The sequence below is a fragment of the Phocoena sinus genome, chromosome 7, assembly GCF_008692025.1.
Source record: "Phocoena sinus isolate mPhoSin1 chromosome 7, mPhoSin1.pri, whole genome shotgun sequence".
NCBI lineage: Eukaryota > Metazoa > Chordata > Mammalia > Artiodactyla > Phocoenidae > Phocoena > Phocoena sinus.
This window is the reverse complement of record NC_045769.1, coordinates 77,167,947-78,321,379: the sequence shown is the minus strand read 5'-3', so window position 1 is coordinate 78,321,379 and position 1,153,433 is coordinate 77,167,947. Positions and strand designations below refer to the sequence as shown.

The window sequence follows — 1,153,433 nt, the reverse complement described above, 5'->3', positions numbered from 1 at the left end:
GGAAGCACAGAGAGTGCCATACAGGATAAATCCAAGGAGAAACACACCAAGACACATATTAATCAAATTATCAAAAATTAACTACAAAGAAAAAATATTAAAAGCAGCAAGGGAAAAGCAACAAATAACATACAAGGGAATCCCCATAAGATTAACAGCTGATCTTTCAGCAGAAACTGTGCAAGCCAAAAGGGAGTGGCAGGACATACTTAAAGTGATGAAAGGGAAAAACCTACAACCAAGGTTACTCTACTCAGAAAGGATCTCATTCAGATTTGATGGAGAAATTAAAAGCTTTACAGACAAGCAAAAGGTAAGAGAATTCACACCACCACACCAGCTTTACAACAAATACTGAAGGAACTTCTCTAGGCGGGAAACACAAGAGAAGGAAAAGACCTACAATAACAAACCCAAAACAAGTTAAAAAATGGTAATAGGAACATACATATCAATAATTACCTTAAATGTAAATGGATTAAATGCTCCAACCAAAAGACATAGACTGGCTGAATGGATACAAAAACAAGACCCATATATATGCTGTCTACAAGAGACCCACTTCAGACCTAGGGACACATAGAGACTGAAAGTGAGGGGATGGAAAAAGATATTCCATGCAAATGGAAATCAAAAGAAAGCTGGAGTAGCAATACTCATATCAGATAAAATAGACTTTAAAATAAAGACTATTACAAGAAACAAAGAAGGACCCTACATAATGATCAAGGGATTATTTCCAGAAGAAGATATAACAATTGTAAATATGCACTCAACATAGGAGCACCTCAATATATAAGGCAAATGCTAACAGCTGTAAAAGGGGAAGTTGACAGTAACACAATAATAGTAGGGGACTTTAACACTCCACTTTCAGCGATGGACAGACCCTCCAAAATGAAAATAAATAAGGAAACACAAGCTTTAAATGATACATTAAACAAGATGGACTTAACTGAAATTTATAGGACATTCCATCCAAAAACAACAGAATACACTTTCTTCTCAAGTGCTCATGGAACATTCTCCAGGATAGATCATATCTTGGGTCACAAATCAAACCTTTGTAAATTTAAGAAAATTGAAATCGTATCAAGTATCTTTTCTGACAACAACGCTATGAGACTAGATATCAATTACAGGGAAAAATAATCTGTAAAAACTAAAATCACATGGAGGCTAAACAATACACATCTAAATAACCAAGAGATCACTGAAGAAATCAAAGGGGAAATCATAAAAGAGCTAGAAGTGAATGACAATGAAAACATGACGACCCAAAACCTATAGGAAGCACAAAAGCAGTTCTAAGAGTGAAGTTTATAGCTATACAATCGTACCTCAAGGAAAAAGAAAAACCTCACATAAGCAACCTAACCTTACACCTAAAGCACTTAGAGAAATAAGAACAAAAAAACCCCAAAGTTAGCAGAAGGAAAGAAATTGTAAAGATCAGATCAGAAATAAATGAAAAAGAAATGAAGGAAGCAATAGCAAAGATCAATAAAACTAAAAGGTGGTTCTTTGAGAAGATAAACAAAATTGATAAACTACTAGCCAGAGTCATCAAGAAAAAAAGGGAGAAGACTCAAATCAATAGAAATGAAAAGGAGAAGTAACAACTGACACTGCAGAAATACAAAGAATCATGAGGGATTACTACAAGCAGCTATATGCCAATAAAATGGAAAACCTGGAAGATATGGACAAATTGTTAGAAAAGCAGGAGACTCAACCAGGAAGAAATAGAAAATATAAACAGACCAATCACAAGCACTGAAATTGAAACTGATTAAAAATCTTCCAACAAACAAAAACAAACATGAGGCTGTAGCATTTAACACCTCCATCTCCAAGGCTTTGCCTTCATTAAAGGGAGGGAAGATTGCATGGGAATATTTAGCTACTAGACATCCCACTGTGTCACAAATCACAGCAATGCTGCTTATGACTCACTGGTAGCATTTAGTGGGTCTGTTTCCCATGAGCCTGGCTCTGGGGCATCCTTTAATTAAGACTAGTGGACCTTCTTACACTCACCCAATTGGATTTCAGTTCAAGTGTCAACTTTCAAGGAATAGGGGAATACTTGGGTGACTTCTGACTTCTCACATTTGCCCTAGCACCTCAGGATTGAATTTCATCCTGTTCCTTGATGGTCAATAGATTTGATGCCTTTTCACCTTAGCTCAGTTGAGTTCACCTGTAGATGATATAGGCAAGCTCAGCAGAGCAGCAGTCTAATTCTTACTAATTTCTGCAAATTGCTTTCATATGAAGTTGACTTAGGTGCTTCTGAGTATAAACTCAGAAAGTATAAACTTTTCATACTGTTTCTTGGCAGATGGCATAGTAATTCTTCTAGTATGGACACAAAGACAGAAAAATATTCCCTTGTTCACAAATATTTACTAATAGTTGTAGCATCTGATTATGGGTAATGGTCCAGCCTACCATACATTCATTCCAGGTAGTGAGTCAGTCTCCTCAGGAACCTCATTCTTTGTAACTTTGATTTCATACTATGTTTTAGTGCTAGACCTGGCATTCTCTTCTAAGAGTAATGGCCATTCTCTGACTCCAAAATGGCCAATTCCTGAACCATGTCTTTCTTAATTTAGTGAATTCTCATTTGATTGTTTCAGTCATATCAGTGTGGTCTTTATGGTTTTCTTTAGTTATTCCAATAACCATCAATTCAGGTATGATACCACTTTCTGCCAATTAACCTCCCCTCATCTTTCCACAACTGTTCCAACAATTTGGCGATTGTGATAAATAATCTCTCAGCTCTAGTATAGTATGGTCACGTGCCTATGTAAGATCTAGAATCCTGACTGACAGTCTCCAAAAGAATAATTTTTATAAATTTGGTATCTACATAGTCCTGATTCAAAGTAGTGGCATAGTTTGAGGAAGCGTGATTGGGAACTAAAAGGAGTCTAACAAACACTCAAAAATATTTGCTTGCATGGAAAATTATGATAAGGCTCTAAATGCATAGTCCTTAGGAATCCCCTTTACGTGCTTTCTTTATACTCCAGGTATTTTAAACAATTTCATTATATTAACCCCAGCTTTCCCTTCATACCCATCTCCCATGCAAGTATTCTCTTCCTTTCTTCTCTCCTGCAACTCTTATCACTATATGATGTTACGGGATCTAATATCTGTCTTATCAATTAAGAACACTCTCTCTACAGAAGGAGAGAGAGGAAGCAAAACATGACTATCGTAGGATTCTGGAGAAAAGAAAGCTGTGAACATTCCAATGTTAATTCTTGTTGTATCACTAGGGGAGGCCAAGCTACATTACAGTTTGAAGTAATGTTTCTTCTACTTACCTGTTCCTTGGACTCCAACCAATTTTCTCTTTGTAGTGTAAAGTCTCAACAATAGTAATTTGAGAAAGCATTACGTGTTTCATGGAATATAGCCCTCCCAGTTTCTAAAACAGTTGTGGAATCCAAGAATAGCTCTCAGAATATTGCTCCAATTTGAGACCTACCAGTATAAACCATGACTGTACTTAGCATCATGGTATGATGTTAGTGGAAGGGAGGGTAATAAAAATCTTCTGAAATTACTAAGAACAAAATGAGAATAGAAGAAATAGTCTGAAAACATAGAGAGAGCACCAAACTGAAATGCTTCAATGAGGCTGATCTTGAAGATGGTAAAATGAACAACCCAGGTATAAAAATTGAAAAGTGTTAAATTAAATTGGATAAAAATTTGGCTTCCCTTTGGTTTTGCTGAGAAGTAGGGACAGGAACTAGTTTGATGGGAAGAGAGGGAGGCTGGCTATGGTTTTTATTTTTCCTGTTCTCTCCTGCTAGGTCACCATCATATGGCTGCTTCCATTGCAGAAGGCCATAGGCCTATCAGATAGCCCTTCCCATCTTTTTTCTTTCTCTCTTTGTTTTTGGTAGTATTACATATACTTTTTATTTTTTATTTATTCTTTTAAATTTTTATTTTATATTGGAGTAGAGTTGATTAACAATGTTCTGTCAGTTTCAGGTATACAGCAAAGTGATTCAGTTATACATACACATGCATCTATTTTTAAAATTCTTCTCCCATTTAAGTTGTTACAGAGTATTGGGCAGAGTTCCCTGTGCTATACAGTAGGTCCTTGTTGGTTATTTATTTTAAATATCGCAGTGTGTACATGTCAATCCCAAACTCCCAATCTGTCCCTCCCCCCGAACTTCCCACGCAGTTTCTCGTTCTTATTTCCTCCTTGCTTGTCCTTTGGTACTGCAGTATACCTTGTAAACCCCACCCACTCTTTTACAAATGGTTCCTTTATCAAATTCCTCTCAGTTGTTGAGTTCAAGTGTGCTGTTTCCTGACAGCACCCTAATTCAGAATTCTTAAAAGGGGAAAGAAAAAAAGATTGCCATGCTCTGAAACAACATTGTGAATAATTTCCGAACAAAATTATTTTTTGTTCTTATCCTACATTAACTTCCCACAATCTTCTCCCATCAATATTCTTTACAGTGTGACACATCCTCATACATCCAAGCTAAAGGAAAATATTCTATCACATAAAATACAAAAGAAGTTTTATTAAAAATTATATTATTTGTCTTCGTATTGCCTTATAATTTGTGGTGTGAGATGGGGAATACATTTCTCTTCAGAGATTTCTTGTGTTTGTGCCCCCAAATCAGTTTGCTTTTGAGAGTTGAGAGTGAGAAGACTGCTGATTTATAGAAAAAACCTATCCTGAGATGAAAAATATGACTGTAATTTTAATAAAGTATTGACCTGACCTCCCTGTAACATACACGTTAACCTCCTCCTAAATGCAAGCCATGTTAGCCTCACACAGAAACAGAATGATTTGAAGAATGTTAGGGGAGCCTCCAATAGCCCCAAAAGTATCTCCCTCCTACAAGTGTCATAATGTTTGAAAGGTTTCCATTAGTGATTCTTTGGGTTTGGTTAAGCAATTGGTTAACCATTGCCCTTTTCTTTCTATCTTGTCTCTATCCTCTTCTTTGCAGAAACATTTATCTATATGGCAGGAGCCACATAATAAATCATTAATAGCTTACAGTGAATTTTCTATTAGATCTTCTCTTGTTAGCAAGAGTAAGACCTGCAAGCTGCCTAAGAGTACAGGGCTTTTGTAAACATGAGAGGGGGGACTAGCAAACAGAGAAGGAAAGTACAGCATAGAGATGCTTTATGTGCTTCATAATTGATGTAATTTACAATGCACACTTCTGTAGGTGGGCAGCACAAGTTTCTCAGTAAAGCCCTTAAAAAGAGACAGAGAAGGATGAGTAAAGAGGAAAAAGAAAAGAAAAAGAGGTAACACTTTGGAAACTTTCCATTAAATCCACGTAGTAACCCATGAGTTAATTGCCATAAACTAAATTATGAAATATTTTCTGACTGTCCCTATTCCCTGCTTGTGATATAACAAATTGTTCTTTGACCTCTTGCTAAAGACTGAGCTCACAATGACATAAAACACCATTCTCACAAGCTTTTACCTGCATGTGGGTAACTGCAAAACCCAAAAAATTCTTCAAGGACTGAATCTCTAATAGTGGAATATCGGTCCCAATGACAGATGGTTTGAGCTTCAGGAAGCCTCACGTGGTCCTCAGTCCCATCACAGAAGTGATCAGAAAGCCTGCAGATATGTAAATCAGCCTTAATATGGGTATCAGTGATTATGTGAATGGCTCTTCTTCAAAGTTCCACCCTCGTTGTACACTTTCAACTTTTCTACCTTCCATGACTTAAAGTCATAGACCACCTAAGTATTAAGAAAGTAAAAAAGTAATCAGATTTAGGAAGCGTAGTAGATATATGCTAAGAATAACCACAATAACAACAGAAACAGCTGTAACAAAACCTTGGTGCTGGGGAGAAAGAAGGCACATCCTTTAATTCTCTGAGATAAGCTGCTCATTTGTTTGAATATGTTCCAAATTTCTCCTAAATTATATGCTCAGAGCAAGTCTGGTTTAGCTGCACACAGGCCTCTCTGAGAATTCCTTTATGCCCAGATGTGTATTCTATTCTTGAATCATAATTTTTCTTTCTCTGTTGAATTTGTTGAATCACTCAGTTTGAACGATTTTTCTAACTCATATCTTTTTGGTTGGCACCTGGTGACACTCTCTGAGAGACCTGCTCTTGCTGTCTTCAAAAGGAACATTTTACTCTACCCTAAACTCCAAGCATATTTATTATTGCTGGCTCAACAATTGTGCTGCAAAGGTTTAAGTCCTTTAGCAGCACCCTGAATGGCTCTTCATTATTTGCTTATTATTTTTTCTAATTTAGTATCATGTACAAGACAGAAGTCTTGCTTTCTAAACCATCAATCAGCTCAACATTACAGATAATGATAAAGTTAGTGTGTAAATGTTCACAGTTGCCATTACAAAGACAAATATAAGGGGCTACATTTCCATATTTTTACTGCAAGTTTCTAATTCCATGTTGTCAATTCCTGAAAGGAGTATTCATTTCCCTCACTATTGTGGGCTGAACGTGCTGGTAAAATCCTTTCTTGTTCAAATATTCTGCAATTTCATCCCTCTTCCAGTTTCCCATTAATACATTTTCATGTAATTTTTCTGGTTTTCATATCTTAAATTATCTTCCCTGCTTCACAGTTGTAAGTAGAAAAATAAAGACCTCCTTTGGTTTGACATTTAAAGGTTTATTATTCTCTCTCTGATACATGAGCTTAATTCTCATTAACACTAAAATGAGCCAGCTGAGAAAAAAAACTGCCTTCAAAGATCCTGGGATAAATAATGTAGCATAGTCTCGTTCTTTCCTCCACACTAAAATGATATTAAACAATTCCACATTCTTTCAAAGTAAGCTTTTAAAAGTTTAATACTGTCTGCTTTCACTTTTCAAGGGAGTGCTAGTGCTGTCCTGGAGTCTGGTTGCCTTGTTAGGAATTCTTTTTCCTCAAAATAGATTTAACACATCTGCTTCCATTCCATTTTTTATATTTGTCCTTTAAATTTAAAGCAACCTCAAATCACCAAGTTCTTTGAAATTAAACATAAATCATGTATTCCTTTGGGAAATATGTTCACTTGGTCATCTTGGGATTTAGGGAGCTCAGTAGTCAAGGGAAATTTTTTTTAAGTGAAAACTTAACACAGGTATTTAATTCAATATTTGTCCTTAATAAACATTTTTTTCAGAATCCCTTTCTGCTATGTATTTTTACCAGTTTCTTTCTTTGTACATTTATTTCTCTCTTCTATTGGAATATTTCAGGCTAAAGTCAAAACTACCTAGACTCTGCTAGGAACTACTAGAAACACAATTTGTTTCTTTGGGCCTTTAAATCATACCCTTTTACTCCACATCAGCAGAGAATACATCCTGCCGTGTTAGTCTGATGGCGATTTTATATAACTCTTCACAGATGACCTATCATATGAATCATGTACAGTTCAGGAAATCTGCTGTGTTTCTCTCTCCATCATGAACCCTAATTACCAAAATGATATTAAAACCTGGGATTTTCTGAGATGGAAAACACTTGGATTTTCTGGAACAAATATTAAATTTCCCAAAGGGATAAGAAGTTGTCAATTTTGCAAGGTGGGTGACAATTATCAGAAGTCTTTCCTCAGGGATTTTAACTTCAGTGGATAGCCTTCTATCCACTATGGTAGTTTTGAAAACAGAAGTTCTCCAGGAATAGGAGGTACAGGTACTTGTATTGGTGCTAACTTCAATTCCGATCTGGAGTCCCCTTTCCAGAATTTTCCACTTGCTCAAATTCTCCTTCCTCAAGTTTCAGTTGTTAATGCTGATCAGGATTATCTCAGGGTTCAGTTTTGTGTAACAGACTGTATGCAGAGATAACAAGATAGCTAGAGTTTTCATATCTGATGGGCCTTACTGTTTCAGCAGTCCGGATAGTGGAGCAACATTTTCCATAAGCTTGTCTGATACATAGGGTCAAATACTGCATAAGTCCTCTAATGCAGGTTTTGACCCTTCCTGTGTCAGACATAGAAATGAGGACCAGCTAACTTGGGCTTCATTCATGGAAAACCAAAAGTCAAATGTATTAAATCTCAACTGTTTTCCTCAATTTGACAAGACATTGGCCTTTAACACCAAGTTTTATCAGTGCTTCTCAGACTTCAGTGTGTCTGACTCTCTGAAAACCTTATGATGCAGATTTTCATCCAGTAGGTCTGGAATTGTCATGGGGTTCTGTATTTGTAACAGCCTCCCAGGTGATGCTGATGCTGGTCCACAGACCACACTCTGAGAAATAAGAGACTCCAGAAACTTAGAAGTTCTCAGATTTTGGTGTGCCAAAGAACTTCCTGGCGAACTTATTTAAAATCCAGAGCCCCAAACTCCATGCCCAAAGGATCTCAGGTGGAGCCCAGGCATCAAGTTTTTGAAAAGCACTCCTGATGCTTAGGCTTCAGGGCATCAGCAGACCACTTGTTAAGTAGGACAAGTTCGGGATGAGCGGGATTCAACTTTGGGCAAGGCATCAGGCCAAGGTGCCATTCTTGGCTTTATGACTTACTAAGTCTGTGATCTGAGATAAGTAACATCTTTTAGGCATAGTTCCCAAGGCTTTAAAGTGGGTTTTGTATCATCTGCTCCATTGGCATCCTTGCATTGCTGTGAAGTTCCAGTGGGATCATATGTTTATGAGCTGTACGAATGTAAGTTGTCTGACCACCCTCACCCTCTGTAATCATTTTCAGAGTCATTTGATACCGAGATGTCACCACCTTCTCCCTGATGTGGTGCCAGTCCCGCTTTTCCATGCTTTGAAATATTCAGGGAGGATCACAGTAGAATGCTCTGAGGGAGTCCTGGAACCTCACCAGTAAGCATCAGATGCTGAGAAATGCAGCAGAGCATTTACTTAGGAGAGTCAGCGAGAGAGACAGCTCCACCTGCATCTGTTAGAGTTGGCTATCGTTCAGGTCAGGAATAATTGCAGAGGCAAATTTGAATCTATAAAGCCCCAATCTCCTAAGAGATCACGTTTCTCTTCACACTCCAATAATACCTTTATATTCTTTTATCCTTGGAGCCTAAGCCTTTGGTTTAGAGACCTGTATGATGCAGTGACGATTTCTTTTTTTCTCCCTGATGAGTAAAAAAGAGGATCAGTGACCTTTGGTGTTTGCATCAGACACGTCTCTGAGGCTAAAGTGATGACGGTGTTTTTGATAAACTGAAAACAATGCAAGTGTCAAGTGATACTCTAGCTCTTCTATTTCTTCCATTTCACTGAACATCTATTCAATCTCATAGTCCCATCAGCCAGCAGAAATATCCTCTCATCTTTCCGAGTGCATCCCCTTCCACTCCCCAGCTCCCTCACATTCAACATCTGTTGTTTACTCAAGATGCAGGAAATTCCCTTTTGGGAGAGATCATAATTCAAAGACACATGAATGTGTCTTTGACACAATCCCTTGGAAATAAGTATCTGAGCCAATACAAAATCCAAAGTACTGACTTTAAAAATAAAGTGAAATTGAATATGTAAAAATGCTCTAAAAAGTATCTGAATCCACATTCATGCTAAATGGTGGATAAACACACATATACACATACATGCACAAACAAATTTTAACCCTTTATAGCTCAAAAGAATTTCATATGCAAAACTTGCACTGAACCAACAAGGACCTACTATATAGCATAGAGAACTCTGCTCAATATCGTGCAACAACCTAAATGGGAAAAGCATTTGAAAAAGAATAGATACCTGTATATGTATAACTGAATCACTTTGCTGCACACCTGAAACTATCACGACATTGTTAATCAACTCTCCTCCAATATAAAATCAAAACTTAAAAAAAAGTATTAGGGATATAATGTACAACATGGTAAATATAATTAATATAATTAATACTCTATGTTATAGATGAAAGTTTTTAAGAGAGTAAGAGTTCCTAAGAGTTCTCATCACAAAGAAAAATATTTTTTTCTTCTATTTCTTTAATTTTGTATCTACCTGAGATGATGGATGTTCACTAGAATTAGTGTGATAATCATTTCATGAAGTATGTAAGTCAAGTCATTACGCTGTACACCTTAAACTTATACAGTGCTGTATGTTAATTATATGTTGATAAAACTGAAGAAAAAAAAAAAAACTTGCACTGAGCACAGTTGAGTTGGTGAGTCTCTGTGAGACTTGCAGAAAGAAAGATGATTCCTGGGAACCTGTGTACTGTGAAGGTCTCCTGGAAAGTTCTTCCCATTGTAAATGCTCACCACTCATCTGCCTGCACCCAACCCCACATATCTTCCCTAGAAGACTGATTCCTGAAATTTTAACATTAGACAGTCTTTGGACTTTCTTTGGAGTTAAAAAAGAAAAGACCATATGTTAAACTTTGTCATTTGAATAGAACTCCATGTGAGTAAATCTCCTTCTTTCAGATAGATTTCTGTATTTGTTTCCTGTTGTTGCTGTAACAAATTACCACAAATTTAGCAGCTTAAAACAACACAAACTACTTACAGTTCTGGAAGACAGAAGATCAAACTGGGTTTCACTAGTCTAAAATCAAGGTTTTAGCAGGGCTGCATTTCTCCTGGAAGCTCTAGGGGAAAATTCATTCCCTTGCCTTGTCCAGCTTGTAGAGATCACCCACATGCCTTGGTTCATGGCCCCTTCCTACATCTTCCTAGCCAATAGTGTATCTTCAAACATCTCTTTCTTTCTCTGACCTCTGTTTTCACCTTCATATCTCCTTCTCTGACTCTTCTGTCTCCCTCTTCCATCTTTTAAGGACCCTGTGATTACATTGAGCCAATCCACATAACCCAGGATAATCTCCTCATCTCAAGGTCCTTAATCACATCTGCAAAATCTATTTTGCCACAGAAAGTAACATTTGCAAGTTTCAGGGATCTGGACGCGAATATCTTTGGGAGTCCATTATTCTGCCTACCACTATATCTAGAAAATTACTCTAGAAAGAGGTTGACTTTGATAATAGAACACAAGTAGCAAAGGATTTAGGAGGCAGGACCTGGGTAAGAATGGGTCAACACCAAAGTAAAAATATTGAACACCTGGAAAAGAGAAGCTCAAATTAGGGAGAAAAGCCCTAACAAAAAAAAGTTGAAAAGCGATGAAGGAAAATTTCACCTACTTTATAGTTTTGCTTTGTCTCTGCTACAAAATAAAAAATATGTAGGTGGTAAGCACAAATATGCTTATGACTATATATACATATATGTATATACATAAATATATATATACATATAAACATATTTGATGGGAATTATACTGATTGTTTATTCATGGTGTTATATGGGTAATTTTTTCTTCTGTTTCTGTAATTTCTCTTGAATCTACCTTCTAATATTCTCTGCTCCTGCTGTGAACTGCCCTAGTCCAGGTTATATCTCTTCTCCCTGGGGTTACTACAGTAGCCTCTAAAATTGTCTCTTTATTTTTATGTTTGCTCCTTTAATCTCTTCTCCAAGCATCATCCAAAAATAGAATTCTAAACTGCATATCTGCCACCTTAGTCCCTGCTGCTTCTCCACCCTCAGCTTTTGGCTGGCTTTTCTCACACACTCTGCTTCAGCCACACTGAACTTCCTGATGGTCCTTGAAACCAGACCACCTGCTGTGTTCTCCCGGAGAACCCTGAATACCTCCCCTACTATTTCACGCTGTCCTGATTTTTCACTAAACTCTATCTCCTTAAAAGCAGGGATTGTTATACCCAGGATTTGACATGATGCCCAGCATATAATAATTCTTAGCAAATGTACTTAATAAATAATTAACGCACCCCTTTTAAAATAAAAATACAGATAAGGTACTCCTTCCTCTCTTCTCAGAGAAGAACATAGAGTGTGCCGTTGCCAACATCTTGCCAACTACTCTTTCTAAGAGAGAACTTTATCCATGAGAGCCCAATAGTCATTGGTCTACATCCTTTGGGCGAAAGTGATACACTTCAGAAAGCTAATCATTAAGACAGCAAAGAAATGACTAATTATATATGAACTCTGGTCACAGTGATAGGAAACATAGATAAGCAAGCACCAGAAAATCTACAGCATCTGTAGCAAATCTAAGATAGTTTTGTTACTGTAGTGGCATTATGTGTAGTGAGCTTTCTATTTTTTTTTTTTTTTTTTTTTTTTTTTGCGGTACACGGGCCTCTCACTGTTGTGGCCTCTCCCATTGCGGAGCACAGGCTCCGGACGTGCAGGCTCAGTGGCCACGGCTCACGGGCCCAGCTGCTCCGCGGCATGTGGGATCTTCCCGGACCGGTGCACGAACCCGTGTCCCCTGCATCGGCAACCACTGCGCCACCAGGGAAGCCTTGAGCTTTCTATTTTTAAAATGATTTTTAATTTGGTTTATGCATCTCCTCTCAGAGAAAATGCTTGCTATTATTTACAGTGAACTAACCAGACAGAGCATCACATACACACACACACACACACACACACACACACACACACACACACACGTACACGAAGACATACCCACACACAGTTCAACTCAGTCAAATAGTAGGAGTTCTTCTTACATGTCTCCAGACAATTAGTTATTTTATACACACTTGACAAATTTGATACTTCATTTGGTAGTCCAAAAAATGGATTATTTCCTTTTGAAGATAAGCCTCCTGACAGCAAATATCCAATAAATCCATTAACTATGACATGGACATGTTTTTTATTCTATGAACTAGACCATCTGTCAGAAACTCTAGAGCAAGAGGAGGGGTAATGCCTCATGATTCAGCTCAAGAAACAAAAGTTACCCTTACAGTTTTGTGTAACTCCCAAGCCAGCATAGTGGTGGGGATGGTGGTTTAGGGATGCAGAGCTCAGGCAGTGACCAGAGTAACACTAAGGGGAAATGTTCACATATGAAATCTTTAGAAAATTTTCCTATTTTTCTTTGTGCCACTATGTGATCCTAGGTTATGAGTGAAACAGATAAATCACAACCCCCAACTTTAGTGAGTTGCTGAGGAAGACATGCTATTTTCAGCACTCTCTCTCTTCACAGTACAGATGTTGATATCTTTTTCAGTCTAAAAACTCAAGTTGTAGCATATTACGTAAGTATTGCAATGATAAAAAAGTAGCAACAGGGCTGTTTTCTGAAATGCTTCAGACAATATATCATTCTGTAATTACAACCCAGCTGGTGAATCATCTATCTTAATCTTGATATTTCTATCAATACTACCCAATTAACAGTCATGACTGAGACTGGTGGCCACAGTCAACATTAACGGATCCTTGAACCTCTGTCAAATCAATCCCTAGAGATCAATTTTGTTTATTTTCTAAGAAGATAGAATGGTATTTTGGCTAAGACATTTAAAGAATAAATAAACAAGGGGGGAAAGGCAAGGAAAATTTAAAACAAAGTCTAGATTTAGATCTTTTAAATTTCATAGATCACAATTTAGAAAATGCTGTTTATTCTGTCATGTTAATAACTATATGATAATTGCAGCATCAGGTTATATTTTCACAAATGGATAATACTAAATACATCTAATACTCTATTTTCCTTATACATAAAGTTGTAGCACTAAAGTATATCTTCAGTTTTTCTAAAGAAACTGTCAAGAAACTTCTCCATGCAAGGTGCAAGATAAGACTTTTAAAAGACAGAGGATCATAATATGTAGGAATTTTAAAAAATCATGCCTTCGTCTTGCCCTCAGTTATTCTACAAAGAGTACTGAACATGAAAAAAAGTTCCACCACACAAAGTTACAGAAGTGCAATAGAAACAAAATGAGATGAGTATGGTGCACTGGGCCCTGTTAACACAGGAGGTGCTTAATAACAGTTTGGGGGACTTCCCTCGTGGCGCAGTGGTTAAGAATCTGCCTGACAATACAGGGGACACAGGTTTGAGCCCTGGTCTGGGAAGATTCCACATGGTGCAGAGCAACTAAACCCGTGCTCCACACTACAGAGCCTGCGCTCTAGAGTCCACGAGCCACAAATTTTGAGCCTGTGCACCTAGAGCCCATGCTCCGCAACAGACAGAAGCCACCACAGTGAGAAGCCCATGCACTGCAACAAAGTGCAGCCCCCACTCAATGCAACTAGAGAGAAAGCCTGCACACATTAATGAAGACCCAACGCAGCCAAAAATAAATAAATAAATAATAATAACAATTTGGTAATGATATATAATAAAGTTAATCTCACTCAGAGGTAACTTCTTTAACAGTGACAGCATTTTTGTAACCATTGCCACCAAAATTCTTTAATAAATTTTTAGAGAATAAAGCACTTTTATAAAATTGTAATGGCCATGAAGAAGCATATAAGGAATGGTTTTCAAACTTTAATTTTAAATAATGCTCTCTGTGTGAAATAGCCATGTTATCAGATCTCTTTGACACTTCAAACATTCCTGCTTAGATTAAGTTCAAGGCTAGCCTACCTTGTGCTAAAATTCTTAGCTAAAAACAGTAATCACAGTATTAAAAAATATAGCTAAGAATTTTGGGGCAAAACAAGCAATTAAAAATTTAAAAGACAAGGACTCTGTTTATGTCTGATTGCATTTATTTATTTAATAATTATCCTATCTGGATTTTTAATAGATAATAACAAGATGATTTGAAGAAGGGCATAATAAAAATACAAAAACAGACATTTATTTAAAAATAAATCAATTTCTTGCAATTGTTCATATGTGAAAACTGAGCTTCACAGAAGGAAGCAAACTGCCTTTAATCACGCTGTTAGGAAATGATGCTGCCAGCATTTTGATCCATGTCCATCTTGACTCCATTTCCATGCTCCTAACTACCTTGCTCTACAGCCTTTGAATATAAGAAAACAAGTTAAAATAATACTCTTCCACAACATTTCATTGCATTTGTTTATTGAAGAGGTCCTACATGGCAGCTCATTGTGTCAAGTTGTGCCCAAAGTATACTCTATTTGGTTGACAGTTTACTTCTTTCCCACCTCATTCTTCCCTGGGACTGAATGTATTTGAGTTACAACCTCTAAGATAGCATAGTCTGTATTTCAATTTATTTTCAATGTATTTTCTCCTAATTGCACTTGCTACTCAGAATAAACTGAAAGGTTAACAGAGATGCAGTACTATGCCTATACAAAGAAAATTTAAATAACTCATCTAGGAGCACATGTAAAACAGTGGAAAGAGCACCAGCTCTGACATAGATCCTCATCTGACTACTTTGGGCAAGTTTCCAAAATAGTCTGAGCCTCAGTTTCATCATCTATAAAATGGAGTTTGTATTACCTTTCCCACGGGGTGTGGTGAGGCTTAAATTAGAATATACAGATAAACCCTCCAACGGACTATCATCTAACAGATTCTCAATAAATTTTATTTTCTGTTGGCAATGACTGAGGACTAAGTTAAAATGTATGAAGAAATGAGGTCAGTAGATAAAATAATAAAGATCCCTTCTGCTCTGTCTCCAGGGTATGATCCTACTCACCATTGTGAATACAGATTAGAAGCTTAATTAAAATTGAAGAGTAAGATCAATATATTCTTGGGCTAAATGAAAAGAGAATCAATGTCTAACTAGATTTTTAATTATAAAAATGAATATATGCTTATGGCAAAATGAAATCCAAAGATTAATAGGAATAAAATTAAAAGTCATCTGACTCAAAGCTACAACAACACTCCAGAAATAATTACTGCCAGTTACATCTATACCCTTATACTTTCTATATTTTTTCTAAGCATTTTTATAACAAATAATCATATGGACATTAGTATTTATATGTAGCTATCTACATAAAACAGATTATAAATACATATTTATGTGAATATACCCACACATATATAGAGACATGCACATATATGCATATATTTATATTAAATATAGCACATTCTTTATAACATCTTTGAACTACTCCATAATTCAGAATTTTTCTGCCATCTTTAAACCATTTGAGCTATTATAACAATACTGCAACAAACATAAATCTTTGCACATGTTTGAAGCTCTATCTCTAGAATACATCCTAGAAGTAGATTTCAGACAAGTCATTCTTAATTGTGATAAGTTTTACCAACTGTACTCCAAAAAGTTGTTTATCCCTCCAGCAGTGTGTGAGTGGCTAGTCACTCACAATCTCTCTATTACTGTTTAATATTTGACAATTTAAGAAGAGAAAAATGTAATCTCACTGCATTACCTTAATCATTTGTAAAGGTTGAAAATATTCTTTTTGCCTTTGTAAATCTTTTTCTGTGAACCACCATTAGCTCATTTTCATATTTTTTTAAATTTGTGACAGATTTTGTATATAAAGAAAATAATCTTTTTAGCATTGCTAATAAGTTAAAATTAACCTTTTAAAGCATTGCAACATTTTCTTATATTGTTCCTCATCTTTTGATTATGTTTATAAGGGTTTTTTTTTCTTGACAATCTAAAACTTTTTAAACAAATTTTATGTCGTTTTATTAATGAAGTTTAGACTCTGGTTCATTTGTATAAAGGCTTTTGTTACTCGGGATTATAAATTCACATAAAAATTTATTTTCATGCCTTTGTTTCAGTGTTTACATATACATATGAACTCCACCTGTGATCCCATTTTGATGTATCTAGTGATATAGAAATATGGTTTAATTTTTTTCCCACTTAATACACAGTCCTCACAAAAAAATTATTGAAGCTTTTTCCATTGATTTGAAATTGTTCATATTCTAAAATCTCATATGCATTGGTGTATGTTTTTGAACTCTTTATTTTGTTTCATTAATTCACCTTTGTATTTTTAGACCTATATTATACATGTTAGCTTTAAATGTATCAAACACATTTAATTGTTCACATAACTTTCCTTTCATGAAATTTTCTTGGCTAATCGCATATTCTAAATGAATTTTGTTGAATACAAATAAAGTCTGATTGATAATTTTGAGAGACAATATGGCATATTTAGGGTCCCTGGTTTATTATTAGCTGTATGCACATGAGAAAGTTATTTAAATGCCCTGTGCCTCTGTTTTCTCATATATACAATGACCATAGTGCTTGTATTTTTTCATAATATTATTGTGAGGATTATGGAGAAACAAAAGCAAGTAAAATACTTAGCGTTATGCCTGGCATATGGTCAACATTATAAATATTAGTGATTCTATCATTATTTATAATTTATAGAATAATTCAAAGAAAATTGGCATATTTACAATATCACGCTTTCTGCAATTGAATGGGTTATATCTTTCCATTAATTCAAAAGAAGGTTCCTTTTATATCATTTTCTAGGGCTTTAAATTTTCACATATATAGAAGCTGAATGGTTTTGTTCAGCTCATTTTGAAGGAGTCTCCCTCTGCTATTAGTCATTATATTTTCTCATACATTAATTTTATTAGTTGACATTCAAATTATCCTACAGGTTACAATGATTCCTGGGTTTATTCTCTTGTGTCTTCTAGATATAATCATTTCATTTTAAATAATGATAAATTATTGATAAAATAATGATTAACCCATTTTTTTAGTGTTTTTTCCCATCCCAACCTCTGTTTTTAGTTTTTTAATTTATATATTTCTTCTAATTACCTTGCCTTAAAATTAAACATGTCATTTAACACTAAGGATAATCTAACCTTATCTTTTCTAGTATTCATACTTCTTTTCTTTACTTTTTTTTTTTTTTTTTTTTTGCGGTATGTGGGCCTCTCACTGTTGTGGCCTCTCCCGTTGCGGAGCACAGGCTCCGGATGCACAGGCTCAGTGGCCATGGCTCACGGGCCTAGCCACTCCATGTCATGTGGGATCCTCCCTGACAGGGGCACAAACCTCTGTCCCCTGCATCGGCAGGCAGACTCTCAACCACTGTGCCACCAGGGAAGCCCCATACTTATTTTCTTAATACTTAATTACTTGTCTAATTACATTCACTAGTACTTTTAGAAAAGGATGAATAACTTGTAATTTCATAACTTTTATACTTTCATAACTTTTATATTGCAAGTATGATAACTGACATCCTTCTATAGTGTCTAATTTAATGGTATTGCTTCTAATATTTCACCATTAAACACAATAGGAATTTGTAATTTGCAATATGTATTTTATAATAATAAGTATATATCCATGACATACTAATATGAGTTTCTCTTACAAATAAATTCCAAAATGTATTAAATATATCTTGCATAATGTGTTAATATTTTTCTTTGGATCTGTCAGATCTATATAACGGATTTTTAAATATTTATAATTCCATTCTACATAATTCTACTTTCTTTAGTGAGAGAAAATAAGAAGGGAAATGAAAATGAGAGGGAGAGAGAGAAAGAGTATGATAAGGAGGAGGATATATTTTATACATGAGTCTCATTCTGTTAAATATATAAGTCACTAATCTGAGCAGCATGGTAATGCAATTAAATTGGGATTTAAAAAAATATGTTTCTTTCTGGTGACTCCAAAATATACTATACTATGAATGCTCATCATAATTTAACATTTATTTACTAATAGTTATGGTATAGGTATTTAACAAAGTATTAAATCTCAACATATTTCTCGCTCAGAATTTTTTATTTAAAATTAGACAAAGGTAAAAAAATCACAACAATTTACAGAACAACTCTCAGTGAAAGTGACTGGAATATAACAGAAAATATCTTCTACAGCTAAAGATATAAAGAAGGATATAAAGAAAGGATATAAAGAAGGATATAAAGAAAGATATAAAGATATCAGCAAGATAGGTAGGAGGGGCAGAGTTGCAGTATATTCAAGACCCAGTCCCCCACAGGGGTGATCCACAAATGGGAAAATAATTAAAATTGCAGAGATTCTCCCCAATGAGTGAGGGGTCTGAGCTCCACAGCTGGATCCCCAGCATGGGGGTCCTGTGCCAGAAAAATGAAACCATAGAACATAAAGGCCAGCAGGGCTTACTTTCAGGAGACCCAGCAGTCTGTCAGAAATAGAGACTCCTTTCTTAAAGGGTTCACACATAATCTCACAAGCTCTGGGACCCAGGTCAGAAGTAGTAATTTGAAAGCAGACTGGATCAGATGGGCAGGAACCAGACCTGGGATTTTCTGGACCCCTACTCCACCCACCAGATCCAGCACTAAACCCAGGGCCCGCCAGGGCTCTGCAGTCAGCCACCTTGTAACCTGGCCCCTCAAACCAGTGGCCAGAGCCTCTGCACAAGGCGAGGCCTGGCAACCAACCAGACAGGGGACCAGCCAAGAATCCCAGACAGTGTACAGTAGTCATCCCACCACAACAAAAGAACACACACAGCCCACATAGGGGGCACCCATAGAAAATATAGTACTGGTGATGAGAGGGGAGTGTACTGCTAGGATGCATGGTACATCTACAAAAAGCCACTCATTCAAGGCTGGGAAACATAAGCAATGTACCAGCTACATAGAAATAAAAACAAAAAGCTAGACAAAATTAGGCAACAGAAGAAGATGTTTCAAATGAGAGAACAAGATAAAAACCTGGAAGAAGAACTAAGAGAAATGGAGACAGGCAATCTACCCAAGAAGGATTTCAAGGTAATGATTGTAAAGGTGATCAAAGAACTTAGGAGAAGAAGAGCAAGAAGTTAGAATTTTTTAATAAAGAGTTAGAAAATATAATGAACAACCAAACAGATGAAGAATACAATAACTAAAATGAAAAAACACATTGGAAGGAATCAACAGTGGACTAAATGATACAGAGGAATGGATCATTGAGCTGGAAGACAGAGTAGTGGAAATCACTGAAGATGAATACCATAAAGAAGAAAGAATTAAAAGAAATAAGGACAATTTAAGAGACCACTATGACAACATTAAGCTATAATACAAATGGATCCAAAGGAGAAGAGAGAGAGAAAGAGCCTGAGAACATATTTGAAGACATAATAACTGAAAACTTCCCTAACCTGGGAAAAATAAAGCAAACATCCAAGTCCAGGAAGCACAGAGAATCTCAAACGAGGTAAACCCAAAGAAGAACACATCAAGACATACTGTAATTAAAATAGGAAAAATTGAAGATAAAGAGAGAATATTAAAAGAAGCAAGGGCAAAGACACAAGTTACATGCAAGGGAACTCCCATAAGGCTATCAGCTGACTTTTCATCAGAAACCCTGCAGGCCAGAATGGAGTGGTATGATATATTTAAAGTGTAGAAAGAGGAAAACCTGCAACAAGTAATCTATTGGGCAAAGCTCTCATTCAGATTTGATGGAGAGCTCAAGTTTTACAGATAAGTAAAAGCTAAAAGAGTTCAGCACCACCAAACCAGCTTTACCAGCAATGTTAAAGAGACTTTTCCAAGCAAAAAATAAAAGGACACAACTAGAAACATGAAAATTGCAAAAGGAAAAAGCTCATCAATAAAGGAAAATATACAGTAAAGGTAGTAAATCTTCCACATACAAAGCTAGTAGGAATGTTAAAAGACAAAAGTAGTAAAATTATTTATATTCACAACAAGCAGTTAGGGGATACAAAAAGCAATTCAATGTATAATGTGATGTCAAAAATAGTAATCATGAGGGAGGAAAGTACAAACACAGGGTTGTTAAAATGTCTTTGAAATTAAGAGATCAGCAACTTAAAATAATCAAGAATATATATAGATTGCTATATATAAATTTCATGGCAACCACAAAGCAAAAATCTATAATAGATGAACATGCAAAAAAGGGAAAGGATTCCAAACATAACACTAAAGGTATTCATCAGATCATGAGGGAAGAGAACAAAAGAAGAAAGAAACAAAAAAGAATAACAAAAACAACCTCCTCAAATTAACAAAATGGCAATAAGTATATACTTATCAATAATTAATTTAAATGTAAATGGACTAAATGCTCCAGTCAAAAGACTTACAGTGGATGAATGCATACAAAAAGCAAGGCCTGTATATGTGCTGCCTATGAGAGACTCACATCAGATATAAAGACACACAAAGACTGAAAGTGAGGATGGAGAAAGGTATTCACGCACAAACATGCAAGCAGAAATCAAGAGAAAGGCAGGATAGCAATACTTATATGAGAAAAAATAGACTTTCAAACAAATACTGTTCCAAGAGACAAAGAAGAACATTACATAATGATCAAGGGATCAAGCCTAGAAGAAGTAATAATAATTGTAAATATATATTCAACCATCATAGGACCACCTAAATACAGAAAGCAAATATTAACAGACATATAGGGAGAAACTGACAGTAACACAATAATAGTAGGGGACTTTAACATCCCACTTACATCAATGGACAGATCATTCAGATGGAGAATCAACAAAGAAACAGTGGCCTTAAATAAAACATTAGATCAGATGAACTTAATAGATATATAGAGAACATTCCATCCAAAAGCAGCAGAATACACATTCTTTTCAAGTGCTCGTGGAACATTCTCCAGCATAGATCACATGCTAGACTGACCACAAGACAAGCTCAGTAAGTTTAAGAAAATTGAAATCATATCAAGCATATATTGTGACTACAACGTATGACACTAGAAATCAACTATGAGAAAAAAACTGCAAAAAACCACACAAACAGGTGGTGGCGAAACAATATACTACTAAACAACCAATGGATCACTGAAGAGATCAAAGAAGAAATAAAAAAAAAAACCAGTAAACAAATGAAAATGAAATCACAATGATCCAAAATGTATGGGAACAGCAAGAGCAATTCTAAGAGGGAAGTTTATAGCAATACAAGATTACCTCAGGAAACAAGAAAAACCTCAAATAAACAACCTAACTTTACAACTAAAAGGACAAGAAAAAGACCAAAGAAAACTCAAAGTTAGTAGAAGGAAAGAAATCTTAAAGATCAGACCCAAAATAAACAAAATAAAGACTAAACAAAACAGGGCTTCCCTGGCGGTACAGTGGTTAAGAATCCACCTGCCAATGCAGGGGACACGGGTTCGAGCCCTGGTCCGGGAAGATACCACATGCTGCAGAGCAACTAAGCCCATGTGCCACAACTACTGAGCCTGCATGCCACAACTACTGAAGCCCATGCACCTAGGGCCTGTGCTCCACAACAAGAGAAGCCACCACAATGAGAAGGCCACAACAAAGAGTAGCCCCCACTCACTGCAGCTAGAGAAACCGCACACAGCAACAAAGAACCAAAGCAGCCAACAATAAATAAATTTTTAAAAGACTAAAAAAACAATAGAAAAGATCAATAAAACTCAGAGTTTGCTCTTTGAAAAGGAGCAAACTTGATAAACTTTTATCCAGACTCATCAAGAAAAAAGAGGGCTCAAATCAATAAAATCAGAAATGAAAAAGGGGAAGTTACAACTGACACCACAGAAATAAAAAGTATCATAAGAGATTACTGTGAACAGTTATATGCCAATAAAATGGACAACCTAAAAGAAATGGACAGATTCTTAGAAATGTACAGTCTCCCAATACTGAACCAGAAAGAAATAGAAAGTATGAACAGACCAATTACCACCAATAAAATTGAACCAGTTAAAAAAAAACAAAAACCTCCCAACAAACAAAAATCCAGGACCAGATGGCTTCATAGGTTAATTCTACCAAACATTTAGAGAAGAGTTAAAATCTATTCTTTCAAACTATTTCTAAAAAATTACAGAGGAAGGAATGCTTCTGAACTCATTCTATGAGGCCACCATCACCCTGATACAAAAACCAAAGATATCACGAAAAAAGAAACTTACAGGTCAATATCACTGATGAACACAGATAAAAATCATCAACAAAATGTTAGCAAACTGAATCCAACAGTATATTAAAAGAATCGTATACCATGATCAATTGGAATTAATCCTGGGGTGCAAGGATGGTTCAACATCTGCAAATCAATGTGACCACATTTACAAATTGAAGAATAAAAACCATATGATCATCTCAACAGATGCAGAAAAAGCTTTTGACAAAGTTCAACATCCATTCATGATAAAAACTCTCCAGAAAGTGGGTATAGAAGTAACATACATCAACATAATAAAGGCCATATATGATAAGCCCATAGCTAACGTCATACTCAACTATGAAAAGTTGAACGCATTTCCTTCAGGGTCAGGAACAAGGCAAAGATGCCCAATCTCACTGCTTTTACTCAACATAGTATTAGAAGTCCTAGCCACAAAAATCAAACAAACAAAAAAGAAATGAGAGGAATCTAAAATGAAAAGGAAATGAAACTGTCACTGTTTGCAGATAACATGATATTATATGTAGAAAATCCCTAAAGCATCACCAAAAAACTGTTAGAACTAATAAATCAATTAATGTGGCAGGATATAAAACTGATATTCAAAAATCTGTTGTGTTTCCGTACACTGATAATAAACTATCAGAAAGAGAAATTATGAAAACAATCTCATTTACAGTAGCATCAAAAAAGAATAAAATACCCAGGAATAAATTCAAACATCAAGGCGGAAGATGTGTATACTGAAAATTACAAGACATTAAGAAAATAAATTTAAAAGACACAACTCAATGGAAAAATATTCTATATTCATAGATTGGAAGAATTTATATTGTTAAAATGTCCATACTACCCAAAGCAATTTACAGATTCAATTCAATCCCTCTCAAAATTCCAATGGCATTTTTCACAGAAATAGAACAAACAATCCTAAAATTTGTGTGGAACTTCAAAAGACCCTTAGTAGCCAAAGCAATCCTGAGAACAAAGCTGGAAACATCATGCTCCCTGATTTCAAATTCTATAACAAAGCCATAGTATTTAAAACAGTATGATATAGGCATAAAATGCACACATAGATCAATGGAACAGAACAGAGAGCCAGAAATAAATTCTTGTATATTTGGTCAATTAATTTTTGACAAAGTAGCCAAAAATAAACAATGGGGAAAGGACAGTCTCTTCAATCAGTGATGTTGGGAAAGATAGCTTCATGCAAAAGAATGAAATCAGACTACTGTCTTACACTGTACACAAAATTTATCTCAAAATGTATTAAAGGCTTGAGTGTAAGACCTGAAAAAATAAAACTCCTTGAAGAAAACCTAGGCAATAAGCTCTCTGACACAGGTATTGGCAATGATATTTTGCATTTGATTCCAAAAGTCAAAGCAACAAAAGAAAATACAAGCAAGTGGGACTACATAAAACTTAAATCTTCTGCACAGCAAAAGAAAACATCAACAAAATAAAAAGGCAACCTAATGAATGGGAGAAAGTATTTGTAAATTATATATCTGGTAAGGAGCTAATACCCAAAATACACAAAGAACACATACAATTCAATAGCAAAAAACATACAATCTGATTTAAAAATGGGCAAAAGACTTGAATAGACAGTTTTCCAAACAAGACATACAGATGGCCAACAGGTACATGAAATGATGTTCAAAATCATTAATCAACAGGGAAACGCAAATCAAAACTACAGTGAGCTATCACCTCACACCTGTTAGGATGGCTATTATCAAAACAACAAGAGATAACAAGTGTTGGTGAGGATGTGAAAAAAGAGAACACTTGTGCACTGTTAGTGGGACTATAAATCGTGCAGCCACTATGGAAAACAGTACAAAGTTTCCTGAAAAAATAAAAATAGAACTACCATATGATTCAGCAATTCCACTTCTAGGCATTTATCCAAATAAAATGAAAGCACTAACAAAAAAAAAATGGATGCACCACCATGTTCACTGCAGAAGTATTCATCATGTGTGATATGGAAACTACCTAAGTATCCATTGATGGATGAATGGATATATAAATTGTGATGCACACACATGTGCATGCACACACACAGTGGAATATTATTCAGTTATAAAAAGAATGAAATCTTGCCATTTGAAACAGTTGGATGGACTTTGAGGGCATTATGCTAAGTGAAATGTTTGACCGAGAAAAACAAATACCACATGATATTTCTTTTATGCAAAACCAAAAAAAAGCTCATAGATACAAAGAGCAGATTGATGGGGTTGGGGGGTGGAAGAAATGGTGAAGAAGTTCAAAAAGTTTTTTAAAAATGTATTCAGGGCTTCCCTGGTGGCGCAGTGGTTGAGAGTCCGCCTGCCGATGCAGGGGACACGGGTTCGTGCCCTGGTCTGGGAAGATCCCACATGCCGTGGAGCGTCTGGGCCCGTGAGCCATGGCCGCTGAGCCTGCGCGTCCGGAGCCTGTGCTCCGCAACGGGAGAGGCCACAACAGTGAGAGGCCCACATACCGCAAAAACAAAAAAACAAAAAAAAACAAAAAAAAACAAAAAAAAACAAAAAAATGTATTCAATGTCAGAAAAGAGAGAGAGAAAGCTAGGTATTTATCTTTAATCAGTGGAGTTATTGCAAGTATTGGTCTAGATAAATGGGATGACCAACATTGTACAATTAATCAGCTAAAAGGCATAGAGTGACTTAGGTGGAGAATATTCTAAAGACAGGGATATAAGTTTAGCAAGTAAAATTGGCCATCATGTGGTCATTTTTTTTTTAATTTTTAAATACAAATAAAGAGATAAAGGCTCTAAAGTGTTGAATTTTGACTTAAAAGTTATGACTGACAATTTGGATGACTATCAACTTGAATTTATATTTTATTCCACTAATAGTATAAAGACAAGTACATTCTCTACTGTTTGACTTATTACAACAGTGTTGCTTTGAAACTAGTCAGGTCTGTTTTAGTGATTTGTCAGCTATCTAATGAAGGATTGCATAATCATTTTAAAATTTGAATTAAATTAAGGAATTTTTACTTTAAAAAGTGCATTAGAGGTCAAGCTACAAAGTGGGAGAATATATTTCAATATACACAGATGACAAAAGATCTGAATTTAGAATATATAAATAACTAGAATCAACAATAAAAAGCCCAAAGAACCCAACTTAAAAAGGGGCTAAAGACCTGATAAAGGAGAGGATATTCAAATATCCAATAAACATAAGAATATGTGCTCAAGTTTAACTGGTCATCAGAAACTACAAATTAAATGTGTACTGTGTCTTCTAGAAATTTCAGACTGTATTAACAAAACAAGAAACAGAATAAGAAATTTCATATATATGTAGACATTTCATTTGTGAAAGGTGACATTTCAAATTAATTTGAAAAGGAGAGACTATTCAGCACATGGTGTGGGGAAAATTGGCTCTCCATTTAGAAAACATATTTAGATCACTACCTCACATCATAAAGAAACTTAAATTTTTTTTTTAATTCTTTTTAAATTTTTTTAACATCTTTATTGGAGTATAATTGCTTTACAATGGTGTGTTAGTTTCTGCTTTATAACAAAGTGAATCAGTTATACATATACATATGTCCCCATATCTCTTCCCTCTTGTGTCTCCCTCCCACCCTCCCTATCCCACCCCTCTAGGTGGTCACAAAGCAGCGAGCTGATGTCCCTGTGCTGTGTGGCTGCTTCCCACTAGCTATTTTACGAAGAAACTTAAATTCTTGACTGATTAAAGACCTAAGTGTAACATTAAAATTATTAAAAGAAAATACAGAAGAATATATTTTATTTTTCTACTGGGCAAAGTTTTCCTATATAAAGCAAAAAATATATATAAAGGAATAAGTTTTAATAAATTTAACTAATTAAAAGTATAAAAAAAAAAAAGTATAAAGCTTTCCTATGCAATACAAAATGTAAAGACAAGTGATAGACTGGAAAGAAAAACATTGCAATATATAATAGACAAAGAGATTTTATCAATAATATATAAAATTAATTTATAATCAATAAGAAAAACACTGATACAGAAACAGGCAAACACTAGAAATAATAAACAGGAAATGAAATTCAAATGATATCTAAAAATATGAAAAGATATTGGTGATGATGTAAGGAAACAAGTACTCTCATAAACTTTTTTTTTTAACATCTTTATTGGAGTATAATTGCTTTACAGTGGTGTGTTAGTTTCTGCTGTATGACAAAGGGAATCAGCTATACATATACATATGTCCCTGTATCTCCTCCCTCTTGCGTCTCCCTCCTGCCCTCCCTATCCCACCCTTCTAGGTGGATACAAAGCACCAAGCTGATCTCCCAGTGCTATGTGGCTGCTTCCCACTAGCTATCTATTTTACATTTGGTAGTGTATATATGTCCATGCCACTCTGTAGGAATATGATTGACACTTTGGCAACTCCAGTGTTTCAATTTCAATGGGAAGGATCAATAAAAAAAATTTGTCTGTATTTTAGCCTCAAGTTTCACTTCCTGGAATCTACCTTACAGAAACACTGACACATGTATATAAAAGTATACTATTTGTAATGCCAAAAAACTAGAAAACACACACTTATTAATAAATCAGGATATAGCCTTATCATGGAATACTTTCTCTCCATTAAAAAGAATGATGTAGCCAGAAGACAAAAGGATATCCTTTTGTTATATTTACTTTGGGTAAGATACTATCTGCCAGATTTCTCCACTGTTAAAATAATTACTGTTTCCTTTGCAATTAATAAATATCTTGTGGGGAGGTACTTTGAGACTATATGTATTCTGTTTCCCATCAAACTTTTACTCATTAAAAGTTTCGATTTTGAAAAAAAAAAAGGATGTAGCAATATCTTGAGACATGAGAGATAGATGTGAAGTAATCTCCAAGACATATTGTTATAATCAAAGAGAAAGTTGTAAAGGAATAGTTTACTGTGATGCCATTTATGACATTTTAAAAATCCCTAAGTTAAATGTGTGTGTCTCTATTAAAAAGGCCTGAAGAAATGCCCTTCAAACTATTACCAGTAATTACTTTTGAGGAACTGGGCTAGGAGGAGTATCAGAAGTTAGAACTTGATTTTAAATTTCTTATTATTTGACTTGTTTATCTCTATCAGGTATTTCATATATTACATTTATAATTTTAAAAAAGAACATACTTGCAGTTAGAAATTTGTAATTTACCAAATGATTAATGATAGAAAGAAAAGAATGCTAACATGCCAAGTCTGGTTGACCACAGTGTTGGTGACACCTACAGTCTTTGGAAAGAAGGAATGTAGGCAACATTTGTGAGACAGTCTTCATAGTGTATACCTTAAAAATCCATCGACGTGAAGGCAACAAGAGGTGGAAGTGGATAAGATCCTGAGAGTAACTGGAAGTAGAGGACATGAGATCTTTAATATTATTCAAACCTCTGGTAGCAAATGAAAGACCAAGGAGGTGAGAGCAAAGAGAATGCATCCACACCTAGAAAACCGGGAGGTTTTGACAGGAAGAGGAAAGGTTCCAAATGCGGAGTCTACCAAATACAGGAATTTGGATTCCCAGCCCCAAGCTATAGAGAGGCCAGTATATGGAGCAGTTACAACTGACGTCAGGTACTGAGTTCCCAGATTTATTTTATCACCACATCTCCCCCTGGCATCTCCTCTTCAGCAGTTCTATACAGAACTCCCCCACTGTAAACATCTCCTTCTCCTTTACAGTTACTCACTCTGCCCACTTCTGCTTGTTAGAAGCAAAATGGAGTTGGCTAGAGAATGTCCTGGTACAAAACAGCAAGAACAGAAGAAAGGTGGTACCCATTTCTAGCTGACCACTGCTTCAGTCTCATAGTCTCTGCCCCCAATGTGGTGTTCTTACAGTGAAAGACCCAGTGAGCCAGGTATCAGATAATGGCAGGCAGGCCATGCTTGAAAGATATAAATTATCTTAACAACATTTGTGAGAATTACCAGAGCTACTCCTGCTGAACATCCCCAAGGAGTCCTCCTAGGTGCTTGCTATGGTAAACAATAAATAATAAACTGAGCTAAAAAGGAAAACAGTCTAATCTTCATGCTATTTCTGACATTTATTTCAGGAACAAATTAGAAATATAAAAAGGATGAAATTTAGTTTCAAATGTTATATGAAATTAAGAATCTGAAAACTTTATGTAATCACACATACACAGTATATTTGACCAACAGCCATGACATTTGTTTGTTCTCCAGTTGAGACAGCTAAATGAAAAACTCACCCTCCTGTGACCATCCTTGAAAAACAGCAGTAGCTTAATATAATCCTCCATGTTGCATCTTCATGAGCAAGGCCATTTTAATTCCCAAATTTGATCATGAGCAATATATAAATATTTCTGCACCAACCATGACTCTGCAGACACTTTTTAATTATCATAGTTAATTATAATAACTATGATCAATATCACCTTCAGTTCATAGCATTACATCAGCAGATGACAAATCCAGCCATCATGGTGGGCCATTCTTTGGACTCCAGTAAGTAAGAAGTATAGGGTAAGAAGCATTATATTGGAAACAATTTAATTAAAACCATAAAGACGACTCTATGCAAAGGACAAAGAAGCAGCGCTTCCTACCAAATTTCTACCTAGTACCATTTAAATCTGTTATTTTTACCTCATATAATCTAATCTCTTTCTCTTTGTTTTTTGCATGTGTTCACTTTTTAACAATCATGACTGTGTGTCTCTGCAATTTAAATTGCATTTGGAACCAAAGCAAAGGAAACTGGCTAAGAGGTAGACACTACATATAGTAGGTGAGAGTTTAGGCATTGAAGTCAAACTGCCTAGTTTTGACCTCAGCTGTGTCACTTGCTAGTTCAGAATCTTAAGAAAAGTTACTAAAACTCTAACTACCATCTAGGACATGGGATTGATGCTGGAATTAAGTGAGCTGATTCGTGGGGAGAACTCAGTTAAATGCCTGGCATTAGACTGTTAGCCCATGGGAATAGAAGTGCTGTGTTACTCAGCATGATCTTTTCAGTACCTAACATGTCTGACACAGAGAAGGTGCCCAGAAAGTATATCACATGTTGGAATGTTTCTGTGGAAAACCAGTTTGCTACATGTGCAGATTACTACATATGGACTGCAGATTACTTGCATCAGGAGTTGAAAATCAGCTTTCAAAACCAAATTCTAGATCTCAAAAACTGGGTCTTTTGAAACAATCATGTGAATAAATAAGGTTTTCCATCCCTGGAGACCTATACTCGTTTAATTAGCTTAAGCTTCCTTCTAAAGATCCCCATCTTTCTGATTCAAAGTTACGTTTGGGGGCATTAAGACTGAGTAAGGGAAAGCACTTGGTTAGTGGTGTAGAGACGTGTCTTTTCCTAACTTGGTCAAATATCTCAAATTAACATTCCAGTTGAAAATCTCACATTTCATTGAAGCACCACTATCATGCGTTCTCAAATAGACATCAGACAATAATATCAAAGTCACGGATTTCATTATTTCATATAATGAATTTTAGCTTTATATGCCTTGACTGGGCAACTATGAGATAGGATTATTCTGGATCCCAGTGACCTCAGGACAGTGTGCTGTGCTCTCTGAAAACCCAGGTAGGCCTCCTTAGGAAGCATGAGAGTACATTATGAAAATGAGGCTCAAGTAGACCCATGTTAAGGACAGATGAAAAATCCCTTGCATATATGACACTAAGGTAATACATTGGGATGCTTAATAATATAATTCCTGGAGCTTTAAATTAGTCCCTTTGAAGAATTACTCCTAATGAACCTGTTAGCACCATTGTTGCTATTTACCCAGCTCAGATATTTTTTTAACCAGACTGCTCCAGCCACATAACACTCTTCTTATGTCATAAAAGTGGAACCTCAGATACCACCTAGTATTCAAAACAGTTGCTCAGGATGCTGCAGCCCTGCCCTCATTGACTGACTTTCACCTGACCTAGATCCTGAACTTAGCTCTGATTTATCATCACTTCTGTTCCTTCCGCCTCAATTTGGCATTCATCAATACTCTCCTTATGCACCTGGAGCTTACTCTGCAGCTAGCCCCTCTCTTTCTCCTGGGCTGTGTTCCAGGGTAGAGACCCAAATCCATGGAATGAAACCCCCTCTCAAGGCAAGCAAGCCAAAACCTGATCCTACATAAAAAGAAGAAAAATTTTCAAAGCAGAATTTTTCAAATTTGAGCATTAAATGGATGCTTATTAAAGGAAAATATTTATTTTCCTGAATCATAACTTAAAGTATTTTTAAATAGAATGTGACATTAAAAAGTACAGACATGAGGGTTTTCCTTGTGGCTCAGTGGTTAAGAATCCACCTGCCACTGCATGGGACACGGGTTCGAGGCCTGGTCCGGAGAGATCCCACATGCTGTGGAGCAACTAAGCCCATGCGTCACAACTACTGAGCCCACAAGCTTCAACTACTGAAGCCCACAGGCCTAGAGCTGTGCTCCACAACAAGAGAAGCCACCACAATGAGAAGCCCCTGCACCACAACAAAGAGTAGCCCCCGCTCGCCACAACTAGAGAAAGCCTGTGCACAGTAACGAAGGCCCAACACAGCCAAAAATAATAAATAAATTAATTAAATTAATAAAAAATTTTTTAAAGTACAGACATGAAATTAGGTATATGCTTCTTTTATACCTTTTTGTAACTATTCCTAAACATCTATAAAGCCAAATTAAGTAGAAACTACAAAACAAATACAAGTCAGATTAACAAAATTAATATAATGTGACTTAATATTGTTTGGCTGAAAATAAATGTTTTGCTTTTGGTATGAATATAACACTGACTGCGTCAAGGCAGATTTTCTTGGGATCTTCCACAATCCTAATGCCATGTGACGATTCAATTCTATCATCCCCTCTTCCAGATTAAGTTATTATAAAATCTTTTACATAGAGCACCATATGACATTTGACCTTCATTTCATACAAATATATCATTTACCTCTGAGTCTGTGTGTATTTTTGTATGTTAACTCATAGAATTTAAAGTAGTTTTGGAATAGTAGGTAAGTATTAAAGGCATCATCCAGGTAATTTCACAGATAGATCAATAGATCAATCGATAAATAATCATTGAACTAAAAGAAAAAAATAATTAAGCTCCTGCCACAGGTTGAATATTTGTATCCTCCAAAATTCATATGTTGAAACCTAACCTTCAATGTGATGATATTAGGAGGTGGGACCTTTGGGAGGTGGTTAGGTAATGAGGGCAGAAGCCTCATGAATGGTTTTAGTGCCCTTATAAAAAGCTTCCAAGAAAGATCCCTTGCCCCTTGTGAGGATACAGTGAGACATGGCTGTCGGTGAGAAAGCAGGCCAGACACTGAATCTGTTGGTGCCTTGATCTTGGACATCCCAGACCCCAGAACTGTGAGAAATAGATTTTTGTTGTTTTATAGCCACCCAGTTTATAGTATTCTGTTATACCATATACACAGCCTGAACAGACTAAAACAGTTCCCATCATAAATTCATATGCCACTGAGAATAAGTACAAGGGCACTGAATGGGTCCACAGACTCCCATTTGAGATCCTGTGAACCTCCCTTTAGAGATAGAATTTTGGTAAGAATCCTACATAGATTTGAGTACTTACTGGAATCAAAAATATTGACACAAGAAGCATTAGCTCAGAAGTAATCCTAAGGGGTGTGTGATCTATCACAAACTAGAGAGACAAAGAGCTGCCTAAAGAAGAAATTGCCACTCACCACCAGAATATGGTGGCCATGTAAGAACCATGCCATGTTTTAATTTTGCATGGATTTCAGTTTTTTAAAAAAAAAGGAGAAATGGAAATCAAGATTTTTATGTGAAACCTTCTAACTCTAAACTTTGTAAAGTAATTTTAAAATGTTAAGCCCTCTATGGGCCAAACAAATTTATATTTGTAGGCCAGATGTGCCCTGAGAGCCATAATTTCTAATCTCTGATTAGTGCTGACTGGACACTATTCAGAACTGTTCTGCAGGTCAAGGGATAAAGGTGACCCCATGGGAGTCATAAAGGAAAGGTTTTTAGATGCAGCTACTTTGGAGAGATATAACCAATGCTAGCCAGTAGGAGAGACCACTGTGACCTGTGGCAGTAAGCTGGTAAGAACTTGAGTTAAGAAGAGTCTCTAGAAGCCATTGGTTCAGAGTGAGCCTCCTGGGCAGAGAGTAGCTGCCAGTACTACCAAGAAAGATGATCTGCTCTGGGAGAGGCAGATAAGAGGGTTAAGTGGGAGAAACACAGTCCAAGTATTGAGGGTCTTACAACGAACCCTTTCATGTGCTACTCCCAGAACTATCTCCAGCATCTCAGAATGAGTTATCATTGATAGCTGAAAGCTGTGAGCTTTGCCGTTTTTCCAATATACAGCTCACTGTGGAGATGAATGAATTTTTTTATGAGACGACAAGTAGAATAAGATTCTCTGGAATTATGAAGAAACCTTAAATGATAGGGACTTTCATTGTGGTGGATGTGGCCTAAGAGAAGAGCTCTATATATAAAACAAGCAAATTCACTTTATTAGAGTTTCTACCCAGGAAGTAACAGAAATGAAACACTCTCACCTAGGAGGTATCATGTGACCAATGACAATTATACACTCTCTAGGCAGCCTCTGATGTTTTTAAACAGAGAATCTGTGGTTTTAAAATAGCTTGCTTTGTTCAGCTCTGAATTTAAGGTTTAGGTTTGTGCCCTTGCGACACACATTCTGTGCTATGAATGAAGTATCACATCCTATGTCTTTACCACAGATTATTTTACTACAATCTGTTAATTCCTGAACATATCAAAGCATGTGTTTGTGTTGCTTTGAAATTGATTCTTAAAAAAAAAAAAAAAAAGATGCTGAAGTTGGAATTAAAGGTTAATGTTATTCTGACATCCTTCCTGAGTATTGACAAGGGGCAGTGCATGTTTTGGCATTTCCTTTTTCAGCAGCTGAAAACCACCATTCAGCACCATAGAAAATAACAGGACATATGCAACTAGGGAAGGAGATCTTTTCTGAGAGTCAGGTGCTTAAGAATCACAAGTACAGCTGCTGAAACCAATCTAATTTAACCCTAAATTAAATATTACCTTGCTAGTGGGACCTCTGCATAAAGAAGAGGTAAATTGTCCTTTCTTTCTCATCTAGGAAAAATATGCGTTGTTTTGAAGTTCAGGACAATAATAGCCAGAAATGAAATTTGCTATGTCTATATTTCTAAATAATCCTTCTTATGAGCTACTTCTTTGTGACTCCTTCAACAAGAGAAAAATTCTGAAAAGGGAGAATAATAGACGTAATAGCTGATAATTGATGAGTTTGTGTCATTTATTTCACAAGATAGCTTAAAGGAACCATATTTGCGCAACTGAAAAGTATCTACCCTATTATTAGTGTATATGTTTAGGCTAGAATCCTAAGAGTCTACTCTGATGTTTATTTTTAAAAAAACAAAAAACTTTCTATGAATTCAACCGTTAAGCTGTTCTGTTTTCCTCTCATGAATAAGATGCAAATGCAATGCTGAATCTTAAAAGAACATGACTTTATCATGTCCAAATGAGAGCCCTATTCCATACTAACAGCACTATCACATCGCTTCACCATCTGCAAACTCTTCCCTGAAAAAGAGATGTGATAAACCAAGGAAGATGTGAACTCTCTGTGCCCTAGAGCTAATTTGCCTCTATTTTTTTTAACTGAGTTCAAATTTCAAAATTCTCATTTAAAAACGTCAGACAATTGGTTTGGGGTGGGAGAAGAAACCTAATGCGTCTGCTGGCATTGTTCCAGCCTCAGTATCATTGGCCTACATTCCTGGGAGTATCTCCATTAGCTAGAGGTGAAAAAGCTAAAGTGCAGTTTAAACCAAAGAAAGGGATTGGAGAAGAAGGAAAATGCCTAACATGCAAAGCAGTGGAGGAACATTAATCAATCTCTCCCGCCAGCCACAGGTTAGGACAATCAAGAAAAGCATCATAAGTTTCCATGACCAGATCTAAAAGAAATTTGGATGAGCCTAAAGGAAATCAGGAAAGAAGATTTTAAAAGCTGGGGCTCTCCTTAGATAATTTAATAAGGTCTATAGCTTATCTTGAAGATTTCATGGTACTGTATACATGGGAAAACCCTCCAAATTCAAATCCTGAAGACTGAAAGCCTGTATTCTTCCTTTCTAAGTCTAGAATCAAAAGGGAAAATAAAGAGGATGTGGAAGTGGCCTGTCAACTTGCTACGGGGAAGATGGATATAGTTTCTTAATTTTGAAAATATTCCTAGATGTGCATGTATCTATTTAAATCATGAGTTGTAATCATCCTAGGAGGTCGCTTTACTGCAGTCCTGAGTATCTGACTGCCCTCTATCAGCCATTGTGAGCAACATAAAAGAAATGTCATAACATCACGATGAATTATTTGGGGCTCCTCTGTGTCACAGCTAATAAGATTCTGGCTTTGTGCCATTATTAAGTCAGCATCAGGCAGAAGCTGATTTAAAGCAGCAAGATACATCTTTGTCATAAGAGGAGCCGCTTAAGAATGGTATAGAGTGCAGGAAAATATTCACCACTGTTGGCCTGAAAGGTAAAATTGTTCTCTAAATCATAATGCTTCTATATTTCTGACTATGTCAGATTGATTAACCCAAAAAGAGAACCATACCCAAGCTTATTTATCTACTTACAAGGAAGTTTTTAAAAGAGTAATAATAAGAGCAGCTCTTCCCCAAATTCCACTAGAGACCTTGATTCATCCCTATTCCAAAATTACGTTAATCTTCAGCACATAGAAATAAATTAGCAGGCCTGATAATTTATTGCTTAATTCAATCCCTCCCGACACCCACTTCCTCATAACCACCCAGCATGTTCTCACAGGCTTCTGGAGAGCAGCCACATATGAATTCATTTGACCAAATATTTAATGCCTCTATCAAATTTCTTAGAATAGAGAGTCCAAAGCTTTCTAATATTATCCGACAACTGGAACATACTTTACTGGGCATCGCGGTACCAAAGTGCTGAGTGAATGAATATATAGCAATGAAACTCCATTAAGAAAAGAGTTTTTAGCAAGTGTTCTCTCTCTGCTCTCTTACCATTTAAGACTGTCTTCTCCCTCTGCTATGCTATAAAACTGCCATAGTTTTGACATCTGTCAAATGTCATGGCAACTTGTGAAATGGAGGAGAGATCAAAAGACTTCCCAGGGAATTTAAGTGCTTTCTGGGCAGACAGAAATTTGGAGGTACTACTTCCTGACTGAACACTACTAAATGGATACTTTTCAGACTACTATCAAGTCATCAGAAGAAAGAAAAATATATATACCAGTCTAGAAATACTATTCATGCTTATAATAAAAGGAACAACTAAAAATGAGTGACAAAATTTAGTGTATCATGTACAGACCCATTCAACCAATGATCATTTTCAGGAAATAGAATTGGTTTTTGCCTCAAAAATGGTAGATGATTGCTCCAGATAAGTGGTCGGCAATTTACTTGCACTTTACAAAAGGCTGCTGATTAAACATCACATAAAGAATTTACCCAGAAGGTTAATAAATATGAACTCAAGAAAAAGATCCTTTGGCATGATAGGAGGCAGCCTGGCTAAGGTACAGGGAGGGTAAGGAAGAAGTTTAGCCTGGAGATGAGTGACCAGCCAAATGTCACAAGCTTCAATATTAGAACCAGTTTGCTTATTTACTTGAAAGATTAAAGTCTTGAAGAAGAAAGGTGTGAGAGTGATGACATTTCTGATATAAAGCTGGAGAACTCTCCAAGTTCCCTTTCATGGAGAATAAGATGAAGAAGGAGGAAAGCTATGCTTTAAAGTGCGTGCACCACTCACACCTGAAAACTAGAACTGGTACAAAAAGCATGAACAGAAAGAACCATAACCTTGTAGAGTGGACTCACTCAGCAGTGGGTAGAATGAAAAAAGAAAAAGTCAGTTCACACTCTTTAACTATATTAGAGAGCCTTTGGACCCTGGTTCCCTGTATTTTACTGAAAACAAAGTTGGTCAAAGTAGTTTTCTGCCTCAAATATCTGGATTTGAATACAAGATGATTAATTACAAGTCATTTCTACATCCATAACCATCTCTTACTCAGAAATTCCTAGCACTGGTCAAATAATTTAATTTTTCTACCTAAACACAGAACTTTTAGAGATGGAATAAAATAAGTGCAAGTATATGTTGGAATTGAAAGCTAATAAAGATTAGTGTAATTGTGCTTTGTTGATATCCTGGTATTATCTCGATTCATGGAGGTACCCAAAATAATTAAATGCAGGCATTTTCAATATTTAAAAAAAAAACTAATCTAAGCCCTTGACATAGGAGAGTAATAGAATTTCAAAATTAGAAAAGATCTAAGATATATATATATTTTTTTAACATCTTTATTAGAGTATAATTGCTTTACAATGGTGTGTCAGTTTCTGCTTTATAACAAAGTGAATCAGTTATACATATACATATGTCCCCATATCTCTTCCTTCTTGCGTCTCCCTCCCTCCCACCCTCCCTATCCCACCCCTCTAGATGGTCACAAATCACCAAGCTGATCTCCCTGTGCTATGCGGCTGCTTCCCACTAGCTATCTATTTTACGTTTGGTAGTGTATATATGTCCATGCAACTCTCTCACTTTGTCCCAGCTTACTCTTCCCCTCCCCGTATCCTCAAGTCCATTCGCTAGTAGGTCTGTGTCTTTATTCCCGTCTTGCCCCTAGGTTCTTCTGACCATTTTAGTTTTTTTCTTTTTCTTTTTTTTTAGATTCCATATATGTGTGTTAGCACACGGTATTTGTTTTTCTCTTTCTGACTTACTTCACTCTGTATGACAGTCTCTAGGTCCATCCACCTCACTACAAATAACTTAGTTTCTTTCCTTTTTATGGCTAATATTCCATTGTATAAATGTGCCACATCTTCTGTATCCATTCATCTGTCGATGGACACTTAGGTTGCTTCCATGTCCTGACTATTGTAAATAGAGCTGCAATGAATATTTTGGTCTGTGACTCTTTTTGAATTATGGTTTTCCCAGAGTATATGCCCAGTAGTGGGATTGCTGGGTCATATGGTAGTTCTATTTTTAGTTTTTTAAGGAACCTCCATACTGTTCTTCATAGTGGCTGTGTCAATTTACATTCCCACCAACAGTGCAAGACGGTTCCCTTTTCTCCACACCCTCTCCAGCATTTATTGTTTGTAGATTTTTTGATGATGGCCATTCTGACTGGTGTGAGATGATATCTCATTGTAGTTTTGATTTGCATTCCTCTAATGATTAATGATGTTGAGCATTGTTTCATGTGTTTGTTGTCAATCTGTATATCTTCTTTGGAGAAATGTCAGTTTAGGTCTTCTGCCCATCTTTGGATTGGGTTGTTTGTTTTTATGATATTGAGCTGCATGAGCTGCTTGTATATTTTGGAAATTAATCCTTTGTCAGTGGCTTCATTCGCAAATATTTTCTCCCATTCTGAGAGTTGTCTTTTCATCTTGTTTAGGGTTTTCTTTGCCGTGCAAAAGCTTTTAAGTTTCATTAGATCCCATTTGTTTATTTTTGTTTTTATTTCCATTTTTCTAGGAGGGGGGTCAAAAAGGATCTTGCTGTGATTTATATCATAGAGTGTTCTGCCTATGTTTTCCTCTAAGAGTTTTATAGTGTCTGGCCTTACATTTAGGTCTTTAATCCATTTTGAGTTTAATTTTTGTATGGTGTTAGGAAGTGTTCTAATTTCATTCTTTTACATGTACTTGTCCAGTTTTCCCAGCACCACTTATTGAAGAGGCTGTCTTTTCTCCACTGTATATTCTTGCCTCCTTTACCAAAAATAAGGTGACCATATGTACGTGGTTTTATCTCTGGGATTTCTGTCCGGTTCGTCCGGTTCCATTGATGTATATTTCTCTGTTTGTGCCAAAACCATACTACCTCGATTACTGTAGCTTTGTAGTATAGTCTGAAGTCAGGGAGCCTGATTCCTCCAGCTCTGTTTTTCTTTCTCAAGATTGCTTTGGCTATTCGGGGTCTTTTGTGTTTCCATACAAATTGTGAAATTTTTTGTTCTAGTTCTGTGAAAAATGCCAATGGTAGTTTGATAGGGATTGCATTGAATCTGTAGATTGCTTTGGGTAGTAGAGTCATTTTCACAATGTTGATTCTTCCATCCAAGAACATGGTATACCTCTCCATCTGTTTGTATCATATTTAATTTCTTTCATCAGTGTCTTATAGTCTTCTGCATACAGGTCTTTTGTCTCCTTAGGTAGGTTTATTCCTAGGTATTTTATTCTTTTTGTTGCAATGGTAAATGGGACTATTTCCTTAATTTCTCTTTCAGATTTTTCATCATTAGTGTATAGGAATGCAAGAGATTTCTGTGCATTAATTTTGTATTCTGCTACTTTACCAAATTCATTGATTAGCTCTAGTAGTTTTCTGGTAGCATCTTTCAGATTCTCTATGTATAGTATCATGTCATCTGCAAACAGTGACTGTTTTACTTGTTCTTGTCTGATTTGAATTCCTTTTATTTCTTTTGCGTTTTCTTTTTGCTTTGCATCCTTCAGCAACTCTAGGTACTGTATCTTAAAGCTCAGTGTTCTATGTTATAATACTGACTATCTGAGAGCTTTGTTGGACATTATACCAATCCACATCCAGGTCCAATTTGTAAGAAATATAGCAACTTGAGTCTTTGTTGAAATTTTTGTCATTCCTGTAACTGGCCTTAATTATGCTTAGGCTATGAACAGAAATGATGAATTTTAAATTTCTCAGATTCTGAATTTATTCTACATGAGCCAAAAGAATATGACCATTTACTCTAGGATTCACTAATAATTCTGTCAAAGCATAATGTGTAGGAACATGGATCATCCAGCAATTTTTCATTATCTTGTTTTCGCCAATATCCCCATAAAGTCAGGACCATCTTTTATTACAGTCCTTGAATCCTATTGGATTCCTAGAAAAACTAGAATATGAGTACATCATCTAAAGATGCAGCCAAGCATATATTAAAGTATAAGAGGAAGTTGAAGGCTTTTAAATACAGATTTAGTTACTGTATTTAAGTGAGGTTGGGGAAAATTTAAACAAATTTTTAAAAACTAGCAGTGGAATTAAGCCATATCAGCTCTCATCCACGTTAGCATAATTCTTTGCCAACTCCTAACATCACCCTAAGCAGTTACAGCAACCATGTGGTGTATTCATTCAAGCCTGTATTGTTCCTTTACCTCATCAACTCTAATGGTCTTCCTCTCCACTCCAAGTACCATGGCTGATTCTCTAAAGAATTCTCTAAAAAGCAATCTCACCTTCCTTACCCTCTCTCCTCTACTTCATTGACCCTAAAAATCCCCAGCCAGAGGTCAGTTCTGTAATTTGCCTGCTTATATTCATCTACCTAGGTGTCTTAGCAAATACCATACAATCACTTGAGTCAATGCCATTACAGATTTGAGAATTACAATTTTAGTGGCCCACTCAAATCTCTTTTGTCCCCATCTGGCAGATTTCATTCTCATTTCCTTGATGTCTTTTCTAAAACTTTACCAGTTTATTCAAGTATCTTTCTCATCAAATGATATGATCTCCTACTTCACAAAGATAGCATAGATGAATCAGGGTAATCAGGTTTGAATTGTCCAAATACACCTTCTTAAGAAAAAAAGCAGACCTCTCTTTGTACTTGTATTATTCTCCAGTTTCAGTGGATGAAATAGCCATGTTGCTGCTCGAAACTACCTCTGATCCCAAGATTCTTTACTACTCCCCCTTCCTCTTTCTCTTCTGAGACCTTCCTACATGAGTTATCCCTTCCCTTTCTATATCCCCTCTCTGTCAACTGATCCTTTCCCTCAGTTTGTAAAACTGCCCATATTCTCTTGAACTTTTAAGAAACAAAGCCATCCTTTGACTCTGTGAAACTCCTCTTTTCTCTTCTTCCTATAATGGACAGACTTCTTAAAATTGTCTTCACTTATTATCTTCATTTCCTTCATCTCATACCCATTCCCCTAACTAGACTCAGGTTCTGCTCCCTTCTGTACTTGAAGGCAAAGGTCATAAATCACTTTCTTATTACCCTCACTTGAAACTGCCCTTTTTGAGATTACCAAAGTCATAATGTCCAAATCCAATGGGCATTTTTCATTCCTAATCTTACTAGCCTTCCCCCCAATCTTAATTTCTATTATTGACAACCACCTTGTTCTTGAAATTCCCTCTTCTCTTGATTTCTGCAACCTCCGTCTATTCCTGATTTTCCCTCAATCTCTCTGACCATTTACTCTTCGGCTTCATAATAGACTCTTTTTAATCTGTCCCTTCTTTATATGTTGCTCCACCCCAGGAGACTGTCACCTCCCCACTTATTTCCTCATTATACTTTGTATCTCCAAAGGCATCTTCTCTATTCTCTTGATTTTACTGCACTTTACCTGCTTATGACTTCTACTCCTGACTTAGATTTGCTATCTACCTGGATCTTTCTCTATTTCCCTAAGGTGAAAACTTAGGTTATGGATTTTAGGTCTCTTTTCTAACATATCTATTTAGTACTATAAATCTCACTCTGAGCTCTGCTTTCATGTTATGCCACAAATTTTAATAAGTTTCATATTCACTTAAATTTAGTTGACAATATTTTTAAATTCCAATATTTAAAAATTCTTCTTTGACCCATGTGTTCTTAAGTGTTTTGTGTGATTTCCAGAGATGTGGGGATTTTCCAGCATTCTTAATATTATTGATTTCTAGTTTAATTCTATTAAGATCTTTGTATGATTTCTATTCTTCTACATTTTTATGGTGTAAATGGTGTATTTTATGTTCAGATTGTGTTGTATCTTGGTGAATGTTCTATATGAGCCTGAGAAAATTTTGTATTGTTACTGTTAGGTGGAATATTCTATAGTGTCAATTAGATCAAGTTGATTAGTAGTGAAGTTCACGTCCTCCATATGCTTACTTGTTATCTGCTTGGTCTATCAATTACTGACAGAGAGCTATTGAAGTCTTCAGCTATACCATTGGATTTGCCTGTTTCTCCTTTCAGTTTTATCAGTTTTTGCCTCCTGTATCTTGATGCTCTTACATTAGAGGCATACACATTCATGATTGTTTTATCTTCTTGTAGAATTTACCCCTTTATCATTATTTCATGACCTTCTTTATCTTTGAAGTCTGTTCTGAAGTCTGCTTTGTCTAAAATTAATATAACTACTCCAACTTTCTTTTGATTAGTGTTGTCATGGTGTATTTTTATTCATTCCTATGCTTCTAACCTATCTGAGTCTTTATAGTGGTTTATTTGTAGGCAACATAGGGTTGCATCTTGTTTTTTTAATCATACTGACAATGTCTTTTTATTAGCTTATTTAGACCATTCACTTATAAAGTGATTATTAATACAGTTGTATTAATATCTATCATGGTTGTTACTGTTTTCTATTTGTCATTTTTTTCTTTTCCCCCTCATTTTTTCCTTCTCTGTTTTAAATCGAATAGTATATATAATTCTATTTTATCTCTTTTCTTAGTCTATCAAGTATACTTCTTTTCAAAATTATAGTCATTGCCCTAGAGTTTACAATATATATTTAAACTAGTCTGGTTCACTTTCAAATAGCATTATACTGCCTCACGTGTAGTTCAGGTACCTTACAACAGGATATTCCCAGTTCCTCCCTTTGATCTCTTATCACATGGCTGACATTGATTTCTCTTATCCACATCCTATAATCACCAATCCACTGTTATCATTATTGCTTTAAATAGTTATCTTTTATCCTATGAATGAAAAAAATATATATATTTTATTTAACCTTCACTCATTACTTCTCTGATGCAGACTTTTTTAATGTAGATTCATGTTTCTGACCTGTATTTTTTTCCTTATGCCTGAAGAACTTCTTTTAACATTTCTTGCAGGAAAGGTCTGTTGGTGATGAGTTCCCTCAGTTTCTGCTTGTCTGAGAAAGTCCTTATTTCTTGTTTGCTTCTAAAGAATAATTTCACTGAATGTTGAATGCTAGGTTGGTGATCTTTCTCTTTTAACACTTAAAGTATTTCACTCCTCTGTCTTCTTCCTGGCATGATTTCTGATTAGAGGTCTGCTTTAATTCTTATCCTTGCACCTCTATAGATAAGATATATTTCCCCTTCTGCCTTCTTTCCAGATTTTTCTTTTGTCTTTAGTTTTCTGCCGTTTGAATATGAGATAGCTGCATATGTTTGATTTAGTTTGATATTTGTCCTGTTTGGTGTTCTCTGAGATTCTTGGATCTGTGGTTTGTTGACTGTCATTAATTTTGGAAATCTCTCAACTATTATTACTTCAAATATTTCTTCTGTTCCATTCTCTCTTCTATTTCTGGTTTTCCAATTACACATACATTACACCTTTTTATACTGTCCCTAAATTCTTAGATGTTCTGTTTTGTTTGTTTTTGTTCTATTTTCTCTTTGCATTTGAGTTTGGGAAATTTCTACTGCCATATCTTCAAGCTCACTGACGTCTGCATCGTACAGCTCTTCCAGCTGTAATCCACTCTTTCTACACTAGGGCCTTGTTGGTATAATGGTAAGGTGTGGGGGAAGTGAGCATTCTGTAATCTTCAGATTAAATCTCAGTATTGAATCAGCCCTGTATCTCTGGCCTGTGAATTTCACATGGGTTTTTCCAATGCTAGCCCCTACCCCCTTCCCTGGCAGCAGTGTTCACAATCCATTTCCTTGAAGCCCTAACCCTGTTGACTATTTTCTTCCCTTAACTAAAAGAGGAAAGTTGGAAAGGCTTGGCGTTGAAAAAAACTCCCTTCCCTGAGGTGGAATAAAACTTAAAGAGCAGATTTTTTTGTGAAGAATGCTCTAGATGTGTAGCATAACTACTCATTAGCTCCCTTTGTCAAATCCATGAAGGGATATTTCTCAGATCTTCACCATGGATTCCTGACAGTGGAACCCACAAAAGTGTGTGTGTGTGGTCTCCCTAAAACTTTGTGCCCCAGGAGTTTAAACTGTCTCCCAAAGTAGTTGAAAGCATTATATAAGATAATGTACCTAAACCACTGAGCTTATTGCTGAAACATAGTACTCAATAAATGGTCAGTTTTACTGTTATAGTAATAACAGCTCTAGGTTCTACATTATATTTGAGGAATACAAGAATAATTAAACTGCCCTCAAGGAGCTAACTATCTAGAAGGAAAAAAAGAGTTGTAGACAGATGATTAATGTATATTATAATAATTGCTATAATATGTACTAGCTGCATCTGACTGCAAGAAAAGTTATATTGGGGATATGTTATGTGCTATTTCCTAATAAAGTTATTAATAAATTAGCCAACCAATATTTATTTAGCACCTGCTACTTGGCTAGCACTGGGTTAAGGCTTTGTTAATACTCAGCCAAGGTCCTAACTTGATATTTTCATCTTCAAAAGCAGAAAGAGCAAGTAGTGTTTTCATTCAAAAACTGGGGATCAAGGAGGACAAGTGACTTCCCCAAGTTTTCACAACAAGCTAGTGTTGTAAGACAGACTATAATTCAGGACACATAAATTTTGGAGCAACCCCTATCAATTATACCAGACTAAATATATTTACTCCTATATAGAAGAAATGAGGCATTCTGTATTTTTTTTTCTCTCAGGTTCAGCAATTACTCAGCATAGAGCACTTTCAAACAGAAAAGGGTGAAATTTTTCTGTATCAATGATATGTTTTGAAACAGATTTGTTATCTAGAGCTTTCTACATCAGCTAAAATGTTTCAATTGAGAAATGATCATATTGCACAAACTAGTATATTTTTCCCAATCCTAAACTGAATCATACCTAAAGTAGATACTAGACTGTACACTGTAAAATGAATGGGTAACTTGATATCACAGGAGTCAAAATACCAAAACAGTCTAAAGTGGGTATAAAATTGGAAAATTGGTACTCACTAGGCTCAGCGCTTAAATCACCTACAGTACAGAAAAGGCAGTTCTAAAACCCTTGAGACAGCTGCTCTGCTGAGAAATAATGGATTAAATCACCAGTTGGTTTCTCTGTATTGAGGATCATAATACCCTATATACAGCATAGAAATGGCTTATAGATCTGCCATGAAGTGAGTAAGAAAAATGGTCTGAACTTCAAATGGAAGTTTCCCATTTCTGCCAATGAACCAGAGCATATTCAATGCTCAGGGAGATTACCAAAAACATTTTCTTCAAAACTTATTTTATACGTTTCCATTTGTGCGTAGTAATAACAATTGCTATCAACTCAGAGCCCTAGCTTCCTGCTGGTTTCTTGAAGAAAATTCAGAGATAATGGCTGAATGGGTAAAGGATAAATTCTTTATTGGATTGGATGCTTTGGGACACACAGTTTATTAATTATCCTATTAGGTGGCCATCCCAGAAAGAGACTCTAAGATTAAATCTGATTGAAACTGCAACTGTTCTGTTGTATGTACACATAAATGAAATTAAGGTATATTTCTAGTTTCTTCTTGGAATGTAGAGAGCTATAAAGAGTGTCACTCCCTTCCCCTTACAACAACAGCAAGAAAGACAAAAGCCAAAGAAGCTGCACTTTTTTTACTTTTTTGAACTTATAAGAGAGTCGAGGTCACAAGGCAACCAAGTAGCCCAAAATCTAAGGAGATGAAATACAGAACATGTGTACTTTCTTACCAGAGGACAGTTAGAAGAATTTAGTCAGAATTGTTAACAAATTGGCAGAGGTCAGGTGTGTGCTGGAGAAAGTGTGGACTCTCTGGGGACTGGAGATACAGAATTTCACAAATACTTGTAAGCTCTTCTCCATGAGAAGAAGAGAAGAAAAAGAAGAAAAAACTGGGTGATTCTTCTCTTTTTTTTCTCATAAAAAAGGAGAAGAAAAAGAAGAAAACACTGGGTGATTTCAAAGAGGGCATCCCTCGTGGTGTAGGTCTTGCAGAGGGGAACATCAGCCACTGTGAGAAGAGAATGAAGCCTCACTCAGATCCTTCTTCCTTATTTTCCTTATCACCTCTAAGGAACAAAAGTCTAAGCGTGGGAGGGAGGACAAATACTGTTGCCCTTAGCATACTGGTGAAAACACTTTCCGTCTGGGAAAGAACATAGGAAAAATCTGTTAAGAGAGTGGGTCTTGAATGATACTACCACACAAAAAAAGATAATTACTTTAGGGGATGGAGGTGTTAACTATCCTTATTGTATTAATCATTTTACAATATATACATGTATCTAACCATCACATTGTATATCTTAAACTTACATATGTTATATGCCCATAATACCTCAATAAAACTGGGGAAGAAAATAATAAAATAAAATTATTGAATTAGAATCTGGCAAAAAAGATAAACAAATGGATCAATAAAACAGATTCCAGAATACATGGGCATATGAATTTGTGTCAAAAGTACAAAAGGCAATTGAGTGGATAAAGATAGTCTCTTCAACAAACAGTGTTGAACAGTTGGATATTTGTATGCAAAATAATAAGAAAGAAAAGAAAATTTGATCCTTTTCTCACTCTATATACAAAAATTAACTCAAATTGTAGCTCTAAATGAAAGCCTAAAACTGTAAGATATCTATAAGAAAACATACCAGAGTAATTATTATGACAGTGGATCAGGCAAAGTTTACTTAGATATTATATTTCATCAGTGTTACCCATAGAAGAAAAAAATTGAACTTTACCAAAATCAAAACTTTTGTTCTGTGAAAAACACTTAAGAGAATTTAAAAAATAAGCCATAGACTAGTAAAAAAACTTTACAAATTACAAACTAGATACTAGAGATTTGTATCTAGAATACATAAAGAACTCTAAAGCACAACAATTAGAAAACAACCCAAAATAAAAATAGTCAAAAAATTCGGACATTTCAATGAAGACATTATATGTTGTAAAGCAATTATACTCCAATAAAGATGTTAAAAAAAAAAGATGTTGGGCTTCCCTGGTGGCACAGTGGTTGAGAGTCCGCCTGCCGATGCAGGGGACACCGGTTCGTGCCCCGGTCCTGGAAGATCCCACATGCCGCGGAGCGGCTGGGCCCCTGAGCCATGGCCGCTGGGCCTGCGTGTCTGGAGCCTGTGCTCCGCAACGGGAGAGGCCACAACAGTGAGAGGCCCGCGTACCGCAAAAAAAAAAAAAAAAAAAAAAAAAAAAAGATGTTATACAGATAGTAAATAAACACATGAACAAAATGTTCAACTTCATTAGTAATTAGGGACATGTAAATTTAAAACACAATGAGATACTACTACACACCTGTTAGAATGGGTAAAATTTTAAATTAAAAAAGGACTTACAATACCACACACCAGTGAGGATACAGAGCAACTGTAGGTCTTACATACTGCTAATAGAGATATAAAATTGTACAGCTGCTTTGGCAAACAGTTTGGAAGCTTCTTACCAAGGAAGACAAATACCTACTCTATGACCCAGCAGTCTCACTCCTAGATATTTACCCATGAGAAATAAAAACAATGCTCTCACAAAAACCTATACAGAAATGTTTATAGCAGCTTTATACATAATCACTAAAAACTGATACAACTGGCAAATGGATCAACAAACTGGGGAACAATGATACAAGTATGGAATATTACTCATCCATTAAAAAGGAATGAAATATTGATACATGAAACAATATGGGTGAATTTCAATGCATTTGCTAATTCTAAGAAGCCCAACCAAAATACATAGTGTGATATCTCATTTATATGACACTCTGGAAAAGATAGAACATAATGGATGGAAAATATTGCTGGCTGCCAGGGGTTGGGGTAGAGGGAAGTGCTTACTTCAAGGGGGAAGCCTGAAGAAATTTTAGGGGTTGATGGAACTCTTCTGTATCATGATCATGATGTAAATACAGTACTCAAAGTATTTGTCAAAATCTGTGGAATGGTACATCACGAAGTATGAGTTTTACTGTTTTGTAAATTAAAAAAAAAATAAAACTATGTTGAAATAAAATTAGATAAAGCACTTTTTAAAACCCCATGGGGCGGAAAAAAATGCTAAAAAGATTTATTTTGAATTTTCAATCTAATGGAAAAACAGGACATACAGAAATTAACACATACCAACAGAAAATTAAACATCTAAACAGACTGCATGATGTAATAGAAATAACATTAGAGAAAACATCGGAAGATTGTCTTTTTTTTTTTTTTAGAAGATTCAGTCTTAATCCTGAACCTGTGCCATCTTCCTATATGTCCTGGGAAAGGTCACGACCTTCTCAGTTTCATCCATGGTAAAGTAAGATGTTAGTATTTTGTAGGGGAACGACACAGATTTTTCTTTTAGACACACAGGCCTCATTTCAAATCCTCTCACTTTCAATTTTATGTTATATGATATTGAGTAAGTTATGAAACTTTATGGAGTGACAGTTTTATCTATAAAATGGCAATAAAAACACTAATGTGTAAATTGTTTTACATTTAATAAGGTACTGTATTTGGTGCGGCTGTGTGGATATATGCACCTTCTACATTTGATTGCATTTTTTAAAAATCTCTGATGGATAGTAAGAAACTAATTACAGTGACTACTTCTGTGGGAATTTGGGTAAAAGGAGCGAAGAACAAGAGGGACACTTTTCAGAAAAGTTTGGTAATAAATCATGTGAATGAATTTATTATCCAAAATACAAATTTAAAAAATTAAATAGACAAGATATAAAGAACCCATCTAGGGACTTGGCACTCAGAAGGCCTTTATAAGATATTCCAAGAATAGCGGTGGTGGCTTCTGGCATTGCTGTAATAAAGCTAGCTTAGAAAGGATTCGAGAGGATGGTGTTTGTTCCAACATGTAAATACTTTCACAAGAGATAAGCATAGTCTAATTGGTGGATGGTATTTGGGGACTCAATATCTTTAGGTAACTTTCAGGGATATTTACAAATTAAGACTTCCCTAATAAAACATCCTTATTAATCAAACACTTTCATTTTTCTAATATCTCATTTTACAAATCTAGCAGGCACATTACCTACCTTAATTAAAAGTTTTTCACAAATCAACTTCTAAGTCTTATTCTAAAATGATCAAACTATGTTATTCTAAATATTAAAATACTGGCCTTACTATTTAAAAATTTGAGCAAATGTTTGAAGTCCCATTTACTTAAAAGGAAAAACCTGACTTTATATAGTAGCTATTAAAAGAGAACATTTCAGCGTGGTGGCCTGTCATATAACACAGGACAAGGCAGTCTAAAGTCACCTGCTGTAATTCCTCGTGACAGCAAGCTTCCATGTGTCAACAGTATGCAATCTGCTTTTCATAACAATTGATTTCACAAAAAGTGGGTAAATTTATGCAATAGGAATTACAATGATTGAATATCTGTTTTCTTATAACCTCCTGGCAAACGTTCCTTTTTCCATTTCAAGTTGTCATTGAGTCATCATAAATGTGCTCCCATACAGAAGGGCTGCATGGGATGCTGTCATTCATCAGCTACTGTCAGCTGCCCTAAAAGGCACATGTTTCCCTGGTTTAGCTTTGTCAATATAGAATTCGTCATTGGAGACTACTATCGCCCAGGAGTCTACCATTCATGAGTATGATATGCTGTGTGGCATTTCATTATCCAGGGCCCTGTTCAACATTTTACAGGATTCCTAACCACTATTTAGGACAAACGACTCTTTTAAAACACTTCATTCATTCAAAACTTGGTGGACAAAAGAGAAAAAATTAAATTAAACCAATAACAAATATTTTTAGTGCACACAATTCTAGAGACCGTCTCTCACTAGAAAAGAACACATGGATTCATTATTGTCTGACATCAGTGTTGCATCATGACTCTGAGATTTCCTTCCTTCAAAGATAAATTGAGTTATATCCAGCATAGGGTCTTATCTTCTTCTCTGTGAAAGCACTACTCTTTTTAATGAATACTAGCTCTCATTAGCATCTCAATACTTCCATTGTCAGCTGATAAATGCTCCACAGTTCACTGTATATTTATTTCATTTCATCCTCAAAGAAGTCCCAGAAAACAGATATTGTGTCCACTTTACAGATGAGAGAACTGAAGCTCAGAGAATAAAGAAATTTGACGAAAATCACACAGCTGTAAATAACAGAAATTGGATTGGAACCTCCATCTGTGTGATTCTCCAAATAAGCTCTTTCCAATGCATTATGTTTTCTCTGCTCAAGACCAAGTCACATAATTGGTATCTTCTCCCTTCTCTTATACCCTTACAGCACCTGGTGTAATAAGTACATAATGTTGAGAGACAATTCTTCATGGCATTTCTGCACATCCTTGGACTATCTTTCTAATGACGTTTGTATAGCAAACAACCTTGGGAGATTGTAGTGTCTCCCTTCTAAGGCAGAGGAAGATTTTTTTCCTGTCCAGGATAATAAAGATCATGTGTCCCTGTGTAGCAAAGGCAGGTTTGGCTAACAAGTCTCTTTAGAAGAATGAAGGGAGGGGTTTCAAAGCTCAGTGTCCTCAACTATGATACAAACCCACTGTGTGTGCTTCATCCATTTGGGCTGCTTTCCACACCCACATGGGACATGAGAGGTGGGGCAGAACTGAGCCAATGAAAATATAACCTATGGAAACAAACCAATGATAGAAGCTTATGCTCCCTGCTGTGCTGAATGATGCAATCCCAGTGGTCTGGTGTGGCAGGCTAACTTGTGAGCTTGCAGGCAGGGCAGAATTACAGCCCCTCACAGTTCTTGACAATAGCAGGTACTCTATGTATACCTGCTGAATTTTTCAAGAACATAAGGCAGTGTTCAAATATCTTTCAATTTAGCGAATCATGGATGTATAAAAACTCTGCTCTGAGTAATATTTCACTAAAGAATATTTTGCTTAGACAGGTAATCTATTTTCTGATACACAGTAACAGAACTTGATATAACCAACTGAGCAGTCACACAAATGCCTTATCTCTTTTGTAATACTAAAGAGTAATTTCTGTAAGAATAAATAAATCAGGTAAGTAAGTAAGTAAGTCCATTTTCTATTCTGAGCAGGCAGACTACAGTGTAATCTAATTAATGTTATCAGATTAATAATTATAATAATAAATAAAAAGAATCTTTGATTCCCACTGTCCAAAGCCAATGAGATTAAGTTTCAGATTCTATTTTGTTTATTTATGAAAAGACAGTATACAATATTTGGCTCTGAAAAAAAATGTTTTTTCTAACATCATTTCAAATGTATTTTTTGCCTAGTGAAGATTCTCATATCAGCTGAGTCACAAGTTACCTGACGTTGTTTTTAGGAAATTTAAACTGCAAATACCAGCAAGAATTAATCATCCTCTCTTTCTTTTGCTCTCAGATTATCTTCCTAAATTAGAGGCTTCTTATTTTTAAACTCCCTTAACTTAATTTATGAGCATAGTGATGCAATGTGCACAATGAGATGAGCACACTGTTCTTTAGAAGACAATACAGAGTAATAAAAAAATTAGAAAAGGTTAAGGTAAATTAAGATGGGGTTTGAGCAGGGGGGAGGTAAAATCAAGAAGCTGGTATTAAAAGATTTTTGCATGGTTCATGTTTTCCTTACTAGGTTAGGTTTTGAACTATTAACATGTTTGTAAATTCTACTAGACTAGTAATTTGAAGAGGATTGGAGAAGGAAGAAAAGAATAGGCCCGTTAAATACTGGCAAGTTTTTGAATGTCCTTCGGCATTTGACAGTTGAATATGCTGGCTGTTCGGGAAACTACAGGAGAGGCACAGCACCCAGATTCCTGAATACCTGGTTTTGGAGCAAATTTCTCTATTCTCTCCATAAAGTCTGTTTTCTTCCTCAGGGTCACTTTCTGCAGATGGCATAAGTGGGGAAAGAAGAAGCCGGAAGATGTTCCTGAGTGTGTTCCCTGTTGTAAGTAACCTATATATTTTTCTATGGTTCAGACTGCAGCTGACAACACAGTGTATTTTAAATCAATAGAGGGGAACCAGCCCTCTTCTTAATGTACCATGTTTAACTCTTACTGTTTCCAGCCACCTCACACCCTGCCAACAGTCTGCTCAGCCAGTGCTCCTAAGCTCTAGTGAACATCAGAAACACCTGGAGAGTCTGTTAAAACACAGACTCGCTCCTCTGCCCCTTGATTTAGGCAGGGTGGGGACATGGATTTGCTTCAGGAACAGCTCCTAAATAATGCCGATGCTGCTGATTCTGCAAGCACCACTGTGGCACACTACGTTGTCAAGAATGCAGAGTAGGAAATGTACCAGACTTGAGGCTTTTAGCTTCTACATTTTTCTCCTTATGAAGATTAATGTTAAGGTTGAGGGAGAGGGGAAACTATGGCTTTTATGCTATCTTATCACTCTGATGGCCATAGAGAAAAATGTTGCATTTTGGAAGTTTTAAAAAGAATTGTTAATGTTAGAATTCTAAGGGCTATACTAAAGTTATTTTTTACCTTTAAAATTCCATTAAAGCCAAAATGATTATTGCCACATAATTGAGTATAAATATGTTGTGTCTGGTCTCTGAGACGTTCTATATAAAACCATTTTCTGCATAGCCTAAGGTTCAAAATATGGTAGTTAGCTCACTGTAATTATTTATTATTATCATTATCAATACCTAAGATTTATCAAGCATCTACTAAGGATGAAGGGCCAGAATGAGTGCTTTCTCAAATATTATATAATGTCACTAAATATCATCATAGTAGAAATAGAAGACCCAGTTTTTGTTTTGGTCATATGATATGGTCTGGTTCTCTATAGGTATAAAGTTGCCTACTGAACTTAAAGAACTCTATTTAATTGTGTGTAGACATAGCCTTTGAAAACTTATTACATTCTGAACCCATTGTTTTAGGCCAGCATTATCCTGATACCAAAACTAGACAAAGACTTCACCACAAAAAATTACAGACCGTGTTCCTGAACATAGACACAAAAATCCTTAACTATAAAACTTCTGAAAAAAAACATAGAAAAAAATCTCTTATAACTCAACACATCAAAGAGATACCACTACGAACCTAATAAAATCACAAAAATTGAAAAGACTGTACCAAGTGCTGCTGAGGAGGCAAAGCCTAGAACGCTCATATATTTCTGATGGAAATGCAAAATAGTATAACCACTTTGGAAAATAGTTTGATAGTTACCTATAAAATTAAATATACATTTATATAACCCACTAATCTCACTTCTAGATATGTACTTAAGAGAAATGAAAATGAATTCTCACATAAAGACTCACATTCAAATGTTTACAGCAGCTTTATTCATAATTGCCAAAAACTGGAATCAGGTAAAATGCTCACCAGTTGAATAAAGAAAGTACACAGCAGCCGTGCAATGGAAGCTTACTCAGCAATGAAAATAACAGCCTACTGATACATGCAACATCCTGGATGAATCTAAAAAGTATTATGCTAGATAAAAGGATCCAGACATGAAAGGCAACAAAAATATTCTGTGTTTCCATTTATGTATTTTATTTATATGACCTTTTGGAAAAGGCAAAACTGTAGGCACAGAAATTAGATCAGTGGTTGCCAGAGACTGGGAATGTGGGCAAGTGATTGATTGTAAATGAGTAGGGGAAAACTTATTGGAGCAATGGCAATGTTTTATATTTTGTTGTGCTTATTACACAACTGTACAGTTATTAAAGTCATTGATATATACATTAAAATGTGTACTAAATAAAACTTTTTAATATTTTTATTGTTTTTTATTTTGGTGGGGGAAAAGTGTTGTACTGAGAAGTGTTTTTGAGCAGCCCAGATGTTAGGGGTTTCCCCACCTCTTCTGGTCCTCCCAGAAATCTACATTTCAATTGTCAAGAGCCTAGTCATGGTCAAACAGTACATTAACTTTAGTCACAAAAATGTAGTATGGCAAAGAATTTGGTATGGCCTAGAATTTGACAAGAAAAGGATTCATTCTGCTTAACCTAACCTTAAGTATTTTCACATTACAGGGAGAAAGTGTTTTCTCTAACAAAATTACGTAATTGCATTGTTATTTTCCCTATGCCTTTTCATCAGAGAAACCTGGAACAAAATGATCTCTTTGGGGACTGTACATTTCCTAAGGCTCTAAAGAATAATCACCACACTGTACTATACTCCCACTTTTCTAACAGAGCCCCCAGAGCTTTACCCTCTCCTGGTTTGGCTTTGTCACTGCTGACTTCTCAATCAGGACTGGCTTACTCCATTCCAGCCAGTGTCACAGTTCCACTGACAGTCTGTGATTTGCAAACCCACTGTTAGTTATCAGTTTCTTTTCCAGTTGTATAAATAGCCAAGGATCACTGAGGCTAGCTCACATCAGTGAGGACAGGAATTGAAATTTTTTAAATCTTTTTCTTTTTTGACCCCCTTCACCCATTTCTCCCACCTCGCACCTTCCACCTCTGGCAATCACCAGTCTCTTCTCTGTATCTATGAGCTTGGTTTGTTTGTTTTTTAGATTCCACATATAAAAAAGACCATATGGTATTTGTCTTTCTCTGTCTGATTTGTTTCACTTAGCATAATGTCCTGAAGGTCCATCCATGTTGTCACAAGTGGGAAGATTTTATTTTTTTTTTAAGGCTGAATAATATTCCATTGTGTGTGTATATATATATAATTTTCTTTTCTTTTTTGACCATGCCATGTGGCTTGCAGGATCTCAGTTTCCCAAACAGGGATTGAACCTGGGCCATGGCAGTGAAAGTCTGGAATCCTAACCACTAGGCCACCAGGGAACCCCCAGTATATATCAACATTTCTTTATCCATTCATCCGTCAGTGGACACTTAGGCTGTTTCCATAATTGGCTATTGTAAATAATGCTGCAATGAACATGGGAGTGTTTTAAAATAGTAATTATAAAGAGTTTTCTTTTTGTGCCTACAGCCTTTATAATTCAGGAAAGGTTATAGGTATTCCTTCATTGAGAGTGTGTGCTTGCTTAGGTATTTCAGTCCTTTGATACAAGCAAAACATTCTCCACAGTTCTAGAAGGAGCATGAATTTTGAGGGGGGAGGAAGGTTGCACCTATTCTCATCTTAGATATACAAGTTGTACACAATCCTTGTTTAATAGTTGTTTAATATTTGTTGCTGCCAAATACCTGGATGACACATCAAAAGATAATAAAAGTCACATTCAAAACATATTTTTATTTGAGTATCAATAAGGATAATAATGATAATGAACAAACACACTTTAAAAATCTTTAAATAAGAGTTTATAATTATACAAATAACCGGTCACCATGAGAGCATACCTGTAGACCAAATTATCATTTTGAAATGAGTAAATAAATAAAAGAATTAGTCACTTATTCTGTTTTTCCTATGTGAACAGTAACACTGGATAATTTAAAGGTAGATGGGAGGAAGTTTAATAGAAGTATTGCAGCTGATAAATGAAGAAGAAATGATAGAATTAAAGTATCACCATTTAGCAATATGTTATGGATCTAGATATTCATCATCAATGGCTGTGACATCACCAAAAACGACAGACAAGACTATCACTATCACTGTTATGTGTGTTCTCAAGCAAGAAAGAAAACGTATGTTAAAAATAAATACACACATACACACAATCTGAACATGAATCAGATGCTTTGGTCACTACAAGGGACTGAGGAATATGTCAAACACACATGGGAAGGCAATCAGCACAATTCAGGTTGTGGGAAATAACTTTCAGGAGAAAAATGTTCCATTACTTTGACAAATTAGTTATAAGGGGAAAAAGAGTGGGAGTAGTCTATAGACTGAAAAAGCCTTAAGAAATATATCAGCCATTTGCAATGTGTAGTCCCTATCCAGATCATAATTCAAACTATAAATGAAATATGACATTTGCAACAGAATAATGTAAACAGTGGATATTAAGTATTCTTAATAATGTCTGACAATTGTATCGAATTTATGATTATAAAAAGTGTCTTGAGCCTTTGAGAGAGTAAGGCAGTGTTGAGACCATCGGCACTGAATATGCAACTGAAACACAGTTAAAGCCTCTATATAAACTTGTAAGATTCTGGCGGGCAGGTGCAGAGAACTACTTGTCTTAACAGCTGCAGGAGACAAGTCTCTTACGTTTACAGGCCAGGAATGTGTAAGAATCAAGAGCAAATATATTTCCACCCGTGTGCCTGACAGGGTCTTGGTGCTCTGGCCTGGTGTCAGGCTTGAGCCTCTGAGGTGGGAGAGCCGAGTTCAGGACATTGGATCACCAGAGACCTCCCAGCCCCACATAATATCAATAGCTGAGAGCTCTCCCAGAGATCTCCATCTCAATGCTAAGACCGAGCTCCACTCAACGGCCAGTAGACTCCAGAACTAGACTCCCCATGACAAACAAGGAGCAAGACAGGAACACAACCCCACCCATTAGCAGAGAGGCTGCCTAAAATCATACTAAGTTCACAGACACCTCAAAACACAACACTGGATGTGGCCCTGCCCACCAGGAAGACAAGAACCAGCCTCACCCACCAAAACACAGGCACCAGTCTCCTCCACCAGGAAGCCTACACAGGACACTGATCCAAACTCACCCACTGGGGGCAGACACCAAAAACAACAGGACCTACAAACCAGCAGCCTGTGAAAAGGGGACCCCAAACACAGTAAGTTAAACAAAATGAGAAGACAGAGAAATATGCAACAGATGAAAGAGCAAGGTAAAAACCCACAAGACCAAATAAATGAAGAGGAAATAGGCAGTCTACATGAAAAAGAATTCAGAGTAATGGTAGTAAAGGTGATCCCAAATCTTGAAAATAGAATGGAGAAAATACAAGAAATACTTAACAAGGATGTAGAAGAACTAAAGAGCAAACAAACAATGATGAACAACACAATAAATGAAATTAAAAATTCTCCAGAAGGAAACAGTAGCAGAATAACTGAGGCAGAAGAACGAATAAGTGACCTGGAAGATAAAATAGGGGAAATAACTGCTGCAGAGAAGAATAAAAGAAAAAGAATGAAAAGAATTGAGGACAGTCTCAGAGATGTTTGGGACAACATTAAGCACATCAACATCCGAAATATAGGGGTCCCAGAAGAAGAAGACAAAAAGAAAGGGTCTGAGAAAATATTTGAAGAGATTATAGTTGAAAACATACCTAACATGGGAAAGGAAATAGTCAATTCCAGGAAGGGCAGAGAGTCTGACATAGGATAAATCCAAAGAGAAACACACCAGGACACATATTAGTCAAACTCTCAAAAATTAAATACAAAGAAAAAATATTAAAAGCAGCAAGGAAAAAGCAACAAAAAACATACAAGGGAATCCCCATAAGGTTAACAGGTGAACTTTCGGCAGAAACTCTGCAAGCCAGAAGGAAGTGGCAGGACATATTTAAAGTGATGAAAGGGAAGAGCCTACAACCAAGATTACCCAGCAAGGATCTCATTCAGATTTGATGGAGAAATTAAAACCTTTACAGACAAGCAAAAGGTAAGAGAATTCAGCACCCCCGAAACCAGCTTTACAACAAATGCTAAAGGAACTTCTCTAGGCAGGAAACACAAGAGAAGGAAAAGACCTACAAAAATAAATCCAAAACAACTAAGAAAGTGGTAATAGAAGCATACATATCGATAATTACCTTAAAGGTAAATGAAAATTAAGTGCTCCAACCTAAAGACATAGACTGGCTGAATGGTACAAAAACAAGATCCATATATATGGTGTCTACAAGAGACCCACTTCAGACCTGGAGACACATACAGACTGAAAGTGAGGGGATAGAAAAAGATATTCCATGCAAATGGAAATCAAAAGGAAGCTGGAGTAGCAATTCTCATATCAGACAAAATAGACTTTAAAATAAAGACTATTACAAAAGACAAAGAAGGAAACTACATTATGATCAAGGTATCAATCCAAGAAGAAGACATAACAATTGTAAATATTTCTGCACCCAACATAGGAGCACCTCAATACATAAGGCAAGTGCTAACAGCCATAAAAGGGGAAATCGACAGTAACACAATTATAGTAGGGGTCTTTAATACCCCACTTTCATCAATGGATAGATCATCCAAAATGTAAATAAAAAAGGAAACACAAGGGCTTCCCTGGTGGCACAGTGGTTGAGAGTCCGCCTGCCGATGCAGGGGACACGGGTTCGTGCCCCGGTCCGGGAAGATCCCACATGCTGCGGAGCGGCTGGGCCCGTGAGCCATGGCCGCTGAGCCTGTGCGTCCGGAGCCTGTACTCCGCAGCGGGAGAGGCCACAACAGTGAGAGGCCCGTGTACCGCAAAAAAAAAAAAAAAAAAGAAAAGGAAACACAAGCTTTAAATGAAACATTAAACAAGATGGAGTTAATTGATATTTATAGGATATTCCATCCAAAACCAACAGAATACACTTTCTTCTCAAGTGCTCATGGAACATTCTCCAGGATAGACCATATCGTGGGTCACAAATCAAGCCTTGGTAAATTTAAGAAAATTGAAATTGTATCAAATATCTTTTCCGACATCAACGCTCTGAGACTAGATATCGACTACAGGAAAAAAACTGTGAAAAATACAAACACATGGAGGCTAAACAATACACTACTAAATAACCAAGAGACCACTGAAGAAATCAAACAGGAAATGAAAAAACTCCTAGAAACAAATGACAATGAAAACACAATGACCCAAAACCTATGGGATGAAGCAAAACAGTTCTAAGAGGGAAGTTTATAGCAATACAATCCTACCTCAAGAAACAGGAAACATCCCAAATAAACAACCTAACCTTACACCTAAAACAACCAGAGAAAGAAGAACAAAGGAAACTCAAAGTTAGCAAACGGAAAGAAATCATAAAGATCAGATCAGAAATAAATGAAAGACAAATGAAGGAAACAATAGCCAAGATCAATAAAACTAAAAGCTAGTTCTTTGGGAAGATAAACAAAATTGATAAACAACTAGCCAGACTCATCAAGAAAAAAAGGGAGAAGACTCAAATCAATAGAATTAGACATGATAAAGGAAAAGTAACAACTGACACTGCAGAAATACAAAGGATCATGAGAGATTACTACAAGCAACTATATGCCAATAAAATGGACAACCTGGAAGAAATGGACAACTTCTTGGAAAAGTAAAACCTTCCAAGACTGAGCCAGGAAGAAATAGAAAATATAGACAGACCAATCACAAGCACTGAAATTGAGACTGTGATTAAAAATCTTCCAACAAACAAAAGCCCAAGAACCAGATGGCTTCCCAGGCAAATTCTATCAAACAATTAGAGAAGAGTTAACACCTATCCTTCTCAAATTCTTCCAAAATATAGTAAGGAAGGAACACTCCCAAACTCATTCTGTGAGGCCACCATAACCCTGATACCAAAACCAGATAAAGATGTCACAAAAAAAGAAAACTACAGGCCAATATCACTGATGAACATAGATGAAAAATCCTCATCAAAATACTAGTAAACAGAATCCAACAGCACATTAAAAGGATCATACACCATGACCAAGTGGGGTTTATCCCAGGAATGCAAGGATTCTTCAATATATGCAAATCAATCAATGTGATACACCATATTAACAAACTGAAGGATAGAAACCATATGATAATCTCAATAGATGCAGAAAACGTTGCCACAAAATTCAACACCCGTTTATGATAAAAGCTCTCTAGAAAGTAGGCATAGAGGAAACCTACCTCTACATAATAAAGGCCATATATGACAGACCCACAGCCAACATCATTCTCAATGGTGAAAAACTGAAACCATTTCCTCTAAGATCAGGAACAAGACAAGGTTGCCCACTCTCACCACTATTATTCAACATAGTTTTGGAAGTTTTAGCCACAGCAATCAGAGAAGAAAAAGAAATAAAAGGAATCCAAATCAGAAAAGAAGAAATAAACTGTCACTGTTTCCAGATGACATGATACTATGCATAGAGAATCCTAAAGATGCTACCAGAAAACTACTAGGGCTAATCAATGAATTTGGTAAAGTAGCAGGATACAAAGTTAATGCACAGATAACTCTTGCATTCCTATACACTAATGATGAAAAATCTGAAAGAGAAATTAATTAAACAGCCCCACTTACCACTGCAACAAAAAAAATAAAATACCTAGGAATAAACCTACCTAAGGAGACAAAAGACCTGTATGCAGAAAACTATAAGACACTGATGAAAGAAATTAAAGATGATACAAACAGATGGAGAGCTACACCATATTCTTGGATTGGAAGAATCAACATTGTGAAAATGACTCTACTATCCAAAGCAATGTACAGATTCAGTGCAGTCCCTATGAAACTACCAATGGCATTTTCACAGAACTAGAACAAAAAATTTCACAATTTGTATGGAAACACAAAAGACCCCAGATAGCCACAGCAATCTTGAGAAAGAAAAACGGAGCTGGAGGAATCAGGTTCCCTGATTTCAGACTATACTACAAAGCTACAGTAATCAAGATTGTATGGTACTGCCACAAAAACAGAAATATAGATCAATGGAACAGGATAGAAAGCCCAGAGATGAGATAAACCCATGCACATATGGTCACCTTATCTTTGATAAAGGAGGCAAGAATATACAATGAAGAAAAGACAGCTTCTTCAGTAAGTGGTGCTGGGAAAACTGGACAGCTACATGTAAAAGAATGAAATTAGAACACTTCCTTACACCATATACAAAAATAAACTCAAAATGGATCAATGACCGAAATGTAAGGTCAGATACTATAAAACTGTTAGAGGAAAATATAGGCAGAACACTCTATGATATAAATCATAGCAAGATCTATTTTGACCCACCTGCTAGAGAAATAAAAATAAATAAATAAATAAACAAATGGGAGCTAATGAAACTTAAAAGCTTTTGCACAGCAAAGCAAACCATAAACAAGACGAAAAGATAACCCTCAGAATGGGAGAAAATATTTGCAAATGAAGCAACTGGCAAAAGATTACTCTCCAAAATGTACAAGCAGCTCATGCAGCTCAATATCAAAAAAACAAACAACCCAATCCTAAAATGAGCAGAAGACCTAAATAGACATTTCTCCAAAGAAGATACACAGATTGCCAAGAAACACATGAAAGGATGCTCAAAATCACTAATCATTAGAGAAATGCAAATCAAAACTATAATGAGATATCACCTCACACCGGTCAGAATGGCCATCATCAAAAAATCTAGAAACAATAAATACTGGAGAGGGTGTGGAGAAAAGGGAACCTTCTTGCACAGTTGGTGGGAATGTAAATTGATACAGGCACTATGGAGAACACTATGGAGCTTCCTTAAAAAACTAAAAATAGAACTATCATATGACCCAGCGATCCCACTCCTGGGCATATACCCTGGGAAAACCATAATTCAAAAAGAGTCATGTACCACAATGTTCATTGCAGCACTATTTACAATAGCCAGGACATGGAAGCAACCTAAATGTCCATCGACAGATGAATAGATAAAGAAGATGTGGCACATATATACAATGTGATATTACTCAGCCATAAAAAGGAACGAAATTGAGTCATTTGTAGTGATGTGGATGGGCCTAGAGATTGTCATACAGAGTGAAGTAAGTCAGAAAGAGAAAAACAAATACCGTATATTAATGCATATGTATGGAATCTAGAAAAATGGTACTAAGGAGCCTAGTGGCAGGGCAGGAATAGAGATGCAGAGGCAAAGAATGGACTCATGGACACAGTGGGGGAAGGTGAGGTTGGGACGAATTAAGAGAGTAGCATTAACATATATACACTACCATGTGTAAAATAGATAGCTAGTGGGAAGCAGCTGAATAGCACAGGGAGATCAGTTCGGTGCTTTGTGATGACCTAGAGTGGGGGAATGGGGAAGGGGCGAGGGAGGCTCAAGAGGGAGGCGATATAGGTATACATATAGCTGATTCGGTTTGTTGCACAGCAGAAACTGACACAACATTGTAAAGCAATTATAATCCAATAAAGATGTTAAAAAAGGTAATATGCCAATTAAAAAAAAAGGATTACTTTCACCAAAGAGACCTCACTGAAACCAGGCAGCGTGAATGTGAAGTAAACAAGATCTTTATATTTCTAGGATGATCTAAAGAAAAATTCTATTATAAAATACTCTTTTATAAAATTCCAGTGTTGAATGAAAAATTGAATTAGAGATGATTAATATGAAAAGGAATTGAGTAGTGTAGGAAAGTGACAAAGAACAGGCAAAGTTTTCCAGTATAGCCGGAAGGCTAGTGAAGATGGTAGTCTGGGTTAATCAGTTGACAATTGAGTCTAGTGAAAAAAAAAAAGCTTCATTGGGTCTGGGGAAGTAGAAAACTATGTTTAGAAAAGGGAAGAACTAAGTTTGATGAGGCATGGATGGTGATCAAATGGAGTTTGTCAGTTGACTCTAAAACAAGAAAGGTGGGCTTCCCTCGTGGTGCAGTGGTTGCGAGTCCGCCTGCCGATACAGGGGACACGGGTTCGTGCCCCGGTCCGGGAGGATCCCACATGCCGCGGAGCGGCTGGGCCCGTGATCCATGGCCGCTGAGCCTGCGCGTCAGGAGCCTGTGCTCCGCAACGGGAGAGGCCACAGCGAGAGGCCCGCGTACCGCAAAATAATAATAAAAATAAAATAAATAAAATAAGAAAGGTAATGTGCATCTCCTTTACTGTGAGAGAACATTGCCTGTATTGTAAAAAGCTAAGTTCCTTGGAAGTAAACAGTATTCTTTTCCAGTCATCAAACATTTTCTTCTTCTAGATGAGCACAGCTATTGTGGTTTAGGTACATTTTTTTTTAGATTCTAGTAATCCTTACCCTACTATACACAGTGCCCACATAAGTTATCTCATATGATCAATAGGATAATGTTTAAAAAAAAGAACAAAACACCATGGTCATCAAATACCTCCTGGAGTCCACTCATCACCAATTAAAACAGTAAATGGAGGGACTTCCCTGGTGGCGCAGTGGTTAAGAATCCACCTGCCAATGCAGGGGACACGGGTTCAAGACCTGGTCTGGGAAGATCCCACATGCCACAGAGCAACTAAGCCTGTGCATCACAACTACTGAGCCTGTGCTCTAAAGCCCACAAGCCACAACTACTGAAGCCCACGCACCTAGAGCTGGTGCTCCTCAACAAGAGAAGCCATGGCAATGAGAAGCCCACGCACTACAACGAAGAGTATTCCCCTCTCTCTGCAACTAGAGAAAGCCTGCACGCAGCAACGAAGACCCTATGCAGCCAAAAATAAATAAATAAATTTTTAAAGAAAGAGTAAATGGAAAAGTTGTTTTTCTTTTTATACTGCAAGGATTTTAGCCTGAAAAAGAGTTTAAATCATTATTATATATTTTTGTGTGAAAATTTCAAAAATATGCAAGCAAAGCTTTGTTGGCCTAAAGTTCATTTTAAGAAGTCAGAGATGTCTATTTCTTTTGAATGTCCTGATTCCTCTCCTTTATTTGTTGGTATATCATACAGACATAACAAACATAACTCCTGTGACTTACTGTGGACCCTTAGTGAACTGGAGAGATTTTAATGTGAGTTTTGTCTACAAAAACAAATATAATTAATTTATAGAACTTTTATTTTGTATAAGTTTGGAGTTAATTTGACAAAAACTGATTTCTTTATATAAAATATGTTAAGTGATCGAAAAGTAACTTTAAAAAAAAACATAGTGAATTTTATCTTAATTTAGTAGATGATAGTTATATCATCGTGGTAATTCCATTTTACAATATCAACTACCTTACAAAAATGGAGACAGCAGCATTAGTTAAAATCCCAGAGCAAAATTCATCTCAGAGTTCAAAAACGGAAAAAAGAATATTAGTTTTCTTTATTTATCTGCTACAGGTACTTATCTAAAGAAAACTAGATTTTTTTGTGTGCCTTCTATTTCATGGAATGACTTCATTTCATATACTGCCTATTTCTTTTTGAAACTCAGCAATCTTTTAACATCATAAAATATTTAATAAACTTTGAAGTTTAAAATTTCTCTACCCCATATTATTGCTAATATATCTTGCATTTATAAAACACATTTGCCTTCATCATCCAAATGCTTTGACATGTATTACCTCACTCTCCCCTCACAGTTATGTATTTTTTCAAAAGGTTTTACCCAGATTTCAAATATAAAAATGGTAACAATCACTTATTACTTTTAAAGTCATCACAGCAAATGTAAATTGTATCCTCACGAAGAGAGTGAAATACTAATAGATACAAGAATATGTTCTGTTTACAAGGAATTTCATAGGAATTTTTTTGCTTGCATTTATACTGCAAGTGGGAACTGCAATCACTGGAATTGTGTGAATCATTAGGTTTTCACAGTATGAGAAGACGTGCCTCAATGTTGAGTGACAAGTTTTGGATTGGACCATTAAATGTGTAATTCTATAGAGAGACAGCAGTATGGATTATTGAGGTTTGAGAAACAAATTTATGTACTTTAAATCCTAGAGCACATGACTTCTAAGAAAAAACTGGAGCCATGATTTTCAAAATGAATAGCCAATTTCAATCTGAGTTTTTCTGTAGGGGAAAATGATGTTTAAATATTATAGTGAAAGCTTGCTAAAAAAAATTATAGTTATTACTTTAAGGAAATAGTCTCTTAGTGATAGTGGTTATGATACTGTCTGCTGTTGTAAGCATCATGATTAGACATTGAAATAAATAGCGTTAATAATTGACTCTTTATGTATGCGATTCACAGAGTGTTGGGGTAATTGTATTCTCTTGAGATTCTCACGAAAACTAGGAACCTCTTTCCCCTAACATATAGATGAAAGATAAACCGGTAGGTTGGTAGGTAGATACCTAGATACATAGATAGATACTATATCTAGTTTATATTTCTAGGGAGTCATAGACCACTTGAGTCTTTAAGTATCCATTGACCTCCTATGACCTTTGCTTCATATATTTGAATATGTCAGTAAACAGCTTAGACCCTGGGTATAGAGAACTCACCTGAAGATAGTTATATTTTCTTGATATGAGACCCCTTGATTGACCTACTCAACCATTTAATATTTTATAAATGAAATATACTTATTTTAATCCAAATTCTCACCCATTACTCATATTTTTATATAGAAGTTAAACCATTTATAAAGAGGAGCAATATTTAAAAGTCTTGATATACTTAGGAACATTCTGTTTTATTAGGACAGTTTTTATTGATGTTATTAACTTAAATTAGGCAACCCTAAGATTGCCTAGTTAAAGTTAATAACCTACTTTTACCCTTTCTTTTCTTAGGCCTCAGGCATTGTTCCAGATTTTGTCTGTTGAGCTCCCCGTTATTTTGGCTTTGAGATTTAACATGTTAGAGATAAGCATGGGGGAGTCGTGTGTCCAAGTCTTTCAACTAATAAATGACAGTCCTCAAACTGAGCCTGTAAGTGGTAGCTGTGCTGATAACGGCACTGATTCAAATTACAATTGCACAGAAAGGTAAAGAAGATGGCAGTTGTTTTGTCCCTTGGTTGTTGAGGCCATGTTTTGTCCCATTAAAGAAGACGCAGTATATGCGAGTCATCCTCCCTTCCCCCTTGGGGCTTCTAGCCCCTTGGTTTTTGCTTTAGGTGAGAGCTCTGCTGAATAGACAAGTAGCAATGGGACTAGAGTAGGTTGTTCTCCAGTTTTCTGCTTCTGCCAAAGTCATGGGGAAGAGTTGCTTTTTCAGTTCTTTCTTAAAGGAGATATTTTAAAGGGGTCACCCACTTATTTTAAACATCTAGTATATTCCACATGCAATGGCTATGAAAAACTAACCAGTTACATGCATAACACTTTTGTTTTCTTAACAATTGCTGAAGACAGTTGGAAATACAGCCAGAAGACAATCACATTATATTGAATGGCATTTGCATACTTCATTTATTTCCCCCTCAAGCACTGCAGCTGGAATAGCTGTTAGGAAGCTTTAAAAATATGCAAGAACATTTTAAACCTCCAGAACACTCAGACTTCAAACTACTTTTTCTTCCTGTATAACATCTTTAAATAATTAATTATTTCTTTTGTTTCTTTTTTAGTCTTCTGGTTTGGGAAATATAAAGGTAACTGGAAACGAAAGGAAAAATCACAGAGGAATTTATCTGTGATTTTTCAATTTCCATAAAATCAGCAACCTTGCTTTTGAGACTGCTGGAGCAGATTCTGACCGAGGTCAATAGTACACTTACATGTCACTGACATTTGTTAGCACTCTTACCTAAAAGCCACAGGACAGCATTCTGAAGCCTCTGTGAGCAACAGCACAAGGGGTCCCCAGGATTCTCAATTTCTATTACCATCAATGTGTTTCTTTCAGAAGCATTTTTGAGAAATGGCTGTAAGCTAGCATCAAATGGTTTGGAACGAATCTGTTTTGTTGGAGGAAGGGGTTTAATTAACTTTTGAGCCAAACGAATTAATCTGGACCTGAGTGAGCGCTCGAAAACTGATTAAACTGAGGGCACCTATTCAGAAAGTATTTGACCAGGAAATAAATTCATTTCTTCAAGGTCAATGACCTTACAAGTTGATGGGTAGCTTAGATTAACGCACAGGGGGTTTCCAGTTTCAACCACTGCTTGGCAGAGCTTCCCACCCCCTCACCCCTCCTCACCCCTCCTCACCCCCCCTCACCTCCCCTCACCTCCCCACTCCCCTGCCCTCCAACCCCGCCCCATGCTGCTTGCCGTCTACCTGATCTTGCTGTCAGTTTTTTCTCTGGACCAACATTTTCTCGCAGAAAGTTTTAGCACCGTTTTGTTTTATGGGAGGAGTGTGTGTGTGAAAAAGGCATTTCAATGAACGCAGTGTTTCATTTTAATGTTTCATTTTATCCAAGGATGAATCATAACAGGTAATGATTAAAAATAAGACAGAGAATGGTCTTACTCAGATTCATTTTTCCTTGTGAAAAATATTAAATGGACATCAAATAGAATGTGTTTATCAGACAGTTTCATAAAATCCCACTTGATTTAATGGTCTGCCTATTTTTCAGCAGTATCTTTTATTTTTTTTCCTTAAGGCTACATGTAAACAACACTCACACACAGAAGCATTTAGAGACTCTCCTCTGTATATTATCTAGTAATGCAAGCCAGCAGGTCAGCTATTAACTGTAAGAGAATATTGAAATAATTAGAGAAATTTGTTTAAGGAATAAGTGAAAAGACTCACTGTGTATTCTAAGAGGAAAGGAAATGCCCCCCCCCAAAAAAGCCTCATTAAGTTAAGAAGAGAATTTGAAACAGTTCAACTTTGCTACCTTCTTTTAAAAAATATTAAATTGTGGTCTTATAAGGTTCTCATCTACTGTATTCTTCCATAGTTTACATGAAGTGGCAATGGGATGATTTAAGGTGTTTGTTTCCCCTTGATTTAATGTCAAGTATAATTTAGCAGACAATTATATACAATACCTTTGATAATGAATTTCCCACACCACATTAGGTTTGGCAACTCTTACTGTTGTGTAATTTTTCTTGTAGAATAATATACACTTTCCTTTTTTTGTTTCTGTATATATTTTTAATTATTTTTGAAATAAACATTAATTAGTCCACACAATTTCTAAGCAAATCTTCATATTTTAATAATAAATTTTTTTCTTAATATAGAGTGAAACATATTGTCTGCAAAAAAAGTTAGCAATACCTCAGAAGTAATTCAGAGTTTAGTAAAACAAAGTTTTTCTTTTTTAAATTAAAAAGGTTAATTAAAAAATTCTGTGTACTTTAACAGCTTCTTGCTCTGCAGGGAGAAGAGTTTTAATATGGCTAAATCAAAAAATACATTTGAAAGAAGTAGAAATAATGTTCTTATCAGATTTTGATATTTATGCTTTTAAAGCAATTTGAAAAATTCCTGTGAATTAATGAAAAAAGTTATAACTTTGTTTTTCATAAAATAACTTCTGCTATCAATAGTATCTCCAGTCTTTGGCCCAAAGTGTCTGATTAAATGCTGTTGTACTCCCTAAGTTTTATTCCAAATATATGACGTGTGTCCCCAAATTGTAAGTTTAAATGAGAGACATGGCATAACTCTTTGGATTTCCTATTGTGTTAACATGATGCTCAGCAGATAGCAGATTCTCAATAAATTTGTGAACTTAATTGAAGAGGCTGGGAAAGCACTGAGAAGCAGTGAGCAGCTGGCCAAATGGGTAGCTGAGGTCTCATAGCTTTGGGCTTCCAAACTACTGTGCCAAGTCAAGGAGACTGGAGAGATACCAAAAAAGATGAGTGGCGTGGGGCACTAGCAAGGATTAATTCTTTATAACCTTTTTTCCCCCAGAAGTATTAGATGGTCAGTGTGAGAAATATTCACCCCAGATAAAAGGAGAAAGGGGAGAAAGACATCCATAATCCCCAAACTCAAAGACAACCACTGTTAACATTTGTAACATTATAACCTAAATATTAAAACTTGCTGCATTCCACCCTGTTTTTTCATATCACATTGCTCTGGACGTACTTGTGCAGCACCATGTTATAAACTCTCTTTATAATTACAGTTTTTATTGATCATATAACCGTCCGTTGTATCTCTGTATCATGGCTTCTTTAAGCATTCTCTTACTGTCAAAAGTGTTAGACTATTTCTATTTTGTAATATTATGAATAATGATTTAATGAGCACTTTTATGTGTAAAGTTTTTCAGATTTTTATTTCCTTAGATTCCCAGAAATGAAATCAATGAATCAAAATATATGAACTTCTAAGTATATGAACTTTGATCATTCACTGAGATCAAAGTTCAATGAGAAGGCACCATGTTCTAGGAAACCCCACTTAAAGGGCCACTGTACTTTTCATATGGATTGATTGTTGTTGATTCTGATTAGCTATATGCATTGCCTCCTTTGTTACCTGAAACAGTATCTGCTGAGCGTAGTCTAAAACTGCCTTGACTGATCTACAGAGCACTTGTAGCTTCTCCTACTAAGGGTTTGCAAAGCCAGCATAACTGGAAGTTAGGTTTGTGCATTTGTATCTGGATTTTGTGTGACTTACCAGATTTACTGATTGGGATAAAAGACCCCTTGTACAAACAATTATAACAGATTTTCTTGTGTTTTGATCCTATTTAAGTGAGAAATATTGCTTTTCTGTATTTGTCAATAGCATCTGCAACCATATGAGTGGGTGGGGTGGGGGGATTCATAAGGAAATCTTGAAATCAACCTATTTTTATGTGTTTTCCAGCTTATTAGAATAGAATCCTATTTTTATTTTATTCCTATAATAGTTTATCTTTTTCATCAGGCAGAAAAATCTTTGTTGTATAGAAAGAAAATTTCTATAATGCTTCAGTAATCATAAAATTTCAGGTTTAGGGGGAGTTATTTTTAGTGATAAATTAGCCACTTTCTGTAGCTGAGATTTTGATCACAACTGTCAAATTTATGAGTATATACTGATCTGCCATTTATAGTAATTAAGGAACACATATTTCACCAAATTATATTATGTCCACTCAATGCTACTATTTGTTTTTCTCCAAGTTCCATTAAAAATCAGATTAAAATAATTCCAAATGCAATTTTATGGGTTAACACACTCAGATCTATTCTTCCCCTCCCCTATTTCTGTATCTCAGAACATTTCCTAAGGTCCCTTGCCCACTGGCATCTCAGAAGATTCAGCCAGAGGCAGTATTATGGACTAAATGTCTCCCCCAAATTCATATTTTGAAGCCCTAACCCCTAATGCAGCTGTATTTGGAGATGAGGTGTCTAAGGAAGTAATTGCAATTAAGTGAGGTCACAAGGGTGGGGCCCTGGTCTGATAGAATGTGTCCTTATAGTCAGAAGGCACCAGAGAGCTTGTTCCCTTTCTCTCTCCCTGTCCATGCCCTGTGAGGACACAGCAAGAAGGCGGTCTAACAAGCCAGGAAGAGCTAGCTATCTTACCAGAAACCTTGAACTTGTACTCCTAGCCTTCAGAACTGTGAGAAAATAAATTTGTTTTTTAAGCCACCCAGTCTATGGTATTTTGTTAAGGTATCCCAAGCAGACTTATACAGGCAGGCACTGCCCAAAGATTAGAGGACAGAAGGAGGAGAGAAGTCTATCTGTTTCTGCCCCTTTCCTTCTGCTTCCTGTGGTATGTCTATCAGTGACTGCTTCTCCATAACTCCAGTTCCCTCCAGGAAGCCCTTCACTCTGAAGTTACAGTTCTGATCAAGACATTTCCACTGTGACTCTGGTTCCCACCAGGTGGATAACACTACCTGCCATGGTTCCTCCTGCTCTTGAGGTAGTAATGGCTTCCTGCTATTGCCTTACTTGCCTCTGTTTGCTCCTCAACAACTCTATCATCTATGAAACAAGTTTCTATATAAATGTTTCTGAATTAAAGACCTAGAGTGGCTTCCACTTTCTTGGATAGGGTTTGACTAATACCCTAATACCAGGACCTTTTACTTAACAACAAAGCTTATTCTTTCAGGGGTTAGAATGAGTCTTTTAGGTAATACATCTTTCAGGCAATAATTGTTGGAAGGTCTTGCAATCCACTTGGACTTGATTAGTTGATAATGTGAAATATGTTTCTCATTTTCTGCTAAAGTCTCTCTCTCTTTTTTCTCATAACTCATATGCATTAAAAGAGCAAAACAGCATAAATTACGGTGTTCACTTTTATTTTCTTTCATGTTCTTCCTCCTTCTTGCTCACTTACTTTTTTGTTATAAATATGTCAGTTTGAATAAAAAAGTGATGGAACCAAAATGATCCATGATAAAATTTACTGCTAAGAGACTCTGAAAAATCATGAACTCAGACACTGATTTTGTCACTGTGATTGCTTCTCTAAGCAATGGTCCTTTAGCTGTTGCACTAGGTGATGAGTTCTGCTTCCCATAGATGGTTAAATTTTTTTTTTTTTGGTCCACACTTTAAATGTACCTAGAAAATTCTCTGGATGGAATTTGATTGTAGATGTCTATTATATTCTGACGAATACATATCCAGTCAGTCTTCTAAAGCTTTTTCTATTAGCATGAAGCTAACCTTGTAATATAGTAGCACACAGGCCACTGAAATGTCTCTCTTATGTAACAGTAGCCAGTCACAATTGACTAGGAGAAACTTTGATGGGGCTCTACTGGAAACTTGTCTGAATATGTTCTTCACTTTGATTTCTTTCTTCAGGACCTTGAGTTTTCTTTAGCATATTTCCAGTGAGGGCTGCAAGAAAATGTATACAAGATTTTAAATAAGACCTACCTGTCTAGTGTCCCACAGAAAGTGTTTTCTACAGATTTTGACTGTAAATACAAAGTGTTTATTATACACAATTCATTATCATATTTCAATATTTATCGATACCCCTGGGAGATGTGGTGTGCTTTCTTCTCAGTTGCTATATAGTTTTAGCCTCATTCAACCAAAAAGGCATTGTTTAATTATATAAATGTTAATAAACCAATACTTTAATTGAAACTATAAAAATAATCTAATTTATACCCTCATAAAATATATTTTGACCTAAAATTATTAGCATTTATTTACAAATTCTGTGCTCCTTTGTTCTTCCAAATTTTCATCTAAATAAATAGGATTCTTTTCTCAACTAGTACTGGAATTGGCATTAGCTTCCAATCCATATGTGACACCATCTTTTGTCACAAAGACCCACTTAGCTAAACTATTAGAATTTTAAATGTATAGAATGCTTTTCTTTTCAAGCTTGGGAAGAGGGTACCAATTTATCAATACCATTAATACCATCAATACCATTATCATTATCATATAATACTTATTGCTTTCACCCAAGTTCATGATGCTGGGCTGGAGACAACTGATTATGTTAACTGCCTCTGTCCCTTTTTTAGTAAGAGAAGTTTGCCCAACTGTTATGCAGTATAAATAGAGAAAGTGACAGTTAAATATCAGATGCAGATCATGTGTTCTGACGTGCTCCACCACAACCAGTATTTTACAATAATTCAAGTATATTGTATTGAGCTTGGGAGAAATTTTTACTTTCTACACTTTAAATTTGCTATGCAAGAAATGGAAAGGAATGTCCCCAGGCAGTGTCAGAATGACTGCTGTTTCCCTTCTCACTGCAATTAGAGCATTCTGGCCCCAGGTGACTAGGTAGGTGCAGACACAGGTGACTCATTCTTGATTGACAGGCTCTGGAAGCCAGATGTTTGGGGGATTCCTGGGAGTAAGTGGAGGATTCCTTTGCCTTCAGGGCCGGTTTTGGAATAAGCCCTGGCTTCCTGACTAAATAAAAACTTGGATTCTCCTTCCTACCAGTCAGAATGAGAGTTAGAGTTGGAAAGCACCTAAGTGACAACCTCTTAAAAAGCCAGCATCACTTATAAATCTTCTATAGCAGATACTGATTCCGTCTCTGGCTGACATGGTTCTATGAGAATTTTAAAACTTTGGGTTTGCAGTTTCAGTACTTGATTCTTTTTTGCCTGCTTAGAAGTTTCCCTCCAACTGGTGCTGTGGACCAAACAACAAAACATATGGCATAAGAGTATGCTAATTTTCCTGAAATTAACATGTGGGTTTGTGACCAAATTGAAGAATTTAGGGTATAATCTTTCCATAATTTAAACATAAAAGAATATACGTGGGGCTTCCCTGGTGGCGTAGTGGTTGAGAGTCTGCCTGCCGATGCAGGGGACGCGGGTTCGTGCCCGATCTGGGAAGATCTCACATGCCGCGGAGCAGCTGGGCCCGTGAGCCATGGCCGCTGAGCCTGCGCGTCCGAGCCTGTGCTCCGCGACGGGAGAGGCCACACAGTGAGAGGCCCGCACACCGCCCCGCCCTCCAAAAAAAAAAAAAAGAACATAAGTATCAAAAAATATGAATTTAGGCTTAATAAGTGAAATACATGACTACTATATAGCAGTAAATCTTTTCAAGTTGGAAGTAATCTCCTTTTAAATATTATTATTCAAACCATAATAGAACCACATTCTTCCTTTCTGACTCATCTAGAAGCCTACTTTAAGTAATTCCTAGACCAGGCTACTAATTTCTGACACTGTTCATTTTTACAGTCTGCTACAGAACAAACTTGGCAGCCAAGCCTATTTCTTGAATTTCAGACAATTATATCTAATTACTTACTGGAAAGCTCAACTTGGATGTTCCACAGATTAACTGAAACTTCACCTGTAAAAAGTTGAAGCCATTATTTTCCCCTGTGAAAACTCTTTCTATGCTGGTATTCCTTAGTTCAGTGAGTGTCATCCCATATAATTATGTATCCAAGAAAGAAATCTGGAAATTGCCCCTCTGTATATTTCCATCTGTCTTGCCATCTCCACTGTCAACAACTTAGTTCAGGTCTCCTGCATGTATTGAATGAAAAATATACCAAGATGCATGAATATATATATATACACACACACACACACACACACACACACACACACACACACACTGTAACGTTATTTTAATGTCCAATAATAGAGAATTTGTTACATAAATCACGTACGCATATCTCATTCAATAGAATACAATGCAGCCATTAAAATGTTGATATGTATATAACATTTACATGTAAAATTTTACAGAAAGAGGTATGTGGTGTAATTCCATTTGTAATTAAAAACGCACACACGTGTATAGTTGAGTGAACTTGATTTTTTGGGGGGAAGAACATAACCTAAAACTGACAAAGTGGTTATATTGGAGAGCAGAATGAAGGATTGGGTGAGGAAGAAAGATTTTCCTTTTTCTTCTCTTTGTTTTAGGTGATGCTAGCATTTTTTTTCTTAATACAGTTCTTCCTTAAAAAACAATTTTAAAAATTCCAGTGGACTTATTCATATGATGATAATTTATAAGGATTAACAAATAGGAAACAAAGTTTAGTCTCAAGGAACGTAACTATAGGAGTAAAACACATTACATGGGATGAATGAGATAGGAGGGTGGCTGGTAATTATCAATATCTTTTCAGAAATACTGAAATTGCATCAAAGTGTTGGCCCCTTTTTCTAGAGTCACTAAAATGGGCTCTATCCAGGCTTTCACGGAACCCAGATTTGAGTCATCCTCTGGAAGAAAAAACAGAAAACATGAGTTGCAAGTGCCAAAATCTAGATGTGCTGATAAGGTATAGCTGAGTATTGATAAACCATGGTTAAGGGAAGCTCCAGAAAGTGAGTGGTGTTTAATGGGAGTGGCTTTCTGAGAGCAGTTCTACCTCTGAAAACATCCATTTGTATGTACTCTCAGAAGAACACCTAAGAAAAATATTACTCACTTCCTCACTACCCAGCCATGAGCAGTAATCTGTTGTCACATACTGTCCTATGGGCTTTATATATATATTATGTTTTTAATCCACATGACTTTTTTTTTTTTTTTTTTTTGTGGTACGCATCCCTCTCACTGTTGTGGCCTCTCCCGTTGTGGAACACAGGCTCCGGACGTGCAGGCTCAGCGGCCATGGCTCATGGGCCCAGCCACTCCGCGGCACGTGGGATCTTCACGGACCGGGGCACAAACCGTGTCCCCTGCATTGGCAGGCAGACTCTCAACCACTGAGCCACCAGGGAAACCCTACACGTGACAACTTTTAAATTAAGTAATTAGGGTTCCTATGTTACAGATGAAAAAGATATAGTTTAGAAAGGTTAAATAACTTGCCTATGGTCAGATACGAAGCATCAGAGTCAGGATTTGAACCCAGGTGTTAGTGAAAGAGATGTTTGGGTGACACACTTAGAAAAATGCAGGGTCCAGGAAGGTAGTACAAGTGAACACAAAGGACCAGGTGTAAGGTATCAAGCAGGAACTGGTGGGAACTATATGAACTAGAGAGCTGAAAGCAGATCTGGTGTTGTCAGATCTCCTATTTTCTATGAAAAGCCAGAACCCAGAATGATCCCCTTAGAATTGCTATGTTCAGGCCTTATCACCTTATTTTGGGTTGGTGCTTGCTTTCTTGGGTATTTTGACACAGGATAGCCAGGCAACTGGCTGTTTCTTTGGCATAAACCAATTTGCCACAGCCTGAAAACTTTCATTCCTACTGAGTGCCATATATTTGGATGTACTGTCAAAATGACAACTGTGTTTTGTGTGGAGACAGTTTGGACAACTTTCATAAAACAGGTCAATAATTTTTTAATCTCAGTCTCAAAATTTATGTTATTGCAGCATGTGCTAGGAGAATGCCAGCTTGCCTGCTGGACTAGTACTCAGAGAACATACTTAACTAATAAATGTCTTTGGAGACAAATCATCTAATCTCCTTCTTTCTTTTCCCAAACATCTGAAATAGAGACTGTGATAAGCAATATATAAGGTTGCAGCTCAGATTGAAAATGGGACCTTGTTTCTCTCTCCCTTTACTCTTAAGAAAAAAAAAAGGTTTTTAAGCACTATTGAACTAGACACTTCACCCATATTATCCCATTTAACCCTCATAAGGATCCTATGAGTGGATAGAACTTTATACTGTTAATATGAGAAAACCAAGACTCTGAGAAGTAGTTGTGTATCTTAAAAAATCACCAAGTACGTGGTCACACACAGCCTGGTTGTGCATGATTCTAAATATCACTGCCTTAATTACAGTCACTCTTTTCCTGCCTCTTCCCAGCCCATTTAATTTTCCTTTTTATGGCACCAGTCTCCATTAGGCATTTTCAGCTGCTGCCACGTTGATATCATTGTCATCACCTGCGTGTACAGTCCATTCTCAATGACTATAATTATGTCATGAACAAAACTCATGATTGACTTCTGCTCCATACCCTCCCCATCCTGTTGAAGAGGCCAGAAACCCTGGAGCACTTCCTTGACACATCCATCTCTTTTTCATCCCATATCCAATCCATCTTAAAGCCCTATTGATTTTGCCTCTTAAATATTGTTCCACTACAAATTGTTCTTTCCATTTCAATGCTACCATGCTAGACAAAACTACTATGATCTCTCAGTTGCACTTCGGCAGCAGCCCCTTCCCCTATGGCTTCTCTCTATGCCTTGAATCCATTATCCATAGAGGGAGAGCCAGGGAGATCCCTCCAGCTAGAGGGATACTCCTAAAATGCAAATATTGATCAAATCAATCAACATCATTCTACCCTCAAGTCCTCACTCTATTTAAATATTTCAGTAGTGTTTCCTATCCTTTTTTTTTTTTTTTTTTTTTTTGCCGTACGCGGGCCTCTCACTGTTGTGCCCTCTCCCGTTGCGGAGCACAGGCTCTGGATGCGCAGGCTCAGCGGCCATGGCGGCATGTGGGATCTTCCCAGACCGGGGCACGAACCCGTGTCTCCTGCATCGGCAGGCGGACTCTCAACCACTGTGCCACCAGGGAAGCCCTCCTATCCTTTTAAAGGCTATGATCAAAATCCTTAACCTGACCTAAAATGCCTATCTTATCTTGCTCTAGTATACCTCTTACTGCTTCCCATGACATGTGACCCCTTTCTCTTTTCATTCAAGCTTCAAAGAGAGGTAGGACAGGCCAGGTGCCCCCTGCCTTGGAGCCTGAGCCCACAATGTTCCTCTGCCTCATAAGTACCCTCCCACCACTCTTAATTTTGACCTCAGTTTAATATTTGTACTTTGGGAAAGGCTGTCCCGCCTGCCTAACCAGATTTTCCCTCCTACTGATGATCCAGCACTTCACTTTTTGGGTACAAAACTTAATTTTATACCTGCTTGGATGATATGATCTCCTGATAGACTCTAAGCTTCATTTTATGGAGCCATTGTTATACACTATTGTATTTCCAACATATCTCAATTCTTGGAAAAAGTAGTCGCTCAGTCAGTGTTTTTTGAATGAATTGTTGAACGAATGTTTTCGTTTATGTTATTCCCCATAAAAAAAACAAAAGGGTCTTCCTTTCATTCATTAACTAAAAAGGTCCATGTAGTTCATTCTGACTATTCCAGTAAGCATTATCTTCCTTCTTTGAATGTCACACATATTATAAATTTCTATTGGCATTTACTTGTTTTTCTGTTTCTCTAGGAAATATGCCCCTTAAAATCAAGGGTCATATTTTACACTTCTTTTGATTCACCCCCTCCACTGCCTCTCTCCATATTATGCTACTTCTTGTTGCACAAATACTGCTAATTTAGATTTGGTATTAAATAAATACTAATTGGTGTGAGGTTTCATGAAACTCATTAGGAAATGGATGGAGGGAGTATGAGGGAAACAACTTTGGCAAATTAACATCACTCTCTTTTTGGAATTTTATATGTACCCGACTTCAGAAGTTTAAAAAAATAATATGGCAAAATGCAAAGATTTATTGAAAAGAGAAAAATGGAAAACTACATAATAGACAAATGCCAACAAACAAATGAAGGATAGAAATATGAAAGTTATACAGAATGCAACTTAAGGGAAAATTTATTTTTAAATAAAAAGGAATAGTTTGTATTGATTAAGAGCCAATCCATTAAGTAGTTCTTTCATGTAAACTCATATGCACTGAATATAAGATCAACATAAATATAGTACAGACAGAAGTACAATGAGAAACTGAACTAACAATAATTCTAGGAAGCTTTAACCTATACTAAAAATGGTCATGCACACACACAGACACATAGGAACACACACATTCTCACATACAACATTGAACCCAATAAGTAGGGACCTCACATCATTTGCTAATGCCTTCATGGTACTTATAGAAGTTTTTCATATGCTAGGGTCAAACTAAATTCCCATAAATTGCTAAACCTAGATACTATTAAAGCTATGCTGTATGGAGATAGTGCAAAATAGCTAGATAGTATAGTGAAAAGTTTTCTAATCACTTGGAAAAAGCACAAATTAATTTCTTAAACCTTAAGGATGAAATCACAAGACCAAATGTGTGAAATATATAAGCAAATTATACTGGATGCAAAAAGGTGGTATTTGGAAGAAAATTTATTGTATCACATGAAGGCTTTAAAATTAATGTATTTAAATATATAAGATAAAATATACTGATATTTGGACTAATGTTGATGCTTTGTGATATTTACTATAGATCTTTTTGTGATAAATAAACAACTTCAGATAAGGTTGAATTTCCCCCCAGTTTCCTCCAAGGTCCATCATCCTCTATCACAAATTTGATGTGCTTAAAGTACTTACTTTTATACTCATAATAATTATTTATAGCATAAGAAGCCATAGTATAATTTTGCTTTTAATTACATATATGGTGAGTAACAAAATTCAGCTTGCTTTTATGCTTAACATTATATTTTCAGGATCAACCCAACTGATAAATGCATATAGAGATCACATTCACTCATTTTAACTGCCCTACAATATCCCATTTCGTTTATTTAATCCATTTTTCTACTCTTAGTCTTATAGGTAGTTTTTCTTGTTTTTGATTAGAAACAACATGGAGAAAATGATCATTGTACTGATTGCATTGTTTACTTGTGAAAGAATTTCTCTATACCTAGAAGTGGATTTATACTTAAGAATTGGCATTATTTAGGTATATATTATACTTAAAAAGTGAATTACAGTGTAATTACAGGATGGTGGAGTACACGTTCTTCCACTTTGCTAGATATTGTGAAATTGCTCTCTAAAATAGTTGCAACAGTTTATACTATAGTGTTCCCATTTCCTCAAATCCTTAAGTCAATGTTTTTAACACATTTTTATTTTTGCCAATTTTATAGGTACACAATTATCTCATTGTTGTCTTATTTGCATTTTCCCTGTTTACTATATGTTGAACCGATTTTCTTGTGCATATTGTTTTTTTGTGTTTCCTCTTCATATACTTTCATCATTTTAAATCATGTTATTTTTCTTATTCTTATGAGATTGTTAGTTACTATGGATTCTCATTTTTTGTTGTACAGATTGAAAACATCTTCTCCTAGATGGTGGTTTCTCTTTTACCTTGTATGTGTTATTAAATATAAATCTCCATTTTAGTCTAGTAAATATGCTTACTACAAAAAGAAAAAATCTGAAAACACTCTACTAAGTGTTCAATTAGAGAAACTATTTTTTAAGCCAAAAGGAAACTATAAGAATAAAACAAAATCAGAAGTGAATTAATCAGAAACTACAAAATTTATACAGAAGACAAGACCTGCTTCTTTGAAGATACTGGTAAAACTGACAAACTTCTTGCATGCCTGAGTAATAAAGAAGAGGGCAAATACAAATGATATTAGAAAGAAAAATAAGATTATCATAGACATAAAATTAACAGATAATGAAAGAAAAGCATATGTAATCTTTTACTAATGTCTTTAAAACTATGAGCTTAAAGGGACAGAATTCTTCAAAAATATAAAGGATAAATTTGACTCAAAAGAGTGAGAAGACTCAAATAGATCAATAACCATAGAGGACACAGAAGAAAATAGACAAAACGTAGATATCCTCCATCTCCAAAGGCACCTGACACCAGTGGTTGTATACTGTTTTATCCCAGTCTTCAAGGAGCAGTTAATTATGTTATTTATGCTTCTCTCAATCACAGACATTCTCAAAATTGATTCTATGACTTTAACCCTGAAAAATTAATTCTGAAGTTCAAATCTAAGAGGAAATGCAGTTGATCCTTGGACAATGTGGGGGATTAGGGACACCCACCCCCTGCATAGTCGAAGATCCACCTACTGCTCTCTCTGCCTCAGAAACAAAGGAATTAAAAAACCTAAGGGGAAGGAAGCTGAAACAGTTTGGATAGAATCAGGATTCAAATGCTAGTTCTTTAGATTCTACATACTGTAATCTCTAATCAAACACAAACTTTTCCCTACACTTAGTAATTTAAAGATCTGTAAAATAAAAATACATGTACTGTATTTATTTTTTAAAAAATCACAGACGTCCCTGGTGGCACAGTGGTTAAGAATACACCTGCCAATGCAGGGGACACGGGTTTGATCCTTGGTCCAGGAAGATCCCACATGCCGCGGAGCAACTAAGCCCACGCACCACACCTACTGAGCCCACGTGCCACAACTACTGAAGCCTGCGTGCCTAGAGCCCGTGCTCTGCAACAAGAGAAGCCACCGCAATGAGAAGCCCACGCAATGCAATGAGGAGTAGCCCCCGCTCACTGCAACTAGAGAAAGCCCGTGCGCAACAAAAAAGACCCAACACGGCCAAAAATAAATAAATTTATAAAAAAAAAAAAGAAAAAAATTCACATATAAGTGAAGTTCAAATCCTTGTTATTCAAGGGTCAAATGTACTCCAGAATTGTTAAGCATATTTAGAAAATGTAATGAATTCTGACTTGCTCTAACCCATATCAGAGTATAAGAAATAGTTACAGTAATTTAAGCAGCTTGGTATTTTTCTTAAATAGACAAATATCTTCATTTGGAAGAATATGCTAATTATCATTTCAAATCAGTTGTGAACATAGTATAAGATTTGAAAAACTATTGGGATAACTTGGGGGAAAACATGTTAGCATTCACATCACACCATGTCCAAAAAGATCTGTAAAAATTAAAGATCTAAATTTAAGAACTAAATACTATAAAATAATTTTAAAATGAAAGATTTTTAACTAACACAGGAAATACAGCACTTAAATAGAAAAAAAATAAATAGATATGACCTTTCAGAAATAGAAAAGTTTTATATGAGGCAAAACACATAAGTAATTGATATACTTAGGGAAAATATTCCCACATATATAAGATTCCAAGAAACATATCGCTAACAGAGAGCATCTATAAATCAGTAACAAAAGTCAAACAAATAGAATTTTAAAAATAAATAAATAAATAAAGTGGTAGGTTTGAGAAAAAGTGTACAAGTGTCCAGAAAACACAAGCCCTGTCATACTAGAATAAAAATTAAAATAATTGCTAATATTCTTCACCTAAAAATTGGTGAACATTTAAAAAATTATAATATTCAGTGCTCTCAAGGGTGTGGACAGTGGGGCATACCCATTCTTTTGGTAGATAAGTAATTGGTAAAAATGTTGGAAGATTTTAAATGTGCGTGCTGTCTGACCTTCTGAGGTTCTGCAGGGAGGGACCTATATGAATCTACCACCCAGCACTGTATTAGACAAGAATCATCTCAGTAGAAGCCACAGTGGAAAGATAAATTAGGATGAGAACAAGATGCCACCATTGCTCTTCCCAAAGCTTGGCATTTTGTAAGCTCACAGCTGTGGGCCCAACTCTGAGGAAAGAGGTGGGGTGTGATGGAGGGGAAGAAGTTATTCAGTAGTAGGGAAGCTCCTATTCTAAGTTAAGTGGTTGCAGGAAAAGAAAATTATCATTTTGATATACTTCAGTTTGTAGAGTGAAATTTGTACCCCTCATCACCTGAATCATTCTCTTTGTTCTCTCACTTTCTTTAAATGCCAGACTCTCACTGTAGTAGTGTTCCCCCCACCAAGAGTTTTTATGGAGCAGGTGGAGATTTTCACTATTTTCCTTATAAACGTCTATGTTGTGTTGAACTTTTTACAGCAGTACACATTTCTTCTGTAATTAAAAAACATAAAGAAAATAATAATTGACATTCTCCCACCCCCATACACATAAAACAGCAGGGTAAAATAAATCTCAAATGACCTGAAGGTTACATGTTTCCAAGGTAAGCATTCCTTTAATTATTAGCTGCAGTAATTGTTTGTATTTCTTCATTTAAATTTATGTTAATTGACCAAATATTATAGATGAAGCCTTAAAAAAAAAGAATACTATGAAATGCTTTAGTTGGACCTTCTTTTCGTAGCTTCAATTTTCACATCAATTGAAGTAACCTTTAACTCTGCTTATGCCTGTTAATGACTGGATGCATCTTTCAGAATTTTCTCCCTAAGACAGCAGGGCAGAATTAATGGCAGTTTTAGCTCTCTTGAAGATTGATGCAGCATTGCAGTGCTTAGCAAAACATGTGATCTTTTAATCAATCACTGAAATAAATCTATGCAACTGGTGTCAGGAACAAAAGTCATTTTACACTCACCTTCCCAATTCCCTGGAATCAAAGGAAATGGAATCCAAATTAGACTCACTGAGCCACACTACTGAGCCTCCACTCCCAAAAGGATTTAAAATTTGTCACTGTTCAGAAGACTTGTCTTGCAATGAAAAAATGGAGGTTGACACATTTATCTATAAATACGAAAGTGATGGAGCATCCCTTATGGTCCTGGCTTATAAATAGGCTAAGTCAGAATATTATTGCCTGAACCCATAATTCCTAATCGCTGCCATATAGACTGTATCTTTTCATAGGCTACTAGAAATATTTTGCAGAAATCTTATCATTCATTCCACTCACATAAGAGTTAATTAATACTTCTACACAGATTATTTCTTTACTTTTAAATATCTTGAGGAAAGAAGTTTCTCTAAAGATATAACTTATAGCCTCACCCTCTTTACTTCTAGTAATTCCTTCCACATAAAACCAACTCTTGATTTCACCCAGGTAATGGAAAACATGAGTGAACCAGTGAGTACAGAATGATAAATAACTTAAAAAGTAATTTAACCTTGCCCTGCAGTGTGGTGGACCGTTACATAGTGAAGAACAATGTAATGTTATCTTAGTAATGTTTTTAAGAGCTTTATTAGTTGACCCACCCAAAATTCAAGTGTGTATTAAGGGAGTGGCCATATTTAGCGCTCTTCAAATTCAGGGCCAAAATAGCATCTTAAATCATCTTCTTGGCCTCTGTGTCTGAACACGTAGCCTCTCCCTGAACACTTCGTTATTTGCCTAGGATCTCACTGAATATGCAGGTAGAGAAAGCAGCACAAATGTATAGTTGACATGAGGAGATGTAGCTCTCAGGCTTACATTTGTCCTTTTCCTTTTGATTCGTATCAGTCAGCATGGCATACGTATAGACCCCAGGATGAAAAGCACACTGGGGTCTTCATAGCAGATCAGGGGAATGGAAAAGAAATAGGGAACAAGTGACCAAAGTTGGGAAGCTAATTCAACTGTAATTTTGGCTCCAGATGAGAGGAGCCATCAGCTGTCCAAATCCCTGTATACATAGAAATATGGGTAACTTGAATTTATCCTGACTATCATAAGTACCCAGAGCACATGCTGTAATTGTTGAGACATAACAGAAATAATTTCAAAGGAACATTATGCTCTATGTAAAGAGCATTACAATACTAGATTGTCACAGCAACAGCTAGAAGTATATCCAAACAAAGTTCCAGCTCCTTGAGAGAAAAATTTTGGCTGGGTATCAGGATCAGTGCAATTCTGCAGCAGAAGCCAGGACACTGGGCAGAAACCAGCTACGTAGACTAGACAAACAAGTGGACTTCAGGGGGAAAGCTGTGGTTGTCTGGACTCAGGATTGTCTGGGCATCACCTTGAACACACCAGATATTGTAAGATCCCACCAGCTAGTCCTCTGGGAGCTACTATAATGTTCTCTAATTGTCTCAGAAACTGGGCAGAAATGAGCCTTTGGTGGAGGGCCTCAGGACTGAAGATTCAGCATAGTTGAGAAAGTCAAGAGCATCAGTTATGTCTATTAGCCAGATGTTTAGAGTCCTCTCCCACCCAACCATTGTGCTTCCAGGTGCCCAAGAGATCTAGGACATGGATGAGACACAAGATTCCTTCTATGAAGCATTTCTCTTCCCATCAGAGTTTAACACCAAACTATCTGTTATTTTTTTTAATTTATTTATTTATTTTGCAGTACACGGGCCTCTCACTGTTGTGGCCTCTCCCGTTGCGGAGCACAGGCTCCGGATGCGCAGGCTCAGCGGCCATGGCTCGCGGGCCCAGCTGCTCCACGGCATGTGGGATCTTCCCGGACCGGGACACAAACCTGTGTCCCCTGCATCGGCAGGGGGACTCTCAACCACTGCGCCACCAGGGAAGCCCCATCTGTTATTTTTATGTTTAAGTTTGAAGATGATTTATTGTCATTTCAAAGCATATGCTACTTTGTGTTTTATAAATGGATACTCGGTGAGATATATCCTTTGAAAGACATTCTTTAAGGCTATGTTTAATCAGACTCTAGCACTCAGAATGATGGTGTTCTTGGCAGAATTTCAAAATAAAGGCCACTCCGAGGACAGGGCATGATATTATATTGTAGCAAGGAGTATCTAAGCAAGATCATAAAATGACAATGCCAATTACAGCGACTTTGGAATACAGGAATGAGAGGGCACACGAGGCTGTAAAATTAGGTCATTTTTGATAATAAGGTATGTTTAAGAGCGGTGTCACTTAGAAACATAGGCAACTCAGGTTTTAGGATTAAATGATTTTTCTCCTTTTATCATAAAATGTAAAACATATGCCATTAAGAAGACATTTAACCAATGTTAAGTGTATAACATTTCTTTATTGAAATAAATGATAAAAAGCAGATGATATGTGGAGAATATTATAAACTTTCCCAAAACTATAATAGATATTTACATACTAGAAAACAAATAGCTAAGGCTTTTGTGCCAGGGGTCAGACAAGCAGCACAGTGACACAGTTCCAACAGGACTGATTTTAATTCAGGATGAATGAGTAGTCTCCTGCTCAGTGAAACTTATTACCTCCTCTCTTTCCAGTGAGATGAACAGAATCAATCTGTATTCAGAAAGGCAGTCTTCATGTCTCCACTGTGTCTGTAGCAACTAAGAACATCTCTGCCATCTGGAAAGAAGTCTATCCTAAAACATTACTCTTGTTGGAAAAATATTTTTTAAAAAAATTTTAGGAGTCATGACAAACTAAACTATAGTATTGTGGGAAGGTATTTTGGAATTTGACAGCACACTGGCAAAAACCTCATATCTATTCTTCAGAGCAGTGACTGTGTCTTTGCAATGCTGTGCAGATTCTGAAATACAATGCTATAATTACAAGCTTGGATTCTGTGTGTGTTCTCAAGGCTTGAGACATAAAAGTATTAAATTTTCTTCTCTAGAAACAATGAAAGATTTCTTATATCTGATTATTTGGTGTGGCAGAGACCACATCTTGTGCCGTATTAGAAAGAATGATTTATCCATTAACACCTTTCACCCATACAGTAAGGAAACAAAATCCTGCTAAATCTATGAGAGTCCATACCTCAGGGATCCTTTTGTTTGGGATAAATAGGTGCCCCCAAGCCAGCTTAGTTTTTCTTTACAGGCAGGGAGCTTAATGGAAGAATTAGCCTTTGAACTTGAAGAAAGCTGAGAGGCTATGTCCGCACCTGCCTCAGTAAAATAATCTCAAAGTCATTTTGAGTGTAACTTCTAGACGAACCAATTAGGAGTGATCCATTTAGAACTGCAGTCAGAAACTTATATTTATGGCCAAGATAAAATGAAAGATGGTTTTAGTACAGTGGGAGAGTTATGAGAAAATGCAGGCATGTGAGTGAGAAAGGAGGATTCAGCCTTCTTATTTGTACCTCAGGTCTGGTTACTTCTGCCAAAATCCTGTAACTCAGGCAGGCTTTCTCCTAAGTCCCTAAGCAGGCTGCTGCTTGTTTGAGCCGGACAGCAGAGCCACCTGCTAGGTGCCTGTGCTTTCCTGTCCCCCCCCCAAAAAAGAGTCGAGAATAATGAAAGCACAAGATTGGAAGGTGCCTCACAGATCTAGCCTAACCGTCTAATTCTTGAATCTCCTGTAATATCCCTGCTGAATGGACGTCCAGAAACAAGAAATTTATTCTTTCCAAAGGCAATTCACTTCATATTTGTACAGCTCCAACTATTAGAAAAATCTCGTCTGTTAGAGTTGAATTCTTTTTGTGTGTAGCTTCCTCTACTCCTCACTGTTGCCAGTTTTACTACTTGAATTCATACTAAACAAAAGTAAGCCTTCTTGTTTGTGACAGTTTCTCAAATGTTGAAGCACAGCTATCTTGTTATCCCCGAAGCTTTATTTATTTATTTTTCTTCAGTGGTAAACACTGCCAGCTCTTTTGACCATTTTTCATCTAACATGGTTTTAGAACCTTTACCAGCATAGTTGTTTTCTTTTGAACACACTGACTGTGTTTACAACTTTTTAAAAATAAGGCATTAGGACCAGAACCACTCTAAAACTGGAAAAATCCAGAAACAAGAGAGTTGGCCTCTTACTCTCCCTTATAAGATTTTTTTGTTTCCATTAATGCAGACTAAGTTCACACTATTTTTTTTTTCTTTTTGGCAATCTCAGTATTTCATTGGCCTGTCCAGAGATTCTTTGTGAACAAAACTCTACATCTCTTATATTTATGATCTGTTGATAAGCCACATTTTCCCCCATTCTATACTTGCACAGTGGTTTTAGACCCAAGTACACGACCTTGTGTTTTTCCAGATTAAATTTTATCTTGCTAAAATCAGACTATTACTAAAAACTCTCAGAATCTTTTGGTACCCAGATTTAGTCAGTCAATATATTCTACTTCTACTCCTCAGTTTCCTCATAAATGAAAATACAAACTACCTCATAAGATGATAGTGAAGACTGTATGATCCAACACATGGAGAGTGATTAGCATGGAAACAAATATATAGTAAGTGCTCATTAAAGCATATTATTATCATTTTGTAAGCAAGTCCAGTCTAAAACAAAACTCTTTTAACCTTAAAGTATAATTGTTGACATCATCTAAATAAGCCCCAACATTTTAGAATAAAATATTTTAGTCAAAACTATATTGTAGGCAGTTTGAATGAAAAAATTTTAGAGCAACAAGAAATAAGTGAATTCTAGAGGTCTTTACAATTATAGAATTAGAAGAGAAAAAAAAAAATTAAATCTCTATGCATTTCCAAGTAAGAAGGCTACCTAACTGGATGAGTTGAGGCTCATTTTGAATTGCCTCCTAAAATCTACATTTCCACCTCCTAGGGCCATCTGCTACTGGCAAACTCTAAATCTACCAAAATGATAAATTGCTTTGCATTTCCTCTATGTGAAATCATTACTCAAAGCTATAGGGGTGAGTTGTTAATGACAAATCTCCATGTGTGTGAGAAAGTTGAAATTTTCCTTACTGTCAATTCATTACCAGAAGAATTAGCAGGATGACATATTGAAAATGCTCTTGGCTTGTAATGCTTTCAGATCTGGGTTCACATCATAGCACAAGATCATTTTAACTGTGTGACCTTGGAAAATTTACTAACCCTCAGCCCCTCCATTTTGTCATTTATGGGAATGGGGTAGCAGTAACTTCTAGAATTGTAAGGAATTTGAAGTAACATATGAAAAAGTAACAACTATGATTAATATTAGCAGTTTTATCAGTCACTCATATGGATGATGATGACAACAGTCAACTAGAATTTATGTGATGCCTACCCAGTTTCCATGAGCAGAATTTGAAGATCAGCCATGCCAATAATATAATCCAATAGAATATAATAGTAAGAGAATATTAAAAATGGGAATATATTGTATTGTATTTAAGTGCTTTGGAATCAGTGTGAAAGTAAGATTCTCTTAAGATAATAACTTTTATTTTATTTATTTATTTATTTTTTTGCGGTACGCGGGCCTCTCACTGTTGTGGCCTCTCCCGTCGCATAGCACAGGCTCCGGACGCACAGGCTCAGCGGCCATGGCTTACGGGCCCAGCCGCTCCGTGGCATGTGGGATCCTCCCAGAACAGGGCACGAACCGGTGTCCCCTGCATCGGCAGGCGAACTCTCAACCACTGCGCCGCCAGGGAAGCCCGATAATAACTTTTCTTAATTGAAAACATAGGATAGAAGAAAGCCAGATGAGCTTATAGAATGGTCTAATATTCTGGCATGCAATTTCATTAAAACATGGGAATACTAAAATTTTGTAACTTCATTCAACCTTTCTTAAGTGACTGCTTCATGCCAGGTAACCCACACTCTAAGAAGGCAGTGTTCTTGGTGGTCATAAAACCTTTCTCATAGCACTCTTCAAGGTCTAAAGCACTCTTTAGGAATCCATAGAATTGTAAATTGAAATATTTTTATCTCGGAAATCATTGAATCATGGAACACTGTTAACTTTCCCTTTCTTTTACTACATAGCACTTTAAGCATGAAATGAAACAATACCAATAGCAAATGTTCATCCTTTGAGTAGCTTTTCTTTATCTTAATAGTAGTGAAGTCTTTATTTGCTTTGTAGAATTAAGTATGATGTTGGGAAATTAAAATACATTTAACAATTGCAAATAATTCAATAAAATTTAATCTCTGTATTATACTATTTGAGGTGTACAATCTCATCCAAAAGATAAACATGGATTTACTGTAATTTTTAAATAGATGTTTGTCCAAAAGCTAAAAGAATCCTTTAACAAATCTCCTTTAAAATGAAGAATACAGGGCTTCCCTGGTGGCACAGTGGTTGAGAGTCCGCCTGCTGACGCAGGGGACATGGGTTCGTGCCCCTGTCCGGGAAGATCCCACATGCCGCAGAGCGGCTGGGCCCGTGAGCCATGGCCACTGGGCCTGCGTGTCCGGAGCCTGTGCTCTGCAACGGGAGAGGCCACAACAGTGAGAGGCCCACGTACCACAAAAAAAAAAAAAAAGAAGAAGAATACATTTCAATTGTAAATTTTCAAATTTGGTTCTTTATATATTATCATTTTAAAATGAGACATCTCATATTTACCAGTTAATTGTTTTGCCAACTCTAAAAGTTTTTACTTATAAATATTCCAAATAGTAGGGAAATTTAATAAAGAAACATTAAAAAAATTTATTAGGGGTGTGGGCAAGATGGCAGAGTAGGAAGACTTTGAACTCACCTCCTCCTATGGGCACACCATAATTACAACTACTTACAGAGCAGCTATCTATGAGAATGACCTGGAGATGAGCAGAAAAGATTTTGCATAACTGAAGAGATAAGGAAGGAGCCACAAAGAGACATATGGGAGCGGGTGGGGACACTGTATAGTTAGGACCCACCCTCCCAGAGTCGGTGACCCACAAATAGGAGGAATATCACAGCCACAGAGGTCCTGCCCAAGGAGGGAGGGATTTGAGTCCTACATTTGGCTTCCCAGCCCAGGGGTCCTGCACTGGGAAGACGAGCCTCCAGAATATCTGGCTTTAAAAACCAGCATGGCTTACACAGGGACAGTTGGAGGGTTAAAGGAAACAGAGACTCTACTTTTAAAGGGCACATACAAAATCTCACATGCTCTGAGTCCCAGAACAGAGGTAGTAGTTTGAAAGCCAGAGTCAAACCCATTTGCTGATCTTGGAGAGCCTCCTGAAGAGGCAAGAGGCAACTTCAACTCCCCCTGGGAATGGAGACACTAGCAGCAGACAGTTTTGGGAATTCTACCACAATGACCCTGGTGCTGGCAAGTGCCATTTTGGAATCTTCCCTCTAGCCTATTAGTTCCAGGGCCTTGCCCTGCCCATCAGCAGGTCCATGGCAGCTGTGCACCACTAGGCTGTGCAGCTAGCCACGTAGGGATCCTGCTCCATGTGGCAGCAGGTCCAAGGTAGCTGCATGCTGCCAGACTGCACAGCCAGCCACATGGGGAATCAGGCCCATATACGAACGGGCCCACAGACACTGCACAAGGCAGGGCCTTGTAGCCAACCAGGCCAGGGGCCAGTCCCACCTGCCCCCACACCCACAGTAGTCAGCCCCACCACAAAAGAAGGGAGCATGCAGCCCACATACGGGGCACACCTAGAGGTGAGAATGCTACTTGGCCCCATAGGAAATCTCCTACATAATGCCACTTCTGCAAGTTTGGGAAATGTAACTGGCCTACCAAATACATAGAAATAAACACAGAGATTTTGCAAAATGAAGAGACACAGGAATATGTTTCAAACAAAGGAGCAAGACAAAACTTAAGAAAAAAAGTAAATGAAGTGGAGACAAGCAATCTACTTGATAAAGAGTTCAAGATAATAAAGATGTTTACCAAACTTGGGAGAAGAATGGTTGGACACAGGGAGAATTTCAACAAAGAGTTAGAAAATATAAAGAAGAATCAAATAGAACTGAAGAATACAATAACTGAAATAAAAAATACAATAGAAGGAATCAATGGTAGATTAGATAATACAGAGGAACAGATCAGTGAACTGGAAGATAGGGTCGTGGAAATCACCCAAGATGAACAGAAAAAGATTTTTTAATGAGGATAGTTTGAGAAATCTCTGGACAGCATCAAGTAGAGTAACATTCACATTATAGGGGTCTCAAAAGGAGAAGAGAGAGAGAAAGGGGAAGAGAACTTATTTGAAGAAATAATAGCTGAAAACTTTACTAATCTGGGGAAGGAAACAGACATCGAGGTCCAGGAAGCACAGCAAGTGCAAAACAAGATAAACCCAAAGAGATCCACATCAAGATACAATTGCAATTAAAATGGCAAAAGTTAAAGACAGAATCTTAAAAGCAGCAAGAGGAAAGCAACTAGTTAGGTATAAGAGTACTCTCATACTACAATCAGCTGACTTTTCGGCAGAAACTTTGCAGTCAGTCCATAAGAGAGTGGCTTGACATATACCAAGTGATGAAAGGAAAAAACCTACAACCAAGAATACTCCACCAGGCAAGGTTAGCATTCACATTTTAAGGAGCGATAAAGAGATTTCCAAGACAACCAAAAGATAAAAGAGTTCAGCACCATTAAACTGGCCTTATAAGAAGTGTTAAAGGGATTTCTCTAAGTGGAAAAGAAGAGGCCGCAAATAGAAATATGAAAATTATAAAAAGAAAATTTCACTGTTAAAGGTAAATATGTAGTAAAGGTACTGGATCAACCACTTATAAAGCTAGTTGGAAGGTTAAAAGTAAAAAGTAGTAGAATCATCTATATCTACAATAAGTAGTTAAGGGATACAGAAAACAAAAACGTGTAAAATATGATGTCAAAAACATTAAAGGGGAGAGGGTGGGCAGTAAAAATGTAGGGTGGTTAGAATGTGTTTTAACTTGAGATCATTGACTTAAAATTATATACTATAAAGACACAGTTAACAGTGTGGTACTGGCATGAAAATGGACACATTGATCAATGAAACAGAAAAAAAGAGCCCAGAAATGAACCCACGCCCATATGGTCAATTAATCTATGAAAAAGTATGCAAGAATATACAATGGGGAAAAGATACCCTCTTCCATAAATGGTGTAGGGAAAATAGGATAGCTACATGCAAAAGAATGAAACTGGACTATCTCTCACACCACATAAAAAATAAAATGGATTAATGACTTAAATGTGGGACCTGAAACCATAAAACTCCTAGAACAGTGGTCCCCAACCTTTTTGGCACCAGGGACCGGTTTCGTGCAAGACAATTTTTCCACAGACCAGGGTGTGGGCGGTGGGGACATGGTTCAGACGGTAATGCGAGCCATGGGGAGCGGCACATGAAGCTTCACTCGCTCGACTGCCGCTCACCTCCTGCTGTGCGGCCGGGTTCCTAACAGGCTGTGCAACAGTACTGGTCCGTGGCCCTGGGGTTGGGGAACCCTGTCCTAGAAGGAAACACAGGCAGTGAGCTCTTGAACATCAGTCTTAGATGTCAAATATTATTTTTTGGCTCTGTCTCCTCAGGCAAGGGAAACAAAAGCAAAACTAAACAAACTAAAAAGCTGCTGCACACCAAAGGAAACTAACAACAAAATGAAAAGACAACCTACTGAGTGGGAGAAGTTATTTGTAAATCATATATCTTATAAGGGGTTAATATCCAAAATATACAAAAAGCTCATACAACTCAGCATCAAAAAAAAAAAAAAATCAATTGAAAAATGGGACCTGAATAGACATTTTTCCAAAGAAGACAAACTTATGGCCAACAGTCACATGAAAAGATGCTCAACATCAATCATCAGAAAAATGCAAACAAAACCCCAATGAAACACCACCTCACACCTGTCAGAATTGCTATCATCAAAAAGACAACAAATAAGAGATAAGATGAGCTTACCTGTTGTGATGAACCATATGAGAAACACACTCCTAAACACCAGTCTTTATGGTTGATAGATTTCCTCTCTAAGCCCCACCATCAGCTCCTCTTCCCACTTGTGAATACGAATGAAAAGGTCCACTCATACAAGTCTCATGAGAGGAGAAGATACTTACAAAGCAGCTAGTCACAGTTAGCAAGGTAATTTCCCTAAGTCAGAAGTGTGGAGCAGGCAGAGCAGCTGGAAACCCCCCAAAATGAACAATGACAGTTCAATTTCTATACAGATAAGAAAGCTAAGCCAACTGTCTGGGTTAGAGTGAATTTAGATGAGGGACAGTTAAGGAACAGAGAATAAGGAAGGATTGAAAGAAACGTAATAAAAATATCACATGTACCTATAGGGCAGCAGCATTTCCAAGGAAGATGGGTCATGGCAGAGGCTTCATCACAGTGAGTTTGTCAGATCACCTTGGGAAATGCTAAATATTTTCTCTATCCCATGGAGAGTCATGAAGCCTAGAAGAGAGATCCTGCAGCAAATGAATCTGCCTAGTTTTGTCTAGTACTACTTTATCATAGTAAAGATACTTTTTAGCACAAAATTTACCATCTCATCTTGAAGACATTTTTATGCCTTGTCAGGTCTACGGAGGGCAGATGATTTTATTCTCATAACCAAACAGAGATGTCAGATAACTGGTAGAAATTCATATCACCGGGTACAAGGTGGTGGCAATGCCTGTCCTCCAAATCCAGGTTGTTGTCCAGGCTCTTAGAACATCAGCTCAGACACAGAGACTCTTGAAAGAAATTATAAAAGGCTTCTGAGCCTTGCTGGAAGACAGTTGACAGAATAAATGGAGTAAATAATTTTAAAAGGAATACTAAATTAAGAGTCAAGAGATGCAGGTCCCATTACTGGCTTCACCACTGGCTACTGCTTCTTCTAATAATAGAATCTCTTTCTCATGTAAGGACTCGTGGCCTTGTGGTTTTATTCCTTGTGGAAGTTGAACTGACTCTATTTCCCCTTGCTATCTCCCCTCTCACCACATGGGTAGTATTGGCTGAGCACACCCTTCTTCTGGCACCTACCTCAGTCACAGAGATTTCTTCAGGGATGGGCACATGACCCAAACAGGCCAGAGTTTGCCCAGGGAAAAACAATGCTATGGTTGTTAGCATATGCTATGGTTGTTAAGCTGGTATAATATGGTAAGATGTGAGTGTGAGTCTATCGGAATCACGTTTATTCTTTTCTTTTTCCTGCCATGTGGAAAGAGCTTTACTGAAATATGGAGAGAATGGAAGAATCTGGTAACATCATATATCAGCTTTTCAGACAACTGAAGCACCTGTATCCTTGGACGTGGGAGTCACAGAAGTCAGTAAATTCAGTTTTTTTTGTTTTTTTTTTATTAGCTTGAATTGGGTTTATGTTGGTTGCGACCCAAAGAATCTTAATTAATCCAGCCCATTCTCGCTTGAACATTTCATGAATTTAGAAGATACTTATGTTACTTAAAACAAGGAGAGATTATTTTCTTAGAAAGTTCATCTATGAAGTTACAGGGGGAATTTCACACTTGATCCTTTTGTTAATTATTCATTCATTGAAAATTCCTGGTAGGGGCAGTGAATAGAACACTCATTCCCAACCTGAATTTGTAGAAAAATATAAGTAGCCTCCAGAAATTCATTTGCAGCATTTTCTTCCAGCCTCCACCTTCATGCTCATCTTGAGCTTGAGTATGTAATATACAGTGAGACTTGTGTATGCTGCCTAAAGACAGGGAAAAGTCAAATTAAGTTGAGTAGGTCAGACCCCCCAAATCAGTATAGAGAAGAATGGAGGGTACTTCATGTGTAAGGGGAAAAGTCACAAGTGTGCATGGCTCATACAGCTGGATCTCCAAGGACACATGGGCACAAATCAAGCAGAAGATAGGATGGAAACGTAGAAGGCCCTTTTAAATTCCATGATATTTTGCACTCAACTTCCAAGATCTTCCAGTGCAGGGTCATGCCATAATGGATACTAAATAATACATATTTATTGATGATAAAGATAAGAAGATCTGGCAAGGCCTCTTTGACCTTTGGATATAAGAAAATTGAGCTGGCTAACAGGATGCTTGCAATTAGTCCAAGACTTTGTGGAATAGAAGAGAGAAATGGAGAAGGAATTAGCAGTCTTCCACGTTCTGCTCACATCGCTGAGCTCAGTAGTCTTTGATCCTTTTATTAAGTCCTCCAAAAGTTTTTAGTCACTGTTTTGAGAATTTAGAATCTGCCTATCAATTTCTAGAGACTTGATAGGTTCTTTTTGTTTTCATCGATCTTCTTCAAATTTAGGGTCCCTTCTCATTTCTCTTAGCTTAGCTTTTAAAGATTTTCAAGCTTGTACAATATATTATCTTTGACTTTTCTGTTCCTTGGGGATTTAGCTTCTTTTTCTTTCCAATTCTTAGATGAAGATTGAAACATATATCTCAAGATATAGATGTATTGTAAGACTCCAGGCACCTTCTATAAATCTTATTTACTGAACATTTTGGGAGTATTTACTTGCAACTTTTTCTATGCATTATTTTGTAAGCAAATAAATAGTGTAAAACAAAGAACTGGGGAATATGTGATGCTTACATTTAGTCTGCAGCGAAATGGATGTGTTTCATCGGTATACAATACGAGAAACACAGAGTGTGAGTGTGCACGTGCGCCTGCCTCGATCAATACTATTTAAAATATGAACTACAAGATCCCGCTCAATTTATAGGAAAATAAATAAAGCCAAAGGGACACTCTGTGTCCCAGAGGGATTCTTTTCCCAAAGCAATCAGACATCAGGAGTTTTGGTCTGATAAAAATCAATGACTCTTTCAGGGCAGTAGATCTTTAGATGTGAGTCAGGGAAGGAGTACATAAATAGAGAGGAATTGGTGAGGATAGAAGGCAAATATGAGAAAAAATTGGTAAGAGAAACTGTAACATTCTCTCACTGTCATTAACCATGTCAGTGCATGGGCTATAGCATAATTACGTAATTCCAGACATAGTAAATAGAAACAGTTTATTTATTATTTGACTTTGTGGGTAGATCATATGCCTTCCCTTATGTGTGTGTATCTGTGCCTGTGTTTCATGGCTCAAATGAATAGAAATCATCTCATTTTTTTTAGTAATAAGTTGTACCACATACACATGGGTGCTTGACAAATACTATCTAATTGTTTGAATTACAAGTTCAAAACATATTACTATCTAATAGAAATCACTTTTAAAATGGGGGCAGGGCAGACTTTGGTTCCAACATTATCACAGATCGTTTGACCTTCTATATATTGATCACTCTGTGCTTGCATTTACCCACACAGAAATATTCAGCAACCCAGCGCTTACATGTATTTAGGAAACTATTTACCCATAATCCCTTCAAAGTCTATATAAACAGTCAAATAAACGAAAATATAACTTGTTTATTCTCATTTAGGATGGATTGTTATTTGAGTTGGAAGTAAGCCACTGTTTACAAGCTTACTGAGGAATATTTTAAAATGCATTTAGTTATCCTTACAATAATAGTCCTTGTAGAGCTCCCCTCTGGTATAGTCTGAATTTCTCAAATATAAGTAGTAAATTTAGATTATTCTATTATGATCACCAGAAATGTTACATGACTTGCTGGTACTATTATATACTTTATTTTCTCCTGAACTATACTTTGCAAGAATTTTTAAATCTAAGCTGATGCTATAAAATTAATCCTGGACTTTTAAACATTTTAAGCATTTAAAACAATACAAAAATATCTGGAAAGAAGGACAGAGTGATATTGGCTATGAAAGCAGTTAACCGTTGAGCCTTTAAATTCAAACATTAGGTAACCATTACTACTGTTGGAGTGGACTTTAAAACACATCCCATTTGAGCTGTCGTACACATATCTAAATGGAATTTGGCAGGTGGGTAAAAGATGCATTGATTCCTGTTTGGGGTATTGCTATAGACTTACTTCTTCAACAGGCTTTCAAACTAGATTTGAGTCTTCCAGAACAAACTGAACCCTGGAATCCTTTCTTGGCATTGCAGCCCCCAAAGTGACAAGTCTAATAAGCCAGGGCTAAGGAAGGCTATAAGCTGCATGCAAAACAGCTGTTGTGTGCTCTTGCAGAAGCTCAAAGGGGAAAAAAATGCTTTGAGGGAGAAAAATTGGTTGTCAATTAATCTTTGAATAGCCAAAAAGTTTCTATAAACAGCAATGCATATTAGTCTAAATGTATATGGACTTAGAGGAATCATTTGTTGATTATGTGCTCCCCGATTCACTGGGCTTTCCTTTCATTGCTTCGTCCAGTGACAACACAGAGATCTGGGATATTTAAGGCACTGGTTAGATGATGTGTGATCTGTCAGCATAGAAACTGCTGTCTACCTAGGCCTGGCTAGGTGTCTGAAATTTTGCTTTGGCTATTGTAAATAACATCCCAAGTTGAGGAGCACTTGACTTTAGCGGGAGGGTGTTTCCTACCTGAAGGACCAAGATTGGAATGACAAAATATATTCTAAGATACCTATTGAAATGAGCTAAGAAACATCTTAAGAGACAAGGAAATATTAAACAAATTAATTCAATAGAATCACTGAATAGGAGTATCCTTCTATAGATAGAATCTATCTTCCTCATTTTAGGGCTGATGCCACTCAGTTATTTAGATACCAGAACCAAACTTTGTTACATCATAGGCCAGTATGCTTTTTCCTCCCTCGCTCAGAATTAGTTTAAGAAGACACAGTAACAGACTGGCCCAGGATCCAATGAGAAGCCAGGGTGGCTTGAAAATCAGAAAACAGGCACAGGGAGCCTTAGACTTAATACAGTAGTGTGGCCTTTATGCTTAGACTCCCTCAAGCAGACTTGAAGGTGTTCAACACTCAAGTCCTTATACATTTTCAGCGAAAGTGGGAAGATTCATAACAACAATCTTAAGAAAAATAACATTTATTAACAACTGGCTAAGCTACCTACGTAGAGGCCACCCAATTAGGCTCAGAGGCATCAGTGGCTATCTGCACAGCCTGAGAGGGGTTACAACCCTGCTAATCCACTTGCTGTGTCTCACAAAAACCTCTCCCTGTTTCTGCTGTATTTCCAGAAGTGTTTCAGGAAGTATCAGATGCCTCCCCATGGACCACGTGCCAGATCCAGCAAGCTTTTACAGGAAGCCATCTCTCTCTCTCTCTCCCTCCCTCTCTCTCTCTCTCTCTCTCTCTCTCTCTCTCTCTCTCTCTCAGGACTTCCCACTAATTACTGACCACATGGTGGACTTAAGTGTGGGACGATAAAATCTGCCTGTTTGCATCTATCCCTCTCAATTCCCAGTCTCTTAAGGCTGACATTGTTTTCTTATATGAAACCCAGAAAGTGACTTTTAAAACTTACTTTCCTTGTAGCATATCTGTGGGAAAGGATCAACGTGCCATAAACTCTAGGCAGGATTTAAAAGTTTCATTTAATTCATTTGTTATGATCAGGAAAAAAAGACAGTCAAAGGCAGAGTGAGACAGGGAGTGGTGTAGGGCCTGAGAAAGTGGTTGCCGTGTGGCCACTGGGGAACAGGGAATGTAAAAAGCTTCTTGCACACATCGCCTCATCTATAAAAACCAGAAGCACTTGGCATCTGTCTAAGTAACAAATGGATCTAAGGGCTGTCGAGAAGAGTTGGCAGGAAATGGTCCCCAGGGCTATGATATTTTCAGATCATGTGCATTTCCCTATAATGCATAGTTCATGGATTACAGAACTCTGTTCACATGTCTTTTCTATCTAAGGACTAAATTTTGCAGGTTATGATTTGTCTGACTATCACAGTTTCTGGTGGTAAGAGGAATAAATCTGGATAGTTGAGATAAGGAGAAACTGTAAATTTTGCTTTCGAGGTGCAGGGAAGAGGAAAGCAGTGTGAAGAAGCATTAAGAGGAAAAAGGATGGAGAGTGATCATAGTGATAGTGGAGATAAAGAGTGTTAGTAGAGGAAAGAGTAGTAGGGGCCTTGGGCAAGCCCCTCTCTCAACTTTCAGGAATTTGGCTTTAAATGGAAACCTCTGTTCTATACGAACAAATACAAATTGACCTGTAGGTTTGAGAGCTTTCTGTGTCTGACATTCACTGTAAGCAGGTACCTTGTACTCAGCAGACCACAATGTAAGATTCCTACACACACACTCCAGCTGATTGGTTTTTGATCCCAAATCAGTTTCCACTACAGCACTGTGGGCTAATAAATCTGTGGGAAGAAGAGACCCTCAGCAAGACATCACAGCCACAAAAACCAAAAACTAAAACAAAACCAAAAAACTGAGTTTAATTTTAAAAGTCTGGTTTGTCCTTGAGTGAACTGGTTGTTCTGCTTTGTTTCTTTCTTTGAAATATGGAGGCCACAGAAACTGTCTAAAAAAAAAGAAGTCTCCATTCCCTATCTTACTCATTAAAAAAGTAAACTGCTTTCCACGACTCACTCTTGACTACACGTTGACCCTGCTCCCCTGCCTAGACAGAAGTAAACAAGCAAACGCTTACCTGCTGAAAATACAGGAACAATAGGCAAAACTTCAACATCCTTGCTTTTGCAAGCCTGATATCTATTAAAAACCATCCTAGGTCATAATTCCTCACAAGATTTACTTTGGGAGTGAAACAGACACTTTATAGCAGACAGGATGTCAAAGGACACTCAAACCCTTCGATCCCAACCCTTGAGTCACTGACATTGTTTATACAAGTTGTGCCTCTTCCCAATTAAACGGGACACTTCGTTGCTTTTTTAAAAAATTTTAGTCCATCTTATATCTGCTATTGTGAAGCCTTTAATTGCTATAGCATAGTAGAGGATTCTTTATATTCTTGAAAACATTTAGGATCCTACCCCAGGTGTAAAAATAAACTGCTCAAAACCTCTTGTCAGGTTTAAGCTTGAAGCTACTGTATCCTTTGGGTTATTTTCACATGCACGGTTTTCCAGGCTCTTCTTTCCAGATTCCCTTCAATTTCTGAACCCAAAGACCATCTGTAGCTCCCTCCAGCCCAACTTTCCCAGTTTCCCAGTTTTAACACACATCTCCTATATTCAGGACCTCGGCTAACTCCTCTGAACCTTTTTGCCCGGCCTGGGGCTGATAACCCAGGCCGGGTTTCTCTTTTAATACCGCCCTTTAGCTAGAAACGTAATATGGCAAAGACAATGCATGTCTTGTTTTAGTAACAATGGTTTACCCCAGGGAGAAATAGCGTCACTATGTACTTTAGGACCTACTTTTCTTCGGTTTTTTTTTGTTTGATCAGCATCCTGACGCCGTCTTGCTGACGTTGGTCAAGGGAGAGATGCCCTCCCTGAAGGCTGGACAAGCCGTCTCTTCCTTTCATTAGCGGTGTAACCCTGTGTTCCCACCGGAGCCCTGCACGGAAGTGTCATCTTCCCGCGGGGGCCTCCCGTCGTCTCGCCTGGCTCAGAGAGCTGAGCCTAAATGAAATATAAAATATTAACTGTAAAGGAAAACAAAGGATGCTGCCTCCAAGACGGCTCCTGTGCCTGCGGCTTGGCCATGTCTCACTCGTCCCTGGGCCTCTCTGTCTCGCTCCCACCCTCGTCCCTGCGTAGGATCCACGAGTTGAATCGCCCCTCTCCAAAGCGAATTCCACCCCGAACCGGTAACCCGAGTCCTCACCGTCGCCCTTTCCCTTCTGCCGGGAGCGCAGAATGACCACCAGGAGGCCAGGAACAGAACACTTAAATGTTGCATTTATTAAGGAAATGTTAAATAAGGGGGGGGGGGAGTCAAAACGGTGTCACGAATGTCAAGAGCACTTTTGTGGCATAAACCGTGCAGTCACGAGCTCGGAGTTCTATTCCGAGTCTTTGTCCCGGGGCCAGCTGGAGGGCCAGCCCCTTCCCCCGCCCCCCAAAGACCCAGTTGGAAATGCATGAAAAGAAACAACTCACCCCATTCACAGGTTCCCCTCCCCCCACCCCTTCTCCCAACACAAAACTCTAACCCCCAGGCAGGCAAACAGGCCACTAGGGCGGAAAAAGACTTATCAAATATTTGTATTCAAGCAAACAAACACAAAATCCCTTAAAACGGCACGTTACAATCTATCAAAGGTATTTATCGCCCCTCCTGCCAGGGCTGGGAGGAGCGGGAGGGAACGGGCGCGAAGCCGGACACGGATTTGTGTGTCCCCGTTAGTTCGGTTAAGTGGAGTATACGCGGGTCACTTTTCCAGTCACCAGGCAAGCGGTGCCGTTGGTCTCTCCCTGCCCGCCCTCTCCACCTGCCCCCAGAGCTTGGCCCACCTGCGGGTGGAAAGGGGCCTTGGCCCGGCCGGTGTCCCCGCATCCCGCGCCAGCGGCAGCTTCCAAAGTTCTGCGCCCCAATCGCCTTCTTCTTGCCACTTGCTGCTGGAGTCCAGAGTCAGGGCTCTCTTCTATAGCCAGGCCTGGGGACTTTCAGAGAGCCAGCGAGAAAGCGGGTCGCTTCATCCCGAAAAGCAGAAGTCGAGAGAAATAATTGACTCCCACAGGTTTGCTTCGCCCAGTCTCGGATGGTGAGGGGGCGCGGCCCGGCTGGTGAAGTGGGGAGGCATGGGGCGGCTGCCGCGGGGGCCGGGGGCGGGTCAGTAGGGCCCCACGACCACCGCCTCCACCTCCTTAGACGGTCTCCGGTCCTTCACTAGGAAGTTGATCATGCCCTCGGACTTGATGAGGAGGTTGCAGCCAAGGAAGAAGATACCGAAGACCACGGTGAGCGAGAGCACGCACATGACAGCGATCTGCACCACTCGCATGATATACAGGCTACGCTCGTCCGGGCCGCCCTCCGCGAAGCCGTCGTCGGTCACCACGGATGCCTGGGTGCAGCAGCGCACGGCGCGCTCCAGCGCCTCACTGCTGTTGGCTAGGAACAGGCCGGCCACATCGGTCTGGTTGCCCAGCGCCGGATTCATCGCGGGAGCGGGCGGGCACCTCGGGAGGCGCGAGTCCGAGGGGTGGGAAGGCGGTGGCACGGGAGAAACAGGTGAGCTGAGCGCTCACTTGGCGGACTTGCGCGCGCGGGGACAGCTCGCTCTCTCCAAAGTCCCCGGGGCCCTGGGAGTTTCCCCGGAGCCTTTCCGACGAGCGCCGCAGACTTGCTGGTCTGCGCCGTCTGCTCCTGCCCGGGCGGCGCTCGTTCCCGGCGCTTGCTCGACTGGGGGCTCTTGGAACTTGGCGGGGCTGGGCCAGCGGGGCCGTGGGAGGTGCGGACGGCGGCTGTAGGGCGGCTGCTCTGAGCGAACAGCGGCCCCTTCCGGCCGTGCCGCAGCTCTGCGCCCGCCGCCGTTGGGCGGTGTGGGAAGCAAAGGAGCGAACCTCTTCCTGCTTTTCTTGCTTCGCCGCTTTTCCAGCTCCAAAGGCTAGGCAGAGGTCATTGTAGTTTTCTGGGCTTGATGGATGATTGAAGCGTTTCGGGTGGGGGAGGGGTTGCGACCAGCTGAAAGTTTCCTAAGAACTGGGTCACACCAGCTCTGCGTGTCCTTTGCCTCCCGCCCCTCTCACCTCCGGGAGGTGGAAAGTGGCGATGAATCGCAGGTGGCAGATGGTGCTGGCGAATGCATGGACCCGCCGCCTGTGCCTGACTTTGTCTTGCATGCGACGTATGTCTAGTGGTGTAGGGGTGTATTTTTACAAAAGCAATGATTTTGGGAAGAAAGAAAGAAAAGCTGGGAGGGAAGGAAGGAGAGGAAGAAAAGGAGGGAGAGAGGAAGCTATTGGAAGACAGAGTAAGGCAGGCTTTATAGTGACTTTTGAAGCAAAGGAAAGGGAATTAGGAGAAGGAGGGGTTCTTCCGTGGCCTTTGTGTGGAGGTGGTCGCCAGGAACAGGGTCACCTCTCTGGTGAGGGAGGGGAAGGTGGACAGAATGGCTACCCTTGTAATCTCAATTGCAAATGAGTTTTTGGATGTGCTTCCAATGTTTTTCTCTGTTGGCAGTAAATCAGTTGTTTAAGGGAATTGCTCATCAACATGCATCACCTAGTACACTAGCCAAATGCTGGAAGCCCTCCCCATTTTCCGTAAGCTGATATATTTCACCTTAGTCATTTTAAACAAAGCTACATATGTTGTAGGGGCCTGATTGAGACTTCAGTCCATTATGATTCTGCTTCTGGTTTCAGTGAAATGTTACGAACCTGTCAGATTGTTTCTTGAGCTCTAGAAGAATACTTCAGGTTTTTATTTTTTAAATCCTTTCTACTTTTTAAATTTTCTTCCCCCTCTCTTCTTCTTCCTCTCTCCCTTCCTTCCTTTTTTCTTTCAACTGTGACAGCTGGAAACCAGTAACCTGAAGCCCAGTCCAAATTTCTGATAGACTATATTTACTCAATTTCTATTAAAACAAAGCTGTCTTGCCATTTTCAACTCTATTCTCAATTCCATTATATTTTCTTGTTAAACCCTCTGATTTTTGTCTCCCCAAACATTATTTACTCCATGTTCAAAGGTTTCCTTAAATGTTTTCATAGTACTTCATGACCACAATAAAACAGTGAACTGTATTTTACTGAAGAGTTTTCAACTTTTGGATGTTGATTGTATATCAGCCTCAATAAGTTTAGACCCTTCTAAATAGCTGTTTTTGTTTTGAAGGGATGTTTAATAGCTGAAGACCCAGGCTTCTGGGCCTCATCCTCAATTCACCTGGTTTATTGCTCTAATTTCCCGTGGTTATAATAGCCTTGAAGAATGCTTCCACTCCCCACAATTTCTTCTTTGGACAAATTTATTATTTATTGATTGGAAAAAAAAAAACATTTAAATCTCACTATACAGACTATCTTAGTTAATATGGGTGATACTTAACAGTAAAACATAATGCATATGTGAAAAAAATTATAGGAGATTTTAAGATAATATAAAGCAATACTACCATGAATGGTAGAGGCAAGTAGTAGAAATTTAGAAAAACAAAAGGTGGAGAATAGAGGTCCACTCCAGGGATATTAACTTGCACAGGATTGTATGTTTAGTAGAAGTTGGGTACAGATGATTAGAGACAATAGTCCTATCTTTATGTGACAAAAACAAAGAGAATTATAGTACATTTGTAAGGTCTGGTTACAAAAAGTTCCTAAAAGCGTTAATTGAATCATTTCAGAATTTGAGTATATTTATTGATATTAACAGTACTACTGTTTTAGTCAGAAGTCATTGTTAAAAGGATCAAATTTTGGAGTCCAGTAGAGATTTTATATCTTTAAACCTCTAGATTTGAGGAGTATGTTCTTAAAAGAAATAATGTAACACTCTGACTTTATTTTGTTTCAGCTTTACTCCCAACAGCCTCAAAGCTGTGGGTAAGATAGCGCTATTCCCATCAGCTAGTTCAGATCTCTCTTTTGTTTTCTTTACTCCCCCACACACGCCTGCTCCCACCAACCTGATTTTGTTGGATAAGATTGCTTGGAGTATTTAGATGGAAATTAACTATAAACCTAGTAGTACAAAACTTACATTTATCACTCACTTATTACTGGATTTAAGGGGGTACGGATGGCTAGAGCTTTTCTACAGAAATTGTTTATTTTTCTCTTTTGTATTTGGAAAATTTTTCTCTCAGCTTTACTCCAGTTATTAACCTATTTCCTAGAAAAATCTTAGAGATGTGGAAAAGAAATGTTGCTATAGAAAAACTTAATTTCTAGAAAAACAGATGGTGATGTGAAATGGGGTAATGTACTGATAACTCACTTAAAATAAAAGGATTTTGATACATACAATGACTCACTGTTATATTTATTTAACTAGTGACCTCTCCTACTTTATTGGAAAGAATGTTTGATTTCAAAAAAGTAAATACAGTACTCAGCATTTCACAATATACATGTTACACAAGGAAGGAAACATTTGTCTATTCTTTCCCAAAAATATATCTATGACATAATAAATTCTATAAAGATACTCCAGGCTGTTATTGATGGGCATCTGTGATCAGTAGACATTGGATCTATAGTTTGAATAGTTTTGCTATAGGACCAGAAACTTTCAATATCAAAGGTCTTTTCCTTGAATCTCTCTCTGTGTATATCATGAAAATATTAAGTAGACATTTTTAAAAAGAGAATATCAGATATATAAAGGATCTTTATAACTTTGAGGCAAGCTTTTTAAAAAATAAATTACTCTATATTACACAAGGTAAGTAGAAGTAAGAGTAAGCACTCATATTCATTCATAAAGGCAGACTCAGCACCTGGAACACAAGAAGAAAGCCAGAAATAAGCCAAATAGGTCATCAAACCACCAAAATAGATATCATGAAAGCCAAGTACCTAAGCTTGTATATTTTTCTCCTAAGGTTGATCCCTCAAATTCTCTGAAATCTATGCGTTTTTACTTCTTACACAGTTTTAACTCTCTCTTTTTTCTCTTTTTCTTGATGACAGGACATCAGTATCAACATGTGGGTTGGAGAGAAGAAAACAGCCAGAGGTAGGTGCTTTTACAGCCACAAGGAATGACAGCAACAACCAGAAGGTAAAACATTAAACAACGTACACAAATTTTCTAAGAGTGTACAGTATTGATTTGGGGATGTTAAATATAGAGATGGTTAGGATGGTTAGGAGTCTGGCAAAATGTGTAAAGACATGGACTTTGAATCCTGCTGTCTTCACTTACTAGCTGTGTGATCTTGGAAAAGTTCCTTTACTTCTTTGTACCTCATTTACTTATCTGTGAAATGGGGATGATATTTCACAGGAGGTTGAAAGGATTGATCTAATCTATGGAAATATCTGAGAATAGTTATTAAATAAAATAGTTATCAAACAAAATAGTTACCAAATAAAAACATATTGCAATAGCTTCCGAGGAGGCATCAATTGTATAGTTCTTTAAAAAAAGGCTGAATTTTGTTCAATATTTTCTTTTTAAGAAGGCTGAAAAGTGAGTGATACATTTTAGAAATATTGCCATATGTAGTGATTGACCTTGTTACGAAAAAAATTGCAAGGATGTGGAGAAATTAAAATCCTTGTGAGTTGCTGGTGGGAATGTGAAATGGTGCAGCCTCTGTGGAAAATAGTATGGTGGTTCCTCAAAAAATTAAACATAGAATTTCCATATGATCCAGCCGTTTGATTTTAGGTATATTCCCCCCAAAATTGAAAGCAAGGGCTTGAACAGGTATTTGTACATCAACGTTCATAGCAACATTATTCACAGTAGCCAAAAGGTGGAAACAATTCAAATGTCCATCAAGGGATGAAAGGATAAACGAGATGGTGGTATATACATACAGTGGAGTATTATGCAGCCTTAAAAAGCAATACAGTTCTGATCCATGCTGTAACATGGATAAATCTTGAAGGCATTGCGCTAAGTGAAATAAGCCAGGCACAAAAGGACAAATACTGTATGATTCCATTTATATTAGGATAGTCAAATTCATAGAGACAGAAAGTAGAATACTGGTTACCAGAGGCTAGGGAGAGGAGGTAATGGGGAGTTATTGTTTAACTGAAATGTACAAAGTTTCAGTTGGGGAAGATGAAAAAGTTCTGTAGATAAATGATGGTGATGCTTGCACCACAGTGTGAATGTACTTAATGGCACTGAATCGTACACTTGAAAATTGTTAAAATGGTAAATTTTATGTTATGCATAACACAATAAAAATTCTAAATATTTTAATTAGATCTAACATAAATACTATATAAATTTCTGCAATTCAGAGAAGTTAGAAAATAATCCCCAGAAGTCATTATTCTTCTCCCCATAGCTCAAAGCCCTTAGAAATTTAGAGTATTTTCTTCCTGTCTTTTGCAATCGTTATTTTAACTTAGTCTTGACCATGCAGTAAATACAGTTTATATGTTACTTTTTTCCCTTAACCCTATATTTTCCCATAGCATTAAAAAATTATATGCACATTTTTAATGAGTATATAGCACTTCATTATTGAACATACCATTGTTTGTAAACCATTACTTTGTAGCAGGGCAGTTATGTTCCTCTCACATATTGTTATTGAATCAATTACACACAGAGAAGTTCTTGCTCATGTTTCTATATTTAGATTACATTGATAGGATAAATTTGCACAATTGAAATTTTTGGTGAAAACAATAATTTTTTTAAAAAAACAGCACACAGCCAAATCGTTTGTAAAAACTGTATTACCAATCTTCACTCTCATTTGAAAAGCATACGAATACACATTTTATCACACCCTCTAGGTATTCTCAACTTCAGCTACTTTTAGAAACACCTAAAGTACTTAAAAAATTTTTGTTATCCGAATCAAACCCACAAGGATTAAATCAGAATTTCTGAGGGTAGGACCCATGTCTGTATTTCTTAAAATTTCCCAGGTGATTCAATAGACCAGCTATAGCTGAAAACCACTGTTCAGAGCAGTGTTTTCAAATTTCCCCTATCTTAAGCTCACCTAGATTGGGCTAGGAAATGACTGATTCCCAGGTCCTACTGCAACCCAATTGAATTAGAATTTCCCTAACTTGATTTCTGGGTCCATCCACTGGGATTCTGCTTTGGTGGGCCTGAGATGGGCCCCATAAATTTGAATTCTTAGCAAGTACCATTAGGAAATGCTGTTCTTGAACACCAAGTATGATTTTAAAAATTATCATTGCATGCTTGATAGGGAAAAAAACAGTACCTTGTTTGAAGTTGTGTATTATCAATTGTAGTGGACTATGTTTCTACATATGTATTATAAAGCTGTATGTCCTACTTGGCGATCTTTATATTCAGGTTCAGGTCCTTTGTCTATTTCTCATTTGACATTTTATTGTTTATATTGATTTATTGATTTATAATAAGTCTTTATCAAGTATATTAACCTTAAGTATGGCATTTTATAAATATTTTTCCAGTTCATTTGCCTTTTAAGTTGGACTATATCCTTTTTGGGTACATGGAATTTTCTTACGTATGTAAATACTTCAACGTTTTCACCTGTGATTTCTTTCATTGCTTTTTTTTTTTTTTTTTTAAGGGAAAAGCACATATTTATTACATCAGAGAAAGTTCTTTCACTTAAGACCCATGCTGGGGACACAGGTTCAGGCAAGTCTCTACCACAGCTGCTTTGGGCAGGTGCCTCACTGGGGACATACACTTTGACCTGGCTCAGCTTTAATGATCTTGCAGAATGCTCCATAATATCTGCCAAGGCATCAAACTAGGATGTGAAAGTGTTGCAAATTCATGTATGGGTTTTTCATCTTATGAACAATCTAGCATTACTATCATAAAATTAATAGTTTCCCAATAAAACACAATATCTACATTTTATATCCAACATCAGCTCCTTCATAGTCAGCATTTTGAGTTTGCTTCCTTACTAGGTGCCAGGTACAGGAAAGCCATTCTGAATCTCAGATTATATAGATTATCCACAGCCATCCACCAGAAGACATTTAGAAATAACCCACCCTAGGAGACCTTTCACATCCACCTTGTAAATTGTTTGGCTGATCTTGGAAAAGAATGGTGAGCAGTGGATGGTGTAGGTAGATGGTCCATTCACACCAGCAAACACATCTATGGTCTCATTTTCTTGGTCAGCTATAAAACTTTAGCACAGAGATGAAAATAAAATGAGTCCCTATGATGTACAAAGTTTAGCCAACCCTAGTAATACATAAAGCCCACCTCAACTAAGTGAAATAAGCCAGCCACAGAAAGACAAATACTGTATGATTCCATTTATATGGGGTATCTAAAATAGTAAAGCTCATAGAAACAGAGAAAACAAGAGTGGTGCCAGCCGCTGGGGGTTGGGAAAATGAGGAGTTATTCAATGAGTAGGAAGTTTCAGTTATGCCAAATGAGTAAGTTCTAGATATCTACTGTACAACATAGTGCCTACAGTCAGCAATATGGTAATGTGCACTTCAAAATTCATTAAGAGCGTACACTCACATTGTGTTCTCACCACAAAACAAACAAAACCCAAAAAACAAAACTAAGGGATACAAGGGAACTCTGAGAGGTGTTAGATATGTCTGTCACCTAATTGTGGCAATGGTGGTATGGGTGTTTGCATATGTCCAAACTCATCAAATTGTACACATCAAATAGATGCAGTTCTTTGTATATAAGTTATACCACAATAAACCTGTTTTTTAAAAAAGAATTGATTAGTTGTCTAAGAGATAGAAAGAAGAATGTCTCCAAGAATTCACTGAAGAAAGAAAAACAGGCTGAAGCATTTTGCAGAGATAGGTCCCTGACCCCATGCAGAAAAATTATCTGGTGAATTGCTACCATCAGCAAAGCTAGTGTGTGCTATGTATTTGGCAAGTTATGGATGGAGGGGGGATTTTTTTATTGCTTCTAAACTTAGAAAATTTACCGTCATCCAGAATTTATTATTTATATGTTATTCTTTTTATTTTTAAAATACTTTTTGTATTTGCATTGCTTTATATTTAACATAATGATCTATCTGGGAGGTGTTTTGGTATAAGTTTACTCCCACCCTAAAGGGACCATAATAGGTAAATAATAACACTGACAAAATTTTAAAGTTTAAAACTTAAGAGATTTCAGGTATCAGTTTCTTTATAATAGAAAATATGCAAACTCATTTTTTAAAATATCTTTATTGGAGTATAATTGCTTTACAATGGTGTGTTAGTTTCTGTTGTACAACAAAGTGAATCAGCTATAAGTATACATATATCCCCATATCTCCTCCCTCTTGTGTCTCCCTCCCACCCTCCCCAGCCCACCCCTCTAGGTTTTCACAAAGCATCCAGCTGCTCTCCCTGTGCTAATGAAAACTCTTTTTTTTTTTTTTTTTTTTTTTTTTTTTTTTTGTGGTACGTGGGCCTCTCACTGTTGTGGCCTCTCCCGTTGCGGAGCATAGGCTCCGGACGCGCAGGCTCAGCGGCCATGGCTCAGCCCTCTGCGGCACGTGGGATCTTCCCAGACCGGGGCACGAACCTGTGTCCCCTGCATTGGCAGGCGGACTCTCAACCACTGCGCCACCAGGGAAGCCCTGAAAACTCATTTTTAATGAAAATTTTAAACTTCAAGCTTCTAAAGTATAGAGACTATATCTGCTTAATTTATCTTTTGATTTTTGCATCTACTTTGTTCGGAGGAAATACAGCCAGCAAGTGAAGGAAACAGTAACAGTTGAACCAAGTGTCTTTCCCTTTCTCTTGTATTTAAATACACTCCCTGGATCTCTGACCTGAGGCCATCTGGTGAGAGTCAACTTCTTTCTGTGGAAGGAGAGTGAACACTGTCCTTGTGTTACACAGGTGACCTCTTTGAGTCAGAGCGTTCTTTCAGTGCATGGGCACATGGAGTAATATGGTGAGTAGCAGCCACAATGTTCTCATCTGATAATACCTTTTTACTGCTGTTGAGACAAAGGGCCAAGAAAAGCATGCAGTAACTCACCCCCAAGCTTGATTAAAAAACCCTCACCACTGAACATGCTGAGAAGTTCTCAGAATGATACATCGTAGACCTAAGGTATCCTATTTTTAGATGTGCAGCATAGACAATTTTGGTCTCCATGGAATTTTTTCATTATTTCATTCTGATTTTCTGTCCACTTTGTAAAGTCTGCATGATTTAGACTTTAAAGTGAAAAAGCTACTGAGCTGCTTAAAGCCTTTAGTGCTACTGGTGCATCCCTTCCCACATTAGAGAAACAGGATCTGTACCAGCCTGCAAATGGGGAGAAGCAGGTAGCTGCAAAGAGGCATGAAAAATGCAATTTCTAAGCTTCAGCTCAATTAATCCGAGGCAGGATTATATCTTTCATTTCCATAGGACAAGTGTGTACTGTTTCCCTTGACTGTATAAAAATAGGAAGGAGAAATCAGACTGGAAGTAAAGGATGAAAATGAAATCTTTCCCATAGCATGTTGAATTTAGACTTATATATTTGAACTTATAAGGATTTGTGTCTTCTGCAAATTTGTACACACAATGGAAGGAAACAACGAAAGTCACTTATTTTCAAATGACAAGTGGTGGTGTTTCTGTATTCAAACACTGATAATAGTGGTAACAGTAGTCCAACATTTACTGTATTCGCATCTGTCACTTACCAATATCACTGCTCAATTTCCTTACCTGTCCACCATTTCTCTTTCCCCTCCCAAGACTTTTATGACAAGTAATTAGTGTATTTATTTGGGAAATAGTTATGGACTATTTTTTTAACATCTTTATTGGAGTATAATTGCTTTACAATGGTGTGTTAGTTTCTGCTTTATAACATAGTGAATCAGCTATACATATACATATATCCCCATATCTTCTCCCTCTTGCATCTCCCTCCCACTCTCCCTATCCCACCCTCCCTATCCCACCCCTCTAGGTGGTCACAAAGCACTGAGCTGATCTCCCTGTGCTATGTGGCTGCTTCCCACTAGCTATCCATTTTACATTTGGTAGTATATATAAGTCCATGCCACTCTCTTTCTTCATCCCAGCTTACCCTTCCCCCTCCCCGTGTCCTGAAGTCCATTCTCTATGTCTGTGTCTTTACTCCTGTCCTGCCCCCAGGTTCTTCATAACCATTTCTTTTTTTAGATTCCATATATATGTGTTAGCATACGGTAGTTGTTTTTCTCTTTCTGACTTACTTCACTCTGTATGACAGACTCTAGGTCCATCCACCTCACTACAAATAACTCAGTTTCGTTTCTTTTCATGGCTGAGTAATATTCCACCACATCTTCTTTATCTGTTTATCAGACTGTTTAGGGTTATATAGCTGCTAGGGACTGAATGTGTCCCCCCAAAATTCATATGTTGAAATCCATGTGTTGAAAACCATCATGTGATGATACTAGGAGGTGGGGCCTTTGAGACATGACTAGGTTATGAGGGGTCTACCCTTATGAATGAGATTAGTGCCTTTATAAAAAAGACCCCAGAGGACTCCCTTGCCCTTTCCACCATGTGAGGTTATATGGAAAGTACAGCCATCTCTGAACCAGGGAGAGGGCCCTCGTCAGACACTGAACCTGTCAGCAACTTGATCTTGGACTTCCCAGCCTCCAGAATCATGAGAAATACATGTTTGCTGTTTAAGTCACCCAGTCTATGGTATTTTTGTATAGCATCCTGAAAGGACAAAGAGAAGAACTAAGAGATGCAGTCTCTGCCCTCCACTAATTGGGAAGGCAGGCCAACAGAGAGACCAATATTGCAGACTTTGGTTTTGTGGGAGATATATGAAGAGCATCTAATCCAGACTGGGGCATTGGGAAAGTGGTAGTGAGCTGAGCCTTGAAGGATGAGTAGAAGAGGGGTTAGCCAGGTGAAGTATGCTGAATACACCAATGTTTGAGAGAAGGTGTATTTTACTGTTTTGTATCTGCAAGTAATTCTGTATTTTTGGAGTACTGACCAGTGCAAGATGGAGAATGAGTAAAGAGTTCAGAGAGGCCAGACCATGGAGGGCTTTTATGTTATCTTATGGAATTTGGATTTCCACCTGAAAGCCATGGGGGTACACTGAAGGGTTTTTAGCAGCAAACAGAAAAAAGTCATATTTGCATTTTAGAAAGAATCTCTGCAGGCAGTGCTAAGGATTATTAAGGTAAATGAGTCTCCATGAAGAGCATACAGTCCTGTGATATTAAACAAATCACACCAAAGATGCCTGGTAGAACATTGACAGAGGTGGCTCTTCCTTTTTAGAACTCGTTTAGTAATTCACAGAAGACAGCATCCAGAAGATAAACATTCACTTTTGTGAAAAAGGACATTGTCTCCACAGTGAGCCTGACTAAAGTGACCAGAGAAGGCATTTTCTCCCTGTGAACTTCAGTTCTTCCTCTGTCATGACTGTTCCTCTTCTTGCAGTTTGTCTTCATTCAGCATGTCACATACACTCACAGTGAGCAGTGACTCTGCGTCCTTCCTGCTAGGGTGTTCTTTTAGGCACTACTTGTCTCTGAGCAAACCAGAGCTGTAATACTCTGCTTCAAGTGGAGCTTCTGTGATGCTTTCCAAATCATTTTTTTTCAGTCTGCTGTGTGATCCACTTTCACTGTGATAGTTACCAACCAGTTCCTTGTCCTGCTCAGCTAATGATGTCTTTGGTGGTTCATGAATCCATCTAGTGGTCTGACTGCATTCTACAAAGCCCTTGCTGGAGAGCCTGCTTTGTATTTAATCTCTATGGAGCTCATGTAGTGGCATTGTTGAAACTCATCCAAATTCTGGATGATGCATCTGTGATACATCCAAAGCTATTTTCAATATAAGAAGAGTTAGACAATTGAGAATCCCAAGGAAAAACATAATGGAGCCCCATCCCATCCTTCTTTTAAAATTGTTAATCCTTAAATGTTAAATATCTCTTCATGCCCCTTATTGTCCAAGGATTTTTTGGATAGCACTTAGACATTTAGAGAAAAATTGGTGAGGTATATTTACTTTTTCTTAATCCTAGCTTATATTTTATTTTTGCAGGGTAAACTGTCAATAGTAATTACTACATACAAGTGGAATTACTAACTTCCAAACTTATTTTTTCCCAGCTTTGTTGAAGTATAAATGACAAATAAAAATGGTATATATTTAAGGTGTACAACCAACATGATGTTTGGGTATACACATACATTGTGTAATGATTACCACAATCAAGCTAATTAATATGTCCATCTCCTCATATAATTACCTTTTTTTGGGGGGGGCTAGTGAGAACACTTGAGATCTACTCTCTTAGTAAATATCAAGTATTCAATACTTTATTATTAACTATAGTCACCATGCTGTACATTGGGTCTCCAGAATTTATAAACCTTATAACTAAAAGTTTGTGCCTTTGGATGGATATTTCCCCAGTTTCCTTACCCCACCAGCCCCTGGTAACCACTCTTTTACTCTGTGTCACTATGAGTTTGACTTTTATTTTGCACATATAAGTGAGATCATGCAGTATTTGTGTTTCTCTGTCTGGCTGATTTCTCTTAACATAACATCCTCCAGGGTCATTCATTTTGTTGCAAATGACAAGATTTCCTTCTTTTCTTAGGCTGAATAATATTCCAGTGTATGTATGTATATATTTGTGTATATTTAACAATTTATTTATCTATTCATCCATGGATGGGCACTTAGGTTGTTTCCATATCTTGGTAACTGTGACTAATGCTGCAATGAACATGGAAATGCAAATATCTCTTCAAGATAGTGATTTTATTTCCTTTGAATATACACCCAGAAGTAGGATTTCTGAATCATATGGTAGTTCTATTTTTCATTTTTTGAGGAGCTTCCATACTGTTTTCCATAGTGGCTGTACCAACTTAGATGTCCACTAACAGTGCACAGGGTTCCCTTTTCTCCACATCCTTGCCAATACTTGTTATCTTTTGACTTTTTTGATAATAACCGTCGTAATAGGTGTGAGATGATATCTCATTGTGGTTCTGATTCACATTTATTTGATGAATAGTGACATTGAGCACCTTTTCACATATCTGTCATCCATTTGTACGTTTTTTTTTTCTTTTGGAAAGTGTCTAGTCAGGTCCTTTGCCCATTGTGTTTTTTTAAACATGTGACAAAGGGTTAATAGCTTTATTTTATTTTTTTAACTAACTAATTAATTAATTTTTGGCTGCATTGGGTCTTCGTTGCTGCACATGGTCTTTCTCTAGTTCCAGCGAGCGGGCGCTACTCTTGGTCGCGGTAAGCAGTTTTCTCATTGTGGTGGCTTCTCTTGTTGTAGAGCACGGGATTTAGGCATGCAGGCTTCAGTAGTTGTGGCATGTGGGCTCAGTAGTTGTGGCTTGCAGTCTCTAGAGCGCAGGCTCAGTAGTTGTGGTGCACAGGCTTAGTTGCTCCATGGCATGTGGGATCTTCCCGGACCAGGGCTCGAACCTATGTGTCCTGCAATGGCAGGTGGATTCTTAACCCCTGCGCCACTAGGTAAGTCCCCCTTTGCCAATTTTTTTAAGGATTATTTATTTGCTATTGAGTTGTATGAGGTCCTTGTATATTTTGAATATTAAACCCTAATCAGATACATGGTTTACAAATATTTTCTCCCATTCCATAAATTGCCTTTTCATCTTGTTGATTCTTGCATTATTTTGTGCAGAAGCTTTTTAGTTTGATGTAGGCCCACTTGTTTTTCCTTTTTTTGCCTTTGCTTTTGGTATCAAATACAAAAAAAAAAAAAAAAATCATTGCCCAGACAGATATCAAGCAGCTTAATGCCTATGTTTTCTTCTAGGAATTTAACAACTTCAGGTCTTTGTTCAAGTCTTTAATACATTTTGAGTTGATTTTTGTGTATGATGTAAGCTCATTCTCATTCAGAATAGACCACATGTCCTCTGATGTACTTAAGAATTTAAGTGAGAAAACAGAACTATTACAAATCAATAGGAGAAAGGATGAGTTATATAATAAATGGTGCTATAAGTTGTCTGGATTAAATTAAGTCCAATTAGATTTCTATTCCATGTCATATATCAAAATAAAACCCATTCCATAAATGAGTCATAATATCTAGACTAAAATAAAAGAGATTTCTCATAATAAAAGTAACAGAAACTGAACAAATAGCATTTGACTACATTGAAACTACAAACAAACAAGCCCTCAGCACATTTTTTGACCACAGTGCAATGTAAATGCTCTAAAAGTTAATTTAAAAGAATAATTTTACAATCATAATGTGGAAATTGTAATTCCCCTGCAAATTATGTCTGTGTCCTGATCCCCAGAACCCTTGAACATGTTACCTTACATGACAAAGGGGAAAGTTGCAGATGGAAGTAAGGTTCCTAAGCAGTTGACCTTAAAATAGTGAGGTTATCCTGAATTATCTGGGTAGGATTAATGTAATCACAGGGTCCTTAAATGGGGAAGAGCGAAGCAGAAGAGGCCAGAGTGATGTGATATGAGAGGAACTTTAATCACTATTGCTGGCTTTGAAGATGGAGGAAGAGGAACATGAGCCAAGGAATGTGGACAGCCTTTAGAAGTTGAAAAAGTCAAGGAAATGGACTCTCCCCTGCAGCTTCTAGAAAGTAAAATAAGCCTGTCAACACCTTGATTTTAGCCCAGGGAACCCCATTTTGGACTCCAAGACTATGAGATAATAAATTTGTATTGTTTTAAGCCACTAAGTTTGTTGTAATTTATTGCATCAGTCAAAGAAAACTATGAACTAGAGGTAGTTTTCAAACTTAGAATATTGTAGCAGTTCTATTAAAATACAGTTTAAAGCATTGTTGATTTGTTAGACACATGTAAATTATCAAAATTGGCCAAAGAATAAGAAAACCTAGCAGGTCAAAACTCAGGTACTATATTTGAAAAGTAATCAAAATTTTCCATTCAAGAAAGATATCTGTTGCATTTTTATACACTAACAATGAAAGATCAGAAAGAGAAATTAAGGAAAAAATCACATTTACCATCACATCAAAAAGAATAAAATACCTTAGGAATAAGCCTACCTAAGGGGGCAAAAGACCTGTACTCTGAAAAGTATAAGACACTGATGAAAGAAATTGAAAATGACACAAACAGATGGAAAGAAATGCCATGATCTTGGATTGGAAGATCAATATTGTTAAAATGACCATATTACCCAAGACAATTTATGGATTCAGTACAATCCCTATCAACTTATCAATGGCATTTTTCACAGAACTAGGACAAAAAATATTTTAATTTGTATGGAAACACAAAAGCCCCCCAAATAGCTAAAGCAATCTTGAGCAAGAAGTATGGAGCCAGAAGAATCAGGCTTCCTGACTTCAGACTATACTACAAAGCTACAGTCACCCAAACAGAATGGTACTGACACAAAATCAGACAATAGATCTATGGAACAGTATAGAAAGTGTAGAAATAAATCCACACACCCATGGTCAATTAATCTATGACAAAGGAGGCAAGACTATATAGTGGAGAAAAGACAGTCTCTTCAACAAGCGGTGCTGTGAAAACTGTACAGCTACATGTAAAACAATTAAATTAGGACATGCTCTAACACCATATTCTAAAATAAACTCAAAATGGATTAAAGACATAAATGTAAGACAGGATACTATAAAAGTCCTAGAGGAAAACATAGGAAGAAGAGTCTTTGACATAAATTGCAGCAATATCTTTTTGGATCTGTCTCCTAGAGTAATGGAAATAAAAACAAAAATAAACAAATGGGACCTAATTAAACTTAAAAGCTTTGCATAGCAAAGGAAACAATAAACAATATAAATAGACAACCAACAGAATGGGAGAAAATATTTGCAAATAACGTGACCGACAAGTGTTTAATTTCTAAAATACACTAACAGCTCATACGGCTCAATATCAAAAATAAAACAACCCAATCAAAAAATGGTCAGAGGGCTTCCCTGGTGGTGCAGTGGTTGAGAGTCCACCTGCCTATGTAGGGGACACGGGTTCATGCTCCGGTCCGGGAAGATCCCACATGCTGCAGAGTGGCTGGGCCCGTCAGCCATGGCTGCTGAGCCTGCGTGTCTGGAGCCTGTGCTCCGCAACGGGAGAGGCCACAACAGTGAGAGGCCTGCGTACCAAAAAAAAAAAAAAAAAGGTCAGAAAATCTAAATAGATATTTCTCCAAAGAAGACATCCAGATGGCCATCAGGTACATAAAAACATGCTCAACATCACTAATTATTAGAGAAATGCAAATCAAAACTTCAATGAAGTACCACTCCACACCAGTCAGAATGGCCATCGTCAAAAAGTCTATAAATAATAGATGCTGGAGAGGGTGTGGAGAAAAAAGATCCTTCCTACACTGCTGGTGGGAATGTAAATTGGTGCAGCCACTATGGAGAACAGTATGGAGTGGGATCCAGTGATCCCACTCCTGGGCATATGTCCAGAGAAAACCATAATCCAAAAGAATACATGCACCCCAATGTTCATAGCAGCCATATTTGCAATAGCCAAGACATGAAAGCAACCCAAGTGTCCATTGACAGGTGAATGGGTAAAGAAGATGTGGTAGATATACACAATGGAATATTACTCAGCCATACAAAAGAATGAAATAATGCCATTTTCAGCAGTGTGGATGGACCTAGAGATTGTCATACTGAGTGAAGTAAGTCAGACAGTGAAAGACAAATATCATATGTTATCACTTATATGTGGAATCTAAAAAAAATTATACAAATCAACTTATTTACAAGACAGAAATAGACTCACAGACATAGAAAACAAACTAGGTTTGTTTTATGGTTACCAAAGAGGAAAGGGGGGATAAATTAGGAGTTTGGGGTTAAAATATACACACTACTATGTATTAAATAGATAAACAACAAGGACCTACTGTATAGCACAGGGAACTATATTCAATATCTTGTAATAACCTTTAATGGAAAGGAATGTGAAAAATAATACATATATATGTATAACTAAATCACTTTGCTGTATACCTGAAATTAACACACATTGTAAGTCAACTATAGTTCAATAAAAATTTAAAAAACAACAACAATAAATTTTAGGAGTACTTGGAAGATGAAAAAAGAAAGAAAGATACTGGCCCTAAACCATCTTACTCATGAATTAAATCAGGCTTTCAAGAAGCAAATGCTCTCATGCTCTATAAACTGTGCTAGATCATAGATAAAGTTGAAGAGTCTCCTTTTACATTTTGCAAATGTGGCTTCACCTTGATACTCCAAACTTTGAAGGACAATACCAAAAATAAACCACAAACTAACCTTACTTAAGAATAAATGCAAAATTATAAAGAAAATACCTGCTAATTCAACCTAATAATATCTTAATACTATTCCCCAACCAATTATAGGAATAAGTTAATGACTTAATACTATAAAACACATTAACATATTACATATTAATTTGTTATTAATATATGAACATAATTTTTCTAATTAGGAGGTTACATGAAAAAAGCCAAATGGTCAATGTGCAATAATAATTTTCCTTTAACCCAGGAATAACAGATTATAATATGTTAGAAATGAGTCACTTCATAACAGCAATGAAATGTATAACATGTATAAAATAAATTTAAATGTGAAGTTTTACAAAGAAGAACTTTAAAACCTTACTAGAAAACATAAAAGAAGATTTGCATAAACAAATAATGTACCACATTCCTAGATGAGGTAGTTAATATAGTTAAAGATTGTAATTCTGTCTAAATTCATTTATAAGGTACAGGGTTATTTCTGTCAAAATCCCAAAGGGATTTACTTTAATACTTATGAAAATATTTGAAATCATTCTAAAGGGTTACTAATGAGCATAGACTTTCCCTGTGAGAACTGAAACAGTATAGTACTAATGAAAAAAAGGCCAAATTAGCATATTAGGAAACTCAGAACAGATCCAAACCATACGATGTTTATTTTTATATTAAGTAAGAATTTCAAATCAAAAGTTGAATTTTATAATTTGCTGGCTCAGGGAAACTGGTTGTTTGGGGGAAAATAAAATTCCAGTTTCAATTTAAAAATTAATTATAAAAAGTGACTAAAATGGTAAATTACACATAAAGGTGGAAACATAAGTAAAATATTTAGAGTTCAGAGAATTCTGGGAGGATGATGCCAATGATGGAATAGTTTATGTATCTTCTCAAATCTCCCCATTAAAAGACACAGAAAAATTTAGTTTATAAAAATCAAACCCCAGGGCAGCATCTACAACAAAACGAGGTGACAAAATATCCCCATTAAACCCTAAAATATAGGCAAACCACCGACAGCTATAAGATGGATGTATTATTAGCATCTATGCAGGAAGAAACAGAGCAAAGCAACAGAGTATCTGAAGGACATGAGAACACCAAATCAACTCACAGGTACTCATCCAAAAGCTCAGTGAAGCAACTGGAGAACATCAGCTAATACTTTATTAGTTGGTGTGCAAAATCCAATAGTGGGTGAGTACAAGTGGTCCACAGAAAAGATGTAAAGAGCTGACAGGAGACCCTGAGATCATGACCTCTCAGATGAATCAGCCAAATCTCCCTTCCATGTCAAAGCACCACCCTACAGGGCATAGAAAACAAATTGAGCAGAACAGGAACAACAAAGAAAAACAATGTTCATGTAAAAATGGAGATAGTTGTAGAGCTAGGAGAACTCAGAAAATAAGCTGCAACCATTCTGACCCAACTGGTATTTATAGAATACCTGTACCCACCCTAATAACTATAGAATACACTTTTTTAGTGTATGTGGTACATTTACCAAGATAGACCATTTACTGGGCCTTAAACTAGTCTCACTAAATTTAAAAGTATTGAAATATTATAGACCATATTTTCTGATGGTAAGACAATTAAACTGGTATTCAGTTATAATGAAACATCTATGAAAACCCCAAATATTTGGAACATTTAGCAACATACTTTTAAATAATCCATCAGTAAAAGAAAAAACACAAAGAAAATAAAATTTTCAAACTGAATGATAATGAGAAAACAATATATCAAAATATGTGAGACATAGCAAAAGCAGCATTTAAGGGGACACGTAGCTTTAAATACTGTTAGATCAGAAGGGCCTGAAATGAATGACCTAAAGTTCTAACAGAAGAAGTTAGAAAAATAAGAGCAAAGTAATCCCCAAATGAGTAGAAGGCAGAAAGTAAGAAAGCTAAGAGAAGAAATCAGTGAAATAGAAAAACAAGTGAACAATAGAAAAAATTAACACAGAAACTTGGTTCTTTGAAGATATGAATAAAATTGATAAACCCCAAGAGAAAATGATCATTGTTTAGTGAGAGAGAAATAAAATCACCAATATTAGAAATGAAGTGTTCTACAAATATTAAAAGGAAAATAATAAAATGTTGTAAACAACTTCTATTGCAAAAATTTTACAACTTAAATGAAATGGACAAATTCCTTGACAAATATAACATATAATATGAAATGGAAAATCATCCTAGGCCTATATCTATTAAAGTGAATTTTTTAAATCAAAAAATCTTATTTCAGATGATTTCACTGAATTCTGTCACAATTTAAAGAGGAAATAAAACCAATCTTAAACAAAATCTTTTAGAAAATACAAAAGTAAAGAGAACATTTCCCAACTCATTTTATAAGGCCAGCATAATCCTAATACCAAAACCTGACAAGACATTACAAAAATAAAAACATTACAGACTAATACTCATTATGAACATAGATGCAAAAATTCTTAATAAAGTATTAGTAAATCAAAGCTAGAAATATATGAACAGGAAAATATATTGGATCAAGTAGAGTTTACTACAGGAATGTAAGCTTGGTTTTAATATTAAAAAACATCAATCAATATAATTCACCATAATAGAATGAGACAGAACAACATATTTTTTGAGGATGCATAAAAAGTATTTGATATAATACGTGTTGAATTACCAATTTCTAATAAAAACTTTCAGTAACTAGGAATAGAGGGTACTTTCTCAATCTGATACAAGGTATTTATAAAAACTTACAAATACCCTTTTGACCATTTGCCCTTTGATTGGGAACAAGAGAAGCATGTGCTCTCATAACTTCTATTCAATATTGTATTGGCAATTTTAGCTATTGTAATCAAGTAAGAAAATTAATAAAATTATAAAGTTCAGAAAGAAAAAATAAAACTGTTTCTATTTGCAGAAGAACTGTTGAGTTATACAGGACTAAAGAATTTAAAAAAGAACTACCAGAACAAATGAATGAACTTTATAATGTCAGAGGATAGAGGGTTAATATACAAAAAACAATTGAGTTTTTGTGTACTAGCTCCAAACAATACTTAGGGATAATTTTAACAAAAGCTGAACAAGATCTCTTTACTTAAAATGACTGAACATTACTGAGAGAAATTTAAAAGGCCTAGGTAAATGAACGTATAACATGTTCATGCATTTGAATTCTCAGTATTGTTAAAATGGTAATTTCCCTTAGTTTATATATATATATATATATATATACACACATATACATATATATATACATATATATATTTCAACACAATTCCAATCAAAATTTCCCACAGACATTTAAAAAATCTATATTGATCAGTTGATTCTAAATGTTATGTAGAAATTAAAACATCCTAAAATACTCAAGGAATTTAAAAAGAGAGCAAATTTAGTGAACATACACCACCTTATGTGTGGTATTGGCAAAAAAAGACGGACATAAAGCTCTGTAGAACAGAATAGAGTCTAGAAATAGATCCATACGTATATAACCAATTGATTTTCTATCAATGATCCAGAGCAATTCAATGAGGAAAGAAACATTTTCAAGAAATTGTTGCTGGGGGAGATTGACTCAAGATGGCGGAGTAGAAGGACATGCACTCACTCCCTCTTGCAAGAGCACCAGAATCACAGCTAACTGCTGAAAAATCATCAACAAGAAGACACTAGGGCTCACCAAAAAAGATAATCCACATCCAAACACAAAGGAGAAGCTGCAATGAGATGGTAGGAGGGAAACAATCACAATAAAATCAAATCCCATAACCATTGGGTGGGTGACTCACAAACTGGAGAACAATCATGCCACAGAAGTCCACCCACTGGAGTGAAGGTTTTGAGCCCCACGTCAGGCTTCCAACCTGGGGGTCCGGCAACTGGAGGAGGAATTCCCAGAGAATCAGACTTTGAAGGCTAGTGGGATTTGATTGCAGGACTTTGACAGGTCTGGGGGAAACAGAGACTCCACTCATGGAGTGCACATACAAAGTAGTGTGTGCATCAGGACCCAGGGGGAAGGAGCAGTGACCCCATAGGAGACTGAACCAGACCTACCTGCTAGTGTTGCAGGGCTGCCTGCAGAGGTGGGGGGCGTAGCTGTGGCTCACCATGGGGACAAGGACCCTGGCAGCAGAAGTTCTGGGAAGTACTCCTTGGTTTGAGCTCTCCCTGAATCCATCATTAGCCCGACCAAAGGGCCTGTAGGCCCCAGTGCTGGGTTGCCTCAGGCCAAAACCAACAGGGAAGGAACTCAGCCCCACCCATCAGCAGACAAGCAGATTAAAGTTTTACTGAGCTCTGCCCACCAGAGCAACACCCAGCTCTACCTACCACCAGTCTCTCCCATCAGGTAGCTTGCACAAGCCTCTTAGATAGCCTCATCCACCAGAGGGAAAACAGTAGAAGCAAGATTAACTACAATCCTTCAGCCAGTGGAACAAAAGCCACATTCACAGAAAGATAGACAAAATGAAAAGACAGAGGACTATGTACCAGATGAAGGAACAAGATAAAACCCTAGAAAAACAACTAAATGAAGTGGAAATAGGCAACCTTCCAGAAAGAGAATTCAGAATAATGATAGTAAAGATGATCCAGGACCTCGGAAAAAGAATGGAGGCAAAGATGGAGAAGATGCAAGAAATGTTTAACAAAGACCGAGAAGAATTAAAGAACAAATACCTAGAAGAATTAAAGAACAAACAAACAGAGATGAACAATACAATAACTGAAATGAAAAATACACTAGAAGGAATCAATAACAGAATAACTGAGGCAGAAGAACAGATAAGTGACCTGGAAGACAGAATGGTGGAATTCACTGCTGTGGAACAGAATAAAGAAAAAAGAATGAAAAAAAATGAAGATAGCCTAAGAGACCTCTGGGACAGCATTAAATGTAACAACATTTGCATTATAGGGGTCCCAGAAGGAGAAAGAGGGAGGAAGGACCTGAGAAAATATTTGAAGAGATTAGAGTCGAAAACTTCCCTAACATGGGAAAGGAAATAGCCACCCAAGTCCAGGAAGCACAGAGAGTCCCAGGCAGGATAAACCCAAGGAGGAACACACCAAGACACATAGTAATCAAATTGAAAATAATTAAAGACAAAGAAAAATTATTAAAAGCAACAAGGGAAAATGACAAATAACATACAAGGGAACTTCCATAAGGTTAACAGCTGATTTCTCAGCAGAAATTCTACAAGCCAGAAGGGAGTGGCACAATATACTTAAAGTGATGAAAGGGAAGAACCTACAACCAAGATTATTCTATCTGGCAAAGATCTCATTCAGATGCGATGGAGAAATCAAAAGCTATACAGACAAGCAAAAGGTAAGAGAATTCAGCACCACCAAACCAGCTCTACAACAAATGTTAAAGGAATTTCTCTAAGTGGGAAACACAAGAGAAGAAAAGGGCCTACAAAAACAAACCCAAAACAGTAAAGAAAATGGTAATAGGACCATACATATCAATAATTACCTTAAATGTGAATGGATTAAATGCTCCAACCAAAAGACACAGGCTCACTGAATGTATGCAAAAACAAGACCCATATATATCCTGTCTACAAGACACCCACTTAAGACCTAGGGACACATACAGACTGAAAGTGAAGGCATGGAAAAATATATTCCATGCAAATGGAAATTTTTTAAAAAGCTGGAGTAATAATTCTCATATCAGGCAAAGCTGGAGTAATAATTCTCATAAAATTAAGAATGTTACAAGAGACAAAGAAGGACACTACATAATGATCAAGGGATCAATCCAAGAAGAATATATAACAAATATAAATATATATGCACCCAACATAGAACACCTCAATACATAAGGCAAATGCTAACAGCTATAAAAGAGGAAATCGACAGTAACACAATAATAGTGGGGGACTTTAACACCTAACTTACATCAATGGATAGATCATCCAGACAGAAAATTAATAAGGAAACACAAGCTTTAATTGACACAATAGACCAGATAGATTTAGTTGATATTTATAGGACATTCCATCCAAAAACAGCAGATTACACTTTCTTCTCAAGTGCACAAGAACATTTTCCAGGATAGATCATATCCTGGGTCACAAATCAAGCCCTAGTAAATTTAAGAAAATTGAAATCGTTTCAAGTATCTTTTCTGACCACAACGCTATGAGATTAGAAACAAATTACAAGGAAAAATCATTAAAAACACAAACACATGGAGGCTAAACAATGTTACTAAATAAACAAGAGATCAATGAGGAAATCAAAGAGAAAATCAAAAACTACCTAGAGACAAATGACAGTGAACACACGATGATCCAAAACCTATGGGATCCAGCAAATGCAGTTCTAAAGGGGAGTTTATAGCAATACAATGCTACCTCAAGAAACAAGAAAAATCCCAAATAAACAGCTCAAACTTACACAGAAAGGAGCTAGAGAGAGAAGAACAAACAAAACCCAAAGTTAGTAGAAGGAAAGAAATCATGAAGGTTGGAGCAGAAAGAAATGAAATAGAAACAAAGACAACAACAGCAAAGATCAATCAAACTAAAAGCTGGTTCTATGAGAAGATAAACAAAATTGATAAACCTTTAGCCAGACTCATCAAGAAAAAGAGGGAGAGGACTCAAATCAATAAAATTAGAATTGAAAAAGAAGTTACAACAGACATCGCAGAAATACAAAGCATCATAAGAGACTACTATGAGCAACTCTATGGCAATAAAGTGGACATCCTGGAAGAAATGGACAAATTCTTAGAAAGGTATATAACCTTCCAAGACTGAACCAGGAAGAAATAGAAAATATGAAAAGGCCAATCATAAGTAATGAAATTGAAATTGTAATTAAAATCTTCCAACAAACAAAAGGCCAGGACCAGATGGCTTCACAGGTGAATTCTATCAAACATTTAGAGAAGAGCTAACACCCATCTTTCTCAAACTCTTCCAAAACATTTCACAGGAAGGAACACTCCCAAACTCATTCTACAAGGCCACCATCACCCTGATACCAAAACCAGACAAAAATACTACAAAAAAAGAAAATCACAGACCAATATCACTGATGATTATAGATGCAAAAATCCTCAACAAAATACTGGCAAACAGAATCCAACAGCACACTAAAAGGATCATACACCATGATCAAATGGGATGTATCCCAGGGATGCAAGGATTCTTCAATATATGCAAATCAATCAATGTGATACACCATATTAAGAAACTGAAGAATAAAAACCATATGAGCATCTCAGTAGATTCAGAAAAAGGTTTTGACAACATTCGACACCCATTTATGGTCAGAACTCTCCAGAAAGTGGCTATAGAGGGAACATACCTCAACATGATAAAGGCCATATATGACAAACCTACAGCCAACATCATTTTCAATGGTGAAAAACTAAAAGCCTTTCTTCTAAGATCAGGAAGAAGACAAGGATGTCCATTCTTACCACTATTATTCAACATAGTTTTGGAAGTCCTAAGAATGGCAATCAGAGAAGAAAAAGAAATAAAAGGAATACAAAGTGGAAAATAAGAAGTAAAACTCACTGTTTGCTGATGACATGATACTATACATAGAAAATCATAAAGATGCCACCAGAAAACTACTAGAGCTAATCAATGAATTTAGTAAAGTTGTAGGATACAAAATTAATGCACAGAAATCTCTTGCATTTCTATACACTAACAATGAAAGATCAGAAAGAGAAATTAAGGAAACAATCCCATTCATCATTGCAACAAAAAGAATAAAATACCTGGGAATAAACCTACCTAAGGAGGTAAAAGACCTGTACTCAGAAAACTATAAAACACTGATGAAAGAAATCAAAGGTGACACAGAAAAATGGAGAGATATACCATGTTCTTGGATTGGAAGAATCAATAATGTGAAAATGAGTATTCTACCCAAAGCAATCTACAGATTCAATGCAATCCCTATCAAAGTACCAATGACATTTTTTTAACAGAATGAGAACAAAAACACTTAAAATTTATATGGAGACACAAAAGACCCCAAATAGCCAGAGCAGTTTAGAGGGAAAAAAACAGACCTGGAGGAATTAGACTCCCTGACTTCATACTATACTACAAAGCTCCAGTAATCAAAACAGTATGATACTGGCACAAAAACAGAAATATAGATCAATGGAACAGGAGAGAAAGCCCAGAGATAAACCCACACACCTATGGTCAACTAATGTATGACAAAGGAAGCAAGAATATACAGTGAAGAAAAGACAGTCTCTTAAATAAGTGGTGCTGGGAAAACTGGACAGCTACATGTAAAAGAATGAAATTAGAACAGTCCCTAACTCCATCCACAAAAATAAACTCAAAATGGATTAAAGACCTAAGTGTAAGACTGGGAACTATGAAACTCTTAGAGGAAAACATAGGAAGAACATTCTTTAACATAAACCACAGCAAGGTCTTTTTTGACCCACCTCCTAGAGTAATGGAAATAAAAACAAAAATAGACAACTGGGACCTAATTAAACTTAAAATCTTTTGCACAACAAAGAAAACTATAAACAAAATGAAAAGACAATCCTCAGAATGGGAAAAAAATATTTGCAAACGAATCAATGGATAAGGATTAATCTCCAAAATATAAACAGCTTATACAGCTCAATACTGAAAAAATAAACAACCCAATCTATTTAGACAGAAGAGCTAAATAGACATTTCTCCAAAGAAGACATACAGATGGCCAAGAAACACATGAAAAGCTGCTCAACATCACTAATTATTAGAGAAATGCAAATCAAAACTACAATAAGGTATCACCTCACACCAGTTAGAATGGGCATCATCAGAAAATCTAGAAACAATAAATGCTGGAGTGGGTGTGGAGAAAAGGGAACCCTCTTGCATTGTTGGTGGGAATGTAAATTGATACAGCCACTATGGAGAACAGTATGGAGGTTCCTTAAAAAACTAAAAATAGAATTACCATATGACCTAGCAATCCCACTCCTTCGTATATACCCAGAGAAAACCATAATTCAAAAATTCACATGCACCCCAATATTCATTGCAGCAGTATTTACAATAACCAGGTCATGGAAGCAACCTAAATGCACAGCAACAGGTGAATGGATAAAGAAGGTGTGGTACATATATACAATGGAATATTAGTCAGCCTTAAAAAGGAACAAAATTGGGTCATTTGTAGAGATGTGGACGAACCTAGAGATTGTCATAGAGTGTGAAGTAAGTCAGAAAGAGAAAAACAAATATCGTATATTAACACATATATGTGGAATCGAGAGAAATGGTACAGATTAACCGGTTTGCAAGGCAGAAATAGAGAGTCACAGATGTAGAGAACAAACGTATGGACACCAAGGTGGGAAAGCTGGCGGTGGTGGTGGTGGTGGTAGGATTAATTGGGAGATTGGGATTGACATATATACACTAATATGTATACAATGGATAACTAATAAGACCTGCTGTATAAAAAAATAAATTAAAAAAAGAAATTGTTGCTGGGCAACTGGATAAATATATGAGAAAAAATGAATATTGAACCTTACTTTATACTGTACACAAAACTAATAAGAACTGGACTATTGACCTACATGTAAGAAATATAATATTTCAAGAAGGAGACATCTTTGTGAACTTGATGTAGGCAAATAATTCTTTGACAAGACACAAAATACATAAGCCACAAAAGGAAAAAAAAGTTAAATTGGACTTTATCCAAATTTAACTTTTTCTCTCTGCAAGATAACTTTAGCAAAACAGAGGTAAGCAAAATAATGGGAGAAAATATGCATATCTAAAATATGTATAATACTCTTACAAATTAGCAATAAGGAGACTGGAAACCTAATAAAAATGGACAGAAGATTTAAATAGACATCTCCCCCCAAAAATGTATCAATGACCAATAAGTACAATGGAAGAAGAGTCTCAACATCTCAGCTGGCAAAATGCAAATTAAAACCACACTGAGGGCTTCCCTGGTGGCGCAGTGGTTGAGAGTCCGCCTGCCGATGCAGGGGACACGGGTTCGTGCCCCGGTCCGGGAAGATCCCACATGCCGCGGAGCGGCTGGGCCCATGAGCCAGGGTCGCTGAGCCTGTGTGTCTGGAGCCTGTGCTCCGCAACGGGAGAGGCCACAACAGTGAGAGGCGCACGTACCGAAAAAAAAAAAAAAAAAAAAACACTGAGATGTAACCATACAACCTAATCAATCGTGTCAAAAAATAGACAGTTTTACTTCTTTTTCTTGATTATTTCTCTTTGGTCTTTTTTTTTCTTCCCTTATTGTAATGGTTAAAATTTAAAAGGTGAAAATACTAAGTTCTGGTGAAGATGTGGAAAGGGACAACTAGAATTCCCATACACCACTGGTAGGACTACAGTGCTACAGCTACTTTAGACATCTATAAAATGTTAGACATTCACCTACTATAGGACTAATCCATTCTGCTCCTTGGAATTTACCCAAGAAAATATTTGTCCACAAAAAGACTTCTCCAAGAATACTAATAGTAGCTTACGTCATGTTAGCCCAAACCTGGAAACAACCCTGCTTTCCATCAAGATATAAAATGGGTAAATAATTCTTTTCTATGCATACAACAGAATACATCTCAGAAAAACAAAACAAAAAGCACAAAGAAACCTATTGATGCAAACAACAAATTGGACAAATCTCACAATGCTAAGTGAAAAAACCCATACATAAAAAAGTACATAATATTTGGTGTTATTTGTTTAAGATTCTAGAGAATGCAAACTAATTTATAGTACCAAAAAACAGAACAGTGATTTCCTGAGGCCAGGAGGGAGTGATGGAATGCAAAGGGGGCATCAGGAATTTTTTGTCTTGGTCTTGTTTGTGATGGTAGTTTTCTGTGTATATATAATACATGTGTCCAAACTTACTGAAGGCCGACCTGAGAGGAGCAATGACTTTCCACTGAGGGAAAAGTTAGCCTGAAGTAACCTTGCAGGGAAGGAGCCAGGAAAATAAATATCCTGACCTCACTCTTCTTCTTTCCTTCGTCTCTTGCCAGACAACACTCCCATTGACTAATAAGTGACAGGAAACCGGAGATTATGGCAGCCCTGTTGATGTTGTCCACACAGACCAGTCTTCGGCAGCAGAAAGCAGGGTGGCAAAGGGAAGAGTAGAAATGAATGGGGCAAATGGAAGATACCTGGCACTGATCGTTTACCAATGTTCAGACAAAATATTAGGACTTGACTCTCTCTAAGCCTCAGTAACAGACTCTGTTGCAATGTATTTTTTCATAGCACTGCCCCATTTTCTTTAGGTCAACAAATTCACATCAACAATGGTTTCTCCTGAGACAATGCTTTTTGAATCTTTTCTTTTCAAGGATCCTTAGTGGCAGAGGAGAATCAATATTTACCCCCAGGAAATTTGGGAATATAGCTTAAAGTTTATGGTGCACGTGAAATTTCTTCTGTTTCTTTTTGTTTGTTTCGGTTAAATAATTGATGTGAGTTTTGAATTATACTGCATAAAACATGTGTTTGTTTTTATATCAAAGCTACTTACAAAAAGGAAAAAAAAAGATCAAACTAAAGAATACCCTAGCTTTTTTATATAGTCTTTTCAGATCTGTTAATTTCTAATAATTAAGTAAAAATAAGATCATGTTTTTTCTCAAATCTATAAAATATTAAAAGTCATAAATATTAAACCTTCACATTCCAAGCATGTACTGCCATTTCTTCTACTGCTTTTCAGTAGAACTCTGTTCAGTAAGAGACCAGTATTCCTTAAGATGGTTCATTTGTTAAATAAAACATGATAGGTACTGCATTCCCCTTTTAGAAATTTACAATCCACATTTAAATATTAGAAACTGAGAATTCCTAAAAATGTGCTTCAACAAAACCAACTTTTTTAATAGCCAAATGTTTCTCAAACTTATTTGATAATGTGATTCTTTTCTGCTGAGCACCTATTAACATCTCACAGAGCACTAAATATTTTTGATAAATATTGCTGTAAGCTAAGGAAGGACAAGTAGTAAACCACCTCAAACATAGATGAGTTTTTTAAAATGAAGACTAGCTATATTTCTTTTGGGCCTGATGTCTATGGTTTAAATCCCTTATGAGCCTCTTCCCCTATGTTCCCACAGGTTTTGTTTATACCTCCTTCGTGTTTCGATCCCCTGCTGCCTATGATGTTTGACATATAGAAGGCACTCAATAATTATATGTTGAATTAGCTAATTTTTACTTTCTTTAAGTCTCTCCCAATCCCAGCATTTTTTAGAACAGGGACCATTATTTACTCATCAAATGCAAACACTTCTATTTGATATTAGAATTTGAGAAGGAGGGAGTTGATGATGAATAGAGAAACTATAATGTTGTTTTGTAGTTTAATGTATAGAATTGCTGGGGAAGGCGAAAAGAATTTATTTTTATGGTTGCAATTGAACAGATACAAGCAACAGTGCCTGCTGTTTGGGAAATATACCTTGAGATTATTTTGTACCATGTACTAATCTTGCCTATAAGGATAGTAAAGAAATAGATCAAATTACAGCCAATATTTCAGGTCATACAGTGACACCTAGTGTGTGTAGGAGACAGTGTGCTGGATTCACATATCCACCTGAGTCTCACAAGATAGAACTTTTTATTTTTTAACCTTTAAAGATTTTACCCTCAAGTTGTAAAGTAAAGGTAGTGATAAGTTTTGCTAATATAAGAGCTTGAAACTGTTTGTCATAAATAATTAGAAAATTTTAATGCATAGGCAGTAAAGAAAAAGCCTGGATAAAATATTTAAAGAAGGTTTACAAATAAATTGAGTTAATGGACTTCGTTAAAAGTATTATTGTATTGTCAGTTGTGCAACAGAAACTAACACAGTATTGTGAAGTAATTATTCTCCAATAAAGATCTATTAAAGAAAAACAAGTATGATTGTAGATGGTCATTTAGCTGCTACCATGTAAATAGGAGGTATCAAACTTCAGAATTCAACACTGTGTGTGTGTGTATATGCGTGTATGAGTGTGTGTGTGTGTGTGTGTGTGTGATCTTACTTTAGCCAAGGGAGTAGCTAACTCTAACAGTCACTAATTACAACTAATTATAACTAGTTTCTTCCTCTCTCAGGGTTATAACATGCAAATCTTTGGTCCCTAAGAGATTCTCAGAACTGACTCTGGCAAAAGGTCTTTATTTTTTGACTCAGTGGATTATGAAGTTTTTCAGGAAGAAGTCCAAGTACATTTCATTAATTGCAGGAGATGGAGGGGCTGGAGTTCTTGTAATTTAAAATTTTTAGTGCAGATACAAGACTGAGTTTGGTTTTTAGTGAGACTTATTTTCACTATACAATATATTTTTATTTCATTTTTACCCTGCACTGTGTTATTCGATTTTACTTATTTGATGAATGTTTTGGTACTAGTACCAAGACTTATCTCTCAGGAGCTATGGTTCTTTAGGGTCTTAAAGAATTTCAGAAAAAGACAGAGTATTTAAATGCAATCAGAAAATGTTCCAGCTCAAGCGTGACTCAGAGAATACAAATCTCACAATGATTTATTCTAAGCCGCAGTAATGCAATATCTTTTTTAGTCTTGTCCCAATTTCCACACCCAGATCAAAGGGATAATCCTAATGAAAGGGGCAAGGGCAAAGGTTTCTGAGGTGTCTTGTTTCCAGAAGCCATGTATGGTCTTTTGGTGTTCCATGACTTAATGATAGTGATAGCACCACATAGGCTATGGCTAGAATCCTTAGCTTCCCAGCTGGACTCATTTGCTCAAAAAGTGATTACTGAATGTCTACCAGACGCCAAGAACCATTTCAGGCTTAGCCTCGAGGCTCCTGCCCTCGAGGAGCTTGTATTTTATTTGGAAAAACTGAAAACAAACACACATACACAGCAAAGACGGATGATAGGGAGTATAGGTTGAGGAGGTGCTATTTTATTTAGGGTGGCCAGGGAAGATCTCGGTGATAAAATGGCATTTGAGTGAGTCAGGGGGAGATATCTGAGAAAAGGACGTTCCAGGGAGGTGGACCACCAGGTACAAAAGCAAGAGTGTACCTGTCATGCTTCAGGAATAGTACACATACTTAGTGTGCTTAGAGTAGAAGGTGTAAAAAGAGAGAGAGTGGAAGGAGATGAGTTCAGAGTGGTCACAGGGGCTCATATCATAAAGGAGTTTAGGTGATTGATGCCATTAGATGTTTCTAAGCGATGGCATGACATGGTCTAAATAATATAAAAAGATCACTCTTACTGCTGTCTTTGGTACAAGGGTAGGATCAAGAAGACCAGCTATAAACTATAGCTATAATGCAGTAAAAGAAGATAAGGGCTAAAATCAGAGTTTAACATGGAAAGTGGTGAGAAAAGTAATCATATTCTAAATTTATTTTGAAATAGAATTGGCTGACAGTTTGGAGATGAGACAGAAGAGTAAGAGAGGCATAAATGATGGCTCCAAGATAACAACATTTACCTCTGCATGGGTCACTGTGGCTGGAAAGATGGAATTGCTAGTTACTTAGGGATGAATGCAGAAGGACATGTTAACTTTGGGAACAATATTATACATCCAAATGTAGATGGCAACAGGGAGTCATATATAGAATTCCACAGTTCGGGAGAAAAATTTGGGCTGCAGATATGAATTTAGAAGACACCAGGTATTGATGGTATCTGTAGCCAGGATGTTGAATGAGATCACCTAGGGAAGTGTAGATGGAAAATACTCAAGGTCTGAGATGGAGCCCTAGGGGGAACTCCAATGTTTACAGCCGTAGGTCTCAGCCTGGCTGCACATCAGAATCACCTGGGAAACCTTTAACAAAATTGTCTATACCTGTCACCTGGCCCTTAGAAACTCTGATTTAATTAGTCTGGTTGAGCCCTGGGCATCAATGTATTTTAAAAACTTACCAGGTGATTCTTATGTGCAGCGGGAATTGAGAAGCCTTGGTTTAGAAGCTGGAGGGAGTAGAGTGTATCAGCAAAGGAAAGGAAGAAGCAAATGACAGAGCTGCATCACAGGTTTCAGCTGAAGAAAATGCTTCAAGAAAAAGAGGGTAAACAGTCAGACACTGCTGAGAGCAGAGAATTGACTGCTGCATGGTATTTAGCAACATGGAGGGCACTGCTGGAGGCACGGACTCGTCAGAGAGGTAAGGATGAAAGCTCTCTCTCCCCCTTCCTTCCTTTTTATCTATCTCTTTTGATAGGAGATATTAAAGTATGTTTGTATGCTCATGGGAATGATCCAGTAGAAAGGAAGAAATTGATGAGACAGAACAAAGGATAAATTTTGAAGAGAAAGTCCTTGCGTGTGGAAGAGGGGCTGGGATCTGGTGCAAAAATAAAGGGAGTGGCTGTAGATGGGAGCCCAAGTGTATGAGTACAGATTCAGAGAGGTTGCAAGGGGCAGTGGAACTTCTCTTCAGACTCTTTCTTTTGTCTTAATGAAATAGAAAGCCAGAGAGTAGAATATGTTAGATGTCTGAGGCAAGAGAATAACATAATTCTAGGAGAGAGGGAACGTGAATGGACCAGGACCACACGAGATTAGTGGTTATGAATTAAGTTTATGCCAGTTAACATGGTTGTGTATTTTTCACTAGCCACTGTCAGCTATGTTAGTACAGGTACAGAGTAAATGAAGTAAGTGAATTTGTAAACGAAGTAAGTTGATTTTTACCAGGGTTGGGGTCTTGCCAAACACATACTACAAAATGAGGGAGGAGCCTGAGTTTCCTGCGTGAATACAAGAAGGTGTTAATGATGATCGATTTAATCTCATATGGGGAAGAGAGAAGCTAAAACCGGAAGGAGAGGTGGGGTCAGGAATAGGTGGTCAGTAAAATAAAGCAGATTCCAATGAAGATGAAGAGTAACTGGAGTCTGGGTGCTAAAATTAGTGTGCTAGAAAGATAAGAGGCTGTGGTCAGAGAGGAGACTTCTTGGATATGAGATGATGGGGAAGATGCAGTTATTGTTCATCTATGCATGACCTCTTGCATGACCTTGGGTGAGAGGGGCTGAGATATGTTGGGGACACGGTGATTGGAGGAGTTGGGATAACTGAACTGAGAGGCCAGGGAGTTGGAAGAAGTTATGTATACAGACACTGGGACCACTGAAACCCATGGCCGGGGGAGTATTGGTGAGAATTGCATTCATCAGGCTCTCAGTGTTTGAGGAAGGGAGGAGGACCGAGTCTTGAGTTGACTGTGCAAAGCAAAGGAGCTTATGGTAGACACTGATACATTTTGAACTTAAAACTGGGCTTAGGGGGAAGAAAGAGGGTCAGTTGTTTGGAAGTAATAATGAGGGGCGTGAAGAACACCTATGCCACTTTCAGGCATAATGAATGAAGCCTGTGAAAGAAAAAACAGCCGCCACTTGAGAAGGCTACAGACTTTTTACACCAGATGAGAATAAAAGCAACCTTTGTGAATCCATTGACAGCAGGGATATGTAATGATGGTTAAGAGCATGAGCTCTGGAGCCTAACTGTTTTTATTCCAGTCCCAGCTGCTTTACTTATTAGCTTTGTGATATTAATGCCTTAGTGCCTTGACTTCTTCATCTATAAAACTGGGAGAATAACAGTATCTGTCTCATAGGGTTACTGTGTAGAGCAAATGAGTTAATAGACATTAAAAGACAGGATAACACCTGGCCTGTGTTAAGAGTATGCAGTTGATAAACAAACATGGTGATTATGACGATTACTCATTTTTAATTTGCCTTTGAGGAGCAAAAAAGATTATTATTGTTATTATTATTATTCATTCTTAATTTGCCACTGGGGAGAGAAAAACAGATGCCTGGCAAAGAAGAAGTGAAACAGTTTTCTGCCCAGCTGAGTTTACTCCATTGTTGTTTAAACATTTGGTCTCCATATGATATATATTAGGCATCTGTAGCATCAGGCTTCTGTAATATTAACTAATAATTCTCAACATATGTTGTTAATTTTTTTAAAAAAATTCTAAAATCTTCCAAGAAAAGAAATCCCAAAAAAGTGGTGCATCTGTTGGATGCCTGAGCCTCGGACATAGTATTGAATTTTAACCCATAGAATAAAGTAAATATCCACTAAATACATACTGATAAAGATAAATAATTGAACAAATATACTATTCCCCCTTTTTTATTTTCAGTCTCTCTGTCTTCTTTTGAGTTTAATATGTTTCCTACAGACAATGTATTCCTGGTCCTTTCCTCCTTCAAATTTGAGAGCTTCTAATCTGAGAGCTTCTAATCGTATTTAGTTACTTTTATAGATTTTTATTTATTGAAATTGCTGCTCTCCTAGAACATAATTTTGCCATTCTTTTCAGGGAAATTTATTTTCCATAATTTCTTTTTCTTGCCTTCCTCATTCCCTTGAACAAATCAGATTCCTCTGCTTCTTCCTAAATTTTTTGGTCTAAATTACTCAGACCAAAACTTTTGCTTATTTTCCTTATTAATCTCTAAAGGTTATCAAAACCTATATCTAGTGAATAAGAAATAATCTGAGCAGATTTTCACTTCCCTCAGAAAATTTCTACCCTTTTTTTAAAAATAAAAACACTTTATTGAGGTATAACCGACATGTAAAAAGCTGTACATATTTAATGTATACAACTCAATGAGTTTGGGAATAAGTATACACTTGTGAAACCCCCACCATCAAGGCCATAAATATATCACCTCCCAATGTTTCCTCTCACCCTTTTATTAACAGCATTCTTCTTTGGTCAGTTTGGTGCCTGGGTTTTGGTTGTGTTTATTTTCCCTCTGGTTGTCATTCATCTAGAAAACAAAACACTTTATTAATTCAGTTACTGTACTTTCCAAATCTGTTTCTTCCTCCTGGACAATCCTTTCTTCTTGCTAGAGAGCAACCTCTAAATGTGAGAGAAAAAAAAAGACAGAGGACTTTACTTTGTAAATTGCCAAAGACCTTATATGCCAGAGAATATCTTTGTTTTACTTTTAAGTGAAATTTTAACTCTGAATAAAGATGTAAATTCAAAGTCTTCTTCCTCCCAAGCTGTGAAAAGAGTGTTCCATTAGCCTCTTGTATCCAGTTTTGTTATTGATAAATTTGGTGTCACTTTCCTTTATAAGTGATCTTCTTTATCTCTGGAAGCTTTTAGATTTTGTCTTTCTTTTGTGTGTGTGTGTTAATAGACTTTATAGTTTAGAGCAATTTTAGGTTCACAGCAAAATGTAGTGGAAGATACAGAAAGTTCCCATATATCCTCTGCCCACACACATGCATAGCCTCCCCTTTTGTCACCATCCTCCACCAGAGTGATATGTTTGTTACAACTGATGAACGTACGTTGACACATCATAATATCACAATCACCCAAAGTCCGTAGTTTACATTAGGGTTCACTCTTAGTGCTGCACACTCTGTGGGTCCTGATAAATGTACCATGACATATACTCACCAATATAGTATCATAGAGAGTAGTTTCACTGCCCTAAAAATCCTCTGTGCTCCACCTGGGAAAGCCACTTGGGAAACACTTATCTTTTTTACTCTCTGCATAGTTTTGCCTTTTCCAGAAGGTCATATAGTTGGAATCATATAATATATAGCCATTTTAGATTGGCTTTCGGTTAGTAAGATGCATTTAACTATCCTCCATTTATTTTCATGGCTCGATAACTCATTTCCTTTTGGCATTGAATAATTTTCCATTGTCTGGATGTATCACAGTTATTCATTCACCTACTGAAGAACATCTTGTTGCTTACAAGTTTTGGCAGTTATTATGGATAAAGCTGCTGTATACATCCATGTGCAGGTTTTTGTGCGGACATAAGTTTTCAGCCCCTTTGGGTAAATACCAAGGAATGCATCTCTGGCGGTTTTTAAAATAACTATACTGTTTTATTTGGTGGTGCTAGGGTGGTGCAGAGGATGTCTTCTATCCAGTTGGCATTTGTATTGGATCCAGTTTATGGACCTTCCCAGATTTGTTTGGCCCCTCCTGTCCACAGTTTTTGGCTACTTGCTTAAGGAACATCCTGGATTCCACTAAGGCTGATAGCTGTCAGCTTCCCCCAAATTAAGGCCAGAGCTTCAGCACTGCCTGGATTATGCCAACTGATGTGGTTTTCTTGATCGGGGTGGACCTGATGGGATTCAGGTCTGCTATGGGTTTTCCCATTACTTTCAATCTCAGAGGAAGTGCAGAAGTGTAGGGTGAGGCATTCAGCTGCCCTAGAGGAGCCTGGTTGGAGGGTAGGAGGAGCACGTAACACAAACCAGAAATTCAGGGAAGTTTATGCCTTGTGAGGCAATGAAGGACAGAAAATGGGAGGAGCTGGCAGATAAATTCTATTGACTGAAACACTTGCTTGTCTGGAATACATGTGTATACCCAAGTGCCAAGCTATGATTTATTTTTGTGAAGCTGTGGTGAGCTTGGATACACACCACCTTGTATTTGTTTTTCCTCTTTCCTTGCTTCACTTCTCTTTTTCACTCATTCTTGCCACCCTTGAATTGCACTTTCCAAAAAATCTTCAGCCTATGAGTGTTGCTTTAAGCTCTGTTTTCTAGGGGATATTTATAACACTGCATTATTTCCAATCTAAGCTCTTTTATTTTTCTCTAATTCTGGGGGATTTTTTTCCTTATCTTCAAATAATTCTGTTTATTCTTCTCACTCCGGAATTCCTAATGTTGACATTTTAACTTAATCCTCGTATTTTATCTCCATTTTTCCTCCCTCTATCTTTTGCTCATTTCTTTTTCAAGAGTTCCTTGCCCTAATCTTCCAGCTTATGAAATCACTTTTTAGGTCTATTAAATTATTAAATCTTTTTTTAAACACATTCATTGAGTTCCTTACTTCAGTGACTTTATTTTCTAAGCCCGCCATCACCAATTGGTTGTTTTCTTCCTTCATGTTCCTTCTTTATCCTGCCCATATCTTCACCAGCTCTCTGAAAAAAAATGGTTGTTTTATATTCTTACTTTCCTCTGTTCATAGTTCTGCTACCCCTGTTTCAGACTTTTGTAGTGATTGGCCAACTTATCACCCACTTCTTGCTAATAATAGTAACTTTGGAAGAAGGAGGTAAAATCCTGGGCCCTGGCTTCTCCTCAAGAAGAGTTGCAGGGTTTGGTGATGAGGGCCTTTTAATGGATGAGCATTTCTAGAGTTAGAACCTAGGTTCAAACCATCCCTTCTCCTCTCCTACCCATCGTTCACCTGCTCTCCCTCCCAGGGAACTTACCAGGACTTCTACTCCAGTCCTTGCTGTTATCCATGGGCCACCACTCAGGTTGAAATTGTCCATGGATCTGTAAAGAAGTCAGAATCCAGGACCCTCAGATGCTTGTTTCTTTGTGCTATTAGCTTCTTCCTTCATGCTGTTAGATGTCTATGATTCTGCTGCCTTGAGAAGGTGCTATGCTTAGAATGTTGATTTCCTGCCCAGTAATCCTGGTCAATAATCAGTCCAAGGCAATGTGGGAGAAGAAAAGTTCAGTTGACCCTTCAACAATGCGGAAGTTAGGGGCGCTAACCCTCCACTCAGTGGAAAGTCTGGGATATCTGCAGTTCCTCCACATCCTCTGTTCCTCCGCATCTGTGGATTCAACCCACCTTTGTTCATGAAGCAGTGTAGCATTTACTACTTAAAAAGATGCACATATATGTGGACCTGCCCAGTTCAAACCTGTGTTGTTCAGGGGTCAACTGTACACAGACAATGCTTTTCCTGTGGCTATTCACCCCCACGCCGATCTTCCTAGTCTCATGTCTCCTGGCCTTCTCTCAGAAGTAGACATCTTTTATCACCCCTCACCCCAAGATCTAGGGGTTTCTAAATGTTATAGTTAAATACTAAGTATCACCCTAGGATCCATTGTCCTTCCCATCTTTCTGGTCCATTTCCAGGTTGGATTTTGGGGAAGGGATTGTAGCCCCAGCTTCTTCACTATCTTTTCTCCATTAGCAAAATTAAAGGGGTTTAAACCCTTCATGACTTCCTAAAGATACACTCTAAAGTATAAATTGCTTAATAGGTCATTGTTTTTTCTGGTCTATCTTGTTGCCAGCCAAACGCCCCCACTTCTCTGGCCTAGCGCCCTCTTCTTCAGCAGCAGGGAGTCCTTTGCAGTTCCTGGAACACATGCTGCTATTTCAGGCTTTGATGCTGGGCACTTGCTAGCCCCTTTGCTATGAAAGTCTTCCTCTTTTCTACAAAATTCTTAGAAAATATTTACCCTTCCTTTCACAGCCATCAAGCAATGACCAATCTTGATCATTGATCAAGATCAATCAAATCAAACAATCTTGATCATCAAATAAAAAGCATGTAATTTTCAAAAAAAAAAAAAGCAACGAACAATCTTGATCATTCATTTAGTTAACAATATTTGCTAAGCAACAACCATGTACCAAAAACTGGGATATATGCTAAGACAACAAGGTGAGAAAGATGTTTCTTAGAACCTCATTTGGTACGAAATGACAGCTCTTAAGAGAATGAATATAAAATCATAATACAGTGTGACATGTGCTACGACCAGTATGTGATTGAGTAGGATCACTTAGTGCTGGTTCCCAGCGTAGCATAACCAGGGGAATTTAGGATCCCTTGCTGCTTGCAGTAACCTAAATATTGATTAGGAGTTGGCTGGACAAAAAAGATCCAGAGACAAAGAGACTACTATTTTATGTTCAAAGATCCTACAGTAAGAGGAAAAATAAGTGTCTGAGAAATTAAAAGGGCTCATTTTTTGTGGGAATGTATGCTGGAAGAGTGGTGAGGGGCTAAATAGATGGACCGGTGCCAGGCCACTGTGAACCCTGGTGGACACATGAAGGAGCTCTGCCTGTATCCTACCAAAGGGCCGTGACAGCAATTACATGATTACATTTATTATTGAGGAATCGCTCTGGCTACTGCATACAGAAAGAACTGTGGGGTTGGGGTGACTGTAAGGGAAAGACCAATTGTGAAACTGTTGCATTCTAGTCCAAATAAATGATATGACTTGAATTAGGGTAGGAAGGGCAAAGTTCTCCTTCCTCGATGCTGCTTCTGACTAGATATGTGCCATTATTATAATATTTATAACTCAGTATTTTAATTATCTGTTTAACATGTATGTCTCCAAAATTTAGACTTGACCTGCTTAATGTAGCTATTATCTTTTTTTTTGGACCATGAATTCTCGATGCCGAATATACAATAAATCCCCAAGAAATATTTGTAGAATGAGAGTGAATTACTTTACTGGATGATTAATTTGGCTGAATGGATTAAGGAGGTGAGGGGTCTGGAGGCAGGGACTTAATCAATTAAGAGTTAGGGAATTTGCAGTAGTTGGGGGATGGGAGAGGATGAGTGGTAGCCTTTTATAGGAATAGAGACACTTTATTCATAGTAACAGGAGGAAATGAGAAGTGTGAATATAGCTTTGGGTAGATTGCAAGTTAGGTGGTGGGCAGAGGAGGGATTTCTTGTGTGGTTGCCTCTATTTTCTCAATGGAATATAAGGAGAAGGCATCAGATGGGTACGCGTGGACGTAGGGTATTTAGGGTAAGAGGAGAAGATGTGAAATAGCCATTCTAGGGAGTGAGAACATCCTAGAAAATTATAGTAGAATTGCCGTACATTGAGTCCTTTTTATGTTTGAGAAATTGTTAAATAACCTAAATATTTATAAATGAATTCCATCATTTACTCATGTCTATAAAAGAACATAAAGGATCAAATTCAGGGCCCACAGAAATACTAATGGACTCCCTTGATTCTTACAATTTTCTTGTACACAGTATTCAGGTGGGGGTCTTTTATTTTCTCCCCACAAATAAATAACTTGTCCTCTTATAAGGTGTAGTTGTATCGTCTATGCTTTTCTCAATTCTTTATTTTTTAAATTTAGTAATCATTCTTCTATTCTAGGTTCTTAGTATCTTCTGTCCCTGTGACTAGCCTTTTCTGCCCAGGCTTCGATTCTAGGTCAGAGGAGAGTAGTAGCTGATCTGGATAAAAGGCTGGGAGAGTCTGGGAAGGGAGATACATTGGGTTTGCTATTAGAGGATTCTCTACCAGTGGGCTAGTAGTAGTAGATGGGTAAGTTTATGAAGATTTTCACCTTCATTTTTATTGTTATAAAAATTGAAGACACTTCCCATGCTGTTCAGGATCATGAATCTCATCCAGGAAAATGCACATGCTTACCTCTATAGCTTTTTAAAGATTCAGGTATCTAGGCTGCATCTTCAGAAATTCAGATTCAATAGACCTTCAGTTTCAAAAGCCCACAGGTGAATCTAATATGCACTCTGAGTTAAGAATTGCTTTTATTATCCAATAAAAGGAACCAGAGATTCTAGGCAAAGTGGTTGGTTTCAGGGCTGGGACAGGAAAAATGTAAGTCTGGAACCCTTTGTGGTTCCAGATAACAAAGAAGTACTCAAAAGAGATAGAGTCTTGTCAAAACAACACAGGAGGCAAAACTGAGGGAACTAATGGCCAAAGATGGAACAATTTGAGCAACAAAAATTGATGACAGTATCGAATTTTAACCCATAAAATAAAATAAATTTCCATGAATCCTTACTAATATCAATGAATAAGTAAATGGGAGTTAAGAGCATTTCCTCACAGTAGAATTTCAGTTAATGAATGTAGAAAGAAAAGAAAAATAGAAAATAACCATTAAGCAAGTACCACAATAATAAATATTGCAGACAAGATCCACCAGTGGATGCTAAAATTAGTGGGCAAAGGCTGAAGAGAAATGGGATTTGTATCATCTCCAAGTATCTCCATCAAGATAACTATCAACTACAGAGGGAAAGTAATACATGTACATTGAAGTGATCCAGTACTTAATGATGTGATCAATGTAAACATCACTAGTGATGAGACATATAGACATCATGAAACCTTTGATATGATACACTGAAAAGGACACATCATTTAAAGTATTTTTTGACAGAAATGAATATTTTTTCTACAGTCATGAGAAAACCTGATAGTTCTGCAGTCACACATGTTTTTTTCTTGAATGGACTGTCCTGTTTCCAGATCCCTGCCCAACACCCATATTTTGTATTCTTGCTAAGGTTGGTTCTTTCTCATTTTTCAGTTCTTTTCTTCCATGATTCAGACATGTTCTCTGACTAACCAACCTAAATATCCCCTATTTTTTTCATAGTTCTTTCCTTGTAGTTTTTATAATAATGAGACTCACCCTGTCTGTTTACTTATTTAGTGTCTACACTCTATGCTTCTTGATGGAAAGCATCATTTTTGTTTTATTCTTCAAGGTACATGGCATATATTTTTCTGTGAAAAAATACCATTAGAATTGTGATAGAGATTGCATTGTATCTATAGATGGCTTTGGGTAGTATGGACATTTTCACAATATTAGTTCTTCCAGTTCATGAGCGCAGAATACCTTTCCATTTATTTGTGTCTTCTTTAATTTCTTTCATCAAAATCTTGTAATTTTCAGTGTGCAGATCTTTCATCACCTTGATTAAATTTATTCCTAAGTATTTTAAATTATTTTTGATGCAACTGTGAATGGAATTGTTTTCTTTGTTTCTTTTTCAGATGTTTCCATGTTAGCATATATAAACACAACTGATTTCTGTATTTTGATTTTGTATCCTGCAACTTCAATGAATTTGTTTATTGGTTCTAACAGTTTTTAGTGGAGTTTTTAGGATTTTCTTGATAAAAGATCATATCATCTGCAAACCAAGGCAATTTTAATTCTTTCCACTTTGGATGCCTTTTATCTCTTTTTCTTGCCTGATTCCTTTGGCTTAGACTGCCATAACTATGTTGTATAGGAGAGGTGAGAGTGGGTACTCTTATTGTCTTTCTTATCTTAGAGGAAAAGCTTTCAACCTTTCACCATTGAATATGATTTTAGATGTGGGTTTATCATATATGGCCTTTATTATGGGAAGGTGCAGCTGTTGGACAGAATGTTCTGTATATGTCTATTAGGTTTATTGGGTCTAAAGTATAGTTCAGTTCTAATGCTTTCTTATTGATTTTCTGACTGGATGATCTATCTGTTGATGCAAGTCAGGTATTGAAGTCCTCTACTGTTATATTATATTGTTTATTTCTCCCCTCAGAGCTATTAGTATTTGCTTAATATATTTAGATGCTCCAGTGTTGGGTGTGTATATATTTTTGATTATTATATATGTTTAATGAATTGACCACTTTATCATTATATATTGACTTTGTCTCTTGTTTCTGTTTTTGGCTTAAAGTCTATTTGTCTGATATAGGTATAGCTACCCCAGCCCTCTTCTGGTTTCTACTTGCATGGAATATCTTTTCCATCCCTTCACTTTGAGCATACTAAGTCCTTAAAGCTGAAGTTAGTCTCTTGTAGGCTACATATAGTTGGGAGCTGTTTTTTTAGCCACTCATCCACTATGCCTTTTGATTGGAGAATTCAATTCATTTACATTTTCAGTAATTATTGATAGGTAGGAACTTAAACAATCTTTTAAATTGTTTTCTGTCTGTTTTGTAGTTCCCTTGTTACTTTCTTCATCTGGGGAATTCCTTTGTGAATTTATGTATTTCCATAGTGGTATACTTTGATTCCCTTCTTTTAATCTTTTGAAAAAATACTGTGTTTTTGCTTTGTGGTTACCATAGGCTTACATAGCACATCTTATAGATAGAAGAGTTTATTTTACACTAACAATTTAACTTCAGTTGCACACAAAAACTCTATCCTTTTACTCCCTCCTTTTATATTTTTGATATCACAATTTATATCTTTCTATTTTTTATTCACAAACAAATTATTGTAGCTATAGCTATTTTAATACCTTTGTCCTTTAACCCATAGAGTAGATTTAAGTGATTAACACACTACCATATTACAAGTGTTAGACTATTCTGAATCTGACTCTATGCTTACCTTTACCAGTGTGTTGTATATTTTCATATGTTTTCATGTCACTAATCAGCATCCTTTCATTTCAGTTTGAAGAACTTCTTTCAACATTTCTTGTAAGTCAGGTCTAGTGATGATGAACTCCTTCATCTTTTGTTTGTTTGGGAATGTCTTTGTCTCACTTTCCTTTCTGAAGGACAACTTTCCTGGTTAAAGTATTCTTAGTTGGCACTTTCTTTTACCACCTTGAATATATCATCCTGCTCTCTCCTGGCTGGCCAGTTCTCTGCTGAGAAATCTGCTTATAGCTTTATGGGGGTTCGTTTGTATAAAAGATTTTTTTTTCTCTTGCTTCATTTAAAATTCTCTCTCTGTCTTTGATTTTAGACAGTTTTATTATAATGTCTCAGAGAAGGTCATTTTGAGTTGAAATTTTGGGGTAACCTTCATGTACTTGGATGTCTACATCTTTTTTTTTAGGTTTGGGAAGTTCTCAGCCATTATTTCTTTAAATAAGCTTTCTACCCTTTTCTCCTTCTGAGACTAGAGCCAGTTGTGTGCACACACCCAGCTCTGGGGTCCCGCTGCAGGTACCTGTGTAATGTCAGGGACAGACACATATGTAGTGGTGTGTGCCAGGGCAAATAGCAGGGGCTGGGGCCAACCATGGACTCACAAGCACCTGCAGGGGCCCTGGCTGTTGGCGTGCAGTCCTGTGGCTATTAGGTCTCACCGAGGATGCATGGTAGTGGAGGTTGGTGATGGGGTTCAGGCTGAAGGTGAGCACAGTGGTGCAAGCCAGTGACAGAAGACAGAGACTGATCTGGGCCCACAAGTAGTTGCACTGGTCCTGGCTATTGGCTCAATTTCCCATGGTTGCACAATCTCCCCTTGGGCAGTGGCATGCAGTGGAGACCAGTGATGGGTGTCAGGACTTTGGCATACAAGTACATTCAAGGGCTAGCCCCAAGCATGGTGATGGGGGTCAGCCAGAGGGGTCTAGGCTGGCGTCTTGCATTCACATAGCCACAGAAGTCTGGACTAGCTGTCAGTTCAGCTCCTGGCCTCCAGTGGTAGTGGTGGGGCTGGGGAGGGACTCGGGTGCCTGTTCTTAGTGAATGTGAACACCTGTGGGGTGAAAACTAGTGAAATCTGCAAGGGGTCCATGGAGGCTGCTGGTCATTGGTTTCTTAGGTGTTGAAAGCTGCTGGGTGTATCTGTAGAGCAGGTCACTGTGAACCATGATTGTTCCCACTGTGTGGCTGCTACTGGTAGCTCCTGCTTTACTTCCTCATTCATGTTTGTCCCTTTATGTCTCGGTTTTGCCAGTCTAGGTGGAGGCAGGACCTTTGTGCAGTGTCCTGAAAGGCTATGGAAGCTGGTCACTCTCCCTGCTCTTGTGTTCCTGGTGAGGGGAACACTTTCTAGCTGGGAAGTTCCCTGATGGCACTGAGCAGTGCCAGCCTGGGGATTGGATGATGCAGGCAAAATTAAGCTGCCTTCCTTCTCGTACAGTTGTTCTCAGGCTTTTTGTTCCACCACGTTGCTAAAGTTCCTTAAGTGGACTCCAGAGCTCTCCCAGAGCTATTTTTGTTCTTGGATAGCTGTCTAATTATTGATCTTTGTCAGGAGATGAAGGCTGGGGTCTCTTATGTTACTGTTTTGGTGATATCACTCTGGGCCTTGTTTTTCTTATCAATCCTAGGGATGACAAATTGATTTCACCTGAATTAAAAACTGTATTGAAAAAAAGAGGCTTGATTTGCCTCAGCACAATACAGTACTATGATTGGTTATTGATTTCTGCCTTAGACACATAAGGGTGCATAATATTCATATGTTAGCCAGATCATTGATCCTTGGACTAAGTGACTTATCATGTTCCTTAATTTTCTGTTAATTACATCATTCTATACATGTTAAATTGCTTACATCTATAAGTGTCCCTAAGACATATATTTAGGAGTTAATGAGTGAGTCTGTTGTGTCCAAGTCTCCTATGATTGTTAGTTACCCATTTAACCTAAGTTTACACTGAAGTGCTGATAGTTCATGCATGTTAACATCTAAATAGGATTCTTTTTATGAACTGTAAAGTAGATATTTTCCAAAGTTTAAGTGGCTTTGCCTAATAACCCACAGGGCTGATAACATATTTATTATAAAATATTGACAGTTGACTTTGTTAGCAGAGTTAATCGATCAGTCCTGGAGGTTTAACAATTTTCTTTGAATTCTTTGCTTATTTGGGAAAAAATTGGGCACAGCATGACGTAATGCTCCAAGTTAAAAAGATAGGAAAAATTCAAATAGGAAAGTAGACATAAGTAAACAGGATCATGAAAGTAGTTCATAAATCTCCAATGGCTAACAATAGTGGATTGCAGCGCCACCTGCTGGTAAGAAGTACTGTTTTATTACTGTTTCATGAGTTCGTTGCTCTCTTCCCAGGTTGTTCCAAGTACCTTATTGGGTTTATTCACATAAATTTTCTTTTTCAATTAATTTTAAAATCAAGCCGTTCTATTACCAGCTCTTTCCTGCTATAAATTATACAGCAATAGGCTTGAATGGGAAATATGTCTGTGACGAAAGTTCTAAAACCGATTTTTCCCCCACCTTATGCCACAAATAGAATGCCACTGTCAGAAGCTGAAGTTGTGGTAGTTAGAAAACGAAATGACAAGTCACTGACATAATCTATTACATTTAGTCGCTCTGGGTTTATTTTAACACTTTTGTATTATTTCTTAGATGAATCTAGAATCTAGAATACCTAGAGTGTTCTGGATCTATCATAAATGATGACTAGCATCCCAGCATCACATAATGTGGCCTGAAGATCTTTGCTTTTTAGAGGATGACTGCTTTTGTGGCTATTAATAACTGCAGATGTGGTCAATCTTTAGCCTCTCTCCTTGTTGGGCTGCAAAAGCAGCAGATGCTGAATTGAATACGTAAACATACGATGATGTAATTATGAGCTGGACACCCACCTGTATCACCAGAAAAAAAAACTCATTTAAAAAATGATATGTAACAATGAATTTGAGCTATCATTTATATTAATTATTTTGTTAGGTATAGTGACTTATTTTAGACGGTAAGTCACCTGAGGAATGGATAATTGTTGCATCTTTCTCTCCAGGGATCATAAAGATAAGATGCACACTAAGCAATTCTGGCAGGTTGAGTTGCTGATTTGTTGAGAAGATTAGTGGCTAAATTTAGTGACCTCAGGAGAGTCACTGAAGTTTATAATTCTCCAAAATTTGCTGGTGACTAAAGAATGAAGATCTTTTTTCAAGCTTAATTTGGGCTCTCAAAACTTTAGGGATTGTTAGCTTCATTGAGGATCTAAGGATTTATACAAAAATGCAATCTGAAGGAGTCTGAACTCAGTCTGTCCTTAGTAATGCTTCTTTTCTTTTTTTACTCTGTGGTAAGAGAAGGAGAACTCATTAGTGGTTCCAAGGATGGGTTTCATCTTGATGCCTGAGAAATAAAAGTAAACACTGAAGGGCTAGCATAGTGACTTTTCCCATTTCCTGGTACTGCTACCCTACTGCTTTTCATTTCTCTTATTAAAGACTCATTTTAAAGACATTTTCTCTTCCATTTTGATAATTTCCAAAATAGTTTGAGCCCTTTCAGTGGCACGTTATTATCTTGATGGGAATTATTAGAATATAATCATCAAATCTGAGTAATTCCCTGGCCATAGGCAAAAGTATGTGGACAGAAGAGACCATGAGCTATTATGTAAATCACAAATAGGTTATTTTATTGATAAATATGAGCTCATTGAGATAATTAAATGGAAATTGCTTTTAAACTGCACATTTTGTCAGTGGATTTTTATGACATCCATTATAGCTTCAAAACTTTCCTTTTGGTATACAACAGATTTAATTATTATCCTGTTTTATACTCTTAAATGTGCTTATTTTCTTTTAAAGGAGGACAGTGACATTTAGGAAATATATCTAAAAATCACCATATAAACGGTACTTACAAAGAGTATTTGGTATAGATAGGTATCTCAGTGCATAGTGCTTCCTACGATGGAGCTCCAAGCATTTTTTAAAGCAGTCTGATTAATTTATGCAGGAACAGTATGCAAAGTGGATGATAAACACTATTAGATAATTTTTCTAATGGAAAATTTACAGCATAAAATTTAAGTTCCCTGCCTAAGTTTACATAGTCCAAGGGCATAAAGTATATCAGTTTTTAAATTGAACAAAACAGATATTTGCTTCTTATTTTTTTCCCATTTTTATATATGTATCTTTAATTAGTAGCAAACTGGTATCAAACTACAGTTGTAGAGGTTGAAAACATTTTTAATAAAACCAAAATGTTTGATTAATAAATTTTATATTAAAATTTTTCTGCATACTATTTCCATTACCACGTTTGCATTAACTCTTAATACATAGGCTATCAAATCATTTTAACCGTAAATAATAGAAGCAATAAAAACATCTAAATTTATGACAATATTGTAAATAAATTCTAAAGCCCATTTTTTTCAGTTGAGAAACTGAGAAAATTGTTTCTGTCACCTATTAATTAGTTTAGATATATTCCTTTTTTCTCCAAACTCACAATATTCCCTGAAAGAATATGTTTACCAGTTCCGATATTTATTATTCTAGGTGTTCTTGCCTCTCCATATCTGTGTCTCTAGCTTCAGCCTTAGGTAAACTTCTGAGCCCTGTGTGATAGAGGAGTGGAACCAGCTTCCACTCTGCTTACCTCTCTTCTTTTACTAAGGCACCTGTAAATCCAGAGTCTAGTCTGACTCTTTTTCTTCTAAAACATTCTCCTTTTTTTTTCTCTCTCTCTCTAACTAATTTTTATTAATTTTTATTGGAGTATGGTTGCTTTACAATGTTGTGTTAGTCTCCACTGCACAACAAAATGAATCAGCCATACACATACAGATAACCCCTCCCTTTTGGACTTCCCTCCCATTTAGGTTACCACAGTGAGTTAGGTAGAGTTCCCTGTGCTATACAGTATGACCCCATCAGTTGTTTATACGTAGTATCAATAATGTATATGTGTCAATTCCAGTCTCCCAATTCTTCGCACCTCACCCCTTTCCCCTTGGTATCCATACATTTGTTCTCTACGTCTGTGTCTCTATTTCTGCTTTGCAAATAAGGTCATCTGTACCATTTTTCTAGATTGCACATATATGCGTTATTATATGATATTTGCTTTTCTCTGTCTGACTTACTTCACTCTGTATGACACTCTCTAGATCCATCCACGTCTCTACAAATAACCCAATTTCATTCCGTTTTATGGCTGAGTAATATTCCAATATATATAGGTACCACATCTTCTTTATCCATTCATCTATCGATGGACACTTAGGTTGCTTCCATGTCCTGGCTATTATAAATAGCGCTGCTATGAACATCGGGGTGCATGTGTTTTTTTGAATTATGGTTTTCTCTAGGTATATGCCCAGTAGTGGGATTGTTGGGTCATATGGTAATTCTATTTTTAGTTTTTTAAGGAACCTCCATACTGTTTTCCATAGTGACTGTATCAATTTACATTCCCATCAACAGTGTATGAGGGTTCCCTTTTCTCCACACCCTCTTCCAGCATTTATTATTTGTAGATTTTCTGATGGGAGCTATTCTGACCAGTGTGAGGTGATACCTCATTGTGGTTTTGGTTTGCATTTCTAATAATTAGTGATGTTGAGTAGCTTTTCATGTGTTTGTTGGCCATCTATATGTCTTCTTCGGAGAAATGGCTATCTAGGTCTCCCGCCTATTTTTTGATTGGGTTGTTTGTTTTTTTGATATTGAGCTATATGAGCTGCTTGTATATTTTTGAGATTAATCCTTTGTCATTTGCTTCATTTCCAAATATTTTCTCTTAGTCTGAGGGTTGTCTTTTCGTCTTGTTTATGGTTTCCTTTGCTGTGCAAAAGGTTTGAAGTTTCATTAGGTCCCATTTGTTTATTTTTGTTTTATTTCCATTTCTCTAGGAGGTGGGTCAAAAAGGATCTTGCTGTGATTTATGTCATGGAGTGTTCTGCCTATGTTTTCTTCTAAGAGTTTTATAGTATCTGACCTTACATTTAGGTCTTTAATCCATTTTGAGTTTATTTTTGTGTGTGGTATTAGGGAGTGTTCTAATTTCATTCTTTTACATATAGCTGACCAGTTTTCCCAGCACCACTTATTGAAGAGGCTGTCTTTTCTCCATTGTATATTTTTGCCTCCTTTGTCATAGATTAAGTGACCATATGTGTGTGAGTTTATCTCTGGGCTTTCTATCCTGTTCTACTGATCTATATTTCTGTTTTTGTGCCAGTACCATACTCTCTTGACTACTGTAGGTTTGTAGTATAGTCTGAAGTCAGGGAGCCTGATTCCTCCAGCTCTGTGTTTCTTTCTCAAGATTGCTTTGTCTATTTGGGGTCTTTTGTGTTTACATGCAAATTGTAAAATTTTTTGTTCTAGTTCTGTGAAAAATGCTTATTTTTGTTTTTGACTGTGATAATCCTTTCCAATTTAGTTTGTCATTTGTTTATTCAATTAATATACACTGAGTATCTAATAGTATAGAACTCTTTATTATGAAATAAATGGTGATTTCTACTCTTAAAATACTTACACGTTGGTGGGAAGACACACAGACATGTAAATCAGGAATTTTAACAGTGAGATAAAGGTTTTAGTCCAAAGATAATATATATAATTACAAAATTGTGCAAGTAAGACACAATTATAAAAGAATGTAAAGTAAAACAAATTATAAAAGACATTATATATAATAACCTATGAATAAATACATACTTATGAAACAGTGTAATTAAGGCTTTGACAGTATTTTGCCTACAGTGCTATGTACATTTAGTTAAAAACTAACTACATCTGACTGGAAAATCACTACACACACTCTTTTTCCAACTTTGAGAGGTAATTAGTGTATAAAATTGGAGGTGAATATTGAGCTGCCTTTTGAAGAAGTGTAGGATTTAGTGGGCACAGTAGGGAAAAGATAATCCAGTAAGAGAAATCAGTGTGTATGGATGCTCAGAGGTGTGTAGTGTATCCTGTGTTCAAGGAACCACAGCTTGTTATCTCTGGGTACACGAGAGGAAGAGATGAGGCTGCAGGAGCTGGCAGGACATGAAGATGAACACTAAACTTGGCCTTGGAAACTTGGGGGTGATCATTGAAGTATTTTTAAATGGTTCATAGTTGGGTTTTCCAAAGAGCACTCTGGACTCTGTTGAACACTGTCCCTACCATGAGGCAAGAGCCTGAATGAGGCTGTAGCTGTCAGAATGGGCGGCTGTCAGAACATGTTCATAGGAAAAAAGTGTTCACATCTGTTTGTAGGATAAATTCTTTGGCAAGTGGGTGATTGTGCAAGAGGAGTGTGTCCTTTTTCTTGAGTGGCTGGTGAATACTGGTGTCATTTGCCAAGTTGGGGAAGTGATCAAGAGGAACAGATCTGGTGAGAAAGATTATGATTTGTACCCCACTGGGGAGGCAGCAGATATATTTTTTATTTTGCATATTTACCACCTCATCAACAAAAATACATATCCAATGAAATTCTGAGCTTGCATCCAACTTTATATATGTTTATAATGGCTTAAATACCTATACAGTTTGTGTGCAATGCACATTATAAATAGAAATTGTAAAAGGCTGAGATTGAAAAATATCCATAGATAGAAGTTCTGATATTTTCTTTCCACGTTCCATTGATTGCCTTGAATATTGCAATTTGGAAGGCTCTGCTTTAAAACAAGTGTGTAGATGAGGTCCCCGAAGAATAATTGCTGAGTGAAAAGGCTAGAGAGGTGAAAGTGGATGCTTGGCAGTGCCCACATCTAAGAATTCAGTTAAGAATTGAACGGAAGGAAAGGAGACTGACTACCAAGGTGACTGAGATAGTGTGGCCAGAGTCTAACACACAATCTCACAGAAACTGAAAGGAGACAATGCTTCTTGTGTTATTGCACCAACCAACACTTTATTAATGAGTGCATGCTCTGTGGCAGAAACATTCGGAGGGTGAAAGGCTGGAGACTCAGTGTAAAATGAGACATTGTCTTTGCCTGAGAGAGGCAAAAAGTAAATCAATGATAATATTACAGGGTAATAAGTGCTTTAATTTAAAAAATACACATTCTGTATTCTTAATGGAGGTGTGCTTATGTGTGTTAGGGAGGTGAGATGCTTAAGAAAGTTTCTTAGGGGATGTAGTAGCTGAACTGAGTTATTTTGTTGTACTGTAGTTGTTGAGCAGGAGTTAGGCAGAGAAAGCTTAAAACATCTGTGACTCTGATCTTCTCCAAGAACAAAATTTTCAATACAGTACAAGGAACCACCTTCCTCCTGTCTGTCATCATCATGAATACATGCAAGTACTGGCTCATTTATATTCCTGAGGAGTATTACATTCTTGCAAATTGTTACAGATAACAGTACTCACATTTAAATGAGAACTTTTAAATACCTTTCTCTATTTATAGCAGGAAAGGAAAGAAGTTTCCTGGTTCTACTCCCTGGAGGTGTTCATTAGGGGAAGTTTAATGAAGCAGGCAAACAGGTGCTTTTTATGTGCCTCTTATAAAGGGCTACAGCCATGCCTTTTCCATCCCTTCAGCTTCCAACTGGGAGCATACGTCATCCACTGAGCTAATAGCTCACAGCAGGGTCCTTTCCTGTGCTCCACATAAATATTCAGAGGTTTATCATCCTCTGCCTGGTGATTGATCATATGCACAATAGAGAGAGAAAGACGCAAAAATAAATACAGTATGATTTAAGAAATATACACTGAACATGGGGTTCATGTTTGAGTTTAATTAATGCTGCTGATTAATATTAGAGTTCCCTAAATCCCCAATATCCAGGGGAAAATAATTTAGATTGTGGCCCTCTCTCAATTCCATGGCTTTTTTTTTTTTTTTTTTTTGCGGTACGCGGGCCTCTCACTGTTGTGGCCTCTCCCGTTGCGGAGCACAGGTTCCGGGTGTGCAGGCTCAGCGGCCATGGCTCACGGGCCCAGCCGCTCTGCAGCACGTGGGATCCTCCCGGACGGGAGCACGAACCCGTGTCCCCTGCATTGGCAGGCGGACTCTTAACCACTGCGCCACCAGGGAAGCCCTCTTCCATTGCTTTTTGATCTCTTCCCCTTGCTAACAATTCATAAGTCTGTGGGCACTTTAACATTTACAACCATTCTTAGCAGGTTGGACATAATATAAACATTGCATAAACTCTTTATTGGTTTCACTTAAATCAGGAAGTTATTTTAATCACTTAGATACTTGAATACTTGTCAGTTTGCTAGTTCTGTTTCCTTCTAACTTCCAGAGTGAAGAGTCACTTTAATTTGTTTCCCAAGCTCACTGAAGAAAAAACCTGAATGAGGGAAATGAACAGAAATTATTGTCCAGTTTAGATAGCAACCCATGATTCAAGTGAGGTTTCTCATTATTTATTTAGAATTGACTTTGGGAAAATTTCCTAAACAATTTCTACTGGGTTACAAGAACGAAGTGTTCTGTAGCTGAGAACTCAATTTCTCTATAATAGTGGAGACTGGAATATGTAGTTACTCCTAAATGGTCAGCATTGCTACCTCTTTTCAGGAAAGGAATCGAATCTTAATAAGAGCAATTAGAATCCTTTTGAGTCATATAAGGTAAGATAAAGCTATGGCAAAATGTGAACATTGAAGAATATCCTTCTCAAATAGCTTAAGGAAAAACATTGATAAGGCATGGGTAGAGGAGGGAAGAGGTCTTTTGGTTGGATGTTATCTTCCCAACAGGGGTCAGTGGTGAGCACAGTAACATAAAAAGCAGACTATATCTTTTATGCTATGCTTGGGATTACAGTTTGTCTGTGAGAAAGAGATCCAGAAAAGAAAGGCTTAGATGTTTAAGTTAGACATCTCTATCTCTTTTCCTTAAGATCGGTGGTGGGCAGTCCACAGCTGGCGAGGTGGCACTGTGGCATGAAATCCTGAGAAACTCAATTCCTTTGAGCTTCCTGTTCAGTCATCCCTGAAGTATGGCCCTTGCAGATACTGATTCCATTCACACATCATTAGCCATGACTTAGTCACACTGCATAATTATCTGCAAGGCTGACTAGAAAAATGCCAGAAGTCGAGGGGTCTGTAACTATAGGAGAAGAGGAGAATGGATATTAGAGGGCAAACAGCAGTCCCTGCCCAGACTGGAAACGATGCGTTAGCAAGCAGAGCTGTCTCATGGGTGTGGACCCGTGCAGTGCCTAAGCCCCCAGGGATGAGTTCTGGGTTGCTCACTTCTCCATGCTCTGGAACCCTGGACACCATGCGGCCTTCTCCTCTTTACCTCACCCAGTCACTGCTGCCACCCTGCCCTACAGAGAGGGCCTGGGTATGGCTGTAGCAAGGGCTGGGGTAATGACCCTGCATCTGCTTCTCGGTAGCAGCCATCCCCACCCTGGCCCGGTGGCACCACAGCAGCCTCTCCTCCACCCGACCCACTACTCAGGTACTCAGCACTGATGCTGTGATGGCCTTGGCTGTGATGTATTGGAGTGGCAGCCCTTGGGGAGAGGATATGCCTGGCTCAACTTCCCCACCCTGGCCAAGGCAGGGCTTATCAGTGTGGTGGCTGGCAGGAAGCAGAACCCAGCTGTGGTCAGGTCCCGACATGTTATCCCTGGGATGTGAGCTGAGCCTCTGGTGGTTGTGAGGGTCTGCACTTGCCCCATGAATATTCAAGTTGGCCTTGGGGGATACTGTCTTCCTGCATGTGTCTTAAGGTGGTCTCTTCTGGTTAGCTCCAGGTACTCTCAAGGGATAAGCCAGATAAGCCACAAAATTAGTCTTCATTTCAGTCATTCCTAATATGAGTTAAATGCTCTGTTAATTGCATTTAAAACCAGCATTTCCTCAAACTATTACATTTAGAGTGGATAAACAACAAAGTCCTTACTGTATAGCCCAGGGAACTATATCCAATCTCCTGGGATAAACCGTAACTGAAAAGAATATAGAAAAAGAATGTATATATGTGTATAACTGAGTCATTTTGCTGTACAACAGAAATTAGTGCAATGTTGTCAATCAACTATATTTCAATAAGAAAAATTAAATTAAATTTAAAAAACTGGCATTTCATCACATAAGGATGAATGGTAAAATCATGCTGATAATTTAAAATCTTAATATTCTTTACTAAGAGTGAAATTAAGTAGAAAATATAACAACAGCATGACAAATTGGAAGAGAGACTGCAGAAGAAAGGAAAACGCCTTATATTTAAATGCCTTCAATGGCACTCTCTCCCCTACCTCGACCTCTGCTTTTTTGAATAGGAAGCTCCACACTTTCACTTTGCACTTGGCGTTACACATCATGTAGGTGAGTTTCCCTACTGAAATATAAGAGAATTTTGCTTTTGAAGTTTTGGACACAAGTTTGTAGAATTTCATGAAAGGATTAATTAGAACAGCCACGCTTTGGCTGTGCAGGTGTGCCCTTCTTGTCAGATGTCAAACAAGATTATATGCTCACCTTCATCTTATTACCTACTCAGCCATTCACCATCCATGGCCAAATGAGATAGTCTCATTAATGCCAATGACTTGTGTGCAGATCAAATTTGATATTAGCATTAGATACAAAATAGCCTTGTCAATAAATCAGTGTGTATATTGCCTAGATAACCATAATGAAATTTCCAGCATGTCTGTTATAGATTTATCTCCTTTTATTATATTAAAGAAATACTGAAGGTCTTCTGTGTTTTCCTAAGTATTTTTGAGTAATTGTACCCTTTCCTACCTCTCTCGGACTAATTCTGGCAGTTCGCATACGTATAAATGGAAAAGACAACTTCTGCTCTAAAAGATGAGATTATATAAATGAATTTATTCTCCTGTTTTCCTTGGGCTATGGCCCACCTATTCGTGGTTCTATTTATAAAGCTAGCTTGGCATGTAATTTGGTTGCCTAATGAAATGGAGGTGAATAACAAGTGATCCCACTGTAAAATAATCATGTGTAAGATGGATGAAGCAGAATGTTTGGTTTCAAAAATTTCCTGCACTATTAGCCCCTTGGGTAATACATCATAACTTCTCCCAGTGCATACTGTACCACCAGTATGCTGCACATTTTCAGTTCTTGCAAAATGCAACAGTGTGCCAGGTCCAGACTGACATTTACACATTGATTTTTTCTAAGAAAACAACAACTGACGAGATACATTTTCAGCCACAATACAGCTCCTTCAATGTTGTACTGTGTCAAAATGCTCTGTGATAAGACGGCATTGTAAGGAGTTACTGCCAATGTATAACACCATATAACTTCTGTTTTCATGGAGGACAAATGCATCAATGTCACAACAAAACAGCCATTTGCATTCGTGTTACAGGTAAAGTTGAAGGCTGAAAAATTGGAAGAGAAATAAGTAAAGATGAAATTTTGCTCATTTTAATAAGCCATAGGGGAGGTTTGTTTTTTTTTTTTTGCGGTACACAGGCCTCTCACTGCTGTGGCCTCTCCCATTGCAGAGCACAGGCTCCGGATGCGCAGGCTCAGCGGCCACAGCTCACGGGCCCAGCCGCTCCGCGGCATGTGGGATCCTTCTGCTCTAAAAGAACCCGCGTCCCCTGCATCAGCAGGCAGACTCTCAACCATAGGTGAGGTTTTGATGCATAAATTTGTTTGCTCATTCAACAAGTCTAGTGAGGACTTAATACATGTTAGGGTCTATTCCAGATACTGGCAGTGACAAGGACAAAAATTCCTGCCTTTATAGAGCTTTAGTCCTCATGAATAGGTAAAAACACATGTAACTAGTTAAGGAAGTTTAGAAATTATATGGAAAGATCTTATTTATTTTTCTTCCTTTTTATGAATTAGACTCTGGAAATACTATTTGCAGGAATTACTGGGAAAGGTAGAGTAATGGAGAGGAGCTTGAGCTGGATAAACTGGAGTTTGACTTCTGGCTCTTTCTCTAAAAGCTGTGGCTTCTGGCAAGAAGCTTGTGGTCTCTGAGCCTTGATTTTGATATCTGTAAAACAGGGGAAAGTAGTTGATTGCCATAAGGATGGAATAACAAAAGGCCGGGAAAGCACATGGCATAGTGACTGAAGCATAGTTGATAGTCAGTAATTATTCTCTGTATTATTGATAATAATAGTATTTAATGTGTGTATTCTCACAGAAGACTTTGACTAGGAGACTGAGCCTCTAGCTTTTTTTTCTATAGGAGCTCGATGAATTAAGATTGCTGTATGGCATTGCTTCTCAAACTTTGATGTGCATGCAAATTCATAGGGATCTTGTTCAAATGCACATTCCTATTAAGTATATCTAGAGTGGGGCCTGCCATTCTGCATTTCTAAGAAGCTCATAGGTAATGCCTGTGCTGCACCTACTGCTCTGTGGATCATACCTAGGTAGCAATGTTATAAAGCACCTTGATTTGACAATGATAAGAGAAATAATAAGACCTGACACTATAGGTTGATGTTAAGCAAAGTGTGTGCCTCCAAACAATAGGGGATATCAATGACCTCAGTTGATGAGGTATATTAATAATACCAAAGACAGTAAGGGAGATACCTTGTTTATTGTAATATATACATATGTGAGAGGTGGAGTATGCAGAGGATTGAGAGTCATGGGAACAGAGATCACTGTCCTCTTGTTCTGGTGGATTGTCCTGTGCTGATTACCTTGGATCACACTAGTGAATTTGAACTTGCTGGGATAAGGGCCCCTACTAGAAACATATGTCAACATGGACTTTTGTTCTCATCTCAGTATCTATAAGAATGTATAAAACACATTGGTATGCCTCAATCAAGCATCCATCTAGTAAAAACTACTGAGTATTATAGTATAGCAAGGCCCAACAATCCCACTTCCTATGTATACTCCAGAGAATTGAAAACATATGTTCATACAAAAATTTGTAGGCAAATGTCCATAACAGCGTAATCATAATTGTCCCAAAGTGGAAACAACCCAAATGTCCATCAATTGATGAATGGATGAACAAAATCTTTATATTAATACAATAGAATATTATTCAGCCAAAGAAAGGAATAAAATACTGATACATCCTACAATTTGGATGAACTTTGAAAACATTGTGGTAAGCTAGACACAAAAGGCCACATATACGATTTAATTTATATAAAATCCAGAAAAGGCAAATCCTTAGAGACAGAGAATAGTTTAATGGTTGCCAGGGGCTGTGGGAAGGGGAGAATGTAGAATGACTGCTAATGGGCATAGGTTTCGTTTTTGGGGTAATAAAAATCTTCTGGAATTAGATCATGATGATGGTTGTGGCACTCTGTGAAGATCTTAATAACCACTGAATTGCACACCTTAAAATGGTGAATTTTTTTTTTTTTTTTGCGGTACGTGGACCTCTCACTGTTTTGACCTCTCCCATTGTGGAGCACAGGCTCCGGACGTACAGGCTCAGTGGCCATGGCTCACGGGCCCAGCCGCTCCACAGCATGTGGGATCTTCCCGGACCGGGGCACAAACCCGTGTCCCCTGCATCGGCAGGCGGACTCTCAACCACTGCGCCACCAGGGGAGCCCAAAATGGTGAATTTTATGATATGTGAATTATATATCAATAAAAATGCAAAAAGTAAAAGTATATCAAGTGCTAGATGCCTCAGCAGCTGGAGACCTACAAACAAAATACAGGAAGACTTTAGCTATATTCTTTAATTCTGATTTAAAGGACCCAGTTTCATTATATAGGTCAATGGTAGAATGAAAATACAAATACACTCTTTGCGATTTCTCAATTCAAGAGGTGGAGTCTATTTCACCACTCCTTGAAACTGGAATGGTCTCTTGGCTTGCCTTGTCCAGTGGAATGTGGCGGAAATTGATGTGTGAGATATTGATGGGACTCAGGAGAACTGTGCTTTCACTCTTGTTTTCTTGGAAAACTACAGGCATGTGACCAAGCATAAGAAAGAGAGAGTATGGAGGGAAAAGCCTTAGCCTTAGCTCCTCTCTTAGCTGGAGGCCCAAATACAAAAGTGAGATCAGCAGAGACAAACTTTCCATGAACAGCCCAGTCCAAATTGCCTATCCATGGAATCTTGAGCAAATAAATAGTAGTTGTTTGAAAACACTCAGTTCTGGGGTCATTAGTTACATAGCAAGTTTCTGTTTCGTGGGATGGCTATCATTTCTTAACAGGACTTTGCTGAAGACCATACTAAAAATAAGAAAGACTAAAATATCTGGCAGCATCTGACTAGACTTTTTTTTTATATCTTCTTTATATCCTCCTTCTTCTCTCCAACCTTGGTTTTGTAAGACCTTTCTAGCTCAGTCTTCTTCTGATTGAATAAAGGCCTGACCTCTAAAAGACCACGGCATCTTTAAGAGATTTCATGGGATAGGTCCAAATGGGCACCTGGTCTTATGCCAGAGAGAAGGATCTTGACTGAAAGACATGGAGGTCATTCCTTTTCGGCTCCTTGTTTCTTAGAATACCATTTGAGAGCCTGGCTCTACAAGATGCCAACTAGCTAGAAGCAAAGTGATATATAAGTTTATTTTGGGCAGTTATTTCCATACATATTTGCATGCTGACAATATATAAAAGCAGTATGGGTAACTGATTGGTCTCTTAACTTTTGGTTTGGCATTAAGATCTGCAAAGCAGTGTTCACTGGTCCTTGGGACATTCAGTAGGTACTACTATAATGCCCATCACTATTACCATCACTAAAAATAGGTATTTCATGAATACCTAGTACATGTAATGAACCTTATCTACATCCAAGCTAGTCTCCAAATACTTCTATGTAATGCTCAACTTTATATAATTTATAATTCTTTATCTTCAATGACAATTAACATTAGCATTGAATATATGGAACAATGATTGTTATACAATTGAATAAATTATCTAATTTTTCAACCTATTTAACAAATATTTATTGAGGGACTACCAGGTTTGACAATTTTCTAAATTTTCTAGGCACTAGGGATACGGCAATGAACAAAAAGTTACTGCTTTCCTGGAGAATATACTGTAGTTGGGGGTGGAAGGGAATTACAAATTAAATCTGTAGATTAGAAGATATGTCAGATAATGATAAATATTATGGAGAAAAATAAAACTGAGATGGTCTAGAGAGGACTGCTGGGGGAGATGTTACAATTTTAAGTGGAGAAATCAAATTGTGATGCAGGCTCAACAAAACCTTGACCAACCCATTTAGGGTCTCCGGAGCAAATATGGTCCATCAGAGTTGTCCCACATCAGGCCAAAATGACCCTGCTTTGCTTAGTCATTGGATGCAGGTGAAGTTGAGGCAGATCCTGAGGGAGTGACAACTTGAAGCCGCCTTCCGACCACACTCTCTACGTGTGGGCAATAATTTCCTCATTAAATGGGATCCTGGTGGTGCATCTTCATGTTTATCCCAGGAGCCAATAGAGCATTTGGGTAGAAGAGTAATGAGATATGACTAGTATCATAAAACAACGTGCTGGCTTCAGTGTTGTGAATAGTCTGTAAGGAGGCAAAGAAAGGATTAAGGAAGGCAATAGCTGAGGGAAGGAGACAGGGTAGGGGACTGTTTAATACAGATGAGATGTGATTATGGCTTGAACTAAGAGAGTAGCAATGGGGGTAGTAAGGAGGAGTAAAATTCTAAATGTATGTTAAAGTTTGTGCTGACAGTGTTCACTGACAAACGTCAGATATGAGAAAAAGAAAGCAATCAAAGATAACTTAAAATTTGGGGTGCTGAACAACTGGAAAAATATAGTTTCCATTTACTGTGATAAGGAAGTGTGTGAGAGGGATATCAGGAATTCGGTTTAGGACACATTAAATTTGTGATGTCCATTCTATGTCAGAGTATAAACCTTGGGTAAGGAGCTGGACATAGAAATCTGTAGATCAGGGCATAACTGTCGGCTGTAGATGTAAGTTTTGGAATCATTAGCATATAGATGATAATTAAAGGCATGAATTGACTGAATCATCAAGTTAGTGAGCATAGATAGAAAAGAGAAGCATGAGGCCGGAGCACTGGGGTGCAGCACTACATAATGGCTATGGACATGAGGAAGAATCAACAATGGAGCCTCAAAAGGAGAGGCCACAGTAGTAGTAAAATATGTAGGACAGTGGGAGATCCTGAGAACCAAACAAAATGGTGTTGCAAGGAGGAATAGTCAGTTATGTCAAATGGTTCTGGAAGGTCAAATTCCAAAGTCATTTTCTACGGAAATAGATAAAACAGTTCCAAAATTCATATGGAATGACAAAATATCCCAATTGCCAAAGCAATCTTGAGAAAGAAGAACAAAGCTGGAGACTTCATACTTCCTGATTACAAAGCTATAGTAATCAAAACAGTATAGTACCGGCATAAAAACAGACACATAGGACAATAGAACAGAATTGAGAGCCCAGAAATAAACCCATGCCTAAATGGTTTAATAATATTTGACAAGGGAGCCAAGAATACTCAATTAGGAAAGGATTGTCTCTTCATTAAATGGTGCTGGGGAAACTGGATATTTACATGAAAAATAATGAAACTGGCCTCCTATATTATACCACTCACAAAAAATGACTCAAAATGGATTAAATATAAAACCTGAAACTGTAAAACTTCTAGAAGAAATCGTAGGAAAAATCTCCTTGACATCAGTTTTGGCAATGACTTTTGGGGTATGACACCAAAAGTACAAGCAACAAATACAAGAATAAACATGTAGGACTGCATCAAACCAACAGCTTCTGCACAGCAACAGAAACAATCAACAAAATGAAAAGGCAACCTACAGAATAGGAGAAATATTTGCAAACCATATATCTGATAAGGGGTTAATATTCAAAATATATAAGGAACCCATACAACTCAATAGCAAAAAAAAAAAAAAGAAAGAAAGAAAAAGAAACATATATCCTGGTTTAAAAGATGGGCAAAGGACCTGATCATACTTTTTTTTTCCAGAGAAGATATACAAGTGGCCAACAGGTACATGACAAGGTGTTCAACATCACTTAACCCTCAGGGAAATACAAATCAAAACCACAGTGAGATATCACCTCACATCTGGTAGGATGGCTATTGTCAAAAAAATAAGAGACAAGTGCTGGTGAAGATGAAATAAATGGGAATTCTTGTAGGCTATTAGTGGGCATGTAAATTGGTATAGCCACCAAGGAAAACAGTATGAGGGTACACAAAAGATTAAAAATAGAACCACTGTATGATTCAGCAATCACACTTCTGTGTATATATCCAAGGGGAATAAAATCACTATCTCGAAGAGATATCTGCACCCCCATGTTTATTGCAGCATTATTTACAATAGCCAATACATGGAAACAACCTAAGTGTCCATGGTTGGGTGAATAGATAAAGAAAATGTGGCATATACATACAATGGAATATTATTCAGCAGTAAAAAGAAGGAAATCCTGCCATTTGCAACAACATGGATAAACCTTGAGGGCACAATGCTAAGTGAAATAAATCAGAGAAAGACAGATAATGCATGATCTCACATATAGGTACGCTCTTAAATAATAAACTCATAGGGCTTCCCTGGTGGCGCAGCGGTTGAGAGTCCACCTGCCGATGCAGGGGACACGGGTCCGTGCCCCGGTCCAGGAAGATCCCACATGCCACAGAGCGGCTGGGCCCGTGAGCCATGGCCGCTGAGCCTGCGCGTCCGGAGCCTGTGCTCCACAACGGGAGAGGCCACAAGAGTGAGAGGCCCGCGTATCGCAATAAATAATAATAATAATAATAAACTCATAGAAACATAGAGTAGATTGGTGATTGCCAGAGGGCAGGAGAGGGTGTAAGGTAAAGGGTGAAGGTTGTCAAAGGGTTCAAACTTCTAGTTATAAGAGGAATAAATTCTGGGGATCTAATGTACAGCATGGTGACTATAGTTAACAATACTGTATTGTATATTTGAGAGTTGCTAAGAGAGCTTAAAAGTACTTCTTAAAAGAAATAAATGAAGTGATGTGTTAATAGATGTGTTAATTAATCTTACTGTTGTAATCATTTTGCAATATATATGTAATCAACATGTGCACAGTGAATTTACAAAATTTGACATGTCAATTATATCTCAATAAAGCTGGAAAAAGTGCTTCTTGCTAGGTCAAATGAAATGATGATCAAAAATTTACCACTGGGTTTAACAACATGGATGTTATTTGTGGACCCTGAATAAAGAATCTACCTAGTCTACCCAAGTTTCCCAATTTGGGGAATGGATGATAGTCCTGGGGATGAGGGTTGAACTGGGCATTGTGGGTTTCTTGTGATGTTTGGCATAAACAGGGATAGAGGAACTAATGAGGGCTAGCTGCAGTGTCTTCTAAGAACAAGCTTGAATATCAAAGTTCTGTGATACTCTCAAATTAAAAAGAAGCAAAACTTGGTCATTTGCCTCTAATGTGGTGCTTTGTGCTACACAAGTGAGAAAGCCAGTGGTGGCAGAAGCTGGGAAGTCCTCCAGGATAAGGCTCAGGCAGATTCAGTGTCTGATGAGGACCTGCTTTCTGGTGTATTTTTGCTGTGTTCGCACTTGCTGAAAGGGGAGAGGAGTTCTCTCCAGTTTTTTTTATAAAGGCCCTAATGCCACTCATGACCTAATCACCTCCTAAAGACTCCACCTCAAAGTACCATCACAGTGGAATTTAGCCTTTCAACATATGAGTTTTCAGGGGACATAAACATTCAATCAGTAGCATCTCCCAAAAATATTTTGGTATCATCTTGACTATAGTTTTATTAATGGGAAACAGAAGCTTCAATTTTAAATAATAACAACAAAAGTAATAATAAAAGACACCGATTAGGGTTTATTATTTCTAGGCATTATTCAAAGCACTTGTGGTGACTAATTCTTTGACAACCCCATGTGGTAGTTACCATTATTATCCCATTTTACATATGGAAAAACTGAGATGTAAAATATTAAGAATTAAACTGTTGGAAAGTGGCAGTATTGGACATTGGAACCCTGGCAGTCTGGACCTTTACTGGGCCTGCTTTTAACTGCTTTGTTACAGTGCTTCTGAATGATCGTTCTTAAGAACAGATTTAATTTTCTTCTTATTTATAATTCTACCAATTTACAGTATTAAAAATAATGGAGAGGGGCTTCCCTGGTGGCGCAGTGGTTGGGGGTCCGCCTGCCGATGCAGGGGACACAGGTTCGTGCCGCGGTCCGGGAGGATCCCACGTGCCGTGGAGCGGCTGGGCCCTCCGTGGAGCTGCTGGGTGAGCCATGGCCGCTGAGCCTGCGCGTCCGGAGCCTGTGCTCCACAACGGGAGAGGCCACAAGAGTGAGAGGCCCACGTACCGCAAAAAAAAAAAAAAAAAAAAAGGAGAAAAATGACTATTACATAAGAAGATTATTATTAGCATATAACTAATTTGAATATTCATTAATTCATTGCATTAAACACAGCATAATGCGTTTGCCTAAAGCTGGGGAAAATAAATTTATTGTGAAAGGACAAATGCCACTATACATTTTTATTATAAAGATTGCAGATGGATGATGATTCTCTGTCATTCTAATATCTCTTTTTATAATTATAGTGAAGTAACTTTTTTCAGTCAAGTGCTTCCACACATTTCCAATATTTTTATCCATTATTCTCTTTTCATAGATGGTGATGCTTGAAATTTTATAATGACTTTCCAGTTTTTTAAAATTAGACTATGCTGGAATAAAGAATTATATATGATATCCTAATGAAACAATTTCTATTATATTTAAAGTTTAGATTATTCTAATTAGAAAAAATGACAGTAAGATGCAGTTTAAATTTTTAAAAAATTGTACATCATTTAAATGTCTGCTTCCCTATTAGACTATACATTTTATATCCTTTGCACATCAGAAAAAAAATCGTATGTAATTTAAAATGAATATTTATAGTACATAAATGATCACAGTTCAGATACTATAAAATACATCTTTAAGTAAAAATACCATGTTCATAATATAATTTTATAAATTTCTTATGAAGATATAATACTTCTAAAAAAGATTTCTTGGCTAACCCTTCCCACTTCAGCCATTTTCTTAATTTCCTTTGCAGGCTTCATCTATCTCTACCCAAATGTTTGATATATAATGAAATTGCTCAAGACTATCCTACATCCTTTTCTTTCTCAAGCCATATTGTGAAAACCCAAATGCCTTCAAAGCCAGCAGGTATTGTAAATGTGTTAAAATGGCAGAAGAGAGGGGAAACTGTTGAACTGGAAAATTCATGCAATATCTAAATACTATTAAATTCAGAAAAATTTAAAACATTTGGATGGTAAAATTCAAACAATTTAAAAAATTAAATAATTAACCCTCTCTGTTGGCTTGATTCAGCTCATTGAAGGCCTCCTCTACTCCCTCCCTTTAGGAAATCTCATTTATGCCTCTGGCCTCACTTACCATTTGGCTAATGGCACTCAAATTTCTAGACCTTTTTTTGAGCTACATATTTTTATATCCATTTGCCCATTTGACATTTCCAGTAAGATGTCCTATATTCAACATATCTCAGACCAAACCTCTCTAAATCTAGTTTTCTCCAAATGTTCCTTATCTCCACAAATTGGTTCCCACCCATTCAGCTGAACAAACAAGACATCATTTAAAAGTCTACAAATAACAAATGCTGGAGACGATGTGGAGAAAAGGGAACTCCCCTACACTGATGGTAGGAATGTAAATCGATGCAGCCACTATGGAGAACAGTATGGAGGTTCCTCAAAAAACTAAAAATATATGGAGTTTCCATTTGATCCAGGAAGACCACTCCTGGGAGTATATCCAGAAAAACCTATAATCTGAAAAGATATATGCACCCCTATGTTCACTAGCAACACTATTTCCAATAGCCAAGAAATGGAAACAACCTAAATGTCCATTGACAGATGAATAAAGAAGATGTGGTACATATATACAATGGAATGTTACTCAGCCATAAAAAGAAATGAAATAATGCTATTTGCAGCAACATGGATAGACCTAGAGATTATCATACTAAGTGAAGTAAGTCAAAAACTTATATGTGGAATCTAAATACGACGCAAATGAACTTATCTATGACACGGAAGCAGGCTCACAGACATAGAGAACAGACTTGTGGTTGCCAAGGGGGAGGAGGTGGGGGTGGAATAGATTGGGAGTTTGGGGTTAGTTGATGCAAACTATTATATATAGAATGGATAAACAACAAGTTCCTACTGTATAGCGCAGGAAACTATATTAACTATCCTCTGATAAACTATAATAGAAAAGAAAAATAAAGACAACTACGGGTTTCCTTGATGACTCCCTCTGCCTTACCTCACTTCCCTCCTTCTACTTTCCCCTGTCTGATGCCTTACCAAGGCCTGTCAGTTACACCTTCTTAACCTGTCTTTTCAGCCTTCTCTTCACCTCCACTGCCACCAACTTTGTTTCATTGTCTATAATCTCTTGCTTGGACTTCTGTGACACCCATTTACAATCTTTTCATCTATTCAGCTTTCACTCAATCCAGTTCTCTACACTGAAACTAGAGTAATCTTCTTAAAATATAAATCTGATCTTATTACCCCACTGCTCAATACCCTTCTATGACTTCCCACTACTCTTAAAATAAAATTCGAACTCCTTAACGTGGCTCCAGCGTTCTGTAAAGTTAGGCTTACCTCATCCTCAAACTTCATCATTCTCCTCTTAGCTCTTTGCACGGTAGCCCATCTGGCCTCCTGTAGCAGCGACTTCACTCCTTCAGTCCCTTCTGCCTCGAAAGTTTCTGCTATACTAACCTTGCCCAGAGCACACTCTTCTTTCAAGCCTCAGTTAAGTGTCATTCCCTAGGAAAGCCTTTCCTGAAACTGCCCAGCCTAGAAAAGGATTCCTTTGATATATACTTATGAAGAAATATGCCTTTTCTTATCACAGTTTGTATGTGCTCATCAGTGTGATGATTTGGTGAAAGCACGTCTCTTTCACTTAGCTGGAAGCTCCGGCAGAGCAGAGTTTTTCTGCTTTTGCTCAGAGATGACATGCATCATAAGTATTTTTGAGTGAGCATATGTTTAAAGTATAATCTAATGCTCAGTACAACCAGTGATTAGAAAGACTTTCAACTTAGAAAGACTGTAGGAACACCTAACAAGCAGCCGAGCTTCTCAGGCCTTTACTGTTAGGGGATGCTGTTATTTTCCACTGCTCTGCTTGAGCCTAAGGCAACTCCATATATCCTCAGTGGGCAGAGTTTGCAGATAGACCTAACTGCGGTTCTCTGAGAACAGAGCCAGCGGCAGCGTAGGAAGAGTTGTTCTGTTATTTGCAATAGCACCTTCAGCTGCAGCCCACATATCTTAGAGATGGCATCGTAACCATCCAGTGCTGACCTCCTTACTGTGGTTTCCAACAGTGGTTTGTACTTTAAGTAGCAAATTGAGCTCTGCTGTCTTCCCCTTCCCAAGTTTGTTTGTAGGTTGACATTTGTAAATCCACACCAAGTTCTATTGTTTTTAACAATAATCCTAAAACAGGTGTAGGAAAAATCAACTGCCTTCAGGCAGTGACCCTCCCCCAATGGGAAATAATTCTACAGTATTCCTGTACGTGGATACCTTCTGTTAAAATATATTGGTCGCATATTTCTCAAAGTATGTGTTACAGCTCCACTGAAAAATCATAAAATCTTACAGGTCAAGTGATCATCAATTTCACTTTCATTTCTTTTCCAACTGACAAATGCAGTGTTTTGAACACAGTGGAAATTTCATCAATATAGATAACTAAAACATCAGGAACACTGGACAATTATAACAAGATACGGTAGTCTGTCTGGGAAGCTGGGTATTTTGGCATGTAGAAATTTCATTATATTTTGGTGGTGATAAAAATGAATATTAGCAACTCTGAAAACCCTACATGTATTACTTTGTTTTCAGGACTGTATTAAGGCAAATCCCAAGCATTATGCGAACTCACCCTTAAATATATGCGTATGCATCGCTAGTGAATAAAGGCATTTATTTTTGTAATATAACCAGCATTATTACAGCTAACAAAATTAACGATAATTCCCTAATGCTAGTTAATACCTAATTTGTGTTGAAATTTTCCTAATTGTCTTAAAGATGTCTTTTTACAGTTGGTTTGAATATGGATCCAAGCAAGATACCACATTGCTTTTCATTTTTATGTCTCTTAAGTGTCCTGTGCTCTAACAATCTCCCCTCCTTTTTTCCTCCATGCCACAGTTTAGTTGAAGAAATTGTCTTTTATCTTGTGGAATGTCCTATACCCTGACTTTGGCTGATTGTTTCTTTGGGATATCATTTACCTTGTCTTGCTATGCCCTGTATCTCTTGTAAAATCATAGTAATATATAGAGAGATAGATTCAGATTCAGTTATGACAAGACATAGGTTGTGCTCTGTACTTCTAAATGCATCACCTTAGAAGGCTTCACTTTCATTAATGCTTACAGTTAAGTAGTAAAAGCTTGACTCTTTCACAGCAATTTTTTACCTACTAATTAAAATCCTTGATTATTGCCCATATACAGTATTTAATTAGTTTGCAAAATGGTGATGTTCTCATTTTATCATTTTATCTGCATTTACAAGCTGTAACTTCTCCAAAGAACTTACTTTATTTGGCTAGGAGATTTTTAATTTTTCTCTTTTCTTAAAAAGATCAATTTTGAAGCTAATAAGATATATTCTAACAAGTTTTATTATATCTAATCAGTTTTAAAGATATTATTTCTTACAGGTTTTACTGTATCAGGTGTTTCAGTCCATTGCATTTTTTATACTGTCTGATGCTCAATCACATGTGTCTTAGACCAGTGGGATCCCATCAAGTTGGCTCCTACAATGTTTAGACATGGTACCCTGGGATCATTTTCTATATTTCCCACCCCAGACCTGGTATCAGCTATTTCTCCCAAAGAGCACTATTTCCTTTTAATGAGAAACAATATTTAGAAACCACAATCTGGGCCTTGAAGGTATCCTTTGCTGGTGAGTTGATACTGCTTTTAGGCTTTCTCAATGGACAGAGCTGGACAATGTAAATATATTAAGGGAAAATTTTTGAGTGTATATGAGGTTTTATATTCAAATGTACAATTACAAGGTTTATACGTCTCTGTTTTTTTTTTTAGTATCTAAGTCCTTGAATGCTGGGTGGGTGGGTGGGTAGGTGGGTGGATGAATGGATGGATAGATGAATGACAGATAAATAAATAGGTAGGTAGATAGAAATGAAAATGTTTTCCTCTCCCAGGTTAAAAAACAAATTCACTCAGGTTTTCTAGTAGTTTTATAATTTTATTTTTTATTTTGAAATTTCTGATTCATTTGAAATTTATCCTAGTACACTATATGTGGAATAGATAAAATTTTATTAATTTCCATATTCTTATCCATTTGTCCCAATACCATTCATTAAAAATTGATCTCCCATTGACTTGAGATGACACTTTTATCATTACTAAATTCTATACATATCTGATCTTGTTTTGCATATTCTATTTATTTTCATTGGTCTTTCAGTTTATTAGTAAAATAACACCATGCTGCTTTAATTCTGGAGGCTTTGAAGTGTTGTAATATTAGGTGTAAAATTCCTTCACTGCATACTTTTTCAGGATTTCCTTTGCTGACTTTGCTTATTTATTCCTTTTATGAACTTTATAATCAACTTGACTTTTTCCAAAGAACAATGTCATGGTATTTGGTGGGGTGTTGATTATATTTACACAATTAACTTAGAATTGACACCTTTATGAAGTTGAATTTTCATACTCAAGAATAAGGTATACATTTCCATTTGATCATGTATCCTTTGCTTCTTTGATGAGTATATTTTTTCTCATATCTTTACTGCACTTTTGAAAGTTTCTACCTAAATACATAATCATCATCATTATTTTATCTTAAATAGAGCCTTTCTTTCCATTATGTCTTGAAAGTGGTTATTGCTATTGTTTGTAAATACTAAGGCTATTGCTTTAGGAACGTTAATTTTATATCCTGGCACGTTACTTAACTCTTTTATGGTTTGTAGTAGATTCTAATTGATTCTTTGGGTTTTGTTTTTTGTAATACAATAACTTCTGCATGTAATCTTCTAGATTCTTATGAGATAAACACACACACCCCAACCGGGTTAGATAATAGCTCCAATACAACTGAAGATGCTAGGTCACTTGTCTTGTTGCAGACTTCATTGGTAATATTGCTAGAGTATTCCCATTGATTAAGTGTTAACTTTTGAATTGGAGTAATACAGATTTTATTATATTTAGGAAATTTCTTTTAACTATTAATTTAGTAAATTATGTTTTTCTTAGATCTATTAATATGTATTGTATTAAATTTCCAAATTTTGTATCAAACATCTAGAACAATAATATTTTGGTCATTGTATAAGAGACTCCTATTTTCCCTTTATCAGTATTCATCAATTTTTTACACTTTTGCCCCTTTGTTTATCATTCTTCCCCTTTCTCTCCCTCTCCATACATACGTATTAATATGTATATATGTGTGTGTATGTGTGCACACACACATGTGGGTGCACACACAGGGCATATGTATATATATTTTTACTGAACCATTTGGAATTAAGTTGGAGGTACTATGCCCTTTATTCAGTGTGTACTGATGGCTTGTGTTTTTCCTTAATAGTTACCTTAATATATACACTTAGTCCATTATTTTACCAATCTACCACTTACATAATAATGTAACAATAATGGAATTAGTGAGTAAATTCCTCTTCATTCTTCTCTCCCTTTTCCCCAGAATTGAATTAGATATGATACCTCTAACACAAATTCACATCCTGTGAGCCAGCAAACTTGTATATTCCATACACTCTGCTTTTCTTACCCACTGTTTCAGCTGTAATACATTTCTTTGGTCAGAAAACATATTTATACTCTGTCGTATTATCCCTATTGATTGCTGTTAGCTTTACAGTTACATATATTCAATTTATTTTAGTCATAATTTTGCAGTGAAAATGCTAAAACTTCCCCTAAATTCATGGTGGGCTCCTTCTCTAATATATTCTCAGGAATGGATCATGGGATCAATATTCCCTTGTCCTTTTGCAAATTTATAACAGTATGATTTAAAATGAGTTTGGCTCCATTTAAGACCTGAGCCCATACTTTTTCCTTGAGTATTTATATCTCCATTGTCTTATGTTATGAAGTGTTGCTGATGATGTCTGTTGCCAATCTCATTATCTTTCCCTTATACATGATTTGGTCTTTTTGCCTATATGCTCAAGAATTCTTTCTTTAAACCCAATAGCTTTACTAGCAGTTGTCTCAGTAGTGACCATTCACCAATAATTTTCCCAACTGCACGACGTACCCTTGTAAATAGGTAGGTTCAAGCCTTTTATTGTTCAAGATTATATGAATTATTAGTATTTGTGATATTTTTTCCTTCTTAGAATCACCTATTATATCTATATGACATCTTCTTTTCTTGTATTCTTTATCTAACCATCCATACATACATACATATAATTTCTGTTTGTTATTTTTCCTCCTTTTTATCTTTTGTTTTCCTTACTTTACCTTCCATGGTATTCATTCAAGTTTATTCTAGTTGAGCATTCCTTACTGAAAAAAAATACTTCTTTCTTTTTTGTTCTAATTTTGTACTTAGCTCTGAAAACTATTTTCAAATCCTCCTCTTGTTTTATAATCTCATTTTTGAGATTTTTGAATTTGTACTTTCAATTAAGCACATTAGAGTTTTCTTAATTTACATGATTTACTTCTGATTTGTAGTCGGACTTTTTAGTGGACCTTCCTTCATGTTTGTGTATTTATAGTAAGTTCATTTTCTTTCCTTTTTTCCTTTCAACATCTTTGTATACAGTTTGATCATAATCCATTTCTGTTATTCATGTTAATTGACATGGGTTTTCTTGTACTTTAGAGGGATGTTTCTGTGATGGTGTGTGGGTCAGGGTAGCTTTATTTCTTGATAGCCCTCTTCCATCATAAAGCATTAAAAATATGTCTTCTTTGTGTGGCCATGTCCACAGTTCTAAGAACTACCTCCTTAGGACCTTTTCCCATCTACTACTCAGAATCTGAAACTTCTTGCTCCTTTATGCCTAAGATTTTTGCCTCACTCAATTTTCCATCTAGTCACAGAAATTTTTTTAACCCCCTTGGGTCTCTGTTCTTCCATAAGAGAGTTTTTGTTCAATAATTCCAAACTCCTTCATGGGCGAACTTAACTAGCACCTTCTGATATTTTCCTTGTTTTGGAACTCACTCTCAAATTGGAGCCAGTGTATCCTTATCCAACTTTCATGAATATTCTTAGCTCTGAATGGCTAAGGATTCCAGAAAAAGAGAGTTCTTTCTTTTTGCACGTGAATCTTTTGGCTTACTTATTGTTTCTGAGCTCTTAGTACCACAGGAGCTCCCTTTCTCTGTACTTTCTTTGTCCTGTACAGATCATGCTACAGGTGATGGTTTGACACCACCAATTTTTATTCTCAAAAGTTGATAGGGATATTTTGTCACTAGATTTTTTTCCAGATGTTTATGGATTTTTTTTTTCTTTTCACTACTCTGATTATTTGTTTTATGAAAAGATTGAGGAGATTTGAAGACTACACTAATAAATCTCCTTTTTACACACTGTCTGCACTCTCAATTCTCTATCCTCTCCATTTTCACAACTTTCTGCAAATACTAATACTGTACTAAAATAATATTCATCTTGGCTTTTAAAAGAAGTGAAGTATATCTTCATTGTCATTATACAGAACAACTTTTCAGTATAAATTTTAAACCAAAAAGCAATATTCTCATGAGATCCATGCTGTTTTTTGACAGCATAAATATTTTATAAAGTGCTTGTCAATCAAACTTGTGAATACAGTAGGTGTGAATATTTAAATGACCCTGTGGAGATAAAGGTCAAGTGCGGTCAACATATTAGCATTAGTTTCCTTTTTGAAGTTAAAAACATTGTTTCTGATTAAAAAAAACTCGGTGGACCCTATTCTAAGGCTGAAGTTCAGCAGTGTGGGTTACTAGTGATCTTTGGAAAAGAATTCTTAGCAAATTACTATCATACAGTGTGACAACCACACCCTAAGTGGACTCTCAATGAATCACATCCTTCTGCCAAAGGGCATTCCCTTGATTAGGTTATATTATATTGCAAAGGTGTTGGAAAGTTTCTCCTATGGTTATGTTTGGTTTGTATAAGATTCTGTATTAGCAGAATTTGGCCAGAGATTCTTCTGATGGCCTTGACGAAATAAACAGTTAGGTTGTGAACTGCCTATGGAGAGGGCCCCACAGCAGGGACCTGTGGGCAGCATTTAGGGCATGAGGGTGTCTTCCAACAGCCACAAGGAAATGCATTCTTCTAACAGCTGGTGCTTGGATGCAGATTCTTATCTAGTTGATCTTTCAGTTGAGAACCTGTGAAAGCCTGAGCAGTGGACCTACCTAAGCTGTCATGCCTTGACTCCTGACCTACAGAAGCTGTGAGATAAAAGATGTGTGTTGTTTTAAAGTGCTAAGTTTTTGGTAATTTGTTGTCCATCAGTAGAAAACAAATACACAGAGCATTACGAAGAGAAAAAGTGAAGGGAGGAGAGAAGGGAAAAGAGAGGGGAGAAAGGAAATATACACTGACATGGATGTTTTGACTATGTGATCTCAGTAAGGGTTAGAACCTCTCAAATCCAGTGGCTTTTCTTCAAATACATTAGAAAATGATAGTGAACTTTCAGAATTACATTAATTACTAGGCAGACATGTTTTTTTCTTAGTGGTTGGCATATCTTGTGTGTACTATCTCTTTGCTTACAGATTATTTTTTAGCAAGTTTTAGGGCCTAAAAATTGTGTGTGTGTATGTGTGTGTGTAGATAACAGCATGGATTTATATCTCTATAATATATATAATACCTCTCTAGTACATCTTGTGCATAACCAAATATGCACATACACATACATATACATACACCTTTATACATATGCACACATAATTTAATCTGAAGTTACTTGACATTCAATTCCCTTATGGCTTCTAATGAAAATTTCTTCTCTACAAGATTTATTAATTATTTTAGGCAAAAACAACTGAGAAGAAAATACAAATTCAAAATAAAGACTGGTAGGTAAAAAATGTATAGTGAAATACATGCAACTATATTGTACTGACGTTTTTAATATAGTTTTATTTCTGCCTTTTTTATGCCCCTTGATTATATGGTTTCAAAGTTTATTCAGTACATCTTTAATAATAAAATACTTCTTTTGTTATTTTAAACAAAATTATTTAGTAAACCTGGCAGAAAGAAATGCATGATAAATATAAACTTCAACATATCATGGTAAATAATATTTTAAAACAGAATTCTTTATTTGGAAAATATGTTTATTATAATATGGGTTCCTGGAGTTCTTATGATAAGTCTTGGTGCTGAACTACAGTAAGGTAAGATTCAGTCCCTACTGAGCCCCACAAATATTTAAAGACTTTTTCCAAAATAACAGGCTAGGTAATTATAGCACGTAGAATTGGAAGATATCTTAGAAGTTTCTATTCTAATCACATTTCATAGAGGAGGAAGTGTCAGGTTAAGTCACTCATCCAAGGTACCACAGTGGCCAAGTAGCCAAAGTAGGATTTGAAACTGTGTCCTGATTTATTTGTACTTCACTGTTCTTAGCATTATTCTGAAACTTTTCTAGTTAGACTAGTAGATCTCAAAATAAAAATTTGTAGTGGCAAATATTTATTGAGTGCCTTTTATGTTCTGAGTCATAACCCAGTGGAGTCAACCCTAATATTATCTGTGTTTCATAGATGAGGAAACTGAGGCTGCTTCAATCTATGTCTGACTATCATGGTGAGTAAATTGGAAAGCAAGGATTCAAACTCTTTATCTGGCTCTGGGATCTGGAGTACTCACCATGGTTCTAGCAGTCAGTCCTCTGTCCCTCATTTCACTCCAACTAAGTCAGGGATGCACCCTAATTATTCTCATGAACTTTATGACTTTAGTAAATAAAAGGAATTTTACTCTCCTAAATAAAGCGAACTGCTGATCTAATCCAAACAAGCCATTTTTAAATGAGGAAACCAACAAGAGTTAGTGATATTTCCAAAGTCATGTGGTTAGGTCTGAGGATAAGTCAAGGTCTAGGACAACTAAAGCCTGCTCTTCATAGTTAAAGAAAAAATGCAAAGTTGAATGGACACCCAGTGATTGATTAAACAGGGCAAATCCAGAATAAGCAAATAGTGGAGAAAGAGGCTATAGCAGTAATGTCCTCTATTGAGTTGGCTAAAAAGTTCGTTCGGGTTTTTCCATACGACATTATGGAAAAATTCAAACGAACTTTTTGACCAACTCAATACAAAGGAAACTTCAAAGTTTAACAGCTGAATAAGCAAGTGCACAAATTGCTCTGACATATTCTTCCTTTTATCTCATACTCTTCTTTTTGTTTCTTGCATCTTCTTTTGTTTTCTCAGCCTTTCCTGTCTTTTAGTTCCCTCTCAATGCTCTGATGCATGCCCAAGTGGGGCAGGATTTGGTAAACATTGTTAAGGATGGAGAATTCCAGGCTGTTTTTTGTCTTGTCACATCCTGAGTCTGACTGAGTCAAAAATAGAAGTATTCTGTTCTTAATTTCTGCCACCTTCTTGCTGCGGTTTTCACAAAGGCCTGGTTGAGACAGTTGCAACTCAGAGGTGAGAAAGATCCACTGGACTTGTCATGCCCCTCGGAGATCAGCACTGTGAGGGATTCTAGAGGGAGGAAGCATAATGCATGCCAGGCTTATGGCTACCTTAGGATACCTTCCCAGGTGAGGTGAGATGGCTGAAAAAGAGGTTTGGAAACTAGCATTGGTAAAAGTCCACAGAGGTCTGGGTGAGGAGGAACAGGTGAATGTCCTGGCTTGCAGGCAAAGCAGGGTTTTGGTAAAGCTTGGGAATAGGCAACGGTTCATTGTCCAGGAACACACTGGCTATCAGCACCAAGCAAATCCAGTGAGAACCATGCAGGCCACAGGAAAAAGAGAAGCACAGTGAGACTTCTGTCTAGAAAGTGCTGTGATGGGAGGCAGGACATCAAGCAGGACACTCCTGGACGGATCACTCAAAGCAGAAACCAATGAACAGGAACTGGGTTACTAGGCAAGAACTGCTTAACAAGGAAAAGGCAAGAGCTGGTTATAAAAACATGTTATATAAAAGAAAGAACGAATTATAAAAAACAAATAATGCTAGTCTAGAGAAATATCAAGAACTACAAGACTGACATTATCAAACTACTGAATTCCTGGATAAGATTCTTTAAAGATCTCCCTACATTTGATTCCAGAATCTGTGGCAGGGCGAGCATGTAGGTCACAGAGCTTAATTAGCATTTGATTTGGGCATCTGAGGAATGCAGGACAGAGAAATGCTTCAGCTTCGGTAAGGCTTCCATTGAATTGTTGCCACTTGTTCTAGCCAGGTGATTTCTGTTATTTCTAACTGCGCCTAAGGAAATTTTCAAATGATAAATTGGGCCTGAAATTCTAATTTGGGGTTTAGTCTCATGAGGGGAAAGTTTTTTAACTTTGAACTTCAAATCTTAAACATAGATTAATTTATGTCATGAGGCCAAATCATCATTTGTTTCTTTGAATATGCTATTTTATATATTAAAATTTAAATATTTTATCAAGGCTTTTATTAACAAGATATATCTCACAACAAAAACTAGCCCTTAATCTAATATAAAAATAAATGTATAATAATAAATATTCTTTATTACATATTTTCTATTATATATTAATAGAATAAATTTTCCTTATTAATATATGTATTCTTTTGAGTCTAATTTTTTTCTCTCAGCATCATTTGAAATTCACCTATAATATTGAAACATGGTTATAGTTCATTTATTATAGTTCATTTATTCTCATTGTTGTATAGTGTTTCATTTGCCAAATTTGTGTAGTGTTTCATTTGCCAGAATTCATTTATATTGATGAGCATTTGGGTAGTTTCTGACTTAGAGCTATTGTGAATAGTGCTGCTATGAACACTTCAGTGCATGTTTTTTTAGAAAATATGTAAATGTATTTCTGTCAAGTGGAGTGGAATTCTGGGCCATAGGTTATGCTCATGTCAGTTTTAGGGGAAGCTGACAAATAAGCAGTGCTTGAGAGTCTGAGATTTTCTGTGTCCTTGTCAACACTTATTTTCTGTTTTCATTATTTTAGCCATTCTGGAGCCTGTGTACTGATGTTGTTTTGGGTTTTAGCTTTTATTTCTTTGATGACTGGTGAGCTGAGCAGCTTTTTCTATGTTTACTAAATAGTTGAATATAATATTTTTCTTTAATTTGCTTCAGATTTTTTGCATTTTTATGTTTGGTTGCCTTTTTTGTTTGTTTTGAGTTCTTTATGTAATTTTATATGAGTCTTTTGTTGAATATACATGGCATAAATGTCTTCTCCCACTCTCTGTGGTTGCCTTTTCATCCTTAGTGGTCTTTTTTGATAAGCAAGCGTAATTAATTTTAACAAAGTTAAGTTTATCAATTTTTTTGTCATTGTTGGTGTGTTTATATCCTATTTAAGAAATCTTTGTTTACTGTAAGGTTCAAAAGATGTTCCCTGTTTTTCTCTAAATGTTTCATTGATTTACTTCCCAAATTTACATCTGAAAACCATTTTGTATTTACTTTTTGTGAATGGTATGAGGTAGAAAGTCAAGATATTTCCACACCCCTCATATGGATATTAATTGCCCCAGAACTATTTATTAAAGACACCATCTTTGCCCCACTGTATTGCAGTGATGTATTTTTTTTTTTTTTTTTTTTTGTGGTACGCGGGCCTCTCGCTGTTTTGGCCTCTCCCGTTGTGGTGCACAGGCTCCGGACATGCAGGCTCAGCGGCCATGGCTCACAGGCCCAGCCGCTCCGCAGCATGTGGGATCTTCCCCGACCGGGGCACGAACCCGTGTCCCCTGCATTGGCAGGCGGACTCTCAACCACTGCACCACCGGGGAAGCCCGCAGTGATGTATTTTGACATGACATTTCTAGAGGAACTTTTAAAAGAAAGACATGTTCTAGGCACATGCTATTATCTTTCCCATTGTTACTTAAACTTTTTTTTGACTTATCTTAAATTGTAGATTGCAACAAAAAAAAAACCTTAGCTAGTAATGTGTCAAAATTTTAAGGCCATGGTGTCAAAGCGTTGCTGGATTGCTTATCTTTTAGAAGCCAAACATTCTGTCTTTCTCAGACACGGTCTGTTTCCTTATCACTATTCTTCCAGTCAATTATCTAATTTCGTTTAATTTGCCTTTCTAACTCACAGAATAGCTACTTCCTTTATCTGAAGGAGAAAAAAAATTAAGAAATATATAAATATTCATATTAAGGCTTTGAAAACATTAAAAAAAAAGAAAAGCTTGCTTTTTTTGTACTCCTTTCCTCAATTTTCTTTGTTGGGTACTACAATCTCTCCCTCTCTCTTTCTCTCTCTCTCTATATATACACACATATATATAAATATTTATTTTTTTATATATACTTATATATTTATATATATACACACTCACATATATATGTATATGTGTATATATGTATATATAAATATATATTTGCAAAAGATGCTCTGTTTTAATCACAGTCTTGGAAAAAATTGGACTGGTGGCTTTAGGCCACTAACTATTTCAAACACAACATTTCTTTCATAAAAGACTGCATCCTTGTAATGGACAAAATATTTTTTAAAAAGTCACAATGTCTTAAATATAAAATATTGTGTTCCTATGTCTGACTGAAAGTTTTTATACTTACGTATACTTAAAGTATTTAAGTATACTTAAATATACTCAACAAATGTATATTGACTGAAATTTACTCTATACTCTAAAGATTGTGACAGTCCATCTCTATATGTATATTTATAAACATACATACATATATATTCATATATAAGCACATATAAAAGACTTTTATTCAAGGAAAATATAATCAAAATGTATTTCTGTGCATATATTTATATGCAATTTTACACACATGCATATTATTTTCTAAGTATTTATATGTCCTTAGAGTCTTTTTTTAATGTTTTAAACTCTAAATTCCTAAGGGAGCCTGGCTTTAAAATAGTTCTCTTTGCACATTTATCACAACACCAATATATGTAATAAATGATATTTATGTCAATTCTTGAGGTTAAGCCTCAAGGTTAGATCCATAAGTGAGTCAATAAAACATTTTTACTTTCATGCTAGATTGTTATAGTTTAATTTTATCTCCGGGAAAATAGTATATACAAAACTAATTTTAATCTTAAGTCTTATTCCACTGTATGACCTAAAATTTAAATTCATAAGCTGTAATGTCAACACTAAGAAAACACATTTGGCATAGAGTGATTTTAATAACAGCCTAGATTTGATAACATTAGACCATGAGGAAGTTAAATTACCCAGAGCAGAAAACGATGCATCGCTTGTTAGATCAAACCTCTTCTCCAGCTGAAAATTCACAAAGGGAAAATGAAGTGTATGAAGAAGACTGATTCTCAGCAACATTGACGGTAGACCTGTCAGAGTGGAAATAAAGACTTAACGATTCTGAAGACACAAAGGCAATAGCTTTAGCTGTTTAAACCTAGCCAGAAGACACAGGATGAGAACAAAAGGTGATTTCATCCCAGGGGATTAGAACCATTTCGTCTTTGGATAGTAGAGATTCAGGGACTGTAAGTCAGCAGAGCAGTATATATGGTCTGTTGCAATGGTCAGTAAGTAATATTTTATAGAGTTAAACTCATAAATGCTAAGATTGATCAGGTGTGTGAAACACATAGACATTACTCCTGGAATTATTAGCAGTCACCTGCAATTTAAAATGGAGTTTCACAGGAGACCATAAAATAGACGTAAATTCTATGAGCACTTACATGATAAAGTTTTCATTGCTAACATGACAATTAAATCAGACAATGAACAAAAGCCTTGGCTGTGCTAGTTATCTGGCTAATAAATTCTAGTCAGTCTCAAGTAACAACCTTAACCTTAAGGTTCTACTGTCTCCTAGGGTCTCTTAGGCATATTGGTTTGTATTGAGAGGGAAGCAGGAAAACTGCATCTTTCCCAGAGGTTTTAGCTCATGGCATGGGAAAACATAACCTCCCTGTTAGGTGATGGATTTTTATGCCTCTCTCCGTGATCTAGGGATTAAGATCTATCCTGGGTGTGGTTGACCCCATATTTATTGGAAAATCTAACCAGGACATCAAAGGGGCTTTGCCCATGAGTATTCTGGCTTTAAAAACAAAAAGACATGGGAGATTTTTTTTCTAGCACAGAATTCCAAATTTTTATTTGCTAATATAGGCTTCCAAGTCTTATGGCTTTCTGTTTACAATTAAAATGATTATGAAACATATTGTTAAGGCATCAATAGAAGTGAGGTCAATCAGATACAGAAAGTCGTACATCTTTCAGAGGAACAATATGGGGAGGGAATATGCTACTGTTCTGACTGTAATGTTATTTTGAATAATTTTTTATTTTTAATTTATAGAATAACCACATGTTAAAAATTATCTGTAAGGCATAATACAGAGATGATGGAGAGTATACTCTGAGACAAGGAGTAGAACGGCACTGATGCTTTCCTGTTTATTCTTTACAGGATTTTACATAATTCATTGACTTTAAGTGAATTGTAACCTACCTCCATCTTTGTGATTTCTTGAGATAGGGAAAGCATCCTATCTAGAGCACCCAGGGAAAACTCCCGTGAATTTTAGCTTAGCTCAGACACTCAAATTGAAGTTTAGGTATTTTCTCATCTCTTCAGGGAAACGAAGTGTCATAGTCACATGAAACACAGAATGGGCGGTAAAATGAACCATTTAGGTGAATCCTAACAGTTTTCTGCAAAGTAAGCCATGTTTACAGAGTACCTGAGTTGTCTGTAAGTTTTCATTTTGTAGAAAATTTCATGGTTACAGAGAAATTTCTGGAATAGTTAACTTGAACAAATGCTTTCTAGCAGCAAACAAATTCATTTGACCAAAAACGCTGCTAGAGGTAAGCCACACCATCTTGTTTCCAGTTCTCATTGGAGAACTGAGTGGATAATCCATAGGCCCACCTAGAAACTCAGCTTTAGCTGAGGGACTCCAACATATCCACTGATACACCAGGTAATAGAACCAAGACAATGAAGTATGGGCAGTAAGTTTTTCGCTAGAAAAATCTAAACTTAAGTGGACAACTGATGCAGGAGGACTGAGAGGGGACAGAAAGGACCATGAGTTTAAAAAGACAATACAGAGAAGAATAAAATAAAAAATTATTTTTTCTGGTTTTATTGAGATATAATGACATAATGTATTAGTTTAAGTTGTACAACATAATTATTTGATATATATTGCTAAATGATTACCACATAAGTTTAATTAACGTCTATCACCACGCACCTTGCAAGTTTTTCTTGTAATGAGAACTTTTAAGATCTAAACTTAGAAAGCTTCAAATATACAATACAATATTGCTAACTATAGTCACCATGCTATATATTACATCCCCAGAACTTATTTATCCTATAACTGGATTTTGTACTTTTTGAGCACCTTCACACATTTCTCCCATCTACCCCCTGCCTCTGGCAACCATCAGCTTGTTCACTTTTTCCGTGAGTTTAATTTTTCAGATTCCACATATAAGTGAGATCATACGATATTTGTTTATCTCTAACTTATTTCATTTAACATAATACCCTCAAGGTCCATCCATGTTGTTGCAAATGGCAGAACTCTTTCCTTATTATGGCTGAATAATATTCCATTATATACATATATATATACCATAATTTTTTAATCTATTCACGTATCAATAGATAGTTGTTTCAATGCTGTGACTACAGTAAATAATACTGCAATGAACATGGGGGAGCAGAAAACTCTTTGAGATAGTGATTTTATTTCCTTTGGCTATATACCCAGAAGTGGGATTGCTAGATCATGTGGTATTTTTAACTTTTTGAGTAACCTCTATACTGTTTTTCCTACTGGCTGCATCATGTTACATCCCAATCAACAGTGCACAAGGGTTTCCACTTCTCCACATCCTAACCAGCACTTGCTATCTCTTGTCTTTTTGATGATAGCTATTCCTACAAGTATAAGGTAATATCTTATTATGGTTTTGATTTGCATTCTGGGATGATTAGTGATGTTGAGCTCTTTTCATGTACCTGTTGGCAATTTGCATGTCTTATTTGGAAAAATGTTTATTCAAATCCTCTGCCCATGTTTTAAATCAGATTGCTTGGGGGTTTTTGCTACTGAGTTGTCTGAGTTTCTTATATACTAACCCCTTGCCAGATATATAATTTGCAGATATTTCTCCCATTTCATATGTTGCCTTTGCATTTTGTTGATGGTTTCCTTTGTTGTGCAGAAGTTTTTTAGTTTGATGTCATCCCATATGTTTATTTTTTTATTTTATTATCTCTGTTTTTGGTGTCTAAGCCTAAAAAGTCATTGCTAGGACTGATACCAAGGAATTTACCTCTGTTTTCTTCTAGTATTTTTATGGCTTCAGTTCTTATATTCAAGTCTTTAATCCATTTTAAGTTGATTTTGTGTATGATGTAAGATAAGGATCCAATAACATTCCTTTGCATGTGGCTGTCCAGTTTTCCCAACACCATTTATTGAAGAGATTATTCTTTCCCAATTGTATATTCTTGGCTACTTTGTTGAAAATTAATTGACCGTATATATATATGGATTTTTGGGGGGGCTTTTCCCATTGATCTATGTGTCTGTTTTTTTTAACTCAAGTATAGTTTTTTACAATATTAGTTTTAGGTGTACAACATAGTGATATATTTTTATAGATTATACTTCATATAAAGTTATAAAATATTACCTATATTCCCAGCACTGTATATTACATCATTGTATCTTATTTTAGACCTAGTAATTTGTACCTCTTAATCCCCTTCCCCTATCTAGCTCCTTCCCCCACCCCTCTTTCCTGTGGTAAACACTAGTTTGTTCTCTGTATCTGTGAGTCTGTTTCTGTTTTGTTATATTCGTTCATTTGTTTTATTTTTTGATTCCACATGTAAGTGAAAACATACAGTATTTGTCTTTCTCTGTATGACAGTTCACTAAGCATAATATCCTCTAGGTCCAGATATGTTGTTGCAAATGGCAAAATTTTATTCTTTTTTATGGCTGAATAATATTCTATTGTATGTATGTGTATGTTTGTGTTTATATATATAATCTTCTTTATCCATTCATCTGTTGATACAAACTTAGGTTGCTTCTATATATTGGCTATTGTAAATAATGCTGCCATAAACATTGCTGTGTGTATATCTTTTCAAATTAGTGTTTTTGTTTTTTCAAAAACGGTGGTTAGAGGTCATGAAGTAGGTGCTAATGCCTTAACCACATGAATATTGTCAGGCCTGAGAGGCTCTGCCATTCTTGTCAGGGGCAGTGCTAATCTTCTCTCCTTTTATACAACACTCTATGTGTCTGTTTTTATGCCAATATCATACTGTTTTGATTACTATATAACTTTTATATACTTTTATAACATAATTTGAAATCAGGAGGTGTGATGCCTCCTGCTTTGTTCTTTTTCAAGATTTCTTTAGCTATTTCATGTGTTTTGTGGTTCCATAAGCTTTAAGATTATTTTTTTTCAATTTCTGTGAAAAATCCCTTTGGAATTTTGTTAGGGATTGCATTGAATCTGTAGATTGCTTTGAGTAATATGGGCATCTTGATAATGTTATGAACATGGGATATCTTTCCATTTATTTGTGTCTTCTTCAGTTTCTTTTATTAATGTCTTACAGTTTTAAATAAACAGATTTTTCACCTCCTTGGTTAAATTTATTTCTAGACATTTTATTATTTTTGATGCAATTGTAATGGGATAATTTTCTTAATTTCTCTTTCTGATAGTTGTTAGAGTATAGAAACACAACTGAGTTTTGTATATTGATTTTGTATCCTGCAACTTTACTGAAATCATTTATTAGTTCCAGTAGTTTTTAGTGGAGTCTTTATGGTTTTCTGTATATAAAATCATGTTATCTGCAAATAGAGACAGTTTTACTTCTTCCTCTCCAGTTGGATGCCTTTTATTTATTTTTCTTGCCTAATTGCTCTGACTAGAACTTCCAGTACTATGTTGAATCAAAGTGGCAAGAGTGGGCACCCTTGTCTTGTTCCTTTTCTGAGAGGAAAAACTTTCAGCTCTTCACCATTTAGTATGATGTTAGCTGTAGGCTTGTCATATATGGCCTTTATTATGTTGAGGTATGTCCCTCTATACCCACTTTGCTGAGAGTTTTTATCATGAATGGATGTTGAGTTTCATCAAATACTTTTTCTGCATCTATTGAGATGTTCATATGATTTTTATTCTTCATTGCCTATGGTGATATATCACATTGTTTGATTTATAGATATTAAACCATCCTTGCATCCCTGGAATAAATCCCACTTGTTCATGTTATGATCCTTTTAATGTGCTGTTGAATTTGGTCTGCTAATATTTTGTTGAGGATTTTTGCATCTGTGTTCATCAGGGATATTGGCCTATAATTTTCTTTTCTTGTGGAATCCTTTTCTGGCTTTGGACAGGGTAATGCTGGCCTATTAAAATGAGTTTGGAAGTATTCCCTCCTCTTCAGTTTTTTAGAAGAGTTTGAGAAGATTTGGTATTAGTTCTTCTTTAAATGTTTGGTAGAAGTCACCAGTGAAGGCATTTTGATCCTGGAGTTTTCTTTGTCAGTGGTTTTTGGTTACTAAATCAATCTCCTTACTGGAAATTTGTCTTTTCAGATTTTTTGATATTACTTTCTGATTTCAATCTTGATAGATTGTATGTTTCTAGGAATGTATCCATTTCTTCTAGATTGTCCACTTTGTTGGTGTATACTTTTTCATATTAACATCTATGATTTTTTGTATTTCTGTGATATAAATTGTAGTGTGTCTACTTTCATTTCTAATTTTATCTATTTTAGTTCCCCCTCCCCCACTTTGGTGAATCTAGCTAAAGGTTTGTCAGTTTTTTCAAAAAAACAGCTCTTAGTTTCATTGATCTTTTCTATGATCTTTTCTATTGTCTTTTCAGCCTCTATTTCATTAATTTCCACTCTGATTTTTTATGTGCTTCTTTATACTATCTTTGGGCTTTGTTTATTCTTCTTTTTCTAGTTCCTTGAGGGGTGAAGTTAGGTTTTTAATTTTAGCTCTTTCTTTTTTCTTAATGTAGGCCTTTACTGTTATGAACTTCTCTCTTAGAACTGCTTTTGTTGCATCCCATAAGTTTTGGTATGTTGTGTTTCCATGTTCATTTGTCTTAAGACAGTTTTTGATATCTCTGTTTCATTTTTTTCTTTGACCTATTGGTTGTTCATGTTGTTTAATCTCCACATATTTGTGAATATTCTACTTTTGTTTTAGTAATTGATTTCTAGTTTCATATCATTGTGTTTGGGAAAAAATGCTTAATATGATTTCATACTTTTAAAATTGACTTGTTTTATGGCCTGGCATAGGATCTATCATGGAAAATGTTCCATGTGTGCCTGAAAAGAATGTGTATACTGCTGGTGTTGGGTGGAATGTTTTATAAATATCTCTTAAGTCCGTCTGGTCTAACATGCAGTTTAAGTCTAATGTTTTCTTATTACTTTTCTTTTTGGATGATGTACCCATCATTTAAAGTGGGATATTGAAGTCCCCTACTAGTACTGTATTATTGTCTATTTCTCTCTTTAGGTCTGTTAGTATCTGCTTTATATATCTAGGTGTGTCTATGTTGGGTGCATAAATATTTACAAATGTTAGGTCCTCTTATTGGATTAATCCCTTTAGCAATATATAATGACTTTTTTGCTTATTATTAGTCTTTGATTTAAAGCATTGTTTTGACTGACATAAGTTTGGCTATCTCTGCTCTCTTTTGGTTTCCATTTGGAAGAATATCTTTTTCCATCCCTTTACTTTTAGTCTATGTGTGTCCTTAAAGTGAAATGAGTATCTTGTAGGCGGTATATATTTGGGTCTTGATTTTTTTTTTTTGCGGTACGCAGACCTCTCACTGTTGTGGCCTCTCCCATTGCAGAGCACAGGCTCTGGACACACAGGCTCAGCAGCCATGGCTCACAGGCCTAGCCACTCCGTGGCATGTGGGATCTTCCCAGACCGGAGCACGAACCCGCATCCCCTGCATCGGCAGGCGGGTTCTCAACCACTGTGCCACCAGGGAAGCTCTAGGTCTTGATTTTTTATCTATTCAGCAAATCTGTGTACTTTGATTGAAGAAATAGCCCATTTACATTTAAAGTAATCATTGATAGGTATGTGTTGCCGTTTTGTCAATTGTTTTCTGGCTGTTTTATTTCCTTTCTTCCTTCTTCCCTTGCTCTCTTATATGGTGAATTGATTATTTTCTGTAGTGGTATGCTTAGATTCTTTTCTATTTTTCTTTTGTATACCTATTATAGGTTTTTCTTTGTGGTTACCATGTAGTTTAAATAAAACATGTTTCTAATAGCTTATTTTAAGCTGATAACAACTTAACTTCAGATGCATAAACACAATGCATACACAAGGTCTACATTTTAACTCTCCCCCAGTGCATTTCATGTTTTGATGTCACAATTTACGTCTTTTAGCTTGTGAACTCATTAACAAATTATTGTAGTTATGGTTATTTTTAATACTATTGTCTTTTAACCTTCATACTAGATTTATAATTTACCCACAACCATTGCACATTAGAGTACTTTGAATTCAACTTCATATTTACCTTTAGCAGTGAGATTTATACTTTCATATGTTTTCCTGTCACTATTTAGCATCCTTTTGTTTCTGCTTGAAGAAGTCCCTTTAACATTTCTTGTAAGGTTGTTCCAGTGGAGATGAGCTTCTTCAGTTTTTGTCTGTCTGAACAACTCTTTACCTCGTTTTAAATTCTGAATAACAGCATTTCTGGGTAGAGCCTTCTTGGTTGGTAGGGTTTTTTTTTTTTTTCTTCAGCACTTTGAATTTATTCTGTGGTTACTCCCCTTAAATACATTAAAATCTCCTTCCTAATGACTCAAGAAGCACTCACACCACACTAATACTCTGATCTGGTTGTTACCAGTTGGAAACCATATAAATGAACATCTCTTCTTCTCTCTCCCTAGTGTGTTCTCTTCTTTCTTCTTCCTGTGTGTTGTTTATAAGTATGGACCTGATAGATATTACTGTTGCAGTTGTAACTAGTCTTTTCAAATCTATAATAATAAGGTTAAGGAGAGAATTTATTTCAAAACGTATACAATTAAATCAAGATTTCTATAGTAGGCATTGTGAAAGAAATTAAGTCATGTGTGGTTTTATACAAAGTTTTGAATATTTAAAGTATAGTACATGAGAAATTTAAAATAGGATCACAACATTTATATTGTCATTTAACCCAGTTAAGGAAAATAATAAATATTTTGACTGCAAAAAAAATACAAAACAACTTTTTTTGGACCGTAAAGTTTCTGCTGAAAAATTTGGTGATAGTCTTTTGGGTTTTCCCTTGTATATAAAAAGTTGCTTTTCACTTACTGCTTTTAAGATTCTCTCCTTGTTTTTAACTTTTGACAATTTAGTTATAATGTGTCTTGGTGTGGTTCTCCTTGGATTTTTCTTTTTGGGGACTTTCTGGGCTTCCTGGATCTGCATCTCTTTCTTCCCCCAGGTTAGGGAAGTTTTCAGCCATTATTTCTTTGAATAAGCTTTCTGCCCCATTCTCTCTCTCCTCTCCTTCTGTGACCCTATAAAGTGACTACTGGTCTATTTATGTTGTCCCATGTGTCCCTTGAGCTATTGTCACTCTTTTCTTTTTGCTCCTCTGGATTAATTTCACTGCCCTGTCTTTGCATTCACTAATTCTTTCTTCAGCTTGATATAGTTTATTGTTGAACTTCTCTAATGAAGTTTTCACTTTAGTTATTGTATTCTTCAGCTCTCTGATTTCTGTTTGGTACACTGTTATATTTTCTATCTCTTAGTCAAAATTCTCACTTTGTTCATGCATTGTTTTCCTGACCTCAGTGAGCATCCTTATGACCATTATTTTGAACGCTTTATAGGGTAAATCACTTATCTCCATTTCATTAAAGTCTATTTTTGGAGTTTTATCTTGTTCTTTTATTGGTATCATATCTCTCTGTTTCTTTATTTTCCTTGACTCTCTTGTTGGCTTCTGCACATTAGATAAAACAGTCACCTCTTCCAGTCTTGACAGAAAGGTCTCATGTAGGAGATGAAATTTATTGCTTAGCTCAGTCCAAGTTCTTTGTTGTCTCTCAAACAATTGTGATTGTCCACACTACCTTCTTTGTTCTTAGTAGGTCTCAGTAGTGGAGGGCATGCCAAAACCTGTCCATATCCCAGTGGGGAGGATCTCAGACCTAGGTGTAGGCTGATCAGAAGCCAAAACCTCAGGCAGTAGCTTTTGAAGCAGGCCAGTTTCAGAGAAAGACTGAAGGATGGGCTTTTCTGTCTGTCCCCTATGTGCTGAGCTCAGGATGAATAGCTGGTTAAGAACTCATCTGTTTGCTACAGTTGTATGAGGCCTGTGAACATAAGCCCCACTGGCCACCAGAGCCAGGTGATCAAGGTGCATCCCCTGGTAGTAGCTGCAAAAACCAGGGTGCCAGACATGTGATAATTTCCCTCTAAGGAGACACTGGTGTCCTATTGTAGGCCAGAGGGAAAATGCAGAAGTGGTGCCCCTCACCATGACCCCCGGTCTCCCAAGTCTCTGGGGAGGCTCACAGTCAGCCCCTATATATGTGCTAAAGCAGAAGCCTGACTGTTAAGCAGCAGCTTTTGAAGTACACAAATAGGCCTGTTTTAAGGAAAAACTGGGAGTAGGAGTTTTGGTCTGTTCCCTACGTGCTGAGCTCTGGGAGGATAGACTCAACAAGGCCTTGTGAGTCCATCAAGAATTGTTTCTTTCCGCTATGGTCTTACGGGTCTCATGGATGCAAGAAAGCCCTGTTGGCTTTCAGAGCTAGGTGTTCTGAGGGCCCATCCTCCAGGTGGAAGTTTTAAAAATTGGGGCCCTGTATGTTGATCCAAAACTTTCACTCTTCAGGAAGAAGCTGGGAGTTGGAAGTTCGCTCCTAATTGCATTTTGCTGTGTTAGGGATGGGGTTTACGGCAAGAGTGTGTCTCAGCCTCTCCAACCATTTTGATGTGGGTATTTTCTTGTTTACCCGATGCATATGATATGAGTCTCTCAGCCAGGTTCTAGATTTCTTTCAGGGGGAATTGCTCCATGCGTAGCTGTAGATTTGGTGTGTCAATAGGAGAAAGCAAGTTCAGGAGTCTCCTATGTCACTATCTTGGACCGGAACTCTGAAAATTTATAAAAATCAAAGAAAGGGGATTTGCTGCATCTTATTAGTGAAACAAAAATGGAAATATAACCTTTCAGTAAAAATGCTTTTAAAATTATGGATTTTTTGTGACAAATGCTTAAAAAGAAACAAATTTTGGCATGGAATTACTAATAATAGGACTAACAGCAAAAATGTACACTGTAGTAGTAATAGCAGTTCCGGCAGTAGGATATACGCCAGTCATTCCTATTTAGGTATATACTTGGTTGCGTATAAAGAAATTATTTTGGTTACCTTTTTTCTGAACTATTAAATATCGTTGTCCATATGTAAAATTCCTGTCACCCTTCAAGGCCTAATTCCAAATGACACCTCCTCTCTTGCCTTTATTGATCTAATCCAGATCCTTCCCACTTAGAGGTCCTTAGGCATCCTCTATGATAGTGTTCAGCTTCTTATGTTATAAGTCATTGTTACATGTCTTTGTCTTCCTCATATCTTATGTTTATGACCTTTCTTAATGTCTTGTTTGTATCTTCAGTATTGGGCAGTATATAGGACATTGAGTTGCCCAATAAATGTTCATTAGATTACTAAATAGATTGAAAAAGGACTCTTCTCTAGAATGGCAACTAATTTTTTAAATAATTCTCTTTTTGACTCAGAGTCATTTGATCAGTGAATAAATATTAAGTATCTAGAATTTTCAGGCACTCTGCTACTCTAGTGTGTTCACCATAAGTATCTTTGACTTTTTTCTTTTCCATTTTTTTTTCTTCCATGTTTCTTTCATTAGCAAATACTGAACTGTTCATTTGTCCTTGTCTTTATTCATATTCTCTTTACAAGCTGGCATAAAATAAGTACCCCAAAATGAAAATCAAGCTAATATTCTTTTCAAAAATAAGTATTCGTACCTAAAATTTCCATCTTCTCTGTGTGTGTATGTGTGTGTGTCTGTGTGTATGTTTTACTGTTTTCTCTTGTAATATACCTAAAGACTGAAGCTGTTGTAATTAGAAGTAAGATTCTGAATCTTATTTAAAGTAAATCTTGGTGTATAAGAAAAAAGATGCACAGCCTTCAATTCATTCATTTAGCAAAGGTATATTGATGACTTACTATTTGTAAGAAACTAGAAGCATGCAAAAGGCCTAGGTTTTATCCTCAGAGATCATTTCATTCCCTGCCTCTCCCTTTTTTTTGCAATAATGGAATATGCAGTAATTTTGGTTCCATTTATTTACTTTCTCATTCCTTTGGCCTTCACACATCTCTACATAAATGGAAAATATTTAGAATTTATTGTTTATAATACTGAGTCCTGGAAGAACTTTGAGTCTTCTTTTCAGCTGTCACTTATAAGGCAAAGCATAACCTCTAGTTCCTGTAAGGAGAGGGAAGTTTGTTCTATGTACCTTTTAGTATCTGTATGTTTATTTGGTGGGAACTCTAAAATATTTGAGAAAGTGCTCAAAATTTCCTGGATATTTGCCAAAATATTTCCAATTCCACTGCATGCTTACCACACAATGGAGAATCAATCAGCCATTTTTCAGCTTAGTCAAGAGAATATTTGTAGTTCCTAAGCCATTAATAGCATTCAATTTTCACTTGACTTGATTAATGTTCTACATTGATGACCATCTTAGAAGTAAATACACACTTGCCTAGTTTGGCACATTGTCATTTCTAAGGAATTTTATTTATCCGTGCAAATAATTATTCTGCTATACGCTATTGAATTTTGAACCATTTGAATACATGAACAGAGTGTTTTTAAATTAGTCTATTAGAATTGATTATAACTGAGTAATGAGTAAAACTCAGGTGATACAGCAATTCAATAACTTCAGTTGCCAAAAACCATTTAAAGTTTTTGGCCAAAAGAAGTATACTTATCCTGTTTAAAATAAATCAAAAACTTATTTTAATAACTAAAATTCAATTAAAAAATTTTTAGCAAGAATTTTCTACCATTTTAATTATCTTAAAAATATTTATAAGGGGCTTCCCTGGTAGCACAGTGGTTGAGAGTCTGCCTGCTGATGCAGGAGACACGGGTTCGTGTCCCGGTCTGGGAAGATCCCACATGCCGCAGAGCGGTTGGGCCCATGAGCCATGGCCACTGAGCCTGCACATCCAGAGCCTGTGCTCTGCAACAGGAGAGGCCACAACAGTCAGAGGCCCGCATACTGAAAAAAAAAAAAAAAGATATTTATAAGAATATGGTTTAAAGATTATATGTCTAAAAATTATTTATGCCTGTAGAATTGCTATCTTTGATAAAGTGTCTACAAATAACTCAGCCTTTTAAGTGAGTCAGATTAACTTTACATCTCCTTGAAATAAAAAATAATAGACTAGAAAAATAAAAATTCATTTTCCTACTACTAAGAAAGTTGAATGTATAAGGTGCTTTAAGCTTTTTCTTTATTGTATTTTGTAGCTTTAATGGGCATAAATTTTTCAGTGCAGAGTACATTTATTGAATATGAAAATAATTATTTTATTTTTAAGATTATTCATTTCATCCATCTCACAATTATTTGGCATATACTACATGCCAGGTGCAGTGCTGGGTAATGGAGATAAAATGCTAAACAAAACCAGACACGGTTTCTACTTTTCATGTGCTTAAATTCTGATGGGCAAGCTGGGCATTAATCAAATAATCACAAACACAATTTAAAAATTATAGCTGTGATACCTGCTAAAGGAATGTGTATGAGCGTCCATAGTAGAGAGATTTAACTTATCATGGAGGATGCTATGGTCTGAATGTTTGTGTTCCCTCAAAATTCATATGTTGAAACCTAATCTCCAATATGAACATATTTTGAGGTGGGGATTTTAGAGGTGATTAGGCCATGAGACTGGAGCCCTCATGAATGGGATTAGTACCCTTATAAAAGAGTCTCCATAGAGAACCCTGCCCTTCTGCCATGTGAGGACACAGAGAGAAGACAAGAGTTAATGAAGAGGCAGGCACTCACCAGACACTGAATCTGTCAGTCTCATGAACTTAAACTTCCCAACTTATAGAACTGTGAGAAATAAATGTTTTTTGTTTACAAGGCACCCAGTTTATGGTATTTTTGTTATAGCTGTTCAAGTGGATTAAGATAGAGGTCAAGGAAGGCTTCTAAGAGGAAGCATCACTTACACTGACATCCAAGAATTAATAGGCTCCATGGAGCTAGTAGCTCCATCTTTACGTTCTTCCAATCTTATACTCCCCAGTAAGGGAGACTTTCTCAACTAAAATTTAAATATTAGGGCTTTAAGTCCGGGTGCCTTAACAAATTCATTGTTTCAAGACAGTGGATGTATCACTCGTAAACGTTAACTTTCTTATGCAACATCTTAGATAGTAATATGGGGTACTATTTTGGGGAGAACTGAAAAAGTAGACATTGAAATCATTTTCTATGCTGTGATTCAGAGAGGAATCTAAAAATATCCAGATTTAACTCTTAATTGTTTGAGTTATGCCAGATAACCCTCCATGATTCAATCATTATGGCCGGAAGCATGAAATATACAGATTGGCCAGACCTAATGTATCTGAAGGTCATAGGCTGGGTGGCTTAAACTACAGAAATGTATTTCCTCACTGTTCTCGAGACTTAAAGTTTAAGATCTCGATGCCAGCATGGTTAGGTTTTGGTGAGAGCTATCTTCCAGGCTTTCAGATGGCCACCTTCTCTTTGTGTTATCACATGGTAGGAGAGAGATGGCTCTCTCCCCTCCTCTTCTTATAAGGACACTAATCCCACGTGGAGAACTCCACCCTCATGACATCATCTAAACTAATTACCTCCCAAAGGCTCTACTTCCAAATATTATCACATTGGTGGTTAGGGCTTCAACATATAGATTTTGAGGGCACACAAACATTCAGTCTGTAACAATCAAGAAAGGAGTCAAAACTAGCCAATCATATACAAATTGTGAAAGGAAAAATAATGGTTCTGGGAAAGAAATACAAGGCATTGTTAACCACAGAACAGAAAAAGATGTTAGATGCTAAATAGAACAATAAGTCTTTACCACACCATATTTAGATGTACTCCATGTCTTTTTTTTTTTAACATCTTTATTGGAGTATAATTGCTTTACTACATTGTGTTAGTTTCTACTGTATAACAAAGTGAATCAGCTATGTGTATACATATATCCCCATTTCCCCTCCCTCTTGCATCTCCCTCCTGCCCTCCCTATCCCACCCCTCTAGGTGATCACAGAGCCCTGAGCTAGTCTCCCTGTGCTATGCAGCTGCTTCCCACTAGCTATCTATTTTACATTTGTTAGTGTATATATGTCAAAGCTACTCTCTCACTTTGTTCCAGCTTACCCTTCCCCCTCCCCGTGTCCTCAAGTCCATTCTCTACATCTGCATCTTCATTCCTGTCCTGCCCCTAGGTTCATCAGAACCTTTTTTGGTTTTTAGATTCCGTATATATGTGTTAGCATACGGTATTTGTTTTTCTCTTTCTAACTTACTTTACTTTGTATGACAGACTCTAGGTCCATCCACCTCACTACAAATAATTCAATTTCATTTCTTTTTATGGCTCAGTAATATTCCATTGTATAAATGTGCCACATCTTCTTTATCCATTCATCTGTTGAAGGACATTTAGGTTGCTTCCATGTCCTGGCTATTGTAAATAGTGCTGCAATGAACATTGTGGTACATGACTCTTTTTGAATTGTGGTTTTCTCAGGGTACATGCCCAGTAGTGGGATTGCTGGGTCATATGGTAGTTCCATTTTTAGTTTTTTAAGGAACCTCCATACTGTTTTCCATAGTGGCTGTATCAATTTACGTTCCCACCAACAGTGCAAGAGGGTTCCCTTTTCTCCGTACCCTCTCCAGCATTTATTGTTCCGTCTTTAAAGTTACTCCTTTTGTAAGGTTTTTTGTTCTGCCAATTTATAGTACAATGTTAGTTAGAAATTTATTTCTAAATCAAGAGCTATTTTAAGTACCTTGCCCACTATTGAGTTTTCCTGCCATGATTTTAATAATACGTATTCCTGAAACAGAGTTTATATTAGTAATGACGGCAAAATATTGTCTTTAGTAATTTGAGACTATGCAACATGATAAATATACATTATACTTAAGTGAACTATAATAAGAAATAACTTGCAAATGATGCTGACATTTTTAATTGGTAAAAAACATGATATATATGCTTTTTTCCTTGAGGGGAAGGCAAAGAATGGTATTTTTTCTTTGAGAAAATTTCAGTTTTTCATTTCTCTCTCTCTTCGTTTTTTTTTTTTTTTTTTGGTTTCAACCCTTCCACATACTTCCTTTCACTTCATGTCAGATGCAATTTTTCAAACTGAGCAGGAGTAAACTCTATTCATTTCCACAATGTCACTCCTCTTCAGTTTGTTTATAAATGAAATGAAAGCATATTGTACAATAGACCCTTACATGTGCTGTCGTGCCAGAAAGTGATTTCAGTGCACAGAAACAAATGTTACATATATTTAGGCCTTATATGACTTTTTAGTATAACATGGGCACACATAAGATGTTCCTTACTCTAAAGAAAAATGCAAAAAAGACTCCACCAAAGAGTAGAAAACACAATATAAATTGAAGAAGAATATACACCAAATAATCTTAAGTATCTAGGCAAGGAAGAGTTCTAGAATGCTGCATGATTCCTATGTAATCAAGGGACTTAGCCATGGTAAATTGCTTGATTCATTCAGCCATGTGTAATAGGTCAATTAAAATGCATACACTGGCAAATTCTCAAAAGAGAAAATATTTAGTCCAATGTGGATCTATATTCAACAGATCTGTTACTACTGCATAAATAAAACAAAAATAGGGAAAGGCAAAGAGCAAACCAAGGGAATTTATAGATCAGTAAGTCTCCATTAATTATGGATCTGGCTTAGCAAACAGAAGGGTAGATAGGAGGAGTTCGTACAGGTCATGTTTTATGCTTTTTAAGCTAAGATATAACATGTTATTAATATTATTATGCATCTTCTATGTTATAAGTACTGCTCTAGGCACTAAAGATGAGTAAAAGCCCTCCCACCCTGAAATTCCTGCTTTCATGGTGATTATTTCTAGTTTGAGGAAACAGAAAATAAACCCAATATATCATGTCATAGTAGTTAGTTGGTGAAAAGGGCTTAGGAGAAAAATAAAGAAAGAAAGGTGGATTTAAATTATTAGATGGGTGAGGGAGCTAATTTTAAATAAGGGGTCAGATAATACCCTACCAGAAAGGTGACATTGGAGAAAGACTTGAAAAAGGTGAGGGGGTTAGCCCTGTGAATATATGGGGCAAGAAGTTTTGAGGAAGAGAGAATAGCAAATGCAAAATCCTTGAGGTAAGAGCATTCTTGATGTGCATAAAGACTAGAGGTAAACAATTGTGGTTGACAGGAGTGAGCAAGGGGAGACTACTAGGGAATAAGAGGAAGTGATAATGGGCAACCTGATTTTATGATGTTTTGGAGATCATAGTAGAGACTAATTATCTGAGTAAAAGAAGAAGGCATTGGAAAGTTACCAACATAGGACTGACCTAATCTGATTATTAAATATTGTCTGGCTTCCTTGTGGAGATAGACTGAAGAACCCAAGTAATTTTCTATTGGATTGGATATGGAAGTGAAAAAAAAAGAGGATTGAAGGATGACTTTAAGACTTCTTGGCCTGAGACACTGAGAGATGGAGTTATTATTAATATAAACTATAAAGACTGTAGAGAAGTAGATTGGGATGAGGAGAGCCAAAGTCTTCATTTGGACATAATAACTTTGAGATGCCCATTTGACATCCAATAAAAATACTGAGAAGGCAGTTGGATATACAGGTCTGGAATTTAGGGGTAGATCTAGGTTGCAGATACAAATTTTGGAGTCACTAGCCGATTGTTCATAAAGTCATAAAACTGGATGATATCACCAAGTGAATGGGTTTAGATAAGATAAGCAAAGATCCAAGAAATGAGCTCTGGACCACTCCAGTGTTTTGTGGTCATGGAGACAGTGTATAACTAGCAAAGAAAAAAAAAAAAAAGAATAAGAGACCAGTGAACAAAAAGAATGACCAGGAGAGTATGGAGTCATGGAAAACAAATGAAGAATGTTTCTAGAGGGGAAGAAGGATCAACTTTATTACATACTGTTGATATAGCATGCTGTGATAGAATCTGACACATATTATCCTTTTGAGTATAATGGACTTATGATTCTCTGTTAGAAGAATATTAATTTTAAAATGGTTGATTTTATGGTGTGCTAAATTTGAAATTCTGACCTGGTTTCCTTTATGATTAATGGAATGCATTTATGAGATGGATTTTGGGTATTCTTTGCTTTTAAAAATAGAACCAGGGCTTCCCTGGTGGCGCAGTGGTTGAGTCCACCTGCTGATGCAGGGGACACGGGTTCGTGCCCCGGTCCGGGAAGATCCCACATGCCGCGGAGCGCCTAGGCCCGTGAGCCATGGCCGCTGAGCCTGCGCGTCTGGAGCCTGTGCTCCGCAACGGGAGAGGCCACGGCAGTGAAGGCCTGCGTACCGCAAAAAAAAAAAAAAAACCAAAGAAACTGACACTTAAAGGGACATGATATCTGGGCATTAGTATTATTAATGTCATCCTTTAATCAAGGAACTTAAGAATGGGTTCAGATGTTGATAATTAAAAGACAGGTCTGTATTCAATACAACTTGATTGTCATAGCTATGCAGTTATTATATCTTGGATAGTTTAATAGCAGATTATATTTATGATTCATCTCAAAAACAAGTGTACTGTTATAGTCTTCTAGTTTTCCCCCTTACGTCACATGATTTACAGGGTCATATGACCACTTACAATAAAGACCATGTTTTCCAGCTATGTTTACTGTCAGGTGCAATCTTATAATTAAGTTCTGACCAATGGAACATAAGAAGTAGTATGTATGCATCTTTTGGGAAGTATCTTCTAAAGAGGAGATGTATCCTTACCGTTCCTTTCCATAAGACATAATGACTGGAGAAAAAGAAGCATTTTTTTAACATCAGGTAACCTTGTGAATGCAAGCCACTAACGACACAAAAACACGAGGAAAATACGTGGAATCCTGAGGAATTTATGAATCAAAGCTGCCATATGTAGATAGCCTACATCAAGATTAATTCTAACTTAGTTAGATCCATTTTGGAATGGATACCCAGATGTCACCATATGTTTGTGGGTATGGTGTGTTTAGAAAATAGTGATCTGACTCAAGATAATAATAACCCTAGTCTTTTTAATGTTTGTATAGATGGGACCACAGTATTATCTACAGACTAAAAATTTTCAAGATTCCATTCATTTTCAGTTTTTGCTGGTAAAAACTACCATAGGCTTTGGTATGAAAATAATTACCCCTCAATTTTTCCTATTAGCAAAGAGAAAAATATGTCTCCTGTTGTAATATCTTGAATCTTGACAACCGAAATTCTCCATTAGGCTATTTTATTAATAATATTTTAAAATCAAAAAGCTTGAGGTGAGATTATACTTGAAGTAGAAACAGTAAAACTCCATGTAAAAGATCCTCCAGCTTAGATCTCAAGAAAGTCACCAGGTGGTTTAGTGTCTTGTCTCAACTTCTAGACCCATATTTAAAACTCTGGATATAAGAAAATTCGAAAGAAGTCCTTAAGTCTTCTGTGTATTCATCATTATCTGTTGTATCTTTGTTAGGAGAGCTTCCTCTTCAACACAAATACCTTTTATGTTTGTCTTTAATATTCATTTCATTGGTAAAATGGTTGAATCACCATCACCATCAAATGAGTTACTTACAATGTAAGGGTAGCCAGAAATCAAGATATTATTGACCAGGGAAAACACTTGGAGAAAGTGTATGTAGCATTTGCAATGATTTTCCCCTTTCCTTCTGTCATTGTCTCCCTTTGTGTTCTGACTGTCTCTGGGGCCATCACCCTATGTCTATAGCCCTTTGGTTGTATTAAGTGTCACAAATGACAGCACCATACTCCATCTCTTTGAAAGGGGCATCAGCATAAACTGAAAATTTGTGAAACTAAATGGTATACTATTATAGGCATGTGAAACTTTTATGCAAATATCGTTTTTACCAGTTCCCCTCTCTCTTGTATCTGGATGGGACCTACAGAAAACAAATAATTGCTATTAGACTTCAGTGCAACCAATGATTTGGTCTTGTCCTTTGGTTATTTGGCTTTTGACCATTTTTAACATTAAAGTCTCAACTGAAACAAATTTCACCTCATGAGCAAGATACCTATTTAAATTGATATCCAGACAAATCTGATGGAAAATATTCATTACACTTACTAGTTAGAGCCTATGTCAAAGTGCTATTTCAATTAAGCTTAATATTTCAAATTATGTGTGGCTACTTTGGTTATGTAAATTGATATTCTAATAACTCAATGTATATTATCAATATATTTTAATAATTATTTTGATCTCTCTATATGCAATACATGAATAAGCATGATGCCTTTCTCTGAGAAGAAATTTTACAAATAGTTTTTCTATTCACATAAGAAGTATTTATTGGGTGCCTATTGTGTGCCAGGCCCTTTGCTAGTTACAGAGGCTAAGAACAAACACCTTGTCCTTGTTTTCCTGAAGCTCATAGAGTAGAGCTTAGAGACTATCTAGTTCAATTGTTCATTTTTATGGCTGAGAAATACAAGGCCCAGGTAAGTTAAATGACTTTAAGATCATACAATTAGCCAGGACCAAAAGTCAGGTTTTCCAACCATCTGTCTGCTCAGTGCAATTCTACTTCTACAATATTTTGACTCCCTTTGTCCAATCTGGGTGCTTTAAAGCACAGAAAAGAAAAACTCTATATGCTCAGTCCATTTTCCTCCATTCCTGAAATTCCAAATAGCTTTTTGGCAGCTGTCAATTCTGCTCAGTCTAAATCCCATTATTTTTGCTGTCAGGTAGCAAGTAATAGATAGGCTCTTTACACGGAGCTGGTAATCACTTCTTGATTGACTCCAGACCAAAATTAAACTCTCTTTTGTTAAGCAAGCTCATCTGGCCTTATGGACATAGGCTTTTCAATTATCCAAGACCATCATACCTGCTCTTAAAATTGTCTCGTTTTCTCTGTTTTTAAGAATTGCTTCAACATACAGCAGTGAGCTATTAGCACTCAAAAAGAATTGAAAAAAACCTTGACTTCTTACATATTAGGTTGTTCTTTGAGAGACCATGGCATATTTGATGTAAGTATTTTAGTAGACTTTTTTCCCTTGACTGGTCCAGATTCAACAGTCTAAAATCAATTCCTCTGGAGGCACTTGTCATTTCTTGTCTTCACTTTAGCAATGTGGGTGAGCATATGTCAGACTTTATTTTACCAGAGTAAAAAAAAAAAAAAATTGGTTATCAGTTCTTGGCCTCTCTTCTACTGCCGTATAAAAATAAATTGGCTTCTTTCCACACATTTAAGCAAAACTATCTCCAAGAGAGGTTGGTCAGAGTTTTGAGGGTAAGGTAAGTAAATATATTTCTATGCTTAGAGAATTCAGGAAATTTAAGCTGTTCTGAGTTAAACCACTTTGAAAGGAGAAGATCAGAGGAGAAGAGGAAGCCAAATTTGCATTCATGCTGAGATTTCATGCAGCATCCTTCTATGTCATGAACTTCATGAATTCTAACAGTAGAGGGTCTGTGATATGCTGTGAGGGTCCTCATAATTAGAACAATAGTGAGGAAGAGGAACATGAAAAGGAGGGGGAAAAGGCAGCCAGAAGGCCAGTTCTAAACCAGGCAGTATTCAATTTCTCATATTTATATTCTTACAACCATCTGTTGAGGGCAAAAATAGTGAAGGAGTTTCATGCAAGAGCAATGAGTACCCATTAGATCCAAAGCAGGACATGTTCATTCTATGTAGAAGCCACCAATAAATACTACCCAATGATGAAGGGATGAAGGCATGGAACTACCCTTAGATTTACTCTAGGGAGGTTGCCTAACCTCTGATGTCACTCACCAGAGATTATATGATATATATCATCAAACATACACACACACAATATCTATCTATCTACCTACCTATCTATCTATCTATGTATCTATCTACGTATATATCTATGTATCTATCTACTACTCTGCATGCAGTCAAAGCCTTGGGAGTCTATTGAAGACATTGTTTCCATAGGCTATTTCTGGCTATTAGAAACACAGACTTTTAAGAGAAGTCTGCTGCGTCAGCCAATAAACCCTACTCTAAGATGATATCTTGGAAACTAAGAAGACATAACTTTGAACTCTCAGGCCAAACCAGATATCCCAAATGGATTTCCCACTGTGAACCCTGGGCTAATGACCTTCAAAATGGTGTGACTAGTCACATGGCCCAGACTTGAGGCTTCTGTTTCTCAAGTTGGAGATCTGTTTCCTTCTCACCTCCGTAGTCTCCCCTTTCACTTCTCTCCTCCTCACATTCTGCTCTCCAGACTTATTGAGCTACTTAAATTACCCTAAACATTCTGTGTTATCTTTCTCCAAGTATTTTTCATATACCAGATGGGTTCTATCTCCATGCCCTCCATCAACCACTTCTGTTCTCTTTATCTCTTCACCTGAGTAACACTTATGTAGGCTTCAAATTTCAGTATATATACATCCACTTCCTCTGGCCCAGTGTTTGAGGTTCCACTCAGTGTGCTCCCATAGCACTCAGTGCCATCTCTGTATGGGCAGTTACTGAAGTTGCTTGTCAGATTTTCATCCGCTAGGACCCTATGTTCCATGAAGCTACCATGGCTACTTTGCTATGAAAGTCTCAGAACACACATTGTAGGTGTCCAGTATTTATTGCTAAGTCACACCAGAAGTTAGGCAAGCCCTTAGAATAGGTTTCATGGTGGCTCCATTCCTTCATCATTGATACTTATTGGTGCCTTGTATTTACAAAGAATCATTCTAGGCACTGGATAAACAATGATTGAATAAAAAGTAAAGTCAGACAGACAGTAGAACAGACTGCCTTCATGATATGTATAGTCTTATTTTCTAAATACAGAAAATCATCAGAGAAAATTCACATTGAATGAATTATTCTGTGGTTTAAGGCAAAAATAAGAAAAAATACACAGCAAAGTTTCAAGTATGACTAAAGGCAGAAAATATTCAATTAGGATCTCTTCTAATCACAACTCTTAGCACCACCAAAAGAAGACTAACAAAATTATTGTCATTTTTTATGTCAACTGAAGTATTATAAATGTTATCTAAATTTTTTTAAAATTCCTAGAAACTACAAAATTGGGCAATGAGCCTAAGTTGAATATAAGTATATATTTGCATTGAAACAGACAAGCTCTATTCTTCTGTTTATTTCTTTTAATTTAATGAACTCAGCTATCAGGTATTTTTAGCAGGAAAAGGTAGTGGTATTTGGTATTAATAAAACTATCAAATGATTATTGGTAGTTTTGTAGCTATGATCTCCATAGCTATTAGACATACCCCTATTTTTTTGGAAATCTTCATAGATATTCCCATCATAATTTTTAAAAATTATATTATGGAACTGGGAATCAAGCATATGAAAAAAAATGCCCCTAGGAGGATCTTCCAGAAAAAGAGTTATGAACACTTACCAGAAAGGGAAGACAGGTAGAATTTAATGTCATTATCTCATTTTGATCAGGATAAAATGAGTTTTTTTTCAACTCATACATATATGAGCTCTTGTGTAAATTTAAGATGCTTAGCACTTAACTAGAGCAAATAGCTGCATGTACTTAAAGTATAACAGTTATTTAAAGGAAAAGCCACACATATTTAGCTAGATTCCCTAAAGTTTTCTTCTGTTTGTATCCAATATATATTTTTCTTCTTTAAAAATGTCTTCCTAAAGGAAACACTCCCATTAACCATTGCAACAAAAATAATAAATTACCTAGGAATAAACCTACCTAAGGAAACAAAAGACCTGTATGCAGAAAACTATAAGACACTGATGAAAGAAATCAAAGATGATACAAGATGGAGAGATGGAGAGATATACTATGTTCTTGGATTGGAAGAATCAACATTGTAAAAATGACTATACTACCCAAAGCAATCTACGGATTCATTGCAATCCCTATCAAACTACCAATGGCATTACTCACAGAGCTAGAACAAAAAATTTCACAATTTGTATGGAAACACAAAAGACCCTGAATAGCCAAAGCAATCTTGAGAAAGAAAAATGGAGCTTGAGAAATCAGGCTCTCTGACTTCAGATTATACTACAAACCTACAGTAATCAAGACAGTATGGTACTGGCACAAAAACAGAAATATAGATCAATGGAACAGGATAGTAAGCCCAGAGATAAACCCACGCACATATGGTCACCTTATCTTTGATAAAGGAGGCAAGAATATACAATGCAGAAAAGACAGCCTCTTCAATAGTGGTGCTGGGAAAACTGAACAGTCATATGTAAAAGAATGAAATTAGAACACTTCCTAATACCATACACAAAAATAAGCTCAAAATGGATTAAAGACCTAAATGTAAGGCCAGACACTATAAAAATCTTAGAGGAAAACATAGGCAGAACACTCTGTGACATAAATCACAGCAAGATCCTTTTTGATCCATCTCTTAGAGAAATGGAAATAAAAACAAAAATAAACAAATGAGACCTAATGAAACTTAAAAGCTTTTGCACAGCAAAGGAAACCATAAACAAGACGAAAAGACAACCCTCAGAATGGGAGAAAATAATTGCAAATGAAGCAACTGACAAAAGATTAATCTCCAAAATTTACAAGCAGCTCATGAAGCTCAATATCAAAAAAACAAACAACCCAATCCAAAAATGGGCAGAAGACCTAAATAGACATTTCTCCAAAGAAGATATACAGATTGCCAACAAACACATGAAAGAATGCTGAATATCACTAATCATTAGAGAAATACATATCAAAACTACAGTGAGGGGGCTTCCCTTGTGGCACAGTGGCTGAGAGTCCACCTGCTGCTGTGGGGGACATGGGTTCGTGTCCCGGTCCGGGAAGATCCCACATGCCACGGAGCGGCTGGGCCCGTGCTCTGCAATGGGAGAGGCCACAGCAGTGAGAGGCCCGCATACTGCAAAAAACCCCCCCCATAACAAAAAAAAACTACAATGAGGTATCACCTCACACCAGTCAGAATGGCCATGATCAAAAAATCTACAGACAATAAATGCTGGAGAGGGTGTGGAGTAAAAGGAACCTTCTTGCACTGTTGGTGGAAATGTGAATTGGTATAGCCACTATGGATAACAGTATGGAGGTTCCTTAAAAAATTAAAAATAGAACTACCATATGACCCAGCAATCCCACTCCTGGGCATATCCCCTGAGAAAACCATAATTCAAAAATAGTCATGAACCACAATGTTCATTGCAGCACTATTTACAATAGCCAGGATATGGAGCCAACCTAAATGTCCATCGACAGATGAATGGATAAAGGAGATGTGGCACATATATACAGTGGAATATTACTCAGCCATAAAAAGAAACGAAATTGAGTTATTTGTAGTGACGTGGATGGACCTAGAGTCTGTCATACAGAGTGAAGTAAATCAGAAAGAAAAAAACAAATATTGAATGCTAACACATATATATAGGATCTAAAAAAAAAAAATGGTTCTGAAGAGCCTAGGGGCAGGACAGGAATAAACACACAGACATAGAGAATGGAATTGAGGACACAGGGAGGGGGAAGTGTAAGATGGGATGAAGTGAGAGAGTTGCATTAAAATATATACACTACAAATGTAAAATAGATAGCTAGTGGGAAGCAGCCGCATAGCACAGGGAGAGCAGCTCAATGCTTTGTGACCACCTAGAGAGGTGGGATAGGGAGGGTGGGAGGGAGATGCAAGAGGGATGGGATATGGGAATATATGTATATGTATAGCTGATTCACTTTGTTATGCAGCAGAAAATAACTCAACATTGTAAAGCAATTATACTCCAATAAAGATGTTTAAAAAAATTTTTTTTCCTATAGCAGCCTGTCATCAACTTTCTTTCTGTTCTTAAAGTGGCGAAGTGACCCCTGGGTGGATCAAGACATTTCTGAACAAGCACCAGGGTCTTTAATCTGAAATGTTTCTAGCAGAAGTGTCAGATTCTAAAAGCCTTCTAGATTGTTCCTTGTTCGGTGACAGCATACTGCAGAGGAGGTTAAGAGATTAATAGCAGATGAATCACATTTTAAATATCTTCTAACAAGCTGTATTTAAGCTTGTATCTGGTTCTGTAACATATTTAAAGGTGTTTCATTTCTCTGAGGGCTTAGTAAAAGTAATGATGACAAGTGTTATTTTTTAAGTCCCACAACTTTTCTCTCCTACATCCCACCCATGGTGGTGAAATGTATTGAACATAGATTGAGAAAGAAAGAAGATTATGTGGCAATTTAAAAACAGGTAGAAGATTAAAAGGGAAATATTTTGTTGGTTTTTTAAGAAACATATTCACACTCAGTGTTTGGTTTAGTTGCTTCTGAAATCTAAAATGATACCTGAGTATCCATAACAATGATAGTACTTTATGCTTTAGCAGCAGCTTTTTTCTGAAAAGACAGAAGTTTTGTTTGTTTGTTTATTTGTTTTGCAGTACGCGGGCCTCTCACCGTTGTGGCCTCTCCCGTTGCGGAGCACAGGCTCCGGACAAGCAGACTCAGCGGCCATGGCTCACGGGCCCAGCCGCTCCACGGCATGTGGGATCTTCCCGGACCGGGGCACGAACCCGTGTCCCCTGCATTGGCAGGCAGACTGTCAACCACTGTGCCACCAGGGAAGCCCTGACACCAGGGAAGCCCAGACAGAAGGGTTTTGAAGATATTTATTTTTGTGCCTTCTTTTTCATATATGTGTGTGTGTATATATGTGTATATGCATATATATGTATATATATATATGTGTGTATATGTGTATCTACATATATGTGTATATATATCTGAGACCATATATTTATATATTATTGATGTATAGACATATGTATCTGAGAATCCCAGAGGTGGTTACAGGCTCAACGAAATGTTCTTTAAGCCATGCTAATTTCTGGGTCTTGGGTCACTCTACTTCACTGAGGAAAAAGTGTTAGGGTAAAGGGGTGATGATTTTACTCATAACCAGATATACTGCCTGCACTTCTAAAGCTTCCCTGTGCTACAGTGTAGGCGTATAGCCAACCTTCTGCTCTGCTGTCTATTGTTGACTGCTGGCAGTGGGATGAAAGTCCCAGGGAATATGCTTATATTTTATCATTCATATTGAAGGTTAAAGAATATTATCAAAGTTGATGAAAAAATAAATAAGATTTTAAGTATATTATATAAGGTTGGCACTATAGCCAGTAGAACTGAAACCAGATGAGAAAGTACCTAAAGTATCTTACTAAACATGCACATACAAACACACAAGGAAAACAAAACAAAAATCTTCATTTATTAAAAGAAGGAAAATAAAGGATTAGATATAGGAAATTTGAAATTAAAGAAAACATTTTAATATGTGTAAATAAACAGATTGGGTAAAAAAATCAAAGCCCAATTGTAAGCTGCATGTAATAAATATAGCTAAATGAAATGTTTCAGACACATGGAAAGTAAAAGATTAAAGTGAGAATAACGATACACTAGGAAAATGCCAACAATAAGAAAATACGAATCGTATTGTTAATATTAAAAAATATCAATGCCAAGACAAACTTTTTCAATGAGAGAAAGAGGAGAAGGAACTTAAAAAGATTACAGCCCACATTGGGCCTCAAGAACTTTTTTGGACAAAGATGCATAGTATTGAAATAAAGGGAAAACTACAGGAAATACAAGGAAATGTGACAAAATAGAAAGCCCAGAAACAAATAAATCAGGTAAGGAATGTAATTATGATAAAGGTCACATTTTAAATCAGCAGAAAAAGAATTATTATTTTACTTAAATGGTTTTGGGACAATTGGCTAACCATTTGAAAATATAAAGTTAACTCCCTAAGTTGTACTCTGTACCAAATTAAATCCAAATGGATTGAAACCTCACCTGTAACATATATAATAAAAGTACTGGAAGTATAGCCAAGTATTGTAGCTTCTAAATGACTTGGTATTAAGTCAAAATTAATTTAATTGAATTGTCTTAAATGACACACCTAATATGTAGCTGACTGAGATTTGAACCTAGGCAAACTGGCTCCAGGGTCAATGCTTTTAAAGTATGATTTGGGTACAAAACATAGACAGAGAAACCATATATATTCCTAGGATGGAGAGTGCATTTTAAGAGTAACATGGAAGATTGGCCCTTTAAGGAAAACTTGATGAATTTGACATGAAAACTGCAATTCTTCTGATGTGAAAAAATACATAACAAAGTTGAAAGTCACCTGAGAAAATAGTTGTAATATATATGAAAAAAAAATTAATATCCTTGGTACATTAGAGGTCTTTTATCTATAAGAAAACAAACCTGAAGAAAAATAGGCAAAGAACATGCAAGAAAATATACAAATGGTTAATAATTTTAGTAGTCACAAAATTAATAGCCAGTCAGTAAAAATGTTGTAAGTCTATTAATTTTCATGGAAAGATGAACAATCTACTGTTAAAAGAAAAATGCAGGCTATAGAAACAACAGGATAATATTATATGTATGCATTATTGTCCATGCTGTATAAACATATATACATATATGGCATAGAAAAATTGTGTATAATTGTTTGTAACTTCATCTCTCCTTGTCTCCTTATAGAGAATTTCACTTGTAGGGTCTTTTCATTGGGCTGAATAGGAATAATGAATAGTGGGACATTACAAGAGTGAGAGAGAAGCTACGTAGAAAGGGCAGGTAGTAGCGACTAATGGTTTCCTACTCAAAAATATGTCTCCTCTTCTTTCTGAACAAATCAGCATTTTGTCAGGTACTCCATGGGCTCCTCTCCAGCCTCATGACTTGAGTTTTGATTAGACCAGCTAATAATAGTTATTCCATTCCTCTTACCTGTGATTAATTTATCCATGAGCACATGATAAAATCCTAACCAATGAGACATTAGAATATTAGTGGGTGTTTCTGAGAAAGTGTTCTTCATTCTTATAAAGGGACATGACTAAGGGGCTTAGTCCTATTCTTGCCTTTAGATGTTTTGGGATAAGAGTGTGGTGTTTGTAGTTGTTGCAACCATCTTACTGCCATGAAAGGAAAACAAAAACAAACAAAAAAATTGCAGAACAATCAAACTGAAAGCCTCACATTGGTGAGTTGTTAAATAAGCACTGTGAACTTACCTCGCCTCTACTCTTCTTATGTAGGAAGATAAATTCCTCATTATTCATGTGATTTCTGTCAAAAAATATATTTATTTACCTGCAGCTGAAAGCATCCTGATACAGACAGGGAGATACTTATGCAGAAAATTAATTTGGAAGTTGACAGGAAGGAGAAGAAAATAGAATCAGGGCAGATCTGAGATTTTTCTAGAGCATTCTGAAGGCAAGAAAGCAAATAGATTTTTTTTTTAGCAGATAGAATGGGAATTTGACAGAGTACACCAACAGGGTGTGGAGGTTTTAAACAAGCTTTGCTGTATGTAAATTTAATGTAATTACCCCTCTGCTGGCAATTTTAGAGTTCCATAAGATGTGCATTACTTTCTGAATTTTAAGCTTGGATTTGTCTTTCTATGGGATGCAACACCATGCAAAGAGTGGCACTCAGATAATTCAGCCTTATTAGGGTTATTATCTCTTATGTGAGATGAGAAAGTATTTTCCTTTTAATATAAGCTTAAAATATTTTCTGGGGAGACAGATTTCATAACCAAATTAGTTCAGGAAAATATATATCCTGTTAACGTCTTAGAACTTTATAATGCTCATGTTTTAGAAAAAAATAAGAAATCCTGACATAAGTGTTTAACCAGGCATTCCCAAACTGACAAATGGTTATCGCTGAAGGAATTCCAGAAAGTATTATCTGAGTGGTTCCTAAATGGGGATGAGGAATGAATGAAGGCATAATTATTCTTTTACAGTGATTTGTAAATACTCATTGTCTAGGACTGCTCTACTGATGACCAATGCCAAATCAATAATAGCATTAGAGTGAAGTCCCATCTCAGCTTTAAAGACGTTATGCATAAAATGAAATTCATACAATCCTTACTTGATAGGATTGTTTTGAGAGTTAAACTGGATTATTATGAAGATTAAAGGAAATGTTTCATTTAGGAAGTACTTGGCCCATTATAAATATGCATCATAATTATTAATATGATTACTACTATTGTAATTATCATTTGTGAAGAAACTAGTAAAACAATGTGGATTTCTCCAGCACATTGGGGAAAGTGGTTTAGCATCCTCCAGAAGACTGGAGTTGATGCCACAAGTCAGAGGTCAGCTTCCTACCTTGAACTGAAGCATAGGCACAACGACTTGAGTGGTGACTAGTGTTCCAAGGACTTTTGGGAACTTTATTTCTACTTTAATTTTATTGCTATTTTCTCAGAATATTTCTGAATTTCTGTTTTGGAAATGCTATCAATCCTTAAACACGTTGCTTTTGGTTTTTTTGTTTTTGTTTTTGTTGTTGGTTTTGCTTTTTACTTTTTATACTGGAGTATATTTGATTAAAAGTGTTGTGTTAGTTTCAGGTGTACAGCAAAGTGATTCAGTTATACATATACATGTATCTATTCTTTTTTCAAATTCTTTCCCAATTTAGGTTACTACAGAATACTGAGCAGTGTTCCCTGCCAGTATACAGTAGGTCCTTGTTGGTTATCTATTTTAAATATAGCAGTGTGTACATGTCTATCCCAAACTCCCAATATATCCCTCACCCCTGGGTAACCATTGGTTAGTTCTCTAAGTCTGTTAGTCTGTTTCAGTTTTGTAAACAAGTTCATTTTTGTCATCTTTTTTTAGATTCCACATATAAGCAATATCATATTATCTCCTCTTTTTTGGATTTCCTTCCCATTTAGGTCACTGCAGAGCAATGAGTAGAGTTCCCTGTGCTATACAGTAGGTTCTCGTTAGTTATCTATTTTATACACAGTAATGTGTATATGTCAATCCCAATCTCCCAATTCATCTTACCCACCCTTTCCTCCTTGGTATCCATATGTTTGCTCTCTGCATCTGTGTCTTTATTTTTGCTTTATAAGAACATATTTAGGGGCTTCCCTGGTGGCGCAGTGGTTGAGAATCTGCCTGCCAATGCAGGGGATGTGAGTTCGAGCCCTGGTCTGGGAAGATCCCACATGCCACGGAGCAACTGGGCCCGTGAGCCACAGCTACTGAGCCTGCGCGTCTGGAGCCTGTGCTCTGCAATGAGAGGCTGCGATGGTGAGAGGCCCACACACCACAATGAAGAGTGGTCCCCACTTGCCACAACTAGAAAAAGCCCTTGCACAGAAATGAAGACCCAACACAGCCAAAAATAAATAAATAAATAAATAAATAAGCCAAGCATTTGAAGCCCTTTAAAAATAAAAATAAAAAAGAACATCTTGGGCTTCCCTGGTGGCGCAGTGGTTGAGAGTCCGCCTGCCGATGCAGGGGACACGGGTTCGTGCCCCGGTGTGGGAGGATCCCACATGCCGCGGAGCGGCTGGGCCCGTGAGCCATGGCCACTGAGCCTGCGCGTCCGGAGCCTGTTGCTCCGCAACGGGAGAGGCCACAACAGTGAGAGGCCCGCGTACCGCAAAAAAAAAAAAAAAAAAAGAACATCTTTACCATTTTTCTAAATTCCACATATATTTTGTTTTTCTCTTTCTGACTTACTTCACTCTGTATGAAAGTCTCTAGGTCCATCCACGTCTCTGCAAATGACACACTTTCATTCCTTTTTATGGCTGAGTAATATTCCATTGTATATATGTACCACATCTTCTTTATCCATTCCTCTGTTGATGGACATTTAGGTCACTTCCATGTCCTGGCTATTGTAAATAGTGCTGCAGTGAACATTGGGATGCATGTATCTTTCTGAATTATGGTTTTCTCTCTGTATATGCCCAACAGTGGGATTGCTGGGTCATAAGGTAGTTCTATTTTTAGTTTTTTAAGGAACCTCCATACTGTTCTCCATAGTGGCTGTATCAATTTACATTTCCACCAGCAGTGTCAGAGGGTTCCCTTTTCTTCACACCCTCTCCAGCATTTATTGTTTGTACCTTTTTGATGATGGCCATTCTGAATTGTGTAAAGTGATACTTCATTGTAGTTTAAATTTGCATTTCTCTAAAAATTAGTGATGTTGAGCATCTTTTCATGTGTTTGTTGACAATCTGTATATCTTCTTTGGAGAAATGTCTATTTAGGTCTTCTGCCCATTTTTTGACTGGGTTGTTTGTTTTTTTGATATTGAGCTGCATGAGCTATTTGTATATTTTGGAGATTAATCCCCTTGTCAGTTGCTTCATTTGCAAATATTTTCTCCCATTCTAAGTGTTGTCTTTTCATCTTGATTATGTTTTCCCTTACTGTACAAAAGCTTTTAAGTTTAATTAGGTCCCATTTGTTTATTTTTGTTTTTATTTCCATTACTCTAGGAGGTGAGTTCAAAAAGATCTTCTTGCTGCAATTTATGTCAAAAGTATTCTGCCTATATTTTCCTCTAAGAGTTTTATAGTGTCTGGTCTTACATTTAGGCCTCTAATCCATTTTGAGTTTATTTTTATGTATGGTGTTATAGAGTGTTCTAATTTCATTCTTTTACATGTAGCTGTCCAGTTTCCCTAGCACCACTTATTGAAGAGACTGTCTTTTCTCTGTTGTGTATTCTTGCCTCCTTTGTCATAGATTAGGTGACCACAGGTGCGTGGGTTTATCTCTGAGCCTTCTATCCTGTTCTATTGATCTATATTTCTGTTTTGTGCCAGTACCATGATTACTGCAGCTTTATAGTATAGTCTGAAGTTCAGGAGCCTGATTACTCCAGTTCCGTTTTTCTTTCTCAAGATTGCTTTGGCTATTCAGGGTCTTTTGTGTTTCCATACACATTGTGAATTTTTTTGTTCTAGTTCTGTGAAAAATGTCGTTGATAGTTTGATAGGGATTGCATTGAATCTGTAGATTGCTTTGAATAGTGTAGTCATTTTCACAATGTTGATTCTTCTGATCCAAGAACATGATACATCTCTCCATCTGTTTGTGTCATCTTTGATTTCTTTCATCAGTATCTTATAGTTTTCTGAGTACAGGTGTTTTGCCTCCTTAGGTAGGTTTATTCCTAGGTATTATATTCTTTCTGTTGCAATGGTAAATGGCATTGTTTCCTTAATTTCTCCTTCTGATCTTTTGTTGTTAGTGTCTAGGAATGCAAGAAATTTGTATTAATTTTGTATCCTGCAACTTTACTAAATTCATTGATTAGCTCTAGTAGCTTTCTGGTGGCATTTTTAGTATTTTCTATGTATAGTATCATGTCATCTGCACACAGTGATGGTTTTACTTCTTTTCCAATTTGTATTCCTTTTATTTCTTTTTCTTCTCTGATTGCCGTGGCTAGGACTTCCAAAACTATGCTGAATAATAGTGGCGAGAGTGGGCACCCTTGTCTTGTTCTTGATCTTAGAGGAAATGCTTTCAGTTTTTCACCCTTGAGAATGATGTTTGATGTGAGTTTGCCATATGTGACTTTTATTATGTTGAGGTCAGTTCTCTCTATGCCCACTTTCTGGAGAGTTTTGATCATAAATGGGTGTTGAATTTTGTCAAAAGCTTTTTCTGCATCTATTGAGATGATCATATAGTTTTTATTCTTTAATTTGTTAATATGGTGTATCACATTGATTGATTTGCATATATTGAAGAATCCTTGCATCCCTGGGATAAATCCCACTTGATCATGGGGTATCATCCTTTTAATATGTTGTTGGATTCTGTTTGCTAGTATTTTGTTGAGGATTTTTGTGTCTATGTTCATCAGTGATATTGGTCTGTAATTTTCTTTTTTTTATAGTATCTTTGTCTGGTTTTGGTATCAGGGTGATGGTGGCCTCATAGAATATACTTGGGAGTGGTCCTCCCTCAGCAATTTTTTGGAAGAGTTTGAGACGGATGGATGTTAGCTCTTCTCTAAATGTTTGATAGAATTCGCCTGTGAAGCCATCTGGTCTGGACTTTTGTTTGTTGGAAGATTTTTAAGCACAGTTTCAATTTTATGACTTGTGGTTGGTCTGTTCATATCTTCTATTTCTTCCTGGTTCTGTCTCGGAAGGTTGTACTTTTCTAAGAATTTGACCATTCCTTCCAGGTTGTCCATTTTACTGGTATATAGTTGCTTGTAGTAGTCTCTTAGGCTCCTTTGTATTTCTGCAGTGTCAGTTGTAACTTCTCCTTTTTCATTTCTAACTTTATTGATTTGGGTACTCTCCCTTTTTTTCTTGATGAATCTGGCTAAAGATTTATCAATTTTGTTTATCTTCTCAAAAAACTAACCTTTGGTTTCATTGATCTTTGCTATTATTTTCTTCATTTCTATTTCATTTATTTCTGCTCTGATTTTATGATTTCTTTCCTTCTACTAACTTTGGGGTTTTTTGTTCTTCTTCCTCTATTTCCTTTAGAAAGTTAGGTTTGAACACATTGGTTTTGATGGTAATACAGAGTGAAACCTGCAGGGTGACCTTAATTTTTCGAAGCAGCTTAATATTAATCAGAAGAGAATCTGGTAAAATGTGAGTGATAGATTGGACATACTATTTTTTTAAAGTAAGGTATGACTATAAAGGGAGCCCAATACTGATGCGTATTTACACTGATATCTGCGGTGTTTTGAAAAAGGTAACATCATTGGAATTCACTCAAAGTGTTTAAGGTCACAACTTTGAATAATAGCATTTCATGTATATGTAAATTCTAACATATTAATTATGAATAACTATTACTACTTTTCAAAACTCTCACCCACACATACACTCGGATTTTATAGTGATATTAGAAATAAGATATATGATTTAACTTTCAGAGATCAAAAGTCTTATTTAAAGGGCTTCCCTGGTGGCGCAGTGGTTGAGAGTCCGCCTGCCGATGCAGGGGACATGGGTTTGTGCCCCGGTCCGGGAGGATCCCACATGCCGCGGAGCGGCTGGGCCCGTGAGCCATGGCCACTGAGCCTGCACTCCGCAACGGGGAGAGGCCACAACAGTGAGAGGCCCGCGTACCGCAAAAAAAAAAAAAAAAAAAAAAAATCTTATTTACAAAAATTTTAAGTGATTTTTGACAGGGAAGTGAGTCATATTAATTTATAACTAAGAGGCAAGATTAAGGTCATATTTTAAGATATTCCTGAGATATGCTGAAGTAGTTGCTTGAATCATGAAGCATTAAAATAGCCACAGAAGCACATTTTATGACATTTCTTTAGAAACTGACTGAACATGCCCTCTCAAGGTTAAGGTGAGGCAAAGATGATTTGTGTATTTAATTTATGGTCTAGCCAAGGGCCAAGGCACTATGATTATTGGTACCACAGTCACACACAATAGATATGAAAATGGAGACATTCCATAAACTTTCCTAGAAAAAGTGTCCAAATGTCTCAGGAAAATCCAAGCACAATGTCCTTTATCATTCTGCTGGTGATCATATTCATATTTATTAAGCGTGCCCAGAATTGTACACAAAATTTTAAAGTTCTTGTTAATAAAAGTTATATCTTTAATATATAATGTTCAATAGTCTTATCCTTCATAAGTTTCCACAGTGAGCTTGTCAGTAAACTATATTTTGCTTTTATCTTTGTCCCCAATATTAAAGTTACATTATATGGCAGATAAGTAATATTAAGAATTTTTAAGCTTATATATGAAATTAACACATATGTACTCTGACCTTGGAATGACTTCTTGGTAAATAAATGAATGATGTGGCCATCCCTGTTGAAAATAGAAGAGCATAGGCACATCGTGAGTTCTGTAATAATATAAATTTTCTAGTTTTTATGTTTAATATGTGCATTGAAATGATGTGGGTATTGTGACTGTTCTCTATTAATTTTGAGACTCAGCTACTTAAATTTGTATTCCCCATACAAGTTAGATATGTTTAATTTAATCCCATGGATGAGGCTATTTATTCAATAGAAACACTATAATATGAGTGAGAGGTTTATAATTTCTGTAATTGTCTTTTTCACTGTAATCTGTTAGGGCCCTCTTCCAAGATCTACTTCTGACTCTTTTGACATTGGGCAAATTATTTGCACTCTTCCTCAGCCTTGCTTTCCCTCATCTGTAGAATGAGTATACTTAGCACTACTTATCTCAACAGGAAATGTGTTTTATTAAAGGCATATTAGCTTCTTGAAGTATAAAATTGTAGTTTGGGGCTTCCCTGGTGCGCAGTGGTTGAGAGTCCGCCTGCCGATGCAGGGGACACAGGTTCGTGCCCCAGTCTGGGAGGATCCCACATGCCGTGGAGCGGCTGGGCCCGTAAGCCATGGCTGCCGAGCCTGTGCGTCCGGAGCCTGTGTTCCACAACGGGAGAGGCCACAGCAGTGAGAGGCCCGCGTACCACACACACACACAAAAAAATGTAGTTTTGGTGGAGTTGGCTTTACTATGGCACTTGGCATCAGATTTTCTTTTGAAATCTTTATAAATGGCTCTCTCTGTAAATGTGCTTTCCAAGGACAAATGAGAAGTAGTTTGTTCTGCTACAAAAGAAGAAACCGCCTTTATTCTAACAACAGCTGAACCTAAGCAGGTTCCTTCCAAATGATGGCAAATATTTTTTAGGTCCTTAAATTAAAATAAAAATGGAGCAGTTATATAGAGAGAATAGGGTTAAATATAATTGTTATAGAAATATATAAACTGTGTGATAAAGAATAATATGCTTTTGTTTATTTAAAATCTTGTGTAACGTGAAGAATTCATGAAATGAGAAACAGTTGAATTTCTAGGGAGAGAGATATATATAAGGGATGATTTAAAAATCAGAGATAAAATTTTATATACCCTTAAAAGTGAATTTCCTACTTTTTTTTTTATACCTTTACTGATATAATTCTTATTTAGGATCTAGTAAGGCAGGTACTTATTTGACAAGTGAGGAATTGTAGAAATTTCTTTAGGGATGGTACTCTCCACAGAGCCCATACACAGATTGACCTAAATATAACCCCTCTGCCTATGTTATGTGGAAGTCATTTAGAAAAGCTCTTTCCCATTACAGGTCTTCAACTATCTGTTTTAATCATGAAAATGTTTTTATCTTCTCTAATGAAGATGGTGTAGAGAAGTTGGGTGAAGGAGATGGTTAGGAGAGGAGAAGAATATGAGATATTTAACTTACTTCAGATACTATCTTGATTATTTGAGCACATTATCCCAAAGGATTACAAAGTTAAATGAAAAATGGAAAGACTTATTGTGATTCTTTATACCCTATTTCAGAGCTTTTCTTATGATCCAAATAGTAACTCATTCACGAAATGTATCTCACAAGGAGCTTCCTGCTACACAGCATTTGTCTGAAACTATATTACAGGCATGTTGCTCCCTCTCTACCTCTCTGCCTGTTGCCCTGTGACTTGGTGCCTTCCTCTAGTGGGAGATACTTCCCTGCCCTCTTTGGCCGATAGATATGAGCAAATGTGACAGATATTTTGAAAGAGCTTTCATGGTTCATCTCAGCCTCTTTTGCCCTCTGCCATAAAAACATGTCCAAGACAGGGACTGTACCTCCACAGTGAGTCCAGGAATGAGAAGGCTCACAGCAGAGCCAACCACAGTTGAACACTGTCAAAGCAGCCATAGCCAAACCACAGTTTGCATGTAACATGAGAGAAATAAAATGCTTCTGAGGTAATCCACTGAGCTATGGGGATTGTTTGTTACAGCAGCAAAAATATCCAGCTGAGAAAATAACTGCTAAACCTTGTGGGTTGATGTAACAAAAATGCCGAATATATGTGACAGAGATTTTTCTGGACACCAGGAGAAAGAGAAACTATTATGGGAAACTTGAAAAGTGTTATACAGTGGCAAAGTGTTTTGTAATATTATTGTTTGAGATTGTTTGGAAGGCAGTTGATGTACAGTGAAGGGCTGTGGCTTTGGGCAAAAAGGTTTCAAAACAGTACATTACTAGCATGAGTTGGTTGTTATTAGGTGCATTTGAGAAAGCACTGCAAGAAAGCTGATGTCAGAAAAGAATTGATGTGTTTGAAGGTGAGGATGAAAGGAGATACAGATCTCAGCAATTCTGGAAATTGCAGAATTGGAAAATGGAATGATTCCTCGATTCCAATCAGTAAAACATAAAATTAGGAAATCTTTTGAACTACAGTCTAAATATCAAACATGGCTATGTCATACACCGTGTTAAGATTTCTGAGTGGATCAAGGTGGTCTTTCAGTTGGACTCTGAAAATGGCTCTGGTAAAGAGAAGGGCATAATTCTACAAAAATCCGATAGACTCAAAGTACCTAAAATTAAGTCAGGAGAAAGCTATGTTCAAAAGAAATTGTCGGGGTAGTGATTGCTTACGGAGCTGACTGTAATGAAATAGAACTTTAAAAAAATAACCTGTTTTTGAAAAATTGTATTGGCAAGAGTAAAAAGAAACTGGAACAAAGACCCTGTGACTGTTAAAGATATCAGTAAAGCTTGATCCTCCAACTTTTACCTTTATATTATTATTATTGTTGTTGTTATTATTATTATTCTCCTTGGTTACATCTAAAGAGAGCAATGGAGAATCTTTAGACATGATTGCTTGATTCATCTTGGTCTTTTTTTCAGTCCTCTGCCATAGGAACAAAATGTCCCAGATAGGAGCTTTTTCTTCAGTCTGGATTCCAGAATGAAAAGTTGGCAGAGAACTGATCAGTCCCAACACAGACATAGCCTACCTATAGCCTGCATGTCACATGAGTGGAAAAAAATGATAATGTAGAACATCCACTGAAATCCTGGAGCTGTTTATTGTCCAAAACTGATTAAGGCATCATTCATCTCTTTTATTCACAAGCCGTTACTCGTTTCTATGTACTCCTTCAATTTTGCAAATTGGAAAACTTGCTCTAAAGTGAAATCATAATCTTTCAAGGGTATCATATATACACCCTCATAAGAGATGTATACCATAGAGATACCATCCCAATGCTCCACGAAGGTCACCAGCTTCCTAATTCCCACATGAGGAATTGGTTCCTAGCTGCAGATATAGAGGTTTTCCCAACTTGTTCAAAGGAGAAATATAAACTTACTCATGGAGCATATAGAAGGTGAAAAGTGAAAAGAGGAAGAACCCAACAAAAAGATAAATGTTATCATAACAGAAACACATAATTCTTCACACAGGCTTGCACATGAAGATAATCAAGAAATGCATGGTATTTGAAGAGAAGAGCTAAATAAGAAACATATTCTTCTGAATACGAGCTTTTTTAAAAAAAGCAAAATTTCTGAATGCTACTTTCTCTTTTATAAGGGAGCCTGTGGAATCTAAGGATTTGCTATATTCAGTGATTTCCTCTAATTATATAATTACTTTCTCAGTTCGGTACTTTTTTTTTTAGCATTTTATTTATTTATTTATTGGCTGTGTTGGGTCTTTGCTGTGCGCGGGCTCTCTCTAGTTACGCCGAACGGGGGCTACTTTTCGTTGTGGTGCGAGGGCTTCTCATTGCAGTAGCTTCTCTTGTTGTGGAGCATGGGCTCTAGGCATGTGGGCTTCAGTAGTTGTGGCACATGGACTTCAGTAGCTGTGGCTCATGGGCTCTAGAGCACAGGCTCAGTAGTTGTGGCACACCAGCTTAGTTCTCCGTGGCATGTGGGATCTTCCCTGACCAGGGCTTGAACCCATGTCCCCTGCATTGGCAGGCGTATTCTTAACCACTGTGCCACCAGGGAAGCCCTCAGTTCAGTACTTGTTGTCTGAATAGGAACCTGGCTCACTTATGCATGGTGCATTCTCCATGCCTGGCACATAGGAAGTGCTCAACAATTTGCTGCATTGAACTGTATTCATGATAAAAACATAAAACATTGTATAGTTTACCATCGTTATTGTTGAAAGCCAGTTTTTGCTCAACCTTAAAGCTAAGAATAGCTTTTACATTATTAAAGAGTTGTAAAGAAAAACAAAAACAAAACACAAGAATATGCAAGAGACCGTAAGTGGCCTGCAGAGTCTAAAATTTTTACTCTCTTCCCTTCTACAGAAAATGTTTGCTGGCCCTTGGTCTAAATTCAAAGAATATTTCTTGGTCTTAGTCCCAGACATCAGGAACTTATGCAATGACACATGTAATTTTATTTCAGATTATGAAACAATATTACAAATAGAGGAATATGCATATGGAAAGAGGAAGTTGCCGGAAAGTTATTTTCAGTCTTAAAATGGGACAAAGAAGAGATGCAGTGTTTCTCCTTTTTTCTTATGTGAGGATATAATCCTTGAGGGTGCTTGCAGCCATCCTGAGACCATGAGGGGACAAGCCTATTGATGAAAACTAACACACTGAGGATTGTAGAGTGAAAAGATGAAGAAAACCTGGATCCTTAATAATGTCATTAAACCTCAGAATTGACCAAACCTAGAAGTATCATAATTATGTATCTTGCTATGACTGATAATAATTTTTCCCTATTGTTTAAGTCAGTACATTCAAATTTTATGTTCCTTGCACCTGAAAGCATTCTGAATGATGCTGTAATCGAAATCTGGTTGTAAAGTAGAAGAGTCAGATATTCTTTAAAATACCTTGCTGGGGCTTGTGAACTGCTTAGATAATAGAGGACAGCTAGGCAAGTGAGCATGTCAGGTACTTTAGTTCTACACCAAAAAAGTCTTGGTGTGATTTATTCAGTTGTTGTCATGTTATTATAGTGAGTGAGTAAAAAACAGTCCCAGTAACATCTAAGCCATGATGGTCCCAATTAAAATAAATGATCATAAAATATAGACCATACTTGGGCAAGTCCTCTCTATAGCCATGTTTGGGAAGACAGACATGAGGCTTTAACATAACCCCAAAAATGACTTAAACATCCCCCTCTTTTGAGTAACATAAGTGACTACTGCTTCTTTACTAATAATATCTATAGACTAGCTTTAATCCCCCACTTCTTGGATTAAAAATGATTAATATACCTGTTGTTCCCACCTCTGATAGCATTCAATCCAGAAGTGGCCCAAGATTCCCTAGTCCCTCTTTAAAATTATCAAGCTCAATCTTACAATAAGCCACTACCGAGACCCTATTACTGATAATCTCTCAAATTTTCTCTGGTTTATGTTTTCCTTGCTGTAAAAAGTTAATTCTAAAATTTTTTACTACAAATATTTTCCTGGTGGCCTTTGTATTATTTTTTAATCAATAGACTATTTTTTAGAGCACTTTTAGGTTTACAGAAAAACTGAGCAGAAAGTACAAAGAGTTCTTATATATTCTCCCTCATCCCTCTTCAGTTTCATCTTGCATTGGTGTGATATGTATGTTACAATTGTTGAACCGATATTGACATAATTAACCGAAGTCCATAGTTACATGAGGGTTAACTCTTGTTGCACGTTTCTACAAATTTTGCCAAATGCATAATGTCATCTAGCCGATGACAGAATTAGGGCAGAATAGGTTCACTGCCCTAAAAATTCCCCGTGTTCCACTTATTCACACTCCCCCCACACACACCACATGCCCTGGAACCACCAACTGATGTTTTTACTGTTTCTATAGTTTTGACTTTTCCAAAAGGTCATACAGTTGGAATCGTATAGCATGTAGCCTTTTCAGAATGGCTTATTTCACTTCATAATATGCATTTAGGATTCATCATGCCTTCTCATGACTTGGTAATTCATTTCTTTTTATCACTGAATAATATTCAATTTTCTGGATGTACCACAGTTCATCCATTTACCTACCAAAAGACATCCTTGTTGCTTCATATTTTAGCAATCATGAATAAAGTGACTAAATATTCTCAGGTAGGTTTTTGTATGAATACAGCTTTTCAACTTATTTGGGTAAACGCCGCGGAGTATGATTGCTGAATTGTATGGTAAGACTGTGTTTAGGTTTGTAAAACCTGTCAAGATGTTTTCCAAGGTGGCTGTACCATTTTACATTCCATTTTGCAGTCCCAGTAGCAATGAGTAAGAGTTCTTTTTGTTCCACATCCTCGCCGACATTTGGTGTTGTCAGTGTTCTGGAATCTAGTCATTCTAGAAAGTATGGAGTGGTATATCATTGTTTTACATCTGTACATGATTTTGGTGAGGTGTCTGTTCAGAAATTTTGTTCGCTTTTTAATTGGGTTGTTTGTTTTCTTACTGTTGAGTTTTAGAAGTTCTTTGTATATTTTGGATGCGAGTCCACTAGCAGATATGTGCTTTGTACTTGGTGGTCTTTTGTTGTTGGACTTTAACAACAGAGAGGAGACTTACTTTCTGAACAAGCAGATGCAACCAAAATTGAGAAATTATGAAAGAGGATTGGTACTGGTGGTGAAGGACAAAGGATATTTTCAAACATTAAATCATCACAGTAACAAATCTAAAAATATCTCACTTCATTATATCTATATTTCTAATGGAGAGCTGCTTGAGTTCTTTCCAGGTGATAGTTTCTTGCTTAATGAAACCTTGAGAGGCTTTTAATTCTATCATTAATAGCACTTTCCATGTCTGTCTATTCTAGAATTGTAAGAAAATCAGCAGGGTATAGAATAGCTGTGTTGATATGAGAGAATGGTCATGCCTTTTGCTTCTCATCAAACCATCCAACTGAATTTCAATGAAATTGCTAAGTATAGTTTTAATTTCCAACATATATAAAATAGGAAATACAAGCTCTGTCATCCCCCACAAGGTTGAAATTGTGTACAGTTCAATGCATATTTGTAAATTGCATAGCTGAGAACATAAAGCCTTCTTCTTAGAAGAAATAAATGTGCTTAAGCTAGAGGAAAAAAGGTATTGTCTCACCAAGTGGTCTTTTTTTTTCTCATTCAATTTACTTCCTTTCATCATTGCAGATGATAATAAACTTGAGTAAATATTAGGTCTTTTTCCCTTGAAGGTTTTAAGAATGTTCCAATTATAGAGAGACTAGAATATATATAGAGAGTTTCTGTTATTTTTAGATACCTAAAACCATAGCCTCTTCCAAGAAATGTCTTCTTTTTGTTTGCCTGCTATAATATTCCCCCTCTCCCCCAGGAAACATTCATCACTTGGTGGTGAGTAACCTGCTGCAGTTTCTTAAGAAGTTGGTCTTTACCAGGTTTTTAAGGGGTGACTAAGTAATGGGTCCAGTGGGTAATCTATTTATAAGTATAGTGTTCATTGCTTATTTGTAGAGTACACCAAGCTTTTGAATTCTGATGCTGGAGATTTGTGAAAGCCTTTAACATTTCCTTGGCATCCTATATAAAAACCCTTGAATTTTTCATAGCAAAATATTTATAGTACTATTTTTTTCTAGTGTTGTGGTCTTATAAACACCTTATTGTAATCAATAAAGTCTGTAGACAGAACTGTCAGTCTCTTTTCTTTTAATAATTCCTGATGTCTTGACTTTTCAATTCTACAGATCCTAAAGATTTAAAAATCTAATTAGCTATCTTTTGAGTGTTGTTGACACAAAGATCATGATTTTCCATCATTTTATTGAAAGATGTCAGATGCAATGTAGAAGAATTTCCATAACTTTGTGTTGTATATTGACAAATTGTCAGGAAAATAAACAGAAGTTATATAGGGACTCAGTAGTCCAGAACCACTGGAGAAATGCTTAAGTAAAAGCCATACATAATTGTGAGTTTTGTGATTTTACCCAGGAGAAGCACATGTTGAGCATAAATAAGTAATTAAGTATAAATAATTAATCAAACTAGAATTTTTACCTTGTATGTTACCTACAATTAAACATCTAGAAGGGCATTTTTTTTTTTTTTTTTTTTTTGCGGTACGCGGGCCTCTCACTGTTGTGGCCTCTCCCGTTGCGGAGCACAGGCTCCGGACACGCAGGCTCAGCGGCCATGGCTCACGGGCCCAGCCGCTCCGCGGCATGTGGGATCTTCCCGGACCAGGGTGTGAACCCGTGTCCCCTGCATCGGCAGGCAGACTCTCAACCACTGTGCCACCAAGGAAGCCCCTAGAAGGGCATTTTTGTTGAAAATAGTATGAATGTTGCAAGTAATAGAATGTTGTAGCTGCCCATTCAATTCATACTCTTCTCTGATAATAAATATACTGTTGGGACATTTTTATAATTGTTCTTTATAATATCCACTCTAAGAGGTAAACACATAAAACCTCTGCTCTTATAGACTCTCTTCATCCATACATCCTTGAGAAAAGTCACGTATTATGTCACTAACTTGTGAGTATGATTTAAGGATTGGAAAACAAAAAGATCTTTATTGAGCATAAATTACACACTAAGCACTGTGATAGATTTCTCACATGCATTATCTCATCTTCCTCTGGGAGGCAGGCATCTTTAGCTCCAATTTGGAAGTATGAAAATTGGAGTTGAGAGATATTAGGCACTAAAGCAGTGTGATTTTGAAAAGCAGGTATTCTAGGAAGCATGACACTGACAATTACTCTGGAGGAAAGTGGATGTTGAAAGAGAAGAAAAAATTTCTAAGAAAGGGAATGGAGGTGAGACTCTTGAAACAAAACATATGCTTTATTATTTTCCTTTGTCCTTTAGTCCTTTCCTTATACTCCTTTTAGTAGACCCAGTTCTGGGTCTCTACCCAGCTGAAAATTATTTTTTTCTGAGAATTTTTACATTCTTCAAGTGGTGGTCGTGGAGCACAATATCCTTCACGATACATTTCTTTTGCTTCAGGTAATTTGAAGTGAGTTCCTGGTATTTGTAGTCAGAGGACCCTATACACATGATTTTTTTTCTACCTATAGCATAGTTGAAAAAATTTTGTTTTCATTTTACCTTTTCAGCCTTCAAGATCAAATGAAACTATTATTTGGCTGACTGTAAGAAATTCCATGACACTAAAACTAAGCTAGGGCAAGAAGTTGAAAATGTAGATATTTAAAAATTTATACCAAGGTATTTAGCCTAAGGATGAATTTTGCAGAGTTAGAGGGGTACCTCTCACTCCCTTAAGAATCATTCACATCTTTCCCATGAAAAGTTCTGGTGGTTCTGTGTCCATGCCTGCTCTCCCCAAGACTCTACTAATTTTATGCTACTGACTAGAGATATATGAATTATATGCTTCTATAGTTTCCATATTTTGTAGGTTAATGAACTTCAGTGGACTCAAAGGACTCACAGGTTATTTGGGGGTTCTAATTTGTTTCTGGTGTCATATTCTCATGCACGTTTTAGAAAATGAGTTTTTAAATATCAGATGACTTGAGACAGGGAGAAAAAGAAATAAGAGAAATGCTTCATTAGAATAACATATTAAATAGAAACTAAATGTGTAACCATGAGAGAGATGAGTGTGTGTGTGTGTGTGTGTGTGTATGCGTGTGCATGTATGATGGGAGGACTGTAAAGAGGAAATTCCAGACTATGCGTTTCTATATCACATTTGGTGATTACATTTTTAGTGTGCTGGGAAGGAAATCAACCACAAAACACCCATTACGTAAGAAGATTTTTTTCTAATTCCCCTGCACCCTGCTGAATACATACCCATTTATGTTTAATTCCACACAATCAAAACACAGTCGCATCATGAATGGGAAAAGAGTTTAAACCAAGACACGCAGTTACCTAGTTATCTTTTTATATTCCTCTCTCCTCCCTATTACTGCCTTTAACAAAGACATGAACAGCACAATATACATTGTAAAAAATTAAATGTCTTGGTAAATAGGTTCAAAGGGTCATATTTTATATGATAGTCTAAAGGGAAATTTTGCCAATTAAGTAAAAACCACAGGAGGACTTTTTACCCACTAATATCTGAGAATACTAATTTTCTCTTTTTAGGAGAGTAGCGAACTATGTTTAGCCGGAAATATAACGGTATATTGTTACAAAATGCTTTCTATTTCAGGAAGCATTCTCCTACCCCAAAGTCCCCATTAGATAAAATGGGATATTTCCCTGGTTTTTAAAACTTGGAGAAATTAGGGGTCAGGATGGTAAGTGCTTTGCCTAAGGCAATTCTAGTGAATGATTTAAATTGTACTATAATCCAGGCCTTTCATCCCTTAGGTCAGGGCTCTTACTGCTTCTCATTGTGCATCATTTAAACCCTCTGAAATAATGTGTCCAGTTATTTGTTCCTAACTATCCAGAGATTTAAGAAAGAAAAAAAATTAGAACTTAAGGAAATTATTACAGTAAGAAAGCAAAATCTATGAAGGAAAGATAGAGCAGTTGAGATAGTTTAGCCTGGAGAAGAGAAGGTTGAAAGGTGACTTGATATGTGTGTTTAAGTAAAATGGTCCTGTGAAGAAGTGGTCTATATCTCTGTCAAGGAGATGGTGTAATAGAGTGGTGAACTACTGGGTCACATGTAAGATAACATGGGGTGCATTAAATTCAAGAGTAAGTGAGAAAAGGGGTGAAATTTCTGTTTACATTGAAGTAAAGAAAATAACCTCTTAGGATCCTTTTTAGTTGATTATAACATTATTTGTAGTTATTCAAGCTTGTCATATACCAAATTACCAAATTTCTAAAATGCTTAAATCTTATGTATAAAGATATTTATATGATGTGTTAATTTCCTTTGAAGTCCACATTGCCTCCTCCCAATTGAATGAGTATTCTAACTGGAAGGAAGCTCAAGAGATTGCAATCTATCACATGATGTTTAATTAACCAACAGTACCTCAGGGTAAATCCAAAAGATCTGCTCATGCAGTAGGAATTCCAATTCTGGTTTCCCTTCTGCCTTTTTTCTCCTTTTGCTTCAGTTATTCTTCTTCCACATTTCATCACTGATAAGCTCCTCTCTGGATTATAGGATAGAACACAGAAGAACTGAGAATTTAAGATTTCCTAATGAGATTACTTCTTAGCTGACTTTGTTTAAAAAAATAGCAGGAGGGGGAGAGGGAAATGAAATTTGTCACATTTTCTTGGAGCTTTTAGATCCATGCATTCAGTCAGTATTTTAATATATACACAAGAGTTTATGAGCAGCTATCAGTAATTGAGCAGTAATTAAAAGTACTGTGGAGAATGTAAGAAAAATCTAAAATATGGTCTCTATACATGAGTTCTTAGTAGTAGCTATTGATAAAAATAACTTTATAATTAGATGCTACTAACATGATTCAGACTTTATGTGTTATAAATGCTTATAGGAGAACAGGATTGATTACATTGTGCATTAATATTTGAGCACATACTATGTTAATTCATTCACTCATTCAATAAACTTTTATAGAGTGAGTACTAAGTGTCATACATAGAGGACAGAGCCATAAATTCCTGCCATCATGAAGCTATGGTTTTAAAGAGGGTTGAAATGAGAAAACACATAATAAACATGTAAATAAATGATCAGATATTGGTGAATGTTATGAAGGAAACTAAAGCAAATTAAGAAAGCTAGGGGGCTTCCCTGGTGGCGCAGGGGTTGAGAGTCTGCCTGCCGATGCAGGGGACACGGGTTCGTGCCCCAGTCTGGGAAGATCCCACGTGCCGCGGAGCGGCTGGGCCCGTGAGCCATGGCTGCTGAGCCTGTGCGTCTGGAGCCTGTGCTCCGCGACGGGAGAGGCCACAACAGTGAGAGGCCCATGTAACGCAAAAAAAAAAAAAAAAAAAAAAGAAAGCTAGGGAGTATTGAGGGGCATGAAAGAAAGGTGCCATTTTATGTAGGTAGCCAGGAAGGCCTCACTGATCCCTTGAAGAAGCTAAAGGAACAAGCCTTTTAGATATCTTGGCAGGGTCATTCCAGATAGAAGGAGGGTAAAGGCTCGGAGACATCTGAGGTGACTGGAATGGAGTAAACTTGGGTCAGAGTAGTACGGGGAGGGGGAGGAAATATGAGGAGTACTGATGGGCAGATCATCTGGGTCCTTGTAGATCGTTGTAAAGACGTTGGCTTGATCTCTGTGATGGGAAGTTATTGGAGGGATTTAAGCAGATAACTGAGATCATCTGACTTATATGTAATACAGTCATTCTGGATGTCCATTGAGAATGGGCATTGGGACGGTGAGAGGGAAGGCAAAGCAAGGAGACACATAAGGAATTACTGTAATAACCAGACTGGATAAAATGGTTGCCTGGGCATTGAAGGTAGCAGTAACAATGGTGAAAAGTGGTTAGATTATATTTTAAAGTTAGAATGTGCAGCAATGCTGATAGATTGACTGTGAAGTAGCAGAGAAACAAGGAAATAAAAAATAAACTTCAAAATTTTTCATATGGTCAAAAGAAAGATAATGTTTCAATTTGTTGTGTTTGAGATGGTGGTATGAGGATCAGATTTGTGGTGGGTGGAAAAATCAGAGATTGGATTTTTGGACATGTTTAGTTTACAACACCTACTAGCCATCCAAGGAAGCATATTGAATAAATATTTGTACATACAGCTTTGAGTGCAGAGAGAGATCCAGGCTGGAAAAATAACTCTAAAAGCCATCAGCTTAAAAATAGCTTGGAAAACATAAGACAACATGGTATTATCAAGGGCTTGAGTGTAGAAAGAGAAGAGGTCTATAGACTGATATCTTGGGAGACTCTACCATAATATGCAGACTGAGAGAAGACCTCACTGAGGTAGGATGAAAATCAAGAGAGTGTGGCACCCAAGGGGAGAAAGTATTTTGGGAAGATAAATTAATTGATTATGTCCAATGTTTGCTGATAAGTACATAAGATGAAGACTGATCGTCAAATTTAGCACTATTAAGTTTACTGGTTACCTTAAAAATACATATTTCAGTGAATCGGTAAGAACACATATTTTCTTGTTAGTAACTTTGAAAGAGAATAAGGAGTGAGAAATTTGAAACGTTAAATATAAATGTCTGAGGAGCTTTGATGACAAAGGGAACAGAGAAATGAGGTGGTACCTGGAGGAGTTGAGAGAGTTGAGATTATAATATTTTTGTCGATGCGAGTAATCGCTAGAGGATAAACAATGGATGAAATAGGGACAAGAAAGAAGAATTGCTGGAATAATAGGTCTTTGCATACATGAGAGAGGATGAAATCTAGTACACAAGTGGAGGGTTGGTTATGAGCAGTTCTTCCATACCAAGAGCAAAGGAAGAGTAGCTTTCGTAACCCTAATCCTAACCTTAAACCTAATTTATGTGGCCACAGTGATAGTTAGGTGTATAGGTATGATAAGTATAGTGACGGGAATGGTAGAAATTCTCTTCTGATGCCTCTGCTTTCTCAGTGGGATAGAAATAAATGTAATTGCCTAAGGGTAAAGACTGGCAGAAATCCCAGTGATTTGAAGAAAATGCAAAAAGTGCATTTTTCCTTAAAGGGAATGGGAGAGTAAATGTACTGGTACAATGAAGCAGGATTGTTGAGTAACATTAAGAGTCACTTGAGGTTTTGGTCATGAAATGAATGTAAACTAGAAAACACATCTATGTATTTTCCTCCAGTCTTTAATTGCATGTGTCTAGATCAAGAGTACTTAGAGAATTAGATTAAATCAGAATTGTGTTTTTGCCAGGTACTATTGTGAAGAGAGGAATGCTGAAGGCAGCAATAAATAGAAGAGGGTGATTGTAATTATGGTACATAGTTTTTAATGGGTGAAAAGGAAGGACATGAGAGCTACTAGGGCCAATGAAAAGCTTAGGATCAATAGGTCTATATCTTGGTTTAATTAAACACTTACTGGAATTGAACAACAAAACTGAGGTAGCTAGAAGGCAAGGAGTTGATAGGTGGAAGAATTAAGATGCAAGAAATTACAATTTTGGAGGGAATAAAGTAATTTATAATGCCAAGATTTCTAAGAATATGATTGTGAACAGTCCAATTTTTGGAAGAGAAAAATTCAAGGAACTGGATGGCCAAGAATTTGAATGACCACATACATGAACTTGGAACCACCAAGAATAAAACGGGTGTTGTTGGAAAGAGTGACAGCCATGTGCAAGGGGGTAAAATTATCAAGGAGTGAGAGGAATTTACCATGACAGCTCTGGCAGGAGACTCAAAGCTAGCACAGTATAGGGCTGAGGAAGAATGCTCTGAAAGTGGCAATGAGGAATAATCCACTCCATCTCAAACACTGGAGATAGGAGAGATGTGAGGGTAAACTTTCCCTACTTGTGAGGATTATAGGCTTAAACTGATTTTGGTTAAAACAGGGAATGGAAGGAAGAGTTCAAAGAGGGGTTTGAGAATGTGGGAGATTCTGCTGATGACTGGCCACCAGTTCAGAGAGTACAGCTGTGAAAGTGTTTCAGGAGATGGACAGGTTTGGAAGATGGAGCCAGAGTTGGTGTACAAGGCAATCTGAGGGTTAGAGCTCTGAGGATGAGGGATGGTCCGAGAATTCTCAGCTTCTGGTAGTGATGATACATTCAGGGATAAAGAGCACAGTGGGATTTGTCCTGATGATATCAAGGCAGGCACTGTTGGAGAGACTTGAGAGCTGATAGGAAGGTAGGTGAGGCAGTTTCAAATTACACTGGGTTCTGGAGGCCTGACTTCACCTAGTAATGGTGTTTGAGAGAAGTAAACTGGTCTTAAATGTGGCGTGGAAGGCTCTGTGGCTTCCTCTTGTCTCTAGCTCTCAAAGATGAGGAAGCTAGAGAAAGGCAGTCCTTAGCAAAGCTCAAAGAGCACCAGTATTCCTTCTTGTCTCCTTCCAGTGGAGACCTGGTGGCCAGAGTAGGGTTATCACATCTTTAGCTCATGGACCACTGTAAAGTTCAGGGATAAGAGGTGGTATGGGAAACATCCAAGAAAGAGTGGTGTTCCACCCTGTTTGTGAGAAAGTGTTCATTGTGGACTTGCTTACAACTGAGCTTAAATATTGACTATATTTGGAAATAAAAAGTCAGTATAACTCAATGAGGAGACCAGAATCAAAGGCATTGTGGGGAATATGAGAAGTTTGTCAGATGCAAGGTGGTCTTTGCCGCAGTGGAGGGCACATGTTGCCAAGTAGTGGAGAATGATGTTAGCTTAAAAAGTGGCAGCTTTCATATTAATCTTGAAAAATCATAATAGGTAGAGAGAGTAAAATAACATTATTTCTTTCCAGCTCTTTATCATCATGGCAGGAGACAAAAGACTGTAGGAATTCTCTTTGGTGCAGTCTAAATGGTAACCCTCTGTATTTCTAGTACAGGAAGAAAAGTGAAGTGTGTGAGATGGCAGTGCTTCAGATGTTCTTTTTCAAATAATCTTTTCTTGTATCTAAACTTGTATTCAAGTAATCATTCCTTACAAACTTAATAATAATAAGCACTTCAAATATTATCTACTTTAAATCTTACCTTAATGCTCTGAGTCATTGTACGGTTTGGGAAAGTAAGGATCTACTCTAATGTAAATATAAGAACTAGAACTCTCTTGTTCATACTACATCTTATGTCTGATAGTGTCTCACAGTTGGTAAGTTCTTTATAAATATTTGTTAAATGAGTAGTTTTATCCAAACTTATCCAAACTGACACAGATAGAAAGTAAACGAGCATACAACTTTACATGGGTAATAATCTATATTTTCATGATTTATTAAAAACATATTACTATCATATTAACCTTGACCATATCATCTCTATGAGTATTGCTTCCTAATTCTCACTCATTCTTTCCACCCCATTTGGAATTTCCCAAATTAGGAAGGAAGAGTTAACAATTTTTTTTAGTTAAATGCCATGTTAGTGCTTGCTCTGTATTTACTTGTGATTGGGGACATTGCATGTTAAAAGATTATACTTATGGGTATAGCTCTCAGAGCAGCCCTGATAATTTATATGGGTTTCCTTTATTATTGCTTGCTTCTGTTGTCATGCTTAGAAAATACACACCTTTTCTTCTAGTTATATCATTTTCTTAATGATTACTTAGATACTCTAACAAATATAAAATCTATTTGGGAATATAGCATGAGAAAAAGTACAAATCAAACTGTGTATTTCTTTTCAGTTCATTAAACAGTTATTCCTGTTAGTATATTCTAACTATCATTTATAATATTCTAGTTATAAAATTTATATCACAATTATTCTATTTAATAACATTTCTGAAGGACTTAACATTTCACTTCAATTGTACATCAAGTTCTTACACTTATTTAGGCATTTTGGGATAGAGTTTCTGTTTTCTTCAATTGCTTAGGTTGGTTATTCTGTCGGGAATACTAAGCTATTTAAATTATTTTATCTTCATACTGCCCTGGATTAAAGTCTGGATTTTAAAAGTCTGGATTTTCAAGCCCTCATTTATTGTTATTATTTTCCCATATTTTCTTGGCTATTCTAGCTGATTTATTGCTGGGCTTGTTGCCTTTTGATAATTTTTAATAAATTATTGATGTTTTTCAAGTTTCTTCTTATTAAATTGAGGTGACCTTATTTTGTATATTTTTGTGTATATATGTTAATTGTGATAGAACACATTTTACTCCAATTCTATATGTTGTTTACAAGAGACACTTAATATACAGGAATGTGGAAAGATTTAAATAAAAGAATGAAAATATATGTAGCAGGAACATGCTACCCAAATAACAAGTACCAATTTTAATCAGATAAAATAAATGCCAACAACAAAGTCATTTCTAAAGAACAAAAGTCACTTCACTACAAAATTATGAAAGGTTTAATTCTCCTGAAAGATACAGCAATTCTAAAATTGTATGTACCTAATAATATATCTTCAAAAACATATACAGCAGAATTTTACTAGACTACGGGGAGGAAAAGACAAATACACCATATAGCAGGAGCTTTCTACAGCATTTTGTTAATTATTGAAAGGACAAATATTCAGTAACTATTGAGCAAAATAATAACAAGTTTGCCTTAATTGAACCTACAATTAAGACACATGATTTTACTGCATAACTGAAACCTTTATAAAAATTGCTCATGAACTAGGTCGTAAAGAGGTTTTCACAAAATTCAAATATATTATTACACCAGTTCTCCAATCAAATGCATTTGTATTAGAACTTGATAAAAAAATATATAAAATCCCTCACATTTGTTAAGAAATGGATCTCAGTAATTAAGAGGCCAAGAAATTTAATAATAGAAATTTTAAAAATTATTAGAATTTACTAGTAATTTAAATACTACCTATTGTAACTTGTGGGATGAAGCAGTCCTAAATTCCCAAATGTTAAACTTTATGTTAAAAAATTCAAATAAAGAAGTTAGAACAAATAAAGAAGTTAAAAAAAGAAAAGAAAAAAAGGACAAAAAAAGAAGTTGGGACAATGTAAAGAAATATAAACACAAAGAAATTAGAAGTAAAGATATGCAAAATTTAACAGCAGAAATAATAAAATAGAAAATAAACATATGATCAAGTAGATCCACAAAGAAAAAAAAATTCTCTGTAAAGACTGGTAAAATAGACAAATCTCTAGTAAGACTAATTTGGGAAAAGATGGAAAAGGCAAAACTAAGCAATTCATTAGGGTTTTTATTTTTTAAAGGGGTCATATCTATAAAAAGAGCAGCAATTAAAGAGTCAGTAGAAGAACATAAATAGCTATATAGCAGTAAATATTAAAACTTAGAATAACTGGAAAAATTCTGAAAAAAATATAATTTAACAGAGGTGACTCTTGGTGAAAAAGAATGTCTACATAGTTTTATAAAAATTAAATACATTGAATTTATTTTCAAAATCTTAGCCCAAAGAAACCACCAGATCCATATTCTATCAAATTTTCAAAGAACAAGTAATTCCAATCTTATACAAAATTTCCATATTATAGAAGAGTAAAATTCTAAAAACTACTCTAAGATATTAACATCACCTAGCAATGGTTAGAAAAACTAAAAGTGGGTAGAAATTTTAGTCTAATCTCACTCAGGAATATAGATGAAAACATTTAAAAATATTAGCAAACTGTGTCCAGAGTATATCAAAAGATAAATATATCACAATCAGTTTTGGTTTATCCTAACACTGGAATGGTAGTTTGATATTACAAAATCATTGAATATAATTCATTGTATTAGCGTATCATCTCAATAGACGCAAGAAAATGTTTGATAAAATTCAATAGATGCTCACTCTAAAAGATTTGGCAAACTGGCAATAGAAGAGAATATTTTTAAACTTCATAAAAATATCTAACAAAAACCTAGAACAATTATTCTTATTTCTGTACTATTCTCTTCAATATCAGGAAGAAGGCAATAATATCTATTGTCAACATTTCTTTTCAACGTTTTTGAGGAGCTCTTGGCCAGTAAGGTAAGACCATAAAAGAAATAGAAACTATGAGGGTTACAAATGAAGGAGAGACACTGTCATTATTTGTATATGATATGATTGTTAAAGTAGAAAACTAAAGTACCAATAAAAATTATTAAAATCAATGAAAAACTTCAGTAAGCTGCTGGATATAAGAAAATATATATAAGATATTTCATTTTCATATATAATTAGTACGAATATTTTGTTAATGCAGAGAGCATCCTATCTAATATATGCAAAATACAGGATATAAACATATTCTGAATGACAGTTCCTTAACTTTTTCCCCTCCTGAACAATGAGAATGCATTCTTCTTTGGCCCTTTCACTGTTCAGTTTGATTTTATTAAAATCCTTTCCTCATCTCTGAAGCTTAAGGGTAATAATTATAAGATAATTATAAGATCAGTTCAGTTATCTCTCAGACTGAGGTAAGTGGAAAGGAAACTGGAACTGTGAGTAGTACTGGTAGGAGGATGTCCAGAATTTTGGGTTTGTTTTTTTCTTTCCTGTGATTGTTGATACCTAGGCTCCAGGGACATTGTATATAATGGTTTATTTGTCTTGGTCTCCACTCTAGCTATGAGGTGTAAAACTACCTGACTTCCCTTCTTCCACTCCCATCTCCAAACCTGAACCTACTTCTTGACTCACTGGCTATACTCTCAGTCTTTCTGGTCCTGTACAGTTCTCCTACATTAGAATCCAACATGATGTATAAGTGCATTTTCAAGATCAGATAAAGTGTATAAAAATTCTACATTCAGATTGGGACCAAGCCAATGATAGTACCAATTTGTCACTATTAAGATTCACTTCTTGGGCTTTTAATAGTCTTTCTATCCACTTTGCTTCATGAACAAATGTGTCTATGGGGCAAAATCTGTGGGGATAATACTCTATATGTCCCTTTGCTGTGCGTACATTCCAATTTTTACAATTTCAACACTGCTATGAAACATTTGTCAGTGTGCTTCTTTTAAAATTCATGTCAGAGGAAACTCTGTCTGCATGTGGCAAGCTGCCAGCTCCTTACTCTTGTGAAACAATTTCCCTAATTAAAAACATTCATAAAAATTACTGTAAAGAGTTAGAGGCAAGGTTACTTCAGATTATATCCTATAAGAATATGAAGAAAAATGTGTGCTTCATGGTATAATGCTCTCTGCTGAGGAAGGGGCTTGATGTGGCTTTGCTCAAAGCTCGAGTTATATACTTAATTTTACACATTAAAATTTAATGATATTTTAAATGTAATATGCCTTTCCCAAACAATTTCTTTTTCTTTTTCAGTAGCCTAATTTCATAGTATTGCAGGAATAACATTTTGCAGTATAGTTGATAGGGTTTTCTTTCCCAGTATACTTTTAACTATTTTTCATCGGTTTTAAAAAGCTTTTTCTTTAATAGCACTGCAAGTTTTTTCCAGTCCTGACAAAATTCTGAGACAAAATTGTTTAAAGCAGAATATCATGCTTCTTTTGGCTTGGAAAAAAAATTTAATTATGCAAGTACCTACTTTTCTTTGATTAAATCTATCTTCATATGTACATACAAAGCTGGTTTTCACTCATCAAAATTTATGGGTTTTGGGGACTTCCCTGGTGGCGCAGTTGTTAAGAATCCGGCTGCCAGGGCTTCCCCGGCGGCGCAGTGGTTGAGAGTCCGCCTGCTGATGCAGGGGACGCGGGTTCGTGCCCCGGTCCAGGAAGATCCCACATGCCGTCAAGCGGCTGGGCCCGTGAGCCATGGCCGCTGAACCTGCGCGTCGGAGCCTATGCTCCGCAACGGGAGAAGCCGCAGCGGTGAGAGGCCCACGTACCAAAAAAGAAAAGAATCCGACTGCCAACGCAGGGGTCACGGGTTCGAGCTCTGGTCCAGGAAGATCCCACATGCCGCAGAGCAACTAAGCCCGTGCACCACAACTACTGAAGCCCGCGCACCTAGAGCCCATGCTCTACAACAAGAGAAGCCACTGCAATGAGAAGCCCGCGCACCACAACGAAGAGTTGCCCCCGCTCGCTGTGACTAGAGAAAACCCATGTGCAGCAACGAAGACCCAACACAGCCAAAAATAAATAAATAAATTTTTTAAAAATTTATGTGTTTTGTAAATTAAGATAATCTTGTATTAGAGAAAGCATATCTTGAAAAAAAAATGCCTCCAGAAAATTTCAGGGACAAGTAGATAAGGAAAAGCATCTTTATAGGGGGTGGGGGGAAAGCTTGTTTCACAATAATGCACTTATTTCCAAATGTTCCTGGCAAGACTTTCACAGGCTCTTAATTTTACATTCCTTTCTCCTGTGTACTTCTTTATTGCCCACCCAAAAAATGAGGTAGTGAAAAGAGGTTATAGAGCAGCAGGGAGACCTGTTGTTACACTAGGTATCTAGGCAACCAACATCCATCTAGTGTTTCACACAATGTGCTACTAAAATCTTAAATTTGTGGAGAGTGCTTTACACTTTACAAAATGGGTTCACATTTGCATGATCTCACTTGACCCCTGCCTTGTGGGGTATGCAGGAAAAATATTATCATTATTTCTATTTTGTGATTAATAATGCCAAATATGGAGTAGAATGAGACTATTTTGTATATCATAGTGAAAGGTGAAGATAAAATTTAACCCAGGAATTCTGATTCCATATCTGTTCTTCCTCTACCTCACTGCATACAGTGAACTTTCAAATAGTTGTTGGCTGACTGACTGAATAAAAATAGAATATTTTCTCACAGCTTAAAACCGTATATAAATAATTTTAAGAAAATTTTAATGACTTCTCAAAAATATTATTCACTAGAAGATTATAATGTTAAGATTTTGGCCCTTGCATTTCCAATAAAATTATTATTTACTCCAATAATAAAGAAAAATGTTCCTCAACTGAGAGAAAAAAATCTACAAAATGAAATAACTTAGAACTCTGGCTAAGTATTACAAAGTTTATGTGATACTGGATAAGTATCACAAAGTTCCTTAACTGAGGAGCTGTGTTTAAACTATTTTAAACAAAGTGCTATTCCACTCAAGTTTAAGAATTATAAGATTAAAACTTGGGTGTGGTGCACGTTCATATTTCCTGTTATCAAACTTGTTGAGATGATGGGTTGAGAAGTGGGGGTTGAAAGCATCCATTACTTAAAATGTATTAGGTGGTGGTCTTACAGTTTTTATCAAGGGAAAAGATATAATATCTGTATATCTCTTATTTTTATATCTGCTTCTGGTTACCAATATCAACATAATTTTTGCATAACATTTTAAGTACCAGTGGGTGTCTTCCTGAGTAAATGACCTGTAAGCTTTCCAGTATTATCTAGCTGATGGGGTTACAGATTGTGAAAAAAAACAATGACTGTCATAACTAAAGACAGAAGCAGCAATAGTCATCATTTCAAAATCCTTTTCTACCTCTTTTTAGTCTAGTCTACACTAGTCTATAATAGATGAAATTTTTGTTGTATGTGTCACATAGGTCACGTATAAAGTTCGACTTGCCAAATTTTTCATTTTGGTGATATCTTGAGAGTTTAAGCAAATATATTTTGTAATAAATTTGTACATTCAAATATCTGAACCCATCATCAAAATTTGTAAAAGCATTTTACAATGAACTTGAACTTTATAATATATAAAACAGACACGTAAATTTATAGGCAAAAAACCAGTGACTATGATTGATATGTGTTCCTCTGCACTCTTGCCATTAGTTTAAAAGTAAAATGCAAAATGCCACCAGTTCTTCTAAATGTAATTAGTCTTATATGCATTTAGACATCCCTTCTGGTTTCTTTACCATCTGAAGCTGAAATTCTGATATTCTAAAATAGGAAAAAGCTATATTCAGATTAATACTATGTTATCAAAGAATTCATAATTAGGCAATAGAAAATTCATAGAAAGAATAAAAATGTTCATTTTGTTTTCTTTAAAAAAAAATCTTGGGTGTAGCTTGATGATAAAAATAAGATAGTCTAAATTTTACATATATATAAAGTTATAGACCAGAAATACATATCATAGGTAGAACATAATTTTGAGAGATTATTCTTGCAATTGGATCAAATTTGAGGTTAAAATTCATGGAGTATTTGTGCCATAGTTTGGCTTCCCTGGGAACAGATACTGAAATAACAGTTGGGGTGAAATATGTTTATTAAGGACCAACACATGTGAAGGGCAGGAAGGAGAAGCATGACTGGATAGAGGAAAAAATTAACTGACTCAGGCTCAACAAAGTCTCCATTAACCCACTGGGGAGCTTTGAAGACAGAACTGCCCTTTAGAGACTCCCACACTGAGTCAAAATGGCTGGACCTTTATAAACCTTTCTAATTTTGTCATCAGATGTGGGCTTCCCTGGGAAGAACATGACATTGTGAGGAATTATTGTGAAATTATTTGTTCTAAATATTGTGCTTATGTTTGAAAAAGAGTCCTTTTTTTTTTTTTTTTTTTTGTGGTACGCGGGCTTCTCACTGTTGTGGCCTCTCCCGTTGCGGAGCACAGGCTCCAGAAGTGCAGGCTCAGTGGCCATGGCTCACGGGCCCAGCTGCTCCGTGGCATGTGGGATCTTCCCAGACCAGGGCACGAACCCGCGTCCCCTGAATCGGCAGGCAGACTCTCAACCACTGCGCCACCAGGGAAGCCCAAGAGTCCTTATTTTTAAGAAATACTTACTGAAATATTTATGAATATAATGGCATTTTGTGTGAGATTAAGATAAAGTGGAAATGTTCATTGCAGCACTATTTACAATAGCCAGCACATGGAAGCAACCTAAGTGTCCATCGACAGATGAATGGATAAAGAAGATGTGGCACATATATACAATGGAATATTACTCAGCCATAAAAAGAAATGAAATTGAGTTATTTGTAGTGAGGTGGATGGACCTAGAGTCTGTCATACAGAGTGAAGTAAGTCAGAAAGAGAAAAACAAATACCGTAGGCTAACACATATATATGGAATCTAAAAAAAAAAAAAAGTTTATGAAGAACCTAGGGGCAGGACAGGAATAAAGACGCAGATGTAGAGGATGGACTTGAGGACACGGGGATGGGGAAGGGTAAGCTGGGGCAAAGTGAGAAAGTGGCATGGACTTATATATACTACAAAATGTAAAACAGATAGCTAGTGGGAAGCAGCTGCATAGCACAGGGAGATCAGCTCAGTGCTTTGTGACCACCTAGAGGGGTGGGATAGGGAAGGTGGGAGGGAGATGCAGAGGGAGGGGATATGGGGATATATGTATATGTATAGCTGATTCACTTTGTTATAAAGCAGAAACTAACACACCATTGTAAAGCAATTATACTCCAATAAAGATGTTAAAAAAAAGATAAAGTAGAAAAAACAAGAGAAGAACCAAGTTCAAGTGGTTTCCAATGACCAAAGATGGGACAATTTGAGCATGACACCCTGCCCCCACAAAAGACAATAAAGTATCAAAATACCTATATATATATACACATATATATATATAAAAATAATAACCTAACCTTTTTAAATACCATCATATTGGGAGGTTACTTGGTTGCACCTACTCATTATTTTGAAAATAAATAAAGAAAACAACCTAGCACTTTTTCTGCCTCTCTTGTACAAATATATTTCAGAGTAACCAAACATTTGAGAACAATTTTTATAAAACAATTTTGGGTAATTTATGCAGAAGGAATGGTTGAATAGAAAAAATTATCATTTAGAAACACAATAAAATAGTGGATTTAGGAAATGATCACCAAGGGATGCTCAAACATTAGGAGAAAGATTGATGGAGAAGCTAATTGATGAATCAGGTTTAAACACCTGAACCAGCTATTCAGTCTTACCTAGCTGGACAAATGTATTCCTCCTGGTAAGATGCATTAAGGCATACATGGTACCTCCTATGGAGTAGCCGCACCACTAATTAACCCTGTGTTTGATTACATCTCTAGCTCTAATTGAGTTTATAGGAAATAGGAAAGATAGAGAAACAATATAGATAACAGCCAAATGCTAAAGCAAGAATGTGGAAAATATTATAAGACAGTTTTTTTCAACAAGTAATTTCAACAAGTGACTAATATGAAAAAGAAAGGGAAGAACTATTATAAATTTAAAAAGACTTTTAAGATGTATAAACCAGATGCAGTTGTGCAAATCTTGTTTGGATGCTGACTTGAACAGATCAACTATATATAGAAATTTTATCATGGAATAAGTATTAGATGATATTAACAAAATATGGTTAATTTTGGAGGTATAATAATGTCATTGTGGCTTTAAAAGTTTATTAGAAGTCTTATTTAAACTAACACACCAAAAAATGTCATAAATGACAGAAACTATGTTGAATGATAAATCTGGTTCAAAGGAATCTTGGCAATCGTCATTGTAAGCTAAATCCCACAAGATAAAATTTAACAGAAATAAATGCATTGCAAACTGTCAGAATGAAGGTAAGCTAACTTAACTGCAATTTGTGAAAAAGAGCAAGCCTACATTACTTGAAGTGGATTACACTGTGTCTCTGAAGATTTTTTTAAACAGTCGATGCAAAGTCATTTTTGTTTTGTTCTCATTTCATAATAACTGAGGTTGCTTAGTTCTGCAATTTTAGTTGTATAATTAATGGGCTTGAAAATGCTGATTTTTGCTTTCTTATCATCTTAAGATGTTGAATCAGGTTCTATTGGGCATAATTTGTGCACTGTCTTGATGTCTGACATCACTGTTGCTCATCAAATGTACTTGCTATAATATGCGTGATGATCCCTCTGGATACTAGGTTGGGTAGAAAAGGTTGCTTTACGGTAGCTAGTCTGCTCCTCTTACTCCCTCCCTGGCTCATTGCTAAATTCTCACTTCTTAGTATTTCAGCTCCTCAGGCTCGGGTCCTGCCCCCTCCCCAAATGCCCAAATAATGGAGCTCTCCAGCTCTACCTTTCCAAGTCATAGTTTAGTTTGAGTGTAGATCTGTTTCACAAGGGTAGTTTCTTTGGGAGGGCTCTATTTCTTCAGAGTCTCCCTCCTTCCCCTGCTAAAATTTTATTCAGCTAGCTGAAATTGAGAGAAGGCAACACCTCATTTGAACACAAAAAACAAGGGACTATTACTGAATATAGTAATCATTTGCACAGTAATACATTTTTTTCCTATTGGATTTAAGTCTCTGAAAGTTCAGTCTTTGGCTTAGGAAATCTGAGGGTTGAGAGCAACATTTGATGCTTGCCAGTCAAGGTTTCCCAAACTTGAGTCATTAGTATAAAATCCTTTACAATTTTTACTATATGAGCACAATTACTTATAAAATACACTTCATTAAGTTAAATCCATTTTAACATAAATTTATTTAAGTAGAAAAATGTGTATCAGCACCATGATTGTATTTTTTCTTTCTTTTAAAAAGTGGCTTTGAAATATTTACAATGAGCAAAAAACAAATTTTCAACTGTGTGTGACCTAAAACTATCTTGCTTACTACTTCTGGAGAAACTTTAGTGTAGTAGGTCCACCTGTTACCTGAATTTCTGCCACCTCCACATTACACGTGAATTCCTGCTGTCAGAGATATTTTACTCTAGTTCCCAGTCACCTAGCATGCTGTCTAGCTTAGGACTAGACATTAGGACTCAGTAAATGCTTATTAGACATGTTTATTGAATGAATAAATGCACCTAACTAGAGATATCATAATTTGAAAATCCATGTTATTACCACCTTTGATAAACTTTCACTTTGAGGAGTGACATTATTGAAATAATTGCCTTTTACATCGTTCCACACCAAATTCTCTTACTGTTCTATTGGCAAACACTGCTCTGATTTCTCTTGAGAAATAGCACAGATTTAGATTGTAAAGTTGACTTATTCATCACCTGTAATTCATCTACCCCAAAATACTTGAGATATTAAACATATTTGTGTTTGTTAGTAGATAGAAGGTAACAGTAGCAGAAAGCAGACAATTTCTTCATAATGGAAAGTGTTCACTTGAATTTTAACTAAAATATGATTCCACAGGTATATTTTTCCTGTGTAAGTTATGTTTTTAAATTTTGGTATTCCCTAACAGCAACTTTTGACCCTTTCACAGTGCACTGTGACAATCGCTGTGGTCAAAATGTATGCACATTGTCTAGTTGTCTTATCCATTTTGTTCTTTAGAATCTGGCAGAGCATCATCTGTAAATTCGGTGCTAAATAAATATGTACAGAAGTAATAAACCTGTTGGTAGAATTTTAAATTTAGCTCTTTATTACTAAGACATTTTAAATTTAATTCATAAGCCAATTAAAATGTTTAATTGCTGAGACTTTTACATTTTGTTGAACGTAGTAGGAAAGTCCTTCCAGTGATAAAGATTAAATGAAATACTGATAGAAAATTTTTATATGTGAAATCACTATACCTATTAAAGGATTTACTTTAAGATATCTCTTGAATTATATTATACACTCCTTATAATATATTTGCTCACTTTGTGGATGTATATTTGCTCACTTTGTGGCATCTATGTTAATCTCACCTCCTGGATTTCAGTCACCCTTCCCCACCCATCAATCAATGAAATAATACTATTAAAAAAAGCATTTTTTCAAATATTCTATTAATAAGAGAGACATTTTTCTTATATGAAATAAGATTTAAAAGCTTTCAGCTTCTAAATGTCACAGCTTCTATAAGATGTCAGATTTTCAGTTTCCTCCTGGACAAAAATACACAAATATTCTATTCCCAGATCTTCAAGGCACCAATAACTCTAAGTGGCTTTACATAACTTGCTGTTCCTTCACTTGGGCCATTTTTCCTGATATTTAGGGTGGCAGTTTTCAAATCCATAGCTATCTACAATTCTCATGTTCATAATTTGGATCTATTTATTGGTAGTCATAAAAATCTCTCTTTTTAGAGCATTACAACATCATTTAACATCAAAAAAACCTATACATCTCTTAAATCTGTGATTGTTTTCTTGCATGTTTGTCTGACCACCTTTGCTCTTCCATTGTGTGTGTGTGTGTGTGTGTGTGTGCGTGCACGCGTGTGTGGCCATAATGTAAAAAAGTATTCTAACTGGGTAATAATAAAAAAAATGTTTGAAAAATATTGCACTTAGCTGAGTTGCCTCCGAACAGAGAGCTGTGGGCTGTGTGAGAATAGAGACTCTTTCCTCTGTTTCTCCTGCAACCCACAGTATAGCTGGAATATTGTAGACCCTCAATGTTTGTTGAATCTTAGGCAAGAGAAAAAAGGAAACGTTGTTACAATAGTGATAAAGTTCCTCTAACCATTAAACCTCAAGACAAGTGATGCCATAAGCAATATAGTGGGATTATTTTTGTTGTAAATGCCATCTAGGTAATTTTAAGGCTTCTATGTAGGGAAAAGAAATGTTGGGGGGAAATTCCATCATAATGAAGAATGTTATTTGAATGGATTGAAATTTATTGAGCAAGTGGGCAACAGTCAGACTTTGGGATGTTTAAGTGAGGTTAGAGTCCTAGGTTCAGACGGAATAGGATGTGCAGCTCCAGCTTTAAGTGGCATGGATGTATATACACTACCAAGTGTAAAATAGATAGCTAGTGGGAAGCAGCCGCATAGCACAGGGAGATCAGCCTGGTGCTTTGCGTCCACCTAGAGGGGTGGGATAGAGAGGGTGGGAGGGAGGGAGATGCAAGAGGGAGGAGCTATGGGGCTATATGTATATGTATAGCTGATTCACTTTGTTATAAAGCAGAAACTAACACACCATTGTAAAGCAATTATACAATTATATATAGCAATTATATAAAGATGCTTAAAAAAAAAAGACGGCAAGGGCTTGGAAGCTGTCACAATGTGAAAAAAATTAAGAATGGCAAGAGTCTAGATCCTCAGCTGGCTCAGTGACCACATGATGAAAAAATGGAGAAAAATGGAAAAGGGGTGTAGTAGGGTTGCAGGTGGTAGTGATCCTTCAGATGAATCCCTATGAAGTTATTGGCTTTCCCATAGGAAACCCAGAGTGTACTGAGAAAAATGTAAGATATGTTACATTTGGTTCAGTGAGGATGTTCTAGAAAAATACACAGCAAAGCCAGGTCTCAGATGGAAAGTCCAGGGTAAAGAATAGAGGATGTTATTTTTAGGCATTAGGGTAGTTATTAAATTTTTGAACCAAAGAGTTAAGATCAGAAGTATGCATTATGGCAGTGTCCAGAATGAGCAGAAGAGGGAAGAGAATTAAGGTTGGAGTGGTAGGGAACTCTCGCAGTAGATAGTAGAAATAATAACCTTAGCTATGTGAGAGGCAGAGTACTAAGCAATTTATGTGTATTGCCCCCATTTGATCTCACAGTAATCTTATGAGGTAAATAATAATTTTATCTCTATTTTACAGTAGAAGAATCTGAAGTACAGGGAGCCTGTGTGATGCACTAAGGTCAGAGTGCTAGAAGATGGGAGGGTACAGTCAGGAGGCGATGTCTGTTTGAGTATTAAGACAGAGCTCTCATCCAGAGTTATAATCATTACACATTTTAGAACAAAATAACTCTGTGAATCAAGTTTTTCACAGTTTAAGTTAACTTATTTTTTAATCTCTAATTTGTTTCTTATAGCATAAACCAATTAAGCATATGTTTGAGACCAATTTGGCAGATTTCACTCTAGTGTAACAAGCCTGGGCTCTTACTATGCCTTCCATGGTGTGTCCTTTAGAGCCTTAGACACAGCCTCTGGCTGACTTTGGGTATTGATTCCAGGCAGATCTATTAATATACTCAAGTCTACGTTCTGTAGCACAGGCTTGAAGTTAATTTTTAAAGAACGAGCTTGCAGGCAGCTATATTTCTTAACCTTTCACATAGGATCATCAACAACTTATTGTCCAAAAATATAGACACCAGTCTCATTCAAGACCCCTCCAGAATTTTGGCTTATAACACTTCTCTAGCCACATCTTTTCTATTATTTTATATAAATCTTTCATTCTATCATCTGAGCTTGAATACTATGTATCCCTTTTAATATATTCATTGCATACCTGAATCCCACTCATTCCTTCAAAATCAAGATCACCTCCCACCTCTGCTGGTGGCCGACCTCCTAGGCCCTGGGGTTGCCTCTCTGCACTCTCATAGCTCTGATTAGAAGTAGCATTTATTAGTAATTTCATCTTTGACTCCTTTATGTGATTAATCATATTTTTATGTGACCATATCAGTTTTAGTTCAGTAGATTATAGGCACTCCTACCCACCCAACTAGAGCAGGATCTTAGCCTTAACATTTATTTATATTTTTGAATACTATACAACACAGTAATTTCCACATAAACCTCCAATAAGTGTTTTTATTGTATCGACATTTTTTAAAGTTATCAAATTGTTTTTATTTTATTATTATTAAGTAATAGTGTATATTATATATGTATTTTTGGAGCCCCAGACTCAGGGACGACATAGATAAGATTTTAGCAAGTCATTTGGAGATTACATGCCTTACCTAAAATGGAAAACACTACTTTATAGTAGCAAATTATTCTAATGTAGGAGTGAATATTCAGCATTACCAGACCTTGTTTATTTTTCAAGAAAATCCAGAAATCCACACTTTCATGAGAAATTTCTTCAATGTTGAGTATTTGCTGAAATAAGTTTTAAACACCCATGCAAGGCAAAATAAACACATCTGTTGGTCCATCTATCAGTCCACATGTTTTGCCTTCTAATGTATGTGTATCTGTCATTTCAATGTAATATTTAGAACATTGTACTCACAAGCATGATCATCATAATCTAATGCATTAGTATACATTATTTGTTCCTACAGACTAAAATGTAACCTAAAATAAAACAGGACTTAGCACTATTACAAAATTCCATTCCATACATACATTTCAGTGAGATTTGAGGAACAATTTCCCATTGCACTGAAATGCAGTAGTGGTGGGAAATGCAGCCATCAATTCTAGCATGAATTACTATACCATTTATAGAAGTACTAATATAGATATTTGTCAGGCCCTAATAGCAGTTGCCAGATTCTGTATCTGCAATAATTAAGCATTTCTGTGAAAACCCAAGAAAATGTAATTATTGCTCTCTTTTTTTTTTCCTGAGTTTAGGTTTCAGTTCAATTCAACCAACATATATTGAATGTCTGCTTTTAGTGAGACCTAACAGTAGGTGCTGTAGAGAACACAAAAATGAGTAAAATGATTTACCCTCTGTTCTCATCTTCTTTGCCTATCTAAATTCTGCCTATTCCCTCAAAGCCCAAATCTTATCCAACATTCCTTGAGTCTAGTTGAGGGGTAAGACCAATACTCAAATAAGTATTATATAAAAGATATTATGGCAGGTTCTTTAAAGGAATTAACAAAAAGTTATCTGGGAATATGAACATTTTAGTATATGAAAATAAGACTGCATAATGTGATAGAAAGTGTCTAGTATGAACTGAAAGCAACATTATTTAGGTTGATCATACAAACTCTCTTTGTGGAGATGATATTTGAGCAGAATTCTAGTAATAAGGGGTTAACCAGATATGTTACCAGGGAGCCAGGCAGAGGGCACAAATTTGGCATATTCTATGAATAGAAAGAAGACAAGAGTGATAAGAATCAGCGTCAGCAAGGAGAAGAGTGTTAGGAAATAAAGGTAAATCATACAGGGTCTTGTCAAGCATAAGGACTTTGGAAGTCCTTTGAAGTGTAATGCGCAGCCATTGAAGGGTTTTAGGCAAGGAACTAATACTATATAATTTACATATTTAAAAGTTCACTTTGGCTTAAGTGGCCTGAGTAGATGGTATTCATTTATTGAGATAGAAAACGTGGGCAGGAGCAACAGCTGTAGAGTGTATTAGCTCTTCTGTGGTAACAAACCCCTAAATGTCTATGGTTTATCAAAGCATTTCTCATTCCATGTTATCTGTCAGTTGCTGCAGTTCTGCTGTTGTGGATCTGCTCTCTGTGCCTTTTTATCACTTGGCCAGGTTGAAGGAGCAGACCCTATTTGGGACATGTTAGTCTCAAAGCAGAGAGCAAAGAACAAGAGCTGGAGCCTAATTTTGAAATTGTTCTTAAAGTTTCTGCCCAGATGTGGTATAAACACATTCACTTCCATTGGTCAAAGCAAGTCACATGGCCAAGCGTGACAATGGGATCACTCTCTTCTTCTCTAGGGAGCTGCCGGTCAAACAACACATGAGTTTATGTAATCCTGTTACAGAGGAGGGAGTGAATAGTTGGATATACATTGTAGTAACAATCCATCACAAGAGGTAAAGACGATAGGTTTAAATGAGAAAATGAAAAGGTGTTCATGAGAATACAGAAGAGTACAAATCATGTAACAGGAGAAAGAGTTACCTGGGATCTAAACTTGCTTTACCACTAACAAACTTGTGACCCTGAACAAGTCACTTAACCTACCTGGGCTTTATTTTCTTCATATGCAAAATAATAAAGTTATACTAGAATTAGGGAAGAGTAGCTTGGCTTTTGAGAGGCCCGTCTCCCCTAATATTATAGTTATATAGATAGTTATCTTTATGTGGTATTATTTGACTATGTATATTTTCTGTGAAAAGGATGTTCAGCTGATCAAAACACTGGAACCTGAAGAAAGATACAAAAAGCAACTAGGGAAAAATGACTTTTAATGTGTACAGTCAGCTTTTAAAATTCTGCATACATACATGCTGAGGCACATAGAATCCCCAAGTTTAATAAATCCCTTTTTTTCATTTCCATTTTTTTCAATTAAAGCATACTGATATAACAAGAAAACCAATACAAAGGAACAATTAATAGTCTCTAAACAACCCTGTAAATAATTGATGTTTACTCCCTGGTATGAATCCTTCCATGTTATTTTCCATGAATATGCAAGCATATATAGCCACTTCTATAATGCATAATTTAAACCATGCTTACTCTTTACAAAAAGGATGATGCAAATAAATTTAGACCAAACATATTTTCCACAATGGTTTTTCTCCTATGTAATATATTGTGAAGACCCTTTCAGAGTAGTATACATTATGTACTAATTTATCTTCACTAGCTTTATAATTGTTCATTGTGTGAATATACTGTAATGCATTTGACCATTCACCTACTTAATAAGCACATTAGGATTTTCTTCATAAATTTTTTATTATAAAACATTAATATAAATATCTTTGCACATAATTCTTTACATGTTACTGCCTCTATTTTTTTATGATAGATTCTCCCAAAAGGGATTTCTGTGCCAAGGGTATGTGCACCCTGTTTTGTCGGAGTAGTGAATGTCATGATTCATTGCACAGATCTCCCCTCCAGGATTATGGCATTCATTTCCCAGCTGCTGGGAATGTTGATGGCCAACTTCTCTCAGCTGAGTTCCTCTCTGGATGAACAGAGCTAAATAACCCAAAAATTATTGGACTCTGACCCAAAAGTTATTGGGTTATGAAAGTTCATGCCCCTATCAAGAGTGCATTTCACATCTAATGACTGATTGATTCAGGGGTATAAATGTCTAGTCTTCTTGCTCCAAACTGGGACAAGTCTAAAGGGCCATCCCAGCTCTAGATCTCCCAGTATGGTTGGCTGTGTCTTTGTTGCAATTGCAACAAAGTTCAACTACTCCATTTGCCCAATTTGGCTTCCTTCATTCCCTCACAGGTACTTATACTGAGAGTATTCTCCAACAGACTGCTGCATGTTAATCCCACTAATCTCCATCTTTGTTCCCCAGGGTGCCCAGCCTGTGACAGTGACAGATTGATTTCCGTATTGACTATTTAGATCTTTCTGATAATCAGGAAGTCAAGACTACAACATTGCTCTGTGGACTTCTTAACAAAGTGCAGTTACCATAGAATGGAGCATCCTGTCACTCAGACTTCCTCAGCAGCAATTTGTCTCTTGGTTTTACTGAGTCTTCTCTAATGAAAATTCACTGCAATAAATGATTTGTTCACTTTGTCCAAATAATAATCATCTTCAGTAATCAAAGTGCCTGGTTTAGGATATTTATATAAATCATTTATTTGATATCAATTGTCTTCAAAGAGATAAGGGTTTACTACTTACAATAAATGAAGCAAATGTCTACAATTTACAAAGCCAAAATTTATATTTATTAGGTATACAAAACCAAAAGACAAAGTTTTTATGATTTACCCTCATTTTTCTGTGTTCAGCTAGATTTCTATCATTCTGTCTGAAACCTCAATACTATTTCCCAGAGTCAGACTATTAAGTAGGAACTTTCTTAATAGTGGGAAGCAATCCATTCCCATAGCAACCCTTTCAAGGTGCTCCCCAGCTCTCCTGTCAGTGATACATATAGACCCACTCAGGGAGACTTGTGAAAGGAAGATGGAGGGAAAAGAGCAAGGGTGGGAAGAAGGAACTCTTAAAAGCAACAATAAAAATAAATGCCGGGATTGCTTTTACTGTGAGATTGAATATCTGGCAATAATTTTGTTAAGATATTTGATGTTCCAGTAGACACAGCTAATTTGAAAAGTTTCTATAATTATTAACTTTTCCCTTTAAAAGTATAATGATAATACAACATGAGTGTATCCAGAAGCATATAAAATGTACTCAGTAAAATCAGCAGAGAAGTATAGTATAATAACTACAATGTTATAAAACTAGACTTTTCAAGATTTCCTTTAAGTAGGTAAGAGGGGGCCGATATGGAAAGACTATACTTTTAACTTGATAAGCTTCCTTGCAATGTGCTGACAATAAATCACTAATTAATTTTGGCCATGTCAGAAAAAAAGTGAAAAGAAAATGTTTACTGAGCTTTAAGCTATTCCGTGTACTGCACAGAAATACAATAGATCAATTTCATTACCTGAAAGTAAATGATTGACATTTTGAGTGTCAGTTTGAAATATGACTGCAACAAATCTCATCCAGTTAGAGAATTCCCCCCCCCCCCCCCCCCCCGCAAAGAACAATCTTCTGTAGCTCTATGCTGAGGGACAGCCTCACGCTTATGATAATAAACTAAATGGCAGCAGCTGATGGTAGAGTGTTCTTCCTTTCTTATCAACATCTTGCCCTGCTAATGAGCTCAACTTCACCCTGGGAGAGCTGTCTATTTGGGGCAGGGGAAGTTACTCTTTCTTCTTGCCAGCTTGTTTCTAATTCCTTCCTGAAAAGAAAATGTCAGTCATGCTTAATTGCATTAAATTAGGTGTGATAGTTTAAAACAGCACCAGGTCTTTCTAAAGCTCAACTAAATCACTCAAATTCTCACTTCTTTCTGAAGCCCCAGGTTGGGGTTTTAGGTCATGTCTAAGAAGTGTCACTGTAGGGAATTAACATGGTGTATGTGTCCAAGGCACCTAACTTCATTTTCTGACCATGTGTCATAATCATTGTCAAGAGGAATTAAATACCACCATGTGTACGGAGCTCTTCTAGGAACAAGCCAGAACAGCAGACACCTGGTATGGCTCTTTTGTAGAATTCTGAACCAGACAATAGGGTTGGTCACATGCACAAGTGTAGTGATGAATATAAAGTCTTTATTAATTTGAATTTGACTCATTTGGGATCACTGATTATTCATGCCACAGATTTTATCTCATCTTTGAAGAAATAATTGCTGAGAAGAGTAATACCAAAGATTTCACAAAGCAAGCTTACCTACACAGAGAAATATGCTTTCCAAACATGGATGTATTTATTTCTGCATTCATTTATGTATGAATTCATTCATTCAACCTTAGTTCTAAGTGTTTATTGAATGCCTTCAATGATCATAGACGGATGTTAGAGGATCTGAAGTGATATACACTAAAGTAAGGTGAAACAACTATAGTCTTCTAGAAGCTGGTCATTTAGCTAGAGCTTATAGATATTTGTTAATAAAACTGACTTGAACTAATAAGACATATTCTTTCAAAAATTTTTGACTTGTTTACTTTTGAGTTTAAAGTTTGGTTTTGCAGAATAAAGTTTTATTTTTTATCTAAACTGAGCTGCTTCATTCTAGCTGATATTCACAATTAATTCCAAGAGATGTATTATTTATTATTATGTTATCTGAATTTTACAGATGCAGGTAACAGATTCTGAGATAAACAATATTCACAAAAAATGCATATGTATACTGTCCAAATATAGGTATGCATTAATTTTGAGAGCATTTATCATAGTACCAGGTACAAAATACGCATTTAATATGTTGATTTTGCCAATAAAATTTTGAAAGAAAAGAATACTTTATCTCAGTATTGCAGTCAACTAGCTCAGCTTAACTTATAGAATTTTTCTCAATTTATTTTCCATAATAGACTTTGAACTTTCTCAGAATTCTCATTTCATTTTATAGCCTAGTCTCTCTGTCCCATCTGGGTATACACCTGAAAGAGGTATGAGTCTTAGGAAAGGGGTCATTGTAGCATGTAACTTCTATATTGTTGATAAAGACATTCTCTCTATTAGACATTCTATCTAAGACATTCTGTCTATACTACAGCAGCAAAAGTAAGCCACTTTTGAACTTTATCTGTTTCTGCACAATTAAGGCATTAAAGGAAGATCTTAATTTCTACTAAGATAAATGAAAATGAAGTCATTTATATTCCCATCTTAGTTCATCCAGCTATCAGTCTACCTATTTGTCCACCTGTCCAGCCAGACAGCCATTCAATCACCCATCTATCTATGCCACTTATAACGTCTGTTCAATAAAGTGTCGTAAATTTAGGGGTAGAAATACAAGATACATTCACTGCATTAAAAAAAAACATAATTGGGGTAGAGGGAGAATAACATAAATCAGACTTGTTATAATTTAAGACAGTAGACAGAGAGGGCAATTTGAATTTAGTGAATAACTTGATGACTCAAGAAAGGGAAAAATTCACCTCTAGGAAAAGGCATTTGGATATGCTTTTTGAAATCTAAAGTACCTTAATATTTGTTGAATGAGTGAATGAATGCATAAAGAAAGAAATGAATAATAATTAAAGCACATCTAAAAATAGCAGAATCTTGATAGGAAGAGACACAAGCTTAAGATGTCACTGGAGCAAAAAGCAATGTAAGTACTACTGCTTATACTTTTGAAAACACAAGGTAATTGGAAAATTGTGGGTAGTCTAAACTAACAGGAGTGTAGAGAATGTGAAAGGAATCAAAGTCCATTATCACAGTTTGTAAAAATATGGTTCCAGGTTCTTCAACATTCTTCCATCAGAAGTTAGGGTCGGTATACACTTTCCTCGAAACAAGTCAAGCTTGTGACTGCTTTGACCAGTAGAGGACAGTGGAACTTCTGAAGCAAGGTCATAAGAGAGAGACCATGCAGCTTCTTTCTAGTTCTATTAGGTTATTCACTCTGGTGAACGCCAGCCACCATGTAAAAAATATGACCACCCAAGACTGCTGCACTGGGTGGTGGTCAGGCATTGGAGTTGATAGCCCACCTGAACTCCAGCCTCACCTACCAGCCCTGTCAGCAAACCATTTTTTCCAGCCCGGGCAGCCCACTGCCACTCCTGCCAACAGCTAACTGCAACCAAATGAGAATTTCCCAAGTGGGCCCTTCCCACCTTCCTGACCCACATATAGTGAGCAAAATAAAATAGTTGTTATTTTACACCACTAGGTTGTGCACTTTTATAGGCAGCAATAGTAACTACACTAGTAACTCCAATAAGATTTAGGTACCAAAAATTGAATCCAGACTCACACAAATATTAAATACCTGGCCAGCCTGGGCTTCTCAAGCCAATCAACAGGCTAGGAAGAGGTTTACTCTGCTGGCTGGGTTGATTGATCCTGACTTTTAAAGAAAAACTGGGATGCTTTACATGCCTAAATTACAGAGGAGAATGTTTAGAATAAAGATCCTCTGAAGTCTCTCCTCTTATGTCCTGTAGTAAAAGTCAACAACAACAAAGAAGCTACAACCCAACACAGGCAGTACTACTAATGTCCCAGTACTACTAGTGTCCCAAATGAGGATTTGGGTCACTCCACCTGGCAAGAAATCGCGATCAGCTGAAGTGCTTACTGAAGGAAAAGAGAATTTAGAATGGGTAACAGAAAAAGAAAATGATAAATATCAGCTCAACCACATGATAAGTTGTGAAAATCAGAATCTGCAATAGTTATGAATATTTATTAATTTTATATGAATATATATGGGTAACACGAGTCAATTCTCTTCCCCTACCACATCCCCCTATTTAACATAGACTGTATTAACAGCTGCCAACATCGTATCTCTTTATTTAAATTACAGATATCAAAAGGGAAGAGTGACTCAGAAGAAAAATAAGCATTGTCCAACGATGGATAAAGGGACTTGATATCTTTTTCTTAGGGGAGAGGGTCAGACGTTTTTGGTTGTATGTGGCATAATTGCATCCTACTGAGTAAAAACACAATTTGGCTATTGTATTTACTTGGAGCATTTAGGTATGATTAAATGAATGGTTTAAGATGGTATAATGCTAAGTTGTCAAGGGATAGACTCTGGTGGCTTTGTGTTATGTCAGCTTAGCTAAGTTGGAACTGTATTTTCCAGAATTCCCTTCCTATATGCTTCCTAGTAGGCCACAAGAGAAACTAACTCAGGGTTTGGAAAGTGAAAGTGAAGCAGCAGCCATCTCTTTATGCTCAGTAGGTCAAAATAGATCCAGGCATTGTTGAAGCCCACACACATTGCTGAGTCTGCTGGTTCACCTTGTTTGTGTGAGGCAGTGTTTGTTTCAGCAGCTTCCCAGGTCCTGTTGGAGATCCTCCTGTTGGATCAGTTTCTTTGAATTCTGGGCCAGGTGCATGAGCAGTTGTGGAGGAAAGAGAGCCAGCTTATCATGAGTACCATCTCTATCACCATGATTGGAGATTGAGAGAGACAGGCGTGGGTACCAGTTTGTCTTTGGGAGTTCCTGTTTGTTTTCTTCATGGATTCCAGCGTTTCCTTGTTTCCAACTATGTACATTACATTTCCTTCCCAACCTCCAGCCCTGCTGATGATAAGAAGACACCAGATGCAGGGGCAACAGCATTACACTTGATTGCCTAAGTAGCTCCCATGACTGCTTAGAGATTAATTTCTATAATAAATCTCATATTCTGTAATACCCATAGTGATTCTGCTTCTCTGATCAAACACTGACTGTTAAGATTTCAGAAACATATAACAATAGTTTGATGAAGAAAACTCTAGACTTGTATTTTTCTCCTGTCTGTATCACTGATCCACTAAATATATCATGGCAAACATGTTTGCCTCAATTTCTTCATGTGTAAAATCAGAAGATAAACTCAATCCATCCCAGAAATATGCACATTTTATGCATAATCTACATCATTCATTTGTATATCTTCAGTTTTGACAAATCTATCCAATTTGAGTCCTTTTCTGAGATTGCCTTCACCTGGTTATCCTTCCCACAAATTCAAGATCTTCCTTTTCATAAATCTTCTCTTCTGCCTTTTTAAAAAATGAAATATAGGTGACATATAATATTATATTAGTTTCAGGTGTACAACATAGTGATTTGACATTTATATACATTATAAATTGACCACCATAAGTTTAGTAACCATCTGTCACATACAAAGTTATTGCAATATCATTGACTTTATTCCCTGTGCTGTATGCTACATCATTGTGACTTATTTATTCTTTAACTGGAACTTTGTACCTCTTAATCTCCTTTATCTATTTTGCCTAACCTCCCAATCTTCATTCCCAACTCCTCTGGCAGCCATCAGTTTGTTACCTGTACCTGTGAATCTATTTTTGGTTTTTGTTTGTTTTTTTTTAGATTCCACATATAAATGAAGTCATATGGTATTTGTCTTTGTCTGACTTATTTCACTCAGCATAATGCCCTCTATGTCTATCCATGTTGTCATAAATGGCATGATTTCATTCTTTTTTATAACTGAGTAATACACCATTGTAATACACAATATATATATACACACCACATCTTCTTTATCCATTCTTCTGTTGATAGAAACTTAGGTTACTTCCATATGTTGGCTATTGTGAGTAATGTTGCAATGAACATGGGAGTGCAGATATCTCTTCTGGCCTGTAAAGTTGCTGCTGAAAAATCACCTGATAGTCTAATGGGGGTTCCCTTGTACAAAACAAGTTGTTTTTCTCTTGCTGCCTTTAAGAGTCTCTCTTTATCTCTCACTTTTGACATTTTAATTGTAATGTGTCTTGATGTACATCTTTTTGGGTTCATCTTGTTTGGGACTCTCTGTGTTCCCTGGACTTGGATGTCTGTTTGCTTTGCCAGGAATTTTTAAGGAATTTTTCAGCTGTTATTTCTTCAAGTAGGTTTTCTGTCCTTTTCTCTCTCTCTTCTCCTTCTGAGATCTCTATAATGTGAATGTTAGCATACTTGCTGTTTTCCCAGAGGTCCTTTATAGTATCCTCTTTTTTTAAATAAAAAGAAGTTTTTTAATATTCCAATTAGTTGATTTCCACTACCCTGTCTTCCAGATCACTGATTATTCTTCTACATCCTCTAATCTCCTGTTGATTCCCTGTAGTGTATTTTTCATATCAATTATTGTATTATTCAGTTCCAATTAGTTATTTTTTATATTTTCTATCACATTGTTGAAGTTCACACTGAGTTCATCCATTCTTCTCCTGAGTTCAGTGAACATTTTTATACCTGTTACTTTTAACTCTATATCTCGTAAATCACTTATCTCCATTTTATTTCATTCTTTATCTGAGGTTTTGTCTTGTTCTTTCCATTGGAAGATATTCCCTTGTCTCCTCATTTTCCATAGCTCTCTATGTTTGTTTCTATGTATTAGGTATATGACCCCCAGCCCTGCTGTCTATGAGGCCTGGCTGCAAATGCTGCAGATGCATGCTGATATGTAAGGTTGGCTCTGGTGCAACTGGCTGTGACTTTGTAGGGACACCAGTCCTGGCCATGGTTGCCTGCTGGGTGGGGCACTGTGACAGCCAATTTGGAAGGGCAGGTCCTCAGGGGAGTGCTGGAGTGGGGTGCATAGCGTTAGCTAGGATGATGAGGAGTGAAAGAAATGGTGCCCACCAGTACCTGGGCCAGCTAGGTGAAAGGAGATTTAAAAAATAAAAAAATGAAAATGGCCCTAGTCCCGCTTCTATTCCCAGAGAAAATTCCATCAGCTCCCTGCCCTTCCAGCACACACCCTAAAATTATTCAACAAATCTCCTTCTCATATGACCCAGGCACTTTCAAGGTGTTGCCTCTATGCTGGGGCTTGGTGCAAGTGAGTTTGTTCACAAGCCCTTCAAGAGCAGAGTCTTGGTTTCCCATAGCCCTCTGGCTCTCCCTGATATAAGCCCCACTGGTTCTCAAAGCTACACATTCTGGAGGATCTTCTTCCTGGTGCAAGTCCCCAGGATAGGGAGCCCAACATGGAGCTTGGACCCCTCACTCCTGGGGGGAACTCCTGCAGCTGGTGATATTTCTCCACTTGTGGTCACTGCACCAGGAGTGCCTAGACCAACCATGTGTCTGCCCCTCCTACCCATATGAATGTGGCCTTTTCTTTATATCCTCAGTTATAGAAAATCTGTTCTGCTCATCTTCAGGTCATTCTCAGGGCATGGTTCTATATGTCGCTGTAGTTTTGTGTATCTGTAGGAGGAGGTGAGCTCAGGATCTTCCTACTCTGTCATCTTGAGCTGGACTCCTCTTCTGCCTTTTTTTAAAGCTGTTAATGGTGTCACTCTTTTCCTAGTAATCCAGACCTCAACAGATGAGTTTAATTCTGCAAATCGTTGTCAGTTTGGTTCTGCAAATCCTTTGAATTTGGGCTATGATATGGCTGTCTCTCATGTGCATTCTTTCCCAATTATCTCCCTATCCCCACACTCCATCCTTCAATCACAGTCTAAACTTGAGTTTCTTTCATGAATCTTGCTTAAACTTCCTCAATACACTCCCATACCTGCAAAACAATTCCACTCTAATATAATCCTTCATTATTCTAAACTCCATAACATAGTTTTTCTCTTATGTAGAGTTTATCATCTGCCCAAGATTTTATTGTTTCATGTATTTATCACCTGTCCTCTACCTCCATCCCAAAAGACTATGGGTAGAGATCATGTTTCATCCTCGAATAAGAAGGCACTAAGTAATTTTTGAATGAACAAATGAATGAATAAATGAATAAATGTAGGAAAAGATGTGGGAAAGGAAAAGAAGTTTAAGAATTAAACGAGTGGAGTACATTGTGGAGTGAAGTGGGTAAATGTTATATCATGCCATGTGATAAATGAGAAGTGGAGTTATGAAAAGATAACTGCTGCTTTATCTCTTGTCCTATATAGAGAGAAAATAAATGTGCCTATTTCCACTACCCAAAAGAAAGTCAACAAAAAGATTTCTTCCCTACCTGGAGAAAAAATAGATTAGAATTTTTAAAAATAGAATACAATAAACAGCAGTTAGATGAATTTTATATATATATATATATATATGATTAGAATTTGTATAAAATAGAGTGGAAATATGCTCAATGTGTAAATGTGTAAGTGGTAAGAATACAGAAATTATGGATTCCTCTCTCCACATAAATTTTGCACAGATGCATAGCCACCTTCAAAGAATAACAGAATATCATCTCACACCAGTCAGAATGGCCATCATCAAAAAATCTAGAAACAATGAATGCTGGAGAGGTGTGGAGAAAAGGGAACACTCTTGCACTGTTGGTGGGAATGTAAATTGATACAGCCACTATGGAGAACAGTATGGAGGTTCCTTAAAAAACTAAAAATAGAACTACCATACAACCCAGCAATCCCACTACTGGGCATATACCCTGAGAAAACCATAATTCAAAAAGAGTCATGTACCAAAATGTTCATTGCAGCTCTATTTACAATAGCCAGGCCATGGAAGCAACCTAAGTGTCCATCAACAGATGAATGGATAAAGGAGATGTGGCACATATATATAATGGAATATCACTCAGCCATAAAAAGAAACGAAATTGAGTTATTTGTAGTGAGGTGGATGGACCTAGAGTCTTTCATACAGAGTGAAGTAAGTCAGAAAGAGAAAAACAAATACTGTATGCTAACACATATATATGGAATCTAAGAAAAAAAAAAAAGGTCATGAAGAACCTAGGGGCAAGACGGGAATAAAGACACAACCCTACTAGAGAATGGACTTGAGGATATGGGCAGGGGGAAGCGTAAGCTGTGACAAAGTGAGAGAGTGGCATGGACATATATACACTACCAAACGTCAAATAGATAGCTAGTGGGAAGGAGCCGCATAGCACAGGGAGATCAGCTGGGTGCTTTGTGACCACCTAGAGGGGTGGGATAGGGAGGGTGGGAGGGAGGGAGATGCAAGAGGGAAGAGATATGGGAACATATGTATATGTATAACTGATTCACTTTGTTATAAAGCAGAAACTAACCCACCATTGTAAAGCAATTATACTCCAATAAAGATGTTAAAAAAAATAAAGAATAACAGAGTGCCCATAGGCTGCCTTAAACTTGATCACCTCTGACTTAAGCATGAATAAATGCATTTCCAGACAGTTGCTTACAAAGTCATAATTGTCTTTATGGGATTTTTTTTTTTTTCACCTCTCTGCCCATGTGACCCACATTCTGTATGTTCCCAGACCAGCCCCTTTCTTTCATTCAAGACTATAATATTTGCCCATCCCATGAGAGGGCTACTGTGCATGAAGATCTTACCGTGTTGCTATTTTCACCATGTGCTTGTAAACAGTGATGAGAAGTACACTGTACATGAAACCCAGGTACAATTAGTATTCGTTTGCTAGGAATAATAGCCTTCAGTGATGCTAGATAACTTCTTTTTACTTCCCAGGCCTTTGGCCAAAACACTACCTCTGACCCTGAGAAGATAAGTTTATAAAGAGAAGTCCTCCAACAAACTGGTGCAACTCCACCAAATTTCCTGGGGACATTCCTATGGTAAATCCTTGATAAAGCTAGAAGAATTGCTCCATCCTGTCTGTCATGGAGAGAGACACTTTGTGAAGGGGAAAATAAGAACAGACCCTCAGTCCTGCAGGGATCACACCTGGCATAAACTGCTAAAAATTTTTTGATAAATGGTACCTCTCAGGGTTTAAACAAACCAAGTAGTTACAGGATTCTGTGCTGAAAAGACCAGATTCTGACCTTGAATTATGTCATAGGAATATCAGTCTTAGAGGTATTTGGAAGACTAAACTACTTCTCTGCAGTTTTGTTACCATTCCTGTAATCTTCTCTGGAATATTATTCTACCAATTATTTCCTCACTTTAATATTCTCCTCTTCAGGAGTGATGACATCCCTTGATCTACAGATATGCCCACCTCTTCACTCCTCATCATTTAAAAAAAACAAGAAAAAAACAAAAAAAAGACAACAAAACTTTTCTCTTCATGCTACTGCACCATTCTCAATTTCCCTTCAATGTCCCTCCTGAGAATAATCTTCATTCACTATCTCTGTTTCCACGTTCTGCTCCTCTGTCACCCACTCTTTGACACTTTGCCATCTGTTTTCTGTTCTCAACATCCTATAAAATACTCTTTTTATCAGTCAGCATATCATGATCTCCTGTGAAACCTAGGGGCTGTGTGCTAGGATCTGAGCCTCATTCCAAAAGTTCACATTTAGGAGATACCCACCAAAGGAATGATGTCAGGTTTTTCTTCACAAGACAGAAATGGTCTGGGATTAAAATGCTACAGAGCATAGGGTTCTTATACACATATGCACAAGTAAGTCTCTGTCACTGAATCCTCAGTTGCAGGAGATAATCCTTGATACAGTTTTCAAGCTATTTCTCCTATGCACCAGAACTGGATGGTGTGGACCACTTTCTGTTGAATAAGGTTATTGTGCATTCTTGCTTTAGCATCTGAGCATCATCCTGAATGTTCAGTGTTATGACATACACACTGGTATGCACTATATGCTATTTCTTTTTAGAGAATTACATTGAGATCATCAGAGTGCATGTTTGGAGGCTTGCCTATAGATGCCTCATGAACTCTTCTGTATCCATATCTGTTTTGTTTCTTGCCATATTTGTGAAATTTGTTTAACAGTGGAAAGTGTTAATATCCCCTTCTTTGAGTCTCCAGTTTCTCTTCTTTAAACTTCTCTTGTTACATATGATCACCCAAGATTGTATAATATCTGAGTAACAATTACCTCTTATTTTATACTCACTCCCTTGACTATTTTATAATTCAGCCATCACCTTTATACAGATTCCTACCTAAATCAGTATCTTACAAAGATCTTCCCTTTTGAACTCCAGCTCAGATTTCCAACTGCTTATTTGACTTACCCACGTGCGTATACTACTACTTGTGCAAACTATGCACACTTCGCTATCCTCCAAAGGCAGTAAGAAAACCCGACCTCATGTAAATACATGTAAAACAAATTGATCGTGTAGTTCCTTAGAAATTTATATTCAACATTTTCATCATTGATTGGGTGAGACCCCAAGTGACTTTCTCACCAAATCTCCAGATAAATGGATAGTGTACCATTGTTTTGTATGACCAACTTGTTGTCTTGAAATATTTAGCAGGTTGAAATTATTTGATTTGTATAATAATATGAGATGTAATTGGGAGAAAGTTTAAATCCCACTTTTGGTTCTGAAACATGCGCCCACACGCGCGCACACACACACACACACACACACACACACACAACTACAGAATATGTTGTCATGGTTGAACAGTATGGCTCAATGTTCTAAAGCAACAAGACTCCTGTCCAATTTAATTAGAAATGAAGTGACCAGAAGGGAGAGCATGACTTTCTCTGTGCTGGATCGATTACAACACATCTCTATTAATATTTAGTTATAGTTTCTACACTTAAAGATCTTGCACAGTTGGAAAGAAGTATTTTATGAAAGCCAAGTAAATGATTAGGAAAAAGGGAAAACAATGCTGAGAATACTTTGCTTGAGGGAGAATCACAAAAGCTCCATTAACTGATTTCAGATACTTAAAAGGTTTTGATATAGATCAGGGAGATGTACAGCATACTAAATAATGCTCAAGTGCTGATATCAAGCAATCTTGGTCATGACCTTCCATAGTTGTATGAAATTTGAGCAATTCATTTAAATCTCCAACCTTTAGTTCCTACAACTTCATTAAACGACTGGAAGAATTAAAATGAGGAATATAGGTGAAGTCCTAGGCATTGTGCCTGACACGTATTAAGTGGTCAATAATTGTTAGTTATACTTATCAGTGAGTGAAATAGCTTAAAAAAGTTTTCATAAAAAAGTATAGTTTGTATGTACATAATTGGAAAGTTTAACTTCAAGAAATTTCTCTGGATAAAGTTCAAGATTATCTTCATCTCGACGACTTCTCACTGCTTTTGAGGGGATTAACGAATTGTATTATACAATATCTACTGTCTGTTATAATTCTAATCTATTATGATTCTCCAGTGTTAGTTATCTAATATATTTTTTGGAAGGAATGAGTAGATAAACATAATAACAAATCCAGTGAGAGAAATGCCCTTGCCCTTTTGATGCCTCTTAAACTATACCACCACACCAAGGAGGCCATCGCTGCCCTCAGATGCAATCTGCTTAGGTAGGTTTGAGCTCAATGGTAAAAATATCTTTTGCCAGTCTTTATGATTTCTAAGCTTTTGAGAATAACTTCTTCTTCTAGGATCTGTATATCCTCAGTGGTATGTTTTGATACCTCCTAGGAGCTTTTGTGTTTTCATTTCAAACCTGTGATGTTAGAAAGAAGCAAATAAATGGATAAAACTAAGTAACAACATAAGGAAAAAATATATTTTTTTATATTTCTTTAATTTTGTATATATATGATGGATGTTCACTAACCTTACTGTGGTAATCATTTCATGATGGATGTAAGTCAAATCATTATGCTGTACACCATAAACTTATACAGTTCTGTATGTCAATTATATCTCAATAAAACTGGACAAAAGAAATAAAAATTTCAAATGTATAACAAAATTGAATGATTTTCCCAGAAGAAGCACCTAGAAAATAAAGAAAACTTCATAAATTGTCCGTACTGAATAATAAAATGTTGAAAGCCAACTTCAAAGAGTAAATACAAACAAACAAACAAACAAAAAACTAAGTAACAAGAAAAAATTACCCCTCACGTTTAACTACCACTCTCCTTCAGAAACTGGAAATCAGCATTTAAAAGATCACCTAGGAGTGATAGGTGATTTTGATGAAATCAAAGGTAGGAGTTTTTGATGAAATCATCAGCTCTTACTGACATATCAGTATTTCCTCTTCACAATAAGAATACACAGGCCAGTAAAATAGTCAAAGCTTTTATTTATAAAGTTTTATATCATTTTACAGTTAGCTTGGGAGAAATTAAAATTTGACATAGGTAACACAGAAGTGATACAGTGGAAGCAATGGAATCAAATTTGTTATGATAATTATTAGTGTGAATTTATGTATGTTTTCTTCATGTTGTTTTCCCATTGTTCATTGTTCCTAGCCTATTTCCATAACAGTTGTCTGGGGTATTGTGTCTGTATTATGCCTCTTTTGACTATCATTATGCATGAACTCCTCATTGCTTCACAGGGGAAAGTGGACTATTTTATTCCAACTAAATGCTACAAAAGGGATAATTAACCTAATTTTTTTTTTCTGCTTGAGAATCGCATCACATTACATATGAAAAGTTTTAACTTGGGTATCAGGGAGCTCCATTAAGCATTCAGCCACGCAGGATGGTGGCAAGTGGTGTGAAACATCATTAGAACACATTTATTTTGGCTTCAATGATTCTCTCAAATTATTTGTTTGTTCTTGATTGACTTCATTGTTGATAGTGTCAGAAGAAGAAATATTCACCACATCTTCAAAATTCACTGTATTTCTTTTCTACCTTAAAAAATTTTTCTTTTTATGGAGCCTGGCACTCACTCATATCAGTATATTGTTTTCATCTGCATAACGATTAATAGTAATTTACTAAATCTTTGATCCTGATGGAATTTCAGTAATTCTTTAGTGCAATAACTTGCAGCTGAGAGAAAAACACCAACCCTATCAAAAGCAAATGATTTAGCATATACGGAAGAATCTCTGTGTCGGCTTCCAAATGTAAGTACCTTAAGATACATCCTAAAAGCACAGATTGCCTTTAAAAGTTATAAAATATAGGACATAGGAAGAAAAGACAGTATGGGGTATATTCTTTATACATATCCTTTCACATTCTGGCGTATGAAAATTACTAGTTACTTTTCAAGATTCCATATTTACAAAAAAACATAGGAGACACTAAAGTAAATATGGACATTACCCCCAAATGTTGAAAATATGCCAAAGTAACTACACAGTTGTCTTTGTTGCTTTTAATCCCAGTAAAATTTTCAAATTATTTTCAGGCTGTTACTTTAATTGAAAGTAGAGGTCAGCAAACTATGGCCTACCACCTGTTTTTGTAAGCAAAGTTCTGTTGGAACATAGCCTCATGCATTCACTTATATGGTATCTATGGCTGTTATCCTGCTGTGGTGGCAGAGTCCAGTAGCTGCAAGAGACTGTATGGCCTACAAAGCCTCAAGTATTTGCCATCTGGCTCTTTACAGGAGAAGTTTGCTGATCTTGTCTTAAAACTTTCTGATGGGAGAAAATTTTCCTGGAATAGCTTGAGGAGTCACCATGTTCTCTAACTTTAACAAGATGGTAGATTCCCAATATCACTAAGTATTTTTACCCTCTTCTTAATTTTTTAAAAACAGATTTTTTTAGTGAACTTTATATTGAAATATAGCACACACGCCAGAAGAGATGAAAATGAAAATGATAGAAAATAAGTCTTGGCGAGGATATGGAACAGCTAGAATCTCATACGTTGCTAGTGATTGTGAAAATCAGCACAGCCACTTTGGGAAAAAAATGTTTGGCAATATCTAGTAAATCTGAACATATACATACTCTATGAGCCAGAAATTCTGTTTCTAGATATATACTCAACAGTATACTGATATTCTCCAAAAGACATGTATTAGAATGTTCATAGCAATGCTATTTGAATTAGCCAAAAACTGGGATCAGCCCAAACACCCACTAACAGTAGATTGATAATGTAACATGTAATATATTTGCATAATGGAATACTACACAATGATAAAAATTAAACATCTATAATTCCACACAACAGTGTGAATAAATCTCTCAATACAATACAGGCTGAAAGAAGCAAGATACAAAATTGTACACATTATTCCTTTTATATAAATTATATAAACAAGGAAAAGGAATCCATTTTGTCAGAGGTGAGGATAGTGGTTACCTTTGGGGTTGGTAGTGACTGGAAAGGAGCACAAAGGAGGTTTCTGAGATACTAGTACTGTTCTGTTGTCTGGCAGCTGGTTACATGGTGTGTTTGTTCTTTAAAATTTATGGAGGTATATACTTATAAGCATTGTAGTTACATATAATTTTTTAAATAAAAAAATGTGTATCCCTGGAAATATCATAGGTTGGTGCCATCTTCAAAGACTTGAAAACCATATATATATGACGATTCTTTTTGGCCCATACAGGAGAAAAATAGGCTTAGAGAATGACAGTGTATTATCATAAATTTGATCAGGTCTTGATTTCAGTTGTTGCTACTATTTCAGATACTGGTTCTTTAGTTGGACTAAATCAACTCAGGCTCTGGCTTCTGGTATGCAGCTATTGATCTGGCAAAAGCTGTTTTCTCTATATTGATTAGCAAAGACCACCAGAAACAATTTGCTTTCACCTGGCAGGACAGCAGCACACCTTCATTGTCTTACCTCTGTCTCTTTGTCTTAATCTAATACCCAGCAACTTTGATCAACCTGCCATCCCACACATACTGGGGACATCTATTTGTTGTCTTACCTCTGGCTCTTTGTTTTAATCTAGTACCCAGCAGTCTTAATCAACTTGCCATTCCACATATATTGGGGACATATGTGTGGTCTACTATATTGATGTTATTTTATTGTTTGAAAATGATAAACAGGTTTCCTGGGTGCTTTTGTAAGACACAAGTGTGCCAGAGGGTAGGGAAGATTATGCCTCATGAAAACTGTTGCACTGCTTCCTTGGGAAGTTTCTAGAGCTCCAATGGCAAGGCTTATGTTGCCAACCAACATTGCAAGCAGGCCTTTCTAAAGATAGCAGTCTCAGGCCTGAAGAGTTAACTATTTTCTGCATAGCAACGGAATACGGGCAGGTCCACTACAGTCTCCAGTACTTCAAGAATGGAGATTTGATTTAGTCTACTAAGTAAGAATCATGACTAGCTGAGCTGGTGGATGAAGGGTAAGGATACTCAAAACATGTGGTAGAAAACAGAAGATAAAATATCAATTATGGCCTCATGATCAATTTCAATTTCAGAAAGGAGGAAATTAGTAGTTGTGGATGTTCTCTTCCTGCCATTATAATAAAGTTATTGTTGATTTAATCCATAGATTAAATTGTATTTTTATGAATGTGGGTTGTAACTAAATTGGAAGAAGTTATCATCACACAGAAGATGGGACTTGGGGTCTCCTCTTTGAAAGGAAGTAAGCAGATTTTTATTTTACAAGAGTTGATTGCATGATGTTAAGCAGAGGCAAGTTGTTCTAGGTCTTTTTTGTTTGCAAGGATAATATGGTTAGAATGTAGATGCCGAGTAACCAAAGTAGGGAATTATGCTACTTTTTTTCTTGGCAAACTTATCCCTTATAGAATCTTCCCATTTTCAGATGGGGCTGAAAATGTGGGCCTACATTTCTCAGAGTCTCTTGTCTATAAGGATCTGAATTCTGCCACACTTTTCCAAGGAGATGTACTCTCATAAGAACTGAAAGGGGAATAGGGGTCAGAAGCCATTTTCTAAAAGTAGTAACATAGAGGGATGGGCTCCTGCAACTGTGAGGATTTGCAGAAGCCTTTATGTGTTTCCCTGAAAGTAACCTGCTCCGTTGCCAGGGCGTCTGATTTCAGAAGTAGTTCCCACAATCCTAACTAGCGTAGGAACAGCAATTTCTTTCTTCTTAGCACCACAGTGATGGTGGTAAATCTCAAAGCTAGCAGTGGTCTCTTCTGTCTGTTTCTCCTCTAGCACTTACACTGGTTTTGTAAACACCTAATCCCCTACATTAAATTCTTTCTGCTTATAAAGCCAGTATGGCTTCTGCTTTACTTGACTTTCTGTCTATGCATTTTTTTGGTTATAAATTCTAAAATCTTGTGCCTTACCCAAATCAACACAGTTATTTCTATATTTACCACAGCAAGAGAAAATAAAGACAAGAACATCATGCAGGGCTTGATCCAGAAATGACATCACTTTCACTCAGATTTAATTGCCTATAAATAGTCATATCCCCCTGCTCCCCATCCACAAACAACAGGGACCCAGTGAGGTGTAAGCTTCAGTATGCTTAGAAAGGAATGGAGAACTAGATGTTTATGAGCACGACATGTGAATATGTGGGGAGAAAAATATTCCAGATAAGGATAAAATAAACTACTAGGAACCTGAGGCAGGAAAATATCTGACATATTCAATGACCAGTGAGGATGCCAGTATGGTTAGAACTGAGTGACTGAGAAGAGAGTCACAGGAGATAAAGTCAGAGGTAATGGTGGGTCAGATCACAAAGTGATTCCAAGGTCCCTAATGAAGATTTAGACTTTTAATCTGAATAACTTGCAAAATATACTGGAGAGTTTTAACCTAGGAGTGACGTGATCTGACCTGTATTTAAAATTGATTTGCTTTTGTCACTCTGGCAAGGAGACAAGCAGTTTGTAGTTCATTGACATAATCCTGATGAAAGATAATGGCTTATACCAGGGTGGCAGCTGTGGGAGTAGTGAGGAATGGAGTGCTTCTGTGTATATTTTGAGTACGTAGTCACAGGATTAATTGATGGACTGAATGTGCTGTATGAGAGAAAGGAGTGAATTAAGGATGACTTCAAGTTTTTGGCCTGAACAACAGCAGGGATAGAGTTGCTTTTAACTTGGGTGGCATCGTCTTCAGAGGAAGAAATTTGGGGGGTTATTAGAAGCTTGATTTTAGGTGTGTTATGTTTGAGATGAAAATTCCAAGTAAAAAGATTAATATATGAGTTTGATGTGCAAGACTAAGATATATTTTAGAGAGGTACATTTTGGAGTCATCAAAAAATTAGATAATAATTAAAGACATGAAACCAGGTGGGATCACCTGGAGAGTGGACATAGACAGGGAAAAGTAAAAGAGCAAGGACTGAGCCCTAAGATGCCTCCACATTAAGAAGCTGTGGAGATGAGGAGGTACCAGCAAAGAGACTGAGAAGCAGAGGCCAGTGAAATAAGAGAAGGAGCAAGACAAGTAGGGTATCCTAGAAACCAGGTGAGGGAGATTGTTTCAATGGGGAGAATGAATAGATAAGTCAAGTGATGCTGCTAGTCAAGTAGCAAGAGGCTTGAGAATTGACTTTTAGCTTCAATGATATGAAGCATCTTGATAATAGCAATTTCTATGAAATGATGTGAGTTAAAGCATGATAACAGTTTCCATACACATTTTATGCTTTCCAAATATCTTACCATCATTCTTCTTCCTCTTCATTAAAGAAGTCATCTTAATTCCTTATTCCAGGTTACTGACTCTACTCCTTACTGTATCTCATTTATTATTTCTTATGGTGTAAGTTTTGTCTTAAATTTGCTTTCTTCTTTTATTCTTTAGGTTCTTTTCCATTCCTAGAGGATATAAACTTAATTGGCATAACATTTTTCTTCTATTTCCTGAAGGGTATATATTTTTTCTAGAACATATTCTTTAATCTTTCCTTTCTTCCTTATTCCTTTCCCTTCTGCTGTCATTCTGTCTGCCTTGCCTACCTTTCTTAGTGATTTTGAAGAGTTGCTTTTCATTGTATCTAGCTTGTTCATGAACATCTCTAGTTGGAATTTTTATTTGCCTAAATGTAGCATGGTTAGATAGTGCTTGAAATCTGTTTCCTCTTTGCCCAACTTGTCTGGTTCTTACTTATGTTCAGCTTCATCAATCTAAGATGAAAGTAGAATCAAATTAATTGCATCCTACACTTCCTTTTATAGCAACTATCAAAAAATAGCTCACAGACAGCAGTATACACTCTGCTTAGTTAAAGACTGTCAAATAATGGAGAGAACATGGATTATATTATTATGGTGTAACACTCAAGTCACCTGAATCCTGTAGCATAGCTTCTCCTGAGTGAAATACGGTATTAGATTCAATTATTTCTAAAGCCACTCTGGATGAAAATTTCTATTTCTGATTACTTTAACATATGCCCTGACATACAATGGAATATTCCATTTTTTTTCAATTCCACAAATATTTTATTACATTTTTCAATATATTAAATCTTAAGGACACCAGTGCACTTTGTTCTGGTTAAAAAACCTACTTTACAGAGATAGTAATATAATAAGAATCAGAGAAGATGGCTGACTTTTACATGTAAGAGCATTATAATACCCTAAACTTTCTCTTTTCTCATCACCAAAAACATTAAAAGCACAAATATCACTCAACGGTTTCACTCATAGAGAAGCAACTTTTTAGTCCAATTACAAAAAGTTATGAATAAATGCTAACCTATTTGTAGACATATTAAATAGGTTTTAAAAAATTTTTTTTTACTTAAAAAAAAATTATAGTTAAGGAAAATAAGCCACTCACTTGACTGACACTAAACACAACTGTATTATTTGAACATCATATTAACTTTTCCTTAAATTCCTTCAAAAACTACCACTAATTTTATTCTAATTTTCAGTGCACAGTGAGTGACATGAGTGTAATTTTCTGATTGAAAACACAATGCACTTCCCTCTCAATGTACAAATGCACTTCAGTTTTCAGTACAGCAGAGTAAAATCTTCCTTCCTAAAACTTTGGAGCTTATTGCAATTATAATGAAATAGTCAAGGTGACTTGTTTAAGTGCACGTGTGACTTTGGAGAACTGCTTTGGAATGAATAATGTTTTCATTTTTCTGCTTCTCAACAGCAGCTACCTCCTTTCTGGGATATAAATGCCATCTGAACCAGTGACTTATTTCCAGTCAGATAGCAAATGTAGACTGAATTCTTGTAGTTAGGTAAATAGAAACCCAAATATTTTCATACAGATTAACAACATAAGGATTTATTGCAGCATGAGAACAGAGCATTATCTTTCCAATATTTATTTTTAAATGTAATAAACAGATCCCAGTGACTGCCACTAAATTAATTCTTGGATCCACTTACTAGTCCTATGATAAACACTAACAGTAAATTTCCTAGAATTGTGGGGAAATTCAATAATTTCATTTATACTGATTGAGATAATTTTGGAATGATCATGTCAGCCACTGATCACTTCATACCTCAGCATTCTTTAAAGCATCCAAGTATATTAGACTGTACTAAATATTATCCATATGTGTAGATTTAGCAGAAGATGTTGATTTGGTACAGAAATTTGTTTTTGTACTGTGTAGCTAACACAAATATTGATAAATAGTAGGGTTTCTAATAGAGCCCTGAAGTAGGAGTCCAAAGTTGGTTTTGAATTGTGACTCCTGCATTGGCTAGTCTTGGGAGAGTCACTTGACTGTCCTCAGTCTCTGCTTTCTCCTTGTAAAGTAAAGATTATAATGCTATCTGTCCTAACTAGGTCATTAGGTGTGTTAATGAGAGCCATGGCAGCACTTCCAAGAGGTTTTATGAAGAAATGTCTGGTCTTTAATGGAAGTATCACTATTAAACAAGGTGATGAAACTATTACAACTGATACCATAGCCTACATTAAATGACATTAAAATGCCAGACATTATACCAAATGACGTTTGGTATAATGGAAAGAAAGAAATCCACAGATATAGGGAGAAAGAGAGCAGTAGATTGGGGTAGATTCAATATATTGAAAAAAGTTCTTTTCATCCCCTTTGTCTTCCCCCATAGAGGGAAATCTGGTTCACTTTTACATTTCCAATTCTATATTCTGTATAAGGCAGTCCTTGGACAATATTTATTTTGAAATGAAAAATAAGTAATTACCATTAGAATAGAAGTGTAGACTAGAGGACAGAGGGCCTCCTGCAACAACTGGTGTATGTTTGTTCTCTGCAGAAACAAGAAAAAGCCTGGATAATGCCAGGATATGAGTTCCATAGTCTTTGCAAGGACTTCAAAGCAGCTTTATTCTGCCAGACAATCCTAACCCTGTGGGGTGTGTGTGTATGTGTATGTGTGTGTGTGTGAGAGAGAGAGAGAGAGAGAGATTGAATATAAAATAAAACTATTATCTATCCTTAACTATTATACAATTATGTAACAATTATGCATTTGATCAGGTATGTATCGATTAACTTTATTTTAGGTATAAGCAACTCAAATTGTTGCTATCATGTCATTCAGTCTTCCAATTTCATCAGGTGAAAGAATATCTGCTAGTAACATTTAAAAATGGAAGAAGTGTTAGATTTAATGTAAATCAGTGGTTCTCAGGATGCTTTACATACCTAGCCTAAATTTTTTTGAGGACTCAAAGAGCTTGTGTTTATACAGGTTTATCTATTCATATTTATCAATTAAAAATTAAAACTGACAACTTTTTAGAACAGAAAACTATAAAAGCGTTCTTTCCGCTTGCTGTCACACAGGTGGTATTATCATCCATCATGTAGCCTCTGGAAATTCCACATACACTCAGAATGAAAGTGAAAAAGGAAAATATCTTGATGTTATTTTGAAAATATTTTTTACCTTGTGGACCCTTTAAAAGGTCTCAGTGACACCTAGCATTTCCTGAACCACACTTTACGAACAATTGGTGTAACTCTTTCTCCCTTTATCTGAACTGCACACATTAACCTTAACAGAAGAAGGAATGTATAGTTTGATTTCTCAGTTAATTACAGCTCCTGGAGGAAATATCTTTGTTTTATGCTTCTCTCTGCTGCTCAGTAGTAGGCATCCAACCATCCAACAATCTCAGTTCATTTACTGTGTGCCTTGGTTTAATACTGTTATCAATTTGTCAATAAAACGATTATCATAGACATTGGGAACTATTTAAGCGACCTTGTTATGGTAAATGAATATATCAGTCACATTAACAAGTCCATACATTTCTTATTGACACTGTGAATTTGATTACTTTTAAGAATCAAGTGGTCTCCAAGAGTACAAATATCCAAAAGCAATGCCATCGTATGCTGCAAAAGGTCACTATTCTCCAGTCTATTTTTATTCTTAATCTGTTTCCTTTAATAATAAACATCGTGGAAATTGGACTTGATATTATTGAAAAAATAAACAAGAAACACTTGTACTGTGAGTGAAAAGACCTGCCTTTAAAACAATATTTTAAGGTCCTTTTTTTCTGAGCTTTTTTTCATAGGAGTTTTGTTGTATAATTACTCAGCTCTAAACACAGCTCTCTCAACCATTTTAGTCACTAAAGCCAGGTTTTTGAAGGAGCCATTTATCAAAATGACTAAGCTCAGGATGCTGAAATGGATTCTTAAAAATTGCTATCATAATTTGGCCTAAATCTGTAGCTTTCTAGCATTCATAGTGTGCATGGGGTTACATTAGTGGAAACATTAACTGAAAACCTGGCCTCAAGTTAGAACTTGATGTCATCATAAGTAACCTGAAATAGCTTAAGCTATAGTTTTCTCTAGAAGGTAATTATAATAAAAGCTACCATGGGTTGTGTAGCTTAATAAAATATGCTAGGAACTGTGTTCAGTTCTTATATATCTCCATTGTAATTGATTCAGTCATCCTGGGATGTAGCTATCATCATACCCATTTCATAGATGAGGAAACGAAAGTTCAGAGAAGCTGAGAACCATAGCAATGTCACCCAGCTAAAAAGTGGCAGAATCAGGATTTGAACTCCCGTTTGTTTGACATTAAAGCGGTGTTTTCTAATAAATGCCCTGGTGCAAAGAAGTTAAGCACTTATACTGATCAGGAGAACTTCAGTTAGTAGTAGCAAATAAACCCATATTTGCAATGTCTATAATGCAACTAAACTTTGTTGCTCACTCATGCTATATGTCCATCAAGGGGCAGCTGTGGGCTCTGCTCATGTTGTCCTTACTCAGAAATGCAACTTAAAAGGGGTCCACCCTTTGGATTATCAGTGTTTGCTGTGCCAGGGAAAGGGGACATGGAGAATTGTGAGCTGACTGTTAAAGGCTTCGATTTTATTTGCCAAGGCAAATGTCCACACCTAACTTTGAGGGGTTGCGGGGGTGCAATCCTCCTGTACGCTGGGAAGAAGAAAAACCATAATCACAGTACATTTTTTGAGTAAAATGCCACTATTTCTCCAAATGTCAGTTTTTTTTGATACCACTAGAAATGAAGAATAAAATTGTTTGGTGGTTTGTGATTATTTTTGAGGCGATAGACACTTGCAATTGTAATTTTTTTTCCTTCTTTAGAAACTTCAGGGGTAAGTAATGTATCTAGAAAATATATAAAATATCCAGAAAAATAATTGGCAATGCTTATACCTCCAATTTTTATTAACATGTTTAGAAGTATAGTGTTTATATTATTTCAATATGATAGTTACACTATTGTACATGACATTGTTAGAAATTATGGCTTGCCTTTTGAAAGAAGCTACTACTTTATTAGTCCTTCAAAGAAGAAGCTCATTGTGGTTTAATAAATCCATGTTTTTTCACGTCTCCTTTCTCAGCCCTTAACTAACGTCACTTCAGTCTGTATCCAATCTACCCCTCAGTTCGTATCAAAGCTCACGAATCACTGTAACACATAATCTTTTCATCTACAAAAAAGGAATCTCATTATATCATTGAAGTTGTAGCCAAGTTCATTTATTTATTATAATTAGAGAATAAGTTATTGGTTTGAAGAGAATGGATAGGACGTGGTACAGCATCGAAAATTCTCGGGCTTTTTGCCTGGTGATTTGAGTTAAAATCTGTTCCTTTTGCACCCACAGAGGTGAGGAGGGACAGAGGCCTGCCACCCCAGCACATGATTATTTCTGGATGCATTCACATGCAACTTTGAGGTGCACTATATGGAAATGGCCCTTTTTAAGTGACAAAGACTGCTTTCATGCGTGGTTGTCTACCATAATTTTGAAAATCATCAGTGACAGGTAGCTGGTATCTAATCACTGGAGCAGACATTTGACAGTCAGCCCAGGCAGAAACCCCTGCCCCCAGAAGTCAAATGTATCTTGGCCCACCATTTTGAAAAGGCTGTCATCCTGCCTCATAAGGGAATCTAAATAAATAGATCCATGTCAGCCTTCTTGTGAAAGGATGGGTGGAGGCTGACACAGTAAGCAGTCTGTGCTGTGGTAACTTGTTGTCCAACTGTGCAGAAGCTCCTACCAAGGCCGACATATAGATGAGTCACTTCAGGCACTCTGTTAATGGCATGACCCAAGATTTATGATGGATATAGAATTTACATTACAGAGATATAGAGGTTAAAGTTTTGTTGGTAAAATATTAGCATTTCTGAAACCAGAACAAGTACTACTATCAAATAATTTTCTCTTTTAGATAAAACATAAAATATGTTTTAACATTCTACTTTATGTGGAATAGATGCTACCCTTATTTAGTTCCTTTGAACAGATCGGCTTGAGAGCTAACAAAGCTTGAGCAGCCATGGCAGTGCTATCAATTCCCAGTTCTCCACCATCCACTCAGGAACATCATTGGAGCTACAAACATCCTGAGTCCTGGGTTTCCTCCTTGCTGGTATCTCAGTGTCTCTCACTGCTACTTGGCTAAAGTCAGTTCTCTTCTACTACTATCTGTCTCTTATGGCTCTGTGCTCTTCCTTAAAGAAGCAGTGTCCTTCAGTGACCACAGCCAACAGGAACAAAGTCAAATCTTAAACAAAAATTGCCAGTACCCTGACAGCTATTCTGCCACCACTTAGATCTCTAGCTTCCCTTCTTGCTAAAATTGTATCATTCACTGCCTCTTCCACTTGCTGGCTACCAGGATCTCTGAAGTTCTTGAAGAGTGCCTCCTCTTCTCTAGCAATAAATACTGCCCTAAATAAATGTTCTCTCTCCTCCAAGTGACCTCTCCCAAATTTTAAGTTCCCATCACTGAGTCTGGGGAGAGTTCCTAGAGACTAGACATAAGGCACTGAATGACACCAGTGTTGTATTGGAGCATCCCTTCTCCCTGTAGTTTCTGTATCCCACAACAAATTCCTTAAATCTATCCTACATCATGATGAGTTCTTGCTAACCTGGGACCCTCCTCCAGAGATTTAGACACATTGGTTGCCTTTTTCATTTAGATTTGATATTTCCATTGAGATAGAACATATTTATTATTACCAAAACCCCCTTGACTTTTTCACCTAGGAGAGCCTTCAAGTGCAAATGAGAAAACTGAAGGCTTGTTCTATATCACTGAGTTTTCACGGTAAGTTTTTGATTTTGTAATTAATTATAATACTTTATAGGCATGTATATGGCTATCATATTTTAAAATAATGAATAGGGCTTCCCTGGTGGTGCAGTGGTTGAGAGTCTGCCTGCCGATGGAAGGGACACGGGTTCGTGCCCCGGCCCAGGAAGATCCTACATGCTGCGGAGCGGCTGGGCCCGTGAGCCATGGCCGCTGAGCCTGCGCGTCCAGAGCCTGTGCTCCGCAACGGGAGAGGCCACAGCAGTGAGAGGCCTGCGTACCGCAAAAAAAAATAAAAAATAAAAAAATAAAATAAAATAATGAATGAAGTCCTGCCTTCACTCACTCAACTATTTCACAATAAACTTCCAAAATTTTCCCAATATTTTGCCATGTTCAAGACACCACATTCTAATGTGCACCCCTAGGCTCTGAAAGTCATGTTTCCCACTATCCTAAAAGTAACAAATATGTCATAGCCATAGACCAATTTTTTTTAATGGTGAAACACTGGAACTGCTACGCTTAAACAGTATGCCATGTTATAATTAAGGAAGTAGAAAATAGGCAGTGATCAAGTACTGCAATAAAATCAATTAATGTATCTATTCAATCTTCCCAAGAGCCCCCGCCAGCCTAAATGAAGTAAGGCAAAATGAAAATGGCAAAATCTAAAATCATTCTAAGTTCTAAGGCTTGTCTATTTCATCCTACTATTTAGTCTGAATATTAATTGTCAGGAAACAAACAAACAGGGGATACTACTATAGACTCAGCCCTTACCTCCTTTTCATTCATTTCAGGTCTCCTTCATTATACCTTTTCTCAAGTGCCAGTGGTAGAGAATATTGCCATGAGCTCTTAATTGAGAGCTAATTAAAATTTCAAGTGCCAGTTGGGAGTTTCACATTCCTTATTTCACTAGTTTATCCATGAATATAAAATTTATGTCTGAAGTAGTTCATTTTCTCTGTCATCGTCTGTCATTCTATTCTGCCATGGCTCTGAGGGGTATCGCTTTTAGGGAACAGTCAGCTTTCAAAGAAAAGGAGGGCTCAAGATGTCACACTGGTTTCACTCAAAATCCAGTTGTCAGGCTCACACACCTCAGTTGTAAACTTCACTGGGATGTGTGCTATTTATTATTTTAACTGATCTATAAAGGGCTAATTGTAATCAAGGGTATTTTCGTGTGCCTACTAAGTGTTAATTGCTACCAATGGCTTTGCCGGTGATTGAATCCTGGAATGAAGTCTAGAACAAACTGTCTTTGGAAATACACAGAGCCTCAGAGCCAGTGGCTGATTGCTCTGCAGCCCTTCAGTCCCCTTGGCTCCCGGGGGTTTTGGCTGGCTTTGGCCCCTCTACAGTGTATCGGCAGCTCTCTCAACTGTGACCGGTGCACTGCTTTTTTTTAACAGCTTAAATGGTAGATGCTAATGGCTTTGCAGTCTTGCAGTTCTCCCAGCAGGTTTTGGTTCCTCGTATTGCTTTAAGCACAATGTACTTAGAAAACATACATAAATTAAGGCTATAATTCCATCTCCAGGTTTTGGCATGTTTTACTTGTCAACTTTTCAAAAAGCAAATGGCTGATGTAAGGCATTCCAGCAGACTGGGGTCAGAGTATTTCCCCACTCTGCTTCCCAACTATGTCCTGGACCTTCTGTCTTTAATCCATCCATTGCTCTTTTCTTACCCTACATTTTCACCCTCAACCCAAAATTCACAGCCTTTTTTTGTTTACCTTTTAACTCTCCCTTTTCCCTGTCTTTGTTTTGTCTGATTTATGGCTTGGTTCTCAGAGCTGAAAGTGGCCACAATTTCACACTGATGTTTTTCCATTTCACACACATATAGGGAAAAGGACCAGGTGATGGTTTCTCAGGGTAAAGGACTTTGGGGTAACTGAGTAGTCTTTTCCTTCTCTTATCATTGAAAGGGCAGTGATTGTTTCATTGGTAACAAAGTTTTGAGAATTATTAAGAGATGCTGGGGATGCAAAGAAAACCCTTGCTCTGTAGGGTATCAGTTGGGCCAGTTACTTTCTCACCTGTGGCTGGACCTACTACCATTATGTAAAGGAGTGAGTGGGAGCCAGAGAGAATGTGAGATGGAACTTAATTTCCTCAAGGAGCTTTGGGCTCACTGCATATCTCAGATCCTCGAGAGCTTACTCAATGTGGTATTTTCCGGTCAGCCAAAGTGGCCAGTCATGACATTTAATTCTGAAATTCAGAAATGATGGTTTTCACTAAGCCTCTATGAGTAGGAAATATTCTGTATTACATACAGCTCAGATTAAAATTTTTAAGTAAGGTGTTGCATTATTGTGCATTGGTCTCCACTGAAGACCTAACTTGCATATGAATGAATTTGGGGAACATTACAATGCCTGCCAGAGACCTTTTAATGGCTCACTAATGATTTACTGAGTTTCAAATGCCATACCAACACTACAAAAGAACTGCTATATCTAATAAACCAGACTGTGAGGAGTAGCAGTAAAATTACTCCTAGATCCATAGAAAGGGAGCTGAAAAATAAACAGCTTCAAGCTTCTCTGTTCCTAAACCAAGCAAACAGCAACACCTCCTACTCAAAGCATATAGTAGAGGATAGTATTTTCATGTTCTTCATAAAGAGACTGTTCCTTTCAAGATGAATCCTGAATCCTAATAAAACCACTGACTCGAAAACATTGGTTTGCCATCTCATCTGTCATGCTCTGAACCACACCCTTGTCACTTCATCTATAGCAGTGAAGATTAAAGGATAAAAAGTGTTTTAATAACTTTGTTCAATAATGCTGGGGCGCTTTGGAAGCAATGAAGCCTCCCTGCTGGGTGGCAGTGTTTATTCCCCTGAGGTAAAAGCATTCCCTGATGAACCTCTCAAAATAATAAACATTCTGCTTTGCCTTTTTTTTTTCCCCTTCTGTTGGTTGTTTGTTGTTTCTAATTGCTAGCAATGTTGCCACTTACAGGAAATAAAAGTGCATATTAGCGAGTTCCACTTCCCTTCCACAGGGATTCCATTCCACTTCAGCAGTTGTTTCAAACAATAGGAGAAGCAGACTTTCTGCTACTATTGTGGCATTTTTAGTAGAGATTTAAGCATCTATAGAAGAAATAACTTCTAAATTATTCCAAAATAGCAATTTATACATTTTAGGTTGGATTTATGCATTTCAGATTTGGCTTTTAAATTATTTGGATTTGTGTGTGTGTGAGTGTGTGTGTGTGTAAATACTCTTGAACATGGTATTATGTAGAGAAAGAACACAACTCAAAGAACTATTACAATATTATCACTTACATAAGATACAAGAATGCCTGTATTTAACCTTTACAGTTAATTTTTAAGTTTCTACAGGCAAATTTTAAACCTTTCTGCTCTGGTAGAACATTTCATAGCAAAAAAAAAAAAAAAAAGGAAGAAGAAGCACAAATGTTTAATGTTTCAATAACGTGCTAATTTTTAATGATTGAGGGTTTTATAATGACTGTTAAGCTAATCTAATGGCAGTCTGGTAACTGGCTTACTCTGAATAAGAACTGAACAAATTGTATAGCAACAAGCCAGAAGTCATATTTAATAATCAAGTCGAAACTTTCTCAACATTTAGCACTGGGTCATCAATTATTTACAGCTAAATTTACTTACTAAGTCCTCAAACCTAGTAGAGATAAGAAATAAAAATACCTAAAAATTAGTAAATTTTTTACTCAAAGCCACAGGAGGTCTGTAAACTCTTCTTTTGGTGTTTCTCTGGAATCATTTGAAATTGCGAGAATACTTGTTTACCTCACCTTTTCCCTTAACCACGTCAATAAGATTCAATGTTTTTTTTTTTTAACTTACTGAAGAAGTCCATGATTTTCAAAAAGTAATTCTGAAAATAAATGCAGCTTTATTATTATTACTATCACATTGCAAACCTAACATAGATGCTTAAAAAATAAGCTAGGATATCATATGAGAGGTGAAGAGATGAAACTGATTGATAACAGTCAAATGCAAAACAAAAACAAAAATCAGAACTGAGACTGATTAAAAGCTAGTACCAGGACACAAAGTAAGATAGTGAAATTTGTCTTGGTTGTCCTTCACTGTCTCCCATAAACTGTCTTCCTGCTACAAGATATTCTGGTGTAAGGTTAAAATTCATTTTGTTTTGTTTTGTTTAATTTTACAAGTTATTCTTAAAAAGTTAGAAAGCTTTTAAACTCCACAAGAATAAATCCCTATTTTGGAGTTTGAGGCTCACAAGGGTAATGGAGTTGATCTTTGCAGCTATGGGCCTTCTAGGTGTCCTTCAAAGCATGTTCCATAATCCTCTGCACATTTGTTTAACTACATGATGTGAAAAGGCAGGAAAGTGTGGTCAGAATGAGCATGGGAAGAAATCCTGGGTGGAGGATTTGTTTTCATTCCTCACCAACTATGAGAACTTGTATTCCCTTTACCTCTGTGAACCCTAGCTTTCTCATCTATATGTTTGTCAAGAACAATAACACCTATTCTGCTGACTTCTTGTGAGGATCGGATTAGAATGTACTTTGAAAAACGAAAGGCACTACATAAACACAGCGTGCTGCTATTGAACAGGATGTTTAAAGTCTGTATCTGAGCCATATGTTTTTATACTCAATATCTCATTAAACTCTGGGATTCCATGTTTATGAAGGAAGGAATACCATGGAGATTTCCCTTGAGTTCCAAGGAAGAACTGTCTGTTGGTTGTAATTAACTAGATCAGGTTAACTCCCACTGGGACCTCTTCTGGGGTTTTTATTCCACTGACTATCTGACAGTGATGGCAGGGAACCTAAGCCTTAGTTTTCTGTCTTTACGTTTGGTGCAGATACTATTAGGATGATTGCAACAACCATCTGAGCAGTTGTGGTTTAAAGAAGCTGAGAATGTTTGGCTTGGAAAAGGGAAGACTAGGATGATAAGTTGAGATAGAAGTTATGGTTTGGATGTTATATTATTCAGGGTTCTCCAGATAAATAGGACCAATAGGATATATACAGACACAGATAAATATATATATATAAAAGAAAAGATTTATTGGAGGAACTGGCTCACAAGGTTATGGAGGCTGAGAAGTCCCACAGTCTGCACTCTGCCAGCTATAGAACGAGGAAAGCTGGTGGTGTAATTCAGTTGAGTACTGCTTAAAAACTGGGTGGTGTGGTTGCAGGAGGACACAGGGAGAGGTACTGGTGTAAGTCTCAGAGTCCAGAAGCCTGAGAACCAGGAGCTCTGATATCAGAGGGCAGGAGAAGATGTTCCAGCTCAAGGTGAGAGAGAGAGAGAATTATCCCTTCCTTTGCCTTTCTGTTCTATTTGGACCCTCAACAGATTGGATGATGCTTGCTCACATGGGTAAAAGTGGACTTACTTTATTCAGTCTAGTAATTCAAATGCTAATCTCTAGTCTTTTCCAGAAGCATTCGCACAGACACTCCCAGAAATAATGTTTTACTAGCTATCTGGACATCCCTTAGTCCAGTCGAGTTGACACATAAAATTAACCATTACAGATGTTATCAAATGTTTGAGTTCCTGTCACATGAAAATAAATTGGATTTATCTGCAGTCCCCTCCAACTCGTTAGATTCTGTGTTCAAGTGGCTAGCTTGCAAAAATCCTTTATCTGGGGGCTTAATTGACATTGACTGAGAGGTACCTCTTTAATATGTAACTGATGATGTGGAGGTACCTGCTTCTGTATTTGTCCAAAATCCCTTTGAAAGAGGTAATATGACTAAGATGCAGATGTTCTGCCTTTAAATTCCAAGATAATATAAAGCCATGGAAAGCTTTCAAAAATAAATGGATAAAGGTAGGTCGAGAAAAGTTCAAGGAGACATTTTTTGTGGGGAAAAACATAAAGCTTATGATACACCACCCCACAGTGTCCAACAATCTGGTCCCATGCTGCCAGCTTCACAGGTGTTACTTTTGAGGAAGATGGATGCCACTGGCAGTTGGTTCCAAAAATGTAATTTGAAACTTTAATTGGCATTCTTAATGTGCTGTCCAGTTTAATCATATGAAAAAGGGGTGTTTCTTGAATTTCCACTCTACAGAGTATTCGCATTATGATGAATATTTAAGAGGTCTTTTTTTCCCCCTTTCGTTTGGAGTAAATTATAAAACATTCTTTGTACTATCTTTTGTGTGCATATGTGATAATCTTAAGTAGTAATTATTTTTTAGTGTACAGCGTTACTAGGAAATGCTTAGAGCCTCTATTTTTTCTTTAACAATGTCTTTTTTTGTTGATACGGAGTTATTATTCTGTTGAGGAGGATTTTAATTCCAACATAATAAATCTTAAAATGAAGACTTCTGAGGAAAATATTAACATATTTCCTGTCTATTTGGAATGGTTTTTATAGTCCTTTGCTGGAAACGCACACACAGACACACATACACATATATGTGAAAAAATGACCCAAGTGTGGTACACATCTCCATGTACATGGACATCATAGGTTAGTTATTCTAAATTATAACTTGAGCCATTGTGAAGGTTCAATTTAAGTGACTGATTGGAATGATAAGCCAATGCTGTGTCTAGTTACTCTCACAGCCATATCTTGTATAGATTTTAAAAATTGCAAATTTATTTTTTTTCATGGGGAATCAATACTTTAGGTTAATTTTTCTTTAGGCATTCCTTAATGCAGCCATAATTTGAGTGTAATGAAATATGGCTTAGCCAGCCATATTGCATAAAATTCCTGCAAAAAGTAAATTTGATAAAGGATACTGCAAGCTAGGGGTTGATAGACCAAATAAAACTCATTCAGACAATGAAGGCCCAAACTTCTGCCTCTTCTATTTTCTACATAAGAAATTTCTTCATTTTAAAGTTATATACAACCAAAGCACAGCATTTAGCTCACACGCTTTCTCCCTCTTTTTTCTGTTAAAGAAATGCATAATAAGTAGCTTATTTCCTGTTTACAAGAAGAGCAGCAACTCATGGGGTCCCTGCTGCTGACCTGAAATCACAAAATTAGAGCTTCTAAATCATAATATTGAGACCTGTGTAACATTAGCTAATTATCATATGAATTTCAGTTATATAGATTCTAAAGCTTACTTTTCTCAGAAAACTGTAATCGAAATGAACTCATTCATTTCTCTTGTATTTTCTGAAATCCTGCTCCATTGCCATATTAACTTTGCGATGGGTAAACATTACTCTGATTTCTAACGGAAGAGATTGGTTTTGTCTCTTTAGAAGCTTTGCATGGATAGAATTGCAAGGTATTGTTTCTGGATTCTTTTGATCAAAAATAGATTTATTATATTTACTTATAGTTTTGTGCATAGTTGCACATCATTCATTCTCATTGTTGCATACTATTCCATTGTGTGAATGGGCCACAGTTTATCCATTCTGTTGATGGATACTTAGTAGTTTTTTTGTTTTTTCTTTTTCCCTTTGGCTATTACAAATACTGCTGCTATGAGCATTTAACATTCATTTCTGTTAGGACTGGAGTGCAATAGAGTTGCTGGATAATAGTGTATGCATGTTCAGTTTTAAAGATACTGTCACAGAGTCTTATAAAGCAGCTTTACCAATTTCCATTTGTACCAGCAGTCTATGTGCATCTGAGTTTCTCCACAGCCTAACACTGGGTATTTTCTGTAGTTTTCATTTTCGCCAAACTAGTAGGTGTGTAATATTATCACACTGTGGTTTCACCTTATATTTCCTAATGACTAATGTAGTTGAGCCCTTTTTGTGTGCAGTAAGCATACAGTAAGGTCATTTGGCTATTTTCTTGTAAGGAGTATATGTAAAAGCCTTTCACCACTTTCTCTCGTGGATATTCTGACCTTTCCTTATTGATTTGTAAGAGTTATTTAAGATATTTTGGATACAAATCTTTTGTCAGATGTATATATTATGAATATCTTTTTCTTTTTATGAATTGACTTTTCACTCTTAATACTACCTGTAAGAACATAAGTTCTTAATTTTAATATAGTATAATTTATCATTTTTAATTTTATGGTTACTATTTGTTGTGTCCTGTTTCAGAGATATTTGCCTATTCCATTACAAAGTTATTGTGCTGGTTTGTCACTAAAAGCTTTATGGTGTTACCATTCATATTTAGATCTGTATCCCTCTGGAGTCAAGTTTTATATAGGGTGGGGAGTCAAGATTAACTTTTTTCCAGTGGATTACAGTTGACCCAATACCATGTATTAAGAAGATTATCCTTCTTCCAGTGTACTGTGTTATACCTTTGTCACAAATCAGATGCATATGTTAATACCATGTATGATATACATATACATATGTATACGTAAATATATATACTATATATAATTTTTTAATTTGTAGATTGTATTTTTTTCTGCTGGTCAGTTATCTATCTATGCCAATAACACACTATTTTAACCACCATAGTTTGTCAAAGTTTTTGTTCTCTGATAGATAAATTATCCAGTTTTGTTCTTCTTCAAATTTGCCTTGACTATTCTTGACTTCTCTTCCATGTGAATTTTAGAATCAGATTCTTAATTTCTACAAAAAGTTCTTGCAAGGATATGCTTTTATGTATTGGATCCAAGAGTAGTTAATTAATTTAAGATTGAGACTTCCAATCCATGAACATGTTACACTTCCATTATTTGTTTAATTTTTCTCATGTTTTGTCATTTTCAGTATAAAAGTTTGGTTAACTTTTTTTTTTTTTTTTTTGCGATACGCGGGCCTCTCACTGTTGTGGCCTCTCCCGTTGCGGAGCACAGGCTCCGGACGCGCAGGCTCAGCGGCCATGGCTCACGGGCCCAGCCGCTCCGCGGCATGTGGGATCTTCCCAGACAGGGGTATGAACCCGTGTCCCCTGCATCGGCAGGTGGACTCTCAACCCCTGCGCCACCAGGGAAGCCCTGGTTAACTTTTAACCATGCTTTCAATGCACATAAGATCCCCCAAGTAATTAGCCCTTCGTGAATTGAATTTTGTGTTGTTAAAACAACAACAAAAACAAGCTATGATCTGGGTACAAGAATTGGGTTTTAGTTTTAGCTCTGCTCCCAAATTGCAAGGAAGTCATAAACAGTCCTCAGTCTCTTCAACTATAAAACTAGTTCAAATCTGAAACCTTTTCTAGCTCTATAATTTTAAATATATAAATTTGGAAAATTTATATGAAGCTGGGAAGGTACATGGTTGCTGTTTTCTGAAGTATGGAAATACTGGAAATATTACTTATTAAATAAAGTAGGAATATATTTGATACACTTCAGGTCATCCAGATTGCCTTATTCATGTGTGAACATGGCAGAATCAGCTTGAGGCCTGAGTTTAATATCAAAATAACATGTAGTTTCAGTGGTCACATTAACTTACTCATTTACCAGGTCCATACCTGACTGATAGTGGCACATGGCATTGCTGAAGTGTATTGTATAAATATAAAAGTAGAATGATATAAATATGGGACTCAAAATTTACCATGGAGGAGGCTAATTCTATTTTTGTTGATTAAATCTATTTTTTAGATAATTATTCATTGCTACTGTGACACTAAGTTTTCAAGTTAAGGATTGAGGTTAAGAAATAGTTTACATTTGTCAGTTTCAAATTTTGACATTTTGTCCTCAGTGTGGAGCTACTCTAAACGAATGTGAGAAAGATACCCTCTAAATAAAACTGGAGAAAAGATTCTTTGGTTGGTGAAGAGACTAAATGCACATAACCATTTTGCATTGTTCTGTTTTGCTTTAAGCAACATGCTTTACCGTGGTATGTATCAACAGCCACTCACACTCCCAGTGCTAATAAATAGTGATAGTCATGTGCTTCTTTTTGAAATGAGTAGAATACTCTTCTTTCTCATTTTAGAAAAAAGAAATATATTGAGACCTTGAATTACCTGATACTCTATAGAGGCAACACAATGAGATCTCAGGAAAATTTATCATTCTAAAAGTTTTTCTGGGCTGAAACTATCACTGGATTGTGTGCAAATTTAGATAAATTCATATATGCTAAATCCATGGTAGATGATTAAGTGGGGTTCAAGGATACATCCCTAAGTTTTTGAGGCAGCATTGTAAAGAGAGCCAATAACACCACCTTGTTCCAACATCTTCTGATTTCACATTTAGTAGTTTTGAATCATTTGCCTAGTTCATGTGAGCATGTGAATGTGTGCATTAATTCTATTGAAAGAATATAAATAGAACATTATACATTATAATTGTGTTTGAGAACAGTTATCACAGTTGGTTATCATAAAGGGCTAATGAGGCAGAAGGCATGGGTTTAATTTTTGGATAGACCAGTTTTTGTGTTGTATTATAATCATGAACTCTAGCACCTTCCAGACTTGATAATGAGTACAATGGCTGAATCAAGGTCCATGTAGGAGGATACAAATTTTATCTTCTATATGGAGAAAATAATTAAAAGTGCATATTTCTCAATTAGTAAATGAATGGGAACATATTTTTTATAAGAGAAACCCATACCATTGAAGAGTCTGCAAATGGGTATTAAAACATGTGCAGAATCTGTGGCTGCTTATCCAAGTAGTCCTTCCTTCTTTACTAAATAGCCCTGATTATTTTTTAGGTAAATGCATGGAGGACTGAATTTCAAGAAAGGTGGATTTAGCCTCCATACTGGGCATGGACATATGACCCAATACTAGCCAATGAAATATAAAGAAATATTTGTTAGTTGGAAATTCTGGAATATTTTTCTCCCTAATGAAAACATAGAGAAAGAAAAGTTCTTTCTCAGCTATGGCCATTCTCCTACCCTTTTTCTTTTAAGGTGTCGTGTTGCTTGAAGTTGTAATAGCCATATTGCAACCATGAGGCAACAAGCCCAAGGTTAAAATTCAACACGTAGAAATGGCAAAGAAGAAGAATGGAAAGATGTTGGGATCTTGAATCACTGAGGACATGAACAAATGTTAGTCACTGCTTACCTTCATAGCTCTTCTAATGCAAGGAAAACTGAACCCTTATTTGATTAAGCTATGAGTTATTATGGATGAAAGCATTCCTACCTAATAAAACATAAACATTATTGGGTTGTAGATAATCTATCCTTTTCATCCATCATGTGTTCATTGATGTAGATTAGACTATGCAAGAAATTGAGCTAGTGAAGTTAGCCTGCCCTTTAAATTGTCCTGTAAACTTCAAGAGGGCAGGACCTGTGTTTGTTTATTCATATTCAGCTCCTGATACAGTTCCTTACAGGTAAAAACATTTCAGCAAGTATTTGTAGAGTGATTTTCTTTAAGCCACAGTGATAAGATCAGTTGGGTGCGGCTCCTCTTTTTCCTAATTATCCCTTTTCATATCTAATACCCACATGCATACATATTTGCACATTCATGCTGCCATGTTTCTGTTCCCTATAAAAGGACTAATTCCAGCAACCTTGCAATATGGCCCTTTTCAGTGAAGACTTTTAAAATTAGTGTTATTAATCTCAGAAGTAGTTTCCTCTCTGTGTAAGGCATTTACAGCTGCTATTGAACTAATGGTTATTGGCAATATCACGGTGGTCTAAAGTGGAAGCCACTGCAGGCATGTAGTGGTAAAGTGTTCATTTCATAGCAGGTGAACTTGTGGAGTAAAACTTAATGTAAGTTAAATCCTTTTGAGTAACACAAGAGTATGGACTCGAGGCCTCCAGTGGATTTTCCAGCAGACTGTCCATTTAAAACATCTGAATCCCCTCCACTATGCAACAGTGTTCTCTTTCATATTGCTGAATTCATCTTAGAGCCATTTCTTTTCATTTCGTCAATGTCTGCACTTTCTTCCTTCACAGGAAAGTAGTAGGTTGTTTGATTGTCTCGGACACTCTGGCACAACTCAGGACCGTATTGGGTGTCTATTTTATGCTTAAGAAGATGTTATTTAATTCACAAAGGCTTGTGACTACCTTAAGCTATCTAAGCCAGAAACCATGTTTCAAGTATTTCAATTAAGTTTGCTGGCCTCTGCTCACCTCCATGTGCACCCAAAAAATGTGCTTGTTTTTTTTTCTGTACTTGGAGGCCTTATCCTCGGCCCCGTAAAACATTTACCAGGAAGAGGTTTTAATTTTCAGTTTCATATGTTATAATTAACATACCTTCACATAAATAATTGTTTTCCCTTTTCTCTCATGTGTGAGCCCCTTATGATATTCTCCACTAGAAAAGTTATAGCTGCTAGTGAGAAAAGACTGTCACCTGAATTGTTAACTGTTTTGACTTACTGACTTATCAAAACACAGCTTTGCCAAGTCTCATCTCCTGAATTTACTGTATGCAAACAAGATAGGAGTGGAATCTAAAGGGACATAAACAAGGGCTCAGGGATATGTTTGCACACAGGAGCAGCTTGCTTAAACTGCAGGCTGTTAGTAGATGTGCGTAGTCGGTGTCACACACATCTACTAACATCCTAAAGACTGATGAGTTTTGATTGGTTACAAAAGGGATGGATCCTAACCAGTAATTTGCACTGCTGCTTTTTTAGGAGCAACCATGGGGTTTACCTCTGTATAACATGCATTCTTCTCTAGGCTGTAATTTTAGATAGAGTTTGTATTCTGTGCTACTTTTGAGGTCAGAAATTACACTCTGATCAAGTTAATATATTTTGGCCCAAGTCAGAGTTAAATGTTTTCGGGCATTTTGTTTGTTTGTTTAAATTTTTCCATACACATTGGCATTCTGTTTTTAATTGAAAATACCAGCTTTTGAATTTTAGATGGTAAGTTACTAGAAGTCCACAATCAAGACATAGATCTGTCCTTTCATTTGCACCTCCCTGAGCATTCTAGGGACATGACCTTGAACCAAAAATCTCCATCAGGACCTGTAGTTCCCTGGCTGTCTGGCAGAGTGACAGAACCACTGCTTGATATTACCTGAAGGACGAAACATAAGTGTCACTGCTGCAGGGATTCTTTACAGTGTGTTCTGTGTCATGTTTGGAACTGTATTTCTGAATTTTTATTTTCAGAGAATTTAATTAATATCCATAGGTGTGCCCTACCTGCTTTTATTTCTGAGAGCAATTCTTGCTTAATGGAATTTTTAAAATAAAAGAACTTTGAATTTGGTCTCTTAGAGCTTACTATTTTTTTAAAAAATGGTTTTAGGTTGTTGTTCTACAGAGAGAATAGACTTTTTCCCCAAGCTCTGAGGTACCAAAAACATTAAGTTGTCAGACACATAGAATTTTTGAGTGACACACAAAATAAGCTGCCTTTTTAAGAAGTTGCAATTTAAAAATAGGTAAAATTGATGTTACTGGAAAGAAAATCTAAATATAGTTTTTTTTCATATTATCATGCTGCCAGTAGGCCATCTCGATAGTGACAGACATTGAATTTGCCTTTAGTAATGAGCTCTGATGAGATAGATATTACTACCATGCATTCCACAGACCCCCTCAGGCCTCCCCAGTTGTCCTAACAGTGCTCTCCATAGCCAGAGCATCCAAACCAGGATGATGTGCCATGTTTTGTTGTCATGTCTCTTTAGTTTCCTTCAGTCTAGAAGAATTTCGCAGTGCCCCATTGGGGACAATTTTTAAGATCCCAGGGCAATAATTTTGCAGAATGTCCTTCAACCTGATGTTTTCATATGATTAGATTCAGGCCATGCGTTTTTGGCAGAGATGTGACAGAAGTGATGCTATGATCATTCTATTGCTTTCTAGCAGGTAGAATATGATTTTAATTCGTCCCATTACTGGAGATGTTAACTCTGATCACTTGATTTCAGGTGGTGGTTGCCAAGTTTCTCCATTGTAACATTATTCTTTTTATATTTGAAATAATAAGCATTTTATGGGGAGGTGCTTTGAAATTATGGAAACATTCCATTCCTTATCAAACTTTCACCCTCTAGTAAAAGCATCCATTGGTGATTTTGGTTACCAAAGATGACTTTCCATTTCTCCTGTCATTTCTCCTATACTTGTTAACTGGCACTCCATCTCAGACAAAAGCTTTTTCCTCTCATTCATTTATTTATCCATGCATTTAAATCTGGATGAAGTCATGGATTCTCACTCTACTCAATGGATTTTAATCCATTGCTATCATTATTTATTTTGATGTCCAGATTATCTCAGATTTGGTCAGTGGGAGCCCCTTTGAGAGAGCTCCTGTGTCCTTTTGACATACCCTACTAATCTTTAAGCTGTTATAAGTTCGCCTTATTCTTTCCCTTCTCCAACCCTGGAATCAGATATTTCTCTTTCCCAAGAACCTTGGTTCCTTTCAATGTTAAATTGTATTTAGAAACCAAGATCTAGGGACCAGATATGCCCTGTCAGTAGACAGAATATGGGATCATATGTATATGTTTACATGTGTATTCACAGCAAAACACCAGCATTTTCATGTGTATCTCTCTCATCTATCTTTAAAACTTTAGTAACACTGAAGTTTGGAGGTGTAATCCACCTCCAAAGGATGCATTTTACATTTCACCTTTCCAGCTACTTATATTTGTTCCTTTTTTCTTTGACAGTGACAAATCTGTTACATTATTTTACATCTCTCTGAATGCAACTTAGACCTCTCACTGCTGTCCTTGATGCCATGTGCTGCCATGTAGGTGTCCCTGTCAACATATGCAGCCTAGCTCTGGGGCTGCTATTACTGTGTTCCTCTCTCTGTGGATTCCTCTTCATTTCCACAACCTCTGACATCCTATCCTGGGCTAGTGTTATGGTATCACCATTGCCCTCCCAGAGGGAAAGTCCTTCTTGAACCCAGTTGGGATGCAATATTCTGTGCTGGGCTATTGTGATTTCTGCCACAGACATCCTCTTCATCCTAGTCAGGCTCCAGCATCCCACACAGGGCCAGGCCTCCCTCTCAGGCATGCACTCTTTTTTTCTGAATGATCATTCATGTTATTCTTTCCTTTTTTTGATTAACTTTTTATTGGAGTATAGTTGATTTACAATGTTGTGTTAGTTTCTGCTGTACAGCAAAGTGAATCAGTTATACATATGTCCACTCTTTTTTAAAAGATTCTTTTATAGACTTAACTTATTCAGGAAGGCAGGAAGGAAGGGAGATAAGGTGAAAGGAAGAGAAGAATTTTAAAGAATCAGGAAAGTGGGGACCCAAGAAATCTTTAGGAAATTATTTTTACATTTTCTAATGGTACAGTTTTGTGGAATTTCTATTTTGATTTTTTCTACTCTTAATATCTTCGTTCAATTGTATTGTTTTTCAACAGGCTTTCTATGTTTCACTGGAATGTATTGGGTCTTTTGATTTTTGGTGGCCTAGCATATTAGTAGGTTTTTTTTGACATTCCCCATGTGAGTTTGAAAATAAAGCACATTTTCTGTTTTCATTGTGATAAAATTGATAAATATCTACGAGATTTTATATATTCCTTAGGATATTCAGATTTTCTTCTTCCTAACAAAGACTTAAAAAATGTATCAAAATTTTATATAACAATTCAATTTCTCCTTTGCATTCAAAAAGTTTTGTTTATTTATTATAAAACAATATTACCTAGCACGTGAAGATCTAAGAGAATTTTCCACAGTGATTAAGAGCACAGAGTAGGAGTCACGTTTACCTACTGTATTAAAGGCTACACTTTCCTCACCTGCAAAACTGAGATAATAATTTAAATTCCCGGGCTTCCCTGGTGGCGCAGTGGTTGAGAGTCCGCCTGCCAATGCAGGGGATATGGGTTCGTGCCCCGGTCCGGGGGGATCCCACATGCCGCGGGGCGGCTGGGCCCGTGGGCCATGGCCGCTGAGCCTGCGCGTCCAGAGCCTGTGCTCCGCGATGGGAGAGGCCACAGCAGTGAGAGGCCCACGTACCGCAAAAATAATAATAATTATTTAAATTCCCACATGGGTTTGTCGTTTGTATCCGACAGCTGTAAAGTTTTTAGAATAGTGTCTAGTTTCTAATACATGCTACTTATGTATTTATTATAAAAATAAACATAAGTAATATGCTTTGGGGATTATATATTTCATAAATATACCAAACCATCTTAATCATTATTGTCCTACTTAATACCTTTTGATTTATACTTTATCTGATGTTAATCCTTCTATCCCTTTTGTTTTACTTTGCTTTGTTTTTTTTTTTTGTTGTTTTTTTTTTTTGCGGTACACAGGCCTCTCACTGTTGTGGCCTCTCCCGTTGCGGAGCACAGGCTCTGGACGCACAGGCTCAGCGGCCATGGCTCACGGGCCCAGCCGCTCCGCAGCATGTAGGATCTTCCCGGATCGGGGCACGAACCCGTGTCCCCTGCATCGGCAGGTGGACTCTCAACCACTGCACCACCAGGGAAGCCCTTTGCTTTGGTTTTGATTTTTCCAGTATGCTTTTGTTAATATTTTAATTAAAAAATTTTTATTGATCATTTTTTCTCAGAACATTTAAATGGGTTTGTTTAATCATTTAAGAGTCTTTGACTTTAATATATGATTTGTATATATCAATGCTTTATATTTATATCAAATACTTGGACTTCCTATTTTCATCATAATTTACATTTTCTGCTTTTATTCTTAGTCTCTTTACTATTTCAATCTTTTGCTATATTGTACATGTTTTCTTGAAAGTGATACTACCTTCCCATTTCCCCAACACAATTTGCAAGTTCTATATTTCACTTTTATTAGTCTCATAATTACTTTTAAAGCATTACAAATTGCTTAAAATTATATTTTTTATTTATCAGCTTTTGAAATCTTGCTTCCCCCATGAATTCCTTTAAAAATTTAATTTTTATTTCTTCCTACTTTCTGTATATGTACCACCTCTGACTTCTGAATGATATACAGTGAGCTTTCTGTTTTACTCTAATTGTTCTCATATTTACATTAGTTTGTGTTTTTAAAATTATAATTTTTACAGTCTTTATAAATGTAGATAAACATGATAGCTATATATCTTTTTTTCTCTGTTGTTTGGATTTTGTCTGCATGTTGATTTTTTAGGACAGATAAATGAGTAATATACTCCTTGGGCTCTTTCATATTTGAACATGTATATTTATTGCCTATGTATTTTACAATCAACTTATCTTAGTATACAATCCTTGAGTCATCCACTTTACACTCAAAATATTATAGATATTGCTCCATTGTCTTCTTTCTTCCCCAGTACTTTTTAATGAACATTTTCAAACATAGAGAGAAGTTGAAAGAATTTTACAGTGAACACTCAAATACTGACCAGTTAGATTCTATCATTAGCATTTTACCACGTTTGCTTTATCATATATCCATCCACCTATCCACCCCTGTATCTATTTCTTAATCCATTTTATTATTTGATGATTTTGAAATAAATTGAAGATATCAGTACAGACGTCTGTCCAAATACTTCACATGTAAATCACTAACTACATTTTGATATTTATTTATAATTTTTAAATGTGTAAATTACAGTCAATAAAATGCACTAATCTTAAATGTATGTTCTTTATATTTTGACAAATGGGTACCACTGTATAACCCAAATCCCTCTTCAGATGTAGAATATTATCCCCCACCCCAGAAAGTTCCCTGATGCCTCTTCCAAGTAAATCCCAACCTCACTCTCTGAGGCAATAATTTCCAGCTGCTTTTTTTCACATCAGTATAGATTTGTTCAATGTATTTTTTAATTTTAAAAAATAGAATTTGCATTCAGTATTTTTTGTGTAAGATTTTCTTCATTTGGCATGCTTTTAAGATTCAATCAGTTATTGCAGGTATCAATATATGCTCTAATTTGTATTTTTTAATTTGATTTTTGTTCTTTTTATTATTATTTAGTTGTAAGCGTTCTTTTTTAACTTGCATACTAGTTCTCCTTCTATTTGTGTCTGTACACATATCTAGATATATCATGAATATTTTATACCAGTTAGTGTCTGCTTGTTCCTTTCCTTACAGGTGTTTTTAAAAGCATAAGAATAGTTTGTCAACTATTTCTTTTATGGTATTGCTTTCTGTGTGTCTTTAAGAAACGTTGGCCTATCTCCAAGTCAATAAGATATTCTCCTCTAAATGCTTAATGGTTTTTGATTTTACATTTAAGATAATGATCCAAATTAAATATACTTCTGTATGTGGTATGAGGTAGAAGTCATATTTGCTTTTATCCCCTATGGATTTGAAGCTATTTCAGCACCAATTTGTTGAAAAAAACCTTATTGAATTGCTTGGCACCTTTGTGAAAATGATGATATACATGTGAATCTATTTCTGTACTCTTTTCTGTTCCACTTATGTATTTGTCAGTCCTTTTATTTTTCTCTTTTAGTAAACCATATCTCATCGTCTTAATTTCTGAAGTTGTATAAGAAATCTTAATTCAGATAGAGCAAATATTTCAACTTCATTCTTTTTCTAGAATGCTTTGGATGTTCTAGGTTCTTTGACTTTCCGTATTCATTTCAGAATCAATCTGTTAATTGCTACAAAATATCTGAGACTTTATCTTTATTTAAAGTTAGATTTTAGGGCTTCCCTTGTGGCGCAGTGGTTAAGAGTCCACCTGCCAATGCAGGGGACACCGGTTCGAGCCCTCGTCCAGGAAGATCCCATATGCCACACAGCAACTAAGCCCGTGCGCCACAACTGAGCCTGTGCTCTAGAGCCCATGAGCCACAACTACTGAAGCCTGTGCACCTAGACCCCGTGCTCCGCAACAAGAGAAGCCACCACAGTGAGAAGCCCGTGCACCTCAATGAAGAGTAGCCCCTGCTCCCCACAACTAGAGAAAGCCCGTGCGTAGTGACGAGGACGCAACGCAGCCAAAATAAATAAGTAAATTTATTTTTTTTAAATTAGATTTTAGTTTTAATTTAATTGAATCTATAGAATGATTTGACTACAACAGTGAGTCCTCTAAACCATGAAAATGGTTTATCTCACAATTTATTTAGATCTCCTTTTACTTAGCTTTTTTTTTTTTTTTTTGCGGTACGTGGGCCTCTCACTGTTGTGGCCTCTCCCGTTGCGGAGCACAGGCCCTGGACGCGCAGGCTCAGTGGCCATGGCTCACGGGCCTAGCCGCTCCACGGCATGTGGGATCTTCCCAGACCAGGACACGAACCCGTGTCCCCTGCATCGACAGGTGGATTCTCAACCACTGTGCCACCAGGGAAGCCCTATCTTAGCATTATTTTTTAATTTTCTAATCAGAAGTCTTGTACAACTTTTGTTAAATTTTTTCATATTGTTTATATTTTTGATGCTATGGAAATGGAATTTACTAATTTTTATTTTTCAATATATTGCCTCTACTACATAAAATTCAATTAACTTCTGTTACCAACTTTGAAACCTGAAATTTAAAAGAACTCATTATCAAGTCTAGTAATTTTTTTTGTACATTCCTTAGGAAATTTCATATAAATTCATGTCATCTGAAAATAGAGGCAGTTTTTCTTCTTTCTTTTCAATCTGAATACTGCTATTTTGTTTGTTAGTTTGTTTTGCTTCTTTTCTTGCTTTATTGCAATGACTAAGACCTCTAGTATCATATTGAATACAGGTGTGAGAGAGGGCATCCTTGCCCTGTTCTCAATCTTAGAGGAAAGCATTCTAGTTCACAATTAGTCATGATGTTAGCCTAATAATTGTTTCATAGATGTCTTTGTCAGACTGAGGAAGTTCCCTTCTAGTCCTGGTTTTAAGAGACTTCTTATCATGAATACATCTAAAATGCTGAAATGATGGTGTGATTTTTTTCAATCTTTAGTCTTTTCATATGGTAAGTTACATTGATTTATCAATGTTATCACATAAACTTCCTGGAGATAAACTCTACCCCATCATAATAAATTATCATTTTTGTATGTTGATCGCTTTAATTTGCTAATATTTACTAAATAATTTTTGCACTCATAGTCATGAGGGATATTGGCAGCAAATATATATATATTTTTCCAGGACATGGAACCAGCCTAAATGTCCATTGACAGATGAATGGATAAAGAAGATGTGGCACATATATACAATGGAATATTACTCAACCATTAAAAGAAATGAAATTGAGTTATTTGTAGTGAGGTGGATGGACCTAGAGTCTGTCATACAGACTTACTTGAAAGTCATACTGACTTTCAAGTTGGTCAGAAAGAGAAAAACAAATACTGTGTGCTAACACATATATATGGAATCTAAAAAAAAAAAAGGTACTGATGAACCTAGTTGAAGGGCAGGAGTAAAGAGGTAGACATAGAGAATGGACTTGAGGACACGGGGTGGGAGGGGGAAGCTGGGACAAAGTGAGAGTAGCATTGACATATATACACTACCAAATATTTTTTTTGGTACTGTTTCTATCAGGTTTTGATAGTAGGTTTATACTAGTCTCTATTTTCTTATAGGGTTTGCATAATGGTGGTGGTTTTCATTTATTAAATATTTAATTGACTTCACCAGTGGAATCATCTGTACCTAGAGTTTTATTTGTGGAAAGACTTTCTATAACAAATTAAGTATGCAGTTTCTTCAATAGATATAGGAGTATTTAAATTTTCTCCTTTATGTCAGTTCCAGAAAGTTGTATTTTACAAAGAATTATCTATATTATCTCAGTTTTTAAATTTGTTGCATTGGAATTCCTTAAGGTTCTTGAATATTTAAATGGCTTTTTCACTACACTTGTGAAACTATTTTTAAATACCTTTTCTGTCTGATTATTTCTCTTCTCTCCCACTTCAATTCCATTTATGCTTTGCGTTTTGATATTACTCCCACAGGTTACTGAGGGATGATTCATCTTTTAAAATTATTTCTTTTTATTCATATTGGATCACTTCTGTTAATCCATCTTCAGATTCACTGATTCTTTTCTCTTCCATCTCCATTCTGCTGTTAAAACCATCTTGTGAATTTTAAATTTCAGATGGGGTATCTTTTATCTCTAGAATTTATATTATATATATTTCTATTTTTAATTGAAAATTCTTATCTCTGTATTCATCATGGGAATATTTTTCTTAATGGCTTCTTTTAAGTCCTTCTCTGCTAATTCTAGCATCTGGATCATTTTGGCATTATTCTTTTCTTTCTAGACTTATTAAAATTTTCCTGATCATTATATGTTGAGTAATTTTGGATTATAGCCTGGACATTATGAATGTTTTGCTGTGAAGACTTCGAGTTTCATAATATTCCTTCAGAGAGGGTATTTGGATTCAAGTAATCAAAGAGATATTGTTGTTGTGTTAGAAGGCTATTAACTTTATTCAACTTAAATTGAAACCACTATCTCTTGGGTGGCAGCTCACATCTCAGTTGGGCTGCTTTATGAATGCCCTATATATGCACAGATTGGATTCAGCCAGAAACTTGAGGAGAGTTTCTGTATAGAATTTGGGAAAGCTTCATGCTAGTTCTGTTTTCCAATATTTCCCTTTCAATTTTGAGTGGTTTTCCTCTTATCTTTAAGACCAGGGAGACTGGATTTTCTACCACAGTTTTAGCATTCCCATGCAGTACCTTCACTTTAAAAGTTTTAAAGCTGGGAACCTTAGCTGCCCCAGAAGCAAAAGCCCAACTGCCTTGTATTCTGTTGATTAACAGAAATTGGCAAATATTCTATATTTTTTCTATGCATCTAACTTCTATCTAGCTTTCTTAAGATTCTTTCTTTGAATTTGAAATTTGTCAAATTCATCAGTATATGTCTCAGTATTATATTATTATTTTTCTGGATTATGATGAGCCATTTCAGTCTTTATTCATTCAGGAATGTTATCTTGTATTATATGTCTAAATATGTTTTTCTTTTTCACTATTTCAGTTTTCTTCTCCAATCATGTCAATTATCTGTATGTTAATCTACTTTCCATTATAACACTGGTTTCAGTATTGTTATTGTATTTTCTCTTTTTAGTTCTCTATCTTCATTTCAAGCTGTTTTATAAAGGAAAATTGTGAATCTACACATATATTATAATTTTCCCCAGAAATGGGGCTTGTCAGTTTTCCCTAGAGCATCCTACTCTTCGTAGTTAGCAATTTAGGTATGATGAATATTCAAAATTTATTTCTTTCTTTAACTGGACTACATCTATTGTGGTTGGTTATTTTTAAAATATCTTTCAATAAGTGCTCAAACCGTCATCTCCCACTTACCCACTTCACCAGAGGGTAAAGTAATGAACACTTCCTGCAGCCTTAAGTGATTATTCCTGATTAATGTTTATATCATATTGATTTTGAAAGAAGTTGCTTCCTGTTATTCACTACCACATTTCCAACAGAGAATGATCTGTAAGCAAGTTGTTGGAAAAGTATGTTCCTACAAAAAACTTCAACCTAAGGAGGGAGGGAGATGCAAGCGGGAAGAGATATGGGGATATATGTATATGTATAGCTGATTTACTTTGTTATAAAGCAGAAACTAACACACCATTGTAAAGCAATTATACTCCAATAAAGATGTTAAAAAAATAATAAAAAAGAAAAAGTAAAAAAATAAGTTATAAGATTATATAGTAAAATTGTAGAAGTCTGGTTAATATACATTTTATATTTCTTAAGTTTTTAAAGTTGATTGAGAAATAAAAAGCATTTAAGCATGAAGTATATACAAAACATATCCTCAGAGGGCAATCATATAAATAAGATCACATACATGAATAATTTACTAGGATCAATTTAATGTCTTTTGTGGAAAAGGTGATTATCAAAATAAATATTTTGCCTTGTTTAGATCGAAAAGGAAAAAATACTTTGGTGACAAAACATATTTATAAGCCATGTCAATAAATATGTTCATTTAAGTGTTTATATGCTGTGCTTTGCTTTGTTAAATGAATCATTTCAGATGACACATTTGGTTGCAATAATTGTTTCATACAGTTAAACAGATTTCAATTTACTTTTGTCTCCTTGTAGTAGAACTAAATAAGACTAGTAACTCATATTTTATCAGCCCAATTTATTTAAATTTGAGCTTGCTTTTAAATCATACCTTAAGATTTCCCTTAAAAGAAAACTACTATACAGACAAACAAAACATGCTTCAAATACCTTCTTTTTATTTCAGTACATGTTGGGTACATATATTTTCTAACTAAGAAGAACATTTGCTCTGTATTTCAACAGCCTTTTCTGCTTCCCAGGCATACCATTTTAGAACTCACCATTGACTGGGCCTTCCATTCTAGACCAGTGTTTTCACAATGCTTTGTGAAATTTATCAGGCCAGTGTTTCATCTCTTTAGGGACCACAGGTGGGCTTTCCTCAAAAAAAATTTAAAATACATGCCCCAGTGCCCTAGACTTTATTTCTATTTTCCTTTTATATTTTTGGAACACCCAGAGCCAGGAACACCAAATGTGCATGCATTCATTCATTCATTCATTCTTTTATAATTATTGATATTAATATAATTGATGATTAATAATAAATAATAAATTGATGATTAATTTATAATTATATTGCTGATGGGATAGAATTTAATTGTTTTTAATAAATTTATTTATTTTTGGCTGCGTTGGGTCTTCGTTGCTGCACGCGGGCTTTCTCTAGTTGCAGCAAGTGGGGGCTACGCTTCACTGTGGTGCACAGGCTTCTCATCATGGTGGCTTCTCTTGTTGCGGAGCACGGACTCTAGGCGCACAGGCTTCAGTAGTTGTGGCTCACGGGCTCTAGAGTGCAGGCTCAGTAGTTGTGGCAGACGGGCTTAGCTGCTCCACAGCATGTGGGATCTTCCCGGACCAGGGCTCGAACCCATGTACCCTGCATTGGCAGGCGGATTCTTAACCACTGCATCACCAGGGAAGCCCTAGAATTTAATTTTTAATGAACCTCTCTGGAAGGGTAGTCGAAATACATAATGTTGACTCTTATGTTAAAGTATATAGACTAACATATATTTATAGTATTCAAATTATACATATAATTTTAATAATGGGGAAGGTAATTATATCTAATAAATCATAAATATGTATAAATAAATCATGATAAATGTTATCTTGAGAAAAATAAATTAACAAATTCTGAAATATGGCAAAACTTGTTTAGTGTACATCACTGAAGTATGGGCTTATAGGTGATGTTTCTTTTTTTTCTCCCTTTTAATTTTTTTTCTTTTTCCACATTTCCTCTGTTTTGTATAAATTAATTTTTTTATCATTTTTTTAACAGCTTTATTGGAGTATAATTGCTTTACAATGTTGTGTTAGTTTCTGCTGTATAACAAAGTGAATCAGCTATATGTATACATCCCCATATCCCCTTTTATAAATTAATTTTATAATCAAAAATATTATTTAATAGATGATATCACTGCAATTATCAGGAAAAATAGAAGATAAGTTACACATTTAATTATATCTTACATAAAGGAAGCTGTAAGTGCTTTTCAGGTAATGCAGAGTTTACTTGATTCAGCAAACTATTTATAAAGGTATAAAATCCAAATATTTACTTTTCCCGATCCCCTTGAAAGAAAAATTCCTCTTTTTGTAAACTTACCCATGTTAAAACTTACTGAAGAACAAAAATAATTTCTGGTACTTACTTCTGATCAAATTCTGCAAATGTGCAAGCATATTTTCTGAAAGTAGAAAACATCTGAATCGTGAGTCATTTTTTACAGAAATGGAATTAATTAATCCAAAGAATTTTTACAAAAAGGTAATTGGCTTAATGGGTCAAATAAGAAATAATGCGATATTTGAAAAGAAGTAAATACAAGAGGATGGGGAGAGGTAGAGACAGAGGAGGAAAGTTTCTCTGCTCATTAGGACACTGAATGTATTACTAAAATAATGTCATGCAGAGTTTTAAAAATAGGTCATGATGCTTTCACCTTTTTAAAACTTATTAGGACATTAATTTGGATACAATACATTGACAGAAACAAAATAAAGTCAAATATTGACACAGAACACAACATAATTGAATAAGTATTGATTTATTTACTATGGCAAATTTGAAATTTAGTTTTTCAATGTATTGTTAAAACCCATAGAGAGGGTGCATAGTAGCTCCACACTGCCTCATTAATATTTTGATATAGTCTGCTCACTTTTTAGATTTCTATTAAAGGTAAAGTTCCCAGTTATTAAATGAAAAGCTCTCATATTATCATACAAACTATTCAATTACTAACAAATCCTCACCTCTTCCCTGTAAACTTTCTTCATTCTTTCCCCAAACATGAACCTACCCTGGGCCAAAATATATTATTTCCAAGATTAAGAACACTAAGGTGGATGGACCTAGAGTCTGTAATACAGAGTGAAGTACGTCAGAAAGAGAAAAACAAATACTGTATGCTAACACATATATATGGAATCTAAAAAAAAAAATGGTCATGAAGAGCCTAGGGGCAAGACGGGAATAAAGACGCAGACCTACTAGAGAATGGACTTGAGGACACGGGGAGGGGGAAGGGTAAGCTGGGACAAAGTGAGAGAGTGGTAGTGTATATATGGACATATATACACTACCAAATGTAAAATAGATAGCTAGTGGGAAGCAGCGGCATAGCACAGGGAGATCAGCTTGGTGCTTTGTGACCAGCTAGAAGGGTGGGATGGGGAGAGTGGGAGGGAGGGAGATGCAAGAGAGAGGAGATATGGGGGTATATGTATATGTATAACTGATTCACTTCGTTGTAAAGCAGAAACTAACACACCATTGTAAAGCAATTATACTCCAATAAAAACGTTAAAAAAAAAAACACTATGTCTAACATCTTTTTTCTTCATCATGTACTAAGCTCATATAACACTACTTATATTTAATTTTATGCTGTCTTAAAAATATTCAAAAGTACATTTATCTAAGACCAAGAATTGTATCATCTTTCTAGAGCCTTCCTCAAACACCATGTAGTGCGCTGAATAACTAAGTCCTGTACAATTGCCAGAAATTGTCCATACTAAATATACATGCCTAAGATTTCTTGGATTTTTTTCTTTTTTATTCCACTGTTTGCTTGTACCTTTAGTAAAACCCTAATATTATTCATTGGAAAATTTGTTCATAATAAATTATGAAATCATCCTTCAAATGAGGTGATGACCTCCTAACTGAAAATACAGGTGATTGAATAGGAAACAAGAGAAGAAAAATTTTATTACAGATGCTAGTATTAAAATAAGGAAAATCGATCCTGCCTGTTCAAGCACTTTTGTATTTAATGCGGAAATTTTACATAGGTGTGAATATTATGGAAAAGAAGCAAAACAAAAATTATGAAATCTACTATTTCCTTTGAAGTGTGCTTTCATCTAAGAAAGTGGTTGAGAATAAAATACTTTTAAAGTTTGTATCCAGATATTTTTAAAAATCAAAGTGCAAAAAGATGGAGAGTTGTTTGTGTTTTACTTGTCACCACTGGTTGTATGCATTTTTTGTAAACATCTGTACAAGACTGGTGATCCTACTCTAAGTCAATTTTTAAAGACTCCAAAAATTTCCCATGAAATATGCACCATAAGGCCAAAGAACACCAACACTTTAGGTCCCCCACACACCCCCGCTTTATCCTCCCCATGGCACTCTGCTAGTTTTCTCCAAGGGCAAAACATCCTCAGTGCTTCACTGCAGCTATTAAATGACTTTCTGTGGCTCTGAAATGTCAATGCCAGCAAAGCATTAACATCTAAAAGATGCTTCTTCAGTTTCTCAGTTGCTCACGCCTTTCATTCCTGATGCTCTCTATCCCAAAGATTTCTGAACTAACTACCTCTAAAGCACATAATTACTGAAAACAGTTGAAAAGTGAATGTTTAAAAAAAGACAAAAAAAGCCTGTCACCCTCCATAAGAATCTTTGTAGCTTGCCTTTGCTGTGCAGCCCTGACATTTCAGTAATTGCTTCAACCTTAGTGCCACCAGGCTTTGTGCCTTCCCTAGATGAAACATTTACTAGACTCCTTATTTTAGAAGTTCTCCACTTTGATTACTAAGGCACTAAGTTTCTCCTCTGCCCTGGCCAAGGCTGCTTTTACCCTGTCAACATGTCTGAATCAAGTTTTTTTCTCAGTGAAAATGGAATACCCATGGTGAAAAGTGGTTTCTTCATTTCCTGTCTTCTTCTAAGGCTCAGTCTGGTGAGCTAAATTTACTTGTGGAAGTTTTTGTTTCTTCTTCTTCTGCTTTTTTCTTTGTTTCTGTTTTTTTTTTTTTTTTTTTTTTTGAAGAGGCTGATTGGCATTTTGTAATAACTACAAAGCTGGTGGAAAAATGTTTATAATAAGTACCTGTGAAATTTAGTAGCTTCTTTATAAGGTTTGTTGACAATCAAGATTGTTTCAAATTGAAATAAAACACTGTAAGGAATTATAAACACTTAGGGAGGAAATACACCAAAATTAAAGGAAAGAACAAGAAGTCACCCCTATCATCTTTCAGTGCACCAAACACTTTTCAGTGTTTCTGACTGTTACCTGTTCCCGTGAGAGGTGGTGGCACAAGGAAGGGAGTGGAGAGGACTTAGATCCTGTACATTTCAAGAATAGTAGATTTTCTAGAGCAATCTAATGCAACCCTCTAATAATTTTGAGGGTAATAAGAGATGAGATTGAGATACTAGTTAAGCAACTAGTTATCTGATTAAGGGCATGGTTACAAAACCTCTAATGGCAACAGTAATTTAGAAAATTTAAAATTTTGAAAATTACTTGAGTATTTTATTCATACTCCTTCATACTACTTTATTTTTATTCATGACTATTTTCACATGCAATCAGGTAAGCATTCTGCACCAGGCTTCAGGGAAGGGATAAGCACTGTAAAAGAAAGAGGAAACAAGAATAGAAGTCCAATCTTTGGGTTTTGAATTTCATAACCTAGGCTACAGACAAATAATAAGCATTCAAGCTATGAGCAATAGATTTCAGATATCATAAAGAATCTTGGCAAAGTTTCCCTGCCACAAACTCTACTTCTTATTCCTACCCTATTCTTGACTGTAAGGGGAAGCTGATTGAGGGCTAGTAAGGGTGGAGAAAAGAGCTTAAATTCTAAACTTAGTGATTCAATTTATTTACCAAGCTTATATACTAAGGTGTGAGCCCAGAAATTACTACATGATACTTCTAAGCCAAAGGGGCTTCAGACAGCCTCTCAGAATTACTCCATACCCGGGCATTGCCCAGGATCAGTGGGTCTATTCTTGTGTACTTCAGGGTAGCAGGTGAGTAGTACAGCCATTTCTGCCCTCTTTTGTTACACTTGAGAGGAACAGAAGTGTAGGACAGAAAAGGAATAGATTCCAAGAAGGCTTAAGGCCGAAAATAGGGACCACTCAGCTTATACTTTGTGAGTTCCATTGGTTGCCAGTGAGCACAGATACTAAGATAAACCAGGTGTGCTCACCCAAGTTTTGTGCTACCTAGCCCACCTCTTAACCTGAAATCTCAGGAATTAAAGATGAATAAATGGTCAAGGGTAATAATTCTAAAATGTCTTGACTGAGAATCCTCAATCCAGTGAGAGGTGGAGTGAGAAATCATACTAAAATTTAATTGTTACCAGAAAATAAAGTTATATTTTCTTCTCTGAGTTAGTGAACTAAGACTATATCATCATTTGTTTACAGAGTGGCAAGCAAAATTCCTTGGCGTATGTATAGTATAGAACCATTACTTCAAATTACGTCTAAAACCAAAACTGACTGTTCTAACAACAATCTTAATATCAGAAGAAAAAAACAAAATCTTTATATAATTTTCAGAAGCATAGAGATAATATATTAGATTCACTGCTAGTCCTAGTCTAACCAAAGAGAAGATGATAGCTATTTCCTTTTTTTTTGGCAGACATTTTGAGTTCACAGTACATAAAGAAGTCAGGAGTGTTCTCCTCTGTGCTAAATCTCCTATTTTTGTTTCCAACTCTGTTAGGCTGTGGACAAATGCAGCAATAAAGTATTATCATCATGGTTTTCTATTTCCTCCCTTATCACTGCTTTCTTCTCTTCCTTATTTGTTTTTATTTCTGTTGTATTTGTATGTATCATCTTTATCTTACTTCCTGCTCATTCAGTTTCTACATTTCTTTCTTCTCCCTCCTGTCTTCTCATAAATCAACGAGATAAATGTAAAAATATAGCACAGAACAAAATGGATTTAGATACAAGATCACTTATTTTTTGATAAGCTAAATAAACCTTCTCCACTTACATTAATTACTTTAAATAAATGACTATAAATTATTAACAAATTGTTGATAAAATTTAAAATGAAAGCATGAAGAAATAATCTCATTCATAATTTAAGGACAGCAAATCAGTGAAAGATATTAATTTTTATATACCAGAATTGCAAAATTTTAACATCAGTGAAATTATTCATTTAAAATAACTTACAATTTTATTTGTCAATTATATATACCTCATTAAAACTGAAAGTTGGCAAGACCTAGTTCAGGTTAAGTAAGGGATGGAGAAATAGACATACACATATTCTTTGGTGGAAGAGTAAATTGATGCAACATTTTTTGGCAATATCTATCCAACTTATGAAAAATGCAGAAATTCCTAAATTCAGCAACTCCAGGTCTAGGAATTTACCTCAAAGATGTATTTTCAAATGAATGACAAGGTATATGAAAAAGGATATCTATTATTATATAATATTTTATATATTGCAAAACTAAAAACTCCAGTGTCCTCCAGTAGAGCACTGACTGGTTGAATTAAATGCTTGGTGACTTTATAAAGGTGAGATATGTGCTGCTATGAAAAGCTTTCCATAGTTATTATTATGAGAAAAATAATCAAGGTATTATATTTGTATGATGTGATGCCTTTTCTATAAGTACAAAGAATATATATATATATACCTAGGATTGAATAAATAAAAATCTAAATGAAGATAGACATGGAGTTAGATGTTGTTATATGACAATAATTTTTCAGAAAGATATATGAGAATTAGTAATAGCAGTTAACTTTGGTGAAAAAGACAGAGGGCTGGGATGAAGGAGATCAGACTCTAATTTTGTGTTTTTATTAACTATTTGAGCATTCTGTGCATGTGTATGTATCCCTTTTTCCTGTCAAAAGCGGTTGTCTGAGCTGGAACATTAATGCACATTTTCATTTTAAACTTTTCTGTATTAAATAAAACCACGTAAATGTCATTTTTTAAATGAAAAAAATAACCAATTTCTACCTCATGTCTCTCATGCAGTTTGAAGTATAAGTTTTTAAACAATAGAATCTTTAGTACAATCTCATTTGGGGCCCTGCACTGAAATTAACTTTTTATGGTTTTCAACACTCCTCTTTTTTATCATTCTTCTAGATTCTTTTAATATAAACCATTTTGTACATTCTTCCTGTCCTCATTCTGACCAGGAATTGCCCAGACACACCACATGCATGACTAATATTTACATGGAATTACTGTTAGCTAGAACTATTTGATGTACACTAAAATGTTGGTAATTGATAAATTTTTATGTATCATTCTTCCAAAAGTATTTGCATTTTAAAGACAAAAATGATTAATAACTCATATTGTCTGTTTTGGTAGAATTTCAGATATGATTTATATGTTGAAAAGCTATGTGTGTTTTAGAGGGAATTCCTGTTTTCCCTGAAATGGGGTCATATAAGAATGGCATAGTCAGTTTAGGAGTAACAAACAGGGTCCTTACAGGACAGAAAAGGGTAAGGTTTTGCTAAAGTACAATAACAAAATGCAAAAATGTCACTGGCTTAATACAATAAAGCTTGTCAAATGAACTCTCTTGACAGTGATGGCAGGAAAGAGTCGGCTGCAGAACTGAGCCAAGATAGTTGCTTGTGTCCATAGACGTAACCGACACATTCCTCTCCCACTCACATTTCATTGGCTAACACAGTCACATGGCAATCCTAACTCTAAAAGGCATGGGAGTGCAATTTTCCTTCCATAATGGGAAAAGAACAGGATATTGGAAACAGTAGAAATGTTTACTAAAATGGTCTTTTATTTAACCTACCAAATTCTATTTCCAAGCATTTGAAAACTAGTAGTAGAAGAAACTTAGCACAAAAATTATCATATTAAAAGACTTTTTAGTCCTATTTGCTTTGCTAAATTATTCCAACTTTTCTCAATCTCTCTTAAAAACTCTATTTCTAAACTTTTAATTGATTTTTCTTTATTTTTTTTCTGAACTCTTCTTTGAAAGCTAGAAGTTAATCCATATAGTAAAGCAAAGACGGAAAATAGAATAGTAATAGGATAGCAAGTATTCAAGGCAGATCCAGATTCAAATCTCAGCTCTAAAATTTATTAGCTGTGTGGTCTTGGACCCATTAATTAATCTCTCAGAATCTAGTTTCCTCAGCTAAAGTTTGGAATGACCTATTACTAGGGTTTTACAAAGTCCAACTAACGTTTATGAGTTCTTAACCCAGCCTAGTACGTAGTAAGTACTCATTAAATGCATTGACTTCAGAGATGGGCACATATATAGGGCAGTGACATTTTTTTCCCCTTGTTTTCACTGTAAAGAATTCTATGCATAGAGGGGAAGAATGCAAGTTCATTTATGTTATTCATTGAAAATTCGACTTGAGCCTGTGAAGAGATTCTAATTAGTAGCTAAAGTGTTAGGAGTGTATTGTCTTTCTATGAAAAACTGAGCCAACGGCACACCATTTTTAAGTTATGGGTTTGATACAGTTACTACAAAGACAGTTCTGATTCTCAAGTGTCTCTTTTTAAAAATTCACTGCTGTGGTTTAATTCTTCAAGTGCACATACCATATTATTAGTAATTGGATTTTAAAACTTCAGTAAAATGGAATATAAAATACAATTCATATAAAGCATCTTTTAACTTTATCTCCCATGATATACAAGAAAGATTTTTTAAATAGTACATTTATTTCAGTATATTCTTATGAGCAGTATATTCTTATGATCTCAATGTAAGTCCCAAATGCATTGCTATGTTCAATTTTTATATTATAAGATAATCTGGAAGGCAAAGCTAACCTGTTTATCTCCAGGCTCACAGTAAAAAGAAAAGGTGTAATTTCTCATGAGTGATGGTTTTACTAGAGACTGCAGTTTTCGTAAAACATCTGGATTACAATAGCTAAAATGGTTTCGATTTTTCTTAGATGTAAATATAATATGCATACGTAGCATAACAGGATTTTCAGCTTTTCTTTCTGTCAGCCCCTGTAGTCACTAAGTAAATCAAGAACTGTTTACATTTTGTTCACTGTTCAGCTTCATTTCCATCTAGCTTAACATGTGTGGTGAATGTAATCTATTCATTTTTCCAGAAAATTCTCTGTTCTTCTGACACCATGCATGATTCAGCAAAACACCCTCAGAGTCAATGATAGCTTTGGTGAACTGCCCTTCTATCTCAGTCTGAATACCATAATAGTCTTACAAAGTAGCTGGCATTTTTTCTCTTCCATGCCAGTGATCCATTATATAATGTTTCCATACAGCTCATATCTTAAATCACATCTTCTTTACTAGCATCATCTTCTTTTGGACAGACTTTTTTTTTTTTTTTCAGTACGTGGGCCTCCCACTGCTGTGGCCTCTCCCGCTGTGGAGCACAGGCTCCGGGCACGCAGGCTCAGCGGCCATGGCTCACGGGCCCAGCCGCTCCGCGGCATGTGGGATCTTCCCGGACCGGGACACAAACCCGTGTCCCCTGCATCAGCAGGCGGACTCTCAACCACTGCGCCACCAGGGAAGCCCTGGACAGACTTTTAACATTTATACATTTGAAGCTCTCTTCCTGCACATTTGACCTTAATCTAATTCCTCTTAAACATCACTTTAACCTACTTCTCAAACAACCAAAGTCATTTAAATTATCAGTGTGGGCTACTGCTGATCCCTCAGTGCTATAAACTGTAATCACACTGGGCAGTGCTTGCTTATACCTAACCTCTTATTGCTACAAATCTTACCCAACTTCAAACTTTTTGTCCTGTGTTCCCAATTTTAATCATATTTCTGGACTTAGGATTTAGTATAAATCTTTGCTTTTACTAACAGACTCTTATATAAAAGAATCTCTTGCTCTCTCTGCTTACAATATCTTCTTGATGCTTACAGAGTCAAGCCCTAACACCAACCACTAGATAAAACCTTATAAGTTAGAGAAATAAGATAAATAGTTCTGGGTGGGAGGATTACAGGACACACAATTAATGTTTCTTCAGGAGATGTTTTCTTTTTTAATGATATGCCAAAAATATAGACTACTTTTCACCCAGGTTTGAGAGCAAAAAAATGCTGTCTACTCATTTGTTGCAGTAGTTTGAGGTCCTATCATGTGCCAAGCAGTGAACTAGGTGCCAGGGATACAGTGATCACTGAGAGACATGATTTCTGCCTCCCAGAAGTTCATAGTTTAATGGGGGAAATGGGTAACTGAACGTAAGACTACAATTCAGTGTGATAAAACATATTTGTTGGTGAATATACAAAATGGTCAGATGCATGTTTCCAAAGCACGATCATAGGACCTGAGAGATAATTAGCTGTTAGCTCAGTGAAGTGGCAGTGGTGTGAGCATTCTTGGTGGAGAAAACATCATGTGCAAAGGGACTGAGGATTTTTGTTCATTTGCTTTCAACAAATTGAAGTCTTGTTGCATAAAACATTAGAATCATCCAATAGCCTTAATATTACACTTTTCCATTTTGGAGGGCAGCCTATTGGATTGAAAGCAATTGTAGTGTCAGAAACTATAAAGTTGTCACATTAGCTTTGCCACAGGACAGGTTCAGGAGTGTGGCATGACCTTCTGTTGCCTCATTTTCCTGACCCTCGCCCTGCCATCTCATATTGTTACAAGAAAATGCACTTACAGACTTCTCGGTGTGACAGAATTAGAATGCACACTTCTGTAGAGAATTGATTAGTTTTCTTTCTAGTTAAGATGTACAACATGCACTGGATGATGAAGCTTTGGCGTGCATGCCAGACAAGAATAAGTAGGTAGTTACCACCCAGAGCGCGGATATCTCTTGGTGACGAGGAAAACTGCCATTTGAAAAGGAGGCTTTTGTTTAGCCAACATATGAAGTAGATATTCTTGATTGTCACAGATCTCAGAATGAATAAAAATGGGGCACTTTTTTCCCTCGAAAAACCGTCTTCAATTTTTAAAAAAAGCCAAAAAACTTAAATCTAAATGGAACAGGATATCAGATGTGACATTTTCTGTTGTCGCAGAATTAGTCAATAGGAGTCACAGTTGAGACAAGAGGTGACAATTGCTCCCAATTCTACAGAGAATTACAAACAATTGGGGTTAGACACTGCTTCTTAAGAATAGAATATGGCAAAAGCGATAGGGTATCACATTTCTAAGATCCAGTTGCCAGAAACACTCTGCCTTCTGTTTTACTTATTCTCTCTCAATTTTAGCTTGCTCACTACGAGGAAAGCCAACTGCCTAGTTGCAAGTTGCCCATGGACAGGCCCTGAGAGAACAAGGGTCTGATATGTGTGGGCAGCAGCCAGTGAGGCCTTGAGTCCTGCTTTATGGGCTGAATCATGTCCCCTACACCAAATTCATATGTTTTAGCGCTGTAACTCCCAAACCTCAGAATGTGAAAGTATTTGGAGGGCAAGTTTTCTCAGAGGTAATTAAGTGAGGTCATTAGCATGGGCTTGGATACAATGTGAACCAAGTCCTCATAAAAAGAGGAAATTTGAACACAGCTACAGAGGGAAAAGGATGTGAAGGACAAAAGTATAAGATAGCCCACCTACAAACCAAGGGAAGAGGCCTGGAACAGAGCCTTTCCTCAGAAGGAACCAACCCTGCCAACACCCTGTTCTCAGACTTTTAGCCTCCAGAACTGTAAGAAAGTAAAATCTTTTGTTTAAGCCACCCAGTCTTTTATACCTAACAAACTAATACACCTGCCAACAACCATGCGTGTGAGTGTGTCAGTAGATATTTTGAGGCCTGTCAACATTCAGATGAGTGAGTTTGGAAGAAGGTCCTTCCCCAGACTGAGACTTGAGAAATGGTTGCAGATGTACTGGAAATAGGCAAGCCAGGAAAGGGAATCCAGTGTGTGGTGAAAAATGATGGATGTATTTGGCTGTGGTGTAAAGGTGGAAGTGATTTCATCCAAAGGCGTCACGGCTATTTGAGACTGGGGTTTAAGAGTGAGATGACTTCACATTGATAGAAACATCTTTGAATACATTACATATTTGATGCAGAAAATACATAGCAAGAATATCAATGTGACAAGAATACAACTTTGGAAAATAGCATAAACACAGAAGAGAGGATTTGGCAGGAAAGCCCAGGTAGGACAAGTTCTAGAACGGAGATAGCTACAAATGTATCTTGAAACCAAGGGGAGATGACCAATCTTGAGGTTAACAAGACAAAGAAGAAAATAATCCTGGAGCAAAGGTTTCTGTTTCTTTTCCTAGTTGAGTATATATACCAGAAAAAATCTACAACCCTCATTTCCTCCACTTCCCTTCTTTCATCAGTCACCGTCAATGGCTCCTTATTGCTTTGAGGGTGCATTTTACTCACAACCTGGATTTCCACCCCTCCTTCTAGTTGGCCAGGACCAAGCCTTATATCTGCCATGTGTACGTCATCTCTCTGCTCTATTCCATCATATCTCCTTATTACTGCCTCCTATATACAGTTTATTATTTCTAATTCCATAACTCAAAAAATTGACATATGCGAAATTTGAGTGTGTGCCATTTGTATTGTTTTCTGTACATTTCTGTGTATGAAATATTTCATTATTTATAAACTAAACCAATGAAAACAATATTTGGGAGCCATTGGAAATAATTTTTTGTTAAGTAGGAATTGTTCATAATTCTACTACCTGTTGGTAACCACTATAAAATGTTGGCCCATATCTTTTCAGTCTTTTTCTATATGTATATGTCTGTATGTAATTATTTTATTGAGTGTTTAGATTATTTATCTTGGGATCATGCTTTATAGTGTACTGTAACTTACTGTTATCATGTAAAGTTCATGCTGAACGTTTTACAAAGCTTTATTTTTCCCAGCATGATTTTTGAAGGCTACATGTTAAAGTTTTGTATGCCCAAGTTTATATAATCAGTCTGCTACTATTGGTTGTGAAAGTGATTTTCCTGTATCATAGGAATGCTTATTTGAATCACACTCTATCTTTAAGATAAATTTCTAAAAGCAGATAAGCATGTTCTTAAGAAATTTGATTTGTATTGTCAAAGAGTTCTCTAGGAAAGTTGTATGTTCAATTTGGAAAGGACTGGCATATTTACAATATACGTGCTTCCTGGCAGAAACATAGTAGATTTCTTCATTGATGTGACTTGGTGTTCTGAGGTAATATTTTACAGACTATTTTATACACGTTTTATACAGATTTCCTGTGCATTTTTAATATTCTTCTTTGAGATAAAATTGTTCTTTCATTTTCTCTCTACAAGCAAAACCCAGGACATTCTTCAGAAAATGAGCACAATATTCTATAATCTATAACTCAGCTTCCTAACCCTTTAATTGTATGTAGAATGTTTCTCAACTGATAGGTCCTCAAATGACAAAGATAAGCTATACCACTTCCTACTGCTTGTTCACTCTGCTTTCTCACGTCTGGAATCAAAACTGTAAAACTGAAACCTATTTTGAAAATACTCTTCCAAGGTTAGACAATGGCGTTGTTAGTTTTCTTTGTTCTTTTCCACACAAGAAAATTGCCTTCCTGTTTTGACATGTTATGTATCAAAGGAAATTTCACATCTTTGGACATAAGGACTAATAATCTAACCTGGCAAGTAGAATGAAAGAGAGCATTTACTTATATTTTATCCCAACAGTATTTCATGCATCTCCATAAAACCTAAGATGCAAGCAAGATAGAAACACTAGTTAAACAGATGAGTGAATACTCTAGAAATTTGGCAGTTTCAGGATGTAATTTCCTACAGTGTACATAGATTTTCTCTTCTAAGGAAGTTGATCCTATTAATGCTATACTTATTGTGATACCTCTTAGCAGATTACTTTGAATTTTCAGAAGGTGAAAGAAATGTCCTTTTTACTATGAAATGTCTGTTTTAGCAGTCAGTATCAAAGTGTTGAGTTCCATCTTGAAGACAGGAAACAAAGATGGGCAGCTTCAATCTTGGAATTTAAAATTGGAATTTAAAATTACCCATCAAGGGCTTCCCTGGTGGCGCAGTGGTTGGGAGTCCGCCTGCCGATGCAGGGGACGCGGGTTCGTGCCCCGGTCCGGGAGGATCCCGCATGCCGTGGAGCGACTGGGCCTGTGAGCCATGGCCGCTGAGCCTGCGCGTCCGGAACCTGTGCTTCGCAGCAGGAGAGGCCACGACAGTGAGAGACCCGCGTACGGCAAAAAAAATAAAAAATAATAAAATTACCCATCAAAAAGAACTTTTATTTCTTTCTTAAGATACAAGTTAATAAACTTTTAAATTAAATCTCACCTAAAATTCAAAAAAAAAAGTTTCTTAAAAATCTTAACATAAAGATATTAGGTGATAATTTAGTGTCCTACCTTTATTTTTTTTTAATTCAGAGAATTTCACTGGAATTTTCTTTAAAATTTCTCTCCTTTCAATTTTTTCTCTTTTAGAATTAGTTTATCATCAGTTATTCAGAAAGACCTCTAGCACCATAAAAAATGATTTAATATAGCAACGTGCAGCTAAACAGATCTATGCCTAAAATTTTTTAAACCAATGAATGTTAGCTTAGGTTCTCAGAACATATTCTGTTAAGTATATTAGGAAAACTTCACATAAAAGCAATATATCAGAAATTTTTTGAAGCAGAAATAAGACAGATTTAAGCAATGATAAGCATAGTAAAAAGATGTGTTATTTCTATTTCTGGTAAAGAAATCTTTCACTTATACATAAAATAACGCTTTAGCACAGTTCGTTCCATTTTGTTCCTTACCATAGTTTCAAAACACAGGTGACACAGATGAAAAAGAAGGTAAGACAAGGTTAAACAAGCCTAGCAAGTTTGACTTTTATCTAAGGGTGGCGGTGAGTGGCCTAAATTTGTTTGTTTGAAACTTTCCTCTCTCTGTCAGTTTGCATTCATTTCTCTTTTTAAAAGAGTCGCACTACTAATATCTTGCAATTGATTGATAGTCTGTTTATAATATTATAATTTATAGACAAAATAATCCTCCTGCATTATTTAAACTGTTTGGTTGGAAAATTGGCTGAAAATTGGATCAACTTGGGGGAAATTATAGCACAGTAGCTAATTTTGTAGAAACCTTCCTTAAAAAGGTAGTAGGAAATGCACTCCCTGTTTACCGCCATCAAGCTGAAGGGATTATTCTCAGTAGAGGAAACAATGAGCCTAATTACCTGACCTTAGACTTGCTACACACCTGCCAATGATCACAGGAACTACCTGATGAACTCCTGGACCCAAAACAAGAAATATATTCAGAAAAACAAATCCAGTTAGACATCTTTTTTGTCCCATTCATAGAAACCAATCTTTGGAAGTTTTCTTTATGACTTCTACAAAAAATACAATTTCCTCTTGGATTCCACCCAATTTAAGGTTACAACTGATTCCTCAAAGAGAGCCAGTTGTGGATATTCACTATTAGAAAAGGTTATTTCACGTTTTTATCACCGGGTCTGTTTCTTTTTTCTAGTTAGTAAAAGGCTACTCTCAATGTCATAAGCTTCTTAAATTCACCTGCTAAGTCAAGGATGAAAAACCATGCCCACAGGCAGTCAATTCACAATTATTTACTTAAAATAAACTATCTGTGGTCCATTTTATACCCATAATAGGGTATGTAGGTTGGAGTGCTCTCTTCTAAGCATGTGCTCTTTCCTCCACCCTTGACTGGCATGCACTGCAGATAAAATTGTACCAGAGTGCAAGGAAGACGAAAGCCCTCTCTTACACTCCGTAGATCAGAGTACAAAATTCACTTGACTTCTTTCTTTCACACATGCAACTTTAGTAATGAGGGCATTTCTGTGCAGATGGGGAGTTTATATAGCTGATGTGTTTCATGCAGGAAGGAACCCATTACAGTGAACAGCATCAATGTTTTCCACTCGACTTGTGGCCCATGGTCAGGCAGATTCTGGGATGCCACAGATTGGGAGAATGTGAGGCCAGTTACTGTGGAATAGAGGAAAGAAGAGAGGGTAGAGTGGGAAACGTCTTCTCCCGAATACAATGTGAATCTCAAAAAAAATAATAAAGAAAAGAAAAAGGTATCTGTGCTGTGATCCGCACTATGCATTATTTAATAAAACACATTATATCTGTCATAACGAACTCCAGTGTTTGTATTCTGCGAGCAATCTAGTGACACTGAAATTGCTCATATGGAGTAACTAATTGAAGCCCTGGCTTATCAATTGCCATGGCAAATGATCTTTTACAACAATAAAGATGATCAGTTAAGCATAACAGAAGTTATATCGTGAATTTAGTACACTGAAATTTAAAGAAAACATCTTTGGCTGTATAAAATGTTTGAAATTAAATGCATGTTTCCAAATAAGCATAGAAGACATGGCTATAAAATACATTTTTTTGGCCAAAATATTCTGTTTCCAATGTAATGAGGTGTCTATTTATAGAATTTTGTACAATATCTCATGAAGGTGAAAGTGGCCTTGTTGCCTCTCAATATTTTCTTTGGTGCCATAAACTTAAAAAAAAAAAGTTAATGTCGATTCTTTTTCTACTGCCTATTTGGTTACTGAGCTCTTCTATTGTGAACAAAAAATACATTTTATATTTTCAGCAAATAAATATAAATCATTAAAGGGAGTAAATTTCTCTTCCCTTACATGTTTGGTGCAATGAATTAAAAGGTTTATTTTTTACCATTAATTTCATTTTAGTCACATTTTTTTCATAAATGGACAGAAATGTTTTAAGCTTTAGTTTTGTATGACCTGTATTATCGAAGGAAGAGTTAATAATGCATTCGATGATCATTAACATGAAAGCTAGCACACGGGCCACAATTAAAGCTTACCTAGTCAGCAGACACAGAAGAGAGGTGAATAGAAGAGAGCCTAATGGCAAGTCTGTTAAGTGTGCCATTGACAGAAGGCTTTAGAAAACTTTTTTTAGACAGTAAAAGCATCTAGTACCCAGCTTCAGTCTGAGAGAGAAAAATGTCCAGAAGCATTGCCATTAGGCTATAAATCACTATTGGAAAGAGGTAAGCTGTGTTTTCATAAGTAGTTTAAAAAAAAAGACTTGGTGTTGCTCTTGGTCTTTTAAAAAGTGTTAGGTTGTCATCAGACCAAAGGTCTTTTTTGAACCACTCTCTTAACTGACAAAATAGCATTCACTTTACACAGGTTAGAGACGATCAAACTCTCCTAAGAATTAATCACGTTGGCTAAACATGTTTAATCTCATGGGATCCCTCTAGGATGTTTCTTATGACTCTGCTTCCTATTTCACCTCCAGTCGGCAGGGGTAGAGATCAGAGGCTTAATGTGTTTCCCTGAAGAGCCCGCCAACTACATTCTTTTTGGTCACTAGTAGTACATTATAAAAGAATTAAAAACCTCCCCTTACAATCAGAGGTAGAACTCCTGTGGGATTCAGTTACACCTTTGAAATGAAGTAAAGATAAAATTACAACAAAGACAAGCAGTGCATAGGCCTGCCGTCTGACCTTACTGAGACCCCTCTCTCATGTTATTGTTGGCCTATTGAAGTATTCTCGTAAGCATATTAGAAATACACTGATATTTGGCCTAAAACCAGTGGAAGTACATGGTGTAGGGTGCCTTCTATACTCTACTGTGTCTTTCTAGAGTAATTCTGACATGGGTTCTACCATCATCTAGCCCCCAGCTACTTGTGGGCCACACCACTGGAACTACCTGGAAGCTTGTTAGAAATGAAGGATCTCAGCCCCTTCCCAGAATTACTGAACCAGTATCTGCATTTTTAAAACATCCCCAGGATATTTGTGTGCACTTGAAATTTGAGAAGCCCTATTCTATGTTTTCCCTATTTGATTTAAATCAATGCATAACTTGCTCTATGCTAACCAATAGTTTCTCTTAATCTTACAATTCAGGGTTTCCTGTGCTTTTTCTCCTGTTGCCTTTTTACTTTTCACTGGATGTGTAGAAAATCACTTAAACTTTTCAGTTTTCAATTAAATTTTGAACAAAGTTTACTGGTAATAAATATAACAAGGAGTAGAATAATTAGAGGTAAAACAGAACATATAAGTGAATTATATATTTTCTGAGTTATTTCCTGAGTGTGTGTGTGTGTCACTGTTTAATCTTCTATGTTTTATGTGCACTTATCTCTTAAGATATATTCAGTGTTTACTACTGATGATGCAGTGGTAGTAAATTGGATTCCAGAATCTTCAAAAATGAACTGGGATTTTAATGCAACGTAAAAATGTCCTGTTAGATTTCATAAAGATATACCTACAATCAATTAGCTCCTGTTTCCTAGTGAATAGGGAATAATTAAATTTCCAAAAAGACTCCTTTAAGAACCAGTTTTAAGGGGAAAATTCATTACAGTCAGTGTTGTCGCATGGGGAAAGATTCTTTTACCTAAGTTATTGTAACAGATGTATTAATTTTCAAATTGGACTCTTTTTTTTTTTTTTTTGCGGTACGTGGGCCTCTCACTGCTGCGGCCTCTCCCATTGTGGAGCACAGGCCCCAGATGCGCAGGCTCAGCGGCCATGGCTCACGGGCCCAGCCGCTCTGCGGCATGTGGGATCTTCCCGGACCGGGGCACGAACCCGTGTCCCCTGAATCGGCAGGCGGACTCTCAACCACTGCGCCACCAGGGAAGCCCTCAAACTGGACTCTTTAAAAAGTTATGTTTGGTATTTTTCCATGGTATAGTTAAACCAACAGTTGTTTAGAGTTTACTACCTTTTACTTAGCAATAGTTCAATTGATTTTTCCACATTTCTATCTGTATAGCACTGAGTGCATTATTGCTGATGTTTTAAAAGGGATATTGTAAATGTTTCTGAATAAGCGTGTATGTGCATCTGAGAAGTACTGGTAGATTATTTTCACATCATACAGACACCAACTCTATACTTGTTAACTAGTTCTAACAGGTTTTAATTTTCCAGAATGCAAAATGCCAGCTCATAAGTCTACCCCATCTATTGGATGACTTAAGTGTCCATATGGAGAAAAATGAGGATTTTGAATGCCATAAGAAAAGTCAAACGCAGTTATAAATAAAGTGAAATCTTGGTGGATATTTTCTGTTAAAAGTCAATATTTATTTCATCAAGTTGTATGTGTTCTTGTTAAATTTAAAACATCAATCTTGCTTCATTTCCCTGAAAGGATTAAAAGGTCAGCTGCATAAGCCAGAGCTTCTTGGGGCTTCTTAACCTCTTATTTAGGTGGCTCCAGACTCTGCTTACCTCCCCCAGCCTCCCTGACCAGAAAGCCTCCTAGAGTTGCTGGAAATTCCATTCATTTCTCCACACTGAAACCCTGAAAATTTTCGTATGTGCTAATGAAACAGGGAGTGATGTAAAGGAACTGGACAGACACCCAGGAGTCTCAACAATCGCCAAGACAAACCTCTTTAAAAACCAAGAATTGTCAAGTAGCTATCCATTGCTTCCTATTCTATTGCACTGCCATTAAGGTAACTGTCCTCAATCATGTTATTGTTCCAAATTACTTACTGTCTATTCCTATGAAGAACATATATTTCCCTATCCCATATCCCTGTATCAGGCTTGATTGTATGATTTAGTTTGGCCAATGAAATGTGAGCAAAAGGTGACAAATGCTATTTCCAAACAGAAACCCTCTCTCTTTAGAGGAGATAAGTGCTATCTCTCTTTTTTATTGGCCAGGAGAGTGGCGTGTACCTGAATCCTAGAGTGAAGAAATGGAACAAAGCTACAGCTAACCTATGACTTATGTTGTACATAATGTGAAGGAGAAATAAGCAATTTATTTTTAGGCATTGAAAATTTCGGTTGTTTGTTATGGTAGCATGATCTTGACGAGGCTGACTGATAAAGTGATCAGCTATCCTGTGTCGCTGTCAACTAATTTCTCTTTCCTTCAGTGCTCTCCTCATTCTTGCTCTCGTGTGTTCTCTTTCTCTCTTTTATATATAACATTATATATATTTTTTTCATTGTTTCTGCTTATGTATATAGTATCGTGTCTTCTCGTATTGTGACTTTATTTTTGGACTTCTACGTCTTTCCTCTTCTGTTTCTAACACCTGCTACCAACCCTCTAAGACTCTCATTAAAATGCCCGAGAGCATAAGTCGTTTTATCATCCTTGTTGAATGGAATTCTCATGCCCAGCTGCTTAACTGGCCACTAGTCAGCCTTTATATTGGTATATATAAGGAATCTGTTCTGGCATGGCATTTGCTATGTGGATATTATTTTGGTATCAATTTCCATGATTGAAAAAATATTACATAGCTTTAAGTTTTCTTAGAAATAATGAATAGTTATTAGAGTCTCCCTCTTCAAGGCTTTTTCGAAACATTAGCATCTATTTATGGAGTAACTGTACTATATTACCATGGAATGTATTAAGGAAATCCAGAAGTAACCAGAAGCTATAATAAAATTGCTGTGTTATGAGTCCATCTAATCCTTAAAGCCACCTTTCAGGTTTACAATTCTTAAAACATCAGTGGATATGGATGCCAATTTCATGAAACATCCCTGAGAATAATACATCCTGAGTTATTTTTATAACTAGAGTGTTCATCCTGCAGAGGAGAAATAACTTCAATGTTCTTTCATTTGTGCTCAATCAATTTTTCGCAAGTTAATATTCCTATGCAGGCCTGTTTCATTTAGGTACAGCATTACAGAAGCCAAAGGTTCAAAATACTTCTAGGAAAAACCCTCAGAAAAACTGTGAAGTTTTTAATGACAACAGAGGGAGAAAGAATGCATTAGAAATAGTACTGGGTCTTGGCCTTAAATGTTTCTGCTATTTTTTGGGGTGTGTGATCTTCACTTCTTTGAATTTCAGTGCTCAAAACCATAACACAAATTAGATTCAGTATTCAGTACAACTAATTGGAGACTCTCATTTTGATGACATCCTATATTCCCCTAATTCAATGTCTACAATTACAGGCTGCCTCTGTAAGCTTAGTCTTCCTCAGGACCAATGTTAGCCTATTAGGCCAAACAGTATCTCACACTTTCACCTTTCGCAAACTCATCTTTCCCCTGTTCCAAATCCAGATGAATATTTTCATTGTCTTATTTAAGAAATTAATTTATTTCATTGTACTAATGCTATGGACTGAACTGTGTCCCCATAAATTTCATACGTTAAAGCCCTAACTCCCAGTGTGACAGTGTTTGGAGATAGGGCTTTCTGGAGGTAATCAGAGTTAAATGAGGTCCTAAAGGTGAGTTATAATCTGATAGAATTGGTAGCCTTATAAGAAGAGGAGGAAAAAGAGATTTCTCTCTCCCCGTACATACAAAGAAGAGGTCTTGTGAGCACAGCAAGATGGTAACCAATTACAAGCCAAAAAAAGAGGTCTCAGAATGAAACCTACTTTCCTGGCACCTTGATCTTTGGACTTCCCAGCCTCCAGAACTATGAGAAGTTTCTGTTATTTAAGCCACTCAATCTATGGTACTTTGTTACAGCACTCTGAGCTGACTTCGTAATTAATCACTATATTACCTCCCATCCTCCTAACGCACAACCTGCTGGAGTGGAAATGTCAGCTTTTGTCAAATGCTTCTTTAGACATCCTTAAACCAGTGAAATGGCATAAATAGGAGGGATGGAACGTCTGGCTTGTAACATGCTGCCGAATAAAATTAGCGTTAATGTGATGATAATAAAGTACAGATAAAAGATTCTGCCAACAAGGGGAATGTGTCAGAGGTGACAAGAATTATGTAGAAAACCCTCAATCTGATGAACCTCCTGTTCTCCTTCCTTGGTTTTCAGAAAAGCTAGTGACTAGTTAGAATGGAAAAGGAAGAGTATAGTTATTTCTTTCTTAATTATTTAAAGAAAATGTTTAATTTTTTCCCTCTGGTTTGAAGAGGTTCTGAGTAAATGATGTAGAAATAGCTAGAAGAAAAATGTAATTATTTCATGTTAGAATAGGTGACAGGAAAGTATAATGTCAAACCCCATACATTTTTATAATATAAAAGAATGGATCAGAATGACATCTACAGAGAATGAAGCAGATCAGAAAGATATAGTCAAATGAAATATGAACAATTTCACATTTTATTTCTAAGTGAATTGAAAGACATAAAAATGTTATAAAATAAAAAAAATAACTTTAATAAGACTTAGAAAAGCTTGGAACATGAGTGACAGAATTTAAGAAAAAATTAGATATAAAAGAAAATAATAGAAACTAAAACTAGACTAAATTAAACACAAGAACAAATGAACATAAGTTTGGAATATAAGTATATATGTAATTATGTAACATGTATTATATAGCATATGAAATATAATGTATAATATATGTGAAATGAAAGTAAAAGTAGAAAAATTAAAAATCAGAAAGAAAAGAGGGGTGGGATAGGGAAGGTGGGAGGGAGATGCAAGAAGGAGGAGCTATGGGGATATATGTATATGTATAGCTGATTCACTTCGTTATAAAGCAGAAGCTAACACACCATTGTAAAGCAATTATACTCCAATAAAGATGTTAAAAAAAAAATGGAAAAGGTAAAAAGGCTTAAATTAGGAAGTGGGAGCTATTAATAGGTAAAGAAAAGCCAATATATGCATAACAGAAATCTCCAAAAAAAAATCACAGCAAGGGTATAGAATAAATACAGCAAGTAACTTATACTGAAAAGAAAAACTTATATTGTCATTAAACTTTTCCACACCGGTGATTTATATCAAAAGAAAATTGAGCAATATAGTAAGATACTCAAGAAATGAAAATGTAAGCCACAAATTTTACAGCAAGCACAACTTACTTTCTTACATAAAGGTGACAGACTAACTGTTGTTGACATGTATAAACTCAGGGAAAATTGTTCCCTTTTCTGAGGAATCCATTAGAGGGCAGCCATTCAGAAAATCAAAATGACTAGGGAGACATTAACATAAGAACTAGTGATGAACTGTAAACATAGTTATTTGTAGAATTAATTTTAAATGAGAGTTAAAAGGGAGAGACTATAATATCTTCAGACCATCTAGATATAGTACACCTATCCCAAAAATGAGGGGCAGGGAGTATGAGAATAATATATGCAAAAATATTTTTTGAGAATTATCAATGGAAGTGGTGATATTAATTTTGTTATTATAAAACTTCAGTATATGTAATGTGTGGGAAAAATTAGTAATTGTGGAATTTTTCATTTCTAAAATCCCCTGTGTTCTTTAAAACCAGGATTCTAATTCATGGTGAGGAAGAAAACATATTTAGATATAATACAAATGATTAATTTTAAAATCCTGTAGTACTAAATTTGAAATGGAAGTATGAAATCAAGAGTATTTATCCTGATACATATTATATGCATATATGTAGTATGTACATACATGTGTGTATATATGTACATATATACACAAATAGTATGTGTGTGTGTGTGTATATACATATGCATACATACATATAAGTATAAATGTATTCATAGCTTTAGCACCAAAAAGTCTAGAAACAGTGACCAACTCAGGAATAATTAGAATCTTTAGCACCAAGTATACAGGTTGTAGTCTTGAAATATCTCTTACCATCAAAATACTATGCTTGGAAAAATATCTGATGGCAGATCTGGGGCATCATATGTACCAGCTAAGCCTAGAACACTTCATTATACCAATTGGTTATGAAGCTATCAAAGATTACTAGGGTAATGTTTAAAATGACTAAGGTTATGTCAAAAGGAGCAAATTTGAAGAAGCTCCCACTGGACAAAGATGGGATAATTTATACTTCAATAAGGATAATAATTGCAGTTGATTTAAATTTATAGATAAACTATCTTTAGTTAAATAAGGGGAAAGAAACAAGCACATATCTTGTACCGCTGGCTAACTAAATAATAGATGAGGAGTATCTCTTTTAGTAATACTTCAGCTAAAAAATAAGCAATAAATGATGGAATTGAAATTCTATTAATTTGGCAGCTGTTGAATGGCTATACGGTATTTCTTAGAAGGATCATAAAATTATTTTAATTGTTTTATCAAATACTATGTATTTGCAAACATTTATGAAAATATGAAAGATATAAAGAACAGTGATACAATGAAGACTTGTGTTTGATCCCTCAGTTTAAGAAATATGTTAGTAACTTTGAAATTCTCTATATGTCAGACCTCCCATTCTTTCTCATAGGTTATTTCATAAATCAACTTGGCTACTGTCAAAGTTTCTTGTTCTGTGCTCTTTCCAAGATTTTATTCCATTGCTTTACATATGTTATGTACAGTTATTTTAAAGTCTGTGTCTAATAATTCCAATATCTAGTCTTGAGATCTTGAGATTATGCTGCCTAGAATTTCCATTTGACCATGGGATCCTGTATTCTTGTACATTTTGTAATTTTTTTCCATGAGTCCATAATTTTTGGATCTTTATTTATGAAAATGCAGTTTGAAGCTTAGATTAAAGGTGTCTTTTTTCCTAATGAAAATTTGCATATGCTTTTGATAGATGCCTGGCTAAATTATTAACCTGGAAGCATTTTCAAATGAACTCTCAACTTGAGATTTTTAAGGCTACCCTACAGAGGTGAATTTTCTTATCACTGGCTCTTCAATATCTACTTAAGAGTACATGGAACAAAGTAAAAATCAATACAAACAGCCAAAAGAGCTATATTTAATATTGTGGGTGGCACTTTAAAATGTGAGTTATAGGGATATGACTATGTTTTTTGTCCTATAATACTGGCAACCTTCTTGTGTTTTATATGGTATCTCATTTTATCCTCAAACTACTCTAGACAGTTAATATTAGCCACATTCTATAGTTAAAGAAACTAAAGTTCATAGAATTTAGCTAACTTTTTCCCACAGCATTATCAGTTTGTGCCTGGTTTTTCTGTCACATTCCATTACTGTAGACTTGGAGGTGGAATAATTTTTTTCCTTAATTCTCATTACCAATTTCAGCCCATTTCTCTTTTCTGCTCCCTTTTCTTAAAGACAGTCCTTTGGAGTGCCTGATTTCAGACTAGATTTCCTATTAGTTCTCCATTTTGCTGTCATCCAAAGTTCTGAAAGTTCTCTTAGTCGTTAAATATCTTAGTACCTAGCTCATTCACTTTCCAACTTTATGCCTATCATTTTCCCATGATTTTACCCTCCATTTTATTGATGTGTTCAGTACTTAGCCTCTCAAAAATGTCATATATAAGCACCCTCCTCTGACCACCTCCATGCTCTTTTGTATTCACTTTAGCTTCTTCTCTCCAGCAATTCTTTTGGCTTCACTGAAGCATCCAATCTTTTGACCCAACCTATTATTCACCATCATCTGCCTTACCTTATTCTCAATTTTCTCTTTAACCATGCTAGCTTCCATGATTAATCACTTTAATCCCTCCCTTGTAGAAGCCCTGAACTCCTTTGCCTTTCTCCTGTGCTTTCAAAACTTGCCTGGCAAAATGCCAAACCTGATTATGCACAGCACTCTGCTTACTCTGTACATACACCTGAATATCTGAACATGCCTGGAGAGAAAACAGAACCATACTGACTGTTTTGCACTTTAGATTTCTAGTCACTAATCTTCAGTGGGCACTCAGGAGTGCGAAGCAATCCTCTAATTCCCTAGTAAATTTGCTGGTCTACTCATCAAGATGATTCTTTCCTATTTCCCCTCTCTCAAACATCTTAAACCCTCTCATTTTCCTCCAGGACAGTCAGTAACATCTATTCTTGCTTCACTGATAACATAGAAGCCACCAGGAGACAATTCCCTTGTGTTTTTTTTTTTTTGTGGTATGCGGGCCTCTCACTGTTGTGGCCTCTCCCGTTGCGGCGCACAGGCTTCAGACACGCAGGCTCAGCGGCCATGGCTCACGGGCCCAGCTGCTCCGCGGCATGTGGGATCCTCCTGGACTGGGGCCTGAACCCGTGTCCCCTGCATCGGCAGGCGGACTCCCAACCACTGCGCCGCCAGGGAAGCCCTTACCTTGTCTTTTTATCATCAAATCTTTCAAACTCCATGCACATGCCTCCAATGCTCATTGAACCAGTTAGGATACTTTTGCCACCAAGCAGCAAAATACACTATTAAAACTGTTTTTTTTTTTAACATCTTCATTGGAGTATAATTGCTTTACAATGTTGTGTTATTTTCTGCTGTATAACAAAGTGAATCAGCTATACATAGACATTATATCCCTATATCTCCGCCCTCTTAAATCTCTCTCCCAACCTCCTTATCCCATCCCTCTAGGGAGTCTCAAAGCACCGAGCTGATCTCCCTGTGCTATGCGGCTGCTTCCCACTAGCTATCTATTTTACATTTGGTAGTGTATATATGTCCATGCCACTCTCTCACTTCGTCCCCGCTTACCCTTCCCCCTCCCCGTGTCCTCAAGTCCATTCTCTACCTCTGCGTCTTTTTTCCTGTCCTGGCCCTAGGTTCTTCAGGACCTTTTTTTTTTTTTTTAGGTTCCATCTGTATGTGTTAGCACACGGTATTTGTTTTTCTCTTTCTGACTTACTTCACTCTGTATGACAGACTCTAAGTCCATCCACTGAACTACAAATAACTCAATATCATTTCTTTTTATGGCTTAGTAATATGCCATTTATGAATGTGCCACATCTTCTTTATCCATTCATCTGTTGATGGACACTTAGGTTGCTTCCATGGCCTGGCTATTGTAAATATTGCCGCAATGAACACTGTGGTACATGACTCTTTTTGAATTATAGTTTTCTCAGGGTATATGCCCAGTAGTGGTATTGCTGGGTCATATGGTAGTTCTATTTTTGGTTTTTTAAGGAACCTCCAAACTGTTCTCCACAGTGGCTGTATCAATTGACATTCCCACCAACAGTGCAAGAGGGTTTCCTTTTCTCCACACCATCTCCAGCATTTATCGTATGTAGATTTTTAAAAAATAAAAAAAAATTTTTAACATCTTTATTGGAGTAAAATTGCTTTACACTCATGTGTTACTTTCTGCTGTATGACAAAGTGAGCCAGCTATACATGTAGATTTTTTGATGACGGTCATTCTGACTGGTGTGAGGTGATACCTCATTGTAGTTTTGATTTGTATTTCTCTAATGATTAGTGATATTGAGCATTCTTTCATGTGTTTGTTGGCAATCTGTATATCCTCTTTGGAGAAATGTCTGTTTAGGTGTTTTGCCCATTTTTGTATTGGGTTGTTTGTTTTTATGATACTGAGCTTCATGAGTGGCTTGTAAATTTTGGAGATTAATCCTTTGTCTGTGGCTTCATTTGCAAATATTTTCTCCCATTCTGAGGGTTGTCTTTTCGTCTTCTTTATGGTTTCCTTTGCTGTGCAAAAGTTTTAAAGTTTCATTAGGTCCCATTTTTTTATTTTTGGTTTTATTTCCATTTCTCTAGGAGGTGGCTCAAAAAGGATCTTGCTATAATTTATGTCAAAGTGTTTTCTGCCTATGTTTTCCTCTAAGAGTTTTATAGTGTCTGGCCTTACATTTAGGTCTTTAATCCATTTTGAGCTTATTTTTGTGTATGGTGTTAGGAAGTGTTCTAATTTCATTCTTTTACATGTAGCTGTCCAGTTTTCCCAGCACCACTTATTGAAGAGGCTGTCTTTTCTCCATTATATATATTCTAGCCTCCTTTATAAAAGATAAGGTGACCATACGTGTGTGGATATATCTCTGAGCTTTCTATCCTGTTCCATTGATTATATTTCTGTTTTTGTGCCAGTACCATACTGTCTTGATTACTGTACCTTTGTAGTATATTCTGAAGTCAGGGAGCCTGATTCCTCCAGCTCTGGTTTTCTTTCTCAAGATTGCTTTGGCTATTCAGGGTCCTTTGTGTTGCCATACAAATTGTTGAAATTTTTTGTTCTAGTTCTGTGAAAAATGACATTGTTAGTTTGATAGGGATTGCACTGAATCTGTAGATTGCTTTGGGAATCATAGTCATTTTCACAAGGTTGATCCTTCAAATCCAAGAACATGGTATATCTCTCCATCTATTTTTATCCTCTTTAATTTCTTTCATCAGTGTCTTATAATTTTCTGCATACATATCTTTTGTCTCTTTAGGTAGATTTATTCCTAGGTATTTTATTCATTTTGTTGCAATGGTAAATGGGAGTATTTCCTACATTTGTCTTTCAGATTTTTCATCATTAGTGTATAGGAATGCAAGAGATTTCTGTGCATTAATTTTGTATCCTGCTACTTTACCAGATTCATTGATTAGCTCTAGAAGTTTTCTGGTAGCATATTTAGATTCTCTATGTATAGTATCATGACATCTACAAACAGTGACAGTTTTACTTCTCCTTTTCCCATTTGGATTCCTTTTATTTCTTTTTCTTCTCCGATTGCTGTGGCTAAAACTTCCATAACTATGTTGAATAGTAGTGGTGAGAGTGGGCAACCTTGTCTTCTTCCTGGTCTTAGTGGAAATGGTTTCAGTTTTTCACCATTGAGAACGATGTTGGCTGTGGGTTTGTCATATATGGCCTTTATTATGTTGAGGTAAGTTCCCTCTATGCCTACTTTCTGGAGGGTTTTTATCATAAATGGGGGTTGAATTTTGTCAAAGGCTTTTTCTGCATCTATTGAGATTATCATATTGTTTTTATCCTTTGATTTGTTAATATGGTGTATCACAATAAGTGATTTGCTTATATTGAAAAATCCTTGCCTTCCTGAGATAAACCCGACTTGATCATGGTGTATGATCCTTTTAATGTGCTATTGAATTCTGTTTGCTAGTATTTTGTTGAGGATTTTTGCTTCGATGTTCATCAGTGATATTGGCCTGTAGTTTTCTTTTTCTGTGACATCTTTGTCTGGTTTTGTTATCAGGGTGATAGTGGCCTCGTAGAACGAGTTTAGGAGTGTTCCTCTCTCTGCTATATTTTGGAAGAGTTTGAGAAGAATAGGTGTTAGCTCTTCTCTAAACGTTTGGTATAATTAGCCCATGAAGCCATCTGGTTCTGGGCTTTTGTTTGTTGGAAGATTTTTAATCACAGTTTCAGTTTCAGTGCTTGTGATTGGTTTGTTCATATTTTCTATTTCTTCTTGATTCAATCTTGGAAGGTTGTGCTTTTCTAAGAATTTGTCCATTTCTTCCAGGTTGTCCAGTTTATTGGCATAGAGTGCTTGTAGTATTTTCTCATGATCCTCTGTATATCTGCAGTGTCAGTTGTTACTTATCCTTTTTCATTTACAATTCTGTTGATTTGAGTCTTTCCCTTTTTTTCTTGATGAGTGTGGCTAATGTTTTATCAATTTTGTTTATCTTCTCAAAGAACCAGCTTTTAGTTTTATTGATCTTTGCTGTCGTTTCCTTCATTTCTTTTTCATTTATTTCTGATCTGATCTTTTTGATTTCTTTCCTTCTGCTAACTTTGGTTTTTTTCTGTTCTTCTTTCTCTAATGCTTTAGGTGTAAGGTTAGGTTGTTTACTTGGGATTTATCTTGTTTCTTGAGGTAGGACTGTATTGCTATAAACTTTCCTCTTAGAACTGCTTTTGCTGAATCCCATAGGTTTTGTGTCAGTGTGTTTTCACTGTCATTTGTATCTAGGTTTTTTTTGATTTCCTCTTTGATTTCTTAGTGATCTCTTGGTTATTGAGTTGCGTATTGTTTAGCCTCCACGTGTTTGTATTTTTTACAGGTGTTTTCCTGTAATTGATATCTAGTCTCATAGGGTTGTGGTCGGAAAAGATACTTCATATGATTTCAATTTTCTTAAATTTACCAAGGCTTGATTTGTGACCCAAGCTGTGATCTATCCTGGAGAATGTTCCATGAGCACTTGAGAAGAAAGTGTATTCTGTTGTTTTTGGATGGAATGTCCTATAAATATCATTTAAGTCCATCTTGTTTAATGTGTCATTTAAAGTTTCTGTTTCCTTATTTATCTTCATTTTGGACCATCTGTCCATTGGTTAAAGTGGGGTGTTAAAGTCCCCTACTATGATTGTGTTGCTGTCGATTTCCCCTTTTTTTGCTGTTAGCATTTGCCTTATATATTGAGGTGCTCTTATGTTGGGTGCAGAAATATTTACAATTGTTATATGTTCTTCTTGGATTGATCCCTTGATCATTATGTAGTGTCCTTCTTTTTCTCTCATATTAGTATATTTTAAAGTGTATTTTGTCTGATATGAGAATTGCTACTCCAGCTTTCTTTTGATTTCCATTTGCATGGAATATCTTTTCCCATCCCCTCGCTTTCAGTCTGTATGTGTCCCTAAGGCTGAAGTGGGTCTCTTGTAGACATCATATATATGGATCTTGTTTTTGTATCCATTCAGCCAGTCTATGTCTTTTGTTTGGAGGATTTTAGCCATTTACATTTAAGGTAATTATCGATATGTATATTCCTTTTACCATTTTCTTAACTGTTTTGAGTGTGTTATTGTAGGTCTTTTCCTTCTCTTGTGTTTCCTGCTTAGAGAAGTTCCTTTAGCATTTCTGATGAAGTTGGTTTGGTAGTGCTGAATTCTCTTAGCTTTTTCTTGTCTGTAAAGGTTTTAATTTTTCTGTCAAATCTGAATGAGATCTTTGCTGGGTAGAGTAATCTTGGTTGTAGGTTTTTCCCTTTCATCACTTTAAATATGTCCTGCCACCTAAAACTGGTATTAAGGTAGGGTTTTTGATATTTTCTTAAGGAAAACCAGAGATATGTCATTTCAGGAATGGTTAATTAAACATCCATCCCTCTAGTTATCTACTGGATCCTATCACCTCTTACTTGCTCAAGGATTTTATCCCTCAAATAACCCCTGTTTCTTTTGCATCAGTAATTTCTCCCTTCTAATTAATTATTCCCTTTATCATAAAAATATGCTTTAATATTACTTCATTGAAAAATTCTTCCTTTTAACCTGAAGATCCCCACCAATTACACCAAAGAAATAAAAATTTTCAAAAGTTGTGTATTATTACTGTCTTCACTTTTTCTTTATTCCCTCTAATGAGATTAAATTATTGGCAATCTACAGTACATTTTAAGAACTTTTATCTAATTAAAATTTTTGTATTATTATGGGTTACTCTCATCACAAGTATTCCGAATGTGTTTCACTAAGTTCCATTGACTTTGTCTTCTTACTTATATCTTTGTTATTTTATAATAGCATCCATTATTTCAATTAATACCAAATAGAAAAGAAAGAGAGCTGGGAAAAGAGAATTGAAGAATAAGGAGAGGATAATGAGTATATGGAAAAGATCAGCAAAATTCTTGGAAAAGTATAGGAAAGGATGGAGTGAAGGGAGGACATCTTTATATGAGGGACTGTCATGGTCATTGTCTTTAGAGTCATGACCTTTTATTAAATCAACGCAGAGTACCATTTACATCTTTGTGGACTGCAGTTTGTCTAGTAAAATGCCTTGCTTATAAATAGGTACAAAGTAGTTATTTGTCCATTAAAAAATTTTAAATTATAGAGTATTTTCAGAAAGACTAACCAAACATCACATGTAATTTGCACAATCACTTGGTGAGGAAAACTGAATAAGAATGACTATCTTTGTTTTATTGTATCTGTGACTTGGGACAAGTCATTTAACCTCTCTGAGCCCTAATTTCATCATCAGTAAAATGATTATAAAGGCCCATATTAATAGAGCTTTAGTGAGGATAGAATTAATTTAGCACCCAGCACATAGCAAGGGTATTTGTGTTATCTGTTAATATTATTATCATTATTATTTTAAAGAAAGGAAAACTGATATTCATAAAGGTTAGAATTACCCAACTGGAGAATGATGAATTCTTGATCGTAGTCCAGGTTTTTTCTTTTTTTTTTTTTTTTTTTTTTTTTTTGTGGTACGCGGACCTCTCACTGCTGTAGCCTCTCCTGTTGCGGAGCACAGGCTCCGGACGCGCAGGCTCAGCAGCCATGGCTCACGGGCCCAGGCACTCCGCGGCATGTGGGATCCTCCCGGACTGGGGCACCAACCCGTGTCCCCCGCATCGGCAGTCAGACTCCCAACCACTGTGCCACCAGGGAAGCCCCAGGTATTTTCAGTTTTAAATGATCTTCTGCTTTACCATATCATTGGATTCAGTGGGTATCACTTAGCATGGGTTTAAACATAAATTTTATTCCAGGCAAATTTTTATTTCCTTTGGGAGATTGATATTTGTCTTCTTTCCAGATAATGAGAATTAAAACACTGATTAGCTTTGCCTCTCTTCACTGGCTGCTGAGAAGCTGAATCAAATTTAAAGTGTAATCATAGCAAATTATCAGTCTTTATTGCCTTTATCTTCATGGCTTTTATCTATGTCTTATTAGTATTCTGCTTTTCCTGGTAATTATTTTATATATATATTTTCTTATTAGCTGTCCTTCTGAAATTCTTAGAAGAATTACTCACCACTGTTGAACAAATAAATTTCTGCTACTACCATTGTTGGAAATTGCAATGTAGAGTTGCCCATGTGAGAAGTAGGTAAATTGCAAGCCAAAGCCTACAATTTGAAGCTTCCACCCTTGTGGCTCTTTATTTAGGGCTCATAATTGAAACCATTATTTGTTTTCTCTGTCTGTGATGTCTTAATATATGCAGAATAGTTCTTCCAATTGTCAGTTACACAAGCCTTTTTTGTTTCTCAGGCTCAGCTGCTCTGGGGGATGACAGTCTTTCTTTTGAAGTGCTCACACCAGGGTTCTTCGAAATTAACACATTTACCCCAGAACCTCTACCTTTTTTCAATCTCTATCTCTTTCTAAATTGAGATATAATATAAATAGTAAAGTGTATAAAGTACGGTACTCTTAAGTACGCAGTTTAAGAATTATTTGCATGTTTACACCTTTTAACCACCACCCAGATAAAGATATAAGGCATTTCCAGCACTCCATGAGATTCCTTTGTGCCTGTCTTGTTTATACCACTTCCCCCAAGAGGTAACCACTATTCTGACTTCTATCATCATCAGTTAGTTTTGCCTGTTCTTGAACTTTCTGTATGTGAAGTCATACATACAGTATTAACCTTTTTGTACATCTGGCTTTTTTCTTCCCACTTCACATGTCCATGAGATTCATCCATATTTTTCTTGTGCCTGGTATTTGTCTGGTGTTATTTGTTTGCTTGCTTGCTACACCTAAAAGGCTCTATTTAGCTAATACAACAGATTATTCTATTTTATTGTTATGTCCTATTCCATTGTACGAATATACCTCAATGTATATTTCAATTCTCCTTTTGATAGACATTTGGGTTGTCTCCAGTGTGGGAATATTATGAGTAAAGCCACTTTGAACACTATATATTGGCTGTAAAACCATCTCCATCTAGTATTTATATGATGTAGAAGAGACAAAATTATAAAGACATATATTATTTTACTTTCCTTCACTCCTGGGTTTTTGTTGTGAAACTCTTCGATTCTTTGTAAAAATATGATAAAGATGGAAGTCTTGCAAAGGAAGAGGAAAGGAAGCTAAAGGACATAAAATACCCGTTAGAAGGATGGAATGGGAGAATTTCATTTACTATGAAAAATATTTCTCTACACAATTTCTTCAGAATCACGAAATAATAGAAATTTTAGTTTTCTTTACACCATGTTTTACCTTATTACTTTGCACCCACAGCATAAAAGAGGGAAGAAAAGGCTTGTTTAGCTGTGGCCATCTCCTACAGATTATTTTCCTCCCCAGTCCTAATTTATATTCCTTTCTCTTTAACGTTGCCCCCTTACTCCTTTGCTTATCTGAGGTAGAGGCAGAGAATACCCAATGGTTTTCCTAATCTGATCTTATCTAGCAAACACTGGCAATTTCTCTATACTGTTTGTACTGCTTTCTCTATGCACAGAAATTGTTCCCTTTCTTATCTTATATAAATGATGGTATCTTATAGGAATGTGACTTTCAAAGATCCTCCAGGTTCCTTCATCCTTACAAAATTATCTGAACCATTTCACATGCAGACATATAGTTATTGTGTTATCTTATTCAATGATATTGCTGATAGATTAAAATATATTTAAAAATTCAAAATGGTTTTCCCCTTCATCTTACCTTTTCTCTTTTTATCTGTTTCATTTCTTATCAACTTTTTACAGAGATCTGATTTCTTGTTGAGTTCATCATCACATTATCATTCTTTACTTACATTAGAGTCTGTATATGAATTTTGTATTCTTATCTATTTTCTTTACAGGGATTCAGAATCTAAGTATACAGTTCTCTGTTGCAAACCAGTGGATTAATACTACCAAGCTGGAGTTAGAAAGAGAGTGAACAAGTGTAATCCTGTTTTTCAGGATTTGGGGGGACCGAAGCATTTATATATTGATAAAACAAACTTAGTATCATGTAATACTGTTACTTAAAATATGTTTTAAATATTTATTGGCTATCAAGAAAACTAGAAAAGTGTTCTCAATTTTCCTAAGTCTTAAACCTAAGCAACTTTGAGTAAATTCTGGAATCAGAAAGCAACAGATCACCCAGACCAATTCCCCTTCCTTAGTCAGCTGAGGCTGCTATAAAAAAATACCAAAGACTGGGTGGATTAAACATAAGAAATTTATTTCTCACTGTTCTGTAAAATGGGAAGTCAAAGATCAAGGTTCCAGTCAGCCAATTTGGTTCCTGGTGAGAGCTCTCTTCTTGGCTTGCAGACAGCTGACTTCTAGCTGTGTTCTTACTTGGTCTTTCCTTAGTATATGCATGCAGAAAGAAAGAAAGAGACAGAGACAGAGAGACAGACAGAGACAAAGAGATGATTTATTATGAAATCACTAATCCCATCTTGAAATCCCCGCAGATTAGGGTTGTTGCTCTAACTGCATATTGTCAGTGGGGTCATTCACTTGGTTGCATTCATCTGGAGGCCAGGCTGGACCTGAAGATTCACAAAGGCAATTTGATACTTCCCCACATCATCTCTCTTTCCTTGTGGTATCTCATCCTTTAGCCTCTACATGGTTCTCTCCCCATCAAGCTAATCTGTAACTCCCTGTAGCGTGGCATCTGCCTTCCAGGAGAGAAGACAGAGCTGCCGGGCATCTTAGAGTCCAGATCCAGAACAGGTACATCATCACTTCTTCCACATTCTATTTATTGAAACAAGTCCCAAGCAGTCTAAATCAAGGAGTGGAGTGGGGGACAATAAAAATAGACTCCATTTCTTGATTAGAGGAGCCACAGTATCTCATCACCAAAGGTTGCAAGATAGGATACCATTGTAGCCACCTTTGGAAACATTCATCCACATCCAGAATGTAATAAAATGGGCCAGGACTACCTTTTCTCCCTTACCCTCTGCCAATCAATGTTCCCGATTGTTTTCATTCCCATTTCTCTCCACACAGTTTCAAAGACCTTCTGACGACTCAGGCTTCATGAATTCTAATCTTGAACACTAATTCTGACCCGACTGAATTTTTTTAGAATATGTTAATAGACTTTAGTTTTTAGAATGATTTAGGTTCTTGACAAAATTGAGTGGATGGTACAGTGATTTCGCCATCTCCCATTCATGCATAACCTCCCCCATCAGAGTGATACATTTATTACAACTGATGAACCTACATTGACACATCATTATGTTTGGACCCAAAGTCCATAGTTCACATTAGGGTTCACTCTTGGTGTTGTACATTCATTGAGTTTGGACAAATTTATAATGATGTATGTCTACCATTATAGTATCAATTGGTAAACACTTGTATTCTTCTGAAATACAGTTTTGCTCATTCTTTTAACTGCCTGAGGTTGAAAATCCCACCTCACTGAGGGTAGGTAGGGAAGAATTGATCAGTGTTGAAACACCTCTGCTTGTCAGAAAGATTCTCCACAGACTGAACTACAATTCAGTGCCTTATAAATATTATTAATTGTTCTTAGTTTTATATGTAAGCTCTATTTAAGTACTAAAGACCATTACCACACTCCCATCTAAGCTTTTGCTTGCTCTTTGCTAAACACCTCTATCCTCTGTCATTGTTTCCAAACCCTTTGCTAGCCTGACCATTGTCTTACCTATAGGCTTCATTTGGCTGATATCTCTTAATGGGAACACAGCTCATTTGGAGAGTCTGGGCAGTACAAAATAGAGAGTGTCATCTATGGCCTAGTTCTGGACACTATAAATCTATTGACACTCTTGTCTTTGTTTGAGCTTGCGAACAAACAAAAATTCTTAGGTTTTGGTCACAATTTCTGTCCAGTCATCCCTTCCTCATCCTAGAGATAATACATCCATTTTTCTGTGTATAAACTTAAGTGAAGTGTCTGGGGACATTTGATGAAACTATTGAAAATTTACATTCACCTCACTGAGGTAGAGCCCAACAAAAAAATTGAGGTATATACATCTTCAAATAAAACTTCTAAATGAGAAACTCATAATTTTTAATACTGTTAAGATACACTCCTTCAGACTCATTAATCTCCAGATATACACATTTTGATACTGTTAAGTAATAGCTATAAGCTACTTCATAATGGGGGCAATGCAGATCTGGTTAAGTAAGGTCATTAACTCTGCATGTCTTAAAATAAGAATGGTTCCATTCTTAATAAGTTTTCGCTAAACATAATGGAGCATTTAGAAAAAAATGTTCTCAAATAGTTACTTGTCATAAAATCCTGAGGTAAGGTTTGGTTATAGGTCTCAACTCCTATTATTGTGTTCCATTAAAATGTGCTGAAGGTTTATTCTTTTGTATTAAGTATTCACACCTGAGATTCTTTATTCTAATACCCATCCAAGTTTTTAATCCTACACCCTGATATACATTTATTTATTCAGTTAAAATGTCAGTTTCTTCTTTCTATAAAATGACTATCTATGATAATCCCTCTATTTTCTTCATTCCCTCCTTCAACACCTGTGCTAGATGGAAGGCATATACCAGTGGTCCAGGCAGGCAAGTTCCATGCTTCTGTGGAGCTTACATTCTTATGGGAAAAAATAAATAACTAAAAATATGTTATAATTTTAGATATAAGTTCTATAGAGAAATGGAAGAGGGGATTAGAATGAAAAGTAATGCAAAGCAAGGAGAAGTGAGTGGAAGGAAGAACTAATTTACAGGCAGTCCGGGAAGGGCTCTCTGAATCTATGGTGGTATTTGAACAGAGACCTGACTCCTGAGAAGGAGACAGTCTGAGGAGATGTACAGGCATTCAGGTCAGAGGCACAGAATGTGTGAAGGCCAGAAGGTGGATCAAATTTTGTAAGAAAAGGGGGAGTGATAGGAGCTAAGGTCGGGGAGATGTGAAAGGACAGTTCATGAAGTGATTTGCATGCCATGCACACATTGTTCAGCTTTTAGTTTTGAATACAGTGGAAACTGTAGCAAAAACTGCTGGTGCCACACTTAGAAGTATTCTTAGATCCATGTATCAGGCTACTTAAAAGGCTGCCATTTTTTAGTAGGATCTACAGCAAGAGACAATTTTGTGACAAATTCAGATTGTGGTGCAAGCAGTCTTGCCACTTGATGCACAAGGTCTGGCAAATTCCAGAGTTCTTTAAGTATTTGTGGTAAATAATGGCAACATGTTGAGTCTCAGGCAACCCCCAATAAGAGATTTCAAAGCAGAGTCTTTAGGTTCTAGAGCAAGATCAGACATTATACAGAAGAGAAACCTACATTGTTCAAAAAGCATCTCCTGCCATGGTATTGGGCCCTGGTAGAGAAAGTAACTGACCACAGAATATCACCCATCAAGTTATAAGGTCTGGCAGGAACAGCAGCAATCCACCATATAAGAGGAGTGCTACATTTGGGATCAGCACTGAGCAGCTGGCTCAGAACCCAATGACGTTCCTTGCACCAGTGACTCTCCCTCAGTATAATTACATACAGAATTTAATAAGGTGTTTATTAAGTCTGTCTGATAGAGGAGGAAAAATCCTGGCTGGGTTCAAAGGTGTACTGACCCACACAAAAATTTGTACATGAATGTTCGTAGCAACATTATTTATAGAAGCCAAAAAGTGGAAGCAATCCAAATGTCATCAGCTGATGAATGGAATAAAACATGTGGTATATCCATAACTGGAATATTATTCAACCATATAAAGAAAGTAGTACTGATACATGATACGATATAGATTAATCTTGAAAATATTATGCCAAGTGAAAGAAGTCAGTTAGAAAGGACCACATATTCTATGATTTCACTTATATGAAATGTCCAGAGTAGGCAAATCTACAGAGACAGAAAGCAGATTAGTGATTGCCCATGGCTGGGGGAGATGGAAGGTTTGGTGGATGATGGATAGCACTTTTTTGGAAGGAGGGTCATGAAAATGTTCTAAAACGGCCACACTGTGATGGTGAATGCACAATTTTGTGTGTATACTAAAAGTCATTGCGTTGTATACTTTAAATGGGTGGGCGAATTGTATGGTGCATGCTTTATATCTCAATAAAGCTGTTTAAAAGAAGATGGATTGGCTTGTTAGCATGCTAAAAGCTTAAAATTGGTTACTGATACATTATAGCTCTAGGTAGCAGTGGTCCTGAAAGACAGTGATGAGGGGGTGATCCTCCCAATCGGCAGAACTTTGAGCAGGACTCCTAGTCATCAATTTAGAGGGGAGAGAGAAGTGGTTGAGATTAAGGATATGCACAGATTCTCCATCAGTGGCAAATAGTTTGGTTGATTGGTCAGGGACGTGGAAGGAGCAGGCCTTGAAGATCCAGTGCAGTAAGGTCTGGGAAAGGAGCAGGTGGATAGAGCTATAGGAATGAGCACAAAATGTGTGGATCTTTTTGTGTCACATTAATGACGACCAGAAACATCCACTGTACTGAAAATCAGTGGTTAGAGTGATCATCCCACAGAGATCAGCCAATTTCTGCCCTCAACCACTTCACTGCTTGCGCAATAGGCCCAAATTGGAGAGGCTCTTGGAGCAAGGATGGGGAATATATATAGGTCCAAGGCTGACCTAGCTACCGTTGTTGCCAAACATCTAACCAGCCTCAGAAAGCACTCTGAGACCCCATTCTTCCAGGAGATTAACAAGTAACTTGGAGCAAGTTGATCACATCAGACCTCTTCCATCTTTAGAGGGGCATCAATTCAACACTATTTAGATGGATACATATTATGAATATGGGTTTACATTTCATGCCAACAGTGCCTCAGCTAGCACCACTATTCAAGGGTTCCGAGTGTTTGATTTATCAGGATGGGACTCAGCATAATACAGCCTTGGACCAAGGAATCCACTCTTTTTGAAGGAGGTGTGATAATGAGCATATGACCATGGACCCCACTGCTTCTGCCTTATACCATATCATGGTGAAGCTGAGAGACTGATAGAACATTGGGATGGTGCGATAGGCAGAATTCTAAGATGGGTCCCCAAGAGTTCCATCCCCTGGTGTATACAACACATTTTCTCCCACTTATTCAATCAAACACTAATCTAGCTTTTCTGTAAAGGGATTTGCTTATGTGATTAATGTTCCAAATCAGTTGATCTTAAGATAGTGTGATTATCTGGATGGATCTAGTCACATGAGCCCTTAAATGCACACAGTTTTCTCTGGCTGGTGACAGAAGGGGAAGTTAGAGATTCAAAGCACCAGAATGATTTGGTGTACTGTTGCTGACTTGAAGATGGAAGTGGCCACTTGGCAAGGAATTCAGACACCCTTGATGAGCTGAATGTAGCACCCTGATGACATCTAGCAAGGACTTTACAGGGGACTTTAGTCCTAAAACCACCAGGAACTGAATTCTGCCAATAACCTGAATGAGCTTGGGAGTGGATTTTTTGTCCCTGAGCCTCCAGATTAGAACTAAGCACAACCAACTCTTCAATTTCAGCCTTGTGATACCTTGAATCCAGCCAAGCTATACTGAACTTCTGACCTACAGAAGTGAGCTAATAAATGGGAGTTATTTTCAGCTACCAAGTTTGTGGTAATTTGTTACATAGCTATAGAAAACTAATACAGATGGCCTCCAAAAGGTATACCTAGAATGCCAATCTTATGGAGTTGGGACATTTTCTTTCAAGCTGCAGCATATACTTTGAATTATCAGCTATTATATGGCGTTATGTCCCAATAGGTAGAATCGTAAGGTCTGGGAACAGACAGGTGGAAGTAAGAGTGGACTATCTAATTGTCAGTTTGTACTTTTCATCTCTACAACTTTAGGCTCATTTGGACTAGAGATCTTGGTTCCAGGCATGACGTGATATGGCCTTCCACCAGGAGATGCAGGTAAGGTTCCAATAAACCTAAAGCTATGGTGGCCACCTGGTCATTTATCGGTCTTCACACCAGTAAGTACAGGTAAAGAATGGAATCGCTTTACTGGCATAAAGAATTAAGCCTGATTTTCATGAAGAAATAGTGATGATCCTATATAATGGAGGCAGACATGATTATGCTCGGAACTCAGGGAACTTGTTAGGGCTTCTCTTGTTTTATTTTTGCCCATTAATAGCCATGATTAGGCAATTACAACAGCTACAGCCTGCCAGATTCAGCCTGACAAGTGTACAGTAATGAGATGTTCAAACCCCTAAGGGTAGAAGGTAATGATGACCCAAAAGGCTATTCACCTAGTGATTCTCAGCTTGGAGAAGGGGAAAATTTTTTCCCCTGGGGGACATTTGGCAATATCTGGAGACTTTTATGATCACAATTTGGGGGAAGGTGTACTACTGGTATCTGTGGGTTGAGGTCAGGGATGATACCTGACATCCTACAATGCCCAGGGCATTTCCCATAACAAAGAATTATTTGTCCCAAAATGTTAATAGTGCTGAGGTTGAAGAGCTCTAACTTAATTCAACATCAAGGCTGACCAACGTTAAATGGAATGTAGAGGCAGTGATAGAGGAAGATGATAGATATTAATCTCCACCTTGAGATCAATTTCAGGAATGGACTCGTACTGTTGTATGTCTGTGTGTATGTAAAGAATACAAGCCATTTTCCTGAGATTAAGTAAGTCATGCATGGATCAGAGTGGTACAAAAGGTGCAGTATCATTTAGCTCTCAGGGTTCCATCCTTGATGGAACATACTTTTCTAGGCCCTCAGGCCTGCCTTCCAGTTGTCAGTGTCTATGACTCTTTGCTTGAGTGCTCTCTCTCTCTCTGTCTTGGTCTCTCCCTCTTGGTCCACAGAGGCTGTTCCACATGAATGAGTGGCAGGCCAGAAATGCTGGGGAATCAATGCCTACAGTCCCCAACCACCATCCCTTGTAGGAACAACCTCAACAAATATCTTAACAGGAACTGACTTCTTTGCTCAGCTAAGTGGGATTACATGAGGCACATGTTCTATTCTGGCTTCTAGAATTCCCTATAGGATTCATCTTCACTTGCTCACAGTGGCAGTTTGCTTAGTAATGCACTGTTTATGGCTTCTTCCCTTTTTCTGTCTTATGTCCCCAGTCTGACTGGTATTCCTTGGGATCAGCTGTCAAATAAATTCTTTGTACTTCATCCCTTACCAAGGTCTGCTTCTGGGGAAACCCAAATTAAGACAAACTTTTGGAGATTTTTAAGCCAGAGAATGATGTCATCTAACTGATATTTTTAAATAGCTACTGTAGCTGTTTCATAACAACTGGGCAATTGGGAGGGTGAGCAATAGTGTAAGCAAGAAAAGCAGATAGAAGCCTGTTTCAGTAGTTCAAGAAAAATGCTGGGGGCTTGGACCCAGATAGTAGCATTGGATTAGGTCAGCTGGGTAGATTAGGGAGGGAGCTGGTGATTGAGAAAAATGTGAAAATTTTGGCATGAATAATTAGATGTGTTCTTAAGAAAGTGAGGAAAAGGAAGCTGCTGACACATGGGTGCTAAGGATATAGAAATGGCAGAGGGAATAGAAATTTCCTTTTTTTACACGTGGTCATTTGGTGAACTTTAACTTCTAAGATTAGGTGCTGGGTAGACAGTTAAATGTGTGAATCTGGAGCTCTGAGAAGAAGTCAAAAAATTAAGCTTGAAATAATAAACATATGACTAGCATTTAACCTATTAGTTAACCTAGAAAATAGAATTTGATAGTTGATATCTGACAAATGCTCAGAAAAATGCTTGTATACTACTGAAATTTAGAGAACTAGCAGTTGAAGTCTGAATTTAGAGAAGTCTGAATTCTTTTATTTTGCTATTGTAGAAGAAGTCTCAAGTCTCTCCAAATTTAGTTTTGGGAGTAATGAGGAAACCTATTGGCTCTAAGAATGATGTTCAAGCTCTGAGTAAATATTTCCTTCTTATATGAAAAGAACAACTATACTTTAGCAGTATGATTTTATAAATGGCAACTTTTAAAAAATATTTTAAGAAGTAAAACAATCACTAATCACTTCACCATGCTGAGACAATAACTATTAATTTTTTGTATATTAGATCTAACATCATACCCGAAACATTATGTTGTATTTTGCTTTTAATTTTTACTTTGCATGTTTTGAAAGGTTTCCGAGTTTATCATATGTTTATTTTAGAAAACTAAAACATATCAGTGCAACATATTTCATCACATAGCTCTACTACAATTTACTTATTGTTAGACATTGAGTTTATTTACAATTTTCTATTACTATAATAGAATATACCCTTACCAAGCCTTTGACTACACCTCTGTTCATTTTCTCTGGTTAGATACCTAGAAATGAGAAAGTTATTTAGGGTTGTAGGCACGTCTTGTTATCATGTATTCTAAGCAGGCTGTGCCAATTTAATATTGCCAGCTAAGTGTGGGAATGTCCTTATTATCGCCTTGGCAATTTCATACAAAAAATATATAAAAATTTTTCATCTTATCTGCATTTCTCTAATTACTAAAGAGAATTAATTTTTCATATATTTTTTGCCATTTTTATTTCTTCCTTCTCATTCCATGTTCAGATACTTTGCTCATTTTTCTAAGGAGAAATGTTTGTATCTATCATTTATTTGTAAAATTTCTGCATGACAAGAACCGTGTCTCTTTTTCTGTACAAATTTGCAAAATTGTCCCTGTGTACCATCACCCTTTCATTTTTGCATATAATGACTTTTTTTTTTTTTGCGGTACGCGGGGCTCTCATTGTTGTGGCCTCTCCCGTTGCGGAGCACCGGCTCCGGACGCGCAGGCTCAGTGGCCATGGCTCACGGGCCCAGCCGCTCCGCGGCATGTGGGATCCTCCCGGACCGGGGCACGAACCCATGTCCCCTGCATCGGCAGGCGGACTCTCAACCACTGTGCCACCAGGGAAGCCCGTAATGACTTTGTTTACAAAATTTGCATATTATATGTAGTCAGTCAAACTCTTCCTTTGAAGTTGTCCTTTCTTTGTATGCTTATATATTATTTCCATACTCTGAACAAGTAAATGGTAACCATTATTTTCTTCTATTTTTTAGTGTCCTTATTTTACATACTTGAAATTTTAATTCAACTGAAAATAAATTTGGTTTCAAGTGTGATATATACAATAAAGATATCTTAGATTTCTTCCTAACACCATGTATTGATTAATCATTACAAATTTGAAGATATAACAGAGTCTATTTCTCAACAGTTTGTTTTATTTAATTAATTTCACTATTTATATTGTGGAGTATTGTTTGGAGGATTGTTTATCATGAATTTTCATGTTCATAATATAAAGTCACTTTTATTATGTTTGTTGATTATCTTTGCCAATTTTTTTAAAATTACAGTTGAACTCTAAAATACTTAAGTTACCATCATTCTGCCACCCAAACCATTTATATCTATAAAGGTACTTGGGGAAAATGGACATCTGTTGTACCACTTACTATGTTATTGTCTCTCAAACCCAAACCCACCCTTCTACCCCTTGCTTTGTGAGGCTGGAGCTCGGGCTCTACAAGCCACATTTCCTCTTTGTGTCAGCTTCTTGAAGGGAGGCTATAAGGCAAGAGAAGGGTCAAGGAACTAGCTCCTTCTTATCTGCTTCCTGTGGGCTCCAGGTATACTTCTGTTCCTGTGAGCATCTCCCTAGCAACACTTATGCCCTTTGGCAGCAGCAACTGTATTCATTTTGCAGATTTTCCCACCTTCACAGAATCAGCCTAACTATGTCCCCTCAGAGACCTCTGCCAGTGGCCCCTCCTCAAAGGTCTTTCAGTTCTGTGAGACCTCCACAAACTTCAAAGTATTAATAAATCCAACTTCTTTCCTTTGTTTTCTCAGCCCTAGGAGTGGTATCCTTGTGAACTCTATAGAGTTCTCTTTTTTACCTCAGTGATCTAGTTAGGGGCTTTATACCTCTCTCTGATTGGGTTGATTATTTTCCTGACTGGGCTCTAATAACTGGAACAAAGTATTTCTCCTCCATATTCGTCAGGGTTTTCCAGAGAAACAGTATCAATAGGATGTATACTTATATATGATTATATACAGTTATGAGATGGGCGAGTCCCGAGATCTGTAGGGTGAGTCAGTAAGCTGAAGACCGAGCAGAGCTGCTGATTTAGTTCCTGTGTGCAGGCTGGCAAGCTCGAGACTCAGGAAGAGCCAGTGTTTCAGTTCAAGTCCATCAGTCAGGAAGAATTCTCTCTTACTCGGGGGAGTATCAGCTTTTCTATTCAGCCCTTCACTGGTTGGACGAGCAGGACCCACGTTAGGGGGGCAATTTGCTTTACTTAGTCTATTTAAATGTTAATCTCGTGCAAAGACACTCTCACAAAAACACCCAGAGTAGTGTTTGACCAACTATCTGGGCAACCCAATGCCCAGTGAAGTTGACACATAAAATTAACCATCACATCCACATTTATTGACTTAACTTTTAAGTCTTTCAATAGAATTTCATAGTTATATCTATACACTCTATATTATGCATTTCTAGTTAATTATGAAGTATTTTATACTTTGTTATTTGTATGCAGGGAGTAGCTTTCCAATATACTTTCTAGTAGATTATTGCTGGGATAAAGGAAAACTTTATTTCCACTTTCATTTTAAGTGTTTTTTTTTTTTTCTGCAGTTAATGAAAAAAGAGAACTATACATTGAGAGGATAATTATGTTTCTAACAGTATACATTAAAAGCCTATGCTAGCATAAATTGAAACTACCTGTTTCATCAATGCTTGAACAACCTGACTGTCTAGGTGAGGGTCTATATCATAATACACATTCACTGGTAAAAAAAACGGGGAAGGCTTAGTGGAGACTAGTAAAGGTAGGAAATGTCACAGGAGGCATTACTAAAACTGACAATTATTTCCAAAAGAAATTCTATTTATAGTGAATTACAAATGTTATTGGTGGACGTGAATTAGGATTAGAATTAGAATTGGTTGTTTGCTAACAGAGTTCAATATGAATAAATGTCATTGGTGATATTGTGTTATAGTCCTTCATTTCAGCCAAAGTCAAAATGAGGGGATTAAATTAAACTGAGCCAGAATTTAGATTAAGTAGGAGAAGGGCCATTCTCCTACCTAATTGCATTAGAAGGGCCATTTTGTAATATATTTATATAACATATTTGTAATATATTTATTATGTCTTTCTTTAGAATAGGGATAGGCAAGCTTTCTCTGTGAAGTGTCCCATAGTAAACATTTTAGGCTCTGTGAGCCAGTCAGTCTGTCACAGTTACTCAGCTCTGACTCTGTAGTGTGAAAGCAGCCACAGACAATAATAAACAAATAGAGCTGTGTTCCAACAAAACTTTGTTTACAAAACAGGCAGCAGGCCAGATTTGGGCCCTGGGTTGTAGTGTGCCAACCCCTGCTTTAGAATATTAGAAGAGAGAATGTAAAATCTACTTGCCAGGAAGAAACATTTTGGTTTTTAGCAGCTCTCAAAATATGGTGAGAGTTCAGGGCTTTGTACCACCAAGCTTTCTCTTCCATGTGATCCCCTTCTGAGGCTACTACTGGGTATCTGTACCCTGCAGTCTTCCGACTTATCACCCTGAAAAGTGTTGTATGATTTCTAAGCCATGTTACTGATAAAAGTTGTTGAATCTTCCTCCAATGGAATTTTTCTTTTGTTATTTAAACATTATGATAAATTAGCTATGTTAATATATTGGCAAGGGAAATTGCATCACCTGTAGCTTCTTTTAGTTAGGTAGCTATGTTTTCTGCTCTAAAGCCGCCCTCACTTTCTGGATCAGGGGCCTGTGGTTTCTTCTACAGAAGCTCAGTTACAGGCTGGCCACTGTGTTGCGATGTACCTAGTGTGCCAAGATGAGATAAACCAGGAGGTGCAAACTGGAAAGCTCCCAGAGGCCAGGCAGATAATATAAAAGACTGAAAAGAGGCCAGGGTAACAAGTAGTTTCTTTCTGCTGCTTAGAGGTTCTCCTCTAAAATAAGTCAGTGCATAAGGACAAAGGTAAAAGGCAAAAGAATTTCAGCTTAGTGTGGGGCACAACTGGGAGAAGTGGCAACCTGGACACACAAGCTCTGTCTAGAGCACCGTAGCTAATCAGCCCCAAGTCATTGTTACTTTGAAAAGAATGGCTAGTGTTGCCAGAAATTCTCCCTGCCCCCTTCCTCCAAGGGGTAGCAGAAATTAAAATTTTTTTCCAGAAGAAGTTTTCAACTTGTAAATGTCGGGATAAAACCCTGTTATGGGGCCAATAATGTGTCAGTTTCAAACAAAACAGATCTGGATGGCTTGAAATAACCCTTGAGCCACAATTTACAGCTTCTATAGTAGAGAGCAAGTTTCTTTTTGGAGAATTTAAATTTGGAAACATAAAGAAGCAGGTAATAGGCTTGTGTAAGAGGCATAAGAGGAGGAAAGAAACTGACAGAAAATGAGACAGAGTTGGAGCCATGGCAAAATGAAATCATCTGTACCTAGAACACAGGTTGTGCTTAGTAAATATTTGCTTTTCAAATTGAATAAACAAATCTTCAAGTTAAATATTTGAGCTACCATAAAGTATGAGTAAGCAGAGTAAGTCAATTGGCAGTAAATCAATTGAGAGAAGAGCAGAAAAGACATGCAAAGAAAAATAGAAACTCAAAAAGGTGATCATTTACTCTATGAGAGAAAAAGGAAGAGAATGTGGTCACTGGAGTTGCTTCTTTTCATGATGCTTATTCATTCTAGTTCTGGACCTTTACCACGCATAAGCTTATAGTAAAGTCTTCTTACCCTGGGCTAACTTCAGTGGATTTCTTTTCTTTGTAATTAAAGAATTTTAACCAAGCATATAACATTACTGAGTATACCTGGTTGTTGTAAAATCAGTGAATATAGGATCATGGTGGTTCATCTTATCATCTTATCTTCGGGGTCCAAAGAAAGCCCATAGGCAAAATATGTTCAACTCCTAAACATAGGAATTATTCATCATCCAATGATGTACATTGTTGTCAGTTCATTTAAGATTATAAAAGTCATTACCTATCATTCAAAGACTCTGATGCAATCTTTGGTGCAAAAATTTCAAAATACACAAATGCTTTGTTATCCAATACATGTATACTTCATAATATAAAAGAGAGTATCCAACTATCACATATATTTATATCATTTTAGTGCTATCATTTCATGTCATATTAAAATATTTTAAATATACATTTCAAGAACAGATTTTAGATTTATGGAAACTGATGCCAAAAACTCAGCCTCTGTACACCAGTGCTGAATCGAATCTGGCAGACAGAATTTTGGGTTAAGTAGAAAAGAATAGCTTTATTGCTTTGACAGGCAAAGGGGGACACAGTGGGCTCCTGCCCTCGAAAACTGTGTGTCCCCACCCGGGGGGATTTGGTGAGGAGTTCTATAGCAATAGTTCAAGTGTGGGTTTGCTGTTAAGATTAGGTTGTGTGCAGGGCCTTCACTCCTTTAATTTGGCTTCAGGTAATATCTTGATGAGCTTCTCTGGTTCCTTTAATCTGGCCTCAAGTGGTCTTCTCTGGAATGAAGAATGCTCCATCTTCCATTTGGGGGTTTTAGTTCTATAAAGAGCTCAAAAGATATTGTTATGTGTATCCCTCGAAGGGGAACCAGACCTTGCCCCAGGGCTGAACTATTGTTTCTTGGCTGCTCCTCTCTTATCTCTTCATCCCCTCCCTTCCCTGATTAGCAACTATTTGAATCTGCCCTCTGGAATTCAGGGAAGGTCATGGAGGCTGGAGTCTATTCCCTACAAGAAATAGGGGACATGTAAAGTCTTCTGTGCCCAGGAGCCCCACAGGGTCCTGCTTGGTTTCAAAACTAACAGATTAACTCAGATTTTAATGGGTAATGAGGCCACTTGTTCCACGTGACTTGAGGCAATTTGGCTACTCTAAGATTGAATATCAGATTATACTAAATCCATTTTAGTCCTGCCACTTTTTGGAATAGTGAACTTTGCAAGAGCACTAAATTCGCCTTTATGTGCTGAATAAAATAAAGCAATATGGGTTGATTTTTTTTCTATAAATCCTTGCTTAAGATAATATAATTTTAAAGACTTTAATTTTAGACTTCCATTTCCAGTTGACAAATTATCAAAAAAAATCTGGAGAAAACATGCAGCTTTAGCTATGGCTTTAAAATCTGAATGCAATGAAGGTGAGAACACAAGAAGAATTTATTGATGTGATAAGAAAAAAAGTATTATAAATTTTTATTTTAACTATGAAACCATCTCACGGTACTTTTGAACTTGAAATCCACGTACCTAACAAATTACTCATAATTTGTAGCTTCATTCGATGCTGAACTTTTCCTGAACTGTTTTGAAATGTACATTTTTATTATTTTTTAAAATTAATAATACAATTAGAAACTGGAAAATCTGGGCCCATGTTAGATGGACTTTCTCTTCTGAGTCACCATGGAGACTGCATGTTCATGAACTAAAATACAACTTCAAGACAGGGAGTAAGGAGTAAATAAAACACAATTTTAAAGTTAGTAAATGTACTGAAACAATCATGGAAATCTGGCTCTATAAAGAGTTTAAATTTGCCATTAGAAGATGTCTTAGTAATGGTGAGAACATAAAACATTCTTTTCAAAAAGTGGTGGGATAGGAGATGGGGTGAAAGGTACTCTTGGTAAGTGACTATGCTTATTCTTCTCTACTGCCAGTTAATGTGGTTGGCACATATAGCTATTGCGTGTTCATTTACTTGCATTTTTCTATGTAAATCTGCCCCAATGCACTGAAGAACTTTAATTACAAAAAAGTATATACAAATAAAGTAACAAATAATATAATATAAATCCATTGGCAAGAACATTTCACTGGACTGTTTTGGATACATTGTTTTTCTCAGGGTTTTGAAAATGTTTGGCATTATGTAATTATTATCCTAAAATATCTATTTACATAAATTTACTTTCACAATTAAAACTACATGTTAAGAAACAAAGTAGGAATATGTGACATATGCAAGAGTGATTGGCCTTATGAACATACTTGAGGATCAGAACATTCTATGTAATCTGTGTAGTAAATCAATAACTTTTCAGGAAGAAACAATCATGATTGTATTGAGAAGCATAAAATGTTTAGTAAAAAACCACAAAGTTCTGAGCTTCCAGTTAAAGACTTTCTGTGTGTATCAGGGTCCAAACAGAAAAAAGATGGAGCATGCAACTGGGTAATTTGAAAAAAGCTTAATAAAGGGAAGAACAGAGGTAAACCACAGGGATAGTGCAATACCCTGAGGCTTGTAACAGCAGCTTTTAACAGCTATGTTGTGAGGACTGCCTGGCAAACAATATATAAATAAAATATAACCTTAAGCAAACAATAGGGTCAGCCCAGAGTGACCATGGAGGGAGGTGATACAAGGATATATACATTGACCTCACTCTCTTGCCTCCCTCTAATCTCCTGATAATGTTGCCCATTGGGTGAAGTCAACAAGAAGTCTTTCAGACCACAGTTCAGATTACACAAGAATGGAGAGTGCAACTGAAGAGGTAGATCAAAGGTATTCAACACAGATTCCAATTTCTTATTATCTCAGCCTTTGTATGTGTGTAACCTTGGAAAGTTACTTAACCTTTCTAGGTCTGATAATCTTTTAAATACCATCTTTTAAATACCACCCCTTACAGTTCTAAGCTATCATGATTCTCTGAACACAACATTAGAATCAGTTTTGCTTTAATTTGCAAGGTTTTATGCTACTTAAAATCTATTTTTAAAATATACTTTAAAATCTCATAACAATTTAAAGGTTTACTTTCAACTACTCCTAATTTTTATATGCCTTTATGACCCTATTACTTACTCTTGTCAATTAACCTAACCTTAAGTACAAAGGTTCTCTAGTAAAAACTTTAGCTATTTAATATTTTTCCTTCCTATAAAGGAATTCTTTTGAGCCTCAAATCATTTCTCCTCTATAATTCGTTTTGTTTTATATGTAAAAATTTTCATCACCTTTAAAAAAATGTAGATATTTAACCTAAAATAATCTATTCCCTTATGACTTAAAAACCCAGAATTCTAGTGTAATTCTAATTTATTGCTAGATACTTTTACTTAGCATGAAAAATTATTTTCAAAGAATATGAATAAGTGACTAATATTGATTGAGCAGTTTGAGTCAAGCAAATTTTGTTACACATTTTATACCTATATTTTCATTTAAACTTACAAAATCCTCATATTACATATGTTATTACATATGTCACTACATATGGCGTTACATGTTAAATGTGTTCTTGCATACGTTATATATGTCATCATATGTGTAACATGTTTTGCACATGTTACACGTGTTGTGCATATTACATATGTTGCGTATGTTGTTACATATGTATTAATGACTGAGTTAACAGAAGAGGAAATTGAGGAGTAAGGATTTTAAATCCTACGTCACATAAGTAATAAGTGGTCAATCCAGGATTTGAGCACATATCCATCTTATCCATCTCACTTCCTGAAATACACAACATAGTATTTATACTCTTTTCCAGCTTTCTCTAATAATTTTTACTATACAAGATATGCCTATGTTTTGAGGAAATCACATGAACATCTGTGTTATGGTTAGATTTAAAGTTTAAAGCAGAGCATCTGTAAGTACAGAATTATATTGAGGTCCTTTTTATTTTATTTATTTATTTATTTTATATATATATATATATATATATATATATATTTTTGTGGCACGCAGGCCTCTCACTGCTGTGGCCTCTCCCCTTGCAGAGCACAGGCTCTGGACATGCAGGCCCAGCTGCCATGGCTCATGGGCCCAGCCGCTCCGCAGCATGTGGGATCTTCCCGGACTGGGGCACGAACCTGTGTCCCCTGCATCGGCAGGCAGACTCTCAACCACTGTGCCACCAGGGAAGCCCTATATTGAGGTCCTTTTTTAGTAAGTGATCTGTGTCTATAACAATGTATTTTTGAGATCTAGAGAGTTCAACACTCAAAGTACACAAAAGATGGTATTTACATTTAAAATTTTTATTGTTGACATATTTCAGGTTTAAGATTTAAGCTTGTTGATCCAAGGGAAAACAAATGAGGCAAGTACAAAAATCTTAGGGAATGTGTTTTCATGTACAAAAGAAAGTACAGTGCATGTAGAGGAGGAGGGTAGTAGTTTAGAGTGATTATATTTCCAATAATGGTAAAATAGCTTGTTGGTGAGCAACTACACCACTGAGAACAACTAGAAAAGATGAGAAAACAAAAACAAAACAAAATCTGACTAGCAAGTTAGCCAGAATGTGAAGAAAGGGAAATAAATTGAAATAAGCCTGATATTTAGTCCCTTTTTCTTTTAAAATTATTTGCCAATTCATGTCATACAGAGGTGAGAGACCAAGAAGTTAAACAAAAAGAGGCATTTAATGGATAAGTAACTGCACAGATTTTCAGACGTCTCATAAACTGATGAGACAAATATTGAAGAACAGAGAGTATCGAAGAGACGAGGTCCTGGGTAGTACATTTGGGAACCTGAAAGTTTCACAGCCTGAGAGCAAGAGTGACCTGGAAATACACCAGCTTTCACAAAGGACTGAAAAAAATCTTCAAACTAGCTCAGTCCCCAACTGGATGAAGGTCATCTTTTCTTACTCAGACTGCCTGCAATAAATCAGAAGTATGTATTTTTTTCTTATGGAAAGAGACTATATCAGTTAGAACCTGATTAATTTTTTATACACTAGGACTGCCATATAATAAAAAATAGGGCTTCCCTGGTGGCACAGTGGTTGAGAGTCCGCCTGCCGATGCAGGGGACGCGGGTTCATGCCCTGGTCCGGGAAGATCCCACATGCCGCGGAGTGGCTGGGCCCGTGAGCCATGGCCGCTGAGCCTGTGCGTCCGGAGCCTGTGCCCCGCAATGGGAGAGGCCGCAACAGTGAGAGGCCCGCGTACCGCAAAAAAAAAAAAAAAAAAATCAACACTGCCAAAAGAAAGGCAAATTATAAAATAAAAATCAGAGGAAAAGGAAAACAAATTACTCCACCAAATAATCCAAATATTGGAGTAATTATACATGGACTTTAAAATAACTGAGATTAAAGTGCCCTAGAAAATCTATCACAAAATTGAAAATGTCACCAAGAAACTGGAATATATAAAATGGAATATATTGGACATTCTAGAACTGAAAAAAATACAATAAATTTTATTAAGAATTTAATACATATATAAATATATAATAGCAAATTAAACATAGTGAAAAAGAAGATTAGTGAACTGAAAAATATGTCAATAGGAACTATCTATTCTGAAGTACAGAGAATAAAAAGAATGCCAAGTATGTAAAAAGAGCTTATGAGACATGATAAAAAGATAAAGCATTGGTATTTTGGAGGTTCCAGAATGAGAGAAAGGAGAATGGGCAGAAGCAATATTTGAAGACATAGTGGTGAATATTTTCCAAAATTGGCAATAGATATTGTCATGGTTAATTTTATGTGTCAACTTGACTGGGCCATGGAGTGCCCAGACATTTGGTCAGTCGTTATTCTGGATATGTCTGTGAGGGTTTTCCACCTTTGAATTGGTGGACTGAGTAAAGCAGATTGCTCCCCCTAATGTGAGAAGACCTCATCTAATCAACTGAAGGCCTGAATAGAGCAAAAAGTCTTAGTAAGAGGGATCTCCTCCTGCCTAATGGCTTGAGTTGGAACACTGGTATTTTTTTGGCCTTCAGACTCAGACTGAAACATGAGTTCTTGGTTCTTGAGTTGGCCAGCTTTCAGACTGGAACTTATCCCATCAGCACTCCTGGTTCTCAGGCCTTTGGACTCAGACTAGAACTACACATTGTCTCTCCTGGGTCTTTAGCTTGCCAACTATATACAGATCTTGGGAATTCTCAGCCTCCATAATCACAGCATGAACCAAATTTGTTTTACACACATACACAATCCTATTTGTCCTGGAGAACACCGACTAATATGGATATTAAGCTATTCAAGAATTTCTTTGAAACCCAAGCAGGATAAATATAAATTATTACACTTCAGTATACCACTGTCAAACTTTTATAAACCAAACACAAATCTTAAATGCAGCCAGGGTAAAAGTGTATTATTTTCCAAGAATAAACAACAAGAGAGCTGATTTCTCAACAGAAATAAAGGAGAAAATAAGACAGTAAAATTACATCTTTAAGGTGCTGAGAGAAACTGCCAGCCTCCTAAAATATCCTTCAAGAATATAGGGAAAGTAAGGGAAAGGCTTTTCCAGACTAACAACAATTTAGAGACTTCTGTATCAGTATATAGGTACTAAAAAATTACTAAAGAAAGTTGTTCAGGCAGAAGCAAAATGATTTAATATAAGAATAAATAAATAAAGGAAGATGCATGAAAAATGATAAATAAATGGGGAAATCCAAATAAATGTTTTGTAAAACACTGATAATTATTATTTCAGGGGTTTAAATATATGTAGAATTCAAATAGAGGATCAGAATACATACAATGTGGGAGGGAGGTAAAGAGAGAGAAAGTTATCAAAACACTACCATTGTCAGAGAAGAAACAAAAATAGAATGTGTATTGTAATATATACAGATATTCATCAAGAAAACAAAATGCATACTTAAAAAGTGAATGAGATCACAGCAAGATCTTTTCTGACCCACCTCCTAGAGTAATGGAAATAAAACCAAAAATAAACAAATGGGACCTAATGAAAATTAAAAGCTTTTGCACAGCAAAGTCAACCATAAACAAGACAAAAAGACAACACTCAGAATGGGAGAAAATATTTGCAAAAAAATCAATGGACAAAGGATTAATCTCCAAAATATATAAACAGCTCATGCAGCTCAATATCAAAAAAACAAACAACCCGATCAAAAATTGGGCAGAAGACCTAAATAGACATTTCTCCAAAGAAGACATATAGCTGGCCAAGAGTCATATGAAAAGATGCTCAACATCACCAGTTATTAGAGAAATGCAAATCAAAACTACAATGAGGTATCACCTCACACCAGTTAGAATGGACATCATCAAAAAATCTACAAACAATAAATTCTGGAGAGGGGGTAGAGAAAAGGGAACCCTCTTGCACTGTTGGTGGGAATGTAAATTGATACAGCCACTATGGAGAACAGTATGGAGGTTCCTTAAAAATTAAAAATAGAATTACCATATGACCCAGAAATCCCACTACTGGGCATATACCCAGAGAAAACCATAATTCAGGAAGACACATGCACCCCAATGTTCACTGTAGCACTATTTTTAATAGCCAGGACATGGAAGCAACTTAAATGTCCATCAACAGAAGGATGGATAAAGAAGATTTGGTACATATATACAATGGAATATTACTCAGCCATAAAAAGGAATGAAACTGGGTCATTTGTAGAGACGTGGATGGACCTAGACTGTCATACAGTGAAGTAAGTAGGAAAGAGGAAAACAAATACCATATATTAAGGCATATATGTGGAATCTAGAAAAATGGTACAGATGAACCAATTTGCAAGGCAGAAATAGAAACACAGATGTAGAGAACAAATGTATGGACACCAAGGGGGGAAACGGGAGGGAGGGTTGGGGGTGGGATGAACTGGGAGATTGGGATTGACATATGTACACTAATATGTATACAATAGGTAACTAATAAGAACATGCTGTATAGGACAGGGAACTCCTGTGCTATACAGCACGGGAGTACACTTCACTGTACAGTAGAAACTAACACAACATTGTAAAACTGTACCCCAATTAAAAGAAAAGTGAATGAGGATTTTAAAAGTGCTGAAAACAGCAATTAATCAAAAAAAAAAAAAAAAGGAAAATAGGGGGGAGAAATAGAAAACATTTGTAAGATAGTAGATTTAAACTTAAGTAGAAATCACATTAAATGCAAATGGTCTAAATTTAATGTGAAGATGATAATAGATAATTCTCATAGCAAATTATTCATGAGTCTAATATAGAAATAAAAATAAACACTTATTATTAAAGAGTTTAACTCAGATTCATGAGTAAACTTGGCATATGTTATAACCAGTTCAAAAGAGAATTCTAAGAACAGGCATATTTATAAATCAGGAATAATAAAATGAATATGTATATAGTGGGAAACTTTTTTCCTCAGTATGGGAGGATAGATAAATCTCCACCAAACCAGACATCATTTGCATATATACAAATTTACCAATTTACAAAATAGCTCAAAGATAACAGAAGGCTAGAATTAGATAACCTGGAGAGATGTCCACATTAAAACAATTTTTTTCCAGTAAAGATTTCTGAAATAAATATAGAAACAAAATATAAGTCATGCTGTTTATAAGAGAAACAAATATAAGGATACATGAAAATTGAAAGTAAAAGCATGAAAAATTATATTGCATGTAAAAAGTAACCAAAAACCCAGTGTAGTCAAATGATTATCAAAGAATTTAAGAAAATGTATTAATATAAATAGCATATTTCACAATGATAAAGGGATCTGTCTACCAGGATAGATTATTTATATTGCAATTGTAAATTTTAATGCATCTAATACTAACCTCCCTTCAAATTATATAGAAAGATTGACAGATTTGAATAAATAGACAAATCTACAAGCATAACCAAGGATTCTGAATACAAGTCTCTCAGTAACTCATGGAAGCAGACAAAAACAAAATAGAAGATTTGAATAACATGATTAACAAATATATGTGCTCATGAACATACATACCCAACACACATAATATTGCACCCCAAACTAAAAAAGAGTGATGTAGATATGGAACATATACCAAAGTCCTAAAAAAAAATTGAAAAAAATGAAATCATACAGAATGTTTTCTCTGATCATACTGGAAATAAACTAGGAATCAGTAATAGAGATATCATGAAAATTTCCACATATTTAGAAATTAGGCAACATAATTCTAAATAATCCAGGGGTAAATATGTAATTATAATGAAAATTTGAAAACATTTTGAGCTAAGTGATAATAAAATTAAAATATATATCAAATTAGTGTTATCCAGCTAAAGCAGTGCTTAGAGGAAAATGTGCAGTATGTATTAGGTTTGATTTTCCCAGAAGCTCTCCCTAAGTCAAGGATGTATTGGGAAATGCTCCAGAGAGAAACTGATAAAGGAGTGAGTGAGAAAGCAGGTTGGTGAAATGTAAAAAGCCACAAAATATTTGATTTCCTCTATAAACTCAACCTCAGTCTGATCCTGTGAAGAACTCTAGAGAGAAAACTTCGTCTCAGTGTGAGTCTCCTCTGGAAGCCAGAGAGAAGGCTTCTGGACCTCTGAATCAGTTAGCAATTGACTAGTCTGTTCCAGGAAGGTGTAAACTTCTAGGCACTTCAACCTCTCCAAATAGTCAACGTGGCTTAAGTATTCCAAAGGGAATTCTTTGAGGATGGTCTCAACTGCAAGCCAGAAACTGGGAGATTCAAAGGCACTGGTAAAAGGTACTTGAGGGAATCTATGTACCATACAAGAGGGACTTAAGCTCCTGGGCACTTATGGATCTTCATGGATGAGGTAGTTTCAGAATCCTGAGGGTAATACTCAGAGAAAGATTATAGCTGTCCATGGTCAGCAACAAAGAAGATAGAAACAAGGAGATGGGTATATAGCACTGGTAAAATGAATACAAGAGGATTTGAGCAAGGCATTGATGGTGTCCACCAGATACACTTAGGCTGAAAATTAGTCTCTAAGATTCCATCTCAAGAAGTCAGAAAACTATAAGTAAATTAAATGTGAACAATGTAGGAAGACAAAAATAGTAAATATGAGAATAGAAATTAATGACTAGAAAGTAAATATGAAATAGAGAAAACCAACTAAGCCAAATGTTGTTTCTTGGAAAACACTAGTGAAATTAATCTGGTAATATTACCTATCAAGAAATCTGAAGAAATACAATTTACCAATAACAGGAATTTTAGAAAAGGTGAGTATCATTACAGACCTTACAGGTAATAAAAACATAATATGAGGAAATAATGGAAAAAAAAAAACCCTATGCCATAAAAATAAAAATGTAGAGAAATACACAAATTCTTAGGCTAAAAATAAAGTTACCCCAAATGGAAACAATGTGAAATAGATAATCTGAAGTTTTCATAGCTATTAAAGTAATCAAATCTATATTTGAAAATCTTCCCAAAGAAATTACTGGCTCAGATGGTTTAATTGGTGACTTCTACAATATATCAAAGAAAGATATTGTATAATATTATGAAAATTCTTTTAGAAAATAGAAAAATTTATTTTCCAAGGCCAGCAAAATCTTGATCTCAAAACCTGACAAGGACATTAGAAGAAAGAAAATTACAGGTCATTCTGTCTCATTTATTTAGCTGTAAAAGTATTTAGATACAGTATTAGCAATCAAAACCAATGAAATATGGAAAAATACTATATCAAGATCAGGTTGGATATATTCCAGGAGTGTAAGATTGTTTTAATATTCAATTCACTGCAGTAACAGAATAAGGTAGTAAAAACTATATTGTTATCTCAATGGAAGCAGAAAAAGCACATGAGAAAAGTTAAAATATTCAGGATGAAACTAGGAATAGAAAAAACTACCTTAGCTGAAAAAGAATATCACAAAATTCTACCACAAAAATCATACTAAATAGTGGACTATCTAGAGCTTTCCCTTAGAGAATAGAACAAGACAACAATGTCTGCTCTTAAGTCTCTTATATCAATAATGAACTGAATCCAATATTGTATTCTTGCTTAGCAGTGAAATGAGGCAGGAAAGGGAATAACGATAAAAGGGTTAGAATTCTGCTTCCAGCAAAATGTACGAAAAAACAGTTTTCAGACAGCGATGATTGGGCAATGGAAGATATTGATCTATCAGAAAGGGGAAAACAACAAGGTGAGTTCTACAATTACCACAGTTTGTGACCTTGAGAATGTAGGGAGAGAAAACCGAGATAGGTCTCAGCAGTCTCCCTGAGTTGAGGGGACAGAACTGGGAGGACAGGGAGGGCAGAGAGGCCAGGCTTGTAGAGTTTGCAAAGCAGAAGTCTGGAGAGCTGCACAGAGAACTCCAGAAGTCTGTAATGGGCTCTCTAAATAGTCAGCTGAGTACTAATAAGCATATATGTGTACAACCTACCTGGGACTGCCAAAGCAGAAAGAGCAATCCTTGGAGTTCACACAGGCTGGGAATGGATTCTGTTCCTATTAGTAGGATGCTGGATAGAGTCATCAGAACGATTTCATCTCTATAATGGGGAAAAAGCCTAGAATAAAAGCTGTTCTGGTCCTGTCTAACAAATCTCAAAATCTAGCCTTGAAAAATATCAATCTATCGCCAGACAAATTAGCTGTGTTTCAGAACAAAGCCCAAGGAAATGTATAGAAATACAAAAATTTCAGCATTCAATGTCTGTCATCCAACCAAAAATTACCAGGGAAGAAGCTGGAAAATCTGATTCATAATGTGGTGAAAAATCAATCAGTAAAAACAGAAACAGAGGAGACATGTAAGGTAAATAATAGACATGGACATTAAAACAATTTTTATAATTATATTCCATATATTTAGATGATGGGGAAAGATTGTGCATGATTAGGAAATGCGAATATGTATTTTAAAAATAACAAATCAAACACCTAGAGGTGAAAAATAAAATTTCTGAGATGAGAAATGCACAGGATAAGAGTAAATGCAGATAAGGCATTGTAGAAGAAAATGTAGAATAGTAACAGAAACTAAAGTGATACAGGAGATAAAAGACTAAAAAAAACAGTGGAAGAGCATCAGGATCTATGGGACATCTTCAAGTAACCTTGGTGTAACTAGAGATCCCAGTGAGGGTGGAAGGAGGTGATAGAGGAAATTTTAAGAAATATTTACAGCTTCCCAGTGCCCCAATCCCTCCCAGCACCACCAGACGTGGACGTGTCCACCAGAAAGATAAGATCCAACCTCATCCACCAGAACACAGACACTAGTCTCCTCCAGCAGGAAGCCTACACAAGCCACTGAACAAACCTTAGCCACTGGGGGCAGACACCAAAAACAACAGGAACTATAAACCTGCAGCCTGCAAAAAGGAGACCCCCAAACACAGTAAGTTAAGCAAAATGGGAAAACAGAGAAACACACAGCAGATAAAGGAACAAGGTAAAGACCCACCAGACCTAAGAAATGAAGAGGAAATAGGCAGTCTACCTGAAAAAAAATTCAGAATAATGATAGTAAAGATGATCCAAAATCTTAGAAATAGAATGGAGAAAATAAAAGAAACGTTTAACAAGGACCTAGAAGAACTAAAGAGCAAACAAACAATGATGAACAACACAATAAATGAAATTAAAAGTTCTCTAGAAGGAATCAATAGCAGAATAACTGAGGCAGAAGAATGGATAAGTGACCTAGAAGATAAAATAGTGGAAATAACTACTGCAGAGCAGAATAAAGAAAAAAGAGTGAGAAGAATTGAGAACAGTGTCAGAGACCTCTGAGACAATATTAAACACACCAATATTCGAATTATAGGGGTCCCAAAAGAAGAAGAGAAAAAGAAAGGGTCTGATAAAATATTTGAAGAGATTATAGTTGAAAACTTCCCTAATATCAGAAAGGAAATAGTTAATCAAGGCCAAAAAGCACAGAGAGTCCCATAGAGGATAAATGCAAGGAGAAACACGCCAAGACACATATTAATCAAACTATCAAAAATTAAATACAAAGAAAACATATTAAAAGCAGCAAGGGAAAAGCAACAAATAACATACAAGGGAATCCCCATAAGGCTAACAGCTGATCTTTCAGCAGAAACTCTGCAAGCCACAAGGGAGTGGCAGGACATATTTAAAGTGTTGAAGGAGAAAACCTACAACCAAGATTACTCTACCTACCAAGGATCTCATTCAGATTCGACGGAGAAATTAAAAACTTTACAGACAACCAAAAGGTAAGAGAATTCAGCACTACCAAATCAGCTTCACCAGAAATGCTAAAGGAACTTCTTTAGGCAGGAAACATAAGAGAAGGAAAAGACCTACAATAAAAAACCCCAAGCAATTAAGAAAATGGTAATAGGAACATACATATTGATACTTACCTTAAATGTAAATGGATTAAATGCTCCAACCAAAAGACATAGACGGGCTGAATACATACATAAACAAGACCCATATATATGCTGTCTACAAGAGACCCAATTCAGACCTAGGGACACACACAGACTGAAAGTGAGGGGATGGAAATAGATATTCCATGCAAATGGAAATCAGAGGAAAACTGGAGTAACAATTCTCATATCAGACAAAACAGACATTAAAACAAAGACTATTACCAGAGACAAAGAAGGACAGAGAAGGACACTACATAATGATCAATGGATCAATCCAAGAAGAAGGTATAACAGTTGTAAATATTTATGCACCCAACATAGGAGCACCTCAATACATAAGGCAAATACTAACAGTCATAAAAGGGGAAATCAACAGTAACATGATAATAGTAGGGGACTTTACCACCCCACTTTCACCAATGGACAGATCATCCAAAATGAAAATAAATAAGGAAACACAGCTTAAAATGATACATTAAACAAGATGGACTTAATTGATATTTATAGGACATTCCATCCAATAAGAACAGAATATGCTTTCTTCTCAAGTGCTCATGGAACATTGTCCAGGATACGTCATATCTTGGGTCACAAATCAAGCCTTGGTAAATTTAAGAAAATTGAAATTCTATCAAGTATCTTTTCTGACCACAATGCTATGAGACTAGATATCAATTACAGGAAAAAAAATTGTAAAAACTGAAAACACATAGAGGCTAAACAATACACTACTTAATAACCAAGAGATCACTGAAGAAATCAAAGAGGAAATAAAAAAATACCTAGAAACAAATGACAATGAAAACACAGTGACCCAAAGCCTATGGGATGCAGCAAAAGCAGTTCTAAGAGGGAAGTTTGTAGCAGTACGATCCCACCTTAAGAAACAAGAAACATCTCAAATAAACAACTTAACCTTACACCTAAATCAATTAGAGAAAGAAGAACAAAACAAAACCCCTAAGTTAGCAGAAGGAAAATATCATAAAGATCAGATCAGAAATAAATTAAAAAGAAATGAAGGAAAGAATAGCAAAGATCAATAAAACTAAAAACTGATTCTTTGAGAAGATAAACAAAATTGATAAACCATTAGCAAGACTCACCAAGAAAAAAAGGGAGAAGACTCAAATCAACAGAATTATAAGTGAAAAAGGAGAAGTAACAACTGACACTGCGAAATACAAAGGATCATGAGAGATTACTACAAGAAACTCTATGCCAATAAAATGGACACCCTGGAAGATATGAACCAATTCTTAGAAAATCACAACCTTCCGAGACTGAAGCAGGAAGAAATAGAAAATATAAACAGACCAATCACAAGCACTGAAATTGAAACTGTGATTAAAAATCTTCCAACAAACAAAAGCCCAGGACCAGATGGCCTCACAGGCGAATTCTATCAAACATTTAGAGAAGAGCTAACACCTATCATACTCAAACCTTCCAAAATATAGCAAAGGGAGGAATACTCCCAAACTCATTCTACGAGGCCACCATCACCCTGATAACAAAACCAGACAAGATGTCACAAAGAAAGAAAACTACAGGCTAATATCACTGATGAACATAGATGCAAAAATCCTCAACAAACTACTAGCAAACAGAATCCAACACACATTAAAAGGATCATACACCATGATGAAGTGGGGTTTATCCCAGTAATGCAAGGATTCTTCAGTATACACAAATCAATCAATGTGATACACCCTATTAACAAATTGAAGAAAAAAACCATATGATCATCTCAGTAGATGCAGAAAAAGCTTTCAACAAAATTCAACACTCATTATTATAAAAACCCTCAAGAGGGCTTCCCTGGTGGCACAGTGGTTCAGAGTCTGCCTGCCGATACAGAGGACATGGGTTCGTGCCCCGGTCTGGGAAGATCCCACATGCTGCAGAGCGGCTGGGCCCGTGAGCCGTGGCTGCTGAGCCTGCAGGTCCGGAGCCTGTGCTCCGCAACGGGAGAGTCCACAACAGTGAGAGGCCCGCGTAGCTCAAACAAACAAACAAAAAAAAACCTCAAGAAAGTAGGCATAGAGGGAACTTACCTCAACATAATAAAGGCCATATATGACAAACCCACAGCCAACATCGTCCTCAGTGGTGAAAAACTGAAACCATTTCCACTAAGATCAGGAAAAAAATAAGGTTTGCCATTCTCCCCACTGGTATTCAACATTGTTTTGGAAATCTCAGCCACAGCAATTAGAGAAGAGAAAGAAAGAAAAGGAATCCAAATGGGAAAAGAAGAAATAAAGCTGTCACTCTTTGCAGATAACATGATACTATACATAGAGAATCCTAAAGATGCTACCAGAAAACTACTAGAGCTAATAAATGAATTTGGTAAAGTAGCAGGATACAAAATTAATGCACAGAAATCTCTTGCATTCCTGTACACTAATGATGAAAAATCTGAAAGTGAAATTAAGAGAACACTCCTATTTACCATTGCAACAAAAAGAATAACATACCTAGGAATACACCTACCTAAGGAGACAAAAGACCTGTATGCAGAAAACTATAACACACTGATGAAAGAAATTAAAGATGATACAAACAGATGGAGAGATATACCATGTTCTTGGATTGCAAGAATCAACATTTTGAAAATGACTCTACTACCCAAAGCAATCTACAGATTCAATGCAATCCATATCAAACTACCACTGGCATTTTTCAAAGAACTAGAACAAAAAATTTCACAATTTGTATGGAAAAACAAAAGACCCCAAATAGCCAAAGCAACCTTGAGAAAAAAAAAATGGAGCTGGAGGAATCAGGCTCCCAGACTTCAGACTGTACTACAAAGCTACTGTAATCAAGACAGTATGGTACTGGCACAAAACCAGAAATATAGATCAATGGAACAGGATAGGAAGCCCAGAGATAAAGCCACTCACCTATGATCACCTTTTCTTTGATAAAGGAGGCAAGAATATACAGTGGAGAAAAGACAGCTTCTTCAATAAGTGGTGCTAGGAAAACTGGACAGCTACATGTAAAAGAATGAAATTAGAACACTCCCTAACACCATACACAAGAATAAACTCAAAATGAATTAGAGACCTAAGTGTAAGGCCAGACACTATCAAACTCTTAGAGGAAACATAGGCAGAACACTCTGACATAAATCACAGCAAGATCCTTTATGACCCACCTCCTAGAGAAATGGAAATAAAAACAAAAATAAACAAATGGGACCTAATGAAGCTTAAAAGCTTTTGCACAGTAAAAAACCATAAACAAGATGAAAAGACAACCCTCAGAATGGGAGAAAATATTTGCAAATGAAGCAACTGACAAAGGATTAATCTCCAAAATTTACAAGCAGCTCATGCAGCTCAGTATCAAGAACACAAACAACCCAATCCAAAAATGGGCAGAAGACCTAAGTAGACATTTCTCCAAAGATGATATACAGATTGCCGACAAACACATGTAAGAATGCTCAACATCATTAAGAATTAGAGAAATGCAAATCAAAACTACAATGAGATATTATCTCACACTGGTCAGAATGGTCATCATCAAAAGATCTACAAACAATAAATGCTGGAGAGGCTGTGGAGAGAAGGAAAACCTCTTACACTGTTGGTGGGAATGTGCATTGATACAGCCACTATGGAGAACAGTATGGAGGTTCCTTAAAAAACTAAAAATAGACCTACCATATGACCCAGCAATCCCACTACTGGGCATATACCCTGAGAAAACCATAATTTAAAAAGAGTCATGTACCACAATGTTCATTGCAGCTCTATTTACGATAGCCAGGACATGGAAACAACCTAAGTGTCCATCGACAGGTGAATGGATAAATAAGATGTGGCATATATATACAATGGAATATTACTCAGCCATAAAAAGAAATGAAATTGAGTTATTTGTAGTGAGGTGGATGAACCTAGAGTCTGTTATACAGAGTGTAGTAACTCAGAAAGGGAAAAAGAAATACTGTATGCTAACACATATATATGGAATCTAAAAAAAAGAAAAAAAAGGTTCTGAAGAACCTAGGGGTAGGGCAGGAATAAAGACACAGACGTAGAGAATGGACTTGAGGGCACGAGGAGGGGAAAGGGTAAGGTGCGACGAAGTGAGAGAGTGGCATGGACATATATACACTACCAAGTGTAAAATAGATGGCTAGTGGGAAACAGCTGCATAGCACAGGGAGATCGGCTCAGTGCTTTCTGACCACCTATAGGGGTGGGGTAGGGAGGTTGGGAGGGAAGGAGATGTAGGAGGGAAGAGATATGGGGAGGTATGTATATGTATAGCTGATTCACTTTGTTATAAAGCAGAAACTAACCCACCATTGTAAAGCAATTATACTCCAATAAAGATGTTTAAATAATAATAACAATAAAAATAAAATAAAATAAAATATTTACAGATTTACCACGTTTGATGGAAACGCTAAACCCATAGTTTTAAGAATCTCCTCAAAAAAAAAAAAAAAAAAAAAATCTCCTCAAGAAAGCAGAAAACTACACTGTAACTTAGCATAGTCAAATTGCTTAAAATAAGTAATAAAATCTCAGAATTACCAAGAGAAAAATAAAAAGACACATTACATTTAAAGGGACAAAGAAAAACTTTCAGTGTAATTCTTGTTGAAAATAATTCAAGTCTAAGGTAATGAAGCAATATCTTTGAAATGCTGAGATAAATGAAACCCCACAATCAATCTTGAATTGTATATCCTTATCCTATGTAAGGGAAAATATCTTTTAAAAAATGTAGCCAATTAAGGACTTTTAGAGAGAAAGAAAAGCTGACAGAATTAGTTGCCAGCAGATCTTCACTATAGCAAATTATGATGAAACCTCTTTAGGCAGAAGAAAAATGATGCCACATAAAACCATGTATCTACACAAATGAATGAAGGCACCAAATGTGTAAATATATAGATAAATATAAAGGACCATGTTTCTTAGTTTTAATATTTTTTTTTAAGATAATGAATGATTTAAAGCCAAAGTGATAACAATGTATTATAAAATTTTCAACCAATGAAGAAATAAGATGTATAACATGAATAGCACGAAGGTTGGAAGAAGGGAGATAAAGTATACTGTTGTAAGGTCTATACTATATATGACATATAATATTACTTGAAGGCAGACTGTGGTAAGTTAAAGATGTATACTATTAATCTTAAATCATTTGTCAAAATAAGAAGAATTACAGCTAATAATCCAAAAAAGGAGATATAATGGAGTAATAAAATTACTCAATCTAAAAGGAGGCAGAAATAGAAGAAAAAGGAAACAAGTAATTAATACATGCAATAAATAGAAAACGAAGAGCAAGATGATAGATTTAAATCCAACTGTATTAATAGTCACATTAAATGTAAATGGTCTAAACACAAAAATTAAAAGGCAGAAATTGCCAGACTGAATAAATTAAAAAAAAAAAACTTAACTATACACTGTTTACAAGAAAGATACTTTAAATGTATATCAATACTATGCAAACATTCAGGCTGCAGTGGTTATGGTAATATTAGATGAAGTAGGTTACCTAGTCAACAAGGTTTTTGGAATTTCAAAATACATAAAACAAAAATGCAAAGCAATGAAAGGAGAAATAGACATATTTATAAATATTTGAAGATATCAACAGTGCTCTTTCTATAAGTGATAGAAGAAGGACATGGAAAATCAGTACTTATATAAAAGACTTGAAAAACACTATCAACTGAATTGACTTAATTAAAATTTATTGAATGACCCATGCAACGACAGTGGAACACACACTGTAAAATGGTATAAGTACTGAAAAAAAAAAACTATGGCGATTTTTAAAAACTTTAAACATATAACAGCCATGTAACAGCCATTTAATTCTCAGGTATTTAGTCAAAATAAATAAAAGCATATATCCACAGAAAGACTTGTACACAAATGTTCATAGCAACTTTGTTTGTAAGAACCCAAATCTGGAAACAACCAAGTATCCATCAACAGACAAATGGATAAACAAATTTTGATATGTATATGGAATACCCCTCAGCGATGAAAAAGAATGAACTACTGATACATGCAACAACGTGGATTAATACCAAAATAATCAGACAAAAAATAATATAAACTGTGTAATTCATTTATATAAAATTCTAGAAAATGCAAATTAATCTATGGTGACATAAAGCAAAATAATGATTGCCTTAGAAAAGGGAAGGGAGTTGGTGTGAAACTCATGAGGGAGCAATTACAAAAACACATGCAGAAATTTTGTGGGCTGATGGATATGTTCATTATTCATTGTAGTGATAGTTTTAAGGGTGTACACACATGTCAGAATTCATCAAATTGTACACTCTAAGTCTCTGAAGTTCATTATATGTTAATTATACCTCAACAAATCTATAAATCTATACGTATTGGAAAGAAAGAAATACAATGATCATTATTACAATTAACAGTTAAGGACCTAGAAAATCCAAAAGTAACCACAGATAAACTGTTAGAAATATGTTGCTAGATATAAAATTAATATATAAAAAGCAATTATGTTTCCAAATTTCAGAAATAATTTTAAAATAAATATAAAAATACAATTTATGTTATCAAATAAAGTCAACTTCCTCAGGATGTAATAAAAAATATTTGCAAAGGCAACTTCAAATATTATTGAAAGTAAACAAAGGAAACAATAAATGGGAGCATATAACATATTAACAAATAGGAAGAGTCAATATTTTAAAGATTCTTTTTTTTTTTTGGCTGTGCCACACGGAATGTGAGATCTTAGTTCCCCAACCAGGGAGCCAACCCACGCCCCCCTGCATTGGAAGTGTGGAGTCTTAACTACTGGACTGCCAGGGAAGTCTCTTTTTTTTTAAAGATTATTCACAAATTATTCACAAATTAATATATGGTTTCAGTATAACTCAAACAAAACCAAGCAGATTTGGAGGGAAAATGGACAGAATGATTCTAAAATGTGTACGGAAATGCAAAGGGCTAAGAATAATCAGGTCAATCCTGAAGAAGAGGAAGAAAAAATGGACAATTCAGCTACAGAAATCAAAACATTATCATACTACATTAATTCTGACAACGTGGTATTACTATGAAATATATCTTGCAATGATATAGACTCTGGAAACAGTTCTACATATATATAAACACTATATTTGTGACAAAGTTAGAGTTTAAGAATGGTGAGAAATAGATTTCCCAATAAATGGTATTGAATCAATTAAATATCCACATAGAAGGGGTTAATCTTGACTTATGTCATATATTAAAAATTAATTCCAGGGGCTTCCCTGGTGGCACAGTGGTTGAGAGGCTGCCTGCCGATGCAGGAGACGCGGGTTCGTGCCCCGGTCTGGGAATATCCCACATGCCGCGGAGCGGCTGCGTCCGTGAGCCATGGCCGCTTAGCCTGTGCGTCCGGAGCCTGTGCTCCACAACGGGAGAGGCCACAACAGTGAGAGGCCTGCGTACAGCAAAAAAAAAAAAAAAAAAAAATATATATATATATATATTAATTCCAACATAATATAAATTCAAATGTCAAAGATGAATCAGTAATGCTTCTAGAAATTAACATCAGAGAATATCTTCATGACCTAGGAGTGGGGAAAGGATTCTTGAAAAAGACATCTAATGCGTTAATCATAAAAAAGATTGAGAGCTCTTAGAACTCAATAATAATAAGAAAAATAATCTGATTTAAAAGTGGGCAAAGGAAAAACAAACAAAAGATGGGCAAAGGACCTGAATAAACATTTCTCCAAAGAAGATTACAAATGCCAATAAACACATGAAAAAATATTCAACATCATTAGCCATCAGAAAAATGAATATCAAGGCCACAATGAGATACCAGTTCACCCACTAGGATGGCTATAATCAAAAAGACATAATAACTAGTATTGTCAACGATATGGAGAAATTGTAACCTTCACACACTGCTGGTGGGACTTTAAAATGTTGCAGCTGCTTTGGAAGAGGGTCTGGCAAATCCTTAAAATGTGAAACACGGAGTTACTGTATGACCCAGCACTTCTACTCCTAGGTATATACTCAAGAAAAATGAAATCCTATGTCCACCCAAAACTCATATATGAGTGTTCATAGCGGTATAATTCATAATAGGAAAAAAAGTGAAAACAAATTCAAATGTTGAATGAATTAATAAATAAAATGTAATGTATCTATGCAACTGAATATTATTCAGCTTTAAAAAAGAACAAAGTACCGATCTGATCTCAGCAGTCATTAGGGAAATCAATTGAAATCCAAATGAGATATATCATGCCAGAATGCATAAAATTTTAAAAGACTAAAAATTTCTTGCCTACATAAAAATGTGAAGAAACTGGAATTCCCACACACTCTAGTCAGTAGTGTAAATTCATGCAATTACTTTGGAACCATTTTTGGCCGTTTCAAATAAATCTGATATAGCCTCTGATTTCATCAATTCTTCTCTAAGGAAGAAAGTGTGGCGAATATCAGCCTCCAGAAATGAGTGTATGTGTTTACCAAAGGACATCCATCAGAATTTTCATAGCAATATTATTTGTATAACCAATGACTAGAATCAAACTAAATGTTTGCCAACTGTAAAGAAGAGTATAAATCATAGCATCATACAGAATACTATACTGCATTGATAATTAATGATCTACCAGTACTTTCAACACATGGGCACATTTCATAAACACAAAAATGAGAGAAAGAAACCCTATGTGAAAGAATGTGTACGATTACTTTATATTAAGGTTAAAAATTAGATGTTAGAAATCAGGATACTGGATACCTTTGGGAAAGAGCGAAGCAGTGATTTGAGGAGAAGCATGATAGAGCTTCTTGGGTTTTAGTGATATGTTGCAACTGCGTTGCATCAAGTTGCAAGAATTGATTGTTAAATTTTTTAATTTTGCAAGCTGGTTGGCATCAATTTGGTAGCTTGAAACTGGCCATGCTGGGAGTATTCACATTATGGATGTCGTGTTTTTTCAATGTGCTTTTGTTTTTTGTTTTGTTTTGTTTTGAGGTGGGGGGACTAGTTATATATTTACCAGCATAATACTGGTCCCAGATGTGCTCACTTTGTGAAATTCACAGTTATGCACATGTGATTTGTGAACTTTCCTTTATGTGCTACTTCAAAAGATAATTCATATCTCAAATGAGAAAAAAATGTAAGTCACTATAATTTCAAACAAATATCCTTAGTATAGGTTAATCCTAATCCAGAGAAAGTGGAGCAGGAGAGCTAGGTAGGCAGCTGTTAGAAGCAATGGGGCCAAAGCACTAATACAATCATTGATTTATCCATTTTCACTGCTTAAGTCAAAGGTCATGACCTTTTATTTTTAGAGGTCAGACAGGTGACATAAAAGAATGAAGATAGAGTTTGCATATTTATGCACATAGGAATATTCTGTACCTCCACACAGAAATGCTTTTTTCTATTTTCCTTGAAAATCACATACTTCTTCTTGATATATTTGTAACCTGATTATTAGGATATTGAGCCCTTATATCAGACTGACAAGGTTGGAATATAGCTTTTATATTTTTTAGTTATGTGATCTTGGACAAATTATATAACTCTAGCTTCTAGTTTCCTCATTAGCAAAGTAGTGAAAATAATCATACCCCATCACTTATTCATTCAAAGAAACTTATGGAGCAGGGGCTATGGGCCAGAGATGATTCTCAGAGAATGGGATATAACAAGAAGTAAAATATACAAAGATTCATTATCTAAAATTGTTTCTATTATAAGCTGGACACAAAATAAATAAGGTGCATAAGTAAAATCTGTATGTGGTGATAGCCATGAAGGAAAGTTAACTAGGGAAGGGAAATAGGGGTGTTAGTGGCCTAATATTCAATTACCTGGTTAGTTTTCACAGAGAAGATGACATTTAAGTCAAAACTTAAGATACAACTCTTTAGGAGAAAGGTGTTATAGGCAGAGGGGACAGGACATGCACAATCATGCCTGAATTATTTGAGAAATAGCAAGAAGGCCAGTATGACTGGAGTAGAGTGAGAAAGTGTCAGAGATATAGGCCACCATAAGGATTCTGAGATGCGGGTGTGTGCAGAGTTTTGAGCATAATAGTAATGTGACCTAACTTGTGTTTAATGGGATCAGTTCAGCTGCTTTGTTGACAACAGATTCAAGGAAGGCAAGGATGGAAAAAGGAGGCTGTTATAATAATCCACATGAGCAATGACAGCTGCTTAGTCCAGTGAAGTAGCTCCATTTTGCATTTAGCAAAGTAGGTTCAATTTTTCTAGATCTTCTAATTTTTAAGACAAGCCACATATCAAGAGTTTTAGTGAAAAATATCCTAATTTTCTAATATTGAATTAATTTGTTTTGTTTTGTAACACATGAAGACACATGTACAAAACCTATATCTACAGATGTTTTACTAGAATCATTGTGTCGCTGGAATACTGCTTCTAGCCCTCATGACTGCTCTTTGTAGCTAGGTCTATTCTTCATAAACAGGTGAGTCTCCAGTCAGGTTCTGGCTTGATGTTTCTCCTTACTTATTCCCTACTTTTTGGTATTGGCTTTCATTTCCAGTACTGAATCTTGAAATATGACACATTGTTAGAGAAATATATCCCTTACTAGAAGAAACAAATAGGAAACTTACTAGTGTTCTTTTAGCCCCGGAGAGCTATTTTTGGCAATATTTTTTCTTTGATTTTTATCTCAAATTATGAGAGGTTAATAACTGACAGAGGAAGTAGATGAGTAAAACACTATCCAACTATTAATATTAGAAGAGAAAAAGCAACAACATAGATTGGTTCTGAACCACAGATAGTGACTATCAAGTGCAGATTGGGGAACACTTTCTAATGTTACTGACATACCCATCTAAATTTCTATTTAAAAATGAATATTTATTTTAAAATTTAAAAATCATCATTTCAGGGACTTCCCTGGTGGTCCAGTTGTTAAGACTCTGTGTTCCCACTGCAGGGAACACGGGTTCAATTCCTGGTCAGGGGACTAAGATCCTACATGACACACGGTGCGGTCAAAAAAAAAAAAATCATCATTTCAGAACTTTCTAATGGGAGACTTTGCAAAGCCTTGTAGTAAATTCTGCAATATTATTCAGTATTAATAGAATAATTGGCTTAGAATTCAGATAGTTCTGTAGCATGGTTTATCGTGGTGAAGTTTATAATTTATATGTGTAAAATTGGCTCTTCTTTCCTTTGGCACCAATAACAAAAAGTCAGTAGTTAAAAGGTAGATTTAAAAAGTGGGAAAAAGAAGTCCTAGATATCTGCTTCTCAATAATGGGTAAATAAATCGCATGCAAATATGTGAATTTATTCAAGAATTTTCTACTTTCTTCTGAAACTCTGGAAATGGGCTGTCAAAAGGCAAAATATTGTGCTAAAATGAAAGTTATCTTCCATAATTCTCAGTAAAGAAAAGTTCTGAATTTGCAAAATGTTGCAGTTATTATTATCAAAGTGCTTTCAGTCCTGAAAAACAGATCCTACGTCTGTTCTTGTTCCTTCTTAAAAGCTTCCTACATTTTCACACCTTAGCAGTTTTGGACATCTTTGTACTTGCTACAGTTAGCTATACAAACTTCAGGCCAAACTGGGAATATGAGAGAGAGAGTTACCTGCTTATTTAGTTGGTCCTAAATTGGTTGGATTGTATCCTCTTCTTCTATGTGCAAAGTTACAGAGGATTCAGCAGGTGGTTGTTGGCAAGATGTTCTTCACAGAGGAGCATTCATTGCCTAATTAGGGGCCATTAAAAAGGTTGATCATGAAGAGACTGTTGGATAAAAAGCCAGTTTTCTTCTGGTATGCAGTGGTTATTGAGGAGAGAAGAATATAGGCCTATGTGATGATACATGCTACTTATTGGGCCCTTATTAAGTGAGAGCCACTCAGTTCTGTCTACTGGGACATTTTTATGACCAATGCAGACAAAGCCCATGGAACTTACATTTTAAAGTGGAATCTGTATGAATATGTGTGCTCAAGTAGAGTTGTGTGTGTGATGCTTGCACATGTACACTTGTGCAAATGATAGGGGTAGCAATTAAGACTCGGCAACTCTTCATAGTACAAATGTTTATTCTGATTCTGGGTTAGAACCATTACTGAGTTTAGAGATTTGAGAGGGGGAAAAGCAGTGAGAATTTCTGATATGTACTCAGTTTTGATCACCTTAGCTCCTATCCCAACATTGTTCCCAAAGCAGGGAGCATGAAATCTAAGATTCACCTTAAAAACCCATTATATTTGAAAATTGATAACAACAGCATTTAAAATACAGGAAACTTAGAAATAGTATCACTTCTTGGGTACCTAGTATGAGCCAGGTATATATACTGCATCATTTAATTCTTAAAACATCTACTTTGTTATATAGTGCATACTTATTTTACAAAAAAGTGACTACTTCTCAGAAAGGTACATGCCCAAGGTCACATTGTTGCTAAGTGTCAGAACATTTACTCCATGTCTGTTTTGCTTTAAAGTCTACAAACTGATTGTGGCCCTCTGAGCTTGAGAAGAAAGATGATGTATATATGAAAACACATACACACGCAATTTTGTATAGGTTGATGAGTAAATATGAGTGTGATTTTTTCATTTACTAATTTATGTGCTTTGTTTATGATGGAAACGGAAGCGGAAGCACCCCTTTTGAAAAGCTGATTCTAATATAGTTAACTTTTGCTGTGCTTTCCTTTCTTCAATGGGTTTCTAGAGGCCATGACACTAAGTTTTATATCAATTTTTAAAATCTAGCTACTGGCAGCTCACATGGCTTGTGGATTTGGGAGGAAGGAAGTATTAATTTCAGTTTTTCACTGAAAAATTTCATCATTGAGTACTGAAGTATCCTTGAAAGTCAATATAACGCCTACGTGTTACATGGTGTACTTAGTCCCATTCTGTGTTTAATGAGAGGTAACTCTAAAAGCTGATTTTCACATTCAAGAATCTTAGAGGAATTGCACACTTAGAAAGATAACTCTGGGCATTCATAAAATTAAAAGTTATAAAAGTTAATTGTACTATAATTCATAGATTCACACACACAGACACACATGTGCACACATACATATGTACATATATAATGACGTTTTGTTCAGAGAAGCAGCAAAAATATGTCAATCAAATTTATATAGCTGAAAAAAAATTTATATAGCTGAAAATATGGAAAGATTTTGAGAACTGTTTTGTATATTCTTGCAGAAAAGATACACTTAAATACATTAGAATCTACTTTCTTTACAAACGTGAATAATTGTTAACGTCTTAGTATATAAATCGTGAAAGGTCAACTCCCTTGTTTATGAAATTCTTCTTGGAGTCTATTATTATTCTCTTTATGGCTAACAAAATTGATTGCTTTTATATGATACTAGTGATTGTTCCAAGACAATAGTACTTTAAAACATCATTGCAAAGCAGCTGCATAGCACAGGGAGATCAGCTCGGTGCTTTGTGACCACCTAGAGGGGTGGGATAGAGAGGGTGGCAGGGAGATGCAAGAGGGAGGGGATATGGGGATATATGTATACGTATAGCTGATTCACTTTGTTATACAGCAGAAATTAACACAACATTGTAAAGCAATTATACTTTAATAAAGATGTTAAAAAACAAAACAAAAAACAAAAAACATCACTGCATACTCTACCCTAACATGTCTTCCTTAATATTGTCTATTAAGTTTAAAATCATGGGGCCTATTGTTTAAATGTTCCATAATTTTTCTTAATCTGTTAAGTTTTAATTCTATACTTGTTATTACAATACCTTACATTTGTAAAATGCTTTCTATTTTTCAAGGAAATATATATATATATACATATATACACATATATATATTTCCTCTTTCTATATCATAATATAACTATTACATATTTCTGACAACGTATTATTATGCATTTCAGGCTAATTAATGAAAGATCATAATAACATGTTCACTTTTTATATTTAACCTGTAGTATAATGTGAACTACTAATCTTTCAAAATAAAGTGAAATATGTCTTTATTTAAATTTCATAAATTCTTCACAGTTAATTGTAGTCACCTTTCTTACTAAATGATAGTCATTTTTCTGTCATTTAATGTTGAGACAGTTGCCTCTTCACGTAAATTTGGCAACACAAATGGATTTAAAGTGAAACAGATTCTCTCCTTTTATCCAGACTCTAACTGTATATTTAGATAGAGTTCAAGACAAAAAATTTGTGACACTCTACTGAATACTTTCTACTTCCTGTTCCCTGTTAAACATTGAATAATTTATGAACGTGACTATTTAAAATTTTCTTGTCCAGTACACATAATTTTTGTTTTGTACATTGTGTAGCAACATAAATAATTTGCTTTGAATAGGATAGCTGAAGAAAAGTGAGGCGGAAAATAAAACCTCATATGATTCTGGGAATCATTTTTTAATATTTAAAATTAAAAATAGTGGCTTTGATACTTTTCTTTGTTCCTTATATCTGACTTTCACTCTGTAAGATGATAGCTTTTACCTTTGTGCATTGATGGAGTAGAGAGCTATGGTAGCTATTTGTTGGCTAAAATATCCTGTGGTTGTTACATTAATATGCTGGAGTTGAGTAAAGCTTCAAATAATTAAAACACACTGGAAAATTCTTCATTACAAGAGGGTGATGTTTTAAATATAGCTTTAAAATACAGAAATCAATAAAGTTTACCTGCCATGTAGTTGTTTCCAATAAGCATCCATATTCAAATTTTAAATAGAGAGTACTAGATTCTTAGATGTGAAAATAGTTTTGCCAATATAATGGATTATTCCTGACCTTTAACAAGCAAGTGAAATATTATTGACAGGATGATATAATTTAGTACATATATTTAATGAATACATGGCTAATACTCATTATGTGCCAGGCATTGTACTCAGTGATACAGTCCCTGCTTTCTAGGGATTTATCTTCTAAGAAAGGTTACGTCCATATGGTATATATATAAGTGAAAAACTCTGAGGTTGTGGATATGTGATTGCTTCATGTTTTGAACTCTGATGGTACTTAACATTTTACTTCATATTTGCCTTTTGATTTAATGGAGATACAGAGAGGTTAAATGATAGCAAACCCACATTCCCTTAAGTGAATGCCAGTGGTTTTCCACATTGTCCTGCTTTCCGTCTACTTCTTTATCTCTATTTATGAATGCTGAATAGTGGCTTAGTTTCTTCCACATTGGCCTACTTACAATCTATTTACGTATCCCTGTCAATGTATGTTAAATAATAGCATAGTCAGGCTGGTGTGACCCCTAAGTTAGTTGGGAGACACTCATTTGTCGCTCTCCGTAGTGCTGATTTTAGTGGGCTAAACATTAGTTGTTTCCCCTAATTCTTTGGCACTAATCATTACTGCCCAATCAAGAATTCAAAACAAGGAGAGAAAAAGTCTAGGAAAGGGAAGGAAAGATAAGATAGCATGATAAAGGAAAGGGAAGGATAAAAAAGAGAAAGGTTTACAGGAAAGGCATAGCTGTTGATTAATAGGTGGTTGGATTGATTTATTCATTAACAACAAAAGTTTACTGTACAACAGGCACCCCGCTTGGAGTGAAGCTACAACAACTCCCTCCACCCCCGCTGCCACCTTATATACCTATACTTTACCCTGCTGTATATTGGAGGAAATATACATTAATCACACAAATATGGAAAACTAAATTTGCAACTATGTTAGATGCTAAGAAGGACACAGGTCTTTGTGGATCATGAGATAAACTAGAGCAAATATTAGTGTATCAATATGGAGCTTGGTTAAAAATTAGTTACATTTTCTTCACATTATAAAATTATTATTATAAAAATAATATATCAAGGAAGATAAGATCTACTGAATTGTTTGACTTCCAAATAAAATCTTTAAAAAATATTTTAATGAGATCTTGCCTCCATGAACTCAACTTTATATTTATGCTTGAAATAGCTATAATATTTCCTAATCATGACATTTTCAATGATGATATAATAGTTGGTCAACATCAAAGGTGAGAAAATTTGTTTGGACACGTAGGTACAAAGGAGTTTAAACATTTACTTTTATGACCAAATATTTATATCTGTTAAAATGGTATTTAAAATATATCAGCTCTACTTTTATTTCATTAATAGTTGTGATTTTGAATTTTTGTGGCTATAAATGGATTTCAAATATATTCAAAATGATTATCAGAAAAATAAAAATAATTATAAAGCTTGACTTTGAAGAATGCCTAAGCATTATTAAAATAGCCAATCGGCAGTTGACATGGCTACCACAAAAAATAGCAAATCAGCTGCATACAGAATAGGATTATCTGTTATTTTTGTTGCTGGAGCTTTGTGTCATTAACTGGACCTATGCTCACTAGAAGTTCCTGCCCAACCTCTTTGCTCCCCCATCTGCAGCAGGTCACCTTTTGAGCTTCATGTGATGTTCCTTTGCTCCTGAAAAAAAAAAAAAAATCCTCAAACCATTCCATGAGCCCTTGTCAGTTGTTTGCAGCTGAATGCTGAAGCAGATGTCCAGAAGTAAACACCTCTTTATCTATGCCACAGGAAGAATTAAACACACGCTCAGATACCACTTGCTTGGGCCATTATCCAAAGAGCTCTGAACAAGTTTCTTATGATCAGAGGCTGCCTGGCTATGGACTCTGGCAACTTGAGGCCACCCTACCTGGCGACTCCTGATGGGTGAGATGATCAATATATCATGTGATATCTAAAAATCATTTGTGGCAAACTAGTTTGAAAGCTCTGTTTCAATTTTCTTCTGAGAATTTGTTACCACCTGCCATAGTTACATACTTGCTTACTTGCACAGTTACTTGCATAGTTACATACTTGCACAACAAAATGTAGCATTTGTGAAAGCAGAGTCATTGTCTTTTTGCTCACTGTTGTAGTCAAGTTGCATGGTCTAAGTATTCCATAGATATTCATTGGATGAAGGACTAGACTCTAAATTCAATGGGGCTGTCTTTATTCTTTATCTTCAGTACCCACCCCAGTGCTTAGCTCATCATAGGTACTAAGGAGGTAAGTAGGGCCCAGATTATAAAGGTTTTGTAGGACATGGTAGGAATTTTAGACTATTTCTTAAAAGCAATGAAAAGCCACTGAAGTATTACAATTAAAAAGAAGCATTATTAGATTTTCACTTTAGAAAATAAAAGTCTTGCTTTCTGGTTCTCTTAACAGAGAAATGTTAGGCATCTCCTTTCTCCTACTCATCCAGTCTTAAACTCTCTGAGTTATATAATACATTTTTTCTTCTCCTCCACTGCTAATAATTTGCCCAAATCTGACAATTTAATTTCAGCATATATATGTGTGTATATGTAATTTGCCCACTTGGTTAACCACAGGATGGGCAAGTGTACCTGATAAACTCATATTCATATCTTCAGTATATTCTCCATCTAAGTTACTCTGTGCTTTATAACTGATTAATTGTACAGTGTTGGTCATCCCATTTATGTAAACAAATACTTGCAGTAACTCCTTATGGATTAAGTATAAATTTTTAGTGTCCTATTTGAAAAAAAGTACAATATAAGTTTTTATTATATTTAACACTCATTTACATAAATTATTACATCTAAGCTTCTTGTAAGATAAGCAGACGGTTTCTCCTCTCATTTGAAAGAAAAAGAAGGAAAGAAAGGAAGGAAGGGAGGAAGGAAGGAAGGGAGGGGAAGGGAAGAAGGGAGGAAGGAAAAGGGAAAGAAAATAGCAAATGTTGGCAAGGATGTGGAGAAATAGAAACCTTTGTGCACTGTTGGTGGGAATGTGAAATGGTGTAGCTGCTGTGGAAAATGGTACGAAAAGTTAAAAAGAGAATTACCATAAAAAAATAAATAAATTCAAACTTAAAAGATGTTGCAAACTTACTACAAAGAATTCCCTTATATTTTTCACCCAAATTTAACAACTGTTAATATCATTCTCTCTATAGATGTTTCTGAATCATTGTGAACAAACTGTAGCCACTAGGCCCTTTTTATTCCAAAATATTTCATTACAGTAATCACAGTATAATTAGCAAAACTAGGACATTTAATATTGATACAAAAGTAGTTGTAATTTAACATAGATTAAAGACCTAGAGATGAGATATTACAGAGTTTATTCATATTTTGCCAGTTGTTCCAATGTCCTTTATAGTTATGTGTTTTTTCCAGTTGAGTATTCAATTCAGGTTGTATTACATGTTGCATTTAGTAGTCATGTCTCTTTAATATCCTTTAGTCTGTAATAGTTCTCCAGCCTTTTTTATTTTTAACTTTCATCACAGTATCATATGTGAAAAGTACAGATATTTTGTGGAGTTTCCGTTTAGGTTTGTCTTTTGCTTCCCCATGATTATAGTTGATTATGCTTTTATTTTTTGGTCTGGAATACTAAATAAATTATATTGTGTATTTCTTAGTGCATCACATCATGAGGCTCATAATGTCACCTGATCCCATTATTGGTGATTTTAATCTTGATCACTTGGTTAAGATGATGTCTACCAGATTTATTCACTATAAGGAATATTTTTTCCTTATAAATTTCCATTGTAATTAAGAAACTATGGATTACAAAAATGGCCTCAGGTACTTCCTTCCCCTTTGTGTGTACATTCTTCTTTGCAATATGATTTTGCAGTTTCTCCCATCCAGACATGGAGTATATTACTTCATCCTTTGAATCTGGGCTTGGCCATGTAACTTCCTTGGGTAAATGTGTGTCAGCAGAGCTATGAAAAATGCTCTACATTGGAGTTTGCACTCCTCTGTTGCTTTTTGGAACAATTCGGAAATTATAGATGTTTATTGTTTTAAGCCACTAAGTTTGGGAATGGTGTGCTATACAGCAAAAGATAATAATTCCCAGGGAGTTACTTTGGGACTACATAATTAACTGCATGTATAACTTTTACCAACTAGTTTTATGATTCTTGCCTTAGTTAAATATTACTACAAAGCTTGCAAAATGCTATTGCTATCTTTTTTAGAGATGAAGAATGTAAGAATGGGGGCTTAATATGTTTTTCAAGGACATATGCCTAATAAGTGGCTCTGCCAGCATTAGAAGCTCCATCTTTTACCTGCTGGTCCATAACTTTTCTAAATATGCCATACAGAGGTGAGTGATGTGATGACAGAACTCACAAAAGCAAGCAATAGAGAAAAAGACGAGTGTCCTTGGTGTTATGAGGGGCACCCTCTGTCCTCACACATGCACAGAAACCCCTCTGGTAGATGCTCCCTAACTGATGAGAAGATGGGGGCGGGGGGTTGGGCAGGATGGACAGCATAGGAGGAAACATTAAATATAGTTATTATCATACCAGTTTAGATAATAATTGATTCATGAAAGGATATAAAGATAACATCTCTAAAAATTGCCTTTCATGAATATAATCAAGAATGTCATTGACATACTAGATTAAAATTAATATATGTTTGTACAATATGGCTCTTAATATTTTTGGAGTAGGTCTCATATCCTCCCCTACTTTTGCCACATAAACTAAAAAGAGGGAGCTAAGACAACATGAAGTGACCCTGTGAGAGGAGGAAAGGACCCCTATGTTACCCCCTTTTACAAATAAGAAAACTGAAGCTGTATTAAGAACCAAAACTAACCAAGAGCCAAAAGTGAATAAATGGCAGAGCAGACACTTGAACTCAGCAACCCCAATTTCCTAGAAGAGTCCCTCCCACATGGCAATGGGGGATAGGTCCCAAGTCTCAGAATACTAATAATACCTCAGTCGTAAATTTGTGCCTTGTTCCATGCACTGTTCTAAAATCCTTACATGTAGTATGTAAGGATTTAGTATCATGGACTCCTCATTTAGTATCATGGACTTTCTATGACACTACACAGTAACTTTACTCTGAAATGCAAGCTTTCAGGCGCCTGTGTGTGTATGTGTGTGGGTGTGTGGTGTCAAAGACCCTATCTTCCTGACTGAGAAAGGAATTCAAAGCCTCGCTTTTTTCTTCACCGCTCTCTAAAAAATTCAAGAGCACAAGGAAGCGCTTTGCGTTTCCAAGTCTCTTACAGTGCTTTTGGTGGCAGCAGCTGTCGCTAGCCAGAACACTAGGCTCCTGGCAGGGTAAACGAACTGTAATGGACAAGAGGTCAAACTCTTGTCTGTCCTTTCTGCTTCAGGACGCCTAAACTTCAAGTTCCCCGCAGCCTCTCTCCACTGGAGAGCCGACAGCAGGGGTGAGGTTGCTAGAGCGTTCCCCGAGGGCCGCCTGCGAGCCCCTGCACCCTCCTCCCCCCGCCAGCACCCCTCTAAGAGGCGCTCTGGTGCACTGGGCCGACACAGTGCACGCAAGCCTGTTTTCTCACGGTGGGGCCCAGGGGCGGCCAGGGGTCGCCGGACGCTCTCGGCGGAAAGGAGCCGACCCCGCGGTTGCAGCTGGGGGCCGTGACTGCCAACTATCGCGGGACTTGTGCACATCGCAGGAGCGGCAGCTCCAGGAGCAACTGAAGCGCGCTCTGTGCGCACCGCCCCAGCCCGGGGAGGAGCGGGAACCGGGAAGGAGGAGGGCCGGGGGGCTGGTTACGTAAATGATACTAGCCCAGTGAGAGGCCTTCAGGCTGGGGCTACGGGAGGGGGAGGAACCACGCGAGGAGGAGGGGCTGGGAGGGAGCGGGCCGGGGTGGGAGGGGGGAGGGGGGGGCGAAGTGACCAGGCGGTGGCGGCGTCTCTGCCGAGGTGACAATGTATTAAGAGCCCTCGCTCGGTCTCCTGCGCCTCCTCGGCCTCGGCGCCCGCTCGCGCGGAGCCCCTCCAGCCAGTCGCTGCGCTATGAGGGCGCCTCTCCGGGGCTGGCCGAGGCCGGAGCCGGCTCGCTCTGCTCGCGGGGAAGTGTGAAGAGAGGCGCGGGCGGGAAGCGGGGCTGCGCGCGGCGCTCGCGGGCCGGCGCGGGTTCCAGGTGAGCGCGGGCTCCGCGCGCCCTGCACTCGGCGCGGCCGTCTGGCGCCTGCCGGTCTGGGTCGGAGGCTGAATTCCGTGCGTGGACCGCCGTTCCCTCTTCGCGGGATCCCTGGCCACGATAGCAGGTCTCCGTCTCTCTCTTGCTTCTCCTCTCTTCCTCTGTCTGGGGCGAGTCCTCTCTGGGCGGCCCGGAGTGCTCGGGTGGGCGCCGCAAAGTCCCGCAGCGGGTGGCAGGGCTCAGAGCCGAGCGCCCAGGGTCGGTCCCGGTGCGGGGGCGCCGGCGAACCCGATAAGGCGGCCTCCCGGGCTCTCGAAGCGCGCTCTCCCGCTGCTGCAGGTGCCGAGGGAGGACCGCGATGCGCGGAACTTTCTACCGCCGCCCGCCCTCTACCCTGCTTTCTCCGCTACCCGGCCGAGGTGGGGGGCGCTGGCCACCCTCTGCGCTCCGGTGGCGCTCGGCGCCGGGGGCGGCTCGGCCTTCTCGCCCCGGCAACTTTCTCCCACTAGCTGCGGGCGGCCGGGGGCTGCGGTGCGCGGGCGCTTCTACACCGTCCGTCCGACACCGGGGACACGCTGGGTCTCGGGTGTCTTCCTCGACGGTTGCCTTCCTCTCTATTTCTGCCTTCCTTTGCCTCTCAGTCTCTCTGTTTCTGACTCTGATTCTTTCTCTGGCTCACCGCACCCGCTCCGGGTCTCACTGTTCCTTTTTCATTCTCTTTTCTCCCTGTTTTTCTTGGGATGTTCCCGTGTGCCTGTTATTCTGTCTCTTCCGTTGTCTCTCCGTCTTGCCGTATTTTCTCTTTCTGTTTCTGCCTCTTGCTGCCTGTCTCTGTCTCCCTCTCTTATCTCTCCTGCCTGGTCCTCCCGAACACCACCAGCTCCCAGATCCCGAAGCTCCTTGTCCAGGAGAGCACACCCCGGCCCACCTTCTGGGCACCTCCAGGTACAGAGATCTCCAGGTACGGAGACCTCCCTAATCGGGGCCGGAAGGGACGAGGGGATTGGAAACAGAGAGCTCTTGTCTGGGCTGTCGTAGAGTCGAGGGGCTGAATGAGGGTCGCGAGGGCCGCCTCCCCTCCCTGGGTCCGAGGGAGCTGCGCTGCCACGAACCCGGGCGCACGGAGGCTGCTGGTTTGGACAGCGAAAGCTGCGGGCGCTCCTCCCCTTACCCCGTTCTTTGACTAGGATCAGTTGAATTTCCAGGTGGAGAGCCTACATCTCCAACCTTTGCAGGCAGCCACAGGAGGAGGCAGTGGGCAGATAAACACAGAAGCTTCGGGATCCAGGGAAAACTAACCTGGAAAGGGTGGGAGCTTTCCTGAGGCAAAGGTGTTGCTGACGGAGGACAGGAGCATTGGGGATTGCCTGCTTTCGACTGTCGTTAACACGTTAACACTCAATCCTTGAGCGGTTTCCTTGGGAGAGAGCGCGGTCACTCTTCCCACAAATGCAGAATGAAGATTTTATTTGCAGGGGTAAAGACACTTGGCTGCCCGAGCTCCCTGAAATTTCGAGTATCCTTGGAGCCCCCGGATCTTCAGCTTTGTATGAAGGCTGCCTTTGCTCAGGGTTGCCCCCACCACCGTGTGTGTGTGTGTGTGTGTGTGTGTGTGTGTGTGTGTGTGTGTGTTTGCGTTCATGCCCTCTAGTGTTAGAGAAACCTGCTGGTTTGAGACTATTGCAAAGTGAGGTCAACCTATTGGTGACTTACTTTTGATCTCTTATCTTCCCAGATCATTCTCCTTGCCTTCACCCATCCTTTCCTTTTCTTCATCTTGACTTTTCTGTTGCATTACTAATCTTTCCTTTTCCCTGATCTCTTCAAACTCCTCCTGCAGAATTGGAACCTTAATATTGAAACCGTTTGAGTGATTTCAGAGGTGAATAGATTTGGAGAATTTTCATAGCCTAAGGTGGGTTTTGAACATAAGAAACGTGCATTTCTCTGCACCATTCACCACAAACCAGGATTTCACATCTCTTCCTTATGCCCCTGCCCACCTTCAACTCCATTGAGAATTTTCCCTGGCTGCTTTTGCTTGTTTAGTTAAATGTTTTTAATTCACCATTTCTGTGATGCTCATCCCATTCTAGGGCTTAAGCTGCTTGCTTAAGTAGAGGCACTGTGTCTCAGATAAGATTTGGGGAAGAAGAAAAGAAAGCTTTTCCAAAGGAAACACAGTGCTGCTGGTATAGATTAATTCTGGATCCCAGTGTCCAGAGTGGGACAGGTGCTGTTTCAGATATGCAGACCCTAGCACAATGTAGGAAAACTAGTAAATGCTTGCTGGAAACTTGTTGGTTGATTGATTAGCATGGAGCTAATTATTGGCTTTGAAGTTACCTAGCTATGCTAATAAGCCTACATACAAGAACTTGAATTCTGCCTCTCTTTTTTGTTTCATTTAGTCTTTTATGAATGGGAATTGAAGACTAGTAGAAGGGATGTTGAAACGTGAGTCCTCTGTGTCGTTTTAACTCATTCGCTGCTTGAATTTGCCCCCCTGTGCAAGTGTTTAACTTGACTGATATTCTTTAACAGTCACTGCAGAACTAAAGAAATGAGTTTAGAGGCTCTGATGGGTGGCCTCGCTCAACCTTCGTACCTGAAAGTAAACTAGGGCATGACATCATTTGCGAGTGAATACTTTCCTGTGGTTTTTTTTTTTTTTTTAATTTATTTATTTTTGGCTGTGTTGGGTCTTCGTTTCTGTGCGAGGGCTTTCTCTAGTTGTGGCAAGCGGGGGCCACTCTTCATCGCGGTGTGCGGGCCTCTCACTATCGCAGACTCTCTTGTTGCGGAGCACAGGCTCCAGACGCGCAGGCTCAGTAGTTGTGGCTCACGGGCCTAGTTGCTCCGCGGCATGTGGGATCTTCCCAGACTAGGGCTCGAACCCGTGTCCCCTGCATTGGCTGGCAGATTCTCAACCACTGCACCACCAGGGAAGCCCTTTTCCTGTGGTTTTAACAAGTGAAAAGTTCTCTTTTTTAATATAAAGAACAGATGTATCAGCTTAAAATATTTGGGGGCTATAAACTGATCTTCAAACTGAATCACTTACCTTGAATAATTTATAGGTTTCCTTACTGCTTCAAATATATATGAGAGGTGTGATACTACATGTATACGAGAATTTGCCAAAGTACCTGGAAATGTAACGCCTCCTGATACAATGTACTAGTAGGAATCCCTGTGCTGCAATATTGCTGTTTTGATGATATGTTAGTTACTTCTTAAAATAGTTGGGGATTTACCATGAGTATTGTTCAGGAGCATGTTCAAGGAAATTTTGCTTTAAAAATATTACTTATAAATCAACTCGTACTCTACGCAGTTTTTTTTGTATTTAAAAATATCAAAGACATAGTGAAGGTGGACATGCTGTTATTGGTTGAGTTACATTCTGATTTCTAACTGATAAGAATATTGAGATACATTTAACTTTCTAACTTAATGTACATTACTTTCAGGTTAAAGTTATGTCAGGGTGAAATACAGTGCTTCCATCTGCCACCTTGATTTTTAGAAGTGGTAGTTGTACTAGGAACATTTCCATGTAATAGAGATTTTGCAGCTTTTTAAAACTTTGGCATCTTAGGAAGAGGATGAGAGAACGTGAAATAAATGAATATTTATATTCTTTCTGGTTAGGAAAAGGAAGAGGATATTGGTGTTTCTGAATAGCAAGAAAAGTATAGAAAATGGCTGAGTAAAGTATGAATAAAGTCCCACCATGTGAAATAAATAACAATACTATATGTCTCTGATAAGTGTTTATTGTGCTTTATGAAAATGAACAGATCCTATAGTTTTGTCCTTTAATTTGCCTTATTAAACATCCTATTTTCAAGAGGCACCTTTTGCAATAAACAACAGATTCTGGATTGTGACTTTTTTTTTTTTTTTTTTGCGGTACGTGGGCCTCTTGCTGCCGTGGCCTCTCCCGTTGCGGAGCACAGGCTCCGGACGCGCAGGCTCAGCGGCCATGGCTCACGGGCCCAGCCGCTCCGCGGCATGTGGATTGTGACTTTTAATACATCACCTTTTTGGGCTTATGTCGCCATCAGTAGTAAGAACATGTAGACATCTTAAACCTATTGAGATCTAGCAGGATCACTACTTTGAAATCTGTGTGACCATATGCCTAATTATTCAAGAATTTTAATTGGGCTTTGGTTCTAAATGCTTCCTGTCATCAGAATAAACACATGTGAAGCATCAAATCAAGACTTAAGTATATTTATACTCATATTGACTCTGAAGTCTATTTGATGACATTTCTTAATATTCCCGCTGCCCTCTCCACCAGATACATACTAAGCATATGTTTGAACACATAAATCACATTTAAAGATCCTGTACTGTCTACTTTGATAAACCATTTACCATTTTAGCAGATTAGACTTCTATTTACAATTTCTATCTTAAAGCACATTGTTTAGTTAAGTATTTCTGCCATTCAGTTACAGGCATACATATTTTTTTTTCGGAGTTTAGATGGTGTTTTTATTTTTTATTTATTTTTTTTAAATTAATTTTTATTGGAGTATAGTTGCTTTACAATGTTGTGTTAGTTTCTACTGTATAGCAAAGTGAATCAGCTATATATATACATATATTCCCTCTCTTTTGGATTTCCTTCCCATTTAGGTCACCACAGAGCATGGAATAGAGTTCCCTGTGCTATACAGTAGGTTCTCATTAGTTACCTATTTTATACATAGTATCAATAGTGTATGTATGTCAATCCCAATCTCCCAATTCCTCTCACCACCGCCCCCTTACCCCCTTGGCATGGATACATTTATTCTCTACGTCTGTGTCTCTACTTCTGCTTTGCAAAAAAGATCATCTATACCATTTTTATAGATTCCACATATATGCATTAATATACGATATTTGTTTCTCTCTTTCTGACTTACTTCACTCTGTATGACAGTCCCTAGGTCCAGCCACATCTCTACAAATGACCCAATTTCGTTCTTTTTTATGGCTGAGTAATATTCTGTTGTAAACAGGCATATATATTTTTGAAGAGTCCAGCTTTCCATTGCTAAATTTAGTACTTAGAGAGTTCAAAGAAATTTGTGAAAATGAATACACATATGAATTTAGTAGTAGTTGGTCATTCATTGAGGGCATTATAAGCAGTTATCTTTGGGAGCAAAGTATAATCAAATAGGTTTTATTCATTTGATACTTCTTCTTGATTCAGATTTATATCTATTTGTATGTTTTCAAGGTAGTTTATTTATAATAATATGTTTAATTGGTCCAAGATGATTACCAAGAAATAATTACAGGTGGCTAAAGACCTCTGTGTGATTAATATGTATTCTAATGTCCCTTTTAAATACAATAGCTAAAATTCATTTTTAGCTATGAGTTTTCCAATTTTATTTTTTTAAGTATATCTGGGACCTATTTATTTAAGCTGAAATTCTTAATTTTTAAAAGTTATTACTGCAGGTTATTAAGAGATTACTGGGGCCTAACTTTCCTCTGAGGGCCCAGCTTTACTCAAATGTCCACATAATTACAGACCTTATGAACTATCAGGCTCTCTTAATGTTTACTATAATTGTCCTTCCTTCCCAATAGACCTAAAGCAAGATGCAAAGTATCAGTTGTTAAAAATTGTTCCATATTAACGGTTAATCCTCCCAACATAGCTTGAGAGGGATGTAGGGAAAATAGTGACTGTTACCATCATAGGTGTGAACGTATTTGTGATTCTATTTTCTGTTATGTGAGAAGATTAAACACACTGTCCATATTAAATACTCAGGCTTCTTTCCTGTTTTTTTTCAGAAGCACTTACTGTTAAGATATATGGGAACTGTCCAAGATATATCAGGATTTTTAACATGATGTAGAATTAATTGGGACTCTGTTTAGTACATTAAACTACATTGAATTGTCACTTAAATCTTATTTAAGATCTTGTAGAACACTATAGGAAGAGTGTGATTAAATTCTTGGTTGGCACTTTGGTGAACATAATACATGTGCTAAGTAGCCACTGTAAATAGAAGAATTTAAAGCACAGCCTGCACATTCAAAATCATCTAAATTACACCTCAGAGACTCTAGTAAATGTCAACCTAGCCTCTTGCCTAATATTAATTGCCTTGATATTATAAGCACAGTGCTTTTTTTTTGTTAAGAAATGAATTTTGACATATGGGGAGGATTATCTCATTGTACATCAGAAGAATAATAACTTAATTTCCTCTTGGGATTTTTGTTATATAATTAGTTTTAGATAGAGAGGATGAGATTTACATGACTATCAAGACCCCCATGCAGTACTGCCATTAGTCTAATGAAAGAAAATTGGGAATAAATACTTGGAAACAAATATATGTAAAGTTACAGCCATTTCAACTTATTTATGAGGGAGTTAAAAATAAAGAGTTACAAACTGATAAAATAACTAAAATTTATTGGATACATACTTTGCACTTGTATTGTAAGTAAACATCTAAAAGCTTGTACTACATTTTATCCTCATAATCGTATGAGCTGTAAGTAGTTATTACTATCCCCATTGTATAAATGAGGAGTCACTTGCTCAAAGTCACACAGCTAATATATATCATTAGGGCTGGGGATCACATCAGTTCTGTCTGTCTCTGAAGCCAGTGCTCTGAGTTCCCAGTCTGACATTTTCACTGACTAATAAAATAAAAAAAAAAAAATGAGCATCAACCTCCATGTGAACATTTTCTTTTGCATGGTAAGAATGATTTTTAAAACTCTATTGCCACCATCATTTTATAAAAGACTGCACATTGTAACACCAACTAAGGTGGCAGTACTAAATCTCAAAATATAGTTCTTAAAATAGCATAAATTTAACTTCTTGTGCATTTTTCTACATTGCATTTATTTTTCTAATTTAATGAAGACTGAAGAAAATTTCATCACAGTCTGGTAATTTATTTCACCACATTCTGTAGCCTGCAACTGGGAACACTTCCTCAGTCTGAACCACTAGATATACTGCCTACTCAGTGGATCCCGAGCACCCAAGCAGCACAGGCCAGCATGGCTTTGTCCTTATAGCTATACCCTTCTCTTTCTAGTTGGAAGTTTGGGCGATAAGATTTGTACCTAGGAGGGATGATAGCAATTACACTAGCCTCAGTTGATTGCATCAGTGTTTATTGAAAGGAATAGAGAATTGGAGGCAACTTGCTCCTTCGTGGCACCTAACCACAAATCACTGTCACTAAGATGGTGCCAACGTGTGTCCTTGAATAAAGAATGAATGCCGGGCAAAAAAAAGGAGCATGTCTTAAGAACTTATTCTGTCCTTCCCTTTAACCAGTACGTTCCAGCCTTTAGGGATCAGTTTGCTCCTTTTTTACGTCTTTGTTTGCCTTGGTGAGGACAAAGCAGTTTTGCTTTAGGTGAGAAAGAAAATTCCAAAGCTAAACTTCTGCTTTTGGAAAACTGGCTGATGCTATTAAATCCCAAGTTGCTTTGGATAGTGACTATTGCAGCCATTGAAGAGGAAAAGGGCACTGATGGAGTGTGTGAGATGTAGTTAAACTGACCTGTGGCGTCGTATAATGTCACTGCTGACAAACCAGTTTGGAAATTGAAATTACCTCAAGAGATTTTTGTTTGTTTGCTTGTTTTAATATAGCTTATCAGATCCTACTGATACAAATTCTCATTTGCCTGGGGTGGATCCACAACGATCTATCTTCATAAACATTTTTCCAGATGAGTCTATTGTACAAGGAGGTTACAAGCAACCGAACTACATCTAGTACATTTTTCAAATTTATTTAATTTTTATTTCTTGAACAAAATATAGAAGCTACTATGTTCTGGACATTGTTCTGAGTGCTTTACAGATATTAATCCATTTAATTATAACAACCCTTCAAAGTAGGTTTTATTAGTACCTCTATTTTACAGGCAAGGAAATTGAGACCCATAAAGGTTAAGTAAGTTGTCCAGGGTAAGTTGATGAGTGACGGGGTACAGACTATGCTATTTTGATGAAATGATTAAAATGATCTGCTTTAAGTCACAAAGTATGAAGCAACAGAATTGGAAATGGAACCCGTGTTTCTATGTTTTATTTCCTATTTGAATAAATTTTGCCTTTGAAAGTGAAGGAGGAAAATCTGACCAACAATATCAGATTTGTAGAGTTGGAAACAAAAAATATTTACCTTTTAGAAGTCAGAGCACTAGATTAAGAAAGAAAACTAATTATGAAAGGGACAATAAAATAAATATGGAAAAATCAGAGTGATTTTCTTCAAGTAGATTTATTCTTGTCTCTTCATAGGTGCAAGCCACCCTCCCCCCTCCCCACCCCAGTCCCCAGTAAAAAAGAAAACAAGAAACAAGTTAACACACAGTGATGCAGAGAAAAGAAAAAAAATTAAAATCTGTAAGTAGGATTTCTATATATAGACTTCAATCTGTAACTAAGATCTACATCTGTAACTAACCTAATAAGAAATAGCTTATTTTCCTGCAGTACTATTCATAAATTGTTTATATTACATTAGGAAATACTAATATTTTCATAAATATTAGTATTGGAAAAATCCTCCTGAAACTTCTGGATTTTTTTCTCAAATATGTTTTTTGTAAGCTTTATACATTATAGAATATCTATATTAATTTGTAATCACTGTTAATCTGTAAAGAACTGATGTATTAATCTTTGATGAGGTACATTTTTCTCCTTACTTCTGGCCTTTGGTTGATTTTTAGCAACTTTCTGTTACTTACTTTTGTTTAATACACTCCTGCAGTGTTTAATGACTTTTCTTCAGTCTTAAAAATATTATTTTAGACTGACTGATACTTGATTAGATTGTGTAAATTATTTGAATTAGATAGCCTAGTAATGAGTCACTCTGGTGTTTTTAAAAAATAAAAATCTACTTAAAAACAATTCTGTTTTCAGATTCTATAAGTGAAGTGAGGGTTTATGAGATTACTGACTAGCTGAGTTTTAACACTTAGTACTACAGTCTTTTCTCTCATGCCAAATTCCACCTCTTTCTGAATCCTCAAGACTCATATTTCTTTGATTCTCTTGATAGTTCAGTCTCAAATGGGACTATACATCCCTCGTCCTGAAAAATATTAGAAACCAGCCTGTGTCTGTTCATGATTCAGGTTTCACTCATATCCTATAGATTTTCAGTGCAGCTCTGCATTTTCTTCTCAATACTGTGTTTCATCGTTTCTCAATACACTTTTTCTTCCATATCGTTTTCCCGCTCCTCTTTTCCTTTCTTCCTTCTTCATGATGCTCTGGATTTTCAATTGTCTTTCTTCTGTGGCTTAATACATCCTCATGTAGCAGGCCTGGACTATCTATTAGTTCTCTTGATTCTATATAAAAATATAAATAAAAAAGAGCTCCTGTTCATTTCATCATTTAGTCCCTGAGTAGGTAATAAACAGACTCTCTAGCTCTTGCATCTGGGTCATTTAACCGGAGGGTGGGGATTCTAAATTCGCATCTCATTACCTTTGTCTACTTTTAGAATTGTGTGCTTGGGCCCCGTGGTCAGTTGGCAGGCTCTGGCTCCAAAGGACTGCTGTAATATTTGAGGGGATGCCAATTTCAGTGGCCACACAGTTTTCACATTCCTTGGTCAGATTTTCCATATAAAATTTCCAGTATATTTCATTATTAACTCTAGACTATTGACTTCATGTCAGAAATTCATTGTGATATTTATTGATAGATTGTGATGGATAATTTTTATAATTTATGTTCCATGGCTCCTAGTCCCTGACTTCAGGATAGTAGTTTTCCTATGAGTTAAACCTAGAGCATATATTTTGTCACAGATTTTTTTAAGAATTTTATTGTTGTGTACTAAGTTGCGATGAATCGTAGGTAATTGGATGGTGCAGCTGAATTAACACATTGAATTGCTGGTTATGAGACTCTTCATTTGCTGTTGTAGACAATAGACCCAGTTTGCTTCTACAATGCACAAATTCTTATTACCTATATAAAATTCTAATTCAAGTGGGATAATATGTATGCATCATTTCCATTCCTTTTGTAGGGAAAAATAACCTCCACAAATATAAGATATTTGCAACTATCTCATTAAATAATTTTGAACTTCAATACATCTTTTTTTTTTGAGAATGTTAGTGAGTTATCTTATTGCCCACAAAAAGGACATTTCAGAAACATGAAATCAGTAGCCCTTTTTGCCCTGTGTACCCTAAGATACATGCAGATATGCAGTTTGCATTTATTTCAGTACAGGGCCTTGTCTGAATGATTCTTAACAGCATTGTTGCCATCATGACTATGGTGATAGGCAACAGTATAATAATTACGTTTTTTCTTGGGTTTTCTTCATTTTAGGTGTTTTAAGGGCAGCTTCTCTAGGTCAGTGAAAAGGCTTTTAAACAGGCAAGTATTCATTTTACAAGGAAGGATTGAGGCGTACCTTTATCTAAACTTCTTCCTGAAACCTCATTAATTTAAGCATTAAATTAAGGAGTTAAAAAGATATCAAACTGTTACAAATTGGATGGAATGAAGCAAGGCAGAGGAAACTGCCAAAGATGGGGTGAGAAGGGAGCCCTTTTGCCCTAAACAAGCACCCAAAGGCTTAAGGTTCAACAGTGCCGGGAAAAATAGAGGGCAGAAGTGAGACACTGGGGCTGAAACAAAATAATCAACATGGATAGATGGACTAGCCACCCTTCTATTCACCAGTTCTACTTCCTATGCAAATATCCTTGTAGCAAGATTTTTTTCACTGCTCCTCCTGACCATCCCCCTTAACATAGACTAATGAAATTACATGGACTGCTGAGGGACAATAAGGGCAATTAGGAATGCATCTTACAACAGTAGAATAAATTCCCTTTTATTTTGGTACTTAGTGGCATACTTAAGCCTAATGATCAGCTCCTGGCTTACCCTAAAGCAAAGTCTTCTAAACAATAAGACCCACTCAAGTACAGAGGGCTCAGCCATTTCTGTTCCTTTATTCTTAAATAGAAAACAGCAAGCAAGTATCAACAGACATTTAAGAAATAATTTAAGAAAAAAATTAACAAAAATATGCAACATGTAAAAGAGACAGAGCCTTGGCTTCAAGACGGCAGAAGCGTATGACGCGGAGATCACCTTCCTCTCCACAAACACATCAGAAATACATCTACACGTGGAACAACTCCTACAGAACACCTACTGAATGCTGGCAGAAGATCTCAGACTTCCCAAAAGGCAAGAAACTCCCCACGTACCTGGGTAGGGCAAAAGAAAAAAGAAAAAAACAGGACGGGACCGGCACCAGTGGGATGCAACTATGAAGGAGGAAAGGTTTCCACACACTAGAAGCCCCTTTGTGGGCAGAGACTGCGGGTGGCAGAGGGGGAAAGCTTCAGAGCCGCGGAGGAGAGCACAGCAACAGGGGTGCACAGGGCAAAGCGGAGAGATTCCCGCACTGAGGATCAGTGCCGACCAGCACTCACCAGCCCGAGAGGCTTGTCTGCTCACTGGCTGGGGAGGGTGGGGGCTGGGAGCTGAGGCTCGGGCTTTGGAGGTCAGACCCAAGGGAGAGGACTGGGGTTGGCTGCATGAACACAGCCTGAAGGGGTGAGTGCACCACAGCTAGCCGGGAGGGAGTCAGGAAAAGGTCTGGAGCTGCCGAAGAGACAAGAGACTTTTTCTTGCCTCTGTATTTCCTGGTGCATGAGGAGAGGGGATTAACAGTGTTTCTTAAAGGAGCTCCAGAGACGGGCACGAGCCGCAGCTATCAGTGTGGACCCCAGAGACGGGCATGAGACGCTAAGGCTCCTGCTGATGCCACCAAGAAGCCTGTGTGTGAGCACAGGTCACTCTCCACACCTCCCCTCCCGGGAGCCGGTGCAGCCCACCACTGCCAGGGTCCCGTGATCCAGGGACAACCTCCCCAGGAGAACACACGCGTGCCTCAGGCTGGTGCAACATAGCGCCAGCCTCTGCCACCGCAGGCTCGCCCCACATCCGTACCCCTCCCTCCCCCCGGCCTGAGTGAGCCAGAGCCCCCGAATCAGCTGCTCCTTTAACCCCGTTCTGTCTGAGTGAAGAACAGATGCCCTCCAGCGACCTACATGCAGAGGCGGGGCCAAATCCAAAGCTGAACCACAGGAGCTGTGCAAACAAAGAAGAGAAAGGGAAATTTCTCCCAGCAGCATCAGGGGCAGCGGATTAAATCTCCACAGTCAACTTGATGTACCCTGCATCTGTGGAATACCTGAATAGGCAACGAATCATCCCAAATTGAGGAGGTGGACTTTGGGAGCAAAGATATATATATTTCTTTTCCCTTTTTCTCTTTTTGTGCTTGTGTATGTGTATGCTTCTGTGTGTGATTTTGTCTGTATAGATTTGCTTTTACCATTTGTCCTAGGGTTCTGTCTGTCTTTTTTTTTTTTACTTTAAAAAATTTTTTTCTTAATAACTTTTTTTATTTTAATAACTTTATTTTATTTTATCTTCTTTCTTTCTTTCTTTCTATTTTTTTCTCCCTTTTATTCTGAGCCATGTGGATAAAAGGCTTTTGGTGCTCTAGCCAGGAGTCAGTCCTATGCCTCTGAGGTGGGAGAGCCAAATTCAGGACACTGGTCCACAAGAGACCTCCCAGCTCCATGTAATATCAAATGGCGAAAATCTCCCAGAGGTCTCCATCTCAACGCCAAGACCCAGCTTCACTCAACTACCAGCAAGCTACAGTGCAGGACACCCTGTGCCAAACAATTAGCAAGACAGGAACACAACCCCATCCATTAGCAGAGAGGCTGCCTAAAATCATGATAAGGCCACAGACCCCCCAAAACACACCACCAGATGTGGACCTGTCCACCAGAAAGACAAGATCCAGCCTCATCCACCAGAACACACACACTAGTCCCCTCCACCAGGAAGCCTGCAGAACCCACTGAACCAATCTTAGCCAGTGGGGACAGACACCAAAAACAATGGGAACTACGAACATGTAGCCTGCAAAAGGAGACCCCAAACACAGTATGTTAAGCAAAATGAGAAGAGAGAAAAACAGCAGATGAGGGAGCAAGGCAAACACCCAGCAGACCTAACAAATGAAGAGGAAATAGGCAGTCTATCTGAAAAATAATTCAGAATAATGATAGTAAAGATGATCCAAACTCTTGGAAATAGAATAGAGAAAATACAAGAAACGTTCAAGGACCTAGAAGAACTAAAGAGGAAACAGTGATGAACAACACAATAAATGAAATTAAAATTTCTCTAGAAGAGACCAATAGCAGAAAAACTGAGGCAGAAGAATGGATAAGTGACCTGGAAGATAAAATAGTAGAAATAATACTGCAGAGCAGAATAAAGAAAAAAAAAGAAAGAATTGAGGACAGTCTCAGAGACCTCTGGGACAACATTAAACGCACCGACATTCGAATTATACGGGTCCCAGAAGAAGAAGAGAAAAAGAAAGGAACTGAGAAAATATTTGAAGAGATTATAGTTGAAAACTTCCCTAATATGGGAAAGGAAATAGTTATTCAAGTCCACGAACCACAGAGATTCCCATACAGGATAAATCCAAGGAGGAACACGCCAAGACACATATTAATCAAATGATCAAAAATTAAATACAAAGAAAAAATATTAAAAGCAGCAAGGGAAAAGCAACAAATAACATACAAGGGAATCCCCATGAGGTTAACAGCTGATCTTTCAGCAGAAACTCTGCAAGCCAGAAGGGAGAGGCAGGACATATTTAAAGTGATAAAGAAGAAAAACCTGCAACCAAGATTACTCTACCCAGCAAGGATCTCATTTAGATTTGATGGAGAAATGAAAACCTTTACAGACAAGCAAAAGCTAAGAGAATTCAGTACCACCAAAACACAACAACCCAAAACCTATGAGATGCAGAAAAAGCAGTTCTAAGAGGGAACTTTATAGCTATACAAGCCTACCTTAAGAAACAAGAAACGTCTCAAATAAACAACCTAACCTTACACCTAAAGCAATTAGAGAAAGAAGAACAAAAAAACCCCAAAGTTAGCAGAAGGAAAGAAATCATAAAGGTCAGATCAGAAACAAATGAAAAAGAAATGAAGGAAAGGATAGGAAAGATCAATAAAACAAAAAGCTGGTTCTTTGAGAAGATAAACAAAATTGATAAACCATTAGCCAGACTCATGAAGAAAAAAAGGAAGAAGGCTCAAATCAGTAGAATTAGAAATGAAATAGGAGAAGTAACAACTGACATTGCAGAGATACAAAGGATCATGAGGGATTACTGCAAGCAACTATATGCCAATAAAATGGACAACCTGGAAGAAATGGAAAAATTCTTAGAAATGCACCACCTTCTGAGACTGAACCAGGAAGAAATAGAAAATATGAACAGACCAATCACAAGGACTGAAATTGAAACTGTGATTAAAAATCTTCCAAGAAACAAAAGCCCAGGACCAGATGGCTTCGCAGACGAATTCTATCAAACATTTAGAGAAGAGCTAACACCTATCCTTCTCAAACTCTTCCAAAATATAGCAGAGGGAGGAACACTCCCAAACTCATTCTATGAGACCACCATCACCCTAATACCAAAACCAGACAAGGATGTCACAGAGAAAGAAAACTACAGGCCAATATCACTGATGAATATAGATGCAAAAATCCTCAACAAAATCTAGCAAACAGAATCCAACAGAACATTAAAAGGATCATACACCATGATCAAGTGGGGTTTATCCCAGGAATGCAAGGATTCTTCAATATGTACAAATCAATCAATGTGATACACCATATTAACAAATTAAAGGAGACAAACCATATAATCATCTCAATAGATGCAGAGAAATCTTTCGACAAAATTCAACACCCATTTATGATAAAAGCCCTCCAGAAAGTAGCATAGAGGGAACTTTCCTGAACATAATGAAGGCCATATATGACAAACCCACAGCCAATATCATCCTCAATGGTGAAAAACTGAAACGATTTCCACTAAGATCAGGAACAAGACAAGGTTGCCCACTCTGACCACTATTATTCAACATTGTTTTGGAAGTTTTAGCCACAGCAATCAGAGAAGATAAAGATATAAAAGGATTCCAAATTGGAAAAGAGGAAGTAAAACTGTCACTGTTTGCAGATGACATGATATTATACCTAGAGAATCCTAAAGATGCTACCAGAAAACTACTAGAGCTAATCAATGAATTTGGTAAAGTAGCAGGATACAAAATTAATGCACAGAAATCGCCAGCATTCCTATACACTAATGATGAAAAATCTGAAAGTGAAATCAAGAAAACACTCCCATTTACCATTGCAACAAAAGAATAAAATATCTAGGAATAAATCTACCTAAGGAGACAAAAGACCTGTATGCAGAAAATTATGACACTGATGAAAGAAATTAAAGATGATAAACAGATGGAGAGATATACCATGTTCTTGGATCAGAAGAATCAACATTGTGAAAATGACTCTACTACCCAAAGCCATCTACAGATTCAATGGAACCCCTATCCAACTACCACTGGCATTTTTCACAGAACTAGAACAAAAAATTTCACAATTTGTATGGAAACACAAAAGACCCCGAATAACTAAAGCAATCTTGAGAAAGAAAAACAGAGCTGGGGGGAATCAGGTTCCCTGACTTCAGACTATACTACAAAGCTACAGTAATCAAGACAGTATGGTACTGGCACAAAAACAGAAATATAGATCAATGGAACAGGATAGAAAGCTCAGAGATAAACCCATGCACATATGGTCACCTTATCTTTGATAAGGGAGGCAAGAATATACAGTAGATATAAGACAACTTCTTCAATAAGTGGTGCTGGGAAAAATTGGACAGTTACATGTAAAATAATGAAATTAGAACACTCCCTAACATCATACACAAAAATAAACTCAAAATGGATTAAAGACCTAAATGTAAGGCCAGATACTATAAAACTCTTAGAAGAAAACATAGGCAGAACACTCTATGACAAAAGTCACAGCAAGATCCTTTTTGACCCACCTCCTAGAGAAATGGAAATAAAAACAAAAATAAACAATGGGACCTAATGAAACTTAAAAGCTTTTGCACAGCAAAGGAAACCATAAACAAACAAGACGAAAAGACAACCCTCAGACTAAGAGAAAATATTTGGAAACGAAGCAACTGACGAAGGATTAATCTCCAAAATATACAAGCAGCTCATGCAGCTCAATATCAAAAAAACAAACAACCCAATCCAAAAATGGGCAGAAGACCTAAACAGACATTTCTCCAAAGAAGATATACAGATTGCTAACAAACACATGAAAGAATGCTCAGCATCATTAATCATTAGAGAAATGCACATCAAAGCTACAATGTGATATCATCTCACACCGATCAGAATGACCATCATGAAAAAATCTACAAACAATAAATGCTGGAGAGTTGTGAAGAAAGGGAACCCCCTTGCTTTTGGTGAGAATGTAAATTGATACAGCCACTATGGGGAACAGTATGGAGGTTCCTTAAAAAACAAAAATAGAGCTACTATACCATCCAGCAATCCCACTACTGGGCATATACCCTGAGAAAACTGTAAGTGAAAAAGAGACATGTACCAAAATGTTCATTGCAGCTCTATTTACAACAGCCAGGACATGGAAGCACCCTAAGTGTCCATCAACAGATGAATGGATAAAGAAGATGTGGCACATATATACAATGGAATATTACTCCACCATAAAAAGAAAGAAAATTGAGTTATTTGTAGTGAGTTGGATGGACCTAGAGTCTGTCATACAGAGTGAAGTAAGTCAGAAAGAAAAAAACAAATACCATATACTAACACATATATATGGAATCTAAGAAAAAAAAAAAGGTCAAGAAGAACCTAGGGGCAAGACGGGATAAAGACACAGACCTACTAGAGAATGGACTTGAGGATATGGGGAGGAGGAAGGGTAAGCTGTGACAAAGTGAGAGTGGCATGGACATATATACACTACCAAACGTAAAATAGCTAGCTAGTGGGAAGCAGACGCATAGCACAGGGAGATCAGCTCAGTTGTTTGTGACCACCTAGAGGGGTGGGCTAGGGAGGGTGGGAGGGAGGGAGACGCTAGAGGGAAGAGATATGAGGCTATATGTATAACTGATTCACTTTGTTAATAAGCAGAAACTAACACACCATTGTAAAGCAATTATACTCCAGTAAAGATGTTAAAAAAAAAAAAGCGACACCAAGATAAATGAAAACCAATGACAAAAAATGACCTTGCATGGTACAGATCATTAAAAAAAAATCATAAAAGAGACCAAAAAACTAAAATTTTTAAAGAGATTCAAGAAAATATTACATTCATAAAACAAGAAGATGATAGGGAAGAGACACAAAAACTAAACGAGAAAAACTATTGGAAATTAAAGATTTTCATATCAGTAGTTTTAAGGGACATTTGTAATTTTAAATAGAGAAAATCTACAGTGCAAAGAAAAAGAACAAAAAGATGAAAAAGATGAGTCACTGAATCTCCCTGAAGTGTAACTTCCTGCTAATTGGAGATCTGATTGTAAGAAAACAAAGAAATATAGTCAGAACATGTTTTAAAAATTAATAGAATAATTCTCAAATTTATGAAGGAAAATGATTTGCAACTCAAAATTCCAAAGAGAACTAAGAGAAGGAATAATTGACTATATTAATAGGAAGAGTATGGAGAAATGTGGAGTGTGGTATGTGAGATAATGTCTAAAATACTGTGGGTCTATTTGTTTGGTCAAAGTATGTTTTACCTTGATTTTTTTTTTTAATGGGGTTTCTTTAGGTGTATCTGTACCAGATTTCCACAGATTGCAGTCACTGTCTGTTGAATCCCCCTGGTCCATAAAGACATTTGAATTTAAGCTTTTTGTTGTGGAACTAATAAGCAATTAAAGGTGATTCCCTCTGAGGAAAGGAACAGGTTGGGGTTCGGAGAGGGGGCTCCACTGTATAAAGAACTATAAATCCTTGGAACTTCTGTTCTAAACACAGTAGCAGTCATCCCTTACAGTATGATAACGATTATGGGACTAAGAGGAGAGAATTGGATTCTAGTTCTGGTAAAATCATTACTAAATTCTGTACCGTGTCATTTAAGTTCTTTAGCTCTCCGTTTCCTTATCTTTGAAATGATGCAACTGGTAAAAAAAAAAAAAATCTGGTATGACTCTATATTCTACTGTTTGTTTATTTTGCAAATGTAGGCCTATCATTTTCTTTGAGAATGAAATGAACTTTAAATTTTCTAGGTCTTATTCTCTTATAATTAAAAAAAAACTTTTATTTTTGCTGATGTAAAAATGCAAGCCTTACTGAATGATTCTCTAGAAGATTTTATCTCCATTCCACCTCTGTTTTCCTGCACATTTTAATAGTACTAAACAATAATCTTAAACAACATTTTGTAGTGGTTTCCAGATAGAGATGGTAAATTTTATAGTCCTCTGCGTTATTAAATTATACCAGTTATTCTGATTACCTGATGTGTCTGCAGATTCACAGAGGAATTGATAGATGAAGGATGGCCATTTCAGCATTGCACAGATGTGAGGATATTGCCATCTTAGATTGGCAGCTGCTCTGGAAGTTCTCACTACTTCTTATTGTTTGGACTAACACTTTGATTTTGTAGCTAATCAGAAATAGTTGCTTTAAAGATGTTAGCTATTCCTAATGAACGTGAGAACACAGATGGGTCCTATAAGAAATGTCTAACCTGCTGGTTGTTAGATTTCTGTGTGTGTGTGTGTGTGTGTGTGTGCATACATGTGTGCTTTAGCATCTTTTAATTATGAATATCAATTCAACAAGCCAAAAGAAAGTTACAATAGCTTTCTGTAGATAGAAATAAAGAGATTGACAGACAGAGAGAGGGACTGAGGCAGAGACAGAGACAGACAGACAGGGAGAGGAAGAGAGGTAAGGAGAATGAGGAAGTTTCCCAGTCTCTCCCCACCACCAACTTGGGGCTTGTATACCACAAAAAAGTATTGTGAAAATTGAGAACACAAATTACATATTAAATAATATGTTAAGATCGATCTAGTATTTTTATGATTTGGAAGGATAGGGGATTCTGAAATGACAAAGTTAACAATGAGGCATTCTTTAAAGCTGTGGATATTTGGTTTCTGTTGACAGGTTGTGATAATAATCCCTTGGGTCACCTCCTTTTACCATCTACTGAGTGATCTGGTTTTTGGACAGTGACTGGGGGCAGTGAAGACCTGCTCTGTCCTGTTATCTCACCTGGTTTGATGAATCCAGGGTCCATTAAATTTCCTTTTAAATGTGAAGTTCTTGGCAATTAATTAGAACCGTTAGCATATGAACCATCCCTTGATTCTAAGATAAGAAAAATGCCTGGACTCAAGTTTGGAAGAGGCAGTGGAACATGGTTGTGCTAAAGCTACAAGTTTAAGACTATGGTGCCTGCATAAATGCAGTTCAGAAGTTCTGAATTATCCAATTACTTAGCAGAATGACAAAGCATAGTTAGATAGCCTCTGTGGGATTTAGTTACTTCATCTTTAAAGTGAAGGTAATAGTAATAGTGTCTAACACTAATACAATGCAGGTTTCTAACTGGTTTTGCGGGTCTCTTTTAAGTGCTTTACATAATATTAGCCCTTTTAATTCTCACAATTCTAAGAGCTAGATGTTTATTTTCATCTACCTAATAATTATAACTGCTTTAATGTGTTGAGGTGACAATGCATGTAATGTACTGATTATTGTGCTTGGCACTTAGCATGCACTTAACAAATACTAGCTGTTATTAGTGTATCTCCTCTTCCAGGGTCCTCTATGGGCATTTAGTATGGCAGGTGCCTAGTAAATCTTGCCTGCTTAACTGATTTCTGAAATAAAATTCTCAGACCTGGAAGAGTTATTGTGAAGAGTAACTGCAAAATCTGATCCCAGGAGGCAATAAATAAATAGCAGTCAAAGATAGGATTGAAGCCAACCAAAATAGAAACACAGTAAAACTATATTAGTGAAATATTTATAAATCTTGTTTAAGAGAGAGGTGAAGGTAAAAGAGGGAAGACAAAGGAATACCATGTCATGATAAATATATCATATAATTGCACACATTGTACACAGTGCTAAACACTGAAATGCCACTTTGCAGAAAGTGCATCTAGCTTAAAAAAAGGGTGGTAAGATTCTTCTATTTCCTTTAACTTCTAGTTAAAAAATTCTAGTGTCACTGCTGATTTTTGTTAGGTGTTCTTGGCTATGTTGAGCGGTCATCCTCCCCTTTCCCCTTAGTTTTTTGATCAGCTTTGACTGTTATTTTTTCTTGGCTGATTCTTAGAGAAATTGAAAAGTGAGTGCTTTTTTGGTGTGAGTATGAAAAATAGTAACAATTTAAAAATGTTTCCAATCCTAACCTTAGTCCCTTGAGTGAAAAAGATGAAACATTATTATTTTTTGTTCTTTAGAGACCAGACTTCATTTTTAGTATGTGATGTCTTGTTGTTTTTAGTGATTTTTATAAATGCTTAATTGGAGAATTTCTATTTTTTTATGTAGAAGGACACATAATTTGAGATAAATTGTAATTGATTTCTCATTTAGAAATATTTGAATTCTAGTTCTCTTTTCTTGTCATATGAGGAGAATATGTTGTTTTGAACACTGATAGTTTGTCAGTTCCTTCACAATAATCTGTACAAATGATAATCTGTACAAATGATAATTCATAAACTGCTGGTGGGAATCTAATGATGCATCATGATGTTTTTGATTTATTTCTGAATCATTTGCAGTCTGTTGAAATGTACCAGGACTAATTGTTTAATGTAACCTGTAACTTCCTCAACACCAAAAACATGTTGAGTAAAATAGAATATTTATTTTTAAAAAATGATGAAGGACTAGCTTATGTTTTGTGAGAGTTTATAATATAAGAAGTGGGTTATTAAATAGTTTGTGTTTTATCTGTGTTTAGAAATCCTTTTCATATTAAAAATAATGAAATTAGTTAAATAACCTTTTACTACTTTTCTTATTGTGATCCAAACAGTTTTCTAGAGCTGCCTAAAATAATGTTGGGTCCTTAGTTTACATTTGCCTAGTACTCCTGTTGCCTCCCATTCTGAAGTTTTGTGTTTGAATATTTTTTAAAAGTGATTAAAAAGAAAAGTTTAACTTAAACTTCAACAACCTTGCGAGAAATTTCTACATGAGAAATAATTACAATCAAGTAATAACTCCTGCTGTGTCTGGGAACCATGTATGAGGTTAACCATTTTCAACCAAGGTTACATTAAGTCACAGACAGACAATTGATTTTTTTGTATTGTTGCATCTAACCGCCAAAATACTCCACTTGTAATTATTTTATAGTGTGATAGTCCACCGATAATTAACCTTGTAAACTCACTTTGTGAGCAGTTTTCATTTTATTTAAAAGTGCTTTGGAAATTCATAGCTCACAAAAATATTCACCATCATTGTAAATATAAAACCAAGATACAGAAAGATTTAGCATTATCATTGGTTTTGCAGTGTGTTTTTGACTAACACTAAATCAAAGATATATATTCTTTCCTGTCACAGGGCAGGGCTGATGCCCACTGTGTGTGTGTGTGTGTGTGTGTGTGTGTGTGTGTGCACGCCCGTGTGCACATGAGCATGCGTGTTCCACGGAGGGCTTCTACTGAAAGTTGAGTTTTTCTTTTTATGGGTTTCCTGGGTATTTATTTATTTATTTTATGGAATATTGATTTACAATATTGTGCTTTAGGTATACAGCAAAATGATTCAGTTATACATACATATATATACACATACAAATTATTTTTCAGATTTTTATCCATTGTAGGTTATTATAAGATTGAATATAGTTCGCTGTGCTATACAGTAAGTCCTTGTGGTTTATCTATTTTATATATAGTAGTGTGTATCTGTTAATCCCATACTCCTAATTTGTCCCCCCCACCACTTCCCCTTTGGTAACCATAAGTTTGTTTTCTATGTCTGTGAGTCTGTTTGTTTTATAAATAAGTTCATTTGTGTCATTTTTTTATATTCCACATATAAGTGATGTCATATAATATTTGTCTTTCTCTGTCTGACTGACTTCACTTAGTATATAATCTCTAGGTCCATCCATGTTGCAACAAATGGCAATATTTCATTCTTTTTTATGGCTGAGTAATATTCCATTGTGTATATATACCACATTGTCTTTATCCATTCCTCAGTTGATGGACACTTAGGTTGCTTCCATGTATTGGCTATTATTGTAAGTAGTGCTGCTGTGAACATTGAAGTGCATGTATCTTTTCCAATTAGAGTTTTCATCTTTTCCAGATATATGCCCAGGAGTGGGATTCCTGGATCATATGGTAGTTCTATTTTTAGTTTTTTAAGGAACCTCCATACTGTTTTCCATAGTGGCTGTATCAATTTACATTCCTGCCAATAGAGTAGGAGGGTTCCCTTTTCTCCACACCCTCTCCAACATATATTATTTGTAGACTTTTTGATGATGGCCATTCTGACTGGTGTGAGGTGATACCTCATTATAGTTTTGATTTGCATTTCTCTAATAATTAGTGATGTTGAGCATCTTTTCATGTGCCTGTTATCTATATGTCTTCTTTGGAGAAATGTTTATTTAGGTCTTCTGCCCATTTTTTGATTGGGTTATTTGTTTTTTTGATATTAAGCTGTGTGAGTGGTTTGTGTAGTTTGGAAATTAAGCCCTTGTTGGTAGCATCATTTGCAAATATTTTCTCCCATTGTGTATGTTGTCTTTTCATTTTGTTTATGGTTTCCTTTGCTGTGCAAAAGCTTATAAGTTGGATTAGGTCCCTTTGTTTATTTTTGCTTTTATTTCTTTTGCCTTGGAAGACTGATCTAAGGAAATATTGCTACTATTTATGTCAGAGAATGCTTTACCTATGTTCTATTCTAGGATGTTTATGTTGTCATGTCTTATATTTAAGTCTTTAAGCCATTTTGAGTTTATTTTTGTGTATGGTGTAAGGGAGTGTTCTAACTTTAGTGGTTTATATGCAGCTGTCCAGCTTTCTCCTGGGTGTTTTTTTTTGTTTTTGTTTTTTTTTTTGTGGTACGCGGGCCTCTCACTGTTGTGGCCTCTCCCGTTGCAGAGCACAGGCTCCGGACGCACAGGCTCAGCGGCCACGGCTCACGGGCCCAGCCGCTCCGCAGCATGTGGGATCTTCCTGGACCGGGGCACAAACATGTGTCCCCTGCATCGGCAGGCGGACTCTCAACCACTGCGCCACCAGGGAAGCCCTCTCCTGGGTGTTTTTAAGTGTGGCTCTCCATGATCTCTTGGGCACCACTCAAGTTACTTATTTTATGATAATTCAGATTTATTCTTGACTGTTAGCTGTTTTATTAACTTTAGAGTTTGTTTTGACCTTTTGTTGGACCAAATTAAGTTTTGGTCTAAGTTTTTTAAATTTCCCTATCTAAAACCTTATCTTCATTATAACTTTATTTTCAGGTTTAATTCAATAGTTTTGAGTTTTTAGCCAATCTTCCAGGTTCACACCTTCAATTTATTAGAAAGTTCATGAATTCCTATCTTTTTGCTGATACCCATATATCTCGCTCCCTTTGCAGGGCCAGGTGTGTTTATTGAAATGGCCTGATGCCAACAACATTTCACCAACAACAACTCTTCATCTACCCTTTTACTCTTCTCACTCCTCTTCACAATAACACACCCTAAAACTCCCCCATTTAGTCACTTTTTAGCTGATGTTACTTTCTGTCCATCTATATTTTTATCATATATGTATTTAGTATTTGCCTAGGAAAAAAAATTATGTGATTTTAATAAAGTTGTATGCATCTGTATTTTATTATAAATCTGTAAATACCCATGCATTTTTAATTGGCCAGAGGGCTACATCTCACAATAACTTGATATATAAAATTGTGGGCCAATAAAATGTTGCCACATTTTAATACAGAAGTGCATTTCATTGCTGCATGAAATGATTCCTGCTTAAGCAGTCAGTATACATAATCAGTTAATAAATCAGGCTAGTGGTTTTGGGGTCTACTTGGTTTAAGACACTATGTAAATTCAAGATCAGTAGCTTCCAAAATTTCGTTAAGAGGCACATACTTACAGATGGGTTTTCAGCAATGGTTCATGTGCACTGCATGCAATTACTTAGTGCTTTTGTAATTCTAAAGCCCTGGGGGTCCACGTGGCAAAATCCTTTTTTCTTTGGGTCTGCCCTTCTTTCTTTCTGTCAAGTCTCTGCCTTACTGAAGTCTCATACTATTAAAAAGTTGACTTTCTCATTCCTGCTTCTGGGGGTTATGTCCTTGTTCGAGATGAACAACATTTGCAAAATAGAGCTACATATTTTCATAAGGCCAAGCCATCCTGTCAAGGAAGGGTCTCTTATACCATAAAAAATACAAATGTCAAATCTTTCCATGTGAACAATATTACAAATTTTTTAATAAGGGGCATTAATAAGAGACATATTGTTATCTTGTAGAATGTTTACCTTTTCTTCTCTGTGTTTTTCAGCAAAGGCATTCAGACTGTGTTATTCTGGCTGTATTCTATAGGAAAATAGCCTTTACCACTGTGCGGGGGCTTCAAGGACAGTGAGCTTCTTCAGTAGCTAAAATTCTCATCTGATGATATGCTTGGCTGATTGCCATCAAGCAAGTCATTCAGAGTACTTAAGAATTCTGATTTCACACACCGTGTGTCAGTCTCAGGGGTAAAATTCACACTGCACCCCAATTTCAAACTTTTTCACGTGTTACTTTCTCAATCCAGGTTCACACCTTCAAGTCATTAGGAATTTCATGAATTCCCGCCTCCTTGCTGACACCCATATATAGAGCTCCCTAGGCAGGGCCAAGTGGCCCAATACCAACATCAACAACAACAAAAAGGAAGGAAGGGAAGAAAAGGAGCTTGTATCCCTAGAATGATTCCGTGCTGTGGTTGGCCTGTTCTCCCTCCCTTTAAGCAGCTGCAGTCCTGTGGCTTGTTGTGCCTCAGACCCCTTCACTGACCTTGGCTTACAGTGCTGTTAAATATGGATAAGGCAAAGCTTTCCTTTTCTCCTTCCAGCAAGTCTCGGGAGTGAGATTGTGTCACTGGCATTTATCCTCTGACCCTCAGCTCTGTTTCTCCTTGAAATGGCACTAATCAAGTTGTCCCGCTTATTGATGCTCATGGAGCATTTAACATAAGTACATACATTTTTCTTTCTGCAGTTTAATGAATCCTTCCTTTTATCTTCCTAAATTGTAGATGTATATCTACATCCATCTGTCTTTAATAGATTATGAAATGCGAGAAGGCAGTCAAACGTAGTTCTTTTTGTGCTGTACCTAGCAAAATGTCCTACACAATTAAGTCCTTCCTACATGCATTAATTAGATTGCACATGTACAGAGAGGTCCCCTAGTCCTTCCAAAGCTGTAGACGCTACTTTGGAAAATGATGCAGGCCCAAAAGGATTTAGGTCAGTCAAATTTTTATCTGGCTTTCCCAGAAGGATAGTTGAAAATGCCTTTCTCCTGTGCTGTATTAATTTCTTCCTTGTGATTTTTTTCCCTCTCACATTCCATTGTCAGCTCGTCAAAGATTGTGCACTTTCTGTACTTCTTGTCAAACTCATTGGGTATTTGAAATAGCAATGTCTTTGTGATTTTCACCAGAGTGGCCCAAGAGTTCTGCCACCTCTGTCATTTTAAAGAATTTGTCTGCAACTTGTTTCCTTTGCAAGGGATGTGAGCCACAGGGTTTAAGATTGAAAGGGATCTTGAGGGTGATCCTGTTACCCACCTTCCCTCAGTCAAAGTGGTGCCTAATCTACACCCAAGACTGACATCTTTCTTTAAAATAAAGTTACTCCACATCGTGTAGTCCATTACCTACTCCACACTGCCAATAGGGGGATCTCACTAAATATAATTCTGGGCATGTAACTCCTGGGTGTAAAAACCTATGAAAGTCCTACAGATTAAATTTCAATTTCTTTAGTATTGATATATCATTCAAAACCCTTCAAAGAAATTTATCCCAATGAGCTTTGCAGCCTCACTTCTCATTTGTTACCCCCTCCTAATCTGTTTTAAGGATTCACTGAATTATCTCTTTGTTACCTGGACATGTCATAGATATCCATGACTGTTTGCTCACACTGCTTTGTAGCCTTGAATTACCTATCTTGTCCTTTCAAGGATCAGCTTAAATGCTAACTCTTTTTACAGGATTTCCCCAATCTCCAGGACAGAATTTTTTCTATTCCTTTTTCCAGTTCCCACGGTACTTTGTTCTTATTGCTGTTGCTAACTTACACCATGTTATCATGGTTGTGTCTTCCTCTGTCTCCAATTTTAAATTATAATCTTTTTCACAGTGGAGGCATCACATTCCTCATTGTTCCCCCGAGGTCTACTAAAGTCCATAATATAGCTAGTTATTCAATAAATGTCTTGAAAACATTGATTCAGTAGGATAAAGGGCTGTGAATTTAATGATGCTGTATTGAATGAATCTTTGTGACACTCCTCATGTCTGTTTCTAGAATATGATGGGAATATAAAAATATTAGCATAATCTATTCCAAAGATAATCACCACAAATTTATCAAAATAGTGGGTTCAAGAGGGTGTTTAAAAAACATTTAATTCCAACAACAAACCACAACTTGAAATCCCTTTCAGCATTTCTGGACAGTGGACCTTCAACTTCTTGAACTCTTCATTTGGCCCTTTCTTAGGGAAGCCCATTCTATTTTGTCATTCTCTACAGTAAGAGGGTTTTTCCTTATGCTGAGCTTAAATTCTGTTCCTTGTGACTTTTCTCATTGGTCTTATTGGTCTTAGTTCTGCTTTTTGGGAGCACAGAAAACAAATTTAAGCTGTTTTCCACATTGTCGGTTCAGCATTCAGGTTTCTGCTATATATTCTGTTTTACAGGCTGAATGGCCCCGAATTCCACTGTGTGTGTGTGTTTGTATGTGCACATAAATACACACACACACACACATACACGTATATATATATATATATATATATATATATATACATATAAAACTTCTGTGTTAGTGCACGATCAGTCAGAAAGCAATCGGAAATCATTTTAACTGGATGTAAGATAACTTGCATAGATAGAGATAGAGACAGAAACAGAAAAATAGGTTACCATATAAACAATTGACATTCTGGTCAGTATATGTTCATATGTATAATTTTAGAACTTACATAAATAAAGGATGACAAATATTGCGTTATACTTCTAGAGTTTAAATTCTAGGATGATCACATTTTCTGGTTATTTTATTGCTATGCAAGAAATTATCCATACATTTAGTGGCTTAAAAATAACAATTTATTATAATCTCTCATCGTTCTGTGGGTTGATGGAGCTCAGCTGGGAGATCCTCATTTGGGGTCTCTCATGTAGTTGCCATCAGGTGGTGGCTGGGACCGGAGTCATCTAAAGGCCGGATGAACTGGACATCCAGTATGGTTTCTTTACTCACATGTCTGATGCCTTGTGCTCCTCAAAATGGCCACTCTCTCCAGTAGAGTGACCTGAACTTCCTCCATGGCAGCTGAGGTCTCCAAGAGGCAGAAGACAGAAGATGCGAGTTAAGGGTTACTCTTAGACTGGTACAGTGTTGCTTCTATCATATCCTCTTGGTCAAAGGAGTCCTAGAGTCTGCTCAGATTTCAGGAGGCAAAGAAATAGCTTCATCTTGTGATGGGCGAATGTCAAGCTCACATTGCAGAAGACCATGCAGGATGGGACATGTTGCGGTCATCTTTGGAAGATACAGCCTGCCACACTCTATATTTGGATGGTGTAGAGGAGTTAAGGATGCACTTTCAATCAGTTTTAACTTATTCTCAGAAGAAGTAAATACAAATGTGTGCATTTAAACAGTGGTGTAAAACATGAAGAAAGCACCAAAATTGACCATAAAACATAATAGGAAACTAACTCACATCCTCTACCTAAAGTTCATCACATATTTACACTACATTTCTAATTGGATCTCATGATTTGAAAGGTCCCAGTTCTAAATTCAGGTTCAAAAGAAACTTCACTTAAAAAAAAAGCTAATATCTAAATAATCTTTAGTTTCTGGAAATTCATTTTTAGTGTGTAATATAATCTCTCCTACTGTTAAAGCAATTTCATTACTTGGAGTCTAACTTTAAAAGTAATCCTTCATACAATTAAATATAACTAAACTACTAGGTATTTCCTTTTATGAAATATAAATTTTTCTATTTGAGCCATTTTTAATGTATTGTAATTTCCTAAATGTTAATTCTTTCCATTTCTCTCCTCTGAATTCCTTTGAATTTTTTTTCATTTTAAGTATTATTTGACATATGAACCCTAACATTTGCTAATATATTCTGGTCAAATAATCATTAAATCCTTGACAGAGAAACATTTTCTTTATTCTTACTTGCGAATTCTCAAGTAGTTGTATGTATCACTTAGAAATTGTGTCCAGTGTTTGCCCAGAGTGGCCTGAAGAAATTAGTGCTTTTATTTTTCCCTCACAAAATACGAAGTCTTGATGTCAGCAGTCCAAGCCTGAGAAGCCTGGCTCTTTAATGTCACCAGGGATCTTAGATTCTTGTAGACATTTTAAGATCTCAAAATAGCTGCCAGAGTTCCAGTCATATCTACATGTTGGGCAGGCAAAGGCCAAAGAGCATAAAGTACATATAGCATCTAAGGCAGGAGAGAATAAATATTGGGGAGGCAACTGGTAGGTCCAGCCATACCACATCAAAAAAATCACATTTTATTAACTTTTTGAGAATTTACTCTTACTGCTTATTTATGCCCCAATTTTGTCTATACTAGTCTCCAGCTCTTTTAATGCTGAAGTTCTGCCTGATTTATAGCTCTGTATTTGGTTCTTACATATGCAGTGAGTTGCTTTTGTTCCCTCTGAGTTTTCAAACTAGTATTCTTTCTTTTCGAATGATAAGATTTTATATATATATATATAATGTATATTGCAGAAGGTTTGCAAAATTAAGTAAAATATTAAAAAGTAAGTTCATATTACTTATATTTTTACATTATTCAGAGATCATAACTATTACCATTTTGCTATATAGTCTTCCAGTCTTTCTGAATTTTATACATATATTTGTGTATATGTAAATACATGTGTGTATACATATTTATAATTATTTACACAATTGCTACTTTATTCATGTTATTTTAGAAGTATTTATATTGTTTTAAAAATATATTGATATATTGAAGATTTCTGCATATAAATCAGTACTGTTTGAGACATGAGTTTTGTGGCTGCCTGGCATTCTATCATCTACGCAAACCACACCTTACTTAGTTGATCTCTAATTGTTAGACACTCTAGTTGCTTTTAAAGATTTACAGTTATAAATACTATAAATGACACTGATGAAGTTCTCTGAACATAAATCTGCCTGAATCTCTAACCTGTTCTTGGAAAAACTTCATGAAAGTGAAGTAAGCAAAAGATAGAGATGTAAAGGAAGAGGTGAAATTTTTACAATGAGTAAAAAGTAATGAGGGAAGGATATAAAATAAGTCATGCTTTACTGTGTGTTTGCTGAGAGTGGGGTTAAGTGAGTTAAGCAAACATGTTTCACCTTTCATCTCTGAGGATGAAGGAACCAACATCTCATATCTCTGCCAGTGGATTAGAAGAAGGGGATGAAGGTGAAGGCATTCAGTGTTCTTTACAAGAGAGGCTAATGAATGTTTGGAACAATCACTTTGCCAGTTCCTTGAACATTCAGTGGAAAAAAGGTGAAATAAAGTAAAGGGAACAAAGAATTGACTGAGAACCCACTTGAGTTAGGAAACAGGTCTTGACTTCTCAACTGGATGAATAGAGAAGAGGGACGGATGAAACAGTCTTCAGTTAGGGAATGCCACAATGTAGACACTGTCTGCAAGGTAAGCACACTGTCAAAAATCAAGGGGTGAGGGTGTTCAGGATCTTGGTCAAGGCATTGCCTACTGTTTGAACCCGATATGGAATTATGCAGTGACTTAAACTGGCTAATGGACTTCAGGAGAATTACATTTTTAAATGCAATGTTGAGGAGATCCTGATTCGGCCTGCTGTTCATGATAGAAATTATCATAGGATTATTACCAAGCCGTATTTACAATAGAAAGTGTACAAGGAGTTGACTTAGGGTTCTTGAATGCCAAATGAAAATGGGGAGGGAGAGAGAGAACACAATGATGACTTTAGAAGTTACAGATTCATCAGCTTGCTTTGATATCTAGGAAAATAGAATAAATCAAAAAGACATTTTTCATACACCTCAAAGAGCAGAACAAATGGTGGTAACAACCAACATGGCTTTAAAAGAAGTAAGTCATTGCAAGTTCATCTAATTTTATTATCTGACACAATGACAGGACTTAAATATGAGAGGAAGCAAAAGAGTTCATATATCTTCATTTCAGTAAGGTTTAGTTTTTATCTCATGTGACATTCTCATCAACCAGTAAAGAAAATGTAGTCTTGGGTAAAGGGAGGCATGGTTTGTTATGTGTTATTGAATCAGTGACCTGCCAGGGCAGACCAACTGAGACTCCAGAAGGGTTGATTGGGTGCTTATACTGAATAATATTTGTATTAATCTCCAGAATTTAATAATACAAAATATGGATTCTACAGACTAGGAAAGTTGCTAAGTCTGTGTGAATTTGCAAGAATACAAAGTAAATATAGGAAAAAGGAAAGGTGGCTAAAGTAACTTGAAGACTGATGAAAACTATCAATTAAAGTGGCACTTAAAATGCTAATATCTAACATAATAAAATGTAAATGGTAGTATCTAGACATACTGATGCATTGTTGCTATAAATTAGAAATGAGACTTGGTAGAGGGGCTTGGATTTTTCAGGGGGTTCTGTAGTGTTTTCTGTCTTTGCTTGCTTCACTCGTCATGTAGTAATCAATCCTCTTGTATGTTCTCAGTTACAAGACTGTAACATATCTTCATCTATTTTCTTCCTTAGGTCCTGTAAAATCTCAACTGTTGCTTCCTAAGAAAATAGGAAGTGTTAATTCCTCCAAAAATAAATAACTATTTTACTAAAACTCCTCTGTTTCCATGCTTTTCCATACGAACAATTTTTTATTTCAAGGTCAAATTTTTGGCTAACCTCTTTGTAGACATTTTAATAGGTAAACTCAACACTTGTAACACAAAGAATGCATAAAACTCAATTCAAGACATGACAATATGAAGAACTAGGGCCAAATCAGGACACAAACACGCAAAAAATACTGTGTCACAACTGCAAATGGCTGCAGTGACTGTAAAATTTAAACTGATTGTGGGGTTGTTCAAATATGAAAATTTTGTGCATCTGTGTTAATAAAATATAGTTGAGCAAATTTTAACAGCCTCATGCTATTTGATCCAGCAATTTCCCTTCTGGGTATTTTATCCTGAGGAAACAATCATGCTATGGCAGAAGATACATTCAGAAAGACGTTTGCAGTGTTTGTTATTTTTTGGTAACTGATACTTGCTAACAAGTTATAGATAAAAAATATTAAATCAATGATGACATCTATGGGATACCAATCGGTGAAATAATTTTGCATTGTATCGATAAACAAACATAATGTTGTCACGGAATGAAATTCACAATAGAGTAAAAAAAAAGAATCTAATTATGAGTTTATATTGTATAATTCTTTAAATAATGGTTTGGAAATAAAGACAGTAAATATATTGTTTGAAATGAAATATATTGTTTTAGGAATTAAGGGCGATTTTTATTTTTTTATGTTTCTTTTTTTTCCTGAATTTGAAAAAGACAGAAGTTGGTAATTTTGATTTAGAAAAACAGTTATATAAGGAAGAAACACTTATAGTGATGACCTTCAAGGACTGTTTGATAATCTTTTTTTTTTCTTTAATTGCTGAACACTTTTATTTATGCATATCACTTTATTATTGAACTTTACGTTGCTGAATTCACTGACTTTAATATTATTTGTATGGTTTATTTAAAAACCCAAAGCTAAGTTCCATATTTACTTTCATTCTCCTTTATTTTATGAATTTAATATGCATATATAAATATATGTTATTAAAAATACATGATTTGAATATATGCATATTTAATATATGAATTATATATAATATATAAAATGCAGGAGAATGTGTATATATATCTGGATTTTTGTTATTTTAGTTGTCCAAAAACATTGAGCAATGATTCTGATTTGTTTTTTAACTTCTTAATTTTTTCCTTAAGTTAAAAACACGTCATTGATTATCTCTTTGGCTATTTTTCTGTGATCCCAAAATATCTCAATGAAAGTAAGACATTTATTTATGTCTACCTATTGCCTCTAATTTAAAATTTTTTTATAGCTTCAAACATACAGAAAATTGTAATTATTATACTTCAGAACCCTGAATACTCTCTGTCCAGATTCGTTAGTTATTTACATTTTACCCCTTGTGCTTTATTATTTCTGCTTGCTCTTTCTCTCTCCATATATGCGTATATATATATATATATATATAGATGTAGATATGCATTGTATAATTACATAATTATATATACATATACGTATTATATATGTACATATATATAATGTTTCCGTGAATCCTTTGAGAATAAGTTACATGCAACATGCTTCTTTACTTGAAGTACTTTAGTGTGTATTTCCTAAGGATAAGGACATTTTCCTATATAACCACAGTACAGTTGTAAAAATTAAGAATATAATTTTTAACAAAATACTATTATGTAACTCACGGTGCATCTAGGATCACATGTGCATTTGGTTGTCATGTCTTTTTAAAAATTCCTTCAATCTGGAACATTTCTTCAGTTTTTAATGACTTTGAAGAGTTCAGGCCAGATATTTTTAGACTTTCATCAATTTGGGTTTTCCTGGTATTTCCTAATTATTGATTCAGTTTATACATTTTTGGCAGACATATCACAGAAGTGATGTGTCCTTCTCAAGGGTATCATGCTTGGAGACTTGTCATGTGTGTTTGTGCCATTTTGATGATGTTGTCTTGGATCATTTAGTTAAGGTGATCTCTGCCAAGTTTCTCCATTGTTTTCTCCATTGTAAATAGTAAGTGATTTGGGGAAGGTACTTCAAGACTATGGAAATTTCTTGTTTGTCAACACACTTTCACCCATGAGTGTTGATCCGCAGGTGTTTTCTTGACTAAATCAGTTAACTATAATGTGTGCTTAGTGGTGATTTTCTAACTCCAAGGTATATTCTACAGAAGGGAAGAGTTTTCCAGTTCTTCCTTATATACTTTCTTTTATTTATATTCTGTAATGAAGTTTAATTCTTTATAATTATTTATTCTGATTTTCCAATTGTCCCAGATTTGACTTTTGAGAATTTCTTGAAGCTGGGGCCTAAGTCCTTTTGACTTAGCCCCATCATTTTAAAATGCCTTATTCCTCCCCGAGAAAAAAAATGTTGTCACCTTGAATTCCGTATACTTTTAAGTCTTCTCCCTGTGTTCACGTTATAATATGTCAGGATAATTTTTCAACATTTTCACAGTCTCAGTGGACTTTCTGAGAGTGAATTTTGTGTCACTCTTAGGACCTTTGTTTTCTTCTTCTCTCTCCCTCAGTTTCTAGACCCTTTAGATAAATCACTGTAATACATATAGTGGGAGCTTGAAAGATAGCTCTGTTAGAAATTGGTGTTTAATTTTCTGTTTACAGGTAATCTGACATTTTTATTATCCTCCAACTTCCAGTTATGCTGAAGGCCTAGGATTTGTGTGTTTTTGTTCATTTTTGTTGGCTGTATATTTTACAGTGTGTGTGAAGAGTTTCAGATTTAGGTGACTGCTATTACAATTATCCCAAATTACAGGTCCATATTTTTTAAGCATTCTACAAAACATATTGATACTTAAGTTTTTTGCAGTACACAAACCAGAATGTGTGGGCTGCATTGCTTTACCTTTAGTGGTCACTGTTCTCTTAATCTAGTTTATTTAATTAAATAAAAGGTTTTTTCTTTATCATTATAATTATTTTGTCGAATAGTACACCTATCACCCCAGGAGGTATCTCTCTGAAAGATGTGTCCATTGTAAATGAAAAATCATGATTTGAGATGATTAATGCTTATGACTGTGTACCAGTCAACTGTGTTTTTGAATTTCTCCTTTAGCTTTAAAAATTATCAAATATATATTTAAATACCTGGAAATTCAAGCCCATGAAATTTAAAAATGTATATGTAGGTTAAAATATGGTAATCAATAACACCTGATTAGGAGAGTATAGTGAAATGTAGTTAGAAGCAGTCACTTCAACTAATGAAATATGCTCTTGGAGGATAATTAATATTATTCTTCCTGTTTCACAGCAAAGAGTTCTGATTGTAGTTGGTAGGTAAAGGGGTTTTTTGGATCAGGAGCAAAACTCTCTGGTGCTTGACAACTGCAGAGTAGAAGACAATTTGCAAAAGTAGGAATTAGATGAGTGCAGGAGGCATGTCCCATGTGAGACTGGCAACCATTTCTCTGCTCTCTGGAAGCTGCGAACCCAGCCTTAAGATATCTTTGCTCGTTCAAAAAAAAAAAAAAAAGAAATTAGAACTCTTATGAGAAATCTCTTGCTTTTGAATATTTTTTAACATGCCCCAGTTTGCAACTTCTGCCCTGCATGAGGTGTAGGGACTAGTAGGTGTTGTAGTGGAAGAAACTGGGTCGGAAAAGCTGGCTGTGAGTCCAGGATCACCCCTATTAGCTGTGTCAAATTGGGCAAGTCATGGAATTAGTGTTAACTTCAGTTCTCTTGCCTAAGAGGATGACTATGCTAAAGCATGAAGAAATACACAGATCTGCTCATTGTTATAACTTTATAATTCTATTGAAATTATATGTGGACATGAGTTTGTATCTTCTATTAATCTCTGAGTTTTAAACTTAGAAAAATGAAATTTATAAAAATACATGGTTTCTTAAAAACTTTTTGACTTACTTTTGACCTTTAACTATAAATTCGCTAACTATCTCTAGTTTCCTCCTTTTGAGAAACTCTCTGTTGAGGATTAGTAAAATCATTCATTCCTGTACCAGGTAGAGGCCAGTGCCATCCTGTTGTCTTTCACACACTAGAGGAAGATAAATCAATTAGACGTTCGACTCAGAATGCCTGTTCTGCTGTTGAACTGTTGATTTGGTAAGCTAGTATTTCTGCTTAGTTCTATAAACAACTAAATATCTCGGCGGAAATTCTGCTGGTTGCTGAAAACTAATGTCTCTCTAAAGATGCTTGCTACTTTGTATTGTCCATAGTGTGTTTAATCTGCCTGAAACAACATGTGGTACTTTGAAGGGTTACTTTAATTATCATTAGGTTGTGTTTTGTTTTGTTTCATTTGAACAGTTCTTTTATAAAACAGTAGCATAACAGAAGCATAACAGAAGCATAAAATTCACTTAAGCTGAAATATTTTGCACTTTGAAATTACTGTGCTTTCCCTAACACCTCTCCCCTAAAACAAACACATTAATTAATTAAATCTGATTAAATAACTTTCTCCTTATAATTGACCTTCTGAAAAAAAAAGAAATGAATGTTTGTCTATTTTTGTGAGGTGTGCAAGTGGCATGCCTGCATTTTTCTCAGTACATGGTTTTCAATTAGAATTGAAACGCAGTTACAAAGTGAATTGGTGTAATTCTCTGGATAAATCAAGCAAAATTCTTCTCCGACTCAGTGATCTTCATATATTAGACAAAAGTACATTTGCAAAACTTGAATTATGTAATAGCCACCTAAAATCTCCAACTAAAATTTACTTATAAATATCTCATTTTTGAATTGCTTTTATGTTATTCTGGCTTGTTCTGGGGGCCTATGTTTCTTGCATGTATTTTGGAAGCCAATGTGCAGATTCATCTTAAGAGTGTCCTCCTTGACTGATGTGTAGAATGTTTGCATATAGTTGGGAACATTTCTGTTCATCAGCCCATTATAATATACTGTATGTATAATCTTTATTTTACAAAAGCTCATTTCGGTATGTTAAAATATGTGGTGTCTAAGTGAGTGTTGTTCTGGATTAGTTTTTCTGTGACCTTGGCAAATTGCTTACTCTTTTGCATTTCTTTCTTTTCCCAGATGCATTTTGTAGGAGTATTTTGAGGATGAATGTTTGCAAATCATTTTGAAATTACCAAGTGCCACATACAGTAAGTAATATGTATTTTTATTTTTCCACTCAATTGCAGTCATGCTGAATAAATTTGGCAGACAGTCATGAAAGAATACATTTCTATTTACAGTTCTTTATATTTGTGAATACTGAGGAAAAATGTATATAAAAGATAAAGATTTGAGCTATTTGCTAGTCTGAATTAAGTTGTATAATTTCAAGATTTCTAATGACTGATTTTACACTTGTTCTATGTATATAAATGGTACATAATATTTATCACTTTTTATTTGAGTTTTTTTTTCCTTTTAATCATAAGTTGACAAGCATGAAGAAAAATTAGTGTTATTAGCCAGTGTTGCTATGGAAATTTTAAATAGGAGTACAGAATTAAATATTTGGATTTGCTGAGGATTAAGATTTGCTGTGTATCAGGCATTTATATATTTTGTCTTAATTCTCCCCCAAATATTTTAATATTACTATTTTTATTCCCATTTTATAAATGAGAAAACTGAGATCCAAGAAGTTTTAATAACTTACTCAATATCTAATCAAAGTGAAGACCTGGGCTTTGATCAAAACACACAGCTTTTCAAGAAATACTACCTTCACCAACAACTTAGAAAAAGTTAAATTAATTTTATTTAAGAGCCTGAATATTTAAATATTTATTTAATATTTAATAAGAATACAAACATGTTCTAATTATTTCTTTGGATTTTTGTTTTGCTTAAGCAGTATCACGGAAATGTTGCAATTTTTTTTTCTGTATCGTCTGTCATGTCATTGCTTCCATTTCAAATGATGCTTTCAATTCCTGACTTGGATGGCTTTGAGCTAGTAGGAAATAAGTGAAAATGTGGATTCTGAAAGAAAGTTAATGAATCACCTAAATTATTCTTTGATGAAAAGTGTTTAGAATTAGAGTTCTGAAATTCTCTAAAAGTCATCTTTCATTTATTAAAAAAAAAGCAAGTGCTCTTATATTATCATTTTAAAGTTGGAAGGAACCATAGAATCATAGAGTCCTAGCCTCTGCATGCTCACATTCCTTGTTTGATGAATTGCGATAATCTGGAGGACAATTCTAAATTAAAATTTCCAAAAAATGTAGAGGCAATGATGGCAGTATTGATGTTTGTACATTGTCTCCCAGTATAACTACTTTAAAAAAACAAACAGGTGACATAGTGTAGTGTTTTAAGAATTTTGACTCTGGATTCAGACTTCCTGGGTTTAAATTCTGGATTTATCTCTTTTTAGCTGTGTAACTTTGAATTACTTTAAAATGTCTCTTTAAAATGGATATCAGATTAGCAACTGCTGAATTTGTGGTGAGTTAATACATGTAAACTATAGCACAATTCCATCTACATAGTTAATGCTCGATAAATGTTCACGGTTATTAAATTGGAATTGATTCATTTGGATATTTCAATTCAAGTATGTTTGTTAATAAGCATCATAACTTCATGATCACGCCATATAAAATATACAACAAAGGTACTCAGTGAATACTGTTGATTGACATGCTCAAAAAGAAACTAAACTTCAGGTTTCTTCATACACAAATCAAGATGCTCTTAGTAGATACTTTTCCTCCTTTGAACTCTTAGTGAAGAAACAAACTATTTAGTCAAACAATATGTATATCCTATTATGTGGTGATAGCAAATCTAGACTGAAAGTGTGTTTGTGTGCTTTTTGGAGAAAAGAGGGGGAAGTTGTGTGCTTGTGGAATCTGAAATGCTTGTTTTGAAGGAAGCCAGGCAAACTTATAGATACAGAATAAAGAGAATTGTTAAAATGATTGTCAAATAATTTGGAGGAACAATCTCATCCAATGTTTTGTTAAACGATTCATGGAAATTGAAGGGATGTGGGCAAGAAAAAATATATATTAAGTATCGACCCTATCCCATGCACTTTGCATTCAACATCTAAGTTAATGTAAGCAATAATATCATGAGGTAGATATGATATTATCTTAATTTTCATGTGAGGAAAATGCACCACAGAAAGTTTAAATCTATCATTCATGGGAATGAAGCTTGAGGTTTATCTAACTTTCTATTGAAGCATAATTGACATAAACATTGTGTTAGTTTCAGGTGTACAACATGATTCAATATTTGTATATATTGCAAAATGATCACAGTAAGTCTAGTTAACATCTGTAACCACATATCCTTATACATTTTTCTTCTTGTGATAAGGACTTTTAACATCTACTTTCTTAGCAACTATCAAATATGCAATACAATATTATTAATTATAGTCACCATGCTGTACATCACATCCTCATGACTTTTTATTTTATAACTGGAAGTTTGTACTTTTGACCCCCATCACCCGTTTCACCCACCCTTCACCCTCTCCTTTGGCAACCACCAATCTGTTCTCTGCGTCTGTGAGCTTGGGGTTTTTGTTTGTTTTTAAATTCCACATGTAAATGAGATCATATGGTATTTAGCTTTCTCTGTCTAACTTATTTAATTTAGCATAATGCCCTCAAGGTCTGTTCATGTTGTTGCAAATGGCAAGCTTCCATTCTTTTTCACAGCCAAATAGTATTCCATTGTGCATATATATACATCTTCTTCATCCATTCACCCATTAGTGGACACTTAGGTTGTTTCCATATCTTGATCATTGTAAATAATGCTGCCGTGAACATGGGGGCACATATATCTTTTCAAGTTAGTGTTTTCATTTTCTTGTGATAAATACCTTGAAATGGAATTGCTGGAGCATGTAGTAGTTCTATTTGTAATTTTTTGAGGATCTTCCACACTAATTTCCACAGTGTTTGCACCAATTTACATTCCCACCAACCGTGCACAAAGGTTTCCTTTTCTCCAGATCCTCACCAACATTTGTTATTTCTTGTCTTTTTGACAATAGCCATTCTGATACGTGTGAGGTAATATCTCATTGCCATTTTGGTTTGCATTTCCCTGATGATTAGTGATGTTGAGCACATTTCATGTGTTTGTTGACCATCTGTATGTCTTCTGTGGAAAAATGTCTAATTTGAATCTTCCACCCATTTTTTTTAGAGGTTGATCTAATTCTAAAGCTTCTTTTCTTTATCCTCTTAACCTGATGTTGAGCACTGAAATTCAGTGACTGATCTTTCTTTTATTTGCCTAAAAACCTTACTCTCAAACCTCAGATCATAGATATTAATTCTTTAGTAAATAAGTAGTTGATACTTGAATTTCAACTAAATAAATGACAATTGCTTTATATTAAGTGTTGGTAGGACCACTCAGCAACCCAAAACTCATTACCTTGAAAAAAGTGCTGTTTGAGTACAGAAAACTTGAAAAATACCAAAGTATCTTCCCTAAGGCCAGAGATCATATCTTATGCTTCTATTAATCTTACTTCTTAGAATCTGAAGTGACTGAACACACCTTTTTCTTGCAGTTCTCCAGCCACTTCATGCAATGCTGAGAGGTTTGAAGAGTCCAGCTTGACTTAATCATTCTCCTCCCTAGTCATCATTTTCAGGTGTGTCCAAACTCAGGGACATCCTTAACAACACACCAGCCACACTGATACTTTCCCTTTCACTCTCTGGTGATCTTCATCTTCTTCCATTTCAGTCATCCATCAATCCCAGTCCCTTTACACATCACTTCTTGAAACAAGCCATTAGCAACATTTTACCTCAGGGATATTTTCAAACTTAACTAGTATACAAAATATTATTGCTCTAAAAATGAATGGGTCAAGTCTTTGGTTGTTCTCACACTACTCTTGGTTTTGAGCCTGAAGGACTTATGGAATTCTTCTACTTTCAATTTCCAGAGTTGATCTCTGAAAGACAAAGCTAGTGATTACATTAATAATTCTATTTCACTCAATTCAATAAATACTTATCACATGCTGCCATAATATGAGAGGCACTGTGTTGGTTAGGTATGAGAGCAGGTGGGAGGGAGAGACAAAAATGACTTTCAAGAAAATTCTTTCTTCAATTTGAGGAGATAAGATATGCCCAGGCCTAAATAAAGCAGAGGATGTGGTATTAGGTTATGATATCATCAAAATAGTCTAAAGTAGTCAAATTAATGAAGTCATTTCAAGTAATTTGAGAAATAATGTTATATAAATGTATACATATATATGAAAAATAAAGCATTAGAGGAGATTTAAGAAAGAAGATACAATTCTAAACTGCATTCATTCAAGGTTTCACCGTGGAGATTACATTTGTGCTAGATCTTTATGCAGGTGGAATATATTAACAGAAAAATCAAGGAAATGACATATCCAGGGTTAGAGGTGAAAAGATATACTTCACATTCAATGAATGGTCAGTTAGTTAGTTTGATAACAGAATAAGTTTCTTGTCTTGGACTGAAAACAGAAAACGCTGGAAAATAAGGCTGGAGCTAGTTTGTAGGAAATACTGATCATCAGAATAAGAAATTTGAATTTACTAGGCAATTGACAAAACAAAGAGAATATCTTGTAAGGCCAATCCTGTGAACTAAAGTTTCTTATTTGAATATTAATCTGGTGTTGTCTTCACGAAGGATTCCAGTCGTAGTCAAGAACAATTTATAGGAAAATGTAGCACTATTAGAATGAAGGAATGAAGGTGAGACCTAGGTCATAGCAGTGGGAATGGAGAGAAAGGAATAGATGTGGGTGAGATTTTGAAGGCAATAGGTCAGGGAGTAATAATAGTAATTAACACTTGTGTAGCACTTACTATGTACTTGGCTCTGTTTTAAATGATTTACATTTATTATTTAACTTGAAACAACCGTGAGCAGTAGACGCTAATGTCATCCCCGTTTGCACAATAGAAACTGAGGCAGAATTAACTAAGTAAATTGTCCCAGGTTAAATAACTAGAAAATAGCAAGTTATTTGAGCCCATTCAGTCAAACTCCAAAGGATCCATAGTTCACCACTACATATCATTCCTCTAAAAAATAACTGAGATTTCCAGGTTGACTGAACTGGAAAATGATGTTACCAATAATCAGAGAAACATATATTTTTTAAAGAGTTTTCCCCTTGTTTAGTTAAGTCTTTGGTAGGGAGAAAACTCTTCTGACCTTTGGGGAAAAATATCCCTATGGTTGGGATGAATCTTCTATACATATTCACTTCTATGCTGGGTAACAGGAACAGTGTAATTTATGATATTGCTCAATTATAAATGAGGAAAATAAATATGTCATCTTAATGTGATTTGTCTCCCTTCCTTAGCAGAGCTTACAATGAAACAAGGATGCAGTGCTAAATTAAAGATTTAATATCTTGTATCCATGAAAGATTAGTATTTCAGACTTAGTTTACCTGTCATACTAAATTGTAATTTTGACAAGAGAAGAAAACTAACACCTAGCATAGGGAGTATCTCTCTTTTTCTATATTGGAGACATAGTAGAATGCACTACTTAAGAGCATGGACTCCAGAACCATACTAATGCATGGGTTCAGATCTTAAAATGAGACCTCTGTAGCTGTGTAACATGTAAGGTCTCTCTGCCTCAGTCTCTTCACCTCTGAAATGTGACAGTAATAGTACTATGTCTTCTGAAAATTGTAAAGATCAAATGAGATAAGGTACTTACAGTGGCTCCTAACACAGTAAATTCTCAGTAGATGTTAGCTGTATTAATTGAACTTTGTCTCATATAAAGTTGACCTTTGAACAACATGGGAGGGAAGTTAGGGATGCCCACTCCTGTGGAGTCAAAATTACGCTTACTGCTATCTCTGCCTTAAAAATAAAGGAATTGGGGTTTCCCTGGTGGCGCAGTGGTTGGGAGTCCACCTGCCGATACGGGGGACGCAGGTTCGTGCCCCGGTCCGGGAGGATCCCGCGTGCCGCGGAGCGGCTGGGCCAGTGAGCCATGGCCACTGAGCCTGCGCGTCCAGAGCCTGTGCTCCGCAGCGGAGGAGGCCGCGGCGGTGAGAGGCCCGCATACTGCAAAGAAAAAAAAAACAATAAAAAAAAAATAAAGGAATTGATAAATGATTCAACCAAAGGCAGGAAGCTGAAACAGTTTGGATAGAATCAGGACTCAAACACTAGTTCTTTTGATTTTACACTGTGATCTCTAATGAAACACAAACTCTTCCCCACACTTAGTTAAAGAAAATACAGGTACTATATTTATTGAAAAAAATCCATGTATAAGTGGACCCACATAGCTCAAACCCATGTTGGTTAAGGGTCAACTGTATCATAATTTTTAATTTGTAAAATTTAATTACAGAATTATTGCCATTTTAAACTTTTTTTTACTGTGAATTTTTGTACATTAAGCACACAAAACAATAATTTTTATAAGCAAAGACCCATGCATCCATCATACAGATACAGAAGTAGAACGTTTTCTGCATTCCAGAAATGTTGCTTTTTCTTCTCCTAAAGATTAACCCCCCCTTCCATCAATTCCCTGACAGATAACATTTTTGTGACTTTTGCAGTAATCATTTCCTTACTTTTCATTATAGTTTTAACCTTTCATTATGTGTCGCTAAATACAAAATTTTAATTTAGCTTGATTTTTGAATTTACATAGATAATAGTCATATAACATGTATTCTTTTGTGTTTGGTTTCCTTTCCTGAACATGTATTTCTAAGTTTCATTAATTTTTTTATGTGGTTCATTAATTCTCATTGCTGTATGGTATTCCATTGTATAAAAAAACTACATAGTATTTATCCACTGTGTTGTTGATGGACATTTGGGCTGTTTCTAGGTTTGGGCAATTATGAATAATGCTACTATGAACATTCTTTTAAATGTTTCTTGCTGTACATGTACATGCATTTCTATTGGATATATACTTGCCAGTGAAAATGCTGTTATATTTTATGCAAATTTTCAATTTTAGTAGATACTGCCAAACAGTTTTCCATAGTAGCTATACCAGTTACACTCCAGTCAGTAGTATATGAGAATTCATAACTGTTTCATCCTTACCAATACTTGATTTAATCAGTCCTTTTAATTTTAGCCATTCTGATGAAAGTATAGTTTACATTTCCTTGTTGAATAAGGCGGTCATGCTATGTGGTTTCATTGCCGTATGTTTATTATTACTTATAAATTGTTCAGGTGCTTTTGCTTATTTTTCTATTGTGGTGATTTTTAAAATTGTTAATATGCAGAAATTAGTTATATTTGGATTAAGAACCCCCTATAAATTAAATGTTGCAAATACTTTTTCCCTCTCTGTGACTTGCTTTTTCAATTTCTTAATGGAGTTTTTGATGAGGAAAAGTTTTTAAGTTTAATCTTAATTATATTTTTGCCTCTTTGCATTTAGATTATTCCAGTTCAGTTGATTTTCATGAATGGTTTGAGGTAGAAGTGAAATCCTATTTTCCTTTCAAATGGATATCTAGTTGTTACAGAATCATGCTGAAAATTCTTTCCTTTGCCTACTACTCTTTATTGCCAACATCATAAATTAAATGTCCATATGTCTATGTTTTGGGGGCAGTTATTCTTTTTAATTTGTCTTTTAGTGTCTTCTTACTACTTATGACACTATTTTAACTATGGCCACTTTTTCATTATTCCTGATACCTATTAAAACACGCTCTCTCTCAGACTTACTTCACTTAACATAATACCCTAAAGGTTCATCCATGTTGTCGAAATATATGTGGAATATAAAAAATAAATAGATAAATACATGAACAAACCAAACCAAAACCAAACACATAGTTACAGAGAACAGAGTAGTGGTTACCAGAGGGGAAGAGGTAGAAGGTGAAATGGGGAAAGGGGGTCAGCAGTACGGCGACTTATGGAAACTAGACTTTTTTGGTGGTGAACACACTGTAGTGTATACAGATGTCAAAAAACACTACTGGGCACATGAAACATATAATTTTACATAGACCAATTAAAAAATATTCTCCCACAATATTTTTATTCAAGGAATCTTGACTTTGCCTTATTTCATATAAATTCTAGAATTACTATGTCAAATTTGACAAAAAAATTAGGATTTTAGTTGGGATTACATTCAATCTATTGCTAAATAAATTCTTAAAGAATTGGCATAATTACAATGTTGACTCCTTTAATCTGTGAACATATACAAAGTACATATTTTATATATTTAGGTCTTTTTAATTTCTCTCAATTATATTTTCTGGCTTTCTGCATAGAGGTCGTATTCCTTGTGGTTAATTTGTTCCTAGCAGTTTTACACAGCTTAATATTATTATGTATTAAATATTTTAAAAATCTTTATTTTCTGTTCCTCATATAAAGAAATGTAATTTTTATATTGACCTTGCATACAGCAGGTTGTACGCTCACTTATTAATTTTAATAGTTTTTGAGTGGATTATTTTGGATTTTCTACATAAAGACCTATGTTGTCAGTGATCAAAGATAATATTATTTAATAGTTTTCAAATTTTATACTTTTACTTTTTTTTCATATCTTATTGAATTAGCTAGAATGTTCAGAACAAGGCTGAATGACAGTGGGAAGAAGAGTGGAAATTCTGTTATTATTTCCAAATCAAAGGGAATATTGTCACCATTTTGCTATTAAGCATGATGTTTATTGTGATGTATTTTGTAAATATCATACATTAGATTGAGAAATTTATTTTTATTCTGATTTTGTTGGGATTTTTAATCATAACTGGGTTTTACATTTCATCAAATGCTTCCTCTGTATCTATTGAGATTATCGAATGATTTTTCTTTTTTTCTTTGTTCATCTAACAGTTTATACCGATGGGTGTTTTTTTAAAGACTTCCAGTTCCAGCAACAGTGCTGCTGCTTCCTTGTGCTTAGCGTGGGTCCTAGAGGGCCAGAGGATTTTTCTCGGCATTTGTTCTCTACCCTCCTATGCTTGCCAAATGCAGGAAGCCTCATGTTACATCTTGTACCTCCCCAGGGTAGACTGCTGGTTACTTGGTGCTGTGCTCCTGGTGAGAGTGGAAAAGTTCTGGGTTACTTTGCTCCAGTCTTAATCTTACAATGTCCTGTGCATCTGGGCCTTAGTTGCGTGGCTTTTTCAGTATTCCTACCCATTCCTCTCATCATGCTCACATTCTTCCTTGATTCTGGGGTTATTTGGTGAGAAAAAGTGTCCTGCTCTTTCCCCAGTGGGAACAGATCTCTGCATTGTGTTAGGATGAGATTCTGGGCTCAAGAGAGTTACCTGCTCCTCCAGCAGAGTCTGATAACTTTTGCTTCTACCTCTTTCCCAGAGACTGTGCATCTTTTCCAGGGCCCTTGGGAGTATGAGGGTTTTCTGTCCTAAAAGGCTAAAGTTTGCTTTTTATTAGAGAAGGGTGTGGGGAAGCAGAAAGGGTTTTGTGCCTTTGTGACACCAAAGTGCTCTCTCTCTGGCTTTCTGCCCTGACCTTAATCTTGCTGCTGAGCTGCCAGGAGATGCCTAAAAAAAAAGAGATTATGAACGAGTGTGTCTGCCTTTGTGTCTGGGAGATCCCAGGGTGTCTGTACTATTCTGCCAGCCCATTCTGGCCTTTGAGTATTTGTTACCATCTTAGCTGTTTTCTTCTTACCCACTTTCAAAATGAGCACCCATGCCTCTCATGTTCTGCTAAAGGTAAAATCGTTCCTATGTCCTGTCTCTCCTCAGAATGGCTGTTACCCTTTGAAATTTAGTTAATCTCTTGGCCTTGTGACCCCAGCTCTCGGATGAGCTCAAGAAAAGTTATTACATTATAGATTATCTGGCCCTTACTCATTGTTAGAATAAGAGTGATATTCTGTTGTGGCTTTTCGCCTTCTAAGTGGTAGAAAAACTGAAATTTTTTTTTCATCTATATATATTTTAACCCAGCTTTTTAAGTTTTCCAAAGCAAGATGAGTTTTGTTTTTTTTTTTCTCTATACATTACCTAGTCTGCACTAACCAGAGCCAGAACTCTTGAGTCAATACTATTTTTAGTAGTCTTTCCACACAAAGTGAATTTGTTGCTATCACAGTTTTGTGAGCAATGGAGGCTCAGTGGGTTATGTATAACAAAATTTCATTGGTTTAAACAAAGTAGAATTCAAGTTTTCTCCTGCATAAAGGAGTCTGGTCATTGGCATGTAGGACTGGAATTGTGGTACTTTGGTCATTAGGGAATCAAGTTTCTTTATCTAGTTCTGTTCCAACATTTTAGCAGTATGACTTCATCCTCAAGGGTTTTCCAATGGCTAAGCTGACTCCTGGATCCCAGCCATCATATCTGGGTTCTATGCAGCAAGAATGAAAAAATAAGACACAAGAGGGAGGAGATATGGGGATATACGTATATGTATAGCTGATTCACTTTGTTACAAAGCAGAAACTAACACACCATTGTGAAGAAATTATACTCCAATAAAGATGTTAAAAAAAAATGTTAAAAAAAAAATGTAGGGCTTCCCTGGTGGCACAGTGGTTGGGAGTCTGCCTGCCGGTTCAGGGGACGCGGATTCTTGCCCCGGTCCGGGAGGATCCCACATGCCACGGAGTGGCTGGGCCCGTTGGCCATGGCCGCTGAGCCTGCGCGTCCGGAGCCTGTGCTCTGCGATGGGAGAGGCCGCGGCAGTGAGAGGCCCGTGTACTGCAAAAAAAAAAAAAAAAAAGAATGCAATGGCAAAAGGGCATGCTACCAGCTGGTTTAGCCCCGCTCAAAAATATTCCCTGGAAACTTTACCCAGTATTTTCTGCCTGACCATCATTACTCTTTGCTGCAAACAAAGCTATTATGTATAGTGTTTTAGCTGCACACACGACTCCCTAGTAAGGAAGGGGAAGATTAGTATTGGGTAGGCGCTTAGCAGTCTTAGACACAATTAGAGGATGGGGACTACATTTAAGTAATCAGATTTCTGAGGCAGGATGGTGTGGATTAAAATACACAGGTTCTATCATCAAACAGAGCTGGGTTCTGATCTCAGCTCTGCAAATTACTAGCTATGTGACCTTGAGCAAGGTCTTTATCCTAACTGGTCCTACTTGCTCAGCTGTAAGAGAGCATGATAGCAACTAGTTGAAACATTTTTGTGAGGATTGAATATGATAATACATGCAAAGCGTCTATCACATAGGAGAGGATCAATAAGTGGTTTGTTTTATTTCACCCAACTTACGTTAACATAAATTCAGTTGTTTAAGGGAGGACAGAGTCTATTCATGACTAATACTGATTGAGAGCAAAGAAAGGCAATTTGCATTGTTTCTCTTGTGTAAAGCTTTACCTTTTAGCTGGGATGGAGAGTCTCAATTTCTACCCTTTAAATAGATCAATTATATTCTTTGAGCTATACTGAAATATTGCTCAAAATTTAGGTTTATGATAGTAATATGTATGTAATGTCAAACCAAGAAACAGATAAGAGGAGTTCTAGTTTGAATTCTACCACTAAAAGTTATGAAACTTGTGAAAGTCATCAGAACTCTCTGGACCTCAGTTTTGTCAGCTGATAACGAATTAGGTGGACAAGTGGACCTCCACTACCTATTCCACAGCTTTAAAGCACCACAATTCTATGCATTTTTATTTGCCCCAGACAGATCTTCTTGTCAAAAGAAATATCCTAAAGACCAGGAAATAAGTGATAAAGACATATTTAGTCAAACTAAAGTTGAATTTTTACAGGAACTGACTTGGTGGGGAGGTTTTGCCAGTTCTGAAAGAAACAATAGGTGTTCGTTAAACAACATGGTGTATGTTGGAAAACTGGCTTCAAATTCTGGTTGGGAAGATGCTGGCATAGATAAGTGTGTCATTTGGGGCAAGTCACTTAAATTCTCTGAACCTTAGATTACTCATTTATAAATTGGGCAATATTTATTAAAGCCATGATGAGCATAAAGAACAACATAAAAGTACTTTTGAAAGCTGTGCAGCTTTAGTGCTAAGCTCTTTAGAAGGTCCAATGGGTAAAGTACAGAAAATACCCTCACTCTTTGGTATGGAGATTGTAAGATAAAATTTTATAAATAAAATACAGCAAAATAAAGTTACTAAGGACCACTGTTTTAAAGTTTGTGTTAGATTTTGCCAATGTATTTTTCTGTCCATGTTATGTTGTAGGAAGTGGTACGTCTAGTTCACCCCAGGGAGGCCAGACCAACAAGGCGTGTGTATGACTTGTGTATGAAGTCTCTCCTTGAGGTGAATTTCTGATGTGATCTTTCTCTCCATCTGAGGCATTCAGCTTGCTATCCAGTGAGGCTGAAACAAAAAGCAAATCATCTGCAGTGTGTGGCTTTTAGGGCTGTCTACTCTCCTCAATTTGTCCAGTCGAAGTGACAGTTAAGGCTCCTTCTCTATAAATAGCAAGTTATTAGTAAAAGCATGGTTGCCATATGGCAAAATAGTCTCTGTTGTTAAACTGATTAAATGCAACAACAGTGTCTGGTCTTTAAGAAGATGTTATGTTCTGTGATAAAAGCCTAGAGATTATTTTTGTTTTAAAACATACCAAGCTTATATAGCTTCTGTTTCTATATGTGTATGTGTGTTTATTCATCTTGTCAGCACCTTTTAAAACTCTAGAAGTATGCCATATGTATATTAAAGTGTGTAAAGTGCACTAATATTAAGTATACAGATTGATGAATTTTTACATAGTTATGTACTTGTGTTACTACTACCCAGATCAAGACACAGAACATTTCCAATCCCCAAGAAGTTCCCCTTATATCTCTTCCCCATCAATAACCTTTTGGTTTTTAATATTCTTTAAAATTTTGGCTTTATGATAATGAGCGTATGAAAAGGTAGGAAGTCTTTTGAAGGGCAATCCAACCTCTTTAAAAATTTTGGAAGTATTAATAATAGTTTCAAAAAATAAAAACCTGTAAACAATGATGAATAATGCAATGAACTATAGTAATAATATTGTAAGCAATAAACTTCCTTACACATTCACGGGAATGAAACAGAATTGCAATGTGGAAACCTTATGAAATTCTATCCAAATCTCCCACCTGCGAACCAAAAAATAGAGCCACCACACAGGCTGGTGAGTGTTCCATCGGTCATGTTGCCAGGCAACCTCAGTCAGTATCAGAGACACCCAACTGAGCAGCAGAGAGTCAAACTAGAAGGTATCTTGGAAACAGTAGGGTCCAGGTGAAAAAGAGGGAGGGAGGAAGGAGAGAGAGAGAGAGAGAAATAGAGTCACTTGGGCATTTATCCATGTTAGTCATGACCACAGTTCCCCCACCCCGCCCCAGTAACATGCAACTAGCTTAGAGCAAAATTCTCTGGGTTTCTACTTACTTCACTGTGCTTTCCTCCTTTGCTGTGTCTGTAGGTGTGAGTGCAAAGGTTTGGCAAGATGCATCATCATTAATTTTTAGGAAAGCAGGGTGTTACAAGTCATTTTCAGTCCATCCAAATCATGTTAACTAAGAGTTCATTGAGATTTGAATCATACAGTATTCTGTTTGCTTTAGTCATACTTAATTAATCTGATTTTTAAATTGATATACTTTGTTAAAAAAAATGAAAAGTATAAAATAAAATACCTACCGCCTGGAGTTAACCCCTTTCATGGAAGGCATAAAGGAATAGCGAGGGAGGCATGCCTGAGTTCCTCTGGGCCGGCATCAGAGGTGATATACCCCAGGCAAACAGGGTGAGAATCTGGGCTGACAACTTCAGCTGAGCCCTCTACTCTGAGATGCAACTTCTATGTATTTTTCTAGAGAGATATATCTTCCATTCTCCATAATTTGGTATAAAACATTTTCTACTGTCCTGTGCTCTAACCCCCCACTACTCTCCTTCTCTCCTTCTCTCCTTCTCTCCTTCTTAAAAGATGCCATACAGAGAAAATAGCATCTGTGAACTTCAGGGTTCCTGCTAATTTACTTCTATCCATAAATCCTTTCATTCTTCCCTTCTGGTGTGTCTTCCTCCGTGAGCCAGTGCCATCATGCATGCTCTGGACCTTATACCTGTATGTGTCCTAAGAGCCCTATAACTCAAATGAATATTTTCTTCCTCTTCTGTATCTTCAATCTTCTCCCTCTCTCCTGATTTCCTTCGCATTGGCATTAAGCATGTCAAAGTATCTTTCTGCTTAAAAACAAATAAGCATCTCTGCACAAATTCTCCCTTCATTCCAAGTTCACCTTCAGCTATACAGTAACTCTTATCTCGACTCACAATTAAACATTTCCAAGAATTGTTTCCATTCTCTGTCCCAAATCCTCATCCTCCATTCACACCTCAACACACAGAGGCTTGCTTTCCCCTGCTTGTCTGAAACTGTTTTTTCTTACACCACTGAAGTTAGTCCTGGGACTACATATAGACTATACTTCTTTGATCTCTTAGCATGATTTTGTACCATTAATCATGCCCTCTGTTTTACAATATTCCTTCTATTGGAATCTTTAACACTACACTCTCATGATTTTCTCTTCCCTTGATAGACCTCGCCCAATTTCACTTGTGGGCTTAACTTTCTTTTAAAGTGCACTCTATAGGACTCTTTGTGGAAATTTTCATGCCTTTAATTAACATTGGTTTGCTAACTCCCTCATCTTTATCTGTCCTAAAATTCAACTCCTATACTCACCTGCCTTCTGGGAAATCCTACTTTATGTCTCATAGCTGCCTCAAAATCGTCAAAGTCTACCAGCAAATTTATGAATACCCCTAATTTTTTCTATAATAAACTTAATTAAGATATATAAAGTGATGGAATGCATAAAGAACAAAGTAAAAATAATAAAATGGGTACTCTTAACAATGGACCTGCTCTTAGCAGGTCTTTGATTTTATCTGGAAATACTGTATTAAAAGCTCTGAGAGGAAAGATGTCCCAAGCATCTAGTATAGTGTTGAGAGACTTTAGGTACTTAAATTTGCCAAATAAATGAAATAAACATTTTATATTTGAAGGACTATTAAATGCTTTTGTCTTTCTGAGTTGTGTTAACAAAATTTTTTGCTCATCATAATATTGATCGCAATAGTAGCAATGGCTAAAATGTACCGATTAGTTACTATGTGCAGGTGCCTCTGATTCTCATTTTATGTGCATACTCTTTCCCATGACCTTTTAAGTAGGGAGAGCTCTTATTGCATTTTATAAATCTGGGAACAACTGGACTTAGCTGGGCAAATTAACCTCTCCAATATCTCCAAATTGAAGGATGACAGAGATAGGACTTGAATCAAAGTCTGTCTAATACCCCTAACCATACTACATATGGCTGAATTTTTAGAAAAAGCAACATTTTGTATGTTTCTGGCTCTTTCATACAAATGTTCATTGTTCTGGTATTTTTGCTATTATTTAGCCTCTTCAGTGTCTTAGTAGTGGCACATGACTACAAGTACAGTCTTTCTTAGGGGGATCATCAATTGTCATTTTGGTTTTGGTTGGAATAAAGAAAGAACTTAGAATATGCATTCAGGCGCTGGGTAAGAGAAAAAGAGCTTCTGTATAATGGCAAGTGGAGATTATGGAGAAATATTGGGATGGTCAAGAGATATGGTGTTTTCTCCATAGAAGAGGAAGAAAGTACAAGAAAGCTGGAAAAGAATGGGAAAAATAATTGACATGTGGAAAAAACAACTGACAAATATATCCTGCAAAGCCAATTATAAATTGAAATGAAAAATCCTGGTTCGGTGACTTTTATAACTGGAAGAAGAGGAGAATATGGCGAGGAAATGAGATGAATAAAAAAGGAATATATGAAGTATGATGAAGAGTAACATGATTAAATCTGATCAAAGAGAAATGTAATTTAATACAATGAGAGAGTGTGAATAACCAGGAATTAAAATTGGTATAAAGAAAAAAATCCCATGCAGCAGTTAATAGGTTTCATTGATTCAGATTGCTGCCTTTGTACCTATCTGCCAGAAATGTGAAGCAAAAAGAAAAATAAAATGTTGATTGCTGTTCTGCTGGGATGGAGCTGAATGGATGTGGGAAATCTGATAATTTTTATATTGATTATGGTTTTTTGCAAGAGAAGAAACATACCAGCATTTTCTTTCTCAGTTTGAACACTGTTTCATTTCACAGAAATTAATAGATAAGAGATTTTTTTTTTTTTTTTTTTTGCGGTATGCGGGCTTCTCACTGTTGTGGCCTCTTCTGTTGCGGAGTACAGGCTCCGGACTCAGCGGCCATGGCTTATAGGCCCAGCCGCTCCGCGGCACGTGGGATCTTCCTGGACCGGGGCACGAACCCGTGTCCCCTGCGTTGGCAGGCTGACTCTCAACCACTGCACCACCAGGGAAGTTCGATAAGAGATTTTGATGTGGAGCACACCTACTGATTTGTTCAGAGGTCAATCACTGGTTGGAATTATTTATTCTGCCTATCAAAATCAAAAGAAAATACCATAAACATTCAGCCACATAACTAGTGGAGCTTTTCCTTGTACTAACAGGTGTTATTGATCTTGAAGCTTTATACTTTGCTGTTTAAGCTATGAAACTGTAAAACCTTTGCAGAAAATTTATGAGTTGTTTGCTTTTAGAATTTGACTCTAAAATTTTGACCTTGACTCAAAAATAAGCTGTAATAAGAAAAACTGCCTATTAATAACATTGTTTCTCACTGCTATGATATAATCTATAAAAATACCATTTCTAGAAAGGAATCTAACAATTGAGACAAGTTTGAATAGGGTGATAATGACTTCTCTCCTTCCCCTAACTACTCCCTAGCCCCCCACCGCATTCCCCATTGCTAATTTCTGGTGAATAATACTGAAAGAAGAATTGTTTCCAGAAGTTGATTTAATTGGTAACAACAGGCCCAAAATGATAAATGGACATACATTATTTTGTACCCCAGAGATGTAATGTGATTTAATTATTGCATTAAAATGATAACTAAGGTCACTTAAGACAGTACTTTTAGATTGGTTGTTTGAAAACAGACTGTAGGATAGATTATATTAGCTGTATACTACATCTGGCTTTTTTTTTGGGACTCTGAATAAAAACAAATACTGGGGTGCCTTGCTTTTAACAGGGAGGTTTTCTTGCTCATGGAAATTTGATTTTTCAATCTAATCATTTTTGCCATTATCTCAGTAAAGATTTTCTCAAACGACAGTCTACTATTGATGGGAGACTTTTTCTAGAGCAGCAATCACTGTAGTTCTCAGGTATTTCAATTAACATGCCATTTTAACCTAAATCATTTATAAGGGAAGAGCATTTTGGGGTCTGAGTAGGTATGTCTTCAATATTTTACAGTTTCCTTACATAAGTGAAATACAAAGTCCATTCATGTTGTTTCTTTCGTAAAAATGTAGTTGGATTTGATGAAATGCAGGCTGCAACAGTGAGAGTGATTACAAGTCCTTAGTCTTCCCCAGTTTCAGTAATTGCTTTTAAATATTGGTCCTGATGGTTTTAAGAGGGTATTTATTTGGAAGAAAGGCCACAAATGCAAACAGAAAAAAAATAGCTCCTGAATCTTAGGTGAAACTCCAGGTTTGGAAAGTTAGCCACTTTTTTAAAAAGGAATGTGGAGGTTAATAGAATATGACATGTAGGGTGAAATTTTATCTTTCCAAAGTCACATAGATTCTCTAATACTGGAGATCAGTAGAAGAGAGAAATTCTGAAACAGAATACTTAAATCAAGCTTTATTTTTATTTTTATTTTTTTTAACATCTTTATTGGGGTATAATTGCTTTACAATAGTGTGTTAGTTTCTGATTTATAACAAAGTGAATCAGCTATACATATACATGTGCTCCCATGTGTCTTCCCTCTTGCATCTCCCTCCCTCCCACTCTCCCCCTCCCACCCCTCCAGGCTGTCCCAAAGCCCCGAACTAATATCCCTGTGCCTTGCGGCTGCTTCGCCCTAGCTATCTACCTTACTACGTTTGTTAGTGTGTATATGTCCATGACTCTTTCTCGCCCTGTCAAAACTCACCCTTCCCCCTCCCCATATCCTCAAGTCCGTTCTCCAGTAGGTCTGCGCCTCCATTCCTGTCTTATCCCTAGGTTCTTCATGACATTTTTTCCCCTTAAATTCCATATATATGTGTTAGCATACGGTACTTGTCTTTGTCTTTCTGACCTACTTCACTCTGTATGACAGACTCTAGGTCTATCCATCTCATTACAAATAACTCAATTTCATTTCTTTTTAAGGCTGAGTAGTATTCCATTGTGTATATGTGCCACATCTTCTTTATCCATTCGTCCGATGATGGGCGCTTAGGTTCTTTCCATCTCCGGGCTATTGTAAATAGAGCTGCAATGAACATTTTGGTACATGACTCTTTTTGAATTTTGGTTTTCTCAGGGTATATGCCCAGTAGTGGGATTGCTGGGTCATATGGTAATTCTATTTGTAGTTTTTTAAGGAACCTCCATACTGTTCTCCATAGTGGCTGAACCAATTCACATTCCCACCAGCAGTGCAAGAGTGTCCCCTTTTCTCCACACCCTCTCCAGCATTTATTGTTTCTAGATTTTTTGATGATGGCCATTCTGACTGGTGTGAGATGATATCTCATTGTAGTTTTGATTTGCATTTCTCTAATGATTAATGATGTTGAGCATTCTTTCATGTGTTTGTTGGCATTCTGTATATCTTCTTTGGAGAAATGTCTGTTTAGGTCTTCTGCCCATTTTTGGATGGGGTTGTTTGTTTTTTTGTTATTGAGCTGCATGAGCTGCTTGTAAATTTTGGAGATTAATCCTTTGTCAGTTGCTTCATTTGCAAATGTTTTCTCCCATTCTGAGGGTTGTCTTTTGGTCTTGATTATGGTTTCCTTTGCTGTGCAAAAGCTTTGAAGTTTCATTAGGTCCCATTTGTTTATTTTTGTTTTTATTTCCATTACTCTAGGAGGTGGGTCAGAAAGGATCTTGCTGTGATTAAATCAAGCTTTATTTTTAATGGGAGGTTCTGCCTTCCTTTTCTTTCTTATTTATTCTGTTTTGTGAATAACTTTTTTTTTTTTTTTTTTTTTTGCGGTACGCGGGCCTCTCACTGTTGTGGCCTCTCCCGTTGCGGAGCACAGGCTCCGGACGCGCAGGCTCAGCGGCCATGGCTCATGGGCCCAGCCGCTCCGCAGCATGTGGGATCTTCCCAGACCGGGGCACAAACCCGTGTCGCCTGCTTCGGCTGGCGGACTCTCAACCATTGCGCCACCAGGGGAGCCCTGTGAATAACTTTTGACAATCCTTTGGGTCTCTCTATTTGTTATAATTTATCATAACTGTGTATACCTATGTACTCTTTTTATAAATAATGCTGTCATAGCATTGTCCATGAAGCCTTTTCTTTAGTATGGGGTTTTAACAAGAGAGTTTTGCAGTGGAGAAATTTAGGATTATTTTTAAGAAAGCAGGTCAAAAATCATTTTTTTATTTTTAATAAACCACATTTCTCCCCAAAAAAGTTTTTACCAATTTACATTTCTACCTGTAAGGACCCATTTTATCCCATCTTCGAGAAAATATAATTTTCTCAAAAACAGTATTTAATTTACAGTTTTTTAATTGGCATAATCCCTAATTAAATGAATTAATAGTTTCCCCAGATGACAAGGGAAATGTAGCCTTGTTTTCTGCTTGCTTATTCATGTGCTTATATATCATGGTAATCTCTGCTTAATTTTTAAATTTTGTAAAGAGGCACATTTTTCTCTTTCTCATGTATTTTTGGCAAATATCCTTACTTTATAATATTTCTGTGTTTTCTATTATTGGATTACATACTTCATTATATTACATTGCTTTATATTGATTAACAAGTTACAGTTTTTAGCAATTTCCTATAACAATGTTGCTCTGTTAATAAGAATACGAATGTTAATTCTTGGGGGATATAATAATTTCAGTTAACTTTCCATTAATTGGGGGCTAATTATTCAATATCCTGATTTTTAGCTCTTTATTGACTTCTTTCCTCTAATTGCCTGTCTTTTATGGCACTTAATTTATGGTTAATAACTTCACCAGGAAGGTTGCAGAAAAAACCCCGAGAAAACTGAAGCTGCAAATCAGACTAATAAGTAAGGATATAGTGGCTTTAATAAAGTGTTTTTGATTTTTGCTTCTTTTGAGTGGAAGAAGTTGAATATTTTACTTGTTAATAATTTTAAAATTAGTTTTAAGAAACGTGTGCATTTCTCTCATGTATCAATTATGGTAAAAATTTTACTAAATTAAAATATTCAAGCCGACAACTAAAGTTTTATTTACGTTTGTGTAATTTTAGGATAGAATATCAGAAAGCAGCTTTATTTAGTCTATTTTACTTTTGGAGTTTTCTGTAACCAAGTCCCTTCAGCATCCTTTCCTTTGTGCTGCTGGGATCCTTTTGTGCCCTAGAGTTCTGGGCTTTTGTTTGATGATACTTCATTCTCTTTTTATCTCGCACTAATTGCTTGTTGAAACAGAGTGGCTGTGATATAATTTTACAAGCTAATTTAATATTATTCTTCATTATTTTCTACAAATAAACACCCCTGTTTTGAAAAGAATGTCTAGACTAGAAATAGCCACATTACCCTGACTGTTTCATTGAAGGAACACTTGTAATTCATTCCTTACATCTTTTGTCATGAAGAATTCAAAATCCTTAAGGCCAGCTAGGAAGTAGGAAACTGAGGTTAAGATTTTCTAATGGTTTAATGTCTCAGTGGACTCATTTATTTTCTTTTTAATCATGTGATTTATGGCAGAAGATGGCCAGCTTGCTGGTGAAAGTCTACTGGGAACTGTCTAAATGCTCTACTGTTGTCTTAAATCTCTGGGTTTTATATCCAGTTGAACACTTTGGATTTCTGTTTGCCTCTCTTGGCAACTATTAATGAACAAGCTTAAACCACTGGTATGTCATGTTATAAAATGAATACTGAGCAGTTATTAAATACCTTAAACAAATGAAAGATGAGCAGTTTTTAGGTTGATACAGTTTTTACAGCATTTAATTTCATTATTTTTTGAGGGTCATGTATTGCTTTTTACAAGCTTTTTTTTTAATGAAGACTTAATTTCATTATGTTTTAATGAGAATCTATTGCTTGTAGAGTCTCATTAACATATATTTTAGGCTTTGACATTCACAGTATCTTCATAGAATGGATATCGCTATACCCAAGCGTGACTGAAAAGACCAGTGTGTAAAAAACTGCCTTGAAAAATGATGTCTGCCATATTCACATTCTCTATAAAGCTTCAGCTTTCTTTCACTCTCTCTATGCCCAATTATTCTATCTGGTGCTGTATTCTCTTAACATTAATAATTACACATTATAACTATCTGTTGAAAAGAGTTCCACATCTTGGAATCACTCCAAATGTTTCGCTTACCTCTTTTCTTATCCCTACTCTGATGCTCTTGTCTATCTCCCCTACTGGATCCTAAACAGGAAGGCAGAGATTGCATCTTTTCATCTGTTTTATCTTTAGTGCCTAGCATAGATGTTGGCATCTGTGTAGATACTCAGTTTTTTTCTGTAGGATAAATGAAAGGCGTACATTTCTTGTTATAATTAAAGTAGTAGTTTTATTCTGGAAATAATACATGCTTTTATTAAAAATTCAGAACTACAGAAGACTATAAATCAATTCTCCTCCTAGAGATTATCAAGTTTAGCGGGTGTATCCTTTTAGAAAAATTTCTATATGTATGAAAATCCACGCAACACATATACACACTTCCTGATTTTTCTGTGTGATGATTTCAGGTCTATGAAGGGTCTGGAATTTGATTGTACTTAATTAAACACTAATAAGTTAGATTGTTACTGTTTCATGGACGTTGGCAGAATAGACTCCTGTGTCAGGGCAAAGGACATTTTTAGTCACGGCACAGCAAGTAGCTTAAGTTTCAACATGTTTGCGTCAGCTCCCCTTGCCTCCCAGATCCCACAGCGGTAGTGTGGACTGCACCAGTGGATGCCTGCACACACGATAGGCTGCATTTCAGGAAAAGAACAATAGCCATAGGGAATCCACCATTTTATAGAAAGCAGTAAAAGGTTGCTCTTTGTCCCAGAGAAAGACCTCACCTCATTCTTTAAGTTGATCACTGTAAACACAGCCCTGAGAAACGGCCTGTGTGAAGAGTGTTTGGGGCCCTGCATATAGGCACACACAGCGAGAAGTGTAGGAGTGTGAGAGACCCTAAGGAGGAGGGTCTCCCAACAATAGCTACCTTTGGGTCCTTCATCATTTTGACTTCTGGTGAATTTTCACATGAGTCTGCCATTCCATTGAACATCTTGATTAATCTGATAGAGGCTGGGAACGATTCCATTCCATTTTTCTCATACTGTATTTACTTAAGGTTATTATGAGCAAAACTTAAAACAGCAGGATTAGGCAAACCTGCAGTTTTGACTTCAATCATGTCTCCCAGGGTCCTGGACTCAATCGCTGTAAATAAGTCTCAGAGGGTATCAGTAGGTCTTATTTTATGCAGCCCAGATGTAGCCTAAGGCCACCTTATTATCCAGGGGACTAGTGCAAGAGAATTTAGCCCGATTTGCTGATCCTTGGTTGTCATTACAGTAGGCAATCAAGTACCTCAGTCCCCAGTGGCAAGACAGTCCATAGGCCATTCTGCCCCAGATCCAAACATGAAGTCCAAAGGGACACGGGTCACTCTAGTTCAATATTTGCTGATAAACTTGATTTGGATCACCATTACGTTGATACGGTTAAGCATGTGCCATGTCACTGAAGACTTATTTATAGCCTGGATGGCCATATAGAGCATAACCCAAAGCTGCTCAGACATCAGGGGAAGCAGAGAAAGGGTCTCTTTTCGGTAGCTGCCATTGAGGGCATCAGGCACAGCAGGCTAGTAGTTCAGGTCTGGTCATGCCCACATGAGTGTTTCGGTTTTATAGCATAGGGATGAGGTGACAAAGAGATAGTAGTTCAGACTGCCAACTGCGGAAGCTGCTTCACTCGGGCAGGCCATGTGATTATATTGCCAGGCTCTAATGTTGGGGAGACAAAGAGAGTATGAATTGACCGCCCCTCACCCACCGCTTCCCTCCACCTCTTCGGATACAATTTGTTTTCTCCTCAGATATCAGGGTTGTTAAGCTCCCTCCATAGCCATGACATTTTGTGTGTCCTAGCCTAATAAATATAACATCATCTCTCTTTTTACAACATCTTTTACTGTGACCCAGACCTTTCATATGGAAGGGTTAAATATGAGTTGGACAAGGGCATTTTTACAAAACTTACAGATACCACCTATGTTGGCTCACATTGTCCTTTGTAGTTGGATTCCATTAGCAGTGTACACAACAAAGAGCTTATTATCCTCATGGTCTAGGACCATGTCAGTCCAACACAAGAATCCAGGTGGTGGAGTCAGAATTAAGTTTTAATGCTCCAGGCCTCTTAGTGGCTGCACTGCCCATTAGAGGTATGCCAACCGGACGGACCTGAGGTTGTTGTTGGGGAGAGAAAAATGCACCATGTTCAGGAATGGACAGGGTGGAATCCATATTTTCAAAAATAATTTTATAAAATTCCCCACCCATTTCATCCTGATCATTAATCAGTAGGTGGCCAAGAGAAGATGAACTTTCTTTTGGGAAGGCCAAACTTAGTAAGCCACTGTCCTGCTCAGGTGGGTGGACCAGGAGTTGATTAGAAGTTTGGTCAGATGTCTTTTTCAGTCAGTTTCTGAGGAGGTCATTCCAACATTCAGCAAAAACTTTGGTAGAGTTTATGGAAAATCTAATACCTTTCCTATTACTCCATCATTGAGTGGCCTTTGCAACAAAAGACACAGCATTGTCAGACTGTAGGGGGTCTGGAAATCAGAAAACCGACCCAGCTTAGTTTCATGGGCCACAGTACTGTTGCCAGAGGTGGCTGATTGGACGAGAACAGCAACAGTGTAACCTGAGACAGGGTTAAGATGATGACTTAGGTGCCTGTACTAAACAGAGCCATACTCAAACAGAGCTGTAGGTGGAAATTCTACTCCCACCATCCCCCCTTAACTTCGGAACCATATTTGTACAGGTGCATAGGAACTTCAGTCTGCCCTGGTGACAACCTACCTCACCTTCACCCTTAATCATATTTTTGTCTTAAAGCAGTTAAAGTCAGGGTAGAGGGGACCAGAGGTATCAGAGGGCATGAAGCAAGAGAGCAGCTTTATGCTGGTGAACAAGTTATTTTCAGTTTAGAGGACCATTCACCCACAACTCAACCAAATGAATGTTTAATGTTTTCAGTTTTCATTATTTTGATTGCCAAGGTTTGTTTAATTTTCCCCACATTTTTACCAGACCTTTTACTTCTTGGTCCTTCTTGCATTCATTCATTTAACAGGTGTTTATCAAGCACCTATTTTGTGCCAGAAAATGTTTTTGGTGTCTTAAGGATAGCACAGAGAATAATAGACATAATTCCATGGGGCGGAAGGAGGCAATAAATAAATTAACAAGTACTAGTGATACGTATTCCGAATAAACCACTTAAGTATATTGCATAGATGGTGGAAGGGCATTATCTCAGATAAGTTGGCCCAGAAAAGAAGACTCTGGGGATGTTTGAGCAGAGATCTGAATAAAGGGTGAAGGGTTGTGCCATTGGATTACTTAGGCGAACAGCGTTCTAGAGAGTACTTCAAGCACAAAGATTCTGGAGTGCATTAAGTAAAGGAGAGAGAGTTAGAAGATGAAATCTGAAAGGCAGTCAAGATCCAGATTTGCTTGTGTTATAGCGAAGTTAGGGATTTGGAATTTACTTTAAATGTGATAAAAAAGCCATTTGTCAATAATGATCAGAACATAGAAGAGACCTGATCAAACTTAAGTTTTAGCATGATCAGACCGCCTTCTGTGTGGAGAATAGATTTCTATGGGGGTGTATTTAAGAAAATAATTGAGTGATCCCACTCCTATGTATATACTTGAGAAACAAATACATATGTCTGTATAAAAACTTGTACATGAATGTTCATCACCAAATTATTCATGATAGCCAAAAAGTGGGAACAACACAAATGGGGATCAACTGCTACATGGATAAATAAAATGTGGTATATCCATACAATGAAGTATTATTTGTCAAGAAAAAGAAATAAAGTACTGGTGTATCCTACAACACGGATAAAGTCTTGAAAACATTATGCTAACTGGAGAAGACAGTCACAAAGGACCACATATTATATGACTTCATTTATATGAAGTGTTCAGAATGGGCAAATCTATAGAGACAGAAACTCAATTAGTGGTAACTTAGAGCTAGGGGCAATGGGAGGGTTGAAGGGTTATAGCAAAGGGGAGTTGCTTTCTTTCAAGGTAATGCAAGTGTTCTAAAATTGATTGTGGTAATGGATGCACAACTCTGTGACTATACTACAAGCCATTGCATTGTACACCAAATGGGTGAATTTAATGTGAATTATATCTCAATAAAGATGTTAAAAAAAAAAAGTTGAAAGAATATGTCAAGTTGGTGATGGTGGCTTGATTTAGAATGGCAGCAGTGGAATTGGTGAGAAGTGTGTTAAATCTGAAGGTAGAGCCAACAGAATTTGCTGTAAGATCAAATAGGGGATGTGAAAGAAAAGAGTTGCCAGAAAAGAGTACAAAGTATTTTGGCTAATTTACGTCAAATCCTGCCTAGGAGTTTTATAAGATATTGAGAATTGACAATTGGACTTGGCCATGACCGTATCCAATATGTTTTCCATATAGTGGAAGGAGCTTAAGCCTGTTGAGTTTAAAAGAGAATGGGAGGATAAGGATATGGGATGTGTAGACAGTGATTATACATAATTCTTTGCAGAATTTTGTATTACAGGTAGGCAGAGAGCAGGAAGCATCGCTGAAGAGGAATGTGGGTGGGGTCAACTTGGTTTAAGATGATTTTCCATATAGCATCTTTGTATTGATAGAAATGACTCATTCGAGAAGAAAAACTGGTGCAAAAGAGACAAGTGCATCAGTAAAATTCGTGAAAGTGTGGGAGCGGAGGGTGCTGTACTCCTAAAAGGATAGTTCCTCCATTGTCACACTTGGACTTGCAGATTTAGGGGTGGCGGTAATAGGAACCAGCAAGTTGATACACTCCACTTGGCAGTATGCAAAATTCTCTTCTGATTGTTTATATCTTCTCTGCTAAATGCATACATGTAGTGTAGTGATGAGCTGAGAGGAAATAGTTTGGAGATGGCAGTCTGAAGGCAAACAAGGTGCAAATGTTATCTGAGGGATAGAGATTGATTTGACTAGAACTATTGCAGGATGGCTGCCAGGCACTGCAAGTCCAGTGTGAATTCATAGATTTAAAGTGAGAACAGGCAGCATATTTTTGGGGTTTCTTTCTAGTCATGTTCATCTGTTTGCATGTAGGAGTGGTGTAGGGGAAAGTTAAATTTAACCAGTGTATTGGTTTGCTAAGGCTGCCATAACAAAGTATGACAGACTGGGTGACTTAAACAACAGAAATTAATTTTCTCACAGATTTTAGAAGTCCAAAATCAATGTGTCAGTAGAGTTGGTTTCATTCTGAAGCCTCTCTGTGTTGTGTGTAGATGACCACCTTCTCTGTCTTCACATGGCCTTTCCTCTATGTGTGTCTGTGTCCTAATAACCTCTTCTTAGATAGATACCAGTCATATTGGATGAGAGCCCATTTGTATGACCTAATTTTTACTTAATTACCTCTTTAAAGGATCTATCCCCAAAGTCACATTCTAAAATACTGGGGGTTAAGACTTTACATATGAATCTTTTGTGGGGAGGGAGGAGTACAATGCTGCACATAAAACGCTGCTGGAGTTTTTAAATTTAAATATATTGAAGTGAGAGAGGGCATATGTAAGAGATATGAAACCTTGTTCTCATACAGCTTACTATTTAAGAAAAAGGGACAAATAATAAACAAATAACAAAAAACATTTTTTTAAAATGCTGGGAGGTTGTTAATAGGTACCAAGAGAAAAATAAAGTGAACTAAGGAAATATAGAGTGATTACGTTGTGTGCTCTTTTATATAGGTTGGTAGGAAGGCACTCCATGTGCTAGAACCTAAGATTTGAAGGAAGTAAGAGCAGGGAGCTATGACCATATCAGTGGGCAGAGAAAACGGACTGGTCACTTGGTAAGAAATGAGATCAGAAAGGTCATAAGTAGAAGCACTCTTATCTGATGCAATTGGACTATAATTTCTTTAGTTAATCAAAATGTCATTAAATCAGGGAATCATATAATAGGTACATTAACATTTTGGTTTTGCCTTAAGAAAATGAGCTGTAATTTACATAGAGTGAAATGCACAGATCTTAAGTGTACAGTTCAATGAATTTTGACAATTGTAAAATCCTGTGTAACCCATACTCCATCAGCAACTACATCTGTTAAATATATTTCTCATAATTAAATATAAAATATATTTGTAATGCTCAAATATTGAATATATTTAATGTTAAATACATTTTCAATTTAATATAAATATACTTTAAATACTGAATATATTTGTGATGCTCATCTTGTCTCCTGACACCCTAAACATACACACTGAACATATACTGCTTCTAGAAGGATTGGGGAAGAGAATTCTTATTCTTTTTTTCTTGTTCTTTCTATGCTGTTCATGATGATAGTATTACTATTGCTACTAATAATAACTAGTGTATATTGAACTCCTCCTATGTGTCAGGCACTGTTATAAGAGCTTTATGTGTATTAATTCATCAGATACTCAGAGTCTTATGAGGTAGCGTCTACTGTTCATATTTTGTGAATAGAAAAATGGAGGCATAGAATATCTAAGAAACTTGAATTAAGCCTTACAATTAGTGAGTGTGGGAACCCCGATTCAGATCATGGCATTGTAACTCTGCAATATATAGTCGTAGGTTTTATGCTTGGTTTCATCCTAATAGTCAAATTTATGAATATTTGAAATTTCCTTAGTTTAAATGCAAGTGAAGTATTTTTTTTCTTCTTTTCCACCATCTTTCCACATGAGGCATTCATTTAACATTATCATTGACTGCTTCTTTGTCTCTTAGTGTATCTTTCCTTGTGGCATGGGTTTTATGGTTTACAGTGGTTTTTATGGTGGACCCTAGTTTAGGCTGCAGATAGATTCCTCTAGCCCAGCTGAATTTTAAGTCTTCATTCATGTGAAGATCAGACTTTCCGTCAATACGACCTGTAACTAATTCATGGTGTTTTTTCAAAGCTTACTCACTAGATTTATCAGTCCTTAAACCAAACTGCGTAATTGTTCAGTCATCAGCTCTCAGAAGCCCCTGCCTAGCTATTTAAAACATTTAAAGTGCGTTGGGTCCCTGAAAGTTCTGGAAGTACTGCCCACACTCTTCCATGAGCTTCATCCTTTGGCAGCCTCAAGTATAGCCTCATGAAACAGATTTAATAAATTTGCACCTATTATGCAGTTTTCTACAAATGAAAATATTTGGCTACAGATAAAAATATGTCTGAAAGCAACTAGAGTAGATTCCCCGGGTAAGTGATAACTTCCTAATTAAAAACAAAAATTTCTTTCTTATTTTAAAAACATAGTTACCAAACTCCTAAGCTTTACTTACATCTTATTTTTTTATATTTGAAATACATTTTTTTATAGAATAGTAAAAATGGTGTATTTTTTTTTTTTTTGCGGTATGCGGGCCTCTCACTGTTGTGGCCTCTCCTGTTGCGGAGCACAGGCTCCGGACGCACAGGCTCAGCGGCCATGGCTCACGGGCCCAGCCGCTCCGCGGCATGTGGGATCTTCCCGGACTGGGGCACGAACCCGTGTCCCCTGCATCGGCAGGCGGACTCTCAACCACTGCGCCACCAGGGAAGCCCAAAAATGGTGTATATTTTCAAACAAAAATTCCGTAATCTCTCAGAATTTCTGGCTAACACCATTATCTAGTGGGCAAGAAGAAAAGGAAAGGCAATATGACTAGCAAGATGGCACTTGAGGACTTCCCTGGTGGTGCAGTGGTTAAGAATCCTCCTGCCAATGCAGGGGACATGGGTTTGAGCCCTTGTCTGGGAAGATCCCACATGCCGCAGAGCAACTAAGCCCGTGCACCACAACTACTGAGCCTGCGCTCTAGATTTCGCGAGCCACAGCTACTGAGCCCGCGAGCCACAATTACTGAGCCCACGTGCCACAACTACTGAAGCCTGCGTGCCTACAGCATGTGCTCTGCAACAAGAGAAGCCACTGCAATGAAAAGCCTGTGCACCGCAATGAAGAGTAGCCCCCACTCACTGCAACTAGAGAAAGCCCATGCGCAGCAATGAAGACCCGATGCAGCCAAAAATAAATAAAAATAAATTAATTAATTAAAAAAATAAAAAGATGGCACTTGATAGCTTTCTAACTCCTGACGTTTTCTTATCTAGAGATATATTTTTAAAGAGGGGAATAACTGTGCTCAAAAGATTTTGAAACGATTAGAAAAGGGGTCGTATTTTTGGATAGAAGAGCCTGTAGTTTATGCAAAGTTAGTCATGCTCCACATTGATTTGGCAAGCCAGAGATATTGCAGAACTTGGATTTGGCTTGAGGAACAGAGTAGTGTTTGCAAATAAATAGGGACTTACTGGAATAAAAACATAATACAGATGCTGATTCTCTTAAATAAACCTGGGCCACCAACTGTGCTTATGTTGGTTAGTGTTACTTTGTATATTGTACCATCCTTCTGCTCAATCAGTTTCGTTCTTATGAAGAAGAGTATTGAAACAGTGTACGAGATTACTATTTTACAAGTACCAGCAGATAAAGAATGATAAAATTTAATATGTTTTAGGTAGAGGTGTTTTCACAGTAGATAGAATTAAAAACTTGAAATATATAAGGAAAGATTGTTTCATAAATAAACAAAAATGTATACAGCAGCTTAGTTTTATCAGATAAAATAGTAAAGTCAGAGTTTTCTCAGTGTTAATATCTTGACATATAGATGTACCAGGGTATGAAATTAGAATAATTTGAATGATGCTTGAAGTGGCAATAAGATGTGATTTTCACTTTCTATTATGGCTAAAGTTTAAATTAAATTCTCAATAACCTCTACTGTTAGGCTCTTATTAAGAAATGACTTATCTTAGACATTTTAATATTAAGTGATTTCAGGTTTTCTATTATAATAATATTCTTTATATTTCTTTTAAAAAATGTTCTCATTCTTTATTTTGCTTAAGCCTTACAATTTTGTGAGGTGGTTGGGGAAGGAAATATAAGTAAAGAAAATGAAGCATAGAAAGGCAAAATGCCTACCTAAACTCGTGTTTCCATTTTATGACAGAGCCAGGAATGGTTCTTTTTATGTCTTTTATTATAGATCATAATGATAAAAAAAGCCTGTAGTATATAGATCTTATATAATATATAGATTTTTATTATAGGATATTTTATTTTAAGGTATTCCTTCTAAATCTGGGAGGCCATCTAATTACCATCAGTGTTATATATGCTTTTCCATAGGACTTTTTTCTACAACAAACTGAAGGCACCTGTTCCATCTTAGGACCAAAAAAAGACAGAAAATTTAATAGCTTGAATTGTTTCAAATATCATATTCAGTGAAATATACATAAAGTAACAGGAAATATATATATGGTGATCCTTCCCTTGTCGTCAGGTTTAGAGGTTGAGTTCCAGTGTTTAGTTATAATTTTTACAGAAAAATGAAGTTGAAACGAAATAAAATAATTAGCATGCCATTTTTTCAAGAAAAATAACAAATAAACCTCAAATATCATGCATTCCTTAGATTTGTACATTTTGTATCTTTCTGTTTTAAATATATGTTGAATAAATGTAAATTTTATGTAGATAGTGAAAGTAGAGTCTTTGTTATAATAATTTTTTAAATTGTCGCTTCATGTAAACTTTGTTACTAGTCTGGTTAGATTTGTAACAGGCAACAGCATTTGTGTTGCTTTATGATGCAAAGTCAGCTGCCATTAATTTAAAGAACTTCTGCCTCAGCAAATTTGTACTTTGATGTTTTTATTTTGAGACAAGTGTTTCTGAAATAGTCCAAGTATCTTTGTATTTAATAGCTGTTCTCCTCAAATATCTGTCAAAACTGTTACTTATCTTATTCACATCAATAAATATATACTCCAGTTTCTATTATTTTAATGTATCAAATTATATGAGACTTTTATTTTGATATAGTTACTGTATAGGTAGAAATGAATTAACCAGGTAGTTATTGTTCTATGTAGTGTAAATAAAACAAATATGTGTATTGTATTGAATATCTCTCAATAATTGCACACATGTCTTTGTTATGCCTTTAGAATCCTTGCTCTGGTTATTTTAAGTCACTTTATATTAATGTATTATCCTCTGAAATTATTCTCTGACAATTTCTTTGAATGTGTACTGCCCATTCTCAAATGCACGTTTGTAGTGGATACTTTCTCTGCAGAGCAGATGGGCTTTTTAAGTCTAAATAACTGGTGACTTATTCCATGTAATTGCCCTTTTTGAGAATCTGAGAATTTTGTGTGTGTGTTTGTTTTATATCTTAACATTAATAACTATGTGTTCTGCAGGACAGTTTACAAGTGTTATCGTATTTGGTCCTCATAGCAAATCTTTAAGTTTGACATTATTATTTTCACTTTATAGATGAGAAAACTGAGGCTTAGAAAGTCTCCCCTACATAGGAAGTAAATAGACCCAGGCCTATTTATGCATAAAGTCCAGCTCTTAGCCACTGCAATATATGGTAGTCCAGGATGATTTCTAGTTCAGCAGTATTGGCTCCTTAAAAGTGCTGAATCCCAGTAAATTTAGAATTGCACTATTTTACAACCTGGTGCTTTACAGAATACCATGAAAGGACTTTAAGAAAAAGGCAATACAACTTGAAGAAATCAAGTAGTTGTCAAGGGCCCAGCAGAGTAGTGGCAGATCTAGGATTAGCTGTTAGAATTTTAGCCACCTGGCTTACTTACAAAACTTTCATTTATTTGGGCTTTTAATTCTGAACTTGAAGGCCAAGTGCCGATATACATGGGAGCATTAAATAAGTCATATATTTCATGTTATATCACATTTATGCAAAATAAACTTTTCAATAATTAATTTTTCTTCTTTTTTTTTTTAATACAGTGGGGTGCATCCTGCTTTTATCCTGGAGTTCACCCCTGTGGCTTGGATTTATCACAGTTGTATCTGTCTTCGATCTCTGTGTTAACTAGAAATCAAGGAAAGACATGAGGAGGTTTGTTTACTGCAAGGTGGTTCTAGCCACTTCACTGATGTGGGTTCTTGTTGATGTCTTCTTACTCCTGTACTTCAGTGAATGTAACAAATGTGATGACAAGAAGGAGAGGTCCCTGCTACCTGCCCTGAGGGGTAAGTGCTTATGAAGCAAATGTTTCTTTCATAGCGATGAAAATGGTGGTGACTCATGACAAAACATGAAAGCATTTGGGCAGAACTGTTAATGTACATTTAACCATGGGAAAGCTACTTTATGTTTCTTGGCCTCAGGTGTCTTGTCAGAAGAAATGAGTTAGCTAACCTCTAAGGTACCTTCTAATTCTAATAATTCCAATGTTTTGTGACTGTAGTGAACATTCAAATTGGACAGAATTTTAAATTTAGGCTTCCAGACGTATAAGCCTTTAGAGTCCAAGCACATAACATAAAAGAGGAAAACTACTACAGTGAGATGGTGAGGATTGTAGCAAAATGAGACTACACATGACAGCCCTTAAAACTTCCAAAAGCAACAACAAAAAAAAAGGCACAATGTATTTTTAACAAAACACATGTTGGTGGCCAGATTTAACCTGTGGGCTACCAGGTTGTTGCCCTATGTTAAAGGCAAAAGATAATTTCAAGTGTATTATAAAGTCACTTTAACTCAATATTCCCTATTTAGGAACCAGTTTCAATGACTAGATAAGAGTGAATGCTCAAGAAACATAATAATTTATATAAATGGTGATTTATTAAGTAAACTCATAGAGATTCATTTCCTGAAGTTATTCCAAGTAATTTTCCTATGCTTTCTGTTGACTTAAATACCTATTAATTTACTTCTAAAATATTCCTAGTAAATGAGTGCTTCTAAAGTACTTAAGCATGCTTGAAATTAGTTTTATTCTCATTGAATTAAACATTAAAAAAATCTAGTTTACATTAATTCTCTACTTAGCAAAATGTTTCTTTATAAACATGACAAAAGGTAAACTTTGAGTCCCTGTTGATATGTTTGTACCTTTTGGAAAAGTGAATCTAAATTACTGACTTGAGATTTGCATTTATTTAATGAATGTAATCTGCTTTTAATGTTACAGATATTTTTGAGGTTATTTATTAATCAAACTATGCTAATAAAATGAATTTGATTGATATTATCAGTTGTGTGAGGTTTAGGGAAACAGAGAAAAGCATTTCCAAAAGTTAATTTTTGTTGAAAGAGTTTGTTGGACATCTTTAGTTTGCTTTGCAATAATTCTCTGGTCCAATTGGAGAAATTCTGATTATCTTCCTCTTTTCAAAATGAGTCTAGTTCTCTCACTACATTTTTTGACTAGTACAAAGAATTGAGAGAAAGGGCTTTGGAACTGACAGAACCTAGACCCATATAGGTAGTTTATATACATTTTTTATGCCTTTAATTATAATTATTCAAAGAGGAGAACTTTATGAGTCTGTCAGTTTTCGATAAATGAATATGGGGATTAATTTGCTGATCTTTGGTTAGGATCCCAGAATAAATCAGCCTTTTTTGTTTTTTTGTTAGAACCAGTTGAGCTGCTGCTTGGCTGAAAGTGGAAATGTGTTTTGATGGATCACATCAGTTTAGAATGATCACTTTGTCATTTGTTGAATGGAGACTTCTAGATTGGTCACAAAAAATGTTATAATCTGATTCAGCAAAACTATGACAGCCTTTTCTGGAAGTACCAAAAAGGCAGTTTTGCTGATTTAAGTGCTTAATGCTCAGTTTCAAATCTCAAAAAGTAAAATTTAATGATGCAAGGCAAAAATAGTAATTTTTCCATGTACTTAAAATGTAAAATTAAACAATACTCTCTTTATTTTTAAGACTTATTTAATGTTATACAGTAATATTTGTCTTGAAAAAATGAAAATTAGGCTTTATGGTTTTTAATTTCATCTTCTCCTGTTACTTATTATTTCAGAATATTACTTTATTTAGGAATTTGTGCCATGTATTTCAAATAATATTTTATTTACAGGTAGGTGATGTTGTGCAAAGTGCACTTGACTGAAATTTTCATGTTCTAGATATGTTAAAAACAGGCTTTTTTGACAAAAAAGTTGATCTTTCCAGACCTTTGTGTCTCCATTATTAAAACAAAGGGCTTGGACTAGGGGTTTTCTAAGATCTCTTCTATTTCTAAATTTTAAACAACTTGTAAATACCCAATATTAGCATACACTCTGAATTAATTTTTGAGATATGTTCATTCATTCACCAAATCATGAATTATTTGTTAAGTGCCTCTCAAGTTAACAAGTTGTGCATCTTAAACTTAACAAAGTTGCATGTCAATTATATCTCAATTTTAAAAAAAAGAGGAAGAACATAGTCCAGTAATGGTCAAAGAAAAAAATCCCAAGCATCAGGACCTCTGGCTTCATAGGTGGTATGACAAGGTTACCCCACAGTTAAAAGCCCAGCTTTGTTGACCAGCCTGGTCCTCACCTCCTCCACCTTGAATTAGTTGTGTGACTTTTGGCAAATTCCTTAACAAAATCTTAACAAAAGACTTGGTGATCAAGTAATTGGCACAAAGGGTAGACAAACTGCACAATGCAACAGAATAGAGACCCTAGAAGTACACACACAAGTTTGGACCATTCAGTATATGACTGAGGAAGCACTACAGATCAATGGGGGAAAGAAGAGCTCTTTCAATAAATATAGCTGAAAATAAAATGGTAATCTGGGTGGAAAACAGATGAAGCTGGATGCTTAACTCATGTCATAAACCAAGATCTACTTTGGAAATATTAATGTCACAAGAAAACTTAACTTTTAGCAGAAAAAAAATAGGCATTTATAAGACCACGAATTAAGGAACAATTCTAAAACACTATACAAAATCATTGACCATAAAAGAAAATATTGATAAATTTGACTATATTAAAATTGAGAAAGTTGATTCACTTAAATATACCTTAAAAAAAGTAAAAAGGGAAGTTACAAACTGTAGAAGATGTTCAAAGAACATGTAACTGAGAGGTTATTGTCAGGTATATATAAATAACTCCCGTTATTAGTATGAGAAGCCCACATAGGCCAACAGGAAAAACTGGGCAATAAACATGAATAGATACTCCTTGGAAAAGGAAACAAATATAACAAAACAAAAAAAGAACCTTATGAAAAAATGTTTAACATTAATTGTGATGAGGGAAATGCAGACCAAGACTATAATGATGTATTTATATTCATTCAATTGGCAAAAATTAAAAAGGCTGATAATACCAGTTGTTAGAGGTGATACACCTCCACATTTTTATAGTAACTTCAGATAACGGGTTGGCATCGTCTCTGAAATCTAAAAAATTCATGGATGACTCAGCACTCCTAGTGATAGAAGTTTTTCCATATAAACAAATATTTCATAGTGCTACTGTTCATAAAAATGAAAGCTGAAAATAATCCATAGGTCAGTCAAAGGAAAAGCTGATGTATGAAGAGTGATATAAAATGAAAGAGAATAGTATATTTTAGTCAAAATGAATGAACTACAGCAACCTGTACCAGTATGAATTAATCCTCATGATACGATAGTAAGTACAGAAGTTTACTGATATCTTTCAGAGATGATATATGGCATGGTACAATTTGAAAAGCTAAAACTAACTAAACATTTAAAATATACTCTTTAGGACTCTACAGAGATATGACAAGACTTTTTATAAAGCAATAAAGCTAATTATGAACATAGGATTTAGGATGTCGTTTGTCATGTGTAGGGGGCAACAGTAATGTGGAGCGTTACTAGGGTCCTAGGTTTGTTTTGGATGTGGGTTTGATGTATCTGTTACATAATACAGATAACTAAGCGAGTGAATAAGAGCCACTGAATGGATTTGAAAAAAATGGGAAGCCACTGAAGAGGTTTAAAAGACAGCAGACATGATCACCTCTGTGTTGTGGAGAGATCACATGTAGAGACTAGACTGGGGAAGAGCCATCTCTTCACGGAGGCAGGGTAGGAAGTTGTGGTAGCCTTTTGTGAATTCTGTGTGGGAGGTGAGGCCTGCTTAGAGCAGAGCAGTGCCAGTGAGTTGTGGGTATAATGAAGAGGTATTTGAGATATTGGGAGCTTGCTTGACTGGCTCTGGCGGGTGGAGGAGATGGAAATGTCAAGGACAGATTTCAGGTTTCTTGCAGGGCATTATTTGATCCAGTTTCCTGAGAGCGGAGATGGAGGAGGAGAAGTTTTGAGGGTGGATATTGAGTTTATTTTGGACATGTTGAGTTTGAGACACATGTTGGGCAACTGAATGGAACTGTTCAGTAGGAAGTTGACTACATTATTAAACTCTAAGTATCAAACTTAAAAGCCATCATTATTCTTTCTAAAACGGATTACATTCTTCTCTTCCTTATTAAATGGAATATATGGGATATAATTAAATCTTTGCTTCTGAGTCAGCATTATCATTTCACACATCAATTATTGAACGATGCTGTAAAAAATGATTATTTTAGGGACTTTCATGGGAGCACAAGGACTTGTTCCAATATTAGATACAGACCCATGAATCCTTTTCCTTTTCCTATTTGCTAGAGGATTGCTTTTGGGTAACATAAGTTCTTGTCAGGGGAGCATATTAACTCTTTTATGCCACGCTGGGGCCACTTAGAGCTAAAATGCACCGAAGGATATTTCTTTTTTTTTTTTTTTTGCGGTACGCCACCGTTGTGGCCTCTCCCGTTGTGGAGCACAGGCTCCAGATGCGCAGGCTCAGCGGCCATGGCTCAGGGCCCAGCCGCTCCGCGGCATGTGGGATCTTCCTGGACCGATGCAGGCGGACTCTCAACCACTGTGCCACCAGGAAAGCCTGCACCGAAGGATATTTCTAACTCCTAACTGGTATGGAGTACTAAGTGGTGCTGCTCCCAAGTTGGAAGAGTTAGAATAGCTATTTGAGAGCACAGGTATTTAAAAAGACCGGTGCTGCTGCAGTGCACCCACAAACGCTTTGGGGAAATCTGAGGTCATGTGGCCAGTCTGCATGAGCACCATGCATAATGAGTCCTCCTCCACCACCTCCACCCAGGGCCGCACGTCCTCAGGCAAGTTAATTTGTCTCTCTGGGCCTCAGTCACCATCTGTAAAACAAAATGGATATGAGTCATGGTTTTAAGTCACGCTCCTCTCCAAATGAAGAATTATGTTTCTAGCTATTTTTTTCAATAAAACTATGGAAAATGAACTATTTTCGTATCTGGCTTTTGGTCAGTCCATAGACAATGTGTAGTCTGCTATGAGAACTGGTGATGTGGAAGTGACATGGGGAGAGGTCTGCTTAGAAACCCCAGAAGAGCCTTCTCATCATCACAGAAGACAAAAGGGATATAAAGTTATGATATTCGAGAAGGGAAGGAACCTGCAATTCTTTAACTGATCTTGAATCTTGAACATATTACACATACTTGGGAAATGAAATAAAATTTACCTTCAAGAAAAGGGGAGGGAGAGGAATATCTAAGAAAGAGTTGTTGCTTGTATATAGACAAAGATAAGTACATTAGCCAATGATAACAAAAATAATTATAAGCTATGATTGTTCTAAATTATTTACACATGTTAACTTAATTTTCACAAAAAATATGTGAAGTAGACATTCTTCTTCTTTTACATATAAGGAAACTGAGGCAGAGCGAGCATATGGGGAATCACTTCTGTGTTTCTCTTTTACTCACACACGCAATACTTCTAACACCAGATGTGTGGACTTTTCCCCCACACCAAGCAATTCTCTGCGACGTCAGCTGAGTGTCCTACAATTCTGACACTGCCTATCTGGAGTAAGCATCAGACCCCACAAGTTAAGGGCTCAGTCCCACAAGGATGCCCCCACTTCATACACGGATCGCCGGTCCCAGGTTGTCACCAGTACTTCTGATCAACCTGCTATAACTTGGCGCTTCCTTGAACACTTCTTGAGTTGATAGTTTGCCAGAATGCCTCACGGAACTCAGGGTAACATTTATTTACATTTATCAGTTTATTATAAAGGATATGTGTGAACAACCAGATGAAGAGTTACATAGGTTGAGGTCCAGAAAGTTCCCAAGTACAGGAGCTTCTGTGCCCGTGGAGTTGGGGTGTATGACCCTCCTGTCATGTAGATGTGTTGACCAACCCAGAAATTCTCTGAACCCTATACTTTTGGGATTTTTATGGAGGTTTCATCATATAGATATGATCGATCGCCAAGTCAGTCTCCAGCCCTTCTCCCATTCCTGGAGGATGGGAGGTGGAGCTGAATATTCCAAGCATCTAATCATGGCCTGGTCTTTCTGGTGACCAGCCCCATCCAGGAGCCCACCCAGAGTCACCTCATTAAAACAAAAGATGCTCCTATTAGATGCTCTAATCCCAGGAAATTCCAAGGGATGTAGGAGCTCCGTGTCAGGAACCAGGGTCATGGACCAAACATTAGAACAAAAGATGCTTCTGGTGCTCTTATAACGTAGGACATTATAAGGGTTAGAGTAGCACTGTGCCAGGAGCTGGATCCAGAGACCAGTACCTCCTATGATTTCACGGTGTGGTTAAGAGGGAGTGCCAGAATTTTAACAACCAATGGAACAGGAGTTGGGTATTACAATGCAAGTTCAGTAAAGGGCTTTGTTATCACTTAATGCCGGTTTGCACTGGAGTTTAAGTGCCATGCTTTCATTCAAATACCAGTATGGAGTACACAGTCTGAAAATGTGAATTGAGTGGATTGTCTTCATTCTCAGAGACACTAGAGAGACTCAGCCAAAATTCCCTGTCTAGTAGGATGTATAAATCCCAGTCAGGAAACTATTTCCTAGGGACCATTCTGGTTTCAGATCATTTATAAAACAGTATCACCTTATCTGGTATTTTAAGGTTTTGCAAAGTTACTTTCATCCACTTGTATCCCTTAAGACCTCTTCACTGCTGCTCTGAATTGGGGGAAATCAAGAAGATGAGTGGAATTGTTGACTGGAGTCTCAATGCCATACCTCCATGTTTCCCTTGGTCCTGCCTGGGACACTCCCTGCTTTCCTCTCATAAATCTGGGGACACAGGTAGCCTTGCAGGATCTTAGTTTCCCAGCCAGGGATCGAACCTAGGCCCTGGCAGGGAAAGAGCAGAGTCCTAATCACTGGACTGCCAGAGAATTCCCTCTTTTGTTTCTTTCTAAATGATCTTCTCGTAACATTAACGCCTAGCCATGTACTTATTTATTAAACAGTAAATGTTTATTGATTTTGTTTGATTAATCTTTAGTGCTTCGGGGAGAGTTCCTGTGACTAGGTGTGAGAGGAAACCGAAAACTTGTGAATTAAAGTGTTAAAACTAACACCACATTTGGGACTTCCCTGGTGGTGCAGTGGTTAAGAATCCGCCTGCCAACTCAGGGGACGCGGGTTTGAGCACTTGTCTGTGAAGGTCCCACATGCCGTGGAGCAAATAAGCCCGTGCACCACAGTTACTGACCCTGCACTCTAGAGCCCGCGAGCCACAACTACTGAGCCTGCGTGCCACAACTACTGAAGCCCACGTGCCTAAAGCCTGTGCTCCACAACAAGAGAAACCACTGCAATGAGAAGCCCACACACCGCAACGAAGAGTAGCCCCCGCGTGCCACAACTAGAGAAAGCCCATGCACAGCAATGAAGACCCAACACAGCCATTAAATTAATTAATTAATTAAAAAGAAAAAAAACCCTAACGCCACATTTTTCTTGTTTTTTTAAGATATGGCTTTACCTTTTGTGGGGAGGGTAGAAGAGTGTGATTGGTTAAAATGCACTGTCAGTATTGGAATTGCCCCACATAAATTATGATGACCACTGGAACTTTCAGGTGATAGTATTTATAGTCATACAAAAAGTGGGACATATGGATAGTCACCTTGGATTAAAGGCATATATGTCCCAGATAATTTTCGATCAAGTTTATAAATAGTTTTCAAAAGTTAATAGACTTTATAAAATTTTGACCTTTGATTTTGCTTTTGCCTTTCATAGTTTTATTTACAATTCACTCTGAGCCCTTCTCCAGTCCACATGGACATAGCAATGTCAGGAAGAAAAATAAATTGTAATAATGAATAATTATGAGGTTTACTATGTCAAGTGCTTTATAGATACACTGTTTCGATTAGTTCTCACAGTGGCATTGGGGGTAGGTACTATTATTATTCTTATTTACATATAAGAAACTGAGATCTGAAAAGGTTAATTAAGTTCTCCAAGGTTGCAAAACTAAGAAGAGGGAAGAAAGGGCTCACAGCCTGGTTTGTCAGACTTTTGAGACCACACTTTGAACCACAATGTTATGCCACGTCCCTGACTCAGGTGCCTAGACTCCTTTAAGGCAAAATAATCATAACATTTATATAGTATTTATAAAATATTTACGCATATAGGAATATTTCTGGAGGACAAAGAAGGAGGTGGCCACCGACCTTTGGTAAAAAAATGTCATATTTATTTAGGAGAATAGTACTCTGGCAGGCTTACCTGTCTGAAAGGTAGGCTTTCAGACTTCAGCAATTTTACATTTATTGAGTTTCTACAGTATACTAATTAATTTAGGTTGCAATTTTCCTCAGCAGTTTCCTTTGGGGCCAAGCCTCTGACGTCTTACAAAGAACGATTAAAAGTTCTGAACAGTAGGGAAGCACTGTTTTTTCCCAAAACTTTAATAAAAACGATTGATACAATTTTTGCATCCATTTATTCAATGGTACTGGGCTAGGTAATATGAAATATCCAAAGTTTAATCAAATAGAACATCTGTCTTCAGGAATCACACAGTCTACTGGAGACATGACATGTACATTACAAGATAGAAAGTGGTGGCTGCTATAAGAGAGATACCAAGTAAACTGCTGTGAGAGGCCCTGACATATATAAATTATGTGGACATTTGAAAATTGGGAGGAAGCAAGTACCAGGAGGGAATAAATTATCAGAGGAAAGCTACTGGCTTTCCCAAAATGAGGATGTAAGAAATCAGTGAATCGGTTGATTGGGGCAGAGTCAGACTCAAAGGGGATTTCTAGATTTTAGGTTGAAAATTAGGATAAAGACAGATTTTAAAGGACTTTGAGTCCTGGGGAAATGAATTTTTAACTTTGTTCTTTAGGAAATGGGGAACCATTGAAGGTTTCTGGAAAAGAAAAGATGTGTTTATCGTCAGATAAAGTTTGGAAGGGTAATGCAGTGCTCTTTATTAAATATGCAAGAGAGTAGCAATAATACATTTTAATCTTTATTCAGATAGAGACTCAGATGCTTAAGTTTTATTTATTAATTAAAACCACTTGAATTAGATGGTAACTAAATGGAATATTAATTCATTTAAATTCTTTGCTCTGTAAATTAACTGGTAGAACAAGAAAGTTTTGTTTTGTAAAATCAAGTTTAGATAGTGTATAAAAAAGTAACTATTCAAAATCTTTACTTATTTAGTATGAAATAAAATGAGACAATCCATTCAACAAACATTTGAGTGCTTGATTGTGTCAGAGCTGGGGTTAGAAAAATAAAGAATCACTCTTATTTTCACGTTTAGAGGGGGAGAAAGGAATTCAGAATTGTATGACTAAAATGTCAGTATATCAATGCTGTGCTGTCAGGAGGAGTGAGAATATATGAAATAAAGAGAAAAAACATCAATAAGCCAATATCTGCCTTTTGAGGACAAGATCTGATTGTCAATTCCATAAAGACTAGAGTAGACTGAGTAGAGAATGGAGGACAAAACGTATTACCAAATAGTCCACCAGTAAAATGGAAATGGACAAATTTTATCTCTACCCACTGGAAATCATGGTCACTAAAGGGCTGTGTTGCAGCAGAGAGAGCTACTCATCCTGGGTGCTCAATTAATAATTGTTGAATGAATGAAGAATGAATGCACAAGCAGCGTGGCACTTTCTGAGCGTTCTCATGATAATAGAGTATCCAGTATAGGTGGATGATTAAGCAACTTGAAATAACGCGATTATCATGGCAAACATATTTTTGTTGTTGTTACTGTTTACACACATAGTCCAAACGTTTTCTTTTACTTTTTATTGGCTTATGTAGTTTGATTTACAGCCCCAACTGGCATATGTATAGTCAAGGGACGCTCTTTTTTTCCTTCAGAATGTGTCTTGCATTGCACTGTTACACACTGTCGCTGTGATGCAGTGTGTCTGAGAACACTGCATATTGACACATGGTAGTGCTGTCATTGAAGAGAGCTCTGATGGAGCAGAACAGGCAGATCAGGTAGGATGTGTGGAATGAACTAATACATAGAAGACCCAGAGGAACATTTATGAAAGTTCGACTGAGGAATATTGAAAAAGATGTAAGTGTGTGGTAGATTTTATTCATCTGTAAAAAGAAGATGGGAAAACGGAGATGATGGGAAATGAATAAAAGAAAGTAATACTGGACAGGTTTAAAAGTGAAAAAAATCCAATAAAAAAGGAAAATTACCGAGAATAAAGTGGTGGAGCTGTAGAACAGGACCCATGGTTAGTCAATAAGTAAGGCTCAATGTAAATGTAGCTTTGGGAATGATTGAGAATAGTAGCTAGATAAGAAATATTATTTTTAGATAAGTTTTATTGAGGTATAACATAATGCTCCCTTTTAAGTGCGCAATTTGATGAGTTTGACAAGTGAATCCCAGGGTTCAACCTCACAAGGATGATACCCCTAAAATGTTCCCACACACCCCAAGCAGTCAATCCCTCCACTCTAGCCCCAGACAACCACTGATAGGTCTTTTGTGACTATTTGTTAGTTTTGCCTATTCTAGAAAATCTGACGATGACTATGAATTCTTGTGTGTCTGGTTATTTTTGCTCAGCATATGGGTTGTGAGATTAATCTATGGTGTTGAATGTATCAGAGGTTCTATTGCTGAGCAGTATTCTGTTGTATGTATATATTACAATTTGTTTATCCTTTCACCTGTTGATGGACATTTCCATTCTTTCCATGGCTGTTATGAAAAAAGTTGCTACATTTGTACACAAATCTTTGTTTACATATGTGGACATATGTTTTTACAACTCTTGGGTAAATATCAAGGAGTGGTAGTGCTCAGTCATATGCTAAATGTATTTTAATTTTGTAAGATACTGCCAGTCTGTTTTCCCAAGTTGTTAGACTTTGCTATTCCCATCAGCAACATAGGAGAGATTTAGTTACTCACATCCTGGCCAACACTTCCTAGTCAGTGTTTGTAATTTTAACCATTTTTGTGAGTTTGTAATGGTATATCATGGTGGTTTTAATTTGTGTGTCATGATAACTAGTGATATTGATTTTTTTTTCATGTTTTTTTGGGCCAGTTTTCTTTTATGAAGTGTTGGTCAGGTTCTTTGGGCTATTTTTTAATTGGGTTGTTTATGGCTTGCCTTTTAAAATTTTTTAAAAGGTATCTTTCAAAGAGCAGAGATTTTTTATCTTGATGAAGTCCAGTGTATCTTTTTTTCTTCTTTTGTTGTTCTTTTGGTATCCTATTTAAGAAATCTCTGCCTACACCGAGGCCACTCTGTATTTCTTCTAGAAGGTTTATGGTTGTAGTTTATAAGATTTGAGTTAATTTCTGTGTATGATGTGAAGAGAGTCAAGGTTATATTTTTCCAAAATAAAAACTCAGCTGTTCCAGAAACATTTGTTCCTTGAAGATAAGAAAGGAATGGATTTTAGAAATAAGAACAACACTTCATTGTAATATTTCCCAGTATGCATCTATAAGTTTTTCTATTGCTTATATGTATGACTTAGTTATAAATATTTGACTTTATTTTCTAGAATTCATTCCATATTATACAGAATTGATGTAAAATTTGTTATATAACTTGAGAAGTATCCAACTGTTACTAACCAAACCTTTAGATATTTTAACTTGAAGCACATGAAAAATCTAATCTATTATATTAACATAAAAAAGTACTATTTATTTCTCTGATAATAAAATTAATAAATAATTATTGTAGTAAAATATAAAATACAAATAAAGAGAAGAAAAATAATGTGGAATGCCATCCAGAAATTTCCACATACTAAAATAAAATTTAATATTTAAACTTTTTTTGATCAACATAGCATGAGCATTTTGTCCTGCATGAGCTAGCTTTCAAAACATAGTTTTAATGGGTAATATTTTATCATATGTATTTATCATAACTTCCATAATTAACTACCTTTCATTAATTTTCATGTGTATTGCTCCTAATTTTTTTACCACTAAATAATGTTATGAACATTTTTAGGAAGTTGTTTTTAAACAGTTTTAAACATATTGCTGACCATATTCTTAGGCTATATTCTTGGTTATGGGATTTATTTTTTAAAGGTGTACATATTTTTAAAAGTTTCTTGATAGACATTTTTAATGACTTCCTGGAAAGGCCACTAATAGTCTCATCTCATTATCAATATATGAGAATACTTATCTCACCATGTTATTTGTAATTTAATTTAAAACACATTTGCTAATTAGAGTACTTTCTAATCACAATTTTAAAAATCATTTTTATGTTTTATTGTACTTACATTTTTATGTTTTATTGTATTTACATTAAAATTTTACTGTTAAATACTGAACTTAAATATATGCTGTCCTCATGTTCAGAGTTTTGAAATGTAAAGATAAATGGACGAAGGCTTAAAAGATGTGATATATTAGACATTGTAGAATATATTGAGCAATTACAGAATCTGGGTGTTGGTAAAATTCTGCTTCTAACTATGACACATTTGGCGGTACCAGTAAACTCCATAGGGAAAGGAAGATAAATATAAAACTTTGGGCTGTAATTGGAGGAAAGACCTGTTCAGGACTAAACCGAGAGGTTCTTCACAAATTCTTTGAGTTTTTCTGTTTTTAATGTTTTTCACATTGAATGATTTGATATGTATGTATTTTATTTTTGTGTAATAATGAGGGTGTATTTTTTTCAATAATTACTTGTGACGTCTTTCCTCTCATTACTGATTTGTAATGTTAAAATTGACATGTAGAAAATCTTTATATCTAGCAAGGTCTTTATATGATCTATTTATTTGATTTCATTGATTCCTTTCCATATGACTAAAAGTGATATGATTTTAAATCGTATTCCAGAGTTAAACTATTTTAATTATTTAGCTTTATATTATCTGATGAAACACTTGACAGGTTGCAAACTGCTGTAGTCAGGAAAATGAGTACATTATAGTTCTAATCTTGGCTTTGCTACTTTTAGGGTATCTCCCTCTCCCTGTATCACTGTGCCTTGATCTATAAAATGAGAGGCTTGGAGCAGACCTACTCTTCTCTGTATCTAAACTTTATGATTTTTTTTCATAATAAATGAATGGAAAGTACTGTGTTATCATTGAATCGCACCATATTTCTAAATAGCATCAGGCTGTGGAAATGTGTTAGAATATTCATCTAAAAATTATATTTGGCATTACTAGAACCAGTATCCTTAATCTGTTTTGTTTCATACTTTTTGGAAGTACTTTCACATGAGTTTTCTTATAGGTCTGTCTCACTGATTCTATTTTGTTGGTATAATGAGTGGGGATATTGGATATAAAATAGTATAGTGGCAAGAACACCCGTCCTGTGGTTGGAAGATCTGGACTTTATCATGGCTCTGGCCTTAACTAGAAGTCTTATCCAAACAGAATCTCACTTCCTCCATCTTTTGAGGATTAAATAGATGCACTAAAAAAAAAGCTTTAGGAATCATAGAAAACTCTACAAAAAGAAATTAGTGCAAAAGACCCCTAATTTACCTGAAGTTAATAGTTCTCAAAACAAAATCTTATTCCTTTAAATAAAAATACTTTACAAATATTGTTATTATTAAAAATCCCTTAGGACTTCCCTGGTGGAGCAGTGGTTAAGAATCCGCCTACCAATGCAGGGGACATGGGTTCAATCCCTGGTGCAGGAAGATCCCACATGCTGTGGAGCAACTAAGCCCGCGTGCCACAGCTACTGAAGCCAGCCTGCCCTAAAGCCCATGCTTCACAACAAGAGAAGCCACCGCAATGAGAAACCTGGGCACCGCAATGGAGAGTAGCCTCCACTCTCTGGAACTAGACAAAGCCCGCACACAGCAACAGAGACCCAACGCAACCAAAAAAAAAAAAAAAAAAAAAATCCTTTAAATATAATACATGATTCCCTCTTTGGAAGATTAATTCTTCTTTCAAGTTACAGTAACACAATCTTTATTTAAAAAATGTTTTTTCAATGTAGAAAAATATAAGAAAGGATATAAATATACCTATAAGCAAACCACATATAGATTATTATAATTAAAGTTTTATTTTTTTCTTTATATTTCTAAGAGGGATCCTACTTTATTTCATTTTTATATTCTGCTTAAGCCTTTGAATTTATATTTTGGACATTTTCCTGCATCATCAAATATTCCTTAAAACAGTTTTACTGGCTGTACAATATTGTATCTCATACATCATAATTTGTTTCCCTCTAGCTTTTAAAGGGAGGATAAAAAGTATCAAAAGTCTTTATTAGTTCCTCACTTATAACTGTCTTCATTATTTGCTGCTGTGTAGTATGTTTCTATTGTAGTTTTGTCTTTTTCTTTAGTGTAATTGATGAGTTGTAATTTATCTCATTATTAATGTACCCATTTGGGGCATGCCTAATTTACTCATTATTACATGAGATATAAACTGGATCTCAAAAGATAGATTCCTAGAGGTGAGAAATTGTTGTTGAGGAGATTGGCACTCCTATAGAATTAGAAGTTTTGTGTGCATAATTAATAACATCTTTACCATCATTAGAGCTACTGCTTATTGTCTACTGTATGCCAAGCCTTCCACTCAACCATGTGCTGTATCGTTTAGTCTTCAGACATCTTCATGAAGAAGTTAAGAGAAAATTATCTTAATCGAATTTTCTGAACTCACTGTTTTGAATTATTGCTTTTAAATATAAACTACTCCAATCAGTTTCTTTCCACTATGACTTCACCAAAAAGACTTTTTATGAAGACAACTTACCTCCTTCCTCTTACTAAATCCAATGGCCAGTTCCCAACTCGTATCTTACTTGACTATGAATAACATCCGAAACACCTTAATCATTCCTATCACCTTGTAATAATTTTGTTACTTGTCTTAGAGGGTATCACACTCTCCTGATTTTCTACCTTATTGACTGTCCTTCTCAATCTCCTTTGCAGGTTTCCTCCCTTCATGTCACCTTTTAATATTGAGGTAGCTCAGAAAATGGGATTGGATTTATCTGTTCTTTATCTATACTCACTTGTTTAGTGATCTCATCCAATCTGATCTCTTTGCTTTATATGCCATCTTATAATTTTACAACTTGAAAATTGATAAATCCAGCTCCCACCTTTATCTTCATTTTTAGATATTTACAACCAAGGCTTACTAGATATATTCTTTTGGATTCTGAGACCTCTCAAACTTACTGTGTTTGAAATTGAATTATGAATCTTCCACCAAAGACTTCCCTACTTGCAGTCCTCTCTACCTCAGTTTTTAGCAGTTCTGGCACTCCAGTTGCTTAAGCCAAAAATCTTAGTCATTCTTAGCTCTTCTCCTTCTCTCACATTTTATATTAGCACATCCTATTTATTCTTCCTTCAGAATATATTCAGAATTCAAGCACTTCTCACCAGTTCATTGGCCTCCCTGTTTCTACCCTTGCTCACCTATAATCTGTTCTCAACAGTTCAGCCAGTGATTCTTTTAAAACTTAAGTCAGATAATGCCTTTCCTCTGCTCAAACCACTTCGTTGTCTGTCACTCACTCAGCTGGAAGCATCAATGATTATTTTCCTTTTTCATATAACTTTAATAAAAATTTGTGCCTTGATATATATGCTAATTTTATATAAATTGGTAGAATATTTCATAACTGCTTTAATAGGTTGAATAATGTCTGAAAAAAATTCATGTTCACCTGGAACCTTAGAATGTTACCTTGTTTGGAAATAGGATCTTTGCAGATGTAAGTAGTTAAGATGAGAGTTACTGCCTTGGGGTGGACCCTAAAGGCAATGAATCATGTCCTTCACAGAAAGAGTAGACAGAGAGAGAGAGACAGAGGAAGAAAAACACCATGCATAAATGGAGGCAGAGATTGGAGTTATGCTGCCGCAAGCCAAGAAATGCATTCCAAAAGCTGGAAGAGTCAAGGAAGGATTCTTCCCTAGAACTTTTGAAGGGCTCATGGCCCTGCTCACAACCTGACTTTGAACTTCTAGCCTCCAGAACTGTGAAAGAATAAATCTCTGTTGTCTCAAGCCACCAGGTTTGTGGTAATTTGTTAATGGCAACCCTAGAAAATGAATACAACCACTAAGAACCATTTTAAAAATGTTCCATAGTCTTGAAAGCATAGAAAGAGTGAAGACATGGCTTGTCCCAAATCACAAAGTAGCTCAGTCAGGATACTGACAGTGATATTAAGAAGTCTTCATCTCTGGTTCAAGTACTATCGCAAATACAATTCTCCATCTTTCTAACTTTAATATAAAGATAAAAATAAAATACTTTAGAGTTATGTAGGAATACATATTTCAGAAAGTCACCTCTGCTAGAAAAAAATAGTTAAGAAATATTGAGACTATATAAACTTTTACCAACTTATATAAGCAGATTACTGGAGTGATTGTCTTATTTCATAATTTGAAGTTCTCATTTCTCATGACAAAAGGAGCTACAGTGAATTGGAAGCTTTGTCATAATATGTGCATGTAACTATAGTAGGTATGCAGAGTAAATCTCACTAGTATGGATCACTCAGGGTTATCTATAAAGTGACCTATTGATAAAATTTATATTATATAGCATTTTAGAATTGATACGCATATGACAAAGAGCAAATGAAAAGTGGTTACTTGTTCATATACTTTATTTTTTCTAACAGAGGAATGAAGATCCAAGGAAGTTATATCAACTATCAAACTTAGACAAGTAGTAGAGGCCAAGGTAAACCTACTGAGTCTTGAGGATTCCAACCTAGAACCCTACTTAAAAATTATAGTGACCATGAAAGGGCCTGTACAATTGGCAGTCTTGCTTTTGGCCTCATGAGTTTTACAATGTCTCTTCCAGAAATGCATCACGATCATTATATTTTTCCCAGTGTCATTAAAAGTTACTTATGTTTACCAAGAATTACACACAAAATCCACTAATGCATTATTTTGGATGTACTTTGGTGGAATATATTTTATAGCTCAGTTACTAGCAATTCACTGAAGATTTCTGCAATCCCAAGTTTAAGGTTATCTGTTTCTCCTCTCAGTTCACATAGTACTTTATCTAAACTTCTTCCATCATAATCTCTTTATTTTCAGGCTATTTATGTGCATTTTGTTGTTGTTGGTCTTGTTCTTACTAAGGGCACTTCGTATTCGGGGATTACGATCCATTTCTGACTCAGGAAATAATCTGAGTGTCTTTCATAGAGCAAGTACAGAACCAACATTTGGTGAATGAATAAACTTTTCTCTGCTTTGGATCCTTTTCTACTTTCACTTTTATTTTTACTGTGGTTCTTTGAAGATCTTTCAGTTATCTGTGCTATTCACATGCCCACTAAGTGGAATGAAATGGGCATGACCATGTACAGATGACCTTGTCTTATTACTTGACATAAAATGTTTGCTAGAACCTGTTGATGACTGTTATGAACATTGTGTGCCCTCAATAAATTTGTTGAATGAACATTTATAACAGGTCTGCATTTCACAGGTGAAGAGTAATCTGATGTTGCCAGTGATTTATAGACTTTATTTTGACTAGTTCCTGAAATTATCTGGACGTCGTGCTTTTTTCTTTGAACTATCTTGCTGCCTTGTTGTTCTTCTCCTTCCCATCTATTCTCCACAATGATGGCAGATAAATCTTCTTGAAACACTACTTTGATGCTGTTACTTTCGTGCTCAGTGTCCTTCAATAACTTCCAACTAATGGCAGCTCAAAGTCATAACTCCTTACTCTGGTACTAGAGGCTGTCTACAGTCTGACCACAGCACAGAATTCTAGTCTCAGCTTTAAATGCTTTACTAAAGATTAGCGTGTAGTGGTTAACACACAGACTTTAGGGTGAGAAAGATGGGCATTTTAATCCTAAATTTGTTATTTCCTTAAGATGTGACCTTATACACTTCATTTGCCATTTTGAGCCTTAGTTTCTTCATCTGAAAAATAAGAATAATGACCACATGTACTTTCGTTCCATTCTTCAATAAATATTCATTTATTGAATCAGAGCTATGTGCTAGGCACTTCTGTAGATGTTGGGATAAATCAGTAAACAAATTTGACAAAAGTATTGTGGAGCTTGAATGCCAGTGGGGAGGCTAGATAAGAAATGGAATAAATGAATGAATAACCTAAATAAAAAATAAGAAATCTTATTTCAGAAGGTATAAGTGCTATGAAAACATGTGGGTAAGGAATTTTAAGAATTGGGAAGAGGTGGCAATGAAGGGGGAGGATGGAAATCAGTTGTGGAACTACTGAGGTATTTTTCCTGCCTTGCTTTCCAGAGGTCACGGAGCTACCAGAAGAATTCAGATTTTAGAGATAAAACTGATTCAAGCTTCCTATTACTTGTTGGTCAGAGGGTCCTAGGACACTGGAGTTATGTGTCAGGAAAAGAACTTGGTTTTGGCACCTTAATCTTCCTGAGTCTTTGTAACGTAAAATAGTCTAGATGAAGAAAAAAATGAATGTTCTTTTCTTATGTGATGAGAAACTTTCAGAATTCTTGATCAGTGTATTCTATGGTATCACCATTAGAAAGAATAGAAACTGTTTTTATACCATTCTCTGCTTGCACGTGACCATCTTTGTTTTCTCTGTGTTTGTGTATAAATATACAAATTAGGTACAAGGAAAAACACATGAAGAATTTGGGCAAAGTATTTATTCTGAATCTTAATTCAAGGCTATATACATCTTCATGACATTATGGATTTCCCGCTGATAACCCTGACAAGGCATTCATTGGCATTCATTGACTAAAACCACAATTCTTATTGTGCCTTCAAGTCTGTGGATCATTGGTTCTTAACCTGGAGGACTTCAAAACAAATGCTTCTGTTTGAATACCACTTCTCCCTCCCTCTGCTGATGGGGCTTCTGGTGGGGCATAGGCACTGGTGCTTTGTAAAATTCCTCAGGTGACTTAACGTGCAACCTGGCCTGAGAACTATTGATTTAACTGATCTAGATTTTGCCTCTCTTCAATCTCATCTCCTACCATTCTCTCCATTAATTACCTTTCTCTGCACATAGGCCTTTTTTCCATCCCCCCAAAACTGCAAGTTACGCTCATCTCAGGATCTTTGCATTTTCTACTTTACTGAAAATGCTTTCCCACAGATGCATTCACTTAACATTTCAACAAATGTTTATTGATGACCTTCTCTCCCTACTGTGGATAAAACTGAAAAAAAAAAAATCTCTCTTAGCTTGGCTGCCTCTTTCTCATCATTAAATGATTCAATTTAAATATCAAATCCTGATGCACCTTCCCTAACCATTTTAGTGGAAATAGCCAGTTCTAAGCTATTCTCTATCTCCTTACCCTTTTAAATTTATAGCCCTTATCTTGTTATGTATTCTGGATTTGTCTAATCTATTTATGTATTATTGTGTCTCTCACCTTTAGAACATATGCTCTAGGAAGATGAAAATTTTGTATGTTTCATTCAACATTTCATTCTCAGTGCCTAGAATAGTATTGGTTATTCTGGAATATTGGAACATACTATTGGAACACAGTAGGTACCCAATAATTAATTAATTAATCAACAATTATATAATATTGTACAACAAAATTTGGGCTCTAGAGTTCCTAAACTGAATCTTACTGACAATAAAGCTATTGAAGTGTAAGCTTTAGGGTCCATATGACCAGGAACCATTTTTAATTTTATATTCTTTGTAGAGACGTCCTCCAAAATTAATATATTTCAAGCTTTGTAAAAACTGGATGTCACATGTATCTCAACTAAATTTTCTTCCAAGCTGATCAGATATGAATCTATCAGAATAATATTTGTATTACCTTAATTACACAAGTAAAATAATTCTCCTGTAAATCACAGGCTGTGTTGGAATCATGTGAGGTGAGTGAATAAAACATTTGGAACCAATAATAAATGTCTGAGGTAATAGCTCTCTTTGGAAAACAAGAGGAGTTCCTTTTAGCTTTTATTTCAGAAACAGGTTTTTCTGTCAGTCTTCTATGTTGGGCTATTTACAATAACTTACTTAGTAAATATATTTAATTCCATACTGTTAAGTAATTAATTGCTGCAGAGCATTTGATATTTGTATAGTTACTAGAACATTTTCGGTAAAAAATAAATGACATGGAAATATGTGAATTGGCAGTCTTCAATGCTTGATTGAGAGTGGTGTGGTACTCATACATACGCATGTTAAAATTACAGAAGGTTCAATTTTTGAAATTCTAACTTTTCTCAAGATCACACTCACATCCTTTTCTGTTGAAGTCTTCCCTGAATCCTCTAGAGAAATATAATGTATCAAACCTAGGAATTATTGTATTTTTAAAATATTGCCTTTAATTACTATTATTTGTATACAGCCTTCTTCCTTGAGGATACTATTCATGCCTAAATGGTCCTGTAGCAAAATGGATTTCATAGATGTCCTAAAAATGTTCTGTCAGTAATGTCTATGCTTCCCAGAACTTTGCAAATGGATACTGAATTTAATGCAAACTAAATTTCTCTGAGGTAAGAAGACAGAGTATTGTCTATAAACTCCATAAGCTATTGATTAATTGCTGTCATTGCTGGTTCTGAGTCAGAAACTTTCCACTTTCTCCCTCCCTAAGATGGAAAGAAAAGTTGATGGAAAAAAAAGCTGAAGAAGCTCCCTACACTTTCATTATGGCTGAGACGCTATAGAGTTATGCTGTATCATCATCTCTACTTACAGTGAGGCAGCCTGGGTGTGAATTCTTGCTTTGTGTGATTTTTGGCAAGTTTATTAGCTTTCTAAGTCTTAGTTTCCTCATCTATTAGATAGGGATAATAACAGTACATTAATATACTACATACTTCATAGGGTTATTATTAGGATTAAATTATGTAATATCTGCAGAAAATTTTGCATGGCCCTTAGAACATTCTGAAATGATTATTATTTTTTGTTTGTTTGTTTGTTTGTGGTACGCGGGCCTCACTGTCGGCCTCTCCCGTTGCGGAGCACAGGCTCCGGACGCGCAGGCTCAGTGGCCATGGCTCGCGGGCCCAGCCGCTCCACGGCATGTGGGATCTTCCCGGACCAGGGCACGAACCCGTGTCCCCTGCGTCGGCGGGCGGACTCTTAACCACTGTGCTACCAGGGAAGCCCGAAATGACTATTATTAATTAAATTAGTAGTAGTAGTATTTTGTTATTTTAAATCTAGGTTACTTTAGTGTGGCTATCCAGGGAAAGCTCATGCAAAATTTCTTAAAATTAAGTTATATTCATCTTTAATAAAGTTACACAAAATCAATGGTTTTGAACTTTAAATACGGATAGTTTCATGAATCTTATCAGCAATTCAGCTAGCCACACTTATTTAAATAATTGCCAGGTTGTTGAGGGGCAGAGGATCAAAAAATTAATGTGGTAATAAAGGCTTCCTTGCTTTTGAACAGATCAATATCTGTAAGTGAACTAGAGGCACTTACATCTAAATATTTAGGAATGAAATAAAAATAGATTCACTGTTGTTGGATGGAGCTAGGGATCTAAGATTATGGTCTCTGCCAAAACTTAGTGGCCTGAATACATATTCCTCTTCTACCATCCTCCCTTTCTGTAATTCTTGTTAATATCAGTAAGTATTGATATGCTTGGATGCTTAAAAGATATTAAAGAGTCAAGCTCTTTAATCAGTAAAAGCTTTGAAAATACAAATCATAATCATTCTCTTGTAGAATCTTTGTACATAACATCATATGTACAAATAAAACATTTGTATGTATGATTCTAGACATTCTTCAACCTCATTAAATGTATAAGATAGGGGAAATAAAATAGAGAAGAGCAATTTCAGAATCTAAAATGAGGCTGATCTGCTTCTTGAAAAGAGACTAAAAGGATTTAAAACTTTAAATGTTATCAAAAGTCTACAAAAATCAAATGAAAGATAGGTCATACTCTTCTCCAGATCCCAGATTATCATTTAACTAATTCAGCCGATAGACTCATGAAGCTCTATTATGTGCAAGGCATTATGCTATGTGCTGGTATATGAGCGTAAGCCAGACAGTCCAGCAAATATGAACCTAAACTTTAAAAACAGAATTGCATGTTGATTTACAGTTGAGATAAATGCTTCTAATCCAAAGTGATATGACAGCATTTAAATAAACCACCAGATCTTATCTGCATCAAGGCCCTGCAGCAAACAGGAACTGACAGATTTTCAAGACTGAGAGAATGGTAATATTACTGGAAGACAGAGCCCAAGGAAGCTAGTGGTGTGATCAAGTCATTCTAGGTTATATTAAGAAGTTTGCTTTTAATTTTAAAAGCAGTGGGACACCACTGAAGGATTTTAAACAGGGAAGACCTAAGGTCATAACTAACTGCTGTGTGAAAAAATAGATTAGAAAGCCTGAAAAGTGTGTGGGAAGGAAGACCTGTTGCGAAGTAATTGCCTAAGGACACATAATGGTAGTTTGAACCTTTTAGTAGCAGTAGAGATGGAGAGTAGGAAAAATAGATGGACTTGAGAAAGAAACATCTAAGAAGAGTAATGGGCATAGCTTATAGACAGCTGGAAATTGAGGATGAGTGAGAGGGAGGTGATGAGGACAATACCAGGTTTCCTTCTTGATCGTGATCTTTGCTAAGAAAATGAGCTTAGTCTTGGATATGTTACACTTGAGGTGCCCTTGAGAGATTCATGGAAGAGTGTTGAGTAGGCAGTTGGATACATGTTTCTGAGGCTTAAAGAACTAAGAGGCAACTTTAAAATTTGAAAACTATCGTTTTAAGGCAAATGAAAGGAAATACTTCTGTACTCATCATATGAACCTAGGAAACTTGTCATCTTACTTTTCTTGAAATGTGAGTAGGAAATAGTAGCCTTGCAAAGGATTTAGAAGCATGCAGTGATTTGCAAGCTTTTTTTTTTTTCTTCTTCTTTTCTCAGAGCTCTAAGGTATTGTGAAGGAGCCTCAGAACATCCTGTGTACTAAGGTGGTGTCTGGGCATAGGAAGCTAGGCCCTTAAACTCTTTTTCAAGAGAAGGAGTTCTCTTATCTAAAATGTGAGTTACAATTTCAAATATTATACTTTTAAAAGGATTCATTTTTTAAATTAAAAAATACTTACATTCCTGGATGGAAATGTTCTGATCCATTATTAAAGATGAGTGAGGGGTCTCAGTTCACATCCATAACCCATGAAGATGAAGTCATGAAGGACAACTACTCATAATTATCTCCCTAATTATTTCTTTAGAAACTAAATATTGGATTGGAAGTACTGTTTGTTTGGTCTCATGCAAATTTATTTTCATCGTTGTGATAGTTTTGAAAGATAATTTTCAGAAATGATAGAGCAAAAGTAGCTTCAATTTGCAGGTTCATATTGTGAGTTTTGCCTTGTCATCTGAGATTAGCAATTCACTGAACCAGATTATCGCCTTTCAGCTTGCAGATTTTTTCTAGTTGCATGGATTATAGACTAGTGATCCATATCCAGTATTCCTCTTCTTGAGATGGAATGGCCTATTTTGTCTTGCCTAGTTACTTTTTTCTAAGGTCTTATTATTAATATACTATACATTTTATCATGTCTATTAATGTAATGTCATCTGCAGGATTAGTGAGTAGTCTTGCCCTTTTTCTTGCTATGAAGGACAATTACCACACACAGAATGCCCCTCTACTACAGTACCTGTAAAGGTATAATTTCAGCTTTCTGATGTTCTTTTAAACAAACACTCAACTCTAACAAATCTATGCTGGGAGAAATTCACATTTTTTTTCTCTCATATTTCACTACAGTCCACAAGAACAAACACAGTTTCAACGTTGATCATTTTAGGCCAGTGAAACATTAGGAATCAAAGTGACAGACTCAAAGAGAAGTTATACTGTGGAATTAAACTTTATGATCCATTTGCAAGGATGAAAATGTACGTGGCTCATCTTAATACGTAAATACTGCTAAATTTATTTAAATGTTATCTGTTTTCAGTAGAAGGATTAAATGAAGTTCAAGATGGGGAAGTTATAAATAAATATATGCAAAACATGTTCTACTGTATACAAATCCTGTGAGGTTTCCCTTTACAACTCTGTAAATAGATTGCTGATAACTGCAAATTCTGTTGTAAGTTGTAACCATCATCTATCACCAAGTTTATATGTTGAAGTCAGTGTTCCTAAGAAAAGATAGTGACAGGGACAGATTAGTTTCTTCATAGCATCTGTCAGTATAGATAGCTACCTCATTTTATAGGTGAAAAGCTTAACTATCTTTAGCAGGTAATATAGGGCTGACTCTTAAGATCCACTCTCTATTTCCTTTAACAGGTAGCATGATGAAGCTATAACTTCTAACTTGACTTTCAGAGATAAGTTGAATGATCTTAACCACACATGATGTTTTGTTTATCGAGATGATGTATAGATGATCACATAGGTATAACTTTATACAAAAACGAAACAAAACAAAACAAACACCACACAGACCACAGCGACAAAAGCCCCCCAAAACAGATAACAGTAGTTCTTAGTCTGCCTGGAGAAAAAAAAAAAATGTATTCGATAAAATGTTTTAGTGTTTTCTGTACCAAGGTGCTGAGAGTATTTAAGGCACTGGGTATATTTAAGACGCTGAGAATTTTTGTTAGCACTTGGAAAGAAAAAAAACAAGAAGACTAAATTTACTTAAATTATTGAAAGGTGAGCTATTTCTATCTGGAAATAATTTAGGTAAAAATAAGGTGTATTTTCTAGAGTTAATTTTTCAGAAACAAAAAGAAAATTTGATGTGTCTATTCTATCTATAAGCTGTCTAATTTTCTCTATTATGTACAGAGTGAAATTTGGTATCAGTAGTGTGTAGTGGGATGTGCTATAGTTTTCTGCAAATTTTACTCTTTTTAAAATAAATACAAATGTTACTTTAATCTTTATCAATTCTGAGCTGGGGTAGAACATCCAAAGAAATTTGATACAGGTTATTACATTAGCTTAGAAATATAATTATTTGTGGCATTGAAATGTTATCGTCTCCACATTATATAATTTTAAGTAAGAAAATTACTTTCTTTTTCTTTCTTTAAATATATATCTCAGTTATTTCTACCTAAAAACTAAGGTATGTTAATCAGGCTAATATATATATTTATAAACTTTGTAAATATTAGAAACTACAACTTAGATTATAAATTTAAAATAATGTAATTTAGTTCCTTTCACCCTCTTTCCTCCATTTAATTTTTGCTTTGGTTAAGATTATTTGGTAAAGTTAGTCTGTGATCGTACACTGAAGTGTCCATTAATGGTTTATGTTCATAGTAATGAAAGGTTTAGGCTTTAAACATTCTTTCAAACTGATTTCCAAATATGACAAACTAAAATTCATTTGCATAATGAAGTAATAAGAAAGATTTTGAGGGACTTATTTCATTGCAACCCTTTATGTCCTTGGCATTCTATTTTAACTTTTAATGCCCATTTAACATGTGGCAGTGTGTATGGTCTAAATGAAATAAACATATTTCATTCTGTGCCCTTTGTAGTGTGATATACTGGCAATTTCAAGAAAGGTGGTGTCACTTACCTTGTTCCCTTTAGAGAAAGTATTGTGCTGCATCCTAAAAGAAAGGAAAGATAACATGAGAATAGAAGTAGGTAACTGTTTAATGGTATCACAGAACTGCAATACATTTTACTGTTTAGCTTAAGGAAAGATCTATCATATTTGATTATACCTGCCATCTTTAATTTTAAAGTTTTATTTTTTACAATAAAATGCTTCTTTAAGGAAATACATTGAATGCTAATTTTTTATTTATAGGGACTGCAGATTTAAAAATTTAATGATATACCTAATTCTTCCATTGTATTGTGGTCAGGGATGATTTCCAATTATATAATGCTTTCTTTGAGTTCTTATGTCTTAGGAGTTATGTGGAATTTGAAATTAAATAAAATAGAGGCCATGTTTATGGAAACCTTATTTTTGTGATTGACTACTTAGATCACTGGCAGTAGTTCTGATGTAGAACACAACCACTGTGTTTGTAGTTTCATCCTAGATACTTAAAAGTATATTTGGAGGCTAGTATAATAAAAGGTACTATGCTAGCTCCAGAAGACTTTGATGTACTGAAGGCAGCAAGAGAAGTTAACATTCACATGTATGTATATTAAAAGTGAAATTTAGAGAAACAAGTACCTTTAATATTATCTAAATATTACTAGTAATATTATTAATATTAATATTAGTAATATTTTAGTAATATTGTTTAGTATTACTGTTACCTTTAATAATATTTAACTCTTACTAATTGAATTACATAAATTCCAACTTTTAATTTCCATGAGATGTATCACAGTCTTTTCTTAAGCCAAATGGTAAGTTACCCCCTTTCAGTTTTTTCTTTAATCAGCTTACTGAAGTATACTTTATAAACAATTACATTCACCAATTTTAAGGGTACACCATGATGAGTTTCGACGAACATACACAGTTGTGTAGTCACCAACATGGTCCTCTCCCCTTACCCCATGGTCCTCTCCCCTCACCCCTGGAAATCACTGACCTTATTTTTGTAACTATAGTTTATGTCTAACATGTCACTGATGATTCTGTTTACTTCTTAAGGTGTTTTCTTTTCCTCTCTTTGTTTCATTTTGGATAGTTTTCATCACTATCAGTTTCACTGCTCTTATCTTCTGTAGTATTGAAACTACTGTTAATTCTACCCAGTTCATTGTTCATTTCTATTACTGTATTTTCCATCTCTATAGGGACTTCAATAATAAAATATTCATAATTTTTCAAATGACTATGCAGGATCAAATCCTGTCTCTGATGTCTGAACATGGGGACTTTCATTTGTAAAATGAAAAAAAAAATTATGTGTGCCTCATAGTATTAAATGCAATTATTTATTTATGTATAGCCCTGAACAGTAAATAGTAAACTCTCCATGGGTACTCTCCATGTTATTTTTATTGTTACTTAGTATTCACGACTTATTAAATGACGATTCTTGGATAACTAAATATGTTCATTATTTCTAGTTGTCAGGTCAGAGCATCACTTTCCTAAGAAAAGCCCCCTTGCTTCCTGGTTAATTCCTCTTCCTTCCAAAGTTCGAACGTCAATTTCTTTTGAAGTCCTCTTGGCAGCATTCTGCTCAGATTCCTCTCCTCACCTCCACACATACAACATAGCTTCTCTACTGGTAGTTGAGTTTTGTGAAGAATTCCTTTCCTATTCACTTGGTATTCTTTTTTATATCAATTTTTATATTAAACTTAGATTTATTTATGAATTCCTCTCCTTTGGACTGGGAACTCCTGGAGAAATTGGGTTTTCATCTTATTTGTTGTATTTTCAGTACCAAACATAATATCTGGCATAATAGTTATATAATATTGAAGGGCAATAGGTAAAATAAACAAATTCTGGAAAAAACAATTAGCTTTCACATGTGTCATTTTCATTTTAACGGTTTTGATGGAATACATCAGCTTCACACATTAATGGCCTTCCTTCTTACCTATGTTGGCAAATTGCAGAATATGAAGAATTCACCCCAACAACTCCTTGACAATACATGAAAACATGTCCTGACCAGATGTCTCCAGAAGCATTCCAGGCCTGTTTGCCCAATGCATTTCTCTGTTTCATTATTTGTGAAAAAGCTCTTCAGGAGGCCAGATTTGGTGATGGTTTGCAAAGCTGTGTTTTTATCGGAAATCTTTGGCTGTATTTAGTTTCTTTGGTATAACTTGTTATGTGATCTCAGCACAGCTGGATAGGTTAGAGCACTTTTCTACTCTTGTGGTAGTTCTAAAACTGGCCCTCAGCCAGATTACCAAGCATTATCTACAAGTAATGTGAAGTTGCTAGATAGCATTTCCAATGATGAGGTACTGAAACACTGAGCAGGAGCCCCTGGGACCTAGCTTTCTCCTACTCTTTGATTCTGGCAATAAAAAGACAACTATATTTCTGTGACTTTGCCTCCTTTTCAAATCATTACCTTACATTGCTTTTTAGAGTAAATAGTTGGCTTCCAAATATCGAATGCTACAATCATTGATATGGAGGTTGGTTTATTCTTAGAAGAGTGTCACTTAGAGATTACAATATCTTCTTTTTGACTCTGGGCTTTCAAATCAGAGGAGAAACATGACAGTCTCAAATAATGTATATATATATCTTATTCAAGCAAAAGGGAAAGATTGCTACTGTTCCAAAGGAGACGTTCCAGTTTTAATTAGCTGTAATATGATTAATGGGTACTAGAACTATAACAGTATATTTGATCATATAACAACCATCAGCTATATAAATACCAGGATTTAGTAATCACACATTTGAAAGTCACTAAGATGGAGACATAATCTTGGCATCCCAGTTTGAATTTATGGACATTTTCAATTGTAAAATTGCCTTGGTGTTTATTTTTAACCCCTGAACCCTGAAAACCTTTTATCTCAAGTTTATCCCAATCACTTGTGACTAGATTTTCATGTCAGAGTGGAAGACTCAGGGTTCTGTACTAGTGTTTTGAAAAGTAAAACACCCTCTAAATTGTGGAAACCTCTACAAAGAGCCCAGCCTGCCCCCCAAATTAAGGCCATATTGGGTTTAGCCCAGTGGATGAAGGGGGGAAAGTGAAAACTGTAGAAGGTTAGGCCAGAGGCAGCTAATGCAGGATCTTCTAAGTCCTGATAAAACTTTGGATTTTATCTGAAGTATAGTGGAAGCCATTGAAGAATATTGACAATAGAGGAGGGGCATGAGAGGGAAATGACATAATTAGCTTTACACTGAAAAAATCTCATTGCGGATAATATTTTGTAAAGAGTTGGAGGGAAATAAGAGGAGAAGCATGAGGACCAATAACTAGTCTATTACAGTAATCCAAGGGAAGAGAAGAAGGGGGGTTGAACTTAGGAGGAAGAAATGAAGATGGAGAGAAATGAGTGAAGTTGAGATACATTTATACACAAATGTCTCTTGTTAATAGATTGGATCTGAAAGATGAATGAGTGGGAAGAATCAGGATGAGATTCAGAACTCTGGCCTAAGCAATGTATAAATGCTGAAGTCATTTAAATAAAATTGAACAACCTTGTGGGGAGAGGAATTGATTGGGAGTAAGGGGAAGGAGTATTCTTGTGAAACCCCAGTTTGGTGTTGGCTATTAGATTTGAGAGGTTCATAATCCATCTAAGTGGAGTTGTTAGGTAAGTGGTAGAAAAATTAGTCCGGGCTTAGGTAAGAGAACTTTGCTGCTTCTACCTTGGAAACAAAATAAATACTTCACAAGAAAATAGGTACATATCCAAACATTAAAGGAGATCAATATTATTAGACACAATCTTTGTGTTTAAAGATCTTACATTTTAATTGGAGAGATCAAATGTATATATACATGTTTAAAGAGTCCCAGGATAGAGCCTATGTTGTGCTTATTGTAAGGAATTTGGGCATGTTAACTCATGCCAGAGCAAAACATAGGGATTATATTAGTGTGAGGTGTCTTTGGAGAAATTATACTACAAAAGTAAGTGCTGAAAGATGACCTCAAAATCTTGGCCTCGTAGAAAAATCATAGAAATAAGATTTTCCCCTTAATTTCCTAGGCATAGTACCAGATGGAATGGAACTCATCCTGAGTTTGGGGCTAACTGACTTTAAGCCAATGGAAATATATTTTTTGCAGAGAAGGATGTTATAGAGTCATTCATTTGTTTTTCTAACTCTGTTGCATCGTTTGCAATAGAATTAAATGGAAAAGATTTGGTCAAATAAAAGAATTGTAACATTAAGGGCTCTTCGGCAATCCGCAAAGTAAGCACTAAGCTCTATAAGAACATGGTGGGAAAGAACACTGTGAATCAGGAATTAAAAATATGGGCAATGCTGGAATAAAGCACTGGCAGTGATGTCTAAGTCGGCCAACATCATGTGGTTGTGAGAAGCAAGGACATTAGGGCCCTCTGAGTAGTATGTGTCCACCTCCACTCTTGAGGAAATTGTAAAATATGTAGTAAAGGCTATACATATATTTTTTAAACCTTTGAATTATTTATTAACTTTTTTTTTTTTTACTGAACTCAGGTGATGAAGTGAGACGGGTGGTTTATTCATAAATCAGGAAATATATTGAGTCTATGAAAGAGTAAATGCCAGAGATCGTAGTGAAAAAGGATGATCCCCTCTCCCTGAGAGAGTTATCATGTTGGATTTAAATTGAATCCTACAAGATGGGGTGATTTATGTCAAATTTGATTAATCCTGGCCATGGTACATGCTTGCAATGATAGAGGTGCGATTATGGAGCAACTCTTCGATATTATTGTTAAAATAGCTTGACCAGTGCATCCGGAATCCCTGAATCCTCTCTTAGTCCAACTTTCCCAGAAATTTTCTAGGGAACTAATGCATAATGATTCAAACCAAGGCAAAGCAATGCTTTATGAAGATAGATTTGGTTCTGTTGAAAACTCCATTATCTGACTTGTGGCCTTAATAATCTAGATCAAATTACAATGATAGGTCTGTATTGTACATTTCAAGGTCTAAGTATAAAGCTAAGTCTCAAATCATACCCCCCTATTGCTTGAAAAGGCCACATCCTTTAGGGCCAGAAGGAAAGAAGCAGAGAGTGGAGAGTTCTTAGTCTTTGCCTGATTATTTATATGCCTTCCTCTAAGCCATCAGTTATTAAATAAATGTGGCCCAATTATGATACTAAAAATCAATCCATTTAATTTTCCCCTTTGGGGTGGTGCACAAGGAAGCATGGAGATGAAGTGAACTTTGAAGCAAAATGATGGGTAGAATTTGGATATCTGAAAAGGTGTGGAAAGGTCTTGGCCAGTTGGATTGTGTGAGGAAATGTATATGAATGTAGAAAGCCCAGGACAATTTCAGGGAGAGAATGAATATCACAGAGAACTCTCTGCTGAGCATTTCCCATATCTATTCACACTATAAAATACTGCAGCAGTAAAAAGATGCACAGCCTTTTTCCTGCTCTTATGTGCCTTAGGAATTTAGTTAGAAGTGTTAGGTAGTAAAAGATACTGATTGAAGTGATATTTTAAGGCATGTTGATAAGGATCTCAGAACTCATGAAGTTTTGGACCAAGAAAAGTCTAGAGGTAAATAAACTTGTCAGAATACAGGTAAATACACTTGTCAGAAGACAATAGTATTAGTTCCTTTATGAGAAGGATGATACCTGTAGAGAGAAAACAAAACAAAAAAGGTCAACAGTGTATCAAAATATGCTCATTCAAATGGAGCAACACATAAGAGTTTAATCTTTCTTGGGTCTAGAGGAGGTATACTATTGATAGCAAAATGACTAGCATTTATCGAAGGCTTCCAATGAACAGTTCTATATAGCACAAGTATTATTTTATTTACTCTATCTATAGGTTGGTGCTTCACCCCTCCCCTATTTTTTAGATGTAAAGAAATTAAGTCACACAGAGCTTCAATAACTTGCTCAGATTATACAATTAGTAAATGGTGGAGCTGGCATTCTAAATGAGTCAGCTATCATTTAAGAAAAGATGAAAAATATGTAAAAAGGTGGCAAGCTGTTGCAGAGGAACGAGAGAGAAGATATATTTACCAACAATGTGTTCTTGTATCATAATTTGTATTTAGAAGACTTTCCATACTTAATTATATGGATTGCCAATGTTAGAATCCTAAATCTCTATGGTATACAGCATACCTGGAATAAATAAATGAGTAACTAATATGTGCTTTCAGTTTCTTAGAATAAAGTTTTTCCATGTTTAATGTAGAAATGAAAATGAGTCACTGGAGGATGATAAATTTTAGAGATCCTTACAAGGGAATTAGCTTCACTTAATCATATTTTAAAAATATGTTCCAGAGTCTGGCGTGACATTCATTACATAGAGTGGTGCTCTGTTACTTTGGAAAGCAAAACAAAAGAGTAGGCTTGAGAATATGGAATGAAAAATGATAAATAAGCTGTGCTGGAAACCAGTTTAAATGAATAATCTAATGTGCACTTTTCTAGTCATACAGTTTACAAAGCAGAATTTAAAGCTTTCTTCTGAAACTTTGAGCTGGTTCAGACTAACATTTTAGAAAATTGTTGTACAAATGATGATAGCTATTGTCTCAACATTTGTTGAGCAGACTGAAACACAAAATTGGCTATTAGCCTAAAGCTTAAATACTTTTTAGGAGGGGGAAAACAACTGAGGCTAGCAAATCGACTTCTATTTGGGGTCGGTGCCCAGAGTTCTGCGTAAACTCACTTGTGGTAACTTTCAAATCTCTGGAGATGTGTGCTCAACTGACCTTTAGGAAATGGAACAAAGACAAGCAGGGCAGATTTATAGAAAACCACACTCGGAGTTTCACTCAGCAAAACCTTCTCCGGGATAGTCAACCAGAACAAATCATCACATACATTTCATAGAAATTGAAGCCTAACTGGGAGAAGGACAGAATCTCTAATGTGGGGAATCGTGTACAACTCATTCCAATAAACCATCTGGCTGGGGCTGGATTGTGGTGGGACAGAGAATGTGAGAAGGAGCTGAATCCTGGCAGAGAGGAAGGCTGGGGGTGGAGAGGACTGAGGCTGAGCCTGAATAAGGTAGCAGAGAGAGAGAGACCAAGAGTACAGAGGGTCAATCCAAATCAGAGAGATATCACACCTGAGACTGCACTGCAGGACGTGGCAAGATTCAGAAGAGAAAGGGTGAACTTTTTCCCAAGGTGCAAGTCAGGGAGGAGTCTACAGGCAGGGGAGTGTAAAGAGCGTTTTCTCCCTCAGAGACTGTTCAAAGAATGAATTATCATTCAAGCACTGTTGAGTTATGTTACAAGAAAAGGATGAATTGGGGGGACTTCCCTGGTGGCACAATAGTTAAGAATCTGCCCGCTAATGCAGGGGACATGGGTTTGAGCCCTGCTCTGGGAAGATCCCACATGATGCAGAGCAACTAAGCCCACGCGCTACAATTACTGAGCCTGTGCTGTACAGCCCGTGAGCCACAACTACTGAAGCCTGCGTACCTAGAGCCCATGCTCCACAACAAGAGAAGCCACCGCAATGGGAAGCCTGCGCACTGCAAGGAAGAGCAGCCCCCGCTCGCCACAACTAGAGAAAGCCCACACGTAGCAATGAAGACCCAACACAGCCAAAAATAAATAAATTAATTATTTAAAAAAAAGAGAATGGATTTGGTGTAGTTCATTCTATTGAAGGGTTTAGAAGCTAGTGGTGAATATAGACCTATAAACATAATTACCATATAATGTATTAAACAGAGACATTATCATATAGTGGTCAAGGGAATGGGCTTGTCCCTCATTTGATTCTTATTTCTGCCACTCCTGGACAAGTTAACCTTGAGAGATTATTTAGTTATTAAACTTCTATTTCCACTTCTTTAAAAGGGGTTAATAACATTACTGATGTTATTGGGCTGTTGTTGTGGATCAGTATTTTGAAGATTATCAAACCCTTCCACTTTACTAGGGTCAAGATTAGACTTAATGCCAAAGATAGAAGTGAACTTTGTGAAAGGCTGATGGCATCAATAATGTTTGAAATAATGCGAGAGTGAAGTCACACTACTGAAATATTAATTTCATAATTGTTACACTACTTGGGAAAACTAAACCTTTTATAGAAATATTATTTTTTCCTAAAATTTGAAGAATGAGTCAATTATCATTGCTATATTTTTTTTTTTTTTTTTTTTGCGGTACACGGGCCTCTCACTGTTGTGGCCTCTCCCGTTGCGGAGCACAGGCCCCGGACGCGCAGGCTCAGCGGCCATGGCTCACGGGCCCAGCCGCTCCGCGGCATGTGGGATCTTCCCGGACCGGGGCACGAACCCGTGTCCCCTGCATCGGCAGGCGGACGCTCAACCACTGCGCCACCAGGGAAGCCCTCATTGCTATATTTTTATGCTATGCTTTCAATCCATGGGTTCTTCTAAATAACGACAATCAACCACTGTGTTTATTTAAATATTTGAATATCATGAGGTAGAAGAACTCAAAATGAAGTGATAAGTAATATTTCAGTGTATTTTAATATCTCATATGCACGTTTGCAATTAGTGTGGTAAGATAACATATACTTGTTCATTTGACTAATTTCTAAAGGAAAAGTTCTGGCACAAACCATGCTTTGATGAAAATAAAAATAAAAAAAAAATCAAAAAAATAAAATAAAATAAAAACAGTGAATATCAGGAATATTTAAAGCTGTTTAGAATGCATATTGCAAACTACCTCAGTCTTTAGAAACATATCTGGAACTAAAATAGAATGAGACCAAGTAATTTAATACTAAATTATTCATTTTGTATATAATTCATTGAAAAAACATGTATGGACAAAGTTGGATTCAACCTGAACACTGAATGACCTGATTTTACAACTTGCTTCTGGGCTTCTATGGTCACAGAACTGTTTTCTTAGTAATAATGGTGATTCTGGAATAAGTGTATCTGTTTCTGGTGACTTTCCTAAAATACAAAGTGCATTTGCAATATAATGTCCTGGATTATCATTTTAGTTTGGGAAAATATGACAGTACTCATAATTTTTTCTATTTTAGAAAAGAAGGTAGAATAAAAACTCCTGGTAGCACTAAGAGCAAAAAAGTCAGTGTGTTCTAACTGCTGCTTCATCACCCATGCCTATTAGTCAAGTCAATTATTATCCTCGAAGCCCACAGAAGTAAACTAATTTTCATGATTGTTTTTCTTGCACACCTTGTATCTTTCCCAAATTCTCAATTTTCTCCCATCATTAAAACTTTAAAACCTTACAAATGTCTACTTTATAAGAAAATACACTGTGAAATCAGACATAATATAGTTTGGGGAAGCATTTACTTGATTAGGAAAGGTTAGTTCAAGCTTTTCTTTACAGGGTAGTTTTGAGAAATTCAGAAGTCCTCTATTAGGACTAATATATTTTATATTCTTACCAAGTATATAAAGTCAATTTTTAAACACACACCAAAAAGTTTAGATAATTCAAACACCAAAGTGTTACAACAATTAAATATTTTAAGTTGCTATATTTAGCAACTATAGATTTTTGCCATAAATTAAATATCCAATTCATGCTGAATAGATGGATAAATTTTTTAAATGGCTGTAAATTCACTAAATAAAACAGATTAAAATGTTAATATTATTTAATATACTGAATTGATAACAGGTATACTAGAAAAATTAACAAATGATTTTTTTCCAGAATTCACTGTAGAAGCCAGCATTAATATGGTTAAATTCTACTAACATTTTAGAAGAAATGCTGTAAAAATGCAAACATTTTGTGGTAATGATTTTTATCCTCTTGCTTTTCAAAAACTGTGTGTAAGCCCACTGTGCATCCATGATCATACTTTAATTACTTAGAATAAAAGAAAAATTTTCTTATTATTTAACTCATGTATTTTTAAAAAAAACACTTTAAATAGTATAAAATATCAAATAATTTAAGAAAGTTGAAGTCTAGTGGAATGAACCCATATATATCTAATTAATATAAGGAATATTGTCATGGATACCTCTTAGGTTAGTATAGATGCTTTTGAATTATTTGCACATGCAAAAATTATTATTTATCAACTTTTAAATAAAATAGTTATAAACATTTGCTTATCTGTTTGAATCTTTTCATTTTTTAAAGTTCATTTATATATTTAACAGTTTTAAAACACACATTGGTAACTTGTGTAAAATAAGTAACTCAACTCTTGAATTGCTTAAGTGGTAAAAAAAAACCCACCAAACTTTAAAGAACTTTCAATTCATTTTAATTAAAACATATTTCACTTTATTTTACTCTTCCAAACTTAGTGCCGTGTCAGATATACGAATAAACGCCAACTGCATATTAATTTTGGAACCAATAAAGCGTTTTTTAATAAATTAATAAGACATTGCTGTTGCTCTCAACTTAGAGACAACTTAGACATATTTTCAGTTATTTCATAACTGACACTTTAATTTTATTTTAATCATGTTGAATACATAGTATTCTTGTCTACGTTTGATTTCTTTTTCCCCCCACAGGATTATTCCTAATTGTTACTAGTTTACTATAGAGTATCCAAATAAATTATTCAATTCCCCTGAAATTATTCACTATGGACCTGACTTCATAAAATGGAGTTAAATACAGTTCATTGAAAATGAGATTAGTTTCTAACAGAACATGGAATTAAAATAAATCTGGGTCAACTTTTCTTACTATGTATTGTAAATTGGTCTTTCAAAAGTTTTTTTTATTTGCTGCTACCATCTCAGTGGGTCCAAAGATTAGTACTTACCTTTAATGGTACCAGTGCCACAAAAATTGATCTGCTTTCTCTCAGTTAGCTCATTGATGGCATGGGATGAGCAGGTATTACAACTTTTCCATTGGTGAGAATACTTTTAGCATAATTATCTTTCAAATGCGTATCCTTGATTGTGAAGAGAATGAATCTTTACAAAATTCTAATAAGGAAATAAACATACCAGGTGGATAGTGGCTCAGTAATATCTGGGTTTTACATATTATTTTATTGCTTGTAGTCGCAGGAAAATATTTAGTCACTAAAGAGTTATATTTCAAATTAGAGAAAAATGGAATGGCAAATTTAGTCATTTTAAATTTAGGATTTACATAGTATGTAGCTTTAGAATTCAGTCACTGTGAGGAAAGATGATCATATTCTGCGTGTGTTTCATTTTTGACCTTAGGTTTTACCACTTTTAATTTCTGTGAATACTACATATTTTTGAACTTTGTCTTTTTAGGTCATTTTAAATAATTAAACTTTAAATTTATATCATGGTTTTATTGAAAATGATTTAAGTTGTTGGTTGGTGAAAGGGCTGTCATATTGATATTGATATACAAGCAGTAATTAACTAACCTTTCAGAGGAATTTCAAGCAAGATACTACTATAATATAGTTTTGGAAGCTTGATTACTTATATCACTTTTTTTATTGGTTGTGAATTTTATTTTCAGGGTTATGCTTTTACTCTGTGAGATTCTTGGTGTGTTGGAAACTTGTACCCACTATTAAATTTTTTTAAAATCCACTTTAAACTCTTCACTACATAATCTGCGAGACTGAAGTGCTAGTATCTCTGATTTATTGTTCAGTTGTTTGCACTGTGACAGAATTTATGGCCCCAAACTGTCATGTGGAAATGAGAAATAACACTGGAATCTACATTCAGTCTGGGGTCCTTTGCCCTGTGTCCCAGAGGTGTATCCAAGCCTGGGGTGGATTTATTATCCTCTTTCTTCTTGATGGGACAGCTTATGGACTAATTCAAAGATGGGTACAAATATAAGGGGGAAATTTCACATATATGCTTTGATCTCTTTGTTTTGTGGTTGTTAAAAATTCCTGCTGCTATCAAGATGAGCTAGATTAATGCTTCTCAAACTTTAGCATGCCACAGAATCACCTGGAGAGACTGTTAAGACACAGATACTTAGTTCTAAGCCAGATTCAAATTCAGTACATGTAGGATTAGGGTTCTTAAGCTCCCAGGTGTTGCTGATGCTGCCTGTTCATGGACCACTTGATGAGTAGCACTAAGGTGGATAATGTTAACCAAGAAGAGATATCAACCAAATGTTCAAACCTTTGAGGAGAATGAGTACATTTATTAATTAGGCACACAGAAAACATCTTCCACATGTTTGAAAGTTAATAATTAACAGAACTTTAAGGGCCCAAATTTGGTGGTAATTATGCTGAACATCTATTTTGTTTCATAAAAATTTTACATTAGAATAATCCTGTGAGATTCTTAATTCCCAAAACTCACTGAACTAGTTTAAGCCTCAAAATAAAAGCTGTTTCTATTAATGATCACTTATCAAAGAAAAATAATAACATGCAAATTATTGATTACTTTAAAGAATATTTTTTAAAATATCGTGTCTGATGCATACACTAAAATTTTTGCTTAATGTCCTTGGTGGTGTGAATTACACTTAAGTAGAACGCTTAACAGTAAAAGTGGATTTTTTAAATCTATTTTCTAAGTAACTTATCACAGATGTTACTGATTAAAAAAGCAACTTTTTTTTCAAACTTTACAACTTGCTAGCTTATTATTGTTATGCTACATCTTGTAAATTCACCTTTTGCAAATAAAATCTCATAAGATACCCGAATAAACAATTTCGGGGTCCAGTGATGGTGGACCATCTTGTTGCAGATTAGCATTCCTAATAAGAACAGCCAGGAAACCTGGATGCTATTTTTTTTTTTAATAAATAAATTTAGCTAACGTGTTTGAAAATCAAGCCAGGGCAGGGAGCACACGAGGGGCCAAGGATCCTGAAAAGCAGGGAAGCTGAGATGGGAGCCCAGCATTCAGATTTATTTTTCCAGTAATTGCTAATTTGCAAGTGATAGTTACTAGACTAGGAAGTCAAGCAGAGCTTCTGATAGTTTTCCAGGGCTATGGAGTATACCAAGCATCCCAATGAGAAGCTGTGATAAATATGCAAGCTTTCCGATTGAAGCACTGAAGGGTACATCTGGGATATAAGGGTTGTGCTAGGCAGAATTCTAAGATGACTCCCCAGTACTGGGGTCAGCAGAATTCTAAGCTGGCCTAGAATGATCCACACCCTTGTATCATCCCCTTCTCTTGAGTGTTAGAGAACCTCTCAATACGATAGGATATCATCCTGTGATTCGATTTAACTGTGTGACAAAGGTGAAGAGATTTTGCAGATGATTTTGAGTTAATCACAAAGGAGGTTTTCCTGGGTAAACCCAACCTATTTACATAATTGCTTAAAAGAGTGACTAGGCACTTTCTAGTGAGAGAGCTTCTCCTGCTGGCCTTGAAGTATGAAGTAGCCATGTTGTGAGAGGGCCCTGTGGCCTCTAGAAGTTGAGAACCGCGAGAAAACTGGGACCTTTCTCTTGTAACTGCAAGGAACTGGATTTTGTCAACAATCATGTGAGCTTAGAGGAGGATTCTAAACTCCAGAAAGGCACATGGCCTGGCTAACAACTTAATTTCAGCCTTAGTAAGACCCTGAGCAGATGGCCTAGCTCAACTTTGCCTGGAATACTAACCCATGGAAACTGTGAGAATCTTCAAAGGTAAGATGAAAGGTTTTGATTAAGTAATTTGTATAGTGCCTTTCATTTCTAAGTGTTATTATTCCCTAATTGTGTTACTATTAGATCCTGAATTGAGTTTTTTAGAATGAACTCTGTGTGAAGAGATTTGTTCTTTGTTTCATTTAAAAGGATTTTATATACCTAGGAAAAGTCCTATGAGAAAATTTGCCAAATCCTTAACATTTGATGTCATTTTGGCTACATTAGGCATAGGATTAGAAAGTGCTGGTTGGGAGAAAGAGAAGAAAACTCTAACATTTTCTTTATACACTTCTATACTTTTGACTTTTTGGTAGCAGTGTTTACTCTTCAGCCTCTTACACCTTGATATCAACTTCGATATCCCCACTAGGGCCAAAAATTATTTCAATGTGCAGTCCTGAGGGAGTCCATTACCAACTACAGCCTAACAGATTTAATGCTAGTGAGGAATCCATTCTGTATTCAGTGAAAAGAAAGAGCCCTCATGTTGCACTTCTTCCCCATATCCACTCCTTTTTTGGTGCTTCCCAACTACAACTATAACCATCAAATTTTGGTCTCTGGCTGTCCAACCTCAGTTTATAATTAACTTCATTATATATTGTACTTGGTAGAGTGATCCAAAATCTTTCTCTCAAGATACAGGGAATCAAGTCTGCTTACTCACTCCATGCTCCTTTATGGACATTTGGGTTACCCATTATCTTGCAACATAATGCCATATTCTCTTTCTATCTGACCTTAGTGTATTACTACTTGTGGTAATGATTTATTCCTCTTTAGGGTCAATTTTCTAGTTGTTTTTTCTGCAACTTTTTATCTGACAGTTACCTGCATCTACCCGACTAAATATACCAATAGAAAATATATATAGTTTCCTTTTAATGACATATATATGAAATAGAAAAACAAAACAACATGCACATACTATGTACAGAAAAATATTTATCCAATCGTTAAGCCAGGAAACAAGCATTCATATATGTCAGCACAGGAAATTTAAAAAGATAATAGGTACTGCTTTTCCAACATCAGGGTTTGAAGTGCTTCCATTTTTACATAACTTTAAGATTTGCCATAATAACTTAAAATATAAAATCGCCTTCAAAAGAAATCTAATTTAGCAGATTTAAGCGTCTTATTTTTAAGTTGTGAGTGGAGAGTATGAGAAAAAAATTAACAAAATTGCTTACTTCCTGATACTAGATAAGACCCAAGGCATGGCATCACTGATTAATTTTTTAGGAAATTCCTTTGCTGAAGTAGGGGTTTGCAGTTAATAGGTGGGATTCTGCCATTTATATCAATAAGGGGTATCTGTAAACTGTGGCTGGTGACATCGCCATGTTCTCTTCTCCTTAAGGATACCTCCATGGTTTCTCAATTCCTCTATGAGAAACGCCATCTCTCAGTGAACAACGTTATTTATTCCGGATTTTAAAAACTAATCTTTTTAAATTTCACTTGGAAATATATGTTACTCACCACATTGCCTTCTTCTACACTAGTTGCCCTGAGGCTTGGAGGAAATGAACAAAAGCTTAAATTTAAAAAAGATAATGTCTACAGGGAGGATTTTACTCCCAGATATTTTGAATGTTCCTAATTGCAATCATGTTTTTTTTTCCTCCGGTATTTAGCTTGTTAGCGCCATAATTTTGTATTCTTCTACCTGAAAAATAAATCTATGTTCTTTCTTTAAACTTTTAAATCTTTTTACTCCCCCTAACATCTTACATAACAAAAAGCAAGTACCGGTAACTATGTGAATTCTGATGTGAAAATGTGAGAGTTTTAGGTACAGCCTCAGGTGCCAACCAAAATGAAACTATTACTATCTACTTGTTCTAGGCAGTTACCAACCCATATGTAGCAAATTAGGTTATTCTTTGTCTTAAGATACATTGTTGGCCTGAAATAAATAGACTGCCAGAAATTTCTCCAGCATAGATGAGTTTATTTGGGATCAGCCGAGAATTGCAGTTGGGGATCTGCAACTATGGTGAGCCACGTGCAAGTCCCCCCACTATAAGGGAAGGAGAACTCTTCTACAGAGAGGAAAAGGAAGTTGGGAGGGCTATAGTAATCAAAGGGTCCCAAATTATATGTGTCCCACTCTGGAGAAATACCTGACAGACTGACATGGACCACTTGAGAAGCATGTGCCTTTGATTGATAGTGGAATGGGAATATTGAATATTATAACTATAAATTAGCTTAATACAGTCTAAATAATTTTAGATGGCTCCCTCTCAATTTTCCGTGAACAATTGATCTCAGTTTCCAAGATTGGAAGCTGGGACAAAGTGAATGAAACAAATTAAGTTGCATATAGGATTATAATATTGTTCATGAACGTGGAGGCAATTTTTACAGTTTTAGGGTTTTTTTTTGTTTTTGGGGTTTTTTTTTTTGCGGTACGCGGGCCTCTCACTGTTGTGGCCTCTCCCTTTGCGGAGCGCAGGCTCCGGACGCGCAGGCTCCGGACGCGCAGGCCCAGCGGCCATGGCTCACGGGCCTAGCCGCTCCGGGGCATGTGGGATCTTCCCGGACCGGGGCATGAACCCGTGTCCCCTGCATCGACAGGCGGACTCTCAACCACTGCGCCACCAGGGAAGCCCACAGTTTTAGTTTTTGAAACTTAAGTTTTTATTGTTAGCATCCTCAGAAGGGATTGGGCAGATTGTCATTGTGCCAGACCCTTAAATCAACAAGTCAAGCCAACCAGATGATTTGAATAACTTATACAAAACAGCTAGGAAACTGAATTACAGTAATAATTTCTGCTTTTAAATGAGGTAAAAAAATAACTGAATGCTAACGGGTGTGATGTAGATGATCATTATTGAAAGGACAAAGTGATAAGTCAAGGGGAGGTTTTTCTTAATGGGTTAGAGCTTAAGAATGAAGAAAATGGAGTTAATAAGAATTTCCTGAGAGTGTGGGTAGGAAAGTACAAGTAGAGACATGGAGGAGTTGTATAATATATCTGGCAGGATTATCACACAGATAATAGAAGGTTGATGAGGAACCCATGATCTTGGGAGGAACGGTGTATCCATAGGCAGTGTGGTATCCCGTAAAAAGCACGCTAGGAATTCAGAGACCTCCTTTTTTATTCATAAAGTGGGAATTGTTGATTCTGTTTATTCTAATATGAATTTTTGAGTGTATTTTTAAAACTAAGTTATGTGGATGTTATAATTGTTATTATTAAATGTAAATGAACTTATATCTGCATATACTCTTAACTTACCTGAATAAGTGGGAACGGGAAGTGTGGAAGTACTAGCTTTGGAACCATAATATGCTCACTGGTTTAAAAAACCATCAAAAGCCATTCTCTTCTTAAATAATTGCTATGATATTACAGTGTAAACTGAAGAACACTATCTTTGGAAATAACAAACACACTACTTTAGGTCTTATTCAAAGCTTTGTTATTTATAAATTACTAAGGTGTTAGTTATAATAGTAACATTTGGAAATCTACATAGTTTACAAGTAATTTGGCACGGATGTAATGACTAGTATTTTTTATTGCCTAGATGCACAAAAATTAACTTCCTATATATGACTGACAAAAATATTTAGATTTCCTGCCAAGCAAGAGCAAAACCAGCACTTTTCTGAAATACAGGGTTAAGTTTTCTTCTCTAAATAACCATTTTTAATATTTTTGAAACTTATTGTGTTTGTATCTTGCCACTGTGACTTGACATGCGCAGTGTGGACTTTATTTTGATTCTTCATATGGACAGTATTTGGCATTGCATTATAACTGCCTTCTGAAATGAGCTTTATGACATGTACTGTCTTCAAATTCTAACTTGTATCTTTAGTACATACAGGTGGAAATGAGGTTATTTGCTGACACTTGTCATTGTGTATTGCTCTTTTGTGCCCCCCAAAGTTGTTCTTTTTAATCAGTGTACCTTTATTCCACTTCAGTTTTCATAGCAATGTAAAGATGTAATCATGTCAGATTTCATTCTCTCCCTTTTGCAACTGAGGAAACTGCTAGTTAGAGAAAGTATTGGATTTTATCATTGTCACATATATTCTAAAGGGGAAAACTGGTTTAGACTCAAGTTCTTATCTCATGTCTTGTGGTCTTCATTATATATCTCTAATTTGTTATAATAAAATTTGAGTGATTTTTAGAGGATTAGGTGGTTGTAGTAAAACAGAAGAGCAAACAATGTATACTGACATCACTATTTTTGTTAGCAATATTTGTTCTATTGTTTCTAATTGTTTTTATTCTTTTTTTAAAAAAATAGAAGTATAGTTGATTTACATTGTTGTGTTAGTTTCTGGTGTACAGCAAAGTGATTATATATATATATATATAAACATATATGCTTTTCCATTATACTTATTACAAGGTATTGAATATAGTTCCCTATGCTATATTAGTAGGACCTTGTTGTTTATCTATTTTATATATAGTAGTGTGTGTCTCTTAATCCCATACTCCTAATTTATCCCTCCCCCTGCCTTTTCCCTTGGTAACAACAGTTTGTTTTCTGTGTCTGGGCGTCTGTTTCTGTTTTGTAAATAAGTTCATTTGTATCATTTTTTTTTTAGATTCTACATATAAGTGATATATTTTTCTTTCTCTGATTTACTTCACTTGGTATGGTTATCTCTAAGTCCATCCATGTTGCTGCAATGGCATTATTTTGTTCTTTTTTATGGCTGAGTAATATCGTGTGTGTGTGTGTGTGTGTGTGTGTGTGTGTGTATCTTCTTTATCCATTTATCTGTTGGTGTGCACTTAGATTGCTTCCATGTCTTGGCTATTGTGAATAGTGCTGCTATGAACACTGGGGTGCATGTATCTTTTCCAATTAGAGTTTTCATCTTTTCTGGATATATGCCTAGGAGTGGGATTGTGGGATCATATGGTAACTCTTTTTTAGTTTTTTAAGGAACCTCCATACTATTCTCCATAGTGGCTGTACCAATTTACATTCCCACCAACAATGTAGGAGGGTTCCCTTTTCTCCACATCCTCTTCAGCATTTATTATTTGTAGACTTTTTGATGATGGTCATCCTGACTGGTGTGAGGTGATACCTCATTGTAGTTTTGATTTGCATTTCTCTAATAATTAGCGATGTTGAGCATCTTTTCATGTACCTATTGGTCATCTGGATATCTTCTTTGGAGAAATGTCTATTTATGTCTTCTGCTCATTTTTTGATTGGGTTGTTTTTTCTTTGATATTGAGCTGTTTGAGCTGTTCGTATATTTTGGAGGTTAAAATCCTTGTCAGTGGCATCATTTGCAAATATTTTCTCCCATTCTATAGGTTGTTTTTTTGTTTCTATTTTTATATGTAAATATTCAAGGGTGATAGCAACCTGAGAATTATCCTTTTGGAAATCTCAGATGGTATATTCCCAGCTATAAATTCAAAATCCTAGTAAATGTATGAGTGAAAAACAATTTTTATATTTTCATTTGTGTTGCTATTATTGCATTGTTATTTATTGCTTAGGGTTTATTCTGTCCTATAAACTGTCATTCACAACTGTAGGAGGAAAAAAAAATGTATTTGCAAAATGTAATCTGTTAGCCCCTCCCCAGCAACCTAGACACAGCTGATTGGCCACACGTTATCCAAGCTGAGCCAGTCAAATTCTTTCAGAAGTTTAGAATTGGGATTCATTGATATTAGCTCTCTATGGTCACTCAAACTAAAGTAATATGAACTCAAAATGGAAGGGTTCAGCCTTGCTTAGTCTACGTGTACAGAAAAGCACAGAAAGCCAACCCAGAGTGGGAGTGAGGAGAGGGGGATATTCTAAGAAAAAAACAAATCAGATGTATGGAGAACAGCATGATCAAGAGATAGGTATCCTCAGAGAAATAAAGATTCAGGTTGCAGACATCTTTTTATTCCATCATTCTAGTTCCCAGCATCTTGACTGAACAACTTGCTCTTGGCTTCCTTGAGTTGCACTTGTATTGTTTGTTCATTTATTTTGCTTCATTCTTAACAACCCTAAGAACCTTAACTAAGGCATAAATTAAATCAAGCTTTACCAGTCTCATATTTTGAAAATACACACGTTTAACAAAAATAAAATTTGCCTCTAATCCCACCATCTGGAAGTAGCTTCTGTTAACGTTTGGTATATTTTGTTGTAATCTTCTGTGTATGCCAGCATGCACTTGAGCACACACACACACACATATTAATTCTAACTGAATCATGATCAACAGCATTATAGTTTTATGTCTTACTATTTTTATTTAACAAAATTATTTTTGGAGATGGTTTTTATTTCACCATTTAATGAACCATTTTCATGTTTATGATCATTCTGATTTTTAACTTAAAGGATATTAACTGTAGCCTCATTGGTTCTTTGATTTTTTTAAATTTCTTTTTTATTCAACAAATCTTGTGTCCACTGTGTACCAAATAGTTTGATACAGCCAGCTAATAAGATATGTTTGCTTACCTTGTGGGGATTAGAGCCTTAATGTAAAAGAGCAATATGTTCATCAAATTTAGATCAGTCATTTCTTTGAGGGAAAAGAGGTGAAGAAGTGCTTCTTAGGGGGAAACTGGGTCTTGAACTGAATATTGACATATGAATAAATGACTGGAGAGGAGGGTACATGTGAAGCAACATGAGATAAATTAGAAAGGTAAGCAGGGCCCAAATCATGGCCATTATATAAGTAATGGATAAAACTGACAGTTTCAAGGAGGAGGGGGGCTTGGGAGATTTGCATTTTCAATTGATTATGTGACAGCAGAAGATGGATTGCTCAGGTGTAAAACTTGATGTAAGGAAGCTACTCAAAGCGAGAAATCTGCTAAAATAGTCCATGTTAAAAAAAAAAAATGGGATCCAATATCACCACATTAGGAGTGGAGAAAGATTAAGTTATGGATATATTGAAAAGATAATTTATGGTAGTTGATGACTGTCAGAAGGTGAAGGGTAAGGAGAATCCCAGATTGTTCTCAGTCTTTTGGCTTGCTACTATTACTTGTTACATAGAATACAAGAGAAGGAGCAGGTTTAGTGAAAGATGATGAATATTAATTTAGATGTGTTTGGCTTGAGTTACCTGTTGACATCCAGGTAGAGATGATCAGTAGTCAGCTGTGTACTCATCAGTTCAGGCTGATTATAAAATTACCATAGACTTGTGTCTTAAACAAGAGAAATGTATTCTCATAGTTCTAGGGGCTGGAGTCCATGATCAGGGTGCCAACATGGTCAGGTTCCGGTAAGGGTTCTTCTCCTGGCTTGCAGTGCCCACCTTCTCTGTGTGTCCTCACATGGTGGAGAGAGAGCGAGCAAGCTCTTTCACTCCCTCTTCTTCTAAAGCCACAGTCCTATCAGATTAGGGCCCAGCCCTTACTACCTCATTTAACCTTAATTATCTCCTAAAGATCCTATCTCCATATACTGTTACCTTGGGGCTTAAGGCTTCAGCATATTAATTTAGGGGAGACACAATGTAGTCCATAGAAGCTAGATATAAACCTAGAATTTAAGTGACATTTTGGAACTGGAGATATAGTTGAGTATGCCTGGTGAGAATAGATGAGTATGCCCAGGTTGGACATCCAGAGTAAGAAAGGAAATGGGTCAAGAACTCAAAGATTCATGTTGTGCTCTATGATTCTATGCTACATTGTTTTTAATGAACATTGTTAATGGTGCAGCGTTTAGACTTGCCAACTATATAGAAATGTTGTTTGATGTCTACTCTTCCATAGTCAGCAGATTACAATATTTTAATGTTAGATCTTTTAAAAAATGGTCATTGATGAAAGTTTGCATGGGATTAGTAGGGACAGATTGTCGAATAGGCAGACTATCCAGTTGGAGAAAATCTGTCACAGATGTGTCCCCCTTCAGATGCCAAACCATAGTGGTTCTCTATTTGGAGTCATTCGAATGATACACGAGATATATAACTCAGAGGATATGAGCTTAGAACTGTTCAAGCATGAATTTTCCTGAAAGAAAGAAAAAATTTTTAAAGAGTTTGTTTTCAAAAGGAGAGATATTGAGAGTTAATGTTAAGAGAACTTAACATTTTTAGTGTTAAGAAAGCTAGGAAAAGATTTACAAAGTAAGTTCTGTATAATATATAGAAATATAATGAAGGAATGTATAAGTAGGAACTGGAAATCTGTCTCCAGATATTCCACAGAACAGTTTGATGACAAAGGCATTTCCATAAGCTTAAATTTAACATGTTGAATTAAAAAAATGAAATTAAACAATATTTGTTAAAATTCATCTCATATGTTATTAAGTAGTACATATCAAAAGTATATGTGAATGACATGAATATTATATATCTTCTTTTTTGGTAAACTTTGCCTATAAAAGTTTGGTTTTTGCCATCAAACATGAACCTTGGTTATCACCTGGTAATAGCCATATCTCTAGAGCGTTGTGGCCAAAGAAGTATGGCAAACTATTAGTTAATGCTGAACCTCCTAGCATGTAAGGACATTTGGTATTTAGACAATGATATGAACTGAAGTAATATTGACTTTGTCTTAAACATTACTTTCTGGATTTTTTAAAGTATTTAATTGAGGCCCAAATCAGAAGCTATGTAAGGTCACAGTATATTACAGCTTATTATTTTGCCTATAATATTTTGCTATGGAGATAAATTTGATCATTTGATAAATTTATTCTTCACAAGGGCATGATGATTTTTGTTTTCTTCAATGGCCTGTAATTTTATTATAGCTTGCAAATTGATTTTTTGTTTTATGACTTGCACCAGTATATTTGCAAGCGTGAAACTTTAGTATCCCTATCAATTGGGGTGTTATTCCTTCATTTACTTCTTTCTACATAAACATATGGTTTTAGGAAATGCAACATAATTGCCCATTTCCAGTCTTGTAACATCCTAATAATATTCCATGAGTTCTAATAAATAATAGGTAACTTTTCTGTAATTATTTTTACCAATTCTTTCGGGTAATTGGAGCCTTGCCCAGAGTACATAAAATTTATTTATAATTTAACCTGACATGTGTTTATGAGAATTTGCTTATACTTTAGTTATGGCTTTTAATTCTGCGTTTTAAGGGACATGATCATGCCTTTATAAAGACATATGATACAATGTATGGATCAGTAAGTAAACAAGAGACTTCTAGTTTCTGCTTGGGATATAGAAATCTGGATGGAGCATTATTCTAACCTTTAAAACAGCAATAATAATAAAAGCTGAACAGTCTGCAAATTCACAGTTTTTCTTGGACACATCAGAGAGCTGAGGTGATAGGGCAACCAACTAACTTGAAACTTAAGACAGGACACAAGCACTTGTTTGTTTGCGTCAGATGCCATCAGTCAGCAGTCATGTATGAAATCAGTTATACGTGGAATCTAAAGCAGCTAACTCATAAAAACAGTAAAATTGTGCTTACCAGGGGCTGGGGGTTGGGATAGGAGAGATGTTTAAGTGTACAAACTTGCATCATGTAGAAAGTAAATCCTAGAGATCTAATGCACAGTTTAGTGAATATAGACAACAATATTATAATCATCAAACTTGCTAAGAGACTAATCTTAATTATTCTAACCACTAAGAAGAGATGGTAATCATTTGATGTGAGAGGTGCTAATTATTGCTATAATAGCAATCAAATTAAAAATATAAATGTGACAAATCGATGTTATATACCTTAAATTTACACAAAGTTATGTGTCAAATATTTTTCAGTAAAAACAAATTTAAAAATGAATTTAACTGAACTCTTTAATTAATAAAGGCAATGCAGGTTAGAAAGAGAATATAGTATACCCAGAGGCTACAGATTTAAGGGGAATTTTTGTTCACTTGTATGCTTTTCTCCATGAACCTTAATGGATGCTCATTAAGGAAAAGATTGGCTAGAGTCCTCAGAAAGCATCTATTCTAGCACAGGCTTAGTGTAGGATGCAGCAGCCACTCTGGGAAGCGCAGGGAACACCACCTGGATTTTTCATTCCTCCTTCTTTATAGCAGAAAAGCCTCAAGCTGCTAGGGGAAGGACAAACCATGACTCATAGCATCCCAGCTGAAAACCCACTGAAGCAGGGGAAAGACAGCAGAGAAATACTCTCTTTCCCTAGAGAAAAGGCAAGAATACGCCTAGTTTCAGATCTACAGCTGGAGGAAGAAATTGAAGTGCTGAGAGGACCAGAACCTCTAGGCCCAGAGCCACAGAATCTAGTTAAGACTGAGGATTAATCAGAACAAGAGAGAATACCCATCATCCCAGTCTGCCACCAACCAGGCTAATAAGCTTCAAATAAAAGTAGCAGTGGAACACTGCTGGGTGAGTAAAAGAACATGCAGAGACTTTCTCAGAGGCACAGAGCAAAGGGAAGACTAAAGTTGAGGGTTGAGAAGCTATTGAGAAAAGTCCCTCGATCCAACTAGTCCCTACCCTAAACAAAGATAATACTTGAAGAATATGAATCCTGTGATGCAGACAGTAAACTTGGTAACAGTAAATCCCAAATCTGGCTCAACTCCTGAGTATATTGGTCTAAACCCTAGCACTAACAGAAGGACAGTCACTCTCATTTAAAAACATAAAAACTATTTACTCAGTCTCTAACGTCCAGCTTTAATAAAAATGTATGAGGCACACAAAATGAGACAATAAAATGGACACACTGCCAAGAAAAAAATTCAACAAACCAGACATATGACCCAGATAAGAGAACTATCAGACACATTTTAAATACCTATTATTAATACTTTAAAGACCCTAAGGTAAAAGGCAGATAATATGCATATCACATAGGCAATTTTAGCAAAGCTGGAACCATAAGAAAGAATCAAACAGAAATGTTAGTAATGAAAAACAGTAATGGAATTGAAGAATGCCTTCATGGGCTCATCAGTATGCTTGGTACAGCTGAGCAAAGACTTATTGTACTTGAATAGTAGGTTTGCAGAAATTACTCCGAATGAAAAACCAAGAGGAAAAAAAGTTTAAAACATAGAAAAATCAGAAAAAAACAAGAGTTATAATATCAAGTAGTGCATTTGTAATACCAGAAGTAGTTTTACATATGTGTAATTGTAATCCAAGATGGAGAAGAAAGAGAACAGAACCAAATAAAATTTGAAGAAATAATGGCAAATAAATTTTTTTAATTAATAAGAAAAACATTGAGAAACTAACGAGAAAAAAAAAAACGAGAGACACCAAAGCACAGACTGAAGAAGCTCAAAGAAGAAATTACAACCAAATGACAAATTAAGACAAACAGAAAATCTTGAAGACATCAGGAGGAAAAGATATATTATACACAGCTGACTTCTCATCAGAAATAAATCCAGAAGACAAAGGAGTTGGAAGTCAAACATCAGGATTTAGTATAATCTAGCACTTAAATTGGCCTCAGAACTAAGTTATATTTCACCTACACTGGTTAATGTCACTGCAAATTGTCTCTCCATCACTGAACTATATGCATAGTAAGAAAATTAGCAGATGTCTAGTGTGCTGTGATTGAACAGTTATATTTTTTTAAGGAGGAAAACTATTTCAAAGTGGAGTTGTTTAAACTACTAATTGATTTTAGTTTAAACAGTATGTTTGATCCATTGAGGCAGACATATTTTGATCACTGTTATTTATTAGTGCCTACATCAGTGATTGAAACATAGTAGATATCTATGCATATTTGTTGAAAATTTTGTTAAATGAATCCATAATGAGAACACATAACTAAATATAACAAAACCATTTTTCTAAGGCATGCTTTAGTAAAATCTAGAATACACACACACACACACACACATACACACACACACCCCTTGAACATGTTTTAGGATTTTAATATTATTATTCTACAAATATTGATTGAACCTTACTCATAGTTGGGGGACAGAAGAGTGAAAAATAATTCGCTTTTAGATGAAGACCTCCTTCCATGCCTAATATTGTAGGTACCCAATAATCTTCACTGTTGATAGACTTATAAACCTGGCTTTCTATTATGTACTTATTTTTTTGATGATTTCTTTGCTCTGGTGTTTCTAATTTGTCCCTAATAAGAGCTGAATGGTTATTTCTCCTAAATATATATATATATATATATATATATATATATATCACACACATATATATAAATGTATCTATTTTGAAGAATTATTTATTAAGAAACATTTTCGTCCCATTTATTGATGCAGTTTCCCAACTCTTAGTGTCCAACTTAAATACTGCTGTAGCAGCAGTGACTTCTCTAGAGACCTTCTTCAATCTTAAAGTCAGAATAGTTAATATTACAGCTCCTTTGTTTACATTTATCTCTACTGAAAATAGCAAAATTGATCCCTCGATATATTCTAATTGCCTAGAATGTGACCACAAATTCTGCATTGCAGTTACCGTCATGGTAAATGCTATTTACCTTATGCAAAATTTATAGAATGATGACAAAACAAAAGGTTCTGGGAGAATAATTGTTTCACCACCAGGTAGTTTATACATCTCAGACTCCATTCCTAAAGTGGAAATCAGCCTTGACTTATCATTGACTCATTTGATGCATACAGGTAATGGCAAGAAAATATACAGTATTAAAGAGACATTGTATTCTTCAAGTCCCATGTGTGTGTGTCTGTGTGTGTACACACATGTGTATATATATGTATATTTTTTCACATAAACTTTCTTTAACTTTTTTTTTTTCATTTTTCTTTACACCATCATTGTTGTTGCTTTTACCTCTACAACCTAACACAGATCTGCCCTCTAATCCAATAAGGGGAGAAAGACAACACTGCCAGAGTTTATGAAAACTCAGAAGTCCACAAACTTGGCTGCACATTGGAAACACCTGTGGGGTTTTAAAGAACTATTGATGCCTTGGACACAGCCGCAGGGATTCTAATTAAAATTTCTGGTGCATAGCTGGGATATTAGGATTCTAAAAATATCAACTCCCCAGGTGTTCCTAATGTTCAGTAAAGTTTGAAAACCACTGCTCTAGAAAACGTAGTGTATATATAAGTACCTAATAAGAAAAGCTTGTGTATTTTAAAACAAGAAGCAACCATTTTATTAACATTTTATGATTTAAAAATGTGCTGAAGTTATTTTTATCAGGAATTTAACATGATTTGATGTACCATAGCAAACTTCAAGAAGGGGTATGAACTAAAGTGTAACTTGTTCTTTTTGTGGAGTGTATGTAGGGGAAAATGACCCGCATTAAAAGTCAGAAAACATGGGTTTGAGTGGTGATTTTACCAGTTCCTAAGTATATTGATTTGGCTGGGCTGCTTCTGAAACTTCCTTATGTATAAAGTACAGGTAGTATTGTAGTCCTTATGGTATTTTGAAAATTCAGTGGAGTATGTGAAGGAAATTCTTAATCTTATAAGTACTGCACAGATTTTAGATGTAATTATTCACTGTTATCTCTAGCCTTTTTGTGTACAATGTATGTTTTTGAGATCATTTTACTGACTAACATATTTACTGTTAACTCATTCATGTATGTTTTCATTAAGTAATCCTTTATTCAAATGCCTGCTATGTGTTTTTCAGACCCTTGCTAGGTATTGTAGATACAGAGCCACACTTTCCCGTCTCAGTTGAATCATTGTCTAATGCAGAAGAGATACACACACACACACACACACACACACACACACACACATACATACACATTTGTATTTTTGATGGTGAGAGAAAGCCAGAAGTCCAGGATATGCGTCACTAAAATATGAAAATGCCAAATCCATTTTGGAGTCCTTTAAAGCCTAAGCCAAATGTATTCAAATATAAGACATTTTTCTGATGTCTCTTTAAAGCCTAAACCAAATGTATTCAAATATAAGACATTTTTCTGATGTCTCTTGGGCATTGACATTTTGGTCCATTGAGTGGAATACACTGTGATTTAAAAAACGTTTTTATTGGGAGGTAGTATAAACTACTAATGGATAAAGGTGTAGGCTCTGAAATCATATTGTCTTGCTTCAAATCTTTGCTCTACTGGAAGTCAGTCACACAACCTCGGGCAGATTTTTAAATTCTGTTTTACTCTCCTCATCTGTAAAATAACAATACCTACCTCTCAGAATTGTGAGAATCAATGAGGTAATACCATTAAATTTCTTTAAATGATGTGTGACACATAGGGAATGGGCATTAGTCACAATTTATTGTAAAATTGCTCTGATGATATTGCTTAGTCAGGGAGAATATCCTTTCTGCTTTTGTATGTGTCAAAATATTTAAGTGGAACTATATTACTCTTAAGGTAGGTGCGAGCCATTACTGAACTGGAGAAAAAATGATTTCATTAGCAAGATAAAGGAAAAAGTTGGCAAATGTGAAAATACTTTTATTTTAAATCATCATATCAGTATTTTCTTTTTCTGCTTTCTGACTCAAACCTATTCATTATTATTCATAAGACACTCGTATCCTTTATAATACCATGTGGTAATTTTAAAGAGAACATCTGTTTTTGTAGAAAGTGCTGCTATGAAACTTCATCAGTAGAAAAATAGTAAACCTCCTATAAAAAGTTTAGGACTACTGCTAAGGCATGGGATTTATATTGATTTGATTTGACTCTTTATTATGTGTAGGACACAGTTTTAAGCTAAACTACACATTTCAGATGGATTGATATTGTAAATTCAGTGGTTATCTTGTTCTTTGATAAAATCATTATTTTATAGATTTCAGGGCTTCTGAAGGGTCTTATGAAATGTGGCTTCCTCTTCCCTGGCTGAATGTGTTTTTTTTGTAAAAATTACTCAAGATAACTTAAATGGGGAACTCTCTGGACATTTTTTAGGCTATGGTATTTTGCTTGTTTTTCCCAATAAGTACACAGTTACTTTTAGGCATTACACTCTTGCTTCTTCTATATATATATATATATATATATATATATATATATATATATATATATATATTATGAAGGAGTCTCTTGATAGTTTCAAAAAATGGAAAATTTTCATTGCCTTTTTAAAAAAATTTTTTTGGGGTATAATTGATTTACAGTGTGTTAGTTTCAGGTGTACAGCAAAGTGAATCTGTTATACAAATACATATATTCTCATTGCCTTTTAATTGTAATTTTTATCTTAGAAAATGTGCTGTGGTTTTCTTTCTGGGCCAGTATTATGACAGAATTGAACAAAACCAACGTAAACACAGTATTGACTTTACACATGAGAAAAAAAAGGATACCATGAATTAATTTACATAAATCATCAAGATGGCCATAAAACCTATTGAAAAGTGAGAAGTTCAGAATTCCTTCAGCCTGGCTTATCCTCTTGAGAGTATATATTTTTAAACTGCTGTCAGGATTTATACAGATACTCCAGAAAATTTCTCTTACAATATAAAGTATAATTTGTATATAGTTACTGCTGATACAGGAAGCCGCTAATGTCTTCCAAAATCATCATGATGTTGGAGATGATCTCTACAATACATATCTAATTCAGATATAGATTTTACTACTTTGTTTTTCTTTGTTTCTACACAAGCTGCTACACCAACCAAAAATAAAATTGAACTAAGGTATGATTTTTTTCCTCATCACAAGGCTATGTCTAAGACTTAATATTAAATCACCATAATATGTGTACAGCCACAAATCAACTGCTAATTTTATTTTATTTTTCCTGACGTTTAGAAATAAAGACAGAGAAAAAGAAAAAAAATTCAGAATAGGTGAAACAGCTTTATCAACAAGAAACATCTAATTCAGTTAAACAGTTTATTTGTGCATTTTCCCCTTGGATTGTAAGCTTCAATAAGCCTTTTAGGGCTAAAGCTTGTGTGTTTTCTTTTGTTCTGTACCTTGAACAGTTCTTTGAACATTGGGTGCTACTTCTGCTGTTTCCATCAAACTTCATGCCTTATAGTGTTTATTTATAGTTAGTTTTTCTCATGTTTGTCTTTCTGACTAGTTTTTAAATCTCACGACAATAAAATAATATTTCTTCCCATGGCATTGTATAAACTAGGTGTTTGGTGAATTTATGGAACAGATTCAAACCAAAAACTTTAAACTGCAATGTTTTCTAATTGATTTAAACAAATCACAATGCAAGTGGTATTCTTTCTATACAATAACTGTACTCCATCTACTACAAATATATCGACTCTGTGACTTGATATGGAAGACTTACTGGCAGTATATCGTAGCTTTTAAAAGGAGGAGCAAGATAAAGATTTTGATGGGTAAAAAGATTGGAGAAGCAACTCAGGCAGAACTTGGGTTCTACTCTGAATATCCATTATGATTTAACTTCTTTGGATCTCTTACCTTGCACAGAAATTGGAAATGATCACATTTGCCCCATTTAATCAGTTTTTTTTTTCAGCCACCTTAAAAATAGGTACTGAGTAGTATTATGTGCTACTCATTCTTCAGAATACTGAAGGTTTAACCCCTACCTTCAAAGAAGGATTTTACAGTCAGTGGGGTAGACAAACTAGCAGACGCTTTTTATTACAGGGTTACATGTTACAGCATTAAAATTTGACTTTTATTTCTTGGTCACAGCTTAAATGACACATCTTCAGAGAGGAGATCCCTGACCACCCAGTGTAAAGCAGTCTCCCTGACAATATCATAATCATTTTTAAAGTGCACAACACTCTCTAAATCTTCCTTCCTTCCTATCATTCGTTTGTCTATCTATATCTATCTATCGATCGATCTATCATCTATCTATCTATCTAATCATCTGTTTTGTTTCTCCCAAATGAAATGTCAGTCCTGTGACAGCAGATGCTTTTTTATTCACTTTTTTCCCAGTTTTATCTAAAAATAAGTGACATACATCACTGCATAAGTTTAAGTTGTACAGCATAATGATTCGATTTACGTATATTGTGAAGTGATTACTATAATACATTCATCTAACATCCACCTTCTCATACAGGTACAATAAAAAGAAAAGAAAGATGAAAAGGAAAAAAACTTATTATGATGAGAAAAATTAGAATTTACTGTCTTAAAACTTTCCTATATATTATACAGCAGCATTAGCTACAGTCGTCATGTTGTACTTTACATTCTAGTACTCACTTATCTTATAATTGGAAATTTGTATCTTTTGACTTCCTGCATTTCTCCTTCCCTCACACTTCACTTCTGGTAACCACAAGCCTAATCTCTTTTTCTCTGAGTTTGGTTTTTATTTTAAGTGAGATCATAACAGTATTGTTCTTTCTCTGTCAGACTTATCTCACTTAGCATAATGCCTTCAAGATCTACCCATGTTGTCACAAATGGTAGAATTTCCTCATTTTTAATGGCTGAATAATATTCCACAGATATTTATACAACAACTTCTTTATCCATTGATGGACACCTAGGCTATTTTGATATCTTACCTATGTCTTGCTTAAATAATGCTGCTATGACCATGGGAGTGCAGATGTTTTTTCCAGTTAGTATTTTTGTTTCCTTTGGATATAATCCCAGAAGTGGAATTGCTGGATTATATGGTAGTTCTATTTTTAATTTTTTGAGGAACTTTCGTACTCTTTTCCATAGTGACTCTACCAATTTACAATCCCACCAACAGTGCACAAGTATTCCCTTTCCTCCACATCCATTCTAGTGTTTGTTATCTCTTGTCTTTTTGATGATGGCCATTTTAACAGATATGAGTTGATATTTCATTGTGGTTTTAATTTGCATTTCCCTAGTGACTAGTGATGTAGAGCATCTTTTCATGTACCTGTTGTCCTTTTATATATCTTTTTGGAGAAATGTCTATTCAGGTCCTTTGCCCATTTTTAATTGGGTTATTGTTTATATTGCTGTTGAGTTCCTTATATATTGTGGGTATTAACCCCTTATCAGATATATGGTTTGCAAATATATTTTTCTATTCCGTAGATTGTCTTTCACTTTGTTGATCATTTCTTTTGCTGTGCGGAAGCTTTCTAGTTGGATGTAGTCCCACTTGTCTATTTTTTATTTTGTTACTTATGTTTTACATGTCATATCGAAAAAATCATTACCAAGACCTATGTCAAGAAGCTTTATTTCTGGGCTTCCCTGGTGGCGCAGTGGTTGAGAGTCCGCCTGCCGATGCAGGGGGCACGGGTTCGTGCCCCGGTCCAGGAGGATCCCACATGCCGTGGAGCTGCTGGGCCCGTGAGCCATGGCTGCTGAGCCTGTGCGTCCAGAGCCTGTGCTCCACAACGGGAGAGGCCACAGCACTGAGAGGCCCGCGAACCGCAAAAAACAAACAAACAAAACTTTATTTTTATGTTTTCTTCTATGATATTCATTGTTTTGGGTCTTACATTTAAGTCTTTAATCTACTGCACCTAATTTTTGTGAGTGGTGTAAGATATAAGTCAAGTTTCTTTCTTTTACATGTGAATATCCAATTATCCCAGCACCATTTATTGAGGAGCCTATCTTTCTCCATTGAGTATTCTTGGCTTGCTTGTGAAATATTAATAGACTGTATATGCTTGGGTTTATTCCCAGGCTCTCAATTCTGTTCCATTGGTCTATTTGTCTGTTTTTATTCCAGTACCTGTATGTTTTTAAGACTACTGCTGTATAGTTTAGTGTGAAATCAGGAAGGTTCTCCTCCTTTGTTCTTGTTTCTTAGGATTTCTTTGGCTCTTTTGTGATTCCATATAAATTTTAGGAGTGTTTTTTCTACTTCTGTTAAAAAAAAAAAAAAAAGGAAAAGAAAATGCCATTGGAATCTTAATTGAGATTACATTGAATCTACAGATGACTTTTGTTAATATTGACATTTAAACAATATTAATTCTTCCAATCCATGAACATGGGATACCTTTTCATTCTTCAATTTCTTTCATCAGGGTCTTGTAGTTTTCAGCATAGAGATCTTTCATCTCCTTAGTTAATTTATTCCTAAGTATTTTATTGCTTTTGGTGCTATTGTAAATGAGATTTTGTTTATTTCTTTTTCAGGTAACTATTGTTAGTGTATAGAAACACTACTGATTTTTGTATGTTAATTATTTTATTCTGCAACATTATGGTATTATTGATTAGATCTGGAATTCATTGATGGGATATGGCAGATTTTTGGCTGAATCTTTAAAATTTTCTATATATAAAATCATATCACCTGCAAAGAGACAGTTTTATTTCTTCCTTTCCAATTGTGATAACTTTTATTTATTTTTCTGGCCTGATTGCTCTAGCTAAGACATCCACTGCTTTGTTGAATAAGAGTGGTGAGAGTGGGCACTTTTGTCTTATTCCTGGTCTTAGAGGAAAAGCTTTCAACATTTCACCATTAAGTACGATGTTAGCTGTGAGCTTGTCATATATGACCTTTATTCTGTTGAGATATGTTCATTCTTTCTATGCCTAATTTGTTGAGAGTTTTTATCATGAATGGATATTGAGTTTTGTCAAATGCTTTTCTGCATCTATTGAGGTGATCATATGATACTTTCATTCTATTAATGTGATGTTTCATATTGATAATTGTATAGTGACCTTCTTTTTCTCTTTTTACTATTTTTAGTTTAAAGTCTATTTTGTCTGATATAAGGATAGCTATTCTTGCTTTTTTTGTTTACCATTTGCTTGAAATGTCTTTTCCCATCCTTTCAGTTTCAGTCTGTGTGTGTCTTTAAGACTAATATAAGTCTCTTGTAGACAGCATTGTTGGATCTTGTTTCTTCATCCATTTAAGCCATTCTGTGTCTTGTGATTACTTTCATTCATTAACATTCAAAGCAATTATTGATAGGTGAAGACTTACTACTGCCCTTTTGTTAAATTTTTCTGGTTTTTTTGTACATCTGTTGTTCCTTGTTTCTTATCTAGCTGTCTCTTTTTGTGTTTTGATGTCTTTTCGTATCAGTATGTTTTGACTCTACCATATTCTGTTGTATAATTACTACAGGATTTTTCCATGGTTACCATTAAGCTTACATAAAATATCTTAAACAAATGAAGCCCTATTTTAAACTGATAAGAACTTAACTTCATTAGAATTCATAAACTTTACACTTTTGCTTCTCCTTCCCTTCACATTTTAGGTATTGCTATTACAATTTATATGTTTTTTATGTAGTGCAGCTAATAACAAATTATTGTAATTATGGTTATTTTTACTACTTAAAAATTTAAGCTAGAGTTTTGACTTATGTACTGCTTTTACCATATTGCAGAATTTAACCATAACTGTGTATTTACCATTACTAATGAGACTTATGCTGCCTTTTTATATTTTTATGATGTTAATTAGCATTCTTTTACTTCCACCCAAAGGATTCCCTTTAGCATTTCTTGTAAAGCAAGTCTGGTGTTAATGAACTCCCTCAGCTTTTGATTATTTTGGGGATGTCTTTATCTCTCCTTTGTTTCTGAATGACAACTTCACTGGATATAGAATTCTTGGTTGACATTTATTTTCTTTCAATATTTTGAATACGTCATCTCATTTCCTGGCCTGAAAAGTTTCTGTTGAGAAAACTTCCCCTAGTCTTATGGGGTTTCCCTTGTATGTAACTTTTCTCTTTTCTCCTGCTGCTCTTAAAATTTTTTCTTTGTCTTTGACATTTGCTAATTTAATTATAATGTGTCTTGGTATAGCTCTATTCAGGTTCTACCTATTTGGAGTATTTATAGATCTGGATGTCCATTTTTCTCCCCAGGTTTGGCAAGTTTTTAGTCATAGTGCTTTACATATACTTTCTGTCCCTGTCCCTTTCTTTTCTTCTGGAATTCCCATAATGTGATTTGTTTTCCATTGTGTTTCATAATTCCCATAGGCTTTTATCACTCTTTTTTATTCTTTCTTTTGCTCCTCTAACTGGGTAATTTCTAACATCCTATCTCTCAGGTCACTGATGCTTTCTTCTGCTTTGTTGAATCTACTTTTGAAACTCTATTGAATTCTTCAGTGCAGTGACTGTATTTTTCAACTCCATGATTTCTGTTTTTTTTTTTTTTATGGTTCCTATTTCATGGTTGAACTTACGCATTGTTTTCCTAATTTTGTTTAGTTGTCTGTTTGTGTTTGCTTGTAGTTCACTAAACCTCCTTAAGAGTATTATCCTGAATCCTTTTTGCCTGACAGTTCATAGATCTCCATTTCTTTAGGGTCAGTTATTGGAGCTTTCTTAGTTTCCTTTGGTGTCATATTTACCTGACTTTTCATGATTCTTGATTTCATATGCTGGTATCTGCACATTTGAGTAATGGAGCTCCTCTTCCAGACTTTACAAGTTTGCTTTGGCTGAGACAATTCTTCATCAGTCAGCTGAATTTGGATTTCTGGGTGTGTATGCTGTAATGTCCTTGGTCAGGTGGGGCCTGCTATTATGGTCTGTTTTGGAGCAAGGCAACTGTTTGAGCTCTGTGGACAGAGAAGGGGAGATGGGCATTGGCTGAGAAAGTTAGATAGGACTGCTGGCTTGGTTCCCTGCCCAAGTGAGGCTGTAGGATGAGTTCTGGGGTTGCCTGGAATATCTAGTCAGACATACTAGATGGTCAGGACTGGATACTATATTCAGTAGTAGATGGGACTATGAATTAGCTTCCCTGCTCTGGCAGGACAGTAGACCAGGTCCCAGGGCCTATACAGCTCATTGTTTGGGGACCTGAATCAGGTCCTGAGTGTGCAGTGAATTCCCTGATTAGGTGAGGCCATCAGTTTTACTCTGCAGATGGGAGAAACTACATGATTTTCTCTCAGTTCAAGTGTCACTGTATGTAGGGCTGGTGAATGGGCTTTGTAGCCTCCTGTGTGCTCTGTTTAGGTTGCCTAGTCAGATCCACTGAAAGCTGTATTTAGCAATGAGTTAAGGATATGGATTAGATTCCCTGCCTGGATGAAGTAAGAGAAGCAGCTCTAGAACCGGTAAAGCACTTTGTTTTCTTAACTCGAGCTGACCTGCACCCCAAGTTCCTGGCTGAACAGGGCTACTGGCTTTGCTCTGCAAAACTACTGGCTCTGCCTTCCTTTCTCTGTTTGAGCACTGCTGGGTCACACTGCTTTCAGGTGTATTCATCAGCCCTTCTGGCAAATAAATAAGCACAGATAAAGCAACTTCATTCATTGAATGGGTATTTATGTTTACTGTGTTTCAGAGGCATAGTACTTGCTCCTGGGAATACTGTGTGTATCTTAGCTTGCCGGGGAGACAGATGTCAACCAACTATATAGTTACAAATAATTGTAAATACAATGAATGAATAGTCCAGGGTGGCATACAACCATGTAACAAAATATAACCTAATATGAGAGATCAGAAGCCTTTTGAGGAGGTTTCATTTGGGCTAAAACTTGAGTGACTTGAGTTAACCATGCAAAGGTAGTGATACTGTCATACACAAAGGCACTGTGGTGATGGTAGCCGGGGTCTTTTAAGAAAGTGAAAGAAGTATGGATGAACTCTAGGGAACACATGGTACAGTAGGAGAGATGTGACCAAGATCTTGAACCCAGAACATGTAGAGCATTTTGCTCCATATTAAAGTTAATATCAAAAAGCAAAATATATATAGAGGAAATAATATAAACAAAGGAAAAGAGGAAAAAAGTCAATGATACATATAGTCCTGAGCTATAAATGGGTTACTTTGAAAGATCAACGTTTTCAAAATCTCTTCTCCTACTTCTACTGTAAGGATTTAAATGTGTTACACACACACACATGCAGAGGCACACACACCCATTGCACACAGAAATAAGATATCTATGAAACAGTTGTCAACAGTTATTTGCTAGTTGCTTATATTTAGATGGGTAAATCTTTGAGAAAGTAAAAAGCTCTCTGTCCAACTGAAGTAAAGTAAAAACAATAGAGAATGGAAAATTGCAAATACATTTATAAATAAGTCAGATTATTTATTGAATATCTACTTGGCATAGAAGGAGATAAAACAGCTAGTTCTACTTTCAAAAAATCAACCGAGAGTTAAAACTTATATATGTAAAAAGTATTGTAGCAAACACAAGGATGATACATAATTTAAAAGGGAAGAAATGAGTAAGATCTGGGCTTAGTTAAGTATTTACTAAGTATTTAGTAATCTGCAGGGGATCAGATTTGAATTTGATTTTGAAAAAAAGTGTATATTAATGAATAAGTGGGGAGAATGGGAAAAATGTTAGTAACAAAGGCCAAGGTCCAAGTCAAAGAAGTAAGAGCTAGCTAGATGTGTAAAGTTAACATAGATTGATTTTTATGAAAAGACTAAGTTCAAGAGTATAAAAATCAAGACCTTAATTGAAAGTTACCTTGACAAAATATTATAATGAAGTAGATCTTGCACTATGAATTACAAAGGGAAAATAATTCAACCTCTAGCTAAAATTCTAGAGAAACTGGCTGAAAAGCTTTCTAAAGCATAATATTATCATTTATGTATGAGTTGAAACTTTGAATTATCTTCAAATATAATATAAATTGATCTCTCTTAAAAATATTGCCTTCAAAGTAATTTTCCTATTTTTGAGATAAACACCTTTCTTGTTTCATGGAATTGCTTCTTAACATCCTAAATTTTTATTTTCAAAACTATTGAGCCTAAGTAACAATTTTTGCTAAAACATGTACAAATACTTCTTCACAAGGCCCTTTAAAATAGCAAAATATTGCTTTTCTTTTTGTTAAATTGGTTAAAGCTAGTTATTTACTGATGTAATGGATACTTTTGCTATGGATATTACTTTGTATCAATTTTATATCTCATGTAATGGTAAGGTATTTTCTTCTAGGATTTCTGTGGAATATTTCACAAGATATTATGTCACATGTAGTAACATTGTTTTTGTTTAAAATATTATTAGAGTATCATTAATATACTCCTACACATTTTAATATAAAAAGATACCAAGACTTACCATTTTCTTAAAACTCTGAAGTTAAGTAATGCTTTAGGTTTTTAAACATCAGAATTACTCTTACATCTATAAAAGTTGTTTGTGGATTATCTGTTTTTATAATGCTTCCAACTAATATGCTACTATACATATATTAGATGACTAATCCTTGGTTTTTTGGGTTTTTTTTTTGCGGTACGCGGGCCTCTCACTGTTGTGGCCTCTCCCGCTGCGGAGCAGCTCCGGACGCGCAGGCTCAGCGGCCATGGCTCACGGGCCCAGCCGCTCCGCGGCATGTGGGATCTTCTCGGACCGGGGCACAAACCCGTGTCCCCTGCTTCGGCAGGCGGACTCTCAACCACTCCGCCACCAGGGAAGCCCTAATCCTTGTTTTGTCAATCAGTTATCATGCATCTATTTGGAATCTTCTGTGGAATAATTACTCTGATATATTCTGGGAATATATAAATGAAAAAAAAACAAAACTGCATGATCCAAACCTTCAAATTGCTCACAGGCTACTTGCTGGGATAATGTACAAGGAATATGTTATAAGATTATCAGTGTAAAAACAGAGTTTGTACAAAATAGAATTTTGGAGAAAATGTGACCAAGTCTGCCTGGTGAAGTCAGGGAAGACTTCATCAAATAGGTGCAATTGAAATGCTTTAACACATGTATAAGAATTTATGTGAAGGATAACAGAAGAAAAGGCATTTTAGATCGAATCTCCCAGTGTAATAACTTGGAGGCATTCACCATCAGTCATGTGCCAGGAGGATATTGCTGGTATGGGGATGTCACAGTGGTAGAAGTTGACCACTACTCCAGGTGCTAGATCAAGATTGGCCTTGGTTCCCCTGCTTAGAGCTATAGTTTGGTGCATTAAAAAAGGATGGAGTGACAAAGAAGAGAGGATGCTAACACACTGGGCTAGGTGGGGGATGGTGAATAACATGGTGAAGAACACAAAGAGGCAGTACTAGATGTGAGAGGCTTTTAAGGAGTCAGTTCAGTAGTATTTAATGAATGACTGGATGTGGGGGAGGGTAAAGGGGAGAGATAGTGAAGGTCGATTCTTGGGTCTGTCTTGGCTGAGTATGTAAAGGGAACCCTGGGACAAGAGCAGCTATTTTTGCAGGAGATAATGAATTAACTGTTATGTTTAACCCGAGGTAATTGTGGGAGATACAGGGTAAGATACCCAGAGGGTAGATGGATTGTTAGGTTCAGCTCTGGTATTGTCTATTTGGAAGGCATCAAGTGGAAATGGACTGGCTATTAGCTGGGCTTCAGAAGATGAGATGTGTATGGTCAGTACAGGGGAAAAGAGAAGACATTCTGGGCTGACTGGTCACATGATCTTAGAATAATGAGGAGACAGGCATTACTAAACTGAGTGTGTTTGGAGTAATGAGTAATAAGACTGGATCGTGGACCTACAGGGCAAGGCCAGATTATGCAGAGAAGTAATAGAATGATTGAGTCCTTTTTAATTGAAGAGACTTTTAGAAAAGGGGAATGAAATCACATGATGAAAGAGCTGTTTAAGGGTAAGTAATCAAGTTGAGGTTGAAGGAGGAGAGCTTATTACAGTCAAACCCATGTGAGTTTAGGTTCGTGTGGTTAGAAGAGATAGAGGAACATTACAGACATGATACAGGAAACGAAGAAAAATAATGAAATGGAAATTTATATTGAAATGACACAAGATTGATAATTATATTAGTGATTTGCTTATACTTAACAAATGTTCTTTGTTGTTATCATGCTTCTTCTTATCTTGCTCCAATTAGCCATTTTTCTAAGAAACCATTATGATGCTTGCTTCAGTCATCTCTCGATTTGGTTTTTCCTTCTGTTCTGCTTGACTCTCACTCATCTTTTCCTCTTTGTTTTTGCTGTCCTGCTGAGTAGGCCGACAGCTCTGGAGGCAAGTTGTGTTGCTTCAAGAGTATGGGGAAGAAAAACATGTCCTGCAGTTATGATCTGCTTTCTTGGCAGGCACAGACAAGCAGGCTTTAAATTCTAGTGAAAACAACTCCCTTAGTTTCAAGGCAGCAGTTCTGAGGTTCCTGTGAGTTTAGGGAAATAATAATAATAATAAAAAAAAAGGAAGAACAAACAAACAAAAAAGAAACCTAGCTGAAAGCAGAGGGACTGCAGATTGCATTTATCTCTTCCTCACTGACACAAAGATCCAATACACTTTGACTGTCAGTGCATTTTTGCCATTAAGGTCTTTCATTTATTAATTTATTTTTCTGTCTAATAAATGTGGGGAAAACATTACAGGGCTATTGATGAGACCATGATTGCCATTTGTAGACACAAATTTCAACATGGATCTGGAAAAAGTTGAATCTTGACCATCTCCCTTTAGGTTTAGTGCCTGTGGTGCCACCTTGGAATGACACTGTGCTATTTATTCTCATAGCTGTTTTATAGATTTTTCCTAATATTTGACAAACTGTTCTTTTAAACCTCCATGAAAGAGTTGTGGGCAGGTGAAACCCCATGTGTTCTCAGAAATTGTCCTTGGTAGTTTGGCAGAATTATGTACCCCCAAATCTAATGTTGAGGTCCCAACTCCCAGTACCTTTAGAATGTACCATATTTGGAAATAAGGTCTTTAAATAAGTAAAAATGAGGCTGTTAGGGTGAGGCCCTAATCCAATGTGACTGGTATCCTTATAAGAAGAGGAAGTGAAACAAGTGTTGTGCACACAGAGGAAAGGCCATGTGAAGACACAGCCATCTGCAAACTAAGGAGAGAAGCCTCAGGAGAAACCAAACCTGCCAACGCTTTGATCTTGGACTTCTAGCCTCTAGAACTGTGAGAAATAAATTTGTTGTTTAAGCCACCAAGTCTATGGTATTTTGTTCTTGTTCTGGCAATCCTAGAAAACGGGTACACTGTATTTTCCAGTTAGTAAGTTTGTAGTTTTCCTGAGAGAACTTTAGGTGGCCTATAACTTATCTCTGCTGTACTGAAAATATGAGACCTCCTGATGATTTGATGAGGCTTTCTCTTATCCTAACTTGCTTTTACACTTGTAGTATTATACCAGAGCTAAGTGTTTTCTGTTCTCATTTTCTTGTTAGTGTGATGTGTTTCACTTACTTGCGTCTTTCATTCTTCTAGACATTGTGAGTACATTTGCTAAAGCTGAAATGAGAATCTCAGTAAATGAATAAATAATGATTTAGTGACATCTGCAGTGTCTTAAACTTTTATTGATCTTCAAGAATGGGATCTTCTAGTAGAGAATAATACATCAGGGTTTCTATAGATTTTATTAAATATGATGCATTTTCATAAACCTATGTCAGAAAGCATGTTCTCTAATCAACACGAAGACTATACAGTTGACCGTAGAACAACGTGGGGGATGGTCTGTGCAGTCAAAACTCTGAGTATAACTTCACAGTGGGTCCTCCGTATCCACAGTTCTGCGTCTGCAGATTCAACCAACTGCAGGTGGTAGTACTCTAGTATATGTTTAGGGAAAAAAATCCACGTACAAGTGGACCTGTGCAGTTCAAACCTGTGTTGAACTGCAAGAGTCAGCTGTATAGTGATGTAGTCGAGAGTATATGATCTAGAGTTAGCAGGCTGTGGTTGAAATCTTGGCTCAGCTTCTTGGAAGATGGGTAACACTGAGCAAGATAATTAAGTTAAAGTCTCATTTTTGTCATCCATAGAAGAAAGTTGATAATCATGGTGCCAAACACATAGGACTGTGGTTAACACTGATAAGAGAATTAATAAAACAGCACTGGCTCATGATAAGTACTCCCTGCATCTAAGCTATTATTACTATTTTCCTGAATCCTATTGCTTGCTGGTCTGAAAAATCATTTTGTATTAATATTCCTATTAGAACCTTATTGTGATATTAATTTAAGGCAGGGTTTCTCCCCCTTGGTTCTGTTGACATTTTGGACTCAATAATTCTTTATTGTGAGGGCTATCCTATGCATGCAGAATGTTTAGTAGCATCCATGATCTCTGTGTATCAGATTCCATTAGCCAATGCCAATGGCCCCTAGTTATGACAACTAAAAGCACCTGCTTGACGTTGCCAAATGCTCCCTGGGAGACAAAATTGTCTCCAGTTGAGAATCACTGGAAAATATTTGATTGACAAATAAAAACCTGATTTGGAAAATATTACAGCTATTGCCTGCTGCTTAAGTAAGCTAACCTGATGCTTGATTTATTTTAAGTGTTACTATTGGGATTTTGTAAGACAGTTTTTCTTTTAAAATACAGTTAAACTAGGTCAGCTGAAATGTAACACATAATTTCTTTTATTGTGGCATAAGGCCAAAATACCTTGGTATGTATTTTTTTTAAATAATAATGTATAGTAATGAAAAAATATAATTGACTTAAAAATTGATCAGATTCATTGTCATGAAGATCTCTATTTGGATAAAATAAGTTATACCCACATCTTATCAGAGTAAACCCAAATATTATCAGCAATGGAAGTAACTACTGTCTGATGTTTCTCATGTACTGTAGAAAACTTTGACTAAAGTAGTATTGGGTGTAAGAGAGAGAAATTTAAATACTCATCAAAGCGTGCTGCCATATTTCATGGTCAAAGGTGTAGAAAGATGAAGTATGTGGGGAATTTTAGAAAGTACCATAGATGTATATTTTGTTAGAGAAATAAAATACATGGTGGTTATATGGATACGAATAATTCCATCCTGCTACATTACAGTATTAATGTGGTGTTCTTGTATTTTAAACAGTAGAACCAATAAAACAATAGAAAGTTTTTTTAAAAAGTCCAATGTATTTGTGTAAATCCCAAAGTATAATATATCAAATCTTATCTCTGACATTTCTTTGGGATCAGTCAAAATGATTAGCACCTGTCAATTACCATCCATTACTCCTTTGCTCCTTGGAAGTTGTGTTGTATCATTACCGATATACTGGTCCATGGAATAGTAATATATGTGTGTGTGTATATATATATATATATATATATGTATATATATACATATTTCTTTAATACATGTATCATACAGTTTTTGTCATTCTCAGAATTTTAAACTTCTTTTGTTTTCATTTTCTTGGATACATTTTCTCTTGGACCAATTGCAGCAAGTCTTTCCAAAAGAAGAATATAGCTCTATCTAAACATATCTTCCTTCCTCAGTTATTTTAAATGCTTATTATTGGTTTGGGTTTTTCCTCAATGTTATTCTAATTGTGCCATCAAAAATTTAGATGCAAAATTTTTTCAGTCCTACTTCCTTTCTCCTTTCTTCTTTACGTCTTATAGAGTCAACATTGAAATCAATAATAGAAAGAGAAACAAGGGATTTTAAATGTAATGGTAATTAACATTTGTATAATTTCCCATACATGACTCTTTTAAAAATTTCATAACAGTACGGTGATGCAGATGTAATTGCTTGTGATGGGAAAACTTGAGCCTGTGGGTTGAACAGGGCTTGGTAGGTGGAGCAGTAAGAGGCAGAATTGGTATTTGATCCTCGTTTCTCCAACTCCATAGCTGGTGCTCTTTTGTTACACCACAGTGTCTGCTGGATAAACTTCTCTCACGTTTGTTGCTGAGAAAATGAACTTGGATTCCTTATTGTAATGTGTAATTCCTTTTGGTGGAGTCTTTGAAGGACCCATAAAGAGAGCCACAAGGTTTTGGAGGATGATGAAGTACTGCTCCCCCCCAACTTTTCTTCATTTTACAAAGCCTTGAGAATCTCTCCTTCTGATGCTGAAAAACACAGCAGCCAGTTTAGAAGGGAAATAATATTGAAATATAAATATGCATTTTAACAGTTAAATATCAGATATGGTGGAGTGCTCAAAGAGGGGATATGCGAATAGATTGCTGCTTTACTTTCAAGACTTAACAATATTAGGAGATATACATGTAAATATATATATTACATATATACATACTATATATGATATTTATACTATATATATACTATACTATCATACTATATGATATATGTTATGTATATATGATATATATTATGTATACTATATATGATATTAGAGAGATATATAGTTTATATACTATATATATAGTAGAGAGAAAAGTGAGTTGTTTTACTTCATGGGATCCAGCATAGTGAAATATTGTAATGCTTAATATTTTTGTTATGGCATTTTTCTACATACTCATCATCTTCAAAATCAATTAATCATCATTTCAGAAATACTGTGTCTTTATATTGTACTATACTGGAAAAGCCCTGAATACATCATTGAAAAGTTTAAAAGAAATCACATGTCATTTGTTCCAATAACCAAAGCTGAGTATTTTCTGTCTGTTTTATAGCACAGACACACTATTTGACCCCCACTGTGAGGACATAGGACACTATAAACTCCAGAATAGAATTTCTCTTGGAAACTTTGGGAGCATTGTGTCAGACTGAGGGGTGGTACTCAGATAAGAGCCAGCAGTAGTTCTCACTCTCAGTAACAATATCTGTCTGATCATCTCATGAATTGGGCATTGTCTGAGTGGAAATCAGAAGATAATGCCAAGGAGACATCAACTGTGCAGAATGTTCTGTAGAGTAAAACTTGTTAAATTTCACTCCTGTTTAAATCTCAATTACTGAAAGAAGCAGGTGGTGAAAATTTATCTCTTTCCTTGAAGTTAAGCCTTTAACAATTAAATATTAATCGGAGTTTGAATCTAGTTAAAGAATCTATTTAATTTAGCTTTTCTTCTCTAAATAGAGTGTACATACTCATTTGTACAAGTATTATTAGGTGGATGGAAGTCGTTAAGGTGTTTAGATACAAGTTACTTTTCTTTCTAGATTAACATACTATAAATTCCACTCCACTATATGAACTTTATGCTTTATATGTAAACCTGCTTTATTTTCAAGGTTTAACAATATTAGGAGATATACATGTAAATATATATTACATATATACATACTATATATGATATTTATACTATATATATACTATACTCATACTATATGATATTTATGATATGTATATATGATATATATTATGTAAACTATATATGATATATAGAGAGATATATAGTTTATATACTATACTATATATATATGGTACTCAGATAAGAGCCAGCAGTAGTTCTCACTCTCAGTGACAATATCTGTCTGATCATCTCATGAATCGGGCATTGTCTGAGTGGAAATCAGAAGATAATGCCAGGAGACATCAAATGTGCAGAATATTGCACATTATAATGTGATTCTCCTATTTAGCAAAACATTTTATTCAGTGTACTGTCCCATCCAAACTCTAAACGTTCAAAAGTCTATTTAGAAATGATTTTCACTTATAAAACACTATATATTTCTTATTGTTCACACTTTTAAGCAAAGTCAAAGCATGCAAAAGAAAATAGTTTGAATATTTTTACTCGTTTTTCTGGTTATACTAATATTCCTCTACCATCCCACCTCCCAAAACCAGCCTGACTGCTTGAAAATCTTCATTAAGAGCCATTGCTTCTTTTTTTTTTTGTCCCAGCTTACCCTTCCCCCTCCCCGTGTCCTGAAGTCCATTCTCTACCTCTGCATCTTTATTTTTAATTTTATTTCTTTTGCATTTAGGAAAGCTGTTTAATTTTGTTAAATCTAGTATTTACCAATTTTTTAAAACATCTTTATTGGAGTATAATTGCTTTACAATGGTGTGTTACTTTCTGCTGTATAACGAAGTGAATCAGCTATATATATACATATATCCCCATATCCCCTCCCTCTTGTGTCTCCCTGCCACCCCCCTATCCCACCCCTCTAGGTGGTCACAAAGCACCAAGCTGATCTCCCTGTGCTATGCAAGAGCCATTGCTTCTTGAATGAAGTCCAAACTCCTGAGCCTCTAGACTTTGCCTTCATGAGGGCAGGCACCTTGTGTGTCTTGTTTGTGGCTAATATTGTCAGTGCCTGCTGTTGTGCCTGTCTTTTGGTAGGCACTCAGGAAATATTTGTCGTAGGAAGAATAAATGTCATAGCAAGGCATGCATTATCTGACTTCAGTCTACTTCCCCAAGGTTATCTCCCATAACTTATCTCCACATATTCTGTTTTAACCCAGTGAGCTTATTCTTTCTGTTCCCTGCACATACCTCCACTTTCTCCATGCATTTTAAGTGCTTTTTCTCCTTAACATGGCGTGTCATCATATCTACTTCTCGTTCTAAGAACCACCAGCTCAAGTGTAGTCTGTTCCTTTGGTTTCTCTAATCTTCCCATTTAGGTTTATTTCTTTTTGTCATCCTAAAACTACCTCAGCATTTTGTTTGCATTTCTTTTACTAAATATTTTTCTCTTTTCTTTCAAATCACGGTTACTGGATATATCTTTTATCGCCTCCTTGAGGTGCCTGAGTCTAAGAGGTTGGAGTGTGTCTTAACTCCTCTTGCTTCAGTGGTACCCAGCATAGGCCCTTCAGTGTGCTGATGCTCAATGATTGTTGAATGAATGGACACATGGCTTCCTTGTCCACACTTCACTACAGAATTGATTATCTTTTAGTTTGTCACGTTTTTCCTGGATATATTAAAAACTTCCCACAGTTCATGTGATTCATTAGGAATTCAACAGAATTTGGCTTTTACAGTTATCTGAAGAATAACTTTTGATTTGAGATACATAACAGGATTGAACATTGAACTGAGTGGAAGAATCTTGACTTCTTTGATTGCCTTCTCTACAAACTGGTTGAATAAACTGGTATCAGAAAGAATGATTCAAAATAACTAACATCACATGAAAAAACACCTAATATGGTGTATGGTAATAATAGGTGCTCAGTAAATGCCCCCCCCCCTTTTTTTTCTATTATTCTTTCCCTTCACTTTCCTATTCTCCTTTCCTTTCCTTTTCTGGCATCCCATTTAAAAATAGTAATTTTCTTAAATAAATTTTAATGCTTTTAAACTTTTAACTCTTTGAAAACTTCTATGACCTGGATTTTATATCAATTCATCTTTTTTTCTTTTAGAGCCTTAAAATTTGTCCAGTTTTTGCACATGGGAAATCCATTTGTTTTAAGTTGACTATATAAAGCAGAAGACTGGTGAAACAGTACTGCCTTAAGCTCCTAGGATGAAGTATATGAATACAACTATTTTAAGAACCATTATTGGTTGGCAATACCTAGATATGCTCTGGCATCTACTTCCTAAGTCTCCTTCAGAATGGATTGCTTAAATAGAGAGGCCAGATGTAGACTCACACATGTATGGTCAATTGATTTTCAAAAAAGGTGAAAAGGCAATTTAAAAAATTACATTAGAACAATTGAACATCCATATGCTGAATAAATGAATATTGATCCTTATTTTGTACCATATATAAAAAATAACTAAAAAATGGTCATAGGCCTATATCTAAAACCTAAAACTATAAAACTTTCAGAAGAAAATGTTGTAGAAAGTTTTTGTGACCTTGTGTTAGGCAAAAAGATTTTCTAAATAAAACTCCAAAGCATAGCCCATAAAATGAAAATACTGATAAATTGACCTTCATCAAAATAAAAAAATCTGCTATTCAAAGACACTGTTGAGAAAATGAAAATACAATCAACCTACTTGTAAGTTATCATATACCTGATAAGGTTCTTTTATCCAGATTATAAAAGAGTTCTCAAAACTCAATAATAAAAAAAATCCAAACAACCCAATTATTAAAAGGTCAAAATATTTGAATAGATATTCATCAAAAAGGTATATACCAAGTAAGCACATGAAAACATGCTCAGCACCTTTAGTCTTTAGGGGAATGCAAATTAAAACCACACTGTGATACCATCTTATGCCTATTGGAATAGTTAGCAACAACAAAATTGATAATACCATGGAGAGCAAATTGGACTTTTAAATCCATACATTGCTAGTGGGAATGCAATATAGTATGATCACTTAGGAAGACCGTTTGGCTGTTTCTTATGAGGTAAAGTCACAGTTACTGTGCAACCCCCCAATTCCATTGCTAGGGATTTACCCAAAGGAAGTAAAAGCTTAGGTTTACCCAAACACCTGTATACAAATACCTAGAGCAACTCCGTTCCTAATCACTTGCAGACAACCCAAGTGTCCTTCAACTAGTGACTGGATAAACAAACTGTGGTACATCCATTTAATGCTATACTTCTTGGCAATCGAACTAACTACTGATAAATGCAACAACTTGAATAAATTTCACATTCATTACGCTAAGTGGAAAACTGGACTCAAGAGGCTATAAACTGTATGATTCTTTTTATATGACATTCTGGAAAAAAGATGATTATAGAGACAGAAAATGGATTTATAGTTGCCAAGGGAAGGGGACAGAGGGTGAAATTTTCTACAGAAGGGCACAGAGAGTCTTGTGGGGATGGTACTGTTTTATGTCTTGATTGTGATAGTAGTTACACAACTGTGTGTGTTTTCCAGAACTGATAGAACTATACGCCAAAAAGGGTGAATTTGGGAGTGGTGGAACTACTATTTTATAACTCAGTTTTGGTGGTGATTACATGGCTGTAACTCTTAGAACTGTACATTAAAAAAAAATGGTAGGTTTTTCTGAAGCTAAATTATGCTTTAATTTAAAAAATTATTTCATAATCATTCAGAGAAAGATCACTTCTGGTTACCTTGGAACCAAAATTACATAAGTCAGTGCTAAGTAAACTCTGGTTTAAATAGAAGATTGGAGGGTAAGGACCGGTGTTGCCACAGCTGATGCGATTTCTGGGTCCTATTATGGGTATTTCTACCTCTACTAAGATATCTGGGAGGTTAAGAGTTATTGGCCGTGGGGTCGGTGTTTCTGGTTTGATGCAAAGAGTGAGTAGGCAAAGGAATTCTGGCTGGAGGACCCTGCAGTAGTTACATTCTCCTTGGCCAATTAAAATGACACTCATAAATTTTGTGGGTTCCTTAGTGAAGAAACAGAGTCAAGTCTTGCGTGGCTTCTTCTTTATACTCATGGATTCAGGAAGAGAAATATTGTTCTTTCCTATCCTCAGAGACAAGTACATGTGAATAAATATGAAGAAGAAAGAAAATGTATGTTTTTTAAGAGAAAAGATCTCTTATATCATCATATTGCCTCATAGGATGACTCACTCAATGATGGTGCTTAATTCAAGTTGTTTTTATTTATTTATAGAGAATTTAGTTATTGTGAAAAACATTTAAAGTGACTTTACAGTTAAAGAAAATTGAGGCATGGCAAAAAGCCTGAATAATTTGCCTGTAGTTGCATAGCTAGTTAGTTGCCAGGTCAGCCCATTAACATAGGATGCTTCATGAGTAAAAGCTCAGCCTTATGGGTTTACCCACATCAGGTTTATATTCTTCTCACCTCCCCCAACTACAGGACTTAAATCCTTGGAAAAATTACTTTTTGTACCACAGTTTTTCAAAGTAATTGTAATGATAGCGCTTATCCCATAGGATCATTGTGAAATAACACATGTAAATAACAGTGTTTGACACATAATAAGTGTTCAATAAACTTAACTTGTTTTTATTTAAAACAAGTTCTCTTTCTATAGGGCTATCTTGCCTCCCTGCCTGAGACAAGTATCATTTCTAACATTGAGTTCTTTTTGTGTTAAGGTATTTAGATCCTGTGTCAAACAGTAGAGTGAATGTTTTGAGATATTAGAGTATTCGTAAAGGAGTTTAGATAATTTGCAGTTTTGTGACTTAGATTTTAAAGAAATAGGGTTTAAAGAAACTTGTAGTTTGAATTTGGGCTAACAATGGATGAAAGGCCAGTGTTGAGAGTCACTTTTGAGGTAAATGCTCTTTTTTGGTTTCTTTTTCTGACTTTCCTTTTCTTATAAAATCAAAGAGTATATCTGTTCTACTATGTTCTGGGTGATGATAAACATTTAACAGAACGGGTAGATTTTCCTATTAGTGTAACTACAGGTAAAACACTGGGATCTTGACACTTCTCTTTCTCCTTATACCACCTTCTTGCATGAGGAATTGATTATTTCCCTTTATTTTATAATCACAGTAGTTTTCTTCTCTGCTTTTACTCTCTTCATATGAATACAATGCATTGTTTTTGCATGAAACTTTTCTTTTACGTTCACTTTTAATATTTTATCATTTGAATCTCTATTATACCGATGGGAAGTTTTTATGTATGATTGTTTCCTTTTTATAGTGCAGGTTCAGTGTCTATAAATGTAATATATATATATATATATATAAGTTTCAGGTGTACAGCATAGCATTATAATTTGGCATCTGTATACACTACAAAGTGATCAGCACAAATCTAGTTACCATCCGTCACCATACAACTGACCTCCTTCCCCATTTCACCCACTGTCCAACCCCCTTCCCCTTTGGAAACCACAAATCTATTCTCTGTATCTATGAGTTTGTTTGGTTTTTTTTTCTTTTTTAGATTCCACATATGAATGAAATCATATGGTACTTGTCTTTCTCTGTCTGATGTATTTGACTTAGTGTTACATCTTCAGGGTCTGTCCAGGTTGTTGCAAGTGGCAGGATGTCATTCTCTTTTTTTAATGGCTGAGTAGTTTATCTTTATCCATTCATCTTTCCATGGACACTTAGGTTGCTTCCATATCTTGATTATTATAAATAATGCTGCAATGAATATTGAACATAGAGGTGCATATATCTTTCTGAACTAGTGTTTTCATGTTCTTTATATAAATACCCATAAGTGGAATAGCTGGATCATATAGTATTTCTAGTCCTAGTTATTTGAAGAATCTCCATACTGTTTTCAATAGTGGCTGCACCATTTTACAGCCCCCATCAACCATGCATGAGGGTTTTCTTTTCTCCACATCCTCTAATATTTGTTATTTCTTATCTTTTTGATAATAGCCATTCTAACATTTGTGAGGTGATATCTAATTGTGGTTTGATTTGCATTTCCTTAATAAGTAGTGATGTTAAATCTTTTCATATGCCTGTTGGCCATCTGTATGTCTTGGGAAAAATGCATATTCAGATCCTCTGACCATTTTTTAATTGTTCATTTGTTGTTGTTGAATTCTATGGGTTCTTCGATATTTTTGTTATTAACCCTTATCTGATATGAATTGCCAATATCTTCTCCCATTCAGTAGGTTGCCTTTTCATTTTGATGTTAATTTCCTTCTCTGTGCAGAAGCTTTTTGCTTTGATGTAATCCCATTTGTTTATTTTTGCTTTTTTTCCCCTTGCCTTTGGATTCAGATCCACAAAATCATTGCTAAGTCTAATGTCGATAAAGTTACTGTCTGTGTTTTCTTCTAGGAATTTTATGGTTTCAGGTTTTACATTCAAGTCTTCAATCCATTTTGAGTTAATTTTTGTGTATGGTATAAGATAGTGGCCTAGTTTTATTCTTTTGTATATGGCTGTTCAGTTTTCTCAGCACTGTTTATTGAAGAGACTATCCTTTCTCCGTTGTATATTCTTTGCTCCTTTGTTGTAAATTTATTGTCCATATATGTGTGGGTTTATTTCTGAGCTCTTAGTTCTGTTCCATTGATTTGTGTGTCTGTTTTTGTGCCAGTACCGTACTGTTTTGATTATGGTAGCTTTGTAGTATAGCTTGAAATTATGGAGCATGATACATTCAGCTTTGTTCTTTTCTCAAGATTGTTTTGACTGTTCAACATCTTTTTCTTGGTTTTCTTTTTGGTGCCCCCCCCCCCCCCACTGTGAATGTTTTCCATGCTACTTTTTTCTTATTTTTTTTTTCCAGAATGCTTTCTGAACAATTGTGCTGTGAATTTCAAATAATATACTTTTATTTTCATGCTCTGAAGCAACATTCTCTGTCTCTGCTATTATCCATATGAGGAACAAAGATGGAAAAATGATAAAAGAAACATAAACTGAACTATCAAAGTTGCTGCCAGTTGATTACTTATTCTAGTATTTAAGAGATTTATTCATGAAATATTTTGCATTTCACTTAAAAACCCATGATAAATAGGGAAAAAATTATTTATTCATTTAAAAAAATTAAGGTATAAATCATGTGTGCAAGCATATGTACAATTCCTCGAAATTATATTTGTGTACAAATATTCACAAGAATAATTTCCCCATTCTTTACTGACTCCCTTCTTGGCCTTATTCTTCCATTTATAACATCCCTAAGTGCCTTATTTCCATTTATGATATCCCTTGAGGAATATATGCTGGTAGCCAACAGAGCAACTTCTGTGTAGCAGGAAAAAAGCAATCAGGCTGATCAAGTTGACAATAACAATATTGGTAGAAGTTTCTTTACAGGAAGCTTTATGAAGTGAAAACTGTATCTATAATAAAATATCTAAGCAATTAGAAATTATGAGAATACCTTAAAATGGTCTTTAAATGCTCTGTATAATTTCAGTGGGCTGTATGACATGTTCAGTGCCTAATTATATTGCTAAAATGTGATGTGGGACAAATTTTGTTAAAAGTAAAAGAATTCCTATTGTAACCCTTTGCATATGTATGCCAAATTACTCTCCTAAGGCAAAGTTAAGTGGAGGTTTGATCAAGGATCTAGACTTTCTGGGTCACTAAATCCCACATAAGTATTTCTCTACTCATATGATTTCCCTTATAAGTAGGGATTTTTGCCATACAATATTTTACTTTGCTACTTATGTGGATACAGCTATCACTCTGAAGCAGCAATTCTCCCTATGAGAAGGCAAGATATTATCTTTGATAGGTTTATCCACAGCAGGAATCCTTCTTCTTGAGCTACATTTTCTAGCCTGTAACCTGTAGATCTTCTTTTTTTCTTTTTGTTTAAACCAGTAATGTTCAGGAAATACAGACTGAAGTAAATACAATGCCTTTTTTATGGGACTGTGATCAGTCCATTAGTCATCTAGTATTTATTATCTGACCACAGCATTCACAGCAATTCAAACATATCCCTTCCTCTGCAACCTGTACAGAGTTTTAGAAACAAAACAAATGTATAATCATTAAAACAGGGATAAGCACATAATTACAAGATTGCATTGAGTTTCAGCTATAAGAATGGGAGTGACTATTCAGTGGAAGTATCCTAGGTACAATTTTAGGGAAGAAAGCTCTATGGATAGGAGGAAGGATGCTGTTCTATGGAATTAAAACAGTCTGGGTAGAGTAGAGGAGGTTCACTTTTAAAAATAAGCAGCTGGGCTTCCCTGGTGGCACAGTGGTTGGGAGTCCGCCTGCCGATGCAGGGGACACAGGTTCGTGCCCCGGTCCGGGAGGATCCCACATGTCGCGGAGCGGCTGGGCCCGTGAGCCATGGCCGCTGAGCCTGCGCGTCCGGAGCCTGTGCTCCGCAACTGGAGAGGCCACGACAGTGAGAGGCCCGTGTACCACAAAAAAATAAATAAATAAAATTAAAAAATAAGCAGCTAACTACAAAGATAGCACAAAGGCAAGTTAGTGTCTGTATTCATAAACATATGCTTGTTAAATTTCCAGTTTCAGACTCATTCTCATTAAGAATATTACAAATATTTCAAATAGGCTTTGAGAGGCTTGTGACCTAACCAGAATAAAGGCAATAGGGTATGATCTAATGGTCATTCTCCAACTTTAATGCATAATATATCTGTCTACTGGATCAAGCATTGGCTATTCCGTCAGGCAAAGGAGATTAACTGAAATCTAAATTTTACTGTTAAATAAACCAATGAGAAGTTTTATCTTTGTAATTAGACTTCTGTGATAGGCTTTTCTTCATGACAGAATTATTGATCCCCCATAAAGACAAAAGCTTAGGTAAGAAACGTGTGTTAAGCTGATTTTATCCCTATTTCTTAGAGCTGTGCATCTTTTTATATTGTCAAGTTGAAAAGAAAAAAAACAATGAGTTATTTTTCTGGATAAAATAATTGGAAAACATGTTGGCTAAAGTCAATACAACTCTGAGTTTTTCTCCAAAAATGCTCTCCAATTTGAAAATAAATAAATAAACAAGTTCCTGAGTTGATGATACATTTTATTTGCCTATAATAATTTAAGTGTTACTGGAGAGTTAGGTTTATCTTATTCATCATAGAAATATCTTAGTAGCATCCTTACATTTTTAATCTAAGGCAAAATATTGATCAGCTTGCCCTAGGATGTAGTTAATACATTAGCTGATCAATTTAACTGTTCTGATAGCTTCAGAGTCATAGATCAAGTGCTTTTTATAATACCTCAATAATCTTGAATTCTTGATTCTTGTGCTTGAATTAATTTTCAGTCTTCTTACTGTAATTCAAGTTATTGTTGGTAGAGCCATCATTAAATAAATGGAAATTTGAAATCAAACCCGTAGCTGATACTGAAGGATTGCTCAAATGTTAATTAAGCTGTTAAATATGCCTTTGCTTAAAGCACCATGACCCAGGATCCCTGAATTTGTTACAAACACTAATAAAATTTTCATGGTACTCTAGGGGTGATAAAGAGTGTTAAAACAATAAAAATGTTAGCATGTTTATGTGACATTTTGAAAACAGTCAATTACCTACGTGTAGTAAAACTAAAACATTAGAAAAATTAATTCATTTTAGTCTTAGGTTGAGTTTTCATTCTTTTGTCTGAGCTTTTATATAGGCTTCTTTTATCTGACTACTTACGACTGAAGAAAACTTTAAGAAAAAGGCAAGAAGGAAACTTCTTTTTCTCAATTTTGAAACAATACATTGACAAGTTGCAAAAAAAATATACAGGGAGGTCTGTGTGTTTTCGTAATCTTTTCTTTTTCTCCTTTTTATTCATTAAACATTTATGCAGTACCGACTTTAAGTGCTGGGAAAACTAAGGTGAATGCAATAGACATAGCCCTGGAAAATTTCTTAATCGATTATGGGATAGAGACATGTTAAGAGATAACCCCAATCAAATATATTAAGTGCCATGGTGGTACAAAGAGAAGTAGAACCACATAATCCAGCCTTGGAGCTGAGATGGGAGTGGAGAGCAAATAGAATGTGTTGAAAATTAATAGGCAGTGAGTTTTGAGAGGTAATGGGAAGAAGATCACATAGGGCCTTTTAAGCAGGTGTAGACTTTGGGTTTTACTTTGTGTGAAATGAGGAACCATTATAGAGTTTTGAGGAAATGTGTGACATAGTTTGTCTTCCTTTTAAAGGGATTGTTCTGGCCACTGTGTTAAGAAGAGATATTAAGAGAGGCAATTGGAAGGATATTATAGTAACCTAAGTGACAGGAGAAGGTAGTTCAGATGAGGGTGGAGCAGTGGAGAAAGTGATGATTAGTCAGATTTTATATTTTGAAGTCAAACCAATAGTTTTTGCTGATGGATAGGATTTGAGGTACAAGACAGAGATAGGAATCCAGGATGACTTCAGAATTTTGAGACTGAGCAACTAGAACATGGAGTTAACATAAACTGAATGAAAGAAAATGTCCCCTTTTACCTAACCTGCTGATATTAATATTCAGTGGTAGAATTCAGGTGGATTTTGTTAAAGAATATGGACAGAATATTTTGAGAAAAATGGAGGGAAGATAAAGAAAAATTAGGGAAAATAGCCATCTTTTGTATTTAAATTGCTTTTAGTTACTTTGACCCTTTCTTTCCCTTGAATGGTCTTTAGGATGTTAATCATGGCTGCAAGGAGAGTAATAAAATTTAAGTGATAATAATTTATAATGTAAATGATCAGAAATAGCATGGGCTTCATTTCGTGTTTAAGGTATTGTTTCTGGTATCCATATATAAATATTTAATCCCTACCAAACTATATATGCACCATTACATTAAGCTACTCTGTAGAAATCTTTTGAGAAAACATATGATGCTTTCTTAACACAATTAGTTTTATCCTTTTTTCATCTGTGAAACAGTCCATGTAGATATTTCAAAATGATTAATGTTACATACTGTTTCACTGCTTCTACTAATAATTGCATTTTTTGTAATATACAGTTTTCAGAATATTTTCAGCATTTAAATACATTCCATTTTTTTGTAGTTTTTTTTTTTCCATTAGTATTACATAGACAAGATCCCTGCAAGAAAGATATAACACTCTCAAAAAAGAGTGACTGCGGAAAAGCTTAATAAAGGGAATATTTACAAAAGTGTGGGCAGGGTTAAAGGAAACCAACAAGGGACAGTGAAGCTTGGGCAGTAGGCTCACAGACTAAGGTTGCTGTTACATCCCTTAAGCAAGGGAAAGAAATAGTTTTGCAGGTTCCTGAAGATAGAGTTGTAGCTTTAAGTACAGTTGTGTCTGTTCAAAAGGACCACTCAAAAGAAATAGTAAACTTTAGTAGAGGAACAAAGCCTTGAACAGAGCAAGCTTGACCTAACTTATCTCACACATGGTGATCCTACTTGCATATCTCATTGGATAAACACAAGAGAATACCTTAGGAAACGGGAGCCAATTCATTCAGTCCATAAATGTCAGCATCCAGAGGGACACAGTAAACTGTAGAGAGCCAGAGACCAGATTTGGAGGAACAGAGAAATCCAGCCAATGTGAAATTATATTTTGTAAGGGAGGAATTGATTTATATTGAGATCCACAAAGACATCAAATGTTATGACCCCTCATTATACTCCCCAGTAAATACATTTTGCAAATAGTTTTGCTTTTTTAGTTTATACATATTTTTGAATTTTTACTAGAAGATATTTTCAACATAGAAAAGTTGCAAAAATAAGAGTATTATGAAGAATATCTGTATATCCTTTAACCAAATTTATTCTTTGTAAACATTATACTGCTTTTGCCTTACCATATGCTCTTCACCTCTTTCTCTAATATATTTTATGTTATACTGTTCTGTTCTAAGAACATGGCCAGCCAGTAGGACCTGGGTCCTTGACTAACAGCTTCCTCAGAGACTGCAATGCGCTGGCATCCACCAAGTCTGGTGTGGGCTGCTTTCCTCCATGAGGCCCGAAAGATCACACACCCAAACACTGGACTTTGGCCAGGAGCCAGACTGTTCAAACTTTGTCATAAATTATAATTTCATGAATATTATTTTCCTACCTGTGATTCCACCTTTGTTTTAGTCTTAATTCTAAAAGTAAACATATGGAATGCTCACCATCACTGCCTTTGCAAGTTTTTCCAGTCCTCTCTTGGTTAGATGAAGCTCATCCTCAAGTAGACTTCTCAGGAAGTGTACATGTGTACAATATTCCCAGAGTCCTTCACATTTAAATCTGTTTTTCTATAGCCTTGATATTTAAAAAAAAGTTTTGACTAAAGATAATGCCTTTGGCTCACGCTTTTATTCTTTAACTTTCTCGAAAATACCACTCTACTTGTGCCTTGCTTTGTATTTGTTTTTGAGAAGTCTATTAACATTCTAATTCTGTTGAATTTGCATCCCTTTGTTTGAAGGTTCTGAGGACTTTGTCTTTAAACTTTAATAGCTTTGCTAGATATGTGCCAGAGTCCGGAGTAAATTCAATATGTGGAATCAGGCATTCTTTTGTTTTTAGAATGTTTTTTGATTATCATTATAAATATTGAAATATTAGTTTTCTTTTGATTTTCCTTTTTATAGACTATAATTATACATGCCTTGGACTATTGTTTTTTTTTAATTTTATTTATTTTATAGAGCACATTCTTATTAGTTATCTATTTTATACATATTAATGTATATATGTCAATGCTTATCACCCAATTCATCCCTCCCCCACCTCCACCTTGGACTATTTTTGATTGTCTTCCAATTCAAACAGTTTCTCTCTGGCCCTTTTTACGTTTTTAAATAGAATTTTTTATTCTGGGGATTTTACTTCTTTTATACAATGGCCTTTATTAAATTTTCATTTGAACCTCTTTTCCCTTGGGAATCTTTTCCTTTAGTCTTTATTTCTGATATGTTACTCTTTTTCTTTTATTTCTTTTGTGAGTTCTTTCAGTTCTCTTTTCTTCTAATTTGTCCATTTCTGGTATTAGTTTTTGTATTTATAATTCAAGGCGTTTTTTTCATGACCCCAAATACATGTTTTAGGATGTTTAATTCAACTTGGAATGTTTTTGTTATTTCTTTTAGCTTCATGTTTTTTTCTTAGGAGATAGTTTTCATCAGTAGAATTGCTTTAGTCACAATTTCAAAATTTTATATTGACATTATCTGCTTTCTTCTATTGTTTCTTCTATGAATAGCATTCTTAATTCAAAAGTACAGTTTGTCATTTTTGCTCTTTTCTGTTCAGTTTTTAAAAGAATGTGGTTGTTGATTGGTGTTGGAGAGTTGAAGAGTTGGTGTTTTGTCACCTTTTTCTGCAAGAAGCATTAATTTTGCCCTGTTATTTTCTCATTTTCCTCATGCCTCATTCCAGCCTTTTTATATTTCTTTCTCTTCAGGAAGCAATGCTTCTTCCAGGCTGCCACTGCTGATCCTGTATACTACCAAGCCCCTTCTCTATAGCTAGTGTTATAATCACCCACATTTTACCTGAATTTATTATTTTGGAATGTAATGCTGAAGTTTGTTTTTTGGGGAATGATTTGGTCTGTGTTTCATCTGTGTCCTCTGCTTCCTTCACATATTTTCTCAGTCTCTTATGCCTTTTCTCTCTCCCTCTCCATACCTACAGGCTTAACATCAGGTGGAAACTCTGCTGGAATTTTCTTTTCTCTGTTTTTAAAGATTGTTGTATTCTCTGTCTCTTAGTGATGTTGAAGTCATGGGTTATTTTTGGATTTATTTGCCATTATTGTCATTTTTATGATTTATTTAGAAGGGTGTGTGGGGGAGATTCAGTGTCAGTTGGCCATTATTGTTCTCCAAGCCCAGCAATATTCATTTATCTTTATTTTAAACAACATCAACAACAGCAGCAAACTTCAAAAACTTTAGTTATTTTGTTTAAATAATCACAAAGTTTTACTATTAAAAATGTTGATTATGAAATGAGAGCTCTGGTTTCAAAAGCAAGGGATTTTTTCCAGAAATATATATTCTATAAAAGAACAATACATAAAGTTTCTTATTAGCATAAGACAAGTAACAAGAGACATACTTTTTTAGAATTTTGATACTCTAATGACACTAAAATATTTGTGACACAAAGCTAATCTGCTGCTTAGTAGTGATATAATTAATCATGAATAACATTAAGAAAAATGTTTAGTAACCAGCACGTATTTGCAAGTTTCTGAGAAAATGTTAAGTATTCTAATTTATCTCTGATTTTTTCTAAAACAGTTGGCATACTTACTGTTTTGACTAAATTGACTAAAGTGACAGTTTGATAGACATTTTAATGTAATTACCCACTTCTTTTAATAACATCATCATAACTTAGAGTATTTAGAAGTCAGTAAGATCTAACTTTAATGACTGTCAAAAACTGAACACGAGTTTAGGTGGGATGTTCCTACCTTGAAAAAAATGAGATAAATTTTCAGATAAATTTCCACTGTTTGGTAGAATGAAGTTGATGGTAGCATGCCATTGTTGTCACTGATAGAATTTGGGGGGAAAAATGACAGATATATTACAGATTCCTATTTTTAAAGGATGGCAGAAAGTTGTGAAAACAAAGAGTAGTTGAATTAAAGTTTCAGATAGGGAAGAGCCTTTCCCAGGTGTCCTGAAACTATGTCATTGGCTTTTCTTCTCTCTTTCTCTTCTTCAATCTCTGTCTCTCTCAATCTTTCTCTCTTCCTCCCACCCACCCTGGACATAGGGTGGGTTTGGGTTAGACAGAATTAGTCTCGTGGAGGAATGAAATATCAGAGCTTTTCATATTTTGTCATGTTGCAGATCGAAAACTAAAGGAGAGCCAAATGACAGCTCTTCCTATCCCATGCCTCATGGGCATGTGCTGAGCTCTGGGATCATAAAGGAGAATAGGTTCTTAGGAAAGTCAGAATCAACTTCCCTTCTTATTATGGTGCTTGGGAAACAGGTTTCCCAAAGTCCAACTGGAGGGAGGAGCCTGAAATAACCACAAAACAGATTTCATCCTTTTGATAATTGAAAATAGAGGATGGGCTTAAGTATAAAGTTCCAACCCAGCCTCGACTCAGCTTCTCAGTCTACCTGCCTAATAGAAGAAATGCAGCCCACTTGGGGAATTGTAGGGATTTTATCTCAAAGTTATTTTTAGTGTCTACATAAACTAATAAGAGAAAAATACTAGACATGCTAAGAGGCAAGAAAATGTGACCAGTAAGAGAAAAGACAGATAATAGAAGCAGAACCACAGGTGATCCAAACAAGAACTCACACATGACTATTATAAATATGTTCAAGAAAATAGAAGGAAGAATGGAAAAAAATCAATGACAAGAGATCTCAAACAATATCTGAATATATATGTGTGTGTGTGTATATATATATATATATATATATATAAAATATAAAATCAAATGGACATTTTAGAACTGAAAAATACAATATATGAAATTAAAAATTCATTGGATGAGGATTAACTGCAATCTTGACAGAATTAATGAGCTCAAGTCAGGCCAATGGAAAACATACAAAGTGAAGCTCAAGATGAAAAACTGAAGAAAAAGAAAATATATTATAGGAGAGATGTATTATGTAGTCAAAAGGGTAAAAAATATGAATGATTAAAATCTCAGAAAGAGAAGAGAGAGACAGAATGGGACAGAAACAATATTAGAAAAAAATAATACATGAGACATTTCTAAATCTACAGATTTAAGAAATTTAGTAATCCCTAAAATGTATAAATGTGAAGAAAACACCACCAAGGCATAGCAGGGCCAGATATTTGACACCAAAAGTTAAAAGAAAATCTTGAAAATAGCCAGAGTAAAAAATATACATTACCTTTGTAAGAGCAGCAATAAGACTGGTAACTGACTTTTCCCTGTTGCAGCAAGAAAACATGAAATGATGTATTTAAAGGGCTAAAAGAAGAAAAAAAGTCAACATAGAATTCTGTACTTGACAAATATTCTTCAAAAATGTGTACAAAATAAATACTTTTTAAACAAAACAATGTGTCTATAGCAACTTTCACTACAAGAAATACTAAAGAAAGTTCTTTGGCTTGAAGGAAAATAATTCCAAATGGAAGCACACACTGCAAAAATAGTAAAACAGCTCCAGAGTGGTCAATCATAGATACAGGTCAGTATATAAAACTTCTATTTTTATATACTAGTAACAAACACTTACAAAATGAAATTTTAAAAATACCAAATTTTAAAAATACAAAATACCCAGGAGAGAACTTCACAGATGTGTGAGATCTCTATACTGAAAGCCTTAAAACATTGCTTAGAGAATTTAATGAAGAGCTAAATAAATGAGGAATATAATTGATCTATAGATTTATTACTTTCCCAACTATAAGTATAGTTTTTCATTTTGGTGGATATTAATTAGATAATTTTCATGTTTATATGGAAATTCAAAGGATATAGCATAGCTAGTACAATCCTTAAGAAGAATATATGCTACCAGATTTCAGGACTCATCATAAAGTTTGAGAAGTTAATAGAGTATGGGATTAGTGCAGGGATCGACAGGTCAACCAGTAGGACAGACTGAAGTATAGAAATAGACCAACTCATATACATTGGGGAAAGGATGATCTTCTAATGAAAATAGTGATTCTTTCTTTCCATATATAAAATTAACTTGAAAAATGGCAATGGACAGAAATATACAGTATCATTCATTTTCTATCCCAGGTGACTCACACAGTTCAAGGCATATATTAAGTAAATAGTTGATTAATCAATGACATTTAACATAAACCTCATTACTGAGAAAATTTTATTAGAATGCATAGTTAAGACTAGCAATATGACTGACCCAGAGTTTAGCCTCCTAGAACCTTCCCTATTGAGGGTTAGAGGAATATAAATGAGGGCTGTTCCTACAGGTGCTTGATATATGACCCCAGGTTTAACTTAAAGAGATTCATAACTGAGCTGTCATCCAAGGATTTATAGTTTTGCATTAACTGAGCCTATCACAAAGCAGAGTTCTTTACTTGGTTTCGAAGTTGATAGAGCAAAGAAGAAGTGGAAGGGTAATCTTTCGTTTTGCTTCTCTGTCACTAAATAAGGGAAATTTCATCATATAAGATGATTTCTTAAATTTCTGAGATTTAACATGATACTATCATATAGTTCCACATATTGATAACTCCATACAAATTAGTTGACTCAAGAAGGTTTAATCTAACTTACCATGAAAACCAGATATAGGAGGGACTAATATGGATGAAATAACTTGGGGCTGGTATATTTTAATGAATATGGGAGGACTTGGAAAAAGAAACAAAGAAAAACTGTTAAGTCACCAAAAAAAGAAGAAAACTACTACTTTTTCCTCTTCATATTGTGATAAAGCATGATTCAAGTTTGAGATAAGAAAAGTTGTAGCATTTAGCCATTATTAAGGTGATCTTAAAATACTTATGGATGATTTAAAATGGATAATAATGAGGGTTTTCTATAAATTGTGTTTCTACATTTGGTTGGCTTCTCTAAAACTTCTGGAATTAATCCTAGTCAGGGAAATTGTGATTTTCCAGAAATGAATTTTCAAAATAAAATTGAATGCTTCATAAATGTTTTCTGATTTATTACTTTTTTATTCAAGTTGGCACTTTTTCTTAATTCAAGCATCATAACTTTTCTACCAGTATTCCATTCAATACTAAAAACTAATAACTGAAATGTATTTTCTTTCATTGGACTTATACTGGGAATTGATGCATTTGGATGAAGAGCTCATAATTAAAATTGTTCAGAATTTCTGGGTTTTTAATGTTACACCATATGTAACAAGCTAATTTAATATCCTTAATAGTAATACAGTGTCATCTCTAAACATTAGAAATTTATAGGTGAACACTTTCATTACCGAAAGCAAAAAAAAAAAAAATACACTTGCAGTTTCACCTTTCTGTTCTTGATTATATCTTTTTTATAATTCCAAATACCTTTGAACTTTAAATTCTGTCTAAGTACAGTAAACCCTCATTATTTGTGGATTTTGTGTTTGTGAATTCACCTACTTACGAAAATATACATGTAACCACAAAATCAATACTTATGATGGTGCTTTTATACTTATTCTTGCACATATGCAGAGCAGCAGAAAATTTTAGTTGCCCAATATACACATTCCCAGCTGAGAAGGTAATGCCTACCTTCTTGTTTTAACTCTTATGCTGTAAAAAAGCATCCTTTTAGCAGTCTATTTAGTGCCACGTTCTTTGCTTTTTTTTTTTTTCCTTGGTGCTTTTGCTGCTGAAAATAGCCCTCAAACGTAGTGCTGAAGTGCTGTCTAGTGTTCCTAAGCCCAAAAGGCTGTGATGTGCCTTATGGAGAAAGTACATGTGTTAGATAAGCTTTGTTCCACCGCGAGTTATAGTGCTGTTGGCCGTGAGTTTAATGTTAATGAATCAACAATATGGTCCATCCAGAAAAAGGAAGAGAAAGTTCACTGATCTGTACATGAGGACACTGTACAAAGTGCTAAACTAACGTGTAGTGCGTGATAAAGCTGTGGAAAAGACGAGAAAGTGGCTAAACTAGTACATTCATGAGATGATGACCAATAGAAAGCATAGTGGGCAGCATTGTTGTGAGGGTGATAGCCAAAGAAATTTACCGTTCACGTTACCCAGGGTTAGGAAAATGCTAAACACTTCTCGGCTACTGCTAGCTGGCTTGCTCATTTCAAAGGGTAATACAGCAAGAAAATGTTAAACTTGCAAGTGAGGCGAGTTCTGCAGATAGGAGTCTATAGAACAATTAAAAAAAAAAAAGAACCCTGCGAAAAAGGTTATGTAGAAGAGTGGATTTTCAAGGCAGATATGTCTACCTTATTTTATAAGGAATTTAGCAAACAAACATATATGATGCAAATAGTGTTTTGAATGATAAAAATGCTGTGACCACAGGCTTGCAGGAACCGAACTCTGTATTACCCCTGAGAGCAATAGTTCAGTATTGATTAATTCAGTATTCACAGAAACTCTATAGAACATAACTACTGAAAATGAGAATCAACTGTACTTTATCTATTACATAGGTGCATAGTCATCGTGCTTGAGCATCAGACTTCTGTATGGGACTGTTGTTCATATCTAGGGTGGAAAACAAAACATTGACATATAGCTTACAGTCTATTGTTCACTGTCAAAGACACTAAAGCTAATTGCAACTTTTTCTCTTTTCATTACCATGTATTCAAGACTTGGCTAAAAAATCACAACCTAGCCCTACAGCTCATAACTGTTAGCAGTTTATCAGAGCCCATACCTATACTTCCTTGTTTAATGCTCCCTCATCTACAGCGTTTCACCCAAGAGATGATGTAATGCTTTAACAGTATCAGTTGAACATTGTTGCCTTTTCATAAGTAAGCTTCATAAGACTGAAGCTACCCATGTGTCTACCCCTGGGAAACCTTAGGACAGGTAGAGGTGGGTCTGCAGCTTCAGCATGTAGATAAAGTTGATACAATAAGACTGAAATCTGCTAACAAATTTTTTACTGGAAAATTATTCACTGGCTATCAGGAAAGTGAAGAGTTAAATGATGACAGGAGAAATTTCTCCTAGAAGGATAAAGCAAAGTGTAACAAATTCCTCGCTACCTTGGAGAAGTAATAATATGTAAACATTTGTGTGACTCCAGGACTTGTATATGTTCTCTGTTGATGATTCTCAAATTGAGGTCTGTGGACCTCTGGAGATCCCTGAGACCTTTCCAGAGGGTCCATGAGATCAATATTTTTTTTTCATGATAATACCAAAATATTCTTTGCCCTTTCATTTTGTTAAATTTGCTCTTATGGAGATAACCAATAGTGAGTTGAGTAGAACTGCTGATACCTTCATAAGAATGAAGTCAGTGAGTATATATCATTTATGATAAAATGGGAAGTAAACATAAAGCACTTATACCTCATACTGTCTATGCAGTGGCTGTCTAGAGTAAAAGCTCTTGTGCAATTGTTTGAGTTGTAACCTAAACTAACTACTCTTTTCATAGCATCATTTTAAACTGGAAGAATGACAGAGAAACTATGGGGATTCAAAGTTGGTTATTTGGTAGACATTTTCCTTGAAAGATAAAGTGAGTCGTTCACCTCAGGGAAAACAATTAACAGTATTTATTGCCAATGATAAAAGTCGAGCTTTCAAGTGGAAATTAGAATTTTGGAAAACTTGTATGTCTTCACTGTGAAGTTCGTAGTTCCCTAATACTTAAAGGCTTTTCAGAGGAGATCAGTGATTATATAAGCAGATGTGATTTTTTTATATTCTCTATGAAATGTCCCAACATTTGGAAGATCTGCATAACTCATACCAGTATTTCCTATGCATAATATTACAGTGCATGTTGTTACAAAATTACTCATAGATTTAAATCCAGTTCAAAGTGCAAGGTGGACCAGCAAATTCAATCTACTCTAGTATCAAATATTCATTGTATGGCTTCCATTTCCTCATTGCAAGTAACCTTTAAGAAACTATTACTTACACCATTGTAAAGCAATTATACTCCAATAAAGATGTTTAAAAAAAAAAAAGAAACTATTACTTGTTGGATTTTTTTTTTTTTTTTTTTTGCGGTACGCAGACCTCTCGCCGTTGTGGCCTCTCCCGTTGCGGAGCACAAGCTCCTGACGCGCAGGCTCAGCGGCCATGGCTCACAGGCCCAGCCGCTCCGCGGCATGTGGGATCTTCCCAGACCGGGGTACGAACCCGTGTCCCCTGCATCGGCAGGCGGACTCTCAACCACTGCGCCACGAGGGAAGCCCTACTTGTTGAATTTTGATGTAGTATCAAAGAAGCATATCCACAATTATTGGAAAAATGCTACAAAAATACTTCTGTTTTCTAACTGAATATATGTGTGCAGCAAAACAGTGTAACCAAAATAACATATTGCAACAAATTGAATTCAAAGGCAGATATGAGGATTCAGCTGGCTTTCTTAAAGATAGATACTATAGAGATTTTTTTAATGTATAAAAATGTTACTCTTCTCACCAGTTTTTGGAAAATATTATTTTACATTAAAATATTTTATGTGTTAACATGTACTAGCTTTATTATTTTACATTAAAAATAATTTTTGAAATAGGTAGTCTTAATTTGTAATACAGTAGTTGTTGATAGCTATGGCCAAAACAAACAAATGCTCTTTGGGTCCTTAATCATTTGTAAGAAAGTAAAGAAGTCCTAAAAGCAAAGTTTGAGAGCTGCTACACTACATGTTGAAGATATCTCAATATGCATATAAATTTCCATTATTAAGTTATGCTTAAAAGTAAAGATGGCAGTTATACAGAGTAATCAAAAGGAAAGTCTTGGGACTTAGCTATTTTATTACCAATTGAGGTAGTACTGTTTGACACAGTCCCTGGAGTAAGTACATGGGAAAAGAATGATAGCAAAATCTTATTCAGTTGTTATGTGGTGAAAGGATGTAGATAAACCACAAGGACAGAAGAAATATTTTGCTTGCTTGAGGTTTGGAGAATCAGTCAACTGGTATCGCATAACACCTCTTCTTATTCATGAGTGGGCAGTAAGATGCTAACATTTATTGAGAACAGTTTTTCCATATATGATTTTGCTTCCATTCCACACAAACAGTTGAGGTGGATACTACTATCATCATTTGGTAGATGTGGAAAATGTGGCTCATTGACTAAGCTGAAATCACACAGAAAGTAAGTGAGTTAAGCCTCAGACTAGGTATTCTCAACACCACAGTCCTTGCTATTTCTGTTGCACCACATTGCAATGGGACTGAATTCTGTTTTTTTCCTTTTTCGATTTTGAGCCATATACATAAACTGATTTTTATTATTATAAAATTAATGCATGTAAAAATGGAAAATATAAAAGGCAAGAAAGTTACCCATGTTTCTGAAATGGAGTTACTGTATACTCCATTTAATATATGTCTATAATATCTTTATAAATATATATATATTTAACATTCTTATGTATCATTGATATTCCTCTATATTCCTCCATAACAGTTTAATTTCTGAAGAAGAATTTAACTGTATGGCTATACCAGAATTTATTTAATGGATTCCTCTTATTAACGATCAATATGCTTCCAATATTTTGCAACTGTAAATAATGTAACAGTAGATACTCTTCAATTAAAATTTAGAATATATCCATCATTCCTTCCCCAGAAAAATATTGAATCTGGAATTACTGACATATACCTCTGAATTGTACTGCAGAATATGTTAATATAAATCTATTCTGATATCTATTGTTAGGTTACTACTGGAATAAATATTTTTGTTTTAATGTTAATTTTTATCGCTAATATCACAATGAACTTTACGTTGTTTCATATGATCATAAGCTATTTACAATTAAAAATATTAAGATACTACTAGAAGTAAGCATAATCAATTATATATTAATTACTGTGTGCCACGCACTGTTCTAAATGTCATATATATATGTATGTATATACACAAATATATATACATATTATACCGATGTAACAAACAACCCAAGATCTCAGGAGCATACAACAGCAACCGTGTTTTATTTCTTGCTCACATACATATCTGTTGTTGATCAATAGCAGCTCTGCTCTACCTTTTCTTCATTATAGGACCCAGGCTGAAGAATTAGTCTCTTGGGATTTGTCAATTTTATGACAAATGGGAAAGAGAAAAGGCTTAACCATACAATGACTCTTAAAATTTCTGTGTATAAGTCACTTTTGTTCACATGGCTTGACCAAAAGAATTAAACGGCTAAACGTATCTTAATGGGGTGAGAATGTATAATCCTTTCATGTGGAGGGGCAACACAAATCACAGATCAGTCATACTTTTCAATGGGGAATGGAAAATATTACCTTCTTCATAAGGATGGGTGGAAAATATTTAGGAACAAAAATATCTGTCACATTAGATACTATCACTTTCCACATTTTATGGTTGAGAAAACAGAGTTCTAATGTTTCTGATATTGAAAAACAGCAAGTTTAAGTAACTTGCCCATACTCAGAGATTTAGTAAATGTTGGAGCCGGGATACAAGCCCAGGCACTCTGGTTCTAGAGACTGTGCTCTGGTCCAGTGATACAAAATAAATTACATCCAGTAAAAATCAACTAGCACCTCATAGTATTTTATAAATATGACAGATCTCTAATTTATTGTCCAAACCTGGGCCCCTTTTCTGATAATGCTTAACTGAATGGGCTATATGGACCAGGGCTATCCCAAGGAAACCAAGATGAGTGGTTAAACTAGAGACAATTTTTATAAAACATTGTACTATTTGTCAATAATTAAGGGCTTTGGCAAGTTTGGATAAGAAATATTAATCAGGTAAACACAGAGGCTTTGCTGCAAAATACATGAAGTAATACCCTTCAAGGCATAGTAAATTTCTAAGTTGGCTTTGCTTGTTTGGTGTACACTGTAAGTGAAACATTAATCTTTTTTCCAAGATGATCTCTAAAATTGGCTCTATTTTAGTTTATTTTAACTACTCTGAAGTAGTAGATATCCCTAAAGGATGCTAAATAATAGTTCCAAAGTTTTTATATTTAGAGTAGAATAAATAATAAAACTTAAACTAGGAATTGATTAGTGTAACAATGAAAAGGACCAAGATTTCCTGACCTGAGATTCTGTACCTATTGTTATGTGTGCTTAGTGAAGGGATTTATAAATGTAGCTGAGTATACAAACTATAAAAGCTTATTAATTTTAACATTGCTTATTCATGTACTAGAAACCTTTAGGGGAGTTTTGGTTTACAAGCGTTTATAAGCTTACCAGACTCATTAATTGCCCTGCTACAACTTTTATTTACAAGGCTTCTATTGGCTTCTAACGTTCGAAATTGGAAAATACAGGATCTGAAATAAGCAGAATATTCCCAAAAGAAATATAAAATAATAGTAAACAAAAATATATTCCATATCACTTGTGACGTTATTTGTGAATACCCCTTTAAATTAAAATAAGACAGCATTTTCATCTACCAAACTGGAAAAATTTTTTGAAAATATAACATTCAGTGTTGGTGAGGGTGTGGTTAGATGAGCATTCTCATATACTGCCAGTGAGAGTTTAAATTGACACTACTTCTGTGGAAAAATATCTGAAATAGTAGAGCAAGCTTTTATAAATATTTCTACACATTGACAGCAAGGAATTTATCCTTTGGAAATACTCATAAATTTGATGAAAATGTATCTACCAGTATTATTTATAATATTGAAAAACTGGAAATAATAATGAATGGTTAAGCAAATCATGCATGGTCTGTTCATATGATATGTCTTGTTGTGAGTGTCTTTATGTTCATCTTATTTGGGATTCTGTGTTTCCTGTGCCTGTAGACAAGTTTTCTTCTTCGGGCTCAGGAAGTTTTCAGCCATAATTTAATCAAACACACTTTTGACCCTTTTCTCTCTGTCTTCTCATTCTGGGACCGTCCCCACTCCGACCTTGCCCAATGCAAAAGTTAGCATGCTTGTTGTTCCAGAGGTTCCTTAAACTGTTCTCATTTATAAAATTTGTTTTTCTTTTTGCTGCTCTGATTGGGTGATTTCCATTATTCTGTCTTCCAGGTCGTTTATACCTTCTTCTGTGTCACCTAGTCTGCTCTTCATTCCTTCCAGTGTGTTTTTCATTTCAATTATTGTATTCCTCAGCTCTGATTGGTTCTTTCTTTATATTTTCTAGTTCCTTGTTAAAATATTCAGTTAACGGCTTTATTACTGATGATTTGAACTCTTTATCTGGTTAATTATTTATCTCTGTTTCATTAGTTGTTTTTTTCAGGATTTTTTTCTTGTTCTTTCATTTGAAACAAATTCCTGTCTTTTCATTTTGTTTCGCTTTCTCTGTCTCTATGAAATTAGGTGAAACAGTTACCTATCCTGGCCTGGAAGGAGTGTCCTTCTATGGGAGCATTCCTATGCAGTCTGTGTGTGCCCATGGCTTTGATGGGAGAGCTAGATCTGAAGTGAGCACTGGCTGTATCTTTCCCCAGGGTGTGCTGGCAGCTATCATGTTGGTGGGAGGTGGGGCTGGATATGGAGGGGCTAGAGCCAGAGCCAGGTGTGAGCTGGGGCTTCTTTTATATTCAGTGGCCATCACCACCTTATCAGTGGTGGGTTGGGTCCCAAAGTGCTGGAGTAGAAACCATGAATGTAGGGTCTAAGCAGGGTCTGCCGTTCCCTCTAAGTGTGCACTCTCCCCCTCCCAGCAATGGCAGCTTTGCCCCAGAGGGAAGCAGTGCTAAAGCAAGAGGGGCTAGAAGGGGCACCTCGTGCAGGTTACAGCATGCCCTGGGCCAGTCCCTTCACAGCAGTCAGAGTTCCAGACAGCTCCAGATCCACTGCCTCTGTGAGAGCCAGTAATGGCTGTACTCACCCCATTCGAATGCAGTGCCAGATGGAGCTGGCTGCGTCCCTCCCAAGTGTGCACTTTCCTGGGCAAAAGCAGCCTTTAACCTAGTGGAGAGCTATGCTTCAGATAGAGGGGCCAGAGTCCCGGGCAGTGTCAATCTGCTTCCACTGCCTTGTTTCTAGGAGGCAACAAGCATGTGTGTGCTCTTCGCAGGCTGAGTCTAGGTTTCTTACAGTTTCTTGTCAGACCCCAGGGCTTGGGTACCCACCATGTGGCTCAAACCCCTCACTCCCCAAGGAGGGTCTCCAAGCCCTTGATATCCTTCTCCTCCTCTGTGACTCCTCCTAGGAGGGTGGGTTCTTAGCTGACTGCTTTCCTCCCTTCCTACCCGACTCTGTGTGGACTTTTCTTTACAGCCTTGGTTATAGAAAAGCCGTTCTACCAGTCTCTGGTTTGTTTTCAGTGAGAGCTGTCCACATGTAGATGTATTTTTGATGTGTTCATGAGGGAGGTGAGCACAGTGTCCTTCTACTCTGCCATCTTGGTCTCTTCCCTTTCTGTATCTTTCCAAACTGCCAAATACATTGCACATGTGAGATAAACGATTGAGACTAAATTACTAACACGTGTTTGCATTCACACAGACAGGCAGTATACAGTGCTTGAAAGAGCAAACTCTGGACCCAAATCGCTTGTGTTTGAATCCCAGTATGTATTACTACGTGACCTAAGGAAAATTACTTAACTTCCTGTGCCTCAGTTATCTCAAGTATACTTATATGGGGAAAACAATGCTACCCATCTCCAGAATTGTGAGAATTGCCTGAGTTAATGCTTCCAAAACACTTAGAATAGTTCCTGGCACATAGCACATTTAGTTATAATTATTGGAAGATAATTTCCTTTCTCAATGACTACAATGATTGCAGTATAAACATAAACATATGCAAACCTGGGAATAATTTGTTGGGAGCTCTACTGTTATATGTAGGGATGTTGGAGATAATCAACATGTAGGCTAATCAGGAATGTGTGATAACCTGATTGCTTAATTTATAATTAGATAAAACTTTTTAATGATATCCCATAACATTCATGAGCTTTTAGAGGAGGATACTCTTACGGTATGTTGATAAATATTCGTGGAGCAGGATAAAAGCAAGTCTTTAATCTCGATAGAAGACATTATGCAAATAGTTTTCCTTAATTGAAATTTTCTTTTTTAAACTTAGATAATTGATAAATAAGAATACTTCGAAATACAGAAAATAACCTTTTAAGTAATTTACAAATGTAAGGTGTTACTACTTCTCTTATAACTATCATTATCAAACAAAAAAATTAATACAAAAAATCAAATAACTTTGAACCCTCTTTAATAACATTGAAAATATTAAGAAAGAATATTGAGATAAATGAACATTACATTTTACCCTCTTGTTTATTTTTAAATAGTTTTTTTTTTTTTTAGGTAATCCATATTATGGACTTGAGGATATTTGAATATAATGTGCCCCCAAAATACTTTGGACGCCTTCCATCCCTTTGTTTTCTTAACAACCTTTAGTTAATAGAGTTGATGATCTGTGCAAGTATTATTTCAACAAAGCATCCTAGGAAGGAAGTATACCGTGGAAATCTTTAACTAGGCAACTTGGCTGCTTTACTTGGCATCATTTATTTATTCTATAAAAATTCACTGGGTATGGCTAGAATATGGGTGACTCTCATCCAGTCCTCCCCACTGATGGTTGAATGAAACTAAAGGGGGAAAAGAAGAAGAAGAAGGATTAGGGATTATCTTTATGACCAAGGTTTTGAAATGGTTGCTTTAACATTTTATGAATAAATTGAGAACAGAGAGTTAAATAGCGATGAGGTAAAGTTAAAATGCACCTGGACTAGGATATCAATCTGTAAATATGATTAAGTTCTAGACCCAGCAATCAGTAGAAGGAAATTTTAGGATTTTTTTTCCCTTAGGGTTCTTAAAAAACATGGTTTTCCTATAAGGAGGTGGCAAGGGGAGGAGTGTTTACTTGATTTCTAACATGGCACCCTCTATAGATTCTCCTGACATATTACATTGCCAAAGTCCTGGACATCAAGAGCCCAAAGCACCCTTCCATACTCCAGAGGCACCTGTATATTCACTTTCTCCCTAATCCTTAGGCTCTTCTAATGATGTTATCAAAGCATGATGATTTCAGCTATTTGTCTCTGTGCATTGGGAGCCTACATCAGCAAAACTATACTGCTCTTCATACTAGTGTTAGAAATTTTGCAGTTCCTTGGGTAAATTCAGAGATCAGACTCTCTAAGCAGAGCGTCACATTTATTCTCTGAAAGAGAGAGCAGAAAGTGTTGGATTTTGAAGAAAGTTTATTTTTTCATTCTTTCCATGGCCTCTAATATATGTCACCATGTTATGTGGTCACACTGAAACATTTGATATTATATTTTATGTTGCTGTGCATACAGGAGTCCCTGATACTTCTCATACATCCTGAGTTTTATGCCCTCGCTGTCTGGATGTACCTGGGGAACCTCTATAATCCAGTTGATTTTAGTATAAACTCCACGAAAAAGTTATGAAGCCTGCAGACTCATCCTCTCTCTAAATCTCTCCTTCATTTCTGGATACTGATCTCCACCCTAGCACCCTTCTCTTGACTTTTTCGTTTTTAATTTCCTTCTACATTCTTTTCATATTTGATACCACCTCAGTATTAGTATACACACTTCTTTTTGAGACAGAAGCAGGCATTCTCTTAGCCTTCTATGTCTGCTCTCTGCTCCACGGCTGCCTCTGTTCAGGACTCACCTTCTTATAATGACTTGCATCACTTTTAATTAAGCAGTGCCTTTGTGTCCTCTTACCAGAAAATCCACATCACTGCCCATGAGTTCCTTTTATGTAGCAGTACCAGCGGTTCTGTTTTAGTCCTTGCTATGAGTGAATGATAGTAGAAAAATGGACTCTGATGGACCAAACTCAGGTCATAGACCCTGAACACACCCTGAATTACTTGCTACTGCTATTCCACGCCCAGATTATACCCCTTTACCCCACATTGCAACGATTTTTCCCATACTAAGTGACTTCCCATGGATATAAATGCTATCAGAAACCGAATACAGTTCGCTTTGAAAATAGACAATTGTCAAATGACCATTGATTTATCTTATTCATGTTTGGATAATATGTCTGGTGTTTAACAATATGAAGTAGCCTCAACCTTAAATGGACACTTGTGGTCGAACCACAAAAAAGCAGTATGCTTGAGCCTTCGGTTCTCTTAGTCTCTGGGCTCTAATTCAAGCAATTTCTTGTCTCTACAACCAGAAGATTCTTTAAATATTTTATAAATGAGACAGATTTCTTCTCAAATAACATAAGTTATTAGTACCTGGCTCCAGGGTAAAATCCAGAAACCAGTATACTATTCCGTATCCAAACAGATTCTCTGGGTACAGGCTTGTTCTTAACTATTAGGAGTGCCTTATATCCATGAGTATAAAGAAAAAGAACATGATCATGGTTTTATGAGCTGACATTTGGCCAAGTGCTCTGTCTTCAAAGCAAGAAGCTTTCTCTACCATGTTTCAGAGCGATTGAAATTTCTATATGACATTAAAAATCTCTTCATATTTATTTCATAAACTTTGAAAATTAATTTGATTATCGATTCTATTAATTTCCTTGTACCTCTGTTTCCTCACTTCTTAATTTGGGTTGTTGAACACAATGGTGTCTAAAGTTCTTCAATGCTCTCATTTTCTGAATTAGCAGTAATGGTTGTGTTTTGAACATACCTTATCTGCACCTCTGTTATGATGAATATCATGAAATGTAGCAAATAATTCCTTCCCTCCAAGGAAGAAATGATAAATATCAAATGATTGGTAAAAGAAATAAGTGGTGTTCAGCTCTCTAAGCTGGAGAAAGAATAGGCTTCCTTGAGGAGTGAAAGGTGAGAAAGACATCTTCCTTCTGTCCTCTGCTCTCTGATGCATGGATACCTCTTTTTGGGACTCACCTTTTTATAATGACTTGCACACTGATAATTAAGCAGTGTCTGTGTCCTCTCATCTGATAGTCACATTCTGTGTGCCATTTCCCTTTCTGTGGGAGCAACTGTTCGAGTTTAGTCTCTGCTGAAGTGAAAAAGGCAGCAAAGTAATGTGCGGGGTACGGGTGACAATGACAGGCTTTAGTATCAAGAGGAGATGGCCAGGACAGAGGAGTCCTGGAAAATAAGTGTTAAATGTCCTAAGAATAACTCAACCTTGATGTTTTCATGGATAATAGGAAGGGAGAAAGGGCTGTATTCTGAACCCAAGGGCTGAAGGGGCAGCTATTTTGAGACTGTCCATCTGGTGGAAGTGGAGAGCAGATTGAAGGGGTTTGAGGCAGTTACCATGTATGCAAATGGCTGCCTCAGGAATACTAAAAATATATGCTTTTCAGTTTTTACTATAGGAGAGATTTAATTTAAACGCTACTGTTGGTGACTGTTTTTAGAGGCCCAAGCAGTAATGGTCCATAAGTAATATTTTAACTATAAATGTCGCTTTTTATTGTAATAGATTCAAGGATATGACAAAATCATTTTTATTAAGTTCATTATATTTGTTTTCCTGGGATTCTCTCTATGATCTAATTATGAATTTATTACAGGAAATTTGTTACCGAACTGGTTAACAAGATTCTTGGTTTATATAGTTTCTACTATACAATCCGACTTGGATTTTATTTTAAAATGTTGGTTGATAAAATATTTGAGTATGAAAAGGACTGTTTAAAACTAAGTTAGATCCATAAAACAGTATTACAACTCTAAGGTAAGCTCACTAAATATCAGGAAATTAATTTTAAGTATAACATAATCCCTAAATTATTTAAATATTCTTAGAAAGGTCATGTTTTATTTAAAACTACTTACTATAATACTAATGTTTTCACTTGCCTCTATCACAAATGCTGAAAAACCCATGTATGAAAACAAATTCATCTTTCATGCCAACTAAAACGAAGGTATTTGTTTTAGCTAAAATAATAGGGAAGCTTGCTCTTAATGTTCAGATAAGATTTCATGCTATGAGTCCTGAGATAAACTAAGGTAAACTTCAGTACTAAGATATTATGAATATTTCCTTCATCATTCTGAATGTTATTCTTTCATTTTTACTCTTCATAGACCAATGATTAGTCATGTTTTATTTAAAATTGTTCAGAAATCTTTTATATTTTATTTACCACAAGCATCAATTTTGAACATTCACATCAAATTGTGTGGCTAAGAGTGAAATTCCTATATTCTCTGTCACTGTTCAATTTTTTTTTTTTTTTTTTTTCTCACTGAGGCAGTTTAATTGCTTTCAAGCAATTTCAAGGTCATGCTTAGTTATTGGTCCTGTGCCTGGTCCTACAGAAGATTTTCCGGAATGAAAATGCCAGAGAACCCAATTCCACACAATTGATTTATATTTATATTTCTGCTGAGCTGTGTTTGTGCCCCTTCACCCACCCCTCCCCTTGCTCAGGAAATAGAAATAGTTGGCAGGACTAATTCTCAGAAGATAAAAACACTCTAATGGAAGAAAAGTGCCAAGTTAGATAGTTTCTTTGAGGAAGAAAAATGTTCCTTATTTTCTTGCTTAGCTTTGAAATAGCGGGAACTGAAAATTGTGGATTGGGACTCACTGTTATGACAACGAACAATTATGATTTTAATATAAGCTGAAAGTGAGGTATATGAATGCCTGTTTCTGTAAACCTTTGTTGATTTCAGGTGCAGCTTAGCCTCACAAAGCTAGTTGTAGTAATAAGTACATCCAAAGGAACAAATTGGAGAAACCGCACTTAGAGGTTTCATTCAGAATTCCTTGACTTTGTGAGAGACAGGAGGGTGTGCTAAGAGTCTGTGTGCCCTAACTAATGAGCTACAAAGAAGGCACTAAAGCCTGGAGAGTTCCAGAGTCTTGGGTTTGATTTCTGCTTCCATCATTTCATTGGAGTAAACTTCAGGCAAATTACCTAAACTCTGAGCCCCGCTTTCTCATTGATCAAATAACAGAGTTTCTATGAGGATTACATGGGATAATACATTTTAAGCTTTAGGCATAAATAGGGTTCATCTCCCACCTTCTGATTTTTTCAAATGAAGATCAATTCGTGAAAATTTTATTTTCTCAAGTCCTTTGTAATTTGGTTTGTTTAATTTTACAGTGTCATTATTAGTCTATGTTAAAAAGTTATTATACTGTGTTTATTGCCTATTGTCAGTAGACAGACTTTCAGCAAGCTGTAGTATGAAACTGACCAACCCTTTTTCCCCTTGCCTTTAGTGAGATATATATTTTTCTCTTTGCACAGAAAAATCTTTTTATATATACTTTTAAGGTTTTGTCTCAGGTAAAGATATGAGTACTTGTAAATTTATAATCAGTATTCTACGTCCTCGTCTACTTAAACTTTTGATTGTACGCATCTTTATTCAGAGCACTAATTTTTTTTTTTATCCAATAAATGTAAATCTGTCCACAGAAGATTTACCTTTGAATTTGTTTTTGGTGATACCTTAAAGCATGAGTTAACTTTTAGAAAACTACTATTTAAATTACAACTTGGGAACTAAATATTTACTAAAGCAAGGTATACCTATTTATATTTCTAAATGTTATCAACATAACATAGAGAAAACTGGCAGATTTATAACCTCAAGAAAGTGACTTTATTAAAGAAGATGGAATTAATTTACACATATACTATTAAACACAGCTAAAACAGCTTTCTGGTTGAAAACAAATCTAGCTTGCGATGAAATAGGTGGAATTAGTTCACTACATGCACTCTGTCATCATCATTTGTTTTTCATGAAAGAATTTAGTTATCTGTATAGAAACGTTAACTGTTTGTCAAAAAAATTGCTCTTATATAGTGTTACCTATACCATTGGCTCATAGGCTAATCTTTCAGAAGTTGTACAGATCAGTGGAGCCTTAGATAAACTATGTACTATGGTACATGATTTTTTTTTAAAAGTCTCCGAATCGTTAAGTATCAAAATACGTTGCACGTTAACTGAAGGCACATTGTGTGTGGAATTCATAGCACTTACATTCCGATTATACAGAGACCTTTTTTATTTTTTACAGGGTCCTTTTTTACTTTAACATTCATAAGTCTGCCCTGGAGTTTCTTCAAATTCATTTTGTTTTAATGAGGCTGTGATTTGATATCATAATCTATTATAAGTTTACTTGTCTAGGTCTTGCTGCCAATTTGTTTGTCACCATCACTTCTTGACTCCAAACAGTCGAAAGACTTTATTCTTCTACAATGTGATTATGTTTGCTGGACTAGTAGTCTTCAAATATATTTAGTCATGCACCCCCCAAAATAACTGAAAAAAATTGTGTAAATTCGATAATATTTTCAAATTTGATAAATTCAATTTAGGATGCTACTATTTTTATGGTGCACTTTCCTGTCGTTACTCAATATTCCCAGAATGAGGACTTGTTGGACATGTTTCTGTCAGACCTCAGTGCTGGGATAGGCTGACCTTCAGAACAACAGTATAATTTTCTTGGAATGAAAATGTGTAACTGAAACTCTTCATGTTTTTCTCTTTTTTTTTTTTTTTTTTTTTTTTGCGGTACACGGGCCTCTCACTGCTGCGGCCTCTCCCGTTGCAGAGCACAGGCTCCGGACGCGCAGGCCCAGCGGCCATGGCTCACGGGCCCAGCCGCTCCGCGGCATGTGGGATCTTCCCGGACCGGGGCACGAACCCGCGTCCACCTGCATCGGCAGGCGGACTCTCAACCACTGCGCCACCAGGGAAGCCCCTCTCTTTTTTTGTCAAAAAAAAGAGTCAGAACTAAATCTGTATCTTGACTTCATAGTTATTTTGAATCTTATAACATTTTTGCAGGAATTATTCATGGCTTTATGCTACTGATTGTTTTCCACTTTCCATCAATGCTTTTGTTTTGGAGAATTTTCAAAGTGTTTCTGTAAATTGTCTTATATCCTTTTTGAATGAGGTAGATTATAAATAAAAAATAAATAGAGAACTAAAACACAGGGTGAAAAGTTTTACCATTTGGTGAAAATGTATTAACAGTAGTGGTCACAGGCTGTGTCCTTTATACTTGATTCTTTACAGTAGCCTTGAGGCTCTAATTTTGTAAAAGTAACCCCAGCCTTCATCTCTTCTGTTCTATCCTATTCTTTTTTCTTGTTTAATCTTTAGTAGATATGAAGAAGAAACTATTCTGTACTTTCATTGAACTAGATTCAGATCCTATTTCCTTTGCCTGTTAGTCTTACTTTAATCGTATATATTCTATGTATTTAAAAAATATTTGTCCACCTTTTCTATGAGTGTTCTGTATATAGTTATTTCTATATGCAGCAAAAAGTAGAGGTAACCATGCTTGTTTTAAAATAAATATCAGGACAACTTTGGGAAGCATTTTGCGCAGAGTATTAGAGCTATGTTTGTTGTTCAACACCAATCGCCAACTGATTGCTCTATTGTTTTTAAAAATGCCTGGGAGTATAAATTTCTGCAGAGTCTGATCCAATTACATTGACTCCTTTGCAGAGGTAATGTTAGAGACTAGTCTTTGAGATTTGTTCTGAATCCAGGAGGACTCTTCTTGCCTGATTATTTACCTGGTTACCTGCCCCCTCCAGTTCTCAGTTCCCAATAATTCTCATTATAGAGAATGCCTTTAGGCTTGATCTTCTCTGCACTCTGTTCTAAACAAAGCTTGTTCCTTTGGGAAGAACTTTGGAGCTCTCTGTTTTTATGGCCTGCCTTACCCCTGGCCAAAAGCTCTGTGCCTGTCTGCTCTGAAGTTGAGGGTGGGACAGTGGTCTACTTTTCTTAGGAGTGACACTCCTATTTCATAAGAAGGATACTGATGGAAGTGGTAGCTTCTGGTCTTCTTGGTTTGCCTTTCCTAGCATAGAACTTTTGGCCTATGGGTGTGTGTTGGGGCAAATGTGATTAGGCCCCCACTATTCTTAGCCTGCCAGGTGTTTTTTCACCCTGCCATACCTGGGGTATGGGGTATGGCATACCCAGGCCACTCAGCCATTATTGTCTGGAATAGAGCTTCTGCAACACAGACCTTTGGTGGAGGAGGGGTGATGAGAATGTTGTCTGTCTACAATTTAAATTTTATTTTATTAATTCAAGCCCCAAATGGAAACCCATTAAAAATAGCAAACTTGTTTTACTCATTCTATCCTTTTGAAAACTCAGATTTCGTATGCTGCAAGATGTACCTTCAGCACTTTCCCCCATCTATTTTAAAATAACCTCCACGGTTGAGCTTATTCCACAGTCTCAGGAAACTGTTCCATAATTCATTTTATTGTTCGTAGTCAGGAAGTTGCTCTGGATATTCAACTCAAATTTCCTTTACTGTTATAAAAATGAGTTTTCTCAATTAGGATAATTTATATTTATCCTACTCCCTTTTATGCCCCTATTTCTTTCCCCATTTTGCATAAACACGTATGTTACAGTTATCCAACAGAAATATCTATCCATCAGCACCCTTTAAAATTTTAAAAATCTAAAATGCATCATTAAACAATGTAATGCACCGTATTAGATTTCTTTGATATAGGAAGAAAACAACAAATGTTCTCGTTAAAATTTTTTGCATAATGGTTTAGGTTCTTAATTTGATGGACCAGACTAAATATTAAATATAGAATTATCAAAATTATTAGCAGGGATGAAAAAGTTTAATTCAGTAAGAGCCAACTGTTGTTATAAAAATTGCTTAGGGGCTTCCCTGGTGGCGCAGTGGTTGAGAGTCCGCCTGCCGATGCAGGGGACACGGGTTCGTGCCCCGGTCCGGTAAGATCCCACATGCCGCGGAGCGTCTGGGCCCGTAAGCCATGGCCCTTGAGCCTGCGCGTCCGGAGCCTGTGCTCCGCAAAGGGAGAGGCCACAACAGTGAAAGGCCCGCGTACAGCAAAAAAAAAAAAAAAAAAAAAAAAAAAAAATTGCTTAAAATGATTTAGACTACATAAATAAACTATAATATTGTAATGATATACAATAATTAATCTTTTCCCCATTTTATTGCTAAGACTATATTTGAAGTCTAGGGCTCAAGGTATTTGAAGCCTCTGATAATACTCTTGTTGAGAAGATTTCACTTTAGAATGGAGACAGTGCAGTATATGCTGAATGACATATTTATATAGATTTATTCACCTATGTCTGTATAGTTTTATTAACTTATTTAACTGATAGTTTTATTTTTAATATTTATATAATTTTATGTACTTTTATAAATGTGTAAATAAATTTGATTTGTATTCAGTTTTTAATCTTTTATTATTGATTAGAATGATGATAAAAGGGCATGCTTATTACATGTTAAAAGATGGTCAACTTGGGGAAGATATTGATTATGTGGCTCAAAAACTCAAGACTCTCGAAATAATCTTCACAAGCTGAAGAAAATGATATCAGTATATACATATAGTCTGTACTAAGCATTAAAATATGCTAAATAAGAGGGATGACATTACCGTTTATCATTTTTATAGCATACATCATATTTTCTGGTTGAATGTTATTAAACTTGTGCTTTTAACAGTTTTAAATAGAAGAATTGAAGACTGTTGACTAAGAACTTTGCCATTTTCAGTATCTTTTGTAATAGGGGATTATTATATTAAATCATTTTAAATAGTCTAATTTATATATAAAATTGTTCATTAAACCCTTTCCTCAGAATTATAAGCGTTTCTGTCAGACAATGACACATAATGGTTAAACTGAAAGTTTTTATTTTTCACTCTATTGGGGTAATTATAAATATTTATTTAGATGTTAATTAACGGCTTAATGAGATCAAGTGACCAGTGTAAGGCTCTATAGTCAATAACTAAATGGATCAGTTAGATTACAGAAGTGATTTGAGCTAATCAGATATTTAATGGTATCCTGAGTGTTTATTATCAAAATTTAGATAGGCAGAAGGCCTGCCTGGCAATGCTGTTATCACAAGCTAAGTATAGAGAATCTTGCTGTCAGCGGAGGCATTTTATGCTTCATGTCCGCAAAAAATGCTATAATTTAGTTGTGTACGGTTGTTCAGATTGTTTCACGTCAGTGCTTTGACAGTCTAAGTTCCAGCTGCTCAGGCCTGTGAGTCCTCCTGTGAAAAATTGTAAACTCCCAGCCAAGTTAACTGCAGTAATTTTTGACAGATCTCATTTATATTGGTAGGGATTACTCTACACTGCTCTCTTCAAAACTAATTTGGTTCTAAAATAAGAGCCAATTAAAATTATTAAGAAGAAAATTGAGGCAACGTTTGATGTTTTGTATGCATTAGAAGGCCCTATCTTTTCTGTGAAGATGTTTTGCTAGACTAAATGAGATATGCAAAATGTCTGTTATAATATGGATCTTCTGGAGTTTTAAAAGCAGCTACCCAATTTGAAATGCCTGCTCCATGCTATATCTCCTGGAATGCTGAAAATATCTCCTCCAATTAACTTAATTAACTGAAAACTGTCACTGTTGGAATTGCGCTGGCATAGTCAAATACTTAAAATGTACAGTTATTCTTGCTAGAACCATAAGTTGCTTTAAGAGGACCTAGGACTGTACTTAGCATCAAGACTAAGAGAAATTTATGGTTGTACAGAAGCATCATTTACTCTGTAATCAGCACTACCAATGGTAACTGAGATGAGGTTAGGTTAGCACCTAATTTTCAATAAGAAAAATAAATTGTGTATACTCGGTAAGAGGCATGAAACATGAGTACAGGGAACATTGTGGGATGTAGGCAGCTGAAGATACTTCTTTACTTTAAAGGACTCCTTGCAGAGAAAAATGACTTGTTTCTGTGCTGTGCCCAAGTAAGTATCTGGGTTGTATTCCACTGCTTGTTCAAAAAATATAGAATATTCAACACATCTACTTTTATAGCACTAAGTAGAAAAATTTTAAATATAAATTCAAGTACTTAAAGGCTCAAAAGATTTCATGTCCCATTAAATGAAAATAATATAGTCCTACTTATGTCTCAATAGAATCTCAATTGTAGAAGAAATAAAATAATATGAATAAAGAAAATGAGATGTGAAATAGGTAGTAAATGCTGAATATTTCTTTTAAACTGTATTTTTATCAACTATTTGAGGATAGAGGATTCTCTTTTATCTTTTTCTTTGGTGCCTTTTCTTTAAGTGATATTTATAACCAAAATATTAGTGATTGTGGAGATTAAGAGAAACCCAAAATACAATTAATGCTTATCTGTAGTCAACACTAATCCCCTTAAGCATTTAAAAAACATTAATTTTAGCTTAATGCAGTTCATCAGTATTTGTTTAGCATCTGTAATATACTATGCCGTGCCGGTACAAAAATGAATAGTACATACTTGCTGTGGGTTTGGTGAGGAAGATGAATTAGTTACTCATTTGCACTAGCTTCAAAACAAAAGTCCAAACTGAAAGTTTAGGGGAGACTTCTTGGAAGAGTTACCACAATAAAGGTAAAACAGTTAAATAAAAATAAATACAGAACACCATTTACAAAATATCCTGTTAACATTTAAATTATTTTGCCAGACTTTGTTTCATTTGAATCTCATGGAGATTCCAGACATTTCACAGGATAGTTTCCTCATTTTGCAAATGAGACAATTTCTCATAATATGGTAAATATCCTTGCTCAATATCCATATACTTCAGTATACAATTAGTATATCGTAAAACTTAACTCCAACCCAGGAAATCTTGTTCTAAATACTCCCCCCCCACCCCCCAAACTACATCAAGCTGTTTGTTAAACTGAATAAAAGTAGTATATAAATACGACCACATAAGGCAATAAATGGAACTGCCTGTTGACTTATTTTAAAAGTAATATCTTTTGATGTGGTGGTTTTGTGCCCATTTGCTACAAGTAGATTCTGTCACTGTTTAGAAGTTGGCATTTAATTTTCCCAAGATGTTGCAGAGAGCTATCTCCGAGTTCATAAATATAAAGTGTCTTTAAAACTGGGCACATGTTCTGTGTAGATAAGTTATTATTATTGTTTTTCTCAAGCTTGTTTCTTCTGTATAAAACTCAATGCTATTTAGCAGCCTGGTAAAGCCAGCTGGACAAGTTCCTATAAAACTAGGCCACCAGGCAGTTTCCAGGGTAGCAAAGTAGAGTAGCTTCCCAGTGAGACGAGCAAAAAGTGCAGTCATGAAAGGAAATATTTGGGCAATGAGGTTTCCTTCTGTGAGATGGCTTGCTGGGCTCAAAGCCTTGATGGAATGCTGTGCAGCTTCAGCATATACTCTTATCATCCTTTACTACGCTAGTCACCTATGATTAATAAGGCATTGACTTTAACTTAACACAGGATATCAAATGTGTAAAAATTATTTGCCAGCAGTAACTCTTGTCTTAAAATTGCCACTTCAGATAAACTCTAAAGACCTATTTGGTTGACAAATAAATGTATCTTTTAAAATAAACAGTAAGATATTTCATTTTAATTAGTACATATTATAATCTTGTATTCAGTCAATTTTTCTTTCTCTGTCTCTGCCTCCTTTTCTCCCTCCCTCCCTCCCTCCCTTCCTCTCTCTCTCTCTCTGTTTTTCCCCAAATACATTTCAATATTTAACTTGGCACTGAGTAGTTATGTACAGTACTTAATTGGCTGACTGATTTCACTTCCGAAGGAAAATATTTATTTAACACATTCTCTTGGTTTACACGTTAACTATCTCTCTCCCAGTTAATTATCTTGCTTGCCCTCATCTTCAGTATTTCTGTTTTCACAGCTCTCAGTCTTATGTAACCTAATTTATTTGTTGAATTAAGGAGAAAAGAGGAATAAAATAATTTTATGTTCGACATAATGTAATGCATATTACTATCTTTGTTACTATACAGTGCTTTCTGTCAGTTAATTTCCCAATACCTACACTTAATTCATTGACTCCAGGTCTAGTTTAAAAAACTGAATATTTTTGGAAAATAATATGAAAAAGAATATGTATATGTGTGTGTATATATATATATATAAATATAAGTGAATCACTTTGCTGTACACCAGAAGCTAACACAACATTGTAAATCAACTATACTCCAATTTTTTAAAAAAGCTAAACAATTTTTTGTTTCAATAGAAAAAATACTTATTTACAGAGGATGAATGTCTATCAGCTCTACCTGATGCAAAATTGACTGATGTGAACGATGTTTTCGAAGTGAGAATTCCTATCGCAAATGTCTAGTACTTAATAAATCTGACCTGTGTTGTTCAGATATAGCCAATTTAATGTTGCACCGACAATTTTAATGGCTAGATCTTTTTTGTTGAGCTGTTAATTGTCCAGATGTTCTGATATCTTTAAGTATCATTTAGTCTAATCACTACTTCAAAATTATTGGAGATAGTAGATTTGGTACTTCGTCATGTTATATGATGAGTTAGCAGAGAAGAATTTATATTACTGTATCATAAACTTGCTTTTTTAATATTTTTATAACTATTTCAGTAGAATTAATGTCTATTATAACCCTATACATTTTATTTTATATATTTAAAACATTAATCTGAAAAGAGCTATAAGAGCTTCACTGGAATGCCAAAGGGATGTATGGAACAAATGAAAGGTGATGATGACTCCTATTTTTAAAGGTTTAATTTAATATTTACTTTCAAATCATTGCCAAAAACAGGCTAATTTTTGCACTCCACTCCAAATTCATTTTTGTCCTCAAATCTCTTTCTTTATGCATAATGCATATGGTCTCTCTGCAAGAAGAGAAAAGGAAGAGAACAGCTTTTTCTTTATATCTGAATAGAATTCAGTTCTATTTATTTAGTTCTATTTATTCATGGGTTGTGCCCAAAAGTGTTCTATTTATTAAACTTAGAAAAGAAGTGAATAACATGGATTACTTACGGGATTATTTAGAATTTGCATGTTTTTATCTGAATAAATTTTAGGGGATTAAATAGATCATATTTTATCATATTTTAAGAGGCACTGGCTTTAATATTTATAATATTGAATACATTGATTTGGGTTTTGTACCTTATGAAAGATTTCAGTGTTATTCATGAGCCCCTATAAGTTGAATACTGTCTTTTTTCAAAGTATGCTCATCAGCTCCTATAAACCATAAAATATGTACATTCAATAACTGGTTTTATTCTCTCCAGATACCACATCTGTTGATAATGTTTATTTTCTCATTAGCAATGTGCTAGACCCAATAATGATTTGAAGTTTCTCTCATATCTGAGAACAGGTATTCTATTCTCTATATTATTAGTGTATATATAGTAAGGAAAATTATATTTATCCTTAAGATATCACTTTTATTAAAATACATATTTTGTAGACAAGCAAATTGAAACAGGATTTGAAGTCTTCCAGTGAAATTTATGTAACATATTGAAAGAAAATCACAAGAAAATAAAATCACAAAATACTGTTTTTCATCCTTATTCCTGATACCATTCTTGGCACTAGGTACATACCTACTCCGCTTCTGGCTCTAGAACAAACGCAACTAGCATAATCGGTAGAGTGGAGAAAAGAGACAAATACTTTCGTTATGAATCAGAAGAAGTTCATAAGAGACATGCCATCTTTCCAACTGGCTCTGGGCAATGACAATGAAATGGCTATAGTAATCTCAAACTGAGTTAAAAATAACAAATATGTCTCAACACTGAAATGGTTCTCAAGCCTTCTCATCGCATGTATACAGTGACTCAGAGACTTGGATACACAGAAATGTTTATCATCACTTACAGTATTTTCTCCAATGATATTCTTGCTTTTCATTTTTATCATAAACAACCATTCCCTTTGCTAACACTTATTAGTTATAAAATACTATATCTACACCATGTAGTTCAAATATGATTAATAACTTCTTGCTTCCAGGATAAATCCAAAATTAGTAGCATAGTTATCAAGTTCTTGTGGGAAATGACTATGAGGAATACCAATAAGTAGAAGCCCTCTTCCCTGCATGGGTTCTAAAAAACTGAAAAATAGAAAAAGGTGTTAGTATTTGCAGGTTAAAATAGGACTTCTAATGATAAAGATTAAATTGCAAGACGGAGCTTCGTATGAGAACCAAATGGTCCTATTAAATGAATCAGAGAATCAAGCACACCTGTCCAGTGTGACCCACGGTACTTTGGGAATACATATCTTGTACCATCAACATAAGTAAGTAAATAAATAAATAATTTTTAAAGCCTTGAAACACGCAACAGATCACATCCAGAGTGATCTTGTTTCTTGTGATTGTAAGTCTTTAACGGGATTTGCTGTACATTTACAGTTTTTTCTTTCAAATTAGTGCTAGATTATTGTTTTATGGAAATTTTATTTTGTGCTTACTCTGTTGAAAGCATTATACTAGGTTTAATGGGGAAATAGAGACTAGGAAAGTCTCTGTGCTCCCGTAGTTCATAAACTAGTGGGTAAGATGGATGCACAAATAAAAACAATAACACAAAACCTCTGGGATGACACTAAATATGGGAAATGCTATTACATGTGAATGATGTGCTATGTCAGTAGGAAGGAAGAAAGTTAAATTTATGTTCAACAAGAGATCCTACTTAAAAGAAAAATATTCTAAATAAATCAGAATTAAGAAAAAGCTTGTTTCTATATTTATCTTGATAAACCTAACATGGAAAATAATATACACTATTCATTAAAATAATCATATTATTGAAACATCTCTCTAGAAATATTCTGAAATTTGAAACTTTAGTACCTGTTCCATTGTGACACTTGATCGAATACTACAGTACTCATCATCTCCATTAAATATGCCTAATACAATAACTGTTAGGTTGTGAAAGGTCCTTCAGATTTAGATTTTGCTTAGGAAAAAAATAAGAAGCTTAACAACATCTTATTTTTTCATATTATAAACAACTTGGACAGGATTTTTAAAAGTTTATTTGGACCAGTCCAGAAAATCTAGGTAGTGCTGTCCCATACAACTCTCTGCAATGCTACAAATATTTTAAATTCTCACTGTCCAGTAAAGTACCTACTAGCCCCATGTGAATCTTGAGTACTTGAAATGTGACCACAGCAACTGAGGGACTGAATTTTATTTTATTTCAATTAATTTAAATTAAAACAGCAACATATGGCTAGTGGCTACTACATTGCACAACACAGCTTTAGAGAGTATTTATGAAAACTATCTGGGGTAATTCTTGGTTAATTGATGAGACAAGGAAGCCAGAATGACAAACCAAGGTAGAAACTGTTGAAGCCTCTCCTAGTCCCTGAAGCTCATTCAGCCCTCACTCTTCTCCTTCAGTACATAACTAATGAGGTAGGTTCCCCACTTGATGTAAAGAACAAGTAAAGGAACAAGTGATCCAGACAATTGGAATCATGAAAAATGATGCATGTAGGAGGTGGCAAAGTGAAGCCACCTGCAACAGGAAAGTCACAGCTAATGGATTTCATAATTTCCTTGTCTATGTGCATGTCCAATAGGAAACACTCAGTTCCTTGCTGAGTAGATCATCAAACAAAGTGATAATCTATAATTCTATAATTATAATTCTATAATTTCTATAATCAGAAATGAGTAAATAAATGGGAACGATGGCAAGTAGAATGCCTAGCATTTGGAGTTAATGGAATGAAGGGGCTCTGGAGAGATTTGTTCAAAGTTGACCACAAAGAAAAATTGGGAGCCATTAACAGAAATACCCAGGGAAAGAGGTTGGTTTGAAGGACAAGATGATGCTGTTGTAGTCCTGGAATTTACTTGAAGGACCTGGTTATGCTTGCCTACTTTGGTAATGTTTACTCTCCACATTATTAAAAACAAAAAAGAAACCATCCCCCATATTTTGGTTAAATCAAACACTAAGTAGATTGGGTATTTTTCTTGTATTTTTTGTTTTAAGACTACCATTGTTGTATTTTATTCACAACTGTGAGGTACATAGAGTGAAATAAAAACATAAGTTTTCCTTATCTTTTTTTTTAACATCTTTATTGGAGTATACTTGCTTTACAATATTGTGTTAGTTTCTGCTGTATAACAAAGTGAATCAGCTATATGTATACATATATCCCCATATCTCCTCCCTCTTGCATCTCCCTCTGACCCTCCCTATCCCACTGCTCTAGGTGGTCACAGAGCATCAAGCTGATCTCCCTGTGCTATGCGGCTGCTTCCCACTAGCTATCTATTTTACATTTGGTAGTGTATATATGTCCTTGACACTCTCTCACTTCGTCCCGCTTACCCTTCCCCCTCCCTGTGTCCTCAAGTCCATTCTCTACATCTGCGTCTTTATTCCTGTCCTGCCCCTAGGTTCTAGGAACGATATTTTCTTAGATTCCATATATACGTGTTAGCATACAGTACTTGTTTTTCTTTTTCTGCCTTAGTTCACTCTGTATGACAGACTCTAGGTCCATCCACCTCACTACAAATAACTCAGTTTCGTTTCTTTTTATGGCTGAGTAATATTCCATTGTGTATATATGCCACATCATTCATCTGTCGATGGACACTTAGGTTGCTTCCATGTCCTGTCTATTGTAAATAGAACTGCAATGAACATCGTGGTACATGACTCTTTTTGAATTATGGTTTTCTCAGGGTATATGCCGAGTAGTGGGATTGCTGGGTAGTATGTTAGTCCTATTTTTAGTTTTTAAGGGATCTCCATACCGTTCTCCATAGTGGCTATATCAATTTACATTCCCACCAACAGTGCAAGAGGGTTCCCTTTTCTCCACACCTGCTCTAGCATTTATTGTTTGTAGATTTTTTGAAGATGGCCATTCTTACTGGTGTGTGGTGATACTTTACTGTAGTTTTGATTTCCATTTCTCTAATGATTAGTGATGTTGAGCATCCTTTCATGTGTTTCTTGGCAATCTGTATATCTTCTTTGGAGAAATGTCTATTTAGGTCTTCTGCCCATTTTTGGATTGGGTTGTTTTGTTTTTTTGATATTGAGTTGCATGAGCTGCTTGTAAATTTTGGAGATTAATCCTTTGTCAGTTGCTTTGTTTGCAAATATTTTCTCCCATTCTGAGGGTTGTCTTTTCGTCTTGTTTATGGTTTCCTTTAGTGTGCAAAAGCTTTTAAGTTTCATTAGGTCCAATTTGTTTATTTTTGTTTTATTTCCATTTCTGTAGGAGGTGGGTCAAAAAGGATCTTTCTGTGATTTATGTCATAGAGTGCTCTGCCTATGTTTTCCTCTAAGAGTTTTATAGTGTCTGGCCTTACATTTAGGTCTTCAATTTTTATGAGTTTATTTCTGTGTTTGGTGTTAGGGAGTGTTCTGATTTCATTCTTTTACATGTAGCTGTTCAGTTTTCCCAGCACCACTTATTGAAGATGCTGTCTTTTCTCCATTGTGTATTCTTGCCTCCTTTTCAAAACTAGGGTGACCATATGTGCATGGGTTTATCCCTGGGCTTTTTATTCTGTTCTGTTGATCTACATTTCTGTTTTTGTGCCAGTACCATACTGTCTTGATTACTGTAGCTTTGTAGTACAGTCTGAAGTAAGGGAGCCTGATTCCTCCAGCTCTGGTTTTCTTTATCAAGCTTGCTTTGGCTATTCGGGGTCTTTTGTGTTTCCATACAAATTGTTGAAATTTTTTGTTCTAGTTCTGTGAAAAATGCCATTGGTAGTTTGATAGGTATGACATTGATTCAGTAGATTCCTTTGGGAATTATAGTCATTTTCACAATGTTGATTCAATCCAAGAACATGGTATATCTCTCCATCTGTTTGTATCATCTTTGATTTCTTTCATCAGTGTCTTATAGTTTTCTGCATACAGGTCTTTTGTCTCCTTAGGTAGGTTTTTTCCTAGGTATTTTATTATTTTTGTTGCAATGATAAATAGGAGTGTTCCCTTCATTTCTCTTTCAGATTTTTCATCATTAGTGTATAGGAATGCAAGAGATTTCTGTGCATTAATTTTGTATCCTGTTACTTTACCAAATTCATTGATTAGCTCTAGTAGTTTTCTGGTGGCATCTTTAGGACTCTCAATGTATAGTATCATGTCATCTGCAAACAGTGACAGCTTTACTTCTTTTCCAATTTGGATTCCTTTTATTTCTTCTTTAATTGCTGTGGCTAAAATTTCCAAAACTATGTTGAACAGTGGTGAGAGTCGACAACCTAGTCTTGCTCCTGAAATTAGAGGAAATTGTTTTGGTTTTTCACCATTGAGAACGATGTTGGCTGTGGGTTCGTCATATATGGCCTTTATTATATTGAGGTAAGTTCCCTCTATGCCTACTTTCAGGAGGGTTTTTATCATAAGTGGGTGTTGAATTTTGTCGAAAGGTTTTTCTGCATCTATTTAGGTGATCATATGATTTTTCTTCTTCAGTTTGTTAATATGGTGTATCACATTGATTGATTTGTGTGTATTGAAGAACCCTTTCATTCCTGGGATAAACCCCACTTGAGCATGGTGCATGATCCATTTAACGTGCTGTTGGATTCTCTTTGCTAGTATTTTGTTGAGGATTTTTGCATCTATGTTCATCAGTGACATTGGCCTGTAGTTTTCTTTTTTTGCGACATCTTTGTCTGGTCTGGTATCAGGGTGATGGTGGCCTCGTAGAATGAGTTTGGGAGTGTTCCTCCCTTTGCTATATTTTGGGATAGTTTGAGAAGGATTGGTGTTAGCTCTTCTCTGAATGTTTGATAGAATTCGCCTATGAAGCCATCTGGTCCTGGGCTTTTGTTTGTTGGAAGATTTTTAATTAAAGTTTCAATTTCAGTGCTTGTGATTGGTCTGTTTATATTTCCTATTTCTTCCTGGTTCAGTCTCAGAACGTTATGCTTTTCTAAGATTTTGTCCATTTATTCCAGGTTCATTTTATTGCCATAGAGTTTTGTTTATCAATTTTCTTTATCTTCTCAAAGAACCAACTTTTAGTTTTATTGATCTTTGGTATTGTTTCCTTCATTTCTCTTTCATTTATTTCTGCTCTGATCTTTATGATTTCTTTCCTTCTGCTAACTTTGTTTTTTTTCTTCTTTCTCTAATTGCTTTAGGTGTAAGGTTATGTTGTTTATTTGAGATACGTCTTGTTTCTTGAGGTAGGATTGTATCGCTGTAAACTTCCCTCTTAGAACTGCTTTTGCTGCATCCCATGTGTTTTGGGTTGCCATGTTTTTATTGTCATTTGTTTCTAGGTATTTTTTGATTTCCTCTTTGATTTCTTCAGTGATCTCTTGATTATTTAGTAGTGTATTGTTTAGCCTCCATGTGTTTGTATTTTTTACAGATTTTTTCCTGTAATTGATATCTAGTCTCATAGCATTGTGGTTGGAAAAGATACTTGATACGATTTCAATTTTCTTAAATTTACCAAGGCTTGATTTGTGACCCAAGATATGATCTATCCTGGAGAATGTTCCATGAGCACTTGAGAAGAAAGTGTATTCTGTTGTTTTTGGATGGAATGTCTTATAAATATCATTTAAGTTCATCTTGTTTAATGTATCATTTAAAGCTTGTGTTTGCTTATTTATTCTCATTTTGGATGATCTGTTCATTGGTGAGAGTGCGGTGTTAAAGTCCCCTACTATGATTGTGTTGCTGTCAATTTCCCTTTTTATTGCTGTTAGCATTTGCCTTATGTATTGAGGTGCTTCTATTTTGTGTGCATAAATATTAACAATTAAAACATCAGTTTTCATAGGCAGAAGAATACATTAAAGATTCAAATGAGAACTTTGATATATTGTTAACAGAGGATCAGCAAAGAAAATCAGTATCAGTTACATACATGAGTGGGATCATTTTCAAAACATTTAAGAGCTCTTCCCAAATGTATGTGTGTGTGTGTGTGTGTGTGTGTGTGTGTGTGTGTGTGTGTATAAATTATACTATGAACCTGTATATAGAAACATCTCAACACCTTTTCTTTTTTTGAAATCTGACACCATATCCTTTCATTTATTTATAGAAAACTGTAGGGGTGAAAAACCTTTCCTTTCTTTTTTTTTTTTTTAAAGAAGATGTTGGGGGTAAGAGTTTATTAATTAATTTATTTATTTCTGCTGTGTTGAGTTTTCATTTCTGTGCGAGGGCTTTCTCTAGTTGCGGCATGCAGGGGCCACTCTTCATTGCGGTGCGCGGGCCTCTCACTATCACGGCCTCTCTTTTTGCGGAGCACAGGCTCCAGACACGCAGGCTCAGTAGTTGTGGCTCACGGGCCCAGCTGCTCCGTGGCATGTGGGATCCTCCCAGACCAGGGCTTGAACCCACGTCCCCCACATTAGCAGGCAGACTCTCAACCACTGCGCCACCAGCGAAGCCCAACCTTTCCTTTCTTCAAGGCTTTTTGGCTGATTTAATAATTATATTGTCATAAGCCAGATTAATGAGAAAATTTTAATTTCGTATGTACAAGAGCCCCATTAAACATATGATAAAGAAGTGACCAAGGCAGACAACTTTTATATCCTTTAATCAAAGAAACAATAAATTTGTGAAGAATTTACAAGACAAAGAAATTTGGGCTTGGTGTAATAAATTAGTGAGGAAGTAACAAGGTTTATTTATATGACCTTCTTGCCCCTAAATTCCCTATCTCTGGTGATAAGGATGTCTCTGTTTTTCCTGGTACAGGAGGATACCTTTTACATGGGAGATTTATTTCCTGCTTTCACGGGCATAAAGAAGGGTCAGAGGGTCCTTCTTGCACTGGCTGTTTCTCAAGCAACTTTAATTCAAATAATCCATATGTCAAAGTAGCAACTTTGGGGATACCATATTTTGCTCCCCTTCACAAACAAAGGATAACAACTTTTCATGAACATAATATGCAAAAGAATGTAAGTCAGACTATCTTTAGTCATCTTAAGCTTTTTAAAATGCTTTTGATTTGTTAGCAATGATCTCATTTTGGCTCAGTGGAATTAATGGATATATTGAGGTAGACTTGAAAAGGATGTTTGAGAGTATATTATATATATTTTTTTCAGTTAGGGTTGTACGATATGATTATCAAATCAAATTGAATTGAGGCCTGTTAATGTTGCTTTGGTCAGAGGTTGTTTATTTCATTGTTACCAAGGGATAAACTCTAGGACAAGGCAATGCTCAGACTTGAATTGTTTAGCACTTATACTTCAGATAATAAGATGAAGCTGTTATACCACAGCACAGGAAGTACTATGAGAAATGAAAAATATATGGGTAGAAAGAAATACTCAAAATTGGGCTTCCCTGGTGGCGCAGTGGTTGAGAGTCCTCCTGCCGATGCAGGGGACACGGGTTCGTGCCCCGGTCCGGAAGGATCCCACATGCCGTGGAGCAGCTGTGCCCGTGAGCCATGGCCGCTGAGCCTGCGCGTCTGGAGCCTGTGCTCCACAACAGGAGAGGCCACAACAGTGACAGGCCCGTGTACTGCAAAAAAAAAAAAAAAACCTCAAAATTATGTGGAGACTAAAATCTGCTCTTCTCTAGCTGAATTAGTCTCTGGCAAAATACTTGGAGTCAGTAAAATATACTAAAGTAATATGAATTATTATTATATAGTGTCATGTAATTGCAAAAATGTTGCTCGTAGATTTTGGTGACTGTAAGTAAATCTGCTGTAAACATTCACACACAGGTTTTCATGTGAACAAAAGTTCTCAAATCAGTGGTTAAATACCCATGAGTGTGATTGCTGGTTTTAAACATAGTGTTTAGTTTTGTAAGAACCATCTTACAGTCACTTGGAAGCCAAACTGTCTTCCAAAGTGACTGTACCGATCTGACATGTGAGCTTGAGAAGAATGTGTATTTTCCTGTTATTAGAGTATTCTATAAATATCAGTTAGATCAAACTGATTCATAGAACTATTCAGGCCATCTGTATCCTTACTGATTTTCGGCCTACCAGATCTATCAATTACTAAAAGAGGAGTGTTGACATCTTTAATCATACAGTGGATTTCTCTGTTTCTCCATACAGTTCTATCAGATTTTGACTAATTTATTTTGGTGTTTTTTTGTTAGATGCATATATGTTGAGGATTATTATCTCTTTTCAGACATTTGACCACTTTATCATTATGTAGCACCTTTTTACCCCTGATAATTTTCCTTGCTCTGAAGTCCACTTTGTCTGAAATTAACATAGCTAATTCAGCTTTCTCTGACTTGCGGTTGCCTAGTCTTTCTTCATCCCTTTACTTTTAACCTAGTGTTTATATTTAAAGTGGTTTCTTGTAGACAGCAGAGATGCAGTTCCACTTTATTAATCCACTTTGACAATTTTCCTTTAGTTGGTATATTTAGACCATTTACACTTTGTTTATTTGTAGTGTTGGATTAATATCTTCCATGTTTGTAACTGTTTTCTATTTATTACAGTTGTGCCTTGCATCCTTTATTCTCTACTACTTCTGCCTTCTCTTAATATAATTGAGGTTTTATATGATTCTATTCTATTTTCTCTTACTGTATATATACTTATAAAAATTTGTACTTCTCTAATAATTAGTGATGTTGAGCAGCTTTTCATGTGCTTCTTGGCCATCTGTATGTCTTCTTTGGAGAAATGTCTATTTAGGTCTTCTGCCCATTTTTGGATTGGGTTGTTTGTTTCTTTAATATTGAGCTACATGAGCTGTTTATGTATTTTGGAGATTAATCTTTTGTCTGTTGATTCGTTTGCAAATATTTTCTCCTATTCTGAGGGTTGTCTTTTCGTCTTGTTTATGGTTTCCTTTGCTGTGCAAAAGCTTTGAAGTTTCATTAGGTCCCATTTGTTTATTTAAAAAAAATCTTTTTTTTACATCTTTATTGGAGTATAATTGCTTTACAATGGTGTGTTAGCTTCTGCTTTATAACAAAGTGAATCAGTTATACATATGCATATGTTCCCATATCTCTTCCATCTTGCATCTCCCTCCCTCCCACCCTCCCTATCCCAACCCTCCAGGGGGGTCACAAAGCACCGAGCTGATCTCCCTGTGCTATGTGGCTGTCTCCCACTAGCTATCTACCTTACATTTGGTAGTGTATATATGTCCATGCCTCTCTCTCACTTTGTCACAGTTTACCCTTCCTCCTCCCCATATCCTCAAGTCCATTCTCTAGTAGGTCTGTGTCTTTATTCCTGTCTTACCCCTAGGTTCTTCATGACATTTTTTTTCTTAAATTCCATATATATGTGTTAGCATACGGTATTTGTCTTTCTCTTTCTGACTTACTTCACTCTGTATGACAGACTCTAGGTCTCTCCACCTCATTACAAATAGCTCAATTTCATCTCTTTTTATGGCTGAGTAATATTCCATTGTATATATGTGCCACGATTACTCTAGGAGGTGGATCAAAAAAGATCTTGCTGTGATTTATGTCAAAGAGTGTTCTTCCTATGTTTTCCTCTAAGAGTTTTATAGTGTCCGGTCTTACATTTAGATCTCGAATCCATTTGGAGTTTATTTTTGCGTATGGTGTTCGAGAGTGTTCTAATTTCATTCTTTTACATGTAGCTGTCCAGTTTTCCCAGCACCACTATTGAAGAGACTGTCTTTTCTCCATTGTATATCTTTGCCTCCTTTGTTATAGATTAGTTGACCATAGATGTGTGGGTTTATCTCTGGGCTTTCTATCTTGTTCCATTGATCTATGTTTCTGTTTTTGTGCCAGTTCCATATTGTCTTGATTACTGTAGCTTTGTAGTATAGTCTGAAGTCAGGGAGTCTGATTCCTCCAGCTCCATTTGTTTCGCTCAAGACTGCTTTGGCTATTCGGGGTCTTTTGTGTCTCCATACAAATTTTAAGATGATTTGTTCTAGTTCTGTAAAAAATGCCATTGGTAATTTGATAGGGATTGCATTGAATCTGTAGATTGCTTTGGGTAGTGTAGTTATTTTCACAATATTGGTTCTTCCAATCCAAGGACATGGTATATCTCTCCATCTGTTTGTATCATCTTTGATTTCCTTCATCAGTGTCTTATAGTTTTCTGCATGCAGGTCCTTTGTCTACGTAGGTAGGTTTTTTCCTAGGTATTTTATTCTTTTTGTTGCAATGGTAAATGGGAGTGTTCCCTTAATTTCTCTTTCAGATTTTTCATCATTAGTGTATAGGAATGCAAGAGATTTCTGTGCATTAATTTTGTATCCTGCAACTTTACCAAATTCATTGATTAGCTCTAGTAGTTTTCTGGTGGCATTTTTAGGATTCTCTATGTATAGTATCATGTCATCTGCAAACAGTGACAGTTTTACTTCTTCTTTTCCAATACAATATATATTTTAAACTAATCTAAGTATATTTTCAAATGATGCCATACCATTTCACATATAGTACAGGTAATTTTTTTTTCCTCTTTAATTATGCATTTTAATAGAAAGTTAAAACCTAACTACAATAGCTGATCTTACTATACTCTCAGACATTTATAGTACAGGTAACTTTTAACAGAGTATTACCAATAACTCCATCCTATGCCTCGTGACATTTCTTTCATTCACTGCTCTTACCTGTATGCTGTCATCAACCAGTATCATATTACTATTATTACTTTAGACAGTTATTGGTCATTTTAAACAATCTTGGAAAGGTGATTCAAAAGAGATAGGACAGTCTTTCCAACAAGTGGTGCTAAAACAGTTGGCTATCCACATGCAGATATAAAACAACAACAGAAAACTGAACCTTAAACTAAACACTTATCTATTAAAAATTCATTTTCAGTGGAGTATAGAGCTATATGTAATAGGCATAACTATAAGAATTGTAGGAGAAAATCCAGTGACTTAGGGCAGTTAAAATTTTCTCAGGACACAAATGAGCAAATACTAAAGGAAAAAGACATTGATGAATTGAAGTTGATAAAAATTTTAAATTCTGTTTTTCAAAAGATACCATTAAGGAAAAAAAATATCACAAAGTGGCAGACAACATTTGCAAAACACATATCTTATAATGTACTTTATCCAGAATGCATAAAGAACTCCTATAAGTTTATAATGAGATGACAGACTACCCAAGTAAAACAAATGGGCAAAAAATTTGACCAGACGCTTCACCAGAGAAGATCATTTGACAGCACATATGCACATCAACTGATGCTGAACATCATAGCATTAGGGAAATTCAAGTTAAATTCAAAATAAGAACACACATGTACTAGAGTGGCTAAAGCCAAAGGGCTAAAAATACCAAGTTCTGGCTAGAATGCAGAGCAACTAGAAATCTTATTAATTGCTGGTAAAGATGGAAAAAGATACACTTTGGAAAACAGTTTGATAGCTTCTTGTAAATTTAACCATGTACTTACCATATGCTCCACCAATCCAATTCCTTAATTTAACCAGGAGGGGATGTCCCCACAAATACCCATGTGCAAATGTTTATAACTGCTTTATCTTTAACATGCAACAATTGGAAATGATCAAATGTCCATTAACTGGTGAATGAATTAAACAAATTTTGATACATACTTACTGAGAAGTACTACTTAATAATAAAAAATTAATGCACAGAGGAACATGGCTAAATATCAAAAACATCATGCTAAGTAAAAGGAGGCAGACACACAAAAAGACACAGAAAACTGAATAGTGTGCAATTCTATTTATATGAAGTTCTAGAATAGTAAAAATTGTAACAGTACAGTAAAACAGTAAAAACTGTAACGACAGTTACAGTGGCTATTGGGCTGGAAGTGTGAGAAGTGGGTTGTCTGCAACTGAGCACAATGAAACTAATTGAAGCCTGGAAGTAGTCTATATTTTGGTTTGGGTGGTGATTATATCTATATACATTTGTCAAAACTAATCTTAATAAGGATGAATTTTATTGTATGTAAATTATATTAATATATCTGATTACAAAAACTTTAATGGGATAGATAGAATAAACATCAAACAACCCAACTCTTGGCCAGATTATCATAAATTCTCACAGTAAAGGCCTATTTACTTCAGTATTCATTACCCTCTACAAGTTTGCCTTTCAACAAAAATTTGTAAGGCATGCCAGAAGGCAAGATAAAATATATTGAGAAGCAACAAAGTCATCATCAGAACAAGACTCAGATATGGTTCAGATGTAAGTATCAGATATGAAATTTAAAATGATTATGATAATATGTTACACACTCTAATGGAAAAGGTAGACAACATGCAGCATCACTTGGATAATGTCAGCAGATATATGGAAACTATAACAAAAATTTAAAAGGAAATATTGAAATTAAAAACACCATAATAGAAATATAGAATGCATTCAGTGTGCTCCTGGTAGACTTAACACAAGCAAGGAAAGAAAGGACAAACTTGAAGATAGGGCAGTAAAAGTTACTCAACCTGAAACGCAGAGAAAAAAGATTGGAAACATTTTTTAAAAATCCAAGACTATAAGAACAAGTAAAAAGTGTAACATTTGTGTAATTGGAATAACAGAAGGAGAAGAAAAGGAAAACGAGCAGATAAGGTATTTGAAGAAATAATTGTTTCCTTGAACCACAGATCCCACAAGCTCAGAGAACCCTAATAGGATAAATAACAAAAACACACACCTAGGCATCTCATATTAAAATTGCAGAAAACCAAAGACAAATAGAAAATGTGAAGGGGAAAGCCTTACAAAGGGATAAGAATTATAACAAACTGCTTATCAGAAACCACACAAACAAGAAGCGAATGGAGTGAAATTATTAGAGCGTTGGGGAAAAAAAAACACAAAAACTACCAGTATAGATTTCTATATCTAATGAAATTATCCTTCAGTAATGAAAGTGAAACAAACATTTTCTTAAACAAAAACTGAGGAAATTGATTGCTTTCAGACCTGTACTGTAAAAAATTTTGAAAGAAGTTCTTTTTCTCTTTTTTTTTTTTTTTTGCAGTACGCAGGCCTCTCACTGCTGTGGCCTCTCCCGTTGCGGAGCACAGGCTCCGGACGCGCAGGCTCAGCAGCCATGGCTCACGGGCCTAGCCGCTCCGTGGCATGTGGGATCTTCCCGGACCGGGGCACAAACCCGTGTCCCCTGCATTGGCAGGCGGACTCTCAACCGCTGCACCACCAGGGAAGCCCAGAAGTTCTTTTAAAGAAGCAAAATAACATAGCAGAAAGTTAGATCTACATAAAGGAAATGTGTCAGAAAAAAAACAAATGAATTATCAGATAGTGTTCTACACGCAAAGGATCTATTTTTACAAACAAGGACCACGAGAGGTAGAGGTGATATCTATTGAAATATCTGAGATCCAAAAAAATTGGAAATGGGACCATGTGTGACTGACACACAGAAGCATAAGTCAGCTTTTATGATGTCCATCTAGAGAAAGAAATTTTTGTCATGTGGACATAAAATGTATTTCTATAGTGTCCTCTCCAGAACCGTGTAGGGGAGTTGAAGCTAATTGTTTCCTTATTGATGCCCCTACAATGCCTCAATCTAGACTCACCTCCAAAGGTTTGCCAGATGGAGCTCAAGACAACAAATATGACACTCATACTATTTGTCTAAATATTTACAATTTATAAATCAATATCAAACTATCAAATAAAATATATTTTACCCTTAGAATAAAAGCTACAATGAGATGTAGCTGCATACTCATTTTTAGGCCCAAATCAGAAATGATAACAACATCTAGTAGTGGTGAGCATGTGGAACAACTGGAACTCTCACACATTGCTGGCAGGAATGTGATTTGGAGAAAGATTTGCAATTTCATGTAAATTTAAAAATACTCACCATACAATCCAACAATTTTATTCCTAAGTGTTTACTCAAGAGAGATGACTACTGATATAGTCAGTAGTCATCTCTACAGACGCATCTTAACAATATGCTGAGGGAAAGAGATCAGACACAAAAGGCTACATACTGTATCATTTTATTTATACAGATGCTATAAAAAACAAACCTAAACTCTAGTGACAGAAGACATAGGAGCAAGTTTGAGCCATCTGTGTGGGCTTGACTGGAAGGGCACATGGGGACTTTGAGAATGATGGATATTCTGTGTTTTGGTTGGAAGGGTGGTTAAATAGATATATACGTTTGTCATAATTCATTGAACTGTACACAAAATGAGTGTCTTTTATTGTGTTTAAATAATATTTAAATAAAGTTAGTTTTGAAGAATACACCTTAACTATGAGGGCCAAGAATTAACCTTAAAACTAGTAGCATTTCTGGGTTTTCTTTTCTTTTTTTTTTTTCTTTTTCACCTGAAGATAGATATAACTACAATCTACTTCATTATCTCAGGAGATATTTAATCATCCAAAAGAGGGCAATCTCATTTATACGGAAGCTAGGGAAACTATATTTGTATCTAATAAGTATATAGATGTTATAAAAAAGAAAGAGATATCCAGCACTCACAGTTTTCTAGCCAGGAGAAATATGCTCACAGGCTCAGAACAATGGATTTAGAATAAGAACCAGGTACATTTGTCATTAGGTATTAAATTGATTAACTTATTCTGACTCACTAAGGTTTGCTCTTTTATGTTTTATTATATGTCTGTGTCAAATTAACAATATGCAAATTAAGCTACTATCTAAAGGGACTTTATGCTTCCTGCAGAAATAATTATGCAATTATTAGAATCATTTTGTAAGGATGAAATATTTGGTTGTAGACTGCCTATGCTTTGTCACAAGGCAGAAAAGTCATGGCATTAAGGAGTAGTAAAATATATACACTATTCTCTTAATACAATTTATCTCTCACTTGTAGGGAAAATTTAATTATTTTTAACAGATGTGAATTCTCTGAGTTAACATGAAAAATATCAGTTCAGTCTTAAAGAGGGACATTTTAAATCAGTGAAGTTAAACTGATTACTTTCCTTTAAAAAGTTAAACTGATTACAAAAAGGAAAAATACTGTGCTCTGAAAATTATTCAGTAGAATTTGATGCCTTTAGATTGATTTTAAATATACAGTGTAGTTTCAGCTAAATCAGAGATCCTGAATTGAGTTTTGGATTGCTTTGCTATCAAACAGATAATTAAAGTAACCACATTAAAAGGAATGCTATAAAAACCTTTCTGGAGAGATTTTGGGCAGATACAGGGTGTGTGTATGTGTGTGTGTGTGTGTGTGTTGTGTGTGTGTTTACTGGTAAATAGCACAAACTCTGAGGTTAAGCTGCCTGGGTTTGATCAGGACTTCACTTATTAACTGGGCAAGCTTGACATTATTTAAGTTTTCTCTATTTCTGTGTTTACTCTTCCATAAAATTGGGACTGTGATAACTCGTGCACATTCCATAAACTAGTTATGCAGATTGAGTTAATGTATATAACATGCTAAGAACAGTGCCTAGCACATGAACACAGCTTAAGTTTTGCATGTTTTGTTCTTGTTTATATTGGACAGTAACACAACTTTCCAACGAAAATTTTCTAGTGGTACTGGTAAGAAAGATATCATAGAAGAAAATGAAAACTGTTCGTGGGTGAAGCAGAACTGTGGATGTATAAGATGTAAGAAACACTAGGGTAGAAATTTTTTCTGTATTGTTTACTGATATGTGCCCAGCATCCCAAATAGACCTGGCATAGTGAAGTCAATAAATGCTTGTTGAATTAAATTGAATTGAATTTGAGGAGATGATTCCATCATATCTTATAAGAGTTAAGTGTTCAGTTATATCTCAACAATTGTAAGTAAACATGCATTATACATAAAAACAGAACTTGAAACTGTTTAATGAAATACTACCCAACACATGGGGCTTCCCTGGTGGTGCAGTGAATCCACCTGCCAATGCAGGGGACTTGTGTATGAGCCCTGGTCTGGGAAGATCCCACATGCTGTGGAGCAACTAAGCCCATGTGCCACAACTACTGAGCCTGCACTCTATAGAGCCCACGAGCCACAGCTACTGAAGCCCACCCACCTAGAGCCCGTGCTCCGCAACAAGAGAAGCCACTGCAATGAGAAGCCCGCGCGCCGCAACGAAGAGTAGCCCCCGCTCGCCACAACTAAAGAAAGCTCGCGTACAGCAATGAAGACCCAATGCAACCAAAAATAAATAAATGAAATAAATAAATTTATTAAAAAAAATACTACCCCACACTTGAAAAAGGAAATCTGCATGAATTGGATAATTTGTAGGCAGGAAGAAAGGCTACAAAATGTCTTGATAAGTTGTTGGGATCTGACAGGACAAAGAGAAGGTGACAATAATTCACATTAGATGAGAAAAATGGGAAGAAGAGGAAAAACTCTAAGAAGAAAAAATTTTATTAATATATGAATTTCTGAGTTGTACTCTGTGGGGAAATATATCCTGAACCTTGCACAGTTAAACTTGACAAAGTTTGGTTCTGTCTTCCCTGCTTCCTTTCTTCTAATCTGCATAGTTTAAAATGAAGATTACCTAAATAATTACAGTTAAATAATTATAACTTCTGCCTTGCACCTCCTCTTAAGCTTGCTTTAAATTTATGGGAACATCTTTTAGCAAGAGCAGAATGCTTTCACATAATGATCCCATATTCTTTCTTACAAGGGAGATATCGTACCATCTTTACCATCTCAAGCTGGGGATCCCTAAGTAGTTTTCAGTGAGTGAACATATTATGTCAGTTAATGCAAGGCAATAGCAACTTGCTACTATCACGTGATTCTGCTTAGTTAGATGTGATACTCAGTATAAGGAACTTTACTGCCTTAGTCTACCTGCTTTATTTTCCCATCAATCTATTTTTCCTGAGACACTTTTCATTGTTAAGATCATAGAGATAAATTTGCAAAACATTTGCAAGCTAAACTCTGTTTTGTATGTCAGCTGAGGTAAACTGGCTCTAAACAATTCTCTGTTGAAAACACTTGTGCATTCAGAAAAAGTACCTAAATTTCCAATCTTGAGATACTGTGAGTCTATAATTTTATAAGATACGTAGGTGTCTGGGTTTTGATGAATCAAAGTCAGTATGGCAAAACGTGATGCATATAACCTATCCAGATTAAGTCTTTTCATCCAATTGGTCTCCCATCTGAGACTGTATGAATTAGCACAGTACATAGGAAAAAAGAAGCCAGAATGAAGAAACAGAGCTGGAAGGAAACAATATCGAAAGGATAGTGAAATTTTTTTTTTTTGTTGTGCCACGATGGACAAGGAACTAAAATATGGTCAATAAGCAATCTTAAAGTCCACTTATTAAAAAACTCATAACTGCACTTCAAAAAAAGGAAGGAAACCCACCTCATTTTGAAATCACTGGGTATTTTTACCTCTTTGAAATATAAAATAAGAAAGGTAATAATTCAAATCCGTTTATTCATGTGGAGGAATAAATATAAAATAACTGAAAATAAAACAATATAATGATACATATGAAATTAGCTGCCCCTTCCCAGTAGCATGAATAAAGAGCTATTAACCACAAATTGCAATGGAATTTACCTATTGGATGACATTAACTACTAATGCAAACAAATTTTAAAGTTGTTTCCTAAAGTGACTGATATTACTTATTCCTACAGAAAACTGGATCTATTATAAACGTTGGAAGACAGCTATGCCAGAGTAAACTGCTTTTCCTTTAGGTTAAAATAATTTCATGGGAAAAGTTACTCAAAAGATTCATAATTACCTTGAAACTCAAGTCCTAGGGCAGAATTTCCATAAATAAATTTTAACCTCAATAGGTTTTAAGTAGTAGAGGATTAAACTAGCAATGTGTATGTAATGAAAATTAAACACTTCTATAGGTAGTTATGAAAAGGTGACAATGAAACTATTAAATACGAAAGAAAAAAGTAGTGTCGGTAAAGATATTTTAAAACATTACCATCCCCCCAAATCTGTGTATGTATGTATGTATGTGGGTATACATATATATTTTTGCACAAATATAAACATATATGTGTGTATATGCATACATGTATATGATATACATATTATATACAGTCAGGTAAAATGTTAAGGATTTTAAGAGTAAACTATATAGAGAAAGAAGAAGGAAGGGGTCATTGTTTCTCCTCAGGCTCAGAGCACCGTCTGTTGTTTTTTATTGGGTCACTAATTTAATCTGTAGCTTGTCTAGGTGAGTAAGCACCCACAATTTGCCCTTGACCTTATGAAGTAACCAAAATTTCCTTTAATAAAAATGGTTTAGATAATAAAAGCCAGGGTATATTTGACAGTATTTCATATAGATCTGATGAGTTTTAAGAAAGAGTGTGTTCACTTAAATATGTACCTTACTGGTGGTTGAGCATTGTGTTGATTTTTATAACAGCATTTAAATTTTAAAATTATCATACTAAACTGGTCAAACCATAAACTTTGTCATGTAAGTGGGGAATCCACTACAGCTCCCACTTTCCTTTTTAAACTCTTATAAGCAGGAAACAGATGGCACTTTCAAGCAAGTAGCCAAGGAGAGTATAATAACAAGGCTGTTTACAAAAGAATCAACAGAGTTTAGAGAATGCAACAAAAAATGGTTGTACACTGGCACTAGTAATCAGGGGTTAAGTCATTACCACTCCTGGACTTTAAGTGGGAGGGAAGGAAGCAATTATATGAACTCGTAAAAAATACCTCTATGGAGAGGGCTACCTGAGAGACTATGGCCTATAATTTGAGGACATTGCCGGTTTGTGGCTACTACACAAGAAAGACCCAAGGGAGTAAATGTCTTAATTTTATTTTGTCTTACTGTCCAACTTCTTACTGGTTAGTCTCATTGGCCAAATCCAATCTGAAACCAGAGAAGAAAGTCTATAAAATTCAGCCTCGGGCTTCCCTGGTGGCACATTGGTTAAGAATCTGCCTGCCAATGCAGGGGACACGGGTTCGATCCCTGGCCCAGGAAGATCCCACATGCCGCGGAGCAACTAAGCCCGTGCACCACAACTACTGAGCCTGTTCTCAAGAGCCCGTACTCTGCAATGAGAGAAGCCACAACAATGAGAAGCCCGTGCACCACAACATAGAGTAGCCCCCGCTCACCACTACTAGAGAAAGCCCGTGCGCAGCAACGAAGAACCAACACAGCCGAAATAAAAGCAAATAAATCAATAAATTTATTTAAAAAAAAAAAAAAGTCAGCCTCCCGGGGCATAGTTTGAGAAAGGTCGAGTGGAATGTGGATCTGGAGGAACAAATGGAAATTCTGCATTCCATTCCTCTTTTTTTTTTTTTTCAGCATATCTCTTTTCCAGATAAAAAATATGTGTCCCTAGTATAAGGGATATGTGAATCGTATCAACTACCATATTCTTATGAATTTATATCAGTTTTATCATATTCCCAAACAAAATCTAAAATGTTAGTAAACCTCAGTGCTCTTTGTATAAGGTAATCTAGAAAAAAAAAAGTAAGGAAAAAAATTCTTAACATAAAATATAGCTGCTATAGTCTTATGACATGTAGCTGCTCATGAGGTCTTAGATGATAATTATACATTCTTTTAGCTGCAATTACTCTACGTGTATCCTAAGCTGTGTCAGTAACTAGTCTGTATGGTATGATCAGACTAGTTACTGGTGGTATGATCCTGTGTTATAAGCCTGATTGGTCTACCTTTATTGTGTTGCCTCATTATTCTATTACCCAGCCTATCACATAAATAAGACACTCCAGAGAAACCTCTAGGTTCAGAAATAGTTCTCCTTGTCCCCGATATGTGGCGGCAGTCTAATTTCCTACTGGTAAATAATATCATCTCAACCACTATTGTTGTCCTTTTCTCTGTAGAGAAGGTTAGATAGCTTAAGGAGTTCATAATGGCCAGAGGGCAGACTCAATTTCCAATTTTACAGATCCTTGACTGTGTTCTCTAGTGGAAGCATTTTTTTCCCATGGAAACTAGTACCCTTCTCCCCATAAAGGCTAGGTTGTAGAGATAGAAATTTTCCTTCAGTGACTTTGCTGAAAGAGGCCACTCTCACATCCTCCCTTTGTTCCTGGACCTGTGCATTCTGTCTTAGGAGATATGACATTATGCATTGGATAGTGCTTTAAGGTACATATCATCCTGTGGGATGGCATCCCCAATCCACAAGATTTTTCTCCCCAAAGTTTCTATAGTAGTCTAGCAGACTATTCCATTCTATCAAGTCAATTGCTTCTAGATGTTGAGGGCTTGAGATTTTTTTTTTTTTTTTTTTGGTGAGCCCGTGGGTCATTTTCTTTTTCCCCCCATAAATTATTTCCCCTGGTCTGTGGTAAGATTATGTCAAAACCCAAGTAAAATTAAAGATTTTGTAAGTCTACAAATGGTGGTGCTGACAGAATTATGGCCAGAGGAGACAGATCCCAGATATCTGTTTCTCCCTTTAAGAAGACTTTTTTTTTTTTCTTTCACAATGATGAAAGGGGTCCAATAGAATTGACCTCATACAAATTGGTCAAGAATGGTGCTATATGATTGGATGTGTGTTGTCTTTTGCTAATGGCAAGTTGGGTGGCCATAACCATGTCAACTGTGGTGAGAAGTTCATGTTGTCAAATCAGTGCATAGTGTGCATTTGTGCCATCCTGGCCTATTAGTACTTCTCCCATTGAGCAAGCACTGGATTAACTGAAAAAAAAAAGAATGACAGCTATAGGAAGGATAATTTTGTCCATGTGATTATTGAGAGGCTCCTCTGCCATGGAAGCCCTCTCTGGGAGATTACATGGGACCTGAATCTCCATCTTTTGTGCCCATTTCAAGAGGACCACTCATATACTCCTCCATCAGACCTCTTTGCCATTGATTTTCCAGTCTTGGTGTTTTAAGTCCCCTATCAGTTGTCCAACCTGTTAGCCACTGCTCATGGATGACTGTAGATCCCTAACTCAAGCCATCTCTCCTGTCACGCAGTATTCAGCCAAATTTCCTCTCTGACTTTCTGCATGATGGGAGGATTTCCTTTCACCCACTGACTTTCAGGACCACCCCTGAGTAGGACTGTAAAGTAGCAGCTTTTAAAAAGGACTAGTAAATTCTTAGTTAATCCAGCCTTGCACTGTTTCTTCCTTCATTAACTGGTCATAGGGCACTCCCCATGAAATAAATTATAGTTGTGAGTGAGAGAACCAACCGTCAGCAACCCCACAGAGAAGGAACCAGGGAAATAAATACCTCAACCTCTTTCATCTCCTATCCCCTAATATCTGTCAGTGCCTTCCCAACCATAAGTCAAAGGACATGGGAACCTGGATGATGTGAAATAGAGGTCAGCAACCCTTGGCACAGCAGGCTGGAGATGGTGCAGAGGGAGACCTAGTGGACCAAATAAAGACATTCAGCACAACTGCCGTCAGAAAAGTACAATCCAGAAGTAAATTTAATTTTATGGCTTAAAATACTTTAGGGTATTTGAGATGAACCATTTTTCTGCTCACAGTATTATAATTTTCAATTGCAGACCTTTGTGAAGGATTTTTTTTTTTTTACTTCTGACATGTGGAATCATAAGAACCTCCTGAGTAATATTTGCTTCACATTTTCTGTGACTAATAGTAGCTAATTTCGAGCTTTATTGGACATCTTATGCAGTTTCATAAGTAAAATGTTACATTCAGAAATTATTTTAAAAATATGTACCTACTACCTCAATTAGATGTACAGTCAATGAATGCAGTGCTTTTTTTTTTTTTTTTTGGCTAAAGTGGGTATATTTTTGCGAACTTGATGAATCATATGTGTAAATTTTTTCACTTTCCTTTCACAATCGTCCTTATAAAACCATCTACGTCTATTAAAGCCACTGCTATTCTTCTGTACATTAAGAGGTTGTTTGGCACCTGTTACAGTCATAAATATTTCCTAGAAACAATGGACCCAACTTTTAAAATGTTCACTAAGGTAATATAATAATGCTGAGACATGAAATTATTTCCTTCTGCATTAAGAATGAGATTCCTCATTAAAAGTATTGAAAAGGTCCTCAGCTTGCAATGGCTCTAGTAATAACCTTAGTCTCAGCTTTAAATAGGAAATCTCCCCATCCCCCAACTTCTGCCTACACTGCCCAAAAAAAAAATTTTTTTTTTGAAACAAAACTCGAATTTTGGCTTCAAGATGCATTGGGAAGCCCTTTGTAAGGAGACAGCGTAGTAAAACAATGGCCATTTTAAAGAAGCCCCTTACATAACCCAACACTACAAATTATTCCTAAAATACACAATAATAAACTCTCAGCCATGTTATATCCATCATCACTGAAACCAGAGTTTTGGTTAATATGCAGCTGAAATCCCCTTATTAAGTACAGTTGAACTGATTTAAACAATACAGATGATGCTAAAGAAAGAATGTAAAAGTTCTTCTAATCTAAGAAACCACTGCAAGTCTCCGTTGGTGACATATGTTTATACATCATATAATTTTTTTTATAGAAATGGGCTTATTTTTTAGTATTGTTTCATGACCTCTTTTTTCACTTAAGTATAATATGAACATCTACATAATTAAATATTTTTCTATAGCATAATTTTAATTTATGTTTTCTGTATGTGGATATAACACAATTTATATTTAAAATGTAGTATAGGGCTTCCCTGGTGGCGCAGTGGTTGAGAGTCCGCCTGCCGATGCAGGGGACGCGGGTTCGTGCCCCGGTCTGGGAGGATCCCACATGCCGCGGAGCGGCTGGGCCCGTGAGCCGTGGCCGCTGAGCCTGGGCTCCGCAACGGGAGAGGCCACAGCAGTGAGAGGCCCGCGTACCAAAAAAAAAAAAAAAAAAAAAAAAAAATGTAGTATATATAGTATTTAGTATAATACATATGTAGTATATAGTATCTATATGGAGAGGGAGAAAATATACATTTATTTTCTTTCTTGCATGTAAAAACACATAATATTACTTTAATTATCTATGCCAGTAAAATTTGGGGCATATCCATATTTCCTTACAATATATTTTTATAAAAGATTTCTGAGTCATAATTTATAAGCTATGTTTCATTTTCTTTTATAGAATATTACAGGAATGTGTGATATGGGCATCTACTATAGTACATGTATGCATTGGCGTATAACTTCCATTTATATAACACTGTGAAGTTATTTAAATATTTTACAAAAGAAGAAATTATGGACAAGAAAGAAAAGTCCATTATTGTAAGGCTAATAGCTGCCAGTATTTAAGCAGCCATACTTTGTATTGAGTTATTACTGAGAACCATTTGTAACAGTTCCACAAGCTACTATTTTTATTAAAAATTACCATTGGGGTCTGAAATAGATTAATTGCATACTTCACGTTATTTAAATGGTTTCTTTAACTATCTGCTTAGGGTCTGATTTGTGATCTAGTTAAAACCTCTTAAGACCATAGTCTTCACACATTTTAACTGTGTGCCACTATCTGTAGAAATTTTTCAGCTTGTACTAATGTATCTAAATTTATTTATTATGCATACATATATTATTCTCAACCTAAATATTAAATACTAGTGAGGACTAATTTTTAATATAAAAAATAGGTATGAAGCAGAGATTTTACTTTTTTTTAAATACCACATGGATCATTTTATACATCTTTGAGGTGAGAAAAACCTCTACTTTAATTGCTCTGTTCCTCAGTCTCTGATAGAACTAGATTGTCTCAAAGTTTCCTTCTACTTTTTTGAACTTATTCACTGATTGAATGAATGGTGTCAGGCACTGAGCTGAGTCAAAGTTGAGGCAGAATACGTTGGTGAGTCTTCATAGGCAAAAGGGGAAAGAATAAAGTGCTCTAATAAAAATAACACTATCAGGTATAACAGATAGGTCTGCAGTCCCAATGGTTTAGCAAAATAAAGTGTTTTTGCTCTCATATAAATTATGCAGTGGGCATACCTGATCAGCTGGTGGCTGTCCTCCAAATGGTGATTCAGGCATCTATGTTACCGCCTCCTTGTGATGGCTTTGCCGTTTTCAACACGTGGCTTCCAAAGTTGCTAGAGCCAAGGAAAGAGCATGGAGAATTGCACATGGGTAATTGTTATTGGCCAGGCCCATAGCATTTCTATCCTCAGTTACAAAACCACACTTAAATGTAGGGGAGGCTGAGGAATGTTGTATATCTGTGTATCTAGGAGGAAGTAAAATGGGACAGTTCACTAGTTAGACTCTCTGGCATTACATGTAAACAGATAATGGTAATGGAGTATTATAAAAGGCGTAATGGAATAAAGTAAAAGAGCTATAAAAACGGAGAAGAGAGAGTTTACCTTATCTGAAAGTTGAAATTGGTGAACAGGGATTATTTCAGTCATCAGACATAGGAGGAAATTCCTAGCCAGAGGAATATCAGAAGGAAAGTCAAAAAAGATGAGATAAACAATAATTATATTATAGCATGGTTAATCTGTAATTTCCTCATTAAATTTCTACCATATTTTCAAAACAAATTCTTAAACAAATTTTTAAAGATGTAGACTAAGGAAGAAAATTAATTGAATCATCGTTTATAATAGAGATTACAGAAACAACATAAATGTTCAAAGACAAAGAATTAGTTAAATAAATCATGGTAGGACCATGTTATGCTATATTTTGCAGCCATTATAAGGTAGGTATGGATTCACATATTTATTTGGGTAGATTTTAACAATTGCTTTTTAAACGATAAAAACAAGTATGTATCATAATGATAAATGAAGTGATAAAATTCAGCATGCATGAACGATCATATTTTAAATATATAAGTATGTTTCTGAATAAATTAAAGTTGACTATTCAAGCAGAAGTTTAACTGATTTTTCACTTTTTTTTCATCGTGGCTACCTACCTATCTCTTTCTCTCTGTCTCCCTTCCTTCCTTCCCCTTTCTCTCTTTATTCTTTCTTTTAAATGAGCATGTATTATTTTTATATATAATAAAAAGAATATATTTTTGATTTAAAAAATAAGTAAAAGACAGTTTTGGAAATTAGTGTTCCCTTGGTCCTGTGAATGATCTCTCACTTAGCTGGTGGAAAATGCTGCCTTATTAATATCTAACAAGGGGTACCACCCTACTGGGAAATAGTAGCTAATATCTGCTGGACTTGATCCCATTGGAGCTTGCTATTTGCAATATTCTTGCTGCATAAAAATCTAGTTACTGAAATGTAATGGGCAGAAACCAGAGCACCATATATGTCCATGTTAAAATTTTTAAAAAAGTATTATTGACAGATGTATCAGATTTATAAAAATGCAGTTTTTTTCAAAAGTGTAGCAAGTGAATTGCCATTTATTCCCACATTAAATAGAATGAATTTTGTTTGATATATATATATTAAGCTCTGTATTATAATATTGATATTTGAAGTCTATCATTGTTTCTAATAGAAATGGGCCAAAGTAAAGATATACGGAGTTCCTTTACTTTAACAAGAATTATTCTTTATAAACTCAGGGTCTGTAGATTTGCAAAAGAGCATGGCCCACGGAACACTGAGTGGAAGGCAAAATGGTTTGGATGGTGGGATGGAGATCCAAGGGCTAGTGTGATTTCCTCATCTTCCGACTCCACTGCAGACTTGTTTATGATTGACAAGGCAAACAGCATTGTCTTAGGGAAACTGATTATTAGCAATGAAGTATGAATATTCAAAGATGAGAGAGATTAAAAGTCAAGGTTTTAAATTTATTTCAATTGACGATTTGGAAGAGATGAAAATTAGAGAAGAGCTGCAGTATCATTGAAAAGAAAGATTTTAAAGGCAAATATACAGAAATTAACAGCTGAGTAGATCTGAGGATAGAAATATAATTTGAGGTAATTTTTTGGAAAGTATGGCAGATGGGATAACATTTAGATTTTGGTCTAGTGTCATGCTTTTACCAATATGCATCATATATTACTATGTTCTTTAACATAATAAAATCTTTACTTTAAAATGACCTAAATTTTATTTTACTCTAGTTTGTTGTTAAATATAAACTGTCTTATCTCTCTTTTTTCAAATAGACAGTGCTTATTGTTAATGGGATATTTCTGCAACTGAAAAAGTGTTCATAATGTACATAAGCCATAATGCAATTAATATGTAGTGTTCGTTTTGGTTGACTGATCAGTTGGTTTATTTACATTTTGGTGGCCATCATTTTATCAATGGGAATTCTATGATAAAAATAAATCTCATTTAATCTATGCAGTATGCACTATGTTAAAGAAAATGAAAGATATATGTTATATATATGTACATATATATAATGATTCTGCTTTTATATTTCAACAAGTTTTATAATGTCATATTGAGTCAAATTATCTATCATTTTAAATTACTTAACCATATAATTAGGAAGAAAATACCTTCCAGCGTAGTATATTAATTTATTTTTACAGTCCAAACCAGATTTGGAATTGGGACATTTCCATCCATATTTAAATCAATAGTCAAGGTATAATGTAGATTTAGTTGCCTTCTCCAATATAGTTGCCTATTAAGAGTGGAAAAGTAACACCAAAACTTCAATGACTTTTCTTTCTGTTTTTTTACTTTGGCTGTGGAGGAGCATGGTATCTTGTAGGTGTGTGGGTGGATTTTCTTTTTCTTTAAATTATGTAGAGGAGAGAAATAAACAGGTGAGAAAAAAAAATTGCTATTTAAAGGTACTGGAGATCAGAGATAAACTACATACTAAACTGCACAATCTTTTCTATTTCCTATTTATATTATTTGAATAATAAAAAAAAAAAACCTGCTTCTTCTAGCAATAGGTATTCTGCCAGGTAAGAGCCAGGAAAAGAAAAAGGCTGGTTCCACGTTATAATCACTTAGCATTTTTTCCTTGAGCAAGGTGAAAAATACCAATAGGTCTGCTCATGCATAAGAAAAAACATTTTGTAAAATGTCAAATATGCATTCATTGGAGGCTATTATAGAAAAGTATATTTAACTTTGGGGAGGAGACACTTAACCTGATACACATTAAGTTGTCATCTATTCTTCACTAAGAAGCTGAGAATAATTAAGGAGAATGATTATATGTGCTTGCAAACTAGTTCTAAGTATATGGATACTGTTTATGACAATTTTATTTTTGTTGATAAGACAACAAAATGAGATACTTACTCTACCATACCACTGACAAAACTATAATTTTCAAAATGCTAAGCAAAGGAAATGGTCACAGCTTTGAATATATTACAAAAAACAATGTATCAAAAATCAAAAATTCTTTTTCCCAGAAAAAAATTAATCCTATATTTTCTGACATTAAGGTTACAGACCAGAATATGTAAAATATCTATCATCTACCTATCTATCTATCTATCTCTACCAATCTAGATTGAAAATCTATTTCCTTCTAGATAGATATAGATACAGACACATATATAAAATATCTATGGTCAGTGGGTAGTATTATATAGCTTGATTATGTCCTTTACTTCAGAATTAGAAGGACTCCTATGGAAACTATAAAAATTCTTTTTAACAGTTTCTATGGAATCAAAACTTAAAGAAATCCTAGAAATGAAAAGTACTTTAAGCCCTATCTAAGTCCAGCATCTCACCAGCAGCACAAATTCACCCAAAGCCAATGCCAACAATTCCATCTGATTTCAGGGACAATAGGCTTACTAACTCCTGAGGGAACATATTACTGTTAGAATTCTAATTCATAAATTGAACAAAACATGCTTTTTCATAAAATTCCTGCCATCATTTCTATTTTTGCTTCTTAAAGTGAATGAGAGTCTTCATAAGCTTTAAGATAACTTTTTTTAATAGTTTGAGGTTGAATACATATGTCTTTTTCATTTAAAAATTTCCCGGTTCTTACCATTTTTCTACATATAAGAGGATTTACAGGCTAATTACCTTCATGATACCCGTATCTGAAGTTCCCCAGAGATGCCCAAATCTCTTTTATAGTTTGACTCCTGCCATTCCAAACTCAGAATAACCTTTCACAGAAAATAATCTACTGGAAGACCCATTGTGTATTAGTACTGGTAATATCAGTTTTGACGTTTTATAATTATTGTCAAATCAGAGGAAAGTCTCCTTATTGTGTTCTACCCTAGTTTTGACCATATTCTTATATTATATTAGAATTTATATTCTATGAAATGCTATAATTTATGGATTATTTTCACATGCTTTTTATCCTTTAATTTTGTATTGAAGTATAGTTGACTTACAAAATTGTGTTAGTTTCAGGTATCCAGCATAGTGATTCAACTTTTTTTTTTGCAGATTATATTCCATTTTAGGTTATTACAAGATATTGGGTATAATTCCCTGTGCTCTACAGTAAATCCTTGTTGCTTATCTATTTTATACATAGTAGTTTGTATCTGTTAATCTCATACCCCTAATTTGTCTCTCTCCCCCTCCCTTTCCCCTTTGGTAACCCTAAATTTGTAGGGTGAGTAGTAAACATAGTAAGTTTACTATGTCTATGAGTCTGTTTCTGTTTAGTATGTACACTCATTTGTATTATTTTTTAGATAGTAAACATAGTAAGTTTACTATGTCTATGAGTCTGTTTCTGTTTAGTATGTACACTCATTTGTATTATTTTTTAGATCCCACATATGAGTAATATCATATAGTATTCATCTTTTTCTGTCAGTCCTATTTCACTAAGCATACTATTCTCTAGGTCTATCCAGATTGCTGTAAATGGCAATATTTCATTCTTTTTTTATGGCTGAGTAATATTCTATACATATACATATATATATATGTGTGTGTGTGTGTATATATATATGCTTGCCACATCTTCTTAATCCAGTCATCTGTTGATGGGCACTTGGGTTGCTTCCATATCTTGGCTCTTATACATAGTGCTGCAATGAACATTGAGGTACAGCGCATGTATCTTTTCAAATTATTGTTTTAGTTTTTTCTGGATATATACCCAGGAGTGGAATTGCTGGATCATATGGTATTTCTAGTTTTAGCTTTTTAATATTCTTTAAATTTTAAATACATTTTAAAGTAATCTGGGTCCATATATTTGCCCTTTAAAGTATATGGAAATTAAACTCAGTAAGATTAATGTGTTAGGTGCTATAATACAGCAAAACATTGGAAGAGTCAAGACCAGAACTACGTTTCTTTCATGGTAACCTAATTTAATATCATGAAAAGTAAGTTAAGGGTACATTAGGGTTGACTGGAACCTTGTCTTATTACTATATATTAGCATACATACAGACATATGCATGCATGCATGTGCCTATACACACACACACATTGAACCATGTATTTTATAGCTAGAAGGGACATTTGTGTGGTGATAACTTGGAGGAAATGGCAAGAACATTAGCTTGTATAGAATCCTGAATGCTCTTAATAAAAACAATCAAGCCCAGAATATTGCTCTGAAATTCCAGTTATGGAACACATAGCCTCCAAATCCAACTTGACATTTAAAATTATATGTCACTGCTATGAAAGTTCTTTTCACTTATTTGAAAATGATTTGACAAAGAAATCAAATTCTGATGGGGATAAAGCATTGCCAACCTTGCTTGCTTTTATAAAGATATAATGGCAGTAGATATTTGAAATACCAAAATATTTAAGTGGATGTAAAAGTAAATTAATCTTGGTAAGTTTTTAAAATTTCTCTTTTATCATTTTGTACAACTTAGTCTGCCCAGAGCTCAACTTCATCCCTCTCTAATAAGTGTATTAAAAAACATGAAAGAGAAGTTTTAAGTTTTGGTGTTTTGTGTTGCTTAATTATTGTCTTAATGATTAGTCAGATCATATGATATGTGATAGACTTGAAGGACAACATGCAGCATTGAGTTAATGAATTAAAATAAGTTGTTTCTTTAGTGCATGGTTTGTAAGTGGCAATAGAGATTTGATGATTTTATGATTAAGCCAGTTTATAAGTGATACCCTTTAGAATCTAATCCAACACATGAGTTTATATTTTCAGTTCATTATCTGTATGTTTGTATGTATGTGTGTACCTGTGTGTGTCTTACAGCTGTTATTTCAAGAAACCAAGAAGGGCCAGGAGAAATGGGAAAGGCTGTGCTGATTCCTAAAGATGACCAGGAGAAAATGAAAGAACTGTTTAAAATCAATCAGTTTAACCTTATGGCCAGCGATTTGATTGCCCTTAACAGAAGTTTGCCGGATGTAAGATTAGAAGGGTGAGTTTACATTTGTTTTATAATCTTATATGTTAGCAATCCCCAAATTTCAGAATATCTCAGAACTTCAATTAACTCAGATTATTTGAAATCTAGAACTGTATGGTTCTGAATACCTTTGCCATAGCAGGAATTAACTGTGCTATGATGAGAGATATGAACTGTCTTTCTCTGGCAGAGCAAAATATGTTACTTGCAAAGACATTGCAGAATACACCAACCTAACAGGTTTTTTCCTTCATGAGATGTCTTTTTGTTTTGCTTTGCTTTATCTTGCTAAAAATAGAGCAAACATGATCTTTGATAAATTATTTTCTGGCCTGTATAAAAAGCCTTATACTTTGCTTTGAAAAACTATACGCTTTGCTATTCCAGCATAAAAATAGCCAACTGCCTGTGTGATTCTCTGACCCTTTAAAATTATTTATTGTGGGCTCTTTAGCAGTTTATGATGCTATTTATCGATATAATTAGAAAGCTCAGTTATCAGCCATGGAGGGAAATACTCACTTGGAAATAATAATACTGCATGAAAAATTATGTTGAAGAATTTAACACTTATGTGACTAACTGTAAACCATGCTCTAGATAGTTGAACATATTTTAAATGGAGGTAATAAAAATCAAAATATTTAGTGGCAGTATAGTCATCCTTGTATATAGTCCTTATAAAGAAAACTCTTGGCACTTAGAAAAGATATGTCCTCAGTTTTTAGAAAATCTCCAAGTTTACAAATATCCTCCAGAACACACTTCTATTTAAAACGAACTTGTTCTTTTAGACATGTAATGGCCTATACATAGTTGATGCCTACAAAGTTTGCTACATATAATGGGTTATATTACATTAGTGCGATGGTGACATTAACATATTTACTAAACATGATTTTTTTTCCTTTCTGAATTACTTCAAATAAGATCAAAATAAATTAATCCAAGCCTTGTTGAGATGCTGGCCTGGGTTGTCAGAAGGTTCATTTGATAGCAAAGTAACTGGTTTTGTATACCCCTGTATGCTTTTGAAATGTCTCTCTCAACAAAACCACAAGTAACTACATATTATGGATATTTTTGGTTCCTAGCAAATAGCTTAAGCATCAAATTTAACATTTTTGCATTCCAGAGGCCTAAATAATTTTACAGGTAGTTCTGTCCTTATTTGTATGTGTGTGTTTGTATATGCGTAGATACATTTGAATTTTTAAAGATATATAGTGAGCATATTCTTCTAAGTAATTTTGAGCATTTTATATGCTGAGTTCATAATGTTATAATGTTGCATTTATTACCTTGTTTTATATACTATGTTGTGATAAAATGGGAAAATGTGATACTTATGTGTTCAGGAAAACCATGCACACACTATTTCAAATTTTTTAAAATCTTCATTTTCAACTATCAGAACATATAACATTAAATTTTATATCAGATCTGGTATAAAATTAAGGTAAGAACTATTTTAATACAGAGCTGTCACAAAAGTAAAAAAGAAGCAACATCATTATTGAGCTTCCATTTAAAATATTTGTGGCCAGTGGTATTACTTGTTTAAGAATTACTGAGTGTATTAAGTACTTGAAGATTTAAGTCTTAAACTATGGAACAATTCAACATTTAAAAAATGTAGGATTCAGGGCTTCCCTGGTGGTGCAGTGGTTGAGAGTCCGCCTGCCGATGCAGGCGACATGGGTTTGTGCCCCGGTCCGGGAAGATCCCACATGCCGCAGAGCGACTGGGCCCATGAGCCATGGCCGCTGAGCCTGCGCATCCGGAGCCTGTGCTCCGCAACGGGAGAGGCCACAACAGTGAGAGGCCCGCGCACCACAAAAAAAAAAAAAAAAAAAAAAAAAAAAGTTAAAAAATGTAGGATTCAAATCTCAGTATAAAAACTATAAAAAAAATGCCATACCTACTGTAGATATTATTGCTTGAATTTTGAGATTTTGCAAATAATAGTAGTGAAATAAATCATTTCCTGTTTTATTTTTATGACATCACAGTGTATGCAATTAGAAAAAAAAAAAGAAAGAAAGAAATACCATCTACAATTTCTAGACAAATCATAAAGTGTGTGTGAAGTTCACTGAGGACATTTGCAACTCATCTTGAATGACTCAATTGTGTGACTGCCTGGGAACAACTAATGTTGAGAAACACACCATGAATCAGATATCCAAACTTATTTAAAAGATGTAAAAAGCTGTTAATACTCATTTGATGTAGAACACTGTATTTTTTCCAATTTTGGTATTACAGTTCAGTTTTTGGATAGTTACATCTCATGAGATGACACATAAAGCTAGCCTCAGTGATGACTGAAATATCAAGATGTAAAAAGGTGGGATTTATAAATAATTAGTTTAAAAAGATCTTATTTTAGTGAAAACTTGAGTTGATATTTATTTAGAAAGGGTCTGAGCTGCCCATACTGTGAACTTATTAAAATATCTCAGCATATTTTATGACTGCATTCAGAAAATTGTCCAAATAGTTTAATGTTGTGTTTGGCTTTAATATCAATCTACAAATATTTGAAGATGTGTTCAGAGTGTTGACCTGAAACAAATAGACTGCCAGATATTTCTCCAGCAAAAATGGGTTTATTTAGGATCAGCAGAGAATTGCAGTTCAGGGTCCGTGACCATGGCAAGGCACATGCAAGTGCCCACACAGCAAGGGAAGGAGAACTCTTTTACAGAGTGAAAAAGGAAGTTCGGAGGGCTGTAGTAAACAAAGAGTCCATGGCATTTCAGTGGCTGAGTTCTTGCCAGGAAAGAAGTCTTTCTTTGTCCAGTTGGGCTCTGCTATTCTTGCAGGGTATGAGACTCCCCTTTCTGATGCCCAAGCTCTATTTTTACTTGAGGTTTCTGTTTATTAATTTTTTTACATATCCCTCTTTTGATCATGATCTTTCTCTAAAAGCATCACTGATCAAGAGTCAGGTTTTCAGGTATCAGTGGCTTTTTGTCCCTCAGTGTCAGGAAGGATCTTTCCTGGGTGGTGTCTCATGTCTGAAGGAAAGTGCTCAGATTGGAAACCTATTAAAGTCATATTCAGGTAACAAGGAGGGTTAGGAGGGAGAACTCTCAGGCATTATTATTTAAAGTCTCTATGTTGTCAAGATCATAGAAACTGGAGATCATCTGTTGTGTTCTATCATTATCAAAGGTTTAGCAACAAACTTCCAACAGGCCTGCTCTGGATATCTTGGAAACACTGTCTCATCAGATGTCCTCTCCTCCAATACTGGGAATTTTTTACTTTTAGGCCACCAAATTATGTGCAGGTCCAGTCAGTGCTTGGGGCTCTTTTTTAGGTATGTCATGGAAATCCAAGAGTCTATTCCTTGGGGTTTGGTGGCACGAGGGTTGCTTAGCAGTAACCTGATAGTGACCTTTCCAGCAAGGTTGAAGAGAGTACTTCTGGAAGTGTCTTTTTCAATAGAAAAAATCTCAGGTTGCAAGGTATGATGCTTGAGGTCTCCATCTCGCAAGGGTGCACTGTGAACAGATTGCTCTTCGAAAACTCATAGTGGTTTTTAATAGAATGAATTAGGTCTTTGCAGCATTGGAGGGTCTTTCCTTTTAGCAGTTGTGGGTCACAAGAAGCAAGAGCCAAGTGCACTGGTGTTCTATCACTATCTCAAAGGGTGAGAGTTTATGAGTTCAAAAAGGGGTGAATCTGAGATTTAGAAGGACCAACCACAGTGCTTCTGGCCAAGCTATTCGGAGAGCCTCTACAAATTTTGCCAGTTGAGTCTTAATAATGCACTGAGTGTGTTCTTCTAAACCAGAGGATTGAGGCAACAATCCACACCAGTGACAGTGCTGTAAAACCATCCAAACAGCCAAGACTTGGCAAAGCACCTGGCCAATAAAATGGGTTACTCGAACACTATGAAACTCAAGAAGACTTCTTCCGGGAAGGAATAATCTTTCCCAGCTTTAGCCACAGAATAGGCAGTAAATGGTCTGCAAGGGAAGGTTTCAGTCCACGGTGAAGACATATAGACTGTGACTGAAACATATTTATATCCATTAGACAGAGGAAGTTGTATGAAATCCAGTTGCTAGACCTCAAATGGTCCATTTGGCAGTTTAAAATGTCTGGGAGCAGTAGGAACAGACTTCCCTGGGCCGTACTTTGGACAAGTGGGACAAGTGAGGTAGGCACTTTTTGTGGCCCTGTTAATGTTTCCCCACCAATAGTGATTCATGAAGGTTATCATTTTTGTCAGTAGACCGATGGTTTAATGCACGTATAGTAGTGAGGAGTGAGCATTTTAGAGTCTCGGGTAGGCCTGCATCGTTATTTGGTTCAAACCAGAGCTTTCTCTTTTTATCAAACCAACAATAATTGAATTTCCAATCTTGTTTTTCCTTTTCTGAGGCCAATTGTTGGACCTCTCTAGCCAGTTTTTCTAAATTATCATTTGGATAATTTGGAAATACCTTTTGGACCACGACAGAGGTTTGGATGCTGTTGGTCCCTTTAAGGACAGCATTCCTTGCAGAAATATCAGCAAGGTGATTTCCCTTAGCATCCAGAGATTTCAAGTTTAGAATATCCCGGAATCTTAATAATAGCTAAAATGGCAGGTAACATTATCGTGCACACTAATTCCTGAACATAAGGGCCATTTTCAATGTTATTTCCACTGTAAATAAGGATGTTGTGGAAATGTTGCTTCCGCAACATTCCAAAATCATGAGCTACTTCAAAAGCCTATCTGCTGTCAGTACAAACAGTTTTGTCCCTGGCTGAAGTTCAGGCCCATGTAAGAGTGTGTAATTCAGCCTGTGGAGCTGAAGTAGCCACAGATAAAGACGCTGCCTCAACAACATCAAAACAAATTATGACAGCATACTCAGAGCACTATTTGCCGTTGTCACCTTTAAAATAAGAACCATTGGTGAACCTTCAGAAGGCAACATTACCTAATGCAATTTCTGATGTATCATTATGAGGAGTCAGGAGGTGGTCCATCAGTGTTAAGCAGTCATGAGGAACTTTGTGGGTGATGGAGGGGAGAAGAGTAGCCAGGTTAAGGTTATTATAAAAGAAAAGAGTTATGTGAGGGGCAGTTAACAAAAGGACTTCATAGGGGGTAAGATGGCTGGCGGAGAAGTATTGAATGTGGTGAGAATTCAGGAGGGCTTCTAATGCATCGGGTACAAAAATAGTTAAAGGGAATTCCACAACAATTTTCTTGGTGGCTTTAGCCAAAAAGGCAGTGGTTGATATGGCACTAAGGCAAGATGTGTTTCCCGGTGTCACAGGGTCTCGTTGCTGGCTATCATGCCTATGAGTCGATGGTGGTCGCCATATTTTTGGGTGAGTACCCCAAGGGCATTCCTTTCCTTTTCATATACAAAAAGGAAAAAGGAATCTGATAATTGGGATGCCAAAGGACAGGTTCCTTCATCAAACTCTCCTTTAGGGCCTTGAAAGCTGTGTCTTCCAGTTCTTTCCATAAAACTGGATAAAATTGGGTTAGGGTTGTTATTGTTGAGTAAAACATGCAGAGGTTTGGTCATAAGAGAGAAATTTCAAATCCAATTTTGGCAAGAATCAAGTAGCCCAAGGAAACCTCACAGTTAGTGCTTACTTTTGGTTTTGGGGAAACTTAGGATACCATGAAGTCTCTGTGGATCTAGGCAGAGCCCTGTTTTTGATAGCATATGCCCTAAAGATCAAACCTGGGGGACTTCCCTGGTGGCACAGTGGTTAAGAATCTGCCTGCCAATGCAGGGGACATGGGTTCAAGCCCTGGTCTGGGAAGATCCCACATGCCATGGAGCAACTAAGCCCATGCACCACAACTACTGAGCCTGCTCTCTAGAGCCCACGAGCTGCTACTACTGAGTCTGCATGCCACAACTACTGAAGCTCGTGCACCTAGATCCTGTGCTCTGCAGCAAGGGAAGCCACCACAGTGAGAAGCCCATGCACTCCAACGAAGAGTAGCCCCCACTTGCCGCAACTAAAGAAAGCTGGTGTGCAGCAACGAAGACCCAATGCAGCCAAAAATTTTAAAAAAGAAAATATCAAACTGGGGTTTGGCCAAACTGCAATTTTCCTTTGGTGACCTTATGTCCCTTTAAGGCTAAAGGCTTTAACAAGGGGATGCTGTCTTCCTGTGAGGGGACTTGAGAAGGAGAGTAAAGAAACAAATCATCCAGATATTGCAACAGAGTAGAACCTCTAGGGAACTTGATGTCATCCGGATTCGCCTTCAGGATTTGCAAGAAATAAGAAGGACTCTCAGTAAAACCTAAGGCATTACTGCCCAGGTGAATTGTTTTTTCTTCCCAAGTGCATGTAATTGCATAACTCAATTACATTAAGGAATTTACTTCCAGTGGGAATGGATGTTAGTAAGGTATGAGGGTTAGGAACAATAGGGTGTCCAGGGATAACAATGTTGTTTATTGCTCTGAGGTCCTGGACAAACCTCTACCCTCAGCCCTTAGGTTTCTCACCAGTAAAATGGCAGTGTTACAAGGGCTAGTACAAGGGATAATGAGTCCTTGATCCACATAATCTTCTGTTACGGACTATATGCCTTGAAGGGCTTCTTTACGTATAGGATATTGATTAATTCTGGGAAGAGGTTTTGAGGTATCTAATTGAATTTTGACTGGAGGTGCGCTGTGAATTTTGTCACATCAGTTGGAGATTTTGCCCATATGGAAAGCGGTAGTTGATTCAGTAGGGACAAGTGACCAGTGTTTTCAGAATCTGCTTTAGTACCATCAGAGTAGGAACAAATAAAAGATGTCAAAGGGCTATTTAATTCACCTGGGGGTTACTTTGATGACTGTCAATTTCTAGAATTATTTCCCCTCTGGGAGAAATAAATTCTGGTGTGATGCTTCTCTAAGCCTCAGCTTAATAAGTGAATGGGGGCAGAGGAACTAAGGATAAAAGAGTGGTCATCTCTCAAAGGGCCTAAACAAAAGGGCATAGGTTCAGAGACAAGAACCTCTTGAGGTTCATTAGAAATCCCCATTATTTAAACTATTTTAGTACTCCGAGGGAGGGATTGCTTTATAGTAGTGGGGTTGAGCACTAGGCATGTGGCTGTGGTGTCATTTAGGATGGGAAGAGATTCATCCCTAATCTGAAGAAATGTTTCTCCAAGTCAGTTAGGAGGGAGAACTGGGAAGAACCCCTGTAGATCCCCAGAACCCTGTCATTGAGAATAAGGACATTAGGAAGGCTGGTTAGAGGGCTGAAGGTGCCTGAAGTGCTTACATTTGTAATAGTCTCTTTTCCAATGTCCTGGCTCTTTGCATTAATAGCAGAAACTAGAGGGTTTTGGTCTTGTGTAGGAGCTTCCATTTGCTGGACTTGAAGATGAAAAATTTGGTGGCCTTCTCTGGAGGTGGCTCATCTAGAGTAAGAGAGCTACTTTCCAGATTAAGTAACTGTGGAGTGGACATAGTTTCCCATTCCATCTGGGTCCTTTTTATTAGGAGGAAGAGGTCCCAGTTCAGCCCATTAATAAACTAGAGTTAAGAGCTACTTGGATGGAATCAACATCTGAAGGAAGACCAGAATTTTCTTTAAAAACAATCTGAATTCAATAATAAAAAACCATGAACAGGTTCAACATATTTTTATGTGCAAGCCTGAATTCTTTTCTCATCAACAGGCTTTGGAAAAACTCTAGGAATTGCTCAATGACGTCATCTAGCAATTGCCTGAGACTGATCATGTGATAAGTTAGTGGGCTGTTCTCCTGGTTATAATTCTAGTGACCTTGCAGAACTTTCCCAATTAGTGGTTTTCATCCAATACTAGACCTGACCTTAATTTGACAAGGATATGATCTAGCTGTTATAAGTCAGAGAAACCAGGGTGATAAGTTTGAATGACTATAATAAATTTCTCCACCATCCGAGAGAATCTTTGGTTACTTTGGGAAGATCTTTGACTATGGCTCCTAGTTCATCTTTAGTCAAGGGAAGATAAGAACCTAAGGGCCTCTGGAAACTAAGAAAGCTTAATTTTAAAGGTACATGTTCTGACAACTTTAAGAGGAAAAGGGAGTGGGGAGAGTTTCAGAGATAAGGGAAAGATTGGCCAGAAAATTAAGTATGGGGGAATTGAGGGTATATTGGAGGCAGCGTAGAATGGATGGAGGAAGATGACACCAAAGGTGGAGTCTGGACTGAGGAGAAGAGCAATAGAGACAAGATGGGACTAGAAGCAGAGCCTAAGACAAAGAAGCCAAGGAAGGAGAGCCTGGGGCTTTGGGAGCCATTGTTTCTCTCTTTAATCATTTGTTTGCCTTAGTTAATCTTAAAATCATATTTTGCAGAGAGGCAACTTTAGATACCTGATAACATTGGGAAGCCTCAAAATACCAATTGAAATAAGTGTTCCAGTCAGTTTTGGAAATTTTTGAAGCAGTTCAGGTTTAAGGAAATTAAGTTTAGGGATTTCAGAAGTTCCCCATCATGGCCATTGAGACTCTAAATTGCCTTTGGTCAAGTCAGTCCATTTATTTAGAAATTGTGCAAGGGGAAGGACCTTGGTTTTAAAAATAAAATTAGCCAGAGTCCCTGTAGGGAAGGCACCCTCAAAAAAAGCTAGATAACTGGGATCCCATTTCCTAGAGGTTTTTCCTTTAGAGCAAAGAAAATTTTCAAACAGTTTAAACAGTTTGTAGAACAAATGGCTTAATTTAAAAGCTTGCAAGCCAGTCCTAGCCAGTCCTTAGAAAACATTGGTCCTGGAGGAGCCGGGCTGAAGGCTTTTTTTGTTTTTTAGGCAGTCTTCAGAGGACAGCCCTTCTAAAGGAAGAGGCCAAAAGTTGAAAAACCAGAACAGTTTCATCTGAAGTGGCCCCTTCCTGAAAGAATTGAGCCAAAGGCATTTTTAGACAGGTTCAGTTGAAACAGTCTGATCTCAAGATCACACCAAAGTGCCAAAGGAGTAGTTACACACAGAACAAAACCTTAAGCAGAAAGACAAAGCCTTTAAATAGATCCTGAATAAAGCCTGCAGGGCTTCAAACACAAGAGGATGTGAGCTTGAATCCAGGAAAAACTTCAAATTCCAGTGCTAGTGAGAAATGCAGTGAGAAACAATGGGCTCAACTGTGGGTACCACCCCTGTTTGTTCCCCAGCCCTGGAGCCATAGAGAGTCTCCTCTGGTCCCTGAAAGAGCCACCAAAATTTTGACCTGAAGCAAATAGACTGCCATCTCCAACAAAGATGCACTTATTCAGATCAGCAGAGAATTGCAATTCAGGGTCTACAAACATGGCAAACCACAGGCAAGTCCCTGCATAGCAAGGAAAGGGAGACACTATTATAGAGAGGAAAAGGAAGTTGGGAGGGTGGGGAAAAAAAGTCCATGGCTTTTCATTGGCTGAGTTGTTGCTGGGAAAGAAGGGGAGTCTCTCTTCTTCCTGTTGGTCTCCACTGTCAATGCGGGGCATGAGAGCTCCTCCTTCTGATATCCTGATCCTGTTTAATTGAGGTTTGTCTTTATTAATTGTTTTACAAGAGGAATAAATCTAAGTAAATATCCCATGTTTTCAAAGAGAAGAAACTAAATAAAAAATGTTTTTCCATGGAGACAATTGTGATGAAACATCAGGACAAATTGGAGTTAAGTTCTAGAATGTCCATCCCTAGGGGTGTTTAAATTTTTATATTAATTTGCTTCTTAATATATTTATTAAATTTTATATTACACTTATATATTATCTTTAATTATTTGAGGGACATAAAATGATATTATCACAAATAATCATGGTACTTGGATATTTTAAGTACAGTCAAGGCTGAAGCACTTACCAAATTTCTTACTTTTTTGAAGGCCCTCAGTTTCTGGGATTCTTGTGGTTATATCTATATAAATATAAATAAAATTCCTGACAGATATAACCAATCCTCTCTCCCCTTTGCCCATCCTCCATAAATTAAAAAAAAAAATAGTACGATGTCATAAAATTCTACTCAGAACATTGCGAAAAATGACTAGCAACTTGTGTCGATGGATCAGCATTAGGGATTAGGTAGCATGTTTCTCATCTATTATGGGTCTAATATTTTGTAAACTGATATAGTTTGAATTTAAGAAACTGGGCCTAAATATTTCTGTTTAAAAAAGCAAGTAAATAAGTGTCATTTTGTTTGGTTTTCAATGTAAGAGTTTTCAAGTAATATTTAAATAAGAGAGAGAGAATATATTACCAAACTAAAGAAACCCATTAAGTGATATTAAACACATTATTTTAGCACCTAATATGCTGGTATGTGCCAAATACTGTTCTGTGTGCTGGGGATATAGCAGTAAATAAAACTAGTATTAAGTCTCTGCTTCATGGAATTTAGAACAAATAAAAGAATGAAGAATGGTAAGTGATAGAGAATAGAGCAGTAAGGGGAAGCCTCTTTAAGAAACTCTCATTTGAGTAACCTGAGTAGACCTTAAGCAACAAATTTGTTATAATTTCCTTTTACTGATACACAGAGCTGTTACATATTTACTGGGATCCTGAAACAGACAATGCTAGAAATATAGCAGACCTATGCATATATAAAACTCTGTAAAGACACAAAAGCAGTGGAACAAATGTTAAGCAAATGCATAGATGTATGTTTGTTTGTGCATGTGTGTGTATTTGTATCATTTTTTGAAAAGAGTGTTTGAGCTATATTCCCATGAAATCCAGCAAAAATCACAATTTGGTTTGCAAAAGCTGTCTGTAGCCAATGTTATCCCATGCCTCGGCTTTTCTGAAGCAGAGAAAACAATGTGACAATGATTATAATCAATGACATACATGACTCTATTCCATTATATGCAAAACAAATAGGTGGAACAAAAAGCCTACAGTGGAGAAATTTTTTAAATAATTAGGGGGAAAATCTCTAGGTGTGGAGCCAAAACACATAGGTTTAAGATCTGGCTCTGTGGCTTCCTACTGAATCTTGGGTAAGCCATTAATTTTCTAAGCCCCAGTTTGCTTTACTGATGAAACCAAGTAATCAGTTAGTTAACCAACCAATCCCTGTCATTTACCTAATATAGGTTTAGCCTTGAGAACAAGAAAATGGATATAATAGCCCCTGACTGTGAAGAGTAAAAAGAATATATTTACATAAACAACAAATTATAGTATCGTATGAACACACCAAAAATGATGAAGGATAGAATTGTGCTGAGTTCCTAGTGAAATTTTTAGATTCATTATCATTATTATTCTGTGGAATTCTTTTATGTCCTAGCCTTCTTTTTTTGGACTAAGCAAGGAAACTTTTTAAGCAATTGGCTTCTCCCTTTACTCTGCCATTCTTTTTGAATAAGAAATTAACAGTAATTATTGAGTGAATATTTATAAAATAGCTGTGGCCAATTAAAACAAAATGTTAAGGTTTTTTAGCATTTACTTGTATTCAGACGTTTAATAGCACTTCAAATTCTGGTATTGAGTTGTTTGAAGGTTATAATGCAGCTGGCATTTAAATATATTTCATCAGGGAAAAAAATGAGGAAATTGGAAATTTATTTCAGCTATTTATATCCTAGACAAATAACTGCTTCTTACTTATGCACACTTGCAAGCTGATAAAGAGAAAAAGACTCTAGCGGTCTTGCAATATTAGTGGAAAGGAGCTGTAGCATACAAATTCTGAATAAGATGCTCTCAAAGGACAAAGACCTTACTTACTACGTCAGAAATAAGCCATAGTATATATTTTTTCTGTGCTCAATCTCATAAGTATACCTTTATATGGATTGTCTTTCCTATGAATTAAAATACCATAAATGTAGCATTGATTGCACAAGGAGATATAGAAAATGAGACTATTAATTGGATTTCTGAACTCTGTTCCACATCTTTTCTTTATAATTTGAGAATTACTACAACTTTCATATGCTGGCAAAAATTTTGCCTCTGAAGATAATAATAATTTCTATAATACTTTGATTTATGTAATGTGCTCATGTGTAAAATTAATTTCACTTCCCCAATTAGAAGTGGTATGTAAGAATCTCTGTCTCTGTGTGTTTGTGTATGCACATAAATATATACATTTATATATATTTATTTGAAGAAGATAGAGATGATAGGTATTATTATTATGTTTGAAATAATAATACTGTTTCACTGTAACTTTCCTTTCAAATAAGAAAGTTGATTACAACGTGTCTAGGTATGTTTTCAGGGATACATTTGTGTACCACTGTAGGCAGAAAGCATGCTGCATAACTCCATTTACACCTGAACTACCTCTCAACAATCTATTTAATTTTCTAACAACTATTACTTTGACTTTTTAAAAATTATAATCTATACAAAACAAAATTTACCATCTTAACTATTTTTAAATATATAGTTCAGTAGTGTTAATTATGAAAGGGATCAGAATATGCCATCTTTAAATATACCACTTTGGCATGAAGATTATTTTGACTAAAGGCAATTTAGAAAAAACAGGCACAGGAAAAGCTGTCCTCCCACCCTCGTCGGCCTAAAAGCAAGGCAAGTTTCCCTTGTGAAGATGCCCCTGTCTCTTGAACAAGAAAAGGAACAATAACCTTTATCACTGGTGATGGACATGGCACTGAGATGACTCTGCATAAACTCAACCTTACTAAATAACCCTTATCTTCTGTTAGTTTCCGCCATATATTTGCCTTCCCACATTTTACCACCCCTAAATCCCAAATACCTTTTCCTTTGTCTTTTCCATGATTCATCACCATTTGTTAAAATGACATCTAAGACTCCCAACCCCAGCCGACTTTAACCACTTCTTTTCGGTCTTCCTCTATTTTCTAAAAGACCTCCATATACATAAAAACCAAAACATTAACATCAAAATAAAATTTATATGCATTTTCTCCTGTTACTCTTTCTTTTGTCAGTTTAATTGGCTGGCCCCTGGTACTAACCCAAGGTGAATAACCCAAAGTGTTTTCACTACCCTACAAGTATATGCACACTGTTGTGGGACCAGTCTCCAGAACTCTTTATCTTGCAGAACTGAAACTGTATACCTATTAAACAACAACTCCATATTCTCCACTATCCCCACACCCTGGCAACCACCATTTTAATCTCTGTCTGTATGAATTTGGATATTCTTGGTAACTCATATAATTGGAATCATACAGCATTTGTCTTTTTATGAATAACTTATTTCACTTAGCATAACGTCCTCAAGGTTCATCCACGTTGCAGCATGTGTCAGAAATTCCTAACTTTTTAAGGTGAATAATATTCCGTTATATGTATATACCACTTTTGTTTATCCATTAATCTGTCAGTGGACACTTGGTTTCCTTCCACCTTTTGCCTACTGTGAATATCCTACTATGAACATAGCTGTATAAATATCTCTTTAAGATCCTATTTTCCGTTCTTTCGAGAAATGGAATTGCTGGATCATATGCTAATTCTATGTTCTGAGGAAGCACCATATTGTTTCCTGTAGCAGCTGTACCATTTTATTTTATTTTATTTTTTGACATGAAATAAGTCTATGACTTATTTTTTTTTAAGTTTTTTATTTGATGTGGACCATTTTTCAAGTCTTTATTGAATTTGTTACAATATTCCTTCTGTTTTCTTTAATGTTTTGGGTTTTTGGCCGCAAGGCATGTGGGATCTTAGTTCCCCCACCAGGGATCAAACCTGTACCCCCCCCCCCCCCCGCATTGGAAGGAGAAGTCTTAACCACTGGACCACCAGGGAAGTCCCTATGGCTTATTTTTAAATGAGAAAAACAAATTACAGGGCAGTTAAAAAACAACTGAGAAAAGTAAAATTATTGATCACTTTTAGCTTAGAAACGAGGCCTTGCCTCATCACCACTGTAATACTTGTTAAATGACCACCTCCAGCTGAACCTATATACTGACATTTTTTGTTACAGTGAAACAAACATTTCATTATAGATATGTGGAAAAAGTTCTCCAGAAGTAGCTGAAATAGCTTGGTTGTGAGAGCCTTAGACTGAAGATCTAAAGGCCCCTGGTTTGATCCTGGGTTTTGGCAATGGTTTTATTATTTTTATTTATTTATTTTTTATTGAAACATAGTCGAGTTACAATATCATATTAGTTTCAGTTGTACAGCATAGTGATTCAGTATTTTTACAGATTATACACCATTGAAAGTTATTACAAGATAATGGCTATAATTCCCTGTGCCTTGTTTCTTTCCCTGTGCCTTGTTTCTTATCTATTTTATACATAGTAGTTTGTATCTCTTTATCTCATACCCCTAATGTGCCCCTCTTTCCTCTCCCCACTAGTAACAACTAGTTTGTTTCTATATCTGTGAGTCTATTTCTATTTTGCTATATATGTTTATTTCTATCATTTTTTAGATTCCCCATATAGGTGATATCATACAGTATTTATCTTTCTCTGACTTATTTCACTAAGTGTAATATTCTCTAGGTCCATTCGTATTGCTGCAAATGGCAGAATTTCATTCTTTTTTATATCGGGTTTTTTATATTTATATTGTTTCTGTATTATGGCTATTGTAAATAGTATTGGTATGAACATTGGGGTGCATGTATCTTTTCAAATTTGTGTTTTTACTTTTTCCAGCTATATGTCCAGGAGTGGAATTATGGTAGCTCTAGTTTTAATTTTCTGAGGAACCGCCATACTGTTTTTGATAGTGACTGCACCAATTAACATTCCCACCAACCATGTTCAAGGTTTTCCTTTTCCCCACACCCTTTCCAACATTTGTTATTTGTCAATTTTTTGATGATAGTCATTCTGACAAATGTGAGGCGATACCTCATTGTTGTTTTGATTAGCGTTTCACTAATGATTAGTGATGTTGAGCATCTTTTCATGTGCCTGTCAGCCTTCTGCATGTCTTCTATGGAAGAACGTCTATTCGAGTTTTCTGACCGTTTTTGATTGGATTGTTTGGGTTTTTTTATATTAAGTTGTATGAGCTGTTTATATATTTTGGATATTAACATTATAAATATTTTCTCCCATTCAGTGGGTTGTCTTTTCATTTTGTCAACAGTTTCCTTTGCTGTGCAAAAGCTTTTAAGTTTAATTAGGTCCCATTTGTTTATTTTTGTTTTATCTCCTTTGCTTAGGAGACAGAATACTACAATTTATGCCTAAGAGTGCTCTGTTAATATTCTCTTCTAGGAGTTTCATGGTTTCAGGTCTTACATTTAGGTCTTTAATCCATTTTTAGTTTATTTTTGTATATGGTGTTTGGAAATCTTCTAATCTCACTGTTTTATATGTGGCTGTCCAGTTTTCCCAGCACCACTTATTGAAGATACTGTCTTTTCTTCATTGTATATTCTAGTCTCCTTTGCCATAGATTAATTGCCAAAAGGTGTGTGCGTTTATTTCTAGGATCTCTGTTCTGTTCCATTGATCTATGTGTCTGTTTCTATGCCAGTACTATGCTGTTTTGAATCCTGTAGCTTTGTAGTATAGACTGAAGTGAAGGAGTGTGGTACCTCCAGCTTTGTTCCTTTTTCTCAAGATTGCTTTGGCAATTCAGTGTCTTTTTTGGTTCCATATGAATTTTAGGATTATTTGTTCTAATTCTGTGAAAAATTTCATGGATGTTTTGATAGGGATTTCTGTAGATTACTTGGTGTACTGTGGCCATTTTAATAGTAGTAATTCTTCTAATCCAAGAGCATGGGACATCCTTTTATTTCTTTGTATCATCTTCAATTTCCTTCATCAATATTTTATAGTTTTCAGAGTATAGGTCTTTCACCTCCTTGGTTAAGTTTATTCCTAGGTATTTTATTATTTTTGATGTGATTTTAAATGGGATTGTTTTTTTACTTTCTCTTTCTAGTGGTTTATTATTGGTGTATAGAAAAGCAACAGATTTCTGTATATTAATCTTGTATCCTACAACTTTGCTGAATTCATTTATTCTAATAGTCCTCAGATGGAGACTAGGGTTTTCTATGTAAAATATCATGTCTTCTGCAAATAATGACAGTCTTAGTTCTTCCCTTCTAATTTGTATGCCTTTTATTTCTTTTTCTTGTCTGATTGCTGTGGCTAGGACTTTCAATACTATGTTAAACAGAAGTGGCAAGAGTGGGCATCCTTGTCTTGTTCCTGAATTTAGAGGGAAGGCTTTCAGCTTTTCATCACTGAGTATGAGATTAGCTAAGGTTTGTTATAAATGGCCTTTATTACATTGAGATATGGTCCCTTGAAATCCTTTTTGATGAGTGTTTTTATCATAAATGGATGTTGAGTTTTTTCAAAAGCTTTTTGTGTATATGTTGAGATGATCATGTGATTTTTATCCTACCTTTTGTTAATAAGGTGTATCACATTCATTGATTTGCAAATATAGAACCATCCTTGAGTTCCAGGAATAAATCCAACTTGATCATGGTGTATGATCCTTTTACTATATTGTTGAATTTGGTTTGCTGATACTTTGTTGAGAATTCTTGTGTCTATATTCATAAAAGATATGGGCCTGTAACTTTATTTTTCTGTACTGTCTTTGATTGTGGTATCAGGGTAATGGTAGCCTTGTAAGATGAATTTCGGAGTGTCTCATTCTCTTTGGGTTTTTGGAATAGTTTGAGAAGGGTAGGTATCAATTCTTCATTGTATGTTTGGTAGAATTCCCCTAGCGATTCTATACTAGGCATTTGTTTACTGGGAGAAATTTTTATTACAAATTCAATTTCACTACTAGTGATCGGTCTGTTCGAATTGTCTGTTTCTTCTTGATTCAGTCTTGGCAGGTTGTGTGTTTCTAGAAGTTTGTCCATTTCTTCTTGCTTGTCCAGTTTGTTGGCCTATAACTATTCTTATTCTCCTATTTTTTGGTATCTCTATGATATCAGTTGTTATTTCTCCTCTTTCATCTTTTTTTTTTTTTTTTTTTTTTTTTGGGTATTTTCTCTTTTCTTCTTGGTGAACCAGGCTAAAGGTTTATTGATTTTGTTTCTCTTTTCAAAAAACCAGCTCTGGGTTTCATTGATCTTTTCTACTGTTGTTTTTTAATCTCTCTTTTATTTATTTCCTCCCTGATCTTTATAATTTCCTTCCTTTTTCTGACTTTGGACTTTGCTTTTCTTTTTCTAATTCCTTTAAGGTTAGGTTGTTTGTTTGAGGTTTTTTTTTTTTAATTGAGGAAAGCCTATATAGCTATAAACTTCCCTCTTAGAAACTTTTTTCTGCATCCCATAGATTTTGGATTGTTGTGTTTCCATTTTCATATATCTTGAGTTAATTTCTTATTTCCTCTTTGATTTCTTCATTAGCCATTGTTTTTTTTAGTAGCATGTTGTTAATGTTGTTGTTTAGTGTTTGTTCTTTACCATTTTTCTTTCTGTAATTGATTGCTAGTTTCATACCATTGTAGTTAGAAAAAAAATGCTTGATATAATTTCTGTTCTCTTAAATTTGTTGGAACTTGTTTTGTGGCTAGCATGTGACCTATCCTGGGGAATGTTCCATGTGCACTTTAAAAGAATGTATATTCTGTTGTTTTTGAATGTAATTTTGTAGCTATCTATTAAGTCCAACTTGTTTATTGTGCCATTTAAAACCACTGTTGCCTTATTGATTTTCTGTCTGGATGATCTGTCCACTTATGTAAGTGGGCTGTTAAAAGTCCCCTACTATTATTATAATGTTGTCAATTTCTCCTTTTATGTCTGTTAGTATTTGCTTTATATATTTAGGTGCTTCTGTATTGGGTGCAGATATGTTAACAAATGTAATATCCTCTTCTTGTATTGATTCCTGCATCATTATATAATGCCCTTCCTCTGTCTTTTGTTATAGCCTTTGTTGTAATGTCTATTTTGTCTGAAATGAGTATTGCTAACCTCACTTCCTTGCTGTTTCCATTTGCATGAAATATCTTTTTCCATCCTCTCCCTTTCAGTCTGTGTGTCTTTAGCTCTGAAGTGAGTCTTTTGTAGGTAGCATACATAAGGATTTTATTTTTTTACCCAGTCAACCACCCTATGTCATTTGATTGGAGCATTTAGTCCATTGAAATCTAAAGTACTGGGTTGGCCAAAAAGTTTGTTTGTTTTTTTCCGTAAGACATCTCTAGTAGTACTTAGTTCTCTTTAACTTCATTCAAGACAATTTTGTTAGATTGTGTGTGACAGCTGTCATATCAGTGTGCACCTAAAAAAAGACATCAAAATTGGTGAATTTTTGTGTAGCCATTTTAATATCAAAGATGGAAGATAAAAAGCAACATTTTTGGCATATTATGCTTTATTATTTACAGAAAGGTCAAAATGCAACTGAAACACACAAAAAGATTTGCACAGTGTATGGAGAAGGTGCTGTGACTGATCGAACATGTCAAGAGTGGTTTGCAAAGTTTTGTGCTGGAGATTTCTCGCTGGACAATGCTCCATGGTCAGGTAGACCAGTTGAAGTTGATAGCAATCAAATAGAGACATTAATTGAGAACAATCAACATTATACCACGTGGCAGATAGCCGACATACTCAAAATATCCAAATCAAGCGTTGAAAATCATTTGCACCAGCTTGGTTATTTTAATCTCCTGATGTTTGGGTTCCACATAAGTGAAAAAAACCTTCTAGACCATATATCCCCGCATGCAATTCTCTACTTAAACGTAATGAAAACATCTGTTTTTAAAACAAACTGTGATGGGCAATGAAAAGTGGATACTGTACAATAATGTGGAACAGAAGAGATAATGGGGCAGGAAAAATATACCACCATCAACCACACCAAAGTCCAGTCTTCACCCAAAGAAGGTGATGTTGTGTATATGGTGGATTGGAAGGGAGTCCTCTATTATGAGGTCCTTCTGGAAAAGCAAACAATTAATTCCGACAAGTACTGCTCCCAATTAGACCAAGTGAAAGCAGCACTTGATGAAAAGCATCCAGAATTAGTCAACAGAAAATGCATAATCTTCCATCAAGATAACGCAAAACTGCATGTTTCTTTGATGACTAGGCAAAATCTGTTATAGCTTGGCTGGGAAGTTCTGATTCATCCGCCGTATTCACCAGACATTACACCTTCAGATTTCCATTTATTTAGGTCCTTACAAAATTCTCTTAATAGAAAAAATTTCAATTCCATGGAAGATTGTAAAAGGCACCTGGAACAGTTCTTTGCTCAAAGATAAAAAGTTTTGGGAAGATGGAATTATGAAGTTGCCTGAAAAATGGCAGAAGGTGGTGGAACAAAAGGGTAAATACATTGTTCAATAAAGTTCTTGGTGAAGATGAAAAATATGTCTTTTATTTTTACTTAAAAACTGAAGGTACTTTTTGGCCAACCCAATAATTATTGACAGGTATGTAATTATTGCTATTTTCCAGTTGTTTATGTAGTTCTTCTCTGTTCATTTCTTCTTCTTTTTGTTTCTTCCCTTGCAGTTTGATGATTTTCTTTCATAGTATGCTGTGTTCCTTTCTTTTTAGTTTTTGTGAATCTATTGTAGGGTTTTTTAAAAAAATATCTTTATTGGTGTATAATTGTTTTACAGTGGTGTTAGTTTCTGCTTTATAAAAAAAGTGAATCAGCTAATATATCCCCATATCTCCTCCCTCTTGCATCTCCCTCCCACCCTCCCTATCCCACGCCTCTAGGTGGTCACAGCTGTGGTTGCCATGGGGTTCATAGTTGTTGACCCATAATTATATCTACTTGTTTCAAACTGGTAGTCATTTAATCTTGCTGGGTAGAATATCCTATGTTACAGGTTTTTCCCCTTTCAGCACTTTGAGTATATTATGCCACTACCATCTGCCCTGCAAAGTTTCTGCAGATAAATCAGCTGATAGGCTTAGGGAGGTTCTCACGTATATAACTTTTTGCTTTTCTCTTGCTGCCTTTAGAATTCTCTCTTTAACTTTAACTTTTGCCATTTTAATTATATGTCTTGGTGTGGATTTGTTTGGGTTCATCTTGTTTGGAACCCTCTGTGCTTTCTGTGTCTGGATATCTGTTTTTGTTTTTTTTTCCTTCAGGTTTGAGAAGTTTTCAGCCATAACTTCCTCAATACATTTTTGATTTGCTTCTCTCTCCTTCTTCTGGAACCCCTATAATGTGAATGTTGGTATACTTAATATTATCCTAGAGACTTCTTAAATTCTTTTCATTTTTTATAAATTTACTTTTTCTTTTTGCTGTTATGATTAGGTGATTTCCATTATTCTATCTTCCAGATACCTTATGTGTTTTTCTGTATCACTCAGTCTGTTATTTATTCCTTCTAGTGTGTTTTTATTTCAGTTGTTGACTTCTTCATTTTTGATTGGGTCTTCTTAAAATATTTTAAAAATTTTTTTATATTTTCTAGTTCCTTGTTAAAGTGCTCACTGTATACATCATTTTCCCCCCTAATCGTTTAACATTTTTATTACCAATGCTTTGAATTTTTTGTCTGGTAAATTGTTTATTTCTGTTTCATTATTTATTTTTTCAAAGGTTTTTCTCTTGCTCTTTCAGTTGAGAGTAGTTCCTCTGCCTTTTCATTTTGCTTAGCTTTCTCTGCCTCTTTTAATTTAGGTTAAACATTTACTGATTTTGACTCTTGTGTGAGAGCATCCCTATGCAGTCTACATATGCCCAGTGCCTCTGTGAGAGAGCTGGATTTGATGTGGGTCTGGAGGTAGAGGGGATAGAGCTGGCATCGGATGTGAGTTGGGACTTCCTCTCAGTTCAGTGGCCATCACCACCCTATAGAGGGTGTGGTCTGATCCCAAGTTGCTGGAGCAGAAACTCTGAGGGATGAGTTCAAGCTTGCTCTGTTCCTTTTAAGTGTGTGTTTTCCCCTTTCCCTGTACTGGGACCCTTTTCTCAGAGGGTCAGTGTGCTGAAACAAGTGGAATCCATGTGGACTCTCAGCCCATATTGGCTACAGACCAAAGTCTTGTTCACTGCCTGTGCAGGTGACGGCTCTGCTCAGATGCAGCCTTGGGTACAAGTCCCTTTTGTCCTTCACAGCATATAACTGTCCCCAGCCTCCGTTGTCCCCACCCTATTGTGAACTGTTCTGCAGGGAAGGTGAGGCCCTGTGGCCTCTCAGTGTGTATGGGGCAGGTGAGCTGAAGTTTAGTGGCTGCCATCAGAGATCTGGGCCGCTTTTTTTTGCACTGGGTAAGCTCCAACAATGCCACTCCCTCCCCATTGATGCTAAGCCCTGGGACCAGGTCGCATCTGTGTCCCACAGTTGAGTCTTCTCCCTGGTCATGGCTGTCCCAGATCCAGTGCTGCACTGTGATGTGGAGTGAGTGGGCCAGAATTTTTGCCCAACTTGGTCTGAGGTGTGCTGTGGGGCAGTCTCAAGAAACTCAGCAGCCAGTAGAGCAAACCTCTCTCCTCCCTGCCTTAGGGGCAAGCCAGTGTGCATACTCCCTATGAGCTTCCCACAGCCCTTCTGTTAGTCCCAAGGGTCCTCCAACCAGCCAAGGGGGCTTGTCTCTCCCTCATAGGATCCCAGGACTGGGGTGCCCAGTATGTGGCTCAAACTGCTTACTCCTCAGTGTGGGTGTCCCCCCCCCCTTGTAATCTGCATTTTCCTCTGAGTCCCTTTCCAGGGGCACATTTCCCAAACTAATTGCTTTTCTTCCCTTCCTATCCAGTTATGTGTATATCTTTCTTACATCTTCATTGTACAGCAGTTCTTCTGCCAGTCTCCAGTTAGTTCAATGAGAATTTTTCCACATGTAGATGTATTTTTGATGTGTTCATGGTGGGAGATGAGCTTCATGCCCTCTTACTCCATCGTCTTGATCTGAACCTTGGGGCTGTACCATTTTACATTCCAGTGTGCAAGGGTTCCAGTTTCTCCACATCCTTGCCAACATCTTTTAAAATTTTCTTTTTTTGTTTTTTTTTAATAGTAGCCATCCTAATGGGTGTGAGGTGGTATCTCATTGTAGATTTGGTTTGCATGATCAGTGATGTTGAACTTCTTTTCATGTGTTTTTTTTGGCCATTTGTATGTCTTCTTTTGAGATATGTCTATTCAGGTTCTTACCCCCCCCCCCTTTTTTTTTTTTTTTGCGGTACGCGGGCCTCTCACTGTTGTGGCCTCTCCTGTTGTGGAGCGCAGGCTCCGGACGCGCAGGCTCAGTGGCCATGGCTCACGGGCCCAGCCGCTCCGCAGCATGTGGGATCTTCCCGGACCAGGGCACAAACCCGTGTCCCCTGCATCGGCAGGCAGACTCTCAACCACTGCGCCACCAGGGAAGCCCTTTCCCCATGTTTTAATTGAGGTATTTGTTTTTCTGTGGTCATTGAGTTGTATGAATTCTTTATAAATTCTGGATATTAACCCCTTATCAGATATATGATTTGCTAATATTTCCCCCTTCTACAGATTGCCTTTTCACTCTGTTGATTTTATCCTCTGATTAAAAACAGAAGTTATTAATTTTGATATAGTCCAGTTTATCTATTTTTATTTTTTGCCTGCACTTTTGATGTCATATATAAGAAAATATTGCCCAATCTAATATCATGAAGCTTTTCCCCTATGCTTTGTTCTAAGAGTTTTAGCTCCTGTGATTAGGTCTTTCATCTACTTCAGTTAATTTTTCTATGTGTTGTAAGGTAAGGGTCCAACTTCATTTTTCAGCATGTATATATACAGTTTTACCAAGATTTCTTGAAGAGTGTTCTGTCCCCGTTGTGTAGTTTTGGTCTTCTCATCAAAAACAATTTGACTGTATCTGTAAGGGGTTAATTCTGGGCCCTGTTTTTATTCCGTCACTCTATGTGTCTGTTTTTATGCCAGTGCTAGAGTTTTTTGATTACTGTAGCTTTGTAATAAGTTTTGAAATCTGGAAGTGTAAGACTTCCAACTTTGATATTTGAACAGTTTTTTTAAAGGTAGATGCTTTCTTCCCAGAATTGCAATTATAGTTTTCAGCTTTCATTCACTGCCTCATCTTTGTATAAAAATCTTCTATTAGCTTATATATTTGCACTTATCAATATCTAGTTGTGTAGCCATGAAAACCAAATGATACAGTTCTCCATTACAGAATGTTATGCATGCAAGACAGAAAATGTATTAAAAAATATGGTATATGGAAATATGAGTTTAGAAGTACCATTGTATGGAGGTGAGGAGAAGGAAAGCTTTATAAGAGGGTGTATTTGGAGCCAGGCTTTATAGGGTGGATATGTGTGGAACCACATTAGATAGAAAGGAGATAACTTTTGGGGCAGGAAGAAAAGCATATTGAGGAGAAAGCCAGTTCTGATTAGATCAAAGACAGTGAAACAACTTGTTAAGAACATGGATTATAAGCAAACTGGCTTGTATCTGGCTATTATTTCATTTTTACTCTTAAGAGTTTATATATTCAAGCTGGTCAGATACATTTTTTCTTTTGTTTTGTAAATTATGATTGAGAAAGCAGAGAATTTAATTTTCTAAATCTACCATGGCAATTATATTTTTATTTACATGTTTCCTTACGTAATTTAATACTAAAAGAGTTTTTATACTTACCCACTATTATGGCTGTTAATGTTTTCTTCTGTGTGTGTATATATATATATTACATATATGTATACATATACACACACACACATATATATAGTTTTCTACATATGGATGCTCTGTAATTTGGGGCAGAATGTTTATTTTTTAATCTTCATTAAAAAATAGAGCTCATATAAATAAAATGAGATAGTTTTTGTTCTAAAAAAATAAAGAAAAATTTTCAAAGGTAATGAGAAAAGCAGTCTTTAAAATGCAGAAATTTTGGGTGATTAAATGGAAAAATGTGATAGAGTCTAGACAGAAACTGTACAAAGCCTTGTTACACCTTGTACAACTAGAATGGAAGTTGTAACCAGCCATTCTGGATCACAGGCCTAGAGAAGATGAAGAATCTTAAAAATAATACCTCTGCCTTTGTTTAGACATGTCATGGTAGGCAACTTGGAGGCATTGGAGCAGAAATATGCCATGAGCAAAATGATACTTAGGAAGAGATATATCTGAAGTTTTATATAGCAAATATTATAGATAAGAGAATCTTGAATTTAACAGGATTCCCTACTGGCTATTATATTCATGTAGATATGATTAGATAGGAATTTGTCCATAGTAGCTGCCGTAGAAATATAAAGCAATGTGTAGTAATGTGCTAAAATGAAGGGAAATGGTAAAGAACAAATTCAGGATAGCTTCAGGAGAGATGGGCATGTAATTGAATTTTCAGTTTTATGTGTGTGTGCATGTGTTTGTGTTTTGAACCTGAAGCAGATAAGGACGAGGGACAGGAACTATAAGTAGAGATGATCCTAAGTATATTTTGAAGTGATATGTCAGAACTGGTGACAGAATACAAGGAAAGAGAAAACAGAGGAGTCACAGATGACTCTAATGTTTCAAATTTGAGTGACCAGGAGATGGGTGGTATTGCTGATTTCATACACACACATAATGCCACTCATACATACACTGTCTCACATATACAGAGGCATACTTACCACTTTTAATCCGGGTAGTGAAATTAAAATGTACACATTAGATAAAACCAAGGTTTATGGAAACTATTGTTATCTATAGTTTCTATAAAAGTTTTTGCCAGCATATGAAAGTTGTAGTAATTCTCAAATTAAAAAGAAAAGATGTGGAACGAAGATTAGAAATCCAATTAATATTCTCATTTTCTATTTCTTCTTTGTGAAATCATTACTATATTTATCTTTACAGTGTTAGCAAAATTGAGTAAAATATAAATTAAGAAAATTTCAAGATTCTAATATTTCTAAAACTGGCCCTTGCAAGTTGATTTTCTCATTAAAATGTGGAGTCTTTTCCTTACTATATGAAAAAAATCCGATTTCAAAAGTAAAGAAAGTTTTTAAAGAAACATTTGCATATTGATTCAACTTAAGAAAGTATGTAGTTCTGCTTTTGCTACAAAACTCCTATGTCAAAGGAATATATGACTTCTATATAAAAATCTTCCAGTTTTTTTCCATGGACAGATGTTTTCTATACACATATTAGTGCCTTAAAGGAAGGCTAAATTGGTCTAATGCCAACTTGCAATGTTATTTTTCTGAGGAAGAATTTGATTCATAGTTAATATAATTTAACCCATGAAAGTAAGATAGTTTCATTGACATGGAGATGTTGGCATGTCTAAAATTCTCATAGTATATTGCAATTAATATTTTCATGACCTTGAAATGTCTCCTATAGAAGCCAATCCACTTTCTGAATTACAGTTGCTTTATAAATAAGACAATTTGTGCTTAGTCTTTGAATTTAAATGTTTAATATCTTAAATGCTATGTAATTTTGTTGTATCAAAACATAGTGAAAACAATGTCGAAAATAAATTTCACTATGTATACTCCAAGTTCAACTTGAACTATGTGGAGCATATGTAATAGTTATAATTTTAGGACAGAAAATATATGTGTACAAATACATGTCCCACAATACCCTTATTTATTGCATTTAACACATCTTGCTTTATTTTTCCCCTGAGGAAAGGCATTCTTTCTGTTCCTTTTTTGTCTTTTTCCTTCTTAGCAGTGAAAAAGTATAGACATAGATACAGACATTTTCACTAAAATGTCATAGGAAGCTATCTGGTTATACTTTATGAGATAATTTTCTAAGATGGTATTCTAAGAAATTCAAATGGAAAGATCCAGTATAAAGTAATTATTTTATCATCATACTAAGTAAGATAAAGTTAAATTTTACAATGTAAGTTAATAAGTAAAATTCAATTTCATAAACACTCATCCAGTGCCTCCTTTCTGATCAGTATTTTGTGAGAAATTTTCAAACAAATATAGCACACCATCCCTATCCTTAATAAGCTTGCATAACATGGTGGTTAGGGAAAGATTTTTTTCTCCCATGACTCAATTAATATACATGAATTAATAAATTCTGTAATAATAGTAAATATAGCTAATAGTCAACATTTGTTGAATTTTTACTACCTGACAGGTATTGCATTAAGTAGTTTACCTGCATTATCTCATCAAATTCTCAGTGAAAGCCCCATGAAGTATATCCTATGTTCTATTGTGTTTGTTTTATGGATTTAGAAACATACTCAAGAGGTGAAGGAACTTCTCCAAGCTCATGCAGCTGACATTTGAATCGAGGCAGTATAACTCCCAGTGTGTGCTCTCAACCACCAGAGAACACCAATGGATGTAACAGAGGAAAAAACAAGATAGAGAGTTATGTTACAGAGAGCCTTGTAGAAAACATGAGCCATGGGTTAGCCCTTGAATAATTATGTGGGACATACAGATACAAGAGAGCATAGAGTTTCCAAGGGAGGAAGAGATGAGGAGTGGACAAAACACGATGACTGTATGGTGTGCTGAAGAGAATGACCTAATACAATAGTGAGTTATTTTAAGGACTACTCGTGTAGTCAAGCTGACTCATACAGTTATGATCACTACATTCAAGGAAGCCCCTGATGCTGTCCATCAATTACATGAAACTGCCCTTGTCTATTTTCTCTTCCACTTTGTGCATTATTATTTCATAATTTCAGCACTCCCTTTACACTTCCAATACCTCTTCTCCAATCCTCACTCTCAGCTTATGATATTACTTTCTTTTTTATTGAGAAAAATAGAAGGAAATAGAAGAAAACCTCCACTAGTCCCACCATCACATTCACCCCCTTACGTGCATTTGCAGTCCTGTACTCTTGCCTTCTGTCCTATTACTATGAGTGCATTGTCCATGCTTCTAATGGCAGGCAGCCCATCTATTGCACACTGGATGCCCTCCCCTCTAAGTTACACAAGTGCATTGTTCCAACAACTCTGCCCACCTCTTCGACATCAATTGTTTTTTCTCTCCTGGTTATTCCTAGCAGCATGGAAGCAAACTGTTTATTCTCCCTTAAAAGCAAACAAACATACAAATAAAATACCTCTTGAGACAACACTTCTCACAGGTACATCCACTTCTCTTCTTGTTTGAAATCTTGAAAGAATTGTCTACATTCACTGTCTTCAACCATTCCCCACCTCCATTTTGTCCTAAACCCACTTCAGCAAACTTTATTCTTCACAATACCAGCACTACTGCTCTTGCCAAGGTTGTTGATGGTCTCTATGTTGCTCCATTTAATCATATATTCTCAGATTTCATAGTTCTTGAGCTAGCAGCATGGTTTGACACAGTTGATTTCTATCTCCTTTTTGAAACAAATTTTTTACTTGGCTTCCAAGTTACTAGGCTGTCCTAATTTTCTTACACCTCTATGGCCTTATATCTCCTCGTTATTTACTGGTGCTTTTTTGTTTTCTCTCCCTAACCTCTAAACGTAGGTATGTCCCAAGAATAAGTCCTTAGAGCGGGCCTATTTTCTGTCAGTACTCACTCCCTTTCCGTAGTCTCTTCATTTTAAATATCCTCTTGACCTCCAATCTAGACCTCTCCTCTGACATCCAGAATTGAACATCTAATGTTGATCTCTTTACTTGAATATGTAACACTCATCTGAAACTTAACATCTCCCAAACTCAGCACCAGATAATCCCGTGAAACCCCCTCTTTTCACGGAGTCCATCATCTTAGGAAATGGAAAGGTCACTCTTCCAGTTGCTCATGCCAAACCTTGGAATCTCATTTGAGCCTGCTCTCTTGCAACCCACAACCCTGACACATCAGCAATTTCAAAATATTAGCTCTTTTCATCATCCCCACTGCTACCATATTAGTCAAAGCCACCAACAGTTTTCCCCTGAATTATTGTAGTAACCTACTAAGTGCTTTTTGTTTTGTTTTGATTTTTGCTTTTCCTTTGGTGTACCCTACAGCCTCTAATTCAATATAATGGTCAGAGTGATCCTACTAAAATTTAAGCTAGTTTTTGCTACTGCTTTGTTTAAATCTCTCCAATGCTTTTCATCTCCTTCAGTGAAAAAACCAAAGTCCTTTTAATATCCTACCAAGCTCTACATGATCTAGCTTCCCATTACATCTCCCACATCCTGTGTTAGTACTTACCCACCTTCTCTCTCAGTTCCAGGTACAGTCAACACTGGAGCACACGGGGAACACTCCCACTTCAGGGCTTTAGAACTTTCTCTTCCCTCTGTCTGGGATGTTTGTTCCCTGAATATTCTTATGGTTTGCTCCCTTACCTTCAAGGTGTTTGCTAAATGTCACTTTCTCTCTGGGGTCTTCCTTGGCCACATTATATAAAATTATACACCCATGACACCTTCTATCTCCTTTCTCTACTTTATTGTTCTCCTTTATACTACTGGCTGCTTAACATAGAGCATGTTTTACTTATTTATCTTCTTTATTTTCTGCTTCCCACGCTAGAGCATAAGTTCACTGAATGCAGAGATCTTTCTATGTTTTTTTCACTGCTGTATCCCCAGCTCTTAGAAGAGTTTTTGCTGTATGATGGGCACTCAATAAATATTTGTTGAGCAAATTTATAAATTAATAAATGATAGTATATATTCTGATGGTATATAGGGGATGTGACAGGTGGAAAATCTTGACTTTGATTTTGTAATCAAAAGAGAGCTGTTACAGGTTTTCAGAGGGAAACTGACATGATGACAGAGGTATAGATCTGCATTGGGCTAAGCTGGCATATTTGTCATCTTTTCTTTCAGCAGGACAGTTAGCCTGGAGCAGAATAAGAAAAAAATGAAAATTGGAAACAGTTCCATGTTGGGAATACTACAATGTGTTCTGTGAAAAAAGATCAGAAAAAAATGAATAGCTAGAATTTAGTGCGAGCTAAGACAGTGCTAACAAATTGTTAAATTTTAAGTTGAAGTGTCCTCCTTTTTTTAGTTTCCATTTATTGAGAAATTACTGGGTGCAAATCACTATGCAAGGTACTTATAAACCATCAGCCTTTAGTTCTCCTTCTCAATACTCAAGTTGGCCTTTAAAAGCAAGTGGCATTATTCCCATTTTACAATTAAGGGAACTGAGGGGAGAAGAGACATTTTTGTTTAGGCTGAACTATTGGAAATGGCTTTTTTTCCATAATTTCTTCTAAACTTGCTGCCAGAACTGTCTTCCCAGTGTTTGGATGATTGATTTAGTTGCATCTTCTGGCTATTTTCAACTAGTACAAAAGCCACATTTTCAAATAGTAATGGTGTAACCTAGTTTTTGGGTAAAAGTGAGTGGCCATCATATTCTCCAGTGTGGCAGGCATCCATGTTTTCATTTTTAGTGAGGGGCATTTTGGAGACTTCTTCACTGAACAGTTGTCAGCATGAACCAAACACCTCAGCTGACATCTTTCTGTCTCCCGCCCCAGCCCAGGTTTTTTCTTCAGGCAATAAACCAGCCAAACACTTGCTTCTGGGGCTCCCTGCCTCAGCAGACAGTCCCATAGTGCAGAGCCCAATCTAGAGGGCTTGAATCCAGCTACCTTTTACCCTGTCCAGTTGTTCTTAAAAACCCGTGGCTCCTTGCCACAAGAAAGTGTGGAAATGTACTTCTTCAATCACTGATACTTCTTTTCCCCACCCAGTCCTTCAGACTCCTCTAGAATATTTCCTGCCTTACATATCTCCAAACATCAAGGAAGTCTTGTCACAGTTCCCCAAGTGCTTTCTCATTGTATGAGACCAGCGCATTACTACAGGTTACAGTTTCACAGCCAATAAATATCTATGCAAGAGTGAGGTGCTGATCTCTAAAAAGCAGTCACAACCTCTGAAAATTAATATCTTGGGATCCTTGTCATTTGGCTTGAGAAGTGAAAAGTACCTTTCTTCCCTGCCCCAGAAGTAGGAAATACCACCACATATCCAATGCCTTTGAATTTCTTTACTTCATTGAACTATTCTTCAAATTCCTACTCTTCTCTCATAGAGTCTGTAGGAGGATGATAGAGATTCAGAGTCACAGTATCCGCTCTGATATCTTCCCAGCAGTTTCTTTTAGAATTTGGTTTACCTATCACTTGCTGGCTTCAGTTTTGAGACTTGCTGAAATTCCAGAAAAGTATTTTTCTTATGCCATTATACCTATCTATATTTATCTTTTATCAGACAGCATACAAGTTGTAAAGCCAGAATTTGTACAAGGCTCTATGGCTCTGAAGTTGTACCCTTCCAGATGTTCCTTACTTGAGTTCCTTGAGAGGGCAGAGGACAATGAAATATGTGTAGAACAATGAGGAGGCAGTGGTAAGGAGACTGAGATGATAAAGGGCAAGCATACATATCTATGAAATGCTGCAGTGTATCTTGTTCAATGTAAACTTGAGGTCCAGTTAATGTGTACTGTACTATTAACGAGTATTCAGCTAGAATGGATATGTCTGCATTTAAGGCATCTAGAAGCTCATGCCAAACGCATCTCAAGACCAGATGATTTAAGTGAACTCAGGAATAGAAAGGAAAATGAATGTGAGTCCTACAGTGGTACCATTTTAGTAAGTCCAGAATTGACATGCATTGTGGTGGGAGTGGGGATAAGAGGAACAACAGGACTGATTAAGTGGGTGTCTGAGACAGATGGTGTAGACTTCAAACAAAGAAATCCACAGGGTGGTGGGTAAATAATAATGAGGGTAGCATTGAGGAGTAAGGAAAAACTGGCCATGGACAACCCCATTTTAAGAATTCAGGGAAAGTAGGTTTATTAAAGTAAACTTTATAAGTTTATTAAAGTAAACTTTAAATGTTTACTACCTTTGACAATAATAAAGTTTATAAAGTTTATTAAAGTAAATTTTAATTTTTACTACCTTTGACAATAAATATTATGCAAGATCAAATAACACTTGGAAGAATGTTTTTTTCAGTGTTTTTATTATAACTTATTATAGTCAAGAGGATCAGGTAATAAGAAAAGATAAGACTGAGCAACATATCAAGTGTATCTTTTTAGAAAAAATTGTTGGTTTTCCATCCTAACATAAATACTCCATCAGAAGCAAACAAACAAACTGAAGTTGAGTGAGAAACATTGTCATATACCTGGAATTTAAGTAATAAAGAAAATTTCATTGGTAGAAGAGCCACCAATGTGCATATGTGGGGAAATGTCGATTTAATTGCAAAATTTTTGTGTCATGTACAATTCCAAAATAATATAATAACTTAAAAAAAAGACATTTAGTACCTTTCATAAACAGTTTCAGTCATCTGAGAGTCAGTTCAGCTGTGAGTGATTTTAACAGAAGTAAATTGCTTCAACTGTGTGTTTAATAGACTGTGTCACAAAACTGCAACTTGAAAACAGGAGGCTGAAAGACATGAGGTAGACATGAGATGCATATGTTTCAGCCATAGCCTGGCTGTGGCAGATACCTTCTGGGAGAGCCTGGCTGGGGCTACACAACTACCATATTTTCATATTTATTCTTGATAATATAGGGGGTAGACAGAGATAGGGTCTCCCTAATAAAGCATATTCCTTTGTTTTTATATATGCATGGAATATTTGTATCTTACAGAGAACATTGTTAGGAAGAGATAAAGCAACAAAGGGTACCCATTTTCACTATGCTTAAAAATGACAACCCAAAATACTTATGGGTAGATTATTAGTTCTACCTTTATGAAATTATAATGATGAAAGTTTTGGTTTGGTGCCACTTTTACAGATGTGAATAGATTTCACACGGCCCTTGTTGTGTTTGTAGCGACCCTTACCCTTACAATTATATTTCCCACTCAACATGTTTTATTACATTCAGTACAGAAAATGTCAGATGAGTTAGTGTCATCATCATCACTTATAATGGTTAGCTGAGTTTCCCAAAGTCATTTATGAAAAAGGACCACACTATGTCTCAACCCACAGTCTTTGAATACATAAGAGCTCCCTCTTCATCTCACTGCTGTTGTCCATTTGTCACCTAGGCTGGGCAGCTATGTGACCATTGGGGCAGTTTTCCATTTGACATATGATAGCTGTGCATTCTTTGGTACAGAGCACACCAAACTAGTTCAACTAACTCGTTCAAGAAATACATGTTCCTAGAGCCTACCACATGCCAGGAACTGTGCCAGATCCTATGACTGCAACTATGAGTTAGACATATTCCCTGCCACTGTGGGATTTAAATTCTAGCTGAGGTAAAGAGAAACATAGACAAGAAACACCTTGTATGCTTGAAAACTTTGCATGATCAATTGATCTGTTTCTCTAACACACACATATAGCACTTTTAAAAATTGTATTTTTGGGGCTTCCCTGGTGGCACAGTGGTTAAGAATCCACCTGCCACTGCAGGGGACACGAGTTCGAGCCCTGGTCCGGGAAGATCCCACATGCCACGGAGCAACTAAGCCCGTGCGCCACAACTACTGAAGCCCACGCGCCTAGAGCCCGTGCTTTGTAACAAGAGAAACCACCGCATTGAAAAGCCCGTGCACCACAATTACTGAGGCTGCTCTGTAGAGCCCATAAACCACAAATACTGAAGACTGCACACCTAGAGCCCGTGCTCTGCGACAAGAGAAGCCACCGCAATGAGAAGCGCACACAGAGCAGACAAGAGTAGCCCCCGCTCGCCGCAACTAGAGAAAGCCCGCACGCAGCAACAAAGACCCAACACAGCCAAAAGTAAATAAATCAATTTTTTTAATTGTAGTTTTCAAGGGCTGATAGAAGACTTTTAATACTAATTGAGCTTTTGATGATTAAGCAACTTTGAGGAATTAGTTTAAACATCTGAAAGCTTAAAAAGAAAAGGCAAATTTTTCTTCAAATGAGCTTTTGGATGTAGTCACAACAGCAGTAAACTTCTCCTTTGCCAACAGCAAACTTCCCTTTTGCATTCAAAAAAGGAAAAGGCTTTTTTCTTTTTCCTTTCCTGCTCATTCCCCTTCTCTTCCTAAACATTTTGGTCCAAAAGCCATTAGGTAGGGCTGAGCATGGGAGGAGGGCCATGGTCAGCCAATCAGAGTCAGAGGCCATGCAGGATGAGGAAAGTGTCCATGTGTGGTGCTAGTGTCAGAGCGTGTGGAGTACAAGGAGGACAAACACACAGGCATCCGAGCCCAAGCAGGGTGAGGAGAAAGGCCTCATAGCTAAGCGCACTTGTATGGGGTATCAGAAGCTGTGTAAGTTCAGATGTCAGTCCTGTGAGAAGTGGCCTGGAATGGCATATTAGAACGTGAACAGCACTAAGAAAGCATCCTCACAGGAGAGCTACCAAGAATGGTTAGCACCTGATTGAGGTGAAGCCTGCTTTCACATGAGGGCCAGCCTGTTTGAGGATTCATAGCCAAGTCAGATCTGCAGGACATCAATGCATGAGGAGAGGCATTTTGCATGTGGGGTGAATAGGTTTCCATGCAGAAGCTGGCTCAGGGCAGGATGTTGGATTCTAGGTAAGGTTGAGGAGGACTGCTGGGTGTCAGGGTAGTCCAGAGCTGCATGGATAAGGTGTGGAGGAAGCTGGCCACATAGAGTTAGGGCAGCACCCTATGCTGAGTTTCAGAGGTCATGTATATGGGGGAGATGACGACAGAGGTGATGGGAGATTGGTTTCATACAGTGGGATTGATCAAATCAATCAGGATTTTTACTGTCAAAAAAGGGAGATAAAAACATGGAAAGGGAAAATTTAGAATGAACCCTGTGGAATTGGAATGGAATTGGGGATATCAATATTAACTTCTAGATTCTATTATAGAAAGAAAGGTAAAAAGACATTTTAAAGGCAAGTGTGCATGTGCATCCTATGTGTTTGGGTATGTGTGTACACACACACACACACACACACTCACACACACACACACATATTCCGACTGCTTGGGAACAATGACCTCCCAATAACTGAGCATACCTATCACCTGTATCTTGAATTTCTTAATAAATCTAAAAGGAATCAGAGCTCCTTAGAGAAATGCCTGATTGCTGTGTTGGGTCAGGGATAGTGTCAGTGAGTTTAGAACATCTTGTACCTAGAGCAGGGGAGGGCATACAGAGTGATGGAGGATCCAGAAGCCAGGGTGAAGGGGCTCCAACTACCCCAATTTGGGACAAATTTAATGTCAAATAAATAATGATATGAATGGACCATAACCTATTGAAAAAAAAAAGATTCCATGAATCTATACTATTGCGAATAAATGAATACGTAAGTAGACATTTTGGTGAGCAATGGAACATCTAAACAGCTCTAATTGTCCTCCATACAAAAATACTTATTAATTACAAAGGGGAAATAGAAGACACTGTGTTAATTAATGAAAGTGAACACCATCAGCAATCGGATGAGTCAAAATCTTAACCCACCTGATAGTGTGTAGCAGCTCTTATTCAATATTCCTGCCAGAGATGTGTAATTTGAATCTAATGAGGGACATTAAACACATCCAAGCTGAAGGACATTCAACAACAACAAAAACTGCCCCGTAAACTTCAAGATGTCAAGGTCATAGATGTCAAGGATAGCCTGAGTTTGAAGAGCCTAATGAGACATGGCAGTCATATGCCACTCATGAATTTGAACTTGAGCCTTTTGCTATAAAGACTTTATTAGAACAGTTGGTGAAATTTGAATAGTGTCTGAGGATTAAGTGGTAGTAATGGATCAATTCTAATTTATTTTAATTGTTATAGTTATATAAAAGAATATCCTCATTTGCAGAAAATTCTAAAGTACTGAAGTTGATGGCTCGTCATGCGAATAACTATCTCACATCATTTGTGCTACTTTGTGTTTTTGAAAGTACAGTTTTTAAGTCTTGACTTAATTGAAGATGGGTCATTTGTTCAAAATTATTTCAGAAGCTGAAAAAAATATGTTTGTAGTATCTTAAGTATTATAGATTAGTTTCCTTAGGAAGATTATTTTACAGTAGGTTTATTAGGGAGTGCTCTTGGGATTAATGTCTTTGGGCAGGAAGAGAAGGAAGCAGGATTGTGCAGATGGAAAATTCCAGTGATTTGGTGATAAACGTTTAATATATGGTTCTCTGAAATAATGGTGATATTTTTAAAGCCCTGATTTATATTGTTTATACTTTCCCATAGTGTGAGTACTCTCACTCTGGCAGATTTTAAGGTACCCACTTGACATCACTGGACGTGAAGGAGAGGAGCAGTTAGATGCACAAAGCAGCTCTGGTGTGCTGGTACCAGCCGGTTCCAGCACATCACTGCGTTGAGCTGTGATGCAGTCTGAATGGAAGCCTCAGCCAGTCTTATGGGAAGAGTCTTGAACATAGAATGCACATTCAAAATGGTCCCAGATTGGCACAACTGGGCCAGATCACTATACCCATGGATTGATCAACCATTGAATACAGGCGCCTTAGGAAGAGGGCATGCTATTAAGAAAACTCAGCTCTCTTCCCCTCAGGCAGTCTTTAAAGCCAGCCTGGCAACTGGGGCTATTTGCCAGCAGCACTCAAGCATTTGGATGTTTGTTTGTTTGTTTGTTTTCCCCTGTATGAAGAATCTAGACAGCACATCATAGCACCCATCACGTTCAGTGATGAATCCTCATATTTGGGTCTTACTCAATTCACAAGAACAAATCAGGGAGCATATATATATATATATGGAGAGAGAAAGAAAGAGAGAGAGAGAGAGAGAGAGAGAGAGAGAGAGAGACAGACTCTAAGAAACTCTTCTCACTCCCAACTCTGTATCTGCTCACACCATATCAGGAGTTCCAGTCAGTTTTACTTAAAACTCCTAACTTTAGTGCATTCAATGACATTTAAAACAAAAAAGTTATGAAAAGTGTGCATTTTTTTAATTCTGAAGAATCTTTATAAACAGAATGATAATCTGGGATATATAGAAAAAGCAATTTCTTTCCCTCTTTGGAGGTAGCTTTTTGCAATGATAGTCCATCTTTATTCCCATAGTGTTTCATTAAGTTGCCAGCTTTCGGAGGCTGAATGGTGTCATTCCCCCCTCCCCCTGCCCCATATGTCTACATCCAAATCTCCACACATAAAATTTGAAAACTTGTCTAAATAATTCTTTTTAGTCAAAGGAAGTTTTTAAGCAAGACTAATAGGAGTTTTTGACTTTTATTAGATTTACTTGAAGGTATAACTTATATATTTTAGCCTCTATGTAAGATACACAGGAAATTTGACTTTTGCTTTACTCGCTTTTTAGATTTGGCTTTGAGAAATAAAGCTGAAGCTTTTTGAAAATCCTAAGCAATTGTGAAAGTGAGATTTTCTTTTTGCTCTCTCTCATTTTTTATTATTGACTACAATAGATCATCACCACACTTTTCTGGCTGCATATTTTTCATAAGGAAATGTTTTTAGTCTTAGGGAAATAAGGAAATTCTTCTTGTCAACATAACTACGTTGCTGCCCATATGCTTGATTAAAAAGTCTCTGCATATTAAAAAGAGATTTATCATGAGTTCTTGTGAAAACTTGAGCTGATATTATTTCATTTCAATTTGGTTGTAATAACCATTATCTTTTTCCCAAGCAAATTGTGGTAATATTTCCTATCATTTTGTTAGTTTGATTAGAGAAGTTGTAAATTCAGGTTTTCTAGTCTTTGAAAAGAACCAGTGAGCCAAACATCTGCCTTGTCTTACCAAATAAATCTATGACATCATTAGGGATTTAACTAATAATTTGAAAATTTTTACTTTTAGCTTTCCTCACTTTCTGAGGAAGCTTGGTTTGTGCAACGAATATATCTGTGTGTGGCATAACTAATCTGTTCATTTCAGCTATTCTCCTGATCAGTACCCTGGTCAACTCAATTTATAGAGAACCACATTGATCATATCACTTTTGACATCCAGAGGTTCATTGAGAAAGACCTGAGTCTTCCTATTGCCTGAATAACCACATTTCTAATGTACATACCAAATATAAAAGGCAGTAATAAAATGGCAGGATTGAGGACTATTCTGGATGGAATAATTCAAGCCAATGGGATCCTTACGGCTAACTTGGAACAGGAAGAATATTTTTACCAAGTTCTGCAGGGTTTCTTAAACTTTAGGTGTCATGGATTCCTTGGGACATCTGGTTAAACCTATGCGCCCTTTCTCAGAATATACAAAAATATGAAGAAAAGGAAAAAGAAGCCAATTATACAGAAATATATCCACTAAACTATTTAAAAATGAATTTTATAATAGAATAATATGGCCTGCCATGTTACTTCTATCTTGAGGTACTTTTAATAATTACCATAATTTCAAAACAGTGTCAAATAGAGATGCAACTATGATATGCTTATGAAAATATCTATGATTACTATTGAGTGAAAGTAACAGGTACTACAATATGTCCATAGTTTGTTGCCTACATTTATAATTAAAGTAAATGCTGTTTCTCATTTAGAAATATGTATTTTTTGCTATCCAAGTTTATGAAACCCTGATTTATATCCATGCACCCTCTCTGGGGTAATAGAAATCCACAACAGGCAACCTTGTGTCAATCGTTCCTCTGAGAGGTAGAAATTATAATAAGTCTTGGACTATGCTACTTAGATTACACACACACACACACACACACACACACACACACACACACACACACACACACCACTGTCCCATACACACGCAGGAAAAAAAGGAATGTTTCCCATTTTGTATTTGAATTTCTGTCCCTCTTTTATGAGGTTATGTGCCTCTTGGAAAGTCTGCGTGATCCAGAATATTTTTGTTGAAGTTCTAGTAGAGGAACATATAATTTAATTAATAAATAATCATCTTAAGTAAACCTGGTATCAGAAGAATGAAAAGCAGTTACTTTGGTTTAAGATACAAGTCTATTAGGAATACTGGTATGAATGCTTTTATACAAAATGGAAAAGAGGAAACAATTCTGATGGAGATGTTTCTTTATTCTGTAGTGTTTCTGTTATGGTTATTGCTGTATTCATATTCCCCTAAAAATGTGGATGTTGAAAATAGTGTCCGTTATGTCTCATTTAACATGTCAACTAAAGCTAAGGAAAAATTCTTCATGAGAATATTATCAGTGACTTAATTTTATCCAAAAATTATTCTTAAGCCGTATTTATAGCTTGGATGATCTAGACCAGTGTTACTCAAACTGTGGGCCAGGGACCAGCAGCATCTGCACTGGCTGGGAAAGTGTTAGATATGCAAATTCATGAGCTCCCTTATCATCTGTGTTGAGTCATCATTTGGGGGAGTATGGCCAAGGGATCAATCTTTTAACAGACACAGAGAATGGTAAACAACAGTAACAACAACCTGAATTAGTTGCCAATATTTAAACAATTAAAGAACTTCACATTATAAGAATCTAGAATTCTGTTTTCATGAAAATAAGGAAAAGGCCAATCTTCTGTGTTATATCCAGGCGATAGAGTATTATTTAGTGATAAAAAGAATGTGTTTTCAAGCCACAAAAGGACATGGAGGAAACTTAAATGCATAATGTAAAGTCAAAGAAGGCAGTCTGAAAAGGCTGCATATTATATGATGCCAACTACATGACATTCTGTAAAAGGCAAAACTATGGAGACAGTAAAAAAAAAAAAAAATCAGTGGTTGCCAGGGCTTAGGGCCTAGGCAAGGAGGGATGAATAGGTGTAGCCCAGGATTTTAGGGCAATGAAACTATTCTGTATGACACTATAATGGTGGATACATGTCATTATACATTTGCTAATAATGATGTCTCTATACTGGCTCAGCAATTGTAACTGAATATCCCGCACTCATGCTGGTTGTTAATGACTGCAGACACTGTGTTGTGTAGGTCGGGGGCGTAGAGGGAAAGGTGGTATAAGGGAAGTCTATATTTTCTGCTCATTTTTTCTGCAAACTTAAAACTACTTTAAAAAATAAAGTCTGTTAAATATGTATGTAGACACCAGACCAAAAAAAGGATCTAGCAACACTGGGCTAGATTTTTAGTATAATAATGCCCTGCAGCTGAGTAGTAGCCATTCTCTTCTGAAGGGCCCAGATGCATCAGTTTGCCTCAGTGCCCAACTTGCCATTTTAGTAATTTGATTTATATACTCCAAGCCCTCACACCTTAATCACTCAAATAATCCAAAAGTAAGTTTTAAGAGCAGAATTGTCATTACATTCATTCCATAATTGAAGTCCTGTGCTCTCGAGGACTCTCGGTGAAATGACCTGCCGCCATATCTGCTACTCCTACACCTCGCTGTGATCATTCCTTGGATGGACCAGGAAATGCCTTGCTTATTCTAGCTGGTTTACTACTCTTAGGTTGACCTCTATGAGTTACGTGCTAAAAGATAGAAGCTACTTGCTTGAGGTCATAGGAGCACTAAAAGGAAGAAGTGGGAGCATTTGTCTACCTGCCTACCTGCAAGCCAGTGCTCAGAATTGCTGGCCTTGACCAAAATGTCCCTGACAACTTTTGCATTTGACAGGTTTGACAGGGGTTTTTCAAATGGGAAGTAGAATATAGAATGAGGAAATAATGTCTAAAACATGGGAACTGCTAAGTTTGAGAAATAACTCAAAACTTTGCATGTTTTCCCTCTCATATGACTATCTCATACTGATAGTCACTGTGTCCTTAATTCTATCAAATGACATATTCCTCAAGTCTCCCCCCACTTTCCCAATTGCACTGTCCTCATCATTTGCTGCCTGAGGGTTTGCAATAGCTCCTTAATTTATCTCCCTGCCGTCAGCTTTGCGGTCAACTTCCTTCCCCATTCAGCCAGCTCCAATTTCTTTCACAAGTCTGCTAGAATTATCTTCTAAATGCAAATATGATCATATGGCTCCCTACCTAACATCTTTCACTGACATCCTAGTCGAAATGCCTTGGCATCATTTAAAACTCCTTCAGACAGCCTTTCTAAGTTCATCTGCGGCCACTGCTCCAAAGGTGCCTTAGGATCCAGACATACAGGATGCACTTGGCGTTTTAAAAGCACTCAGTTTTCTCTTACTGACATAACCTTTTTACTATGTTGTTCTCTTTTCTAGAATTTCCTTCCTCACCAAGTCTGCCTGATAATCTCCCACTCATCCTTCACCACCCAACAAAATCATCTCCTTCCTCTAAAATCTTTTCTAATTCCTTTCACCCCTAATTCTACCCCAGGTCTGGTAAGAAGTACCCCCAACCAGAGCACCCTCTTTACATCTTTTTAATAGCACTTATTATATGGTTTATTATGATTATTTTTTTTACATGTCTGTTTCCCTCCTCTAAAGTACAAATCAGGGACTATGTTTCCTTCGTTTCTCTTTTCCTAACGTATAGTAAATATTGAGTAACCAGTCAGCAAACAGATACATGCATACATGGGTGAATTAATCTGCATGTGAAATCCATAATGTTATTTTTTTCAGCCTGATTTCATTACAGTTAAATTACAGAAAAGGAAATTTTGTGGCAAATTACACATATGATTTAACTTCTTGTAGGTTTTCTCATAGTCACTTTAAAATTAGAAGTGTGCGTAGTTTTTCCAAAATGAGAGAGGGTAGGGAGAAATTATATAAAATGTGGAAGATAATCCCTGAAACAGAGTGATTTTTCCAGGGTTGTAGGATTGAGTGTCAAATGACTTTACTAACACACTTGTAAATTTTTTTTTTTACTCTGAAATAAGCCCTGAGGATACGCTAAATGTTAATTTTTAAGTGCTGCTCCTTTCGTCTGACATTTATAACTTAAAGAGGCTTCAGCAATACTTTCGTATCCAGGCTGAACAGCGTTTCAAGAAAAACATTTAACTGTCAGTGTTGCTGGGTTTGGGGCCCTCTTTCATGATGAAAATTTTGAAGTGTTTTCAGCTAACTCTGACATAATTCTATTTGTTACTTGACTGCATATCCAATTAGATACTTTGGGAGGCAGATATTTTTGGACACACATTTCTCTATAGCTGACTTAGAGTGCATTGTATTATGTGCTTGATTTGAAGACAAGTATCACAGCAAAATTTACAGAAACATGCTGCTTAGTTTGTAGTGTAATTCACATACTCAGCATGAGTACCCGATTTATGAAGGTATCATCAAGCTGCTTAAACTAACCCAAACACACATAATACAGACGGCACTGAAGGCATCAGTGCCTGAAAAATAATTTGTGACATCCGTAGCCTTCTCATAATCATTTCAGGTTTTTGTGATTTTTGTTCAGTGACTATTTTAAGCTATTTCAAATACATGGAGATTCATAGCAACATGGAAACTGTTTTCCTGAGCATTAAAAATTAAAAAAAAAAACTGTATATAATTATTCTGTAATCTTCTATTACTTTTACATAACTAGTATGTTAAATATGTTTTGGTAGTTCATTTTCTTGTTTGTGTGTGTGTGTGTGTGTGTGTGTGTGTGTGGTTTCTCAGTTCAACAAACCACTTATTTTAAAAAATCAGTGTAAATATTCCTTCTGAATATCTACAGTTACAATTTCTTAATGAAAGGTACACATTTCTATCATTATGTATTTGTTGAAGCAAGTAGATTTATTTCTGCTTATAAATGTAATAAATGCATTTGGGAATTTTTCTAAAAAATTTATAACCACGTAACAAAAAAATCTAAAAATTACCACCCAAATAAACATAGTTAAACGTTTGCTATTCATGATTCCAAACTTCTTTTTCTAAACTAATACCTCATATAACTATCTCTATCTGTACATATAACTAGGCAATTCGTCTATGTATTACTTAGGCAGATTTTATGGATACTTTTTTTTTTTTTTTGGCGGTACGCGGGCCTCTCACTGCTGTGGCCTCTCCCGTCGCGGAGCACAGGCTCCGGACGCGCAGGCCCAGCGGCCATGGCCCACGGGCCCAGCCGCTCCGCGGCACGCGGGATCCTCCCGGACCGGGGCACGAACCCGCGCCCCCCGCATCAGCAGGCGGACCCCCAACCACTGCGCCACCAGGGAAGCCCTATGGATACTTTTAAAAAAATCTGCTCTGTGTATTTAATTTCACGGCTATCTTTCAATATCAATTAACTAGATTTTCATAATTATGATAATGATAAAACAAGTGTTCAACAGATATACTCTTATTTAATTACTCTTTCATTGTTGTATATTGAGTCATTTTTATGTTGTTGTAGACCATATTGACAAGCATTTAATAGGAGAATAGGTTTTAGAAGTAAGATCAGAATCCAGAAGCACATTAAGAAAATGAGAATCTAGTCTTTAAAATAAAAATATTGTATCTTTGAAGAGAAAACATTTTAAGGCTTAATGACCAATAAGGCATTTATTTAATACTCATATTTGTAGCATTTCTCCCATTTACATTAACATTTTCCTTTCTGGTAAGTACTTTAGTAATATAACAATTTTAGGTTTTATTATGTGATTTAAATTGAATATGTGTTTTCCCAAAAAGATAATTAAAACTTGAAGCAATGCCATTTTGCTTTTTTAAAGCCAGTACTTTTGATAAACTTTCACAGCATGAGATACCGCCTTTTTTTTCTTTTTTGGCCCTGCGGCATGTGGGATCTTAGTTCCCCAACCAGGAATGGAACCTGGGCCCTTGGCAGTGAAAGCATGGAGTCCTAATCACTGGACAGCCAGGGAATCAAAGATATGTTCTTTTTAATATATATATAATTTCATTTATTTATTTTTGGCTGTGTTGGGTCTTTGTTGCTGTGCGTGGGCTTTCTCTAGTTACGGTGAGCAGGGGCTACTCTTCCTTACGGAGTGCATGCTTCTCATTGCAGTGGCTTCTCTAGTTGCAGAGCATGGGCTTTTGGCGCGCGGGCTTTAGCAGTTGTGGCACAAGGGCTCAGTAGTTGTGGCTCGCAGGCTCTAGAGCGCAGGCTCAGTAGTTGTGGCACACAGGATTAGTTGCTCCGCGGCAGGTGGGACCTTCCCAGACCAGGGCTCAAACCCATGTCCCTTGCACTGACAGGCAGATTCTTAAGCACTGCACCACTAGGGAAGTCCCAAAGATATGTTCTTTTTAAAAAATGAGGTATGGGGGTATATGGGCGTGTGGGGGAGAAGGAATTCATTATAATTATTTTTACCACAGAGTTTTTAGAAATACGGTTGGAAGCTTTTCTTAACAGTTCCAAAATTTTAATAGATGCAATGTACAATAGATAGTAAGAGAGAGGGAGAGAGGGAAGACACAGAGAGGGAGTATAGACAGCAGCAGAGAGGGTGTAGACAGATTCAGAGTAGAGACAGAGACAAAGAGAGAATAGACAAAGGCAAAATGTAGATGGGACAGAGTGTAGACAGAGGCGGAGACGGATGGACAGGGGCAGAAAGCGTAGCTGTATGTCATTCACCGCTCCCCAAACCAGAAGGAGCCCCCTACCTACTATTTAGAAGGTTGAGATCTGAAACCTCCGAAGGTCCAGACACTCCGCACTCTGGGTGCCAGCCTTCCCCGTTTCCATTTCTGTCTCTCCAGTTTGAACTTACGATGTCACCCTCTCTTCTGTGAGAGGGTCCTTCCCTGTCCCACCGCCCTCCAGGGCCCACCCCTGCATCTTGGGGTGGAAACTTGTCCTTTTCTCTTAAGTCTTGCCCCCCATCCGTAACTGCCTCTATATCTCCCTCCCCAGCCTTAGCGATCCCCCCACCCTTCCCTTCCCTGTGAATAATCTTGGGCCCGCCATTCATTCGTTCATCAAACATTCATAAGCAGCTCCCATGTGCCGGACCCCTGCTCAGCAATGCCGGTGACCCCCTGACCTAGGCCCTGTCTTCCCCCGCCGCCATCTATCTAGGAGGGGTGGAGAGCCATGTAAGCAGTGATAACAACGTGCTCTGAGTTTGATGGGGGAACATAAGACACTGTCAGCCTCAGAGAATATACCTAACCCGGCCTAGACGAGAGAATGTTAAGGCCTGAGTCTCCAGTGTGACACCCGGACCACCCAAAGCCCCGCCCTCAGTACAGAGCCGGGCTCAGAGAAGATGTGGTCCCTCAGCCTAAGGGATTTGTGACCACGCCCCTTCTCAGACCCAACCCATTAGCGAGAGATACCACCTTTTAAGTTTTCACTACAAAACACTTTTTGCAGTTAACTATAAACAGCTACTAGATTTCATAAGTAAAAATAGAAATCATTTGTTTTCTTATTTGATCCAGGATAACTGCAAGTTACATTTACATGTCTCTTGGAGGGTGTCAAAAATTTTTCTTACTTTAAAAAATGCATTACAGATAAATACTTAATATTAACAGTATTTCATCATTTTAGTCATTCCCTTAATATCTAAGCCAATATTATGAATGTCAAAGTCCACTAATTAGTGTATTCTTTAATAACATTTTCAGACGTTCTCTTTTTTTACTCTTATATTATTAGTATCTCTCCTGTCTCAGAAAGTCTTTTAATCTGGAAACCTAATAAGAACAATAAATAAGAGTGATAGCGTAATTGAAATACTAATACTTAGAGGATTCTTACTGACTGTGAGATGCTTCGCTAAATATTTTATATGCGTTGTCTATTAAATCTTAGGGCTGTTGAGGCTGGTACTATCACAGCTCTCTTTGCTTATAAAGAAACAGACTTATTATATAGAGGTGAAGTAAATGGACCAGGCTGACAGAGCTAATAAATTGAGAAACAGTTTCAAACTCAGGCTGTCTGGCTTCCAACGTTGTGCCCATCATCTGACTACCAATTCATTCTATGACAGTGTTTTGTTTCTTCCATGCATGTCTAGTTACACCAGGGGCAAAAGCACAGAGTACTACAGTTGTTTTGTGAATATGGTAGCAGTATTTCAGATATTTGAAAGTTGTCATCCTATTCTACATACCATGATCAGAACTAGTGTGAGCCTCAAGGGCTGCTCTGGTTTACAGTGATAGCGGTTCTCTTCTGGAGTCATTAAGGATACTTCTTTCCCGCTATCAATGTGGAGAATAAACTAATAGTTCTCAAACTTTAATCTTAAAATTTGTAAAGGACCCTCAAATGGTTTATATATATCGATTATAACAAATGATATTTATTGTGTTAAAAAATAAAACAGAAAATTTTAAGTAAACATTTATTGATTCATTTAAAATAACAATAAACCCATTATATGTTAAATAAAATGTTTTTATGAAAAGTATTTTACAAATTTAGAAACTGAGTAGTATTAACCTCTTTAATAGCAGTCTTAGAAAACTACTGAAATCTTGTATCTGCTTGTGCGTTCAATCTGTTGGAAATGTTGGTTTGGTTTAAGTATATGAGGAATATTAGACCTCACAGAGATGTATAGTTGGAAAGGGGAGATGTATTTTAATAGTCCTTGAAGATAATTATGGATATTTAAAATTTAATACTCTACCAAAACTCAAAGATACTACACCAAAACTTTAAGAAAGGTAGTTTCTTAAAGATCACCTGCGATATAGCATCTGAAACAACATCAGTGAACTTTCTATACTCTGCTGTATTAAAGTCTTCTACTCATGCAATATTGGTAACATTATTTATTGTTCACTGGGGAAATATTTGTTCACTGAATTATGTTTTCCAAATTTAACCCATTTCCTATCACACAGTTTGACAGATTTACAGTAGCAAAAAATCTCATTGGTAAATATCACAACCAATCTCATCATATAACTTTTATATAGCTGTTAAGCTATTTATGAAGATGTTGAGCTCAAAGAGATGGATCCAAGTTCTCCCAGATTGTAATTTTTGCTCTAAGTCTTGACTTTTTATCATTGGCAAAAATCTACTGCTGTCATTTGTCTTCCTTGAAAAAAACAATGATTTTTGTTAATTTTCAAGAAAACATCAGGCAAGTTCCCAGCTGTTAAATGATAGCTTGTCTGTCAGTTGTTCCTTCAGGTAACAATAACATTCCATGAAACAAGCAGCTAGTTAATTTGCAACTCAGGTGGTCTCAAGAGTGCCTTTCTTTGGACAACCATTAAATTTAGGTATGTTGCAGGAGTGCTTTAGGCATTGTATTAGTCTGGGTTCTCCAGAGAAATGGAACCATAGAAGGGGTGTGTGTGTGTGTGTGTGTGTGTGTGTGTGTGTGTGTGTGTGTGTGTGTGTGGAGAGAGAGAGAGAGATTTATTATAGGAATTGACTCACTCAGTTATAGAGACTGAGAAGTCCCACTGTCAGCCGTGTGCAAGCTAGAGAACCAGGAATGTGGGTGGTGTAATTCAGTCTGAGTCTAAAACTTGAGAATGGGAGGTGGGGGTGGCGGCAAAGGAGACTGATGGTATAAATCCCTATCTGAGTCCAAAAGCTCAAGAACCAGGAGTTCTCATGCCCAAGGGCAGAAGAAGATGGATATCTTAGCTTAGAGAGAGAGCAAATTCTCCCTTCCTCTGCTTTTTTGTTCTGTTCAGCCCTCAACAGATTGAATGATACTCACCCACATTGGTGGGGGTGGGGGGCATCTGCTTTACTCAGTTCACCAATTAAAATGCTAATCTCTCCTGGAAGCATCCTCACAGACACATCCAGGAATAATGTTATACTAGCTATCTGGGCATCCCTTCACCCAATCAAATTGACACATAAAATTAACTATCATAGGCGTACTTTCCATTTCATCACACAGAATATTTAAAGGTGTTCGTATCGCTTGTTTTCTGGGAGATGTGTTACTATTGCTTTTTACTGGGAGGTATATTGAAGGATTTAATGTTCTCTCATACAGTTTGATGCTGAAGGAGCCAACAATTACTCACCATTGATTTTAAACCATCAGTGCAAATGTCAACTCTGAAATAAAGGCAAATAACATCTTAGTTTTGTTTGGAATCTATTTGAGAAACACTGCAACAATCCATCCGCGTTTCTTTACCTGATTCTCCTTGAAATTAGCTATGGATATTTGTGAGCTAAAGTTGTAAAATTGTTTTTCACAGTTTTAAGGAGATTTTCAGATTAAACCTATGACTTTGATCCTGAGTGCACAGGAGGACTAATTTAGAATAATGGGTTGCATAAGAACTTGCTGTATAAAAAATTTTTTTTAATAAAAATTAATTAATTAATTAAAATTCAAAAATAGAATAATGGGTTGCATTACTTGTAGTCCCTCTCTTTGTCTTCAAGCTTAAGCTAAACCATATAGGAAGGCAGATGTCAAGGAAGTGTTCCAACATCTCTTCAAAATTTATATAAACAAACTGTATATTAGGAGAGCACTTTTCTCACTAGCCACCATATTAGCCTGAGTAAATGTAAGAAGCATGACAAAATAAGAGAACCAAAAGAGACTGAGTCTATTGTGAAAATGAAATGGCACCTAAGCAGTCTTGCGATATTTCTCGTTTTATACATTTTACAACAACGATCTGAATTGGTGAATTTATTGTGCTACAGAAAACTGTCATGGTTACATGCGGAACAGCAAATTCTGGACTGCCAATCCATGTTGCTTGATCAAGACATAATAAAATCCTTGAACTTGATGCTTTGTGTCAAATATATATGATTTCAAGTTATTTTAAACTGTCCACATAAATGTGGTTTTGATTATTTAAATATAATTTTAATAACTTTTTGTTTAAACATTCTTAGAAACTTCTTGAAATAGATGAGTAAATGAATAAGGACAAGATAGAAAAAATGTTTTGAAACGTGTGTTGAAATCTCTGGTGGAATCAGTTCTGAGGGGCTTGAACAAGAGCAAGCATCTAATATATCAGTGCTCACCTCTTTGGTGATTTTGGACATTTCCCTCTTTTGAAAATGCTAGTTGAGGCAAGTGAGTCCAGTGGTACCTTTATAAATGTATAAGTATAGATAATCTATCCTTTATAATTACTAAAGCACATGACTCAGTAATCATGCTAAAAATTCTAGTAGAACAGGGATACATATTAGTTCAAAACTATTAGATTCAAAGCTTGAACAACTACCTGAGATCACACTTAGAAATTAAAAACTGAAAATGGGGGAAAGAAGTACAACTAATTTGAAGTACATATTGAATATATTAAAGATGGAATTTTGTTTATATTACAGTTAAAAATAAAGTAAAAATCTTTTCTGTTTCTATGGCATTTTTATTAGGGTTCTTTTGACTATAAGTAACAGAAATACAACTCATTAGTTCACCAATATGAGGTAAATAATGTACATTGTCATCCTCTGTTAGTGTTGATGAGAAGAATTTCCTTATTTTACAGAATAATTAAGCCAAGGAAAGAGTAGTGATGCAGCTGGGAATTGGGCATCTTTCTCTGTTTCTCGTTTCCACTCTTTTCTCTGCACTAACTTCATGTGCTCACACTGTTGTACCACTTCCCCAAACAGTGGAAAACATGGCCTTCCAAATTTTTATCTTATAGTAACTTGACTCCTCTGGATAGATGACCAAAAATTAACAGGGAAGGGACTCATTGGACCACCTTTGGTCAGACAAACACTCTGGACCACACAGAATAATGACCAAGAACTGAAATCACGGAAGTCCCCATTTGTACTAAATGGATAGAGTATAGGATGATGACAATACCCAGATAAAGAATAGCATTGTCCCTGAAGAAGGGAGTAGCTAGTAGGCAGAAAAATAAAGGTATGCACTGCAGAGATTCATTGTTACAAGATTTTTTAAATTAGTCTATTAATAGTTATTATAAATTATAGTCATAAAATTCATCCATTTTGAATAAAAGTAAAATCCATGACTAGGCTGACTACCAGCTGAGGAAAACAAAAACACAAAAAAATGCTATGATTATTAGCCCAGCTGAAGCTTTGCATGTAAGTTAATTAGTACTTATTAATGTTAAAGCAGGAAAAGATAAGCATATTAATCTCCTACCAGCAAAGAACATTTGATAAACAGCAGACTGTTTCTAAATTAGATTGGTGAATGTTTCATTTATACTTGCATATAACAAATGGAGTAAGATGTGACTTTTATTATTTTTGTTTACTTTTGAGTTGGAAACAAAAAGTCATCATAGGGAAAACAAGTATTTTATTTCATTCTTAAAATATAAAGCATTATCTCACACTCAAAATACGGCCTTTCAGTTTTCTGCACCTTGCCTTAAATTGAAATTATTTTTAAGTCTCTGCTTTCTCCACTTACTAACTATAATAGTCTTGAATCAATTATTTAAATGTAGTGTGCCTCAGTTTCCTAATATGAAAAACAGATCGAATAATCCTATGTCATAGGAGTGAAAGTTTTGAATAAGGTGATATAAAGGAAACACTTTGAACTGGGATGATTAAAGTGTTTCTCTTCATACATAATTCTTCTTCCTGACCTTTCATTTTTTTCTAACCTTTCTGATAAAAGCACATATAGAGAGAATGGAGACATTCTCAGTCATAAATAGGGCATTAAAACTAAGAAGTGGGATAAAAATTAGAAGTTAATTTAGAAAAAAATAGACTGAGACTAAATATGTATGACTAACAGCACACATCACCGCTCTTACTAAGGTGGAGTGCAGGGAGAATGTTTTAGTGGTAAGTAAAGCTGTTTTACCAACATTAGTAAAAATTGCCTCACCTCTGAGAAAAAAGATAAAGATGCACATTTTTATAACTACAGTAGTGCTGCTTGAATTCTTCTATCATTAGCTTTAACTTGAAAAATGCAAGTGGTAATCAAAACCCTAAAAAGTATGAAAATAAAAGTTTTAAGCCAAAGTGTCCAATCATAAAAGAAACTTTGTTTTTCTTCTTGTGTGTTTGTGTTTTCAGTGTCTTATTCTCAGTGAAATTCTCTCAAATGCTCCTTAGAGTCAGGCTCGCTTGCAGCAGGTTCTGTGATGTGAGAGGACTGTAACGCAATTTTCTGATTTAATAGTGCAGGGCTATTCAAGCATGAAATTAACACCTTCATGTAGCGCAATCCCCTTTGCCTGGCAAGTCAAGGCTCAAAAACTTGATGTCTACTGTGATTACAGTTGTTGACCCAACCAGTTGTTGCTGGAATCAGAGTTAAGCTTTTCTGTTTACCCTACTGAAGAAAATATGCCTCTTCAGACAGTTACAAGGTGAAAATAGATATGGGGCTTTTATTAGAATCTAAGCACTATGTGATTAACATGCTGGGTTAAAAAGAACCAGATAGGATTGTAGCACAGATGGAAAATGTTGTATTTTTTAAATTGACTAGAAAATGTTTTCATTACATATAAACAAGTTTCTTTTAATAAAAATTCTCCCAGGTTTAAAAATTATAAAGGAGGCAAAGTCTAGCTCAGCTTTGTCTCTGACCATCTGCTATGCTGAAACAGTCAATTTATTTTTTCCTCATTAATTTAAACACCCTAAGTGCTGTTTTTTTGGTTTTGTTTTGTTTTTTCCACTGAGGCCTGTGAAGTCTGAAAAAGGTAATAGTGTACAGAGCTGTTCAGTAGTAATCTAATTTGAACCACAAATGCGAGCCGAATATGTAATTTTATTTTTTCTAAGGGGTCACTTTTAAAAAGTAAAAAGAAACAGGTGAAACTCATTTCAGTAGCATATATTTTAATTCACCCAGTATATCAAATACATGATTATTTACTCATGATTGCAATGAGTAAAAACCATGTTTGATGAGAGATTTTATATTCTTTTTATATACTAAGTCTTTGAAATGTGGGATTTAGTTTACACTTATTGTAATCTCAATGTGAAGCAGCCATATTTGAAATACTCAGTAGCTACATGATCCTGTTATTGGGTGGTACAGGTCCATTATCCTTAAAATCCTAAAACAATCTGGACTCAAGTGTTCTTGGAACCCTTTAATAAGTGGCAAACACTGGAGATGTGGAATGGTTGAGAGGAAATGACAAGGATACTTACTTTAGTTGGGGCCTTTTTCAATATGATAAGGCTATAAAGGATGTTTCCTTTCATGTACAATGGAAACAATAGCAAATATTCACACACACACACACACACACACAGACACACACACACACAGAGCACTGTTTCCCTGGCTCACTTACTTTTCTGGTCTTGAGCAAAATATGGATTAAGAAGTTTAGATTTATTTAGATTTTAAAGGCTAGAAAACTACTGTTTCAGAAGAAAAGGTAGATCTGGAAAGGTTACAGTTGGAAGCAAGAAAAGTGTCATTGTTGGATGAGATTTAGGGAGAGTGATGGGAGAGGTTGAAGGAAGAGAAAATGTCCTCGTGGGATAGGACTGTAATCACCCTGAATTATCCATTCCATTGCCTCTGGTAAAGACTTAAATCACTTTTCAGCATGGTGACATGTTGAATTAATGGTTTTTAGAATGTGACATGATACCTAGATGGCTTATGAAGCTGGCTAGGTTTATTTGGGTTACGTTTATATTCACAGGGGTTAAGTGATGGACGGAATAGCTTTATTTTTAACTGAGTGTGCCTGTCACCAGTTAAATAGTGTACACAACTGTCTATACTTGACAGAAATACGAACTAAAATTGTGCTTTGCCTTTTTGATTTTGTAAGTGAACTTGGAAAAACACTACGTTTATCTTTATAAAATTTGCTTTTTCATTATCCTTCTTAGCTAGAAATTAGGTCAATGTTCATAGAGGTTTCTAATAAATAATTTCCATTTGTTTATGTCAAATACATAACATTTTCAGAAACACCTTTTAAATTTTTTAAAGTCAGTACTTGGAAGATGAGGAATTTTCTCAGCAAATTCTAAAAGATTTAAGGTTGTTGTTTCGTGATTTACTTAAGACTTAGGTGTAGCTTGAATAAAATGTTAAAATACCTTTGTTGCCAAGGGCTTGTTTCAGTATTTTAGAAACACGTTAACTTAAAAATGACATTAATAATTCACATTCACATCAACACAAATTGAAATTTGTCAAGTTCTTTAAATTGGCTCTAAGTTCCATTTCTTGCATAAAAGAGCCATTGACAAACATTAATTAAAGTAAAGAGTAAGTATCACATATGTGTTTCTGAACAAAAAGATAAAAGCATCATGCATGTGTTTTGCTTCAGATCACGATAAGAAATCAGATGTCTCTGGCTATTTCTGAACAACGATGGCCAATAATTTTGTTTGAAAATGCCTGTAAAGAACTTACAATTCTTGCCCACAGAATCAGATAAGCATAAATATATGTATACACCTATATGATTCACCCCATCTTCTCTCCAACAAACTTAGATGGTACTGATATCTCTAGCTGGTTGTTTTTCATTATTACTAAATAGAACCCATGGACTCAGGCTGGAAGTATCCAAGTTTGTCTCCTTCAGTTGTCTCTCCAGAATTAGGGCGACCATCTTTCTGGGACAGTTGCTGGCCTTCCTTAGAGCTGACCAGTCTGCTGTAGGCAATTAGTTCCTGAAGAACCACGACTAAATATCACTTGAACGTTAGCAGTTTTCCTCCTTCTACAACTTTCCTCAGGGGGCCTGATTTCCTCCAGACACCTGGTCTGTGATCAGTCACGGTCGTATCTTGACAGGGTGTGACGGAAACACACTGCTCTGTCCAGAGAAGCTCCCACTGTAGTGCTGCACAGAATTCCCCTTTGCCATAGAGATAACAACTAACGATAATTTTCCTCACCTAATTTACCTCCACTAATTCCTTGAGGGTGAATGCCAGAAGTTTGCTTTGCTTTCTAATACTTCCAGGCAATAAGTGGCCTCTGGAGCCAGCTTTCCTGGGTTTCAATCCCAGCTCCACTTCTTACTAGCCATGCTGCTTTGGGCAAGTTAGTTAACCGCCCCATGCCTCAATTTTCTCATCTGTGAAATGGAATAACAAGAGCAGCCTACCTGTTAGGATAATTGTGAGGATTAGATGAGTTGAGGGTCAAATGAGGTAATTCATGTAAACCACACTGAATAGTGCCTGGCACTTGGTAAACGACCAATGGATATCAGTTACTACCATTACAGGATAATAGTATTCTCACAGCAGTGATTTTTAGATTGTACATCAGAACTACCCCCCAAAATTTAAAAAATCACAGTATTTTAGCCTCAACCTAGACTTACTGAATTAGCATCTTGAGAAGTAACCTCCATCATGTGTTCTTTTTTAAAAAAGTTCTACAAGTGTTTCTGATATGCAACCAAGTTGGAGACTGACTGCTTTAAGGAGACATTATCATTCTAATGGATGTCCAGTTTTGAGTGGTTATAAACTGATCATGTACTAACAGCGAGCACGCTGTGTTTTGATTCTAGACTGCTATTTAATATCTATATTTACCTGGAGATCTCAAATGAGGGGATGAGACTCATTTTATCTATTCCATACACGTGTAGTGAAAACAGTGGAATTAGCAAAAGGTGCACAAGCGGTCAAAGTTTAGCCGTGAAAAGAAAATGTAGACAAAGAGAGAAATCAAGATTTCTGTTAAGTGCCTTGGAATGAACCATCATTTCCTAGGAGATTGATGGTGAACTTGTTGGGTCTATTTGAACCAGATGGTGCATCTAAATCTTTTTATGTCTTTCTTTTCCCCTAGACTTCCACAGTTCCTTCCAGAGTACAACTGTACTCCACTCAGGATAAACTTCTTGGGTTATCCCCATTATTATTGTTAGCTCAGATTTATTAAAGGCAGTCAAACACTATTTATTGGGAGTCAAACACTATACTTGTATGGGCTTTGCATGATTTTATCACAACAATGCAATGAACCAGGAACTAGTAATATCACCATTTTACCTATAAGGGATGTGTGACCAAAGAGCTTAAGCAACTTGCCCAAAGCCATACAATTTAGAAGTGATACAGCCAGGATTTTAAGCATTTTAACCTTAAAGAGTCAACCCCAGAGCCACATTTTTAGCCACTGCTCTGTGCTGCTGTCTCCCCCAACTGCAATTCCTCAGCAAGATCCTTCTGAGATAAATATATCCCTTTATATAGACTACTGTTTCTGAGAAATGAAAATATTCTTCCTTAGGACTTTCTCTCTCCTGACTTGTCTTTAGCTCCCAGATCTGGCCAGTACCATACCTCCTTAGCTGAAACGGCTGTTCTTAGCATTTCAAGCCTGAATGCTATTGAGAACTGTTTTCCATTTTCTTCTAAAAACTTACCACGGGAGAAATACAGCCATTTCTCCTTCAGGGTTCTTTCCTTTAGACATGATTAAATACTCTATATCAATATATGTGCTCAACCAGGTGAAACAGGGAATTCCTAAGAAACCATAATTCTCATAGGTTTTAAAGTTGCTTCTCACTTCAAATGGTTCAGATAAAATACTTCACCTTAAATTCAACTTTAACCATATCATTCCAATCTTCTCTGCCCTTAGCACTTCTCAGATTTTCAACACTTTGGTCTGACAAAGATTTCATATATCTTTCTTTGTTTAGCGCTTAAGGCCTTCCAACAGATGGGGAATATAGCACATAGCTTCTTAGTGGTAATTAAACATGAACTTCTTCAAATTTTGAAAAAGCCGCAGCTATTAGACTTGAATTATTCTGTCTCAACTTTTAGACTAGTGGATAATTATATGTGCAAACCAACCCTGCACATCTAAGTTCTTACAGTGAAATGATTTTGCCACTGGCAAACATTCTTCCTGCTGCCCACACCCACTTCGTGGTAACAGAACCCCAACTTCACTCTGAAGAGCTGTACTACTTCTATTCATAGAACTATGATTTGGGTAATATTGACCCAACCAGGCTAGAAGCTGAATTTATGAAGCCCACTCTCCTGCCCACATTCATTTCATCAGGCCTGGGTCTGTGAGTCAGTTTGAACCAATAAGACATTGCAAATATTTGCTGGTGTCCTCTGAGTACGAAGCTTCCTCTTTCCTCTGAGGAAACATGGGGAAATATGGGCTCTTTTCTTTTGGACATTGGGATATAAGATTGTAAAGGGACTGTTGCAACTATTTACTATAGAGAGAGAAAAGCCAGTCCTAGAAAGGATATGATATTAAGAAAAAAATAATCTCTAACAGCATTGCGAGAATTCAGATCAAACCATATGGGAAGTCAGAGAACCCTGAACTTTTCATGCTTACCGCTATGTTGTCTGGGAATTTGATTACACACAACATAAAAAGTCCTAATGATACTTCAAGAGAGAAAAAGAGGAGTTCATTCTTGAATAATAAATCTTTACAGTAGTTCTTTTATTTGTTTTTAATTTTTTTTAATCTACCAATGTTAGTCACACCAAAGACACAGAGAAGTGAATTCCTTATCTAATCATAGAGTCAGAGGTAACATCAAGACAGAAATATATAATATAATATAATTTGATTCCTGTTTAAAGGCTTTGATTAAGTCAAACGATCAATGTGTATTTGAAAGCAATGGTGAAGCTAATAGGACGCTACTACTGGTCACTGTTGGTAAGTTTACTTTTAATTATATCAACTGTGATAATTACAAATAAAACCATGTTTGAATAGTTACGTTGTAATTATAGATGTGGACTTTTCTGTTTTTTGATGCTCTTTGTATTCCAATTTCAAATAATGAAGTTCTGTTAAAACCATCATTTCATGAACTTTCTTTTGAATACCTTTGGCAGTGTAATTGCTAAGGGGTCATCAGCCTATGTTTAAGCCCCATGAGTTCTAATTTTGACTGGTTCTGTTATTCTCCTGCTTTCTACATCAAAACATGAATTATTCCATTGCTATTCCATTCCCTTGGTGCCCAATAGAAATTCTATTTACACATGAAAGCCTTTTAGAAATTTAAACATATATTTCATAACTCTTTTTTCCCCAACCTCTAACATCTTCTTCAGGATAAATTCCTTCAACATTCTCAAGTTTTTGATTACTTTTCAGTGTGTTATAAATATAACAGGGTGCTTTCCCCTTAAGGATGTGACTACAATCTTGGAACAGGAAATTGGGATGGAGAAGGTAACTGAAAGAGATTGTAGCTTCCTCCGCTTTTATGGAATGTGACTTAGAGTTCTAAGGGATACTTTGAGCACATAGCCCTTTCAGCTGAGTTTACAGAACAGAATATAAATGTTATTAACCTCAACAAAATAAAAAGTAAAATGACAGCAACAAGAAGACAGAATGGGGTAGAGTTCAAGGGTTGAGGCGTTAATATGCTCATCTTAAAAACTGGAAAATCAAGATATACTATTTGTGGTTGACAGAGCAAGAAATAGAGATTTAAATATGGTACTTACAAATATACAAATATCACTAATAGAGTAATTGACAATAGTGTTAAAACTATATTGCAAAGAGGAGCATGATATAAATAAACTAAATATTAACCTATTATAGCTGAATTTCAATGGTTATTGTTAAATAACTGAATAAAAATGAGCATATATGTTCAAATTTTAAAAAAATAGCTTATTGTTTGCAGCTATGGAAAATTAACAACAGAAAGGGGCTCCAAGTATATATATCTGAGGAGCTGGACACAGTGGGGAGGATAATCAGGAGATTATGGCTTATAATTGTAAGTTCCTCTATAATTCCTTTAACCATTTACATGTATTGCTTTTATTAAAAAATTTTTTTTTCAATCATTTTTTTAAGTTCAGAAAACTGATTATGTTCTGCCACTAGTGACTCTCGTAAATGTGTGTTATATACTAGTGACTCTCTTAAATGTGTGTTATATCTAAATTTTAATTTCTTTTTGTTAATGGAAGAGTAAACCTATTATAGGATTACTGTAAAAAATGGAATGCAAGAGGAAAGGGAAAATATTTTCACTCTAAGAAGTAGAATAAAATACATTATAAATAAATGTTTTTAGGTTTAGTATATTTGAAATACCTTGATTTTAGGGAAGATTTTAAGCTGTATTATGCTTTCTTTATAATCAAACACAAGCACACAGTGTGTACATTAAACTTCAGGAAGCTTGAGATTTAATCACTTTGCTTTCATTAACACTTTATCCAATATCACAATGGTTTACTTAATTTGATTTTTAACTTTTATGCAATTTAAGACAAAGTAGTTAGTGAGATGATTTTGCAACTATTTAACAGTAGAAGCTAAACAAGGTATGTCTGAGTGAAGTCATTTCATTGCTTATTTATATGTTAAAATATTTTATTCGTGCAAAAATAATGTCTTATAATTTTGTCGTAAAATTTGATTAGGGACATAAAACCGGAGAGTGTAATACTACTAGAGTTCGGAGACTCTACATTTTTTTTTAAATCTAATTTTAAATGTGTCTCTTTTTGATTCCAAAACAAGATTCTTTGACCCCAGGGTAAGAAATCTTTTATCTGAACTCTGTCTTGAATTTTCTAAGACTTGTCATAATCAAGGCTTGGATTGAAAGCATAATACATTATTCCGATATGCAGTATGTCCTTCATCTTATAATTGCAGAGCAAGAATCCCAGAGACATGCACAGTTGCCATATTCCACATAGACTCCTCAGAAATCATATCTTCAACATACGTAAAATTATTTCCACTAGCAAGACTTTTTTTGCCTGAAGGTGGTGGAGGGATTAACTCAAAGAAACGTAAATATTAAAGAATTGAAGTTTCTATAAATTGTTATCCATAAAGATTTTATTTTAGGAATCATAATGATACGTTGGGCAATGAGCATAGAATTACATGTTGTCCTTGCATATTGAAGTCAATTCTCTAGGTATTAAACTTAGGCATGAAGAATACTTTTTCTTGTCTCCTTCTAATTAAAAGTTCTTGCTACTTAAACCGTGGCAGTGGGGTGGTGAATAAGGAGAGGATCCCTCCAAAGATAGGAATGTGTGGTTTGGTGAGGATGTGGCAGGAGGATGGAGGAATGCCACTACACTACCTGTAAATGCGTTTTCCCATGGAATCAATGCTATACAGTTTGGCTAATGTATATGATGATACTGTTCATCTCTTTAACTATACTGTGAGCTAAAGAGGCTTTAAGGGCTTAGCCTATAAAATTCAACACCTTATATAATTTTGTTTTTCTAAGAAAATGCAATCCAATTTTGCAACAATTAAATGAACTTTAAAAAGATGTTTTGGAATGTTATCAGTTCTTACATTTGAGGTCACTTTATGTGTGTGTGTGTGTGTGTGTGTGTGTGTGTGTGTGTGTGTTATCATATTGGGTGGTATATGTGTAAATAATATGTTTTGTATTAGTTCCTGAGAGTTGTTATCAAGTTCAACTGCCTGATTGAAGGAATCATGGTCAGCCTATGAAGAGTTGTCATAGGTTTTTTTGCTTTTTTTTTTAAAATGGACTAAACATGTCTTTTATTTTATTTATTTATTTATTTATTATTTACATCTTTACTGGAGTATAATTGCTTTACAATGGTGTGCTAGTTTCTGCTTTATAACAAAATGAATCAGTTATACATATACATATGTTCCCATATCTCTTCCCTCTTGCATCTCCCTCACTCCCACCCTCCCTATCCCACCCCTCTAGGTGGTCACAAAGCAACGAACTGATCTCCCTGTGTTATGCAGCTGCTTCCCACTAGCTATCTATTTTACGTTTGGTAGTGTATATATGTCAATGCCACTCTCTCGCTTTGTCACAGCTCACCCTTCCCCCTCCCCATATCCTCAAGTCCATTCTCTAGTAGGTCTGTGCCTTTATTCCTGTCTTACCCCTGGGTTCCTCATGACATTTTTTTTCCTTAAATTCCATATATATGTGTTAGCATATGGTATTTGTCTTTCTCTTTCTGACTTACTTCACTCTATATGACAGAATCTAGGTCCATCCACCTCATTACAAATAGCTCAATTTCGTTTCTTTTTATGGCTGAGTAATATTCCATTGTATATATGTGCCACATCTTCTTTATCCATTCATCCGATGATGGACACTTATGTTGTATCCATCTCCTGGCTATTATAAATAGAGCTGCAATGAACATTTTGGTACATGACTCTTTTTGAATTATGGTTTTTTCAGGGTATGTGCCCAGTAGTGGGATTGCTGGGTCATATGGTAGTTCTATTTGTAGTTTTTAAAGGAAACTCCATACTGTTCACCATAGTGGCTGTACCAATTCACATTCCCACCAGCCATGCAAGAGTGTTCCCTTTTCTCCACACCCTCTCCAGCATTTATTGTTTCTAGATGTTTTGATGATGGCCATTCTGACTGGTGTGAGATGATACCTTATTGTAGTTTTGATTTGCATTTCTCTAATGGTTAATGATGTTGAGCATTCTTTCATGTGTTTGTTGGCAGTCTGTATTTCTTCTTTGGAGAAATGTCTGTTTAGGCCTTCTGCCCATTTTTGGATTGGGTTGTTTGTTTTTTTTCTTACTGAGCTGCATGAGCTGCTTGTAAATTTTGGAGATTAATCCTTTGTCAGTTGCTTCATTTGCAAATATTTTCTCCCATTTTGAGGGTTGTCTTTTGGTCTTCTTTATGGTTTCCTTTGCTGTGCTAAAGCTTTGAAGTTCCATTAGGTCCCATTTGTTTATTTTTGTTTTTATTTCCATTCCTCGGGGAGGTGGGTCAAAAAGGATCTTGCTGTGATATATGTCATAGAGTGTTCTGCCTATGTTTTCCTCTAGGAGTTTGATAGTTTTTGGCCTTACATTTAGGTCTTTAATCCATTTTGAACTTATTTTTGTGTATGGTGTTAGGGAGTGATCTAATCTCATATTTTACATGTACCTGTCCATTTTTCCCAGCACCACTTATTGAAGAGGCTGTCCTTTCTCCACTGTACATTCCTCCCTCCTTTATCAAAGATAAGGTGACCATATGTGTGTGGGTTTATCTCTGGGCTTTCTATCCTCTACCATTGATCTCTATTTCTGTTTTTGTGCCAGTACCATACTGTCTTGATTACTGTAGCTTTGTAGTATAGTCTGAAGTCAGGGAGCCTGATTCCTCCAGCTCCGTTTTTCGTTCTCAAGATTGATTTGACTATTCGGGGTCTTTTGTGTTTCCATACAAATTGTGAAATTTTTTGTTCTAGTTCTGTGAAAAATGCCACTGGTAGTTTGATAGGGATTTCATTGAATCTGTAGATTGCTTTGGGTACTAGAGTCATTTTCACAATGTTGATTCTTCCAATCCAAGAACATGGTATATGTCTCCATCTATTTGTATCATCTTTATTTACTTTCATCAGTGTCTTATAATTTTCTGCATACAGGTCTTTTGTCTCCTTAGGTAGTTTTATTCCTAGATATTTTATTCTTTTTGTTGCAATGGTAAATCGGCGTGTTTTCTTGATTTCCCTTTCAGATTTTTCATCATTAGTGTATAGGAATGCCAGAGTTTTCTCTGCATTAATTTTGTATCCTGCTAGTTTACCAAATTCATTGATTAGCTCTAGTAGTTTTCTGGTAGCATCTTTAGGATTCTCTATGTATAGTATCATATCATCTGAAAACAGTGACAGCCTTACTTCCTCTTTTCCCATTTGGATTCCTTTTATTTGCTTTTCTTCTCTGATTGCTGTGGCTAAAACTTCCAAAACTATGTTGAATAAGAGTGATGAGAGTGGGCAACCTTGTCTTGTTCCTGATCTTAGTGGAAATGCTTTCAGTTTTTCACCATTGAGGATGATGTTGGCTGTGGTTTGTCATATATGGCCTTTATTATGTTGAGGAAAGTTCCCTCTATGCCTACTTTCTGCAGGGTTTTTATCATAAATGGGTGTTGAATTTTGTGGAAAGCTTTCTCTGCATTGATTGAGATGATCATATGGTTTTTCTCCTTCAGTTTGTTAATATGGTGTATCACATTGATTGATTTGCGTATATTGAAGAATCCTTACATTCCTGGGATAAACCCCACTTGATCATGGTGTATAATCCTTTCAGTGTGCTGTTGGATTCTGTTTGCTAGTATTTTGTTGAGGATTTTTGCATGTATGTTCATCAGTGATATGGCCCGTACTTTTCTTTCTTTGTGACATCCTTGTCTAGTTTTGGTATCAGTGTGATGGTGGCTTCATAGAATGAGTTTGGGAGTGTTCCTCACTCTGCTATATTTTGGAAGAGTTTGAGAAGGATAGGTGTTAGCTCTTCTCTAAATGTTTGAAAGAATTCGCCTGGGAAGCAATCTGGTCCTGGGCTTTTGTTTGTTGGAAGATTTTTAATTAAAGTTTCAATTTCAGTCCTTGTGACTGGTCTGTTCATATTTTCTATTTCATCCTGATTTGGTCTTGGCAGGTTGTGGTTTTCTAAGAATTTGTCCATTTCTTCCAGGTTGTCCATTTTATTGTCATAGAGTTGCTTGTAGTAATCTCTCATGATCTTTTGTATTTCTGCAGTGTCAGTTGTTACTTCTCCTTTTTCATTTCTAATTCTATCAATTTGAGCCTTCTCCCTTTTTTTCTTGATGAGTCTGACTAATGGTTTATCAATTTTGTTTATCTTCTCAAAGAACCAGCTTTTAGTTTTCTTGATCTTTGCTATTGTTTCCTTCTTTTCTTTTTCATTTATTTCCGATCTGATCTTTATGATTTCTTTCCTTCTGCTAACTTTGGGGTTTTTTTGTTCTTCCTTCTCTAATTGCTTTAGGTTCAAGGCTAGGTTGTTTATTCGAGATGTTTCCTGTTTCTTAAGGTACGATTGTATTGCTATAAACTTCCCTCCTAGAACTGCTTTTTCTGCATCCCATAGGTTTTGCGTCATTGTGTTTCCTTTGTCATTTGTTTCTTGGTATTTTTTTATTTCATCTTTGATTTCTTCAGTGATCACTTTGTTATTATGTAGTGTATTGTTTAGCCTCCATGTGTTTGTATTTTTTACAGATCTTTTCCTGTAATTGATATCTAGTCTCATAGCGTTGTTGTTGGAAAAGCTACTTGATACAATTTCAATTTTCTTAAATTTACCAAGGTTTGATTTGTGACCTAATATGATCTATCCTGGAGAATGTTCCATGAGCACTTGAGAAAAATGTGTATTCTGTTTTTTTGGAAAGAATGTCCTGTAAATATCAATTAAGTCCATCTTGTTTAATGTATTATTTAAAGCTTGTGTTTCCTTATTTTCATTTTGGATGATCTGTCCTTTGGTGAAAGTGGGGTGTTAAAGTCCCCTACTATGAATGTGTTACTGTCGATTTCCCTTTTTATGACTGTCAGTATTTGCCTTATGTATTGACGTGCTCCTATGTTGGGTGTATAAATATTTAAAATTGTTATATCTTCTTCTTGGAACGATCCCTTGATCATTATGTAGTGTCCTTCTTTGTCTCTTCTAGTAGTCTTTATTTTAAAGTCTATTTTGCATGATATGAGAATTGCTACTACAGCTTTCTTTTGGCTTCCATTTGCATGGAATATCTTTTTCCATCCCCTCACTTAATGTCTGTATGTGTCTCTAAGTCTGAAGTGGGTCTCTTGTAGACATCATATATACGGGTCTTGTTTTTGTATCATTCAGGCAGTCTGTGTCTTTTGGTGGGAGCATTTAATCCATTTACATTTAAGGTAATTATCGATATGTATGTTCATATTCCCATTTTCTTAATTGTTTTCTGTTTGTTATTGTAGGTCTTTTCCTTCTCCTGTGTTTCTTGCCTAGAAAAGTTCCTTTAGCATTTGTTGTAAAGCTGGTTTGGTGGTGCTGGACTCTCTCAGCTTTTGCTTTTCTGTAAAGGTTTTAATTTCTCCATTAAATCTAAATGAGATCCTTGCTGGGCAGAATAATCTTGGTTGTAGGTTTTTCTCCTTCATCACTTTAAATATGTCCTGCCACTCCCTTCTGGCTTGCAGAGTTTCTGCTGAGAGATCAGCTGTTAACCTTATGGGGATTCCCTTGTGTGTTATTTATTGTTTTTCCCTTGCCGCTTTTAATATGTTTTCTTTGTATTTAATTTTTGATAGTTTGATTAATATGTGTCTTGGCGTGTTTCCCCTTGGATTTATCCTGTATGGGACTCTCAGTGCTTCCTCGACTTGATTAACTATTTCCTTTCCCATATTAGGGAAGTTTTCAACTATAATCTCTTCAAATGTTTTCTCAGTCCCTTTCTTTTTCTCTTCTTCTTTTGGAACCCGTATAATTCAAATGTTAGTGTGTTTAATGTTGTCCCAGAGGTCTCTGAGACTGTCCTCAATTCTTTTCATTCTTTTTTCTCTCTTCTGCTCTGCAGTAGTTATTTCCACTATTTTATCTTCCAGGTCACTTATCCGTTCTTCTGCCTCAGTTATTCTGCTATTGATCCCATCTAGAGTATTTTTAATTTCATTTATTGTGTTGTTCATCGTTGCTTGTTTGCTCTTTAGTTCTTCTTGGTCCTTGTTAAATGTTTCTTGCATTTTGTCTAGTCTATTTGCAAGATTTTGGATCATCTTTACTATCATTCTTCTAATTTCTGTTTCAGGTAGATTGCCTATTTCCTCTTCGTTTGTTAGGTCTGATGGGTTTTTATCTTGCTCCTTCATCTGCTTTGTGTTTTTCTGTCTTTTCATTTTGCTTATCTTACTGTGTTTGGGGTCTCCTTTTTGTAGGCTGCTGGTTCGTAGTTCCTGTTGTTTTTGGTGTCTGTCCCCAGTGCCTAAAGTTGGTTCAGTGGGTTGTGTAGGCTTCCTGGTGGAGGGGACTAGTGCCTGTGTTCTGGTGGATGAGGCTGGATCTTGTCTTTCTGATGGGCAGGTGCACATCTGGTGCTGTGTTTTGGGGTGTCTGTGGACTTATTATGAATTTAGGCAGCCTCCGTGCTAATGGGTGGGGTTGTGTTCCTGTCTTGCTATTTGTTTGGCACAGGATGTCCAGCACTGTAGCTTGCTGGTCGTTGAGTGAAGCTGGGTGCTGGTGTTGAGATGGAGATGTCTGGGAGATTTTTGCCGTTTGATATTATGTGGAGCTGGGAGGTCTGTTGTGGACCAGTGTCCTGAAGTTGGGTCTCCCACCTCAGAGGCACAGCACTCACTCCTGGCTGCAGCACCAAGAGCCTTTCATCCACACGGCTCAGAATAAAAGGGAGAAAAAAGAAAGAAAGAAAGGAAGGAAGGAAGAATTAAAGAAAGGAAGGAAGGAAAGAAAGAGGAAAGAGGATAAAATAAAGTAAGATAAAATAAAATAATTAAAATAATTATTAAGAAAAAAAATTTTTTAGAACAGACAGAACCCTAGGACAAATGATGAAAGCAAAGCTATACAGACAAAATCTCACACAGAAGCATACACATACACACTCTCAAAAAGAGGAAAAGGGGAAAAAATGATAAATCTTGCTCTCAAAGTCCACCTTCTCAGTTTGGGATGATTAGTTGTCTATTCATGTATTCCAAGTACATAAAGTTGATTGTGGACCTTTAATCCACTGCTTCTGAGGCTGTTGGGAGAGATTTCCCTTTCTCTTCTTTGTTCACACAGCCCCTGGTGCTCAGCTTTGGATTTGGCCCTGCCTCTGCGTGTAGGTCGCCGGAGGGTGTCTGTTCTTCGCTGAGACAGGACAGGGTTAAAGGAGCTGCTGATTCGGGGGCTGTGGCTCACTCAGGCCGGGGGGAGGGAGGGGTGCGGATGCGGGGAGAGCCTGCGGCGGCAGAGGCCAGCAGGACATTGCACCAGCCTGAGGTGCGCCATGCGTTCTCCCAGGTAAGTTGTCCATGGATCCCGGGACCCTGGCAGTGGCGGGCTGCACAGGCTCCCCGGAAGGGAGGTGTGGATAGTGACCTGTGCTCGCACACAGACTTTTTGGTGTCAGCAGCAGCAGCCTTAGCGTCTCATGCCCGTCTCTGGGTTCTGCGCTGTTAGCTGCGGCTCGTGCCCGTCTCTGAAGCTCCTTTAAGTAGCGCTCTTAATCCCGTCTCGTGGCGCACCGGGAAACAAAGAGGGAAGAAAAAGTCTCTTGCCTCTTCGGCACGTCCAGACTTTTCCCCAGACTCCCTCACGTCTAGCTGTGGTGCAGTAACCCCCTGCAGGCTGTGTTCACGCCACCAACCCCAATCCTCTCCCGGTGCTCCGACGGAAGCCCGAGCTTCACCTCCCAGCCCTGCCCGCCCTGGCGGGTGAGCAGACAAGCCTCTCGGGCTGGTGAGTGCCGGTCGGCACCGATCCTCTGTGCGGCAATCTCTCCGCTTTGCTCTCCGCACCCCTGTTGCTGTGCTCTCCGCGGCTTCGATGCTTTCCCCGTCTGCCACCGCAGTCTCCGCCCGCGAAGGGGCTTCCTAGGTGTGGAAACTTTTTCTCCTTCACAGCTCCCTGCCACTGGTGCAGGTTCCATCCCTATTCTTTTGTCTCTGTTTATTCTTTTTTCTTTTTCCCTACCCAGGTACGTGGGGAGTTTCTTGCCTTTTGGGAAGTCTGAGGTCTTCTGCCAGCGTTCAGTAGGTGTTCTGTAGGAGTTGTTCCACGTGTAAATGTATTTCTGGTGTATCTGTGGGGAGGAAGGTGATCTCCGCTTCTTACTCTTCCGCCAGCTTCCCAATTCCTTTGTCACAGGTTTTAATAATTTAATCTGAATGACTGTGCAGTGGTGAAATCATAATGACAGTAGTTAATAAAGACAATAGAGTCTTGCATGAATGTATATCGATGACAGCTGTGGGAGAATAATTCTCTCTAGGTGCACTTTTGAAACCCTGGCGTGTCATAGAGGCTTTGTCTGATTTGTTGACGTTGCTTTCTTGACAGAAATTCAATTTAGGAAGGAAGTTCTAAGACCAACGCATCTGTTACTTGCTTTGTGAAGCATGGCATTGAAAGCTGTCTCACACCTATTAGCAGTCATGACAAGAAGACATTCGTGATGACAGCACACATGTGTATTGTCACCCTCTTACTTTATTTAGAGTGACATGGGATTGGTCCCCTCAAATAACTAACCCCAGTGGGCTTAGATAATTTTGCCACTTAAACACAGACAATCAAAATCATAAGCCATAAAATGTTGTTCTTTAGGCCACATTTTTTTTTAAAACATCCTTCATTATCTGCTCCTTTCACAGGCTTCCTTTATCTTCATTTGTGTTCTGTTAACTGTTAAGAGTCCGTGCTAAATGTTTGTTGCCACAAGCATGTGTATTTGAGAATTCTTTGTTTTTCACTTACAGAACTGGCATCTAGTTGAGCAGGTATGTCCAAAAAGATTCATTTGTCTGTCAGTGGTTTCCTTTTGCCTAAGTCCTTGTTCAGCTGGAGTGACTCATGTTGAAGGATACTGGGTGACATCTGTGATTCGTGCTTGACATCTCAAAGACTGAGAGTTTTACCTAACTTTATTATTGCTGTTTACAATCTCTTGACAGTCACATTTTCACAACTAACCTGCATGGAGGAAAGTAACCTTCTGGCATTTATACTGCTGATACTGCTTACCCTGAAATTTAATTCAATCCAAAATGCTTTTATGAAACACTGACTGTATGTCAGGCTTCAGGAGAAGTTGCTCTATGTCAGCAGGAAAGACAGATAGATAAATACATGACTGAAGAAAAATGAAGACATATATAAAGTGTTAATGGAGTATCTGTAGTGGAGAAAATGAAAACTTTGCCTTTCAGTGGAAGAGGCTCAATTAGGGTAGTCAGAGAAATCCTAGTAAGGGAATATTTGAACTAGACTTTGAAGGACATATGTATTTAAACTGCATATAGCAAGTACGGTATGTTCCCTGATTAAGGATCTTTTTTCAGGGAACACTGCATCTCTGAATGTCCTTGAGAACACAATTCTGCTTTTGGATTAGTATAAAAATTAATGAAAGCAGCAATTTTTTGTTTTTTAATACAGATCCTTCAGGTGGACTCTTCACAGATTAGGACGATGGCTAACAGTATCCTCTTTCATTGACCAGTACCAGAATAACTTAAAACCATATGGTGAAGTAACAGATTATTAGCTTGAGAGAATTTAGGAGTTTTATTGGCAACCTGATGGCCAATACAAAGGTCCAAGCTTCTGTCACTGAAATATTTACTAATCTCATAATTTTAGCCATCTTTCACCACCATGACATTCTATATAGAGAGATGCTTTTTTATGTTTAGAATCTAGACTCTTGATATTCCAAATAGGCTAAGACCACATTCCTTAGCACTTCATGATATACATTAATAATCCCAATTGACCACTGTGAGTGATTTCAACCTAACTGGGCATCACATTCACCCAGGGAAATTAATAAAAAGGCAGAACCTTGAGCCTAGCATTGAAAGTTTTGCTGTAGTAGGTCTGGGGAAGAAAAATAAAATAAGGACTTTGAATATGTAATCTAGGTGATTCTCATTGTTAGTCTGTGAACTGGGCCTGGAAACCATTGATTTAGATTTTGTATACCAGTTGGTGAAATATGCATTTCTTACATTTTCTCATCTGTGCTTTTGTTCTCAGGGGCTGTGATTAGCTCCCAAACAAAAATATCCCAGCACTTAAAATTTACTGCAACCCAGTTAGGGGAGATACTTCATAATGAAATTCATTGTGAGTACTCATAACCAGTCAGCCATTTTTGTCTTGAGCAGCCCTGGTAAAAGATGATGGGAGAATGAATGTGAGTGTTTATATTCTTCCTTGTTCACTTCCAATTCTGTTTTCCTGTTAAACATCTGGATGATTAATAACTTATTAATATTTTGCCTTAGGAAGCTCTTAATATCTCAAGGTTGAAAACCATGCTGTCAAGCTATCAGGATTGGCATCCCCAGTTGTAACTGAATTGTCTTTTCTGTGATATGTCTCATGTCACATTTCTACATATATGTATATTTTTAATGTCAGTTTTTCCTTTTGCTTCAAAACCACCTCCTACTCCTGTAATTTCTTTCAGTCATTCACACTAGAAGCCTGAGGCTTGCCCTAACTTCTAAATCCTAGGGGACCCCCTTCATCTGTTCGACCTCCAGTCTTCCCTACATGAGTGAGTAACAACACCTCCCACCCAGTGCTTTGGAGAAAACTCCAGGAGTCTTTCTAGATATTTCTCTTTCAATTATACCCCACCCTCAATTTCAACTATCTGAAACACTTATTCATCTAACTCCGTAATGCATCCTGAGTCAGTCCACTTCTCTCTGAGAGTTAAGCTGTCACCCTACATCACTGCCATTGCCCTTGTTGCCTATCTCCAATCCATTATCCACAGAGTAGCAAGAGGGAGGGACCTCATAAAAATCACGTATGACAATGTGACCACTCAGTAGCGACTTCCCAGTAGATTCTAAATACATTAAATGAAATGCAAAATCTTTACCTACTAGGTCATCAACAATATGGCTTCTGCCCACCTCTTTGACCGTACTTATCACAGTCCCACGAGCTCACTGTGGTCAGACATACAGGACATAATACTGCTCTTTGGACATTGAAGCTCATACCCTCTGGACCACTGCCCTTTGTCATCCTCTGAGGCACTTCACTCCTGACTGACTCCTTGTTAATCAAGTCTAAGTTCAAACATCAGATAGACTTCACCTCAGATAGCCTTCTCTAAACAGCCTAACTGTAGTGCTACCATTTCATTCTCTCTCTCAATACTTTACCCCATCTAATTGTTTCGTGGAATTTAACTTTTTTAATTTGTATATTGATTTAATCAAAACTTGCTCCCCGGGCTTCCCTGGTGGCGCAGTGGTTGAGAGTTTGCCTGCTGATGCAGGGTACGTGAGTTCGTGCCCCGGTCTGGGAGGATCCCACGTGCCGCGGAGCGGCTGGTCCCGTGGGCCGTGGCCGCTGGGCCTGCGCGTCCGGAGCCTGCGCTCCGCAGCGGGAGAGGCCACAGCGGTGAGAGGCCCGCGTACCGCAAAAACAACACAAAACAAAACAAAACAAAAAACCTTGCTCCCCTTGAAATGTGAGATTTTCTCTGTCCTGTTATTACCATATCCCTCACCCTGGAAGAGTGCCTTATACATTGTAGGTACATAATAAATATTATTTGGATAAATGAATTAATACATTTCAATGCATGGTAACTTAAATTCTTGACTTTTTTTTCCATTCTAAAATCTCCTGAATTATGAGAGGACTTTAGTATGTTTTCTTTTATTAAACTCCCAATTATTAATATTCTTACAATTCTCCTTTCTCCAGTTTTGATTTCTCTGCAGTCTCTCTTCCACAGAATTGCCAAAGTTAAATTTCTAAACCAATAAGATGATGGACTTTTACAGTTCCCCAAATCCATAAGATAAAGTCCAGAGTCCTGGGCACGGCCTAAAGGCATTTTGTAGTTTAGTCTCCATCTTTATTTCCACCTTCATTTTCTGCTACTGCCACTTATGAACCCTACTAACCAATCACATAAAACTATGTATAGTCTCAGACATACCATAGTATTCTGTGATCCATGCCTTTGCCCATGTGAGTACATTATTTCTATGGATGTTCACCTCATTGTCAGTTCTCCCCTCTTCATGGGCAGTTAATGGCTTGTACAAGTCTCCATCTTAGCATTTATTATGCCAAATGGTCATTAACTCTTTATATGCTATTGTAGCTCTGGAGACTAACATAGTGATCAGCACATGTTCCAAATGTGCAAATTGAATGAGAGATGGATTGGTGGATGGAAGATGTCTTCCTAGTAATCCATGATTATCATGTGGACAGGATCCTTTCTAAATCATCTGAGTTTTGCCTTGACACAGGGCTTTAAATGTGCTAAGGTCTTAACACTATCAAACGACTGTGTAAAATAACTAATTACTTATTGTTTTTTATAAGTTTTTTTAATTTTATTTATTTTTCTATACAGCAGGTTCTTATTAGTCATCAGTTTTATACACATTGGTGTATACATGTCAATCCCAATCTCCCAATTCAGCACACCACCACCACCAGCCCCCGCCACTTTCCGCCCTTGATGTCCATACGTTTGTTCTCTACATCTGTGTCTCAATTTCTGCCCTGCAAACCGGTTCGTCTGTACCATAGGTTCCACATACATGCGTTAATATACGATATTTCTTTTTCTCTTTCTGACTTACTTCACTCTGTATGACAGTCTGTAGATCCATCAACGTCTCAACAAATGACCCAATTTCGTTCCTTTTAACGGCTGAGTAATATTCCATTGTATATATGTACCACATTTTCTTTATACATTCATCTGTCAATGGGCATTTAGGTTGCTTCCATGACCTGGCTATTGGAAATAGTGCTGCAATGAATATGGAGTGCATGTGTCTTTTTGAATTATGGTTTTCTCTGGGTATATGCCCACTAGTGGGATTGCTGGATAACATGGTAATTCTATTTTTAGTTTTTTAAGGAACCTCCATACCGTTCTCCATAGTGGCTGTATCAATTTACATTCCCACCAACAGTGCAAGAGGGTTCCCTTATCTCCACACCCTCTCCAGCATTTGTTGTTTGTAGATTTTCTGATGAACTGGTGTGAGGTGATACCTCATTGTAGTTTTGATTTGCATTTCTCTAATAATTAGTGATGTTGAGCAGCTTTTCATGTGCTTCTTAGCCATCTGTATATCTTCTTTGGAGAAATGTCTATTTAGGTCTTCTGCCCATTTTTGGATCGGGTTGTTTGTTTTTTTGTTATTAGCTTGCATGAGCTGCTTGTAAATTTTGGAGATTAATCCTACTCAGTTGCTTCATTTGCAAATATTTTCTCCCATTCTGAGGGTTGTCTTTTCATCTTGTTTATGGTTTCCTTTGCTGTGCAAAAGCTTTTCAGTTTCATTAGGTCCCATTTGTTTATTTTTGTTTTTATTTCCATTTCTCTAGGAGGTGGGTCAAAAGGATCTTTCTGTGATTTATATCATACAGTGTTCTGCCTATGTTTTCCTCTAAGAGTTTTAGAGTGTCTGGCCTTACATTTAGGTCTCTAATCCATTTTGAGTTTATTTCTGTGTATGGTGTTAGGGAGTGTTCTAATTTCATTCTTTCACATGTAGCTGTCCAGTTTTCCCAGCACCACTTATTGAAGAGACTGTCTTTTCTCCATTGTATATCCTTGCCTCCTTTGTCATAGATTAGTTGACCATAGGTGTGTGGGTTTATCTCTGGGCTTTCTATCTTGTTCCATTGATCTATGTTTCTGTATTTGTGCCAGTACCATATTGTCTTGATTACTGTAGCTTTGTAGTATAGTCTGAAGTCAGGGAGTCTGATTCCTCCAGCTCCTTTTTTTAATCCCTCAAGACTGCTTTGGCTATTGGGGGTCTTTTGTGTCTCCATATAAATTTTAAGATTTTTTGTTTTAGTTCTGTAAAAAATGCCACTGGTAATTTGATAGGGATTGCATTGAATCTGTAGATTGCTTTGGGTAGTATAGTCATTTTCACAATATTGATTCTTCCAATCCAAGAACATGGTATATCTCTCCATCTGTTGGTATCATCTTTAATTTCTTTCACCAGTATCTTATAGTTTTGTGCATACAGCTCTTTTGTCTCCCTAAGTAGGTTTATTCCTAGGTATTTTATTCTTTTTGTTACAGTGTTAAATGGGAGTGTTTTCTTAACTTCTCTTTCATATTTTTACATCATTAGTGTATAGGAATGCAGGAGATTTCTGTGCATTAATTTTGTATCCTGAAACTTTACCAAATTCATTGATTAGCTCAAGTAATTTTCTGGTGGCATCTTTAGGATTCTCCATGTATAGTATCATGTCATCTGCAAACAGTGACAGTTTTACTTCTTCTTTTCCAATTAGTATTCCTTTTTTTCTTTTTCTTCTCTGATTGTCATAGCTAGGACTTCCAAAACTCTGTTGAATACTAGTGGTGAGAGTGGACATCCTTGTCTTGTTCCTGATCTTGGAGGAAATGCTTTCAGTTTTTCACCACTGAGAATGATGTTTGCTGTGGGTTTGTTGTTTATGGCCTTTATTATGTTGAAGTAGTTTCCCTCTATGCCCACTTTCTGGAGAGTTTTTATCATAACTCGGTGTTGCATTTTGTCAAAAGCTTTTTCTGCATCTATTGAGATGATCATATGGTTTTTATTCTTCAATTTGTTAATATGGTGTATCACATCGACTGACTTACGTGTATTGAAGAATCCTTGCATCCCTGGGATAAAACTCCCTTGGTCATAGGGTATCATCCTTTTAATGTGTTGTTGGATTCTGTTTGCTAGTATTTTGTTGAGGATTTTTACATCTATATTCATCAGTGAAACTGGTCTGTAATTTTCTTCTTTTGTAGTATCTTTGTCTGGTTTTGGTATCAGGATGATGTTGGCCTCATAGAATGAGTTTGGGAGTTTTCCTTTCTCTGCAATTTTTTGGAACAGTTTGAGAAGGATGGGTGTTAGCTCTTCTCTAAATGTTTGATAGAATTCACCTGTGAATCCATCTGGTCCTGGACTCTTCTTTGTTGGAAGATTTTTAATCACAGTTTCAATTTCATTACTTGTTATTTGTCTGTTCAGATTTTCTATTTCTTCCTGTTTCAGTCTTGGAAGGTTATACCTTTCTAAGAATTTGTCAGTTTCTTCCTGGTTGTCCATTTTATTGGCGTATATTTCCTTGTAGTAGTCTCTTAGGATGCTTTCTATTTCTGCAGTGTCTGTTGTAACTTCTCCTTTTACATTTCTAATTTTATTGATTTGAGTCCTCTCCCTCTTTTCCTTGATGAGTCTGACTAATGGTTTATCAATTTTGTTTATCTTCTTAAAGAACCACTTTTAGTTTTATTGATCTTTGCTATTGTTTCCTTTGTTTCTATTTCATTTATTTCTGCTCTGATCTTTACGATTTCTTTCCTTCTCCTAACTTTGGGTTTTGTTTGTTCTTCTTTCTCTAGTTCCTTTAGGTGTAAGTTTAGATTGTTTTTTTGAGATTTTTCTTGTTTCTTGAGGTAGGCTTGTATAGCTATAAACTTCACTCTTAGAACTGCTTTTGCTGCATCCCATAGGTTTTGGATCTTTGTGTTTTCATTGTCATTTGTCTCTAGGTATTTTTTGATTTCCTCTTTGATTTCTTCAGTGATCTCTTGGATATTTAGTAATGTATTGTTTAGCCTCCATATGTTTGTGCTTTTTACGTTTTTTCCCTGTTATTGATTTCTAATCTCATAGCGTTGTGGCCAGAGAAGATGCTTGATATGATTTCAGTTTTCTTAAATTTACTGAGGCTTGCTTTGTGACCCAAGGTGTGATCTATCCTGGAGAATGTTCCCTGTGCACTTGAGAAGAAAGTTTAATCTGCTGATTTTGGATGGAATGTCCTATAAATATCAATTAAATCTATCTGGTCTCTTGTGTCATTTAAAACTTCTGTTTCCTTATTTATTTTCATTTTGGATGATCTGTCCGTTGGTGTAAGTGAAGTGTTAAAGTCCCCCACTATTATTGTGTTACTGTCAGTTTCCTCTTTTATAGCTGTTAGCAGTTGCCTTATGTATTGAGGTGTTCCTATGTTGGGTGCATATATATTTATAATTGTTATATCTTCTTCTTGGATGGATCCTTGATCATTCTGTAGTGTCCTTCCTTGTCTATTGTAACATTCATTATTTCAAAGTCTGTTTTACCTGATATGAGTATTGCTACTCCAGCTTTCTTTTAATTTCCATTTGCATGGAATATTTTTTTCCATCCCCTCACTTTCAGTCTGTATGTGTCCCTAGGTCTGAAGTGGGTCTCTTGTAGACAGCATATGTGTGGGTCTTCTTTTTGTATCCATTCAACAAGCCTCTGTCCTTTGGTTGGAGCATTTAATCAATTCACGTTTAAGGTAATTATCGATATGTATGTTCCTATTATCATTTTCTTAATTGTTTTTGGTTTGTTTTTTTAGGTCCTTTTCTCTCTTGTGTTTCCCACTTAGAGAAGTTCCTTTAGCATTTGTTGTAGAGCTGGTTTTGTGGTACTGAATTCTCTTAGCTTTTGCTTGTCTGTAAAGCATTTGGTTTCTCCATCGAATCTGAATGAGATCCTTGCTGGGTAGAGTAATATTGGTTGTAGGTTCTCCCCTTTCATCACTTTAAGTATATCATGCCACTCCTTTCTGGCTTGTAGAGTTTCTGCTGAGAAATCGTCTGTTAACCTTATGGGAATTCTCTTGTATGTTTTTTGTCATTTTTCCCTTGTTGCTTTTAATAATTTTCTTTGCCTTTAATTTTTGTCAATTTGATTACTATGTATCTCAGCATTGTGAATTTGATTACTATGTGTCTCAGTGTGTTTCTCCTTGAGTTTATCCTGTATGGGACTCGCTGCACTTCCTAGACTTGGGTGGCTATTTTCTTTCCCATGTTAGCAAAGTTTTCGATTATAATCTCTTCAAATATTTTCTCTGGTCCTTTCTCTCTCTCTTCTCCTTCTGGGACCCCTATAATGCGAATGTTTTTGCATTTAATGCTGTCCCAGAGGTCTCTTAGGTTGTCTTCATTTCTTTTCATTCTTTTTTTCTTTTTTTCTGTTCTGCAGCAGTGAATTCCACCATTCTGTCTTCCAGGTAACTTATCCCTTCTTCTGCCTCAGTTATTCTGTTATTGATTCCTTCTAGTATAGTTTTCATTTCAGTTATTGTATTGTTCATCTCTCTTTGTTTGTTCTTTAATTCTTCTAGGTCTTCATTAAACATTTCTTGCATCTTCTCCATTTTGCCTCCACTCTTTTTCCAAGGTCCTGGATCATCTTCACTATCATTATTCTGAATTCTTTTTCTGGAAGGTTGCCTATCTCCACTTCATTTAGTTGTTTTTTAGTGGGTTTGTCTTGTTCCTTCATCTAGTACATAGCTCTCTACCTTTTCATCTTATTTATCTTTCTGTGAATGTGGTTTTTCTTTTTCCACAGGCTGCAGGATTGTAGTTCTTCTTGCTTCTGCTGTCTGCCTCTTGTGGGTGAGGCTATCTAAGAGGCTTGTGCAAGTTTCCTGTTGGGAGGAACTGCCTAATTACTTATTAAGTGGTTAAAATAATGGTATTCTAATATCTTTATCTGAAGGAGAATTATTTTCCTCTTAAAAAAGTATATTTTCCTATCTTTTACACCTGTGTTCTCTAATATAGTAGCCACTAGTCACTTGATTCTACTGACCACTTAGAATGTAGCTTGTCCAAACTGAAATGTGCTATATGTATAAAATACTTGCATAGTTGTAGAAAAAAACAAAGAGTGTAAATTACCTAGGTCATAACTTTAACTGGATTACATATTGAAATGTTAATAGTTTGGATATATTGTGTTACATAAGCTAAATAATTTAAATCAATTCATGTTACTTTTTTCTTCTTTGATTTGGCAAACTAAAAAATGTAGTTACATGTATGAATTGTGTTTTATTTTTATTTTATTACAACTGTAGTTGTCTTTTCCCAACATGTCTCTTTTTGTTAACAGCAGTCATTTCTGACACATGCAGTGTTTATGCCCATGATGCTATTCTGTTTCTAGGAGTTGCTCTTTTCATCATATTTTCCTTTTGTCGAGATTAAATAGCGAACTCAGATGCGTGTCTCTATCAGTAACCCTCCCAAGTCATAATAACCAAGTGACTCAGTTTCATTTTTAGCTCCACCACCTGAAAAATCTAGAGATTATTTATTTCCAAAATTTTGGAATATGCCCAACTTTAGTATCAGAAGAAAATTTATGGCTTTAGTATTCTTTATTTAAATTTCATTCAGTTTTATTTGTAAATGTTTTATTTTGCATTGTGTCCTATGTATAAGATCTGCTTTACACGGTTTGAGACATTTATGATTTTTATGTTTACTTATAGTAAGGCAGGTTCGGTTTTTGAAAACTTTTATGTATTTTTCTTCTTTATTTGAGTTGAAGTTGTGGTTCTGAAAAGATCTACTTATTCAGGCACAGATATTTACCTACTAAACATCCTAAGTTTAGGGTCACATTTGTCTCAGAGTGAAAGAGGCAGTGGACTTTGGAGTTAAGGAGTAAGTATAAGGTCAATAGTAAAGAGTCTACTTCACCAGGTAGAATCAGCCATCAGGACGCATGTATCAAATTTGTTCATCCACCTCACCTCTGATAGCATGTCCTATTCTAGGACTTTCTTATCTTTTACCTGGATGACTTCAGAAATCTCCTAACTGCTACGCAGTACTCTCTTCATCAAATTTATTCTCCCTACACATGACTACTAGAGAGATGAGTAAATATTTATAGTCTGAAAATACCACTTTTCTAAGTAAGAGCCCCTGTTAATCATTAACTATGAGCTCATTAAGTACAGAGATGAAGTCTAAACCCCTTGATAGAGCATTCATGGCTCCCGTGTAGTTGAACTTGTGGCTGCTTCTCCAACATTGTGTCTTGCTGCCTATTTTCTACTTCCTGACATTTTCTAGCAACACCAATAGCATCTTTCTCATCTCCACTCTCTGCTCCTCTGTTTGCCATTATTCAGTTCTGTTGCTCTCTCCTTAATAACCTGTTACTCTATTTATCATTTCCAAACCCATTTGATTATGTATCTGTTTATTATAAATCTCCCCACTTGACTTTACTATAAGGCTGAGATCTTGCCTTATTTTCTGTGGCTCAGTTTCCTCATAAGTGAGAATGACACATTACTTACTTTGTAGGAGGATGGAGTGAGTTAATACATGTACCTGGCAAATAGTCAGTGTTCATTGTTTTAGTTATATTGAGATTATATTGTCATTATAATTATCAATAGCAGTAATAGTTCGTTATTATCACTTTGTTGACACATAGTAGGCACTCAGTAAATGTATGTAGACTGAATAAAATTAGGTAATCAACTTCACTGAGGAACCCAGAATAAGGGACAGGAAGAGAACTGATTGAATTAAGAAAGACAGAACTGTGATAAGAAAGTTTGAGGCCAGAAAACCTCAGCTAAAACTAGTCATGCCTCCATCCTTGTCTGAACTTTGATCATTCAGTTTGACTGTCCCCTGAGGACTCATTTTTCACATAGTCATTATAAGTTCCCTCAGAGACCATAGTAAGTATTAGGTGATGTTGGATAGGATTAAGGGAGCGTATGTAATGATGAAATGGGACTTTTCAGTGTACCCTCTATAGCAATATCCTGATTTACTTCCTACAGTTCTGTACTACTAATTTGACTCTTTTCTATTTAAACAATAAATAGGGTAATTTTTTAAGCAAAGAGTAAAGCTGTTAGCAATTTTTACTAAATTTTCAATTAAATGAAATAGGAAGTATATAATGTAATTTCTAAAAACAGCATTAATTACCAAAAGATCATCCCAGAAAGAGCAGTAAAAAAAATAATTCTATATTAATTTTTTAAACTTATTTATTGGAGTATACTTGCTTTACAATGGTGTGTTAGTTTCTGCCTTATAACAAAGTGAATCAGTTTTACATACACATATATATCCCCACATATCCTCCCTCTTGCATCTCCTTCCCACCCACCCTAACCCACCCTGTATGTGGTCACAAAGCACCGAACTGATCTCACTGTGCTATGCGGCTGCTTCCCACTAGCTATCTATTTTACGTTTGGTAGTGTATATATGTCCATGACACTCTCATTGTCACAGCTTACCCTTCCCCCTCCCCATATCGTCAAGTCCATTCTCTAGTAGGTCTGTGTCTTTATTCCCATCTTGCCCCTAGGTTCTTCATGACCTTTTTTTTTTTTTTTTAGATTCCATATATATGTGTTAGCATATCGTATTTGTTTTTCTCCTTCTAACTTACTTCACTCTGTATGACAGACTCTAGGTCCATCCACCTCACTACAAGTAACTCAATTTCCTTTTACAGCTGAGTAATATTCCATTGTATATATGTGCCACATCTTCTTTATCCGTTCATCTGTCAGTGGACACTTAGGTTGCTTCCATGTCCTGGCTATTGTAAATAGAGCTGCAATGTATATTTTGGTACATGACTCTTTTTGAATTATGGTTTTCTCAGGGTATTTGCCCAGTAGTGGGATAGCTGGGTCATATGGTAGTTCTAATTTTAGTTTTTTGAGGAAACTCCATAACGTTCTCCATAGTAGTTGTATCAACTTATATTCCCACCAACAGTGCAAGAGAGTTCCCTTTTCACCACATCCTCTCCAGCATTTATTGTTTCTAGATTTTTTGATGATAGCCATTCTGACTGGTGTGAGATGATATCTCATTGTAGTTTTGATTTGCATTTATCTAATGATTAATGATGTTGAGCATTCTTTCATGTGTTTGTTGGCAGTCTGTATTTCTTCTTTGGAGAAATGTCTATTTAGGTCTTCTGCCCATTTTTGGATTGGGTTGTTTGTTTTTTTGTTATTGAGCTGCATGAGTGGCTTGTAAATTTTGGAGATTAATCCTTTGTCAGTTGCTTCATTTGCAGATATTTTCCCCCATTCTGAGGGTCATCTTTTGGTCTTGTTTATGGTTTCCTTTGCTGTGCAAAAGCTTTTAAATTTCATTAGGTCCCACTTGTTTATTTTTCTTTTTACTTCCATTTCTCTAAGAGGTGGGTCAAAAAGGATCTTGCTGTGATTTATGTCATAGAGTGTTCTGCTTATGTTTTCCTCTAAGAGTTTGATAGTGTCTGGCCTTACATTTAGGTCTTTAATCCATTTTGAGTTTATTTTTGTGTATGGTGTAGGGAGTGGTCTAATTTCATACCTTTACATGTACCTATCCAGTTTTCCCAACACCACTTATACAAGAGGCTGTCTTTTCTCCACTGTATATTCTTGCCTCCTTTATCAAAATTAAGGTGACCATATGTGTGTGGGTTTATCCTGTTCCATTGATCTATATTTATGTTTTTCTGCCAGTAGCCTACTGTCTTGATTACTGTAGCTTTGTAGCATAGTCTGAAGTCAGGGAGCCTGATACCTCCCGCTCTGTTCTTCTTTCTCAAGATTGCTTTGGCTATTTGGGGTCTTTTGCATTTCCATATAAATTGTGAAATTTTTTGTTCTAGTTCTGTGAAAAATGCCACTGGTAGTTTGATAGGGATTTCATTGAATCTGTAGATTGCTTTGTGTAGTTATTTTCACAATGTTGATTCTACCAATCCAAGAACAAGTTATATATCTCCATCTATTTGTATCATCTTTAATTTCTTACATCAGTGTCTTATAATTTTCTGCATACAGGTCTTTTGTCTCCTTGGGTAGGTTTATTCCTAGATATTTTATTCTTTTTGTTGCAGTGGTAAATGGGAGTGTTTTCTTGATTTCACTTTCGTATTTTTCATCATTAGTGTATAGGAATGCAAAAGATTTCTATGCATTAATTTTGTATCCTGCTACTTTACGAAATTCATTAATTAGCTCTAGTAGTGTTCTGGTTGTATCTTTAGGATACTGTATGAATAGTATCATGTCATTTGTAAACAGTGACAGCTTTACTTCTTCTTTTCTGATTTGGATTCCTTTTATTTCTTTTTCTTCTGATTGCTGTGGCTAAAACTTCCAAAACTATGTTGAATAACAGTGGTGAGAGTGGGCAACCTTGTCTTGTTGCCGATATTAGTGGAAATGATTCAGTTTTTCAACACTGAGGACGATGTTGGCTGTGGGTTTGTCATATATGGCCTTTATTATGTTGAGGAAAGTTCCCTCTATGCCTACTTTCTGCAGGGTTTTTATCATAAATGGGTGTTGAATTTTGTGGAAAGCTTTCTCTGCATCGATTGAGATGATCATATGGTTTTTCTCCTTCAGTTTGTTAATATGGTGTATCACGTTGATTTCCGTATATTGAAGAATCCTTGCATTCCTGGGTTAAACCCAACTTGATCATGCTGTATGATCCTTTTAATGTGCTGTTGGATTCTGTTTGCTAGTATTTTGTTGAGTATTTTTGCATCTATGTTCATCAGTGATATTGGTCTATAGTTTTCTTTCTTAGTGACATTTTTCTCTGGTTTTGGTATCAGGGTGATGGTGGCCTTATACAATGAGTTTGGGAGTGTTCCTCCCTCTGCTATATTGTGGAACACTTTGAGAAGGGTAGGTGTTAACTCTTCTCTAAATGTGTCATAGACTTCGCCTGTGAAGCCATCTGGTCCTGGGCTTTTGTTTGTTGGAAGATTTTTATTCACAGTTTCAATTTCAGTGCTTGTGTTTGGTCTGTTCATAGTTTCCTTTTCTTACAGGTTCAGTCTCGGAAGGTTGTAGTTTTCTAAGAATTTCTCCATTTCTTCCAGGTTGTCCATTTTATTGGCATAGAGTTGCTTGTAGTAATCTCTCATGATCCTTTGCATTTCTGCAGTGTCAGTTGTTACTTCTCCTTTTTCATTTCTAATTCTATTGATTTGAGTTTTCTCCCTTTTTTTCTTGAATGAGTCTGGCTAATGGCTTATCAATTTCATCTTCTCAAAGAACCAGCTTTTAGTTTTATTTATCTTTGCTATCATTTCCTTCATTTCTTTTTCATTTATTTCTGATCTGATCTTTATGATTTCTTTCCTTTTGCTAACTTTAGGGCTTTTTGTTCTTCTTTCTCTAATTGTTTTATGTATAAGGTTAGGTTGTTTATTTGAGATGTTTCTTGTTTCTTAAGGTAGGATTATATTGCTATAATGTTCCCTCTTAGAACTGCTTTTGCTGCATCCCATAGGTTTTGGATCGTCATGCTTCTAGGTATTTTTTGAATTCCTCTTTGATTTCTTCAGTGATCTCCTGGTTATTAAGTAGTGTATTGTTTAACCTCCATGTGCTTGTATTTTTTACAGATTTTTTCTTGTAATTGATATCTAGTCTTATAGCGCTGTGGTCGGAAAAGATACTTGATACAATTTCAATTTTCTTAAATTCACCAAGGATTTATTTGTGACCCAAGATAATATATATCCTGGAGAATGTTCCATGAGTACATGAGAATAATGTCTATTCTGTTGTGTTGGGATGGAGTGTCCTATAAATATCATTTAAGTTCACCTTGTTTAATGTATCATTTAAAGCTTGTGTTTCCTTATTTATTTTCATTTTTGATGATCTGTCCATTGGTGAAAGTGAGGTGTTAAACTCCCCTACTATGATTGTGTTACTGGTGATTTCTCTGTTTATGGCTGTTAGTATTTGCCTTATGTATTGAGGTGCTCCTCTGTTGGGTTCATAAATATTTATAAGTGTTATATCTTCTTCTTGGATCGATCCCTTGATCATTATGTTGTGTCCTTCTTTGTTTCTTGTAATAGTCTTTATTTTAAAGTCTATTTTGTCTGATATGAGAATTGTTACTCCAGCTTTCTTTTGATTTTCATTTGCATGGAATATCTTTTTCCATCCCCTCACTTTCAGTCTGTATGTGTCCCTAGGTCTGAAGTGGGTATCTTTTGGACCGGATATATACGGATCTTGTTTTTGTATCCATTCAGCCAGTCTGTGTCTTTTGGTTGGATTATTTAATCCATTTATGTTTAAGGTAATTATCAATATGTATGTTCCTACTCCCATTTTTTAAAATTGTTTTGGGTTTCTTATTGTAGGTCTTTTCCTTCTCTTGTGTTTCCTGCCTAGAGAAGTTCCTTTAGCATTTCTGGTAAAGCTGGTTTGGTGTTGTGAATTCTCTTAGCTTTTGCTTGTCTGTAAAAGTTTTGATTTCTCTGTTGAAGCTGAATGAGATCCTTGCTGGGTAGAGTAATCTTGGTTGTAGGTTGTTCTCCTTCATCACTTTAAATATGTCCTGCCACTCCCTTCTGGTTTGCAGAGTTTCTGCTGAAAGATCGGCTGTTAACCTTATGGGGATTCCCTTGTGTGTTGTTTTTCCCTTGCTGCTTTTAATATGTTTTCTTTATATTGAATTTTTGACAGTTTGATTAATATGTGTCTCGTCATGTTTCCCCTTGGATTTATCCTGTATGGGGCTCTCTGTGCTTCCTGGACTTGATTAACTATTTCCTTTCCCATGTTAGCGAAGTTTTCGACTATAATCTCTTCAAATATATTCTCCGTCCCTTTCTTTTTCTCTTCTTCTTCTGGAACCCCTATAATTCGATAGTTGGTGTGTTTAATGTTGTCCCAGAGGTCTCTGAGACTGTCGTCAATTCTTTTCATTCTTTTTTCTTTATTGTGCTCTGCAGTAGTTATTTCCACTATTTTATCTTCCAGGTCACTTATCCGTTCTTCTGCCTCAGTTATTCTGCTATTGATCCCTTCTAGAGAATTTTTAATTTTATTTATTGTGTTGTTCATCATTGTTTGTTTGCTCTTTAGTTCTTCTAGGTCCTTGTGAAATGTTTCTTGTACTTTCTCTATTCTATTTCCAAGATTTTGGATCATCTTTACTATCATTCTGAATTCTTTTTCAGGTAGACTGCCTATTTCCTCTTCATTTGTTAGGCCTGGTGGGTTTTTACCTTGCTCCCTCATCTGCTGTGTGTTTTTCTGTCTTCTCATTTTGCTTAACTTACTGTGTTTGGGGTCTCCTTTTCTCAGTCTGCTGATTCGTAGTTCCCGTTGTTTTTGCTGTCTGTCCCCAGTGGCTAAGGTTGGTTCAGTGGGTTGTGTAGCCTTCCTGGTGGAGGGGACTAGTGCCTGTGTTCTGGTGGATGAGGCTGGATCTTGTCTTTCTGGTGGGCAGGTGCACATCTGGTGCTGTGTTTTGGGGTGTCTATGGCCTTATTATGATTTTATGCAGCCTCTGTGCTAATGGGTGGGGTTGTGTTCCTGTCTTGCTGGTTGTTTGGCATAGGGTGTCCTGCACTGTAGCTTGCTGGTCATTGAGTGGAGCTGGGTCTTGGCGTTGAGATGGAGATCTGTGGGAGATTTTCACCGTTTGATATTACATGTAGCTGGGAGGTCTGTTGTGGACCAGTGTCCTGAAGTTGGCTCTCCCACCTCAGAGGCACAGCCCTGCCGGCTGTCTGGAGCATCTAGAGCCTTTCTTCTACTCGGCTCAGTATAAAAGGGAGACAACATAGAAAGAAAAAAAGAAAGAAGATAAAATAAATAAAGTTATTAAAATAAATAATTATTTAAAAAAAAATTTTTAAGTAAAAAAAAAAACGGAGAGACATAACCCTAGGACAAATGGTGAAAGCAAAGCTATAGAGACAAAATAACACATAGAAACATACACATACACACAAAAAGAGAAAAAGGGAAAAAAGAATATATCTTTGCTTCCAAAGTCCACATCCTCAATTTGATTGATGACTCGTTGTCTTTTCATGTATTCCACAGATGCAGGGTACATCAAGTTGCTTGTGGAGATTTAATCCACTGCTCCTGAGGCTGCTGGGAGAAATTTCCCTTTCTCTTCTTTGTTTGCACAGCTCCAGGGGTTCAGCTTTGGATTTGGCCACACCTTTGCCTGTAGGTCGCCTGAGGGCATCTGTTTTTCCGCTCAGACAGGACAGGGTTAAAGGAGCAGCTGATTCGGGGGCTCTGGCTCACTCAGGCCAGGGGGAGAGATGGGTATGGATGTGGGGCGAGCCTGCAGCAGTAGAGCCCGGCATGACATTGCACCAGCCTGAGGCGCGCCGTGCGTTCTCCCAGGGAAGTTGTCCCTGGATCCCGGGACCCTGGTGGTGGCGGGCAGCACAGGCTCCCAGGAGTGGAGGTGTGGAGAGTGACCTGTGCTCGTACACAGGTTCTTGGTGGCGGCGGCAGCAGCCTTAGCGTCTCATGCCTATCTCTGGGGTCCGTGCTGATAGCCGCGGCTTGCGCCCGTCTCTGGAACTCCTTTAAGCAGCTCTCTTAATCCCCTCTCCCCATGCACCAGGAAACAAAGAGGCAAGAAAAAGTCTCCTGTCTCTTCAGCAGCTCCGGACCTTTTCCCGGACTCCCTCCCGGCTAGCCGTGGTGCACTAACCCCTTCAGGCTGTGTTCCCGCAGCCAACCCTAGTCCTCTCCCTGGGATCTGACCTCAGAATCCTGACCCACAGCTCCCAGCCCCCGCCCGCATCCGGTGGGTGAGCAGACAAGCCTCTCGGTCTGGTGATTGCTGGTCAGCACCGATCCTCTGTGTGGGAATCTCTCTGTTTTCTGCACCACTGTTGCTGTGCTCTCCTCCGCGGCTCCTTAGCTTCCCCCCTCTGCCACCCACAGTCTCCACCCACAAAGGGGCTTCCTAGTGTGTGGAAATCTCTCCTCCTTCACAGCTCCTTCCCACTGGTGCAGGTCCCGTCCCTATTCTTTTGTCTCTGTTTATTCTTTTTTCTTTTTCCCTACCCAGGTACGTGGGGAGTTTCTTGCCTTTTGGGACGTCTGAGGTCTTCTAGCAGCATTCAGTAGATGTTCTGTAGGAGCTGTTCCACGTGTAGATGTATTTCTGATGTATTTGTGGAGAGGAAGGTGATCTCCGTGTCTTAGTCTTCTGCCATCTTGAAGCTCCTTCTGTATTAATTGTTGTTTTTTTCTTTGTGCCTGACACTCATTATTCAGTAAACATAATATGCTGACTTATAGGATAGGCCTAGTTCCTGGGCTTTTGAGTGTTTATTATGAGAAAAATAGAACTTAGAGTCAGAAAAAATGAATCTGTATATTATATTTATATAAAAATGAATATAGCAGTATTGAATATATATTGTTATAAATGTAATATATGAAATGGTATGCGAAATCTAATAATATTAGATCATTTTACTGATTATTATGTTTTCTTATTTAATCTTTACAATAAGATGGGGCTAAGATTAAGTATGTTTCCTGGAGACATGAAGTCACAAAAGCACAAGGTCCAATCTAGATCTGTTTGACCCTGGAGTCTGATATTTGAAGCACTGTACTTCTTCTTTTAGTCACTTATGTGTGTATGTCTGTGTGTGTGTCTGTGTGTGTGTGTGTGTGTGTAGCTTATTGAATATTTATGCCTAGAACAGTGCTAGTCGTACTTTAGATGAGCGTGATATGTTTTTATCACCATAAATGCCCTCACGTGTCATAGCTTTTCATAATCAAATTATAATTTCCCTTCATGATCCTTTTGAATCTACATATATTTTATATCCCATCTGAATATTTTTTTAAGGAGACCATGACTGTGTTACTTGTACTGACGTACAAAGAAGTAGAATTTCTTTTATTTCAACTAGGTCTCTGTTGTGCTGGAAGGGGTACCCATAATGATAGTATTTAAAAATTTGATGAGTAGGTCCATATATCCCCTGTATATTTTCTGTATGACTTTAAAAACAGTGATCAAGTCCCTATCAACCTGTCCTAATTCCAGATCAAAGAGTCAGAATCTTTGGTGTGTTGATGTATTAAAACAAAAACAGGAAGAATTAAAGGGGAAAAAAAGGAAAGGAAAAGAGTTTGTGAAAGTTCAGGAAAAAGAAAATCAATGAAGGGAAGTAAATAGGGTTTCTGACTGGATAAAATGAGAATACCCAAATCCTTCATAAAAGCCAATTTAATTAAATCTCAGGATACATGGGGTTCTGCTGTTATGGTTGTTGTTAACCTATTTTTAGGTCACAGATCCTCACTGGAGGATTTAATGAAAGCTTAGATTCTTTTCTCCCAAGCAAAATGCATGCATTCAAATAAATACAAATTTTTTTCATATAATTTCAGGGAATAGGACCCAAAGGATGGACTTTAGGTAAATAACTTCTGACCATATCTATAAATTAAGATTCACTTTACTGAAGTGCCCTCAGCTTCCACTCTCTCCTGCTAAAGATGTTTTCCTTCTAAGCTATAACATTTCTTTTTTTTAGTGCTTTAGCACTCATCTCCTCCCATCATTTACATAATGCTAATATTAGAAGGTTTGTTCCCAGTAAAAAGTTTTAGAACAAAATTCAACGTTTCAAATATTGTCCTACATGCCTAGGACAATATTTGAACATCTGAGTGATCATTGCATGTTTCTTCAATTCTAGTCGTATGTCTATATATCTCTCATGACAAAATCAGTAAATTTAAACTTCTTGAGGGATATTATGTCAACCTTCTTGTTTCTACACTAGAGTGATATACAGTCTTTCTGTATTTTAACTTTCTTACATGTTCATGTAAAACAATTAGATCATTAAATTTCCTTGAATATTCAGGTCGTTTATCTTAACAATGGTGTTCATAGGTTTTTTTTCCCTGATTCTTGTATTTTCCTCATATTTTATGAATATTTAGTGGAAAATGCTACCAACTTTTAGCGATAAGGTGTAAAGTGCATTTTAAATAACATTTTATTAATTTATGTACTTACGGAATATATATACTCAGGAACTTGCTACATTACTGGAATACAAGGCGACTGATCCAAAATAGACTCTGCCCCGGTGAGGCCTACAGTTTAGAAGAAGATAGCTGGTAGATCATTAAGCCACAAAAGGGACCTGTAACTATAATTTATAATAAGTGGAAATGAGGAAATGTCAAGGTATTATGAGATAAGATAATTTATGAAGGGACTTAGTTCACAAATATATCTGGGATAATATATGTTTATAATATTTGGGGGAATATATATATTCAAGCTGAGGACAGTAGAATGACTAGCATCTGGCCAGATGAAAATGGAGAATAAAATTTGCATTAAAGAGAAAAACCTGACTTGAAGCTGGAAAAATCTTGGCACGTTTAAGGAAGTAAATGAAGGTCCGTATGCCTACATATATAAGTTACTGGGAGAATGTCAGACAACGTGGTTTGAGAGATAGGCCTATTCCATATTATGCAGGGTGTTGAGGGTTATGTTGAAGAGTTTGTATTTCATTTAAATGTAATGAGGACCATTTAATGGTTTCACCCTGAGGAATTATATCATCATAATTCCATTTTTAAAATATTGTTTGAATGGTTTCTGAAAAGTGGGTTGGAATTGGACAAATATGGTGGCGGGGAAAGCCTTTAGGAGGCTATTTTTCTACTATTGGCAGGGGAATTATGGTGATTTGAACTAAGAAGTTATAGTGATGATAGGAGTAGATAGATTCAAGATATATTTAGGAAATATAGTTGACAGAGTGAGAGCGGGTGGGGCAATATTAGAAATGACTCATAGGTTTGTAGTTTAAATAACTTAATGGATGTGGGTATCATTTATAGAGATGCTGAAAACTAGAAGCGTGGTAGGTTTGATAGTTAAATTTTGGGCCTGTTACTTTTGAGATGTCTGTGCGACATCCAACAAGTACGTCCATTCTTTGCCCTTGTCCTAAGCTTATCTTGAATCCAGTTCTAATTTTCCATCTCCTTAGTGTAAAACGTCATCATTTATTACATGGTTTACTAAAACCTTCTCACTAGTGATCCACCATATGAAACTAGCTTGTTGTGCTTTTGTTTTTCCTTCTCATCCTCACTCTCATCTTATTTAGATAACATTATCCCAGCTCATAATAAGGGGAACCATCCATTCGCTACTATCAGTCTATGTTGATTAGAGTGGAATTGCTGCCAACTCCCTGCCTTGAGGGGTGGGCTTGTGATGGGTGTGCTGTTAAGAGCAGTGTGTTCCTCTAGCCACAGTGTTGGATTCAGGAATGGCACTTGACTAAAGATGATCTATGAGAACGCTCACTCAATTTGAATTTGGGCTGCTTGGGGAAATGCCATATTTTTCAGAAGTATTGCTGAGCTGAGTGGTGTATGTAAGTCAAAAGTTTCTGGTGGCTAATTCTGCAACAACATGTGGAAAGAGAAATCAACATAGAGGAAAATTGAACCTAGATGGAGGAGAGGGTTGCAACTTTCAACCCCTTCCCCTGACCTCCATGGAGGGACGAGGGGCTAGAGATTGAGTTCAGTCAGTACTGGTCAATGATTTAACAAATCATGCCTATGTAATGAAGACTTCATGAAGACCATAAAAACCCAAAAGGAGAGAGAGCTTCTATGTTAGTCAACACATGGAGCTGTGGAGAGAGTGGCACACCTGGAGAGAGCATGGAAGCTCCATGCCCCTTCCTTCATACCTTGCCTTTGCATCACTTTTATCTGGCTGTTCCTAAGCTATATTCTTTTATGATATACTAGTAATTCAACAAGTAAACTGTTTTCCTGAGTTCTGTGAGCTGCTCTAGAAAATTAACTAAACCCGAGGAGGGGGTTGTGGGAACATCTGATCTAGAGCAAATCAGTCATAAGCACAGGGAACAACCTGAATTTATGATTGGCCTCTGAAGTTTGGGGGTAGGCAGTCTTGTGGAACTGAGCCCTTAATCTGTGACGTCTGACTCCCAATTCCAGGCAGCTAGTGTCAGAACTGAGTTAAACTGTAGGATACCCAGCTGTGTGCAAGGATTGCTTGATATTTGAAAAGACTATCCCACATTTGGTGATCAGAAGTGACAAAAGTGAAGCTGAATATTAAGAGTAGAGAAGACACCCTGGGTGAATGTTTTTCTTTTAAAATTGGATATTCAAGACTAGATTCAGAGTATGTCATCATTATAAACTGTGGCATCTGATGGAGTGACTGAAGGCTCTTCATTTTTATAGACTAAAAACCTATTTATACTGCAAATACCGCATAACATTAGAGAGCTGTTTCCCTTATATATTTCCATATTCATCACTTTCCAGGTATAAAAACTGATTGGCTTTTGAGTATTTTTTGAATAATATTCAAGAAGTCAGTGAAATAGAGTACCACTGTCCACATGAGGTTATCAAGCAGTTGAAATATGGCTAGCCCTAATTGGAATGTTCTATAAGTGTAAAATATACACTGATTTTGAAAACAGTGCAAAAAAGCTCTGTAAAAAACTTCAACAATTTTAATTTTGATTATGTGTTGAAATGATGATATTTTGGACATACTGGTTTAAATAAAATATATTAAAACTAAAAAAAAGAACTATATGTTAACTATCATTGTTTTGGGGTGACAATATAATATATGCGTAAGATTTTCTATATCATTTTCAGCATTTTTGACATTTTCCACAATGGATGTCTAATGCTTTCACAGTGAGAAAACACACACATACACGTACACGCACGCAAAAGAAAGAGAATGTCCTCCAAGGAGTCTTTTTCTTCTTAGCTAATGGAAGCAAGAACAACACTTGCCTTGGTGGAGGGGAAGGAACAGCATTTGGTTTTTTGGTTTTTTTAAATCTCTGTAGCTTTTAAAGAGAAAATGAATTCTACAAAACACTAATTTTTTCTATGCTAGTTAAATTCTGCCCTTAGGGCAGAGGCTAAAGATCACATTGTTAATTTTGATTTTTCAGAAGAGCAAGAGATCAAAAACCTTTTAAGGAATTAATGTCCGTTCTCAATTTTGTTAAGAGGGTGATGACTTATTGGGTCAAGAATGCTTTCTTCTCCTGTTCTTCTCTCAGTTTCCTCATCTGCAAAATGAAGAGGTTGATGCAATGATCTCTAAGGTGCCTTTAAGATCTCACTTACAGTAATTCTAAGATTCTTCCTGCAGCTCATTTATTTACCATTTGAAAATGCATGCTCCAAAGTGAAAGGTCCAATTCTTTAATTTGCTTTATACTGACATTATTCTAGTAACTTGCACAGAAGCCCACATGGTCAGTTCCTTGAATATTGTTTTCTAGTTGTACAAATATTAATGTGTATAATAGAAATTTTAAAATATAGAGAAAAGAAAATAAAAATCACCTACAATCCCACCAGTGTAAGAAATCCCAACCTTTCACAGTGTTTCCAGTAGTTTTTAAGTGCATGTGTAATTTATTTTTTAAAAATTGATCTAATTTTTAATTTTATCTATTGTGACATATCCCTATGCAATTAAGTTATCTTCTAAGTAAGCAGTTGTCTGAAACGGCTAGATAAGATTTAATAATTAAACATTTTTGTTCATTAACTATAAAAAAACAACTAAAAAAAAGAACTTAGTAAGAATGTAGTTGTTTTATAGATCCTATTTCCTCCATATGAAAAAAATTATAATTGTTTTTCTGGTTATTCATTATAACAAATTTTGACATGTAAATGACTTCCATTTCAAAAATACTCAAAATATTACCCTTCTATTTATTAAAATGAGACTAAACCAGGAAGATCCAAAATATTACAATATTATTTCACTTTTCTTTGTTTTTATTTTTTTTTAATTAATTAACTAATTTATTTATCTTTGGCTGCATTGGGTGTTTGTTGCTGTGCGTGGGCTCTTCTCTAGTTGTGGAGAGCAGGGGCTACTCTTCGTTGCAGTGCACAGGCTTCTCCTTGCGGTGGCTTCTCTTGTTGCAGAGCACGGGCTCTAGGCGTGCGGGCTTCAGTAGTTGTGGCACGTGGGCTCAGTAGTTGTGGCGCATGGGCTTAGTTGCTCCGAGGCATGTGGAATCTTCCTGGACCAGGGCTCGAATCCATGTCCCCTGCATTGGCAGGTGGATTCTTAACCACTGCACCACCAGGGAAGTCCCACTTTTCTTTGTTTTTAAATCACTGCAATTTTGTATAGGTAGAACTTTCAGGATAACCACTTTCCATAGATTTTTATCAATGTTTTTGCATATATGTTTTAGGAAGAAAATACAATATTAATCTACTTCCCTTCTTTAAAGTGCTTTGTAAATGGCAGGTATATTAAATATCTTCCATTTATTTTTATTTCTATTTTTTAAATTTATTCAATTTGCTTCTATCTTCCTAAAAGACTTTTATATTTTGTACTAATGGGGAGGGTGGGAGATAGGAAAGGTCTTTATCATTTGTCTTACCTCTGGTAAACACTACCTTGAAGAACATGTCAAATATCAAATAAAATTTAAAATTCAGTTTCTAGTGATGAAATTCTCACTATTTAGTACATAGTTCACATTTAACCTCTTACTTTGAAACATAAAATTGAGCAAAGTACTATTTCTGGAGGGGATTATATCTGACCATACACTTGGAAACCAGCCTGGTGTGTTTGAAGGGAAAATGTAATTGTATACGTTAGTGGAAAGAAAGGTTATCAACATTTTAAAATGTATATGTTAATTTTGTATATTACATGTTTTATTCTAATTTATATACCTCTTGATTTCAGTGGCATCAAATGATATTATACACACGTTCTGGCGGTTGTTAGCTTCACGAATTTTATAGCCCAAGCTGACTCTGATAATTCCCTTACGTACACAAAGCTTTGGAAATAGCTATCCAAAAAAATCCCTTGCTGAGGAATTAGCACTCCAGTAATATAAAAATTATGCAATGTCAAGATTAAAATAATTTTCATTTTCCATGATTCTAAGCAAAGTGAATGCTCATGGCTAAAAATAAAAAAGCAACAAATTAAAACTGCACAGTATTTAAAGTAGAAAGTAAACAAACAACAAACAGAAACCCTTTCCAGAAAAACATTTCAAGACTTATTTTCAAAAGAGTGTGTGAACAGAATTTGTTAGACTAAACCTCTGGCCTTAGTTGACGATAGAAAAATCATCCAAAAGAAGATCTCACCTAAGCAGTCTAGGAGATATACACTGCAAGGCAAGACCAGGAATATTCACCAAACAGGAAGCATCTAACAATGACATAGTATGGGGACATGAGGACATTTCAACTTCCAGGACACCAGAATGACAGCAGATATGGATCAGATACTAGATTCCAGGAAATAATTGAAATCTGATGAAGGAGCTAGTCAGTAGAAGGTCAAATACATAGATCAGTGAACCCAAACAGAGAATGGTCTGACAGTGGAGTGTCAGTAGTCAGCCTGAGACACTGGCATTCAAGCAGGATTATATTGATATTTACTCAGTTTACTCAGAGACTGTGAAGAGATGATGCTATCTACACGTTCTGGTATCAGCCATGGACAGAGATGTGTCAGTAACCACAGTTCTTTCCTCATTCTTTGAACCCTCCTTCCCTACTGACTCTTCCGACAGCATATAATCACTCTGACATCACTTCTATCATATAAACAACCAGGTAAATAAGCCTACATAAGAGAAATATGCCCTCAACCCCCAATCCTCCATGTGTTGCACTATTTCTCACTGTTCCTTAACAGCCAAAATTTTAGAGAAAGTAGTCTTCACTGACCCTACTTAATTACCTCCAGTTTATAACTCTATCCAGTGTAATCTTTCTGTCCCCAAGACTCTGTATTGAAATTTCTCTCACTGGGGTTACAGAGGGTCTCTGTGTTGAGACATCCAGCAGGGAGTTTTCAGTCTTTGTCTTACTATGTGCTACTGACTGTGCCTTCCATGAAAGCACTTTATCTTGAATCTTATCTAACTTCTCTGAGTTCTTCCAAGGCTCCTCCATGAATTCTTCTTTTGCCTCTCACATCTTGAACATTAGAATCCATTCTTGACACATATTTTTTCATGCATTATTACCAATTTGTGAGCAATTATCTGTTGATAATTTCCCATTATCTGTCTCTACATTTGACTAACCCCAGAGCTTCAAGGTCAAGTATTTTATCTTTTGCTTGCCATATCTTCTTGTATCTATCAAAATCAAAGTCAACAAATAACCTAAAATGATGCATGATCTCTCTCTTTGCCTCTTCCATACCAGTTCCTCTTAGGGTATTGCTTATATCTGTTAGTGATACTTGAAAATCTGAGGTCATCTCAAACTCCTCCATATCTTCCCCCACACATCAAAATTAATCACCAAGACTCAAATATCTACTGTGTTTCTTTAATTTTTATCTTCTTCCTAGCCTATTTTAATAATGATTATAATAATAATAGCTAACATTATTAGCTATGTTCTCACTGTGATGCAGTCACTGTGCCAAGTGCTTTACATGTTTCAGTTCGCTTGATACAACATCTTTATGTGTTGTAATTAATTCCATTTTAAAAATGAGAAAAGATGATAAGGTCACTCTAGCAATTTGCCATCCCAAGTAAATGATGGGGTCAAGGTTTGAGTCTAGGCGTTCTGATTCCAAAGCCTGCCTCCTAATCTCCTTATCTGTCTGCATCTTTCAAATATTACCACTTCCCAAACTTAAATCTAAATCTATATTTAAATCTTGCTATGCATATTTTTAAGGCAATACCAGTTGGAAATCCACGTTAATAGTATGTTTTACACCGCTAGCATGCCTCAAGTTTGGTTCCACTATTTCAAAAGTCTCTTACAAATAAACCACTTCAGCTTCTATTTGTGATGAAGCCACGCCTCACCTGCTCCTGCTCCCAGTTGAGCTGTTTTGAGATGGGCTTGGCCTTGGGAGTGCTTTGGGAGCTAACCGAGTGCCAACACACCTCTATGGTCTCTGGCCCCAAATATGCCATGATCAGACCCTGTTCCCTGCTGAGGTAGAAGCATGCCACTCTCCACTTGAGAATGATGGTTTTTAGCACAGTTTGTGGTTTTCTAAGACATTTAGTGCTGAAATCTCAGTCTGTGGACACATATGACCTCTAGATGCCTGATACACTGAGACAAGATTGTGTTCAGCAAGAAGGAAGCTAATTTCTGATAAGTGAGGGATGATGAAATATCTCATATACTTCCTACTCAGCTTCCAGAGCAGATCTATGTTTGTGGGGCTTGAAACAAACTATTTTGGGGTCTTCTTTAAGAGAAAAATAATAAAAAATGAGATTATGAAATTCGATAGTGAGCTGAATAGGCTGTGCAATGGGCTCTGATGCTTGATCTTCTTTGGCTTTATGGTACGTCTGCCTCGATCCACTTCATTAAGTATCAGAATCACGTTGACTCAACAGTTCCCCCCATGAGTGAATGTTCCATATGTTCCAAGAATAAATTTTATCCATGAGACATAAATGAGAAGTTTGAATGTATAGTAAAAAAAAAGACTTGAAGTGATTTTAGAGTTTACAAATTAGAATAAGAAACTGAAAATCAATATTAGGATTAGGAAAATCTTGAAGCTCAAAAAACTGACGAGAAGCTAAGTTACTCAATGACGTGCCCAAAAACAAAAAAAAACAAAAAAGGAATCACCCACTTTCCAGTACTCACATTCTCTCAGAAATTATCAAATCATTTTCTTCTAGATCACAGGCTCTTATGTTAATTTCCTTTATGTTTATTTCTTCACTTGAGATCTAAAAAATACATGTGCACATATGCATACATGTACATGTGCATATAAACAAATATGTATTTCTGAAGAATCAAATGTTATTTTAACTTGGATATTTATATTATGATCTTGTGTTAGAAGTTCTTAAAATATTAGTATTATACAAAATCCTACACTGGAAATTCTTATTATGAATTCTATTTTGGTGTTAATAACACTAAAAAGCAAGTTGTAACATCAGTAGTCAAGCATGAATCATCTTCATCACTATGTTCAAAGCCAGTATCTATTGTAATTAGGATTCTTATGAGAATAAATCCTTGACTTAGTACTTCACCTAATTGAATTGTTGTGTTTTGGGGGTGGGTATTTCTTTTGACTGTTGGCTTGAGGTTAATTTTGTTTCCTAAAATTGGAATCCATAATGTACCATTTGAGATCTGAGAGAGGAGTGACCTTGAGTATGTAACAATTTGACAATCGCACTGCAGTAATTTCTCCTTGAAGTATGAAAGGCAGTAAATACTAGTTGAGGTTTCTAGTAACAGATTCTAATGATAACTCACTTATTCCTTCAGCATGTGGAAAAGGAATTAGATCTGACCCTAACTCTACTCACTGCTCTTGAAACCTTTCTTACGGCATGGAGACATTCTCTTTCGGAACACAAAGATTGCTGTTAACATGAAGTTTGTTCTTGTCCTGGCTAAAAACACCTCTTATTGCTCTTATTATAGCAAATCATGTGTCTTACTTTTTATTAGTGTTTGAAGTGGGGCACAAAGTGGCCTTTCCTTTTTTCCAAGAGGCTACACTACTGTAGTCCTCCAAGAGATGGGATCACCCCAACATTTCTCTGTAATAGTTTACAGTTCCTCCATAGTTGTCTCGGTTCAAGCTGTGTTTGTTATATTGGGAAAAATTTTAAGTGCTAGGTATGACTGCCTTTTACTAACATTTCAGGAACATTTTTATCTTTTCTATTCACCATTTATGCTGTATATACCTTTGTTCTATTCCTGCCTGCTCCCTTTGTACAATTTACATGTTCATCTCACTCTCCCTAGAGAAGAAAGCATTGAGTATTTACTCTATAAATCCTACACAGGAAGTCTTAATGAAATCAAGTATCTAACCTAGATAAAATTTAAATTCCTAAAAGAATGCTATAATAAATTCTACAATGAATTAGAAAAATTATTGGTGAGTGAGAAAAGCTTTTGAAAACTTTCACTGCTTTTCCTAATCAGTACTATGTTGTTTCAATGAAAATATGTATTTTAAACAGCCAACATCATGAGAGATAAACAAGGTTTAATAATAAGAAAACCAGATAAGGATAGACTATACAAAAATGAAAGAAAAAGTACCTTATAGTAATCCCTAAAATTATTTTTGAAAAACCACTGAATAAACTTTGAGATGGCCTGTTCCTTTGGTTTTTAATATGTTGCTATATGTTTCAAAGGAGGTGAAATATGTAAAGCACTCGTATTTTATGGGGGAATTTCCCCCAGTAGCTCCTAGATATACTAAAGAGACAAGGTCACTGTTCAGGGATTTCAAAGACCTAGAATTTGATCACAGCACAGCCACCAACTATTTGAGAGATTTTGTCAGATTGTTTTCTTTGTCTGTGATTCAGTTGCCCCATCCATAAAATTAAAGTTATTAGGTGGTCTGTAAGGCACCTTCTTTGTCTGTGATTCTGTGAATACTATTACAAATATAATATAAAACAAGGGAATAGGAAATATACACTCACACATAGCTTTGCTCATGTGGCAAGAAGCATGGTTTCTTAAGGGTCTTGGCTCCTTAGTAAGACCCAGTCTTGATATCAGTCATTTCCCCCTCCTCTTTTGCTAGCTTCCACCTCTGCTCCCTACATCATGGGGCCAAATGTCTCTATGGATATAATTGTCCAGAAAGGAAATTGGGTTAACTGTCCCAGGGAGTAAATTCCATTGCTGGTACCAGGAGTCTAAGCCATCTAAAAACTAAATGAAACAAGGGTTGCAATGAGAAAGTAGAAGCTAAACCTCCCCAATGTGGTTATCTCTCAGGAGGAGAAGTTAGGAAAAAGAGTCAGTGCACAAATGTTCTCTCTTCAAGTAGGGACTGATTGAGCAAATGTAAGTGTATGGAGTAGCTTTATGAGCAAGAGAGCACCATTGATGGAGTAGGAAATACAGATGTGAACAGAAGAGAGAGGCAAACAGCTTTTTATTTCCCTACTTTATTCCCAAAGGATTTAAGAACAAAGCAAAGGAGCGTGTCAGTTAAATCATAAAGAAGACTAAATTATGAAAAATTTCCAGGCCTAGTCCAGAGCTTATGTGTGGCAGAGCAGAAATACTTATTTTAGGTATGTGATTTCTATATTTTAAATATAAAATTGTAGCTCCTGGTTAATTTTATTTGAACATAATATCTATAATTTCTTTAGCATATAAAATTAGAAAAGTATTCACCTTTAAGTATTTAATCAGGTGGTCTAAATTCTTAAATATGATTTAAAAGAGAAACCCATTATACTGATATTCAATTTGTTTTATAGAATACAGATCTGAATTTTTTAAATCCTGAAATTAAGTGAGCACAGACATGTTTTAGATAGCTCAATACAGCAGACATCAGCAACATGCAAAGGCTGCTGGACAGATAACAAACCTATTTGGCAGTAATTATAGTCACTATTTCTCTTCACTAAGTGATTGTAGATGAATAGTGGTCTACTTCGCTAGAATTCCTTACTTCATTTTTAATAAATCATTTGGAAATTATCTTATTAAGGTAAAACTATTTATCACCCAGGATTCTCATTCTTTAATAGTAATAGCTGCTCTTAACTAACATTACATTGAAATTAAGAATAGATGTATTTGACATTTTGATATTGCTTGCAGTCACTGGAGCATGACATTTTATGTTACATTTAGCAATAACAATTGAGGCTCAGGACACTTATGAAGTGTAATGATGAGAAGGGAGTAACTGATATATGGAGATTGCTTTGACTTCAGTTATTCATTACAATTCAGGAAATGCTTGGTAATATGTTGTTCTTCAGATTTTTTAGGTAGAAAGAGAAGTTTACATTTTTTTTAATTGGGTGTGTGTGTGTGTGTGTAAAGAGAGAGACCGAGAGAGAATATAATGTCTTATACAAAAGAGCACATAAGATTTACATATTTCATTGTATTTAAATTTTATACTAAAAGAAAAAAAACTAAGAAAAAACTAATTAAAAATCAAACTCTAATAATTGGGCAGCAAAATTTAGGGGGGAGTGCACTTATACTTTGAAATGCATTAACATAAGATGGATAGAGAGCCTCACACAGGGAATAAACATGCCAGAATAACGATGCAAAAAAAAAAAAAAAAAGCTGTATAAAGCTCTATAATTAAAACAGTGTGATAGTGGAACATAGAAAAACAGACAATGTAATGAAATAGGATGTATAGAGATAAATAACAAGAATAAATGGAAGTTTAGTATAACAAAGTGACATCTCAAATCACTGTCCTGCTCCTAATAATAATAATTGGTTAGTCATTTGGAAAAAGATATATCTGGATCCATACTTCACACCATGCTAAAGAATAAGCACCATATCAATCAGCAATCTAAATTGTTTTTAAAAAGCTGAATTCCTCTATAACCTTGGTGAAGAGAAATACTCTTCTATTTATCATTATAATGCATGTGCATAAAAGAATATATTGATACATTTGAATACATGTAATAAAAAGCCTTTCACATGGAAAAATATAAGTAAAATAAAAATATAACCATCAAACTGATAGAAAATATTGGCAGATATATCACAAATAAAGGGACCATTATTTCTATAATTGAAGATTTCTGAAGAATCCAAGGGCACAAAGCAAAACAAACAAGCAAAGAAAAAAAAACCTTCAATACAAAAATGGACAAAAAACTAGAACAGATGTTTACACACACCACACACACACAGATAGAAAGTTGACTTTTAAACATGTTAAGCACATTGAAAGATGTTTGACTTCATTCCTTCTTAGAAAAATGCAAGTTAAAACTTCTTTGAGATATTTTTACTCACCTATCAGACTGGTAAAAATTTTTAAGTTTGATAACACTTCCTGTTTGCATAACTATGGGAAAACAAAAGCTGTCAAGCATTGATGATGGGAAAGCAAATTGGCACAGCCTTTATAGTCAGAAATTTGTCAATGACTAATAAAATTGTATATGCATTTACCTTTGAATCAGCAATTATACATCTAGATAGTTAACCTGAGACAACCCCTTGAAATATATGAAAAATATACATGCACAAGGCATATATTAGAGACAATAATCATCAATGGATGGTATAACTAGGGAGTGAAATTTTGATAAAATAGAATATTTTACAAAATCTCAAGTTATCTCCTCACAAGATATTACAATGGGAAAATACATTGGGAAAACCTGGCAGAGTCCACCCTACTCAGGTGGTCAACATTAATATTAGTAATGACACAAATCGACGTCATGAGCCTCCTGTTATGATGCACTAAGGATAACACAACATTGCTTCTGTTGTACTCTTGCCCCCAGATGGTGACCTAATGATGTGGAAACAGCAGACAGAACTCCCTTCCCCCAAAATGATGTGCCTGTTGTTGCCATTGATAAGAATGGTTGTATTTAATGGGAAATAATGGGGACAGAAAAGAAATTATTTCTTATTTAAAACTGGGTGGGAGAAATATATAAAAAAAGAATTTCATGATGCATATAGTCTTTTAATTGATACTTAATTTAGCAGCAATTAAGCCTTGCAACTGTTATTTGATATTTTTAAATTTTTATCTTAGTAGATAATGAAACTTAGTTTCTATTATTTAATTTCTTCACTTTTTTCATACATGAGACTTTGATCTTAATTTTGTTCTCATTCATGGATTTAAAATATTTTTGTAAAAATATATAACATATGGTATCTATGTTCTGTGATAGGGGAACAAAGTATGGTTCCTTGAATCATTCCTTCAGTGTCAGAAATCCATGATATTCAATTTCATAGAGTACTATTGAGTATAACTTACATTGTTTTACTTATTTTTATAAATAAATATAAATATAGATATAGATAGGTATATAGACATGTAGTGCATTATAGCAAACAAAGCTAGAAATAAGTGAAAACACTAAGCCAAAGTGAAAAAAAATAAGTTCTTACAAAGCCCACATACTTTACTCCATACAGATAGGCTTTGCACATTGACCCCATTCAAATAAAGTGCAATGACCTGCCTGATATTTTGCCCCACTATTCATTATAGCCCCAATTCTTTTTTTTTTTTTTTTTTTTTTTTTTGCGGTACGTGGGCCTCTCACTCCTGCGGCCTCTCCGGCTGCGGAGCACAGGCTCCGGACGCACAGGCCCAGCGGCCACGGCCCACGGGCCCAGCTGCTCTGCGGCATGTGGGATCCTCCCAGACCGGGGCTCGAACCCACGTCCCCTGCATCTGCAGGCGGACTCTCAGCCACTGCACCACTAGGGAAGCCCATATCCCCAATTCTTAATCTAAAGATACAACTGTGCATTTGAAAACAGAACTAATCATCTCTGTAGTCAGGGTAATTAAAGTATTTTAAAGCTTAGGACACCCCTGTAGAGTTGTCCAGTGTGTGCACTGCACAAAGTCATCCAGCTGAAGGAGTGAGTGGTGCAGTCTTACGATGCCGTGGACCTCGGTGAGGGGCTGTGTCTCACTGGAAGAAAGAGTGCCTCTTTCTGGGTACAAAAGCCAAATTTGCTACTAAATCTGTTGTAGCAGGACTCCTCTGTCCAGAAGGCACACATTTTTTTAATCACACAGTGTAAGCTAGTAGTGGCCCTGATTCTAGTTCAACAAGCCCATTTCACATCTTCCCTCATCCTGTGTATCACTTTCAGTTACCACTTTGATCCTAAGACGTAGTTCCTATGTTATCCCCTAATCCATGAACTGAGCGTGCTTCCTGTACTTGTGTGTCAATACATTTAGCCCAAAAAACCAGAACCCCAGTTTTTTCATGAGTGAATTCTTTACTTTCTCTGAACTTTAAGGGACTATGGTCTTCTATTTCTGAATATATCCCCTGGATTTGATCCTTGTTACTTGATACTATTCCCAAAAATATCACTGATTTCTCTGTTAGTATTTTTCTTTTGCTTGTTGCTAGGCATTCCATGGCAGTGCTTTCACCCCTTGCCAACACTGCATTGTTCTTTTTTTTTAATCTTTTTTTTTAACCTCTTTATTGGAGTATAATTGCTTTACAATGGTGTGTTAGTTTCTGCTTTATAACAAAGTGAATCAGTTTTACATACACATATATATCCCCACATATCCTCCCTCTTGCATCTCCCTCCCACCCTCCCTAACCCACCCTATATGTGGTCACAAAGCACCGAGCTGATCTCCGTTGTGCTATGCAGCTGCTTCCCACTAGCTATTTTACATTTTGTAGTGTATATAAGTCCATGCCACTCTCTTTGTCCCAGCTTACCCTTAGCCCTCCCCATGTCCTCCAGTCCATTCTCTACGTGTGCCTCTTTATTCCTGTCCTGCTCCTAGGTTCTTCATAACTATTTTCTTTTTTTTTTTTTTTTTAAGATTCCATATATATGTGTTAGCATACGACATTTGTTTTTCTCTTTCTGACTTACTTCACTCTGTATGACAGACTCTGGGTCCATCCACCTCATTACAAATAACTCAATTTCATTTCTTTTAATGGCTGAGTAATATTCCATTGTATATATGTGCCATATCTTTTTTATCCATTCATCTGTCAGTGGACACTTAGGTTGCTTCCATGTCCTGGCTATTGTAAATAGAGCTGCAATGAACATTGTGGTACATGACTCTTTTGGAATTATGGTTTTCTCAAGGTATATGCCCAGTTGTGGGGTTGCTGGGTCATATGGTAGTTCTATTTTTAGTTTTTTAAGGAACCTCCATGCTGTTCTCCATAGTGGCTGTATCAATTTACATTCCCACCAAGAGTGCAAGAGGGTCGCCTTTTCTCCACACCCTCTCCAGAATTTATTGTTTGTAGATTTTTTAATGATGACCATTCTGACTGGTGTGAGGTGATATCTCATTGTAGTTTTGATTTGCATTTATCTAATAATTAGTGATGTTGAACATTCTTTCATGTGTTTGTTGGCCATCTGTATATCTTCTTTGGAGAAATGTCTATTTAGGTCTTCTGCCCATATTTGCATTGGGTTGTTTGTTCTTTTGATATTGAGCTGCATGAGCTGCTTGTAAATTTTGGAGATTAACCCTTTGTCCATTACTTTATTTGCAAATACTGTCTCCCATTCTGAGGGTTGTCTTTTCGTGTTGTTTATGGAATCTTTTGCTGTGCAAAAGCTTTTAAGTTTCATTCGGTCCCATTTGTTTATATCTGTTTTCATTTCCATTTCTCTAGGAGGTGGGTCAAAAGGTTCTTCCTATGATTTATATCATAGAGTGTTCTGCCTATGTTTTCCTCTAAGAGTTTTAAAGTGTCTGGCCTTACATTTAGGTCTTTAACCCATTTTGAGTTTATTTTTGTGTATGGTGTTAGGGAGTGTTCTAATTTCATACTTTTACATGTACCTGTCCAGTTTTCCCAGCACCACTTATTGAAGAAGCTGTCTTTTCTCCATGGTATATTCTTGCCTCCTTTTTCAAAAATAAGGTGACCATATGTGCATGGGTATATCTCTCAGCTTTCTATCCTGTTCCATTGATCTATATTTCTGTGTTTGTCCCAGTACCGTACTGTCTTGATTACTGTAGCTTTGTAGTATAGTCTGAAGTCAGGGAGCCTGATTCTTCCAGCTCCATTTTTCTTTCTTAAGATTGCTTTGGCTGTTTGGGGTCTTTTGTCTTTCCATACAAACTGCAAAATTTTTTTTCTAGTTCTGTGAAAAGTGCCATTGGTAGTTTGATAGGGATTGCATTGAATCTGTAGATTGCTTTGGGTGGTATAGTCATTTTCACAATGTTCATTCTCATTCTTCCAATCCAGGGGCATAGTATATTTCTATATATAGAAATTGTGTCTGTTTGTATCATCTTTAACTTCTTTCATCAGTGTCTTATAATTTTCTGCATTCACGTCTTTTGTCTCCTTGGGTAGGTTTATTCCTAGATATTTTATTCTTTTTCTTGCAGTGGTAAATGGGAGTGTTTCCTTAATTTCTCTTTCAGATTTTTCATCATTAGTGTATAGTAATGCAAGAGATCTCTGTGCATTAATTTTGTATCCTGCTACTTTACCAAATTCATTGATTAGCTCTAGTAGTTTTATGGTAGCATCTTTAGGTTTCTCTATGTATAGTGTCATGTCATCTGCAAACAGTGACAGCTTTACTTCTTCTTTTCTGATTTGGATTCCTTTTATTTCTTTTTCTTCCCTGATTGCTGTGCCTAGAACTTCCAAACTATGTTGAATAACAGTGGTGAGAGTGGGCAACCTTGTCTTGTTCCTGATCTTAGTGGAAATGGTTTTAATATTTCCTCATTGAGAATGATGTTGGCTGTGGGTTTGTCATATATGGCCTTTATTATGTTTGAGGTAAGTTCCCTCTATGCCTACTTTTTGGAGGGTTTTTATCATAAAAGGTGTTTAATTTTGTCAAAAGCTTTTTCTGCATCTCTTGAGATTATCGTATGGTTTTTATCCTTCTATTTGTTTATATGGTGTATCACATTGACAGATTTGTGTATATTGAAGAATCATTTCATTCCTGTGATAAACCCTACTTGATCATGGTGTATGATCCTTTTAACATGCTTTTGGATTCTGTTTGCTAGTATTTTCTTGAGTATTTTTCCATCTATATTCATCAGTGACATTGGCCTGTAGTTTGCTTTTTGTGTGACGTCTTTGGTTTTGGTATCAGGGTGATGGTGGCCTCCTAGAATGAGTTTGGGAGTGTTCCTCCCTCTGCTGTATTTTGGAACAGTTTGAGAAGGATAGGTGTTAGCTCTTCTCTAAATGTTTGATAGAATTCACCTGTGAAGCCATCTGGTCCTGGGCTTTTGTTTGTTGAAAGATTTTTTTTCACAGTTTCAATTTCAGTGCTTGTGATTGGTCTGTTTATATTTTTATTTCTTCCTAGTTCAGTCTTAGAATGTTGTGGTTTTCTAATAATTTGTCCATTTCTTCCAGGTGGTCCATTTCATTGGCATAGAGTTGCTTGTAATAATCTCTCATGATCCTTTGTATTTCTGCAATGTCAGTTGTTACTTCTCCTTTTTCATTTCTAATTCTACTGATCTTAGTCTTCTACCTTTTTTTCTTGATGAGTTTGGCTGTTGGTTTATCAATATTGTTTATCTTCTCAAATATCTTGCTTTTAGTTTTATTGATCTTTGCTATTGTTTCCTTCATTTCTTTTTCATTATTTCTGATCTGATTTTTATGATTTCTTTCCTTCTGCTAACCATGGGGTTTTTTTGTTCTTTTTTCTCTAATTGTTTTAGTTGTAAGGTTAGGTTGTTTATCTGCGATGTTCCTTGTTTCTTGAGGTAGGATTGTATTGCTATAAACTTCCCTCTTAGAACTGCTTTTGTTGCAACCCATAGGTTTTGGGTCATCGTGTTTTCATTGTCATTTGTTTACAGGTATTTTTTGATTTCCTGTTTGATTCCTTCAGTGGTCTCTTAGTTATTAAGAGTTATTGCTTAGCCTCCATGTTTTGTATTTTTTACAGATTTTTTTCCTGTAATTCATGTCAGTCTCATAGCATTGTGTTTGGTAAAGATACTTGATATGATTTCTTAAATTTCCCAAGGCTTGATTTGTGACCCAAGATATGATCTATCCTGGAAAATGTTCCATGAGCCCTTTAGAAGAAAGCGTATTCTGTTGTTTTGGGAGGTACTGTCCTATAAATGTCAATTAAGTCCATCTTGTTTAATGTATCATTTAAAGCTTGTGTTTCCTTATTTATTTTCATTTTGGATGATCTGTTCATTGGTGAAAGTGGGGTGTTAAAGTCCCCTACTATGATTGTGTTACTGTTGATTTCCCCTTTATGGATGTTAGCATTTGCCTTATGTATTGATGTGCTCCTTTGTTGGGTTCATAAATATTTACAATTCTTATATCTTCTTCTTGGATGGATCCCTTGATCATTATGTTGTGTCCTTCTTTGTCTCTTGTAATAGTCTTTATTTTAAAGTCTGTTTAGTCTGATATGAGAATTGCTACTCCAGCTTTACTTTGCTTTCCATTTGCATGGAATAGCTTTTTCCATCCCCTCACTTTCAGTCTGTATGTGTTTCTAGGTCTGAGGTGGGTCTCTTGTAGACAGCATATATATGGGTCTTGTTTTTGTATCCATTTAACCGGTCTATGGCATTTGGTTGGAGCATTTAATACATTTACATTTAAGGTAGTTATCAATATGTATGTTCCTTTTACCATTTTCTTAATTGTTTTGGGTTTGTTATAGTAAATGTTTCCCTTCTCTTGTGTTTCCGTCCTAGAGAAGTTCCTTTAGCATTTGCTGTAAAGCTGGTTTGGTGGTGCTGAATTCTCTTAGCTTTTGCTTGTCTGTAAAGGTTTTGATTTCTCCGTCGAATCTGAATGAGATCCTTGCTGGGTAGAGTAATCTTGGTTGTACGTTTTTCCCCTTCATCACTTTAAATATGTCCTGCCTCTCCCTCTGGCTTGCAGTTTCTGCTGTTAACCTTATGGGGATTCCCTTGTGTGTTATTGTTTTTCCCTTGCTGCTTTTAATATTTTTTCTTTGTATTTAATTTTTGATAGTTTGATTAATATGTGTCATGGCTTGTTTCTCCTTGGATTTATCCTGTATGGGACTCTCTGCACTTCCTGGACTTGATTGACTATTTCCTTTCCCGTATCAGGGAAGTTTTCAACTATAACCTGTTCAAATATTTTCTCAGTCCCTTTCTTTTTCTCTTCTTCTTCTGCGACCCCTATAATCCAAATGTTGGTGAGTTTAATGTCGTCCCAGAGGTCTCTGAGACTGTCCTCAATTCTTTTAATCCTTTTTTCTTTATTCTGCTCTGCAGTAGTTATTTCCACTGTGTTATCTTCCAGGTAACTTATCCATTCTTCTCTCTCCATTATTCTGCTATTGTTTCCTTCTAGAGAATTTTTAATTTCATTTATTGTGTTGTTCATCATTGTTTGTTTGCTCTTTAGTTCTTCCAGATCCTTGTTAAACGTTTCTTGTATTTTTTCCATTTTATTTCCAAGGTTTTGGATCATCTTTACCATCATTACTCTGAATTCTTTTTCAGGTAGACTGCCTATTTCCTCTTCCTTTTTTTGGTCTAGTGGGTTTTTACCTTGCTCCTTCATCTGCTGTGTGTTCTCTGTATTCTCATTTTGCTTAACTTACTGTGTTTGGAGTCTCCTTTTTGCAGGCCTCAAGTTCATAGTTCCCGTTGTTTTCGGTGTCTGCCCCCAGTGGCTAAGGTTGGTTCAGTGGGTTGTGTAGGCTTCCTGGTGGAGGGGACTAGTGCCTGTGTTCTGGTTGGTGGGGCTGGATCTTGTCTTTTTGGTGGGCACGTCCGCATCCTGTGGTGTGTTTTGCGGTGTCTGTGACCTTATGATTTTATGCAGCCTCTGTGCTAATGGGTGGGGTTGTGTTCCTGTCTTGCTATTTGTTTGGCATAGGGTGTCCAGCACTGTAGCTTGCTGGTCGTTAAGTTGAGCTGTGTCTTTGCGTTGAGATGAAGATCTCTGGGAGAGCTTTCTCCATTTGATAGTACATGGAGCTGGAAGGTATGCGGTGGACTAGTGTCCTGATCTCAGCTCTCCCACTTCAGAGGCACAGGCCTGACACCCAGCCGGAGCACCAAGACCCTATCAGCCACACGGCTCAGAAGAAAAGGGAGAAGAAATAAAGAAAGGAGGAAAAAAATACAGTAAAATAAAATAAAGTAATTGAAATAAAAAAGTAATTATTAAAAAATTAAAAAGTAATAAAAAAAGAAAGAAGAGAGCAACCAAACCTAAAACAAATCCACCAATGATAACAAGCACTAAAAACTATACTAAAAAAAACCAAAAAACAAAAGAAACGTACAGACAGAACCCTAAGACAAATGGTAAAAGCAAAGCTATACACAGAAAATCACACAAAGAAGCATACACATACACACTCACAAAAAGAGAAAAAGGATAAAATTATATATATAGTTGCTCCCAAAGTCCACTGCCTCAATTTTGGCATGAATCATTGTCTGTTCAGGTATTCCACAGATGCAGGGTACATCACTTTGAATGTGGAGATTTAATCCACTGTACCTGAGGCTACTGGGAGAAATTTCCCTTTCTCTTCTTCTTTGGCATAGCTCCTGGGGTTCAGCTTTGGGTTTGGCCCTGCCTCTGCATGTAGGTCGCCTGCGGGAGTCGGTTCCTGCTCAGAAAGGACGGGGTTAAAGGAGCAGCTGATTCGGGGGTTCTGACTTACTCAGGCCGCGGGGAGGGACGGCTGGCTACGGATGCGGGGCAAGCCTGCGGCAGTGGAGGCTGGCGTGACGTTGCACCAGCCTGAGGCACACCGTGCGTTCTCTGTATTCTCTGTGTTCAACTTCAGGGGAAGTTGTCCCTGGATCACAGGACCCTGGCAGTGGCGGGCTGCACAGGCTCCCAGTAGGGGAGGTGTGGAGAGTGACCTGTGCTCACACACAGGCTTCTTGATGGCTGCAGCAGCAGCAGGCTTAGCATCTCATGCCCGTTTCTGGAGTCTGCGCTGATAGCCGTGGCTCGCGCCCATCCCTGGAGCTTGTTTAGGCCGTTCTCTGAATCCCCTCTCCTCGCGCACCCTGAAACAATGGTCTCTTGACTGTTAGGCAGTTCCACACTTTCCCCGGACTCCCTCCCGGCTAGCTGTGGCACCCTCCCTTCAGGCTGTGTTCACGCAGCCAAACCCAGTCCTCTGCCTGCGCTCCGACCGAAGCCCGAGCCTCAGCTCCCAGCCCCACCCGCTCCAGCGGGTGAACAGACAAGCCTCTCGGGCTGGTGAGTGCTGGTCTGCACCGATCCTCTGTGCGGGAATCTCTCCGCTTTGCCCTCCGCACCCCTGTTGCTGCGCTCTCGTCCGTGGCTCCACAGCTTCCCCCCTCTGCCACCTGCAGTCTATGCCCGTGAAGGGGCTTCCTAGTGTGTGGAAACCTTTCCTCCTTCACAGCTCCCTCCCCAACATGCAGGTGCTGTCCCTATGCTTTTGTTTGTTTTTTCTTTTTTCTTTTGCACTACCCAGGTATGTGAGGAGTTTCTTGCCTTTTGGGAGGTCTGAGGTCTTCTGCCAGCGTTCAGTAGGTGTTCTGTAGGAGTTGTTCTACATGTAGATGTATTTCTGATGTATTTGTGGGGAGGAAGGTGATCTCCATGTCTTACTCCTCCATCTTGAAGGTCTACCCCACTGCATTGTTCTTGATACAGACTTGTACTCTGAAACAGCATCCATCACAATTCACTCTGGATATAGAGCCCCACTTGACCAATTGAACTTTCTTTCATTATCTATAACTCCATCTTTCCTCAAGAAGGTATGGTTTATAATATATATATGTATGTACTTGATACACAAATGAATATTTTATATTCAGAGAATCCTCTAGCTAGAAAGTCTCATTAGAAGAATAATGAGAAGAAAGGGATCTTTTCTGGGAACATTTCAGAGCTTTTCTTGAAAACAGTAGCTACAATATGATAGGGAGTTTTCCACACACTTCAGAGTGACTCCATTCTCGGTAGTTAAGTAGATTACATTGAAACTGGAAAATGTTTGAAAACCCAAATTTTGCAATGTGGTCATAATCATGCAAAAGATGTAAATGCACAAGGACCAGAAAAAATACCCTTGTGAAAATGAAAAGAAAGAGAAGGAAAAGGGAATAAATACATAAAATGTTCTGGGAGTTTAGGAGAGTGAACAGTTGGATACCCGTGCAGGAAATATGGTTTCTTTGAGGAAGTGTGACTTGAGTCCTACCATGAATAATGTGTGTGAGCACTTCAGGGAAGACAGCATTCCAAATACAAGGAATTCTAGAGATTGAGGAAGATAAAGGCATGAGAAAGCTTTGTTTATTGAAGGAACTTTGAGATGTTCAGTATTGCAGAAGAGTTAAATGCCATGGCGAGAGGAGAAGGTGACATGTGTGAGACTAAACCAGGAAAAGCCTTTAGATTTTAACATTAGGCGACGAAGAGCCATCAAAACATTTGAATAAAGGAGTGGCTGCTTAGATCTGCATTCTGGTCTGCAATGAGAAGGATATACTTTGGGGGTCAAAATGTCCCCCAAATGCACCATATTGATGCCATGCAATAACTTAGAGAAGGGATGATAGTCTATGTAGAGGACATAGTTACTGTGAAGGATAAGAAAGATACTGAGGGAGGAATCATCAGGATTGGTGACTCATGATGTCTACATCACCACCATAATGTCAACATCAAAGTTTCTGCCTGTGAACCTGTGCGGTGGTTTCATTGTCTAAGAGAAGTGAAACCTATAAGGCTTAGGGTGGTCAGTTGACTTGGATAAGGCCATGAATGAGGACAGAAGCAAAGCTTGTTCCAGAATCCAGGCCTTATTGAAATCAGTGTTATTTTCACTAACAAATGTGAGAGTTTAAACTTATGAATGACAATAGTGAGTAATTTTGTTGCAAAGTCACTTTAATTATAGTTACTGCATTCAATAAGCACATTCAGTTTAGACAGCTCATCGTTAAGTACTTTCAATAGCATGAAAGAATTATATTCAGAGGTCACAGAAAGAGAACAGCCTTCTAAATTCATGTTCCAACACAACAAAGGCCACAACACTTACTTGAATGGTATTCTTTTACTTCTAGATACAGTGTTGAATTATAATTCATTTCCAAAAAAGAGAGTTCTTCACAAAAGAAAAGCTATAAAACTTGCTTGTACAGTACTTATTTTTATGTGCTGGAAAAAAGAGATTGTTTAGCAATTGTTGACATGGAAGTAACTCCAGTGGGAGTATATGGTTGCCATTTATTTGGTAGAAATTAGATTTATGATATTTTATTTTTTAATATAAAGCAGATGTCAACTTAGTGTACCCAGTCTGTTAAAGTCAAGATAAGTCAGCTTAAAGCCAAAAGAATCGTCCTCCCAAGATTTACTCATTTCCCTGGTAGGCATTCTTTTATGATTGCTTTCGTGACTGCTGTCTCAGTTCCTCACAGTGCAATACAGTTGCTACACCTGGCTTCTTTCTTAAATGAGAGACATACTTATGTAATCACCAATGCAGTGCATTTATGAGTAGGGCAAATTTAATGGATAGTAGGAAGGGAGGTGGGGTTGCATTATAACATTGTAGTCAAATATGAATTTTAGATGTAACTCATCTTTAAAACCTCTTGCAGTTGTCACATCACTGAGGAAAGTCCACTGGCCACTTTAGCCTCTCATCATTTTTCTTGCTCATCTCCTCTCCCTAGTCCCTTTTTACTCCTTTCTTTAGTCTTTCCCACCTCAAGTGCCCACCCCCGCTGGAGCAAAGCAAAATTTCCCCTCACCTCATTCAAAGAAATTAATGTTTTCCTTTGTTTTCTGGGAATGCATACCTTCAGGCTCCCCAAATACCTATTCTAAGAATTCTCCCTAACAAAGGCAGTTTCTTCTCTAAATGAGAAAGGCTTTATCCTATCAGGAAAGAGGTTGAATAGCAGCTATTAAAGTCAGACTTCCGGGGTTTGAAACCCAGCTCTGTCACTTAGAAGCAAGTTACTTAACTGATCTGAACATTAAGTTATTATCAAATGGGAATAATTTAGAATATTATAGGGACTGCAATTATAATTATTATAAGAATAATTATTATATGATTATTATATATGATTATATAATATATAGTTATTAATGATTATTATAAGAATAGTATAAGGACTCCATAAAAGATCACCAGAATAACCACCACCTTAACAGACAGTTCTGATGAGTTCTAGTAGTCTTGGAAAGAGAGGCCACGTTAGAGATTTATCGAGATTGGGGGTCTGGGTTTAAGTGGCTTAAGACTGGTCTTTTAATGCAGGAATCTTATTGAGCCTGGTCAGTGTGTGATGTAATAGTTTAAGATTGGTGGACATATTGAGGAAAACGTCTTGAGGTCAACTGATAGGCAAGCAGTTTGTTGTTAGACCCAAACGGTCTACGAGGGATTCCAACTCGCCCAAGAACCGCCAAGAGTCGAGAGCCGCTGCAACACGCAAGAGGTTTATTAGGAGCCGATGCACCGGGGTTCCCTGAACCTCACGCAGGAGGCCGATGGGGAACCCCTAAAAGCGGAATCACATACTTTTTATAGGTTTATTTACTCATAGGGCGGGTATATTCTCACAATGATTGGGTAAATGTGGTGACTTTTGAATTCATTGGCTTAGGAACTTTTGTCCCACCTTCTGGCCGTTATAGTTGTCTGTTCATTGTGGCGGTTAGGGCGTATACCTGTTACGGGCAACTGGAAAATTACCCGCTGTCTGGCAAGTCCCCGTCAACTGAAAAACTCCAAGAATTGGTTTCGATAGGGAGAAGGAGTGGCGCACGATAGGGAGAAGAATTGGTTTCGATAGGGAGAAGGAGTGGCGCACGATAGGGAGAAGAATTGGTTTACGGGAACAAGTGAGGGGGTGGAAAGTCCCTAAAGGCCCCACATTCCCCCCTTTTTTTTTTGTAACTAATTTCAATCATGGAATTTCAGTTTCTTTTTGCGAGTTTTGGTATTGTTGCCTTAGCATTAAAACTTGTACCGTACTAATGCGTTCTCTAATAAAGGCTATCAGGCGATTCAGAATGCATGGTCCAAAAGTTAAGAGCAACAATAAAATAATGAGGGGCCCTAACAAGGTGGAAACTAAAGTAGTAAGCCAGGGAGATTTATCAAACCACGATTGAAACCATCCTTTTTGATTTTTCCTTTCCTGTTGTCTTTTGTCCAGGCGCTCCCTAAGTTTGTCCATAGTTTTGGTAATAGCCCCAGAATGATCAATATAAAAACAGCATTCTTCTTTTAGTGCAGCACATAGTTCGCCCTCCTTAAGGAACAGCAGATCTAATCCCCTCCTGTTTTGCATTACCACCTCTGAAAGCGAGGTGAGGGATTCTTTTAACTGAGTTATGGAACTTTCTAACGCCCGGAGGTCAACATCTACAGCTTGTCTTAAGGCATCATAATAGTGGGGTTGTTGAATGAGGGCTGTTGCACCTGTTCTTACCCCGGCTGCCATTCCTAGTCCTAGGAGTACAGCCAGGGTGAGTGTTATGGGTTCCCTCTTAAACCTTCCTCTGCCCTCATATTCATCTAGAAAGGATGAATCTGAATGATAAATGAGTCTGGGGACCAGCTGAACTAACACACAAAAATCGGTTGAAGCTTTAAGGACCTCTAAAGAAATGCAGGGGGTCAATCCTGTGTTACATGCCCACCATCCATCCGGAGGAGGGAGGAGATACCCTGAGCCCTGTGGGAGGCTTAAATTGGCACAAAGATGTCGGTGGGACGAGGGGGGCGTTCCTACACGTGTACCGTTTCCTAATACTGAGGCCAGGGTCAATTTACTATTTCCTTCTTGTTTCCATCGACATTGATCTGGAGTGTTAACATTATTATAATTAGAATTATATCCTATAGCATCATAATAAGGGGGAGGAGCAGCATAGCAAAGCCAACATGATTTGGTAGCCTCCGGGTTTGTGGCATTTAAAACCTCAAAAGCCGCCTGGACCAATGAGAGCATTCGGTCCCGGGGGGGTCTTGGGCTTGATTGTTATTCCGTTTGGCTCAGAAGTTTGGTTTCTTATCTCTGGTAACGCTGTGGGAGGGGCCAAAGGTAGCGAAGAGTGCCCTATCTCAGGGTTGGGGCTTATAGGAACTGGAGTAGGGGTTTCAATTTTTAGTTTGATGGTCATTAGTAATCCATCATTATATCCTTCTTTATAAAACCTGATTCCCCATGAATGGCCATTTATCCAGTTTTTATCCTTTTTTCCTGGTTCACTAAAAGAGATCTTAAGGGGATGGCACCATTTAGTACATTCAGGCCTATAAGTTAAGGGGTTGGTTGGGTGTGTATAATTGGCTGTCACCTTAATAAAGTCCCAGCCAGAGGTGGGCTTTCAATAGGTGTCTCCTGTGGTTTCACACCCCCAGCTTTTACAATAAAAATGTTCCTTTCCCCCACATTGATAATTTAGGGACCTATGGCGATGAAATCCCGGGCATACATAAAAGGTAGGGTTGCTAAGTTTCTGTCGCGTACCCGAGTTTTGGCAGCCGTATTGGCCGGCCCGACCGGGTATGGATGGGGCGTTTTGACGATCATGGGAGTGTGCTGTGTCCCAATTGGGAGCTCCTATGGCTAAGTTACAAACATCGGGGAAAAGGTCTGGCCACCAGGTCCAAGGAGCAGCAGTATGGCTAACAGACCATATTACATCTCCAGTTTGGGAAATTACCTGCCAGGTTAAATGCTGGGGCAGGTGAGGACTAAAATTACTCACAGTCAGTAGGGGTAACAGAGTTAAAGTTATAAATCTGATGATCGCAGAAGCTTGAGCTTGAGCGGGTTGCTGGTCTTTTGGGCTCGCCATTCCGATGTTGCAGATGCTGGTGCGGCCTTCACGTGTGAAGCGTGGATCCACGCAGCGATGCCATCTACCTTTATAGCCGTGGGGGTGGTGAGCAGGACGATGTATGGTCCTTTCCACCGAGGCTCTAGAGTCTGGGTTCGGTGCCGACGGACGTACACGGAATCTCCGACTTGGAAGGGATGAGCCTCTGCTGGTGTTCCTGGTCGGTAAGCCTCTGCCAGCTGGGACCACACCTCCTTTTGGACCAACTGGAGTCCCAACAGCCTAGCATATAAGTCAGTGTTATTATGGCAGTCAGGACTTAATTTCTCCCTTAGCGTAAAAAGAGGAGGTGGGGCCCCGTATAGTATTTCAAATGGAGTAAGATAATAGCGGGACGGGGTATTTCTAGCCCGGAACAGGGCTAAGGGAAGGAGCACCGTCCAATCTGTACCGCCAGTCTCTATGGACAATTTAGTTAGGGTCTCTTTTAGAGTTCTATTCATTCTCTCTACCTATCCTGAACTCTGGGGTCTATAGGCACAATGTAATTTCCAATCAGTCCCCAGGTATTTGGCCACACCCTGACTTACCTGGGCGACGAAGGCGGGACCATTATCTGATCCTATTACCTTTGGTGCCCCGAACCGGGGGAAGATTTCTTCTAAGATCTTTTTGGCCACCACAGTAGCTGTCTCCTTCTTCGTCGGGAAAGCTTCTACCCATCCTGAGAAGGTATCTATAAAAACTAGAAGATACCTGTTACCGTACCTTCCAGGGCGTATTTCAGTGAAGTCGACCTCCCAATAGGCTCCTGGGCGGTCTCCTCTGAGCCTTTTTCCGACCTCAAGTTTTCCTTTATGGGAGTTTACCTGTTGGCATGGAATGCACTCTCGTGCAATCTGCTCAGCTAATTTAGTTAGTCCAGGGGTATCATAACCTGTCTTGTGTAGTAGGGACATTATCTTTTTGGTTCCCAAGTGTGTCCATCTGTGAATCTGTTGTAGCATGGATTTTGCTTGTTGAGGAGATAATGTTCCTTTAGTTATGGCTGGGGTACTTGTTCCCCTATCATTTGGTTTCCCAGGACTCTCATCTGATAGTTCTAGTATGATTTCCCATAGAGCCACTTCTCGTGCCACCCTATCTGCCATGTTGTTGCCTCTTGTCACCGGGGTATTGTCCTTCTGGTGTCCGGGGCAATGAATGATGCTGACTTTAGTGGGGAGCATGAGGGCAGCTAGCAGTGCCACTATTTCTTCTTTGTTTTTAATTTCTTTGCCCGCCGAGGTGAGCAACCCTCTTTGTTGGTAAATGGCCCCATGGACATGGGCGGTAGCAAATGCGTATCTACTGTCCGTATAGATGTTTACCTTTTTGTTTTCTGCTAGTTCCAATGCTCTAGTCATGGCGATTAGTTCAGCCCGTTGGGCCGATGTCCCTTGCGGTAATGCGGCTGCCCAGATGACCTCTTTTCCGTCTACCACGGCTGCTCCCGCCCGACGCTTACCTTCCTCTAGGAAACTGCTTCCGTCAGTAAACCAGGTAACGTCGGCGTTGGGGAGGGGCTGATCCATCAAGTCTGGTCTGCTACCGTGTGCTGCAGCCAGTACTTCCTGACAATCATGGATGACGGTAGTGCTTTCCAGGTCAGGGTCGGGTAGCAAGGTGGCCGGGTTGAGTCCTGTGGCTGAGGTAAACTTAATACGATCTGAGTTTAACAGCAGGGCTTGGTAATGAGTCATCCTGGCATTTGTTAGCCATCTGTCGGGTGGCTGGCGAATTACACTTTCTAATGCATGGGGGGCTGTTATCGTTAGGTTCTGCCCCAAAGTCAGTTTGTCAGCATCTTTGACCAAAGCGGCCACCGCGGCGATTATTTTTAAACAGGCGGGCCATCCTGCTGCCACAGGATCCAATTTCTTTGATAGGTACGCAACCGGGCGATTCCAGGGGCCCAGTTTCTGAGTTAGTACTCCCTTTGCAATACCTTTATTCTCGGCCACGTACAGATGAAAAGGCTTAGTGATCCTTCCCCCGTTCCTTTTTTTAGGGCATTCTCTTGCCCAATGACCTTTTTCTTTACAGTAGGCACATTGGTCCTTGTCTAATGGCCGCCTTCTATCCGTTGTTCGCCCTTCCTGTCTATTTCTGTCTCTACTGTTTCCTCCTCTGACTACAGTGGCCAGTATCTTACTCAAATGTCTTTCTTGCCTCTTATCTCATCTTACCTCACGAGCCTCTTGTTCCTTCTGCTTTCTTTCTTCTCTTTCTTCTTCTGTCTCCCTCTTATTATATACCTTATCTGCCTCTTTTACTAAGTCCTGAAGGGAGAAACCTTGTAGGCCATCCAGCCTTTGTAACTTCTTTCTAATATCAGGGGCCGCCTGGTCAATAAAGGCCATTGCTATGGTGGCCTTATGTTCCTCAGAGGTTGGATCATAAGGAGTGAATCGTCTAAAAGCCTCCATTAAGCGTTCTAGGAACACGGTTGGCGATTCCTGGGGCCCCTGAGTTACCTCTCTTACCTTAGCCAAATTCGTGGGGCGCCTGGCCGCTCCATGGAGACCCGCCACCAGAGCCTGGCGATACATTTTCAGGTGCTCCTTACCTTCCAGGGTATTAAAGTCCCAATTCGGCCTGACGAGTGGAAAACCGGCATCAATCTCATTAGGCAACTGGGTAGGTTGTCCATTGGCGCCTAACACATTCTTTCTAGCCTCCAGGAGAACCCGTTGCCTCTTCTCAGTTGTGAGGAGAGTCTGGAGGAGCTGTTGACAATCATCCCAGGTGGGTTGGTGGGAGAAGACAAGAGACTCTATTAGAGCAGTAAGAGCCTGTGGGTTTTCAGAGAAAGTAGGGTTATGCATCTTCCAATTATAAAGATCTGCAGAGGAAAAGGGCCAGTATTGAAGGGGCCTATTCCCGTGGTTATCGGGGGGGCCATATTCTCTAAGGGGTAAAGCAGTAGGATCCGGGGAAACAGCCCTCCGGCTTCTGGTGCCCGCCGAGGGACCCCCCCTTTCCGCCATAACAGGTGGCCCTACTGGTGCGGAGGGTTGTGAAGCTGGGGGTCCTAGGGGCGACATGGGATTTAGGGCCGGAGGATAAGGAGGTGGGGAATCTAGAAGAAGCAAATCAGACTGCAGGTCAGGATATATCGCCTTTGGCGGGTCCGGGGCAGCAGATGACTTTTCCGTGTCTGGGGTTTTCTTCAGGGCCAATATCTCCGATTGTGCTGGAGCGCATGCAGACGTGCCTGTTGAGGAAACAAAGGGCCGGACCCACGGAGGCGGGGAGAGAACTAGATCTTCCCAGACCAAGATATATGGTATCTGGTCTGGGTGTCCGTGGGGTCCTGTGTTAAAGACCCTAGACTTGACTAGCCCAACCTTATCTAACAAAAAAGATCCTTCGGGTGGCCACCCTGTCTGAAATGTAGGCCACTCAGAGGTACACAGCGTTTGCCATTTTCCTTTCCTTACTTCTACCGAAAGGTTGTGGGCCCTAGCCCTAACTTCGGTCCAGTGGCTTAGGGTAAGAGAAAGAGGAGTCGTCATAGTTTGTCCCATTGTCGTCCGTCAAAAGAAAGATAATAGTACAGAAAAACAATAAAATTTCAAAAGACACACATTGATATTGCCGCCGCGAACTTAAACCCGAAACCAACTCAAATTCAGATGGCAGCTTATATAACCTGCCAGAACCAGCCGCCGCGAACTTAAACCCGAAACCAACTCAAATTCAGATGGCAGCTTATATAACCTGCCAGAACCAGATGAAGGGGAGACAAAATTTGTTTCTCCTTCCAGATGGACCACCAGGGCGTCCCCCGGGGCCCGTGGACACCAGCTTTCGGCACGTCTGCCTAGCCAGGAGTCCAATACAGATTCCACAGCAAGCCGGTTCGCACGGCTTTTTCCTAATGGCGGCTAGCAACAAACAAACGACAAACAAACAGACAATTGGGCTCGAGCCTACCTGATACCTCCGACTCCCGATGTTCTTGTGACCCGGGGGCGAGAGGGGATCCCGGACGAGCCCCCAAATGTTAGACCCAAACGGTCTACGAGGGATTCCAACTCGCCCAAGAACCGCCAAGAGTCGAGAGCCGCTGCAACACGCAAGAGGTTTATTAGGAGCCGATGCACCGGGGTTCCCTGAACCTCACGCAGGAGGCCGATGGGGAACCCCTAAAAGCGGAATCACATACTTTTTATAGGTTTATTTACTCATAGGGCGGGTATATTCTCACAATGATTGGGTAAATGTGGTGACTTTTGAATTCATTGGCTTAGGAACTTTTGTCCCACCTTCTGGCCGTTATAGTTGTCTGTTCATTGTGGCGGTTAGGGCGTATACCTGTTACGGGCAACTGGAAAATTACCCGCTGTCTGGCAAGTCCCCGTCAACTGAAAAACTCCAAGAATTGGTTTCGATAGGGAGAAGGAGTGGCGCACGATAGGGAGAAGAATTGGTTTCGATAGGGAGAAGGAGTGGCGCACGATAGGGAGAAGAATTGGTTTACGGGAACAAGTGAGGGGGTGGAAAGTCCCTAAAGGCCCCACATTGTCTAGTTAAGATATACGTTGTCTTGAGAAGACAACCAAGCAACATACTCTCCTTAAAAGGGGATTGTTTGACCAATTAATTGTTTGAATAAATTTATTTTCTAGAAGTTCTTGAAGCATGCAGTGAAGCTATTTATGAGTTCATAGCCTTCTCTTAGTTCTGATATTTAACCTGTGTGGTTGCAGGAGATTTCAGTTCTCAGGGTCAAATGAGATGATACATAGAAAACATATAGTAAAATGTCTGCTACGTAACTAAGAGTTCAGTAAACGTTCGCCACTTAGTACTAGCTTTCTTATGATGTTTCTTAAATCAGAGCTTGACTGCAGGAGGAGGTGGCCTAACCCTAGCTGAGAAATGCAGGATTGGATAATCAGACTGACCTATAGGGTGGGAATCTATTCCAGCTTTGGTAATAGGAGGGAACACAGGTTGATAGACTTAACTCATGGATATTCAAGAGCAGGCAAGAAGCAGAGATCTCAGCAGAAATTGACCCTTTGAGATCTTCCAGCAGAAAATAATAAGCAGAGATTAAGGTAAGCAGGAAGATTTAATAGCAAGCAGCCACAGCCAGCAGCAGAAATTTCAGATTACGGCAATAAATGATTTGAAAGAACTAAAAGGGAAAGAGGCAGGACCTTTATTCCACACTGCTACACTGGACAAAGAAGTAAAGCAGTTCTCAAGCCAGGATGGTCTATACACCAGACCTGTTATTGAAAATGCATTGGAAGTAAGAATAATATGGATGCTTGGCCACAGAAACTAAGAATAAAAGACAAGTTAATATGGCTATGGTCAGAATACTATCAGCAGCAAGGCTGAACCAAAGATTTTATCTGTAATATTTCATATAGTACTTGATAATATAAGAATAGTATAATAATAACTTACATTCATATAATTCCTTAATAATTCCATTTGTTTCCTCAAAAGTCCTGTGATATAGATATGGCAAGCAGTTTTACTCCAATTTAGGCAATGACAGAACTGAAGCTTCAAGAGTTTGCTCATAGATCCTAATGGCAGAATGAGGAGATAAACATAGATTTTCCAGACACAGAGCCTTCTCCAGTATATCAAAATAGAACGATGTTACTTATGTTTGAGGGGAATGTGTCATAATAAAATGACTTGCAGACCAATTTTCTGATACTCCTCCTCTTTCCTATCCCTAGCTCATTTATTTGCCGTGGCTCTAGAAGCTTGAAAACCAAAACCAACTGAAAATATAAAAAGATGTAGAAAAACGGGTATTTCTACACCTCTAGTTCAGATTATAATAGTGTAGAACTATGGCTGGGGGACTTCCCTGGTGGCACAGTGGTTAAGAATCCGCCTGCCAATGCAGGAGACACAAGTTCGAGCCCTGGTCCAGTAAGATCCCACATGCCGCGGAGCAGCTAAGCCCGTGTGCCACAACTAATGAGCCTGCGCTCTAGAGCCCGTGAGCCACAACTACTGAGCCCTCGTGCCTAGAGCCCGTGCTCCACAACAAGAGAAGCCACTGCAATGAGGAAGCCTGCGCACCACAACAAAAAGTAGCCCCCGCTCACCACAACTAGAGAAAGACCATGCACAACAACGAAGACCCAACACAGCCAAAAATTAAGAAATAAATAAATAAATTTATTTTTAAAAACTACAATTGGGAAGTTAATCTGATAATTAATACAATAGCCTGCCTCTTGGTGAAGTTTTCATGCGTCAACCCCTTACTAAATATATTTTGTGACATGCAGAAGGCTAGTTTCTGGCAGCAGAGAGATAAATAAGATTAACCTTCCCTCTTCTTTTTAAGAAGCCCCTAGTCTACTGGATTAGATGTATTTGTTGTGAAAGAGTATAATAAGTAAAAGGATTGAGGCATATATGAAGTACAAGGTTGGGGGAGGGGCTGAGTAGTCTTCTCTGGGATTAGGGGAGTAGAGAGAAAGAAATTCCCTGGCTCCCTCTTCCTCCTTTCTGCTGCACAGCGCTCTCCACCCAAGGTCCTCGTGGCATATTTCAAAGAGAAACTGACAAGCAAGGGAGTCTTGGAAAAGCATCCTGCTCAAAAACTCTCCTGCTCCCCCCACCCCAATACTTAGAAGAAAACAGAAGGAGCAAAGAATAGATCTGATAGCAAATAGGCTAAGGATGAGTACAGGGTCTACCTGGATGTTAAAATAAAGGTGATTGGGACAGGTGAATAACAATTTGATTTTGTAAAAAAAGAAAAAAATTGAAACAGTCAAGTAATTATGACTTACAGGAACTTACTTTTGGAAGGTTTAACACCACGGAAGTACAAATCAACATATAGAAACCCATGCAAAATTAAGTGCTTCATTTTACTGAGGCACCAAGCTTTCAATTATGAAAGAAACACTTTCCTGTTGCCCAAGTTTTCTTTGCATGGGTGCATTGGAAAATGATGGAATTTCTCTCTGTGAATATAAATGTTAATGACGGGGAAACATGGATAATTCTGCAAGGTTCAATTGCAATTCCCACAGCTCTTAAAAATAAGAAGTATATAGAGGACTTGTAAGTCTTTATTTTAAATCACTGTTATTACTCTTCTTTGTTTGAGGCAGTTAAAGGTAGCCGCTGATTCACTGAGCAGCCATCCAAAAAGTCATGCAAGCTACAGTGTTGACAGCCTTTGTTTGGAGTCCGAAAGGCACTGTGTCTAACTAAACCACTGTGTAATTATGGATCCTTTGTGATTTCCCATTCTCATTTTATAGTCAATGTTTCTTTAATATGGCATGTTGTGTTCCAGTAGCTTATCTGAAATCATCAATACGGTTTTGAAAAGGATAAAATCAAATTGTAACAGTCTATGTTCCCATAATGTGGGCATAGCCAAGGGAAAAGATGGTAAATAGGTACACTTATCTCACTATTTCCACGTTCCAGACAGTGGAAAAGTGATTCTACCCCCGAATTCTCTCCAAAGAAGAGCAGTTGCATTTATTTCTCATATATTTACAAATCAACAGCTGATACACAGAAAACTGGATGAACATTAGTATGTATCCAGATGACAGAAGAGATTGTAAATGAAGTAGAGACTTTCTGGCTCCAGTACTTATAATTAAAGGAAATAGTGCCTTATTTTAGTTCATACAAACACAACAAGAGATACTAACCTTATACATCCTATTTTAAAATGTTGATGTAAGCAAAAAGAAGGTTTTATATATTTATGTATGTATATACATATATACATGTATGTATATACATATATATGTATGTATGTCATATCAGTGTTTCTGTTAAATAGATTTAGGTAACAGTTGTCAGCTTTGGCTGCACATTCAAATCCCCAGGAGAGATTTCTTTTTAATCCCATTACCCATGGCCACACCCCAGACCCCTAAATCAGAATCTCTGTGGCTAAAACCCACATATCAGTCATTTTTTTTCAAGCTCATGGGATGATTCCTGTGTGCAGCTAAGAATTAGAGCCAGAGATATATTATTACAGAATTAAAAGGAAATAAACTTTCATTTTCTTTCAACTATTATAGATTTAGAATGTCAAAATATAGTGCAAATATGAAATGCTGCTATGATAAAGCTTATGATATTGGAATACCAGATTTCAGGAGCTTAATTTGAGTATTGGGTATCAGATATTCCTTTCAAATTGATGAAAATTGCTGTTGCAGTCTGCCACTTTTACTCTCAAAGTTAATTACATAAACATTATGTTCCCACAATTATGTCAAATTTTCTAGTTCTATTGAGATGTTTACATAAAAGAGAAATAATGTCTTCGAAAGACAGGTTGCTAAGAGTATTTGATCTATAGGTACCTAATTTCAGTGAAAGCTGTCTTTCTATGCTTAGTTTTAATAAAATGATCCTAGGGGAATCTACTTCTCTTTTTGACTTAAAGATAAATATTTATAAAGAAATAAATTATTTTAAAAGGCATAAAAATGCTTTTTTTCTAATTTTTCAGATACCAACAACATCATTTAAGACATCTAGCATATAATATGGAGCAGAAATCATTACTATTACTAATATTATTAAATACTAAATTATTTTATTAGTGGTATTATTTATTACTTTATTATGCAGAGTATTGAACTAGCTCTGTGACTTGAGACTTGTATTCTGTGAAATAAATATTTGAATTAGTCAACTTTGAAAGTCCTTTGCAATTCTACCTTTTGGAGATTCTGAGCTTTACTCAGCTGTGTAGACCAAGCAATGTCTACCACACATTTCAGAGTACATACTTTAATCTTATTATGAGAGATGTAAAAGCTGAGGTGAACAGTGGTGAAATTCTTCCTGTAATACCACAGAGAAGGAGTTTGTCATGTGTGAGGGTGAAGAGATTATTAGAGAAATCCAAACTATTTATTTTAAGTACTTACCTCCACCTACATCGTATAGGTTCCTTGTTTTGTTTTGTTTGTTTTTAATTATTTCTGGAAAAATCAGCCAGTTAAAAAAAAACTCTGCCAGTTTAGATACTAAAGCCATTAAAAAAACCACCTGAAAAAATCAAACAACACTTTAGTACTTTTCTGTGGCTAAAGAAAACTTATTGTATTCACCTGTTTTAAGTGTACGCTTTATACCTTTTATATGTCTGAAATCAGGATGAGTTTTACAGCTAATGATTAGTTACAAACATTGTCTACCAGCTGGCAGTTGTCATGTAGGCAATATTCCTTAAGCTTGTGTGAATGTGGTCATGGCCGTTTACATGGTTAAACTTCAACTAAGTTATGTGCAGTATTTGTACTGTATGTGTAGAGTTTGTCATTCAACATTTCTTCAGAAAGGTTACAATGTGATTCAGTATTAGAACAAAAAGTTATTGTCTGAACAGAAAGACAAGGAAACAGTGGCAAAAATTATATTTCATTTGATGAAGCCAATATTTATGGTTGGAGCAATGACTGCAATTTCATATTTTCTTGTTAATCAACAGCTAACTGAGTTACATAGCCTTGTTGCTTATCATGTCAATGCAGGACCAGCAGTGTCCACATCACCAGGCATCTTATTAGAAATTCAGGACCTTGGGCCCATCCCAGATCTACTGAATCAGAATCTGAATTTTATCAAGATCCCAACATAATTCTTTTGCAGCTAATTGCAAAGCACAGCTTTATAATACCAAGGAGGATACTCACAAGATGAAGTTGTTTTGTATTTTGTTCCTGAGGTATGTGCTAAACGCATGCCTCTCATTTAAGCAATACAACCTAAAGCTGGAGAAATCCCCTTAGAATAGATGAAAGAAACTTCAAAGCAACAAGAAACTAGTGTGACTGATTTATAAGCAAACCTGAAAATATTGATAGGAATCTATGTCCAAATAAGTTTAAAAGCTTTTTCTATAGGCTTTACTTAGGTATTGAATAGAGCCTATTCAAGATAAGAAAGCATTATATTATAGTTTATTTGACAACATTTTTCTAGTGGAACATAAAATTTTTCCTAGTGAAACATTTTTCTTTCCTAATGGAACATAAAATCATGATGTATCTAACCCTAGGTGAAACAATAGGTTTGATGAATTACGGACAATAATTCAAGTTCAGTGTGTCACAAATCCATTAAAAACCACGAAAATAAAAACTCTTGTTCATACGTATCTATGCACTTGAGATAACTGGATAAACTGACATAGAAAATGATTAATTTATGTAACAAGAATTATCCTATAAATTATTTTATTATTATATAAAGTTTTCTTTGCTAAATAACTGCATACATAGGAGGAAGAGGAAGAATTAATAACCTATTAGCCACATTTTATTTTTGTGCTACATTAAATAATGACATGGTGGAAGTTTTCTCTAAGTAAGCAAAATAGCTACATTAATAGTAAATTAGTTCATTATAACTTCGTCACATATGATGAATATAAAATTAACATTTGTGAGTGGACTTTTTTTAACCGCAAAAATAAAGCATGCCAGAAATAGTTTAAGAAGCTGGATCTACATGTCTGCTTTTATTTCGATATTTTAAATAATTTATCTAAATTAATAACTTTAAGTGTAACATCATTAAGTGTAACATGTGAGAGACTGAATTTAAAAGAAATGATTTTTATCCAAATGATACTAAGTAGACTTTATAGACTGTTATCCTTGGGTTAAACCAGTATTTGTTGACTGTTGGACAGATTTCAGCCTGCTTCTCCAGCTTTACTTCTTTATTGATGATAATGATTATCTTTATGATACGTTTTGTTCAGCATGCTGAAAGTGAGGGGGTGTTTTGCTGAGGAAGAAGAATGGAGGTTTGAGGAAAATCATGGCAAGAACCTTTCTGACTTACCAAGACAGCTTTCTAAGTTCATTTAGTGATGAACTGCCTGGAGGTACAGGTCAAATGATGATGAAGCGTATAGAAACCATTTGAATCTTGCCACCAGAATGGGAAGAGATGACTATGAATCAACCTACTTTTCACCCCCTACCATGCACATTCTTATCTGGCTATATTGCAGAGCACTTCACTGAGTAGGTGATACTTTAGACTGTTTTAAAAGATGATTAAAATCTCAGCAGACTTTTATTACATGCCTTTGATGCCCACACTTCAGTGGATTTTTTTTCACTCACCTGTGAAGGAGACTAATTTTAACGATGCTAATTTTGTGTCAGAGATTAGGTCATTTATTGGTGGCAGGCTGTATCTGGTTCATTTTACTTTATGGAATTATTTTAATTTTCTAGCTCTTTAGAATATTTTACAGGAAAAAATAACCTAAGGTGAATAAACTTCTATTCCTGTTCTGGATACCCAGTGACATTCTTTTTTTAATATTCTGTAATCACAGTGATTTAACATTACATGACAGAAATGTCTAAATGTTGAAAGTTGATATGGGTGAGAGCCATCTGCATGTTAAATTTGGGATGACCACCTAGAACACACTGCATGTTATTTATCAAAATGTACCTTTTTCAATTGATGGCTTGAAAAGTAAAATCTGGAGTTCTTTTAACTTGTAAGCAAAATTAAAAGTTTTTCTCAAAATATCAAGTTCTAAAAGTAATAACAATTATGATGTAACCTCTTACTAAATAGTGTGCTCCAGTGATCAGAAGCACCTGAATCACCTAGAAACTTTTTTTTTTTTTGCGGTACGCGGGCCTCTCACTGTTGTGGCCTCTCCCGTTGCGGAGCACAGGCTCCGGACGCACAGGCTCAGCGGCTATGGCTCACGGGCTCAGCCGCTCCACGGCATGTGGGATCTTCCCGGACCGGGGCACGAACCCGTGTCCCCTGCATCGGCAGGCGGGCTCTCAACCACTGCGCCACCAGGGAAGCCCCTAGAAACTTTTTGAAAGCTGCATATTCTCAGGCTGCACCCCAGATCTTCGGAACCAGAATCTGCATTTTAACAAATCCCTAGGCAATTCCTCTGCACATTAAAGTTTGAGATGTTCTGGTAGCCTATACCCTTTCATAATCTCCGATTTTGATTGTATAGTACTCATTGAGAATCTGTAAAGTGTATCCTGGCCCCTAAATCTTTACCTCAAAGTAGACATGGATTATGGCATTCTCAAACAGAATAAAAAGAATTCATGACTAGATTTTAGAATAGAAAAATCATTTCAGTTTTACAAGCTTCAAAACCCTGTGAACATATGCCTTTTTATGTTCTTAAGACTTTTTGAGTTATACAATAACTCTTTTTCTAAACAAAGAAGACAATTATACCTACTAAGTGAATTCATCTGTCCCTGTTGTACCTGGTCTTCTATTGATAGACTCAGAATGCTATTTTAGCTTTCTTAGACTTGCGTAAATCATGCCTCTTTGTTCCCTGGAGTTAATGTAAAATTAGTCAAAAATAAAATCAGTTAAAATAATATTAGTAAGTATGCATATTTAATTTTCAAAGTGCCAAGTGATTACTCACAGCAAATATTAAAAGGAAAATAATTTTAGATAATCATAAAGTGTTTCTGTAGTAAGGGGCTTTCAAGTCTAAAGTTGTGTCATAATGGATATTTTTATTACAATGATCAGAATGAAAAATGAACTTCTTAGCATGTCCCTCTTCTTTCCTCTCTTCCAGATGCAAGACAAAGGTCTACCCTGATGAACTTCCAAACACAAGTGTAGTCATTGTATTTCATAATGAAGCTTGGAGCACTCTCCTTAGAACTGTTTACAGTGTTATAAATCGTTCTCCACACTATCTACTCTCTGAGGTCATCTTGGTAGATGATGCCAGTGAAAGAGGTACAAATATTTTTTTTGTATATTTTTTTAATTAGAAAGCTTAACTGTGTTCAAAAAGATAAGTGGTCAATGATCTGTATTTTCCTTGTAATTATACTAACTCTGTAACCACCTATCAAATTTTCATTAATATACCAACTCTAGAAACAAGTAACAAACTCTTCCAGTTTATCTCATGATTCCATGGTTCTTACTAACCTAAGAAATCAGCCAAAATTATTTTCATAAGTGTTTCTTTTTTTTCCAAACTCAGTTGATCTTGTGACGGAGCATTTATATGACTTTGTGGATATTGGTCTTTTTATTTTTTTTAGTGTAGGTAAAAGAAAAATAGCTTATAATTAAGGAGATTGCATTTGCCATTGTGGCCCAGTTTCTAAATTAGATTCTGGTATATTAACGTCCTAGTATATCCTTATCCTTGTCAGCCAAGTGACAGAATTATAATGAACTGTATACTAATTCACTGATGAAATCTCTACATCTTTCTTTTGTACAATGCAAAAAATGTTGATAGGAGTTTACCACCATTTCTGCATGTTGAATTTCCATCTGGGTAGTAGTATCTCTTCTCTGTCTTAAAAGAGTTTCAAAACTTTATAAATTCTTATTGCACATTACAGATTTTCTCAAGTTGACATTAGATAATTATGTGAAAAATTTAGAAGTGCCGGTAAAAATTATTAGAATGGAAGAGCGCTCTGGGTTAATACGTGCCCGCCTTCGAGGAGCAGCTGCTTCAAAAGGACAGGTCATAACTTTTCTCGATGCACACTGTGAATGCACGTTAGGATGGTTGGAGCCCTTGCTGGCAAGAATAAAGGAAGACAGGTAAGAATTCATGTGTTATGTCTGTCTGGGTTTTGACTGAATCCGTTAGGACATTTTCAGCTGTCCATCAAAACTTTTCTTCCAAGTTGCTATTTTCAGAATGTTTATTTCCTAGCTTTTAAAAAAGTAGGCCCCCTACTCCTTATTTAATAAAGACCTTGGATTATTTATGCTGAATCTGAATATTTGATTAAGAAATAGTCAAACAATTCAAATAGTAAAAATGTGCTGAATATTCATTTTATAGGTGACGGAAATCAGTCCAATCAAAAATAGTATCATATTTTATAAAATACATTTTCAAAGCACCTTTGTCTTCCATCACCCTGTGAGGTAGGTAATACAGGTATTCTTGTCTGTATTTAATAATAGGGAGGAACAAAAGAGTTAAATAGCTTGTCCCCGTTATTGGAAGTGATGGGAACAGCAATTTAGTTCTTCCCACTCCCAGAACAGTCTTCTCTTTACTACGTCAGTGCCCTTATTCAAAGTCTAGTCCAAAGCCACCCTGATGATCTTAAAAATAAACTCACACTCATGCACCCCACTGAAATGAAACCAGGATTTAAAAAAAAAAAGCATAGAAAGCACAGCTGTAAGAATGTTTAATTATTTAAATAATATTGTCCTTTTGTACAGACATATTATGAAATCTGAAAAGTTGAAGAATATAGAAATTAAGAACCCACCCTCATAGTTAGCTGAAATTCTTTCTGATGATGATGCTATGAAGTGGGTTTTTTGCAGATACTCATAAACATGGGTGGTAAATGAGTGTCATTCCTAAGCGCCTTATGAAGACAGCTACGCTGATTGCTGTCTGATATAGTAACAAAGCATTGCATAACACCTTGCTTGCATAGTCATTTCACCTACAGTCGAAAGGTCTTTTTAGAATTGACGTTTTTAATCAAGCTTCCAAGACAGGGGCTGCTTAGTGTGAGCTAGTGCAGCTATATCACATAAATGGCAGGATTTGGTACTTGCCAGGAAGATGGATAGAAGTTGTCAGTAAAATGAACCATAGCAGTTGAAGAAAGCAGTGGGAACCTTTTAGTCAACTGAGTGTAATATATGGCTAATAACATTTTTCCATTCTGTGTATTGTACAGTATGCACAGGAAGGTAAGGTTGGCAAAGTATAATGAACTTAGAACCTCTTAAATTCATTTCCTGGCAGCTTTTCATACATTATGCTGCTTTTTAAAACATGTGTTTCGTATTCAACTTAGTGACTTTTTAATACAATGTTGTTTCACTATGGTCATGAATGGATCATTTATTTTTTTCATCTAACAGCATATTTAGATTGTATTTGCATATAATGAACTCTAATGCCTTGTCCTGCATATATGTTGTAAAGTTGCCATAACTAGATAATAAAGTCCTATTCAAGGTTATTAGATCTAATTTCATCTCCCTATGATTTAAATTATTAAATGTAATGAAGAAAGAGAGAAAGATATTGCTTTTATAAGGACCAAAGTTACCAAGAAGCTTTTCCAAGGCTAAATTAAGTCTATTAATTTCAGAGAACTCTATGCATGGGCCAATTGTGTGGCATATAAGACCAAATAGAGAATGAGTGTGGGTGATGCTGGTGTTACAAAACCAGAATAAATAATGGACAGCATGTCCTTGCTTTCCACATCTATGGGTGATTCAATTGTATGTTCACCTTCTATCTTATATGAAAAGCAAGCTCTACTCTTAGGAATTAGCTACAAACAAGGCACAGTTGTTTGAACATTTACTGTGGAGATGACAAAAGCTTGATCCCATAATAAAACATTTAAACCTGGAGTAGGGGAAGACTGGAGAAAGCACAACATGGATTAAAAGAGTACCTAATGATCTCCCATGGTCAAAAGTTCCTTACCCTAAAAAGCCACCATCAAGAGTATCAAATCTGTATATGTGTAACTGAATCACTTTGCTTTCAGCAGAAATTAACACATTGTAAATCAACTATATTTCAATAAAAAAAAAAAAAAACCCAAATCTCCTGGCTCTTCCTCTTACTTTAAGAAAAAATGGATCATAAAACACCAGAAACTGAAGTTGCTTATCTTTTCCCATCTTAAAATATGTAGATTGTTAGTGTAAGCTTTTCTTTTTTTATTTTAGTGTAAACTATAAGTCTAGGACAATTCACTCAGAAATTGTCATGACACTAATGTCATTCATAGGAAATATTTACTTATACTGATGATCATGATTTTTATCGTTGCTTCTTGGATTTTCATTTGTTTGTTTTTCTATGAAGGTTTCTCTGAACTATCTCTTTAAACTTACCTATTGCCTTTGAGAGTCAAACTGCCAGATCTAATGTGCCATCATTCATTCTTCACTCCCCGCATGCTGTTGATTTTCAGTGGTCTATAGCTAAAATGATGCATAATATCAAAGCAGCTCTGCTAATCATGCTGTGAGTGGAGGTTTTATGAAAAATAGACCATGTTCATCCCGCTGAGTTAGTATTTAGAATATATTTGGAAGTCAGCTTGAAGATCAATTAGTATATTTGATTAGATTATACATGATAGAATAAAAGTAGACTGAAGTGAGATGCAGTAAAAGGAAGTAATTTTACAGAGAAAAAGGATAACATGAAAATAAAGGCAAATTAAAGTCACAAAATAAATTTCAACGTATCAGCTATATTAAGTTTAAAGAAGCTAAGGTAACATTTAAATTATTATTTATATGTAAACTGATTTTAATTTTTCTGCAGGAAAACAGTTGTATGCCCCATCATTGATGTGATTAGTGATGATACCTTTGAATATATGGCCGGGTCAGACATGACTTATGGGGGTTTTAACTGGAAACTGAATTTCCGTTGGTATCCTGTTCCCCAAAGAGAAATGGATAGAAGGAAAGGAGACAGAACATTACCTGTTAGGTATGTAGAGCATATCTTCCAAAGCATAGCATGTGTATTCCTATAATAATTAAGGAATATTATCAATTTGTATGATCATTTTTTAGACTTTTGAAGACATATACTTTTTATTCATATGCATATATGTATTATCACGTTTTACATGATCATATAAGAATCAATGACAATATTAAATCTACTTTAAATTGCACAGACAAATTTAAGTACTGGAAGAAGTGCCAATTTTTTTGAAACTGTGTATTCTTATATTCAAAATATATGTATTGTGAATTTTCTATGTGACAGGTATGTGTTAGCCTTGATACTTCAGGTAGATGTAATATAGTTTATAACAGAGGTATAACCAAAAATGTTTTAGTAAATATTTTAAATTTACCAACCTTCAAGAGCTATCTTCCTTATAGATACAAAAGAAAGCTCCACTTGGAAAATTTTAATATATGAACAATTATGAAGGATTTATTGTTTGTTCCAAATTATTTAAAAAGCTACTTAATTTGAAATATTTATGTTTAAAATATGTGTTTGCCCTTAATACAAAATAAGAACTATCATATAAATCTTTAGTTGCCTAGATAAGCATTATCTGCTTTATTAATATAAAATTATCAGCTTCTTATTTTAAGATACTATTGTGTGCCTCTTGCCTGCAACCAAAAATTGATTTCCTGAACAATACTTGGGGAGGGAGTTCACTAGTTTAGCTCTTTAAAGATGAATCTGGTAAATCATCATTTGGTTGGAACAATAAAGAAGTACCCTAACATTCTAAAACAATATATATAACCCATTATCTAGACAAGAATGTCTCCTAGCCTACTGAGAGAATGACTTATCTATTGACAAGACTAATTATATAATGAATTAATTAAAACTAGCTCAAAAAATTGGCTAATGGAAGTGAACAGCTCTCAGTGCTTGTTATTGGACAATTAAATATTGGCACTGTTAACCCTCTTAAGGATATATTAACTACATCAAAAAGAAAATAACATGTAGTTCCAAACAGTTGCATAAGGATGTGAAATTATTATGTCAATATTTGGAGTGTAATTTAGCAGTCCTTAACTCTTGCTGTCATCTTCGCATTCATCTTGTCTTATTGATCCTTGCCTCTAACAACTTGAGGAAATACAATGGCTCATATTACCATTGTTGGTTAGAAATCCTATTTTCTTAGATCATGGTTTCATTTAGTGTTAGATAATTTTTCAGCTTCAGATCCCAAGTGAAAATTATCGAAATACATGACCAATACACTCAAATATAGACAATGTGTTATTTGAAAAAGAGGTTTAAAAGATTGCATGTGCATCCTTACTTTTTTAACACATTGGCAAAAGACATACTTTTTTAAAATTTATCTTCTCACAGAGTCAAAAGGTAAATAATTAAGAGCTAGCCAACATTCATAGTAAGAAATTGCTCATCTTATTCATAAAAGTAAAGATCTACATAGAAATCTACCATTATTTCTCATCTTTCATTAACTAAAGCAAAAGAGGAAACATCCAAATTGCTATATTTTCATCACAATTTATGTGATTTTATTGTAATAACATGGAGAGATAATGAAGTCTGAGTATATTTTATTTGTTTGCCTTAGTAACTGCACAGTATTTCACTGTGAAGGAGCAGTATTTCAATGCTAAGAGAGCTGGAGCAAGAGAAAGAGAAAGCTCAGTCTTTGCTGAAGTTTCTAGATTCTTATGGCAAAAGGTTAATTAATTCACTGGCTGTGTTGTAATAGCCTGCAGGTACTTTTCATCAGCATAGCTGTAATGTGAACTTTCTTTGTACTTGTAATCTATTACTCGAGGATGTGATCATTTTTCTCACATTCATACAAACAGGTAAATCATTCTAGGTGTTAAAGACAATTTTTTTCCTACTTGATTAACAGAATTCTGAATAGCTAAAGTGATTAAAATTAGGTTGAAATTTTGGTTTTCTTTATAATGCTTTATTTAAAATGTCAGTTATGACAGAACTTTCTAGTGACTATAATTGGGTAGTTAGTCATCATTTAGAAATACAATCATGCATTTGCATACATAGAGGAACAACTTGAACTTGTAACCTAACCTTAGTTATACCTCATTTAAAGTAAAGTTTATAATGGTTATACTTATTATTCTATTCTCAACCTCTGGGCTTTGATATTTTCTTTTTGATAATAAATGGAGTTTGCGACATGCTTGGCAATTGTGAAGTTATGAGTATGGAATAATAGCATAGCATACATAGTCCAGCTTTGTTCTTCTTTCTATTTAGTTTTCTTTAATCAGTAAACTGTCCTTGATATTTTAGTAGTCAAATTATGTGACTTTTCAGGAATATCTCAATTATATGTGCAACAATACAGTAATCAAATCGTTAAACCAGGGGTCATAGACCAAGAGGCTGTGTGTCAAATATGCTCTGTTGATGTGTTTTCTTTCGCCTACATAATGTTTTGCACTTATTAAAATTACCAGCATTTTAAAAATGAGATATTTTAACTGGTAGCATAAGTTATCTGGTAGTGCAGATAATCTCCCAAATCATTTAATTAGTTTGGGGGTGTAGTATGCATTTTTTCTATATAATAAATATAACTGTTCAGTTGATTTGGTTCAGGCTGTTGAAATGAGCAATAGTTTAGTTTTGCATGTTTTTCCACATGAAAAAACACATACGCAAACACTGTTGAGCACTGTGTTAGGTTCTACACATGCAAAGCTGAATAGAGCTATCTCTGCACTAAAGTTGCTCACTATCTGACACTAGCTGTAAGTCTGCTGGATAAGGGGAAGAGGCCAGGACAACTGGCTACCAAGTGGATGTACAGGAGTTAAATTGTGTCAACTGATAGAGTGGTGTGTGCTTCTGGAAAAGAACCTGGCTCTTTAATCTTATTGATGGCATTAGTCTCCTAATTATGCTCTGTAAGTAACCCTAAATAAATAGTTATATAAGTATTAGTCTCTACTTTAATTTCTCACTGATTGAAATAGATTACTTAATTAAAAGCCTATGAGTTATTTATCAAGTCTATTTATCTTTCTTTACCCTTTGTGTCTTACCTTATGGACTTTTTTCACATTTAGTCATTATTAATATTCTCAGTATGACTCCCCTCTTTCTTACGTTGAGTACCATGTTCAGTATTTTTCTAAAGTAAAACAAAAGAGTTTTAGATTTTCTTCTAATCCATGCTAGCATAATAAATTAAACATAGATGTATTGATAATTATGAGTTTTTACTTCTGACCCATTTGACTTTGGTATCCATTTTTATTAACATTTGTCTGATCTCATACATTTATTTTTCTCTCAATTGGAATTAGGAATTTATAAAGAAGATCAAATAAATTAAACAATGGTATTAATAACAACTTGGATTATAATCATTGGGAAAAACTCATAGAATATTCACATATATTATTTCCTGTATCCTTCTAGTATGATATCATAGAAGAAGCATTAAAGCTGGCTTTGGAGGATCTGGGTTTTATTTCAAACTCCTCCTATTGGGAATTTACCCAATTCTTCTCAACTATAAAGTGGAAAATTATTCCCCCTGCCTTGCTTAACTGGTGAAGTGCTATAAAATATTAAATGCAATTTGAAACTATTTGAAAATAGTTATTTTAAATTTATTTCTGGTAATATAAGTAACAGATATATGCATTGAAAAATAAACGTGATGAGTATCTATAAGTTTAAAGAAGCAGAACACCAATGAACCAGTTCTTTTAGTATTTTGTTATATTTACTTCCAGAACATTTCTTTCCAGATACATTTCCACACAATCTAAAAATTGATATATCATTAGTATTTTTCTATGCCATTAACATTTTATCACAAATAAAAATTTTAATGGTGGTTAATATCTAAATTTTTTCTTAAGCCCTGTCTCTATTTTTAATAGTCTAAAGTCAACTAAGAGTTTTACACTTTATGTTTTTGCCATGTATGTCTGTGATCCACAGTTTTTGCAATAATGTAGTCTCTTTAGAATTATGCAATCAAGCAATATGAAATTTGTTTTAGTATTCTTGTATAACTTTTGCCAATTTGATTTTCTCCCCCCAAATCATTACTGACTCCAATTTATAGTTCCTCTAGGAAGTATAATAAATGAAAATCACCTAGTTTATTCTGTAAAATCTTATACAAATATGACAATATTTCTAATTCTGTAATAGCAACTAGTAATATATTAATTTTTATCTATCAGGTTTTCTTTATTGTATTTTCCTCAGTCCAATGAAAATACACTTTTAAATTGGAGGAAAGAAAGCAGAAACAGATAAAGCCTGTGAGACACTTCTTTACAATAGGAGATACTAAAGCAACAGCACAGGGTAAGGTCAAGGCTGTGCATAGAACAGACTTTGAAAGGACTTCAGAATGTTCAACAGTCCAACATTCAACCCTACTTGTGTTAAAATCTAATATATGTTGACTTTGAGAAAAGGAAAAATTCTACCTCAAGTGGAATCTTTAAATCTGTATTCCTTGGAGAAAATAGTACATTTACAGTATATTACTTCCTAATGGTTTAGAAGATAATTTACAAGACGTTCCTAGCAGTCTGTTGAGAGGAGAAGAAAACAGGAGTGGTATAGAAAGATTACAGGGTGATGAACTAAATATCACATTTATATACAGAATAATTGTATCACATTAACAAAAACATTTAAAAACATCTGGCCCCGTTGTTATTTTGACCCCTCTGAAGCATTAAATGAAAGCAAAAGGAAAGATTAAAATTTGCACCATTTACTATACATTCTCTTTGGAAGCTTAGAGTTTTATCAGGTGGTGAGGATTAGGAAAAAGGATTAAGGAAAAAGGAAAAAATAGCTATTCCTTTTTTGGTAATATAGGTCTTTAAGCACAGGTTAAGGTATTTGATTCCAGTATTTCTTGGTAAATGGATTCTTTGGCAGAAAAACGAGCCACTTGCCCATACTAAGCAGAACTTAAAAATAGCTTTTATTAGGCTTGGAAGAGGGACTGGAAAAACTTGCTGCTGCAGGCAGCCTGGCTTTAGGAAGACCAGCTTTAACTACATGTTGAAAATTTTATCCCATAAAACAAAAACCTAGGTCTGAGGGGGCTAATGGCAGACTCTGGGAGGGCTCATGCCAAGGAGTACTTCCCAGAACTTCTGCTGCCAGTGTCCTTGTCCCCGTGGTACACCACAGCCAACCCCCACCTCTGCAGGAGACCCTCCAACACTAGCAGCCGTGTGGCTGACAGGGTCTTGGTGCTCCGGCTGGGTGTCAGGCCTGTGCCTCTGAGGAGGGAGAGCCAAGTTCAGAACATTGGTCCACCAGACACCCCCTGGCTCCACGTAATATCAAATGGCTGAAGTTCTCTGAGAGATCTCCATCTCAACGCTAAGACCCAGCTCCACTCAACAACCAGTAAGCTACAGTGCTGGACACCTTATGCCAAACAACTAGCAAGACAGGAACATAACCCCACCCATTAGCAGAGAGGCTGCCTAAAATCATAATAAGGTCACAAACACCCCAAAACATACCACCGGACGCGGTTTGCCCACCAGAAAGACAAGATTCAGCCCCACCAACCAGAACACAGGTAGCAGTCCCCTCCACCAGGAAGCCTACACAACCCACTGAACCAACCTTAGCCACTGGGGGCAGACACCAAAAACAACGGGAACTACAAACCTGCAGCCTGCAAAAAGGAGACCCCAAAAACAGTGAGTTAAGCAAAATGATAAGACAGAGAAACACACAGCACATGAAGCAAGGTAAAAACCCACCAGACCAAACATGAACAGGAAATAGGCAATCTACCTGAAAAAGAATTCAGAGTAATGATAGTAAAGATGATAAAAAAATCTGGCAAACAGAATGGAGAAAATACAAGAACCGTTTAACAAGGACCTAGAAGAACTAAAGAGCAAACAAACAATGATGAACAACACAAAAAATGAAATTAAAAATTCTCTAGAAGGAATCAGTAGCAGAATAACTGAGGCAGAAGAACAGATAAGTGGCCTGGAAGATAAAATAGTGGAAATAACTACTGCAGAGCAGAATAAAGAAAAAGGAATGAAAAGAATTGAGGACAGTTTCAGAGACCTTTGGGACAACATTAAATACACCAACATTCGAATTATAGGGGTTCCAGAAGAAGAAGAGAAAAAGAAAGGGACTGAGAAAAAATTTGAAGAGATAATAGTTGAAAACTTCCCTAATATGGGAAGGAAATAGTGAATCAAGTATAGGAAGAGCAGAGAATCCAATACAGGATAAAACCAAGGAGAAACATGCCCAGACACATATTAATCAAACTATCAAAAATTAAATACAAAGAAAATACATTAAAAGCAGCAAGGAAACTCAAAAAAAAAAAAAAAAAAAAGAAGGAAAAAACAACAAATAACATCCAAGGGAATCCCCATAAGGTTAACAGCTGATCTTTCAGAAGAAACTGTGCAAGCCAGAAGGAGTGGCAGGACATATTTAAAGTGATGAAAGAGAAAAACCTACAATCAAAATTGCTCTGCCCAGCAACGATCTCATTCAGATTCGACAGAGAAATCAAAACTTTTATAGACAAGCAAAAGCTAAGAGAATTCAGCACCACCAAACCAGCTTTACAACAAATGCTAAAGGAACTTCTCTAGGCAGGAAACACAAGAGAAGGAAAAGACCTACAATAATAAACCCAAAACAATTTAGAAAATGGTAATAGGAACATACATATTGATAACTACCTTAAATGTAAATGTTCCAACCAAAAGACATAGACTGGCTGAATTGATACAAAAACAAGACCAGTATATATGCTGTCTAAAACAGACCCATTTCAGACCTAGAGACACATACAGACGGAACACGAGGGGATGGAAAATGATATTCCATGCAAATGGAAATCAAAAGAAACCTGGAGTAGCAGTTCTCATAGACAATTCTCAAAGTCAAAATAGTGTTTAAAATAAAGACTATTACAAGAGACAAGGAAGGACACTACATAATGATCAAGGGATCAATCCAAGAAGAAGATATAACAACTGTAAATATTTATTCACCCAATAAAAGAGCACCTCAATACGTAAGGCAAATGCTAACAGCCATAAAAGGGGAAATCGACAGGAACACAATCATAGTAGGGGACTTTAACACCCCACGTTCACCAATGGGCAGACCATCCTAAATGAAAACAAATAAGGAAACACAGGCATTAAATGATACATTAAACAAGGTTGACTTAATTGATATTTAAAGGACATTCCATCCCAACACAACAGAATACACTTTCTTCTCAAGTGCTCATACACCATTTTCCAGGATAGATCATATCTTGGGTCACGAATAAAGCCTTGCGAAATTTAAGAAGATTGAAATAGTATCAAGTATCTTTGCCAAAAACAACGTTATGAGACTCGATATCAATTATGGGAAAAAATCTGTAACAAATAACAATACATGGAGGCTAAACAATACACTACTAAATAACCAACAGATTGCTGAAGAAATCAGAGGAAACTAAAAAATACCTAAAAACAAATGAAAATGAAAACACGATGACCCAATACCCATGGGATGCAGCAACAGCAGTTCTAAGAAGTAAGATTATAGCAATAAAATCCTACCTCAAGAAATGAGAAACATCTCAAATAAACAACCTAACCTTACACCTAAAGCAATTAGAGAAAGGTGAACAAAAAAACCCGAAAATTAGCAGAGAAAAGAAATCATAAAGATCAGATCAAAAATAAATGAAAAATGAAGGAAACAATAGTAAAGATCAATAAAACTAAAGGCTGGTTCTTTGAGAAGATAAACAAAATCAATAAACCATTAGCCAAACTCATCAAGAAAAAAGGGGAGAAAACTCAAATCAATAGAATTAGAAATGGAAAAGGAGAAGTAACAACTGGCACTGAAGAAATACAAAGGAGCATGAGAGATTACTACAAACAATTCTATGCCAATAAAATGGACAACCTGGAAGAAATGGGCAAATTCTTAGAAAAGCATAACCTTCCGAGACTGAGCCAGGAAGAAATAGAAAATATAAACAAACCACTCACAAGCACTGAAATTGACACTGTGACTAAAAATCTTCCAACAAACAAAAGCCCAGGACCAGATGGCTTCACAGGCAAATTCTATCAAACATTTAGAGAAGAGCTAACACCTATCCTTCTCAAACTCTTCCAAAATATAGCAGAGGGAGGATCACTCCCAAACTCATTCTACGAGGCCACCATCACCCTGATACCAAAATCAGACAAAGATGTCACAAAAAGAGAAAACTACAGGCCAATATCACTGATGAACATAAATGCAAAATTCCTCAACAAAATACTAGCAAACAGAATCCAACAGCACATTAAAAGCATAATACACCATGATCAAGTGGGGTTTATCCCAGGAATGCAAGGATTCTTCAATATGTGCAAATCAATCAATGTGATACACCTTATTAACAAATCGAAGGATAAAAACCATATGATCATCTCAGTAGATGCAGAAAAAGCTTTTGACAAAATTCATTGCCCATTTATGATAAAAAACCCACCAGAAAGTAGGCATAGAGGGAACTTAGCTCAACATAATAAAGGCCATATATGACAAACACATGGCCAACATCATTCTCAGTGATGAAAAACTGAAACCATTTCCTCTAAGATAGGAACAAGACAATGTTGTCCACTCTCACCGCTGTTATTCAACATAGTTTTGGAAGTTTTAGCCACAGCAATCAGAGAAGAAAAAGAAATAAAAGGAATCCAAATCAGAAAAGTAGAAGTAAAGTTGTCATTGTTGGCCGATGATATGGTACTATACATACAGAATCCTAAAGACACTACCAGAAAACTACTAAAGCTAATCAATGAATTTGGTAAAGTAGCAGAATGCAAAATTAATACACAGAAATCTCTTGCATTCCTAGACACTAATGATGGAAAATCTGAAAGAGAAATTAGGGAAACACTCCCATGTACCATTGCAGCAAAAAAGAATAAAATACCTAGGAATAAACCTACCTAAGGTTACAAAAGACCTGTATGCAGAAAACTATAAGACACTAATGAAAGAAATTAAACATGATACAAATAGATGGAGAGATATACCACGTTCCTAGATTGGAAGAATCAACATTGTGAAAATGACACTACTACCCAAAGCAATCTACTGATTCAATGCAATCCCTATCAAACTACCAATGGCATTTTTCACAAAACTAGAACAAAATATTTCACAATTTGTTTGGAAACACAAAAACCTCAAATAGCCAAAGCAATCTTGAGAAAGAAAAACGGAGCTGGAGGAATCAGGCTCCCAGACTTCAGACTGTACTACTAAGCTACAGTAATCAAGACAGTATGGTACTGGCACAAAAACAGAAATATAGATCAATGGAACAGGATAGAAAGTCCAGAGATAAACCCACATGCATATGGTCACCTTATCTTTGATAAAGGATACAAGAATATACAGTAGAGAAAAGGCAGCCTCCTCAATAAGTGGTGCTGGGAAAACTGGACAGTTACATGTAAAACAATGAAATTAGAACACTCCCTAACACCATACAGAAAAATAAACTTAAAATGGATTAAAGACCCAAATTTAAGGCCAGACACTATAAAACTCTTAGAGGAAAACATAGGCAGAATGCTCTATGACATAAATCACAGCAAGATCCTTTTTGACCCATCTTCTAGAGAAATGGAAATAAAAACAAAAAACAAATGGGACCTAAGCAAACAAGAGCTTTTGTACAGCAAAGGAAACCATAATCAAGATGAAAAGACAACCATCTGAATGGGAGAAAATATTTCCGAATGAAGAAACTGAAAAAGGGTTAATCTCCAAAATTTACAAGCAACTTATGCAGCTGAATATCAAAAAAACAAACAACCCAGTCTAAAAATGGGCAGAAGATCTAAATAGACATTTCTCCAGAGAAGATATACAGATTGCCAACAAATACATGAAAGGATGCTCAACATCACTAATCATTAGAGAAATGCAGATCAGAACTGCAGTGAGGTATCACCTCACACCAGTCAGAATAGCCATCATCAAAAAATCTTCAAAGAATAAATGCTGGAGAGGGTGTGGAGAAAAGGGAACCCTCTTGCTGTGTTGGTGGGAATGTAAATTGATACAGCCACTATGGAGAACAGTATGGAGCTTCCTTAAAAAACTAAAACTAGAACTACCATACGACCCAGCAATCCCACTTGTGAGCATATACCCTGAGAAAACCATAATTCAGAAAGAGTAATGTACCACAATGTTCATTGCAGCTATATTTACAATAGCCAGGACATGGATGCAACCTAAATGTCCGTCAACAGAGAAATGGATATAGAAGATGTGGCACATATATACAATGGAATATTACTCAACCATAAAAAGAAACGAAATTGAGTTATTTGTAATGAGGTGGATGGACCTAGAGTCTGTCATACCCAGTGAAGTAAGTCAGAAAGAGAAAAACAAATATTGAATGCTAACACATATATATGGAATCTAAAATTTTTAAAAAAATGGTTCTAATGAACCTAAGGGCAGGACAGGAATAGAGACGCAGATGTAGAGAATGGACTTGAGGACACGGGGAGGGGGAAGGGTAAGCTGAAATGAAGTGAGAGAGTAGCAGTGACATGTATATGCTAACAAATGTAAAATAAATAGCTAGTGGGAAGCAGGTGCATAGCACAGGGAGATCAGCTCGGTGCTTTGTGACCACCTAAAGGGGTGGGATAGGGAGCGTGGGAGGGGAGATGCTAGAGGGAGGAGATATGGGGAAATATGTGTATGTATAGCTGATTCACTTTGTTATAAAGCAGAAACTAACACACCATTGAAAAGCAATTATACTCCAATAACGATGTTAGAAAATAAAAATTTTTTAAAGTAGCTTTGATTAAAAAAAAAAAGCAAATCAAAAAATGGACAGAAGACCTTAATAGACATTACTTCAAAGAAGACATACAGGTGGCCAACAAACACATGAAAAAATGCTCAACATCACTAATTATTAGAGAAATGAAAATCAAAACTACAATGAGGTATCACCTCACACCAGTTAGAAAGGGCCTCATCAGAAAATCTCCAAACAGCAAATGCTGGAGAGGATGTGGAGAAAAGGGAACCCACTTGCACTGTTGGTGGGAATGTACATTGATACAGCCACTATGGAGAACAGTATGGAGGTTCCTTAAAAAAGTAAAAATAGAGCTACCATATGACCCAGTAATCCCACTACTGGGCATATACCCAGAGAAAACCATAATTCAAAATGACACATTTACCCCAGTGTTCACTATTTACAGTAGCCAGGACATGGACACGACCTAAATGTCCAAAAACAGAGGAATGGATAAAGATGATGTGGTACCCACATACCATGGAGTATTACTCAACCATAAAAAGGAATGAAATTGTTTTTTCTGTACAGACGTGGATGGACCTAGAGAATGTCATACAGAGTGAAGTAAGTTGGAAAGAGAAAAACAAATATCATATATTAACGCATATATGTGGAATCTAGAAAAATGCTACAGATGAACCGGTTTGCAAGGCAGAATTAGAGAAGCAGATGTAGGGAACAAATGTATGGATACCAAGGTGGGGCCTGGGTGATGGTGGTGGGATAAATTGGGAGGTTGGGGTTGACATATATACACTTATATATATAAAATACATAACTAATAAGAACCTGCTCTATAAAATAAAATAAAATTCAAAAAAAGAAAAGTAAGTTAAACCTTGTCAAAACCTAAAAAAGTAAAATAAAGAAAAAATAAAAATAGCTTTGAAACTGTGTTCCATAAACTCTACAGGATTTGAGCAAGCTTCCCTTTCTCAGAGCCTAAGTCAGCATAAACTTTTAAAGTAACAGTTTCTTCTCTACCAAAATCTGCATCTCCTTACTCAGCATATGTTCAAATGAGTGTTGTGGTGTGCAGTATTCCACTAAACTTCCCATTTTTTTCTCTGAAAAAAACTTAATTACATTCAACATGCAATTATTCATTACTCTAGTAAAAGGATGGCTATGCCTTTGATTCCTTTCTTCCGTTTTCTATACTGAGTATACTTGACAGAATATGGAAGGACAGGGAGATACTCACAGCGTCTAATTTTCCTTTGGGTTCTAAACCTTCACAGAGGTTAACAAAGTGAAGTCATTGTATTTTATGATTTGAAAAAATCAAAATTATGGAAACATTTCAACTATTTGCCTCACATTTGTGTAAATAATAAAATTTATGCTTATCATTTTTCTTTATCATGGTTTATAATATATGAGAAATGTTATTAATACAGAGCTAAACATTAACAGTCTAGGTATTGTGTAATTTGACTGTTTCAAATAACAGCCTAAAGTTGAGCTATGGTCTCACAAATCTTCTTTACACTTTTTCTCCAGAGATCTTGGTTATTTGCCAAGTAAGATTGAATAGAATCCTGATACATCAAAGGATTAGTGAGAAGAAATGATGTTTCAATAACTTTAAAAGAAATTGATTTGAAGAGCAGTACTAACATTCATAGGAAAACGTGGTACATAAATTTGGAGCTTGAAATCAGAAAAAGTGTATTTTGAATTAGCTACCTCAAATCTTTTGTTGTGTGAGTTATAAGGATAAATTGAGAGATAATGGATTGGCAGATGATTAGATAGATAAATAGATAGATAATTTATATGTAGAAAGAAATTGTTTTCCTAACTGGACCACTAACTACCTGGGGGGGTCCTTGAACAAGTCATTTAAATACATTGCAGTTAAATTTGGTTGACCAAATCTGTAGGGCTTTTAAAGCTCTAAAATATTACAATTCTGTTGAAAATTGATTAGACTCTGAAAACAATAAGATAAAGCTGATTATAATCTTTTTTATATTATTACTATTCATAATGTTACTGATATTTTTATTCATGGCTCCATTAGCTTTTATTTTTATTATTTTTATTTATTTATTTTTTAAACATCTTTATTGGAGTATAATTGCTTTACAATGGTGTGTTAGTTTCTGCTTTATAACAAAGTGAATCAGTTATACATATACATATGTTCCCATATCTCTTCCCTCTTGCATCTCCCTCACTCCCACCCTCCCTATCCCACCCCTCTAGGTGGTCACAAAGCACCGAGCTGATCTCCCTGTGCTATGCAGCTGCTTCCCACTAGCTATCTATTTTACATTTGGTAGTGTATATATGACCATGCCACTCTCTCACTTTGTCACAACTTACCCTTCCCCCTCCCCCTCCCCATATCCTCAAGTCCATTCTCTAGTAGGTCTGTGTCTTTATTCCCGTCTTACCTTACTAGGTTCTTCATGACATTTTTTTTCCTTAGATTCCATATATATGTGTTAGCATATGGTATTTGTGTTTCTTGATTATAATCTTGATAAACAGATGTTTTCCTCTTCTTCCTTAAAATTAGTATTTAAATGTGCAGTACTTGCTTTGTGTTGATACTATTCTAAAAGTATTACATTAAAACGTATTTCCCGGGCTTCCCTGGTAGCGCAGTGGTTGAGAGTCCGCCTGCCGATGCAAGGGACACAGGTTCGTGCCCCGGTCCGGGAAGATCCCACATGCCGCAGAGCGGCTGGGCCTGTGAGCCATGGCTGCTGAGCCTGTGCGTCCGGAGCCTGTGCTCCGCAACGGGAGAGGCCACAACAGTGAGAGGCCCGCGTACCGCAAAAAAAAAACAAAACAAAACATATTTCCCCATTTTATAGACGATCAAATTAGAGCATAGAGTTTAAGTGACTTGCTGAAGGTCACACTGTGGGACTGAGTTTTGAACCCAGTCAATCTAGATACAAAGTCTATACTCCTAAAAACTAATTGGCTGCCTCTTAGAGTGTCTTTATTGTCTACCTGCTTTTCACACACGTGGTGGTTATCCCAGTGTGAAGTATGGGATATATTGTCTTATTGGAGAAAATACAGGCCTTGCATTTTAGCATTACTGAATAATCAAATGTATTCTATCACAATTTCTTTGGACTTATCAAGTTCTGCTGAAAAGCTTCAGTATTTTTCCATGTCAAATACTTACTTTTTGAGTTCTTTACTACTCTGCATTGTCATAAACCTTTATATCTGTAATTCTAATATACTATCAAACTCAATCCCCAGAACTCTAAGTAGAGGATAAGGTCTTTAAACACCCTAGAATTAATGAAGGCATCTTTATTATCAATTTAGCAGATGTAAGCAAAGAATTTTTTGCAATTTCAGAAATAAAATTGCAGGTAATTTTGACTTTCAAATACGGAAGTCAAATACTGAGTACTCATAATACACAATAAGAAGTGACAATTGCCTTGAGAGAAACAGAGTGCTATAGTACAAGGTAGAAGGGAAAGAGTACAACCAAACTGGAGGGAAGAGGCTTGTACTAAGGCCAGCCTGTATGGAATATATCAACTTTGCATTGACTTAAGAATGGAGCAGGTATGATCATATAAGGGGAGTTTACAAAGGAAAGTTCAAGTGGCAAATTGATGTGAAAAAATGCACCAAGAAGTGTGAAGCATTTACTGGTATAACTAAACACTTTAAGTACAGATAAATAGTTAAAGGGAATGGAGGAGCTCATTGGGTCGGTCCAGATCCCTGCTGCCAAGATAAAAAGCTGGAATTTATTTTTTTTATTTTATTTCATTTTTTATAAATTTACTTATTTATTTTTGGCTGTGTTGGGTCTTCGTTTTTGTGCGCGGGCTCTCTCTAGTTGCGGCGAGCGGGGGCCACTCTTCATCGCGGTGCGCGGGCCTTTCACTGTCACAGCCTCTCGTTGCGGAGCACAGGCTCCAGATGCGCAGGCTCAGTAGTTGTGGCTCACGGGCCTAGTTGCTCTGCGGCATGTGGGATCTTCCCAGACCAGGGCTTGAACTCATGTCCCTTGCACTGGTAGGCAGATTCTCAACCACTGCGCCACCAGGGAAGCCCTAAAAAGCTGGCATTTATTAAAATAGGTTTTGAAACATCTGGTCAACAGTTTTAGAGGAATTCTGATTTAGAGAAACTAATCTGGCTGTGATTTGTAGGATAAATTTTAGAAGTAGCAGACTCTGGAAGCATGAGAGTTCCATTAACAAATGGTTAGAAATAAAAGGACTAAAACTGGAAAGTGACCCTGATAACAGAGATAAGTGTCAAAAATACTTAAGAAAAAAAAAAGGAAGTATTTGGGAAATGACCGAATGAGGCAAAAAAGAAAAAGGTGCTGGAAGGTGGTTTGATGAAATAAGGTCTGATGAATGAAGTCTTAGGACACTAGAAAAAAATAGAGGACTTTGAAAGAGAAACAGATGTGGTAGCACACTCTCAGTTCTATGTTACATACACTGAGCAGAGTCAGAAGGAGTTTTTTAAGTGAACACCTAGTGAGTACTTAGAAAAGCACAACCAATGCAGAGGAAGGAAGAGAGAAAAGACAACAGAGATCAGGAGTCATCCTCATAGAGGTGATGGTTAAAGGCATATGACCGATGACCTGATACAGGTAAAGAGAAAGAGAAAAGTGCCACTGAGAGACCCTTGAGAAGACTACATTTTGGGGAAAATAAGATAATTATTAAGCACATATGTCTGCAAAACAATACTGTAATGGTATATTATACTCATGTCACAGATGTGAAACTAAAAGCTTGACTGAGATCTGATAGCCAGCAAGGGAAAGGAAGAGGAAGGGGAATCAATAAGCATCATAAAATAAATATTTAAACTGATAGAAGGAAAAACCTCTCTAGAACAATGCAATGGGAGTCAGAAGTGAAAAGAATTTAAGCACGGAGGTTGGTAAATTGTGTTAAATGCTTTCAAAGGAAGAAGGCAGGGAAAGGCTGTTGAAGTTCATCATCAATGGGCCCTTTCAGAAAGAGGTTATTATAGAGATGGGAGCAAGATCCAGATTCTAGTGAGAAGGTCAAGAGGAGTTGAGGGAGTATGTTAGAAAGTATCCTTTCAATACGGTCACCAGTGAAGGGAATAGAAAATATATGTCCCTGGTTTGAATGAGTAGTAGGATGGAGTGAAGATGTATTATGGTTTAGGGTAGAACTTAGATGAGCAGTTTTGTAAGCTCAAGGGGACAATCTAGAAATCAAACACATAAAACACAAATGTAATAGTCAATGAACAGGTAGCTGAAAGAGTACAGGCATAGCTCAGAGACTGTGGGTTTGGTTCCAGACCACTGCAATAAAGCCAAATATCACAATAAAGCAAGTCACACAAATTTTTGGTTTCCTGGTGCATTTAAAAGTTATGTTTACATTATGCTGTAGTCTTTTAAGTGTGCAAAAGCATTGTGTCTAAAAAATATACATACCTTAGGTAAAAAATACTTGCTAAAAAATGCTAGCCATTATCTGAGCATACAGTAAGTCATAATCTTTTGGTGGTGAAGGGTCTTGCCTCAGTGTTGATGCCTACTGACTGTGGGATTTTCATAAAATAAGCGACAGTAAAGTTTACCCCATCGATTGACTCTTCCTTTCACAAATTATTTCTCTGTAGCATGCAATGTTGTTAGATAGTATTTTATCCATAGGACTTCTTTCAAAATTGGAGTCAGTCCTCTCAAATCCTGCCACTGCTATATCAACTAAATTTATGTAATATTCTAAATCCTTTGTTGTCATTTCCCAGTTTTCACAGACTCTTCACCAGGAGTAGATTCCATCTCAATAAACTGTTTCCTTTGCTCATTCATAAGAAGCAACTCCACATCTGTTAAAGGTTTGTTATGAGATTGCAGCAATTCAGTCACATCTTCAGGCTCTATCTCTAATTCTAGTTCTCTTGCTAGTTCCACCACATCTGCAGTTACATCCTGCACTGAAGTCTTGAACCCCCCAAAGTCATCCTTGAAGGTTGGAATCAACTTCTTCCAAATTCCTATTAATGTTGATATTATGACCTCTTCCCATGAATCATGAATGTTCTTAATCGCATCTAGAAGAGTGAATCCTTTCCAGAGAGTTTTCAATTAACTTTGCCCAGATCCATCAGAGGAATCACTATCTATGGCAGCTATAGCCTAATGAAATGGGTTTCTTAAAGAATAATAATTGAAAGTCAAAATTACTCCTTGATCCGTGGGCTGCAGAATGGATGTTGTGTTAGCAGGCATGAAAACATCATTTATCTTGTTGTACATCTCCATTAGAGCACTAAGGTGACCAGGTTCACCTTAGTAGGTCTCAACAGTGGGCTTAAAACATTCAGTAAACCATGTTGTAAAGAGATTTGCTATCATCCAGGCTCTGTTGTTCTATTTATAGTGCAAAGGTGGAGTAGATGTAGCACAATTCTTAAGGGCCCTGGGATTTTCAGAATGGTAAATTAGCATTGGCTTCAACTTAAAGTCACCAGTTTCCTTAACCCCTAACAGGAGAGTCAGCCTATCCTTTGAAGCTTTGAAAGTCAGGCATTGACTTCTCCTCTCTAACTATGAAAGTCTTAAGATGGCATTTTCTTCCAATATAGGGCTGTCTCATCTACATTGAAAACCTGTGTTTTAGTATAGGCAACTTCAATAATAGCTAGATTTCTGGATAATTTGCAGCTTGTACATCAGCACTTGCTGCTTCACCTTGCAGGTTTATGTTATAGAGACAACTTCTTTCCTTAAACCTAATAAACCAACCTCTTCTAGCTTTAGAAGCATTCTTCTGCAGCTTTCTCACCTCTCTCAGCCTTCATAGAATTGAAGAGAGTTAGGGCCTTGCACTAGATTAGGCTTGGGTTTAAGAGAATTTTGTAGCTGGTTTAATCTTCTTTTTTTTTTTTTCTTTGTGGTACATGGGCCTCTCACTGCTGTGGCCTCTCCAGTTGCGGAGCACAGGCTCCGGACGCGCAGGCTCAGCGGCCATGGCTCACGGGCCCAGCCGCTCTGTGGCATGTGGGATCTTCCTGGACCGGGGCACGAACCCGCGTCCCCTGCATCGGCAGGCGGACTCTCAACCACTGCGCCACCAGGGAAGCCCTGGTTTGATCTTCTATCCAGATCACTCAAACTTTCTCCATATCAGCAATAAGGCTGTTTTGCTTTCTTACTATTCATGTGTTTACTGGAGTAGCACTTTTAATTTCCTTCGAGAACTTGCCATTTGCATTCACAACTTGGCTGTTTGGCACAAGAGGCCTAGCTTTAGGCCTATTTCGATTTTCAACACGCCTTCCTCACTAAGCTTAATCATTTCTAGCTTTTGATTTAAAGTGAGAGATGTAGGACATTTTCTTTCACTTGAACACTTAGAGATCATCGTAGGATTATTAATTGGTCTCAGGGAATCGGGAGGCCCAAGGAAAAGGAGAGACAGGGGAACAGCCGGATGGTGTAGCAGTAAGGACACACACAACATTTATTGATTAGGTTCACTGTTTTATACGGGCGTGGTTCATGGTGCACCTAACTACAGTAGTTAACAACGAAGATCACTGACCACAGATCAGCACAACAAATATAATAATAATTTAAAAGTTTGAAATAGTGTGGAATTACCAAAATGACACAGAGACATGAAGTAAGCAAATGCTTTGGGAAAAATGATGCCAATAGACTTACTCAACTCAGAGTTGCCACAAACCTTCAATTTGTTAAATACACAATATCTGCAAATCTCAGTAAATCAAGGGGTAATAAAAACAAAAAAAGTATGCTTATAGTTAGAAAAGAGCTGGCTGAGGGCAAAAGGATGAATGCTATCCCATAGTGAGAGGAAAGGAGACATTCTTTTCTCTGAGACAAGAGGAAGGAAGAGGCCCTGAGAAACATACACATATTAACGTAGAGATTGAGGGAGGTTAGAGTTCATGATTGAGAGAGTTTAGATTTTATGCATTGCCTCAATCTTCAACTTCTTGAGAATAGTCCAAAACCTTTGGAAAATATTCAGTTAAAAATGAGATAGGTGAACAAATAGAGGTAAAAGGATTGTTAGGTCTTTCTGGACTAGCAGAGGGTCAATAACATGGACTTGTAGCAGGACCAGATGACCTCAGCTTATTACTTTTTTAGTGATTCTCTAGGTCTTAGGAGCAGAGGTAGATGAGAAGGGTAAGTTTACCCAGGAACCAATATTTATAAAAAGAGAATGGGGTCAGTCAGGCAAGGACAGAGAACCTAGGGTGCTCAGCTAGGTGTTCGCTGACATGGCAGGGTCTTGGAGAGGGGGTGGGAGGAGGGAAGCAAACTATTTCTGCAGGGAGTTATTCTGTGAGAATATGGAGTAGCTAAGGAATGATAACCATCAATGAAGGATAAAAAGTGACTTCCATAGGATTGAAATAGGAGGGGTTAAAAAATTAAAAGGTGTGTTCAGAGAGGCAGAGTTCAACCTCTTGGATCTGAAGTGTTTTTAAATGATTTTGAAATCCAAAATGACAACATGTATATGGGGAGCCAAAATTAATTGAAGGACACTTAAGATTTTGATTGAATGATTAACATCAGCAACAACAAGAAAAATGTATTACCCAGCCTTATTAACTATTTATATTAAATATACTAAAAAGACAGCCTTATTAACTATATACTATTTATACTTGGCACTGTGCCAAGTGCTTTAGTTCTATTAATTCATCTTCACCTACTTACTGGGTGGTAGGTAATATTTTCAGCCATTGGGCTGATTATATTTTCCCCAATAAAATTGATGGAATTGGTTGGTCCGACATTGCAGAGACACAACCTTAAAAAGACAATTTTAGCTAACTCAACTATAATCAAGGTTTTTAATTTTCTAGGTACCCAGAACACTTAAGGTCTGCACAGGAATATGTAAATAGTTCATGGGGGGACATTACAAAGCAGTTAACTTAGAACAGAACATGCTATACAACACTATCTGTGTCTGTAGGTATTATTTAAGGCACCATCCCCGGACTGTTTGAGAGAGCTAACTGACATTGCAAATACACACAAAAAAATTCTCCCTAGGAACATCCGTCTTCAGAAAATACAGGAATTTTTTGAGCAATTGTTTTTTAAGCTTTTGTTACTTTTCAACTAAAAGTAAAACTTATTTGAGTCATTTTTATGGTTAAGTATATAATTTATTGTAGCCATTTATAATATATTTCTCACATATTTGTAGGAATTATCACCAACTGTAAGACGAAAGTCAATACATGTATTTAAGTTAAATGCATTAGTTCCCTATTAGTAAATAGATAAGTGAACAGGCACTCTGATCGTTAAAAATGCATCCTTAACGTTCTTAAGCACCTGGTTACATTATCATAGGATAATTGCAGCAATTTCTGTTCCTCATTTCATTAGACTGTTCAGCACTGTAATACCTTATACAGTTATTTCCATGGAGTTCCAAAACCCCAATCAGGTGAGGGTCATGGCTACTCCATAATTACCATCTGCTTAGCTTTGTTAGTGTTTCTCTCTATTACTCGTTAGGTCAATGATACTGTTCTTGATAGGAACCCAGCAAGACCGAAAGTAATAAAACAACTCAGAGCAAGTGAGGCTCTGCTACTCCAACTGATGGACAGTTAATTACCTGAGTATAAAACAGTGAGAGCACTGGGAGAAATAGAGAACTCTGTGATATGGTAGATATCCAAGTACAATATTATTTGGTAGTTTTTCAATGAACTACACTGCTCAGTTAGAGGACATGGTCATATCCGGTGGCAGAAGAGGATATAATTTTGAGAAAAATAGAACATTTGGTTTTCTAACAATCTCAAACTACCCTTGAATAACTCAGGAGTTAATCTGAGTATAATTTATAGTCAGCCCTTGGTATCCAAGGTTTCTCCACATCAGAGGATTCAACCAACCATGGGTTGTGTAGTATTGTAGTAGTTACTGTTGAAAAATATCTGCATATAGCTGGACCCGAGCGGTTCAAATCCATGTTGTTCAAGGGTCAACTGTACCTGGATGAGCATTCCAAATCTAAGTTACTAGATCAGTTTCTCATCTTTAGCAGCACAGTAGACTCATCTGGGAACTTTATACAATATCAAAGATCTGGCCGCACTCCTGGCCAATTAAATCTAAATCTGCAGAGAGTGGCACCCAAGCATGGAAATGTATTTTTTAAAGGTGCTTCAGGTGCTGCTAATGTGCTACAAAGGTTGAAAACCTCTATTCAAAAATAATCATTGCTAGTATAGATTCATTTGTGAACAACTAGAACTTTCTTTTTCAGTTTCAATTCACACTGCTTATACAGAAAACTTGTGTGGTTCACACATTAACCACTGATTTTAATGAAACTTCTTAGATTAAAAATTAATTATTCTTTTTGAAACTTAACACCTGACTTCTTAGAGAAAGTTTGAATATGAGAACCAAAAGCATTTATTCCTAGTAAAAGGTTTTGGATCTTGGCCAAATGTCCTAAAACTGTGAATAGCATACAGGATTTATATTTATCCATAGGGTTATATGATTCATTCTATCATTTTAACTGGGTAAACAGCTGTAAACAATTAGATATAACGTTCTATGGTACTTATACTTATGTGACTATCATTAGATACTTATTGCCTGTAAATATTTTATAGCATTTAATATTTTTCATATTTAAATAGGCTATAGGTCTTTTCATAGAGAAACCACTTCCATACATTTCTAGAGTTCATATTCAAATAATTTATAATTAGGTGACAAAAGACAACTGGTAGTTTCATGACCAGTTCATCTCTTTAAGGATAGTGCTAAGAGCACTAACTTCTCTTCACTATGCCTTTCAGAAAGGATGTATATGCCTCTGTCTTAAGTGGCCAGTGTTCCTTCCTTGTATCTGTTTGATCACCTGTAAGAAAAATATAGACTAATCTAAATTTAGTTTTACAGAAAGTGTGAAATAAAATGCTATTTATTAATTTTAAAACCTCTAACAACTTGGCTTTATGTTTCCAGTTTGAGATTTTTGAGTACTATTTTTTTAATTTAAAATGTCTCAAAAATATTTGTTGTAGTCTCATTAAACTCCACACATTGTTTTCAAAAGATATTCTTTTCTTTTTGTTTTTTTTCAACTAGGACCCCTACTATGGCTGGTGGCCTATTTTCTATTGACAGAAACTACTTTGAAGAGATAGGAACTTACGATGCAGGAATGGATATCTGGGGTGGAGAGAATCTTGAAATGTCTTTTAGGGTAATTGCATTTTACTTTATCTTTTGACTCTGAACATACTATGCTGTAGCATGCACATATAGACTCAGTAATTTACTGTCAAATCTTTTCTGTAAAGTGATACAAATTACTGATCAGTTGGTCATTTTAATACTTGTTTAGAAACTCTGCTAGAGTCTTTTTGCATCTAATATTTACTGTTAAATGGGAAATTAGAGGCATTTTTTAAGTTTTCAAAATAATTCTTTTATACATAATTCAAAGACACTAGGGCTTTTCTAAAAAGACGGGCTTTATTTTTTAATAAAGCATTATCCTATGAAATCACTTTGTGTTTTTGAACTGAAACTTGGAAGTGTTTATGATATCTGAATTTGCAAGTGCTGCTTGAGGTTATTCTCAAATACCTTTAAGAATAACCTGTGGTCAAAGGAATTCTGGATAATTCAAGTAACATGATTTTTCACAATCATAGACATTATTGTTTGATAAATCAGTTTTAATAATGCAAATGCACTTATTAAATGGCCTTCCAAGTAAACAAAAATTAAGAATTAATCCCTCGTATAACCAATACTAGGAAGCATATGAATAATTTTAATATATTATTACATTCAAAAATTTTAAATACACATAAATGTTCCACCTTACTAAGAAACAATAAGGGCTAACATACTGTTTTTTTTCTTCAAACCACATTCAGTATCATTTTAAAAATGAGTCAGGGCTTCCCTGGTGGCACAGTGGTTGAGAGTCCGCCTGCCGATGCAGGGGACACGGGTTCGTGCCCCGGTCCGGGAAGATCCCACGTGCCGCGGAGCAGCTGGGCCCGTGAGCCATGGCCGCTGAGCCTGCGCGTCCGGAGCCTGTGCTCCGCAACGGAAGAGGCCACAACAGTGAGAGGCCCGCGTACCACAAAAAAAAAAAAAAAAAAATGAGTCAAATTAATAATACTGTTGTTTTTTCTTTCCTATAATTTAACCTGAATGATTTGAAACACTCTATCGTTTTGCTGGCATTATTTGCACAACAAAATTATTAGAGTTTAGATATATTAATCTATGAAGTTCAAGAGTTATGCCTTTTAATTTCTTATTTAGAAAGTAAACTTTGTTTTTCACAAATATAAATATGTTTGATGTTGTGTAAGCAAATGTCAAAATTTGAGAATAAGAATTACTTTGAATTTATATAATGTGGAATTTAATGGATCTTGGATAATCTGAATTATTTTAAAAGGACTAGAATGTCCTTGTTATACAACTTTTTGCCTATAAATCTTCCTAATAGTCCAATGTCTGAGAAGATCATTAGTTAATGAAATTTTATTCTTCCCATACTTGCTTATATACTCATAGTCAGACGGAGCTTGCCCCACAAGACTTAGTAGCATACTCAAGAATGTCTTCTTTTTATAAAGTACAGAATACATCTTTGCACAATCTTTGGGACATTTGGGGACCCAACTTTTTTACTCAGTGTACTTCTCAAAGTACAGAATATAAGAGCTGACAGTTTAAAAGGAAGAAGAAAAAGGAAAGGAGGGAGGGAGGGGGGGAAGAAAGGAAAGATAGTATACTCAAGACCTTAAAAACAATTTTCTCTTACCCTTAGATTTAATGAAGAGAGTATTTATACATTCATTAACCAATATTCTTTGGATGCTATGCTGGAAATTCATAAGGAAAAAAAATCAACATAGCAATATTACTCTTACCTAGTGATCCTATTGCCCATCTTTTTTTCCTTCTTTCCTAACATTCTTATTCACTTCTTTTCTGCTCACCTGTTAAGCTTGATTCTCTGCCAGTAGTCTCCCCTTACTTTCCTCACAGAGCTCCCAGATTAGATAGATGCTCTTCATCTAACTGATTGAAAGATGTGTCAGGGAGAAATGTATTAGGAAGGAATTTAGTGGCATAATATGATATGCCAGGAGAACATAATCAGGAAATACAACAGAGATATTAAGGTATCAGAAAGGAAGATTTGAAAATATGGTATGTGATGCAGATACCAGGTGAACAGAGTGAATGCAACTAGTGGCCATAAGAATGATCAGATCACTAAATAATAACACAGGAGGTTTTCTGTGATTGGTTGTTTGAGATTATTAAGAGATAAAGTACTCCTAAGTGACTGGTCTTTGATTTAGTTTCCGTATGCTATCAGTAGAAACAAAATGTATATTTTGCTTTTTATTAGACTCTTGATTCATGTTTTACTTTACTTTTCTTTCTATGACATGAATATGTGTTAGCTTAATAGTTGATACCCTGGCTGAGGAAGATATTGAGTGAGAGAAAATGCTGGAACAGTACATTAGCAAAGGGAGGACACTCTCCTTTAGAGTAATTTCATAACAAGATGTGTGACTTCAGGTAATGAAAATATGTTGGAGATTTATAATTAGAAGATCTTTGTCTAATATCCAGCTTAATTATTTTACAACAAATGTATATTGAACATGTAGTATGTCCTTTACACTTTCCGGATCCTGAGACTGCCAAAGTGAAGAAGGCCTGATGCTTTTACTCTCAGGGAAGCACATCTCAAAGAAGAGATACATAGGTATCAGTGACAGTAAAATGTGATCATTTCTTTTGTAGATTTATGTATGAGGTTTTCTTGTCTCCATCATGTTAGTATAGGCCAATTACTTAACCTCAACTGTGAAAACTATAACTTTACTATTATTATAATCACCTTTTCACAGTTGAGGTTAAGTAATTGGCCTATACTAACATGATGGAGACAAGAAAACCTCATACATAAATCTACAAAAGAAATGATCACATTTTACTGTCACTGATACCTATGTATCTCTTCTTTGAGATGTGCTTCCCTGAGAGTAAAAGCATCAGGCCTTCTTCACTTTGGCAGTCTCAGGATCCGGAAAGTGTAAAGGACATACTACATGTTCAATATACATTTGTTGTAAAATAATTAAGCTGGATATTAGACAAAGATCTTCTAATTATAAATCTCCAACATATTTTCATTACCTGAAGTCACACATCTTGTTATGAAATTACTCTAAAGGAGAGTGTCCTCCCTTTGCTAATGTACTGTTCCAGCATCTTACAGCTCTGGTCTATGTAGATTTGAGGATGAAAAACATAGAAATATTAAATTCCTGCAAAAAATTAGTACTCTGGCTGGCCTTATGGGAGTTTAAGCCAATTCAAAAGAATACACTTTGGGGGATTTATTTATAACAGTATCACTTGATCTTTGATTCCCAGAGTATTGTAAGTACTGACAGACCTTGAATATCTGATGAAAATTGTAGACCTCCCAAGAAAGATGCATCCGTCTCCTACACACAGTAGGTTTGAACACAGTTTCAAAGGGTTGAAAAATCCCTTGAAGTCTCTGGATAAAAATTCTTGGCATAAAATAATAGTGACTTCTAATATTTATAGAGCTAGTAAATAGCATAGTTGAAAATTGAACCCCAGCATTCTGTGACCAGTGGCCGTGCTGCTAATTACTGTACCACTACCTCACCTGTAAAGGTCCATCCCTCCGTAACATGACAGCCCTAACAGCTGATGGTGTTATCAGGAGAGGGGATAGAAGCTAACATGCAAATGCAATCTTCCTGAACAATGCTGAGACGGTTGTCTCATCTAGTGATTTTATCTTCTTATACGCTTTAGCCTCTTATGGATAATACACGTCCAATAGCAGTGAGAATATGTACAAGTAGATCCTAATGCTCCTGAAAACTTAGTCTCAGATACTGTTCTCCACTCCTTTACACAACAATCATCAAAATAACATAAATTCCAAGATGTAAATGTAAATTTTAACTGATAGTATTGATTTCCTACTCAATAGGTACAGGACATACAGTTGTGAACAAAATAGACAAAACTGTGTGTCCTTATGGAACTTATATTTTAGTGAAGGAGACAGACAATAAACAAGAGAAGCAAAATACATTAATATATTAGTGATAGGGCTTCCCTGGTGGCGCAGTGGTTAAGAATCCGCCTGCCAGTGCAGGGGACATGGGTTCCAGCCCTGGTCCAGGAACATCCCATATGCCAGGGAGCAACTAAGCCCGTGTGCCACAACTACTGAGCCTGTGCTCTAGAGCCTGCACGCTGCAACTACTGAAGGCTGTGAGCCACAACTACTGAAGCCCGTGCGCCTAGAGCCTGTGCTCCGCAACAAAAGAAGCCACCGCAATGAGAAGCCCCCGCTCGCCGCAGCTAGAGAAAGCCTGTGTGCAGCAACGAAGACCCAATGCAGCCAAAAATAAATAAATTTATTAAAAAATATATATATACTGGTGATCAGTGTTAAAGAGAAAAAACTAAGGAAGAGAAGAGGAATATGAGATGATAGACCTTGGAAATTGTTAGGGGCTGAAATTTTATATAGGAAGAACTCAGAAATGAATATTCATATAAAATAGTTTATGACAAAATTAACCCAGTATAGTATGAATTTATCATCGTCCAATGCACTATCCATTGCGCACAGAGCCATGCATCTATCTTTGAATAATATCCTTGATGTTATCAGTACCACCCAATAAGCATCACCACCTGAAATCCTTGCCTTGCATTAGGCAATAGCACAAGAGGATTATTTCCAAAAGCGCACAATATGTGAGATAATCTGTCACTGTAGAACCCACTGAGGTCGTTTAAAAGAGTCAGAAGGCAGCAAAAGACTCGGAAGAGTGTCCCACTGCCCTGAAGGGTAGACTAGTGGTTACAAGAATGGTGTGGGAGGGAGGCAGCCTGGGTTCAAGACTTAGCTCTAGCACTTATTAGCTGTGTGAGTTTGGGTAAGGTAGCATGTCTCCTAAGCTCTAATATGTTTGCATCTAGGCCTTAACCATAGATAATCAAATGAGAGAATGTTCGTGAAAAGCCCTTTAAAACCAGAATATGCAATACATATGTAAAATACTGCTGCTCTAAGTGTTAGTCAATATGTGGTTCTAAATCTCTCCTGACCAGAAAGAGATTACATTTTAGAAAAAACAAAAAACAACAACAACAAAAACCTTTCTTTTTAGACTGCTGCAACATCCTCTGAGATAACCACTGACATTCTAAGAACTTACAGTGTCAAATGTTTACCTACACTCATAAAATGGCTTAAATAAAACAACTGAATTTAAAAAAACCAGGAAAGTGTCATCTAGAGTTGGTGTGACAGGTACTGAATTTATACATACACACACACAGACAAACCTAAGTCAATTTTTTAAACAGACAAAATATATATGAAAAAAGAGTTTCAAGATATTGGACAGTAAGTCATAAATGATGATGGTCTCTGAGAGATGGGAAACAAACAAGGAGGGGCCTTGAGTTGCCTTGGCTTACTGCCTTGAGATAGTGTCTAGACTTCAGCAACATGAAGGGAGACTTAGCCTGATCCCAGTGGACTCCATGAGTTGAGGAAATGGGCCAGAGTGTCTGGAGAGCTCAAGGCAGCTAGAATTTAGTGGACAGAGTAATGGAGAGGAGAGAGCTGCACACACAGAGAACTCATGAAATATGGAGTACTGAACAGTGCACATGTGTGAGAAGATGACCCAAGGTTGAGGAAAAAACTCATAAATCTTAGAGGTCTCACTGCCCCAGTGCTCACTGAGGACCAGCAATAATGCCTGTACCCTCCAACCAAACTGATTTGTGGAGCATGGTGTAGAGTAAATGTTGGGAAACTACATAATATGCTTTGACATAGGCCATGCAACAAAAAGAAGTAAAAAGTAAGAGTAATAATATTTTGGACTGAATGAAAATGAACATAAAGCATATCAAAGTTTGTGGTGCCAAAAAAAAAAAAAAGTTTGTGGTGCCACTAAAAGCAATACTTAGGGGGAATTTAGAGCCCTAAACGTCTATATTAAAAGAAGAAAATATAAACAATCTAAAATCAATGACTTCAGCTTCTTCCTTTAGGGACTGGAAAAAAGGGCGGAGAGTAAATACAAAGTATGTAAGAAAGGAAATAATAAAGATCAAAATAGAAATTATGAAATATAAAAGAGATAAAGTTTAGATAAAAGTGAGTAAACCAAAAGCTGTTACCTTGAGAAGATCAGTACAACTGATAAATTTCTGACCACACTTAATAGGAAAAATAGAAGATACAAATTACCAACATTGGAAATGATAACAGTCACATCATTATGGATTCTACAATTCTTTAAAGGATTAGAAAATAATATTATTTACAGTGTTATGTCAATAAACTTGGCAATTTTGATAAAATAGGTAATTTCCTTAAACAATAAAAACTATCAAAGAAGAAGAAATAAATCAACCCAATAATCGTATATTCAGCAATAAATAAATAAATTTGTAGTTTAAAAATCCTTTTCACAGAGGAAACTCCATTGCCAGATGACCACACTGGTGGATTCTACCACACGTTTTGGGTGGAAGTAAGAATAGTTCTATACAAAGTTTTAGAAAATTGAAGAGGAGGGAATACCTCCTGACTCATTTTATGAGGTCAGCATTTTCAAAGAGCAAAACTTAACAGAGACATTACAAGAATTGAAAACGACACACCAACGTCCCTCATGAATATAGATCCAAAAATTCTAAATGAAACTTTAGTAAATCAATCTTCTCAATATGTAAAATGAATGTACATCATAACTAAGTGAAGTTCATCCCAGGAAAGCAAGGCTGGTTTAACATACAAAAATCAATCAACTTAATTCACCAAATTAACAAACCAAAAAAAGAAAAATCAAACAACCATTGGAACAGATGCCGAAAAGTATTTGATGAAACCCAAATTCTCTTCCTGATTAAAAAATAAAAAGAAAGTGAGAAAAAGCCCTGAGCAAAATAATTATAACAGGGAACTTCCTCAACCTAATAAAGGGCTTTTGTAAAAATCCTACATCATATTTCATGTTGAAAGACTGAATGTTTTCCCCATAAGATCAGGAAAAGATAAGGGCATTGGTGTTTACCTCTTCTACTTAACGTTATGGTGGAGCTTGTAGGCAGTGGAATAAGGCAAGAAGAATAAACAAAACATTAGAAAGGATAAAGTAAGCTGGTCATTACAGATGACATGATTGTCTAGAAAATTCAGCAGAATGTATTTTTAAAAAGCTACTAAAACAAACATTATCTTACCATGTTTGCAGGATACAGGAATGCTATAGTTGTATTTTAAAATACTTGTAACAAACAATCAAAATTAAAATAAAAAGTCATTTAAAATAGAATCAAAAATATGAAATAGTGATAAATCTGACAAAAGATATGCAAAGACCTTTACTCTGAATACCACAATATATTGCTGAGGGAAATTAAAGAGGAACTACAAAAATGGAGATATATACATTTATGGTTTGGAAGACTCCATATGCTATTAAGATGTCACGTGTATGGACAACTAATTTAAAAGAAATAGGCAAAGGCTATTAAGTGGAAACAGGATGGTATTTTTAATAAATAGTACTGGAACAACTGGATATCCATGTGGAAAAAGTATCTAAAATGCATACCTCACACTATATAAAAAGTTAACTTAAAAGTAAAACCTAAAATTATAAAATTCTAAAGAAAACATAAGAGAAAAATTTTTGTGACCTTTGATTAGGCAACCCATAAAGGTAGAAATCAATAAACTGGACTTCATCAAAATGAAAAAAAAATTGCTCTACAAAGCCACTGTTAAGAGATTGAAAGGACAAGTCACTGACAGGAAGAAATTGTTAGTAAATAATATATCTGATAATGGACTTGTATCCAAAAAAACCCAAAGGTTCTCAAAACTCAGTAATAAAACAACCCAAGGAAAAATAGCTCACAGATTTGAAGAGACACTTTACTAAGGAAGGCAGATAGATGGCAAATAACCACGTGAGAAAATCTTTAACATTATTCTTTATTAAGAAATCAAATTAAAGTAATGAGATAGCACTACACATCTATCAGAATGGCTAAAATTAAAAAAGAACATGTTGGTGAGGATGTAGAAGAAGAGCACATACAATTGAGGTGGGAATGGTACAATGGTACAATAACTCTGGAAAATAATTTTACTATTTCTTAAACAGCTCCTAGGTATTTCCCCAAGGGAAAGGAAAACATGTCCATACAAAGAGATGTACAGTAATTTTCATAGTAGCCTTATTTGGAATAGCCAAAATCCAGAACCAATGCAAATCTCCATCAAAGGTGAATAAGCTATGATTTATCCATACATGGAATTCTAGTCAGAAAAGTGAGTGAACTATTGATACACCCTAGAACATCATGAATCTTGAAATAATTGCGAATGAATGAAACAAACCAGACAAAAGGATAACATACGAGTCCATTTACATAAAATTTTAGAAACTATAAACTAACCTGTGAATGGCAGGAAGCAGATAAATTGTCTAGGGGCTGGAGATTGGGGTGGGAGAGAAGAGCTGGAGGGAAGGATTACAAAGGGTCATATGAAAACTTTGGGGGCTAACAGAGATATGCGTTATCTTGATTGTGGGGATGGCCTCACAGATTTCACATATGCCAAAACTTATCAAATGGTACAATTTAAATATATGCAGTCCGATGTATATTAATTATACTTCAGTAAAGCTATTAAGTATTAAAACACGTGCACGCACACACAGACACAGAGGCATCTTCCAAAGAGAAACAAATGAAGGAAAATTGTAATTGATGGTAACTAGTCAGCTGTAGACCTCTATAGTTTAGGGGAGATTCTCATTATATCTTAGCCCAGTTTCTTTTATTTATTTATTTTTTAAACATCTTTATTGGAGTATACCAGTTTCTTTTAAATACGCTAGATATGATTCTAACAATCTACTCCTCAGGACAGCTATGTGGATTAAATAAGACAATACTTATTGAATTTTTTATAAACTGTACCATACTGTGGACATTTTAATTTTATTATTATCACTACCCTTAAAAAATAAGCTGTTTTGGGCTTCCGTGGTGGCGCAGTGGTTGAGAGTCCGCCTGCCGATGCAGGGGACACGGGTTCGTGCCCCGGTTCGGGAAGATCCCACATGCCGCGGAGCGGCTGGGCCCGTAAGCCATGGCCGCTGAGCCTGCGCGTCTGGAGCCTGTGCTCCGCAACGGGAGAGGCCACAGCGGTGAGAGGCCCGCGTACCGCAAAAAAAAAAAAAAAAAAAAAAAAAAAATAAGCTGTTTTGTCAACAACCAATAGTTTAATTAACAGGGTGGAATTTACTTTAAATGCCCCAATTTTCTTTCCTTCCAAGTCACTTTGTAAGCAGCAATATATTTATCTGAAGAACATAACCAAGTGAAATGTTTCATGATGTGAAATCCATTTATTTCCAAATTGCACAAGCAATGAAGTAGAAAAGAGAGTTGACATAATAAATAATGGAAAAATGAAAGGCAGAAGTTTTCATTGAACAGAATAGCATGGTAAATGAGGTGAAAATGTTTGTAGACTTTTTGGGGATTGTGGTACCCAGGCTTTTCAAAGTATTAAAAGAAAGTAAAGAATTTTCTAGAAATGTCCATGCAGTTCTAATTTTGACAAATGAAAGTGTCAGTCATAATAATTTGTTAAATAGAAATCAATTTTGACAGAAGTCTAGTTGAATTATTTCTGTTAGCACTCTTTGCTTTTATTTAAACTTAATTCATGCAAATCTGAGCACACTGGATTGTCTATCACTGTATAAAACTTGACTTTTTATTTGCCTGGTCATAGAAATCAGACTATAATAGAAATCTTTTAGTTAAGTTAGCTTAATCTAACTAAGTGCATGTGTTATCCACGATTTTGGTGGAGATGGTTTTGTGAAATAATTTGATTTAAATATAATAAAGTACTCTCTTAATATTAACATAGAGATTTCTTAGCCTCTTTTTCCCCCCAGATTTATTGAGGTATAACTGACAAAAATTGTATATATTTGAGGTTTACAACATGATGTTATACATATGTGATGTGGGAAATGATTACCACAATCAAGCTAATTAACACGTTCATTGCCTCACATAGTTATCTTAAGATCTACTCTCAGCAAATTTCAGGTATATAATGCAGCATTATTAACGATAGTCACCATACTGTACATTAGATCTCAGAATTTATTCATCTTATAACTGAAAGTTTGTACCTTATTGGCCTCTTTTTTTAAAAAAGTCTAAGCGGTCATAAACTTAGACATAAAAGTCCAAGAGATCATGTTCATGTACAGCCTCCATAAAGAATATAAACCAATATCAATGATTTAGTCCAGCAAACTACTCTAAGGTTACCTATCTGGTGCAGGATAAACCTTAAACACATTGCAGGTGGCTTAAAATTTTTGCTTCTGTGCTTACACTTAGATTTTCTGGCATGTGGACCACCGCTCTAACTTAAACAATTGTTTAAACATCTCTCTTTATTCAGTCTCCTTATCCTTTGTTTAATTGATATTATAGAATAAAATATTTCTAGATAAGGGATAGCTGAGACTTTGTTTCTAGGGACTATGTTACATCTATTATATATTTTTAGAATATTGGGTCAGTAGGATCATATAATGATATTTAATTAAGGTATCTATAGAGAACTCTATTTTACCAAAATAAATGGGTTAGAATTTTACTTTGAATGTCAAGTACAATACATACCTGATTTCCTGTGCTCCCTTAGAAAGCACAACTTAACGACAGGAAAATTAGATATTAATCAAACTTTAGGATAGTGTTAGAAAATGTTAGCAGAACTTGTTTTGCTTCTAAAATTGTAATAGCCTAAGGCTTGGTAATTTTCATAACTATACCTCTTCATTTGAACTTTCTAGTTCACTGAAGCAGAATGTGAGAACAGACTTACACTGGATAGTCATCTATGTGATGTTTCACCTCGTAAACATACACTACATGGAGACATACTTAGTTTTAGAAATACAAGGCATTGTAGGAGACTTAGGTACGCTAGGACTTGTTATTAATCTCTGGTTCCCTTTTACGGTCACTTAGTTATCTCTTAAAGTGATTTTTTTGAGAAATATTCTTTGGGGTTGTTAGTACCACTCACAGTTTAGTACCTTCTTGAACCAATAACATTCATTGCTTCTTTTTCATGACCTCATAAAGTCTTACCATATGAGTGTTTCTCTGAAAATGTGAACATATACTATATATGTCAGCCTGCAAATGTACTCATCTAATGTCCAACTTATTCTGTCTGCTCTCTGTTTATTTTATCCATTTATCTGTCTATCAATCATCTATCGATCTACCTATCTATCTAAATTTATGTGTATGTGAGTCTGAGTGCAAATAATTAAATATTCATGAAGACTCAGAATGCACATCTCATAGTTATTGTAAAGGATATAATGTGACAATAAATATATGGATTTTAAAGTTTACAGCTTAAATGATCTCTATTGCAAATGAGTGTTGAGAGATACTCACCAGACATCCTGAAGGAGTTGGGACTCAGATAATTAGGAGAATTAGTGAACTGTGAAGCTCTGAAGATAGATAGAAATGAAATGTATAAAATGAGAAAGAAATGGAATGAAAATGATATAAAAATAGTTATCTGTAAAATCTACATTTTTATTTCCATTAATATATAAACCAGAGTTGAGTGATATTTTTATGGGGTTTATTCAGAAATACTCATTGGGAATAAATTTTACTGAAAGATCACTCTAAATTTTTCTTCTGTCTTGAATTAAACCATTAACTGGAAATAAAGATACAGGAAAGAGAAACTATTGATTTCTGAACTATGATAGAAACATTTTTGATGATGTTATTCTTTAACAAATGCAGGTACATTTCACAGATACTAAGAGGAATTTCCCTGTATATAGCAATAGCAATAAGCCAGATGTACCTAGCTTTTTACTGAGTTTTAGCACATTAAGAAACCAACAGTCTTTATTAGAGACAAATATCTGAAATGTCACTTTTGGGAAACACACTCCAATTCTGTGACTGTTTTTTGGTCCTTCTCTGCTAATGTGCTGATACCCCATGTGTATTCATGTTAACTATAAAAATCTTTATGATCCTTCTGATCCTAAATATGAAGGACTTCAATTTAACTCTTTGAATTTATGGCAATAAAAAGAGCTTTTTGAAGAATTTAATGTGCTCAGAATTATTGCAAAGAAAAATTGACACTTTCTGCCATGGCCATATTTTACTAAAGCTTCCCGTTAAGTGTACTTAATCATACAAAATGGTGCTGAGAATTAAGTCAGTTATCCTGCTGATTTACATTTAAAGTGTGCCTAAAATATTCTGATAATGAAATGTTTAACTTTCTTTTTGTATCTAAATATGTGCTCAGTGAATTAACTTTGAACTATTTATTTTACAAATCAAGGTTCCATTTTTTTTCTTAATGGAACAGGAAAGTTAAAGCAAATAACTTCCAAAAATATTTCTAGTTTTGAAATTTTAAGGATCATTTATATATCTTGGGTTTGGTGAAATGAGATGAACCTGCCATTAGATCCAAACAAAGTTTTCAAGTAAATTTAGTTTGGAGAATTCACTAATTAACTCAGAAATATTTGTTAGTAGTTGGACATACAGACATGCAGAAGATCAGTCCCTGGTCTGATAGAACTTGTGCTAGAGGAAGAGGATAGACAATAAATGAGTAAACAGAAAAATAGTCTGTTAAATTCAGATCAAGATGAGTGCCTTGAAGAAAGTAAAATGAGAGGTAGAACATTGCATTACCTTAGAGTGGTCAGGGAAGACCCTTCTAAGGAAGCATTTTAGCTGAGACCAAACTTACAGGAAGAATCCAGCTCTGCAAGGCTTAGCAAAGAGAATATTCAATATAGAGCATAATGCAAGACAGAGTATTACAACTCTCATTCCAAGTCTGTAGGAGCACAAATATCCTAATGCTTTGGGGGAGGGAAAGCTTTCTTATTCAACGGTTAAGAACAATTTATTCTCTCAGAACAACATTTGCTGAACAAACTAAACTCCTCTAGGAGTTTATTTTTTGATGAGGCTTTACATTTGAATAGCGCTTTATAGAATTCTTTTACACATATTATCGTAATGGATCTCAGTAGCTTTTCTCCCCCCATATATTTGGTTTTAACTTTAATGCATTTGTTATGTTTGCATTATAATTCAGATTACCTCTCTATAGCAGTCAGGTATCAATCTACCCTCATCTTATCCATCAATCAGTGTAAATAATTACATACCTAGACCTGCACTAGACACTCTGGATGGTATATCTGCAAGGTATACCATCTCCAAATTGATTGAGAGTTTGGAGAGTATAATGGCATCTAGGATCATTTCAAGTTGCAAACATAAAACTCATTAAGTTCAAAGAAGGGAGAGATTTCTGTGATCTAAGATAACCAGGGAAGAATTTATAAATGAAAAATTCGAGAGTCTTGCCTTATAGACAGCAGGACAGAAGAGGAGCAGAGGCCAGAAATCAGTGAAATCTCAGATCTTTACTCTTGTGATCCTACTTTATGCTTTGAGCCATACCTATGTTTAGACTAGAATGTCTGGTTCCCCCGCCTTTTGTTTTCCCTCTTGAGAATAAAATATCAGTAAGCCATTAAATATATATTTTGCCAAACTAGGCTTCACGTGACAGAGTTAATGAAGTATCCATTAAAAACTCCAGAAACTGAACCTATTACTTTTTTATATACCTATATTTGACCCCTTGAAGATTTCTAGGACAAAATTCCAAAACTGTTGTTTCTATATATGTTCGTTCAATTTGGAAACCTGGTGTACCTTGCTAACCAAAATGAACACATTCAAAATCAAATTCATGTACTTTTTATTAAAGAGCCAAATTTAGATCTCTATGGTAACCACTGCAGTAAATGTACATCTTAAGCTATGATTATACTGTCACTCTTAGTGATGTCTGTCTTAAGTACATGACTACCAGTCGTTTCACTGTTGTTCTAGTCAACCAGAAATGTAGTTTAAAAAGGAAACCTATTATGAGACTTATTTAAATAAGGCTGAATGATTTCAGCAATAACTGATTCTAGATGCCAGGAATGATTCTTTTGAGGGTGTGAGATAATGTGGAGGGAAGACTTTGATCCAACTGTTCAGAATTTGAGTATTATGTACCAATGAAATTGAATTTTAAGTGCCATTGAAAACGTAGGTGGAGCTTTTTAAATAGATTTTTAAATTACCCTTAAAAATATATCTATGTTGAAAAGTTTCACTATATCTGCAAAAATTCAAACTTGATGAATTAAAAATTCTTAAAATATTTTATTACCAAACTACCACTGGTTTACACTGCAAATATGCTAAAATTGAAATCAAAATTTGGTGTAGCATTTCTCTGTTGCCACCATGATGTGCCTGGCTACTAAAACTTGTTTCTACATGAGCTCCTCCATTGTCAAAGATTTGACTACACTTTTCTACTCATTTTATTATTTCATAGTTCAATAATATGCAGTCTTGATCGTATATATTTTCTCTATTTTAATTGGTCAACCAAAATGTTATTTGTTTTATTTTAATATTTTTATTGAAGTATAGTTGATTTACAGTGTTGTGCCCATCTCTGCTGTACAGCAAAGTGACTCAGCTATACACATCATTCTTTTTTTTATATTTTTCCCATTATGGTTTATCATAGGATATTGAATATAGTTCTCTGTGCTATACAGTAGGACCTTGTTGTTTTGTTTATGTTTTTAAATTCTGTATTTTAATTGGTCAACCAACTCTATATTCTATATTTTTATTGGGGTTTGAGAAATCATCTTAACCTCTGGAATTCCTGAATTAAGATAGGAATCTATAAATAAATTGTTTAAGGGTAAAATGTCCCACACTAACCCTGTAATGATGAATGGTAATTAGACCTAATGAAAGACTAGTGCTCCTTGATCATTTCCCTGGCCCTGCAAGAGAAGACCCCAGGAACTACAAGCTTTCTTTTCATTTTGGGGGGACAGAATGGAAACTTGAATCTTTAAGGTCATGGAAAGTTAAAGGTGTACATGAGGAAGCTGGAAATGTGTTACAGAGTGGAGGTAAAGTATAAGGAAGGTGACAGATTTGAGAGTTAGCTTTACAGCGTTGATAGTTTAATGAGCATATAAGAATGGATGTTTGCCAAGAAAGAAAATACAGAGGGCGGAATAGCAAGGCAAGTCTTAGGTAGCACCTGCATTTAGGGGTGGGAGAAAAAAAGAGAAAGCAAACGCTAGGACAAAGCTGTCAGGGAAGAACAAATATATCTATCAGAAGAACTTAGAATGTTATGGTGATTGTCAACAGTGTCAAATGCTGTAGAGAAGTGAGAAAGAATAATGAAAGCTCATAAAAAGTTTCAGATGATAGAATCGAGATACTAGAATATAAGATGTTCAGAAAATTGAATTGTAAAGATAACTTAGAGAAAAGCCAAACTTTTTAAGAAGTTTCTCAGCAAACAGGAAAGAAAATGCATGGTAACTTAAAGGGTAAATATGATCAAGGTAATTATTTTATGTTTGCTATTCTTTTATCATAGGAGATAAAGTAAACGTAAGCCGATAGAAAGGATTTAAAAATCTAAAATGTACTGAAAAAGAAAGAGAAAGGAACAACTGATGAGATAAATATCTACAGATGTTGGAAGAATATTCTAGATATAATAAAGTATACCCGTGTAATTCTTTTTAGTTTACCACACAGTTTTATGCTCACGATTTCACTACGCTCTTACCAGAGCACTGTGGATGAGTTGTTGTTATTGTCTTATTCTATAATTAAAGGTTTTGAGTTGCAAAGAAACTAAGTCATGTGGCTGGAAGTTGTAAGGGCTGAGCATCAAACCCACACCTTCTGCTCCTACTCTAGAATTCCTCTATTTGAGTTTAAGGTCCTAAAGGCAGGATATTTAACTTTGGAGAGTTGACTCTTTTTCTTAAAATGGAGAAAAGAAGCTAAGGCTATATGAGATATTTCAAGGTGGAAATGAATAGAAAGTTGGCTCAACTGTTTCTGAGCTCAAGAAAAGTGGAAAGCAGAAGATTATCTACAGAGAGGATGGGATTGATATTGGGAGCTTGATGAGAGGAGACAGTTTTGGATTAAAGGCAGCTTCTTCAGCAAGCACCTGAATGAGCAATGATGTTCTCTATGAAACAACCTTTAAATGTCCTAAGAATGACATCTTGCAATTTTAATGAAACAGAGAAGAAGAAATTATCTTCCCTGTGCTTTGAGCATCATATCTGGAGAAATAAACCGTGCACTGCCTTCTCCTGGTTTGTGACTGATAAGTGAGCAAAGTAACATTCTGTGTGTTGCTATTTCACGGTTCCTCCTTTACTTTTCTTCTAAAGTATAATGTAACCTACACTGACTAGTACCAATTTGTTTTTAAAAAATTAAAAACTGTCAAAGTAGAGTATAACTTCCCTTCATAGTGGGTTTTGTGGGTATTTGTAATGAGCGCTTGAGGTGATATCAATATGGATATTTTTATGTGTTTCACGTTTATCTCTCTAAACATTTTATAGCAAAAAAAAAGATACCTGTAAGATGATTTTTGGAAGGGAATCATAGTGTTCCATAGATGGCAAGAGAGTTTTATAGGTGTTGCCAAGGGAAATTCTTTATCTGAAGCAAAACGTATAGCTTTGTATGAAAATGTCTCAGGTCCTTGATAAAAAAACAAAATGTCTCCAGCTAATTAAAAACCAGGAAAAAAAATTCTGTCCATGAAGGGTTTATGGTTGGAGTGAGTACTCTTAAGACAGTCCTTTTCTTGTAGGCATGAGAGACTGCTCTTCAACTGTCAAGTGCAAACTGATGACTAGACATTAATATGCTCAGTCTTAACACTCAAAACACCTAAGACTGGCCTGTGAGCTACTTGAAGACAGAGAGCCGTGTTTTATTATCCTTTCTCTAAGCCCCAGAGCCCAGCATGGTGCTTGACACAAAGTCAATGGCTAGTAAATATTTGCTCGGTAGATGCCAGCCAAGTTCTGAGGGAAAATGCTTGAGAGGAGAGAGGTCATTCCCTCTCCTCAAATTTATCACGGACCTTCCATTTGAAAAGCACTTGACGGCTTTGCAAATTATACAGGAAGTTTCATTTAAACTAAAATGTTATAGCTGCAATCAGGGGAGGTGGATGGTTTAAAGATGGAGAAATTGAGTAACTGAAGGATAACGGTTTTGGAGGTACCAGGTTTTCTTTTCCTACCCCATCCAAGTTCTTTTTAAGTATCTCTGGCATTCATAAAGAGCAGGAGATGTTGTCACACATTGTAGCTGGATACCCAGTGGTCTACTGGTATTCAGAGGGGACTGTTCTGGCATGAATTCTAGGGCAGCATCACACAGCTGTCGTGCGCTGCTCTGTGGCTGCAAGCGGCAGATGTTACTGATACCTGACAGGCGGTCGGATCGTCAGACACAAGAGGACACCAGTGTAAAATACAAAATATCTGACCCAAATCTCATTTAGTAATCACAGACCCTTTCCATCTAGTTCTCAAAAATCTCATCTACATACAATTTTTCACCGTCTAAATGTATTTGTAGGATTAATTATACAATGAGGAACGCACAAATTCCAATCATTCTAGATTTTTCTTAGTCACTAGTCCCCTTAAAAGCACTGACAATATTCCAAAACCTCCAGTATTATCAAACTTTAAGATTATTGATTATGGAAAGATGAAAAAGGTCACTGTATTGCATATTATTTGTGTTCTTTTTTCATGAATTATCTGCCTGTGACCATCTATGCTAATAAAAAACCAATACTTTATTGTAAATATGAAAAACTAGGCCCTAATTTTCTTAAGCAGAGCCACCTTATCTTACATTGGAGTTTCAATATCCGGTAGGCTACTCGATGGTCTTCATTTTCACATGTCATTTAAGCAGCAGAAGGGAGATTTGCCATAACACAGTCAGGACTATGTGTTGCTCTGTTGATCTAAAGGGGAACTGGGAAATTCTGCAATACCAGCCGTCCTAATAAGATGTGGAATAACGACAGGTAACAATTCTCCTGATGCCAGGAAACACGGTGGCCATAATGTCTGGTAATTCCGAAGGTCAGAATGCTCCAAGGCTAAGAAAGTTGTTGAGAGGCGAAAAGTAATAGTGGAATTTATATATTAAAATGTTGGCCTGTGTACATTAAAGGTATTTCCACTATTCATTTTAACTGCTGAGAATGGGTGTTTGTGTTTGAGAGGAGTGGGAGACGGGGTTAAAAGGACTCCATCTGTGACCACAACTACCTCACTATACTTGTGCTGCACACTGGTTCATACACAGACTGCCTCAGTTCCTTTTCAGAGCAATTCCTCCCCTTCGTCACACCCAGTATGAGCACACCTTTTCGTGCTTCTGCTCTGTGTTGCTTCTCTCCCTTCCTGGTACCTCATCCCCTACACCTCAGCCCCCAAGAATCACTTGCTTAGTCTTTGGCAAAGGAAAAAGATGAACTGGCTTGGGAAACTGCCCTTAAACTCATTTCAGGATTAATTTGTTAAGTCCTTTATCAAATGAGTAGATATAAGAGGGTCCATTTTGAATTTGGGGCTTTCAGGAGGTTCAATTCTAAGCTAAGAGGCAAAGTACTTTATAAGGGAAAGCAGTTAATAACTGGATATTTTTAGAACCAAATTAATGGGATATATGAAATGGTATAGATTCAACTCAGAATTCTCTACATTTAATGCCAAGGTGAAAACAAAATCTTCAAACAAATTAATATATGGCTATTTCTTGAAAAACTCATGGAGAACAAAAGTGCTTTTGTATTTTTCATTGTTTTCATAACATTTGTGACCTTTCTAAAATAGAATTCCCAGACTTGAAGGGAGAAGACACATTGATTGCCTCATAATAAGTTTTGCAAACTCAGACTTTCTCTTGTTCAGAGAATGGTATCTTTACCATGTACTTCTAATACAGCTAAAGTAAAGTAAGCTCATCTAAGGAGGAAAATGTGGATTCAAATTTTGGAGAGTTTTATCATTCCCATCTAAAAATCTGATCTCTGAAAATGGTATTTACTCTATACAAAGAGATTAATCTGAATCCTAGAAACTCAGAAGAAAACCTAGTCTTCTTTTACATGTGAATTTTCTGAGGACTGTCAAGCTTAAGTGACTTGTTTCAAATCCTGCAATCAATTTGTGTTTATTTCAAGTCCAGAATCCAGTTTTCCAATTTCAAATCAGATGCTTGCTTCTCTTTTTCATACAAATAATCATTCTATTAAAAAAAATTATCAAGTACTGGATAGATTCCTCAGACATGTTGAATCTGTGATCTCTGGCAACTCAGGTGAGCACTTAAAGGCCACAGAAGCTTGATGTACAAGAGTCTTCATCTTGAGATGTTACGGTGATAACAGGGTATGACTTGAGCTCTAGAGATCTCTTCCAGATTGCATAAATGACCTCAATTACACTATGAAGTGAAAACTAGGTTAAGAGACAAACCAGCCAATTAAAGAAGACATCCCCCAAATCAAGCTGACTATGAAGAATAACTGGGAAGTTTCTTGTCCAGAATGAATAGAAAATGCCTACTGAGCCCCTTATCATGACTTCCATACCTCCTGTGTTTCTGCCAGCTTATCAAAGATCACAACGTCTTCAGGGTCTCACTGAAGGCTCTTTTAGACTTTGTTTCAACTGTAAGAATTAAAGGATTTGTCATCAGTCTACTTGAATATGTATAAACAAAGTGGAGACTTGAAGTGCTGATGGGGATTATTTGAAACAAACAATGAATGTAGAGTGAGATAGATTGAAAACTGAGTCATAGAAACTTGTTTCATTTTTCGCTTTGCCAGAACTAAGAAAATAATAGCTTTTGTTCCCAATTCCACTTTATAATAGATACATTTTGTGTACACTCTAATTTTCCAGATTCCTCTATATCAATATTAAGAGATCAATCAGTTAATATGTACTGAGCACCAATATTTCAAGCATTTTTTAAACTTTGCACACACTTATGTAACAGTATATTTAAGTTGTGATTTTTTTCACTATGTGTGAATTATACCAGTTACGTAAAGTGAAACGTGATGATGAAATTCAGTTTCATAAAGTGACTTTCAATTTCATGTGACGATGAAGTTCAGTTTCATAAAGTGAAATGTGTGATATTTTTCCTCAAAGAGATAATAATGTGGTCAGGGAGATAAGACTAATATATACAAATAATATATTTATGTCAGTATACACACACATAAATATACATGCACACACACAAATATTTATCAAGATGGCATACTATATAGAACTGAGAGCTAAATGGGGTACAGTGGGATGGATGTACAGTAGTAAATGCTGTGAGTCAGTAAAAATTAAGATCAGTGAAAGATAGCATAGTTAAGAACTGGTTACTGGAAGAAAATGTATATAAAATGAGCTTATTAGAGAGGACAAAATAGATAAGGGAAAGCACATACAATAATTCTTAATTTTAAGCCCCCAAATTATGTCAAGTTATTGAATTCCCTTCTATTTCCCTTGCCATCACTCTGGTCCCAGTCATTCTCATCTCTTTCCTAGATGATTACAATAACCCCTTAATAAATCTCCCCTATTTGCTTCATTTCAATTCTTTTTCACATAAAGGCTAAGTATTGTTACGTGCACTGCTTTGCCTCACTCCTCACAACAACCCCCTGAGGTGGCTTCTTCAAGTCATGTTATTACCTGAAACCTGAACCACAGAAAGATGAGTTCACCCAGCTGGTAAGTGGCAGAGCTGGGATATGGTCTCAGGAACTAGAGCCTACACACTCATAACCATTGTGCTTCGTGCCCTCCGTGATATATTGTGGTGGTGGTTGCTATTAAAGCCATATTAAGCAGTGACTTTGTGCCAGTGACAGTACGTGTGTGGGCCGGGGGTGGGGGGTGAAGGTTAGTATAAAATCAAGCAGCTGCATGAGTTTGGCATAATATCTGGACAGCTAGAAACAATCGTAGCACCAGAACTGAGATTGCAAAGTTGGAGCTTGTGAAGTTTATGAACCTTAATTAAAATGTCACTGATGGGAATAAAGATGCAGACGTAGAGGATGGACTTGAGGACACGGGGAGGGGGGAGGGGAGGTTGGGACAAAGTGAGAGAGTGGCATGGACATATATACACTACCAAATGTAAAATAGATAGCTAGTGGGAAGCAGCCGCATAGCACAGGGAGGTCAGCTCGGTGCTTTGTGTCCACCTAGAGGGGTGGGATAGGGAGGGTGGGAGGGAGGGAGATGCAAGAGGGAGGAGATATGGGAACATATGTATATGTATAACTGATTCACTTTGTTATAAAGCAGAAACTAACACATCATTGTAAAGCAATTATACTCCAATAAAGATGTTAAAAAAAAATGTCACTGATGTAGGTACCAAAAAACATGAAAAGGATAATGTATGTTAGTTAATTGTCTTCTTTCTAGGGGAAGAAAATCAAGTACATAATCAAATGAGCAATGGGCATTTTGCATTTTGATTAATAACCTTCTCCATCATCAAAAGACTCTCATAAAAATATCTGGGAAGCAAGACAAGTAACCAGCTAGCTTCAATCCTCTGTGGATAAAAGGACAGTTTGTATGTTACACATGGTCAAATTTATTTGAGAGAAGTAACATACAAATATTAATCTTTTTGGAAGCCTAGAAAATAACAATCAGATATGCTCTATGATACAAAGTAATTCGGGCATCACATGTTTATGTGGATGAGACATTTCAGTTTATATATTGTGTTTAAACATTGTAAATTAATTTCAGAGAACAAAATGTAGTATTCTAATTGGGAACTAATTGGCAATTCTTTTAAACTCCTCACCTAAGTCCCCAGACATTGATATTGCAATTTCAAAAAGAGGTAAAACTCACCAAAATGTAGCTAAATATTTTTTAAGAAGCAAGCATCAGCTAATAATCTACATATGTTGGTTTTCCTGAACAGCAGGAACTAATATACAAATAACATTTTATTTCCTCCCATATGAGGTGTCAGGCATGGTGCTTGATACACACAATCTCATTATGGTCTTAGGAAGCAGTTATTATTATCCTTGTTTTCCAATGGGAACATCAAGGTCTTGGAGATGTAAATAATTTTCACCAGTGTACATAGAGGGTAAGTGAGAGAGCCCCTAGAAAATTCTGTTTGCTTATTTCCAAGCCCAAATTCTTAATGACTGTGTCATACTCTTCCTTCTTTTTTTTTCTTCTTTCTTTCCTTTCATCCGTCCTTCCAAAATATTTATTAAAGATACACTAAGGGAAATTATCATGGTAGTCATTAGGGACTCCACTCAATTTGAATTGTCTCCACTTTAATATTTAATCATATAGTTTTCTGGGAACTGTTTATTTTTTAATTATTTCACATTACCCAAATGTCTACTAAGTATATGGCAACTGTCTGGTCAATATTTGATCAATTAAATATTTTGTTTTCATATTAACTGGGTATTAGCATGACCAGATATCAGCCTAATTAATGCATAACGTTATGCTTTTCTACCTTGATCTTTTTATTTTAGTGTAAATTTGGGGGAGATGCTTTACTTTGGAAATGCAATATGAGTATTTATTCACACAATCTATGAGCACAGATGGCAATGGGAAAAGTATGCATTTTATTCCAGGAGTCAGTAGAGTATGATCCACAAGCAAAACACAGGCCAGTATCCACTGAGTTATAGAAGAGTTACCTCCACCTCTGTTATCTCTCCTAAATATACTAAAAAATCTGCCTCTATCTGTGAGAATCAACATCAGGGGCAGGTTTTCCTTCTGTCTTGTAAATCAACAGTCATTAGTGAATTATGCCTTTACATGTACACACAAAGATCTCATTGCTTAGAGGATAACCAGAAATCAGCACTTTTGTATAAGAAGTGAGACCACTGGAACTCTACTTTTAAAGGATTTCAAACTAGATTTTTTTTTTTTTTCTTTTCTGTGTGCAAGCTTGGGCCATAGAAGCCATAAGCATACAAAACCTGGGTAGGGCCAAGAAGTGGAAGAGTAGAAATAAAGTGCCCTCACACAACCACAGTGCTAATCCATATTTGCAAAAAGGCAACTTGGGAACCCTGAGGACAGCTGTAAATCACTGGTTCGTTTGCAGTAGGGCTTATTGCATAGTCTGTATTTAGTAAGCATGCACACTTAAAATGGTTTTACTTTTTCTCCAATCATTGCTTCATGCTCTGAAGAATATTCCTTTCCAATGTGACATCATTTAGCACAGATTCTATAGCTTTCTGGTCACTTTCAGTTATTAAAAATACTAGTAATGTTCAGCTTAAAGGCTTTGATTTTGTAAGCAATCACAGTTCACATTCTCTTCTCTCCCCAGGACAATGCTGATAGAAGCTCTTGGAATGGGGAAGGTCAGGGTTCTCTGGGTTGCCACTTCTACAGTGTATGGGGTCAAATAAGAGGGCTAGAGAAACAGCAGGTCTTATCTGATATATTTTATGATGTCTGACTGTTGTTGGCTCAGTGTGGTTCCACTTGCTACTAGTGGCCTCCATTTATATGATAGGCTTCTGTACATGGTTTCACTGTTTTCTTAAAAGTGTTCTGAACTTCACCTTTTACCGCGTCTGTTATACAAGGCCCTTTTGAAGAGGGAAATCTTTCTCTCTCTCACCCTGTGAGGTCCCCAGCTGCCTTTTCCAGTGGTACATCTCCTTGCTGATCTGCCATATTGCTAGTGCCACAGATCACTTTTTTCTAGTCTATATTCCATGCTCTGTAGAGTTTTGAAACCCCTGAAGTCTTGTCCAGTTGTCTCCAAAGACCACTCCCTCCCAGGGTCACTGCATCACTGGACCTATCAATTTTGCTGGAACAAGCTGTTCAATAAACCCCAGCCCACCTTCAGGATTCTCTAGACTAGAGGTGGTCCCCATTTTACTAGGGTCATGTTTTTCCCCACACTTGAGGCTTTCCCATAGACTCACTCACCATATTCTGCTATGTTCCAATGGGAGCACCAGGGTAATCTGCTGATTTTGCTGCTCAGCAAGTGTCCAGCCAGGAGTGAAATGCCAGTCTCTCCATGCATTTATTTCCCTTATATGACTTGGGTGAAGGAAGAAAGGAACTCTTTAGTCATACCTAATCCATAGAGGAGAAGGGAAAGCTCTACCACTAACACTGTGCTCCTCACAATAAGGAAAAGTTTTTCAATTCCCCCTCAAGTATAACATATCATATGCTATTTCTTCTGAATTCAGGGCACCTTGTTGAATGGTGTGGTCGCCGTACAAACACCTGAGTACTTTACTAAATCATGTTTTTAAGAGATAGTATCAGTTGGACTAAATGGTTACTTTGAAAACACATTAAAAATAAAGTATGTGGGGCTTCCCTGGTGGCGCAGTGGTTGGGAGTCTGCCTGCTGGTGTGGGGGACGCGGGTTCGTGCCCCGGTCCGGGAGGATCCCGCATGCCGCGGAGCGGCTGGGCCCGTGGGCCATGGCTGCTGAGCCTGCGCGTCCGGAAGCTGTGCTCCGCAGTGGGAGAGGCCACAACAGTGAGAGGCCTGCGTACCGCAAAAAAAAAAAAAAAAAAAAAAAATTAAGAATGTGTTATTTAGCAACCTTGTTTGCCATAAACCATCAACCATTTCTGATGTTTATTTGTTGTGTTGTGACCTCCAAAGACCTTCCTCAGTTCCCAAGACATGTGGAACAGCAGTTGCATATCATTTTACTAGACTACTCTGCCTAGTTTGGTACTAAAAATATTTCCTTAAAAAATGTAATTTAAAATCCCTCCAAAAATACGTCTGTTTAAATCTCATCATTCTGCCAGGGTTGCTTGGTTTTTTTTGTTTTTTGTTTTTTTCCGGTACGCGGGCCTCTCACCGTTGTGGCCTCTCCCGCTGCGGAACACAGGCTCCAGACGCGCAGGCTTAGCGGCCATAGCTCACGGGTCCAGCCACTCCTCGGCATGTGGGATCTTCCCGGACCGGGGCATGAACCCGTGTCCCCTGCATTGGCAGGCAGACTCTCAACCACTGCGTCACCAGGGAAGCCCCAGGGTTGCTTTTTTAATGTTAGTCTTGGTAGTTAAATTTGAGTTTCCATTCTTCCATTCAACCAACATACAGTGACACCTACCATGTAACAAGCAGTGGGCTGGGCTCTGGGGGTGCAACCATGAGTAAACCTCTCCACTGCCCTTCTAAAGTCTACATTCTAGTTGGGAGAATATGTGCATAGCCAAACAGTTAGAGAAATAAACTGCAGATTGTGATAAGCAATGAAGGCAACAAATAGGGTGCTATTAGAGAAAATAACTTGGGTGGGGCACTTTAAATATGGCAGTTAGGGAAAATCTGATGAGGTGATATGTTAACTGAGATGAGAAGTATGGGAAAGAGGCAGTCCAGTGAAGGGCTGACAGAATTGTTTTCCAGGTATAAGGAAAGCGCATGTTGAAGCTTTGGTGTGTGAAGAAAATATGTGATTTGTTATTCTAGGAAATGACAGAGGGCCAATATCACCATAGTTTATTGACAGAAGGGGAGAGTCGTGTAGTTCTTAGAGGCCTTGATAAAGGATTTTATTTATATTCACAGTGCAGTGAAAAACCATTGAAGGATTTGAAGCAGGGAAGTAAAATGACATGATTAAGAATTTTAAAGACCACTCTGATTTCTCAGCAGAAAACAAATTATAGAAGAGCAACAGTGATAGTAGAAAAACAATTAAGAACCTATTACAACTGACAGATAAGAGATGTTGATGATTAGGACAAGGATGGTGGCAGTAGAGACAGAACGAGATGGATATACTGAGAATTGTTTTATAGATAGCACCACCAGGATTTGTTAATGGACGGAATATAAGTGATGAAAGAAAAGAAGAAATCGGCGATGACTTCTAGGGGATTTTTTGGGGGGAGAAGGGAGTTCTATTGTCATTTTTGCTTTGTTTTGTTTTTGGATTGACTGCCTGGGTGAATAGTGGCTCCATTTATTGATGGTTTAAAAAAAAAAAACTGAGGGCTTCCCTGGTGGCGCAGTGGTTGAGAGTCCGCCTGCCGATGCAGGGGACACAGGTTCGTGCCCCGGTCCGGGAAGATCCCACATGCCGAGGAGCGGCTGGACCCGTGAGCCATGGCCACTGAGCCTGCGCCTTCGGAGCCTGTGCTCCGGGAGGGGCCACAATAGTGAGAGGCCCGCGTACCCGCAAGAAAACAAACAAACAAAAAAACTGAAAGAAAATAAGATCTGGCTGACAAGGTGGAGATAAATTAACAATTCCACTTCAGACATGTTTATTTGGATGCCTCTGAGTCTTGCAAGAGGAGGTATCAAGTAGGTGTTTGGATACACAAGTCTGGATCCCAGAGGAAAAGTCTGGGCTGAGATGTTACTGCGGGGGTTTTGTGTATTCAGATCATGCATAAAATAATAAGAACAAATAAGACCACCTAGAGAATGAACAAAGAAGGAATAATGCCAACATTTAAATAAAAATTTAGAGTGAAAATGTATAAATAGTGAAGTAGTAGGATGAAAAGCAAGAGGATCCAAGAAAGGAGTCTGCTAGATATTCATCAAAGGAGAAATTTGTGATTTTCATCATGGCAATATTGTGGGACTGCGGAAATAAACAGCATTTCACGATGAGTAGAAGAACAGATGAAAATTGAGGAAGGGATATAACATGTATCAGTAAAAAAATTATATTAATTACAGTGAGGGGAAACAGAAAGAAGAGATATGTTGGATGGGAATATAGATCAAGGGATGAACCTTTTGTTGTGTTTTGTAATTTTAAAAATTTGTTTATCTCTATTTTAAATCTGTCTGAAAGATAGGAGGTTTAGGAGGTATTATGCAAAGATAGGCATAATCCAATTATGAGGGAAATGACTGATGTTTCAGGAGAAACTCAAGGGGAGGACCAAATCAATGAAGTCATTAAGACAGACTTAAGTAATATGCTCTAGACTGACATACAAGTATTGATTTGTCTTTGGTAGGAGAAGGATTAACTTCCTCTATTTTAATAGAAAGGAGGAATGTAAAGAGTTGTGTAATTACAAGACAGTTTATAGACTTTATGCTAGAAAGATGAGAAAGTTACCAATCAATTAAGTAATTTGATTATTTAAGAATGAGCTACCCGTCTTTCTAGGGAAATGGTGAATTCCATTCCTCTTTTATATTGTCCATCATTTCAGCGTTGGGTTGGAACATCTTTTCTATTAGCATCACACTGTTTAACCAATTAGAAAATGAGATAGAATAGACTGTACATGTAATGCACAAACATTGTTGATGAGTATAACTTATTTATCATCTTTCATCTTCTAGAAAAGATGTCTCTTACTGCTACCCAAGACCAATAGCAGCCCTCTTCTCAGATGAATATTACTTGAGGGATCAACAGGAGAAAACCTTTTCTTCCAAAATAAACAGCTCTTTTTTTTTTTTTTTTTTTTCTTCCTGTACACGGGCCTCTCACTGTTGTGGCCTCTCCCGTTGTGGAGCACAGGCTCCGGACGCGCAGGCTCAGCGGCCATGGCTCACGGGCCCAGCTGCTCCGCGGCATGTGGGATCTTCCTGGACCGGGGCACAAACCCATGTCCCCTGCATCAGCAGGTGGACTCTCAACCACTGCACCACCAGGGAAGCCCAACAGCTCTTCTTAAAATAAGAATAATGTTATTTATGGTATAAAGCCAAATCCTTCCAATTACAGATGACAATAATTATGACTTTCATTTACTAGGATGAATAAATGTACTATATGTATATATATATATATATATATATAATATATTTATATGTATGATATACATATATAACACACACATACACATACATGCTATTGTAACCTATGGCTGTATAATATAATTTTATAGAAATAAATGTTTTATGGACACTTAATACCTATCCTCAACTGAACAGTAAATCTAGGATACCAAGAAATATATAGCATTTGTCTTTCAAGGGTTCATAATTTTAAGGGAGCAATAGTGAAGTGAACAATTTAAAATATTGAGTTGGCCAAAAAGTTCATTCGGGTTTTTCCATACAATGTTACAGAAGAACCCAAATGAACATTTTGGCCAACCCAATACATTGTAATATGTTCTTAATACAACTGTGTTTAAAGTACAAAGTCACACAGTACTAAATCTCCCCACAGAGCTGCCTAGAAGAAATGATCCTGGAAGTGGGCTTTAAAGGATGCATAGAAGTTGAATAGATTTAAAGGATACTTAGCATGCTTTAATAAGAATAATAGCTTATTCAAAAGCCTAAGATACAGGAGATATGGAGAGGTGAAAATGAATGGTTACTTGAAGTTCCAGGTGGATGGGGTATAGCAGATTGATTTTCTCCAAATCAGATTTAGTTATTGACCATGGCATCCAACATGTACAAATTCATTTATTTATAGAAAATTTTGGATACCAAATATCTATTAAATAGAAATTAGGTTAAGTATTAGAAACTGAAAATTAGGTAGTCTAATAAAGGCACATAAAAATAATTACATCTTCCACAATTCCAATACTACAATATTTAAATACATCAAACTCTTCCAAATTAGAATCCTTTGCCAAACCCAAGTATACCCATTCTAAATTTTGTGTTCATCTGACATTGTTTGAACCAAGTAAGATCTGAAGATTTGGTCTTAACTGAGTTAGCCTCAGTTGCTTCTCAGACAATATTACTGCATTATCTGCAATGATTGCTATACAACAATTGCTCTTTTTTTTCCAGATTTGGCAATGTGGAGGCTCATTGGAAATTGTGACTTGCTCCCACGTGGGTCACGTTTTTCGGAAGGCAACTCCATACACTTTCCCTGGTGGCACTGGTCATGTCATCAACAAGAACAACAGGAGACTGGCAGAAGTTTGGATGGATGAATTTAAAGATTTCTTTTATATCATATCCCCAGGTAAGCAATTCTGACATTTTCTTCCTCTGCAGGGGAAAATACAATTTTAAACATGCTGAGTATGTGTTGCATTATTGCTCCTCTTCTACTAGTTTAAATAAGATATTGTTTATCACCATAATATTGTAGAAAATTGTGTTTGAGAAGTTGTCCTATGAAGTCAATTTTGACCTAAAATGAGAAAGACTATCCTCATCTCAAATGCCTAAATATTCTTTTTTCTTTGTTTCTTTCTGGGCACAAGTATTATGCTAAAAAAAAATGAAGCAATCAATATATAAGGCCATCCAAATTTAACTGACATGTACCAGCTCAATTTAAGAAAAAAATTTTTAAGGGAAGTAAGTCTTTATTTCTGTGTTACACACATAAGACTGACTGAGTTGGTAAGGAATTTTTTTAATGTTTATAAAGAGATGTTTTCTGCTGCCTTGTTTTCTTAAATATCTGAGTAGGGAAAGATGAAATGATTTCCTACAGAAACAAGATGGAAAACTATGCAGATATAAAAAATTATATTTTTAAAGAATATTAAATGACAGTAAATTACTCATCGATAAATATGTGAAAAAGCATAATATGGGACAATAAAATATCCTACTTTAGTCACAGAGAAGGATAGTTATAGAAATAGAAGTAAATTTAGGCTATCACTGGGTAGTGAGATTATGAGTAATTTCATTATTTTCCTTATACTTTTCTATATTTTATAAATTTTCTTTATAAGGCAATTATTTTTCAAAATTCATTAAAAACAAATTTTAAAAGAAAATAAATAATTAAAAGAAAATTTTAAATGTCATTAAAAAAGAGAAAATAAATAAATCATTGTGAGAAAATCCCATTACTGGGTGGCATCATTATGAGTTATTGCATTCTTTAAAATTTTTTAGGATTTCTCCAACACTATATTAATTATTAAAAAAACCTCTGAGGTATTACATTTTTTTAAGGAAAAAAAGAAACATATGAGAAGATACAGATAAGAGGAAGACACAGGTTTATCTTCAAGATCTCAAAGTCCAAAGAAACCAAAGCATAAATTAATATAACAGGAATTCAGCTGTATTTATAAAATAATTTGTAATGTTCTATTTTTGATAGTTTATGATAGGCCTTACGGTCATCAATGCCATTATTATGTAACCTGTAAGAACAACAACAAAAATCCATGCCCACATCCTCTTTTCTACATTATCATCTATCACAGGTTTAGAAAAGTCAGTGTGGGTTCTAATTGACGTGCTCTGGTTCTGAAAGTATATATGAGGCTGTGAACATCCTTCTTTTATAGATGAAAAAGGGAATGAGCAGCATGAACTTTCTTATTAAGATCCAACATTACTCCACAGAAAAGAAAAATTGGGGCAATGCATGTGTAAATGTGTGATTAGGAGATGGATTTTTTTCACACATTTTTAACCCTCCTCTATGTCAAGAAGCTATTGCCAGGAACACTATTTCGCATATAGATGTATTTCTCTTTACAGTAGAAACCCAGTCCAGATGTTATATAACCTTTTCATTTTCTTTTGATGATACTTTTTGAATTCAGATCATTACTTGTAGAAATATATAAGCTCAAATATGAAGAAAGAATTAATGCAAGAAAGAAATGTGTTATGTGGGATTATATACAGCGTACATTCGGGAATGTAAGCAATTGAGAATAATTGTAACCATATGTATTCTATTCACTCATGATGAATATTATTTGTAGAAAGTCAGGTGTTAGTCTTTTGTATAATTCCCCATTGAGTGAAAAAGGCAGATAAGTGGTAGAACCATTTCTCAAAATGCAATGAAATGACAAGCTTTAGAGTTTAAAGAATGAAAGAAAATGCCTGCTATCTGGAACTAATGACTTGCTGCTCAAGAGGGACTGTTTGTATATTCTGGAAAATGTAGTTTTTACATTACAATAAATATCATTTGGAAGGTTATTATTCTTATAAAATGGGCTCATTTAAGCCCAGAAATTACTTTGGAAAGCAGTAAAAGGACACTTGGGGAATATGCTGAAAGTATCTGGGAATTTCCTAAGGGGCATTTATGCTTCTGGATGTCTCAGAGACAGCATCGCTGAGTATGGAACCTGCCTGCTGTGTGTGGGCAAAGAGGGAAAACCAAAAATGTGAAACAATAAATTGCTTCTCAGTGGAAAGGGAAGGAGGGAAGTAAACTGGAAACTAGAGTTGGATGCCTATAAACAATGCTAGCCCTAGGCAGGTTTCAAATCATCCAAAAATCAGATAAAGTAGGTTGTATTGGGGAAGTCAGGAATCTGTCATTTGTATGATGGCAAGCCTTTGTTGAGTGGATAACTAATTTTGTCATTACTGGCAGTTTCTGGTACTCTTAAAATCAAAATCATGGATTTCTTCGCTATCATCTAAAATTGTTGGGTTTCTGTCTTTCATCTAAGTTTGTAAGAAGAGAAGTTGGTATGGGGGAGATGGGAGGGACACATGCTTGCACATTTTTGCTTAGAATTATATCTTTTTCTATAGTATACATAAACACACACGCAGACACACACATGTTTACAAAAAACTCTAAAATGGTTTATATTGAGTTTTTTAAGTCTCCAGAACCTCCATAATAGTCCGGCTAAGGAAAATGTTACAGTTTTTTCTAGCAGCACCTCCGTGTATCTGTTCATTTGCCCAAGATGTTTTATAAGGAGACTCCCATTTTTTTTATACCAGGGCTTCTAGTACTACATCTTATTCTCCACTTATGCAGTTGTTCGAAATGTGATCTTTAAGTACTGAGTCTTTATGATTGAATTTTGACAACAATTTTGCTTCCTTCCAATATGCTCCTACCTACTTTATTTTTTGGTTTCAGGGATGCTTCAGTTCTGTCTTGAACTAACTGGGTATTCTTTCTCTCTCAAAGGTGTATTTCCTGCAGTTTCGATACCATGATACCATCCATCATTGCTATGTACTACATTGTTTAATTTTTATTACCTATATCTATTGCCAAAGTAGTTCAGAGACTTGTATTTACCATGCTTAGCAACTTTCCTGTCACTTTGCAGTCCTTGAAAGAAAATATGTGTTGAATAATTAGAAGAATAAGTGAATGACTAAATGAATGAGTGAATTTTTGAAGGGAGCCACTTTTGTTTCTTCTTTTCTACTGAATTCTCCATGGATATCTCCTCTATACCAGGGAATCTCTTCATAAGAATTGCAGCAAATGGGAACCCTTTGTCCCACTTCTCTAATGCAACCTGAGAAAGGACCCACTGATAAAAGAGAGGTGAAAGGTATTCTTCCTATGCCTGCACTGTCATTCCTCTGAGCCTGCCATCAGAAAAGAAGGTTCCATTGGCTTACCTGTGTGCTTTGGGCTCTATGATTCCACCGTAATCACTGGCACACATAGTCATATAATCTTACCTTCCAGGACTAATATAAAAGTCTAATAGGGACAATTTAGAAGGACAATGACATTTTCTAATAGAGCAGCATAATACAAGAGCTCATAAACTTAAAATAAGATACTTTTACACATGTTGATTTGTATTTTTCTCATGACCCCCATTAATTTAAAGTTAAAAGGAGTCATATAAATAGCTACATGTCTGAATTACTTTTATCTGATTTTTTTCAAAGTATTTACTATATGTCCTAATTGTCTTGCCCTATGCCCATTAGCCATTGGCAATACTGGTAGAGTTGCAGTGTCTAATTATGTCTCCTAAATGGGTATATGAATGAAGAGTAGAAATACTTTGAAATAGTGTTGAAGAATGCATTTTCAACATTTGTTTTGTTTGCTTTCCAGCTGTATTTTTAAGGATGCAAATACTATAGCATCAGAGTTTTAACGCCCTTTAGGCTCTTAAAGCCTGAGGCAGTTTTTACTAGTAATTGGGCTGATTCAGCTTGAGCCAACCTGATTGTCCTAGCAAATCCTTTGAAATGACCTGATGTAATCAGAAACCACTCTGCACAGAACACCCCATTATAAATGGCAACGTTTTTATCCTATTGGTCACAGGTAAAAAACTTAAGAATGTTAAAATAGAGTGTAGTCACAGCACTAACCATATATTTGAAATGCTGGCTGTTCTATAAATATTGATTTTCTTTCTTTGCCGAGGTAGATTTCTAACAGTGTATCAATTGACATGGTGATTAGATGCAGCAGTCCTTTCACAACCTCCGGTTGTTCTTTTTCCTTTTCTTAATAGACAGCTGTGCTCTTGTTTTGAGCACAAATTGAAGATAAAATGGTAAAGACTCCCCAAACATACCTTTAAAAGTATTTATATGTAACTGGGAAAACAGCTTATTTTCCTTGACATTATTGTAGTATTTTGATCTGTATTCCAAGTAAGCATTTAAAGAAGGATCCTTGAACTTACTTTGAAGGTTAACTCTCAATTGCTAACCTTTCAAAAATGCTTTCGAAAGCTCAGCTCATCAAAGGTAGTCTTTGTTAATAGCATCTTCGGATCATTATTAAAGTTTAAGGACTTTATTCGTTTCTATCTCTTGAAATTTGTACCTACAAAATAGAAATGTTTTTCAACACGCTGATTTTTTTAAAGATACAATATTTAATAACCAGCCCTTTGCGTTTAGGGCCTAATTTCTTTTATGAGTCATAAAAATGTGGTTCCAGGCTGATTTCATAAGCCCAGGTTTTGATGTTTCCAGCAAAATGTGCAGCACATAGATATATATATTTTTAATAATCCAGGGATATCAGTTTTTGGTTGAGTTGACATGAATTCATCTGAAAAGAGTGTGGCACTTACGAAAGTAAAGTATGTTTGTACCTATGAATTTTGGATTTTTATTACTTAATAAATGCTTTTTTAGCAGTATCAACCATGGTATCACTGAGCGAATATGATATTATGAGGAGGAAATTCTACATCATTTTGATATGCTATATTGTAATAACACAATTCATATACCTGTGTGATTCCCTTGAAAAGCCAAATATTGAAGTTAATGATGACACCTACACTCAATATTGTTGCAGTGGACAGACAACAGCTTTTCCTTGCTGTAGTTGATCACTGGTCATTTTTTTTTTTTTATTAAAATAGTAATTTATTTATGAATGAAGAAATTAAGATCTACAGTAAGTCCCCTACATAGAAACAAGTTCTGTTCTGAGAGCATGTTCATAAGTCTAATTTGTTCTTTTTTGTCCACACACACACACTGTATTTTATTTTTACAAGAGATAAATAAGCTGACACCAAGCATTGTAAATGGATGACCAGAACAAAAGCAACAATGATTGCAATTACCAAACACGAAACACACTCACACTATGTCATAATATTGACATTCAGTCCAGGAATCCTCCACTGTAACAGCTCCTTTACTTTGCAGTGAAAATTGATTTGTATATTTTTTGCCTCTGAGTCCTTGAGGGATTTTTTTTTTATTCAAACAGAAAGTCACAAAAATTATAATCATCCTCATCAGTTCACTCAGTCCCATGTCATTAATTTTTTTTCATCTTGATCTTTTGTTAGCACTTTTATGAATTCATCAGTTTTCCATTTGAGTTCTGAAAATGCTTATTCATTCAGTTCAGCAGTGTAGTCAGTTACCAGAAACCTGTACATGTCAGAGTCTTTTCCATGAATTCCTTGAAGATGAAACCCTTTTATAGGAACGTTTTTGCAAAAGCATCAGAGTATACCCAGAACTGTCTGTAAATGTCAAAAGACTTAAAAATGACCATGGTTAAAGATTTGATGAAAGATCATAATAATGCAATTGACAAGGAAATTTAGTTATTTCTGAGATATACATTTTAAAGTAATAACTAGAATTATGACTTATAACATTGTACCAGAACATATAAGATTTTTAGAAATTTCATGTAATGTCTGAAACATTTATATTAACATATTTCCATACAAATAATCCAAAGCAAGTTTAGTATTAGTTTGTTTGTTTGTTTGTTTTTTTATACTGCACATTCTTATTAGTCATCAATTTTATACACATCAGTGTATACATGTCAATCCCAGTCGCCCAATTCAGCACACCACCATCCCCACCCCACTGCAGTTTTCCCCCCTTGGTGTCCATACGTTTGTTCTCTACATCTGTGTCTCAACTTCTGCCCTGCAAACAGGTTCATCTGTACCATTTTTCTAGGTTCCACATACATGCGTTAATATACGATATTTGTTTTTCTCTTTCTGACTTACTTCACTCTGTATGACAGTCTCTAGGTCCATCCACATCTCAACAAATGACCCAATTTCGTTCCTTTTTATGGTTGAGTAATATTCCATTGTATATATGTACCACAACTTCTTTATCCATTCATCTGTCGATGGGCATTTAGGTTGCTTCCATGAACTGGCTATTGTAAATAGTGCTGCAATGAACATTGGGGTGCATGTGTCTTTTGAATTATGGTTTTCTCTGGGTATATGCCCAGTAGTGAGATTGCTGGATCATATGGTAATTCTATTTTTAGTTTTTTAAGGAACCTCCAGACTGTTCTCCATAGTGGCTGTATCAATTTACATTCCCACCAACAGTGCAAGAGGGTTCCCTTTTCTCCACACCCTCTCCAGCATTTGTTGTTGTAGATTTTCTGATGATGCCCATTCTAACTGGTGTGAGGTGATAATCTCATTGTAGCTTTGATTTTCATTTCCCTAATAATTAGTGATGTTGAGCAGCTTTTCATGTGCTTCTTGGCCATCTGTATGTCTTCTTTGGAGAAATGTCTATTTAGGTCGTCTGCCCATTTTTGGATTGGCTTGTTTTTACAATATTGAGGTCATGAACTGTTTATATATTTTGGAGATTAATCCTTTGTTGATTCATTTGCAAATATTTTCTCCCATTCTGAGTGTTGTCTTTTCATCTTCTTTGAAGTTTCCTTTGCTTTGCAAAAGCTTTTAAGTTTCATTAGGTCCCATTTGTTTATTTTTATTTGTATTTCCATACTCTAGGAGGTGGATCAAAAAAGATCTTGCTGTGATTTATGTTAAAGAGTGTTCTTCCTATATTTTCCTCTAAGTTTTATAGTGTCCGGTCTTAACATTTAGGTCTCTAATCTATTTTGAGTTTATTTTTATTTATGGTGTTAGGGAGGGTTCTAATTTCATTCTTTTCCATGTAGCTGTCCATTTTTCCCAGCACCACTTATTGAAGAGACTGTCTTTTCTCCATTGTATATCCTTGCCTCCTTTGTCATAGATTAGTTGACCATAGGTGCGTGGATTTATCTCTGGGCTTTCTCTCCTGTTGCATTGATCTATATTTCTGTTTTTGTGCCAGTACCATATTGTCTTGATTACTGTAGCTCTGTAGTATAGACTGAAGTCAGGGAGGCTGATTCCTCCAGCTCCGTTTTTTCCTTCAAGACTGCTTTGGCTATTCGGAGTCTTTTGTGTCTCCATACAACTTTTAAGATTTTTTGTTCTAGTTCTGTAAAAAATGCCATTGGTAATTTGATAGGGATTGCATTGAATCTGTAGATTGCTTTGGGTAGTGTAGTTATTTTCACAATATTGGTTCTTCCAATCCAAGGACATGGTATATCTCTCCATCTGTTTTTATCATCTTTAATTTCTTTAATCAGTGTTTTACAGTTTTCTGCATACAGGTCTTTTGTCTCCTTAGGTAAGTTTATTCCTAGGTATTTTATTCTTTTTGTTGCAGTGGTACATGGGAGTGTTTTCTTGATTTCACCTTCAGATTTTTCATCATTAGTGTATAGGAATGCATTAATTTGGTATCTTGCACCTTCACCAAATTCACTGATTAGCTCTAGTAGTTTTCTGGTGGTATCTTTAGGATTCTCTATGTATAGTATCATGTTATCTGCAAACAGTGACATTGTACTTCTTTTCCAGTCTGGATTCCTTTTATTTCTTTTTGTTCTCCGATTGCCTTGGCTAGGACTTCCAAAACTACGTTGAATAATAGTGGCAAGAGTGGACATCCTTGTCTTATTCCTGATCTTCCATTCTGTATGACAGACTCTAGTTTCATCTACCACACTACAAATAACTCAATTTTGTTTCTTTTTATGGCTGAGTAATATTCCATTGTATAAATGTGCCACATCTTCTTTATCCATTCCTCTCTCGATGGACTCTTAGGTTGCTTCCATGTTGTAGCTACTGTAAATAGAGCTGCAATGAACATTGTGGTACATGACTCTTCTTGAATTATGGTTTTCTCAGAGTATATGCCCAGTAGTAGGGTTGCTGGGTCACATGGTAGTTCAATTTTTAGTTTTTTAAGGAACCTCCATACTGTTCTCCATAGTGACTGTATCAATTTACATTCCCACCAACAGTGCAAGAGGGTTCCCTTTTCTCCACACCCTCTCCAGCATTTATTCTTTGAAGACTTTTTGATGATGGCCATTCTGACTGGTGTGAGGTGATACCTCATTGTAGTTTTGATTTGCATTTCTCTAATGATTAGTGATGTTGAGCATTCTTTCATGTGTCTGTTGGCAATCTATATATCTTCTTTGGAGAAATGTGTATGTAGTTCTTCTGCCCTTTTTTGAATTGAGTTGTTTGTTTTTTTGATATTGAGCTGCATGAGCTGCTTGTAAATTTTGGAGATTAATCGTTTGTCACTTGCTTCATTTGCAAATATTTTCTCCCATTCTCAGGGTTGTCTCTTCATCTTGTTTATGGTTTCCTTTGCTTTGAAAAGCTTTTCAATTTAAATAGATCCCATTTCTTTTTTTTTTTTTTTTCCGTACGCGGGCCTCTCACTGTTGTGGCCTCTCCCGTTGCGGAGCACAGGCTCTGGACATGCAGGCTCAGTGGCCATGGCTCACAGGCCCAGCCCCTCTGCGGCATGTGGAATCTTCCCAGACCGGGGCACAAACCTGTGTCCCCTGCATTGGCAGGCGGACTCTCAACCACTGCGCCACCAGGGAAGCCCCTATTTCTTTATTTTTGTTTTTATTTCCATTTCTCTAGGTTGTGGGTCAAAAAATGTCTTTCTGTGATTTATGTCATAAACTGTTCTGCCTATGTTTTCCTCTAATAGTTTTATAGTGTCTAGCCTTACATTTAGGTCTGTAATCCATTTTGAGTTTATTTTTGTGTATGGTGTTAGGGAGTGTTCTAATTTCATCCTTTTACATGTAGCTGTCCAGTTTTTCCAGCACCACTTACTGAAGAGGCTGTCCTTTCTCAATTGTATATTATTGCCTTCTTTATCAAAGATAAGGTGACCATATTTGTGTGGGTTTATCTCTGGGCTTCCTATCCTGTTCCATTGATCTATATTTCTGTTTTTGTGCCAGTACCATACTATCTTGATTACTAAAACTTTGTAGTATAGTCTGAAGTCCAGAAGCCTAATTCCTCCAGCTCCATTTTTCTTTCTCAAGATTGCTTTAGGTACTTGGGGTCTTTTGTTTTTCCATACAAATTGTAAAATTTTTTGTTCTAGTTCTGTGAAAAATGCCAGTGGTAGTTTGATAGGCATTGCACTGAATCTGTAGATTGCTTTGGATAGTAGAGACATTTTCACAATGTTGATTCTTCCAATTCAAGAACATGGTATATGTCTCCACTTTTTTGTATCATCTTTAATTTCTTTCTTCAGTGTCTTATAGTTTTCTGCATACAGGTCTTTTGTCTCCTTAGGTAGGTTTATTCCAAGGTATTTTATTCTTTTTGTTGCAATAGTAAATGGGAATGTTTCCTAATTTCTCTTTCAAATTTTTTATCATTAGTGTCTAGGAATGCAGAAGATTTCTGCGCATTCATTTTGTATCCTGCTACTTTACCAAATTCATTGATTAGCTCTAGTAGTTTTCTGGTAGCATCTTTAGGATTCTCTATGTATAGTGTCATGTCATCTGCAAACAGTGACAGCTTTACTTCTTCTTTTCCATTTTGGGTTCTTTTTATTTCTTTTTATCCTCTGATTGCTGTGGCTAAAACTTCCAAAACTATGTTGAATAATAGTCGTGAGAGTGGCCAACCTTGTATGTTCCTGATCTTAGAGGAAATGGTTTCAGTTTTTCACCACTGAGGACAGTGTTGGCTGTGGGTTTGTCATATATGGCCTTTATTATGTTGAGGTAAGTTCCCTGTATGCCTACTTTCTGATAGGTTTTTATCATAAATGGGTGTTGAATTTTGTCAAAAGCTTTTTCTGCATCTATTCAAATGATCATATGGTTTTTCTCTTTCAATTTGTTAATATGGTGTATCACGTTGTTTGACTTGAGTATATTGAAGAATGCTTTCATTCCTGGGATAAACCCCACTTACTCGTGGTGTGTGACCCTTTTAATGTGCTGTTGGATTCTGTTTGCTAGTATTTTCTTGAGGATTTTTGCATCTATGTTCATCAGTGATATTGGCCTGTAGTTTTCTTTCTTTGTGACATCTTTGTCTGGTTTTGGTATCAGGGTGATAGTGGCCTCGTAGAATGAGTTTGGGAGTGTTCCTCCCTCTGCTATATTTTGGAACAGTTTGAGAAGGATAGGTGTTAGCTCTTCCCTAAATGTTTGATAGAATTCGCCTGTAAAGCCATCTGGTCCTGGGCTTTGTTTGTTTGAATATTTTTAATCACTGTCTCAATTTCAGTGCTTGTGATTGGTCTGTTTATATTTTCTATTTCTTCTTGGTTTAGCCTCAGAAGTTTGTGCTTTTGTAAGAATTTGTTCATTTCTTCCAGGTTGTCCATTTTATTGGCATAGAGTTGCTAGTAATAATGTCCCATGATCCTTTGTATTTCTGCATGTCAGTTGTTACTTCTTCTTTTTCGTTTCTAATTCTGTTGGTTTTAGTTTTCTCCCTTTTTTTTCTTGATGAGTCTGGCTAATGATTTATCCATTTTGTTTATCTTCTCAAAGAAGCAGCCTTTAGTTTCATTGATCTTTGCTATTGTTTCCTTCATTTCGTTTTAATTTATTTCTGATCTGATCTTTGTGATTTCTTTCCTTCTGCTAACTTTGGGGTTTCTGTTGTTCTTCTTCTTCTTTCTCTAATTGCTTTAGGTGTAAGTTTAGGTTGTTTATTTGAGATGTTTCTTGTTTCTTGAAGTAGGATTGTATTGCTATAAACTTCCCTCTTAGAACTGCTTTTGCTGCATCCCATATGTTTTGGATCATTGTGTTTTCATTGTCATTTGTTTCTAGGTATTTTTTGATTTCTCTTTGGTTTCTTCAGTGATCTCTTGCTCTTTAAGTAGTGTATTGTTTAGAGTCCATGTGTTTGTATTTTTTACAGATTTTTTCCTGTAATTTATATCTAGTCTAATAGCGTTGTGGTCAGAAAGGATACTTCATACAATTTGAATTTTCTTAAATTTACCAAGGCTTGATTTGTGACGCAAGATATGACCTATCCTGGGGAATGTTCCATGGGCACTTGAGAAGAAAGTGTGTTCTGTTTTTGGATGGAAAGCCCTATAAATACCAATTAAGTCCATCTTGTTTAGTGTATCATTTAAAGCTTGTGTCTCCTTATTTATTTTCATTTTGAATGATCTGTCTGTTGGTGAAAGTGGGGTGTTAAAGTCCCCTACTATGATTGTGTTACTGTTGACTTCCCCTTTTACAGCTGTTAGCCTTTGCCTTATGTATTGAGGTACTCCTATGTTGGGTGCATAAATATTTACAATTGTTATATCTTCTTCTTGGATGGATCCCTTGATCATTATATAGTGTCCTTCTTTGTCTCTTGTAATATTCTTTATTTTAAAGTCTATTTTGTCTGATGTGAGAATTGCTACTCCAGCTTTCTTTTGATTTCCATTTGCATGGAATATCTTTTTCCATCCCCTCACTTTCAGTCTGTATGTGTCTCTAGGTCTGAAGTCGGTCTCTTGTAGACAGCATATATATGGGTCTTGTTTTCATATCCATTCAGTCAGTCTATGTCTTTTGGTTGGAGCATTTAATCCATTTACAATTAAGGTAGTTATCGATATGTATGTTCCTATTACCATTTTCTTAATTGTTTTGGGTTTGTTATTATAGGTCTTTTCCTTCTCTTGTGCTTCCTGCCTAGAAAAGTTCCTTTAGCATTTCTGGTAAAGCTGGTTTGGTTTTGTGAATTCTCTTATCTTTTGCTTGTCTGTAAAGGTTTTGATTTCTCTGTTGAATCTGAATGAGATCCTTGCTGGGTAGAGTAATCTTGGTTGTAGGTTGTTCTCCTTCATCACTTTAAATATGTCCTGCCACTCCCTTCTGCCTTGTAGGGTTTCTGCTGAAAGATCAGCTTTAACCTTATGGGGATTCCCTTGTATATTATTTGTTGTTTTTCCCTTGCTGCTTTTAATATTTTTTCTTCGTATTTAATTTTTGATAGTTTGATTAATATGTGTCTTGGAGTGTTTCTCCTTGGATTTATCCAGTATGGGACTCTCAGTGCTTCCTGGACTTGATTAAGTATTTCCTTTCCCATATTAGGGAAGTTTTCAAGTATCATCTCTTCAAATTTTTTCTCAGACCCTTTCATTTCTCTTCGTCTTCTGGGACCCCTATAATTCAAATGTTGGTGCGTTTAATGTTGTCCCAGAGGTCTCTGAGACTGTCCTCAATTCTTTTCATTCTTTTTTCTTTATTCTGCTCTGCAGTAGTTACTTCTACTGATTTATCTTCCAGGTCACTTATTCCTTCTTCTGGCTCAGTTATTCTGCTCTTGAGTCCTTCTAGAGAATTTTTAATTTCATTTATTGTGTTGTTCATCACTGTTTGTTTGGTCTTTAGTTCTTCTAGGTCCTTGTTAAATGTTTCTTGTATTTTCTCCATTTTATTTCCAAGATTTGGGATCATCTTTACTCTCATTACTCTGAATTCTTTTTCAGGTAGACTGCCTTTTTCTTCTTCATTTGTTTGGTCTTGTGGGTTTTTACCTTGCTCCTTCATCTGCTGCGTATTTCTCTGTCTTCTCATTGTAACTTACTGTGTTTGGGGTCTCCTTTTTGCAGGCTGCAGGTTCATAGTTCTCACTGTTTTTGGTGTCTGCCCCCAGTGGCTAAGGCTGTTTCAGTGGGTTGTGTAGGCTTCCTGGTGGAGGGGTCTGGTGCCTGTGTTCTGGTGGTTGAGACTGGGTCTTGTCTTTCTGGTGGGCAGGACCACATCCAGTGGTGTGTTTTGGGGGTCTGTGACCTTATTATGATTTTAGGCAGCCTCTCTGCTAATGCGTGGGGTTGTGTTCCTGTCTTGCTAGTTGTTTGGCATAGGATGTGCAGCACTGTAGTTTGCCAGTCGTTGAGTGGAGCTGGGTGTTAGCATTGAGATTGAGATCTCTAGGAGAGCTTTTGCTGTTTAATATTACATGGAGCTGGGAGTTCTCTGGTGGACCAATGTCCTGAAGTTGGCTCTCCCACCTCAGAGGCACAGGCCTGACACCTGGCCGGAGCACCAAGACCCTGTCAGCCGCACGGTTTAACTTGGTATGAGGGATGCTTGCCAGTGAATCAGGGTGCCAAAAAGATACAAGGCATAAATACCTCAATCTTATACTTTAAGTTTTTAATAACTCTGGCAGATAGAAATCCAGACTTTAATGAGAAACAGCACACACCTTATGTTACATGCACTTTGCTCTGCTTTGATTTCTTTACCCTCAAGTAGCACACAGTCCACAAAAGTATTGCGTGCGGTGCCAACTCTCTGTGTTCAAGGACCAGAAACATTCTTGAAGCAACATTTTTGTGAACTTAAGAGATTAATTCTGAGAAAGTAATAGCATTAAGAAAGAGAGCTCTAGCAGAAATATAGATCAGTGGAACAGAATAGAAAGCCTATAGATAAACCCACACACCTATGGTCACCCAACCTATGACAAAGGAGACCAGAATATACAATGGAGTAGGCCAGAATATACAATGGAGCAAAGACTACCTCTTCAGTAAGTGGTGCTGGGAAAACTGGACAGCTACACGTAAAAGAATGAAATTAGAACATTTTCTCACACCATATACAAAAATAAACTCAAAATTGATTAAAGACCTAATCTAAGGCCAGACACTATAAAACTCTTAGAGGAAAACATAGGCAGAACACACTTCGACATCAATCTCAGCAAGATCCTTTTTGACCCACCTCCTAGAGTAATGAGAATAAAAACAAAAATAAACAAATGGGACCTAATTAAACTTAAAGGCTTTTGCATAGCAAAGGAAACCATAAACAATATGAAAAGACAGCCCTCAGAATTGGAGAAAATATTTGCAAGCAAAGGAACTGACAAAGGATTACTCTCCAAAATATACAAACAGCTCATCAATATCTGAAAAACAAACAACCCAATCAAAAAATGGGTGGAAGACCTAAATAGACATTTCTCCAAAGAAGACATACAGATGGCCAAGAAGCACATGAAAGGATGCTCAACATCACTAATTATTAGAGAAATGCAAACCAAAACTTCAGTGAGATATCACCTCACACCGGGCAGAAAATGGTCATCATCACAAAATCTACAAACAATAAATGCTGGAGAGGGTGTGGAGAAAAGGGAACCCTTTTGCACTGTTGGTGGGAATGTAAACTGGTACAACCGTTATGGAGAACAGTATGGCGGTTCCTTAAAAAACTAAAAATAGAGCTACCATATGACCCAGCAATCCCACTACTGGGCATATACCCAGAGAAAACCATAATTCAAAAAGACACATTCACCCCAGTGTTCATTGCAGCACTATTTACAATAGCCAGGACATGGAAGCAACCTAAATGTCCATCAACAGAGGAAAGGATACAGAAGAAGTGGTACATATATACAATGGAGTTTTACTCAGCCATAAAAAGGAACGAAATTGGGTCATTTGTACAGAGATGGATGTACATAAAGATTGTCATACAGAGTGAAGTAAGTCAGAAAGAGAAAAACAAATATCATATATTAACACATGTATGCGGAATCTGAAAATATTGGTGTAGGTGATCTTATCTACAAAAATAGAGATATGTAGAGAACAAACATATGGATACCAAGGGGGAAGGGGGGAGTGGGATGAATTGGGAGATTGGGATTGACATATATACACTGTTGATACTATATATAAAGTAGATAACTAATGAGAACCTACTGTATAGCTCAGGTGCTCTGTGGTGACCTAAATGGGAAGGAAATCCAGAAAAGAGGGGATATATGTATACGTATAGCTGGTTCACTTTGCTGTACAGTAGAAACTAACACAATTTTGTAGAGCAACCATACTCTAATAAAAATTTTTAAAAAAAAGAAGAAAGAAAGCTCTGGTGGCAGACTGCCTGGATTAGTTTAAATCTTTGTTCCATATAACCCCTCTATATTTACTAAACCTCTCAGTACTTAGTTTCCTTACTGTCAAATGGAAATATTATAATAGGGCTTTCCACATAGAGTTTTTTGAGACTTAATTGAAAAAAGATACATAAAGCACTTAGAACAACACCTGGCAAATATTAAACATTCAATTAGTGTTAGATATTTCTGTAGTTATTAACCAGATAGATTCATAGAAGTAGATTTATTGGATCAATGGATATGTACATTTATATTTTGGTAGACATTTTCAAAACTTCCATCCCAAAAGACTGCAGCAGTGCTTGAGCACTTACACTATACTATTAATATTCCAGATTCTCGATCCTTATTTTTGCAAATATATTTGTGTGTGTACATATATGCATGCATTCATTTATATTTGCATATATTTACATGTATATACAGTTTCTCTTCTCACACTGCTGCTAGAAATGAACGTCTTTCACCACTTTTTTTATTTGGATTTCTTCTTTTCATTCATATCCTTTGTTCGTTTTACTCTTGGATTTCTTTTGTTCTTTTATATATTCATAGATCTTTATGTATTCTGGGAATTCATCTTTTGTTTGTTATATACATTTCAAGGGTTTTCTCCCAGACTATTACACATATTGTAACTCAATTGATATAAAAAAAGATATTTTAAAAAATAATTTGTTTATGTAAAATCTGTTTATCTTAGCCTTTATGGCATTTGGGATTATTTGTTTTTGTAAAAACAGTTTCCCCCAGGCCTAGTACATTTTATGTGCCCCGGAAGTATTTGTTGAATGATTTAGGTTTTATTGAGTAAAATGCATGCTTTTTTTTTTAAGTGGTCAGTGAGCTCTCTGGGCAATAAGCATGAGCAGAATGCCAGAATCAGATAACACTCCTTATACAAAATATTGTTATCTTTATCCATGGAACGTAAATAAAAGTATCAGCCATAAAAGTTATGATTTTAAATAAATCTATTAATATGATTATATCAGTTCCCATTACAGTTATTGTTTCCAAGTGTCTTGAATTGTATTCATGGTTCATAAAATTAATAAACAGATGGTATAAACAATATTTATTGAATCTTACAAAAATATTGAATTGAACAGTAAGAGTGGATCATTGTATTGTCAAAGTCTTTGATTAGCAATTCAACAACTATTTCTGATAATTAACCCCTTATATAATGTTACTATTATCAAATCTGGGCAAGTTCAAAGTATTTCTAGAGTGAATAAATATAACCTAAGTTCTAGTATAGATCTGTTCACAGAATAATCAGTACCTTCTAGGGTTTAGATACCAAAATCTACATTTAGTTTTTGCACCCCCCTCAAACAAAGTGTGTATAGCCCTAGTCTAATCAGTGTGTGTGTATATGTGTGTATGCAACCAATGCGGTACTCTGAAGTTTCCAATTTGTAAATTCTACCCCAGTTGGATCAGATGGATCATGATTAATTTTCATTTCCTTAAGGCTTGTTCAACTAGTCAAAGTAGAAAATGTCAATGTTTTTTAAATTAGTACAAATGATCAAGAACACTTGTGTAAGATTCATGGGTTTTTACTGTCAGGAGTTGGCTGAGAGTTTTTGTTTTATGTAAAAGCATTAAATATGTATCAAACATGACTCAGGTGCATACAGAGGTTTTATCATACCTATTTCCATCTTGTCGTCTTCAGAGTGCCCTAACTTCATTATTTAATTTTAGAATAGCTAAAATTGACCAGCTTAAAAATTATATAGTCAGTACATTGCATTTCAATCCTAATTCTTAACTGAATTAAGTGGATCACTCAATACTCAGCAGTGGTCATTACATAAATTTACTGGTAGTCAGGTAATTACACATTGCAGATTTCGGATTTCTAATACTAGCAGTTTAAGTCCCCCTCATAAGGTGTTCTGGTGGACCATCTTTGCCTAATTTCTATGTTATCATCATCCTTTAGCTATTTTAAAATAAAATAGTAAAATATTAGTTTAATTCTGGAATTACTTAGTTACATCAACTCATGAAAGTGAGCAGTGTCGAGGATAACTTTTAGAGAATTAGGAAACACAATCTTTTCTAGATCCAGTACTGATATATCAGGTAGTTTAAACTTTTCAGATGTGCTAAGTTGAGGCTCTTTAAATAGTACCCTGAAAAAATAAGCCAAAGCCAAAAAAAATAAATAAATAACCTACCCACATACTTGCTTACCAGACATTCAACTCTAATGAAAGACTACCTCAACATCCTAATAATCTTCAATCCATTGTCCTTGGGAGTAGCTCTTCTTTAGCATAATAACACAGATTCTCTAGAAAATCAAAATTTTATTTTTCATAGTTGTCTTTATCTAGTGGGGTTATGAGAGCTTTGCATCAAGTCCTTGGTAGGAAGGAATGCTGAACAATGGATATAGACCAGGATGAAAAGGTGCATTAGGGAGAAAAGGGGAGGGCTTTGCAAAGGGAAGGGGAGACAGTTTCTGAAAAGGTAGGATGCCTGTTTAACAAATAGGCTTTCTGCGTAATTTTATCAGAAGCAGCAGTAATATGGAGTAGTTACAGTTGATGTGGATTGTCAATGCCTAAGAGCAGGTGGCTGCCATATTGATAACTGCCTGGCTCTGAGTCACTTGATGGAAAGCTCTACTTTAGCATCTATTTGGCTCTCTTTTATTTCACTGGGCTTTCCCGTGTTTAGAATCACTGTATTTTATTAACAAAGAAGTGAACAGGAAGGAAAGCAATGGCAGGCTTCCAAGTGCATGTACCATAGGGATGTTGTCCAGAAATGTTTGTGTCACATGCCACAATGTGCACACAGAAGTCTTTTTCCTCGTGACTGTCAGTAAAGAGCAGTAGAGGAGGTTGGTGGCTATGTGGTAAAAACTACAAATGCATGGTCTAACACAAACCAAACCATAAAAGCTTTATTTTATGTGTAAATATACTAACGTTCCCCAATGACGAACCTTCTCCACATTCAGTCTCCACAGCTTTCTTAATTATCTTACAGCGGCCAGTCTAGCCTGTCCTAGGCATGGAACAGAGAGATTCAAGAAGGCTCTTCTTTTCTTCTGCTTTCAGATGCCATCTCATTCTGGTACTGAAAGCCAGATCTCTCTTTGCACAAACCTAGGTCATCCAAGATTTTAAATTTGATTGCTAACCTCATCCCAGATTAGATTCCTGGGGACATTAACACTGAAAGATGTTTTTTACCTGTAGAACCTTTTCCAGTAAGAGTTACTTGATGTTTTGGTTTCCCATTTTCTTCTGGTATTTATTGGCTTCACTTGGGAAAAGCCTCAAATCTAGGTGGGAAAGACAGTAAGTAGAAAACCAGCTCAGGGAAAATGTATTAAGCAAATGTATTAAGCATCATAGATGTGTTTTGCTTAAGAGTTGTCCAGGTAAATGGAAGATGAGAGGGGATGCCAGGATCTAGCGTAAGCGATTATAGGCCAGGGAGGAGTAGAGATGGAAGAGGAGAGAGAGACCCTAGGGTTGTAACCCAGGAGTCAGCTTGGCTACATCATGATGAAGGGCACTACGTCTGGATGAAGAAAGAGTTGGAATAGTAGCTGTCTTTTACAGGTGGAGCTTTGGTGGTGTTTTCCATTATCAGCCTTTCTTCCTTTCTCCTAATCCATGATCCTTGCCAAGTGACCCCTATTTTTCCATACCTGCTTCCAACTGCTTTTATTCTACCATCTTTTAAACTCCTTAGTTAGTTGAATGTAATCAATAACTGCTATTTCTTCTCATCCTCTTGTCTTCTCTGCAAATTAAAACATTAATAGAGAAAATATTTCAACTTTTTTGATCAAACATGTATTAATATAGAAGCAAAGTCATAATCCAGAATTAGCTGTGTAACCTTGGACAGGTATGTAACCTGTTTATGCCTCAGTTTCTGCATCTATGAAGTAGGAATTTTATAATATTTTCTCACAGAATATCTTTTGATATTTTGAGATTCTCGTTGATCTCACATATTCCATTTTTGTGAGCAATAATGAGATAAATTATGTAAAGATATTGGAACTGTATCTGAAGCATACTAAAGACTTAATAAATTATAGATAATAATAAATATCTGAAGAAATAATAAAAGAAAGCACTGGCCAAGGGTCACGTATTTTATACATAAATATGTGTGTATTCTATTATTTTTGGAAAAGTTATTTAAAATATTGTTGATAAATAACATATATGTGGCAAAATATTTGTATAATAAAATGACATCTTCTTTGATATAAGAATACACTGCTGGCTTACTTTAAGGCAATGTTTGTCAACTTGGGGCAGAGATCACAAACTGCTTTGAAAATCTGTGAAGTATATAATAAACTATTCCCAGTCAGATACATAAATTCACAACCTTATTCATACAGATTTGGAATTCATGGAAGCTTTCATTCCTATTTATGAAATTTGAAGGTACCTAGAGCCCAGGACCCTGGGTCTAGTACTCTAGCTTTAAAGGCAAGAAGGTAAATTAGAAATCTTGTATTTGAATTTAAGATCTAAACATGTAGATTTTTAAAATTATTTTGGGAAAGTGACAATCTCTGGGGTATTGAATATTTTCTTTAAATTAGTAGCTGAAAATGATGATCTCTAACTTTATTTCTAACTTTCTATATTCTTATGAAACAACTAGCTTCTCCACTCCTTTTGAAAGATGAGACCATTTTCAGCCACCTGATTATGTTGATATAAAGGGGATGATTCAGCAGTACTCACTAAGGAGGTATGCCTTCCTCCAACTCAGGTCTTTTAAATTGGGACAAGGCACAGGGCGCAAGAGCCAGAAACAGAGAGGATCAAAGCCTTGCTCTCAGGGACTAAGAAAACAATTAAATAGGAATATATCTGGATGTTGTGGCAGCCTTAGTTTGAAAGGTTCTGACTCAGGGTAGAAAGCAGTTTCAGAAGTTATAATACCATTTTGTTTATCTTTGTCTTTTAGTCCTTCATAATTTTATCCTTGATACCTAGACTTTAAAATTGGTGGTAGTCAGGTATTATTATTAGTTAGTGTTGATTCTTGTTTTCTATTACTGCATAGCAAATTATCCCAAAACTTAGTGGCTTAAAACAGAAGATTTCATTATATCTCATGATTCTGTGGGTCAGGAATTAAGGCAGGGCTCAGCACAGTGGTTCCTCTGCTCCATATGGCATTGACTGAAGTTACTCAGTGGTATTCAGCCAGCACGTGGGATGGTCTGGAGAGTCCACAATGGCTCCTGTTGCATATCTGTCCCCTTGCTATGATGGCTGAAAGGCTGGACTGAGGGAGGATGGTCAGCTGAAGTGCTTATCAGCAGCCTTTCCAGCATAATGCTCTCAAGGTACTCAGATAACTGTCAAGGAAGCTGTCTTCCCCCAGAGTAAATGTTTCAAGGGGCCTGGGCAGAGCTGCAAATATTGTAACTGAGAGCCTTGAGAATCCTTCAGCTACATTCTATTAGTTTAGCAAGTCATTAAGGCAGACAGAATCAAGGAGAGAGATTTTAAACCCTACTTCTGTCTCAAAGGAAGGAGTAACAAAGTATCTGTGACCATCTTTAATCTATCACAGATTTTCCCCCTAAACTTTGGGTAAAGAGGATTTAGTTAATCATACTTTTTGGTTCATGGCTATGGCTTTCTTCTTTTCTTTCTTACCCTTCCTCTCTTCCTCCTTTCTTCTTCCTCCTTCTCCTCTCCCTCCTCCTCCCTCTCCTCTTTCTTTCTTTCTTTCTTCTCTTTCTCTTTCCTTCCTTCTTTTATTTCCTTTATCCCTCATTATAGATAACATTATAATTTGTTTAATATGTATATTTTGTTTGAACGATTTATTGAAAACTGTGTATTGTTAGGGGTTAATTTATTTTTAATTAGTATAAATGGCATTGAGTTATATATGTCATTTTTTTCTTTTCTTTGTAACATAAACATTGTGATTTTAACACCCATTCCAGGGTTTTAAGCACACATCTATGTGCTGCAAAGCACTCAGTGGTGAGAATCCACTGCATTTTAACTATTCACTTTCTTAATGATGATTACTCAAAGTGGCTCCAATTCCCTGCCACAATTAACATTACTTTCTTCAACAAATAGTATTAAATATTAACTGTGTGACAGACACTGTTCTAAGTAGTAGCAACACACATGTTTTTATGAACTTATATAAGAATGGGAAAGGGGATTTATGCTCTGGAGCAAAATTTGTGAGTCATAGAATTTCATCGGATGTTTTTCAGAATCCCAGTAAGTATCTTATTCCAGGTTCCTATTAACTGTCCATGTTTTTTTCATTAAGCAGGATTCATTTTTTTAAATAATTTTTAAATGTTTATTCTATTTTGAATACGTAATGTATTCAAAAAGTTCAAAAATAAAAATAATATAACGAGGTCAATACGGAGAAATCTTGATCCAAGCCCATTTCCACCTATCCCATTCCTCTTCCATTCTTTGTCTTAATTACTTCTGCATCATTCCAATAAGAAATCTTTGATTTTGATGTAATCAGATTCGTTGATTTTTTTTTTCCTGCCTTTTGGTTTATGCTCTTGAAGACTTTTTTTTTTTTTGCGATACACGGGCCTCTCACTGTTGTGGCCTCTCCTGTTGCGGAGCACAGGCTCCGGACGCGCAGGCTCAGCGGCCATGGCTCACGGGCCCAGCTGCTCTGCGGCATGTGGGATCTTCCCGGACCGGGGCATGAACCCGTGTCCCCTACATCGGCAGGTGGACTCTCAACTGCTGCGCCACCAGGGAAGCCCCTCTTGAAGACTTTTTAGAAAACATTTTCTAGTATTTTTTATTCTTTCCTTTAACATTTCAGTTCTTTATCATCTTATTAGTATGAGATATTGTCTTAAATATTCTCAATTATGTCTTGTTCTTACTAACTTTAAAATCATGTGCAAAGGGTACAATTTTACTTTACTAATTTTTTAATACATAGAACCTGATCTTTTTCCTCTGGAGGTTATTGAGCAGCACAATGCATGAAGATTTCTGTTTTTATATTGTGCTTTATTTAAATGACACTTTTAGAGAAGCTTTTGCAAATGACTTGGCAAATGCTACATCAGCATCTTTTGTGCAGCTCTGATCTGTGGAGATAAGGCGGATTGATTTGCCTCAGGAGCCCATGGTCTTCCTGAAGGGAAAGAACCAATCCTCTTTCAAGTTCCACAATTAAGGGGTTAAACTAGGGTGGCCACAAGAAAGCAACTAAATTGCAATGAAGGTATGGAGGACCAGTGGGCCTTTTCTGACCCTGAATCAGAAAATGTGGGAGTGGGCACAGTGGCTCTAGTACACAGAGCAAAGATGAGGCTGCCAGTTGTAACTGAGAGCTCCTGGGGCTGGCTGCTTCCGGCAGTTGTGTGGTCATCCTTGACTGGCAAGTGGGACTAGTAGGTGGAAATATTTCAGCCCCACCACAGCGCCCTGGACATGGTCTCCAGAAGTAGTAGGTGGTTTCCAATGAAGAGACTTGACCTTATTTATGAGATGCTTCACCCTGTTAAAAGTGTTTGCCTCCTTTTCACTTCTGTCTCTTTATGGGAGACCCGGCCAGTATTCCTCCCTCAGTCTTGAACCTGCTGGCACTGGTCCACTGTAGTTGGAATCTCCACCACCTCATCTCTATGAGGTCATATCGTGGGGCATCTTAGCACCATGTAGAAGTGGCTGGTTGAGGAAATCAAAAGTGCTTCCCAGTAGAGAGCCTGGCCACTTTGAATAGGAACATCCTCATCCCTGAGCCTAAGCTTGAGAAAGGAGTCAGATCAGCTTCCCAGGAGAGCAAAGGACCACCTCAGGGCTCATAGCCATCCCAGAACAGAAAGCTTTCCTCCTGCCCCCAGTGTGAGACACAGTTATTCAAGGCAGCTTTAAGTACCAGTCTGTGGTACTTTATTATAGCAGCCGGAACTAACTAAGACACCACTGTAATAGAATCTGGATTTTAACAAGATCTCTGGTGATTCTTGTTCATGTTCAAGTTTGAGAGAACTTTAAGTCCTCATTTTTATCCCCTTTGGTTGGCTCTCTTGTTTTCCTCTGGCCCCTGTAACAGATGCACAGGTTTTTATTCAACATGGAGTCCTTTAATTCTAAGATCAAAGCACTAAGCTTTATAATATGATTTCTCCATATACAAAGGGATTCCAGTCCCCCTCCTCCCAAAATAAGACTCCATGTAAAATTTGAATGTCAGATCAACAACAAATAATATTTTAATGTTCTGAGTAATACTTGATACTTGGGTCATATGTATACCAAGAAATTGTTGATAACATGAAATGCAAATTTAACTGGACAGCCTGTATTTTTATTTTCTACATCTAGCAACTCTACCTATAGACCAAAACTCCCCATTGTACTAGTAATTTCTGCCAGCATCAATATGAATATTTGCTAAAACAGTTGTATCTTTTTATATAACAGTTTTTCAGTTCCTGGCAGACAGAAATTGAAATCCTGGTCTCTGCCCTCTACTCAGCCAGCATCTGTATGCCTTTGTATACCTACAAAGGATGTCATTGAACAGAGCCTTATTATCTTAAACAGGAACTGGCCCTGAGATACAAAACACCCTACTTTCTAACATTTGTCAGAAGAAAGGACTTAAAATTAACTATGAAAAGCCAAAAAATCCTGTTTTGAAAATATTCTCCAACATAAAATATCGGTAGCAACTAACTCTCTGCAGTAGATTAAATCTTTCAGGTGCCAAGGGTACATTTCACAGCTAAGTCATTCTGGCATGCCCATCAGGAGTCCCTCTTGCTTTAAATGTGATACTGTCTCTGCTGGATCACTACTAAAGGTTCCTCTAGTCTTGGAGGATAACTGGTAACACCTGCTTTGAGTGGGTTTTTTTTTTTTTTTTTTGCGGTTCACGGGCCTCTCACCGCCGTGGCCTCTCCCGCTGCGGAGCACAGGCTCCAGACGCGCAGGCTCAGCGGCCATGGTTCACGGGCCCAGCCGCTCCGCGGCACGTGGGATCTTCCCGGACCGGGGCACAAACCCGGCGTCCCCCGCATCGGCAGGCGGACTCTCAACCACTGCGCCACCAGGGAAGCCCTTGAGTGGGTTTTTTAAGGTCAGAATTGTCTCTGCTATAATCTGTGCTGGTAATTTGCAGTTGAATACAGGATTGGTGCTGGGGGGTAACTAAGACGCTTTCCTGAAGAAATCTTTTATTGGTTGTCCTTGGGCCCAACTCTGTGTGGAGATGAAGTGCACTTTTATTTGAATGAAAGTACTGGATGAGAGCACTCTAATTTCAATAATGTAAAGTCTGTCCCTGCTCGCTAGGTTTCCAGAACTTAGATAAATGACCTTAATCAGCAATATTATCACTGCAATTTAAACTCTGACTACAGGAGTATTACTGATGTATAATTTGTAGTTTCTACCAAAAGTCTCATAGAAGATAATTTAAGGCGTATGCTGCTAACAATGCACTCCTCTGTATATTTAAAGTCTATTTTTGGATCAAATTAGAACATCGAAGTGCTATAAATGTAATCATATCACTGGTAGAATGGCCTCTTCTGAATTCTCTTTTTAGGTTTTGCCTTCAAATTTTATCAATTGTCATATAAGATATAGTCGCATGCATTTTTAAATTTTCACTTTTTAGTCTTGTTAACCTCATTTTCCCCTTTTATATTACATTTACATAATATTTATATTAATTTATATTTATATTAGGGACCTAGCGTAGAAGATTTTGTTTGTTTTTATTATGCAAACAAACATTCATGAGATAAAGTACAGTTGAAAGAATAATATCAAAATAAACATCTTTATACACAAATGCTGTTTAAGAGCTACTAACTGTACATTAAAAGCACTTGTGGGCCTCTTCTTAACTGCATCAAATTGACCATCCTCCTGCCAGAGTTGAGTGGTATCCTGAATTTTGTGATAAATATTTTCTTGCTTCTCTTGCCTACTGAATTTTACTACATACATGTTTATTTGCTTGCTTTTGATCTTTTACGGAACTGGAATTATTTTGTATGTATTCCTCTGAACCTTATTCTTCTGCTCAGTATTATATTTTTAATATTCCTCCACACTGGTTCATTGTCACTGCTGCATAGTGTTCTGTGGTCTGGCTGTATCATAATGTGTTTATTCCTGCTACCAAACATGGCCAAGTGGGTTGTCTCCAACTATCTCATTGTAAATGATGCTGCTCTGAGCATTCTTTGACATGGCTCCTGGAGCACAGGTACAAGAGATTCTGTAGGGCTTGGTACCAAAAATGTGTGGTCCAAGGATTAGCTGCATCAGCTGGAACTTGTTAAAAATTCCTTACCCTAGATCTACTGAATCAGAATCTGCATCTTACTGTATCTTCTGTGGCTATTAAAGGTTGAAACGCACTAGTCTGTGGGATATATCTAGGGGTGAAATTGCTAAAGCCTAGCGTTTTTCCCAAGTTAATGTGCCAATTCTAATTGCTACCAGCAAAGTTCCCCTTGCCCTAACACTTTTACCAGCAATGGCACTGTCAGGCTTTAAAATAGTATGACATGGAGAATGTGAGAATTGTGTTATTTTTCTGATTATTGGTACTTCATATAAATGCAATTGATGTTTACATATCAATCTTTTATTGGGTCTTCTTGTTAATGAGGTTGAACTTCAGTTGGCCAGCAATGTTTTATTTATTTGTTTGCTTTTTATCGTTCCCTTATTGATTTTAAGGTATTCTTTATATATTCTGTTTATTATTCCTTTGTTGGCTAACAGGTATTGAAAGTATTTTCATCCAGTTTGGGCCTTGTAATTTTAATCTCTTTATGAGGTTGTTGATTAACTGAAGTTCTTATTTTTAATAATAATGAAATTATCAATTGTTATAATGACCATCAGTGTGTGTGTGTGTGTGTGTGTGTGTGTGTGTGTTTGTGTGTGTGAGATTGTGTGCTTTGCCAGTTTGGTTCCTTTGGGCATCTAATTATTTACATTTTTGGAAACAGAAGTCATAGTCAGGTTCCCATACCTGGACCCACCCCCTTCATATCGTAGCTAATGAGTTCTTAGCGGTAGTAGTGTACAGATAAGAAAAAAATAGCCATATGGGAAACAAAGATCACATCATAGCCAGGCAGATGATTTGCACCCATCTTCAAAGCAAGATTCCAGAGAAGACACAATCTTACTAGGAGCCCAGTCAGAGGCAATTAAAACACACACACACTCACACCTGGAGCAAATGCTGTTCTATAGGAGAATGGGCAAGTGGTAAATGAATGAACAAACGAACAAAAGTAGTATTTATATTTTCGAATATATTTGAACACTGTGTATTTATAATTATGTCTAATCACCCAATATTGTCCAGCGTGTAAGTTGCTTCAGACATTATGACCTCTGAGAAAAGCTGAAGGGTTTGATGGTATTAAAGAGAAAAGAATTGAGGTTGTCATCAAATGCATGTGAATATGAATGTTGTATATGTATATGAGTGTTGTATAAAAGATAAAAGAGATATTGTTTTCTACATCAGCCGAATCTAGATAACATAAACCCAGACTTTGTAGCCAGATGGTTCAAGGCCTGGTTTTACAAGACTTGTCTAGTTACAGTAAATCCTTGAAACTTAATGGGTCTCAGAAACCCATCTGGAAAATGGGAATAATAAATTCTGTCCTAGCTACCCCACAGAAAAACTGAGTATCTAACCAAGTGAGACATTAAAGGAAATGATAAGTTGTCTATAAAGCCCTGTTTCATGGTTTTCAAAATGAGATCTCTTTTTTTTTTTAAGTAATATTCTTTACTGGGCCCAATATTCTAGATGCTGAGAGTTCAAACAAGCAAGTTGAGGAGACGCTTTACAATAACACACCTACCTATTCTAGTTGCTTGCCCAGCAACAGAGGTATCACCAGAAAGTGAATGGGTCTCCCTGTGCTCTCAGACTTGTCAGTAGCTGCAGCCTATGCTTACCCACTCCCAGAGCCAGATGTCTGGTAAGGTATCTGTTGAGATCCGGCAGAGTTATGAAAGTAAATTCAAGCCTAAAATCAAATGAAGAAAATTCATTTGTTTTCTTATCTGACAGCAAAAGAAAATGAATGAAAAATAAGAAATCTAATTACCATATATCTGTTTTCTATTACTCAAATATTCTGTTGTAGGAAAATAAAAATCACAGAGGTGTGTGCTGCCTCCTTTGGAAACTTTTCTACCTCTCACGTCTCCTTTTCCTAATTCTTCCTGAGCAGAATTAGGCATTTCATTCTCAGTGCTTCTGTAGAATTGCTCAAACCTTGGAAATGTCGTAGTGATTTGAAATGATCTGTTTATGAGTCTGCCTTCCCCACCAACAGGGACGTGTTTTAGGAAGCCAGTCTTTTCCTCTTTGTATGGCCAGGACCTGCATAGATCTGCACCCGGAATTCAGAAGGGCCTCAGGAAACACTGACTCTTGAAAAATAATGAAAGTTTTTAACTTTTCCTTCAGACCCTTTAGTATTAAGTATGTTCTGAAAGAGGCAAGGAGAGAAGAGAGCTTGAATACATGGCAGAAAATGGAGAGGTTTGGGGAAAGAAAAAGCACATGACTTTATTTTTCAGAAAGCTTGGTAATAATAGAAGGCTGTGTCGCTGCTTCAACTTAGCACTGAGCAAATGAGGATTTTTCACTTGTCGAAGCAATGCTCTCTGTTCATGTGAATACATTTATGGAAGGGACATAGGAAAGAGAGAGCAACTCCAACAAAGGCCATTACAGAGAAGGGTCCTAGGAGTCTGTTATTAAGCTTAATATCCTCGGTGTTCTGGCACTGTAAGGACTCAGCTGTAGAACAAATAGGAAACATGCTTGTGAGAGAAAAATGGATTTTATTTCTGCAGAAAGCAGAAAATAACCCAGCCGTTGAAAGGGGAGAATAAAAAAACATTGGAACAATATAAAAGAAGTGTGATGCCTTTGGAATGATATTATTTTAGACACTTAGGATAGGGCTAAGGAGTTTGAAGCCCTGAGCTGGAAGAAAATTAGGTAGTTCTGTTTATGTGGCAACAAATTTGAGTTATAATGAAACATATATGAATAATTTTTGCTATGAAATCTTGAGTGCATTCATTTTTTTCATGAAGAAATGTTGAATTAAAAATCATACTCCCCATTCGCATTAATTTTACCACATAGAAGTGAATGAAGGCAAGTAAATAAGGCATTAGGATGCAGTTTAAAAAGTAGGATGGGGGGGCTTCCCTGGTGGCGCAGTGGTTGAGAATCTGCCTGCTAATGTAGGGGACACGGGTTCGAGCCCCGGTCTGGGAGGATCCCACATGCTGCGGAGCGGCTGGGCCCATGAGCCACAACTACTGAGCCTGCGCGTCCGGAGCCTGTGCTCCACAACAAGAGAGGCCGCGATAGTGAGAGGCCCGCGCACTGTGATGAAGAGTGGCCCCCGCTTGCCACAATTAGAGAAAGCCCTCGCACAGAAACGAAGACCCAACACAGCAAAAATAAATTAATGAATAAACTCCTACTCCCAACATCTTCTTTAAAAAAAAAAAAAAGAAAGGATGGGGGATGGAGAGATGTGGAGCAGAATGTATAGAAAGTCTTCTGAAAATAGCTTTAGGAAGCCAGAGCAGTCTTTCTGAGTGAAGCGATTTCAAAGCCAAAACATAAGCAGAAGTTAGCCAGGGACAAAGGAGACAGTGGGAAAAATAGAGTTTTCCTGACAGAAGGATCAAAGTTTGTCACTGCAGGGAATGAAGAGAGAGCATGATGCTTTCCACGAACTGAAAGTGAGAACTTTAATATGTTTGGAAGAGTTAAGCAGCAGCATGGGAATTTATCTCAAAGGGCAGTGGGGTGTCATTGAAGGACATAAGTGAAAAGTGAATTATTTTGAGAGATCACTCTGTTATATGGTAAAGGAATTGCAGTGGGGATGAGACTGAAGTTTGCAGGATGAATTCTAAATCAAGTGTAAAATGTTGACCGCCTAAATTTGTATAGTAGTGAGAATGGAGAGATGTACAAAAAGTCCAGGGATACTGTGAAGTAGAAATAACAAAAGGTAGTGAATGCTTGAAAGTTTTAAATTAAGAGAGAGAAGGAGTCAGAGATGGTGGCAAGTCTTCTGAAGCAAGCAACTAGATGGATAGTTACTGCCTTTGTTTGAATGGGGACCCCAGGAAAAAGTTCTGGAGTAGTGGCTATAAGGTTTAGATGACAAGGACTGAAAATCCATATCCATTACCCAACATTTTTTGCTGTGTCATATTTATAGCTCAAATTTATTAAGCGCTTAGACTACTTCTCGTTCTGATTCAGTTTAAAGATTGTTTATTGATTTCTTAGACATCAATGAGTTATCTTGGTGCATGTTATAGGAATCCATATTGAGCTTATGGTGTGTCAAATACTATGATATCCTACAGGGTTTCAGAGTGCAGGCAAAGCAAAAATCTCAAGGTGACAGGGAAAATGATTTTTAAAAATTTGAGATTAGCTTGAAGAATCATATCTTGAACACTAATGGAATGAATAAATGTCTTAGTTTTCTGTTATGGCAAAGAAAATCTTATGGGAATCTTCTAGAATGTCATTTGTAAGGAGATGGAATGGAATGTTTCAACATCTTATAAAAGAGAAGAGAAAAAAATGTCCATGAGGAAACATGACAGTGAGAGTTCAAAAGCTATATAAATGACTGGCTGTGTGATTGGCAGCTCTAACATAATGAACTCAGCTGTCTTTGAAGCTCTGCAAGTTACTACAATTGTAGATAAAGGCCTCTCTGATATGATCTTTCATGATTAGTATCCAAGCAAAGGCATAGGATAAGTTTCATTTGTTAAAACAAAAGGCTAGTTTCAAACAAAGCATCAGCTGCCACTTTCAGATTTGGTAAGAGAACAACTCACTTTTTCCTTTCACAGAGAAATATTCATCATTTTAATTTGTCTAGGAGAAGGGATAAGCTGCTAATTGCCTTTACAATAGCAAGAACTATTCATTTATAACTTAGTCATTGCTCAACACTGATGTTTTGAACCATTTTTGGCATTTCTTTTATAAATCAGAGATATAAAGAATTCATTGCTATTTTAAATGAATTCAAAATTAATATTATAATATGAAATAACAGGAAAGTAGGGCAGTGTTACAGAAAGTAAATGCCTGCACAATTGAAGATTTGCAAAATTATTTGCTTCCTTCAATGACTTTGTTCAACAAATGGCAAATGCTAAACATCATTATTTTGAACCCAATAATATAATTTTATTTCTTACTTTCAAAGAATAAAGCTTTTTGTTTTTGTTTTTTGCGGTACATGGGCCTCTCACTGTTGTGGCCTCTCCCGCTGCGGAGCACAGGCTCCTGACGCGCAGGCCCAGCGGCCATGGCTCACGGGCCCAACCACTCTGCGGCATGTGGGATCCTCCCGGACCGGGGCACGAACCCACGTCCCCTGCATCGGCAGGCGGACTCCCAACCACTGTGCCACCAGGGAAGCCCGAATAAAGCTTTTTAGATAAAGCATTTTTTTTTAATGTTGAGCCTTCTTTTAATTTATTTATTTTTATTTTTGGCTGTGTTGGGTCTTCGTTTCTATTCAAGGGCTTTCTCTAGTTGTGGCAAGCGGAGGCCACTCTTCATCGTGGTGCGCGGGCCTCTCACTGTCGTGGCCTCTCCCCTTGCGGAGCATAGGCTCCAGACGCGCAGGCTCAGTAGTTGTGGCTCACGAGCCTAGTTGCTCTGTGGCATGTGGGATCTTCCCAGACCAGGGCTCGAACCCATGTCACCTCCATTAGCAGGCAGATTCTCAACCGCTGCGCCACCAGGGAAGCCCTAGATAAAGCATTTTCTTTAATGCAGCACTAGAGCAACTAGATAAAGAATCACTTTGATCATTAAACCACTTCATTTAATCATGTTTAATAATTTATATTTCTGTTATCATAAAAAGAATATGTGCAGGAAAAGTAGAAATAAAAAGATTTTTTTGAAAAAGTCAATGATAAACAACTATAAATCTAATACCAGTGATAATGACTATGAACATTTTTGTATATACTCTTGTAATCTCCAGATAGAAAACAAGAAAGAAAAACAAGTAATCTACATATGTTGAACATCTTCCAATTCAGAAATTATATTTATACTTCATTATGACTACATTATGTTATACTATGTGGATTAATCAAAATTATTTATTCAAACCCTAATTACTGGGATTCTGGGTCATTTATTATAAATGGTATAGCCGTGAACTTTTTGGAATTAAATTGTTACCTAACCTTAGTATAAATTATTAGAAATAAAAATTTTGTGATAGCTAGTAAAATAAAAGAATCAAGTTTCCTCATGATCTGACAGCTTCCTTTATCTCTCTTATCTCCTTTAAGTCTACATTTATGTCTTTTTTGTCTATTCATTAAGTATCTACTTGGTACTTTAATTTGTTAGGAAACCTTAGGGATTCTAATACGAATAATGTATAGATAATGGCTATAAATGAGCATATGTCTATCAGGATGAATGACAAATACACAATAATACCAAAGGGCAGAATAGCATGCATAGTGGGTCAGAGAAGGAAGCGAGTGCTATCTGCATACAGAACTATTAAGCACACCTAGAATTTTGAGTCAGTGAGCTCCTGCTGTGTTTGGGATTAAAAGAACAGACTATGAGGCACAACTGGAATGGTTAGTGGTAAAAAATATTTTAAATTAGAGATACAGTTTCCATAGTCAACAGCCATAGACTTCGCTTTTCTTTTAAAAGTGGCCCTCACCTGGCCAACACAAAGACCATCAGGGAAACCAGAAAGCTTTGCCAACCCAGGCAATTAGAGACCGTGCGCGTGGGTGATAACGCCTGTGCTCTAATCAAGGATATTCTTGGCTCCTAGCTCACTTGTGAGACCACAGGGGTCAATTTCGATTTCAAATCATCTGTTGAGGTTATTTCATTTGTAGAACTTCTCCTATTAAGCACCAAAGGAGTACAAAGTTATTCTGTAGGCAGAACATTTTATTTACAGTGTGGTTATATTTAAATGATGCTTTTAGAATTCAGAGATCATGGACAATTTCTTTTGTCTAAGCAAACTAATAAAACCACAATCTTTTAAATATATTTATAACATTACTTTGAAAATGATCAAATTCATTTTCTGATTAAAAGCCCTTGTTTGTAATTATAACTTGGCATCTAGTTTAAAAATTTAACATCCCAATATTTATTCGTAAGGGAAGCTACAGTGAAATTAACTGAGCACTCCTCTGCAGTGGGACTTCCTACTGCAAGAAACTTCTGGTATACCTAACCGTGTAAATCCCTGGAGCAACAGTTCTAATTAGTTCAGAGTGTTAGTGTGCTTTTCTGGGGGATATGACCAAAATGGCAGAGTAGGAAGACTGTGAGCTCACCTCCTCCCAAGGGCACGGCCAAATTACAACTATTTATAGACAAATATCTTTGAGAACAACCTGAAGACTAGAAGAAAAGATTTTCTACAACTAAAGGTATAAAGAAGGAACCACAACAAGACAGGAAGGATGGGCAGAGACATAGTAGAGTCAAGACTCACACCCCCATTTGTAGGTGTCCCACAAACAGGAGGAAAATCACAATTGCTGAGGTTCTCCCCAGAGTTATTGAAGCAAGCTAAGTGTTCATCAATAGACAAATGGATGCAGATGATGTGGTACATATATACAATAGAATATTACTCAGCCATTAAAAAAAATGAACTCTTGTCATTTGCTACAACAGCATGGATAGACCCAGAGAATATTATGGTGAGTGAAATAAATCAGATAGAGGCAAACACCGCATTATCTCACTTATATGTGGAATCTAAAAAAACAAATAAAACAAAATGAAAACAGATTCACAGATACAGAAAACAAAAGAGTGGTTGCCAGAACAGAAGGGGTGGAGAGGTGGGTAAAATGGGTAAAGAGAGGGCTTCCCTGGTGGCGCAGTGGTTGAGAGTCCTCCTGCCGATGCAGGAGACACGGGTTCGTGCCCCGGTCCGGGAGGATCCCGCATGCCGCGGAGCGGCTGGGTCCGTGAGCCATGGCCCCTGAGCCTGCGCATCCGGAGCCTGTGCTCCACAACCGGAGAGGCCACAACAGTGAGGGGCCCGCGTACCGCAAAAAAAAAAAAAAAAAAATGGGTAAAGAGAATTAAGAATTACAAAACTCCAGTTATATAATAAGTCACTGGGATGTAATATACAGCATAAGGAATATGATCTATAATATTGTAATAACTTTGTATGGGGACAGGTGGTTATTAGACTTGTGATCATTTCACAATGAGTGCAAATGTCAAATCATTATATAGTACACATGAAACTAGCATAATATTGTATGTCAACTATATTTCATTAAGTAAATAAATAAATGTAATGTTCTTTTCTGCTTCCATGCTCGAAATGTTATCTAAGCAAAAAAGTTATAATCAGTAACTTTACAAATATACTATGTCTATTAATAAATGAATATAAATTTTAAATGGTTAAATATTTTACTATAATGACTTATGTATGTATTTCCATCAAAGAATCCCTGATATGCCTGGCAGCCTCTGGTGGAGTTTCATGTCCCATATGTTAAGCATTCCATGTTAGGGCCAAGGTTTAAGTGGAAATGCTACCATTTAAAATGTAAAATGGTGACGCAGATTAGTTCAGTATGAAGAGACATTAGAATGCCACACCAGATATATTTAATGCGATTTTCCTAATTACAAAGTAATATATATTCACTGAAGAAATTTTTTAAGTATAAATGGACGATAATGGCATTATAGATAAATTATGGGGAGGCAGGAAAAGAAGAGGGATAAGTGGGGCGTTTAGCTGTGTAATACTTTGTTTTTTAAAAATAGATCTCAAGCTAACATGGTAAGCCAATTGCCTTATGTTACACCTAGATTTTGGGTACATGGTTTAACTTATCTATTTTTTAACATTAAAAAACCTAAAATAAAACATTTTAAAACACCCATAAACTCACCACAGAGTGTTACTCATTCAGCATTTTAGTGTTCAACCTTCCAGCCTTTGTTATATGAGTAACCAAATAGGTTTTGTTATAAATGTGGAATTGTAATTTTTTTATCTTTGTGTTTGAACAATGTGTTATATGTTTCCATGTAATATATATTACATATTATAGGTTATATATGTACATATATCTACATATTTAGATAGATAGATAGATAGATAGATAGATAGATAGATAGAATTAACATCACTCTATTCCATTAGGCATTTTACTTAGTTGTAGGGTTTTTTTTTTTATCACAAATTGAGTTAATTGTTGCAATATTGATTTAAGTACTTCCAAAATGTCTTTTAGGACATTTGCATGAAACTGTACTCAGAATGATCAGTTTAAAAATCTTGGCCAACTCTATAGGTGAAAAATCTCTCATTGCTTTTATATGAAACTGATTTTTTTCCGAAATGTGGAGTTGTGTTTGATTTGCCCATAGTTTAAATGGAAATACTGTCCCAAAGAAATTGTGTTTTAAGGATACCGGTATGTTTTAATCAGGTATAGTAAAACATGTGGACATGGAAACGACTGTCCTGAAATGTTTGTTATACTCACAGATCCCTAGAAACAGGAGGCATGGCATACCATACAGGCGGGCAACTTGGGAAAGTTCCAGAATCAGTCAGGAGGCAGAGGGGATGAGAAAAATGTAGACAGGAGCCTCAATTGTGGTTTCCATGGGAAGGCAGGGTGAGCAGGCTTAGGATTGGCTAATTTGAATATTTTCATTAGGCTCTAGTATTAATATATATGGACTGTCCCTAGTTGTCTGGTACCTGGGTGACCGGAGCGAGTGGTAGTAGTGGCCCCAGAGTTTGAGAGCCCTGTGGAAGAGGTGGTTGGGGTGTGAGCTCTGTACTGGTTGGCTTGCATTTGGCAGGCACACATCCTGCTAAGTTGCTTATCTCTAGAAAGTAACTGACCCTGGAAGGGTCAGTCCATCCAGGGTCAGCAAGGTCTCAGATGTCATTGCATCAGAATACAGAAAATAAGAAGGCATGGTTAATACAAATTAGTATAAAATGTGGTGCTTTTAAAGGGTGAGCAGGTGTGCGTAATGCACTTGGTGGATAAGAGAGCTAGACCAAAGATAAAGTGGTTGTGAAAAGTACTTACTCATTCATCAGGCAGTTATTTTCTGAGCACCTACTACATGTTAGGCATTCAGTCATGGGCAAAACCAGATGCAGGCCCTCCTGTCATATACTCTGAACTTCATTTTAAAACACGTTGTACTGGAGTAGCTTTCTCATAGTTTATATTAATAGAAGAAGTTTCAAAACCAAATGTAACCAACATGTACTTGGTACATCTACCATTATTTTCTATATCCTCTATCTATGATAGCTTTTCAAGTTTGTCTTGCTCTTTTACAGAGATAATAGTTTATAATCTGTTGATCACAATTTGGAGGAATTTTAGATAATTGCAAGCTTTTTTTGCAGTGACTCCATAAACTAATAAACATATTTTAGGCTACTATTCCATTATACTTGGAATGAAACTGCAGGCGTTTTTTCCCTAATATAGAAGTTTTCACACAGACAGACTTGACTGGAAATAATGAATAATAAGGGTTAACACCTGCTTTGAGTTTTTAGGGAGAGTTTTAGCCTTGAATACTATTCAGTTCACATGCAGAAATGGATATCCACTTTAATGACACTGGGAATTAAATGATTAGGTTTTGCCAATTACTGATATAAATTCTGATTCCCTAAGAATGATTTCAACCCCATTTAGTAGTGAAAACTCTGTTTTGATAATCAGTTTTGGTTCCTAAGCCTTCTCTCTCTGTATACACCAGAGTTTCTCAGATTGATGGCGTAACTCCCAATGACTAGAAGGGATTTTTATGTTCAATCTACTAGAAGTTTATTGGTAGATAAAATATACTTTCAGTTGTAATACATGTCTTATAAACATGTTTCATGTTTGTTCATCACAGGAATATTTTGCAGGTACATTAATACCTTGATATAATACAAACTGATTTTAAACGCAGCTATCCTATTTCTGTTTTTAAATGATAGGGAAAGAATTGGAATGTTGTATGTGACTTTGAAGTAATAGAACCCGTTGACACTTTCTAAGCCAGCCAGCAGAGTACTGTGTTATTCCCATTGCCTGTCTCCTAGCAGATCTCCATTGCCCCAACTTTCTAACGATTAGGAGACGATGGTTCCTTCATCCCCCATCTTCTGCCTACAACTCCATTAACTGTACTTGAACCCCTTTATCCCTTCTCATCCTTCCTCATGTGCATAGTACACGTATATTCTTCAAATGTGGTACATGAAAAGCATTTAGCTCTTAATGCCACTTGACACTGTTTCCGTAATGACTTCTATTTAATTTTTTTATTAATTTTTATTGGAGTATAGTTGATTTACAAGGTTGTGTAAATTTCAGGTGTACAGCAAAGTGAATCAGTTATACATATACATATATCCACTCTTTTTTTAGATTCTTTTCCCACATAGGCCATTACAGAGTATTGAGTAGAGTTCCCTGTGCTATAAGTCCTTATTAATTATCTATTTTATATATAGTAGTGTGTATATGTCAATCCCAATCTCCCAGTTTATCCCTCCCCCACTTACACCCTGGTAACCATAAGTTTGTTTTCTACATCTGTAACTTTCTGTTTTGTAGATAAGTTCATTTGTACCCTCTTTTTAGATTCCACATATAAGAGATATCACATGATATTTGTCTTTCTCTGTCTTACTTCACTTACTATCACAATCTCTAGGTCCATCCATGTTGCTGCAAATGGCATTATTTTGTTCTTTTTTATGGCTGAGCAATATTCCATTGTGTATATGTACCACATCTTCTTTATGCATTCCTCTGTTGATAGACATTTAGGTTGCTTCCATGTCCTGACTATTGCAAATAGCGCTGAAATGAACATTGGGGTGCATGTATCTTTTCGAATTATAGTTTTCTCCAGGTATATGCCCAGGAGTGGGATTGCTGGATCATACGGTAGTTCTGTTTTTAGTTTTTTAAGGAACCTCCATACTGTTATCCATAGTGACTGTACCAGTTTACATTCCCACTAACAGTGTAGGAGGGTTCCCTTTTCTCCACACCCTCTCCAGCATTTATTGTTTGTAGATTTTTTGATGATGGCCATTCTGACTGGTATGAGGTGATACCTCAGTGTAGTTTTGATTTGCATTTCTCTAATGATTAGTGATGTTGGGCATCTTTTCATGTGCTTTTTAGCCATCTATATGTCTTCTTAGGAGAAATGACAATTTAAATCTTCCGCCCATTTTTTAATTGTGTTGTTTGGTATTTTAAATATTGATTCATTTCTTATTTATTGTTCCTTGTGTCACCTGATGTAGTATAGTGTTGTTGATGGTGAAATTGAATTTTTTTAAGATTCTTCTTCCTTTGCTCCTTCCATATCTGGAGAAAACTCACTATGCCATCACCTTGAATTTAGATTCAAAACTAGTCCTTCATTAAATTCAGATTACAGAGGCCATGAGACAAATAAATATGTGAGTGTACTTGAGTCTATTTATTGTAAAATGATTAGGAGAAATATATATATAACCTCTCTTTGTAATGATCTCATGTTGAGCAGCCTTTAATTTATAAAATATTTTCAAAAACATTTATCATATTTTATCATCACAATAATATACATATGTTAGGCAGTTATAGAATATCTTTTTGCTTTATCATATATATGTATATATAGGTATATATGCGTATAGGTATATATATGTATACACGTGTGTGTATATATATATAATAGATAACTTTTTATCTTGTTTTAGTCCTACAGATAAAAATTCAAGTTATAGACTTTTGAACTTACTGAAGTTCACACAGATGTAAAGTGACATATTCAAGACCAGAGCCCAATATGTGTGTCTCTTGATCTAAAGTCTGCCCTACTTTTTCTTCTTTTTAGTAGGAAATACAGGCATGCACAAAGAAAAGAAATAATGGTTGCCCACAATTCCATCACCAAAAAATGCTCAGTTATCCAACAAATACATTTTGAATTCTTACTATGCCAGGTACAATTCTACTCTACTAGGGTGGAGTACAGTGAAAGAAGCAAATAAACGTGTACTATCATGGAGGTTACATTCTAGTAAGGTGATTTAAATAGTTAAAATGTGCAGTATTTGTCAAATGGTGACAATGTGATGGAGAGAAGCAGGAAAGCAGGAACATACTGGGATTGGAGATATGGGATGTAGTATGAAATCGATCAATAATCAAGAAATACCTCATTGAGAAATTAACATTTGAGCAAAAAACCTATGTTCCAATCATTAGATTCCAGACAGAGGTGTGACTGTCATGCTTCAAGCACCACAAGGAGACCAGTGTGGCTTCAGCAAGGTGAGCAGCAGCAAGAGCTGAGGAAGATGAGGTCAGACAGGTTGGGAAGGGGGAATAGAGGACATGGGGAATGTAGGGGAATTACGTAGGACACAGCAAGGACTCTGGCATTTTCTCTGAATGAAATAGAGCCATTAGAATGTTGTGAACCCACGAATGACATGATCTAACTTAGATTGTAACAGATCACTCTGAATCTTGTATTGAGAATAGACTGTAGATGGCTGAGGGGAGGGGACATAGTGGCACCAATTGGGAGCCTACTGCAGTAATGGTAATGGTAAATGGTAATGATGATAACAGTAGGGACGACATGAAGCGATTATATTCTGGGTATATGTTCAAGTTAGAGCCAAGAGTATTTGCAGGTGGAATAGATGTTGTGCTGTAAGAAAAATAAAAGAATCAAGGGTAGTCTCAGGTTTTGGCCTGAACAAATAGAAAGCAGAGTTGCCATAAATTGGGATAAAAGGACTGTGAGAGAAATAAGTTTAGGAGAAAGATCGTGAGTTTAGTTTTGGACATGTCAAGTTTGAGATGAACTTTAGATATCCAGGTGGAGATATTAAGCAGGGTGTTTGAAATATGAGTCTAGGGTTCAGAAAAAAAGTTCAGGTTGAAGATATGAATTGGAAGCCATCAACTTGTAGATGATTATCAGGTCAGAACACTGGATGAGCTCACCAAGAGAGTAGGTGTAGAGAAAATGAGATCTAATAAGTGATGAGTGCTAAGGCAATTTAAAGACACTAATAATAGAAGAGTTAATTCACCTCTCAAAAGGTGATTGAGTTATTAAGTCAGCATATAAGGAAGAAAAACTGTATAGTAAACATTAATCTTAAAAATTCCCTAAATCACCCATAAATTTCAGTATACATGGCTTGGTTTATGCTGGAGGTTGGCAAACTATGGCCATGGGACAAATTTAGCCTGCTGTCTTTTTTTAAATGAGAGCTAAGAATGTTTTTTACATTTCTAAATGACTAGGAAAAATCTAAAGAAGAATAATATTTTATCACACATGAAAATTCTGTAGAATTCATATTTCAGTGTCCATAAATAAAGTTTTATTACAACATAGTCATGTTCATTTTTTTATGCATTATTTAGGGCTGCTTTAACACTCCAAGAGCAGAGCTGAATAGTTGCAGCAGAGACTGAATGTCTCACAAAACCTGAAATCTTTACTACATGGCCCTTTACAGAAAAGGCCTGGCTCGTACAATTCTATACAGTTGTATGTATGTATGTACAGTAAAGTGCATTATATAATTAAGAGTATATATATATATATATATATATATATATATATGCAAGATATAATTCTTCAGCATTTTTAAAGACATTTAAAACATTTTTTTATTTTGTAATGAGCATACATTTAATTCACCTGAGTTAAGCTCACTGCACTTATTATCATGTCTTGAGCATCTGCTGTGTGCCTAGTGCTTTGTAAGTTATCACATTTAGTATGAATTTGCTATCCCCGTTTTACAGACAAGAAAGTTGAGGATCAGAGAGATTGAGTATGTTATCAGAATACAAACTCAGGCTGATCTGGGTTTTAAGTCTGGGGTCTCTTTTATCCTACCACAACCCTGCCATGTGGAGCTAAGCATATGGGGCGTCAGCACCTGACATAGTGTATGCAGGTCCAGCAGGTCCTCACAAGGGAGATCCAGAGATTTAGAGAATATTCAGAAATTTGGAGAAAGGTGAGAGAAATGGTTTTTAAGGTGTCAATATTAAAGCGCTGTTACCTGACTCAGAAGATTTAGAACTATGTGTTTTAGTGGGGACTTGAGTACTATCAGTAAGTGCATACGTTTACTCATTCCTAAGTTCATTCATTTTAAGAAAATAGTTTTAATATATGGTATTAGGCAGTTTCCTGAGATCTGGAGATAAAAGAGGTAAATGACACGTTCCTTGACTCCAAGAAATTTTCAAACCAGTGAGCAGATAAACAGGCAACTTTATTACAAATAAGGTACAAATAAAATGTGATCTCATAGGTCTGATGCATTAAAATATGAGACATTTCATTTTTTTAAAGTGTATTTCGATATTCATTCCTAACTCTTGACATTTACAAGAAGTCAGTCAACAAACTACAGCCATACCCTTCCCAGCATGCCTTTTGTGACATCTTTCAAATGGCATTCTGACTTGACTGAACCTTACATATGATGACATCCTGGAAGTCCTAGGTAATCTTGAATGTGCTATCCCAAATTGTGGATACAACATCATGCTCAGTAAAATGCACTTATAATTACTGGTATAATTAGAAAGAGACGAATCCTCCTACAGGCTTTTGGTTGCTTGAAATGAGATAGTAGATTATGAAAATATTTTGAAAAAAAAAATTTCATGAGCTATTCAAGCTTGGGAAGGTGGCTGTTCTTATTGATGTTACTGTACTTAATCCACCCCTGAGAAGAACGTATTTCATTTTGAGAAGACATGTGATTCTGTCACTTGTCTATTTATAGACGATATTTCAATTTTTTGAGTGGCACCTTAGTGGCTTGGAAATATGAATATAGCTGCAAATATACACTCTTTTCTCTTCCTTTTGAGAGCCTTATGACCCTTTACTTGATAAAATATGTTTCTAAAGAAAGGTTTTACGCTTCCTGTCTCCATGATCTTTACAAATTCTTTATTGGGCAGTAACAGTAAGCTCACATCTAAAACTGTCTGCTTTTAAAACACAAAAGACTTTGTTTGCAAACTCTGTAATCACATGGTGTAAATTTATACAATTTAAAGTAAATTAACTCATACTACACAGCTCCAAATAGAAGGGGTTCTTGCTTGTTGACTGGCCTGACAAAGACTTTTAACACGCCATTATGTTGCTGTTATTGTCATCCTTTTATCTTCGAAGTAACAAATAACATTCTGACAGTGTTAAAGGACATCTGAATTTTTCTGCAAAAAGCAGCCCTGAGCTGACATCAGTGCTTTCACAAAGGCATAAAATAACACTGGCAAAGATATTAGTTTGACATCATGGGGGAAAATTGTTAGGATGGATTTATATCAAAATCCATCATCCCATTTAATCTTCACAGAAACCATGTGTTATAGGTATTATTGTCCCCATTTTTCATATGAAGAATTCAACTCAAGACAGTTAAATACTATGCCTGTAGCTACATAATTAAGAGATGGTGGAGGCAGAACCAAACTCAGGTTTTCTTATTCCATTTTTTTGTTCTTTCAATGATATAGTCTTGGGGAATTCCCTGGCGGTCCAGTGGTTAGGACTCCATGCTTCCACTAAGGGGGCCCTGGGTCAGGGAATTAAAAAAAAAAAAAAAAAAAAAAAAAAAAAAAATATATATATATATATATATATATATATATATATAGTCTTGGAATACTACTCCCCACACCAGAAAATCCAAGTACTCTTATTTCTAAGGTGTTCTCATTATGCCATCACCATTAATCATTAACTACACAGACAAGAATTAGTTAATGCAATTAGCTGGAGAGAATAGAATTCTAGAAAGGTGTATTTTGTTGGCCAGTGGAGGGTAGAGGAGGCAGGATAAATTTTAAGCTTGGAAAGAGTTCACTAGGATCAGGTGATAGGCTTCAAGACCCTGGGAGGATATTGTATGGGCTCCAAGCATATTGTGGTTAAAAATAAGGAAAAATAGAGAGAGAGACTCAGAACAATAGGGGACTGTTGCTAAAAGCAAACTCCACATTCTGTAGAATTTGCTCCAAATTGGAAATGCCTTGAGATCCACTATTTGGGGAATTAAGTCAACAAGGGTAGGATTTTCCCATGAGCAGCCTTAGTATATCTCCTGAGATAGGACTCTCCAAAGAACTCTTAGATAACTATGCACTTCTCTCCTAATAGTACATATTATTGATTGAGAGTGATTCTTCTATCGTTTGCTGCTCTTTCCTGACCCCTTAGTAGGTGGAAAGGGCATAAATAATTCCCAAACATCTGGAGCATGAGACAGATGATCCCCTGAGATCAAGAATAATCCCACAGAAAGAATCCAAGCTCACCAAATGGTTCAATAACTTCCCATGTTCCCTGAGTTGAAGGTTTTCCCCCAACAAAGAAGTAGCCAGTCGGTAGGAAATTTGTTGCTCAATAGTGTAGTCTGCAAAGATGAAAATGCTTTATAATCCTGCACTGTTCCGTATGGTAGCTACTAGCTATATGTGCCTATTGAGGACTTGAAATGTACCTAAGATGACTAAGGAACTGGATTTCTAATTTTATTTAAATTAATATCAATTTAATTATGTGGACAGCACAGCTCTAGAATAAAGACAGGATGATGCTTGACCCAAAGCACAGCCCTAAAATCAAGTCACTTTTGAGACCTAGAATGCTAGTGTCACAAACTCCCAATAATTATAGACGTTCAGTCTCTTCTGGGATCCTCACTAACTCTGGAATGGACATTCTCAGAGTCTCTGTTGTAAAGACTTTCAAGTCAGCATTTACTGACAATGCTTCTAAGCTTCACTGCAGTCTAACTCCTTTAGCCATCAGTAGGACTTTTTAATCCCAATGTTGTCAAAACAGCAAGTTTGAGAAAACTTCATTTATATGTGTTCACTTTCTCTATTTACCCTCATCCTCTGTCCAAAATCTCTATGATAGTCTACAATAACACTTGATTCTTTATCATTGAAGCTCATATAGTAATACTTTTTATATCCAGGTCAACATAGTGGGAAGCAGAGAACCTTCATTTGGGAGACTTAGGTCCAAGCCCTAGCTGTAGTTCTACTGGTATCTGAGCTTGGGGCAGGGAATTATTTAACCTCTTTGAAACTCAATATCCTCATCTGTAAAAATGAAATAATATATATTGTACAGAATCATTAAGGGATTAAATTAGAGAAATATATGTGACGGTGCTTTCCAAGAAATAAATAAATAGAATACTAGGAAAATATCAAAAATTATAATTACTTTGTCAGTCATCTACTTTCTCACAGACTTCCCTCTTCTTCCCATTTCTAAAGTTGCATCCCTAATATTCACAGCAGACATTATTTTTTCAACATACTTTTAAATATAACACCATGTATTTACTGCCTAATGCACAGATTCTCTCTTAGACTCTGATTGAATGTCTGTATTTAGAGTTTCCAGAAATATTCTCAAAAAATATATAATACATAATCATTGTACACAACAACCAGCTGTGCGTTCCATGGTCTCATGCTGGTATGAAAATTGTCCACTACTCCTGCATCTGTTCGTCTTTTATCCAATTATTTATTATAAATTTACAGTTAAGAATAGTATAACCTCATTTAGAAAATTTGAAAGGGGAAATTCAGTGTTAGAAACTTAGAGTTTTATTAGGCATCAACACCAGCAGTAATCATCATTAATTTAAATTTTAAAATAATTAACGGGTGACTAATCCTTTCTCAGTATTTTAGTTTGTATCCTTGGATTAATAAAAATTCTGGATATTTTGTTTTATGTTTATTTAATAGTTGTATTTCCCCTTTTGTAAAGTCTGTCCTTTTGCCATTTATTTATCAAGGCTTTAGTGCATTAATGATCATTTATGTGAGCACATACTATATAAAATTATAACCCTTGATCTCTCATGTTTGTTATAAATATAACGTTTTATTCCAAATTCCTTTTTTGTTCTTATTTTGGTAACATATTTTGAAGATCTGATTTTTAAATTTTTATGTATTCAAAACCTGCAATTATTATTATTATTTTTTTAACATCTTTATTGGAGTATAATTGCTTCACAATGGTGTGTTGGTTTCTGCTTTACCTGTAATTATTCTTCTTTGTAATTTTTTCTATATCTTCTCAACTTTATAAATCAGTCATCCTTCCGTGGTTTAACCAATTACTGTGAAATCTAGTCTCTCCATACCAATCAGCTGCCTATACAGTATATTTTGTTTCTTCTTAACTTTGCTTTTGCTGCTAATATTGAAGCTAATAGAATTAAGAGGTCATATTGCCAGAAAAGAGTCATGGAAGAGAAATGTCTAGTCTTTTCATTTCTGCCCAACTGAAATGATGGACAAAAATTATAGCAATAGGTTTCCAGTGAAGGCTCAAGAGACTAGCCAAGGACTACAGTAGGTACGTGGGCATGTGTGACCTTATTTTGTGTTCACCACAGCTTTCAAAAGTAGATATTATTCTTATTTACAGAGGAAGCAACTGAGGCTATGAGAGGCATACAGTGGTAAAATCATACAGCCAGAAATCAGAGGAGCTGGCTCCCTAAGCCAGATCCAGCTGGCTCAAAGTCAGTATTCTCTTCACCAGACAGGTATTTCTAAAGTCTCTAACCTTACCCGGACTTTCTGTTTATCCAGTACCTTCATGTTAATAATAATGATTCAGAAATAGCTAATAATTATTGACCCCTCCTAGGAAGCAGGCACTCTCCTCAAGATTTGTCATGCTTTATCTTATTTGATAATGACCACAGTAATGTAGAGTGGTATTATATGTCTATTTTTAAAATGAGGAAATGGTGACTGAAGGTAACAAAGTTATGAAGTATTAGAGGCTTATTACCATGGTCTAGTTCCTAACTCTTGGCCCTTAACCACTCAATAATCCTGCCTCATACTTACTATGTACTTGTCTCTATGAGTACTATGTACTCTTGTCTCATACTTTAAATGACTTCCCAGTCATTGAGAGTGGAAAAAACCTACTCTTGGGCTTCCCTGGTGGCGCAGTGGTTGAGAGTCCGCCTGCTAATGCAGGGGACACAGGTTCGTGCCCCGGTCCAGGAGGGTCCCACATGCCACGGAGCAGCTGGGCACGTGAGACACGGCCACTAAGCCTGCGCGTCCGGAGCCTGTGCGCCACAACAGTGAGAGGCCCGCGTACCGCAAAAAAAAAAAAAAAAACCTACTCTTATGAATCATTGCTCAAATAATTTTTTAACACACTTCTTTGATTAGGCACTCTTAATATATTCACTGCCAATTTAATAGTGTTAGTAGTGCTTAATAGTTTCTCAGTGTTAAAATGTGCTTTCTTTGTTTGCTTGTTTAAGTGTATTTTTACCAGGCAGAATTTACAGTCAAGAGGGAAAAAACACTCACACCAGTGTTAGGTTTCCTAGCATGTCCTAGAGCTCCTTTGAAAAACAGCATGCATTCCCTCCACACAGGAGTGTTGACCCTGAAGTCTGTCATATTCATAACAAAGCCACAGTATCTGTTTCATGTTTGGGCCTGGCCTGTCTCTGATGTGCTATGAGCTGCCTCCTGACCGTGTGTCCCGGCAGGGGAATCTATTTGAGGAAGTCCCAATACTGTTTTATACTAGACAGTCGGAAAGCCTTCACAAAGCAGTCTCTGACACTTTTAAATCTGCAAGGTCTTGGAAATGCACTCGAATATCTGGCTCTCTGGAGTCTGCATGTTATTCAGAGGTGAGCATTAAGGATGAAAAAGCATAGTCAGAATCAAACAGAGCCTTTCCAGAACTTTTTAAAGGGTCATGGAAATGAAAAGACTAGTGGATTCATTCTAATAATTCTTCTTTTCTCCATTTTTCACTAAATTTTTAGAAACATATAGTGTGATTTCAAGATCACCACTGTTGCAGGTTCACTAAAATACTTTAGATACCAAATTATTTGAAATTATCATAGTATTTTAAAATATCATAACAAATTATACTTGTTCTATTAATCAAATGCCATTCTAGAGAGTACCAAGAATGTCCCAAAGAATGTTCACATAAACAATCATCAATAAACTGATTTGTATAATCCAGGGAAAGAGCCATAAAGTGGGAATCAAAGGATCTCCATTTAATTATCATCAATAATTAAACACATAAATGAGGGAACAAGTCACTGGATTTATCCTGTTATAATTTCCTATCCATGAAATGTGGGTAAAATAACACTATCTTATCTTGCTTACAGAAACATTGCAAGGATCATGTAAAGTACCATGTAAAATAATTTAAAGCAGTTTTAACAAAAGGGACTGACTTCCAGGTCTTTCTCCTCCTTGGCCAAAATATAGATGAATATGATAAAAGTTTTTAGTTATAAATATTTCCCTTAAAAGGTGGAAGAAATCAAAATGTTCTTTGCATAAAATCAAATTATTCGCAAACAATACTGTGTTAGATCCAATATTAAAATTGTCACAAGTCATGTTTTAGGATGTGGCTGACCATGGCTCAGTTTACTGTGAAATCATTCAAATTGGTAAAGACCTGAGAACTGATCTAAATCCAAACACTAGGGTGACACAGGTGCAGAAAAAGAAGCCAGGAGGGAAGGAGATGGGCATATCCAGAATCTGATGCTAGGAAGTGTCAAATCTAACAAACAGACTTAATATCCTAAATCTATGGACTCTGATAATAGGTGGCCACCCAGGCCCAAAGTCAACATAAAATGGATCCAGCATTAAGTAACTCTGAGTCTGGCTCATAATTGAAGAGTATAATGAAGCTAGATGAAAAGCAGGAGGAGGACCGTACCAGTCGAGTCTGCTCAAAGCGTCAGGGCTCTGCTCATTAGACTGTGTGCAGATCAGAAATAGATGTCAGTTCTCTTAGGTGTTACTAAGAGCAGGAGGGAGACTCAGCAACCTAGAGCCTCTGAGATTCAAGGACAAAAGAATAAAGCTGTATTAAAAGTAGACCGTTAATTCAGAGTCAGAATAGCAGTAAGAGTGACTTTTGTTTATTCATTCAAAAATATTCATTAATTCCCTACTCTGGACAAATGAACATACTGGTTTCAGGAATGTAGCAATAAAAGGCACAATAGCCCTTATATGCTCACATCCTAGTTAGGAGACATGCAGGCAAACAGACAGGAAGTAGCATTGTGTGGCAGGGAGCACAGGCACATGGGGTTGAGGCAATGGCTTCCCAGAGAACTTGACACTTGCATCATGTCTTAAATGACAAGTAGAAACTGGTAGTTACACTTCAAGAAGAATATGTAAGACAGAGGAAATGTGTATATGTGTGTGTGTGTGTGTGTGTGTGTGTGTGTGTGTGTGTGTGTGTGTATAAAAGCTTGGTTTATTGGAGTATAGTAAGTACTTTGCTATTCCTGAAGATTGAGGTGCATGTATGGGAAAAGGGGTTTGAGCTGGAGGTGTGGATGCAGAATTTGAAGCTGAATATTTACAGTTTCATGAAGGTCCATGTATGCCACTTAAAGAGCTCTAGTCTTTATCATGAAGAACATAGGGAGGCGTTGAAGGACTTTTAACCACAGGAATGACAGCACAGTTTTCATTCTGAGTCAGTCTAAGCATTAATGACAAGGCCATGCAATATGTTTTGGAAATGATGTAAACATGACGTTAGTTTTTGAAAGATCTCAGATTTAATAAACCTGAAAAAATTTCATTTGGAACCATGAGTTAGCATTACAATATTTTTTTCATCTTGTTGTAGAAGGTTTCAGTTGTGAGCGTCTAGAGCTGAATTTGAAAAAAAAAAAAATTCAGTGAAGACCAGAGTTCTATTTCATGAGATCATTCAGTCCCTAGTACACAAATATATCTGTTATAAAATCATATTTATCCATGCATCTCTATCACAAGGAAAATATAGGTTCTAAACACTTGGATCAATATAACAAGTAGTTTTATATAAGCATATAAAAAAGGAAAAATAAAATACACATATTAATCAATCATAGAAACCATAAAAACTTCACCATAATGTCATTTTTCTTTGAAACAAGCTATTTACTAAATGCACCATCTTTCGGGAAGTCTAATTATTTCATGTGAAATTTTTCTACATTTCAGTTCCACGAGGATTTTTTTTTCATACTTTTTCAGTGGTGGTTGACAATAATAATACAAAGTTAGATTACATATTATTTCAATTTAAGGAGTGTATTTACACAATTTGGTTGTAAGTCTTGTAACATTCTATGAAATAAGTATTACTACCCCTTTTAATAAATGAGTAAATTGAAGCCAAAGGAGGAAAAGAGACTCACCCAGTGTCACTCCATGTACATGCCTCAACCCCATGTAAGTCAGCCGGCCTCGCCTTTGCTCTAATAAACAATAAAGTGAACCACTGATGTGTCATTGTAACTGCCCTCCCATAGCTCTACCCAACCTGCCCCTCTTCTGGGCCAGTCTCTCTCTAACTTTGTACCAACTTTGGTTTCCTTAACACTTATTTTCAATTCTCAGGTAAATGAAATAGGTGTTACCTTTACACATTGAAAAGTAAACTGTGTTGCCTTCTAGTCAACAAATGCCACTATTTATTTAGTGTTCGTTAATACTTTCAGACATAGTTCTATGCGCTGTCCATGCCTTATCTCATTTAAGCCTCATAACCCATGAGGTAGGTCCTTTTTTATTTTTTTAATTAATTTATTTATTTTTGGCTGCATTGGGTCTTCATTGCTGCACGCGGGCTTTCTCTAGTTGTGGCGAGCGGGGGCTACCCTTCGTTGCGGTGCGCAGGCTTCTCATTGCAGTGGCTTCTCTTGTTGTGGAGCACGGGCTCTAGGTGCACGGGTTTCATTAGTTGTGGCACGCGGGCTCTAGAGCGCAGGCTCAGTAGTTGCGGCACTTGGGCTTAGTTGCTCTGCGGCATGTGGGATCTTCCCAGACCACGGCTCAAACCTGTGTCCCCTGCGTTGGCAGGTGGATTCTTAACCACTGCACCACCAGGGAAGTCCCAAGGTAGGTCCTTTTATTTTTCTCACTTTACAAATGAGAAATTTGAGGTTCAAAAATCTGGAAGAACTTCTGATGAGGGTCTGCCACATAGGACGTGGTGGGGCAAAACTTGAATTGAATCCAAGTCAGTCTGACTCCAGGGCTGGTGTCCTTGCCAATACCACATTGCCCCTCTCTTCCATGGCCACCATTATAAGAAATGATTCTCAATCCTCCTACTTATGTTCATTCTGTGTACTTACTAGAGTAGGAATCTTCAGTGTCCCTCCTCCTCCGTGTCTCCACTTGCTCTTCTCCAGCTCTGCCTACTAAAGCTTATTTAGCCTCCCTAGGCACTCTGAGGACTTAACAAGTCCAGTGCAGAGTCTAACTGAGAGCATCTTCTCTGGGCAGCATCCAGTTAGTCTTACCAGTAGTATCTTATCTTATTGCTCTGGTCCTCTGGCAACTAGAGACTTTGAATGACATCTACTCGGAATGAGTGCTGGCCTTTTCTCTGGTGAATGGGTAATTTTCTTGTATAAAGTCATGGAAAGATTGTGAGTTTTATATTACAGTGACCCGGTTTCAAACATCAACTCAGTCGTTTAGGTGTGCAACTTTCATCAAGCGACTTAAACTCTTTGAGCTTAATTTTACTATCTGTATAATGGTATTACTATAAAATATAGCCCATTAGGCTTATTGTCAATTCAAATTAAATAATGGATATAAAGGACATTAGCATAGTGCCCCCTGTATATAATAGTTAGGCTTCAAAAAGCCCTTCTTATCATAATTCCTAACTCTAGGTTACTCTCTCTACTCCAGCTCTTTCATGCCTGGGTTCCCGTACTTGAATACTAGTGTTCCTATGCCTGCAACGTCCCGTTTGTTTCTATGATACCAATTCTCTAGCTGTCTGGATCTCTGCTATAATCCTTCAAAGACAGAAATTAGACTGGAATTACTAGTTGGAACTTAATAATAATCATACAGTTCCTAACTTCTGTGGACTGATTTTGAATTTATGAACAACTTTTAAGCTTTAGTCCCCGCTCACCTGCCAGCAGAATAATGCACCCCAGGCTTGCACCCATGCTGACTCCCATGTCTTGCCTCTTCCCAAGCTCAGGTTGTATTGCCTGTAGATATAGGTACTGAGTACTTTCGGATTTGCCATCTCATTTGATTCTTTCAATAAGTCAGTTGATGGCTTGTAAAGGGTCAGATGAAGAAATAGAGACCTGCCTTTTTAAAATAATATTTAATCTAACTGTATGAAATTGCCGATATTTGAACATTTTGGACCTACACAGTTTCTTATGATTCAATCTAATACCTTCTTAAACATGCAGGATGTGAGTTCTTTTTCTTGGTTCTTGAAGTGCATCAGCACAGGTACCTGTGAATGTCACACTTCATCCTGACGTTATAGTATTTGCCACACTGAAATGAGAGAAGCTTTCTACTTTGGCACAAAACACGGGATTCCAAAAGACAGATGCTGTCTTGATGTCATCAACTGGCACAACATGAAACCCTCCTCAGCTTATTGCTTCTCTTCTAGAACTCAAGAAGCTAAATTCTTGGCCATACTTAGAAGGTTGCCTATATGTTCTTACCTAGTCTTATATCCATTAACGCTTCTTCTGTTAAGTGTTCGATATGAGAAGGACTGGTAACCTTTTGTGGAAACCTATAAAGCACAGTATTAACCAATATATCCTTCTTAGCACAGTTAAGTGACACATTGTAAACTGCTTAACAAATCTTCTTTAACTGAATTGATAAATAAAATAACTTAATTGGGTACAACTTAATGAGTAGTGTAAGTGTATTAATATTTTATTATGTAAAATAGTTTCATATCTATTCTGTTAAAAATAGGAACCTGAAAGTAAATGATTTCTGAAATATATTCGTTCTGAGATATTCTCTTGTATGAAATTAGCTAAATCATGTTACCAAAACATTAATTTTCTCAGAATAGATAAAATAACATACATCAATTAGACATTGTGCCTTGGGCACTTTACTTAAAAGCCTTTGTGTTTTTACTGATTTATTTTATAAGCACTTCTTAGCACTACTAAACAAGATTCTTGAGAGTCGCATAAGTTTTTTTTCTAAATGCAAAGAATAATTATGATTATATTCTAATTAAATTCAAAGCTTATGTTTAAAATGAAAGAGAAAGGTAGTTTTTGTATGAACAGCCTTTCACTAAAGTTGTGATCAAGGATACATGGACAAGTACTACAAAAATACTGTTTATGCTTTAGTTTACAGAAGCCACTGGGTGCCTCTAACCTTCTCATGAAGATGTTATTACAGAATTTAAATGATTTTTAAAATCTTGTTGGTGACTGTAGTGTTTAATGAGGAACACAGAAGTCTTTGTCATTATCAAGACAACTTTAATGAATAATAGCACTGTCCTTATAGTCTCCATATTAAGCTAAAACATCCTAAATCATTGTTTTGTGGCGATATGTTATCCAATAAATTTTTTGTGTCCTAGCAGTGATTTTACCTGTCTACTATTCCATCTGTGGATAAAATAGTATATTTTTTCTCAACATTTTATGAAAATTTTCAAACACACAGCTAAGTTGACAGAACTTTACAGAGAACAACCGTATACCCAACCACCTACATTCTGCTATTAACATTTTACTATATACTTCCTTTATCACATATCTATCCATCTACCTAGCTTTCTATCTAATAATCCATCCTATTTTTAATCAACTTCAAAGCAAATTGAAGACATCGGTACACTGCCCATAAATACTTAAATTTAATACTTTAAGTATGTAAATACTAAATGTTTAATATTAAATATTTAATACTTAAGTACTTTAAAAGCACTAAACACTTAAATAGCACCAACTAAAGTCAGTATTTGTTTAGAGGTTTTTCTGAGGTGAAATTTACATACAATGAAATATAAATATCTTAAGTGCATATTTCTGAGTCTTGACAAACGTATACAATTGTGTAAACCAAGACTCTATTCAAATTATAGCACATTAACATCACTGCAGAAAATTCCCCTGTGCCCTTTACTTGTCAGTCCATCCTCCCAGAGGCTGATGTTTTTGAACCATAGATTAGTTTTGCCTGGTCTAGAACATCAGGTAAATGAAATCATATAGTAAGGGCTCGTTTATTGTGCAAGTTTTTTGAGACTTATCTATGATACTGCATGTCTCAGTGGTCTCTTTCTGTTGCTGAGGAGAATGCCATTGTGCGAATACACCAGTTTGTTTATCCATTCTCCTATTAATGAACGTCTGGGTAGTTTCCTGTTCTGTTTGGTCTTGTTTTGCCATTATGAATCAAAATGCTATGAACATTTATGAACAAGCGGTGCTAAGGCAGCAATCAGGTAGCTGGTGACCCTTAAGATATTTCTATTTCACCATTCTGGGGAACGTATGGTGGTATCTCATTGTGGTTTTAATTTTTATTTCCCTGGTAACTAATGATATTGGCTACTTTTCTTGTGTGCTTATTGGCCATTTGAATGTTTTTATTTGAAATATCTCTGTTCAGATATTTTCCAGCTTTTAATAGAGTTGTCTTTTTATATTGTTGATTTGTAGGAGGGCTTTATGTATCTTGTATATCAGTCCTTTATCAAATATGTTTTGCAAGTATTTTCTGTTTGTGGTTTGCATCTTATTTTTTAATAATGTCTTTCAATGAGCAGAATTTTGGTGAAGCCTAATTTGTCAATGGTTATTTTATAATATCCTAAGAGTTTTTTCCCTACACCCATGTCACAAAGTTATTTTCACAGGTTTACTTCTAAAAGCGGTATGGGCTTAGCTTTTACATTTAAGTCTGTGATCAATCTTAAATTATTTTTTATGTGTAGTGTGAGGTAGGGGTTGAGTGTTTTGTTTTGTTTTGCCTGTAAATTTACTCAGTTATTTCAGCACCATTTTGGAAAATATTTTCACTTCCCCATTGTGTTAGTTTGTCACTTTTGTTGAAAATCAAATGTCCATTTAAATATATGACATTTCTGGACTCATTTTGTTCCACTGACCTGTGTGTCTGTGCTTCTACCTACCACACTGCTTTGATTACTATAGCTTTACAAGTCTTGAAATCAGGTAGTTTAAATCTTCTAAACTGGTTCTTTTTCAAGATTGTGTTGGGTAGAGTAGGTCCTGCTGTTGGGAGGTACAGCAGGAACTGACAAAAAATATTCACTTTATATGAATACTTTTCTAAAATAACTCAGTTTTTGTTTCTCTTCAGTGTCTATATATCTAAAAATGTAACTAGAGTTTTGTCATTAATGGATTGGTCATCTTAGGAAGATGTAATGTTTCAAAATATTTCCCTAGAAGGTAGGGATTCTTTAAAAGTTCCTAGTAAGATACTCTTCAATTATTTAAACATAATTTAAAGAGTAAAACATGTAAAACTTCTCAAACGTTGAAAGTAACATGATTTCTGTATAAGAATGGTTACAAGAGACTTCTGATTACATAAGCATAGTGCTGATTCTTGTAATGTTCATGTGTGTCTGGGCTATTTCCGTTTTTAAATTTTATTTATTTATTTATTTTTGGCTCTGTTGGGTCTTTGTTGTTGCACACGGGCTTTCTCTAGCTGTGGCGAGCGGGGGCTACTCTGCGTTGCGGTGCGCAGGCTTCTCGTTGCAGTGGCTTCTCTTGTGGAACACGGTCTCTAGGCGCACGGGCTTCAGTAGTTGTGGCACACAGGCTCAATAGTTGTGGCTCGTGGGCTCTAGAGCGCAGGCTCAGTAGTTGTGGTGCACAGGCTTAGTGGCTTCGCGGCATGTGGGATCTTCCCGGACCAGGGCTTGAACGCGTGTCTCCTGAAATGGCAGGTGGATTCTTAACTACTGCACCATCAGGGAAGTCCCTGGGCTATTTCTTATTCATCTCTGTACTATAGTAACTCTTAAGATGCCTAACAAGTTGTCTGTGGACCTAATTTATTGGCCTTGTTGGTTATTTTAACTATTGAGCCTAAAAGAAGATGCCATATATTCCTAATGAAAGTGATGGGACAACCCAGGGTTTTGAATAAGACATGTTTAATTCTAGGCACCTAAAAGGTATTTGGGATGTGTTCTTAGGTACAATTGATGAGAGCCCCAATTCCCTGAACCATCATCACTACTGCAGATAATTCCAGATTGAATTTTCATTCTTATTTTAGATAATGTGATTATTGTCTCTCTTTAGGCAAATGTAGTTTTCCTTAGCTATATGAGAGGAATTGCAACTCTGTTTGGCATTGTTTAAAATTTGTCTTTAGGAAATACATTTCAGATTTTGGTGGATGATACCTTAGAATATATGTTACATAATACGGTGCAATCTGCCTTTTAAAATCATATGTGAAATCATATATATGAAACATAATCATAAAACATATGTATGATATAGTAAAAGTTTATTATACAACAGTGAAAAGTAAGTTGTTCATTTTCATTATTGCTGATATGCTTAACTGATAACCCCAGACTTTATTTATAAGTGTAATAATAAAATCTCACAGCAAACCCCAGAGTTTATTTATAAGTGTAATAATAAAATCTCACAGCATCCACAGGACAGCTTTCATTTTGAGAGACTGCATTAAATGAGTAGTTTCCTCAAGCAAAATTATCTACTTAATAATGTTCTAGAAAGTTAGACACTGCGTTCTGAGGTTAAATTGTTTTTGATAATGGACTGCGAGGTCACATTTTCTTCTTGCTGCCAGCGGACCAAAGAGAGGATTTAAAATTTTCCTGGTTAGAGGTAAGAGTGTCAGTCTCAGCATTCTGCCTTTCTTCCTGCCAGTATCTTTAATTGCCAGTTGTTCTTATTGAGAGCAGAATTTCTTGTTTGTCATCACATTCCCCTTGAAATTAAAATGGTTTCAAACATCTCAAGTGGACTTCATTTAGGTCTTATACTGTTCACTAAATCTCTACTAAACACAATTTCTAGTGATTTCTCTTTGATCACTGTTCTATGATTATTTGGGAGCAAAGCCTCTGAGTTGGTTGAAAACCTTTTTGCTTTATTTTCTACAAAGTTATCTACAGATTTTCCCCTTAGCTCTTTACTGTTAAGCAAGTAAATTTAAATCTAACTGCTATTAAGTAGATTTTTCTTAGCATTCTTTGGGAAAAAAAGAAAAACTTGAAGAAGTGTGTCTCTGGTGTATTATTCTGATTTTCTAAACTCAGACTCTAAAATCCTGTGCTTTCACTTAAGAGCCTGAGAACTGCGGCCAGTTTTCAGTAAGTTCAGATTAAATTTTAGTTGTGAGAAATCTAGATCCATGGAAAAACTGCTTTTTAATTAGTTCTTGAAATCAATAATGCAATACATGAGAAACAAATTATTTTAAAGAAATTTATAGGGTAGATATCATGGAGTATTCGAGGTCATTTCATATTTAAGTAAGTTATTTTGTCACTTACACTAAATTATTTTATTTAGGAAACCCCATCACTGGTACAACTTCAGGTAAATAAGCACTCTTTTCAATTTTATATGGCCAATATATTCTACTTTAGATCAGTATGCCCCGAACCTCTGTCCTTAATTTATCTCTTTCATTACTTTTGCCATATCATAATCTATATTTACATTTTTAAAAATTGATTTTAAATCTCCTTACAATTTAACTGAGCCTTAAACTATGAAGCTGTAGGTTGATACATGTTAAATAAATACTTAGCTATCAAGATGTAAATTGATATCCATATACCACCTAGAAGTCATCATTTTTTCCACTAGTGGTACAGGTATCTCTGTTTAAGAAAAGCTTTCAGTTGTCTTATATGATCTATTATATATAAATGCATGCATTTGACAATACCTGTTTTTACTAACCTGGGGGTTGATTGAAAATAAAGATGTGGAGATTCAGGCAGTATGTTGAAAATAACATTGTATTGGAAATTAGATAAATTAGATCTACCTTCTAATTCCCTTTGTATCTTTTTTTTGTGATATAATTTTGAGTACATATTTTTCTGAGGCAAAATGAGTTGTTTCATCTCCACATTAAAAGTATACATTCACTTACATAATCTTTAAGATCCCTTCTAGCTTTTAACTCTCTAGGGGAGTCAAAAATGCTTTATAGCACTCTTGAAAGATGAGTGCTTAATATTTGGCAATGCCTTTTTTAAAAAGTTTTATTACTATTACTGTTTTTTTGTTTTTCTTGTCTTGTAGCACTGATAAGAGTGCTACCCTTGGTTTTAATAATCAGTCTGAGTTCTTGTAACCTCATTAGAGTTCACTGTCTGCCCTGGGATCCCAAGTCGATTCATGGTTTCTCATTTGGCTACATGTTCAGTTTAGGACATAGTGCTTCTGATATTCAACGAATGCAAGTTCTTTAGTTGGCTGAGTTTAGTCACTCCCAGGAGGCAATGATGAGGCACTGTGCTTTGGCAGAGGACAGTTGGAGAAAGACTTGACTTTGATATTCTCTGTAACATTGGGAAAGCTGCTCAAATACTCTGGTCTTCCACATTCTCCCCTGTAACAAAGCTACATTTATTAAAACTGCCATGAAAGTATTGGTCAAGGGATAGCTGATCGTTCAGTGGGGTGCTCAAGACACTCTCTAACACCCCGATATCAGTCATGTTTGACATTCAGCTAGAATGATGGCAGGAGTAGGTAGATATCACTGGTCTTTCAGTGTGCGCCTTATAAAGGATAAAGAATGACTATGAACCTCTGTTATGCTCCAATGGGCCTTATAAAAGAGACTGCTAATTAAATGACTAACTAAGATAAATTACAAATATTTTAACTTTTCTCTTTTTATTTACTAATTATTCTTTGGTCCTCTATACTGAGGTTCCAACTTACTCATATCAGTAAATTTTGAGTATATGTGAGCTTTAAGTGGACGATGCCCTTGCAAACTGTAGATATTTCTGTAAAATGTGACGGTTTTTGCATACTGCTTAAGGAATACTTGACATATTAAAATCATCCTCTGATTTGCTTTGCCCTGACACAAATTACATGGTGTTCTAAATATACATATTAAAAGCAAGAATGCTGCTCTTCCAAACAGCAAGTTTTGTTACCATAGAAGAGTGATCCAGTTACCTTTGATATTATTTTTCTTCCCTCTTATTTCCTTTAGAGAATTACTCAACTTAGAAAAATCTGTCATTTTTTTTCATAAGGTGATTTCTTTCAGGTGAACTGAGAGATCACTTATAATGCTAAGTCATTTCTATAAACATCCATAGAGCTATGTTCACTTTTATGTAAAATTTTACATGAAAATGTCTAGGTTCAAAATCACGTAATTTGACATTTCCATGCAATACTCTACACAATGGGAAAAGGTTACACAGGACTGAAAGTAAGAATCATAATTGGTGCTGTCTTGGTTTTGTTTACTTGGTTGCTTTTTTTTTATCTTTTCAGAATTTAAAGAAATGAATCTTACCATTTTTCAAAATACTTCCTCACTTGCTGATTTGATCCACAAATTTGTATGATCTTTTAACAAAGGGCCTGCCCATTTTCTTTATGTTGTTCCAATTTTCATACATCTAACTTCAGTACCTAGATACTTGCCAAGTGCAGTCTTCAGCATTTTTAAGTCTACGGTAGCTACGATGAAAGAAATGCATAGCCTTCATTCACAGTACTATGAAGTATTTTTAACTCACTGAAATTCACTAAAAACAGAACCTATTTTCAGCCATTCCTTGTTTCAATCTGCATTCCTTGCCTGAATAACTGTAATAAAATAGGACAAAACAAATTTTGATGGGCAATTTCACCACAGGCCATCTGTTTACTTATGCTGTGAGGCAGAAACCTGGGCTTATCTGTCCCACTGCTTGTAGGGCTGCCTTACTAAAGTGTGGAGAATCAGAATGACAAGGATATTCATTTTTTTCTATCTCTATGCTGTTGGTTGACTCCCCTTCCCGCCCTTCACAGCAGCACCTAGGCAGCAATCAGGTAGCTGGGTGATACCAGAGATGAGAGCTCAGATGGAGCTGGAATAGACCAGGTATCCTGTTCAAGGCGGTCCTGACCAAAATGCATTAGTGGAATGAATCCAAATTATAATCCGCTAGGGAGAACTGAGATTCAATCACTAGAGAGACCAACTCTATACTCCAAGTTCAGATGACAAGAAGGATAATTAAAGTGAGGGTTCAGAGCCAACAGTGAGCAGGTGGGCAGAGACCAGATCGGCATCAGAGCTGATCATAATCCAGCAAAGAGGATTGCTGCCTGGAGCCATGGTGGCTGGAACTACTGTTTACCAACCGGAGGTTTCCTAGGATTAAAAGATCATGAAAATGTTGACAACTGCTTCAGTACTCGAGGACTAAAACTAGGTGAAGGTGAGAACAGGACTTTCTCCTTACTTTCCTGGTAAAATTCCTCAGATATTCTGCTTCATTTGACAGACTAAAGGAAGACAATCTGCTTGTGATTCATGGGTCACTTGTTCTTTCTCCAAAATGGCCTTGCACATTTTATTATATTTTATTTGAATGTAAACACAATTACTGAGCAATAAATAATGATTTTCCCTACCCATTGATTACTGAGTGCATGTGGATGGTAGAGATGCATTGATCTGTACAAGCCCAGCTTAAAATGGGGCAGATGTGTATGTAAAGGTTTACTCAAAATCAATGTGAATTCGATTGCTGCTCCCCAGTAAAATGGATTATGAGTTAGAATGGATTATAAGAAAATGGCTATTTTCTTAAATCTAATGTGATAGAATGCTGTCTAAGGCAATCTGTTAAGGTGGACTGACTCAAAATGTAGCCCTTGATCTTAAAAGTCAGCATTGCAAAAGAAACATATGATTTAGTGAGCAGAGACATAAATATCAGATGAAGGGACCATATTGTGTCTCTGAAAGTGTAGTTAATGAATTTTAGCAAATCTCGGGGAAAAAAATGCTTGGCAATAAATCTTGTACAAAAGAAAGATAACCATGTTCTTTTGCGTTAAACAGTACTACATTGACTGCTTTTCTTCCTAGATTGGGTGTTTGCAAATATTCGCACACATATATATATATCACAGTAGTTGAGTCATTGTACTGTTCTGAATGCAAGAGTGCTGACCGGATGGCTTCGGTTAAAGGGAAGTCATTAACATGTATGTCCTTGTTTACTGCTGTCACTTACAATGTAAAGAAAAAGATAATCTGTGTACAGTCCATTGGCTCCCTATTCAGGCTACTTCCTTCCTTTCACGCAAAAAGGTCTAGCCATTCAAGTCCCTAAATATTAAAGGAATAGACTACTCTTTGTCCAGGTCTTTTCCTAGCTAGATCTTGGAGGTTTGGAAAGGCCAGGCAGGAGAGGTAGGTGCCAGAGTGGGTGCAGCCGACAGGGTTTTAGCCCAGTACGGCGTGCTGCTTTGGCAGAAAAGCGAAACGTGTTCTAAAATGATTGTGGGCTTTTGGTTTCCTACCAGAGATGCTCATCAGATGGGTTGTGCTTATGATCCCATGTCCATTTTTAGAGTGATTTGCAACAGTGTACCTATGTGTGGATAAATATCCCCCCAAAAGTCCATTTTCATAAATGAGACTGCTCAGTAAATCTTTACTGAGTATATATTTTGTACCAAGTAGTATACTGTGCACTCAGGATTTAAAGAAACATAAAGCAGAACTCCTGCTTTCACGGAACCCACAGTTTGTTGTGGCTCCATGATAATGATCGGGCAATATAAACCCTATGCAAGCTGCGTGAATACGATGCTCCAAGAACTCAGAGGAGAGAATGTGATATTAATCCAGCCAGGGAGGATTGTAGCATTTGAATTGGGTTAAAGATGAATCATACTTTGGAGGATTGGAATAGCAGGGAGAAGATGGGATTAGTGAAAAAGCTAGGGAATTCAAAAAAGAGAAATGAAGATACAATGCAAAATTTGGAAGGGTGGGTTAAATAAGTAATTAGAACATAGAATGGTTGGTGGGAAAATAACCTAGAGGGATCTTGAATATACAGCCTGTTTTCCCTGTATATTTTTCAAGACTAAAACCTAAAGGAAAATTATTTATTTTTGTCTGATTATTTAAGTTTGAGAGAGATTGTATTGAGCAGAATATGCTCACCACTGTGGGGTGTAATAAAGAGTGGACATATCTGTAGATCAATAGATTTAACAATGTATTTATATACAGTTTATAGTATAAACATACATTTATAGTATAAACATTCTTTTCAAGGTTGGTGTGTGTGTGTGGCCTTAATTAGATTATAGTTCCAGTTCTGACACTGGCCAAATAAGTAATTTTTGCTCAAGTTATTAACCCTTTTGGAATGTAACTAGATGGTCTCTAATATTTATTTCAGCTATAACGTTCTTTGGAGTGACCATATAATTTTTTGGTTCAAAGCAGAATATTTGGAGTCAGACTGTCTTGGGTTCAACTCCTAGCTCTGATGCTTACCTGCTGTGTAAATGTTTTCATTTTGCTGTAATACGGGGTACTCTAATCCTCAAATTTCTCTTGTATAAAATAGGATTAAAAATAGTGCCTTGGGGCTTCCCTGGTGGCGCAGTGGTTGAGAGTCCGCCTGCCGATGCAGGGGACACGGGTTCGTGCCCCGGTCCGGGAAGATCCCACGTGCTGTAGAGCGGCTGGGCCCGTGAGCCATGGCCGCTGAGCCTGTGCGTCCGGAGCCTGTGCTCCGCAATGGGCGACGCCATGACAGTGAGAGGCCCGCGTACCGCAAAAAAAAAAAAATAGTGTCTACTTATAAAGTTGCCTTCAGGTTAAATGTAAAGCGTTTGGGTTACTTTCTGCCACATACTGAGTACTTAACAAATGCTACCTATTATTATTATGATACTGGATTGGTTAGTAAAATAATAATGTCCACTTAATGTCTTAGGCTTTGAATGTAGAAAACCTGCCTTTTTATCAATATTACTCACCTCAGCCTTGGTCAGTGACTCCTCAGGCTTGCATTTTAGTTCTGGCTCTCCTAGGACTTCATAGTTTAGCTTCTGTTACTCCCCTAAGGTCTGATTTATTTTTGGAAAAACTAATTAGACCCATTTCTTTTTTTTTTTTTTTTTTTTTTTTTTTTTTTTGTGGTACGCGGGCCTCTCACTGTTGTGGCCTCTTCCATTGCGGAGCACAGGCTCCGGACGCGCAGGCTCAGCGGCCATGGCTCACGGGCCCAGCCGCTCCGCGGCATGTGGGATCCTCCCGGACCGGGGCATGAACCCACGTGCCCTGCATCGGTAGGCGGACTCTCAACCACTGCGCCACCAGGGAAGCCCTAGACTCATTTCTTAAGGTAACTCTCCCTTGACTGCCAAACTTGATCTAGTTGTTCACACTTCTGGCTAAGAGGTACCACCACTGTTAACCTAGTTGCACGAAATTGACACTGACAAGGCTATCACTTCAGAAATAGAAAATAAGGAGTAAAGTAGGCAGTGAGGATATGTAAAGAATTGAGGGACCATAGAGAAATGTGGCACCCTATTTTTTTCACAGAAACAAAAGAATGGGAGTGGTCCTTAGAAGTTTCTACTCTAACATGCATTGTGAGAGAGTGGCAAAAATGACCACAGATTCTTCCCCTCCCATCAAAAGTGAGTCTAGTTTTGCACCTCTTGAGTATGCACTTTGCCTTTGTGGCATAAGTGACATAGAGTAAGTTCTGAGCCTAGGACTGGAGAGGCCCATCTCTCTCTTTTGAAAGAGGCTCATCTCTCTCTTTTGAAAGGGAGAAGGCTTGCTGTGTGAGGAGACCACTTCTAGCCCATTGGAGGCTCTGAGGCATGTGGAGAGATGCTCTGTTACATCCCTGCCTTCCTAGCCAAAGTCCTCATAAACTCGCCAGCCCCCACCAACCTAGCAGCTCCTCACAAATGCAAAAGGAACAAAAGAAAGAAAGGAGACAAAAAGCCCAGCTAAACCCAGTCAGATTACTTACTGACTTGAAGAATGGTGAGCTAAATAATCGGTTATTGTTTTAGGCACTAAGTTGGGGAAGATTTGTGCTGTAGCAAAAGCTAACTGCTACATTTACCAATACAGGAAGCACCTCTCAGACATCCTCCACAAGTGGCCAACTAGCTTTTGCATTTCAAGAAGAGAGTCCATTCATTTTCCCCATATTCATTTTCATGACTGAGGAGACTGTACTGGCTCAATAATTAGTTTAGGTCAATCTTTAAAGTCCTTTAAAATGTTAAATACCTTCATTGAGTTTTCAGTATAACAGATTTCCCCCCCCCCCCCCCCCCAGGAAATTGCTGACTAGATGGCCACAGTTTGTTGGCCCAGTTTGGGAATATTGAGTTGGGAGATCACTGAGCTAGCAGGATTTAAACTCCACCTCCCCTCTGGGTTTCCTGCTACTTTCCTGCTACTTCTCCCTCCACCCCTGTCATATTCCATCCCCAACCTCAGAATAAGAACTTTATTCTCCTTCTTTTGTACCACCTGTGGGGCTGGGTGATGGATAGGAGCACTGTAACAGATTTCAATCACAAAATTTGCAGTCTGTTTTCGAGATACTAAATTCCATTGTGCAGCTTTTAAAGTGTCATTGTCCAGTATTCATTTTGATGTCCGATTTACTTTAACCCAGTAATATTTTCTAGGCTTAAATGCATTCAAAGCTTGTTTCTCTGTTTTGTTTGTTCGCTTTCTCGCCAAGCATTTCAGATCTCTGGGGTGCTAACATTTTCTGAATCCAGTTTTTATTTTTCTAACCCTCTCTAGTTGTGTCATACCTTAGTTGCATCAAAAACCCAATAGGCTTAGTAGACTAGATAGATGTGTGCCTGTCCGGCCAGCTCACCCCATTTTGAATTACTGCTCTTTCATCACCCATCTTCATGTTATGGCTTAGATGTGCTCAAACTTTGGCTTGCTTCCAGCCTTTTCGGAGTGGCACTCTGAACTGTCTGTGGCATTTGCTTCATCTTTTTTTGGGTAAATGTCCTGATCATTTATTCTATGGATTTCTGTGATGGACTAGTGAGTATTCTGCCAGCCATAGTTATCTCTATCAATGCATCAGCTAATTGCACGACCTTTTCTTTAAAATGCAGTTTCGCTGCCATCACTGTTCTGCACACTTTGACCCATTATAGTAATGAAAGAAAATTAAACCACACTCCGAAATATGAAAAAAAGCTAAGAGCAGCATGTTGAAATGAAACGGTTATGTCTGTAGTGTAAAATTTAAATGTTGGGCAAATTCTTTTTCTGCAGGGAGTTTTTATGTGAAGCTCTTTTAGAATAAATATAAAAGGTAAAGACTGGAGTTAAATAGAAGTGTTGAATTGACCCCCCAGGCCTGTGCCTTCCACATCATGTTTATGCAATCGTGTTTTTAAGTCAGTGTCTTTATTCATCTGAAAATATCACCCAAGTGCTTTATCCCATCTACAAAGGAATCACAGTTGGGCACTGCTCAGTGGGTTGGCATAAAAGTTTTAATCCCTTTATAGCCATCAGATGAAACTAACTGGTGGTCTAAAAAAGTGAAACAGTCTAAATCATTTACCTTTCAATAATTATTTTTTGATGTAAAAAGCATTTAAAATTCACCATCCTTGAGCTGCAAATAACATAAGGTGAAAATCACACAGGTTATGTATTGAATGGAGTACAATGAAAAGTATCTTATATTGAGCAAATAGAGGTGAGATATTGTTTTCTGTCTTTACAGAATTCAGATGATAACAGAATATCTATTTGTAAGCAAGCAATATTGCATTGAGAGATAAAGAAATAATTTACAACTTTTATAATTATGAAAAGATCATTTCTAATTTTATCTCATGGAGTTAAAAGAGAAACTTAATGTTCAATTAATTAACCTCAGTTCTGGGAGCATTAATAATACAACCTTGTTGTTGGCAAGAAGACATTTAACCTAACCTAACTTTATGATGTATTAACATATTGTTCAATATTACTTATCCTGTGGGAAATGAGCAAAATTTGATGGTTATGGAGGAGTGGGCTTAAAGGTTCAAGGGATAGCATAACATTTCCAGGAATTCCACCAAAGCTATGAGAATTGTGTGATAGCAATTAGAAAGTACAGCAAACTAATATCCTAGAAATACTACTTTGGACCCAGTGAAATCAGATCTTACCTAAAATGCTTTGTTTTCTAATGATGTGTTTTAGAAATTAGATTTTAATCCATTTTCCTCTATGACTGTTAAGTATTGTTACCTTACCCTTTCTTTGTGCATTTGCATTTTCTATTTTCTGCAAAAATATAACTGCCAGTTTTGCACCTCATAGATAATCTAGTTCAACACCCCCTTACTTTACATATGAGAAATAGAATCCCATTTAGTTGTGGTGATTTTCCCATTCTACTCTACTGCTTTCTTCTTCTTGAATGGGTAAAATCATTAACTTCATCGAGGCTCTATTTATCCATTTACTCCATTCACTAGACACCTTTGTCAAGTCTGTTACTACATTAGGTTCTGGGAATACAAGAATAGACGTGTTCCTCCCGTAATCCAATCAATTGTTGGATGTCAATAAATAGTTTTTATACAAATCATTCCTGCGGTAACCTTCAATTTAAACAAACCAGAAAAACACAGCTATACCATTATCAAAGAATAGAAAGAAACATATAGTTGTTCTGTTTATAAGCTTAAAATATTTAGAAAAGAGAATAAAAAAATGTTGAACTTACCTTAGATTGTGCCATTTATATTACACAAATCTCCTTCAGTCTCATTTGTGCACTATAATGACTCTCATACCAAAATTGCTTGAAAGGAAAAGTTTTCCTAATAAAGTTAAGGTTCGGTTTACAAAAAGCATATCAATTTCATAAAGTGACATGGGCTGCTATGACAAGATCATCCTATAAAGGGACCGAGACTTGCCATTCTCACTCGTTTTATTCAGAGCAAGTAGAAACAGCCATAGGCCTAGGATTCCATTGACTACATTCTTTCCTGTTAGATATTCAATACATATAATTAGATTGATTGACTGACTAAACAGTCTTTACTGCACTGAAGGGACTATCTCTATAAAAGGAACCCCTTTTGTAGCCAAATCTTCTGAATGATGTCTTCAGTGCAAAGAAGAATGAGTATATCCCTCCAGAGAAAACTGATCTAATATCTTGGTGAAGAGACCTAGACCTATGTCCATTATTCTAAAGTCAATGCTATTGACATTATCAAATGCTTTTATTCTTTCCACTAGAGTACTTGAGAAATAAATATCATTGATGAGAACTATAGCCTGTTGATATGTTCCTGTAATTAATCTTAATTAATAATACATTAAATATTTTCCTGATTGTGTGCACATACATCACTTAACATTGATTTATGCCAAAGCCATTAGGAAGGATTTTGTGGCATATCACAGCCAAGGTTATTCTTTTCTTTATTTTTTTTTTTCTTCCTTACCCATCAAATAATGTCCCAGTTACCAAGAATTAACTAATCTGATATTTTTATTTGAAATGAAAGTATGGCTCCTGCCTCCTTTAAAAAAAAAAGATTTCAAAAACTGTGTCTTTGTCTAAAATATATAGTTTAGAAAGTATTATATGTATGTGTATACATATGTATACATACATATACACAATAATGCATATATATGTGTATGCACGTTTATATGTATAAATATACAAATTTTATACATTTGTCACATATGTATATATAACAGAATTTAGTCATGAACACCATGCCTGTTATACATGCACAGCTTCAGACAAAAGTCATGCTAGGTTCACCTACTAAAGAGAGGAATGTGATACTGACAACCAGAACCCAGTAGGAAGACTGGGTAAGCCAACAGACATCTCCTCTTTTGGACTAATGGGATAACAAATGCAATGAGTTAAACTGTTAAAGCAAATTCAAATCTGCTCCAAATCAGCATCAGTTTCCAAAATGTGTTATATTATATCAAGACTTCTGAGCACGGTTAATCAAGTGAAAATTATCAGGTGAAAATTAAGGTGATCTGTAAAGGGACTAAGGAGAAATACACACACAATGGGAGGAACCCTGTCCGTAAGATGGATAGAGACTGAGATGAACAATGACCAATGTGTTAAAAGAGGTCACCAGGGAGGAGAGAAGGAGAGAATACACAAGAAAAGCAAGGCCAAGTATGAGGTCAGACAGTCATAAATGAGTCACTTCCAAGATGTCACTAAAGGTGCAGGAACCCTAACAAACTGGGTCAAATGTTGAAAGTAAGCATATGGGGACTGATTAGTTTGGATTATGGGTGACGTAAATCAAGAAATACTGTGGAGTACTCTTTCCTTGATGCCTGGTTGGATAGTGTGAGAAGAAGGAATTTCATTGCAACTACCTTTTATTTTCAATTATTTAAGTACCATAGGCACCGTGATATCTTTTTAAAATTTAGGCTATCCATAACCAAGTTATATATTATATTAATAATAGAGCCCAGGGCTTCCCTGGTGGCGCAGTGGTTGAGAGTCCACCTGCCGATGCAGGGGACACGGGTTCGTGCCCCGGTCCGGGAAGATCCCACATGCCGCGGAGCGGCTGGGCCCGTGAGCCATGGCCGCTGAGCCTGCGCTCCGCAACGGGAGAGGCCACAACAGTGAGAGACTCACGTACTGTAAAAAGAAAAAAATAAAATAATAGAGCCCAAAGTTGATTTGGTCTGCAAAATAGAATTTATCCTTGGAGATGAATAGCATAGAATTTGACTATATCCTTGGAGGAATCAAAATAAAGTAGTTAAGAGCACAGATCAGGAACATCTGCCTTTATATCCAGATTCCAATCAGTTATTAATTATATGACCTTGAGAAGGCAATATTGCCTTTTTCATTCTCACTTTCTTTATATATAAAATGGAGAAAATACTTTTTATCTCAAAGATGTGAAAGAAGATTAAATGAATTACTATACATAAGGTGATTTTTCACCACAGCTTGGAACATAGTAAAATCTCAATAAACAATTGTTGTTGTTGCTGTTTATTAGTGGTGTAACCCTCTGAGTTATGACAAGGTTTTAGAGATCACCATTAAAAATACATATTAAGAAGATTAAAGAGGGGCATCCATCTGCCAATGCAGGGGACATGGGTTCGAGCCCTGGTCTGGGAAGATCCCACATGCCGCGGAGCAACAAACCCCATGCACCACAACTACTGAGCCTGTGCTGTAGAGCCTGCGAGCCACAAGTACTGAGGCAGAGCGCTACAACCACCGAAGCCCGCGCACCCAGAGCCTGTGCTCCCCCACAAGAAAAGCCACTGCAATGAGAAGCCCGTGCACCGCAACCAAGACCCAACGAAGCAAAAATTAATTAATTAATGAAAAAAAAAATGGACTCAAAAAAAAAGATTAAAGAAAGATTGAATCCTAAAAGAACAGGAGAAAACGTGTTGCAAATCAAAGAGAAACATATCAATAAAAGATGGCGTTTGAAGGCAATAAAATGAAGAAATGAGCTTTGTTTTTTAATTAAAATTTCTGTAATGGGGTAGAAATAGAATTTGCTTTATATAGTGTGGAAAGTTCCTGGTTTTGCGACAAGGGATGTTTAAACTGTGAATGAAGAGATAAAACACAAGTGATGCAAATCTAAGCAGGATCATTCGGCTAACTGACAAGGAACAAAGGAGTTCAAGACTTTAAGAACCTTCATATATGCAAGGAAAGGGAAGTTAACCATATCAACAACCTCCCAAATGGATGTGGTACCTGGAAATAGAAAAATAATATTAAGAAATTAAAAGAAAATTAAGGGAAGGAAACGATAATGTAGACAAAATGCCCAGAAATGAGTCAGACAACAGAAAGCATGATTTTGTTAGCCACCAGTTACATAGAGCTGGTTACATTTGTCCCCAACTGAGTAGTCAGAACATAATCCTGAAAACCCTAGCTGGTTACCAGTAAATTGTTAAGAAGATGGTTTACTCTCTGAAGCCAAAGGTCAGCTTTGTTATTTTTTAACCTGATACACAATTTCATTGTTTACAATTTCAAGAGTAAAAAATAACAATGGAATTGGCTGTTTTCCCATCTGCATATTTTGGAAAATCACATGTTTTCCTGGTTTCTATTGCAAACATAAATAAGGATGGTCCTGACTATAAAATAATCAAGAGGCTATAATTTCTATCTTAATGAAAAAATAAGGCTAAATTTTTAGGACCTTGTCAACTTCTCTATTGATAAAGCAAGAGTAGGAAGGGAAGATATCCAGAAACATTTTTAAATGACAGGTGTGGATAAAAAATTGTTCAAAGTAGAACAACTATGGAACAAAAGCATTTAAGGATGAAAACATTTGTCATAGCAAATGGAAATACTGGGAGATAAAAAGAAAATTCAACAGTAAAGTGTGAAAATTTATGATAATAGAGTTTCACACAATATTTTCTGAAATGAGGTTGAATAAAAATGAGTAGTAGTAGATTGTAGCAGTCAATAAGCCAGTAATACATATAAGAAAGATTGAGTTTTGGGAAAGAATGAATTTTAAAAGGTTGGTGTTTGTTTGTTTGTCTTTCCTTAGAATGAACTATTTGTATATGTCTCTAATGAATTCACTTTGATTAAAAGAAAATCCAATGGATAATAAGTTGGATAAAACATGTAACAAAATGTTTCTGGCTCTGATGAAAAATCTCACAGATTTGCTACCACAACATATTATTACTTCTTGATAATGAGAAGCCCACATGAAATTTTTTTACCAATATTCTTAATAAGAGCTTGTTCCCATAGGAGATTAGACAACGAAAAGGCCTGGTATTGCTCGGAAAAAGCTGGCCACAACATAGAAATCCCTGCCAACATTGAGAAACTGGCAAAGCCCTCTCTGGGTGAGTGGCTGACCAGAGCAGACCAATCTTTCTCTTAAGGAACCATGGGCACTGCTTACGTGGGATGAAGAAAATTCTTCTATGAAGGATATTCAGTCAGATGTTTCCCTAACATTACCTTGTTTATGTTTTCTTTGTGGAGTAAAAACCTCCTGGATTTTAACTTTGGAGGAATTGACCAGAGTCAAGGAGGTGGCTCAGTTGGCCTAACTGTGGAGATTAAGAGCCAGAGCTCTGAAGTCAGATTTGTCATCTTGAATCCTGTTTCTGTCATTGCCTTGCTGTCAGATGGCTCACAGTTAGTTGATTTCTCTGAGCCTCAGTTTTCTCATTACTAAAATAGAGATAACACTTGCATGATACAGCTATGGGAACGGGGCCTGGGACAGAGGAAATTCTCGATAAATGTTGACTATTGTCATTATTACCTCAGTGTAACATCCCAGAAAATTCTCCACCACTTTCTGGCAGCTCATAAGAGATGAGGGCAACAAGATGTTACTGGAGTACCATTCTCTTTAACTTCCATCAAAGGTCAGATCTTGCTGGTTTTGTACCACAATTCATCAAGTGAATGTTCCATTGTGTTCTAGAATCATAGAGTGTCTGGTAGAGACTTTAAGGGGCCACCAAGTTTACTTTCTTGAGGGTTGTGCTTAATTTATCCAAGGCAAATGTTTCCTTGGCAAGCCCTAAAAGCCCGAGACAGAATTTCTTTCAGATGACATTGTGTCTAGTTGTATCTAAAAAGGACTTTGAGAGAGGCTGCATGGTGCTGTTGGGTGAGCACACACTTTTTTTTTTTTGCTTTTTTTGAAAATTAACTTTTATTGGAGTATAGTTGCTTTACAATATTGTATTAGTTTCTACTGTACAGCAAAGTGAATCAGCTATATGTACACATATATCCCCTCTGTTTTGGATTTCCTTCCCATTTAGGCCACCACAGAGCACTGAGTAGAGTTCCCTGAGTTATACAGTAGGTTCTCATTAGTTATCTATTTTATACATAGTATTAATAACGTATATATGTCAATCCCAATCTCCCAATTCATCCCACCTCCCCTTTCCCCCCTTGGTGTCCATATGTTTGTTCTCTATGTCTGTGTCTCTATTTCTGCTTTTCAAATAAGATCATCTATACCATTTTTCTAGATTCCAGATATATACGTTAATATACGATATTTATTTTTCTCTTTCTGACTTACTTCACTCTGTATGACACTCTTTAGGTCCATCCACATCTGTACAAATGACCCAATTTCGTTCCTTTTTATGGCTGAGTAATATTCCATTCCTCTGTTGATGGATATTTAGGTTGCTTCCATGTCCTGGCTATTGTAAATAGTGCTCCAGTGAACATTGGGGTGCATGTATCTTTTCAAATTATGGTTTTCTCTGGGTATATGCCCAGTAGTGGGATTGCTGGATCATATAGTAGTTCTATTTTTAGTTTTTTAAGGAACCTCCATACTGTTCTCCATAGTGGCTTTATCAATTTACATTCCCACCAGCAGAGGGAATGTAAAGCAAGAGGGCTCCCTTTTCTCCACACCCTCTCCAGCATTTACTGTTTGTACATTTTTTAATGATGGCCATTCTGACTGGTGTGAGGTGATACCTCACTGTAGTTTTGATTTGCATTTCTCTAATAATTAGTGATGTTGAGCATCTTTTCATGTGTTTGTTGGCCATCTGTATGTCTTCTTTGGAGAAATGTCTGTTTAGGTCTTCTGCCCATTTTTTGATTGGATTGTTTGTTTTTTTTGACATTGACCTGCATGAGCTGTTTGTATATTTTGGAGATTAATCTTTTGTCAGTTCCTTCATTGGCAAATATTTTCTCCCATTCTGAGGGTTGTCTTTTCGTCTTGTTTATGGCTTCCTTTCCTGTGCACACACTTTTTAAACAGCCTGGGCTAAATCCTGCTCACTTACCTGTAACTTTGGTTAAGGTTCACTTATATGAGCTTCAGTTTCCTTAAATGAAATGATATCATAATACACATGTGCCTGAGTTTTGTGAAAATTATTTAATAAACAGGTATATAAGAACTATATAAAATGTGTATCCAGTCAGCTCTTGGGAAAGGAGGGAAGTCGAAGACCTCTGTTTAATTATTGTGTGTTTGCCAACACTGTATCAATACCTCACATAGCTCTTTGAAATCACTTGGATGTTTTTCAGATCATGGAATTTGTCTCCTTTTACACAAGGCCTTTTGGCTTTATTAAATTTTGGTTTGAGTTCCAGGTATTTATTCATTCAACAAGCACCTGTTAAGCTACTACTACATACTAGGCATTGTTCTAGGGAGGGTGGGAGGGAGGGAGACACAAGAGGGAAGAGACATGGGAACATATGTATATGTATAACTGATTCACTTTGTTATAAAGCAGAAGCTAACACACCACTGTAAAGCAATTATACTCCAATAAAGATGTAAAAAAAAATAAAATAGATAACCAACAGGGACCAACTGTAAAAATAAATAAATAAATAAATGCTAGTGATGCCACAGTGAACAGGGTAGATACAGTTCCACCATTCGTAGAGTTTAAATTTAGTGGAGTAGATGAATAATTTACGAGTAAGAAAATAAATAGGACAGTTTCAAAGACAAAGCACTGTTGAGAAAATAAAATAGTGTAAGAGCAACTGGAAGAGATGACTGCTTTTGATTGAATGATTCAAGAAGGCCTCTCTGTGAAAGTGGCATTTAACCAATGAATAGGTGCAGCCATATAGCAATGTTTAAGGCAGAAGACAAAGTGCAAAACCCTTAGATAAGGATGAGCTTGATATTTCTGAGGAAAAGGAAGAAAATCTGTCTTAGTTTTCTCAGTCTGCCATAACAGAATACTGCAGACTGGGTGGCTTAAACACCAGAAATTTATATTCTCACAGTTCTGGAGGCTGAGTAGTCCAAGATAAAGGTGTCAGCAAGATAGCTTTCATTCCCAGGCCTCTCCTCTTGGTTTGTAGGCAGCTGCCATCTCACTGTGTGTCCCAAACCTCTTTGTGGGTGCACAATGAGATCTCTCCCTCTCTCTCTCTTCCTCTTCTTATAAAGTCTATAAGATTATAATCCCTATTGGATTGGGCCCCACCCTTATGACGTATTTAACATTAATTACATTCTAAAGGCTCTATCTTCAGCTATAGTCATATTTGGGGTTAGAGTGTCAACATATGAATGGGGGGGTAGGGGAGGGACATCAGTCTGTAGCAGCTAGTGAGGTGTAATTAATGAGGGAGGGATTGATACAAGATACAAGTGGAGAGGTAGAGAGGGACTAGGTCATGAAAAGTCTTCTAGATTATTCTAAGGAGTTTGATTTTATCCTAAGCGATGGGAACTCATTGGAGGATTTGTAAATCATATTAAAATATGACTTACATTTTTGAAAAATTACTGTGGTGGCTCTATAGAATATTGAACATAAAGGGGAAAGAGAATAACTAAGAAAACCAGTTTGAAGGCTACTTTTACAGTCAAAAGGAGAACTGATGGCAGCTTCAACTGGGACAGTAGTAAGAGGGAGGGCATAGTGATCTGAATTAAGATATGCCATAGAGATAGGGTCAACAGAGTTTGCTAATAGATTGGATGGAAAGGAATGTTAGGAGAAATAAAGTAAAAATCTTTAAGATTTTAGTTGCTTATGAGCTACTGGGTGGTTGGAGGTGCCATTTGCTAAGATGGAGAGACTGGAGGAAGGGCAGTTTCAGGTTGGGTAGGGCTGAATCTGGAGTTTTGTTTTGGACTTGTTGAGGTGACCCCCCGTAGATATTCAATTGTAGATGTCAAATGGGCAGTTGGACTCAAATCTTGAGTTGTTAGGATTAGTGTTAACAATTTGAGTGTCATCTGCTTATGGATAGCATTTAAACCCATTGAACTGAATGAGATTTCCTACGAGAAAGCTTAGATTAAAACAAAGAGAGTCTCAGAATTGAACCTCAGGGCATAGCAACACTTAGAAGGCTAGCATAGGAGGAGGCACCACAGCGAATCTAGGGTAGCTGCTGAGATAGGAACAAAGCCAGAAGAGTGTGGTGTTGTGGACGCTAAGAAAAGATCAGCTGGCAGAAAGAGAATAATCACTTTCCTGGAGTGCTGCTGAGAATATAAAGTGAGGATAAAAAGTGACTAGTATATCTGGTAGCGTGGAAGTGATTGGTGACCTTGCTGAGATTCAGTGGAGAGCTGTTGATGGAAGCCATCCTAAGTAGATTGAAGACCAAATGGGAAGTGTGGAATTGGAAACAGAGAATACACACCCATGTTTTTCAACCCTGGATTCACCTTAGAAATCACCTGTTGAACTTTGGAAATTTCCAATACCTAGTCTCAGAGCAGGCTAATCTCAAATCAATCATAAATGAGCTTCTGGGAGGGAGGGGGAGGACCTTGGAAGTATTTTCAGAGCTGTGAGTATTTTTAGAGTTCCCCAGATAAATCTAATCATGCTGCTGGCATTGAGAATCACTATAATCGACAAATGTTTTCAGAAGTTGTTTTGTGTGTGTGAAAGAGAGCAGGGAGGTGACTGTAGCAAAAAAAGTGTTTGTTTTTGTTATTATTGTTGTAGTTTTGACGATATTTTTTTTAATCAAAACCACTGGAGGATATTTATTTACCCATGAGAAGATCTAGTAAAGAGGGAGAAATTGATGATTCAGGGTAAAGGTAAACAATAGCAAGAGGAAAGTCCTTGAGGAGGCCAGAGGGGACAGAAATTGTATAATTTCAACCATCTTATCTTCTGTTGGCAGGAGTAGACATTTTTATTTCCCACCACTGGAGGAATACATTTTGCCCAATTTGCAGCTATAGTCTGATCCTGAGTGGGGAAAAGGTATGAAACAAGTCCTTAGTTTAAAAAAAAAAAAAATGCTTTCCCTGAAACAATTTTAAAGGCTGTCTCTAATTTTTAATTTCTTTTTTAAAAAATCATTTTAAAAAGACAGTCCTCATACATGTTAGTGCTTTAGTTAAATATTAATTTTCCATAGAAACATTAGTCTTTTGGGGTCATTATGATCAACATGTAGAAATACTCATCTATCCCATATTTAGTTAATTAGGAATGAACAATTTATTCGATACAGAGCTTTTCAAAGTTTAAGAGCACAAGCCTAAGACCTTATACCTCACCCAGACAAATGCATAAACAAAATGAAAAGCCATTACCTAAAATCAAATTTGATAAGTATTATAATGTATTAGAAAAGAAGAGATGCTTTCATCAAAATTGGCAGATATAGAAGGCTACATTTTGGTGACTAGTCCAGACATCTTTGTGAGGATTCTAAAGCTTAATGGCTTTATAAAAAACAAATAAGCCTTTTTTCCCAGTTTATAAGAAAATTACTTGGATTTATACAAAACGGTTGGTTTAATTCAAAACTTCCAAGAGTCATCAAATTGAGTGAGGCTTTATTGTCACACTGACTTGAAGCTTGTTTAGTTAGAGAGGAGAATAGAATTTGCTCAGACTAATAGTCCTAAAGGTCTCAAGATCTTAGGGTGTGGAAGAATTCACTATTTCCTCTGCTTTGCTGATACATTTGTGTGGTTGTACATTTTTCCTAGTAACTAGAAGCAATAGAAAACAGATTTTTGGTCTCTGAAGCCCTATTAAGAAAGAGGTTATTACAAAATTCATGCAAATATTTATGCACAAATGCATTTATCACACTGTCATTTGTAATATTGTTCGGGGATAAGATCTGACAACAGTAGGGACCTGAGTAACTAAATAATGGTACATTTAATAGAGTATCATGCAGCCATTCAAATATTTACAAAGTGTTTTTTATTAGGAAATTGCTTAGGAAACAAAGTGAAATAAAAATGCAAAATACAGTAGGTTTTCAGCTAGATGAAAAATACATAGATGATAAATACTAAAAGGAAATGTCATAAAATGTTTCTTTTGCTCATTTCTGGGTAGTGGGATTATATGTGATTATTACTTTATTCTTCTTTTCTGTATATTTTCTGTATATCCTTCCTTTCCATATATTCCACTGAAACTTCCCATGATGACTATACAATTCCCCATGTTAAAAAAAAAGTCATGACTTTTATAGGTGAACTCAAATCATGAAAATGTTATAAATAACCACACTTACTTTTTATTCCTTTTCAATATATGTTAAAATAAGTTAAAAGGTGGATTCCATCTTTCATATAAACATAATATATGTCTAAAAATATTTTAGAACTTTTTTTAAGGACACTATTTCCAGGAACTAAGGTAAACTAAAATTGAATTTTGGTTTTATAAAGTCAAAACACTAATCTTAAAAAGTATTTTAAAACCAAAGTCAGAGTCATGAAAACATTATGAAAAATGAATACTGTGCAAAAAGAATTCCTCAATTTATAATAAAGCTTCACTACCTGTAATTTATTACCAGATGCTAATGCTGAGATCAAGACATCTGGCATAATATATGAGAAAGCATACTAATTAAAAAGGGAAAAGAACATTGAATTTAGCTGTTTTAGTAATCAAACTAAATACAGGAATGATATGACAAAATTGAAGTTGTATTATACATAAGTTCTCACAATTTAAATTGAGACTTGAATCTGAAAAACACCAACATTTTTCTGTCCCTTTCTTCTTTGATTCTGTCTGTTCACGTCTCCATAATTCAAAGCCTTGAATGTAATTTAAGGGTCATTTAATCCAGTGCTCCACCCCAATTTACTAAGAAAAAAAGCAGTGTCCCAAAAGTCATATTCCGTGTTGAAGTTCACAAAGATAATAAGAGATAGAACAGAGAGCTCCCTCAGTAGACATTTTTTCTTCAAAATCTTATATAAAAACCATACCTATTTTGTTTTTATTTTATTTATTGAAGTACAGTTGACTTACAATATTATATTAATTTCAGGTGTACAATGTAGTGATTTGATATTTTTTATAGACAACACACCATACAAAGTTGTTATAAAATATTGACTATATTACCTGTATGGTATATTACATCCTGTTACTTATTTATTTTATAACTGGTAGTTTTTACGTCTTAATCTCCTTCATTTATTTTGTGCCTCTCCCCACCTCTCTTCCCTTTGGTAACCACTAGTTTGTTCTCTGTATCTGTGAGTCTCTTTCTGTTTTATTATATTTTTTATTTGTTTTGTTTTTTAGATTCCATATGTAAGTGAAAACATATGGTATTTGCCTTTCTCTGTCTGACTTATTTCACTAGGCATAATACCCTTCAGTTCTATCCACGTTGTCACAAATGGCAAGATTTCATTCTTCTTTTATGGCTGAGTAGTATTCCATTGTGTATATATATCACATCTTCTTTATATATTCATCCATCAGTGGGCAGTTAGGTTTCTGCCATATTGTGGCTATTGTAAATAATGCTGCTGCAATGAACATGGGGGTGCAGATACCTTTTCAAGTTAGTGTTTCATTTTCTTCAAGATAAATACCCAGAAGCGGAATTGCTGGATCACATGGTAGTTCTATTTTTAATTTTTTGAGGATCCTTCACACTGGTTTCCATAGTGGCTGCACCAATTTACATTCCCCGCAACAGTGTATTAGGGTTCAAGCTACAGTATTCTAAATAGTATCCTACAGGCACAAAAACAGACACAGACCGATGAAACAGAATAGAGAGTCCAGAAATAAACCTACCCACATGGTTGATTAATCTATATGAACGGAGGCAAGAATATACAATGGGGAAAAGACAGTCTCTTCAATTAGTAGTGTTGGGAAAACTGGACAGCTACATGTAAAAGAATGAAAGTAGAACATTTTCTCATACCATATACATACATAAACTCAAAATGGATAAAAGACCTAAGTGTAAGACTTGAAACCATAAAACACCTAGGAGAAAACATAAGCAGTATGCTCTTTAACATCTGTCTTAGCAATATTTTTGTGGTCTGTCTCCTCAGGCTAGGGCAACAAAAGCAAAAATGAACAAATGGGACCTAATTAAACTTAAAAGCTTTTGCACAGCAAAGGAAACCGTAAACAAAACAAAAAGACAACCTACAGACTGGGAGAAAATATTTGCAAACAATGTGATGAACAAGGGCTTAACTTCCAAAGTATACAAACAGCTCATACAGCTCAATATCAAAAAAACAAACAACCCTATCAAAAAATGAGCAGAAGACCTAGATAGACGTTTTTCCAAAGAAGACATACAGATGGCCAACAGGCACATGGAAAGGTATTCAACATCACTAATCAGGGAAATGCAAATCAAAACCACAATGAGATTCCACCTCACACCTGTCAGGAAGGCCATCAACAAAAAGACAGGAAATAACATACCTGCTTTTAAAATAAGCATCCTACGTTTCATTTTTTTTAATTTATTTTTTTAAAAATTGCTTTGTCTTACAAAATGGCTGAGTCAAAGACACAAAATCAGTTTTGATCAGAGTGGTAACAGCAAATGCTTTTCCATCTTAAGTGTGAATCTCACCTTGGCCTTTACAAGTGTGGCAGGAGTACTGCTTTGATGACTTTTAAGGATTTATAAATAGAGTGTGAGTAATAACAAAGATATTCAGAGCTCTGTGTGGTTTATGTGTAAGTTGCATTGTTTGTTTAAGGCAGATTTCATACATCTGAGCGCCAGTTTTGGTCTCTTAAGTTGTGAGACGACAGTTGAGTTCAGATACGCTATAACTTCCCAAAGACTTTGGTGAGTTCTTCCTCCAGACTTGTCAGCTGAGACAGTTCACCAGTTATAACAAAGTATTATCTTTATTTCTGGCCTCCTCCCTTTTCCTCTTTCCTTCTTTCTTGGCTGTTGTGCAGTATAGAAATTGGGGCTCTGGGAGATGAAACCCTCCATTTTGCAAAATGGAACATTATTTCACTGTATTACTATGAGCCATTTAGATACATGGCGAAGCTCCAGTATTCAGTAAAGAACATCCAAATAGTTTATCCAGATCTCTTCCTGCTAGAGAAAGGACACTTACATACTGTTAACCTAGGGACGTTGTTGTAGTTGTTGCTTTTCACATCTGAATTCAGTATATTGCCTTTTTGACCTTAAAAGTATACAGGAGATGGTTAAATGAGTTTTCAATGAGATGTGATCTGATGACCCTTGCTTAGTACAAGGAAAAGTGATGAGCAGTTAGAAGCCATTACCAGAGATAAGGCTCTAAATTAAAGCTTAACTGTACACTTCAAAACTGAGCAATGAAAAGGGAGTGGGGGACCCAATACCTAACTGTGGTGCAGTTCAGTGAAAAGAGGGTGGTACTGATGTCAGGTATCCTGGCTTCCCTTGCAGAGGTTGCCACCATACATAATTGTTTCATTAGTTCGATTTATAAAAACATGGAAAAAACATTCAGTGACACATTTAGAATTAAAGAAGAGTGTGTTTTTTCTGTCAAAGTGTAAATTCCATATTGATATTTGAACTGAAAAAATAAAAATACCCAGCTTAGAGTGTACATTGGAATGCCCCAAACCCAGACTTTTTAAACTACCCTGGTTTTTCATATCTTTAAAAGAGACAGAGAGCAATCTAATAGACTAATAGTGATTTAATTTATCTAATGATTAAATCTGATCAGTTATTTAGAATGCAATCATTCATTCCCTGGACAGTCAAGTGTAACGATAATCTACAGATGTTCTCAGAGATAATGCTCAGGACTCTGGTAAGAAGGCAGAGGTGACCAGCCTAAGAAAGGCAGAAAGAGGCCATAAACAGGGACAAAGAGAAAACACTGTGTGGCCATGCCCACGAGCCTCACCCCTCAGAAGAAGCCCTTGCTCATCCCAGAAAGCCTAATTCAGAATGTCTTCCTCTGCTCATCTGAGGATTGCTCCAAAAGAACTGTAATGTAAGGAAACAGATGTAACCACTAGCCTAAGGAATGTTTCACTGAGAAAGGGCAACAAGAATGTGGACACTAATGCAGGAAGACAAGCAAAATTGCAGCCGCCAAGAGCCCGGCTTCAGGAGCCAACGATTTATTTATTCTTTCCTTTCTCGTTCAGCTCATAGGGGTCAAAACAAGTTGACTTTGATAATGAAATTTTCAAACCACTTACAAAGCAGGTAAATTGTGGTCTTTCTGATAAGGTCTCAGGAGAGCAAGTGCTTTTTTTCCCAGCTATTTCCAGCTACTCTTTCAGCAGGAATAGGAAGTCCAACCACATGCTTTGGAAGCAGTTCGAGTTTTAAAAGGAAAAGGCTTCCATCTACTGGATTCTTTGAGTAATAAAGAGTATGAGAGTCCACAGCAGATTTTCTTTGGGTGTTGGCCATGCCTAACCTGGCATGTCCACTTAGAGGTTTCATAGTTCTTTTAAATTGCATTTTATTTGAAGAATCTATCTGTTAATGAAAACATTCAGCTTTTACAAAATATAAACCCCACTTTATGTCACACAAAGGAGTCAAAAGAAACATATAACTTGCCTCTCTTTTCACTTGGAAAAAGTGATAGGGAGCAGTAATATAATCAACAAAAGTTATATTTATTAAGAAAATTCATAATAAAAATAACCTTTCCTGCAATATCAAGATGATTGGGAAAAATGAGGCGTTTTATTTATATAGTCACTTCACTTTTCTTCATTTCTAAAAATTATCTTTTCGTGAACAAATCTCATCTTCATTAGAGTGCCCCTCCTTTGAGTTCAGCTAATGCTACTTAATGACATACCATCTTGTTCATATGTTGCATCACCCAGTTAGATAATCTTAATTTAGATAATAGCAGGAATCTTTTGGGGACATACTTTGAAGTACACTAGAGGGTATATATACAGTTTAAGATAATTCATGTAATATTTCTTTTCTGTAATCTTTCACTGAGTCAGTACGAAGAGGTAAAGATCATTTTTTCCTCAGTAGAGTTGGATTCTTAAAAAGAATGTAAGAGTTTAGAGCTTTTATTTAAAACAAATTACGTAACAGAATGAAGATGTGGGTGCAGCATAACTTTTGGGTGTCTGGTCTTACTGAACTCTCATGAACTTGTAATCCTAATTTATGTCAAAATCATACTGAATATCTTTTACACTGAATAAAAATAAGCAAGAATTGGCAGATTAATGTCCATTTATAACTATGGCCATTATATGAAAAATTAGACAAAATTTTAAAACCATGACTTTTTTTTTTTTACCTCAAACACAGAGATATCGAAGACAGTATTATTTGTGGTTTTTCCATTGTCCCATGAGGCTAGATTGAAGAAATAAAGCAGAAATATCTTAGTATCTGTCTCCTAAGTTACAACAAGTATCTAAGGATCCCCAGATGGGTTCTCTATGGCTTTAACTAATTCCTTCCCTTCTAAAGTAGTGAATATAAAATTTATACCTAGAAAAGAATAAATCTTGGGAAAGTAGAATTCTGTTAGGGTTGCTATAGACTTCATCTTGAATACTGTTAGCACCAGAATCTGGAATATACTAGAATGTTAGGATTGACCCAGTCAAGATAGGACCTTAAGTGTACCTGCAGGATTTCCTAAAATAGTACTTTTGAAGACAGTGAAATGATTTGCTGAGAATAATAGGCGATGTAAATAGTTTGTTTACATATATTAGCTTGGTAAGTATATGTAACAGATATTGAATTATAAAATGTAATAGTAGTTCCTCTTTAGTAAGGACCTATTTTACTCCTGTGGCTTCCTCTTTTTGAGTTTTCTGTGTTCTGTTGTCTTTTTTTGTGACCAACCTTTTCACATATCTGAGACTCATGTTGATTGACACTGGGAATTTTTTTTTTAAACTTTGTATTTTAATAAAGGTTAATTTTTAAAAATACAAAACCTATTGCTTTTTCATATGTAAAAAGATAAATTGAAATATAATTTTTAAAAACCAAACATATATATCTTATTTATATTAAGTCAAATATTTATATTAAACATGTGTTCCCAGACACCAAAATAATTTTTTTAAATTCTACTATACTAATAGACCTAGCTCATGTATGTCTTTTTTTTAAATAAATTTATTTATTTATTTATTTTTGGCTGCTTTGGGTCTTCGTTACTGCACACAGGCTTTCTCTAGTTGTGGTGTGCACGGGCTACTCTTAATTGTAGTGCACAGGCTTCTCATTGCAGTGGCTTCTCTTGTTGTGGAGCACAGGCTCTAGGGTGCACAGGCTTCATTCAGTAGTTGTGGCTCGTGGGCTCTAGAGCGCAGGCTCAGTAGTTGTGGCACACGGGCTTAGTTGCTCCGCAGCACGTGGGATCTTCCCGGACCAGGGCTCGAACCTGTGTCCCCTGCTTTGGCAGGTGGATTCTTAACTGCTGTTCCACCAATGAAGTCTCATCTCATGTATGTCTTAACTAATTTGTCCTTCTGTAGGTGTGTGGGTTTCATGAGTTTCTCATGAATGATATATGTGTATGCATATGTTAATACATGCATGTAAATGTACATGTTCATGTGGGAGTGTGAGTGAACATGCTTATTAAGAAGAATTATTATTTTTTTACATCTTTATTGCAGTATAATTTCTTTACGATGTTGTGTTAGTTTCTGCTGTATAACAAAGTGAATCACCTATATGTATACATGTCCCCATATCCCCTCCCTCTTGCGTCTCTCTCCCACCTCCCTATTCCACCTCTGGGTGGTCACAAAGCACCGAGCTGATCTACCTGTGCTGTGCAGCAGCTTCCCACTAGCTATCTGTTTTACATTTGGCAGTGTATATATGTCCATGCCACTCTGTCACTTTGTCCCAGCTTACCCTTCCCCGTCCCCATGTCCTCAAGTCCATTCCCTATGTCTGCGTTTTTATTCCTGTCCTGCCCCTAGGTTCATCAGAACCTTTTTTTTTTTCTTAGATTCCATATATATGTGTTAGCATACAGTATTTGTTTTTCTCTTTCTGACTTACTTCACTCTGTATGACAGACTCTAGTTCCATCCACCTCACTACAAATAACTCAGTTTCATTTCTTTTTATGTCTGAGTAATATTTCATTGTATATATGTGCCACATCTTTTTTATCCATTCATCTGTCTATGGACACGTAGGTTGCTTCCATGTCCTGGCTATTGTAAGTAGAGCTGCAGTGAACGTTGTGGTACGACTCTTTTTTTTTTTTTTTCGCGGTACGTGGACCTCTCACTGCTGTGGCCTCTCCCGTTGCAGAGCACAGGCTCCGGACGCGCAGGCCCAGCGGCCATGGCTCACGGGCCCAGCCGCTCCGCGGCATGTGGGATCCTCCCGGGCCAGGGCACGAACCCATGTCCTCTGCATCGGCAGGCGGACCCCCAACCACTGCGCCACCAGGGAAGCCCTGGGAAATTTTTTTATCTTATTTTTAAATCAGATGATTTCTTGGCATTTGTGAGAGAAAGAGATTAGCTTTTGCACTTGGTCCACTAACAAAATCAATCCTAGACCTTCTAAATTTAACAATAAAGGAAAAATCACTCTGTAGCTTTAGTCTATGCATTAACCTTAAATTATTTAAGAGACTTTAAAAAGGAAATAAAATGAAGTTATACAGACATAGTTCCTCTGACTTAAAGGTAATAGTTCATTCACTCATTCACTTAACAAACATTCATTATTTAATATGTGCCAGGCATTCTTCTAGGTCCTGAGGATGTAGAAGCACAAGAAACAGACAAAGGTATTATTTTTATGAGCTTACCTTGTAGCATGAAGAAAGACAATAAATAAGTAAATAGTATGTGTGATTATGATAGTAGCTAAGGAAATTAGTGGATAATGAAAGGGGACTAAGCGGAATGGCCATGCCATTTTAGATAGGGTGGTCAAGAAAGGCCTCACGGAAAAACTTTAGTGATTTGACCATCCTGGCACAGTGGACTCCTGCTGGAATGAAGCTCAGGGGTCTCTAAGGACATGCCAGCCTTTTGAGGTGCATCCCATTTTAGCTGGGTTATTCTGACCTACCTCCCCATGACCAGGTTCCTATGACCCCCATCACCTGGGAGTACCCTTAAATCCAAGCAGACTACTCAAATTTCAGACCCCATGACCATTTCACCTCCAGTTTCCTGTCCAGGGAACTGACGCAGGGAACACCAATTCTCTGTAAGAGAATCCTATCCTTATATACCACACTTACATTCAACCCCCATTCAAGAAGCTCACAGGGATCATAGCAGGAGGTTGCTCTGCTATACTTGCTCAACGTTCAGATTAAAATTGATTATTTGTTCCAGATGTTACTGTGCCCTCCTGGCTGGCTACCTTACAAATGACCTGAAATGTGTTGCTTTGTGCCTCTTCTCTTGAGACAGTCTAGAAGTGTATTATAACTAATATGTTAGAGAGAATGTCTTCTTCATGAGCTTCCTTCTAATAAGAAAGCCTGAACTCTAGGAAAGTTCAAAACGATTATTCAGCTTCTGTGTTGTAGGTGCCAAATCTAATGTAGTTTACATATGCATAAAAATTGCATTTCCTTTTTTCTGTGTTAACACAGAGGGCAGGTTGGTTGCAACAATTTCGTGTATTACAAAGGCATGTATTTAAAGTCACGTATTACAACGTCAGAGTTTTTCTCTGATTAACCATAGTTACTTTGTCTTACATAATTAGGAATCTTCTCTCTGCACTTAAAATTTGATAAACTGTGACTTTAAAAAAATGTTAAATGCCCAGTCTCATGAAGATTTCTTGTTATGCTATGTAAAATGGAACCATAATAACAGCAATAATTTCAGAGAACATATGTGGCTGGAAATACATAACGTGTGCTTAATAGATGATACCTAGCTCTTTTAAGCAGAAAACAAAACTACATCAGCAGCACTTGTTTTCAAAACCACCTAAATTTTAGTCACTTGCCCATTTTGGCAGGACTGTTGAAAATTTTGTATTTGTGTATGCTAATAAAACATATGTCATATTGGCTAAGGACTAACAGTATGTTCTAATAAAATAAACCCACCATCCAAAATGCTATGTAGCTTTTCCTCCTTTTTAAGAAAGCTTTAAATTGGATTTTACTAACAAGGTTTGATCAGATGTTCTTAATCTTTTGTTAGTGTTACTATTAACCATCTTTAAGAGTAGAGACCTTGGTTATGAAGCTATGAGTGAAAGTTAAAATATTGCTAGTGTAAATAATTTTAAGGAATTCATCTTTGGTCTATTACCATTATCAATATTCTCCCACATTTTCAGTTCCGTAGAAGGCTGTTGGATTCTCATGTTGTATATCTAGAAGAAACTTTTAATAATCACCTAGAAACTATTTAAATGTAAAAGCATACTGATGTGTTAATAATTACTGAATATTACTTAATTACCTAATATTACATAAGTCCCATAGTGTCTGTATTCTGTAAATGTTGAAACAGCATCGGTTTATTGTCAAGCAGAAGTCTATAATTATACCATATAGTAAGTAACCATACAATTTCATACAATTTTAATGTTCTTAAAAACTTGTGCTGCACGTCTGGGGCCTGTGCTTCGCAACGGGAGAGGCCCCAGCAGTGAGAGGCCTGCGTACCGCAGCAAAAAAAAAAAAAAAAAAAAAAAAAAAAAAAAAAAAATTGTGATGAATTTGATAATACTGCCTTGCAAAGTATTTCTTAACTCAGTAAACACTGAACCTTGGGAAGGAAAAAAAATACAAGATTGAAGACTACCTAAAAAAGATGAAAGGGATTAAGATTGGTGAGCCCTGCGAAAGTATTAATAACTAATAACTATTATCTCAAGTAGCAAATATCTTAATCCATGACTCAAATCACTGAAAATTGCTTTAAAATTTTTCCAAGCCAGCAGAAGGAATGCAATTATATTAAAAAAATTCCCATTTGTATCTAAAAATTCAAAAAGTGGAATAAATAAGACTGTAATCTATTATTAGATTATGAAATACTTTACTGTAAAGTTTATATAACTGAACAAAAGGCATTTATAATTTTTTGACATAACAATAGTTAAAATATTCGAGCTCTCACTTTGTGCCAGGGTACTTTGTATACAGTATCTCATTTATTTTTTCACAATGATTCTATGAAGTAGTTACAATTGTTACCTCTATTGTACCTTATACAAGTAAAGTAGTTTATTCAAGGTCATATGGCTACTGTGTGGTGGATCTGGAATTCATTGTCAGGTGGATCATTCACACGTGCAATACTGTAATTAGTCATCTAAGTTTCTGTTGCTCCAGTTTTCAGTCTAATCCTTTTTTTGTGTGGTACGCGGGCCTCTCACTGCTGCGGCCTCTCGTTGCGGAGCTCAGGCTCCGGACGCGCAGGCTCAGCGGCCATGGCTCCCGGGCCCAGCTGCTCCGCGGCACGCGGGATCCTCCCAGACCGGGGCACGAACCCGTGTCCCCTGAATCGGCAGGCGGACTCCCAAACACTGCACCACCAGGGAAGCCCCAGCCTAATCCTTTTTAGACTCCAGTACGATATTTCAAGAAAATGGTGTTTAGAATATCTATCTTTATGTATTCTTAAATGGATCATGTATTAATACATCCAGATGTTCAACTTTAAAAGACTTTTTAAATGTTTATATTAAGAAGTAAATGATTATCTAAATAATTTCAAAATATTCTCCCCTAATTTTTTTTTTTTTTTAGTTTTTCGTAGTTTTCTAGGAAATTTTTTTAAGATGATAGATAAAGAAAACATTTCAGATACAGTCTAAAATGACACAAAAAGGCAATGGACTATCTATTGATGTGTAATAACTTACCACAAACCTAGTGGCTTAAAACCACACACATTTTATTGTCTCACATGTCCTGTGGGTCAGGAGTCCGGGCAGGGCCTAATGGGGTCCTCTGCTTCAGGGCCTCTCACATGGCTGCAATCAACATCTCAGCCAGGGCTGCTGTTTCACTCAAAGCCCAACTGGGGAAGGATCTGCTTCCAAGTTCACATGATTGTTTTCAGAATTTAGTTCCTTGCAGATTGTCAAAGTGAGGGGTTCAGTTCCTTGCTGGTTTTGCCAGCAGTTTCATGCCTCTCCATTGAGAGAGTTGCATATTGCAGCTTACAGCAAGGCAGCTTAATTCACCAAAGCCAATAAGGGAGACAGCAACAAAGCAGCTTAATTCACCAAAGCCAACAAGGGAGACATCTTGCCAGCAAGATGTAAGTTACGATCTTAATGTAACATCACCTTAGTGACATCCCCTCACCTTTGTCATATTCTCTTTGTTAGAAGCAAGTCACAGGTTCTGCCCACACTCAAGGAAAAGAGACCACAACAGGGGCCTGAATTCCAGAAAGTGGGGACAATCAGGGCCGTTTTAGAGTCTGTTTGTCACAGAAAATAATACAGAAATAAAGAATGATTAATCCTTGGTAATAGACAAAGAAAAATAACTTTTATTTCCCTAAATATTCCTAAAAAATAAAACCAGATGGCATTTTGTGTAAAGCCCATCCAGTTCACTCTCCATCTCACCACACCCATAGTTGATTAACATTTCAGCTCAATGATTACTTCCTTGGAGAAGCCTTCCTGACCTCTCCTCCCTAACCACCAGCTAGGATCAGCTGCCTATTCTATGCTTTTATACTCTGAACATATCTCAGATACATTTGTAATTTTACATTTGGTAATTTTCATTTGTGTTGGTTATTAGTCAGTTAACTACTGACTAAGCCGTGAGGGAAGAAACTGTATGTAGTTTTTGTTCAACACTTTATTTCTATCACCCAGTACAGTATATAACACAGAGAGAGAAACAGTGAAAACATACTGTGTGAAGAAACACGTTGAGAGCACTGAACTGAAGTCGAGAGACCTAGGTTCCAATGCAAGCTCTTTCACTTATCAGCTGTGCTACTTCATGCAGGTCCAATTAGCTTTCTGAGCCTTAGGGTTTTTTTTCATCTATGAAAGGTCAATTCTGACTCAGTTACAATTTTGATGCAATTTTGTGATTTTATACAGCTCTTTATCAGTAAATATTTACTGCACTGAAATTTTTTCCCCAAGTTTTCAGTAACTACCTCCTTTATTTTCTGACCAATGATGTTGAGGTTTTAACCTATTTGCAACAAGCAAAATCAAAGGACAGGAGAAATAATGTGAGACACTTGAATCAACATTTGCAAGTTTATTTATATTTTAAGAAACTCTCCTGATATTCTTCAGAGTTTGTGCATTTGAATACCATATCTATGGTATGATTTAAAATGCTTTCCTTTCCCTTAGACAAATCAAACCTTCACCAGAAAACAAAAAACTACATTATACACATGCTATTCCTTTCAAGATGTTGGCATCCTGCCTTCCCCTTCAGCTGCCCAACCCCCCAGAGGGTTTGTTGAATTAGATGGTAGCATAGACTTAGACCGGTGACATCCTAAGAACAATACGAAGCTCTAAAAAGAAGAGAGGCATGTTAGAATTCTCTGTGTAATGGAGTACTAGACTCTAATGGAGAAGAATATTTTAGCATCACAATAGTACAGCTGACACACTTGGCCTGTTTTCATCATTACTGAACTTTGCCCTTACTTGGTAACTGCGGAGAAGTTCTCATACCAAGCAGTGTTAAGTGTGGTTTGTGAACTGTATCTTTTGTATGCAGTAAATAAACTATGCTTTGCTTTCACTATCAAGTTTTTGACATGACTGGTGCTAGAAGAAGTTAAATACTGCATGGGAAACCCAGGAACAATATGTTACTCTACGTTTCCTCCCAATCATAAGTCAAACTCATGCTTATTGAAATTTTTGTCATGGGTTGCTCCATAGTAAGAGTGCACAGTATTCCTGGGGTGACTAATGACTCTTCTGTAGCCTTTTTCAGCTCACTCATTTGTAGTAGTTCAGGACAGAAGGGGGAAATTTTGTTGTTGACAATGGAGGTTGAGAATATTTTTATAATTTTTATTTCAAAACAGAAATCAATATGTTCTCTTAGAAGTTTTTTTTTCTTTTAATCTGAACTCCTACTGTTAGTGTTCTCCTTAACTGAAAAACCATGATTACGGAATCTGTGTTTTTCTTGTGCGGCGTATGTGTCAAAATCACCATAATGCACAAACGTAGGTAGGGGAAATATAAAGTACAGAGATGTGTGGAGCTTCAGCTTCATTTTACTAGTACTTTGGGGTTAGAAAAATGCTTGGATTGAGACCTTAAATGATACCTATAGGAGTGCAATTCTGAGAAGTCTTGAAAGTGAGGTATGCTGTGCTTCCCACTGAAAGGGCATCAGGGCCAATGTTAAAGTTGTTGATTTCCCACTCCATCTGATATACAACAGAAGTGCACAGGCTCAGAGAATTACTAGCCTACTCTTCTGTGATGGGATGATGTGCCCCTTGAGGTCCATATCCACATTAAAACAATTATCCACATTAAAACAATAGCAAACATAAGAGGTAACATTTAGTAAACACTATGTATCATGCACTGTTTAAGTGTTTTACTTGTTAACTCATTTAATAATCACAATAACATTCTAAGGACGATGCTATTATTATGCCCATCTAATAGAGGAAAAAACTGAGGCCCTATGAGGTTACATCAATTGCTCAATATCACACATCTAGTACATTGCAGAGCAGAATTCAAACCCAGGCAGTGAGAACCAGTCTCTCTCTAAGTGAACTGGTGTGTTCTTGATCTCCTTTAATCATATCTCCACATATTCAGACTTATTTTCCTTTGCTGAATAAACAAATATTTAAAAGGGACAGAAGTCATTCCTGTTGAAATACACACACACACACACACACACTGTAGGTTTACATTTTGTTAGCCTAAATAATGAAGAACTGACTATGTGTACTTAGTATTTCTTCTGTTTGAAACGTGCTCCACAATATGATCTCAGGTATTGCTTTAGTTTATAAAATGTAATAACCAATTCACACTAGTCTTCCTGGGCCATATTAGTTTTTTTTTTTTCCCCTAATAACTCACAATCCAAAAACATAATTAGATTTACTTATTGGCTTTGCAGACAAGGCTGACAAAATACAGACTAGGAAAATGCACTCAAATATTTAAAATTGTTAATGATGTTCTTTGTTAATGAAACCAGGTAATGCTCTGGAGCCAAATTTTGTATACAATTATTTCTCCCCCCACCCCGCCTCCCTCTCTCTCTCAACACTTTCAGTAAGTGTTAAGTAGTAATTCTAAGTCATGAAAGCAAATAGAGGCATACTTCTTAAATAGAGACATACTTCTCTTTTTTTAAAGTTTTATTGGAGTATAGTTGACTTACAATGTTGTGTTAGTTTCAGGTGTACAGCAAAGTGAATCAGTTATATATATACATATATCTACTCTATTTTTTTTTTTTAGATTCTTTTCCCACATATGCCATTACAGAGTACTGAGTAGAGTTCCCTGTGCTATACAGCAGGTTCTTATTGGTTATCTATTTTATATATAGTAGTGTGTATATGTCAATCCCAATCTCCCAGTTTATCCCACCCCCTCATCCCCTGGTGACCATAAGTTTGTTTTCTATATCTGTGACTCTACTTCTGTTTTATAAATAAGTTAATTTGTACCCTTTTTTTTAGATTCCACATATAAGCAATATCATATATGATATTTGTTTTTCTATGTCATCTTCACTTAGTATGACAATCTCTTGGTCCAACCATGTTGCTGCAAATGGCATTTTCATTCGTTTTTATGGCTGAGTAATATTCCACTGTATATATGTATATGATGGACATTTATGTTGCTTCCATGTCCTGGCTATTGTGCTGCAATGAATATTGGGGTGCATGTATCTTTTCGAATTATGGTTTTCTCCGGGTATATGCCCAGGAGTGGGATTGCTGGATCATACAGTAGTTCTATTTTTAGTTTTTTAAGGAACCTCCATACTGTTCTCCATAGTGTCTGTACCAATTTACATTTCCACCAACAGTGTAGGAGGGTTCCCAAGACATACTTCTTACACACACATATATGGGAGAAAGTGAGAGAGAGAATGAGATGGAATGCAAAAGAGGGAAGAGAGAGCATGTGCCAGAGATTAGTACAACTAATATTTAAAGAATAACTATTGGCACCAGGTACTGTTCTAGGAACTGAACATAAATACACGCATCAATGAATATATGTGTTTGTATTTACTACCATTGTCTCAGTTTAATTAAAATCTTGCAATGGAAACTTGCTAATGAAATATTTGAAAAGCATATAGAATTTTTCCCCCAACAAAGGTTTTTCTCTAACAGGATCAATTTATGTCCTGTAAATGACTAATTTTTTTGCTTAGACATAGAAAATACAATAAAGCTATGTTTCTCAATACATTTTCAATGGAGTAGTATTGTCAAAATTTTTCAGAAAGGACAGTTAAATTTGGGAAATATTACTTTTGATATTTAAAATGCACTGTAACATAGTAAAGGTTATGAGAAGTCTTGTAGTAAAGATACTTATTTGAATTTAGCTCATTGTTTCTATTAAAATATGACCAGCTAATAAATGTTTAAATACTATTTTTCGTTTAATTTAAACTGTCATCAATTTAAAGATCACCATTTTCTTATTTGCCGATGAGAAAAAGTCTCCACTTTAAGTATAATGTATCACTTCCTTTTCACTTAAAATTATTTTGTCCCTATTATGGGAACTCTTTCAGACATAAACTACTCAGATAGCTTTCTGATCATATGTCATTCTTGTACTACACAGAATTTGTTTTAAATAAGCAAAATAAATTGGTAAAGCAACTTCTTCATATTTGGAGGCTGACCCTTTTGAATCACTTTTCAATGCAGATTTACTGGTGTGTATGTGTTTTCCATCTACTGTCATTCTCAGTACCATCAAGATGATTGATAATGTGGGCTTTCTTAAAACATTGTTATTCCTGGGATTTTCTTTAAAGTCCCTAAAACCATTCAAGAAATTTTCATCTTAGCACTTTCTTGATCTTACCAGAAGTATCAAAGGAAAGTTTTTCAGACAATAATCAGGATGTATTTAAATGCCTATTGATTTAAATTTGCATTAATTAATTACTGAAACTGCAATTGGCTTGTTATTCTACAGAGGAAAACAAGTTTGCACAGGTTCAAGCAGCATCAGTTACAATACAACGTGTTCTCCGCTCGAGCAATTGTAAGATGCCATTGATTATAAAATATATCACTGCTTTTTACGTCAGGACTTGGGATGTACTGTGTGGTTCTAGATGCAAAGGAAAGTTCCAAAACGTATGGGAGGTTTGCTGGAAAATGACTTGGTTAAAACTTGACAATCTTACCAGGAGCATCCTGCAGGTCGATGAATACTAATGAAGCTATGACCATCACCGATTGATGATGAACAGCTTCATTTGAAATGACAGGGGTCGCTGTCCGCCTATTGAAAGAGGCCAGTTTGCCATGAAGTTCCTAAGGTGTAAACATGTCTGGCTAGTGCCACGAGATTTACTTGTCTGTTGTATGAAAAACTGGTGATCAGGAAAAGCTCTTCATTTTATGGACACGGAAAGAAAACAAAACTCAAGACAGATTATTTAATTTTGAAATTGCATTTGTAAATAGATTTCTGAGCCAACATCAAATCTAGATTAATGCATCCATAAGATTCAAGCCATTTCTGTTTAATCTTGTCACTGCCGTAGAGTCATAACCTGTTAGCCAGTATATTATTGATACTTTCTAGCTCTGAAACTGTTTTTAATGGAAAATTCTTTTTCAGTTGTCCAGCCTTGTAATTAAATAATTCTGCGTGAATGTTTAAATAAAAAAAAAAAAAAATAAATAAAATAAAATAAAATAAAATAAAATAAAATATATCACTACTTCAGAGAACATATAATAATATGTGTCACGAAACTGAAGAAACAGTTACTTCCAGCATCCTGCAGAACGAGGAATGGATAGTACAAAATTCGTGAAGCATTTTATGGAAATATTTTGGTTGGTCATTCAATTGCACACTGAAACTTTCTGGCTTGTATTTAATTGTCAAATCAGTAGAAAAACTCCCAATTATGTCATTACTGATCATTTATTTCTGTGAATTCAAGTTTGTCCTGGATCTTGGATCACATTGATCTGTTAGGACTGGAAGAATTTGCCAAATGGATCCTATCCTTCAAGGAATGATAATTACCATGTCATGTACCACCATCCAGGGAAAGATATCTCTGTACAGGTTTTTCAAAGTTTCTCCAGTTTTTCGATGTTATTCTAGTAGAGTGGGCAAGAGCTTGGACTGTGATAAATGGATGTGAATGACTTCTAATCCTCCTCCTGGTATTTTCTAAGTAAGCTTGAGCATGTTATTTAACCTTTTAAAGTCTCAATTCTTTCATCCTTAAAAATAATAATAATAGATAGGGATACTACAGAGATTTAATGAGAAAGTATGTATGAGAGTATCTATAGTGGACTTTAGGAAAAGACATGAAGTGAAAAAATTTAAATTATTTTACGTTTAAAGTAATTACTGATAGGTATGCACATACTGCCATTTTGTTAATTGTTTTCTGGTTATTTTTGTAGTTTTTTGTTCCTTTCTTCTTTTGCTCTCTTCCCTTGCGATTTGAGGACTGTGTTTAGTGTTATGTTTGAATTCCTTTCTGTTTTGGGTGTGTATCTATTCTAGGTTTTGGATTTGTGGTTAGTATGAAGTTCATATATAACAGCCTTTATATATAAATATTTTAAGTTGATGATCTCTTAAGTTTTAATGCATTTTAAGAACCTGCGTTTTTACTCCCCCTTCATGTTTGTTATTGACATCATATTTTACATTTTTTTGTTTCATGTATCCTTTAATTACTTATTGTGGATACAGATATTACTACTTTTGTCTTTTAACCTTCCTACTAGTTTTATAAGTGGTTGATTTACTGTGTGCTTGCCTTTACCAATGAGATTTTTCCTTTTGTAATTTTCATATTTCTAGTTCTGGTCTTCTCTTAAGCTTTTGCTTGTCTGTAAAACTCTTTCTCTCTCCTTCAAGTCGAATGATAGCCTTTCCAGGTAGAATATTCTTTATTGCAGGTGTTTTCCTTTCATCACTTTGGATATAGTGTGCCACTCCCTTCTGGCCTGCAATGTTTCTGCTAAAGTCAACTGATAGCCTTTATGGGAGTTTCCTTTAAAAATGTTACTAGTTGCTTTTCTCATGCTGCTTTTAAGATGCTCTCTTTATCTCTGATTTTTGCCATTTTAATTATAAATTGTCTTGCTGTGGACCTCTTTGGGTTCATCTTCTTTGGGACTCTCTGTGCTTCCTGGATCTAGATGTCTGTTTCCCAAGTTAGGGAAGTTTTCTGCTATTACTTCTTCAGATAAGTTCCCTTACCCTTTCTCCTATTGGGACTCCTATTATGCAAATGTTAGTATACTTGATGTTTTCACAGAGGTGTCGTAAACTATCAGCATTTAAAACATTGTTTTCTTTCTCTGTTCAGCTTCAGTGATTTCTACTCTTTCAGTCCACTGACTGTATCTTCTGTGTCATCTCTGTACTGTTGATTCCTTCAAGTGTATTTTTTTATTTCAGTTACTGTACTCTTCAACTCATTTTGAGTCTTTATATTTTTTAACTCTTTGTTAAAATTCTAATTTCATCTATTCTTTTCCCAAGTTTGTTGAACATCTTTATGATTATTACCTTTAAGCCTTTGTCAGGTAGGCTATTTATCTTCACTTCATTTAGCTTTTTTCTATGGTTTTATCTTGTTCCTTCGTTTGGAACATATTCCTCTCTAGCCTCATCTTGCCTAACTTTCTGTGTTTATTTCTATGTATTAGGGAGGTTATGTCTTCCAATGTTTAAAATGTGGCCTTATTTAGGTGACTTCCTATAGGGCCCAGCAGCACACTCCCCTCTGGTCACTAGAGCTTTGTGTTCTTTATGCTCTATGTGGACAGCACGTTGCCTTTCTCCTGTGGCAGAGCCAACTACTGTTGGCTTGCTGATAGGCAGGGCTGGCCCCTGGCCAGGTTGATTGCCAGGCCTTGCCTGGTGTGGTGGCTGCTGGCCCCCTAATGAGCAGGATTGGGTCCTGGAGTGGCTGGCTGCAGAGCCCAGTGGGGTGCAGGGCTGGTTTCTGCCAGCTGGTGGGCAGGGCCAGGTCTTAGAGTGACTGGTTGATGACCAGGGATGCCAGGGTTGGTGCTAGCCCACTGATGGTCCAGGCTGGGTCCCAGCATGGCTGACTCTGGGGTCCGGGGATCATGGGACTGGTGCTGGCCTGCTGGTATGCATGGCCCAGTCCCCACTCAGCTATCTGCATACCATGGGGAATTGGGGCTGTTGCTGGCCCCTGGCACTTACAGGGTAGAGGGAGGATTTCAAAATGTCACTTGCCAGCAATAATATTATAGGAGTAAAATGAGCCCCCCAAAATGGCTGCATCCAGTGGCCAACTCCTTCATCCCCAGAAGGAGGCCCAGTTGTCTCCTGCCTCTCCAAGATCAGCAAACGGGTCTGACCCAGGCTCCTTTCAAACTACCGTCTCTGGGCTTTGATTTGGATTGTACGAGATTCTGCATGAGCCCTTTAACAGTGAAATCTCTGTTTCCTATAGCCTTCCCACTCTCCTGAACATAAGGCCTGCTAGTCTTCAAAGCCAGACATTCTAGGGCCTTATCTTCCTGGTGCAGGATCCCTGGGCTAGGTGGCTCAATATGGGGCTCAGACCCCTCATTCCTTGCAGAGAACCTCTATAATTGTGATATCCCTCCCATTTGTGGGTTGCCAACCCTGAAGTTTTGGGTTCTGACTATATTGTGTCTCCATCATTCCTACTAATCTTACTGTGGTTCCTTTTTTTTTTAATTTTTATTTTATATCATAGTTGATTAACGATATTGTGTTAGTTTCAGGTGTACAGCAAAGTGATTCAGTGATACATATGTATGTATCTATTCTTTTTCAAATTATTTTCCCATTTAGGTTATTACAGAATATTGAGCAGAGTTCCCTGTGCTATAGAGTAGGTCCTTGTTGGTTACCTATTTTAAATATAGCAGTGTGTACATGTTAATCCCAAACTCTCAATCTATCCCTTCTCCCCACCCAGTAACCACGTTCGTTCTCTAAGTCTGTGACTCATATCATACTATGTGGTTCCTTCTTTATGTCTTCAGTTGGAATAAATCTTCTGGTCATTTGCATAGATAGTTATTACGCAAATAGTTATAATTTTGGTTTGTCTCTGGGAGGTGAGTTCAGGGTCTTCCTACTCCACCGTCTTTGCCACCTTCTGACCTGCCCACACTTTTGACTATAAAGATCAGATAAACTTAAATAAATTGAGAAGTTGTCTGATATTTGATTGTTCTATGTGCTGTTGCTCTCAGCAGACACTGTGATCTTTGTACAATTCATTATCTCATTTTTATTCCGTTAAAATAAAACTGAAGTAATAATAGTAAATGATAAATTTAATAGATAATCACTGTGTATTATTAGCTGGCATGGGTCATCAGCCTCTTAATATAGTTCTATCCAGCGACTTCCTAATGAACGGTTATGAGCCTGGGTAACTTATATGCAAATTAAGAATGGGTAAAAATTAAAATGGCAGATTAAAAGAGTATTTTTAAATTAAAAAAAATATTCCAACTAATCTGCTAAACATCTGACACAGTATAGTACTTAGATACTCTAGAATACAGTAATCCCTAGTTGGCTTAAAAATGATCTATCTTTTTATTACACTTAAGAAGAAAGAAATGTAGATCCTTATTCAAAAAGCTTTTGATGACAATTTTTCAAAGAAAATAACAAAATAAGGACGATTTTCTCTTTATAAGGAATTTTGAAAATATCAAAAAATTCTTAGCTGAAACTATGTATACGTATCTATAATAAGCAAGTATATTGTTAATATATCATTGTATCTATAATAAGTATACTAATATATCATTGTACATAAAAAACTGTACAGTTTTAACTTTTGTGCTTAAGGAAAAAGATTTTTTAACATTATTTTCTTTTTCTAGTAGCAAAGGGAATGTACTGTTTTTATTTTTCAGTTATTTTTGTTCCATATATTTTCATTCTACTCAGTTATAATGACAGTGTAATAAAAGTTCTTTATATTTTATTTACACTTCCCATATTTTATAGACAAAATTATTTCAATACAGCAATTATATTTTGTCAATTAGGTATACCATTGATTTACTTAAGAATTCTCTTATTGAAGGAAATTATTTCCCATTTTTTCCACTTTAAGCCATGCTGCAATATGTATTCTTATGCACAAAACTCTAAACTTTAATCTATAATCAGGCTATTCTGTCATCAGGTACTTTGATTATAGGTAAACCAGAACTATTAGGCTTATTAGGTATCTACGTGGGAAGAACTTAACAGATTATTATGACCTTCTATCTATTATCTATTTAAAGAATTAAAGCATGGGGCTTCCCTGGTGGCGCAGTGGTTGAGAGCCCGCCTGCCGATGCAGGGGACATGGGTTCGTGCCCCGGTCCGGGAAGATCCCACATGCCGCGGAGCGGCTAGTCCCACGAGCTATGGCCGCTGAGCCTGCGCGTCCGGAGCCTGTGCCCCGCAACGGGAGAGGCCACAACAGTGAGAGGCCCGCATACCGCAAAAAAAAAAAAAAAAAAAAAAAAAGAATTAAAGCATAATTGTTCTATGTATCTAAATTCAATACTACCATGAAATAGATTTTAAAATGATGAATGACAGGTTATTAAATAAAATATAACTGCCCATAAATGTTATCATTTACCTATTAATCAAACCTGCAAATGTAGAGTTACTTAAAATACTTTTTATTCTAATTCATCATGAAACTCGGTCAGAGCTTCTCCAGCATTTGTTCAAGTCCCATTGAAAGACTTACCTTAAAAATTTGCAATTCTTGTAAGTTGCCTTCGAAGAAAATCATAATTCATTGATTCCTTCTATTGCAACCTTCTTCCCTCACCCTATTCTATTTTTGTCATAGCACGTATCACCTTCTAATGTATTACTGTTTGCTTATGTTTCCTTACCCTAGAATGTAAACTCCATTGAGAAAGATACTTTTATTTGTTCACTGATGTATTCCAATTACTTAGAAAACTGTGCCCTGTATATGGTTGGAACATGATAAATATCTGCTGACTTAATGTTGGCCTGGCTTATGCTGTCTATCTTTGCTTGCTTTTCTTTCCATCTGTTTATCTTACTCCTGTATTGGCTTCACTGTCTTAGGCATTCTCTATATGGTAGCCTCAGCAGCTCCAGGCTTTAATCATCTTTACAGCTAGCAATTCCAGAGCTTCAACTTCCTAACAGTCCTAGAAAGTTGTCAGAGTATACTTTTATTAGCCTAGATAGTTCACATGCCCATTCCTGAGCCAATCATTATGATGGGTTGTTGAGTAAGGCTGAGAAATGGACTGCTTTGATTGTCTTGGGTGTTATTCAGAATTTGGCCTGCTGCAACAGCAGCATCCCCTGGGAACTTGTTAGGTATCCGGACTCTCAGGCCTACCTCTAGACCACCTGAATCAGAATATGAATTTCAGCAAGATTCATTGGTGATAATGCCTTTATTCTATCATCCCAGTGGAGCTGGAAAGGCAGGAAGGGGGACGTGGTCACCAAGACACACAAAGTGAAAGTGGGGCTGTGATGGTTGCCCAAAGAAAACCTGAATGCTCTTACCAAAATGCAGAATGGATGTTGGGCAGGCAAAAACAACAGGTGTCCATTAAAATACATAATATGTATTCAGTAATTATTATACACCACGCACTGTACTATGCCTTTTTCAGATGTTATTTAGTATTCACACCATCGTACAAGATATCATCAGACAGAATACCTTAAGCTTCAAGAGATTAAATTTGTCCAAAGTTTTCGTTGGGGAGGCAATGAGAGAATTAACCTGTGATATGATACCAAGTGCTAGCAAGTGTGCTGGAGAACAATTAAGCAGGATAGCGGGATAGAGCATTACCAGGATGAGAGGAAGGGCAATCAATTTAGATAGGAAGGTCAGGGTGAGCCTGAGGAAGTAAAGTTTGAGCAGAGATTTGGACAAAGTGTAGGACAACTCACCTAAGTTCCAGGGTAATACCTTTCCAGACGGGGGGGAAAAAGAGAGAGAAAGGGAAAGCCAGTGTTGCTACAATGAAGTGAATATAGGTGATTAATTCAGAGAGATAACCAAGAGTCATTTCATGAAGAAGCTTTGGCCATGGCTAGGATATTGTCAATTATTTATAGCACAATGGAAAACTATTGGAAGCTCTGGAGCAGAGGAGCACATGATTTTATTTATATTTCAAATATATTGCCTAGGGAGCAGGCAATAATAAATAAAGGATAGATGGAGAAATGTAAGATGTCAGGAGGACAAGTGAAGAGGCTACGGCAATGCTAGTCTAGGCAAGAGATGAGAGAGAGTGGGACCAGGATGGTAATGGGGATGGTAGGGGGGCTGGGGATATACAGATAGTCCCTGACTCATGATGATTCAACTTAATTTTTTGACTCTACTATGGCATGAAAGCAATATGTATTCAGTAGAAACTGTACTTCTCAAATTTGTTTTTTTTTTTTTTTTTTAATTTCAGTTTTTGATATTTTTCCTGGCTAGCAACATGCAGTGTGATGCTCTCTTGAGAAGCTAGGCAGTCCCAGCTCCCAGTCAGCGTGCAATCAGAAGGGTGAACAACTGATATACTTAAAACCATTTCGTATCTACTCAATCATTTGTTTTTCACTTTCAGCTATTCTGTATCCATTCAATCATTCTGTTTTTCACTTTCAGTACAATATTCAATAAAGTACATGAGATATTCAATAATTTTTTATAAAATTGGATTGATGTTAGATGATTTTGCCCACTTGCAGGCTAATGTAAGTGTTCCGAGCACATTTACGGTAGGCTCAGCTCAGCTATTATGTTTGGTAGGTTAGGTGTATTGAGTGCATTTTGGACTTAACGATATTTTCAACTTACAATAGGTTTTTCAGGATGTAACCCCACAGTAAGTAGAAAGATCCATATTGTGAATTGCTAATGAATTGAATGTGTCTGTGAGATAAAAGGAATACTCCCTCATTTTTGCCTTGAGAAAATGGGTGGATATTTGTGCTACTTACTGAAATGTAGAACCTTGAAGATGGATCATGTGGGAAATCAAGAGGACCTTTTTGACCGTGTCAAATTTAAGGCGCCTATTAGAAATCCCAGTAAAATTGCTGAGTAAACAATGGGATAAACTACTTCAGAGAGGTTTGGGTTGGCAATAAAGAGTTTGGGAAACAAGTGAGATAGTATTTTAAGCCATGGAAATGAATAATCTAATTCAGACTCTATTTCATAGTCACTCATTGACACTAACAAAGGTCTCACCATCTTGTAGCTGCACATACAGGAGTATGAGGCCTGTAGCAGAGGAAAAGAGAGCTGACAGGTCTCTAACAAGTCCTTCTATTCTTACAACCAGAGAGACATTGGTCAGAACCAGTCAGATGTCCTTGCCTAACTGCAGCGTTCTGAGAAATGTGGAGGAATTGATGAATGTTTGGTGAGCACTTCTGTGTCTTACATAATATTGAATATCTTACCTCTAAGTAGGAAAACATCCATACAGAGGGGAAAAGCACTGCTTACCAAAATATTAAGTCCACAGTATTTCTGTGCATTTCTAATGGTAATAAGCTCAATAAGCTCTATCATTCTCCACCAACCACCCTTTGAAAAATTTGATGTGGGCAATTAACATTTTCTCTTATCTCATGTAAAATATATGCAAATGAACCTTTAAACTTTCTTCCAATCAGGAAAGTGCTCATAAAAGCCTCCTAGGAAACAGTTCTGGAGCCAGGAATACTAAATCTTAACATGATGAAAAGGGAGCATACTGATATATAAATAAGCCACTTTGATTAAATTTGCCCACCTTGAAAATGAAACCAGAACCGTAAAACTAACTGTTGAACTAAGTCCTTTGAAGCAGCAGTGCCTTTTTTTTCTGGGTCCAATAGCATCTATAAGATTTTCAAGACTATTTGTGTAGCTCTTAACACAAAGAGAAATTCTTTTCGTGATCTATTTTGTAAATGTTTTTGAACCTCTTCTTTTGAAAGCTGCACTCCAGATTGGAAGTTCTGGATAGAATTATTTTGAAAGGAAGTATTTATCTGTCTAAAAAGCACAAAGATCACATTGTTTTCATCCAAACACTAGCTAGAAAAATCAATATTTTATTTTAGAAGGAAATGCTTTGGCTGCTTAAGCACAGCAGAATGCTTTCTAACAACAGTAAGACATTTAATTTTGAGAAAACAAAAATTCTGAAACAGGGGTGGTGGGGGGGTGGGAAGGACTGGCAGGTGACTGAGCTTCAAGAGTATCACCTCATTTGAAAATAGTGACCCAAATAATGGTATTAGTTACAGACATTTCAATTTCCTAAACAGCTGTTCCTTTCTTACAAAATGACTAATTGGCTTTGCTGTTTGGTTGGGATAGAATATACTAAATACTGGCCCATTTTCTTCCTGTGCCAAAGTCTGGTTGCTTACTAGTCTTAAACATGTTAAACAGAGACCTTTTCAAAATAATCTAAGAAATAATTGTCATCTTATCACAGTTTAGTCATTTCAATTGTCATTTTAATATTAATGAGCAATTCTTGTCACCATATCTTTTATATAAAAATCAGTGGCATTGTTATTTTAATTTCTCAACTAAAGAGCATTCTTTTATGATCTTCAATGGAAATATTCATAGTCTATTATATGAAGTACAATTAAGCAATTTTAATATACACATGTAAGTATATTTCATTTACTTATGTTTCTTTATGCTTATATATTTACTAACTTACTCAAGGATTTGAAGTGGTTTATGCTAACTTGTAAAATAAGATAGGAAAAAAAATCAGTAAAAAAAATATTAGGTCTATGGTAAACCTAGATAGAATAAAAATTGAAGAAGGAAAATTTAGAACACATATGTGCCGTCCACTGTGAGGATTATATTTATGTAAATTTCTCATGAAATCCACAAGTGGTGAATAAATGATACTAAAGGGAAAATATGAGCAATAATATAGTGGAGCTACTGAAATTTTTATTAGAATCAACCACATTATCACACAGCTCAATTAAGCTTTGATTGTGAGATACTGAATTAATACCAAATCACACTTAGTTGATTAATTATTCAATCTAGGAAGTACAAGTACTTGGTGATAAATATTTGCATTTGAAAAGTCAAAACCAATGGAAAACCTTTTAATATCCATTTAATGTACTAATTGGATGATACTAAGAAAATCAGTGTAGTAGCAGCTGCATATGCAATTCAATTTGATGAAATTTTAATTATACAGAAAAAAACTGATAGCAAAGTAAACAGTGAAACAGTGCTGAAATGAAAATAGCACGAACTGATTTGTGTGTTTCTCTGCAAAATTGCAGGTGTTGTCAAAGTGGATTATGGAGATGTGTCAGTCAGAAGAACACTAAGAGAAAATCTGAAGTGTAAGCCCTTTTCTTGGTACCTTGAAAACATCTATCCGGACTCCCAGATCCCAAGACGTTATTACTCACTTGGCGAGGTATGAATTATTTATTTTGGTTAAGTTATAAATATATTTTGCAAAAGGAGCAATTTCTAAGGAGCTCAATATTTTTTTTTAACATCTTTATTGGAGTATAATTGCTTTACAGTGGTGTGTTAGTTTCTGCTGTATAACAAAGTGAATCAGCTGTATGTATACATATATCCCCTCCTTCTTGCATCTCCCTCCCACCCTCCCTATCCCACCCCTCTAGGTGGTCACAAAGCACTGAGCTGATCTCCCTGTGCTATGCAGCTGCTTCCCACTAGCTATCTATTTTACGTTTGGTAGTGTATATATGTCAATGCCACTCTCTCACTTCGTCCCAGCTTACCCTTCCCCCTCCCCATATCCTCAAGTCCATTCTCTACGCCTGCATCTTTATTCGTGTCCTGCCCCTAGGTTCCTCAGAAACATTTTTTTTTTTAGATTCCATATATAATATATGTGTTAGCATATGGTATTTGTTTTTCTCTTTCTGACTTACTTCACTCTGTATGACAGACTCTGGGTCCATCCACCTCGCTACAAAAAACTCAATTTCATTCCTTTCTATGGCTGAGTAATATTCCATTGTATATACGTGCCACATCTTCTATAGACATTCACCTGTCAATCGACACTTAGGTTGCTTCCATGTCCTGGCTATTGTAAATAGAGCTGCAATGAACATTGTGGTACATGACTCTTTTGGAAGTATGGTTTTCTCAGGGTATATGCCCAGTAGTGGGATTGCTGGGTTGTATGGTAGTTTTATTTTTAAGGAACCTCCATACTGTTCTCCATAGTGGCTGTATCAATTTACATTCCCACCAGCAGTGCAAGAGGGTTCCCTTTTCTCCACAGCCTCTCCAGTATTTGTTTCTAGATTTTTTGATGATGGCCATTCTGACTGGTGTGAGGTGATACCTCATTGTAGTTTTGATTTGCATTTCTCTTAACCATTAGTGATGTTGAGCATCCTTTCACGTGTTTGTTGGCAGTCTGTATATCTTCTTTGGAGAAATGTCTCTTTAGGTCTTCTGACCATTTTTGGATTGGGCTCTTTGTTTTTTTGATATTGTGATGCATGAGCTGCTTGTAAATTTTGGAGATTAATCTTTTGTCACTTGCTTCATTTGCAAATATTTTCTCCCATTCTGAGGGTTGTCTTTTCGTCGTTTATGTTTTCCTTTTCTGTGCAAAAGTTTTTATTTTTTATGTCATGAATAAAATGCTTTAAGGGTTTTTAAACAGATCTATTTTAAATGACTTCTCATAAATTACAAGGACCATAAAGGTGTATATCACTGGGATTTGTAAAAAGTAAGAACATAGTTTAAGATGGAATAAATAGTATTTTCTTGTTTCTTTAGAGAACTTTAAAAAGTTCTCAAGCTTTTTAGTCATATGGAACTTAAAATTTATTGTAAACCCATGAAGAGCATGAAGAGCTTTTATTTATGTGGGCTCTAATTATTAATATTTATTATGTTGAAACAAACCAGAAACTTTAAAATTTATTAATTTATTGAAGGTAATATGTAATAATCCATTATACAATATAAGTAATATATTTTTGAAAAAGAAATCTATTTTATAAAGCAAAACCAAATAGTAAGATTAGCATTATTTTTTTTAATTGCATTAAAAACTGGTCAAAAAAAGATAGCTGGATTCTTACAAATGCTTCTATATTGTCTATTATAACACACCATGTAGCCTACAGAAGACTCCTTGTACATTCATGAGAAGTGAGAGTGAAAAGTATTATCTTATCTTATTATTATCAAAATCATATAGACTTTGTGGACACACTGAGAACCCTTGATCTGCACCATCCTTTTTCAAAATATTATCTTTTTTTATAAATATTTTCACTTCTTTAAAAGAAGTTTTTCACTCACACTCATCCAGAAAGCTACTCTTTCTAATCACCACGTGCAATTCAGAGAATAACCCTACCCTAACTTTATTATCTAGAGAAGAAAAAAACGCCTCTGTCTTCTTTATTTCTTCTTTCTCTATGACTTTTAAAATTTTTATTGGAGTATACTTGATTTACAATGTTGTGTTAATTTCAGGTGTACAACAAAGTGAATCATACATATATCCACTCTTTTTTAGATGCTTTTCCCATATAGACCATTACAGAGTATTGAGTACAGTTCCCTGTGCTATATAATAGGTCCTTATTAGTTACCTATTTTATATATAGCAGTGTGTTAGATATCCCAATTTATCCTTCCCCCCTTTTCCCCCTTGGTAACTGTAAGTTTGTTTTCTATATCTGTGACTGTTTTGTAAATAAGTTCATTTGTACCTTTTTTCAGATTCCACATATAAGCGCTACCATATGATATCTTTTTCTTTCTGACTTCACTCAGTATGACAATCTCTAGGACCATCCATGTTGCTACAAATGGCAGTATTTTCTTTTTTATGGCTGAGTAATATTCCATCGTATGTACGTACCACCTCTTTATCCATTCCTCTGCTGATGGACATTTAGATTGCTTCCATGTCCTGGCTATTGTCAATAGTGCTGCAGTGAACATTGGGGTGCATGTATCTTTTCAAATTGTGGTTTTCTCCAGATATATGCCCAGGAGTGGGATTGCTGGATATTATGGTAGCTCTGTTGTTAGTTTTTTAAGGAACTTCCATCTGTTCTCCATAGAATGTACCAATTTACCTTCCCACCAACAGCATAGGAGGGTTCCCTTTTCTCCACACCCTCTCCAGCATTTATTGTTTGTAGATTTTTTGATGATGGCCATTCTGACCAGTGTGAGGTGATACCTCATTGTAGTTTTGATATGCATTTCTCTCATCATTAGTGATGTTGGGCATCTTTTCATGTGCTTTTTGGCCATCTGTATGTCTTCTCTGGAGAAATGTCTATTTAGATCTTCTGCCCATTTTTTGATTAGGTTGTTTGTTTTTTTGATGTTGAGCTGCATGAGCTGTTTGTATATTTTGGAGATTAATCCCTTGTGGGTCTCTTCGTTTGCAAATATTTTTCCCATTCTGAGGATTGTCTTTTCATTTTGTTTATGGTTTCCTTTGCTGTGCAAAAGCTAAACGTTTAATCAGGTCCCATTTGTTTGTTTTTATTTTCATTATTCTAGGAGGTAGATCAAAAAAGATCTTGCTACATTTATGTCTGCCTATATTTTCCTCTAAGACTTTTATAGTATCTGGCCTTACATTTAGGTCTTTAATCCATTTTATTTTTCTGTATGATGTTAGGGAATGTTTTAAGTTCATTCTTTTACACGTAGCTGTCTCGTTTTCCCAGCACCACTTATTGAAGAGACTGTCTTTCCTCCATTGTATATTCTTGCCTCCTTCCTCATAGATTAGGTGACCATAGGTGCGTGGGTTCATCTCTGGACTTTCTGTCCTGTTCCATTGATCTATATTTCTGTATATGTGCCAGTACCATACTCTTTTGATGACTGTAACTTTGTAGTATATTCTGAAGTCAGGGAACCTTATTCCTCCAGCTCTATCTTTCTTAAGATTGCTTTGGCTCTTTGGGGTCTTTCTGTGTTTCCATACAAATTACAATGTTTTTGTTCAAATTCTGTGAAAAATGTCATTAGTAATTTGATAGGGATTGCATTGAATCTGTAGATTGGGTAATTATCTTTAGAAATTTAAAAATAACTGTACAAGCATATGTTCCTAATACATATTCAATTGCTCAAAATAAGAATTATTCCTTTATGAATTATATGTTCCATACTGTTAATTTCCCACCTAATGGGGATTAGGTTTGAGAATCAAAACTAATTTAATATTGGTTGTAATTAAAGCATTTCAACAGCAATAATACATGCATTCCAAAAATATTTATTACATTTGTTGAATCTGCCATTTTTATAGGTCATAACAGTAGAATATCTGAAAATTCAGTCTAATACTTTTTGGTGCATTTGCCAAGGTATCTATGACTTTATCCACTCTATAACTATAAACATAACTTGTGATTAACTAGAAAATAATTAAAGAAAATGCAATTTGTTCCTAGCTGAAATTGTTTTTAAAGGCTGTTTTTCTGTGCCTTATCATTGCACTGTTTGCCAAATCTCCACTTACTCATCAGCCAGGTAAATATCTCTCTAGAATTTTTCAGTTTACATCTATTCAACATTAATCTGAATACTGTAGTGCAAAGGTTCATGTGGAATAACACTGAATATACTACTTTCTCAGTGTAACTTTAGTCACTAGTCCTGGGCCTCTGCTGTTTTTGGGGTTTTTTTGTTTTCATTGGGAGGGTGTCATTGCTGTTTTCAAATATGCAGTATTCCCATGTTAGCACTAATGTCACAGGGATTTATTTATATTCAGTACATAAAATATGAGTGTTTTTTAAACTGGAACACTTATAATCTAGTTCTACTGAAGATCCCCAACAAAATATCTAACATTCATTTCTTTACTGAAAAGTTTGTGGGATCAAGTATGAATCTGACTGTACCTTTAGAAGAAGGCAGTTTTTCTCTTCTTGTAGTAGAGTATTTCTCCCATGGTAATCAATCAATGGACCCAGCTGATGAGTAAACATTGATAACTCTTTCTAAAAGAAGGTATGACCAGGGCCTATATAACAAGACAGACATGAGTAAAGAGGGCTTTTGGAAATTCTCTGAGGCCACCGGGGTGACTCCTGAGCAAGATTCAGGAACCTAGATGTTTACTTCCATGTTAAAAATTCAGTTTTATGCTTTCCTGTACTACATCAAGAAACCTAATTAATTGACTTTCTGAAAAAGTGAAAATGAAGTGTGGGAAAATTCCTTTATACAACCTACTGATTTTAAAGTAACTATCTTCTGTAATGAATCTTACAGAAATCATTTGAAAAACTTAAAGACAGAGATTACACCTTTCAGGGTTTCTGAAACATATCCAGAAGAGGCAGCACGTTGTACTGAAAAAACCCCAGGCTTCGGAATCAAGCAGAGGAGGGTTTAAATACTGACCTCACAGTTTAGGACTCAAGTAGCACTAGGTCTTCTCTCTGGTACCTGTCAGCAGCAGGAAGGTAATCATACAAGGTTATAGTGATGATTGAGGATACAGAGCATCTACAGCACCACCTAGCAAGAATTAGTAGCAGCACCAGTAGTTACAGGTATTGTAATTATTATAGAGCTACTATTGTTTTCTTACTATGTCAAACATTATGCTAGATGCTTAATAATAATTGCAGTAGTTAAAAATGACAATTCCACGACTTAGGTTTTGTTATTATCCCCAATTAAATATGGAACCTATATGGAGAAAGTTCATGTGATTGACCTAATGTTCACAGAGCTAATTAAATATTGGAGTCAGGATTCAATACATTTTAGTCTGACACTAAAGCTCACTTATAACTCGAAGGAGAAAATAGATTATATTACTATATGTTATTCATTCAAAATGCTTTTATTAAATAAGAAATTAAGCTAGAACCTGTGTTATATGCTAATGATGCAAAGTCAATAAGGAAAGACCTTTATTCTTAAGCCATTCTACTGAAATGGGGGTGAGGGGATGGCAAAAGAGCATCAAACAAACATGCGGTATATAGGCATGCTATAAGCTGCTATTTCAAAAACCCAAACCCAATAAATTCAAAACTCTATGACATATATTAAGTTTTGAACTTTCTGGAATATTAATGTACTGCAGTTTTCCACTTTAAAACCATCCTAAAGAGATGCAATCCTGCACCTGTTTCCTTGGAAACAGAAGGACAAATTCACCAAGCACTGCTTTCTAATTCAATTTTGCCTAGTCATGTATACATAATTTGATGGACACTTTGATAATGAGTTCGGGATGAACTGTTAATGGACAACAGTCATTTACTTAAATCTTTTTCTTTCTTACTACCTGTCATTAACCAATTTAAAAATGTAAAAAACTACCTTTCCTTATATATGAAGGTACTATCTCTCAAAGTCTCAAAGTGGTATCAGGTGTCCAAACCTACTTATCTAGAGGACAAAGTTATTTCTTTGTAGTAATTCATATGTACTCCTCACTTAATTTCAAATGAAATTGTTAGGATTTAACAATTTACAATTTCCTTTTTTTCAAAGCCTAGATATTTAATATTGCAGTGCATTGATGAATATAAATATTTTCATGTCAATTTCTCTTTATAACTTTCCTAGTTGTATTGCAAGATAGAGGCAAACATGGTATTCAGTTTCTATTATCGTGTATTGTCACCAAAATAATCATCAGTATTGATATCAGGTAGCTGTCTTAATTTCTTACATTTGCATTTTACTCAGGTAATTGAAATATTACTTTACCCAGCCCGTGAATTACATGCAGTTTCCAATGGGAAGTTAAAAGCTGTGCAATTGCTTTGAACTAAAACCTTTAATTAAGTAGCTTAATGAAGCATATGCCTTTTAGACTTAGTAAGCAGATCATAATGGAATAAGAAGTAGAGCTTCTTGCAGCATTAAATTCTCTCTTAAGTAGTCCTTTAGCTTATGTATATTTAGCATGTCAGCTTCTGATCTTGTAAATATAAAAGCTAATTCAAGTATAAGATTGAAAAATGGCTTTCTAAAGTAGTAATGCTTCACTCTAAATTTTTGGCCTCAGACAGGCCAGCATTTTGGAAAAATGTGAGCTATGTAGAACACAAGAATAGAGAGGGCAAGAAGGGCAAGAAGGGAGAGAAGAGGATTGCTGGAGCCAAATGACATTTAACTCTTGGGGCTTAATATTTGCATTTACATGTTGCTTGGAAGACGTTTTGACATTAGTCTCTGCATTTTGTACTGCCTGCTTGACCTCGGCACTTCCTTCTCCTCTTGTATTCTTTAACCTTATCAGCTAGTTAAGATCCTTGCACACATTGACACTGTATTCCTTAAATATTGTTAAAGAGCAAATTTAACTAAAAATAGACATCTATTGACTGCAGGGATTAAGGATAAAATCAGTTACTGCCAAATGCAGAGGCTAAAACCTTGAGAGTGTTACCCTTTCTGCTGGTAATCAGGAGATCTATTTATAAATTCACCATCTTCTTGACCCTTTAATAGGATAACCAGTAAGAAAGCCTCATTTTATACAACTTGGCACAAGTGGGGGCATTCTCTCTGCCCATGATGATATTTCCAAAACTCTTTGGGACCAGTAGCTGATTTTCATCCCAGTGTAACTAAATATGCACATATACAGGCAGAATATATTACTCTTCATCAGATGTTAACCTTAAAGAACGCTGGGCTGGGTAACCCACCTATGGACAAAATGAGCAAGTATCCTACTAGAAAAAAATTTTTTTCTTTTTACTTTACACTGCTGATAAATAAATTAGAATCAATTCTATCACTTAAATATGTATTGGCACAAACAACTGCAACAAACTATATTCCAGTTAGGCATATGAATTCTCCTAGGATTCTTGTTTGCTTTTGTTATCCACCAAAATAAATGAAATTGTTCAGTTTTCTGTATTCTTTACTGTTTTGGTGAAGGAGGTTAAGATATCACGTACTCATAATTTTTAAATCTCACAGGACATTCTAAACCCAGGTTTGCATAAGAGATGTCAGCTTGGGTTTGTTAATTAAATAGATTTTGCAAATCTGTGTAAAACCATCCTTCTGATTTATTCATAATTTGGTAAAGAGAAAATAAATATACTTAAATGCATATTCACTGCAGCAATTAATTACATGCAAATATTAACATTAAACTCTGGAATGCACTGCAAATGTGCCAATTTCCTTCTTTACAAAGTAAAGAGGAACCAAATGAGGTTGACATATTTAAAATAATGAGTAACATAATGTGCAGTTGAAAGATAAGCATGTGTTGGAATAATTAAAGCCCAAAAAAAGCTAGTTTAAGTTTAGACTCTTATTTTAGAATGAAGTTTACCTGTTAGTTTTGAAGTTCAAAGGTGCTGGGGGTGGGAGTTTATGACTCTTTTTTAGAATTGGAGTTCTCATTGTTGCTTGCTGTTACAATCCAGCAGAGGGAGCAAAAGCTAGTGACCAAACCATGCACGCAGTAAGAACATTACCAATGATACTACCAATGAGTAGAAACATTTAGAAAAAGACTTGCTGATTTCAAACATCAAAACACAAGTGGGAAAAATACTCCCAAGTTTATGTCATGAAAGATTGTTCTCAGGCAATAAAAGATTATGTGTAAACAAAGAAATGTCAAAGCAGACAACAAAGTTAAAACTACACTGGCCCTACACCATATATTCAAAGCTATACCACAACATAAGGAATGAGTCACAAGAATTTCTCAGAATGCAGAACTACCCATATGTTCTACCTATGTTGATACAGGTTGGATTCTGTAAGGAGTTTCTATGGATGAAGCTCCTCCATGTTTGTTTGCCTAGATTTTTCTCAGGATTAATGAGTGGCATGATCAAGCAATTGGTGTTGTCAGGTAATATGACACCAGTGACAAGATAAGGATCTTTCCTGAAATTTCATTTCTCTGCTTAAATAACATTCTTTGGGAATATATATATTTACCTCAGTTCCAGGGTGTTCTTACAATGGTTCTGATTTTAAAATCATGCAAAATCATCCTATATCTGATCATCCTTTGCATCTCAAAAGATGAGATGCATAGTTTGTATGCCAGTATCTTATATTGTGCATTAATATTTGCTTGTTGAAGACTGTCAGAAGACATTAGTGACTCTTTTTATGTTTGAAGAAAATATTACAGATTCCCACTGTTAGGCTCATTGACTTGAGAATAACCTGATGTACATCAGGCTGTCTTCTAGGTGTACATGCATTTTTTTAAAAAACCTCTGGATATCATAGGACTACTCACAAAAACCTCTCAGATACTGTCTCTATCCAGATGATATGTCCTTCTCAGTTTTTTAAGATGGGTTTTGATAGCCCTGTTCCCTGACACTCCATATTTGTATCCAATGTCATGATAGCCAGAAGTCATTTTCATGACCGGGGCCCAACAGTCTGACAGACACTCAGCATGGAAACCACTTTGCTTCTAGGCTTTTTTTTTTTTGCGGTACACGGGCCTCTCACTGCTGTGGCCTCTCCCGTTGCAGAGCACAGGCTCCGGACGCGCAGGCTCAGCGGCCATGGCTCACGGGCCCAGCTGCTCCACGGCACGTGGGATCTTCCCGGACCGGGGCAAGAACCCGTGTCCCCTGCATCGGCAGGCGGACTCTCAACCACTGAGCCACCAGGGAAGCCCCTGCTTCTAGCCTTTTTGACCTGCTTCCTCAGGTCTGATCCTAGGCCCCTTTCATGTTCCATGTGTCTTTGCCACTGTCTGGATGACCTGTCATTTACCTTTATTCAACTAGAACTTAATCCTCCCTTCCTCCTTATAGGCCTCCTTTCTGAACAATACTGCCTGCCTACCTGTCTGGATGGCAGGACCAGGCAATTCCCAAACTCACTATAGTAACTTTCAACAACTTATTTGGACAAACTACTTAACCTCTTTGTATCTTAATGTTTTTATGTGTAAAATTGGGGTAATAGGTTGGTTTTGAATTAGTTATTACACATAAGTGCTTGGGACAGTTCATGGCACATACAATTACAATTATAAATAATAATAATTATTGTGGTGGCCGTGGTGCTTGCCATCCCTGTCTCATTCTGAAAGCTTTCCTAAAACCACTGACTCCTAATTATTTCTAGTCTCCTAGAACCCATGTCCAGCCAGCCTCACCAGATTCAACTTGGGTTCCTATACTATGTCCTCTTAGCACCTGCTGCATTCTAAGGGACAATTAATATTACATGTCTGGAAACCATCAAACCAATTTTTAGAAAAGTTAGAACATGTCATGAATAAAACAGGCTCCTTTTCATGAAGTCCCCAAAATGAGTCTATTCTGGAATTCTGAAAAAATAGCAGCAGCAGTGACATACTGTTTGAATCTCTTTGAATTTCTCCATTGAGGCAGAGAGAGCATCCAGGTTAAGCAAAACCAAAAACTGATGGACAACTTTAATAATAAAATTAGGTGACAAGGTATTCTCACCAATCCCAAAATATGACCAGTAAAATTCATGACCATATGATAATACAATCATTGATGACCATATGATAATACAATCATTGCAATAGGAAAAAAGGGAAGCAATGGGGTGCCTGATCGAAATGAGACCAGGATAACACCTGAGTTGCCAATAGATACTGAGAAATTGTTTTATGCCAATTTAATAATAGTAGTTGAAACTGGGAGAAGTGTTTTCATAAAATCCAATGTGCAAGTCAGTGAAAAGTCCCCTCTCTATAAATGTCTGAACGGTCTGAAAACTCTGCAGCCTGTGAATTCTTACAACTCAATAACTGAAGCTCTTTCTCAGGAGAAACTTCAGGGAATAAAGCCCAACTTATGGAGGTAGGGACAACAGTGACAAAGTCCAGATAAAAATAGGAGAGGTCAGGGTGGGGCAGGGGGGTGGCGGTAGAGACAAGATAGCAGAGTAGAAGGACTTGAGCTTGCCTCCTCTCACAAAAACACCAAAATCACAAATAACTGCTAAACAACCATTGGACTTGAAAAAAGACTGGAATGTACCAAAAAAGATACATCTAAAAGACAAAGAAGAAGCCACAAGGAGACAGTAGGAGGGGGCCCATGTGCCAAATAATCAAATCCCATACCCACTGAGTGGGTGACCCACAAACTGGAAAATAATTACATCATAGAGATTGTCCCACAGGAGTGAGAGTTCTGAACCCCACATCAGGCTCCCCAGTCTGGGGGTCTAACATTGGGAGGAGGAGCCCCCCAGAGCATTTGGCTTTGAAATCCAGTGGGGCTTGATCACAGAAACTCCACAGGACTGGGGGAAAGAGAAACTCTACCCTTGGAGGGTATACACCAGGACCCATGGAAAAAGCAGGGACTCCATAGGAGCCTGGGCCAGACCTACCTGCTAGTCTTGGTCTCCTGGAGAGCAGGGGGGTGGCTATGGCTCACTGTGGAAAAGAGGACACTGGTGGCAGAGGTACAGAGGAGTACTCATTGGCATGAACTCTCCAGGAGGCTGCCATTTTGTCACCAAGTCCTGGCCCCACCCAACAGCCTGAGGGCTTCAGTGCTGAGATGCCTCAGGCCAAACAACCAACAGGGTGGGAACACAGCTCCACCCATCAGCAGACATGCTGCCTAAAACCTTCCTGAACCCACAGCTGTCCATTAAACACACCCCTTGACACGGCCTGCCCACCAGAGGGACAAGACCCAGCTCCACCCACCGATAGGCAGGCACCAGTCCCTCCTACCAGGAAGCCTGCACAAGCCTCTTAGACCAGCATCACCCACCAGGGAACAGACACTAGAAGCAAGAGGACAATCCTGCAGCCTGTGGAACTGAGACTGGAAACAGAGAAAGTCAGACACAATGAGATGGAAAAGGAATATGCACCAGACAAATGGAAAAGATAAAACCCTGGAAGAACAACTAACTGAAGTGGAGATAGGCAATCTCCCTGCAAAATAATTCAGAGTAGTGATGGTAAAGATGATCCAAGATCTTGGAAAAAGAATGGAGGCACAAACCGAGAAGATACAAAAACAGTTTAACAAAGAGATAAAGAACAAACAGAGTTGAACAATACAATAACTGAAATGAAAAATACACTAGAATCAGTAGCAGAATAACTGAGGCATAATAACTGATAAGTGACCTGGAAGATAGAAATGGTAGAAATCACTGCTGTAGAACAAAACAAAGAGAAAAGAATGAAAAGAAAAGAGGACAGTCTCAGAGACCTCTGGGACAACATTAAACACACCAACATTTGCATTATAGGGGTCCCAGGATGAGAAGAGACATAGAAAGGGCCTGACAATATATTTGAAGCGATTATAGCCAAAACCCTCCGTAACATGGAAAAGGAAACACTCACTCAACTCCAGGAAGCGCAGAGTTCCATACAGGATAAACCCAAGGAGGAACATGCCAAGACACATATTAATCAATCTTACAAAAATTAAAGACAAAGAAAAAATATTAAAAGCAACAAAGGAAAAGCAGCAAGTAACATGCAAGGGAATCCCTATAAGGTTATCAGCTGATTTTTCAACATAAACTCTACAGGCCAGAAGGGAGTGTCACTTTAAATATATTTAAAGTGATAAAAGGAAAAAACCTACAACTAAGAATATTCTACCCAGCAAGGCTTTCATTCAGATCCGACAGAGAAAACAAAAACTTTACAGACAAGCAAATAAGAGAGAATTCAGCACCACCAAACCAGCTTTACAACAAATGCTAAAGGAACTTCTCTAGGTGAAAAAGAAAAAGCCACAACTCTAAACAAGAAAATTAGGAATGGGAAAGCTCACTGGTAAAGGCAAACATTTAGTAAACATAGGAAACCATCCACACACAAATGATATCAAAACCAGCAATCGTGAGAACAGGAGAATACAAATGCAGGATATTGGAAACACATTTGAAATTAAGAGAACAGCAACTTAAAACAATCTTGTGTATATATATATATATATATAGACTGCTATATCAAAACCTCATGTAACTGCAAACCAAAAATCTATAATAGATATACACACAAAGAAGAAAAAGGAATACAAACACAACACTAGAAGTCATCAAATCACAAGAGAAGATAATAAAAGAGGAAGGGAAGAAAAAGACCTACCAAAAGAAATCTAAAACAATTAACTAAATGGCAAGAAGAACATACATATTGATAATTACATTAAATGTAAATGGATTAAATGCTCCAACCAAAAGATGTACACTGGCTGAATGGATACAAAAACAAGACCCGTATATAAGCTGTCTACAAAAGACCCACTTCAGAGGTAGGGACACATACACGCTGAAAGTGACAGGATGCAAAAAGGTATTCCATGAAAATGGAAATAAAAAAAAGCTGGAGTAAGCAACAACACTCATATCAGACAAAACAGACTTTAAAATAAAGACTGTTAGAAGAGACAAAGAAGGATACTACACAATGATTGAGGGATCAATCCAAGAAGAAGATATAACAATTATAAATATTTATGCACCCAACATAGGAACACCTCAATACATAAGGCAAATGCTAACAGCCATAACAGTAACACAAGAATACTGGGGGACTTTAACACCCCGCTTACACCAATGGACAGATCATCCAGACAGAAAATAAACAAGGAAACACAAGCTTTAAATGACACACACAACAATAGACCAGATGGGCTTGATATTTATAGGACATTCCACCCCAAAGTGGCAGAACACAGTTCTTCTCAACTGCACACAGAACATTCTCCAGGTTAGAGAACATGCTGGGCAACAAAGAAAACCCTGGTAAATTAAAGAAAATTGAAATCATATAAAGCATCTTTTCCAACCACAACACTATGAGATTAGAAACTGAACACAAGAAAAAAACTGTAAAAAACACAAACATGTGAGGCTAAATAATATGCTGCTAAGCAACCAATGGATTGCTGAAGAAATCAAAAAGTACCTAGAGACAAATGCCAATGAAAAGACAACGATCCAAAACCTATGGGATGCAGCAAATGCAGTTCTAAGAGGGAAGTTTATAGCAGTGGATTCTTACCTCAGGAAACATGAAAAACTGCAAATAAACAACCTAACCTTACACATAAAGCAACTAGAAAGAAGAGCAAACAAAACCCAAACTTAGTAGAAGGAAAGAAGTCAGAAAAATCAGAGCAGAAATAAGTGAAACTGAGATGAAGAAAATAATAGCAAAGATCAGTGAAACTAAAAGCTGGTTCTTTGAAAAGATAAAATTGATAAACTTTTAGCCAGACTCATCAAGAAAAAAATAAAATAAAATGAGAGAGAGGGCCAAATCAGTAAAAATTAGAAATGGAAAAGGAGAAATTACAACAGACACCACAGAAATACACAGGATCATAATAGACTACTACAAGCAGCTACAGGCCAATAAAATGAAAAACATAGAAGAAATGGAAAAACGCTTAGAAAGGTGAAACCTTACAAGACTGAACCAGGAAGAAATAGAAAATATGAACAGACCAATCACAAGTACTGAAATTGAAGCTGTGATGAAAAAACTCCCAAAAAACAAAGTCCAAGACCAGATGGCTTCACAGGCAAATTCTATCAAACATTTAAAGAAAAGCTAACATCTATCTTTCTGAAACTATTCCAAAAAAACTGCAGAGGAAGGAACACTCCCAAACTCATTCTTTGAGGCCACCATCACCCTGATACCAAAACCAGACAATCACAAAAAAAGAAAATTATAGGCTAGTATCACCGATGAATGTAGATGCAAAAAATCCACAACAAAATACTAGCAAACCTAATCCAACAATACATTAAAAGGATCATACACCATGTTCAAGTGGGATTTATCCCAGGTATGCAAGGATTCTTCAATATACACAAATCAATCAATGTGATACACCATATTAACAAACTGAAGAATAAAAACCATATGATCATCTCAGTAGATGCAGAAAAAGCTTTTGACACAATTCAACACCCATTTATGATTTAAAAAACTCTCCAGAAGCAAGCATAGGGGGAACACAGGCCATATATGACAAACCCATAGCTATCATCATTCTCAACTGAAAAGCTGAAAGCATTTTCTCTAGGATCAGGAACAAAACACAGATGTATGGTCTCGCCACTTTTATTCAACACAATTTTAGAAGTCCTAACCATGTTAATCAGAGAAGAAAAAGAAATAAAAGGAATCCAAATTGGAAAAGAAGAAGCAAAACTATTACTGTTTGCAGATGACATGATACTATACATAGAAAATCCTAAAGAGCTACCAATAAACTACTAGAGCTCATCAATAAATTCGGTAAAGTTGCAGGATACAAAATGAATACACAGAAATCTCTTGCATTCCTATATACTAACAACGAAAGATCAGAAAGATAAATTAAGGAAAGATCCCATTTACCATTGCATCAAAAAGAAAAAAATACCCAGGAACAAACCTACCTAGGGAGACAAAAGACCTGTACTTGGAAAAGTATAAGATGCTGACGAAAGAAATCAAAGATGACACCAAGGGATGTAAAGATATACCACGTTTTTGGATTGGAAGAATCAATATTGTCAAAATAACTACACTACCCAAGGCAATTTACAGATTAAGTGAATTCCTATCAAATTACCAATGGCATTTTTCATAGAACTAGAACTTAATTTTTTTTAATTTGTATGTTAACACAAAAGACCCCAAATAGCCAAAGCAATTCTGAGAGAGAAAATCAGACTCCCTGACTTCAGACTATACTACAAAGCTACAGTTATCAAAAGTGTGGTACTGGCATAAACACAGAAATATAGATAAATGGAACAAGATAGAAAGCCCAGAAATAAACCCACACATGTATGGTCAATTAATCTATGACAAAGGAAGCAAGAATAAACAATGAAGAAAAGAGTCTCTCCACAAATGGTGCTGGGAAAACTGGCCAATTACATATAAATGAATGAAACATTCCCTAACACCATACACAAAAATAAACTCAAACTGGTTTAAATATCTAAATGTAAGACCAGATACAATAAAACTCTTAGAGGAAAACATAGGTAGAACGCTCTGACATAAAACTGTAGCAATATCTTTTTTGATCCACCTTCTAGAGTAATGAAAAAAATAAACAAATGGGACCTAATTAAACTTAAAAGTTTTGCACAGCAAGGAAACCATAAACAAAACAAAACGACAACCCACAGAATGGAAGAAAATATTTGCAAACAATGCAACGGAGAGGGATTAGTCTCTAAAATATACAAGAAGCTCATGCAGCTCAATCTCAAACAACCCAATCAAAAAATGGGCAGAAGCTCTAAATAGACATTACTCCAAAGAAGACATATAGATAGCCAATAAGGACATGAAAAGATGCTCAATGTCACTAATTATGAGAGAAATGCAAATCAAAACTACAGTGAGGTTTCACCTCACACTGGTCAGAATGTACATCATCAAAAAGTCTACAAGCAATAAATGCTAGAGAGGGTGTAGAGACAAAGGGAACTCTCCTACACTGTTAGTGGGTATGTTAATTGGTATAACCACTATGGAGAACAGTATGAAGGTTTCTTTAAAAACTAAAAAGAACTACCATATGTCCAGCCATCCCACTCCTGGACACATATATGGAGAAAACCATAATTCAAAAACAAACATGCTCATTGCAGCACTATTTACAATAGCTAAGACATGGAAGCAACCTGAATGTCCATCAACAGAGGAATGAATAAAAAAAGATGTGGTATATATTGATATATGCAGTGGAATATTACTCAGCCATAAAAAAGAATGAAATAATGCCATTTGCAGCAACATGAACGGACCTAGAGATTACCATACTAAGTGAGGTAAGTCAGACAAAGACAAATGTCATATGATATCACTTATATGTGGATCCTAAAAAATGATACAAATGAACTTATTTACAAAACAGAAACAGTCTCACAGACTTCGAAAACAAACTTATGGTTACCAAAGTGGAAATGTGGGGGGAAGGATAAATTATGAGTTTGTGATTAACATATACACACTACTATATATAAAATAGATAATCAACAAGGACCTACTGTACTGCACAGGGAATTCTACTCAATGCTCTGTAATAACTTATATGGGAAAGAATCTGAAAAAGTATATATAATATATATATATATATTATATAATATATATATATATATATAACGATCACTTTGCTGTACACCTGAAACTAACATACCATTGTAAATAAACTATATTTCAGTAAACATTTTTTTTTAACATCTTTATTGGGGTATAATTGCTTTACAATGGTGTGTTAGTTTCTGCTTTATAACAAAGTGAATCAGTTATACATATACATATGTTCCCATATGTCTTCCCTCTTGCGTCTCCCTCCCTCCCACTCTCCCTATCCGACCCCTCCAGGCTGTCACAAAGCACCGAGCTAATATCCCTGTGCCATGCAGCTGCTTCCCACTAGCTATCTACCTTACTACGTTTGTTAGTGTGTATATGTCCAGTAAACATTTTTAAAAATGGCAGAGTTGAACAGAACCAAGAGACCTCAAAAAACAGAAGGCAATTTTTTTCAACTCTTCAAAAAAAATACAGGAACAGATCTAGATTTGTGAAGTTAGAAATAGTCTCCAGTATAAACATTTCCTGTAGGTACAGCTGGAAACATTTATTCTTAAACATACCCAATGGGTAGCTGGGAAATCAGCTTTGCTATGAAAACCTCCTTACCTTTCCACCAGCACTCAGAGTTTTCAAAATGATTCACAAAATTAACAGGCTTCTAGTTACCAACTACTCTGTTGTGTTTTCCTGATAAGGGGAGTTTCAGCCCTGATTACACATTTGAATTATCTGGGGAGCTTTTAACTGTATTCTGGTCCTACTCTAGACCATCTGAATCAGAATCTATGAAGGTGAAGCATTCTTCATACATTCTAAAAGCTTCCCAGGTGAGTCTACAGGGCAGCCCAGGTGGAAACCACTGAAAAAGCTGTTACTCAAAAAAGGAAAAGTAACTGTAATGTCACCATTCAATATCAAGACATGCTATACCTTCCTCCAGAATGGTGTTTGCCAAACTTTGCACGTTTTAATCACCTGGGGAGACTTTAGAACACCTGATGGACAGGTTACACACTATACCAATTAAATGAGAATCATCTGGGCATAGATACCAAGCACCAGAATAGTTTAAAGATGTCAAGTGATTCCCCCCATCAGGAAGGAAGGGAGGGAGAGACAAAAAAAGGGAAAGAAAGAAAGAGACAAAGAGAGAAAGAGAAAGGGAGGGAGGGAGGAAGAAGGAAAAATTACTTCCTAATCAAATTCTCTCGCTTAAAATATCCAGAGAATTTGTTTCCTGAAAGGAAAAAAAAAAAAAAAGGAAAAGAATAGGAAAGGATCACTACCATAAGAATAAAGATAATAAATAGTAAAATGATAGCTCTACAAAAAATGAAAGCACACCAAAACTTTATGCTTATAAGACAGAGGAAAATTGTAAACTAATATTTCAAAACAAGTCAAGAGAAATTTTATAATGATAAAATAAGTAAAAGAACAATATAAATCAAATTTAGAAAAACCTCTGAAATAAGGGCCTGAAATGCAGGAAAGAACTAGAAATAAAAGAATGAATCATTTCAGAAATGAAGGATAAACTTAAAGAATAGATGAGTCAATAATCCCAGGAGAAAATGCCACAGAGTTTTAGAGGGGGGAAAGGAGGAAACTTTTAAAAATAAAAAAGAAATAAAAGACAAAACTATTGAATAGAAAATGACATATAGAGAAGAAGGTCCAAAATAATAGAATTTCCTAATGAGAAAAAGCAATGAAACAAAATAAACACTAAAAATTATAACTAAATATTTATTGAATTATATATAATTCAATTATATATAATACAATATTGTTCAACAAATTTGAAACTATATATTGAAACAGAACACCATATACCTGGGCAAATGATACAGAATGAATTTTAAGATATGTTGTGGTAAACCTATTGGACTTAGTTTGGCATTCAGGCAAACAGACATTTGTAAGAATAAGGGAAAGAAAATCAGACTATCATCAGACTTTTCAAAAGCAACTATTTATGCTGGAAGTGAATAGAGTAACATTTTAAAGATACTCAAGGAAATATATTGTAAGCCAAGGATTTCAGATCCACAAAATGGATTTTCAAGCATAAAGACCACAGATACAGTTATCAATGTTAAGAACTCAGAATGTTGTTCCCAGTAAATGGAAACATCATCTACCTATTTGCTCAGGCCAAAACCTTGTAATGCTTCTTGATGCCTTTTTTTTCTCTCCTAGCTCATTTCCAATTCAATTGCAAGTCCTACTGGCTCTACCTTAAAAACATCCTAAATTTGACCTCCCCACCTCCACTGTTATCCTATTATTCGAAGTAACCATCATCTCTTGCTGGCATGACTCAATAGTCTCCTTATTTGTTTCTCTGTTTCCACTCTTGCCTCACTCTAATCATTGGAACAGGGCTTGACCACAGTGTTCAGTTCTGCCCAACACCTTACCAAGTGTGAATTCTACTCCCCACTAATTTCAATTGCTGATTGGAGTTTACTGCAAATGACAATACTTTTCCTAACTCTGGGAACCATTACCTGACCATAGGGTTCTGTACCGTACAAAAAAGTTGAATTGTATAAACCTACTCCAGCCTCTATAGAAGTTTCTAATCATATTCATTTGCCAGTAGGGAGAAACATGTACCTATTTGCCAGTAGGGAGAAACATGTACCTATTTGCCAGTAGGGAGAAACATGTACCTAAAGCATAGATAACTATTATAAATAAATATATCCAAGTAATGTGTGAGTGAACAGTAATATGTGTCCAAATAAGAGTCAGAGGTAAGAACTTTTCAGAAGCAGAGTAGACAAGTACAAAACATACTACTTGGAGGTAAGACTAAGGAAAAAATTCTAAAACACTGCATCTACTAGAAAGGTTTCTCTTCTTTTTTACATTCACTTGTGCTTGATTTAGTAATCTGGGCATCTTTAAACTCAATAAATGGCTTTTGTAATTGCATCTGGCGCAAATATGTATTAATGTTATGTTAACTATGGGACTAATGCAGTGTTTGAGTGTAAACCATGAATCTTATGTTTACAGTTGGCAATTTAATCTTGGTTTTGAAGAATTTTCATGTGAAATCACCATTTAGCCTTGTAATAGTCTTTCTTAGGGTCAGCTGCTTTCCACTAAGTTTGGCACTGGGAATGAAAAAAGATGTGTATATTTTAGTTAAAGAAATAAACAGTGTAATTAATCTTTATAAATGTACAGAATGGAGCATCTAGTAATGAAGCAACTAAAAATACATAAATTTGAATATTTGACCAATTTGTTTCTATTCCTTTCTCTATAGGACATCACGAATACACTATAGTTATCTGAGTGGAATTTGGAAACTGTCCTAATTTTAAAAGGATTTTGGGAAGAATTCCTAATTTATACTATGTAGAGGTTTTCTTCTTTTCTGATACTATGCTATAAACAAAGAGTGCCTCTTGATTGGATGCTAATGACAATGCTCATTTTATTCAAGTTTACTTGAACGAGAGTTTAGAATCTTATACAGATCTCAGAATGGACATAGAAAAATAAAAATTTAAAGCAATGTGTTCTCCTTGGAGAAATTTCCTTACAAACTCATATTATTTTGTTACCAATTTGCAATTTGAAAATATCAGAAAGACCTTCTGACTTACATTTTTGTGTGTTTCCTTTAGATAAGAAATGTTGAAACAAATCAATGTTTAGACAACATGGGCCGCAAGGAAAATGAAAAAGTGGGTATATTCAACTGCCATGGTATGGGAGGAAATCAGGTAAACTCTCCCTTTTTTTATCAGCTTCATATTTGGGGGGGAAAATGTTGTGTAAACTATTCAGGTAGACTATGGCTTAGTTTAGTAAATTAATGGGCATTCTAATCAAGAATTAATTTGCCTATGTTATTATCCCAAGTATTGTAAGAAAGCACTGAAGAATTTAATAAAAAGAGCAACACCTTCAATGAGCGTATGGTGAATGAGGCCAGATGTTTGAGACTCATATTACCATGTATGAGAAAACGAGGGCTACATTTTATTCTGTTGTTAACTGAATCATATAATCACTCAGTAACTATGATGTTTTCCCGATGGTGATTATCCTAAATTTCTTTTTCAAATGTTTACATGTCATATTTTCTGTGACTTTTGGTGGTTTAATAAAATTTTAAAGTGAATACACAGATAAGCACATCTGTTACAACTTTGATTTGGCTATCTGAAGACACCCTTTGGACCAGGTAAAAATGTAGTCTTTAAACAAGATTTATACTTGACTGAAATTCTAGGACACCTCTTTCTGTGTGACAGTCCAATTAATTATCAGAAACTTATACTATAACAAGGATTCTTGTGCTCTCTGTAAGCGCTGGAAAGTGGCATGGCAAGGTGGGCCACGTGGAGGCTACTTGGCTGTGAGTCTTGCCGCCATGGCTACTTTCAGAGGCCGAATTTGGAGTTCGTGGGAACTTATAACAAAGCACAGTTAGAGATAACTGCTCCTCTGTACACAAGTTGTCTAAAAGGGTCAAGATGAAGCACAGGAGTGAGTTGTTTAATGCTTTAGAGTGAACTGAGGAAGCAAAAATTATTCTGATCAGCACAACATAATGGTTATATCTGTAATGCAGCTGAATGTATCAAGAATTCATAGAGAGATCTTAGGGATCAAGATGGCAGAGGACTAGGACGTGGAACTCACCTACTCTCACCAATACATCAAAAATACATCTATAAGCGGAACGATTTGCACAGAACATCTACTGAACACTGGCAAAAGACCTCAGATTTCTGAAAGGGCAAGAAAACCTCCCCATAACTGGATAGGACAAAAGGAAAAAGGGAAAAAAATAAAGAAAGGAACTGGGATGGGAACTGCACCCCAGGGAGGGAACTACGAAGGAGGAAATTTTCCTGCACCCCGGAAAGTCCCCTCTACGGTGAGGAGATCAGCCAGGATGGAGGAGAAGCTTCAGAGCCTCGGAGGAGAGTGCAGCAACCAGTTTGAGGAAGGCAAGACGGAGGGTGACCTGCACAGATGGTCACCTCCGCCCTGTGCTCCCCAGCCTGAGACGCTTTTCCACCACTATGGGCAGGGGCTGGGTGCTGAAGCTCAGGCTTCAGAGGTCAGATCTAGGTAGAGGATTGGCTGTGCAGAGACAGCCTGAAGAGGCTCGAGTGTGGCAACCAAGGGTGTACTCAGAAGAAGCTTGGATACACCAGAGAGACAAGGTGCCATTGTTGGGGAAACGTGCAAGGAGAGGGGTAGGACCACCACTGGAGCTTCTTTCCCTGCACGCACTCTTAGGCAACAGGACACGACCTACATGAGCTCTGGTAGTGGGCGTGAGCCACCACTGCCACTAGGAGACCCACAAGTAGGTGCCAATCGCTGCCCATGCTGTCCCGGGAGTGCACAGACTGCAGCTGCTTTTGGGAGACCCAGGAGTGGGCAATGTTCACTGCCCCTGCCATCTGGGGAGCACGCATGAGCAGCGAGCATTCGCCAATCACTGCCCCTGCTGCCCCAGTAGTGTGCGGGATGCCACTACCGTTGCGAGACCCAGAAGCAGATGCAAGGATTCTTCAATATCTGCAAATCAGTGTGATACACCACATCAACAAACTAAAGAATTAAAACCACATGATCATCTCGATAGATGCAGAAAAAGCTTTTGACAAAATTCAACACCCATTTATGATAAAAACTCTCCAGAAACTCAGCACAGAGGAAACCTACCTCAACATAATAAAGGTCATATATGACAAACCCACAGCTAACGTTATTCTCAACTGTGAAAAGCTGAAAGCATTTCCCCTAAGATCAGGAACAAGAAAAGAATGTCCACTCTTGCCACTTTTATTCAACAGAGTTTTGGAAGATGCTCAACATCACTAATTATTAGAGAAATGCAAATCGAAACTACACTGAGGTTTCACCTCACACTGGTCAGAATGGCCATCATCAAAAAGTCTACAAGCAATAAATGCTGGAGAGGGTGTGGAGAAAAGGGAACTCTCCTACACTGTTGGTGGGGATGTAAATTGGTACAACCACTATGGAGAACAGTATGGAGGTTTCTTTAAAAACTAAAAATAGAACTACCATATGTCCAGCAATCCCACTTCTGGGCATATATCCAGAGAAAACCATAATTCGAAAAGATACATGCACCCCAATGTTCATTGCAGCACTATTTACAATAGCCCAAACATGGAAGCAACCTGAATGTTCATGGACAGAGGAATGGAAAAAAAAGATGTGGTACATATATACAACGGAATGTTACTCAGCCATTTAAAAAAAATGAAATAATGCCATTTGCAGCAACATGGATGGACCTAGAGAGTATCATACTAAGCGAAGTGAGTCAGAGAAAGACAAATATCATATGATATCGCTAATGTGAGGAAATCTAAAAAATGACACAAATGAACTTACTTACAAAACAAAAACAGTCTCACAGACTTCGAAAACAAACTTATGGTTACCAAATGGGGAATGTGGGGCAGAGGAATAAATTAGGAGTTTCAGATTAACATATACACACTACTATATATAAAATAGATAATCAACAAGGACCTACTGTATAGCACAGGGTACTCAATATTCTGTAATAACCTATATGGGAAAAGAATCTGAAAAAGAATGGATGTATGTATGTGTATAAATGAATCACTTTGCTGTACACCTGAAACTAACACAACGTTGTAACTCAACTATACTCTAATATAAAATTTAAAGAAAAAAAAAAAAGGATCCATAGAGAAAAAGCCAGAAGGAAATGGCCCTGTTGAATTTTGGCACCATACTTCAAATCAGACTTTTGTATGATTCAATGGAGAACACTAAAATGAAGTTTCTCCCTAAAACCAAACAAACAAACAAATAAACAACTTAATTATTAAAATGTTAATTAGGGCTACACAGTTTGAATTTAAGCAAGAAAATATTTGAGTCAAACTTTCTAAGTTGCAGCATGGGAAAACGACCATATGAAAGAAGACGATGGAAAAAACCACATAGGCAGAACAATGACAGCATTCAAAAATGGTCCAGTTTACTATACTGATTCACGAGTGTGAGAGGCTTCTACTACCAAAACCCAATGCAGTCCTATGGCAAAAGCTGTCAGAGGACTAAATATATAGGGGTTTAATTTTTTCACATAATAAGAAATCTGAAAGTAGTCAATTGTTGATAATTTGTTCCAGTCCTCAATAAGTCCACCAAGAAAGCAGAAGCTTTCTATCTTTCCATTCTTCTTAAAGTTAACTTTTATCATCAGCTGATCACAGGAGGGCTGCTGAAACTCAAGACATCATGTCCACATTCAAAGCAGGAAGAAGTGGGGGTAGAGAAGAGTTGAAATAGCCATGTCTGTCCTTTTATTAGGCAAAGCAAATGCCTTCCTAAAGGCTCAACACATCTCCATGTATGTCTCTTTGGCCAGAAATGTGTTACTTGGACACCTCATGGCACAAAAACACTAAATACCTCACCTCAACTCATCACAGCTTCTCCTCACAGTTTATTTACCATGGGTATTGGGTGGACATTTAGAAGTGTCCCCCATAATGTGTTTCAACAGCTTATGAAAAAATCCAGCTCATCACCTGCACAGTGATTACCTGCAGAATTCAAAAAGGGAAACATCACTGTGATTCTAATACAGATGAAAATGAGGAAGATCCTTCAGGTGAATTATCCTCATGGAATCATTAAGGTGCCAAGGTTACTGTTAAAAAGGATAACCAGTCATATACTTAAATTTGTCTAAATGACATGGAACACCTAGATCATAAATGTTTAAAATTACATTATTCATTTACATGAATAATAACCAGAAATAAACTATCCTACTCTACTGTAAACTTCCTGTTGGCTGGGGCTATGTCTTACTCCTCTCTTCCTCCCCAGCACGTGGCACTTAGAATATGATAGGCACTTAATAAATACTAGTCAAGTAAATAGATGAAAGAATTCATGGTCAGAATAATGTATTTATACCTTAGTACTATGTAGACATTGCCAAAAATGCTGTTATTATCATAGAAACCAAAAGTATAAACAGACACCAATCTCAGGGATTCATAAATAAAGGGAACAAATAAACAGTAAGTAAAAAACCCATACCTACATATTTTCTAATGTCTCTGTTATCTACTTAATAAGATAAAATTAAAACCAATAATTTTTCATCCATATGAATACTTATTTGTGTCTACAAATGTTGAAGATGCTTATTGAAGCCCATTTTCTTACAACACAAATAATGGAAACAAATATTTACCAAGAGGAGAATGTTTAAATGAATCATGGTGTATCCACAGTTCAGATTACTACATAGCCACCAAAATGACTGAGAGGTCTAAATGTACTGTCATCAAACATTGAAAAGAGGGAAAAATAACGCACAGTACAACTTACTTTGAATTTTGAATGATCTCATTTGTGGAAAATGTATGTGAACATTTTCCTCTATATAGCATCTGTAATATATATATGTAAATGCTATACAATTTAATAGAAATGTATACATATCTATTTGGAATACAAATGACTTCTGGAGAGAAGATTAAGCTGGTATAGGAAATTTTACTTTTTACCCCATATTTTTCCTTATATATGTACTACTTTCATAATTAAACAAATAAAAATGGAGAAACTGAACTGTTGAGAATAAAAGAATATCATTTTTTTTAATATTTATTTAATTTATTTGGTTGAGCCAGGTCTTAGTTGCAGCTCCAGGGCTCCTTAGTTATGGCTCCAGGGCTCCTTAGTTGTGGCATGGAAACTCTTAGTTGTGGCATGCATGTGGGATTTACTTCCCCGACCAGGGATGGAACCCGGGCCCACTGCATTGGGAGCGCAGTTTTATCCACGGCGCCACCAGGGAAATCCCAAGATCATTTTATAACACTATTCAGATCTGATTAATTGGGTAACTTATGATAAGTTACTTAGTATTTTTGAGCTTCAGTATTTTATCTATAAAATGCATAAAAGTTTTCCCTCAATTTTTTTCTCTAAAGATTAGTAAAAATTTATGAAACAACTAATACTAGCATGGCATATACTAAATAGTACATTTTGGTCTATTGCTATTAATTATTCTCTTTATTATTTCCATTTGTGTTCTCAACTATCTCTGTTTTTACTTCTAAAAGTAAAAAATAAAATGTTTATTCAGTGGCTAGTGCCAGAGGCAAGGTAAAAGCACAAGACACTTCATGGTATTGTTAAGCTCAATAAAATGCACTGCCTCTCCTGTTATTCTAACAAATACATATTATGAAAAATTTAAAACATCACATAAAACCCTATTATGATATCTTTTTGATGGAACTGAATATTTCTAGCATGATTAATACTAGGGACATGTTTAAAATTTTGACTTACTTTTAAAAAGAACAGATCTTAGGATTTTATTGAGAATGAATAAATTATTGAGAGAGCTACCTTCTCTGTCTTTTATTGCTATTCTTTTATGTTACCATGGAAACAGCATCTATTTTTATGGTTATTTAGTTTTGAATTTTTAGAAGTAGCCCCAACTCCTAAAAATATTCAAATCTCGGACTTCCCTGGTGGCACAGTGGTTAAGGCTCTGCCTGCCAATGCAGGGGACACAGGTTCGAGCCTTGGTCCAGGAAGATCCCACATGCCGCGGAGTAACTAAGGCCGTGCACCGCAACTACTGAGCCTGCGCTCTACAGCCTGCAAGCCACAGCTACTGAGCCCATGTGCCACAACTACTGAAGCCCACATGCCTAGAGCCCATGCTCCACAACAAGAGAAGCCACCGCAATGAGAAGCCCATGCACCACAACAAAGAGTAGCCCCGGCTCTCCGCAACTAGAGAAAAGCCCATGCACAGCAACAAAGACCCAATGCAGCCAAAAATAAATAAATAAATATATTGTTTTTTAAAATTTAAATTTCTTTCTCCTGCTTTTACACAAAAGTCAAAACAAATGTTAATGCTGTTTTTTCCGCTCCGCGGCATGTGGGATCTTCCCGGACGGGGGCACAAACCCATGTCCCCTGCATCGGCAGGCGGACTCTCAACCACTGCGCCACCAGGGAAGCCCAATGCTGTTTCATTTTTTAAGCATGTTTTACTCAGTTACCTTTCTAATGGAATGCACTTTATATTTCTAGACAATTAAACCTTTAACCATTTCTCCTTGCAAGGGTATTTTTGCAGTTTGGGTTTTTTTAATTTTGGAGATATCAGAAAGAAACTTTTCAGTAGTTCTTGGAAATATTTTTCTTAAACATTTAGATAATCAAATATCCAGCATACTCTTCACTCCTCATTCCTAGCACCTGGCACAGTGCTTGGGATACTGTAGGCACCTAATAAAAATTAGTCAAGTAAATAGATGGAAGAATGCATGGATGTTTTTGTATCAGGAATACTGTAAAAACAGGGTAGCAAGTGGAGAATTATTATTAAATTCAACACTTGATCATCTTGAGGTGGTCTCTTTAAAACCTTACTAATAAAAGTCTTCTACCTCAAAGAATGACAAAATTTGATACTCCATTCCTATCTGCTCTCGAAATGCTTTCTTTTCATTAGCAAGTAATATCATGAAGATCATTAAACACATGAAATGAAAACACAAGAATGAAAATAAGAATATGATTAAAACTTGAACATAAATTTCTACAAGTGAAAGAAAGAACAATTTACTGGTAGAAAGTGTGTTACTAGAAGTTATGGGATTGTCTTCTTTATACTTCTGAAAAGATGATGTGGATTCCTGGAAGCAGTTTCATGTCCCCTACATTACTAATGACTCAGATTTATATCTTCATCCCCAACCTCTCTCCTGAGCTCTGGAATCTATTGCTAATTAATAATTGGGATTCTTTACAGGCATCTCAAAATCAAAGCTTTCCAAACTGTACTCATTTTCTTCCCTTTCACACAACCATCCAAAATTAAAATCTGACATAGACACTTCACTTCTGAAATTTCATTGGCCACCAAATCCCCTATTTCTCTGAAAATAATGTCCCTTGACTCCTACCTCTAAGTCCCTTTAAAACCAGGACCTCTCTCTTTGTCCTAGCCTACAACTTCTTTCACCTGTATGGTAAAAAAAACAAAAAAACAACTCATTATTTCCATATATCCTATGAAATTCCATAAGCATATGAAATTCCATGGCATATTAGAATTAAAATCAGATTAAAATCTCCAGCAATTCTTCTCTGTCCAAAAATAAAGTACAAATTCCCTAGTTATGATAGTCAAAGCCCCTCATAACTTCATCCCCATCTGGCTTTCCAGCTTAATCTCCCTTGATGTTATAGTTCCTGTGCTCTAGACATGTTTGATAATTCTTTATTCCCTGCATGCTCTGTGCACGTTCCTGTCTCTACAGTTCACTAATACTGTTCTAATTGCACTATTGGCCAAATACTGCTCCACTCACAAACTTAAGACATGCTCACTGTTTAAAACCCAAATAATTTAGCTTCTTTTCTGCTACCTATTGGCTAACAACTTCTTACCCTAAACAGGGCATATTTTAATGGACAAACTATAATTTATTTCATCAGTCCTGTACTGTTTAACACACAATGTTATTTATGACTTTTTATTGTTATACCCCAGGCTCATCAATACCCTTGTAGCTAAAATCTGGTGAGCTTCCATCCATATTTACTTCTTTAGAAACAATGTCTACAAGTGAGTTTGCTAGATCAAAGGTTATGCAACATTTCAAGGTTTTTAATATGTAGTGACAAATTGTCCTCTTTAATGTTTCACCAATTTAATAGGACAAATAGCTAAAATAGGAAGAGGTACTATGATATACATTTAACATGCATTATCCTCTTTGGTTTTTACAACAATCAATGAAGTACATGGTGTTATTATCCTGATTTTACTCATGAGTGTAATGGAAACCCTGAGATTAATAATGTGATTGAGGTGGTAAAGCCAGTTTGAACCTAAATCTGCCTGACTCCATACCAGTTTTATATTCACTACATCTGTATTGATTCCCAGCCACACTTCCCCAGGACTGTGATCACAGTGGCCAACCCTAACTGGATACTGTATTTTTCTTGTTTCTCATCTTAGCCAATTTAGTATGGAAGAAACATTTTATCTTACTTTAAATCATATTTCTAACATTATCAATGCACATAAGCATTTTTAAAGTTGGCATTAGTACTTTATGAATTTCAGTCATGCTTTTGCTTATGTTTTCATTGGAGTTTGAGGTGGTTCTTTATTCTCTTCACCACTTATAAAAACACTTTATTAAGATTATTATCTTCTGTCATACACATTACAGATATTTTTCTGACTTGACATTTTGTTCACATTGTGTTTTCACATACAGACTTTTAAACAGTTAATCCCAATGTTTGTCTTTATGTTTTCTCTTTTTGATGTCAAAATACCATTCTTTTCTAATGAGGTGCTTTTACATGACATTTAACATCATCTTAAAGGAGCCAATGGTAAATAGGCCTTAGCCTCATTGGGCATATACGAGATCTACTCAAATACTGACACTAATTTTTATTTAAAATTTATATAAATTTGACTTAAAATATATATAAATTTATATAAGTGGGTCAAATTAGATTAATATACTATTTATAAAATAAACATTTTTCTTTGATAAAATGTAAATATATACATAATATATAATGTTTCAATATAAAATTTTTTTTAAACCAATGGTATTTCCCTTTGAACTGCAATATATCTTTAATCAAAAATAGGGAGAAAAGCAGCCTTTGTACATATTGTACTTATTCCTTCTAAAGGCCAAAAATATAAAGTGATGGAAAAACACTCACATTTTAGCAAATGCATTTATAATGTTTCTCTTTCTCCCTGTAGCCATTCATTTGGAGAGAGCTAGTAAGCACATGGAAACATTCCATGTAATTTATTGCAGTAAATGATTCACAGCCATTTTTCAAGGTAGCAAGCCTTTAGGGAAGCTTATGCCAGCCATTTATTAAAACCCCATTGTCTGTCAAGATAAAGAAGAGATCATTAGGTATTATCTATACTTTGATACAAATGTCTCCTCTTCCTCTAAAACGTGATCATTTATACTTAAGAAGACTCTAACCTTATGACAGGTACAGTACAAATTTTGAAAGTAAACAAATACCTTCTCTCCTCATTACAGACCCTCTCCTAAATTATTTTAGTAATACATTCTAATATACTCATAGATTGTAATGGATATATTCATTCAAGAGATATGTATTCATTTTAAAGTTTACCTCTTTATACATAAAGTTTACATCTTATAATTACTTATAAGCCATTTCTACACTAGTTTGGTCCCCTTTTAATAACTTGCACACTGGAATTAAAATTCACCAGGGATTTCACAAAGTAAAATCCCACAATGGCCTGTGAGGGAAAAAAAAGAACATTTACCATTCATTAAATGTTTAAATGAGTTGGATACATGAGAGCTAGAAGAGAGCAGTTATTATAACCTCTATAGAAATAGGGATTATTCCAAGAGCCTTCCAGTCTCATGAATGCTTGGCTGGGAGAACTTCTCTTGACTTTGGTTGGCTTATGCTCCACCAGGAGACTAAAATATACTGAGGATGGAATGGTAAATTGTCTCAATCACTCATCCAACAAAACCTGGTTATGCTAGCCTATAATAGATACTCTAGATGAGGTTAGTAGATGATGTTAGTAGGAGAAAATACCTAAAGACATACATTTCACATTGACCTGGTTTTTCAGGGGGTCATGTGGTATCTGTTCATCAAGTCCATCAATACAAGAAGTTAGTTTCCTTCCAAGTAAGTCTCAGCAGGGCCTGCTATCATGGGATCAGTCTGGTATCAAAAAAACCTTTGGGATACATACACAAGTCAGTGAGACCATTATTTCTATGCTACTCTGTTTATTCTTGATTCTTTTCATTCTACTTTCCCAGGAAATTAAAGCTCAAAAATCATACCAATTCCTGGGCTTACACCCATTGCTTCAAACTGACTAATGCACATTTCTACTTGAAGGACCAAGTGTAGCCTCAAATTCAGTGTGTCTATAATTAACTCATCTTTCATGAAAAGCCCTTTTTCTTCAATCTTTGTATTCATCTATCTTTTACATTTTCTTCTTTTATCTCTTATCACACACCCTGCCCTTCTCGAACTAGGCACTAAGCCTTGTGGATTCTTTCTACATGTCCTTTTTCCCTATTCCTTCTTTTCTTTTATTAATAATTCTACTTTCCAAATCTTGGCCTTGATTGCTTCATATTTGAGTTACCACAATAGTTTCAATATAGTTTCACCAGAGCTCCAGCCTGTCTTTACTCCACCCTCATTCAATAATGAAAACTCCTTTAAAAATACCATTCCCAACTGGAAAAACAAAAAACTTTAGAGCCCCCTGTTATTACAAGATAAAATTAACATTCTTTACTAGTCAAAGCTCTACACAGTCTGACTCCTTCTTACCCTTGTAATTTTATCTCCTGTTGCTCACCCATACAAACTCTCAACTCTATCAACTCTACTGAGTATAGCCAGAACAGACATTTTAAAAATTGTTACTGAAATCCATTTTTAAAAATCATATCCTTGCCTTTTCTTTTACCCACCTGATATCACCTTTCTCCACTTTTCTAACTACATAAATTCTAGTTTACATAATTCCATAGTTTACATTGTTACATTGTTCCACTTCAAAATTCACCATCCTCCATATAATAATTTGGTTTTTTTCTGATTTTCAATATACATTTATACTTCCTTTTGCTGAACTCACAATACTTTAATTTTTCACATTTGTTTTTTTACTTACTCATATACCATATCTCCATGTTTCTCTTTTAACTCTCATATTTTCATTCAATTGTGTTTATTCAACTCATTTCCAAAAACAAACTGTAAACTTTTCTTGAAACAAGTATTAATTTCCTCTTCTTAATCCTTCTACAGTAATAAATGCTTATTGAAAGAATGAATGGGTAAACAAATTCATACAAAATTTTCAAAGTTACCCAAGGACCTGCTGTTAACACAGAAATAGCTTCAAATTTTTGGGGAAACCACATAAAGGAAAATCGTCCTGGAAGATGAAACTGTTCCTATGAAAATGCCTAGATTTGAGGCTGTAATAGGCTGAAAAATGACCCCCAAACGTATCCACATCCTAAGCCTTGGTACCTGTGAATGTTACCTTATATGGCAAAAAGGACAGTGCAGATGTGATTAAGGATCATGATACAGGAGATTGTCCTGGATTATCTGGCTGGCACTAAAAGCAACCACATGTATCCTTATAAGAGGAAAGCAGAGGGAGATGTGACACACACATAGACAAGGAGAAGGAAATGAGACCACAGAGGCAGAGATAGGAGTGATGTGGCCATAAGCATAGGAAATGTAGTCTGTTGCCAAAAGCTAGAAGAGGCAAGGTACAGATTCTCCCCTAGAGACTCCAGAGGGAACACTGCCTTGCTGGTTCCTTGATTTCAACCTAGTGAAACTGACTTCAAATTTCTGGCCTCCATAACTGTGAGAGAATAAATCTCCATTGTTTTAAGTCATCAAGTTTGCAATAATTTGTTTCAGCAGCCACAGGAAACTACTGTAGGTCCTCACAAAGAGAACTCCAGGAAGTCTCTAGCTCAGTGTTCTTAAGCAATCCACCCCTTCGGAGGTTTAAGATATAAGATACAAAACCTTCCTCCAAGTTAAAAACATGTATTACTTTATCTTGCTACTTCAAGAAATCAAGTAGTAGCTACAAAGAATGGCTCTAAATTATACTGGTCCTACAGAATATTTTAATTATAGAAAATTTGGTTTTGGATATTCCATTTTAACTTGAGTTTTTGTATTCTATTTTAGTGCAATTGTAGTAGTAAATAAAATTGTCAATACCTCCAAATCCTATATTAATAAAAATTTTAAAGTATAAAATAACTAAAAGTGAATCCATAAATATTAAATGATGATGGCCTTTTCCATTAATAGTTAATAACTTCTGCACAGAAGTTTTAAAATTGTTTTTTCAAATCTTAATTCAAGAACTGAGTAAACAATCAACAGGTAACATTTTCTTAATTCAAACAAATTATATTATCTTTTGTATTAAAGAAACACATATTAAGCTTGGAGTTGATTAAAACTTACAGGAACTTAAACTAATGATCTTATTCTGCCTAGTTTTGCCTGGCCAGAGTGTTTCCTGGCATAGAAATAAATGGCAAATCTGTTGTGTTCAGTCCTTTTCTTTCCCCTTGTAGGAGTTACTCAGAGATTGTGAGATCTTAATACTTCCAAAAACTGAGCCCTAGTATTGTCTATTTCTTAGATCTATCTTTTCTTCTAAGTGTTGTACAGTCCAATTTTATGTATTTCTGCTTAATGATAGTTAACATCTATCACATTTGACACTTTTTTAAAAAGCAATGGAAAAATTGGCAATGCAAGTCAACTTAGAAACCACTTTTACTATTTTACTGTAAAGTGTTTAAAATTAATACCTGAAATCCTACATTCATTTAAATAAGCCACAACTTTGGCTCCAAGCTTTCTAGCTGTAAGTACAACACTGGTTATATGACTTATTGGGTCAATAATATAAAGACAAACCAGCTTCAAGAAGGTTCAATTATTTCTGGTGTTGAGATAATAAAAATGTCTACCCTGATTCCTGATAAGGAGAGAATTATATGGAAAAGGAAAGGCACTGGACTAAACTTGGAAGGGACAACAGTCTCTATGAGGGCATCTAAGGAAATGATGATGATATCAAAGTATGTGCACATAGTGGACAAAAGAAATACTTATTCTATTGATAAATCAATTAAAGTGTATCATCATATCAGCCCATCTCTAAAAAGCTTAAAATTAAATTTCTATAAAGCTTAAATATTAAAATACTTTAAGATCTTTGGGGAAATTCACATAAATTTGTATTCATTTTATTAATGGAATTTCTAGAATATTTTGAAAAACCCCCTTTGAAAAGTGAAATATCACACACTTTCACAAAGCAGAAACTTTAATACTACTGTATTTTTACAAAATACACACAGGCATATGTACTTCTCTTATTGCACACCATCAATAGAACTTTTCTTAATGACAAGGGTAGACTGTTAACTGAAAAACTTACTAAAAGAAAAATGTTTTGCTACTAGCAGTTTTGCTACTAGCTCCCTCAGCCCACCAGTTTATCTCTTCTGAAGCTTCTATTACTTAGAGATGGACTATAAGCTTTCTGCTAACTTCCTCATGATAGGTTTGTCTCCACTGAACAATTCAGTCCCAGAAGAACCTTCCTCCTCTGTATTTTTTTCAATCTTCTGACCCTCATTCCTTTCTCTATTTTATCTTCAAATGCTTTCATCCTGTCTTAAGGCATAATTGTTGACTTAACACTCTGGTCTTAATCATTACCCTGAGCTGCTTGCTTGTTCAAGTCATCTTCCTACCAACATTTTATTATATTTAATATTAAAAAATTTAATGGATTGAATGCATGAATCTACTATATATGAAGAATATTAAGGTCCTTTGAAATGATCCCCTCTTCTCCCTTAGAGTGTGTGTGCCTAAATTTTACTGAGGACATAAATAATTATTTAATATTACCATTTGAAGCACTCTGTAATAGCTAAAATAATAACTTGGCTTACTCTAGTAGAAAAAGCCACTTTATTAGTTTCTAAGTAAGGTAAATAATGTCTATAGTTTCTAAATTAACAGTGTTGGCTACCCCAGTTTTATATTCACCAGAAGCCAAGCAGAGCCCATACTCATGATTATATGCTTTGCTATACCTAAGATTTTCTTCATCTTACTGTATTCCCAATTCTATCCTAGTTAATAAATTCTTACAGTATTGGAAGAAAGTAACAAGTAAGGGTATACCTAGGGTTTTTTTCCCTTCCAAATATGAAAACTTGTTTTTTGGGGAAAGAAAACACATGAAGCCTAGATAACAAAAAACTGGACAAGAAATTTATGTTCAAATATTTGACTAACCAATGCAAGGAAGAGAAACAAAGTTTAGAAAAAGGAAAAAAAGTCTAAGAAATCTGCAAGCCAAATAAAATGTAAGGTATAATATTTTTACAGCACCAAGATTTTTAAGGCATTCTTTGCTTAAAACTCACCAATTTTTAAAAGATGTCATCATATACAAGATTTTATTGAGGATAACTCAAAATGAGGAGACTAATCAAATGCAAGCTTATACACTTACATGGCTGAAAAAAAAAATGTTTTAAATATTTCATTTGTTTCCAAATAACTATATATCCCATATATAGTTTGCCTTGTTGTTAGAAATCCTGATATAACAATAGTAACAAGATAGCAACAAAATATCTTCCATATTTTAATGACCCTAATTATACATTCTTTGTATCAAATAAAAAAATTATACCTAAGATATCATGGAATTGTCATCATTTTTCTGTATAAACTATGAAGAACAAATCTTTCTAATTTTTATTAGGTATTTCTCCTAGTTAACAATCTAGCCTCATCTTTACAAACTATTGTTTTTATTTATATGGATGTAAGCCAATATTTCTCCTTTGCACGAAACAATTTTTTTCTATATTTTTCTAGGATTAATTGCATCCTACACTAAATTAAAGCATATAGCAGCAGTATGAGTTGGTTTAGTTATTAATTAAGTTCTTTATGGGTATATTATGAATGCTTCTTCCCAAAAGCCTATGGCAGTGATGGGGGTGGAAATTGTATTGAACACTACTCCTATAGTAAACATCTGCAGGTGTTTTAAGTATGTATATATAATTTGAGTCTCACAATAACCCTGAGAGGAAGGTATCATAATTAGGTTATATACTTCATATACCCTACTACACTACACCATACTTGATCTGAGTCAGCTTTGGTGAAAAGTTAACCTCAGAGGACCTGAGTGTCAAAATCCCTCTGTGACTTTTAGTCTGCTTGGACTGCTAGAACACAGTACCATAGACTGGGTGGATTAAACAACAGACATTTATTTTCTCACAGTTCTTGAGGCTGGAAGTCTTAGATGAAGGTGCCAGCATGGTCATGTTTTGGGGAGGGCCCTCTTTCTGGCTTGCACACAGCCACCTTCTTGCTGTTTCTTCACATGACAGAGAGCAAGCAAGCTCTGATCTCTTCTTCTGCTTATAAGGCACTAATCCCATCACAGGGCCCCACCCTCATGACCTCATCTGAACCTAATTACTTCCCAAATACACCACCTCCAAATACCATCACACTGGGAATTATAGCTCAACATATGAATTGGGGTGGTGGGGTGACATTCAGTCCATACCAAAGGTGTTATGAAGTCCCTTGTCCTTTCTGGCCCTCAATTTCTAATCTGTAAATTGATATGGTTGAACTAGACATTCTCAGTTAATAGTCTTTATCACTATTGCTAGATAGGCAAGAGATAACTCCAGATGATTTGTGAAAGCTGCAGTCCAGTGCCAGGGACATGAATTTAGAAAGCTTGAATTTAGGGGAAAAAAATTTAGAAAACAAATGTTTTTAGAAGATAGAACAATGTGAAAAATTTGAGCAACCTGCCAGTCACAAAAAAGTAATGACTTAAAGAAAAAAGAACCTATTAATCACTAATTCATTGAACACCATATATATATATACCCAGTAATGTATGGGCACCAAGAGGAAATAAATATACACTTAAAACTCAAACTTCTGGGGCTTCCCTGGTGGCGCAGTGGTTGAGAATCTGCCTGCCAATGCAGGGGACACGGGTTCGAGCCCTGGTCTGGGAAGATCCCACATGCCACGGAGCAACTGGGCCCGTGAGCCACAATTACTGAGCCTGCGCGTCTGGAGCCTGTGCTCCGCCACGGGAGAGGCCGCGATAGTGAGAGGCCCGTGCACCGCGATGAAGAGTGGCCCCCACTTGCCACAGCTAGAGAAAGCCCTCGCACAGAAACGAAGACCCAACACAGCCATAAATAAATAAATAAATAATTTAAAAAACCTCAAACTTCTTTTTGTGTATAAGGAAGTAGGGAAGATGCTGTTTGTTACATGACATAGAGTCCTTTCCATGAGTAACCCTAAGAGAATTTCATGCTGCACTGAGTATTGGAAGAGTTGTTTGCCTCCACAGAAGCAGGTTTTTCTTTTCTTTTCTACTCCAAATACATGGTTCACCCAGAGACAATAATTTTATAATATTAATTATAAAATTAATATTCTATGGATAAGTATTTATACTGGCATCATACTTGGATTCTTTTTATTATATTACCATTTTTGTAAATGGGCACACAATCCCTACCCTCAATCTCAATGGGAATACAAAACAATTATTCTTGAAACAAAGAATATTTGTACTATTATACAGAAGGCATTCAGAAAAAAGGTCTGATAAGGACAGGAGTGGGTCTTAAATGCTTCACAAAGCTGTCAGGGAGCACAGAGAATGGAGTGTGTGCAAGGACAGCGAGGACACCAGTGTAAATGGAGTGGAAGGCCTGGACTAGGGAGAGTGGAAAATTAAGTTTTATAAGTAGTGGAGCTAAGATTTTAATAGAATGTAAATGTCAAGCAAGGAAATTTTTACTTGGGACAAAAGGAGCAATAATCTTTCAGAGTGCAAAGGTTGCCAAAGGATAGCTTGTAATCTATTTGTGATACAACCTCATGAAAATACTTGCACATGCACTTTTGTTATTAAAAATGGCATGGTGAATGTGGCCAAAATGAAAAGGGCTTTTTATTCATGTTATTTAGTACCCAAGTATAATTTCACTACATAACTTTTTGTCAGTTCATTTATTCTATTATCAAAGGACTTGATCCAATACTGAGCAAGAAGCTACATGTGGTATGTACAGAAATGATACCTTTCCATTAAAGGAAAAAAGGCTTCATTGGGTTACCATGGAAACAGCCTACCATCCATTCCAATTTCTAGTAAAGAATCTTAGTCTTCTAATGAAAACCTACCAGATAGATATACTTCTACTCCATCTCTCTAGTTGCTAACTTTCTAAACAGATTTTGCAGTGTTCTTTTTATTTAAAGGAAGTAAAATGTGCTTATTTGGCTGGGATATGCAGACATTGTTTGTTTTAAGAGGCACTTTCCCCCACACCCTGCCCCAAGAAAACAGCAGCTAGCAAATTCAGAGGTGCAATGTATGGTCCCTGTAACACCAAAGAATGATCAAAGTGGTCTCCCTAGGTCACGGTGGCCAGTGTTCAATCCACATCTTACACACTGATGAGACCAAGTGCTATTTCTAGGTGGTGGAAATCATTACGTTACAATGTGCTCACTAAAGAGAACTTTTCTTCCTTCAGTGGCCCAAACAAGTGGCCCATGAGCTAGATTTATTTTTTACTATGAGAATCTTAATGTGGTTACATATAAATCTGATATAAAGACATGGCCCCCAGTTTTAGACTGAAGTTTTTAGGACATGTTAATATTGATCTCTGAGATCTCCTATACAGAAGAATCCCAAATAATTTATGTAGACAAGTTCCCCTCCAGAAGATGGAATTTATCTCTCCTCCCGCTTGTGTGTGGGCTGTGCTTACTGACTTGCTTTCTAAGAGTAGAATATGGAAGGGTGTGGTGGTGACTTTGCAGTGGAGAAACATGGCAAATGCTGCCCTGGGTGAGTGATCAAGGCTCTACACTGTGAGTCATGTTAATACCATGTACCCCTGATAAAATGTGAGGAGAATGGCACTTCACTTTTGTGATCTTCCCCCCAAAAATCTATAATCCCAATCTAACCATGAGGTGAACATTAGACAAACCCAAACTGAGGTACACTCCACAAAATACCTAACTAGTGCTCCTCAAAACTGTCAGTCATCAAAAAGAGTGAAGTATGAGCATCTATCAGAGTTGGCTAAGGAGATATGACAACTACATGTAATGTGGTATCCTGGATGGGATCCTGGAAAAATGAACATAGGACCATATGGGAAATTTAAGGAAAAACCTGTGAAATCTGAATAAAGTTTGGAGTTTTTTAAATATCCCAGAAGCAAATGTTAACTGTGTAAAAAGAGCATGGGATTTGGGGCCTGACAGACCACAGATCAAAGACAGGTTTTCCCACTTGCAAACTGAGTGACCTGGAATTTATCTAACCATTTTGAACGTCACATTCCTTATTTGAAAAAAAAGAAATTATAATACTAACCCTGAAAAGTTACTGAAGAAATTTATGATATATGCTATATCATATTTAATATACTAATATTTAAAATGACTGCTATCTTGCCGAACACATGGCAAATTATCCCAAAATGTTGGCTTTCTCTCCTTCCACCTGCTTCCAGCCCAACATCCAACAGGCCAGAATCTCTGTCCCTCTGCCTGCTGGTTTTTTCTGCCAGAGGCTGCTTTGCCCACCTTGTCACACCTGGGGAATTAATCAACTCTACTCCCTGGAAGCACACCTCAAGCAAAAGCTGAGGGCAAGTGGTATAATTATCCCAGGTCCTTCACCCTTCCAGGGAACTGAATCTGAGGCTTGTTCCACCTGGTTGCCAGTTTCCCAACAGGATAAGGCTCCAGTTATCTACAGTGTAACTAATTTGTAATATACCCTTTATTGGCTGCTTTGCCTTCCCTGCACTCCTACTGGTCTTTCTTGGGATCATCTACATAATAAAAACTACTTGCACTTGAATCCTTGTTCAATGTCAGCTTCTGGAGGAAGCCAAACTAAATTGATCTTAGTTGGCAGCAATGATGAATGACATAAGTAGGATTTCTTTAAGCTTGAAACCATCTAGAAAAGTTCAGTATTATTTGATTCAGTGCCAATGTTGTGCTAATAATATGGAGGTGAATTTTTAAAATTATGTCTAATTTAAACTAAACGGTAGTTTACCTTTACAGATAAGATGCAGTTACAACAGATACACAATAAGTTTCTTTGTGCTATCTTAAGGACTTTATAATTTGCCTTGAGACTTTTTAATATATTTAATATAATTTTTCTCTAATTATATGCAACATACCAGTTTTAGGAAGTGTCTAATAATACAATGTATGTGGAAAAGTTTTGAAATAATATAAAATACCAGTAAAAATACATTCAGAAATGATATCACAAAGTCTTCTATCATTAATTTGTGGCTAATAAAACAAACACTAAAATGAATGTATAGTCTATATATATACGTATATATATGTCATGTGAATAATATATATCATTACTGCTATGTTTATTTTACATTCACAGGCATAAATGAGTAAGAACCTCAAAGACCAGATATCTTGCTGCTCCATGGTTCCAACTAATGATATAGTCATAAGGGGAAAGTATGTATAAAATTGCCCATGACTGAAGGAGAATATCCCATCCAGAAATTTAATTTACTTCCCTTGCAATTTATATGTGTGAAGGCCAGTTCTTCAGATAAAAAATATTTAAGGAATAATTCAGTGGGGGAAAACATAGGAAAGAATATCATCAAGAGAAAGCTAATTTGTTACAGAAAATCAGTACAATGAGAACATCAAGAACAGAGTTCAAGCAGGTTGGAATAGTGGAGGAAACTCTTACAGAAATGTTGGCACTTGCTTGGATGTCTGCTATCAAAGTTTCATGAATGGCCTATATGGTTTAGATAAAGCCTGAAAACATTTAACATTCTCAAAAGTATCACGGAATAAATAGATAGATGAATCACTGAATGAATAGATAAATGATAGAGACATAGCATGGGAGAAGGTGTTCTACATGGTGAGAATAATTTAGTTTTTGCATGCATCTCCTTTAACCTGATGGTCACTGTATTAATTTCCTATTGTTGTATAACAAATTACTACCAATTATGTGGCTTAAAACAACACAGAATTATTAACTCACAGTGCTATAGGTCAGAAATTCAGGCACAACGTGGCTGCGTTCTCTGCTCAGGGTCTCACAGGACTGAAATGAAGGTGTTGGTCAGAGCTGTGATCTTACTGGAGGCTCCAAGATTCCTGGTTATTGGCAGATTTCAGTTCCTTGAAGTTGGAGGACTGAGGACCCATCTTTCTCAGTCTGCAAAGACACAGTCTTATGTAACATAATGTAATCATGAAGTAACTTTCCTGTCATGGTCACAGTCTCACCAATATTCAAGGGCAGGGTGTTAAACAGGGCATGTACACCAGGGGACAAGAATCTTGGGGCCATCTGAGAATTCTACCACAGTCACATAAAAAACAATATCTACCATTCAAGTATTATATCTTGAGGTATCTTTTGGAAGGAATTCCTACTAGGCTTATATTTGCAATTTATATTCTTCAATATTACAATAGTAGAATATGAGTAAATATTTGGAAAATATTTGAGTATAGATTCCTGAATTGCAGACTTCCTTTAAAACCCTTCAAGGCAGAGTAAGTTATTAAACATACATAAACTTTAACACCAGTAGTGTTTAAAATGGGAGGATTTGGGCTTCCCTAGTGGCGCAGTGGTTGAGAGTCTGCCTGCCGACGCAGGGGACACGGGTTCGTGCCCCGGTTCGGGAAGATCTCACATGCCGTGGAGTGGCTGGGCCCGTGAGCCATGGCTGCTGAGCCTGTGCGTCTGGAGCCTGTGCTCCACAACGGGAGAGGCCACAACAGTGAGAGGCCCGCGTAACACAGAAAAAAAAAAAAAAAGAGGATTTAACAATGAAGTAGAAAGAAAATAGAAACAACAGTCACATTTTATTATATTAGTGCATCCTGCTTATTTTATTACCTTATTCTCTTGCTCTGTTTTCCATAAAGTGTACTAAAGAACTCCAAAGAGCAATTGCTTTCATTGAAATTCAGCAAGTAATTACTGGACACATACTCTTCTCCTAGAATTGTTTCCAAAGGTATTCAAAATATATCTCTAGCATTATTACTGAGGCAGCGAGGTTTAAAAAATAAAACAAAAAGATGAAACAAACTGTAATCAAATGTAGATTATATGCCTGGATTTTGCACAGATAATTACTGATACTGAGATGTCACTTGGGCTAAGTACTGTGTTTAGAGTTTAGATGAATTACCTCATTCAACATCTGAAACAGCCCAGGAAACAGGAGGCATCTTTATCCCTTTTCCCAGATAAGGAAGGTAAGATTTGGTCAAAGTCTCACAGTAATTCTTTCTGAAGAGTGTGGAGGAAGGTCTCAAACCCAGGTCGTGTCATTTTCCAAAGCCCATTGTATATGCACAGATGATATCATACCTACAGTAAAGTGCACATAAGCTATCAGGGTAAGAGTAGTTACAAAAACGCTACATGAAGAAAGTGACGAATGTACTAAGACTTTAAGGAGGTGATCTTTTCCTGGGCGAAGTGAAATGGATAGTCCTAATGATATGATCAGCACATACCAGGTCAGGGATGGAAGAATAAGGTGACTTGCTGAGTACAAACAGGGAACTACCAGAGTGTTACATAGTTATATTGAAGTGAAAGGGGAAAGAGTTAAGCCTTCATAGGTGATACTGAGGACAGACTGGGAATACTGAACTTGAGATACACACTCACATCCTGTTTTAAACAAGTCTTTTAGAGCATTAAAACTGTAAAAGACCATAGATACCATGTAGGCATGTAAGGTAAGAGTACACAGCTAGAAGCTACCTACATCTCCTTACCCTCTTCTATATAAACCACTGGGCTAACAGGCTATAAACAGAATCTGAAATCAATTAAGACAAAAATCTTTTGTCTGAGAGCAAAAGTCTGTTTGGCATCTCCATTGATGAATTCAATTCCATCTATGCATTCTCCATGCTAATATCAGGATGGTGTGACATATAGTAAGAGAGAACGTGTTAAAAAATAAATCACTGCTAAATGTTGAATTTTTATCACTAAACAATTTTCTTTGTTATTTCAATACAAATGTTCCTGGGCTATTTTTACAGAATGAGGGACAAACTATTATGATGTTTATTTTCTTATAATTTGTCCTTCTGGATGGTTGTTAACAGATTTCTCAAACTGACTGTATTTCAAATACCTAAAGGGATTCCCAGAGGGCCCAAAGCTCCAAAATGGGTATGTAAAGGGCAGTATGGTCAAGTGAAGGAACAGTGACAATGACCCTGGGGTCCAGAGAGACCTCTTTCGCTAAGACGCTCTGGCAAATTGGGTGAACCCTGTAGCTTTACTGACCTCAGTTTCTTCATCTAGAAAGTGAAGCAGCTGGCATAGAGTAACATATAGAGTCTCTTCAAACTGTGAACCTTTAGAGTAAATATTGTCCTGAGGAACTCAACAGGAAAAGTATTTTATAAATTCTGAACTAAATCTAGGGAAATCACAACCTGTATAATTAACAAAGCTGAATCAAATACACATGTGAGCCTTTTAAATACACACATATTTTTTGGCAAAATATTTCTTTATCTAAGGATAAAAGAAGGAAGGAAACCTTATGTTGAGACAGAGCCAGCAGAGGGCGTTTAGTCCCCAAGCCTCTTGCTGAAGGAGACGTGGTCCAGGTCCCAGTAACAGAACAGTGTCCTTGGTTTGCAACTTGGGCTGCTCTACAAGGTTTTGTGAATGGCTGCTATGCTGCTCGCAATTATTCAAAGGGGTAAAGATATAAGAGTATTTTTAAAGAAACAGCTATACATTAGGATTTTAAGCAAGATACAATTTTTAAAAGAATGTATTGACACATTCTTTCATTGTGCGAAGTAAAGTACTAATTTACTGCAGTATATTTTAGATAATTCTCACACAGTCTTTAAAAAATGTTTAAATGTTGTTCAATTTTAGATATTTGAAGAATCATAAAATACCTTTGGACACACTTCGCAAGAAGAAAAATCCAGAACAAACTGTATGCATGTGTGATATAATGAAAAAGTTTACCTTCTCTGAAAAAATATTAAGATTAAAAGGAACTGAGACTGGGCTTGGCTATCATCTTTCATATGTTGGGAGTTATTCCTAAACTCACCTGAGTGCATCAGTTCAGAGACAGAAATCAATCTAACTTCAATAAAGTATACATAAAAGCAAGTAAATCATCTAGTCATAGTAAAGAACCACTTTACAAAGATATATTTAAATGGAAAAATGATTATGAAAATGATTGCTCTGACGCTTTTGGAAAGTATAACTGGAGTACGATTTTAGGCCCAGATATTGAGATACAATAGATTTGAAAAATTTGCAGTGACATTTGGAAAACTAATCCCATTACTTTTAAAGGCTTCAACCAGCATTAGGAATAAAAGGAAGTGTATTCATTTCCTCAAACTGCTATAACAAACCATCACAAACTGGATGGCTTAAAACAAAAGAAATTTATTGACTTACAATTCTCGAGGCTGGATGTCTGAAATCAAGGTGCCAGAAAGGGCATATTCTTTCTGAAACCTGTAAGGGAGAATCATTCTTTGCTGCTTCTAACTCCTGGTGTTTGCCAGCAATCACCATGACTTGTAGATGCATCAGTTAATTTTTTTTCAATTGCAAAGTCCAAAGAAAGATAATTTCATATATAGGGTCAGAGAGTATTCTATAGATACCTTTCTTAAATGTGATGTAAATTACATATGTATTAATTGACCCAAAAGTGAATCAAAATTAGAAATTGAGGAACAAAGAATGCTTTGTGGACTTCTCTCTAGAACTTTCAATAGTTAAAGTTTCCAAACTATCATTAGAGACCTGAGGAGAATTGATGCTCAGGCCATGATTATACTCATTATGCAAAATTAATGGTGAATATAGATGCTTTGGTGTCTCCATTTACATTGCCATCTGTATACAACTAAAATAAAGCAATTTCAAAGTGGAAAATTATCCTTCACATTGAAATAATCCTATAATGGGCAAAAGAAATTTCTCTAGAAACTACCCTCTCTCACATCAAGGTGTACTACCAGATTCATTTATTTAATTAAATATGCTTGCAATTGTATTAAAAAAATACTAGCCATGTTTGGGAAGGATACAAATACTTATCTTAGATGGATGTTTCCTTTATTCTTCTTTTGGTTACTCTTTTTCCATGAAAAGTATATACATTGAAAAGTATAAAAAGTATACACATATACATGATACTTCAAAGATAGGAAAATCTTTTCTGAATTCAATACTATAATATATTTTATATTGTTTAAATAAATGAACTTTATACACTTCCCAAGTTTTTATATTGTTAAGTAAAATGTATAACCTTTGTGAAAATTTTCCTTTTAAGATGTTGGCTTAAAAGGGTACTTGGGTTCCATCACTGACTTTGCATCTCCCTCTTACCAATACTTGTGATCTTCCTAGAAGGCCTGAGTACCAGTGCTACAGAGGCAACCATTTCAAGGCTAACTTAGTCAGCTTACAGGCTAGGACTCAGAGTTTATAAATGATCTGTAGAGCTGACTTCCTCAGATTTCATCAGGTTGCTTTGGGAAATGAAAAGACCTTGAAATGACCTTCCTCATCATACTCCCTCTTGACATTGCAAAGAAAAAATAAATACCCACAGAATACTGAAGCATGCTTATCATAACTAACAGAAGAAAACAACTTTTATAATTATGTACTTAATAACCCTTACAAAACTTTAATAATCAATGTTATAAATAAATTATTCACACTAGGAACAAAATAATAGAGATTATTATAGCATCAGTTTGAATTAGCTAACAATGAGTCTGCTATCTACCCTGACATTTCTTGGATATTTTGAGAAGAATTATAGTCAAGCCCAGCCAAAACCACATGAGAAAGGTAAACATAGAGCCTGCCTTTAAGGAGATCTCTAAAGATAATTCTACAACCTTCAGAAACCCACTGACAATATTTAATAAAGTTTATGTGATGTACTTATGTTATAGAAAGGAAACTGATGAAAAACATCACTGTCTCTAGACTTAGGGAATTGGTCATATGGTGGTGGCAACAAGGACTGCCCTTTACGGAGCTCCATAAAGTTTACAAACTTTATTTTATTGAACCTGTTGTGTAAGTTTTATAAGGCAAATATAATTCAGAAAACACGATGTCACCAAATATTAAGAATTTAATAATTTAGTTAACATCCTCTAACACCATACAGAAAAATAAACTCAAAATGGATTAAAAACCTAAATGTGAAACTGGATACTATAAAACTCCTAGAGGAAACATAGGCAGAACACATAAATCGCAGCAATACCTTTTTGGATCCATCTCCTAGAGTAATCAAAATAAAAACAAAAATAAACAAATGGGATCTAATTAAACTTAAAAGCTTCTGTACAGCAAAGGAAGTCATAAACAGACAACCTACAGAATGGGAGAAAATATTTGCATACGATGCAACCTACAAGAGATCAATCTCTAAAGTATACAAACAGCTCAATATCAAAAAAAGAAACAACCCAATCAAAAAATAGGCACATCTAAACAGACATTTCTCCAAAGACGACATACAGATGGCCAAAAGGTACATGAAAAGATGTACAACATTGCCAATTATAAGACAAATGCAACTCAAAACTACAATGAGGTATCACCTCACGCCAGTCAGAATGACCATCACCAAAAACTCTACAAACAATAAATGCTAGAGAGTGTGTGGAGAAAAAGGAACCATCCTACACTGTTGGTGAGAATGTAAATTGGTACAGCCACTATGGAAAACAGTATGAAGTTCCTTAAAAAGCTAAAAATAGAACTTCCATATGATCCGCAATCCCACTCCTAGGCATATATCCAGAGAAAACTATAACTCGAAAAGATACATGCACCCTAATCTTCACTGCAGCACTATTTACAATAGCCAAGGTATGGAAGCCTCCTAAATGTCCATTGACAGAGGAATAGATAAAGAAGATGTGGTATATAAATACAGTGGAATTTTATTCAGCCATAAAAAGAATGAAATAATGCCTTTGCAGCAACATGGATGGACCTAGAGATTAACATACTAAGTGAAATAAGTCAAAGAAAGAAAAAAATGAAGTAATGCCTTTGCAGCAACATGGATGGACCTAGAGGTTAACATACTAAGTGAAATAAGTCAAAGACAAATATCATATGATATTGCTTATATGTGGAATCTAAAAAATGATACAAATGAACTTACTTACAAAACAGTAACAGACTCACAGACATAGAAAACAAACTTGTAGTTACCAAAGGGGAAAGGGGTAGGGATGCAAATGTATAAATCAGGAGTTTGGGGTTAACATATACACACTACTATGTATGAAACAGATAACCAACACAGACCTACTGTAGAGCCCAGGGAATAATACTCAATATTTTGGAATAACCTATAGGGGGAAAGAATCTGAAAAAGAATACATATACATCACTTTGCTCTACACCTGAAACTAAGCATTGTAAATCAACTATTACTTCAATTTAAAAAAGGAAAAAAAAGTTAGAATTACAAAAATAATAATTTAGTTTGTTAAGCTGAGTTCACAAAAAGCACATGACACTGTACATATTTTGTAGTTGAAGAAAAGGACGCAGAGAGATGAACTAGCTTTCTCAAGATCACACAGCAGAGATCATTTGAAAACACAAGTTTATCTGATGTGAAAGCTTCCACAGATAAATCTGCTATACTGCAACTTTTTTTTTTAAAGAAGATATTTTATTGGCTGACTCTTATATTTTCAGGTATTTTCTTATACTGCTGACAAAGAAATCAGAACCGATGACTTGTGCTTGGATGTGTCTAGACTCAACGGACCTGTAATCATGTTAAAATGCCACCACATGAGAGGAAATCAGTTATGGGAGTATGATGCTGAGGTATATTATTTTCTTAATTTATTTCTTATTTAATGCTTAGACTCAGTTATGTATTTCAAATACATTTAAATCCTAAGCTATTTTTGCTCTGCATTGAAAGAATTGTATTTTCAAGCATGCATGCTCATAGCTGAAAACATTAGGATGGTATATCATATAAATATGTTTTTGCCAAACTAGTCCATTAGTATAAAATATACATAAGGAAAATAAAGTCATTTTTATGTGCTTAAACTCTGTTATCACCATGTACATGCTCAACATAAATTAGGTAATGGACAGGCCATGCCTATCTGAGAGGTGTGTGTGTCCTGTATGAAAATGTGCATACAGGACAATATCACTAATATTCTCATATTTTCAAATTTTACATTTTACATGGTTGTAATCTGTGATATTTATGCTTCTCAACTTAAAGGAAAAAAGAAAATAGCCACAAGAATTAGCATGAATTAGTGTTCTTTACATTAGTAAATACTTTGCAGAATTCAATGAATTAATTAGATACATAATCAGCTAAGGAGTATCTTCACAATATAGCACATTTTTCTGATAGAAGAGAGGGATAGAAAACAATGAAATTACTGTTGGGAATTTATAGCCAGGCAGTGTGTAAAAACCAGATCGACCATCAGATGGAGCTAATAAAGAAAGAAATATTTTCCTCTGCATAAGGAAGGTGCATTGAAACAGCTGCATTTCTTTCAGTTCTCTTTGCTTAGCAAAATGAATTGGTCATCTTTGCTACATTTTCCCCATCATTAAATGGTTGCTGACTTATTCAAAGATAAGTAAACTTTACTCTTACAAGATAAATAATACAACAGAGATAAAAGAATTTCACAGATGCAGATGCAAGCCTATAATACTCTGCAAGAGTAACATTTTAAAAACCAACCTTCAGAGTTGTTGGTATTACTGATAGTTTAACAAGATCTTTTTAAACACTTTTTGAATGTCAATTTAATTTGCAAGATGTAGTTTCTTAAGTGGAATATCAAGAAAACACTGAATTCTAATGTGATCTGAAACTAGTTATGTAGGGTTAAAATTGGGCCCTAAAATTTATACAAGATTACCAAGCTCCTTAGACAACAAATATTTTTCTTCTGGGACATTATTAAAGACAAACACCCTGAACCCTTCCTATATTGCACCAGTGTGTTCTATTCAGACTCTTGCCTTCCTAATACGTTGTTCATCTTCTCTAACCACCAAGTTTTCTCTTCAACTGTTATCATCCATCACCATCCTTTAGGTTAAGACTGGGGATGGATGCTGTTTCCTCCAATAATATGTGTGGGTAATCCTGGACCCTGAGCTCCCTACCTCTTCAATGAGGAAAAGTACAGAAAAATGTACAAATAAAGGAGAAACAATGCAAGTTTTAAAATAAAAACTTTTGTTGTTGTTGCTGTTGTTGCTCTTTAGTTTTCACTAGGAAACAAGGACTTTACTGGGCTTGTGCTAAAAAACAAAGAAATCTAGTATATATTAAAAGGAAAGGGAAATGAGTATACATATTTTTTATAAGATGAAACAGAATTTCAGAATACCACATCTAATCTTTAAACTTTTCTATAATTTTTAAGTGACAACAGCTTCTATAGTCATAATTCAAATTCCTGCATATTTGAAATAACTATTTTTGGTAATTCCATATATTTGTTTATATTTTTATCAGCCAGTAGCAAGATTACTGAATATTAGGGGATTTTGCAAGAAAAGTGGAAAAAAATAGCTAGCTTCAGCTAAGATATAGTTTTTTGTAAATTTACTATTTTGGATAACTAGTAGTTATTCTGTTGCAGTATTTTAGAGCACTGTTATGTTCTGTGGCATGTAAACATTATTTCTAAAACACACACGATAAAGCTTATGTCATAAATGTTGAGAAATGTTTATTTTTAAATAATCCAATTATCTTAATAATTATATAAGTTTAATTTACTCTCCTATATGTTTAGGTTTTCAGAATTGTGATGTTCACCTTGTCTAAATTTTAAATCATAATGTAGATTTTTTTGCCAAATAAAAAAATGTAGAAATCATAATGTAGAGAAGACACACGAGAATAGATTATAGAAATAATGCACTGCCTTTCTGGAAATTTCAACTTTGAAAGAAAACACTGATTTTATTTGTGAAGAGGTCAGCAGAAAGACATGATTTTTTAAATGAAATTGAAATACAATAATTATTTTTTATAATTACCTTTTCTTTAAGTTTAGGTTTATGATCACTTTAAGTCTATAAAAGTCTCAACAACTGCTACCCAAAGTGTAATTCTAGGACTAGTGCCATCACCTAGGAACTTGTTGGAAATCAGGAATCTGAGACCACCCTAGACACACTAAGTCAGAGTCTGTGTTTTAGCAAAATCCCCAGGTCATTTATGTACATGTTAAGGGTTTAGGAAGGACAAATCTAGACAGTGGCCAAACATCTGCTTATCTTTCTTAGTCTTTTTATATGCACTACTGAAAAATATTGCAAAGTTAGGAAAAAGCATAAATATGTTTTAGAAAATGACAAGGCTTCCAGGAGAGAGAGAGGAGGGAAATGGAGCATAAGGGTGAGAGGTGCTGAGATGAGAAAGGGGAGTAATTGCCAAGCAGCTCTAGTTTCATATTACAACCAGTGGAAAGTAGAAATAGCACTTGCTGTTTTTTTAATTCTTTATCTACGGCTATCAAGGGCCAATTAATTCTTCTTTGAGAAACCTCTGAGGTGGCGCACTTTCAAAGCAGAATAAGGAGCTCACAGAATTACAGAGCTGAAATTTACCTTTCAATTCTCTCCTTTTAGCCTTTATTAGGATGAAGCTAAAGTACAAAGATTACACCACCCATGGCTGAGGCAGGATTTAGGTCCTAATGAAGTAACCAAAGAAAGCTAGTTATCAATACAATTGTGAATCTCACAGTGTGAACAACTGAAACATTCCACACCTTATCTCACATAGTCCTTTCAATCTTAAAAAAGCAAGTCATAAATGGGAGAACTGTTCAAATATCCAGAGAAAAATTGAAACAGTATTGGTACAGGAAGGGGGACCCCTTCCAGGGCCCGAGAGTGGGCTCTCGTCTAACACTCGGAAATGAATTGTCTGAGGAGACACACATGCTGACAAAGCAAGACACTTTACTGAGAAGGGGCACCTGGGTGGAGAGCAGGAGGGTAAGGGAACCCAGGAGGACTGCTCTGCCATGTGGCTCACAGTCTCAGGTTTTATGGTGATAGGATTAGTTTCTGGGTTGTCTCTGGCCAATCATTCTGACTCAGGGTCCTTCCTGGTGGCAAGTGCATTGCTCAGCCAAGATGGATTACAGCAAGAAGGATTCTGGGAGGACATATGGACTGGTGTCTCCTGTCTCCTTTTGACCTTTCCTGAATTCTTCCGGTTGGTGGTGGCTTGTTAGTTCTATGTTCCTTACCAGGACCTCCTATTGTTAAGATAACTCACACAAGTGGTTCCTATTGGGCCTGGCCAGGGTGGGTGGTTTCAGTCAGTGGTTCCCCTAATAACACCCCCGGAGAGACTTCATACTCAAGATACTTCTTGGGAATTGGGGTAGAGGTCTCTTTCTTCTGTAACTACTTCCTGCTGAGAATAGGCATAGTCCTGCCTAGTAGAGTATAAGTCTCTCTCCACCTGATCTAAATCAAGGTATTCTCTGCCCAAAACCAGCATTCACCCTCGTGGTAACAATTTAGCCTGAAACTCTTGGATCCTGTTGGAGATGAAACAGACAGGGGCCAAACAGGAGGTCTAACAGGATGGTCATCACCAGGCCCAGAAAAGGAAGGCAAAATCTGGGGTGAGAGCTACAGGGTGTGTGACTTCCTTCTGATTGGTTGGCGGTGAGGTAACAGGGTGGTGTCTCCAGGAACCTTGTGCTCAGCCTGAAATTACCATCCTCTCTACCTGGGTGGGGGCCTTAGTTCCTGCAGAAAAACTCAAAGATATTCTTATGCATACTCCTTAGGAGGAACCAGGACCCTGCCCCAAGGCTGTAACACCATTTGACGGCTCCTCCCCTGTTTTTGCATCCCCTCCCTTCCCTGATTAACAACTGTTTGAATCTGCCCTTTGGAGCTCAGGGAAGGTCTGGGAGGCTGAATGAAGTCTATATCCTATAAACAAGAAACAGGGGACACGGAAAGGATTTGTATTCCAGAGCCCCACAGAGTCCTATCAGTTTTAATTCAGGAAACTGGGTGATGACAGCTCTGGCCACTTCCTGCTAAAATGGGGCATAGTCCTGCCTCAATTTGGAAAACAGACATTGAATTGGAAATATTTCTGAGTTCCAAGTCCTGGATCTGAGTCTTGTATGATTCAAATCTCAGCCCCTGGATCTGCCATTTTTGTGTAACAGACCAAATTAGAAGTAGTTGGAAGAGTGACAACTGGAATTTTAATAGGCAAAATAAATCTCATTTCTTTTCAGGAGAACAAGCCTGAAACCCAGTCTGGACCAGGCACTTTGGAGAGATTTGTAGCCATGTAGCCAGTTGTCTAGTTTTATCTAAGTAGGTTTTAACTTTTAATGTGGTGTTAACACATAGATAACAGGCGCTACTGGTCACCATACATGTCTCTTTTTGTTAATGTATGATCTAAAACAATTCCATTGTCTAAAATGTAATAGTTACAAGAGGAGACCTTTAAAAAGTAAGGTTGCAGTTACCAGCTGCCAGCAGACATTGTTTTGAGGATGGCTGGTAGCAACCAATTCTGAGACAGCTCAGAAAACTCAAGTTCTTAGCAATACAAGGACTTGTCTGAAATCACACCCATAGTGTCACCTAGTTATTTCATTGGATATCTGAACCACAGCTACTCCATTTTGACTTTTAATTGTAATACTATCCTTAATAAAGCAGATGTCACCGTTAATGATGTTAGTATTTCTCTAGATATGGGAAGATATAAGAATTTGGGCTCATAAAATCTCCTGAAAGTATTTAACTATCTAAAGCCCTGTTCTGTCAGTTTTTCTCAGAGCACAGAGTGCCTCATTCCTGATCTCCACCCTGAATTCCTTTCAGGGAGTGTTGAAGGTCAGTGGCCACAGTGGCCATTGACTTAATCCTTGCAGAAGCAGATGGCAAGTGCCAGTTTCCAGTCAGCAGGGCCCCTTCATGGTCATAAATTTGGTAAATTCGACCATGGTTTGGGGGGGCATTTCATGACCATTTTGTCCCACGGTGCTGGCAATGCTCATTCCCAGGTCTGGTGACAATTTCGCTGATAGGCCACTCAGTGTGCTATTACTGGACTAGGTCTTATTAACAGTAGCCAAAAATCTCTGGGCCACCTGTCTTACTAGCCTCTTACAGTCCAGAAAAATATTCCCTCTTGTTGCTTCGTCCCGTATCTAGAGTTGCGCTATTATAATCATTGATCTCATATGGAACTACATATCATTTTATCAGGGGCTCAGTCACACATTTGGTAATACAAGAAACAAAAATGTTGTAAAACAGGCAATATAAAAAACAATATAGCTGGCAGATTAGTGAGGTCATAAGTAGGAATATAAGTCAAGAACTTCCATCAGGTGAAGCCCAGTATATCGCAGGTCATCTGACTTAGTCTGTTCTGTACCAATCCCTGTCTTTAAGGGAAATTATATATTGGCATTGTCCATAAGGCACCCAGTGCAGTTTCCTAGTGTTACTAGACTGATTATCCTTAGTATGATTTATTTGTTCCCAACAGAGAGGAGCTTTTTACCTTAAATTACCATAGCCTGGTGTTATCTACTTAAATCTGTCCCATAATTGTGGGAGATTTTATTCCTTGGCTGAAACTTTGCTTGTTGCTCTGATTGAGCTTGAATAATAGAAGAAAACTCGTATTTATGGCCAGGGTCAGAGCAGGCATTATTAATTGACCAGGTGAGGGGATTCCATCTAGTAATAGCAATAGTAACCTGAACATGACTATAATTTTTTTTTTTAAGTAAATTTCCTCACAGCTAACCAATTAGAGCCCTGGAGTGGAGAAATCCACCAAGGTAACCCAGAAGTACTAGACACAGGTTAACTGGCCACAAGCCCAACAACTGGATTGATTTTTCAAACTAGCATAGGATCATGCCTATGATAGAAAGGCAACTGATTCACATGCAAAGGTCCAAGAATCAAGCAAACATTATAAATGATCATACAAGTCAGGTCCAGGATCTTGGGCTAGCTGTCTATTTCTGATATTGTCTTTTTCTCATCCTAGGAGGAATGTAGTTTCTCCTCTGTTTGAGCATTGTTCTAAGGTGAGTTTGAGGTCAGCAGTCCTCTCTATAGACCAGTCTGGTGCAGGGGCCCTTTGTAAGTGGAAATTAATCCAAGAGTCAATTCCCTTCAGTTTCACTGTGCATGAGCTAGTTAAGAGTACCTGATAAGGGCCCTTGGTCCATGTTGGAGATAGTCCTTTCAATTATGCCTTTTCCAGCATGCATAATCCCCTGGTTGCTAGCTGTGGGGCATCTGATCTTCATCCAAAGATAGATTACTGAGATAAGCTTCAGAAACAAACTTAGAGTGTCCTTCAATTAAACTTTACATTAATATAACGTAACAGCAAGGAACTATCTGGGAGGTGAGTCTTAGTAAATAACAGACTGCCATTAACAAAACTGGAATTTAATATTCACTGAAACATAATCTTTTTCTAAAATTACCCTCGTTTTTACCAAATATAATCAAATTAAGACTAGTCTGTTTGCAAAATAAGTTTGGTCTCAATAAACTTGGCCTGATGATTTATATAACTGTAATTGATCATATGGGTTTTTTGCTTGCTAAAACTTTTATAAGGCGTCTCAGCCTGAACTTTTAAAAAGTCCTCTCAGGGCTAGGAAAGTCACACCAAGGGCTTATCACAGATTTTGCCTAACAGATCTAGGTGAATGCCTTCCTTTTCAAGGTCCCCAAAATACCTTGAGATTTCTGTACCTGTTATTGAGGTAGCCTTCCTAATTTATCTGATAAAGCTGCTGGGAACCTAAGGGCTTTCACTCTTGAAGGAGCAGATAGAGAGAAAAGATAAATGTTTCAATTCTGCTTACAAAGGTATAATTTACCAAATTACTGTAGTCATAATTAGTGTAAGGGGAAGGTTTTCCTTATACCTGGAAAACACAGATTTAAACCAGTAATTTTTCAGATAGAAACCATGAAAATTACAACCATATTCACCAGTTCACTCAGTCCTGTGTAACTAATCCTTTTTGTTAACAGCTTTAGAAGCCATCAGGTTTCCCATTAGAATTCTTCAATTTCTTACCCAGTTCAGCATTATGGTCTGAAAGTCAGAAACTTGTATTTATCCAAAAGTCCTTTCTATAAATCTTCTTGAAGAGGAAGCATTTTTGCAAAGGCATCAGAATGAAAACATATCTGTCTATAATGACAAGACTTCAGGAGGTACGTTTAAATCTGTTTACAATGCAACTGACAAAGTAACTTGGTTACTGCTGTGACATACACTTTCAGATAATAACTAGAATTATGACTGATAACATTTTACCAGGACATATCAGATTTTTAGGAATTCCATATAATCTCTATATCTATATTAGTAACATGTACCACACAATATAACCTAAGAAGATTAAGTTCCCACGTAATTTAATGTACCAAATGAAACTAATTAGTTTACTTCTCTCTTTGGGATGTTTCAGGGGCCCTTTGAAGCATCCCAAAGTTAGCTAGAGGTCAAAAGGACTTCATTAGAATTTGATTTAGGAACTTTTGTCAAAAAAATTCAAGAGGGTTTAAAACAGTCAGATAATATCATAGGTCACTGTGAAACAATAGTTATTCACTTAGCCAAAGTAACAATAAAAGATTTCAAAGGCAAATACAGATCACTCAAAAGGTAAAGAAACTTAAAATCTGTTATCAAGGGCAGTTCAACATTTTAAGAAAACTTGTCCTCTTAACAGAGAGAAAAGGCAAATTCAAGTTTTGCACCAGCTTACTTTTAAAATTCATTTACTCAATCAAATTTATTTTAAACTCAGTCAGTCCTGACCATGCACAAAACTCTTTTCTTGGGGCCCACTTTCCACAAAACTTTTTATCACTTTCTGTATCCATCACTTTATTTTTCCATTCAGAAACAGCCACCTGTAAGTCAGACCTACTTCCTTTTCCCTTAATAAAATGCAATTCCATGCCTCATACCTTTTTTACTGAAAACACATACCCTACTTTCTTTAAGCAACCATGGACTGTCCTTTATATCAGCACTCTGTAGATTGGTAAACATAAACCCAAATAATTTCTTGAAAAATGTGCTTTCTTATAGAAAATATCTCAGTGTGGCACCAAACATATTTATTAACAGTGCTAAATACCTTTTGTTTCTCTGCAAAAGGAAGCCAATGTTCAGTAATTAATGTTTCGGTATCTTATTTGGGAATGACCTAGCTATTCAATAACCTTCCATCACTTAATTTAGCACAACTCTAGAATTTCAAGTTACCAGAATCTGGAGAGACTATTTTAGACAGACATTCCTAAAGCATAATTATTCTTAATAGAGTTTATCTAAAAGCTCTTATCTCATTTACATTTTTCCTTAAAAGTTTCTTTACATTGAATTTTGTTTTGTTTTGCTTTTTGCTGGCAATTTTGTAACAGATATAACAAGATTTTATTTAGCTTATATTAAACCTAAGTGCAATAAAAGTATTACACTTAATGTTGATAACTCTAAAGACATGTCTGTATCAATTAGATTGACAAACTTATACATTAATACCAGATATTAATTTAATACTGAATATTTCCCAGTTCACGTGAACCCAAAATTCATTTACTTTTCTTTAAGTCAGTTGAACAGAGCTCATTTACAAATTAACCTCAGCAATATTATCCAAAGACAAAGACACATACTGAGACATACAAATATCCAGACAGACACAATGAAAGATTTAGCTTCATTTTCTAAACTTAGTCATAAATCAGGTATCACAATATAAAATTCACTAGTTTATAAATAACAGTTGGAATAAGTAAAATTTTTAAAGGCTTCTTCCCATTTTCCTCTCAGTTGCAGGAGTTAGAGATGGTGTAGATAAGGGTTCCTGAGAGCCCTGGTCTCAAGGCACAGGGAGAGAAAAATCATGTTCTTCCTAGTAGGACTTGTTCCCTTAGGGTCAAAATTCTGAAAAGACGTTTGATCAAGCTTGCTTTTACTAACTGTATATGCAAAAAAAACCAGTTTTCAAGAGTTTTACCTAAACCAACTTTCTCTGGAGTCTAAACAATATGGTGGCCACACATATTCCCATTTCACAAGGCAGAATGGCCATCACAAATCACAACACAGAACACAAAGTATTAAACACACACAGGCCTGGCCATCCTAATCACACACTTGCTTAAGTACAAGATTGCAGTCTCTCAGAAAACCTCCTATAGAGACACAGAACTTCAGATCCGAGTACTAACAGAGTAAATGGAAATATCTCAGGTCTTCAAAAATCTCAAAGGAAGGAAAGGAGGCCAGGCTGCAGGAAGAGGGGAAGGAAGGGGGACAAAAGGGGTGGCCTTATGGATGTCTCCTGCCACCTGCAGACACCCAGGTGTCATGGGACCTCTCCCTGGGCTTCTAGGAGGGGAGGACGGGAACTCAACCCTACCAGAAACAAGAGACCAGACCAGAACCAGAATTCGAGTTCTCTGCCCACCAGAGGTGATCAGGCTCCGACCCTCAGTTCAGGCTGAGGGCCTTCAAGCAGACTCCTACGTACAGGATCAGGACAGAAGAAAAAAGGGTAGGATAGGAGGGGTTGAAAAGAGGAAAGAGAGGGAAGGGGAAAGAGATCAATACAATCTCTTGTTCCTTACCCAGTTGGGGCACTCTGGCCAGTCATCCACGTCAGGAGACCATGGAAAAAAGGGTCCCGGTTGCGGCCACTGGGTCTGGTCCCTCGGCAGGTGAGCTGGTCCCCGCGTACCCTGAGTGGTCAAGATGTCAGTCATAGCAAAGAAGAGGTCCCACCAAAATCGCCATTTGTTGCAGGAAGGGGGACCCCTTCCAGGGCCCGAGAGTGGGTTCTCGTCTAACACTCGGAAATGAATTGTCCAAGGAGACACGTGTGCTGACAAAGCAAGAGACTTTATCGAGAAGGGGCACCTGGGTGGAGAGCAGGAAGGTAAGGGAATCCAGGAGGACTGCTCTGCCAGGTGGCGCACAGTCTCAGATTTTACAGTGATGGGATTAGTTTCTGGTTGTCTCTGGCCAAACATTCTGACTCAGGGTTCTTCCTGGTGGTATGCGCATCACTCAGCCAAGATGGATTCCAGCGAGAAGGATTCTGGAAGGACATATGGACTGGCGTCTCCTGTCTCCACTTGACCTTTCCTGAATTCTTCCGGTTGGTGGTGGCTTGTTAGTTCCATGTTCCTTACCAGGACCTCCTGCTGTTAAGATAACTCATGCAAGTAGTTACTATGGGGCCTGGCCAGGGTGCAGTTTCAGTCAGTGGTTCCCCTCATGGTATCATAAAGCCTCAAAACATGGAATCTATCCAGCTGCTTTGGTTTGTTTACTTCTTGAGTGGGGGGAGAAAAGAGAAGGAAATAAAGTTTACTGAATGTCTTTAATTCTGTTTTCTCATGCAATTCTTACAACAGTTCTGTAAGATATTATTTGTATTTTTCATTATCAATCAAGTAGTGATTAGTGTGTTTAAATTCCTTGTCTACATCTGCACAGCCCAGGTTTCTGGCACTAATTCCAGCAATCTTTCCACTACACTACCTTACTTCCTGAGGTCACTGAAAAACTAAATATAATTGGATGCTTTCAAATGATGATTGATGATCTTTAGACAGGCGGGACCTGGGACCCTTTGCTGCAGTGCTGCAATGCTTGCACCTGGACAAATGTCTCCTCAAGCTACAAATTACAAAGAAACTAAAAGGGACTAAAAATAACTGTGTGCATGCGCAGCTGGGGCAAATTATGGACAAAAAAATACAAAAAGACCGAAAAACCCAACTGCCACTTCTAAAGAGCCGGGAGCAAAGACAGGGTACTGCCCATGCCCCCTGCACACACCAGCTCGTGCCACCCCCCACCTTGGAAAGGCCACAGGAGTGAAAAGGTTCCCTTGCTCGCTCCCCCAAGGTGCGGGGTGGGGGGTGTGAGCTTGTTCCTTACATGGGGTGAGGGTAGGGGTGTGTTCAGGGGTTGGGCCAGAGGGGTGGCTTAGGTGTTTTTCCCACCCCTTTGGTGGTGTTATGCACAGTACCCTGCTTTTGCTCCCCGCTCTTCAAAAGTGGCAGTTGGGGGTTTTTTTGGTCTTTTTGTATCTTTTTGTCCATAATTTGCCCCACCTGTGCATGCACAGTTTTTTAGCCCTATATAGTTTCTTTGTAATTTGTAGCTCAGATGTTTGTCCAGGTGCAAGCACTGCAGCAAAGGGTCCCAGGTCCCAGCCTATCTCAATTTGATAAGTTAAATGTACAGTATTACAAATGAAAGAAATGGTTAAATATTATCAATTATTTGTGGTACCAAATTGTATTCACACAGAATTTCTCCTTTCCTTAAAAACTGGAAAGATATACTGCAATAAATTTTGTCTATTTAGATAAACAGGCAGTCATAAAACTACTTTGTCAGTATGGTCTGATTGCTTACGAATTTTAGCCACATGTATTCATAATATAATTAATTAATATCTAATTGTTTCACCTTTCATTTGAATGAAACTAAGAACTTGTTGGTAATAAATACATGTCTTTGGCCAATTCTGATTTGAAATATGGAGTTTCCCACTTTCCTAAGTATTTCTTAAACAATACAACCATGCATTTAATTCAGTATCACTTTATACCTGGCCAAATATGTTCATTTTGGGGGCAACCTGAGCATCATTAGCAAAACTGGAAAATCCCCACCTGGTCTAGAATCTCTTGAAAAAATTCCTTGAACACTTTGGTGCTGTGAAAGCCCAATGCCACAAAGTTAAAACAAAAGGAAAAACAACCTATATTTAATCTCACTGAAATATTTTAAAGATTACTGTTATAAAGGTCTGCCATCCATCCATTCTCTTGTATTCAAGTTGTCTTATATTATTCTATTTCATTGCAATTGGGTTCCAATCCATTTGAAATCTGTATTTTCCTGCAATAAGTGCACATAATCACATTTCTTTTTGAACATTCAGGCGGCTACATACAGTGTGAGAATCTAATTTTAGAACAGAACACTTATGCTCAACAAACACTATGCAACAAAGAAAAACAAGGAAGCAAAATATGATGCTAAAAATAAGTCTTGTTTTTCATGTGACTGAGCAAGTTGACTGAGAAAATGCTTGTTATGAATTTGATATCCATCTGTGTCAAATGTTTCTCAGAGACACAATATCAGGAATTTTTTTTCAGTAGGTAAAATATATGGGATTTATATTTACTGAAATCACAGAAGCTTGTATTTAGATTTTACTTAATACCTCCTCTTTTATTTCACTTTATCAGAAAGCAGGTAAATGGGAATATAATTTCAAGGTAAGTCATCTATAATTGCCAACCCAGCCATTTCCCTGAGTAGGATTCCTAACAAAAATAGTGGCTTGATTTACCTTTTGAAGGCTGTGTATATCAGACAAGTATTATATTTCCACAGTCCCACTGACCCAGAGCTGTGATTTCTTATGTAGAAACAATTAGTAAATAGGAATTTCAGTAGTTTAGTATTACGCTTTTAGTTCTTGTTTGTTAAATACCTACACCTGTACACTTATTGTTTTTAATACTCATATTCTATTCTAACAAGTGCACAGATCACCTTGTCAGAAGATCATACTTAAAATTTTAAATAAGAACTTTATTATATTAATATTTAAATAATTGTTATTCTGTACTTGATCAATAGGGGAAATCCTGTTTTTGCTATTAAATACCTATAACAGTCCAAATTCATTCTTTATGATTATATGTAATAAAATTGACCAAGTTTCATTTTAAACTTTTCGTATGGCATCTTTTAAACTGAGACCTGTATGACTGGTTCTTCAATCAACCATACAGTCACTTCTGTCTGTTCATTAAAATATCAATTTTTTTACTTCGTGCTTTTTCACCCAAAGGTATGACCTAATTTTATAATTTTATGATCCTTATTTTGTCACCAAAATTGTTTCCCTAGCCTAATTCCAGTTGGCTTTCAGTAGTAATTGTATCTTTAAAAGGGTAGATTTAGGGCTTCCCTGGTGGCACAGTGGTTGACAGTCCGCCTGCCGATGCAGGGGACATGAGTTCGTGCCCCGGTCTAGGAAGATCCCACATGCTGTGGAGTGGCTGGGAGCCATGGCCGCTGAGCCTGTGCGTCCAGAGCCTGTGCTGTGCAACGGGAGAGGCCACAACAGTGAGAGGCCCACGTACTGCCAAAAAAAAAAAAAAAAAGGGTAGATTTAGAGATACTCCATGACACATCTTGTTTCAGATAGCAAAAATATGTTTAAAGGCAGGAAGCATTAACTTTTCTCTTATGCGTCTTAAAATAGTATGATTGAAATTTTGTAAAATCCCAGGAAATACTAATGCTTTATATTTCAATAGAGAACAATTAAGTAATGCTATGTTATAAAGAGAAACCAATACCAGCATAGGGTTCATATTGTCCTGTTTCCTAGTCAATATTTTAAAAAATGCTATAGGAAATGATATTTGGCAGTATGCTGCATGTCAGCCTGTATGTCACACTGCCTTCAAAACTGAGTTAATATGACAGTTTCCTACAGTTGCGAGCGGCATTTGTAACAAATATGACAAAGGGCTGGTATGCTTAAAAAAAAGCATTTAAAAGAAAATATATAAATATACAATATATTTATTTACATTTGTATATATATATATATAAATATCCACTATAAAAAAATCCAATATCCAATATAAAAATATCCAAGGTCTTGAACACAGCATAGGAGATATATAAATTAACCAATGAAAATGGAAAGAAAAGGTATTTAAATAACTAAAAAGCCATTAAATAACTGTAAAAAAAAAAAAGTCATTTCATATGTGTTCTTTTATCCATTTCTTTATTTATCCTGTCCATATGTCAAGAAATGTTTATAGTGGCAACACACAATACTGATGCAGATGCAGTGAAAATGACACAAATACTGTATTCTGGAATAGAGTAATCACAAGAAAACTGCTGTTGCTATTATTGCAAAATAATTATTACAGATTTTTTTTTAATTTACTACTATGTATTAAAATGTTCATACCTTTTGATCTTGTGATTTCACGTCTAAGAATCATTAAAGAAATGATTATAGATGTGGAGAGAGATGTTCAGAGATGTTTATCACAGCATTTTTTATAGTAGTTCCAAATTGGCTATCCCCCAACCCGGTCAATGGAAAAGTTAAATGATTTTTGGCAAGTCTCCTTTGTAGAAATTATTTTTTAGGTTTTTAAAATATTTAATTATAAGAATGATGCCCACAATATAAAGTGAAGTCTATTTAACTAGATGAGCTCCATTACATAAATTTGCATAAGGGATTAAAATTACTAGAAAACCAATAAAATATTAACAATTGGTATCTCTTCTAAACAGAATACTCAGGAAAAAAAAAAAACTATACTTTTTTTTTCCCAAACAAATGAAAGCACTAAATGTTTTTGTGGGTTTTTAAAAATGAAAAATAATTTTTTATCTCAAAGGGGTTGTTTCAGATTTCTAATTTCTTCTGGTTTATGGTTTTTCAGAAGTACCTAGAGTGAAATTTCTTTGAGTTTGTTTCATTGTCATTCATGTGATAAACATTTTGGGGGAAAATATTACAAATATATATTTTTTTCAACAAATATATTTTTTATGGAAAAGTTTATATTGTATTCATATTCTGGAGGTACATTTCCTGAGTATAAGTAAAATCAAGTTATTTTTGTTTTAAACCAAGGAAAACTTTATAATTCATTTTTCTTTTTAATAACACATGAAATTCATACTAACACTGTGGTCTTTGATGTTAACATGACATTTACCAAAAAAATGTTCATTGCAAAAATCACTAAGAGTAGAGGATTATCAAACCCAGAAATTTTAAACAGTATAGATAGGAAAGGCAAGCTTGATTTCATAAAAAGCCCCCAAAACTAGTCTCCTTAACAAATCAACTATATGAACAGTATCATTTCACAAATAAAATTTATTATATATGATAATGTTACCTTTCCTATCTTTGTAAATCATTTATCTACCATTTGACTGTAGAAAGTAAGTCCTTGAAATGGAAAAATCCAATGATTTGTATCCAGTAAGCTGCCCAAGAGATGTAGTTTAATTTTATCAGAATTTATTTTCTGCATTGGTCTTCCACTAAATATTTCCATCAACAAACTTATAGAGTACCTCATGTGATCAGGCACTGGACTTCATGATGTAGATAGTCATGGTCCCTGGCATTCCTGGAGCTTATGTTCCTGTGGAGGAAATAGATGGAAAACAAGAAACAGACAAATAAATTAATTACAAATTAATTAGGAGAATTATGTCAAATTAACAGCCCAAATGGAGTTAATCATTTTCTTTTTCCTCCCTTCATTAACTTTCTAATTGACATTTAGATGAATGCACCAATGCATATGTGGAACACTTTTAATGCCACCAGGTTAGCCCTGTGAAAACACAGTGGAAATAACTTGAGTACCATATTGTACAAAGTAAAGCCAAGCCCTAAAGCTAAATTATCCCCTAGATTCTTCCCTGGCATCCACTCAAGCTTAGGGCAAAGGAATGAGGGAGCCAAAGACCATAATCAAAAACTCACTGGACTAATCAACGGTTTTGAATATGCACTCACAAAATAACTCATTTAATGCTAACAGCATTTTATTGCTGGAATGAACACTAAGAATATAACCTTTTCTATCCAAAATAAACTTTTGCCCCAAATGTTTCATCATTTGGTCTCAGGCTCTTCTCTGTGTTCTCAGTCTTATCTTCAGTTACTCCTACTGAATACAGTTGACATGAAAGTCAGCTAAAGGGATGTGGCTCACAGCTCCATGGATGCAATTATTGTGACGTGTGCTTTCAGTGCTTATCCAGTAGAAATTGTATGTTGCTGAGAATGATTGATTTATTACTGCCTTTGTACTAGATTTTGTCATTACTCATTATTTTCTTTGTCAAACAGACCCACACTCTTCTTCACATACTCACCCAGTCCTGTCTCTCAGTAAGCAAAGTAGCTGATGGCTCCCAACAGCCCACTGTGGAAATATGTAATCATAACCCTTTGCAAAAATGGCATCTAAGAAACTATACAAGAAAGGAAATTTTTAGAAATATTTTTAAGAATTCTACTGATTACTTTCTCAAATAATTTTGGAGGTTTGTGTTGCAGACTTTATTAAATTTATTTTAGTGTTTTTCTTATGTTTTGGTACTGAAATCTAAACTTATTTCTTTAAAATGTGGTTTAAAAAAATCTTTATGTGCTATTTCTCCGTGGAGTTATTTTTCTGTTACTTCTTAGCTGCTTATTAATTTGGAGGCTGCATATATTAAGTGGTGTTTGTCTATTATTAATAGGTTTGTCTATTATTTATTAATAGGTATTTGTGTATTATTATTTATAGGTATTTTCTTTATTTCAAATATACATATGCATAAGTATAACTGATGAAATACATTATGACATATTAGCTCTAACTATAGCCATGTCTATATGACAATAGATTTTGTAACAGAGCTGAAAAAACCAATAAAAAAAAACTAACATAGCCCAAAAATTGTTTTTGGAACACTGAAATTATTAAATTGTTAATTTTTATTCAGACACTTTGTGTGCAGATACAACATATCCTTTCTAAAATTTACTATTTTAACCTGAAACTTAAAGCAAATGCATTATTGAAGACTAAGATGTAATTTTCAATAACTTTATGAAGTAAATTATTTCTGAGCATTTCTTTGTGGCTGGTTAAATGACATAATTATAATAATAAAAGCTTTTAAAAATTGTACTTTTCTGACTTGTATGATTTGTGAGTATCTTCGCAGTAGACAGTAAAATGAATTATTATTCAGTTCAAGTCCAATAAGTACCTGTCCTAGCTCTTGATCTTAAGGGGATTATTGTCCTGTAAATAAAAGCTATTATATTGTCCAATACCTTTCTATGAGAACACATAGGAAGTTAGGGAGTTATTCTGGTTCAGATGAATCAGTTAAAGGTTGTTAGTAGAGGACACAATTGAGCTTGGGATACTTGTGACAAGGCCGAGAATGGAAGTATGGAGAGGAGGGGGAAGAGGGATGTTGTTTAGATTAGACTTACATTTGAGACAGGGCATTCCAAACATACATTGAAAAGCTGAAAAAATCCGGACCTTTTGCACAAGGCAATTTGCATATATTATCTTAGTTTGTTTTCCAAGAAACCATACCTGGTAGGTGCAATGCCCACCAAGTGGTCATCTCAGATTTAACTATTTAGTCTCACAAAATTACAAGTCTTTTGCACTTAAAGAGGCCCACTATTTGCCTTCCTATTATAATGCAGTTTATCAGATGCAGATGCAGTTAATCAATCAGAGGTCATTTTTACTGTAAGTCATTGATGCCTATAAACATAGTTAACAATTTTACCCTTAGGTTGCAAGTGATCACAGATAGCTGACTAAAGGTCAAATTTTTTAAGCAGTAAGGGAAAGAGCATTTTTACATATTAGTAAGTACAATTAAGCATCTGACAAAGTATGTCCTCAGAATGATTTGGTAGCTTGCCCAAATTTTCATGGCTAGTAACTTGGGAAGAAGAAATTCACACTTATGGCTATCTAACCCTAAAGTGTCTGATCTTTCTACTCCACTACACTGAAAAGGAGAGTATTTTCCTTGGTTGGTTATCTTAACAGCAGTGGCTTTTGACTACTAATGAATTCCTTCAAAGAAAATATTTATGCATTTTTTAGAAAGAATACTTACTAATATTTTAGAAACTATCACATATGTAATTGACAACACATATTCAATCTAATCCTTAAAGTCATATACGTGTTTTTTAAAAGGATCTAATAGAAGCAAACAAGGGTAAGTGGCTTTTTTGGAAAAGGACATATATACACAAAGGACCTCAGGTACGTAACAAAAATGAACACTCTGATTTTTTAACTAGAACTTTCTAGAAAAAAATGCTTGTTTTCTTTTGTATCTTTTTCCAAGTTGGCTTTTGGTTCATAAATGAACAAAATAATTTCTGGCATCATAAGCATAAATCAACTATCTTCTTGCCTATCTTTGGCCATTTCTTCTTTTGTCCATTTTTCAGTATAAATGGCTTGATTCCATGTATTGAAAAGAGCAACAACAAAGGCCTAAATCTTCAAATCTTCTTCACATCTAATAGTCTTGCTCTTTTAATTTCCTGTTTGTTGTCTATTAAGCATCCTTTACCACAAGCCTATTTTCCATTCTATCTTTTCTCAGGACAGCGCAGTTCGGGGTGTTTGTAGTCCTAATCCAAAACAAATTATAAGTGTCTAGGCAGTGTTTCACCACCATTTTTTTGCATACCCCCTGCATTTTTTATCTTCTGACTTTCAATATAATATCAAGAGCCCACCCCCCCAAAAAAAAGTATTTGTCTATCTTTAATTTTGGTAATTTGCAACAAGAGTATAATATATGGATACTTTTTTCAAGATATATCTCCAAATCACCTCCCATATTCAAACACGTCTCTTCTGGCTGGGGAGTTTTTCGTGTAGTATGGTTCTAGGCATTGCCCATGAAACTAAGCAGAACTGTATATGATAATGTATACAATTAGTGCATAAGTTAGTATATAAAACCATGTGGACTTAAAATATATATCTGAAAAGTCCAAAAATATGACTTCAAAATGTAAATGTGAACTCAAAAGAGAAGACTGGTTAACCTGGTGCAATTATTGGAATTACATTTCAGCATTTGGGTACTGAGAGGATGCTTATTAATACTGTTATGAAAATATATATAGGTATAATATTTTTAAAATATGTCCATCACATCTGTTTTTATTTGATGCTGGTATTTTTTAAGATCCTTAAAAATGCAAACTAAATATGGTGAGCACACCATCAAGTAAGATAGATCTTTGTTGCTATGGTAATTACTCTTCTACAATGAATGTCTCACAGTCACAGATACTATGGCTTGTATAGTATTTTGAAAAGGGAACATCTCCAGCAGTTTTGTTCATCTGGGTCACAGCTGTGACATCTCTTTTCATATTTGCCAAATGGTTACTAAGTAACACATGCCCAAGAAAACTAAGATTCTGTAAAAGCTTTTTAATATTTGCACTCCTCAACTGAACTCTAAACTCACAAATGGGCTTTTTGCAAAGGAGCCTGAATTCTTGGCAACGTATGATAAATGTCGGCCAATTTCTTTAACCATCTGCAAACAAAGGTGCATTAGACAATGATAAAACCATAACAGTGAAAGTTGTATAATAATTAATTCAGAGCCACCTGTGCACAGTTCCTCTTACAAACACATCGCAATGTTTATACCAAAAAAAAAAAAAGGACTTTTTAAAGAGCAGATTTAATCTGATGTGCTAGTGAAGTTTAAGATAAAATATGTTGCACTGATTATTGGTTATCTTTTACAGAGACTCACCTTGAGACATGTTAACAGTAATCAATGTCTAGATGAACCTTCTGAAGAAGATAAAATGGTGCCTACCATGCAGGACTGTAGTGGAAGCAGATCTCAACAATGGCTGCTAAGGAACATGACTCTGGGGGCATGAAGACCATTTCCCCTAAGCCATGAAAGTGTCTACACTTATGCTTTTCCATTATTTCAATTAGGAAAAAATATTAACTTTGTTGAATTGAAAGTTTTAAAATCCTTTTAGTATTCTAAAACACAGTTGTTTATAATTCATTTTTAGGAATGTTTGCTTATTTCCCCACTAAAATTTGTATCTGATTAAAAAGCACATAGAATAAATAACAGCAAACTGTTATTAAACATCAGAACAACTTGAAAAACAAACTGTGTTTCCTTTTTAAAAACAAAATTATTGCTATCATGTCACAGGATTAGTTTGGGAGGGGGGGCTATTTTTATTTTTTTCTTATAATGTGGAAAAAGGGACAATGTAAATGCCTTATAAAATAACTTCATTATGAAATGTTATAAATTGTTTTATAAACTCTGTTTCTACTGGACCTTCATGGAAACATGTTGAATTTCTATGTCAACAGCAAGGCCATTACATTGAATTACTTCTAAGGAATGAATTTGTTGCTCAAAAATCAGTTCCAAATTTTGTACCAGGAAAAAACTTAAATTGGATATAGACATCTCATAGAGTTCTTAAAAAACATCACATTTAAACAAAAAAGTGGAGGAGAATTTGAAAGTTCAGTTTAAAGTACATGAAATCAGAAGAAACTAGCTAGTCATTGAGGGGAGCAAAATGAAGCTTAAAAACAACAATTGAAACATTTTAAAAAGATATTCTGTTTGGGTTGCAATCACTTCTAACACAGGCTGAGTGTAACAATCAGCTTGGTCCTAGAATTGATGTGGGAAACTCAATTTTTAACCACTTTGTCTCATAAACTCTACAGTTATTTTTCTCTTCACTCTAGAGACTGGGACTTGTCACTTAGGCTACACAGAATTGTAGGTGAAGGGTAGAGTATTAGCCCTAATTTTTAATTCTTTGGCATTTAGGATTTTAGTTAAGTCACTGTGACTACTTTATTTTTATATTTAAATAAAATAATGCATTACTATCAGAATTTCATTGCTATGCCAGAATATCTAAAGTTTTCATCACTGGGGGAATGAACTCAATATATATCCATTAAACTTCTATTTTAACTGAAATGCTAGATATCATTTGCCATAAATTATGACTCAAGGAACACAGTCATAATTAGGCTACCTTCACATGTTCTTTTTCCATCTTAAAACACTTTGTATTCAAAATACGTAAGTAGAAAACATGAAAAAAAAAGAAAAATCTGTGACACCATTTAAAATGCCCATAAACTTGCTCTACATATGTATTTTATTCATTGTAAATGCACTCAGCAGCTAAGAGAAATTTTAGGGAGGGGGTGGTGGGGGAATGGAAGACGTGACCTCTTAGAGTAGAGAATGTCATATCGTTGGCTCTCATCCTTTCTTTAAAAGCTCTAATAGAAAATATTAATCAGTTTGATCAGGTTGGCTACAGGCAATCTCTCTCTCTCTCCTCACTCTCTCTCTCTCTCTCTCTCTCTCACACACACACACACACACACACACACACACACACACACACACACAAACACACACAGAGCTCACTTTGTAAAAGCTAGTAATATCCTGTACGATTTTCTCAGCTAGCATTCCTTCCTTTTATGGCTTTAAACTGGTATAACTCTAAGGAAGAATTACACTACATGAAGCATTTCAGGTTTACTCCTTAAAGTGTAGACATCCCTCACCTCAAAGTCTCTGAGGATACCGGAATTTTTTTCCATCTTTAAAACCCTTTGCATTCAAAGTACTTGAGCAGAAGACATGAAAAGGAAGAAGAAAAATCTACCCATGAAATTTGTGCTGATATGTTTTAAATTTATTTAAATTTAAAATTACAAACAAAATTTTAATGTCAGGGCATTTTTTTCTGACGAGAGAATCCATTGCTTACAGTAAATTTCTAAGGAAGCTGTGACTCCTAAGAGCTAGTAAACCACTGCCTTAAATTGACAGTGGCCTCACAAGTCAACTGAGGTCTGACTTGACAATCAGTTTCCGTTTTAACTCTCTTCTTCCCTCTTTTCCTCTTGTCCTGACTAAAATATGACAAAATGTCCCTGCAAGGCATTCTTCCTTAAATTTAAAAAGCTTAAACACTCAAGAACTCTTTTATACAATCTGTTTCACTTATTATGGATTTGTCAATCAAAATGCATATGTTATCTAGTGAAGAGTCAATGACAAGTTTTTAAAAATATAGCTACTCCACTGAAACTGAATTTGACACATTTTGGAAGCATTTTAAGTATCTGAAAGTTCATTATGGTCATAGCAAAAATACAGGAAATATGAAAACTGCCTGAGCTTGAATGCCAGAGAAGAATTTTCAAAGAATCCTCATATGGTTTCAGCAAATGCTGTTAGTGTCCAACAAACAAAAAAAATAATACTAAATATTACAAACCACCCAAAACTAATGACTAATTAAATTTTCTTTTCAAAAATGCTGTATTCAGGGCTTCCCTGGTGGCACAGTGGTTGAGAGTCTGCCTGCCGATGCAGGGGACACGGGTTCATGCCCTGGTCCAGGAAGATCCCACATGCCGCGGAGCGGCTAGGCCTGTGAGCCATGGCCACTGAGCCTGTGTGTCCGGAGCCTGTGCTCCACAACGGGAGAGGCCACAACAGTGAGAGAACCGCTTCCCGCAAAAAAAAAAAAAAAAAAAAATACTGTATTCAATACAGAAAATTAAAATCATGAGTGGATTCACAATGCATTCATCTAATACACTCCTTGTCTATGGAGCTAGACTAATAAATATTTCAAATGACTTGAATCTTCCTCATCTGAGGTCTTCCCCATTGAAGTTAATGTCAACTCCAGGCTTCCAGATGCTCAGATCAAAACCCTAGAGTCACTTTTGACTCCTCTCTCTCTCTCAACTTTAATTCATCAGCAAATTCCCTTGATTCGGTATCTGAAATATAACCATGAATCAACGACTTGGCACCACATCCACTGTGTCACTACCTGTAACCTTTTAAATTGAAATATGAATATAATTTGGTTTCCTAATTTCCCAATCCTTGCCCCAGTTGTCTTTTTTCAATACAACAGCGAAAGTCATTCTGTTAAACATAAATTTGATTGTTTCACTTCTCTGCTCACAACCCTGTGACTTCATGTTTCTCCAACCAAACTTCTTACAGTGGTCCTCAAGGTCCTTCATGAATGATATCCCTCTACAAACACACACACACACACACACACACACACACTTCTGACTGCCCCTTATTCTACTGTGACTGCCAAGCAAATTTCTGTCTTAATGTTTTGTTCTCTTGCCCAAGAGAACTCTCACTCATTTTCTTTAGGTCTCTGTTCAAATACCTCATCAGTAAGGCAAACCCTTCTCCCTCCTGCCCTCTCTATTCCTTGTACACTCACAAACTACAAATTTGCTTCTTTATATTTTGTCTATCATTCTACTTCCTCACCCCCCAACATTCCCATCTCATACCCTAGAATGTAAGCCTCCTAAAAACCTGCACTTTGTTAGTTTTATTCACTGTGATATTCCCGGTAGAGTTCTTGGCACATGGTAAATATTCTTTAAACATTTATTGAATTAATGAACTGAAAAACGTGTGTTAATTTGCTAAGTGCTACTGTATCATATTTTGGGCACATTATTTTATATTTTAAAGTAAAGTCTAGTAATATATTTAGACAGGATTTGCATAACTGTCTCCAAATATAATTTTCTTACTAATATTCTTCACATTCGTGTATGGACTATGTTTTGTTCTGTATGATAAAATATCCTGCCTTATGGAAGTGAAACAAGACATTTTATAAACATGCTGCTGTATTATATAAGTTGCTCTATTAAGATAAAATTATTTTTATTTTTTGGTTGAGTTCGGTGGCCATTTGAAGGCATAGACTTTTATTTCTAGAGGGGAGACATACCATTCTCTTAAGAATCATATGTATTTTCATGGTTTCACAGGAGCAATTACTAAATTTATTTTCTATGAGCAAGTCTATGAAAAAAACACAATTGCAGAATCTTTTAAAGGACTTTACAGATGACCTAGTCTTTGTTTACCTGTTAATAGATAATAAGCCTGAGACCCAGATGTGTAATGTGGCTTGCCCAAAGATCATATAGCTGTAATTCGTGTTGCCAGAACTCATCATTGTTAATATAACCTAATATTGTCTTCAATTAAAAAGCACTCCAAAAAAAAAGGCACAATAATGAGAAAAATGTCTTTGTTAAACATTTTATGGTAAGTACGTTGATTATTCAGAGATATATAAATTCTCACTATCTTTTGTGCTTAAATAAGATTAGTCCTATAAAATACTGCTATAGACAACAAATAAAGACCTGCAGCAAAAAATAAAGAGATTAACAGGAAACAGCATGATTACAGAACATTCTAGTATTACTGGGCAATAGCCTCTTCCGCAGTAACTAACAGAGCATCCTCCCCCTTCAATTCTATTTTCCTTATAATTATGTTCAAAGTAAAAGTTAGATTGGCCTACAGCTTGCACAGAATTAGACCATCTATTACTGTGACTATTGGGTAGGTTCTAGGTTATGCAGCTTCAAAGACTGCAGGGTAATAGGCAGAGACTTATAAGCGCCCCAGTGGAGCTCTGTAGACTGTCATAAACACAACCCACAATTTCAATTTTGCCATGGTGCTTAGAAACAGCCTAATAATAAAAAGGGGAAAAAAAGTAAAGAGAGAAAAGAATACAACAATAAAACAATAGGAAAGATTTTACCTTTTTAATTTTTTGGTGGGAGGTTAAGAATATAGTACAAATTGGTTCCGTAATTAAAATTTTGGCTACCCCCCTACATTGTTTTCACCACTTGTGAAATGATGATCTTATCTGATCACAACCATTTTATTGGCATCTTATTTACAGATGCTAAAACTAGTGCTGATTTAATAAATATGAAGAATTTAGGAAATTCAAGATCTTAACGGATATGTCATCATCTACAATCTGTCTTTATGCACAGTTGATATCTACAAATCTTGAATAAATTTCCAATCAGTTAGGCAGCAAAAATCTGGTTAAGTCTTAAGACAGTTTGTGTTTCAGGATTCAGCCACTACCATTTTTTCCCATTTTTCCTCAATTTATCAAAATATGCAATCAATAAATCAGTCACTCTTCTGTATAGCACATAAACACATCTGGTGTGACTTACACCATGGTCAAACTGCTATTAGGTATAAGGTATTGTATGAATTTAAGGTACTGAATGAACACCAGCAATGTGTTTTAAATAGTTTGTATAAATTTGTGTCCAACTTTTGTTTTATATTGTTCAATAAATTCTAAAGGCAATTTTAATTGTATTTGTTTAAAAAAATCCTTCTGAAATACTAGTGATGCAGGGCAGCTTTTCTGTTTACTATCTTTTAAGATAAAGACCACTTCTATGATATTTATATCATCATTATAAAAAGTTATCATTCTGCTTTTGTTTTTAGCTAGGGAGAACAAATCACTTAATATTCTGTTTTTAATGAGCACAAATGAGGACGGGAAATTAGATGATTAAGGCTATATCTATAATGGTTAAAAAATGAAATTTTCATCATGCTTTTAATTTGGGATAAAATGAATGTAAGCTGCTGCTTGGTTTCAGTTGTACTTTTAGCTAAAAATAGCACAAGTGGGAAAAAAAAGGACATGATGATTTTATGATTTTTTTTTTTTGGAGCTTTTGCTTTTTTGGTCAGTATAGCCACAGCTAAGGAGAAACTATTGCAAAACTGTTTTAGATCAATGCTTGGCACACAGTTCTTTAACATTTATAAAAGTAGACTGTGCATCAAGAATTACACATTTTAAATGTTGTAAGCATTACTAAATAATTGTTCCTCTGCTATAAATTTCAATATTTATACATTTTTGTAGAATTAAAATATACCAATTTAGTCTTCCTTTATGTTGTCTTTTTAAAAAATTTTGTCAGCATTTCAAACAAATAATTTCAATATTTTATGCTTATGTTCCATTTTGTAGATTTAAATAAATAATAAGTGCCTATTGATATCTCTTGGCAGTAAAAAAATATTGTGGTCCCAGTACAATTTTGATACCAAATATATATAAAATAGAAACATTAAAATGTGCATATTTTAAATTTATCATTTATTTAAAATTGTTTGATTTTTTTCTTTTTCTGTTTATAAAAATGACTTCAAATAGAAAAGTTAACGTTTGCTATTATATGATGAAAATTATTTTTCAGAATACTGTGCATCATACCCAATTCCTTGATTCGTGTGCCGGGATCCTGGAAGACAAGTCTTGTCAGAGTTTGGAGGAGCAGATGGAGGCTACCCACACTACAGTGAAGTGATTCCCCAGGATCAGCCCTACATTCCTAGACACACATAGAATCAAGGGATAAAATAATAAAATAGCATTTCATCTGCTAAGCTAAAAGAAAGGAGGAAGGAGGAAGGAAAAGAAAGAAGGAAGGAGGAAGGAAGGGAGGGAGGGAGGGAGGATTCTAATATCTAGTTTCATAATTTTATTCGAAGAAAACTCAACTAAAATATTGCATTATGTTTGCATGATTGAGAAGCTCATTGATTTGAAAACATTATGAATAACACATTGGTTCCAAAACTTTTTCTATAATTGTCAGTAAGAGTAAAGGATATTGTCTAGATTTTATATCTTACACCCAAAAAGTCCCTTCTTGGCTTTCTGTAACATGGTGGGACTCCAAGTTACACCTTTTTTTCTGCTACATTATTTTCTGTTACTCTTGTCCAAAAGCACAACCTTGTCTTTCAAGTGCACCCCAATGTTTATAGCAGCACTATTTGTAATACCCAGGACATGGAAGCAACCTAAATGTCCATCAACATAGGAATAAAGAAGATGTGGTGGTACATATATATTGAAACAACAGAATATTACTCAGCCATTAAGAAAAAAAAATAATGCCATTTGCATCAACATGGATGGACCTAGAGATTGTGATACTGGGTGAAGTAAGTCAGACAGAGAAAGACAAAATATCTTATGATAGTATTCACATGTGGAATCTAAAAAAAAGTTACAAGTGAACTTATTTACAAAACAGAACTAGAGTCACAGATGTAGAAAACAAACTTATGGTTACTGGGTGGGGGGGAAGGGGAGAGGGATAATTTGAGAGATTCAGATTGACATATAACACACTACTAGATATAAAATAGATAACTAGGGCTTCCCTGGTGGCGCAGTGGTTGGGAGTCCGACTGCCGATGCAGGGGACATGGGTTCGTGCCCCGGTCTGGGAGGATCCCACAAGCCGTGGAGCGGCTGGGCCTGTGAGCCATGGCTGCTGGGTCTGCGCATCCAGGGCCTGTGCTCCGCGGCGGCGGGGGGCCGCAGCAGTGAGAGGCCCGCGTACCGCAAGGAAAAAAAGATAACTAATAAGGACCTACTGTATAGCACAGAGAACTCTATTCAATACCTTCTAATGGCCTATATGGGAAAAGTATCTAAAAAAGAGTAGATATATATGTATGTATAACTGATTCACTCTGCTGTACACCTGAAACTAACATAACATTGTAAATCAACTATATTCCAATAAAAATTTTAAAACAAGAATATAAAAAAATTTACTTACTGCCTTTAATGCTCACTTACTTACCGCCTCCTTCTCTCCACCTTCCACGCCCACCAAGCACCCACTACTTGAATAAAAAATACCAAAGGGCAGGGATCTCAATTACATTGTGATAATGCATGTATCTAGAACAATGCATGGCACATACTAGGCACCCAATAAATATTTTCTGTGTGTCAAATGAATTCCATATTTTCTCCCTTCTACTGGTGTACTATATTCCATGCCTAGGGTGAGGCAGAAAGAAAAGGACTGATATTTTTCTTGTTCTTTTTATGTTGATACATTTTAACCTCCTCTTTACTTTTTAAATGTCCTCCTACTAAGATTACACTGTCTTTCTTCATTGCAAAACTATTAATTTTTAAGGGAATGGATGTATTTGGAACTTAACTCCATAATTATATGAGTATTAGAGTAATTAAATTTGGCATGACTCATATGGGCACTTTCCCTCTAACAGAAGCATGGTATTTTGTGATAAGATAATGGAATGTTAGGATGACAAGGCAGCTGGAGATGTGATCAACCCCTGAATCATAAAATAACATTTGCTATCACAGACTAACTTTATTTGTATATATATATTGTTATATCTCTCTAAGGTTTATTTGTAAACACTATATACATACTACTTACACATTCCTAGGAATATACATTTAAAGTGAAGATATAAATTTATAAATTCCAAATTTTAAAAATACTGATAATTAAATTTTCCCTACAGCAACCTTTATTAGAGTCAACATTTATGTGCACGAATCTCCCGAGTTGAGTAGGGAGATGGGCTTCTCCCTCTTCTGTTTCTCAAACCTGAAGTATCATCTCTCCACCTTGACACTCTTTTCTATTCCACCTACCACCAACAGATCCAGGAGGCCCTAACACTGTAACATTTTTGGCAAGAGGTAGAAGTGCTGGTGGCAGACTCTGAAGACCTAAGGATAGTTGATTGCACCCAACAGAAATCTCTTTCATTACCAGTCAAGCAGTAGACTGGTACTCTTGCTTCACAACTCTTGTGAAGTTAACAACTCAGGTCAGTTTTTTTAACCTTGAAATAGATCCTGATATTTTAATCCTATAATTAGGGTGTAGTGGAAAGAGTAAGAATTTTAAAGCCTGGTGAGTTACACTGCCATCTCTCTGTGGGCTGAGCTGGCAAGCTTCTTGGTCCTTATCAGTCAACATGCCCACTAAGGGTATTCCTTGAAGGGCACCTGAACGGGTTAACAATGACTCAGGTAGAGTGCCTCTTGAAAAAAAATATGAACTACCTAAGGGCAGGCTTATGGTATGTATGACATGTTGAGTGTTGATTCTCCATCTAGAAGAAAAGCTGATATAAAGGATGGTTTTGATGGATAAGAAATGTCCAGGCATTTTAAAACACAGGAGAAGAAGAGGACCTACAAAACAAACCCAAAACAATTAAGAAAACGGTGGGAACATACTTATAGATAATTACCTTAAACATGAATGGATTAAATGCTCCAAACAAAACACACAGGCTCGCTGAATGGATACAGAAACAAGACCCATATATATGCTGTCTACAAGAGACCCACTTCAGACCTAGGGACACATACAGACTGAAAGTGAGGGGATGGAAAAAATTATTCCATGCAAATGGAAATTAAAAGAAAGCTGGAGTAGCAATACTCATATCAGATAAAATACATTTTAAAATAAACAATGTTACAAGAGACAAGGAAGGACACTATGTAATGATCAAGGGATCAATCCAACAAGAAGATATAACAATTATAAATATATATGCACCCAACATAGGTGCACCTCAATACATAAGGCAACTGCTAACAGCTATAAAAGAGGAAATCGACAGTAACACAGTAATACTGGGGGACTTTTAACACCTCACTTACATCAATGGACAGATCATCCAAACAGAAAATTAATAAGGAAAAACAAGCTTTAAATAACACAACAGACCACATAGATTTAATCAATATTTAGAGAACATTCCATCAAAAACTAGCAGATTACACTTTTTTCTCAACTGCACAGAGAACATTCCCCAGGATAGATCACATCTTGAATCGCAGATCAAGCTTCAGTAAATTTAAGAAAACTGAAATCATATAAAGCATCTTTTCTGACCACAATGCTATGAGATTAGAAATCAATTGCAAGGAAAAAAACATAAGAAACACAAACACATGGAGGCTAAACAATACGTTACTAAATAACCAAGAGATCACTGAAGAAATCAAAGAGGAAATCAAAAATTACCTAGAGACAAATGACAGTGAAAACAGAATGATCCAAAACCTATGGGATGCAGCAAAAGCAGTTCTAAGAGGGAAGTTTATAGCTATACACACCTACCTCAAGAAACAAGAAAAATCTGAAATAATCTAAACTTACACCTAAAAGAACTAGAGAAAGAAGAACAAACAAAACCCAAAGTTAGGAGAAGGAAAGAAATCATAAAGGTCAGAGCAGTAATAAATGAAATAGAAACAAAGAAAACAATAGCAAAGATCGATAAAACTAAAAGCTGATTCGTTGAGAAGATAAACAAAATTGATAAACCATTAGCCAGACTCATCAAGGAGGGAGAGGACCAAATCAATAAAATTAGAAATGAAAAAGATGTTACAACAGAAACCGCAGAAATACAAAGCATCCTAAGAGACTACTACAAGCAACTCTATGCGAATAAAATGGAAAAAATGGAAGAAATGGACAAATTCTTAGAAAGGTCTAACCTTCCAAGACTGAAACAGGAAGAAATAGAAAATATGAACAGACCAATCACAAGTAAGGAAATTGAAACTGTGATTAAAAATCTTCCAACAAACTAAAGTCCAGGACCAGATGGCTTCACAGGTGAATTCTATCAAACATTTAGAGAAGAGCTAACACCCATCCTTCTCAAACTCTTCCAAAAAATTGCAGAGGAAGGAACACTCCCAAACTCAATCTATGAGGCCACCATCACCCTGATACCAAAACCAGACAAAGATACTACAAAAAAAGAAACTTACAGACCAATATCACTGATGAATATAGATGCAAAACTCCTCAACAAAATATTAGCAAACAGAATCCAACAACACATTAAAAGGATCATACACCATGATCAAGTGGGATTTATCCCAGGGATACAAGGATTCTTCAATATATGCAAGTCAATCAATGTCATACACCATATTAATAAGCTGAAGAATATAAACCATATGATCATCACAATAGATGCAGAAAAAGCTTTTGACAAAATTCAACACCCATTTATGATTAAAAACTCTCCAGAAAGTGGGCATAGAGGGAACCTACCTCAACATAATAAAGGCCATATACAACAAACCCACAGCAAACATCATTCTCAATGGAGAAAAACTGAAAGCATTTCCTCTAAGATCAGGAATAAGACAAGGATGTCCCTCTTGCCACTATTATTCAACGTAGTTTTGGAAGTCCTAGCCAAGGCAATCAGAGAACAAAAAGAAATAAAAGGAATCCAGACTGGAAAAGAAGTACAATGTCACTGTTTGCAGATAACATGATACTATACATAGAGAATCCTAAAGATACCACCAGAAAACTACTAGAGCTAATCAATGAATTTGGTGAAGGTGCAAGATACCAAATTAATGCATTCCTATACACTAATCATGAAAAATCTGAAGGTGAAATCAAGAAAACACTCCCATGTACCACTGCAACAAAAAGAATAAAATACCTAGGCATAAACTTACCTAAGGAGACAAAAGACCTGTATGCAGAAAACTGTAAAACACTGATTAAAGAAATTAAAGATGATAAAAACAGATGGAGAGATATACCATGTTATTGGATTGGAAGAACCAATATTGTGAAAATGACTCTACTACCCAAAGCAATCTACAGATTCAATGCAATCCCTATCAAATTACCAATGGCATTTTTTACAGAACTAGAACAAAAAATCTTAAAATTTGTATGGAGACACAAAAGACCCCGAATAGCCAAAGCAGTCTTGAAGGAAAAAACGGAGCTGGAGGAATCAGCCTTCCTGACTTCAGTCTATACTACAGAGCTACAGTAATCAAGACAATATGGCACAAAAACAGAAATACAGATCAACGCAACAGGAGAGAAAGCCCAGAGATAAACCCACGCACCTATGGTCAACTAATCTATGACAAAGGAGGCAAGGATATACAATGGAGAAAAGACAGTCTCTTCAATAAGTGGTGCTGGGAAAAATGGACAGCTACATGGAAAAGAATGAAATTAGAACCCTCTCTAACACCATAAACAAAAATAAACTCAAGATAGATTAGAGACCTAAATGTTAAGACCGGACACTATAAAACTTAGAGGAAAATATAGGAAGAACACTCTTTGACATAAATCACAGCAAGATCTTTTTTGATCCACCTCCTAGAGTATGGAAATAAAAACAAAAATAAACAAATGGGACCTAATGAAACTTAAAAGCTTTTGCAAAGCAAAGGAAACTTCAAAGAAGATGAAAAGCCAACACTCAGAATGGCAGAAAATATTTGCAAATGAATCAACAGACAAAGGATTAATCTCCAAAATATATAAACAGTTCATGAGCTCAATATTGTAAAAACAAACAAGCCAATCCAAAAATGGGCAGACGACCTAAATAGACATTTCTCCAAAGAAGACATACAGATGGCCAAGAAGGACATGAAAAGCTGCTCAACATCACTAATTATTAGGGAAATGCAAATCAAAGCTACAATGAGATTATCACCTCACACCAGTTAGAATGGGCATCACCAGAAAATCTACAAACAAATGCTGGAGAGGGTGTGGAGAAAAGGGAACCCTCTTGCACTGTTGGTGGAAATGTAAATTGATACAGTCACTATGGAGAACAGTCTGGAGGTTCCTTAAGAAACTAAAAATAGAATTACCATATGACCCAGCAATCCCACTACTGGGCATATACCCAGAGAAAAGCATATTTCAATAAGACAGATGCACCCCAATATTCATTGCAGCACTATTTACAACAGTCAGGTCATGGAAGCAACCTAAATGCCCATCAACAGATGAATGGATAAAGATGTGGTACATGTATACAATGCAATATTACTCAGCCATAAAAAGGAATGAAATTGGGTCATTTGTAGAGATGTGGATGGATCTAGAGACTGTCATACAGAGTGAAGTAAGTCAGAAAGAGAAAAACAAATATCGTATATTAACACACATATGTGGAACCTAGAAAAATGGTACAGATGAACCCGTCTGCAGGGCAGAAACAGAGAGACAGATGTATGGACACAAAGGGGGGAAGTGGGGGGGGTATAAATGGGGTGATTTGGATTGACATATACACTAATATGTATAAAATGAATAACTAATAAGAACCTGCTGTATTAAAAAAAAAAATTCAAAAAAAAATGTCCAGGCATTTTGTATCTATCTTTTCCCTCATTTTCCCAGCATGTATGAAAATTGGCTTCTGTTCTGTACCATAAATAAATGGACTAAAAGCCCTGTGCTTACCCCTTGTGGCCCCCCAGTCAGTGCGGTAGAATTTAAACTAGAGCATCCTGGGGCAGTCACATTCTGGATTATAGGCACTTTACGTAAGAAACTCTTCACATCAGCTTCTCTGAAAATTATCACTTTACATTTGCAGAAGTAAGCCCAGAATGAAATCATTTTTGGCCATCTCTCAGTAGTTCCTGTACTGAAATAAAAAACTCTGCTTATGATAAGCTCTATTGATCCTAAATTCCAGCTTTCACAGATGAATATTTTAAAATGATATCCAATGCTATTAGGGTTATTGCTGCATGGTTTGTCAAAAGATGCAATTAGCATCAAAGTTCATATTAATGTACATGTGCCTGTACACGGATCATTATATAAGTTATTTCTAACTTTAAGAACTGAAGTTGCCAATAGCATTGAACTTAAAAATATTAATTAGTATCAAGGATCAAAAATTAGACCATTAACTTTTCCCATGTCTTATTAGCATATTTTCTAATATTTAATAAGTTCTAATACTAAGATGAGCCTCAGTAAATTTAAAAAAGCTGAAATCACATCAAGCATCCTTTCCAACCACAACACTATGAAATTAGAAATCAACTACAACAAAAAAACTGTGAAAAACACAAACATGTGGAGGCTAAACAGTATGCTAATAAACAACCAATGGATCTCTGAAGAAATCAAAGAGGAAATCAAAATATACCTAGAGACAAATGAAAATAAAAGCACAATGATCCAAAACCTATGAGATGCAGCAAAAGAAGTTCTAAGAGGGACGTTCACAGCAATACAATCTTACCTCAGGAAACAAACAAAATCCCAAATAAACAACCTAACCTTACACATACAGCAACTAGAGAAAGAAGAACAAACAAAACCTAAAGTTAGTAGAAGGAAAGAAATCATACAGATGAGAGAAGAAATAAATGAAACAAAAATGAAGAAGACAATAGCAAAGATCAATGAAATTAATAGCTGGTTCTTTGAAAAGATAAACAAAATTGATAAATACTTAGCCAGACTCATCAAGGAAAAAAGGGAAAGAATTCAAATCCATAAAATTAGAAATGAAAAAGGAGAAGTTACAACTGACATCACAGAAATACAAAGGATCATAAGAGACTACTACAGCCAACTGTATGCCAACAAAATGGACAACCTGTTAGAAATGGAAATATTCTTAGAAAAGTACATGCTCCCAAGACTGAACCAGGAAGAAACAGAAAATACGAATAGATCACAAGTACTGAAAGTACTGAAATTGAAACTGTGATTAAAAAAAAAACCCCAACAAACAAAAGTCCAGAACCAGATGGCTTCACAGGCAAATTCTATCAAACATTTAGAGAAGAGTTAACACCTACCCTTCTGAAACCGTTCCAAAAAATCATAGAGGAAGGAACACTCTCAAACTCATACTGTGAGGCCTCCATCACCCTGATACAAAAGCCAAAGATACCACACACACACACACACAAAAATTATAGGCCAATATCACTGATGAACATAGATGCAAAAATCCTCAACAAAATACTAGCAATTCGAATCCAACAATCCATTAAAAGGATTATATACCATGATCAAGTGGAATTTATCCCAGGGATGCAAGGATTTTTCAATATACGCAAACCAATCAGTGTGATACACATCAACAAACTGAAAAATAAAAGCCACATGATCATCTCAATAGATCAGAAAAACCTTTTGACAAAATTCAACATCGATTTAAGATAGAAACTCTCCAGAAAGTAAGTGGGCATAGAGGGAGCATACCTCAACATAATAAATCATACTCAACGGTGAAAAGCTGAAAGTATTTCCTCTAAGATCAGGAAGACAAGGATGACCACTCATGCCACTTTCATTCAACATAGTTTTACAAGTCCTAGCCACAGCAATCAGAGAAGAAAAAGAAATAAAAGGAATCCAAATAGGAAATGAAGAAGTAAAACTGTCACTGTTTGCAGATGACATGATACTATACACAGGAAATCCTAAAGATGTTATCAGAAAACTACTAGAACTCATCAATAAATTCAGCAAAGCTGCAGTTACAAAATTAACACACAGAAATCTGTGGCATTTCTATACACTAAAAACAAACAATCAGAAAGAGAAATTCAAGAAACAACCCCATTACCAATGCATCAAAAAGAGGAAAATACTTCGGAACAAACCTACCTACGGAGACAAAAGACCTGTACTCCAAAAACTATAAGACACGATCAAAGAAATCAAAGACGACACAAATAGATGGAGAGATATACCATGTTCTTGGATTGGAAGAACCAACATTGTCAAAATGACTATACTACCCAAAGCAATCTACAGATTCAGTACAATCCCTGTCAAATTACCAATGGCATTTTTCACAGAACTAGAATTTTAAAATCTTAAAATTTGTATGGAGACACAAAAGACCCCCAACAGCCAAAGCAATCTTGAGAAAGAAAAACGGAGCTGGAGGAATCAGGCTCCCTGACTTCACAATATACTACAAAGCTACAGTCCTCAAAACAGTATGGTACTGGCACAAAAACAGAAATATAGATCAATGGAACAGGATAGAAAGCCCAGAAATAAACCCACACACCTATGGTCAATTAATCTACAACAAAGGAGGGAAGAATATACAATGGAGAAAAGAGAGTCTCTTCAATTAGTAGTGCTAGAAAAACTGGAGAGCTATAAGTAAAAGAATGAAATTAGAATACTCTCTAACACCATACACAAAAATAAACTCAAAATAGATTAAAGACTTCAATATAAGACCAGATACTATGAAACTCCTAGAGGAAAACATAAGCAGAACTCTTTGACATAAATTGCAGCAGTATCTTTTTGGATTCACCTCCTAGTCATGAAAATAAAAACAAAAATAAACAAATGGGACCTGATTAAACTTAAAAGCTTTTCCATAGCAGAGGAAACCATAAACAAAACAAAAAGACAACCCGAAGAATGGACGAAAATACTTGGAAACAAAGCCACCAACAAGGGATTCATCTCCAAAATATACGAACAGCTCATAAAACAACAACAAAAACAAACCCAATAGAAAAATGGGCAGAAGATCTAAATAGACATTTCTCCAAAGAAGGCATACAGATGGCCAAGAGGCACATGAAAAGATGCTCAACATCATTAATTATTAGAGAAATGCATATCAAAACTACAGTGAGGTATCACCTCACACTGGTCAGAATGGCCATCATCAAAAAAATCTACAAACAATAAATGCTGGAAAGGGTGTGAAGAAAAGGGAACCTTCCTACACTGTTGGTGGAAATGTAAATTGGTACAGCCACTATGGAGAACAGTATGGAGGTTCCTTAAAAAACTAAAAATAGAGCTACCATATGATCCAGCAATCCCACTCCTGGGCATATATCTAGAGAAAACCATAATTCGAAAAGACACATGCACCCTAATATTCATTGCAGCACTACTTTTAATAGCCAATACATGGAAGCAGCCTAAATGTCCATTGACAGAAAATTGGATAAAGATGTGGTACATGTCTACAATGGAATATTACTGAGCCATAAAAAAGAATGAAATAATGCCATTTGCAGCAATAAGGATGGATCTAGAGATTATCATAATAAGTGAAGACAGAGAAAGACAAATATCATATGATATCCCTTGCATGTGGAATCTAAAAAAAACTGCACAAATGAACTTATTTACAAACAGAAACAGACTAACAGACTTAGAAAACAAATTCATGATTACCAAAGGGCAAAGGTGGGGACGAGGGATAAATTAGGAGTTTGGGATTAAATATACACACTACTATATTTAAAATGGATAATCAACAAGGACCAACTATATAGCACAGGGAACTCTACTCAATATTCTGTAATAACGTACATGAGAAAAAAATTTGAAAAAGAATGTATGTGTATAACTGAATCACTTTGTGGTACACCTGAAACTAACAACATTGTAAATCAACTATACTCCAAAATAAAATAAAAATTAAACTAAAAAATATTTTGTTAACTAACAATATCAGTAATAATGTGATTAACATGATTAATAATATGAATATTAAGTAACAGTCATTTAAACTACTTGTAAGCACCTATTTTCTGAGGACCAAAACTAAATATTTTTAAATGATTTTAATAGACCCCCCCACTCCCTACTTTTTATGAACTTATGAGTTAATATGATTGAATAATAATATTTCTGGGGTACGGCTTGAAGATGGCGGAAGAGTAAGACGCGGAGATCGCCTTCCTCCCCACAGATACACCAGAAATACATCTACACGTGGAACAACTCCTACAGAACACCTACTGAAGGCTGGCAGAAGATCTCAGACCTCCCAAAAGGCAAAAAACTCCCCACGTATCTGGGTAGGGGAAAAGAAAAAACAGAGACAAAAGAATAAGGACGGCACCTGCACCAGTGGGAGGGAGCTGTGAAGGAGGAAAAGTTTCCACACACTAGGAAGCCCCTTCGCGGGCGGAGGCTGCGGGAGGCAGAAGGGGGAGCTTCGGAACCGCGGAGGAGTGCACAGCGACGGGTGCGGAGGGCAAAGCGGGGAGATTCCCGCACAGAGGATCGATGCCGACTGGCACTCACCAGCCCGAGAGGCTTGTCTGCTCACCCGCCGGAGCGGGCGGGGCTGGGAGCTGAGGCTCGGGTTTCGGTTTCGGACGGAGTGCAGGGAGAGGACTGGGGTTGGCGGCTTGAACATAGCCTGAAGGGATAAGTGCACCACGGCTAGCCGGGAGGGAGTCCGGGGAAAAGTCTGCACCTACCGAAGAGGCAAGAGACTTTTTCTTCCCTCTTTGTTTCCTGGTGCGCGAGGAGAGGGGTTTAAGAGCGCTGCTTAAAGGAACTCCAGAGACGGGCGCGAGCCGCAGCTAAAAGAGCAAACCCCAGAGACGGGCGCGAGCAGTTGCTAAAAGCACGAACCCCAGTGACTGGCGCGAGCCGCGGCTAAAAGCGCGGACCCCAGGGACGGGCGGGAGACGCTAAGGCTGCTGCTGCCGCCACCAAGGGGCCTGTGTGCAAGCACAGGTCACTATCCACACCTCTCTTCCGCGGAGCCTGTGCAGCCCGCCACTGCCAGGTTCCCGGGATCCAGGGACAACTTCCCCGGGAGAACGCACGGCGGGCCTCAAGCTGGAGCAATGTCACGCTGGCCTCTGCCACCGCAGGCCCGCCCCGCACACAGTGCCCCTCCCTCCCCCACCCCACCCCCGGCCTGAGTGAGCCGGAGCCCCCGAATCAGAGGCTCCTTTAACCCCGTCCTGTCTGAACAAAAAACAAACGCCCTCCAGCGACCTACACGCAGAGGCAGGGCCAAATCCAAAGCTGAGCTCCTGTGAGCTGTGAGAAGAAAGAAGAGAAAGGGAAATCTCTCCCAGCAGCCACAGAAGCAACGGATTAAAGCTCCACAATCAACTTGACATACCCTGCATCTGTGGAATACCTGAATAGACAAGGAATGATCCCAAATTGAGGAGGTGGACTTTAGGAGCGAGATCTATGATTTTTTTCCCTTTTCCTCTTTTTGTGAATGTGTATGTGTATGCTTCTGTGTGAGATCTTATCTGTATAGTCTTGCTTCCACCATTTGTCCTAGGGCTCTATCCGTCCATGGTTTTTAAAAAATTTTTTTTTCTTAATAATTAATTGTAATAACTTTATTATACTTTACCTTCGGTCTTTCCTTCTTTCCTTCCTTCCCTCCTTTAGACAACGAATCACCCCAAATTGAGGAGGTGGTCTCTGAGAGCAAGATTTATGATTTTTACCCCTTTACCTCTTTTTGTGAGGGTGTATGTGTATGCTTCTGTGTAAGATTTTCTCTGTATAGCTTTGCTTCCAACATTTGTCCTAAGGTTCTATCCATCCCTTTTTTTTTCTAAATATTTTTTAATTCAATAACTATATTATACTTTATTTTATTTTTACTGTATCTTCTTTCTTCCTGTCTTTTTTCCTTCTTTCCCTCCCTTCTTCCTTCCTTCCTTCCTCCCTCCCTCCTTTCTTTCCTTCTTTGCTTCTTCCTTCCTTCCTTTCCTTCTTTCTTTCCTCATACTTCTACTAATTCTCTCTACTTTTTCTCCCTTTTATTCTGAGCCGTGTGGATGAAAGGCTCTTGGTGCTTCAGCCAGGAGTCAGGGCTCTGCCTCTGAGGTAGGAGAGCCAACTTCAGGTCACTGGTCAACAAGAGACTTCCCAGCTCCACATAATATTAAACGGCGGAAATCTCCTAGAGACCTCCATCTTAACACCAGCACGCAGCTTCACTCAACGACCAGCAAGCCACAGTGCTGGACAACCTATGCCAAACAACTAGCAAAACAGGAACACAACCCCACCCATTAGCAGAGAGGTGGCCTAAAATCATAATAAGGCCACAGACACCCCAAAACACACCACCAGACGTGAACCTGCCCACTAGAGAGACAAGATCCAGCCTCATCCACCACAACACAGGCACCAGTCCCCTCCACCAGGAAGCCTACACAGCCCACTGAAACAACCTTAGCCACTGGAGACAGACATCAAAAACAACGGGAACTACAAACCTGCAGCCTGCAAAAAGGAGACCCCAAACACAGTAAGATAAGCAAAATGAGAAGACAGAGAAACACACAGAAGATGAAGGACCAAGATAAAAATGCACCAGACCTAACAAATGAAGAGGAAATAGGCAGTCTACCTGAAAAAGAATTCAGAATAATGATAGTAAGGATGATCCGAAATCTTGGAAGTAGAATGGACAAAATGCAAGAAACAGTTAACAAGGACCTAGAAGAAATAAAGATGAAACAAGCAATGATGAACAACGCAATAAATGAAATTAAAAATACTCTAGAAGGGATCAATAGCAGAATAACTGAGGCAGAAGAACGGATAAGTGATCTGGAAGATAAAGTAGTGGAGATAACTACTGCAGAGCAGAATAAAGAAAAAAGAATGAAAAGAACTGAGGACAGTCTCAGAGACCTCTGGGACAACATTAAACGCACCAACATTTGAATTATAGGGGTTCCAGAAGAAGAAGAGAAAAAGAAAGGGACTGAGAAAATATCTGAAGAGATTATAGTTGAAAACTTCCCTAATATGGGAAAGGAAATAGTTAATCAAGTCCAGGAAGCACAGAGAGTCCCATACAGGATAAATACAAGGAGAAATACACCAAGACACATACTAATCAAACTGTCAAAAATTAAATACAAAGAAAGCATATTAAAAGCAGCAAGGGAAAAACAACAAATAACACACAAGGGAAACCCCATAAGGTTAACAGCTGATGTCTCAGCAGAAACCCTACAAGCCAGAAGGGAGTGGCAGGACATACTGAAAGTGATGAAGGAGAAAAACCTGCAACCAAGACTACTCTACCCAGCAAGGATCTCATTCAGATTTGATGAAGAAATTAAAACCTTTACAGACAAGCAAAAGCTGAGAGTTCAGCACCACCAAACCAGCTTTACAAAAAATGCTAAAGGAACTTCTCTAGACAAGAAACACAAGAGAAGGAAAAGACCTATAATAACGAACCCAAAACAATTAAGAACATGGGAATAGGAACATACATATCAATAATTACCTTAAATGTAAATGGACTAAATGCTCCCACCAAAAGACACAGATTGGCTGAATGGATACAAAAACAAGACCCTTATATATGCTGTCTACAAGAGACCCACTTCAGACCTAGAGACACATACAGACTGAAAGGGGATGGAAAAAGATATTCCATGCAAATGGAAACCAAAAGAAAGCTGGAGTAGCAATTCGCATATCAGACAAAATAGACTTTAAAATAAGGACTATTAAAAGAGACAAAGAAGGACACTACATAATGATCAAGGGATCGATCCAAGAAGAAGATATAACAATTGTAAATATTTATGCACCCAACATAGGAGCACCTCAATACATAAGGCAAATACTAACAGCCATAAAAGGGGAGATCGACAGTAACACATTCATAGTTGGGGACTTTAAAACCCCACTTTCACCCATGGACAGATCATCCAAAATGAAAATAAGTAAGGAAACACAAGCTTTAAATGATACATTAAACAAGATGGACTTAACTGATATTTATAGGACACTCCATCCAAAAACAACAGAATACACATTTTTCTCAAGTTCTCATGGAACAGTCTCCAGGATAGATCATATCTTGGGTCACAAATCAAGCCTTGGTAAATTTAAGAAAACTGATATTGTATCAAGTATCTTTTCTGACCACAACGCCATGAGACTAGATATCAATTACAGGAAAAGATCTGTAAAAAATACAAATACATGGAGGCTAAACAATACACTACTTAATAATGAAGTGATCACTGAAGAAATCAAAGACGAAATAAAAAAATACCTAGAAACAAATGACAATGGAGACACAATGACCCAAAACCTATGGGATGCAGCAAAAGCAGTTCTAAGGCGGAAGTTTATAGCAATACAAACCCACCTTAAGAAGCAGGAAACATCTCGAATAAACAACCTTACCTTGCACCTCAAGCAATTAGAGAAAAAAGAACAAAAAAGCCCCAAAGCTAGCAGAAGGAAAGAAATCATAAAAATCAGATCAGAAATAAATGAAAAAGAAATGAAGGAAACAATAGCAAAGATCAATAAAACTAAAAGCTGGTTCTTTGAGAAGATAAACAAAATAGATAAACCACTAGCCAGACTCATCAAGAAAAAAAGGGAGAAGACTCAAATCAACAGAATTACAAATGAAAAAGGAGAAGTAACAACTGACACTGCAGAAATAAAAAAAATCATGAGAGACTACTACAAGCAACTCTATGCCAATAAAATGGACAATCTGGAAGAAATGGACAAATTCTTAGAAATGCACAACCTGCCAAGACTGAATCAGGAAGAAATAGAAAATATGAACAGACCAATTACAAGCACTGAAATTGAAACTGTGATTAAAAATCTTCCAAAAAACAAAAGCCCAGGACCAGATGGCTTCACAGGTGAATTCTATCAAACGTTTAGAGAAGAGCTAACACCTGTCCTTCTCAAACTATTCCAAAATATAGCAGAGGGAGGAACACTCCCAAATTCCTTCTACAAGGCCACCATCACCTTGATACCAAAACCAGACAAGGATGTCACAAAGAAAGAAAACTACAGGCCAATATCACTGATGAACATAGATGCAAAAATCCTCAACAAAATACTAGCAAACAGAATCCAACAGCACATTAAAAGCATCATACACCATGATCAAGTGGGGTTTATTCCAGGAATGCAAGGATTCTTCAATATATACAAATCTATCAATATGATAAACCATATTAACAAATTGAAGGAGAAAAACCATATGGTCATCTCAATAGATGCAGAGAAATCTTTCGACAAAATTCACACCCATTTATGATAAAAACCCTGCAGAAAGTAGGCATAGAGGGAACTTTCCTCAACATAATGAAGGCCATATATGACAAGCCCACAGCAAACATCATCCTCAATGGTGAAAAACTGAAAGCATTTCCACTAAGATCAGGAACAAGACAAGGTTGCCCACTCTCACCACTCTTATTCAACATAGTTTTGGAAGTTTTAGCCACAGCAATCAGAGAAGAAAAGGAAATAAAAGGAATCCAAATCGGAAAAGAAGTAGTAAAGCTGTCACTGTTTGCAGATGACATGATACTATACATAGAGAATCCTAAAGATGCTACCAGAAAACTACTAGAGCTAATCAATGAATTTGGTAAAGTAGCAGGATACAAAATTAATGCACAGAAATCTCCGGCATTCCTATATACTAATGCTGAAAAATCTGAAAGTGAAATCAAGAAAACACTCCCATTTACCATTGCAAGAAAAAGAATAAAATATCTAGGAATAAACCTACCTAAGGATACGAAAGACCTGTATGCAGAAAATTATAAGATGCTGATGAAAGAAATTAAAGATGATACAAATAGATGGAGAAATATACCATGTTCTTGGACGGGAAGAATCAACATTGTGAAAATGACTCTACTACCCAAAGCAATCTACAGATTCAATGCAATCCCTATCAAACTACCACTGGCATTTTTCACAGAACTAGAACAAAAAATTTCACAATTTGTATGGAAACACAAAAGACCCCGAATAGCCAAAGCAATCTTGAGAACGAAAAAAGGAGCTGGAGGAATCAGGCTCCCTGACTTCAGACTATACTACAAAGCTACAGTAATCAAGACAGTATGGTACTGGCACAAAAACAGAAATATAGATCAATGGAACAGGATAGAAAGCACAGAGATAAACCCACACACATATGGACACCTTATCTTTAATAAAGGTGGCAGGAATGTAGAGTGGAGAAAGGACAGCCTCTTCAATAAATGGTGCTGGGAAAACTGGACAGGTACATGTAAAAGTATGAGATTAGATCACTCCCTAACACCATACACAAAAATAAGCTCAAAATGGATTAAAGACCTAAATGTAAGGCCAGAAACTATCAAACTCTTAGAGGAAAACATAGGAAGAACACTCTATGACATAAATCACAGCAAGATCCTTTCTGACCCACCTCCTAGAGTAATGGAAATAAAAACAAAAATAAACAAATGAAACTTCAAAGCTTTTGCACAGCAAAGGAAACCATAAACAAGACCAAAAGACAACCCTCAGAATGGGAGAAAATATTTGCAAATAAAGCAACTGACAAAGGATTAATCTCCAAATTTTACAGGCAGCTCATGCAGCTCAATAACAAAAAAACAAACAACCCAATCCAAAAATGGGCAGAAGACCTAAATAGACATTTCTCCAAAGAAGATATACAGAATGCCAACAAACACATGAAAGAATGCTCAACATCATTAATCATTAGAGAAATGCAAATCAAAACTACAATGAGATATCATCTCACACCAGTCAGAATGGCCATCATCAAGAAATCTACAAACAATAAATGCTGGAGAGGGTGTGGAGAAAAGTGAACACTCTTGCACTGCTGGTGGGAATGTGAATTGGTTCAGCCACTATGGAGAACAGTATGGAGGTTCCTTAAAAAACTACAAGCAGAATTACCATATGACCCAGCAATCCCACTACTGGGCATATACCCTGAGAAAATCAAAATTCAAAAAGAGTCATGTACCAAAATGTTCACTGCAGCTCTATTTACAGTAGCCCAGAGATGGAAACAACCTAAGTGTCCATCATCGGATGAATGGATAAAGAAGACGTGGCACGTATATACAATGGAATATTACTCAGCCTTAAAAAGAAACGAAATTGAGTTATTTGTAATGAAATGGATAGACCTAGAGTCTGTCATACAGAGTGAAGTAAGTCAGAAAGAAAAAGACAAATACCATATGCTAACACATATATATGGAATTTAAGAAAAAAAAGGATGTCATGAAGAACCTAGGGGTGGGATGGGAATAGAGACGCAGACCTACTGGAGAACGGACTTGAGGATATGGGGAGGGGGAAGGGTGAGCTTTGACAGGGCGAGAGAGAGTCATGGACATACACACACTAACAAACGTAGTAAGGTAGATAGCTAGTGGGAAACAGCCGCATGGCACAGGGATATTAGCTTGGTGCTTTGTGACAGCCTGGAGGGGTGGGATAGGGAGAGTGGGAGGGAGGGAGACGCAAGAGGGAGAACATATGGGAACATATATATATATATAACTGATTCACTTTGTTATAGAGCAGAAACTAACACACCATTGTAAAGCAACTGTACCCCAATAAAGATGTTAAAATAATAATAATATTTCTGTAGTAATTTTTGAATTTTCATCAGTTTCAAAAGTTTCTATTCATCTTCCTTTCATATCAGCTTAAGATCCTTCTTCAGTTATTGTAAACTTCTTAGATTGCTTAACACCTTAGAGTAACTTAGTGTTAAAAAAAAAAAAAAGCAAGGAAAATTATCAGTTTCAGTTTTTATAGCTGAGTTATATATACTATTTTTAAATGAAAGTTCAATGAAATTGGCACTTGCGGACTTAGATTTAACAGGCTGAATCAGTTTTGTACTTGAATCATAGGAAAATTTTCATTTCACAGAGGAAGATGTAGTGTGATGTTTAGGTGATCACCAGAGAATTAGTTGGACCCACTTTTAAATAGATCTGAAACATCATGGATCATTGTTTTCTGCAGTATCCCATGAAATCAAAACTGTCATGCTGATTCCCAACAAATCAGTACTACTTTTTAAAAACTTTCTCTTTTTGTGGACTTGTTTGAGCAGCTAGAAGGATTAATCTTCTTTTTCATCAAGGTACAGATAACACAATACTGCATAATGAATATTCTAATACAGTTTACTCAGTGATTGCTTCTTTGTTATGTAATATGAACTATAATTTCAAAATAGTCTGGGATATCATTCAATGTATATTATATAATGTTAATTAATAGCCAACAAATGCATTTCTCTAAGAATCTTTAAATAAAAGGGGCTCATCTCAAGAACAGAATCTTTTGTTCCTTGAACTGTACCTGAATCAAAAAAGCAAAAGTAAAAAATTTACAGATGCACACTTTTTCACACTGAAGATACACAAAAAAATAAAAACAAAAAAGAAATGACTACAAACAAGGCTAGGCATTACATCATTATTTGTATAAAAATATTTTTGTATAGCAAAACTGCTTTCTACACCAAAAAAATTAAAATATCCATCATTAGGGAGCAGGTTGAATGAGCTTTGGTATAATCACATAATGGGATATTATACACTATTGGAAAATAAGCAAGGGTTGTCTGTATAAGGGGTCCCCAACCACTGGGCTGCGGACCGCTACGGGTCCTCAGCTTGCTAGGAACCAGGCCGCACAGCAGGGGGTGAGTGATGGGTGAGCGAGCGTAGCTTCATCTGCCGCTCTCCATCATTCCCATTGCTCACGTTACTGCCTGAACCGTATCCCTCCCCTCAACCCCCCCATGGAAAAACTGGTCTATATGTTTTCCATATAGAAACCGGTCCCCTGGTCTATATGACTCTGTAATGATCTCAGTTGAGATAAAAATTAAATAGATAAAAATATCAGGTTGCAGAAAAATAGCCGGTTATATTTTCCAGGAATTGTGCAACATATTTTTCATCAAATATCCAACATGTTCATCAGAACTCTGCTACTCCTCCAAGAGGTGGAACATACATGTATTTATCCCTCCCTTTGAAAACTGGAGGACTTTTTGACTGTCTCAATTAATAGAGTATGGTGGAAGTGGCATTATGTCACTTCCTAGATGATTAACTTCTACAGCCACCAGGTTATTTTTGACCACATTCACCATGGATGGGATGGCACTAATCCTGGATGTGGATTTGCCTTCCTTTCCACAATGCTTCTTCCAAAATTACCATCCTTGGATTCATAACATGCCTTACTTGCCTTCATGATACTCCACACAGTATCACTTCTGATCAAGAAACTCATTTGCAGCAAGTGTACAATAGGTTCATGCTTATAGTTAGGATTGGCCTTTTGAAAACTCAGTTATGGAGTCAACTGGCTTACAACACTTTGTGGGGTAGAGGTGTATATTTTCCAGGATGCAGTATGTATTCTAGATGAGTGTACGGTTTCTCCCATAGGTAGGATTTATAAGTCTGGGACTCAAGGGATGAAAATAGGAGTGGCTAGTCTCTCTGTAACCTCTGAGATATTTTAGTTGCTTCCTATATCTGTAACACTGGACTCTGTTAGTATAGAGGTCTTAGATTAAAAGGGAGAAATGTTTCCACCTTCAATGCATACAGCAATGAATAATTAAATTAGAATTAGCAGGCAAGAAAGGGATTGATTTATGGTACTTGCTGGATAGATTGATCCTGAATATCAAGGGAAATTTGGGTTGCTACTACACAATGGGTCTAAGAAAGAGGACAGCTGAATTCAGGAGATCCCCTAGGGTACTGCTGAGAACACCCATGTCTCCAATGAGGCACTGATTCTAGTAGCCCAGACATTCAGGAATAAAGATTTAGGTCCAGGCAAAGAACCACCATTCATCAAGGTGCTTGCCAAGGACAAGTGGAAATAGTAGATGTAGTGGAAGAGGGATATATATTGGATGACAAGTTGACAAAAGATGGACTGTGGTGGCTTTGTACTGTTTCAACTTAACTTAGTTGGAACTAAGTTTCCCAGTATTCTCTCCCATGCACAGTTCTAGTTTAGGGTTGGCCACAAGCAAAACTGGCATAGGATTTCAAGACTGATCAGAATCAGCTGCTAGGTTCACTCAGGTCAGTGTGAGATCAGACACTGTTGCAGCTCAAACAGTTTATGACATTGTGGTGGATCTGCACAGGGCAGCTGTTTGACAGGCAGCTCCTCCAACTTCCCCTGGATCTCCTCTTTCAACTTCTCTGAACACATGCTGGGTGTTAATGTTGTGGCAAAGTATCCTAGTTCTTTTGCAGGTTGCCCACACCATCAAAGTCAGGGGCTTAGAGATTCTGACACACCACTGCTGGTTCAGGTTAAGAGATGGATGTGGGTCTTAATAGGTTCTGGTTTGCCCTCCCCACCCATTCACCCCTGTTCTCTTAACTTTATGTGAATCATTCCTTCCTGACTGCTAGTCCTGCTGACTTCAAGCCCAGACCCGATCCAGGGGTACTGAGCTTACACAGACAGCTAAACCAGGTTGTGTAATGTCTAATCCTTACAATAAATCCTTTACATCACTCACAGTGGTTCTGCTTCATTGACCAAATCCTAATAGATAAGGAAGAGCTTGTATAGTATGCTGAATTTATTTTTTTTAGAGAAAAAGTGGAAGGACACAGTGAGGGAAACTATCAACAAAACAAAAAGGCATCTTACTGAATGGGAGAAGATATTTGCAAGTAATATATCTGACAAAGGGTTAATTTCCAATATATATAAAGAACTCATACAATTAAATATCTAAAAAACAAACAATCCAGTTAAAAAATGGACAGAGGACCTGAATAGACATTTTTCCAAAGGAGATACACAGATGGCCAACAGGCACATAAAAAGATGCTTAACATCACTAATCATCAGAGAAATGCAAATCAAAACTACAGTGAGATACAGACAGCAATTAAAACCTGTCAGAATGGCTATGAGCAAAAAGACAACAAATAACAAGTGTTAGGAAGGATGTATAGAAAAGGGAATCCTCATGCACTGTTGATGGGATTGTAAATTGGTGCACCCACTATGGAAAACAGTAAGAAGATTGCTCAAAAAATTAAAAATAGAAGCACCATATGATCCAGCAATTTCACTTCTGGGTATTTACCCAAAGAAAACAAAAACACTAATTTGAAAAGATATATACACCCCAATGTTCATTACAGCATTATGTACAATAGCCAAGATATGGAAGGAACGTAAGTGCCACCGAGAGAAGAATGCATAAAGATGTGGTATACATATACAACGTAATATAACTCAGCCATAAAGAACATGAAATCTTGCCATTTTTGACAACATAGATGGACCTAGAGGGTATCATGCTAAGGGAAATAAGTCAGAGACAGACAAATACCACATGATCTCACTTATATGTAGAATCTAAAAAACAACAGACTCAGATACAGACAACAAACCAGTGGTTGCCAGAGGGGAGGGAGGTGGGGGTTTAAGAGTTACAAACTTCCAGTTATAAAATAAATGTTATGGGGACATAATATACAGCATAGGGAATATGGTCAATAATATCTTAATAACTTTGCATGGGGACAGGTTGTTACTAGACTCATTGTGGTGATCATTTTGAAATATATTTAAATATACTATATTCTTCACCTGAAACTAACATATTGTATTGTCAACTATATTTCAATTTTTAAAAGTGGAAGGATTATCTGGAAAGTAATAAAAAATGGTTACTCCATCGGAAGGAAAGAGTAAGAAGGGGAGAAGGTGAAGCTGAAAACCTAAATTATTTTGGTTCATAGTTTTGACTTTGGAATTATGTCAATATTTTTCATGAATTAAAAGCTAAAATTAAATAAAAACAAAAACCAAAGCAATCCCTTAAAATGGAAATGAACAAAAATAAAATGAACAGTATATAAGGTTGGTGGAATAACCAGATATGGAAGGGTTATTTCAAATGATTTTTTAAAACACAATACTTTTTTTTTTTTTTGGCCACACCACACAGCTTGCAGGATCTTAGTTCCTCCGACCAGGGATTGAACCCAGGCCATGGCAGTGAAAGTGCCGAGTCTTAAACCACTGGATCACCAGGGAATTCCTAAAAAACACAATACTTTAAATAAAAATTGTAGAATTACATATTCTAAGGACTGAAAAGAACCACACAGATTTTAAAATGCTTTCAGCGGGCAGGTTTATTTTTAATGACAATGCAGGTAACTATACTTTGTGTATATACAAACTATTTTATATACATATGTATTATTGTAAAATAAAGCAAATATAATTATGTTAATGTCTAAAATTTTCAGAAAGGGAAAAAATACATATATTTTAAAAATCAAGTTTTATACATTAAGTAAAACTGCAATGCCAATTCCAAATATCAGTATGAATTCAAGATTTATTGTTTTCCTAAAATTTGTATATTTTCTGACTCTGTGCCCTGAAAAGTCCTAGAAGCAAAAAGCATCTCTAATGCTCAGACTGTCATTTCTTACTGCAACTTCCTATGAAAGGAAGCAGGACTCCTTGGACAAATGGCTGACTCAGAGTCTAGGGCAGGAAATATAAAAGATGAACCTGAAATACCCATTTGTACCTAAAAAAGGAAGAAATCCATCAAAGAAAGAGGAGCCAAGAACCTCTGGCACTGACAGGACAGCTTGGACATCAAAAAGAATAATGGCTGCAATGGACTGAAATCATAAAATGTTAAAATCCATGAGTTCTGAAAACAAAACAAAAATTAAAAATGACAAAGCAGAGCACAAATTATTGGTCTCCTTAAGAGTATACAAGGGCAAACAAAAAAAAACAAAAAAAAAACAAAGAAGAGTATACAAGGGCACCACATCATTATTTTGAGAACTGGCAAGGAAGAACAATCAAGCATCTAGCCTACCTGTCTTCAATAGAGTTTCAGAGTCATAAAATTGGATATAAAGATCTTCATTATGTAAGAATCACAGCTAATAAATGCAAGGATAATGATAAAACTACCAAGTCACTATTTTTCAATATCAAATAAAATATCTAGGCAATACCATTAATAGATGCTAAAATCCTTAGGTTAAAAATTTGATAGATATATGAGAGAGAGATGGCACTGTGGGAACCTATTGATGAATCTTTACAATAAATTTAGACAACCAGGTAAAACGTGTCTCTTGATGGCATGCAAGAGGATGCTCAACAAGTAGATCTAGCTACCTATTCACAGAAAATAAAGAAAATCATTGATGAATTAATCAGAGCAGAAAGTTTAGCATTGTTGAAGCTTGGCTATAGGAACATGGGAGTTTGTTTTATTATTCTCTTTATTTCTATGTGTAACACTGGTAAAGAAATATCTCTATATTGGTGAAGAAACATTTTAAGGAGCAGCTTAATTTAAGGTCCTTAGAAACTCTGCAAATTGTATGATTCCATACTTTTCTTCCTTCTCATTTTACAAAGAATGGTATGTATACATGTTACTCTATAATGAAAACAAAGTATTATAGTAAGATGTTGCCCCTGAAGTGAGAAATTTGGCAATATTTCTAATATTTGTGCAATGTGTGACTTACTAAAAAAATAAAACACTATTCTGGTTTTAAAATGTTGTTTTTAAATTCATGTTTTGTAACAAAACTACAAAAATGAAAGACTTCTGCTTTTTTAAACCTTAAAAAAATCTTACTGGTAAAAAACTACTGAATATGTATGTCACTACTATTAATTTTGTTTGGGTCCAAAGTTCAGATTTTGATTACTTCTTTTTGAAAATTTCTTCTAGCAGTGAATTTATGAAAATGTATGACATTTTAAATCAATGAGTGAGTTTTATCTAATGAGCTCAGAATCATAAGCATATGATATAACAATGGCATAATAATAAGCTTAAATGAGTTTGGGAAACATCCCTAGAATTCCAAGTTCTCGGTTTCCTTGTAACAGGTAATGGGTGGGCAGGGGCAAGCTTCCTAACAGCAGTAATCAACAGAAGTCATTTGCAAACCCATTTTTCTCTAAAGAAACTGTATCTTGATGATTTTTTTTTTTTTTTTTTTTTTTTTTTTGCGGTACGCGGCCTCTCACTGTTGTGGCCTCTCCCGTTGCAGAGCACAGGCCGCGGACGGGCAGGCTCAGCGGCCATGGCTCACAGGCCTAGCCGCTCCGCGGCATGTGGGATCTTCCCGGACCGGGGCACGAACCCGTATCCCCTGCATCGGCAGGCGGACTCTCAACCACTGTGCCACCAGGGAAGCCCGATGATTTTCTTTTAAGGACAGTAACTGTGCCTTTGTGGCTTGCCCTTTGTTCTCCAGTCCACCTGAAAATATTATGGTTAGTGGGCAGACAATAAGGAATGAATGAAGTAGGAGAAATTAGAGATCAGAATGCCCAGACCAGCTCTAAGAGGTTAAACAACTAACAGAGTTGGTGAAAAAGTGAAGAGCTGCTCACCAGAGCCCCATCAGGGAATGTTTTCCAAGGCAGCTGCATAAATAGACCCATCGAGTAGGGCAGCTGTCACCCTGCAAAGTTTGGAAAATATATCCTCTAGGCTTCTGCCTCCTGCTGTAGATCCATACGGTATATTAATGGCAGGCAAATAGTAGCACACTGTGTCCAAATGTTCAGGGAATTATTTTTTTTCCCTAAAGTTTGCAACACGGAATATCTTACAAAGTGTTTCTAAAGGTCATTTGGAATCTTCTTGAAACTAAGAAAATAACAAGATGGCTGGAAATGTTAAGACACTTCCTTTCAAATTGACAGCTGAAAATACAATAAGCTTATATATATGTCATTATCAAGACAGCCTTCATTTTCCGCAGAGATGGTCACTCCCAAAGGAAGCAACATACCTTCCTTCAGTATAATCAGGGCTGAAGTTCTTAAGATATATGTTGTTAAACTCCTATTCCAAACCATTTTGCATATTTCCAAAAATACTGGGTTGGCCAAAAAGTTCCTTCAGTTTTTAAGTAAACATAAGGGACACATTTTCCATTTTAACCAAGAACTTTATTGAACCACCTGTTCACCATTTTGTTCCACTACCTTCTGCCATTTTTCAGGCAACTTCATAATTCCACCTTCCCAAAACTTTTTACCTTTTTGGGCAAACAGCTATTCCAGGTGCCTTTTACAGTCTTCCAAGGAACTGAAATTTTTTCCATTAAGAGAATTTTATAAAGAAATAAATGGAAACCCAAAGGTGCAATGTCTGGTGAATACAGTGGATGAAACAGAACTTCCCAGCCAAGCTGTAACAGTTTTTGCCTGGTCATCAAAGAAACATGTGATCTTGTGTTATCCTGATGGAAGACTGCGTTTTCTGTTTACTAATTCCAGGTGCTTTTCGGTGAGTGCTGTTTTCAGTTGATCTAATTGGGAGCAGTATTTGTTGGATGGAATTAATCGTTTGGTTTTCTGGAAGGAGCTCATCATAGAGGACTCCCTTCCAATCCCACCATATACACAACATCACCTTCTTTGGATGAAGACCAGCCTTTGGTGTAGTTGGTGGTGGTTCATTTCGCTTGCCCCACAATCTGTTCCATTCCATGTTATTGAACAGTATCCACTTTTCATTGCCCAGCACAATTTGTTTTAAAAACGAAATGTTTTCGTTACATTTCAGTAGAGAATCACATGCGGAAATATGGTCAAGAAGGTTTTTTTCACTTAACTTATGTGGAACCCAAACATCAAAGCGATTCACATGACCAAGCTGGTGCAAACTATTTTCAGTACTTGATTTGGATATTTTGAGTATGCTGGCTATCTCCCGCTTGGTATAATGTTGACTGCTCTCAAGGTCTCGATTCGATCGCTGTCAACTTCAACTGGTCTACCAACTGTGATGCATCGTCGAGAAATCTCCAACACAAAACTTCACAAACCACTTTTGACACGTTCGATCAGTCACAGCACCTTTTCCATATACTGCACAAATCTTTTTTTGCATTTCAGTTGCGTTTTTATCTTTCTTGGAATAATAAAGCATAATATGCCAAAAACGTTACTTTTATTCTTCCATCTTCAATCTTAAAATGGCTACATAAAAATTCACCAATTTTGATAAGTTTTTTTAAATGCATGCTGATATGACAGCTGTCACAATACAATCTAACAAAATCGTTTTGAATGAAGTTAAAGACAACTAAGCACTACTAGAGCCATCTTATGGGAAAACGAATGAACTTTTTGGCCAACCCAATATAACTTCATTCCTGTCATAGGTCATTTCCAATAATTAGAAAAGACATACTAAAATGTAGGAAATCAAAATCCTCACAAATGTGCAGCTAAAGATTCATCCAATGTTAAGATTCTTAAACACAAGTCTCATTTTTCCCCAAATAGCAGCAACACCGTTTAATATAAAATCCTCTGCAACCAATTCTTTTCAATTCTAATAACATTAGTAATGATGTTGATTAAAATAATCATAATGGTCAGAATTAATATGCTTCCATTTGAGAAATATAGTTATTTACCTGTGAACAAGTCAGTGGTATTTACTGCTTATAAATTAAGACAAAATGTTTACTGTATAATATTGTAATTATTAGCAAAATAAAATTTTGCTTAATAATTTTGAAATTCATGAAAATCATGTCAAAGTATTCCATTCTGAGGAGTGTGTGAGAAGGGAGACTTATAAAATCATACAACTTTAGAGCTGAAATGAACTGAGATCATTTCATATAACTTAACTTTTTCACAGAAGGAAACAGGAGGCTCAGGAAGGCAGGAAAGCAATAAGGTCAGCAGGCATCACTACCTTCTTTAGGAGCATGAAAATTCTGGCCCTCCAACTTGGGTAGAGAGGTGTACATTCCTGTCCTCTCTGATTTGCATTCTTCCTTTTGTATGCTTATTCTTCATGCCATTTCCAAGTATATGGTATAAAAACAATTTGGGGGCTTCCCTGGTGGCGCAGTGGCTGAGAGTCCGCCTGCCGATGCAGGGGACACGGGTTCGTGCCCCGGTCCGGGAAGATCCCACATGTCGCGGAGCGGCTGGGCCCGTGGGCCATGGCCGCTGAGCCTGCGCGTCTGGAGCCTGTGCTCTGCAGCGGAAGAGGCCACAGCGGTGAGAGGCCCGTGTACCGCAAAAAAAAAAAAAAAAAAAAAAAAAAACAATTTGGGGCAGTAGCATTTAGGTCTGGGATGACCAATTAAGTTAAGGTGAACCTGCTCTCTCTGTACTCACAATAAACACTGATTCCTCTATATCCAACTGGGAGGTTCATGGGCACCAGAGGCTACTCCATATCAGGATAAGATGAAATAAATATAATACAGGTAACAGCTTCCTAAGGATCAGACACTGTTCCAAAACCCTTTATATAAATAATCTCATTTAAGCTGCCTGCCTTCCATGAGCTGGTTATCACAGATGATGAAAGCAGAGCACATAACATTTCAAGTGATTAACCCAAATCATATAAGCAATGTTAAGTGTGTGATCCAGAATTTCAATCCAAAGCTTATGAATCCAGACCCTGTTCCTGACAATTATTCTATGCTAAATATGAAAATTATGCCAAATCGACCGTTGAACATTGCATTTGCAGTTAATTTTTTAAAGTTTCGTTTTGGTTAAGTTCAACTTTAAGAAGCATGTGTTCTATCACAACTCATAAAAAGTAAATTAACACTGATACGATTTTTAGGTCCTTTGTCTTGGGGATGGGAGGTGATTCCTACAGAAATAGAAAACATCAATCTATTCAACAAATAGTATCTATTTTGCATATCAGGCATCAGGCATGGAGATACAGTGGGAAGCAAGAAAGACGTAAGGAACACAAGTTGTATGACAAAGAAACAATGAAAAATAAAAATCCAATTAAATTTTAGATTTTAAAATTTTTCATGAACTCTCTTTAAAAAGTAGAAGAGATGGTAATTTGATGATTAGAAAGAAGAAAACAAGATAGCTTCTAGAAGCAGAAACATGAAGACTGACTTTTTTTTTTTTTTTTGCGGTACACGGGCCTCTCACTGTTGTGGCCTCTCCCGTTGCGGAGCACAGGCTCCGGACGCTCAGGCTCAGCGGCCATGGTTCACGGGCCCAGCCGCTCCGCGGCATGTGGGATCTTCCCGGACCGGGGCACGAACCCATGTCCCCTGCATTGGCAGGTGGACTATCAACTACTGCGCCACCAGGGAAGCCCGAAGACTGACTTTTAAAGAAATACTGAGCACTGAAAACACTTGAAGTCAAAGACCTTTTTCTCCAATATTGATTAGTGTAGAGGAAATACCAAATTCTGTTTTGAAGGAATAACCTTGAAAGAGATTTCATTGGGGCAGTGAGTGAGGAAAGAAAGACCATCTCTTTCTTTAGCTCTCAAGAAAGCATTCATTTTTATTTCTTATTCTTCCCTGAACAAAGAAAAGGTCAAGGGAATTTTTTTTAAACCTCTGCTATACAGCCAGTAAAAGAAGTTTCTTCCATATTTCTTAAGTATGGCAATGATATTAACAGACAGTAAGACCATCCAGAACATACAACGTGGAATGCTAGTCTTTTTCCCAAGATAAATCAGAATATTAGAAGGGAAAAATGAAACTTATTAACACTACAATGGGAAACAGCAGTGAACTTGGCACTGATTTATTTTTATTTATCTCATTCTTCTAACACAGTGTATTTCCCCTTGATCAAAATTAGAAGCAAACAATCCATGTAATATTCATATAAATTTGACTGAGTACTTCTGGGCTATATTCTTACAAAATGATTGTGTATGTCCATATTAACACATTAGTCTTATATAGAAAAATCTGCTGGGTTAATTCTCTTCGTGCTATTCTAGACAACACATGTAATTAGCTCTGAAACTAAAGCTTGCTGAAGAGGGTGACTCATATGCAAATATATCTTTGCTCCAGTGTGCAGCAGTAAGGAAAACCTCATCATCTCCAGTCTCTGCCAACTGCTTTACATCTCAGCACCTAGATACTTGTTAGTCATTCTTCCCTGAGGTCAAGAGATCTTTTTTTTCTTCAGGACCAGCTGAGGAGGCACCACAGTGGCTTTCGGACAAGGGCTCGTGTGTGGCCACATCTGCAGGAAAAGAGTGCTCCTGTCTGGGTCCCAATATCTAAGGAGGGGCTGTGCCAATTCTTATCCAGGACATTTGTTTCTTAAATAGCAGCACAGAGCCATCCTATTCTGATGCTCCCACGTGGTTTACTCTCTACTTTCTCAGGGCTAGAATATTTTGTCAGTGAAAACTCAAAGAAATACAGGTGGCACCTGAGTTCTTGACAATGCAATCACAGAATTACAGGAGGGGAGAGACAAGATGGAGAAGTAGAAGTACGTGAGCTCATCTCCTCTCCCCAAAACACCAAAAGCACAACTAAATGCTGAACAACCAACGATTAAAAACATTGAAACCTACCAAAAAAGATATTCTACATTCAAAGACAAAGAAGAAGCCACAATGAGATGGTAGGAGGGGTGCAAATGTGATAAAAATCAAATCCCATACCCACCAGATGAGGAACCCACGAAGTGAAAAATAGTTATATCACAGAGGTTCTCCCACAGGAGTGAGAGGTTAAGGTCCAAGTCAGGCCCCCTAGCCTCAGGGTCTGGCATCGGGAGGAGGGCAGAAGGAGCCCCCAGAGCATGTGGCTTTGAAGGCCTGTGGGGTTTGATCACCGGAACTCCACAGGACTGGGGGAAACAAACTCCACCCTTGGAGAGCACACGCATGGTCTTGTGCATACTGTGACCCAGGGGAAAAGCAGTGACTTCAAAAGGAGTCTAAGGGCTTCCCTGGTGGCACAGTGGTTAAGAATCCACCTGCCAATGCAAGGGACACGGGTTCGAGCTCTGGTCCGGGAAGATCCCACATCCAGTGGAGCAACTAAGCCCGTGCACCACAACTACTGAGCCTGCGCTCTAGAGCCCGGGAGCCACAACTACTGAGCCCATGTGCCACAACTACTGAAGCCTGCACACGTAGAGCCTGTGCTCCACAACAAGAGACACCACTGCAACGAGAAGCCCACACACCGCAACAAAGAGTAGCCCCCACTCACCGCAACTAGAGAAAGCCCGTGCACAACAACAAAGACCCAACACAGCCAAAAATAAATCAATAAATTTATTAAAAAATTTAAAAAAAAAAAGGAGCCTAAGCCAGAACTACCTGCTGGTCTTGGAGGGTCTCATGGCGAGGCGGGGGGCAGATGTGGCTCACTGTGGGGATGGAGGAGACACTGATGGCAGTGGTTCTGAGGACTGTTCATTGGCATGAGTGCTCCTGGAGGCCACCATTTTCTCACCAATACCTGGCCCCACCAAAAAGCCAGTAGGCTCCAGTGCTGAGATACTGCAGGCCAAACAACCAACAGAGCAGGAACACAGCCCAACCTATCAGTAGACAGGCTGCCGAAAATCTTCCTGAGCCCACAGCTTCCCACTAAATCCACCCCTTGACATGGCCCTACCAACCAGAGAGACAAAACCCAGCTCCACCAACCAACAGGCAGGCACCAGTCCCTCCTACCAGGAAGCCTGCAAAAACCTCTTAGACCAGCATCACCCACCAGGGGACAGACACCAGAAGCAACAGGAAACACAATCCTGCAGCCTGTGGAACTGAGACTGCAAACAGAGGAAGACAAACAAAATGAGATGGCAAAGGAATATGTACCAGACGAATGGAAAAGATAAAACCCCAGAAGAACAACTAACTGAAGTGGAGATAGGCAATCTACCCAAAAAAGAATTCAGAGTAACAAAAGTAAAGATGATCCAAGATCTCAGAAAAAGAATGCAGGCACAAATGAGAAGATACAAGAAATCTTTAATTAAGACCTAGATAATCTAAAGGACAAACAAACAGATATGAACAATACAATAACTAAAATGAAAAATACACTAGAAGGAATGAGAAGAATAAATGAGGCAGAAGAAAGGATAAGTGAGCTGAAAGACAGAATGATGGAAATCACTGTCATGAAACAATAAAGAAAAAAGAATGAAAAGAAATGAGAACAGTCTAAGAGATGACAACATTAAACATACTAACATTCGTATTATGTGGGGTCCCAGAAAAAGAAGACAGATAGAAAAAAACTGAGAAAATATTTGGAGATAGTAACTGTAAAATTCCCGAACATGGGAAAGGCAACATTCACCCAAGTCATGGAAGGGCAGAGAGTCCCAGGCAGGATAAACCCAAGGAGGAACATGCCAAGACATATAGTAATCAAACTGACAAAAATTAAAGACAAAGAAACAATATTAAAAACAAGGGAAAAGCAACAAATAATGTACAAGGGAATCTCCCATAAAGTTATCTGCTGATTTCTCAGCAAAAATTCTGTGGGCCAGAGGGAGTGGCAATAAATATTTAGTGATGAAAGGGAAGAGCCCACAATAAGGAACACTCTACCCAGCAAGGTTATCATTCAGATTTGATCGAGAAATCAAAAGCTTTACAGACAAGCAAAGTTAAGAGATTTCAGTACCACATAAGCAGCTTTGCAACAAATGCTAAAGGAACTTCTCTAAGCAAAATAGAAAATACCACTACTAGAAAATATGAATGGAAAACCTCACGGGTAAAGGCAAACGTAAAGTAAAGGTAGGAAATCAACTGAACACAAAATCACATCAAAACCAGCAACTGTGAGAGGATGAGAGCACAAATGAAGGATATTGGAAATGAATTTGAAATTAAAAAACCAGCAACTTTAAGCAATCTTGTTTTTATATAGACTGCTATGTCAAATCCTCATGGTAACCACAAACCAAAAATCTACAAGAGATAAACACATAAAAAGAAAGGGAGGGGGCTTCCCCGGTGGCGCAGTGGTTGAGAGTCTGCCTGCCGATGCAGGGGACACAGGTTCGTGCCCCGGTCCGGGAAGATCACACATGCCGCGGAGCGGCTGCGCCCGTGAGCCATGGCCGCTGAGCCTGCGCGTCCGGAGCCTGTGCTCGGCAACGGGAGAGGCCACAACAGTGAGAGGCCCGTGTACCGCAAAAAAAAAAAAAAAAAAAAAAAAAGAAAGGGAGGGACTTCCCCGGTGGCACAGTGGTTAAGAATCTGCCTGTCAATGCAGGGGACATGGGTTCAAGTCCTGGTCCAGGAAGATCCCACATGCCGCGAAGCAATTAAGCCCGTATGCCACAACTACTGAGCCTGCTCTCTAGAGCCCATAAGCCACAACTACTGAGCCCTCGTGCTACAACTACTGAAGCCTGCATGCCTAAAGTCTATGGTCCGCAACAAGAGAAGCCACCACAATGAGAAGCACATGCACCGTGATGAAGAGTAGCCCCTGCGTGCCACAACTAGAGAAAGCCCGTGCACAGCAACAAAGACCCAGTGAAGCCAAAAATAAATTTAGAAAAGATTTTTAAAAAGTAAAAAAAAAAAAAAAAAGGGGGGGGGAATCCAAACACAACACTAAAATTAGTCATCGAATCACAGGAGAATAATGAAACAGGAAGTGAAGAAAAAAGACCTACAAAAACAAATCCAAAAGAATTAAGAAAATCACAGTAGGAACATAGATATCGATAATTACCTTAAATGTAAATGGATTAAATGTTCCAACCAAAGGACATACACTGGCTGAATAAATACAAAAACAAGATCCATATACACGCAGTCTACATGAGACCCACTTCAGATGTAGGGACACATACAGACTGAAAGTGAGAGGATGGAAAAAGGTATTCCATGCAAATGGAAATCAAAAGAAAGCTGAAGCAGCAACACTCATACCAGACAAAATAGACTTTAAAATAAAGACTCTTACAAGAGACAAAGAAGGACACTACATAAGCATCAGGGGATCAATCCAATAAGAAAATATAACAATTGTAAAAATATGTGCACCCAACATAGAAGTACCCCAATACATAAGGCAAATACTAACAGCCATAAAGGGAGAAACCAACAGTAACACGATAATAGTGGGCTACTTTAACATCCCGCTTTAATCAATGGACAGATCATCCAAACAGAAAATCAATAAGGAAACACAAGCCTAAAATGATACATTAGAACAGAGGGACTTAATTGATATCTACAGAGCATTCCATCCAAAAGCAGAATACACATACTTCTCAAGTGCACATGGAACATTCTCCAGGATTCAGCATATGCCGGGCCACAAAGTGAGTCACAGTAAATTTAAGAAAACTGAAATCCTATCAAGCATCTTTTCCAACCACAATGCTATGAGATTAGAAATCAACTATAAGAAAAAAACTGTAAAAAGCACAAACATCTGAAGACTAAACAATATGCTACTAAACAACTAAGGGATCACTGAAGAAATCAAAAAATGCCTAGAGACAAATGAAAACGAAAGTGCAATGACCCAAAACCTTTGAGATGGAGCAAAAGAAGTTCTCAGAGGGAAATTTACACCAATACAATCTTACCTCAGGAAACAAAAAAAAAAAAAATCCCAAATAAACAACCTATCCTTACACCTAAAGCAACTAGAGAAAGGAAAAGAACAACAACAAAAACCTAAACTTATTAGAAGGAAAGAAGTCATAAAGATCAGAACAGAAATAATTGAAACAAATGAAGAAAAAAATAGAAAAGATCAGTGAAACTAAAAGCTGGTTCTTCAAAAAGATAAACAAAATTAATAAACTTTTAACTAGACTCATCAAGAAAAAAAAGGGAGAGCACTCAAATCAATAAAATTAGAAATGAAAAAGGAGAAGTTACGATGGATACAACAGAACTACAAAGGATCATAAGAGACTACTAAAACCAACTATATTCCAATAAAATGAACAACCAGAAGAAATGGGCAAACTCTTAGAAAGGTACACTCTCCCAAGACTGAACCAGGAAGAAAGAAAATATGAACAGAACAATCACAAGTAATGAAATTGGAACTGTGATAAAAACTCCCAACAGACAAAAGTCCAGGATCAGATGGCTTCACAGGTGAATTCTATCAAACATTTAGAGAAGAGTTAACACCTATCCTTCAGAAACTGTTCCAAAAAATTGCAAAGGAAGGAGCACTCTCAAACTCATCCTATGAGGCCTCCATCACCCTGATACCAAAACCCAACAAAGATACCAAAACCTGACAAAGATACCAAAAAAAGGAAAACTACAGGCCAATATCACTGATGAACATAGATGAAAAAATCCTCAACAAAATACTAGCAAACTGAATCCAACATCACAATAAAAGGACCATACAACATGATCCAGTGGGATTTATCCCAAGGATACAAGGATTTTTCAATAACCGCAAATCAAACTGTGTGATACACCACATCAATAAACTGAAAATAAAAACCATATGATCATCTCAATAGATGCAGAAAAAGCTTTTTACAAAATTCAACACCCATTTATGATAAAAACTCTCCAGAAAGTGGGCATAAAGGGGACATACCTCAACATAATTAAGGCCATATATGACAAACTTACAACTAAAATCATACTCGTTAAAAGCTGAAAGCGTTTCCTCTAAGATAAGGAACAAGACAAGGATGCCCACTCATGCCACTTTTATTCAACATAGTTTTGGAAGTCCTAACCTTGGTAATTAGAGGAGAAAAAGTAATAAAAGGAATCCAAACTGGAAAAGCAGAAGTAAAACTGTCACTGTTTGCAGATGACATGATACTATACATAGAAAATCCTAAAGATGCTACCAGAAAACTACTAGAGCTCATCTGAGAATTCAATAAATTTGTGGGATACAAAATTAATACACAGAAATCTGTTGCACTCTATACACTAACAACAAACATCAGAAAGAGAAATTAAGGAAACAATCACATTTACCATCACATCAAAAAGATAAAATACCTAGGAATAAACCTACCTAAGGAGGTAAAAGACCTGTATTCCAAAAACTATAAGATGTTGATGAAAGAAATCAAAGATGACACAAACAAATGGAAAGACATAACATATTCTTCGTCTGGAAGAACCAATATGTCAAAATGACTATGTTACCCAAAGCAGTCTACAGATTCAATGCAATCCCTATCAAATTACCAATGGCATTATTCGCAGAACTACAACAAAAAATTTTTTAATTTTTCTGGAAATACAAAAGACTCCGAAGAGCCAAAGCAATCTTGAGAAAGAAAAACGGAGCCAGAGGAATCAGGCTGACTATACTAAGACTACTACTTCAGACTATACTACAAAGGTACAGTCATCAAAACAGTAATGGTACTGGCACAAAAAAAGAAACATAGATCCATGGAACAGGATAGAAAATCCAGAGATAAACCCAAGCGCCTATAGTCACCTAATCTATGACAAAGGATACAAGAATATATAATGGAGAAAAGACAGTCTCTTCAATAAGTGGTGCTGGGAAAACTGGACAGTTACATGTAAAAGAATGAAATTAGAACACTCTCTAACACCATACACAAAAAATAAACTCAAAATGAATTAAAGACTTAAATGTAATGCCGGACACTATAAAACTCTTAGAAGAAAACATAGGCAGAACACTCTGACATAAATTGCAGCAAGATTTTTTTTGATCCACCTCTTGAGTAATGAAAATAAAAATAAACAATTGGGACCTAATTAAACTTCGAAGCTTTTGCACAGCAAGGAATCCATAAACAAAAGAAAAAGAAAACCCTCAGAATGGGAGAAAATATTTGCAAACAAAGCCACCAACAAGGGATTAATCTCCAAAATATACAAACAGCTCACACAACTCAAAAACAAAAAAACAAACAACCCAACTGAAAAATGGGCAGAAGACCTAACTAGACATTTCTCCATACAGATGGCCAAGAGGCACATGAAAAGATGCTCAATGTCGCTAATTATTTGAGAAATGTAAATCAAAACTATGAGATATCACCTCACACCAGTCAGAACAGACATCACCAAGAAATCTACAAACAATAAATGATGGAGAGGGTGTGGTGAAAAGGGAACCCTCCTACACTGCTGGTGGGAATGTAAATTGGTACAGCCACCATGGAGAACAGTATGGAGGTTCCTTAAAAATCTAAAAATAGAGCTACCATATGATCCAGTAATCCTACTCCTGGGCATACATCCAGAGAAAACTGTAATTCCAAAAGATACGTGGGGACTTCCCTGGCAGTCCAGTGGTTAAGACTCTGTCCTTCCAATGCAGGGGGTGTGGATTTGATCCCAGGTTAGGGAACTAAGATCCCACATGCCACATGGTGTGGCCAAAAATATATATTTTTTTAATTATATAAAAAAAAGATACATGCACCCCAATGTTCACTGCAGCACTATTTACAATAGCTAAAACATGGAAGCAACCTAAATGTCCATCAACAAAGGAATGGCTAAAGAAGATGTGGCATATATATACAATGGAATATTACTCAGTCATAAAAGAAGAAATAATGCCATTTGCAGCAACATGGATGGACCTACAGATGATCGTACTAAGTGAAATAAGTCAGAGAAAGACAAATATGGTATCACTTGTATGCGCAGTCTAAAAAACTGATTCAAATGAACTTATTTACAAAACAGAAACAGACTCACAGACTTAGAAAACAAATGTATGGTTACCAAAGGGGAAAGGCAGTGGCAAGGGATAAATTAGGAGTTTGGGATTAACATATATATGTTACTGTATTTAAAATAGATAACTGACAAGGACCTACTGTATGGCACAGGGAACTCTGCTCAATATTCTGTAATAACCTAAATGGGAAAATAATTTGAAAAAGAATCGATATATGTACATGTATCACTGAATCACTTTGCTGTACACCTGAAACTAACACAACATTGTAAATCAACTATAATATAAAATAAAAAATTTTTAAAAAGAAAAAAAAAACTCTCAGCACCCAAATGATTGAGACACTTAAAAGTTCTCTGTTTCTTACAGCCCTTTTGGCTTGATCCATTGTTATTTTAATCTTTATAAAATAAACAACTCTTAAGGGTGGTGGAATTATTTGCTATGATTCAATTTATACTGGAAGGGCCTTAATACCAAAAAAAAAAAAATTCTAACACAGCCTGGGTCATACATAATATTTTCACATTTAGCAACAATACATGGCAGTCATTGCAAGTGTTTGTTGAATGAATGGATGAATCCCTTTTGGTCCAAAAGTTCAGAAGAAACCTATCAAAATGAGATTAGAGCTAATTGAAATCAAGGCCATTTTTAAGTGGAACAGCTTAGGCCTTTGAAGGCACAGAGAAAGGAGAGTGGAGCACCTGGAGGTCATTCACAAGCCATTAAATCCAGAGGAGAAGGTCTCAAAGACCAACTCTCCAATTAACTGCTTTGTACAGCACCTTGGATAGAAAGTCATAAAATCATAAAATTATGTGTGTAGACCTTATATATTGAAACTATCAGGTAACAACACTGATATTGTTATTATATAAATGGGAATTGTGTCAATTATGAATTATTGCTCTGGTACAATACTAACAATCAATTATCAGAAATGAAGATTTAGGGACTCCTCTGGTGGCATAGTGGTTAAGAATCTGCCTGTGAATGTAGGGGACACGGGTTCGAGCCCTGGTCTGGGAAGATCTCACATGCCACGGAGCGACTAAGCCCATGCGCCACAATTACTGAGCCTGTGCTCTAGAGCCCACAGGCCACAACTACTGAAGCCTACGCACCTAGAGCCTGTGCTCCACAACAAGAGAAGCCACAGCAATGAGAAGCACGCACACTGCAACGAAGAGTAGCCCCCGCCTACTGCAACTAGAAAAAGCCCGTGAGCAGCGACAAAGACCCAATTCAGCCAAAAATAAAATAAATTTATTTTAAAAAAAGAAAGACTTAATAACCTTCAGAAAAGATCGTCAGTAAGCCTCTGTTATTTTAGGCATTGCAAAAGATCAAAGAAATATAGGGAGAGGGCTCCCACACTTTATGATGCACATTATTTAATGCTTATAACAATAAATGGGTATTATTTTCTATTATATTACAGATGGGCAAATGAAGCTCAGACAGGTTAAATATTTTGTTTACTGTCACATAAATAGCATGAAACTAAACTAGAAAATTTACCAGAAGCCCATTTCCTTTTTATTATTCTACTCTGAAAACCCATGGTAGAAAAAAAAAAAAATGCATAGTAAGCACCAACACTCTTGTAGAAATCAGAGGACAGAAAAATTGTATTAGCAGTGTGCCTGGCTCATAATAGCTCACCTAATACGTAAGGAGTTTGTTAGTGAATGAGTAACACATTTAACACATTGATCTTTAAAATATTTTTATTGGTTTGTATCACTGAGCTAGTACCATTAGAATATCCCCTCAGCCCTTACCACCCTTTTGCCTACATTAGCTGCATGGTTGCTTCTAGTCTCTATTTTCATGTCAACTGAAAAGATATGGTGAACAGGGTCTTCTTTTTTCACTACAGAATCTGCAAGTCTAGCCACAGAGGAGTGACTTATTAAAGATTAAATTAGAAAAGTGTCTTCTCATCCTCTGTCCTTCAAACAATTTTGAGTTTGAATCTTTAGACTCAGAAACCAAGTTTTGCAAGTTCCAAAGTTACATGAGAACATGGAATGCAGTCTTTAAAAGACAAAAAAGGGAAGAGAATGCTTCTTAATCTTCAGAACATTCTCATGGGTTTATTAATATTTCCCCCAACAAGCTGAAACTATGACTTCAAATGTCCTTGAGGAAATTTGTTACAAAGCCAGGGATGTGGGTGTGGACTTTGGTCTATTTTTATTACTTCCTGAAAATTCTCTTTGGTTTTCACAATAAAGAAGTGGTGGAGGGCTTCCCTGGTGGCGCAGTGGTTGAGAGTCCGGCTGCCGATTCAGGGGACACAGGTTCGTGCCCCGGTCTGGGAAGATCCCACATGCCGCGGAGCGGCTAGGCCCGTGAGCCATGGCCGCTGAGCCTGCGCGTCGGGAGCCTGTGCTCCGCAACGGGAGAGGCCACAACAGTGAGAGGCCCGTGTACAGTAAAAGAAAACAAAGAAGTGGTGTAAAGGATGGCATTATTAATTACTTTCTCCGTGGTTTATTTATGTCTTCATACCCAGAGGCTACTGGATTGAATTTCTGGGGAAAATGTGAAACATGTCAGAGTCCAAGAATGGTGTGAATACCCACCTGGAGATTCTAAGATAGTGAGCCTGTAGTGAGCCTGCACTACTTGAATTACCTCACGATACCTGGAAGGTGAGGGCCTGGGAGAATGCTACCTGGGAAGTTTCCTGATGTAAACATTTGAGTTTATAAATAGAAAAGAGTACACTGAGAATTTACCTTCCAATTCAGCATGCCTTTTTTTTTTTTTTTAATGCAGCTATAAAGAGTTATATAATTTGTGCTAGGTAAGGAGACAATTCAGAACCCAGACTCAAGATAAAATACCGGCTCTAACACTTACTAAATATACCACCTTGAGAAGTTAGTCTCTTTTTAATCCTTAGTTTTTTTAACGTGTAAAATGGAGACAGTAATAATATCTACTTCATACAGTTGTCTGGATAGTTAAATGAGATAATCTATATTTATTACTTAATAACAAGGTCAGGCACAGGAGTGCTCAAAAATTATTTTGTTGGTGATCATATTCTTATAGCACTCAAGTTGTTCTCACATTTATGATCTTAAGTTTCTTCAGATAGCTACAAAATAAGTAGTAGTCTCAAATTCCTGGAGAATAAGGTTTCATGAAACCAGCAAAGGAAACAAACACTTCATCAATTAATTTAAAAAACGATAAAAATTAGGAAGAACAGAGTAGAGAAGGAAGGTTTTCTTGCCTCGGTGCATTCAAGGTTGAGTTATTCCACCCTTAAAAGGTATAGGAAGAGCAAAATAATAATCCCCTCCTGTTACTATCAATGGGGATATTTAGTTGACTAGAATAAGTGACTTTCTCAGGATCATAGAATGATTTAGTCGCAGATGGAAACGAAAAGCCTCTTGAGTGTTAAATCCCCAAGGTCAAGGCTGGGTCTTTTCCAGGCTTTTCCGTTTTTACATTGTTCTTTCTACTGCTTGACAATTGTTCTTTCTACTACTTGACAACGGCACATTAAAAACACTAAGAAATTTTAAGACTAAGAATATTTAGGGAATTCTCTGGTGTTCCAGTGGCTAGGACTCTGTGCTTTCACTGCTGAGGGCCTGGGTTCAATCCCTGGTCGGGAAACTAAGATCCCACAAGCTGAGCAGTGCGGCCAATATATATATATGGTTTTTTTTTTTTTTAATTTTACTACATACTTATGAGGTAGTATCTGTCATCACACGGTAATGACAACACAAATAACAGATAACGGTAGTTACTGCTCTTCGGGAACCACAAGGAACATGAGTCAGACCAGGGCTCTATTCATGGAGCCCAAGCTTAGCCCATATACCTGACAGAACTTACTGGAGGGAATCAAGCATAATTAATGTAAAAATTTTGACTATAAGCTATATTCTAAGATTGTGTCTGCCACTTTAACCACATTTTACTTCTTATCCTTGTAACAGTGATCGTTCATATTGTATGTGATTATAAAGATCAGATTGTGGCTGAGGCTGAACTGCATCTCTTTGCAGGGATTTTTTTTCAAACTGCAGAGGTTCTGGTGTGTTTCAATTAAAGTTGAGTTACTCTTACCTGGTTAACTTCTTTAATCCTTCACTCTCTCCCATCCTGTCACTTCCACAGGATGTTCTTGCCTGGGTATCAGTCAAAGCCAAGTAACTAGTTATAAGTCCTAGTTTTGTCCTGCAGGGCGCTTTTCTCTGTTAGTAATTCATGTTTGTTACTGAGCTTATTTCATTAATGCTCAACTACCTGCACTAAGCTATAGTTTCAGCTAAAGCAGAGACCGTGTTTCCTTTACTCAACAGTATCTCCCCAGTTAATTATAGTGCTGGGCACCAAATGACATCCAACAAATATTTGGTGACTGAATACTTGCTTTGAATTAGGTGGAGAAATGGTTCCCTGGATTGTCATAAAAAATTTACCCCCTGTTCATTTTTGGATAAAAGATTTATCTGAAAGTAGTATCAATAGTCCTAAATTTTAGTTTCCATGAAACTTCTTATCAATGACATTTTTAGGCTTTTATCCAAAAATAGATTTTTTTAAATTTTGGGTGGAAGGAGTCACTGAGTTTGTGTTTATAGTGGATAAGCAGATAAATTCAAGTGTCAGGTTGGTGATTGGTTCTGAACTTTTAGAGAAGGATGAAAACTTTCTGTCATACCTGAAGTCGCCACATGAGTTTTGTATGCAAGGCCAGCCCTAGACAGCCTGGTCCTTACCCCAGGTACTGTGCGGACAGCTCCACAGCAAACAGCTTGATAACTGGTCCAGGCATGGATATCTGAGAGGCAGTAGCAGCCAGCATAGGATCAACTGGCCTATGCCTTTCTTAAGAAAAATGAGCTCTTGAATGTTGTTTTTGCTAGTTTATTTTGGTAATTCAATTACAGTTTTAACCCAGAAGTTTGCTGACTTATAACCCCTCACTCAGGACCTCGGGAGCACAGCTAGGAGCTCCCCAGTTGTCTCTAGGCATTACAAAGGGGTGCCTCACCTGTACCGTCAAATTTTTTTGTTAACTTCAGTACCACTATGGTTTTTTCCCATCCTGCTTTGACTCCCTCTTAAGTCTTGTCTGACCCTGTTGCGAAAATTTTGCCATTTCCATGACATACATGGGAATGCCTATTCCCAATGCCAAGAGACGCTCTCTCTCTCTTTCTACATACCAGTAGTTTAAGTGTGGAAACAGTGCTGAGTTCCATGTAAGAAGAGGAAGAAGGTTCTCTCCAACTTCTAGACATGTCACTCATGCTATGCAGCCTAGGCTGCAGTTGCAGAAACTGTTTTTAATCATACAGACTGTTTGTTTTATCAACGGGATGTCACAAAGGTCCCCAACAAAACCAGACTGAACCTCCTAGATCCAAAATATCGGGCCAAGTAGGCTAGAGGTCACAACTTTCCTTGCCCTGATTTAACTGTGTTTGTTTCAAAATTACCTGGCGTTGGGCAGAGATGCTTTGCAGCTCTACGTTGAGAGATATACAGTGGCCAATGGCCCTAACTGGCTGACTTGACCACAGGAATGCACCTGTGCAGATGAAACCTAGAGGTGTCAGAAAGTCACCTTTGCTTCATTACCATGCTAAGATCTTTGCCCAAAGGGGGTATCTGCCCTCTGCTAGGCACAATATGTGCCTGAAGGACTGCACAATGCACAGGCTATTCCTGGAAATCTCCACCCTTTCCCCCAGTTTCTGATCCTGCACGTGTCCCTTACCCCTTAAAAGTCCCCTGCTTTTCACCCTTCAGAGAGAAGGTGCCTTTAGAGCCTGAGCTCCCCTTCTCCATTCTCTGGCCATTGAATGCAAGTCTGTTTTGCTTGCAGCAAACTCAGTTTCCTTACTGGCAGCATGAACCTGAGCAGGAAAGAACTCCCTGACCAGGCAAGAACTCCCTGACCAGGCAAGGGGGCTTTGGTTCAGCTAGGGCTCCAAGAGGAGGGCTTCATGTCTACTTCGGTAACAGACCTAACTTCCTACCTGAGAACTGAACTTTCACAAACCATCCAAGGAACTGTTCCTGAAGATCTGGCCTATAATTCCCATCCACAGATAAGCAATTCTATGAAAATTATATGCTAGATACACTGCCCTAAACTGACACTGAATGAGAGAGAACGATGCAGGTTCCCATCTCATCAGTTGTTTTCCTGCTCTCCATCCCTTCCTGCTACAAAGAGGGAAGGATTTGAATGTAGAAAACTGGGACTTAGCTTAGGGTGACTTAGCTAGTCTTAATATCTTCTTACCTAGGCAGCAGTATTGATAAGAAGAATTTTCAGGGGTACCCTAAAATATTAATATTATTTTTGCCACCCTCTCTTCTCCATCTCTTATCCCAACTTCTTCTCTGTGGAAATTAAGAGCTTCTTAGTGTTCAGTGTCTAAATATTGTCCCTCTGTTTCTTTCTGGCCATCCTAATAGTTTCATGTCATTTCTTACCCTTACAGAGCAAGAGGCTGGGAAAAGAATTACATACATTTCAAAGAAGCAGAGAAAAAATGTACAATCACAATTTTTCTAAACTAAATGCTTTAAGAAGAGGGAGGGGAGGGACCTATGATCAAGAAGAAACTTGTTTAAGCTGAGGGGAATGTTAAGACTGCCTCGGTCAGTTACAATTTAGAATTGTCACGGGAAATGGAAAACCAACCAACCAACCAACCCCCAAACCAAGAAATCCCCAGACCCCAGCCGAGGCCAATTAAATCTGTATCTTTAGTGACCTGGGCATCAATATATGCATTGTACTTTGGTAAAGAACGTGTGTAGCATGAAATCTACCTTCTTAACAAATTTTGAAGTGTAAATACAGTATTGTTAACTATATGCAAGTTACTGGACAGATTTCTACAATTTTTACATCTTGCATGGTTGAAACTCTAACCCATTAGAAAATATGCTTTATACATAAAATATTATTCAGGCTTAAAATAGAAGGACACCCTGTCACATGCTGCAACATGGATGAAGCTTGAGAACATTAGGTTAAGTGAAATAAGCCAGCCACAGAAAGATAAATACTGCATAATTCCACTTAAATGAAGTATCCAAAATGGGCAACAATATTTTTAAAAGCTTCTCGGGCAACTGTAATGTGGTTTGAGAATCACATGTATAGTGCTGTTCCCATAACACCCATACTCCAAAACCCCTTGACTAAGCTATGAGGATATTCCTCATCCTTCACTATTTTACCTTCCTTGCTCCATGATTTCTTTACTGGAAAGGATTATTTTAGATTTGGTGATGGTGCAGTCATTTCAGTCTTAGTGATGGTATAAGTGTTAGGGAACCACTGACCAAAACCACCCACCCTGGCCAGGCATGATAATGAGTGCTTGCGGGAGTTATCTCACAACAGGAGGTCCCAGTAAGGAACACGGAACTAACAAGCTACCACCAGCCACAAGAATTCAGGAGGGGCCGAAAGGAGGGAGGAGACGCCAGCCCATAGTATGTCCTGCCTACCTCCCAGAAACCTTCACGTTGGAATCCATCTTGCTGAGAGATGTGCGCACCACCAGGAAGGACCCTGAGTCAGACCAAATATGGGTACAAGCAAGATGACTGGCCAGAGACAACCCAGATATTAAGCCCATTACCATAAAACCTGAGACTGCAAGCCACGTGGCAGAGCAGTTCTCCTGGGTTCCTTTACCCCACTGCTCTCCACCTGGGCACCCCTTCCCAATAGTCTTTTGTTGTCGGTACGTGTGTCTCCTCAGACAATTCATTTCCGACTGTTAGACGACAGCCCAGTCTTGGGCCCTGGAAGCGGTCCCCCTTCCAGTAACAACTGGTGACTCTGGTGGAACCCCTTCTTTGCTACAACTGACATCCCAACCACTCAGGGTACTCAAGGACCAGCTCACCCGGCCAACAGACTAGACCCAGCAGCCACAACCAGGACCCTTTTACCCCTGGTCTCCTCCAGACTCGAATGCCTGGCCAGAGTGCCCCAAATGGGTAAGGAACAAGAGACTTTGTTGACTTCTCTTCCCCTCCCTCTCCCTTTCTTCTTTTCAACACCCACCTATCCTACCCTTCTTCCTTCTATCCTGGTCCTGGATGCAGGAGTCTGGTTGAAGGGCCTCAGTTATCTGAGGGCCAGAGCCTGATCACCTCCGGTGGGCAGAGAACTCGAATTATCTCATATCTAGTTTCTGATTGGCCCGAGTTCCCATCTTCCCTTCCTGGAAGCCCAGAGAAAAGTCCCATAGTGCCTGGGCATCTGCAGGTGGCAGGAGATGTCTGTAAGTCCACCCGTCTTGTCCCTCCTCCTTCCCCTCTTCCTTCAACCTGGCCCCCTTTCCTCCTTTTGAAATCTTTGAAGACTCAAGATATTTCCATTTACTCTGTTTGTCAGTACTCAGATCTGAAGTTCTAAGTCTTCGTAAGAGATTTTCTGAGACACTACAATCTTTCCTCCCTGTCAATTGTGCTGTTACTGGGGGTATAATTGGGTGATAGAAGCCCTCCATCAGACACCCTGTTTCTATAAATTCAGTCATTTGGTTGTCTAACTGACCAAGTGCTTCCAAGTGGAAGTGGTTGACGGGGTTCCATACAGTCTCACCTGGTCTTAGATGAAAGTTAACACCTTAGACATTATGTCTACAGGTTAACTTACCAATTGGGACCAGCCCTACAGTCCCTCTGATTGTGCTTACCACTGAGCATTTCCTTGGGCACATATACAATCAGGCACTCTGGGACCAAGAGAGAACTTACAACCTCTCTAGAGGTTGTAGAAGCCGGCACTGGTCCTCTGGCAACAGGATACAAACTATACAGCCATCAACATGGGAAACAAGCCTAGTTTCCCTTCAGACACATTACTGGGTTGTCTTTTAGTTCACCGAGAGGGATACCAGCTGGATGGACTAAAAAGGAAAAAAACGTATCAGATGTTGCACCCAGGACTGGACTATTTACTCCTTGGGGTAAGAGGAAAAAAGGCCTCCCTCGGGGGTCACTAGGATTTAACACCATTTAACACGAGGGTAAGAACAATGAGGTTCCCTATGTCCAAGCCTTTACGGCCCTCTTCCAAGATCCCGAAAAAGAGAAAACGTAAGCTCAGAGACCCTGATAAATGCCCTTTCAAAGTCCTTCTGGCAAAGTTTGGGACGGAAGACACCCTCTACGTTCTCCTGATTCCCCCAAGGCAGACGGGGAGGGGAAGGGAAGGGAAATTCTGGCTGCCCCGGAGACCACAAGATCTGGGGAACGTCTCCTAGCCTCAGCTCTGCCTCCTTATACCCCTTCCCCCATGAGACTACAATCAGGAAATAAGCTTTACCCTCCACACGAGGAAAGGCCCTCCACAGGCAAAATTTGTCCATGAAGAGTAGTACCAGATGGGGAAGGGAGAACCATGCAGGTTCATGTTCCCTTTTCTATGCAAGACATCACCCAATGTAGGGAACAAGTGCGTTCATATTCTGAAAACCCCCAAAATTTAGTGATGAATTTGAGCATCTTAGCCTTAACTTCTCTTTCACATGGAGGAACGTGATGGTCATTCTCACCTGGTATTGTAATGAAGAAAAAGCTAGAATCCCAGATCAGGCCAGAACAGTGGCTGATGAACTGCAGTGGATGGATGCCGACCTGGCCCCTGCAGAAGAGGCAATCCCCTCTGCAAAGCTGGATTGGGACCCCAACACAAATGCAAGGAGGGAATCCCTAAGACACCTCATTATTAGCCTACTGCAGGGAATGACCCAGGGGGTCCAGAGGCCATTAATTATAATAAGATAAAAGAGGTTACCCAGAGAAACAGTGAAAATCTGGCCCTCTTTGAGAACCCTCAAGGAGGCCTTCAAAAATTTTACCCAAATCGATCTACAAAGTGTTGAAGGTACAGTCCTGTTGGTCCATTCCTTCATAACCCAGGCAACCCTGGACGTAAGGAGAAAATTACGAAAACCAGAAAAAGGACCAGAGACCCCATCGCTGAGCTAGTGGATGAGGTTTAAAAAAAAAAAAAAAAAAGTGTTTCTAAATAGGGACCAAGAGGAGAAGGCCAAGAGGGAAGAAAGAGAAGCCTGAAAAGATAGGAGGATAGAGAAACAGACCTGATTCTTCACCAATCTACAGGCTAAAGTCTTGACCTTGGTTCACCCTACCACTGGGTGAGGCCCATGGAGAGAGTGAGAAAGGGAAAAACACCTCAGGGGTCACTGTGGCTGAGACGAACCCAGTGTGCCTACTGCAAACAGGATGGACATTAGAAAGGGGAGTATCCACATTGCCCTAAGGGAAGGCATATGGAGACCTGTAAACCTGCCCTGTGTTAGTCCTGAGAGACCAGGACTGAAGATGCCCAGCAGCTCGACAAGCCCCCTCGAATGGTGAGATCCAAATCACACTTCTTAATCCTTGGGTGATTCTGTAAGTAGAAGGTAAGGATGTGAACTTCCTTTTGGATACAGGGGCTGCCATCTCTGTTTTTCCTTTCCAGCTAGAACCTTTAAACTCCCTGACTAAAACGGTGACAGGGGTACACGGAAAACCCCAAAACTCAAATTTTACTAAGCCCCTCCACTGTAAGGTGGGAAACTGGCAAGGGACCCTTCTTATATATCCCCAGGTGCCTGGCTCCCCTACTGGGGAGAGACCTCCTTTGCCACCTCCAGACCAGAGTGACTTGGGGAAAGCTAGAAACCAGTAACTTTCTTTGTCTGGTGTCTGAACACTTGCAGTCAGACACAGGAAAGAACTCCCTCCCTTTCTTGGATGAAATCAATCCCCAGGTGTGGGATGTCTCTAGACCAGGACTAGCTATAAATGTTTCACTGCTCCCTACACCTGGAAAAGACAATACCCCTTGAAACCCAAGCTCTTGAGGGCCTTAGGCTGCTAGTTAACAAATACTGGGATTTTGGAATCCTAATCATCTGTGAGTCTCCCTGCAACACCCCAATCCTGCCTGTTAAGAATATGAATGGATCTTATCAATTCGTCTAGGACCTACGGGTGGTCAACGAGACTGTGGTTCCCATCCACTCCACAGTCCCGAAACCCATATACCCTTCTATCCCAAGTCCCGGGAACCTCTAAGTACTTTTCAGTGCTGGACCTTAAGGATGCTTTCTTTTGCATTCCCTCCATCCTCAGTCCCAAAAGCTCTTTGCCTTTTTGAGTGGCAAGATCCAGAAACAAGGTAAGCCATACAACTTTGCTGGACGCAGCTACCACAGGATTTCAGAGACAGCCCCCATATATTCAGAACTTCCCTGGGGAGAGAACTAAGAGAACTAACCTTAACAAACAGTAACCTAATACAATATGCAGATGACTTGCTCATAGCAAGCCCAGACTTTACTAGCTCTCAAATGGATACTATTAAAACCTTAAATTTTCTTTATGAAAGGGGATATCAAGTGTCCCCTAAGAAAGCTCAGATAAGCTTAATCCAAGTAAAATACCTTGGGTTCATAATTACAGAAGGGAAAAGAATGCTCGACCCTCAGAGGAAATCCCTTATCTTAAATACCCCCTGTCCCCAAACTAGAAAACAGCTTTTAGGGATAACTGGGGTTTGCCAGATCTGGATTCCCATTTATGGGAATCTGGCCCAACCCCTATATGAAAAACTAAAAGGGAAAGAAGGGCCACTTGACTGGGATAAGACCTGTAAGGTGGCCTTTAATACTCTGAAAGAGGCCGTCACTATAGCCCCAGCTTTAAGCCTCCTGAATCTAGAAAAGCCTTTTAGGTTGTATGTCTCTGAACAGGTGGGAACTGCTTTGGGGACATTGGGACAAGTGGTGGGGCCTGTATTACAGCCTGTGGCTCTTGAAACAACTAGACGAGGTGGCCAAAGGCTGGCCCGCTTGCCTCTGGGCAGTAGTAGCCACCGCTCTTATGGTTAAAGAGGCCTCTAAATGGGCCCTGGGTCAACCCACCACAGTGCACACGCCCCAACAGGTGCAAGCAGTCTTAGAGACTAAAGAGGATAGAGGAATGGCGGGAGGGTGGGGGAGGGATCACCCAATACAAGACCCTCCTCCTTGACACCCCAGAAATAAAACTAAGCATCTGTCAGACTTTAAATCCAGCCTCCTTAATACCAGATCCCCATACTTCCCCCGTAGAGCACCAATGCATGCAAGTTATAGATGAATCATACTCTTCTCGTCCCAACCTATCTGAGATACTAGTAACTGACCCAGAAGAAGAATGGTACAAGGATGTCAGTAGTTTCGTGGAAAGAGGAGAGAAGAAAGTGGGATATGCCACAGTGAGCCTAGAAGAAACCAGGGACAGGGGGTCTCCTCCCTCAGTCACCTCAGCCCAGAAGGCTAAACTTTTCACCCTGACAAGGTGAAAAGTTCACCACTGCTCTCCACCTGGCCTCTCCTTCCCAATAAAGTCTTTTGCTTTGTCAGTATGTGTGTCTCATCTGACAATTCATTACGGAGTGTTAGACAAGAGCCCATTCTTGGGCCCTGGAAGGGGTTCCCCTTCCGGTAACATAAGCTCTGAGTGCTTAGATACGTGGATATGTTCTTGCAGATGCTGCTGGTAACTAACTCTCCTTCTCCCTCCTTTTTGGCTTACATAGTCTCAGTTCTGTTTGGGCAGTGACATGCGCAAGGAAAGCAGATCCCCACACCCACAGATTCCGGAAATGGGATATGATTGATCAAAGACAAGTAAGCTGAGTGCTACCCATCTGCTTAGGAGTACACATGACCCAGTGCTGGCAAATAAGATGTAAGAGAAATTGTCCTGGGTTGCTACTGGGCAGGACTTTTCTCCCTGATATAAAGAGTGAGAAATCTTGCCTTTTCTTCTTACTTTGGATGGATTGCATAGCAAGTGATGCTTAGAGCTGAAGCAGCCCTCCTGCAACCAGGAAGCAACAAGCTAAATGATGAAAAATCACTACTGAAGATGGCAGAGTAGAGAGTTAAAAAAAGAGCCCAAGTTGTTAATACTATGTGACTGTACGTCGCTTAGAATCACCTACTTCCAGATTACTTTATGTGTATATAAGATTTCTTTTTCTCACTAAGCCAATGTTAGTTAATTATTATTGTACTTGCAAATTCAAGTATTCTATCTGATGATATATCATAACATGATGAGCAAAAACAGACTTATGAAGAGGTTGCAGAAGTCATCAGTACAAGAAAAGTGCTATTTTTACATCTTTGCACATAGCCACGATTCATCTCTCTTTCCACAACACAGTAGAAACACTTAGCAGAGATTCCCATGTTTTAAAATTATTGATGTGTGTGTCTCTCTTCCCTATTAGACTGTGATCCCCTAGAAGGTAAAGGCTATGTTCTCTTTATCTTGGAATCCCCTACAGCCCTAATTTAATGCTTTGCATGTGCTAGCTCAGTAAGTGCTGAATTGAGCGAATTGAAGTTTCAAGTCTGTAGCTGAGTGATTTATGAAGAATGGGATAACGTGTGAGTTGCATGAAGTTCTCATGGAGATAAAAATGTTGGGAAGATTAAACATGTCTTCAAAAAACACTTTATGAAATGAATGTCAAGATATCTTTTTATAATAAGTTGGTCTTTGTACCATCACCATTTTCCCATAAACACTTGAATTATTAAGTTTAGGTAGAATAATCACACTAGAAAATCCTTGTAACTTTGCTTCAGTGATAAACATTTGGTATTCCTGATTAGTTCACTAAAATGGCTTTTTATTTATTTTATTTGGATTGTGATTCTTTTTTCAATGCTGTCTACTACCTTAAAGGATCATGTGAAACTACTAGCTGCCCTCCATCTCTCTCACCTCAGCAACAGAAACATCACATCAGTTTGGCTCACTTGCCCAGCAAGGGCAGTCATGTGCACTGATAATGGAGTTTAAAATAACTCTGTTTCGAATTCAGGATGGGTAGGAGACCCATCAGCCTCCAAGGCCACAGCCTTTCGGAACTGTCAACTGTCACTCAAGCAACTTAACATAGCTGCGAGGCATTTCAATAGCAAATATGTTCCACACAGCCAGAATGATTCAAGAGTGTGCAAGAGAAGGAAATCCATTTAGGGTGGCATAAACTCAAACGGTCTCCTTTGTTAAAGTTATGTGAACTCTCATTTAACATTATCATTTAATTGTATATAGAGCTCTAAGATGTCTTAGGCTCTGTAGTCATGTAGCCCTTTGACTCTAGGCAGATCAGTGTCTGCACCATCCACCACAGATTATTAGCTATTCAATTTCTAAAGGTTGCCAGACATGGGGATTTCACTGACATTGAACGGAACCTGACCTGGTGTTAATCAGCATTAGAGTAAAGCAGTTATTTCATCTGATCTGTTAATCACTGTGATATGAAATAAATGGTGTATCTATCTGAACTTGCCAAGGAGACATGAGCCATTTTAGACCAGCCTAAGAATAAAAATTTAAACTTCATTACTAGGAAAATTAACAATTCTGTGCACAACAGATTCCTAGACTTTATTCTCTTTTGACCATCAGTCTCATTCTAAATCCTTCTCAAGAAGACTCATTCCGGGACTTCCCTGGTGGCTCAGTGGTTAAGAATCCGCCTGCCAATGCAGGGGACACACGTTCAAGCCCTGGTCTGGGAAGACCCCACATGCCGCAGAGCAACTAAGCCCGTGTGCCACAACTACTGAGCCTGTGCTCTACAGCCTGCAAGCCACAGCTACTGAGCCTGCGTGCTGCAACTACTGAAGCCCATGTGCCTAGAGTCTGTGCTCTGCAACAAGAGAAGCCACCACAATAAGAAGCCTGTGCACAGCAACGAAGAGTAGCCCCCGCTCTCCACAACTAGAGAAAGCCCGCACGCAGCAACAAAGACCCAACACAGCCAAAAATAAATTAATTAATTAAAAAAAAAAACAGTCATTCCAACCCTAAGCCTGATGCCACCCATCCTTCCTACTCTTAACAACTCTAGCAACATGAACCACAGTCATTTTTCAGGAGACTCTATTGACTTATTTTGTATACAAATAGTTGTATGTGTGCTGAAGTACGGCTCCTTGCTTTTACTGCAAGGTAAAGTCTATAGTTCTCATGTCTCAGAAAACTTTCCACTTTCATGTGGTCTCTTAACCAGATAAGGATAAATCTGAACAAATATGCAAGGACTGTGCACACACTGCAATCTACAAAATGTAGCTGGGAGAAATGTTAAAAGATCTTTAAAGATGGTCTTTTTTTTTAATTAGTCGAAAGCCTCAATATTGTTAAGATATTAGTTCTCTCCGAGGGCATTCTCAGATTTAATGCAATCTCAATCTAAATCCAAGAAGGAATTTTTGTAGAAATTGACAAGTGGATTCTAATATTTTTAAGGAAATTCAAAGGACAAAACATCTTTAAAAATGAACAAAAAGTTCTGGAGCATTAACTTTTTTTTTTTTTTTTTTTTTTTTTTTTTTTGCGGTACGCGGGCCTCTCACTGCTGTGGCCTCTCCCATTGCGGAGGGCAGGCTCAGCGGCCATGGCTCATGGGGGCAGCCACTCTGCGGCATGTGGGATCTTCCCGGACCGGGGCATAAACCCGTGTCACCTGCATCAGCAGGTGGACTCTCAACCACTGCACCACCAGGGAAGCCCAACACTATCTGATTTTAAGACTTATTCTGAAATGACAGTAATTTTGGAGTGTGGTGTTGCTATCAGGACCAACAATACATCAATGAAACAGAGCAGGGAATCCAGAAATAAATCCAGATATATTTGGACAACTGATTTTTGACAAGGTGCAGAGATAATCCAGGGGAGAAAATTTTTTTTTAATAGTGAGGCAACAAATGCAGCTCTAGATGAAGAAGATGAACACAAAGAAGAAAGAACTTCGATCCACAGTTCACATCTTTTACAAAAAATTATTCAAAAATTTAGTAAGTTTGAAAACTAAAACAATGAAACTCCTAGAAGAAAACAAAGGAGAAAAATCTTTGTGACCAGAGTTAGGCAAAGATTTCTTAGATGACACTAAGATGATACTTAGATGAACACATACAAGGGAACAGTTGCTTCTGCTGGAGTGGTCCTGTGCAAGAAATGAAGGGAGCTGACTGCAGCATAAAGGGAGGAAGGGCTTCTAGCCAAAGAGGAAAGCAATGCAAAGTTAGGATGAGTGAGAGGGCATGAGTGCCCAGGGGTCAGACCAGAGTTTTGCACGTGTTGCTGAGAGAGAAGTCAGGAAAGGTTAGAGCAAGATTGTGAATTCTCAGCTAAGAGACTGACTTTATTCTGTGGGCAGCGGTACATATAGAAGGATCTTAATCAGATGAGTGCCATGATTAACTTTATGTTCTGGAGAGGGGACTTTGGTGGTGACAAGGTTAAAGACAGAATGTAAGGAAGAGACCAGTTAAGGGCAGTTTCCATGCTCCAGACCATGAGAGATGGCATGAGAGGTGGTGAGGGAGTGATCCAGGGCATTAACTAGGACAGAGCAAAGTTCACATCTGTCACACACATTTTGAAGGCAGAATGGAAGACTGACTGGTTATGAGGAATAATGGGGTGGGGTGGGGTGGGGGAGGGGAGCACTTACTGAGCAAGTGAAGAGAAAACTAAGGTGTTTTATTTGTTTGCTTTGATTTTTTGATAACTATACTGTTGGAGATTGGAGATACCACTAATTAATTTAGGAACAAGGATAAAGCAGGGATTTCTTCGTTACTGACTTTCAGGAGAACTGTAAACCCCGAGGTTGTTGGGTCAAATAAGGTATAACAGAACCAGGCTTTACAGAAACCTCTAGGCTTCTGATTTCTGTGACTACAGAACACTTAATTATATCACCAAAGTCAGCAGGGTCTAGTGTAAACGTGGCCCATTGTAGGAAAGGCACTCAAAGGGAAGAATCATCTAAGGCACCATTGAGAGAATGAAAGGCAAAATACAGACTGGAAGAAGAAATTTGCAATTCATCTGTCTGACCAAAGACTCACATCCAGGATAATCATGGTATCATGGAGAGGCGAAGCATTTTTGGAGAGCAATTTACTTTATACTCACTCTATTTTGAGGAAGCATTTTTGAAGAGGGATTTACTTTATACTATTTTGGGGAAGCATTTTTGGAGAGGGATTTACTTTATACTCACTCTATTTTGGGGAAGCATCTTTGGAAGCATTTTTATGTTGGGTCCCTTTTCACCTTTGATGTTTGTAAACCCATCTTGGTTTCACTGGATCAACAACTGCCTTGTGGCAACCTGGCTCACTCTACCTGTGGCACTGCTGGAGACCATGTTTGGTGTAAAAGTGATTATTAACAGGTGATGCATTTGTTCCTGGAGAAAGAACTGTTATTATCATGAATCATCCAACAAGAATGGACTGAATATTTCTGTGGAATTGCCTGATGAGACATAACTACCTCAGATTAGAAAAAATTTGCCTCGAAGCCAGTCTCAAAAATATTCCTGGATTTGGTTGGGCCATGCAGGCTGCTGCCTATATCTTCACTCACAGGAAATGGAAGGATGACAACAGTCGTTTTGAAGACATGATTGATTATTTTTGTGATATGCATGAACCACTTCAACTCTCATATTCCCAGAAGGGACTGATGTCACAAAAAATTGCACGGCTCGAAGTAATGAATTTGCTAAAAAGAATGGACTTCAAAAATATGAAAATGTCTTACATCCAAGAACTACAGGCTTTACTTTTGTAGTAGACTAAGAGAAGGTAAGAACCTAGACGCTGTCCATGACACCATGGTGGCATATCCTCATATCATTCCTCAGACAGAGAGGCAACTCCTCCTCAAGGACTTTCCCAAGGAAATCCACTTCCACGCCCACCGATACCCAGTAGACACCCTCCCCACGTCCAAGGAGGACCTCCAACTCCGGTACCACAAGTGGTGGGAGGAGAAAGAAGAGAGGCTGCACTCCTTCTACTGGGGGGAGAAGACTCTTTACTTTATGAGACAGACTGTAATTCCACCTTGCAAGTCTGAGCTCAGGATCCTTCTGGTCAAATTGCTCCCTATACTGTACTGGACCCTGTTCAGCCCTGCAGTGTGCCTGCTCATCTGTTTGTACAGTCTTGTTCAGTGGTATTTTATAATCATCATTATCATCTTCGTGCCGCGGGAGAGAATATTTGGTGAACTGGAGATCACTGAACTTTCATGTTAACGTTTTTTAGACAAACAGCCACATTTAAATACAAAGAAAAATAGTAAGATTGTAAGGGTCACAGTCTAAAAACCTAGGTGATATTCTGTAAATGTTTACAAATGTCTAAGCCTTTGTAAAATGAGATGCATTTTTGCACGACTATGTCAAATATTTCTTACTACCATCATTATTTGTTAAAGATATTTTGCACTTCGTTTTGTGGAAAAATACTGCTACACACACTTTTTTTTTTTAATCTCTGAATGTAATCTCAACACTGTGTAGCAGGGAGCGACCCCTGTGAAGTAACTTAGGCCAGAGTATTAGTAAACAATCGTCAGGCTGTTAGCAGACAAGGTACACACAAGACTGTCTTCAAGGCCCAATCCTACTTCCTAACAAACTCCCTAGACTAGAGGCAGATTTGGGGCTCCTGGGCACTGGCCCAGATCAAGTGTTGGCACTTGCCCGCGGAGGTGAGGGCCCTTCCTCCTGGCTTCCTCTCGGCTCTTTCCCCACACTCCTTTCTATGCCAATCAAACCCTTACATTCTTCCTTAAGACCAGAAATCAGAAACCCTTTGTCCTTAAGCTGAACAAACATTTTGATAGGAAGCCCTTAATTATTCATAAAATCTTGGCATTTAATCTTGTGCTGACCTAGACGTCAGAAGACCACCAGTGCCCTCTACTCACCAGAAAATAAGACCTAGATGAGTCTCACAGAGCAAACACGGGCTCTCCACTCAGAAACCTTAGTTTGAATTTTTAATGCTAGGAATTCATACAGTTTAGTTCTTCCGCGTCTGCATAACCTCGCATGTTTAGTGCTGGTTTCTTCACAGCTTATCGGCAGGTGTCGCTTTTCTACACTAAATACGATGCTCATCAAGTCATTTACCATTTTAAAGGAAAGCGTAGAAGAACGTTCTGGTACTGCCATCAGAAACTCTCTTTTGAAGTTATGTCTTGGTTGACACAAAAAGGAAAGTTATTTATTTTCTAAATGTCCATGGGTGTTTAATTTCTGCCATTAAAACAATAACAACAATGCTTACACACAAGGCCCTATTGTTTAACCTAAATTATTCAACCGTTGTAGCTTTGACATTTTTTTTTTTTTTTTTTTCTGCGGTACGCGGGCCTCTCACTGTTGTGGCCTCTCCCGTTGCAGAGCACAGGCTCCGGACGCACAGGCTCAGCGGCCGTGGCTCACGGGTCCAGCTGCTCCGCGGCATATGGGATCTTCCCGGACCAGGGCACAAACCCGTGTCCCCTGCATCGGCAGGCGGACTCTCAACCACTGCACCACCAGGGAAGCCCGACAAATTTTATTCTTAAAACCAAAAGGGTCACGCAAAAGTGAATCCTTTTTTAATTATAGTGAGGGATCTCTCTCCTTTTGTCTCAGGTTTCCTCTTTCATTAGTAAAATTTAAACTCACTTTTGACCAATTGTTCACCTAAAAATTCCTATTTAGAGTCAATGGAAAATCCAACAAATCAATGGCACCAATCTCCTTCTGAGGCAAAGAAACGTGTGGTCATTGTTTCCACTCCACTGGAGCCTACAACGACTTTTTTTGTCATTATGGGAAGGCTGGTCTGAGCAGCAGAAAATATGGGGCAGTTACAAGTCTTTAGCAAACAGCAGATTAAGCAAACCTGTCAGCTTACTTCTGCCTTGAAGCAGACTAAAACGCTGTTTCTTGCTTTGTGTACTCTTTTGATGAGAGTGCCTTCTCATTAATTACAACTCACTTTTGCTGGACAGTGATTTCCCTCCTTCAGTGGACACGGCTTCGCTGTGAGCTGGACTTACCGAGCAGACTTCCAGAAAATCCTGGTTCCCGCAGCACTCTGTTGGCACACCATTTTTACTGGAAGAGTACTAACTGGCTCAACTGAAACGCACCAATCTATACTTAACTCCTCCCCCCAAAGCTGTTTTTAATCCTGCCAGGGGCTACTAATTAGTTATTATGCACATCTGCCCCAAACCCAGCTATTTAACTTACCTAGGTCTTAAGGTGGTTATTTTTAAACATTTTTTTTCCTTAATAAAAGAGGTTTCTAATTTAGGTCTCTCTCAGACTTAAACATTTTTTTTCCTTAATAAAAGAGGTTTCTAATTTAGGTCTCTCTCAGACTTATTTTGGTTAGATTTGGAAACCAGAAATAGTTTAACAATCAGGATTGCATTTGTCCTGGGTCAGAGAGAAAAGCTGGGCGTTCTACCCCACAGGTGTTTGTAATGTAGCCCCTCCCCCCTCCCTCCAAATTCTCATGGCTTTTTCATTCAAGGTTTGACTTTACTGGCATGTCCTCTTTAACCCTCTGAAACCTGTAAAAGGAGAACTCTTTTTTCCTTTTTAAAACACGTTTTCTTTTGATCGTAAAAAATAGGCTTAAGATAAAATGCAAACTCTTTTTTACCTAACCAGAATTCATAAGCACTGAAACTGAGACATTGTACTTGCCCTAAGAGAAATAACTTCAAAAAGAGAAAATTTGCCTTTTTTTGTTTTTTGTTGTGGGTTTATTTTGTTTTCAATAAGCCTTCTTTTAAAATTGTAATTATTTGTGTTTTCCCACACAGCTTTTTCTTCTCTTATTTAAAAAAAATTTTAAAGAAATATACAGTCTATGATTTGAAATCTAAAATTGGTAACAAAGTGTCAAGTAGAGGTTAATGCAGCTTCAACATTGTGCTTGGCCTTAGGAGTGATCCCCCTCTTCACCTCCCACTCTTGTCACTCTGGACTCAGCAGCTGCTTGTCCAGCTGCATCTTATTTTTTCCACTTTGGAAAACAGTTTGAAAGTTTCTAGAAAAAAATACACCTACCATATTACCTAGCCATTCCACTCCTAAGTATTTATCAAAGAAAATTATATATTCATACAAAGATTTGTGCAAAAATGTTCATAGAAGCCTTATTTGTAAAAACCCTAGATATAATCCAAATGCTCATCAACAGAATAAGCAATCTGCAATGAAATATTACTCAGCAATACACACTATTGATAAATACAAAATTGTGAATGAATATCCCAATTATGCCATGCATAAGGAAACAGAAAAAAGATTATATATATGATTCCATTTATATAAAATGTAAATTTATACAGATTGAAAGTAGATTAGTGGTTGCTTGGGGAGAAGGTAAGGATGGGCAGAAGGGAGGGATGGGTCACTGGGAAACTTTCGGGGTTGATTGATATGTTAACTACCTTCACCCTCGTGATGATTCCTTGCGTATACATATGTCAAAATAGCAAATTGCATACATGAATGTGTACAGTTTATTCTATGTAAATTAAACATTTACTATTATCAGTAAGATCATCACCAGTTTTATATGTGCAGTAAGTTAACTCTCCTAAGTTTCTACTCAAATATTTGAGTCAGCAGTGATGAGTAATAAGTGAATCCCAAATATGCTCCTTCCTGGTAGATTCCATTTGAGAGCAAAGAGCAGAGGGAAGAGTGCTAATGTAGAGTCTTGCCTTTGCAGGTACTAGTTATCCAGCTTTGGGAAAGACAACTGACATTTTTTAAGACCTAGTTTCTTCATCTCAGAAAGGACAGTAATGATATCTATTCTGGCATCTGTAGGTTTTTGGTGATGATCAAATTTGATAACTACATAAAAGCATGTTAAAAGCTGTGAAATACCACATAAACGTAAATAGTGAAAACTACAAAACCAATTTACCAGTGGATCAATGTAAGGAAATGCAGTATGGGCACATTAGAAAATGGATTTATTTTTTTCCATTACTATTTTCAAATAATTTTGTCAAATCCTTTTCCTCATTTCTGCATGTCATCTCTCAGATGCCTTAGATTTTTTAGACAGTCTCAGGAATTAATTTTTCCAAGTATAAAAATATTAGTTCAATCTAAGTAAAACGTTCACTCTCATTTGACTGAAAGCTTGCTCCTCTCTCACACCTCAGGCCTGGAGGGCTTGGAAGCCTGCAGAAGAAATGAAACTGAGCAGGACCCTGTGGGGTGCCTGGGCACAAAAGTCTTTCTGTGTCCCCCATTTTCTTGTTAGCAGGAAATAGGCTTTATTCAGCCTCCATGACCTTCCCTAAATTCCAAAGGGCAGGTTCAAACAGTTGCTAATCAGGGAAGGGAGGGGATGTAGAAACAAGGGAGGAGCAGTCAGGGAAAAAAATTTAAAAAGCAATAGTGCAGCCTTGGGGCAGAGTCCTGGTTTTCCCCAAGGGATATTCATAACAATATCTTTGAGCTGTTTTGCAGACACTGAACCACCCACCAGGTGGGAGAAGTTAACTGTATGCTGCCCACAAGCACGTAGACCCAGACCAGTTGTAACCAGAAGGTTGATGACGCTGACTCCCACTTACCTCACCCCCAACCAATCAGAAGAATGTCCCCCAGCTGATCATGCCCTCTTTGAACCATTACTATAACACTTCTCAACAGCCCCTCCAAGTCGGGGACACACAGTTTTGAGGGCATTAGCCTGCTGTGGTCCCCTTTACCAGAGAAAGCGATAAAGCTGTTCTTTTCTACTTCACCCAAAACGCTGTCTCCAAGATCAATTTGGTACTGGGGTACAGAGGCCGGATTTCGCCGACAGAAGGACGGTGAAAGGTTAATGTTGCTCTGTAACACCTTTTCCACCTGCTGGTTCCCTGTCTCGTAACTCCACAATTGCAAGCACGGGTTGACCAATTCTAACTCGAATAGTGCTCTCTAAATTTGTCTTTGGTGTTCTCTCTGACATGCCCAAGTGCTATTTTTTCATGGAGTGATTTTGTGACTTCGTAGAAGATCCACTCACCTGTGATCCCACAGTCGACTTTCTCCTCATAGGTGACTCCTCCCTCAGCTCCTGGCTTCTACTGAGTTGACGTCCACCATCCCTTAAAGCCTTGCATGTGGGGTTCCTTTTAGGAGGACTCAGTTCTAGCTCAGTTCTGCAGGGGCCACGACTGACTCTTGAAATACAAGCACCTCTGGCCGCCCGCGGTAGATGACTGACTCGTTCCTACTGAAGACTTCGTGTTTCTTTTTACACGAGCAGCTCCAGCCAGACTTTGACTTTTATAAGTTGTTTACATATCAGACATACACAGTTGTTGTGGCCACCCAATTTCAAAGGACACATGTCAAGTTCTCCAAGGGGTTCTTTTTTTTTTAAGAAATTTTTATGGCAGCCATCGCAATAAGTCTCCGTGCTCTCCACCGGCTGCTTGAGTCCCACAGCTCGGATGCCAGGTGCCAGAGTGCTGTGAAGCACCGCACAGACAGGCTTCTTTGGCTTCAAACATCCCTGCAGGAATGCAGGACAAAAGACGCGACAGCAGGGCAACTGCACACGGCTGCTCAGACCCCTCTAACCATATGGGCTACGCGAAGCTGCCCAGGAGGCATTCCGCGCCACATGAGGGCCGGCGGCAGCATCGCCATCTTGCTGCCTCGGAGCCGCAGCCCTAAAGCTGCCGGGAAGGAGGAGCCGGAAGGGGCGGGGCGAGGGCCTCCAAGGGGTTCCCGTGAGCGCCGAGCAACTCGATTAAGGAAGGTGAAAAACCTGTCCTTTCTCTCAACAGGTGGACAGCGAGAAAAAGGCAACCCTTTGACGGTCTTCGCAAAGAAGTTTCCCCGTGCATTCTTCCTCCTGATGTTTCTCAGCCTTCCTTTCGGTAGTCTTGAGGTGGTAAGAGCGCTGGTCTCTCTCTCTGTTTTGGAAAGTGTGGGTTCTTTGACAGAGCTTGTTCTTAGTTTAGACAGAAATTTCCAAACAGGAAAAGGCTTTTTAACCTCCTATTAAAAAGACTAAAGTTTGATTAAAGAATAGAGAAGAAAAAAAAAATAATGCAAGGAATGATCTGTTGAAAGTATGTTGATATAATTTTTAGGTTCTGGTAATGAAACAATACAACTATATGTCTTTTTATTAGTTTTGCATTTTTTGAAAAAGAAAGCATGTCTTTGCATACTCTGATCATTTGTAAGCCAGAATAGTTTGTAAGGACTATTGAGAATGTGATGGTTTTCTCATCAAGAATATAAAATGGAAGGAAAATAATGATTATGGGAAGAGATGTACTCATATAATTGCTAATTTGACTGGTGTGCTCGTCTTTAATAAAAAGAAGGATAAATCCGTTGCTTTAATTTTCAGAATAAGCCTAGGCTGTGGAGTTCTTCTCTTCAAAGTTAAAATTATAATGATAATTTTGCTTACTCTGAGTATAGCTTTTCAAAATCCATGAAATTATAGGAGCAGATGTCAAAGTCGATAACCGTTATTGTAAATAAGACTATTCATCTTTCCTATCCTTTTCATGTGCTATGACCAGAGAGTTTCCACGTGAGGGAATGTACCTATGATGGGAAAAATTATTTATATCCAATATCTCAAAATCATTAGTATATATACAAACAATCATTTAAAAATATTTATGTGTAAATACTTCAAAACGTAAGAGTTGTCCTGCCTTAATTATACATAGTAAAAACAATACTTAAAATCACTTTATATATAATTGTTAAAATTTTGTCTGCTATTCTTCAAATCTGTTAATGTGAAAACTGACTTGTTTACTTTCTTCACTAGTCCTAGAAGAAATGTTTATAGCTTATTTACTGAGAAACTGTCATTCTGTATTCTTAGGAGGCCACTTGTTGTCAGACAAGTAATGCTAGGAGGATAAAACATATGCTGAAAAAAACTACACACAAACAGGATATTTGTTTTATTTTACTTTTGACGAGTAAAGTTACATGGTATTAACATCTAGTAGCTCTGACTCCATACAGGGAGTATTTTAATGTCTTCATATATAAAACAAAACAAAACTAAGAACCAAGCAGGATATTAAATACAAAGGGTGTTACATATGGTTGTAAATATTTTATTTCTGGATTCAGAATTGGATCAAATACCCTAAAACTGCTTAGTTCCCTCATACTAAAAATGTGTCAGTAGTTTACATATTATTTTGATTGACTTGGGCAATGAACGGTTAGGTAAAATTTGACTCAATCACTCAATCATTTAAAATGCTTTCTAAAAAATTTAAAGAATTAGAAGCTTGAGAATTTATTTTTGGAAGGTTGTTAACAGTAATTAAACGTGTATTTTAAAATAATTAGATTATTCATGTACGGACGTAATTCTTCACATTCCCCATGAAGCAGAATTGGGATTGCCTGCAATAGCTAAACCAAAATACTTAACCCTCTCGTTTTCATTTGTTCTATCTCCATCTTTTGCTTCTACTTTGATTGCCAATCTCCTCTTCCCTTCTACATTTTATTATAGATGTTAAAGTGCTTTTGCTCTCTTCTTATCTCTTCATCCTTTCAAAACGAATGAGGCATTTAGGTAATCTTTTTAAACTTGCTGATTTATAAGCTGATGACCCATTCATTTTAAGGAGTTTTAGCCAGTGCCTTAACTCTACCAACGCTTGGTCTTTTAAGCCTTTCTAATTGGAAATGTTGACATCTTCAAGCATAATGCAAGGTATTTTAAGGGGCTGGCAGATCACTGAAATTATCCTAGAGCAATTAACAAGAATGTTTTAAAGATCAGGATGACGGTGATGTTAGGATTATCAAGGAGATATAAGGCAGAAAGGACTTGTTCCCAGATAATCTCTTCAGAAGTCAAAATTGAGACCAACTGCATCCAGACTTTAATTGCCAGGATTTGGACATGAGATCACCTGTGTCAACTTGACTTAAGCACTTTTTCCAGGAAATTCTTACCCAGGAAAATAATGCTGTAAAATTACAAATAACTTCAGAAAATTCCTAAGAACCAGTTTGTCCAGGCAAATAATTGTCTCACCTAAGCAGATAATTTATCAAATAAAAATTTAATTAAACTACTGAGAGGAAACCCAAAGCCTTATAAATATCTTTATCTGATGTTGCTCTTCTGAGATCCTATTAAGACTGTCAAGATGTTGTTCACCCAGAAATAACTTTAATAAACTTTGCTTTGCTTGATCAAAATGTTATTTTGATGGTCTTTTCAAGGGAGTAGACAGTTGGCAAATCTTAAGTTCTGCTTCTGGAGGGGATTGTTGTTATTTTATTCTAAGCTGACTTGTCTTGCACAGATGACCCATACAATATCCACTGTCCACTGTCTGCCATCCTCCCTATCCTCAGAGGGACACTGTGGGTCTCTTCTGTGCTCCAGTGCGACAGGGGAGATATTCTGTTTGTAAAACTATGTACAATTTAGTTTTTATTATCATACCCTCACCAGAAACTGTGATTTCTACCGTCTTGGAACACTTTCTTATCTCTGATTGCTACTTCTAGAAACTACATTTCTGATAGAATTGTCTAAATTTAGGTAATTTAATTAATTTTAGCACAAGACTTTGGGAGTAGATAACAACTGATGTGTCTGAATGCAAAGATTCCAAGATTCTTTGCATCTAGCTTGTTCTTGGATTGTGTTCTCTTTGTGACTAGGCAAGACAACAGGACTCCAGTATCTGCCATTCCACTAATTATCATAGTTGATTTAGCAGATTTGCCTGACACATCCTTTTTTCTTCTCAGAAGAGCTACATGGAATTTTACTGAATGTCAGAGTTTGTTTAAAAGTATAACCTTCTTTAAGTAGTGATCTATCACAGTTACTGGATTTCAAAGAGCAGAACAGTAAGTGTGAACTCCAGATTAGCAGTCTGTGAATACAATGCATTTATTCATTTACTTTATACTCTGAGGTCTTAATAAGATTATGATGAGGAGACTTTCCATTCCAAATGACTTCTAATAAAAATAATTTAGAAAGTTATCATTATTAATGTAACCTAAACACCAGTAAAGAATGGACAGACTTAAATAAAAACTTTGTCAGCTGCACTCAGGATGACCAAAAATTTCATGAAGTCATTGGGCTTTAATGTATTAAGTCCTGATTTTTGGTTGATAAACACATGTATGATACTTTCCAGAAATGAAAATGGATTGTAGAATACGGCAAATTGGGTTTTAAGACAGTATAAGTAAAATATTTACAGATTTTATTTTCTAAAATTTAAAGTGTTTGTATAAAAGATACTTACATAATACTTAAACATTTAATAAAACTGATTAAATTACAAGCTAGGTCAACATGTATAACTTATTTTAGGGAAAATAATTAACATCATGATATATAATAAATCCTACAGATAACAACACGAACATTCATATGTAAAATAGGCAAAATAATTACATTCGAAACATACATAAATTGAAATATAATGGTCAATAATGATATGAAAACATTCTATTTTGCTAACAGTCAAATAAATAAAAATTAAAATACCAATAAGATATAACTTTTCAGCTGTCACATTAGTAAAATCTTTTAAAAGTCTGATTGTAGCCAATATGAAGGCTCATACACAGCTAATAGAAGTCTCAACTGATGCCACTTTTTAAAAAAGAACAATTTGGCAATGTATATCAAGTATCCTTAAATGTAGCCTTAAATATATATCAAGTAAGCTATCCTTAAAGATATTCACACTAGCACATAAGTATGCAATGCTCTAGAACCAGGATTTTGAAGCACAGTAATTGCACAATAAAATGACACAAAATATTTACCCATAGAAATTTGATTTTTTAAAAAATGGATCATCCATACAATGGATTACCTGCAGCCATTAAAATAATGGCATAAATCTAAATATACTGACACTAAGACATGTTCACAATTTATTGTAAATAAAAGTGCATGCTACAAAACACAGTATATAATCTCAAATTGAGAAAATTAAAGGTACAAGGAGGTAAGGAGTTAAGATACGGAGATAGGTAGTCCCCTGAAGACTAACCATCTAGTTTAACAATGGTTGTTTCTGCAAAGTGAAATTGTAAGAACAAGGTGGGAGCGGTTCATTTTCTGTTTTAAATACTTCTTTATTATTTAAATGAGCCTATTTTATTGGTTTTATATCAAAAGAGAAACTTCCATATTAAGAATAAACTAGGGGCTTCCCGAGTGGCGCAGTGGTTGAGAGTCTGCCTCCCAGTGCAGGGGAAATGGGTTCAACCCCTGTTCTGGGAAGATCCCATATGCCGTGGAGCAACTAGGCCCGTGCGCCACAACTACTGAGGCTGCGCGTCTGGAGCTTGTGCTCTGCAACAAGAGAGGCTGCGACAGTGAGAGGCCCGCGCACCGCGATGAAGAGAGGCCCCCGCTCGACACAGCTAGAGAAAGCCCTCGCACAGAAACGAAGACCCGACAAGCCAAAAATAAATAAATAAATAAATAAATATTTAAAAAAAAAAAAAAGAAACTAATTTTGGAATCCCTCTCTGGCTATTATCCAATTTATAGTGCTACTTCTATATGCTTTACCTGTTATTCTTTGTCTGAAAATTGCTATTCCTACCTACCCCAGTCATTCAGATATTTTTCCAGTACTGCTTCTTTGAAAAGGCAAGTAGGATTACTTACCACTTTACCTGGAAATTTCTAATACCTGAACCTTTGCTGTTGAATCCCCCAAGATGGTAATGTAGAAAGTGGAAACAGGGCAATATCAGCTCTCCAGATACCTACTTTGCACCGTTAACAATGGTGCTGAATTGACCCTGGAGAAAAAGTCTTTATAAAATACTATACACTGTTGTATATCAGAAAAGCTCATGGGTGCTTATCATTCCTTCTTAGATTTATGAGACTTTGAGACTTGGTCACCCACTTTGGGTGGTTAAATGCTGTTCCTGGCAATTGCCACCTGACAATGCAACCACCACCAGTATTAGGTATAATGACCCACCAGGGTACTATCCTTAGCACTTCCATGTTTTACCAAGCAAGCAAAATGGCATAAGCCCTTCTGCATTTATAGAAGATGGTTGAGTTCTCATGGTCAGACATCCAACAGGTTTGAGTTCAATTCCCAACTCTTCCACGTAACAGCTCTGTGGATTGAGACAAGCTATGAAGCCTCTCAGGCTCTGCACCCAATCTGTAAAATTGTAGTAATAGTAGTACCTACGTCATAGAGTTATTGTAATAATTAAATAACACATGCAAAGTAGTTATCACAGTGCCTACACATAGAAACACTCAAAATATTGGATCTTATTGTTTATATACAGTAATAAGATATACATATTAGTATGATGGGGCTTAAAGTATGCTTATGAAATTTTAGTGTTCACATAAATCCATAAAAATCTTCTTAAAATTCAGATTATTATTCACCAGGTCTAGGAAGGACCTGAGAGTCACTGAGTATCAAAGCATTAAGGGACACTGACAACCAGCTAACTATAAAGACTAAAGTCTGAAAATAGTGTCTGAAATCCCACACTTAAGTATTTCTTTAGGTTGATTAATTGGACCCAGGAAGGCTAAATTAGGTTTTACCAAAGATGGAGGACATTTTACCATGGAGTCTCATGAATGAATTAGCATTAGAGTTCATCAGATTAGCTAGTATTCACTAAAACCTGGTCTTAAGAGAATGAGACACACAAAAACTGCATGTTTACATTGCAATATGAAAAAAGAGGTAAAGATCTAGAACACAGAGATGTGTCTGGGTAGAGGGGCTAGCCGGGGTCTTTGTGGCAAATGACATCAGAGTCTGCAGAGTCTGTAAATGGGATTATCTAAAGGAGAGGGGAGCACTATTAGAAACTAGAAGGGTGTTGGAGATGAATTTCCATCCTTGACAGTTCAGCACAGAGAGAGCCCTGAACATGTGAGTATTATATAAATACTGGGAATTAAAAAGATAAATATCATTCAGGTGGCATTTGGTCTTAAAGACAATTGTACAATTTTGTTTCTTTTAAAAGGGTTTGGAATATGAAATTATTCTTTAAAAAAAATTCTTTGGTTCAAAAATACTGAATTTAATAGAATTGTTGATTGATTTATTTCCATGCTGGAAAAACCTAATTGCCTTACACTAATGAAAACTAAACAATATAAGTAATTAATAGCACTATTCAAGTTGTTTAATAGTGTTTTATTTCTCAAAAGTCTTATGTCTACAGGCAGCTTCAATCCAGTTTTTCAAAACCAAGTTTAGATCCATCATGTACTGTTACCCTCAAAAACCCAGTTTAGTAGACACTGTGATTCTCTGGAATATTCAGCATCAGCCCCAGTCAAGGGCAGTTCTACTCCGGTTGTTGTGACATTCCAAGGAAAGTAAAAGGAGAAGAGCAATGTCCATTTTCTGGTTTTTGCCTGTGTTACATGCTTCTGATTAAGGGGGTATTGCACAGTGATTACAAAGATGTTAAATAATCTCATTGTCTTTCAGAGAAGGCCTGTCAATATTGGTTTGAAACAGAGCTATGCCTGTGCCATACAGCGCGGCCAAAAAAAGAAAAAAGAAACAGAACAATGAATTAAAAGCTAGCTGAGAGATAAAGAAAATGTTAGAGGTAATGATCATTTTTAATGAATAAAGGGGAGCTATCAAGTGGGATGCTAAAGAAATTGTGTGAGACCTCACAATAACCATCTCTGACATTAATCACCCAAAAACGAAAGTAAACATATGTTAATTAAATCTGCAGATAGTACTAAATAAAGTTCATTGTTAACTCTGATGGAGGACAATGTTTTGGTAAAAAGGACTCCCTCAGTTGGAAATAAGGTAATAAAATGCCTGAGATATGATTCCCAAACAATCCATATGTATCAGGATATTAGCATCTTGTAATGTAAAAAACAACTACCTTTTCTTTTTTCTTCATTTTTTTTCTTCTCTCAATTTTTCATTATGCAGTGCTCATTATGGACAAAATTGAAAATATACATAATTTAAAAGAACAAAAATTAATAGCTACTATTAACATTTTGTTCTGTGTTTCCAGATAATTTTCCCTTATGTATATAACACATTCACTACCATGTTTGCAAATGGATTGGTTTCTCTAATTGTTAATTTTTAATAGCAATCTATTTCTCCATTTTCAGGAATATGGAGCTGCCTGCTGCTTCAGCTGATCAAGCACAGGCTGTTACATGGAAACCGCTCATCATGGAAGCTGGATCTCTTATTTTGGTTATGTCCATAGCTATTCCAGTAGCTGGCTGAACTCTGAAAAAAGTCAGGCAGGTGGAGCAGAGAGAGTGCAAGGGATTTTTTAACCAGTAGAAGCAAGGTGACCACATTTTTAATTATGTTACTTTAGCTATAAATACATATTAATATAACCAGAAAACTCAACAATCACATTTGAGTCATACAGGTACTTTATAAGAAAGAACAACTATTTTAAATCTTATTTCACCATTTTAAAAATTATTTTATTTATTAAGTGGTAAAATACACATAAAATATTTTACCATTTTAACCATTTTCAAGTGTTCAGCTCGGTTCCTTTCAGTACATATACACTGTTGTGCAGCCATCGCCACCATCCATCCCCGGAACTCAGTTTATCTTGCAAATCTGAAACTTTAAAATAACGCCCCATTCCCCTCTCTTCAGTCCCTGGCGACCACCATTTCATTTCCCGTCTCTATGAATCTGACTACTTTAGGTACCGCATGTAAGTGGAATCATATATTATTTGTCCTTTTGTGACTGGTTTATTTCACCTAGCATAATGTCTTCAAGGTTCATCCATGTTGTAGCATTTGTCAGAATTTCCTTTCTTTTGGAGGCTGAGTAATATTTCTTTTTTTTTTTTTGCGGTACGCGGGCCTCTCACTGTTGTGGCCTCTCCCATTGCAGAGCACAGGCTCCGGACGCACAGGCCCAGCGGCCATGGCTCAAGGGCCCAGCCGCTCCGCGGCATGTGGGATCTTCCCAGACCGGGGCACGAACCCATGTCCCCTGCATCGGCAGGCGGACTCTCAACAACTGCGCCACCAGGGAAGCCCTGAGTAATATTTCTTTGTATGTATAGACCACAGTTTGTTTATCCATTCATCCGCTCATGGACATTTAAGTTGCTTTCACCTTTCAGCAATTGTGACTAATGCTGCTTTGAATATAAGTCTAGTCCCTGCTTTCAATTCTTTTGAATATATGCCCAGAAGTAGAATTGCTGGATAATATGGTAATTCTGTTTTTAATTTTTTGATGGATGGCTATACCATTTTCCAAAGTAGATGTACCATTTTATATTCATGCTACCAGTGCTCAAGAGTTCCAGTTTCCTTGCCCACACTTATTTTCTTTTTATAGTAGCCATCTCAATGGGTGAAACTTTATTTCACTTACATTTGACAATGTATTTTAACTGAGTTATAATTAACATACAATATTAGTTTCAGGTGTACAGCATAGTGATTCGATATATTGGTATATTATGAAATGATCAATGCAATAAAAACAGTTACCATCCATCACCATACAAAGCTGTTACAGTGCTATTGACTACATTCCCTACGTGTACATTACATCCCCTGATTTATGAATTTTAGAGCTGGAAGTTTGTACCTCTTAATCCACTTCACCTGTTCATCCATTCCTCCATCCCCTTTCCTCTGGTAACCACCAGTCTCTGTATCTATGCATCTGTTTCTCTTTTGTTTTCTTTGTTCCTTTGTTGTGTCTTTTAGGTACCACATATAAGTGAAATCATATGGTATATGCTTTTCTCTCTCTAACATTTCAGTTAGCATAATACCCTTTAGCTCCATCTATGTTGCCTCAAATGGCAAGAGTTCATTCTTTTTTTCTGGTTGAGTAATATTCTGTTGGTGAGCATCCTTATGACCATTTCTTTGAACTCTTTATCAGGTAAATTACATATCTCTGTTTCTTTAGGGGTTTTTATCCCCCCCGCCCCAGGGATTAATTTTTTCCTTTCATCTGGAGCATATTCCTCTGTCTCCTTATTTTGTTTGACTTTCATTTTTTGTTGCTATGAATTAGGCAAATCAGCTGTCTCTCCTGGTCTTGAAAGAGTTGTCTTGTGTGGGAGTGTCGCCTGTATAGATTGCTCGTGCCTGGGGCTTTGGCAGGCCAGCTGGAGCCAGAACAAGCATGGTCCAGGAGGAGTCCCTGCAGGACTCAAACAATAGCTCTTGCCAGCACCCCTGACTCCCGAGACAGCTCCAGCAGTTCCCTGCCTGTTTGGCAGGAGCTCTAAGGTTAGTAAATGGATTTCCTTCCCTTAGAGTCTAGGTGCCCTTTAAACTTCTGGAGTTTTGTTTTTTATTTTTTCTGCTGTGTCCCAGAACAGGAGACTCTGCCCTTGGGACCCTCAGCAATATCCCTCCCTATTGCAATTCACTGCATTGGGGGTGGAGTTCCCCTGGATACTGTGTGTCCATCTTCCTTACCCATTTCTCTTGGTCTTTCACGTGCAGTAGCTGTTCAATCAACCCTCAAGTCTTCAAGAAAAATTGCTCTATATGTAGGTATAGATTCAGTGTGTCCATGGTAGGAGGTAAGCTCAGAGTCTTCCTACTCCACCATCCTGGACCACTCTTGACAGTGTTTTTAATTTAAGCTTGAAAAAGCATGGCTATTAGACATGTTCGTTTTTGTTTCCATTTCAGGGAAGGACAACTGTTATTGATAAAATAATAATTTCATAGATTATTTTTGTTAATTGAAGTTACTAATTACTATTCATTGAAAGAGAGAAGTAGATTTCCATTTCCCTACAAATATATTATGGAAAGCTTTCTTCCTAATTCTTTATACTGTCCATTAGAATATTATATTTGATTTAGAAGAACACTACATTTTTGCAGAGACAAAAAGGAATTTGTAAATGATAAAGTAGTGCAAATGTGACATATGTCAACTCACCATTGCTTCCATACTGACCTGGTGTTCTCTACTTTCGAGTTGGCCAAATATATCATAGATATTTCTGTTAGCAATTAGAAGCATGAAATTTTATGATTAAATATTTTGTCTTTAAAGAAAAATAATTCATAGAAAATTTTAAATACAGGAAATAACCTTTATTTGTTACATGTCCTACTTTTACTCACTGCCAAACAGAAGCAAATAGAATGTAAGCAAAAGAAGTAAATAATACACCAGAAAATAAAACAACAATAAGCTTGATGAAATCTATTTTGTTTCTATTATTGCACAACGATACATAAGCACAATTGTCTCCCAATCGCTCGAGCATCCCTTTCTCTTCAAGCCCTTCATAATAAGCCTATATGCTAGTGCAGGTATTGACTGCATACTATAGAACAAAGGAATAAAGAGAATGCTGATCTCATACATTTACCTAGTATACATATCATTCAAAATTATATCAATTCTTAGGGAGAAGTAGTACAGTGTGACATTATTAGATTGCCAAACACATAAAATCTCTCACTTATTTCAGTGATTGTGAGCCATTCCAACAGACACCTGTGATTGCTGACAGCAGAGTACAAAGGAAAAGAGTAAGAATCGAATGGGAAGCTTCAAACAGAACTGTGGTCAATGAACACATCAGTAAAGTGAAAGTATCTAATTCTCCAGTTGCTGCCCACAATTAAAGAGATTTTAAGATCTTGACTTTTGCTCCTTACCTAAAATTGATGTTTGGCTTGATTTACTTAACTTACTAGTCTTTAATTCTAAGCTCTCAAAGTCTCATAGTCTCCTAGTTCTTTCTGAAATGGAACCAACATATGTGGAGCATGTGGGATTTGTGAATAATGCACTTCGTTGGGCCAACAGCCTCAATGCCAGCCTAATTGTTCCAAGTAGTGGTTTGTTCCTTAGTGAAGATTCCACAATGCAATTGCTGTAGAAAAATAATCATTACTTTAGGACAGATGGCAAAGTGGCAAGATGGGGAAATGGTCCATATAATTCTGACTCTCAATCCTGAGTCTGATGAAGGATAAGAGTTTGAGTACTCCAGGAGGTGTATTTGTACAGCTCTGAATCACCCACTTATTGCTGAGCAATTCATTCTCTCTTCCTTAAATAATGCAAACTTTGCCTATGGGGCTGAAAAAGTAAATGACAATGTTTATCCTTTAACTAATTAAATACTTTGAGTAATGCCAAAGCATGGTTATGTTTTTCCCTCTGTGTGTGTGTGTTCTAAATTCTGAAATACAAGGGGAAGAAATAAAACTGGAAGTCCAGATAAGTATATTTTTAAAATTAAAACATAAATGACTCAACCATCTGTATATTTTTGATTAAATGTGAATAGCTCTGTTTTCTGACTTTCGCATTTGTTGCTGTAGCTGTAGATCCATATGCAAATATCATGTATGTATCTACTTCCACAATATGCCTCTCTGGGACTATTAGCATATGGACACATATCTTAATTGAATAATGAAAATCTTTGGTACCTTGCATCAATAAAACTAATACTTAATTGACCTATTATTCTATTACTTACTTTTATCAATCCTTTTTTGGTTCAATCATCTACTAGAATGTATAATACTATTGAAATTTTTCTTGACATAACATTTAAACCTCACCTAACCAAGCATTAGTGAAATTAATGATTGATTATATCAGGAATTTTTAAGCCAAGCTCAGTAAAGGCTTGTGAAGATTTTACATAAAAATTTGTGAATGCGAATACACTTTTCTTCTAAGTGATGTTATTTGAATAAAGCACCTAAATGCTGTATATGGCTATGAGACTTTACATTGCCTAGCCCCTACATAACTCTTTATTCTCAACTTGTATAAGTTGTCCCCCTCCCCACCCAGATTTATTGTTCCTTAAACTTGTCTTCCTGGCCTGCAAATATAAAGTCCACTCCTATGCCCCAAATTTATAATTATTTACCCTTAGTTCACAATTCAAAATCAACTGTCATTCTCTATGGATTTTTCCGTAACCCTAAAAATGTGATTTGTTTCCCCTGTTTGATATTCCCATGACATTACGTGACTTCCCTTCAAAGCACTTATTATAGTTAAAATTAGACTCATGGTTGGTTATTTGATTAATAGCTCTTCCCTCCTTTGGACCCAGAGTTCTACGAAGGCAGATAAAACAATTTTTTCTTGCCCATCATATAGTCCCCAATACCTTTCAAGGAGGCAATAAATATTCTTTCAATAAATGAGTGAATAATGAACCAGTGTTGATAAATGTTATGAGAATCAGTATTTTCTATAATACTTAAAATAAAATAATAACACTAATGATTTTTATAGAGTAATTAAATCCCAACTCTCAGGATTTTCTTTTCTCTATCCAAGGTGTCAGGTTGTATTTTACAAACCTGCATAAAAGAAAAAAAAAGGCCTACTGGAGAATATGCTATATGTACATGTAAATAGGAAATTAATCTCAATTTGTTGAGGGCTATTTAACTACTAGGAATGATCATTTAATGAACTTGGGGGTTCATTAAATAGCACTTTCTTTATTCTATGCTTTCTATAATGAACTGGAAAAAGTCTGCAAGGGAAAGTAGGTGACTCTTGCAAACCCAGCTGTAATCTGGACCATCCTGATGGCGGTGAATTATTCTCTTGCTAAAGCATTTTATCACCACTGCTGAAAATATGTTTCTGACTAGGATGAACTACCTCCTTTTGCTCCAGTTTCCCCCAAAATGCTCAAATTAAACTGAGTACATATTTCCAATTACAAGTAAATTCTAGTGTTATAATTTGCCTGCTACGCTAAAGGATCTTAGTAACTAAAATTAATGAGCTGGAAATGCTGCTGCAGCGTGGCCTGTGAAGGGGTTGTTGAGGGGCTATGGATATAGGTGCTGGTAGCAAACAGCAGCCTGGCCCATTTCTAGGTGGGAAATATTTGTGAACACATGAGTTAGCTGCTCAGCATGAAAATTTCCTGAAAAGTATCGGTCTCCTGCTATAATAGTTTCCTACTGTGGGCTTCCAACTTTCAATACCTAGAGAACTTGTGAAAAAATGATGATTCTCAGCCCCATATTCAAATATTCTGATTTGGTTGCCTTCACAAACATCTCAGATCATTCTGATACCAATCAGTGTTCTATGGACTACAGTTCTGGGCACACTGGCCTCCTCAGCAACCTGTGATTGACTCCTGTTGGACTCTCTAGTCCTGTTGACACTAGTCACTCACCCAGCTTCGCTTCCAACCTACTTTCTAGTTCCAGAGAGTGCTAACCTTAACACTGAGGCTGCTTGATAACTTTTGCCTTTTTCATACATTTCCCTTTTCTTTTTCTTTTATATTTATTTATTTATTTTTGGCTGCATCTGGTCTTAGTTGCGGCACGCAGGATCTTTCATTGTGGCGCATGAGCTTCAGAGCACATGGACTCTGTAGTTGCGGCACACAGGCTCTCTAGTTGTGGCATGCAGGCTCAGTAGTTGTGGCACGAGGGCTTAGTTGCCACACGGCATGTGGGATCTTAGTTCCCCAACCAGGGATCGAACACATGTCCCCTGCATTGGAAGGCATATTCTTAACCACTAGACCACCAGGGAAGTCCCCATTTCCCTCTTCTTTGACTGACCTTAACCACCTTCGCCATATTGAGGTCCAATTTTCCAGACATATAACCATGAACCTTTTCTTACTGATATTTTGAGTGAAGAATTGGATACTGCTCTACCTCTGATCATCAGGAATTAACAGGTGATGAGAAATCTAAGGCTAAAGTCTCCTCTGTCAGTTCTTGGGCAAATGTCATTTTATCATCATAGCAATAGCATTTGTTGAATATCCTCTAAGCTTCTGACTTTAATATACAAGAGTTTCACTGTACTGACCTCCCCTTAAAGAGCTTCAATAAAGCTTATTCCTCTTAATGGTGTGCGATAAGATTGCACTGGAATGGAATTGGCATAATCAGAAAGAAGGAGCCAAGAGGAACAAATGTTCAGAGCAGAATAGATACAATTAATAAATATCTTCAAAATAGAAACATTAAATTTTCTAAAGTCCTTGTCATTAATAAGCATACTATCATTCATAACATTACTGTTGGTTTATATAACAAGTATTCTCCAAAAAGCTCAAAATAAAGTAAATGTACTGAAGATAGCTGTTCAGTTTTGTGAATTGACTCTCCAAATAAGTTACTAATATGCGTGAGAAAAAAATAACCTATAGGCCTAATTAGTCTAGCTTCCAGAGCTCTTTAAAATATGTCTAGGCATCATGCAAATGTTTGGTGAGAGAATTCGCTGGCAATATACATGCAGTATATATACATTTATGGGAGGTCAGTTTCAAAGAATAGCACTGATGTTTTTCCTGAAACATCAGGAGATACATTATTTTTAAAAGATCTCTTTATGGCTGTTCTTGATTGTCACCCTTGAGTTTCGTAAAACTCTGTTCACCCTTTATTTCTTTTTTAAAGATTGTCCGCATTCATTCTATTGGTTTAACAAATGCTCTGAACTGAGCATTTATGTTTAACCTCCTTGCCTAATAGGAAATACAACAGTGAGAGATTGGCATATCTCAAAATGCTCTTACTTAAAAAAAAAAAAAAAAAGAAAGAAATCTCAAAGTTGTAATTGCCAATAAGGATGATGTGGGTCCCTCAGAGAGGCAGCATGGTATAACAATAAGACTGAGGGGCTTGGGAGAAATGCAAGATGAAGTACAAGGTTGTTAATTATAGCAATGGTTGTAATAGCAATGACTGGGAACAATCTAAATGCCTAATAACAGTGGACTGGTTAACAAATTATGATACATCCATGTAAAAGAAGACTAGGTAGCCATAATAAAAAACAAGTTTTTTTCCTAAGCTGATATTGAAAATTAATAACTTTTTTTAAAAAAGCAAGTTGTAGAGGAACATATATTACGTGATAGTTTGTGTTTTAAAAGAAACAATTATGTACGCACATATATACGTTTTTGCTTATTAATGCTTATAATTTTTCTTTTAGGACACATCCGAAACTGTTAACATTGATTACTAACATTTAGAAATTGAACGACGTGATTTTAAAACATTTTCAAAAAATAAGCAAATACAGTTTTAAATCATTAGTTACGTTATAAAGGATATGGACACCAGACTTTTTCCTGGGTTTGAAGCTTGGTTCCACTGCTTGTAGGCTATGTGAATTTGAGTAGTTTCACTTTGTGGCTCAGAGTCCTTGACTACACAGTGGGACTAAAATAGTGCTTATTCCACATCCTCTGGGAAGGACTAAATGAGGTAGTACCTTGAAAGCATTGTCTGACACATAACACCACTCAGTAAATTATGCCAATATTATTAAAGTATAATACCTCACTGAGCTCATTTGCCTGGTTTAATAGTCCTTTCTCTTTTGAAAGTGGCCCAGGGCTTCCCTGGTGGCGCAGTGGTTGAGAGTCCACCTGCTGCTGATGCACGGGACATGGGTTCATGCCTCGGTCTGGGAAGATCCCAAATGCCGCGGAGCGGCTAGGCCCGTGAGCCATGGCCGCTGAGCCTGTGCGTCCGGAGCCTGTGCTCTGCAACGGGAGAGGCCACAACAGTGAGAGGCCCGCGTACCGCAAAAAAAAAAAAAAAAAAAAGTAGAGTTAAAGAATATTTTCACTTCCCATCAGCTAAGAATTAGAAGGAAAATAAAGAAAAAAATCTATAAATTTTAAAGTCTGATTTTTTAAAAAAGCTTTATTGTGGTTTCTTGGTTACATACTCATTGAAATGGGATTTCTCACTCTACGAATTTGCAATTCTTAAGGTTTCAAATGACCTACTTGCTAAATGTAATTCCTTTCTCCGTTTTCTTTCTTCCTAGCTTTTGCAGCTTCAAATTTCCTTTCTCATTCTCTGAATTCCAACAAATGACCATATTTACACAAACGAGAAGTGATACGAAATCCTTGCTGTACCATGTATAGATTCCTGATGTTCCAGCTTCTCAAGCTTTCCCACCATTAAGTTCCCTGTAGTGGATATTCTCTACTTTGCCGATATTTTCTGAAGATCAAATTAGGCTGTCAGTGTGAAAAGGCCTGGCTTACATTAAATATCCTATTTCCTTTCCATGAACAATTCTATACTTACTGGGTCTGTAATTAGTTATTTTTTGTTTTTATTTTGCCTTCTTTGCTGGTTTTTTATCTTCCTTTATATGCCACTCTTTCTACAAACCCCAGCCAAATGCAGACTTTCCCAGGCTTAACACCTGGTCAGTCTGTTCCCATAATGAACAGGTGAAGACAGTAGAGTTAATATCATGCTATATCATTGGTTATATTTGTAAAGAGTTGTATATTCATTTTCTCCATTGTAAAATACACACTTCTTGAAGATACAATCGTCCTATCAATTTGTTTTCTTCAGGGCTATTTTACCTCTCAGACAGCTGGCACTCAGAAATGATTTGTTGATTGTTCATTGTAAGCAGGTGAAATCTGAAGACTATATTTTTATGAGAATGTGGTATTTTTTTTCAAAGCACACTTCATACTATTAAAAAAAAAGGACACCCAGCTTGAACAAAGGATATTTTTCTCTAATTTGTGATTTATATAAAAAGTTCATAAAGGAATAACCATTCAAAACCGAGCATTTGTAAAAATATCTTTGCATCTAATTACATGACATGAAGTCTGTCTGAGACAAATATGGAAGAATGGTCAACTGTTTCAGTGATTTATTTCTCTATAACAAACTGGTTATATTGATTCGGGTCTTCCAAGAAGCAGATACCAAGATGGGATTAGATGCACAAGACATTTCTTGGGAGAAACACCTATGAAGTAAACAGAAAGGAAGCCATGGAGGGTTTGCCCCTGTGAAGGACAACAAAGGAAGGAGGACTGCGTAAAAGGAATTTTAGCACAGTTGTAGAACTGTAGCACAGTTCTCATAAGGTTTTCACTCAGCTGATAAGGAATCCTCAAGCCAAAGTTATAAGCTAAAGCATTCCTACACCTCTGCATTAGCGCCCCTGCCAAGGAAGACAGTTTCCACCCATTGATGGTGAAGGAATAATTTGTGGCCATCTTTAACTCACCACTCTTCGCCCTCAGTCTGATGACTCTCACTTAACTTCCCTTGATTTGTCAAGCCCACCCTTCAAATCCCCTTCTTTGTATGGTTCTGGATTACGTTGGCCAACCGGGAAATATGTGTGACATTTGGAAAGTGGAAGTGAGGTAGCACTCCCTCCTCTCTGAAAGTCTGGAGTATCAGGTGCCGTGACAACACAGACCCACAGATGGTAAGAGGTTCCAGCTTCTCCTTGCTCTCCCCCTCTCCATGTCCAGCTTCCACCCAACTGCTGATCTTATTGACCAACAGTGGTCCAGAGCTCATCACCAGCCTGTGGGCTGAAGGCCAGAGAGGCAGCACCTTCCCTTAGACTTCTCCACCAGCTCACCCTTCAGAGTTCTACCTCAGTGGCTGCACTTGCTGGCTTCTCACATTGATTGACTGGTAGGCATCTCCTCTGATCCTCCTACTCTCACGTTCAAACATTTCCTTGCCCAGTGTTTCCCCTAATTGTGTAAAGTCTGATTTTTTACAATAAATCCTTTATTACGTAACTTCTAGGAGTTCTGCTTCTCTGAATAATTCCTGACAGATATACCATGTAACTCTCTTCCTTACAAAACTTTTTAATCTTTTAAATCTCTGAAATGCAACACTTTAAATTTTAGGAGGAAGAATTTTAGATCATTATCATTGATTTTATTTTTATTGCATTACATTTTCTGGGACCAATTATGCTTATGAAAAAGTACACAAAACAATAAAAGGCATGTAGTCAAAAGTATTTATTGACAACATTTGTGTAGAAGTCTATACAGTATACTGTGGAGAGAACCATAAAATCAATTAAAGAAATGGTCCCTTACCGAAAGTCATTTGACTAAAATTGAAGACTGTATTCTTTAGGTTCAAACAGTAGAATCTCAGTGGCTTAACACACAAAGGTTTGTTTTTGCTCTCACTATATGTCTGGCTTAGGCCACTAGGGAGATTTGCCCTATAGCATCAGTAGGGGACCCAGGCCAATGGAGATGTCACCATTTGACACATGCATTCTTCTAGTGGAAGAGACAGTTGGAAGGTTGAGCTCTTCTATGCTTTTCTCAGAAGTGACATATCACTTATTCTTCAGCCCATTAGCCAGAACTACTTACATGTCCTTACCTAACTGCAAAGAGGCTGGAAAATACGAGGGGAAAAATGGAATGTTTCATGAGGACCACTCACTCGGCCACAAGTGGCAAATGATCTGCTGAGCCAGGATGAGTGGTTGTAGATAGGTCAAACTTCCCAGTAAAAGAAGAAAATTAGAGATTGTTGATTAAATGCTGACAATTAAGTTGAAATCTCATGAGTGAGAAAAGTGAATAGAAGGGAAAATAGTGAAAGAGGAGAGAAAGCTTAAAAATCAGCTGAGGGGATGGTTAGTAAATAATAAAGAAACATGAATAGATAAAAGAAGATAAAGATAGATAAAGGTAAAGAAGATACGGAAGAGAGTACTATTATGAAGTTATGCATGATGGGTAAATTTACAGACATAAAATTAAAGACTTCAATGCTTGGCTATAATCTAGAACAAATTTTATTTGTTCTGTAGATGAGAGAACTGAGATCCAAAAAGGTTGGGACTTATGCAAGGTCTTACAAGTATTTTCCTGCAAAGATACAGGATATAAGATATGTCTTCCTTGATTGGCCTCCATAATACACTGGCTGACCATTGGCCTTTAATGCAAATGAGACATCAACACAAATAAGCATTTAGTGTTAACTATGCCCTGGAGGAAAGTAACCAGTGAGTATCAACCTAATACTTGCAGTGAAGTAATGACAAAATAGATCTGATAGTGCAGCCAGGAGGAATGGAACTGGTTAAAAGAGGGAGAGACAGCAGATAAAGACTATCTATTTGCATGGCTTAGAGAGTATTAAATATCAAATTAAGAGATATTGGTACTTAGGACATCTGAGCTGAATTGTGGCTTAAGCTTTTTTAAAATTACAATTTGTGCTTCATAATTTTAGAACTTTGCAGTTTTATTTCTTCCAGGTTTTCTTTTGGTGTAGCCTGTCACAAAATTCAATTTAAAAAAGGTCAAATCTATTAAAAAGCAAAAGTGCTTGAGCTATTTTCTTCTTCTTCCTTTATACATTCTTCCTTAATTTTGAATGGTTAATTGGAAACCAGCTTCAACTTCAAATGCCCAGTTGTAGTTGAAGACAGCTACCCTTGTAACTGTTGCTAGCAGACTGTCAGACCTCCTCTAGAGACCTGCCCTTACTGATTTAGGAAAACTTGAGAGCTGAATTAACCAGTTGTATCCAGTGTAAGGGAGAACAGCAGGGCTTTTAGCTTTGGTGTCAGCAGAGCAAGTAGGAAGTGATCCTTTAACAGTTCCCTCTTGATAATGTTAGAAATTCCTTTGATCTCATGTGTCTGGTTCTTCTTGTAATTAGGAAGGCTCACTTCTTCTTGTTATCCCCCAAATAACCTTGAAATCCATTTTGCTATCAGGTAAAAGTCTAGGTGGGTATACAACCAATGTGTTGTCTTTCTGTATGTTTCATACACCTCTCTCTGGGTAAGACCAGAGCTCTAGCTCTCAATAAGGGAAATCCTGGCCCCTCTAGTTACCAGCTTCTATCCTTAAGTAGACTAACCAGGCTTCACTTCCTTTAGTCTTAAAATTGAGCTAATAGTAGAAGCTGTCTTGCAAGGTTGTGTTGAACATTAAATGAGATAGCACTTGTGAAGTCTTTAATATACTGTCTTAGAAATACTAAGTAATTTGATGAAAGCTAATAAATTATGGAGTTTGGATTTGAACTGGATTCTATATCTTTCCTCCACAATAAATATAATGGTGGGCCCATAAATGTTCCTGGTTATCATCACTATTATTATTGTCTTCAAGAAAATCAGTTAGTTCCTGTGGAATTACCAAAGTTATGTGAAGCCTTTTACTTTCCTCTTTATTGCCTTAGTGCAATACGGTTAAAGGGAAAGGACCTTCATACAAGTGACAAATACTATTCAGTAGCCCATAATATGTGCCAAGTGAACAGTAAGTTTTAGGTACACTAAGATTTGGGTTGAGGGAGAAATTTCTTAAAACTGATGTGAACAGGCAAACTTCATGAAGAAGAGACTTGACTAAACTTTGAGGGATTAATCAAGTGTGGATAAGCATAATAAGAAATAGTGTATTCCAAGGAGAAATTAAACGAACAAAGACAGTGAAACTGGTATGGATGGGGGATAATTAACATATTTGGCTGCTGGAATGATTTGTATAGAGAAATAATAGGAAATATATTGAAAGAGAGAGATAATGATGAATGGGAGAGCACTTTGAATGCCAAGCTAGAGTTTACAGATAATGGTAAATTGATAAAAGGCTTAGGACCTTTGAAGAAATATTTTATATTCTGATCAAATTTGCTTTAAAATGCTGTCTGAAATTGTGCCATGTTTTCAGCTAACCTTGGCTCAAATTTCATTAGTTAGATAAGAATCTCCCATTTTTCTCAGTTTAGTAAAATCTATCTTTCCATTTTTTTTTACAATGAAAGAAGAAATCAGAATGGATATTTGAAGCTCCTTAGGAAATATTAAAATAAACAACAAAAACATAAAACTTATAAACAAAAAAATTCCTGACAGAAAATTTTTCAGTAGAATAAGACAAAACTTTATTTATAGAATAATTAGAAAATAATTTATGTCTAATATTATCTTTACTATTATGAACATAATAAGACTACATCAAATATAAAGCCTGGAAACATGCTATTGTTTTCATGGCCACAGAGGATGCTATATTATTGATGTAGAAATTGACATTCTGTAGGCTGTGGGATGGAACTGTGGGCTATATAGCATTCCAATCCTAGTCTTCTATAGACTCTGCCTTTGTTAACCTGGTAAGTGATTCATAAAACTAATTATAGATATTACTTGATCAAAAAACCCCAAATACTACCTCTAAACTTACACACTCACACCGTCTCTACCATGTTCTATCATTCTTTTCTAGCATTCTCTATTTTAACAAATAGGACAGTCATCTATGATTTTTAAAGTCTGGTCAGTGTTTGTAGGAACATAATCCAGCTCAGTAGTTAATGCTTACCAACATTTCTTTTTTTATAAATCTCTGTTTTTAGAGGTTTACCAGTTAGCTTTAAAAATTCTGTTATGGTTTAGAACTTGGTGTACATGAACTCTGTCAAGACAAGGTGGTTTGACCTCTTTTTGTTTCTCTTTAAAACAAGCTATTTTGACTACTTCTTAGTTTCAGAATAGCTGGGCTAAAATGAGATTGTAATTTTTATACTTACTCTCTCACAGCTACAAAAATGGCTTCATTAAATGAGTAAAACCGTTTTAGGTCATCACACTCTTATGAGAAGGGAAATATATTTAGTAGCATAACAAGAATTTGACATTTTAAATGTAGTCAAATTCTAAAAAGTATTAAGTTGCTGACTGACTGCCAATTATACATACATTAGGAGTGTTTAAACAAAAGTTAGCATTTCTTTCCAGATCTAGAGAATATTTTTTTGACAGTCTCAGACTCAACTCTTTTTCAAGATTTGCTTACAGCCACCCATGCTTGGATAAACTTTTTAATTCATTTCTATTTTTTTTACTCACAGAGTCTTAAATTTATTGAAAAGTATTAGAAGGATATTGTTTGAATCTCAGATACAGGGTAAATCTTTTTTGTTATTAAAGGAGACATGAGAGTATTAAAAAAATTATGACAAAAAGTAGCTTATCAATAAATTGCAGATATTTGCTCATTTAAATTTTAGTAATAAGAAATGCAACTTACATTTTATAAAGCTTAATAGCATTTAAATCACTTTCTAAGAAGATTAGGTAACTTTATACTCACAGTGATAAGAAAGGGAGGAGAAATGTTATCTCCATTTTACAGCAAGTAAAAATAAAAGCTTCGGAATTTGTAGTTCTTTTGATTCAATCGCTCTCACCTCTCCCAGAAATCTTAATTGTGAAATCAGGGTGCATTTCTGGGGATATATATTCATTGCTGTCTGGCATCAATACTTAGCTCTCCCTATTTCATTCACAGCTCCAAAATGAATTGGAGAGTGAGGTTGCGACCTGGCTTCTCTGAGTAACTCTAGCACTGGCATCTTGCCATCCAGCCAAGAACAGCATGGCCTGAGCAGGAGGTGGGAGCTGCCCTAGCTTTTGGGGCAGTTTCTTCTGTCCTCTATTATGCTTAAACTTGCTTTTTTGGATTAATATAAAATTTCAAATCCCCTTCGTTTTCACTCTTTCTTACTGCATTTCCATCCATTTTTAAATTACCTGGTAATACTGTGAACACAGACATATTCATCAGTTTGTGGGTTTTGTTTTTGCGTGTGTGGTTAGTAATACTGCCGCAGTGGTTGTTATAGCAACCAGTTCTCTTCAGCAGAGGAAGGAATATGGGCATTTGACAATGCCTAAGATTTAATAGAAGGAGATGAAGTTCCTAAATTTCATATTTCACTAGGAGATGATTCCAGGGCAACAGCTATCTTTTAAAGTCTCTCTTTTTAGGTAAAGGATAAAGTAGATGCAGGTGCCAACTTCCCTTTTTCCTGAATTAACTTGGATAAATTGTCTCCATCGAGTAGTTTGTTTTGTTTATGTAGTTATTCATCTAATGTGTGTCCAGAGATGTTAGGCAAAAGTGCCCGAGTTACCAGGAAAAATGAGCACATTACATAAAGCTGCAAAGTTAGTTTTATATGACATGGCCACTCACAGCAGGCAATTTGCAAAGAACAACAATATTCTCAGTGGGCTCTTCCCTCTTGCTTCTTGGTTTGATTTAGCTCATTTATTTTAATTATTCTTTATTTCATCTGTTGGTTTGAAGCATAGTACTTCCTTACTCTCCATTCTCAGTTGTTTCCCAGAAGCAGTGTCACTAACAGATTTATTTTTGTACAATAATAAGAATATCAATATACATACTCCTGCTTAAATCAATGTTCATATACATATATAAGATTTTAAAATATTTTATCATAGAGTATTGAGTTACTTATATTCATTTAACGTACTATGGAATACTTTCCAAATTAATACATGACAATATACCTTATTAAAATTAAAGAGTGTGTAGTCTGTTTGCCTACTAATGAGAAGTTCGGTGTCTGCCAACTTATTTCCCTGAGTAACCAGTGTTGTAATGAGTGTTCTCATCTGCAGAGTAAGCATTGATGGAAGAGAAATGGCTGCATCATGAAACAGGAACATGTCATGTTTTATAAATATTGCTAAACTGCCATCCAAAGGATGTCACCACTTACAATTCTATGAATGACATATCAATATAAATGTGCCAATTTCTTTATATCCTCATCAGTGACAGATATTATTTCTCTTTCAAAAGTGTGTTGCCAATCTGATAGGCAAAAAATGGTATTACATGGGTGGCTTTATTTTGGAGGAAATAGGGGAGTGAAGACCTCTTTATAATTATAAGTATGGATGCCACCCTTGAACAGGTTTATCATACATATGGAATATGTATATATATATATATATATATATATATATAAATTACAAGAAATTTTCTTGTAATTTTTATACAATATCCTTCATTACACAAAACTACATTTCTGTGCAGTCAGATCTGTCTGATCTTTACTCGGGAGCTTCTCTGTTTTTATATGTTTTAATACCAGTATTTTATTTTGTTGTATCATTTTAAACTTTACATCTTTAATGGAGCTTGAGTAAATTTTCATATATAGTATGACATACACATATAATTTTTTCCCCAAATTGAAAGCTAAATTTATCAACACATTGAATAATTCATCCTTTTCAAATGGCTAGAAAAACACTTTACTACTTACTAATTTCTACATATAAAAGCATCTACTGTTAAACTTTATTTTCATTGATTGATTCAATTCCTATAACAGTACCATTATACACACACATACACACACACATAATTTATAGAGTAATATGATATATCTTTACAATATTGTGTCTTCCCATGCAGAAATATATTATTTTTCTCTAGTTTTACAGAAAGTCTCTTAAATTCTTAAATAAAACAGTATATATTCTATTAGGTAAGTCTAGCATATTTTGGGTTACATTAACTTTCAGTAGATTATAGATTTTGTTGCTACTATGATAGGGATAGTCTTAAAAGTATGTCCCAACTTGTCTTATCTGTGTGTAGAAAATTTTAGATTTTTATTGGTTATTTATCCAAATAACTTTCTAAATTACCATGTTAGCTGTATTTGTACTTTACAGGGTATTCTTTAATGAGAACGCTTCTCATGTTTTACCATTTAAATACAGATACTGTAAGTTTCTAGATGATACATTTTATCAAGTTAAGTAAGTTGTTTTTGTTGTTAAAATACTTAGAAAAATTTGTTTGGTGTTAAGTATTGAATTATGTAAACTTTACAAAATGTATCAAATGCTTCTGGACAAACAATGCAAGATGTGAAAAATATACATACTGAAAATTATAAAATATTTCAGAGAAAATAAAGAACCAAACAAATAGAGATATACACCATGTTTGTAAACTGGAAGACCTAATAGTGTTACAATGTTAATTTTTCACAAAATCTAAAGATTTAAAGCAATGTCAGTGAAAACCCTAACAGGTCTTTTTTTTTTAGAAATGACATGGTAATTTTAAAAAGTATTTGAAAAGAACTAAAATAGCAAACAAAATTTTTAAAAAGAACCATTGGAGATTTTGCCTTACCTGAAAGCAAGACTGACTTTTTAAATATAGTAAGAAAGACAGTATGATATGGCGAAAAAATAGATCTATTACTGGGACTTAATATAGAAACCAGAAATAGACACAAAGCATATATGATCAAATGATTTTTTTCCAACAGCAATTTTTTTCAAAAGCAATTTCTTTCAATTAAAAAAAAATCTCTGTAATAGTGGTACTGATATATTTACGGAAAAAAAGAAATCACTTTGATTCTTATCTCAGACAATTTAGAAAAATCAGTTTGAGAAGGATCATAGGCCTAAACATAAAGTCTAAAATACAGAAAAAATAGATTATTTTCATGATCTTGGCAAAGATTTTCTCCTTCCTTACTTCCTTTCCTTTTTTCTTCTGTTCTTTCATTTTTCTTTTTTTTAAGCAAGATATCACAAAATATGAAGCATAATATTTACAAATTAGACTACATCAAAATTATAAAAATAACTGATACGGAAGTCCCATGAACAATATGAAAGTAGGGCTTCCCTGGTGGCGCAGTGGTTGAGAGTCCGCCTGCTGATGCAGGGGACACGGGTTCGTGCCCCAGTCCGAGAAGATCCCACATGCCACAGAGCGGCTGGGCCCATGAGCCATGGCCGATGAGCCTGCGCGCCCGGAGCTTGTGCTCTGCAACGGGAGAGGCCACAACAGTGACAGGCCCGCGTACCACAAAAACAAAAAACAAACAAACAAAAACAACATGAGAGTAAAGCTACAGATTCGGATTTCTATACAGACTATATATTTGAAAAAAAAATTCCAGCAACTCAATAATAAAAAGTCACCCAAGAAAAAAATGGGCAAAAGACACACCTAGACACTTCCTCAAAATTAACATACAAAGTGAAACATGAATGGTCAATAAGTACATGAAAAACTATTAAATATCAGATAATATAAATGAAAACTTCCAGGAGATACTACAACACACCCATAGGAATTCATAAAATAAAAAAATGATTGACAAAATCCAAATATTATAGAGGGAGTGGAACAACCAAAACTCTCATCCATGGGTGATGAGAGTGTCAAATTGTACAACCACATTGGGAAACTGTTCATCAGTTTCTTAGAAAGTTAAAATATAACTTACCAATACCACTCGTAGGTATTTATCATAGCTACATATCTACAAAAAGCCTTACACTAAAATGTCCATAGTAGTATCATTACCATAGCAATATAATAGACAAATACAAGAAAAGATCCAGATTTCTATCAGTGGATGGACAAAAGTGGAGGCTAAGCAGCAATCTAATAAACAAGTATAATACAATAAAAAGGAAATAAATATTGCTACATTCGAGAACATAGATAATTTTAGAAGTATTAAGCTAATTGAAAGAAAATGTATGAGTCCATTCATATGAAATTTTTGAATATGCAAAACAAACTTATGATAGAAATCAGATCAGTCATTGCTTCTGTTGGGAAGGGTTTGAGGTTGACTAGGAAATAGACATTAGGGCATGAGGAAATTTCCTGGGGAGATGGAAATGTTTTATATTTTGATCTGAGTATATCATTATATGTAAATACTTCAATTAAACATACATTCTTCTCATTAAGAGGCACTATCAAGAAAGTAAATGGACATGCTAAACCATGGGAGAAATTATTCTCATTACCTTATATCTGACAAAGTAACTTTTATCCGGAATATATAGTAAGCTCATTCAAATCAATTTCAAAAATAAAAACAACTGAATTTAAAAATGGGGAAGAGATGGGGCTTCCCTGGTGGCGTAGTGGTTGGGAGTCCGCCTGCCGATGCAGGGGACACGTGTTCATGCCCCAGTCCGGGAGGATCCCACATGCCACGGAGCGGCTGGGCCCGTGAGCCATGGCTGCTGGGCCTGCGCGTCCGGAGCCTGTGCTCCGCAACGGGAGAGGCCACAACAGTGAGAGGCCCGCGTACCACAAAAAACAAAACAAAACAAAAAAAAACACACTTGGGCAAGAGAGGGACGAGGGGAAGATGGTGGAAGAGTAAGACGCGGAGATAACCTTCCTCCCCACAGATACACCAGAAATACATCTACACGTGGAACAACTCCTACAGAACACCTACTGAATGCTGGCAGAAGACCTCAGACCTCCCAAAAGGCAAGAAACGTCCCCACGTACCTGGGTAGGGCAAAAGAAAAAAGAATAAACAGAGACAAAAGGATAGGGACGGGACCTGCACCAGTGGCATGGAGCTGTGAAGGAGGAAAGGTGTCCACACTCTAGAAAGCCCCTTTGCGGGCGGAGACTGCGGGTTGCGGAGGGGGAAAGCTTCGGAGCCGCGGAGGAGAGCGCAGCAACAGGGCTGCGGAGGGCAAAGTGGAGAGATTCCCGCACAGAGGACCAGGGCCGACTGGCACTCACCAGCCCGAGAGGCTGGTCTGCTCACCCGCCGGGGCGGGCGGGGCTGGGAGCTGAGGCTCGGGCTTCGGTCGGAGCGCAGGGAGAGGACTGGGGTTCGCGGATGTGAACACAGCCTGAAGGGGGTTAGTCACCACGGCTAGCCGGGAGGGAATCCGGGGAAAAGTCTGGACCTGCCGAAGAGGCAAGAGACTTTTTCTTACCTCTTTGTTTCCTGGTGCGTGAGGAGAGGGGATTAAGAGCACTGCTTAAAGGAGCTCCAGAGACGGGTGCGAGCCGCGGCTAAAAGCGCGGACCCCAGAGGCGGGCATGAGACGCTAAGGCAGCTGCTGCTGCCACCAAGAAGCCTGTGTGCAAGCACAGGTCACTATCCACACCCCTCTTCTGGGGAGCCTGTGCAGCCTGCCACTGCCAGTGTCCCGGGATCCAGGGACAACTTCCCCGGGAGAACGCATGGCGTGCCTCAGGCTGGTGCAATGTCACGCCGGCCTCTGCCGACGCAGGCCCGCCCCGCACTCCGTACCCCTCCCTCCCCCCCGGCCTGAGTGAGCCAGAGTCCCCAAATCAGTGGCTCCTTTAACCCCGTCCTGTCTGAGTGAAGAACAGACGCCCTCCGGCGACCTACACGCAGAGGCGGGGCCAAATTCAAAGGTGAGCCCTGGGAGCTGTGAGAACAAAGAAGAGAAAGGGAAATCTCTCCCAGCAGCCTCAGAAGCAGCGGATTAAAGATCCACAATCAACTTGATGTACCCTGCATCTGTGGAATACCTGACTAGACAGCGACTCATCCCAAATTGAGGAGGTGGACTTTGAGAGCAAGATTTATGATTTTTCCCCTTTTCCTCTTTTTGTGAGTGTGTATGTGTATGCTTCTGTGTGAGATTTTGTCTGTATAGCTTTGCTTCCACCATTTGTCCTAGGGTTCTATCAGTCCTTTTTTTTTTTTTCTTTAAAAAATATTTTTTTCTTAATAATAATATTTTATTTTAATAACTTTATTTTATTTGATCTTTATTTTATTTTATCTTCATTCTTTCTTTCTTTCCTTTCCTCCCTCCTTCTTTCCTTCCTTCCTTACTCCCTCCCTCCCTCCCTTCTTTCTTTCTTTCTTTCTACTTTTTCTCCCTTTTATCCTGAGCTATGTGGATGAAAGGCTCTTGGTGCTGCAGCCAGGAGTCAGTGCTATGCCTCTGAGGAGGGAGAGCCAACTTCAGGACACTGGTCCACAAGAGACCTCCCAGCTCCACATAATATCAAATGGAAAAAAATCTCCCAGGGATCTCCATCTCAACACCAGCACCCAGCTTCACTCAATGACCAGCAAGCTACAGTGCTGGACACCCTATGCCAAACAACTAGCAAGACAGGAACACAACCCCACCCATTAGCAGAGAGGCTGCCTAAAATCATAATAAGTCCACAGACACCCCAAAACACACCACCAGACATGGACCTGCCCACCAGAAAGACAAGATCCAGCCTCATCCACCAGAACACAGGCACTAGTCCTCTCCACCAGGAAGCCTACACAATCCACTGAACCAACCTTAGCCACTGGGGACAGACACCAAAAACAACGGGAACTACGAACCTGCAGCCTGCAAAAAGGAGACCCCAAACACAGTAAGATAAGCAAAATGAGAAGACAGAAAAACACACTGCAGATGAAGGAGCAAGATAAAACCCACCATATCTAACAAATGAAGAGGAAGTAGGCAGTCTACCTGAAAAAGAATTCAGAATAATGATAGTAAAGATGATCCAAAATCTTGGAAATAGAACAGAAAAAATGCAAGAAACATTTAACAAGGACCTAGAAGAACTAAAGATAAAACAAGCAACGATGAACAACACAATAAATGAAATTATAAGTACTCTAGATGGGATCAATAGCAGAATAACTGAGGCAGAAGAACGGATAAGTGACCTGGACGATAAAATAGTGGAAATAACTACTGCAGAGCAGAATAAAGAAAAAAGAATGAAAAGAACTGAGGACAGTCTCAGAGACCTCTGGGACAACATTAAATGCACCAACATTCGAATTATAGGGGTTCCAGAAGAAGAGAAAAAGAACGGGACTGAGAAAATATTTGAAGAGATTATAGTTGAAAACTTCCCTAATAGGGGAAAGGAAATACTTAATCAAGTCTAGGAAGCACAGAGAGTCCCATACAGGATAAATCCAAGGAGAAATACGCCAAGACATATATTAATCAAACTGTCAAAAATTAAATACAAAGAAAACCTATTAAAAGCAGCAAGGGAAAAACAACAAATAACACACAAGGGAATCCCCATAAGGTTAACAGCTTATCTTTCAGCAGAAACTCTGCAAGCCAGAAGGGACCGGCAGGACATATTTAAAGCGATGAAGGAGGAAAAACCTGCAACCAAGATTACTCTACCCAGCAAGGATCTCATTCAGATTTGATGGAGAAATTAAAACCTTTACAGACAAGCAAAAGCTGAGAGAGTTCAGCACCACCAAACCAGCTTTACCACAACTGCTAAAGGAACTTCTCTAGGCAAGAAACACAAAAGAAGGAAAAGACCTACAATAACGAACCCAAAACAATTAAGAAAATGGGAATAGGAACATACATATAGATAATTACCTTAAATGTAAATGGACTAAATGCTCCCACCAAAAAACGCAGATTGGCTGAATAGATACAAAAACAAGACCAATATATTTGCTGTCTACAAGAGACCCACTTCAGACCTAGAGACACATACAGACTGAAAGTGAGGGGATGGAAAAAGATATTTCATGCCAATGGAAACCAAAAGAAAGCTGAAGTAGCAATGCTCATATCAGACAAAAGAGACTTTAAAATAAAGCCTATTAGAAGAGACAAAGAGGGACACTACATAATGATCAAGGGATCAATCCAGGAAGAAGATATAACAATTGTAAATATTTATGCACCCAACATAGGAGCACCTCAATACATAAGGCAAATACTAACAGCCATAAAAGGGGAAGTTGACAGAAACATAATCATAGTAGGGGACTTTAACACCCCACTTTCACCAATGGACAGATCATCCAAAGTGAAAATAAATAAGGAAACACAAGCTTTAAAGGATACATTAAATAAGATGGACTTAATTGATATTTATAGGCCATTCTTTCCAAAAAAACAGAATACACATTTTTCTCAAGTGCTCATGGAACATTCTCCAGGATAGATCATATCTTGGGTCACAAATCAAGCCTTGGTAAATTTAAGAAAATTAAAATTGTATCAAGTATCTTTTCCGACTACAAACTGGACAGCTACATGTAAAAGAATGAAATTAGAATACTCCCTAACAACATACATGAAAATAAACTCAAAATGGATTAAAGACTTAAATATAAGGCCAGAAACTATCAAAATCTTAGAGGAAAACATAGGCAGAACACTGTATGATCCTTTTTGACCCACCTCCTAGAGTAATGGAAATAAAAACAAAAATAAACAAATGGGACCGAATGAAACTTCAAAGCTTTTGCACAGCAAAGGAAACCATAAACAAGACCAAAAGACAACCCTCAGAATGGGTGAAAATATTTGCAAATGAAGCAACTGACAAAGGATTAATCTCCAAAATTTACAAGCAGCTCATGCAGCTCAATAACAAAAAAAAACCAATCCAAAAATGGGCAGAAGACCTAAATAGACATTTCTCCAAAGAAGATATACAGACTGCCAACAAACACATGAAAGAATGCTCAACATCATTAATCATTAGAGAAATGCAAATCAAAACTACAATGAGATATCATCTCACACCAGTCAGAATGGCCATCATCAAGAAAACTACAAACAATAAATGCTGGAGAGGGTGTGGAGAAAAGGGAACACTCTTGCAATGCTGGTGGGAATGTGAATTGGTTCAGCCACTATGGAGAACAGTACGGAGGTTCCTTAAAAAACTACAAATAGAGCTAGCATATGACCCAGCAATCCCACTACTGGGCATAAACCCTGAGAAACCCATAATTCAAAAAGAGTCATGTACCAAAATGTTCATTGCAGCTCTATTTATAATAGCCCAGAGATGGAAACCACCTAAGTGTCCATCGTCGGATGAATGGATAAAGAAGATGTGGCACATATATACAATGGGATATTACTCAGCCATAAAAAGAAACGAAATTGAGCTATTTGTAATGAGGTGGATGGACCTAGAGTCTGTCATACAGAGTGAAGTAAGTCAGAAAGAGAAAGACAAATACCGTATGCTCACACACATATGTGGAATTTAAGAAAAAATAATGTCATGAAGAACCTAGGGGTAAGACAGGAATAAAGACACAGACCTACTAGAGAATGGACTTGAGGATATGGGGAGGGGGAAGGGTAAACTGTGACAAAGCGAGAGAGTGGCATGGACATATATACACTACCAAACGTAAAATAGATAGCTAGTGGGAAGCAGGCGCATAGCACAGGGAGACCAGCTTGGTGCTTTGTGACCCCCTAGAGGGGTGAGATAGGGAGGGTGGGAGGGAGGGAGACGCAAGAAGGAATAGATATGGGAACATATGTATATGTATAACTGATTCACTTTGTTATAAAGCAGAAACTAACACACCATTGTTAAGCAATTATACTCCAATGAAGATGTAAAAAAAAAAAAATGGACAAGAAACTTGAATGGATATGTCAAAAAGAGATGTATGAATAGCCAATTATCACAAGAAAAATTTCTGCATATCATTAGTGATCAGGGATTGCAATTAAAATCACAATGAAATATCACTATATACACATTAGAATGATTAACTCTAAAAATACCGAAAACGTCAAAAGTTGGTGAGCATGCAGTGCAGTTGAACCCTTACATTGTTGAAGGTATTGAGAAATGGTACAATCACTTTGGAAAACTCTTTGGCACTTCCTGATAAAGTTAAATATGTATCTACCTTACTATCCAGCAATTCTACTCCTGGATATTTACCTGAGAGAGATGAAAATCTATGCCCACAAAAAGGCTTGCACAGGAATATTTATAGTGGCTTTAGTCATAACAACCCAAAACTCAAAGCAGCGCATATGTCAGTCAACAGGGGAATGTGATAACAAAGAGTGCACTGTTGATACAGAGAAACAACATAGATAAACCTCAAAAGCATATGTTGAGTAAAAGGCGAACACAGAAGAGACCCTATTGCATGATTCCTTTTATACAACGATAAAGAATAAGAAAAAAGAACCAGGGACTTCCCCGGTGGCACAGTGGGTAAGAATCCGCCTGCCAATGCAGGGGACATGGGTTCGATCCCTGGGCCAGGAAGATCCCACATGCCATGGAGCAATGAAGCCCCTGCGCCACAACTACTGAGCCTGCGCTCTAGAGCCCACGAGCCACAACGTCTGAGCCCACATGGCTACAGCCCGTGCTCTGCAACAAGAGAAGCCACTGCAATGAGAAGTCTGCACACCACAATGAAGAGTAGCCCCCGCTCACCACAACTAGAGAAAGCCTGTGCACAGCAACGAAGACCCAACACAGCCAAAAATAAATAAATAAATTTATGAAAAAAAAATCAGAACAGTGGTTGACTATTGAGTGGTAGTATTTAAAAGGAGCATGAAGAAACCTGGTGGGGTGATAGAAATGTTCTATATCTTGATGGGTTGGTAATTATATGAGTGGTTACATCAATCAAGAGTTATTAAATGTTTGGGGGCTTCCCTGGTGGTGCAGTGGTTGAGAGTCCACCTGCCGATGCAGGGGACACGGGTTCGTGCCCCGGTCTGGGAAGATCCCACATGCCACGGAGCAGCTGGGCCCGTGAGCGCGTGTCATGGCCACTGAGCCTGCGCGTCTGGAGCCTGTGCTCCACAACGGGAGAGGCCACAACAGTGAGAGGCCCGCGTACCGCAAAAAAAAAAAAAAAAAAAAAAGGAGTTATTAAATGTTTATTTAAGGTCTGTGCTCTTCACTATATGTAAATATTACCTCAGTTAAAAAATATATGTAAGGGCTTCCCTGGTGGCGCAGTGGTTGAGGGCCTGCCTGCCGATGCAGGGGACGCGGGTTCGTGCCCCGGTCTGGGAGGAGCCCACATGCCGCGGAGCGGCTGAGCCTGCGCGTCCGGAGCCTGTGCTCCGCAACAGTGAGAGGCCCGCGTACCGCAAAAAAAAAAAAAAAAAAAAAAAAAATATATGTAAATATTTATTGCTCTGCTACATGCGATGTTAATATTTTGAACAAAATTTATTGCTAAAAATTAAGTGGTGTACAAAGTTTATAAAATATTATTCTGACCAAGCGTGCCAAGGGAAGGATGAATGATAAGCAGGACACATTATTCTTTTGTGACTATTAAAAGTAGTAAAGTGAGAAATCTGCAGCTTAAAATAAAAAACAAACAAATGTAATCAGTGTTTTCATAGCAACAAATGCTGGAACCATTGTGTTCTCCCGTGAACTGTCACAGAGTGGTTTTGTGTTTCTGGGGTAATACCAGTGGCAGTAAGTGGTAACTACTCTTGTTTAGTTAGAAACACCCTTCTGTAGTTAACCATTTTCTCCCTCTTTCAACTTTGTCTGAATATAATGTATTCTTTCCAAGTCAGTGCATTTTAAAGTTTTCAGAAACCATTTTTTAACCCTAATAGTTCTGTCCAAGAACATTGTTACATTTGCTATGGATTTTTGGATTTTGTTGGGGATTGAGAGGAGCGAGAATTTGGAATCGATAAATATTTTAATCTTGGCTAAACAAGTTAACTCTGGGAGTCTTAGGAAATTAAATGAATATGCTGGAGCTATAGTAAGACTGAGTTGCTTTAATGTACAGTTACAAAATATATACATAAAGTACCTTGGTCTTGGTAAAGGCACAATAAATGTTGGTTACCTTTTATTCCATTTCTATGCATATATATGAGGTACCAAATCATTCTGTTTTATTCATTCATTTATTAAATAATTTACTTAAATACCAATTATCACACCTATTCAGTACTGCAGACAAAATTAGTAGTAATATCAGAGAGGAATATAGAAAAATGAGAGAACACAGGAAGAAATAAAGGTCAAATTCTAAGAACAGGTAACATGCCTTTATAAAGGTTTTCGTAAACTAACACAAAATAACATACTAACACATTCACAATTATTTGTGAACTCCGTAAAACATTTAAAAATAAATAAAAGGATGCTTTTGAAATAAATTCTGGGACTCCAGTGTAAACAAAGTTGACAGACCCTGTGTACTTACTGCCAGTCATTTCCCAAATCTCATTGAAACGGCAGAAAAGAATATGATTATGAGAATAAATTCATAATAGTACCAGCAAGAAAAGATGCCACACACAAGCCAGAATAGATAGGAATTCAGAAAGTTACAAAGCAAATGCTATCAGTTTGAGAAAGAAACCCAAGAGAACTAAGGATTCGGCAACCTCAAAGTGGAAATCTCTCCAAAAGCTGAATTTCCTTGGTACAACCACCATAATCCCACCGTCAGAGGCGGCGATGCAAGCTGACCAAAAGAAAAGGCCATGTGGAAGGACTTATCTGTTTGTTACATGATTTTCAGATTAAATCTGTGCATATAATTCTCCAAAAAAGAAGGATGTGATTACCAAGGAGTCTTCCAGACTTGGCAAGAGAGGCAGAACAGTGTCACAGCTACTGAGGCCACCAGAAGGTAAGCAATCCTTCCTAGAATAAAAGGCAAGTTACCTTCAACACTAGAGGGAAGCCTCCCCAGGGCCAGACCTTCCTCTCCCTTGTGCAGCCCCTGGCTTTGGGCTTCTTGTGAGTCTCCGTCTACCCCACATACAACCAACTCTTCTCATGGTGAGCTCTTCTCTAATTTGATGTCCCAGATAGCATCATCTCTTCAGGGAAGACTTCCATGATCAACCTACCTCGAGACCCCCCACCCCGACACACACACTTTGTTAGTCTCTATCTCAGCCCTCATTTTTTTTAAAATCAGAGCCTTTATTACGACTATGACTTGGAATTATTTTGTTCGACTGCTTACTTCCATTTGTCTCCTTCAGTTCAAATGTAAGCTTCATCCGTGTGACACTGTTTCTGGTTCATGGTGCTATTACCTGCCTTTTCCAGAGCCTGTCAAAAACAAATAGTTGCTCAACAAATGTTTGTTGAATGAATGAGTAAATTAGAAATGTACCCATGGAGCAATTAAAAATAAGCCATAGTTTTATCTACAAGGAAAAATTATTTCCTTAGAAATAATATAGGAGCGGCTTCCCTGGTGGCGCAGTGGTTGAGAGTCCGCCTGCTGATGCAGGGGACACGGGTTCACGCCCCAGTCCGGGAAGATCCCACATGCCGTGGAGCGGCTGGGCCCGTGAGCCATGGCTGCTGAGCCTGCACGTCCGGAGCCTGTGCTCCGCAACGGGAGAGGCCACAACAGTGAGAGACCCGTATACTGGTAAAAAAATAATAAAATGCAAAGAAATAATATAGGATATGTTCTTTGAAAGCAGTGCAATACTCTAGAAATTAGTCACAAAATGATAGCAAGAAATGAAGCACAGAAAAGCTATCTCTATGTAACTAAACCCCTTATAAGTAACTCAGAGTAAAAAAAAAATACCACTGAAATTACAGATATTAGAAATGGATGGAGAACAAAAACTACACAGATAAATGGTTGTTTATATGTTTTAGAAACTATCTTGTAACTGAATAAAGCATGGGATCAAAAGAAAAAAACAACTATTTCCAAGACCTTGTTCTGAAAGAAGACCTTAATAGGATTGACCATCTGACCATCCATAGTTTGTATATAGGTTCTATTTGCTGCCTGTAGCATCTTCAAACCTAATAGTGGTGAGATATTTAAAAATCAGTTGAATGCTAATTATTGGACACACATTTGCTCATACAATCCTTTGCTGTTTTTAATAAGTAAATTATTCCAGTGCAGAATAAAAGCTGTTGAAAGGGTCTGAGGGTCTATCAATAGCATCCCAACCCTACAGATACTCATGTTAGAACCCTGCTTCTGATGACCACACCAACACAACCCACACTTCCTATATGATATGCTGGTCCTTCCGAAATAACTCAGTTTTATTTTAATAATTGCTCAATGTCTCTCTAGGAATGTTGAATAAATAACGTGCCTAATATTTATCAGAGTTCAGTCTCACACTTAACTTGTGCTATGGGCTGGAAGCTTAAAATTACATTTCTTAGACTCCTTTGCCAGCTGTTCACTGGTTAGGTTCTGCCAAAGTGAGGCACTTGTGCTAGACTGGAATTTAAAAAGAGAAGAAGTCATTATTATTTCTGCTGTGGCTTCTGCATAGCAGGCTACTGGTGATGCTTTGGCAGTAGGGAAGGCTAGCACTTCAGACAGAGAAAGGACTCCAAGCTCTTGCACTATCGGTGCGTGGTCTCCTAGCCGCCTGCCTGTCTAACTTAGTGACATTTGCACTGCACTCCCTGCGGGCATGGCAGCCCACTTTAGAGATGGGCTTTGAGTAAAACTCATTTGTCTTTCACTCCCTGACCCTTCTAACACTTTTAGAACCAGTTCCTCTATTAAGTACTGTTTCAAATAACTAGGGTGGTTTTGGTTTCTCAGCCTGGATGGATACAATATGAGATATAGAGGAATTTGAAGACTTAAAAGGGTTACAGAATATAGATATTATTGGGCTGTGCCCCACAGTCTCGCAATCCTTGTCATTGCCCAGCCACTAGATCAAAGAAAGAACCCAGAGTCAGCGACACAGACATCAATGATTTATTGGATGGGGAAACTTACAAGTCAGAGGCAAAGGTCCTGGAGCAGCAGCCCACCAGGTACAGCCTGCAGCAGGCAGGACTCAGAAGCAATATTGGCTACACAAGGGAAGAGGAGGCTATCACTTATAGGGGGCATAGCATCAGAAGGGCTCCTTCATTGCCAGGGTGACTGCTGGACAACCTGTTCCCACAGCTCTTTGGGTTAGCAAACTTTGCGTGGGCTGCTGTTTCCTGTTGATGACCAAACATACTGGAGGGCTAGAAAAATCATTAGCTGGGCAGGCGGGGGGGGGGGGGGGGGGGGGTCTGGCTGATCATGCAGGTGGTACTGATTAAACTTTCAACTTAGGAGGGGAAGGTGATCACACCCTTAAGGTAAGGATGAGGCAAGACCAGGTTGGGCAGGCGTTGTACAGAGAACAAGAGAGCAGCCATCTTATTGGGCCTGATCATACAGATATGAAATCTGAATAAACTATGAAATATTGTGTTGTAGTTAAGAGCTTGGGCATAAGTGCTAAATAAATAGTAGTGGCTATTATTTATTCTGTTTACTGAACAATAATAACATTTAAAAATTACTCTCAACTAGTATTAACTACAGGGATTTGTTAGCGTTAGGAGGAATAAAACTTGGAATGTCTAACTATATATGGGCTCTTCTGTTTCTTTCATTATCTAACTAATTGGATTAGGACAGCTCTGGTAATCTACAGCATAGTTTTTGCATATAGCCCTTACTGCTCTATTAGGAAACTAGGTTTCCCTTTGGCATGTAAAATTTTTGCAGGTTAGGATTTTAAGAACACCATCCTAAAATTAGCTCTTGAAACAAAAATATTCTTGGAAATATATTTACCAAGAATACATAACTCAGGATAAATATTTCAGTGATGTTATTTCTGTAACCATATCAACTCGTATCAAAGCATACTGCTTGGAGAGCTTCAGACATCACCTTATTCACTGCCAGAGGGTCCATTAATTCTGAAGAGGTTTAACTTTCACCAAAAATTAACGTTTCCTAGCTTTGTCTTTACCATTTGTGGATTACACCAGAAACCAAAAGATGCCATGATTACTGGGCAGGAGGTTGGGAGTGAGTATGGAGTGAGGTGGGGAAGACTTTTTAACAAGAGGTTAAATAGAAGAATTACAACATGGAGTTTTATGTGAAGTGAATGCCATAAAAGTGATAAAATACATAGGTTTTTGCAAGTAAAAAGCTTACTTATTATTTGAAATTGTGTATTATTTTTTAAAGTATGTACTTCATATATACAGATCTATTTCAGATCCCTAGTGTTTGTAAGATAAGTACAGAAATATAATACTATACACATTACCCAAAGAACCATACACTTCAACCTAAAGTGTAAGAATTGTCCCACTGAGCAAATGATTCCTGGCAGATGAAATAATGTTATATGAGCTATTTTCAAAGTGGTTAGATGTATCACAAAGCTTTTCAAGAAATATATACTTTAAAATCTAAAGTTAAAAAAGTGTGTGCTGTTCCTCTAAATAGAATGTCTAATACAGAAAATAGAAACAAGTTAATTTCAGTTCTAAAAATTTCATATAACAAGTCTGCTGGAAATTTTTGTAGAGTTTAGTGATAAAAGCTTGGCACAGGGATTGGGAATTTATATTCTAAAGATGTCTTGCATTCTTTCTTATGGACCAAACCAGTTGCGGTGAGGGGAAAAAAAGAATCAGTCTTCTATTTTCTGGATGGGGATTTGAAAGCTAAAACAAACTCTCTTATTAATGTTTAATTCTTAATTTTTAAGTTGATAAAAATACACACAAGTAACGCTATAAAAATAAAACTTGATTGAACTATGAGAAATCTAAATTTATAGTCCCCAAACAGCTCATAACTGGGGGTAATATCTTAATCCATTCAGAGTCTTTATTCTGGATTATAGGAGACACAGGCAGTAAGAAACCTCTGTTAATAGGGTACCCTTACTCTAGTCATGAGCAAGTAAAATTTGCAGAAGTCTTTAAGGCCTTCTGGCTTAAAACATCTCTGGCCTCGTTCAACAGCAGAAGGAGACACTGGAAAATGGTGTTTTTCTCATGGGGAGAACTACCTCTCCCTTGGCTTTTCAACCATTGATGAAACCTAAATAATACACAGAACTCTAGCTAAAATACACATGGGGAGTAGAAGCATATAAAAGGTGTGGAAATTAAGATACTGAATGATCCACATGTGCTATGTGTCCTGTAGGACAAGAAGAATATAAATATAAATCACACGGACTTAAAATATACACTCTAAATTCTCTGTCATTTTCCATAGTTGATTTGTTTGTTTGTCTGCTTTTTCAGCTAATAGGAGATTTGTTATGGAGTGCTTTTGGGGAAAACACCTGTGGGAGGTAAGGGACGGGAGTAAGATTGGGCAAAAGGAAGTAGTCTAAGGAAAGTATCAACTGACTTTACTGGGAATCTCAAAATGGGATAAACTTCAGAGCTGTCCCAAAAGTTGGGTCAAAAAGGCCAGGTCTTTACCCATGTCAATTAAGCACTGCTTGTACTCTGCCTTAAGAAGGAGGAATGGCCTTGGGTGTGGCAGATCTCAGCTAAGGCAATCCTCAAAGGGGACTGCTACGTGAGGGATGTCTGCTGGCAACATTTTCAACAGTTGAGGTAATAAGACCTTTAATTCTGAAGAGAGTCTGGTGATATAGCCAGCCTCCCCTACAGGCCACTCCTGTGTGGCTCAGATCCATTTCTTCAAATAAAGTCTGAGACTCCTCTTATGGAATTCTAATGGACCTGTCTTCCTGATGTCTTGAACTTCATTTCTGAGGGTTCTGGACCTCTGGTCACCATGGCTTTCTCAGTCTATTTACTGTGCAAATTGACAAAGGGAGCAAAGAGTGGCCCCCAAGTTGGTCACTTAAGCACTACCCATATTCTCAAATGCTCCTGCTGTGTAGTAGTAGCCCAAGTCTTCTTGCCTGCTAGTCCCTTGACACAAGGAGCTTAAGCACTCAGGTGGCAATTATAGTTATAGTTTAATGGGACTCTTGCCAAGTCCCTGACAGAAGTATTCCCTAGCAGAAGCATTTATTATTTTATGAGAAATTAAAAATATTTTTTGCAAGAATTTTCCAACCCAGAATCTTTTAAGAGTGAAAGGGAATAATAGTAGGCAAAATGTGCTATATGTTTACTGCAATCACGTAAGACTCAGTGAAAACAATTATGCAACTGTTGCTAGGGAAGAAAATCTTACTTAACATAATAACACACAGAGTTTTATTTAAATGGAGTGGTTGACTTTTTCTGTACCGTTTTATTGTTATGGATGATTATGAAGGGCACATTAACCCGGGGTAAAGATATCTTTCTTTTATGTGTATATGTATGTATATATTTTAGAACAACTATGCAAATGAACCTCTTGGTAGGTAGATGAGCATTCAGGATTTCTCAACTTTCACCATAATTAAAAAAAAAATCTTTAGAGAAAGATTAATGTCATTATCTCTAACTTGTAGAAGAGCAAAATAACAGAAATTATGAATCCATTATAAATAACCTAAGAAATTCCTGCTCTGTGCATGTGCTCTGAATGACTACTAAAAATAAGATATTTTTCATTGGTCAGAATATTTTTTTATATTGCTCATCCAAGATCAATAGGGCTAATGCTTTGGAATACCCTGGAATGTTGAATGGGTCCAATTTTGTCTTTTGGACAATGAGGGAAAAAGGAAGAAAACTAAAAGACTACAATATTAATAATTAGGTACGACTTGTTGACATTTATGTATTTATGAATGCTACGTAACTATCCATGTTTATATGTAAAGAGAAATTGACTTTTTCTGAAAAGGTGGATGTACCTCGTCTTATTCACTGTAGACTGGGTATCTAGGAGAAACCAATGAGTAATATTTTCTGTGTATTCTCAAGGGTCAATTGCACTGAAATAAAATCTCTTACACTTTAACGAGTAAAGGTTTAGAATATTTGACTACTGAGTTATCTTTATAATTTTCATATTTTCACTACCTCTTTCCAGTGGATTTATTTTCATTCTTCCATTCTATTCAATTACCACATCAAGTTAACTATCCAGTTCTTTCAGTTTTTTTGTACAAATAAGAAAGCTTCCCCACAAAGTTTACTTAGAGTCATGGCTGCAGAATATTAGCAGTTTGCCAGCATTTAGGTGCTAAATGTGACTGTTGCACTCTCCCAGCATTTCTTACAAATGCTTTGTATGTAACTATAGAAAAATAATGTATTTGTGCAATTAGATATTCTATATTTTGCACCCTTAACTTTTGGGAATGAACATTCCTATAAAGCCAAAAAAACACAACTTGGAATTTTCTTAGCACATGGAACTTTAAAAGTCTTGTTATTTACCCTTACAGATGGGTGAATTAAGTGATTGTAACTAAAAAGAAGTAACACAACACCACTTACCACTTGTTTTAGATTTCAAATTTTATCACAGAAAATAGATATAATCTCTATTATTTTTAGGGGTTCTCTATTGTTCTAATTCTTTCCTGTTTTTTCTTATCCTTATTTTGATATAATTTTCTAAAACTTTTTCAATAACTTGGATCTCTAACTCTAGTATAGTTACAAGAGAATTTTCATTGAGGAGTCTCACTAGAAAATTCTCAGCATTTAAACAATTTTTCCTATTAAGAGTTCAGTCATTGAGTCTTAACAACAAGTTGCTTATAACAGGTAGCTTATGAAAAGCATTATATAAAAAAAGTCTATCATCCCTGTTAGGTGAGAATGCATGAGGTAGTTTCACATGAAAAAGCTAAGGCAGAGTCAGAGGTATAAGCAAGGCAGCATTTCTTCACAAGCATAGCTTACAAGTACTCATAGATGGAAAGATGCATCTGTTGGAGCAGTAGGTCTGGGATGCTCTTGAAAATTATGATTCATTGCTGTAACATGATGATTTGTGAATAAGAGAATCTATCCTGGGATGTTTGGATTCCACTAAATGTTTTAAAATTAACAGTAACAGTCTATTTCCATCATTGGTGATCTAATCACAGGAAATGACATCAATCGAGTATTTACTATGGAATAATTCTTCCATGACTTGTATAATATATTTTCTTTCTCAAAGCAGCACAAAATTTAGCTTTTCTATGCACTATGCATTATTTAGGCCTCAACTCAACCATCAATAACTCAGAAAACATTTACTAACCTTAGTGATCAATTCAACTATGTAAATGTTATGTTATTATAGCTTCATTGATATCCACTTCTTAATACTTACCACAGCTATAATTTTACATTTTATCAAATTACTTGATAGCTACACTTCTACTAGATTGTGAGCTACATGACAGGAATTTTTTTATTTGGTTTTATTTTCTTTCTTTTAGGGGGCAGTAAGATGGTGCTTTCATCATTCTACAACCACTGACTAGTAGAATGCATGGCAAATAGAAGGCAAATAAAATGTATTTAGTACCTCAGGGAATGAATAATGAATAAGAGAAGACTTGAAAATCATTACTGATTTTAATGATCTAGGTAGTTGTCAGGTTGAAAACTGAAGAGAACCAGGTCAACGTGGCCTTATGTAGGTTAATTTTAGCATCTCCTCTCAAAACAACAGAAAAAATACCAGTGAAACATAAAGCACATAAAAAATATTTTAAAAGGATTAACTGTGCTAAATAAAGCCAATAACCAACAAAATGTTAAACACCTCTGTACACCAAAAATGGGAAAAAAAAAATAATGGGTGACCTGGGCAGATGCTTCACTGAAAGCTGCAAAAATGATGGTTGTGGGTGGGATAATGGAGATCAAAAGCACCATACAGGTGACAAGGTCCAAAGCTAAGGGTGAAATTATGAAAATAGGGGAGTAATGGCCTGTGCAAGACAAATAAAAAGATTTCAATCATCATATGAGATCAATAGCCTGGGCATAGATATTGTTAAAGCTTCCCAGGTGATTCTATTGTACAATCAAGGTTGAGAACCACTGACTAAGAAAAGTTATTTTCATATATAGACATACCTTGTTTTTAATGTACTTTGCAGACAGTGCATCGTTTATAAATTGAAGGTTTGGGCAACCTTCCACCAAACAAGACTATTGCCATCATTTTTCCAATAACATTTGCTCATTTTGCGTCTCTGTGTCATATTTTGGTAACTCGCACATTATTTCAAAGTTTTTCATTATTATTATTATATTACGGTGATTTGTGATCAGTGATTTTTTTTTTATGTTTTACTTATTTTATTTTATTTATTTATTTTTGGCTGTGTTGGGTCTTCATTGCTGCATGCAGGCTTTCTTCTAGTTGCTGCGAGCAGGGGCTACTCTTGGTTGTGGTGCATGGGCTTCTCATTGAGGTGGCTTCTCTTGTTGTGGAGCACAGGCTCTAGGTGCGTGGGCTTCGATAGTTGTGGCACGCAGGCTCAGTAGTTATGGCTGGCAGGTGCTAGAGTACAGGCTCAGTAGTCGCGGTGCAAGGGCTTAGTTGCTCCATGGCATGTGGGATCTTCCCAGACCAGGGCTCGAACTCGTGTGTCCAGCATAGGCAAGCAGATTCTTAACCACTGCGTCACCAGGGAAGCCCTGATCAGTGATTTTTGATGTTACTATTGGAAAAAGATTATGACTTGCTGAAGGCTTGCTGATGGTTAGCATCTTTTAGCAATAAAATATTTTAAAATTAAGGTATATGCATTTTTTTAGACATAATGCTTTTGCACACTTAATATACTACAGTATAGTGTAAACGTAATTTTTATATGCACTGGAAAACCAAAAAATTTGTCTGACTAACTTTATTGCAGTGGTTTGAAACAGAACCCACAATATCTTTGAGGTTTTCCTGTGCTTAACAAAGTATGTACAATCTCTGTGAAATACCTGCTACAAATAGAAAAATGGACTCTACATGCTCATAATTCAGAGAATAGGAAATAGGAATGGCCATACAGTGACATAATTGTGTTAAAATGTATTCCAGTTAAGTAGTATTCAGAGAAATGAAAATTAAAGCATTGTTGAAAATTATTCCATATTCAGATATTCATAAGTGTGAAAAAAAGAACCTTAAATGTTAGAGAGGATGTGGAGAGATAGAAACATTTATAGATTACTAATGTCAATGTGATAATAAAATGACTGAGGAATGCTCCGAGTTAGTACTAAAGGCTTGAATAGTTTTTTAATAAACTTTTGGCAAGAATATTTCATTGATAATGCTCTATATTTTATATTGGATCATAACAGAAAGCATTTGATTTTAGGTGGTACCATTATTAGTGGTTTTAGTTTTGATCACTTGGCTGTGGTAGTGACAGCCAGATATTTTCTTTGGAAAGGATTTTCTGTTACGTTTAAAAGTAATCTAAGAGGTAATGTGAAAATATTTGCTTCTGATAAGCCTTTCATCTCATGGCTTATCATTTATTAATGATATTTGTATGAATCAGTTACTTCATTGGGGGTGGCAAAATTGTGATTTTTCTAATTCTGTCACTTTTTCATTATTAGCTGGCATTATTACCTAATGATAAGACTTTGATCATCCACTGTGGTGAACTCCAGTGCCTTATAAAAATGCAGGGTTAATTTTTTATTTTTAATTCCAATTTTGGAGTATTGTGTGTGGGCAGACTACTCTTTTGAGAAGCTTCATGGTTTATAAAAAAGTGAAGAAAAGGATATAATTACTTCTTAAAATAGAAATATATCTTTATTTATTTTTAACATCTTTATTGGAGTATAATTGTTTTACAATGGTGTGTTGGTTTCTGCTTTATAACAAAGTGAATCAGCTATACATACACGTATATTCCCATATCTCCTCCCTCTTGTGTCTCCCTCCCAACCTCCGTTTCCCACCCCTCTAGGTGGTCACAAAGCACCAAGCTGGTCTTCCTGTGCTATACAGCAGCTTCCCACTAGCTATCTATTTTACATTTGGTAGTGTATATATGTCCATGCCACTCTCCCACTTCGTCCCAGCTTACCCTTCCCCCTCCCTGGGTCCTCAAGTCCATTCTCTATGCCTGCATCTTTATTTCTGTCCTGCCCCTAGGTTCTTCAGAACCTTTTTTTTTTTTTTTAGATTCCATATATATGTGTTAGCATGCGGTATTTGTTTTTCTTTTTCTGACTTACTTCACTGTGTATGACAGACGCTAGGTCCATCCATCTCACTACAAATAACTCAGTTTCATTTCTTTTTATGGCTGAATAACATCCCATTGTATGTATGTGCCACATCTTCTTTATCCATTCATCTGTCGATGAACACTTAGGTTGCTTCCATGTCCTGGCTATTGTAAATAGGGCTGCAATGAACATTGTGGTACATGACTCTTTTTGAATTATGGTTTTCTCAGGGTATATGCCCAGTAGTGGGAATGCTGGGTCATATGGTAGTTCTATTTTTAGTTTTTTAAGGAACCTCCGTACTGTTCTCCATAGCGGCTGTATCAATTTACATTCCCACCAACAGTGCAAGAGGGTACCCTTTTCTCCACACCCTCTCCAGCATTTATTGTTTGTAGATATTTTGATGATGGCCATTCTGACTGGTGTGAGGTGATACCTCATTGTAGTTTTGATTTGCATTTCTCTAGTGATTAGTGATGTTGAACATCCTTTCATGTGTATGTTGGCAATCTGTATATCTTCTTTGGAGAAATGTCTGTTTAGGTCTTCTGCCCATTTTTGGATAGGGTTGTTTGTTTTTTTGATATTGAGCTGCTTGTATATTTTGGAGATTAATCCTTTGTCAATTGCTTCATTTGCAAATATTTTTTCCCATTCTGAGGGTTGTCTTTTCATCTTGTTTATGCTTTCCTTTGCTGTGCAAAAGCTTTGAAGTTTCATTAGGTCCCATTTGTTTATTTTTATTTCCATTTCTCTAGGATGTGGGTCAAAAAGGATCTTGCTGTGTGTGATTAATGTCATAGAGTGTTTTGCCTATGTTTTCCTCTAAGAGTTTTATAGTGTCTGGCCTTACATTTAGGTCTTTAATCCATTTTGATTTTATTTTTGTGCATGGTGTTAGAGAGTGTTCTAATTTCATTCTTTTCCATGTAGCTGTCCAGTTTTCCCAGCACCACTTATTGAAGAGGCTGTCTTTTCTCCATTGTATATTCTTGCCTCCTTTATCAAAGATAAGGTGACCATATTTGTGTGGGTTTATCCCTGGGCTTTCTATCCTGTTCCATTGATCTATATTTCTGTTTTTGTGCCAGTACCATACTGTCTTGATTACCGTAGCTTTGTAGTATAGTCTGAAGTCCAAGAGACTGATTCCTCGAAATATAACTTTTAAAAGAGTACCTTCATATTCTATGAATACACACTAAATGTCCCACGTGTTTAACTTACATAGTGAAAACCTTATGTCTTGTATACCAAATGCACTTTGTTAATCAATTAGCTATGTTAGATTGTAATACACTAAAATTTTGACTCCAGTAATGAATTTCATAGTTTTTCCATTTGCATTCCTCAAATAAAATAGCACATGGAACAAAATTCCATGATAGTGTCCAGCAAAATCTCTCTAGGTATGTTGCTTATTTCAGGAGCTTCTTTTAATAAGCAATTTCAGGATCAAGGTTAGATTCTCATAAGTTATCCTGTAATTTCCTTTTTCATACAACATTGTAGTTTGAGTTAATTATTTCTGAAACCTTGGACTTTACTAGAAGTTGTTTTCTAAAACCAAATGTAAATGAACATATTAATTATTGCTCTTACTTTTATTGCATTAACTCAGAGTAGGTAAATTTACAGTATATATGATTCTGGTTTTATTTTCATCACTACCTTCAAAATGTTTTCTACACTTTAACTCATCTTGCCACCCCACTCTCAAAATATGGTTTTCCATTATTCAGTGCATATGTGTGAGAAATGCCCTGTTTTAAATAATTAGACATCTTATTTACCTTTCAGCAAGCAATGTCTTATTAGTCTCTTTGGGGACTAACTGACTTCATTAAAATTTAAGCAAGAGCCTTTAAAAAATTCTATAAAAGTAGCACCAATTAGTCAAAACAAGAAAAAGAAAATTAGTCTTACTCTTTTAAACATTAGCATTGAGAAAATTGCTTAATAAAGCTACATTAAAATTTTAATTTAATAGTCAAAAAATGGCAGCATTCCATGCACACTTCATTTACATTTTTATCTCTCAAACATATCATGGGAATTAAATAAAATTGATATGATGATAGCCTACCTTATCTGCCGTCAAATTTTAAAAATTAAAAAACGTTACTTTTCAATTTTAAAAAATTAGGTCTTTAAAGAAATCACAGTTCTTTTACCAGTTAAGGAAGCACAAGGACCCAGGTATAATGGATATATTTTCGAACATTTTCCATTTTTTTAATAAAATTTTGTATGCCATTTCTATAATGAATTTAATTTGCCTAATCCATTTTTTTTTGTATTTGAAAATTAATTGATATTCAGAACTAGTTACAATTTTGCCATACAGGAAATAAAGGCAAAACAATCATAAGCTTAATTATAAATATGAATTTATAAATTAAATTTTATAGAAATCATTGCTAATTTTGCAAAATTTTTTCCAAATAATATTTGCAAGATGTACGTTTCTTATTATTTTGCTATATATTTTGCAATTCTGTTGCAAGCATTCACCTTTCAATTCATATAACACAATGATCCATATGATTTCTGAACACAGAAACCAAATTGGGAGTCTCTAAACTTTTTCCCTTCCTCACAGTGTGAAAATGGTCTGAATTTTTCTCACAAAGAAATGTGATTGAGGGGCTTCCCTAGTGGCGCAGTGGTTGAGAGTCCGCCTGCCGATGCAGGGGACATGGGTTCGTGCCCCGGTCCGGGAAGATCCCACATGCCGTGGAGCGGCTAGGCCCGTGAGCCATGGCTGCAGAGCCTGCGCGTCCGGAGCCTGTGCTCCACAACAGGAGAGGCCACAACAGTGAGAGGCCTGCGTACTGCAAAAAAAAAAAAAAAAAAAAAATGTGATTGAGAGATATATTACCATTTTACTTCAAAATTCAAAACCTTGGGCTCTAAGAAAGACATAAGCAAAGTTAGTATTTTAGGTTAAAGAGAAGATGGAAAGGGCTTGAATATATATAACACAGGTGTTATGTAATACTTATGGCATATAACATAAATAATATGCTAATATTACATATTAAAATGTGTTTTCCACAGTTCTATAATAGAATAGAAAGAGCTAAGATCTGGAAGATATGAAAGCCAGAAAAAGTATGCTTCAAATCCTGCCATATTTCTCACTTGGGCAAATTTCTTAACTTTTTTCCACTTTCTTTTCTGTAAAATGGGGCAGAAAGATACCTAATTTACAGAGCTTTTTAGGATGGTCTGAGATAATACTTGCAAATAAAAAATACTTGACATCTTTGTGCTAGGATAGCAATACGTACTTTCCATATAACAAATCTCCAAAATCCTTTATAGCAGATTGTATTATTATCCCAACTTTACAAAGGACGGGAGAAAAAAAAGACCGAGGCTCTGTGAGAGTAAACACGTGGACTGAAGTCACCCAGCTTGTGTAAACAAGGATCCAAATCCAACTTAGCTTGGCTTGCCACCTAATTCCTTTAACACATATCAGCTTCCACAGAGCTAGGTATACAGTAGGTGCTCAAGAAATGCTGACTCCTTTCCTCACTCTTTCCTAATGTTAAATATCCTGAGGAAGTAAATTCATTTAGACTTTTGCCAGATGTGTTGCATTTGCTATGGAACTGAGATACAGACAAACAGTGAGTGATATAAAACTTCACTATCAGTGTTAAAAAATAGGAACACAATTGTAGAAAACAGACAATATAAGGGCAATTTTTGCACTCACCCCAGTGCTTTATGATACACCTGGGACAAAAGTTTAGTGGGCAATAAAGTTCTCTGACCAATGTTATTACCCACAGCACAATCTGTGATCATTTTCTGTCTGTAGTTTGTCATTTGGGTTGAATTTACTACTGAAGAAAAAGACATATTGTCAAGCCAGGAGCATAAGCCGTTTGTTGGTCTTTCCAGCAGACATGGTAATATGTGCTGGGATCCCCACTTGGTTTCATCAGCCCCTAACAGGTGTATTCTCTGTCACAGAAGTGATTTAAATTTCTGAACTAGTTAACTTTTTTGAGAAATCATGTACTTGGTTGTTTATTTTGACAAGTCTTATTTGTTATCCTTCATTTTCTTATGCTCACTTATTCCTTCTCATCTCAAAGTCTTTTAGCCTCTGTCACTGAGTGAGGATGATTTAAAAATACAGAACCCATGTCTCCCATCCATCGGTATTCTGTTTGGATCCTCAGTTTACTCAGTCTTAACATGTGTGTGTCCTGAGGCTGTGCTTTCTTTAAACCAGAGTTAGAAACTCTCTGACCCCTTTAAAACCTACACTTGGGAGAATGTGCATGGGAGTTGTTAACAAGGATATTACTTTCCTACATTTCTGTAGCTCTTTGTAATGCAAATTTAAAGCTTTCACATGCCTTTTATGCTCTTAACTATACCTTAAATTAGACCGGTAAGTAACATTATCCAAATTCACAAACTGAGAAATTTAGGAGTCAATTATTTGTAAGGATACCCAGCTGGTAATTAATAATCAGTACTTAAACTTGAGTCAGGATTTCTAATCCACTCCTTTTTTCAGCAGGTAACAAAAGAAAGAAATTATCATAGTTCCATGTCATTTATTTCTTAGCTGCTTTAAATAATGTTGAATAACTAACTTAAATAATTTCTTGCCAGTTTCCTAAAAAAACCTGAGATAATATTTTTATATCTTTTTATCTTACATTTTAAAGCAAAATAAAAACACATGGTACTGTATGAATGAACTGCCTGTCATCCCACTCCTAGGCTGAGCAAAATTTTCTATAAAAAGAAACTTCTCAGTGTAATTCCATTGAATCTGGAAGCTACTGTGAATATGTTAAGCTTGGCATGAAACTAAAGTCAGCAGAACAATCAAAAATTGGTTGGGGACATCTGGTTTCAATCCTGACATGTAATGAGGTTAGAAGTCATCACTTCCTTCCTTACAACAAGAAAAAGCTGAACAGATTGAAAATCAGTAACTTTTCTTGGACCCATCAGAGAACTGTGGCTGTAAGGAAAATTGCCACCCTAAATCTGGAGAGACAACTAAATCCATGGAGCTACAGGTTGAGATTTGCTTACCTGGAGCAGAAGTCTCTGGAGCCAGGTATCAACCATGCCTTCTATTTTATATATTCTGATGTCTTGACATCTGGTGTCTTGCTGACTCTGGAGGGACTTCCCCTCTCAAGGTTAGCTGATTCCTAGAGATGATGAGCCACCTGCCCCGCAGCTGTGCTTTTCAAATGCAAACCAACCAATTCAGAGCACACACACACAACCATCTGCTTTGCTAGGCTCTTATATCTATTAAAGAAATTGAACTAGATATTAATATACAGTTGACCCTTGAACAATATGGGGGTTAGGGGTGCGACCCCCATGCAGTAAAAAATTTACATATAACTTTACAGTCGATCCTTTATATCCATGGATCCACATCCAAGGTTCCATATCCTTGGATTCAACCAACTACAGATCATGTGGTACTGTAGTACATATTTATTGAAAAGATTCCCTGTATCAGTGGATCTTCACAGTTCAAACCCATGTTGTTGAAGGGTCACCTATATTCCAAAAAAGAAAGCAAGAGGCTCAGATTTTTTTACTGCTGAATTTTACCTTACATTTAAGGAATAAATGACATCAATTCTCTACAATCTCTTCCCATAAATAGAAGCAGAGGAAAAAAAAAAAAGAAGCAGAGGAAACCCATCCTAACTCATTTCATGTGGCCAGCATTACCCCAATACCAAAACCAGGTAAAGACATTACTAGAAAAGAAAACTACAGATCAGTATCTCTCATGAACATAGATGTAAAAATCTTCAAAAATATTAGCAAATCAAATCCAATAATGTGTAAATTATACACCATACACCACACACCACTACCAAGTAGGATTTTTTCCAGGTGTGCAAGGCTGATTAAATATTTGAAACTAATCAGCCAATATGATCTATTATATCAGCAGGTTAAAAAGGAAAATCATACGATCATATCAATCGAGGCAGAAGAATATTTGACAAAATCCAATAACCATTTATGATTTTTAAAAAGTCACAGCAAATTCAGAATAGAGGGGTATTTGCTTACGTTGATAAAGAACACCTAGAAAAATTCCTATAGTCATTTTGATGGTATGGATCCTTGATGTGTGATACAAATGGCACTTTATTTTTGTGTTTTTCCTTTCAAAACCTATAACCTCAGACTAATTATGAGTAAAACATCAGACAAATCTCAAGTGAGGGACATTCTACAATCTATCTGATCAATATTCCTCAAAATTGTCAAGGTCATTAAAAACACGAAAGTCTGAGAAACTCTTAACAGCCTAAAGGAGCCTAAGGAGACATGGTGACTAAATGCCATGTGGTGTCCTAGAAGGGATTTTGGAACTGAAAAGGACATTAGGTAAAAATTAAGGAACTCTGATTAAAGTATGGGATTTAGTTAATATGTATCAATATTAGTCTTTAATTATACCAAATATGTATGCTAAGATAAGATGTTAAGGATAGGGAAACTAAGTGTAGGCTTATGGAAACTCTCCGTATTATCCTTTTAATTTTTCTGTAAAGCAAAAACTACTCTAAAAATAGTTTATTTTTAAAAAGATATCAAAGGTATCCGATATCAATCTCAACATTTTCCAAACAGCTATGTTTACAAGTCTTTGTTGTAGACTGCGCCTTAGCTTACTATTAAATGTATATAAACTTTGCTCTGTACTCAGATGTTCTCTTTACCTTTATTGTTCTGTGTTTCCTTGTTTGTCACTTGGGTAGAGAGGACTCAGCAATTTGGAAAACTCTCTTAGTACTTGTTTCCTATTGAAAGCATGTCTTGTTTTATTAGAAAAATCATTTAATGATATAATTCCCATCCGTTCTCAAAAAGCAAAGAACATTTTTTTTTAAATAGTGATAAAGCACATTTTCAAAAATATTGAAATGAAATGTTTTTTCTGTTACTTTCTTCCATATTATGCCTTGCCTACTCTAGCCCTTTTCAGCCATAGGCCATAGGCACTGAGGCTGTTAAGTGCCAGATTTAGTCCTGCCTTCTTTCTGAGCTAACCGTTATGTATTAGTCTTTTGGTCTGGACAAGGTGAAATGCAAGTTATTCATCCTTGGGCATAGCTAGACAGCAAGTCAAGTCCTGTAGATTTGATTCTCACACGCACTGGCTTCCTCCTCTTTCCAAACTGGCCCAGGTAACCCAAGTGTCATGATGTCTTCAGGCTTAGCCTAAAGTGGAAGTTATAATACTAATACAGCACAGAATATTCTGTCACAAATAATAATCCAATCCCAGTCTCCCATGAGGGTTATTCAATATTTGGAAACAGTCATCAAGTCACCCAGAAATGTCCTGATGAATATATACATTTTCTCCAGATGAAGTATATACACTTCTGGCTCCTCCAACACCTTGATTATCCTTTCAGAAAGAGATCTTCCATTTGGATGTGGCCCCCAAAGACAGGACCATTATCCCAGTGCCAAGCCCAATTATCACCATCTTCACTATCAAGTGCCTATGAAAATACTAACATGACTACCATATAGAGTGGTTTGTGGAGTACAGTACATAGAAATACCAGACAGTGTTCTGACTTTTAAGTTCTAAAAATTTTATAAAACAATTAGAAAATATGAAGCATGTGATAAATCCCCACCGAGTATCTAGCCATGAAGATTCTTGAGAATTAAGAAGAATCAGAGGTCACTTAATATAAATAGAGAAGGCTTTAGGGAGAAGGTGGTTTAAAGCTGGACCTTGAAGGATATAAGAAATATATTTTTCAGAGGAAGAAATCTATTTTCTTTCAGAAAGGGAGAGGGCATGCTAAAGTCATTATCAGGGGCTCATCTTCTGATCAGACTTTTAGTGTATAGCATGAGTTAGTAGCTTCAAATATGAGAAGTTTGAGAAAAAGGAAGATGATTCTGAGCACAGAAATCCTGATGTAGGGCTCTTATACCAGACCTTACGACAGAACCTTCAGAAGATTCAGGGACAATCATCTTGTTCATCCCTTAGCTCTCAAAGGACTCACTCTCAGGACAGCAGAAATGTGGTTTGAATAACCAACATGGACACCAAAAAGTTCTAAAGACACTTATGGTCTATAATAATAAATCTTGAATCCCTGAAACTCTAGAATCATACAGCCTAAATGTGGGGCTAATCTGGCATAAAAGGCTGTGGATAATGAGAAACCGTAATCATAACAACAAAAGTTTTCTAATTTTTCTGATGTGACCTTATATCTATACAATTGCCCTTTTTTATATATATTGTTTTAAAATAGTTATGTTTGAGCTTTCCAAGATAGAACCTGTGTTTTTTTCCTCTTTTTATTCTGAGGATACAGTGGAGCCCTCATCACATAGTTGATGCCCAGTAAATGAATCATGATCTACTGAAAGTTTTTTAGCACAGGGTGAGTGAGATCAAAACACTATTTGGAAAAGATGACTTTGGCAGTGGTGAGACGTGAATTGGAGTGAGGAAGACTAAAAATCAGAGGTGTGGTTGGAAGGTTAAGTGTGTGAACCAGGGAGACTACAGAAGAAATGCCATCCAAGGGTCCATGGAGAATCAACAGAATTTAATAATCAGATGTGACAGAAATCCTTGCTACATAAAGTGTGAAGACTGAGCCAGCAATATTGGCATCTTGGAAGCTTGTTAGAAATGTAGACTCACAGGCCCCAGGGGAGACCCAGTGAATCAAAATCTGCATTTGAACAAATTCCCCAGGCGATTTGTATGCCCATTCAAGTTTGAAAAGCACTGGTCAAAGAGGAAGGAAGAATAAAAGATGATAGGCTTCATTCTTTTGTTTCCTAGTCAAAGGATGTCTCAGTATTTTCTTCTTTTACAGATCTCTTTACAGATTCCTATGAAGTGACACTAGGCCAGGAACAGGTGAAACATACTGGTTGTCTCAAAGATCCAGAGAAACAATTGAAAATTGTTTTTGTGGAAAATAAAGCCCCGTTATCCACAGAAGGTATGTATACCTTTAGAAAACTCATAATGAAACGTGAAGCAATGAGGTTTGTTTTCTATTGCATTTTTGTGGCAAATGCTTCTTAATATCTTAGAGAATGCAAGGTCCATAAGTAACGTTAATTCTCAGGTACCCCAGTGAGGCCCTCAACTCAAGTTTATCCTCCCCATAGGAACTTAAAAAAATCTTCTTTATATCTTTTATTTCTAATAGTCTTGCTCTTCAAGACCATTCCTGAAGGTAAATTCTAATCAGTTAATCCAGTAGATTACTTGTAGTGTGACAATAGGTTAATGGTAAGAGTACATAATATACATAATGCTTATAATATGCCAGGCACTGTTCTAAGCACTTTATCTATACCAACTCATTAAATCTTAACAACACTATGATGTAAGTAGTATTAACGTATTACAGGCATCACACTTGGAGAATCATTTCATTATGTGATTTCAAACTACCTTTCTGTGTTTAATTGTTTTTTTGTAGGAACAAAAAACCCTAGACCCTTATGAATTGTCTGAATTGAGAATCCTCAGATGGTTTGAAAATAGCATTTTTGAATTAAGTGAAAACTCTTTTGGAATGTCTCATACCAAATACACACTTGCCAACTTTCCTTTCAATTAACACTTTTCCATTAATTCTGTTCAGACAATTTTGTTGACAAATTTTTTATTATCCCAGAAAAGTCAATTTTCTAAGTGTTTCACTTCTGAAAGGTATTAAATCTTGGTCCCAAAATAAGAGATATAAAAAATTTCAGAACTTTTATAGTAGTGGTAGGATACCCATGAAACCGAGTTCCCCTAAAACTGAGTTCCCCTGCCAAGTTTATGATTGACCCCTCCCTATTCAAAGCTTTATTCTTTTGTGTTGTTCCCTTTCTTGTCCCCCTCTGACTTTAATCCTGTGCTAACTAAACAATAATCAACCAGAGTCAGATGTCTAAAATTGCTGTTGTCTATAGTATCGTTAACGTATAAACTCAGGTTGTTTCTCCAAGGCAGGATGAGCTTACACACCCCTGGGTCAGGGACAACCAGACTAGAGACTTGTAAGCCATAGATATTCTTTTTTTTTTTATTTTTATCATTTATTTATTTTTGGCTGTATTGGGCCTTCGTTGCTGTGTGCCGGCTTTCTCCAGTTGCAACGAGTGGGGGGCTACTCTTCGTTGTGGTGCACGGGTTTCTCATTGTGGTGGCTTCTCTTGTTGCAGAGCACAGGCTCTAAGCATGCAGGCTTCAGTAGTTGCAGCATGCAGGCTCAGTATTTGTGACACACGGGCTTAGTTGCTTCACTGCATGTGGGATCTTCCCAGACCAGGGATCAAACCCATGTCCCCTGCATTGGCAGGTGGATTCTTAACCACTGTGCCACCAGGGAAGTCCAACCATAGACATTCTGACTCCCAAAACTATTATCAAGAAATGTCACACGACCATGATTAACCTCAGCTTCTTTGTTCTTCCCTTTTAAAAGACCCCTAAGTCAAAGATCAAGTTGGGGTGGATCTGAAACTTGTCTCCCACTCCCTTGCTTGGTGTTCTGCAATAAACACTTTGTTACAAACGCCCACTGTCAGAGTATGGCTTTCTGTGATGCTGGCGCAGGAGCCCATTTCTGGGTTTCATCTAGATACTCTACTTGTTTCTGCTTAGTCACTAATTACCTGCCCACCCTCTGACTCATCACATGACCTCTATTGCTGCATCTGTAAAAGGAGAGTCTTGGACTAAGTGTAATTGTTTCCTTTGTCCTAATCCTGTGGATGGACAATTCAAGATGGAGGGCCAACAACATCTCATCAGAGACCAGATTAGAGGCCCTACTGCTGAGGCACTTTATGATGTTGCAAAGATGCCCGTGGCTTTCTTGTTACTAAAAAGAAGGAAATAAAAGAGAACTCTGCCAGCAGTCTACTCATCATGAATCTATGCAATGGTGACAGTTAATCTCCTCTTCCTATTAATAGATGCAGATGCCTAGGGGCTTAACATTTTCCTACTAGCTTAATAAGGAGAAAAATATTGAAGGGGAGGCAGACAGAGATGCCTAATTGCATAGCCAGCAGCTATTGCAGTGTTGCTCAAAGGGACAGACTCAAAAAGAAGAGAAAAAGGCAAAAGCGGCAAATCGGTAATTCAACATTGCCCACACCAGCAACTTGCCCAAAGGAAATTAAAAGCAAGTCGTTCTGATCTGTTTTGGTGCATCTCTAGGAACACATTCAATTAAAACCCAGATGAACTTTCAGTTACCATCATGACTGCCCAGCTATATAAAACAAAGCTAAAGCTATATTGATCTCCCTGAATAGGCCATGGAATACTTACTTCAAGAATACAAAAGAAAAAAAAAAGCTAAGTCCCCCGGGCTTTGCTAAATCATTGTGTTTTTCCAGTTCAGGAAGTTATCAGATCTCATTATGCTCATATGTTTCATGGACATTTGATCACAGGAAGCTTGTGATAGGGAAAGGGTCATATATGTTTGTAAAGTGGAAAAACATTTCATATATATGTGAATTATTGCATTTTTTCTAGTTAAATAGATTTCTAACACATCTAAAGTTACTTCGGGTTCTTCAAATAATTTTTTCCTGGAAGAGAAAAATAGTACCTTGAAAATAAAATGTAAATTGAGAAGAAATTAAAGGTTATATAAAATAGGCCAAATCTTGAACACTGAATGAATTTATCTTTGAGGAGCTTTCTTTGAATGATGTTTATTAAGCTGCTATTCTGATATTACAAATAATGTCTTCATAAACCACATTGCAAAGAATCTAATTTGTACCTGGGAACTACTCAGTACTTTGAAATTGATCTCTCTTATTTGAGGGCTCACTAGAGCCAGGTCTTCTACTAGAGGCTGAGCACACAGGTATGAAAAGATCATTGCTTTAAAAAAAAAAAAAAAAAAAAAGATCATTGCTTTAACCTGAGTACGTTAATGAGGAATCGAGGCTGTTGCTTACAAATAACAAAACCTCTGGTTAACGTCTTGTACTTCCCCAAAGAGGGTAAGTGTGTTTGGATTATGGGAAGCACTGAGGTAACTAATGTCTGCTGTAACTCTAATGAAAGTTCATGTAATTTAGCACAAACATGAGATTTGCCTCAGATTGTTTGGAGAGTCAGAGAAAGGAATATAGAAGTCATAGCATTTGAGCATAAGTTGAAGTTAGAGCACTTTCAACTTTGCAAAATTTTATCAGGTTGCTTGCTAAAGTGGTTGTCTCAATCCACACCCACCAGCCATATATTAGTTCCTGTTGCTCCACTTTCTAGCCAGCAATTAACATTGTCAGACATTTAAAGTTTTGCCAATAGGATAGGTATGAAATTATAAAACATATGGTTTTATTTTGCATTTTTCCATTTAATAGTGGGATTGAGGGGGGACCTTCAAGATGGTGGAGGAATAAGACGTGGAGATTACCTTCCTCCCCACAAATACATCAGAAATACATCTACATGTGGAACAACTACAGAACACCTACTGAACGCTGGCAGAAGACCTCAGACTTCCCAAAAGGCAAGAAACTCTCCCACATACCTGGGTAGGGCAAAAAAAAACAGAGACAAAAGAATAAGGATGGGACCTGCACTTCTGGGAGTGAGCTGTGAAGGAGGAAAAGTGTCCACACACTAGGAAGCTCCTTCACTGGTGGAGATGGGGTGTGGGTCGGGGGGAAACTTCGGTGCCACAGAGGAGAGCGCAGCAACAGGGGTGCAGAGGGCAAAGCAGAGAGGTACCCGCACAGAGGATCGGTGCTGACCAGCACTCACCAGTCTGAGAGGCTTGTCTGCTCAACTGCTGGGGTGGGTGGGGGCTGGGAGCTGAGGCTCAGGCTTTGGAGGTCAGATCCCAGGGAGAGGACTGGGGTTGGCTGCGTGAACACAGCCTGAAGGGCTATTGTGCCAGAGCTAGCCAGGAAGGAGTCTTGGAAAAAGTCTGGATCTGCCTAAGGGGCAAGAGACCATTGTTTCAGGGTGCAAAAGGAGAAGAGATTCAGAGCACCTCCTAAACGACCTCCAGAGACAGGTGTGAGCCGCGGCTATCAGCACAGACACCAGAGAAGGCCATGAAATGTTAAGGCTGTTGCTGCAGCCACCAAGAGGCTTGTGTGCAAGCACAGGGCCATACCTATCCATACCTCCCCTCCCAGGAGCCTGTGCAGCTCACCACTACCAGGGTCCCGTGATCCAGGGACTACTTCCTTGGGAGAACACATGGTGTGCCCCAGTCTGTGGCAACATCATGCCGGCCTCTGCCACCTCAGTCTCTCCCTGTATTCCAATTATAACTACTGTACCCCTCCCTGCCCCTGACCTGAATGAGCAAGAGCCCCTTAATCAGCCACTGCTTTAACCCCCTCCTGTTTGGGCAGGGAACAGATTCCTGAAGGCGACCTACACACAAGTGGGGCCTAAACCAAAGCTGAACCCAAGGACTTGGGCAAACAAAGAAGAGAAAGGGAAATATCTCCGTGCAGCCTGAGGAGCAGCAGATTAATTCCCCACAGTCAACTTTATGTACCCTGCATCTGTGGAATACCTGAATAGACACAACTTATCCCAAAATTGAGGTGGTGGACTTTGGGAGCAACTGTAGACTTGGGGTTTGCTGTCTGTGACTGATTTGTTTCTGATTTTTATGTTTATCTTAGTTTAGTGTTTAGCGCTTGTTATCATTGCTGGATTTGTTTATTGGTTTTTTCTCTCTTCTTTTGTTTTTAATGATGATTTTTTAAAATAATTTTTTCTTTTTTTAGTTATTATTTTTATTTTTTACTTATTTTCTTTTGTTTTTTCTTCAGAGCTGAGTAGCTGACAGGGTATTGGTGCTCCAGCCTGGTGTCAGGCCTGAGCCTCTGAGGTGGGAGAGCCAAGTTCAGGACATTGGACTACCAGAGACCTCTCTGTCCCATGTAATATCAATCAGTGAGAGTTCTTCAGAGATCTCTGACTCAAAGCTAAGACCCAGCTACACCCAACAGCCAGCAAACTCCACTGCTGGACACCCCATGCCAAACAACTAGCAAGACAGGAACACAACCCTACCCATTAACAGAGAGGCTGCCTAAAATCATACTAAGTTCACTCACACCCCAAAACACACCACCGGATGTGGCCCTGCCCACCAGAAAGACAAGATCCAGTCCCACCCACCAGAACACAGACACCAGTCCCCTCCACCAGGAAGCCTACACAAGCCACTGAACCAACGTCACCCACTGGGAGCAGACACCAAAAACAATGGGAACTACAAACCTGCAGCCTGCGAAAAGGAGACCCCAAACACAGTAAGTTAAGCAAAATGAGAAAAATGCAGCAGTTGAAGGAGTAAGGTAAAAACCCACCAGACCAAACAAATGAAAAGGAAATAGGCAGTCTACCTGAAAAAGAATTCAGAGTAATGACAGTAAAGATGATCCAAAATCTTGGAAGTAGAATGGAGAAAATAAAGAAACTTTTAACAAGGACCTAGAAGAACTAGAGAGCAAACAAACAATGATGAACACCACAGTAAATGAAATTAAAAATTCTCTAGAAGGAATCAATAGCAGAATAACTGAGGCAGAAGAACGGATAAGTGACTTGGAAGACAAAATAGTGAAAGTAGCTACCACAGAGCAGAATAAAGGAAAAAGAATGAAAACAATTGCAGACAGTCTCAGGGACCTCTGGGACAACATTAAATGTGCCAACATTTGAATTATAGGTGTCCTAGGAGAAGAGAAAAAAAACAGACTGAGAAAATATTTGAAGAGATAATAGTTGAAAACTTCCCTAACATGGGAAAGGAAATAGTCAATCAAGTCCAGGAAGCGCAGAGAGTCCCATACAGGATAAATCCAAGGAGACACATGCCAAGACACATATTAATCAAACTATCAAAAATTAAATACAAAGAAAAAATATTAAAAGCAGTAAGGGAAAAGCAACAAATAACACACAAGGGAATGCCCATTAGGTTAACAGCTTATCTTTCAGCAGAAATCCTGCAGGCCACAAGGAAGTGGCAGGACATATTTAAAGTGATGAAAGGGAAAAACCTACAACCAAGATTACTCTACCCAACAAGGGGAGAGTAAATCTGATTACCCATTCAGATTTGCTGGAGAAATTAAAATGTATACAGACAAACAAAAGTTAAGAGAATTCAGCATCACCAAACCAGCTTTACAACAAATGCTAAAGGAACTTCTCTAGACAGGAAACACAAGAGAAGGAAAAGACCTACAATAACAAACCCAAAACAATTTAGAAAATAGTAGTAGAAACATAAATATCAATAAATACCTTAAATGTAAGTGGATTAAATGCCCCAACCAAAAAACATAGACTGGCTGAATGGGTACAAAAACAAGACCCATATACAAGCTGCCTACAAGAGACCCACTTCCGACTTAGGGACACATACAGATGGAAAGTGAGGGGATTGAAAAAGATATTCCATGTAAATGGAAATCAAAAGAAAGCTGGAATAGCAATTCTCATATCAGATGAAATAGACTTTAAAATAAAGACTATTACAAGAGACAAAGAAGGACACTACATAATGATCAAGGGATCAATCCAAGAAGAAAATATAACAATTGTAAATATTTATGCACCCAACATAGGGGCACCTCAATACATAAGGCAAATGCTAACAGCCAGGAAAGGGGAAATCAACAGTAATACAGTAATACTAGGGGAATTTAACACCCCACTTTAACCAACAGACAGATCATCCAAAATGAAAATAAGGGAACAGAAGCTTTAAATGACACATTAAGCAAGATGGACTTAATTGATATTTATAGGACAACCATCCAAAAACAACAGAATACACTTTCTTCTCAAGTGCCCATGGAACATTCTTCAAGATAGAACATATCTTGGGTCACAAATCAAGCCTTGGTAAATTTAAGAAAATTGAAATTGTATCAAGTATCTTTTCAGACCACAACACTATGAAAATAATCAATTACAGGAAAAAAAACCTGTAAAAAAATACAAACATATGGAGGCTAAACAATATGTTACTAAATAACCAAGAGATCACTGAAGAAATCAAAGAGTTAATCAAAAAATACTTACAAACAAATGACAATGAAAACATGACAACCCAAAACCTATGGGATGCAGCCAAAGCAGTTCTAAGAGGGAAGTTTATAGCAATACAATCCTACCTCAAGAAACAAGAAAAATGTGAAAAAAACAACCTAACCTTAAACCTTAAGCAGTCAGAGAGAGAAGAAGAAAAAAAAAACAAAAACAAAATTAGCAGAAGGAAAGAAATCATAAGATCAGATCAGAAATAAATGAAAAAGAAATGAAGGAAACAATAGCAAAGATCAAATAAACCAAAAGCTGCTTCTTTGAGAAGATAAACAAAACTGATAACCCATTAGCCAGACTCATTAAGAAAAAAAGGGAGAACACTCAAATCAATAGAATTAGAAATAAGAATGTGGAAGTAACCACTGACACTGCAGAAATACAATGGATCATGAGCGACTACTACAAGCAACTATATGCCAATAAAATGGACAACCTGGAAGACATGGACAAATTCTTAGAAAAGCACAGCCTACTGAGGCTGAAACAGGAAGAAACAGAAAATATGAACAGATCAATCACAAGCACTGAAATTGAAACTGTGATTAAAAATCTTCCAACAAACAAAAGCCCAGAACCAGATGGGTTCACAGGTGAATTCTATCAAACATTTAGAGAAGAGCTAACACCTATCCTTCTCAAACTCTTCCAAAAAATAGCAGAAGGAGGAACACTCCCAAGCTCTTTCTATGAGGCCACCATCACCCTGATACTAAAACCAAAGAAAGATGCCACAAAAAAAGAAAACTACAGGCTAATATCACTGATGAACATAGATGCAAAAATCCTCAACAAAATACTAGCAAACAGAATCCAACAGCACATTAAAAGAATCATACACCATGACCAAGTGGGGTTTATCCCAGGAATGGAAGTGTTCTTTAACGAATGCAAACCAATCTATGTGATACACCATATTAACAAATTGAAGGAGAAAAACCATATGATCATCTGAATAGGTACAGAAAAAGCTTTCAACAAAATTCAATACCCAGGGCTTCCCTGGTGGCGCAGTGGTTGAGAGTCTGCCTGCCGATGCAGGGGACACGGGTTCATGCCCCGGTCTGGGAAGATCCCACATGCCGCGGAGTGGCTGGGCCCGTGAGCCATGGCCGCTGAGCCTGTGCGTCCAGAGCCTGTGCTCTACAATGGGAGAGACCACAGTGGTGAGAGGCCCGCGTACCGCTAAAAAAAAAAAAAAATTCAATGCCCATTTTGCTAAAAACTCTCCAGAAAGGAGGCATAGAGGGAACCTGCCTCAACATAATAAAGGCTATATATGACAAACACACAGCCAACATCGTTTTCAGTGGTAAAAAAATGAAACGATTTCCACTAAGATCAGGAACAAGACAAGGTTTTCCACTCTCACCACTATTATTCAACTTAGTTTTGGAAGTTTTAGCCATAGCAATCAGAGAAGAAAAAGAAATAAAAGGAATCCAAATTGGAAAAGAAGAAGTAAAATTGTCACTGTTTGCAGATTACATGATACTATACATGGGAAATCCTAAACATGCTAACAGAAAACTACTAGAGCTAATCAATGAACTTGGTAGAGTAGCAGGATATAAAGTTAATTCACAGAAATCCCTTTCATTCCTATACACTAATGATGAAAAATCTGAAAGAGAAATTAAGGGAGCATTCCCATTTACCATTGCAACAAAAAGAATAAAATACTTAGGAATAAACTTACCTAAGGAGACAAAAGACCTTTATGCAGAAAACTCTAAGACACTGGTGAAAGAAATTAAAGATGGTACAAACAATGGAGAGATATACCATGTGCTTGTATTGGAAGAATCAACATTGTGAAAATGACTATACTACCCAAAGCAGTCTACAGATTCAGTGCAATCTCTATCAATCTACCAATGGCATTTTTCACAGAAGTAGAACAAAAAATTTCACAATTTGTATGGAAACACAAAACCCCGAATAGCCAAAGCCATCTTGAGAAAGAAATAACAGAGCTGGAGGAATCATGCTCCCTGACTTCTGTATGGTACTGGCACAAACACAGAAATATAGATCAATGGAACAGGATAGAAAGCCCAGAGATAAACCCATGCACATATGGTCGCCTTATCTTTGATAAAGGAGGCAAGAATATACAGTGGAGAAAAGACAGCCTCTTCAATAAGTGGTGCTGGGAAAACTGTACAGCCACATGTAAAGGAATGAAATTAGAACACTTCTTAAAACCATACACAAAAATAAACTCAAATTGGATTAAGGACATAAATGTAAGGCCAGACACTGTAAAACTCTTAGAGGAAAACATAGGCAGAACACTCTATGAAATTAATCACAGCAAGATCCTTTTAGACCCACCTCCTAGAGAAATGGAAATAAAACCAAAAATAAACAAATGGGACCTAATAAAACTTAGAAGCTTTTGAATAGCCAAGGAAACCATAAACAAGAAGAAAAGACAACCCTCAGAATGGGAGAAAATATTTGCAAATGAAGCAACTGACAAATTAATCTCCAAAATATACTAGCAGTTCATGAAGCTCAATATCAAGAAAACAAGCAACTCAATCCAGAAATGGGAGGAAGACCTAAATAGACATTTCTCCAAAGAAGATATACAGATTGCCAATACACACATGAAAAGATGCTCAACATCACTAATCATTAGAGAAATGCAAATCAAAACTATAATGAGGTATCACCTCACACCAGTCAGAATGGCCATCATCAAGAAATCTACAAACAATAAACGCTGGAGAGGGTGTGGAGAAAAGGGAACCCTCTTGCACTGTTGGTGGGAATGTAAATTGATACAACCACTGTGGAGAACATTATGGAGGTTCCTTAAAAAACTAAAAATAGAACTACCATATGACTCAGCTATCCCACTACTGGGCATATAACCTGAGAAAACCATAATTCAAAAAGAGTCATGTACCACAATATTCATTGCAGCACTATTTACAATAGCCAGTTCATGGAAGCAACCTAACTGTCCAGCTACAGATGAATGGATAAAGAATATGTGGCACATATATACAATGGAATATTACTCAGCCATGAAAAGAAACAAAACTGTGTTATTTGTAGTGAGGTGGATGGACCTAGATTCTGTCACACAGAGTGAAGTAAGTTTGAAAGAGAAAAACAAATACCATATGCTAATGCGTATATATGGAATCTAAAAAATAATGGTTCTGATGAACCTAGGGGCAGGACAGGAATAAAGACATAGATGTAGAGAATGGACTTGAGGACATGGGGAGGTCGAAGTGTAAGCTGGGACAAAGTGAGAGAGTAGCATTGATATATACACACTACCAAATGTAAAACAGATAGCTAGTGGGAAGTAATGCATAACACAGGGTGATTAGCTCGGTGCTTTGTGACCCACCTAGAGGGGTGGGATAGGGAGGGTGGGAGGGAGATGCAAGAGGAAGGGGATATGGGGATGTATGTATACATATAGCTGATTCACTTTGTTATTCAGCAGAAACTAACACAACATTGTAAAGCAATTATACTCCAATAAAGATGTTAAAAAAAAAATAGTGGTGTTGAGGATCTTTGATGGCTATTTCATTTTCAGTTCTCCCAGTTTCACCTTCTGTGATGTCTGTTCCTGTCTCTTGCCTATTTTTTTCTATGGCATAGTTTATAGTTTTCCTATTGAGTTGTAAAGCAGTTTATTATTAATTCTGGTTATGAATTCTTTGTCTATATTACTGATGACAGGGTAGACAAAATCTCTATGAATTATATCAACAGTTTGTTTCTAGCATGACACAAATTCTGCTTGATGTCTAGGCAACTCTGTAAGGATTTAAGTTGCTTTGAATTTATGGCACCTTTATGACCATGTTGGGGAAAGAAAAATGGAAAATTGTCCATAGACCACTCATAATCTGTTGTGTGTAAGTAGTTATATGGCTCTGACTGGGTATGGGAAATATAGGGGAACATGGAACATTTGATCAGCATACTGCCTTTATCACCAATACATTTTATCACATATGAAATAAAATATTAATGTACTAATAATTCTTATGGGTGGGCGTTTCATTTTATAAAAATATTTCCCCGGGCTTCCCTGGTGGCACAGTTGTTGGGAGTCCGCCTGCCGATGCAGGGGATGCGGGTTCGTGCCCCAGGCCGGGAGGGTCTTGTGTGCTGCAGAGCGGCTGGGCCCATGGGCCATGGCTGCTGGGCCTTCGTGTCCGGAGCCTGTGCTCTGCAATGGGAGAGGCCACAACAGTGAGAGGCTCACGTACCGCAAAAAAAAAAAAAATTTCCCAGTGATTATTGAGCTGTTCATATGTGTTTTGTCTTTTATATGTCAATGTGATAAATTATATTAACCAATGTTTGATTGTTCAATCAACCTAGTATTAGTGGTAAAAACCCAACTTTCTCATGATCTACTCTATTTTTATATGTTGAAGGACACAGATCACTATTATCTTGTTTAGAATTTTTTTTTTTTTTTTTTTTTTTGCGGTACCCGGGCCTCTCAGTGCTGTGGCCTCTCCCGTTGCAGAGCACAGGCTCTGGACGTGCAGGCTCAGCGGCCATGGTTCACAGGTCCAGCCGCTCTGTGGAATGTGGTATCCTCCTGGATTGGGGCACGAACCCGTGTCCCCTACGTCGGTAGGCCGACTCTCAACCACTGCGCCACCAGGGAAGCCCTAGAATTTTTATACTATGTTCATCATATTGAACTTTATCTTTCTTGTAATTTTTTACTGAATTTGTCATGAAATGAGTTGGTAATTTAGTATTTCCTGAGAGAACTTGAAGGCAGGTGAAATTATCCATTCGTTGGATAATGTTTAGTGAACTTGCCTGAAAACTCCATATATTCTTGTGTTTTGATTCTGGTTTGTTTTTTGTTTTAGGGTGTGGATGTGTAGGTTAACATCTATTGATTTAATTTCTTAAATAGTTACATTTAAGTATTCTACTTTTGAGGGTCAGTTTTACTAAGTTTATTTTTCTTGAAAACTTTCCTTTTCACCTATGTTTTGGCATGAAAGCAATTTTAAAATTCTCTTTCACCTATACTGTATCTATAATTGTTGTCTTTTTGTATGCCAATCAGAGGTTTGGGCTGTTTTGTCTAGCTGACTTAAAAAAACACGGCTTTTGGGCTTCCCTGTTGGTGCAGTGGTTGAGAGTCTGCCTGCTGATGCAGGGGACATGGGTTCATGCCCCTGTCTGGGAAGATCCCACATGCTGCGGAGCAGCTAGGCCCGTAAGCCATGGCTGCTGAGTCTGCGCATCTGGAGCCTGTGCTCCACACTGGGAGGTGCCACAACAGTGAGAGGGCCGCGTACCGCAAAAACAAAACAACAACAAAAAACGGCTTTTTACTTGTTTGACTTTTTTTTGTTTTCCTTTTATTAATTTCTGCTCATATTTTAATTATTCTGTTTGTTATCTAATGTCTTACATTGAAAGCTTAGCTCATTAATTTCTTTTTGTTCTCTTCTAATATAAAAACTTTCAGAAAACAAATTTTTCTTTAAATTCCTGGTAGCTGTATGCATCACATTTTGATTTGTAGTATTTCTTTATCATTCAGTTCTTTGTCTTTTTCAATTTACACCATCATGGTCCTTGTTTTGGTTTTGGCTTTTGTCCAGTGAGATATTTTGAGGTTGTATGTTAGTTGTACTTTGAGGTATATGGGTTCTTTCTGATGACTCTAATTTTCTGATATCTATTTCTAGTAGCATTGTAATTTATATGAATCAATTATAAACTATTTTTGAGATTTTATGGCTTAAAATGTGATGCTTTATTTATTAATATAAACTTGATAAATTTGCATTCTCTAACTTGGGAGGTAGAGAAATCAAGCTGATAAATTGTATTGCTAAAATAGTTTCTATAAATTTGTGTCAGCTTAATCTATTAATTTAGTAAGAAAGTTAAAAATCTTAGATGGTGAATGTTTGCATTATGAGGCTGTGTTAATAAGTTTTCAAGTTTAGAACAGAACAATACTTCTGATAAAATGAACCTTTTGTCCTTTAGTAGTGACCCTCTTGCTCCCTGACAGTGCTTTGTTTCTTAAAGAATAGCCTCATATTAATATAGCAACAGCAACATTCTTTTGCTTATATTTGACTAGGTATCCTTTCTTTTTCTTTTTGACTTTCAAGCTATGTTTTTTTTTTAATATATATTTTTTTACATCTTTATTGGAGTATAATTGCTTTACAATGGTGTGTTAGTTTCTGCTTTATAACATAGTGAATCAGTTATACATATACATATGTTCCTATATCTCTTCCCTCTTGCGTCTCCCTCCCTCCCACCCTCCCTTTCCCACTCCTCCAGGCGGTCACAAAACACCGAGCTTATCTACTTGTACTACGCAGCTGCTTCCCACTAGCTATCTACCTTACTTTTGGTAGTGTATATATGTCCATGCCTCTCTCTCACTTTGTCACAGCTTACCCTTCCCCCTCCCCATATCCTCAAGTCCATTCTCTAGTAGGTCCATCTTGTTTAATGTATCATTTAAAGCTTGTGTCTCCTTATTTATTTTCATTTTGGATGATCTGTCCATTGGTGAAAGTGGGGTGTTAAATTCCCTTACTATGAATGTGTTACGGTCGATTTCCCCTTTTATGGCTGTTAGTATTTGCCTTATGTATTGAGGTGCTCCTATGTTGGGTGCATAAATATTTACAATTGTTATATCTTCTTCTTGGATCGATCCCTTGATCATTATGTAGTGTCCTTCTTTGTCTCTTCTAATAGGCTTTATTTTAAAGTTTATTTTGTCTGATATGAGAATTCCTACTCCAGCTTTCTTTTGGTTTCCATTTGAATGAAATATCTTTTTCCATCCCCTCACTTTCAGTCTGTATGTGTCTCTACGTCTGAAGTGGGTCTCTTGTAGACAGCAAATATATTGGTCTTGTTTTTGTATCCATTCAGCCAATCTGTGTCTTTTGGTGGGAGCATTTAGTCCATTTACATTTAAGATAATTATCGATATGTATGTTCCTATTCCCATTTTCTTAATTGTTTTGGGTTCGTTATTGTAGGTCTTTTCCTTCTCTTGTGTTTCTCACCTAGAGAAGTTCCTTTAGCATTTGTTGTAAAGCTGGTTTGGTGGTGCTGAACTCTCTCAGCTTTTGCTTGTCTGTAAAGGTTTTAATTTCTCCATCAAATCTGAATGAGATCCTTGCTGGGTAGAGTAATCTTGGTTGCAGGTTTTTCTCCTTCATCACTTTAAATATGTCCTGCCAGTCCCTTCTGGCTTGCAGAGTTTCTGCTGAAAGATCAGCTGTTAACCTTATGGGGATTCCCTTGTGTGTTATTTCTCTGTTGCTGCTTTTAATATGTTTTCTTTGTATTTAATTTTTGACAGTTTGACTAATATGTGTCTTGGCATATTTCTCCTTGGATTTATCCTGTATGGGACTCTCTGTGCTTCCTGGACTTGATTAACTATTTCCTTTCCCATATTAGGGAAGTTTTCAACTATAATCTCTTCAAATAGTTTATCAGTCCCTTTCTTTTTCTCTTCTTCTTCTGGAACCCCTATTATTCGAATGTTGGTGCATTTGATGTTGTTCCAGAGGTCTCTGAGACTGTCCTCAGTTCTTTTCATTCTTTTTTCTTTATTCTGCTCTGCAGTAGTTATTTCCACTATTTTATCTTCCAGGTCACTTATCCGTTCTTCTGCCTCAGTTATTCTGCTATTGATCCCATCTAGAGTATTTTTAATTTCGTTTATTGTGTTGTTCATCGTTGTTTGTTTCATCTTTAGTTCTTCTAGGTCCTTGTTAGATGTTTCTTGCATTTTGTCTATTCTATTTCCAAGATTTTGGATCATCTTTACTATCATTATTCTGAATTCTTTTTCAGGTAGACTGCCTATTTCCTCTTCATTTGTTAGGTCTGGTGGGTTTTAATCTTGCTCCTTCATCTGCTATGTGTTTTTCTGTCTTCCCATTTTGCTTATCTTACTGTGTTTGGGGTCTCCTTTTTTCAGGCTGCAGGTTCATAGTTCCCATTGTTTATGGTGTCTGTCCCCAGTGGCTAAGGTTGGTTCAGTGGGTTTTGGAGGCTTCCTGGTGGAGGGGACTAGTGCCTGTGTTCTGGTGGGTGAGGCTGGATCTTGTCTTTCTGGTGGGCAGATCCACGTTTGGTGGTGTGTTTTGGGGTGTCTGTGGACGTATTATGATTTTAGGCAGCCTCTCTGCTAATGGGTGGGGTTGTGTTCCTGTCTCGGGAGTTGTTTGGCATAGGATGTCCAGCACTGTAGCTTGCTGGTCGTTGAGTGAAGCTGGGTGCTGGTGTTGAGATGGAGATCTCTGGGAGATTTTTGCCGTTTGATATTATGTGGAGCTGGGAGGTCTCTTGTGGACCAGTGTCCTGAAGTTGGCTCTCCCTCCTCAGAGGCACAGCACTGACTCCTGGCTGCAGCACCACGAGCCTTTCTTCCACACGGCTCAGGATAAAAGGGAGAAAAAGTAGAAAGAAAGAATTAGTAGAAGTAGAAAGAGAGAAAGAAAGAAAGGAGGGAGGGAGGGAGGAAGGAAGGAAGGAGGGAAGGAAGGAAAAAAAGAAAGGAGATAAAGTGAAATAAAATAAAGTAAGATAAAATATAATAAAGTTATTAAAAAAAAAATTATTATTAAGAGAAAAAAAGAAAAAAAATTAAAAAAACAAAAATAAAATGGACGGATAGTACCCTAGGACAAATGGTGTAAGCAAAGCTATACAGACAAAATCTCACACAGAAGTATACACATACACACTCACAAAAAGAGGAAAAGGGGAAAAAATAATATATCTTGCTTTCAAAGTCCACCTCCTTAATTTGGGATGATGGTTGTCTATTCATGTATTCCACAGATGCAGGGTACATCAAGTTGTTCGTGGAGCTTTAATCCGCTGCTTCTGAGGCTGCTGGGAGAGATTTCCCTTTCTCTTCTTTGCTCTCACAGCTCCCAGGGGTTCAGCTTTGGATTTGGCCCTGCCTCTGCATGTAGGTCGCCGGAGGGTGTCTGTTCTTCGCTCAGACAGGACGGGGTTAAAGGAGCCGCTGATTCGGGGGCTCTGGCTCACTCAGGCCGCGGGGGAGGGAGGGGCATGGAGTGCGGGGCGGGCCTGCGGCGGCAGAGGCCGGCGTGACGTTGCACCAGCCTGAGGCGCGCCGTGCGTTCTCCCAGAGGAGTTGACCCTGGATCCCGGGACACTGGCAGTGGCGGGAGGCACAGGCTCCCCAGAAAAGGGGTATGGATGGTGACCTGTGCTCGCACACAGGCTTCTTGGCGGCCGCAGCAGCTGCCTTAGCGTCTCATGCCCGTCTCTGGAGCTCCTTTAAGCAGTGCTCTTAATCCCCTCTCCTCGCGCACCAGGAAACAAAGAGGTAAGAAAAAGTCTCTTGCCTCCGGCAGGTCCAGACTTTTCCCCGGACTCCCTCCCGGCTAGCCGTGGCACACTAACCCCCTGCAGGCTGTGTTCACGCCACCAACCCCAGTCCTCTCCCGGTGCTCCGACCGAAGCCCGAGCCTCAGCTCCCAGCCCCGCCCGCCCCGGCGGGTGAGCAGACAAGCCTCTCGGGCTGCTGAGTGCCGGTCGGCCCTGAGCCTCTGTGCGGGAATGTCTCCGCTTTGCCCTCCGCACCCCTGTTGCTGTGCTTTCCTCCGCGGCCCCGAAGCTTTCCCCCTCTGCCACCCGCAGCCTCCGCCCGTGAAGGGGCTTCCTAGTGTGTGGAAAGCTTTCTCCTTCACAGCTCCCTCCCACTGGTGCGGGTCCCGTCCCTATTCTTTTGTCTCTGTTTATTCTTTTTTCTTTTGCCCTACCCAGGTACGTGGGGGGTTTCTTGCCTTTTGGGAGGTCTGAGGTCTTCTGCCAGCATTCAGTAGGTGTTCTGTAGGAGTTGTTCCACGTGTAGATGTATTTCTGGTGTATCTGTGGGGAGGAAGGTGATCTCCACGTTTTACTCTTCCGCCATCTTTCCGGAAGCCAAGCTGTGTTTTTAATGTAACTATAAAACAATATGCAAGTGAATTTTCTTTTGTATCCAGAAGAGTCTTTATCACCAAACATTCTTATTCTATGCACATTTGTTGCGATTACTGATATATTTGGATTTATTTCTAACACATTATTGTGCCTTCTGTAAGACCTGCTTTCGCTATTTATTAACCTTTCCTGTCTTCTTTGTATTGCTTAGTTTTATACAACTGTTTGGATATTAAATACTGCATTTGTATTCCTCTCATGGTTACTTAACTTTTTTCTGTACTTACAAAGTTTAAATCAAACCAATCTCTACCTTCTTTCTAAATAATAAAAATCTTAAAAATTTCTTATGTCTTTCCTGTCAGTCCTGACTTACATGTTATTGTTGTCCAGTGTTTCAGTTCTTCCCAACTTTCATTCCCCAAATAGATGTTGTTATATTATTATTTTTTTAATTCAATTACTCTTTGATTACACCTTAGTAATTACTTTCTCATTTCTTTGTTCACATTGCTGTGTTGAATGTTAGATATTTCTACAGGATCATTTGCACATTTTCCTTATTCCTGAAGTACATCCTTTAGAAATTCCTTTAGTGAAAGTCTATTGATGGTAAACTGTTTCATTTGTTTGAAAGTGTCTTAATTTTACCCTTGCATCACAATGAATGTCTTTATTTCATCCATGTTTTTCAATAAGAATTTAACTGAATATGTTTTAACTCTGACTTTCTTGAAGCATCTTGAAAACATTTTTCCCTCTCTTTTGTCTTCTGCTGTTATTAAGAAGTCTGCATCAATATACATTCTGAATCAGACTGTTGCAACTCAAATTAGACCTCTGGAAGACGTTTCCACTTTTTCACATTGCATGAGCTCTTTTTATTTTGTATCTTGTCCATTTTGGGTTGTACCTTCAGATTCATATTTCCATGTCATTAATTTCATCTTCAGTAGTGTAAAGTGTGCTGTTTAACCTGTCCTTGGAGTTATATTTTATTTTAAAGATTGCATTCGTTTCCTTAAATACACTCTAATTTCCTTTCAAATCTGCCTAGAGTTTTAAGATTGTATCCTGTAGAAAGAACCAATGCTCCTTGATCAAGTTCTTATTTCTCTTATTAGTAATTTAAGCATTTATTTCATCATTTTAATTAATCAGTTTACTTTAAAAATCCTGTCTTTCTTTTTCTTTAGTATACTATTAAATTTCTATTTAATATACTATTTTGTGTTCCACATCTTATAATTTAAATGTATAAAACCCTCGTGGGACTAAAGTGTGTTGTTTTTGCAAATTCTCATTCATAACACTCATTCCATATTGGTGTGAATTGTGAGCTGATGTTCAACTGCATGACAAAGCACTGAATGTCAATCCAGTGATTATGAATTCTTGGAGACGTTTTCTTGCACTCAGAGCCTTGGCCAGGATAGATGTAGTCCCAGTCCATTCCCTTCCTTGGGCAATAAATGGTCTTTAGCCTCTATTTTAAGGATCTGATTTTTGTGGGGTATGCCAACTCCCCAACCTTGCTTGCTTTCAGAATCTTGTCTCCTGTTCACAGTGCGCCTGTTAAGTCAGATGTTTCTTAGCCATGGAGATTGGCATACCCCTGACAACTGATTAAAACTCTTGTTTCCACTCACTTGTCATTTTTGACCCTGGGCATCTCGGTTAATTTGGGAGAATGTTTGTTGTATTTATTCCAGTATTTCTAGATATTTGGTAGTAGGAAGCATTTTTAGGCAATATTGGCTTCTAGGTTACCAGAATAGATACCAGTCTTATGTGTTCTGTTTAAAAAAGTAATCACATTAGGAACTGCACCTAACTATGGAAATGCTCAGAAGCAACAGAATGTAGTGTCAGGTACCAAGCTGCTCGGTTTCTCATTCTGATCCCATCACTTAATTTTTTCATCTTCGATACATTGCCTAACTTTTCTCTGCCTTCGTTTCCTCATCTGTAAAATGAGGATGATGCCTTATGGCTTACTTTGAGAAGTGAGCCAGTAAACCCAGCAGTGCTTGTATGTGCATTAAATTTTAAATAAATATGAATTGATCAGCATATCATATGTAAGTAGAAGCATTAAGTTACTTTCACAGGAGTTGAAAATGGAATTATCATCTACTGTGATGCTGGTCTCCATAAGACACTATGTAGCTTCTGTACTATGTAACAAGTAAAATCCTCACAAGAAGTCTATTAAGTGTGCAAATATATTTTTATTCCTATTCTATATATGAAGAAAATTGCTCTCCCAAAACTCACACTGCTTTTGCATAGTTGAGTAAGAATGAAATCCAAGTTTGTCTTGCTCCAAAGTCTAAATTTGACATCAGAAGATTTAAGTTCAAGCCTAGACTCCATCAACTGCAGTTTTAAAATAATAATATCCAATACTTATGTTGTACTTTCTATGTGCCAAGAACTGTTTAGGAGCATTTAAACTCATTTGTTTATCATAATAAGGATTTGAAAAAGGTACTGTCATTTCCATCACTCTACTTTATGGATGGGGAAACTGAAGCATAGAGAGTTCGAGTAGCTTCCACGAAGTCACCCAATAAATGAAAAGTAGAGAAGAATTTGAACCCAGTGTCTAGTTCTCAAGTCCATACTTTATTAATTTGTGCTATAGAACTTGTGCAAGCATCCTGTTCTGCCTGAACTTTAGAATCTTCATCTCTAATATGAGATTAATGTACATTAAGAGATTTTTGTGAGGATTTAATAACGTCATACAGATGAAAGGTTTGTTTTGTTTTATTTTTCAAAAACCCTACAACATCTTAAAATGAAAGTCTTTACATGAAAAATTTTTGTACTATGGGCAACAATTTAAGCTCATAAGATGAATAAATTGCAATCTTGATAGCTTAATATTTACTTTGAATTGTCTTTTATCCAAAAGAGGTTGTCAACACTGAAATGATTATTTCATCAGCTTTTGTGGAAAAATGAATTTCATCAGAGTGATCCCATCTTGACTATCATTTATAAATATTTACTTATATCTTCCCCTTTCATTATAACAATGACTAATCATGCATCATCTAATCTTGATTATATGAGTGATTTAAGAAACATTGAATTATTTTTACATGATTGAGAGTTTGGATATTCAAGAGAGTTGAAAATTGTCAACAGAGGCACCTGTGAATTGAAGAGATTAGAAATTGTATTGTTCATGTTTGAAATTTTGAGGCCTAAGATAGATATGGATATATTATAAATATCTGCCTAAACTTCTTATTCCAGCCCCTTCAACTTCCCATGAAGTGAAATATCTGTATGGATATTACTTTGTAGTAAAAAAGAAACTTGGGGAGGTGCACTTTTTTTTAGTGTCACAACCAGCTAATGGGAAGAACTGACTTTTGACATTATCTGAATAGAAATGTCCTGAAGACCATAAATGGGGATGACTTTCAAAATGAGATTAATATTAATCTTTTTATTCAGATGCTTCAGATTGAGTATGTCCTCTATACTATGTGTTATATTTTTTCATTTAAGAAATATGACAAATTTGTTTTGATCAACTCACTTGCATGAGGTAGATTTTATCTCAATTCCTCAGTTTATATTAACAGGTCAATTATAGTAGTGCTTAGCTGCAGGGGACCCATCAGAAGACTGATAAAACACCTTGACTGTGATGAGAGCAGTTATGAATACAAGCAACAGCAGCCTATAGAATAGGTGTGAGATTCCTCTGCAGTATAATTTACAGTAGTAGGAAATCAAGCAGTTCACTAGGGCACAGTCCTTTTCCTAAATGACTCAGAGAGAAAATAGTTAAAAGTAAGAAATGTTTTGTCTGAAGCAGTTTCTTCAAGGGTAGATGTTTCTTCACTTAAAATGAAAGCTTGATACAATTTTCTGTTCTTTTATTAGCATTGTCTTCTTATAATTTTCTATTCTTTTTACACTACCAGTATGTGAAACTACTTCCCCAGTATGCATGATTGTGAAAGATAAAGAGGGTTTTTAAGCATAACAATGTATTTAAGCTATATTTTCATTCCTATACAAAGATATTTACCTTTTTTATTGAATGTCTGTGTAATATTTCACAGTATTATGATCTAATGCCATTCTCCTATTAACAAACTTTTAGGCTATTACTATAATTTTGCTACTAGAAGCAATGTGGTGATGAACACTTTTGTATTATTGTGTACACATGGCTGTATAGAATCTTAAATAATGATGTTTCTGGGGCTAAAAACTATGCCCATGTTAAATATCACAGACACTGCTAACTTTCCCTTCAAAAGGCTTACGCCAATATATACAAACATAAGCAAGTGAAGGAGGAGGGTTTCTCCCCATGCCACCAACATTCTCAGTCTATCTTAAGAAATTTTTTAAAAATTTGGTTGTATTTCTCTCTCCACACCCCTTATTTATTCAGGTATAATTGATTTACAATATTATATTAGTTTCAGGTACACAACATAGTAATTAGATATTTTTATACAGTACAAAGTGATCACGACAATACGTCTAGTTCCCATCTTTCACCATACAAATTTACCACAATATTATTTACTACATTTCCTATGCTGTATATTACATCCTGTGACTTAGTTTATAACTAGAAGTTTGTACCTCTTAATCTCCCTGACCTATTTTACCCATCCAGCCCCCCAAGTCCTTCCCCTTTGGCAACCACCAGTTTGTTCTTTGTATCTATGAGTCTCTTTCTGTATTTGTTTGTTTTCTTTTTAAGATTCCATGAATAAGTGGGAGTCCCCTGGTGGCCTAGTTGTTAGGATTCTGGGCTTTCACTGCTGTAGCCTGGGTTCAATCCCAAAGATTCCACGAATAAGTGAAATCATATGGTATTTGTCTTTCCCTGTCTGACTTATTTCTCTTAGCGTAATACATTCAAGGTCCATCCATGTTGTCACAAATCAACATTTCAGTCTTTTTTATGGCGGAGTGATATTCTGGTGTGTGTGTGTGTGTGTGTGTGTGTGTGTGTTTATATCACATTCCATTTTATCCATTTTTTTAATATCCATTCATTTATCTATGGACACTTAGTTTGCTTCCATATCTTGACTATTCTAAATAATGCTGCAGTGAACATAGGGGCACTTATATCTTTTCAAATTTGTGTTTTTGTTTTCTTTGGGAAAATAACTAGAAGTGGAATTGCTGGATAATACGGCAGTTATATTTTTAATGTTTTGAGGAACCTCCATACTGTTCTCCATAGTGGCTGCACCAATTCACATTCCTACCAACAGTGCACAAAGGTTCCCTTTTTACCACATCTTCACCAACGTTTGTTATTTGTGGTCTTTTTGATGATAGCCATTCTGATAGGTGTGAAGTGATATCTCATTGGGATTTTGGTTTGCATTCCCCTGATGATTAGAGAGTATTTTGATAATGAAGACTGTGTTTGAATTATTTTTTATTTTATTATATTTTACTGCAGTTTAACTTGTCCCTCAAGCAGCAGAGAGATAAAAATCAAGTTATATTGGACAAACTAGAGATAGTGCTCACAGTTATTATTCAGATACAGGAAAATAAATTTATTGCTGTTCATTAAAATGACAATCTTTAAATTGACCTAACTTCTATATTTATATCTTTATATACATATATTATTTCATAAAGAGACTTTCTTTCAAATTTCCTGGGAATGGAGGATGAAACAACAAATAAAATGGGAGATGAGAAGGTTTTTCAGTGAAACTAAAATGATTTTTAAAGCCCAAAGTAGCTCCTGGCCTTAGAAAATTGACTAATTTATGCAAAAGATAATTCTCTAGTTGTGGTAGTTGACTAATATTATAACACTAAAGACCAGTTGACACTGTATAGTGAATACATGTAATAGTGGCTTTCTAAATATGGTGTTAATTTCCCTTGAAAACCGCTTTACATTTTAGAAGTACCAGCTATGAATAAATGTTTCTATAATATACTCTTACTTTCAGGTTTTTAGAATTATTTATAACAACTTGCTGCATAAAAAGTTGTCACATTTCCAAGTTGCTAAACAATACATAAGTTGCTAAATAATTTTATATAGTATTAGTTCTATTATATAAATTTTAAGTATGTTTGAACTAAAAATGGAGTGTATCAAGTGTCAGTACATTACATTTCATAAAATATTGTTTTAAAATTTTATTTTGTAACCTAAAATACTAAATAAGATCCCCAAACAATATAACAAATATAGCACCATCCCCCAAAACCTAATTATTAATATTCGGTGAAATTTAATTCCAGTATTTTTTTAGAAGAATAAAACTGTGCTTACATAAAGGATTAAATTGTCAAAGCAGACTAATAAGAATCACATTTAACCAAAAGAAACAACCTTTCACTGGTACTGCATCTACATGTGTTCAATAACTGGAATTGTGACTAGTTATGGTTCTGTAAATTCTGGATTCCATCAACGTTTCTGTTTCTCATTGACTTAGTTTTTATAAGTTGGAATTTTCTAGGAATTTGTCTATTTCATCTATATACATTTTCAGATTTCTTGGTGTAATGTTGTGCATAGTCATATTTTGATATATTTGTGATGTTGAAGGTTCTGTAGTACTCCACCCTTTCCACTCCTGAAATTGTTTTGTGGTGTCTTTCTTTCTTAATCAGTTTCACCACAGGTGTGTAAATTTTATTTATATTGTCAAAGAATTAACTTTTAGCTTTGTGAATCTTTTATTATACGTTTGTTTCCATTTCGTTATTTTCTACTTTGGTGTTTATTATTTCCTTCCTTTTACTTTCTTTGGGTTTATTTGCTGATTTTGTGTTTTTTCTTTTCACCCCAGCTCTTAGAATGAATATTTTATTAATTTAAAAGTTCTTATTCTTTTAATACTTATATTAAGCCTGATAAATTTTCTTCAAAGTAATCTTTTAGCTGTATCCTTTGTATTTTTATATGATCCAGTTTAAAATATTTAAAAATTCTAATTCTAATTTATTTGTTGATCCATTTGTTACAATTGACCCTCAGTATCAGGGGAGACTGGTTCCAGGACCCCTTGCAAATTCTGGGATTCTCAAATCTCTTATATAAAATGGTACAATTTTCATTATAATCTACAGTTTCCCATATACTTTAAATCATCTTTAGACTACTTATAATACCTAATACGATGTAAATGCTATGTAAATAGTTGCAAATACAATGTGAATGCTATGTAAATAGTTGTCAGTGTGCAGCAAATTCAAGTTTTGTTTTTTGGAACTTTCTGGAATTTTGGGGGATATATATTTGATCTGCAGTTGGTTGAATCTGTGGATACAGAACTCACAGATTAGGAGGGCCAAGTGTCTTTGCATTTGTATTGTACATTTACAAACATGGGATTTTTCTAGTCATATTTTCTTTTTTTAAATTTTAATTTATTTTTATTTATTTATTTATTTTTGGTTACATTGGGTTTTCGTTGCTGTGCATGGGCTTTCTCTAGCTGTGTCGAGCAGAGGCTACTCTTTGTTGCAGTGCGTGGGCTTCTCATTGTGGTGGTTTCTCTTGTTGCGGACCACAGGCATGTGGGCTTCAGTAGTTGTGGCATGTGGGTTCAGTAGTTGTGGCACACAGGCTTAGTTGATCTGCAGCATGTGGGATCTTCCAGGACAAGGGATCGAACCCATGGCCCCTGCATTGGCAGGCGATTCTTAACCACTGCACCATCAGGGAATTTCCTAGTCATATTTTCTTATTGTTTTCTACCTTAATTTCATTGTGTTCAAAGAACTTCTAATGAATAGTATTCCACCATGTAAATATAAAAAACAGTTTACTCTTTCTGTGGTTGACATTTAGATACTCACGGGTTTATATGTGTGTGTTTTTATTCTCCAGATTTGTGGATTTATCTTTAGACTTATATAACTGTAGCCTTATAAAACTTGATCATTTATATAACTTTGTATGTAACATATATAAGTTTATATGTAACATATAATATTTATTTAGCCTGGTATTACTATATACATTTATTTCATTTATTTTGAAGCTGTTTTATTAGGTACAGATAAATTTAACATAGTTATATCTTTCCGGTTAACTGAAACTTGGGATCTGGTCTATTTAGAGTATTCACGGAGATTGTTTTTCTCCTTTGCTAGTTTAAAATAAAAATATTTTAGATTTCTAACATATCTAAATGGTAAATTTTCTTATATATCCATTCTGTTTCTCTTGATTCTTAATCCCCCTATTCTTATTATAAAGAAATCTTTCCATTATTTATCTCTTTGATGGTTTGTGCTTAAATCACAACTATGAAGTCCCTTTCTTAAGGTAACATTCACAGGGATTAGGATATGGACATATTTGGGGTGGTGGCATTATTTGGTGCATTAACTCCATTTTGTTTCATTCACCTATTCCTCTATCATACTGTCTTATTTACTGTATGTAATAGATCTTGTTATCCTGTAGAATAAGTATAAGAATTGTTCTTCTTCAATATTATCTGTTATTCTTTGCCCTTTACATTTACATCTTAATGATTATCGAGTTGGCAATTTCCACATATACACACACCTACTGAAATTTTCTTTTGATTGTAAAACATCTATAAATTAATTTGGCAAAATGTAACACCTTTATATTTTTGTCTTCAATTATTCCATGGATTTAGAAGGTACATTTAAATTTTCTAAGCAAATACATCTATTTAAAAAAAAATTAAAGTAAACTAAACTTGTGTAGGTCAGAATCATTTAGTGTATGCCCAATTAGTTTTAGAATATTAAATATACCTGACTCCAGTTACATATGCACTTACTGATTCAATGTTAACTTGAAATAGTTTCTGCTGGTAATCAATTTGCTTGTGTTGTCATCTTTTCTATTCACTAACTTGCTGAGGCCAACTTTCTTCCTTGGATCTTGGTTCTCTAGCTATATCTTTTTCATTTATATTTATTCCTAGTTCTTCATGTGTGCTCCTGATGAGTATAAAGGAAACCAAAGATGCTCAGCATAGTTGTAAAACAAGAAAAGCCTGATTTGTAAAGAGATATTGCAGACATATTTTCCAGAATGTAAAATGTTAATTCAGAGTCTTTGCAACTTCACTACCTGCACGAAATATGTCTAGAGATGCCGGGGACTTTAAAAGATATTTTAAATGATTTATCTCCTGTATTGAGTCAGGTTCCCTAGAAACAGATTGAAATGAGTATTTGTGTACATGGAAGAGACTTGCTAAGGGCAAAAGCTATAAGGGAGTTAGGGATGCTAGATAGGATAGAAGTAGCAATACAACTTCCTGTTGTCAGGTGAAGTCCAGCCTCACCCTATTCCTCAAGGAACCCTGGAGCTTATACTGAAATGCAGATTCTGTTTCAATTTTGGGCAAGAAAGCAAAAACTTTTGTAATCCCCACCAGTCTTTCATTGAATATACATCTGGTTGTATACCCTCAAGGCAACCCCCAGAGAGATGGTTTCAGTTACCCAGGCAAGACTCAGAAGTTACTGGAGAAGTTACAGGTATGAGCCTTGAGCAACACTTGCGGCTGTTGAGGGATGGGCATATTGAATAAGTACAAAGGATTTCGGTGGATGTGGTTAGGGGTCACCTTCATGTGTCACATCTTTATTCCCTTGAGAGCGCTCTTTTACATGAACCAATGTTTATAACAAATACCTATGTCATTATTAATCATGATTTCTTAGAATATATATTTTATTGTTTAGAATGAGTCATAAGAAATTCACTAGTCTGCAAGTACACATAATTTTAGAAGAATGTTCTTTGATTTCTTATGTGGGCTTAAAAATTATATCTGGGTATCAAACATTTTGAAAGGAACACATATTGAAATTGTATTGTGAATTAAGGGGATATTAATAGAATTAAAGGCCTACAAAAGACACTGGTTAACTATCTACCATAAAGACTTCCCTGTTTTTTCTTTTCTTCTCAGACTATTTCAAAGCCTACCTTTATTGCGACTGAGTTATGGCCAATAAGATGTGCATGGCAGTGATGTATATGACTACCAACACTGGCCTATAAAAATCTCTCATTTTACCCTTCAGGCTTTATTTTGCTGTGTATGTTGGGTGGATGTCAATGTTTAAGGTGGCCTTGTGGGACATGCATTCTAAATGCAGACCTTCCATCAATCTGAGTTCCTGAATCACTAAATACTGCATACTCCCTCCTTGCCTCTAGATGAATTTTAAATAAGCAACAAATAAACTTCCATAATATGAAGTAGTGGAGATTTCAGGGTTTATATAATACAGTAGCTAATGTTAATTTACTTAACATGCATACCAAAATACATTTTCAGCAACATATAGATTATAAAAATTGTTAAACATATTTGTGTGTGGCAATAAACCAAGATTAAAATCTTTCTAGTCTGTCATTATTAAAAACGTATTTTAGATATTCTCCAATAGTAAATAGCATTGCTTAATATCTTGAAGCTAAGTCTCCTTTGGCTTTATATATTCTGTTTAGTCTTTAATATAATTATTGAAGACGAAGAAAACAGGAGTAATTTTAGACAATGTAGAATGTGAACATTTTAAGGGTTCTGAGGGCAGTTGTAAAATTTCCCAAGAAGTTTTTTTTAATGTACTTTAATTTGATTTTCCTTTATTTTTTGGTAAAAATTGTTATAAATTGACCCTGAGCCACAGTTGGTATTGGATCTATTTACTTTTTTACTCTCAGCTTACATAGCCAAGCTGCAAACCAGCTTCTCAGGGAAAATCAGAAAATATCTATTCTTTCAGCTACAAATTTGATTACAGTAAACTCACCAGGTACTGAGGTGAGCTTTTACTGGAAAGGTTAAAGGAAATGTGTCTGCTCAGACGCGATATTTTATGTTCCTGATATTCTTCCAACCAAAATAATTTTCAAAAATGTAGAATCTCCAGAAATATCATATCAAAAATAGGAAGGTTAATTAGTAACTGAATAACATTCATTGTCACAAGAGCTTGATTTACCAGGGAGATTATCATCAATGAAGAGCAGATATAATTCAGAGAGGTTTTGAGAAAGAGAAGACAAAAGTGAAGGACTATGTTGGATTTCTTTTGTTGATATCCTAGGAATAAATGTGCTGTTTGTGAATAAACATTCTGCTGTGTCCGAACAGTGGCAAGGGATGAGTTCACCCACCGTGGAGGACGAGACAACACCAAAAGTTCCCCACTATAGGTTGCAAACAGGGCCAATCTTTTCTCAAAACAAATACAGAACTTAGTTGGGTTTGTAACTACAATATCTCTAAGGCATTTTCTTTCTTATAGCCATGCTTACAAATCTGATAGGTTTTCTGGGGAGAAAATTCTATATAATATGATAAAAGTTGTGGTGCTGTTACCTGGGTCATTGTGCCTTCAAAAAGAATGTTTTTTGAGGAATAATTTATCACAGTCTTTCCTTCTTTTCCAGGCTACTATCTCCCAGAAACATAACTGTATTCATAATTATGCTCAAGCATTATGTTTGAAACTCAGGAAATTAAATGTATGTTCTACAATACATTCAAAAGTCAAAGCATGTGTACCTAACAATAAATATTTATTAATCACCTATTTAGTTAAAGACATGTTAGAAGAACAGTATAGAATTCTAAATGTGTTTAATTTTATTTCCCGTATTTAAATATGATTGTGGTGATCTGAACTATTTCTTCAAAGGCTGTTGAAATAAGTCTTCCTTCAGTGGAAGATTTCTAAAGATCTAAATTGTGGATTATTATTATATATTTTTTGCTTTGGAAAGTAGTAATTGTCTTTCTTTATTGCTCATGCCAGTAAACTATGTGTGATTAATCCGTACATGTTTTCCAGAGAGCTAAAAAAACAATTAGGTACTAGGTTACAAGTCTTTTTTTAGCATCATTATTAGAGATTGTGTAAAATAAAACAAAAGTTTACCTGTAATTATTTTTTATTCTATTGGTGATGGGGGTCATGCAGAGTACTTTTGTTCATTTGAGCTTCTTAAAATTCTCAAGGTCATCAAAATTCCTTAGCAAATTGCTAAACTGAAAATGAAAACACTCCAAGATTGTCATTCAGTTTCAAACTGCATCTATTCTCTTAAGTAAAATGACATCTTTTCCAATCACATACAGAGATATTACTCAAGTGTTCTTTCAAAGGTGGCTATGAGATACGGTGTGTTTTAGATACTACCTGAAGATTCAATCCTGACTAACCATACAATTTCGAGGAGCGTCATGGAGACTCATTTGCTCTCCTAAACCCGAAGATTTATTTAGGTAGAATTCGGATTTGGTGAAGTAAGTTAAGATGTGGAGGGAGGTTGGACATTTTGAGTTGAAGGAAATACACATATTTAGCCCATAGTATTTGCCAAGTTTTGGACTAGGTACTTCATGTACAGTATTTTACTGAATCTTCATAACAGCCCTGTGAATTAGACATTATTTTCCCTATCGTACAGCCAGTGGTCTTCTAGAGTTACAGTGAGAGAAATGCAGAGATAAGAATTCCAATGGGCTATTTTACTTGAGATCACGGTTGCCACCTTACTTAGTGCCTTCTAAGAGTCTTACTCTGCACCTTCTCCCGGAGACAAAGTACATCTCTCTGAGCGCTCCCGGGACCTTCATCCCTCAACTTTTCTTGCGTTGTGTAAGGCACTGAAGTGAGAGAGGGGAAAACCATCTGGGGTAAATAGCTGTGAAAAAGTGGATACAGTTTAAGGCCTGAGGAACTATCAACCACTGAGGAGAACTCGAAATCTTAAAACAGAGAAACAAACCTGTTTGTGGGTTGAATTCCTAGGTGTTTCCCTCTTAGGTGGCCAAACCAGCTCAGCAGGAAGGGTAGCAAAACCATTGATGTGCAAATTCCCCATATCTGTGTCTCAGAATAGTAGGTTTCTCACAGTAGCAAGAGCAAAACCTTGACTAAAAAGCACTACTTGTCTTCTAACTTGATTGGTTCTTCCCAGCCCCACTCAAATCCTTGCAAACCTGAGAGACAGCAGGAGATGAAATTAGTAAATCCATAGTAAGTCCAGCCTTGGCTGGCCAATGTTTATCTCTCCATGTCATCCCACCAGCCCTGTGCCTGGGAATGTCTGTTTTGAGATTTTACTGTATATTATTTGTGCTGTTTAGTTTCATTCTTAATTCATAAATAGCTTGATGGAAGTCTATGTGGTTCAGGACACACTCCCCCCAAAGATGGCATCTTGGCATATTGTGTATTTCAAGCTGAAGGAATTTGAGAAATGGTATGTGCAGGAAGAACTTTCTGACCGTCCCCTGAAGCAGGTCATAAGACTCCTATGTGAGGGATGCCTTCTCTATATCCGAAGAAAGGAGCATCCTTATCTCCAAAAATAAAGAGACACAGAGAAGAATCTGTACAGGCCTTGCCTCACCTTTGTCCTATCACATCTTTCAACCACTTTTCATTCTTCATCAAACTAGCAGAAAAACACTCAGATTTCATTGAGTCTTCATTCTCTTATGAAGGTCCCGTGTGGCTTAAAACTTATATTAAATAAATCTGTATATTTTCTCTTGTTCATCTGTCTTTTGCTACAGGGACACCAGTCAAGAATTTAGGAGGGGAGAAGAAAAAGGTATTTTCCTCCCCTACGAAATTATTCTCATCCTGGTTGCTTGTAGAACCGTAGGCATAACTTGGGGCAGCAACGGCACTTGGAGAATTTGAGAGGCAAAGCTCAGTATCGATTACCATCTGTGTCAGAGAGAGGGAAAACTTTCTCTTATACCATTTGTTTTACCATTGCTTAGCTTAGCACTTCATATTTTAAATGGGAAAATTCCAAAGCAAATAAAATATCTAAAAAGCTGCCACTGCATTCTATGTAATAAGAAGGAAAACTAGCAGCAGAAAGGTGAGATTTGTATTTCTAGAGTCTACCTTCCGAGTGACATCTGCATTAAAAGAGGTGGTAGGAAGGGAAAGAGACACTTTTGTTACATAGGGTAAAGTTCACGGAGTTTTTAATTGAGAGAAAAGACTGATGAAATAGCAGAAGGCAAAACTTTTGTTAGTATCAGAATTATTGATGAGAATAGAAAACAGTCTGTGTATGCCTTATTCAATAATTTTTTCCTGTACTCTATATCTATTTATATTACAGCTGTCAGAGTAGGTGCAGGTTTTCAAACAAATAAACCCAGGCAATGTGTTCACTCATGTTCTGTCTCACTATTTATTTCTCTCAAGTGCAGGGTTACAACTCACCCTGACTTGCATCCTGCCTTTTCATAACCATGGCATTTCTAGCAAAACTGGTGCCAGTCTACTTGAAAGTACATTTCCATTTCTTCAGTGGACTAATTGTCTCCTTCAATGCCACATACACTTGCAGAGATTGTAAATTAAGCCCTAGAAGGTAAAACAAGTTATATAGTTATTAGTGAAATGACATGGTACCAGAATACATCAAGAATTTAGCAAAGTGGAAATGCTTTACCAGGCTACAGTATGTATAATCAAGTAAATCTTGCAAATAGTAAAAGTCGAACAGAAAGCTTTATTTATTTATTTTTGCGGTACGCGGGCCTCTCTCACTGTTGTGGCCTCTCCCGTTGCGGAGCACAGGCTCCGGACGCGCAGGCTCAGCAGCCATGGCTCACGGGCCCAGCCGCTCTGCGGTATGTGGGATCTTCCCAGACCGGGGCACGAACCCATGTCCCCTGCACCGGCAGGCGGACTTTCAACCACTGTGCCACCAGGGAAGCCACCTATATATTTATTTCATTGTGTAGACGTCAATATGATGACACTTGTTAGTATACATGAAATGGTGATTCGGAGTCTTTCCTAAAGTAGTAAATGATCATTATCCATAGATGCCTCCACTATTTCCCTATTGACTGGCAATCTGATATTTAACTAAACTAGCTTAAACTGAAATGAATTTCAATTGCACAATTTCCTTTGTGAGCTTGAGCAGATTACAATTTTAAAATTCAGTAGGCTGTGTTACATCTGATATTAACATATCACAGGAGGAAACTAATTTCTTAACCAATTGTCACTTAAAAAGAGAGACAAGGAGTAAAAATAAACCTTGGGCTTGCAGACTGCAGGCATAGAATATTTGTTCCAAAATAACAACAACAGCAGCAACTAGAAAACTGAATCTTGACTTAATGAAAATATATTGAGATCTGGCTAAACAAATTACTAGGCTTTGTTAGACAATTTTTAGAGAATATTTCAAACTAAAATAATACTGTTTCTATGGCAAAAACTGAAGGGTTTAGTATTTACTTGGCTATTCACTTACACACTCATTCTTTTTTTTTTCTATTTAGTCATGAATAGACATGTATTAAGCACCAATCCCTGGGACCAGATATAAAAGTTAAAACAGATTACTGGCAACAAATTTTATGAGGTTGCTAGTATTTAAATTGGTGGGAATCATATGATAATCACATAATAGAGGATAACTTTTTTTTAAATTTGCCAAACAGTGTCCATGAATTGCTTTTCATCGAATATATGTTTGTAAATACACATTGATATCAATATAAATAGAGATTTGACAGGACTTGATTCATTTTGTCAAGTTTGAAAATTTTACATTTCATTTAAAGAGAGATTGCTTCTAACACAGTATCTGCTGAGAACATTTTCAGCACCAAATATCATCACCCATGTCCAGGGCCCCAGAAATGCTGATGGAAACTAAGTAGTGAAATACTTGGGCTTTTCTTTTTATTTCCTGATGTCTTGGGCATCCTAAGACTCTTTGGAACTGAATGGTGCTATTTTCAGAAGACTGTATATGTGTGCCTCTTCAAACTTTCTTCATCATTTGTTTCATCTTTACCATAATAATATTGTAATGCTTATTTTATTTATGTATTTATTTATTTTTTGGCCATACTGCATGGCTTGCCAGGATCTCAGTTCCCTGACCAGTGATTGAACCCAGGCCTCAGGAGTCAAAGCCTGGAATCCTAACCACTAGGTGACCCGAGAACTCCTACTATAATAATATTTTTAAAGCATTTTGGTATTTGCGTTTCTTCTTTTCTACTTCTACTTCAGTTTTCCCAAAGTCGTGCGAAATTTCCCCAGTCTGATCAACACACTCCAAATTCGGATGCATGAGTAGACAGCCCTGCTGCCCAAATTCTCCTGTGTGTCTAGCAGACATAAATAAGTAGCTCTCATTAAAGCCTTCACTGCCACCTTACTTGTTAATATAAATCATTAAGAAAGGGAGCGACTCCGTTCTCAAAAATGGTTCCACTGACAGCTCTAAGAAAATTAGAAAGCATAAGCCAACGTAAAGTTAGGAAGGGCAGAGACTTTATATGTATTTCCTTCTTTATTTCCTAAGACATAAATCTATGTCAAATGTCTACTTGATATTTGATCTTTACTGCATTGAAAACTTCCATAGTATTTTCATCAACAGTTTTTTATTCCTCCCAATACATTCTGGTTGTAATGAAATAAATTCAATCAAATTCTATTTTTAAATCATTTTTCAGAGTTAAGGAAACAAAAGTTTGGCAACCCCATATTTTTCCTTTAACTCCTTTTCCCTCATCTTTATCCACCTCAGGAACGTTAGAACCCTCTAAAGTTTGTTTGTTTAATTTACAAGTAATTTATTTTCCTATCTTTTCCAAGTGAATTGTATTTTATGCTACATTCATGAGTTGCAATAGTCAAGTGTCACTGATGGGATTGCCAATGTCTGCTCAAAGTGGCCACTTTAGCACCTCTACCCCTCACCCAGAAATGTTTATATGACCATAGACCTTCATTCTTTGTCCTTAAGCAACATGATGTTAAAATAGGCACTTGGTAGATCCAAATGATTCTTGAAAAATAAATCAATAAATTGCTTGCTTCCAGTGGCCAGGCAATTAGATATTTAGTTCTTTAGCATCTCACTTTTGTCCCCTTGAGCTTATATATTTGCCTAGGTATGGGAACTGTGACTTCAAGCAGTCTCTTGACTGCTCCCACAAATTGTGCTGTAATTTGACTTACCTAAAATGATGGCTAGCCTCCTTTTTCTAAGAAAAAAATCAGCTTTTAAATACATAGGTTAAAAAAAAAAGGTATATTGATTTTGGCGGTTCATTACACGAGTCTCTTAACCTTTGTGTTTGAAAATTTTCATAACTGAAAAAATAAAGTCCAGTTGTTTTATGTGAAAAACCAAATAAATACGTAGATAAATCTGGATTTAAATAAAACATAGTAACGATAGCTTTAAGTATTCAAATAATTCAGAAACCCAGTTATGTTCTTGTCATCTGAGTCAACATATTTAAAGAGGGAAAGGGGAGTAGTTTTGAATTTAACAAGATGGAAACTATGTTTTTGTTTTACTTTTTTAACCTTTTGCTTTGATGTGGGCCTATCACGTTTTTCAGTAAAACCAAGATCTGCTTTACCTGTTACAAGCAGCATGTTTTCATGAGCCCCATGCAGCTGCTTTAAGAACTGGAGGGCTTGGTGAGCCAAACCTTCGACTCCTCACGTTCATAACTTCCTGCCAGAGCATCTTCCTTCCCATAAAAACATAATTTAAAAAGCTGGTTGCTGCTCAAATCAGGTTTATTTGGGAACTCATTAGATGAAGGAGATTTGTGACAACAGCTGAAAGAACAAAAAATATGGGGAAAAACAAAACCTAGCAGCTCAGAAATAAATAAAACTGATGATTATAAAATATCTGCTTTATTTTTAAGAATAAAGGACTATTATTCCATGTTAAATGTGGCTGCCATTCTCTGTGAAAGCATTGAAAATTCTAACATTTTTTATTTCTTAAGTTTTTGTTCTACCTACATTATTTCCAACTTAAAAGCCAAAAGGAAGTCTTTTAAGACAAAGCAAGCATATAGTTTACCTTATAGATAATTATTGCAGATAAAAAACAAAAGCAGGAGTTTTTTTTTTTTTAGAGAATTTTAATGGTCTTACCCTCAGCTTATAATAAGATGCCAGATTAAATAAATAATATTTTTAAAGAGTGCACTTGATTCTCTCTAAAACCAAAAGGAAAAATCTACTCACCATATTTACCCTTTGTATCTAGGCTACCCTCAATTAGCATTTTCCTAATTCTGGAGGTTGTTTGGGAAGGCCAGCACATCACAGTTGTCTCGTACATGCCCTGCCCTGCACTTGCACTGGAATGCTGAGGTCCATTTCTCCTAGCCGTTTTCCAAAAATCTTTTTGAGGATATCGTCCATTCATTCATGCTTTCATTTTTCAACAAATATGTATTGATCTCCAACTGTGTTTTATGTTCAGTGCTGGGGATATAGCAGTAAACAGGAAAGACAAAGTCTGTCTTGCCCTCAAGAAGTTTAATTTTAATCAGGGAAATTCACAGCAAGCATAAAAATAAATTAATAATTAAAATAATTTTAGTAAAAATAAAATCCTAGGTGCTATATTAGTCACGATGATTTGGTAAGACCATGTCAAGGACGTGTTTAAGCTGAGATGTGAGTGAGAAAATGAGCCAGCTGTACAAATGGCTGGTGTAAGAAGACTCCAGGCAGAGGAAACTCTGAAAAGTAAACCCATGAGGCTGGCATGAGCTTAATGAGAAACTGCAAAAATGCTGAATTTTGGCGCCTGATGAACGCAGTGTGAGGTAAGAGGCTGAGGTAATGAAGCTGCTGCAGCAGCAGCCAGATTGACAGGAATCACTTAGGCTGTGGAAGGAAGGAGGGGTTTTTTGTTTGTGTTTGTTTTGTTTTTCTAATAATATTATAGTGAGGATTTTTCTTATGGGAAGTATAAGATCTGATTCATACTTTTAAAAGATCAGGGATGAAGAATGGGCTCTAATTAAATCATATGGAGAGGGACAGGCTCACACACAGGTGCATCTATCCTACCACTGCTTCTATTTAAAAGACAATATGATGCATTGTGTGTAGCATGATTCTTTGCAGAATCTTTCATATTAAAGTTTAAAGAAAAGTTTCAGTCAGAAGCTTCTAAGTTTGTTCCTTATAGCCACACTTTACTAAGGTGTCTTTTCATTGTTTTCTGGCCTTTCTGGCCTGAACAGGGAAGAGCTTCCACTCAGTGACACAGAGGCCAGTTGGTCCACGTGTCTAGTAAACTCTTCTCTTCCTCCAAAACCAATCCCAAATGACAAGGTGCGAATTTAAAGATGTATGATTTGTGACCTCAGCGAGCTGACAGTCACATTTATAGCCAAAATCATTGCAAGAGATACTCTGAAAAGAGCTATACCTTAGTGTAGACACATTACAACAAGGACAAAAAGAAGGAGAGAATATTCCTGACTTGAGGATGTTAGGGAAGATTTCATAGAGGACATGGCATTTGAGCAAGACCTAGAGATGACTTGAAGAAGTTCTAGGCAGAGAAAACTTGAATATGAAATTATCCTTAAATTATAATAGGAAAGCATTATGAAGTAATGCATGTAAGTATGAATACATTTGATTTTAAAAATAAAAGGAAAAGCCCAAGACTTCATTAGAAAATGTGAACATTTCTATGTCACTGGCAATGGTAGGAAATGAAATTGAAAATCTTGATACTTGATACTTAGTAGACTAGAAATTCCTCCACATCCTCTTATAATCATACTGACTTTCCATTTGCCTCATGAATGTGGACTCTTTTTAAGCAAGGTGCAGTATGTTTTGCTCTTTGAGTTGGAAACATGTCTCCCACGTATTAGTTTTGTCAGTGTATTTAATGCTTGTTGTCTCCTTCAAAGGTGAATTCATTTTGACTGAGCCCTTGCTCCTAACAGGCAGTAGGTTCACATATTGTTTTAGGTTCTGCTTCATAAAGCAGCGGTAGATTTTACTTACTGCTGATTCATATTTTATACTCATGAATTTAGTTATCTTCCATCCACTTCAATTATTCCAATCTAAAGAAGGTATGGAGTTGCAATTCTATACCAGTACTATAAATTGGCTACTACATAAAATTAAGATGTGCTCAGCTACAAATAACAAAAACTCAACACAGCTATTTTTTTTTTTTTTTTTTTTTTTTTTTTTTTTTTTTTTTTTTTTTTTTTTGCGGTACGCGGGCCTCTCACTGCCGTGGCCTCTCCCGCCGCGGAGCACAGGCTCCGGACGCGCAGGCTCAGCGGCCATGGCTCACGGGCCCAGCCGCTCCGCGGCACGTGGGATCCTCCCGGACCGGGCCACGATCCCGTGTCCCCTGCATCGGCAGGCGGACTCTCAACCACTGCGCCACCAGGGAAGCCCCAACACAGACTATTTTTAAAAGGAGAGATATTTATCTCATAAATCCAAAATATAGAGCAACTACTAGGTTGATTGAGAGGCTAAACATCAAGAATACAGCTTCTTTCAATCTTTTTGCACTGCCATTCTCATCATACTGAATTGTCTTTTTAGACTGGCTACACTCATGGCCTCAAGAAGATTCTTAGTTCCAGACATCCAGAAAAACTGGTGGTTCTAGTATTGTGTTCTTTTATAAGAGTTGAGAAACTTTACTAGGTGCTACCAGCCAGACTTCCTGTCACATCTCGTTGGCCAGAATTGAAATACTTGCTCTGTCTAAGCCAATCGAGTATAATGGCAAAAGTGATGAGACCACCATGATTGGCTTTTTCTTCCTCAAAAACACATGACCTTATCTTTCTCAGAAACACAGAACCCTGAACAAAATCAGGCTTCTGTCTGCAAGGATGGAGGAGCATGAAGGATAGTCTTACAGGTAGGCAACCAATAGTATTCACCACTGCAGCATTCCTGAAGGATGTTTCTTCTGGAGTATTTTGACATTTGTTAATTACATAGTATGATCTCTGGGTAGGTAACACTCCCTTAATACCTGCCTGAACCATGGAGCTTCCAGTATCTATTCGTCACTCATTTGGAGAAAGTGGAGGGGACCAGATACCAAGGTTGCTACCTATTGGAACATAGTCTCAGGAATTTGAACTGAACATTGGAAAATTTTAATATTGGTCCTTGCTCAACGCCTTTTTCAGTGCCAACCATTTTGCTATTAGAATTTGTTGAATTCATGTTGTTCTGTGAGTGCTCAGATATTTTTTTTCCTCATCTAAGTATTTTCTCCAATTAGTAGATTTACTTTTCAAGCTTCTCTTTCATCAAAGTGTACCTGTCTTATCTTCTGAACCATTTCTGATTAATCTAAGAAACTAAACTTTATCTTTGTATCCACTGGAACTAGTAGATTTTTTTTAGAGGAATCTCTCAAGCAACAGAAGTGTATTTTGACAAAGGTATGGAGATTCTAAAGATTATTCCAAAGAGGACACTCATTGGAAAAGAATCTTCTAGTCTGCTGCCTACTTGGCATTTGATATTTGACCATGCACTGGTTATACCACATCTCAAAATTAAACATTCCTACCTCCTTCTCTTTAAGGACCAGGTGAAACAATATGTTTAAGAGGGTGCTGTCATTGTGAGGTGCTGCCTCATCTGCCACTAAGGAATTCTTCTTGGGACCTGGGGCAAAAGGTACAATCTGAGAGCCCAGGACCATGATGATTGGCGCTCCAGGAAGCAGTAGTTTCAGTTTCAGTTTTCAACAGAAGCAAAGAGTGGAAACTCTGACAGGTAATGGTGTCAGAAATCTCTGGGAAGCCGAGGAGTAACTACTTTACAAGCTATTAATGTTTGATGTCCAGCTACCTAAGAAAAAATCTCTTTAATTTCTATAATTGATGAGCAGCTATGGTATAGTGACACCAGTCAGAAAATAAATATTATAATGATTATGCCAAGTGTCAACTCTTTATACAGAAACATAGCATTAAAACAACTAGAGATCACCAGCTCTGTATATATGTAGAGGCATAATGAAATTCTGATGAATCTCACACTGGTGTAATAAATGTATGGCTTTACAATCTATATACAGAAAGTGGGTCTTCCATGTCCTGAGTATTTAAAACAACAAGAAAACTTTATTTGAAAGGTATTGATGATAGAAGAGGGAAGTTAAAGAGCTTCCATTTCTTTAATCTTTTTTTCGTCCTTCAGTTTTTCCAGATTTCATATCTATCTTTCTTCTCTGAATGCCAAAAATAATTTAACTTAATAGGGTCTTGAAAAATGATTTAAATTATTAAAATATAGCTCCTGCAGGTATAAAATGTTCCTCCAGGCATTTTATTCTTCCCTATTTCAGAATGACTTTCTGCTCTTCTCCCCACTTTGTGGGCTTCTCCACTTGTCTGAACACAAGTGACATCTTTTATGTGTAAAGACTCAAGCGAAGTACCGTAAACCATTTCCTTTTAATATTTTCCATTAAGCATTGCCTTTCGCTGTCAAATAGAAACCCACATTATTCTCTTTTAGGCTTAAGCCTGATAAGTTGTTTTTTGCTTGGAGTACTTTTCTACTTTACTTTGCTTCTGCATTGCTCCTTACCTCAGGCTTTTTTGCTCCATGACTCCATTAGCCCACAGTACTTCTTTGTATTTTGGCCTTGTTATCCAGTGTAATAGGACATTCCAAAGCCCTAAGCATCTGAAAACATGACGATTTAATAACAGACAGTGTAGAGAGCCTAATAAAAATATGATTGTGAATTATAAAGTATAAAATTTAACAAATGTAGTTTGAGAAGGAAACATGATAATGACCAAGAACAAAATAAAACTTGCATTTCTTTGTCAATCATAGGTGGGTGTGATAGGACAAACACTAGCTCAGGAGTCAGAAAAGATCACTAACAACCTTTCTCATCTAATTTTTTTTTTCTAGAAAATAAAACAATAATTTTTAAGTTCATTTAATGGCAACTGGTAATCATCAAATTAGCAATGGTTATCTTCAAAAGTTATTACACTAACAGTGCTGTCATTTCTCAAGGTTGATCAGATACCTAGAGTCACAGACATTTCCCACATAAGATGCATCATATAAATCAGACTTTCTTTATCACCAGCATTTATACAACCAGACCTAAGAAAAGAACTAGGTCTGGGGACACATGCATGATCTTAATATAGTGAATGTTTAGCCTGCCCTGAACCTCTATCATCTTATACAAGTCACTTTATCCTCCTGACCCTCTGTTTCCACATTTATAAATATGGAATTTTGAGCTAGATGGTCACTACACTCCCTTTCAGGTCAAAACAATCTCTGATTGTTAATATAATAGATATCTCCTTTAGGTTATATTATTTTATCTTAATATGTAGGAAATAAAATTTTGATGTTGTTCTTTCCTAAAAACAACTTCTAAAGCACAATTTGTAATTATAGTTCAGGAGAGTCTTATCAGAGGGTACAGATATTTTAGGCAGTTTTCCATAATGAATCAGAAAATTTCCCAGGAGAGTTTAGGGCAGGGGCAGCTGCGTACAATGGTTATTAGAGAATATTGATTACACCTTAAAGAAAGGAAATCTATTTGAAAGGATATTGCCCTATATTTCCACTCCATTTTTCAGTCTTTAATTCTACAATTGCAGTCTGAGTCTTAATGTAAGATTTTTGCTCCTCATACAGAAAATGTATTTGGTAACTGTCCATTTGCTACCCAATCTGGTTAATGCTGTAGAACAGGTTCATTACCCATAATGTATCCCTTTCTATCCAAATCAATTTGTCTTTTTATTTTATTTTATTTTATTTTTGCGGTACGCGGGCCTCTCACTGTTGTGGCCTCTCCCGCTGTGGAGCACAGGCTCCGGACGCGCAGGCTCAGAGGCCATGGCTTACGGGGCCAGCTGCTCCGCGGCATGTGGGATCTTCCCGGACCGGGACACGAACCCGTGTCCCCTGCATCGGCAGGTGGTCTCTCAACCACTGCACCACCAGGGAAGCCCTGTCTTTTTATTTTAAATAGCAACCATTTAGATAAACAATTTGGATAGAAAGAGATATCATTAACTTTATTTGGTTCTAGGATTTTTGATATCAAGAGTTCAGACAGCAAGATTTGAATGTGAAGGTTGTGGAAGGTACTATGTATACTTGGGGAAGCAGAATTACTTACTGAAAAGGGTATGAGAATTCAAGTAAGGAGAGTCAGGTTCACTCAAGTTGTTTTTCGGCCATTTACTATTTGGGTGACCTGGAACAAAAGAATAGACAAGATATATATGTTAGGATTCATGGTTGTAAGTAACAGAAAGTAGCAACTCTAGCTAATTAAGTGAAATTTGATTTATTGCAAGAATCTGGGTAAGGCTTGGGGACTGAAAAGAATAGGCTGGAACTAATACCTGTTCTAAAGGGTTAGAAAGCAAGGAAAACAGAAACTGTTTCAAATCTGGGACAGCTGCAGGTATAAGACAAAAGACATAAGCAGCTATTGCCCCCTTGTCCCACTGGGATAAATCACCTCTAAATATTCTCCCACTCTTGCCTCAGATGCTCAAGATTCAATGCCTTTGAAGGGAGACCAGGATTGTGACATACGTGGAGCCCAGGTGTTGTTGGCCAACATAAGGGAAGATGTGGCACCTTTGACAGCCACAATGTCAACTGTTCACTCCCTGCAAGATGACCAAAATGGGGCAGAATTAATTCCTTAGCAGGAAATTTAGGTGCTATGAGGAAGGAGGCAAGGATCCTCACAGACAAAAATTAATTAATGTCCATCGCATAGCAAACAAACAAACACAAAACATTTAATTTCTCTGATCTTTATCTTCAAAATTATTCAGAATAATCATCACAGTATATTATTTAGCTCTAGACTGCTATAAATTCTACTGTGATTTCTATACATGTGTTATAAGTATAGTTATTACTATCTATACTCACCAATGAAGATACTTTATAGAAAAAGATAAAATATAAATTATCAAAAACTATAATTTATTTCTGGAAACGTTAAAAAAGGGGAGAGTTTTTTTTTGACAGTTTATGCAAGTGTCATAACATCATTGTAGTAGGTAGGAATGTGTTCCAAAAGGTCTATAATATTTCCAGATTAAAAGATAGATATAGACTAAACTGCATAACAAGAAAATGGTTTAGAAATATGATTATATTCTTATCTCTTAACAGAGGTAAGAGTCTGAGACAGCCGTTAAGAACATGGGCTTTAGACTGAGTCTGAATCTTGCTACTTGCTGACTTACCATCTTTGTGACCCTGGGCAAAGTCCTTTACTTTTCTATGCCATAATTTTGCTTACCTCAAAAATGGAGCTGACAATAATCAAGTGTACCTCATAGAACTATCATTTACTCTGAATCTCATAAAAAAATTAGGTTGTTTAGTATATGGTTGTTTTCCTTTTATATGAGCTTTACAAATAACAAGTGACAGGATTGGCCATCCAGGAAACCACAGTTAAAGGATATGGTTTATTCATAACCATGTTAATCAGTTGGCAGAATTTTCTTGTTAGTCTTCTGATAAACCAGTCACAAAAATGACCAAAACCCTCTTTGGTATAAAGAGAGGCAAGGCTAATTTGTTAAAATATTAGCCCTAGCTTGAAAAATGTAGAGGCTTAGTCATTATGTCTTCTAAAATGTTTGTAATAATTAAAAAAATTATTCTGTAATTATCACTTTGATGTGAACTACTTGAATTCTTGTATTTTAAATATGAAAATAAAAGAGAATTAGCTTATGGTCTGAGATCTGGACTTCAGAATTTTTCAAATTTTTGACTACCTAAAATGAAAATGAAGCATTCATTATACACAATCCTTATCATTGTGACAATTTTACTTGATGATAAATAATAAGGAAAAAGTCATTTTTTCCCATCAAACTGGAGTAGGCATATTGATATATAACTAGAGGAAATAGTAGTCAACTTCAATATTAATATATTTGATTTCCTTGTTATAAATGCAGATTTCTGGGTGTCACTTCCAGAGATTCTGATTTGTTAGATTAAAAAATAAACAACATTAGGACATTCTGGTGCAGAAACTCAAGCACCAAATTGGAGAACAATGCCTATGTCAGACATTTTTCTTGATTTTTTACAACTCCATTGGTAATTATAATTGGGTGGGTGACCCCTTACCTGAGATGTAGTTCTCACTTCAGCCTCACTCTTGGCAAAAATCCACCTTGTTAACAAGGTTTTGACTGTAATAGCAGGTAGCATTCTCCTTAGGCATCTTTGCCTAAACAATGACAGACAAGTACTTTAAGTGATGCTTCTTTGCACTACCCATGACCTGTGAAACTGCTATTACTGTCAGTGAAAAGATGGAGGAAATCAAGTGAACATAGAAAGGAGAAACCTCTTCCTTTTTTTTTTTTTTTTTTTTTTTTTTGCGGTACGCGGGCCTCTCACTGTTGTGGCCTCTCCCGTTGCGGAGCACAGGCTCCGGACGCGCAGGCTCAGCGGCCATGGCTCACGGGCCCAGCTGCTCCGCGGCATGTGGGATCCTCCCGGACCGGGGCACGAACCCGTGTCCCCTGCATCGGCAGGCGGACTCTGAACCACTGCGCCACCAGGGAAGCCCCAAACCCCTTACTTTTAGCCACCAGCATTTTTTTATGATGAGATAATCTGTCAGTGGCGGTACTTTTTATCTCAGCATAAATGACAATGTACTGATTCACTCACATCAGATGTGCAAATTAGAGAAGACCAAAAGCTAGCATCATTTTACACTCAAGTTTCAGAGGAGAGATGCATTGACTCTATTTCTTTCTATTATGACTAATTTGCTGAGACCACTTAATATTAACATTGTGTATGTTTTATTGTCATCCAGCTTTTCTGCCTTGAGTTCTGCCAGCAGAGTCAGTTCAGTTACCCTCCTCCTCAGGTGCCTCAGCCTTGCTATTGGAGCCATCACCTTTTTCCATAAAAAATAGACATGCACAAGTTTAATGATGCACCAATACATGGCTTTTAAAAAGCCCTGTAGAAATGTATAAACTATTCTTTGAAAACACATAAGAATAAAATGTCATATGACAAAACTAGTCAGTGATGTGATGCAATTAATGGTCTGTACTAGAACTGCCATAGCAAGGCTTTTCATACTCTTATAGCCACCAGGCATTGAATAGATATTAACACAATACATCTATTTCCTTCTTTACATATTATTATCTGTATAGTTGGAAGGTATAAATCAAAATAAAGTGTTTTGGTAGAAAGGATATTCTAAATTCAAACAGACCTATGTTTGAATATTGACCCCTTCTGTTACTAGCAGGTTTACTTAGCCTGTATGAATTGGGGTTCTACCTCACGAGATTTTTCTGAAACCATGATACATTAATAATCTTAAAGTGACAAATTGAATCTCACTAAATCTGGGTCCCTTTTCTAGGTGTGTAGATGTGGAAAATGTGCTATTTTGTGATGCTCTAATGCAGATATATTTATGTTGTAGACTCCCTGTAGACTGAAATCACATCAGCATAAAAAGACGTGATGGCAAAGACAGAGCAGTGATTTTGATGGCCTGGGGTTAACATAAATAAGATTAGTGGCTTTATTCTATATATAGTCCTATGCCCTTTGCATAATCATATTTTGTGATTTTTAAAAAAATTACATAGCTCCCAAAATTATTTTCACTTTAAAATTTATTTATACTTACTTTTCTGTAATGAGACTTTCAGCCACATACACAAAAATCCCAATGAAAATGATAATAAAAATAGAGTTAGGGCTTCCCTGGTGGCGCAGTGGTTGGGAGTCCGCCTGCCGATGCAGGGGACGTGGGTTCATGCCCCGGTCCAGGAGGATCCCACATGCCGCGGCGCAGCTGGGCCCGGGAGCCATGGGCCCGGGAGCCATGGCCGCTGAGCCTGCGCATCCGGAGCCTGTGCTCTGCAACGGGAGAATCCACAACAGTGAGAGGCCCACGTACCGCAAAATAAAAAAAAAAAAAAAAATAGAGTTAGAAAATCATAACTGAATAATACAGCAAATGGCCAATATGATAAATGCAAAAAAATAAAAATAACTCAGGCCTCATGTTTGTATCCAAGTTCCTTTTAGCCAGGGTAATATTTGTAAAACAAGTTACAGCATTTTATCATCATAGGATTAGATACATATCATTTCTTCAGTTGAAGTAAGAAAAATTTTCAGATGGGCCTTCAAAACACATTTGATGATAAAATAGACAATTTATTGATAAATTCTTGACAAATATAGAAGCAAATTTTCTATGACTATTTCAGATCTTTAACGATCTTAAGATACGATAAGTATTCATAATTCAGTGAAAGTTATCCTAAGAAGCCCTAAGAAAATGTGATCCACACATGCATTTTTCTAGCGGTCTAAATAATACTTATAGAAGTGGATAAAGAATGGAAAACATTTTGCTTAAACAACTTCCCATGAGTATTACTTCCATAAGTTGAGATTTTAAGACTGGGTGATTTGATGTGGATTAGTAATATCAGCGTTCTCGGTGCTGACTGATAGTAAAATCAGATTCTTTAGAGATCAGCTGAGCATAAGACAAAACTGATAGGACATTAGGAAAGGCACAAAGTGCATCCATGATTTTCTCTTCATTAAATATCTCCCTACTTCCACACATGTGGTCTGAGAGACTCCAAAACTTGTTTGGCAATGAAAGTATTTATAAACTGCTTTTCTGTTCTCTTCTATCTTTTGACCTTATGTATGATTAAAGCATAATGTCCTTGATTGTCTCCTTTTCCAATTCCCTGAACATCTCTCACTGAACTCTCTCTCCTTTGACTCTTGGGGATTATCTACACCCTACTTAATCAGAAGATGAGGCCTTTATTCTTTAATTCATCAACAGCTTCCACTTCTAATGGCAAATTTATCTGTTTCTCAACTTTATGTCCTTGCCTCTAATCACAAATGATATAAAATGTTGCTCTTTTCTCAGGTCAGTCCAAAGGTTAACCCAGATCAACCGCATGTATGCCTGACCTCCATGTCTCACTGTGAGCTCTTCACTGCACTTCATACAACTTTGGTGTTCTGTAGCAGACTTCCAGGTGGCCTGCCCATGTCCCCTGGGCCTTACTATTTTAATTCACTAACCCCTACATCTCTTTGCCTGGGCTTTCTCCATTGGCAGTGCTGCTATGCTCACATGCATTTCATATGGAGGTCCTAGAGAATTAATCACCCCTTTCCCTGACCTGGCCTCAGCCCTCAACTGATGACTTAAGAAAACTAGTATAGGGCTTCCCTGGTGGCGCAGTGGTTGAGAGACTGCCTGCCGATGCAGGGGACGCGGGTTTGTGCCCCGGTTCAGGAAGATCCCACATGCCGCGGAGCAGCTGGGCCCGTGAGCCATGGCCGCTGAGCCTGCGCGTCCGGAGCCTGTGCTCCGCAACAGGAGAGGCCACAACAGTGAGAGGCCCTCGTACTGCAAAAAAAAAAAAAAAAAAAAAAAAGAAAGTTAGTATATAAATAGTCCAACCCTCTTGCCCCACAGGTGGGAAAAATATTAGGCGCATGCTCTGCACTGCCTTGCCGAGTTGGCCAGCGGGATTAAATTCCAGCGACCCAGAGTAGTAACTCACTTAATTATACACCCCTCATCGGCTGCTGTCTTACTTCTTTCCTGCCTGACCCATGTGCTTCCTGAGATCGCTTCCCAAAGAAACAACCTAAAGCCAAACCTTAGTCTCAGAACTTGCTTTTTGGGGGAGAATAAAAAATTTTTCCTTGCATCTAACTCTGAGTCCATCACACAGTAAGAACTTTATAAGTGACTCTTGAATGAACGGATGAATAAATAAGTAAGGTTAATGAACCATGAATCTTGCCATGTTATTGGATTTATTTTTAAGGTTTGGAATGGCTCAATGACTGCTCTGCCCATATTTTTGCACTACATGGAATTCAGAATCGTGTAGAATGTAGTAAACTTAGATTGTCTTTGTTAAAATTGCTTCACCTTCTCGGTCTATATTTTTCCATAGTGATATTTTTCTAGATTGTAAAATATTTCCAGAAAGATAAAGCATGTGCAGTCTACAGACTATAGTTCTCGAATAGAAATTTAGGATAACGACGCCAGCTCTATCTTTAAAACAGATCACGATGACAATTGTAAGCTTCTCCTGTTGGTGTGAAAAACACATCTTTGCTGTGCCTCCTAAATAAAAAATAAAACCTAGTCACAGAAGGCACAGCTGTGCTAGGGACAAGCTTCATTGGAATCCCTTATTATTTCTCAGCTTTGTGGGACCATCACGCCCCTGAGTTTTTTGTGATGTTACTTGTCTCTCCTAGTTTCTCAATAAATGTAAATAAAATTAGGTATCGTGTCAATAAAGAAAATTACACACACAAGAAATTAGGTACCATGTCAAACTTTCGGATTTGAGCGTGTTTTTCTCCTTCCCCCACAGTCCAGTGGAGGGAGCAGTGTGTCACCCAGAAAAGCCTCAGCCATCTACGTACCTGAGTATTGGACTCTGAGGTAGACAGATTCTCGCATTTCTATATGAGGTTATCCCTGGAAGAAACAGAGCAGAAGCTCAAACGGCAACGCTAGTGAAAATGGAAAGGACAGTCACTTTGGTAGAATTTGAGAGATTGCGCCAAACATTTCTCAAGCTTAAATCTCTTTCATAATCTGTTCTTTTACTGATGCATTACAGATTCCTCTGTAAAAAGAAAATAGCTTTCAGAAGAAGAGAAAGACACTCTAGGGCATTACAGGTCACAGATGTCTTCACCAGGGTTAGTTAGCTGGAAGCAATGGATGAGATGGTCCAGAGCGTGAAGCTTGAGCTCACACTCCAAGGGAACCAGGTTCAATCCGGCTCTTTCACATATTATTTGAGTGTTGTTATGCAAGGGATGGAAGGCTTTTAACATTCAAATTCTTCACCTTAAAAACAAAAACTGATAGTATCCACTTCATAGTATGGTTGTGAGTATTGAATGAGATGTTTATGAAGGGCTTAGCATAAACAGGCCAATAGTATCCTAGTGAACATTAGCCCTTTTTATTAGATTGATTGAAATTATTTACCAAGGCCCTTAGGAAAAGGAACATGTTAATGTGAATTTCAGTGTGAATTAAGAAAAAGGGGAAATTACATAGAAAGGAAATTCTAGGGAGGAGATAAATGATGGGTATCGAATTTTGGAGGTTGCCCAATGTGTCCATTGGAATTAGAAACCTGAGAACTGAGCTAGGAAGGAAGGAAAGAAGGACACAACAGAAGGCTAGACTTTACTTCCAATATTCCTTACCTCTTGATACCCACCTGAGAGTCACATTTAGAAGTCATAGCTTTTCATAACGTGCTGAGTTCATGACGCTCTTGGACAGGACAGATTCATCTAACAGAGGAGCCAATCCATCTTCTATAGATGGTAGTTTTGTTTTCATAGATAGGACTTCAGAGGAGGAAAAGGAAAATTACGAGTTGATATTTACGGAAAACCAAAGAGACTAAAGAGAGAGACACTTATTATAGCACACACTGAGGAATACACTTAAGAACAACTGTACCAGATGCCAATCTGCAGTATGTTCTAGGGGGAAAATGGAAATGGTTTTCCAAACCCAAGGTAAAAATGAATACAAAGAATAATAACACTAATAATATTTGTAAACGAGGAACTCACTTACAGAATATTTTTACACTCTGAGTCCTGGTGCCTCTTAATTTTGAGATATAAATTTGGTTAAATTTCTTCTACCTTAAAAATGGTTCCCTCTGGTATGATCTTCTTTAATATATAGTAATAGAGCAGCTTGAAAGCTTCCTCACAGAAGGTTGCCACAGCAATGCCTCTTCAATATACATGCACAGAACCAGGGGGCTGGGGAGGGGGAGGGGGAGAAGAAATACAGGTGAAATACGTTGGACTCCTATTTCTTGGAAAAAGAAGAAATCCAAGAGAAAAGGAGAAAAGGGAAAGCAGCAAACCGTGAGAATGTGCAGATTATTTTAGCGTTGGTCATCTCTCGTCTCATCTCATATAACTCAGAATATACCTCCAGAAAACCTAAAACAGAGAGGTGTTGCTCCTGAAAGACTGGCAAGGAGCATGGACACGAAGATCATCTTTAAGGCATGAGCAGGGGAACACACAGAGCTCATGTGAGATTGCCACACCAAAAAAGGATGCTCATCACCTTTATTCCCAGCTGCATTTTTGGCCCAGTGTCCACGTCTTTACCAATATTTTTGTGCTTTTTACATTCTAAAGAAAAATTGACTTGAACATAGTTCAGCATTGAGTTTAGCTATTTCATTTTTGTCTTGAACATTTTGGTCCTAGTGAAAGAAGTACCTGGCAGAATCAAGCCAGTTAAGTATATAAAGAAGGCAGTGCTTGGCTTAAATATCACCCCTGCCTTGCTTCTTTTGGGGACCTCTCCTTCCTTTCCTCCCTTCCTGTGGCAGTTCTCAGGTGCCTAATTCTAGTGGACACATTAGGCCACCTCCAAAGTTTGATACCCATCATTTATCTCCTCCATAGACTTTCCTTCCTATGTAATTTCCCCTTTTTCTTTATTGACACTGAAATTCACATTAACATGTTCCTTTTCCTCATGGCACGGGTAAAGAATTTCAATCAATCTAATAAGAAGGGCTATTATTTCTTTAAATAAACTCTCTGCTCCCTTCTCCCCCCACCCCTTCTCCTTCTGGGATATTCATTTTCCTAAAGTTTCCCTTCCTAAAAGAGTTCAATAGTTCTTACAGAATTTTGTCATTTTTTGAGATCTTAATTTTCTCTCCTCTCCTACCTGTATCACTTCTAGATTTCTATCTTCAAGTTTGCAAATTCTCTCTTCCATATGGTCTGCTCTTTTTTAAATGCTTTTTGGCACATTCTTTATCTCATTTATTGAATTCTTTAGCTCCATAATTTCTGTTTGGTTCTTTTCTAGAGTTTAAATCTCTGGTCAAGTATTCCTCCTGTTCACGAATTTTATTCCAAATCTCATTGAACTGCCTTTTTGAGTTTTCTTGTAGCTCATTGAGGTTCTTCATGATAGTGATTTTGAATTCTCGTTAGATTGACTTTAAGTTTAGTTTCTAGAGAATTGCCATTTTATTTTTGTGATACTGTGTTACAGTGATTCTTCATAGTGTTTGATGAGTTGCTCTTCTGCCAGTGCATTTGAAGTAGCAAACATCTTCTTAGGTAAAGCCTTTTATCTTTCTTTTTTCTTTTTTCCCACTTCATTCTATTCAGGGGGTTAGAATTAAAGGGCTTTCTATTGGTTTCCAGTAGGTGGCGCTACAGTACACGTTTTTGGTTTCTCTTACCTGAGCTACCCCTGGTTATATTCGAGAGTTGGCACTTTCTACCCTCTACCACCTCTCTCAGAGGTGTTGCCTGGTGCCCTTGTTGTCCCTGCTTGTGCCTCTGGGGTCATTGGTACCTTTCTGCTGCTAGTGTCAGTGGCATCCCTGCCTGGGGTACAAGGATGGCAAGCCCTTCTGCCATATCTGGGGTCTCTTGTGTTGCAAGCTCTGCTGCCGTGAGAGGAGAGTGAAGGTGAGGGAGGAGCCAGGGTAGCGGGTGCCTCTGTCATGTCTGGGATTGTTGGATTTGTGGGTGCGACTGCTGTGGACAAGAAGGGTGGTAAGAGTCATGAGCACCTCCATCACTGGAGGGACAGGGTCACTGGCCCCACTGCCACTGCTGCTTCATTCCCTGTGGCCACAGACATCACTATGGCTGAGAGGTTGGAATTGTGTGCTGCCTACCCTGATGCTACTGTGTTCTCTGGAGCAGTAGGTTCAGCCACCACAGCTAAGGATCTGGGATTGCAACATCACTCATTCTCCTGTACCCTGGTTCTACTTTCTCTATGTGTTTTCAGTCTACCCACCTTTAGATGTACAGATGTGTGGAATTCTCCAGTGTCCTGGTGTATTGAGTATAGGCACCTTTGTTGAGTTGTGGATGATTCACTGGTTGCAGATTGAAGGGGAGAGACAAAGGGAGTGTCTCATTCTACCATGATACTGACATTACTCCCTGCAGATATCTTTTAATGCATTTGATCTATACAAGTCTAATACAGAAGTGGTTATGAGGAAACCACTCGCTGAGCCTGTGTGTCCGGAGCCTGTGCTCCGCAATGGGATAGGCCACAACAGTGAGAGACCCGCGTACTACAAAAAAAAAAAGAAAAAAAAATTCTCTAGAAAGAATCAATAGCAGAATGACTGAGGCAGAAGAATGGATAAGTGACCTGGAAGATAAAATAGTTGAATTAACTACCACAGAGCAGAATAAAGAAAAAAGAATGAAAAGAATTGAGGGCAGTCCCAGAGGTCTCTGGGACAACATTAAACACAGCAACATTCAAATTATAGGGGTCCCAGAAGAAGAAGAGAAAAAAAAAAGGGGGGACTGAGAAAATATTTGAAGAGATTATAGTTGAAAACTTCCATAATATGGGAAAGGAAATAATCAAGTCCAGGAAGGACAGAGAGTCCCATACAGGATAAATCCAAGCAGAAACATGACAAGACACATATTGATCAAACTATCAAAAATTAAATACAAAGAAAAAATATTAAAAGCAGGAAGGGAGAAGCAACAAATAACATACAAAGGAATCCCCATAAGGTTAGCAGCTGATCTTTCAGCAGAAACTCTGCAAGCCAGAAGGGAGTGGCAGGGCATATTTAAAGTGATGAAAGGGAAAAACCTGCAAACAAGATTACTCTGCCCAGCAAGGATCTCATTCAGATTCAACGGAGAAATCAAAAGCTTTTCAGACAAGCAAAAGCTGAGAGAATTCAGCAGCACCAAACCAGCTTTACCAGAAATGCTAAAGGACCTTCTCTAGACAGGAAACACAAGAGAAGAAAAGACCTACAATAACAAACCCAAAACAATTTAGAAAATGGTAGTAGCAACATATATATGGATAACTACCTTAAATGTAAATGTATTAAATCCTCCAACCAAAAGACATAGACTGGCTTAAGGGATAAAAAAAAAGACCCATATGTATGCTGTCTACAAGAGACCCACTTCAGACCTAGGGACACATATGGATTGAAAGTGGGGATGGAAAAGATATTCCATGCAAAAGGAAATCAAAAGAAAGCTAGAGTAGCAATTCTCATATCAGAAAAAATAGACTTTAAAAAAACGAATGTTACCAGAGACAAAGAAGGACACTACATAATTATCAAGGGATCAATCCAAGAAGAAGAAAGAATAATTGTAAATATTTATGCACCTAACATAGGAGCACCCCAATACATAAGGCAAATGCTAACAGCCATAAAAGGGGAAATCGACAGTAACACAATAATAGTAGGGGACTTTAACACCGCACTTTCACCAATGGACAGATCATCCAAAATGAAAATAAATAAGGAAACACAGGCTTTAAATGATACATTAAACAAGATGGACTTAATTGATATTCAGAGGACATTCCATCCAAAAACATCAGAACACACTTTCTTCTCAAGTGCTCATAGAACATTCTCCAGGATAGATCATGTCTTGGGTCACAAATCAAGCCTTGGTAAATTTAAGAAAATTGAAATCATATCAAGTATATTTTCTAACCACAATGCCATGAGACTAGATTTCATTACAGAAAAAAATCCGTAAAATATACAAACACATGGGGGCTAAACAATATGCCACTAAATAACCAAGAGATCATTGAAGAAATCAAAGAGGAAATCAAAAAAAACCTAGAAACAAATGACAATGAAAACACAATGATTCAAAACCTATGGGATGCAGCACAAGCAGTTCTAAGATGGAAGTTGATAGCAATACAACCCTACCTCAAGAAACAAGAAACAAACAAAAAAAAAAGAAACAAGAAACATATCAAATAAACAGCATAATCTTACACCTAAAGCGATTAGAGAAAGAAGAACAAAAATCCCCCAAAGTTAGCAGAAGGAAAGAAATCATAAAGATGAGATGACAAATAAATGAAAAAGAAATGAAGGAAATGGTGTCAAAGATCAATAAAACTAAAAGCTGCTTCTTTGAGCAGATAAACAAAGTTAATAAACCATTAGCCAGACTCATGAAGAAAAAAAGGGAGAACACTCAAATCAATAGAATTAGAAATGAAAAAGGGGAAGTAACAACTGACACTGCAGAAATACAAAGGATCATGAGAGATTACTACAAGCAACCATATGTCAATAAATTGGACAACCTGGAAGACATGGACAAATTCTTAGAAAAGCATAGCCTACTGTGACTGAAACAGGAAGAAATAGAAAATATAAACAGACCAATCACAAGCACTGAAATTGAAACTGTGATTAAATATCTTCCAACAAACAAAAGCCCAGGACCAGATGCCTTCCCAGGCGAATTCTATCAAACATTTAGAGAAGAGCTAACACCTATCCTTCTCAAACTCTTCCAAAATATAGCAGAGGGAGGAACACTCCCAAACTCATTCTACGAGACCACCATCACCCTGATACCAAAACCAGACAAAGATGTCACAAAAATAGAAAACAACAGACCAACATCATTGATGAACATAGGTACAAAAATCCTCAACAAAATACTAGCAAACAGAATCCAACAGCATATTAAAAGGATAACGCACCATGATCAAGTGGGGTTTATCCCAGGAATGCAAGGGTTCTTCAATATACGCAAATCAATTTGATAAACCATATTAACAAATTGTACGAGAAAAACCATATGATCATCTCAATAGATGCAGAAAAAGCTTTCAACACAATTCAACACTGATTTATGATAAAAACCCTCCCAGAAGTAGGTATAGCGGGAACTTACCTCACCATTATAAGGGCCACATATGAGAAACCCACAGCCAACATCGTTCTCAATGGTAAAAAACTGAAACCAGTTCCACTAAGATCCACTAAGTTCCACTAAGATCAGGAACAAGACAAGGTTCCTCAGCACTGTTATTTAACAGAGCTTTGGAAGTTTTAGCCATAGCAATCAGAGAAGAAAAATAAAAGGAATCCAAATCAAAAAAGAATAAGTAAAACTGTCACTGTTTGCAGATGACATGATACTATACATAGAGAATCCTAAAGATGCTACCAAAAAAAAACTACTAGAGCTAATCAATGAATTTGGTAAAGTAGCAGGATACAAAATTAATGTACAGCAATCTCTTGCATTCCTATACACGAATGATGAAAAATCTCAAAGAGAAATTAAAGAAACACTCCCATTTACCATTGTAACAAAAAGAATAAGATACCTAGAAATAAACCTCCCTAAGGAGACAAAAGACCTGTATACAGAAAACTATAAGACACTGATGAAAAAAGTTAAAGATGGTGCAAACAGATGGAGAGATATACCATGTTCTTCCATTGGAAGAATCAACACTGTGAAAATGACTATACTACCCAAAGCAATCTACAGTTACCAAACTACCACTGGCATTTTTCACAGAACTAGAACAAAAAATTTCACAATTTGTATGGAAGCACAAAAGACCTCGAATAGCCAAAGCAATCTTGAGAAAAGAAAACAGCTGGAGGAATCAGGCTCCCAGACTTGACTATACTACAAAGCTACAGTAATCAGGACAGTATGATACTGGCACAAACACAGAAATATAGATCAATGGAACAGGAGAGAAAGCCCAGAGATAAACCCACACACATATGGTCGCCTTATCTTTGATAAAGGAGGCAAGAATATACAATGGAGAAAAGACAGCCTCTTCAATAAGTGGTGCTGGGAAAACTGGACAGCTACATGGAAAAGAATGAAATTAGAATACTCCCTAACACCATACATGAAAATAAACTCTAAATGGATTAAAGACCTAATTGTAAGGCCAGACACTATAAAACTCTTAGAAGAAAACATAGGCAGCACACTCTATGACATAAATCACAGCAAGATCCTTTTTGACCCACCTCCTAGAGAAATGGAAATAAAAACAAAAATAAACAAATGGGACCTAATGAAACTTAAAAGCTTTTGCACAGCAAAGGAAATCATAAACAAGATGGAACGACAACCTTCAGAATGGGAGAAAATATTTGCAAATGAAGCAACTGACAAAGGATTAATCTCCAAAATATACAAGCAGCTCATGCAGTTCAATATCAAAAAAGCAAAAAACCCAATCCAAAAATGGGCAGAAGACCTAAATAGACATTTCTCTAAAGAAGATATACAGATTGCCAACAAACACATGAAAGAATGCTCAACATCACTAATCATTAGAGAAATTCAAATCAAAACTTCAATGAGATATCACCTCACACTGGTCAGAATGGCCATCATCAAAAAATCTACAAACAATAAATGCTGGAGAGGGTTTGGAGAAAAGGGAACCTTCTCTCACTGTTGGTGGTAATGTAAACTGATACAGCCACTATGGAGAATAATATGGTGGTTCCTTAAAAAACTAAAAGTAGGGCTACCATATGACCCAGCAATTCCACTACTGGGCATGTACCCTGAGAAAACCATAATTCAAAAAAGTGCCATGCACCACAGTGTTCATTGTAGCACTATTTACAATAGCCAGGACATGGAAGAAACCTAAGTGTCCATCGACAGATGAATGGATAAAGAAGATGTGGCACATATATACAATGGAATATTACTCAGCCATGAAAAGAAATGAAATTGAATTATTTGTAGTGAGATGGGTGGACCTAGAGTCTGTCAGTGAAGTAAGTCAGAAAGAGAAAAACAAATACCATATGCTAACACATATAGAAGAATCAAAAAAGAAAAAGTTCTGAAGAACCCAGGGGCAGGACAGGAATAAAGACGCAGAAGTAGAGAATGCACTTGAGGACGTGGGGAAAGGGAAGCATAAGCTGGAACAAAGTGAGAGAGTGCCATGGACATATATACACTACCAAATGTAAAATAGATAGCTAATTGGAAGCAGCCTCATAGCACAGGGAGATCAGCTCGGCGCTTTGTGTCCACCTAGGGAGATTGGATAGGGAGAGTGGGAGGGAGATGCAAGAGGGAGGAGATATGGTGATATATGTGTATGTATAGCTGATTCACTTTGTTATACAGCAGAAACTAACATACCATGTAAAGCAATTTTAATCCAATAAAGATGTTAAAAAAAAAAGAAATTGACGAACAATACCATTGAAAAGTTGATTAACAACATAATCAAACCCCTAAGACATCAGGGCACAGAACTTCTGTTTAGTACATCACACTTGACTCCTACCCTCTGCAAGCTATCACAGCAGAGAGGGTTCTACTGCCTTCTCTTATTGTGTAAACCTATTTAACGTTGAATTTTGCATTTATGACGATGGGCCTATAAAATTTGAAAATGATTGCTGAAGAATTTGGCAGTCTTTACATGAAATCCAAAATGCCAGTTAAGACTCTATACATGTGTATTTATGTTTATTTTGTACATATTATTTATATTATGTATATATACTCTGTACCAGTATACTATCAACATCTATATCTCTATATATTATTTTCTTTCCCTCTTCTCTCCTTTGGAAGAAGCCCAGATTGCTTCCTTTGGTGGTTTAGCTAAAGCAAAGGGAGAGAATTAGGGTCTGAAATTTGTCTCTATTTCCTTCAGTCTTCTCTGGAACTAGCTGAGTTTCTGTGCCAGAGTGCCTTCTCCCCTTCCGCGCAGTGTTGACATGGAAATTCCATTTCTAACCTCTCCTCCTTGCATTGAGCCTTCTACTCTATAAACATTTCATTTTCCTCCTCAGAGTGATTCATATAAAGAGCTTTTGCCTACCCAATGTATTAACCGAAGGTGGAAGTTGTACTTGATAAATTATGAAAGGATAGCATTAAAGATAAGCTTGTTTTTACTGATAAATGGGATTTTCAAGCTTTAATGGTATGTTTTCTATCTTAAGCTCCTGGGATTTTTACCATTTAGCCTTTGAGATTTGATGAGGATACATGGTTTTTATTTGCTAATGAAAGATTAATTTGGTTGCTACGATATTGATTTCATTCTACTTTCTGAACATGTTTTACTTCTCAGCTCCTGTAGGAAGTTGAAAATTGGATAGCATTTCCTCTCATAGTGAGTCGGCAAGCGTCTTTCAACTTGATATGAATATATTCTAACAGTGTTTTAATTCATATCTTCTAAGCTGAAAATCTATTTTTCAGAGTTCTTTTTTCACAGCTTGTAATAATAGGGTCAAGTTGGTCATTGCAATCCATTAACTGTAATTTTAATTGGATGACTTTACTGCACCTAAGAGGTTGCAGACTCCATTTTGGGGTGACTGTATAGCCCACTCCTCTCTCTTCTGAAAGCTACTCCTTGCAGTTTCATTTGTACCTTGAAATATTGTCCACCTGACCATGACATTGATTAAGTTGGCTTTTTGTTGGATTTCAAAATAACCTTAAACAACTTGTTTATTATTTTTTGGAAGTATTCAAATTAGCTGTTTGAAACTTCCAGGCTATGTTTGCTCTTGTGTATTTTCTGGATTACTTTCAAATACACAATTCAGAGATTAAATCATGTTAAATTAATAAAAGTTAGGTAAAGGTAATTTACACGTAAATGACTCCTGAGTATTCAAGACGAGGTCATGCACAAGTGCTAATGGCATGATCAAAGGGTAAAATAAAGTAAATTTTATAATTGGCACTATATCTTGACCTCAGGGATGTGAAAGTCCAATTTTCACCTTTTTCAGAAAGTCAGTTCTCTTTGGATAATACTAAAACAGAGGCAATTTGCATAGTGATAAAATATGTAGGCTGTGAAGACAATCTGGATTCCATTTCTAGTTCTGCTACTTCCTGCCCATGCACCTCTGGAAAAGTTACTTTTATACCTGTTTGAGGAAGAAATCTGGAGGATGTGACCACCAGTTGACCCTCGAGCTGGATCTGGGCAGGGCAGTTGGAGGCTACTTATCCCTGTCCCTGTCTTTGGGATGTATGCTTTGCCCCCCATTTCCACAGTAGGAGCCATTTTCAAGGACGCAGCCTTGAGAGAATAAGATGTTGGTGAGACCATCTGGATGATACACATGGCAGCCCAGTTAAGATCTCTATATAAACTTTTAAGATTCTGGTGGGCAGGTGCAGAGATGTACTTGTTTTATGGCTGCCCAAAACAAGACTTGTATGTAAGTTCCTTTGCTAATTAAACCTGCTGCCTACCAATCTGGAGTGGTCTGCCTCTTTCTTTGGTGCCTCCTGGTCCTCTGTGTACACCAAGACTCCATAATTCAGTTTCTCGAAAATGAGTGTAATAGTGGTGCCTTGCTTTATAAGATTCTTGGGATATTTTTTTTTCCTTGGGATATTTAAATGCACTAATACCTTCAAACACATAGGAAGCACTCAAGAAATGATGATGATGATGATGAACCCAGCACTATTTATTCTAGATTTTCTCAATTGATTTTCTCACTAAACAAGTTTAAAATGTGATTACAATACAGAAATATGCCACACATAAACTGTTGTTTTACAGCTTTTTTCCAGCATAGATTCATCAGGGAACATGTGTTTTATTCAGAATCGTCTCATGATGACAATTTGGATTCCATTTCAATCTAATGAATTTCATCATATTCATGAATGTGCCAGACCTCCATGAAACTGAGAAATTACATTCCCATAAACCCTGCAAAGCCTCCTGATTCATGTGCCAAGACCTTCACACAAGAAAGGGCAAAGCAACACTTTAGAAGAATGTAGCACCATTGCAAAGCTACTTGGAAATACAGCACATAATACTTGGCTGCAGGCCATCATCTGTGTCAGGAAGCTTGGAAACAGAGTACCACTGTGTCCCACAAGGTGTTACAGCACATATGGTGAACTGTTCTTTAGGAAGGCTCCTGAGTAATGATCCGTGGTTGGGTCGAAATAAGTTTGGCTCTGCATCCTCTGCCCTGCTCTGGCAAAACACTCCCTTTACCTTAAAACAACCGCTTTACTCTGGGCAAAAAAAAAACCCCAATACGGCTGTAACAGAAGACATAAAAAGCATTATATCAATTTATGCCTCTCTATTGATTTTATTCAAACCTCAGTGCATTTTGTAGATGTGGATATCATGAATTTTTCACTTCTAAGAGCTTTAGGCTGTGATGGGTTGTTTATTAGAAATGAATTCATGATTATATTTATTCTTCCATTTAGATCTAGGACACGAACTATGTATTTTTCAGTTTTTGGCTGAAAGAGGAGTTTCCAAGTTATTTGTCCTTGAGGATAACCTGGAAAGTGAAGCAGAATTGCCAGGTGATAGACAGATGACAGAGTATGAGTGTAGTTAGCACAAACCACAACTGATACAAAATCTAACCTTTCCTGAGAAAACATGCATTCTCCATCGAGTGGTGCCCTGAGAGATCCTGCTGTTTTTCCTTTCATAGACTTTTATTAAAACATTATTATATGCCAGACACTGTGCTAACTAGTCTGAGAGATTCCCAGGTGAATCATGCACTCTCCCTTTATTAAAGCGCTAATGGTTTAAGAGCATATCTAGATCCACAAGCTACAAATAATACCATGATGTGGAGAATACTATATGAGAAGTTCTGTATACCATGCTTTGAATACAGGGCAAGGAGAGATTAATTCGGGCTGAGAGCTTAGGTTGCTGCTAAGGATAAATATTTAGGAGATTACTGAGCTGAATGTTAGAGAATAAATAATAGTTTTCCAGGCAGAGAAATGAGGTCAGGACATTTGAAGCAGAGGAAGAAACACTTATAAATATGCGGTATCAAGAGGAAACATGGCATGCTTGGAGAAAAGTGAGACATCCTCATCAGACATTTCTAGGTTGGAGCCTGGAAATGTGTGAAAGAAAGTCTAGAAGAAAATCAACCCAGAGAGGTGGAGTGGGGTCTGGTCATGAAGAGCTGTGGAAGATATGCTGAACAGTTTGATTTTCCTGTAGGAAAAAAGGAGGAAATCACTTTTTGATTTAGAAACATAATACTTTGTATCTTGAGGATAGATGGAAGGAGGAGAAATTCATAGCTGGGAGTTCAAACAAGAGGAGATTGCAACACCCCATATGAGAGATGAGGGAGAACTTTGCCTACAGAGTTACACGATGAAGGCAAAGAGGAAATAAATTCAGGGCTACTTTCGGAAGTAGAAAAGACAAATATGCACTGCTGATGGGATAGGTGCTAGAAAGAGAAGATGAGAATGAAGTCTTGAAGTTTCAAGTTAAGTGGATGACAATACAACAAATGAGAATATGCGTAGAGGAAGAGGTCATACTAACATAGATGGGAATTATAAGATTAGGATGCTAATTTGGAGAAACTTGTGGGTGACTCAGGAGGAGATAACTAATGATATTTGGAAATATGATTTTGGCGCTCAGTAGTGAGTTCTGACTTGAATATATCAATACATAGAGGGTCATTAGAACCACTGGCAATGGATGAAATCAACCAAGGAAGCATGGAGATCACAAAAGAAAAATGACTGTGATCAGAATGATCTGATCTGATCAGATCAGCTCAAATGATTAGAAAAAAGAAAAAAAAAAAGAAATGCAGAGAATGGTTTTTGTCATTTGAGATGCTTTTGGATGCAGTGAATGAATGAACCTTATTTGGGCTGGCTTAATAAGAAGAATTATCTCAAATGGGAGAATTCCATTTCCTGGACTTTACAAATATGGTCAGATGATTTTTCAACTTTAAACTCTTCCTCAGGCTGGCTTCACTCATCAGCACCAAATGGCTGCTAGAAGCAGTTTAGGTTGTATGCTTGGGAAGAGAGAGAGACTAAAAATACTCTCTTAACCATGGAACTGAAAGCTGTTCCCTTCAGATTGATAGAACCAAGTAAAGCGTGTGCCCATCTCTGGTCAAATAACAATCACTCAGGAAAGGCCATTTTGGTTCACCCACATGAGGTACAGGATCCTATAATTGGCTGGGAATAATTAAGACCTACTGAATATGACCCCCTCTGGAGCTGAACATGCTGTCAGCTTCCCTTGAGTGAGTTGGGAGGGCTCTGAACAAAATGGTGGTTATATGAGGAAGGAGAAATAAAGAGAATGGTTTCTAGATAAACAAACAACAGTCTCTACCACACTGGTATTCAAAAAGACAAAATGTGGCAATTTACACTTACTGACAATTACTAAAATTCAGGCATGTTGGTGTGCACTTTATATATGTGGTCAGATATGTTTCCTAAGGAATGATTATTTTTGTTGCTGTTTTAGGACAGAAAGGAAGTAGGACAATCTGTGGGGCAACAGCATCATAGCACTGGGTTAGTTTTCTGAGAGTAGAATCTCAGGCAGCACTTGATATCTAACATTTGCTAAATACTTAAAAAAATTTTTTTATTGAAGTATGGTTGATTCACAATGTTGTGTTAATTTCTGCTGTACAGCAAAGCGATTCAGTTACTTGTTAATCCTAGGTGGTTTGCTGGATTCTTTGTATGGGTTGTCTCAATTAACCCTATCAATACTTCAGTGAAATAGTCAACCCTGCACAGGATCACATCAGTAGTATATGGTGGAATCAGTGCTCAAACTCAGTCCTTAAAATTCCACAGATCAAAACATCAGGGTCTGTTTCCACCTCTGACACTCCTGTCATCACACACCACCCCCATCCGGCAAGGGCAAATGAAACAGGGGTTTTAAATCTATGGGAGTTGTCAGGTACTCTAACGACTGAGCTGGAGTTCAGATAGTTTGGACTGAACTCTAGCTGACAAAACAGGAAGAAGCCGAGAAGGCTGAGGTTAGGAGAAGGATATTGCTTGTTAGGCACAAAGGTTCCATGGCTTAGCCCCTTATTTGAGACCAATGGCTGCCAAGACTAATGCTAAATCTTCTGTCGAGGGATAAAAGTTCCTGTTTGAGTTGGATTGGCTTAAAGACTTGTACAGAATTTTTGTGTAAAGAACATAAATGCCTGTGGTTGAGAAGGTGTAGGAAAGGTGGGTTTTGGTAATACTGCTCGTTCGCTAGCTGCCAAGCATCTCCAACACTGGCTAATTGACAGTCATCAGCATTCACCCTCTCCTACAGAGGAAGTTTGCTAAAACCTCACCAAACAGGCTTGAACTCTTACCAGTTCCCAAACCAAATCTTTTAAAGCACTGACTATTTATGATTTCTTAACCTCTTAACTCTCTTGCTTTTGGTAAGACTTTAATATTTCATCTACCAGTATTATCTCTATGGCATAGTGTATGTAAGACAGGTTTCATTTTGATGAAGTTTTGACTTGGAGTTTCATATTCTCATGCTCTCTGTGAAGTCTCACATCGTTTCCTGAGCTCCACTACCTTCAGAGAGAGCCTCTTCTGATAGTTTGCTGCCAGCCCCTCATGTTCCTGAGCCTGAATTTTCCTGCATATAGGGTTCAGACCCTATTTTGAGGTTCTGTTCCCAAAACTTGCAGTGTTCCTCAGTCTGTCTTTCAGAGCAGAATTCTTCCTGGTCTCACTAATTATTCTCCTCAGGAAATTGAACCCTGACTCCTACTAGTTCAACTTGCCCTGGGTCTGAATAGTGAATGGAGTTACCAAACAGCTCACCTCTGTGTTGAATATTTCAGGTAGTCATCCTACCCCAGTGGGCAATTGACCCAGACATATCTGACAATAAATAAACTGCCCTGCCTCACAGATGGACACTGAGTGAGAGAACATGTACCACTCTCAACTCCACTTCCTCTGTAGTTTTCAGCAGAAGCTAAAAAAAATATAATCCAAAAAGTTTATATATCACTGATTAAAAAAAGCATTATTTGATATGTATTAATGGCTTCATATCTTATTTATTTATTAGCATAAAATGTAATTGAATTTTCAATCAAATCCAGAAAATATACTGTGATAATTCTGGAAAGGAATTCCGACCTTGCACTCAGCCTATAATTTATGTGATTGAAAATGAACTACTTGTGCAATTTGCAGTTAATACAAATTCAGCCTAGCTTGTACTATTGAAAAATCGTGACTATTGACAACTATCAGTTAAGAAATCTTAAAACCAAGGCAAGCTACAAACTCTAGAATCCCTCTATGGGTTATAAAGAAAAAGATACATTTCCCCAAATTACTTTTATATTTTTAATCTGTCAATCTGAATTGATGTCACTAATTTGGTAACAAATTCATCTGTATTACTTCTGGCTTGATAGGAGCTCAGGCTGCAATAACCAGCTCTTCTGGGATTCTGATACTATCAGGAGGCCAATTTTGTGAAACATTTTAGAGAAATAGTACTTATATAAAATTGGGACATTGTTCATGCAATTGATTGTACTTGGTTTATGTTCCTCTCTTTTAAACCAGGTAAATGTCTGAAACTGAATACTTTTAATGCTTTTCCTCTCCCAGCTCCCCATTATATATAAGGTGGTTGAAAAAGAAATCAAACACTTTAAAAAATATATTACTCAGTAAGTTAGATATATAAGAATATGTTGTCAAAACAATCTGAAAAGAGGAAATGTGAATATCATTAAACATGTTCAATAGGACTCCTTTATTTCACAAGGCACACATCAATTTTGTGGTCTAATTCTTCCAAGATCCTTCTTTTGCGTGTTGTCTTCCATGAGTGACATGGGTTTTACCATGTGTTCCTTCTTTTCCTTAAAGCTGTGAGAAAGAAGTCTTACAACATCAAGGTTATTAATTTATCCCTCTCAGAGTCTTATAATTTGCTACCTGGGGATCTGGGCATCGACTCTTCAGTTATTCATTATATATATGGAGTGTGTGTGTATATATATATACACATATATATATGTATATTTTTGCTTTTCAGATATTTATTATAATTAATAATGATTATATCATGTTAAAATAAAAGTGAAAGTTGTTACATTTCTTGACCACTGTTAGAAGATATTAAACAAATGTTTATCTTTCTGATTTGGCAGACAAGGTAGGTTAATTACAGCATGATTTTATTCTAGTTTTGAATATGTTACAAATGGCAAGAATAAAGAAAATAGAGAAGTTATAAAAAGTAATAAATACTTTTTGAGATGTTCTCAGAAATTAGCACTTTTTCACCCTATGTAGATACATCTAGGAGGTCTTAAATATGACATTTCTCAATAAAAGTTCTGATGCAAAAGGTATATTTTAACATGGATTTAAATAACAGAAAATAGGAAAATTGCATTATTTCGTATCACATAGATCATTAGTTTGTCTGCCACAGACAAAATGTAGATGAAAAATGTTGGAAGTTAGCAATGCAAGAATAACAGGAAAATCAAATTTGTTATTAAAATGCAGAAGAGAAGTATACACAATGTACTATGATTTATAAAGAAGGCTTGATTAATAAGCGTGTCTCAAAATTACTAATTTTCATACAAGTTATTTCATATAACTAAGTGACGCACTGGATTTCAGAAATCAGTGTTTTGGTATAGTAGTTAAAACATACGGATAATAGTATGAGAGGCAAGAGAGAAGATGTTCTTGAATCGACTTCAACATTACAATATAACTCCAATTATCATATATGCTTTATTCTTTGATGTGTTCCTTAAAAGAAAACTAATATCTAGATTTAGTCTTTGAATGACCCAATGTCTCAGCATCGAATAACTTAAAATTATTTTACCTAATGTTTACATTCATGTAATAACATGCATGTAGTTACAAAATATGGTTAATATCTGTTGTATATCAGGATACAGTATCCCTAAGAAGAACATTTCTAAAAGTCACAATGTGTACATCAGAAGAGACTAACTCTAGATGTCAGAATAATATCTAAAGGCCAAATTAATGAATTTAGCTTTTCATCATGTTTCATGAAAGATGCACATTTTTTAACATTTATTGGAGTATAATTGCTTTACAATGGTGCGTTAGTTTCTGCTTTATAACAAAGTGAATCAGCTATACATATATATATATATATATATCCCCATATCCCCTCCCTCTTGTGTCTCCTTCCCAGCCTTCCTGTCTCACCCCTCTAGGTAGATACAAAGCACTGAGCTGAGCTCCCTGTGCTATGTGGCTGCTTCCCACTAGCTATCTATTTTACATTTGGCAGTATATATAAGTCCATGCCACTCTCTCACTTCGTCCCAGCTTACCCGTCCCCCTCCCTGTGTCCTCAAGTCTATTCTCTAAGTCTGCGTCTTTATTCCTGTCCTGCCCCTAGGTTCTTCAGAAACTTTTTTTCCCTTTAGATTCCATATATATGTGTTAGCATATGGTATTTGTTTTCCTCTTTCTGACATACTTCATTCTGTATGACAGACTCTAGGTCCATCCACCTCACTACAAATAACTCAATTGCATTTTTTTATGGCTGAGTAATATTCCATTGTATATATGTGCCACATCTTCTTTATCCATTCATCTGTCATTGGACACTTAGATTGCTTCCATGTCCTGGCTATTGTAAATAGTGCTGCAATGAACATTGTGGTACATGACTCTTTTTAAATTATGGTTTTCTCAGGGTATATGCCCAGTAGTGGGTTTGCTGAGTCATATGGTAGTTCTATTTTTAGTTTTTTAAGGAACCTCCATACTGTTCTCCATAGTGGCTCTATCAATTTACATTCCCACCAACAGTGCAAGAGGGTTGCCTTTTCTCCACACCCTCTCCAGCATTTATTGTTTGTAGATTTTTGTGTGTGTGTGTGGTATGCGGGCCTCTCACCACTGTGGCCTCTCCCGTTGCGGAGCACAGGCTCCGGACGCGCAGGCTCAGCGGCCATGGCCCACGGGCCCAGCCACTCCACAGCATGTGGGATCTTCCCGGTCTGGGGCACGAACCCATGTCCCCTGCATCGGCAGGCGGACTCTCAACCACTGCGCCACCAGGGAAGCCCTGTTTGTAGATTTTTTGATGATGGCCATTCTGACTGGTGTGAGGTGATACCTCATTGTAGTTTTGATTTGCATTTCTCTAATGATTAGTGATGTTGAGCATCCTTTCATGTGTTTGTTGGCAGTCTGTATATCTTCTTTGGAGAAATGTCTATTTAGGTCTTCTGCCCATTTTTGGATTGGATTGTTCTTTTTTTTTGATATTGAGCTGGTTGAGCTGCTTGTAAATTTTGCAGGTTAATCCTTTGTCAGTTGATTCATTTGCAAATATTTTCTCCCATTTGGAGGGTTCTCTTTTCGTCTTGTTTATGGTTTCCTTTGCTGTGCAAAAGCTTTTAAGTTTCATTAGGTCCCATTTGTTTATTTTTGTTTTTATTTCCATTTCTCTAGGAGGTGGGTCAAAAAGGATCTTGCTGTGATTTATGTCATAGAGTGTTCTGCTATGTTTTCCTCTAAGAGTTTGATAGTGTCTGGCCTTACATTTAGGTCTTTAATCCATTTTGAGTTTATTTTTGTGTATAGTGTTAAGGAGTGTTCTAATTTCATTCTTTTCCATGTAGCTGTCCAGTTTTCCCAGCACCACTTATTGAAGAGGCTGTCTTTTCTCCATTGTATATTCTTGCCTCCTTTATCAAAAATAAGGTGACCATATGTGTGTGGGTTTATCTCTGGGCTTTCTATCTTGTTCATTTATCTACATTTCTGTTTTTGTGCCAGTACCATACTGTCTTGATTACTGTAGTTTTGTAGTATAGTCTGAAGTCCAGAAGCCTGATTCCTCTAGCTCCGTTTTTCTTTCTCAAGATTGCTTTTGCTATTCAGGGTCTTTTGTGTTTCCATACAAATTGTGAAATTTTTTGTTCTAGTTCTGTGAAAAATGCCATTGGTAGTTTGATAGGGATTGCGTTGAGTCTATAGATTGCTTTGGGTAGTAGAGTCATTTTCACAATGTTGATTCTTCCGATCCAAGAACATGGTATATCTCTCCATTTATTTGAATCATCTTTAATTTCTTTCATCAGCGTCTTATAGTTTTCTGCATATAGGTCTTTTGTCTCCTTAGGTAGGTTTATTCCTAGGTATTTTATTCTTTTTGTTGCAATGGTAAATGGGAGTGTTCCCTTAATTTCTCTTTCAGATTTTTTATCATTACTGTATAAGAATGCAAGAGATTTTTGTGCATTAATTTTGTATCCTGCTACTTTACCAAATTCATTGATTAGCTCTAGTAGTTTTCTGGTAGCATATTTATGAAGATGCACATATCTAAAAGTTCTTTTTTAGAGTATTAAATTCAGTGCAGCTATTAGCAGAAGGGAAGGGGCACACTAATACCTAGAAATGGATTTTAAACACATGGGAGGTAATTGTTATGAGCCAAATCTTCCAAACTTGGCAAATGTGGAGAATCTAAAATGTTCTCTAGAAGATGAGAATAAATGGGTGGTTATTGAAGTATAATGGTGGAAAATGAAAATATAATTTTAGTATGGCAGAAGTGTAATAAGGAGAAAAGTTAGAGTTATTGAAATGGAAACCAGTACAACATATCTGCAGAATGTACATTCTTGTCATTTCTTGTCTTATAGGGAGAGATGCCATGTCATACAGGGTTATCATAAAATTGTCATGAAAATCAGGACACATTTGAGTATGAGTAGGAGTGCTAGTAATAATGATCAGTACTACAGGTAAACTGGGACATATATTTACCCTAGGTGGCAGAGGTATTTTCAAAGAATACCTCTGCCGAAATTCTACTCCAACTCATATCAATGCTATAACCTCTCTGAATATGTTGCTTGGTTTCTGTATGCCTGTTTCCTTCCCAGTATAATAGGAATAATATTAGTATTTAGGGTTGTTGTATGGAAGTCTTCTAAAATTACTATATAGGTTTCTAATATTGCTGCGTAGTATTCCATTAATAACCACACATAAATTATTTAAGAAATTAGGTTATTTCTAATATTTTACTATTATAGATAATGCATCAAGTCATTTCACAGATATGTGAGAATATATGTATATTTCTGTAAATTCCCAGGTTTGGTATTGCTGGGTCAAAGTGTATATGCATTCAATGTGTTTCTGAACTCTCAAAAGTTTGTTTTAGAACACATGAAGGTTTACATTTAATAATATCAGAGATAATCAATATAAAGAGCAATGTCACACATATACAAATTTCTGAAATTTCCCTCTTATAATGATTATTTAATTACTTACATCCAGAGAATTTCTCTGTGCCTTTAATATTTCATTGGTAAATGATAGTGTCTCATTACATTTTTCTCCTAAATTTTTGTCACTTCCTAGACTTCCATTTTAAGTTTTTATTTTAGAGAAGCATCTGATAGAATTTTGTGTTTGCAGAGGAGAATAAGGAATAGGAAAGAAAGGTAAAAGAACATGGCAAATTGGTGTTAGTAGAGGGAAGATGATTTGATGATAATGTTCACTGCCTTTTTTTTTTTTTTTGTGGTACGCGGGTCTCTCACTGTTGTGGCCTTTCCCGTTGCGGAGCACAGGCTCCGGACGCGCAGGCCCAGCGGCCATGGCTCATGGGCCCAGCAGCTCCGTGGCATGTGGGATCCTCCCAGACCAGGGCATGAACCTGTGTCCCCTGCATCGGCAGGCGGACTCTCAACCACTGCACCACCAGGGAAGCCCTTCACTGCCTTTTTAATTCAGTTGAAACACAGAAGCAATTCATTTTCCTCATGCTTAACAGAATCATTTACATTTATTAAGTGATTTCTTGAGCCTTGCTTGTATCACTCCTATTTTGGTACTCTCATCCCAATGGTGTACTCTTCCACTAAGTACTAATTTCCAGCAGATCATGGTAATTAATGCTAGTTAATTATTTAAAACGAAGCAAACATGCTGAGAGAAAAATCAATATGTCATTATTATTACCCAAGTAAACTTTAAAATGCTGGAGCAAGCCCTGGAAGGACCTGAGTCCAGTCACATATATGGCCTTTCTGATTGGATTTCTTCTTATGCTTTTAAGGCTTGCTTTTAAGCTTTTAAAATGGGGTCTGGGATAGCCCTTACTCTAAGGCTGGTTTCAATCCACAATCGAGGTGTGACCTGCATTGGATTTCTACTCAATGTCCCTTATGTTCAACATGTGTCTCTATTCTGACTTCTGGGGACTCAATGACTCCTGACTATATGATCTCTTGAAATTATTTGACAAAATGTAGCATGATAATTTCCCATTCTTTCAAAGTTTTCTCTACTCTGCTTTGTGAGCTTTCACTCTATACATGTGCAAATTAATGTTTATTCATATACTCGAGAACACGCTGTGGCCCCCTTGATCTCTACCACTTGGTGGTATGCCATATATAATTCCCTCTCCTTGAGGGTGGGCAGGATATGTGACCTGCTTTTAGCCCCACTAGAATATGGTAAAGATGCTGGGGTTTCACTTCTATCAATTTTACATTATACAAGATACCCTCTGAGCAGACTACAGGAGAAACTCACTCTTCTACTGGTCTTAAAGAAGGAAAAAGCCATGCTGTGAATTGCTTTTAAAAAATGCCATGTGGCAGGAATTGAATGTGGCTTCTAGGACAAAAGGGCAACCTCTAACCAATGTCCATTAAGAAGCTAGGGCCCTCAGTTCTATAGCCAAAAGGAGAGAAATTCGACAAGCTGAGGAAGATTTAAAGCAGATCTTTTGCCAGTTGAGACTCTGGATTTTGCCAGTAGACACCTGGGTTGCAGCTGGTGACTGAATGAAGCAGAGAACCTGGCTAAGTTTTGTCTGAGCATCCTATGTACAGAAGCTGTGAGAAAATGATTGCATATAGTTTTAACCCAGTAGTTTTGTGGTAATGTATTATGTAGCATAGAAACCAAATATACCCTAATGTAAATTTCTGGAGCTCTTTGCATAGCTACCTCCTTTCTGGTATTCTGCCCTACAAATTCTAGCTACCTCAGGTACTCCAAACTCCAATATATGTCCTTGCAAGGCATCAAGCTAAGATTGCTTAGCTATATTTTGGCTCTCCTTGCCTATTCTGCATTCTAGAAGTTGCCTCCATATAGATAGCTGAAGCAAATATAGGGCTCACTATGTTTGTTTTCCTTACAGCAGGGATTACATTTCCACACTGCTTGTTGTCCAGTGTTTGAACATAGTTGTTCATATATTTACCCATTTTTTTTGATTGTTGTTTACAGCAGGGTTGTAAATTCTAGTTCCGTTTCTCCCTTATGGAGAATTTATCTTCATTTTTGAAAGATACATTTTCTGAGTGCAGAATTTCAGGTTGAAAGTTCTTTCCTATCAGTGTTTTAAGAAAATCCATATATCCTAGCTTCCACTTTATCTGCTGACAATTCAGCTGTCACTTTTGTGATTGCTCCTTTGAAGACAATGTCTCTTTTTTATTCAGTTGTTTTTAAGGTTCTCTCTTTGGATTTATTTTCAGTGATTTTACTATTATCTTACTAATTTTGATTTTCTTTGTATTTATTGTACTTCTGGTTTTCATTGCTTTTTAAGTCTATTGGCTTCATGTCTTTCATCAGTTTGAAGAAATTATAAGCTTTATCATTTTTTTTTATTTCTCCAGCCTTGTGTTATGTCTCCTCTCTGTCTAAAACTCTAGTTACATTTAGACATTTTCATTGAGTCTCATAGCTTATATATTTTTTCTGCATTCTCCATTCTTTTGTTACATCAGTTATCAATATGGATATTTCCTTCTGACCTACATTCAAGTCCACTAAATCTCTTTTCAGCTGTATCTAATTTTGTATTAAACCAATACTCTGAGATTGTTCAGCTATGTGTTTTTCAGTTAGTTATGGACTTTGCACTTGGTTATGTTTTATGGTCAAGTTTCTGCCAGACCTCTAAGTCTTGTCTTTTGTTTCCTCAGCATATTAAATACAGTTATATTTAAATCCATTGGTCTGTTAACACCAATATATGTGCTTCTTAGGTAACAAATCCTGTTAGTGCCCTGCCCATATGTCCTAGGCATTTATCTCTTCAGATCCAAGCACTCTTTTGCCAATATCTCTTCCTCCCTGCCTTTTCAGTTTAATTTTGCTTATGGGAGCATGCTTGGGCTAAGCAAAGTACAAGCTGGAAAAGTTGAAGAGATAACATCTGCAGAAGTAGCATTCATGTAATGATTGTTTAGAATTTGATGAATAAAAACTCCAGCTTCCTCATCCTTTGCTTGGGATAACTCTCAGGCATGTTTTACAATATCTCCTTAAGTTCTCTAGGGAGATTGAACTTCAGTTATCCTCAGAGGTAATCAGCTCAATAATGCATCCTTTATTAGTTTTCTTCTTTTCCCTTTCTTATATCTCCACTCCTCTGAAAAAGTTATCTGGAGTCATATCTCTTCAAAAATATTTTTACTCAACTTTCTCAGAGTCTACTTCTAGGAAGAACTCATTTCACATAGCTTTTTTTCTCCCTTTGTATTTTCTTCATTTTGATTGAGAGTTAGTTGTGTTTTAAAAATTATAGGAAATGTTAAAAGTGAGAATGATGTTATATTCCTCTAAAGAGGATTTCAGTTATTTCCTGGCATGAAACCTGTATCTAGAGCAGGGATTGGCAAATTTTTTTCTCTACAGATACAGATAGCAAATATTTTAGGCTTTGAGGGCCATGTGGCCTCTGTTACAACTACTCCACTCTGTCACTGGAACAAGAAAACAGCCATTGACAATATAAAACAAATGAATGTGCTATTTTTCTAATGAAAGTAACTTTAGTTAATTTCCAAAAACAGGTAGCAGGCCAGATCTGACCCGTAGGCTATAGTTTCCTGACCTCTGGTCTATAGAAACATGCAATCCCATCTCCTCTTTGGTTTTCCTGCCTATCTCTGGTCATGGCTCAAAAATCTCCACTCCTTTGGTAGTTCTCTGGTATTTCTAAATACTTTTTACAAAATATATTGAACAAGCTCTTCTAGCTCTTCTCAGTGGGAGAGTTTGTCCATATTATCTACTCTTTTGTTACTGAAACTGTTACTCCTGTACTTTACTTTTAGTTGTCTGTGGTCAGTTTCTCTCATTCTTTGAAAATTTCTTAGCTTATTGTCATTAATTCTTGTACTTCAAAATTCATATACGTGGTTCTTCCATTACACTGACCTCCTAGACACTTCATCTCGTTCCCACTAGTGATGATGTCCATTATGAATCCACTGCTTACTCTCTGGGTATGTCTCTTCTAGATCTTGTCATTATTAATAAATGTTTTAACCTGAGACCAGTATCTCCTTTGTTTCTCTAGAACCCCCTTCTTGACTTTTAACAGCCTGCTTTGCTCCTTCCTCATCTCCCAGACCAAGACTCTACTGTATAAGAGTTCAAGCAGCCCTCTCTTCTATCTACACTCACTCTCTTCATGACCTCTTCCAGTCTTGTGCTTTCTTCTCAAGGCAAGGCAGGAATCCACAGGAGGGTGGGTCAGAACAAGTCAAAGGAATTGTCCACAACCCAGAAGCTGGGAATAAATTTTGGAGTTGTGGATTTAATTTCACCGGCCAGTTGTGAGGCCAAATGCTATGAAAGGAGATAGTAAAGAAAAGAAGCCTTGAAACTGGAGGAATTCTGGCCTCAGAAAGAAAGCTTTCCAGATACTTTCTTTTTCAGCGGAAGCAAATTACGGAAATCTTTCCAGGCATTACTCCAGGATATGAATAGTTTAAATGCATTAGGAAGATAATGAACAGACTTAAGTAAAATTATAGTGGTCCTAATTGTTTGCAAACAAATTTCCTTTTTCTTTCTTACTCTTTTAACAAGCCAACTTATTAGGAAGAATCCTCTTCTGTACTTTTGGTCCATGGAGTTCCAAGTATATCCTATTGAAGATAAAGAAAAACATTGCAGATATTATCTCCAAGAAGCTTGACAGCTACATTGGAGAAAGTGCTGAGACTTCTATACATTCTGAAAAAATTCTTCCATTGCAACATCTGGAAACCTGTTGTTCTAGTTTAGTTCCTTTTTGCTATCATAATAATAAAAACAAAACCAGCCTGTAACTTGTAATTTGTACCATCTGGAGACAAATAAGAACTAAGCTTTCCATTGCACCTCATTTTGCCCCTTCAGGGATATTTACCCTTGTAGTTTTCAGTACAGAATCTTGCCATATTCTTGTGAAATTTTGAAATTTTATGACACGTAATACTATTCCTTCCACTCTGGGAAAGTTCTAGGTCCATTTAGGCACTCTTAGAACTTGGCTCTAGAGGTTTTCCTAGGAATACCAAACTACTAATTCCTACATGTCAAGTTGAAGATCAAAAGAGAAAGAAGATTATTGTCTTTTACTTCTATTTGAAAGAGTATAGGGTTATACAGAAATGTCTACATTCCTATTCTTACACAGAAATGTCTACATTAAGATTCTAATGGATAATTGCCTCTATTAGGTCTCTATAGTTAAGTTATCATTATTTAGAAAATTACTGTATAACAGCCGGTAAGACCTGGTTACATCACATAATAGCTCTATGCTTGAGAAAATATTTAAACTCTCTTTGCCTAAATAACCCTGTAAATGGGTTGTGAGGATTAAATAAGATAACTACCCTGTAAGACTTCCAATAGTGCCTGACATGTAAGAAGCACTCAACTGATAGATTCACTCATCCTCCCCATTCTTCATAATACTTTTTATTTTCATTGCATATCAGCTTTTGTAAAGAGTAGATAAAATCTTACAAATATATTTGTAATACATTAACCGAGAAAATCAAAATAAAGTATACTTAATGCAACTCTATAAAATGTTAGCAGGTAGGAAAGGATTATACAGCTATTTGCAATATCCAAAATAGTTGCATTTTCATGAATTTTTTCCTAATAATATTATTTTTGATAGATTATTATTTTAATTAAAAAAAGAGTCTCTTATTGCTTTTAAACTAATCTTCCTCTCCTGACAATTAGTCTAGCCCAACTTTGTTTTCAGTTTGGTCAGTGAAAATGTGCACAGAAAAATCCTCTTAGAGGACTGGCACTATTACCTACACTGATCTCAATTGATCATCCTTAAAAGATAGTTCAGTCTCCTGGTGAATTCTCCCAAGTCACTACATCCTAGGGCAGAGAGTTCTAATTGTTAGAAACTGTCTCCTACTGAGCTTAAAGCTGTCTCCCAGTTATGGATACCAGTTGATTCCCGTTCTGCCTTCTGAAGCTCAACCTGTAACTCTAACATATTTTCAGGAAAATATCCCTTCATTCTTGTGAGAGGGAATTTAAAACAAGCCTAATCAAGCAACACGTTTATGAATGTACACATCTGATTTATTCTGAGCTTAATCTTGAGTAAATAATAGAGCATTTATATAAATTTACAGCTACTTTTTATTTTAGTATTCTAATTTTAATGTGATTTATAATATTAATTACATAAATAAGTTATTTCAGCGATTGCTATTGGTAAAATACATTGCTCTGTTTTAAAACTGAGTTTAAATTCAAAACTGAACTTAGATATACAGTTGAAATATTTTAAAAGCATTTCCTATTATTAACTATGTATGATGTTCATATTAGGATATATATTATAAGCTTAACAATTTATAGGCAATGAGGTTTTTTATTTTTATTTTTTGGATTTGTAAAAATATATATATATGTATATATATTTGTTGAGCTTTTGAAAGGAGAAATGCTTTTGGTACAGTAACCGTGCAAATGTCATTCCAGCAGGAGAATTTTTGGAGAGCTCTGAATAATAGAAAACACAGCTTAGTAATCATAGTTATCTTTCTGGTAGGGTTTTCTTTCCCAAACACTGTTATACAGAGTTCCAAAGATTACTAAATTACAAAAAGTGGTCATAAATGTGGATCTGAAGTAATTCTCTTCTATTTTTTGGTAGTTTATCTTTAACCTAATTTTTATTTTGGAGTATTGTAAAATAAAACACTATTTTAACCTAAAATACTTATTCTATAAATACAGTGTTTCATAGTTTTCAAAATTTAGAGTTTTAGTGTATTGATCATTTAAAAAAAGAGGGCCCTTTATTTAGTTACTCATTTTTATAGTTTTTAAATTTAGAGTTAATTAACTGGAGTATATACAAAATGGTACTCAGCATGGTGATTTTACTTCTTGCCAAGATTCTATGACCCTTAAGTCATACTTAGAGATTTAAGATTATTTTTTCCTTCCTCAAACATGTGAAGATAAAACAGAGTGGAGAAAAGGTAGAGTTCTAAAACTGTATTCCCTAACAGTTAGTATTTTAAGGTATAAGCCTTTATTTCACAGTTGAGGTGACAGAATAAAAGGCCGTTATTTTCAACCTCATGTTAGAATTATCAGGTGTGAAGTGTTTATTTTCTCTAAGTTTTTCTTTTTCCAATTTGCTCCCCTATTTAGAATTTGGAAGAAGAATGAGCATATTAGCCAAGAAAGAGGACTTTTATGTGTTTTCACAAAGTAACTAAGGCTTTATTCAATAGATCATTGGTTACAACCAGTATTATTAGCAACAGCTTTGCAGTAAACTAGGCATTTCCTTGAGTATATTTAACCTATGGGTGAATGCTGTTATTTCTATTATTTGGATAAAGAAACTAAGGCTAAAGAATTATATAGTTTGCCTGGAGTCATATAATGCGTTGAAGTTGCAATTTTAAAATAAGTAAGTCTTAATTCTTCCATAGTTGTGGCATTTCCCATGTTACTGTGCTGCTGCTACAAAAACAAGATACCAGATGATCAACTTAGTTATATACAAAACCAGAATTCATATGAGACATTCCTGATGTAAAACCTTTGGAAACTCTATATACTCAACCTAACACTCTTTAAACAGTTATAGTATGACGTAATATTGAATGTATTATATTGACACAAATACTTTTGCACATAAATTGATTACCACAATAATTCAGTGAATTCGGTGGGATGATTATGTACTGACCACATAATTAATAGATAAGGAAGTGGATTCAAAGAAGGCTTAGAGTTATAGGTATAGAAAGAAAAGTGTAAGAAAACTCTCAAAGCTTCCCTCCCCCATCCCTTTCCCTGTTTAAAGGCCCTAGACCATTCTGCATAACCACCATTCGCCCTCACAAATGCAGACTGAGAATTTCTCTCTCTCACACACAGTTTTCTGTTTTTTTTTGGTTTTTTGACTTTGTAACTTGAATTAGGACATGGTACCAGACTCGGTACTCAATAAATTTTGTGGTAAGGCTCTATAGGAGATTTGTAGAATTTCTTCCTCAGAACTTATAATTTAAACTAGGAAGGAATAGAAGCAAATTTAACATGCCTATTCTTTTAGTTGATATTTCAATCTTCAATTTGTATAACTTTGAAAAATTCATTATGATTTTTCTAAAGCAATTAAAGAGGAAGTAATTCACCATTGATTAATTTTTTTATATAAAAATACAAAAAAAAGTGCTGAGAGCTATTGTGGCTTGAGTAGTTATAACATTGTTGATTGTTCTTTTTTAAAAAATATTGTTCTGCATTTGGCCACTTTTGCCACAATGTATGCTGACATAATATTTGACAGTGAAGGGTGTTTAGGCCAGCAGGTCCAAGAGCCATTAAACAAAACTGTTAACACTTAAAAAGTTTTCTTTCACCTTCACAAGAAAACTGGAATGTAAAATGACAACTGTGCCTTAGGCATAATTTTTGAAATTTCCCTTTCTTCCTCTAAGGACTACTTTTCTGAATATGATTTCTCATCAAATAGCCTCGCCTTATAGACATGATTGAGCAATCCAACCTTTTACTCGATTCAGTCATTCCCTAAAATGCCTCTGTATTCCAAATGTAAGTTTTAGTGTGGCTTACCTCTGGGCTAGTGAACCTCACGTTTCATGCAGGAAGGTATAGAACTTAGATTATTCTGATACACTGAGCCCATCATGTAATTATAGCAGACATAAAAAATTCAGATTGCCTTATTGACTTTTAAAATTATATACAAGCAAGCACTTGCCACTCACTGTTGTTCCCTTACCCATTCTTAATATTCTGGGAGCAGAATATTCTTTGAGATTAAAAAGTGAGGCAAAAGCTATCTTTTGGTGTCAAGAAGTGCAAATAAAAAGACTATCCGAAGACAGTGTTCAAACTACGATGCACAGAAATTTTTCTTGGTACTTGGTGCTTTTTTAATGTTGGAATAAAAATAAAAGAATGACATCTTACATGTGGATGTTAAATGGCATTATAAATATGGATTTTTCAATAGAGAAATTCTGTCTATTTATCTATCCATGTATCATCTACCTATCTAGAGAAATGAACAGGAATAGGTACAGAGAGACACTTTCTTATTTTACAAATAGTTAAAATAAAACCATTTATTACAGCTGCAGATAACATTAAAAGGATACCAGCTGAACAGTGGTCTCACAGAAGGTAAAAGACAAGCTAGTAAATGATTAATAAATAATAGTTTTAATAGCTAATATGTAGATTATGCCAAAATGTATGGAGATGATACATACTTTATATACATTATCTTATTTAATATAAAAGTCATATGATAGTTACTACCATTGTCCTGATTTTCAGATAAGACAACTAAAACATAGAAAGATTAACTACGCTGCTCAAGTTTTATTATGAACTGAATGCTTGTGTACCCCCAAAATAATATGTTAAAACTCTAATCCCCAAAGTGATGGTATTGGAGGTGGGACCTTTGGGGGGTAGTTAGGTTTAAATAAAGTTTGAGGGTGGGAAGCTCATGATGAGATTAGTGTCCTTATAAGAAAAGGAAGAGACACAAGATCTCTCTTTCCAGGAGCACACACTGGGGAGAAACCATGTGAGGACACCGTGAGAAGGCAGCCACCTGCAATCCAGAGAAAGAGCCCCTCCCTGACTCCAAATCTTCTGACATCTTGACCTTGGAATTCCAGTCTCCAGAACTGTGAGAACTATAACTCTGTTATTTAAGCCACCCTTCGGTGGTATTTTGTTATAGACCAAACAAGTTTACATGCTAGTAAGTAGCAGATCTAGGACTCCAGATTCCTCTCTGCCATATTCCAGAGCATATGCACTTAACCATTAAAATATAAACTTGGATAAATAATGTTTTATCTTCCTACCCACTCTGGCTAACATCGTTTTGTTCCAGTTCCCAAGATAAAAAAAGCATGGATGGGATGAATCAGGGAATCTGTTCAATAATCTACCTTATTTCTGGGTCATTCCTAGAAGATCCTTAAGCATTTGCTACCTTTGTATTTACTTCAGAGATTTTTGAGGGTTCTAAGGCTTTGCCTTCTGGCTGCCATAGAATTAAGGTTTTACCAGACCACTAATCTTCCAGATACAAACTCTTTGTTGCTAGGAATGTATAGTATTCCCCATTTTAAATGCTACATATTAAATTTAAATGAGCATAACATGGTGGTTGTTATTGACTGTGTGTTTATATCCCCCACCAAAATTATGTTGAAATCTTAACTCCCAAGGTGATAGTATTAGGAGGTAGAGTCTTTGGGAGGTGATTAGGTCATGAGAGCAGAGTCCTCATGATTGGAATTAGTTTCTTTATAAAAGAGGCCCTAGAGAGCTCCTTCACCCCTTCTACCATGTCAGTACATGGTGAGAAGACTCTAGGAAGCAGGCTGTCACCAGACACTGAATCAGCAGGTACCTTGATATTGGACTTCCTAGCCTCCAGAATTGCAAGAAATAAATTTCTATTGTGTATAATCTATCCAGTTTATGGTATTTTGTTATAGCAGCCCAAATGCACTGAGACAGTGGTCTTGGATAAAACAGTGGCTATAAAGTTTGTCAGAGAGGATAAAACAGATATTAAATCAGGGGGAGTTATTTTCAGTTGGAGTCATCCTAAGTGAATTAACCAGTTAGTATTTTAGAATGTTGGTAGACTTGTAGTCTTGTTCTGAGGCAGATTCAATTTGAATACACATTCATTTGTCACTCATTAGATTAACAAATATTTAATGGGCTCCTACTACATTCAATACATTGCATTCATCATAATGAGAATGCAAATATGAAGACTAATGAGTTTAAGAGAAAAGCTTAGCAAATATTAATGTCATGAGTTTTACATTTGAAGATCTTTGGTAAAATGGGACAAAATTATAACAAATGACAAAATACACTCTGGAAAATCCAATGCCTTTATTTCAGTCATGTAAAAACCTTCTTCTATGCATAAACTTTACTAGCTCTGCTACAATTCGACACATATATTTGATCTGAATTTCAAATTCTATGCACCTTCTCATGAATATTAATATAAATATTGCTAAGAAATTACCAAGATGGGCGAGAGTAGGAAAAAAGGAAAAAATTACTGGCTTGAATAAACCTTAGATTTACTAACAGAGTGAATCAAATCAAGGAGCAGAAGTCAGACTCTGATTTGTGCTATAGGATTTCAAGGTTTCAGGCTCATCAACAAATGGAAGAAGACAAAGGAAATTATCTAAAAATTTTTTTACAATGAAATGATACTTTAGAATTTTGGGGGGACCTTTAGTCTCAAAGGTCTAATAGGCTAATTGGGAGAAAAAGAACAGCAATGTCTTAAGCAGACAATAAGGATGTCAATTATGTGAGTGGAGTAGGAATTTTGGGCTTGCTAACCAGATACCCCTCTGAATTTGGCCCCGTCTTCTCTGAAGATTTCTACAGTGAGGAAGAACCAGTGGAAGGCAAATCCAAGATCAAGGTACTGACGATGCATTCTAATGCTTATAAATGAAAAACACAATTACACAACATGGTACCACTCCCACTAAAAACAAGCTCTGAGGATCACAGATCTGTTTATTGCTGAAGTCCCTTTGCTTTACTTCTGCCTTTGCCCTATTCTTATGTGTAATTGAATACTGAACCTGAGACTTTGACTCCTGTCCTTTATTCTTTGCCCACGTTCACCCTAAGAACATTTTTCCTCTTTTGATCTATTAAATACTGTATCTGTGATAATGTTTCTGGTCCCATTGCATTTTTTTTTCCTGATAACCCCATGTAACCAAAATTGGAGGATAAAAAACCACTCTTGTGTCAAATCCTACTTGTTTGTCATTCTCAGCAACCCACTGCTCTTCCCAACCTCAGCAGCCTACCACCTCCCTCTTCCACTTTCATTCTCTCCTCCTAAAAGTGATCACATATACAACTCAGTGATATCTCTGAATATTCCAGCATTCCTAAAAAAGGATGAAAAGGATTGTGGTGGGAGATAAATATTTTGGAAAGGTAACCAAAAAATGATGAGTCTTGAAGGTAGCAGGTAGGATTGATTTCACTTGAGAGGTGATTGGGAAAGTTCTGCAGAGTAAAGATTTCCAGGTATATACGTGTGCACATATTTAGGGACATTTAGCAGGAACTACATTCACATGCGAGGCCAGGCTATTACAGTAGATGATGTTTGAAGTGATTAGGAATTAGGCTAAATATGTGACTGAAGAATTCAAGAAACTTATCTAAATAACTTGAACTCTGAAACAGTTTTCATGTTTTCTTCTAGCTACCGATTTCTTTTCTCCCTTTCTGGGAGAATAGAGTCATTTACATCTAATCCTAAACTGCTTTGGCAAAGTACATCCTAGGCAGACTTTGATAGTCAACCTAATTCCACACTTGGAACATAAGGATTTTATTTTTATTGCAATTAAGTTATATAAATAATTAATTTTACAACATCACATGTCTTTTTATTTTTTTTTCTTTCCCTGTGAGACAGATTTACTCTGCTCCCCAGTCGGGAGGCTGGAAATTCAACTTCTTCACCTCTTGTGCTTGTTTCCATCCCTCTATGATCACCCAGGACTTCTGGGCCTCTGTGAGGCAGAAATCAAAGATATTTGCTGGGTCCCTGCTCCATTTGCTTTTTACCTATAATGTCACTTCTCTGCCACTTCATGCTGAGGTTCAGCCCTGCAGTCTACCCTTGTTTCTTGGACACTTTCCTATAGAAGGGTTAGAAACACCCCTGACAGCAGCTCTCCTTGCCAACAAGGACTGTGGGCCTGCAGCCATTCCATTTGCTTTTCTGCCCAGTCTTGGGGAAGTGCTCATTCTCTCCATGATCTACCTTGTCCATCTCCCCTAATCAAAGCATTTCCCTCCTTCCACATTCCTTGCAAAAACTTTGTACAAAATCCCACTCAGGGGACCTTTAGAAGCTCAATGCTAGCTTCTGCTAGAGTTGGGTGGAAATTCTAAAATTAATATGGAAATCCAAAAGTCAAGAATAGCTAATGCAGTTCTTAAAAAGAACAACAAAACTGGAAGACTTATACAACTAGGATGAAAGACATACTGTAAAGTTACAGTAATTAAGTAAATGTGGTTTTGGTGCAAGGGTGTGTGTGTGTGTGTAGGGGGATGGGGACAAATGGTCAGTGGAACAAAATAGAATCTAAAAAGACACCCTCATGTGCAATTACCTGATTTATGAAAATGCAGTGTTCTTGATGTGTTAAATCATTGGATATTCACATGAGAACATATACTCACTCTCCACACCTTCCTCAAAACTTATCAACCTTTTTTTCTATTTCTTTATGCCATATTATTTTTGCTTTAATTTGCATCTCCGTGCACATGCTGAGTACCTTGTCATTTGTTTGTTGGCCTTCTGATTTCAAGACTGGGGTCTTCTACAACTTACATCTTATAAGAACCTGCTGTGTAGCACAGGGAACTCTACTTCACCTCGCTGTACAGTAGAAACTAACACAGAATTATAAAACAACTCTACCCCAATAAAAAAAAATGATAGAAAAGAATATAAATATTTAGAGAGCTGATCTGGAAGACAAGAAGGGAAATACTTGGCAGACAGATAGCTGAGAAATCCCAACCAGAATTAATACTTTCTACTCATTGTTTTTCTTCCAGAACATTGCTTGAGCCTATATTCTGGTATCAACTTCATTCTTATTACTAGAGTTGGATAGTTTTACATCTGTCTGCTCCCATTAGTTAATAAGAAGGACATCAAAACCATGTTGTTGTTCTTATCTGGATCTATCATATATACAATAGAGTTCTGCCCATTTTAGACATGCAATAAATATGCGTTGAATAATGTAACATTGAGATTGAGGAGAAATCTTTCAAACAGGATATACTGGTTTTACAGGTCTGTGAATGAACTTCCCAAAGCCTATTCATTTGTTATAATTCAAAAACAAAGCTAGTATTCTCCAAGAGACTGTACAAAGTCATAATCTTTTGCTCCATAGTATTAAAATAATATATTTCTGAGTGGATAATCCACAGAAAAAGGAAAACACAATTTTAAAAAATATCTCTGTTTCAGATAATCCTGTAAATTCATTTTTTACAAGCAAAATTTGCTGATAGGATTTGAATGTCCAATTTGTGATGTTAGGCTGTGGTAGGAATACCTGGACAGCTTCTAGAGAACCCCTCTACTGTAGACTTTTCCAATAAGTATTTTCTCAAAATATCCATAAATATGCATACCACAACTTAGATAGGATGAGGAAGACAAGGTGACTAATTGGATAAAGATACATGTTTAAGAATCATCGTTGAATATTTAAGTTGCTATTTTGGTCTCTAAATTGTGACCTAAAAGTAAATTGCTTATTTATCAATGATAGTCTATTTAAAACATATTTAATAATGTTGCCCCAAAGGGCTTATTAACATATCACACAAGACGTGGTTTATTTAGAAGTTATTTTAAAAAGCATGAAAGGACAGAAAAGGAAGTTTCTAGTCCAAAGAAACATTATATTTTCAGCTCCATAATTATTGTCATTTACAGTGCTGTAAAGCTTTAATCCAGGGGAAACTCATCAGTGGAATATGACTCAGTTTGATCTGAAAGTCCTTGAGAGGAGGAGAAATATCTGCAGATGGTGGTTCATCTGCATCGTGTAATTACAGTATATGTTCACACTCTAATAACCTAAAAATATATGAACACCAATATAGCCAATCCTCTGAATAAGCAATAACTAACGAACATCTGGGAATGGCTGCATGACATAATTGAGTAGATAATTTCCAAATCAGTCAATGAAGTGGTGGCTGTTAATTTCTTAGTGTACGTACATACTCCAGTGCCACCTAGGCATATTAACAAGCACTAGATCCATTTGAAACATTTATTTGTGCAAGTTGTAATATTATATAATTTTAAATAAGTCTGTGTGTGAAAATGTACTTCTTGGAGATAAACTGTCACAGGGTTGGGTGAAAAACTGGAAACATTGATAAAATGATTCTAGGAAAAGCAGAAAAGTGGGAAATAAATAAGTTCTGTTAATATACTTACTATAACCATAGCTGAGCCATAGAAAAAGAAAAGCATTCTCAGGAAAAAAGATTCAGAAAGGGCCAATTAGTACTAGCCTCAGTTCCAAAGACATCTCATTTTCTGTTGCCTTTCTAATTCAGCTACACTTAGCATTTTTGTAACCTTTGCAGAAAATGAATTGCTGAACTTATTCACTGGGAAAACATTACATTCTTTAAGACAATAGTATTCTAAATTTGCTATTTTAGCTTAGTGTTCTGGGTTCCTCGTTCCCTGAGGGCTGCTTCAACAAGCGTAGCTCTGTTTTTTACTTTTGTATTTCAAATGCCATTAATGCTTGTTTTAATAATGCACTGGGCTACAAAGAGAAAGGTTTGGAAACCTACTTTTGTAAGAATATTTTATTGTAAAATAGCTAGATCAGAGAGGACCTTCAAGATGGTGGAGGAGTAAGACACAGAGATCACCTTCCTCCCCACAGATACATCAGAAATACATCTACATGTGAAACAACTCCTACAGAACACCTACTGAATGCTGGCAGAAGACCTCAGACTTCCCAAAAGGCAAGAAACTCCCCACGTACCTGGGTAGGGCAAAAGAGAAAAGAAAAAAACAGAGACAAAAGAAAGGGACAGCACCTGCCCCTCTGGGAGGGGAGCTGTGAAGGAGGAAAAGTTTCCACACACTAGGAAGGCCCTTCGCGGGCGGAGACTGCATGTGGCGGAAGGGGGAAGCTTCGGAGCCACGGAGGAGAGCGCAGCAAAAGGGGTGCAGAGGGCAAAGTGAAGAGATTCCTGCACAGAGGGTCGGTGCCGACCAGCACTCACCAGCGCGAGAGGCTTGTCTGCTCACTCCGCTGGGACGGGGTGGGAGCTGGGCGCTGAGGCTCAGGCCTCGGAGGTCAGATCCCAAGGAGAAAGACTGGGGTTGGCTGCGTGAACACAGCCTGAAGGGGCTAGTGTGCCACAGCTAGCCAAGAGGGCAGTCCAGGAAAAAGTCTGGAACTGCCTAAGAGTCAAGAGACCATTGTTTCTGGGTGCATGAGGAGAGGGGATTCAGAGCACGGCCTAAACAAGCTCCAGAGATGGGCGCGAGCCGCAGCTATCAGCGCGGACCCTAGAGACGGGCATGAGACGCTAAGGCTGCTGCTGGCCGCCACCAAGAAGGCTGTGTGCAAGCACATGTCACTTCTCCACACCTCCCTTCCGGGGAGCCTGTGCAGCCCGCCACTGCCAGGGTCCCCGTGATCCAGGGACAACTTAACGCACGGCACGCCTCAGGCTGGTGCAACGTCCCGCCGGCCTCTGCCGCCGCAGACTCACTCTGCACTCCGTGCCCCTCCCTTCCCCTGGCCTGAGTGAGCCATAGCCCTGTAAGCAGCTGCTCCTTTAACCCTGTTCTATCTGAGCGAAGAACAGACGCCCTCAGGTGACCTACACTCAGAGGCGGGGCCAAATCCAAAGCTGAAAAACCAGGAGCTGTGCGAACAGAAGAAGAGAAAGGGAAATCTCTCCCAGCAGCCTCAGAAGCAGCGGATTAAATCTCCACAATCAACGTGATGTACCCTGCATCTCTGGGATACCTGAATAGATAAGGAATCATCCCAAAATTGAGGCAGTGGATTTATATGATTTTGTCTGTATAGCGTTTATTTTACCATTTGTCCTAGGGCTCTGTCCGTTTTTTTTAAAAAAAAATTTTATTTTGTACAGTTTTTAGTGCTTGTTTATCATTGGTGGATTTTTTTTTTTTGGTTTGGGTTGCTCTCTTCTTTCTTTTTTTAATTACTTTTTAATTTTTTGAATTTTTAATACTTTTTTATTTTTAATACATTTATTTATTCTTTCTCTCTTTCTTTTTTCTCCCTTTACTTCTGAGCCATGCGGCTGACAGGGTCTTGGTGATCCAGCCAGGTGTCAGCACTGTGCCTCTGAGGTGGAAGAGCAGAGTTCAGGACACTGGTCCACCAGAGGCCTCCCGGTGGACTAGTAATATCAAATTAGTATATCAAACTAAATATTTATTACTTAAAAATTAGTAATAATGATATTACTAAAAAAATTTAGTGATATTACTAAAAAAATCAGTAATATCAAACGGTGAAAGCCCTCCCAGAGATCTCCATCTCAACACTAAGACCCAGCTCCACTCAATGACCAGCACACTACAGTGCTGGACAGCCCTATGGCCAAACAACTAGCAAGACAGGAACACAGTCCCACCCATTAGCAGAGAGGCTGCCTAAAATCATAATAAGGTCACAGACAACCCAAACACACCACCAGATGTGGTCCTGCCCACCAGAAAGACAAGATCCAGCCTTATCCACCAGAACACAGGCACCAGTCCCCTCCACAGGAAGCCCACAAAAGCCACTGAACCAACCTTAGCCACTGGGGGCAGACACCAAAAACAATGGGAACAACGAACCTGCAGCCTGCAAAAAAGGAGACCCCAAACACAGTAAGTTAAGCAAATAAGAAGACAGAGAAACACAACACAGATGAAGGAACAATGTAAAAACCACCAGAACAAACAAATGAAGAGGAAATAGGCAGTCTAACTGAAAAAGAATTCAGAGTATGATAGTAAACATGATCCAAAATCTTGGAAATAGAATGGAGAAAATATAACAAACGTTTTAACAAGGACCTAGAAGACCTAAAGAGCAAACAAAAAAATGATGAACAACATAATAAATGGAATTAAAAATTCTCTAGAAGGAATCAATAACAGTATAAATGAGGCAGAAGAATGGATAAGTGGCCTGGAAGATAAATAGTGGACATAACTACTGCAGAGCAGAATAAAGAAAAAAGAATGAAAAGAATTGAGGACAGCCTCAGAGACCTCTGGGACAACATTAAACACAGCAACATTCGAATTATAGGGGTCCCAGAAGAAGAAGAGAAAAAGAAAGAGACTGAGAGAACATTTGAAAAAATTATAGTTGAAAAGTTCCCTAATATGTGAAAGGAAAGAGTCAATCAAGTCCAGGAAGACCAGAGAGTCCCATACAGGATAAATCCAAGGAGAAACATGCCAAGACACATATTAATCAAACTATCAAAAATTAAATACAAAGAAAAAAATATTAAAAGCAGGAAGGGAAAAACAACAAGTAACATACAAGGGAACCCCCATAAGGTTAACAGTTGATCTTTCAACAGAAACTGTGCAAGCCAGAAGGAAGTGGCAGGACATATCTAAAGTGATGAAAGGGAACAACCTACACCCAAGATTACTCTACTCAGCAAGGATCTCATTCAGATTAAACACAGAAATTAAAACATATAAAGACAAGCAAAAGCTACGAGACTTCAGCACCACCAAACCAGCTTTACCAGAAATGCTAAAGGAACTTCTCTAGGCAGGAAACACAAGAGAAGGAAAAGACCTACAATAACAAACCCAAAACAATTAAGAAAATGGTAATAGGAATATACATATCGATAACTACCTTAAATGTAAATGGATTAAATGCTCCAGCCAAAAGACATAGACTGGCTGAATGGATACAAGCAAGACCCATATATATGCTGTCAACAAGAGACCCACTTCAGACCAAGGGACACATACAGACTGAAAGTGAGGGGATGGAAAAAGATATTCCATGCAAATGGAAATCAAAAGAAAGCTGGAGTTGCAATTCTCATATCAGACACAATAGACTTTAACATAAAGAATGTTACAAGAGACAAAGAAGGACACTACATAATGATCAAGGGATCAATCCAAGGAGATGATATAATAATTGTAAATATTTATGCACCTAACATAGGAGCACCTCAATATATAAGGCAAATACTTACAGCCATAAAAGTGGAAATCGACAGTAATACAGTCATAATAGGCGACTTTAATACCCCACTTTCACCAACAGACAGATCATCCAAAAGGAAAATTAATAAGGGAACACAAACATTAAATGATACATTACACAAGATGGACTGAATTGATATTTATAGGACATTGCATCCAAAACAACAGCATACACTTTCTTCTCAAGTGCTCATGGAACATTTCCCAGGATAGATCATATCTTGGGTCACAAATCAAGCTTTGGTAAATTTAAGAAAATTGAATCGTATCAAGTATCTTTTCTGACCACAATTCTATGAGACTAGCTATCAATTGCAGGAAAAATTTTGTAAAAAAAACAAACAAATGCAGGCTAAAAAATACACTACTAAATAACCAAGAGATCACTGAAGAAATCAAAAAATACCTAGAAACAAATGACAATGAAAAACATGACAACACAAATCCTATAGGATGCAGCAAAAGCAGTTCTAAGAGGGAAGTTTATAGCAATACAACCCTATCTCAAGAAACAAAGAAATCTCAATAAACAACCTAACCTTACACCTAAAGCAATTAGAGAAAGAAGAACAAAAAAAAACCCTAAAGCTAGCAGAAGGAAAGAAATCATAAAGATCAAATGAAAAATAAATGAAAAATAAATGAAGGAAACAACACCAAAGATCAGTAAAACTAAAAGCTGGTTCTTTGAGAAGATAAAAAATTTGATAAACCATTAGCCAGACTCATGAAGAAAAAAAGGGAGAAGACCCAAATCAGTAAAATTAGAAATGAAAAAGGAGAAGTAACAACGGACATCACAGAAACACAAAGGATCATGAGAGATTAGCACAAGCAGCTATATGCCAATAAAATGGACAACCTGGAAGAAATGGACAAATTCTTAAAAATGCACAACCTGGCAAGACTGAACCAGAAAGAAATAGAAAATATAAACAATCACAAGCACTAAAATTGAGACTGTGATTACAAATCTTCCAACAAGCAAAAGCCCAGGACCAGATGGCTTCACAGGCGAATTTTATCAAACATTTAGAGAAGAGCTAACACTATCCCTCTCAAACTCTTCCAAAATATAGCAGAGGGAGGAACACTGCCAAAATCATTCTATGAGGCCACCATCACCCTCATACGAAAACCAGACAAGGATGTCAACAAAGAAAGAAAACTACAGGCCAATATCACTGATGAACATAGATGCAAAAATCCTCAACAAAATACTAGCAAACAGAATCCAACAGCACATTAAAAGCATCATACACCATGATCAAGTGGGGTTTATTCCAGGAATGCAAGGGATTCTTCAATATACGCAAATCTATCAATATGATAAACCATATTAACAAACTGAAGGAGAAAAAACCATTTGATCATCTCAATAGATGCAGAAAAAGGTTTCACCACAATTCAACACCAATTTATGATAAAAACCCTCCCGAAAGTAGGTATAAAGGGATCTCACCTCAATATGATAAGGGCCATATATGAGAAACCCACAGCCAACATTGTTCTCAATGGTGAAAAACTGAAACCAGTTTCACTAAGATCAGGAACAAGACAAGGTTGCCCACTCTCACCACTATTAGTCAACAGAGTTTTGGAAGTTTTGGCCACATCAATCAGAGAAGAAAAAGAAATAAAAGGAATCCAAATCAAAAAAGAATAAGTAAAACTGTCACTGTTTGCAGATGACATGATACTATACATAGAGACTCCTACAGATGCTACCAGAAAACTACTAGGAGTAATCAATGAATGTGTTAAAGTAGCAGGATACAAAATTAATGCACAGAAATCGATTGCATTCCTATACACTAATGATGAAAAATCTGAAAGAGAAATTTAGGAAGCACTCCCATTTATCATTGCAAGGAAAAGAATAATATAGCTAGGAATAAACCTACCTAAGGAGACAAAAGATCTGTATGCAGGAAACTATAAGACCCTGATTAAAGAAATTAAAGATGATACAGACAGATGGAGATATACCATGTTCCTGGATTCGAAGAATCAACATTGTGAAAATGACGATACTACCCAAAGCAATCTACAGATTCAAAGCAATCCCTATCAAAGTACCAAGGCATTTTCACAGAACTAGAACAAAATATCTCACAATTTGTATGGAAACACAAAAGACCCCAAATAGCCAAAGAAATCTTGAGAAAGCAAAACGGAGCTGGCGGAATCAGGCTCCCTGACTTCAGACTATACTACAAAGCTACAGTAATGAAGACAGTGTGGTACTGGCACAAAAATAGAAATGTAGGTCAATGGAACAGGCTAGAAAGCCCAGAGATAAACCCACACACATATGGTCATGTTCTCATTCAAACTCTGTTGAATAATAATGGTGAGAGTGGGCACCTTGTCTTGTTCCTGATCTTAGTGAAACTGGTTTCAGCTTTTCACCATTGAGAACATATATGGCCCTTATTATATTGAGGTAAGATCCCTCTATACGTACTTTCGGGAGGGTTTTTATCATATAAATATGCAATGGAGAAAAGGCAGCCGCTTCAATTAGTGGTGCTGGGAAAACTGGACAGCTACATGGAAAAGAATGAAATTCGAACACTCCATAACACCATGCAAAAAAATAAACTCAAAATGGATTAAAGACCTATATGTAAGACCAGGCACTATATTACTCTCAGAGGAAAACATAGGCATGACACTCTCACATAAATCACATCAAGATCCTTTTTGATCAACCTCCTAGAGAAATGGAAATAAAAACAAAAATAAACAAATGGGACCTAATGAATCTTAAAAGCTTTTGCACAGCAAAGGAAACCATAAACAAGATGAAAAGACAACCCTCAGAATGGGAGAAAATATTTGCAAATGAAGCAACTGACAAAGGATTAATCTGCAAGATTTACAAGCAGCTCATGCAGCTCAATATCAAAAAACAAACAACCCAATCCAAAAATGGGCATAAGACCTAAATAGACATTTCTCCAAAGAAGATATACAAATTGCCAACAAACACATGAAAGGATGCTCAACACCACTAATCATTAGAGAAATTCAAATCAAAACTACAATGAGGTATCACCTCACACCAGTCAGAATGGCCATCATCAAAAAATCTACAAAAATTAAATGCTGGAAAGGGTGTGGAGAAAAGGGTACCATCTTGCACTGTTGGTGGGAATGTAAATTGATACAGCCACTATGGAGAACAGTATGGAGGTTCCTTAAAAATCTAAAAATAGAACTACCGTACAACTCAGCATTCCCACTACTGGGCGTATACCCTGAGAAAACCATAATTCAAAAAGAGTCATGTACCACAATGTTCATTGCAGCACTATTTACAATAGCCAGGACATGGAAGCAACCTCAGTGTCCATTAACAGATGAATGGATAAACATGTGGCATATATATACAATGGAATATTTGTCAGCCATATAAAGAAATGAAATTGAGTTAGTTGTAGTGTGGTGGATGGACCTCGAGTGTGTCATACAGAATGCAGTATGTCAGAAAGCAAAAAACAAATACCGTATGCTAACACATATATATGGAATCTTAAAAAAGAAAAACTGATTCTAAAAACCTAGGGGCAGGACAGGAATAAAGACGCAGACGTAGAGAATGGACTTGAGGACATGGGGAGGAGGAAGGGTAAGCTGGGACGAAGTGAGATAGTGGCATGGACATATATACACTACCAAATGTAAAATAGATAGCTAGTGTGAAGCAGCTGCATAGCACAGGGAGATCAGCTCGGTGCTTTGTGACCACCAAGAGGGAGGGTGGAAGGGAGACACAAGAGAGAGGAGATATAGGGATATAAGTATACGTACAGGTGATTCACTTTGTTGTACAGCAGAAACTAACAGAACAATATAAAGCCATTATACTCCAATAAAGATGTTAGAAAAAAAAAAAGCTAGATCAATACTTGACATCAACAGGTGAATCTTTTAATGTGAAAATTTCAGGAAAATAACAAAACAGGATTGGAGAATAGATATTTTTTGAAAGAGGACTTTTCTGGTACTTATCTATAAATGTTGCATTGAAGACAGTCTTTTTTAACCTATAGGAAACATTGGGGCTGCTCTTACATTAAGGAAAGACACACGAACCAAAAGAATAAAAATAATAATTTTAGATTTTGGTATGACTTCATCATTCCTGTTTTCCAAAGTTCCAATACTACCCTTTCCTTAGTTTTTGGATTAAAAAAAGAGAATGTGAATAAATATGTCTGGACATGGGAGAAGAACAGAATTCATTTGGACAGAGCAAATTGACAGCTTACCTCTTCTTTTCCTCATTCAGTCACTTACAACTGTTTAAGCACTATGGAAAGATAGCCAATTTAAAAAGTACTCTGAATCTATGAAATGAATATTTTATTATTATTTTTCTGTCCAATTTTAGAGAGGGTAATCATCATAATCACTATACTCAATTACTTATTATCTAAATGATATGACATTAGTTAGATTCCAAACTCTAATCATGACAAATCATCAAACATTAGAAAACAATTACCTGATAATGAGTCAATCTAAATAGTTTGGATCATAAATCCTTCTATCTCACCCCCTCTCTGCTTCTGTATTTCCTCGAATCCATTATTCTCACTCAAAAGAGTGACCTTTCCAAAATGCATTTGATCGTGGCACTTTTGGGAAAACACTTTTGAACTGTTCTCCCATCCATTCAAGATAAATTTCAATCTCTTGAGCATGGCGCAAAGGGTCTATGGTAACTTGATGACTGCTGCCTTTTCAACCTCCCTCCCATCGCCCTCAACTAGTGCTCTGCAGTCCAGCTCCCCAACCTGCTGTGTTCCTGGGTTTTCTCACCTGTTTGTCATTTCACCTGCTTCTCTCTTTGTTTACTCTTTCTTAACCACACCATGTTTGACAAATGAGTGTAGTGGCTAAGATTAGGGACTCTGATGTTAGACTTTGTACGTTCAAATCCCAGTTCTGTCACTAATTACCTGTATGACCTGTCTCTGCATTAGTTTTCTCATCTGTATGTATCTGCATGATAAAATTCATATCAAAATTAACATCCTAGGATTGTTATACTTAATAAGTTAATATATGAAAAGAGAACATTATTTGACTCATTATAAGCCTTCAATAAGTTTTAGTTATCAAGATTTAGCATAGGGTCTTCTCCTCTGGGGAACTGTTCCAGACTGGGGTAGCTGCCCTCCATGTTTTTCCATGTTATCAAGTCCATACTGCACTCTATTTTAATTGACTATTACAGTAGCATCTGTGATACAAACTAGAAACATCTTGAGGATAAGAATAAGGTCTAGTTTTCATTGCATTCCCAGAGCACATCTTTGCACCAGATATACAGTAAGTGCTCTATAAATGTTCAGTGGATAAGTGAATAAAAAAATGAAAGAGCTGTGTTCGACTCAAAGATTAAAAATGCTTCAAATAAATCTGAGAGAGATGTTGTTCTTATACATAAATCGATTTGTCTGTAGTGACAATTTCCATTTCTTCTACCAACAAGTGTTTTTAAATATTGAGTCAATCGGAAGCAATTTTTCATTATGAAGCCATCAAGTTTATTAATAAAAATTTTGAAAATATGAAAAGGAAAAATAAACATTAAAAACACCCATAATTATATTATCCAAAGACCAGTGTTATTAATATTTTAGTATATTTTTTGTCCTTTTACTCAACAATAAAACTAATGTAAATATTTTCTATGTCATTCCAATATCTTAGTGAACATAGTCCATCCAATAGATACACCAATTTTTTACTTAGATATTTCTTATTGTAGGTCACTGGATTTGACCAGTTTTGTTAGGTTGTAAGCAGTATAAGCAATGAACATGTTTGTATATGAACCTTGTTTCTGCTGCAGAATTACTCCTTGGAATGCTATCTGAGTAACTGAACTTCCAGTTTAAAGTCTGCAGACACCCTTAAGATACTTGAAATCTACTCATAGATCGGTTTTCAAAAGATTTATCTTAACATATGTTTTGTGAATTTTTCTAGTATTTCAAATTACTGTTATAACTGTGGAAATTTTTACTTATCAAATAAATATCTTCCTTTGAATTATTATCTGCACTTTCCTAGTCTCCTTTGCTGCTTACTCACATCTTGCTAGAAAATAATAATTTTCTTATAGTTATTGTGAATTAGCAAATACGACAAAACCATCCTTAATGATCATTTTTCCTTTGGTAAATGGGAGGGAAGAGTAAAGAAAGTCAGAAAACCAAAGGCACAGAGGAAGAGAATGGGATGCTACTTGGGAAGGATGTCTTGATGCTAGATGGGTCTCCTCATTGCAAGGTCTGTGCCTCCTTCTCTCAGGATTAGAAATTAAATTAAATTTAGAGATCACAGGATTGTGGGGGACAGTTTCCTGTTAAATACGCTAAAGGGAGCTGATGCATAAAAACCTGAATGTCAAATGACTAATAATCAATGATAATAATAATTTTATTTACTGCTCAAGAAATTTTACATGAGAAGCCAAATTATTATAAAAAATTACTGGGTGACCATGAAGTTAGAAAACAGAGAGTTAGTTGCAATATCTATGGCCAGTGTTATCAAGCCAGGAATAGAATACAGCCTTCCCTCCTCTTGGATGTATCTGTTATATAGAACCTGTGATCCTATTATGGAGCATTGTTGGCATGTCAACAGTTGCCCATTTGGCTTATTTTTCCTCTACCTTCACAGCAGAGAAATCTACCTCTTGATAACATTGTCTCACATTAGGTATGTTAATATTTACAAGTTACAGAATCTAGTTCAGCCTCTGATAGTCATTTTGTCTTGTGGTGATGACAGTGCCGATCCTGATAATGATGACGATGTTGAAGCTAAAATGATGACGTAAAACTGCTTTGTGTTTTCCTGCTTTAGTCCTCTATAAATTGTATCTATAGTTTAACTCAATAATCACAATCTTTTGTGTGTTTTTTTTTATTTATAAATACATGGCTAGGATGAAGAGGGAGATACCTCATTCCCATGTACTAAAAACCCCCCGTGAATATTATACAGTTTCTTTGATTGTCAATATACAATTGACATGATAGTATATAATATGGTGTAATAAGTTCCTATTTTTTTATTAAATTATAGGAAGTCAGGACAGTATAGGTAAGACCATTTATTCCCTTGCTTAGTTATAGAGTAAGCACAACTTCTTGCTTTAGAACTGTTTCATACCCAGCACCAATTTCAGATTTGTTCATGACTGTCCTTGAAATCTCTCAGATTCTGCTGAATTTCAGAATCCAGTTGATAACTCAATTTTATATGTCTGCCACTGAAGCCACCCAAATCGCCTGAACCGTCACTGACCTTTGTCTTTCTGCCTTTCTCTTTGGCTCCTGTGGCTGCGATGGATTTGTCTTTCTATTGTGTCATAATTCCTGTTTCCCAGTTGCTGTCAAGGATGAGCCTGTCAATCGGACCCACACATCTCAGCAGAATGCACAGTGCTTGGCATAAGCCATTACTCTGGCAGCATGTGTGAGCACTTTAGGAACAGCCTCGCTGCAGTTGTTCTGACTACAAGGCAAGGCTAATGAAGCAGCTCCGAGAATTTTTTGTAGCAAAAGCAATTACCTCGATGTGGGCTCTGAATAACAGCAACACGACCTTCCGTCATGACACTCTCTTTATTAATATTTTAATTACTTCTATGCAGCTACCCAGTAATATTGGCAACATTTTATCTGGTGAATGTGTCTTTCTGCAACCCCTGGGTCATAGGTCAAAGGAACTGTTGTAGCAAAATTTGGGAGGAAAGATTCATTATATATTTATACTTACCATCATATTCCAAAAAAATGACAGCATTTTTTTTCACTTCATTAATTTTGCTGACTGCTGACTTCTTTTTGCCCTTGGTTCTAACATATACAGGAAAATGGTTATTAATTAAAGAATATAACAAAGAAATACCTATAAAGGACATAAGCTTCTTCTGAATATTTCAAAATATTGACAACGATGGCTTGCCATTTTGAGTAATACGATTATATAAAGATAAGTCTAATTTATGGCATTTGATTTATTTTCACTCATTGATAATGCCGTTTGTGGCTATCTTTCTTCTAATCAAAATTTGTATACTTCTTTGTACAAAAAGATTTAATTTACCTCTTAAGCACTAAAGCTTAAGTTACTAGAACTTTTGAGGCTGAATATCCCAATATTTGAGATATTTCCGCTTTCATACAGGCTGTCCTCCCAGGATCAAGTGAATCTTAACTCATAACATAGACGTTACTTTTGTCTTCTTGTCATGTATTCTGTGAAAATATACAGCTCGACTGAATTAAAATATAGCAGATAACATAGATTTGTGGCATGTGTGTGTGTGTTTGTGCATGTGTGGAGAGAGAAGTGAATGTGTGTATCGACTTGTGATTATCTGTGGTGGAATTCTGCTTTATATTCATTGGCAACATTTATATTTTAACATAATTGACAGTTCCTAATCAGCTTAATTACCTGTTTGTTGACTTACTGTTTTAATTAGAAGGCCTGGAATTGCAAATAACAGAAAACTCCACTTTAATTGGCTTAAGAAATAAAGGAACATTTTAGTTGAGTAGATTTATTGCTGGAAGGGGAAGGGCAGGCTCAGGATTGGCTTTATCCTGAGGTTTGTAATATCATGAGGGATCCAGCTCTGTGTCTT

At 36.5% G+C, this 1,153,433-nt stretch overlaps 2 protein-coding genes, 2 non-coding genes and 1 pseudogene across 7 annotated transcripts; 2 read left to right on the top strand and 3 right to left on the bottom strand.

Moving 5' to 3' along the window:
- Positions 1-99,437: 99,437 nt before the first annotated feature.
- On the bottom strand, positions 99,438-100,876 carry RPRM (reprimo, TP53 dependent G2 arrest mediator homolog). The gene has a single exon (XM_032638051.1). The coding sequence runs from the start codon at positions 100,657-100,659 to the stop codon at positions 100,330-100,332; it is 330 nt and encodes a 109-aa protein (XP_032493942.1). The 5' UTR covers positions 100,660-100,876; the 3' UTR covers positions 99,438-100,329.
- Positions 100,877-182,876: 82,000 nt separating this feature from the next.
- Positions 182,877-183,002, bottom strand: LOC116757232. The gene has a single exon (XR_004350881.1). It is a non-coding gene; the product is annotated as a U6atac minor spliceosomal RNA (small nuclear RNA).
- Positions 183,003-377,080: 194,078 nt separating this feature from the next.
- GALNT13 (polypeptide N-acetylgalactosaminyltransferase 13) lies at positions 377,081-936,251 on the top strand. Of its 4 annotated transcripts, none has more exons than XM_032638559.1 (13): positions 377,081-377,456; positions 413,538-413,608; positions 445,642-445,887; positions 587,284-587,452; positions 712,131-712,297; positions 712,921-713,128; positions 715,863-716,033; positions 738,071-738,188; positions 766,915-767,095; positions 868,728-868,867; positions 889,141-889,239; positions 916,089-916,223; positions 935,882-936,251. In XM_032638559.1, exons 3-13 carry the CDS (start codon positions 445,746-445,748, stop codon positions 936,020-936,022), a joined length of 1,671 nt encoding a protein of 556 aa, XP_032494450.1. In that variant the 5' UTR covers positions 377,081-377,456; positions 413,538-413,608; positions 445,642-445,745; the 3' UTR covers positions 936,023-936,251. The 4 variants fall into 4 exon arrangements, with proteins under 4 accessions (XP_032494450.1, XP_032494448.1, XP_032494449.1 ...); XM_032638557.1 differs by lacking the exon at positions 935,882-936,251 and adding an exon at positions 932,414-932,610 and having other exon boundaries at positions 377,081-377,329; XM_032638558.1 differs by lacking the exon at positions 935,882-936,251 and adding an exon at positions 932,444-932,610.
- A 60,514-nt stretch (positions 936,252-996,765) lies between these two features.
- LOC116756374 lies at positions 996,766-997,915 on the top strand (annotated as a pseudogene).
- A 99,948-nt stretch (positions 997,916-1,097,863) lies between these two features.
- LOC116757202 lies at positions 1,097,864-1,097,996 on the bottom strand. Its single transcript, XR_004350856.1, has one exon. It is a non-coding gene; the product is annotated as a small nucleolar RNA SNORA72 (small nucleolar RNA).
- Positions 1,097,997-1,153,433: the final 55,437 nt, after the last annotated feature.

Excerpts from the sequence above, each read along its gene's own strand:
- RPRM (XM_032638051.1), bottom strand. The coding sequence starts at position 100,659 with ATGAATCCGGCGCTGGGCAACCAGACCGATGTGGCCGGCCTGTTCCTA.
- GALNT13 (XM_032638557.1), top strand. The coding sequence starts at position 445,746 with ATGAGGAGGTTTGTTTACTGCAAGGTGGTTCTAGCCACTTCACTGATG. Across the intron at positions 713,129-715,862 it reads GCAAGAATAAAGGAAGACAG|GAAAACAGTTGTATGCCCCA; the intron begins GTAAGAATTCAT and ends ATTTTTCTGCAG. Across the intron at positions 738,189-766,914 it reads ATCTTGAAATGTCTTTTAGG|ATTTGGCAATGTGGAGGCTC; the intron begins GTAATTGCATTT and ends TTTTTTTTCCAG.